Source organism: Phocoena sinus, chromosome 16 (assembly GCF_008692025.1).
Source record: "Phocoena sinus isolate mPhoSin1 chromosome 16, mPhoSin1.pri, whole genome shotgun sequence".
In the NCBI taxonomy this organism is placed as follows: domain Eukaryota; kingdom Metazoa; phylum Chordata; class Mammalia; order Artiodactyla; family Phocoenidae; genus Phocoena; species Phocoena sinus.
The window spans coordinates 54,185,573-55,246,489 of NC_045778.1; the positions used below are offsets into that span (position 1 = coordinate 54,185,573).

General features: G+C 47.1%; 24 protein-coding genes across 76 annotated transcripts; 13 read left to right on the forward strand and 11 right to left on the reverse strand.

The window, feature by feature from the left end:
* Positions 1 to 1,684: 1,684 nt before the first annotated feature.
* Positions 1,685 to 129,100, forward strand: LCOR (ligand dependent nuclear receptor corepressor). 15 transcript variants are annotated; one of them, XR_004346291.1, is made up of 9 exons: positions 2,387 to 2,560; positions 2,850 to 2,923; positions 54,320 to 54,385; positions 54,727 to 54,806; positions 79,526 to 79,658; positions 84,140 to 84,427; positions 87,729 to 87,822; positions 114,489 to 126,008; positions 126,461 to 129,100. XR_004346291.1 is itself a non-coding variant. In XM_032608943.1 (8 exons), exons 6-8 carry the CDS (start codon positions 84,190 to 84,192, stop codon positions 118,813 to 118,815), a joined length of 4,659 nt encoding a protein of 1,552 aa, XP_032464834.1. In that variant the 5' UTR covers positions 1,685 to 1,824; positions 2,850 to 2,923; positions 54,320 to 54,385; positions 54,727 to 54,806; positions 79,526 to 79,658; positions 84,140 to 84,189; the 3' UTR covers positions 118,816 to 129,100. The 15 variants fall into 15 exon arrangements, 13 of the variants coding, with proteins under 13 accessions (XP_032464834.1, XP_032464831.1, XP_032464839.1 ...); XR_004346290.1 differs by having other exon boundaries at positions 114,489 to 121,795; positions 125,805 to 129,100; XM_032608943.1 differs by lacking the exon at positions 2,387 to 2,560 and adding an exon at positions 1,685 to 1,824 and having other exon boundaries at positions 114,489 to 129,100.
* Positions 129,101 to 133,445: 4,345 nt separating this feature from the next.
* On the reverse strand, positions 133,446 to 303,882 carry SLIT1 (slit guidance ligand 1). Its single transcript, XM_032608954.1, has 37 exons — positions 303,407 to 303,882; positions 282,767 to 282,838; positions 280,457 to 280,528; positions 274,216 to 274,287; positions 190,369 to 190,440; positions 188,852 to 188,923; positions 188,161 to 188,232; positions 187,450 to 187,613; positions 184,950 to 185,097; positions 184,267 to 184,338; positions 183,680 to 183,751; positions 181,325 to 181,396; positions 180,456 to 180,599; positions 173,776 to 173,939; positions 173,072 to 173,095; positions 172,797 to 172,941; positions 172,103 to 172,177; positions 171,804 to 171,947; positions 169,182 to 169,325; positions 168,744 to 168,910; positions 166,255 to 166,387; positions 164,050 to 164,118; positions 160,973 to 161,044; positions 158,938 to 159,009; positions 158,055 to 158,126; positions 149,354 to 149,517; positions 147,510 to 147,634; positions 147,135 to 147,232; positions 143,825 to 143,964; positions 143,545 to 143,638; positions 140,849 to 140,986; positions 139,780 to 140,017; positions 138,098 to 138,228; positions 137,464 to 137,618; positions 136,070 to 136,358; positions 135,509 to 135,720; positions 133,446 to 134,822 (listed from the first exon to the last, which is right to left on the reverse strand). Exons 1-37 carry the CDS (start codon positions 303,601 to 303,603, stop codon positions 134,584 to 134,586), a joined length of 4,605 nt encoding a protein of 1,534 aa, XP_032464845.1. The 5' UTR covers positions 303,604 to 303,882; the 3' UTR covers positions 133,446 to 134,583.
* Positions 303,883 to 347,133: 43,251 nt separating this feature from the next.
* On the reverse strand, positions 347,134 to 402,204 carry ARHGAP19 (Rho GTPase activating protein 19). 4 transcript variants are annotated; one of them, XM_032608955.1, is made up of 13 exons: positions 402,122 to 402,204; positions 380,787 to 381,052; positions 379,387 to 379,467; positions 377,384 to 377,593; positions 374,723 to 374,949; positions 372,920 to 373,006; positions 361,792 to 361,857; positions 360,354 to 360,545; positions 356,922 to 357,020; positions 352,807 to 352,917; positions 352,190 to 352,268; positions 351,110 to 351,128; positions 347,134 to 347,980 (listed from the first exon to the last, which is right to left on the reverse strand). In XM_032608955.1, the coding sequence occupies exons 1-12, from the start codon at positions 402,175 to 402,177 to the stop codon at positions 351,115 to 351,117; spliced, it is 1,488 nt and encodes a 495-aa protein (XP_032464846.1). In that variant the 5' UTR covers positions 402,178 to 402,204; the 3' UTR covers positions 347,134 to 347,980; positions 351,110 to 351,114. The 4 variants fall into 4 exon arrangements, with proteins under 4 accessions (XP_032464846.1, XP_032464848.1, XP_032464849.1 ...); XM_032608957.1 differs by lacking the exon at positions 402,122 to 402,204 and adding an exon at positions 401,822 to 402,023; XM_032608958.1 differs by lacking the exon at positions 402,122 to 402,204 and adding an exon at positions 401,753 to 401,793.
* On the reverse strand, positions 355,359 to 355,783 carry LOC116741848 (60S ribosomal protein L35a-like). The gene has a single exon (XM_032608959.1). The coding sequence runs from the start codon at positions 355,733 to 355,735 to the stop codon at positions 355,394 to 355,396; it is 342 nt and encodes a 113-aa protein (XP_032464850.1). The 5' UTR covers positions 355,736 to 355,783; the 3' UTR covers positions 355,359 to 355,393.
* Positions 402,205 to 415,089: 12,885 nt separating the features above from the next.
* Positions 415,090 to 419,494, forward strand: FRAT1 (FRAT regulator of WNT signaling pathway 1). Its single transcript, XM_032608382.1, has one exon. The coding sequence runs from the start codon at positions 417,091 to 417,093 to the stop codon at positions 417,931 to 417,933; it is 843 nt and encodes a 280-aa protein (XP_032464273.1). The 5' UTR covers positions 415,090 to 417,090; the 3' UTR covers positions 417,934 to 419,494.
* A 7,911-nt stretch (positions 419,495 to 427,405) lies between these two features.
* FRAT2 (FRAT regulator of WNT signaling pathway 2) lies at positions 427,406 to 429,782 on the reverse strand. Its single transcript, XM_032608383.1, has one exon. It carries the CDS (start codon positions 429,500 to 429,502, stop codon positions 428,804 to 428,806), a length of 699 nt encoding a protein of 232 aa, XP_032464274.1. The 5' UTR covers positions 429,503 to 429,782; the 3' UTR covers positions 427,406 to 428,803.
* Positions 429,783 to 451,551: 21,769 nt separating this feature from the next.
* Positions 451,552 to 479,333, reverse strand: RRP12 (ribosomal RNA processing 12 homolog). Of its 3 annotated transcripts, none has more exons than XM_032608055.1 (34): positions 479,092 to 479,333; positions 478,312 to 478,544; positions 476,702 to 476,785; positions 475,537 to 475,613; positions 474,923 to 475,028; positions 474,603 to 474,719; positions 473,394 to 473,532; positions 473,178 to 473,305; positions 472,139 to 472,237; positions 471,406 to 471,497; positions 470,730 to 470,841; positions 470,423 to 470,520; positions 469,094 to 469,208; positions 467,941 to 468,083; positions 467,602 to 467,723; positions 466,588 to 466,652; positions 466,338 to 466,500; positions 465,754 to 465,908; positions 465,420 to 465,487; positions 464,767 to 464,860; positions 463,764 to 463,922; positions 463,548 to 463,628; positions 463,230 to 463,335; positions 462,898 to 463,005; positions 462,223 to 462,380; positions 461,116 to 461,207; positions 460,784 to 460,942; positions 460,493 to 460,665; positions 460,130 to 460,258; positions 456,884 to 456,933; positions 454,620 to 454,689; positions 453,073 to 453,140; positions 452,679 to 452,761; positions 451,552 to 452,061 (listed from the first exon to the last, which is right to left on the reverse strand). In XM_032608055.1, exons 1-34 carry the CDS (start codon positions 479,228 to 479,230, stop codon positions 451,959 to 451,961), a joined length of 3,888 nt encoding a protein of 1,295 aa, XP_032463946.1. In that variant the 5' UTR covers positions 479,231 to 479,333; the 3' UTR covers positions 451,552 to 451,958. The 3 variants fall into 3 exon arrangements, with proteins under 3 accessions (XP_032463946.1, XP_032463947.1, XP_032463945.1); XM_032608056.1 differs by having other exon boundaries at positions 451,559 to 452,061; positions 469,130 to 469,208; positions 479,092 to 479,328; XM_032608054.1 differs by lacking the exons at positions 451,552 to 452,061; positions 452,679 to 452,761; positions 453,073 to 453,140 and adding an exon at positions 453,154 to 454,102 and having other exon boundaries at positions 479,092 to 479,230.
* A 12,713-nt stretch (positions 479,334 to 492,046) lies between these two features.
* Positions 492,047 to 499,256, forward strand: PGAM1 (phosphoglycerate mutase 1). Its single transcript, XM_032608199.1, has 4 exons — positions 492,047 to 492,312; positions 496,220 to 496,494; positions 497,191 to 497,371; positions 498,162 to 499,256. Exons 1-4 carry the CDS (start codon positions 492,174 to 492,176, stop codon positions 498,329 to 498,331), a joined length of 765 nt encoding a protein of 254 aa, XP_032464090.1. The 5' UTR covers positions 492,047 to 492,173; the 3' UTR covers positions 498,332 to 499,256.
* A 2,294-nt stretch (positions 499,257 to 501,550) lies between these two features.
* EXOSC1 (exosome component 1) lies at positions 501,551 to 509,023 on the reverse strand. The gene is made up of 8 exons (XM_032608201.1): positions 508,969 to 509,023; positions 508,746 to 508,861; positions 506,859 to 506,933; positions 505,285 to 505,373; positions 504,466 to 504,499; positions 503,910 to 503,960; positions 503,696 to 503,780; positions 501,551 to 503,359 (listed from the first exon to the last, which is right to left on the reverse strand). Exons 1-8 carry the CDS (start codon positions 508,997 to 508,999, stop codon positions 503,253 to 503,255), a joined length of 588 nt encoding a protein of 195 aa, XP_032464092.1. The 5' UTR covers positions 509,000 to 509,023; the 3' UTR covers positions 501,551 to 503,252.
* Positions 509,024 to 509,169: 146 nt separating this feature from the next.
* ZDHHC16 (zinc finger DHHC-type palmitoyltransferase 16) lies at positions 509,170 to 519,593 on the forward strand. Of its 14 annotated transcripts, none has more exons than XR_004346135.1 (13): positions 509,209 to 509,397; positions 512,562 to 512,809; positions 512,991 to 513,185; positions 513,336 to 513,424; positions 513,826 to 513,854; positions 514,476 to 514,609; positions 514,746 to 514,793; positions 515,645 to 515,730; positions 516,390 to 516,513; positions 516,699 to 516,769; positions 517,508 to 517,890; positions 518,004 to 518,072; positions 519,576 to 519,593. XR_004346135.1 is itself a non-coding variant. In XM_032607854.1 (13 exons), the coding sequence occupies exons 4-13, from the start codon at positions 512,567 to 512,569 to the stop codon at positions 517,620 to 517,622; spliced, it is 1,134 nt and encodes a 377-aa protein (XP_032463745.1). In that variant the 5' UTR covers positions 509,209 to 509,645; positions 509,738 to 509,851; positions 510,511 to 510,624; positions 512,562 to 512,566; the 3' UTR covers positions 517,623 to 518,086. The 14 variants fall into 14 exon arrangements, 13 of the variants coding, with proteins under 13 accessions (XP_032463744.1, XP_032463751.1, XP_032463754.1 ...); XM_032607854.1 differs by lacking the exon at positions 519,576 to 519,593 and adding exons at positions 509,738 to 509,851; positions 510,511 to 510,624 and having other exon boundaries at positions 509,209 to 509,645; positions 517,508 to 518,086; XM_032607858.1 differs by lacking the exon at positions 519,576 to 519,593 and adding exons at positions 509,738 to 509,851; positions 510,511 to 510,624 and having other exon boundaries at positions 509,221 to 509,397; positions 517,508 to 518,086.
* Positions 518,330 to 550,783, reverse strand: MMS19 (MMS19 homolog, cytosolic iron-sulfur assembly component). Of its 4 annotated transcripts, none has more exons than XM_032607848.1 (31): positions 550,649 to 550,783; positions 539,652 to 539,700; positions 537,590 to 537,690; positions 536,761 to 536,846; positions 536,296 to 536,370; positions 535,817 to 535,886; positions 535,306 to 535,434; positions 535,159 to 535,220; positions 529,219 to 529,305; positions 528,718 to 528,792; positions 528,231 to 528,308; positions 527,574 to 527,712; positions 527,170 to 527,324; positions 526,826 to 526,904; positions 526,288 to 526,413; positions 526,011 to 526,092; positions 525,605 to 525,702; positions 525,351 to 525,500; positions 523,438 to 523,593; positions 522,526 to 522,625; positions 521,938 to 522,040; positions 521,719 to 521,787; positions 521,365 to 521,491; positions 520,572 to 520,672; positions 520,374 to 520,430; positions 520,040 to 520,226; positions 519,634 to 519,716; positions 519,344 to 519,508; positions 519,202 to 519,261; positions 518,808 to 518,908; positions 518,330 to 518,727 (listed from the first exon to the last, which is right to left on the reverse strand). In XM_032607848.1, exons 1-31 carry the CDS (start codon positions 550,758 to 550,760, stop codon positions 518,700 to 518,702), a joined length of 3,090 nt encoding a protein of 1,029 aa, XP_032463739.1. In that variant the 5' UTR covers positions 550,761 to 550,783; the 3' UTR covers positions 518,330 to 518,699. The 4 variants fall into 4 exon arrangements, with proteins under 4 accessions (XP_032463739.1, XP_032463742.1, XP_032463740.1 ...); XM_032607851.1 differs by having other exon boundaries at positions 527,574 to 527,734; positions 550,649 to 550,765; XM_032607849.1 differs by lacking the exons at positions 536,761 to 536,846; positions 539,652 to 539,700; positions 550,649 to 550,783 and having other exon boundaries at positions 537,590 to 537,689.
* Positions 550,784 to 551,258: 475 nt separating this feature from the next.
* UBTD1 (ubiquitin domain containing 1) lies at positions 551,259 to 603,716 on the forward strand. Of its 2 annotated transcripts, XM_032609042.1 has the most exons (4): positions 551,259 to 551,703; positions 556,720 to 556,758; positions 601,011 to 601,238; positions 602,611 to 603,716. In XM_032609042.1, exons 3-4 carry the CDS (start codon positions 601,064 to 601,066, stop codon positions 602,994 to 602,996), a joined length of 561 nt encoding a protein of 186 aa, XP_032464933.1. In that variant the 5' UTR covers positions 551,259 to 551,703; positions 556,720 to 556,758; positions 601,011 to 601,063; the 3' UTR covers positions 602,997 to 603,716. The 2 variants fall into 2 exon arrangements, with proteins under 2 accessions (XP_032464933.1, XP_032464931.1); XM_032609040.1 differs by lacking the exon at positions 556,720 to 556,758 and having other exon boundaries at positions 551,262 to 551,703.
* A 1,508-nt stretch (positions 603,717 to 605,224) lies between these two features.
* Positions 605,225 to 614,886, forward strand: ANKRD2 (ankyrin repeat domain 2). Its single transcript, XM_032609056.1, is given in 10 exon segments — positions 605,225 to 605,329; positions 605,331 to 605,420; positions 608,573 to 608,677; positions 610,195 to 610,353; positions 610,483 to 610,590; positions 612,071 to 612,169; positions 612,533 to 612,631; positions 613,267 to 613,365; positions 613,476 to 613,574; positions 614,581 to 614,886. Coding segments are annotated over 10 exon segments (1,086 nt in total). The 5' UTR covers positions 605,225 to 605,251; the 3' UTR covers positions 614,731 to 614,886.
* A 420-nt stretch (positions 614,887 to 615,306) lies between these two features.
* On the forward strand, positions 615,307 to 637,221 carry HOGA1 (4-hydroxy-2-oxoglutarate aldolase 1). Of its 3 annotated transcripts, none has more exons than XM_032609037.1 (7): positions 615,307 to 615,881; positions 626,600 to 626,728; positions 626,949 to 627,076; positions 627,561 to 627,695; positions 627,954 to 628,050; positions 629,767 to 629,900; positions 635,835 to 637,221. In XM_032609037.1, exons 1-7 carry the CDS (start codon positions 615,671 to 615,673, stop codon positions 635,982 to 635,984), a joined length of 984 nt encoding a protein of 327 aa, XP_032464928.1. In that variant the 5' UTR covers positions 615,307 to 615,670; the 3' UTR covers positions 635,985 to 637,221. The 3 variants fall into 3 exon arrangements, with proteins under 3 accessions (XP_032464928.1, XP_032464927.1, XP_032464929.1); XM_032609036.1 differs by having other exon boundaries at positions 615,343 to 615,881; positions 626,582 to 626,728; XM_032609038.1 differs by lacking the exon at positions 615,307 to 615,881 and adding an exon at positions 622,804 to 622,969.
* Positions 619,648 to 620,352, forward strand: C16H10orf62 (chromosome 16 C10orf62 homolog). The gene has a single exon (XM_032609039.1). The coding sequence runs from the start codon at positions 619,648 to 619,650 to the stop codon at positions 620,350 to 620,352; it is 705 nt and encodes a 234-aa protein (XP_032464930.1).
* Positions 637,222 to 638,308: 1,087 nt separating the features above from the next.
* Positions 638,309 to 650,814, reverse strand: MORN4 (MORN repeat containing 4). Of its 3 annotated transcripts, XM_032609054.1 has the most exons (6): positions 650,673 to 650,814; positions 649,009 to 649,189; positions 642,415 to 642,507; positions 640,375 to 640,489; positions 639,855 to 639,964; positions 638,309 to 639,605 (listed from the first exon to the last, which is right to left on the reverse strand). In XM_032609054.1, exons 3-6 carry the CDS (start codon positions 642,479 to 642,481, stop codon positions 639,457 to 639,459), a joined length of 441 nt encoding a protein of 146 aa, XP_032464945.1. In that variant the 5' UTR covers positions 642,482 to 642,507; positions 649,009 to 649,189; positions 650,673 to 650,814; the 3' UTR covers positions 638,309 to 639,456. The 3 variants fall into 3 exon arrangements, with proteins under 3 accessions (XP_032464945.1, XP_032464943.1, XP_032464944.1); XM_032609052.1 differs by lacking the exon at positions 649,009 to 649,189 and having other exon boundaries at positions 650,673 to 650,806; XM_032609053.1 differs by lacking the exons at positions 649,009 to 649,189; positions 650,673 to 650,814 and adding an exon at positions 650,326 to 650,631.
* Positions 650,815 to 655,439: 4,625 nt separating this feature from the next.
* On the forward strand, positions 655,440 to 682,218 carry PI4K2A (phosphatidylinositol 4-kinase type 2 alpha). The gene is made up of 9 exons (XM_032609035.1): positions 655,440 to 655,964; positions 662,844 to 663,044; positions 667,421 to 667,552; positions 667,919 to 668,072; positions 672,451 to 672,512; positions 674,251 to 674,350; positions 675,324 to 675,457; positions 675,959 to 676,018; positions 679,783 to 682,218. The coding sequence occupies exons 1-9, from the start codon at positions 655,530 to 655,532 to the stop codon at positions 679,942 to 679,944; spliced, it is 1,440 nt and encodes a 479-aa protein (XP_032464926.1). The 5' UTR covers positions 655,440 to 655,529; the 3' UTR covers positions 679,945 to 682,218.
* A 999-nt stretch (positions 682,219 to 683,217) lies between these two features.
* Positions 683,218 to 691,894, reverse strand: AVPI1 (arginine vasopressin induced 1). 9 transcript variants are annotated; one of them, XM_032609044.1, is made up of 4 exons: positions 691,632 to 691,894; positions 690,027 to 690,139; positions 685,009 to 685,296; positions 683,218 to 683,811 (listed from the first exon to the last, which is right to left on the reverse strand). In XM_032609044.1, exons 2-4 carry the CDS (start codon positions 690,047 to 690,049, stop codon positions 683,652 to 683,654), a joined length of 471 nt encoding a protein of 156 aa, XP_032464935.1. In that variant the 5' UTR covers positions 690,050 to 690,139; positions 691,632 to 691,894; the 3' UTR covers positions 683,218 to 683,651. The 9 variants fall into 9 exon arrangements, with proteins under 9 accessions (XP_032464935.1, XP_032464934.1, XP_032464941.1 ...); XM_032609043.1 differs by lacking the exon at positions 691,632 to 691,894 and adding an exon at positions 691,282 to 691,617; XM_032609050.1 differs by lacking the exon at positions 690,027 to 690,139.
* A 7,616-nt stretch (positions 691,895 to 699,510) lies between these two features.
* On the forward strand, positions 699,511 to 704,074 carry MARVELD1 (MARVEL domain containing 1). The gene is made up of 2 exons (XM_032609225.1): positions 699,511 to 701,730; positions 703,487 to 704,074. Exon 1 carries the CDS (start codon positions 699,670 to 699,672, stop codon positions 700,189 to 700,191), a length of 522 nt encoding a protein of 173 aa, XP_032465116.1. The 5' UTR covers positions 699,511 to 699,669; the 3' UTR covers positions 700,192 to 701,730; positions 703,487 to 704,074.
* An 8,932-nt stretch (positions 704,075 to 713,006) lies between these two features.
* On the forward strand, positions 713,007 to 789,155 carry ZFYVE27 (zinc finger FYVE-type containing 27). 3 transcript variants are annotated; one of them, XM_032607789.1, is made up of 12 exons: positions 713,007 to 713,177; positions 714,683 to 714,880; positions 718,353 to 718,423; positions 719,998 to 720,184; positions 722,643 to 722,738; positions 723,962 to 724,074; positions 724,810 to 724,955; positions 726,212 to 726,283; positions 728,507 to 728,651; positions 729,142 to 729,188; positions 729,525 to 729,606; positions 789,034 to 789,155. In XM_032607789.1, the coding sequence occupies exons 2-12, from the start codon at positions 714,684 to 714,686 to the stop codon at positions 789,081 to 789,083; spliced, it is 1,206 nt and encodes a 401-aa protein (XP_032463680.1). In that variant the 5' UTR covers positions 713,007 to 713,177; position 714,683; the 3' UTR covers positions 789,084 to 789,155. The 3 variants fall into 3 exon arrangements, with proteins under 3 accessions (XP_032463680.1, XP_032463677.1, XP_032463679.1); XM_032607786.1 differs by lacking the exon at positions 789,034 to 789,155 and adding an exon at positions 763,299 to 763,467; XM_032607788.1 differs by lacking the exon at positions 789,034 to 789,155 and adding an exon at positions 730,651 to 732,287.
* On the reverse strand, positions 738,431 to 747,435 carry SFRP5 (secreted frizzled related protein 5). The gene is made up of 3 exons (XM_032607790.1): positions 743,269 to 747,435; positions 741,036 to 741,113; positions 738,431 to 739,488 (listed from the first exon to the last, which is right to left on the reverse strand). The coding sequence occupies exons 1-3, from the start codon at positions 743,789 to 743,791 to the stop codon at positions 739,142 to 739,144; spliced, it is 948 nt and encodes a 315-aa protein (XP_032463681.1). The 5' UTR covers positions 743,792 to 747,435; the 3' UTR covers positions 738,431 to 739,141.
* On the forward strand, positions 784,264 to 785,238 carry LOC116741397 (voltage-dependent anion-selective channel protein 1-like). Its single transcript, XM_032607791.1, is given in 3 exon segments — positions 784,264 to 784,584; positions 784,586 to 784,739; positions 784,742 to 785,238. Coding segments are annotated over 3 exon segments (849 nt in total). The 3' UTR covers positions 785,116 to 785,238.
* On the forward strand, positions 789,080 to 825,258 carry GOLGA7B (golgin A7 family member B). The gene is made up of 6 exons (XM_032607792.1): positions 789,080 to 789,161; positions 811,129 to 811,433; positions 817,812 to 817,937; positions 821,838 to 821,990; positions 822,077 to 822,178; positions 823,272 to 825,258. Exons 2-6 carry the CDS (start codon positions 811,422 to 811,424, stop codon positions 823,371 to 823,373), a joined length of 495 nt encoding a protein of 164 aa, XP_032463683.1. The 5' UTR covers positions 789,080 to 789,161; positions 811,129 to 811,421; the 3' UTR covers positions 823,374 to 825,258.
* CRTAC1 (cartilage acidic protein 1) lies at positions 815,080 to 969,477 on the reverse strand. 3 transcript variants are annotated; one of them, XM_032607785.1, is made up of 15 exons: positions 969,094 to 969,477; positions 951,393 to 951,592; positions 888,053 to 888,249; positions 876,045 to 876,181; positions 870,744 to 870,900; positions 861,877 to 862,011; positions 858,590 to 858,735; positions 855,879 to 856,015; positions 852,302 to 852,384; positions 851,361 to 851,461; positions 850,755 to 850,923; positions 841,507 to 841,652; positions 840,114 to 840,156; positions 837,390 to 837,533; positions 815,080 to 815,284 (listed from the first exon to the last, which is right to left on the reverse strand). In XM_032607785.1, the coding sequence occupies exons 1-15, from the start codon at positions 969,115 to 969,117 to the stop codon at positions 815,262 to 815,264; spliced, it is 1,842 nt and encodes a 613-aa protein (XP_032463676.1). In that variant the 5' UTR covers positions 969,118 to 969,477; the 3' UTR covers positions 815,080 to 815,261. The 3 variants fall into 3 exon arrangements, with proteins under 3 accessions (XP_032463676.1, XP_032463674.1, XP_032463675.1); XM_032607783.1 differs by lacking the exon at positions 815,080 to 815,284 and adding an exon at positions 817,898 to 817,953; XM_032607784.1 differs by lacking the exon at positions 815,080 to 815,284 and adding an exon at positions 836,250 to 836,566.
* Between the last annotated feature and the right edge of the window lie 91,440 nt (positions 969,478 to 1,060,917).

Below are 1,060,917 nucleotides of genomic sequence, written 5' to 3' on the forward strand. Positions count from 1 at the left end.
ATGCTTCCAAAAACCATAGGAACTTGGTTAAAAGCTAGCAAAGACTCAAACGCACCACCTAGCGGTGAAGACAGGAAGTTTCAGATTGGTGATATAAGACGTCTTGCCATCACACGCACAGGACGGCTGCCCATAGTAATCTTTTATCTTGTATTTGTCCTGTCCCCTCATCACTCAGGATAGTTTCACGTACACAGAAACCCAATACTTCCTGACTTAATAGTTTGTTCATTTGACGTACTTTTAATCCAGCGAAATATTGTTGACTTCTGAGAATTGTGGGAAAATCATTGGTTTTAAGATTTGCGGGGCTGAAGGTGCCTTTCTATTCATACACCTCAAACCCTTCCTACCTAAGAGGCCCACCTAGTTTATCTCTTTGTGGATGGACACGCCACTCCACAAGCGCCTGGTTCAGAGAACCAGGACCACTGCCTTTGAAAAGACAAAAATCTATACTCCAATGGGATCCTTGATGTCAAGTATTTAACGACTTTTGTTTTACCTACTACAGAAATTAAAATTGTCTTCAAATTTAAATTTAAATATCTAAAAGCAGGAACGCACCATCCTTAATCTTAAACCCCAAAAGCAGGAAAGAGGTCAGAATCCTAGGGTACTGGGCCTATTGGTAAAGAGGGGTCTATGTTGTTTTTTCTTTTGGTTTTGCATTCCGCTCCCGTTCCTCCTGCCCCCGCACTTTCTCCTTTCCTTTTTCACTCCATCTTTTTTCTCTCTTTTCTCTTTCTCTCCCAAATAACAGTCAAGTAATTAAAATCAGCACCATGTTTAAATGGAACAGGTCACTACCTGTTAAATCACCTGCACAGGGTGATTTAATTATCCCAGGTTTTCACCTGAAAATCCCCTTCGCCATCGAAAATATTTCTCTTCGAGTTCTTTCCTGAAATATTAAGCTAATTTCCAACACTCTGCTTTAATTATTGTTAATTAAGCCTTCTTTCGAAATATCATTCTCACTTTAGCACAATTTTTTTAAACCCCTTTCCACACAACACAGGAGGGCTTCTGAATACACCAGTTTTAGAATTTTGCCTGTGATCAGCCTTGCTAATAGAAATCTCCTGGTTTTTAAATATTAACTTAAAACGTTTGATTTCAATTTTTTACTGGGTTTACGAATGCCGGCTGCCTTTCAATGACTTAAAATGTATCCTCACCTTTGAAAACTCTAGGGCTCAGTGCCTCCACGGGCATCCAGGCATTTATTCTTAATTCTGCTTCTTAAATAGGCTCCGGGGAGGAGCGGTTTCGATCTAGAAGTTCAGGGAAGCAGTTACCACAGAACTTGCAACAGTTGGTGTCAGGCGATAGGCAGGTTGGAAGTGATAAATGGGGCTGGTTTAAGAAACAAAAAGCCCCGGGAAGGGAAAGGAAGGGACAGCCGTGGCCTTGGGGGCTGTCAGCACGGGGCCGGCGGGGCCCAGCTCCGGCCGCTGGAAGGCGCCTTCTGGAAGGCCAGAAGCGTCAGCGGCCGCTGAGACCGCAAGGCGGGAGATCGCGCACCGCTGGGTGCGGGGCGGGCGCGCGCCCAAGCCGCCCCCCGGGCCACGCCGGGGCCACCGCGAGGTGAGGCCGGCCCTGCCCCCGCGCCGCCCCCGGCGGGAGGCGCGACGCCCAGGCCGCGGGTGCGTGCGCGGCCCCGGGCGACGCGGCTGGGCGTGCGCGGGGCCGCGGCGGAGGCAGGGCCGGGCGGGCGGCAGAAGATGGCGAGGGTGTGTAGGCGGCAGCAATGCTCCGTTGAGAGACGCGGCTTTCGGCAAGAACTGGACTCTTGGCGCCACAAGCTCATTCACTGTGTAGGTGAGACCCTCCCCCGGCTGCCTCCGGCTCTCGGGCCACCCCGCCGCCGGCCGCCTGGAACGAGGGAGGGAGCCGGGAGAGAGCAATTGCTGCTCCGGCCCGCCCGCCCTCTTAGGTTTGGGCGTCCCCCTCCCCCACCCCCCGGAGTGCGGGCGCGCGCGACCTCCGGGCGGGCTCCCCGTGCTCGGGCCTGAGCGCGCGCGCCGGCCCCTCCCCTCCGCGCGCCCTCGCCGGGGCGGGCTCTCGGGCGGGAGCGCGTGCCCCTCCTCTCCTCCTTCTTTCCCTCCCTTCTTCCCTCCCTCCCTCCAGGCCCGGCGCCGCAGCTGGCTTATTGTGGAGGCTCGCCGTGCGCCGCTGCCACTGGACCGGCGGCGGCGCCGCCGCCGGTGCCGCAGAGCCCAACGCGAGAGCTGGGGGACGTGCGTGGCCGCGGCTCGACCCCCTGGCTCCTCTCTGGCCGGCGCCTTCCGCGTCGCACGCCGCCCCTCCCCCACGTGCCGCGGCGGCGCGCGCTCCTGTCCCCGCGTGCACGGGCGGCGGGCGGGCGCCCTGCGCTCGGGCGTGTGCGAGGCGTGAGGTGGAGATGGGGGCGGAGGGAGCCGGAGCTGTCACAGGCCCCGGGTCCGCCTGACCGAGCCAAGTGGGGTGTCATGGCCACGGGGGTCAGCGGCTGCACTTCCTCTGCGGGCGGCGGCGGCGGCAGCGGCCGGGGAGTTAATCCTCGACGCTCGGGTCGGTGTGTGTGTATTTGTGTTCGGTGTGTGCGCGGCGGGAGGAAGGGGGGTGGGACCGGGTCCGACCGGGAAGCCGGAGCAGGGGTCGTTCTTGTCCTCTCCTGGGGGATTTTCCGGAGCCGCCGCCTCGCCGAGAGCCTCGTCCGCCGCCCGCCTCCCGGACCTCAGGCCGCCTCGGGTGGCTTTTTCCGTGCGGGCAGGAGGGAGCGTGGACGGGGTCGCCCCGGGAGGGGTTGGGCGGCCGAGCTGCGCCTCTCACACTGTGTGTTTTGTCTGCTTTTCTCTCCCAAGGTCCCGTTTCCCTCTGTGCGGCGGCCGGCGGGACCATAAGGGCTTAACTCATATATTTAACCCCCCTCCAAAAAGTAAGTGGCCCGTGTGGTGTCTCCGCCCCGCCCGCCGCCCCCTAGCCCCAGTCCGTCCTGTGTCTGACTCTCCTGTGCTCCAGCATTGTTATTTCCCCATCTTTGCTTCGGTGCTGCTAATGTGTGGGGAAATGTCTCTTGTCGTCCTCCGTCCCCCACGCCCAGTCCTCGGGGAGGCCCAGAATTCCAAACCGCCCCCCATCCCCCCTGTGGGGAATGATCTTGGTCTTCCCAACAGAATCTAGGAGATTCTTTCCGTTCGCTTGGGCCCCTCATCCCCTCCTTCCCGACAGGGTTTCGTTGGAAGGAATTATGCAAATCCTGCTTTCTGGTGTCCATTCAGTGGCAATTTCATGCGGTGAGAAGTTCTCTTTGTTGTGCGAGGGGGAGAACAGACACTGATTTAATAGACATATCTGTTGGGGGGAAGGGTAGAGGGGGTGTGGAGAAGCTCAGTTTGGAAGAATTACAGCACTTGGTTAGCTCAGTGTCTTTGTGTTTGAGCTTTCTGGCTTGACAGGAGGGTATGCCCTTTACAATGTCCCACAAGGGATATTATCTATAATAGATTAAAAAACAGAACTGAAACTTTAAACAAGTGAAAAATAAGGTAACCTTTAGTTAGAGGATATAAACCTTTCCATTTCTGCGGTGTTTCATTATGAAAATGTATGTGAATTTTGTTAAGGGTTTAGACTGTACTATCAAAATTAATATAGGCAACAATGCTTTTACAGTATCTGATATCACTTTGGTTGTCCACAGGTTAAAAGTATATTTTAAAACATATACTTGTGTAAATAATAAAAGTATGAATGCGTTTTTTGGTGTAATTTGTCTTGTGGATATATTTGAAAATTTCCCTCCTGCCAATCCCAGCCCAGCTCTGCCGTCCAGGAATCAGCCTTTTGGTTATTAGTTATCATGCCGTCCAGGAATCAGCCTTTTGGTTATTAGTTATCATTTACTCTGCTCTGTCTCTGCTTGTTTTATTCTTTGAAACCTATCTTAGGTTTGCTAAAATGTTACATCAGCTTTAGCACTTATTGAATTATGTGTTATTTGTAACTATCATATGAGACCTTATAAGGCATGTAGAGGTTTTGAGAATCATGAAATTAATGAGTTTTCAGAATTGTAAGTTAATACAAAATCCTGAAATTATTTCGAAGAATTTTTAGTTCTTGTGTTTGTTTCACTTTTTTAATGATTGGTCTTTTTTTTCAGTAGGGCTTTTTAGTTTTTAAAAGATTTTGAAATTGAAAACTATAACCTTATAGATTTCTTAGATTACTGTTGCTTTAGTTTAGATGGTTGTTTATCTTATTCTGATTCTTTTTGCTTTGAATCCTTGCCTTTTGCCTCAGGCCCCCTTTTTATCAGTCATTGCTTAGTGTTAGTGGTGAGTTACTGCTGCTTGACAAGACGTTTTTGTTTTTTGATTTGGGGTTTTTTTTTTTTTTAACTAATAAAATCCTTCTGTAAGTATCTGAATTGAATATCAAATTTTAGATTCTTTTTTTGAGGGAGAATTTTAATCTAGTAATCAGTTTTCTTTAAAAGCATTCTGTTAACTCCAAATATCCACTTTCGAGGTAGTAAAGTTCAGGAGATTATTTAGAGTCCACAGTGCAGATCAGTATTTTAGGCTGAGCAGTAATATATAGTTGATAGTCTCCCAACTAAAATCAGTTGCGTCTCATATTTTCTCTTCTATTGTATGTAATTTTGTTCTTTAGGAAAAGAGTTCTAAGTAAGTCAAATGTAGTGTTAACTTTCTATATATAGAGCGGTGGCAATGATTCTTATTTGTGTATAATCCAAAAGGCAACTCTGTTTGTCACTAGCAAATGTAATAATTCCTCTTTTAATGGATTGGTTCTGAACAGTTAACCTTCTATTTGATTGTCTTTACTGATTATCTTAATACTTTAGGGTCATTTGGTTCCGAAGTAATAATTTATAGCAGTCTTTGGATTGAAAGTGAATTCTCACTCATTTCCAAAATCTAATACTCCATTCTACTTTATTTTTTGGAGGGGGTTGAGGGTCAGGACTGTAGAGGTGGAAGTGAAGGTGTTTGTGTTTCCATTATTAGGTTTTAGTCGAATTGGAGTTAGCAGGTTCAGGCAGTGATTATGATCAAGATGGATATTTGGTAACCAGGTGATTATTGAGTCCTCTGGGACTAGAATGATATTCCATTCTGGGAAGATGGAGGTTCTCTCTGTTGCCTAATATGATGTAACCTATTGCTTGGCTGCTCCTCATCTTTGCTATATTCGTGAAAAGCCCTTCACAACATAGGGGAAGTTGTGATTATTTCAGCTTAGCTCTAACTTGGTGGAAAAAGGATAGCAGGATGAGTCTCTGACTTAACAGAGTTATTTCAAATTGCCCTAATTCCCTCAAATATGCTTATAGCTGGATCAGTTCTAGGGAGCATCTGAATAATGCCATTTTTTTTTTAGCCTTATGGGGTTACACAGGATGGCCTGGAATTCCTTCCAGAGTGAGAATTAGGTATTCAGTGTCTGTGGGGACTTGCCACTTCTGAGTTCTTGCCTAATCACTTAGCTACTTGTACTAGTGCTGTTTTTAGGATCGAAAGGCAGTTAGGTAAGTACATAATTACTTTATTTAAATATTTATTAAGCATCTGTCTTGTATTAGTCACTGTGGGCAAACAAAGATATTGGGGAAGCTGCCTTAACATTCAAGAACTTTTATTAGTCCTTAGAAAAAATATAGTGTATTCAGTACAAGGCAAAATGTGCCATACAATAGTGAAAGCAAGTGCTGGGGGGTGTTTGGAAGTGAAAGAAATCACTTGAGATGATAAAGAAAGGCTTCATGAAGAAGGTGGTGGATTTTTGCTTCATTCTGATGAAAATGGAGAAGGCATTCCTGTCACGTGAAACAAATAAGCAAAAGTACAAAAGGACAAGTGTGAGTTGTCTGTTTAAACTGCAGTCCAAGATTGGTGTAGGAAATGTATGGATGATAAGTTTGCAGAGATAGATTGTTGGATTTTCTAATGCAGGTTAAAAAGTGGAGTCTCTTTGTTAGGCACTTGGGGTTTGCAACACACCTCTCTCCTTAGCTCAGGAGAAGAATGTTTCCTCTATTTAAGGATTCCATTGTAAAATTCTACAATAATGATGTTGGTTGTTTTTTTAAATCACCTTGGTTATTGTTATCCACAGCAGTGTCTCTTCTAAGTAAGCTCATTTGGAGGTTGTACCTTATTCCATTGCACAAAACTCATTTTCGAAGTTGCCTGAAATCAGTGGCATATTCATTCATTGAGTCCCCTTAGTTTTGAGAAATTTTCATCCTTTAGAGGTTGGATTTGGTATTTGGAAACAGAAAAGAATATTTTCTGCCACAAATAAAGGTATATATAAAATAATGAGATTGGTTTTTTTTCCTGCCTTGCAAACTGGCTCTGAAAGCTCAGCAGAGGGGCTTGATTTGTTTTGATGTGCCTCTGAACTTCTCTCTTGATTTGTATTTCCTTTATGTCCACCTGTCTGCTGAATGGAATCTGGATATTGGGTAGATGTGAGTAAACAAAGCTGTTATTTTTTGTAGTTTCAAGTTAAAGACTTGCCATTACTACCCTGCAAATTATCTTTACTCTATTTGCAAATATTTTAAAAAATCTTTTTACTGTTAGTTATACTTGCACATTGTTTTTGGGATAATCCCAGTGTGAAATATTTGCTAATTTTATTGACTGTCTCTTGTATGTAGAAAGTATCCCAAGTCCAGTGGTCCATACCCTGAATTTTTTCTTTTTTTAATTGAGTTATCATGTATATACCATAAAATTCACCCTTTTAATTCATACAAGTCAGTTGTTTTTAGTTTATTCACAAGGTTGTGCAAATATCACTAATTCTCGAACACTTTCATATCCAAAAAAGAAACCCTATACTCATTAGAAGTCATTTTGCATTTCTCCTATGACCCAGTCCTTGGTAACCCCTAATCTACCTCTGTTTCTGTGGATTTGCCTGTTCTGGACAGTTCATATAAATGTAATATTATAATATGTGGCCTTTTGTGTCTGGCTTCTTAGCATGTTTTCAGAATTCATCCATGTACTGGCATATATCAGCTCTTTATTGCTTTTTTTGGCTAATATTGCATTGTATGGACATACTATATTTTGTACATCCATTCATCAGGTGTCAGACGTTTGAGTTGTTTCCACTTTTTGCCTATTATGGAGAAACTGCTGTGAACTTAAGCAGCATTTTTCCTGCGGACGTTTATCTTTTCTTTTGGGTACGTACTTCAGAGTGAACTTGCTGGGTCATATAGTAACTTTTAATGTTGAGGAACTGCCAAACTGTTTTCTAAAGCGGCTGTAGTATTTTACATTCCCACCGGCGGTGTAGGAGGATTTCAGTTTCTCCACACCCTTGCCAACACTTGTTACTGTCTGTCTTTTTGGTTATAACCATTCTAGTGGGTAGGTATGAACTGGTATCTCATTGTTTTTTTGATTTGCATTTCCCTAATGACCATTGATGTTGAGCATCTTTTCATTTGCTTGTTGGCCATTTGTATATTTTCTTTGGAGAAACGTCTCTTCAGATCCCTAGCCTATATTTTAAGTTGAGTTGTCTTTTTATTGTTGAGTTGTAGTGTATATTCTGGATACTAGACCCACATCAGTATATGATTTGCAAAAGTTTTTTTCTTATCGTACCCTCAATTTGAGAGTAGTTAGATCAGAAGATAATCTGCAGCATTATTCCTGTGAAGGGAATAATGGATGTTGTAATGGAGTGATTAGAACCAGAATTACTCAGGAAAGGCTTCCTTAAACATCCTTTTCCATGAATTATTAAAATTGTTATTTGATGGAGTTTTGTAATAACGCAGATATACTTTACTATCCAAATCTTCTAAGTTTTTGCCTTTTTTTGTGAGGGTTCATATTTCAAGTTCAAATAATGTGGCAAACCATGTTATTTGAATCTGTTCTACACCCGAGTTTTGGATAGTATATAACCAAGGTTTGGGTGGAGAAGGATATCTTTTCTCTTTATAGACATTTTGTCTGAATCTATTCTGTGTCTAGTGTTCATGGTGTTACCATCTTATATCTGCACAGCACATTTTATATTTTTTTAGAAAACTTTCACATTATTTTATTGTCTTTATTTAGAAATGTAGAAAATTAAAGATGGGTATTAAAAAACTATTGGTCATTTGGGAAACATTGAGTAATAACTCTTGTTAAAGTAATAAGGGGATTTCCTTTAGCATAAATGCTTCCCTCTTATCCACAGAAATAATTTTATGATATTTTAATGTTTGAAATAGTTAACCTAACTTCTCAGGTAAAAGTAGAATACAGAGCTGAGCTTCTCCAGAAAGACTTTTTAATTTAATTTGCTTCAATTGCTGTATGAAATTACATAGTAGTTTTCTACCTCTATTAATGATGGTACACATCAAGACTAACTTTTTGGATTAGAAGCTGTGAATACCAGTATTATTTCCCATGAGAATTATTATTATTGGAAAAACTGTTGTAGGATGAACATTTTCATTTTCGTTGTTAATAATAGATAGTCTGACTGTTATTTGGTCTCATGATTAGCTTATTTTTCATAAGCTCTGAGTCATTTTATTATCATCATTATTAATACATGATTATTGTATATTTTTTTCTTATTAGTTGACTTTTTAGAGATTTCCAGAGGGTAAAGGCATGTTCTCCCTCTCCTAAGCTGCCAATATAAAGGGGAAGAAAAACTAATTTAAAAGGATCTACAGGGCTTCCCTGGTGGCGTAGTGGTTGAGAGTCCGCCTGCCGATGCAGGGGACACGGGTTCGCGCCCCAGTCCGGGAAGATCCCACATGCCGCGGAGCGGCTGGGCCCGTGAGCCATGGCCGCTGAGCCTGCGTGTCCGGACCCTGTGCTCCACAACGGGAGAGGCCACAACAGTGAGAGGCCCATGTGTTGCCAAAAAAAAAAAAAGGATCTACAGGTTGTGTGTTGCTTGGTAAAAGAAAATCCCATATCTGAAAGTGTGAATGTACTACAAAAAATGTGTTTTGTGTTACAACAGAATTCATCTCTGATTTAATGTAAGAAACATGCTCCACTAGTACATGTAGAATTATTATTGGTTTATACAAATTTCAAAAGTAAGTGTACCATGTGTGTAGAGGAAGGAATTGTTGAATTTGTTAAATTGAGGCATGCTTATGTTCAGTTTGATCTCTCTTGTTTTTCACGTATTTTTTATTGTCCCCAATGCATGGGTATTTTTCTTTTTAATTAATTAATTTGTTTTTGGCTGCATTGGGTCTTCATTGTGGTGCACAGGCTTCTCATTGCAGTGGCTTGTTGCAGAGCATGGCCTCTAGACGCATGGGCTTCAGTAGTTGTGGCACACGGGCTCAGTAGTTGTGGCTTGTGGGCTTTAGAGCGCAGGCTTAGTAGCTGTGGTGCATGGGCTTACTTACTCTGCAGCATGTGAGATCTTCCCGGACCAGGGATCAAACCCATGTCCCTTGCATTGGCAGGTGGCTTCTTTTTTTTTTTTTTTTTTAACTTCTTTATTGGGGTATAATCGCTTTACAATGGTGTGTTAGTTTCTGCTTTATAACAGAGTGAATCAGTTATACATATGTTCGCATATCTCTTCCCTCTTGGGTCTCCCTCCCTCCCACCCTCCCTATCCCACCCCCCCCATCCCACCCCTCCAGATGGTCACAAAGCACTGAGCTGATCTCCCTGTGCTATGCGGCTGCTTCCCACTAGCTATCTGTTTTACGTTTGGTAGTGTATATATGTCCATGCCTCTCTCTCTCTTTGTCACAGCTCACCCTTCCCCCTCCCCATACCCTCAAGTCCGTTCTCTAGTAAGTCTGTGTCTTTATTCTTGTCTTACCCCTAGGTTCTTCATGACATTTTTTTTTCTTAAATTCTGTATATATGTGTTAGCATACGGTATTTGTCATTTTCTTTCTGACTTACTTCACTCTGTATGACAGACTCTAGGTCTATCCACCTCATTACAAATAGCTCAATTTCGTTTCTTTTTATGGCTGAGTAATATTCCATTGTATATATGTGCCACATCTTCTTTATCCATTCATCCAATGATGGACACTTCGGTTGTTTCCATCTCCAGGCTATTGTAAATAGAGCTGCAGTGAACATTGTGGTACATGACTCTTTTTGAATTTTGGTTTTCTCAGGGTGTATGCCCAGTAGTGGGATTGCTGGGTCATACGGTAGTTCTATTTGTAGTTTTTTAAGGAACCTCCATACTGTTCTCCATAGTGGCTGTACCAATTCACATTCCCACCAGCAGTGCAAGAGTGTTCCCTTTTCTCCACACCCTCTCCAGCATTTATTGTTTCTAGATTTTTTGATGATGGCCATTCTGACTGGTGTGAGATGATATCTCATTGTAGTTTTGATTTGCATTTCTCTAATGATTAATGATGTTGAGCCTTCTTTCATGTCATGTGTTTGTTGGCAGTCTGTATATCTTCTTTGGAGAAATGTCTATTTAGGTCTTCTGGCAGGCGGATTCTTAACCACTGCACCACCAGGGAAGTCCCAATGCATTGGTATTTATGGGCTTTTACCTGAATGCTCCCCTTCCTCTCAGTCAATGTAGGCATATTTTCTAAGTCATTTGTAGGTATTTTCCTCTATACCTATCCACAGGATATTCTCCTGTTCTGTTTTACCTATCTTTCCATCTTTTAGGTGCATGATTTATCAAAAGTAGAAGGGATGCTAGAACTTGTCTTCTTGTCCAACCATATTAAAGGGAAAAAGAATTTTTAAAAAATCTTTCATTTTTGAAAACTTCAGACATACACAAAAGTAGAAAGAATAGTATAGTGAACACCCAGCTACATCAACGAATGGCTGTTATTCATTCCCACAAGATTATTTTGAAGCAAATCCCAGACGTCATATTTAGTATTGAATCTTTTTGCAACCTGCTTGTATAATATCATCTCCTTCTTCCCACCTCCCATCCCCATCAAGTGGTTCCTAAATTTAAAGAAATGAGATATTATCTAAATATGGAGAAGACTGGTGGTTGTTTTGTCTTATCCTTAAGAGCTATCATATGTTGAGTATTTACTATGTGCCAGACAAGAGCCCTTTGATGTTAATATCTGTTTTACAGGTGGAAAAACGGAATTTGGAAAGATTAAGGATTTCATTTATGGTCACTCAGCTAAAGAGTGGTAGACCTGGGATGGGAATTCAGAAGCCTGTGCTATAAAAAATTAAAGCATATGCCCTTTTTTTAGACTTTCTTATTTGGTTCCACCAAGTTGCCTTTTCTTTCTTTGTTCCCTACTACTGATGGCTTACTCAATTTCTATTACAGTAAAGAATTCTACTCATAATATTATCATAAATGGTAGCATAATTCTTTCAATACCCCGGCCTAAAATGTTTTGCCCTCTTCTCTTCAGTGTTACGGTCTAGTTTGTCTATCCTTTTTCTTCTCAAATTTTTAGTTTTGTCAGAGCTAAGCAGGTTTGAGCTGACTGCTTCCACTGGCTTTAAGTTTTCCTTCATACATTGCTAGACTGGCCTTTCTTCACCATTGGCTGAGATCTGAGCTTAGGTTTTGAAGAGGAAGGATAACAAAGGATATCCAGGTGATCTGGGCCTTAAGCTTGGTGAGCCTTCCACGTGGACCAGCTTAGTTGACAGAGCACTTTGAAATGTGTAACAAAAGCATTGTAGTAACAGTGTGTAGTTACCTGGCCTTTCCTTCTATTCATATCCTTCCCAGAGACCTCAGGTGTGGACAGAGGGGCAAACAGGGTAAAGCAGATTGATGTCAAGATTCAGGGTTCCTGGATTTTAGTCAAATGCTTTTTGAGTTCTAACTTCCTATGACTTAGATTTGGCACTTGGTTATAAATGTTTCAAAACATGTGATGGAAAGCGAAGTTGCTGAGTAGTGTATAATTGCTGAGAAGGGGAGGGAGCAATTTGGCAGATTTTTTAAAAGATACGCTAGTTTGGTAATTCAAGCATCACCCGTCTCAGACTAATGCTACCTTAGTAGATACAGGAAGATGTGACAAAGGTAAGTGGGAGAAATTCCCATCAAAATAAAATGGGAAGCTCTTTGCCTTTACTAAGAATAAAAAGTGAGAGGAACATAAATATCTGTGAATATGTGCCTGTGTTGAAATGTGGCTTTTTCATTGCATGGTTAATGATATAAATACTAATCTTGTCATATGTGTTAGTTTATGTGAATTTTCATTCAGCTAGTAAGGAAACTGATGAAGTTTATCTTGTATAAATGGGCATTGATTTAATTTATTTGATCACAATAAAATGATACTTTTAATTATGGGTGGGCTAAGAAGTCCATAAATCTCGGAATAGTTATGGAAAAAAACCTTTAAGCTCGTCATTTTTCTGAGTGTTTAATGTAATTAATACATCTTTAAAAAATGATTTAGTTAATATACCCCTACGTAAAACGATCAGTGTGTTAATATTTTACTTACTGTTTATCTATTGGAAACCTAACAATTATGCTTAGCAGTATTTTTATAATACTTAATATGTTAGATACCCTATCTAGAGCTGGTTTTTGTTCTGGAAAGAGAGTACATCAGGATAAAAATAATGAAATAATATGGATTAATTTCTAACAATTTTTTGAGAGGTACTGAAGTTTTGCTGTATGACTTTTTCAAAAGAAAAGCAGGTATGATTAAAGTGATAAGGCTGTGTACCATGTGAGACTTGTACAACCAATATTTATTTGTATATACATATATTTTCTATGCATAGATTTTTACTGTGGAGTATTTACTAAAATAGATTTTGGCGTGTTAAAATAAACAGGCATGTACAGAGAGTCAAATCCATATAGTCTCTTGATAACCATTTCAAGACCCATGGCTTACGGCTGCAATCTTATCTAAAAGGTAACATTCCCTTTGTCCCCTTTCTCCTTAGGCAAAGAACTTCCATTTAATTTTCATGTAACATATCCAAATCAAAGATTGTTTTATTTTATTGGTGATAGGCAAGGGTAAATTCATAAATGGGGTAAAGATAAAGAAGAGAAACTAGAATTTTCCACATTAAGTGAGAAGACTTTAGGTAGGAATTATAAGAAGCTGTAAACCTATGTGGGAATTAATTTTTGTAAAAAATAAGTAGGCCACGTAAGTGATAGTCCAACCTGAATGAGTTGTTTTGGTCAAGACTGTTAAACTATTAAGAAGATTGAATTATCCACAGATTTTGATCTTTTAAAACCAAGGGAATGTAAATTAATGGAGAAGAGTATTCTGATATAATTACATTGATAAAAAATGAGGTGACATTGTGGTAAAGACAAGGAACCAGAGGTGTTGATAACCCAGACAATTTTTGCCTTTTTTTCCCCTTTTCCTGAGAACTTAAACTTTATTTTGGAAAAAGTGGAAGGTTTGTTATTGTTAAATGATTAATAAATATTTTTGTATTTATGTTACTACTTGATAGGAATTATTTGTTAAAACTATACGAAGATGTCTAGGTAAAATACCTTTAGATATTTCTCTACCTAAGTCAGCCAATCCACATTTTGTCAGATATTCTTTAGCAAGTAATCCAGAGGAGATCAACTGATTTGAGGAATATGAGTGTATATCCAGTTATAAGCAGAAAAGAAGGTAAAGAATAAAGGCTATATTAAGAAACAGGAAGGATCTGTTGTCAAGTCATGCTGCTGCTAATGTCTGGTTTCTGTGACTTAAGAACAGAAGTGTAAGTAATGATGGTAATGATGTTGTTACATATAACTGGATTGTGAAATAAGCAGCACACTTTATTTTTTTTTAAATTTTTTTTAAAAGAAATTTCTTTTTGGCTGTGCTGGGTCTTCATTGCTGCGAGCGGGCTTTCTCAAGTTGCAGCGAGCGGAGGCTACTCTTTGTTGCGGTGTGCAGGCTTCTCATTGCGGTGGCTTCTTGTTGCAGAGCACAGGCTCTAGGCGTGCGGGCTCAGCAGTTGTGGCACACGGGCCCTAGAGCGCGTGCGCTTTAGTAGTTGTGGCGTGCAGGCTCAGTAGTTGTGGCTCGTGGGCTCTAGAGCACAGGCTCAGTAGTTGTGGTGCATGGGCTTAGTTACTCCACAGCATGTGGGATCTTCCCGGACCAGAGCTCGAACCTGTGTCCCCTGCATTGGCAGGTGGATTTTCAACCACTGCGCCACCAGGGAAGCCCCGTACACTTGTTATTTCTTGTCTTTTTGCTAGTAGCCTCTCTAACGGATGTGAGTTGGTATCTTATTGTGATTTTGATTTGCATTTCCCTGATGCTTCATGGCATAGAGCATCTTTTCATGTCCTGTGGCCGTCTGTAATGTCTTGTTTGGAAAAATGTCCATTCAGATCAGCTCACTCTTTAATCAGATTGTGAGGTTTTTTGTTGTTGTTTTTTGCTTTTGAGTTGTATGAGTTCCTTATATATTTTGGATGTTAGTCCCTTATCATATATATGATTTGCAAATATTTTCTCGCATCCATTGATCTTTGTGTCTGTTTTTATGCCAGTACCGTGCTGTTTTAATTGCTGTAGCTTTGTAATAGAATTAGAAATCAGGAAATGTGATGCTTCCAGCTTTTCTTTCTCAAGATTGCTTTGGCCCTTTGGGGTCTTATATGGTTCCATACGAATTTTAGGATTGTTTGTTTTATGACTGTGAAAAATGGTTTTGGAACTTTTAAAGGGATTGTATTGAACCTGTATATTGCTAATTTGTTTTTCTTAGAGTTTATCATTAATGTATAGAAACACAACAGATTTTTGTGTATTCATTTTGTATCCTGCAACTTTACTGAATTTGTTTATTAAATCTAACAATCTTTTGATGGAGTCTTTAGGGTTTTCAATATCATGTCATCTGCAGGTGGTGACAGTTTTACTTCTTCCTTTCCAGTTTGGATATGTTTTATTTCTTTTTCTTGCCTAATTGGTCTAACTAGGATTTCCAATACTATGTTGGATAAAAGTGGTGAGAGTGGGTATCCTTGTCTTGTTCTTGATCTTAGAAGCTTTCACTTTTTCACTGTTAAGTGTCATGTTACCTGTGGGCTTGCCATATGGCCTCTGTTATGTTGAAGTACGTTCCCTTTATACTTGCTTTATTGGGTTTTTATTATAAACGGATGTTGAATTTTGTCAGATGCTTTTTCTGCATTTGTTGAGATGATCGTATGATTTTTATTTTTCATTTGGTTAATGTGGTGTATCATGAACCATCTTTGTATCTCTGGAATAAATCCCACTTGATTATGGTGTATGTATTTTTATAGGTTGTTGTCTTTTAATGTATTGTTGAATTCATACCGACATTTTGTTGTGGATTTTTGCATCTTTGTTCATCAGGGATATATTGGCCTGTGTTTTTTTCTTGTGGCATTCTTGTCTGGTTTTGGTATCAGAATAATGCTGGCCTTGTAAAATGAGTTTGGAAGAGTTCTCCTTCTGTTTTTGGGAAGCGTTCTCCTTCTGTTTTTGGGAAGAGTTTGAGAAGGATTGTTATTTATTCTTCTTTGAGTGTTTGGTAGAATTCACTAGTGAAGGTGTCTGGTCCTGAATTTATTTATGTTGGGAGGTGTTTTTTAAATTACTGATTCAGTTTCCTTATAGTAATCAGTCTGTGCACATTTTATTTTTCATCATGATTTCAGTCTTGGTAGGTTAATTGTTTCTTGGCATTTACCCAATTTTTGTAGGTTGTCCAATTTATTGGTGTATAATTGTTCATAGTAGTCTCTTATGGTCCTCTATATTTCTGTGGTATTGGTTGTAATATCTCCCCTTTCATTTCTGACTTTAAGTCGTCTTTTCTCTTGTTGGGTCTAGCTAGAGGTTTGTCAATTTTGTTTATCTTTTCAAAGATATAGCTGTTGGTTTCATTGATCTTTTCTACTGTCTTAGTCTGTATTTCATTTATTTCTGCTTACTTCGTTATTTCCTTTCTTCTGCTTACTTTGAGCTTTGTTCTTTTTCTAGTTCCTACCATGTCAAGTTGGGTGTTAGAGACTTTTTTTTGTTTTTCGAGGTAGGCATTAATTGCTATGAACTTCCCTCTTAGAACTGCTTTTGCAGCTAACTTGTAATCTTAGTGTTTACTTCTTTGGTTTTTTGACCTTCCTAATAGCTTTATAAGTGATTAATCCACTACCATTTATATACATATTTACCTTTTCAGTGAGATTTATTCTTCCATGTGTTTTCTTGTTACTAATTAGCACCCTTTTTTTTTCAGCTTAAAGAAGTCCCTTTGACATTTCTTGTAGGGCCAGTTTAGTGGTGATGAAAAATTTAGCTTTTGCTTGTCTGGAAAATTCTTCATCTCTCCTTCACTCTGAATGATAACTTTTCTGGGTAGGGTATGATTAGTCGGAAGTTTTTCTTTTAGTGCTTTGACTGTACTGTTCCACTTCCTTCTGGCTTGTAAAGTTTCTGCTGAAAAATCTGCTGATTGGCTTATGGGGCTTTCCTCATATGTAACAAGTTGTTTTTCTCTTGCTGTTTTTAATATTCTCTCTTTTGGCATTTTAATTATAATGTGTCTTGGTGGACTTCTCTTACTTGGCAACTCTCTGGCCTTTCTGGGTCTGGATGTCTGTTTCCTTCCCTGGGTTAGGGACGTTTTCAGCCAGTATTTCTTCAAATAAGATTTCTGGCCCTCTCTTCTTTTTCTGGGAGCCATATGATGTGAATATTAGTCCATTTGATGCTGTCCCATAAATTCTTTAAGCTATTTTCACTTTTTTTCATTCCTTTTCCTTTTTGCTGTTCTGATGGGGTGAGTTCCACTGCCTTGTCTTTGAGTTGACTGATCTTTTATTCTGCTTCATTCAGTCTGCTGTTGAACTCTTCTAGTCTTATTTTTCAGTTCAGTTACTGTGTTTTTTAAGTTTGTGACTTCTGTTTGGTACTTTCTTACTTTTTCCATCTTTTTTTTTTTTTTTGCGGTACGCGGGCCTCTCACTGTTGTGGCCTCTCCCGTTGCGGAGCACAGGCTCCGGATGCGCAGGCTCAGCGGCCATGGCTCATGGGCCCAGCCTCTCCGCAGGATGTGGGATCTTCTGGGACCGGGGCATGAATCCGCATCCCCTGCATTGGCAGGCGGACTCTTAACCACTGCACCACCAGGGAAGCCCTTCCATCTTTTTATTGAAGTTCTCAGTGTTCATCCATTCTTCTCCCCAGTTCAGCAAGCATCTTTATGACCATTACTTTTTAACATTTTATCAAGTTGATTATCTCTGTTTCATTAAAGTTTTTTTCTGAGGTTGGGACTTCCCTGGTGGCTCAGTGGTTAGGAATCTGCCTGCCAATGCGGGGATGTGGGTTCAAGCCCTAGTCCGGGAGGATCCCACATGCTGCGGAGCAGCTGAGCCCGTGCACCACGGCTGCTGAGCCTGTACTTTGGAGCCCTCACACCACAACTACTGAGGCCCGCGCCCCTAGAGCCTGTGCTCTGCAACGGGAGAAGCCACCACAATGAGAGGCCCATGCACTGCCACGAAGAGTAGCCACCGCTCGCAGTAACTAGAGAAAGCCCGTACACAGCAACGAAGACCCAACGTAGCCAAAAAGTAAATAAAAAAAAAAAAAAAGTTTTTTTCTGAGGTTTTAGCTTGTTTTTCATGTAGTCAACTCTGGATTGCCTAGGCACCTTGGCTGGATTTGCTTTGTGTCTGGGGATGAGCTGGCTGATGTAGGTTGACATAAGTTGGGATGATTGCAGCAACTAGATTGTTCCACCTTTCTCAACCTTTAGCAGGCTACCTTGGATCTGTTATGGCATGGCAGAAGTACACAAAGCAAGCAAAAATAATGAAGCACTTTTTCAAGCCTCTGGTTTGTAATGTCTGCTAGTAGCTCATTGGCTAAAACAAATCACATGACTGAGCCAAGCGTGATGGTGGGGAGGGTATTATAAAGTTACATAGCAAAGGGCCTGGATATATGAAGGAATGAAGAATTGGGGCCGTTTGCAATCTATCTTTGGAAACAACAGTTTCATTTTTTCATGTAAGTGTTCATGATAGTAGATATTTATCAAGTACACAGTATATGCTTAACATGTCTCATTTAATAAGTACAATCAACATGCAAAGAGTGTGATAGCTTTTTTATTTAACTATGAAGAACAGAATTAGAATGATTAAATGATAAATGTGATAGAACTGATGGCTTGAATCTGGGAGTGTCTGACTTCAGAGCTTATAGGCTTTTACATAATTGTAATCACGTAAGTTAGATTTTTAGTTTTCCTCCTAAGTTTTTTCTCCCTTATTTTGGGGAATAAGGATGTGTGTGTTTTATCATGTATTCTGTACTGCATATCTTGTTTTTCTTCCTCCCAGAATCTTTTCCCTTGTCTTTCAGTAGCAGTACCTTGGCTTTCCTTTAGGGAGCCACTTTTCCTAACATTCTTGAGTTCAGTGTGGTTTGGATGAGGCTGACTCACTTCTGTGACTTAGGCCTGGCCATTGGTCACAGTGAGTGAGTGGTTCAGGGATCAGTCAGCCTTGAGACTGGCTGGTGGCATTCTTGGGAAAGATCTTTTTTTTTCTGGGGTAGCTAAGCTACTAGCCTTTGAGCAGGAAGCAGCTACCATGTGGGGAGAGCCTGCCTGTGAGTGAAGTGGTGTGCCTCTGTGTAAGACAACACAACAATGGGGAGAGAAATATTGCTATGCACTTGGATCTAACTGTTCATGAAAGGAGCTCTAAAAAGCCTTTTTGAGTCAATACCTATCTTTTTTGCTCAGGCCTATTTAGTTTGGGTTTACTTGCAACCAGAAGTCCTTACTAACACTTTTTTTTAAGTGCCAGAAAGACTATATCTCTTTAAGGGGAGTAGAAAATCAATAGCTTATTATGGGTAAACAGTGTAAAAGCCAAATTCTCTGGCCTTATGGAGATGGGGAGGGATGATTTGACTGGGATGATACTGTACCAGAAAGGAACATAACAAGGTACAGCATGGGGATTTAGTAAGTTGAGAAAATAGACTCACTACTATAAGGCATTCACTTCTTTCATTCTTTCTTAGTGAATTCTTCAGTAACCTTCTTGAGTTCCAAGTACAGTATAAATATATAGAGAGTGCCCATTTGGGTGTTAGAGTTTATTTTATTTTTTTGCTTATTTCTATTTTACAACACATTTTTCACTAAGAAACAGCATTGGTTCATGATACCAGGTCAGCCCACAAACATGATTTAAGTAAATTGAAGGGTTTAAGTAATGTATTCTTGAAATAAAAAGAACAGACATCTATTCCCAATGCCATGTCCTGGTTCTTTTTATTATCTGGAGATGTTGAGATCTTGAATTCCAATATGCCATTATCCCTACATGTTTACATCTGTTATCACATGTAATTTAATCTTCATAATAACTTCACTAGCTGGGTATTATTTTAATTTTATACGTGGTAGAACAACTGTGTGGATTGGTGCTACTACAGATTTACGGTGTCCAGCCTCAGCTGGACTCTCAGCACTGGGAATTCTTTTTGCGTATTCTTGGTCAGTTTCTATAGCTTAACCACAGTGGCTCTCTTTTAGCTCCTGTGCACTCCTGCTTCTCACTCAGCTAATGATCTTGTCACCTACAGAGCAATGAAATTTGAGGGTATGAATGAATATTCCCCCAACATTCCCCTCACCCCTAGGACTACTTGGGAAACTTGAGACCAACACCTACCTAAAGCATTGTTTCAAAGCACTGACCACATGAGATATCTGTGAAATTTGAAAATTTGGGGTCCTACCTCAGATTTGCTGAATCCAGATCTTCTTAGATGGGGCATGGAAATCTGTTTTTAACAGGTATCTCAAGTGAGTCTTCTTGTACACACTAAAGTTTGAAAACCACAGGCATTTAGAATAAAGCTACTTTAAGGAGCATATAAGACCCTCATTAATTTTCCCAGCCTACTTACCCTCTTTTTGTATATGCTGCCCAGTCCCTACTCTCTAATTTCTCAAGTCCTCTGACCACAAAATACAGGTCACTCTTTTTCTAGTGTGTGAGCATTATTGTACTACTTTCTTTACCTTCTTGCCTTCCTTTCTCCAATTCTGCTTCTTCTAGTTTGCAAGACCCTTGAAGTCAGCAACCATGTCATGTTTTTCTTTGTATTTTAAGTACTTGGCAAAGTGACTGGCACACAGTGGACGCCCAGTAAGTATTTGTGGAAAGGTAGAAAACAGGACTTTGAAATATCACAAACTACGCACATTGAGCAGTAGTGTTCTGTTTACAGTGACTCAAGTTATTTAAGGAAAAACAAAATTAGTATGAGAAACAGGGAGTGCAGATATTCTGGACACAATTTGTGGTACCTTCAGTGGCTTTAACACAGTGATTTTTAAGGTGGTTAGGTGGGTGGAATTGTCCCTTTGAGAACCACTGTATTACTGGATACTAGGGACCAGTTTCTTTGCATGTGAATTGTGTGACAACACAAGTAAAACCCATCCTTTAACAGGCGAAACATTATTTCTTTATTTTGTCTTGTTTCACTTCAAAATGTAATCTTTTCCTTTTTGTTCAGAATATGTGTATTATTTTGAGTTTTCTGAAGTATCAGCAAAAGGGATAGGAAAGGGCTGGGCATTTTCCATAGACAAATAGGTAAAAGTTGGAGGTGGGCAGCAGGTAGAGAAAGAAGAATGTTCCGATTGTGTAAGAGTAAAAAATATTGACATTCTCTCCAAAAGTTCAGGAACATTTATTAACAATGTGTGTGTGACACAGTTTGCTTGAGATAGAAACAAATGAACCATGAGCAATGCTAGCTATATTAAAGGACAAGAGTATCATGAATGTTCTCAAAGTGGTGATATGGCAAGAAAGAGGTATTTCAGTATGACTTAGTCACCACTCTAGCCACCATGTAGTGTTGTTGATGCTTCAGGGATGGTGGAGATGTGGAATGTCATTGGAGAAGAAAAGATTTTATGAATGCTTTATTTTTAAATATTCATACTTAGGTTTTGATAACTCTTGAGAGTTCCTTAATATTGTTTATATTTTGCTATCAGAAGTTTACAGATCCATACTTTTAACAAGCATGAATGAATTTATTTGTAACTTTTAGATTCTAAAACCCTCATGGAGGATGGCATGATGGACAGAGAATGGACATGGATACAAGCTATTCTTTTTCTACTGGCTCTTCCGGTCTCTTTGACAAGTTTGAGAAAATAACTGAAGAAAAGTGAGGCCCTGTTTTCAATTGTATGGCAGTATTCTGCCAGTATCTATCAGGACTCTTTTCTATTGCAAGTTCAGAAACCCAATTCAAATTAATTTAAGTCAAGAAGGTCATTTTGTAGGTTTATGAACTGGGAGTTAGCAGAATAAAGGTAAAGCTAGGTTCTGATATGACTGGATCCAGAAATTTTACTTATGTCATCAGGAATATCTGCTTATCTCCATCTCTAAGCATTCATTTCTCCTTTTGGTTTCCTTTTTGAGCAGGTATGATGGTAAAGATGATCAATGGCAGCTCTAGACTTACATAATTTTTAAAGTCCACATGTGTCTCTTTCTGTATAGCACCAGCCAAATTGGGAGGATGGAAGGGTTCATGTCACTAAGGCCTGTGGGAGTGTGATTCTCTGACCCAACCAGTGACAGGTGCCTGGCTTTGGAAAGAGGCTTAAGTTCAGCCCTCCCTTATGGCTTGAAGGAGGAGCAGATTGACTCTTCAAAAGAAAATTGGGGGGCTTCCCTGGTGGCGCAGTGGTTGAGAGTCCACCTGCTGATGCAGGGGACACGGGTTCATGCCCCGGTCCGGGAAGATCCCACATGCCACGGAGCGGCTGGGCCCGTGAGCCATGGCCGCTGAGCCTGCGCGTCTGGAGCCTGTGCTCTGCAACAGGAGAGGCTACAACAGTGAGAGGCCCGCGTACCGCAAAAAAAACCCAAAAAACAAAAAACAAAATTTTAGTTTGTGCAATGAGAAGTCTTGCTCCCACCCATTCCACATTTACTCTAGTTTTACTTTCCTCCTATAAGCATTTTTATTATGTGTTCTTTCAGTGTTTCTTTGTAAAAATGAAAGCAGATGTTGGTATTTTTCGACTTTTCCCCCTTTCTTACATATAAAGATACATACAGAATACCTTCTTCTGTACCTTGCTTTTTTCACTTAATGTATTTAAGCTATCTTTCCATTTCGGTATTTAAAGAGCATTTTCATTTTTCACAGCTGCATTGTATTCCATTGTGTGGATGTGTACTGTGATATATTAAACTAGGTGGTTTTTGAACATCTGAGTTTTCACTTTTCACTTAACACTGTGCTATAGTGAATAATGTTGTATATGTTATTTTGTATGTACTGGTGTATGTAGGATACATTCCCAGAAATGGTATTACTGAGTTAAGGGTAAAATGTATTTGTAATTGTGATAGGTGTTGCCAAATTGCCCTCTACCTAGGTGGTATAATTTTGTATTCCCTCCATCAGTGTAAGAGAGCGCTGTTAGGAGAATGTTTGTATCCCCACAACCTTTCCAATATGGTATTGTGTCTGACTTGTGGATTTTTGCAAATCTGATAGGTAAAAAATATGCTCAGTGTAGTTTTCATTAGCGTTCTCTTTATCAGTGAGGTTGAGCCTCTTATTTTTAAAGACATTTCCATTTACATTTGATCTTGAATTGACTTCCTGCAGTGATTGTGATACATTGCCAATGGTGAAAGTAATAATAATGTTTTAATGGGGAAGAAAGGGAGGAGATGATTGTTACTAGAAAAAAATTTTTGGATCCTCTCCCTTCAACTAATGGATTTTCACATAATTCAGAATTGATTCTGAAAGTTCAGATGCTTTGTTATTGCTTTAGGAGACCTGCGGTGTGTGATTGGTGCAGCACAGCCATCCAGGTTTTTCTGAGCATGCCTTTTGTACCCTTTCAAGAAAGCATAGATTGGTGTTATGCCGTCTCTTTAAACTGCATCGAAGGATTGTAGAAAATTGTTCAAATTTTGCCCAAAGGTCTGGTCTTGTATTCACCGTAGGTGTTTGCTGAAGTAGACTCTTTATCTAGTTGGTGTAAGTTGATTTCTATAAATGTTTTTGCTTACATTTAGTGAGTTCTACAAAATGCTAGATGCCTTCTTTCATGGTGCTGTTTGTCTCCAAGTTGCCTATTTTATCTGTTCTTTTTGGCACTTCTTTCTGTGTCAGTCAGCATTTTGTTTACTGAATGTTGGGAGAACAATTTTGAGGTTTTTGGTAGTAATGTCACTTTGCATTCTGAACTGAAACCCTCTTCTCTAAGCAGTTATGTTTTTGCAGCTATTAATGCCATTAAATATTGTCTTGGCATAAGTTTATGAACATTATTGTTTAATTTCTCAAAATCTGACATCTAATGAATTATAGAAGCATATAATAGAGTATACAACAGAGATTAAAGATATTAAGAATAAATGTGCCCAGTTAAGAAGGGAACAATAGGCAGAATAAGGGTAGAAACTGATGACTCAGAGAACAGTCTTATATTCTGAGAACCAAGTTGGTAAGGAAGTAGATACTCAGTGACTCATAGATACTGACCCAAAATGTTCTCTGTCCAATAAAGGTATATTTACTTAATGGATTTCTCAAGCAAGGACAGCCTCTTTGCTTTAGGAACAGTCTTTGTTTAGATAGTTTGGTTGAATTGCATTTTTAAGTTATTCATTGAGTGAAATGTTCTGTGAACATTTATGCTAACTACTAACCACTATGCTAGATGCAGGGATACAGTGATGTATTTAGGAGACTGTACTTGCTTACATGGCACTTAGAGTCTAACAGGAGAAATAGGGCCATTAATTACATGAGAAACCTATAACTGACTGTGAAATGAGATAGGAGCTCTGCAAGGAGACATTGTTCTCTCTGTGTATGTAATTGTGTTTGTGGAGGGGGACAGATTGGAGTAATAGAAATTCGGAAGAATTTCTAAGAAATTTTTATTTGAGAAGTGAAAAATGAATAAGAGTTAACTAATTAGGGGAAGGAAGAGGAGAAGAGTGGTAGGTAGAGAGAATTCTTTCAGACAGGGTATCAGAGCATGTTTTCAGAAGACAGAAAAAGAAAATAGACCATGGTTTCCCTCTTAGGATTCTGATTTATATAAATATTTATATTTCATTTTCACAACTTGGTGGCACTTAAGCATGCTTTAGGCTCAATTTTGGCTGTAGAATATTCTTTGACTATTTTTTTTAATTAGGGAAACTGATACATGTGAAATTCTGGGGGGTGGGGAGCACTGGATGAGTTTATTATTAAAATGTTACAGGGAAGAAAGACAGAGTGTACTCAGGCATTGGATATTTCTGTAAATGGACAGCTGTACAGTCACTTCTGTTGGGGAAGCATGAAGACATTATTTGGTAGGCACTCCTGCCTTACCCTCTTCTCTTTTCTTTCCAAGTTCAAATAGGAGTGATTTTCTTTTACCACCTTTTTAAATTGAGATATTAAAATGCACGGATCTTAAGTTTTGACAGTTGTGCATACGCCTGTGACCTCCATCCAAAACAAGATAAAAAAACCTCATGGAAAGTTTACTCCTGTCCTTTTCCAGCCAGTTGCTCACCACCACAATAACTGATTTCTATCACCATAAATTAGTTTTGCCTACATCCTGGATTTCACATAAAAGAATCTTACAGTATGTACTCTTTTTGTGTCTGGCTTCTTTTGCTTAAACAAATATTTGTGTGTGTTGTTACATTAATAGTTCATTCCTTTTTTTAAGTGGATTTATTGAGATATAATTCATATAGCAAATAATTTACCCATTTAATGTATTAAAGGTAAATGATTTTTACTATATCCATGGAGTTGTACAACCATTACCACAATGAGATTTTAGAACATGTTTGTCACCCCAATGGGTATCATTATATTCGGTTTACAGATGAGAACCCATACCCATTTAGTAGTCACTCCTTATCCTGTCCCCTATCTTTCTAACCCCCCAGCCATAGACAATTACTTATTTACTTTGACTCTATAGATTTGCCTATTCTGGACATGATTAGTTCATTCTTTTTTTTTGCGATACACGGGCCTCTCACTGTGGTGGCCTCTCCCATTGTGGAGCACAGGCTCCGGATGCGCAGGCTCAACGGCCATGGCTCACGGGCCCAGCCGCTCTGTGGTATGTGGGATCTTCCCGGACCGGGGCACGAACCTGTGTCCCCTGCATCGGCAGGCGGACTCTCAACCACTGCGCCACCAGGGAAGCCCCAGTTCATTCTTTTTTACTTTATTTTTTTCATCTTTATTGGAGTATAATTGCTTTACAATGGTGTGTTAGTTTCTGCTTTATAACCAAGTGAATCAGTTATACATATGTTCCCATATCTCTTCCCTCTTGGGTCTCCCTCCCTCCCACCCTCCCTATCCCACCCCTCTAGGTGGTCACAAAGCACCGAGCTGATCTCCCTGTGCTATGCGGCTGCTTCCCACTAGCTATCTGTTTTACGTTTGGTAGTGTATATATGTCCATGTCACTCTCTCACTTTGTCACAGCTTACCCTTCCCCCATCCCATATCCTCAAGTCCATTCTCTAGTAGGTCTGTGTGTTTATTCCCATCTTACCCCTAGGTTCTTCATGACTTTTTTTTTTTTCTTAAATTCCATATATATGTGTTAGCATACGGTATTTGTTTTTCTCTTTCTGACTTACTTCACTCTGTATGACAGACTCTAGGTCCATCCACCTCACTACAAATAACTCAATTTCGTTTCTTTTTATGGCTGAGTAATACTCCATTGTATATATGTGCCACATCTTTATCCATTCGTCTGATGATGGACGCTTAGGTTGCTTCCATGTCCTGGCTATTGTAAATAGAGCTGCAGTGAGCATTTTGGTACATGACTCTTTTGAATTATGGTTTTCTCAGGATATATGCCCAGTAGTGGGATTGCTGAGTTCATTCTTTTTTATTGCTGAGTAGTATTCCATTGTATGAACATAGCACAGTTTGTCTGTTTCATTGCTGATGGACATTTGGGTTGTTTCCAGTTTGGGGTTTCTATAAATAAAGATACTCCATAAACATTTTTGTATAAGTCTTTTTGTTTCTCTTGGGTGAATACTTAGGAATGGAATTGCTGGGTCGTAGGGTAGAAATGTATATTTAACTTCATAAGAAACTGCCAAACAGCTCTCCGAAGAAGTTAAATCTCCACATTACATTCCCCCAACAATGTATGTAGAGATCAGTTAGTCCACGTCCTCACAAATATTTGGTGTTGGTCAGTCTTTCCTATTTTGACCTTTCTAGTGGTTGTGAAATGGTATCTAATTGTGGTAATGTTTTATTTTTGTTGATTTGTAAAAATACTTTGTATAATTAATATAATTATATATATATATATATATATATATAACTGACATTTGCTCTTAAAAAATGTAAAGGTAGAAATAGATATCTGTGGGGAGCTACTGTAACATGGAGTTTCTGAGTCTCCAAAATATTTTTTTAGAGAATCAGAATAGAAAAAGTTCACTTTATTTAGACCTTTTCTAAGGAGATTGCCACAGTATTTGGTTCATTGTTGAACCATGAAACAATTCCCTGTAGGCAGGGAAGAATAACTGCTTTTAGGAGGTATAACTTACAAAACAGCAATAACAGCAACCAAATTCAGTAACTTTCAAAAGTCACAATACCTGCCATTTCATAGAGTTCAAGATAGAATCATGGTTCTCAATTCATCTCCTCCTTAAGAAGTTTTGTCACTTTTGGTAGAGTCCCAAATAGTCTGTGCCACATAGAATCATTCTTTCTCACCAGTAAGACACCTGAAATGAGAACTGCCCCTAAACTAGCTCTATAGTTTGCTCTCCAGAAGTTGTCTCACAATCTGTAGCTAACTCACATTCTGTGTCCGATAGTCCACATAGGTAGAGTTAGGTGTGAACTCCATTGTTAAGGCACATGCTGCTTACATCGTAACTTCAGTGTCAGTAACAAGTATTGCTGAGCCTGCAGAAATTTCAGAGCACTTGGGACAGGGTACCATCAGCATCAGCAGCCATAATTTAGCTTTTACATCATGGAGTCTTTAGAAAACCAGCCTTTTGGTTGACTGGGAGACATTCATGAGCTTTCACCAGCCTTTCTTGCTTGTGGAAAAGACAACATGGGGCATTTGATGACCCTGAAGGAATTTTGTTGAAAATGATTTACTGGGTGTGAACCTTTACTAAAGTGGAAAGCTTTCCAGATAGTCTAGGAATATTTATTATTAAGTGTATATATCTCCCATGTGATAAAACTGTTAGACATCTGGTCCCTTTTCGTAGAGATCAGTATGCTGACATTTTAGATCTTAAAAGAGGCTTGCAAATTTTCCTCACTTTGTAAAAGTTTTTATCACTACTATATACTCCATCATTGAAGATTCTTTATGATTTTTGCCTATCTGTAGTCCAGCCAGTCTTTTATTCACACTGCCAATGTAATTTTTCTAAAATATGCCATTATCCCGTCAGAAATCCTTCACACACTCCCCATCATCTTCAGGATAAAATCCAGACTTTAACGTGGCTTTCCAGGAGCATCTTAGCCTACTGCTTACAGTTTTACCTAATTTATTTCCATGTCCCAATAATCAGCATGATAATAGCTAACATTTATATAGTACTTACTTTATATACCAAGCACTGGCCCAGGCAGTCATAATAAACTGCCTGTATTCCTCAGGTAGATCATGTACTCCCATGTCATACCTTTTGCTCACTCTGTACTCTGGAGTACTCTTTATCAGGCTCTTCGTCTGTATAATAATACCTGCTTGTTCTTTCACACTCCATTCAGACATCACTTCTTGGAAGCTGAATTCCCAAACTCATTTTCTGCACCCCACCCCCAATCCTCACCTCTTAAAATTGTTCCGAGATGTCAGGGCAATGCACATGTAATATCTAGCATTAAGCAGAGCAGAGAGTTTTTCCTCCCTGTGCTACATCTTCTCTTTAGCGAGCATGGTTCAGTAGGACTGCCTTGCCCAAGTTTAAGGGCATAGAGAATGGAGTTTATGACTATTCATCATCAACATCATCTCCTCAAACCCTGTGTTTGAAAACACTTGGGTCCAGAGGCAAAATTCTTAGTCTCGTAATAAGTAAGATAGTCATTGCCTTTGAAGATCCCAAATTCTAATGGAAATAGATTTATAAACAGCTAATTATAATTAGCTAAATCAGAGATTTAAATATTGAAAAAAGCCATAAAAGAATTAGAAGAAGCATAGGCAGTTTTTTTCTATCAGTGAATTTGGGAAGGCCTTCAGATCTAAACTGAGAATTATGAAGGAAATGATTGCTTTATTTAAAAATTAAGTGTATTTTACATGACAAAAAATGCTATAAAATCAAAAAGGAAAAAGATTGCAGCTTTTATTAATATATAATCTCTACCATATATTAAAATGAACTCATAAAATTCAGAAAGCAAAAAGGATTACTAGCCCACTAGAAAAATGGATGAGAAAATGAATAGGGATTTCACAAAGAATTCAAAGAGATCAATAAACATGAAAATTGTTCAAGATTAATTATAATTGAGGAATTGCAAATTTAAACTACAAGTTAAAATCTTCTGCCTATCATGTTAAGGTAAGTTGTGTCAGAAGTTCATGAAGCCATCTCAAAGGTGCTCGCGCTGGCCTAAGATGAAAAATGTGAATGTAAAAAAAGTAAGGACTGGGCTTCCCTGGTGGCGTAGTGGTTGAGAGTCCACCTGCCGATGCAGGGGACACAGGTTCGTGCCCCGGTTCGGGAAGATCCCACATGCTGCGGAGCGGCTGGGCCTGCGCGTCTGGAGCCTGTGCTCCGCAACGGGAGAGGCCACAACGGTGAGAGGCCCACGTACCGCAAAAAAAAAAAAAAAAGGACTGCAGTAGGTTGAACTATACCAGATAAGTAAAATTCCAGGAGTCCATAATGATATTTTAAAAATAAAAAACAAAAATAACTATTGATAACCTTTGGAGATTTCAAGGGTGTTAACTCATTCTTATGAAAATTTATGCATAGAAAGTAGCATGTATTTTGTTGCAGAATGTATTCAAACTAAACAAATAGTTGATAGCAGAAAGCTCTTCTTTACTGAAGAATTTCAGTTAATAAATGAGGAAGGAATGAAGGTATTAGAAAAGTCACCACTTTGTGCTCATAGTACAATAATAGATCTAGGCAGATTATTGATGTATACTAAAATTATTAGGTGAAAAGTGATAGGTAACTTTATAATGGTGGGTTCAAGTTAATACCCAGAATTCACTGTTCAGTGTTAGCATCACTGAAAGTAGAACAGGCAGATATATGTCTCTTGATTTGATAAAATAGGAAAGGCATAGCGCTACTTGTGAAGTATTCTACCCTACAAAAATTAACATGAATCTAATCATGAAAAGTGAAAGAGGGCAGTTAGATCACGTAAGGTGTATTAGGCTGTTGTTGTGAGGACTTTGGTTTTTTGGGTGCAGGTGTGGGATATGTCCCTAATGGCCTCTTTCTCCCATAATTTACTTTAATCCTTTGAAGTAAAGCTCAGCTGCATTTCAGACAGTCAAACCTGATTTTATTTCCTTTATTTTTTAGAGCAGTTTAAGGTTCACAGCAAAATTGAGGGGAAGATAGAACTTTTGGCTTTTACTATGAGTAAAATCAGGAGCATGCTAGGTTTTTGAGCAGGAGACTGACATGATGATCTGGCTTAGTTTTAACAAACTACCTGACTGCTGTGTCGAGAATCGGCTGGGAGAAGGGGGAGCAGGAGTATTAGCACAGATACCACGTTGGAAGATTTTGCATTTGTCCAGGTGAGAGTTGGGTTGCTTGCACTGGATACTAGTAGAGCAGGGGTCCCCAATCCCTGGGCCGTGGGCAGGTACCGGTCTGCAGCCTCTTAGGAACTGGGCCACACAGTGAGAGATGAGTGAAGCTTCATCTGCCACTCCCCATCACTTGCATTACTGCGTGAACCATCCCACCCACCCGTACCGTGGAAAAATTGTCTTCCACAGAACCGGTCCCTGGTGCCAAAAAGGTTGGGGACTGCTGTAGTACAGTAAGGGAGAAGTGATTAGGACTGTAAATATATTAAATTGGCAGAGATTGGTTAGGATTAGTAGGGGCAACATAATTTCTGATTAGATTAATGTGGGGCAAGAGAGAGAGGAGATAAGGAGGACTATAAAGGTTTTGGTTCTAGCAATTCAAAGTGCAGGGTTGCCTTTAACAAAGGTGGGAGAGACTGTGAGTGGAGCAGGTTTGGAAGAGAAGATAAAGAATTCAATTTTGAGTCTCTTCCACATAGTAGGTATGTATTATGATTATAGTACTGCTGAATATTAAGAACCAAGGATATGAGACAGCTGCCATGAGAAGGCCTTTCACTGTCAGTTTCACATTGTTCCTTATCTGTGTGAGTTCTCACTTCATGAGCCTGACATTGTTTCTGTATTTTTTTGTTTTGTTTTTCCATTTAAGATTTGTGCATATAATACCTACTTTGTGCCAGGTACTATTCTCTCTAATTTCTCAAATACTAATTTTTTAAATCCTCATAAAAACCTTGTGAGGTAAGTGTATTGCATGTTTTAGAGCTGAGGCACTGAGAAATTAAGGAACTTGCCGAAGGTCACACAGCACGAAAAGGTAGAGTTAGGACTCATACCCACACAGCTTGGTTCCAGAGTAAAAATGAGTTAAATAAAGTGAACCTGTTAGGCTGCAAGTGCTGATACAAAAGCTGTAGAAATTATATCTCAAGGTGCTCTTAACCTAGGCAGGTTTTTATGTGAGGTCTTCTTGAATGTAATGGTTATCTAAGTAGGAAAATATCTATCAATACTGAATCTTTATCCATACCTCAACATAATAAAGGCCATATATGATAAGCCCACAGCTAACATTGTACTCACCAGTGAAAAGCTGGAAGCATTTCTTTTAAGATCAGGAACAAGACAAGGATGTCCACTCTCACCACTTTTATTCAACATGTATTGGAAGTCCTAGCCACAGCAATCAGACAAGAAGAAAGAAAGAAAAGAATTCCAAATTGGAAAGGAAGAAGTAAAACCATCACTGTTTGCAGATGACATACTATACATAGAAAATTCTAAAGACACCACCAAAAAACCACTAGAGCTCATCGATGAATTTGGTAAAGTCGCAGGATACAAGATTAATACACAGAAACCTGTTGCATTTCTATACACTAACAGTGAACTATCAAAAAGAGAAATTAAGGAAACAATCTCATTTACCATTGCATCAAAAAAAATAAAATACCTAGGAATAAATCTCTACCTAAAGAGGTTAAAGACCTGTACTTGAAAAACTGTGACGCTAATGAAAGAAATTGAAGATGACACAACAGGTGGAAAGATACATCATGTTAATGGATTGGAAGAATTAATATTGCTAAAATGACCATACTACCCAAGGTAATCTACAGATTCAGTGCAATCCCTATCAAAATACTAAGGGCATTTTTCACAGAACTAGAACAAATAATTTTAAAATTTATATGGAAACACAAAAGACCCCAAATAGCCAAAACAATCTTGAGAAAGAAGAACAGAAGTGGAGGAATCATGCTCCCTGACTTCAGATTATAATACAAAGCTACAGTAATCAAAACAGTATGGTACTGGCACAAAAACAGACATACACATCTATGGAGCAGAATAGAGAGCTTGGAAATAGACCCACACACTTATGGTCAATTTATGACAAAGGAGGCAAGAATATACAGTGGAAAAAAGACAGTCTCTTCAGTAAGTGGTGCTGGGAAAACTGGACAGTTACATGTAAAAGAGTGAAGTTAGAACATTCTCTATGCCATGTGTAGACCCAAAATGGATTAAAGACCTAAATGTAAGACTGGAAACCATAAAACTCCTAGAAGAAAACATAGGCAGAACATTCACTGACATAAATCATAGTATTTTTTTTTTTTGGATCTCTCTCCCCATGCAAAGGAAACAAAAGCAAAAATAAACAAATGAGACCTAATTAAACTTAAAAGCTTTTGCACAGCAAAGGAAACCATGGACAAAACAAAAAGATAACCTATTGAATGGGAGGAAATATTTGCAAATGATATAACCCATAAGGTGTTAATATCCAAAATATATAAACAGCTCATACAACTCAACATCAAAAAATAATCCAATTTAAAAATGGGCAGAATACCTGAATAGACATTTTTCCAAAGAAGACATACAGATGGCCAAAAGACAATGAAAAGATGCTCAACATCGTTAATCATTAGAGAAACATAAATCAAAGCCACAGTGAGATATCACCTCACACCTGTCAGAATGGCTGTCATCAGAAAGACCACAAATAAAAAATGTTGGTAAGGATTTGAAAAAAAAGGAACCCTTGTACACTATTGGTGGGAATGTAAATTTGTGTAGCCAGTATGGAAAATATGGAGGTTTCTCAAAAAAACTAAAACTAGAACTACCATGTGACCCAGCAGTTCCACTCCTGAGTATTTTATCTGGGAAAAAGAAAAAAAGAAAACTCTAATTCAAAAAGACACACTCACCCCAGTGTTCATAGCAGCATTATTCACAGTTGCCAAGGTACGGAAGTAACCTAAGTTGTGTCCATCAGCAAATGAATGGATAAAAAAAATGGGGGTGTGTGTGTACACACACACAGTGGAATACTAATCAGCCGTAAGGAATGAGATTTTGCAATTTACAACAACATGGATGGACTTGGAAAGTATTATGCTAAGTGAAATAAGGCAGAGAAAGACATACTGTATGATGTTACTTATGTGTAGAATCTAATGAATTTAACAGAAAAGAAACACAGAAATAAAGAACTAACTAGTAGTTACTGTGGGGAGGGGCAAGATAGGGGTAGGGGATTAAGAGGAATAAACTACTATGTATAAAATAAATAGGCTGCAAGGTTGTATAGTACAACACTAGGAATATAGCCAATATTTTATAATAACTGTAAGTGGAATATAACCTTTAAAAATTGTGAATCACTATGTTGTACACCTGAAACTTACATAATGTTATACATCAACTATACCTCAGTTTAAAAAGAAAAACAGTGCATCTTTATCATTCTGTTTACATGTCTGGCATGTTGCAAGTATTGGTTTGGGATTTGTGGACTGATGTTATTCTGGGTGCTTAATATTTTCTCCTATTTAATGTTGTGTCAGTTGCTTGACTGATAATGTTGAAAATCCTTAAGGAGTTGGCTGGCCTCTTTGCATTCGGTTATTGATTTTACTCCTTTTTGTTTTTTGGCTCCACCGCTTTCTTAGTTCCCCAACCAGGGATTGAACCTGGGCCCCAGCAGTGAAAGCCCCAAGTCCTAACCACTGGACCTCCAGGGAATTCCTTGGTTTTACTTCTTTTACTCCTTTCATTGCCCCAAAAGGCAGTGTAGCTTTTTAGTTCAGATTCCTCTTTAGTAATCTTGATGAACTTTCTGTCAGTTTGAAATGATACAGTTTTGCAAAGTGTTTTATATTAATTTGTTTTTCCTTGAGGATATACTCAATCTCTACAAGGTGATGATGATGATGGCTAGCCTTTTTAGGTTAATATTCTTGAGGACCACATAATAAATGTAAAACAGTGTACGATTTAATTCAGCTTTTCTTTCTTGGCATTAGTGAGCCATCAGTACAGTTTCTGGGGAAAAAAATGCCAATACTTATTTATCCAGATTGGATATAACACTTAGTATTTGTTTCTTGTATTGAATGCAGGTGAACCACTGAGCACAGATGATTATTTGAGTGGCTGTCAATTCTCCCAAAGATTTCATATAATGGACACCATTCTAGATGTGTAGACAAGAAGTAAATTCATTATATAGAAGGATGCTTTAGCGTATTTGGGTTTATTTCTTTCAGGGAACCTGATTGAGAACGGCTGATCTGGGCTGTGGTCTGTTTTTGTAAGGCTCAAGAGCTAAGGATTTTAAGGGTTATGTAAAAAAAAAAAAAAGCAGGGACAGAGACTATATATGGCCCGCAACAGCTAAAATATTTACTATATAGCCTTTTACAGAAAAGGTTTGTCCAGCTCTCCTCTAAGAGGAGAATACTTAAATTTGAATCCCAGCTTCTCCTTTTTGTATCTGTTTGACCTTAGTATCTGCCTCTATAAATGGGGGATAGTAATAATACCTGTCTCATCTAGAGCCTGTGCTCCGTGGCGGGAGAGGCAACAACAGTGAGAGGCCCGCATATCGCAAAATAAATAAATAAAATATCCTGAGTAATAATACCTGTCTCAGAATTTTTGGGAAGATTACATAAAATAATGAATGTCAAGTTTAAAAATACAGCTTTAGTGAATGTTAGCTGGCATTATTATAATTCTGTAATATGTGATATAAAATGATAATGATGTTTGTATGTTGCTTTTATGAATATGGTGTATAGCAAATAATAAGTCTGCTCTTCTGTTGGGATGTGAAGCAATGGTAAATTGAGAACATTAGCCAGTATTTTTGGTACCATGATATTTGATATATTCTTATAGTGGGACTATCCTCTTAGAAACCATTAAGTCTGTTATCCACTAAACACCACATTTTGGTGACTGTAATTAAGTATTTCTCAAGGTATTTCTCTTTTCTTTGAATAGCACTAATTTAATTATTTTTATTTGATAATAGCTTCCTCTTATCGCTTGAGTTTTGATACCCTAGAGAAACAGTTGTCAAACCTTTTTGGTCTTAAGACCCCTTAAAAATTATTGAGTTCTTTGAAGAGCCATTGTATTTATTTATTTATTTATTTGAAAATAACAATAATCAACCTATTACATGTTAACATTTTAGTGAAAATCATTGTTTTCCAAAACAGAAAACTTAAGTGGGAAAAGGAGCATTGTTTGTACATTTTGCAAATTCCTTTAAAGTCTGTGTTAATAGAAGATAGCTGGATCCCTGTATCTACTTTTTCATTCAACTATTGCATATGTTATTTTTGTTGAAGAAAATCTAGTCTCATACAGAAATGTTGTTGGAAAAGGGAGAAATATTTTAATAGTCTTGCAAATAACTGTGGATGTTTTTCTTGGATACAACACCAAAACTTTGAGTGATTTTTTTTCTTTTTAATTAATAAAGTCTGTTTTTTAGAGCAGTTTTAGGTTCACAGCAAATTGAGCATAAAGTACTAAGAGTTTCCATATACACATAAACTCCCCACTATAGGCATATAGAACCACAGTGGTACATTTATCACAACTGATGAACCTACATTGACCCATCATTATCACCCAAAGTCCATAGTTTACATTAGCGTTCATTCTTGTACATTCTGTGGGTTTTGACACATGTATCCACCATTGTAGTATCGTATAGAATAGTTTCACTGCCTTAAAAATCCTCTGTGCTCTGCGTATTCATCCCCCCTTTCGCCCCAGTCCTGGCAACCATCGATCTTTTTACTGTCTCCATAGTCTCGCCTTTTTCGGAATGTTCAGAATATAGTATGTAATCTTTTCAGGTTGGCCTGTTTCACTTAGTAATATGCATTTAAGTTTCCTCCGTGTCTTTTCATGATTTGATAGCTCATTTCTTTTTAGCACTGAATAATAATTCTGTGTCTGGATATTCCACAGTTTATTTATCCACTCACCTGAAGGACATCTTGGTTTCTTCTAAGTTTTAGCAGTTATGAATACAGCTGCTAGAAACATCTGTGTACAGGTTTTTTTTGTGGACATAAATTTTCAGATCATTTGAGTAGATACCAAGGAGTGCAGTTGCTGGATCGTATGGTAGGAGTATGTTTCATTTGTAAGAAACTGCTAAATTGTCTCCCAGGGTGGCTATACCATTTTGCATTATTCTCAGCAATGAATGAGAATTCCTGTTCTTTCACATCCTCACCAACATTTGGTGTTCTCAGGTGTTTTTTTTTTTTAATTAATTTATGTATTTTTGGGTCTTCGTTGGGTCTTCGTTGCTGCAGGCAGGCTTTGTCTAGCTGTGGTGAGTGGGGGCTACTCTTCGTTATGGTGCGCGGGCTTCTCTTTGTTACGGTGGTGCGCGGGCTTCTCATTGCGGTGGCTTCTCATGTTGCAGACCACAGGCTCTAGGTGCGCGGGCTTCGGTAGCTGTGACTTGCAGGCTCTAGAGTGCAAGCTCAGTAGTTGTGGTGCACGGGCTTAGTTGCTCCATGGCGTGTGGGATCTTCCCGGACCAGGGCTTGAACCTGAGTCCCCTGCTTTGGCAGGCAGACTCCTAACGACTGCGCCACCAGGGAAGCCCCTCAGGTGTTTTTTTGAGAATTTGGGTTGGTTATGTTCTACTTAAAGTTGTAATATGGAGTATTTTAAAATTTATTCTACATTTTTGTCAATAAGAATGCCTTGTTCTAATATTTCTTGATATATGTTCCCCTTAATGGTTTTAAAGACTGTGTCATATATTATTCCAGTTCTTTATATTTGTTGTTATTAAACTACACACAATTTCAAGGATCAGTTCATCACTATATTGTAGGGATAATATTTAGTGTATAATATTCTTCCCAGAGATACCCAGCAGTTCTGGTGTTTTCTTTTCACTGTTATAACACACTTTTTAGTAATTGTAGATTCAAAGAACATGATACAGTAACATCTAGTACTTACTGATTACTTAGGGTCATTGTATAAATATAATTTGAGTTTTTTTCCTTAAATGTATTCATTTGTACTTACACGAACATACTAGTCTTTATTCTGCAGAGACTTCAGAGATTTTACTGGACTATTTATCTAGTCTTTTGTGCTATCTGTTACTACTCCACTCTGCATCTCTTTCTGAGCACTGGTAATAATTAGACTAAATGCTGAAGTATCCTATTGCTTTCACTTCTCTAGTCAAAAAGTCGCCACTTGTTTCCTATCTTTAAACCAGTATTTGCACATAACCGTATAATCTGTTCCTCAGCAAACTGAGAACTAAAGAAATGCCACAGTATTCTGAAGATATCTCTATTAATTGCAGTTTCATTGCAGTTTTTCACTGCCACACACTTGCAGTAAAAAATGCCAGTTTAACCTATGAATACCGTTGATGACACAGAAATACTGCTTTTACTAAAACTCAACCCTTGAGTACACATCTTGTTAATATTATATGTGATGAAATGGGAAGTATGCATAAAGCACTTACGTGATTGTTTGAGCTAAATTAGATGCTTTTTTTTTTTCATGAAACACCATTTTACTTGGAAGAATGTCTGACAAACTGATTATTCAGACTTTAGTATTTGACAGACATTTTCTCAAAAATGAATGAAATGAGCCTGTTATACAGGGTGGAGAGGGGAAGAAATAACAGTATTTGTTTGCCAGTGATAATATTCCAGCTTCAAGAAAAAATTAGAATTTTGGAAAACATACTATCCACTACTGTTGAGTATGACAACTCCCCTTAAAAAACTTTTCGGATGAGATTAGTGGTCATATTAACAAACGTGATTTTTTTATTTGGTGGGATATGGTACAATGAAATATGTCTACATTGGAAGAGTCACATAATTCAGTGAAATAGTACTTTCCAAATGGCCAGTACCTGACATAAATCAAGCATAGGTCATGGATCCTTTCCAGGTGCAAAATAGGCCAATGGAGTTTTTGGTAGGAAAGATTTTATTTTTGAATTAACATATAGAAAAATTGATCATTTTTGTGTACAGTTCTAGGAATTGTACTCTATGTATAAATTTGTATACCCACCACCACATTCAAGATACAGAATAATTCCATTATCCCAAACAACTCCTGTATGCTCTTCTTTTGTAATTAGAATTGGAATTTGTAATTCCAAACCTCTGGCAACCTCTGATCTGTTCTTCATTACTATAGTTTTGTCTTTTTGAGAATGTCATATAAATGGAATCATATATATAGAAAGTACCCATTTGAGACTGGCTTCATTCACTCAGCATAATGCCTTTGAGAGTCATCCATGTTGCAGCTATCAATATTCATTTCTATTTTAAAAAATTAAAGTTCACCATTGTAAAGTGTATCATTTAGTAGTTTTTACTACACTCACAGTGTTGTACAGCCATCACCACTATCAAATTTTATAGCATTTTCATTATTACCCCAAACAAATACCCCATACCCATTATAGTCACTCCCTCCTTCCCCTCCCCCATCCTCTGGCAATCACTAATATCCTTTCTGTCTCTATGGGTATGCCTATTCTAGACATTCTATATAAAGAGTCATATAACATATGACCTTTTGTGTCTGGCTTCTTTTAGCATATTATTTTTGAGGTTAATCCATAATACAATACATATCAGTATTACATTCCTGTATTAGTCAGCTCAGGCTGCGGTAATAAAATGTTGAATGTCTTAAACAGCAGATATTAATTTTCTCACATTCCAGATCAAGGTCTAGCATGATTGGTTTCTTGTGAGTACTCTCTTTCCTGGCTTGTAGATGCCCACCTTCTCACTACGCCCTCAGATGGCCCTTTCTCTGTAATCAAGTGGGAGTCAGGGGCTCTCTCTGGTATCTCCTTTTTTTATTTATATTTATTATTTTTTTATTGAAGTATAGTTGATTTACAGTGTTTCAGGTGTACAGCAAAGTGATTCAGTTATACATACATATATAAATATGTACTCTTTCAGATTCTTTTCCATTATAGGTTATTACAAGCTATATAGTTCCCTGTGCTATACAGTAGGTCCTTGTTTATCTATTTTATATATAGTAGTTTGTATCTGTTAATCGCAAATTCCAAATTTATCCCTACACCTACCTCCTCTTTCCCCTTTGGTAACCGTAAGTTTGTTTTCTGTCTGTGAGTCTATTTCTCCTTTGTAAATAAGTTCATTTGTATCCATTTTTAAGATTCCTCTTGTAAGCAATATTATGTGATATTTGTCTTTCTGTGATTTACTTCATTTAGTATAATGACATCTCTTCTTATAAGGACACTAATCCTATCAGATCAGCTCCGATTTCCCCTTAACCTTAATTAAAATAAAGTTACATTGGGGAGTTCCCTGGTGGTCCAGTGGTTAGGACTTGGCAGTTTCACTGTTGTGGCCCGGGTTCGATCCCTGGTTGTGGAACTAAGATACTGCAAGCCGCACAGCATGGCCAAAAAAAAAAAAAAAAGTTATATTGGCGGTTAGGACTTAAACATACATATGGGGAGGTAGAAGCATTCAGTCTATAACAATTCCTTTCTGTTTTTTTTTAAAATTTATTTATCTATTTTAGGCTGCGTTCTAGTTGCGGTGAGCAGCGGCTACTCTTCGTTGTGGTGCGTGGGCTTCTCATCGCGGTGGCTTCTCTTGTTGCGGAGCATGGGCTCTAGGCACGTGGGCTTCAGTAGTTGTGGCTGGTGGGCTCTAGAGTGCAGGCTCAGTAGTTGTGGCGCATGGGCTTAGTTTCTCCGCGGCATGTGGGATCTTCCCGGCCCAGGGCTCCAAGCTGTGTCCCCTGCATTGACAGGCGGATTCTTAACCACTGCGCCACCAGGGAAGTCCAAACAATTCCTTTTTATGGTTGAATATTATTACGTGGTATGCTTAAACCCTGTTTTGTTTATCCATTCATCAGTTGCTGGACATTTGGGTGTTTCTACTTTTTGGCTATTACAAGTATTGACGCTGTGAACATTCCTGTAACAAGTTTTGTTTGAACACCTGTTTTCATTTCTCTTAGGTATATGCTTGGGAGAGGAATTGCTGGGTCACATGGTAATTCTATATTTAGCTTTTTGAGGAACCATCAAACTTCCACAGCATCTGCATCATTTTGCATTACCATCAGCAACATGTGAGGTCCCAATTTCTTCTACATCCTAGCTAACACTTGGTATTTTTCCTTGTTTTGTTTTGTTTAAATAGCCATCCTAGTGGGTATAAAGTAGTATGTCATGGTTTTGATTTGCATTTCCCTAGTGACTAATGAGCTTGTTTTCATGTGCTTGTTGGCCATTTGTAAATCTTTGGGAAAATGTGAATTTAAGTCTTTTGCCCATTTTAAAATTGGGTTATCTGTTTTTTTGTTGTGTTGTAAGAGTTCTTTTTATATTCTGGATGCTGGACTCTTAATATATATGATTTGCGAAAATTTTCTCCTATTTTTTTGGTTTTTTTCACTTTCTTCATAATATTGTTGGATTCATAGAAGTTTTTAATTTTTGTGAAGTTTAGCGTTAAATATTTTGTTGTTTATACTTTTGGTGTTATATTTAAGAATCCATTGCTACATCCAAAGTCACAAAGATTTACCCCTTTTTTCCTTTTAAGAGTTTTATGGTTTTCTCCCTTATGTTTAGATCTTTGATAAACTTTGGGTTAATTTTTATATATGGTGTGAGGTCAAGAATCTAATAACTTCATTCTTTTGCATGTGGTTATCCAGCATCCCGGTGTCATTTGTTGAAAAGGCAATTCTTTCCCCACTGAATAGTCTTGGCATCCTTGCCAAAAATCAGTTGACCATTGATGTATGGATTTGCTTCGGATTGTCATTTCTGTTCTATTGGTCTATATGTCTATTCTTGTGCCAGTACCACGCTCTTCTGATTATTGTGGCTTGTAATAGTTTTTGAAACCAGGATGTGTAAGTCCTCCAACTTCGTTCTTCTTTTTGTTCAGCTTTCTTCAAAACATGATTGTTCTGGCTGTTTTGGCTCCCTTGCAGTTTCATATGAATTTTAGGGTCAGTCTGTCAGTTTCTGCCAAAAAGGCATTTTGGTAGGGATTGCATTGAATCTGTAGATCAATTTGGGGAGTATATTGCCGTCTTAACAATATTAAGCATTCTGATCTAGGAACATAGGATGTTTTTCCATTTATTTAGGACTTCTTTCTTTCAACGTTGTTTTGCAGTTTTTAGTGTACAAGTCTTCCACCTCCTTGGTTAAATTTATTCCTAAGTATTTTATTCATTTTGATAATATTAGAAATGGAATTGTTTCCTTCATTTCAGATTGTTCATTGCTAGTGTATAGGTATTCATTGCTAATGTACAGAAATACAAATGATTTTTGCATGTTCTTGTATCTGGCAACCTTGTTGAACTTGTTTATTAGATCTAATAGTTTTTCTTCAGGATTTCCTATGTATAAGATCATGACATCTGTGAAGAGAGGTACTTTTACTTTTTCCTTTTCAATTCGGATGCCTTTTGTTTCTTTTTCTCTTACCTAATTGCCCTGGCTAGAACTTCCAGACAGTGTTGAATACTTGGCAAGAGTGAATATCCTTATCTTTTTCTCATCTTAGTGGGAAACTTTAAATCTTTCACCACTGAGTATGTTAGCCGTGAGTTTTTCATAGATGCTCATCATCAGGTTGTAAAATCTTCTTTCCGTTCCTAGGTTGTTGAGTATTTTTATCATGAAAGGGTGTTGGAATTGGTCAAATGCCTTTTCTGTGTCAGTTGAGATGATCATGTTATTTTTTCCCCTTTCATTCTGTTAATAGGGTGTTTAGTTTTTTTTCAGTTGGTTGATTTTTATATGTTGAACCACCCTTGCACTTCTGGGATAAATCCATGGTCCATAGTTCTCTTAATATGCTGCTGAATTTTGTTTGCTATTATTTTGTTGAGGATTCTTGCATCTATATTCATGAGCGATATTGGTCTGTAGTTTTCTTGTGATGTTTTTGTCTTTGGTATCAGGGTAACACCAGCCTCCTGCAATGAGTTAGGAAGTATTCCTCTTCTATTTTTTGGCACAGTTTGAGAAGAATTGATGTTATTTCTTCTTTAAACGTTTAGCAGAATTCATCAGTGAAGCCATATGACCCTTCTATTTGTCAGAAGTTTTTTAAATTACTGTTTTAATCTCTTTGCTTTTACTAGATCTATTATATTTTTTATTGTTGAGTCAGTTTTGGTAGTTTATTTCTAGGAATTAGTCCATTTCATCTGTGTTATCTATTTGTTGGGATACTCTTGTTTGTTATATATTTTGTAATACTTTTTATTTCTGTAAAGTCAGTAGTGATGCTCCCACTTTCATTTCTGATTTTAGTAAATTGAGTCGTCTCTCTTTAATTTCTTGGTCAGTCTAACTAAAGGTTTGTCATTATTGTTATTCTTTTCAAAGTTTTAGTTTCACTGATTTTCTGTTTTTCTATTTTCTCACTTTAAAAAATCTCCACCCAAATCTTTATTATTTCCTTTCTTCTGCTTGCCTTGCATTTAGTTTCTTCTTTTTCTAGTTCCTTAAGTGTAGAAGGTTAGGTTACTGATTAGTGATATTCTTTTTTTTAATATAGGCATTTACAGATATAAATTCCCCTCTGAGCACTGCTTTAGCTGCATCCCGTATATTTTGGTATGTTGGGTTTTTTTTTTTTTTAATTCTTCTCAAAGTATTTTCTAATTTTCTTTCTTTTTCTTTCTTTTTTATTTTTATTTTTGGCCACACCATGAGGCTTGTGGGATCTTGGTTCCCTGACCAGGGATCAAACTTGTGCCCCCTACAGTGGAAGTGTGGAGTCCTAACCATTGGACCACCAGGGAATTCCCAAGTATTTTCTGTTTTTCATTGTGATTACTTCTTTGACTCACTGGTTAAAAATGTGTTGTTTAATTTCTACATATTTATGAATTTCTCAGTTTTCCTGTTATTGATCCCAGTTTCATTACATTATTGTTGGAGAAGATATTTTGTATGATTACTAACTTTTTAAATTTATTGAGACCTTTTTTTGTGGTTTAACATGGTCTACCCTGGAGAATGTTCCATGTGCACTTGAAAAAATGTATATTCTGCTTTTGGTGGGCTATGTATGTCTTTTAGGTCTACTTGATTTATAGTGTTGCTCAAGTTTTCTGTTTCCTTTTTATCTCTTAGTTTCATTTGTTATTGAAAGTGGGATGTTGAAGTCTACAACTATTATTGTTGAACTTTTCCTCCTTTCCACTCTGTCAGTTTTGCTTCATATATTTTGGGCTTGGTTGTTAGGTGTATTTATATTTTAAATTGTTAAATCTTTTTTTTTTTTAATTATGGTATAGTTGATGTACTTTATGAGTTTAAGGTGTACAACATAGTAATCAGAATTTTTAAAAGTTATATTTCATTTATAGTTGTTAAATCTTCTTGGTAAATTGATTTTTATCATATAATGTCCTTCTGTGTCTATTGTAACAAGTTTTATCTTAACATTTATTTTGTCTGATACTAGTATATCCACTTCATTTTTCTTTCAGTTGCTGTTTTCATGGACTTTTTCTTTTCTTTCATTTTCATCCTTTTTATGTCTGAATCTAACATGAGTTTCTTGTATACAGCATATAGTTGGATCATGTTCTTTTCTTAAATCCATTCTGCCCATCTCTGCCTTTTATAGGAGAGTTTAATCCATTTACATTTAATGTTTAATGCAGTTACTGATAAGGAAGGATCTTTGCCATTTTGCTGTTTGTTTTCTACATATCTCATGTCACTTTTGTTCTTTGGAAGTCTTCCATTACTGCGTTCTTTTGTGTTATATACATATTTTCTGGTGTACCATTTTGATTCCTTTCCCACTTCTTTTACTGTACAGTTTTTAGTTATTTTCTTAGTGTTTGCCCTGGCGATATATATTTATAATGTCTTAATTAATAACAACTTAGTTTCAGTAGTATTACAAAATACTTTGCTCCTATGTAGCTGTGTCCCTCGTCTTTAGGTTGTTATTGTATTGTCGCAGATTACATCTTTGTACATTGTATGCCCATCAACATAAACTTTTGATTATCTTTGTATGTAGCTGTCTTTTTAATCACATAAGGAGAAAAGAGGAGTTACCAAAATACAACCCCTCTCCCTTTCTTCCTTTCCCAAACATTTTATGATATAGTGCTTCTATTATGCTTTCAGATACTATTCTAAACAGTTTGCAGATATTTACTTAATTATCTTAATTTTTTGAGATCAAAACAATTTTATAGCCAAGGAAGGTGAGACATGAAGACAAATAACTTGCCCAAGGCCATAGAACTGTTATAACACGCAGTCAGAAATTTGAACCTAGGTAATCTGGCTCCAGAATCCATGTTCTTAACTACTACTAGTCTCTTACTTCCTGGAGTATGTAAAATTCAGTTGGATACATGAAACATAAGCACTTGTGTTGAAAATTCAAGACAGATAAAGCAAAGGATACTAGGAGTCAGCTGGGAGGAAAGATAACTTTTGAGCTATGTCCTTGAAGACCAAGCAGGATCAAGACTCTCGAGATTTGAGAGAAGACCGTTTTAGGCAGAAGAAACAGGGTGACGTGAGGGACTGAGATAAGCAAAAGCAAGGTGTATTTGAGAAACAGAGTACTTTGAGTTGAGTGTGCTTGAAGGACATTTGGAGAGGATGTTGAAAAGGTTCACTTTAGGAAGGATTTAAAAGCTAGACTTCATAGTTTGGAATTTACTCTGCAGGCATTAGGTAATCATTGAATACTGTTGAGCAGAGAGAAACTGTAAAGAATTTACTTTATATGTAAAGATTATATAAATCTGAAGGCTAGCTCAGACTTTAATTTTAAAATTTCTGAAACATGGTGAAGCTTATTCCATTGGGGGCCAGATTGAAGTTTGATATTTTGTACTGACATATATTAAGGTATGTTGGAGATGTGTTATAAAGTAATGATTTTTTAAATTTGCAAATTAGATATGTTTAAGGAAATGTGTTTGGTTTTATCAAAAGGGATATGCTTCCTTTCAAAATCATCTCTTGTATGAGAGGTAGGGTGGTGTAATATGCATTTAATTACATGCCATATACAGTAGTTCAGATCAGCAGTGTTTTTTGAGTCCTTATGAAACCAGTGTGTTTGCCAGATGATGGAAGTATAACCATAAGTAAGACGTGGTCATATTTTCAGTCTCTTTTCCTTCCTAATTGGTAAATGTTGGAATGCTCTAGTATTCAGTCTTCTTTGTCCTTTTTTTTTTCTTTTGTTCATATTCTTTTCCTTTATAGTTTATTACAAGATACTGAGTATAGTTCCCTATGCTATACAGTAGGACCTTGTTGTTTATCTATCTTATATATAGTAGTTTGTATCTGCTAATCCCAAACTCCTAATTTATCCTTTCCTCACCCCCTTTGCGGTTTGGTAACTATAAGTTTGTTTTCTATGTCTGTGAGTCTGTTTCTGTTTTGTAAATAAGTTCATTTGTATCTTTTTTTTTTTTTTTTTTAGATTTCACATATAAGTGATATCATATGATATTTGTCTTTCACTGGCTTACTTCACTTAATATGATAATTTCTAGTTCCATCCATGTTGCTGGAAATTTCATTTTTTTTTTTTTTTTTTAACAGCAAGTAGAACTCTTTTTATTTAGTTGTTTGTTTGTCACGCCTGACAGCATGCAGGATCTTAGTTCCCCAACCAGGGATTGAACCGATGCTCCCTGAAGTGGAAGTACAGAGTCCTAACCACTGGACCACCAGGGAATTCCCCACATTTCATTCTTTTTTATGGCTGAGTAGTATTCCACTGTATATATATGCCACATCTTTGTTCATTCATCTGTCAATAGACATTTAGGTTGCTCCCATGTCTTGGCTGTTGTAAATAGTGCTGCTGTGAACATTGTGTGTGGGGGGGTGCATGTATCTTTTCAAACTAGAGTTTTGCCCATATATATGCCCAGGAGTGGGATTGCTGGATCATATGGCAACTCTGCTTTTAGTTTTTTAAGGAATCTCCATACTATTTTCCATAGTGGCTGTACCAACTTACATTCCCACCAGCAGTGTAGGAGGGTTCCCTTTTCTCTACACCCTCTCCAGCATTTATTATTTGTGGACTTTTTGATGATGGCCATTCTGACCAGAGTAAGGTGATAACCTCATTGTAGTTTTGATTTGCATTTTTCTAATTAGCAGTCTTGAGCATCATTTCATGTGCTTATTGGCCATCTGTATGTCTTCTCTGGAGAAATGTCTATTTAGGTCTTCTGCACATTTTTTGATTGGGTTCTTTTTATCTGCCCTCATTGAGTGGATAAGATCTCATCTAGTTCTAAGGCTTTATATTCTGTCTGTACTTTGATGATTTCGAGTTTTATATCCCTGATACCAGGGATCAAACTCACCTATCCAGTTGTTTCCTGCATACATCCACTTTGATTTGCAAGAGACAAGTCAGACTTAATGTGTCCAAAACTGAACTAGATTTGTCTCTGTGCAGCCTGTTTCTCCTCCAGTCTTTTCTTAGAAAGTTACATTACCATTCACCCAGCTCTCGACCAAAAAAAGCCTAAGTGTCCTTTCCCTCATTCTACATCTACTGCATCATCAAAGCGAATTGGTTTAATCTTCAATAGATACTCTATATTCTGTCACTACTTTCTACCTCCATTACTGCCATTCCGGTTTAAGTCACCATTTTCTCTTGCCAAGGCTATTGTAATAATAGTCTCATTATAATGTTTTACTTATAATCAGTTATCTGTGCAGCCACCTGGTAAACTTAAACAGTATAAATCTGATCACATTACTTCCACCACTACCCAAATGTAAAGCTAGTGGATTTCTCTTAAGTTCAAACGTCAGATCTTCTCACCATAGCCTCTGTGATCTTGCCTCTAGAGCTCTGATCTCATGTTCTGCTTTCCATTTTATTCACTTTGCTCAGACCATACCAACTTTCTTGCTGTTTCTCACATATACCATACTTCATACCATTTACTGCTTCAGTACTCTTCCCTCTGCCTAGAACATTCCTTTGTCTTGGATATCTAAATGGCTTGCTCACTCCATTCAGTGCTCAAAAATTCAGCCTCCTAGAGTCTTTTCCAGTCTGCTGTATTCTTCTTTGACCAGTTCTTCTTTTACTTACCTTCACCACGTATTATTCATTATCATCGTCATCATTATTTATATCATTTGTCTCCTCTGCCAGAATTAAAGTTCCAAGATAAGGACTTTTGTCTGTGTTGTTCACAGCTGCATTCTAGTGACTGACTCATAGTAGACACTCAATAAATAGAAATAAATAAGTATCTATAGTCTATCAAGGACAGAAGGCTCAGAAACAACAACTTTTCTAAAAGGCAATAGAAATCGCTGATCTCTCATATAATATTTTTAGTATGTGAGAAAATACGTAATGACAAAGGGCTATTATGAATTCAGTAATGCTTTTTAAAGAAATAATGCATTTTGTTCATAGCAAAAAAATGCATTTAGAAAAGTAGTGACTCTATGTGCAAGCACATTTTTATTTAATTTACAAACAGTGCTCATGTATGTGGACGTACTGACCTTGTAATGACTGAGTTCCTCTAAGGAATTGTGGCCCACAGATTGTGAACTCCTGATATAATTGACCTATTCCTAATCAGCTTCAGATTTGCATTTAAATGGCTTCTTTTTAGCATAATTACTCTACCCAAGACAGTTTGATATAACAGAAAAAAATGAACCAAAACTGTCCTGGGAGTTCCAAAGAACTAAATTCATCTGACCTAGTTACTTACTACCTTTGCAGTCTTGGTTACTTAACATCTTGGAATCTCATTTATGGCATAATGTATGTAAATACAATTATATGAAATTATTTCAGTAATGTTCCAGCTACTCAGTATGTATCCCTTTTCCCTCCTTAGTGTATTAATACCACTGTTTTTCAGTACTTCATCTCTCAATTTATTGCTCTCTTTGCTGTGATTACAGCTTTGCACAAAAATGTGTCCTGTCATCTCTGTTCATGGGGCAGCAAAGCAAGCCATTAATTAATTCTGGTTTTAGTTCATAGATACAGGAACCTTTTTCCATTAGATGTCACTTGCCCTCCTGTTTCATTTATTTGCATTTCTTTGGGTCTTCAGCATGCGAGACACATGAAATAGAGTCATTATAAAATCTTAAATCACTTAGGTAAATAGAAGGATATAGGAATTAGGAAGGGTGTGTTTGTATTCATCCAACAAACACTGCAGTTAAGGAACAGGCAGGCTGATGTTAAGAAAAAGATAATAGCCTCCAGTTCTCTGCTCAAAATCTAGTAGATAAAATGCCAAAAAAAAGAAAAATTGAAATATAGTTTACTAGTAGTACAACTTCAGCACTGTTGAGGATGTTCTTAACTTTGCCTGGGGCTTATGGATTGAGATAAGGGTTGCCTTAGTATTAACTGGATTAAAGGTTGCAGAAGGGCTTCCCTGGTGGCGCAGTTGTTGAGAGTCCGCCTGCCGATGCAGGGGACACGGGTTCATGCCCCAGTCCAGGAAGATCCCACATGCCGCGGAGCAGATGGGCCCGTGAGCCATGGCCACTGAGCCTGCGCATCCGGAGCCTGTGCTCCGCAATGGGAGAGGCCACAACAGTGAGAGGCCCACATACTGCAAAAAAAAAAAAAAAAGGTTGCAGAAGAACATTCTGGGCAGAGGGCTTGCTGTACTTAAAAGGCATGGAAGGATTGACATGTATGTAACGACCAATAAATCAGTCTGGCCAGAGCATAGCATATGTAGAAAGAAAATGGCAGGGCAGACTGAAAAGGTAGTTTGGGACTAGACAGACCCTCAGTGATCTTGCATGCCAGCCAGGAATTTGAAGTTTTCGGTATTGTCAGTTGGAAAGCCATCAAAGATTTTTAAAACCAGGAAAAGACGGAAGAAGTTTCGTGGCAGTGTGAAAGATGGATTCTGGTGGATTTGATGGTATAGGGGATGTTTTAAATAGATGAATGAAAAGTTGAGATGTTACTAGCAGGTTGTGTGAAAAAGTGAAAAGCCTGGGCTTTAGAATCACCAGCCTGGTTTTAAACCTAGGCTCTGCGTCTTCGTAGTTGTATGAAAAAAATAGCCACTTCAGTCTTTTATTTTCTTACTTGTATTAGGTAGTAATAATACCTGTTTTACAGTGTTCCCCTGAAGATTTTATCGTAATGGGTATGAAGTACCTGATACAGTGCTTGCTTGATACCAGCTAAGGGCTCAATTATTATCTATTATTATCAACATGAGTGACATATATTATAATTATTAAGGTAAGAAATGGTGAAGGCCTGAATTTAGGAGTGGATAAAAGAGAATAGATTTGGATGAAGCTTTTGTAATTAACATGAATAGGACTGACTGATGTAGGGAAAGAATGGAATCATGACTGAGTGAGATTTGTAATCTGAATGTCTTGGGGGAAGGGGTTAGTGATGCCATTTTCCTCGTAAGGAATACAGGGATCATCACTGGTTGAGATGAGGGAAAAGGGGTAGAATGATTTTGATTTGGATTTTTGGAGGTATTTGGGATATCTTGGTGATGATATGAAGCAGGCAATTAGAAATAACGTCTGGAGCAAGAGATAAGAGATTGGAGAGTTGTCAGTATATGTGTGGTAGCAGAAATGTGTGTAAATCTTAAACGGCAGAGCATATATTTTAAACATTTCCCCTATATCCCCACACTGCTGAGCTCTGTACAAAACACTTGATTAGTTCTTGTTATTAAGTGTGAGATTTAGGGTGACTTTGTATATAGAAAAGATAATGCATAGTTACTTCGATTACTAATTTAATGTTCAGTTTATTTAAATTTATAAATTTAAAACCTCATTCTCCTAAAATATAGATCCTACTCCAAACTTACACTTTTGATAAATATTTTAGTTAACTCTTAAAACATTTTAATGTAAAACTATAGATATTTTTCCTTAAATATTGATTTAACAGAACCTTCTTAGATACTTTGAAAAAATCTTGTAAATATAATTTAAACTTATAAATGTGGTTATTCTTAAGTTGTGTAAGAATTCTAATACAGTATACAAACTTAGTAAGATTTCAGCCTACAACCAGGTCTAAATCAGCTATTCAGTTCTACATTTCAGATTAAAATTCCAAGGCTGGCTCTCTAGCAGGCCAAGTTTTCTTAAAACATTATAAATATTTACCAAATATGCATACTTATTTTGTTAACAGCTTTATTGACATATAATTTATACACCTTACAATTCACTCATTTTAAGTATACAATTCACTGATTTTTATTATATTTACCAAGTTGTGCAGCCATCACCAAAATCTGTTAGAATAAATCCATCACCTTGAAAAGAAACGTGGTGTCCATTTGCTGTCATTCCCATTTTCACTCCCAGCCCTAGGAAAACACTACTTTCTATTGCTATAGATTTGTCTTTTGTGGACATTTCATATAAACAGAATCATATAGTATATGACCTTTTATTTCTGGCCTTTTTCACTTAGCATAATGTTTTGAAGTTCATTCATCCTTATTGTAATAATATTCTCATTATATGGATATACTACATTTTATTTATCCTAGATTACTTTTTTTTTTTTTTTGCAGTACGCGGGCCTCTCACTCCTGTGGCCTCTCCTGTTGCAGAGCACAGGCTCTGGACGCGCAGGCTCAGCGGCCATGGCTCACAGGCCCAGCCGCTCCGCGGCATGTGGGATCTTCCCAGACCCGTGTTGCCTGCATCAGCAGGCGGACTCTCGACCACTGCGCCACCGGGGAAGCCCTAGATTACTTTTTAATATGAAATAATTAAGGTTTAATTCTCTTAAATCACTCCTATACTTTGTTTAAAAAAAAAAGAAAACTTCAAAATAAGTGAACTAAGCTTCTGTCATAAGTTAGAAAAAGAACAGCAGAATAAACCCAAAGAAAATAGATAATGAAACTTAGTGAATTCTGAGAGTGAGAAAACTGGAAACTCAGGCTCCATGAGGGCAGACACCATGTCTGTTCATCATTGCCTGCCTACTCGGTGCCTGCCACTGTCCCTGATAGGTGGTAGGCTTTCAGTTAATATATGTTGGATAAGCGAATATCTATTTGTTGAACAAACTGAAGAGTGCCTTGAAGGAAATAATTTATTTGGGCAGAGGTGAAATGAAAAGGCTTGAGAAAATATTAGGAGGTAGAAATAATAGATGACTGAATACATTAGAATACCAGCCTGGATGGAGCTGTGAGAATGAGCAGGAAAGTTCTGAGAAATAAGGCTGTCAGTGGTAGGTTAGGGTCAAATTATAAATAGTTTTGATTGCTGGACTTAGGAATTTGGGATTTGTTTTTCAAACAAAGTGGGGGTTTTCTGAACAGATGGTCACATTGTTAAAGTAGTGTTCAGGAATACTGTCTGAAGACACAGTGATTGTCTTCAGGTTGCAGTGAGAAAGAGATTGGAGATCAGCTTTGATCCCAGTTGCAATATTGGATAGGAATTCTTTGGCCAGTAGTCATGCTCAATAAAATTAATATTTCTTTACATGTAATAATATATTACATACCGGTGCTTTTTAAGCCCTGGTGATTGAACATAAGGACATAGCTGTCTTTTTCATTATTTATTTAATTTTCCATGGCATTTTGTTTATTGATCTTCATGGCTTTTTTGTGAGATCATGGTATAAATTTTGAATACATTTGTTCTTTTCTTGTTTGCCTTTTGTTAATGTCAAGCATAGCACGTGAGACATTCCTTGTTGCTATGCAACTGCTAAATTCAGTATTTAGTATTAATAAAACTGAATGGCATTAAATTCAGTTAACGGGGAAGCAAAATATGACTTAACAATGTCTGATCAGTATTTGTACGGTTTAATGTATTGTTGCAGACGTGAGCAAAAGAGAAGTGACTTGTTTACAGTTACTGTTTTGATCAAAATTAGTTGTAGTTAAATCTTTGCATTTATGACCAGATTTTTTTTCTTGTTTGATTCTTTTTGGTCTGTCCCTTTCACTGCTCTTTGATGATGTGATTCAGTTTTTGTTAGTGTTTGTGTGTTATTGATGAAGTTCTTATTCTGTTATTCTTTCCAATTCTGTTATCTTCTGTAATTTTTAAAATTTTATCTCCCAAGGCTTTTATTTGCTTTTTTTTCCCTTAGTATTATTTTTTGCTCTATTTACATTTTTCCCTTTCAAGAATTTATGGCTAAGCATCCACATTTGGAATTTGTTATAATTTCATATAAACCCAGGTGAAAGCCTATTAGATATGCTCTTCAGAGTAAGGGCCACCTGTAATCCCCTTTAGTTATTTGCAGTGTGTACTTGGTACTTGCCAGATATTGAAGTGCTTTCATTAATATTTGTGAAGTCAGAAATCCGTTTTGAGGATAAGAGGGCTTTAGAGGCAGCTGCAGGATTTTTTTTTTTAAGTTTGTGTTGAAAATATCTAGTTTGCAGGCCCAGGATAGGCAGTATCTAGCAATTCTTTCTCATTCCCTCATCACCACCTCCCCACTCTCAAAACCCTTAGCCCAACACTTTCTCTTCTCCCTAGTGTAGGGAAGAGAGGACATAGTAATTTAGTGGACAGTGTTTTAATTATAGTAGGCAAACAATAAACAGGATAGATACCTCCCATTTGCTTGAATGGGTAGTTTGGTTTTGCTGATGTCCTTGGAATTATTTTGATGGGAAGAACTAAGGAGAGTTGAAAAACGATTAATCCTTAATAATAAATGAAAAATCTAGAATCTAGAAATCATGAAAATAATTTAGAAAAACCAACTCTCTAACTACAGTGCAGATGATACAAACTCTAGGGATTACCCTATTGAAAATGATGGCTTAATATTAAGGGCAAAGAAATCCCTTACATTACAATGTTACTCTTACAACCAGGTAAAATACTATTTCTAGGGACCATCTTTTCTACTCTCTTACTTTCCAAACCCTTTATGGTGATTGTATTTGTGGTTAGGAAGTGTCCCTGTTTGTGGACCTCATGTATCCACCTGGCTATAGTATTTTTACATTAGTAGTTCCCTCACTTTTGAACGTAAGAGTGCTTTTTTAACAATTAAAAATAAATTATAAACCCTTAGGTGATAATACATTATGTGACAAAATACATAGTGCCCCAAACTACTAGGAATTCAGTAACACTTCATATATTTTCTTAATTGCAGTAATATTTGTGTGCATTTGAAAAGTTGTATGTACACTGAATGCACAAGACCTTTCTAAAGGTCATGCTTAAAAGGACATGGACTCATGGACCTCTTGTAATTATTTGAGCTCCTAATGAGGTCCATGATACATAATTTGGGAACTGCTGCACTAATGAATTACGTATTATGTTGTATAAAGGTACAATTTGATTCTCTTTTGCATTTTCCTCCTTACTCTTAATAACCTATAGAAAACAGCAAGATGGCAAAGATATTTTTACATTGTTTTTCATTGAGTTAATCAGCAACATTTGAGATAAAAAATTAGAAAAGGTTTTGTTTTCATTTTCTACTTTTTTCTTTTAGAACTTTCTAAAGGAATTTTTAAAAATATATTTAAAAAATTTATTTGGCTGTGTTGGGTGTTAGTTGTGGTTCGCAGGATCTTCTATTGCAGTGCGCGGGCTTCTTCCTAGTTGTGGCATGCTGGCTCAGTAGTTGCAGCACGCAGGCTCTCTAGTTGTGGCACGTGGGTCAGTAGTTGTGGCGCGTGGGCTCTCTAGTTGTGGCACACAGGCTCTACAGCACGCAGGCTGAGTAGTTACAGCACGTGGGCTTAGTTGCCCTGTGGCATGTGGGATCTTATTTCCGTGACCAGGGATTGAACCTGCGTCCTCTGCGTTGGAAGGTGGATTCTTAACCACTGGACCACCAGGGAAGTCCCCTCATTTTCTACTTTGTACTGATTGAGAGTGGTAATAGTTTAAACATCTATGTATAGGTATATTTGAATTCTCTTTCTCTCTCTCTCTTTCTTTTTGTATGTGTAACTAGTGGGTTCTAGCTTCATAAAGGAACCAGTGAGTAGTTACTGTGGTAGTGTGAACTAATTACAGAAGTCTTTTTCTTTTATAATATTTAAAATGGGCTTTTTTGTGTGTGCATGTGATATAGATATTGTTTTCAGTTAGGATTTTCCTTCTTAAAAAATACTGTTAGATTGAAGAGTCTATTATCTCAGTTCATATTCAGAAACATGCCATTTAGATTAACCCAGAACATTGGAAATTTTGAAGCAGTTTGACTCTTTCGTTGGGGAAGGTGCTTTTTAAAATGAGGTTTGAAAGTTTATGTAAAGAGGTATTTGGAATTTTGTAAGATAGTAAGAGATCTCATCATTCCATTCCTTCATTGGTTATTTCTACTGTTGTTTTGTATTGTCTTGGAATGGGCTCTGAATTTGTATTGAGTGTTATTCACTGACAAAAATGCAAATGCTCCCTTTAGATTGGTCATATACTCTCCTCAGCATCCCATCAGTAATAATCTGGAGGTCCTTGAGAATTGGAAGAAAACACCATTGTTTTTTCATGCAACAAGGTTAAATTTACTGTAGGGAATATTATTGTAATAATGGATTTTTTTTCATCCTTTTAGGGTTTGAAAGTATTCTTGAAGGGCTGTTTGGACCTGCATTATTAAAAGATCTCAGTTTATTTAAAGGTATTCAGAATTTTTTTGCCATTTCAAATTCTTCCTGGTGACATAAATGATACCTTGGTGATTTAAGCCCCAGTCTCCTTCTCCTTTTTATTCACAGTTTTATGTGGGTTGAAGCTATATCCATTTAAGCATCTTTTTGTGTGTGGTTGATAATGCAGATATATGTGTGAATAAGGTGTATTAACTAGTGAGCAATTATTGCAAATAAGGAATTTGTCTACTACTTAGTGAGGGATGTTTTTGTTGTTAAAATAAATACTATTTTTGAAATTAGTTCTCATTTGTTTCCTGAAAAATCCTCTTTTGTAACTGTTAATTTGTTATTCCTACTATTTTTGCAGACTGTGAACCTGAAAGCATTTCCGATTGGACTTTTGATGAAAATTGTCTGTTCTGTTGCTTGAGAAGAGATAAAGTAAAGGTAACCAAGAAACTTGTGAAACTTGTCTAGTGTGGTATTTTATAGTTTTTATTTTTCCAAAATTTGGTTACTTTGTTGGAGGATTTGTAGGAGTGCTGATTCCATATTTATTCATAAAGGATTTGATAGTAACTCAGTTTTGCAATTTAGACTGTTTCTAGTCTGTTGATTAGCCTATTGAGAAATCTGTATCCCATCATGCATTGTTCTATTTATTTAGTTCACTAGGCAGAATAATGAACTAGGTCTCAAACTGTTGTGTTTATTTTAAATATGAAATGTATGGTAATTCACGTAATGGGAGTCATTCGTACAGTAACATGGATCTGGATCAAGTAGTTATTAATTCATGTAGATTTATGATGGACTGTGGTTTATGCTTTAGTATGTTTCTTCATAATATATGAGCATGGATGCTGTTTGTGTTCAGTTGTAAAAATTGGCTGTACCTTTGCATTTCTGTTGTTTTATTTCTTTGTGTTAAACATAAAAAGAATTTTGGTTTAGAAACATTTCAGTTGTTGGAAACATTTATTAATAATGGTTTACTCTCTTGTGTTTCTTTTTATGGTATTTCTGTTCCCTGCTTTAAAGCTTTGGAAACATTTTTAATTCCTTCCTCTCCCCTGTATACTTCTAACTTCAAATCATTGACCAGGTTTTATCAGTTCTTCCATTCTTTTTCTTTCTACAGTCATCACCATAGTTCAGACCGTTAGCATTATTTCTGGACTGCTGAAATAACATGATTGGTCTCTTAGTTTTCTTCAGTGTGTGAAACACTGCTACATGGTTAAACCCCTCTCCTCCCTACCTCCTCCTGACCCTCACACCTCCAATGGTGTGGAAATGTTACCCTGCACTCAGTCTCCAGTGACTTTACAATTATCTTTGGGATTCATTAGCCTCATGCTCAGTGCCTCAGTACCCTCCACAGGTCAGTCCACTTCTCGTTCTAATGCTACCCCACTAGTCTTCCATGCAAAACTGGTCTGATCGTTTGTATTAAACAACATGCTTTTACCATTTGAACTACAGCATTGCATACCCGTTGTTCTTTATAGCTTGAAATTCCCCTTGCTCTTACTCTTACCTTGACTCCCCTTTCTTATTAATGGTACACCTCTGCTCTTATTGCTGTTTCCACCCTTCACACTGTTGTAGTAAATATTATACCAGTTATTTGTCAAGTAATATTCTGCCTTTTGTTGTTTATCCTTTTCTGTGTTTGAATCTTGTGTTCCTGACTACACTGTCAACCTCTGAAGATCATGAAACATGACATGCTTCTTTGTACCCCTGCATATGACCACTCTACCATTATTTGCCATTGTTGGAAAGTTGCTTTAAAATCAAAGCCAATTTAAGAGCTTCTTAACGTTCTTCTTTTGTGGCATCTTTTTCTTGCTCAAGTACATGAAAAAGTTTTTGCTGTGACTATCCAGGATGCTCTGTTTTTATTGAATTAATGAGTAAAGTGTTTTGAAATTTACTATGGTTTGAAACAGACCAGAAGATTAAGCAGCTACCAATGAAGTTAAAGTTCATCATTTTAAACTGTGTGTGTCTGTGTGTGTGTGCGTGCACACACATATGTGTTGTGACTGTCTATTGAACAAGTTATTTAATAGGCATTTTGGTAGCATAGAAGGAGCCAATGATTAATTACCTTTCTTTCAGAATTGGTTTGGGAGGAAAGCCTTTCTATGTTCAATAATTGAGTACAGTATAGTCTTGTAATATGATTGAGCTTTCCATTGCTATATGAGGATAAAATATTGCATGAATATTTTTAGAAGAAAACAGAAATAGCAACGCATGGAACCATGTAGCATTTAACCATGTAGCAGCTGTTCTTACTGTTCGTAGTTCTATAATTTTTAGTTAGTATTCTAATTAGGAAGAATATTTCTGTTTGAAAACCCACCTAGATCTGGGAAAACTGGTTTTCTCCATTAGGCATTTCACTACCTGTCTTGGGCATTTATTTTTTTCAGAGACAGCCATGTCTATGGAAAATAGGAAGAGAGAGCCTAGAATATATAACTTGTCAGGTGTATAGCTTTAGTTGTGTTAGATTTAAAGTGATTTTGTTGAAACTCTTTGCAGGCACTTGGAGCATCTTATCTGAGAAGCACTAGAATCTGGAAATTAAATGTATCCATTGGGTTGAGGCTTGGCTGACTTAAGATTCCAAAAATAGAAGAAATATGTGGAGAGAATGGTAACAGCCAAGAGGTGGCAGCATAGAGCACAATATTGGAATCTTAAGTTGGGGTTGGCATGCCGAGATGTCTAGATAATGTTTGGAAAAGCTGTTAGAAATACTGGTCTGATATTTGGGGATGAGATGGAGGTTATGCATATTTTTTAGTTAATTGGATTTTCATTGGATGCTGTTACAATGGATAAAGTAAATACATTATTTATATTTACTTTTTAAAATATCTAGGTGAAAAATGAAGTTGCATCTTTGGAAAATATAACAAGTATTCAGCTAGAAATTAGTAAAACAATTGTTCATCTACACTTCAGCAGTTAGAAAATATATTTTGTAAGGGAAAGACAACTAACATTTTTTTTGAGCATATACTGTGTCATTTACTTTTGTTTCCATTTAGTCTACACAACAATGCTATAAAGTTGGTTAAAGGCATCCCAGTTTTACAAATAAAGATATGGGAAGGGTCACAGAGACTAAGTTATGGGCAGAGTCACATAGCTGGGATTTGATCCATGTTTTTAGAATACATGCATTTTGATAACAAAACTAGAAACACGAACATGGAAAGTGATCAATTAAGAATTAAGAAGCATTTGGGATTACTCAGTTGGAAAGGGGGAGAGAGTAAGAGTGTAAATGGGCATGGGTATATTTGAAATAGCCAGTCTCAGATGTGCTAGGAGTCACTGCCTGCCTGCCTGCCTTGCTTGGCTTTTACTTCCTTTCCTTCCTTTCCTGTTTGTTAGGCATGTAGTAGACATGCTAAAATATTTACTAAATGAGGAACTAAGAAGTCAGCATGCTTAATAAAGTTGGAGAATTATAATAGTAATAGCTAACTGTTGTGAGTGCTTACATGTGCCAAGAATATATACAACGTTCTCTGTGTATTATTCACTCATGAGGCTTTTTACTTTTTCTTAGCTTCTTTTTAAAATTATTTTAGACATACAAAACGGTTGCAAAAATAATAAAAAGAATTCCTCTGTACCCTTTACCCAGGTTTCCCAAATGTTAACATCTTATGTAACCATAGTACAGTTATAAAAAATCAAGAAATTAACATTGATACAGTACTATAATCTGCAAGCCTTTCAGAATTCACCAGTTACCCCAGTAATGTCATTTTTCTGGTCCAGGAGCCAATCTAGGATCACACTTTGTATTTAGTTGTCATGTCTCCGTAGTCTCCTTTAGTCTGGAATAGTTCTCAGTTTTTCTTTGCCTTTCATAACATTGACAGTTTTGAAGAATGCTGGCAATTTGATTTGTAGAATGCCCCTCAATTTAAGTTTTTCTGATGATTCCTCATGATTGAATTCAGGTTATGCATTTTTGGCAAGAACTCTACAGAATTGATGTTGTGTCATCCTTAGTGCACCATATTGGGAAGCACATGGTGATGTTTACTTTGATCACTTGGTTAAGATGGTGTCTGCCAGTTTTCTCTACTGTAAGGTTTCTGTTTTTTTCCCTTTTGTGGAAATCGTGGAGACGTACTTTGAGATTTTATAAGTATCTTTTTCTCATCATACTAGTTTCTCATCATACATTAATTTTAGCATCAATTGATGAATCTTGCCTGAAAAAATTACTAGTATGGTGTTTACCAGATGATGACTTTCTATTTGTATTATTTCTTCAATCTCTATTAGCTGGAAACCTACTGTAAGGAAGAGGTTTCCCTTCTCTATTTATGTTTTTGTTTGTTTACCCATCAATATGGACTTACATATTCTTATTTTGTTCTTTTGGTTATAATTTATTACAATCATTGTTTATTTTGTAGTTTGAATTGTTCTGGATTTGGCCATTGAGAGCCCATTCAGTTCGGCTCTTCATCTTTTTTTTTTTTTAAACATGTTTCTATCATTTCTTTACTTTTTGGCACCAAAAAATATTCCACAACTTATCTTTGCTTTCCCTGTCCCAACCCTGGATTTCCACAAGGAATCCTAGTTTCTTTTATTTAGAAAATTGTATAAGAAAGCAAGGTACTAGGTATACTCATTGGTACTAGAACATCACTGCTTCTAGGCCTCGTCAGTTGTCTGAGCTAGGAAGTATGTATGTTTACTTAAATATATGTATACATACATCTGTATTTCTTTCTATATCTGTTAGAAACCGTCTTGTGAGGCTTTTATTAATTGTAGGATCGTGTTGATAGTATGAAGAGCTGATCCAATAGTAGTGAGAGAGTATTGGAGAGACGGGAAGAATTAAAAATTACTTTCATTATTTCATATCCCTAAAAATGGACTAATTCTAAGCAATGAATCAGTCTGTAGTAATGGCTGTTCTTGTACATGGATAGAGTAGAGATAGCAATTATAGAGTAAAGAGCATGGATGTTTTAGTAACTAAGGATAATGTAAGATGGGATGTTGTACAAAAATATAAAATGTTTATGCTCTTAAGTTTATTATAAGACTGTTAGTAAGTTCAGTATTTGACTAGCATATTAGGAGGATGTTTTAAGAAGGTGGGACTTGAGCTGCATTTTTGAAGAATACATAGGTCTGGATAGGCAGACACAGGAGGGGCACATCTTGGGTGGAGCAGAGCATTTATTTTTGTAAGTAACCAGCGATAAGACTAGAGTCACATTATAGATCTCTTTCAGTGCCCATCTACCCTCAGGAATCATGTAACTAGATAGATTTCATTAGTCTGTCATGTGTTTACTGTGAACATTTCATAGTTTCCTCTGTTTTGTGAGTATACACTAATTAGAAGTTTAGATATATCCTTCTAACATTTTAATTTTTATTTCTATTTTAGCACATTGAAATTTATAGTAAGAGCAGATACTAAATCTAGTTATTATTTTCTCATTGTATTCTACAGCATGTATTTGTGTTGAATTATTAGTTTGGGCATATTCAGTGCTGCTAGATAATGACTTGTCTGTCATCTTGTCCCAGAGTACCACAACTCAGTAAGTATTCATAGTACCTATTACATAAAAGGAACTGTGGAAGAAAAATGTATCAATATAGTGCCTATCTATTAAGACTGAGAAAGAAGAAACAAATATGAGAAGTTTAAGGGTTATTTACTTGTGAGACTTAAATAGATACAGGGTAGAGTTAAATGGATACCACAAATTAGTACACGATTAACTACTTGCTCAGTTAATTGTACAAATCTAAATTGCAAGACCGAACCTTGTTGTGTTTCCAGAGGCCTTTTATAGATTATTTTAAAAGATTCAGGAAAACCACTTGACACAGTGAATCAGTGCTCATCCAAGATTAAATATCAAAGAGGTTTTTTTGGGGGCGGGGGCAGTTAGTGTGTGTGTGTGTTTTGTGTTTTTTTAATATATACTCCCAATCTGTGGACTTTTCCCCCCTAAAACAAACATACAGACTTGGAGAAACCATTAATCGGAGATTAACTGTATACAGTTTTATGCGGTTAGAGTTAACCAATATACTTATCATACTGATCATTTGGCAGATTTATTGAGTGTCTGGTTCTGTGATAAACCAGAGAGTATACCAAAGAAGTAAAAAGTGGATCCCTCCTTGCTTATAGAATGTTGGTGAGACCATGGGTGGCTAATGGAATTAAAGGAGATCTAAATTAGGGAGACTTAAATCCTCCATCCTGCTTGCCCAGAGTCAGAGCTCTGATATTGAGAGTAAAATTCCCTCCTTCGTTCTCATATGTAATATTTGAAAAGGTAGTAGATAACACAAGAAAATATAAGTACGTAGCAGTTGAGAGGTGCAGCAGATGCCACTGGAATTTGCTTAATCAAGGAGATCAAATTCAACATGAACCTTAAAAGGATCTGTGTTTTAGAACAGTTAATTTGATAGTTATTTTTAGGATGTAATGGAGAGAAAATTAGAAGAGGTTCTTGTAATCATCCAGAAAATAAGCCTGAACTAGGGTCTTGGCTGTGCCAGATGCATAAGGAAGGGATGTATGTAGAAAATCTAGAATAAAAAATCGCTGAAACTTAATGATTACATAAATGTATAGATAAGGGAGAGTGAAGTGATACTGATGTTAGGCTTTCTAAGCCAGGTTGACTTAGCATGGTGAATTAACAGAGGTTGAGAAGTAAGACGGGGAAAGGTGTAGTGGCCAATTTTTATGGTGAGGGTAATGAGGTTATTTGCTGGAAGCAGTTTGCGATGAAAGTAAGCATTTAGTTGGAAGTGTCCAGGAGACAGTTGTGGAAATTGAGTTGAAAGAAGAGGTCGGAGCTGAATACATATTTGGAGTGTTCCTGAATACATACAGTGATTGGTTTATTTGAGCAGGTGAGATCTTTGGTGAGAGGTAAAGCGCAAAATAGTGAAAACTGAAGAAAACCTTCGTTTTAGAAAGTAAGAAGAATCAGATTGAAAGGAAGGTAGAATCATAGAATAAATGGGTTGCCCATCTTGAATCAGACATCTTCCTGGCCCCATCCTGGGTGATAAGTAGGGAGATGGATTGTCACGTTTGTTGCTCTGATACGGACTTCTATGCCATTTCCTAAAATGGACCCTAAATGGGTTGAGGAAGTACCCCCAAACATACTCCATTGGGCTTTGAGAGAATAGCTTCTCAAGAACACTGGTTGTGGGAGCCAGACTGTAAGTCTGACAGGGTTAATGAATAAGTGAGTGGTGTGGGAGTTAAGAAACGGATATAGACTACTAGTTTGAAAAGTTGTCAGTGTCAGGGATGATGAAGGAAACAGGACCACAGAAGGAATGGGCAGTTGGTTTAAGTAAAGATATTTTGGGGAGGAGGGGGAAACACATGATATTTATACTCTTGAAAGAAAAGAAACCGGAGGAGAGGAAGAAATTAGTTATTAAAAGGAGGGAACAGTTGAAGAAGGCAAGAACCAACAAGAAATTAGTTACTGAACGGTGATGAGAGATTCTTATTGAAGTTAGAATATAGTCAGTGTAACTGTAGGTGTTAACAGTTGGCAGGAATTCAGCGAGGCAAGAATGCCTACGTATAAGAATCCTGGCTAATTGACTTGCTCACACTGAGGGCAAAGAACAGTGAGGAACTCTCAACTATGAAGGCAGTGTTTTAAAAAAATAACAAGGAGGAATAGGCTATAGTAACTTTATTCCTCTCACTTGAATTGCTACTTGGAGTTTTCTGCTTGTACCAGCAACAAAAAAAAGATAGTTTCAAGAAAATAAGATTGCGTTGCCCAGCATTGCATTTTTGAAACCATTTTTTGGTTATTATTTTTTTTTTCTAATTGAGGTATAATTGAAATATAATTTACTGGTTTCAGGTGTATAACATAATGGTCAGTATTTGTGTATGTTGCAAAATGATCATCACAGTAAGTCTAGTTAACATCCATCACCACACATAGTTATAGTTTTTTTTTCTTGTGATAAGAACTTTAAGATTTACTCTCTTAGCAACTTTCAAATATATAATACAGTATTTTGTTTTTTACAAATTTATTTTATTTATTTATTTTTGGCTGCGCTGGGGCTTCGTTGCTGCACGTGGGCTTTCTCTAGTTGCCGTGAGCAGGGGCTACTCTCTTCGTTGCGGTGCGTGGGCTTCTTATGGCGGTGGCTTCTCTTGTTGCGGAGCACGGGCTCTAGGCACGCGGGCTCAGTAGTGTGGCACATGGGCTTAGTTGCTCCGCAGCATGTGGGATCTTCTCAGACCAAGGCTCGAACCCGTGTCCCCTGCATTGGCAGGAGGATTCTTAACCACTCTGCTACCAGGGAAGTCCCTTTAATACAGCATTATTAATTACAATCACCATGCTGCACATTACATCCCTAAAACTTACTGATTTTGCAACTGGAAGTTTGTGCTTTTTGACTACCCTCACCCATTTTGCACCCTTCCACCACCACCAGTCTGTTCTCTATGAGTTCAGGTGTTTTGTTTTGTTTTTAGACTCCACATAAAAGTGAGATCATACAATATTTGTCTTTGTCTGACTTATTTAGTATAATGCCCTAAAGGTGTATCCATGTTGTCACAAATGGCAAGATTTCCATAAAAAGCTTAGTATTATTCCAGTGTGTGTTTGTGTGTGTGTGTGTGTGTATAAATAGTTGGACTGACCACATTTTCTTTATCCATTCATATATCTACGGACACTTAGGTTACTTCCATATCTTGGCTATTGTAATTCATGCTGCAGTGAACATCTTTTTGAGTTGGTGTTTTTGTTTCCTTTGGATAAATACCCAGAAGTAGAATTGCTGGATCATATGGTAGTTCTCTTTTTTGGGGGACCACCAAACTTTTTCCACATCAGTTGCACCATTTATTTTACATTCCCACCAACAGTGCGTAAGGATTTCAGTTTATCCACATCCTTGCCAACATTTGTTACTTTTTGTTTATTTTTTATTTTTACATAGCCATCTTAATGGATGGAAGATGGTATCTCATTATGGTTTTAATTTGCATTCCCTAATAATTTGTGATGTTGAGCATCTTTTCATGTGTTTGTTGGTTGGTTGTTTATCATCTTTGGAGAAATGTCTGTCAAGTACCTTCCCCATTTTTTTTTTTTTTTTGCGGTATGCGGGCCTCTCACTGTTGTGGCCTCTCCCATTGCGGAGCACAGGCTCCGGACGCGCAGGCTCAGCGGCCATGGCTCACAGGCCCAGCCACTCCGCGGCATGTGGGATCTTCCCGGACCGGGGCATGAACCCGTGTCCCCTGCATTAGCAGGCGGACTCTCAACCACTGCGCCACCAGGGAAGCCCACCTTCCCCATTTTTAAATCAAGTTTTGTTGTTGTTGAGTTGTAGGAGTTCTTTGTGAATATTCAGCCCCTATCAAATATATGATTTGCAAATATTTTCTCCCAGTTTGTAGGTTGCCTTTTCACTCTGTTGATTATGTCATTTGATAAACAGAAGCTTTTAAAATTTTGATGTAAACCAGTTCATCTGTTTTTACTTTTGCTGCCTGTTTTTTTGGTGTTATATCCAAAAACTCATTGCCAAATCCAATGTTATGAAGCTTTTCCCACTATGTTTTCTTCAGAGGGTTTTATAGTTTTAGGTCTTTACCCATTTTGAGTTTATTTTTGTATGTTATACGGTAAGGATCCAACTTTATGCTTTTTACATGTGGTTATCCAGTTTTCCCAACGCCATTGGTCTTTTCCCCCGTTGAATGGTCTTGGCACCCTTGTCAAAAATCGTTTGGCCATATATGTGAGGGTCTATTTCTGGACTCTCTATTCTATTCCATTATTCTATGTGTCTGTCTTTATGTCAGTACCATATTGGTTTTTTTAAATTTATCTTTAATTGACATAACTGGTTTATAACATTATATGTTTTATGTGTGCACATTATATTTCTACTTTATATATACACTACAGCATGCTCACCACCAAAAATCACCATACAGTTGATACCCTTTATCTCCCCCGCACCGTTCTTAGTATCCATGTGTTTGGTTTGGTTTGTTCATTATTTTGGTCTTTTGGTTTTGTTTGTTATATTCCACACATGATATTTTTCTTTCTCCATCTGACTTATTTTACTTAGCTTAGTACCCTCAGGTTTTATCCATGTTGTCACAAATGGCAAGATTTCATCTCTTTATGGCTGAATAATATTCCATTATATATATACATACATATATATATATATACACATATACATATATATATATATATATCACATCTTCTTTATCCATTCATTGATGTGGAGAAAAGGGAACCCTTATACACAGTTGGTGGGAATGTAAATTGGTACAGCCACTATGGAAAACAGTGTGGAGATTCCTCAAAAAAATTAAGAACAGAACTACCATATGATCCAGCTGTCCCACTTTGGGTATTTATCCACAGATTACAAAAACTAATTGGAAAAGATATATGCACTCCATGTTCATTGCAACATTATTTACAATTGCCAAGATATGTAAACAACCGAGTACCATATTGTTTTGATTACTGTAGCTTTGTAATAAGTTTTAAAATTAGAAAGTGTGGTACCTCCAACTTTTTTCTCTTTTTCAAAGTTGTTTTGGCTTTTGGAGTCCCTTGAGATTCCATATGAATATTAGAATGGATTTTTGTATTTCTGCAAAAAACACCATTGGAATTTTGATGGAGGGTACATTAAATGTGTAAATGATTTGGGGCAGTATTGACATTTTAACAATATTAAATCTTTGCCCTTTTCTTTCTTAGATTTATTTTTTCTTTTAAAAGATTTCCTCAATTCCTTATTTCTGAATTTAAAATGAACAACTGTATACTTCACACTTATTTTGTCAAAAGGCACCAGCCACTGTGGTTGAAATAAAGGTACTATGAATAATTAAAAGTTTTAGCCACAGATGCTATTTTCAAGAAATCTGTAGTCTAGTGGAGGAGGTAAGAAATATTTATATATAAATAAATACAATACAGGTTATATAAAACTAGTTTTGTGAGAGCAGCATATATAAAGTGCTATAGGAGTTTAGAAAAAGGCAGGATTACCCTCAGCTAGGCTTTGTAATACTGTTACCTCCAATGTGAAGTTGGATATCCTTGTGTTTATAGTGGTCTTGGGCACCTAAGGAAACCCACAGTCATTACTGAGAGCAGATTAGAAATTCAGGAAGTCTTCTGATTGAAATTGGGTTGTGGATGATAATTGGAATAGTATAAACTTTTAATTTCCAACTAGTGGAAGGATATAAGAAACACTTGTTATTGACTGGGGCGGCTTGCATTTGCCTTTTAATGTTTTAAAAACCATACATGTGGGCTTCCCTGGTGGCGCAGTGGTTGCGAGTCCGCCTGCCAATGCAGGGGACACGGGTTTGTGCCCCGGTCCGGGAAGATCCCACATGCCGCGGAGCGGCCGGGCTCGTGAGCCATGGCTGCTGAGCCTGCGCGTCTGGAGCCTGTGCTCCGCAACGGGAGGAGCCACAGCGGTGAGAGGCCCGCGTACCGCAAAAAAAAAAAAAAAAAAAAAAAAAAAAAAAACCATACATGTGTAATGGAAGGAAAACTATAACAGTAAGTGCTGATTATAGATACTGGTACATTAAGTATAATGGTAATAATAATCATTTGGTACTTGCACTTTAGGCTTAATTTCCAAGTACAGTAGTAACAATTATATGTACTGGTAAGAGTCATTCGTGGTAAGTTTGTTGTACATTTTTAATACCTATTTAACTCTTGATATGTATTCAGGCTTCAAACTTTGTTGTTTTCCTATTCTTTAACCTGTTGGTCTACTTAACAAAATTGAAGGTAACATTGACATACAGTAAACATTGTATTAAGCACAACAATTCATACTTGGTTAATGTAAAAAGTAATAATTTACACGAAGTAAGAAGGTTTCTTTTTAGGTAACTGACCTTAAAGAGTATAAGCATTTAACATGGTGGAGCCATTTTCCCTAAGACTTGCTGGCATTTAAAATAATAAGACATAGGAGAGTGGTATTTAAATCAATGAGTTACATCTTGCCAGCTCTTTCTAGCTCATTGCTTGAAATGTCAGTAAGCCATGGGTAGCGGACATGACTATAGCTATAGGCCCATGTTCTACCCACATAGGCCTTTCTAACATAATTATTACAAAACCTGCACGCATACATATGCTTCTAATTCCCAGATTTTCTATACTATATGGTGTGAATTTTTAAAAAATACCATTTAAATTTGGAGAATCCCAGTACAGCGTGGGAATGGTCTTGAATTCAGACAGGAACAGCTCTAAGATGTCACCCCTTCAGTTTTGTATCATACTTCTTAAATGTAGGCCATCTTACCTTTACCAGGTGAAACTTATTTTTTCTTTTATTTCCTTTCCTGAGGTGTTATCTCTTAAAAAGAAAATCTGCAGCTATGTAAGTGACCTTCCCCATTCTTATCCCCCCCAACCCAAACTCAAAGGTGATAAACTTTAGAGTTACAAAAGAAACTTTAAGAAATGTTAATCTTTATTTTTTGTTTAAAGTTTAACTTTATTAACTGTTTATTGCCCTGAGAACTAACTACCATGCTGATATAATTTTGTTGCTTCATTTATTCAGTAATGTCCTTGCTATTTTCAGGGATCAGTAGAGCTACTTTTGTATAGTTCTTAGAGAAATTTAATAATTCTATCAGGGGTCAGAAAGCTGTGACCTATTTCCAAATCCAGCCCACAGTCTGTTTTGTAATGCCTGCAAGCTTAAAGAGGTGGTTTTGGAGGAGGAAAAAAGATATGTTACTGTATGTGGCCTGCAAAGCCTAAAATATTTACTAATCTGGCCCTTGACAGAAAATGTTTTATTCTGTTTTGAATATCTTCATCAGGTTGTTGAGATTAAGAGAATGCTGAAAGTTATTAACTTCCATATCCTACTTACTATTCTCTTTGTTATTCTTCCTCTGTGTATCAGAGCAACAACACAAGCAAATATAATTTAATGGCAGAACAGCTAGGATTATAGAGAAGAGGGTGGGAGAGGAACAAGGGAGATTTGGCTTGTAGAAGAAAAGTAAGATTCAGCATTTGTCCAACCTACTTCTTTAAACTTTTAACTTTCAAATAATTTCACATTTATAAAAAAGTTAAAAGAATAGCACAGAAATTTTCATGTGCCAATCACCATTTAACATTTTGCCACATTTGCCTTAATTCATTCTCATTCTTTCTCTGTCATAGCTACTACATGTAACACACACACACACATTTTCCTGAACCACATGAGAATAAGTTATGGGCATCATACCCTTCATACCTCTTTACTCCTAAATATTTTCATGTTTATTTCTCTGTTTCCTAAGAATAAGGATGTCCACTTACTTAACTACACAGTACAGTTACCAAAAATCAGAAAGTTACTTTGATATATATCTAATCTATGAATCTCGTTAAAAGTTTACCAATTGTCCCAATTACTTTAATAGTTTTTTACCCACTCGTTTAGTCCAAAAATCCAATTTAAGATCACTCATTGAATTTGATTTTCACTACTGTTCAGGCTCCTTTGAACTAGATGGTTCCTCAGCCTTTTATTTCTTAGTGACATTTACATTTTTGAAGAGTGCACGTCATTCATTTTGTAGAATGTCTCTCAATTTAGGTTTTCAGATTGTTACTTCATGATTAAATTCAGGTCATGATCTTTTAGCAAGAATATTAAGTAAGTGATGTATTCTTGTCAGTTTAGTAGGTGATGTTAACCTTGGCAAGGTTGATGTCCACTGGGTTTGTCCACTGATATGTTACTATTTTTGCCCTTGTGATTAATAAGTAATTTGTACACAGATAAGTTGAGACAATGTATTTTTTTCCTCGTCAAACTTTCATCATTTCAGTTTTAGTATTGATGGTAGTTTCTTGCTGGAATAAGTTATTTTTCCAATTATTTGAAAATAGTGATCTTTCTAACTCCGTTATTTCTTTCACATTGTTTAGTTGGCTTTACACTGTGAGGAAAAGCTTTCTCTTTCCCTCTATTTGTTTGGAGTCAAGATTCTTATTCTATTCAATAGGTTATCATCTAGTGTCCAAGATCTGGTTAGTGGGAACCCCTTCAAGTTAACCTATGTCATTTTTGACATGTCCCCATCATTTTTTGAACCCTTTCTTACTTTCTGGTACAGGATATTTTGGGTTCATTTTGGGTCTTTTCTGTGTTCCAGTACTGGATTCCATTTTCGTAGGGAGAATCTGGTTCCTTTGGTGAGGAACTGTTAACGTATACACCTATTTTTTGTCCAATCTACATACAGCTTCATTAACAAAGACCAGATGTTGGGCAATAATCAGCCTCCTTATCTTCATTTATATCTAAGGATAAAGCAAAAAAAATCAAAATGCCAGCAATTCATGGCCACTGACATACCTATTCAGAATACTGTGCAAAAAAGTGGATGGCAAGTAAAAGATACTGTTTTTTAACCTAAAAGTATGCTTGCTTGAGGAGAAAGATATTCACATGAGTTTTTGAAAATGTGTCACATTTCTTTGTGACTCTGAAAATGTAAGTAAAAATCATTTCTTTGATTTCAGATGGTTAGTTCAGGAGTCACAATTCAGTGATATATTCAGTATCTAGCATCTTTAATACCCTAAACCTTTTTTTTTTTTTTTTTTTTTTTTTTTGCGGTACGCGGGCCTCGCACTGCTGTGGCCTCTCCCGTTGCAGAGCACAGGCTCCGGACGCGCAGGCTCAGCGGCCATGGCTCACAGGCCCAGCCGCTCCGCGGCACGTGGGATCTTCCCGGACCGGGGCACGAACCCACGTCCCCTGCATCGGCAGGCGGCCTCTCAACCTCTGCGCCACCAGGGAAGCCCCTTAAACCTATTTTTAATTATTTTTATTGAGGTAATATTTATACACAATAAAATAAATCCATTTTAGAGTACAGATTAATGGATTTTGGTAATTGTATACAGTTGATAACTGCCAGCACAGTCAAGGTACAGGACAGTTTCCTCACCTTAAAACGTTTTCTCATGCCCCTTTGTAATCAATCCCTTTATTGGACCTACAGACCCAGGCAATCACTGTAGTTTTCTTTCTAGAATTTTCTATAATAGGAATTATAGATATGTAGTCTTTCGGTTTTGACTTCTTTCACTTAGCACAATTTTAAAATATTCATTCCTGATTTTGTATATGATGTTTTGTTCCTTTTTGTTGCTGAGTAGGTCTCTGTAGCGTGGATATGCCACTATTTGTTTATCCATTCATTTTTTTAATAGACTTTGAATTGTTTCCAGATGTTGACTGTTAGGCTTATTCACATAGTCTTTGGGCATATATTTTCATTTCTCTGGGATAAATACCTAGAATTGGAATTACTAGGTAGTATTGTAATTGTATATTTAACCCTATGAAATACTATCATACGTTTTACCAAAGTGACTGAAACGTTTTGCATTTCTATCAGCAATGTACTGGGAGTTCCAACGTTCCACATTTTGACAACATTTTTAAACTTTAGCCATTCTGGTTGGTCTGTAGTAGTATCTCATTGTGATTTTAATTTTCATTTCCCTGATGACTAGTGATGTTGAGCATCTTTCTCTATACATACCCATGTGAAACACTGTAAAACCTTTAGCTGTTTTAAAAAAAATTATATTCTGTCTAAAACCCCTTGTCAGTCTTTTCTCTTAAAATTCATGGTTTTTTGTCCTGTTGAAGAAATCTTTGCCTAATCCAATATCAAACACAGGAAAATTGCATATTTTCTTCTGGAAGTTTAGTAATGTTAACTCTTATATTTTGATTTATGATCCATTTCTAGTTAATTTTTGTATATGGTTTGTGAGTTAAGTGTTGAGGCTTATTATATTCTGTAAGATAATCCAGTGCTAGCACCACTTGTTGAAAAGAGCTCCTCTCCCCCTCCAAATTGAATTACTTTGGCATCTTTAAGTCAGTTGATCATATACATGTAGGTGTGTTTCTGAACTCTGTCCTGTGCCATTAAACTGTATGTCTATCCTTACATAAATACCACAGTGTCTTGATTGCTATATCTTTATATCTTGAAATCAAGTAGTATGAATCCCCTAACTTTGCCTTCTTTTTCAGACTTGCTTTGCTAATCTAGATCCTTGACCTTTTATATAAATTTTTAAATTAGCTTATTCTTTAAAAAAAAAAAAAAGCCCTTTAGAATTTTGATTAGGATTGCACTGAATCTATAGATCGGTTTGGAGAGAACTGTCACATTAACAACATTGAGCCTTCCAGTTTATGATCATGGTTTATCTCCTCTTTATTCACATCATCTCTAATTTCTCTTAACTTTGTAGTGTCATTTCCCTTCAGCCTGAAGAATTTTCTTCAGCATTTCTAGTAGTACAGAGAGATAGTACTTTAAGTTGTTGAGAAAAGTTGTAAACTTATTTGGAAGCATCTTTTGGATGTTTGTTTCTTTGCCATTCCCCAAAAAGTAGTAAAAGATAAAAGAATATATTACATGGATTATGTAGTTTGAGATAACCAAAAGCTTAAGAAAGAATTGGAGGTCTTTTCTGTTTGAAGATCTCAGCCCATTCAGTATATCTTTTTTCTGCTTTGGGTGATGAGTCATTAGACCACAAAGTGTTGACGGCTCGCTGCAGCTCCCTTTTCCTCTACCTCTCCCTACTAGTCTCACAGCTCCCTTAAAAGGATGTTGGAAAATTGACATAAACTGGTGAGGCTACCAGAGAACATAGCAACTGGAGACAGACGGCCTACACTTTCCCCTGAAAGCCGTATACAGAATTAAGTTTTAAGTTTTACATGCACATATGCATACATTCTTCATTTTGCCAGCGCTAGCAGTTAGAAAATAAACATTCTTTTCATGACAGTAAAAATGTAAAATAATAAATATGTGGGAACTATATGAATAAACAACAGAATTTTGAGATTCATTAATTTTTAAAATAAATGTAAAGCAGTTCCTAAAAGAGAAGACTGAATATTTTTAAGGATGTTACTTCTTCCTGAATTACTTTCTAAATATAATCCTATTCAGATCAAAACATGTCTTCTTTGGAGAGCTGGTGGTGGTGGGAACAGAATTGACTGAGTGATTTTAAATGCAGTCTGAAAGAATAAAGCTAGAATAACCAGGACATTTTGGAAAATATAAATAACAAGTGGGGTTTGCCTTCCCAAATACAAAGACTTTATAAATGTAATAATTTTTAAAGTATGATACCGATGATGCTTTTTTTCAGTTCCTTATTAAGGAGAGAGCATTTAAAAAACATAACGACTACTCCCTACCCCAGAGGTACAGAATCAAAAGCTCTGGGAGTATGTTCTAGGCATGTATGCTTTTAACAAGCCCACAGTAGATTCTGATATGACAGAATCACCTCTGGCTATGAACCAACCAGTCTAGGTAGACCAATTCCTGAATCGTGAAGGAAGCAACTCGTAGGTGATATAAATTCCAGTTCTGATCTCAAGCTTTATTCCTATTTAGTTCTGGGCCAAGAACTTGTTTAATAAATAGGGATAATAAATGCAAAGAACAGTGGCCTTTTATTTACAGAAGAGTATGTCACATCATTTTGTTGTTTTTTGCCACACCATACATAATGATTCTTTTTAGAATTCATGTATGAGGGAGGGGAAATGACATGAATTGTTTTAACTTCCTATCTCCTGACTATTGTATTAGCTTTTTTAGCTCTGTGTCATAGGAACTTTTTTGTTCTTGTTGACTAATTTTGGTGTACTTAAGTACAGTGAGGGAGGATGAGCTACATTTTGTTTATGCACCATTGCTATAAATTTTTAACTTGGTGGCCAGATGCACTTGAAAAGAGTATATGGTTTTGTGGTATATTTTTCATCTTTGGTCATTATTTGGTTAGGATTATTTTAATCAAAACAACTATTTAACTTGTGAAATTATTTTAAAATAATTATTTAAACTCAGGGAATAATTATCTTAAGGGCATACAGTAAATGGAGAATCATTTGTTCAAAAAAAAAAATCTAGTAAATCTCAGTAAGAACAAGAGTCAGTGACATTTGAGTCATGACCCACTTCCCTGAGCTCAGTTTGAGGGACGCTGTACTCTGAACCGGAGGGGTAGACTGTGGGCCTCTTTTATACACTCTAGATTCTTGTTGCAGAAGCCTTCATGCAGGCAGGCGAGGTCAAAAGACCTGTAGGGACCCCCTTCCCTCACTCAGCCTTTACTGTGAGTGGAAGTCTACTCTAGGCACAGCAGGCTGAGAATAGTAGGCCCCAGTTGCTGGGCCAGGCCTCATTCATAACGCAGAAGTTCCATCCAGGAGGGGCAAGTCATCCGGCACCCCCACTCATAGAGCACAGATGTCACTCTGAGAGAATTGGGTCACTGTCGCAGCCCCCAGTTCCTGTGCAGAGTGGCACAAAGGTTCTTCCTAAGGGAGAGGGAGGCCTTAAAAACAGATAACTCTGTAGCTCTCCCAAGGAGACTGACTTTATTTGGAGCAGAGCTTGCGAAAAGATGTTGAAAATAATGAAGATCTTTGTGGTGAACAGTTAAAAGGAGGCTGGTAGCTCCATGATACTAATAGCAACAAGTGAAATAGCAGATAAGTTAGACGTTTAAAAGAGAGAACCAGGAAAAAGAGGAAGTGCCCTCCTGGGGTTGGAGCAAGCCTCAAATGCTGGCAACACCCTGCCCCTGCAATGAGGCTCCACTTTTGTTGGATCAGACTGAATGCAATTTATGCCCCAGGGTGTGGTAAAAACAGTAGAACAGTTAGTAGAGACTAACAGCTGGGTTTGTGACACCGCTATAGGCAGATCAACCAGAAGCTTATAAAGGAGAGACCCAAGAAAAAAAACTGCCAAAGAGCTAAATTCATAGTTATTCCTGGTGGACAGAGAGACTGTGCATGCTCAAGATAGCATCCTCTGAGAAGTGCAGTCAGAGGCTGCACACTGCTGGGGAACTAGAGATAAAGAAGGACATTTTCTAATGAGAAAAGGGTCAGTCTATAACTATAAATGTATTGTCTTCTAACAACAGAGCCCCAAAATGCATGAAGCAAAATGCTACAGAATTGAAGGGGGGAATAGACAATTCAACAATAATAGTTGGACACATCAGTAGCCCACTTTCAGTAATGAATAGAGCATCTAGGCAGAAGATCAACAAAGATGGAAGACTTGAACAACACTATGAATCAACTAAACTTAGCAGGCATCTATAGAACACTCCGCCCAATAAGAGCAAAATATTCATTCTTCTCAAGTGCACATGAAACACTTTCCAGGAGAGACCATGTGCTGGGACATAAAAAATAAATAAATTTTAAAGAATTGCAATTATACAAAGTATGTTTTCCAATCACAGTGGAATGAAATTAGAAATCAGTTACAGAGGAAATGTGAGGAATTCACAAATACGTGGAAATCAAACAGAGCATTTCTAAATAACCAATAGATCAAAGAAGAAATCACAAAGGAAATTAGAAAATAGTTTGAGATGGATAAAAACAAAACCAAAACATACCAAAACTTAGGAGATATAGCTAGCAGTGCTTAAAAGGTAATTTATAGCTACAAATGCCTACATTAAATGAAAAAGATCTCAAATCAATACCCTAACTGTCCGCCTTGGGTCTAGAAAAAGAAGAGCAAACTAAATCATAAATAAGCAGAAATAAAGACATGAGTAGAGCAGAAATAAATGAAATAGTAAAATAAAGAATATCATCAAACCAAAAGTTGGTTCTATGAAAAGATCAATAAAATTGATAAATCTTTAGTGCTGAGCAAGATAAAAAGAAGATTCAAATTAGTAAATTACAAGCAATATAGGAGAGACCACTACTAACCTTACAACAATAAACAACAATAAACAATAAAAGATTATAAGGGGAATACTGTTGATAATATGTATGCAAAATATTAGATAATTTAGATGAAATCAGTGTAAATGCCTAGAAAGACACAAACTACCGAAACTGACTTGAGGAGAAACAGAAAATCTGATCAGACGTATGTTGCAGGTTGAATTGTGTCCCCCCAAAAAGATAATGTTGAAGTTCTAACCCCTGGTATCTGTGAACATGACCTTACTTGGAAATGGGGTCTTTGCAGATGTAATAAAGTCAAGATGGAGTCATACCGGATTCAAGTGGGCCCTAAATCCAATAACTGGTATCCTTATAAGGAGAGAGAGTTGGAAACACAGACACACACAACAGAGAAGAAGGGCATGTAAAGATGGAGGAAAAAATTGGTGTTATGCTGTCACAAGCCAGGAAACACCAAGGACTGCTGGAAACCAGCAGAAGCTAGGAAGAGGCAAGGAAGGACTCTTCCCAGAACCTTCAGAAGGAGCCTAGACTTCGAGACTCCAGAGCTTCGAGAGAGTACAGTTTGTGATAATATAGTAGCCCTAGGAAATTAATACGACCTAGAACAAGTAGAGATTGAATTAGCCATTTTAAAACTTTCAAAAAAGAAAAGCCTATGGCTAGATGTCTTCACTGGTGATTTCTACCAGATATTTTTAAAAGAATTAATACCATTTCTTCACAAACTTGTCTAAGATAAAGAAGGAAGATTTCCCCATTCTTTGAAACCAGTATTATTTGAAAATCAAAACCAGGCAAAGACACAAAAAAACAGAACTACAGACCAATATCACTAGTCCATAAAACTACACACCAGTATCACCACCAAAAATCCTTAACACAGTATTAGCATACCAAATCCAGCAACATATAAAAGCTATTATACACCATTATTAAGTGAGATTTATCTCAGGAATGCAAGGTTGGTTCAACACCCCAAAATCAATTAATGTAATGCAATGTATTAATAGAATAAGTGGCAGGAATCACATGATCATCTCTATAGATGCCTCCCCAAAAAGCACTTGGCCAAATCCAGCACCTTTTCATCATGAAAACGCCCAACAAACTAGAATAGCAGGGAACTTCCTCTACTTGACCTACGAAACTACACAGCTAACATGGTACTTAATAATAAAAGACCGACAGTTTCCCCCTAAAATCAGGAACAGGACAAGGACGTCTACTCTCATCATTTCTCTATTTGGCGTTTTACAAGAGGTTCTATCTTTGGAAGTTAAGCAATAAAAAGAAACCAAAGTTATCCAGATTGTAAAAGAAATAGTAAAAGTATCTGTATTTGCAGATGACATGATACTCTGTATAGAAAATCCTAAGAAATCTACAAAACACTATTAGATTAATAAGCAAGTTCAGTAGAGTAGCAGAATACAGCATTTTAAAAAAAGTTTTATTTCTATACATTAGCAATGAACAATTAAAACAAGAAATTAAGAAAATTCCATTTACAATAGCTTTAAAAAATAAAATATTAGGAATAAATGTAACAAAAAGTGGAAGACCCATATACTGTAAATGACAAAACACTGTTGAAAGAAATTAAAGAAGATCTAAATTAATGGAAAGACATCCCGTGTTCATGGATTGGAAGTCTCAATGTTATGAAAACGGCATTTTCTCCCAGATGATCTGTGCATTCCCTGTCAAGACCCTAGCCAGTTTCTTTGCAGAAATTGACAAGTTGATCCTAAAATTCATATGAAAATTCAGGAGACCCTGAATAGCCAAAACAATCTTATAAAAGAATACATTGGCAGGACTCACACTTCCCAATTTCAAAACTTACTACAAAACTATAATGATCAACATAGTGTGTTACTGGCATAAGGACAGATGTATTGAGATCAATGGTATAGAACTGAGATCCAGAAGTAAAATTTATGGCCAGTGATTTTTCACAAAGGAAGTTGGACCCCGTCTTATACCATACAGAAAAATTTAGTTGAAATGGATTATAGATCCAAAAGTAAGTCCTAAAACGATAAAATTTTTAGAAAACATTGGAGTAAATCTTCACGACCATGGGTTAACCACTAGTTTTTTAGATACAATACCAAAAGCACAAATAACAAAGAAAAAATAGACAAATTGGAATTTATTAAAATTAAAACCTTTTTTGTACTTCTAAACAGTAGCATCAGTGAAGTGTTAAGAAAGCATATGGACGGGAGAAAACATTTGCAAATTATATATCTGATAATGGACTTGTATCCAGAATATATCAAGAATTCTTACAGCTCAACAATAAAAAGATAAATAGCCCAATTAAAAACTGGGCAAGGGCTTCCCTGGTGGCGCAGTGGTTGAGGGTCCGCCTGCCGATGCAGGGGACATGGATTTGTGCCCCGGTCCAGGAAGATCCCATGTGCCGCAGAGCGGCTAAGCCCGTGAGCCATGGCCGGCTGAGCCTGCGTGTCTGGAGCCTGTGCTTAGCAACGGGAGAGGCCACAACGGTGAGAGGCCTGCGTACCGCAAAAAAAAAAAAAAAAACTGGGTAAACTGTATGAGTATACATTTCTCTGAAGGAGATATTTGGCCAATAGCACACAAAAAGGTGCTTAACATCAGTAGTCATTAGGGAAATGCAAATCTAAATCATGAGATACCACTTCTCGTATATTAGGATGGTGTAATCAAAAAAATAACAAATGTTCATGAGTATGTAGAGAAATTGGAATCCTCATTGCTGTTGGGAATATAAAGTGGTGCAGCTACTTTGGAACATAGTTTGACACTTCCTCAAAATGGTAACATAGTTACCATATGATCCAGAAATTCCACTCCTAAGTATATATCCAAGAGAAATGAAAATATATATCCACAGAAGAACTTGTACACAGATATTAAAAGCAGTGTTATTCATATCACAGTAGACAAAAAGTAGGAACAACCCAAAAAAGTTCGTCAGCTGATGAATGGATAAAATGTTGTATATCCTTAGAACGGAATGTTATTTGGCAGTAAAAAGGAAGTAAATACTGATATATGTTACAATTTGGATGAACCTTGCAAATATTATTCTAGGAAAAAGAACTGAGTCACCAAAAAACCAAGTATTGTATAATTCCATTTATGTGAAATTTCCAGAATTAGTTAAGTCTTATAGAGACAGAAAATAATACAGTGGTTGACCAAGGTTGGGAGAATGAGGAGTGACTGTTACTGGGTGCAGGGTTCCCTTTTGGGATACAAAAATGTTCTAAAGTTAGATTATGGTGATGGTTCCACACTTATGTGAATATACTAAAAAAGCATTGACTTTACTTTAAATGGGTGAATTCTATGGTGTGTGTATTATATCTCAGTAAAACTGTTTAAAAACAAAATGAATAGATGTGACTGTAATTATTAGGAACCAACTAAAAGTAAGCTGTATATTTCAGAGTACAAGTTGATAAATTGGTGTTTGGTTCAATAAAGAATATGTAGCAACTGCCTTATTGAATGCTAGGTTAGTTGCCCTGTGTTGATTTAGGTTAGAAAGTAGCCTGAATGCTACATTAAACATAGTTTAAGTATAGATATTCTGTTCAAAGTCTGACCACACTGACTGAATGTAGGGCTAAGGACTTAAGTATAGTTGTGCCATGTAATGTCTGATTTTTGAAAATCAGTAAACAATGAAGTGGCATTAAAGTATAATGTAAATGAGGATTTTATCGAACTCTCTGTAATACCTGTTTCTGATACATTTTAAATGTTAAATCTGTATCAAACTTAGATTATTTTTTGTGATTCATTTTTAAAAGTTACTTTCTTAATAATTTCTTTAATCCATAGAAGAGAATGTTGGCAAATACAACTATAATAGAGGTTTGTGTAATGATTCATAACATTTAAAATATTTTGTTTAAAAAATTTTAAACTAATTATGTGGCAAACTTAATATGTCTTACATGGAAATGTTAAGGGATCACTGTTTTAATTTGAGTGTGCGAGAGTTCTTCATAGTGAACTATTTACAATATATAATTGATGCTGAATGTGTCTTTGCAAAATGCATATTTTGGTTGCACTGTTGACACAGTCCGGTGATGAGGAAATCATAGAAAACCAATTGCAGATATCATTGGGTGTATTTAAAATTTTTGAGGAAATCATTTGTGGATTGTAACATGCCTTCGGTATCTTGTTTACTTCCTTTTCATTGTGCCAAGGTATGTCCCATTTTCTTATTTAGAGCACTTTTAAGTTTTTCATGGTATAAGTAAATGCATGTGTTGATACATTGCGATGAAGAAAATTATATGCACTTGAACTCTTAAAAGATGTGCTTTTTCTTCATACTCTTATATTCTACCATCATAGTTTCCTGTTTGTTTATTAGCTACAAGGGTGGAAGTAAGTGTAAAGCTTTGTCAGCCTAGTCCAGTGCTCCTGCAGTCTGAGAGCGTATTCTGGGAGTCGTCTAGTGCAGCATTTTGAAACTTTGTGATTAGGACACACATTTTTATATTGCAAACATATATATATATATATATTTTTTGCAAACATATATATATATAATTTTTATATTACAAACATATATATATAAAATTTTTACCCTTAAGATACTGAACTATTTAACTCTTATAATGCAGTGCATTGTTTTTCAGTTTTTTTCTTCTAGTGCTAGTTTTGACCTATTAATTTCACAACCCACTAAAGATTCGAAAGTTATCATTTATAAAATAGTACTCTAGGGACAGAATTAGGAATTCAGGTGCATTATTTTTGAGTTTTCCCTTTTAATGGCCCTTTAAAAATGTTTGTTTTGTGTCTAGAGAAAATATACTAGGAGGGCAAACATGATTCTCAAATGAGATTTGGTGTTTAAGATATCTTTTTATCTGAGTTGGGTTGTCTATAAACTGTTGCTGTAGTGTAATAAGAACCGATGTATTTGAATGCTCAAAGAAATTTTCCCTTTAGTAATTATAGTTCAATTAGAATTAACCTATAAATTTAAATAAAACTCATAATCAAAAAACATGGATAAAAACACCCAAGGCATATTTTTCTATTCATTTTGCTTTTGTACTTTTGTGGAGATAAATATTATCCTGAAGTTTTAAAATATTTTAATTGTATTAAAATGATTTGTCTTATCTGTTACTAACATTTGTCTTTGATTTTGGATCTGTGCTTTTGATATTGAATGGGGAAAGATTTTTGTGCAAATATTTCACCAAATATTTTTGCAGGGACACTTAGTCGGTCTGGATGAACCAGCTTCGGGAGCTGGGCAAGAAGCTCTGCTTAAACGAGAGCAAGCAAAAATCATTCGATTCGAGAGACAAGCAGAAGAGTTCCTCAATGCAGTCTTTTGTAGAAAAGGTTGGTTCCAGTGAAGAATGACATTTAGCATCTGCTTGTCTTATCTTAGTCTCCTTAATTTCAATGTCATTTTAAAAAAGCATTACCTTTAAAAACATTTTTCTTTATTGATAGTATATTTTCTAATTCTCTATATTCCTTTGGTCAAGTTAAATTTGGAATAAGGTGAGGCAACCCCTCTCCCTCCTTTTTGCTCTACAGTGATGGTGCCATGTAAGATTTAGTTAAATAATTCTTAAAATTGTTATGAAACTGTGAAAATTGTATGGTCTCAGTAGTTCTTTATTTTGTTAGACAAATTTTCTTACGTAAATAGTCACTGTTGGGAGTTCCCTGGTGGCCTAGTGGTTAGGAATCCAGGCTTCCACTGCCGTGGCCCAGGTTCATTCCCTGATCAGGGAACTGAGATCTTGCAAGCCACACAGAGCAGCCCAAAAAAAAAAAAAAAAAAAAAAAAAAGTCACTGTTTTAGCCACTGATAATCATAAAGCAAACTGTAAAATTTTAGTAATTCCTCACTGAAATTTCATTTGGAGAAAAAAAAATACAAAACTTAATCTGAAAATTAGATTTGCAAACTTTTTTTCTCCTTGAATACAGCCTTGTTTTACTAAAAAAGTTTAAATTATTAAAATTAGAGAAATTCTTTCTAAATGAATTTGTATTCCTTAGTTATGCCATCCCTCTAGTTCCAAGATGGAGGTTACTATGATAGGCTCTAAAGAAGTTTTTTACAAACTTCTGATAATGCTGAATATCCTTATTTCATCTTCAGCAGACTCAGTGATTCCACTTTCTTTAATATTTCTTCACATGTTCTAGTTTACACCTCTCATTCCTTTGGAAATTCCCTTCTTTCCGAAGTTTGAGGGGTGATTTTTGCCTGTACACTAGTTAAAAGTCTGATAATGCAGATTCTAATCAGTTGGTTACACTTGAAGACCAGCTGAGCTTTTGGTTAATGTGATCAATATTTTCAAAAGGGAGTATGAGGTGAAGTGACATGAAATTAAGGAATACATAAGATTTTTGTTTCCAGAGGCACTTTTTTTTCTTCTTCCATCAGATCCCCAGGTAAAATTAAATCTTTTAATACTTCTCACTTCTCTTTTAATATCCTCCAGTACGCTCTCACCTAAAGCTCCCAGCCAAGGCTTCCATGCTCACAATACCATTTCCATAAAGTACCCTGATTCCAAAGTTATGTTCAAAATGTTAGTTTTATGAACTTTTGATTATTTTATTAAAGTAACTCACATTTAACGTATAAATGACTGATAGATCAGTTCTTTCAGTTTATTAACTAAATAAAATATTTTTCCAGCTTCTCTGCTACTCCTCTCCTTTAGGATGTTTACTGAGTCATGGGTCTAATGCTGCAGGAAAATGCATTATCTGAAAAGAGGAACTCCTCTTCCTAATTTACATGGAGGAAGCAGTTGTCATCCACTCTTTGCTTAGAGGGAGTTAATGAGGTTAATCACAAGCAGATAGATGAAGAGAATTCTAACCTGCTTCTCTACTAGTCCCATCCCTTTGTCATGTAGGTATAACTTAGGTTAAAATTCTTGTAAATTTTCTTATTTAGAAATTTAATTTGGGGCACATACCCTTTTGGAGAGGAATTCTTACCTTGGAATCAGTCTTGAGAGATGAGAATCCTCTGAAATTGTATGTAAAGTTAAGTTTGTATATTTGTCTGTCTACTGGCATATGATGCCCAGAAAAAGAACTATTGCTTTGCAGTTGGAAGTTTCCCCTTTATGTATTAATATTGTTATTTTTAGATATTTTATTAATTCTCTTGGAAATGTCTCAAAGATGGGCATTAGTAGTCTTCAAATTAATACCAAAAATGTTAAGTATTCAGAGATAACAGGCAGTTTAATCTGAGGAGAATATTTTGTTTTTAATAAATAATTCAGGTATTTGGATTTAGTCCTTTGTTTCCAAGTATTGCAAATTGTATGTTTTAAAGAATGGAGTATGAACAGGTAATATATAGCTAGGTAGAAACATTAGATGCAAATAAAAGTAGGCTTTTGTGGTATGGACTCTATAATAAATTCCAGTTTAAGAACAATAAACCTTCTACAGCTGTCATAATCATTTCTTTTCAGCTTGCTTTGTCAGTTGTCTCAGAAAATTTGACACTTTCCTAAAACTTAGGTTTACATTTTAAAAACATAACAGGTGGCTATGATGTAGCATTCACATGTTTTTCTGTAGTTTTAACTTTGACCTGATTTGTTGTTTTTATTTGACTCAATTGTGCACGTTCCCCTAAGCATGGCTAGGTTTATAGACATTGTGTTTTAAGTAAATGAAAGAATGAAATGTGTTCAAGAAACTTTCAAAAGACGTAGAAATTCAGATGGCAGAGATGTCATCAATTCATAAACATGAATTGTTTCTTGATTATATTAGTTATTCAATAAAGAGGCAAAATATGCTGCAGGCACTTAAAGCTCAAAGGTAGCAATTTATGGTCTTTATCCTAAAATCTTTGACTCTTTACAAGTCTCTGTAATATTTATTAATCTAGTTAAACACAGACATGTCATAAATTACTTCATTTTGCTTCCTACTTGGAAGCTTTCTTTATTATATATTACCCAACTTTTCAGAGGATACAAAGATACAATAACGTTAAAACATTAAATTATATACAGTCATTCAGAGGATTGTATGCTGTGCAAGAAAAAAATGGATCTTAAATAGAAAGAAATATTGATAAGAAAACCCGGTGGGTAGAGAGATTGAAAAAAGCACTGTATGGCTAAAAGTGTTTATTAAAACATTTAAGGAACCATTGTCAGTGATTGTAGTAACTTCTGAACCTTACCTAGTTGAATACCTTTATCCTTAAACCATCTAGCATGCTCATAGTCTCTATTTATAGAGAGGAAACTTAAGGTTAAAAATCCTTCTTAATAGAACAGAAATGTTATTATTGGTAGAGCAAACCTCGTTAAACTCCAGAGAATTAAATAAATTTTATGACTATCTTCTGATCCTGAATATTGTCCTTCAGAAAAAAAAATTGTTCTTGGGAGTCCTGTGTGATTTTAATGTGTTTGTTTTTTGTGGTGATTTTAGATATTAATAGCTATTAGTCAGTTTTGCTGACTAAATCAAAGTTCCTTACAGCTCCAAAATATTATAGGTAAAGTAATTGACTTTCTATGGTTAATCTTTAAAAGAGCAAGGAAACTCAGGTTTTCTGAGACCCATCTTCTAAAGCCTAGGAAGTGTGGGAAGGAAGTATAAAGGTCACGGGTGGAACATTTTAATCAAGGGTCTGCCACTAGCCATCTGTACAAATTTGAAGAGGCCACTTACTCTTTAGATCACATTTGTCTCATTTATTGTTTTTTTTAAAGAACTATTTGTTGATTGATTTGATTGATCCATTTATTACTCAACTAATATGAATGTATACTTTACACCAAGATTAGGTGCTGAGTATACAGGAGTAAACAAACATAATCTCTGCTTTTCTCAAAAAGCATTTAGTCTCCCTGATAGTGTGTTAATGAGAGAGATGTGATGGTAATGTATTTACACAAAACATTTTCCATCTTATTTTACTTTCAAGGACCCTTCCAGTGCTGAAAGTTTTATGAGTTAATGAATTCATATGGTCTTTATTTTTAAATTAACATTGATTAGAAATTGATAATTTAGATGTTTATTTTATTGCTTCCCTATCTATTGTGTTCAATGGTTGGTAGAGTGTAAAGAACTTATGAAAAATACATGGTCTTAGGCTTTTGAGATTTGGCATTTAAACTCAGTGCAGAGGATCTAAAAGTGTGGTCCCCTGACCAGCAGTATCTAGAAACTTGTTAGAAATGCCAGTTCCTGAGCTCACTCTAGAACTGCTGAATCAGTAACTCTGGAGATAGGACCCAGCAATCTGTTTTTACAGGCCCTCAAAGTGATTTTGATGAATATTAAAGTGTGACAACTATTGCCCTAGCCGATCATGAATCTTAATATTATCTCCTTTATAATCTTGATATGCCTTCAGTCTTTTAGCAGAAAGTAAATTAAGCCTCATGAACTGAGCATTCCATTCCTCAATTATATAGGAAGCTATGGTTGAGGAAAGATCTAGGGGACACCAGATGTAATCTATAGGTGGTAAACAGGGGAGTAATTATTTCATTTAAAAAGGGTTTTGGGATTTCTGTATCAGGTAAGTGATTCTTGCCCATAAGATATACTATTGGTTATCCCTTTATTTGACTTCATAATCGGGGGTGGGGGTGGTGTTTAGAAATAATTTTATTAAAATTTTATTTTTAAAAATCTGCAACTTTTATAAGCCTGGAGATTAAAAATATAACTCTAAGAGGGAATACTATTTTTAGGATATTGCATTTTAAGAAAAAAAAAAATGAAATTTTGTTTGCTTGAAAGCTGTCTCTTTTTAGTACATTGTCCCACTTTAAAAGTAAATAAATCTTTGTTTACAGACAGTCCCTGGGTCTCCGACCCCAATATTCCCCTAGTGGCCCGTGAGATCATGCAGCGAATGATCCAACAATTTGCTGCTGAATATACCTCAAAAAATAGCTCTACTCAGGACCCCAGCCAGCCCAATAGCACAAAGAACCAAAGCCTGCTGAAAGCATCTCCAGTCACCACCTCTCCCACGGCTGCAACTACTCAGAACCCTGTGCTCAGCAAACTTCTCATGGCTGACCAAGACTCACCTCTGGACCTTACTGTCAGAAAGTCTCAGTCAGAACCTAGCGAACAAGGTATGGTTTGATGTCAAGATCTCCTCTGTCCAATTAGAGTACTTTTAATTTGGGGAGAAAAAAAAGTATTGGCAAGTAGGGCACCAGAAGCAATAATAGGATAAACTAATGTGACTTTTAAATTATTCCTGACTCTGCAATGATAGAGAAGAAGTATAAATTGGCTACTTTACCCATCAGTAGTTTGTAGTCATGATTGATGTACCACCCAGAAAGTTAGGTGGTTACAGCTGTTACTAGATATTTGTAGAAGTAGTTCACACTTTCCCAAGCATTGTCATATCCATTGTTTTTAAAACCCCTTTGAAAAATTAACTTTTCCCCCTTTCCATCAATGTTTAGGATTAGCACCTATCTGAGAAATAAATGTATCTTGTCAGATAGAAGTTATATTCTGCAGATGAGATCATGAGGCAAAAATATGTGTTATTTGCATTTTAAAAAAAGAAACTCATGAGGTTAGAAATATTGAGAAGACAGTAGACACACTCCAGGTTGTTATCTGTATTCAGTATTTTATAAATACACACACATACATACATATACTGTATTATAAACTAATTGGAGTATTTTCAAAAGGTAATCTGTTGGTGAGGATCCTAATTAAGTGAAGAGGTTAAGAGGGTGTCAATTTTGCATAGCAGATATTTCTTGAGTCTTTGAAAAGTTACTCTCTTAAGTAAATTAAATATCCGTGTTGATTTGTGATCTCATTTTACCTTTAAGTTCACAAAGATGAAGTGAGCATTTCAACTCTGCCACTGTTTGAACCACTACAAATTGTAAATTGGTGATATCTAGTACTGAGATTTTATTGCCATAGAAATCTCATAAAAGTGTGGATTTATTGGTGAGAAACACATGTTTATTTTGCAAAGTAAATAAGTTTAATTCTTCGAAGAACCTCTTTGAAAGAACTTTATTTTGCTTATTTTAAGTTGTTTATGAAGGAATGACACTTAATGGACTGGCTTTAGTTGCTTATCAAAGGATATTTTTCTAAATAGCTTTCCTTTGCCTTCTTTCTCTTTGTGTGTAGTGAGCAGCAATCAAGATCTCTTAAGTTCTGAGAGATTTCCTAGCAGGAGACCTCCTAGACCTCCTAGTTGTACCTTTGGTTACCGTGTTTGTAAAGTTGTTCTTTTCTATTTTATTGAGGATTGTTTTCTTTACCACAGATTGGTAACTTTCATTAAAAATCTGTTTGCTCTAAATATTGCATTACAAGCTTCAGGTTTACAATAGAATGACAGCATAGAGGTTGTATCTAAAGTATTAATAATGGAGATTAACAGTACAAAAATACAAAGTGGTCTAAGTTCTTAAGGTTAGTGTTATGCTTGAGAGGTATGTTGTGTTGATGGCATGCTCTTACCAAGAGAAATTTGGACTAGATGATAGGATTATAGTATATAAACCTTAAATGAAACGAAAGTTTTAAAAGTATATCTCCTAATGAATTTTAATGTGTTTTCAACTTAAATCACAATATTTCCAGTGGTAGATTTAAAATATGTTGCCTATAATATGATTAGACAGACTGAAAATAGTACTGTCTTTGGGAATATTTTAAGCAGTGCATTTGCTTGTTAGGTATCTAATTGGGTTAGATGGCTAATGGGATACTTGGTTCTATAAGATTACGTTTTTAGAAATATTAGTGACTCTAAAGGACAACACTTACTGTGTATGAGTTGTGGGCTTTTCTTGGTTTATAAACTCAGTTGCATATTTATTTCTAACTGCCTGAAATAGGGAGTTACAGTGTCCTCAGATACAAGTCCCAAGTGGGTTCTATATTGGGGTGATTTTTAACATACCTAGATAGCAGGCATCTCTGCTGGCCAGCTGAAAATCAGAGGCATTGAGTATTATCTTTCTTCTCTGTTAATTTTGGACAGAATGGCAGCTTTAAAAGTTATTCACTAACACATATATATGGAATTTAAGGGGAAAAAAATGTCATGAAGAACCTAGGGGTAAGACAGGAATAAAGACGCAGACCTACTAGAGAACGGACTTGAGGATATGGGGAGGGGGAAGGGTGAGCTTTGACAGGGCGAGAGAGAGTCATGGACATATACACAATAACAAACGTAGTAAGGTAGATAGCTAGGGGGAAGCAGCCGCAAGGCACAGGGATATTAGCTCGGTGCTTTGTGACAGCCTGGAGGGGTGGGATAGGGAGAGTGGGAGGGAGGGAGACGCAAGAGGGAAGACATATGGGAACATATGTATATGTATAACTGATTCGCTTTGTTATAAAGCAGAAACTAACACACCATTGTAAAGCAATTATACCCCAATAAAGATGTTTAAAAAAAAACAAAAACAAAAAACAAAACAAAACAAAAAAAGTTATTCAGACTATGAGTTTTCTTTTCTAGACATGTCTATGAGGGGAAAAACGTCTTTGGGGGAGAATAAAGTCTTCTAATTGTATGTTCTAATAACATGAATTTGTGATTTGGTCTAGCATCAGTAAAAGAAAAAAATGGTTATCCCCCGAGGCTCCCGTCAGTATCAAGACTGTTTCATTCTTCTTTCTTTCCTTAAACTTTGCTCATCAATTTATAATAGCTTATTCATTGAAAAACCTTGCCTTTATTAAATATCAGCAAGTAAATTTTGAATCTCTGCTGATTTTTCCCAAAAGATTGACTCCAAATACACAAGTTTTGCAGATGTGTCCGAAGAGTGATTAGGATACATGCAAATTATAAACAGTTAACAACTGGTTCATCTTACATATTATTTTGTACCGTTATATATGTTTACTATAACCATATAAACCTGTTTTTAAAATGACTTTTGTATATAAATTTTTCCAAATCTAACTTTTATATACTCCTGGTGTTTCAGGTAGACTTAGCTCTTGAGAAATTTGGTTTTATAATTCATATGACATTGTGGCATTAAACTCATATACTTTGATCAAGGTAAATTTAGAAAATGACATCTCATAGTTCGATTGCAGAACCTCATACTGTGTAAACTGCTATTTCTAATATCTCACTATATCTTAACATATTTAGTGTTAATGCTTTACCTTTTCTTTTGCCCTATTAATGAAATATTTAACCCTTGGATATATGAGATACAACAAACTTAGCTAAATTTATGTCACTTCGGGAGGAAAAATATCCTGATTCTATTAATAAATTGGTTTTGTAACTCAAAATATATGGCTAGTTTTATCTGTTTAGTTGACTAAGCCTACTGCTTTGACATTTTTAGCCTATTCAGTTCATATTTGCTCCCAGTTTTTAATATCCTCAGGTGTTTCTTTGTATCTCTACAGACGGTGTACTTGATCTATCCACTAAGAAAAGTCCATGTGCAGGCAGCACTTCCCTGAGCCATTCTCCAGGTTGCTCCAGTACTCAAGGGAACGGGTAAGGGAAAATATTTGTGGCCTTCCACAGTTTTATAGGGGACAGTTTATCAAAGATTGATGCCAATCTCCCCTGTATGTTTTAAAACTTGATCCTTTAGAATAACACTGTTATAGGTGAGCCTTTAGTAAAATTACTTTTAGTCTATCAATCAAGTAAAAGCACAATCTGAAATCTAGAATTGGCAAATATAGATCAGTTTTGCCAGTTTAGTACAAACAGTAAATAATCAGGAATATGGCAAGAATGTCTTTGGACTTTTTGTTGTTGAGTGTTTGGGAGTGTGAAACCCAACCTAAATAATTCCAGAGTTCGCATGTGAAGGCAGTATTCTGTGTGCTGAGGTCGGTGAATGAAAATTGGGCTCCAATATTTAACTTGGTATCTCTAATGATTGGAGTATGGGGGCTGTTCGTTTTTTTCTGGTTTGGTTTGGTTTGGTTTGGTTTGGTTTGGTTTGTTGATTTGAACTGCAGTTTTAATTCTGTGTGGCAGTTCAGAAAATAATTGTGTGTATTTTTTGTTTTTAATTAGATAAGACCGGTTTTGGATGTTGATAGATAACCATCTTAGGCTGCCAAGACATTATTACATGCTCAGTTTTGATAGCGATTAGCAGACTAAAGTGAATTTTCTGACCACCTAGTTTTATGATGTAAGAATTGTCTAATTTTCCCTCTGTGTGTACATAGTAGCTATTTTAAATGGTCAGGTATTAATGAAGATGCTTAGATGCCATATTGGGAAGGCATTTCCATAAAACTGTGTTGTGACCAAAAATAAGCTTCATCTAAATATGAAACATAACTTTGGTAAGTTAGTTAATATTTAGGTTTATTTAACTTTTAGAATATCAACATGGGGAAGATGTTTAGATACCAAAGGAGTAAGCAGACTTGCTAAATGGACTAACCTTTTTCAACTTATTCTTAATTACCTTCAAATTGAAGGATTCCTTTACTGACTTCCGAAATGCTCCCTTTATTTTCTCTAAAATTTCATCATCTTCCTTTTTCTCTCCTTTATTCAGTCTAAAAATAACATTAATTTAATCCATTTTGCATAGTTTACTAACCATTTTTTCTTAAGCCCTTTTTTTCACTGTAGTTCATACTAAATATAGATCTAAGTCATCATGGTCCCAAATCATTTGGTTCCATTTATATGTCAAAAAACTTGAGTTATGTAATTAAGGACACATGTAAGAGAAGCCTAAGTGCTGTTTGCATAAATGCATCCCTTGCTTAAGATTCACTTTAAACTTGGCCACCAGGTCTATGTATTATATTGTTGAAATTGCTGTGTTTGTCCCTCTGAATGGAAAGTAAATGTTTTGATTGTGGTAGTGTTTTCTGGAAGACAAAAGCACCGGCAGTACTGCCCATCTTTTAGCTGAATTGTTATATGTTATTTACTGGTAACGTCAGAGTCCCTGTAGACTTTTGGAGAATATAGCTGGTTTACCATTATTTCTGCAAAGTTCCACTTTTGTGCCTAGTTAATGTAATTATTCCCCTTAGGCATATTTTACCAGTTGCCAGTTTTATCATTGATAATCTTTCTCTATTGTAAAAACAAAAGCCTTATGAATTAACTTTGTGTAAGTAGTTGATTTTTTTAAACATTATTTGAAAGCTGTCCACTTAAAATTTTAAAATTAATGTTTGTTATTTTAAGAAGAAGGGGTTTTTTTAACTAAAGAAAAATGCTAAAAAATTGTTTATATACCTCTGACAATAATTACTTTGAGTAGACTTTAAGGAACAAAGTTTTGGGGGAAATAAAGGGTAGTTTCTTTAAAGCTTGAATTATTTCAAATGGAAAATCAGTGGTACTCATGTATCTGCAACTAATGGTGTTTTAAAATGAAGAAGTGTGGTAAGTTATAATTCGATGGGTATTTTGTTTTGTTTTGATTTGGGGTTTCCCCCCATGGGGCTGGTAGCCATGGTTTTTTTTCCCAAGCAAAATAAGAAATGTCATTTGGAATTGTTTGATTTTTTGATAAGAACATCAACTTGTTTGTGGGATAAATGAGCAATTATCTGTGGGTTCCACCAATGTAAATTGTTCCAGTTTTATAGCTGGTTGTCATGAATGTTGAATTATGTTGCATTAAAATAAATTATTTGGCTTACTCTTTTATTACTGTACTTGTTTAGTGGTAACGTCACGTTGGTAACACAATTCTTTGTAGATCTACGGAGACTTGATGATTACTTTGTAATTAATAATTAAGGTGCTATTTTCAGACAGTTGCGCGAAACTTTTTCTCCGAATATTTGTGAACCCAACCAGAGACCAGCTGACAGGTTTAATTTTTCTTTGCCCAAAAGCTCTTGGTTTTTTTTCTTTTTGTTTTTTTGTTTTTTGTTTTTGTTTTTGTTTTTGTGAACAAGTTTAAAACTAACTGCCGAGACCATTTTTTTTAAATTTTAGAGAAAATAAATAAATAACACAAAGTGATGTTACCCAAGCAAGGCCTTCTAATAAAGGAGTGGTCCCCTCACCCATCCCTCCCTACCTGTGCAAGTCCTGCTCACATCAGTTTCCTTCCATCCAATTAGGCGACCTGGGAGACCCAGCCAGTACCGCCCAGACGGACTTCGGAGTGGTGATGGGGTACCTCCAAGAAGCTTACAGGATGGAACCAGGGAAGGTTTTGGACACTCCACATCACTCAAAGTTCCACTGGCTCGATCCCTGCAGATTAGTGAAGAACTACTGAGCAGAAACCAATTGTCCACAGCTGCCAGCCTTGGACCATCTGGATTACAGAATCATGGACAGCACTTAATATTATCCAGGGAAGCCTCTTGGGCAAAACCACATTATGAGTTCAACCTCAGCCGTATGAAGTTCAGGGGAAATGGCGCACTCAACAACATCAGTGACCTTCCTTTTCTTGCAGAAAACTCTGCCTTTCCAAAAATGGCACTTCAAGCAAAACAAGATGGGAAAAAGGATGTGAGCCATTCATCTCCTGTAGATTTAAAGATACCACAAGTTCGAGGAATGGATCTTTCTTGGGAAAATCGCACTGGTGATCAGTACAGCTATAGCTCTTTGGTAATGGGTTCACAAACGGAGAGCGCGCTTAGTAAAAAATTAAGGGCTATTCTTCCAAAACAAAATAGAAAAAGCATGTTAGATGCTGGACCCGATTCTTGGGGCTCAGATGCTGAGCAGTCTACCTCTGGACAGCCATATCCCACATCGGATCAAGAAGGAGATCCTGGCTCCAAGCAGCCTCGGAAGAAAAGAGGGCGTTACAGACAGTACAACAGTGAGATACTGGAGGAAGCAATCTCAGTGGTTATGAGTGGAAAAATGAGTGTTTCCAAAGCTCAGAGTATTTATGGGATTCCCCACAGTACACTGGAGTACAAAGTAAAGGAGAGGCTGGGCACTTTGAAAAACCCTCCAAAGAAAAAGATGAAGTTAATGAGGTCGGAGGGGCCAGATGTTTCTGTAAAGATTGAATTAGATCCCCAGGGAGAGGCAGCACAAAGTGCAAATGAATCAAAAAATGAGTAGGAATACTGTAGAGTGCCAATTACTGTACAAACTGGGTGAGCACTACTGCATTGTTCAGCTGTCATTGCTTGCACCTAACTTCATTTACTGTGACACTTGTTTCTTTGCAGATTTTGCATTGACTTGTGTGTACAGGGGTGAAAGGTGCATTCTGAATGTTGCATATTTTAAAATTTTCGTGTGCAGTATGGCTCGGGATATTGTTTGGCCTTTTGCATGTTTCTCTACAAAAGAGAATTGAGTTACCTCACAGAGAACAGATACATGGAAGTGGACTCCTTGCCTGTAGAGCCTGCATGCTTTTCTTTTTTTTTTCTTAAGTTATATTTGCCTTTATTTAAAAGAAAAGAAAAAAGCCCCCTTTTAGAGACCACCTCTGTCATATTGGGAGCTTTATCATTGCAAATTGGAAAGCCATCTTATAAAATTATTCACATTTTTTTTCTTCTGAGATTCAACTAATTTAAGGGTTAAACTAAAGAAACTAAGAACAATGAACTTTTGAATTTAAGAAATTTGGCTATTCAATGATAAATAATTATTTGGGTCAACTAATATTTTATGATTTCCTTCTCACTATTAAGTTTACTTAACAAATTAGCAATCTGTTTAGTGCTCACCCAGAGGGGGGAAGGAGGTGGAAAATGTGCACACACTACCTTCAAAAATGCTTCAATTACGTTGTAACACTACCTTTGATGTTATTTCATTTGGGATTTTCTAAGGGTAGAATTTGGTCTCACCAACAAGTGAGGATATAGCCTTATCTCATGAAGGACGAGCTCCGTTCTTACTCAGGAGCAGTCAGGGTACATTACATAAAACAATAGAGGATGCCTCATTTTAGCAAATTAAGTTTCTTTGTATTCTTAAATCCTTTTACAGATTTGATCATGTGCTAACTAACAACTAAATGTCAGTTGCAGCAACTATTTTAAAATATTTAAGATCTGTTTATTGGGGGATGGGAGGAATAGGGGGGAAATGTGTGTGAGTAATTATAATATTGCAAAAGTGGTATCTAGATTTTACAGCCTCAGTAATCTGCTCAAATATCCACATAAGTGAAGAATCCATGTTTGTGGTGAGAGAAAGAACACAACCCCAAGGTAACCTAAAATGATTTAGGTTGCATTTCAGTTCTAACAATAATTCAATCAGAAGTCGAGCTGCTTAGCAATTCCTTTTTAACTAATTCATAGATACTAGTACAAGGGGCAGGGGTTTTTTTTAGTTTTATTTGTTGCTTTGAACTCTTTTTTTCTTTTTTTTGGCATCCTACATACTATCCCCTTCTTAACTTTTCCTGATATTTAGCTGATTTTTATGGTTGTTTAGCACACAGTTCAGGACCTTTCAGATTGTGTTTTGTATAAGCACTCCTTAAAGAACACCTAAGGTTTTTTTTGAGATGGGCTTTTAAAATTACAGTGATACGGTTTGGAACATTTATTTTCTACAACTTTTTTGCAAGAATAACAGGTAAATAAAGCCCATGAAATTTAATTTTGCATTGTGACCAAATTAAAATTACTCTTTGTGCAAAACAAAATCCACCCCACGTACACCCTATATTCTAATCTGCTGAGAAAGGTGGTCAGCCCCTTCTAAATGCTTAACCAAAAACAAACAAAAAAATCACTGGAGTTTTTGTGTAAAGTAAAATCAAAACTTGGAGCGTTAAATTGAGGTTGATGATTTCTGATGGATACTAACAGTTTGAGAAGTAGGTCCAGATATTCCCAAGGCATAAATTCTTGCCTGGAAACTTTGGAGCAGTTAATTAGGTTAAGGATAGTTTTCCCTCAGCAACCTGTGTGTTCAAAGGTTAGGCACACCATTGCTGTTATTAAAATACACACATTCTTGACATAGCCTGGGCTTGGGTTCCTCTTTTGGTTTGGTTATTTTGTGTAGCAGTTTAATCAGTGGATGACTGAGCCTGTTTCCTCTTAGCTTTCTAGTCTTCTCAACAGAAAAAGCAGTTTGGGTTCAGAGCAGTGTATGACTCTGCAGTATTTTCTAGCCTAGCTGGAAGTTGCAATAAAAAATACTTAATGAAATGTATGGTTTTCATCTGCAGTTGAAGGAAGTTGTAGAAATTTTGCTGAAAGCAAAGGACTAAGCTTATGAAGGAACACCTCCTTTGTTCCACACTCGATTTGTCACACACAGTTAATTGCAGCCATGGTACCTTTTTGCATGATGTTTGGGGGTATTCGGTAGCCCAAGATTGCTGCAAAAAGGTCCTTTGAGCAATTAATTTGTGCTTGTTTTTATCCCCTCAGAAAGGCATCATTAAAGGCCCATTTAAAAATCTGGCCCTAAAAGTTCAACTTTTGTAGAGTTTTACTGTTCAGAGAGGTTTTAATCCTATGTGGTAGTCGCTAAAGTGATGTATGAGTTGAGTTATGTAAATTTTGTCATTGTAGTGTACATGGAGTGATCATTTTACTAACATAAATATTTTCTATGTGTGTTTCAGTGGATGACAATCGAGCAGCAGAAGAATGGTGTGCCTACCCTTTAATGCTGCAGTTTAAATAAGAGAACTTGTATTGTGTCATTTCAGATTGTAGGCTGAGAGTTGTAAATAGTGAAAATTTGAGTACTTCTATTATTTGTTTTGGTTAGAAAGTGAATTTAAAAAACAAACCAAACTCTAAACTTTCTCAGATTAAAAGTCCTGAGACCTGAAGATTGTAATATTCATGTCTGTGAAGCTTTTAAACATTACACTTGAGATCAGTCATGACTTGATATTCAGGTAAATTTTCTTTTCCAAGAAGCTTTTGAATATTTCCTCCAAAGGTCGGTCGGTCTCTTTCTTTTTGAGTGTAGATTATTTTAAAGCACTAATTGCATTACACTGGTAACTGCAATATAAAATAGCCATTATTGTTTTGTGAAGCATGGTTGAAATTAGATAGTGGTCCCTTTTAAATTTCATGAGCCTCTCCAAAAAAAAAAAAAAAAAATTAAAAAAATACAGAAAGCTGCTGAATATTTCAAAAGATATATATTTTACCTTATTGTAGGTTTTGTAAAGTTAGTTTGTAATATTCAGGTGCACTTTTAATGTTAAATTTTGTGTTCAGAGTTCCATTATACCATGTGTTTCTTGGATGTGGCTCATCATGTGGCTGGCTGTCATGTCAGCCTTGGTGCCGCAGTGATCCCGTAATATTTGGTTTCCCTCTTGATTTGCCACTATTCTGTATTGGCACTTTCAGTGTAGATATTCTAGTTTGGGAACATCCTCATAAATGTGTAATAGAGATTGGTCTATTCGCATGCTTAATTTCTGCTAATCAGAGTTTTGCATGGCCCAAATAACAGCTGACCATTTTTATGGTATGGGAAAGTATAGTTCACAGCTATCTTTGTCACAAAAGCCTTTTCTCCTTTCATTTTTCAGTAGGCGGATGATGACATTACTCCAACTATATGATATGACTCAAAATAATATTAGGAGATAATGTATTTAAAATCAACTCCTACATTTTTTTATGAGAGAACGTAGAATAGATAAGCTATGGCACTATAAAATCAAAAACACTAATTCCGTGGAAGGATATCTAGTTGGTATTTTTATCATTAGCTTTTGAAACAGTCATCAAGCTTGACAGTAATGTATTATATTACTTTGTTTAGTAGGCTTACAGGTGACTGAACTGTGTTTGTGATGAGCTATACACTTTATTCTGTTCCCCAAATACCACGAAGGACAAGGTCTCTCTTTCAGGAAAAATAATTTATATTTGTGTATAATACTTTTTAATGTTAAGTTTGTTGTTATTCTGAAGTTTAGATGTTGCTTGATAAACCTTTGCTGCAGCAGATCATGGATATGAGTAAGGCTTTGTGTGATAATAGGGGTCCTTAAGTGAAGTTAATTACTGTTCAGTTCTGGTGAGCAAGCTCAACAAGTGTGAAGTGTGTATTAGCTTTATTTGGTACACTTTTACTTTACAATATTGAAGTGCTTTTAGAACTCTGGTTATCTTATATAAACCATTACCTCAACCAATTGGCATTTCCATTCCCCAACATTTTACCTGAGCTATATATAATATGAGCTATATGGGATCAGATAGTAAAACAGTAAGGCACAATGAGAAGTTTAGTTCCCAATTTTCTGGAGAGAACTCTAAATTAAACTAAGAATGACTACCTGCAAAGGCCCATATCATAACTACCTTCTGTCATTAGGCAGTACGTAGCAGCCTTGGAGCTGCTAGTGAGCTATGTGTTCTCCCCCTGCCCCCAAGTAAGCACATGGTGCGAGGCTGGGTTCTAAGCCTTTGTGAGTCTCTTATATTTCATTGACCCACAATAGTGAAGCTTGGATTCAGTTATTTTTATAAAACAAATATTGAGGCAGCCCAATGTCAGAACCTGAAATTATTTTGAGTAGTTACAGCAGATATGACAGCTCAGTGTCATTTTCTTAACAGCTATTATCCCTGTAGATTTAATTTTGAAGCTACATATTTTTGCTTTTGAAATTATTCTTTCTTTAACTAAATGCCAGAGGTTGTTTTCATGTGAACCATCCTTTTCTGATATGTATATATTCAGGTTGCTGTCATTGGTGATGGAATATGGCAATAGACTGAATTGTTCCACTTAGTCTTTTATAGGAGACATTAAAAGTTACAGGTTAAATTTTGACCTTCATGAAGATATCAAAGATTGTTTTCCTTGTTACCTTTCCATTATAATTAGGTCTTCATTAATACTACGGTCAAGCCAGTGTTATTAAACTTAATGGCTTTAACTAGACAGCCCATTTGGAAACTTTATTAAGCTATATAGGGATTTTTTTTTTAATCTAATTGCTTTCAAGCTCTACTGAAAAGGAAAAAAGTATAATCGTGGTACAAGGAATGCAGACCTCCAAAGTCTTCTTAGGTTTTTTTTGGATACATTCTGTCCTTGAGACTTAAGTAGGATTTGTGAACATGGTGACTGAAGGGAAAATAGAGGAAATTCTTTGCATATTCTCTGTCTCTTATTCCCAAATAAACTCCCAGTTGCCTTTTAAAGAAGCAGACATTATCCCTGTAGCTGTGTGCCCTAAGTGTTATGAAGGAGATTGGAGGAGGGAGTTGGGAAGTAGGATGGGGAAAGTATGTAGATCAGGAAAAGCTAAAGATTCTGCCCTACAATACTAAAAATGAGTTGCAGGATAGATAACATGGTAAAGTTGGGCCACCTTCATTTGATAGTCAGAAAAATCTTTTAGAGTGTTTGAAAAGTGAGAATAAAGGCAAATTAATGTTGGCTTGACAATAAAATATGAGTTAATTCTGAAACTATTAGGAGGATAATTTTAAGGTTTCCAGTTCATTTATAGCTATATCAATAAAAGCCGAAAAGCAAGCACTTTTAGTTAATCATAAATTTATTGGATGTAGCAAATATTATGATCATAATATTTAATCCTTATTATTTGAATATGGAATTAAACTCTTTACTCCATCTTGAACTGTCATTGAACAGGCTCAAGATCTTTTCAACACTGGAAATGACCCTACACACATACCAAAAAAATCTATAGCAGTAAGACATATTTGAAGATCCATACCTCTTAGACTTTTTAGATTTGTCTTGGGAAAGAATTTATGAACCTGTAACCAGTATTAGTGCAGTCTTGGGTTCCTTGTTCTGCATAATTGCACCCTTTCTCAGGTATGTCCTGAAAACATAAATTTTAAAATAATCTCTTTAGAGATTAGATTCTCAGTGGATAGTGTGTAAGGGGACTGGGGGAGGGGGGTGGGAGGGTTGAACACAGGACACTGACACAGTAGGGCAGGGATTTTTAACATAAAATAGCCAAATAGAATTTCAATCTACAATATTTTTAGCCCCTCAGAATGAGTTGAACAACATCTGTTATTTGGTAAATACTCGGTGCTACACTCCTAAAAGTCTTTTGTTTCATCCAGGTGACTTTGTTTCCTGCTTGGTGGAAGGGTATATAGTAAACTTTACTGTCACTAGGAAAGCACTTGTCTGAAATGTTTAAAGTACTAGAAAAGGGATAATTCAGCACTTTTTCTGTTACAACACTAAAGTCTTAATTTATCTTCAGAGTCTTAGGTACTGTAAGTTTTAGGGTGATTATTTAAAAATATAAAACATACTACATAATATGGGGTCAGATCACATTTATATGAATAATTCTTGTCTTATTTTTTAAAAAGACAATAACATTTTGTACCTTTCAAGCAATTCCAAGTGATTGCCTCATTTTCCCCATTTCATTAAACATTTCAGGCTAAGAATTTGGAATTTGAGAGGAGGTGAGGGGGAGGTTCCCCAAAATGGAAAAATTGTGTCAGACGGTTTTAGAAAAATAAATCACTAGGAAAATGGGTAGGGATTCTCTCTCCCTTTAAGTCTTCAGGGAATGAGCAGTATTTAAAATCTTTGGCTGAAATTCAGGCCTTTTTACTGTGTAAATTTTTAATATTAATTCACTGACATGCTTTTTACATCAGAGGACTGAAAATGGATCTTAATGTTTTTAAGTTGTGGAAGGGTATATTTCTAAAATGAAGGGGGGGATAATTAACTAGGTTAGTATACCAGCATTAGTAAGTTTAAGGAATTTTAGTATGTAATAGCAAAGTGTTTGATTAAAAGTCTAATCCTATATTGCTAGTCAAAATTATAGTTACATTCTGATCTAGGAAAGATATAGTCATTGGATATTGATATGCTGTGCTGTCAGAAAACCAGACTAAGATAGAAACCTTTATCTGACTCCCACATGTTGCTTGTTCTGATGGGATGTATACTTTACAGCAGCTTGTTGCTGCTTTGAGAAGAAACGTATAAACTATACATTCGGAGTGTTTGCGTATAATTCTTTATAACCTCCACTTTAAACTGTCAAACATTGGTATTTTATCAGTCCACACTGTTAAATATAGCTAATGTTCTTAGGAATCCAACTTGTACACACTGTTTAAAAACCCTCAGGGACAGTTTACACACTATTCTCACTCAATTCAGGTACTTTGATGCTATTCTTAAACCTAACAGTGACTTGTATTTTTCTGTTTTGCTTTTATTTTGACGTGCTGGTAGCACATCCTTGATGAATGTCAACTTAAAAACTCAGTTCAGGTATCCAGGTATAACTCAGCCAAACAGATTTTAAAGCTGCATATAACTCTCCAGCACACGGTGCCTCACACTCTTATAGTGGCATTCTATATATTCAGTTATTACTACTGAGCAGATAATATGGGGGTTCCTGTTAACAGTGTATTTAAAAAGACAAAATGTGCATAAATGTATAGCCAGCACATGCAACACATACACATACACAGTTAAACTATATATATTTAAATGCCACTAATAGCCAGCACAATTAAATGACATTCCTTGCTGCTTCTGTAAACTATAACAGATGCAGTTCTTCCTCAATGTGGCTCTTGCTTCTTCACCATACTACTACTAAATTCAAGCACTGGTCCTTGGGTGTCTGACCTCTACGTTCTAGTTTATGCAATGTCTTTAGAGAATTCTGTGCACTGGCCACTGTGATGGAACCGTTGGGCCAGGAGTGCTCTGATTTTATTAGTAGTGATTCTGCCAAAGTTGGTGTTGTAACATGAGTATGTAAATGTCAAAAAAATTAGCAGAGGTCTAGGACTACATATCAGCAGACAATTTTGTCAGTATATTTTGTAGCCTAGAAGTCCTCAATGACAAGTTTCTTCTGATGTGAAGTTCTAATTCCAGTGTTTTAGCCCTTTGCATCTCTAATGTTAAGACTTGTCTGTTAGAGGTCTGTATTCTTTAAAACTCCTTTTGTTTTCTGCAGTACTGTCTGTGGTTAACAAAATAGATTATTCCTCTGCCTTAGTATTTGATATCTTACATCTAAAAGGAATTCTCCATATATAAAACCCATAGCCTTTGAAGATACGGAAAATGGCATCTTTCAGATTTCTAGAAGTTCAAGTGTCATGCAACGAAACAGGAACCCCCTTTACTCTTATGGACCTCATTTCAATATACTGTTTACAGTTTGACGGAATTGTATAATTTAATATTTCTCTTGTACTGTAGTTTATATTTATTTACAGATTTTTTTTGTACTGTGTGATTTGAACTTTTTGTTCCTTGCTATGATCAACATTTATGTAGTAGAGCACTTATGATCACAATTTAAGTTTTTTGGTTTGATTGCACTACATTAATTTTTTAATGCAGTTCTGATTTTTGACTGGACTAAAAATAAGCTGTGTCTTAATGTATGTGATGAGTACTTAAAATTTTAATTCATGTGGTCCCCTTTTTTTTGCATTCTATGTCAGACGCGCTAGTTCTTTCGTGCATGTGTAAGATTTAATGGCTCCATTGTATTATTTGACCATGACATTTTGGAGAAACATTCCCAGCTGTAATGTTGTGTATGGTAGTTCTCACTGGATGCTAGACTTTTCAAAACCACTATTCTTCTAATAAATTTTGTTTGTGAAAACTGTTTTAAAAGCTTGGTTTCTACTTCTTAAGATTATGATGCTTTTTTTACAAATCCACAAAAGGGGTAAGATTTCAACGTGCACTGTAAATGCACTTGGTAATCAGTTTGTAATTTTTTGTGATAAATTATTTCCAGATGAAATGCCTTAGATAACTAGAAGTTGCTGCTTCAAAACTGTGCTTCAGTATTTGGATTCGGTACTGCCTTGTAACCCTGTCTCTCTACTAATTTGATACTCCCCGTACCTCAGCTTTCTTCATTGGATTATTCACTTTAAATATTTTCAGCTAAACAAGATACATTGACATTTTCGTAATACCTGCTTGCTGAACTTAATTTTTCATAATTTCCTTAGAGTAAAACTTCATTCTGGGATTACTTGCCAAAAAGAATAATGATTTTACTCATTTTTGTTTGCTCTTGAGGCATAAGTGTGAAAGCGCTGTCAATCAATTAAGGTTATTATAGTAATTCAGATTCTTGGGAGAATGCTGGTATTTCCTTTTACCAGACAAATAACAGCATATATGTTGCTCAACATTTATATTGTGGGTTTTAGAAACGGGGTATGAAAGAAGTTTTGTATTACAAAGTGATTTCTGTTGTAAAGTCGTTAGGAACAGCTGATAAAGTTGTTAAAGTTGATAGACAACTGATAAAAACAACTTTACGGTGATAAAGATCAGAAATGATAAGCAAAATGTTTTAGAAGGCTCCTTTTTCAAGCTCGTGATACTCATGTAATATAGGCTGGTTGAAGTGATTTGCAGTCATTTCTAATGGAATTTTGTATTTTTTAATGATGTTATTGTTGGTAGTTGGTCTAGATTATCTTTTAGTTAATTTTTTTTGTCTCATTTCTTTGGCTGCCTGGCTAACACTTTGTGCCTTTTGGCCTGATGTTTATAAAATCGGAAATCTTGCTGGTACTACAGGCTTGTTTCCTTGGCTTCACTTGTTCCCCTTACTCAGTTATGCCATGTGTCTATAGAACATTTTTCTAGAAACCTAATTATTATTTCTTTGTATAAAGCTATAACTACGTGTTTCTTGTCATTATCCATTTTAAACTGGTGGCCAGGTCAGTTGTAGTAGGATTATAATCTAGCATCTCATCAGTGAATTTATTTTAGTGATCCTATCTTCATGTTGATACTTAGCTCTTCAGTTATGACCTGATTTTTAAAAAGGACTTACTTCTTCTAATCCAAAATTTTCTTCTCTGATTCTGCTGATACTTTGGAATTAATTCAGGAACTCTTAGGAATCAGGGAAACTGCATAAGGAAAATGGAGTGGAAAAAATGGAAAATGGTATCTGCTTTCTGAGTTGTGGAGTTGTTATTTTTTCCTCAAGGACTGTGAACTCCTCTCACCAGACACTTATATTCAAATGTAAAAACATACCCAAGTCATATGTTGTTAGATTTTGTAGCTGAAATGAGTGAAAACCTTTTTTTAACAAAGTACTTATTTATTAAGTAACATTAAGAGGTAACTGTTCTTGTATTCAGAGTATCCACTTTATCATTATTTGCTTCCAAATGGTAAGCATTTTAACACAGAATTTTAGTCATCATATTCACCTTATAAGTTGTTGGACTTTTTGCTGTTTAGGGGGAAGTGATTAGTGTATCAAACTGCATTTACAGGTGGAGTAGACAGGCTTGTTTTCAGAGGTTAGTGGAAAAGAAATGTTCTCAGAACATTTTAAAAGATTGATAGGTATATAATGAATAGTTTAAGTCATGATTTGGTTGGAGTTCAGCGTGGAAGTAAGCAAAAGTATATCAAAATTCATAAGTATGAAATCTTACTGAGCCTGGAGCTTTTTATAGGCATGTAAGAATACTGTTGTTTATTGACTGGTAGTTTTAAAATGTTCATTGTACTTTTCTTGCCCACTTTTATTTGATCAGCAGTTTGGAGTGATAAGGGATTATTTGGTAATGTAAATTTCTTGCAACTTGGTATACTAGAAAGATCACTTGTTTTTTTCGTCTGTAAAGTGAGCGTTGTCCTGAATGCCTTTTAGGCCCCATTTCAACTCTGCGTCTGTTAAAAATGCAACTGTCTATTTAAATGTGTGACAAATAACACCAATTATATCTGTTCAAACATTGAGAAATACAGTAGCAACCCATTATTAAATAATAAGTTCTTATAAACCTTAGGTCTTTGCAGCATTTTCTAAAGGAAAATGATGCCTTTTATTTAAAGCAAATCCATTTTGTTAAGTTTTTGTTATGAATTGTATGAATGTGACAGTACTTTTGCAAAAATTAGATTGAGCAGTTACTTTTTCTGATTAATTTTAAAGTATGTTATTCATAATTTCTGTTCTGATTGTGTGCAGGCTAGTTCTGCTTTGAATGTTAGAGCACAAAGAGTTCTGGATATACTCAATCAAAATCAATCTTTTAACAGTACAGATGCCTGGATCAGTTTATAAGAGTGAGGCTTGAACATGATATATATTTTCAAATTGTAACAGGTTTTTTTGTTTTGTTTGCATTTTTAAAGTTTGTTTATTCAACAGATCTTTCTAATTGTGTCAAAAGACATAAAATTTACAGACTTAAACGTTTTTAAGTGTATGGTTTAGTAGTGTTAAGTATATTCATATTGTTGTGACCATAGTGGGTTTATTAACCCACTGATTAAACACTGTTGGTCCCATCCTAATCTTTCATTTTTAAAATGAAAAATAAGGAACTTGAGGTCTTTAAGGGACTTGCCCGCCCTCCTCACATAATGAGTTGCCCTTAATACTCATGATTCCAAACCATTATACTTATCTTTATACTTATACCACTTTGGCACTCTTGACTCAGAGTGAGGGATTTAATCTAATATTTTTCTTTTAGATTCACTTTTAACTAGTTAAATCTTAGCTATTAATTAAATCAACTAATTTTATTCTTGAATAAACTTACATTGCTTTTTAGGAAGAGAATTAAATCTGTATTTAATTATGAAATTCCCAGTAAAGAAATTACATTTGAGGCATTTAAAACTTCATTGTTAAGTAGAAATCAGCATTATTGACTCAGTGCTGGAAGAGGTGAATAGGTAGGGCATAGAGAGAAGAGTGGAGAATATCCCAAGTTTAAGAGATAGAATTTGATGGGCCTGGCTTAAAATCCCAGCCCTTCTGCTTTCTTAGTACATGGTCTTGGACAAGTTATTGAACCTTTCTGAGCCTTAGTTTTCTTATGTGTGAAAGGGGTTTATGCGACCCACCTCATAGATTTGCTGTGAGGCTTAAATGAGATTCTGTATGTAAAATACTTAGCACTATGCCAGGCTCTTTGCAAGTGCTCAATAAATGAAAACTAGGAGTGAAAGCACCTGGCAGGAGTTAATTTAGTATGAGAGGTAAGGAGAGTGAGAAAATCCCATTGAAAGCTGTGGAGGAAGCTGTTTATATTGATTAGAACTTGGAAAGTGAGGCAGATGAGTTTATATTAGACTGGGATATTGGGCAGCCAATCTTGTTTTAACTGTAAAATGAGAGATGGAGAAATGTTGGAACTATAATTGAAACCTGGAATGCTGCTTTTTGATTTCTTGGTCCTGTTTGAGAGGAATATTATCAAAATTATCCATCATTCTTTATTTCTTTTCAAAGATTAAGTGGAATAAAAGTTGTTTGGAAAGTAGAAGAATTTATAGAATTTATTTTCCTTTCCACTGTATAGAGTTTTTTGTATTTTCAAGGTTGAAATTTTACATGCTTCGAATCTGTAGATTTTTCTTTTTATGTGGTGGTAGTTTGTATAACACAATGTAAGATCTAGGTGGGATTGTGGGGATGTGTGTGTGCTTATGTGTTTAATCATCAAACCTTTAGTTTTCCAGTGAAAGAATCTGGGGACTCTACTGCCTGTTTAATGAGATTCTAATTACACTCTTACCAAATGGGAGTTCTGTGCATTTCAAACAGATAAATCAGATCATAGCTAGCACAGTTTAGAGGTGTTCATTTCAGCATCTATTAAAATGACTTGAGACATTTTTCCCAGGAAAACCTAGTAGTATAATTTTAGCTAGATAGAGATGGACTAAGAAGAAAATAATGAGGGTAGCAGACTCTAGTGAGATGCTAGGAATTGGTGAGTCTGTGTAGACCAGCTCTGCAAACTTAATCAGCCAGTTATACCTTACTAGTAAGTTATAAGATCAGTTCAGGGGGTTCTAACCAACATTTTAAAAAGAAATTAAAAAGAAAAAAGAATCAGAGTACATAGCATATAATACGGATAAATATTTTGTTGAATCTTGTGTGTTGTCATACACATACAAACTCGGATGTGATGTGTGTACTGAGTTACTTTGTAAGAAGTATTTCTTGTTCTTGGTTGCAGTCAAATTCTAATGGCTTCTGAAAGCCATTATGTAAACCATACCTTTTCATACTTGTTTTTTCGGTGCCAGCAACCTCCTGTGTGCTTACAGTTCGGAGCCTACACTCTTACTGTCTGACCTTCAAAATTCCCTTCCTTTCCCTGCCTCCTTGATTTGAATTCATTTTCTTTGAAAGCTTTTTCTTTTCCCTTCTGATTGTGTGTCAAAATGTTACCTCTGCCCTTTTCAGTTCCCTTGAAAAGTGTCTTGGGAAAATTATTTTCACTACATAGTAATTTATTTGGTTAGTTTATTCATCACTTACTTATGCCTGAGATGTACTAAGCCCCAGTTTTTAGGCAGTGAAGCTACCGCTTTAAAAAGGCCAAAGTCCTGGACCTATAGAAAGGTTCACAATCCAATGGAGGGGGTAGCCACGTCAGCTGTTACCGTGCAGCATAAGCGCTATTTATAAAAGATAGACACAAACCATGAGAGTATAGTGAGAAAGAACACGGCCCACAGGGGGAAGGTGCTAAAAGAGGATGGACTGTGAGCAGTGGGAAATTGACTGAAATTTTATGCAGAAAAAGTGACGAGATCATATTTGGGCTTTAGGAAGATGGCAGTTCTGGGTGATGTGCAGCAAACTGTAAAATGAGGAGGAGAAATAGTGACAGGGAGCTTAGAATATAGTGTTCTCCAAGGGAAGTCGAATCAGTATAGGTGAACTGGATAGTATATTGGAAGCAAGAGAAGTGGTAAAACTAAGGATAAGGATTGAGGTAGAGTAAGTACCTAAGTTGAGTATTTGTGCCTGTGTGTGTACATATGCGTATACATTTGCTTATATTTTGTCTTCCAATATTCCTAAATAAACCTCAAATATACAGATGATTCTGCTTAGTTCCCCTCACTCCAGTACATCTCCAACAGTAGCCTTGAGTGTTTCCAGAGAGAGGTGGGATAAGGGATGGTTATAAAAGGACCATTAATTCCAAGAGCACCCCAGAGAGAATGGTAGACATAAAAATAGTTTTCTTACTGTACTTTAAATTCTAAAGTACATATACCTCCTCTAACATTCATGAGGTGAACACGTGAGAAATAACATTAAATCTTGTATAAATTACCTTAGGAATCATTTTAAATTTTAAGTCCTTTTACATTTTACAAAGTGGTCTAGGTCCTTTAAATAATTAGTTAATAACAGTACTTAGGAGTGCCGTCATTGTGTCAATTTGAAGTGACTTATTATATGACAACAAAAGTAGAATTTGCCACTCTTAAGGATTATGGCACAGATTTGTATGGTTTCAAGAGTGGAGATTAGAACCTCAAGAGAACATGAGAAAAGGTATAGAAGATCCCATAAAAATCACAGAAGACTCAGGACACTATTAGATAACTGCTTATTTGGATATTTATGTAATCTGCTAGTTTCCCCTCTTCCTTTCACCCAAAAAGAAACTAGGAATATATGTCAAAAGGCATACCACTTTATTTCTTGAGAGGGAAAAACATGTGTGTTGCAGAGATCTGTCATGTGAACTCTTAAATGTTCTTTTGGTTTCTGTTTGTGTCAGCTCCCCATGCCTCCTTTAGGTCTCCATCTGCATACACAGTGCCCTGCAAAGTGGTAGTGTGGGTTTTTTAGGTTATCGTTATTATCGTCATTATTATTACTACAAAAGAAATATATTCCTCTTGTAGTGGAAATCTTGTGTGGACTGACTCCTGTCAGTTGCACTCCAGGGAAACTGTGCACAGTCCTTGGCCACTGCTGGGCCTTGACAAATGTTTCTTTCCCTTTACCCCCTTGAAGAGAGCATCGTGGTGTGGTACATTTTCTCTCACTTGGGGAGATGAGCGCCTCTATATCCTGCCTAAACAGTGGTATTTTTTTAGTCTATCATTGTCCTGGTCATTTAAAGGGAATTGAAGAGCAGTTTCCCCCAAAGAATAACATAGATTTTAAACCCCTGCTTGACAGATACAAAAACAAAAAAGGAAATAGACTAGATTCACTGACTTGTCCTGAGCTCTCATGTATCCTGACCTAGAATGTCAGCTGTGCCTTTAAGATCAGATGGCTCTTTAATCTGGTTTCAGTAATTCAGTGAGTCTAGGTCTAGGGACAGACACTTCTGCAGTTTCAAATCAACCATGAGCAGAGGTCTGTCCTCTTTGTCTGAAATTACTGTAGTATTTTCTAAAGTCTATTGCAAAGTGTTTTCTAAGAATTCTTAGTTATAATACTCATGAGAAAAATAATTTAGATTTGTGTTCTCATCAAATCAGTATTTAGTTATATCATTTAGGGATATTTCTTCCCCCACTTCCAGGAACTGTCATCTTTAAACTTTACACTGTCCAGTCCAAAATCCCCTTTCACTGCCTCTGAACCCTCCCTCCTTTTGTTTACATTAATTAACACCAAATGTAATGTAATATGGTCGTGCATGCATAGTCCTACCTGGGATGATAGAAGCAAAAATCAGTTTGATAGAGGGAAAAAATTTTTTTCAGAAGTAAATAGTTTGACAGAAGTGTCTGTTTCGTGAGCCTATTACATTCCTAGAGAGGAGACGGAAACATTGGACTGTTGTGTTTAATGACCCCTTGCTCTGACTTCTGACTCACCAAGTAACTTTCTGATTATATTTCGGCTTCCCAGGTACCTTTGCTATAGGGTGAAAATGCGTTAAAGAGTGAACATAAGGATCTCCTTGATAATTATATTTTTTATTGTAATTTAATAAATTTGACAATCTAGCTAAACTTACGAGAAACAGAAGATACAATATACAAGCCTTAAACTGCTTCTATCATATTTAGATCTACTCTAAATAATAGCCTTTTATTAAACCATGAGGTACAGAAATGCTAGCAAATTATGGCTTCATGTCCAGTAAGCACCCTCTGAAGCACTTCTCCTTTCCCCCAGTTTACAGTATTAATTCATAATTTTTTGAACCTTTGTTCTGCCCTGTTTTTACTGAACTTAGTTAAGAACACAGTAAACTTAGAAAGCTATCACAAAGGGATTGCATGTCTTTTGTTTTTTTTTTTTGCGGTACACGGGCCTCTCACTGTTGTGGCCTCTCCCGTTGCGGAGCACAGGCTCTGGACACGCAGGCTCAGTGGCCATGGCTCACGGCCCCAGCCGCTCCGCGGCATGTGGGATCCTCCCGGACCGGGGCACGAACCTGTGTCCCCTGCATCGGCAGGTGGACTCTCAACCACTGCGCCACCAGGGAAGCCCATGTCTTTTGTTTTAAAGAAGTAGTTCTCAACTATTCTTCCACTCCACACCTAAGCAAGATGCCATGTTGCCATCAGCAAGAGTGGCTCACTGAGGACTCTTACAGGGTAAAGAGTTACAGGTACATCTTGGGTTTGGAACCCACCCCCATCTCACCATCACCCACAATTCTGATCTCTCCTTAACCCCAACTTTGAAATCTTTTTCTGTCTAAATCCATCTAAATTCTATCTAAATCCAAATTTAGATAATTAGCATTTCAACCACCTGGAAATCAGGTATTAAGCTGTCTGATTTTAAGAGGCCACTTTCTATTCTGTGATCTTAAGAACTTTATTTCTCACTTTTCTATGTCACATTTGCCTACCCTTTTACTGTTTCTCCTAGTTCAGTTCTAGGGAAAGAAAACTTGATTGTTCAGTACTTTACACATACAACTATACGTGGCCTTTTAGACAGTGAAGAAAAACCTCCATACCCCATGCTCGTCTTCTCCACTACACACACACTCACAGTTTTGTCATAGCCCTTAGAGTATTCCTGTATCCAGGTATGAAAGATACAGAGATGTGAAATAGCCAAGGGTAGATGCATTTCCCAGTGAAGAGTGAGGACTTGTCAGCAGACTTATCCAGGCCCTTGAACATACTTATATTTTCTGTGCTTAAAGGACCAGAAGTAAGGAATTAGGGAACATAATTTCAGATTATTATCTGGCAAAAATTACAAATCTTACTGCCTTTAAGCAGGGCGAACAATGCATTTTTATGTTTTCCTGTATTTAAAGAGAATCAAGCTAAATTAATTTATAACTCTTAACTATTTGGTCCACTCTGTCTAAAGTATTGTCTCAAGCTTTCTCTCCCCTTCTGTTTCCCTGGGATTATCTTTTCCTCCTTCTAAGATTAGCTCTCATCCAAACATCATTCACTCTCTCTGTTGATCTTTTTCAGTCAAAAAGAATCTATTTTGGTCATCAGTGATGTTGCATTGATGATTGGTAGTTACAGAGCAGATACTGAGAGACTACCTGAATCCATCCGTCCCACATTCTAGACTCTTAAAAAATTGTCATTTCAGCTCTCTACCACATCTCTTTTCTATTTGATCTTTTACCCTAAGAGAACATAGGCATTGACCATCCACCATTTATATTAACCACAGGAATGTTTTCCTTTGGAGATTTAAGTATTGCGGCGGTATTGACAAAGTAGGCGAGTTCAGCTATGTCTAACCTCTGATCTAGAAAAACATCATTGAGTAAATCATTAAAGATAGGGTTGTGAAACAACACATCATTCTTAAACTGTGCCTTTCAAAGTTTTTTATGAATATTATCTTATCCTTTTACCACACCCTTAAGAATTAGGCATTCAATTGGGGATAGAAAGACAAATCGGTCAAGGTCATATAGGCCACTTTTCACCAAGGAGAGAAACAGAACTAATCCAGGTAGTTTCCTCCTTCTGTAGCCCTTCTTCCCATTTACCAGTCCCTGAGCTTTTACTGCTCTTCAGTGGTGGTGGTGAAGTATTTCTGACTGATAAACAATTGACTTTAACTATTAGAGAGTGTCCTGTTACTGAGGGGAAGAAACGTGAACTCAAACAAGTGATTTCAAAATCTGTGATGAATTACCGTTCTTGTAAAAATCTAATATAGTCAGATGTGATGCCAGCTATAATCGCTGAACTAAAAATAAAACATAGTGCTTCTCAGGTCGAGTTGACCTAAGTGTGATCTGTAGGAGTGAGTAGTCTGTAGGACAGAAGCTCACCCCTCTTTGGTTTCCCTACTTACTGTCTGAGAGTAAATCAGGACAAATGTTGTATTTAGGCTCTATTAAAGGCCTAAGGCTGTGGGAAGAATTGAATAACTAGAAGCCAAAGTAAAGACCCGCTGTTTAAAACTCAGGCAAAGCTGGCTAGCACCCATTTTCTTAAAACATGAAAAAAGAGTAATAGAATGAAACTTTGAAAAGGTTGATGTTAATTTTTGAAATTAAGTAGTTGAATGATACGAAATTAAAATTCATCTAAACATAGGTCTTACTGAAAAAAACTTCCAGAGAAAATCAAATAAGGTAGGAAGCTGGGTAATTTCGAAGCACAGTCAAAAGTAATTTTATTACTATAGTTATAAAGTTAGCTATTATAACAGGGCCCATTTAATGACACTTGGACAAAGGTTAGTATTAATGTGGAGGTTCTCATATTCAAGTGAAGCTACTAGTGGGCTCATACCTGTGTGTCCAGTTGCCTACCAGATATCTCAGATTCAGCATCTTATAAAAATTTCAAGTCAGTGTGTACAGAACTCTTCAGATACATATACCCCAACAACCAGCTGCCAGCTTCGTTGCCTGTGTTCCTATCTCAGTAAATGGTGCCACCTAGGAAGAAAATCCAAGAAGCAAACTCAGGAAGCATCACTGATGCTCCCTTTCCCTCCCCCTCTTTTTCGCTAAGAGGAAACAGAAAAACATGAAATGTGTCCCCTACCTACACTCAAGTAGCTTACATCTACTTGGAAAGCTAAGACAAACACAAGACAAATTAAGTCAGTAAAAGATACAAATTATAGGGTAAATATACAAAACCCCTGATCATTGCCAAAGAATTTTACAAACCACTATAGCTTAGGATTTCAGGAAATGATATAGTCACTCCAGATTGATAGCTTTGAGGTGGCCAAGGATGTAACTGATAAAGAGCACCCTACTGCTTGCTCTGGTGACTTGTGGTTCACCAGTACATTGTCCCTGATCCTTTTTACCGGGAAAATACACACAAAACGACCCTTTGTTGATTTCTCTTTCTCTCAAGCAAAGTTGCCATTTTCAGTTTTAATCTTTTCATCTCCTGAGCTTCCCCAAACCACTGCTATAAATGCGTTTTAAGGTTGGTGTAGTCTGTGTCTGCCTCTGTGATGGTGTTTTTCAGCCTCCAAATGCTGTACTGCATTGTTCCAGGTTAGAGTTCAGTGGTACTAACAATGTTTCTTCAGTATGCCTTAGTTGGGAAGACACCACTTCCCCTTGCCATGATGCTGTGAAATAGATAATACCTACTGGTGGTTGGTTGACTGTTTTGTCCTTGGGGACTAGCCGTATTGTCACAATTACTGCTTCAGAGCTGATTGCATGGCCCTTTGGAAGACCTTACATTAGTTTGGGGGTGACTGAAATATTCAGTCACTGTTAAATTATTGAAACATGTGGGACAGCAGCAAATCCAAGTTTCATAACCATAAAGGAAGTTAGGTATCATCCAAGGATTAATCATTATTCAGTTTTTTACTCTCTGTGAGCATCACTTTAGAAGAAAGTGCTTCCTCGGTTTTTCTTCAGAGCTCTCTGTACTTTTATTGGACACACACCTTGATTTCATGAATCTCAAGACATGTTGTTAACTTCAGACACCAAAGCCTGCTTCCAGAGCACAGCCATGGCTTCACAGCCATGAAGCAGTGTCCAGACATTTTCACATGAGTGCACTTCTTGAATTGGGGAGAACCATTTATTTCTCTCTTTAGTCTTTTCTACAATAAGATGCCGTGACATTTCTTAATCCTTCTCATAGATCTTTGTCAACCTTTTTTCTCTTTTCTTGTATTGCTAAAATATACGTAGAGTGTATTTGATGCATTGAAAAGGCAGTGATATCTCACTTATTTGTAGCCACCTATCTCAGAAATATCAGGAACACATCCAAGAACCAAAAACAGAAATAAAGGGCTCTGAGCAGTTGAAGTTGTTGTTAGAAGATCCATGTGGTTTACTCACAAAACTCTTCCCCAAGCCTTCATTCAGAGCTTGTTTACTTTCACTTAAAGTACCAGTCTAGCACTTGAGATTTGGCTTCTCAGCTAGTGAGCAAAAGTACTCAGCTAAAGGTAAAAGTGGGACTCCTAAACACAGCTGCTATTTGGAGGCCAATAAGAAGAAAGATTTTTAATAAAATGCAGACAGATTTTTAATAAAATGTAGACTGCCACCATGACTTCTTTGTATTTAGGCAGTAGATTTACTTAATTGAGTAGCCCCCAAAACTATCACTATATTTCAGTTCAGTATAATAAAAATAATAGCCAAACTTCAATAATAGTGTACATGGTAATGACTCTGAGTCATTAAGAAAGAATAAATTGTGTTCAGAGGATGACATAATTTTTTAAAAACTTCCATCAAAAATACTTAAATTTTTAAATGTTTGGTACTTGAAGGGTAAACTTTCATTATCTAGAAAATCCTCTTTGGGGGGTTGTAAAAAGTATTAATATACATTCCTGGTCTCTGAGTTATTCTTATTGAAGCATGTTTAATGGGATTGGCTGACAGTAATGGTAACCAGTATTTGTGTAAACTTTGTAGGTTTTCTTTTGTAGCAATCCTAAGTGGTAGATGGGACAGGTGCTCGCTCCACTAAGACCCAAAATGGTTCAGTGTTTTGGCCAAGGTCACACAACTAGTAAAGGGTAGACTACTCTCTACTGTCTCCCAGTACTATATCCTGTGACACATATTATGTTGTTAGTAACACGTGATAGACATGGACACAAGGTACCTCCTGGAAGGGGTCCCTTCAGCAGGGACCTCCTGACTTCCCCGTGAGCTACAAAGTCTGCAGCTACAGGAGGAGTTTGTTAAGTTCCCACGTATATCTAATTGAGTCCGAGAGTTGGAAATGACTTTGCAGTCACTCACCCAAGAGTGTCACTGGTGTCGCCTCCGCTCTAAAGGAAGGGAGGAACTTCTTCCTGTTGACCTTCCAGATATTTCCTTTCTAAAACTTTTTACCGAAGGACAGTATACAGACAGAAAAATATACGTATCGTAAGTATCCTGTTCAGTGAGGTTTTTTTCCAGTTGCTCTTGGTCTTTCCGTCTCTTTGGTAGATTTTGGCCCCGTAGCCAGCATGTACATGTTCAGTGTACCCATGCATCTGTTATAATGCTTCTATAATAATCTTTTTTCTTGGTTTATTCACAATTCAGTGATCAGTTTCACACTGAGGTGTAGGCATTTTCTAAGACATTTCTAGTTTTTCTAATCTGTAGTCTAATGTAGACCTTTACAGATACCCATGGCATCACTAAAGAAAACTGCTCTCTTGCTAGTTGTGAAAATAAAAACACAGTGTAACCTTTTTTCTTGCAAAACAGTTTAAATAACAGATTGGATTAATAGTTTCTTGGTGTTATTTTGTTTTGTATTTAGACATGTTTCAGCATTATTCACCACTTGGTCTTAAAAATCTGCATGAGTCAGGAACAGAGAAAGTAAAATTGAGCACCTGCTCTTTTGTGCTTTATGTAATCTAATATCTCACAACAATCCTTTGAAATATTGATACTCAGTTCCAGCTTACAGATAAGGAAACCAAGGTTCAGAAAGGTTAAGTAATTTGCCTGAGATCCTATAGCTAGTAAATGTCAGAGCTACAAGAAGAATACAGGTTTTTCATATTCCACAATCTGCTCTTTCCTCTAAAACCACACGGCTTCAGAGGCCAAAAGAGGGTAGAGAGGTAGGAGGCCGATGTAGGCTGTCTAGGGTACACCTTCCTACAGAGGCACTTCATGACTGGGAGATAAAGTCACAGATTGAAGAAAAAATAATTAGCTGGAAGATATTATCAAACAACATCTGTTCAGCACACATTTATTAAGCTGTCCTTGGTGCTTTGCTGTGTTACATAAAGAGTCAGATAATAGTCTTCTAAGGAATTAGGCGGGAGAGAGAGAGAGAGAGAGAGATTGAGAAGTTGTATAAAGCTCCAGAAAACTGGGACACACCAACTGCATGGGCTTAGTAAAAATCCCGATGTCCAGAAATACAAAACAGCTCTTTAAAACACTTGGCTATCTAGGCAGAAATTGCCTTTAGCCTGTCCTCAATCTAGTATCATCCTTTTTCTGCCTTCCCCACTATCCTGGTTAAACTCTAAGAGTTGTCCTAGATAATTTACGGAAATGGTTGAAAAGTGTTCTTGAACGTAGAATTGGCTTCCTGTGCGTTACTGTAAAATGTTTATTGAAGGTCTAGGAGAAGGTACTAGGTGGGGCTTGAGAAGCGACAATACTACTATCTTGCATTGACAGGGCCTTATGGTTTACAATGTAACTTCACATCTGTGTCCTCATTTAGAGGCTAGGAGTTAGGAATTGCTTGTCATTCATCTTTCAGTGTATCCGAAGTGTGAAATTATTGATCTCTATTCCTCCATGCCCCAAAGGGTTAGGAGGATTCCTGCATCACTGTTTGCAGAATTATAGAGTCCAGCCAACTGGTCAAGCTGAGAAACCATTTAAAACTGTAATTTCTCTAAGTATTGCTAAACCAAGACTTGTAATACAGTGTGTCTGAATTTTTTTCAGTGTTGTGGATCTATGAGCCAGTGATTATTTAACAGGAATACTCGGGCCTAAAACGAAAGTGTATGTTGACCAACTGGAGTTAATAATGTGGCCAAAATTTTAATTTTTGAAGAAAAATTTCTTTTCAATGATATTTCTTCTCTACAAGATAAAAATTATTTGTGAATAATCACTTTAAAAGTATGAAAGTTGGGCTTCCCTGGTGGCGCAGTGGTTGAGAGTCCGCCTGCCGATGCAGGGGACACGGGTACGTGCCCCAGTCCGGGAAGATCCCACATGCCACGGAGTGGCTGGGCCCATGAGCCATGGCCACTGAGCCTGCGCGTCCGGAGCCTGTGCTCCGCAACGGGAGAGGCCGCCACAGTGAGCGGTCCACGTACCGCAAAAAAAAAAAAAAAAAAGTATGAAAGTTGTCACTAAAAATTGAGAATATAACAGGGCTGGCCTTATATTTTAATGAAGTAAATGCTCCTCATTTATTGAATAAGAAGCATATGGGCACTTAGAACCAGCTTTGGCCAGAGTGTCAATTCTCTGTACAACATGAGTAACATTGATGAATTTCATAATGTAAAAATGGTTCTTTGGAAAATAACCATACTAATTTCTTCTCTCTTTTTGTCTGTCTAGTGAGAACTCAGCAGAGGCAATAGCAGTAGATTCTAACAGTCAGTCGAAGTCCCCGCTGGAGAAGTTCATGGTCAAACTGTGCACTCATCATCAGAAGCAGTTCATTCGTGTTCTGAACGATCTGTACACTGAATCTCAGCCAGGCACCGAGGACCTGCGGCCTTCGGATTCTGGAACAATGGATGCCTCCACCTGCAGTGCTGGCTGTGCCCAGCTCGGCACCAAACATAAGGAAAAGGATGCTCTGTGTCTCAATATGAAGTCTTCTACTTCTGCAGAGTTGTTCGTAGACTCATCAGGCTCTCACAGCCCTCAACACTTGACAGGACAGGCCCTAAAGGAGCCTCCTCCCGAGACAAACTCTGTAGATGGAAGAGAGAATACTTCGACTGTTGTCCAAAAAGATTCCTCTGAACTTCCAACCACTAAACCGAATTCAATGGATAGTTCCACTCTGGGATACCTCACTACATCTAATTCTTCCTCAGTAAACTTCCACCACATCTGTAAGAGCTTGGAGGGGCAAACCACTGGACAGGAGCAAGACACAGATGTGAAAATATGCAAGGATGGTAAAGACCATGTGCAGAGTTCAGCTTTAGTAGAAAATCTAATTGCAGTAAAAGTGGCAACTGAGAATAGCGAGGAGAGCAACAGCTGTATTGTTTCTCAAAGAAATTCATTCAGAGCTTTATCAGAAGAGGCTTGGGACTCAGGGTTTATGGGGAATTCACCTAGAACTGCTGACAAAGAGAATGCTTTACAGTGTAGCTCAAAAACACCTTTACGCCAGGACTTAGAGGCAAGTGAACAAGATTCAAGGCCAAAGCAAGAGAACCATCTTCACTCATTAGGAAGAAATAAAATGGGTTACCATTTACAGCCCAGTGATAAGAGCCAGTTTGATCATTCCAAAGACGGTTGGTTAGCCCCCAGCCCCATGCCACCTGTACACAAAGCATCTAATGGACATTCACGAACCAGGATGCTTTCAACCTCCATTAAGACAGCTCGGAAAAGTAAAAGGGCATCAGGGTTGAGGATAAACGATTATGATAACCAATGTGATGTCGTTTATATCAGCCAGCCAATAACAGAATGCCACTTTGAGAATCAACGATCGGTGTTATCTTCTCGGAAAACAGCCAGGAAGAGTACTCGAGGATACTTTTTCAATGGTGATTGTTGTGAGCTGCCAACTGTTCGCACGCTGGCCAGGAATTTACACTCCCAAGAAAAAGCCAGCTGCTCGACACTGGCCTCAGAGGCAGTGGTGACTCCCAAGCAGACCCTTATCATTTCCTCACCTCAGCCTACAGTAGATGTGCAGCATCCCAGAGAAGACAACCCTGAAGAACCTAGTAAAGAAATAACCTCCCTCAAGGAAGGAGACAGAGATGCATCATCTGAAAAGGAGTCTCAAGAGCCTGAGGTTTGCCCTGTGACAAACAACGCAAACCCAAGCAGCTCCTCTAGATCAAAGGAGACAGCAGCCTCCAACCCAGTGTGGCCTCTCCCTGCTCACCTTCCTGAAGAGGATCTTCCAGAAGGCAGCTTCGCGGTCTCAGCTCCCACAGGAAGTGGGATATCTTCCCCTGAACGAGACCAACCGCCAGTTGAACTGCTAGATACAAAGGAGATGAGTGTACCCCAAGACTGTCCCCTGCTTCCCTCCACAGAGAGCCTTTCTGAGGGAGGCAGTGAAGATGTTGTTCCTAGGCCTTGTTCCCCTCCTGAAACAGTAAGTAGAGAGGAAAGTCCTCTGTGCTCAGAAAATCAAAGTCCCCCAGTGGGCTTGGAGCCTCCCACGAGTCTGGGAAAGGCTGAGGAAGACCAAAGCATCGGTACTGAGGCTGAGACCGAAGACACTCAGGAGTTAGATACTGACCCACTCTTGAAGGAAAGCAGCACTTTGACTAATGAAAACCCCAGTGAAATTGAGGAAAGCGAGGCACCAGGTGGTACAGGAAGATTCGAGGGAGAGGATGGTGATGCAAAACATCCTACAGAAAAAGATATGTGTGATCAAAACATTGACTCACCTGAAGAGAATCTGGACAAGAAGAAAAAAGGTAAAAAATTCCCCGAGGCCTCTGATAGGTGCCTAAGAAGTCAACTTTCAGATTCTTCCTCTGCCGATAGGTGCCTAAGAAATCAAAGTTCAGATTCTTCCTCTGCTTGTGCTGAGATCAAGGTTTCTAAAAATCCTGGTGCAAAACGTTCTAAAAAAGAAGGGTATCCTGGTGGGGCAGCACCTGAGAGCTTCCTGACTGAAGGTTTCCATACAAACGCTCCGGAGGACACTGAAAACCCAAATGTCAATGAAAACCCCTCTGGGAAAGATGCTGAGCAGGAGGGCGAAGGAGGTGGGATGATCACCAGGCAGGCTTTTAAAAACATGCTGGCAAAAGAAGTCAAGGGGGAAGAAGAAGGTGTTTTTCCCAGCAGTGACCCCTTAGCCACAGTTGGCCAGCCCCTGCCTGGAGAGAAACTGGAAATCTATGTTCACTCTAAATTAGGTGAGAACAGTACTCAAGACCCCTCTGAAAGCATTCCTTGTACGTTCCCAGAACAATCAAAAGAGAAGCCAGGACCTGTTCTTGCACAAGAGACAGAAGAGGTTGCAAATGATATAGATAGTGCGGACAGCCCGCGTAAAGATGACGACAGTGACGTGCTATCTAGCACAGTTGAATTGTCAAGTAGTAGAAGTGATGACGCTGCTGGGCCCCCCAAATGGGTCCCAAGGCTTACGAGACTGACCTCCTCAACCTACAACCTAAGACATGCGCATTCTCTGGACTCCTTGGATACTATAAAAGTGACTTCCGAAAAGGAAGCAGCACAAGGAAACACAATGCCAAAGGAAAATGAAACTTCAGAGAGTGGAGATCCCTTAGACGAGGATGATGTGGACCCAGTGGCAGACGACCAGCCAAAGTTTGTAGAATGGTGTGCCGAGGAGGAGAACCAAGAGCTCATCGCCAACTTCAATGCCCAGTACATGAAGGTTCAGAAGGGCTGGATCCAGCTGGAGAAAGAAGCCCAGCCAGCACCAAGAGCAAGGAACAAGTCAGATAAGCTGAAGGAAATTTGGAAAAGCAAGAAAAGGTCACGGAAATGTCGGGGTTCACTGGAGGTTCAAAAGTTTTCTCCTGTTCAGATGCTGTTTATGACAAACTTTAAATTATCTAATGTTTGCAAGTGGTTCTTAGAGACAACTGAAACCCGGTCTCTGGTAATTGTGAAGAAGCTCAATACTCGTCTTCCGGGAGACATCCCACCTGTCAAGCATCCTCTTCAGAAGTACTCTCCTTGCAGCCTGTACCCCAGTTCACTCCAGGCTGAACGCCTGAAGAAACACTTGAAGAAATTTCCCGGAGCTACTCCTGCTAGAAACAATTGGAAAACACAGAAGCTCTGGGCTAAATTCCGAGAGGATCCTGACCAAGTGGAGCCAGAGGATGACAGTGACGTTAGCCTCAGCCCCAATCCTGAAGACAGCATAGAGGAGGTCAAGGAAGGTAGAAATAGCCATCCTCCCACAAACTCACCTACCCCTGCCAGTACCCGGATCCTTAGAAAATACTCCAACATTCGAGGAAAGCTCAGAGCCCAGCAGCGTTTGATCAAGAATGAGAAAGTGGAAAGCCCATTTGGTCCGGCTGTGGAAAGTAAACAGAGTTGTAAGAGTGTGTGCATCAACCCTCTGATGTCCCCCAAGCTTGCCCTGCAAGTAGGTGCAGATGGGTTTCCTGTTAAGCCCAAGAGTACCGATGGAATGAAGGGAAGGAAAGGGAAGCAGACGTCTGAAATCTCACCGAAAGCAGAAGTTCAGAATAAACGCAAGAGGACAGAAGGCGGCAGCACTCAGGACAGGAAGGACAAGGGAGCTGCGATGAAGGCCAGCAGAGAAAAGCACGTTGATGGATCCACCAGAACCCCCGCTGCCAAGAAGCCAGCTGCAAGGGACAGAGTCAGCCAACTGCCCAAAAAGACGACTTTGAAAGAGAAGAAAGGGAAGATCCCTAAAAAGTCACCTGGGAAGAGCTGCCCTCCCTCCAGGAAAGAAAAAGAGAATACAAACAAAAGACCTACCCAGCCCTCCCCCTCAGAGATGGTGACAAAACCATTTGCAAAGCAAAAAGGGGCAGGTGAGTCCTCTTCAAGGCCACAGAAAGCCACAAATAGGAAGCAGAGCAGTGGAAAGACTCGGGCCAGACCCTCGACGAAAACCCCGGAGAACAGTGCATCCCAGAGAAAGCGAAAGCTGAAGGCAAAACTGGACTCTTCCCACAGCAAACGGAGGCGGATGGATACAAAGTGATTGGAAGGGCAGTATTCAAGAGTTAAAACTGTTCTATAGAAGTAACCCTTTATTTTGCATTAACTAAATCTGCTTTTATAAGCTTATCAAGCCTTTCAAATCTGCAGTTAATGGAGAACACCACAATTTAAGATGTCAGAAATTGCGTCTCAGATGGAGAAGGGAACTTGCAGAGTCTTTCTCTGAGGCTGAGTAAGGGAAGTTATATATTATATTCTGGTTGTTCCTTGGGTTTTAAACTTGGAACCAAGCAGTTTTAGTTTTTAAAAGTACAGTGCCTTATTTATCCTTTTTGTTTTTAAATTTACAAAAGCTAAAAAGCTGATCTATGTGATTAAAGGCTTGTATTTTATACTTGATGCACAAGCACTTGTACTGTAGCCGAGAAGACCACCATCATGCACATAAAAGTAGCTTTTCAGCAGCCACCCTGCGGTATCTGTACATGAACAGATGCTCCTCTTTGCAAACCCCAGCAGTGAACTTCCCTCTGTCTCGTTTGTTTAAATGATATTTGAAAGCTAAACCAAATCATTTTTATGGTATGTGGAGAGTGCAGAGGGAATTTATAATTATTATAAAAGATTAATATTTCTGTTACCCCATTTAAAAAATTCATATTCATTGTTGGTCACTCATCTCTGATCTTTTGTCATTTGAAGAAATGTATTCTAAATTATGTGCCCATGGGATAAGAGGTGAGTCACAAGGTGTTAATATTGACTTATGGGCTCTAAAAGTTATTCACATCCCCCAAATTATTTGCATTACTGATTCTTATCATCCTTTTCATTTTGGGGCTTGCAGGATTGCTAGCACACTAATGAGGTTTTCATCCTACTTTGGGGGGGGGGGAAAAAAAACTAGGACCTTTTTTCCATCTTGTAGCCATAATTTGACAATTAGGATAAGAGTGACCGTTCTGATTTTTTCCTTGCCCTGAGTACTTCCACAGTCAAAGAAAGCCAAAATGTTATTTTCAGTAATAGAAAAGTTTAAGATGTGTGTGTGTATGTTTGGGTGCATTTGCATGTGGTTATAAGCCACAAATGTCTCCCAAGCCCAGTTTTACAGTAAAATTCTTTCTTCTCCATGCAGTGTGATAGGGTGTTCATGAGCTGAGTAATTAGCATATGCCAGATGACTTAAATGTAGCCCAGGGTCTCTGTGAGTATCCCCCAAATCACTATGGCACCAGACTCAGAGAGGTGTAAACAACACAGAATTGTATAAAGGTCAGAGCAGCCTTGCTGTTGGAGAAAGGAGCACCAACATCTCACAGTGTGCCCATACACACCCCTGTACCAGGAGCTAATGTTCAGTTGGTATTCCAATGTGAAATGTACATGGTTAGAGTAGTAGGTGCCCTTTCTGATTGGTTAGCACCGTACTAGCAGTTAATACTTGTAGTATTACACTGGCCTCTGTCATGTCAGGCTCTGTTTCATGGCTCAAAAGTGTGAGCTGCAGTATTTGTAACTGATGTTGTTTGAGGCCTAAGATGGGTACATTGGCTTTACCTTGGTGCCTATGACATTGCTCCATTATAACATAGTGTGTACTCGACATCTCCATTGGGCCACTCTACCAGTAAGGCTTGGTTGCTAAAGCCTCAGCCAGCTTCTCTAACATGCTCTCTCCCCAGAATAGGCTTGTATGAATAGCTGCTACTCTCTCCTCTTTATTAAAAATGTTTCCGTTCATATTGCTTCAGATCTGTTTGGATTAACCCAGATGTACCTTTATTCATGCATTAGTTCATTCAAATCATGATAAAACAGGTTTTCTACCCATTCTGTTAAAGTTTTGCTGTATATAATGAAAACTTCTGATTGGATAGGACTGGAGAAAAGCATTTGATTCATGGGAAATTGAAAATTGTGTTGAATTTTATAGATAGTGAAGTTTACTATCTTCCATGAAGCCTTGATTTTTCTTTCGTGGTGTCTCCTCTATCCCATGAGTCTTTTTCTCCTTGTTAATATCTTTGACTGTGGCCATTCATGACGCTGCTGAGTGTGTGTGCCGGCAGCCTTTCTCAAGTCGCACAGAAGCATTAAGCTGTTTTACGTAGGTTCGTTTAATCTATAAAAGTGGTTTTAAAGTTTTAAAAAATCTTTTCATATAGTCGTCACTGGATATTGTTTTTGCGGTGACTTAAACGGTGGAGGTTTGCCCATGTCAGGTGTGCGGATCCCTGTAAATACGTTCAAGGTGCCCCCTTAGCTGCATATAGACTACCTTGTAAGGGTGCTTGGATTAGGTTAGGGATGTCAGGCTGTAAGTTGGTGGTACTTTTCCAGTTGCTGATTTATAATTCATTCCATTACTTTTCTAAGTTCTTTTTCATTTTTAAAAGCTTACTTCAAGATAACAGCCTTCTCTCCCATTCTAGGCAGCATTTGAGATAAGGTATCAATGTTTATGTATTTATTTCATACACCTAACAATGCAATGGATCATCTTTAAAATCAACTTACACTTTATAGTAGACCACATTTAAATAGACTGGGATTCTACATAATTAAGACACTTAAAAGTTTAGAATTATTTTCATATTTGTTGAATCTCATTTCTTCTTATTCAGTTAACTTTACTAATAGAAGAAAAGAAAAAAAGCAAACTTGAGGGCCGACTCTGGAAGCCCTTTCACACTTAGAACAGATGCTGGCAAACCTGTCTCCCAGACACCTCCAAGCCTTGGTTTCATCTCGAGTCTCCCCTTGTTTTCCCTCTCTTGCAAAGACCTCCTTCCTATAGCCATTGTCACAGTGTGGCTTGCCACTCGATGCAAAGGCAGTCTGTCCCACCTTCTGGATTCCAAATTTGAAAGGAATTCTCCTCCTGGGCCTGTGCTCAGTGAAGTGACGTTGGAGCTGATGTTGATGACCAGAGAACATTGGTATTTCCTCTAAGCTTCTGGAGGAGCTGGAAGACGCCTGGGAAGCGATCACTGAAGCTCTACCATAGCTCCCCAGAGGTGAGCCCTCTTCAGGAGACCCATTTCTATCTCCCATTTTCTATCCCCTGAGGCTCCCTGGGTTTGGGAGGACAGCATGGAGACTGTACCCTCAGTTGGGGTCCAGAGCCTCACCCCTAGCACTTCCTCAGACGTGTAGCAATCTTGCAGCGCACAGGAAGGCCATGAACCTTTGTTGTGCTCTTGAGGCTTCTTATATACAAATGTTATTAATGTCTGTTAACCTGCAGTTGCTAGTCCCTTGGCTCCCTTAGGTAGGCCAATTCTGTTGTGTCTGTACTTCATTAAAGACTTCCACACAAGCCTTATTTAAAAAATAATCTTAGGCTGTGGGTTTCGTGCCTCATTGTTCCTGCATAGTATAGATAGGTGTTAGTCATCCTTTCACAAAGGTGGTGCTTTTAATAGGATCCTCTACGCATCACATACTGTGCAGGTGAATTTCTCACTGTTCAGATAGGTCATCAGTAAAACATCACTTCAAGACGGTCATTTTGAATTGAAGTTTGAACTCTTTTCTCCCTTGTGATGAATTCTGTAGTGATGACTGAAGCTGTCACCATCATTTGTGGGCAGTTTGCCTGTTGATCAATGGACCTAAGAGCCAAGTAGGAAAGGTCAACATGCTGTGTGAGGCAAGCTGGAGATGCCCTAGTGTCACCCTCAGTGAGTCTGGGTCTTGTCACTGCCCCTGGGACTGGGCTGGAGTTTCCCAAGGTACTGGCCCAAGTTGCCACACCCACTCCTTTTGGTATTAGGTCAGCCCATGCAGGGTCTCATTTGGCCGACAGATGATCTTTCACAGGTCTGCAAACTGTGGGCTGGTCGTTCTTTTGTAAATAAAAGGTTTTTGGAACACAGCCACTCCCATTTGTTTATGTATTGTCTCTGGCTGCTTTCCAGCAGAGTTGGGCATCTGCGACAGAGACCACATGACCCACAAAAGCCTAAAATATTTACTACCTGGACCTTTAAGAAAAAGTTTGCTGACCCATGCCTGAGAAAAGAACCTTTTTTTCAGGATAAAAAAGCTTCCCTGGTGTATCTTCTCCTTCCTTCTGCCTCTTCGCCTGTCTTCTTCTTTTCTTCTCCTTCCTCCTTATGTTACCTCAATTTTGTTCTTTTTGCATGTCTTTATTTCTTCTTGCTACAGAAAAGACACATTATATTGCCACAGCACATCAGATACCATCTCCTGAAACTTGAGCTACCTTAGCCTCACATCCTGTTAGGATCACCCATCACAGTGGTCAAATCGAGGCCACCTTAACCTCTGGAGTCAGAATCCATGAGCAACTAGGAATGCAGAGTTCTAACATGATGTGGCCTGGGCCTCTCCTTTCATTCAGTTTTTATCATAGACCTGACTCTGGCTTCACTTCTTGTTTATTACTAAAGTAAGCCAAATTTTGTTTCTTTCAAAATTAGTTGAGACAACTTTAGGTGGATGTTCAGTTTTCTGAACCTTACATTTAGATATGGAAAAGCCTTTTCACAGAGAGGAAACAAAGTCCAATCATAAACCCAAGGCATTGTTTATTATGTAATATTTTTGGCCAGCTTCTAGGAAAATAAAAAATATATTGGCACTGATAACTTTTTTCAGTTACCTACTCTTCTTTCAAAATAATTTTATCAAAGGCACACCAGCAACTGAAAGATAGAGGCTTGAAGTGCTTTAGAAAGGCTAATAGAAAATTGGAGCCTATTATAACCTGAGCGTGACTGAGAAGTTATGGATGATTAGATTAAATCCTGTCAACTGCCAAGGTTTTGTCTTCCCCCTCCCCCAAAACTCAAGGATCTGTTTCTCAGTGGCTCTAAAACAGTGACTGTGCCTTTTGTTTTGAAACGTAATTATCATTTTGAATTCTTAACTATGAATCTTTATCTTCTTATGGCTTGGTATCCACTGAAATATTGGAAATTTTTCTGAGTATGAAATCATGTCTATGTAAGGCATCAGCGAGGCAACCCTCACATCCCAGCAGTAAATACTCTACCCCAGGCTTGCTCCCAAGTCCTTTTCAGGGAGAAGGAGAAAATAAAAAGATGATTGTATTTAATACAAGCAGAATTATGGGAAGCCTTTTGAGACAGCCTTCGATATAGTTCATGCCTTGAAATGTCAGAACAAACTGCTGTATTCTACAGTGGACGGATTGGAAGGCATGAAAGTCTGACCTCCTTCGCTTAAAGATACTTTCATGCTCCGGCGGAAACCCAGAGCTCTCTGATGCTGCTTGCCATGCTATCTATACTGGGGACCCAGGGAACCACCTGAGTCACCTTGCAGGCATCCTTGCTCATGCTTCTGCCCTTGAAATTGAGCCACAGCTGGCCGGTTCCTTGCATTACCTTCCCTTTGTCTGATCATTTCCCCAGAGCCCTGGTGGTTTATGTTAGTGCTCAGAGGGGCAGGTGTGCAGTTATGCTCGCCAGTGAGCAAAGTGACTCAGAGGCTCTCTCACCTGCCTGGGACCATTCCATTTAACATGAGGTGCCCAGTAGGCAGGCCACATGGAAGTAGATTGCGTATTAAAAAAAAAAGCCACTTGCCCATGGTTTTATAATATACCAGAGATTGGAGGAGTGCATTGTACCTTGTTTTTTAAAGGGTTATGTTAAAAAAAAAAAGTAAAGAGACCCCATGTGGCCCACACAGCCTAAAATATAAGCTATTTACTACCTGACCCTTTAAAGAAAAGGTTTACTGGCCCTTGCAATATGTCATTCAAGATCAAATTGTGTGGCCAGTTAGGCACAAACTTATTTTTTTATGTAGTGCAGCATTGCAACATCTCTTTCCTTTTAGATTTCACGGTTTCTGCCTGTTCGATCTTAGCACACAGCTGCTGTTCCACGTTATTCCTGACTAATGCTTGTGTATTAGAGAAAAAAATATATCTCCCTTTGTGGATTGAGTATTTGTTGAATCGTGGACATTCAATCTGATCTACTAGGATAACTAGTTAAAGTTAAAAGTACAAAGTCTTTTAAACTAAAAGTACTACAGTTGTCTTCATGTTTATGAGTCAGGGTGAACTTGACTCTCATGGAGAGGTACTCCCCTACAGCAGTGCTCAACACAAACGGATTTCCTCGTGAACTTAAAGCCTAGAATAGTGCCTCTCCCGGCAGGCAGAGAGCATGTTAGTTTCACCCCCAGAAGCTATACAGTATATTCATGTACAGTGTATTTGCAAGTTTATCACTCCCCAAGCTTTGGTCATTACTTGTGAATATAAATGGCTGGTCTTTTTACCTGTCTGAACCTCTAATCCAGATTACCCATCCTCAGCTCTCTTAAAAATACCAGCATGTCGATGGCACCTTGTCAGCCCACCAGCAGTTTTAGACTGAAGTTCAGAGCTCTCTGGCCTGGCCAGTGAAGCCCGCTCCTGGTCAGGCCTAACTCACCTCATTTTGAGGACCCACCTTTGGCACCTTGCCTCTTCCCTCTTCTGCTTATGCCCCAAGCCCCCTTCCAGGAGGCCTCTGGGAAGTCTCCTACCTTTCAAGTGCTTCACTGAACATATATATGTTGTATTAGAAGCATTTCTTTTCATAACTATTTTTCTTCTCGTAGTTAGCCATTGGGTCCAAATGTAGTCACCTTACCAACTTTCTCACTCAAATCGTTTTCTGTAATCTACACTTCATGTCGTCTTGTAGCTAAATCTGTAGAATTTGGGAGCTAGTTTGTGGAAGAGATGCTATACAAACAAGATTTTCATAATTTTGTATATTTGTACCACAGGTAGGGATTAGTTTTAGAGCCACTATAGCTTAAGGTTATAAGTTTCACCTGTGATTTCTGCATTCTTAATAGTTCTAGGAGACTATGTGACTATGATTTCAAATACATATATATAAAATACGTATTTATACACACCACTGTGAAATTTATTTCACTGTGTAAATAGTGGTATTTTCCTGTTCAAATGCTTCTATAGAAAGTATTTATTTTAACAAAAAAAATTCATGTCAAAAGGGCTTTCCAAAAAAGTTTTCTTTCTAGAGAACCCATCCTCCCCAGCTGCGATGCTCGGCCGCTGAACCCCCAGACAACATAGTGAAGGCAGAAGGGTGAGCCTTGAAGCCCTCACTGTATTGGGGCAGATGCAACTGGATTGGGAACCTGAGCACAATCCCCACTGTCACCCCATCCCAGAACAAAGTGGGTCTCCCACAGTCGGTGTGGCTGCACCAGGTATGGCATCGGGGCTTGCCTCCAGCAGCCCACATTTTGCATGCGCAGTTGGTACATTCAGCTGTAGATTTCAACATCCTGTGCAGGGAGGTGAGCCTTAGTTGTAACCCCAAGGAAATCCAAACCTATACCTGTGGGATATGGAGAAACCACTGGTTGCCTAAAGAAAGCATTAAGATGTATTTTAGTCTTTCTCACCTTCGTGAAAGACACCTGTTCCCACTCTCGTTAACTACGGGAGATAAGCACGTTTCCTCCTGCACCTTGACTGAGTACTGAGCGCCTCAGCTCGCTGCCTCCTCCCTCTCTCAGCAGATGTGGGCCAGCCCACCTATAACTGATGGTACACACTGAGGTCATCTGCTCTAAGATGTGTGCAGCTTTACTTCCCAGGAGTCCTGGTCTGCAATTCAGCACCCGTAAATGTAATGGAACTAATGCTTTCCCATCAGGTTCCTCTTCCCTGTGCCCCATTCCTGGGCACCCCTGTCTGAGTCACGATTCTCATTCTGCCCGGCTGGCTGGACTGAGAACTGCAGCTCCAGGACTGCGGTGAGCTTGGGACTGGACACACAGGGATTTGTGTCATCCATTTGAACCATAATTAGCATATTTACTTATGGCCTCCCTTTGTCTTTTCTAAACAAATGAGGAAGACACTTGAACAGTAATGCTGGAGAATGTTTTTTTCAGATGCTATTTGTAAGCAAATCTGATTTTAAGATGAAATGTGAAAGGGTAACTAGGTGCCAGGGAATTTAGCACTGAACTAGACAGTCAGAACTTTTTTAACCTTTGCAGGAAGAAACAAACTTTGCTCTCATCTAAATGTTCACGAGAAATAATGTTGTAAATAGTTTTTTAAAAATATTTATTACATGTGCTGTGTACAGATTCATGTTCTGAGTGATGTTGGTTTGCATTGTAGTATTGTAGAAAAATATATTTTGAGCAGTGGACTTCCTTTCATAACACAGTTCACACATGGAGAAAGAACAAAAACCAGCAGGTTGAGAGCTGTTTGGGGCATTTGATCTGTAATGTTACATCAAATCCAAGCTTTAATCGTTCCCTCTTCTCATCTGGTTATGTTATATATTGTATATTTTATATATATATATATATATATATATATATATATATATACACACACACACACACACACACACAGACACACACATATGTATGATAAACCGGTCAGTGGTCAGCCCCCAGACCTGCAGAGAAGATTTCCAGGTTTTCTTTCTGATGTGTTGCCTGTAAGCAATAAGATTCTAGGTAATAGCATTTATTCCGGGCTCTGCGTTAGCCCTTGTCTCAGAGGATAGGGTGGGGGTAGAACAGCTCTTGCTAAGACCTCTTGCCTTTGCTGGAGAGGTTGCTGTACTTGAATTTTTGCTTCTGTTTGTCTGCACGCTCCTTCACATCATACGACACTAGCGATGGATGAGAAATCTGCCAGCACCAGACACATCAAAAATTGGGCATAGAGACTGAAGAATTATCAATTTTCCGTGAATTTGTAGGGTTTACAGAATCTAGCTGAGGCAAAACGCATTTGGCTGTAGCATAAGTGTAAGAACCTTTCACATTAAAAATGTAAATGGCCAATAAAAAGTCCTTTGACTGTATCTGAGCTACCTTTAAGAGCTAGCCCATTTCCTGTACTCCTCCTCTGTGCCTGAGTTTGAAATATCTGAAGCCCTCTCCGTGTCTGGGGTTAAACCGTTTAGGTTCATGCAAAGAGGGCAGTTGCCTCTCCAAGCGTCCCAGCGTGTTCAGTCCAACAGATTTCTAAGCTGTTTAGCAGCCTCTCCTTGTGACCGTCCTGAACTTTATGAAAAATACCCCACACCCAGATAACCATTAATAGAATAATGTAGTTTTTTAGGCTTTTGGAATATGTCTTCTCTTTTGTATTTATGATGGTGTTTGGAATTTTTCACTAGTGTTTTTTTAGATTGAAGTGGGTGCATTAGGATAAAACTTTCCATTGCTGAGCCTGAAGCAAGCAAGAGGAAAGAAGCGGACCTATGTTGTGTCTTTGGGAAGGTGACTACTTCTTGTGGTGGGGGGAGGGCGGGGGTGCGTTATAGATTATGTGGGGTAAAATAGAATTCCGCCCTGAGGCTCCCCGAGCCTTATGGCCTTGTAATAAAGAATCCCTTTATTAGCCTCACTTAATCTCAATAGAAGCCTGCTGTTTACCCTCAGGGAACAAGTAGTTTTCAAAATTGAGCTCCTCCCAGGTCATTGGCCAGTGCCTGTGTGCAGGCATTGGTCATCTTTGTGAACTCATGGCATTATTTTCCCATATGTATTATGATATTAAGAAATTCAACCCCAACCTGTATGAAAAGCACAGCCCAGGGTCCTACTTTTAGGCTAGAGTTAATGCCTTTGAGAGGCCAGGGGGTCATAGGAGGCCCATGCAATTTAACTGAAGCTCAGGTGCCGTGTTGGGTTTTTATTGGTTTCAGGCCACAGCCTTCAGAGTGAGTTTAGGGCAGGGCTGCTGATCCGGCTGTGGATCCAGGGAGCTCTAAGATGAATCTCTACCGTTCCTTTAAAGGTCTTTCTGGTTCTTCCCAGTGTTGTCATTGCCGAGGTCAATCTCGTAGTTGTTCAGATGTGCTCCTTTTTGCTGTCTTATGAGTCTTAGCCAGCGATCCAGATGCCCAAGGACAGAGTCTTCAGAGGGCCTAGCTCCTTCCTGGTACCAAGCGTGTGATCCTGACCTGTGTGAAGGCGGTCTTGTCAAAAGTAGTGAAATGAGAATCTCTGCAAACGGTAATCCGGATGATCAGCATGTATCCCTTGGGCCTGGACTTCCACTATGTTAGTGAGTGTAGGAAAATAATGTGTCTTTTATGGAAGAAAATTCAATGTATGCTGTGAATTTGTTGGTTTGAAACATTGAAAATTTTTCATTAGACAATGTTTACATACCTCACCTGAAGAACCTTTGAGAGTGTATATATAAAATTTAAAATATATTAAGTTGCTTTAAAACAATATGTATAGCTATAAAAGTTGGAGTTATTTTAACTTTGAATATGTACCAAGTCTCTTAAATATTGAAATCTTGTGGACTTTTTGTGCTTCTGTGTTTTACTTTCCTATTAGACCATGTAGGAAACGGTGTTCTTGTTATTGGTAAAGGGACCCTCACTGAAATCCAAGCTTGGAAGGATTTCCTTTGTTGTTTCAGATTTTCTAGTTTGGTTTTGAGGGTTGGGTTATGGAGCTAGAGGATGTGTGGGCGGGATCTCTCGAACGTTGACATCTATTCCATGAGCTTTTCCTAGGCGCTTATTTTGTTGCAGCGTATTAAACTTCTTTGATATTAAAGTGTGTTTGTGTAGTTACTGGAGAGGGTACAGAACGCACTGAAGCCCAGCATTCAACTTGTCGCCTACGGCAAAGTTGGTAAGTTGCCAGAAGGAACCAAAAAGCAATAATTCTTACTACTTTTGCCTCGGCCGCTGATGTTGGGACTTAAAGGAACATCGTTTGGTAGATCTATGGCCGTTTTGTGAGTTATGCCTGACTTCAGGGAATAGAAAACACAATGGATGATCCTTGGGAATTCCCATGGCAGAATTGGGAAGGTGCCGGTGCTTCATCCTGAGGTGCAAGGAGCAACTGAATCCGCGCTTCTGACCTCAGGTATGCCACTGCTAGGTGAGGGGGGATGTGCACAGCACCCCGGCTTTCTGGAGCCCATGTTGGGGTATGGCAGGAAATCCTTCCATTTACTCGATCCAACTCTCCTGGAGATGAGTCTATTTAGGGATCCAGTGAGCCCGTGATTCCCGTGGAATCTGCCACAATTTCATTAACAAGTTCACCGGACAGTGGCCATTGACATGCAGAACTCCACCCGATGGAAATAACCCTGAGCCGCCCTCCTTAATTTGAATTTGGAGAACTGTCTTGTTCCAGAGGAGGACTTTTCGTTGTTGAAATAGACCTCTCTTTTCCTCCACTATTCATCCTGTGGTGGAATAACTGGAATCTGACATGAGAGATGCAGACTGGCTTGGGGTGAGGGAACATCTCTAAAATGAACTCTCAGGGCTCAGGACATAGGGGTGATAGAGGTGCATTATCACCAATACGGGGAAGTGTGGCAACTCTAGCTGGAAGCCTGGGCATCCCTTCGACTCCCTCCACCCCCCAGCCAAGCCCTGCTGTGCCCATTCCCTTGGCTAGATATTTCCTTGTAACTGAAATGTGCCACTTACTTTACTCTAACTCAGGTTGCAGACTGGTGGCTGACAGTTGTGTTTTATTTAGCCAGTGTTTAAAAAACAGTATTTTAAAACTGAGTGTTTACATAAAAATTGATTTCTAGCTTCTCTTTTAAAAAAAGATAATGAAGATCTGACAAAATTAGTGCGTGGTAAGAATCAGTTGAAGCTGGGTAGATTGGAAAGCTCACCCTTCAGGTCATCACAGTCTGCCTCATTTACCATTTGTCCCTTGCTCTTTACAGTAGGGAACCAGGTCTCTATCCCTGCTGCTTTATCAGAAGCGGCAGTACAAATGATGGGCTGAAGGGCGTGTGCCAACTTGATTCATTTAGGTAAGTAACCTACTGGCCTCTTCAGACTCTTGAGCTTACAACCCTATTTTAACCTGTTTTCTGTCCTGTAGCTGGTTCATTACATTTGCTCCCAAATCCCTCATTGCTTTGAAGGCACTGCAGTTACCATCACTGCCCACTTTCAAGGTGACCATGTGCTGTTAAGGTGTGGCATATGTGACCGTCACCACGAGCGGGAAATCAGTTTATGGTCCTGCATTAGAGGAGGGCCAGCGGGGACCCCTTGGTGTCAGGGGGCTTGCCCAGCCTCACTGCCAGGGCCTGGCCTCACCAAGACACTGAGGTCACTCACCCTACAAAGCTCAATTTGAGTGCAGTTCTGTGGTCTGAAGTCATAGTAGAACCACTGTAGAAGTAGGTTTGCCTCCTTTCTCCACTGATCCCTAAGAACTACTGTTCTGGTGCCTGACAGGTCAACCTTACAGGACAGTTGGAGAAGCCGCACCAATCTGTTGCCCTGACGCTCTAAAACCTTCAGAGCCATGTTAAATATGGGCATGGCTCTGTACACAAACTTACAAAACATAGGTGTGACACTTGGAGAGAAGTGAGGATGGACAGCCTCCCCAGATCCGTGTGTGCTGTACCGTGTCAGGCTCTGTTCTCACACTGACATCCCCAGGGAGCTATGACTAAGCCACCCCCCAGACCTCCCCTTCCTTCTTCAGGGGGAACAGGCCTCCTTTGCCACTTCAGGAAGGCTAGAGAGTTCCAAGGGCAGATACCCTACATGTGCTGTGTCTGGGCTCCATGCCTGGATTGTGGCTGGTTTATGGGCAGCCCAGAAACTCTCGCCCGTGCGAGGTTGTGTGTCAGCAGACCTGGGCTCATCCTTGATGCAGAAAAAGAGATCAACAAAGGCAGAACCTGAGTGAATCAATTTCATGTTCATAGGAAGACAACAGACAATATCCAACATGTTCTAAAATAACACGTCTCAGGACAGGGCAGGTGTGGCTCCCCCAGGGGCTTGTTCTAAACCAGTCTCTTTAAAAGAGTGATCCAAACAAGACTACAGAACCCCCCCACCCCAAACCAAACCAAATGTCACAACTACATAGCATCTGAAAAGCGAAGCAAGACACTGGATGTTGACTTTAACATATAAAAATACTATAACAAAAGGAAATACAAATATATATTAGAATCTGTTAAGTATTCTGTGTAAAGAGATACTTTCATGGTTAGGCTAACAGCAGGCAAAGAAGAGACAAAGTCCAGGCTTTTCCGTTTCCTGACACCTGCACAGGGAGCCAGGGCCATTGTCGCCTGCAGTGCTGCCAAAGCAGCAGCAACTTTGGGACTTGCCCTGCTTATGTCTCTTCAGTAGAACCAGCCGAGGACGACGTCCAAGTGAACTGGAGTCTCTACCAAAGGGGTGGCAAGGCTTGGAAATGATTTCTCAGATGATTTCGCGGCAGCCTTCTTCTGGGACTCGGCAGGCCCAAACGTGAACAGGCAAGGTGTGTGATGATCCAGTTCCTTAGTAACTTTCGGGTTGGTGGTTCAGTTGAGGAAAACTTGATCCTGGGGCGCATGGGTCTTTCGGCCCCTTGCTGCCCTCACCCTTCTGGTGTATCCCAGTCTTCTGGCTCGACCAAGGGTGAGTATGGAGCTGGGCTGGGGCGCGGGGTGCTGTGGAGGGGTGGACAGGGGTGGCAGCAAGCTCGCAGGGTGCTCCCTGCAAACAAACACTCCATCCTCTGCCCTCCCAAACCCACGGCACTGGGAGTGCAGGACTCCTGGCAGCCAGTACCTGTCTGCAGGTGCCCTTTCCACTTCTGCAGAGCGAAGAGGTCCTGCCAGACATCGCCCCTCAAGCCCGGGGAACGGTTTCTGCAGGTCAGTGAGGAATGGTGGTGGCCAGGGGAAGGTGTACGTCTCAGGGTTGGTGGGTTCCAGAACCCTCTCTTCCGTGGAAGGGGCAGGCTAGCTACACTTGAGCTTTCCTTCCTACCCAGCCTGGTGCTGGCTGCTGTCCAGGTGCCCGCAGGGGCCCAGAAAGTCTAGGTAAGAGATGGATGCTGTGCAGCCCTAAGAGAAGCCCCTCGAGGCCCAGGCTGCTGCCCATGGGTGTGAGGGGTGCTGTGGCCTTGCTCAGAGTTCCAAGAAAATAGAGCCTGGCCCCTGCTGAGGGGCAGATCCAGCCTTCAGGACGCCTCCCCAGGTGGACAGGGCAGGGTCCTCTTCCTATTACAGGGGACCCAGGACTCCAACTCACTGGCCTGAGTCCCAGGGTAGTGGAGCACACCAGGCGCGCTCAGTCCTAGGAGGCTCCAGGATACTCGGTACCAAGGGCTCCGCCTGCTGCCCGCAAGCACAAGGCCACCTCAGCCCCAACACGACACACTCCCCTGACCCTGCCTTCTGTTTGCAGATGGAAGGAGCCAGTAAAGGGACATGCTCACCCTCCTTGCCCCCCAGGATCCCCCAGGGGCACACACTCTTGGGGAGACACTGGGACAGGAGAGCGTGACCTATCTTGCTTCCAGCCAGCTCGCCATTTGGGCACAAAGATCTTTCTGCGTTTTCATTCTGCATGGAAGAGAAGCATTTGTAGTCACAGGGCCACATGTTCGATGACTCTTCAGACACTGAGTCCTTCCTTGCAAACACTTGGAGTGAGCAGCTCTGGCCTGGGCCGGTGTCTGTGGTTGGAGCCCTCACTCGCCTCAGATCCCTTCCCAGGCATCCTTCCCAGGCATCACAGGTCGCTCCTGTGGTGTTCTGTAGTCAGTCCCATCTGTCCGTGAGGGGAGAACGCCCGCAGTACCCAGCCCCGGTTAGGCACGTGAATACTTGTTGACGTGATTAATGAAAGTAGATCTTCTAACTCTTCCAGCTTCCCTCCTGGAGCCACAGCGGGAGGGTCTACATTGCTCACCCCCATCGCCCCACTTGATAGCTGAGGAGACTGAGGCCCATGAGGAAGAAGTTTGCCCAGAGTGACAGAGCCAGCGGAGGTTTCCTGATGTCCGGACCACAGCTCCCTACTGGTCTGCGGCATGAGGTGATCTGAACCCAGTCTACATGGGAGGAGACCCCTCCTTGGCTTAGCAGCCTAGCCCAAGCCCCCTACACCCCCAAGTCCCCCTGCTAGCTATAAGCTGATGGCTGGCTAATGGCTGGGGGAGCCCAGGACCAATGCCCCCTTGGTGGCTAGTGCCTGGAGGTGGTGATGTTTATTCAGTTGGAACCAAGAAGCCCTCTGTCCTTTTCGCTGGTGGTGTCCCCCTGCTAAGCAGTCCCAGCAGTTGTTTCCTCCGCATGAGCACCCTCCTTGAAATTACAATGCTCATCCCATAACTTTGGGATTCAGAGGTCTAGTCCTAAAACCACCTCCACCCCCTGGCCCGCTCCTAAGCAAGCAGTGGCTGCAGCACTGCCAGGCAGCCCAGGGGGCAGCGCTTGGTCCCTTCCTGGCCAGCAGGAGGGGGCCCTTCCCCTTCGCAGCCTGGCCTACTGCCAGCAGACGCTGCAGCAGCAGAAGCTGAGAGCCAGGCCGGCTGCCCCAGCGCAGGCTGAGAGACTTCAAGGTTATCTGCAGGGGGGCAAGGGGCTTCTGGGACCCGCACAGGCCACAGGTGAGAGGGCAAGGCTGGTTTGGGAAGGGGCAGTCCCATCTTGAGACCCAGGTATCAGGCAAGGAGGAGGTGTCACTATTCTGCACTTCGTGGCCTGACCTCACGCACACATTCATTCAACAAATATTTATTAAGCGCCTATTTGTGCAAGGCACTTCCGGAGAGGGCGGGCTGCGGCCCGGGCCACGCCCACCCGCCCCTCCCCAAGCTGCGGCGCCGTTTGCTTTAGAAAGGTGGTTCTGGCCGCCCCCCGACCGGAGGGCCGGCAGCCCAGGCGTCGCCGTGGTGATGGCCCGCACCCCAGCCCAGCTGCCGGCCATTCGGTCTCCGCTGCGGCCGCGCCCCCTCGCCCGCCCTCTCCCCTCCCCATCCACGCCGGGCGCTAAGCGCAGAAGGCACAGCCACACTTGGTGGGCTTCTCCACCTCCTCGGCAAAAGAGGTCCCGTCGCTGCACTCAAAGGTGAACTTCCTCCGCTTCAGCCGCAGGCCCTGGCAGCAGCCCTGGCCGGGGCATGAGCCCCGGCACTCCACCCACGACAGCGGGCGCGTGGTCTGGCAGATGGCATAGCCCCTCTGGACCTGGTGAAAGTCCCGGACAGGGTCCCCCCGGCACTCGGACTCTGGATGGGACAGACACCAAGAGAAAGCCTCAGGGCACACCCATGGGCCAGCGCTGCCCCTGGGGAGGCAGGAGGAGGAGAAAAAGGAGGAGGAGGAGAGTGGGGCAGCATCCTTGGACCCCACCTCCATCCCCACCTCCTCCCTGCCAGACATGCACACGCTTCCTCCTGGGCCCACAGTGAGGTCAGTGAAAAGGAAGAACTTTCTAGCTGCCAAGGCCCCCCAGGACAGATTGGGCTGTCAGGGTACAGTGGCCTCCAGAGGAGTGCAAGAGGTGGCTGGAAGCCTGGGAGGCGATGACATCAGAGAAGAAATTGAAGCCAGGAGGACCTGGGAAGGGTCCCCAACTCTCAGACTTCCTGCTGCTCTCCAGGTCCCTAAGTGATGTGGCCAAGATGCTGTTACTCTGGTGGTCTCTTCTGTAAGGAGAGACCCCAGCCAGAAGGGGCACTTAACCCAGATAAAGGGGCTACAGGGCAAGCTGGGCCAGGGAGAGATGGGCATCTATCTGGGGGTGGGGCTCAGAGCCCAGAGGATTGGGGGCGCTACAGCCCAATAGCAGCCCAAGGTGCAGGAGGGGAGAGGGGGCACGGAGGGGTTGCTGAGGTTGGGAAAAAGAAAAGTCACTAAAGCACGTTGTGGGGAGGGACCCTGGAGAGGGCATGTCAGGAGGGGGGCCCCTGACCTTGCTCGCACAGCTCGCCCGAAAAGCCGGGGTCACACACACAGTGTGCCCCCTTGGTGGCTGAGGCCTGGCAGTGGCCGTGCAGGCACCTCAGGCCCCCACAGGGGTCTGCAGGTGCCCCAGCCTGGTTGCACAGGGCCCCCGAGTACCCATCCTGGCACTGGCAGCTGTAGGAAAGAGCATCTAGAGGCATGCACTTCCCGTGGACACACCTGGAGGGAACAAAGAAAAGGCACTGTGAGGACAGGCCACAGCCAATCCAAGGCCACCCGAGGGTACCCCACACCCCCAGCCTTGGGCTTCACAGGGTCTTATTCTGTTCCCAGAATTGAAACAAAGGGAGCAAAATGTGATTCTCTGTTTGTCCCTAGGGTCCTTTTCCTGTTAATAAAAACTGAAAACCAGAAAAAATTAATAAAACCCTGTGTTAGGCCACATGTTCCAATTTTGGAGTTTAAAGACAGTCTTTCCTCACCATGGGGAAGTGGAACGTGCAGGGAAGGGAAGGGAACCTGCAGGTGGGCGGTGGGGGAGGGTTCCCTGAGCCCAGCCCAGGCTCACTTGTGGCCATGGCAGGGGCCGTCGGCTGGCTGGTCGCAGTGCAGGCCCTCCCAGCCGGCCTCACAGTGGCACACGGGCCCTGGTGTGGCATTGGGCTGGCAGATGCCACGCAGGCAGTAGAGCTTCCGGCAGGGCTCGCAGCCTGGCACCACCCCTGGCTTCATCCTTGTCTTGGTGAAGTCCTGCAACTCGTTGTTGATGTACAGGTTTCGGATGCAACCGTGGAAGCTCGTGCCGTTGAGGATCTGCCACAGGCGGAAGGCATCCGAATTCCCGTCCACTGGCATCCCTGGAGTGGAGGGGCGGGGGCGGGGCGGGGCTGAGTTAGGCTCAGACCCCGCCTGGCACCCACCTCGGAGGTCCACCGGGCCTCTTGCCCTCGGCATCTGTCCTTCAGTCTCTGCAACTCTGGGCCAATGTCTTTTGCCACCTTGGAGGGTCCAGACTCCTTTCCCAGAAGAAATGGAAAAGCTGCTTCCTCTGTGATCAGAGCCTGGGGGTGCCAGGCCTGGCAGCAGCCAGCTGACAAGTGATGCTCTGGGTGCCCGAGTCTGGCCGCCCTCGCCCAGGGCTCCTGCCCAGAACACCAGCTTTTACCTCCCAGAGACCCCAAAAGCAGCCAAGGACTTGGGCCCAGAACTCGTGTGTACGGCACTTTGTCCCCCACTTTTGTGGTCATCCCTTCACAGCAGCCCTCTGACGTCGGAGTTGCTGAAACCCCTTCGATTTCAGTGCTCAGGGACCTGCGCAAAGTTGCACAACTAGTAAACAGCAGAGCTGGGATTAGAATCCAGGGCTCCATCTCTCACACCCTCCTGGCCGAAGTCTTGGCAAGGCCCTCTGCGGCACTGAGGCGGCCCTGCTGCATCTAGAAACCTGTCTCATCTAGACCTAGAAATGTTCTCGGGTGCTGGATGGGGTCATCTAGCCACAAAGCCTGTAAGTCCAGCTGGGAGGTACCCAGTTGAAGCAGGGAGTCCATGCCTGGGCCTCTGAGGGACCCGAGAATGGACCCTGAACAACTGACAAGCCCCTTCTGGCCCTAAGCCAAGAGGAAAGGTGCCTACCATGCAAAAGACAGCTGGGAAAGTCCAGGCCCCCTCCCAGGCCAGGCCTCAAGCCCAACCCACACTCCCATCCTTCTTTGTCAGTCTGGGCTGGGCAGAGAGCAGTGCAGGCTCTAGGCAAGGTGGACAATCCGCCAGCAGCTTGGCCATTCACTAGGATCCTCCCCCACTGCCACCTTGGAATGTCCCCCACAGGGCAGTTCTCCTGAGCCTGGCAAGGCTCAGGCCAGAGAGCAACAGAGGCCCCACCTGGAATGTCTGTTGCTACCACCTGATGGAGTGGCCCGGGGAGGGCCAGCTGCAGCTCCACCCAGGCCAGGTCCTCACCTCCCACATAGAGGGGCGCCTCGCTGTTTAGTGTATAGTGTTTGCCGAAGTTGTCCATGGTCATGGGGCTGCCGCCATCGATGGAGAGATTCACCATCTGGTCAAAGGTGACCAGCTCAACGGTGTGGAACTGCCCATCATTGATCGTCTCGGCACTGGAAGAAGATGAGGTGCCCCCGCCCCAGGGAATGGCCTTCAGCTGGACCCATCCCCGCCTAGGCACTTCAGAAAGGCCACTGGTCCAGCAGCTGATTCCCAAGAAACCAAATATCTAAGAGGGGACTGTGGGGACTTGATGGCCTCTGACCTGGTCCCTCCTGCTCCCCTTTGGGCACTCTCTCAGGAAAGCTGAGAAGTTTGGGGCAGGGGTTTCCAACTAATCAGCCTCCCCTCCCCACTGAGGAGCTCCCTGTGTGGCGGTTGTGGGACAGGGAAGGATGGGGCCACTGCTCAGGCCCCAGGGAGCCTCGGACCCAGCATGGGGCTGGACTCGGTGGTCTGAATGCCCTTTCCGCTTGGGCAGCCCAGGTCTCTGGTAGTGCCGATAACCACCTGCTCTTGGCTCAGGAGACCCCTCCCTGGCAGCCCCCCAGCCCTTGAGGGCAGCTGGGGGGCCTGAAGAAGGCCTCCGTACCTGTAGATGGCAGAGCTGGGGTAGCTGCCCGGGTCACAGCTGACACGCACATGGCCCTGGTAGAGCTCCACTGCGATGTGGTCACTGTCCCCATTGTACAGCAGGATCCCATTGTCCTCTGCTGTGGAGACCTATGGCAACGGCACTTTCTCTCCCACCCCACCCCACGCAGCAGCAGCACAGGCTGGCGGGCGGGGCAGACGGAGGACCCACAATTAAAAGAGAAATGTGTGCAGAACAGTCCTCCCCTGCCTCCCCAAGGGAAACATCCTCCAGGGGGCGCTGTCCCAGGCTGGCAGCCCCACCCCACCCCCACCCCCACCCCCACCCCACTCAAATTCCACCCACAGCCGGTCTGGCCAGGGCCAGGCAGGGGAAGACAGATGGGCCAGCTGAGGCCTGGAAACTCTGTGCCAGGAGGTAAGACAGCTTGGGACCACCTGCCCAGAGAGGACGGTTAGACAGGATGAGGGATATCCTGTTCTGTGGGCCTCAGGGAGCTGCCTTGGGGCCAGGACGGAACCTACAGAGGACAGATTCAGGAAGACTCTCCAACAGCCAGAGCCACCCAAACCTGGAAGGTAGCACCTGTCACTGGAGCCATGCGAGCAAAGGCTGGAGCTGTGCCTTGGGAGGGAGATGCCTCTATGCTGCTGTAGGAGCCATGATCTTTGTTTCCTGCCTTGTTCCTCTCCTGGTAAAGACCCTGACCCCCTGGTCTGTACAGCTGGCACATGGCCCAGTCTGGACCACGGCACCCCATCTCCCTGGACTCAGTAGTTGGTCCAGGGATGGGCATGTGACCTGAGGCAGGCCAATCGGAGATCTTCTCCGATCCGAGGTTGTTGACTGTTGTCCAACTAGAGCTATCGGGGAAGAGCCTGCGGTGGGGATAGTGGGATAAACTGAGCCTCTCCAAGGATGTGGCTGGGCAGGGTTTTGGTGAGTTTTATTCTGTTGAGCAGTTAGGCTAGCTGTGGTCTTGCTGTGTGGACAGTGTAGTGGATAGAATTTATGAGAGGTGATCAAGGGAAGGAGAGCAGAGTGGGCATGTTTGAGAGGCTGAAAGGTTCTGAGAGAAAAGAAGGAGAAGAGGACAAAGGAGAGAAGAAAGATGTGGCAGCTGGGATAAGGAATGGAATTTGGGGAACAGGGATGACTAGAGGAGTTTAATTTCTTTTCATGTGAAGTGCAGTGCAATCCGCTGTCCCTCCCCAAGAAACATTCAGCAAACAATGCTGCTGAAGTAGAACTTGCTTCTTTTTCCCTCAACATAACGATGTTCTGAGATGGAATTCAAGACATAAATGGAAAATAAGGGCTCCCAGCGCTAGCTGTGGCCGTGTTCCAGCCACATAGAGAAAGCCAGTCTGCAGCATTGGAGGCTGAGGCTGAGGGGAGTCTTTGAGACAAGAGATGGTGGGAGAGGATCCTGGTAAGTTTGGTTTTCCGGATCCAGTCACCCATGAGACCACCTCCACCCCTGCCCTTCCCTGAGACTGGTTTTGTGACCCAATAACCTTTCCGACTGTGCTTAAACTAGCTCAAACTGAGATCCTGATACCCACATCCAAAGAGTTTTGACTAACACAGGGTACTCCCAGCTGTCCCGATACTCTGACCTGAGGCCAGGGTCCCCTGCTGCGGGACCACCCTCTGTGACGCACACCCTAGGCACGCACCTGCAGTGTGATGTTGGCCCGTGGCCAGTTCTGCAGGTCGGTGAACTGTAGGTAAGTGTCCCGATCCACGAAGTTGACACTGAGCAACTTCTCACACTCAGGGCCGCCAAAGCCCGGGAGGCACTGGCACACGGGCTGGCTGCCCTGGTCCACACAGTTGGCCCCGTTCTGGCACTCAGTCCCCTCACAGGGGCTCCTGGGGGCAGGCGGGCGGGGAGGGGTCTCGCAGAGCTGCCCACTGAGCGGGAAAAGACGCGGGTCAGAAAAGGCAGGGCCATGGAGCAAGGGGTCATCTTCCTCTCCCACTGTCCTGGAGAGAAACTCACTAAACATCTTGGGACCACTGTTGCTTTAAAGTAACAGAAGATGCTCCTAGTGAACACTCTCCCTAAGAGAATGAAGAGCCAGAAAGATGCTGAGGAACAAGGTGAGGAACAAGTGTGGTCCTGCACCAGCAGCACCAACATCACCTGAGCACTTGTCAGAAATGGCTTCACCGGCTTCCCCGGTGGCGCAGTGGTCGAGAGTCCGCCTGCCGATGCAGGGGACATGGGTTCATGCCCCGGTCCGGGAGGATCCCACATGCCGCGGAGCGGCTGGGCCCGTGAGCCGTGGCTGCTGAGCCTGCGTGTCCGGAGCCTGTGCTCCGCAACGGGAGAGGCCACAACAGTGAGAGGCCCGCGTACCGCCAAAAAAAAAAAAAAGAAGACACAAGCAGAGCATGGGAGGTGGGTGACCGGAAGGAGGGCAGGTGCCCTCCCCTCTCAGCCTCCCAGAGAGACCAAGATGCAAAAGTAAATGACCTTTAATGCAGGGCATGTCTTCAGGGGTTCACTGGGCAGGTAAGTGATGGGGCGCTGCCCAGTAATCTGTACTCACCTCCCGCTCCCTCCGCCAGTCAGGGTAGGGACCCTTTGCCTGTGCTCTGAGCTGCCGATGCACTTTCCCCAGACCACACATATGGTGACTGGCATAGCCACAGTGAAAGCTCCCAGGGTGGCCTCTGCCAGTCCCAGAGCAGACAGCTAAGAGGAGACAGTCACTCATGGTGCCTCCCGGGGCCGCTCACCTGTAACCCTCAGCACAGAGGCAGGAGTAGCCATTGACTCCATCCACGCACTGGGCCCCATTCTGGCAGCGGTGGTCCTCGCAGTCATCCCGGTTCTCCGTGCAGTTGTCACCCACATAACCAGGTGCACACTCACACCTGGGGTGGGCGGAGGGCGGGGTTGGGTCAACAGCCCCACACACAGCCCAGAGCTCGGCCAGGAGCCTGTGCGGCCCCAGGGCTGTGTGTGTGGCAGAGAGCCTCATGGCCCTGGGGGGTCTGGGAGGTCCCCCAGGAGGTCACACAGAGCGCTAGATGTCAAGATGCCCCCACCCGTCCTGAGACCATTTTCTCATCCAGGAAGAGAGTTTATGTGGGCTGCAGGCGGGGGAGGGGGCTGCTCTGGGCCGGGAGGGTGGACACCCAGGAGGTGGAGGAGACGGGCGTTTGTGGTGGAGGACCACCCTTAGCACCAACAGCACATCCAAGGTCAACCTTCAACCCCTTCTCAACCTGCCCCGCTGCCCCCACCCCCCTCCCCAACCCCAGCCAATGCATGGCTCTGAGTCACATGGGGCTCACCCATCCCTCTTCCCCAGCCTCCCAGGCCTCAGATGCTAGTGCCCGCCTCTCCACAACATCCTGACTCCAGGCCAGGCCCCAGCTTCCCGGCTCACACTGTGGTCCGCTGCTCGCCTGAGTCAGTCCATTTCTGCCAATTATTTGCCCATCAAATAAAGAGCACACTCCTCCACCCCCGTTCGGTTGCAGCCCTGCCAGATGCTCCCTATCCGGCTGCCCCCATAACAAGCCACCCCGTGGTCAGACCTGCTTCCACAGGCAGCAACCCGCACCTCGCTACACCTCTCTGCCTTCACACCTGTTGATTCTGGACTACCCTCTTCTCTCTCCCTGCCTCGATCCAGCCAGGCCAGTACCTCATCTCCTCCAGGAAGCCTCCGGTGAACACCCCTTGCAGGAAACCCTTCCAGACTACAAACTGCAAACTCCACGGCTCAACCACACAACCTGGCAGGTAGGTGCTCCTGCCAGATATTTTAACTCATTCCCAGTGTTTTTCAAGAGGTAAGAAATACCTTTGTACCCAGTAAACACACACACACACACACACACACACACACACACACACACACACACACACAGAGCCCGCTGCAATCAGTTTCATGCCCAAATACTTATCCTTACTATATAAGAGGGCATGATGCTCTCTGATATTTTCTGTTCAATTTTTTTAACGTTAACCTTGACCCACCCAACTGATCACAATCTATTACTGGGTCTTGAGCTGCAGTCTGAAAAGTGTTACAGTAGCTAAGCACCCACAGACTCATTCACTGTCATTCCCTTATGCATGCATCCAGTGAGTGTGTACTGAATACTTGCTGGGTTCCAGGTACAACACGAGGCACGGCTGAGTGTCTGTCAGTTCAGTCCTTCCTCCAAGACAGGAAGTTGAGTGAAGGTAAACTGTACACCCACCGAGCGCCCCTTCTCTGTGGTGCGAAGGACATTCTGAGCAGTATCCACCCGGACAATGTGCAGTCCTGCTTTATTCCACCCTCTGAGGCCCAGCCCCTCTAAGAAGCGTGCACGTCACTTGCTCTGCCACCGCTCCTTGGTCTGCTGTGCCCACCCCACCCGGCAGCTCAGCCAGCAGTACGGCGTCTGTCCACCACTTGGATGGAGGCTCCTGTGCGGCCCCTTGACCTAGGATCTGGGCCTCAGTGTCCCCCCGCTCTCACTTCCTGCCCAGGAGGCTCTGGCAGCTCCTGCTGGACTGAGTCCCTGGGGGACTCCATCCCCTACCTCTGCCCGAGCAGCTGGGTTCGGGTCCCTCAGCCACAGACCTGAAGAAGACCTGACCATTGTGCAGCAGTGGAACAGGGTCCCAGAAATGAGACTATGTTTGCAGAACTGCAGATGGGAGCAACATCTTAAAAACCCCGTGACCTTCACATCCCAGTCTTCCAGTGACAAAGCACCTCCACATATGCCAGTAACAACGATGGTGACAACAGTCAAGGACCCCTTATCCAACCCTCCTGAAGCCAGACAGGTTTTGAAATTCAGAACTTTTTGGATTTGGGAAAGGTGATACAACACCTATAACTGTACATTATGTAACATGCCAGTTGGAGCTGGGGCAGCCCCTTAACTAAACATGTTCACAATCTACACATATTCCCACTACATGGGGTGAATGGTGACTGTAAGTAGCTTCGTATCAGCGCAGGTCAGCTTTTAATACCAAATACATTGATCGGATCAGATTTTGCTAGCAGATGGCTTTTGGTTTTCAGAGTTTTGTGCATTTTGTAATTGGCGATGAGAAATTGTGGACCTGCAATAGTTCTTTATTGAGCACTTTTCAAATGTCAGACGTGGAAGTAAGTGCTTTTCACGCATTTGCTTATCTAATCCTTACAACCACCCCAGGAGGAAGCTACTGGTGCACCCAGTTTGCAGATGAGAAAACTGAGGCTCAGAGTGGTCAAGCCCCCCATTCTGGGTCATGATGTAAACCCAGGTCTGTCCGACTAAAACTACCACCACCCTGCCCCTGCCCCTGATGGGCAGGAACTGAACAGCCAAGACCAAACCCACCTGACAGGTGAGGAAACAGGCTGGGGAGGGCAGAGGAGACGTGACGTGGGGGCCAATGCCCTTCCCTGGCCTTAGAAATGGGCAACACTGACCTGGGCCCGTCTGGGGTGCCCACACACTGGGCCTCGTGCTGACACGGGTTCAAATCCGAGGAGCAGAAGTCCACCAGCTGCTCACAGGCCGTTCCTGGGGGAAGAATGGGGGAGAGGCAGGAGAGAAGCTGCCCCCTGTGCTCCGCCAGGCAGCCGGCCCAGCAGAAACTTCCTGCAGACACTGAGGCAGGGTCCCAGCCCTTCCGCCCATGGGACAAGGGCTCAGGGCATGTGCACCGGCCTCCACCTCCCCGCAGACACTCAAACCCGCCACGCTTACCCGAGTACTGCACGGGGCACTGGCAGGTGTAGCTGCCCATGCCATCCACACAGGTGCCCCCGTTGGCACATGAGTGTTCCACACAGTCATCCGTGTTTACCCCACACGTCGGTCCTTCAAAGCCGGAGGGGCAGGAGCACCTGTAGGGAGCAGGGGAGGAGGAAGAGGCATGTGGGCCCACGGCCAGGGCGGCAGCCGTCCTGAGGCACTGATGGAAGCCTGTGGCCAATGGTCAATAGCATCATCCTGGAGTTTTGGTCCCTACTCTGGGTCAAGCCCTGTTAGATGCTGGGGGTTAGAGGTGACCAAGACCAGCCCTGGGCTCCTGTGCTCATGAGATCACTCACAGTCTAGCGGGGGAGACGACGAGGAGACTGGCAACCAAAGGAGAGACAGTGAGTATCAGAACGGTGCACAACTGAGGCTGGGGAGGGTGGACAAAGGGGCAGAGGACACCTAGCTCCTCCTTGGAGGGAGTGGTCAGGGCAGGCTTCCTGGAGGAGGTGATGAGTTAGCCAAGGACTCTGACAGGGGAGTAGAGGAAGGGGAGGGAAGGCAATGGGAGTAAAAGCCTGGGGGAGAGAGAGCCTTACAGTCCATCCTTCAGGAGGGTACCTGCTCATCTAAATAGTTCAGGGCTTGGGGAGCACATACTTCAGGAATGGGGTGAGAACAGGACTGGGGGTAAGCAGGAGTCAGGTCTCGGAGAGCCCTGGAGATCAGCGATCTTCAAACCGGGGTACACTTCCCTCTGGGACAACTGTGGTTTTCCAAGGGGTTTGTGGGTCAGAGAGGTCTGAGAAATTAATTTCCACATCTTCATGTTGTGCATGGAATTCCCCCCTTAACTGACCTGCCCCAGAGCTCCAGAAAGGCTCATGCGCACCTCTTCCAGCACGAGGCCAAGGTGGGCTGTGCCTGGGGCCTAAGATCCTTGGGTGCCAAATGAAGGGACAATTAGGAATATTGATGTTTCCAAAGTGAATGAACAAACCCTTTTGCAAGTCACGAGATTTCCAGTTCTGTGCATTAAAAAATAATTGAAGGAAGACCTCATGGAACTGTCAGCTGATAGAGCATTGAAAATAATTTTTGATGACAGATCACTTGGGATTTTTAGCATATAAACTTGACAGGGTTTCAAGTAATTGAGTGACGTGGCTATAATAAAACTCCTAATCTCATTGGTTTATTTATGTGAACAAACTTTCTCAGCATTTATAGCTACACATACACACACACACACACACACACACACACATTTTTTTTAAGGGAATAGATTGGCTGCTAAGCCCTCTCACATTCTATAATATTCACCTCTGAACACATAAACCAATTAGGAGAAAAAAAGAAAACACACACACACACACACACACACACACACACACACGCACACACACAAAAGCTCCATCCATCTCATTAAGAGATACAGTCTAATAAAATTTACCTTTTATGTGTAATAATTATCAAATTTCGGAATAGTTATGTTGTTCTGATCAATTGTATATTATTGATCACTGTAATGATAACTCAATGCAAAAGAAACTTAATCAGAGGTTTATGGTGACAAGAAATAGTAAAAAACTTTAAATTTAAACTTATATACCCATTTTGGTGGTAGGAAAGTATGGCAGGGTGCTAAGGAAAGCCTCTAGTAGGAAAACAGATTACATTAGAAGGAAAATGGGGGGCAGGTGAGGGGAGTAAAACAAATCCTAGTTTGAGTAGAAACGAGAATGATGCAAGATGTAGCAGCTGTTCAAGAGGCGTTCCTTCACGTGATTTTAAAATGATTTTTCCCTGGAGGATAAAAGAGTGATTTAAGGAGTCACAGCTTTCATTTTAAATGTTAATAATATGTACCGCGTTCTGGAAATGACCTTCTTTGCAATGAAAAATTAAACTTACCATGAAGAGTTTTAGCTGTCACTTAAGAATGTGTCAGGCAGTTTGTAGTTTTAAAATTTCGTTTGCGGCGGGGTGGGTGTGTGAACAAGAAGGTGTGACGCCTACTGTTGCAGGCTGTCTCCTGGAATTTAATTCCCCCTGCAAGGTGGTGGCGGATCTCAGCTAAGTTCCTTCTGGCGGGGTTCGGGGAACAACTGCGGACTCCCTTGTAAGCCTTAGGTTTGAGGGGTTACTCAGGGAGGCACCCCTTTCGACCAACAGGGTCCTTCCCACAGCGCCCCCGCCAATCTGCAGGCATGCCAAGTGTGAGGGGCTACTCCCAGCTGCACCCCTCCCGGCCCAGCAGGGAGAGTTCCTAGGTGCGTCCTCTCAGCAGCCCCCTCTCTGTAGACACGCCCCCTAGCAGTCTAGCCAATGAGGAGGGGGCTTTGATGGAGCTGCGGCGGAAGCCCAGAGGAGCACAGAGCCTATTGTAAGGACGCCGTTTCCAAGGCGACACCTGCGGAGAGGCCGTTTAGCGTTTTCTTTACAGCTGGTAATCTGGGTTTGCAGAGACAGGTTTGGCCATCTCTGCCAGTAGATTCAACATCATTTTCTGAAGAGTCAGTTTGCTCAGCTGGCAATTTTTCTTCAGCAGCTAAATACTATGTGCTCCTCAGAAAAGCTCTGGGAAGCTGGCGGGCTCGCTGAGAGGCTCTGGGGGGAGCAGGGTGAGTGGGGGGCTTGAGCGGCAATGTCAGCACTGGGAGGACTTGCGGGATGTGGAGGACAGTGGGAAACCGATGCCCGGGGTGCGACCAGAGTGACCCATGAGCTGGTGGGGGAGGCCCCCCGGAGGGCGTGACCAGGACTTGCTCCACCTCCGGGCAGGACTCCCCTCCCCTGTCCTGGGGACTCGGGGTGGACGCCTGATCCGAAGCAGCTGGCTGCGGGCCCTGCCTTCAGGCAACACTGGCCCAACAAGCAGGTGGATGGCTTCAATTGGAGGCCTTGGGGGTTAATGGAGATTACAGGAGTTGAAAACACCCCCAAGCTGCCTCTTGGCACTGCCGCTGCATATGCCCTAGGCTACGGACTCCCAGTGCCACAGAAAGACTCTCCTGGCACCTGGCAAGAGCAGGCAGAAGCCTGCTGTGTGACCTGGGCAGCCCCTAGTCTCTGTGCTTTCACTGCCTGTGCGCAGCGGAGGCGTGGCCTGGGTGGACACGGAGAGGCCTCTGGGGGCCATTTGGAGTGAGTGGCTATTCCCCCTGGGCCTGTCCCTCATCTCCCAGAGCTCAAAGGGCCTGGGCCATCCCATTCGGAGGAGGAAGGCTCCGAGGCTTGGGTGCCGGATCCCATTAGCACTCACCCACCACGTCCCAGCACCCACTCCCCCACCGCCCCACCCCCAGCAACTCACGTGAAGCCGGCATGCTCGCCCTCCTGCGAGTGGCAGGTTCCGCCATTTCCACAGGGGCTGCTGGAACAGCTGTCCAGGGACACCTCGCAGTCTCGGCCCTAGGGAAGAAGTCAGCGTTGGGGACCCCAGGGAGACCCAGGGGCCAGTGAGCCAAGAGGGACAGCCGGCCCCTCAGCAGCTCGGCCTGCCGGTCCCGGGGGTTCCTTGTTCTCTCATCCACTTGTTAGGTCATGGATGAAATGCTCACTTGGGCCTCCCGCCCCCCCCCCCCCCCCCCCCCCGGCCCTGAGGGCTGAGTGGCCAATGAGACAGCCCCAGCCCTGCTCTACCGCGCCCTCGAGCAGCCCTCCGCCTCCAGCCACAGCCTGCACTCACCTTATAGCCGCTGGGGCAGGCACACCTGTATGCCCCAAGGGGGTCGTTATGGCAGGTGCCCCGGTTCAGGCATGGGCTGGACAAGCAGGGATCGCATTTGGCCTGGACAGCCAGGCTGGGCGGACCTGAGGCAAGGTGGGAGTGGTGTTAGTGCAGGGAGGGGGTGTGGGGACAGGACTGGGCATAGAGTCCCGCGGACCCCGGCCCGGCCCGGAATCCTGGCACTGCAGGGACGGGTTTGCGAAACCCTCTCCCCAAGGAGATGTTTGCCCGCCCCCCCGCCCCCGCCCCCCCCCCCCCCCCCCCGGCCTGCCCCGCCGGTATTCCCTCTGGATCGCGCTCATCCCGCCTTTCACAGTACACCTCTCCAGCCTCTGGACCCTCCTCTGTGAAATGGAGCTAAAAACAGCCCCTGCCTCATGGGGCTGGAAGGACTAAATGAGATAATCCGAAAAAGGGGCTTCAGGGGAGCCCCCATGTGGCGGTCAGGGCAGGACCATCGGTGTGACAGCATCATGGTCACCATTACTGAAACTGGCTGATGTTTTCCCCATCCCCTCACACCCTTCTGAGGCAACCACCCCCAGCCCTGTCACCTGCTGGCCTGGACAGCAAGGGCGGCCACCCCAGCAGGGAGGAGACTTGGCTCTGAGAGGAGGCCACGCTTAGGAGAAAAAAGGCCGATGGCCTTGAACTTGTTTCTCTCCAAGGCTGAGCAGGGAAGGACCCTTTCCGGTCACCTCTCTGGCTACAGGCATGACCTTCTCCAGCCCCTTCAGGACTCACTGGTGGCCCTTCCTTGAACTTGGAGGTGGGGGACGAGCTGGCAGCCAGGCTGCCTGGGGTGCCACCTAGGAGGAGCATTAGGGCCTCACAGGAATAAAGAGTAATGCCAGCCAGTTCAATGTGTGAAAATTCAGCGAGCCATTCATTTACGATCTGTACTTTCCTGTTATGCATGTTATATTCCAATAAAAATTTTAAAAAACACACAGACAAAAACCTTTCACCAGTACCAATCCCACCCCAGTAAATAAACACTGAGCAAACGTTTCAACCTACATTGGCCTGCTCCCAGCAGCCAGCAGCCAAGCCACAGATCGGGCCCCTCTGAAGGGTCACTCCTGTGACAGCATCCTGCACACAGGGCAGCCCGGGGCCGCCTCATTAACCCCTGGCTGTCAGCTTCATTTTCGCTGGTGGTCTGTGAGCTTGCAGAGGGCAGGAGTCGTGCCCCACGGCCTCCCGTGCCCTCCCACAGCTGCCCCCCTGCTGGGGGGGGACACGAAGCTAGGCCTGGGCCCACCACTCGGCCACCACCTCCTGCTCAGCAGGGGTCCCAGGGCTTGGGCTGTCAGTCAGTCAGTCAATCCCTGAACGACTATTTACAGATGCCCAGGGTGAGGCCTCCAATCACACTCAGGCCTTGTATTTCCACAAATGTCAGGAGAGCGGCAGCTGGGTCCAGTGGCTCAGGCGTTTAAGCTAATTGCTGAGCACAATTCCAACCAAAGTGAGGCCTGAGTGCTTGTACTGCTGAGAGGCTTGGAGCGTCCAGAAACACTGCTATTTTTATTTTCCTTACATAACCCCAGGGAGGGATTAGAGCCCTTATGGCCTGAGATTTTCCGCCTGGCTTTCTTTTGTTCGTCGTGTGGCAGGACAAGAGGGCGGCAATGCTAACAAGCAGCAGGGGCCTCATTCCTGCCACCTGTTCCCCACCCAGCCGGTCACCTCGGGGACACAGGAGTGTCTGGAAGGCTCTGCCAGGGTCGGAGGGGGAAGCAGGAGGTGGGGGGAAGCAACCCGGCACCCACCATGCCCTCTCGTGCTCCCGGGCTCACCTAGGCATTCAAACTTCTTGGCAGGCGTGGTGAGGAGCAGCTTGCCCTCCATATCCGGGGGCCCGGCACAGCGGGCAATGCCAGGTTCCTTGTAGCCTGTCTTCACCCAGCTGGACAACCAGCGCAGGTGGCAGTCACAGTACAGGGGGTTGGCACCAATGGCCCTGGGTCAGAGAGTGGAGAGAAGTAGGCATTATGGCTTCATGGGGTCCTTCGCCCACTGGGTGCCTAGGGTGCCAGGCATTATGCCAGGAGCTGGCACAACCCTAGCAGCCCCCATTAATGAGCACTTACTGTGTAGGCAGTAGAGTCTTAAGCACTCCTCATCTGTTATCTTGATTGGTCCTCATCACACCCTACTATCCCCATTTTACATGTTGAAACTGACTCATAAAGGTGGAGACACTTGCCCCAAATGCACAGAGAAAGTGGGGAAGTACGATCTGAACTCGTGCTGTTGAGGCCAGAGCCTCTGACTGCACTGCCTCCAGAGTGCACTGGGGAGAAAGCAACCGAGATTTACTGCTGTGATGAACCAGCTGCTTCTCCCGTCAGTGCATCTAATCCTCTCATCAGTCCCACAGTGTAAGTTTTCTCTTCTCCATCTCAAAGACGTGGGAACTGAGCCTCATGTGGAATAAGTAATTTCCTGGGGTCACACAACCAGTGAAGGGAAGCCCCCAGATCCAGAACCCAGCGCTGTCTGACGCTGAAGCCTATACTCTTTAATTTTTCTTTTCATTTTCAGTTAAACAAGAGACACATGAATGCATTCTCACTGTAAACCATTTTCAGACCTGGCACACAATAGTCTCCACCTTACACAACACTGTAAATGTACTCAATGCCACTGAAGTATACCCATTAAAACGGTTAATTTTATATTCCGTGAATTTCACCTCAATTTTTTTTTTTTTTTTTTTTTTTGCGGTACGCGGGCCTCTCACTGTTGCGGAGCACAGGCTCCGGACGCGCAGGCTCAGCCGCTCCGCGGTATGTGGGATCTTCCCAGACCGGGGCACGAACCCGTGTCCCCAGCATCGGCAGGCAGACTCTCAACCACTGTGCCACCAGGGAAGCCCCCTCAATTTTTTTTTTAAAGGCACATTCCTATGTTACTGATGGGAATGCAAGATGGTATAACTCCTACAGAGGGGGATTTTATGATATCTATCTAAGCAATGCAGTTGCCTTTTGACTCAGCAATTCTGTTTCTGGGAGTTTATCTCACAGATGTGCCTGCACAAGTGTGTAAAGGCATCTGTGCAATGGTATTGATCGCAGCATTGTTTGTAACAGAAAGACTGGAAACCTTCCGTGTTCATCAGTGGGGGGAGTGGTTAAGTAAACTACAGTACATCCACATGTCTACACCAGTGTCCCTGCGAACCACAGGACCCATGATCACACGGTCACCACACTCAGTGCATAGCCTTCCAATCCTTTCCCATATTTACACATACAGTTCTTCGTGGGGAAGAGATTACATCCCTCCAGTACATCCACATTACATCTACATTACACCAGTGTCCCTGCGAACCACAGGACCCATGATCACACGGTCACCACACTCAGTGCGTAGCCTTCCAGTCCTCCCCCGTATTTACACAGTCCTTCCCCGTATTTACACAGTCCTTCCCCGTATTTACACATAGAGCTCTCCGTGGGGAAGAGATCACATCCCTCCAGTACACATCGTTTCTGGGCAGCCTGCTTCTTGTCACTAAACAGCATGTCTTGGAGACTTTTCCAGGTCAGCAATATGGATCCACCTCCTTTTATCAAACTGCTTCATAGCATCCCAAAGAATGGACACTTCATAGCTTTTGCTGCCAGACATTCTGGATGTTTCCAAGGTCAGTGAACACTCTGTTCATGCCTCTTTGTGAGGAGCGAGCATTTCTCTAGAACAGATGCCTAGAAGGAGGATTCGAGTCGCAGAGGAAGCGCATGTAAAATGTTAACAGCTGCCCTCCAAAAAAGGCTGTATGGACTTAACACTCGCCTGCGGTGTAAGGCTGCGCCTTCTCCCTCACATCCCCGCCCCACACTGACACTCTGCACCGCCAACCACTTAGGCTTTGACCAGTCCCGTGGGAAAGCTCATAATCTTCTCACTAAACCACAGTGAGAGATTCAGAGACGAACTAGGCATGGATTTGGGAGAACGAAGGGGCCAGCGGTCTCTGAGCCAGCAAATAGAAAAACCAGAGCCTCGTGCCTGAAGTTCACTTCTATCAACATTATGGTGAAAACATAAGGCTGTATATTGCTTGCGAGAAAGGGCACATTTATTAAGTACCAAATGGATGCGCTGCCATTTTCCACCTGTGTCTGGGCAATACAGAGGAAGTGGTTCCCCTGGAGATGTGTTGGGTCTGATGACAGCAGCAGCAACTCTGAGCAGGAATTCCCCCAGATAGCACAGCTGATGACGGCCAATCTTATAAAGCAGGCTCAACAATCTTGGACTCCAGCCCCCAGCGCAGCTGCTCACTGCCCGGGTGACCTTGAGCAGCTCACTTAACATCTCTGGGGCTCACTTTATGATTCGATAAAGAGCCTGCAATCTGGAAGGGGAAGAAAGACAAGCACGTATAACCTGAAATGGGCGCCGAGGGAATAATGCAGCTTGGAAAAGAAAGCCGGTTCAAGCTCCGTGTGTATTTCATTTTTTCTGTCCTGATTTGCTGACAGCATCCATCCTGGTTAATGGGACAGGGAATACACCTTCCTCTTTTCCCTGAACATTACCAGGGCTTCTCAGAGGTAGAGGAAGCGCAGACGCTTTGATTTTTTGAAGCTTCGTTGTGTTAAAAAAAAAAAAACACTTTAAAAAAATAACAGGAATACAAAACAGTGGTATGTTTAAAATGTCTACATTCACCAGACTAATATTTTTAACATAAAAAGTATGAGGTAATGTAATTATTCAAAAGATAAATACAGAATTTATTTAAAAGAAGGTTTTTGTAGCACACTGCAGGAGTGTGCTCTAATGAGCCACAAGTTGAGAGTTTATTATGAAGGGTTTCTTCTCTCCATCTTGTAGCTCATTTAGAGAAAATGCCAAAAAGACTAAATCTGAAGCCACTATGAATGTGGAGGCCCTTGACCGTTTTAGGATGTCACAATTCCCAATTCCTGCATAAATTCCCCCCATAAATGGCAACAAAGTTGTACCTCAAATGTAAGTGTCCCTTTCTGACTCAATATAAAAAATAATAATAGAGAATAATAAAAACTACCAGTCACATACAAAGCTATTCAAAACTATGCCTTCTGGCTTGACCAACACACGCTTTACTTGTCGCTGTATAGAGCAGATGGCGAGCGACTCCTGAGTTCAACATTTCAAGCTTTAATTTCTCCAAAGGCAGGGTTTCTGTGGCTACTTCATTAGTTCAAGTAGTTCACTTTCACCTGGAGTCCATTTTTCCCAACAAAAACTGCTGTGAACTCAGTGGGGAGTGGAGAGCCACAGGCTCTGCTGAGACCAGTGGTGAGGACAGCAGACAGGCTGCTCATCAATCCAAAAGGACTGTGGACTCAGGTTCATCCCCCAGCAAAAGTATAAATAACCCTGTGTTGTTGCTCTTTGGTATAACTTGGAAATAGTTGAAACAGTAGCTATTCGGTCTGTTCTGCCAAGGACTGGCTGAGCTTCCTCTATTAACGTAACCAGGACAAAAATAGATCTCCTGCGGCTGTTTCAGAGGTGCCAACTAAACAGTTCAGCATACACTAAAACTTCAAAGTCTCTCCACCTGAGCTATTCCTCCTCTACCCATCCTCCTCCCAGGCAATTTATTTGTGTGCATCATTGTCTTCTACTGGAATGAAGCTTCTTGAGAGCAGGTATCATGAATCCCTCACTGTGCCTGACACCAGCAGGCGTCCTGTTTTCTGAATGAACGCCTGCCTAAAAGCACGAGAAATGCACAAATCTCAGTATGAAAGCAAAAGAACTTCAAAAAGAAAAGAATCATCTATCATCCCATAAATGTAACTGATTTAATTTTCATTTATTCCCTTCTAGTTCTTGTGCTCATATATATACATCACTGAAATCAGAGTACACTGTCTTCTTTATTCTATGGTTTTTTTAAAATTAATTAATTAATTTATTGGCTGCGTTGGGTCTTCGTTGCCGCACGCGGGCTTTTTCTAGTTGCGGCGAGCGGGGGCTACTCTTCATTGCAGTGCGCGGGCTTCTCCTTGCAGTGGCTTCTCTTGTTGCAAAGCATGGGCTCCAGGCACGTGGGCTTCAGTAGTTGTGGCTCGCGGGCTCTAGAGCACAGGGTCAGTAGTTGTGGCGCACGGACTTAGTTGCTCTGCGGGATGTGGGATCTTCCCGGACCAGGGCTTGAACTCGTGTCCCCTGCATTGGCAGGCGGATTCTTAACCACTGCACCACCAGGGAAGTCCCTATTCCACGTTTTCATCAAATAATAAAGTACAGTGGCATAACTATTATAATTAACTACTTGCTATTCTGTCATATGGGCATACCATGATTTACCTAATCATTCCATATTACTTTTCACACCGAATTCTTAATGAATTCAGAAATCTAGTTTTCCAACATGCAGCAGATTAGGGGCAACAAGATGTCAGATTATAGACATGAAGAATGATACTGGGGAGCCTTGGCACAGGACCTGGCACATAGTAAATATTTGCTGATGGATGGATGAATAGACAAATGGACGAAAGATGAGCTAACTGTAAAAGTAAATATTAAAGTAAACAGCAGGAGAGATGTGCAGGGTATTGAAGCCCTAGGCAGTGACAAGTGCTCACAATCATTATGGCATGTTAGAACTACAGCAGACCTTAGAAATAACCTGTGTACAGGTGAGGAAAGAACCTAAAGAGATGAATGAATTGTCTGAGATCCCACTGCAAGTTGGTGGCAGGACAAAGACTTAACGCCACATGTCTAAAGTTCCTAGTCTAAAGTTCAAGGGGTTTAAATACGGTGGATCTCACCCCCTCAGCACGCATGCTTGGCCCACCCCGCCCCCCCATCCTGTGTACTGCCGGTGAAGAGGAGAGGCCCAGGTCAGAGTCACAGTAGGAAGAGAGGACACCTCTGGGAGCCAGGAACACTGGATGCTAAGTCTTGGGCAAACCCTGACTTGTTATACAGCCATGGGCGCCTACTTCCCTTCAGACTGCACGTGGCCTTTGTGAAGCCCAGAGTGAATGTGGTGAGTCTATGCTATCCTTGTCCCATTCCTTGACTCCTTGTAAGTGCTCACGGAATCCTTATGGAATAATTGCCGCTCTTCATGCAGAGGAAATAATGGCTACACGCACACATATGCCATCAGTATTACATGTGCACACACCTAAATACAAGCACAGGTACATTTCCCAGGCGGCTGCCTAGTTCCACTCGAAACCCTGGGTATAAAGGAAAGAACGTATCCACGAGGTTGCTTCGTAATAATGGAAGATTTCTTCTACATAGATGCTATTTTATAGAGAAATAGGGCTTAGATGCAATTAACAAACACCTCTCATCAGTAATGCTGATGCTCTGTTTTGCACTTACCACTTAACTGATCTCTACTTATTGTTTTTTTCTTTTTTCTGACAAGTTGGATCTGGCTTCTGGCCTGATGTTACTGTTCTCCTAAAGAAAGTCTGAATTTATAGACAGACATGGGCTCAAAATCTGGTTTTGCAGCTTCAGGTTTTTGTTGACACAAAACATATGCTCACTTCCCATTTGAAAAGCAAAGCCTCTAGATGTTGAGCTAGAGACAAGATCAGAATGTCCTTGAGTCTTATTCAGTTTTCACAGGGAAGGAGAAAAGGTAAAGCCCAATGATAAGAGCTACAACACACCAAGGGGGGCCCCAAAGGAGGGAAAGGTGGACCAGATGCTTGAAAAGGCCTTTCCTGGCAGTGGGGGAGCTGGAGCTGACACTTGGCACAGCCCAGGGGTAAGCAAAGGAGCCGAGAACAGTGTGGGCCCAGAGCAGCAGCAGACCCTGGCCCAGCAAAGACACGCACAAAACTCTCTGGAGAGAATTATCTCCAACACAGGTCCTCAGAATTCCTAGCATCAGCAAAAAATGAGCTCACAACCGAAAATGACTAAACACAGATAGAAACAAGCCCCTGTGAATGGGAGTCATTGGAACAATGAACAATACCATCCTTGTCTGGCCTTTGTCCAGAGCCGCAGTCTCCAGCCAGGCTCCCTCTTGCCTCATCCCATCCCATCCATCCAGCCTCCACAGGTCACCACGGCTTTCCAGGAGTTTTCACAATTTAATTCTTCCACGATTCCCTTCTATCTACAGAACAAAGCCCAATCTCCATAGCATGGCACAAAGGCCCTTCACAATGGAATTCCAATATCCCTTTCCAGATTCCTCTCTTCTCACCCCACACTCCTCACCTAACCAAACCCCCTATATCCTATGCTGGACAACACAGCATCCCTGAATACGTCATTCACTTTCTTGCCTCCATGCTTTTGCACATGCTATTCCCTCTTCCTGGAACGTCCAAATGGCAAATTCCTAGTGCCTTTTCAATGGCAGCAAAGAGGCACCTCCTCTCTGAAGGTCGTCAGACTTCCCCAGAGTTAGTCACTGCTGCCTTTGAGCTTGTTTTATAATATCCCAGATGGTCACAGAAGGCAGAAACCTTGTGTTAGTAAATTCTTCAGCATTTAACTCACTGTGGTTACTCAGGACATATTTATTGAGGCAATAAAGAATAAATAAAGAGCTTTGGAATCAGACACACCTAAGTTCAAATCCTGTTTCTGTCATTTCCCAGCTTTATGACCTAGGGAATCTGCTTAACTGAACCTGGGACTGTAAAATGGATATAATAAATCCTGCCACCTAGGACAGAGCCCTCTTACCCATTGCACTCCCAAGCAGACATGACTAATCAATCACTGCACTCTGCCCGCTGAGTCCTGGAATCTTCAGTGTGGGCTCAAGACAGTCCCTGTCTTATTTGTGAAGCTGGCTCACAGCACAATAGCTACTTCCCATTTTGGTTATGGAGTAAACAAGACATCACAGATAGTAAAGTACTTGTCCCAGGCAAACTCTCAATGAGTGGCACTTACTACTATTTTAATTCCTCAAGTCTAAGATTGTTAGATGCCCACTAATTTCACGTGTTCTGGGAGGGGTGGAGAAATGTTACCTTATTAAGTACCTACAGATCATTTGTAAGATATCCTCTGATCTCAGAGATTAAAATGTGTTAAAGATGAGCCTCAGAGCTAAGAAAATCCAGTGAGATTGTTGAGTGAATGAACTTCAGGTAGAGATGCTGGCGACCCCAAAAGACTCCCTGATCTGGGTTTGCCTATCCACTCGGGCCCTGGGCACTTGGCTGTGCGGCAGAGAGCAGGAGGACACGGTAACACCCCGGGTTCCGGCTGCAGTCCCTCTGGCCTGAACATGACCTGGACCTACAGCCGAGATGCTAGGAGAGGTCGTGTTCACTCTGTGCCTGGCCCCGCCTCCAGAATTAGGATGACCCGGCCATGGCCCACTGCTTTTATATTCCTTCATTTTTTAAACTGTGGTAAAAAATACATATAATTTGCCATTTTGACCATTTTAAGTGCACAACTCAGTGGCATCGATTACACTCACAACGTTGTGCAACCATCACCACCACTGTCTGGTTCCAAAACTCTTTTTATCACTTAAACAGAAACGCTGTACCCATTAAACAAACGTTCCCCTTTCCTCCTCCTCCCAGCACCTGGCAACCACCATTCTCCTTTCTGTAGGTGTGAATCTGACTGTTCTGGGTACCTCATTTCAGTGGAATCGTACAATATTGTCCTTTTATGTCTGGGTTAGTCCACTTAGCATGCTTTAAAGATTCGTTCATGTGGTAGCACGTGTCAGAACTTCCTTCCTTTTTATGGCTGAACGATATCCCACTGTACCATATTTTGTTTATCCATTCATCTGTCAATGGACACTTGGGTTGTTTCTGCTGTATAGCTATTGTGTGAACCATGCTGCTATGAACGTGGGTGTACAAGTATCTGTTTGAGTCCCTGCTTTCAGTTCTTTGGGGTATATACTTAGGAGTGGAATTGCTGGGTCATATGGTAATTCTACATTCAGCCTTTTGAGGAATCGAGCATACTGCTTTTTAAGAATCCTCTTGGCGCTGCCAGGTAAACAGTTTTGGAAACAGGTCTACATCCAATTATGCCAATTATACTTCTTTTGGGTAGTAAATTTCCGGAGCTTATCCCCCACCATATGAAGTCAGAGGCAGAGTCCTGGCATCGTGCTTCAGGGCATGGGCTTTTGAGATGGAAGACTCTAGCCTCTACCGGCTACACAACTTTGGGTGAGCTTGTCACATTTTCTGGACCTGTTTCCTCATGTGGAAAATGGGAATAACAGTACCTATGTTGCAGGAGAGCTGTGAGGATTGAATTAGCCGATGCACGTGCAGTGCCTGGCAATCAATATACGGTCATTACTACTTTTATTACTGCTTGAGAAGAACTGTTCTCGAAGTCCACTGCTGTGACTGATGGTGCACTGAATGTGTAAGAGTCTGAAACGCGGAGCATTTGAAGTTCACAAGCTAAATTAAAAGTAATACTCTCAGGAGGAGGGGTCTTTCTTGGAATTCAAGTTCCATTTAAATCCAAAGAGGTGCCGAGAATTGGGCCAGAGTTACTTACAGGTGAGAGAGGGAGGTCACATCTGTGAAGATGCCCTCTTGGAGGGTGGAGACGTCATTACCATGCAGGGACCTGAAGAGAGAAGAGGCTGTCAGGACTCATCCCAAGACAGAAAACTCAGGAACTGATGGAGGGACGCCCTCTGCTGAGAGGGGTGTGTCATGAGGGAGAGGGTCCCTGCATCAGAGACCCTGCGCTGCTGGCCACAGGCAAGGAGAGGGAGCCCCTAATTATCACAGACCACGCTGCCCCTCAGCCCTTCCAGAAGACCCTGCTCGGGCCATCACAACTAACTCAACATACCATGTCTGCTCACAGGACAAATGGACGTGTGCAGGTATGCAGCGTGTGCCCTCCCTAGCTTGGCTAGGGAGCCTGAGGGGGCAGGCTTCTTCCTGGTAAGGAAGCTACTGGGTGAGCCCTAGGTTGGGGGTGAAGAATGTCTCCCTGCCCCAGGCGGGCTGCCAGAGGACTCAGTGCAAGGATATTCCAGAGGCCGTCATAACAGGCATGGCAGAGGGCTGTGAGCACAGCGCAAACCTCACAGTGGGAATTCTTAGAGAAGGTTCTACATTCACCATTTGACAGGAGACTCACATGCAAACAAGGGGCTACCTTATCTTGGATGCCCCCGGACCCTGCCTCAGCACACACATCGCAAACACAACTTGGGGCAGACAGCAACCCCCTTTTCTCGCATGGTTTCCCATTCATTCCTTGGCCTCCGTTAGGAGCTCCAATGAGAGTGGACTGGCCTCGCACTTCGGACACAGTTGGCCCTGCTGGGGCCCTGGACCTGGGGACATTCCTGCCCGCCAGGTGGGTGAGAAGGGCCCTCGGTGGGGCAGATTTGCCTGGAGGAATGAAGAGCAGGAAGACTCACAGCAGGCGCAGGGAGCGGAGCCCCTGGAAGGCCAAAGGAGGGATGCACTGCAGGGCATTGTAGCTGAGGATCCTGCAGGAAGAAGAGGGAGGGTCGGAGGAAATGCGGGAGGGATTATTAAGGGGTACCACTTCCAGTGGTAATGCAGGTGGCCACCACCTTGATTGTGGTGGTGGTTTCATGGGCGTGAACATATATCAAAATGTATCAAATTTTACACATTAAGGATGTGCAGTTTATTATATATTAGTGACGCCTCACTAAAGCTATTTCAATAATAACAAGAGAAATGAGACATTTTTTATCACAGGAAAAGGCTGTTTCCCCTTGCAGCTTCCGGGATCGCGTAGCCCAGGATTTCTCAGCCCCAGCACTATTGACAGTTCCTTGCTGGGGGGCTGTCCTGTCCCTTGTAGGATTCGGAGCAGCATCCCTGGCCTCTGCCCACAGAGATGCAGTAGCTCCCCCTGCCCTCCTCCAGCTGCGACAACCAAAAATGTTTCAAACATTGCCAAATGTTTCCTGGAGAGCAGAATTGCCCCTGGTTGAGAACCACTGCCCTAGACCATGGCAGCTTCACACACACGCTTGTAAAGAAAAAAATGTTGCCTGCCATTCCAGTTCTACAAGGATCAAGCCATTAGCCACTTCAGTTGCCCACAGTGTGCCCTGAGGGGAATCCAGGATGGAGAAAGACAGGGTGCATTCTGTGCTTTGAATATACTAGCCTGTAGATAGCTTAGATGCATATCTAAGGAAAAATTTCAAATGACCCCAGACTCTTACATCTTCCCATACGTAGAAAAGCACTGAAATCATTAACTTGAGATATCTGTTCTTTGTGATTAACAGTAACCTTTTGATGCTTGACCGCATGTTTTTCTCAGAAAAAAAAGTTCGTATGTATCCTGGCTCGTCCCTTCCCTCTTCAGAGCAGTTCCTCAGAGATATCTGAGAGACTGTCTCCGGGCTATAGTCCTCTGGAAGGTCCCCGAATAAAACTTAACTCACAACTTGTGCATTTTTCTTTCAGTCAACAGGCTCATGAAAACTTTGAAATGGAAACCAGTTGACTAATGCACCTGAGGCAGGTAAGTGCAGCACTTCGGGGCCTTGGATCACATTCTGCTCCTGGGGGCCTGACTGAGTCAGGACCCTGTCTTTTAGGGTACTGGCTCTATTATTTGACCACAGTAGAACCAAAGGGAAAGTTCTTGAGTCCTGGGCACATCACCTGTAAAGTGAGGTATTGGGAAGGTGAACGAAATACATTCTTAAGCTCCAGGCAAATATCAATGATGCTTGTGAATACTTTCCAATCAATTGCTGGGAATATAATTAAAGCAATCATTAAAATATCTTAGAATATGGGCACCAAAATGTTCAGAGGGTAACCGTTCACAATAGTCCAAACTAGAAACAGTGCAAATATCCATCAGTGGTAGAATGGATAAGGAGAGTATGGTATATTCCTACAAAGGAATACTATACAGCAGTGAAAATGAAGAGACCACAGCTTCACACAAACATAATGGTAAATAAAAGAAGCCAGACATAAAAGACTACATCCTGTATGATTCAATTTATATAAGATTCAAAAGTGGGCAACATTAAACTTCATTGTGTAGAAATGCATATGTAGATGGTACTATAAAGACCAAAGAAGTGATCATTATAAAACTCCAGGTAGGGACTGCCTCGGGTGTGGGGGGAGAGAGGAAGAATGATCAGGAAGAGATGAGGGGACTTTTGGGGTGCCAGCTGTGTTCTATTTTTTGCCTTAGGCATTTACACATGTTCTAGCTTTATGATTATTTGTTAAATTGTACATTTATGTTTTTTGCACTTTTCCATATACACGCTGTGTTTCATAATAAAAAAAAAAAAGTTTTTTAAAAGTCTTTTCAGAGGGCAGGCCCCGTCACCCTCCCTGGAGGGCAAGGGAGGCTACGTGGGGATACCTGCCAGTGACCGAGGCCTGGGGAGAGTCTCAGTAGCCACAAGCCCTCCCTCCGCCTCCCGCCACGGGACTCACAGAGTGGTCAGCTGGCTCATGTTGGTGAAGGAGGAGTTGCTTAAGGAACTGATCTTGTTGTTACTCAGATCCCTGGAAAAGACAAAAGAATCATCATTTAGAAAGAAAGAACTCCTCCCCTCTCCCACTCTGGCCATGGCCATCCCTCAGCCAAGTTGTTCTGACCAGCACTCTGCGGGGTGGGAGGTGGTGGAGGGGCGCTTGGTTCACAATTATTTACAGCCCTCCGTTCTGCTCCCTGAACTCGCTCTGTGTCTCCAGGGTTTCGGGTCTCCATTTCCTCATCCCCCACCCCATGCAAGTATAGCCTGGCTCCCACCCTCCACCCACCATGGACATGCTCCCACCAAGGGCATTAGCTGCCTCCCAACTGCCAGGTCTAGGGGGCTCTCTATCCTTTCTCTCTCGCTAGTACTTTACGTGGGTTTGTTCACTCACCCTCCCTATAATCCTATGAGGGAGATAGTAAACCCATTTTATAAAAGAAGGTGCAGGGTCTCAGAGTGATGAAGTGACCCGCCCAGGGTCACACAGCTGGGAGGAAGTACAGATAGAGTCAAACCCCAGTCTGTTGGCCCCCAAGCCCCAGGTCACGGCAATGTGCTGTCCAAGTGACCCTGTGGCACTGGCCCAACTGACCACCCTCTTCTCAAATCTCCTCAGACCACTGTCTTCCCACGTTCCCCCTACCTCTCTGGTGAATGCTTCTTTCTCACCCACCCCTTAGGAACGGGGATCACTAAGCCCTGTCCTCGCTCTTCCTCTTCCTTTAGTCCCTCAGTCCTCGGGGATGCTCCTGACTCCCGCACCATTGTGCACAAATGGTGCTCTCCTCTGTGGCCCCAGCCAGACCTCTCTCACGAAGTCCCCTGCAGAGACCTGATGTCCCACAGACACTCCAATTCTTGTGCTTCCTCCCACCCGCGTGCCCCGTGCTGTGCTCTCCATCCCAGTCAGCAGCTCCAACCACCCAGAAACACTGCCCTACCCCCACGTCCTCCCTCCCAGACCCTCACCTAACTGGCTTGTGCCTCTCTTCATCTGTTCCATCTGCCCCCTCCTCCCAAGTTTCTGCTACATCAAGACACCGTCATCTCTCTCCTGGTTTTTGCCTCATCTCTTACCCACAGCTTTGCCCCCTTTCGATACATCTTCCACATGGTGGGCACCACACAATCTTTCTAAGACATAAATCTGATGAGGTCACTTCTCTACCAACAAACCCGCAGTGGCTCCCATTTACTTAAAGTGCAACCTCCAGACCCTTTAGCTTCACCACCTGCCAGGTACTCCAGGGCATGGCCCCCCTCCCTCACGGGTCCCCACATGCCTTGCATGAATTTGTTACCCTTCTTGAAATTCTCTTGCCCCTGGATATCCTGTTCCCTCTGCACCTGGTGAACTCTGACCTCTCCCAGCCCTTACCCGGAGCCCACCACTCCTTCTTTTGAGCCACAGCCCTAACATGTGCATTTACCTCTGTTGGAACACTCATCACTCCACACGACGTATGTGCTCCTATTTCTCACCCTTGTATGCCCCCAGACCGTGACATTTAGGGGGAGGGCCCATGACTTAGATGGCTTCATATCTGCTCACTTCATGCAGTTCTTGACTCAGCAAATAAAACCATGTGCCCTGCCTTCATTTTCTTTTAGTAAATGTTCCTCTAATTAATCTCATTCAAAACCACTCCATTGTTCCTAGAGACACATTTAAATACACCACCAAACTTCAAGTACACTTTGTGGTGGTCCTTCCCCATGATAAGGAGGTGCTGGTATTTCAGCCCCCAACAGGCAGCTTCATAGTAAGAACTGCCTTCACATTAGTCCCCTCTCCCTCCCCTTCTCCTCAAGCATATCCGCACCACTAGTGGGGCTGCCTCAAATTAGACCAAAGAAAGGCTGTCTCTCTCTTTGTCACTCTATCACCAGCCACAAATCACTCTAACTACCACCCCTCACCTCCACCGTTGGAACAGTCAGTCAAAACACCATGGCTAGGTCATTAGCAAAGACAGATAAACTGGAGTTTCGAAATTCTGTAAGCCAGTGCTACTCAAAGTAGCTAGTCCTCAAACTGAATGTCCCCAAACAAGGGACTTGTGCCAAAATGCAATCACCTATGACACTAAACACACAACTTAGTTTAGCTAACACTTTTCCATAGCAATACTTTCCCAATGAAGGAAGAAGCAATGTGTTGGTTAAAATTCTGGTGCGAGTTCCTTATCTAGTTTCAGGAACATTACAAAGAGTTCTCAGGCTGCCATTGCCCCATAGACCACACTTTGGGCAGCACTGCTCCAAGGCACTTCAGATGAAATGTTCTCTGGACTTCTTTTTGGTGGGATCTGGCCAATAGGCAGATAAAGACAATTGAAGTGAGGTGTTAATTAAGCTGGAAGGCTAAGAGGAGCTGACCTTATTCTGAGGCTTACTTTGTATGTTTTCATGAAGCAGAAAGGTCAAAAGTGGAAACAACAGAAAAGTAGATGTTAGCCTAAAGAAAGAGTTAGTTACAGATGTGTATTTGAGGCTGCCATATCTCATATCTGGTTTAGGAGCCAAGGTTGGATCAAGAAGTTTTCCATAACACTCTTCTTCTGCTCTGGCTCCTACCTTTGCAAGGATAACCCTCTTTAATAATAATTACCAGCCTAGAGGCTTGGGGAGATGGTGTGGGCAAAAGCACACAGGTTCCAACCCGAGAGAGCCTGGAACAATGCAATTCCCAAAAATGGCCACTAGATGGCAAAACAGTTCTGTGCACAGATGTTCTCAAAGGGATGGGGTGAAATTAAAAAACGGATCAGTACCATACAGGGAATATAGCCAATATTGTATAATAACTATAAATGGAGTATAACCTTTAAAAGTTGTGAATCACTATATTGTACACTTGTAACTTATATAATATTGTACATCAATTATACTGCAATTAAAAAAACAAAACAAAACAAAACAAAATGGATCGGCCAGAGTGGCATCTGTAGGGAATTCCAGGAAAGCTGGAGCCACAATGGCTAGATTCCAATGGCCCTCCTGCCCTCTGAGACAGGCCTGGATACTCACACGAGCTGCAGGTACTTGAAGGTGGACAGCTGTCTCGGAACCAGCGTGAACTGATTCCCATCCAGGTAGCTACGGGAGAGAACACGGCAGTTAGTGCAGCCATCTCGGCCTTGGGCAGAGCCCGGTGCAGGGAGAACCTTCCCCTGCAGCCAGGGCCTTCTCACTCATTTCCTCTCCTACATGTACACTACACAGTTGGTCCTGAATCGCTAATCGGAGGAGAAAACACGGACATTTCTTAGGCCATTTGGGAAGATGCCACTGAAACACTTGGTAAAAGCCACTGAGACATGAAGCCTCCTGTGGCTTCCTTCCCGAGCCCCTGCCTGGCCCTCTCAGCACCCTCCCTGTCGGTGGGCACCACAGGCTCAATCCTGGGCCCCCTGGTCTTCCCTCTCTTCTCTCCAGCCTTCTTGGCCAAACAGGTAATTTGTAATAGGCTAATACCCACCTGCCAGGCCCTCAGCAGCACCCAGGGCCCCCCTGTACCTGCTGGCAAGGTGCCTGAGGCTGGCCCCAGACCCAAACATGCCCAAACCTAAGCTCTGTGTTTTCACACCCACACAGGCTTCCCCTGACTGCATCAGCACTACAGTCCATGCTCCCAGCCATCCGGGCTCAGGACCCCGAAGGTGACTCTCCAACTCTCTCTGCAGTCCGTTCTGTGACCGACCCGGCTTCTCCCACCCACTGGTCTCTCATCATTCGCAGAGCTTGGGATTCGAAATGCTGTGACCTGCCCTCCCTCCCCCATGGCCACCAGCCATCCTTCCTAAGCTGACGGGAGCACCGGGAGCTGCAGCCCCACCGAAGGCAGCCTTCAGGATGCCTTGTCCACCCCCCAGAGGTCCACAGAGCACAAATCAGGGCTTTACTCCCCCGACCCATCACCCTGCATCCTACAGAATGACTCCCGGCCCATCTCCTTCGATCCTCTCAGCCTCCCTTGTCAACAAACCCAGCAGCCCCATTTTACAGCTGAGGAAACTGAGGCTTAAAGTCTCTGAACTTCAGCATCCTCAGTCAAGGGAGCCAGGCTGTCCTGCCTGTCCCATTACTCCCGGTTTGCGAGGAGGCACCAAGGAGAGGACGGGACATAAGACGTTTACATTAAACTGGGTGGGGGATGCAGCAGGAGAGTCACAGGACAAAGACTGCAGTGGTTGGTGAAGAAATACCAGCCTTGCAGGTAATGAAAGAAATACAAATGAAAACCTCACGTGCTCCGCTCAGGGAAAAGAAAAGCTCGGGGCTTCCCTGGTGGCCCAGTGGTTGAGAGTCCGCCTGCCGATGCAGGGGGCGTGGGTTCGTGCCCCGGTCCAGGAGGATCCCACATGCCGCGGAGCAGCTGGGCCCGTGAGCCATGGCCGCTGAGCCTGCGCGTCTGGAGCCTGTGCTCCGCAACGGGAGAGGCCGGCCGCAACAGTGAGAGGCCCGCGTACCGCAAAAAAAAAAAAAAGAAGCTCGGCTACGGGGGCCTGAAGGGACCAATCCCAGGAGCAGGAAGAGTCAGGGCCTGACCCAGGCCTTCCCTTTGGAGGGGTCTGTCAAAGAAGCCTGCTGTCCATCCCGCTGTCTGCCATACACATTTATACCCACGTGCCCACATGGGCTCGGATACCAAATCCAGATCAACAAAGAGTCAGCACCACAACGCCAGTGTTGATGGGGCATGGGAGGGGGAGGGGGAGCAAGAAGGCTCTTTCCACACACGGCGGGCGGGAGTGCAGAGGAGACAGCTTTTCTGGAAGGTCATCAAGAGTCCCAACCGCTCTCCGACTAGCAGTTTCGCTGAAGGGATGCTCACCTCAGCGCTATTTATGAGAGTAAACAAATTGGAAGCTTAAATACCAACGAAGGGGGATTTGTTATATAGATCACAGTAGATTCACGTGATGGAATATTATGTGGACAATAAAAACAACTTTTGTGAGCGTTCTCATGAAGGGAATGCTCATGAGATGACGTGAAGTGGGAAAAGCAATGTAATTTCTTATTTTAAAGGCAGAGCTTAGTTTAACGGGATGAAGCACTTGCCACGGGGGACCCCTGCCGTCAGGTGGCTGCAGAGTGGGGGGCGGTCACAGAGAAGCTCAAACCTCCTTGGAACCAGTGTCTCCTGCAAAGCCCTGACTCCAAGCGCCTGCCAGCTAACATCTGCTTTCGGTCGCCCTCTCTTCCTGCCACCAGGCAGGGGTTACTCACAGCTCTGTGGCATTCTTGGGGATGCCCTTGGGCAAGGCCTGCAGGTGCTTGTTGCTGCATCGGACCACGGTGTCCAGGCAGGCGCACTCCTGAGGGCACTGCGGGCGGGGCAGGCAGCCCCCCTCCTCCTGGCCTGGGGAGGAAGGCGTGAAGCCACGTCAGCGGGGGGATAGGCCTCCTCAGGGCCTCCTGCAGCCAGGGCCCAGCTCCAGGGCACCTGCGGACAGTGGCCCCACGCTGACACCACCTTGTGCACCAGTAAGTCTCCTCTCAGCTGCACCCTTCCCCCACCAGGGGCAAAGCCCCTTGGACCTCTTTTGAGCTTAAAATAGGTCTTGGAGCCATCTCTTCCACCTCAGCTCTGAGGCGGACCCAGGCACTGCAGAGGAGGAGGATGGCAGCCACACCATTTCTTGAGCACCTACTATGTGCCGGACACTGTATCGAACGTAATCTCCTTAACGTATGTAAGGGGAGCAGCCATTACCCCTAGAGTGTGAGCATCACGGGGACAGAGACCTGCACCCCCTTCTCTGTTCACTGAAGGAGCCCAGCACGGAGAGCAGGGCCTGGCACACAGCAGCCTCCAAATTAGGTCAGTTGAATGAAGGAACTTCTATCTTACTGAGATCTGGAGCGTTTAAACAGCTTGCTCGGGTCAGAAGGCTGATCAGAGGCAATTCAGGGTCTGTACCCAGGTCTGGCCGGCACACAGTCTGAGCCCCTTCTGTCCCACCATCTTTCACAGATTCAATAAATAGTACTGAGCGCCCTCTGTGTGCCTTCCTTCCTCCTGATTGGGTGTAGGAGGGGCGATAAGGACACCACCGTCGGAGTTGCTAGGAAGCAGGTGACAGGGACTGTCAGTTTTGGAAGGCATCTGTGTGGAGGTGCCACGTGATAAGGATGAACTCACTGAATCCTCACAACATCTCTCCGTGGATGTGCTACTATCAGCCCATCTTAGAGAAAAGGAAACTACGGACAGAGTGATTAAGTAACTTGCCCAAGGTCCGCCAGCCTGGAAGAGGTCCCGCAGCCTGGAATCCAAGCCAGCTGCCTCCAGAGCCTGTTCTCTTGACCACTACGTCCTACTGCCTCTCGGCAGCAACACCTCAAAAATATTCCCATCCTTTCACGCCTAGGAAGTTATTCTAAGGGGAAAAACTGAGTATATGTACAGAGAGTTATCTATCAGGATGTTCCTGGCAGCACGAGGCATAACAACAGAAGTTTGGAAGCACGTAAATGCCACGCGATGCCTCCAGACAAGGGACTGTCATGTTGAGAAGGTACACGGGCAGTACTGCAAGACCCTACGTGTGTCATACGTGGGCACGAACACTCAGCAAAGATCCAGGGGGCCACACACGGGGTGCTGACAGGAGTCACCTGGGGTGGGGAAGTAGAAAGAGGGACTCATCAATGAGCTTTTTATTCTCCTTCTGGATTGTCCGTTATTTGGGGTTTTGTTTTTAAGGAAATAAAGATGCCTCACTTTGTAAGAAGAAAAATAAAAAGAAACTGTTTCTTGGAAAAAAATAATGCTTTCAAAAAAAATATTTGATGGCATCAGAAAATGTCCAAAATACATAGTTCAGGGTTTTTTTTAAAAAAAGAAACTATGATATAAAATATATATGTGAGAAGTATGGAGTTGTTTTGTTTATTTTAGAAGTTTGAAGCCAAACTGATCTTAGAGAATCCATTGATTTTGTTTAGAAAAATGCCCTGTCATTCTTGGCGTGAAAGCTGAAGTTCCCCACCCAGCACCCCCCTCACTGGCTTGGATGGGCCAGCCTGAGAGCTGAACTGCCCCCTGGAAGCAGACTGGAGAGAGGACAGGAGGGGCTGAAGAAGGGGGGCCCAGGACTGGGCAAGATGCAACCTTGTTCTGTCTCCTTCGGTAAAAATCTGCTTCCCACAGCTGCCTGTGTGAATGATGCTCTGGGGGCTGGGGTGGAGAATGGAGGGATGGGCTAGATTCTGCATGGGTAGGGAAAGAAAGAAGTGGCCACAGGAGAGAGATGGAGGATTCAGGGGAAAGAGGACATTGGCACAAGAAGTGACCCGCGTGTGGAGCAAGGGGTGCCCCCTTGACAGTGTCCTGCTGCACATTACAGACAGGCTGAATCCACTGTCAGGAGTGCTTAGGAATAACCAGGAGGTAGGTCTCTGGGTTAAACGTACTCACATAAAGAAATTACACTAAAATGTTAACCGTGATTTTCTCTGAGTGATGGGCTAATAGGTAACGTTTATTCCCGTCTTTTATCCATATTTTCCCATTTTTTTAAACAATAAGCACATTGTTGCTCTTATAATCACACGAAGAAGACCCCACCAGGCAGAGGCAGGCACAGGACTGAGTAGGTCTCCCTGCTCCTCGCCCCTCCCCCTCCACAGAGCCTCCCCTCCCCAGGGGACCCCTCCTCTCTGGGGCATGACCTCTCCCCATCCCCCTGCCACCCGGGGGGCCCATGAGTTACCTTCCTCACACCTGAAGTCGGGGACAGCCACGTCCTGCAGGGGAATCTGCCGCAGGAAATCCGGGCTCTGGCATCGCGGGTTCCCCGTCACAATCCGCCTCCTGCGCAGCCAGTCGCCCAGCCAAGCCAGCTGGCAGTTGCAGTTGAAAGGGTTGGCCAGAAGGTTTCTGGAAGAGGCGGGTGGCGTGACCACGAAGACACCCACCAGACTCAGCTGTCCCAGCAAAGCCGGCCCCTGCTCGCCACCCAACGCTCCCGGACAACCAACCCGCCAAGAGGCAACATTCTAACGTGCAAGGACCCAAACACCCTGAGTCTTTTAAAGTGACCACCGGAGAAGGCCGTGTCCTAAGGTGGTGGATGGGCAGGGCTCCGGGGTTCAGTTCGGATGGCTGGTGCCCAAGCCCCAGGCCCACCTGCCCTCCGAGGCACACTTACAGCGTGGAGAGGGCTTGGAGGGTGTCGAAGGCCCCAGGGGAGATGGTGGCTATCTGGTTGTCATAGAGCGAGAGGAGGCGGACGCTGCGCAGACCCGTGAAGCTGTCATTGTGGATGCAGCTGATGCGGTTGTTCCTCAGCATCCTGGGAGCCGGGAGAGGAGGGGAGAGTCCGTGCCGTGCCCCGCGGCCATCTGCCTGCCCTGTGCTTTGGCCGCCAGCGGCCAGTTCACAAGTTCTCCTCTGGGGGCACTGAGCCACGGAGAGGGGAGCCACAGTGCCAGGATTCTACACACCTGGGCTCCCCTCCAGGCTTTCCCTGCCTCTGAATTGACGGCCTCTCCATCCTGCCCACACGGCCCCCATGCCGAAGACCATCACCCTCACCCCCTGGGTGCCCAGAGCCTCCCCAACCTCGGGCCACACTCCATATCAACACCTGAGACTTTCCTAAAACTTAAACCCGGCCATGTCGCTCTCCAGCCTGAAGCCCGTAGCAGCCTCTAAACTGTCCACAGAATCATGTTTAAACTCTTTACTGTGACATGTGAGCGCCTGCCCAACCCAGCCCCGGAGCAGCACCTGCCCGACTCCCCAGGGATGAACACACCCTCCACTCCTCTGTCCTTCAGGCCTGCTGCCCAGGCCTGCATCCCCACACCTTCCCCCGGCTGGATCTCCTTCTAGAATGACCTTCTTCCTCATTTATAGCTGTCAAAGTCTCTGTTCATCCTCAAACATCTGGCTCAATTCCTTTCCCCAAGCAAAAACAAAAACGAAGCCTGACACAGAATATGCAATTCACAAAAGAAATCAAAATGAGTGAACTAGGTGAGGGAGATTAAAAGGTACAAACTTCCGTTACAGGATAAATGAGTCACAGCATGAGATGCACAGAAATAAATAAACAAATAGCTTATGAACATTCACTGAAAAATGTTCAAATCAAGGACATTTAAGTGATAGTGAATCTTTGCCTGCCAAATTACAAAATAATTAAAAATAAAATAATAATAGTAAAGTCCAGGGTTGGCAGGAGGGTGGGAGGACGGGCACTTTCATGCACAGCTGGCGGGAAAACAACTTGGGACCTGCCCAGAGTGCACCTCGTGAGATGTGGCAAAATCACTGAAAGGGCCCATGTTCTTTTACCCCACAGGTCTACCCTTAGGGATTTATCTTTAAGGTAATAACCCCAGATGAGCACAGAATTTCATAACAAAGATATTAATCACAGCATTGCATGTAATAAAATTAGAAACAGCCTAAATCTCTAATAATTATCTAATATATAATCTTTCAAAATGATGTTGTAAAAGAAATCGTAAGGATACGTAAAGACACTCACATTCTGGTTAAGGAAAAAACAGATTACTAAATAAAATGTATTCTAGGATTCCATTAAAATATATCTGTGTGTTTGCATGCATGTGTGTGGGTGTACGTGTGTGTGCGTGTGTGTGTGTTTGTGTAACTGGAAGGATAGTTGTCTATATCAACAATTAACTGTGGTCAGTGGAGGGGTTACAGGCATTCCTTTTCCTGTGCCCTCACCATCCTTCACATGCTCCTGCAGGCCCAGGGCACCCTCTTTCAAAGAATACTAGGCATGTATAAAAAAGAATGAGGCAGCCCTCTATGAAGAACCTGCCACACTATCTTTACAAGTGAAAAAAAAGCAAGCTGCAAAACACAGTGCATAATAAATCCCCTTGTGTAAAACAGACAAACAAAAACCCACAGGGAATGCCTCCATGCATTCATTTCCCTTACGTCATGACACGTGCTCAGAAAATAAATCTATAGCCTTACTGAGGGCTGGGATTTAAAACCAGGCTGGTGGCTTCTAGAGGTGATGTCCACAGTGTAGCCACTAGCCACACGTGGCTGTTTATACTTAATTAAAATGAAACAAAATTCCAAAGTCAGTGCCTCCGTAGCACTGGCCACATTTCAAGTGCTCCATAGCCGCATGTGGCTACCAGATTGGTCAGTGCGGATGTGGGATGTTTCTGTCCCTGTGGTGAGTCTGACGGGACAGCACTGTCTATTGGACGCTCTAAAGGTCTACATGATCATCTGAAGAGCTAGTGCTGCCTGGACAGAGACAGGGGCTCCCTTCAGCGTTCACAGAGGGGTGAATGACCCCAGGATCCCACTCAGTCCTGACGTCTGGAGAGCTCTGCCTGGGCTCTGAGTCATGGGGTCTCAGAATCCCAGGGATGGTGGGAATCCCTCCTCCCCCACCTACACCCACTTGAGTCACCTCTGCGAGGTCCCTGCCACTGTAGCACCGGCCACTCCTGAACTGAAAACACGTGCTGTGCTCTTGCAGCCTGACCGCGGGGCGATGAGAGGGGACCTCCGGAAGGGCCCACCTCCCCATCCCTTCACCCGCCATCGACCCCCCACCCTGGGGAACCAGAAGGCAGCCCTCGTCACAGTGACCGACATCTGATGACTTGGCGCACTGCAGCCAGGGTCCTCAGCCGCGGCCCCCTCAACTCCTGCAAGCTGGGGCCAGGGAAGGAGACGCCCACCCTTGCTCTTCCTTTCCCTTTAACGCAGACGCCCACGCTCTGGCTTGGCTTCTGCCCACCCTGCTCCCCTGCCACACACTCACAGCGTCCTCAGGCCGTCCAGGCCCCGGAACATGCCGCTCCGAATGGACTCCAGCTGGTTGGCGGTCAGGTGCAGCTCGCTCACTGAGGCTGCACCCTCGAAGGCCCCGTCTTCAATCTCCGACACCTTGTTGTTGCTCAGATTGCTGGGAGAGGATTATGGAGTTCGGGACCCTTTTCCTGCATCCAGCTCCCATGCACGGGAGCCCTGCCCCCGACAGGAACTACCCCACACCCAGAATTCCCCCTTCCCATCCTGACCGGTGTCCTGACTGCACCTTCCCGCCAACGGGTAACTCACATTTTCTTCAGATGGGTGAGTTTTTTAAACATCCCGGTGGCCTCCAGGATGGAAATCTCATTGTTGTTTAATCGTCTGTAAGAAGCAATGAAGGGAACTTATACATCCATAGGTGACAGACGTTAAAGTATCTTCCAAACTGAGACTATTTGGGACTCAAACAAAGGGGACTCCCAGAAGAATTTCTCTGGTGAGATGAATTGATCCTATTTCAGAAAAGGCTGGACCAAGAGCTGGGGGGTGAATGGGGATATTTTAACATGAAAAATGCCATGAACTTTACATACATAAATGACAGGCATGTGTAGGTATCTGTGCACGTGCATATATATACGTGCACAAATTTATATTTTTAGAGAAAGAAGAAAAATAGAAGAATGGCTTTTAGGCTACAACTTTAGCTGATGGAATCAGGTCCCCACAAAGAAAGCAAAAGCATGATTGAGAGAAGCCGCCCTGGTTCAGGCTGGCGACCTGCCCCGCGGGCCAGAGACTGCCTCAGCAGGGCGTGTGGGACCGGGAGTGAGAAGCAGAGGGACCACTTCCTGCTGGACCCAGCAGCTAGCATGCTCCCGGGGTGGGGTCTCCAGTGGTCCCCAAATAGAGCTGCGACAGAGGAAAACCCTGAGGAGGGCCGGGAGGGTCTGTGGGAGCTGGGGGCAGGTGAGGGCGTGGCGCGGCTGGGGGCTCTCACAGCTCGGCCGTGGCCTGGGGGATGCGCTCAGGGATCTTGGTGAGCTTGAGGCCGGAGCACTCCATCATGCTGGCCTCGCAGCGGCACTTGTGGGGACAGACCACGTCGCTGTTGCATTCGCTGTTCAGCTGGTAATCCTCTGTGCCTGTGGTGAGAGGGCGGGGGCCAGGGGCGGAGGAGTTCCAAGCAGCCCTGCCCAGCCCAGAGTCTCCCGGGCCTCCCTGGCCTCCCACTGCCACCGTCCCACCCAGGCCGGCCTTGGTCCCCCCTCTTACCTGGAATGAAGTACTGCTCTTTGGCTGGGGAGAGAAGCAGAAACACTACAATGCTGGGATTGTCCAGACCATGCAGGAACAGCCCAGGCCTCAGCCCTGCTGCCCAGCGGAAGCCGCCCCAGGAACCAGGCTCGGGTCACAAACCAAGGCCCCGGAGCCCACCCACCCAGCCCCTGTGTGAAGGTCTTGCTACGAACACAGATATTCCTGGCCCAGGCTGATGCAGGGGACAGCACCACACCCAAGTAAACCTCTTCCAGGGAGCACCAAAACCACGGGAACGTTCACATACAACGGCACAGGTGAGGATGGACCAGGATCTGGGCTCAGAAGCCGACCCACACTGTCCCCAGCCAGTTGCCGTTTCTGCTGCCCCAGAGCCTGGAGGAGGCAACCATCTCTCTGAGGAGGGTTCCAGGCCTCCTGAGTGTCTTAAAAAGCTTGAAAGAGAACTGTCCTGGGAGGAGAGGGACCTGGGTCCTTGCCTGTCCTCTCCGGGGTATCTTTGGCAAGCGCTACCACCTTCCCAGGCCTCAGTAAAACAAGGGGTGGGAAACTGTAGATCCAAGTCTACACTGTGGGCCCGCACCCTCCAGCGTGGGTCCAAAGTGGTCCAGGGCACGCTTGTTGGGACCATCCAGGAACATCACAGAGTCCCTGAGCAGACTGAAGGCGGGCGGGTGGGCGGGCAGGCGGGCAGCTACCTGAGCACCGGAACTTCTTGCTCTTGATCTGCCCGATGCGCTTGTTGGCAAGGCGCCGGGGGCTGGCGCAGCGGGCCCCGCTGGTCTCGATGGGGTTGGTGCGCAGGAAGTCCGCCAGCCACTTGAGGTTACAGTCACAGATGAAAGGGTTCTGGGCCAGATGCCTGTCCAAAGGGGGCGGATGGGAGATCAGAGACAAAGCTGCACCGTTGTGCTCACCGCCACCTGGACGGGGCCTCACTGCTTGCTCGTCGCCAGAGCCCACCAGGCCTGGGGAGAAATGCGCCACCTGGGGACAGCACCTGGGGGTGCCCACCACCTGTGGAGAAGTCTTACCAGAGCCTGGCAGTGGGGATGGAACTCCACAGCCTGGAGCTTCCAGCTGTCCCTTCAAGCCTCACTCTGTCCCGTCTCCTTCTACTCACCTGTCCCTCCCTCTGCCCTGTGACAAACAGGAGTGGAGGCAGAAGCAACCCAGAGACCAGCCAGCACCCCCGTCCTTCCAAGGGTGAGGTGATGGAACGGACATTAGAGCCCAAGACCTCAGCATCCAGCGGCCTTTGGACCCCGCCGGTGCCATGAGTCCTGGACTGTCCCCTCCCTGTGGCTTTGGGCGGCAGCAGCCTCTTTCCCACAGCCTCTGTCAAGAAGGGGCTGAGGCCAGGGTGGCAAGGCTGGGCCTGCAGCTGGGGTAGGAGGTCTCAAAATGCCTGCTGCGGCCCCTCAGCTTTCCATGGAATCTCCGTTCCTAGCCCAGGCCATAGGGGTTGCCCCCTCTTGACCATTCTACAGGCCGTCTCTTGACACAGGGAAACTCAGAAAGCATTACTGAGTAGCCGCTTATTGCGGAACCACTCATATCTTCTTGCCGGCTCCCTGTGTTACCCACAGGATAAGTGTGGGGCGGGGGCAGCTGACAGGTGATACTAGCTGAGGGAACCCGGGTCACTGTAAGTGACCACAGGGCTGTCTTTCCCATTGGCCCTGACTGCCCTGCAGGCTCAGACCAGCCACATCTGAACCACCTAGCAGCCGGCTTGCCCACCTGTGTCTGGGCCAGTGTGGCACTGAGTGCCCTGCTTTCTACACTGAGACAGCCAGGGAAAAGAATCCAGCACCTGTCCTGACTACTGTTCCCAAGAGCCAATGCTTCTGCATGGGGCCAGCTCAGAGGACTCGCCATGCCATGGCTACTCTTCCTCCATCTAATGTCATTAATTCAAGTCATCTACATATTGGCCTCAGCCCAGGCTCCTGCTAGGGCCACACAGCTCTCTCCAAACAGAGGCACAAGCCCTTGCCCAGAGTCTGTGCTCAGCTCAGCTCAGACCTTGACCACTCTCTCTCCATCCATCCCCTCCTGGGCTCCACCCTCTGGCCACTGGTCAGTATGCTTGGTGACAGTTTTCCCTGCCCAGCTGTCCTTGCCACTCCCCTTTGCAGCGCCCGCCCCACTTTCCTGCCTGAGTCCTGGCTCCTCTCAGCTTCACCAGGTGGGCCAGGCCCCTCCCACCCCTTCTGCATCCCGTTGGATGGTTTGTTACCCCGATTTAAACTGCCAATTTGCACAGCGACGATGTGCGTGCTGACTCTCCAGGGCAGAGTTCGTAGCCAATCTAAAGTACACCAGGATTCAGGGATTGCTCTGGGATCCTTCCACCCACCCCATCCACATCTATTTGTGCCTTAGGACACAGCCTCTGCCTGAACGAATTGCTTCCCTCTATCACAATCTTGGCAGAAAACTCTGTTTAAAATCAACTCAATTATGTTGTTCAGTCACGTATTAAAATGTCCAAGGGGTGCAGAGTAGACTACATCCTTTTTAAGAACAGGCTATTTTTGTCAAAAGCAACCTACAAAACTTGAATCACCCACTGAGGCAAGTGGCTTCTGTATAAACTTAAGTATCTGACATAAAGTAGAATTTTTAGAAGGTGTAAAGAGCAGGGAACTGGGGAGAGAAAATGCTCAGGAGGAAGAAAAAAATCTGCTTGGGAAAAGATAATTATGTTAAAGGCACACCCAGAAAGAGGCTGCACATGTGGCCAGACAATTATCTCCATGCACATTTCTGATAGTGGAAGGTAGAAGGGGAGACCGCTTCCCAGTCTCTTTCTTGGATTAAGCATTAAGAAGTCACAACTAAAAATCTTTTGGGCAGATACTCAACATCATTAGTCAAATTAAACCCATAATGAGCTACCACTTCAAACCCACTAGGATGGCTGTAATCATAAAGAAAACCGATACCAAGTGTGGGCAAAGATGTAGAGAAATTGGAACCTTCATAATATTGCTGGTGGGAATGTAAAATGTAGAGCCACTTTGGAAAACAGTGGCAGTTTCTTAAAAGGTTAAACATAAATTTCCCATGTGACCCAGAAATTCCAAGAGAAATGAAACCCTTTGTCCTCGCAAAGATGTGTAAGAAAATGTTCACAGCAGCATTATTCATAATGGTCCCAAAGTGGGAATGAGCTAAATGTCCAACAGTGAGGAGGGATAAACAAAATGTGCATGCAATGGAAAATTGTTTGGCAACAAAAAGGAACAAATACTGTTATTGGGTTGGCCAAGAAGTGCCTTCGGTTTTTAAGTAAAAATAAAAGACACATTTTTCATTTTCACCAAGAATTTATTAAACAATGTATTCACCCTTTTGTTCCACTACCTTCTGCCATTTTTCAGGCAACTTCATAATTCCATCTTCCAAAAACTTTTTATCTTTTTGAGCAAAAAACTGTTCCAGGTGCTTTTTACAATCTTCCAGGGAATTGAAATTTTTTCCATTAAGAGAATTTTGTAAAGACTGAAATAAATGAAAATCCAAAGGCAGATGAATCAGAACTTCCCCGCCAAGCTGTAACAGTTTTTGCCTGGTCATCAAAGAAACATGCGTTCTTGTGTTATCCTGATGGAACATTATGTGTTTTCTGTTGACTAATTCTGGACGCTTCTCGTTGAGTGCTGCTTTCAGTTGGTCTAATTGCGAGCAGTACTTGCTGGAATTAATCGTTTGGTTTTCCAGAAGTTGCTCATAATAGAGGACTCCCTTCCAATCCCACCATATACACAACATCACCTTCTTTGGATGAAGACCAGCCTTTGGTGTGGTAGGTGGTGGTTCATTTCGCTTGCCCCATGATATCTTTTGTTCCATATCGTTGTACAGTATCCACTTTTCATTGCCCGTCACAATTTGTTTTAAAAACGGAACACTTTCATTACGTTTCAGTAGAGAATCGCATGCGGAAATACGGTCAAGAAGTTTTTTTTTCTCTTAACTTATGTGGAACCCAAACATCAAAGCGATTAACATAACCAAGCTGGTGCAAATGATTTTCAACGCTTGATTTGGACATTTTGAGTATGTCGGCTATCTTCCTCGCAGTATAACGTTGATTGTTCTCAATTATTGTTTCAATTTGATCGCTATAAATTCAACCGGTCTACCCAACCGTGGAGCATTGTCCAGCAAGAAATCTCCAGCACAAAGCTCCGCAAACCACTTTTGACACGTTCGATCAGTCACAGCACCTTCTCCATACACTGCACAAATCTTTTTGTGCGTTTCAGTTGCTTTTTTACTTTCTTGAAATAATGAAGCACAGTATGCCAAAAATGTTGTTTTTGTTCTTCCATCTTCAATATTGAAATGGCTACGCAAAAATTCACCAATTTTGATAAGTTTTTTAAAAAATGCACGCTGATATGACAGCTGTCACATACAATCTAACAAAATTGTTTCGAATGAAGTTAAAGACAACTAAGCGCTACTAGAGCCGTCTTACGGAAGACACCGAACGCACCTTTCGGTCAACCCAATACATACTTGCAATATGAAGGAATCTCAAAACCATTATGCTAAGCAAAAGAAGTCAGTCACAAAAGATATATCACAGAAGTCCATTTTTATGAAATATCTAGAAAAGGCAAATCTATAGAGACAGAAATTAGATTAGTGCTTGCCTGGGGTTAGGCTGGAAATAGGAATTGATTGCAAATGGGCACAAGGGATTTTGGGGGGTAATGGAAAACGTTCTAAAATTGAATTGTAGTGATAGTTCAACTGTAAATTTACTAAAAATCACTGAATTGTACACGCAGAACAGGTGATTTTACGCCTCATTCAAGCTTTAAAAAAATTTTTTTTTAATCTCTTGGGGCAAGTAAAACTACAAAATCAATACCGTGACACATGGCACTCAGCCACAGATCTTGGAGCTATCAACAAATCAAGCAAGATATTGTAAGTTGAAATCCGCTCGGTTCTGACATAAGACTCGGCCAAGGGTTTAACTATCTGAGGCTGTAATAACAATATCTGATTGTACCCCGGATTTGCGTTTTTTAAAATTCTTGTTCTAAATTGTACTTCAGTTGTCAATATATAATAGTTGTTCACGAAGTTCAGTTTTGCTTTACAGCCTTAACAATGAGGTCAATTCTTAGGGTAAAAGCACAGTTTAGGGGCAAGTTAACTAATTTCTCAGTGCCAGTGAAGAGATTCCTGAGACCAAATCCCTGCTCTACTAGATGTTATGTGACCTAGGGTGAGTCTGCCTCTGCCTCAGTTTCCTTATAAGTAAGGCAAGGATGATAGAACCTTCATTCATAGGTCATTGTAAGTATTAAGTAAGATAATACACGCAAAGAACAGTGTCCTGGCCTTCAGTAATAAACAGCGGTGACTATCGCTATTATCAGTATTACTACTATTGCCATCTCTCCTATGGGAAACCTTCCTGTTCTAACACTCTGCTCCAGCTTTGTGCCCTACTATTGCCTTGGTGGAAGTGGCCAAGATCTCAGGGATGGTACGTAGGAGGGCAGAAGCACTCCTGAAATCCAGCCAGGTGAATGGACACAGACAGAGGCCGCCCCTGGTGAGCACGACCCATTTGATGTACTAGCTCCCCTTCCACCCTGAAAGTGAGACAGCTCCTCACATGAGACGCTCAGCCCCATTCCGCATCCCCAAGGCTTTCCTGCGTGTGTGTCCCCAGCCCTGAAATCTCCTTAGTGCATTTCTCTCAGATGTTCTGCCAGCTTTGTGAAATAATCCACCTTTCCAATGTCTCCCTGTGACAACTCATTTCACATACTTGGCAAGATTTCCCCGTGGTGCTCCCTCCCCCTCTCCCTGGCTATAAGTAAATTAATTAGCAGTAGTGGGCTGCCGGCGGGTATGTGGGCTCTAATGAGTTTGTCTTCATGGCTGACATCCCTGCTGACGTGCAGGGTCCCAAGGGAGCAGGAGCTGTGCCTTCTACTCGATCTGTTTCACACTCATCCCAGCACTCGTGCAGATCTTAGCTGACAGAGGGCACTGCACAGCGGATAAACAGTGGCAGGGCTGGCAACGACAACAATGGCCACGGTAATATTAATAATAAATGCCCATCAGGCACGCACCACAGGACCCATGGGTCAGCACGCTGAGTCAAACTGCAGGCTCAGAACTAAAGATGTGGAATGTAGTGCCTGAGTTTAACCAAAGAGTAGAAGAGAAGTTTCCCTATACAGAAGCCTTCCAGCTAAAAAATAAGGACTCCTTTAAAGCGTAACTGCAACAGCGTTATCAAATGAAGTAGGAATGTTAGAATTCACATATCACCATTTCAGGATCCCTAATGAACAAGTGGGTCTAGGCATGGAAATCAATGACTGTGTTTATTACAAAACAAACAAACAAACAAAAAAAAACCAGATATCGTGAGCTTCCTGTTGAAAGTACACAATACTACGAAGTCATCTTGCCAGAAAAAGAAAAAATACCTGAACCTGACCCAAGCTCCTAGATGAAATTTTCCATCTGCAGGACCTAGAGAGAACAGAGGAACATGCGAAACTACACCACAGGGGATGCAATAAGCAAATCCAGACTGTGGGGAGCTCTATGGGTCCAGTAAAGCAGTGTCTTCAACAAATAATGCGCAAGGAAAATGGAAATGGAGACCACACCCACAGATTAAAAACTTAAGTAACACATCAACCAGTATCCGCCAATTGTACTGCATAGGCATTTACTTATTTCTTTGTTTATCTATCTATTTATTTATTTATTTATGAGGGAGGGGATTTTAAAATGCTCTTTATTTTTAAAAAAATTTTAATGCACAGAAATCTCTTGCATTCCTATACACTAACGATGAAAAGTCTGAAAGAGAAATTAAGGAAACAATCCCATTTACCATTGCAACAGAAAGAATAAAATGCCTAGGAATAAACCTTCCTAGAATTGTTGCTCTTCTAATTTTTAATTTATAATCAGCATTGCTGTCACTGTATTTCACTTAAGACATTATCAACTGCAAGATGCACTATGATTTTATGTATTATCAAGAAAGAACAAAACGCTGCCCATTAAACATGCCATCAATTGTAAAATGCATCCCAATTCCACATTCCTATGAAGAAGGTGATATCCACATTTTATGAATGAGTAAACTGAGCCCCAGAGAAGCTAATTAACTTGCCCAGGGCCACACAGCCAATAAGGAGCATAGCTGGAATCTGAACCCAGGTTTGTCTAACCCAGAATCTGTCCTCTACCAGAGGCCATACCCGGTGAGCCAAAGGCACAGGCCAAGACCGCTGCCTGTACCTGGAGGCTGTTACCTCCCTTAGGTCCACCTGCTGGGGTGGGCGGAGGGGGAGGGCAAGAGGGCACTCACAGGGTCTGGATGGCCCGCAGGGAGGTGAAGGTGCCCTTGGCGAGACTCTGGATCTTGTTGTCATACAGGGAGAGCAGTGAGAGGTTCTGCAGATCCTGGAAGGTGTTGGGCCGGATGCAGTTGATCTTGTTGGCATTCAGGAGCCTGTGGGCAGAGCCAGGGCCAGATGGTGAGGGGAGAGGCACAGAGTTGGACTCATCATGTCCTGGGCACCTTCCTAGGTGCCAATCACGCGTTATGTCAGGGAGGAGTCCACGGAAGCAGGTGCAAGGGATCTGGCCCTCTGGGTGTCCACTCCACGCAGAGGAGCTCCGGCTGCCTTCTCTGTGCACAGGGACCATTTAGTCCCCCATGCTTCTCTCTTTAAAGGAACTGCTAGAGGTGCCCAATGGGATTCTGAGACAGCAGAGAGCACAGTGGCCAAGTCACCTCCCAAAGGCATTTGGGGGTACCCTTCTCCTCCCCTTCTGCTGGGTTTCCCAGGAGCTGAGAGGGTGCATTTGGCTTCTGTGCTTCTTGGGTCCTGGGAGAGAATCCTTGCCTGAACGCTCAGCGCTCAAGGAGGCTGACCTGGGCCTGGGTGTCCTCCTTCAGGAGACAGCTCTGTCCCCAACCACACCGAGCTCAGCAGGAACACAGTTCGCATCTCAGCGGCCTCTCAGCTTAGGTGTCCTGCAATCAGCTCTGCATCCACCTCTGCCTCCCTCTCTGGCCTCTGCAGAGGCCCCTAGACTCTCACAGCCTTGCCAGGCCTGCCATCCCCCAAGGTCTTTGCCTCCCACACCCCAAAGAGGACGAAAGAGAGGCCGGAGGAATACTGCCCCCCCTCCATGGGTCCCACCCAAGGTCACTCGCATTTGGGTCCTTACAGGAGCTGTAGGGTGAACAGGCCTCCAAACACTCCCCGGGGGAGGTCTGTGATCTTGTTCCCATAGAGGACCCTGGAGAGAAGGCAGCAGAAAGGAGAGTTAGAGGACAGCCCGGCAGGCCGGGGCACAGCTCTGCAAGTCCTGCCCACACAATGGTGCCACCCCTATGCCTTTCACACGCCAGGTCCCAGCAGTGTAGGCTTGTTATAACAGTGGCCAGCAGATGGCAGTAAAGTGCGACAGGAAGGGGTCGCCGGTCCCTACTGTGCACAAAGGTACCCTATGGGCTAGAGGCGGCACGATCCCCATCACTGCGGGAGCACCCCTCCCTCACTCTCTGCCCTCACACACGGATCCCACAGAAGCCTGCAAGGGCCCCTCCGGGGAACCTCATGGGAAATTAACCTGGTTGGGGATCCAAAAGGAGATTGTTCAAAGAGAAGAAAATCCCTAGGGCAGGAAAAATTAACATATTTTCAGGGAATTACAAGCAAAAACTGGAATGCCAGAAGGCACGTGCGGTATGAGCTCCTGCACATCAAGCGAGTCTTTCCAGCACAGACAAAACACCAGAAGGAAACAGAGCAAAGTGTTAGCTGTGCTGAGATCTGGCGGCAGGACTGCGAGTGGGTTGTTTTATGCTTTAGAATTTTCAAAGTTTTCTACATGGAGCATGAATTCCATATATAATCAGAAAAAATGCAAAGGTTCAAAAAAGACAGGCAGGCAGAAATGGGTTCAGACAGATGGTGAAAGCATCATGGGCCTGGGGAGGGGGATGTATTACGCTCCAATCTCACAAGTGGCCCCCCCAGCCACCCCCGGAAACATTCTGTCTGAGTAAAAACAGAGTGTGCCATCTCTGAGCTCATTCTTGGAGGACGGCGTAGCAGGAGCTAAGTAGGATCCGGGTTGGCCCACGTGGAGAGCTCCAGTGTGGCTTGAGTGGAGGAAACGAATGGGACGGTAGCTTGGATTTTACACAGCCAGCACCAGGAAGCCTCTGGGACATCATCAGACTCCCACTGGAAAGATCCCCCCATCTGCTATGTGGAGTAATGCAGGGGGCAGGAATTGAGGCAGGGGTACCAGGTCAGGGCCTGACCAGGCGGACACTGTCAATGTCCACTTTTTGCATGACCTCGGCATGAAAGTTCCTATATGGTGAGGGGGCGGCTGCGACCAGATACCCATGAGCAACAGGAACCCACTCAGATGGGCTACTGTCATGTTCCAATTTAGGAGGAGATTCACTCACTTTTCAGAGGAAGACCCTGCATTTTGGCAGCCACCTTCAGGATCTCTCAGCCAAGGACAGTGACCCATCACCAGGCTGTCGTGTACAGCTGTGTAGGTTGCACACTGCACAGTTTTAGGAGTGCCATTCCCAACGGCCCCACGCACTACCTTGCACTCTATTCCAAGAGAAGAGGGTGCACACAGAAGACACTGAGCTAGCGGCCTCCTGCACTGTCCCAGGGGGAATTCCATTCTGTTCCAATTCCTAAGCCCCGAATCAACGCCAAGCCCATGTCCAGTGCTGCCAAGGGACGGGTGAAAATATTCATTCCTAAGACAAATGAATGGCCTCCATCAACAAGGAGCTAGCCTGACTATAGGACACCCTGAGTTCACTCTGTATGGAGACAAAGTACCATGGGACCTCAGAGAGTGAGGGGCTTAGTGACCCTGGGAGAGCGAGCAAGGGTTCTTGGAAAAAGAAATGAAGTAACATTTCCGAGATTAATTTTCAATGCCGCACAATGTTTTGTAGATTGATGGATCCCCAGCAAACTGTTGAGGGAAAGGAAATACTGGACAGGGTGGGGGAGGCAGGGGAGGCAGGAAACACTCTTCACAATCACTCATTACAACTTGAGATCAGAGCACGTTTGGGACAAAAGATGTAAGTTGTTGCAGATTTCACAACTGGAGCTGGTGGTTGCCGCCATTATAGGACCCAGGCAAGGCTTAGGAGAACGGAGTGCTGGGCCTCTGTGGGGAGGCGGGGCCAACATGAAGGCTGGGCTGAGTCAGATGACGGCCACAAAGAAGGCTGGGAAAATCCCCACCGCAGAAGGGAGAGCATCACAGTTGTCAGGGGCAACAGCTCTGCCTAGCTTTTCCATGCAATCAGCCCTTGACTCCCTCCTCCCCCTCCCAGCTGCAGAGGGTCCACAAAGAGGAAGGGAAAGCTGGGTACAGCCACCCTGGTCACTGCAGCCAGCGGGAGACCCACTGAGGCTGTCTGTGCTCCTTCTCTAGAGCCCACCAGAGGGGCCCTGAGCCCTGGGCCCTGCCAGCCTCCTTGGGGGATGCCCTGGACCACTACAGAGCCTTGGCACTGCTACTCACAGCGAGTTCAGGGACCGGAGGCCCTGGAAGGCGTCGGGCGCAATCTCCGAGATCTGGTTGTTGCTCAAGTCTCTGCAAGGTGAGCAGAGGAGAGACGGTGGCTGAATCTCTCAGTGGCCACCAAGTCCTGACTGTCCCCCCTACCTCCCAGATACCACAGGAGGGCAGGGGTTTCTTTGAAATTAGGAAGGAGAAGGGCCAGTTCCCCATCCACCCGAAAAACCCACGACTGCCCACTATTTCCCTGTGCAATCCAAGGGTCATGCACGGGTGGGTACCCTAGCTTTCCCCTACACACACCCCTCACAGCCTCAACTGCTTCTATGGGTGCCCAAGCTGAAATGGTCAGCTCTGGTCATGTGCCAGGCTCGGACTCAGCATCCTATTTAGGCCGCAAGACAGCCCTTCAAGGAGGTCGCACCACCGCCATCCCCATGTCACAGATGAGCCTGGTAGGAAGGCCAGATGATGGCTTTGCCGGGGGCTCAGACACGGCAGGCAGAGTCAGGACCTGCCCCGGGGCTGTGGCCTGCCTGCTCCAGGCTCAGCCCCGTGCTGACCCCCAGGAAATAGCAGGAGGCACTCACATCCTCCGAAGCTTTCTGTAGGGAGAGAAGGCTCCGGGGGGGATGGACTTGATCCCATTGAGCTCCAGGCGGCTGCAGAGAGAGAACACCGAGGAAGGACAAGGGCAGGTCACCCCACCCCTGCCGTTGCCCAAACCAGGCCCTTTGCCCGCCAGCCCCTGCTCCCACCCTCCATCTGGAGGTAGGGGGGCTGCCACAGGCAGAGAAAAGGGACAGGTTTTCAAGCTCCATTATCCCAGGCTGCCATGGCTGAAAGGGGCTCACCAATGATGCTAATACTAAGAAACCAATTCTTTTTTTTTTTTTTTTTTTTTTTGGCCACACCACAGGGCTTGCAGGATCTTAGTTCCCCGACCAGGGATCGAACCCATGCCCCCTGCGGTGGAAGCGAGGAGTCTTAACCACTGGACCGCCAGGGAAGTCCCTAAGAAACCAATTCTAGCAGACTCACCCAGCTGGGCTGGACAGATGGACCACAGAGGGATACCCCTCTCCAACCCTCCAGAGTTGCCAGCCTTAGGCAGACAACTCGGCCCAGCTGAGGCAAAGCATGTCTTCTCCGTTTGCACTGAGGGGCCTCAGGGCAAGCCTTGGGGTAGCGCCTGCACTGGCTCTTCACTGGCCCACCACAGCCTGGCCTGGCCAGAGGGGTGCATCCCAGTGCCTGCCCTGCCTGTACTCACATCTCCGTCATGGTCTCGGGCAGGTTGGCGGGGATGGCGGTGAGGCCTTTGCCACGACAATCCACAATGCCATTGCTACAGGTGCACATGGCTGGGCAGGAGCCGGAGGAGAGGGTGCAGGAAGGCACGTGAGCCGCCTCCCCCTGGCCTGTGGAGACAGTGGGCTGTGACCTCAGGGGGCTCTGGGCCAGGACCTCCCTTCCCAGATACGGACTGATGGATGGGGACAAGGTACTTCTCTAAATGAGGATGAACCAGAGGAGATCACCAAGGACCATGATGTAACTCTGCAGGTGCCTGGTACATAGCAGGTACTTGTTTGCTGAACTTGAATCTGAACATAATTGTGCTACATGAGCATGTGATTTGCACGCTAGGAAATCCTACCCTCAGTTCTGAGGCTCCAGGCTCTAGTCCAAGTCACTCAACACTTCTGGCCTGAGTATGACAAGGACCATGTTTATTGAGCGCTTACTCTGTCCCACATGCCATAGTAAGTGTCGTACATGCAGTATCTCGTTGAATCCTACTGCAAAGAGCATGACATCATTGTGGCCACTTTACAGGTGAGAAAACTGAGTCCTCAACATTAATTAATTAGCACATGAAATTCACACATCCTCAACATTAATTAATAGCACGTGGAATCTCACCACATAGGTGGTGAGATCAGGGTGAAGCCCAGTGTGTGATGTTAAGGACCCACACTTTTTAAAACCGAGGTATCATCGGTTATACCAAGTGCACCATCGTACAGCTGGCTGCATTGCCACATGTGGGTACAGCCACAGAACCGCCCCCCCGACATGGAATATTTCTATCACCCAAGAAGGTTCCCTCATGCTCCTTCCCTGAGGTAGCCGCTATTCTGAGACCTATCACCAAAGATCTGCTCTGCTTGTCTGTGGACTGCACATAAAGGAAAGCAGACGGCAGGCTCTCTTGCATCTGGCTTCTTGCACTCAACGTAAAATCTCCGAGATTTGCCCATGTTGTTGTGTAGTTTGTTCTTTTCTATTGCTGACTCATAGTCTATTGTACGGATATGCCATCATTGGCTAATCTAGTCTCCTGTTGGTGGACATTTGGGCAATCTCCAAGTCTGGGATATTATGAAAAACGTTGCTTGGATGTTCTTGGACGTGTGTTCGGCAGAACATGTGCACATACCTAGCAGTGGAGCTGCAGAATCACGTCTCACACACGCTGCAGCCCTGAGCACAGCGGTGTTCGAGCACAGTCTCGGGGGCTGCCGGCGCTGAGGGGGAGGGGACAGCCCCCCCACCCCCGAGCCTCACCCTGAGGAGAGGAGGCCGAGCTCTGTGTGGCTGGCGGGCTCAGATCCACAGGCTTGGGAGGAACGGGCAGCCCCTAATCCTCTGTCACGGATCTGTGAGCTGGTCATTCACTCAGCAAACATCCCTTGAGCATCTATCTCTCAGTGTCAAGTGTGAGCACAGTACTAAGAAATGGCCAGAGAACACAGCACACGTACCCATGTTTTCATGGACGTTGCGATCAGTCTATGCGGGACTCCCTCTGGGGCCAGGGAAGGCTCCCTGGGCCCTGCAGGTTGAGGAGGGAGCAGCAAGGCGGGGAGGATGTAACCAGCAGGGACACAGCCTGCCAGGAGGCCAGGGTGGGAGGCACCTGCTCCTGGGAGGCGCAGAGGCAGGCACGACTGAGACGCAACAGTGCGGAAGCCACCAGGCAGAGGAGGCACAGATGCCCTCGTCCAGCCTCGCAGAGCTGGAGGGCAGTTTGGACGCTCCTAGGAGCACTGAAAGGCCAGGTAGGGACAAAGCAACAGTGACTAGCCCAAACCTGTGGCTCTCTTTAGGTCATTCTGGCTGCAGTATGGAGATTGGAGGGGCCAGAAAGGAAGTGGGGTGGCCAGGCAGGAGGCTCTCCCAGGACCCCAGGTGGAAGATGGAGGTACGGACTCTGGAGTCCATTTCACTTCGAACCAAGGCTAGAAGGCCCAACTTAATGACTTTTCCAGATAGCAGGGGTGAGACAATGGGCGATGGGAGAGGGGGTAATAGGAGGGGGCAAGGAGTGGGTGGAGTAAGGGGTGGGAGGCAAGGGCGGGAGCTCTGGGTAGAAGCAAAGAAGCAAAAGGGAGACATTGGGTAGAAGGGATGGGACAGAAGGGGACAATGGGTGGGGACAGGAAAGAAGTGATGGGTAGGAGACAGGAGGGGAAATGCAGTGGAGGCAAGAGGTGATGTGGAGACAAAGGTGATGGGTGAGACAACAGATGGGGAAGGAGAAGGAGAGCAGTGAGGACAGGACACAATGAGTAGGGACAGGAGAGAACATGAGCGAGGGTAGGAGACGGTGAGATGTCCTCACCCCATCCATGGATGAGGACCGGAGGTCACGGGTGGGCCAGATGTTAATGCGTGCTGACAGGAGGTTAGTGGGAGGGAACAGGAGGCGGGGCGGGGCGGGGGGCAGGCGAAGGGCAGCCGAGAGCCCCGGCAGGGCCTGCACCCACCTGGGCAGCTGAACTCACTCTTCTGGACCTCGGCCACGTTGAGGCCGCGCAGGCTGGCAGGGCCCGAGCACTGGGTGAAGAGCCCGATGGTTGGCCGCTGCCTCAGCCACTGGGAGAGCCAGGCCAGGTGGCAGTCGCAGAACAGGTGGTTGGAGTGCAGGCGGCTGTGGGGTGAGGGAGGAGACAGGGTGGCTCACGACCCACCTGGGCCCCCAGCCCCTGGCCGCACAGTGGGAGCCCCTTCGCCCATGGGGCAGGGGGCCGAGCCCCTGGCGCTCCACTGGGTCAGGGCGCGGCCTACACCCAGTCAGCTGCGCGGCTCAGCCCCGACTTGGGGATTATCTGCAGCAGCGGGAAACTTCCCAGCAGCTGCCCCTTCCCTCCCAGCGGGCTCGGCGGGTGCGAGGGGGCACCCCTTCGGCTGGAGTGTGCCCAGTGAAGACGCATCTCACTGAGCTCACGTAGACGCACTGCCCAAATCACCTAACTCATCTTCAAACACAAAAACAAATCATTTGTTGTCCAAGGAAAACATCAACTATAAATGACATTCGACGTCCTTCCGTTGTAGATCACCTCCCCCTCCCCCAACTCCACTCAGCCCCCGCCCTGAGGTGGCCTCCGGGGCTGCAGAGGAGGCCGAGCTCCTTCCGCTCTGCCCCCGGCACCTCCCCTGCTCACTGTGCTCCCGGCCGCCCCGGGCTGACTCACAAGGTCCGCAGCTTGGGCATGTGGTTGAAGCTGGACACGGGGATGGTGGTGATGCTGTTGTTGTTCAGAGTCCTGAAAGAGGGAAGCCAGAGTCACTGAGCGTCCGCCCAGCAGCAAGCCGCGTGGGAAGGACGGGCACAGCTTCTCCCTCACACTGTGGCTCACAGTCTGCCCTCGAGGTGACCAGCCCTGGGCTGGACCCGGGGGCTACGCCGGAGAGCCACCCTCAGGGAGACCCCTGAGCTGGGACAGTGATGAAGAGGCAGCTGCACCACAGACGCCCAGGCTGGTAGGACGGGGGTGGGGGGCACAGAAGGTGAGGATGGGTGCAGGCTTGGGCTGGTCTGGAAGAAAGCGTGGGGTTTGGACAGACGGAAGGAGAAAGGCGAGGCACTGCAGCCTTGTGTGTTAGAAACTCCAGAGAGACACAGCCACTCGCCCTGGGCTTCATCACGAGCAGTTTAAGCCTGGGTCACACTGCCACAGGCATGACCCCAGGAGTACACGCCCTTCCGTCCTTGGCGACAAGTCTAGGAGAGCAGAGAGCAGGCCTCTGCCCTGGGCTTGGCACCCACCTCCCAGGCCTCCCGCCTCCTGTGGGGCTTCCCAGCCCAAACACCAGCTGCTTGGGCCTCAGCGCCCGTGATAGCCAGCTCTCCTGCCTCTGTTTCCCTTCCTATGTTTCACTTACAGCACTTCCAGCCCCCGCAGAGCCCGGAAAGCTCCTTCCTCAATGCAGCTGATCTGGTTCTTGTCCAGCTGTCTGTGGAGCAAAGGAAGGTTATAGAGAGGATGGCTTGTTGCCTACAGCGGGGATGTCCAGACATTCTGATCAACCACTCCATTAGTTTAATAAAAAAAAAAGACCTGACCCCAATCATTTGTCCAGTACATACGTGTTGATCCAAATAGTAAATGTTAATAAAAGCTTAAATTCTTTCTCATTTTTAGTTAAAACAGTAAGTATAAATAAGTTATATTATACTCTTCTCCCCAACCTTGCATATTTCCTGGGGAGCAGGCACCGCCCCCTCTTTGAAGACCACCTAGAGGGTGCTTGCTGGTGGCTGTAAAATCAGAGTCTGTCACAGGAGCCATGGCAGCCACAGCCGGCAAACAGATTTCAGCCTGAGTGCCAAGTGAGACCGACTCACAGTGGCTACCTGGACTGCTGCTCCCAGAATAAACTGAAGCTGTGATTGGGCTCCTTGGGAAAGAATGCGGTGATCAATTACCAATGTCTACTACAGGCACGAGGGTCAGGGAGTGACAAGTGTGCCAGGCATTTGCCATCACCATGGCAGTCAGACCTGGGTTGGGGTGGAGTGTAAGCCTGGACCAGAATAAATTTGAGTAATAGAAATAAACCATTATATTTAAATAGCATTCGGCTTCCCTGGTGGCACAGTGGTTAAGAGTCTGCCTGCCAATGCAGGGTACATGGGTTCAAGCCCTGGTCTGGGAAGATCCCACATGCTTAGCTGCGGACAACTAAGCCCGTGCGCCACAACTACTGAGCCTGCGCTCTAGAGCCTGTAAGCCACAACTACTGAGCCCACGTGCCACAACTACTGAAGCCTGTACGCCTAGAGCCTGTGTTCCGCAACAACAGAAGCCACCGCAGCGAGAGGCCCGTGCACCACAACGAAGAGTAGCCCCTGCTCACCGCAACTAGAGAAAAGCCCGCGTGCAGTAACAAAGACCCGACGCAGCCAAAGATAAAATAAAATAAATAAATTTTTAAAAATAGCACTCAACAAAGTGTATTTATTTCCATATCTCATTTAAACCTCAGAGCAAGCTGTGAGAGAAATATGATGTCCCCATTTTGCAAAACAATATATAGAGGCTCAGTGAAGTTAACTGACTTGCAGCAGCTTATACAATATGGACCTGCAAGAAAACATTCAGACCCAGCTCTCCCCACCTACTGGAGGGTAAGGGCACAGAGACTGTCCATTGCAATGGAACAAGGACATCACCCAAGCACCCCACAGTTCATGACACTCCCTTCCACCTGGCCCCAAAAGGTTGCCTGTTTCCTCCAGCCCCAGACTGTTCCAGAAGACCATGCTGGCACGAGCCATCTCAGAGCCCAGGCCAGCTCCTCGGCTGCCTGGACCACAGGGCTTGGGGAGACCCAAAAGGATGCTGATAGGGGTGGCCCAACAGTCCCCAAGCCCCTCTCCCTCCCAGGCCCATACTCACAAATTTTTGAGGTCTGTGGCTCCACGAAAAGCCTTTCTGGGGATGGCCTGGATGCTGTTCTCACTCAGGTCCCTGCGAGGACAAAGCCAGAGGGAGAACACTGTCAGAAAAGATTTCTCCAGAGTGCCCTGATGAGTCAGGGAGGTCAAGCAGGCCAGACAGTGCCCAGACCAGACGCAGCTGTATCCCAGCACCTGGGACAGTGCTTGGCATGCAAAGATCACTGGGTAAACATTTGTCGAATGAATGAATGAGTGAATAAATGAGCTGGAACTCGGTCCCCAGCCACCTCCCCTTCTCTGGGCAGAGAGGTTGCAGCTGGGGGGTGCAGCCTGGGGCAGCAGGGATCAGCTCTGCCAGCCCCCAAGCCTGCCCACCAGACCCACCAGGGTCAGCTCAGCCCCCAAGGCATCGTCCAGGGCTGCAAAGGAGCAAGCAAAGAAAGAGCTTCTCGACGGGGCCCACAGCTGCCCTGAGACCTATGGCGAGTCTACCTACCGTTCCTGATCTGTTTTACTGACCAGGAATGGAGGCTTCAGAAGAAGGCACAGCTGGACCCCAGATAACCCAGCCAGTAGGTGGCCCACCAGGTTGTGAACTCCAGGCTGGGTCTGACTCCAGACCCCATGGTCTCGGGGACTGCAGGGGGCAGGGCTGCCATTGAGCCTGGATCCACACGGGGCACTGAGCGTGCTGGCCTAGGGACTGCCGTGCTGCATCCCTGCCCTGGGGCTTGGAGGGCAGGGACCTCTGAGGACTCCATCACCTCCCCATTATTAAAGTCCTGAAGTGAGGGAGGAGGCATTGCAGGGACTCAGCAACTCAGCTTCTGCTCCCCAGCAGGATTGGGCCTCAGGCACCTGTCTACCTGCCTCTCCTCCCTCTCTCAATCCTCATTGCGGAACGCCCCTTTGCTTCCCACCGTGCTGATAACAACCACCCCCCAACGCCTGCACCGCCCTGCGCCCTGCGTGTTGAGCGCGCCTGAGCCTCGCACTAACCGTGGGGCAAATACTACTGCCGTCCCCCTTTCGCAAAGGACAAGAGGGAGGCTCACGGAAGTTACACAGCTTTTTTGAGGGAACACTGGCGGGTTGGCGGGTGGCGGCTCCAGAATCTGAAACTGGCAGTCAGGTTCCAGAGCCTCCCCTTGCACAGCAGCCCTGGGAGGAACTGCAACCTCAGACGGCCAGGGCTGCCTGTCCCCACGTGGGACGGGCAGTTCTGCAGACCCCGGACCCTCCTCCTGGGCCAGGCCCATGGGGCTTTGACCATCTCCATCCCTTCAACCATTCACCCCACGGGCCTCAGGGTTCACCTCAAATCTGAGAACACAGCCCACAGGGTCACTCAGTGCACTGTCCCCTGAGCTGCGGGAACCGCTCCCCTCTGCCTGGGTTTTTCTGCTGAGACAACAAAACAGAAGCATCGCAGCAGAGCGCATGGGGCCCTGACCTCAGAAAGGCAGGTTCGAATCCCGGTTCCCCACCTTCTGGCTGTGCATCTGTGGCTCAGCCTTTCCCTCCTGAGCCCCAGTTTCCTTGTGTGCAAAGTGGGGGAATACAAGCCTTGCAAGGCCTGCCCCACAAACTGCCCCAAACCCTGCCCCCTGCACAGAGTGTGAGCTAACCTCTGTGAGCTCCCTCCCCTCCAAACCCCGACCCCTCCTGTCCCCGAGCTGCCTAACCGGCCCCAAGCACCTGTGGTCCAAAAGGGCTTTGTCACCATCACACCCCCTGTTCCCTGCTCGGTCTCTCCTTGAAGGAAGGCATCTCAAGCCTGTGACACAGCCTCTCCTCTCTCTCCTCCAAAACTACATTCCCGCTGTGTCTGGCTTCACTATAATAGGCCTGTGCCTGTCCCTTAATGTGACAGCAGCTTCTCTCCCCTCTCCTCCCGGCCTCCCAGATTTCAGAAAGATGGAGGGTGCCCAGGAGTGGGGACCTCTGGTAGCACCCTCATCTCAGCCCTAGCTAGCACTTCGCCCTTCAGCCAAGCTTGGGAGGAAACTCTGGGCTGACAGCTCGCAACCATTATTCCGTTTAATTCTCACTACAATCCTGCAAGAAGGTTTCTCCCTTGTATCGACTAGTTTATTGATTTAGGCCAACCTTGTTCCAGAAAGGCTTTAAGGTGACTTATAGGGATTTATAAAACAGCAAGAGAGCAGGAGTAAAAAGTAGGGCAAAGAAAAGACAAATCAATATCGGACACCAAGCACGCAGCACCACGTGATCCACACAGCTGCCTGGTCGGGACAGGGGGTAGGTTCTAAGCTTTCTGAGAGCTAATGTGAAAAGGGAAAACTGGTCAGTTAACTGTATCCCCGATATATGTATAAATTCAAAAGAACCAGTTTCTCGGGAGTAGAGCTGTTTTTGGCACTAAGATGAGACAAGAATTTCTCAGGGGTCTTTATAAAAAATGACTGTGTGTCCTAATCAATAACGTTAGATCCTTATAATAAATGGGTTTCAAGTGTCTGTTTCTTATAATAACATCACATCAAAGTATGATTCCGGCAGAGCAATTCTATAAGGATACACACCGGGAGCTAAGTGGGAAAGGGAGGGGCAGGAACTGTCTGTCAAAGGCAGGATGCATCGAGCCTGGCATGATCCAAGAGTAGCTGAGAGCAGGAGGTGCTGGGAAGAGAGTGTTGGCAGGAAAAAGCCTTGCAGACCAGAGAAGGCGACAGGTTAGACCAGAGAGGGGTGTGATCTGATGGCCTTTTAGACATGGCTCTGGGGCACCAAAGCTTATAGAGAAAAGACGCTGCCCCCAGTGGACACCAAGTGCCAATTACTGAGGCGAGGGTCCAGGGGTGGGTGTGGATCCACCAGGGCCAGGCCACAGTAGTGAGCCGGTGCTCACACTGTTAAAATGAGTAAAGAAAACTGAATTTGAGACCTTAAAGAGGCCAGCCTCTAGACCAGAGGGAAACAGGAGAGCCTTGAAAGGCGGAGGAAAATGCAGAGTGCTGACAGCAGAGAGGGTGGTAGAGAGAACCCGAACTCTGCAACGGAAGGATCTAAGTTCAGTTCCTGCTTCTGCCATTTACATTAGAAGTTACATGCCCGAGAGCTTCAATTTCCCTATTTGTAATATGGGGATTAAAATATCTACCACGCAGGGCTTTGAAGATGATTAAGAGAGCTCATGTAAATATTTATGCTTCTGTTCTAGTACCTCCATTTGGCAATACTTAAGAAATGTTGGGGGGGCTTCCCTGGTGGCGCAGTGGTTGAGAGTCCGCCTGCTGATGCAGGGGACACGGGTTCGTGCCCCGGTCCGGGAAGATCCCACATGCCGCGGAGCGGCTGGGCCCGTGAGCCATGGCCGCTAAGCCTGCGCGTCCGGAGACTGTGCTCCACAACGGGAGAGGCCACAACAGTGAGAGGCCCCCGTACCGCAAAAAAATAAAAATAAATAAAATTAAAGAAATGTTGGGGGCTTCTTTGGTGGTCCAATGGTTAAGACTTTGCCTTCAAATGCAGCGGGTGCAGGTTCGATCCCTGGTCGGGGGGAGCTAAGATCCCACATGACTCGGGGCCAAAAAACCAAAACATAAAACAGAAGCAGTATTGTAACAAATTCAATAAAGACTTTAAAAATGGTCCACATTTTAAAAAATCTTAAAATAAATAAATAAATAAAACTCTTAAGAAAAAAAAAATGTGGGCTTTTGTCCAGCCTTAATTAAGCACAGTCCGCCTATCCCTTTGCTAAGGTTCTGACTGTTGTCTCCTGTTATCTCACTAGGGGGCGCCAGAAGCCTTCCCCGGACTTGGATGCTTGCTCAGCCATTTGGCAAACCCAAACAAAGCTATTCATTTTTTTGCCTCGTTGATCCCCTACCTGGTCAACAACTGTTTTGTCTTTCCCAGACCTCTTTGAAATAAAGTTTCTTATATCCATTTTCACCAGGTTGGCATGCAAACTTCAAATGTACCACCTACAACTTTTCTCATCATATTTTCCCAGGCCCTGAGCCTCCTTTTTCTCCCTGAAACTTGATCGATGTTGCCCTATTCTTCTCCCTCGGTGACCTTGTCAGAGACCCTGAAGTGAGGTGCGTGGCCTGGGGTATGTTGGGGCAGAATGAGATACACTGAGAGAGGCCATCCTGGAAGAGGGTGGGCTGTGGAGCTGGAAGGACAAACCCAAACCCGGAGCAGCTGGTGGCCCGATCCTGGCCAGGGGGAAGCACAGGGCACAGAACCACAGGGCAGACAGCAGCTCAGAAGGACGCCTCAGGCAGGACAGCAAGAAGCAGATTCGAGAGCAAGGATGCAGCAACCAGACAAGGGACCGGCTGGGGACAGATTCTACGGGAAAGGATAAGGTCCTAGATTTCTGACAAGCTCCCAGGGGATACAGAGGCTGCTGGTCCAGGAAGCACACGCTGAGAGGCCAGGGCATAGAGGAGAATGCCCACAGCTGAGTGTCACCCTGGAGACTTGGGTTCAACGAGCCCTGTCTCACCCACTTACATCATGTGGTCTCGGGTGAGTCACTAACCTCTCTGGCCTCAGTTTTCTCATCTGCAAAATGTGGGTGAGAAGTGGTACCTACCTTGCAGGCTCTGATGTGACAGGCACTGGGTGCTCTCACCCCTGCCCATGACTCCACATGTGCTGCCGTTCCTTCATTGCCTCGAATCCCTCCTGCCACAGGACCTCTGCACATCCGTTCCCTCTGCCGAGACTATTCCTCCACTCTTGAGGAGGAATGGTAACTTCTATTCATCCTTCACATCTCAGTCTACAGACACCTCCTCTGACAGCTCCCTCTGCTGCAGGCTCCCAGGGCCCCGACGCTTTCTCTTCTCAGCACTAATCCAGGTTTATAATGAAATATTTGTGCACTGGATGTAATAAAATACTGATTTTTGGTTAACACCCCTCTCTGCCTCCAGACAGTCCCTGGACACCTGGTGCGTTGCAGAGGCTCAGTAATTTTTAGCTGAACTGAACTAAAGTGGATCCTTCCATGATTCTCTTGCTCCAATCCCTCTGCATTTTCCGGATTAAAGCAAAGAGTTAAGACAGGCCATGTGACTCAGAGGGAAAAGCAGGGGCTTGGGGTAGGATGGCTGGTTCTGTGTGAACTTCGTGAGACCAGACCTCTTCCCCGTGCACTGGGTATGGTTGTACTTGCTCTGCCTAACACTCACCCAATGAGCGAGGGCTCTGAAGGGGGCTGGGGGAAGAAGCGCTTGTTGCCAACGGTGTTATAATCAACCCTGCCCTTCCCTTCGCCCATCTTTATGGAACTTCAATAATAACCTCCATGGCTCTGAGGTGGTCCCAGCAGCATAAGCGGAGAGGTGGGGGAGCCTCTGAGGAAGGTAAGTGACTCTCCCAGGACCCACAGGAGGACAGGGAGCTGGAGCCCCTGGGGTCCACCCGGGGGACTCGAGGTAAGGGTGCTGCAGGCGAAGATCCCCCTGCCTGAATCCCACCACCCAAGATCAAGGGTCCTGAGACGCGAGCTGCTGCCAGTACCTCCACCCCCGGGGTCTGGGACACCCCCAATGACCCCAGCTGGGTCCCCCTTCCCTGAAGAGAAGGGGGTAGCAAGCCCACAGCCTGGCTTGGGCACCGCCCCTCCTCCTGCACACTGCCAATCCCTCCAGCCTCTGCCAGGGCTGGGAGAGGCAGGGGCTAGAAAGCCGAGGTCAGGACCCCATGTTCTCTCTGCTAATCCCCCTTCACGCTCTAACCAGATTGGGTCCTGCTGGCAGACCGGCCTGAGGGGATCAGCACAGGGGGCATTTCCAGCCAGAGATGCTGGGCACCAGCCAGAGCCACCTCCCTGCCGGCCCCACTGCAGAGCTGGGGGCCTGCTCTGTCTGCCTTTCAAGCCACACGGAGGCTCTGGGCAACCTGGCCTGTTCCCTCGCCCGCTGGTTACCGTGTGCTCGCCCAGTATGGGGATGGAGGAAACCAGGGCAGCCCGACTGTTCCAGGCCACCTCCCCCAGGGCTCCCTTAGCGGATTAAGGACTTGGGCCTTGGGCCTTGAAGTCGGCCACGTACCTCCCCACCGAGGGACCTCCTGGCAGTTTCCTAACGCCTTGAGCCTCAGTCTCCTCCTCAGTAAAGTGGGAATGACTGTGGGGTCATGGGGCCTAACTGAGGCTGTGTGCGGTGCTCTTGGCCGGGATTGGCAGAGTCAGCTGCCACCGCTAATCGTCTTCATGGGCCTCAGGGCTGGGGGGCCAGGGAGGGTCAGGGTGGAGAAATCCAGGTCTTGCTAGAGTCTGTCATACAGATTGAAGTAAGTCAGAAAGAGAAAGACAAATACTGTATGCTAACACATATATATGGAATTTAAGAAGAAAAAAATGTCATGAAGAACCTAGGCGTAAGACAAGAATAAAGATGCAGAGCTACTAGAGAATGGACTTGAGGATATGGGGAGGGGGAAGGGGAAGCTGGGACAAAGCAAGACAGTGGCATGGACATATATACACTACCAAACGTAAGGTAGATAGCTAGTGGGAAGCAGCCGCATAGCACAGGGAGATCAGCTCGGTGCTTTGTGACCACCTAGAGGGGTGGGATAGGGAGGGAGGGAAGGAGGGAGACGCAAGAGGGAAGAGGTATGGCAACATATGTATGTGTATAGCTGATTCACTTTGTTACAAATCAGAAACTAATATACTACTGTAAAGCAATTATACTCTAATAAAGATGTAAAAAAAAAGAAAAACTCCAGGTCTTGGAATCAGGGGGATGAGGCTGGAGGCTGGCTCTGCCACCAGCCCACTGTGTGATCTCGGGCAAGATCGGCGGTTAGTTCCTAGCCCCTGGGTCTCCCCTTCCAACAGCACTACCTCCCAGTGAGGTCGGGAGGATTAAATCACACACGGGTGAGCCCAGCTCCGGGCAGCCTCCCTCATGCTGCTGCGGCTGCTAAGTGCCACCCAAGGACCCTCAGCTGGTGACTCAGCACCCACGTCTCTGGCACCTGAACCAGCAGCATCGGAGCCACCTGGGAGTTTTAGAAACATGAACTTTCTAGCCCCGCCTACTGAATCAGAATCTGCATTTTAGTAAGATGCTCCCAGGTGATTCATATGCATGTTTAAGTTTGAAAAGTGCTGGGGCTTCCCTGGTGGCGCAGTGGTTAAGAAACCGCCTGCCAATGCAGGGGACACAGGTTCGAGCCCTGGTCCAGGAAGATCCCACATGCCGCGGAGCAACTAAGCCCATGTGCCACAACTGAGCCTGCACTTTAGAGCCCGCGAGCCACAACTACTGAGCCCGTGTGCCACAACTACTGAGCCCGTGTGCCACAACTACTGAAGCCTGCGCACCTAGAGCCCGTGCTCCACAACAAGAGAAGCCACCGCAATGAAAAGCCCACGCACCGCAACAAAGATTAGCCCCCGCTCGCCGCAACTAGAGAAAGCCCGCGCGCAGTAAAACAAATAAATAAAAAAATTTTTAAAAAGAACAGTGCTGCATCTGACAGAGGGAAGCTTAAAACTCTTCCTGTCCCCAGCTAGGGCTAAAGCAAAGGGGTCGTAGCCCCTGTACCCGCCAGCTTTCCAAAGCCAGGGGCAGAGGAGACAACTCCCACTCCTTAGGGGGCGGGATGGGAAGAGACTTGGACACAGACACCTCCACTGAGTGGAGAGAGGGAAGAGCAGCCTCTGACCTGTCACCTGTGGCATGCCACTGCCCACCTTCATGGGGAACAGAGGAGGTGCTCACCAGAGGCAGGGCAATGACAGCCACAACATTAGTACCACTGCCCTCCCTACATTCCTGCTGGGGTTGGGGCAGGGGGAAGCTGCCTGAGAGGCACTCAGCTCCTCCATGCCAACAGGAACCACTGCTCCAGCTCAGGGCCCCAGCCAGGGGCTGGAAGACAGAGCCCCAGGGGGCTGCTCTGTACCCCAGGTCCCTGCTGCAGGATGCACCCCAGGGCTGGGATGCCAGATGCACACCCGCATCTAAGGTGCTCCTGGGATCCGGCAGGACCATCCCTCCTTTGTCTCTGCCTATCCTTCGAGCCTCCCCTCAAATCCTACCCTTTCCACCCAGGAGGGAAATTAGTTCTGCAGTTACCCCTCCCCGCCCAGGCTCCCCAGCCCACGGACAATATTCAGGGGCCCCAGATCTACCCTCCGTGGGTACGTGGCATGTGTGTGCACCTGTCTCCAAGTGACCTTCAAGGCGGGTTCCTGAGAGACATTTGGTGATAAGGACCTGAACCCTTTCTGCCTGGGCTCCAACCTCAAGGTAATGACTGGGACTTTGTCATTCATAAATCTCAGGTGCTCCCAGGAGAGCAAACTGAAAGCTTATCAGGGGCTGATTCTCAGTGTGGATGAGTTTGTTTCATCAACTCCAGAAGTCAAGTTTGGGTCGGGGGAAGGGGGAGAGTGCAGAAGAGACCAGGGAGTAGTATCAAAGGACAGGCTGGTGGTGGGGTGAAGGGGGAACTGGTCCCACCATCCACAGCCTAGTTTCCTTTGATCTTGGGCCCCGCTCCCCTGCTGTTGTCAAAACAAAGGAAAGACACCCGCACCCCACCTCGGAGCTGCCTCTGTCTTCTCCTAAGGCTGCACTAAGTAGCCAGTTCCCCTTGCTAATCCTTGGGCTCCCCGATCCCCTCTCCTCTCCTCCCGAGGGCCAGAGTCAGGCCAGCTAGGATAAACGGCGGGGGCCATCAGATAAGCCTGTGTCCCCCAAAGGACCTCAGTGAGGGGAGGGTGAGGCGCTGGCCAGGCAGTAGCTGGTCTGGGAGGGGAGCCAGGCGACCCGGGTTCAAAAGCAAGCTCAGAATCAACTGGCTGCCTCTTTGCACCTCAGTTTCCTCATCTGTAACAAGCTTATGAGGGGCAAACAGACAAAGGTATGTGAATGTATCTCAAAGACTGTCTGGCACACAGTAGGTGGCAATCACGTTGCCGCCAAGGCTTCAAACCACCCCTACTAATTGCTGGGTGGTCCAGGTCTGACCCCTCTCCTTCTCCACCCCTATCCTCCTAAGGTGGTTACGATATTCATGGAATTAAAGCTCACGCATGCTCTGTGAGGCCTTGAGATTTTAAAAAGTGTTAAACACACAATATTTCCCCAAGGAACTCCTGAAGTCCAAACTCCCGTAGGTAATTTTGGAGGCTCACACCATAGATGGTGGGGTTGGAGCTTTGCAGGAAAAATGGGCTGCTCCAAGCTACCAGTGCACGCCAGGCACCGTCAGCAGGAAAGATGCCCTTCCTCTCCTGTCCACCACACTACCCCGAAGCCACACACCCTCCTGTGGCCAGCCCCCCCTCCCTCTAGACCCACGGAGTTAATGTTGCAGAAACCTCATTAGGAAGAGACATTAAGCAGCCCTGGATCACGGCGCCATAAAACCAGCCTTGGTAACATTTCTGTGAATTGGGCTGTTTGTCATGCAGCTACCGATCACTGCAATCAATCCCCACAATAGAGATATCAGAGGAGATGCACGCACCCCACAAAGCAACCACAGAGCCCTGCCAAGGAAAGCTGCTCAGAGGCTGGAGTCCCATTCAGGAGTGAGTGGCTCAAGGACAAACAGGAAACAGACGAGAAGGCACAGGTCCCAGCCACCATGGCAAGAACACGATAACGGCAATTGGGCAAATGAAGGAGGCGGGGGAATGCAAGCCCCTCTTAATGTGAGTGCCGGGTAAGGCCTTCCCTGTAATCAACCACCATGCACTGAGCCCCCAGGAAGCTCCAGGCATTCTGCTGAGTCCTGAGCAGGGATGCACTGGGGGAGACAAGGCTCTTGTCCCAGACACATTTGAGTCGTTAGGACCAATAACTTCAGAGATTCCCAGCCCAGGCACACAGTGGGGAAGGGGCAGGGGGGTTCAGCAGGAGAAAGAATCAAGATATAGAGGAAAGAACATGAGCTTTGGAGCCAAACAACCCTGGGTTTGATTCCAAGCTCCACCACTTACTGCCTGTGTGACCTTGGGAAGTTACTCAACCTCTCTGAATCTGGTTGCTCATGTGTAAAGGAGAGTTCACCACAGCTCCCTCTTGCTGGGTTATATAGTGAGGATTAGATACCAAATGTGCCATTTAAATAAAGCACAAAGATAGGCAAAACGCATCTATGCTGTTAGGAATCAGGACCGTGGTTACTGTTGTGAGGGGATTAATGACTGGAAGGAGGAACAAGAGGCTTCTGGGTGCTCGTGATGTTTTCATTCTTGATCTCTTGCTGGTTATATGGGTGTGTTCACTTTGTGAAAATTCAGCGAGTTATATATACGAAAATACATAACACATGTACAGAAATTTGCACTTTCCTGAATATATGTTATACTTCAATGAAAAGTTTTTAAAAACAACATTTAAGCACTGATTCCAGTGCGTGGTGCTTTGAAGGCATTCAACAAATGCTAATGTCCTGCCTCCCTGATCCTCCGCAGAGGAGACAAAGGTGGAAAAAATCTTTGAGGTGACCAACACCCAAAGAATTGGGGCTCACAACTCTAAGCGGTGGGGAAATCCCCAGGCTGAGAGGACACCGCACAGAGGGCGGCAGAAACAGTGCCCACCCCAAAGTGATGAAGGACTGGGAATCAACATCAAACAGACAAGGAGGCGGGAAAGCAGGCCCCGTGGGCACGTGAGCATTTTGACTGTGCCGGGTGAGATGCCGTATCCCAGGGTAGGACGGCACCTGTCTCCATTGCAGCAGTTCACGTCTGCTTACACATCTCCCTGAAGAGCAGGTACAGTGCCCTGCTCCAGGATGAGACCTCAGGGTCCAGTGGGATGGGCTGAGATGCTGATGTTGGAGGAGCGAGGACCTTGGGGCCCTGCAGGGCAGGCCTGGGGCCTGGGCCAACAGAAGAGCCTTCAGAGCTGGTCTGGATTCCTTCTTTGCCTTGTTTCAGGAAGGAATTAAGGCAGTTTTAGGGATACGTTATAAAATGGAGTAAGATAACAGGAACCAGAGGAAGAGTTAAAAAAAAAAAAAGACAAAAATGAGTAGACATATCAAACAAGAGGGAGAAGTACACCCTACAAAAGCCTCTGCATCTGCTACATATGGGCCTGGGCTTCTCCCAGCCTAGGAGGATGTGGAGACTGCTGTGCATACAATTCACCAAGTCCACAGATGAAAACAAGCTTGGGGGAGAGGCATGGCCTTTCCTGGTTCTAAAACCAAGCACGGGGGACTTCCCTGGTGGCGCAGTGGCTAAGAATCCACCTGCCAATGCAGGGGACACGGGTTCGAGCCCTGGTCCAGGAGGATCCCACATGCCGTGGAGCAGCTAAGCCCGTGCGCCACAACTACTGAGCCTGCGCACCTAGAGCCTGTGCTCCGCAACAAGAGAAGCCACCGCAATGAGAAGCCCACGCACCGTAACAAAGAGTAGCCCCTGCTCGCCGCAACTAGAGAAAGCCCGCGTGCAGCAACGAAGACCCAACGTAGCCAATAAATAAATAAATAAACTTTTAAAATAAATAAATAAATAAAACCAAGCATGGAGGCTTCGTACGGGTCCCATAAAGAGGCAGCAGCAGAACAGAAAAGCAGGACATTTACCAGCATCCCCAAAGGAGGCTCAAGGATATTAGGTTGCCTGTTCCTGAGTCACTTCCCCAGAAGCCAAGTCACAGATCAGCCAGTTCTCCAAAGGGCCCATTTGCTAAATTTCTTTTGTTTCCTTTACCAATTTGGTTTTAGTTGGGTTGTTTCCCATTTGTCTTCACAAAGGCCTTTCAGGGGCTGTTGGGTTTCCCTGCCCCAGCTCCTGGCGGTCACAGGGAGAGACTGGGGCTGGGCTCACCGTGGTTCAAACACCAGGAGCGGGGCCAGAGACAAATGGACCAGTCCTGAAAATACTATCATAAGGGCGAAACGCAAACCAGTCGACTCACACAAAGTAGTTAAAGAAAGTAAGTCGGGCTTCCCTGGTGGCGCAGTGGTTGAGATGCAGGGGACATGGGTTTGTGCCCCGGTCCAGGAAGATCCCACATGCCGCGGAGCGGCTAGGCCCGTGAGCCATGGCCGCTGAGCCTGCGCGTCCAGAGCCTGTGCTCCGCAAAAAAAAAAAAAGAAAGTAAGTAAATTTGATGAATTGGTCATTTGACAAACTGGCCATTCAGTGAATTGACTTTTGGCAAATTGGCTTTTAGCAAAATGACATTTGGTAAATTGGTCTGCTTCTGACACAGCACTGTGTTTCACAGGGCAATTACTTATACACTGCCAGTCCAGGCTAATGGCCTGGGATCAGAGCTCAGGAGAAGTCGTTCTGCAGACAAGTCAACCTCACCCCATGCGCTGCTCTCCACTGGCCTGCCTTGAGCCAGGGTGGATTTTAGAATATTTTGAGGGATGCATGCACGCAGATCATCCTTCATTCATATCATTTTTCTCAGTTAAGTTTATCCGGCTCTGAGGGCAGACTCTGGGTCGTCCCTCATAAGGACCTGGGAGTGGTATGGGCAGGATTCAATGTGGTTTGGGAAGAGAAAGACCCAGGCACAGGGGCAACCCGACTGGGCAAGTAGAAGCCAAGCTGTGCGCGGGGAGGGGGCTCCACTCAGGACAAGTGACCAAGTTGTTAGTTTGAGTTTCCCCAGGGAGAACTTGGGGGCCCTGGCCGATGCGGCACGGCACCTAATGCCAGAACAGACGTCTGACTGAAGTCCACGGCAGGAGTGGTCCACCAAGGAGGCCAACAGAGGATCACTGAGCCCCTGAGGCATTCCCAATCCTCTCCTCCCTGACCCGTAAGGGGAAAATGGGGTCCATTTCTTTTACCAAAGACCTCGCCCACTGTCCCCCCATCTCCTTCAGAGCAGTCCAGGCCCTGTCTGAGTCTTGGTCTTAGGAGTTTCTCAGAAGAAAAGGGGAGCTTGGGGGACTGGAATGGCACAAGGTCAGCCTCCCCAGAATATTTGCAGCCCCTCACCTCCCCTCCATATACACTCACAGGGATGCCCAAAGGGTATAAGACCCTTAGGTACCTCCCAGACAGGCAGAAAGACAGAGCCTTGTCATGTTACAAGGCAAGGAAAGTGTCTAGCTGGCTGAGTGTGTTCTGCAGGTGGCAACAGCAGCAAGAAAGCCCAGAAAAGCCAGGCGGAGGGGCTGGGCGCGGAGCTGTCCGTGGTGCTGAAGCCTCTCAGCAGCTCTTCTTCTGGTCAAGGCTAAAGACCAGAACCCAAAGACCTTGGGTTCCAGCCACCTTCCACCTTACCCAGGTGGCCCACACGCCAAACCTTGTAACACCAGCTTTTTTTTTTTTTTTATAAGCCCACAGAGTCTGGCTCACAGTATATACACAGAGGGTCAGGAGAGCCCCACATGAGCATCAAGGGACCCATTCGTAGACTTAGGAGAGGCATGTGCTGAGCACAACCCACGTCACTAAGCTACTTCTAGACAGAGGTGAAGCTCGATACTGCCCCATTTCTCCAGAACTAAGATCTCCCGCTGCCTGGACATAGAGCAAAGCACAGAGAAGTGCTCAGAAATCCCCTGGCCACATCAGATCCTTGCACAAAAGCCGCTCATTTCAATCCTTAGGACCTTAATGATCATCACTGGTGCTTGTATAACACACAGTTACTATTATTGATGATGATAGCTACATATATTAAGGATTTATTATGAGCCTGGCACTGTGCTAGGTATTTTATATGTTTTATATGCATTATCTCATTTAATCCTTAAAACAGCTTTCTGAGATAAATCACTCCCACCTCTCTGGTGTGGATGTTGACAGTGGGAGAGGTTAGGGCATGGGGCGGGGGTGGGTAGAGAGTATATTGGAACAGTCCATGCTTTCCACTCGATTTTGCCCTGAACCTAAAACTGCTCTAAAAAATAAAGTCTATTAAAAAAAAAAACCTCTCACCATACCTGTTTTCCGGGTAGCATAACTGAGGTGTCGTAACTTTCCCAGGCTGTCTGACTGCAGAGCCCACAAGCTAACCCACTATGCTACATTGGCTCAGCACATTAGAACCATCAAAGTGATGGACAGGTGGGTGGGGAGGCGTCTAGAAGCGTACACATGTCAGCAGTGACATTTGATAGATGAACGGGGAGGGAGGAGGTGAAAGCCTAGAAAGCAGAGTATGGTAACGCACATTCGTAATGTTGACAGCAAGTCATCAAGAAAAGGTTAAACTATGTGCAGGACCCTCTGTTTTAGAACTTAGATAATAGTATAATAAATTACAGATGCATCTCATCAAAAATGGTGGGAGGTTAGCATGTGTTCCCTGAGCAGCCAGGCCATGGGGAGAGCAGAATGCCAGCCCCTGCTGGGATGTGCATTGCCCATGGACTTCTCCTTGCACCTGGATTCCCACAAGTATCCCAGAAACTGTCACTTCTTTCAAACCCCCGTATGTTTGAAAAACAAAGAGGCAGGCTTTGGAATCCTGTGGCGAGGGGCTTCAATCACAAGTCAGTACAGACAGGCAGCATCCCCTGGGCCTCTGAGAATGCAGGGGTTCTCGTGCAGGGGAGCACCTGACACCTGAAGGGGAGGATCCAAGGCCACCAGCCACTGGCTTCTCACAGAGTCTCTGGCGCACCCTCTGGGCCACCACCCAAGAGCCCCCAGCAAAATAAATGATCACCAGGGCTCCTGTCCCCAATCTTCATCTAGGTGTAGAAATGAGGCTAACCCTGCACAACCTGGAACACAGAGGGCACCCAGACCTCCTGGTGTGGTGGCGGTGACCAGCTTCCGGGAGAGACAGACAGAGGGTTGGGGGGGGCGCTCTGACCACCAGTGTGAACACCAAAAACTGATGTTCGGGCTCAGGAAATTTCATCTCAGCATCCCAGTTCGCCCAATTCCCGATTCTCTAGGAGGGATGCAAACACCTCCAACTTCTAGGAGGCCAGCTCCAGCAGCCCTGCCCTCCCCCAGGGAATGGTTGGTGCAGTCAGGTACCCTGCTGTCCTGCCTCATCTCCTTCACAGCCAGACCAGGAGTCCCCACCTGTGGGGCTACAGAGTCTCAAGGACCATGCAGTTGTTGCCACATCTGGGCATCCTCACGCACCCCTAGCATCATCTGCAGACTGAATGACTTATGTAGGACCTTGGGCTCCACCTCTCTGAGCCTTATTTTCCGTGTCAAAATGGGGACACTGAGAGTCCTTATCTCAGAGAAGTGCCATGAGGATTTGGTAGGTGGGTTCGCAGCTTAAAACCAATAAATGGGAGCTATTGTTATTGCTCTTCTTATTCTTCTCACATGGGTTGTGATAAATAAGATATAGATTCAGTTAAAAGCACTACTGGATTCATACGGTCCTCTTCAAAGGCATGATGTGTTTTCTCAGTCATCATGGGAACCTCATATGGGTACCTCATAACTGTACCCATGCTTTTTTCTTCTTAGCTTACCATAGTTTTAATCAATTGATTATTCATGGTATGATTTAGTTAATGTTTATCTCCTCAATTAAATTATGCATTCCATGAGGCAAGGGCCATGTCTGTTTACTGCATGTTTGTCTAGCAAAGAGGTGGGATTCAGTAAATAATTTGATGATGATTTTGGCTATTCAAAAGGTCAAATTAGCATTTGAGAGGAGGTCTATGGTGTTTTGACATTAAAAACAGGTCCCCTCCAGGACTGACAGGATAAGGGCATGAGGCCCCCTGCTGTGATCCCACGCATGGCTGTTGTTCCTTTGAGGGGCCTGTTGTCCAGCAAAGGGCAAAGGCTCTGAACTGGATCCACACCGACTCTGTGATAGTTTCCGGCGGGAAGGGCCACAGCCCCCAGGGAGAAAAGCTAAACAGCCTCTCCAGTCCCGCCCTGCTTCTGGTCCACCTCTCTGCTCTGTCCTCCACCACCATCTACTCACTCCTCCGTGTCTCATAACACCCTCCGCTGTTTCCATCATTGCAACTGTCATATTGCATGTCTGCGAGTCTCTCACATCCTGATAATAATAATGACAGCACAGATGTCGAGAAGGATACATCTGCCCTTTGCCTGCCTGCTGGAGGAAAGCTCGCTCACTAACGCAAAGGGACAGGCTATCATCTGGGCCACATCTACAGCCACACCACGACAGAGCAGGTGCACAAAGGCACCCCCATCGCTCCCCGCACGCCTGCCTGAGTTCACTGCTTACTGCTTTCACCTCCTGCACCAAGGGTCCAGCCGGAAGGGGGTGACATTCCAGGTCTGATTCCAGCTTGGGGAGCCCAAGGCCTCGGGTCTAACCTTGTGCTCCAACTCAGGATTACCAGAGCTCTGCACTGGGGTGGCGGGGTGCGTGTTAGTCAACCTGGCCAATATTTCCCACTTTTCATCTTTCATTGTTTGAGAACAAAGCCGGTTTGGAGAAAGAACAGGGGAAACTAGAGCCTTGCTTTTCAAAGTGTGATCAGAAGAGGTGCAGGATGGGCATTGATAGAAATACGGACTCTCAGGCCCCAACCCCTACCTGTGGAAAAAGATCCTACATTTAATAAGGTGATTTGTTTGCACGTTCAAGTTGCAAAGCACTGGATAGAGTAGTGGTTCTCAAACTTGGCTGCACACCAGAACCACCTGGGGAGGTTTAAAAAATACTGATGCCTGGGCCCCACCCCAGAGATTCTGATTTCATTAGTTGGGGGGAGAGCCTGGGCATTGGGATTTTTCAAAGCTCCCTAGGAGATTCTTAGGTGCGGCCAAGATGGAGAATCCTTTCTACACATGTGGCCACCCCTCAGGCCCCACACCTTGTCCTTCCCAACCTAGGACCCCCCTTTACAGTGCTACGTCCTTCTCCAATCCTTTCTCTCTCAGTATTTCCAATCCCACTGGATGACTGGTGCTAATCAATGTTAAGGAAAGTGAGCCTGGAAGAGTAGTTCATACTAGGTGGTAAATGACAGCCCCAACTTCCACGAAGTATGTGCATTTTAAAAAGAGGATTCCTGGGCTTCCCTGGTGGTGCAGTGGTTAAGAATCCACCTGCCAATGCAGGGGACACGTGTTCAAGCCCTGGTCCTGGAAGATCCCACTATGCCGTGGAGCAACTAAGCCCGTGCGCCACAACTACTGAAGCCCACGCACCTAGAGCCTGTGCTCCGCAACAAGAGAAGCCATCACAATAAGGGGCCCACGCACCTCAATGAAGAGTAGCCCCCGCTCGCCGCAACTAGAGCCAACCCACGCACAGCAACAAAGATCCAATGCAGCCTAAAATAAATAAATTTAAAAAAAAAAAAAAAAACGGATTCCTGACTCAGCCTTCACCAGTGGTGAGATCCTATCGGTTTAAGGAACATAAAGGAAACACTGAGCAGAGAGGACCTTCCTGGTCGCCCTAAAATCAGCCTTTTCTATTCAGCCAAAGTTACTATTCAGAAAAAGAGCTATTTATAGCCTGGATGAAAGTTCGCTACTTAAGTCAGATGGCTGAGCAAAGATACTTGCATATTTATCTGTGTGTATGGGCCCAACTTTCTATCTCTTACTGATGCTGGGCTGTCCATCATCATTCTGGGGTTGGAAGAAGAAAGAAGAAAAGTGGGGAGAGGAAGAGGGCACCTTAGAAGCCAGGAGCAGGTGCTGGGGGTGGGAGCACCCGAAGGCGACCACCTCCACAAAAGGAAGGAAGCACCACATCTCACACCTTCGAGGTGGCTCTGGTTTAATGTCCCTGCACTCCCCTCATCCTCATGGGTGGCCCTGGGAAGGGTCCAGAGACCAAGGGAGGGAAAGGCTGGACCAAGTTTATTTATCAGATGAGCAGTAGAGGCCAGACTAGAAGCTGGAATCCCACAGGCTCCCAGCCTGCCAGCGTGTCTTGGGCTTACTCTGGAGGGAGAAAGTGCAGGAAAGCAATGGGCTGTGGTCCTGGGAAGGCAGCAGCCAACTCCCAGGCTCAGGTTACATGGCAAAGCCATCTGTGGAAAAGCAAGGGAACCAGAGCCAGAGGGATGGAGACGAGAGTTCAATAGAGAGAAATGGGCAAGAAGAGCATGAAGAAGAGAGAAGCTAGATGAGAGAAAAAGACAAAGAAAGAGGCCAAGACCCCCATGACTGGGGACGAGGCTCTGAGGCGGAGACGGACTGGGTGCTTGGCTTTTCACAGCAGCGAGAGGTGGCACTGAGTCCAGGCTATGCCTGACAACCAGCTAAGGTGCAAATGAAAAGAGCGTAGCGTGAGAGCCGCTGGGGCTCCTCTCGGGCGCTGGACTCTGCCACCCCGGCCTCTCTCAGGCAGACTGGCGGCCAGGAGATAATTGGCCCATGGCTGGAGGTATCAGGATTGGATGATGAGTGTGAAGCCTGCAGGTGACCTGCCCATGGGGACACATCCTATGTCACTAATCACCAGGCAGAGGTGAGAATGGAGCTCTGGCCACTGCAACCCCTTCCTGGTAGAATCAGATCTTGGGTGGGGTAAGGGCTGTCCTTACTCGTAGCTGGGAAGGGAAGGGCTTTGGAGTGAGAAGTACCTTCAGCTTGGATGGCTGCAGGCTAGGTGACAAGACATAGTAGGCACAGGCTGCCATCATGGAGGGACAGGGTCACAGGGAATGGGGGTGTGCAGGGTGCATGGTTCACGTTCTCTCATGCACACCGCAAATCCAACAAACTCTACATGTGAGTTAAGAGTAGAAACTCTGCAGCCAGACTGTCTGGGTTTAAATCCTGGCTCTGCCTCTTACTAGCTGGGTGACTCTGAGCTTGCTACCGAACCCCTCTGTGCCTCGCTTTCTTCTTCTGCGGAGTAGAATAATAAATAATGATTCTACCTAGCTCATAGGCTGTTGTGAGGATTCAACGAGTGAGTATGTGTAAAGTGTCTGATCAGTCCCTGCTGGCACGTGGTAAGTGCCAGGTGAGTTGGCATCATCCTTGCCACTGAGGTTCAGGCAGCCTCTGTGGATGCTGGGCACTGGGCAGGGGTCTCAGGCCACAGCGACCAAGACAAAAGAAGTCCACGTTTCCATGGGTTTCCATTCTGGTGGGGGAGAGAGAGACTATAAGTAGTACAACCCCAAACCCCCCAAGCTGATTTCAGAGACAGACGAGTGCTTTGAAGGAAATAGAACAAGGCATCACGCTGGAGAGTGACTGGGAAGGAAGGGGGAGTCTGTGGCCAGGGTGTTCGGTGGGGGCTGCCCTGTCTGTCCAAGGAGAAGCCAAATGGTGAGAAGGAGGGAGCCATGCAGAACGCTGGAGAAGAGCGTTCCAGGCAGAGGAAGCAGAAGGGGAAAGACTGTCAGGTGGGCAGGGGTGTGAAGTGTCAGGGAACGGAGCAAGGTCAGCACAGCCAGCGTGCCCAGCGGGAGGGAGGAGACGTGGCTGGGAACGAACGTAGGCAGGCACCAGCGAGGAGGGCTTCGTGGGCATGGCCGGGGAGTGGGCTGGATTCTGCATGAGGTAGAGGGTGTTAAACAGCTGCTAGGCAAGATTTGATTAGTATTTTTCTAAGAGAACTGGCTGCTGGGAGGTGACTGAATTACAGAGGAGCTGGTGGAGGCAGTGAAAGCAAGCACTGAGCCCTGCTGACAACCTGGGGGCTAGATTTTTTACGATGAGGAAACTGTGGCTGAAACAGCTGTTGCGGGATAAAAGGGGCACGAAGAGGGACGAGAGCAGCAGCTACTACTTATTGAGCACTTGCATCTCCCAGGCTCTGGGCCTTGGTACTTTCCCTGTTGCCATTTACACAAGAGGTTAAACTGGGAACCCGAGGCCACCCAGATGGTAACAGAGCAGAGTGAGGCCCTCAGGTCAGGCTGACACCAAAGCCCATGCCCTTGACCACTGAGGCCGCCCTCTTCTGGTGTTGGGGGATGGGAGAAGACCTCTGAGGGGGCCTCTGGTTCAGAACATATCTGCAGGGCTCTGTCCTGCTCCAATCCTAGGACACCTACCTACTTCACAGACGGCAACTCCCCACTGTGAGAGGAGGAGGGTCATTCAATCTCAGAGGTGGGGCTGGAGGCAGAAAACCTTTATAATGTGTTTGAGATCATTTACCTAAGTTGAGAAAATACCTATTTGTCCTACCAAATTTTGTTCCTACCAAAAGGTCACTCTGGTTTGATATAATTCTATCACCAAGCCGCAGAGCTCAGAATCTGTCTCTTGCAGAAGGCAAGCTCTATAGATTCAAAGCACAATTTATTTTGATTTTTTTTCTACTTAACATTAACTTTGCAGCTGCATCAGAAAACCCATCACTGTAGAGCTGTTCAGACACGCTCCCTGCATCATTTCTATCATCTTCTACCTGGAAGGGGGCCTCTCCTGATGTCTCTCCATGAAGTTGGCCAGGTTCCTTAGAAAATTTACCTTGGTTTGTGGCACTACTACTGATTAGGGCCTATACACTGTGAAGCTACCTGTGAACTTGTAAACTTGTGTGTTTTAGAGTAGCAAATTATTGCTGTCTGGTAGAAAAGATAACTTCAAGGGTTAGTTATTGCCTGTAGGGCATTAACTAGCTTTATATCCAACTTTTTAATTTTATTTCAACGTTCTCTGTCTTTCGTTGGTTATAAGCTCTCAGTGCCTCAAATTCTCCTTGGAACAACTTTATTATCCTGCTGGTTTTCTCATTAATGAGTTAAATGAACATAATTACCTTATATTTGTATGACAGTCAGGTTTCTAACTTTTTTACAATCACGCTTTGGCAATCGTTTTATCTCCGTCTTGCTGAGACCACTGGGGCTAAGAGAAGCCCGTGAACTAGCTGGATGCACAGGGCCAGCAGGTGTGGAGGCAGAATTTCGGTCTGATGACAAAGCCCCTGCAGGTCTCACAGGTCATCTGAGTTGACAGGGGCCTTAGAATGATCTGATCAAACCCCTATACTTTACAGGAGACCCTGAGACCGAGAGGAGAAAGAAGGCTTGCTCACAATCACTCACTACTAAGCACAAAGGGCACCTTCATCTGAAAGGATGTGTCTCCTTTTTTAACGACTGCCTCATCTTGCGTTTGCTCAATCCTTGCCACCCACAGGAAACAAGAAAGAGTGCCTGCCACACAGTGGACTCACCTGCCTGCAGGACCAGTGAGGCACCTCCAGAACAGAGTCACTCCTCAGAGTGCCAGGCAGGGGTCTGACCCGAGTCCATGGAGGCCCTGAGGCCCAAAGAGGGGCTGCCAAAGTCTGTGCATCCCTGGAATTTTGTACAAATTTTGCCTATGTGCACAGGGCATAAGATTCTCAAAGGGATAGGACTCCAAAAAGATTATGCATCCTGCTTTGAGACTGTCTGTAGAGGGCCCTGTTAGAAGCAAAGGAGCTGGGGCTTCCCGGTGGCACGGTGGTTAAGAATCCGCCTGTTAATGCAGGGGACATGGGTTCGAGACCTGGTCCGGGAAAACCCCACATGCTGTGGAGCAACTGGGCCCGTGCGCCACAACTACTGAAGTCCGCGTGCCTAGAGCCCATGCTCCGCAACAAGAGAAGCCACTGCAATGAGAAGCCCGCGCACAGCAACGAAGACCCAACGTAGCCACAAAATAAAATAAAACTTTTTAATAACTAAAATTTAAAAAAGAAGAAGTAAAGGAGCTGCCCGAGAAGGAAAACACGTTAATGTCTAAGCACATGCATAGTTAGCCTGCTGAGATGGGCCTGGTGGCCATGAGAACAATGCAATTCTAAAGTCATTTTCGAATTGGGGCATTTCATTGGTCAAGCATCTAAAAGGCTCAGAATCTCTAAGATTGTATGTGAGAGTCTCAGGCCTAGAGACACATGAATGCCACTTCTGGTGGCACAAGAGCAGCCAAGGGCCAGAGGGTCTCACGCAGCCCAATGAGACATCAGATCCCTGAGATAGGGATTCTGGTCTGTTTTGTTGGCCAATTATCCTGGCATGAAGAAGAGAGGACTTCCCTGGTGGCACAGTGGTTAAGAATCCACCTGCCAATGCAGGGGACATGGGTTCAAGCCCTGGTCCGGGAAGATCCCACATGCCGCAGAGCAACTGAGCCCGTGCACCACAACTACTGAGCCTGCGCTCTAGAGCCTGCGAGCCACAGATACTGAGCCTGCGTGCCACAACTACTGAAGCCCGCGCGCCTAGAGCCCGTGTTCCGCAACAAGAGAAGCCACCACAATGAGAAGCCCGTGCACCTCAACGAAGAGCAGCCCTTGCTTGCCACAACTAGAAAAAGCCCATGCTCAGCAACGAAGACCCAACGCAGCCAAAAATAAATTAATTAATTAAAAAAAAAAAAGAAGAGAGCCTTGTATATTGTAGATGCTCAATACATATTTGCTGACTGAATGAGAATTGTTCAGGAGGAAGGAGACATGGCACTGACTGATGATGCCTATAAAAGCCAGGCCAAGTGCAAGACCCCAAAATAATAAGATTAAGAGCAACTAACACTTACTGAGCCCTTTACTATGTGCCAGGCTTTACCCGCCCCCCTCATTCATTCCTCACAATGACTCCCCAAGGACATTGTCCTATCGGGAGCTCCATTTCACATATGAGGAAAGTGAGGTTCAAAGAGGTTCAGTGATTTGCCCAAGGTCACATAACTGGGGAGCCCAATCCACAACCTGGACCAGGCCTGTCTTAATCCAGATCTTAACCAACACACAAACACTGCCCTGCCTGGGTTCATGGGAGAAGTGGTAAAGGAAAGAGCCAGAGCAGAGAGAAAGAAAACTGTTAAGTGGAGTGAGGAGAGGGCAGTGCAGTGGTCAGAAGACATGACCTATGTTGCAAAGCTCTGCTGGGACAGTGTCTACAAGACCCTGGAAGGGTAGCAGTAGAAAGGGAAAGGGGAGAAGCAGTAAGATGTGGCAGAGGCTGCCGTTGTCCCCAGCCAAAATCCATTCTCCCCCCTTTTTCTTCTGTTAAAACTGTTTTTTGGGGGGGGTTTTTGGCATCAATGGGACAAGAAAAAAATATACATTTCCTGCTTCCCTTGCAGGCAGGGGTGGCCAAGAAGAGGTAAGCAGAAGTTGCTTATTGAAAAAGTTTCCATAAAAATCTCTGTAAAGAAGGCTGACTCTGTTGGTAGAGGTGCCTTTTTAGGGGACTTCCCTGGCAGTCCAGTGGTTAAGACTCTGCCTTTCAATGCAGGGGGTGCGGGTTCTATCCCTGGTCGGGGAGCTAAGATCCCACATGCCTCAGGGCCAAAAAACCAAAAAACATAAAACAGAAGCAATACTGTAACAAATTCAATAAAGACTTTTAAAATGGTGCACATCAAAAAAGAGGTACCTTTTTATCTTTCCTTCCCCTCTTTCCTCCTTTTCCCTGCCTAAAGCCCATATGAGATGAATGGAGCTCCAGCAGCCATCTTGAACCATGAGGTGGCCTTAAGGATGGAAGACGAAGCCCAAGAATGTTGGAGCAAAAGATAGAAGGATCCTAGGACCTTGATTCCTAACTGACTCTGTGCAGATATACTTTTTTTCTTTCTTTTTTTTTTTTTTTTTTTGCGGTACGCGGGCCTCTCACTGTTGTGGCCTCTCCCATTGCGGAGCACAGGCTCCGGACGCACAGGCTCAGCGGCCATGGCTCACGGGCGCAGCCACTCCGCGGCATGTAGGATCTTCCCAGGCCGGGGCGCGAACCCGTGTCCCCTGAGTCGGCAGGCAGACTCTCAACCACTGCACCACCAGGGAAGTCCTGTGCAGACATACTTTTATGTGAGAAACTCCTATATCTAATTTAATCCATTTTTTCTTTTCTTTCTCTTTTGTTTTCTTTTCTTTCTTTTTTTTAAAAAAAATTTTTCTGTTCTGATGAGCCAAACCCAATCCTTTCAACTGGCACAGAAATCCACTTTGAGGAGAAGACCAGCAGAGTTGTGCAATACCCAGCACTACATCTGCAGAAACATCAGATGGAGGATCTGCAGAGATGACCACAGTAGAGAAGCAGAGTCCTGAGATGAGCGGGAGATGCCTCCTTCCCACCCCAGACTCTCTCTTAGGCAGGAAACAAGGGAGGGTGGGAGGACACACAAAAAAGGTGATGTTAAAACGAGAGTGAATGCCAGACACTGCAAAGATGAAGATTTTCAGGTGACAAAAACCACCTGGGAGAAGACTGTTCCAGAGCTGAGACTGTCGGTCACTTGCTTCTGCACAAGTGGCAGCTGGGGTACAATGCCCCAGAGGGTCCTCTTCACCCCAGCTAAAAGAAAGACCAAGGCCCCAAAGCACATTGATCCGTGGGAATATTTCTAGGCAGCAAGTTCCAGGGCTAGTGCCGGAGCCAGGCCATAGGGGACCCTTATGGGAATTAGAAAAAGATGCCCCTTCTTCAAGACACTTCCATTTACTTGGAAATTGTCAAAATAAATATACAAATTTACATCTATGATGTGAATGTGTGCCTTAGAGATGGTGCCCTTGGACAATGCACAGCCTGCACGACTGTACACAACGACCGTACCTACGTATCTATCTGGTCCCACCACACCTGTATCAACCGGCTGAATGTTATGCTCCTAAGGATGTCCCAGCCTTACTGAGTGATGATTACATAAGGCCATGTTAAGAAGGCAGGAGAGACTTCCACCCTACAAAAAGACATAATGCCAAGTCTGGGCACCTGTGTTAAATGCCATTCATAAGAAAAATGCAGCTATGTGGAGCAGGTAACAGCTACGCTAAGATCAGACATTACCATATTTCTTGTCCGTGATTGTGATAAAGACCAAGCACAGTGCCTAGGCAGAAATCATAGTCTAATAAGAATTTGTGGGCTGCATCAATGTATGATAAAATTGAATAGGGGCGTGAATCTTAGAATTTTATTATAATTATTTAAAGCTACTTTGTGTCATTTTATTGGTTTATTTTTTCCCTTGGACGGAAGGAAGAACTTTTACAATTTATGGAAATATTTTACATAAATAAATGTAAATGAGTATATCTCAATAAATAAGTTATTTGAATCTTAATTCCCTGCCCCAACTGCCAAAAAAAAAAATCCTAGTTAAACTGCAACCGTGCTTTCCAGCCAGGATCCAGCTGCTGACGTCACCACACTTTACCGCTGTTCTCACACAACCACGATTTCCCACAGAATGTCCCTCTGCTCGAGCCCCCTCGTGCTTCCATATCCCCGTTGTCCCTGTGTCATCTCATATCTTTGGATGCCAACTCTGGGACCAGAGAGGAGAAGTTACTATGTCCCAGATGAAGGAGGGGTGGGACTGAATCAAGTGTCACTGAGATTCTTAATGAGCAGCAGAGTTCCCCTAACCAGTGGCAATCGGCTCCTAACACGGGCACCCAGGGCAGAGGCAAGCCACCGCCCTGTGGCAGGAAGAGAAGTCACAGCCGTACTTGTTGAACTTGCATTTGTTCCACGCACTATACTGGACATGAAGTGGACAGGGAAGAATGCCCTGGACCCTGATTTGGAGGCCTTTTTAATGCAGAGGCCCACATTAGCTGTGTGACCTTGGGTGAGTCCCTCTGCCACTCTGGACCTCAGTGTCCCCACCTGACTAACATCTCTAGGCAGTGCTTCTCCAGCTGTAATGTGCACACACAGAGACTCTGACCCGGTGGGTCTGGGGTGGGCCTGAGAGTCTGCATTTATGACACGCTCAGAGGTCTCTCCTGGACCTGGCCTGGTGCTTTGCCTCATTCCCAGGGGCCAAGCTAAGAATCCCTCACACTGAATGGGGCTGGCAGCTGAGCCCTCTCCTTCCTCTACCCTGGTGCCCAGCAGACAAAACAGCCTGCTGTGGACAGAGCCCAGGGACCCGGCCAGCTGTCTTCTGCTTTTCCCTTTCCAAACAAAATTTGATCTGTCAGTTTTTTTAAATCATAGAACAGCTGAGAAAGAGAAGCATCTCCTCCATACCCATCTCTGCTTCCCACCCCCACTCACCACTTGCCAGAAACTTGCCTTGATGTTTTCCTGTCATCTTCCCCCAGGCCCCGCACATGTCAACCGAGGCTGACAGGGTCCCCCTAACTCCCCCTGCCCTCCCCACCGCTCTCTGAGCTCACCTCTGGCGGAGCCAGCTTGCCAGGCTTATTTTTAACAGCTCTGATTGAAGCTGGGATCCCGCTGTCATTTACACTCCCTCATCATTATCAGCTCGAAGCTTCCAGCAGCCAAGCTAAAAAGGCTTCGCAGAGCGTGGAGCTGGGGTGGGGGGGGGGGGGGCGGCTCGGCACTGCTGCCTCTTGTGGAGCTGTCCCCCCACCTGCCCCCAGCATGGCCCACCCTCCCCAGCTTGACCGGGAGGTGGGAGAGGTGAACAGCCCCCGCCCCTCACCAGCCCGGCACTGAGCGACTAGGGGTCTCTTGTTCTGGTGATCACATTTTCTCTCCCAAGAATCAGGACACGTGGTGAGACTCAGAAATGCAGGGAGGTGAAAAGATGCATAGAGGCAGAAAAATTAAATCCCATTTAGTTGTGTATTTAATGAGAGCCATCAACAAGCTGGGTGGTTTTATCCTCATTCAGACAAATGCTGAACTTAGATCCTCTCTGTTACTCTCTTGAGTTCTGGAATACCCAGAGCTCTGTTTTCTCGTCTCTGAAAGGGGATAATCATCCCTGCTCACAGGGTTCCTGGGAGGATTAAATGAGAAGAGGCAGGTGCCCACGTGGTGCCCACAGCCAGGCTCCACACCAGCAGCCTGCCGTCCATAGCCGGTCCTCTCCCGCAGCAGCCTCCCTCACCCTACACATCAGACATCAAACACTACAACCACATCTCATCCTTCAAGCTACTAAACTACTGAGCCTCAGAAAGAAGAGACATGAGAGTGAGGAGCGCCTTGACACTCCCATCTCTGAAGAAATTCATGGTCGTGTTTTAGTCTGCTCAGCAAGGTCAGAGTTCACGGGAATGTGTCTGACTCACCACTAAATAATTTACTCAAGGGTCATAGAGGCAATAATTTTTACAGAGAAAGCATTTCCAAATCAATGCACTAAAATGTCAGTTCATTAAGATGGTGGGGGTGGGGTGGGGTTAGGAGGTGAGAACCAGGATCATGGCAATGCTTTTGTTGGGAGGAGAAGTTAGCTGTTAAAGCACCGAAAGGACACACATCAGTTAGATTTCTTTTTTGTTTGTCAATGATGTCTTGCCTCTATGGATACTAATAAAAAAGCAAACAACCTAAAGGTTTTGATACTGGCTATCTTAAAAAATTACAACAAAAAAAATCTCTGTCCATCTCCAGGAGCCCCCTCCAGGAAGTCTTCCCAGGTTTACCCGACTCTGGGCGTTCAAGATTACTTTGCAATCTTGCAGCACTTTGCTGTATGGTCTGGTCTGCAATCCACTGCACCTCAAGCAAAACATTACATTTCTCATTGTTTCTAGCATTCAGGGAGGGCCTTCCCCAGCCATACATTGTCCATGGGCAGCCACGGGCCTTGTCCCTCTCCGCCATTCCCTTGAAGAGAGCTGGCAGGCTGTATTTGGCTTGTTCAGAGCACTGCCTTCCATCCACTTCCACACATACAGCTGTGATCACCAGCCTAACGATTTAGTTAAATTGTCATTTTGATATTACCATTTCAAGTGAATCAGGAAGCCCAGTTTATAGTTCAATTTGCAAAAGTCTGATCACACTGCCAGCTATCAAGTCTCTGGCAAAGACAAGAGCCCTGAACCGTCATAGCTGGAACAACTATTCCTAGAGTGCCTTCCACATCAAAAACAGTAGCCTGATTGTGTAAGGGGGGCAAACACGCATGAGAGCACAGGCCTTGTCCTCACGAGCTCACACCCAGCACCAAGAAAACGGTGATGATCCCGATACCTAGGAATGCCGGAACACTCCCTGGGTGCTGTACACCATCACATGACATCCTCACAGAAGCCTTACATTTCAGTGCTAGGACTGTCCCCAGTTCAGAGCTGAGGAAAGAGAGGCTGAGGGAGGTGTTAACTTGAACAGAGCACACCGCCAGGAGGCAGAGTCACAGAGCAGAAACCCCTGGACTGGAATGGCTGGGACAGAGCCCGGAAGTAAGGTGAAGGCTCCCAGGGGACAGCAAGGAAGCGGAGACGGAGGATGAGCTGCAACCCCAGTGCTGAGCACGTGCTGGGGACACAGCTGAAAGCCTGGCCGCCCCAGTGGTGTATGAGGAGAAGCAAGCCTGGTGCCAAGGGGCCCTCAAATGCCAGCGTGAGGAAGATGGACTTGAGCCAACAGCAATGAGGCCCACTGAAGATTTCTGAATATAAGAGCGATCAGATGGGAGTGATGCCTTAGGAAGGTGATGCCTGGTGCCCGAAAGGAAGGCTGGGGGTGGGGGTGGGGGTGGGGGGGCTAGAACCACTCTGGAAGCCACAATAGTCCTTAAAGCATGAGTGATGGGAATCCCAGCGTGGAGGATCTGGCTTCTCCCGGATGTGAAAACTGTCTGGGAGACAGATCAACACGGCCATGAGCTCTGCAACTGGCCTCACAGAGTGGCCCTGGGCAGGACACCTGGCCGCTCGTGTCCGCAGTTTCATGAGCATTGAAACAGGGATAATGCTAGATCCCCACACGGGGCTGCCGAAGAACTGTATAAGCTTGTGTGTGTGCAGTGCTGAGCTCAGCTCCTGGCTCGCAGCACCACTGGCTCATCAGCTGTTAGAACACATGTTAACAGAAGCACAGAGGCTGGCAGGTGGTCCCGTGTGGCACAGTGACTGCCCCTCCACCAAGCAGTAGGGCGTGTGAGACCGAACTAAGTAGAAGAGTCAGGGTGAGCAGTCTTGATTTGGGGGTTCCCTGGGGAAGGGAAAGGCTGACGTCACGGGAGGCCGTGAGCTCTCCTGACGAGACCCCCAGAGGGAAGCACAGCGCGGGTACCACCGCATATGAGTTATGTATTTGGGGAGAGCGCTCCCAGCCTTGTCTTTCACTTTTTCCTTTTCAAGCAAATTTTAACAGTCCTTGGGCTGCTGCCCTGACTCAGCAGCGGGGAAGGCAGTCTCAGAAGGAGAGGGGAACTCTGGCAACCTCTTTTTTTTTTTAAATAAATTTATTTATTTATTAAGTTTGACTGCGTTGGGTCTTCGTTGCTGCGCGTGGGCTTTCTCTAGTTGCGGCGAGCGGGGGCTGCTCTTTGTTGCAGTGCGCGGGCTTCTCATTGCAGTGGCTTCTCTTGTTGCGGAGCACGGGCTCTAGGCAGGTGAGCTTCAGTAGCTGTGATGCCCGGGTTCAGTAGTTGTGGTGCATGGGCTTAGCTGCTCCGCGGCATGTGGGATCTTCCCGGACCAGGGCTTGAACCCGTGTCCCTTGCACTGGCAGGCGGATTCTTAACCACTGTGCACCAGGGAAGTCCCTCTGGCAACCTCTTGCCTGGAGGAAGCAGTAGACCCTGGGCAGTTGCCCTGCAGCATCCGGATGCCATGAAATGGAATGTATACATGAAAATCAGGAGAGGAGCGGCCCGGGGCACCCCAGTCATGGCTCCGACAGAACTGACAGCTAATTAGAAAGCTCCATTTGAGCCTCACGTTGAAAAGCCATTTAATAATTAAATGTCTTATCTGTATTTAAATTCCTCTGACAATGTACACTTAGAGTGTGGCCAGAGAACCAATTTTCTCACTTCCATCACCCTACAAGACACAATATTTGAATCCAGGCATCTCCCCCATTGACAGTAAGTGACATTATGTCACTCGATTTGTATTAGGAGTGTTCTAACATCAGGGGGACTCTTCCTCCAGGCTCTTGGATTTGATGCAGCACAGAGAAACCTGACTCAGAACCAAGTTGACATGAATGTGTCCCTTCACAAGTCACTGAGCTGGAATGGGGCGGGCAGGGAGTGGGAGACGAGGCCCTCAGCCGAGTGGGGTCTGGGGAGGGGCAGTGGGATCAGCTCACCTGAGTGTAGCTAAAAGGGATTCGTGGTCTGTAGAGCAAGAATAAAATTTTTTTAATAATAAAGTATTTATTTCAATAATAATAAAAGCAGGGCTTCCCTGGTGGCGCAGTGGTTGAGAATCTGCCTGCTAATGCAGGGGACACGGGTTCGAGCCCTGGTCTGGGAGGATCCCACATGCCGCAGAGCAACTAGGCCCGTGGGCCACAACTACTGAGCCTGCACGTCTGGAGCCTGTGCTCCACGACACGAGAGGCCGTGACAGTGAGAGGCCCGCGCACCACGATGAAGAGTGGCCCCCGCTTGCCACAACTAGAGAAAGCCCTCGCACAGAAACGAAGACCCAACACAGCAAAAATAAATTAATTAATTAATAAACTCCTACCCCCAACATCTAAAAAAAAATAATAATAATAAAAGCAAAAATGAAAGTTGGTCTGCTTTTCATTACCTCCATGCACAAGCAATTCTAAAGAATGTCAGTGATAACATACTGCTCCCCGCTAAGAAGGAGGCTCCCGCTGCAACCCCCTTGGCCTGCCGCTGCCTCGGCCTTAGTGACCGTGAGCACAAATGGCCTGGAAGCCACAGGGCTCCCGGGCCTGATCAGGGAGGGGAGAGGAGACCACGAGTCTCAAGGGAGAAAAGGAACTGTGCTGCTGCATGTTTAAACGGTGGACAGACACAGGCTGGGTTTGGCCCCGTGAGTGTGCTCTGCCCGCCCTGCAGGAGTAGGGAACTGTAAGGGAGGCGGCCTCTGCAGAGTCCAACAAAGCTGCACCCCATTCTGCTGGCAGCAGGGGCTGTAATGTCACCAGGGTCCCCAGGTGGCCTGGGGGGGCCATGCAGAGCTATGGGGGGAGGGTAAACCCCAAAGGAACACACAGAAGCCTCCGCAGGGAGACCAGATTCAGGTGGGAGGGAGTCATGGACAGCCCCTTTTGGGTCACAGATGGAGCATCTGGAGAAAATAACAGAGAGAGAGGCTTCCCAGGTCCTCCTGCTGTTTGCTTAGAGCTATCCTCCCACGACAACCCAAAATGCTCCTCCCTTGGCCCCAGGACAGCCTCTCAGAGAGCAAAAGACTGCACTTCTGTCTCCCCTTCTGGAAGTTTCTCTTTCCATCCAAACGAGCCAATGAAACTCGCAGACAGAGAGTGCACATCCAAAGGAATAAGACCTGGAAGGGAATTTAAACATGACCTAGCTCAACTCTCTCTTCTGACAGATGTAAAAAGCCCAGAGAGGTCAAGGAACTTGTCCAGAGTCACCCAGCTGGTTAGCTGGTGCTCTTCCCATCCCCAGACCCACCATGCTGCTGGGAAGCATTACGGTATTACAGCATTATGGTATTTGCAGTCAGCGAGTTGTGGGTCTAGATCCTGCTCTCCCCTTACAGCTGTGTGGCATACACCACACGTGCTTCTGGGCCCCAGACAGCAGCCTGGACTGGCGGCTGGACTAACTGAAACAGCACCCCAGCACCAGGCAACGCCAGTCCTGCTTTGGGGTGGATGTGACTTTGCATTTCTGGGATGCTTGAGTCATGACAACCCCTCGAGTCACAGCCAACGAGACAAGGTATCTCTCTGGGACACAGGCAGTCTGATGACCAGTGGAACTGGCCCAGACAATCATCAAATTCAAGAATATCAAGGGCCTTGGATAACATTAACTGCACCTGACACTGCTGTGATCCTGCCCTCAAGGTGTTCTCTGTTCTCTTGGGTTTACCTGTTGATTTACTGTGGTTCAACTGTTGCTTCTCAAAGTGTGGTCCTCGGACCAGTAGGGTCCTCATTATCTGGGAGTTTGTTGAAGAAGTGACTCTCAAGCCCGCCCCCCTGTAGCTGCTGGATCAGGATCTGAATTGATGCAACACCCCCAGGTGACTCGGGTGTGTGTTAAAGCTTGGGAGGCACTGGTCTAGGGAATGGTGGGGACACCCAAAGGTGATGACCTTGGAGAGTGCACACCATCAGAGGCCGTCACACTGTCCATCACAGGGCGTGTGTGACACGGTGCTGCCATTGCTGTGCTCTTGCCCAGGGGAAGATGAGAGGTTCTGAGTTTCAGAGGATGGCAAGCACAGCGTACTCCAGGATGAAAAGTCTTGATGCAGCCAGCCATCAGGTTAGGAAATGTGCTTTGCACAGTGTCCAGGGAGACACGGGTCTGCGTGCCTGCTTTTCACCAGCTCTGGGACCTGCCACAAGCCCATTAAGGTCTACGGGACCGGGTTCCACATCTCCCCTGTAAAGTAAGGATGCGAGGAGATTCCGGATATAAAAAACTGACGCTGGCCTGTCCCTGAGAGGGGCTCTTGAGTAGTAACAGCTATGGTTATGATCTGGGGGGAGCAGGGAGACTGGATGCTTCTCCAAACAGCGGAAGGGGACAGACCTGGGCTAGTGAGCAGTGGTTGTAAGTCCCAGGACAGCAGGTTGGGATTAGTCCCTGGAAGATCCGTGGGCAGTGAGCTCCCCAACAGCAAATGCTCAGCGAGGGCAAGGAGGCTGTGGGGAGTTCAGGAGGGGTGGGGCGGCAAGTGAGGCCCTCTCCTCTCCTCATTTCCGCTGCTCTGAGTAGGGCACCAGCCACCCCAGTATCCAAGTGGGATCTCCCCTTCCTGTCTCCTTGCAGCGGAACAGACAAGGACAAAGCAGCACTGGAGTGGACGCCACAGACCTGCCAACAGCCCCCAACACTCTCTTCCCAGCAGAAGCTTCAAGCAAGTCCCACCAGGTAACCAAAAAGGAAGGCACCACGGGTCTCCTCAGTAACCATGTTCAAGGCCCCTCAGTAATCATTTTAACAAGCTTCCAGCTCTCCCCCCAAACGGCTTAACGTCTCCAACAATCACACTCTTCCTTTCTCCTCTGAACGTTCATTTTAGCGCATCTGACCAGAACAGTGTGACCTCTAAACCAAGTCAGACAGCGATTTCTTCACAAAGTGCAACGCCCTCGATTAATGAACCCTCTGGGAACGAAGATCCTTTTAACAAAGACACCATTAAAAACAAAGCTGAAAAAACCACACACGGCCCCTAAGTGTTTGAATCCGTCATAACCTACGAGGGGGTGTGCACAGTGGGGGTGACGTGGACGGCTCAGAAGCGGGCAGGCTCCAGCCACTTCTGGCTGCTGAAGGAAAGAAAGGAGCAAGCCATGTATGAACCTGGAAGAAAAAGTATTCTAGGCAAAGGGAACAGCCAGTGCAAGGGTCCTGAGGCAGCAGCATGCGTGGTGGTGTTCAAGGAAAAGCGAGGAGGTGAGGGTGGCCGGAGTGGGAAACAGGAAGAGTGGTAGGAGGGTAGAGACTCTGGCTATCAGGCTAAAGGAAGCAGGAAGCCATCAGAGGGTTCTGGACCGAAGAGCAACTTAGATTTAGAAGGTGATGCACTTAAGGCCCTAGCAACAGTACCTTGTACAGAGCAAGTGTTCAATGAACATGAGCTCTTATTATACATCACTCCCTAAATTTCTACCTGGTCTCCCCACATCTGCAAACACACACCCCACTCAAAGCCCTTCAATATTGCCCCTCTGTCTACCGAGGTGTCCCAGATCCTTCTGTCTGGGACTCAAGCCCCTCAGTAAGGCTCAATGCACACACCAGCCACCACCCCAACACACCTGCCCAGCTACAGACTTGCTCCCCCTAGACCTGCACACCTTCCCTCTTCTTTGCTTTCACCTTCCTACGCAATTCCCTTCCTCTTGAAGGCCCTCTCCTCTCAGCATCTCCTAACATCCTCCCCAATGTCACTTCCATCGCAAAGGCCACCCCCTCCATGAAGGCTTCCTGCATGCATCCGCAGATGAATGTCGTCTCTCCAGCATTAGCCAAGCACACCGCGCCACTCACGGACCTTCTCATCTTTAGTGCTGGTCTCAACCCCGCACCGAACCCTACCTCCAGACCCTGCCACCACCCATGAGAAAGTTACCTACCAAGCTCTCCGAAGGGCTCAGCCAAGGCACTGAATGCACCATTACTAAAGTCAGCAGGGTAACGCAACAAATGCACAGCCCCTATTTGCCCTCATCCTCTTGACAGAGACGTGGCCAAGACTCAGGTAAGCTGTGAAGGGAGCACAGTTGGCCTCTCCCAGCCTGTCCAAGGGGGTGTGATTACAAATGGAAAACCGGGGTTGGGGGGCATTCCTCTTCCTTAACACACAAACGCTCAACAGACAAAACAAACTTGACAACTGCTCAGTTCTGTTCACCAGGCAAGCCTGAAGGCTTTGGCCCCTCTATGACCACAGACGCGGGTATTTCACAAGATAAAAACAGCCATGATAAGGAGGAGGAGGAGATCAAAAACCCTGCCCAACACCACACACGCACAAAAGAAGCTTAGCATGGCGGCGCGGCCACGTTCAAGCTCTTGCATCTGGAGAAAGGGCATCCGTCACATCCAGGAGGTCGCGGAGCAGGCCAGAACCTACAGCTGTCCTTGCAAGGTCAGCAGTGGGAGCACTTTGGTCACATCGCAGAGGCCTCCAGTGACCAAGGTGTACCAGGGTGGGGAACATAACTTGCCGCCCCAGTCTTTACAGAAGAGTTACTAAAGAGCCCTGAACCCCCACGGGGTTTGCTGAAGCAGGCAGGAGAGATGCCAGACAAAACAGGGGTCAGAATCTTCTAGATGACTGCTTAACCAGAGGCAGATGAATCACAGGACCACAAAGCAGCCTCCAGAGGGTCTGAATTAAGGAGCTCAAGGTGAAAATGGGGTCAAGATTCATGAACTCTTGTCACCCAGGCCTCTCTGGGAGGCTCCCACTCCTCTCTCTCAAGCCATTTCACCAGCTCAGTTCCTGCCCAGGACCAGGAACCCAACAGACAACCAGCCAGAGAGGCAAGCAGCACCCAGACTCTGACCGAAAGACCTTTGCCAAGGGCACACTCAGTTGGCTCCAGGTCCCGTAAATGGCACCTATAATGGACATCCAATGGTTTTTGTTCTGTTCCGGTTTTGTCTGCAGCATCGGTTCACCCTATTTCCCAGTGATAACCCCAATTTTTTTGTCTGGGGATCCATCCCTCCCCTATTCTGCTCTCTTGGTCAGATGGAGATGACTCCACTCCCAACTCCAGGGTGGCCCCATCATTTCTCTGACCAGGGTGGCTGGTTTGAGATGACTATGGAACCCATCAAAGCCAAGATGATAGATTATATGAGACTTTTGGGACAGAGGCTATCATTCTTTCCTGGTGGGTTGGAAATAAAGGCTGGAGCTTCTGTAGCCACCTTGGAACATGAATGGAGGAAGTGTTGAGATTGGGGCCAATGTGGAAGAGTTTAGGGGAGGGAGGAAGAAAGACAAAGAGCGAATGAAGGGATGAATGAAGGGATGAATGAACTTGGGTCCTGGTATCATTATTTGAGTCCCTAATCAGGCTTCATCTGATTCAAACTTAGGTCTCCCTGACTCCAAAGGAGGGGAGGAATTTAAAAGGTATTGAGTGTTCATTGCTGGGCAGAGTGCAAATTTTATTGCATTTAATCTCCACAATAACCCTGTGAGGTAGGCCTTATTTCCCCCTTATGTTTATTTGTAAACAGGTAAACTTGTAAAGAGGTTTTTAAACTGGCTGAGGTCAGCCAATTCACAAGAAGCAAAACCACAACCAGGGGGCACCTGACCCCCACCCAAGCTTTGTGCTCTGGGCACCGCCCCTGGGCAAACAGGCCAGAACTCAGAGAGGGCTACAGCCCCACGGGAGTTCACATTTTGAAAACGGAGCCAGAGGAGGGCTGCCAGTGAAACATCTGCTCTGCTCCCGGCGCTAACGGGCATAATGTTCTCTGGGAGAGAAATGCCACGTCTGCTGGGAAAGATCTCTCAGGGCTGCAGAAACCCGCAGAAGAGTAGCTGATAAATGTCAGCGCACACAGTCACCCTGGGTAAACCAGGCAGAGGGGGCAAGAACCTAAACTTTTCAAACAGTAGCTACTCTGAGCCATCAGTTATCATGCAAGGGGGAGCCCTGAGAGTCCTCCAGGGTGACTGCCAAGGACACAGGCCCAAAGCCAGAAAAGGCACAAATTGGCCATCGGGAAGGTGTCAGAAACAAAAGACACAGCATGTTATGTTGAGGAGAAAGTACCCCACAGCTCCGGGAGATGTGCGCACCTGCCCTGGAGGCTGGCACTGCCACTGTGAGGCGGAATGACGCGCTCCGGCAATGCTGTCCGGCAAGAATAACCTGTCATAAAATGGGAAGCGGCGGCAGCATGTTAACTCTATGCCTAGCTTGTGTGACTCCGTCTCCTCTGTTAAAATGAAACCCTGGGCTTTCCCCAGTGAGGGCAGGGCAGCTTGTCAAGGACGCCACCTCTACTCCCTGGCTCTCCCTTCTCTCGGGTGCCTCACATCCTGACTGCATCAAGAACGCCCCCAAGGTCTACTGATTCCCCCTGCCGTTCCAGCCCGTTGGGTCAGGCACCAGTTCCTGTCCTCCGAGACATCGCTCTTCACAGCCCAGAGAGGAATATTTGAAGACAGCAGGAAATACTAAAGAAGAAAACAAAGAAAATAGCCAGGGAACGCACAGGCAGCCTCCTCCAAGGTCTGGTTGGGAAAGCTCAGGCCCCCTACCCTGCTGAGGCCCCCCCCCCCACAGTGGGCTGGAAGACCCTGCCCCACCTCATGTGATGACCCCAGCTAAGAGTGGGTGGACTGGTGGAGGACACGGAGCCCACTGGGGCAGGGAGGTGCCAGCCCACTGCAGAGGGGGCCTTGTGACCCCCCCCCACCAACTGGCCTATTTCACCCAGGGAAGAGGAGGAGAGTTGCTAACATGAGGGTAGGGCCAGAGGCCACTATGTAAGGAGAGATCAAAGGGCGAGGCTGTGGCCTGGGCAAAAACAAGAGGCCTAACTGAGGCACCCAAGCATGTACCCCCGGACTTTCCTGCCTCAGGTACTGCGCTCCTCCCCCATCGGCCCAGGAGACTCCTCCTTTGGGAAGTCCTCCAGGACTCCTACCCTCCTCCTCTCTGCACCCACCCCACCCCTCCACAAACAGAGATGGGCATGCCCTCCTCTGGGGCTAATCAGCACCCTGTAGGTACCTGCATAAAGCACTTTCTGGAAGGTAAGAAGTGGAGGGAGTGGAGTTAAGAGGCTGGGTCTCAGTAGCTGCCTGGGTTTACATCCTGGCTCTGCCACTCTGTCACTTTAACCAAGTCACTTAACCTCCCTGTACCTCAGTTTCCTCATCTGTAAAATGGGGAGAAGAATAGTGCTGAGGGTTAAATAAACTAATTCTTGGGAAGTATCTGGCCTGGTCAGCACCTGGCTCGTGCAATAAACGTGAGTCTTCACGTTTCTAACTTGTCCTTTCCCTTTCCCTCCATGGAATCGAGAGCTCCTCAGAGGCCCAAACTCTGTGTCACCCTTGTCTATGTCCCCAGCACACACCCAAATTCACCGCCTCAGTGGCAGCATGGACAGCCACCCCCCGGTGTCATCACAGAAGGTTTGAAATGGAGTGAGGGATGCAGGTGAAGGCTGAGAGCTGTGCTCTGGACTTGGCAGTCCTAGGTTCAAGTATGGGTCCGGGGTCGGGGTGCAGTGACTAAGGACAGGCCCCTTTATTTCTCTGAGCCTCGGTTTCCTCGTCTGTAAACTCAAGATAAAAATGACTCCTTATTGTAAGGAGTAAATGAGAAGATATTTCTAAAGAGCTTAGGACAGCACCTGGCACACATTAAGCCTCAATAAATGTAATGGGTTCTGTCGTTTTTGTAATAATAATGCTGGCATTACTATCAATAGTGAACAGTGAGTACCCTGAGGCCATTTGCAGCCATGGCTACGAGAGAGAGAGAGAGAGAGAGAGAGAGAGAGAGAGAGAGAGAGAGAGAGAGAGAGAGAGAGAGAGAGAGAGAGAGAGAGAGAGAGAGAGAGAGAGGGAGGGAGGGAGAGAGGGAGGGAGGGAGGGAGGGAGGGAGGGAGGGAGGGAGGGAGGGAGGGAGGGAGGGAGGGAGGGAGGGAGGGAGAGAGAGAGAGAGAGAGAGAGAGAGAGAGAGAGGCTTAAAGGAAGGAAAGCAGAACAGAAGGCGGACTGCCTCCGAGATGCTGGGGGAGGAGAAGTGCCTTCCCACTCAGGGTCCTGATCAGAAGGTTCTGGAAACCTTCGGGCAGGGACCCTTCCCAGTGAGAAGCTGTGGGCCCCTGCTGCTCTCTGCATCTCTCCTCTCTCCAGCTCTGCTGGCTCCCTCCTCACACTGTTAGCCTTTTCACACAGAGAGGAAGGCATGAAAGGATGGAGTCTGGAAATTAGCATTTCAAAGTCAGTGTTGGACGAGCTTCCCGAGTGGTCTGTTCCGGCACAGAGGAGGGTAGGGAGCGGGTTGGGGACCTGTGATCCCCACAGCTTCTGCACCCTATCAGTCATCTTGAATTCTCCTTCTGTGGCACATTAAAGAGACACATCGCCAAGCAACCTGCCCCGGCCATGCTGAGCCAGCGTTCAAACAGACAGTCCTGCGTTCTCTGCTCAGGCAGAAAAGCCTTTGCCTCCTCTCCTCGGGCCAGAATCTGAGGGGAGGGAACACTGGATTCAGTCCAGTTTACTCAGACACCCATGTAAGCAGCGATTAGGTCAGACAGCTACTGACCTCCCAGACCGGCCCAGACAAAGCACAGAAAAGCACCAGTCACTTATCACTGATCCACCATCCATCCAACAACTGCTGAAATTAGATTTTACTTGTGAAGTGTTTTCTGGCTCATTCTCCGCCTGTCGGGGAATCAGGCCTGGCGGGAAGTCAGGGGTGGGGACACACAGAGACGGCCTCACGGCCCAGAAACACATGAAGGTACCAGCAGCCCCTTGCTCGGCGCACAGTAGAAACAGTCATGGTGACAGATTCTCCCGAGAGCCTTGAGAATGACGCCGGGGAAAACCGGTACAACCATTTTGTGAAACAGTTTGCTAAGAGCCAGTAAAGTTGATGGTGCACATGCCCATGACCTACAATCCCATCCCCAGGTATTCATTCACCTAAGAAACGCTCCCAAATGTGAAGCCTGCGTAAGGATGTTCTCAGTAGCACTGTTTGTAGCTGAAAAACCTAGAAAAAGTCCAAACACACAGGCAAGAGAATGGATACACTGTGGGAATTCCACACAATAGTGAAAACGCACGAGCCAACACCACCCACATCATCGTGGACGAGTTTCAGAAACTTAATGCTGAGTTAAAAAAAATTTTGCAGAAGAATGTTTGGTTCTTTTTATAAAAAGTTGAAGAATGAGCAAAACTTTAATGCTTACATACACATACACATGTAGTAATACTACAAGAAAACCAAGGAAATTACAAACACAAAAATCAGTGCAGTGGGTTCCCTCTGGGGCTGGGGGCTGGGGGCCTTCCAACAGCAAGGCTTTGGGCTTAAATGAAAAACAGTGACCCTTATTTACAATAGCCAGGACATGAAAGCAACCTGAATGTCCATTGACAGACAAGTGGATAAAGACGATGTGGCACATACATACAATGGAATATTACTCAGCCATAAAAAGGAACAAAATTGAGTTATTTGTAGTGAGGTGGATGGACCTAGAGTCTGTCATACAGAGTGAAGTAAGTCAGAAAGAGAAAAACAAATACCATATGCTAATGCATATATAGGGAAACTAAAAAAATGGTACTGATGAACCTAGTAGCAGGACCAGAATAAAGACGCAGACGTTGAGAACGGACCTGAGGACCTGGCGGGGAAGGGGAAGCTGGGACAAAGTAAGAGAGTAGCATGGACATACATACACTACCAAATGTAAAATAGCTAGTGGGAAGCAGCTGCATAGCACAGGGAGATCAGCTCGGTGCTTTGTGACCACCTAGAGGGGTGGGATAGGGAGGGTGGGAGGGAGATGCAAGAGGGAGCGCATATGGGGATATATGGATACATATAGCTGATTCACTTTGTTATACAGCAGAAACTAACACAACACTGTAAAGCAGTTATACCCAAATAAAGATGTAAAAAAGTATATATAGTGACTCCATGGATGTTCCTTTTATTATTATGCTTTGCCACTAACATATACATTATTTATAACATATTATAAATATTCTTCTGTATTATCAAAAATTCACTTAAAAATATTTTCAAAAAGAGGGCTGACAATAATATTGGTAGGACACCTGAGGCAAAAAGTGGCTGGAACTCTGAAGAATGCTAAAGCCGAACCAGACAACCACGAACGTCCTGCCATCTAAGAGTTTAGGTTATTAAAAACCACAGAGACCAGTGAAGAATAATAAAAGCTGCTTTCACTGAGTGCCCAACATGCCATCGGCACATGCGAGACTCTAGACACAGATTATCCTAATTCTCAACTGTGCAAGATGGGTGTCATTACAGCCACGGAAAGTACGGCTCTGAGTGGTGAAGGGACAAGGCCAGGGTCACCACGCTGGTCTTGCTGCCGAGAAAGAAACCAAACACAGCCCGTCTGTCTGCGCCTGCAAAGACTGTGTCTTTCCACGATGCCAAGCAGCCTCTCAAATATTTATAGACATAAATGGTGAATGAACCAAAGCGCAACTCAATCCAACACATATTTATAAATATTTATAACCAAATGTTTTGCTTTGATAAGGCCTATTCTCTGAAGTGCCTGGCGTCAGACAAACAGGGCTTTTTCTGTTGGAGCAGTCTGCGGCTCACCTGGGAATGTTTGCTCGTTTCCATGAACACACACTTACGTCTGTGCTCACATCCGCACCCAGATGGCCCACGGCCCCATTACTCATTGTCATCAATTTACCACACTGTGAAAATAAGACTCGGCACTCAGGGACCACAGGGTGCTATGTTTGTGAGGGAATTTGTGCCTCCCTGCTGCCCAAAATCTGCCAGAGGCTCCCCACCGCTTTCAGGATGAAATCCAAACCCCTCGGCAGAATGACACGTCCTGGCCAAAACCTCCCAAACTCACATCTGCCCTCTCACAGCTCACACCCACACCCTGGCCAGCAGGCTGGGCTCCAGGGCAGGTTCTCGAATGCACGGTGCTCCCCGTCGCTGCCTGCCCTGCACAGGCTCTCAGGCTGTCCCCTCCACCAGTCCCCTCTTCACCCCCGTCCTGGCCTGGCTGATGCCCACTAGACACTCAGAGCCCAGCGGTGGTGCCTCCTCCTCTAGAGAGCTTGGCCGAGCCTCCTTGCTGGGCTCCCATCACTCCCACACAAACCGCTCCCCACAGCCGTCTCTGGACCAACTCTCCGTTTACCTTTCTGGTCTGTCCTCCCCAGGACCCTAAGCTCCTCATTCTGCATCTCCAGCCTGTAGGCTGGGGAGACATGAATTCAGAGCTCACTCTACATAAATGCGTGCTGTCGTCTGCACCTCCTATCCCAGACCCACATAAAACAACAATGGGTGGGACAGACGGTCCACGTCAACGTGCACGTGTCAGCCTGTGCTAAGCCGTACCCGACTTAATCCTCATAACCACACCGTGAGGCACTCCTATCCCTATTGCACAGGTGAGGAAACTGAGCTTTAGAAAAGCCCAGTGACCAGAACAAAGTCATGCAGCCCGTCACCCGGGCCTGTCAGACCCCGAAGCCCACGATCTGTGATTAATTTTTTGAATAAACAATTGAATGCCCTCAGAATCTGGAAATCAGAGGATGGTAGACCTGAAAATCATCTTGGGAAGCAATAGCAACTTTCAGTGGTCATTTCTGTGTCCCTGAGAGATTTTTAGTCTTTAATCATCTGCAAAGATCCACTAATGACAACACCTTAGATTTTGTACCGCACGTTGCAATTTCAAAGGATTTTCCATCTGCATCAGCTTTTCTAAAATGTTTCCTTTGAGGACTTTCTAGGTGGGTTTCATGGGTGGTCCCAAGGGTATCCTGACCTGGTAATAAAGACCTGCGCACAGACATGTGATGAGTCTCACTAGCCCCCCAGGCAGGGCAGAGGAGTGGGAGCCGCCACTCCACCCAGCCTGGAGGCCCTCAGCACTGCCCGAGGCCACTGCCACCTCTCACTGGGGTCTTCCTAGCAAGGCGGGAGGTGAGGATGAGTGATGCAGCAAAGAAGCACCGCCTGCCCAGTTCCTGACCACTTCTCCACAGAGTGACTGTCCACGGCGGCAGCATTATAAGCCAGGGGACCAATGGGACAGGTGAGAACAACAATTTACCCCAACCCTCGGGGCCAACGTGGGGGCAGCCAAGAGGCCTCGAGTCCCCTTGGACTTGGGGCTTGGCACAGGGTGCATTATGGCCAAGGAAGTGATGGGGTGTCTGGGGCCTGCCCAAGGGGGGCCACCTGGCCTAAAGGAGGCCCAAGTGAGCCCAGAAACAGAGAAAGAATCATTACTGCACACTCCCAAATCTTTCCAACGAGGACTTCGAAGGCCCTGGGAGTGCTACAGCTGGAGTCACGCCGCAGCTCAGGCAGGGTCCCAAGGAGGCTCGTCTTCCCAGACTCCTCCCAGCCCTCATCAGCTACGGGTCTTACATAAACCCTTGGCTACTCTGGGCCTCAGTTTTCTCCTCTATAAAATGGAGACGATAATAATTCCAAACTCACAGCGCTGTTGAGAGGATTAAATAAGACAAGGCACACAAATCCCTTAGCACACAGGCGGCACCTGCTAAATGGCATCTCCTACTGTTCAATGGTTCTGCTGTTACACGCAAGATTCTTAGCCACCTGTTACATGGGAGCGGGGGACTGCGTCTATCTTGTCACCATCAGAGCCTACACAGAGCAGGCGCTCAGCAAACAGCTGCTCACTGAGCGAACCGCCCGGGCACCAGAGGCCATTCAGGCTGGGAGGAAAGGGATGAATCACAGAGTGTGAGGGCTGGCCCAGCTCAGGAGCCCCTTCCTGGCTTCCCCGCAAGTCTGGTTTAGGGGCTGCCCACCCAGGCTCTGCTTGAACATGCCTGGGGCCAGAGCACTCACCATTGCTGGCGGCCCAGCATCCACCCTCAGACCACTCTTCTTTAGAAATGACCTAAACCCACCTGCCCACGCTGATCCCACTTCTGGAGAACGTGGAATAAGCGCTCCCCCCGGAGCACCCACTCCTGCTCTCGGTGGCTCTGACGACACCTGTCCCCCAGCCTCCTCTTCGTTGGTCGAAACCTCTCCAATTCCTTCACTGACCCTCACAGGCCGATGCCGAGTGCTCACGGATTTGGCAAACTTTCTCTCAAGGCGAGGAGTGTGGAGCCTGGCACCATGTTCCCGGGAAGGTTTCCTCAGCAGCCCTCAGCTCCCCTGCTGGCCCCCGGAACCCCAGTCCCAGACCGGGAAGACCTTGGGAATCCTGACCCGAGTCTCTCTCATCCTTCTGTGAATGTGGAGGTCACTGCTGAGGGGAGGGCCACTAAACGAGCCCCATCACTGGGTGCCTGGGTGTGCTTTTCCCCCCAGAAATCCAACCCCGCCTCTCATGGTGCTGTGGAAACAGCATTTCACTGCCCTTCCTTCTAAGGAGCCAAGGCTCAGAGAGGCAGACTGTGTCAGATTCCAAGTCTTTTGAAAACTAAGGAAACATATACTCCTCCCACTCCTCTGACTTTGTGAGGCAGAATACAAGAGACATTGGCTATGTCAATTTGCCTGCTGTGTGACCTTGGGCAAGTTGCCTGACATCTCTGAGCTTTAATGTGAAAGAAGAATCAACAAAACATACCTCACAGGACTGCTGAAAGAATACAAGGAAATAATGTATAGAGAATCAATGGCTGGCCTGGGTCAGGGCAGGTACTAAGTAATAGTGTTCAATGATGATAATGTTGATGAACTAGAAGGGGGCGGGGGAGGGAGAAATAATAATTCATCACCACACCACACCACCTCCTCCCCCCAGCCCCCCACCACCAGAGGGGACCACCTTCCTGAACTACTGAAAACCCACTACAAGCTTCCAGGTTCCTTCTTCCTATGAGGGGTCCTAAGGCCTGGGGTCAACACCCTTTTCCCACCTTACAGAGCCTGGGAGAGAGGAGACCATGGACAATGGGGCACCCACAGCCCACAAGCCTGGCCTGGCCTCCTGGACCCTCTCCCCAGTACCGCTGACCAGAAGCCTGTCCTCGTTCCCTTACGCTTGGTGGCAATGACGTCTCTCTCCCTGGCCTAGCTCATTTCTGGAGACAATGGGGCCAGGGGCTGGGCGCCCCACTCAATTAACACTCTCAAGAATGCCAGCTGAGCAGCTGCGGTGGCAGCCGGACTCCCCAGGGAGAGGGGCCCAGGTGTTCCTGCCTCCTCTCTGGTGCAGGCTGGGTTGCGGGGAGAGCTGGGAGCTGCAAAAAGAGGGGGAGGCGGGTGTCTGCCTGCCAAGGGCCCGCCACCAGGCCCAAGCCCCGCCCCAGGGCATCTGGGCCTTCTCTGTAGCGGAAAGGTAAGGGGAGCATCTGACAGCCCACGGCCCCTCTGTGACCTAAGCCAAGAGGACGGTGGCCTCTGGAACCAGAGATCTGGGACTCACTGCTCGCCCCCAGCTTATTACCTGTCTGTAAAATGACAACACACTCTGCCCCGCATTGTCACAAGGTAACATGACAGCACATGGCTTGGAACTTGGGCCACAGTCAGAACCCAGTAACGTGCTGGTCTTCTCTCTCGCCCTCCCATCCCTATTTAGAGTGGGTAGCAAAAATATGCCAATACCTTGCTTTACAGACAAGATGAAGATGGAATCAGAAACACACACATAAAAGCAATTTTATCTCTGTGCTTCTGAGACAGACTTGAAAGAAAGACGCCTGATGTGAAGAAAAGCTAAAGAGGCTCTGGCATTGAGGAACCATACTCTGGAAGACCTGAGAATAAAGCACATGAGTGGGGTGTGCAAAAAAGTAAGCAGGTAAAATAAAAAAGAACCAAATACTGGGAGAAAAGAACCTAGGGACAATATCTACTTAAAAATCATAAGGAGGGCTTCCCTGGTGGCACAGTGGTTGAGAGTCTGCCTGCCGATGCAGGGGACACGGGTTCGTGCCCCGGTCCGGGAAGATCCCACATGCCGCGAAGCGGCTGGGCCCATGAGCCATGGCCGCTGAGCCTGTGCGTCCGGAGCCTGTGCTCTGCAACGGGAGAGGCCACAACAGTGAGAGGCCCACGTACCACAAAAAAAAAAACAACAAAACATAAGGAAAAACAATTTATTGCTTCTAATAATTTATTTGCTTATAAAATTTGCTCCGAACATACTTTTCACTTCAATTTTGATTGATGTTTGCTTGCATTTAGCTAGTTTAATAAAACTATTTATCTTTGTATTCAAAAAAAAAAGATTGTGACTAGTCAAGGTATAAATCCATGAGACTGTGGATTTCCAGTAACTTAACCCTCAAGGGTCCACAGCACCCTCCTGCCACCTCATTACAGGGTACCTAAATTGGAGGGATAGAACTTGAGAAGTATATAAATCTCCTACGTTGCTGAATCTGAAAAAGGCCATGCGTCTTTGGCCATATCACCCACATGCAGATCACCCCTCAGTTAACAGCAACTATTTAAAAAAATCAGAGTACGGGACTTCTCTGGTGGTCCAGTGGTTGAGACACCGCACTTCCAACGGAGGGGGCACGGGTTCGATCCCTGGTTGGGGGACTAAGATCCCCATGCCATGCGGCACGGCCAAAAAAAAAAAAAAGAACGGAGGTCCCTTCTCAGCCCTCCTTGAAGGCAACTCATTTCCAAGCTGCAACCTAACCTTCTCCTTCTCTATAAAATGAAGGTAGGGAGCCTAAAAGTTCTCTGAGGTCACTGCTGGCGCTGACATTTGAAAGTTCTATGAATATATTTCAGAACCCCCAGGCGTGTCTGTCGAAGTGCAGATTTCTGGTTCCAGCCTCAGATTCTAAACTAGAATGTCTGGGGAAGGGCTCTGAAATCCACATTTTTAACAAGCAGGTTTCCATCTCTAATTTGAAAATGGCTATCTCAAGCCCTTGCATGTAATATTTAAAGATGCTGCTTTATTACATCTAGAAGTTTTGAGGTATCTGGGCCCATGTGGTAATCTAACATTTCCTGAGGGCCTGCATATCACACAATACCCAATGCAGCTTCACAAGTCCCCATGGTGTAAGAAGGTTTAAGGCTCATTTTGCTGATGGGGAAATGGAGGCTCAAAGAGGCGACATAAACAGTCCAAGATCACAGGCTGAGTGAGATGGGTCTGAACCTTCATTTTTGGAATGTCCATCAGCTTCCCAAAGACCCCGGAGGCTTCCTGACTCCAAGCAAGCTCCCAGCTCTCAAGGGCTTTCTTCAGCCTGTGGGACACACTTCAAACTCCAGCCCAAGCTAACAGAAGATCAGCATTCATGTCATCCATCAACATGCTCCTCTGGCTCCAAAATGGTCATTGTGGGTTTTGACACTCAACCAAGAAAGGCAAGGATGTAACCACAACCTGTGCTCATCCTGTCTGCCCAGGATAACATACGTTGCTTAAGGAAGAAGAAAAGCTGGCTAGTCTTTCCTACAACTCTAACAGACAAGAAGCAACGTGCTTAATGATTCAAACCCCAGCTCTGTTGCACACCAGCTGTGTAACCTTGACAAGTTACTTAACCCCTCTGAGCCAGTTTCCTCATCGGAAAAATGGGGATGGAAAAAATTCTCACCTCATAGGGTTGCTGTGAGGATTAAATGAGATAATACAGGTAAGGTGTTACCATGGTGACTGGGATATAGTAAGTGCTCAATAAATGATGGCTTTTAAAAAAAAAAGTATTCACACACACTGACAGCATATGACTTAGAGAGAAATGAAAATAAGTCTCTGCTCTGACCTGCCTGTTTCACCCAGACAGGCACAGGACCACCCAGAGGCTGGAGGGGTCCACACACACAACAGCAGTACTCACTGAGGACCGTTCTGGGCAGGCACTGTGCTAGACTCACATTTGTTCTCCTAGAGGGCCAGTTTCCTAAGCTAGGAAAGGGTTTCTGGCTAAAGCTAAAATTAAAAAGCATTTCCCTTCCCTGCTGCCTCTCCCACCTTGTAAACCCTCAGGAAACTTCTCTGGGGAACCCCACCTTCAACGTGAAGGTCGGGGTTTCAGCTCATCACCATCTTTATTACTACACAAGACGGCAGGCAAATCCCCTTTCCATGATCCTTTGAGGCGGAGTTGGAGGAGGGTGTCTATTTATCTTCTAATGGAAATGGGAGTGGGGAAAGCGAGCATTTCTGGCCAACTTAACTACTGCCTCTGTGTTCTTCAATTACTGGTACAAAATGATTTGATGAGAGGAACCAAGCCGACATCTGGGTTTCAGTTAGCATCTGACATGGGGCCTCGCTAATTAATCTGGAAACATGAATTGACAAAGGCTCAAATCCGAGCGCAGTCAGGGAGAAAGCCGGCTGACGGGCCGTGAACAGAAGGTGGTGCGTGGTGGGCGGCACAGAGGTCACCAGCAGTGTCCAGGAGGACTTGGAGACGGCGCCTTGGGTTCACCCCTCCTTCCCGGCTTTGTCATCTGACCCCCAGAGGACAGGCAGGAGGTGGCCCAGCAGCAGCTGGGAGGGGTATGGCTGACACCGGCTCTGTGCTGGCAGCCAGCCAGAAAGACAAAGGGACCCAAACATTTCAGCCCCATCAGTCAGATCCGTCGTGTGTTCCCACCTGGCCCAGAGCTGTCACACCGTTACATCTTTTTGGCTTCAAACCTTCCTCATACAGTCTTAAAAGTAAAAAAACATTTCTTAATTACATATATACAGAAGTACATATACATTTAACAATCATTTATCAGTTGATCGCTTACTAGGCACCATGCATGAAGCTCGGAGCTTTACACATTATGACATTTAATACCTACACCAACCTGGTGAAGCTTTATCTCCACTTTACAACTGCGCAAAACGAGGCCCAGAGAGTTTAAGCTAGCTGCCAAGGATTGCACAGCTAGCAAATACAAAGCCAGACTCCAGCCTAGGGTTAGGCAAGTGAGGACAGTGTGCCAGGCCCCCTGCTAGCACATACAGCTCTCCATACCCTCCTCTCTCCCCTCCCCCTCCCTACAATCGTCAATGTGACCATTTGGGGGAGGGAGTGTTGGAGTCACAGAATCGCTGATGATTAGAGCTGAGGAAGCCCTAGATCGTCAGTGGCAGTCCAGGTGTATCCCACACGGCTTTGGAGGCGGGCCTGAGTCCAAGAAGCACTGAGCAAGTGGATGGGGCCCCCTACCCTCCCCACAAGAGCCTTTTTATATCACGGAGTTTCATGTGAGATTTATTTTTAATAAACAAGCTGTTGCCTGTAAAATTTGTGGCCTGCTGATTCAAATCCACCACCTACATTTTATAGTGAAAGAAAAATGAAAACCTGAGCAGGTGCAGGGACTGGAGCCAAAACCCAGGCTTCCTGACCCCAACGCTTTGTGCTTCACACTGGGTCCAGTGGGCAGCTCTGAATGGAGGTACAGTCCTTCCCTGGTACTGAGTTTTCTCAGGCTTTGCATCCTGCTAAGAGCATGGGGCAAGTGCCTCCTGCCTGGGGAGTTTGTGATTCCACAGTGGCAACAACTAGAGAGTGCTTGGCACACAGCAAGCGCTCCATAAATATGAACTAGTATCACTGTTTTGCTTCATTGTTCCATGATGCTAAGATAGAGGCTCCCGTCAGCCACTGGATGCTGGTCCTCCCTCCCCACCTCCCATCTCCACCCAGTGTGGGGAGCTGCCCATCTGAAACGAGAGCTGATCCGGACAAAATGCTTAACACCATCCCTGGCTTGTAGAAGGGCTCCATCAAAGTTGGCCAATATTATAGTAACTATTATTGTATTACCTGTAAGTCTTCTCCCTCCCCTCCTTCCCTCCATGACTACAAGACATCAAGATCTGTCTCACTGGCCTGGAAGTGCCAGCATCTCACACCTTTCTCCCGACTGACAGTTGGCCCTACTCTGCATTCTCTCCTTCTGTAGACCTGTTCATCGCTCCCCGGGTTCCTTTGGCTTTAGAAAATTAATTATCAGTGATTTGTTAAGTTCATTAGCTCTGCCTCTCAACGGCATGGAAGGCCTGCCACCTGGACCCATATTTTCATTTTTATGCGACCTGTTCCATAATTACACAGTAAGCGGTGTCACCCTGCACAGCCATGCAGAACGCACTCAGCATACCCCTCCTTTCTCCAGACTTACACAATCTCTCCCTAGGACAAGCAGATCTGTCCGCCCTGCTCTTGGGGCCGCCATCCCTTCAAATGTGAGCGGGGCCCCCGGCATTTTTCTCTTCCTAAACATTTACTGAGTCCACACTATGGGCCCAGATCTAGTGTAGGTGCTGTTTGAGGTTACCATCATTAACCCATTTGCAGATGAGGAAACTAAGGCTCAGACAGATGAAGCAACTTGCTCGAAATAATGCATACTTTTGAAGTAGTCCAGCCAAGATTTGAAGCCAAATCCTAAACCCACACCAGAAAAACCTCAGGCTGACTGTAGCATGATCCTGCAAGCCCCACCCTCTACCTTTTTGCTAAATCCAACTTCCCTCTTGCTTTCCACTACAGGACCTGTCAAATGTGTAGCCCTCCTAGACTTCCATTTCGTCCACCCATTCCTGCGTTATCAGCTACAGTCCAGCTCAGCTCCACGGCTTTACAGATGCCAGATTCTTGACAGGGCAGACGCATGTGAAACAATATGAAGAATGGATTCTATTCATTGAGCACTCACTACATGATAATGTTAAGTGCCTGGATTACCTCATTTAACCCACTCAAGAATCTTATAGGCAGGTAACTACAGGAGTTATCATGCCCATTAGACAGAAGATAGATGGAGGTATAGAGAGATAAAACCAGTGCCCTTGGCTGCCCAGTTAGTAACGTGTAGAACCAAGATTTGAACCGAGGCACTCCGACCTCAGAGTCCATCATGCTATCCTCCCGCACGAGGAGAGAGCCAACCACATGTTTGAGAGGCTGCACCCACGGAAGGACGCTCACCATAAGGAAGACAGTCTGGCATATCATAAGGCGAGTGCAGACAGACTCCCACGACTCCATTTCAGGCAAGTCAAACCTCATTTTCAAGTAAACAATAATCGGTAGGGAAGGTGATTCTTAGAACGTTCATTGAACAAACATTTACTGAACACCCGCAAGATAGCAAGGGCCATGTCAGGCGCTGAGGACACTGAGAACACAACAGATGTGCACCCCGTCCTCTAGGGATCCCAGACCCTGAACAGATAATTACAATGTCCAAGGGCCTGATGCATGTTACACAGAGGTGAAGTCAAGGGCATCAAGGGTGCACATGGCAGACGAACCCCATCCAGCCCACAAGGGTGATGAGAGAACCTTTGCTGAGGAAGCAGCGTCCCAGCTGAGACCCAGAGGATGACAGAAATCGTCCCGACGATGTGTACGTGACTGTGAATGTATGTATGTGTGCACACACATGTGCACCTCTCCAGGGAGGTGCGTGTTCCAGGTAAAGAGAACAGCATGTGTGCGCCCAGAGTTAAGCATGGGAATGGCACATCCGAGGAATGCAGAGAGGCTGCTACCACCTGGAAGCAGCAGGTGATTCATTCCTTCAACAAATGTTTACTGCCAGCCAGTGGTGCTCCCTGGGATTCCCTTGTCTGGCAGCTGCTTTGCTGGGCCAGCTTTGGAAGTCAGCCCTTCCAAAAGGAGCTGCCTCATTTTCTCGGTTTCTTGGCAGTCTCTTAGTCTGTGCCTCACCTGCTCATCAGCTCTCCCTAAAATCTCCCAAAAGTCAAGCAGCTTCTCCCTAAAAACCTAACATCTTTTACCAGCATGTCACATTTCAGCAAAACAGATTCCTTCAAAAGTTCCATGAAATATAAAAGTGTGAGTTGGGCTTCCCTGGTGGCGCAGTGGTTGAGAGTCCGCCTGCCGATGCAGGGGACACGGGTTCATGCCCCGGTCCGGGAAGATCCCACATACCGCGGAGCGGCTGGGCCCGTGAGCCATGGCCACTGAGCCTGCGTGTCCAGAGCCTGTGCTCTGCAACGGCAGAGGCCACAACAGTGAGAGGCCCGCGTACCACAAAAAAAAAAATGTGTGAGCCACCAGCAGAGGGAAAGGGGAATGACTGCCTTTCATTTTCAAAGGCAAATGACTACCCTTCATGTGGAGACCGGACAAGTGGATTTCTCTGAAACATCTGGACTGTCCCCGGACAATCCAGAAAAAGTACCCACTATGTGCCAGGCCCAGTTCCAGGCACGTGTGGAGATGGGAAATCCAGTGCAGGCCCTGTTCACGAGGTGCTAACAGCTAGCAACGGAAACGCAAGACATATTTAAGTACCAAAGCAAAGCCCTAAAGCTGGGCTCTCAGTCAGAGCTTTGCCAACCCTCAGGCAGCAAGCACAGGATGTATTATTCCAAGGAGACCTCAGAATCCTCCATCAGACATTGTTGCCTGAATAAACAGTACGCCTCTCACATGTATACACTCAGGGGGATGAGTAAAAAACAAACTCACTCAAAAGCATGACAGCAAGGGAAGCCTCAGGGGTGAGGCCTCACAGGATTTCACTTTCTATGTGATATGGTTCCAGGGTATTTGAATTTGTATAACAAATATGTATAACCTTTATAAAATTTAAAATAATCTTAAAAAATGGGACTTCCCTGGTGGTCCAGTGGTTAAGAATTCACCTTCCAATGCAGGTGCTGCGGGTTTAATCCCTGGTCGGGAGCTAACATCCCACATGCCTCACGGCCAAAAAACCAAAATATAAAAAACAGAAGCAATACTGCAACACATTCAGTGAAGACTTTAAAAGTGGTCCACATCAAAAGAAATCTTCAAAAACAATTTAATTAATTTAAAAATGGTATTACACTCATGGTAGCTGTGTCCCTGTATATTTTCTGAAATGATACCTGTTCAAAAGTCCAGTTATGACCTGGCAGGGCAGTGGAGGGAGGTCTATGATGTCTTTTGACATTCAGAAGGGACCGTTGGCCTTGGGAAGGTTGGGCCCCAGGGATGGGGGCCTTTCAGCCCTGCCCCCCCTCACACAGTACTGCCCTCCCTTATTCCAAGGCTGAGGCCATATCATGCCTTATCAATAATTCATGGGTACAAACAATAATCCTGGCTGGGTAGCCTCTGTGGGTGGAGGAGGGGCCTCTGAGGAGGCTGGTGGGATAAGGCTCTAACCCTCTAGAAGCAAACATTCACCCAATCAAGTTTCAGCCTGAGAGGGCTTAGCTTTGGAAACACTGTCAAAGGCCCCCCACATTCCTCTCACAGCCAATGGGATTCCCAGGAGTACCCAGCATGATGTCCATTTACCTTCCAGGAGCACTAGGCATGGCCAGTCCAGCCCTTGTTCAGGGAGGTAGCATGGGCACTAGAAGGACCACTAGACCAGGAATCAGAAGGGTGGATTCTAGTCCCAGTTCTGCCATGTGCCTGCTGTGTGACCTAAGATAAGTGGCTTAACCTCTCTGTGCTTCAGCATACTCCTATACAAAATGGAGATGGAACAGGAAAATGGGCAAAGGACTCTAACAGGCAGTTTAGCAAAAAAGGAACACAAACAACCTTAAAAACTTTAAAAAGGGGTGCTCAAGCACACTCATAATTAAAGAAATACAAGTTTGACCTATTATACTTCAAAAACAAATAAACAAACTCAAGGAAAAAGAGGTCAATTTGTGTACCAGAAGCGGGGGTGGAGGGGGTTGGTGGGGGAGGGGGGATTGGATGAAGGCAGACAAAATGTACAAACTTCCAGTTAAGATAAATAAATACTAAAGATATAATGATAATATATACACAATAAATATAATCAACACTGTTGTATGTTACGTAGGAAAGTTGTTAAGAAAGTAAATTCTAAGAATTCTCATCACAAGAAATTTTTTTTCTTTTTTTTAAAATTATCCAAAATTTATTTTCAATTACAACAAAACAAACACTTGATATAGGCACCTAGATTTTTCCTCCTCAGGATTTTTTTTTTTTATACAGCAGGTTCTTATTAGTCATCAATTTCATACACATCAGTGTATACATGTCAATTCCAATCGCCAATTTTTTTTCTTTCTTTCATTTTGTATCTATGAGATGACAGATGTTCACTAAACTTACTGTGATAATCACTTCATGATGTATATAAATCAAACCATTATGCTGTATACCTTAAACTTATACAGTGCTGTATTTTAATTATATCTCAATAAAACTGGAAGGGGGCTTCCCTGGTGGCGCAGTCGTTGAGAGTCTGCCTGCTAATGCAGGGGACACGGGTTCGAGCCCTGGTCTGGGAAGATCCCACATGCCGCGGAGCAACTAGGCCCATGAGCCACAACTACTGAGCCTGCGCGTCTGGAGCCTGTGCTATGCAACAAGAGAGGCCACGATAGTGAGAGGCCCGCACACCGCGATGAAGAGTGGCTCCCGCTTGCCACAACTAGAGAAAGCCCTCGCATAGAAATGAAGACCCAACACAGCCAAAAATAAATAAAAAAACAAAAACAAAAAAAAAAACTGAAGGGAAAAAGACAAAAGATGAATTTGAAAGAAGTTTTAAAAAAGAAATACAAGTTAAAACCAGATGCTTTTTTTAGCCCATCAAATTGGCAAAACTGAAAAACATTAACATTGCCCAATACTGAAAAAGGTGTGAAAAACAGATTTTCATATCTTGTAAGGAGGGTACAGCCTTTCTAGACAGCAATTTGGCAAAAGCCATCATAAAATAAAACGCATTTTGACTTAGCACATCCACTTCTAGAAGTTTGCCCTATAGACCTACTGATGTAAGTGCAAGAGTCAGATGTACAAGGATATTTCTTTGTAGCAGTGTTTTTAAGAGCAAAAAGACTAAAAACAATTTAATGACCTTCAGTGAAACATACAATGAGAGTCTGGGGCTAAGACAAGGAATGGGCAGCTCTAAATGTGCTGATATGGAGTGAAAAGAACAGGACATGCTCCCATTTGGGGGGGGGGGTGGAAACAGAGAGGATAGTCTGTGATTTACATGCAGAGGATATTTCTGGAAGTCTGGAACACATGAAGCTGTTTTAGTAACTGCATCTGGCAAAGGGACCAGGAGATCTGGAATGGACGGAGATTTCTTTTCATTTTATATGCTTTTGTTCTAATTAATTTTTCAAATCAGGTATTAAATTTTCAATAACTTTAAGACACTAGGATTTTGTTTTGCTTAGATGGGCAACATCCTGCCTGTGTGAAAATTAAGTGCAGTGGATGTGAGAGCATTTTGTAAACTGTAGGGGACCACACATGTACAAAGTGCTATTAGTTTGCACACACGTACAAATTCCCACAGGCAACGTGGGTGTTTGGGGTTTTTTTAATATATAAATTTATTTTTTTATTTTTATTTTTGGCTGCGTTGGGTCTTTGTTGCTGCATGCGGGCTTTCTCTAGTTGCAGTGAGCGGGGGCCACTCTTCGTTGCGGTGCACGGGCTTCTCATTCCTGTGGCTTCTCTTGTTGCTGAGCATGGGCTCTAGGCGTGCGGGCTTCAGTAGTTGCGGCACGCGGGCTCTAGAGTGCAAGGTCAGTAGTTGTGGTGCACGGGCTCAGTTGTCCCGTGGCATGTGGGATCTTCCCGGACCAGGGCTGAAACCCGTGTCCCCTGCACTGGCAGGCGGATTCCTAACCACTGTGCCACCAGGGAAGTCCCAACGTGGGTGTTTCTTAAAGAAAAAAAAAACACTTGTAGGTCTAGGGGGAGCAATGAATTGGGATGGAGTACTCACTGCTTCCTAGAGTTCACACCACATTCATCCTCAGAGGTGTTTCCAGAGCCACTGGCCTTTACCTAAGAGGTTCGGGGTGGGGTGGGGTGGGGACAAATACCTCTTTGTGGATCTATTGCATCTGATGAACCCACTTCAAGGCCAGAGGCTGGCACTTACAGAGCAGGGCTAAGGGATGCCTGAAGACTTTGTCTGCTGTCTGACAGATGCCAACACCAGGCTGTCTGTGAGCGCCACCTGACAGCTAGAGCAGACCTTGTTCCCCAGTCTCCCTAACAGCCAGCTCAGGGCCATGCACACGGGACCCACCCGGGAAACATTTGCAGAGTGGACGAATGCGTGGCCGTGAATGGGCCACCTGCTAGGAGCCCACAGACTGTCAGATCTGGAAGGACTTTCTGGAAACCTGCAAGCCCCCTGCACAGATGGGACTTGCCCAAGACCCACGGCAAGAAGGGACGGAGGCAAACCCAAGACCTGTGACCTTGCCTGGCACTTCCTGCCCTGCCCTGAGCATGTACGGAAGTCACACTGCTCTGGGACCAACAGGCTGCCAAACACTCCTTCCATCAGCACCATTCTCAGGCTTGAAAGATTTTTTAAGTTGGTCTTCAGTCTGACGTTTTTGTAAAGTATTCAGACCCACCAGAGCCATCAACCCAGCCTTGTAATTCGAAACAGGAAAGGAAAGGAAAGGCCCATCCATGCCACGTGCTGCACAGTCTATACTGTCCCTACAAGATGCCAGGAGGGTGCAGCTCACTGTTCGTTTAGAAGAGGGACTCAAGGTCTCTCCCCAGTAGGGTCAGATCATTCCAGATGTACAGAAGCAACCCTGCAAGGGCCTCCTCAGAAACCATGTTCTCTGGGTGCAAAGATGAGCCCAACAGGGTCTATGTGCTCGCTTGTCTCTATTCGAGCTCCACTTTACAAAGAACCATGCACTGACGGGGAACCGGGAGCCAGAGAGTGGCTCCCAGCTCTGTTCCCACCCAGCTGGGCGGGGAACTCCTGCCACCTCTCTGGGCCTCAGTTTCCTCCTCTATGAAGTCGGGACATGTTTTAGCGCCTCTCTCAGCTTCTTTCCAGTTCATATGAGACTAAAGTGATGATTCCTCGGGGATGAGAGGAGGAAAGACCCCAAGACAAAGATTTTCAAAGAACTGACAAGCAACAGCGCTGGACAGACCAGCTCCCCCGCCAGCCTCCTAGACAAGCCAAACCAAGACGCCCTGGGAACCCACCATGCGGTGTCAGGAAGAGCCATCCGCCCTGGACCCCCTGCACTTCCATCCCACCACCTCACGTGATTAAAGCCAGCCTCAGCCCTGGCCCTTCTTTCAATCCTCAGGCCACGCTGCCCTCTCTCAGCAGATCACTGCGGGTCTCAGGGCTCCGCCCTTCCCCTTCCATGCAAAGCCTGAGCCAGAGTCCCGGGGGCTCTTCACTGCATTTGACAAACAAGTCTTTTGAACAAACATGTATAATCGTAAAGATGAGCCCAGCAGGATAAGCAGGAATGTTCATCTCTCACCTGGCACAATGCCTGCCTCAGGCAGCCCAGGCCCACTGTGGCTACACACACACACACACACACCCTCCCCAATCCTGCTTCCCTTCAGCAGCTCACCTCGCCGAAAGCTCTTCCCCCTAACTCCCCAGGTTAACACGCCCCCTCCTCCCTGATGCCCACAACCTGCACCGTGTGTATAGGAGCCACACAAAGTATTGCAGCAAAGAAAGGCACGCCTGGAGCCCAGAGCCCAAAGCCCGGGGATGATGGCGGTTGCTAAGAGACTGAGGATACCCAGCTGGAACTGTGACTGAGGTTTCTTGTTTGTGCAAGAGCAAGATGAAGAGGGAAGGACAGGACGTGTTTGCTGTGATGAATTTCAGCCTCTACCAGATCCTGCCGGACGGAAAAAAGATCTCACGTAGGATGATACCCAATGATGTTCTGTCTCTCCAGGCTTCTGGCAGCAGAAAATGCTACAAGCCCCATTCCTTAAATATATACCCTGAAAAACTAAGCCTTTATATATGTGTTCAGATATACACACATACACATCCTAGGAGAGGATATAAAAGTGAGCCATTCTAGTTTGTAAGGTGCAGTGCTGTAAAGGAGTAGTTTAACTTCAGTCTGTGGACTCAGCCAGTCTCCATTCAATCCAAGTTTCCCTGCTGTGCGTCTTTGGGCAAATCGCTTAACCCATCTGTGCCTCAGTTTTCACATAAGTAAAACGGAGTTAATATAAGTTCCTCATAATGTCTGGTGAGGATTAAATCCAGTAACTCATGTAAAGTACTTAGCACAGCTCCTGGCTCTCAGTCTGGACCCAAAGATGTTCACAACTTACTAAATGTGGATTGTCAGAGCTAGATCATCCATGGCTCCTTATTCTAAGATGAAAAATATGAACTGCAGAACGGTCAAACCAGGAGTCCTGTGACCGCCTCAGATCAGAGAGGGAAGAGAGGGTCATTTCCATGCCACTCCACCATCCCTTCTCTCCTCTCCCCTGGGAGAGGCAGCAGCCCATCCCCCCCAGCCTCCCAAGAAGGTAACCCTGAGCCACTGTCACCTCAACCCACTCCCTCATCCGACACGCAGGTCCTGAGTGCCTCTACCCAACTGGCACCCTGTCAGGCCCTGGACACAGTGTGAGAGCAATGTGACACAGCCCTGCTCTCCATCAGATGCAGACTCAGCCCCTTCCATTCCCCCTTCCAGACCCCTGACTAGGACGGAGGCCCCTTCTCTCCTCAAAGCCCCGTTACCTCTTCTCCTCACCCAGGCCCCGTGGTGGATCCACACGCCTTGCCTGGCCCTGGCATGGCCCCTAGATCCCAAAGAGGGTGAAGACAACAGAAGAGGAAAAACAAATTCTCCAGTGGGGCAGGAGGCAGGTCCAGGGAAAGGGGACTCGGGGGAAAAACAGAGAGGCTTTGGACAGCACCCCCAGTGGGCAGATGAATAAAGCTTCTTGATCCTAGATCAGGCATGTGCTCTGATGCGTGGATTTATTTGTGTAAAAATATGGTGTTTCCTCAAAAACATTAAACACAGAATTACCATTTGATCCAACAACCCCACTTCTGGGTATACGTACAAAAGAACTGAAATCAGGGACTCAAGCCGATGTTTGTGCACTCATGTTCAGAGCAGCAACCTTCACAATGGCCAAGAGGTGGAATGGAATGGAGTATTACTCAGCCTTAAAAAGGAAGGAAATCCTGTCACACGTTACAACACAGATGAACCTTAAGGACACTAGGCTAAGTGAAGGAAGTCAGATACAAAAAGATGCATACTATATCATTCCCTTTATAGGAGGCAGTCAAATTCACAGAGACAGAAAAGAGAATTCTGATTGTCAGGAGCTAGGGGTCGGGGGAACCAGAGAGTTGTCATTGGATGGGTACAGAGTTTCTATTTGAAAGGTGAAAAAGTCCTGGAGATGGATGGTGGTGACAGCTGTGCAACAATGTGAATGTACTTAGTGCCACTAAACGGTACACTTAAATGACTAAAATGGTCAGTTTTATGTCATATGTAGTTACTGCCCCCCACAGACACATACACACACAAAGCCTGGCAGGGGTCTCCAACATCATCACAGTTAGCTGCACACTTAGCACAGACCCTCCCTGAAAAGACGACATTAACAGGACAGAAAATCTAAGAGGGTGAGTCGTCACCTGTGAAACGGAGACTTCCAGGAAACAGCATTTGAATGAAGCTCACAAAATGCCAATCCCAAGCCCCACATCCCCCAGAGTGGCTGGAGCCAGGGAACACGCGTCCTTGGCCATTGGTGGGTGAGACAAGGAAGCAGGGGGAGATTACAGATCATTCGCAGGGCACAGGTACCAGGAGGTCCAATGCAGACTCCGAATGTCCCGCAGAAGGAGCCAGTGCCGGGGCTCAGATCCCACCTAGCCGGTGACGTCACAGATCAGCTACCCTGTGGGCTTAGTGTTCTCATTAGAAAAACCTGGGATAATGATCCCAATTCTACAGAAGTGTTAAGAAGATTAAAGAGATAATGGGAGCAAACATAATGTAGTGGTGAAAAGCATGAACTCTGGAGCCAGACTGCCTGGGTTCAAATCCTGGCTCTTCTACTTTCTAGCTGTATTACCTTGGGCGAGTTACTTAACCTCTCTGTGCCTCAGTTTCCCCACCTGAGAAATAAGGATAACTGCACTCGCTTTGGAGGGTGACCGGGAGGATTAAGTGAGCTGATACAAGTCAAGCATTTGGAACAACTGTTGCATGTGGAAGCAGCACCTCAGCACTGCTGTTATGACTGGTGGTGATGGTGGTGTGGTGGCCATTCTGTCCAGACTCAGGATGTCTGTCTTCCTTTCTTCTTCCTTGGATTTGCTCAGGGAACACGCCCTGTGGTCTGGACCCCCAAGGAGCCCGAGTTCCCTGAGTGGGTGGGACCTGGGCCACGTGGACAAATCTTATTCTCAAATCGTGGGTGGCCGGGACGTTGAGTGGAGTCTGTGGAGCCCAGGCAGACCCTGGGGGGTAAGGAAGGCAGCATGCAGCAGGCTAAGCGAGGCCATGGTGGACGACCGTGGCCTTCCCCATCGGTCAGCACCAAAGCCCAGTACTTCCTTCTGCCCCGAAGGCCGCCCAGCCAGAAACAGCCTTTCACTCTCTGTGCAGCTGTCCGTCCAGGGCCCACGGGGCGCCTCCTCATGCCCTTTTCAAATCCTGCCAACCTCTCTCACCACACACGCTCTCGTCACAAACAGGCCCACTCAAGCAGCTAATTCAAACAAATTCCGCCTGGGCGCTGGCTGCACGAAAGACCTCTCTTCGGCCCGCGGCCACCAGCCCCAGGCTGGGCAGCAGGGGTGGGCAGCAGCTCTGGGCACACAGGCCCAGGCCAGCCTGCCGGGCACTGGCCAACGACGCAGTCACCACATTCAACAAGCATGGACGGTGACCCCACAAGGGGCCAGGCACTGGGGACCCCCACCAACAACAGAGGCGAGTCCTGCCCTCTGGAGTCTGTGACATTTCCCAAAGGGCTCCACCAAAGTGCCCTAAAAGTAGAGGACAGCGGCCCAAGCACTGGACTTCTTGGAGGTCTGTTCTTTTATCTGAAACATCCTGGTCCATTCCGCATTCTCCTTGAAGTCCCTGTTTTACCAACAGTCATGATAATAACAGCCACTAATATACGTTCAGAACTGCCTTGTTTCAGGCACTGTTCCAAGCCCTTTATATTTATCACTTCATTTGCTGTAACAAGCCTATGAAGTAGGTCCCATTAGTACCTAAACTGGGACAGGGAGAGGTCAAACAACATGCCCAAAGTTCCACATCCTATAAATGGCAGAGCTCGGATCAGGAACCCAGCCTGGGCTTCCAGTGCTCTCCATTAACCATTATCTAAATGTAATACACAAAATTGTTTTTAGACACTTAACTGCCCATGCCCCCAGACGTTTTAAGTAAATCTGAAACTCCAGGACTTCTGCCCCATTTAGCCCTGTGGCTGCAGGCCCAGACTGGCTCACTGACTTGGCTGGCACCCAGGGCACCCAAACTCCTCAAAGTTCAGGTTCTAGGTGCTGGAAACTGAGGCCCTCCTCTGACAACCAAATCCCCCTCCTCTGGCTTCCTAGACCCTAACCTCTGCAGGCTCAAGTAATCCCAGTTCCCAGACTGAGCTGACCTGAGGCACCCCTGCAGTGTCCATGCCTCCATTCCCCATCATGGTGAAAGGAGTCCCCAAGCTGACCCTTACATTCCCCAGGATGCCCCAGACCAGTCCAGACCCCTAGGAGTCCCCTTGGTTCCCTGAGTCTCAGGCCACCTCCAGAGCTGTCCCCATATAAGGTCTTGGCCACAGTTCCACAGCCAAGACCTTGGACCTGAATTCTGTCTATCTGAACTCCACCTTGGCTCCCACCCCAGGCTACAAACCCAGGCCATTCCCCCCTCCCCTGTCCAAGTTCTGAGTCCTATCTTTAAACTCCAAACTACAACAGGACAGAACTTAAAATGTCAAATGCCCCCTCACCGTGTTTCCAAGGGCCCCACACCCCAAGTTTTCACTGTGCACTCCCCTACCTAATGGGAGCCCAGCTGCCACTGGGCTCTCCAGAACCCGCCAGAACATGCTGGAGAGTTCTGTGCCTCTGAGATGCTGTGCCTTGTTGACCTGCCTGCATCCCCAGCATCGGCTGGGCCAGTACTTCTGGCTCCCAGCCCACCCCTTCCCTGCCTGAATTAAGACCTCTTCATGAGAGAGAATGGCCACGCTGTCAAGCAGCAGGAAACATCCAAAGATGAGCATCTGTGATGGGTGTGAAATGAATCACTAACAGTCTCACTTCTGGGAGGCCTTAAGTGTTTGGATAAGGAGCAAGAAAAACAGTCACCAGTTCATGTCTGCAGGTCATAAAGGAGATCAGAGGAGGCAGAGGCATGTTCATAGTAACATTATTCACAATAGCCAAAAGGTGGAAACAACCCATTGATGGATGAATGGATAAACAAAATGTTGTGTACTCACACAGCGAAATATTATTCCACCTTAAAGAGGAAGGAAATTCTGACACATGCTACTACAACATGGATGAACCCCGAGGACATTATGCTTAGTGAAAAGCCAGTCACAAAAGAACAAATACTGTATGATTCCACTTATATGAGGTACACAGAGTAGCCAGACTCATGAAGACAGACAGTAGAGTGGTAGTTGCCAGGGGCTGGGGGAGGAGAGAATGGGGAGTTGTTTAATGGGTACAGAGCTTCTGTTTTGTGAGATGAAAAAGTTCTGGACATGGGTTGCAAAATAATGTGGCTACACTTAATACCACTAAACTGTACGCTTAAAAATGGTTGAGATGGTAACTTTCATCTTATGTATATTGTAACACAATTGAAAATCTAAAAAATACAATAGGGACTTCCCTGGTGGTGCAGTGGTTAAGACTCTGCACTCCCAATGCAGGGGGCCCGGATTCAATCCCTGCTCAGGGAACTAGATCCCGCAGGCATGCTGCAACTAAGAGTTCGCATGCCACAGCTAAGGAGCCCACGTGACTCAACTAAGACCTGGTACAACCAAATAAATAAAAAACAAGAAGAAGAAGAAGAAAATAAAAGTGGGAGAGGCCTATTTTGCAAGTAGATTACACATAGTCTATCTCCTCTCAATTCACTCTAAATCATATTTATGAGAACTGTGCTTCAGGGTTCGGAGAGGGAAAGATCTGGATACGTCATGAACCTGCTATAGTGACACCCCTACTCTGCCCTCGAGTTTCCTGCCCTGCGCCCCCGCTGCTGGGTCCCCTGGGTCACTCTGACTTGCCACCATTTTTGGACAGCCTAGTGTCCTCGCTATGTTCTATGCGGACAGTCCCTTTGCTCTGACTGTGCCCTCGGGCTATCTGGCCTGGGAGCAGACATCCCTCCAAGCTGTTGAGCATTTCCTGGAGCATGATAACTCCATCAAGCCTGGCGGGCCCCCAGCTCCCAGCAGGCAGTCCTGAGCCTTGGTCAGGCCCTTCACGGGCCTTCTAAAGCCCCCCGAGAGGCTGGGGCGGCCTCACTTCCCCTCCCCAAAGGGGCGTTTTGGCTCTGCTCTGGTAGGGGGACCATTAGCCTGCCCCATCACATGCCCCTCGCCCCCTCCTGGCCACCCACCTCCTCCCCAAGCCCCCGTGTCTCCACTGTCATTGGGAACCACAGTTGCGTGACAAATGATGAGGAGGTCCTGGGGATGCCATTTCATTCTGCAGGCGTCATTGTGCCTGACCTAAACCCAAATACCCAGGCCCTAGTCTCCCGGGTGACACCTGAAGGCCTCAGTTTCCTGGCAACCAGGAACAATGGCCCCTGGGAAAAGCACACACAGTTTGGGAAAGGGCAGCCTTTTTTCTCTGCACCCCTGGGTACAACAGGGAGCTCTCCTCCACTGCAGGCAGAGTCTGGAGGGAAATTCAAGCCATGAGGACATCAGGGCCTCCCGTGCCCAGCTCCCCAACCTAACCCTAAGTTGCAGGAAGTCTCCCAGTGCCCGGAGCTCCCCTACCTGGGACTTTATGGGCCACCTCTTAATGGGACAAAAGCCCCTTTGAGCAGCCTCGCTGCCCCTCCTTCCCCTCGGAAGCCCTTCATTCCAAGTTCCCCGAGCTGACTCAGGTGTTCAGACTTCTGCTCTGGTGGCCCCCAGTGTTACCTTTGCAAGCAAAAGTGACATTCTCTTTTCCCTTTGAGCACCCTCAATGGACACTGGGAGAATTAGCAAGAGCTCATGTGTACGGCCGGTGCTCAGTACAGCAGCTGTTATCAAGGCCACTTTCTGGCTTGTGGGGCATCACCTATTTCCCAGCAGAAGCTGAGAAGCACAGTGACCAGAAAGAGACTGAGCAGGTCCCTGGGCTGACCTGTGCCCTTCACCATACGCCCCTGAAACAACAGACATCCAGGAGGGTTGAACTTCCTCGGTGCAGAATCACAGCCCCCAGGTTCCCCACAGACACAACGGGCTCCCAGGAGGATCTCAGAAACCTCCTCTCAAAACCAGGAACTGGGCTTCCCTGATGGCACAGTGGTTAAGAGTCCGCCCGCCGATGCAGGGGACACGGGTTCGTGCCCCGGTCCGGGAGGATCCCACATGCCGTGGAGCGGCTGGGCCCGTGAGCCATGGCCGCTGAGCCTGCACGTCCGGAGCCTGTGCTCCGCAACGGGAGAGGCCACAACAGTGAGAGGCCCGCGTACCGCAAAAAACAAACAAACCAGGAACTCTCTAGTGAATTCTCATGTGTTGCAAAGGTTGCTTCTGTGAGATAACTCTTGCCTACGTGCTAGGGAAAGGGGATGACCTTTTTTAAAATTCATTCAAGTCCTGCTCATTTAAAAAAATTCCTTCTGACTGAAACCACAAGGCAACTTCTGCAACATCAAGTAAGTGAATTTTGAAGAAATTGTTCTTCCTCTCCAGCCTTTTTGCTTTAGCTCTTGGGACTCTGTGCTGTCTCCCATCCCCAAGAGGACAGGAAGGGAGGAAGGGTGTGACTCCTATTTGAAAGATGGGGTATTGGGGTACAGGAGACTCAAGGCCACAGCATCACCAAGGGGTGATGTCACAGCTGGGGCCCGGAAGCAGCCACGCACACAGAGCTGGGCCATCTTGTTGGCCCATCCTGTGCCAGGAGCAGAGGCAGGAGCCCAGAGCACAGGTTAGAGCGGGCAGAGGGCGCCTGGTCCAGAGGAGCAAGCCTCTCTCCAAACCACGGACACAGGAAAAAGAGGGGAGCAACAAAACCGCGCTAGTCAGAAGATGCTATGGCCAAGAATATAGCGAAGCAGGAGGGCCGTGGGCTACCTGAGGTGCTGGTGAAGGTGGGGGACAGGACCTCAGGCATCACAGATCTGACCTCCTGAGGCTGGATGCGCACAGAGTCAAGCAGAGCAGCTCCAGTGAGCAGGAGCGCCGGGGGCTGGGCGCAAGCATCCCTGCATCAGTCCCGACCCTCCCTCCAGCCCTGCCCCACCTGGCGCCAGCGCCTCTGTGGGAGTTCCCGGAGCCCACGTCCTTCCCTTCCTAGCACTCACCGCTGTCTCATCACTGTTTAGAGTGCTGAGCTGATTGCCCTTCGTGACACAGTTAAGTCCTGCACCATCGGCCACCTGACATTTTGGACAAGACTCTAACTCATGTTGACTCCCATCCCCAGCAGGATCTACCAGCTCGGGAAAGTAGAGCCCATATCCTTTTTCTCTCACCGCTGCACCCCACAGAAACTGGAATGAGGCAGGCACAGAAATATCTGCTGAGTGTGTTACAAATGAACGATTCAAGATCTGAGCCAAGAAAAGCCAGAGGCTGACAGCCAGCCTGAGGCAGAGCCCTGTGCCCTCGGACTCGCAGGCATGAACTTCATGAACGGCACCCATTAAGCACAGCAAAGCATGTTGTCCAAGTAACTCACTCAGGATTCTGTTCCCCATCTCGTCCCTCGAGTGCATGCCTGTGTCTTCATCTGATGGGAACCCGTCAGCACTTAACATGTGGCTCCGAAACACCAAGGCCCAGTGGCCACGCACTGTATCACCCCATCAGCCTCTCCCTGGGGGAGGTGGAAGGGACCTCTCGAGTCCATCCTCCTCCCTCGAAGGGAAGCCCCTTAAAGAGCAGTGGACCCGAAGAGCCAGGACAACAGGACAGCCCCCACTAAATAGAGCTGACACCAGCAGAGACGCAGACACTGCCAAGTCTGCCTCTGCACTGCTGGCACTTCACCCCGCCACGGAGGTCCATAATCGTCCCCATTTACAGGTGAGGAGACAGGCTCAGGGGCTTACGCCGCAGGGCCACCCGTCCTGTGGCTGGAAGTGGCCACCGCAGAACCTGACAGTGAAACTGAGTGGGGCCCTGTGGGGCTCCCAGGCACAGAGGCCCTTTTGTCCCCCGTTTCTTGGAGGCAAAACTCCAGCCTCCATGAGCTTGCCTGAGTTCCAAAGGGCGGATGTGAACCGTTGCTAATCAAGGGAGGAACAGCCGAGAAAACACCTGAGGCCATATTAAAGGGAGCAGAGATGCTCCTCGATATCAGGAGACCACTGAGACTAAGGGGGGGCAAGCCCTGCTCATACCCTGATCTTGTCAGAGACCCCACCTTTGAACCCCTGTTTTATAAATCCTCAAAACTATGTTGGGACACAAAGTTTTTCAAGGGAGAAGCCCACTGTGCCCCCCTTTGCCTGGCAAAGTAACGAAGCTCTCCCTTTCTACCTCACCCAAAACTCTGTCTCCGAGATTTGGTTCGGCACCGGTGTACAGAGAGCCTGAGCTTTCGGTAACAACGCCAAAGCCCCCTCTCACAACCCCAGTGCCCTGGGCTTAAACGTAGGATTCCCTGAGGAGGTGGAGACTGAGAAGCGGAGAGCCCATGGCACACTGGAATCAGCAGCGGGGAGGGGTTGGGGGCCAGGTTGATGCCTCAGGAACTGGAGCAAGAGTGAGGATGCCCCGGTGGCAGTGGCTTCTTGCTGGGCAGCAGTGAGGCCTTGGGAGGCAAAGGCCCCAAACCTGAAACCTGAGCAGAGGTAAGTCCAGGTGGGATGCAATTAGTACCTTAGCTCAGGAGGGCCTCCAGCCTCTTGGCAGCTCTCGCTGGACGCTGTGCTCCAGGCCTCACACTGACAGGCTCTCTCCCCAGAGCAGCTGCTTGTGCAAGCAGAGGGAGGGCTGCAGAAGCGCAGTTAAACACCACTGATGTGTCCAGCCTCCTGTTTCTGAAAATGGCAATGAGGGGGACCAGGTTGGGGGCAGGTCTTCAGCTAAAACTGTTTCCCTTAGGCATCATTAGACACAATGCTGTTTTGCCTGCCCTTAAGAAAAACCACCGTGAGCTGACACATCATGCCCTGGGGAGAGGCAAGAAGCGATGGTGGCTGCTGGCAAGGCCCTCCAGACACCTGGGTGGGCTCCTGAATTTCTGGGGTTCTTTGGGTGATCACGGAATTTAATACCGGAAGGGGACTCTAGGGCTGGCTAGCCTCATGTGTCAGCATCTGCACTTGGCATTGGTGGTAAAGAATGTAGACACACCAATAAAACAATATTCTGAATAAAAAACCCTTCTCCCTAAATGGAAACGAGAACCATTTTCACCAGGCCTTTTTACAGAGCGCTGGCGGGCATGATTTGTTCACCCTGAAGGGCTGCTAAAACTTCGAAAACAACAGAAAGGAGTGATGCTTCCATGTTAACAAAGCCCCAATTTGAGAGCCTGAAAGATCTAGAGGCACATTCTTGCTGTGTAAGAGGCAACACAGCATCCTCGGGGCATGATGTGACACACCGGGGGGCAACGGCTACATCATAGGAGGTGTCTCACCCCTCCCCTTCTGGGTGTGAGCTGATACTCACAATAGGGAATCAGAACAGATTGAACAGGGCCAAGTCCTCCCTGTTAGAGTCAAAACAGATGACTATCAGTACCTACACCTTAACAAAGCCGGATGCTCTCAGAGTTAAATGAGCTGTGAATACCAGCATCGTTCTAGCCTGGGCCAAGTTGATGCCCAGCGAAGTCAAATAAGAGACAAAGGAACCTTTTCACTGATTAAGCTCCAGTCCCTTGGTCAGCACTAAAAACAGCTGCGTTTTTATTTCTTTAAAAGTAATGTTTTCCTTCTCCTGAATAATAAAGGGAATTCCTCACGGCACCTGTCCATCAAGAAACAGTAGGTGTTAACGGATGCACTTTGGAGAGAGGCACTGTCTTCATGACTCATTTCTTTCTTGTTGGAAAGAGAATTTCCAGAATCTCAGACATAATTTTCAGAATGTCAACGACATTTGGTTGCCCAATTATCTTTGTTTGAAACAAACAAAAAAATCAAACTACAAATCATCAAAAAACACCTTTGGAAAATTTTGCTCTAATATATTCTAAGTATAGAATGAGGATAAGATGCTGGTTGATGGGTAATGGAAATGTAACTGTTTTCTTTTGTTCCCTGCATTTCCTACTGTTACAAAGACTACGATTTATCTATCAAGAAAAATACAGGCTTAATATTTCTTGCTGGTTTACCATGTGCAAAATGTGGACCAAAATCCCAGCAGGCCCTGTCACTGGCATCATTTTATTTTATCCCTGCTCAACAGTCTTGGATAGGTCTTTATTATGTCCTCTTTCCAGATGAGAAAACCAAGTCTAAGCAAGATTAAGCAACTTGCCCAGGTCAACTAGGTAGTAAGCAGCAGAGCTGTTGGATTCCAGAGTCCAAACTCTTAACTTCCGTGTTATGCCTAATACCCAACTCCCGGTTATTTTGGCAGCAGCAGAGAATACGTAGAAGATCCGAACGTTAAGTGCCCCGTGGCTTCCCCAAGTCAGGGCCTCAGGGACACCTGCACCTTCAGAAATGCACAACCGGCACCTGCACGCACCTTCTAACACCAACAGATGGCGCTTATCAGCAAGGGACGCACTCCTGCAGGGAGCCCAGGGGACAGAGCCATTTGCAGTCTGGTCAATGTTCAAAGAACCAGTTGTCCATAGCCTCCCCTTAGGGACAACTGAGGTCTCATGCCATCTCCAGCTGGCTGTGAAAGATGTTATTAAAAATTATCGAGAAATGAGTGCCACCCTTTGCTCACACAGTTTACTGCAAGGACCTGCCAAAAATGATTTCTTGTTCTCTGTTTCCTACCAACGGAGCTGATAACTTGTAGGAAACTGGTTTGTTTTTTCTAGTTGCCTTTAGAAGAATAAGACATTCAGATGACCAGCTGAAGTGACCACATTTCAACATATCTGACACAGAAGCATGGGGAAGTTTATGTTTGAACACTGTAATTGCCATATGTGCGTTTGCCCCTGTGAAATGCAACTGTTCATGTCCATTAGTTGTGTTTTTTTTCACATTCCCTTTTTTTTTTTCATTTCACGAGCAGTGGGAGGGAAAAAGCCAGGCTACCCACCAGCCGTCAGATTCTCATAACTTACACCCACCTCCCACTTGAAAAATCAGTGAGCACACAAGCACCCATCAACACTCCAGACAAGCCCTAGACCATATCTAACTCATCCGATGCTTCCCATGCCTGACCAATCATGGCAGGCTTGTAATAAGCTGGGTGAATGAATCCATCCATCCATCCAGAGGGGAAGCCAGGCCCGCCATGCTGGGAAGGAGGGGTGCCTCTCAGCCAGGCAGCAAGGCGAGAGGCCGTCTCCAGAACTCCCACGTCCCTCAGGAGGGACACTCACCATGGGAAACTGCAACGACTCAGGAGTCTATGACTGGCTGCTGCTCTGCAAACATCGACCAGGAATCACCCTAAGGATTCTCGCCTGCAGCAGACGCCTAGTAGAGGCTCCCAGTGTGTCCCCACCTGACATGGCACCCTTTAATAATGCTCTAGACCCATCCCTGGGAACAGATATGCCTCCTTTCTCTTCTTTCCTAAATGATTCCTAAAGATTATGAAGAGGAGAGCTGGTCACACACATACAAAAAGATAAAAAGTCATTTTGGTGTTTTGTTCCGTTTTCCAAGAAAAGAGTATTGACGTGGTCAAAAATGGTTGGTCTGTGACAGAAAACTAAAATCACCACCCACAAGCCACTGTTCTGGACTCCGGGATGCCCTGGATTGCTTGGGGAACCACATGGAAACCATATAAGTCCAGATACAAACTGCTAAATGGCTTCCTCCAAAAGGCCCCAGGTAATAAACACTGTCTCCTTTGAGAACTGACATGTCCAAAGGATTCTCTGAGAAATGGTGGGCAGAGTTCCTGTTGGAATGGTGAGTTGGCCTCTGTGTGCTTATGGGGCATCGGGCCCTTCGCTCCCTCTGGTCGGCTGGGGACTCTCAAGAGTCAGCCTGGGTGCAAAACCTCTCACAAGTGAGGGCCCCAGGGTACCAACCACGGGTCTCAGCACTGGGCACACCATCCCTCCGCTACGCATGCAGCAGGTGGCAGTGATGGAAACCTTCTCTACGCTCACTCCTGGCACTCAGCCTGGGGCTCTGGCTTCTGCAGAGAACAGCTCTCCTCTTCCTCTCCATCCTTTCCAGGGCCCTGTGGGGCAACAGAACCCCAGTGTGGCTTTTTCCCCTTCCAGCCATCCCTTATCCCTGGGAGCGGGAACATCTCTGGCGGTGGCTTTGGAGAGGTGATGGAGTGGCCGCTGTCTCCCTGCCAAGGGGAATGTCACGCCACCAGAATTTATGTGCCAGCTTTCCTTGTACCAGCTTTTCCCAGGTTACCTCCCCACCCATTACTACCCCATTAGTTGCCATGTGTTTTCCCCTAACTGTCACCAGCCCACACTGCCTCTTTGTTACCCCTCAGCTCTGGGGCCAGCCCCTTCCCAAGCAAGGGGTTGAGCTTAAACCCCACATTGTGAAATATTTCCTCCCTCTCTCTTGTCCCTCTTCGCCAGCCTCCCCTGGGCCCCAGAGCCTTTAGTAAAACAAACCCACCAAAAGGCATTCTCTGCTCTGTTTGCACAGCACGAGTGGGCCCCCGAGTTGCCTGGCGCCCCTCATCTTCCACCAACACACTTCCCCTCCTTATTGGTATTCAGTCAATACCTTCCTTTCCTGACCCTTCCCTGCTTGGCCTCTGAAATCTGCCGACAGAAGGGCCTTTGTTGAAGGAGCAGAGGGGTGCAAACACCAGGGCTCTCAAGACACCGTGTGGACTCCAAAGGGGAAATGAGTCGTTGCTCAATGGGGGCCCAGAGAGAGCGGTTCCTCTGAGCACCTCCAGAACCAGACTCTTCCTGAGGACAAACCTTCCGTGTCTTTTTACAGATCCGACACCATTTCCAGAGCTATTCATTGATTTTTATTGTTCTAAAATTGATTCCAAAATGTGGGCCAGAATCTGGGGTCTGGTAAATACTTTGTTACACAATTCGCTGGAAGCACTTAGGTATGAAGCATGGCTTCCAACACTGGGGCTTAAGTGAGGGGCTTCCCAGGCTCCCACCGTCTGCCAGTTTCATGTGTCTGCGAGCAGATGAACAGTCCCAAACACCATTTGGACCGGGCCTGTCCCCTGCTTACAAGTCCTGTTTGTGTCCCTGGTTAGACCACTCTGCATCTAAAAGCACCCCAAGGCCGTCAAAACCAGGCTCCCCCAGCATCTCGGGCATGCAATCCTGGCAGATGTGGAGTCAGCCCCTCCTTGAACTCTTCCAGGGATGAAGCACCGGGCAGAGCAGCCCACCCCTCAGCAGCCCACTCTTCAGGAAGCCTGCCTGATACAGAACAAAATCCACTTCCTCGTACCTTCTGCCCACTTCTGGAAGTCATGCTTCTGGAACAAATCGGTCCCTCGTCCTCATGACAGCCCTTCACATAGATTTTTAAATTACTCTCAGGGTTCCTCTGTATTTGTTTTCATCACACCAAACAGCCCAGGCCCCTGGACTCCATCTCACATGAAACAGTTTCCAGACGGCTCCCGAGGTTAGCCACCCTCCTCCAGAACATGTTTCTTGTTCTCCCCGCAGCCTCCCACAATAAAACACAAATAAATAAATAAAATACATAATTTTACACAATAAAACACAAATCCTAGTACTGAACACTGTTCTCTGGATGTGCTCAAATCAGCAGAGACTAGAACAGGCCTATCCCCTCCCCTGGAGAGGACACTTTGCCTCTATTAGTTTAACCTAAGACTGCATTCACTCTTTTAGCCACCTTACTCCTGAGTCATCCTCAACTTGAAGTCACAGGCTTTTTTCATAACAAGTGCTGCTAAATCAGGTCCCCCCGCCCCTCGTCAACGCTTTCACAGTCATCTTCATATTTATCAGCATTTCATTTCACCTCATTGATTCCCACCTAGTTCATGGAGATCTTTTTCAGTCTTACTTCTATCATCGTGAGTATAATGGCCATCCCTTTGCAGCTTTGTGCCACTTGCAAATCTGTTGAGCATCCCTTCTGTATGCTCATCCAATTCATTAATAAGAATGATAGAGCAGAGTCCAGAGAAACTAATGACTTGTCTAAGGTGTCAAACCCAGATAGGGACAGAACCAGATCTAGAACACAAGCACCCTGGCTCCCAGTCCAGTATTCATTTCTACCACACTCTGGCAAAACGTCTCCAGGACCCCTCAGATGGCTCTCTCTCCAGCCATCTATCATACCTACCTCCTTATTGGTCCATCCCGAGAGGCCCTGACTATAGACAGGAAAGTATGGTCAGGGCTGGATTCCTGGGAGGAAGATGGGGAAACTGCCCCCTGGCCGAAGGATCCTACTTTGTTAAATCATACCAGCTTCTTGCAGCTATAGCTCTGTGCTTCTCCAGGGAAGCCTCTGGAGCAGCCCACCCAACAGACCAGGCCAAGCAGAGCTGGAAGCGGCAAGGAGATCTAGGGGTATTCCTTCACAAAGATGCCTGGGATAAATGGAATAGAACAAGGGGGACCACAGAGATTCTGGGGATAGATCTGAACCTTGGAAAGAATCTGTACAATGGGCAGTCACTTACAGATAGCTTCAGCCCTCTTATAAACAATTCTCACAGATCTGTCCTAGAAACATGAATGCTCCCTTGAAGAATCTGCCAAAGATAATGGCCAGTTAAAGGGCTGACCCTTGGCCCACATCCTTGCTCTAAGTATAACTCTAGAGAGCATACCAAGATCACTGGGCAAACGTGCCAGGAAAACAGGTTAAGATCACTACAAGGATTCCTAATGATCCGAACTGCTCACCAACAAGACTAGCTGTCTTGTGAAGTAGTGAACTCCCCCATCACCAATGTGCTTAAGTGAAGGCTGGAGTATATTACTTTCATCCCACTTGAATCCAAAGATCTAAGCTCCCATACCCTCTTTTCTGCCGTGACAGGTCCCTTGTGATTCCAAATAAAAAGCCATCACTGGGCCCAAATAGCCAAAACAATTTTGAAAAAGAAGAGCAAAGTTGGAGGACTCACACTTCCTGATTTCAAAACATATTTAAAAGAGACAGTAATCAAAACACCGTGGTACTAGCATAAAGACAGACAAAAAGACCAATGGAATAGAATAGAAGGCCAGGAATAAACCCTTTCTTATGTGGTCAAATGATCTTTGACAAGGGTGCCAAGACCATCCAATGGTGAAAGGACAGTCTCTTCAACAACTGGTGTTCAGAAAACTGGATATCCACATGCAAAAGAATGAAGGTGGGCCCTCATCTCACACCATATTTTAAAATTAGCTCAAAATAGATCAAAGACCTAAACGTAAGACCCGAAACTATAAGACTCCTAGAAGAAAACATATGGGAAAAGTTTCATGAGATTGGACTTGGCAATGATTTCTTGGGTATGACATAGGCAACAAAAGCACAGACAACAAAAGCAAAAATAGACAAATGGGACTACACCAAATTTTAAAACTTCTAAGCATCAAAGGACACAATCAGTAGAATGAAAAGGCAAACTGTGGAATGGAAGAAAATATTTGCAAATCATGTATCTGATAAAGAGTTAATGCCCAGAATGTTTAAAGAACTCCTACAACTCAATAACCAAAAAAAAAAAAAAAAAAATCAAGTAACCTGATTTAAAAATGGACAAAGAACCTGCCGAAAAACTTTAGGCATTTTTCCAAAGATGATATACAAATGGCCAACAAGCATTTGAAAAGATGCCCGACATCACTAATCATCAGAACACAATCAAAATCACAATGACACGTTACCTCACACCCATTAGGATGACTATCAAAAAACCAGAAAACAGCAAGTGTTGGTGAAATGGTGCAACCACTGTGGGAAAGAGTGTGATGATTCCTCACAAAATTACAACTAGAACTACTATATGATCCAGTAATCCCACTTCTGGTGATAGATCCGAGATTGTACACTTACAAATGGTTAAAATGATAAGTATTAGGTTATGTATATTTTACCACAATTAAAAAAAAAGTTATAGAGGAAAAAAACAAAAAGAAGGTATTAAAGAGGCAACAGTCAGTTTTGCCAGGGGTGGGAGGAACTGAGGAACTGTGACAGGGAGGTAACATTTCAAACAAGCTAAGGGAGAGATGTGGGCCCATCTGTCCACCCTGCTCAGGTGCAGACAGTGGGAGGAAGGGGAGGAGAACCCTCTGTGGCCCCCTGGCTATCACTCATTCCAGACTCCTCATTCTAGAAGACAGAGCCCGTCTACACCTCCTTCCAGGCCGAGATCCACACAACACTCTGTAATTGTGGGGTCCCTGCTCATGGGGCAACTGCACCCTCTCCATCTACCTGTGTCTCCCACACCCTTCAACACCTGACTTTAAACCTACTTTCCCAGAAGACTCCTGAGCAATCTCTTTCTTCTTCCTGTTTCTCTATTTTCTAAAGTTTTCTATAACGAAAGGCAGTACAGCATGCTGGGTAAGAGCATGCCGTGCATTCAAAGCCTAGTTCTGCCGACAACTAGCTATGTGATCCATTTACTTAACCCCTCCGTGCCTCAATTCTCCCAACTGTAAAATGGGGATAACAATGGCCTAGGACTGTAACAATTAAAATGAGAAAATGCGTGGAAATTGTTCGGCACGTAAGTGCTTAACAATTGTATTAAACTCTCTTTTTAAAAAATACTGGAATGATTGCTCAAGCATTTTTAAATGCCTTATTTAACTTAAAAAAAAACTTCTTATCTTTCTTTGCTTTTCTCTATTTTCCAAATGTTCAATATCATAGCAAAATTATTTATGTAATGTTTGAGATGGTTTTTAAAAATCCTCACTCCCCTAGAAGTTATTCACAGCAGCCCCCTCCTGCATCCCCGCTCTGTTCAGAATCTTCTCCATGCTTATGAATTGTTTATTCCGTAATGATTTTATCAGGCTGTAGGAGAGAACTGGCGGCTTTTCATTCCTTTGAGCCCTTGTAAAAGGTCCCCAGCAGGACACGATCCCCTGTGGATGACCCATCCACAGCTCTTGCCCCCAGCCCTCCCCCAGGCCCTGGTTTCCAGCTGGCTGTCCTTATTTGTGAAGGCTCACAAAAGTGTGGTTGTGAGGCAGTGGGGGGCAGAGCCACGGCCGGGGCTGTGCTCAGGACATCCATCCATGCTGGGCAAAGTCAGCCACTCTGGCACATGGTCCGTCAATCTCAGGCTGGCTGCCCTCTTCCGCAGAGGCTCCTGGGCCGACCCAGTAGGACGCGTGCATCTTCACTAGAGCTTTGACAGCAGGCACAGATTTAATGATTGGAAAGCACTTTGAGAGCCCAGAGTGCTCCATAATTGCCAACTCATAATCCCCAAATCGCTCTCTGCACGGCAGCAAGAGGTGAAGCGTCTGCCCTTGGGAGGGCTTTGTTCCTGTGGCTCTCACACCAGAACCAAGTTGGGCAGAGACAGACAGGGGCTCTGCCCGAAGAGGGGTCCCCACCTAAGACTCAGCAAGCATGCTGGGGAGCAAGGCTTCTCAAAGTGTGAACCAGATGGGCTTGACAATAATGCATATCCTTGGGCCCTTCCACACCTGTTAACTCAGGGTCTCTGAAGATAGTGCCTGGGGATCTGCATTTTAAAATCCTCTAAGTAACTCCCACACTAACTTGAGTACTGATGGTTTAGAGGTAGGTGCATGGGTCTGGGGTCAGGGGGACCTGAGTTCAAGTCTCAGCTCTGATCCTTATTGCCTGAGGCCTCAGCAAGTCTGACGCTAGACCCACAAGATCTAGGTATTCCCTAAAAATAAAATTTTCAAGACTTTCACAGTCATATCAATTTGGCAACACCCTACATGTCCCCTGGGGGCTTTATAGTGAGCACAAGTGGATTAAAGGGGCTGAAAGGGGCTGAAAGTAACTCCACAGAGAAACTTGTTTGACCTCAAACTTCCCCAAACCTTCTCACCAAGGAAGCTTCTTTCTATCATTAATGCCAGAAACACCTCACAGACTTAATATCTCACAGACAAAGCTCCTGAAGTTCCTTTCTGGGAAAAGGGGGTCCAGGGAGTGAGGGAGGGCATCTTAAGGTAGTTGTGGCAGGAAGAAGCCCCATTCCTCACGCCTGGGGTCCTCGGCGGGTGGCAAGGACGGTTCAGTTCCGCAGATCTGTTGCCGGGAGTGGACGTGTCACAAGAGCAAGGTCGCCTTCCTGCTTCGGGTAATTTCCCTCAGAGGCAAGACAGATCCATTTTTAACAGCTCTTCATTTCAGCAGAGAATGCCCCCTGCCTCTGATGGGGGCTGGGGACCAGGATGGGACGGGAGGCTTTGTTCTTCTGACCAGTGCTGACAGTTTAATTAAACCCAGCTCGAGACAAGGTCGGTGGGGTCAGGCATTCTTCAACAGGGCTCCAGCAGAATATCACACCCCCGCCTCTCCAGCCACCGAGGCCCGGTAATGAATTATCCTGGTCCTTACAGCAGGGATATAAATAAGGGGGAATCAATGCCCTCGGCTGCCCTTAATCACCCACCCCCACCCCTTCCAGGCCCAGCAGAGACACAAAAGGTCAATCTTGTCAGGGCACATATTGGTTTCAAGGCTAAAAAGAAACCCAGAGGAACTGGGTTTCCAGAAGCGGCTTCTGGACTAGGGAAGGGAATGCAACCAGCAAGAGGCGGGATTGCAAGGCAGCGGGAGAGACTCCTCCCCAAATCTGGGAGGACAGTGCACAGGCGGCTGATGGTCACGGTGCTCCCCACCCAAATGTGGGTGAAGCCTCGGTTTTGCTGCTATAAGAGAAGGAGGCAGGTTCGAATTTGTCCCTCTAACCCTAGCCACAACCCCTACGTGCATCTGCAAAACAACACCTCCACACCCTCTCATGGGCGCCTATCAGGTGATGAAGCTGATCTTCAGCCCAGGTCACCTGCCACCGGGATATAACCACCCCAGGCAGGAGATACGGGTCCAGCCAGGCAATCATTTCCCCCACACACACTCCAAACTGTTGGTAGGTTAGAGGATACAGACTGCTTTCAAAGAGCACTAGTGATAAACCCTCACCTCCTGCAGAGACAGCGCCGCACCTAGCCGTCTTACACAGCTGTCAAGTGTTCTCAGCACCGACCACAGTGCCTGGCTCATAGGAGGCCCTCTGTAAATGTTGGGTGAGTGGGTGTGTGGGTGGATGGGCAGGCAGATATGGGAGGTGAGAGGGGAGTTGGATGTGGTGAGGGGAGGAGGAGGGAGGGTGGGTGAGGCATGGGGGGATAGATGGGTGTATGGTAGGTTTATGGGTATGTTGGTAGATGCCTAAGTGGGGGGTGAATGGGTGGGCTTGGTGGGCAAATGAGTAAAAGACTGGAGGGGCAGGCAGATGGATAGGTGGGTAGGAGGGTGTTAGATGGGAGGACCAGTGGCAGGAGATGGAGGATGGAGGGATGGGCGGATTAATTGATGGGTTGGTAGATGGGTAAATGGGAGCACAGATGAGAGGGAGGCTGGCTGGGTGGTGGGTAGATGATAGGTAGATGGGTGTAGGAGGTGGGCAGAGGGCGGACGGCTGGGAGGGGGTGGATGATATGGAAGGATGAGCTTTAGCATCAGACAGACCAGGGTTCAAATTTGCCTCAACCCCTTGAGCAGGTCACAAATCCTCTGAGCTTGAATATCTTCATCTGTGAAAGGGAAAAATTCACTGATTTCCTGAGCATCTACTATGTGCTACCGAGCTTACACCTGACCTGAGAGGGAGTTACACCTCTCTTGAATCCCCACGAAAGGCTGTGAGGCAGACATTATTATCTTTATCTGATAGAAGAACAAACGGGCTCAACGGGGTTCAAGGAAATGGCCCAACATCATTTATCTAGTGTTCACTTTAACTCAGACAACAGAGGTTTTCCAGTGCATATAAAAACTGCGAGGTCTCCTACCATAAAAATATTATACTCTTTTTATCCAACACCTGGGAAATATAAAAAAGAAAAAGCCACCCAGAGATAACCCCTGTTGGCATTCTGTAGTCATTTTCCTGTGCATGCTTTAGAGTGATTTGTTTAGTGACCATATTGTCAAGACAATTTTGCATCCTGGCTTTGGTATCACAAACATTTATCTGTGTTACTTTGTCTTTCATAAAGGCCATTTTTGATGATGATATAAATATTCCATCAAGTGTATATACCAACATTTACTTAACCATTCCCCCAAGGCGGGACATTTCAGTTGTTTTATATAGTTTTCAATATTCCATATTTCAACATTCTGAGTTATGCTGCAATGAACATGTTTGTGGTCATATTTTATTGACTTTAGGGTCAATCCCCAAACGTGAGATTTCTAGGTCAAGGTTTAAGCCCATTTTCAGACTTCTTATGGTCCCTTGAAGGCCTGGTGTCTAACTCCAACCCTATTACCAAACTGCTCTGTGGTCCAGGACAAATCGCCTCTCTGGGCCGCACACCCCAAACGTGGAAAGAAATGGACTAACCCAACACGTGGAGAAACATTGGTGAGGAATAACCAGCAAGAGGATTTCAACTGCCGAAGCTACACACACAAAATCAGTTGAAACGTGGGCCACACCACCTGATGTGCTTTGTGACCACACCTTACCCTGCACATTTGGTCTCTCTCAAACTTGTTTTCATGCTGATTTAACATACGGCCTCTGGTGAAAAAAAAAAAAAAAAAAAAAAAAAAATCCATTATTTGCTCCAGGTGGAAAGTATTAGTAACGGATCCCTCAAAGCAGAAGAAAGGTCAACAGATGAGAGGCCACAAACGCCAAGCCCTGCATCGTCTCTTACCCTCCTCCTGAGGGTAGGCCCCAGAGTGTGACTACACCAGGAGGTCCCATAGTCGCCAGCACAGCTCCTTGGCCCAGAAGTGAACTCCTGACCAAGCATGGGCCAACCAGAATCCTTCCCCAGAAATCTGGGCTGGGACTGGAGACTCGAGGAGATCTGAGCTCCAAGGTCACAGGAGTAGGAGGGGAGTAAGCACGGTGGCCAACCAAAGTCATGGTGGAACTGAGATGTTGCTGGTAAACCCAAGACACTGGTTTGCAGGGAGGAGTGGGACAACAAGGTAGACAATCAGAAAGAACTAGAAACATCCCTCACACCCTTAGTCCCAGCTGTGCCTCACTTCCTGTCATGGGAGCCCGTGAGTCTGCTGCTTGCGCCTTTATACTACCCCGCCCACCCCAACTCACCAGCCTGCAGGGGTCCTGTTTCTGGAACCAGGAGTGCCCGAGTGCTCCTCGGCAAGACCACTGGGAGAGTTACGAGAGATGTTTTGAAATGCCAGATGCTCAGGTCGATGGATTGTGGGGGGAGGGAAGGTAAAGAATATTAGCGGGGCTTCCCTGGTGGCGCGGTGGTTGAGAGTCCGCCTGCCAATGCAGGGGACACGGGTTCGTGCCCCAGTCCGGGAAGATCCCACATGCCGCGGAGCAGCTAGGCCCGTGAGCCATGGCCACTGAGCCTGCGCGTCCGGAGCCTGTGCTCCGCAACGGGAGAGGCCACAACACGGAGAGGCCCGTGTACCAAAAAAAAAAAAAAAAAAAAAAAAAAGAATATTAGCAAATAAGTCTTTAAGCACTTGCTCCTGTACCCTTCCCTATAACCATCACCAAGGTGAAAAATTCAGGGCCCAGACAACAGGGACAAACAACCAGATCAGTAAAAAGGTTTATTTAATCATTTCCCCCCAGAATGTGCCCTTTTTGAGATGACCTGAACTGGAGAGGCATCAGGAAGTACTGCCCCTGGTCGTGAATTCAAGCTCTAGGCTGATATAAGCAGGGCGTGCTGCACAGGAGTCCTCCCCAAAGTCCCATCAGCTTGCACTCCTATGCTTAGAGGTGGGCTTAAGAAATAACAAGAGGAAACAAAAAGACAACCTATGGACTGGGAGAAAATATTTGCAAACGATGCTACTGAAAGAGATTAATTTCCAAAATATACAAACAGTTCATATAGCTTAATATCAAAAAAACAAAACACCCGATCAAAAAATGGGCAGAAGACCTAAATAGACATTTCTCCAAAGAAGACATACAGATGGCCAACAGGCACATGAAAAGATGCTCAATATTGCTAATATTAGAGAAATGCAAATCAAAACTACAACGAAGTATCACTTCACACCAGTTAGAACAGCCGTCATTAAAAAGTCTACAAATTTAAATGCTGGAGAGGGTGTGGAGAAAAAGGAACCTTCCTACACTGTTGGTGGGAATTTAAATTGGTGCAGTCACTATGGAGAACAGTATGGAGGTTCCTTAAAAAACTAAAAATAGAGCTACCATATGATCCAGCAATCCCACTCCTCGGCATATATCCAGAGAAAGCTCTAATTCCAAAAGATACACGCACCCCAATGTTCATAGCAGCACTATTTACAATAGCCAGGTCATGGAAGCAACCTAAATGCCCATCGACAGATGAATGGATAAAGATGTGGTATACACACACACACACACAATGGAATACTACTCAGCCATAAAAAGAATGAAATAATGCCATTTGCAACAACATGGATGGACCTGGAGTTTATCATATTAAGTGAAGTCAGACAAAGAAAGACAAATATCCTATCATATCACTTACATGTGGAATCTAAAAAAAATGATATAAATGAACTTATTTACAAAACAGAAATAGACTCACAGACAAATAGAGAACAAACTTATGGTTACCAAAGGGGAGAGCAAGGGGTAGGAGGAGAGATAAACAAGGATTTGGGGATTAACATATGCACACTATTATATATAAAATAGATAAACAACAGGACCTTCTATCTTCAATATCCTGTGTAAACCATAGTGGAAAAGAACATAAAAAAGAATGTGTGTGTATATACAGATAGACAGATAGATGATAGACATAGATAGATGGATATCTGAATCGCTTTGCTATACAGTAGAAATTAACACATTGTAAATCAACTATATTGATACTTCAATTTTCTTTAATCGTTAAATAAAAAAAAAAAAGAGGAGAGCTAAAGAAAATAGTCTCCCTATACCCAGACCCAGCTATGCTCCTGGATAAGGAAAGGCTTAGAGTTAGGGGCCAGATGCCTGGGAAGAAAAGGCAATAAGTGTTAGAGAAAGATTCTGGCTATAGAGCCTAGAAATACTCCTTTGCCCTTGGAGCCAAAGGGCAACCAAGCCTTCCATCAGGGGCGGGGGGGGTCCTTCCTCTAGAAGTCCCTCTGATGACTGCCGACTGGCCCTGTCCCCAAGGCAGCCAGCCCTGGGCCACCGGGGTGAAAACATCCAACGTTTCTGGAGGCTACTGCCTGCCCTGGATCCCAGTCCCGTAGGGTGCCAGGAGTAGGAGTCAGGCAGACTCCTGTCCCCTTCAATCGCTCTTCTACTCCTTGAATAGAGCTCCTTGTGCCAGCCTTTGGCTATAGAATCTGGGTATTTAAAATTCATTAAAGCGCAGAAGTCCTTTTCTCCAGGACTCCTCTTAACATATAAAGCCATGAAGAGCACTGGGCAGGGTGTCCAAAAGGGCTTCATTACTGGCCCTGTGGAGGTCGTTTCACCTCTCCAACCTTGACGTTTGTCAGTAGTAAAACCAGAGACACTGTCTGCCCTGCAGGGTCACAGGAGTCAGACAAGACAGCGTGCACAGGAGGACCAGCTCCACTGCAGGGCCCTTCACTCACCCACACGTCAGGGACACAAGGAACGTCTGCTGCAGGCTGTCCTGGATACTGTACATGCTCAATCTCAGTTCAGCCTCAGGAGAGCCTAACAGTGCACAGGTAAGAAAAACTCCACCTGAGTTACACCATGAAAAACCCAGGACTATATGACACTTGACTTCCTACTCCCCTGTGCTACCTCCCATTCCACTAGGGATCCTGGTTCCCCAGACACCGGCCAAGAAGGCAGCCACACTGGCCACACGGTATCACCACTCTCAGGAGAGGGCCCAGGGACATGCAGGGCGCTGATGCCCCTGATGAAAGGTAGACTCAAGTGCTGGAGGGAGAGAGAGAGACCCCTGCAGAGCTGTCCTCTCCCCTTCAGCCCCACGAGCTGGTGGAGGTTATGGTGAAAGATGCTGGCCCCTCAAACTGTGAATAGAGCTGGAGGTGACTGCAAGCAAAAGCCGGGAGGTTTGTGGATTTAGATTCACATGATAGGGTCTTGGATATTTTTAAATAAATGAGGGATAGATGGAAACAACCTATGTGTCCATCAGCAGAAGAATGGATAAAGAAGATGTGAAATATATATATAATATATTATATATATTATATATTTATGTATAATATATATTTATATATTGTATATATTATATAAAAATATATATTATATATATATAAAATATACAGTGGAATATAATTCAGCCATGAGAAAGAAGGAAATCCTGCCATTTGTGACAACATGGGTGGACCCTGAAGGATTATGTTAAGTGAAATAAGCCAAAGACAAATACTGCATGGTATCACTTATATGAGGAATCTAAAAAAAGTCAAACTCATAGAAACAGACAGTAGAAAAGTGGTTCTGGAGCTGCAGAGGCTGTGGGATGGGGAAATAGAGAGGTTGGTAACAGAGTATAATCTAACATATAACATGATGACTATTGTTGATAACACATTCTTAATACAATTGAAATTTGCTAAGAGAGTAGAACTTAAATGTGCTCAAAAAAAAGAAGATAAATATGCGAGGTGATGGATATGTTAATGAACGTGGCAGGGGATCCTTTCACAATGTGTATGTATATCAAATCATCAGTGTACACTTTAAGTATATTTCAATTTTATTTGTCAATTATACCTTAGTAAAGCTGAAATTTAAAAACAAATTAAAAAAATTTTTTAAATAAAATAAATGAAGGAGGATCAAAGCAGTGCCCAGAGCTTAACAGCAACTAGGCACATGTTCCAAACCCTGGATGGTGAAGGGCATCAATGTGCTGAAGGGAAGGGAACCCAAGCAGGCAACTAATGCTGGGAGAGTGGGGGCCAAAGCTTGAAAGGCTAAGGGGGCTTAAGAGAAGGAAAAAGAAAAGTACAGAAGGAGATCAAGAGAAAAAATGTTCAGGATGAATTTTTGCAGAGAGGTAGAGCTGTGATAACCGCCACAAGAGCCAGCTCCGAGAAAAGACAGGGTGGAGAAAAAAGGAGCTGCTGGGGCCAAGTCAGGACAAAGCCAGCTGCCAGCACGGGACCAGTAACAGCATGGACCTTGTGGCCCAGCCCTGGCCCACAGGTTAAAGGGATGTTAGGGTGGCTGCACCTGCTAGGAAGGGTCTTGTGCCTTCAGCAATCAAGGAAGAAAAGTAAGGCACTCACTGTGTGTGCCTGGCACCAAAGGGCCAACCTACCAGTTGTAGGAGGACTGACAGAGAAGCCCCAGTATGAGCCCAAGGGTAGCAAAGACCAGCAGAAGGGATCATCACTGAGGGATCATCTCCATTTCTAGGGAGAGGCCTCCAGGCCAGGAGGAGTGGGACAACAAGGTAGACAATCAGAAAGTGTCTCTCCAGGAAGAGACTGGAGAGACCATTTGGACAAACTGAAAATTAGAGCTCTGCCCTAAGGACAAAAACTGGAAGGCAGGATCAATGAGAAATTCTGGAGCTGCCTGCAGACCACTGGGCTTATCAAGAGGTGGCAGTCATGACAGAGGTGGAAGGAACTAGCCGTGTTTAATCAGAGCGGAGAAGATCAAGCTCCAGACTCCACAGGCACGCCTCTCAGCACTCAGGTAGCCCCATGGTGCTGACTCCCACGCAGCCCCCACCCTTCAGTCCTACCTGCACCACCCACTGCACCTCCGGACTCACCTGCACCTCCACCTAGAAGGTGTCCTGTACTCTTCTTTAGGGAAGAACCGGCAGCCTCAGCATCTCACACCGTGCTTTGCTGGGCATGCAGAAGGTCCCAACCAATGTTTTTTCAGTTTGTTAATGACGACTAAACCTCCCAACTCAAAATTCAAAAACCTGACAGCCCTTCAAAAATTGAACAAGAGTACTGTACATGGTTGTTCTAGGTACTTACAGAAAGCAAAGCTAGAGAAATCATAAATTATTAGAAAGCAGATTTAGGGCTCAAAGTTAAGAAAATGTTTCTTTTATGCAGATCTGTCCAACAATGGAATTGGTTGCCCAAGGAGGTGGTGAACTCCCCATCACGAGAAGTAGCCAAGCAAAGATTAAAAGACCATACATACGCTAAGGAGCTGCAGGAGAGAGTCCTCAGGTAATCTCTAAGGTCCTGTCCTGCCCAAGATCCCACAAAATGAAATGTACAGGAGAACAACTACAGACATATCTCGTAAATCATGGAGCAGCAGAATTGGCCACTACCTTTTAAACTTGAAAGAAGTACATTTACAGCAAATACAAGTATGACTTTATGCCATGGTTAATAAGCTCACAGACCTCATTACTCTGAGTTGAAAACAGAAACAGATCCCAGAAGGGCTTATGTGAATGAATATTCCACCCAAGACAGGTTACCAAAGGCAGCGAGAGATGCATGAGTACGGTCCTCCCCATAAGGTCTGCCATCATGGCTGACAAGCTTGCCCACCCCGAGGACATTCCCATACCACACTGTCAGGGGCAGCACACAGAATTGGATAGACTGCCAATTTTGTCAAGTGCTTGCCATGAAGAAAGGCCCCGCAAAGCACCTTCCTACAGTAAGCCGGCCTTTGATGCCCTGAACGATGCCTGCCAGGTGAGGAGCACAGGTGTCATGGTCATGGAGAGTCCAGGCCCCACTGACCACACACTGCCCCCTCAACCGGGTGAGAGATAAGACCACAGAGAGAGCTTTCTTCCATGAAGCGTCACTCACAGCCTCGACAGAGCCTGGTTATTCTGGAACAGCAGTTCTGGTAATGCGTACAGCTGGTTCCGGTTGAGTCGTCTAAAAAAGAGAAGAGAGGAGGAGTTGGAGCTGGCCGGGGAATCCAAGGGACTTTTCAGAAAGCACTGGATTCAGAGTCAGAGGGCCCAGGGCTCAAATCCTAACATGTCACTGTATAACCCCAGAGAATCCCCTTCTCGGAGCCTCCGTTTCTTCATCTATATAAAGTGGGAATTCCACCATCCAACCCTTGGGGAGGACAAGAATAGAACATCTCTGAAAGCCCCTCACCCAAGGACCTGACATGTAGTGGACAGTCAGTAAACAGAGCCTCTTTCCTTCCGTTACGCCCTCCCATACCCATCATCATCATCACTTTACATTTGCAAGGCCCCGTGTAATTAATCAGGCACTGATTCAAATATTATCTCAGTTTGTGAGCTGGACACCTGACTACCCTTGAAAAGTGAGATATACCCTAATGGGATAGGACTGGCCACAGGGTTCTGATTCTTTATTGCTTTCATCCACATTTGGCTCAGTGGTGACTCAACTTTTTTATTGTCTGCTTTAGGTCTTTTTTCAGAATGAAAATACCTTTATTGATTTGTTTATTTATGAAAATGCATGCTTAATATTTTTAAAAGCCTCAAATAATAGAAGAAAAAGCATTCGGCCACCTGCATTTTCCTCACACAACAATTTGTGGATGTCTTTCCATACCAAACAACAGAGGATGACACTTTTAATCATTTTATTTTTAGTATGTCCATCATTTTTTTAATTTTTAAAAATTTTTTATTGGAGTATAATTGCTTTACAATGTTGTGTTAGTTTCTGCGGTACAGTGAAGTGAATCAGCTATATGTATACCTATATCTCCTCCCTCTTGGACCTCACTGTCCCCCACATCCCACCCCTCTAGGTCATCACAGAGCACTGAGCTGAGTTCCCTGTGCTATACCACACGTTCCCACTAGCTATCTATTTTACACCAGATGGTGTATTTATGTCAAACCTAATCTCCCAATTCATGCCACCCTCCCAATTCCTCTATTGGTGGACAGACAACTATTCAGTATTATAGACACAGGCAGGAGTGAGACGTCTGGTTCTGGAATGTGGCCTGAAAAGACAACGCAGAAAGGACTCAGACTTGTCCCAGGAAGGCAGTGAAGTTTAACCAGACTCATCTTGCCACCTTAGGCAACCAATTCTCTGACACTGAAGTGTAGCACTCCAGCCCAACTGGGGTGGGGGGCAGTGACACCTATAAAGTATGGAACCTTGGTAATCACACTGTGTCTACGGACCACCTTCAGGGACATCACCAGGGAGGTGGTAAGAGCTGCACTATCCCAGGCTACCCCAGAGCTGTTGACTCAGGATCTGCATCTCAACCAGGTCCCCAAGTGATCTGGGTGCACGTCAAGGCTGGAGAAGCACTAGTGTAAAATGCAGCCCCTGCCCTCCAGTCTACCGTATACATTTTTAAAAAAATTTTTATTTATCTTATTTTTGGCTGTGTTGGGTCTTCATTGCTGTGCGCGGGCTTCTCATTGCGGTGGCTTCTCTTGTTGTGGAGCACGGGCTCTAAGCACGCAGGCTTCAGTAGTTGTGGCTTGTGGGCTCTAGAGCGTAGGCTCAGTAGTTGTGGTGCACGGGCTTAGATGCTCCGCGGCATATGGGATCTTCCTGGACCAGGGCTCGAAACCGTGTCCCCTGCATTGGCAGGCAGATTCTTAACCACTGTGCCACCAGGGAAGTCCCTCTGGTCCACTCTTGTGTCACAGAGCCCACCACAGTGCCTGGCACATAGTAGGCGTGCAACACATTTATTTGCCAAATGAATACATGACATTAGCTGAGCTCAGCTAGAGGCACAAGAGAGGTTTGGGTAAAGCTTTGGGGGGTCTAAGAAGATGTCCCCACATACAGGGGCTGTCAGAGGGCTATCTTTTTTTTTTTAAATAAGCTGATCTTTAGATATGTAACCAATTTTCTTTCTTTTTTAAAATATTTAATTAATTTATTTATTTGCTTACTTATTTTGGCTGTGCCGGCTCTTAATTGCAGCATGCGGGATCTTTAGTTGCAGCATTCGGACTCCTCAGCTGTGGCATGCAAACTCTTAGTTGTGGCATGCATGCGGGATCTAGTTCCCCGACCAGGGATTGAACCTAGGCCACCTGCATTGGGAGCGTGGAGTCTTACCCACTGGGCCACCAGGGAAGTCACCATCAGAGGGCTATCTTTGATGAGAAGGTGAGGTTTTGAAAGTAAAACTGGCAAAGTAGATTGGGAGCAGATCCTGTCTGGCCTTGAGGGCCAGGCTAAGGGGTCTGAATTTTTTTTTAAACTTTATTCTATAATTTTATTTATTTATTTATGGCTGTGTCGGGTCTTCACTGCTGTGCACAGGCTTTCTCTAGTTGTGGTGAATGGGGGCTACTCTTTGCTGTAGTGTGTGGGCTTCTCATCGCGGTGGCTTCTCTTGCTGTGGAGCACAGGCTCTAGGCACACAGGCTTCAGTAGTTGTGGCACACAGGCTCAGTAGTTGTGGCACACGGGCTTAGCTGCTCCGCGGCATGTGGGATCTTCCTGGACCAGCGATCGAACTCGTGTCCCCTGCACTGGCAGGCGGATTCTTAACCACTGCGCCACCAGGTAAGCCCTACCGTATACTTTGAATTTCTCACAACCATCTCCTTTAACAGTTCTAGAGGATGATAAACCAACTGGAAAAAAGCTTTCTTTTGCTGGGAGGGAGGAAGAAATATAATTCGATGTAGCCAGTAGTAACTGGTCTGTGGTTACCTCCTAGGAGGTCACTTTTCATCTGATATGTGAGAAAGGTACCATTTTCTAACACGGTACAATTAGGGTTGCAATTTTAGACAAGCTGTGAGAAGTTTACTCTAAAGGGCAGGCTCCTAGGGAAACACATCACTGCCTCGGAAAAAAAGGGACCACCAATGTAATCTTAAAGCAACAGGAGTAGACATCAGATCGCTCCAAGTTCCTTAACCTCGTCTAATAAATTAATCCTGTATTTACACTGCCTGGAAATCACTGGCTTTTGTTTTGTTTTGTTTTCCCCCAAGACCTTCTCATTTTTCTGGCTTTAATTTCTGAAAAACACTTAAGAGGAAACGGCTAGTTTAAATAGCTAGTTTAAAGTAGAAAATCAAAGGAGGGACCCAGGGTGGTGAGGGACCTACAGGAAGCTAAGAATAACAACAATAGTAGTGAGTCCCAACTAGCCTTACCTTACTCTGTGCCAGGCACCAGAATAAACGCGTTACAGGCGTTACCTCACCATCAGAGGGAAAGCAGAATGAAAAGGTGGGTTTCTCTCTCGAGTACAAAGCATCACGGTCATGCACATACCCTCCCGTCTCCTCCCAGAAACAACCCCAGGGGGACGGTTTGACCACCACCATCTCACCACGTGGCTGGGCTCTCAGTTCTCAGAATATGTTTGTAGACGTCGTTGAGCTGTCTCTTTGATAGCTGAGGGGACTGGGATGCCCAGAGATGAGTGGCTCACCCAAGTCACCACCGAGTGGGAGAGGTGGGTTCTGAAGCCTGCCTTTCCCCGTCTCCCATCTCAGCAGCCTCCACGTTACACGGTCACCCTCAGCCGGCCCAGGGTGACCGAGCGCCCCGCCCCCCAACATCAGACAACCGATGCCTGTGACCCACCAATCCTCACGGCCGGCAGCACCGCACACTTCTGCTTCTGCGCTCGAGTCTGTAACTGCGCACAAGAACCAATCATGTCTGTTCCCAAGCTGTTTATGCCAGAGGTACTTATAGTTATATAATTGAACTGACGACTACCTAAATGAACGAAATATCAATACTAGCGTGAAAAGAGAGAGTCATCTCTACAAAAACTGGTTGAATGCCTTGGTAAGAGTCAATAAAAGGAAAGTTGTTAATTAAAGAGTTGTGGAATTAAGTAAAAGACTGGGCGGCAGGGGGCGAGCAGGGGAGTCATAAAAGAAATTCAGAATTCTCCTGCCAGATTGCTTCCAAGCGCCTTCTAAGAATCTCATTCCACCTTAAAGAAACCAAAACCAAAAACCGTAAGCAGGGTATATGTGTGTGGTTTAGGCGAGGAGAATAATACAGAACTCCAATCAGCATCTCACACTAAAAAGTAAGACCTTGGCCAAAAATAAAAAATAAACAAAAACGGGGGCGGGGAGGGTCAGGAAATGCACATTATATATTTTAACATAAAATGAAATGTTTAGAGTATGTATGGGTTTTATGACTCCCCACTTTATCCAACTTTTATGATTAACTGATCCACCATTGGTCTCTGACAAGTCAGAGGAGAGGGCCATCCACGGCCAGCACTGGACGTCCCCAGGGACAGAGCAATCACACACCCCAGTAACTGCCCACCACGCAGTTGCTAGTGACCCACTCCGGAAGAAAGGAACTGGAAAAGGACAGAAGGGACAAAGTCTGCAGTGACACATTATGACTCAAAAAGAAGCACCATGCCCAGCCTTGGGTGGCAGCAGCAGATGTGACATGGGCCACCAATCATATCTAGACTCCTTCCCACCCTTTCTCCTTCCCCAGGGCATGGCAGTTCCGGAGCTGGAGCCGGAATGGGTTAGGACCAAATCAGCCCCTCATAACCAGGTCATGAACGTGTATTTTGTTCTGAGCCTTTTAAAGAAAACTAACACAGGATGAATTATCTGTTCTAGCTTTGGGCTCCTTATGGCTCCATTTTAGGCCTGGATGAGGAAAAGTTCAACTTGGTTTTTCTCCAGGCAGCAGGAAGGCAATGAGACAACCATATTCTTTCCATTTATTTAATACCTTACTTTCTCTGAAGTAAAAGAGAAAAGTAAGGTATTAGGTTACAGCCATTAAGAGCTCGGGCTCTGGAGGCAAAATGATCTGGGTTCTAACCCCCGTTTCTGCACTTAACCATTTAATAATCATCTCATAAGGCGAGTGTCTGAACTTCTGTGCACCTCCGCTTCTCTGTGGTATCTGTAAGATACCACTGACCACAGTGTTGTTTTAAGGATTAAATGAGATATTAGAGGACAAAGCACTTATCTTGGTGCCTGGCATAGAGTAAGGCAATCAGTAATAGCTATAATTATCATCATAAACTCATTGGGAAAAAAATCCACAAAAAAATAAAAGCATAAAGAATAAAGTTAACTGTTATCCCACCACTCCAGGTGATGAGAGTTAATAGTCTCAATTATTTTCTTCCTCCTGTATTCTGTACATATACAAGTTGATTTTATTTACACAAATGTAAATGTGTAAATAAAATCCTGCCTAGTATAAATGTACTTCCTGCCTTTTCCACTTAATGTGATATTGTAGACACATTCCTATGGCCTTAATAGTTCTTCAGAAATGTGATTTTATATCTTATATCTCTACCAGAATGGGTGTTTCCAATTTTTTTGTTGTATTTAAACAATGTGCAATGAAGATCCTGATATATAAATTTTTAGCCATGTCTCTGATTATTTCCTTAAAATCAAATGGACTTTCTGGTTCAAAAGGCAGGAACTTTAGAACTCTTGACACCTACAGCCAAACCAAAGCAGAAAAATGAGGCCAGTGACCACCATGAATGTGAGTGGCCATCACCCACCTCACCCATACTACCTTCTTTTTTTTTTTCATTATTGCCAATCTGAAATCTGGCAAAAACTGATCAAGACCTATTTTCAAACTCAAAAGCCCCCTAAGGAACAAATGATGCAAATCAGAAAACAACACCTTCAGTTCTGTGTTGTGGCCTCAAGCACCCAAGAAACTGCTCCTAAGGGCTTCCCTGCGGTTGGTCCCCCCGGCACACTAGTGCTTCCTTTAAAGCCACACAAATCAATAACAGTGGTTATGCGTGGAGTATAAGATTATAGGAATAAATTTCACTTCCTCTGTACTGTGTGGATTTTGTGCCATGATGCATTCTCAGGGAAAAACAACAAGGATAGCCTGTGTTTAGAATATGCAGTGAGGACACCTCCAGCTGTCTCTGCCATCATCTCACGATGACGCTGCGACCCCTTCCACAGCTACAGCTGCCCCTGGCCCCCATTAGCAGGCGGGAGGCAGGCTGGGCGTGCAGTCCTGTCCCTGAGCACCCCCTCCTGCCACCAGACTCAGCCTCTCGAGTCCACGCAGCGCCAGTCCCCACCGCCCTCCTGAGCCTGTGCCCACAGATACTCACAGCCGCTCCAGTTCCTTCATGTCATCGAAAGCCCCACGTTCCACCACTCCAATCTGGTTCTCCATCAGCTGCCTGGGGAAGGAAAGAGACAAGAACAGCTCCGGGACGGTGGACGAGGACTCCTAGAGACAGCTGGCACAATGCCCGCGACGCACACAATCCGAGCCCTGGCCTGAGCCAACAAAACTTACTCACAGCTTTGCAAGTTCCCGACACAGGCTCTTCAACACACCCAGCTCCAGCAGCCAGATGTGCTTCCGGCCCTACCCCATGCTGACCCTCTGAAGCTGCCTGCATGGCAGAAGGCCACGGGCCACCAGAGCACCAGGCCATCGCTCCAAAGGCATGCTCGGGGAAGCCCGCACCCAGGCAGTGGGGGCTGGCTCTGTGCTGCTGGCGCACGTGCCCTTCTCCGGCCCAGAGCGTGCATGTCCCGGGGGGCAGAGCAGGGGAGATCGGCCGGTAGCGGGGGGAGAGGAGCATGTACCAACTGGGCCCAGCCCACACGTGCGGCAAACACACTCTGCAGTTGGCAGACAACACCCCCACTGCCTGCTCCCCCGCTCCACCTGGCCACATCTGCTGCCAGCTGAACCACCTGGCTCTGGGGGACTCTGCCCCTCCTTACCACCAACGCGCCCTGAAACCCAGAACCTCCAGCTGGCAGGGCAGCACTCTTCACCGGCAGATCACTCGCTGCATGGTAATTTTTGAGCTCATCAAGTATGTCTTTCTCCCGTGTTTTCCCCTCCCTACTCTCAAGCAGGTGGCTTATGTGCTCCCGCAAGGGCCTCAAATGAAGTTTGGGGCTGGGCAGGGGGCAGAAGCTGCCACCAGGCACTTCTCTTCCTCTGCTTTGTTTCCAAAAACGCTGTGCTTTTGAGGAGCTTATGCTGGGTGGTGTGCGGGGAGGTGGGGGGAAGGGTAACACCAGGCAGGAGGGAGGGCTTCCCCAGACTCAGAAGAGATTCCTCAGCCTGGGAAGGGTTCCGAAGTCAGTGGTTCTGGAGACGCAGAGACCCCTTCCCCAGCGCCTGACAGTTACAATCCCAGAAAGGATCGACCACAGGGTCACCAGCTCCTCCAAAGACCTTCTGAGCTGCAAAGTCCATAGTTCTGAAAGAACTGAGGCCCCACGACCCCTGCATTACCCTGGGAGTAGGGAATGAGGGACCCTATGACTGTCTGCTAATGAATTTCCTGCCAGCCAGGTGGGATGTGGGCTCAAAGTCGAAACTGATGCAGAGAAAATTTTAAAATGCCCTTCTTCCCTGCACACCTGAGTTGGTGGGCTGAGACACCCTCACATCAGAATGCACACATGTAGGTGTGTCTCTGCACCCCAAGATCAACAGAGCAGGAGCGGGTGAAGGGATCCACCCCTTCCCCTTGCTCCTCAGCCCTGCACAGCCTCACAAGGCAGGTGCCATGGATGACCCCTTCGCTGGCTGGTGGCCACCCCGACAAAGTCATGCCTGCCACCTCCAATGTCCGCCACTATCAGGCACCTGAGGGGAGTCACCTCTGTCCTCAATGGCTCCCAGTCTCTTCCTCCTCAAGTCAGGGAGTCTGTGGCCTTGCTGGGAAGTCTTTCTGCGGCACAAGTTCAAAAGAGCTGCGGAGACTGTTATAGACTGAATTGGGTCATCCCCCCCGCCCCAAAATTCATACACTGAAGTTCTTACCCCCATTGTGACTGTGTTTGGAGATAAGGTACGTAATTAAGGCTAAATGAGGTCGTAAGGACGGGGCCCTAATCTGATAGGACTGGTGTCCCTGTAAGAAGAAGGGACACCAGAGATCTCTCTGTGTGCACACACAGAGGAAAGGCCACATGAGGACGCAGCGAGAAGATGGCCCGGAACAGAGGTCTCCCACAAACCAACCCTGATGGCACCTCGATCTTAGACTCCTAGCCTCCAGAACTGTGAGAAAATTAATTTCTGTTGTTTCAGCCACCCAGTCTCTGGTCTTTTGTTACGGCAGCCTGAGCAGGCCTGGTCTTCCTTCACCCCAGGAGCCAGCCAATGGACAAGGCAGCCCCATCTTCCCAGGTCCTGCCAGGAAGTGACTACTGGTGCCCACTCCACACCCAATTTTCTCGGCCATATGGGAGACAGTGGCCACTCTGGGTCAGGACTTGGCACACCTCCACCCACCCGCTCACGGCATCCCAAGACTGACTGTGCAGGGGAGGGGCCCAGCTGGCCTACAACCCTACGACCCACAACCAGGGCTCTGCCATGAGACCACCGCTGAGGGGAGGGGGCAGGAGAAAGGTTACAAGCGGTAGCAGCATGCCATACTCACAGCACCCGCAGCTGCTTGAGTCCCGCAAAGTCATCCTTATGGATCCGAGTGATTTTGTTGCCGTTGAGTTCCCTGGGGGAGGAAAGGAGAGAAGCAGATGGTGAGCTGCCCAGGGTGCCCCCAGGCCAGGGCTCCGCTCCGAGCTCCCTCTCCACGTGGCTTAAGTCAACCATCTCACCAACGGGGCTGGGTGCTTCCCAGCCAAGCCCCGGGACCCCCAAGTCTGTGTCGTCCTAACAAGCCAGGACCTCTTTGCAGCAGATGTTTGACCAACAGGAACACACAGGGCACGGACTCACTGCTGGGAGTGCTGTGGAACCCCAAAACGTAGCTTTTGCCCTGAAAGGGCTCAGTCTCGTTGGAGAGACAAGACATTCACACAGGAAAGAATTTAGAAACGAGCCAATTAGAGAGGCTCTTCAGATAGAATCCTTGCTGAGCCTCAGTTTCCTCATCTATAAAATAGGGATAATAACTGTCTACCTCATAGGAGTAACATGAGGCATAAACAAGCAAAGAGCATGGCCTGCACCTAGAAAGGGGCCCCTTGGGGATACCAATGCCATCATCTGGTGGCACTGGTTCCCACAAGCTGTCCAGATTCCAAGCAGGAGAGCGCAGGGAGGGCCATGCCGTTTAAGGGCACTGAGGAAGTGGGACTCAAGCTGAGGTCCAAAAGACAAGGCAGATCTGTAGCAAGAGGGGTGGAACGGACACTCCAGGGAAGGATAAACGCCGGAGTATCTGGAGGGCTGGGAGCCGTGGGAAGCAGTGTTGGGGGAAGGTGGGTCGAAGCCAGAGGGCCTGAGAAAGGAACCAGAGGAAAGACAGGGAGCCAGTGAGGCCTCCGGGCAGGAGCTGCCATGAGGCCAGTCCTCCAGCGGGGACAGGAAGGCAGGGCCCAGGAAGGGAGGCCAAGCCCCGCAGTGACTCACACCACCAGGGCCTCCAGTCCTTACTCCCTCCCAAGACCACGTGCTCCTCCCTCAGCCCTTCCAGTCATGCCCTGGGCACCTTGGACATGGACCCCACCTCCCGCCCCCTCCCACCCAGCCTCCCAGGAAAGGTCACTCAGCCTCTGCTGGCCACTCCTCTTCACAGGGAGCTGGCCCAGCCTTGGAAAGGCAGGCCACTCCAGGGGTCAGGCACTCCACTCCCCAGAAAGTTCTTCCACTGAGCCACACACAGCGGAATCTCACTCAGGCCCAGCTCCAAACCCAGCTGTCACCTCCACATCTCACCTGGCTTCCTGTGCAGCCCTGTGTCCACAGCCACCCTGCCCCCTCCTCTTCCTCACCATCATCACGACCCCCGTACGCTTAGCAATAACTTGACTGTGCTCGCGCACACACATCCACGCGCACAGACACTCACACGCTCTACCTGCGGCCCAGTCTCCTCATTTACCAACTCTGGTCAAAGGTTCCAGGTGTTTCCGCCATCCCAACCCAAGTCCAAGCTACTCTGAAAAACCGCAAGCTCCCTTTCCTAAGAGTGTTTCAGAAGTGTGATGTTCTAGAGCTGCTTCCACTAAGAACAAAATGTTATTGATTTCCACACACTCTGGGAACTAGGCTTTGCGTACATCCTTACAAGATGCTGGAAGGTAGTTATCGCGCCCATCTTACAGATGAGGAAAAAATGTCTCAAAGAGGTCTTCCCGAGGTCACCACCTGGTAAAGGACAGAGCAGGGATCTGGACCCGTAGCCGTCTGATCCTAGGGCCCAGGCTTCTTCCACCAGGACAGGCTCTCTCCCCAAGTTGACAAGCTGGTAATTTATTCAACTCATCACTCTCTCTGTCCTTCCCCTGGGCCTGGCTCCTGATCCTTTGGAGCAGCTGGAAAAACTCATTCCCTGTTCCTCAGCTCTTTTCTAACAGGATCTCTCTGAGGGGTTTGAGGCCTCTCCAAGGTAACGGGGCCATTGATGAGAGCACCAGACTGAGCCCCTTCCCGCCCTAAATGCTGGGAGGATGCCTTCTCCATGTGAGATGGGCTCTTTTCAGCGTAAAGGCCTTTTTTGTTGAATGAAATATTCTTCCCCGAAACGGCCACCTCTGAGCCTCTCTTTGCTGCTCCCCCTGCCACACGACCTCACTTCAAACAAGGAGAATGTCATCTCAAAGCTCTGAAGACTGGTTCCCTCCACAAGCAGGCAGTTCCCTCTGGGCTATCCTGCTCAAACTTTCATCCCTGAACCCCAAACCACAAGGAATTTGGGGTGTTTTTATGGGGGTTTTAAAAAAGATTTATTATTTATTTATTTGTTTATTTTATTCATTTTTGGCTGTGTCAGGTCTTAGTTGCGGCAGGCAGGATCTTTCGTTGCAGTGCACAGGCTTCTCTCGAGCTGTGGCGTGCTGGTTTTCTCTTCTCTAGTTGTGGCCCGCAGGTTGCAGAGCACATGGGCTCTGTAGTTTGCGGCACGTGGCTCTCTCGTTGAGGTGCGCGAGCTCAGTAGGGGTGGCACGCCAGCTCAGTTGCCCCGCGGCATGTGGGATCCTAGTTCTCCAACCGGGGATCGAATCCGCGTCCCCTGCACTGGAAGGCAGATTCTTAACCACTGGACCACCAGGGAAGTCCCGGTTTTATGTTTTTGATTATAATATATGTCATCATTAATTATAAAAGCAAAAATATTAAACTTAAGTGGACGTCGACAGAGCCATGGTTAGTTAAATTTCAGTACATCTGTGAAACTGAATGCCATGCAGCCATTTAAAACAGTACAGATCCCTTTGTATTGACAAGGGAAGATGTCCCTGATACAGCCCCTGGGAAAAGGGTTTCAAGACAGCTTGTATGCCCCGAGCCCACTTATGTAAAAACTCACAGGCATATCAGGAGGTATATGCATAGAACCAGTTCGCTGGGGGCTGTTCGCTGCATGTGAGTGCCTGTAACCCCTGAGTGCTGGGCCTTAAGGGGACTTCAGCTTCCTTTTCATACTTTTCTGCATTGTTTGAAATTTTTTAAGAGACATCTCTATTTTTAAAGTCAACAAAATAGGCAAGTTATTGTGCTGAAAAATACGAGTAATATATATACATTATTGAATTTTTTCAATTACCTTAAGAATAAAGAAAAATCACACATTAGCTCATCACCCAGAAAGAACGCCTTGTTAATATTCTGGAATATTTTCTCTCAAGCCTGTTACCTTTGGATATAAGTTTTATCGAGCGGAGATAATATGACAAATATTTACTGAAGACTTGCTATTTGCAAAGCATTTTGCAAGGTTCTGAAGATACAAGAGTGAATGAGACATAAATGGTGTGCACGCCTTCTGCAATGTCATTCCCTGCTCGTTCTCCATTTACGATTTTGATTGGCATAAAGGATCCCTTCCGTTGGATATATCAAGTTACTGGGCATGCCCTGATTCTCTGTCACTGGAACATCTGAGCTGTTTTGGTATTGTTCGATTATAAATAATACCGCATAAAGCTTGGTGGGCATTTGGGAGGAATACGTTCCTAGAAACGGAATTAGTCAAAGGTCATGAGAAATCTTGAATTTTACAATCATTCACTCACTCCTTCTCATGGCAACCATGGTTCATCAGGCAATTGACTACAATAATTATTCAATTCACAGACGGCAAAACTGAGGCAAAGACAGATGTCAAGACTTGTCTGAACAAGGCAGGGCCCAAATGGAACTCAGGAATCCCTGAGGATGGACTTCCCATAAGGTGGGCAGGGTGGGGTGGGGAGTTCTCAGGGACTTCTGATGACATGCTCATCTACCTGCCTCTCTTCTCACCTTTGGCACCAGGCTCCACTGGACAGACTCTGGGGCACATTCCTTAGCCATCAGTGGATTCCAACCCCTCCCCCTCACTTCCTGCACCCCACTCCACCTCCACTCAAGAAAAGACCTGGGACAAGCAGGCACAGGAGGACAATGGTACAGACAGCAGAGCAAACACAGCCCCTCTCTCGGGAGGCCCTGCTGGTGGCTTCCAGGCAAGAATGTCGATGGAAGCCCAAGCCGCCCCAGCCCCCAGCCTCCCCCATCAGCTTTGGTCTGTAACCTGGAGCTAAGATAAGCGCCTCCTCTCAGGGGACAGCCCTCGAGAAGGCAGCCTGTGAAGCAGAGGCAGCTCTCATCGGGTTCGCAGGTCTGGGGCTGCAGCTTAAGGAGTCATTAGCGCCACTTAGGCTGAGAGAATGGCCTCCACGGTCCCCTCCCTCTCCCCTCAGCCGGGCAGCCCAACAGGATCGAGTTTCCAACCTCGAGGTGGCCCGGCCACCTCCCCTGGAACCCTCAGCACAGGCTGCTGGAATGAGGCGAGGAGGTCATTTTTCTCCGGTGCCTGATTCCTCCAACAGGTGCTCCTTGAGTGTCGCCATGGAGACCCCTCCCCAGCAATCTGCCTGGGAAAACCAGAGAAGCTGCTGTGACCTTCAGACCTGTGCAGCCAGAGCAGGCAAGTGGGGTGGGCCCTCTGGGGCAATTCCCAGCCTCGCTTCTCAGGAAGAAGCCAGGATCCAGAGCTACCCTGGGGTCCCTGAGGTTCTTGCCACCAGGGCCCACATCCACCACTTCTCTTTATTGGGCGCCTCTGTGTGCAGGCTCTGAGCCCAACTCCAAGCATGTTTCATCTCATCTCACCTGCACAGTAGCCTACGAGATGAGTCAAGTTCTCTCCGTCTTGCTGATGAGGAAACTGAGGCAGAGATTGGTGAAGCAATTTGCCCAGTGCCACCCAGCTCATAAGTGGTGGGGCCAGGACCAAATCCCACCCAGGCCAACGTGAATCCAGGTTCTTTCCCCTTCATCATGATGCCTCGTGTTGCTGGATTCTGTAGAGGCCACCCCTCACCCTGAGCAATCATGCCTTGGACAGAGCTGAGGAACAACTTAGACAGACATCCTGGGGCCCTATAATAAGACCGTGTGCTCTGCCCAAACAACAACATCAGGGCAGCTTCCCAGCCAGCTGAGCTTGGGCTTTAGAGCCAGACTATCCGGCTTCAAATTCCTCCTCTACGATCACTAGCTGTGTGACCCTGGGCACAAGGTTTAACTTCTCTGCGCCTCAGTTTCCCCATTTGTAAAACGAAGATAATGATAACACCCACCTCTTAGAGATGTGGTGAGGTTTAAATTACTTAACTATTTCTAAGGCACCAAGAGCAGTGCCTGGCATACATAAACGCTCTCTGTATCAATATTCCCTGCTGCAATTATTTTTACTACTACTATTGTTGCTGTTGTTTTGTTTCCCTCAAGGACCACAGCACCACTAGAAGGGTGGTGCCCCAGGCTCAGCTCAGGCTGGTGCTGGGCTGGCTGTGCCATGCTGAGCAGGGAGGAGCTGGCTGCTCCTGCCCTGCAGGCCCCAGGATGCTGAGGCCCAGGGAAGATGCCCTGAGACGGTTCTCTCTCTTCCAAAAGTGATGGCTCTGCATCCATCCTTCTCCCCAGGAGGAAATACACTCCAGTGGCAAATGGCCCTGACTCCCATCCGTTCCTATGTGGTCCTAACCTGAAAGAAAAAACCTCGGTGGTGAAAGATTTGGGAGAAAATCCTCTGAAGCAAAATTACTGAGGAAAAAACAAAAACACACCAGGATTTCTCGAATCCTCTCGGGAAACAAGAATCTGATCCCCAGCATCTGGGTGTTTGTGATAAACCGAGAGAAACCACTGGATTTCCTAAAGCTGTAGGAACAAACACCCTGGGCCCCTCTTGAGGTGCTCTGGGGGCTGCACGCCCTTCACAAGCATTTCTCATGGTTGGGTGGGAAGGCAACCGCTCCTGGTGCTGGTTCCTCCCCAAGGGCCCAAACCTGCAATGGTGATGGGGAGGCTCAGCTGCCCTCTAAATTCCCTTCCTGCCAGGTCTCCAAAAAATAAACACGCACGCTCTGACTGTGAATGAGACTGGCCTCCGGGCTGGGGAACTGTATTCTTCAGCGCTGTCCTTTGAAATCTTACCCTGGCCAAATCCACAGCACTCCGTGTCTGCAAAGTCAGACAGCAGAACCAAGGGAATGAAGAATGTCCCTACCCAGCTGCCGCCCAACAGAGGTAGAGGGGCCCACACCCCAACCTGCAGGCGAACTGGCTGCATGGAGCACCCAGAGCCACCTAACCGCTCCCCACCTTCCGCTCCCCACCTTCCCTCTGGCTCCCCTCCAATCTGTTCTCCAGGCCACAGCCAGAGTGATCTTTTCAAGATGCACATCTGATCATGTCACTCCCCACTTAAGCCCTTCAATGAACCCCCACCACTCTTGGAATCAAGAGAAAACTCTCCTTAACACCGACCACAAACCCCATGTGGCCTGCCCCACTCTCCCTGTTCTGATTTGCTCCCTCTGGTGGCAGGGCCTTTGAACTTGCCATTCCCTCTGCCTGCACTGCTCCCTCCTTCCACTTTGCCTAACTCACTCCAACTTTTCCTTCCAATTAGTCCAACCTCCCTATCACAGGCCCACAGGGCACTCTAACCCTCTCCTCTGCAGCACAAATCAGGGGCAATTTTATATGGATTTGGGACCTTCCTTGACTGGTATCTCTACCCCTCCCCATGTATAAGCTCCTTGAGGACACGGACTGTGCCAGTTTTTTCTCATTATTTTATCTCCAGGGCCTAACGTAGTACATGGCACCTGTTACCTGATAGATGTTTTAGTAAGTATTTCTTGAATGCAAGAATAAATTTGCATTCAAACTGACATATTCTAAATAGCACTGGGTTGGGTGAGTTTTCCATGTTTCCCTGCTCCCTGACTCAAAAAAAAAAAAACCCACACTCATTAAGAAATGCTCTCCCCAAATGGACATCAGCCAAGGAAAGCTTCACACAGAGAGGACACTGCTGTTTTACCAACAACCATTCCATAGCCCACAGGTTAAAAGACTGATTTTTCCTCAGTTCCCTTGTTAGGAAAATACCAGCCCCCAGGGCTTCAGCCACCCTGCTCCTCCACTTTCAACAACCAGCTCTTCTGCCTCAGGGCCTTTGCCAGTGCTGGCTGGGCTCTGATCCAGAGCCCACAGAGTAACCCACAGCTGGCTTACTCCCAACATCCTTCAGGCCTCAGTTTAAATGTCCCCTCCTCTAAACCACCCTCCCCACAGGTGTTCACTCAGCTCGTCCTCCAGAGCTGGCATTTTGATTTGTGCATTTAATATGAGGTCCTTTGGGGACTTCCCTGGTGGCGCAGTGGTTAAGAATCCGCCTGCCAATGCAGGGCACACGGGTTTGAGCTCTGGTCCAGGAAGATCCCACATGTCCCAGAGCAACTAAGCCCGTGCTCCCCAAAATGGGAAATCCATGCACCACCACAAAGAGTAGCCCCCGCTCACCACAACTAGAGGAAGCCCATGGGCAGCAACGAAGACCCAACGCAGACAAAAATTAATAAATAAATTTTTATTTTTAATTACAAAATAAAAAAAAAAAAATTACAAAATAAAAATGTATATATGACTGGCCTTAAAGGCCAGTCTCCCCTGCCAGGCTGTGAGAGGCAGAGGCCACATCTGTAAGCCAGCACCTGTGGGGGTGCCTGGCACACAGCAGTTGCTCACTAAATGTAAGCTGAACTATCCTGCCCACGGAGCCTGGCTGCTGCCAGCACATCACAGCCGAGGCCGGCGCATCCTCCCATCAGCCCCAAGCCTTCCTCAAGCCTCAGTGGGTCATGATCCAGAGGCTCCTCCACCCCCTCAGCAGAGCCCACAGGCCTGGCACCAACCCCAGGGCCGGGGTCACCCTCCACCACGTGATGAATCAAGAAGTCCCAGGGATGAGTAGTCAGGGGCCTCACACCACAGCAGATTTCCTACGGATCCTGCTCTGCCCAGGCTCCTGGCTCCCATCTTGTTTCCTTGGCTTGAGTACTAGCAATATCTATACTATCACAGCCAAGCCAGCTCATTTAAGCCTCATAATACCACCTGGTTCAAAGGTTTGCTATCAGTCTTGATTTTCAGATGAGGAAACTGAGGCATAAAGAATTTAAGTAACCAGCTCAAGTTCAGCCAGCTGGTAAGTAGGTTGAAAAGGCGTAGAGCTCAGTAGTGTTAAGTACATTCACATTGTTGTATGACAGATCTCCAGAACTTTTTCATTCTGCAAAACTGAAACTCTGTACCTGTTAAACAGTAACTTCCCATTCCTCTCTCCCAAATCCCCTGGTAACCACCATTCTACTTTCTGTCTCTACGAATTTGACTACTCTGGGTACCTCAGATAAGGGGACTGGCTTATTTTGCAATGTCCTCAAGGTTCATCCATGGTGTAGCATGTGTCAGAATTTCCTTCCTTTTTAAGGCGGAATAATATTCCATTGCATGTCTACAAGTTTCGTTTATCCATTCATCCATCAGTGGACACTTGGGTTGCTTCCACCCTTTAGCTATCGTGAATAATCCAGCTATGAACATGAGTATACAAATACCTTTGAGACGCTGCTTTCAATTCTTTTGGGTATATACCCAGAAGTGAACTTGCTGGATCATATGCTAATTCTATGTTTAACTTTTTGAGGAACCTTCATACTGTTTTCCACAGCAGTCGCACCGTTTTACATTCCCAGAAACAACACACAATGGTTCCAATTTCTCCACATCCTCGCCACCATTTGTCATTTCCCAGTTTTTTTATAGTAGCCATCCTAATGGGTGGGAGGCGATCAGAGCCCAGCTCTTAACCCCAACTCCATGGTGCATTCTGTTCTGAGGCACAAACTGCACCTCCGTTCCTTCACTACTGAGGCCTGGCCTTGCTATTGCCAATACCATTCTCAGGTCTGGGGCCCACCCCAAAACCACATCCCTACAGACAGGCCCCACTCCCTGGTGGCCACCAGGCCTCCATGCCCATTGCCTGCCAGCCCCCTCTCCACTCACTGCCCACCCCAGGCCCCTGAGAGGCCACCCAGCAGCTAACTCCCTGGTCCTGACCTCAACCTGCAACACCACCTCCTCACATCCCCCAACTCTGCTCACCACCCCCCACCCCTAGGCTGGACACCCCTCCCTGTGCCAGCCTGCAACTTGGGTCCACACTGTAAACACATGCAGGAAGGAATCAATCTTGGCCAATTTCCCTTTATGTCCTAGTGCTAAGCCCCGACAGAGGTTTTGTAGGTGTTAAATGAATGTCTGATGAATGAATGAATGAAGCCAAGCCTTATTAAGATGTGTGGAGTGGTAGTCAAATTTAAAAATTAAACACAGGGCTTCCCTGGTGGCACAGTGCTTAAGAATCCACCTGCCAGTGCAGGGGACATGGGTTCGAGCTCTGGTCCGGGAAGAACCCACATGCCACGGAACAACTAAGCCCCTGTGCCACAACTACTGAGCCTGCGCTCTAGAGCCCGCAAGCCGCAACTACTGAAGCCCGCGTGCCTAGAGCCCGTGCTCCACAACAAGAGAAGCCACCACAATGAGAAGCCCGCGCACTGCAACGAAGAGTAGCCCCCGCTCGCCGCAGCTAGAGAAAGCCCGCGTGCAGCAACGAAGACCCAACACAGCCAAAAATAATAAATAAATAAAATAAATAAATTTATTTAAAAAAAAAATTTAAACAGAAACACATCTCAAAGCCTCGAGACTCAGAGCATCACTTACCAGCTGACTGTTTAAGCCAGGGCAGACGATTCCACCTCTCTTATCGTCTCCTCATCTACAAAGCAGGGGTAAGTGCAGTAGACTCTTATCCCCCTTATCTGGGGGTTCCACCGCCACAGATTCAACCAACCATAGATCGAAAATATTCCACACACAAAAAACAAATTCCAGAAAGTTCCAAAAAGCAAAACTTGAATTTGCCCTGCTCTGGCAACTATTTGCATATCATTTACACTGTATTTACAACTATTTATGTAGTATTTACCTCTTATTAGGTATTATAAGTAATCTAGAGATTATTTAAAGTATAGGAGAGGATGTGAGTAGGTTATACGCAAATAGTACGCCATTTTATATAAGGGACTTGAGCATCGGGAATTTTGGAACCTTATTTGGTGCTGGGTGGGTGGATCTCCAGGAACCAGTCCCTCAGGGACCTGTAATGCCTTCCTCCCAGGACCGTTATGAGGAGTGAAAGAGTGGACGTGGGTAAAGCACCTGGCTCGGAGCCTGGGCACAAAGTAAGGGCTCTGAATGGTGACCACCAACACCATCACAACTCCCTCCTCGATGCTCTCCATCTCTGCTCTTTGACCTGTCATAGGTCCTCCCCTCCCCAACCCACCCAGAGCTCTGGCTCCTCTTTTCCACAGTCGCCTCCCACCCCCTCTCCCCCGAGTGGGACTCCAGTCCACCTGGCCCTCTGCAAACAATCTCTGAGCGGCTCCCCTTGGAGCTCCCGTGCTTGTTCTCTCCTCCCGCAAACTTCCTCACCACCTACTCGCTCCCGACCATCTGCTTCCGCCTTCCACTTCTCCCAGGAAACCGTTCTGCCCAGCTTTGCCAGTGACCCCCCAGTCGCAGTTCCAGAAGCGTTCCTTGGCCCTCATCCTCAGACAGACTGGCTGCTCTCCACACTGTTAACCCTCCCCCCACCATCTCCAGACGCCTTCTTTGGCTTTAGCAGTAACTGCATCGCCCAGGTTGGAATCCACAAACGTCGGGCCAAGCCTCCCCTGTGAACAGGAGCTCCTCCTGCCCCTCCCCCAGCTGCTGCCTGGTGGCCCTCCCTTCCTGCTGCCCTCTGAATGTGGGTGGAAGCCAAAGGCAGTCCTCCTGCGTCTTCAAAGGACGTACTTTCTTCACCAGGAGACCCCAGCACCAAGCAGTGTTCCTCGGATTCTGTCCTGGGCACCTCCCACAACTGAATCACCTGAATGGCCTTTGCCAAAGACCTGCTGCCTCAGCTACTCTGGAATGGGCCTGGGGATCTGCATTTTATACCAGCTTCCCGGGAGATTTTTATTCCCCGTGACGTCTCTGTCTCACTGCCCTCGTGGGTCCCATTACTTCCCCAGGACACCCTCCCAACTGTCTCTCCAGCCTGAACACTCAACAGAGTGACCATCCCCTATTCCTGCCTCTAGGGTCATTTTTTCACATGGCTGTTTATTGGTAATTCAAACAAAAGAGGCAGAAGCTAACTTCATGGCTTCTCTCCAGGATCAGTCACCCTCCCAACTTTACTCTGCAAAATCATCCTCCCAGCCTCGGGCCGTAGGGTCCCCTGTGACGTTCCCATTTGCTCTGACGTTCCCATTTGCTATTTCTGCACCCTCTGCCTCCGTCCAGGCTTGCTTCCTCTCATGCCTTGGCCTCTGCTGTACCCTCCAAACTCTGTGAGGACTGTAACAGTTGCCTGCTGCTGTTATAACACATTACCACATACTTAGTGGCTTAAAACAACACAAATTATCTTACAGTTCTGGAGATCGGAAGTCTGAAATCAGTCTTGCTAGGTTAAAGTCAAGACATTCCCAGGGCTGCATTCCTTTCTGGAGGCTCTAGGGGAGGATCCATCTCCTTGCCTCTTTCATCCAGAGGCCGCCTGCATTCTGTGGCTCATGGCCCCTTCTTGGCATCACTCCAATCTCTTGCTTCTGTCGTCATATTTCTCCTACTACTGACTCTGACCCTCCTGCCTCTCTGTCTCTAGGGACCCTTGTGATTATGTTGAGCCCACCCATATAATCCAAAATCATATCCCATCTCAAGATCCTTAACTTAATCACATCTGCGAAGTCCCTTTGGCCCTGTAAGGTAACATATTCATAAGTTCCAGGGATTAGGATGTGGACATCTTTGAGGACCATTATTCAGCCTATCACAATGATCATATTTTCTAAAGCAAGGATCAGAATCATGAAATGTCTTACCACAGGTTTAAAAAAAAAAAAAACTCATTGAACACACATTTTTTTTGAGCACCTACTATGTACGAGGCGATGGAAACATAAAGATACATGAGACACAGTCCCTGCCCTCAGGAAACTCAAAACCCAATGTACCCATCCAACAAACCACCTTCTTAAAAAGAAATAAGATTTTTTTCCCTACAGAAGAATTCCAATTAATAAATGTAGAACCAATGAGGGAAATAGAAAAGAAAAATTGGATAATAATGGTTGCAGGCAAGATCCGTTAATGGATGCTAAAATTAGTAGGTGAGAATTTGAGGGCAAAAAGGATATTACATACTCTCAAAGTATCTCCCCCCGCAAATATTTATTAATTGCAAATGGAAAGATAACATTATAGTGGAGAAACCTGGCAGACACCATCTTTTTTTTTTTTTGCAGTATGCAGGCCTCTCACTGTTGTGGCCTCTCCCGTTGCGGAGCACAGGCTCCGGACACGCAGGCTCAACGGCCATGGCTCACGGGCCCAGCCACTCCACAGCATGTGGGATCTTCCCAGACCGGGGCGCGAACCCATGTCCCCTGCATCGGCAGGCGGACTCTCAACCACTGAGCCACCAGGGAAGCCCTGGCAGACACCATCTTAACCAAGAGATCAAGGTTAACATCATCAGCAATGACACATATCAATGTCATCTACCCTCTGATAGGATGCTCTGGGAAGGGCACATCACCTCCGTGGCATTCTTGCCAAAAATGCATAACCTCAATCCAATCATGAAAAAACACCAGAGAAACACAAACCGAAGAGCAGTCTACAAAATAACTAGCCAGCACTTTTTACAAATGTCAAGGTCACAAAGAACAAGGAAAGACTAAGGAACTGTCACAGGCTGAAGAAGACTAAGGAGAAATGACAATTAAATGCAATGTGGGATCCTGGATTGGGTCCTGTAATAGAAAAAGGACATTGGTGGAAGAAAACTAGTGAAATACAAATGAAGTCTATAGCTTAGCTAACAGTATTGTACCAATGTTTATTTCTAGGTTTTGATCATCGTGCTATGATTAAGAAAGATGTTAACATTAGGGGAAGCTGGGTGAAGGGTGTATGGGAATTCTCTCTGTACTATTTTGGCAACTTTTCTGTAAGTCTAAAATTGTTTTAAAATAAAAGTTTTTTTAAATTTTTTTTAAGAACAAAAATACAGCAGTGATAGAAAAACTGCTGTCAGAAATCACAGTCACCATAACCAACTGGTCTCCCCACCACCAACCAGTTGGTCTCTCCCTCCATTTATTGTCCATACCAAAGCCAGGAAACAGAATATATTAAAACACCATTTTGCACTTGTTACTCTCCACTCAAAACCCCTGGAGGCAAGTGCTTAAAGGGTCTTGTCAATGGGACACGGGAGCACCTTGAAGGGGTCCCACTGGTCAAATGTGGGACACTCTGAACATCAAAATAATGTAGTAACATTATTACAAATTATAACCCAATGAATAAAATAATAATCCACAAGTCCATGCTGTTACAAACAATCTTTCTTACAGTAGAATACCAACTAATAAATAGAGAAGACATGGTGGAGTTACAAATTTCTCATCAGTGGAACCAAAACTAGTGAATGAGAGTTTGATGAGCAGGATACTTACATGGCCTGGAAGTATCTCCGTGCAAGTCAATTATTAATAACAAAGGGGAAAATAGTAACTTTTCAGCAGAGAAGCCTGGCTGACACCAAATTACCAAGTAATCAGAGCTAAAATCACCAATATTGGGACAAACTGACATCTCGTGTCTTCTGACGTGACCCACTGAGAAGGGCACAACGTTGCTCATTTAGCAATCCTGCCAAAAATGCATAACCTGAACGCAATCATGAGAAAAAAGCAGATGAAGCCAAATTGAGGGACATTCTACAAAATAACTGGCCAGTATTCTTCAAAAATGTTAAGGTCAAGAAGAACAAAGAAAGGCTAAGGAACTGGTCCAAATTAACAGAGAATAAAGAGCCATGACAAGTAGATGCCACGTATGATCCTGGACAGAACTCTGAACCTGAACAAAACAATAGCTACAAAAGGCATTACTGGCACAATTCATGAAATTCTAAAATGAACCACGGAGTAGATAATAGTATTGTATCGACATTAAATTTTCTGATTTTCATAGCCTTATTGTCCTTAGAAAAATACACACCGAAGCTTTTAGAGGAAAAAAGTTATGCCTCCAATCTATTCTTAAATGGTTCAAGGAAAAAAGGTGTGTGTGCGTATAATATATGATAAAGCAAAGGGGGAAAAATATAAACAATTGAGTCTGGATAAGGGATATACTTTTGTTGCAACTTTTCTGTAAGTTTGAAATTATAACAAAATTTAAAATTACAGTGAACACAAGGAATCTTTTTGGGTGATGAAAATATTCTAAAATTGAACTGTGGTGATGTTTGCACAACTAGATTTGTTAAACATCACTGAATAGTAAAAAAAAAATTAATATAAAAGTTTACACACACACACACACACACACACACACACACACACACACACCCTCGGATGGCTCCCCATTCCCCAGCCACATGGCCTGAACCTACCCGTTACTTTAATCTCCTCTCTCAGAACTCACCAGCACAAACGTTCACCCCACCAGCTGGATCTCCTTCCCAAACATACGGCACTCACTTCTGGATGCCCCCAGATTCCCTTGCCCTGGCTTCACTGCTCACTCACCTAATTCCTGCCCAACCTTCAAGGCCCAGTTCAAATCCCACCTCCCCATCACTGTAGGGATACATCTCCTCCTCCATGTCTCACTCCCATCTCCTCATCTCTAACATTGATGGAGTACTTTCTACGTGCCAACGTTATTCTAACCACGCTACATGGACAATTTCATTTGAACTCACAGCCCTACAAGGTAAATGCTACGTTGCTCCCATTTTACAGATGAGAAAATTGAGTCACTCATGAGTCAGCCAAGATCTCTCAGGTGGTAGTTGATGAAGGCGGGATTCAAACAGGGCCATTCTCACAGCAAAGGCTGTGCTGGTTGCCACCCTGCTCTACGTCCCCACGGGCATCCTTACACATTTGTTCTTTCGCAGACAGACCTTTCTCCCCACCAGGCCGCAAGCTCCCAGAGGAGCGAGTCCATACCCTGGACCTCTGCAGACACTTCGCACACGGCAGGTGCCCCACAGCTGTTTGTCCACGGCAGGCTGGAATCCAGAGAGAAGGGGAAGGAGTCTCGAGCTCAAAAAACGGAGCCAATTCTCCACCCCGAGCACAGCCCAGCTCCCTGGCTACTGCCCAAGGCCCGGCCGTCATCTGCTCTGGGTAATAAGTATTTGTATGGCGATAATTACAGCATTTGGGAAGAAAATCCCATTAAGCAAGAGCCCTGCCGAGCTGCTAATGCCGGCACAGAACTGAGACAGCAGCTCCGCCAAGCTCCCGTCTGCTCCCAATAACGCGGGGGCTGCCTGTCCCCGCCGCCCTTCAGCCGGCCCCCAAAGAGCACAGCCGCCCCTGCTGGCAGCCGCGGGCAGCTTGGGCCACCGCAGCCAGCCCCCTGCCCCCGAGAGGGGGCACCGCGAAAGGGGCAGCTCGGTCTCCGTGTGCCCCAAGGATCCCTGGGGATCCAGAGCGCCCAGTGGCTGCCTGATGAAGGAAGAGAGAGCAGGGCCGTGCTGGGATCCGGTCTTGAGTGGCACCCAAGTTCCTTTCACAGCCCTGCAATTCTCTGTCACCTTAATAACAATAATAATACTACCATTTACTGGGCACTTGCTGTGTGCCAGGCCCAGTACAAAGTGCTTCTCCCAGCATCACCACATTTAATCCTTAGGACCGCCCTCTGAAGCAGGTCCTGTCATCATCCCCATTTTATGGGCAAGGAAATGGGGGCCTGAGAAGTCACACTTTCCTCCAGAGCACTTATCCCAGTTTGCAGTTACGTGATTCTCCTCCTATTGTGTCATTCATCTCCATCTCTCCTGCTGGACCAAAACTCGGAGAGAGAGGCGCGGTTTCCGTTTCTGTCCGGGACTATTCATTCGGCACCATGCAGACCTTCAAGAGACAGCTATCTGTTGAATGAGTGAATTAAACCCCATACCTTGCCCAAGGTCCCCCCAGCTGCTGAATGGCAGAGAGGGGCTAAAAAGCCAAGCAGTCTGGCTCCAGAGCCATCCACCCTGCAGAGACTCCCCGCATGACACTGACCCGCGCCTTGTCTCCAAACCCTAAGGGACGCGGGACAGTCCAGGGAAGGAGCATTCTGAGAGCCAGACCCCAGCTTGCAGTCCGGCCAACACTCAAATGCTTGCCCCCCACCGCCCTCTCTCCTGCCCCACCTGAACCCTCAAGCCTTTAGCCTGAGCTTCTCAAATAGTAAAACTAAGAGTCACAAAGCATTTTCACACACATAGAATGAGTGAATCCTGGCAAAAACCCTATGAGGTAGGGTATCACTCTCCCCGGAGGCAGAACACCCACCATGTGCCAAACACGCCTGCAGGCCCTCTACATGCACGCACTCACTTAGTCCTCACCATCAACCTGCAACTGTCATCCCCTTTTACAGATGGGGAAACTGGGTCTCAGGTCACATGGAGTGGCAGCACCGGGCCGTACCACCAGTCACTCAGAGCCCAGCAATAAGCCCAGTGCACCTGCTACTAGAGACACGAGCTTCACCAGGAGGCAACTCCCCCTGCACCACGTGCGTCTCTACTGCCGGAGCCCATCGAGTCCTGCTCAGAGAGCCCAGGCCGGCCAGGCCCCGGTGGCAGACGTGGCTTCTGTCTGGCCCTCTGACCCCTCTCACTACAGCCACCATCCAATCAATGTTTGGAATTCCAACCAGGCTCCCAGACAATCAGCCTGGGGGTGCCTTGGGCAGCCTTCCTTGGTCGAAACCACCCACCCGCATTGAACAGGGCCTCCAGACTCAGGGCTAAGCTGGGAGAAGGCATGGGCTTCCCAGGCCTCAGCAGCGGGCAGGGAGCTAGGGCAGTGGACAAACTGGCCAGGAGGCAAGTGGACATACCGAGGAAGGCAGGAGTGTAGGCCCCCATGGCCCAAAGAGCAGGAGAAAGTGCTGGACCTGGAGGCAAACAGAAGCCAGCAGGCCTCCCAGGGCCCTCTCTCCATCCTCAGGCCTCTCTCCTCTCTGCATCCTGCACCCACAAGGGGCATCCGCGGCAAGTCTGGAATACAAGTGTCCAGGGTGGAGGGGAGAAGTGGTGTCCACACACACTGCACTCTCTCATCACACTCTCCTAAATACTTTTTTAAATTAGAAAAAAAAAACCCAACTGAAAGGTCCTTGAGTGGAAGAAAAAACGATAGTGGCCATGGCTGGGCCCCTCTGAGTCTGGGCCCTGCAAAGAGACAAGCCCCCAGGCCTCCTCTACCACACTCCCAACCCTGCACTGGACTTCAGTTGTTCCACTGCAGTGAATTACTCAGCATCCCTTCCCCACCCGCCCAACAGCCCCACAGTCCCTCTGGCTGAACCAATTTCCTCAACAGCTCTGGAGCCTGCACAGCCTCTTCCCAGAAGGCCCTGCAGCAAACCAGTGACAATTTCTTCCCACTTGGGGAGACGGGCTGGACCCGGAGTTATGGAATATATGATCATAAAGTTGCTGGGCCTCACAGGCTGCCGGAGAAACTGCCCAGAAGACAAAAGGCGAACGAATGCACAGCTGCGGTCTATAAAAATTTCACAGCCTCGGAAGAAGCCACTGTTTCAGGCTCTGATACTGCACGACACCCATATTGATTAGACAGAGCATATGCCACAGTTATTTTGAGCCTGCTCAAGGCCTCTTTTCAGGATGTTCTTTTCCTCTTCAAACGGCTCTTTCACGGCCTGCCTGTTGAAAAGGCAGGCTCCCTCTGCTTTCTCCAGCCTTTCCCAATCCAAGAAGTTTCGCACACAGCAAAGGTCAGACCTGATGACTTACCCCTGGATCTGAACCCTGAAGTCTCTAAAGGAAAAATCCAGATAGAGAAAGGCCTTCCTGACCCTTCCCAACCTTCCCAGTCTCAAATCCCATCACATTCCACTCCACAGCATGTTTCAGACCCAGGGCAAAGCTGGTCCATTCTCCCAGCAGGCCGGCCACACTCCCATCTTCAAACTTTTTGCTCCTGCATGCCCTGTCTGGGCTGCCTGCCCTCTCTACTTGGCAAAATCCGACCCAACCACTGTTGAGTCCCAAAGTACCTTCATAAAATGGTCCATCCTCTGGAAGCTCCTTCACCCCAGAAAAGGGCTTCTAATCCCAAAGCTTCCTCCCCACAGCCCCATTACACTGCCAGAGCTTACAGTTAGGTGCACCTGCCCGGTCCTCTCAACTGTACATCCCTTCAGGGCAGGGACTTGCTCACTCCCAGCTGGAGCCTCAGCACCCAGGGCATTTACGGGCTCCACAAACACTTGCTGAATTAAGTAACAAGACTCTTCTCCTGATCCTATTATAACATTGGCTCTCAGCAAGCATCATAATGTACCAAGAACTTCCCATACATTACCTTCAGTCCTCACAAGAACCAGAGACCTTACGTATCAGCAGCCTCATTTTCCTGATAGAAAGCAACTAAGGCTCAGAGAAGTTAAGTCACTTGCCCAAGGTCACACAGCAAATAACTGACTTTATACCAGGAAATTTCACTTCCATCTCACTCTGATTGCAAAAGAGCTAGAGTTCATCAAAGTCAAAACAGATACTACCCTCAAAACTAAAGGTGGAGAGAGAGCAAGAAATGAAATGATTTCAAAATTCAGATCCAAAAGCAAAGGAGAGGGGCTAAAATTCTCAGACCTAGGCTGCTACCAGGGTAACAGCTGCAGGAGAAATGCCCCGAGGACAAGGCAAAGGAACAGAGATGAGGTCCAGAGGGAACATGGAGGGTGACCCTGCAGTCTCAGGGGTCCTTTAGACAGATTTCTGACCCTCCGTCCCTCTCCAGGGCCACACAGGATCCCCAAGGAATCTCTGTTTGTTCCAACTTCTCCCCATGCAGTGCCACAACACACACACACACACACACACACACACACACACACACACACACACACACACACTGATTCCCATCTAGATTGCAAATTTTCCGAAACCTCCCAGGGAATTTTTCAGTCTCAGCCAAGAAGAGTCTGGGGCAAACGTGCTAATTGCTGACCTTGGTACGGAGTTTGATCCAGGAGACAGTTCTTCCCAGGGCCAGATTTCTGCCTCTGACCAGTTGAGAGTCATGAAAATACGCTCAAAAGTTCTCAAAATCTGTACGCCTTTCCTGAGAGCCACTGCAGGGACCCAGGAGTGTGAGAAGAAGGAGAAGGCAGATTTCAAAGGGGCCAGCAGCCTCCTCCGAAGTCCAGCTCAAAAATCCCCCAAGGCAGCCACCTCCGCAAGCGGCACAAAGGCCCTTCATGAGGGACTTCCCAAGCGGCGCAGTGGTTAAGAATCCGCCTGCCAATGCAGGGGACACGGGTTCAAGCCCTGGTCCGGGAAGATCCCACGTGCCACAGAGCAACTGAGCCCATGAGCCACAACTACTGAGCCTGCGCTCTAGAGCCTGTGAGCCACAACTAGCGAAGCCCATGGGCCTAGAGCCCATGCTCCGCAACAAGAGAAGCCACCACCATGAGACGCCCTGCACCACAACAAGAGTAGCCCCCGCTCGCCGTAACTAGAGAAAGCCCACACGAAGCAACGAAGACCCAACGCAGCCAAAAAATAAATTAATAAATAATAAAAAATTTTGAATAAAAAAATAAAAGGCCCTGCATGAGACCAAAAATCTGCACACACAACCCATGTACACGGGCTCTCCCAGGCTCACACTGCTGAGGTGACACCACAGAGACCAGGAATTCATGCAGATACACATTCTGCAAGAGAATCTGGGAAAACAAATTATATATGTCTATAAACACACACACATGCTAATCCCACCCCCCCACACACACACACACACACACATTCTACAAAATTTGGTGAGTCTAGAAAGGGCCAAGTTTTCTCAAGAATTTAGAAGTGAGTGACAACAGCGTAAGAGAAATGATGGTTTTTATGACTTATCATGGTCAATATCTTTAACCTCGTATCTCCCACTCCAAGCTCCCGACCTCTCAGCATTATTTACGGGCTCCTTGTCCAGGTCATAATCTACCCCTCTCTGTGTGCTGAATGTAACATACCCCAAGGCTCAAACCCAAATCCCTCAGGTCCACTGTCTGCCTGGGTTGGGGATGGCTGGATGTGTAGTAGGGGACAAATGCCTCACATCTGGAAGGAAAAAATTCTAAGACTCTGAGGCAAACAATGGGGAGAAAGGGGGAGACTAGGACCTTCAACTCCATCCCATCCTGCTGCCCATCACCAGCCTACAAGCCCTCAGAGCTCAAATGCACACCTCCCACTCAGAACACAGCCCAAGCCCCATGTGCCCAAACGGAGACATGGTGCCTGCTGAGTGTGAGCTTCCCTCCTGGGTGCCAGGAAGGCTTTCTGGCACCAATTCCCAGACACCCTGGAGAAATAAAGTGCTGGCGCAGTGGGAAGGCCTGCCGTGCTGAGCGCAGGATGCAGGTGTGAGGATGGGAGCTGGCAGCCCCGCGAGGGCCCTCTGAATCCCAAGAAAGGGAAACATTGGCGCTCCTGGCTCCTGGCTCGGGAAGGACCCTGGCAAGCACTGACTCATTTATTGGCTGCAGAGCCCAGGCCCCTACGGTCCTGCCCCCACCTTTAGCCCTGAATTGCATCGGGGTGGGAGGGCAACCTCGAGGCTCCCCGCGGGCTGCGGATGAGGGCCATACTCACAGGCGCTCCGTGTTCCGTGGAATGTTCTTGGGGACGGCCTGCAGCCCCGTGCCGTGGCAGTCCACAGTGGTGCCAGTGCAGGTGCAGAGGGCGGGGCACGCCGTGGCGCCCAGGCGCCACGCGGCTGCCCACAGCAGCAGCCAGAGCTCGGGCCGGACAAGCCCCGCCGAGGGCCCCCTCCAGGTCGTCAGCGTCATGGTGCCCGCACCGCGTCCCGCTTGCTTGCCAGACGGCAGGAGCCGCTTACCATCCCCGTCCGGGGTGGCCTCCAGGTGCAGTCCCGGGGCAGAGCCACCGAAGAGACCGCGGGTTTGTACGCTGCGCCTTTGAGGGCTGGGTGGCACCTTGCTCCTCCAAGCGACGGCGCCTGTGCGCGGACGAAGGGAGGGCGCCTCGGGCGGAGGGCGCTCGGCTCCTCTCCGGTTTCTCGCGGGCTGCGTCTCCCTCCCTCTCTCCAGCTCCCAACTGACTACTGCGAGGAGGAAAATGGGCAGGCCCCGCGTGCGCGCACACACACACACACACACACTCACACTCACACCCGCACGCTCGCTCCCACCCAGCAGTCATCCATCAAACGAAACGCACACAACCAGAGCCAGACTCCTCCTCCCCTCCCCGCCCCCGCGTCCCGACGACCACTCGGCTGCCGCTGCTAGCAGCTTACACTTTCAAAGGTGGAACCTCCGAGAGCGGGCAGAGGCTGCGGGGGGAAGGGGAGCACACAGTTGGACCCGTCAGGTCGCGACCCTCTCCAGCTCTCTCTACACACACACACACACACACACACGCACACACACAGAGCGAGGATGCGCACACTTAGACGCACGCACCCCGGCTCCCGCAGTCCCAGCTGCTGGTCCAGAGAGGGGGGAGGGGATCTTATTTTGCTGCCTGGACCCCTTCCCCAGGCCACAGATACGCTCTCCCCGACGGCTGAAACGGTTCTAGGGCCCCACCAGACTTGCTTTTTCAATTCTTGGTGAAAGGAAGCCCCGAGCCCCAGGTGACCTCTCCAAGCCACCTACTTCACTTAGCCTGGGACCTTGAGGGTGGAACAAGAGCACTGGGCGGAGGGGGCTGGGGAGTGGGCGGTGCACCAAAGCCCTCGGCCCAGCAAGCCTCCTCCCTTCCCTCAACGCAGTCTCTGACAAGATGGCAGCAAGCCCACTTCTCCAAGGGGAGTGCGGAAGTTGACTCCCCCCAGAGTGATAGTGACCCTGATTTGAACAGTTGCACAGCCGGGAGATGTTATTTCTGCCCATCGGGCTACCCTGGCTTCCCAGAATATCAGTGGGGTTTGGAAATTCAGCAGATACCCTAGTGTGCTCACACCAGGGTTCCTCCATTTGTGACAGGTGAAAACAGATGAAAACGAATATTCAGTCCTGTCATGAAAGGACCACTGAGAAGACCAGGAAAGGGCTTGAAGAGAAGCACCACAGGCCACCCACATCAGACCCTGGGCTTTCACAGTCCTCTAGGCAGGCACTTTGCTCACTGTAAGACCGATATGGTCATGGGTGTGAACAGGAAATCCAGGTGGAGAGAGGATTGACCTCAACCCAAAAAAGATAAGGACCTCTGCCAAATCAAGGAGAGCTGTGGTTTGTTGGTACCATAGGACCCATACATTGTTTGTCCATCAGTTGGGGCCCCTGTCACGGTTGCTTAGAGCCCAGCAAGAAGAGTAGTTGAACAGGTCAAGAAGCACTTCGAAGTCAGAAAGAGAAAAACAAATACCGTATGCTAACGCATATATGGAAACTAAAAAAGCAGTACTGATGAGCCTAGTGGCAGGGCAGGAATAAAGACGCAGATGTAGAGAACAGACTTGAGGACACGGAGAGGGGGAAGGGTAAGCTGGGATGAAGTGAGAGAGTAGCATGGACATATACACACTACCAAATGTGAAATGGATGGCTAGTGGAAGCTGCTGCATAGCACAGGGAGATCAGCTCGATCTTTTCTTTGTGACGACCTAGAGGGGTGGGATAGGGAGGGTGGGAGGGAAGCTCAAGAGGGAGGGGATATGGGGATATATGTATACATACGGCTCTTCACTTTGTTGTACAGTAGAAACTGACACAACATTGTGAAGCAATTATACTCCAATAAAGATGTGAAAAATATAAAATAAAAACTTTTGGGAAGATGGAAAAAAAAAAAAAAGAAGCACTTCCCCTCACAGGTGGTGGCTACCTGGGTTTCTCCTTGGGAAAAAAACCAGAAGGAAAAGGTGGCTGGTCCAGGAGGTGCCAGGGGTAAGCACAGCACACTACAGTCTGTCAGAGCTGGTGATGTGGTACTGAAAGACCCCACAAGATTAAAGCTTCCTCACCCACCAGGTACCAAAAGCCTCAGGGGTTTTCTTCATTTTTCTTTTCCATCTTGATGAAAAATTTGCAGTGTCTCTACTGTCATAAACAGATAGAACCGGGGCCAGTACGTCATAACTAATGTGGCTGATTTTATGGGCTTCTGACAGTTCTTTTGAAAGTTTTCACAGTTTTATCTATGACCTCTAACTAGGGCCATGGGTCCTGGAGCACCAATTCAATGACAGTTCAGGGGGAGGGGGCTTTCTCAGGAGTCCCTGTGCGGTGTGATCTTAGGGAACCCTTCTACAAGTCAAGCCAGGGCTGCCTGCCGTCTACAAGGGCCTCCTCTCCCCTCTCCTTCACGAATTCCTTCTGCCCCGCCACTCCACAGGGCGCTCAGCCCCTTTCCTCTCCCTGGTCCTCCCCAGCTGCCTCAGGCGGAGTTAAGTCCCTGAGCCTGCTGCTCTGTTTATCCCCTCTTAGCTGGAGCTCTGTTTACACATGTGGCTCCTTCCCTGACCCTCCTCCTGGGGCAAAGCCTTCCCCCACTCCCCACCCCTCACGGCTTCCTCATCTCCTCACTTTGGCACTTAACCCAGCACCTGGCATTTAATAGGCCTGTCACAGCCAGCACTCAGACCGTTGAAGGCATCTGGTCTCCAACCTTCGGCTCCAGCGGTGCCTCCCTGGCCCCATGACCTCAGAGGGCTCCTCGGAAGCCAGGACCCATGTGGGGAGGATGAGAGTGTTGATTAATGGGCAACATGCCCTGGGGGCTTCAGACTGGCAGGGTGGAGGAGAAGCAAGAGGGGTGGGGGGGAGGGGGCCGGGCTGGAAGATTAGCTCTACCAGTGACTCCGGAGAGCCAGCCGCTGCCCTAGAAGCTTCCAGACTAGGATGGACAGTGAGTCCCAAGCAGGCCTTGAGCCAAATTGTCACCGCCTGGCAAGGCCTGGCCTTTCCTTTAAAGGGGAGAAGGAAGGAGGGCTCCTCAGAGCCAGGACAAAGACTCCCCCTGCCAGCCCATCATGGGAGGCCCTGCCCCAGCAGCCGGGCAGCTCCCCAACTTGGCTCCCGTCCCCAGTTCCTCCACCCCAGAACCTGGCCGGCTCCCCGACTGGGGAAGCAGATCACCATGAATGAACGCAGCTCATTAACGTTCCCAGCACATTTCCTCCTTAAACAGCCACCTGACCAGCAACACCCCTGCCATCCCACCCCCCTTGCTTTTTCAGCTTCCTCTCGCATGCCCCTCCCTCTGTTGGATCTCCCTACCCCCTGCCTACAGCCGGGCCACCTGCTCCCTCTGCACGGGTGGGGAAGAGGCAGGCCTGTCACACTGCTTCTGCCAGGAAGGCCCCTCCAAGCCCCGCTCTGCCCACTGGCCACCAGCAGGGCGACCCCCCAGGGGAAACTTGGGGCTCCAAGCCAGGGGTGTGAGCCCCCTCTGCATCCCCTCAGCGTCACATGCTCAGGACTTGAGGAGCCCCTCCTGCCTGTGACTCAGGGAGAAAATGCCCTCCTTCCAGCCTTCTGTACCACCAGCCCCTCTGGAGCGCAAGAAGGTGGAGAGCCTGCGTGAGGCTCACCTTGGTTTGGATTTCCAAACTACACAAGGCAAGAATGAGACAGAATGCCTGCTATTTGAGCATTCATTGAACACCATTTATTGACTATCTATGTACTATGTACATTGTACTGGGACTCAGCAATTCAACAGGGAATACGAATGGCCCCACAGTGAGCTGACGGTCCAGCAGGGGAACAGAAAGAAAACCCCACTCAGCATGATAAGTTTGGTAACGGGGAATGCGGAAGTGCAGAGAAGCCAGAGTGTAGGACACGGGGTAAGGCTGGAAGACTCCCTGGAAGAAGAGGCAGTTGAGCTTAGTTTTGAAGGATAAATTGGCATTGGCGGGCAACAAAGAGGAAGAAAGGCCTTCTGGCCAAAGAGAACTGCGAGAGGTAAGGCACACAAACAGCAGCAGCATCTCAGTGGCTGAGTTGCAGCAAGTTCTGTAAGGCTGGTGCACGGCAGGGGGTTCAGGTGGGGAGTGATGGCAAGAGGTCAGAGAGCTGATGCGGGCACATCCCAGAGGCCCTGGTGCAGCCATTCTCTGGTTTATTGGGCTTTCAGAATCTCCTGGCCTGTCCCTGTGCCCAAGCACAGGCCTATATATGTGTGTGCTTGGAATGCACTATCCCTCAAATGAGAGACAGTGGCTTCCAGGGAGGGGACTGGGTAGTGGTGGGGGGATAGTTTCAGTACATGTCATTGTTGTTGTTGTTTTCCTACTGTTTGGATTTGTTTACCTGTGTAGTATGACCTAACCCCCCATTACCACCTATACATTGTTTTAATCCCCGGGGATGCTTATTATAAACGCCTATTCCTAGGGGCCACCCAAGCCTTTAATCAGCATCTTCACTGTTAGCAAGCTGGAGGGTGAGGCAGTATGATGCTGACGCAGGTGGTTCCAGAAACCATGCTCTAAGAATCAAGGCCTAGTGTGCTGAGTTAATGAGTTTGCACTTGGACCTGAAAACTCTGGGGAGCCATTGAAGGAAGGGGCCTGGCAGGAACAAAAGGTCTGAGGCTTGCCTGCCTCCCTCCTCCTCTCCAGCTTCCACACGCTTTTAGTGAGGATGAGACACATCAAAGAGGAAGATAGCCACAGGGGAATGGACAGGGACGACTGGAGCCAGGTGACACTGGTTACACTAGCTTCAATCGCAAGATGCCAGAGCTGGAAAGAGATTAATAAATGATCAAATCCAAACACCACTGACCAGCTGGTGGCCCAGAGGCAACCAGCCTAACCTCACAAAGGAGTTGCAGGGGTGAGCCGTGAATGAGGCTGGATCTTGCTCTGCTAGGCCCACACCTGGGTAGAACCCAGCATCCACTCCATCCTGGGCTCTCCTCCTGACCCTGTCACTCTCACAGGGACTGAGGAAGCAGGAGTCCCTGGAAGGTCATAGCAGCAGAACTCAGGATATTTTAGCTTTCATCTCTAACCCCCTTGATGTACTCAAGTTTGAAGGAGGCTGGACCACTTCAGGCTGTCAATGACAAAGCCTGAAGCTGGGACACACTCCTAGACTTAAGATCAGTGGCCTTTATAGAAGCCACCATATGCATCCAGGACAGCTCTGGCAGATGAGAAGCACCGGGGGCAAGAGAGAAGCAAAGCGGGGAGGGGAAGAGGGAAGAGGAGAGAAAAGGGGGAGCAGGGTGAGAGTCCGTGCAGACAGCAGTTTGCTCACTCACTCATCAAACATTGATCGCTCGCCAACTGTGAGCCAGGCTTCGGGAATATAAGAGATTTTCGCTTGGGGTTCATCGGGCTTCTTGTATCTGGTTCATAGTTTTTATCAAATGTGAAAAGTTTTTAGCCATTGTTTCTTCAAAAGTTTTTATATTCCCCTCCTCTCTTTTCTCTCCTTTGGGGACCCCACTGACACACATATTAGGCCACTTGAGGTTGTCCAATAGCTCACTGATGCTATGGTCATTTTTTTTTCTTTTTTGTTTTTTGCGTTACGCGGGCCTCTCACTGCCGTGGCCTCTCCCGCTGCAGATCACAGGCTCCAAACGCGCAGGCTCAGCGGCCATGGCTCACGGGCCCAGCCGCTCCGCGGCATGTGGGATCTTCCCGGACCGGGGCACGAACCCGTGTCCCCTGCATCGGCAGGCGGACTCTCAACCACTGCGCCACCAGGGAAGCCCTCCGGTCATTTTTTTTTAGCCTCATTTTTCTCTGTGTTTCATCTTGGTGAGTTTCCTTTGCTGTGCTTTCACGTTCGTTATCTTTTTTTTGGCGCTGACTAACCTGCTGTTACTCCCATCTAGTACAATTTTTTCCATGACATTGTGGTCTTCATATCTAGACGATCTATTTGCGTCTTTCTTTTATCATCCATGTATCTTCTCATGTTTCCCTCTACCTTCTCGAGCATATGGAATACAGTCATAATAGCTCTATCTGTGAATTCTATTATCGGTATCATTTCTGGGTCAGTTTTGATTGATTCCTTTTTCTCTTCATTTTGGGCCATATTTTCCTACTACTGTGTATCCTGGGAATTGCAGACTGAATGCCAGACATTGTGGATTTTACCTTGTAGGGTGCTGGATAGTCTTGTATTTTTAAAAACTAGTGTTGGGCTTTTTTCCAGAACAGAGTCAAGTTACTTGGGAACAATCTGATCTTTTGAGGCTTGCTTTGAAGCTTCTGAAGGCAAGACCAGAGTAGTCTTTAGTCTAGGGCTGATTTCCCCACTACTGAGGCAACACTCTCTGAATACTCTACCCAATGCCCTGTGAATTTGGCGGCTTTCTGCTCTGGCTGGCATGAACACCAACTCTGTGGGAGCTCCAAGGATGGTTCTGCACTGGGGGTGGGATGGGGCACCACAGGGAGGAACCATCTGGAAATCCCTGGTCGCTCTCTCTCGCTCTCTCTCTCTGTGCAGCCATTTCCTCCCCCCTCTCCCCTGAGAACTCTAGCCCCCTCGGCCTCCCGAACTCTCCCCTTCGACTCTGCCAGGTTCCACCTGGGTGCCCCTCTTGCTCTGTGGCCTGGAAACCCTCTCCGGGCTGTAAGCTAGGGGACAATTATCACCACACTCGTTTTCCCTCTTAAAGGAATCATCATCCCATAAGACCAGTTGTCCAATATCCAAAAGCGGTTGTTTCATATATTTTTGTCTGGCTCTTTAGTTGTTTAAGGTGAGATGGTAAGTTTGGCCCATTGCTCCCTCTCGACCAGAAACAGAAGTTTGTGAGAGACTTTTAGCAATCCTCTGTACCCTCCAAACACTTCCAGTGTGATGTGGAGAGAGACACAAACAATCACATGATTCTGACGAGTGCCCTGAACTGGCCAGAGAGGAAGTGGCCTCAGCCTCGAGGGGCTTCTTTCAGTTGAAGAAGCACCTCCCACCCTCTGTGCGTGACAGTCCCTACGCTGGATGCCCTTCCTGTCATTCTCAGCCTGACTGGGTCCTCCTCATCCTAAGCAGCACCTCCTCAGGGAAGCCCTCCCTGAGCCGCTTAGGGGTTAGGTCAGCCCCTGCCCTGTCGTGTGATCTCCTGGCTCCCTGCACCTCCCCTCAGAGCACGAAACTGTCATTTGTAATTACTTGTTTATCTATCTCTCCTCCCGCCTGGGCTGAAGCGACAGGTTTGCATCTATCTTGTTCCCTAATGCCTGTTCAGGGCCTGGCACATGGAAAATGTGGGGAATAAGTATTTTTTACTAAAGTGTAGGGGCGTCATTCTGGAGAGGGGGGATCTTGAGAATAAAGGTGCAGAAAAGGCAGGCCTCCAAAGTCGGAGCAATGAAGAGGCACATTTGTTCCTTGGGGTGGCACAAGATGGAGTGGTGGGGAAAGAGTAGGATGCTGAGGGACGGGAGGCCAGGCTGAGACCCTGGGATGTTATCCTGGGGGCATACATGAGCCAGTGGGCAGCTGCAAATGGTCAGTACATGACACAGGTTGGGTTCCCTGGGAAGAGCCTCTGGGTTGGAGAGGAGCTTGCAGAGTATTTATTAGGGAATGCTCTCAGGGTCGCTGCCGTGGGAGGGAGGGGAAAGGGCATGGTCGGGCAGAGGGCAATGCTGAGCTGTGATGCTGTTTCAATGGCAGCTTTACAGGAAGTACTGAAGATGAGATGAACCTCTGGAGCTGTTCCAAATGTGGCAAGAGTGCTGGGCCTTTATCCAATGGCATTGACCAGACTGGACGAGGGCTGCCCCTGGAAGGAGGTGTAACCTTGGGTAAGGCAGTATTCTTCAGCTAAGGGCGAGGGCTGACAGCTGATGGCCATCCTTGGGCAACTCCTCCAGCAGCTGGGGGATAAGTCCTTCATTTCTGGAGGCAGATCCAGGCACTGCATTGCAGCATCCACCACTCCACCTGTACCAGTAGCATTTATGGGGCAGTAGGGGGCCGAGGGGAGCCCACAAGAGGGACAGCTAACTTAAGAGGCCAAGGAAGACTTCCAGTACTGAATAAAAGCAAAGATCTAAAGGATGACTAGGAATTAGCCAGGCCAGCAGAAGTAAGGGAAGAGCGTTCCAGACAGAGGGAAAAGAGTAGGAGACGGCCCAGAAGCAAGAACAGGCACAGGACGCTTTGGCACGATTGGAAGAAGATTTTTCAAGAGGGCGATGAGACTGGGGTGGTAGTCTAGCAGAGGCAGATCCAAAAGGGCTGAGTAAATCTGTTAAGGAATTGGGCTGAATCCTGAGGGGACTTGGAAGCCACCTGGGGGCGTTAAACAGAGGAGTGAGATATGATTGCTTTTCTCTCCTCTGCTAGTCCTCTGATTCAGCCACTTCTGCCTCCTGTGGCATATGGGAGAGAGAAGGCCTTGTTTGGAAGCACATCGTAAACCCTAAACACCCACATGAGAAGGAGGAGGCAGCCTTCTCTATTGGAGCCAGGCTGCAGTCCTCCAAAGTCCAAGAAAATGACAAAAATTGGCATCTGGGAGCTCATTAATCCCCTCGTGTCTTGGAGGCCTCATCTGTAAAGAATAATCCTAACAGCTAACACTTCCATTGTGCCTATAAATTCCAAGGGCTTATATTTCAAGAGCTTTGCATACTAAATCATTTAATCCTCCCAACAAACTTATGAGGTAGGTACTATTTTTACAAATGAGGATGTCAAAAGCACAGAGAGGTTTAGAGACTTACCCAAGGTCACACAGCACATGGGTGGCAGAGGTGTGATGTAAAATGGGGATAAGATCCACCTCCTAAAGAGGGTGTGGGAATTAATGGAAAGTACCTACAAAAGTGTCTTATGCTGTCCTGGCATGTGGAAAGTGTGTTCTTTTCAAAAACACCCAAAACTCGTAAGAGTTTTAGGTTAGGGAAAAGGTCTGTCTAGAGAAAATTCCTTCGACAAACACTATATAATTGATTTTGTAGGACTGCCTTCTCTCCTTTTTCCTCAGCTCCTTCTGCAAATGATGCTTTCTGGGTCTGCCTAGCAATGTAACCGACACAAAGTCCAGATATTCTTCGAGCTTTCCTTGTCTTCATAGACCATGGGTGGGGTCTTCTAATCTCAAATGTAGTAATCCTTCTCAAACTGAACAAAAACCTAAGTTCAGCAGCTCATAGCCTAAAAACATTAAATGCATTTCATTGTAAATCTAATTTCTTTTTTAAAAAACACCAAAATGGTAACATCATTAGAATTATAGGTGATTTTTAACCTCTTCCTTTATACTCTTCTCTATTTCCCACATTTTCTACAATAAACAGCCTATAAGCAAAAAATTTAAACATTATTTTATAAATAAAAATGTAATTACTGGGCTTCCCTGGTGGCGCAGTGGTTGAGAGTCCGCCTGCCGATGCAGGGGACACGGGTTCGTGCCCCGGTCCGGGAAGATCCCACGTGCCACGGAGCGGCTGGGCCCGTGAGCCATGGCCGCTAAGCCTGTGCGTCCGGAGCCTGTGCTCCACAGTGGGAGAGGCCGCAACAGTGAGAGGCCCGCGTATCGCAAAAAAAAAAAAAAAAAAAATGTAATTACTAAATCTGTAATTATTGCCTGAATAAAATTACCACTAAGCTTAATATACCAAGTCGAATGATTTTATGAGCAAATAAATGCTAAATAACACATTTTACGTTTCTGCACTGACAGAGCTGCTATAGATCTGCAGAGGGTGCTTAAAAAATAAGTGATGTCTTGTATGAAATATCTAGAACAGGCAAATTCATAGAAACAGACAGCAGACTAGAGGTTACCAGGGGCCAGAGGGAGCGGGGACGGGAAGTTACTGCTTACTGGGCAGTTTCCGTTTGGAGGGAAGAAAAGTTTTGGAAATAGTGGTGATAGTTGTGCAGCATTATGGGTATAATTAATACCACTGAATTGTACACTTTAAAAATGGTTAAAATGGCATTTTAAACAATTTTTATATATTTACCACAACAAAAAATAAGTTATGGCTCAGTTAAGGGAGAAGATGTGGCCCAGAATGCCCTGTCCTCCCGCTGGTCCTTGTCTCCTGCTGCCCAGGATGGGCCCAATAACTGATAAAAACAATAATGATCACTAACAGGGACTGCCACCCAGAGATTAAATAACTTGCTCACCATAGATCACCCACAGGGTAGGGGATTTGGACTTGAACGCAGGCAATCTGACTCCAGATGTCACACCTTTAACCACTTCTCTGCACCCCACCTGACAGCACTATCTGCTGTACATGACATGAATCATCGGCAGGTAACCCTGCAGGGGAGGTGCTGTTATCCCTACGTACAGACAGAATCCGAGGCTTAGAGCGAGCTGCTTCCTGGGTTATCCAGCTGGGTGCGGGAGCGGGGGCAAGGCTGCATTCTCAACCCCCGGCCGGTGGGTGGGCTCGTGTCTGCAACGGCCAGACGACGGTGTAAAGGACCCATTGCGAGTGGAAACAACCTGCGCGGTATTTAAACTGTGAGGGACTAGGGGAGGGGGAGTAGGAAAGGCTTGAAGGGGTTTTCAGGGAGGGCAGGACAATTTTTTAAACTGATTTAGGCTGCTTTGCGCTTCTGCCAAGCCAGTTTGTGTCCTTGGAGGGTCTCTCAGCGTCTTCAGTGAACATTTTTCAACTGGCCTGGGCTGGCCGGGGCAGTGGCCTGGCACCTAGGGTCCTGAGAGGGCTCAGAGACACTTGCCCCCTTTGGGCTCTGCCTGGCGGGAAGCGCATGGGGCGCTGCCGTGGGTTCCCAGGGCAGAGAGAAGGGCGAGGGAGGCGGGACGTGCAAGGGTGGGGTGGGGCCGTCTGGCCCGGCGCCTGAGGGTGGGGACGTCTGCTAAGCGGGTCTCGGAGCAAAGCGAAACCAACGGCTTTTGTTGGATCCAGCAGAACAGCGCCTCTGGACGAACGGGGGTGGGAGCGGGCGGCACAGAGCCCCTCTGGGAGATTTGAGGCACCATCTGCGTGAGACTGAGGGCACACTTGCACCCAGGCAAGCTCCGGGTTGGTCCAGCTCTATGAATAAGTCCAGCAGCCCAGCCATTCTGTCCTGTTTCCCTCGGTGGGGACAGATGCATAGCACTGCAGCATAGCACAGTATAACACTTCTCCAGAGATAAGCATTGCAATGCCCCCATTTTACAGGTAAGGAAGTAGAGGAGAAGTAAGGGACCCAGGTCACGAGCTGATGGGGACAGGGGAGAAATGCCCTCTCCTTACCTCACCACAATTTGTATATTGAGAGTGTGTCTGCCTTCCCGCCTATCTAATCAGCTTTCGTGCCATTCATGTTTACAGTCTAGCACCCACCCCGGTACCTGGAACTTAGTAAATGCTCAATAAATGTTTGTGAAATTAAGATGAACTGGGATAAGAAACTGAGGTCCTCAGTCTTTGAGGAAAGACAAAATTTATAAATCCAGGAATAATAACAGTTGTTCCCAGCCAGAGCAGCTCGAGTCTGGATAAATAGACCCGACCCAGCTGTCTGGAGAGGGTCACCCAGGCAGCTCCACTCCTTTTTGCAGTGAAAATAAGTTCTGCTGCCTCCAGCTGCCCACCCCCAGGGGCTTCGGGTGAGAAAATCACCTGAGGGCTTTGCCTTAAAACCTTAGAGTTGGAAGGAAACTTCCATAGCCTCTATTTCAGTCTATGTAATGTTTTCTTAAATTATTTTCATTAAGTTCATTCAATTCATATTTATGTGCATCCACCATGAACAAGGCCCTGTATTACTGAAACAAGAAGTGTGATCCTTGTTAAAATTAGAAGCAAGTTTATAAGTCAGGAGTTTTCTACAGCCGGAAGTATTTAGTCAGCAAACACAAGCCTTCAATACAAACTGTACATACAGCAGCAATTATTTCAAAAAAAACAAAGAGCTAAGGTTAAAGATGTCATTTTTTTTTAGAGAAATTATTTGCTTCTGAATGGGAAAAAACAGTTTCTAGGCACAGAGAAATGATCAGTGGAGTAGGGAGGTATCTCATGCCTTTTATAGACAAGGTCAGCTCTAGGACATCTAACCAGGAGCTGAAGATTTGACATGTGGCAAAACAAGCCTAGACAAATCCCTGAAAAATCAGGAAAGAATTAGAGGGAATTCAAGAATTATTCAAGCCTGCAGAAAACAAAGCTCAATTAAGTAATTGAAAATAGGAAATATTGCAAAAATATGAAAATAGTGAAAGTTTAGAGGATGAGCTGCCTGGTTGTATGGGTGTTGCTTTTCTTTAAGTCTTGCTCCTGATATCATACCTCAGAGTCAGAGTCTGAGTTCAACAGCTCCCTGAGGGAGACTGTTCATATTTGATGCAATTCAGTGCTTTGTGAGTAGAAATACAGCTAAACATTCATGTACCCTATGATCCAGTAAGTTCTCTCCTGGAGATATAGATATAGATTACTGTCTTAGCTTTGGCAGCTATAACAAAATACAGTAGACTGGATAGACTGGGTGGCTTGAACAAGGCATTTTTTTCTCACAGTTCTGGAGGCTGGGAAGTCCAAGTGCAAGTGGTAGAAGGGCAGGTCCCTCTTCCTGGCTGCCTTCCTGCAGTATCTTCACATGGCAAATAAGAAGGTCTGGTGTCTCTTCCACTTCTTGTGAGGACACTAATCCCATCTTGGGGGCTCCACCCTTATGACCTCATCTAAACCTAATTGCCTTCCAAAGTCTCCACCTCCTAATACCATCACATTAGGGGTTAGATCTTCAACACATGAATTTGGGGGGACACAAATGTTCAGTCCATAACAATACCTAACAAAAATGAAGGGTGTAGTCCACCAAACAATGTATACAAGAATATTTATAGCAGCCTCATTCATAATAGCCCAAGCTTGGAAATGACTCAAACATTCAGCAACAGAATGGATAAATACATTGTGGTGGATCCACACAATGGAATAATGAGCAAGAACAAACCACGTGGAAACATGAATGAATCACACGGGCATTATGCTGAGTGAATGAAGGTAGATACATGAATACATAATGTTTAACTCAATTTACATGAAGCAAAACACAAGCAAAACTAATCAATGGTGATAGAAATCAAAATAATGGTTGTGTTTGAGAGAACAGTGACGAAAAGGGGCATAACAGAGACTCTGGGCTTCTAGAAATATTCTGTATTTTGATCTAAGTGGTGGTAGTGTGCGTGTGCGTGTGCGTGTGTGTGTGTGTGTGTGTAAAAATACACCAAGTTGGGACTTCCCTGGTGGCGCAGTGGTTAAGAATCTGCCCACCAATGCAGGGGACACGGGTTCAAGCCCTGGTCCGGGAAGATTCCACATGCTGCAGAACAACTAAGCCCGTGTGCCACAACTACTGAAGCCCGCGCACCTAGAGCCCATGCTCCACAAGAGAAACCACTGCAATGAGAGGTCTGAACACCACAACGAAGGGTAGCCCCCACTCACCACAACTAGAGAAAGCCCATGCGCAGCAACGAAGATCCAGCGCAGCTATAAATAAATAAATAAATAAACTTTAAAAAAAAGAAACACCAAATTATACACTTAAAATTGTGCTCTTTCTGAAGGTTATACCCTAATAAAAAAAATCATTGCTATCAGGGATGACAAGTACATGGTGGGCTTGCCCATTAATTGTCCATTAATATTAATTAACCACCATACTCCTTTTCGTTGAGCTCAGCACCAGAACCATTCTCAAGTCAGCACTCCAGCCAGTCTGCTTTGAGACAAAAACAACTGATGCTCCTTCATGTATACACAAGTATCTTAATTAAGAGAGAAAGTTTGATGCTATCATCTTCAATTTGCTTCTCCACACTTTGGGGAAGTCTGGTGGCAGGCTCCCTAAATTCCAGGCTCAGTTCCCAGGAGAAAGTGGCTTTGGAAGAGCAGATTTGGAAGCTGGAGAATGAGGGTGTGAGGGGCACACAACTGGGAGGAAGCCCCCTGACTGAGGGCTGGGGGATTAACTCAGTACCACAGGTTAACAGTGGGGCCCAGCCAAGGCGAGAATTTGACTGAGGCCCACTTTCTACCACATAGAACAAACTGGTCTTTCTCTACTAGCAGAGAATGAAGGAAGAGGAGGGAGGGAAAGGCTGGACTGCAGAAAATAACACCCTCTTGATTTACCCAAGGTCCTCTGGCAGCTGGAAACGTAGCCGCCATGTCAGCAGCCACCCCAGCTCATCTATGTATTTTCAGGGATGCTAACTCTTCCTGTTCACTCTTCACAGCTTACAAAATCTTCTGCATCCTCTATCACACAACCACGTGATCCGGACAAAGTGGAAATACCTCCCCTCCCCCTGGCATTTGAGGTTTTAAAACTGAGGTTCAAAATGCTGGAGAGGGTGTGGAGAAAAGGGGACCCTCCTACACTGCTGGTGGGAATGTAAATTGGTGCAGCCACTATGGAAAACAGTGTGGAAGTCTCTTAAAAAACTAAAAATAGCACCTGTCACATGCAGCACGTTCGTGGGGAACCTGGTGCAAAACCATTTGTAGACGATCTGCTTCTGGGTCAGGGTTTCATACGTAGCAGAGCAGCTCCCTTGCTGTGAGCTATTGAAAGTCATCCCTCAATACAGGGTTTGTTAAAAAAAGGGAGGGGGGGTGAATTTTTTAAAAACTAAAAGTAGAGTTACCATATGATCCAGCAATCCCACTTCAGGGAATATATTCAGAGAAAACTATAATTCGAAAAGATACATGCAACCCAATGTTCATAGCAGCACTTGGAAACAACCTAAATGTCCATCAACAGATAAATGGATAAAGATGATATGGTAGATATATATAATGGAATATTACTCAGCCATAAAAAAGAATGAAATAATGCCACTTTCAGCAACATGGATGGACCTAGAGATTATCATACTAAGTGAAGTAAGTCAGAAAGAGAAAGATAAATGTCATATGATATCACTTATGTGTGGAATCTAAAATACAACACGAATTTATTTACGAAACAGAAACAGACTCACAGACATAGAAAACAAAGGGGAAAGGGGGTGGGGAGGGATAAATTAGGAGTTTGGGATTAGCAGATACAAACTACTATATATAAAATTAATAAACAACAAGGTCTTACTGTATAGCACAGGGAACTATAATAAACCATAATGGAAAAGAATATGAAAAAGAAAATGCATATATATGTATAAGTAAATCGCTCTGCTATACACCAGAAACTAACACAACATTGTAAATCAACTATACTTCAATTTTAAAAACTTAATTAATTAACTAAAAGAACAATGATAAAGACAAAAAAAAACAAACCCTGAGGTTCAGAGATATTGTGTAATTCATAGACACCCTGCTAACCAAGTTACAGATTCAAGATTGAAACCCAGGCCTGCCTTACCCCCAACCCAGGCTCCTTCAGTTTGAGTTTTTATTTTTCATCAAAGCTATACATGCACAAAAATGGTCATATTCAGGGACTTCCCTGGTGACGCAGTGGTTAAGAATCCACCTGCCAATACAGGGCACACGGGTTCGAGCCATGGTCCAGGAAGATCCCACATGCTGCAGAGCAACTAACTCCATGTGCCACAACTACTGAGCCTGCGCTCTAGAGCCCGCGAGCCACAACTACTGAGCCCGTGTGCCACAACTACTGAGCCCACGCGCCTAGAGCCCTTGCTCTGAAACAAGAGAAGCCACTGCAATGAGAAGCCCGCACACCACAACAGAGTAGCCCCCGCTCACCACAACTAAAGAAAAGCCCACGTGCAGCAACAAAGACCCAACCCAGCCCAAAAATAAATAAATAAATAATAAATAAATTTATTTTTTAAAAAAGGTGGAATGCTTCTAGAAGATTTGTTATGAAAATAGCAGGTCCCGCACCTCCCGCCCTGTTTGCCTTCCTTGGAGCCAACAACCTTGACCTCTTCAAGCTGATTGATTTGGAATTTATGTCCATAATGTATGGAAAATAGGTTCACACCATGTTGAATCACTGTGGGGTTTCAGCACACTGAGAGCACAGAGAAGATCCTACAAGCTTCCAGAAAGAGTAGACATAATGTCACCTACAAAGAGCTGGAAATTCGAATGGCCTTGATCCTGTCAACGGCAACACTGACGCACAGAAGGCAGTGAAAAATACCTTCAAAATTCTCAATGAAAATGATCCTCAACTTAGAATTCTATACACAGCCAAACTATCAATCAAATGTGAGGGTAAAATAAAGACATTTTCAGATATTAAAGGTCTCAAAATATTGACTTTTCCTGTACCTGTTCCCAAGAAGCTTGTACAGAATACCCAATCCCTTACAATTCACCTTGCATTTTACTGTTAGTCCTTTTCTGTTTTCCCTACTCTTATAGGTCTTAACACCTTTAAAAAATCCTTTTTCTGTCAGTTTAATAGGATTTTAAGAGAGAAAAATCAGGCGGACTCAATCAATTACCATTACCCAGAAGTTCTCTGCTCTTATTCATTTTCATAAGCAATAAACACTTTTTCAAACAAAATCTTATGCAAAAGACAAATATCTAAGACACATGAAAGCCATACATATTGCACTGGTTGTAGCATGGTTTCTCTCCATTGGCTAACTGTTAAGAAAGTTGCTGCAGCTAATTAATGGAAAAGGAATGATCGAATTAGAACAACACTATTTTGTACCCATAAATTAATTAATGGATCTAGGCATTGTGTATCAGCTGCTGTTAACATCACCCCTACAGCACACACACAAAATGATAATGAGACATTGTGTGTCTTTTGATGAGAGAACATGCCACCACCTGGAGTTGCCAAAAAGTCAAAACCTGAATCGATCAAGCCTCTGGATCCAGCTATCAATTTACTAGAAATACAGAGGACAGAAGGACACACTGAACTGCATCATCAGTGTGCACTCCGCAAAATCCAGACTGGGCAACATCGACTGTTCGAATGCCCTGGGTTCCTCAACATATAAATTAAAAGAGGGAAAAAAGGGATGGAGGAAGAATCTTTGGATTAAAAGAGATTTAAAAGATATATCAGGGCTTCCCTGGTGGCGCAGTGGTTGAGAGTCCACCTGCCGATGCAGGGCACACGGGTTCGTGCCCCGGTCCGGGAAGATCCCACATGCCGCGGAGCGGCTGGGCCCGTGAGCCACGGCCGCTGAGCCTGCGCGTCCGGAGCCTGTGCTCCGCAACGGGAGAGGGCACAAGTGAGAGGCCCGCATACCGCAAAAACAACAACAACAACAAAAAAAAAATAAAAATAAAAAAAAAAAAAAAATAAAAGATATATCAAATAAGAAAGTGGGCAAGTGCACACCCATGTTCATAGCAGCACTATTCACAATAGCCAAGAGGTGGCAACCACTCAAATGTCCATCAACGGACAAATGAATAAACAAAATGCTGCACAGACGTATAATGGAATGTTATTCAGCCTTAAAAAGGAAAGAAATTTTGACACACACTACAACATGGATGAACCTTGAGGACATTATACTAAATGAAATAAGCCAGTCACAAAAGGACAAACACTATGATTCCTCTTGTATGAGGTACCCAGAGTAGTCAAATTCAGAGAAAGAAGGTAGAATGGAAGTTACCGGGGGGCGGGGGGTGGGGAGAAACTTGTTGTTAAGCGGGTAAAGGGTTTCAGTTTTGCAAGATGAAAAATTCTAGAGATTTGTTGCACAACGATGTGAATACACTTAACACTGGTGAACTGTATACCTAAAGATGGTTAAGATGGTGAATTTTATGTTGTTTTTTACTACAATTAAATTTTTTAATTTAGTTTCCAAAAATTTTGAAATTTTTTGGGCTTCCCTGGTGGCGCAGTGGTTAAGAATCCGCCTGCCGGGCTTCCCTGGTGGCGCAGTTGTTGAGAGTCCGCCTGTCGATGCAGGGGACACAGGTTCGTGCCCCGGTCCGGGAAGATCCCACATGCTGCAGAGCGGCGGGGCCCGTGACCCATGGCCGCTGAGCCTGAGTGTCCGGAGCCTGTGCTCTGCAACAGGAGAGGCCGCAACAGTGAGAGGCCTGCGTACCGCAAAAAAAAAAAAAAAAGAATCCGCCTGCCAATGCAGGGGACATGGGTTCAAGCCCTGGTCTGGGAAGATCCCACATGCCACAGAGCAACTAAGCCCCTGTGCCACAACTACTGAGCCTGTGGTCTAGAGCCTGTGAGCCACAACTACTGAAGCCTGCGTGCCTAGAGCCCGTGCTCTGCAACAAGAGAAGCCACCACAATGAGAAGCCAGTGCACCGCAATGATGAGTAGCTCCCGCTCGCCACAACTAGAGAAAGCCCAGACGCAGCAGCAAAGACCCAACGCAGCCAAAAATAAATTTTTAAAAAAAGAATTAAAAAAAAATTTTTACTACAATTAAATTTTTAAACTTAATTTTCTTTAATCTGCCATTTAACTTTAATGGCAGATTAAAGAAGGTGCCTATGGTTGATTATATTATATAGAAATGCAAGGAAGTAATTACCATAAAAGTTGGGATGAGAGCTATTGAGGGGAGAGGAAAGGAGTTGCATACTGGGACGGGACATGAAGAGGCTTCTGGAGCCCTTGACCTAGGTGCTAATTGACCAGAGTGGTCACCTGATAATAATTCATTATGCTATATATACATTTGTCTCCTGCAGCTTTCTGTATCTGTTTTGAATACAATTAAAAAGCAAGACAAAAACACTGAAACGAAAGAAAGCTGCTGCCGTCCTGACTGTCAGCATATTCTGGTCAAGCAATCCTTTCATCTGAATTAACAGAGGAGAGTTCGGAAGTGAGGTGGCCGGAAGCTGGGCCTGCCTCACCTCTCCCTCTTGGCGTCCTTTTGCAAAGCCCCGTGCTGCCACGTGTCTCCTCCCTGCCTTTGAAGTCCAGGCTCTGCACACAGCCCACCCACAGGGACATGCTCACAGAGCTGCAACAGCTGAGCTCTGCCTGGGGTCACAGAGGGAAACAGGACTGGGCAACATGACAGCCAGGTTCCCACTCACATGAGTGCAGAAAATAAGCCTTTGTTGTCAGCTGTCAAATTTCATCTTCTGGTTCCCAAATTCTCTAATGTGAATTCTGCTAAACTCCTTGTGCCACCGTAATGTGCCACCACAGGGTCAGGATTGCAACAGCTTTCTGTCAGTCTACGCAATGCGTGTCCCAGCGCAGAGTCCCTGCCAAGCAACAGCGTGCCCGGGAGGCTGCTTGGGGGTTGTGGTTAAGAGTACAGCTCTGGTTCAGGCTGCCTGGCTTCAAATCTGGGCTCTGCCCCCTGACCTGGGGTAACAGCTGATGGTCTCGGGGTCTCTGTCTCCCCACATGTAAAGTGAGGCTTGTAACTATTTATTTCCTAGGGTTATTATGGGGCCTCAAGCTGAAATTTGTCAAGTCTTCAAAAAGAAAGCCTGGCTCAGGGTAAGGAATCGGTACTTATTATTATTATTGTTATCATTCCATTTAAAGGATGCAACCCCAGGCTCACAATACCAGAGAGGGAAAACAGAGAGGAGAGAAAGTTCTCCCCCAAACTTTCCTTACGTCCTGGGGGTGGGAGAGCTTGTGAAGTTTTGCTGCCTCCATACCTGTCCATCTGACTGCTTGCTTGACACCCCAAACTCAAGAGGACTAAACCCCAATTCACGTGCTTCCCCTCCCCCTCCCTCCAACCCTGATGCTCTTCTGGTGCTTTCTCTCTCTCTGGGATTTCCCTGGTGGTCCAGTTGTTAGGACTTGGTGCTTTCACTGGCAGCATGGCAAAAAAAAAAAGGAAGGAAGGGAGGAAGGGAGGAAGGAAGGGAAGAAAAAACAGGAAAAAGAAGGAAAAGAAAAGAAAAGGGAGACTGTTTCCCCCGTTTACATGCTGTGGCCCAAGGGAGCCTTCTAAAGCACTTGGGGTCCTCCATACAGGAGCCGCACGACTCTCCCCACCTGCTCCCCTCCCCTTCACCCTCCCTGCCTGCTCCTCAGGCCAGCGGGGGTGGACCTGGACCAGGATTGTTCCCTTGAACTGAGGCAGCCATGGAAACCTGGCCCTCTGGCCCCACTGAGCCAAAACCTCCGCTGCAGGTCTCCACGCCCATTCCTAAGGAGCCTCCGAGTCTTCCCCGGCGGCTGGAACAGTTCTTAAAGACATGTAGCCCATCATCTGAGGCATCTCCTCCACTCACCGGACTCCGAGGCTAGCGCAGAGGGTCACTGCACAGTCGCTTATCCAGTGAGTGCTTATTGAGCACCCGCTCTAGACCTGCCACTGAGCAAGACGGTTGGGCCACCTCAGTGAACAAACACAGTAGACACAGCCCAAGAGCCATTCTCCCCATCCTCCTTGCTAACAAAACCAGTTTTGTTCAAACCCCCCTGGAATGTTTCCTAATCACTCAAAACCCATCATGGTACTTTATTCCCCTTGTCAATGCTTGATTTAACAATGGGCATTTCTAGCCAATGGAACTTAAGAGGACAGCTACTGGGGAGCTGCTGGAAAGGTTTTCCTCACTCTACTCAATGGAAGATAAGGAAGAAATACCTATGTTGGCTGATACCTGGAGCTGGGGTAGCCATCCTATGGCCTGGAGGGAAATAGGTGACACTCTGAGAAGGGCAGAGCTGAAAGACAGAAAGAACCTAAAGAACCTAGATCCTTGATGACACTGTTGGGCTTCTGAATTCACCACCCTGGATCTGCCCTGCCCCTGGTTTTCTTGTGGATTGCAGTGATAAAGTCCCTCATTGTTATGATTTGTTTTTTGAGGTATAATTGGCATATAACATTATATTAGTTTCAGGAGAACAACGTAATGATTCAGTATTTGTATACACTGTGAAATGATCATAATAAGTCTCGTCAACATCTGTCACCTAAACATAGTTACAAAATATTTTTCTTCTAATAAGAACTTTTTTTAAAAAATTTATTTATTTTTGGCTGTGTTGGGTCTTCATTTCTGTGCGAGGGCCTTCACCAGTTGTGGTGAGCAGGGGCCACTCTTCATTGCGGTGCGCGGGCCTCTCACTATCGCGGCCTCTCTTGTGGCGGAGCACAGGCTCCAGACGCACAGGCTCAGTAGTTGTGGCTCACGGGCCCAGTTGCTCCGCGGCATGTGGGATCTTCCCAGACCAGGGCTCGAACCCGTGTCCCCTGCATTGGCAGGCAGATTCTCAACCACTGCGCCACCAGGGGAGCCCTGATGAGAACTTTTAAGATTTACTTTCTTACTTTCAAATATGCAATACAGTATCATTAACTATAGTCACAATGCCCTACATTAACATCCCTGTGATTTATTTATTTTATAACTGGAAGTTTGTACCCTTTGACCTCCTTCACCATTTCATCCTACCCCTACCAGTCCCCCTTCCCCATCTCTGGCAACCACCAATCTGTTCTCTGTATCTATGAGATTGAGGTCTTGGGGTTTTTTTAGATTCCACATATAAGAGATCATACAGTATTTGTATTTCTCTGTCTTATTTCACTTAACATAATGCCCTCAAAGTCCATGCATGTGGTCACAAATGGCAAGTTTTCATTCTGTTTTATAGCTGAATAATATTCCATTGTATATACATACCACATCTTCTTTGTCCATTCATCCTTTGATGCACACAGGTTGTTTCCATATCTTGGCTATTTTAAATAATGCTGCAAGGAACATGGGGGTGCATTTATCTTTTCGAGTTAGTGTTTTCGTTTTCTTCAGATAAATATCCAAAAATGGAATTGCAGAATCATGCAGTAGTTCTATTTTATTTTTTTTTGAGGAAACTCCATACTGTTTTCCATAGTGGGCGTACTATAAGCCCTCATTGTTTAAGATGATCCTGGATGAGTTTTCTGTTACATGTAGCCAAAAGCCACCTACAAGGGTGAGGCAGGCAGTTAACACTTCCGAGCAATTGCCGGATACCAGGCACCAAATCCCAAACCTTAAGTCTTTCTCAGGACCCCCACTTCCATCCTACGAGCTGGAAATGATTATGCCTATTTTACAGCTGAGGAAGCTGAGACCTAGAGATGGTGAGGAAATTCTCTGTCATACACTGAGTGACTGGTAGAGTTGGAACCAAAACCCATGTAGTCTTAAGCTCTCTTTCCACTACACCGACAGTGGGGATGGGTCTGAGCATCACGTTCATAAGAGCTCTCCATCACAAGGACAAGGGATGTGAGCCAGGCCAGCCTAAGCTTCAGAGCACATGTACTGGTTTTCATCTCTCTCTATCTCATCTTTGCTTCTCTCTGACACCATGCCCTCAGACCAGCTGCATCACTAGGCTAGAATCACAGCCACCAGCAGCCTTAGTCTCATATCCCAACAGTCAAGGGCCAAAAAGGACAAGGGTCACATTTTCCCCAGCCTGAGTTTTATTGGCCAAACTTGGGCCACATGCCCCCGCTTGGGCTACTCACTGTGTAAGTCTAAACGCTGGTGCCACCTCCTGGTTCTGTGGCTTGGATGACCCAACCTCTCTATGCCTCAGTTTGCCCATCCTGAAATGAGGAAAATAATAGTACTTGCTTCACTGGGCTGCTGTGAGGGTCATTCATCCATCCAAAAAATACTTAATGCATGCCAACTACATGCCAGGCAGTGTGTTAGGTGCCGGAGCCACAGGAGGGGACAGAGACCCCTCCCTGCCCTCATGAAGTGTATAGTCTAGCGGGAAAGACAGATATGAAACAAACAAACATGTGAATGAATATCTCTATTACGATGTGAAGTCTTGTATAAGAATAGACAAGAATAGAGCTCTGTGGGAGAGGAAGAAAGGGGACCTAGCTCCAATGAAACGAGGAACATTTACAGAGTCGGGCACTGGGCTTGGTGTGGAGTAGCCATTCAGTCCACACTGAATATAGGGACATATATATATACACATATATGTGTGTGTGTGTGTGTGTGTGTGTGTGTGTGTGTGTGTGTGTGTGTGTGTATATATATATATATATGGTTTTGTTTTTGGTTGCGTCAGGTCTTAGTTGCAACACGTGGCATCTTCGTTGAGGCATGAGGGATCTTTTTTGTTGTGGCACCCGGGCTTCTCTCTAGTTGTGGCACACAGGCTCCAGGGCGCGTGGGCTCTGTAGTTTGCGGCACGCAGCCTCTCTAGTTGAGGTGCGCGAGCTCAGCAGTTGCTCTGCGACATGTGGGATCTTAGTTCCCTGACCAGGGATCAAACCCACGTCCCCTGCATTGTAAGGCAGATTCTTTACCACTGGACCACCAGGGAAGTCCCCGGTGATGTTATATAGGTTTTTGCTCAGCATCTTCCCAACCATCTGGCATCCCCACAGCGACTTCCCACGAGGAGAAGAGCTGGTGACTTGCTGCCCTGCTCTCCATCTCTGTGACCAATTACAAGCCTCCTGTGGGATGGAGAGAAAGTACGACACATGTGCCGGGACAGCAGAAGTGCGGCAGGTCCCAGGGCAACCCGTTCCTGATGGGCAACACAAACCCAGCTCTCGCCATCTCTGCTCATCGAGAATGGCAGCCCCTTCCAGCTCCAGCGGAGGTCCCAACCAGGAGGCCTGCAGAGGCCCAAGTGGCTTCTCAGGCTCCAGGGTCTCCCAAGCTCCTTCCACTGGCCCCAAGTCAAGCCCTAAATGAAGGAGTGCTGCAGAGAGATTTCCTGCGTAACAAGCCAACTTTCCACTCACCAGGGCCAGGCTCTGCTATCTCCACAGCTCCTGGCCAGAGGGATGAGGGCCCTGCCCTGCCCCAAGCCACGGGGCTGTATCATCGTTTCCTGGTGACTGCCTCTGGAGGGACCATTTGCAAAACTCTTAGTGATCCAAGATGTGTCTGTGGAACATACTGTATCGCCACCAGGCCCCTCTGGGGCTCTCTTCCCATCCCTCCTGTACAGATGTGCTGTTTCTTTAGGGAAGAAGGGCTGAGAGCTGCTGGGTTGGATTAATTGCCGCAAACACTGACTCTGTTCCTGCACCCCCATTGCCACCACCCTGATCTCAGCTCAAGGCCTCATGATCCTATTCAGGACCCCAGTGTTAGCCCATCCAGTCTGCCGGCCCCCTGGCTCTCATTTCCCACCATGGATGGCCAAAGGGGCTGCCTGGAGCACACATCACTCCTCCATTTGCCACCTTTGACGGCGCCTGGATCTGAACAATCCAAACCAGTCCCCTTGATGTAGCTGGCAGGCCCCTGTGCTCTGGCCCCCACCTTACATTTCCAGCTGTGCCTTCTCAGCAAGCCAAATGTATCATGCAGGCTTTGCCCAGAATGTCATACACTCTTTTCATCCAAGATTTTCCCAATATGTGCCCTCCTTGTGCATTAATTTATTCATTAAATAATGAATGCCTACTATGTGCCGGCCCCTGTGCTTGGCTCTGGGATGTGATGGTGAGCCACAGAGCCACTCCCCAGGAGTTCGTGGTCCAGTGAGGGAGGCAGACATCACTGAAAAACCAAGAATCACCAGAGTTTATGATAATCACCCAGAGCAGTGAGAGCTGTGAAGGAACCATGTGGATGCTGAGGAATTAACAGAGAAGTGTGACTCTGCTGGGAGTCCAAGAAGGTGTCCCTGAGACGATGCTCACCCTGACATTGGATAAAGAGTAGGTGCCATGCGGACAAGGGCTTGGGGGAGGGGGAGAGCTTCCAGACAAAGGCCCTGAGGCCAGAGGGCACCTGCAGGCTCTGGGATCTGAGAGCCTAGGTGGCAGGTGGGCAGAGAGCGCCGAGATGGGCTGGAGAAAGAAGTGGTTACAGCCAGCCAGCCAAGAGATTGCCCTTGACCCAGAGGGCCTGGGGGAGCCCTGAGGGCTTCGAGGAACTCAAACAAGGCTCGAGCCCTCTGGACCAGGAAGGGTAAGAATGAAAACAGAAAAGCCCGGTGAGATACGATACAGGCTGGACTGACATCGCCACAGCAGAAATGCTGGGTCAAAGGGGACTTTATTTTTTAACTTTGTATTATGGAAAAATTTTCTAATATATAAATGTGGAGATAACAGTATAATGAACTGCCCTGAACCCCTCATCCAGCCGCTTCAGCAATAATCAACCCAAGCTTGCTTCAGCTACACCCACCCACGCCACTCACCCCCACTGGATTATACTGAAGCAAAACCCAGATGCCATATATTTCACCCATAAATATTTCAGTATGTATCTCTACAAAAAAAGGACTCTTTTCAATCATAACCACATCATCACACCTAAAAAAAAGTAATGATAATACAAAGGGAAAATTTTAAGGCTTGATACTTATTGCCAAACTACCATTCAGAAAAAAAGTCATCCCCCCCATCTCCTTGCACCTTTGCCAGCACTGGGTGTTAGAAGAAAGCGATTTCCTCACGTGGTTCATCCTAAAACCTGAGAGCTAAACCTCCAGATTCATTTCATGAAAGGAGGAAGCTACATTAACAAGTCTGTGGAAATCTAATGCACACAGCCAGCTGATAGCCACGTGTGGACAGCAAGCAGGGGTTCTCAGGACAGGAGATGGTGCATCCCCACAGCCCCTGCTGGCTTCCCAGGGCAGGCCTGGTGCACAGCCTTCCTCTCCCACATTTGCCAAAGTGGTCCTGAGCCAATGCAGCAGATTGAAAAAGGGCTTCCTTAGAAGTGAGAGAGGGACTTCCCTGGTGGTGCACTGGTTGAGAATCTGCCTGCCAATGCAGGGGACAAGGGTTCGAGCCCTGGTCCGGGAAGATCCCACATGCTGCGGAGCAACTAAGCCCGTGTGCCACAACTACTGAGCCTGCGCTCTAGAGCCCACGAGCCACAACTACTGAGCCCACATGCCACAACTACTGAGCCCATGCACCGCAACTACTGAAGCCTGCGTGCCTAGAGCCCGTGCTCCACAAGAGAAGCCACCGCAATAAGCCCGTGCACTGCAACGAAGAGTAGCCCCCGCTTGCCACAACTAGAGAAAGCCTGCACGCAGCAACGAAGACCCAACACAGCCAAAAAAAAAAAGTAAGAGATTCCAGAAATGGTCAGGTCTGCCCACCGACACCTCCACCCAAGGTTTTCCTATTTGAGCTGAAACCCAGGGACTCCCTGTCCTGCCCGTCCTCAGGTTTGTTCTCCCCCCTCACAGTGAATCATTGGCCTCACGTTCACTCAAATATACAAAATATACAACCTGCACAGATGGATTTCCAGGTTCAGGGAACGGTTCTATCTTCTGCAGTGCAATGGCAGCATGCACAATTCCAGAACTCTCTGCCTAGTTCCCTGAGCTGCCTGAGCCCTGGCGTTATCCAGTCAGGGTGGACCTCCTAGTACAGCCATCTATCCTCAGCCCCCGATAGAGGCAGCTTTCCTTCTTCCATGCTCTCCATCTATTTACTGAGCCCTGCTATGTTCCAGGCATTGCGCCAAGCCTGGGAGATGCAAAGGTGAATTAGACCCAGGCCCTTCGCGGACGGGGCTCACCATCTCCGAGAGAGACAGTCATATAAACACGGTGCAATTTGATCAGAGAGAGAGATGCATTCAAGGTGCTGTGGGAGTTCAGCCGTGGAGCAAAGAGCTCTGTCTGTGAGAGGAAGGCTTCTTGGGGAACGTATCTTTTAAGCTGGGTCTCGAATGACACTGGGGAAAGTCAAGGTAGGGGAACTTGCCCCATGGATCCAAAGCAAATAATGCTCTTTGGACACGAGCAGCAGAACTAAATTACGAACGCAGAACATTGTATTTCTTTGATCCTGCAATTCCACTTCTATAATTTACCTAATAGATTTACTCACTCACATGTGAAATGACATATGTTCAAGGCAACTTAATACAGCATTGTTTGCAAAGCAAAAGATTAGAAATAATCTAAATATCCATCAGTGTGAAGATTCATTTCCTGTAGCTGCTGTAACAAAATCTACAAACTTGGTGCTTAACTCAACAGAAATTTATTCTCCCATAGTTCTGGAGGCCAGAAGTCTGAAATTAGTATCGCTGGACTGAAATCAATGCAATGGCAGGATTGTGATCCCTCCAGAGACTCAAAGAGAGAATTCTTTCCTCTCCTCTTCCAACATCTGGTGGGGTTGCTGCTGGCGTCCCTTGGTTTGTGGCCACATCACTCTGCCTCTGTGATCACCTGCCTCCTCTTCTTGGTGTCAAATCTTTAATCTCCCTCTTTACAAGGACACATGTGATCGCATTTAGGGTCCACACAGATAAGCCAGGACACTCTCCCCATCCAAGAGCCTTAATTTAATCACATCGGCGAAGTTCTTTTTTGCCATAAAAGTAATATTCACAGGTTCCAGGGCTTAGGATGTGGCTATCTTCTTGGGGGCCATTATTCAGCCAACCACCAGATGCACCCACACAATGGAATATTGTGCAGACATTAAGAAGAACGAGGTATCTCTCTGTGTACTCATGTGAAATGGACTCCAAGGTATATTTTAAAAAATTAAAATTTATATAATTTAAATATATAAAGTTTAAATAATTTTTTAAAAATTAAGTGAGAAAAGCAATGAATTCAAGGATTGTGAGTAGCTCATAGAATCAAGAAAAGAAAAGCAAGTACAGGATAGTTTGTATGGTGCACTACCAACCTATATAAAAACTACGCTATGTGTGTGTGTGTGTGTGTGTGTGTGTGTGTCATCTCCAGCAGCACACACAATACATTGATAATAACGGATACTGCTGCGGGAGGGAATGGGGAAGTGGGGGAACAAATGCAGGGCGAAGATTTTTCTCTGAATATCTTTTTTTTTTTAAACCAGCCTTATTGAGATATAATTTACGTACCATACAATCCACCCATTTAAAGTGTACAATTCAGTGGCTTTTTAGTATATTTGCAGAATTGTACAACCATTACCACACTCAATTTTAGAACATTTTCATCACCCCAGAAAGAACCCCCTGACTCATCAGCACTCACTGCCCACTTCCCCCAGCGCCCTGCCTCCAGCCCTAGGAAACACGAATCTACTTTCTGTGGATTCTCTTGATGATAGGTTTACCTCTTCTAGACCTTTTATATAAGTTGAATCATATAGACAAAGTCCCAAGAGTCACTGTATCCATGTCTGGCCAACAGTCACAGTTTCCATCCCTGAAAGGGTTAGACTACTTCTCAAATTCAATGCCAGTCCCCCTTGAGTACATTTGTAAAGTGAACTTACAATAATACCCATATATAAAATAAGAAGAAAAGAGGAGAACAAAGAAATTAGTTAATACACTAACAAACACACAGAGCAAGTAAAGGAAAAAAGTGTGCATGGCTGCTACATAGAGTCCCCAGTGTGCAGCTGGTCGCAAGTCCATAGTTGATATTCATAAATTCCTTCTTCCTTTACTCATTCGTTTAGGTTCCCTTCGCTGCCTACCAATACCTCAGCTGGTCAGGGTCCTTTACTTAGCGGACCTTCACTGCTGAAAGATCTGAATCCTCAGTGGCCCCATCTTTTGTTGGTTGCTATAGTTTTCCATTAACTTCTACAATTTATGTGGAAGTACTAAGAGGTGCCCCAAAGTTGCAGATATAGTTGTTCTGCCCCGTTGCATAGCAGCACCCAATTTTTCCAATTTTTTGGTTTGAGGAGCCCAAAATGGCCAAGTGGCAGACTCAGTTCAATGGAATCACTGTGGTGTCCCCTGACGGAAGCATTCTGCCATCAGAACTAAGGCCTTCAAACCAGCAGAACTCAAAGTTACACAGACAGGGGGAAACAATTCTGCAGGTAAGTTATTAGATGTAACAGTGAGAGGAGACCCTCCCATTTCCACCCCTTGACTACTGCGGAGAAACAGTCACAGATTCAAAGCACATAGTGCATCCCGTAAGACAGAACCCCAACTTTTCAGGCCAACTGGTAACATAACCGAGTCTTCAGTAGGCCATCCCATAGTGCCATCAGGCCAACTGCTTCTGGGTTTCATGGCATGTGGTGGGACTAGTGAATTCTTATGTGTATGAATCTGTTGCTGCACTTACATTGCTCTGAAATGTGTTCCCGGTCAGAAGCAATACTATGTAGAAAGAATACCAGGACAGTGAATGAAGTTTGCTGTGAGCACACAGATGGTTGGGTTGGCAGACGCATTTCAGGAAGAGGTAGCAAATCCATATCCAGAATAAGTGTCTATTCCAATGAGGACCAAATTGATGCCCCGCCATGATGGAAGAGGTCCAGTATAATCAATCTGCCACCAGACGGCTGGCTGACTGATTCCCTCACCTCCAGGAATGGTAAGCTTCTAAAATGTCTGGAGGGCATTTCTTTCCTTTTTTTCCTCATTCACTCAACAATTTTCTGAGCCCCCCTGGGCCCAGCCTGTAAGTGGCACTGCAGGGGCTGGGCTCTTGGCCACTGTGTCAAGCTCAGGTTTTCTTTTTTCTCACGTACAAAGGTATATGAGAAACAGTATGGCTGCAACTGCCACGTCTCAAACAGAATGGCACAGCGAAAAGAGCACTGAACAGGGAGTCCAGAGCACCTGCCTTCTAGTTCTAGGTTGGCCATCAACACCCATGGGATGTGAATTGCAGCAAGTTGCCTCACTATGCTCAGTTTCCCCATCTTTGAAACAGAACAAAAGCCCCAGGATAGCAGGTACCACTGGTAGACCAAGGGTGTGATGGTTGGACCAGCTCCCCTTGGATGCAGGCCACAAGGGAGTCAGTTGTCCACAGAGGATTTTTTAAATTGTCAACTATGGGGAAGGGGGAAGGGTAAGCTGGGCCGAAGTGAGAGAGTGGCATGGACATATATACACTACCAAATGTAAAATAGATAGCTAGTGGGAAGCAGCTGCATCACACAGGGAGATCAGCTCTGTGCTTTGTGACTACCTAGAGGGGTGGGATAGGGAGGGTGGGAGGGAGACACAAGAGGGAGGGGATATGGGGATATATGTATACATATAGCTGATTCACTTTGTTATACAGCAGAAACTAACACAACAATGTAAAGCAATTATACTCCAATAAAGATGTTTTTAAAAATTATCAACTAATAGTTGATCTGCTTTTTAGTATCACCATATACCTGCAGTTCTAAAGAATGTCAATGAGAAAATACTCCTCACCAAAAATGCCTTTTGTTTGCCTAAGTTCTAAACAATTGCTACCATTACTATTGTTTTACTAACATATGTATAAGCTTTATATTAGCATGCTTTTACTACTTATCCTTTAATAAACATATTTTACATGGATATTAACTTGGAGAACTCCCAATTATTCAATTGCCCCAGACACACATGGACCCAGCTACATGTGTTTATTTCTAGAGTAAGTTTATAATGGAATCTTTTCAGCTTACTTCTGGCTAAAATTTAAACAAATAAAGACGGAGATTGAAGAGTGGTTCCCACCCACCTGATCGCTAACTCCTAAGGCATTAACTGGGGGAAGGTCACGTGCGCCATCTGGTGGCCGAAGTGGTGATTACAGGCACATGTACCGGGACGGTCTTATCCCCGAAGGCAGCTCAGGGGAGTAGTGTAGTGAGATGTGGTGGCTATTGAGCTCTTGAAATGTGGCTTATCAAAATTGAGATGTGCTGTAGGTGTACATAACATACTAGATCTTGAAGACTGAATGCAAAAAAACGTAAAATATTTCACAATTGTTTATAATGATTAAATATTGGTTTTATATTTATTGCATGTTGAAATGATAGTATTGGCGCAGGGAAAGCAGCAGGGAGGTTTAATTAGACAAGCCAGGCCCAGGGCTGATTGCATCCCAGGTCTGTCTAGACAACAATGAGCATGTCCCTTCACTTCCCAGGGCCTTATCACATTTAATCATCAAAATCATGGGATTTTGATGATTAAATGTGATAAGGCATATAAAATTCCTCAGGTGCAGTGGGTGCTCAATAGAAGTTGGTTTCCTTCCTCTCAGAGCTGATCAAAGTGCCAGGAAAACTAGAGGAGGTGGCCTCCCCTGAGCACCAACAGAGGCTCTTGATTTGCTTCTCTTTTCCCACATTATTGCTAAGTTGCAGGTGCCTTAGCTGAGTAATCAGGCTCCCTAACTGTGGAGGACCAGCTCCAGCTGTGGCCCTCCTGGGCAGCCCCCAACCCTTGGCACCAACGAGGCACTCTGCACCCTTCCAGGCAAGACCGACTCTGCCTTTCTGCCTAGGTGTCTCGCACTCCACACACCTACTCCTCCCCTTCCCACAGTGAGCTGCCCCTCCCCTCCAGCCCCTGCATTCCACACCCACAACTGGTCGGTCACAAAGTGCTCACTCACTGCCACCTCTACATCAGCAGTTCTCAGTGTTGTCCCTGGTCCGGCAGCATCAGCATCACCTGGGAACTTGTTAGAAATGTAAACAGACCAACTGAATCAGAAACTCCAGGGGAAAAGCCAGCAATGCTGCAACACATCCTCCGAGTGATTCTGATGGTCAAGTTCAGAGCCACTGCTCTACAAAACCCCGCTCAGCCACCAGGCCTGTTCTCAGCTCCTATGTCAGGTCTCACCTTCTCCCCTGCCACCCACTGCATCCTGTGACCCCCATTCTATTGTGGAGAAACTCTCCCGATACTTGAAACTATCCTATTCTCTTCCCCTTCACCACCTTGCCCACAGTAATACTGACCAAACCTCAGTCATAGCAAACCTCTGTATTTCTGTCACACAGGCAGGCCACTTTTCTATTTCTTACTCAACAGTTTTAAATTTGACACTAGTTCAAATATACACTTCAGGGACTTCTCTGGTGGTGCAGTGGATGGGACTCAGTGCTCCCAATGCAGGGGGCCCAGGTTCGATCCCTGGTCAGGGAACTAGATCCCACATGCATGCCATAACTAAGAGTTCACAGGCCACAACTAAGGAGCCCTGAAGCCGCAACTAAGGAGCATTCCTGTGGCAGCTAAGACCCAGCACAACCAAAAGTAAATAAATAAACAAATATACAGTTTAGCCTGGCCCTAAAGAATCTATAAATTCAGACAGAATACAAGTTATATTTTTCTATTGCACATTAAAATAAACACTATAAAATTTGGAGAGTTCATCCAAAGTACCACCTAAAAGTCGTTTTGGGGAAACAGTGCCTTAAGTGTGGCCTGGCTCTCCCAAAACACACTCTACCCACCCTGCCCATCCCCCAGAGCCTCAATTTCTCCTTTGCCTCTCATCTAACTCCACACTTCCATCAGTACTACCTTCCTGGACCACTTAGTCCCACCCTTTCATCCACCCACCCATGACTCTGACATCCCTGAGGACTCCCCATGAAGCATCACCAGCCCAATAAATACATACGGGATGACTGAACTCTGGGCCACCAAGATGTCCACGTCTGCTCCACAGCACCCCAGACCCCCATCCTTACATACTCTGCTCTATGCAGTACCTCCAGGAGGTGTCCCTGGGCCTCCCTGCCCCAGTCTTTTCACCTTCTCTCTAAGAGCTAAACCCTTAAATCATTAGTACACAGTTAAAAATCATTTCCTTCATGCCCCTCAAAATCTAGTCCAGGCTGATCTGGACTAGACACACGCACACACACAGATTTTCTATTAAGGTATAATATACATCGAGGAAAGCACATAAGTGTACAGTTCAATGAATTTTCACAAACTGAACACACCTCTGTAACCAGCACCTGAGAACTTCCTCTTTCCCACTTGCCATTAATTACTGCCCACCGTCCACTCCCACCCGAGAGTGAGCACTCTATCTTCTAGTAGCATAGATTCATTTTGCTCATTTTTGTATTTATATAAATGAAATCATATGGTATGCACTTTTATGTCTGGTCTTCAGCCATATTGTTATACATAATTATAGATCATTTGTTCTCATGGCTGTGTAGTATTCAAAATTCCACTGTATTACTTTCCTATTCCTGCTGTAGCAAATCACCACAAATTTAGTGGCTTAAAACAACACAGACTTATTATCTTACGGTTCTGGTGGTCAGAGGTCAGAAATGGGTCTCCTTGGGCTAAAATCAAGGTGTCGGCAGGGCTACATTCTTTCTGGAGGCTTGAGGGAAGAATCTATTTCCTTGCCTTTTCCAGCTTCTAGAGGCCACCCATATTCCTTGGCTCATGGCCCCTTCCATCTTCAAAGCCAGCAATGACTGGTTGACCCTTTCTCATATCACATCACCCCAACTCTGATCCTTCTGCCGCCCTTTTCCACATTTTAGAAATCTTATGACACTTGGCCCACCCTAGTAAGCCAGGATAATCTCTTTAAGGTCAGCTGATTAAGCCCTTAATCCATCTGCAACCTTAATTCCGCCTTGCTACGTAGGATAACATATTCACAGGATGTGAACATCTGGGCATTCACAGGATGTGAACATCTGGGCGGTGGCCTTATTCCACCTGTCACATCCACCACGCATCTGTCCATTGTACTGTTGATGAGCATTTGGGTCCTTCCAGTACGAGACTGTTGGTGAGCATATTTCTGTTGGGTTTAGACATATCAGTGGAATAACTTACTTACAGGCTAGGTGGCCAGCTTTAGCAGACACTGCCGATTTTTCCCAAAGTGGTTGAACAAATATAACACTCCCACCAGCTACATATGCATTCTACTTGTGCTCTGTGTTGCAACACTTGCTATTTTCCATGGCTCTCACAGACACCAGATGCTTCCTTGCCCCTCTGCCTTTCTTCGTGTCTGCAGGGCCCAAAATGTTTCACCCCCAACCATCCATGCATTTCCATTGCTGTTTCCAGGAAGCAAAACATTGTTGGAGAAAATCAGGCCATCTTCTGACCCAAATTACAAATTTGTGTGGCTACCTGTGGGGCACTTATGGCCATTCAACAAGCCTATTACTTATAGAATCTTACGATGACAGCAACTTCAGGGGCCACGTATACTCCATCCTCCCACTCAGAGCAGTTATATCACATGCACCATGATTGGTCTCTCATGTGCCCTCCAGAAAAGCTTCCGCAAATCTCTCAGCTGGACCCTGTGCCCCGCTCTCTGCTTCGACAGCACTCAGCTCTACCTTGCCACCTCCCACATCACATTAGAATCCACTGTCTCTCCCAGTGTGCTGTGTCACAGGGGCAGAACCCAGATGATTGGACACAGCTCCTGCCCTTGCATCTATCGCTCAAGGCAGGAAAGCTCAAGTTCTCCTGTGTTCCTTAGTGACAGGCACCACCACTCTCAGCACATTTTCATCCAGGAAGGAACCAAACAGCTTCTCCAACAGATGATCTTTCTATTATTGGACAGGTCTGATCCAGTTCAGTACATTTACTAAGAGCCTCCACTGTGCCAGGTGTTGTATGAGGCATTGTAGAAACAATATGAAGAACAGCTCCTGCCTTCAAGGAACTCAGGTCTCCAAAAGCCTCACTCTTCTCATTTCCTGCCATGGGCCCCCAAAACAAGGGTCCTCCCTCCTCCACCTCAAAACAGATACAGTCAGCCAGGGAGTGAAAGGAGGCAGAGCCAACACACTAACTACAATTTAGGAGATGGGATTAGTGACAAAAATAATCTCCAGTGATAGAAATGAGATGGTAGCCTGGGGCAGGCACAGGGGGACTGACTGTAAAGTGGAACAAGAGAACTATCTGGAGTGATGGGGATGTCATACCTCTTAATTGGGGCGTGAGCTACAGGGATGTATACATCTGTCAAAACTTATCAAACAGTACGCTTAGTAGAGTTGATTTTAAAAGAGAGATGGTTTCAAGTCTCCACACTGCCTCTCACTGCCACTCACTGGATGGATCATCTCAGCCCCAAGTCACCATCTTTCCAAATCTCTGTTTCTGTCTGTAAAACGTCGTTTGTGAGCTAGTTCAATGATTTTCAGGACTGATTTTTTAAAATCTTACTCTAAGCCAGAGACAAGGGAGCTCCCTTGAAGCGGGCATGGGGAACCTAGTGTCCTCAGACCCCCTTCCCTCCTCACAAGGACCCTGAGGGGGCACCATTACTGCTAAGTCCCAAACAGATCTGACTGGCTCTGATTCTATGTCTGTCTCTGCTTCAGACTAAATATATCCCCTTTTCCTCCAAACCAGATGGTTTCCAGATTCCTCTGGAAAGAGCAGACTTGGGAGAGGGAAGCAGAGACCAAGAAGAGGACTATCCTCTCCTCTCCACTCTCCTCCTCTTTCCTGGTTCATTCAACGCAATACACACAGCAAGTGTTCAAGAAGTGGCTGCAGTACAAGACCCCTCATTAATGGTCAATTTCAGCTACATTCAAGGACTTCATAAAGCCTGGATTACTGGGGCATGAGGTTTCCACTAAATCCCAGGGGCTTTTCATCAGGGAGAGGCAGAAGGCCCTGGCCCTGGGCCTCCCAAGCTGAACAGAATGACTAATGGGTCCTTATGCCCAGGACAGTGGGTCATGGAGGAGGGAGGTTACATTTTTAATGTTTTCTCTCCTTTTCTGATTAGCACAGTTTCCCTTTCTGCTTTCAGTAGTTCTCTGCATCTAGGAATAGAAAAAGCCTTTTTTTTTCTTTTCATTAGACCTTGTCAGTTTTATTCCAGTGGGTTTTTTAAAAAATGAAATAACAACTTTACTGAGATATAATTCATATACCATACAATTAACCCATTAAAAATGTACAATTAGGGCTTCCCTGGTGGCGCAGTGGTTGAGAGTCCGCCTGCCAATGCAGGGGACACAGGTTCGTGCCCCGGTCCGGGAAGATCCCACATGCCGCGGAGCGGCTGGGCCCGTGAGCCATGGCCGCTGAGCCTGCATGCCCGGAGCCTGTGCTCCGCAATGGGAGAGGTCACAACAGTGAGAGGCCCGCATACCGCAAAAAAAAAAAAAAAAAAAGTACAATTAAATTTTTTTAATATATCAGAGTTGTGCAACCATCACCACGATTGATTTTAGAACATTTCATCATGCGCAAACGAAACTCCATGCTCATTAGCAGTTATTCCTCATTTCCTCCCAACCACCCCAGCCCTTGGCAACCAATCACGAATCCACTTTCTGTCTCTACGGATATGCCTATTTTGGATATTTTGTAACAATGGAATCATACAATATGTGATCTTTTGTGTCTGGCTTCTTTCATTTAGCATGTCTTCAAGATTCATCCATGTCATACAGTATATTAGTACTTTATTCCTTTCTATTGCTGAATAATAGTCCATTGCATGGCTATACCACATTTTGTTTATTCATTTGTTGATGGACATTTGGGTTGGATCCACTTTTTGGCTATGATGCATAATGCTGCTTTGAAGGTTTGTGCACAAGTTTTTGTGTAGACATGTTTTCATTTCTCTGGGGTATATATCTAGGAGTGGGGTTGATGCATTATATGGTAGCCTTATATTTAACCTTTTTTTTAAAAAAACAAGCCTTCTTAATACCCACAAACTTCAGTTTCCACACTTCATAGCTACATTTTCATCCATATGAAAATACAGGACACACACACTACCTACAGTAAATTCATTAACTTAAAAAATATTTTGATGGATCACAACATGAACAAACACTAAACGGCAGCACCCCTCTGGGAGAGAGGCAATGCTTGGCATACACCCTGACAAAGTCCCCTTGCAGGAACCCCACTGCCCCCAGGGCGGCAGCCTACTGGTACACACCTGTGAGCTAGATCACACTGAGGATTCCCAAAGCCAGCCATGAATGGCAGGAGCCAATCCCAGAGAAGCCAAAGGATAAACCTGTCACTGCTCTTCCTCTGTCCTCCCCTCTCCTCTCCAGGGCAGTCTCAGGACTAAAAGAAAAGAGAAGATGTGGCCACAGAAGTTGATGGAGTTGAGGAATAGGTTCTGGGGGAGAAAGGACAGACTAGGATTAGAGCCCCAGGGGGTGTGGAAAATAGTAATAAAAGTCATATATGTAATATAATATTTTCTAGCAGCCACATTAAAAAGATAAAATTAATTTTAATGGTATAATTCTATTAACCCAATATATCCAAAATGTGAAGAAGTAATCAATATAAAAATTATTGAGACATTTTTATATTTTCCTTTTCTTAGGAAGTCTTTGAAATCTGAGTGCATTTCACACTGAGAGAACATCTCAGTTTAGAATGGCCACATTTCAAGTGCTCAATATCCACATGTGGCCAGAGGCTACCATATTGGGCAGTGCATATGGGAGAGCAAAGAAATGAGGAGACTCTCCCTGAGTAGTGCCCAGCAGTCAGGGGGGTGCAGGGAAGTGTGTTTCAGTGGACGCCCACCCTCCTGTGTCTGGACACCATTCCTGGAAGGCACACAGCTGCTGTCATCCCAGGGCCAGCACTGAGCAGCTCTGGAGAACGTGCTGTGCAGAACTGGGACCCAGCCAGAAGCAGCACAGCAGCATGCAGATGCCACGTGGGGCTCATGCGCCAGATCCCAACCATGGAGACCTTGTGCTTGGCTCCCATGTGTTTTTAAACCTCTTGAAGTGGTTGTCGTTTTCATGACTTTACATTTCCTTTCTGGCTCCTGTAGACATTGGGGTATGTAACCCCTGCATAAGACCACGGTTCCTGAAGTCGGGCAGCCCTGCATGTTAACCTTGACTCTACCACTTTTTAGTTGACAACAGATACATTAAACTCTTCATATGTGTCTTTTACTATAAAATTGGAGGTAAGAATACTTCAGAGATGTATGATTTTAATGAGACAAGGAATTAATTGGCTAGTACAAAGCTTGGTGCATAATAAGCACTCAATAAATTGTGGCATTCATTTCTCATTCACAGACGTGAATTCCTTAGAGTCCATACTATTTTCCTCTTCCAGTATTGGAAAACTGGGAAGTACATGCACAGGAGGAGTTCTTAAAAGCAGCCCCCACTTCTATACATTGACATTGAGGAATGGCTTCTGTGCTCACAATTTTAAGGCAGTCTGTTTCCCTTCTCTGTTGCCCACCAGTATGGCTCTACTGAATTAAGCATTCCTCAGTACCGAGGCATTGAAAAGACTGATTTCCAGGAATAAAAGGGGAAAGCTAACAATGACACCAAGGGCCCCTCCTGCTAACCTCCATGCTGGTTCCAAGGTCGAAGTCTCTGGGGATCTGGGCATTGGATGCTGCAGATAAAGGATAAGATATTAATGAACAACTTGGCCATTGTTCAACCCTAATTTTTGCTTTCTGTTTTTGCTTTTTATGGGGAAATTAAGAGGCTGGGACTTAAAAGAAGCACCTAAACAAGCTTGATGGTCTCATCATGACCCTCTAGCCTGGGGCTCAGGCTTCTTCACCATTCCTACCAGCCCCATGCAGTGTGCTTCTAATTCAGGAATGTAAGTGGGAGCAAAAGTGGGCAGCCCGCCACAGGGCACAAAAGCCCTGGAAGGGGGGAAACTAAGGAAGATTCTTTCTTCCCAGTTCTCTCTTTTCCCATCACCCCTTCCCACTGTTTTTTTGTTTGTTTTTGTTTTTTTGCCACACCGCGCTGCACGTGCAATCTTAGTTGCTCAACGAGGGATCAAACCCTCGCCCCCTGCGTTGGAATCGCAGAGTCTTAACCACTGGACTGCCAGGGAAGTGTCCCACTTCCCACTGTTTAATGCACGTCTGCTTCTTCATTCCTTTCTGTGATTCATTATTAATGATTATGTGCTCAGCACTGTACCAGACATTTTGATCCTCTTCCTGTTTTCCAGAATAACTCCTGTCCCTCCACCCCTTTTTCTCTTGCATTACTCTTGTTTCCCGTGTACTATCTCTAAGAGTCACTCCACATTTCACTCTAAAAGAACAGAACTGGCTCCTTCTTCTATAGTAAATAATACAAGTTGGTCCTTAGGGGATGAGGAGAAAAGGGACAGTTTGAGCAGCACCTAGGGAGCTAACACAGCTCAAGAAGAGCACATGGGTGGTAATGGAGCAAAGACAGCAGCAGAGTTTTTATTTCTATTCCGAATTTAAGTAATTCCTTTGTTATCAAAAATAACTATGTCAGCATCAATAAGCTGCTGATTATAAAATGTATCCTTGGCAGAGAGAGAAAGAATTAACATTGAATGGATACTTGCCATCTGCCAGGCACTGTGTAAGGCTAGTGGTTCTCAGTATTTAGTGGTCAAGGACTCCTCTGGGATTCTTGTGGAAGCTCTGAAATCTCTCCCTTAGAAAAATTCAAACATACACAAAATTTTACATAGAATTACAGGAGCAAACGATTCCTGAAGCACAATCACAGCCTCCAGATTAAAACCTTTTATGCTAAGTCCTTACCTCTGAGAGCATGGCATCATTGAGACGATATTGTTATCCCCACCTTACAGAGGAGGGAACATGCCCAAGCCCATATACATAAGTGGCAGAAACAACATTTCAACCAGAGTTGTCTAAACACTACAACTTGCTGGCCTAGATGAAAATGTCACTTGGTTTTTACTGTTACTATAAATATCACTCCTTATTTTTAAAGGAGGAAATAAAGATTATGTGTGAAACTAAAATCTGTGCAAAGCATTCTAGACTCAGCCAAGGGAAATCAGGAAGCTCAAAATTCCCAGAGGCTCCAACCCCATTTCCTATCAGCCAAAAGCCCTACTCCCCCTGAACCCACCCACCCAGCTGGGAAACAAACCAAAGACGCACTTTTCTTAGATTTCATATTCCTCAGAACAAGAGGCAACCTCTATAATAATAGCTCAGTTAAACTCAAAAAAAAAATTTTTAAGAGGCAACCTCTCTTTAAAATAATCCATCAGGGACTTCCCTGGTGGCTCAGTGGTTAAGAATCCGCCTGCCAAGGCAGGGACACTGGTTCGAGCCCCGGTCCCAGAAGATCCCACATGCCACGGAACAACTAAGCCTGTGTGCCACAACTACTGAGCCTGCGCTCTAGAGCCCATGAGCCACAACTACTGAAGCCTGCGCACCTAGAGCCCATGCTCCACAACAAGAGAAGCCACCGCAATGAGATGCCCACGCACTGCAACATAGAGTAGCCCCCGCTCACCACAGCTAGAAAAGCTCACACGCAGCAACAAAGACCCAACGCAGCCAAAACTAAATAAAATAACTTTATTAAAAAATAATAATAATCCATCAGTCAAATGTGAATTAAGAGACCAGTCAAAGCCTATAGATATGAAACAAAAGAAATTTAATTTCAGAATATTACATGAATATAAAAGAAAAACAACGCATATGTTTCTTTACAGTTACATATATATATAAATATATATATATGATATAGTTGAATAAGAATGAAAAATAAAAAATGGTTAGACAGTTAAGAAACCTTGTTTCTCTTGTTGAGCAAGCTTGGGGATAGCGAAAAGGCAATCCTTGCTATGAAGAAAGGACCCTGGGGCAGGAGTGTTTTTCCCAACCAGTTCTGCTGGTCCCCAAACATGTCTGGGGGAGTGCTCAATGGCTCTTTAGCACCTGCTGTGGCCACGCACACTCCAGTTTCCATGGTAACCCAAGCACTCAGGCTATTAAGTACTTACTCCACCTCCTTGCTAGCCCACGCATCCACTCCCCACCTGTGGAAGGAGTTCAGCATTACCTGTCTAGGAAAGCCAGCTCTCCTATAGTGAGTCTTAGATTGGATTAATTACCACTGGTCTGAAAAGCTTGTGCATCTTAGAAACCCAAATCTTCCCCAAATTCTAGAGCAATCCTGCCAATTGCTGGTATCCAGTTTGGATCAAGGTCCTGTCTTCAGTACCAAGGCTTCCAGATGCAGGAGGGCAGGGATGAGGCTCTCCCCTGGGGAAAGGAGTTCTACTTAGAAAAGACTTCAGAATGAGAGCCATCAGTTTCAAGCATCTGTGCGAGGCCCTGTATGAAGGAAGCAGACAAAGTCTAGAGAAGTCATTCCTAAGATGGCTTCCCCAGTTATGCATGGCCACACAGCTAGTCACTCTGGGACCACAGGTTCTCCTAGAAGGCAGTGTTTTAAACCGTATCCTAACACATGTTTCTGTGAGAAAAGCTGAACAGAAACACTGCTGTTCCAGAGGAGAGAATGGCCCTGCTCTGACACTCTGGAACCACTGGCTTTCTTACAAGCCAGCAAAACAGCCACCTCTGGAACACCCAGTGGTCAACAGTTAACCCTATACTACTCCATTTCCCAAGGGTACCCCCTCGTCATTCCTAACTCTGGAAAGACATTCAGGGTAACGAGCTTGTGGAGGATCAACTGCGGTTTCAGTTATGATCAGATACCACCTCCTTTAATATGTTTTGGCACTCAGGTACAATCAGTATCACCTAATCCTCTATTCACTGTTGCAATGGAGTCTTTCAAACCAGATTCATTGGTCCCAGTGCAAAAGTCAACCATTGTAAAAGGTTAGAAACTCCAGTGCCCATGGTTTTCACTGATTCAACCAGTATAGCTCGCCCAGTACAGATGTGAATCAAGGAAGTGGTCTGCATTTTTTATGCTTGAGCCCTCTGGCATAAATACATTGCCCCATATTGATATCACATCAAAACCCATTGCAACTGACCCCAGAAAGAAATGAAATTTTAAAAGCAACAAGAGGCATTTCCAAAGAGATTGTTCCAACACAAAAAATAAACATAGAAAACAGAGTTTTAAAATATTATAGATTTTAAAAATTGTTAAATACTGGCTCAAAAATATCTGCCCACCAAGTCAGAAGGGCAACAGTACCCTTCTGTTGCAAATGCTAAAGGGTTTTTGTTTTTGCAAAGATTCCGCAGGATTAGAATAGTTACATATTATAAGGCAGAAGGTTACGCTGTTTATTTCTCAAATTTGGATTCCAACTAGTTCATAGCTTCTGTTAAAAAAGAAAAAAGAAGGAAAAGACCTATCATACCCTTACAGCAAGGGAAATCGTATTTAATAAATACTTTAATGAAACACACATACCCAAATAAACTGCCCAAGGGGGCAAGCTATATAAAAGCATGTGACAGACATCTCTCACCACCCCAGCCCTGGAACACGAACCTGGATTACCAGTTGCATTCAACCAAAGAAAGTCTCCTAAATCTCAGCTACCTCCCTTAAACAGAACCACAGAACAAACTTGATGACAAGGAGGTATCAGGTCACTGCTCTGCTCTCTCCACCTATGCCAGACCATGTTTAACAGACCACACCACTACAGAATGAGACACTTAGACAAATAAAGAAAGCAAGTATCAAGTTAAGGGAGAACACACTTTAGCCTAGGGGCTTCCCTGGTGGCGCAGTGGTTGAGAGTCCGCCTGCTGATGCAGGGGACACAGGTTTGTGCCCCGGTGGGGGAAGATCCCACATGCCACGGAGCGGCTGGGCCCGTGAGCCATGGCCGCTGAGCCTGCGTGTCCGGAGCCTGTGCGCCGCAACAGGAGAGGCCACAACAGTGAGAGGCCCGCGTACCGAAAAAAATAAGAAGAAGAACCCTACACAAATGAACTTGCTAATAAGTATTTTTAAGAATTATATAAAACTGCTCTAGAGAAAGGGGCTTCTGGGCAGTTTTATACTCCTAACCATCTATTGTTCACAATCTATCAAGTTGGACAGCCAAATTTTACATTTTTCTCTACTACTGCTGTTACAGCAGCAGAAGAAACAGAAAATACGGAAGCCAGGACTGACATCCGGATGCAAAACCAAACTGTGCTCCCCAGACTCATCTTTTGTTGCAGCAACAATACAGCATTTCAATTGTTTAAAAATAGGTCAGCAAGTCATGGTTTGCTGGGCAACTGCCCCCCAACTGAGGCCTGACTCAGTTCCGGCACACAGGGTGAGAAAGGTTACACACCTAACAGAGCAGGCACAGACTAACATTCCCACCTGCCCTGCTGCTCTCTGGGCAGTGAGTTCTCACACTAGATCAGAGCCATGCCACTGCTCACCTCAAACACATGTGAACATCCCAACACGGTCAAAGCTCCAGTCCATCTCCGAACTACTCCCTATGCCCATCTGGACAAGGAGAGGGGTGGGCCAGCAGCCACCCTTGAACATGGGTGATAAACCACAACTGCTTCCAAATAAGAGCATTGTCTACTTTAAATCTCTCAGCCCCGTGAAGACCGATGCTCACTTCCTCCCTCTGACTCCAGCTGGCTCTCAGGAGACGGTCCAGCCTGCACACCTGATCCCTTAGAAGGATGCAATATAATCCCACCCATCAAGAGTTGTCCTGGCCATAAAGCCAGTCCCATCCTAGTCCCTCTCCAGAGCTTCCACTACATACAGGAGTTTCAGCAAGTCTCAAGTAAGCTGTTGATGATATTCCTTGAGTCCCAGTGATTTGTCACAGAAGTACTGGCACCAGAGATGTTTTAGACGAGAGGAAACTGAATGAAGGAAAGGAGTTCAGCAACCACACAACTGTTTTTTTTGCGGTACGCGGGCCTCTCACTGTCGTGGTCTCTCCCGTTGTGGAGCACAGGGTCCGGACACGCAGGCTCAGCGGCCATGTCTCACGGGCCCAGCCGCTCCGCGGCATGTGGGATCCTCCTGGACCGGGGCACGAACCCGCGTCCCCTGCATCGGCAGGCGGACTCTCAACCACTGCGCCACCAGGGAAGCCCCACACAACTATTTTGACATCACTGAGGAAAGGGGAAGAGAGGAAAGGAGAGAGAATGGAGGGAGGGAAGAAGGGCCACAGTTTAATATTATTTGTTTAAATATTGTATCATTCTGAATTTTCCTTTTTTGATACTGCAGGCCAAAAACCTACAATCTCAGGCCCAAGAAATAATAAAAAAATTTCCAGGAAAGCTATAAATTCTTTGGACAAAAATAGGTATTGAGGAGTAAAGCCTCATAAGTTAAAGAGCTTTCCCAAAGCTTAAGGTGAAAAAGAGAGGACAGACATCTGGCTTAGAGCCCATTTTGATTTTTTACCTTTTAAAATACACAAACAACAAATAAACAAGAAACAATAACCAAAACATCCCCCCAAACTATCGAAATAGAGAAAAGCCCAAGCTATCAGTTAAAAATAACATCAATCCACCAGGATTGACAGCACTTTTTTAAAAAATCACTGGCAGTTGAGCACAGATTTCAAATGTTTTAAAAATAGAATCTGCCTAAACAAATACATGGAATGAGCACAGGAGTCTGCCTGGTTCTACTCATTTACTGTGCTGTCTAAGCCGATTTGGCTGGTTAGTGGTTTCCCCATAACGTTTTTTTTAAAGAGAGAGAGAGAGTCGCTAGCACTGGTTCAGCAGGCAGAGTCTGTAGATGTCACCCACTGAGTGGGGCTAGAGGCGTCAGTCAAGTCACAGGATTAGTTGGCTTTCACAATTCAACATGCAGCAAGCAAGCTGCAAGTCCAAGCTTCTCTGTGAGCGGTAATGGCACCTGGCCCACAAAAGAGAAAATTCTGGGTGGACAACAGGAAACCTCTGGATCCTTCAGAGGAATCCTAGGCTGAAAGAGAAAAAGGAGCATTAAACACATTTATAAATATTTATTTCTGCAAACATTTTACCCAAAAGCTAGAGAAATCTATACTTATTATTTTCTAAACTGAGGGAGAATTGTTTACTCTCTACCAAGTACACATCACTTTGTCCTCTTGGTCTAATCTCAGTTCATTAAATCATCTTAATGGCAGTAACAGCTACCTGTACTAAGTGCATATTTTGTGCTAGGTGTTGCTCTGAGTTCTTTATGTATATTGCCTCATTTACCCTCACAACAACCTGTGCATGAGGTAATGCTCTTGCTAGTTTACAGGTGAAGAATGTGAAGCCTACACAAATAAACTTGCCCTAAGATATACAGCTATTAAGGCTGGGAACTGAGGTTAAGAATCTGCCTGCCAGTGCAGGGGACACGGGTTCGAGCCGTGGTCCGGTAAGATCCCACATACCGCGGAGCAACTAAGCCTGTGCACCACAACTACTAAGCCTGCGCTCTAGAGCCCGCAAGCCACAACTACTGAGCCCACGTGCCACAAGCACTGAAGCCCGCGTGCCTAGAGCCCGTGCTCTGCAACAAGAGAAGCCACTATGATAAGAAGCCCGTGCACCGCAATGAAGAATAGCCCCGGCTCACCACAACTAGAGAAAGCCCGCGCACAGCAACGAAGACCCAACACAGCCAAAAATAAAAACAAATAAATTAATTTTTTAAAAAAATTTTTAATTAAAAAAAAAGGCTAGGAACTGAACCCAAGCTTAACTGAATGCAAAGCTCATGTTCTTACCATCACTACACCTCACCAGTGAATGTTTACTAAATGCCTACTAGATGCAAGGCAGTCATTACTGGGGGGAAGAGAAGAAGACGGGGGCCACGAATATATTAAGTCTGGCCTTTGTCTTCCAGAAGAGAAACTAGCTACAGCGATAAGACAATACATGTGAAGCAAATATCTATGATAAATCACATTAAATGTCAACATTTTAGTAATGTCAATAAGAGTTCAAAGGAAAAGCTATATCTGTCTGGGTTAGCCAAAGAAGGTTTAGAAGAGGAGGTAGGGTTTAGGCTGGGCTTTGAACAATGGGTAAGATTCTGACTGCTGAAAATAATGCCCATTAATAAGTAGGTGCTGAATCAGCAGTTCTCATCAGGGAGTGATTTTGCCCCCTCCCATGAAGGGGACATTTGGAAATGTCTGGAGGCATTTTTGGTTGTCACAACTGGGGGAAGGGTGCTACTGGCATCTAGTGGGTAGAGACCAGGGATGCTAAATATCATACAATGCACAGGACAGCTCCCCACAACAAAGAATTATCTGACCTAAAATGTCGATAGTGCCACTTGAGAAACCCCATGCGAAATAAATGTCTTTGGGAGTACACTATTGATGATAATAAAATTGCATTATCTTCTTCAAAAAATACTTGTTCCTGGGCTTTCCTGGTGGCGCAGTGGTTGAGAATCCGCCTGCCAATGCAGGGGACACAGGTTCGATCCCTGGTCCAGGAAGATCCCACACGCCGTGGAGCAACTAAGCCTGTGCGCCACAACTACTGAGCCTGCGCTCTAGAGCCCGTGAGCCACAACTACTGAGCCCACGTACTGCAACTACTGAAGCCTACGTGCCTAGAGCCCATGCTTCTGCAACAAGAGAAGCCACCACAATGAGAAGCCCACGCACCACAACGAAGAGTAGCCCCCGCTCGCCGCAATTAGAGAAAGCCTGTGCACAGCAAGGAAGACCCAACACAGCCAAAAATAAATAAATAAAATAAATAATTTTTTTAAAAAAATACTTGCTCTTTTTATAAAATCACCATCAAAAAAATCTTGGATTGTATTCTTTATGTAAAACAAATAGATGGCAGGCACTTGGATCTGGGGGCTTGGAGACTGAACAGAGATATCAAACAGAGAACAGAACTGAGCTGCAGAAGGAGACCAAACTGCTAAGAGGGGGACAAGCAAGAGCAGGAACAAGCAGAGAATTTAAGACAGAGCACTGAAAAACATGAAGAGGTGGAGGGGGAGGCAGACAATAGTAAAGCACTGCAGAGATGAAAAAAATTAAAGAGGAAGGAGGAAAAGGAGAATAGTGTGAAGTCATGACAGCCACAGGTGTTCCTAGTTAGAGGAAGTGAGCAGGGAGAGGGTAATGTGAAAATGCCACTGCTTAATCCAGTGGGAGGTCATTCATTATCTGTGGGCCTCCACTTTTCTGAATCACTATCATGTTTAAGAATCTTATAAAAACTATATAGTCTCTCCTCCAGAAAAATGTACATATGCACCTACACATAAAATTCCATCAACAATACCAGGAACTTTATTAGAGCCCTTAGGAAGTCCACAGTTAACAGGAAGAATCCTGCCCTAAAACGTCTTGGTAAAATATTAAACTGACTTTTTTTTTTTTGGCTGCATTGGGTCTTTGTTGCTGCGCGCGGGCTTTCTCTAGTTGCAAGCAAGCAGCGGCTACTCTTCGTTGCAGTGCGCAGGCTTCTCATTGTGGTGGCTTGTTGCAGAGCATGGGCTCTAGGCACGCGTGCTCAGTAGTTGTGGCACACAGGCTCAGTAGTTGTGGCACACGGTCTTAGTTGCTCTGCGGTATGTGGGATCTTCCCAGACCAGGGCTCAAACCCATGGATTCTCAACCACTGCACCACCAGGGAAGTCCTGACTTATTTTTTTAATGCATTTCTTTCTTCCAAAAGTAGAGCTGTCGACATAGAAAGACATTTCTTGATTATCTTCAAAAATGAAAGCAAGAAAAGGTGTAATTGATACAATGTATCCTTCAAAAATAACTTATGCTGGGACTTCCCTGGTGGTTCAGTGGTTAAGAGTCTGCCTGCCAATGCAGGAGACACAGATTTGAGCCCTGGTCCGGGAAGATCCCACATGCCGCAGAGCAACTAAGCCTGTGCGCCACAACTACTGAGCCCGTGTGCCTAGAGCCCGTGCTCCGCAACAAGAGAAGCCACCGCAATGAGAAGCCCGCGCACTGCAACGAACACCCAACGCAGCCAAAAATAAAAATAATAAAAATAAAAATAACTTATGCTTGGTTTTGACTTATGAAGATACAGGTAGAAATATTTAGACACAGAATCCAAATGCCAAACTTACCTCAATCAGACAGCCCAGCCTAGAAGCCAGGGGCAACAAGGAAAGAAAAGAGAGTTCAGATAATTCATTCAAGGATAAGTAAGAAGACCATACTGAAATCTAACTTCTTAGAAAAGAATAAAGATTTATCTATAAGGATTGGGCTTGTGTTCTCTTTCTATTGCTGATGTCTCAAATAGTAATTATGCTCATATCTCTGGTAAAATGAGCATATCAGACCAGAGATCGCTTCATCTGCAACACAAGCCTTATAAAACAAGACCAAGCCTCACCCAGTTTTCTTCAGTAACAATTACTACTACTTGTTAATGCTTTAACAATCACAATGTGCTTCCAAAACATAATTTCAATTGAGCTTCATAAGAAATCTGGGAAGTAGATATAACTATTATCCCCATTTGCAGAGGAAGGAGTAGGCTGAGAATGAGTGGTTTTCCCAGGCCAGAGGAATGATGCCTCAAATTAGGTCTAACTACAAATCCCCTGGCCTTTCCAGTTAGCCACATGGCTTCCTCAGAGGAAAGCACAGCAGCCACTGCACTTCACCAACTGAGCTTCTGACAATCAGCAGTCCCAGCACTAAATAATCCTTTTTACCCTAAATATCCTCAAAAACATGTTGTACGATATGATTTCCAGGGTCCTTCAGCATGAGCTGTTTATCTGGAAAGCTTTATTGAATAAACAAAGCTAAAGTCTGCGCAGAAAAGGAACATAACTATCCCATGTTTACTGAACATCTTCTCAGCACTCCTGTACTTGGTTTCACAAGTTAGTTTACACTTGCTTTTAATTTGCTTAACAAGTATTCTTAAGATATTTTTCATGTGTCCCATCTGTCCAAGAATGCAGGGACCGTGTGGGCCTGTGTTCACAGCTCTGCCCCTCAGCACCTGGGACAGTGCTGAGTAGTTGCTCAATAACCATCTGCTAAATGAACTCAAGGGCAGGACCCAGCCTTATAATTTTTACATCTCTTCTGACTACAACCATACCACACTGAGAATTCAAAATATGCTACTGACTAGAGACAGAAAGGAACTACATTCATAAGACACACAGAATAAGTACAATTAGTACCTTTTTTCCCCTCTTTCTTCCCCTCAGACCATTTCAGTCTTGTTGGTGTCATCATGACAGCTGGAGAGCCAGAAAATAACTGTAACAAGAAAATTTTATAGTGGCTTAAATGTCCTAATGTCATTTCTATAGACAGACTTTACTAACAAAGGAATTATTTACTTTTTCAATTTCAATATGAAGAGTTTTACCAACGTATTTAGATCTCATTAATCTTAACTGTTTTATTTCTGGCTTAATGAAGTAACCATTCCTGAGATAACTTGAAGGACCACTCCACACGTACTGCAGTGCCGAGCAGGCCTGGCTCAAATGTTACCCACCCTGTGGAGTCTCCCAGTAAGAACTGCTCCCTCGAGCACTTTGTGTTTGGAGCTATTTCACTGCATTTGTCATTTCTGCTTATGACTGGCTATATCTTCCTTGAACTCAAAATGTTTGTTGAATGAATCAATGAAAACCTACAGAAAGAAGTCAGCATAAATGAAAAGACTGGGGAAAAGGCATAGCTGAATATGGCCCAAAGAAACACAGTAAAACAGACGACAGTATATTAATTTTCTTCCTTTCTATAAATGAACACATACAAAGAGAAAGTACAAAGAATAGTATCTTACTAAATTTATATTTTCTTTGCTGGCTCTCTTCAATTCATCAATGGCTACAGATTCTGGAGTAGGGTACTTGTTTTTCTTTTCTGACATCATCTGATTTCCCAGGACCTTCCGCTGATTTAGGAAGAGAAAATATTTGATTTATAAACATCTACAATATCTATATTATAATTATACTGGTCTTCAAAACTATAGTTTCTTAGGTTAAAAAAAATCTCAGCTCTTTGATAAATTCCCCCAGGCATCTTATACAAGAGAGGTCAAAGCATGTTACTAAAAAACCTGATATCACTGCCTTTCTTTAGGTGATCACTATTCCTCTTTAAACCAATTAAAGGGCTGAAATGTTAAAAGCAACTTTATAGTTGATTTAAACCAACTAATACAGGCCAATTACAGTGCTCCTGAGGCCATAAAAGAAACACCAGTTACCTACCAGTATAATTTTTTCCCTAAAGACATACTGTCTCTGGCACCTTTTAAGAGTCCCCTCCTCCCCCTCCCCACTAAAAGACACTTACACTGGGTCCACTCAAAGATTCTGCTTCCCTGTCATGTCCTCCTCACACAGGATTGGAAAATTTGGAGAAATTCTCTAAGAGTTTCTAGTACAGCCATAAAAGGGTACGGGCCTTCTTAAAAGGGTTACATGACTATACTGATATTCAGAGCAAGACTAAAAGCCCTTTCATCTCTGAACAGCTTAAAAGCTAATGTAACCTACTGTATCAGTTGACAGTGACAATTCTACCATCTTTGAAGAAATCTTTCTTTTTTCCCCTTAGAGAATAAATTTGAATTCCAAAAAAAGGAACATATCAAAACTAGAACATTAAACTTTAAAATATAAATATTAGTAGGAATATTCTGTAATAAATCATTTACATGAGACGAATTTTAGAGGAAAAAAAGTCTAGCCAAAAACAAAGTATCAAAGCAGGATAGAAATCAAACAGCTAAAACACAGAAGTGCTAGAAAAATAAGGCCAGTACATCTTCCTTTCAGAAGTCAGATATCACCTCAGAGTAAGCTGAAGTGGGGATACCAGGAGCCACAGGACTAGCTATAAAAGCTAAAATTCAGCTTCCAGTGAATTTTTTAACAGAAATTTCATTACTCCTTTGCTATCGAGCAGAAACCTGCATCTATTATTAGCTTGAAAGTCTCTTCATTTATAATGAAAACAGTTTACCCTTCTGTCCTATAAAACTTGCTAACATTGTGTTTAAAATTATTTTTCTAAAATGTTTTCTCCTGATACAATTATAAACTCTTTTATAACTCTAAAGTTCTAAATGCTCTGAAGAGGGCAGCTGCCAAGAGGATACTATATTTTTACATTTCAAGCAATAATTAGCAACACTTCTAGAACCAACTGCAGGAGAAGAGCTCACTATGAAGAGAAAACTATACCCATCTAACTTCAGTTAAAGAAACACGTTTGACTAACACACAGAGAAACACTTATTGGACTGTAACTTTTCTTGTTACCAATCATCTCTATGACAGGAAGTCAGAGGGAATGACAGACTTCCAAGTAAAATGAACCAAGGATGCTCATTTTACTTGCCACGTCTAAGCAGGTGAATACACTTTTGGGGTTCTAGCAAAGGGAATTTTTTTAAATCATGGTAAAATATACATAACATAAAGTTTATCATTTTAACCATTCTCAGGTGTACAGTTCAGTAGTGTAAAGTACAGTCATATTGCTGTGCAACCATCACCACATCCCAGAAATTTTTCATCTTCCCAAACAGAAACTCTGTACCCATTGAACAATAATCCCAATTCCCCCCAGACCCTTAGTCCCTGACAACCACCATTCTACTTTCTGTTTTTATGGATTTGACTACTGTAGGTACCTCATATAAGTGGAATAATACAATATTTGTTCTTTTGTGACTGGCTTATTTCACTTAGCATGATGTTCTCAAGCTTAATCTATGTTGCAGCATGTGTCGGAACTTTCTTCTTTTTTAAGGCTGAGTACTGTTCCATTGTTCATATATACCACATTTTGTTTATCCATTCATCCATCAACGAACACTTGAGTGGCTTTTGCCTTTTGATTGTAAATAATGCCACTACAAACATGTATACAAATATCTGTTCATATCCTTACTTGGAATTGCTTGATTATATGGTCGTTCTATTTTTAGTTTTTGAGGAACTGCCATACCGTTTTCCATAGTGGTTGCACCATTTAACGTTCCCACCAACAGTACACAAGGGTTCCAATTTCTCCACATCCTTACCTTGCTATTTTCTGTTTTGTTGATAATAGCCATCCTAGTGAGTATGAATTGTTATCTCATTGTGGTTTTCATTTGCAGTTCCTTAATGATAAGGGATATTGAGCGTTTTTTTTATCTTCTTCAGAAAAATGCCTATTTAAATCCTTTGCCTTTTTTTTTTTTTCTTTTGGGCCATGCTGTGCAGCATGTGGGATCTCAGTTCCCTGACCAGAGATCAAACCCATGTCCCCTGCAGTGGAAGCGTGGAGTCTTAACCACTGGACCACCAGGGCAGTCCCTGCACATTTTTTTTTTTTAATCCACACTTTTATTTATTTACTTTTCAGTAAGTTTAAATCCTTGAAGGGTACAGCATCACATGGATTCTGTGTCCAATGGCCTTAGCAGGAAGGTTGCTTTGGAATTTGGCACAAACCATGCCACTGTTTCCATGAGCACAAGTTATCTTTCCCCAGATTACTCTGGTTTTGTTAGGTTTTCCACCAGGAGTTACTGTGTTGTTCTTTGCTTTGTACACGTAAGCACATCTCTTGACTAGATAGAATTCAGTTTCATCTCGAGCATATACACCTTCAATTTTCAGAAGAGCTGTGTGCTCCCTCTGGTTCCATAGATCCCGCTTATAGCCAGCAAAAATGGCCTTGGACCACAGCCTTCCAGACATATTTGTCATTTTAGAAGTCCTGTTCCCAGCAGGCCTCCACAGGGTCCAAGATGGCTGAAAAAAGCCCTGCGCATTTTTTAACATGGACTGATTTTCTTTGCTGTTGTTGTAAGAGTTCTTTTTATATTCTGGATATTAACCGCTCATAAGATATATATTCTGCAAATATTTCCTCTCATTCTGTGAGTTGCCTTTTCACTCTGTTTGATGTCAAGCAAACCTAATGTCCCAAGGCTACTGGCCCCAGTGGATAGGATTGAGTGAATTCTAAACTGCTATTAATGATAATAACTACAACCAAAATTAGAGTAAGATGAAGTTGCAACTGCTAACAACTACAGTTTAAAAAATACACACACACACATATATATATATTACAAGGTATTTTTTTTTTAAGAGCACAACTTTTAAGCAAAGATCTCCTTAATGTCGCTGGATTTATAAATTTTAATAATGTTAAACAATTTTAAAAAGAAAACCTGTAGAACACAGAACAGTGCTAATCTCTCTCCAAGTTAACTAGTTAGAACCTTGCCTTTGTTTATGCCTGGAAATTTGAACCCCATAATCAGCTATCTACTGCCACCTGCTGGCAATATTCCTTAACTACAAGTTCAGATCATCAATGAAGACTCAAATAAATTGAACCTACAGACAGCGATGGTAGCAACACCACAGAAGTACATATTGCATTTGTTTTAAAAACAAGATTTTTAAAGAATTTGAGACAAAGGAAGAGAACAAAACAACTGATCAAAATATTAAGCTCACAAAAATCTGAGTTACCTAAAACTCATTAGCCTATTAGAAAATCCATTTCCAGTCTCTGTCAACTTTCTCACTTTTCCATAACTTTAGCAAATTGCACAATGAAGTATGTAGCACAAAGCAGGTCATGAACCAAAAGAGATTCTCTACTCAGGGATGAGGACTCTGTCCTCAGCCCCAGAAGAGACAAAAGGACCTTTATTTCCTTTATCCCTTACTTCTCCAATCATAGAGCCCCTTCTCTGATTTGAAACACAGAAAAATGCTTTGAAAAATAAAAGCTTTTCCAAATTCTATTCTTTTCCCCTTACAAGTGAAGCCTTCATAGAATCCCAAAGAACAGAATAAAACTGTTTATGCATAAGAAGAGTCAGACTGTTAAATTTTCTCACGATCAATGCTGAAAATGACAGCACAGTGTACCTACCTTAATAAGGCCACTGAAGGACCGTGAACGGGCCCTCTTCTGCACCCGGAGGGTAGAAGGTTCTCGTCCTGGTGTTTGGGTCTCAGAATGCTTATTAAACTAGAAAACATAAAGAACATTTTGTTAGTAGTCTGTCTCCCATCAAGAGATAGCATTCTGTGACAATCAATAGCTAAGTGGAAATACCCAGAAAAGCCCAGGAATAAGTGAATCTGTACATACATGGATTACTAGGTTGGCAAGCAAATCACAAAGGCAAAAATTATGCCACCAAGAAGAAGTCAAAATGTATTAAACTAGCCTGAAGGTAAATTAAATTAAATAAAATAATACACACCCCAAAACAATCAAATTGGAATCACATCAAGCTTCTAGAATTAGATCTAACTACCAGTTTATAGCAAATACAGAGGACTAAGAAACATCTTAAGTAATACCACAGGGATGCAATCAGCAAAATCCAGACTGTGGGAGACAAAGAATCTGGTTTCTTTCACAAACCAAGTGCAAAGAGAGAGAGAGGATGGTTTATGTGTGTTTAAATGCAATGTGCTATCTGTATTGGATCCTAGAACAGAAAAAGGATATTAGTGTTAAAACTGGTAAAATCTAAATAAAGCCTGTAATGTTACTAGTAATGTACTAATGTTAATTTATTAGTTTTGACAACGTTAGCATTAGGAGGAACTAGGTGAAGGATGTGTGGGAATTCTGTACTTTCTTTGCAATTTTTCTCCCAACCTAAATTATTTCAAATTGAAAAGTTTATTCAAACAAACTTCAGCAATTTTTAGGGAGGAAAAAAACAGGAGGGGAAAGAAGGATGGACCTATATATTAAAAGAAACCTAGTAGCTGTAACAGCTCCAGAAAACGCATACCCTTTGGTCATGCCACTTCTAGGAAATAATCTGCAATGAGAATACTTATGAACAAATATGTATAAACTAAAAAATGACCTAATTTCTTTTTTTTTTAATTTATTTATTTTTGGCTGTGTTGGGTCTTCGTTGCAGCGCACGGGCTTCTCATTGCAGTGGCTTCTCTTGTTGCAGAGCACGGGCTCTAGGTGTGCGGGCTTCAGTAGTTGTGGTGCACGGGCTTAGTTGCTCCACGGCATGTGGAATCTTCCCAGACCAGGGATTGAACCCGTGTCCCCTGCATTGGTAGGCGGATTCTTAACCACTGTGCGACCAAGGAAGTCCCCAAAATGACCTAATTTCCCCTAATATGTCCAGTAGAGGACAAACTGTATATATATATATCCGGTTATATACAATAAAATATATGCAACCATTAAAAATGTTTACAGTCTTTTAATGACATGGAAAATGCTCTGATATAATGTTATATGAAAAGGGCAGGATAGGGCTTCCCTGGTGGCGCAGTGGTTGAGAGTCCGCCTGCCGATGCAGGAGACACGGGTTTGTGTCCCGGTCCGGAAAGATCCCACATGCCGCGGAGCGGCTGTGCCCGTGAGCCATGGCCGCTGAGCCTGCGCGTCCGGATCCTGGGCTCTGCAACGGGAGAGGCCACAGCAGTGAGATGCCCGCGTACGGCAAAAAAAAAAAAAGGGTAGGATATTTTTAAAACTGCATATGTATTATGATCTCAATAAACAAAAAAAATATGAAATACATATTCATGGAAAGAAATACAAGAAGGAAGTACTCCAAGATGTTATCAGTGGTTATCCTGGATGATAACAGGTGACTTTTAATTTCTTCTTGACACTCTTCTGGAGGTTTCAATGTTTCTGTAGTGAGTACTCATTATTTTTATAATCATGGAGAATATGTATAATCATCAAGAACAGTAAAAGTATAGTTTCTTCAAAAATAAATGGCAATATTTTAAATGTATGTGAGGAGTTTGTAAGCATGCATGAGAAAATGCTTAGGCTGTAATGTTTAATGAAAAAGGGAGAAATAAAAGAAAGTATATAGTATGATCATAATTACGTCAAAATATTGCCTTGGCCAAAAAGTTCGTTCAGGTTTTTCCGTATGGAAAAACAAACTTTTTCCATATTCCAAAATATTGCGTTGGCCAACTAACTTTTTTGTCCAACCCAATATATCCACAGGAAAAAGACTGAAAGAAATACCCAATATGTAAACACTGGTAGGATGAGTGATTTATTTTCTTTTAATCCTTCTCTATAATTTCCTATTTTTCTAAAAAGAGCAAAACTAATGTTTTTTCCTTTGTATAATCTTTAACCCTCAGTGTTCTTGATGAGGGAAGTCATTTACACCTGTCCTACCTGAATTACTGGCTTAGTTTCTACCAAGAATTAAATCACTACACTGCTTTAAATCTGTTAATACTACTTGGCCAACACCCTCTAAAATTCCAGTCATAGCACAGTTTGCTAGATCTCAAAGTAACTTCAAAGAGAGTGACAAAGGAAATTCCCTGGTGGTCCAGTGGGTAAGACTTCGTGCTCCCAATGCAGGGGGCCCAGGTTCAATCCCTGGTCGGGGAACTAGATCCCACATGCATGCCGCAACTAAGAAGCCCACATGCTGCAACTAAGACCCAGTGCAGCCTAAATAAATAAATATTTAAAAAAACAAAACAAAGAGAGTGACAGAAAATTTCTCTTAAAGGACTTTGTCAATTGTTAAGAACAGCTCAGTTCAACATTTCTAAGCACTTGTTTCTGTCTGGCCCCATGCTTGAGGTTAGATATAAAAAAATAAATAAAAACACAGACATCCCTCAAGAAGGTTCCAGTCGAATAAGAAGTAAGAGGCTGACCTTGCCTGTTTAGCTAAAATTTAAGAGGGGCTGAGACAAAATAAATTTCCTGAGAAAGAAACTAACCAAGTCATCAATATTTACTCAAGCTATACTTTGAGTCTCAAGATAGCAAATGAGAGACCTAATTTTGCTCCCATAGCTCCAAAAAAAACAAACTCAGCCACTAGAATTCCTATTTCTAGTATCACACTAGGCCCCTGATTTAGTGTTTTCTAACTGCAAACAATGTCACTAGTAAGAACTACCACTTTTTCTCTGCTATGGCAGCCACTTTACATAGATTCTTTCTAATCTTTACAACCATGAAACATGGGCATTCCAATTACCATTTTACAAACAAGAAAACTGAAATTCAGCAAGATTAAGTTATTTGCCAAGAAAATATGAAGGGTTTAAATGTCATACATGACCAAATTAGAGAAACTAACCACATTGGATCCTTCTGCTTACTCTAGAAATCCAAGAGCCTCCACCCCTTTCTCTAGTGGGGCAATAGTACAGAGATCACCACTGAGGTTCCATAGACAAGTTTGCTTTCTTGGCTAAACCAAAGCTTGGACCAGTAAGAGACAAAAATTAAATGAAATTCTTAATAATATTCCCTAGTGATTCTACAAGCAAAAATCACATTCCTAAAGCCCTGTCACTGTCTCCCTGCCTTTGGCACCTGTCTGATAAGCTGTTTCTTCTTTGCCGACTCTGGCATATTGTGAACATGTTGGAACAATTCTCTTAGTGCCTCTCCTGTACGCTGCTGGGTCTCCTCCTGATGAAGGCAGGAATCTCGCCGGTTCCATTTCTGAGATCTTGTCACTTGGAAGGAGCTGGTATGACACGAAGCTATCAGATCAAGATCATCCTATGGAAAATTTAAAAGAAAAGTGAATTAATATATCCTGCCAGCTGTGTTTCCAGATTCCCACCACACTGGAACAAAAAAAGGGGAGATGTGGGAAACATGGTATACTCTTACATGTAGGAACGAGAAAAATCTAAATACTATCATCAGATAAAGAGAAACCTACAATTATAGACTATATCAACAGCCCATTCCCATGACCTGCCCAGAAAACCTAAATTCATTTAGAATATTGTCACCAAAAATTATATTTATATAATAGTCCAGTTTTCAGAGCATCCTTTAATCTCACGTAATTTTCATTGGTATCCTATGAGTTAAGCAGTGAAAGTATATTACTCCCATTTCATTGAAGAAGAAATTGAAGTTAAGCTGTAAGTTTAAAATCATCTAAAAAATCATCTAGATACTAACGTGACAGACCCATCTTAGAGACCAAGTACACTGGTTCTTGGCTGGTTGCTCACATGACAATATGTGATAACTACACAGCAGTGGTAGAGGAACAAAAACAACTCTCTAAGAAAAACCATACTCCAGTTAAACTAGCTGAAATAAAATACTGTTTTCCTGGTCACACCAAATATTTGCTGAATGAGAGGTAGAAACCAACAGGAGCAGAAAAAAAAGCATAAGATGACAGCTTAAGTTTCTAATCAAGACAGACTAAAAAAAAAATCATCAAAAAGTGCTTGTGATGTTTTTTTAAACTTCTCACTTTTAAAACTCAATAATCATGTAATCTTGTTAATTAATAAGCATCACACATTTGCTTTCTAAAGCTCATAAGGTCTCAAGTCTTCTAGACATTTCAGAGTGTTACCTTACCACCAAACGTGAAAGAATGTATTACATAAAACTACTTTCATAACTAAAAATATTTAATACATTTGCTATTTACAGACTGTTTTTTTCAACTATAACACATTTTATTTTCTTATGTCTTTACTTTGATTTCATACTTTGTTTTAAAACTCCACTATTTGGGCTTCCCTGGTGGCGCAGTGGTTGACAGTCCACCTGCCGATGCAGGGGACATGGGTTAGTGCCCCAATTCGGGAAGATCCCACATGCCGCGGAGCGGCTAGGCCCGTAAGCCACGGCCGCTGAGCCTGCATGTCCGGAGCCTGTGCTCCACAACGGGAGAGGCCATAACAGTGAGAGGCCCGCGTACCAAAAAAAAAAACTCCACTAATCTTAACTAGCTCTCTCCTTGTTTGAGCTAAGAGCAAATTCCTATTCTTACCTTTGATGCTTGCGTTCTAGAACCCAAATAGTTCAATCTGGCACATTCCCGAATATAAGCAGGAGCCTGGGCAGGATATAAAAGAAAAACAAGAACAAATGGTTAGCAGAATCTAAAATTCTTTCAGGTCATAAGGACAGGGGTTCTTAAAATGATCTGACTGGCAGATTACTCTGGAAAAACAAAAGATCCTCAAAATACCCTATTTCATAGTTTCCTTTTTCTTGCCACCAAAAAGATAGCTCAACAAATCCAACAGGAAAACTGTGACAAGACACTACTGTAGTTTTAAAAATCATATATGGCATATGTGTGTGTATATATATAATTTTTTCAAATGAGCCACAACAGACATTTGTAGTAATGTTTATATTTGACAGAAACTACCCCCAAATCCTTACAAATTTCAAGTGGTCCCTAAATCACATTTTAGAATCACTGTATAGAAAATACCATTTAGAATTACTATGGAGTAACAACAGACAAGGAGGAATTTAGCTTATTGATATATTACCCGGAATCCTGTGATAAGTATCCTGATACAGTCCTAGTAGAAGTGTAAATAATGCAACCACTATGAAAGAGAATTTGGCAGCATCTAAAAAAATTACATTTTCATTTACCCTTTAAACCAGAAATTTCACTTCTGAAAATCTATCCTGAAGATATTACTCCAGAAATACAAAACATACTTGCATAAGATTAATCAAAATATTAGACACAACCGAAATGTCTATTAATAGGAGGACGGTTAAATAAACTTTTATACATCCATACAACACAGTACTATGCAGTTATTAAAAATGAGAGAAGGGAGGGAGGGAAGAAACACTTTACAAACTGATATGAGTGATTTCCAGGATCTGCTGTTGAGTGAGAAAAGTTACAGAGCAGTGTATAAAGCACTTGTGTAAGGAAGAAGAGGAAATAAAAATATACACACATATACACAATAATTTGTTTTTACAAAAAGAAACGCAAAGAAAACACTAAGAGCAGAAAACAATGAAAATGGTTAGGGAAAGGACTGAAATTTCTCTAAATATACCTTTTTGTGTAGTTTTGACTTTTTAACCATATACCAGAGGTTCAAAAAATAAAATTAAACCCAAAAGGAAAAGAGGCAAACACTAAACCTGTACAACAACAACAAAAAAATATATCTGCATATCAAATTGAAAAAAAAAAAAATGGACTTCCCTGGTGGTCCAGTGGCTAAGACGCCATGCTCCCAATGCAGGGGGCCAGGTTCAATCCCTGGTCAGCAAACTAGATCCCACATGCCAAAACTAAGAGTTCGCATGCCGCAATTAAAGATCTCACATGTTGCAACTAAAGATCCCGCATGCTGCAATGACGTTCCCGCATGTCATAACTAAGATCTGGCACAGCCAAATAAGTAAATAAATGTTTTTTTAAATGATAACATAAGCACAGAGAAAGGAATTATTCCACCTCACTTTTGAAAACTGTATTCTGACTATACAACCTTAGTGAGATATATTCAAGGGAAAAGGAACTGTAAGGAAATCCTAAACTTCCATCAACAGATTTACAGAAGTTTATTGTTAGTAGTAATAGTTGTATTATTTTGAAATTAATTTATTATATTGTAGGATAAAGCAACTAACATATATAAATGCTATTAAAATCTGGAATTTACAATATAAAAATTTACATTTATACAAATATAAAGTAAAAGAAGTCAAGAAAAAGCTCTGTAGTGTTAAATTATACTCCAATAAACATGTAAAAAAAAAATCCTCTGAACAACTATTTTAATCCTCTATTTTACTTTGAGGAAGATATGAAATTATTTTTTAGGATGTTTCAAATAGAGGGAAAAAAAGAAACCCTGATAAAGATTGAAGATGTATCTAAAACTACTGTCTCCATCAACAAAATCCATGTAAATACCTAAAATTCAGTGGAATAGCCAGTACATACCTAATTCACAGCCTGGAACTTCTGAATAGATCTGACCAATATATTTTTTTAAAAAACCTTCAAAACTATGTCAACAAATCCTGTTAATGTCTTGAAAATCAGAGTCCTGCTGTCAAGTCTCTTAAGCTATCCCTTATCTCTTTCCACTCAGCCTAGTGTCAAATATAGATGAGAGAAACATAGTCATTGCTACTAGCCTAAGCATATGTACTTTCTCTTCACAAATGGTATGTAATTATTTTGAGCTTAAAATAAATGAATAACAATATTATTAAAAAAATTTTTTTTAAATCTGAATTGGAAATACTAATATGAACTAATGAATTCTTTTTAAAAAAATTTTAATTCTATTCCTTGCCCTCAAAGAGCCTAGAAGCAATGACACCCAAGAAACAATCAGTACGTATACCCAGTGTCAGTGGAAGAAACTAGGGCTCCCTGAAGAAAATAGTTGATCCCAGGCCCAGGGCAGAGCAAGTATAAAGTAAGCTGGGGACATTTATGCCAGGATGGAAACACTCAAAGACTAATGGAGTCCTGTCAAAGACACAGCAGGAAGCAGCTTACAAGGGCTATCACAGGCCAAATTTGGTACAATTTGAATATCAAAATTAACAACTGAAATTGACTAACACTTTGAATAACTAAAAATCCATGAGTCTACAGAGACTCATAATGAAAGAGACTAAGAGAGAGAAGGAAAGCTCTTCTCCGAAGAAGAAAGTCGGCTAATAAAGATTAATAATATAATTAGAAAATCACTGTTTTGTGATACACAATATAGTTATACTGTCCAGCAGGATTATCAGTGGATGCTAAACCATTATATTAGTTAATTGCCCTGCAGGTTACTTACTACTTGCAAAGGGGAAAATGTACCTTTATAATTGAGAGATGTGGCAAGTAGCAAAATTAGCATTACTGAGAGTAAGACAATCTACATTCTGTGCCTCCTAATGTGATGCAATATGATGTATACAAACATCACCTATGAATCTTTGCCAAAAATGCTTAACCTGAATCTAATCAAGCCTCTAAACCTAACTTGTGGTTTATAGGAACTACATAGAAAGGGATAAAGGAACAGGTTAAATAACCTTGAAAAAACAGTAAGACAAATTTAAAATGTGGAATATTCTACAATAGGCCTGAATGCTTCAACAAATCAGTGACATGAAGATAAAGGGTAGTAATTATTCCAGATTAAAAGTGATATAATAATCGAAAGCAACACATAAGCCTTGATCAGTTTATGTTTTGTTTTGGTTTTTTACATCTTTATTGGAACATAACTGCTTTACAATGGTGTGTTAGTTTCTGCTGTACAACAAAGTAAATCAGCTATATGTACCCATATAACCCCATATCTCCTCCCTCTTGCATCTCCCTCCCACCCTCCCTATCCCACCCCTCTAGGTAGTCACAAGGCACCAAGCTGATCTCCCTGGGCTATGCGGCTGCTTCCCACTAGCTATCTATTTTACATTTGGTAGTGTATATATGTCAAGTTTATGTTTTTTATATATTTTTAAATAAATTTATTTATTTATTTATTTATTTTGGCTGCATTGGGTCTTTGTTGCTGTGCACAGGCTTTCTCTAGTTGTGGCGTGTGGGCTTTCTCTAGTTGCGGCGAGTGGCGGCTACTTTTTGTTGCAGTGAGCGGGCTTCTCAATGCTATGGCTTCTCTTGTTGTAGAGCACGGGCTCTAGGCACGCGGGCTTCAGTAATTGTGGCACGCAGGCTCAGTAGTTATGGCTCGCAGGCTCTAGAGTGCAGACTCAGTAGTTGTGGCACACGGGCTTAGTTACTCTGCAGCGTGTGGGATCCTACTGGACCAGGGCTCAAACCCGTGTCCCCTGCATTGGCGGGTGGATTCTTAACCACTGTGCCACCAGGGAAGTCCAAGTTTACATTTTTTAAAAAAGCAGCTATGAAATACATTCTTAGGACAACTGGGGAATTTAAATATGAACTGAATATTAGCTGATATGAAATTCTTGTAAATCTTCTTAGATGTGATAACAATACTGTGACTGTTAGGAGAATATTCGTATTCTTAGGAGATGCATGCTTAAGTATTAAAGGACAAAATATCATGATATCAGTGGTTCAGGCAAAAAAAAAAAAATTATGAATATATAGAGGACTTCCCTGGTGGTGCAGTGGTTAAGAATCCGCCTGCTGACACAGGGGCACGTGTTTGAGCCCTGGCCCAGGAGGATCCCACGTGCCACGGAGCAACTAAGCCTGTGCGCCACAACTACTGAGCCTACACTCTAGAGCCTGTGAGCAGCAACTACTGAACCCGCGTGCCTGGAGCCCATGTTCCGCAACAAGAGAAGCCACTGCAATGAGGAGCCCACGTACGGCAATGAAAAGCAGTCCCCGCTCGCCGCAGCTAGAGAAAGCCTGCACGTAGCAACGAAGACCCAACGCAGCCAAAAATCAATCAATCAATAAATTAATTTTTTTAAAAAATATATATATATAGAGAGAGAGAGATAAAGCAAATATGGCAAGTGGTGACATTTGTTGAATCTGAGAGTTATCTGTTTCACTCTTTCAACTTTTCTCTATATTTGAAAAACTTCACAAAGAAGTTTTCAAAAAAGAGTCTCATGACAAAGACATTATGCTATCTATAGTTTAATTTTTACCTTGGTAAATTATAAAGCAGAGCCAAAGGAAATTTCCTCCAAACAAGAATATGACAGCCCACATCACCTATTCTATAACTTCATTTAAAAACAAAACAAAACAAAAACCTCTGCCCCAAAAAGATACTATGAGCTGAAGGGATACTCAGAAAGGGAGCCAGAAGCAGACAGGTTTAAATGAAAATCTGAGGGTCCGAGGTATTTTACAGTTCATAGGACTTCCCAGATAAAATGGGAATTGGCCTCAACTATATATACGTCACAATTCCCTAGGAAAAGATGTGGTGACTCCTATTGAAAAGAGAGAAAACCAGACTAGGTCAGATGGACTGATAATAGTAGAGGACAGAACTATAAATAGTTAGGAATAATTTTAGAGAAAAAAAATTCAAAGAACACAGAATGAGGCAACATAGAATCTGAGGATTAGGAGGTAAACTGTCCACCCAAGGAAACCTGAGAACAAGAAAAAGACAACAAAGGGACTTCCCTGGTGGTCCAGTGGGTAAGACTCCACGCTCCCAATGCAGGGGACCCAGGTTGGATCCCTGGTCAGGGAACTAGATCCTGCATGCATGCTGCAACTAAGAGTCCACATGCTACAACTAAGAAGCCCACACACCACAACTAAGAAGCCCGCATACCGCAACTAAAAGATCCCACACGCGGCAACGAAGATCCTGAGTGCCGCAACTAAGACCCGGCGCAGCCTAAGTAAATAAATGAATAATTTTTTTAAATTTATTAAAATAAAAAGGAAGACAACAAAGCACAAGAAGAACAAATCTGGGGTAAAGTAGGACCTCAGAATAAGTACAGAGCACACAGAACAATCAACAATTTTTCATCCAGGAACAGCTCAGGGAAGAACCTACTCAGCCAAAGTGGTGAAGCAGATGCCCACAAGGACAATGGTTCTGACTCAAATCCAAAGAGAAAAGTCCTGAGACTAAAATAAATCTCAAAAAAAAAAAAAAAAAAGACATTCTTTGTCTCCTTTAGAGATAAACAGAGGCTCAAAGAGTGCTCACACTAGCCTGGAAACAAAGGTAAATAGCAAATAAGAATCAAAACCCCAAGGATGAGGAGCTAAAAGGGGTATCTATTGAAGAGAAAGGAAGGGTAAAAATAGAGAATGTCTGAAAGAATCTAATAATTAGAACTTGTACCAAGCCAAATTACATCTAGGAGACTGTACTAATGTTTTATCTCTAAGGTTTGTACAATCTGTATTCTCAAGATCCTCCACAGTGATATGTTATCTGACATAGTAAAAGGGACTTTGCTGGTGTGATTAAGTTAAAGACCTTGCAATGGGGAGAGTATCCTAGGCTATCCAGGCAGGCCCACTATAATCACATGGGTCCTTAGAAGCAGAGAACCTTTCCCAGCTGTGGTTAGAAGGAAACATCACTATGGAAGAAGGATCAGAAAGACACAACATTGCTAGCCTTGAAGATGGAGGTAGGGGACTATGATCCAAGGAATGTGGGCAACCTCTAGAAGGTGGAAAAGGCAAGTAAACGGATTTTCCCCTAGAACATCCAGAAAGGATTGCATCCCTGCCGACACCTTAATTTTAGCCCAGTGAGACTCATGTCAGACTTCTGACCTACAGAACTGTAAGATAACAAATCTGTGTTGTTTTAAGTCACTTTAAAAAAATCCTTCACAGTGAAGTACAACTTCATTGCATATTTGAATTGTACTGGACAATAAGCAAGAGAGAATGGGCTCTACAGGTAAACAGATCAGAAGGTGGAAAAGCTAGAAACCATGAGATTCAATAAGATCTCTGAGAACCCACCTCTCTTTCAACTTGTGAGTGGTGGGCTATGAAAAGTTAATCTCATATCAGTGGTAACAAGAGAACTCAACAGAAGGAGAGTTCTATTAGGAACTGCACCTAGAAATTCCCCATCTTGATTCACAACTACTGTCAGTTAATTGCACTCTCCATACACACAACTCCTCTCAACTTATTCCTATAAATCCATGCTTTGGAACTAGCTCTTCCCATAAATGAGAAGTATATAAAGAACTGGTTTGAAAGATCTTTGTTCATCATTAAAAAACATTCTTTCTCCTGTTGTCCTATGTCTACTGCTCTAATTCACTTACCTAGATCTCGACTTCTAATTGACCATGATCTTTGACTTCGGCACCTAAGCCCCAGATACATCCCTGACCCTTTGTTTTACAGCCTACTAAATCAAAGATTCTGATCTGTCATTTCTAAACTCTGGACTTTGGATCACTTGCCATCCTGTAGTGGGTAAATCCTACGGTGGCCTCCATGTTCACATTCTGCATAATTCCCTCTTCCTGAGTGTGAATGGACTTGTGACTTGTTTCTAACCAACAGAATATTGGTGATTGAATGTTGCTCCTGTGATGATCAGGTTATATAATATGCTAAAGTGATGGGATGGTAACTGTGATTAAATTATGATATATACATTTATAATACATTATATATATAAAATATGTATTATATATAAGATATATATAAAATATATCTTCATCTGAATCTTGTTAGCACATACTAGAGAGACTCTCCTGTTGGCCTTGCAGAATCAAGCTACTATCAAGTAAGAAGAGAGACAAATTGAAGGAAAAACTATCTTAAACAAAAAGGAACCAAAACTAGCCAGAGCAACTAGGCAAGAAAAAGAAATAAAAGAGAGCCAAATTGGAAAGGAGTAACATTATCTCTGTTCATAGATGATATGACCTTATATGTAGAAAACTCTAAAGATTTCAAAGAAAAATTGTTAGAAAACTCTAAAGATTTCAAAGAAAAATTGTTAGAACTGATAAACAAATTCAGCAAAGTAGCAGGATACAAAGTCAACACACAAAAATCAGTTGTATTTCTATACACTAACAATGAACAATCCAAAAAGGAAATTAAGAAAACAATTACATTTACAATAGCATCAAAAAGAATAAAATACTTAGGAATTAACTTAACCAAGGAGATGAAAGATTTGTACAATGAAAACTATAAAACACTGCTGAAAAAAATTAAAGTCAACATAAATAAATGGAAAGACATCCCCTGTTCATGGATTGGAAGACTTAATACTGTTAAAATGTCAATACTACCCAAAATAATCTACTGCAATCCCTATCAAAATCCCAATGACAGTTTTTGTAGAAATAGAAAAATCGGGACATCCCTGGTGGCGCAATAGTTAAGAATCCGCCTGCCAATGCAGGGGACACAGGTTTGAGCCCTGGTCCCAGAAGATCCCACATGCTGTGGAGCAACTAAGACCATGCACCAAAACTACTGAGCCTGCACTCTAGAGCCTGCAAGCCACAACTATGGAGCCCACATGTCACAACTACTGAAGCCTGAGCACCTAGAGCCTGTGCTCCGCAACAAGAGAAGCCACCGCAATGAGAAGCCCACACACCGCAACCAAGAGTAGTCCCCACTTGCTGCAACTAGAGAAAGCCCATGCACAGCAACAAAGACCCAATGCAGCCAAAAATAAATAAATATATAAATAAATTTATATATTAAAAAAAGGAAATAGAAAAATCCATCCTAAAATTCATATGGAACCTCAAGGGACCCCCAATAGCTAAAACAATCTTGAAAAAGAACAATGCTAGAGGACTCACATTTCCTCATTTCAAAACTTACTACAAAGCTACAGTAATCAAAACAGTATGGTACTGGCATAAAGATAAACATATAGACCAACTGAATAGAATAGAGTCCAGAGATAAACCCTCAAGTATACGGATTTTCAACAAGAGTGGCAAGACTATTCAATGGGGAAAGGACAGTTTTTTCAACAAATGATGTTGGTAAAACTGGACATCCACATGCAAAAGGATGAAGTTGGACCACTACCTAATACCATATACAAAAATTACCCAGAATAGATAAATGTAAGATGTAAAACAATAAAACTCTTAAAAGAAAGTAAAGGGCAAAGGCTTCACAGCATTGGATTTGGCAATGATTTCTTGCATATGACACCAAAGGCACAGGCAACAAAAGAAAAAAATAGACAAATGGGACTTCATAAAAATTTTAAAATTTTGTGCAGCAAGACACTATCAACAGAGTAAAAGGCAATCCACAGAATGGGAGGAAATTCTTGCACATCATAAATCTGATAAGGGATTAATATCTAGAATATATAAAGAACACCTGCAACTCAATAACAAAAAAGCAAATAACCCAATTCAAACATGGGTGGGAATTCCCTGCCGGTCCAGTGGTTAGGACTTGGTGCTTTCACTGCTGTGGCCTGGGTTCAATCCCTGGTCAGGGAACTAAGATCCCACAAGCCGCATGGTGCAGCCAAAAAAAAAAAAAACGGGCGAAGGACTTGAATAGACATGTCTCCAAAGAAGATACGCAAATAAGCAACAAGCACATGAAAAGATGTTCAACATCACATCACTAATCATTAGGAAAATGCAAATTGAAACTACAATGAGTTACCACCTCACAACCATTAACACAGCTATAATCAAAAAAATCCCCAAAACAAAGTAACAAGTGTTGGTGAGGATGCAAAGTAATGGGAACCCTTGTGCCTTGTTGGTGAGAAGGTAAAATGTAAGCATTATAGCAACTATGGAAAACAGTATGGCAGTTCTGTTAGAATTACCATATGATCCAGCAATTCCACTTCTGGGTATAGAGTCATACCTCAGGATCCAAGGTTACTGGTTCCAGGATTTCCCCATGGATACCAAAATCCACAGATACTCAAGTCCCTTATATAAAATGGCACAGTATCTGCATATAACCTATACACATCTTCCTGTATACTTTAAATCATCTGTAGATTACTTATAATACCTAATACAATGTAAATGCTATGTAAATAGTTGTAAATACAATGTAAGTGATATATAAATAGTTGCTGGTGTGCAGCAAATTCAAGTTTTGCTTTTTGGAACTTTCTAGAATTTTTTTCCAAATATTTTTAATCTGCCATTGGTTGAATCTGTGGATGGGGAACCCACAGATACAGAGAGCCAACTATATACCCAAAAGAATTAAAAACAGAGTCTAGAAGACATATTGTATGTCCATGTTCAAAGAAGCATTATTCACAAGCACTAAATGTGGAGGCAACCCAAGTGTCCTTAACAGATGAATGGATAAGCAAAATGTGGTATATACAGTGAATGAAATGTCAGCCTTAAAAAGGAAGGAAATCCTGACAAATGCTACAACATAGATGAACCTTGAAGACATTATGCTAAAGGAAATAAGCCAATCACTAAAATTGATTGATTCCACTTTTATGACATACTTAAAGTGGTCAAAATCGTACAGACAGAAAGTAGAATGGTGGTTGCCAGGGCCAAGGGGAAGGGATGAATGGGGAGTTATGTTTAATGGGTATAGCGTTTCAGTTTTGCAAGATGAAAAGAGTTCTGGCGATGGATGGTGGTGATGGTTTACATAATAATATGAATGTAATTAATGCCACTGGCCTGTACACATATAGTAAATGTTGTCATATGTATTTTACCACATTTTTCTTTTTTTTAATTGAAGAAAGACAAAAAAAGAACCAGACTGAGTGATCTTAAAAATTCTCAGCCTTGGGCTTCCCTGGTGGCGCAGTGGTTGAGAGTCTGCCTGCTGATGCAGGGGACATGGGTTCGTGCCCCAGTACGGGAAGATCCCACATGCCGCGGAGCGGCTAGGCCCGTGAGCCATGGCCGCTGAGCCTGTGCGTCCGGAGCCTGTGCTCTGCAACGGGAGAGGCCACAACAGTGAGAGGCCCACATACCGCAAAAAAAAAAAAAAAAAATTCTCAGCCTTTCCAGATGGCAAAAGATGCTAAAATTAAGAAATTCACCATCAGGAAAGTATACTCTAAAGAAAAGGCCAAGGATGTGACTATGCAACTTTTTGCTAAAAATCTTAGAAACATTAAAAGGTCAGAATATTCAGTTACACAAAGGGCCCTTTCAAAGAGTAAAAGGTATGCCTACCAGATACTCTCAATCCAACCAGAGGGCCTCCAGGAAGCTTAAAGGTATTGTCCCTCAGCCTTCTCAGCAAGAGTCCAAGAAAGAGATGGGTTTATCTTTAAATTTATCTTCTGAGTGAATCCCACTAAAATCCACAGAGACCCACTAAGTTACTGAGAAAATCATGTTGACAGACACACTGCTAGTTTGTACTAAAAAGGACAATAAATACAAGATGAAAGGAGGCTGTCAAAATTCTACTGGCTGGAAGCAGACAGGATAAAAGTACTCTGCTTCCAACATCTGCTGTCTTTCATGAAAAAGGAAGGATGACTCGGGCATGGAGCCAATTGCCCAGGGGACAGAGCCCTACTCAGGTTCTAGGTACCTCCATATTCTTCCCCACCTTAGTTGTTCCCTCTGAGTTTTACCACTGTCCGATCTGGTTTCCAGTTCCAGTCAGGGCCTTTCTTATCTAGTCATCTTTATAGCCCTCTCAGGATCCCACCGTGTTCCATCCTCCTTGTCCTGTCACTACCCAAATCCCATTCGTTACCTACCTTAAAAAGTTTCTGAGAGTGTTTAATCATAAAAGTCATCCCATTGTTTAACTTTGTGATATTCTCTTGAAGGTCATTTGCAGTGACCTATTCAGAGCAAAAGAAACCAAAAAAGGGAGATGAAAAGCTGGGAGGTAAAAGGCAGATATTCCCATTTACTTATCAGTAACCTAATTCTTTCAAACATATGATAGTTTCTATCTCCAAGAAAGCTGACTCTAATACAACATTTAATTCTGGAAAGGTTTTTTGGTTCAGTAGGTTTCCACTAGAGATGATATAATCTAGGAAGAACCACGTGTCCCTGAAGTGATCAGGAAATCCTTGAGAACCAATCTTCATTTCCTAATTCTGCCTGATAATCAGACATACATGCAGAGTTACTAAAGAAGATCTACCCTGGGAAAAGGGGAAAGAAGAATAGAATCTGTAACAATCACCAAGGACACTGCTCTCTAGAGAAACTACAGTTTCTCCAAAGACGAAAGAGAACTGTCACTACTAATTGATACCAGAGGTGACATCCGTTTCTTAAAAACACAGTCACATGGTCACTGATTACCTTCTCTTGTTTCCCTTGCCTTTTTTTTAAGCACTTCAGCATATCTACTATCCCAAAGCCCGCATCCTCAACATGTATCTTTGTTACTTAATGTTTGCTTATACTAAGACCTCTCTCACAGGCTTCTCTTTACAGTCAATGCTTCTCTTTACAGTCATAGATCACTCACTCCTTTTCAGTCTCAGTGAGCTCGTTCTAAAATTCTTTCACTATGAGGCTTTATCTCCTTAACATGGACAAATGTCGGTGTGTCTTTTTCTTCTCACACACCTCCCCCTCATCAACCTTTCTCTGGGCAGAAGCTCTTCCTGGCCCAGAGCTTTATATTATTTTTTCACTAGTTGCTTGTTAGGCAAAACATCTCACACAACCTCTCTCCTTTATCTTCCTTTTCTCATTTCCTATAATCCCCAAAATCTTTTATAAGTCACTATATCCCATCTATTTCTATTATCTTCCCAACAATCCTGTCAAGTAAGTGGAAAAGGTGCTATTATGCCCAGCTTACAGAGGAGGAGCCTATGTATAGAAAGAGGAAAGGACACAGTTAACAGGGGTTTGCAGCTTCCAACCCAGTTATCCTGACTCTAATTCCATCATACAGTAAAACCTATTTTATGAATGGACAGGAATATGAAGCTATGTGCTTCCAGGCCAAGAATTAATTCAAAAGCCTTTAGATAATGTACTTCTCGTGTAAGTCACTAAGAAGGGCATGGTCTCAGTAATAAGAAGCATATTCAGCTTTATTTAAGGAGAGTATATCTATAGGATATAGAAAAGCTACAACAAGGCAGGATTGCTCTCTGTGTCATCTTATCTAAAAGCTCAGTGACACTATCCTGTAAGATCGTACAGCTCTATTCTAAATTTATACCATTCAATATTCAGAAATCAATTTGATTTCCCAAGAAGGCTTTCATGTTAAGAAGGAATTTACATTGATCAGCCAAAATCAGTGTTCTAGTTTATTTAGTAGCTATATTTTCCACTAAGAATTTCCACTAATAAATTGCTAATCAGGTTTGTCAAGAGATTGACTTATAATTTATAAGCAAGATTAACAGGAATTGGCCCCCTCAGGTTTAATAACTCTTAAATGAACTAATAAAGGAAGTTCCTAGCCTTGTAAAGCTGAAGACTAGACCTTGGGCCCTTGATAACCTCACCAAGGTACAGCCATAGGACGAGGGCCAGCCCAAGAAAACCAAGCAGTCTTTCCTTTTTCCCTCAACACTTACATTTTTTGGCCACAAGACATGGGGCGCAAACATAAGGGCAAGGTTATAGGCAGACATCTTATTCTTGTCTTGTTTCTTTGCTGTCTGGTACAGAAGATCAAGCAATAACTTCAGCAAGTTACGATTGGGTGGAGGGAGAATGAGGAATAGCAACTGAAGAGCCTCAATTTGCCGCTCTTTATCTGGTACATTGGTCTTGTTTCCTTTATCATCAAACTGCATCAAATCTTGAGGACAAAAGAGGTGATTGCAAAGGAGAGAGAAAATACAAGCAAGAAAAAGAATCAATGCTCCTACTATTTATTATAATCAAAGAAAGAAAAAAAAAGAATCAAGCATAAATAGAGATTATAGCAAAATATAATAACAAAATAATGTCAATACAACTCAATAATTAAAAGAGAAAAACCCCAACAAAAATGGGCAAAAGACTTAAATAAACATTCCTCCAAAGAAGATATACAAGTGGCCAGTAAGCATTTGTATACTCAGTATCATTAGCTATCAGAGAAATGTAAATCAAAACCAAAATGAGATACTACTTCATAACCAGAGGTGTGGCTATAGTCAAAAAGACTGACAATAACAAGTGTTGCCAAGAATGCTGAGAAAATTAAACTCTCCTACACTGCTGGTGGGAATGTAAAATGGTGTGATCACTTTGGAAAACTGTTTGGCAGTTCCTCAAAAAGTTAAACATAGAGTTACCATATGACTTAGCAATCCCATTCCTAGGTATATACTCAAGAGAAATGAAAACATGTCCACACATATCTTTAATAACGCCACCCCCTTCACATTTCCTCACCAAGATATTTTACTGCTAAAAAAATATGAGAGTGAATTATGCCCTGATAACAGGATGATCCAGGCAGCTCCTTATGGAGTCAGAATCATTGTTTCTCCCCTAACAAGCTACACAGGTTATCAATAAAAACAGTCCCCTAGATAATCAGAATTTGAAAAGACACTGAAAACCATTTGGGTATAATTCATATAGACCTGAAAATGATAACAACGTGTTGTTGAAACTGTTTAACTTCAAAAATAATTCCAGGGGCTTCCCTGGTGGCACAGTGGTTGAGGGTCCGCCTGCCGATGCAGGGGACACGGGTTCGTGCCCCGGTCTGGGAGGATCCCACATGCCGCGGAGCAGCTGGGCCCGTGAGCCATGGCCGCTGAGCCTGCGCGTCCGGAGCCTGTGCTCCGCAACGGGAGAGGCCACAACAGTGAGAGGCCCGTGTACCACCAAAAAAAAAAAAAAAAAAAATAATTCCAGGTTTAGGAAAGGCAGATAATATTTCTAGAAACTGTTCCCTGTTAATATGAAATTGAAAACAAAAATCCCTCCCAGTTATCAGCAAGGGGTACCAAACGATACACCTGTGCCATACCTCAGTATGATATCAAAGAACAGTGAATCATGGGGTGGTGGAGGGGCGGTTTCAGATACTGCACTAAATAAACTCAACAGGAAAGCAAACAGAACAAGCATTCTTCATGTTAACCCTTATAAAAAGAACTTATCAATATTTCCCATATCTTTTTCAAATATCCAACAACTTTATTTCTCCCCCAAAATAACTGTAAAGTTATGTAACACTCTAGTAATATTTTCTCATTTGTACCATCTAAACTGTTCCTGAAAGTGCTAAAAAAAATCTAATCTTATTAGATTTTAGAAATTCAAAACTCGGTTTTTATTTTAAGTAGTAAAAATTATTCAAAAGAAAAAAATTTTCTATTTATTTTCCTTAAAATTAGAAGCAAGAGTAAAAGACTCAAGGGTAGAAAACTAAGTAAATATAGTATGGATGTGGATGCTGTGTGCACTTAGAGCCTATTGCAGCATAACAGCTGTGCAATTTAAGAATGAATAACACAAGCACAAAGGAGAAAGAGGAAACTATTTATGAGCTGAAAATGGAACATTCTCCAAAACACAGTAAATGAAAAAAGCAAACCACAGAACCATGTGTATAACGCCCTACCATTACATAAAAAGAAAGAAAAAGAATACATGTAGGTGTTTGTAAGTGTCTAAAATATCTCTGTAAGGATACATTAGAAATCAATAGCATTGGTTCCCTCTGGGAAGAAAAACTGAGTGCTGGGAACAGGAGTGGGAAAGAGGCTTTTCACTGTATACTCTTTGAACCTTTTGAATTTTAATTCATGTGAATGTATTGCCTATTTAGAAAACAAGTAAAATTATTTATAAGAAGCAAATTTCCAAGAGTAGAGATGATCTCAACTGAGGCATATTAATACTTAGCAAAAGCCTCAAACTAAGGCAAATATACAAAACTGTGACTACTGATTTGGGTAATTGATTTGGGTGTGTCAATCAACCCAGTGAAAAGCATACATTAATTAAGCAACTAAAATGTTCACAGCACAATGCTAGGATCCATCAGGAATACAAAAATAGGTAAAACCCAGACTTTATCTTCAAAGAAGTTTATTCCACAAAAAAAAATTTTGACCAAATCAACCATAACTAGCCAATGCTTATGAGTATTCAGAGAGCCCAGAAATATCATGAAGTCAAACAATATTAACAGAAGCATTGCCGTGGGTTACAAACAACAGAATATTCCAGATGACTTTACTAAATTGAAAGAAATGTATTCACATCTCTTTCTCACCTCCTATACTCACCAGCAATTTTGAGGTGTGCATGGAAATGTTTATGTGTCAGCAGGGGCTCAGGTAACTCTCCTAGAAACATCTTCAGCAAGGTAGCAACATCATTTGAGTGAAACTCCCCTGATTCCAAGTCGATATCAGTTCCATTATTGAGAGCATCCCTTAAAATCTGCTGTCGGACACTATTCCCTGGTACTCTAAACAAACCCTCTACTCTCAAGTCTGTTCAGCATGGAAGAGAAACAGAGGACATGAAAAAGGAAATAAAAAGAGGAATTATGATTAAAATAAGTCATCTAAAAGACTACTTTATACTTGAAAGACCCTTTACAAAGAACTTGAAGGACGTTTCTGTCTTTCTTCCCAGATTAGTTTAGAACCTACTGGCCCCTGAGGAAACATATCTGAACATTCCTGAGTACCCAGAGATCTCCCAGACTGAGACGTGGTCCACCCAGGAGTCACTGAACCTCCTGAGGCACACCTGGAAACTGAATTTAACCTTTTTTTTTTTAATTTTCTGTTGAAATATAGTTGATTTACAGTGTTGTGTTAGTTTTAGGTGTACAGCAAAGTAAGATATATATATATATATATATATATATATATAATTTTTTAGATTCTTTCCATTATAGGTTATTACAAGATATTGGGTATAGTTCCCTGTGCTATACAGTAGGTCCTTGTTGGTTATCTATTTTATATATAGTAGTGTGTATACTGTTAATCCCAAACTCCTAATTTATCCCTCCTCACTCCCTGAATTTAACCTTAATAGTCGGAATGGGCTTGAAAAATAAGTTGGAAGAAAGCCAAATCTCCCTAAAGGCCCCTTCCCGTGGGTCATCTCAGACTTTGCTGGAGGGGCCAAGTTCATCTGTGGGGGTTCATTGCTCCTGTAAAACAGTTTCCCAGCCTAAAATGAATCTAGAGTCTCTGTGCTGCCCCAGGAATTAAAACTCTAACCTATCAGATCACCTTTCAGTCTAAGAGATTCCCAGAAGCTCAGGGTCATCCCAACTAAACGATTCTTCCCTCCCACCTATATTTTAAGCTAATCTAAGGGGATAAAAAAGATGAGACATATTGTTTTGGTTTGACCTGGAAGAAGCATGAGAGTTATGTTTTCAGCTTAGGTCCATATTTCTTTGTATAACCCCCTAATTCAGGGGTCCAAGTTCAAATGCCTACAAGGCCAGGCTGGTAACAGTAAATGAATGAACAGGAACCCTAACAAACCGAGGAGCACCTATCTGTGCTCCAGCTGACTGTGTCCAAGTGGCAACAGGGCCCAAGGATGCTAGATCTTCCTATTATTTCCTATTATCCAAAGAAGTTGAAAACCTGGACTGTTTCCATTTTAAAAGACTGATAACTTATTTTATTTTTAATTTAATCCTTTGCCAAGCAAACAAAATATGAATATAGATGACTTAAACTCTTAGGCTGTCAGTTTGCAACCTCTGCTCTAGCTCCTAGCACAATGTCCCATATAGAATAAGACATAAATAAGTGTTAGTGTCAAATTTATCAAGACATCACATAAAGCCACACATTTCATATACACTCAGCTCTGCCAAACACTTAGAGCAATGAAATAACCAGTATGACTACTAAAAAAATGAAAAAGGAATTAAGTGAAGAGTATATTTTAATCAGAGAATTCTAGAGATGAAAAGCATCTTTGGCAATAAATTATGCTCCCTGGAGTAAATGTTATAAAGGAGCAACGTATTTTTACAGAAGAAATGTCTCTTTCAGTCAAGGGGAAATTGTGATTTCATAGACACTATCTAATGTATATATATCTTTAAGAGTATAAAACAAATCAATACATGAGATGAAATTTGAAAGGAAATATATTTAGAAACATACCACCTGAAATTATCATTGATTAGTGTCTTTGTTGATGGTTAATTGTCACCTAACAATTGCTAACTCAAGGATGTTAGCTCCCAGTAGAAAACTGACAATTCTTCATTAACAAAGAATGACAAAATTTCAAGTAGTCTTACTTTTGTGTAGATATTCAATCAGTTGGTATATACGGGCAATGCCTTCCTCTGTCAGTGGGGATCCAAATATTACTCCTTTTTCTGAAAAAAACCATACAATAGAACAAAGCTATATTTTCCACAAATAGTACAAAATCAGCATACTTAAAAGCAACATACCCCTCAAGTATATTATGTTACAGTTTAGCAAGTATTTTCACAGGGTCAGTAAACAAAAACCTTAAAGTTGGAAGTGTCCCAGAAAATGTAATCAGAAAACTCTCAATCAACTCTCTGCGAGTTTAATCTTAGATGGTAGGTTCCTTGAAGGCAAAGACCATCTTCTTATTTAAGTAACAATACCTAGAATATTGATATGTAATTTTAAAACAAACAAAAAATAGAACTTAGACCCATGATTGTCAGAGCATGATAGATTATCCACTAGAGTTGGTATAGGGTCTGATCTGTTATAATGTTTAAACTTTTTTTGCTGCCTTCAGGATTGCCTAATATTTTAAAAAACAGGGGCTTCCTTGGTGGCTCAGTGGTTAAGAATCTGCCTGCCAATGCAAGGGACATGGGTTCGAGCCCTGGCCCAGGAAGATCCCACATGCCGTGGAGCAACTAAGCCCGTGTGCCACAACTACTAAGCCTGAGCTCTAGAGCCCGCAAGCCACAACAACTGAGCCCACGTGCCACAACTACTGAAGTCTGCGTGCCTAGAGCCCGTGCTCCACAACAAGAAAAGCCACCGCAATGAGAAGCCTGCGCACCGCAACAAAGAGTAGCCCCCGGTCACCGCAACTAGAGAAAGCCAGTGCACAGCAACGAAGACCCAACACAGGCAAAAATAAAAAATAAATAAATAAATTTATTTTAAAAAATAAATTAATTTTAAAAAATTAAAAAACAAAATAGTACCTCTTTAACATCTTATCAAAAGCAGTGTTAATAGTCATAATTTATTATATATATCACTAATAACTTATTTCTGAGAAGGCTTTTTTTGGGTGATTCATAGGTATTTGCCTTATCAAAGCATTCCATGGAATGAAAACATTTGAGAACTACTGCAATAAAAAAATGTTCAAACTTTCTTTACTGTACTCACCAGCTGTGAAACTTTGTATCTTTAATATTATTTTAGTATAGTATTAATAGGGCATGAAAATCAAGGTGCCCCTGATAACTACCTAAACTAATCATGTTATGTCTTGGGGACTGATATATATGCTTTAATTTACCTAGACCGTTTTTATAATTTTTATTAATATTACTTAAGGTTTTACTACTCATGTAAATGAAAAATGACAAAAAGTGCTTTATAATAATAGAAACTCCTCCATGAACATGCAGATGTTCAGAATGAAGCCCAGGGAGCAGCTGAGACCTGCCCCCTTCACAGATACATCTCCTACCCTTTCGCTTGAGAGACATTAGAGACCGGAAGAATCCTGATGCCGGGCCGGCCCCACCAGGCAACTTAAGGTCCACTTCTCCCATCAGCTGAGCCAACTCAGTTCCAGGCAAGTCGATGAGCCTTGTGATATTGCTGACCACCAACTCGGTGAACACCTCAGGTTTCTCATGTCGGAGTTTCTCCACAAAAAAGTCAGGATTGAAGATAATGGGCTGACTTCGAAGGGAAGAGTCATTGCAGATAACAAAATTGCAGATGGCATCTCTGAAAACATGAAACAGAAGAATCTTTGGGGGGATAATTTTTAATATGGGTTTCACATTCCCTCTCAACCATACAATTATTCATTCTTTCTGTGGGCTAATCTACAGACTGGTCTTCTGAAAACCTAATCCCCAATCTGCTGACTGCATAAAAGAAGACAATTTGGGCTTGTTGCTGTTTAGGTTATATCCACCCAGATACTTAGAATTTTAGTTTAAAGAAAAGACACCAAATAGCCTCTATGATATGACCTGAATTTGCCTCTTAATTTTAGGCATTCACTGCAAGAAGATAGAGATCCTTACAGCCTCCTGAGTCTAAGAGTATATTAGAACTGGCAGTCACATAGACCACTTTCCTTATTAAAACAGTCAAACCCTAAACTATTACCATTAAATTCTTGTAAAACATCAGACCTGCAGCTGTTCCCCCTAACACAGCAATGGGTAATCATTAAATTAAGGCCTTCCTGGGAGTATAGCCAGCACTGTATGGTATTTTCCATCCAGTGATTAATTGCTGACAGTAACACAGGCTAGTCGCAAATGCCACAGAAACCACGTGACAGTGAGCATGAGACTACTGAAGAGCTAAAACTATATCTAAACAGTACAGTAGACATTTTGAAAACATTTACTCTACCCTTAGGCTTCTTTGGTTCCTGGGTCCCTACACAGGCAGGTGTTTCCTTATAATCAGTCCCCTTCAACTGAGCCAGGCGCTTTGGATTCTGTTCCTCATAACCAAAAACCCTTCACTAGAATGGAAGGCACTTACAGGTACATAAAATAGATATTAATTCAGCCTTGCCAAGGTTCAGAAATGGGTTTTATTTTAAAATCCTTCATTCTGGATAGCTTTGGCCCATCGCCTAAGTCCAAACTTTGCTCAGACAGGTTCTTCCTCTCTAAGGCACTTAAAAAAATTCTGTATTTTGCTTCTAATTTTACTCTTCTATCACTGAGTAATACTCAACAGATATGTTCTGTTGGCCCCTGATCTTAGCTGGTTTTCCACTCCTAAATTATTTGGGCTATACTTCTAGCAAAGCTCCTCTGACTCTCAGAAATATTTTCTTCCCTATTGTTTTCTAATTTTAACATGTTACATATAAGAACTGTATTATTCCATCTCTTGTAGCAGACACATCACCACTTGTTTGTATCCATTATCAATCATCTCTAATGGCTTATTCTAATTTTCATTATATAAACAGCCATCTATTATACAACCAATGAGTAAATGTAACACAAGCCAGAAAGGACAAGTCATCACATCTGTCAGACAAAGCTGAAATCCACCTGACTCAATCAAACATTCCCACAATAAAAACAATCACAACTTAAAAGTTTCCACAACACCCCAGGTACCAAAGCACTGTTCCAGGAAAAATGATATCTCTAAACATTAAATATAACTAATCTTTAACACACTTTGCCAATACTACATGGAACTTTTTTTTTTCTCGCCACACCACATGGCATGTGGGATCTTAGCTCCCCTGCAGTGGAAGCGCGGAGTCTTAACCACTGCACCGCCAGGGAAGTCCTACATGGATCACTTTTAACATGGTATAATGAAAACAAGGTATGGGTAAATTTCAAAGTTCATCTGTACTTCCCTGAAAAGTTATTATATAACTTTATTCAACAGCCCAAATCTTCAGTTGGTGGCTACTAAATTTCTTTTCTCTAAAATGATAAGAATTTACATAAAAATTATGTGTATTTTCAAGCCAAAAAGTCATTAAAGAAAGAGAACTTAAAATGCTGTTTCCTCAACCTTTTTATACACTAAGGTTATTTTTCCTGTATAAATTCCTGTATAATTTTCCCTGTATAATCATTGGCAAATGATTATAATACAAGCCAAATAAAATCAAAAGCAATTTCATCCTAAGCATTGACAAAGCCTTTTTTTTTAATGTCAGCTTATTTCAGTCAAGAAATGAGTCAATAGACAACTATCACTTATAATCACTGCCAATGAGAAATTACTACTCTACTGAGAGAGCCAGAAAATCATGAAATGGGTTAGCACCGAAAAGAGTCTTATTATTTATCAGATCTAAGCTTTTATGGATGTCACATCCCTTTTAATTCTGAAAAACAGAATTCAGATCAAATTAATTCTAACATATAAATGTACATGAATAGCATCCATTATATTCTTAAAGTAGAAACACATACATACATATAACCTCCAGATCTTTAGTTTACTAATATCCAGAGTAAGACTCAGTTGAGATTCCAAAACTTATATCACAGTTGACCTTCAGGCACTAAACTGGATCAAATAGACAAGTAGAAAGGAGCCGGAGGCACAAAACCCTACTACATCGTTTCTCAACAGAATCCTTTCTACCTTGCGGTCTGCTCCCTCCGAAATAGGTAGAATAGGTAGGAGAATAAATAAGTTCAAGGCTGCCCCTACCTATTCACAAGGAACACAAGAAAGAGACACCTTAGGAGTCCTAATACACAAGTAACAAACAAGCAATCTCAGTTTCTTTTCCCCTTCTGCTTTTTCTCCCCTTCCTTCCCATAATCATTCACTTTTGTTTTGTCTCACTTTAATTTCTTTAACCTAGTTCTTTTTTTTTCCTCTCCTTCACTTTTTCTGAGTGGAGCATGTGGTAAGACAAAAAGTAAGGGAGAGAAGTGGTTAAGAAAAGGAAGTAAAATGGAAGATAAGAGATGGAAAAGACAGATATAGTAGGTTATGTTTTTAAATTATCCCCATATCACAAAGTCCGCTAATCTCTTTCCACGGAATACATAGTACCACAATATGAAGCTGAGAATATCACAGAACATGGTCAAGAACTTAAGAGAAGGGCTAAAGAAAAAGAAAAATATTATTTTTAAGCAAAAACAACTTCCTCCTCTACAGTATCTAATTTTAAAACAAACTCTAAGTTTGCTCAAGTTTAAGAAAAAATTAATTTCTTACATAAATGCTGAAAGCTTCTGATGAGGCATTGGTAAATCGAAGAGACAGGAAAAAAGCTTTCTCCTTGTTCGTTGTAACCCTCCTTTCCCTGCCCCATCACAGCCTACACAAATTCCAGACATGTTAGAGGACACAAGGGCACATTATGGGGCCTGAAAGGCAGTACTTATTAGGACTCTAAGCACTCATCTGCAAGTAGGAACAAAACAGAAATTAAAAACTGGACCAAGTGAATTTTATTTGCCAACACATAGATGAAACGCAAGAGTAGTCTCCCATCACACTGAAAGTTGTATTAGACAAAACAATCACACAATATAAACAGTATAAGGACAAGCAGTTTTATAATATAAAAGGAAGGCTGATCCCTACCTCACGTCATACACAAAAAATAAATTCCAGACAGAATAAAGATCCAAATATGAAAAGCCAATTTTTTTAATTTTTATTGGAATATAGTTGCTTTACAATGTTGTGTTAGTTTCTGCTGTACAGCAAAGTGAACCAGTTATACATATATACATTCTTGTTTAGATTCCCTTCCAAAAAAGTCAAACTTTAAAAAGAATAAATTAATGAGGCAGAAAAAAGACTTCTTAAACATGACATAAAATGCACAATCCACAAAGAAAAGATTGAAACATTTAACTACATTAAAATTTTAAATGTCTGTTCAACAAATAACATTATAAACAAAGTTCTCAAAAAATGAAGTCACAGTGCCTCTGGAGAGAGGAACTGGATGAAAGAACAGGAGTGGGAGAGAAACTTTTCACTGTGTGCTTTTTTGTATTTTCTCGATTTTTGACTCGTGAACATACTACCCATTCACAATAAATAAATAAATAACAAATAAATGTAAAACTTTAAAAGTAATAATAAAAGCCAAGCCATAAACTGAAAAAAAAATTTGTCAAAAGATATAACAAAGTAATTCATAGAAGAGGGGTCTAAATGACTAATAAACATGAACAGAATCTTAACTTTAGAAGTTATCAGGGTAAAGAAAATTTAAAAATGGTTATCTTTCCCAACCCATCATTTTGGCATAAACTATCAAATTCAGGCGATATCTTCTTATTCTTAGTTTGCTAAGGGTTATTTATTTATTATCATGAGTCTGTGCTTAATTTCATCAAAATTTTTTGACAATCATATAATTTTTCTCCTTTATTTTGTTTATGTAGTGAATGAATGATTAATGTTAAACCAGCTGGGCATTTCTAGAATAAACCCAATATTATAATAATGTATTATCATTTTTATATATTACCGAATTTGGTTTGCTAATAGTTTGTTTAGGTTTCTCCATTTATGTTCATAAGTGAGATTATCGTGGAATTGTTCTTTCTTATATTGTCTTCATTAGGTTTTGTATCAAGGTTGTGCTGGCCTTACAAAATGAGTTGGGGAGTGTGTCCTATTTTTCTGTTTTCTGAAAAAGTTTGTGTCATTTCTTCTTTAAATGTTTGATGGAATTGGCTGACGAAGCCATCTGGACTCAAGAGTTTTCTCTGTAAGGTTTTTAATTATATATACTCAATTTATTTTGTGTTACAGAACTATTCAAATTTTCTATTTCTTCTTGTATTAATTTTGGTAAGCCAGATATGTCTAGGGTTTTGTCTATTTCACATAAATATTCAAACTTTACTGGCATAAACTTGTTCATAATATCCTCTTAGGAACTTTTTAATGTGTCCAGGTTCTGTAGTGATGTCCTCCTCCTTGTTCCCAATATTGGTAATTTATGTTTTCTCTCTTTTTTAATTTATGAATCTTATTAGAGATTTAGCAATTTTTATTAGCTTTGTCAAGGTTCCAGCTTTTGGTTTTACTGAACTCCTCTATTACATGTTTGTTGTTTATTGCACTAATTTCTGCTCTTATCTTTATTACTTCCTTTCTTCTTTACTGGATTCAGGATAAGGTGGCACTGCAAATCAATGGGGAATGAATGACTTTTTCACGAAATGGTGCGGGGACACATGGACATCTATAGGGGGAAAAAAATGAAAATTGACACTTATGTCACTATACACAAGGTCAATTCCAGGTGAATTACAGATCTAGAGGTGAACAACAAAACAATAAGCCTACTAGAAGGTAATATAGAAGAATATATTATTGAACTCAGGGTGGGGAAATAATTTTTAAATAACACATAAAAAATTAACCAAAAAGAAAAAGATCAATACAATTGACTTCATTAAAATGAGAACTTGTGTTTATCAAAAGACACCATCAAGAAAGTGAAAATGACAGGCACAGAGTGGGAAAATATATCTACAATACATACAGCAAAAAAATGGCTCATATCTTGAATATATGTAGACTTCGTATTAATCAGTAAGAAAAAATAAATAGCCTAATAGAAAAACAAGCATGAGATTTCCATAAAATCTCATTTAAAAAGCTACTCAATATCATTAGACACCAAGGAACTGCAAATTAAAAAACAAGGACAGGGCTTCCCTGGTGGCGCAGTGGCTAAGAATCCGCCTGCCAATGCAGGGGACACGGGTTCGAGCCCTGGTCTGGGAAGATCCTACATGCAGTGGAGTAACTAAGCTCGTGGGCCACAACTACTGAAGCCTGCACGCCTAGAGCCCATGCTCCGCAACAAGAGAAACCACCGCAATGAGAAGCACCGCAACGAAGAGTAGCTCCCACTCGCCACAACTAGAGAAAAGCCCGCACACAGCAACGAAGACCCAACACAGCCAAAAATAAATAAATAAATTATTTTTTAAAAAGACAAAAAATAGGGCTTCCCTGGTGCGCAGTGGTTGAGAGTCCGCCTGCCGATGCAGAGGACACGGGTTTGTGCCCCGGTCCGGGAAGATCCCACATGCCGCGGAGCGGCTAGGCCCGTGAGCCATGGCCGCTGACCCTGCGTGTCCGGAGCCTGTGCTCCGCAACGGGAGAGGCCACGACCGTGAGAGGCCCGCGTACCGCAAAAAAAAAAAAAAAAAAAGACGAAAAATACAGTGTTTAGAGATACAGTCTCCAACTTACAATGGTTCAACTTACGATTTTTCAACTTTATGATGGTGTGAAAGCAATATGCATTCAGTAGAAACTGTACTTCAATTTTGAATTTTGATCTTTTCCCAGGCTAGCAATATGTAGTACAACACTCGTGATGCTGGACAGCAACCATCCTGTACCCATACAACCATTGTTTTTTCACTTTCAGTAGAGTAGTCAATAAACTACATGAGATATTCAACACTTTATTACAAAATAGGCTTTGTGTTAAATGATTCTGACCAATTATAGGCTAATGTAAGTGGTCTGAGCATGTTTAAGGTAGGCTAGGCTAAGGTAGGCTAGCTATCATGTTCAGTAGGTTAGGTGTACTAAATGCATTTTCGACTCCATCATAAATCAAGGAAGATCTGTACTTGCTTAAGTAGCAAAATTGTAAAGAGAAGCAAAGATGTATTTACCATTCAGGATAATGGTTACCTTTGGGGGTTAGTGATTATGAGGAGGCCAGAGGGCATAAGGGGAGTTTCTAGGGTGTTAGCACTGCTTTTGTGGTAAAGTATTCAGCTGGGGGAAAGGGGAGTGGTTCATTTGAGGTAAATCTGGAAAATGTTAACATTTGTTGAAGCTGGGTGTTAGAAAGAGTACTGATTATATTATTACTTGTATATATAACCAACACCCTTGATGACAAATTTTTTTAAGAAACCAAGTAGTTTTGACCTAAGTCTTGCTACAACTTGATGTAAATATCACAGAAAATCTAAGTACAGTATATACTAAAGGTTAATTTCCTCATCATAAAGGTTTTTGCATAAATGTCTAGAACCAGGAGAATCAGTAGTTAAGTATACAGGCATACAGAAATAGCAAGGACTCCAGTATTTAAATGCATATACTAGGCAACTATCCCAAAGAGTAATAGAGGCAAGACCTACCCCTCAAACAGGATATTTTTTATTACCTATAGTCTGCAATGATTACTTTTACCACTAGATGGAACTCTACATGTAAGGTGATATGCTTAGTGAAAGGACTGGAAACAAAATTCACAGCTGAAAAATCAATTACATAAAAATGAAATGCAGGTGCTTTTGAGGCATGTTGAACCCATGAATCTGCAAAATTCAAGGCAGTGGGAGAAAAAAACAAAACCTGTATCCTGCAGATGTATCTTTTGGCTGACTACTACCAAAACTCCATACCCACAAAACTAAATGTTTCCTCCCTAGTGAATTGCTTTACTTGATTTGTTCTCCAAGAACCACAATCTTGGCAACATCTATCAAAATATGAGCTATATTTAAAGTTGTCTAAACCTGACTTACCACCTTGAGAGAAGTATGCACTCTCTTACTACTTTTTCAATCTCTGGCTCTGAAACATGGCTTTAAATGTGTCACTTTATTGGAAAGCTGTTAGATATGAATACAAGTATTAAAGAAGAGGCTATTATTCTTCCCTTTTTCTACATGCCAAAGTTAAACTGGTATTATGAAAGTTGTACATAAAAAGAAAGGATAAAAGTAGGTCCCGTGTGTCCAAGCTGGCAGGGTTTTTATAACAGAAACAGTTTAAAGTTGATAAGTAGTACCACAGTTTTTCAGGAAATAATATACAATTTCTTAAACAAAAATTTTGAAACACTTACATCCCAAGATCTGCCCTTAAGAGTAGCTGTCCAAGGTTTTGTAATATGGACCTCTTATCACTAATTTAGACTCCAATCATCTACAAAAATATATTTGGGGCTTCCCTGGCAGCACAGTGGTTAAGAATCTGCCTGCCAATGCAGGGGACACGGGTTCGAGCCCTGGCTCAGGAAGATCCCACATGCCGAGGAGCAACTAAGCCCGTGCACCACAACTACTGAGCCTGCACTCTAGAGCCCACAAGCCACAACTACTGAGCCTGCGTGCCTAGAGCCCGTGCTCCGCAATGAGAAGCCATGACAATGAGGAGCCCCAGGCACTGCAACAAAGAGTAGCCCCCACTCCCCGCAACTAGAGAAAGCCCGCGCACAGCAACGAAGACCCAACACAGACAAAAATAAAAACAAATAAATAAATTTAAAATATATATATATATATTTGGCCCCTATATTTATTTGATCCCAACTTGAACTAATTTCAGACTACTAGAGCAACTTGATCTGAATTAAAGTGGCAGATGGAGGAATTCCTGATTGCTTACCCTCTTAACCTAAACATTCTGGAAATGTGATCAAGATTTTGCCCTATGAAATGACGATGAAAACTTCTCAGTCAAGAAGGCTAATTATTCTTCCTACGAGCACCAATAACACAAGTTTATTAACATATATTTAACTTGTCAATTTTTATCCCTTTGGGTGTCACAAGAATTAGTATTAATTCTGTTGCTGCCACCTCCCTTACTTTTTCTCTCCCTGGCTGGTGTACAATTGGAAGAAAGTTTACTTGTATTAGAAAAGTAACAGCAAAATTCCCTATTCATTTGGAGAAAGTTCTATAGGATGCTTCACTGACAGCACAGTGTCTCTCGTATCATTATCTTAAAGCTGTTTACCCCTCAAAAAAGTATAGTCAAAGCTTCAGGAGACTATCTTTTCCTACAGACTTTAAATGCCATGAGCCTCAAGCAATTAAAACCGAAGTATTTCTACCTAGGGTCAGATTAGGTTCCAAAAGACTACTTCTAAATCCACTTGTTCCAAAGTCCAGAGTGATATTAATACTATCCAAGAGACAGCTAATGCTTTTGCTCTGGCATATGACTTGTTCATATCTATATAACTTCACATATTGAAAATTCTTAGGAGCTTTAATCTCTTAGTCAGTATTCTACGAAACTAATCGTAAGTCTCTTCATCAACCATCATAAGAAGGTGAATTGCTTTTCTGAGGCACATGTTAGCCAAACAAGAAATCACAGCCACTCACATGTCATTTAAATTCAAACTAACCGTGATCTACTGAGTGCTTTATAATTTTAAGAAATTGTAAGGTACAGGAACAAGAAACTAAACTAAGTCTCTGGCATCCAGAAGCTTAAAATTTACTAAACACTACAAGATACTATTTTTTTCCCACTATGTCTGTTTTCAAAAATACAAGTGGTCAATTACAGGTGCAATTAGCACATGGGCACCCAGAAGACCCCATGAGATGACTTTAAAAATTGGGTTGTGGGGCTTCCCTGGTGGCGCAGTGGTTGAGAGTCCGCCTGCCAATGCAGGGGACACGGGTTCGTGCCCTGGTCTGGGAAGATCCCACATGCTGCGGAGCAGCTAGGCCCATGAGCCATGGCTGCTGAGCCTGCGTGTCCGGAGCCTGTGCTCTGCAACAGGAAGAGGCCACAACAGTGAGAGGCCCGCGTACCGCAAAAAAAAAAAAAACAAAAACAGTGGGTTGCGAACAATTTTTCTCTTATTGCATTTGCACATAAATGTTAGTCTTTTAAGTGTCATTATTTTAAAGAGATCTTGGGCATTTTGCTAAAACTCCTTTGAAACTGGAAGCAATTATGAGACTTTTTTCACTGTAGTAAATCTTAAGCAACCACCACTTTGGGGAAACACAATACAATACGCTTTCCCACTCAGCACTGTGAGTGACACCAACTGTTGAGATGATGAGATATTGAAAAGACAGATTCTAATATATGAGATTTTACAGTGCATGAAGTATATTAATACTTTTGAAATGAAATTTTTACAATTTAAATATTCAAATTTCTTTTCAACACTTTTATTTCTTAACACCTAAAAAGAATCTATTGTGTCAGTTAAAATATTTATGCTTTAATAAATTCAGGCTTTATCCTCTGTACAATCTTTTTTTTTTTTTTTTTTTTGCTGAGTGCAGGCTTTCACTACTTGTGGTGCACGGGCCTCTCATTGCGGTGGCTTCCCTTGTTGCAGAGCACAGGCTTCAGTAGTTGTGACTTGCGGGTTCCAAAGCGCAGGCTCAGTAGTTGTGGTGCACGGGCTTAGTTGCTCCACAGCATTGGGATCTTCCTGGACCAGGGATCGAACCCATGTCCCCTGCATTAGCAGGCAGATTCCTAACCACTGCGCCACCAGGGAAGCCCCTCTGTACAATCTTTTTTTTTTTAATTTATTTATTTTTGTCTGTGTTGGGTCTTTGTTGCTGTGTGCGGTCTTTCTCTAGTTGCAGCGAGTGGGGGCTACTCTTCGTTGCAGTGTGCGGGCTTCTCTTCGTTGCAGTGTGCGGGCTTCTCATTCCGGTGGCTTCTCTTGTTGCAGAGCACAGGCTCTAGGCACGTGGACTTCAGTAGTTGTGGCACACGGGCTCAGTAGTTGTGGCTCACAGGTTCCAGAACACAGGCTCAGTGGTTGTGGCACACGGGCTTAGTTGCTCTGCAGCATGTGGGATCTTCCCGGACCAGGGCTCAAACTCATGTGCCCTGCATTGGCAGGTGGATTCTTAACCACTGCACCACCAGGGAAGCCCCCCTCTGTACAATCTTAATATACATACCCTGGGTTCAAATTTTCAATGAAAGTTTAACACAATGACATAACTGTATGTTTCACATTGGTGTACTTATTTTTAATATTTAAAAGCCATGTTTATTCGATGAAAAACACGGATTGAAAGATGATTGATCTCTTGCTTAGGGTCATCCTAACAAATGAAGCAGACTGAACGGCAGATCTAATTAAGGAGAGCTTGGTCACAAGGACAGCAGCCACAAAATGACCTGACCAAAAGAAAAAAATAATGTAGACCTTGTTACTTGAGTGAAGAAACTATTAGTGCAAGCAATGCAGGGATTGTAGGGATTCCAAAATTCAGAAAACTTTAAAATGCTAAATAGACTTAAAAATACAAAAGCTAGCCACATTTCAAAGGGCTTATTATAGTGCATGTAGTGTTCTCTGATTAAAGTTTGACTTTCTTAGATAGCAGAAAGTATTTGATGATAACATCAAGAATGTTACTAGGGCTTCCCTGGTGGCGCAGTGGTTGAGAGTCCGCCTGCCGATGCAGGGGACGTGGTTCGTGCCCCGGTCCGGGAAGATCCCACATGCTGCGGAGCGGCTAGGCCCGTGAGCCATGGCCGCTGAGCCTGCACATCCAGAGCCTGTGCTCCGCAACGGGAGAGGCCACAGCAGTGAGAGGCCCGCGTACCGCAAAAAAAAAAAAAAAGAATGTTACTAAATGATATTCCTGTACACTTTCCTAGTTTCTCATCTTCCCCTAATTGTTAGTTTCCTGTTATTTGGTAAGTTTTTCTTTGGTGTCATTGTTTTTACTTACTTGGTTTTATCCTTGTAATTGTGTTCAGCATAAAAATAAAACAAGTGGGACTTCCCTGGTGGCACAGTGGTTGGGAATCCGCCTACTAATTCAGGGGACATGGGTTCGGGCCTTGGGCCGGGAAGATCCCACATGCCACGGAGCAGCTACGCCCGTGCGCCACAGCTACTAAGTCTGCGCTCTGGAGCCCATGAGACACAACTGCTGAAGCCCACGTGCCGCAACCACTGAAGCCCAGGTGCCTAGAGCCCGTGCTCCACAGCAAGGGAAGCCATTGCAATGAGAAGCCTGCGCACCGCAACGAAGAATGGCCCCCGCTCGCCGCAACTAGAGAAAGCCTGCGCGCAGCAACGAAGACCCAAAGCAGCCAAAAACAAATAAATAAATTTTAAAAAATAAAAAATAATAGACAAGTGAAGACCTTCATTATGTAATCCCAATGTCATTCTTTAGTTACAATTCCTAAATTAATGAGGTTCCCCCCTCCCCAAAGGTACAATTAAAACACATGTAGCAATTGTAGCTGTCATAGGGCATGCAATTACAAATTTAATATTAAGAACCACGTGATTTCTATATTTCATTCATGAATTTTTTTTCTCTTTTCATTGATACTGATAGAACCCAACTGAGACATCTTTATCTCTAAACGGATAACATTATTTTAAAGCATGTCAAATAATGTTTTACTTCTTTATTGTAACACATTTCAGAAACTTGGACAAAGATCAACCAAATCATTTTAATTTTCTATGGTGAAAAATGAATGGAGCAAAAAAAGAAAATTAGGATCATATAATCAGGAACATTTTTGAAATAGATGTAGCTTTACATGGTATGTTGGACAATATTTTCTGTTGAAGTGGGGAAAGTTTATCTGTTATAGCTTGGCTCAGATCATTATCGTACTTTGTAATCTTACTGAGTCCCAAGAAATTTGTTTTATGCTATGTAATATACCCTGGTCAGTAAGCAAAAGAAATAAGGCGCAAACTTAATTAAACTTATATGCCTAATCTATATACCTTTAAAGGAAGCATCTCATTTTCATGCTTTTGAGTATACTCAATATTTTAATTACATATTAATTTTTCTAAAACTTAAGGGTTAATAAATACTACAGCATAATAAAACTCAGCTGGCAGGAGACTGAATTTTTCTGTGATTCTAACTGTTTCATTCTTGCAATAACAAAAAACTGGTGTCTAGCTTTCAGGTAATAGTTCAGCTTGACAAATCATCTGTATTTAATTTCATAACTGATATTGTTATTTATGTTTTCATCTGATTATCTTAAAAGCTATGGCTTTATACAGCGTTACAGTTTGATACTAACACATTTCCCATTATAAATGTACTGTCATTAACACACTCCATATTTAAATAATTATTTATAAGGTAAATCACAAAACTTGTAAGCTTCTGACAAACTCACTCTTTTTTTACCCATCACTATAGTTTTATACTTAACTACAGAAAAGAACAATGGTTTTCCTACAAGATTTTAAGTAGTGGCTAAAGACTGTAACACAAAAGATGATACAAGATCATTAACTGCCAAATGCATGGTACAGTCAATGAAAGCTCTAAGAGTTCAGAGTTAGGAGAGAATCTTTCACCCTTATACAAGAGTTGAAATTTGAGGTACGTCTTAAAGATGAGAAGGGTTTGACAGTGGAGGAAAAAAAAAAAAAAAAGATAGGTAGTACTTAATTAAAGGGCTTTTTTGTTTGTTGTTTTATTTGGTAGGTTTTTAGGAAACATAAAATGCTTTCTCCACACATTAGTGGCAAGCCCTTTTCAAAACGTAACTTGAAGCAAAGGAGGGTGCACAGGGGAGTCATGAAGACGGGTGTAGTGGACAACTGCCGTTCCAGCTTCTCACATCTGTTTTCCCGTTTCCCCTTGAGCAACAACCTCTTCCGATCCTTTAATTTATGTAGTTTGGTGGGCTGACCCTACTCCCTGGCCACCAGTGTGAGCATATGACCCAAGCTCACCTCATCGAAACATTTTATCCTCCTCACTGATTCAGACAAAGGCCTGCAAGTCAAACCAGGACAAAAAGACTCAATTCCAAGACTCTTGCTGGATGCTAAGATTGCTAACCAGATGGAAGATCGAAGCTGTTGGTGGTCCATTTCTGCCACCTTTTTGTGAAGAACCTGCCCTTTTATAAAGCAAATACAGAGATCAGATCTAAGAGAGTAAAAAGCAGATGCCTGGGACATTGAGATTTGAGATCTTCAATACAGATTGAGCTGTGCTTGATCTACGCCCTGGACTTTTGTTTCCTGAGCTAAGCAGTGTCTCTTTGTGCTTAAGCTAGTCTGTTTCTGTCACGTATGCCTGAAAGAGCCCTAACACACAGAGATGTGTAAGAGTGTCTGCCCACAGTACGAGCCCTCCTTTCTGTGCCTCCACCTCCAGAGGACAGAGCGGGCTTCTTGAGTACTCTGCCTCCCTCCTCCTCCTCTGGAGCCTCGGTTCTCCAAGATCAGTCTTGCAGGCTTCATCACCGCTGCCTCCAAAGCCTGCCCCTGCGGCCGTGGCTGGCAGCCTCTACTATTAAGTCACCCTCTCTTCTTCATATTTTCCTTTTTTAATTTTTGTCTTTTCCCTTGCTCTTCTCCCTTCCACACCATTTTTCCAATGCTTCCTAGTTTTTCACAAGCCAGTCCTGTTTTTTCATACAAATTGGAACTTCTTTTCAGCCAAATCACAGCACATAGCATGCAGCCTTTGGTTCTTCAACTGAACTCATTTCAGCTATTTTCACTGTTCCACGTTACTCAGATTCTTTAAAAAAAAAAAAACCAAAAAAAACATAAAACTTCCAAACTTAATGCTGTTATGCCAAATTTAGAGCTAAATTCTGGAAAAGAGGGTATTACTCCAACTGATAATTACAACTGGAAGCTACTCTGGTGCAAAAGATCCATGTGCAATACCCAATCCTAGAACTAGACCAAAAAAACATTACTGTACGTTAGACCTTGGCAGAAATGTAGTAACTCTTTTAAAATTATATATATTTCCCATCATTACAAACACAAATTTCTAAAACCTCATATAACTACATGCCAGTAACCCCAAGTAAAAAGATATGAAAAGTTAAAGTAGCTTGCTCAAAGGCACGTACTGCTTTAACTGAGGGAAAAGTATCAATAAACAACGTACCTGCTGGAATCTTTGCATGTTTGAAATTACAAAGACCAATAAGGTAATACTATATATCTTAGACATCAGCCTGACTCAAAAAAATAAAATCAGATAAATTATATTTAACCTAATAACTATTGTTTAACAGTCTTGCTTCAGGCTCTTTATTCCAGAAAACTGTCATTCCATTTGGAATGCATATAGACCTTTACAAGCTTACACACATAAGTTTGTCCGAGCAAATTTAAGCACCAATCACCTTCTTGTCCTCTGACTTGTTTCTGTCCCTCCTCATTCATTCAGATCCTACACACCACCTCATACTTTTCTATAGAATAGACTTACGTAGTGTTGAAGCAAAGGGAAGCTAGGAACTTGGAGATAAGATGATTCTCCATGTGCCAGTTATCAATTTATTGCCTCTCACCCATCATTGCCTACTCTGCAAAAATGGAGCCAGAGACTTTTAAGTTTTCCTTTTCCAGCTGGCACAACGTTAAGCATTATGAATAAAGAACACAGCAGAGACAGTGTAGGAGGCAGGGCCTTTCCCTTTCCGGTTCCAGGCTGCTCCTCTAGGCAAGTTCCTGCAGCATGCACAGCTTCTCCACTGATACACTCCAGTTTACAGCAGCCAGCAGCACCCACAAGCCAGTTACTTCCCCGCATGACACCTCCCTATTAAGAGCTTTCCCCAGTGTCCTAAAGTGTTCTGGCAGGTTCCATAAGGTGAATTTCCAACAACTTCCACCACAGCAACTTCTCTGCCATTCTGTGAGCCACAGCCATGCCTTCTCCAATAAGGTGGGATCTCTGCCCTAGGGTGCCTCTTCTTAGTACATTCTATCTCAGCCCTGTGGATAACAGTGGATTCTTTTCTTTTTTTCAGCTTTATCAAGCTATAATTGGCAGACAAAGTTATAAGATATTTAAAGTGTACAACATGACGACTTGGTATACACAGCTGATTCTGATTTCTCCCATTTGTATATTGTTTAGAGATCTCTTTACTTCTTATTAGCCAATCCCTTGTTACTCCAATCCCGTTATAATCAATAATTCTTTATACTAAACTTTCTTTATTCAAATTACTGTATAGTTTCTGTGTCCTAGCTGAACCCTGACTGATATAGCAGGTAAAAACTAGCAAAACATCAGCACAAAATAGATGGGCTCTGGCATTTCTAGAAACAGCCCATTCTAAAAGATGTTTAATAAAACGTAATTAAAAGGGTTCACTCCAGGGTTCGTGCCCCGGTACGGGAGGATCCCACGTGCCGCGGAGCGGCTGGGCCCGTGAGCCATGGCCGCTGAGCCTACGCGTCCGGAGCCTGTGCTCCGCAGCGTGAGAGGCCGCGGCAGTGAGAGGCCCGCATACCGCAAAAAGGGTTCACTCCAGGTAGCCAGATGGTATCTTCAGGAAGAAAGTACTGATAAGTGCTGATTTGAAAAAAAAAAAAAAGGGAGGGACTTCCCTGATGGCTCAGTGGTTAAGAATCCACCTGCCAATGCAGGGGACACGGGTAAGAGTACTAGTCTGGGAAAATCCCACATGCCACGAAGCAACGAAGCCCATGCACCACAACTACTGAGCCTGCACTCTAGAGCCCGTGCGCCACAACTACTGAAGCTCGTGCACCACAACTACTGAGCCCACGTGCCACAACTACTGTGCACCTAGACCCCGTGCTCCACAACAAGAGAAGCCACTACAATGAGAAGCCTGTGCACCACAATGAAGCGTAGCCCCCGCTCGCTGCAACTAGAGAAAGCCCATGCACAGCAACGAAGACCAATACAGCCGAAAAGAAAATTTAAAAAAAAAGGAGAAAGCAATAATCTAATCAATCAGCTGTAATGTGTCTCTTTCAAGGATGAAATGGAAAAACCTGACATACATATCAGGTATATTCTTTTTTTTTTATTGAAGTATACTTGATTTACAATGTTTCAGGTGTACAGCAAAGTGATTTAGCCATATATATACATATATATATGTATATATACTCTTTTTCAGATTCTTTTCCATTATAGGTTATTAGAAGATATTGAAGATAGTTCCCTGTGCTATACAGTAGGTCCTTGTTGGTTATCTATTTTATATATAGTAGTGTGTATCTGTTAATCCCAAACTCCTAATTTATCCCTCTCCCCCATCCTTGCCTTTCCCCTTTGGTAACCATAAGTTTGTTTTCTATGTCTATAAGTCTATTTCTGTTTTGTAAATAAGTTCATTTATATTCTTCATGCAAATTACCTAAATTGCCTTTATCGAATGGCTTGTAAGCCTGAATAGAGTCAGTCCCCAAACCCATCTAACGGATAAAATAGTTTCTGGACTTGCAATAACAAAAAAGACTGCCACTCTCTGAGGACTTCCACACAACCACCCAGCAACCTCCCTCTTTTGCACTGTTTAATCTCACAAACTCTACAGCTAAAGGTTAGAGGCAAAGAAAGGTAGGCCACTGACCAGTTTATACAGATTAACTTTAAAATTCTATTTTCTTCTTCCCCCCTCCTTCTACCAAGACTGGCCTTGTCTATAAATATAATGGTCAAACTCTCTAAGCCAGATAACTGATAAAAATGTAAAATAAAAAGATTCAGATTCAAGAAAGACCCCTGGGGGCTTCCCTGGTGGCGCAGTGGTTGAGAGTCCGCCTGCCGATGCAGGGGACACAGGTTCATGCCCTGGTCCGGGAAGATCCCACATGCTGCGGAGTGGCTAGGCCCATGAGCCATGGCCGCTGAGCCTGCGCGTCCGGAGCCTGTGCTCCGCAACGGGAGAGGCCACAACAGTGAGAGGCCCACGCACCGCAAAAAAAAAAAAAAAAAAAAAGAAAGACCCCTGAAGAATCTATTCCTCATTACCGTTCATAGAATTTGACAGTACAAATAAAACACTGGATTCAGGGAGTTCCCTGGTGGTCCAGTGGTTAGTTAGGACTTGCACTCTCACGGCCATGGTGCCAGGTTCAATCCCTGGTCAAGGAACTAAGATCCTGCAAGCCTCCAGGGTCGGCCAAAAAAAACCACAACAAATTGGATTCAGACATTTAAACCATGTTTTCCGCTTGTACAAGTGAGAACAGACAATTTTTCCTAAGATCAATAGATTCCATCTACCACTTTTCTCAAAGGACCACACTGCTGTCTTATAAGAGAAAGAACAATATAACAAAAAAGACTTCAGGAAATATACGGGGTAGGTAAATCAGCAGGATACAGGACACTTTCCCCATCTTCAGGCACCTTCCTTATCCTCCAAAAACATTTCCAAAATGGGATGTAAGTATCCCAAAGTCTGTTCCAAAGCTCCCTAAGTTCCATGGGCAGGCTTGGGCTCCAAAACTTAGACGCTGCCGGCATATTAACTGTCTCCAGCTTTTCACAAGTGCTATCCCTTCCGCGGCTTGCTCTGCCTCCCTCCACCCCTATATGTTCCCGTTTGCTTTTTCTGGTTCACAGTGGGTTTCTTTTTTTCCAGTGAATATTGAGGTTAGAAAGCCTGTGACTCTTTGTTATCAATTTCCCCTCTTCATCTAATAATAGTTAGTACTTTCTTTTTATGTCGTTTTTCAACTCAAAAAGTACTGAGCTGTATTTCCCTACTGCCGATTGCGTGGGGAGGTGGCTATATTTCTTTTCCTGCTTTAGCTTTTTCTTTTTCTCTCTTTGGCCCTTAAGAGTCTCTATTATTTTTATACCACTACTGGTAGAGTAGACACCTTCTATTTGTGGATTCTCCTTATTATTAGGTGCAGGCTTAAAATAATAATGAAGAAATAGAAATAGAAAGCAAGACAGTTCTGAACAGATGATCATATATTCTCCAACATGCAAATATGTGTTGATCTGTGCAAATCAGACTCTTTCCTCTTTATGGAATAAAAGGGGCCACACCACCAACAGAACATTAGAAAGGTTAATATCTGCAGAACATAAAATAATTTGCATGGCATTTATCACCACAAGGTAATATTTTATATCTTAAAAATGACAAAAACTATTATTCATTCATTATTGACCACCTAGACAAAGCTAACTGTTGGGAATTCGTAATAAAAATATACGTGTCTCACCCTAAAAGGTTTTAGAAAACTCAACTTCTCTTTTACAATATGAACAGTTTCAGGTTCAGATAAGATTCTGGGAATATCTACTGATCATGTAACTAATACTATAGCCCAAAATTTAAATTCAAACAGCAACTTCCTTTAAAGAAATTCAAACAGTTCCCACTACAGAAAGGTATTTTGTCTTCAGATTTTCATCACAATTCAAGATTTTAGAGCAGGCTGAAGGATGATCTAATCAAATTTATCAACCCCCTCTATGGTTTCTGGGCAAAAAAAAACGATCAGCCATTTATAGGCAGCTCCAAGAGGGAAAACCTCTTCCCTATAAAATAGTAAATAACATATTCAACCACTCCCATCTCTGCTAAGGAGGGATTCCAGTGCCCACTCACAAACCCAGCTTTCCAAGATTTGGAATCTCCTATTCAGTATAAACAGCATCAACAGACACAAAGCCAAAGCACCAGGGCAATGTAAATAAGCTCACTCTACTGAATTCTAATATACATGTACTCAATTAAGACAACTGAGGTCTCAAAGCTGGGGTAAGACCACCTGGAAATTCTTTCTAGGAAAAGCTAAATTTCAGTGTGCCTGCTTAGGAGAAAACACTCTAAAAATAAAGTAATGATTTCCTAAACTGCAGATCCCTCTGATCTGGTCTTTAGTTGTTCTACTAGGAGAAAGAAAACGTATTACGTATGGAGTGGTTATTATCTACTAGGCTCAACGCTAAGAGCTTTAAAAGGATTGTCTGATTTAATTCTGACATTCTCTGGAATAGACATCATTATGTCCATTTACAGATGAAGAAACTGAAGCTGAAAGAAGTTTAAAAATTGGCCCAGGGCTTCCCTGGTGGTGCAGTAGTTGAGAGTCCACCTGCCGATGCAGGGGACACGGATTCGTGCCCTGGTCCAGGAAGATCCCACATGCCGCAGAGCGGCTGGGCCCGTGAGCCATGGCCGCTGAGCCTGCGCGTCTGGAGCCTGTGCTCCGCAACGGGAGAGGCCACAACAGTGAGAGGCCCGCACACCGGGGGAAAAAAAAAAAAAAAAAAAAATTGGCCCAAGTATTTTATTCTTTTTGGTGCTACTGTAAATATGATTCTTTTCCTAATATCCTTTACAGATAGTTCATTCTATCTGTATAGAAACACAACTGATTTTTGTAGGTTGATTTTGTGTCCTGCAACTTAAACTTGTTTATTTCTAACAGTTTTTTTGTTAGTGTCTTACGGGTTTTCTCTATATAAAATCATGTTGGGACTTCCCTGGTGGTCCAGTGGTTAAGAATCCGCCTTCCAATGCAGGGGACGCAGGTTCAATCCCTGGTTGGGGAACTAAGATCCCACATGCTACGGGGCAACTAAGCCCACGTGCGGCAACTACTGAGCCCGCGCGCCACACCTAGAGCACCCGCATGCCGCAATAAAAACAAGAACAAAAGACAAGTGTTGGTGAGGATGGGGAGAAATTGGAACTTTTGTACACTGTTGGTAGGAAAGCAAAATAGGGCAGTGGTATAGCAAATAGTATGGAGGTTCCTCAAAAAAATTAAAACTAGAATTACCATATGATCCAGCAATCTCACTTCTGTGTATTTATCTAAAATCGCTGAAATCAAGATCTCAAAGAATTATTAGCACTCTCACGTTCACTGAGGCATGATTAACAACAGCCAAGATGTGGAAACAACCTAAATGTCCATGAACATACAAACAGACAAGCAAAATGTAGTATACACATAGAATGGAATATTACTCACCTTTAAAAAAGAAAATTCTGCAATATGTGACAACATGGATGAACCCTGAGGACATTATGCTAACTGAAATACGACAGTTGCAGAAAAACAAGTGATTCCACTTATATGAGGTATTCACTTACATGAGCTATCTAAAATAATCAAATTCACAGAACTAAAGAGTGGAATGGGGGTTGCCAGCAGCTGCAAGAGGAGGAATGGGGAGTTACTAATTAACAGGCATAAAGTTCCAGTTAAGCAAAATGAACAAGCTCTTGAAATCTGGTGTACCACACTGTACATATAGTCAACAGTACTTACTGTACTCTTAAAATTGTACCAACAGGGTAGATCTCATGTTAAAAGTGTTTTTACTACAATAAAATTCTTTAAATGTTTAACTGGCCCAAGGACTCAAACCCATTTCCAACTGACACTCAAATCTGTGCTCCGACTTAAACAACACAAACTGCCTCGGAAGAGATTAAAAAGTACTGACTGACAGCGTTCTCTCTCTGCGCTGTTAGACGTTAGGAAATTCGCTTAACAGCTCTGGGCTTGAGTTTCCTCACCATCAACGAGTCTCAGGGCAAAGGCAGGCAGCGCTGCCACCACCAACTGGTCGGTTTGCAGCCAACGCCGCTGGTAGTCCCCCAACGGGCATCAGCAGGACCAAGCGGGGGCCCAGCTGGAGCCCAGCGTCGCGGCCGCACCACCGCGCCTCAGCTCCCGCAGGAGCGAAGATGAGAAACGCCGCGGGAGAAAGGAACAAAGCCCGGCCCCGCTGGGTCACCGTGACCCGAGGGAAGGGCATCAGTACGACCAGCCCACGGCCTCGTTTCCAAGGCAGCTGGACCAAGAGCTTGTCTCACCTCCGGCCAGATTCGCCGGCTGGCACCTCCCCTTCACTCCGCGCCTCAGTCGCCATCTTAGTCAGTAAACTTCTTTCACCACCCCCATCCCCGACCCCGCCCCCCTGCCTTTGGATTGGCTAAGGTGTTTCCCCATCTTTTACACGATTGGATGACTTGACCGGCCCTCCTCAACTTAAACAGCTTCATGATATTATAGGTCTATTCAAATAACTAACCGTCCTTGGTCGCCCCCAGTCTTGGCGGAAAAGAAAGGAGGGGGGAACCCAGCCCCGAGGCCTGCCGGGAGTTGTAGTTTCTCATTTTGATTAACCCTTCGGATTCCACCGACTTTTAGGTTCAAGTCAGAAATACCAAGCCAATGCTCAAACTTTGTCCTGAGGTATAAAACTCAGAATTACAGATCTGTTGAACTTGAAAGTGACTTTAAGAGTCACTCTCTAAAATGCAAGATTCGTTTTCTGTCCTGATACAGATTGATATACCCAGAATTGTAGGTACAGAGTGGGAGCCAAGAAGTACCTATTATATTTAGTTCACAGCCTGCTTTCTTTAGACAGCATACAGGGGGGATCACTCCTTCATTCCACCTACTCCCTTCCAGCTTCCCAAAGAACCCACAGAGTTTGCCTCTCTGATCTGAATCATGGAGATAAAACCTGCATAATTTTGTCCCTGGCTGAGCTTTAATCCTCAGTGGGAGAAATAACCATAATTATGCTTGCCCTCCCTGCCTCACGGGCTTCTGGTGAGGATTAACTGAGGCAACAGATGCGAGAACATTGTAAACTTAAAGCATTAATTTTTTCTCTGCTGGATTTTTCTAGGAATATTTTTCCTGTTGTTCCTTCTGCATCCTTTCACCTGAAGATCTCCCAGCACTCTCCTTCTCTTTTACTAAGCTCTATCCACATATATTTTAGTTTCTCAAAAGCCTTTGCTCTGTTGTTTTTCTGGCTGGCCTGCTTTATTACATTTCACAACTCAGTTTAAAAGTCACTGGTTCAGGGAATTCCCTGGTGGTCCTGTGGTTAGGACTCCGCACATCCACTGCCAGGGCCTGAGTTTGATCCTTGGTAGGGGATCTAAGATCCCGAGAGCCGTGTGGTGCAGCAAAAAATAATAATAGTAAATCAAAAAATAAATAAAAGTCACTGGTTCAGATGCCTTCCATGCCCCCCCCGAATAAATCAGTTCCCCTACTAAACTTTCACATAGCACTTGTACTCTTCCTCATAGTTCTTATCACAACTTATATAGTTTGTGTGACCATTTGTTTCACAGGAGTGTTCCCAACTAGACTTCCTGCCACATGTGGGTGGAGGCTACATCTATTTTGCTCCCTGTGGCATGTGGCACATAGTGGCCTTCAAAAAATATTTTTTCAGCAAATGAATAAGTAAATCCTCAGGCTCTATTATCCAAATCAAAAATTGAATCAAGTATTCTAATAGATTATTTCAATTGATGAATTTATAAGTTTGGTAAAAGTGTCTAAATAAAATTGCATTTAGTTTTATGTTTAATAAATTGTCCTTATTGTACAAATGCATGGAAAGAAATGCAAAATTCAACAAATACATATCAGTGAAATTTTTCACTGAACCCCAGACAGCCTTGGAAAATCCAGGTTGCATAACTGCTGTATATACAAAGCAGGGAACCCAAGGCTCAAATTCTGCCCTTTCCCTGAAGTGTGAACAGGTTTCCCTCCCCCCCGGCTGGCCCCATGACACCCAGGACATCAATTAATCGACTGACTGAATTAAACTGATGCTTTCACACAGAAGAAATATTCAAAACTTTAAACTATTACCACTACAGCTAGGAAGAACACCATATTTCTGGTTCATCTGTTTTGCTGACATTTTTTACACAAAGTCCTTCATGTTTGGGGAACTACACACCGTAGTTAAAGAGCATGGGCTCTGGAGTTAGTGAGCCTAGGCTCGAATCTGGCTCCATCACTTCTAGCTGTGTGACCCCAGACAAGTTACTTAACTTTCTGATTCTATTTCCTTTTCTGTAAAGTGAGGACAATGGTAATTCTCAGAGGCATATTGTGAAGATTAAATGAGATAACCTCTGAGGAGCTGCTTCACAGCAGAGTGTCTGGCACACACTAAGTCTAGATAAATGTTCAAGGTGAGATGATGAATATTAAGAATGCTAAACTCCACAGGAATTCCCTGGTGGTCCAGGGGTTAGAACTCCGAGCTTACACTTCAGGGGACACGGGTTCGATCCCTGGTCAGGGAACTAAGATCCTGCATGCTCCACGGGTGAGGCCCAAAAAAAATGCCAAACTCCCTTCTCAGATAACACTTCTATCTCCATTCCTGTGTGATAAGGACCATACATTACACTTGAGGTTACAGTTTAATCGGTTAGCCTCGAGAGGGGAGTGTCCCTCCTCAAAACCAGCTGTCCTGTTGTGACTTCTGATTACAAGAAAGTATCACTGCTGAGTGCTCTAAAAGTACCCCCCAGCTGACAAGCCTGCACACCCTGTTTCTGCGAGGATGTCACGGCTCCCCTGAGATCATCTTCCTTACCCGGTCTAGTTATTGATTGTTAGAGCAACGATAAGCACAGCTGTACAGCAGGCATTCTTGAAAGTTCAGAAAGTCCTCTTGTTTCCAACAGCCTGGCTGAACAAAAGGTCACAGAAAAGTGGCCCCAGCCCTCAAGGAGTTTACAGTGAACTCAGGGAGACAAAATGGACACACGTAAGTCACATACAACAAAAGACAGTTTAGAATTATGAAAGACTAAATACCAAAGTAGAGAACAGACTCACAAGAATTCAGAAGTGTGGAGAAGGGAAGAAGGCCAGGGCTCTAAAGGATGGTTGAAGAGCAGAGGCATGGACGTGAGTCTGCCACAAATGTGACTGCAAATCCATCTACCTACCCCAACAGACCTGGAGCTTTGGGCAGATGTGGTATTTGAATCTTCTTTGTGTTTCCAGGCCCTGGCCTCAACGGGGGCGGTGGGGGGCGGGGGGAGGAAATATAGGAGGAAAGCAAAAGAAGGGACAAAATGGAAGAGAAAGAAAAGAAGGATCTGCCCAAGACCCCAGCCCCAGCATCATCCTCTCCCCTCCCCACCTCTAACCCCACCCTCCAACAATGCAAGTGACTTGGAGTCCCCCAGATGCATCTGTTTGCCACTTTTGTTCTTGCTGTTCCCTCGGCTTGAATTAAAGCAGGACATTTTGATGCCCACACCAAAATATAAAAATATCATGTGTACAATAAGCATTTCTGAGCCTTACATCAGTAATGAGCCTAGATAGGGATAGGGTGAGGGTGCTTATTGAACATGAAAAAAAGAAAAAAGTCTAAAAAATGCAATGATTTGTTCTCTTGTCAAAAAGGCCAAGAGTCCCACCAAAATATCATGTACTCACATGTAATATCCCTTTCTTTCTTTCCCCCTTTCCTTTGCCAGAAAACTTGTATTTGTTATGATAAAGTCTTTGGAATCATTATTTTAATGTCTTTTTCATCATCTGTTAATATTTAGCTCTTTTCTTTTTATATTGTTTAATTACACAAGAAATGCATGAAGACATTTTCCTTGTTAAAAAAAATTCAAATAATACAGGTAAAATCTCCTTTGTTGACCTCCCCCCACATTCTAGTCCCTCCTCTAAGAAACCACTATTTTCTGTTTGTGTCTGTTCAGATCTTTTTCTATACAATACATTTATTCAACAAATATCTATTGAATGCCTACTACGTGCCAGGCACTGTTCTAGGCCTGGAGATACACACATAACAAAACGTCTCTCTCTCATGGTGTCTCATTCTAATGGTCATACGTACATACATAGAGAAATGCATAATTTTAATTTTTAGATAAATGGTGAAATGCTGTACATATTATCCTTATACATGCATCTTAGAGATTTTTCCGTGTTGTATACCTAAATCTGCCATTACTCTTCCTTTTTTTGTTTTTTTGGCCATGCCGCCCGGCTTGTGGGATCCTAGTTCCCTGACCAGGGAGAGTCCTAACCACTGGACCGCCAGGGAATTCCCTGCCCTTCCACTTTGAACTGCTGTGTAGTATTCCACATTATAGATGCTCCCTGGTTTATTTTAACCATTCCCTCCAGGTGTACATTTAGATTTATGTCAATCTGGGTGGCAAGCACTGGAAACTGACTTTGGCTACCATAACAGAAACTGGATTTGTTGGAAGGATACTAGGTTGAAGAGCTGGCAGGAAAGAAGGGGACTAGGGAGCTGGAAACCCAGCCAAGGTCAGTCCATTCAGTGCCACTTGACTCTAAGCATAGTCACCCCTCTGCTGATTTCCCACCTGTTCGTGGGTCCCCACGTCACCCCCTGGAGAGGCAGAGTCATTAGGGAGAACATCTGATTGACTTGGCCTAGGTCGCTTGCCTCTACCCTTCTGCCTGGGGGAAGCTCTGTCTCCCAACAAAGCTCTCCCAGTGGGGAATTACCTACAAAAATGGGAAAAAATTAAAGGACAAATGTGTGCTACAAATCATTCCCAATTTTTTACTTCCTGGGGCACCTGATTATTCTGGGCTGGGGCACAGCTTAACCCTTCAGTCTCCTTCAGACACAATAAAGACTAACATCTACATTATTCCACATGTTGAAAAAAGAAAACTGTCCAGCTCTGCTACAGAATCCTCTTCAAGATTGGCCACAGGGCCAGAGAGCGGGGGAGGGAACTCAATGAGTTGAAGGAAAGAGGAACCAGTTCTGTGCAGCTAAAAGTGACCGAGTTTGGGGCTGGAACCTCAGAGTAAACGTTCTGGGGTTCATTTTCCCCAGCCAGGATAATAAGCTGGGAAACAGCCAGGTCAGTGGCCAGAGGCTGGCCGAGGAGGACTGGAAGCGTGCGCAGCCCCGGGGCATTTCTCATTGGAAGTCACCATCTGTCAGGCACTGGGCTCAGCGCTGGGGCTACAGAGTTGAATGAGCCATGAATCCTACCTTCCAAAAGCTCAGACTGTAGTTGGAGGGCAAGGGGGCCAGGCTCTCTGGGCCACAGCAGAGGCAAGGACCAAATTCTCTGAAAGCCTGAAGCTGCCTGGCCTGACGTGGGGCGGGGTCTGAGGGAGGCAGCAGTGGTCCTGAGTCTTACAGGGTGAGTTGGAAGACCCGCAAACCAACCAAATCGTTTTGAATTGGAATCTCTCTGGTGCTGTAATCAAAAACCCCAAACCTCAGGTGAGGAGGCCCCATGTGCTGATGGTAAGTTTCAAAGCAGTAACATACATGTGATGTTCAGGAATGGGCCAGTACATTATGAACTCTCCATGCTGGGTGTTATCTCCACTGTCATGTGAGCTGAAGCCTGGAGGGATCCTTTTTTCCTGCCACTATAACCCATTCTTGTGGAGGCTGTTTCGGTATAGAGAGAAATTTTGCACATAAAGTTTCTATAGCAACTAAGAAGGGTAACGAGTACATTATGAACTCTCCATGCTGAGTGTTATCTCCACTGTCATGTGAGCTGAAGCCTGGAGGGATCCTTTTTTCCTGCCACTATAACACATTCTTGTGGCGGCTGTTTTGGTATAGAGAGAAATTTTGCACATAAAGTTTCTATAGCAACTAAGAAGGGTGAAGGTCAGCAAAGGCCCAATGGCTTCCCCACCTCTCTGTCCTGTAGACAGGAGCCTTCAGAGGCAGCTTCAAAGTGTCCCCCAATCAAAATCAGAAAGGAAAGGAAATTGTCCTTTAGCCCCCTTAGGCCTCTGCAGTCATCCTCAACCATAGGATTCATCTTCTTTCAAGGCTGTAGGAAGAGAGGGCTGCCTTGCTCATTCATTCACACTTCAGTGTGAATTAAACCCAAAGGCACCTCTTCTGGAACATGCAAATTTAAAGGACCACTTTAATTGTGAAATAAAAAGCTTGTCACCCAGTTAAAATAATTTACACAATCATGTGGATTAGGAAACCTGAAAACCTTCTCGGGAGGATTCAATAACCGTGTCTCAGATTACCGTTTTATATTTGCTGCATTTCTAGATTTGTTTATATGACTGATTCGTTTTGGCTTCTCCCACGAGACTGTATGTTCTGTGGGTTAAGGAGTGTATTTGACTTTGCTCACTCAACTATTTATTCAATGAATAGAGGATCAAGTGAATCAAATAAATCAAAGAAGTAATAAGTGAAATAGTGAGGTCACTTGGGTCTTGAAACTACATCCCACCACTACTGGACATAAGTTTTTGTTTCAATGCACCCAGCATCACTTTAGGGGTCCTCTGCTCTTCTATCCTCTGTGCGTTTTGTGTGGCATTGATGCCACCTCTGGCTAAAGGAGTGGGCAAAATAACTCTGGCCAATCAGAGGACTCTGGATTTTACAGTCTAGGCCAGCCCAAGTAAATACGGAAAGGAAGTATGCAGTAAGAGCCCCACTGGGGGAACTGAATGGGGTGGGAGGGCAGAGGGCAGGAGGAACCACTGCCTGTTGGAGGAGGTTTGTAGCTGGACTGAGTAAGATTTAGATGGGTAGAAATTTGGGGGGATGACATTCTCTGCAAAAAGAACAGGACTAAACATGGGGAGACAGGAACATATTAGATGCATTTGGAAGCTGGCAAGGGCCCAGTGTGACAAGAGCAAAGGGCTTCTGTAGGGTCAAGATAAGGTTGGATGAGTGGACCAGGGCCAGGCCTCTGAGTTCTGAATACCATGTTAAGAAGCTGAGGGTTTTACTCAGGAGGTAATGTGGACCTATTCAGAGTACGGGTGGTGAGTAACCTGAGCAGGGCTGGGCATTAGGAAGTTGACCTGCCAGAAGAGTGGATTAAAGGGAAAGAAGCTAGGGCCCAGACACAAGTTGCATGAGCCCAGTCAAGGAAACATGAAGAGCATGGGCAACGGGACCAGAAATAAGGCATGAAAACTGGCAGAGGCACTGGAGGAAAGAAACAGACCTTGGCAAACAAGAACCAGGCAGAGTTAAAAGACCAGATTGCAGAACCTGGGTAACAGCACCTGGGTAGTGGTTTGAGAAGGTCAGGCTTTGGCATCAACCAAAACTGAGTTTGAATCCTGGTTCTGGCTCTGGTAGTTTGTGTGACCTTGCACAATTTTTCTTAACTCTGGGCCTAGGTTTTCTTATCCATGAAAAAGGATAATACTAAACTCAGAGGTTATTGGAAGATTAAAGAAAATAATATCTGTAAAGTGCTTTTCTGTATAGCTAATGGATACAAAGTTTCTTTGGGGGGGTGATGCAAATGTTCTAAAATTAGATTATGGTGATGGTTGCATAACTCTGTTAAATATACTAAAAAACACTGAATTGTACATTTTAAATGTGTGAAATTTATGGTAAATTATATCTCAATAAAACTGTTAAAAAATTAATCAATATATGGTAGTTACTATTATTATCTGCTTCATTTCCTGATCTGAGTACTTCCCACAGGCCTTGCCTGACTGGCGTTGCCCTCCAAATCACCTTTGAAGATTTTCTGATTATATTAGCATTGTCTTTTAAAAGTTCCTGGTTGACTTAAACAAAACAGAATGTTGGGCTTCCCTGGTGGCGCAGTGGCTGGGAATCCGCTTGCCAATGCAGGAGACACGGGTTTGAGCCCTGGTCCGGGAAGATCCCACATGCCGTAGAGCAACTAAGCACCTGCGCCACAACTACTCCGCCTGCACTCTAGAGCCCGTGAGCTACAGCTGCTGAGCTCGCGTGCCACAACTACTGAGGCCCATGTGCCTAGAGCCCGTGCTCCGCAACAAGAGAGGCCACCGCAGTGAGAAGCCCACGCACCTCAACGAAGAGTAGCCCCCACTCGCCGCAACTGGAGAAAGCTCGTGCGCAGCAACGAAGACCCAACGCAGCCAAAAATAAGTAAATTAAGTAAATAAAATTTTTTAAAAGGATAGAATGTTATTTCTTTCTCACATAGAAGAGATCTGGAGGCAGGAAGTCTAGGACTGTATTTGTGTCTTCAGACCTCGTTTGAGATTCCTTCAAATTCACTGCTCTTTCATAGTTCAATATGGCTGCTAGAGCTCTAACCATCACATCCACATTCCAGGAGACAAGATGAAAGAAAAAGAGAGGCACTTGGCCCCCTTCCTAATAGCGAGATTTTCCAAAAATACCATACACTTCCCACTTACACCTCACTGGCCAGAACTTAATCACATGGCCCCATCTAGCTGTAGGAGAAGCCGGAAAATGTGGTCTATGGCTCTGGTGCTGCTACAACTTGGTGTTGAAGGGAAGGATAGTAACTGGGAGGCAACCTGCAGCTTCTGTTAATAACTACTATTTAACGAAGGCAGAATATAGAAAATATATATGTAAATGCATAAAATATATTTGAAAAGAATATACAACAAATGTTAATATAGTTTGCCTCCAGGAAGGGAAACTGGGTGGCTGGGGACAGGAATGGGGGGAGGGCTTTCTTTCACTGTACTCTTTTTGACCTTTAGAATTTTGAACCACGTGGCTGTATTATCTATTCAAATAAATAAAACTAAAGTCTTTTTTAAAAATTCTGAATTATACTACCTGACCATGTCTCTCCTGATTTCCGATTCTGTTGACACTCAGGCATCCAGACAGACACAAAGCCTCTGCAGATCCGAGACTGTCTTCCTTTGACACCTATAGCCAATCACTCTGTAAGTTCGAGTATCTACTTTTCCATTCCCACTGCCATGGTTTGGCAAGGGCAGTACAGTCTTTTCTACAGTCCCAGAAATAAAAGCGTTAACTGCATCAGCCTATGTAGGATCATCCTAATAGTCCCTGTAGAGATGTGTTCCTGACATGGCCATTTTTTTACCCATGATCAACATACAATGAGTGTGGTGGGGGGGGACTTCCCTGGTGGCGCAGTGGATGAGACTCCACACTCCCAATGCATGGGGCCCAGGTTCGATCCCTGGTCAGGGAACTAGATCTCACATGCATGTCGCAACTAAGAGTTCACATGCCATAATTAAGGAGCCCGCCTGCCACAACTAAGGAGCCCTGGAGCAGCTAAGGATCCTGTGAGCTGCAACTAAAAAGGGCCTGCCTGCCACAACTAAGACTCAGCACAACCAGATTAAAAAACAAAAACAAAAACGTACAACAATGAGGGGTACTTCCCTGGTGGCGCAGTGGATAAGATTCCACACTCCAAATGCATGGGGCCCAGGTTCTATCCCTGGGCAGGGAACTAGATCCCACATGCATGCTGCAACTAAGAGTTCGCATGCCACAACTAAGGAGCCCTGGAGCCGCAACTAAGGAGCCCGTCTGCCACAACTAAGACCCGGCGCAACCAAATAAATAAATAAATATTTTTTAAAATACAATGAGGGTGTAGTGGTCCCTTGTCTTTTCATCTCTTCATTCTTTTTTCCTGTTCTAATGGTAGATCAGGCTGGGCCTAGTATTACTCAAAATCCATCAGAGAGGCTCTCAGGCCTTCAGTTATTCCATTGAATCTCCATAGCTTACACATTTTAAACAATTCCTTGAAACTGCTTGCACTAGGTTTCCCAGGGCTGCTGTAACAAATTACCACAAACCTGGTGACTTAAAACAACAGAAATTTATTTTCTCACAGCTTTGGAGGCCAGAAGTCTGATATAAATAAGGTGTCGGTTGGCAGGGCCAGTTCCTTCTTGGGGACTCGGCAGGAGAAGCTGCTCCATGCTCTCTCTTAGCTTCTGGTGATTGCTGGCAATCCTTGGTGTTTCTTGGCTTGTGGCAAACATCACTCCAATCTCTGCCTCTGTCCATACATGGCATCCTCCCTGTGTGTCTCTGTGTCCAAATTTCCCTCTTTTAAAAGGATACCAGCCACTGGATGAGGGCCCACCCTAATCCAGTTCGACCTCACATTACACTGATTACATCTTCAAAGGCCCTATTTCCAAATAAAGTCACATTTACAGATTCCTGGTGGACATGAATTTGGAAGGGACCCTATTCTACTCAGTACATTCCTCCAGTCTCCACCTCTGGGGCTGCATCCCTCTAAACCTTCTTTCCAATCTTGAGTCCTTTCTACTTTTATAAATGGCAAAATACTCCACACTGTTGCACCAGTGTTAGCCCAATCCTTTAATCCATTTTAACTACTGAGTTACAGACCTGACTATTCCTAGCACCCCGTTTAACCAGTGGACAATTATCTCCCCTGCCCCATAAGCAGTCTCTAAGACATTTTCAACTTCTGCCTTCCCAGTGTTTCCAGCTTTCTGTAGCTGCTACTCTACAGAGAGGTGTTTAATAACTCATTAGCACCTCTTTGCATCTCAGTGTGAATCCCCTAATCTCTTAAATTCTCTCAGTACAAATCCCTCCTCCCCAACCAGCCCAGCTCCTAGAGCCTCCCTGTCTGGGAGCTGGAAGGCAATGAAGGGAGGGGAAAAGGAGCAAGCCTGTGTCTGCTTTGCTGCTTCCAAGGCCCATCACTCGGGGATGCTGCTGGTCTCTGAAACAGTGGCAAGCCCCAATCCTGCCATACAGTTGGAAATCCTCCACATTGGGCAAGAATTTAGTCGACGCGCAGCAGATTGTCTACATCTTTTCAACCCTGGAGTGTGAATCCACAGGATTGCCCTGTCAGGCATTAGGTAACATGCCAGCAGGGTGTACAGTTTCTCCCTTCCTTCCCAGTAGTCAGCCTGGAGCCAGCCCTCTGTGCCCTGGGCAGTTCTAAAAGCAGTCACAGAAGTAATCACCCCCTTTCTGTGGCTTATTTTTTTCTAACATTTAATTTATTTTTTTCTAAAATTTTTCAGTCAACAAAATTGAAGGAATTTAACGATGAACAATCCTATTACCCAGCACCTAATTCTACCCAGATTCTACCATTAACATTTAAAAAATTAAGCTATACCTCACATAACATAAAATTCACTTTAAAGTGAATTTTAAAGTGTACACTTTTGAAGTGTGTGCTTCAGTGGTTTTAAGTGTATTCACTAGATTGTGCAAACATCACCACTAATTGCAGAACATTTTCATCACCCCAAAAGAAATCCCACGCCCATTATCAATCAGTCTTAACTCCCCTCTCTTCCCAACCCTGGCAACCACTAATCTACTTTCTATCTGTAGATAGAAAGATTTGTCTATTCCAAACATTTCATATAAATGGAATCATACAATAGGTGGCCTTTTGTGTCTAGTTTCTTTTGCTTAGCGTAACGTCTCCAAGGTTCACTCGTGCTGTAGCACATAACACTATTTAGCTCCTTTCTATGATGAATTATATTCCATTGTATGAATAGATAACATTTTATCATCCATTCATTTGCTAATGAACATTTAGGTTCTTCTAGTTTGGAGCTATTATGAATAATGCTGCTGTGAACACTCGGGTACAAATATCTGTGAGAACATGTTTTCAAATCTCTCATGTATATACCTAGGAGTGGAATTGCTGGGTTATACAGTGACATTAACATTCTACTATACATGCTTTATCATATACCTACCTGTCCTAACCATCCTTCTATCTATATATCAATCCATCTCACATTTTTGTGCACTTGAGAATAAATCGCAAACATCAGTATACTTCACCCAGCATGTCTATTAACTAGAAATCAATATTTGTGTAGTTTTTACTTTTCACGTAAAATTTACATACAGTGAATTCTAAGTGTACGATTCAATGAGTTTTTAACACATGCATACACCTGGGAAACTTGGAATCAAGATATCAAGATATAGGACTTGCCTGGTGGCGCAGTGGTTAAGAATCCACCTGCCAATGCAGGGGACACGGGTTTGAGCGCTGGTCTGGGAAGAGCCCGTGCACCACAACTACTGAAGCCTGCGCGCCTAGAACACTGCTCTGCAAGGAAGACCGATGCAGCCAAAAATAAATTAAATAAATTTTTTAAAATTAAAAAAAAACAGTATGACATCATTCTATATCAATAAACACATATCACTGTAAGAGGAAGCATCCACTCAACAAAATAAAATCAATTCCTTTTTTTTATAGTTGTGGAGAGCAGGGGCTACTCTTTGTTGCGGTGCACGGACTTCTCATTGAGGTGGTTTCTCTTGTTGCAGTGCACGGGCTCTAGGCACACGGGCTTCAGTAGCTGTGGTGCGTGGGCTCAGTAGTTGTGGCTCGTGGGCTCTAGAGCGCAGGATCAGTAGTCATTGGCAGGCGGATTCTTAATCACTGCGCCACCAGGGAAGCCCTGAAATCAATTCTTAAAAAAAAAAACAACTGTCAGAACTTTTCCCAATGTGGTTGTACCATTTTCACACACACAACGATGCATGCATTAGGCTTACAAATTTTGAATCAAAAAATAAAAACAAAAATTTTAGACTGCTGCTAATTATTTTCATCTAAAAATTTTAGCTAATTAGGTTCAGAATATTCTAGCTAATAAGTGCTGCTTTGACCACACTCTCAAATGAATGACTGTAAATGAGGGGATGCCTTAAATTTACACAAGGCTATATGTCAAATATATTTCAAATAAAGAAATAGAGAGGATGACCCATTCTAATAAAAAATGCTCAACAAACCAGAAAAAGAAGGGAACATCCCCAACCTGAGTAAGGCCATCTATGAAAACCCAGAGCCAAGGATTTCCTTGGGGGCGCCGTGGTTAAGAATCTGCCTGCCAATGCAGGGGACACAGGTTCAAGTCCTGGTCCATGAAGATCCCACATGCCGCAGAGCAACTAAGCCCATGTGCCACAACTACTGAGCCTGCACTCTAGAGCCCATGAGCCACAACTACTGAGGCTGCGTGCCACAACTACTGAAGCCTGCGCACCTAGAGACTGTGCTCTGCAACAGGAGAAGCCACCACAGTGAGAAGCCCCTGCACCACCCCGAAGAGTAGCACCCTGCTCGTGGCAACTAGAAAAAAAAAGCCAGCAAGGAAGACCCAACGCAGCCAAAATTTAATTAATTAATTAATTAAAAAAAAAAAAAAAACAGAGCCAACATCAAACTTAATGGTGAAAGACTGAATGCTTTCCCCTAAGATCAGGAATAAGACAAGAATGTCTGCCCTCACCACTTCTCTTCATCGTTGTTCTAGGGGTTTCAGCCAGGGCAATTAGGCAGGAAAAATAAAAGGCATCTAGATTAGAAAGGGAGAAGTAAAACTTCATCTCTGTCTGCAGATGATGCAATCTCATATATAGAAAATCTTAAGGAATCCACTAAAAGGAGGTGATGATTTTTATGACACCCTGTGGAAGTCTCGATCCCCAAGATTTAAAAATTCATTTGCTGGGTACTTCCCTGGTGGCCCAGTGGTTAAGACTCCACACTCCCAATGCAGGGGGCCCGGGGTGCGATCCTTGGTCAGGGAACTAGATCCCGCCTGCCGCAGCTAAAGACACAGTGCAGCCAAAAATAAATTAATTAAAAAAAATTCATTTGCTTTCTTCAAACTGCCCCTTCCTCTTTTATTCTCACATTCTTCCCTCCACACCTGACAAAAATAAGCCCAACTCTTTTTTTTAACAACTTCCCACCTCTTTCCTCCATCTCATTCTTCCCAAAAAGTTTGCTCCTGTAATTATCATCTTGGAACTGCCCACCAAAACCCTTGTTTCTACTTATCTGGATCCCCAGGCTCCAGTCTCTCTCTTTCTAAATCATGCTACTCCCCTGCTCCATATTTTAAAGTAGCTCTCTACTGCCTGGTTTCTGTGTGCATGCTTTGCAGCTAATTGTTAAAACAGCTTTATTGACATATAATTTGCATGTCATAAAATTCACTTATTTTAATGATTTTTAAAACTTAATGGTCCAACCATTACCATAATCCAGTTTTAGAATATTTCCATCACCCTGATACTATCCCTTCCCTGTAAAGGTTGGTCCACCAAAAATCTACCTACAAGTGTAATGTTTGGAAGTTAGGCCTGAGGGTTTGGGATCTTGAATAAAGATTTTAAACCTCCAGGCAACGTGACGATAAAGGATCGTTTTCTACCTCTTTCTGTTAAAAAATGAAGTCTTGGTTAATCATTAAGCTAACCATGATATCATGAAGGGTTACGGTGGCCGTATCTCCATTTCCATCCAAATAGCTGACCATTTTCTTCTCTTGCTACCCCCTCAGAAAGGATACTCCCCTACTGGGCTGAGGCATTCTTCTTAAAAGAACTTTCTAGCTCGCCGCCCCTCCCAAGACGAGCAACCTCCTCTCCAGTAATGACAGCCCTAGTCCAGGTCCCCACATACCCACACTCCTGATCAAAAAAACATTAATCAGTGGCCTTTCTTTGCCAATTCCCAATCCTCCACCCCCATCGCACCACAAGGTCTCCGTCTTCCTTTTCATCTCTTTCAGCTTCGTTTGCCTAATCTCCAGACAGATCCCTAGCCTGACGCCTTCTCCTCTCCGTCACTCGCTTCACTCGCTCTGCCATCACTTCCCAAATTGCCAGCATCCCGGACCTCAAAGGTGCAAATGCCAAAAAGAGATGAGTTGACGCGCCTAAGGGAGAGAAGTGTGTGGGTGTGTGGGTGTAAGTGTCCTTGCTTGTGTGTGGAAGAAACCAACAGAGGCCACGCCGGTGTCCATCTTCTGGAAATACCGATCACGCCCGGCCGAGAGAGCGAGGATCGGCTCCCCAAGTGCCCCCCGCAGACAGCATTCAGTGCTGTAGAGCTCAGAGGTATCAAGGCTTCACCCGGGACCCCTGCCCAGAGGGCGCCCCGCCCCTCAACAGTACGGCGCAACCCCTCCCCGGCGCGGTGGTAGGGGCCGGCTGCAACGTCACCCATTGTTTACAAATCAACCCGAGCCGGTAGGATTCCGGCTCCCGCGGCTGCTGGCGCGCGGCGGGAGTGCCTGGCGGGCTCCGGCTTCCGCGTCCGCCCCGGCTCCGGCTTCGGCCTCAGCACCGCGCCGGGCTCCGCCGCGGCCCACCGAGCCCCGGGGGCAGCCGAGCCGCCGGCGACTCCCGCAGAGCTCCGGGTGCCCGCGCGGGGGGGCCATGCCGTGCCGGAGGGAGGAGGAAGAGGAAGCCGGTGAGGAAGAGGAGGAGGAGGAGGAGGAGGAGGAGGACAGCTTCCTCCTACTGGAACAGTCGGTGACTCTGGGCGGCTCGGGCGAGGTGGACCGGCTGGTGGCCCAGATCGGCGAGACGCTGCAGCTGGACGCGGCGCAGGACCGCCCTGCCTCCCCGTGCGCGCCCCCGGGGCCGCCACTGCAGCCCCCGCGACCCCCGGCGGTGGTGCGGGCGGACAAGGCCCGAGCCCCGGCTCTGCCGTTGCGTCTGCCGCCCGCCTCGGCCGAGACTGGGGGTCCGGCGCCCCCGGGGGCCCTGCGCTGCGCCCTTGGGGACCGTGGCCGGGTGCGGGGCCGGGCTGCGCCCTACTTTGTGGCCGAGCTCGCCGCAGGCCCCAGCGCGCTGTCCCCATTGCCCCCTCAGCCCAGCCTTGATGGGCCTTCGGGAGCTGACAAACGAGGCGCCCCGCAGCCGCTGTCGGGTCCTTGCCGGCGAGGATGGCTGCGGGACGCCGCCGCCTCCCGCCGCCTGCAGCAGCGACGCGGGCTACAGCCTCAAGCCCGCACCGGCGACGACGACCCGCACCGGCTTCTGCAGCAGCTCGTGATCTCGGGGAACCTCATCAAGGAGGCCGTGCGGAGGCTTCATTCGCGACGGCTGCAGTTGCACGCAAAACTTCCCCGACGCCAGCTCGTGGGCCCTCTGTCGGCCCCAGTGCATGAGCCCCCTTTGCCCCGCAGCCCTCGTGCGGCCTGCAGCGACCCTGGCTCGTCTGGGAGGAGGGCGCAGCTCAGAACTGGCGACGGCGTTCTAGTCCCCGGCAGCTAACACCCCGAGAGTGGCCACAGCGCCAGCCTCTGCCTGGAGGGCAAGGGGTTCCCCCTGAGGGCTGCGTCTCCACTCAGACTGGTGAACTCGCGCTTTTGGAAGCGTGAAAATAACTAATGAAGACGAGGAATCGAAAAATCGCGAATGTTTTCGTGGGAACTGAGGTCGAGGGCCCCGATGTGGTTGAAAAACAAGACTTCGTTGGTCCTATTTAAGGCAGATTACAGAGCGCACCCCAAGCTCACAGTCAGCAGGACTCCTCATTGGCGTGACCAGTCCTGGTGGCGCAGCGTGCAGTTCCACGCAGCCTCTCCGGGCCCTCCAGCCTGACGACCATGTGGTCACAGCCCACGCTTCTCAGGATCGCCGAACGCCCAAAGGACGAGGATGATCCCAGTTACTTGCTTTACCTTTCCAGGGCTGGTTCCTGATCCACTTTGGGGGAGAGGAACCTGTGTAGATCCTTTCAGGGAGTACCTCAAACTGCCAGACTTGAAATTTTACGACACTTAAAAAAACCCATCTCGTGTATTTTGGGGTGCTGGTTCTTGATACAAAACACGCGGCACCGGGAAAGGACATTTTGGGGAATTGAATAGACGTAACCTTTTCTCTGCCCCCGCTTTGCAACTGCCTGAAGTTCTCTGAGTGGCGGGGGAAGGCGGTGCGCCTGTGATGCTGATGGGAGGTGGGGCCGACAGGTGCTGGGGAAAGGGGAGGGCAAGGCGCGGAGTTGAACCCTCGGTCCCCTCGAAAGTGTATTTTCACAGCCTGTCCGCCCCTTCTCGGGTTCAAGATCACTGTTTCCTGGGGGCACACGAGATTGCGGGGCTCCAGCAGGGGAGAGTCGCCAGGTTCCGCCTGTACTCGGAGTAGAGCGCGGGGTTTTGCAAGTGCTGGAGTCTCCTGAGGACACGCGCACCGCTGCCACCGCGGGTGTGAGGAGGCGGCGACGTGCTGGGCGCCGGTGCCTCCCGCGGGCGGCCGCGCCCCGGGCTTTCACGGAAACTGCCCTGAGAAGTGGCCTCGGGTCCCTTCTCTTCCCCTCGGCTCTGCTGTCCTACTCTAGCGGGTGGCGCTGGCGCTCTTGGGGGCCCCGAGCTGGGGGCTGAGGAGACACCACGTGATGGGGCACTCCAGGGACACACAGCCTAGCACAGCAGCTTATAATGGGCTCTCCGGGGCCTTCTGCAATAACAGCTGCAATTCCCTGGATAGATGGAGTTGATTTCCTCCCTTTGCCCCTCCCCCAGCCATGCCAGCTCGCCTTTGTAAGTGAAGGAAACCGAGTAGAAAATGTGACCCTCCAAATGGAGAAGCTGCAGGCTTTGCCATTGTGAACCTGGTGAAGTGCTTGTAACAACATTCACTCAGTCTGAAGGATCTAAGCCGGTATTGTTGGTGTTTTAGTTTTATAAGATTCAATGGCATGTTCATCATCCAGATGTGGCTATTGACATACCTACACTTCGCAGCGGAGTGTCTGGAATTGTGGCTATCCTGATTATAGGATGTTAACTTAACTGAAATATCTGTTTTTAATAAATGCGTTGGGTTTTTTGTTTGGTTTTATTTTATACTTGTCGTCGGTGGGAAAGATGCACAGAACACGTTTCTCGGATCTCCATGAACGTGAAAACACTTGAAATCCTTGTCAGCCTGGCTTGTGGATGGTAATTAGAGCGCTTTGTGTCTGAGCAGCTCACTAGTTAGACAGGGCCTGCATGGCTGGGTGTGTGTTGGTGCTGGCATGAAATTAAATGAAAGCGAGGTCAGGTTTTGGACCAATCCCATTCACTAAAGCCTTAGAGCCTTCTGGATTACTAGTCAGTGCTGGAGAAGCTCCTTCTGACTGTATTAACAAAGGACATCAGATCAGTCAGTCACTTCAGACTGGGAGGCTTATCACTTTTTTCTTTCTATGGCCATTAAGTGGACTTGTTCCACAAGGTGGCCCTTTAGGCTGGGGCAGCCCTTGGTTAGGGACTGCTCAGGATGCAAACCTGCAGTGGGAAAGCCAACTGGGAGGGTATGAAAGGACTCCTCTCCTCTCTTTGCCCTTGGCACGTTCACTCCCATTCTCTCCCTAAGCAGTGACGGAACAGCCCATCTCTGTCCCTCCTGTTCTCAGTTACTTTGGTCTGTTTCCTCCAGGAAGGAGCCATGCTGGCAACAGGATATCCAGGGTTCAAGTCCCCTTATTAAGTGGGGACCTTGGGCAAGTTGCTCAACCTCTGTGAGCTTCGGTTTCCTCATCTGTACAACAGATGAGACATGAGATGATGAGAAAAAGGCTCCTTGTGACTGGCACATCCTAGAGGTGAATAGTCCAGTCCCTACCCCTTCCTTCCCAGGACTGTCCCTTGGTAGCAAATGGACTGGGTCCTCGGTTTCTCATAAAACAAGGGCATGCTGTGATCCCACAAGTGCTTTCTGGATTGAGTGCTGTATGATTTAGAGACCTGATTTTCTAACTCCCTTTTGGACTCAATGCCTGTTGTTTATACCTCCCCATTCTCTCTCTTCAAATACACACACAGACCCTGATGGCCTCTGAGAAGTACCTCCAGAACACACCAAGCCAGCCATTTCCCACAACCTGCCCAGGAAGGGTTGTGGAAGACTCAGTCCAGTGCCACCCAGCAAAGGAATGGTGACTATGGAGGCTCTAACACAAACTGAGGAAGGGGGTCCTCTAACAATGCAGTGGGCTACCACCTCTGAGCTCTGAGCGAAAGGAAAGTGGTCAGGTGCCGACTTCCCCTGGCATTGGAGGAGCCCTGAAGTCCTCACTTAGATGAGGTGGGATTTCCTGGAGGGCAAAGAGTTAGGAGCAATCCAGGGCCAAGATGGCCATGATTCAATGCCACTGCCCCAAACGTGCTGGCTTCTTGTAATGATTGGTTAAGGCTAGACTCAACCATAGGGTTCACGTAATACAACCCCCTCCTTCAAAAAGGAAGACTGGAGAAAACTAATGCCTACTATGAGGTGCTTTAACTGCACTATAACCCTGTAACCGTCACAGGGTGTAAACCGTGCATCTTTAAAAATCCTGCAAGATCTTACTAGTCACCCCCAAGACATCTTTTGGAATAAGTCAGCGTTTACATTAATGATTTTAAAAAGTTATTAGACCATTTTTCCTTGGTGGTCCAGTGGCTTAGACTCTGCGCCCCCAGAAACTAGATCCCACATGCCGCAACTAAGAGTCCGCATGCCACAACTAAAGATCCTGCGTGCTGCAACTAAGACCCAGTGCAGCCAAATAAATAAATATTAAAAAAAAAAGTTATTAGACCATTTTATAGGCGGAAAAATATTCCAGGAAGGGGGCAGTGCAGAGTGACCTACAAAGTCATTTACGAAGTCAAAGGCCTAACAGAACCTAGAACCCAGGTCTCCGGTCATCCAGCTCAGGCCTCTTTCCAATAGCCTGATACCATCATACATAGTCCAATATTGTTCACTGCAGAAGTCCACACATATACTACAATGTAAACAATACCCCTGCAGTTGTCCAACGTGATGATCCTGCCATTGGAACCCTGGAAAACCATGCCCCAGAACCCTAGGCTGAGCTAGGGAAAGCCAGGTATGCGGTAACCATTTTCTTACGTTCAGCATCCTATGAAGACAGCTGACCACAGAAAATGGCCTGGGTAAGATAAAAGACCACAGCTATAAACTCAATGAAAAAAACACTAAATAAACTAAGACGGAAATTGACAAATAAGTGATTTGGAGAAAAGAATGCCACACCTCACAAAGAACTCCAGAGTCTGCCACCCCAAGATTTCATTCTAAATTAGGCATAAATGCTACAATATTTGAATTGTTTTACCCTTTTTTGCTCTTTCCTTTTCCAGCTCAGAAGCAGAAATATGGAGTGCACATCAGACACCACTTTCCTATCCAGCAAAGTCTGTGTCAAACCCTGTGATCCCTACCTTCCAATCAGGAAAGAGTTACCCTGGCAACCAAATTACTAACTCACTCAATTAGCTCCCCCCTCTTCCACTGATGCTCAGTAATCACAGAATGTCAGCCCCGGGAGAGCTCAGCCTTCAGTGGTCTAGTGCTACCCCCTCATTTAGAGATGGAAGCACAGGGAGGTTTCCACTCTGAGGTGCACTCCATTTGAACACCAGGAAGGCTGGTGCAGACAAAGCAGCAAAACTCTCCCATGCAGTGCTTCCTCCTGGTTTTCCATCCATAACCGAAGGGAAAACAAATGACCTGCCCATAACAATGTGTCCCAGGAGGTGTAATACATAAGAGCGTGGGCTCTGCAGGCAGCCCTGCATTGTTAGCTGTGTGATTTGGGACAGGATCCTTAACCTCAATAATCTCAATTAACTCACCTGCTAAATGGGGATAAATATAGCACCTACCTTGAAGAAAACGGTGAAGGTGAAATTAGATCATGTATGAGAAGCAAAATAGCCAATAAACACTCTTATAAAACAAAACATCATTCCTGGAAGCTACCGCACTAAGGCCACTACTTTAAGTCTTTTGTGGAAAATCCTGCCTTTTATTGACTTCTTCAATATGTTTCTTAAAAGGCATAAACCTGTTTGCTCTGAAGATAAGACGTTTCTTAAACATGCACCCCTGTTGTATAAAGTGCGAAGGGAAGTGTAGAGGAAGGGAATAGTCAGTCTAGAAGAGGTTTAATCAGAAAAGGGTGGAGGTCCCCTTCAAGCCAAATCTTGAAAACAGCTCAAGACTGGGACTCGTAGAGTAGGGGCAGCAGGAATATCACAAAGGGGAGGGTTGGGCTTCCCTGGTGGCGCAGTGGTTGAGAGTCCGCCTGCCGATGCAGGGGACACAGGTTCGTGCCCCAGTCCGGGAAGATCCCACATGCCGCGGAGCGGCTGGGCCCGTGAGCCATGGCCGCTAAGCCTGTGCGTCCGGAGCCTGTGTTCCACAACGGGAGAGGCCACAACAGTGAGAGGCCAGCGTACAGAAAAAAAAAGGGGAGGGTTTGTGGGGAGGGCATTCTGAAGCCACAGCTCTTAACTCCCCCATTTCTAACAGAAATCCTTCTAAATCAAATTCAGTGCTCAGCTGTAGGTCTTCATGCCTGCCCTGTCCACTCCCATCTATAATTTGTACTGAGAAAATTGTGCAATTTCTTCGCAGGAGGTGATCTTCAAGTTCATTTTGTTCTCACTCTTCATTTTATTTACTGTCATTATAGGGTTATCTCAGGGGCTCATAGGTGAATGTCTTCTTTACTCAGAGTTTAGGCACCAGGTGATAAGGGTCTCGGCGCAAAAAGACAGAAAAAGACAAGAAGGGAGACATTTCGAAAAGAAAACCCATAGTCCTCAGTACAGTACCAGGTAGCTGTTAAAATACAGGCTCTGGAGCCAGACTGCCTAGGTCGCAATCTCAGCTCTTTCCTTTAAAGCTCCTTCCTGTGACCTTGGGCAGGTTACTAACCCTCTCTCACCTCCCATTCCTTGTCTGCCAAGTCTGATAATAATAAAGTTCCTGCCTCATCAGGTTGTGATGATTCATTGAGCTAATGCTAGTAAAAATGCTTAGGCCACTGTCTGAAACATGGGTGCATTTAGTAACAACACCTGGGTATTGGCATTTAGTAAATATTTGCAGAGCAAACAAACGGGCAACTTCAACAGACTTGTGGAGGCTAAGAGAGTGCTTGGGGCACAGATGATGAATTGTGGTGCCTAGAGGAGAGGATGGGAAAGGAGGGACAGCAACTAAAAAGGGAAAACAGAACCAAAGGAAGGTTTGCTCAAGCAGGAGAGACCCGCGCTCGTCCCACTGTGGTTGGAGGACAGTGGCAAAGGGTGGAATTGAAGGGAAGATGCCATAAAGGATAAGGCTCCTAGAGGGGGCACGAAGGGATGGGGCGCTCAGTCTGGGTAGGTTTGAAGGGCAGGACTCAGGGAGACCTTAGAGGTGGTTGTCCCCTGTGACAGCACTCTTAAGTCACAAACTGTCCTACCACAGGGAGGCCAGGGACCAGTTGGCTGTTGAAACAACCTTGTATAACCCTTCACGCCTGAGATGGCTGGGTATGTTTTCGTGTGAAGGAAGCCTTCTTCTCTGTACCTTATGCTACAATAGAATGAAATCTAAATCTGATACCAAGGGGTTTATTAACTGCTCCGTTTTATCAATTAACTGACTCACAGGAGGTAAAATTCACCACCCACAATTGATAGGCTGTTCGGGGAGTTTGTTTGACTTATTGATTTGGGTGGGTTAAAAAAGAATCACAAGCTGGTTATCATCTTGTTACCTTTGCCCTGCCTTTTGCCCGTTTCTTTTTTTACTGTCTAAATTAGATTCAGTTTCCTAGGTTTTCCTGAAAATCCTCCCCAGACACCGGAGTCATAATCACCTTTCTCCAAATGCACCATAAATAGTTCTTCTCTTCAGCTGGGTTAAGCAGAGCAAGAACTCACAGTGCAGATGTTCGAAACACACGGCTTAACGGTGCTGATGAAGAGAAGCTGAATAACTTCAGGATTAAAGAAAGGCAGTGAAGGTCAGTGAGCAAGCTCTGATTCCATATACCCTGGACCTGACCACGGAGGGTATACACAGATCACATAGCTATAGCTCTGCGTTTGTGTGTGTGCACCTGTGCGTGTAGACACACATACCCAACCATCCCTTGCAGTTCACCCTTCCGCCTCCCTTGGCTTCTCTGGGTTCTACTATTGGTCTTTGTAAAGTGCTTAGCACAGAGCCTGGCACATGGTAAGTGCTACGTACATTGGCTAGTGTTTTTCCTTCCCAACTGACAGCATCTCCCAGGCTCCGTCCACCCCTCTTAATCCTAACTGCCAAGTCTTTATCTTCAGCCCTGATCTCTCTTCCAACTCCTAATCACTTAGGAGGCACCAGGCTGCGGTCCCTGTAACTTCCCACATGAAACTCCTAATCGAGCCCCTCCCCGACCACACACACTCACACAACCAGCTCCTTGCAACTTCCCTATTACTCTTGTCCTTCTGGACTCAAGACTTGCAGAATGTTACCAGGGAAATGTAGACCTTGGATCCTTCAGAAGATGGAGTTGTCTCAACTCTGCCCATGCCCATGTCCTCAGTTCTGTGCCCATCCACTCCAAGGGACTAGGGATATCCCAGCCACAATCATCCCTGGGCCAAGTACTAGGAACGGGCTATCCCAAGCCGCAACACCTTGGAAACGGCCAATGCCTCCTTTGCACAGACACTTCCCCAGGCCCAGGACTCTGCTCTCTACAGCCTTTGCAAACGGCTGATCGTTAGCTGGGGCTGAGGTTCATGAGGAAATGTGTGGGTAGGCTCAGACAGGAGGTAAGAGGTTCAGCTTAAGAGTCATGAGTTCAGATCCTGTTCGACCACCCACAATTCCTACCCCTCCCCATTGTAAAGAGTGAAGGGCCATCTTGTAAAAGGTGCCTACCAGGGCTTCCCTGGTGGCGCAGTGGTTGAGAGTCCACCTGCCGATGCAGGGGACACGGGTTCGTGCCCCGGTCCGGGAAGATCCCACATGCCGCGGAGCGGCTGGGCCCGTGAGCCACGGACGCTGAGCCTGCGCGTCCGGAGGCTGTGCTCCGCAACGGGAGAGGCCACAACAGTGAGGGGCCTGCGTACCGCAAAACAAAAACAAAAACAAAAAGGTGCCTACCAGGGTTCCTGCCCAAACAGGGCTCAGTCCCCTTTCTCCCTCTCTCCACCTCGCTTCTCAGCTCCTGAAGATCTTCAGGTCCTGTCAGTCTACAGTCACCACTCTAATTTCATTCCTGAGTGCTGTCCTGGCCATGTTGCAGACCCAGAAGACAGCTGCATTGGGTGAGACCTCACCATCTTGGCCCTATGCCCTCATCTTACAGACTTGAGGTTCTAAAAAAAGCAGCCATCTACCATTTGTTATCTGTGCCTCTCTTATGCAATTCCTATTACCTTATGTGAAGGTCTCGGCCCCAAACCTGCTTATGGGTTCTTCCAGGATGTCTGAAACCCTGCCTCATCCCAGATCCCCAGCGCCTTGCACATATGTGGCTGGCCTGCAAGAAAAGTTTGAAAATGGTGATGCTATTGTGTTGAGGCATTTATTGGGTCAAGGTTTTTGTGGGATGCTCTTAAGAACTTTAATAAATCCAACATGGGAGAAAATGGTGTCAAGAAAGTCTCATGGAGGTGGTTCAGCATGACTGGAAGCTCTGGTTGAGGAAAGCAGGAGAAACGAGAGCCACACTGCCTGGGTTCAAATCCCAGCTCCTTAACTTAAAAGGTGGTGACTTCAGGCAAATCACTTCATCTCCTGGGCCTCGGTGTTCTCATTTATAAAACGGAGAAAATAGTGCCTACCTCATGACGAATAAAGCCATGACATAATGAGATAATGACTTAAAACACCCAGAACAGTACCTGGCACGTGTGTCAAGTGCCAACCCCCGGAATGATGACAGCAGAGACAGACCATCTGGAAGGTGTGTGGAGGTGGCCTTCTGGAAGTTCAGGAAAAGGGACTTATATGATACAGAAGCAAAAGAGGTGGCAGTGACTTGTGCTCACAGTGGAAAGGAAAGGGTGGCTGAAGTGTTAGGGCACGTGGGGCACGCTGAAGAGACAGATGGGGGCCACTGAAGGAAGAAGGGCCAGTGGTGGCAGCAAGAATCAGCAGCTGTCATTTTTTAAGCCCTTAAGTGTCCCAGACACCTCAGGTCCTCGTTTTACCCTCCCAACCAACCTATGAAGTATTACTGTTTTATACACGAGAGGAGGAAAACGCACAGAGCTGTGACTTGCCTACTATGACACAGCTGCTGAAGAGCGGGGCTGAGTCAAACTGAGTCACTGAGCAGCCTTCCCCTGCAGCCCGTGTGAGAAGGTGCTGGGCAGGACAGGTGCCCCTGGGGCTGGTTAGCAGAGCTGGGCTGTACCCAGAAAGGTTTCCTTGTGGGAAAGGGCTCCAAGCCTGGGGAAGATAAGACTGAGGGCAGAACCAGGAGGGCCACTTAATTAACTGAACCCCCATCTGCTCAAAACACCCCATTTTACAACTACCAAATACACTGCTATGAAACCCTATTGTCTTTCCCTAGGCCACAGCTCAAGACTGGGTCAGTCTCAAAGGAGAAAATAGGCAGGCTCTGTCACCATTCTTCAGACACAAAAAAATCAGAAAATTCACCTCCCTCCACCCTCCTCCAGATACAGCAAATCGCTTGGCCTCTGCCCTCCAGCCTAGAAAGTTTCTGGACTATGTTCTTATTCCACAAAGGGCGTGAAAGCCCACCTAGCACGTTTTTAAAAACCTGGACTGAATTTTCTGATCTTGTGGAACATCGACCCAGAAGCACTCATCGACTGCAGCTCCACCGGTCTCCATCTCACACCTCGACCCCAAAGTCCCCTCTCCATCACGACTTCATTATGAAAGGTGTCCCCTCTGTGCTTTTCCCCCCACCTTCCACCAAAAAGCCAAAGCATGCTCCAAAACAAAAACCAAATTTATTCAGCAGACACTTTAATTAAGAAATCCTATAAATCAGGACCACCACAATTTCAGACACTCCGGTACGAAGTGTACGTCAATAGCTACATCTGGAGGATGAACAAGCCATTGAATCTTTTTAAAAAATTAGTTTAGCTCCTTTACAGTTTGGGGGTGGCACCTTACTTAAAGCACCGTCAAGTTTCATACGGGTAAAGCCTGCGGTTTCTCCTCTTGGAGAGTCCCATTTAAAAAACGGTTTCGGTCACTCACAAAGAGCTGGTGGCAGAAGGAAACTGAGGGGTGAAGACCCACAAAAGCTCAGGCCTATGGCTCCACAGAGGGCCAGAACAGAGCAGAAAAACAGCCGGGGTCTCATCCATGCAGTGAAGACATCAGAAAGGGTGGAATAAGAAAGGCCAGCCGGGAGGACAGGAAAGAGACCTAAGACATTGTTTATGCCTGTTTCTGAGAAAGCTCATGGCACGGCCAAGAGTGGCCTCACGGGAGGAGGAGGAGCCCTGGACAGAAGGAGAGAACAGAGAAAAAAAAATAACTCTCCTCGCACAGCCCTCTCCACCTGTGTGTCCTCTGGAGACTCTAGGAGGTGGCGAAGCACAGACAGGGCTCTTCTTGGAGCAAGAGAAAAAAGACACAGCGGTCAGTTAGCTCTCCCAGGAAGCCCACAACCTTCGGTCCAAGCACACCGTGACCTTGAAACACAGGTGGCAAGGTCAAGTCATTTAAAAGTCCACATCCACCTCGACCCACCTTCAAAATTCTCCACCTCCCTACCCCCGACAACTGGAGCTCACATCTCCCACCTCGACCAGTCACCGATGTGATGGGAGAAAGGGGGCGCGAGATGCCAACACACCCACCACCACGCTTTTACATTCTTCTTCCCTCCGGAATTTCTTTGCACAGCAACTGTAGCACCATTTTCACTAAGTTCCTCCACCGGAAAATAAAATGTATTCGTGTCATCAGTTTTCAAGTATTCTTACAAAGCCCTCGCGATTCTCGCCCCTTGGAGACGTATCTTTAAACAATCCAAGCACACGACACCCCCAAGGGTTAAGTCAGGTACAAGTTGATGCAAATAGCTGCCATAGTTCTCCCAGTTTTATCCCAGGTTCCTGTCCCCGAGGTGGCCGGGGAAATTCTCACGCGACACGTACGCGCCCTGGCCCGTGCATTTCTCCACGCTCAAGTTTTCGCCTACAGCCTCGCCGGGGCGGGTAACTTCTCGGCTTGAGGTCTCTCCCCACTAGCCTCCTTGCAGCCTAGGCGGTCGCTCCCAGGACGGCAACGGCGGCTTCAGCTCAAGGTTGGGGAAGGCACAGGACGCCGTTGGGTCCCCGCAGCGGCTTCTTCCTCCTCCAGGGGCCCTGGGTCAGTGCAAGGCGCCGGAGGGCTGAAGGGCGACAGGGTCCGGTCGGCTGTGGCTGCCCCCGGGTCCGGGGGGTGCCGCGGGGCCCGTGGCTGCCACCGCGGCGACGGCTCGCTGGAGCCTCCGCACGGCCTCCTTGATGAGGTTCCCCGAGAGCACCAGCTGCTGCAGGAGCCTGTGCGGGTCGTCGTCGTTGGCGCGCGCCCCGGCTGGGGGCCATCGTCGCTGTTGCAGGCGGCGGGAGGCGACAGCGCCCCGCAGCCATCCTCGCCGGCACGGCCCGGGCAGCGCGCTGGGGCTTGCGGCGAGCTCGGCCACAAAGTAGGGCGCAGCCCGGCCCCGCACCCGGCCGCGGTCCCCGAGGGCGCAGCGCAGGGCCCCCGGGGGCGCCGGACCCCCAGTCTCGGCCGAGGCGGGCGGCAGACGCAACGGCAGAGCCGGGGCTCGGGCCTTGTCCGCCCGCACCACCGCCGGGGGTCGCGGGGGCTGCAGTGGCGGCCCCGGGGGCGCGCACGGGGAGGCAGGGCGGTCCTGCGCCGCGTCCAGCTGCAGCGTTTCGCCGATCTGGGCCACCAGCCGGTCCACCTCGCCCGAGCCGCCCAGAGTCACCGACTGTTCCAGTAGGAGGAAGCTGTCCTCCTCCTCCTCCTCCTCCTCCTCTTCCTCACCGGCTTCCTCTTCCTCCTCCCTCCGGCACGGCATGGCCCCCCCGCGCGGGCACCCGGAGCTCTGCGGGAGTCGCCGGCGGCTCGGCTGCCCCCGGGGCTCGGTGGGCCGCGGCGGAGCCGGGCGCGGTGCTGAGGCCGAAGCCGGAGCCGGGGCGGACGCTGAAGCCGGAGCCCGCCAGGCACTCTCGCCGCGCGCCAGCAGTCGCGGGAGCCGGAATCCTACCGGCTCGGGTTGATTTGTAAACAATGGGTGACGTTGCCTCCGGGCCCTACCACCGCGCCGGGGCGGGGGGGACAAGCGAGGAGGTGGCGCAGCGCGGGCCGTCACGGGCAGCGCAGGGCCGCGGCCGGAGCCTTCTTGTGTCTGCGCTGGGTGTTTGCTTAGGAGGGGATCTGGGGCATGGGGAGAGCTTCGTACTTCCCCGGCCGGATTAGCAGCGCAGGACTATGGAGACTCTGAGGTGGCCACGATTGGATTCTCCCACTAACGGACACACCCACCCACACACCCAACCACTCATCCTCCGACGCTTCCTCCCTCCCCACGTGTCAGCAAGACTTGGGCGGCCCTGCTCCCCCTCCCGCGCACCCGCAGTCAGCGGGGCCCGGGAGTGGTGGGGGAGGGGCGGGCCCTGCGACCAGCTGGCTTGGGAGGGGTGGGGCTGGGGAAATTGGGAGCGGGGAGGGGACTTCGCAATGGAGGGCGGAATCGCCCTGAGGTGGAGTCTCGGTGCCTGCTCCCTCCGCCTAGTCCTCAAGCGCTACGACCCAGCGCGAGAGAAAGACGCGCCACCGCCTGGCTAAAGAAGAGCTGACTTTGTTCATTAAGAAAAAAAAAAAAAAAAAAAAGCCGCGCGGCCAGTAAAAGATTTAAATAGAAATATAGGGCGATGAAAAATACCTCTCTAATCATAGGATTCAAACATGGTTCACATATTAAAAGTTTTTCTTTTCCAGCCTTTTTCTATAAAAGTGTTATACAAACAGCCACTCGTATACAACGTTATACACTTTTCCACTAGCATTATCCCGTAAACGGTGTTCGTGTTATTGCATGCGCCTTGAGAACATGTAATGATTACGCAAGTTTCCATTAAGTGGCTGTACCATAACTTACTAAATAATTCCTTTAACGTTTGCGGTTTACCTCATTTCACCGTTGTAAATAAGTGCGTGACTAACATTTTTGTGTGTAAAACTTTTTCCGTGTTGATTCTTTCCTAAGAACATATTCCCAGGAATGGGAATTCAGGTCAAAGGATATGGATATTTTAAAGTTTCTGATAAATGTACCAAATTGCTTTCCAACAGTTGGGTAAATTTACTCTCTCATCATTCATGTGTAAGCATACATTATTCGTTGCGCCTTCACTGGTATTAATACTTGAGTATTATAGTTATTTTTCTGATTTTGTAGGTGAAATGGATCTCATTTCAGTATTTATTTCTTTGCCTTTAGTTAGGTAGAGTAGTTTTCTAAATGTTTGTTAACCAACTGTACTTCCTTTTTTTGTGAATAGTTCTCTAATAAGTTTTTCCTATTGATTTTTTTCTTTTGTATTTGCATGACTCCTCTACATGCCAGTTCACTCTTTTCTTTCATATTTTGCTGTGAATATTTCTTCGGGTTTTGTTGGCCCCGTGTTTTTTTTTTTTCACTAAAACTTAAAATTTAATATAGTCAAATCTACATAAAGTACCTTCCTTTGAAACTTCTAACACAATGCTAAATTTAGTCTTCTTTCCTCCAGAAAGTTATTAAATATTACGTTCTATTTTCCTGAGATTTTTCTAGTGCCTTGATTTTTTTCAAATCCATCTGGATTCATTTTGGTCACTGGTGCAGGGAGATGATATGATTTTTTTCCCACCACAGAGCTTGTCAGGCAGGGCTGTAGTTCTTCAGGACAGAGGTGTTTGGGAACTGTAAACACAAGCTCTGCCCTGAGCAGCTCCCAGCTGCTGGTTAAGCCGAAGGTTCTTAAGGACTGGGTGGGGCTGGGAATATTATGATCAGTCTGTGTGCGAAGTCGAGAAAAACCTTGAACAGGTTGTACCAAGACCTAAAGAGATTCACGTCTCATTCCTGCCGCGTTTGGGTGTGTGGCTCCTGGCAAATCAGTTTACAAGCGAAAACACATGTAAAATGGAAAAAATAATCCCAGCCCTGCCTCCCTCTGAGGATTGCTTTCAGGATCAAATAAGATAATGGGAGCAGGCTTTGTCAGGCATTACACAAATGTAACGTGGGATTAGGTCCAATGGTTTACTCACAGAGGCCTGGCTTAATTCCAGCGATTCCCTGAGGGAATCAGCTAATATATTCATGATAAAGTTTCCCCCTTACAGCCCACTAAGTAAAACGTACCCCCAAGGCATTACTTCCTTGAACCTGCCTTGTCCCTGAATTCTGCCCCGGGACCACCCTGACCTGGGATTGATTAAGGCCTTCTTGAAGTCAGCCCAAAGGCTCCCAAATCCCAAGGTATGACCCCCTACAACTAGTTCTGCAGGTTTTGCTGACAGATCCTTTCCCAACAAGCAGCCTTCCTCCTGCATCTCTGTGGAGGGCTCTTCACACGCTTTACTGATGAGGACTGAAAGCCATTTCCTCCAGAGAGGGTGATTTTCATTTTCATTCTGATGGTACTTACTGGAGAATTTCAAGGGGAATGAAAATTAGGGGAGGGCTTATGGATTTCAGCAGAGTTAAATAAATGGGATTTTTTTTTTCTCCTCTCTGTAAGATGATGCCTGCCAGTAAGCAGAGAAAAGCAGTTTTATGCTCCATTGACTTTAAACATTAATGGAGCTGGTGTAGCTATTGTCTCTAACCCAGCATCCCTGGAAGTCGTTTTTCTTTTCTTGTCAGGGTAATTCCCATAGTGTTCTTAGTACTAAAGGAAATGGAGCTGAGATGGCATTCTTTTAAAAATCTTCCCTTTGTAATGTTGCTTTTGTGTGGAGATTGCTATGTAAATATGCCGGGACTTGGATATTATACTATTCATTATAAAGATGAATTCATTACAAAAGACCAGTTCCTTTTTCTGGGGGCACTTCTCTGGAGAGCTCTGAGAGGAAAGTTCTGTGTGCTGGACCAGTGGGAGGCAGAGAAATGCCCTGAATTAGGAATCAAAATACAAGATGCTAGAGAGGCTCAGATGCAATTAAAAGTAATGAGAGGGTATCAGAAAGGGAAGCGATGAGAGCTATGTGCCTGGCACGCTGGGCACCTGCCTGGAAAGAGACATGGAGGGTATTCAGCATCACCCGTGGAAGGACACAGAATTCAAGGATTTTCTGAACTTGTTTGGACTGCATTGAAATTCTTCGCAAGGAGTTTGCTTTCCACCTGGACTTTGTTTTCAGTAACCTGTACTCAGACACACCAGCGGGGATGAAGAGATAGACTCTAGGCTTGGAACTCCACCTGCATCCAGCCATGTCATCCTTCTGTGCCTCAGATCCTGAATCTGTAAAATGGAGGGTGATCCTTTCTTTACAAAATTGTTATATTACATAAGAATATGTATGGGGGGCTTCCCTGGTGGCGCAGTGGTTGAGAGTCCGCCTGCCGATGCAGGGGACGCAGGCTTGTACCCCAATCTGGGAAGATCCCACATGCCGCGAAGCGGCTGGGCCCGTGAGCCATGGCCGCTGAGCCTGCGCGTCCGGAGCCTGTGCTCAGCAATGGGAGAGGCCACAACAGTGAGAGGCCCGCGTACCGCAAAAAAAAAAAAAAAAAAAAAAAAAATGTATGGGAAGACTTATCACATGACCTTGGCAGGGGTGATGTTGGAGTGAAGCTCTGAGAAGCAGAAATAGTGATGTGTAAGCCTAAAAAAAGGGGAATTCTATGCTGTGGTCCATGAACAGATGAATAAACAAGCTGGGGTATAGCCATGCAATGGAATATTACTCAGCCATAAAAAGAAATGAAGTGCCGATGTGCTACAACACGATGCTCAAAAACATGCTAGGTGAGAGAAGCCAGAAACACAAGGTCATGCATGTGAAAATATCCAGAATAAGTAAACCCATAGAGGCAGAAAGTAGATCGGTGGTTGCTTAGCTCTGGGGAGCGAGAATGGTGGTGGCGGGGGAATGACTGCTAAAGGGTACGAGGTTTCCTTTTGGAGTGCTGAAAATGTTTTGGAGCTTGATAGCGGTGGTGGTTGCACAGTGCTGTGGGTGTACTAAATGTCACTGAATTGTACACTTTAAAATGGCTAATTTTATGCATGTGAATTTCACCTCAGTAAGAAAAATTCTATGCTGTATCTGGTATTTGATCTAGTTCTTTCTTTTTCTATAATTGTAACAGCAATCTATTTGGGGACGTGAAGTCATCACAACTTCACCATGCTTCCAATGCAGGTCACCGCTCTTTTTCGACTTTGAAGTCACATTGAAGATATCAGGTCAGCTGATTCCCTCACTCCTGTTGCATGATTTTCTGGCCAAGGTGAACTGGGTCTTTGTCTTCCCTCGGTAAGGACGCAAAGGCTAGTCCAGAGGCAGCCAGGGGACCACGGTGGGCCTGATAAAGATCTTCAGTCATCCTTCCCATCCCAAAGTTTTCTCCTGGTTACCTGCTTCTCTCCTTTGTGCTAAGGGTGTTGGTTGGGAAAGTGGATACAGTACAGTGCCTAAAGGGAAAGGGGTTATTTTTAATAAAATTACGACCTAGGTAATCATGATTAGAATTTGCCTTGGAAAAAACTGTAGGTTCAGATCACAGATCATTGGTCGCCAAAGGTTCAGTTGGTGGAGCGGAGGCTGTGACTACAAAGACGAGCACGGGAGTTTTGGGGGGCAATGGGGGGGCGATGGAATTGCTCAGTGTCCTGACTGTGGTAATGGTTACACACATCTACACCGGTGTTAAAACTCAGAACTGTACAACAAAACAAACTGTAAACACACACACCATATATTAATTATGGTGGCAGATGCATGGGTGTATATATTTGTCAAAACTCAATGGACCCTTCGGACTTCCCTGGTGGTCCAGTGGTAAAGAATCTGTCTTGCAATGCAGGGGACGCGGGTTTGATCCCTGGTCAGGGAACTAAGATCCCACATGCCGTGGGGCAACTAAGCCTGCGTGCCACAACTACTGAGTCCGCGCACCTCAACTAGAGAGCCCACATGCCGCAAACTACAGAGCCCACATGCCCTGGAGCCCTCGTGCCGCAACTAGAGTGAAGCCTGTGCCACGATGAAATATCCCACATGCCGCAACTAAGACCCGACGCAGCCAAAAAAATAAATTAAATAAATAAATGTTTTTAAAAACCTTAAAAAAAACTCAATGGAGGGGCTTCCCTGGTGGCGCAGTGGTTGGGAGTCCGCTTGCCGATGCAGGGGACACGGGTTCGTGCCCCAGTCCGGGAAGATCCCACATGCCGCGGAGCGGCTGGGCCCGTGAGCCATGGCCGCTGAGCCTGCGCGTCTGGAGCCTGTGCTCCGCAACGGGAGAGGCCACAACAGTGAGAGGCCCACGTACTGGAAAAAAAAAAAGAAAAAACCTCAATGGACACTTAAAATGGGTAAATTAATTATATGTGAAATATAACCGCAATAAAGTTGATTATCAAAAATTTGCCTTCGGGGCGACTTCCCTGGTGGCGCAGTGGTTAGGAATCCGCCTGCCAATTCAGGGGACATGGGTTTGATCCCTGGTCTGGGAAGATCCCACATGTCGCAGAGTAACTAAGCCCATGGGCCACAAGTGCTGACCCCATGTGCGACAACTACTGAAGCCCGCGTGCCTAGAGCCCGTGCTCCGCAAAAAGAGAAGCCACCATAATGAGAAGCCCGTGCACCACAACGAAGAGTAGCCCCCGCTCACCGCAACTAGAGAAAACGCACGCACAGCAATGAAGACCCAACACAGCCAAAAATAAATTAATAAATATTTTAAAAATTGCCTTGGAACATGAAAGACATATGCTCTTTAAGTTCTCTATAAGTCACATCATAAGGGAAAGTAGGAAAGATGACAAATGGGCTGCTGGTTGTGTGACAGACCAGGCCTCATAGGGCGCGGGCAGTCCTGGCAGGGTCACCACAGCCTGGAGCTCAGCTTGGGAGGCTGTAACCTCCCCCCATTCGCTTCAAGTAGGCCATTCTGGATTTTCCTCCTGGAGTAACTTTGCTTCTGGTTTCTTGGGGGAGGGAAGGCACAGGTGAGTCCAGCATCTACAGACCCTGACACACAAGTGCACTGAGAACTTCTCTTTCCTGCTTCAGACTCGTGCAGGAAAACACCAGACCTCCTTGGAGACAGTGCTGGTCTCCTCCTCAGAAAAAGCACATGACTTCATTTGGGAAAACATAAGCCCATTTGGAAATACAGACTTGAGAACATTGTCTAAATTCATTCTTACCCGTCACAGGCCTGTGCCCCTCGGTCTAGTGAGCTGTCCAGGGCCCACAGCCTGCTGGTCCTGACCAACTTTAGAGGGGGCACCACGTGGGGAGTTGGGTGACTTGGGTAGTAGTCTTGGTTCCTCCAGTACCTGGATGCTGGGGACAGCAGTCCCAGCTCTGGGCCTCATGGTCCCATTTGCAAAGCAAGCGGTTTGGACTCAACTCCTGGAGGCTGCCCTGGCTCTAGGATGCTGCGTGAGCAGCTCGGCTGTGATATCCAGGCCCATAATCTCTAACGCTTCCTCGTACTACTCCTGCAAAATTAGGATGGCCAGCAGCTAGTGCCGAAAAAACTGACAAGGGCATTGGGAGACTTTGTGCTTTTTACTCTGTTTCCAATTCTGTAAAATGGACATAATAAAACCATCTAATTTAGGAGCTGTTCTAAGCAGAGAAGGAGGAGCCAGCTGCACCTGGTGCTCAGCTTGACAGCCCCAAGTAAACCACGGCCCCTCCCTCTTAATCCAGGCCCTGTGAATGTACACTTTTAGAAACCTATTAGCCTTGATTTGGGGTTCATTCTTTTCTCTCTACTACTATGCGGTTTTAATATTTTCTTTTCTAGCAGTCTTGCCATATATTTGGCTTTTATTATATAAATCTGTGGATACAGATGGACTATACATTTAAGTAAAATAAAATTGCTGTCTCCCCCAAAGAACAAACAAACCTTCAAGGTTAAATTAGATAAGAATTTAGGTAATAATTCCTAACATTTATCTGTAGTTATTATTGTGCCATGTACTGAGCTTAATGTCTTACACATACATTTTATTTTATCCTCAAAACAAATGTGTGAGTTAGATATGATCATCTCTATAGTATAATATAGAGGTCTATAATATAGAGAGGATATTCTCTCTAGGGAAACTGAGGCACAGAGAAGTAAAGTAACCAGCCCAAGGTTACACAGCTAGCAAGTGGGGGACTGGCCTTTGGGTGACCGACCATCCCAATTTGCCTGGGACCCTCCTGGTTTTAGCCCTGAAAGCCTGCTGTCCTGGGAAATTGCCCTAATCCCAGGCCAACCAGGATAGCTGGTCGCCGTAACTCAGTGGTCCTCAACACTGAGGGCAACGTGGCTCCTCAAGGGACGTTCTGCAATGGTAGTTGTTATAGTAATGGTAGTTATTACTATTTGTATTACTATTACTATCACATATAATTTTTTAACTTCTCATCCTCCCTCTTCTTACCACCATGATATCCCTACAAAAGTATTATCAGCTCTACCAAACCACTTCCCATGCTTGTAGGAGGAGGAAGGGTGTTGATTGGGAGTACCCAAAGTGAAAGGCACCTACTTTTACTTTTTTATTTTTTTTATTATTTTTTTTTTTTTTGCGGTACCCGGGCCTCTCACTGTTGTGGCCTCTCCCGTTGCAGAGCACAGGCTCCGGACGCGCAGGCTCAACGGCCACGACTCACGGGCCCAGCCGCCCCGCGGCACGCGGGATCCTCCCGGACCGGGGCACGAACCCGTGTCCCCCGCATCGGCAGGCGGACTCTCAACCACAGCGCCACCAGGGAAGCCCTTTTACTTTTTTAAAACTCTTTTTTCCCTTGCTTTTGGAGCAATTCTTTATTTATTTATATTTTTTGGCCACACCGCGCAGCATGTGGGATCTTAGTTCCCCGACCAGGGATCAAACCCACACCCCTGCATGGGAAGTGCAGAGTCTTAACCACTGGACTGCCAGGGAAATCTCTACTTTTAAAAAAAATTTTAACCAGAACCCACTTTTTTTTTTTTTTTTTTTTTTTTTTTTTGTGGTACGCGGGTCTCTCACTGTTGCGGCCTCTCCGGCTGCGGAGCGCAGGCTCAGCGGCCCAGACGCTCCGCGGCATGTAGGATCTTCCCAGACCAGGGCACGAACCCGTGTGCCCTGCATCGGCAGGCGGACTCTCAACCACTGCGCCACCAGGGAAGCCCTCAGCCAGTGTTTAATGAGAGCTCCGAGCCTGCCCCATCCCGTGCAGCCTTCAGCCAGGAGAAGAAGGCTGGCTGCGGAGCAAGAGCAAAGGCAGCTGAATACATCAATGAGTAACCCCCCTGAGCTGCTGCTGCTGTGTTTTGTGCTTTCTTCCAAACCTGGATCCTCAAAGGGGACTTTGCTATTCTCTTTTCTGAAAAATGAGAGTACATTGTAAATAAAATCATTTCAAAGCATGGTTGCTTAGTGGTTCCTACACAAAGGGAAAATCCTCTAAAAGGTAAACAGCCCAACCAAATGTAAGGTAGGAACTTTGGGGCCAAGGATCCTTAATTAGTGGCCCCTGTCCTATAGAAGTGGCTCTAAGCCTCAAAAAGTTAAACAGAAATACTATATGATCCAGCAATTCCACTTCTGGGTATATAACCCAAATTGAAAGAACTGAAAGCACCACATTCATAGCAGCATTATTCTCAATAGCCAAAGATAGAAACAACCCAAATGTCCATCCAGATTTATGAATGGATAAACAAGTGTGATATAGTCATACAATGGATTATCATTCCTCCATAAAAAGGAAGGGAAGGGCTTCCCTGGTGGCGCAGCTGGTTAAGAATCCGCCTGCCAATGCAAGGGACACGGGTTCGAGCCCTGGTCCGGGAAGATCCCACATGCCGCGGAGCAACTAAGCCCGTGCGCCACAACTACTGAGCCTGTGCTCTAAAGCTCGAGAGCCACAACTGCTAAGCCCGCGTGCCTAGAGCCTGTGCTCCGCAACGAGAAGCCACCGTAATGAGAAGCCCGCGCACCGCAATGAAGAGTAGCCCCCTCTTGCGGCAACTAGAGAAAAAAACCCGTGCATGGCAAGGAAGACCCAATGCAGCCAAAAGTAAAAAATAAAGTTAAAAAAAAAAAAAAAGAAGGAAGGGAAATCTGACTCATATGACAACATGGATGAACCTTGAGGACAGTATGCTAAGTGAAATAAACCAGTCACAAAAGAATAAATATTGCATGATTCCACTTATATGAAGTACCTAAAGTAGTCAAATTCATGGGGACAAAAAGTAAGACAAAAAGGGGCTGGGGGAGCAGGGAATGGGAGTTGTTTAATGGGTATGGAATTTCAGTTGGGGATGATGAAAACGTTCTGGAGATGGATTGTGGTGATGGTTGCACAACAATGTGAATGTACTTAATGCTACTGAACTGTACACTTAAAATGGCCAAAATGGTAAATTTTGTGCTATGTATAATTTATCACAATGAAAGAAGAAGTGCCAGTTGCCTGGAAAAAGGAAAAAAAAAAAGACAGACAATAACAAGTGTTGGCAAAGATGTGGAGAAACTGGAGCCCTTATACATTGCTGATGGGAATGTGAAATACTGCAACAGTCTGGCAGTTTCTCAAAAAGTTAAACATGGCCTTAGCATATGACCCAGCAATTCCACTCCTGGGCATATAACCGAGAGAACTGAAAGCACATATCCATACAAACACTTGCACAAAAATATTCATAGCAACATTATTCATAGCAGCCAAAAAACAGAAACAACACAAATGTCCATCAACTGATGAATGAATAAACAAAATATGGTATATCCATACATGGAATGTTATTTAGCCTTAAAAAGGAATGAAGTACTGATACATGCTGCAACATGGATAAAACCTGAGAGCATTATGCTCAGTGGAAGAAGCCAGACACAAAAAGCCACGTGTTATATAATGCCATTTATATAAAATGTCCAGAATAGGCAAATCCATAGAGACAGGAAGTAGATTTCCAGGGGATGGGGGAAGGGAAACAGGGGATGGGGGAAGGGAAGCAGGGCATGAGGAATGACTGCTTAATGGGTATAGGTTTTCTTTTTGGGGTGGTGGAAATGTTCTGGAATTAGTGGTGACAGTTGTAAAACATTGAATTGTGTGCTTTAAAAAGGTGACTTTGGGGCTTCCCTGGTGGCGCAGTGGTTGAGAGTCCGCCTGCCGATGCAGGGGACACGGGTTCGTGCCCCGGTCCGGCAAGGTCCCACATGCCGCGGAGCGGCTGGGCCGCTGAGCCTGCGCGTCCGGAGCCTGTGCTCCACAACGGGAGAGGCCGCAACAGTGAGAGGTCCTCGTACCGCAAAAAAAAAAAAAAAAAAAAGGTGACTTTGGGGAATTCCCTGGCAGTCCAGTGGTTAGGACACCGTGCTTTCAGTGCTGAGGGCCCAGGTTCAATCCCTGGTCTGGGAACTAAGATCTAACAAGCTGCAGGGTGAAGAAAGAAAGAAAAGAAAGGAAGAAAGGAAGAGAGAAAGAAAGAAGGAAAGAAAGAAGGAAGGAAAGAAAGAAGGAAGGAAAGAAAGAAGGAAGGAAAGAAAGAAAGGAAACAGTCTGGCAGTTTCTAAAGAGGTTAAACATAAACTTAGCATATGACTCCGGAATTCCAATCCTAAGACTCTATCAAGAGACATGGAAACAAGTCCATAAAAAGGCTTGGGCGTGAATGTTCCTAGAAGTGTTAGTCATAATAACCCAAAGGTGGAAACAATCCAAATGGCTCTCAACTGGTGAATGGATAAACACAATGTGTGTATACACTGTGTACATACACTGGAATACTATTCAGCAATAAAAAGAAATGAACTACTGAATCATGCTAAAACATGGAGGAACCTCAAAAACACTATGTTAAGTCAAAGAAGAACTATGTTAAGCCAGATGCAAAACACTACATATTACTTGATTCCATTTATGTGAAATATCCAGAAGAGGCAAACTTACAGAGACAGAAAGCAGACCAGCCCGGGGCTGTGGATGGGAGCAGAGAGTAACAACAAAGGGGCACAAGGGAAGTGTTGGGGGTGATGGCAATGTTCTAAAACTGGAGGTTGTTGATAAATTATATTAAAAATCATAGAACTGGGGCTTCCCTGGTGGCGCAGTGGTTGAGAGTCCGCCTGCCGATGCAGGGGACACGGGTTCGTGCCCCGGTCCGGGAAGATCCCACATGCCGCGGAGCAGCTAGGCCCATGAGCCATGGCCGCTGAGCCTGCGTGTCCGGAGCCTGTGCTCCTCAACGGGAGAGGCCACAACAGTGAGAGGCCCGCGTACTGGAAAAAAAAAAAAATCATAGAACTGTACATTTACAGTGGGTGAATTTTATGGTATATAAATTATATATCAACAAAGCAGTTAAACGTTGCTTTAAGGAAATTTATTGTCAATAAAGGAAAACTCTAGAGCTGTGGTCCCCAGCCACACAGGGCTACTCAGCACTTGAAATGTAGCTAGTCTGAATTGAGATGTGCTGTTTAGTGTAAAATACACTCTGGATGGGCTTCGCTGGTGGCACAGTGGTTAAGAATCCGCCTGCCAATTCAGGGGACACAGGTTCGAGCCCTGGTCCAGGAAGATCCCACATGCTGCAGAGCAACTAAGCCTGTGTGCCACAACTACTGAGCCCACGTGCCACAAATACTGAAGCCTGTGCACCTAGAGCCCATGCTCCGCAACAAGAGAAGCCACCACAATGAGAAGCCTGTGCACTGCAGTGAAGAGCAGCCCCTGCTCGCCACGATTAGAGAAAGCCTGCACGCAGCAACGAAGACCCAACGCAGCCAAAAAAACCCCCCAAAAACACACTGGATTTCATAGACTTAGCATCAATAACAGAATGAAAGCTATTCATTAATAACTGTTTACATTATTACATGTTAAATGATAATATTTGGATATACTAGGTTAAATAAAATATATTACTAAAATTAATTTCACCTTTTTTCTTTTTAAACGTGGCTACTAGAAAATTTTCATAGGTGACTTGCATTATACTTCTGTTGGTCAGTGCTGCTCTAGAAGCAGGTCTAGCTTCAGATGAACCTTGATCTAGCAGCTTAAAAATGTCACTAAAGGCCTGATTTCTTTCCAGTTTGCTCTTCCATGGCGTTGGTTTCATCCTGTAGCTAGCTACTCTCAGTGTTGCAGCCAGCAACTCTTAGAGGGACATGCTTCTTCATCCAAGAGTAGAGAGTCTGGGTTTCAGAATCTTTCCCAGAAGGTCTGGGATTCACGCATTGGACTGGCTTAGTTCACATGCTCACCCCGGGTCAATCTTGTGGACAGGAGGAGAGACTCCGTCGATAGTTCACATGCCCTACTCCTACAGCTGGTGATAGAGTTGACTTCTCCAGTATCACATTTTTACCAGAACTGAAATCAAGAATGTACGGAAGGGAAAAGAATGGAATGAATGCTGGGGAAGCAACCAAGAAATCTCCACATTGAGAAAGAGACCACAACACCACAGTGTGATGAGTGGTCATAGAGGTATAAACAGATTGCCTGTGGTCTGTTCTTGCTATTGTTTCTGCTTTTTCTTACTCATACCTTGTCTCCTAATATGCAAGGTTATCATTGATTGAATACTGGACATTGTATTTGAAAAATTATTTATACAAATAATTTGGGAGCTAGGATGATGTCATCCTCCACATAGGATTTTTGTTTGTTTCTATCAAATTCCTGGGGACCCTAGGAGTCTGGAAACACCTTACTCCAAATCCTAGCCTCAAGATTCCCTGGGCCACCCAGACAACTTGATGGTAGTTTGCAAGTGTATGTGACATACCTTAGATTTATCCTTAGTCCCAGTTTGTAGTCTGTTAGGGTCCCAGCTTAAGGTGTGTGTATAATTTATTTGGGTCTCCACTCTTGGTGATTCCTAAACTCAAACTTTTGTCTCCTTAACCTCATGAGGCCCCTACAAGTGCATTTCAGCCTCACAACAGACTCTTTGTAATTTGCACCACCACCCATCCACCCAAACAAAAGTTTCCCTTTTGCTGGGCTGAGTCCTATCTACTCCTGAGGCTTGGTCAGGTAATTCCTCACTATACTGTTAGCTTTTTGTTGCTTTTAAAAAGTTATGTCTTTTTACACCAAAGTGGGAAAGTGATGGTGTGATGAATTGGGAGATTGGGATTGACATATATACACTAATATGTATAAATGGATAACTAATAAGAACCTGCTGTATAAAAAAATAAAATAAAATTCAAAAAAAAGTTTTGTCTTTTTAAATGTTTCATCCTACTTCCTTTATTTTTAGCAATAAAGTACTTTTAAAAATAAATTTACTTATTTAGGTCTTCGTTGCTGCGCATGGGCTTTCTTTAGTTGCAGCAAGGGGGGGTGCTACCCTTCGCTGCGGTGTGCGGGCTTCTCATTGCGGTGGCTTCTCTTGTGGAGCACCGGCTTTAGGAGCGCAGGTTCAGTAGTTGTGGCTCACAGGCACTAGAGCACAGGCTCAGCAGCTGTGGCACACGGGCTTAGCTGCTCCTCGGCATGTGGGGTCTTCCCGGACCAGGGCTCGAACCCATGCCCCCTGCATTGGCAAGCGGATTCTTAACCACTGCGCCCCCAGGGAGGCCCCAATAAAGTACTTCTAAATTAAGGTATATACGTTGTTTTTTTCAGACATAATGATATTGCACACTTAGACTGCAACATAGCATAAACATAACTTTTATGCACTGGGAAACCAAAAATTTCATGTTACTTCCCCCCACTCCCCTTTTTCTCTGACCCCACCGCATGGCTTGTGGGATCTCAGCTCCCCGACCAGGGATTGAACCCTGGCCCTTGGCAGTGAAAGCATGGAGTCCTAACCGCTGGACAGCCAGGGAATTCCCCTGTGTTACTCCCTTTATTGTAGTAGTATTTGCTTTATTGTGGTGGTCTGGAACCAAACCTGAAATATCTCCAAGGTATGCCTATAATGTTCTTAACAGAGTTTGAAATCAGGGTCATGCTAGTCGCATAAAATGGGTTGGGGGCTTCCCTGGTGGCACAGTGGTTGAGAGTCCGCCTGCCGATGCAGAAGACTCGGGTTTGTGCCCGGTCTGGGAGGATCCCACATGCCGCGGAGTGGCTGGGCCCATGAGCCATGGCCGCTGAGCCTGCGCGTCCGGAGCCTGTGCTCCACAACGGGAGAGGCCACAATGGTGAGAGGCCAGCGTACCGCAAAAAAAAAAAAAAAAAAAAAAAAAAGGGTTGGAATGTTCCCTTTTATCTACCGTATGAAGGAATTTGTGCAAGATTGATGTAGTTTTATTTTTAAACAGTTGCTGGTGAAGCCATCTGGACCAGGAGTTTTCTTTGTGGAGTTCCAACTTTTTAAATAGTTATAAAGCTATTCAGAATTTTTTTTGCAATTCAAAATTTTTATAGATTATACTCCATTTAAAGTTATTATAAAACTGACCATATTCCCTGTGCTGTACAGTATGTCCTTGTAGCTCATTTATCTTATACACAGCATCCTACTTTTTTTAGTTGAACGTCAGAGAATTTTGGACTGAATTGCTACAGAACTCCTCACCAACGACCTTCGTATTACTAAATCCAATAATCCTCACCTTACTTGAACTTTCAGCAGATCTGATGCAGCTAATAACCTCTTTTTCCTTGAAATGTTATCTTCACTTAGGATACCATGTTCTCCTGTTTTGTGTTTTATTGTTTTGTCTTGTTTTTTTCTACCTCACTGGCTGTTCTTATCTGCCCTTAATGTTGGAGTGTTCCAAGCTTAGCCTTAGATGTGTTTTCTCTATCTATACTCACCCACTTGTTGATATCCCAGTTTATTTGCTTGAAACAGACACACACATGTTCCCAAATGAATACACCTACCCTGGGAGCTCTCCTCTGAGTTCCAGATTCATATATCTAGCTGCTCTAGCAGCTCCATCTCCATTTGGACGTCTAATAGCCATCTCAAACTCAATTATGTCTAAAACTGAACTCCTGACTCTCCAGCTCCCAAATGCTTCATCTGTAGTCTTTCCCATCTCAGTTGATGGCCACTCCAGATCATGTGATCCCTATGTTCACCGTCTTCCAATGGCGCCCCTTTCCACTGCAAGGAAAATGTTAAAGTCCTTACAGTGGCATATAAGACACTACGCCAGCTCATCTCCCTCTTAACTCCAACCACTTTTCTTTGAATAACCCGAGCACATGCCTACCTCAGGGTCTTTGCTCTTGCTGTTTCCTCCATCTAGAGGAGTTATCTAAAGCCTCAATTATTCAAGTCGTTAATCAATTTAAAGTTAATTGCCCAATTTAAAGTTGAAATCACCCCTCCTTCCCTTCCAATACTCCCTGTCCCCTTTTCTGCTTTATAATTCTCTGTAACACTTATCGCCAGCTAACATATTTCAATTCCATATTTCTTTTTTGGGTTACCCCACTGAGGCTAGGAGTTCTCTTTGTTTTGTTCTTTGATGTATCCCTAGTGCCTAGGACAGTGCCAGACATATAGGGAGCAATGATAAAAAAGGACTGAATGATGGAATGGATGAAATATGTCCAGGCCTCGTGGTCCAGAAAACAAGGGGCCCAGCTTCCCTCTACTGTGGCTGAAGATCCCTCCACAAACAGCACTGAACTTCATGTGGCAGTTTTCATACCACTTAGAGCCATTTCTCACCATCTCCACCACTGACGCCACCACTCCCCACCCCAGCGTAATGCACCGTCCCCTCTTGTCTGGATTGTTAACAGCAACTTCCCAGCAGGTCTGCTCATTTCCTCTTTTTTTAAAAAAAATTATTTTTGGCTGCGTTGGGTCTTTGTCGCTGTGCGCGGGCTTTCTCTAGTTGCAGCGAGCAGGGCCTACGTTTTGTTGCGGTGCGTGGGCTGCTCATTGCGGTGGCTTCTCTTGTTGCGGAGCACAGGCTCTAGGTGCGCGGGCTTCAGCAGTTGCGGCACGTGGGCTCAGTAGTTGTGGCTCTCAGGCTCTAGAGCGCAGGCTCAGTAGTTGTGGCGCACGGGCTTAGCTGCTCCCTGGCACGTGGGATCTTCCCGGACCAGGGCTCAAACCCGTGTCCCCTGCATTGGCAGGTGGATTCTTAACCACTGCACCACCAGGGAAGTCCCCGTGTGCTTTATATTTATTTTGTCTGTCCCCTCCTCATAAACTTTGTGAAGGCAAAGTTCCTGTCCGCTTTGCGTACTACTGTATCTCCCACGCTTCCCAAAATGTTTTTGTAGAAGGAAGGAAGGAAGTCCTTTGTTCAGAGTAAATGCACAGTGCAGGTGTATGAAGAAAATGATGGAAAGGAAGAAAGAAAAGACTTGCAGGCTGACTCCACCCCTCCTTGAAAGGGTACAAGGAAGAGGAATGAATACCCAGCAAGCAGCGCTGCCCCACCCCACCCCACCCCACCCCTCCCAGCCCTCCCGGCCCTCCCAGCCCTCAAGAACGTCAGTCCTGGTACAGCTCCACCCTCCCCTCACCAAGTACAAAGAAACCTCCTCTGCAATTAGTTTTAGTCTGAGTTGCAGGGCTTTGGGGGTGAATAGCCTGCAAGACGACTTATGGGAAGAACAGACTCTGGTGTCCCAATCGCACGCGGCGTTTTGAAATTCACAGCCAAGCCTCTTTGCAACACCGTGCTCACCCGGGGCTAAGGTACTTCTGTTTCCGGCAGTGTGGGCTTGAACTCTGGAGGCCTGGGTGCTCCCTAACGCCACCTGCTTAATGTTGCCTTTGGGGTCTCAGCTGTAAAGTGGGAATCATGACGGTAATCACCTTAACGTGACGAGGCTCTGCACAGCTCGAGTTGTAACTGCCTCTGTACCTGCACAGGAGATTTGAATCTGGCAACTGTGTATCAGGTGTGACTATGTCCCTGTGTGAAGTCCCAAGGGAGGGGATCCATGTGATTCCCTCTAATGACCCTCCAGTGGAGAGGGAGGGGCTTTCTTCAGAATAAATACTAGATGTCAGCTTGCTAGCTGATTATTATTTGTTTTGGAGGTGTACGCACCTACTCGGAAGGAGTTGAACTAGCTGCTGGAATGATTAAGGAAGGCATTTTTAGATAAGTATTATCACACAAGGATCCAATCAATACAGGCATGCAGGCGACCGTGTAAAATCTGCTCGGGTAACACTGTGCCTCGTCATTTTTATGAGCATACTTTCAACGGAGGGCTGGTCCCGGGGTTATTGGCTGTGGATGTACTTCAGGCTCAGTTGCCTCAAGTCCAAGATCTACGGCATAGCAACAATTCTGGTGCAAAGCAAGACTTTTCAAGATCTTGTAAGACCTACAGAGGAGCCATAAAGACTGTATGGACTACTCCTGGCATGGTTCACAAATTTATCTGCCTGTAAGCGGCGCCTCAGGTCCTCTCTGAAATTCTGGCCTAAACTTGTATCAGCTCTGTAATGGGTACCTATGGACCTACAGGGTGACATCCCTGGAATCTGGAAATCAAGCTGCCCTCTAGAAGTCAAACCCTTCAGGTCCACACACGATGGACAGGATAAGTTATCTGCACAAGGCCCCAGAGGGAACAGGATGCCTCCCTGCTTGGGCTTGGAAATGCGATCCAGGCATGCCTGCACGTGGAGGAGCCAAATGAAATCTCAGAAAAGCTTCTGGACAGCAGGTAAGTGGCTCCAAAGAACCCAGAAGGTACCACAGACCTTAGGCCTGTTCTGCAACAGTAACCAGAACAGAGAGGGACCCAGTTGACAAGGTATATCCCATACACCAAGGTCAGCCATCCTACCACAATGACATTACTAACATATCACTCACGTGATTCCCTTTGCCCAGTTTCATGCTCACTAAAGCCTCTGATTTTGACTCCCTTTGCAGGGGACCGCATGAATGGAGCAGTCACCATGACACCAAGTCTCTGGCCCTGTAGCACTTATATTTCTCATTACAAATTAATAAATGGCAAATTTGACTAGGCCTCTTGTGAGTCTATTTTTTCTTCTCTGAACACGATCAACTCTGATTTTAGGTTTGCAAAGCTGATATCCAGACCTCACCCGGGGATGTGCATGCAGCCTGCACATGCAGTGGCAGGCCACCACACCTTCACCTACTTTCTTAATCAATACTTACAGACTACTGACCACAGCCCCAGATGGGAGAAAACCTTCCTGCACTGCAACCCTGGGCCTGGATGACTCAGCCAGCCTCTAACAACCTGGTAAATATATTGTTTCTTTCTTTTTAAAACATATTTATTTATTTTGGTTGTGCCGGGTCTCAGTTGCAGCATGGAGGATCTAGTTCCCCAACCAGGGATCGAAACTAGGCCCCCTTCATCGGGAGCCTAGTAAATATTTCTAATGGCAGCAGTGACATTAAGCGCAATTTCAGGAAATGGCGAGCCAGCTTACACTGCCCCAAATCAGGGTGCTTTTCTGGAGTACAGTCATCTACCCAATCATAATAATGCATACCAAAAAATAGAACAAAGAGCTGTCATCATGTCATTTTCTAAATGTTGCTTTGCACATGATCCAGCATCTAGTGATGGCATTAAACTCCTGCATACATCAAGGAGCAACATACTTATGGACTCAAAGATCCTTTCTAAGTAAACTGAGCTACATCTACTGGGCAGATGTTTAAGCCAGGACATTGAAAACATGTTTATGAAGTGTTTATACATCAGTAGGTTAAAAATTCTGTGATAGCCAAGTGCAAATTTAGAATATAATCTTGTAATTTAAAACTCTATTTTTTATCCAAAAAAGCCCTGTGTATAGAAAAAGGAAACAGGGATGAAATATATAGGATTAACAGTGAGAATTTGGTGGAAGGATTCTAGCCCATTTTTCACTTTTCTGTTTTTTTTTTCAAACGTTCTGTGAAACTTTATTTTTATTTATTTATGTTTTTGGCCATGCTGCGCGTCTTGTGGGATCTCAGTTCCACGACCATGGATTGAACCCAGGCCCTCAGCAGTGAAAGCGTGGAATCCTAACCACTGGACCGCCAGGGAATTCCCAAATCTTCATTAATTTTAAGTAAAATACAGAATACATTCTAATTTTCTAAGTTACCTTTTGAAGAAACGTATGCAACCAAGATGAATGAAAACACAGACTACTTAAACGTCTTAAGTAATTTTCCCACTTGTTGCAAACAACAAAGAAAACACAGGATCAAACATGTGGACTGAGGCAGGCTTGCAAACAAGCCAAAGACCTAATAAGACAGCCAATGCCAGGAATGAACTGTGGGGACAGCCACCATCAGGCCTGCTGACGCCATCTTGAGAAGCAACATTTCCCAAGAAGGGGGAGGGTTGGCTTAACCTGACCCACCTGTGTCCAGAAGTGTCATGATGATGGGGGACACGAGCAGATTGCCTTTGCAAATCCCCAGCATGATGCCAAATCCTCGGCCAGCACAAGGTTGCTGTTTTGGTGCAGCCAGGGCGGGTATGCTTTGTCTTCCATTTCTGAGGATGGACCCCAGAAAAGAAAGCCTGAAGTCTCAGATTCTGACACTGTCAAAAGCATAACGAAATTAAAGTAGTAAATCTGGATCTTGTTGGAGGCTCTCCACCATTCTAGTTGCCCTGAAATCAAATGAGTCTTGCGCTGATGAATACGCCCAATTCCCCTCCATCCCACTGTAGAAACAAAAGCGGCACTGACTTTCCTAACATGTTTCAAGCACCTGTAAGTTTCTGGAGCAGATTAATTCTTGCCTTTGCATCAAGATAATTTGCATTTGAAACCTACTTCCCAAAGGATATGGAGTTCAACACATCACTAACACAAACCTTTCTAGGTCACCCGCCCCTCCCACCTTTGAAAGAAACAAAGCTCCTCGGAAAATACGCCATAATAAGCAAGTTGCTTCAAAGTTTTAAGACATCGATCCTGGGCAGTTGGCTCCCACCCATACTTATTTTACATGAAGCTTCCTACTGCATGTGCTCACATTTCCTGAGAAAAGGAACAGGAAAGGGCTGGGCTAGCTTAATTTGACCTACCTTGTGTCCAGAAGTGTAACGACAGGGGGTCGTGGTTGCACCACCTTTGCAAGTCTAATAGCCACCTCTTTTGACTTTTTTTTTGACTTTTCTTGCTTGCTCTCAAATTTCAGACTTTCTGTGAACAAGGCATGTCAACAGCGCCACCTCTGGGCGGAGCGTGGTTCCTCTCAGCTTCCTAGCCCAAAATCAGCAGGAGAAAATGCCCTAATTTGGGGGCAACTGATCAAGTTGACTTGTGTCCCCTTAGAGGATGAGTGGAATGGTGCACAGGGCCTCCTGGGAGCCATTTCAAATGGGGAGATTTTGAGATGATAAAAATTATCAATCCAGTGCCAGGGGACAAGCATACCTGGGGGTGTGGTTCTTTGCTTCTTGATTCCTGCTGGGAAAGCACACACAAGGGGTTCCCTGGGCTGATGGGACAAATGACCTTAGGAGCAATGGGAGCTCTGCACCAATCCCTTCTCTGTTCCAGACCAACAAAAGCTGAACAGTAGGAATCACATTGCTCTTTGTACCACAACTTGTCTGGGATAAAAGAGAATGTGAAGATCAGGAAGTTGGGTGATCAGGCTGCACTTGACACACAGAGGGGCTCAGTAAACAGTCCGTTGAATCAGTGAACAAAGCTGCTGGGAGGAACTTGTGCCCTGGGGCAGCCAGTGCTGCAGCTCTTAGCCGGCTGTCTCCCCTTTTTATTTTTATTTTAAAAAAATTTTATTTTTGGCTGCGTTGGGTTTTCACTGCTGCACGCAGGCTTTCTCTAGTTGTGGTGAGCAGGGGCTACTCTTTGTTGCGGTGCACGGGCTTCTCACTGCGGTGGCTTCTCTTGCTGCGGAGCACGGGCTCTAGGCACGCGGGCTTCAGTAGTTGTGGTGCGTGGGCTCAGTAATTGTGCTTGGGGGCTCTAGAGCCCAGGCTCAGTAGTTGTGGTGCACAGGCATGTGGGAGCTTCCCAGACCAGGGCTCGAACCCGTGTCCCCTGCACTGGCAGGCGGATTCTTAACCACTGCGCCACCAGGGATGTCCTGCCTCCCCTTTTTAGTCTGAGTTCCTGGTGCTCAACCACAGCTCCACAGACCAGCCCCAGAGCATTCACTGCCCCTTCTGGTGCTACAAACATCACCTTCTAACTGGGACTGTGAAGTCAGGGAGACTTCCTGACACAGGTGGGTCAAGATCCAAAGGGCATAAAGAAGCTGTGGCATATATATACAATGGAATATTACTCAGCCATAAAAAGAAACAAAATTGAGTTATCTGTAGTGAGGTGGATGAACCCAGAGTCTGTCATACAAAGTGAAGTAAGTCAGAAAGAGAAAAACAAATACCGTATGCTAACGCATATATATGGAATCTAAAAACAAAACAAAAAAATGGTTCTGAAGAACCTAGAGGCAGGACAGGAATAAAGACACAGATGTAGAGAATGGAATTGAGGACACCAGGAGGGGGAATCGTAAGCTGGGATGAAGTGGGAGAGTGGCATGGACATATATACACTACCAAATGTAAAACCGATAGCTAGTGGGAAGCAGCCGCATAGCACAGGGAGATCAGCTCAGTGCTTTGTGACCAGCTAGAGAGGAGGGATAGGGAGGCGGGGAGGGAGACGCAAGAGGGAGGGGATATGGGGATATATGTATAGGTGTAGCTGATTCACTTTGTTATACAGCAGAAACTAACACACCACTGTAAAGCAATTATACTCCAATAAAGATGTTAAAAGATACAAAGGGCAAGATCCAAAGCCTGACCCAGGGCTATCATGCTATGCGCCCCCGACAGCACGCTGGGACAGGAGAGCAAGTGGTCAAGCCACTGTTGCCAATGACCAGACACTGTTCTTGTACTTGCGGCGGGGTGGGGTGGGGGCAGGTGATAAAACACAGTGTTTCTAGGTACAACACATGGTGTTGCATCTTTATTCTACGTCTGATCATAGCAAATCTCACAAAGCCAGACTGCAGCCAGGCAGAGTGCCACGTGGCGACAGGCAGCCAGAGGAAAGGAAGACCATCTCTTCTGTTGCAAACACTCTGGACGGAAAGCACAGCCTTCTCGCTAGCCTACCCAGAGGCACTGAGGCCACATTCCCATCTCCAGGCCCCAGGGACACCTCTAAAGGGTGACTCCCATTTGGAGCTTCCAAAATCCAGGGCACCTCCGGGAACCAGTCCTGGTTCCAGCAAGTCATTCTGAGTCCAGGCTCTCCCACTGACTGCTGCATCTGGACCTGGCGTCATGGCAGCTTGAGGGCTAAAAAGGGGCCTCAGGCTGGACCAGAGCAGCCCAGGGGGTCCCGGGGCTCAGGACCGTTGATCCTTTCTGCGGAGCTTGTGTCCCACCTGGGAGCCCCGCTGGGCAGCTCTCACCAGGCCTTTGAACTGTCCCTGCAGCTTCACCTTCTTCCTGCAGGGACAAGGATCAGAAGGGTCACGTCTCACCGAGAAAAGGCAGCCCCCCTTCCCACAACATCAAAGGGTGGTGTCCCCACCCCAGCACCAGCAGGAACAGGGGAGAAGGGGCGCTGCCAGGTGGTGGGTGGCACGTGATCCGCGCAGACCACACCCATCATGCTTAAAAGGGCAGTTCAAGTCAAGGATACTTGAAGGTGCATGCGAAAAAGTAAGAATAAAAAACCGGGACCCCTGGTGGCGCAGTGGTTAGAATCCGCCTGCCGATGCAGGGGACACGGGTTCGAGCCCTGGACCGGGAAGATACCACATGCTGCAGAGCAACTAAGCCCGTGCGCCACAACTACTGAGCCTACGCTCTAGAGCCCGTGAGCCATAACTACTGAAGCCCGTGCGCCTAGAGTCCGTGCTCCGCAACAAGAGAAGCCCGCGCACCGCAATGAAAAGTAGCCCCCGCTCACCACAACTAGAGAAAGCCCATGCACAGCAACAAAAGACCCAACGCAGCCAAAAATAAATTAATTAATTAATAAAAAACCGGAAGAGACTTGAGCAATCGAGTGGAGAGTGTAACGAGCACAGCCCTCACCCCCGACCCTGCACACGCCGTACCTGCGGTTGAGCTTGGTTTTACTGAGGGGGATGTAGGCGTAGGGGTCGAGCCGACCTTTCTTCTTCATGTCACCCTTTGCTTTCTGCTCACCCAGAGAAACAGAGTCAGCCAGGAGGGTGGGCTTCTCTTTCCACCCTTGCCCCTGACCTGACAGGCTGAATCCTCCCTTCCCTTCATTCTTTGCCTCAGGTGGTGCCAAAGAGCTTCTGCAGCCCTGGACAGCCATCCAACAAGGCCTGGACTTCAGGTGCTAACAAAACCTTTGTGTACCCCTCAGTGTGGCCTCAGGCTGGCTCCACAAAGGTGCCTCTCCAGGGCAGTGATGGGCACAGCTGCCCCGCACTTCCCCAGAGACTCTGCCAGGAGAGTCCTTGCCCCACCAGCAGCTCTTACCTTGGCCTTGTATTCGGCCCCGGGGGTAGCCTTCTTGGCCACAGGGCGATGGATGCCAGAGCCTCCCGCTAGAGGGGGAACACAGAGGCCATGAGTCAGGTAAGGCCAGGGCAATTGGGCAGCCTTCTCCCCGGAGAGCTGCGGGGGAGATGAGTCACAGCCAGGACCGGATGGTTGTCCCCTACCAACAAAGGACAAAGACCTTCCTCGAGAAGGGACTGTCCAGTGACTTGACAATTAGACCACTGAGCTCCTCAGACTGACCTGAATCCAGAAACCTACCAGTGACCTCTGGAAACACATATATCCTCGACTAACATAAAATACCTCACCCTCTCCAAACTAAATCTGCTCCATTTGTTCTGGGGAAAAGAACATAGGCTTTGAAGCCAGACAGACTGGGGTTCAACTCCCAGCTCTAACCGTAAGCATGGCTCTTAACTTTCTGGAGCCTCTTAAGCTCATCTGTAAAATGAGGCACTAAGGCTTGATCTCATTCAGGCTTCACACCAAAACTGTGAGTTAGAAAGGCAGCTCTTATCCCATCGTACAGATGTGAAAACTGCGGCTTTGAGAGATCGAAGTGCTTCCAAGGCCAGTGTTATTTCCAGCCCGGACTTCCACACAGTCATGGATGGAATCACATAGTGGCGACTAGGGAGGGCTCTCTTAGATGACCCAGATGAATCTCCTTTAAAGGTGAGAAACTAGAAGGTCAGAGAGGCAGCGTGACCAGGCCAAGGTCACACAGCTAAGAGCAGCTGGCCAAGCAGTCTTGAACCCAGGCCTCCTGTTGCATCGTGTGGTACTACTGCTTCTGCACCACACCATCTCAGAGCAGAGGAGGTGAGCTGGGCCCTGGCCTGGGGGGCCACAGAAAGAGAAGGAGCCTTGAGGCGCTCCAGCTGGGTGAGGATGCCGTGGGGCTCTGAGAGCATACCTGTTACTGGCATCAGGGACCTCCCAGAGGAGCCCCTGGACCTCCAGATGCAAAACAAGAGCTCTGCTTCGAGGGCCCTGCGGGGGCTGCCTTGGGGGAAAGGAGGCAAAGGTGAGGCAACAGAGGCCTCTCCTGGCTTTGGGCAGCCACCTTGGTGCCTCTAGCAGCTATTCTGGGGAAAGGAACAGCCTGGGAGCCCAGAAACAACTGTACAGGGGAACTCCCTGGGCAGCCCTCCCAACTGCCACCCTCAACATAGGTCAAATCTGGCCTGACTCAAAGCCAGAAAAGAGAGGCAGACATCTCCCAGGAGAAGGGTGGGCTGCAAAAGTCTCAGGAAAGCCTGGGTTGGTGGGGAAGAGATGGGGCTCAGGGGCTCCCCAGAAGGGCTGGGGGTTCTGTGTACAGATCTCCTAACCCCCAGGCTCTCCCTCACCCACAGACCCCCTTGGTCCCCAGCCCAGTCTTATGGGACATATCAGCCAATCTTTGCTGGTGCCAACTGAGTACAACCAGGCCATGCAACCTCTTGGCCCTGCCTGCAACACACCCTGCCTAGTGCAGGTGACAGGGAACCTGCTGCAAGAGAGGAGAGAGGAAGCCTCACCTTGGTACTGAGGGGGCATCTCCAGCTCCTCACTGTCAGCCTTTTTCTGCTTGAGCTTCTGGTGCTTTTTCTATAAAGAGGTAACAAGCAAAGTTCATAAACAAGAGGACATGATGAAACTCACTAATGGTAGCCGCAAAATGAATCGTATCCTGCGTTAGTAGAAAAGGTTCTCTGTCAAGCACTCAATCCCCCATACAGACGAGGACACGAAAGCTCAGAAAGGGCAAGTAACCAAGCAAGGCCACACTGCTCGGCAGCAGAGGCGCAGCTTCCAGCCCAGGTCCTCACTGCGGAGCTCGTGTCGGCTGCTCCACTGCTAGGCCTCTCCACACTGAACTCCCCCAACAGGGCTACAGCTGCCCGTCTGGGCACCTTGACCTCAGTTTAGCCCAGCCTTCCTAACGGGGATGAGGTCCTCAGCCTCTCTGGGGAGAACAGCTTTATCGGTACTTCGTCTCACATGACCTCCACTGCACCCTCCCCATTAGTCAGACTCACTGATCTCTGACTAAGTGCAGGCCCTGGGGATATAGGGGACAAGACCCATTTCCTGTGCTCCTGGGGCCCTCAGGCAGGTGGGAGACCCCTGCTCAAGTCAGTCATCACAGTCGCTCAACAATGCTACCGTCCCCGGAGTTGTAAGCACGAGGCAAATGCTACCCGCCAGGCACCGTGCTGGGAGCTCCAAGAGGGAGAGGTGGGCCTGACAGCAGCCCAGCCCACCAGGAGATCTGAGCCCGGAAACTGACAACCAGGCAAGGCGGAGGGCCGTTGTGTGGGGAGACCTGAGCTCGCAGGGCTGGCTGCCCCACAGTGTCGCTCCCACACTGCTTGGGAAGCCTGTCCAAACTACAGATTCCTGAGGCTGAAGTTTCCCAGGGACCCAGGGCACCTGAGGGGCATTCACTGGCTTAGGGGCCAGATAGAAGAGAAGGTGTGCCAGGTAAAGGGAATGAGGCTGCAGCACACACAAGTGTGTCTGGGGAACCAGGACATCCAGTTTTGTTAGTTGAGACCCAGCAGAAGGGGCTCCTCGTGGAGAAACAGAAACGGGCTGGAAATGTGGTTGTGGCCGCATCATGGAGGTGATGGCTCAGTTTGTTCTTGGTTCAGCTGGCACCTGGCAACAGTTCTGCCCACTGGCAACTGCAGCTGGCATTTTATGCTCCCACGACTGAGGGCAGAGGAGTGAGACTAAGCAACTGTTACGCAAAAAAGCCCCCAGGGAGGGCTTCCCTGGTGGCGCAGTGGTTGAGAGCCCGCCCGCCGATGCAGGGGACACGGGTTCGTGCCCCGGTCCGGGAAGATCCCACATGCCGCGAAGCGGCTGGGCCCGTGAGCCATGGCCGCTGAGCCTGCGCGTCTGGAGCCTGTGCTCCACAACGGGAGAGGCCACAACAGTGAGAGGCCCGCATACCGCAAAAAAAAAAAAAGCCCCCAGGGGTCCCAATGGCAGGTGATGGATGCCATGAGCCAACCGGGAGCGTGGCCACCCTGGGACCCTCTCGGTGCCGTGAGACAAGGTGCCCCAGCCCTGCTCTGCTGACCTGGGGGCCATCCTTCCACAGCCGCAGTCAGTTCCCCTGGCCAGGAACAAGGGTAGGCTGCAGAGGGACTGCAAAGCCCCCTGTGAAGATGTGCTCAAGGAATCAGGCAGGCTTCAGCCAGAAAAAGATTTCCAGGAAAAATGTAATAATGATGATGATGGTGACGACGATGAACAGCCACCACTTCCTTAGTGTGACTAAGTGCCACACATTTTACATACAAGCTGGGATTTGAGTTCAGTCTGGGGCCAGAGACAGGCACTTTTAACAACGCCTGTGGCCGCAGGCAGGCTGCGGATGATAGACTCCATCTCCTGGGAGGATCAGTGAGGTGACACATGGGGCCCTCAGCACTCCTCAGTGGTGGGTGCCCCTCCCCCAAGTGGAGGCGGCCCCTGGCAACATGCAGGCCGGCTGTTGCCCCTGCTGCCTGCACAGCACATGCCCTCGGCGGAGAGACAAGGGACCGTCTCTTTCTTCCTTCAGCTGGACAATACAGCCAACACCGAAGGAGGCACTGGGTGCTTCAGAGGGAGCCAAGCCCTCTCCACGCCCCACAGAGGGGTCAACCGTGACACTGCATGCCCCGAGGCTCCACTGAGCAGTGAGGAAGCAGGGCAAGTGAGTATGTGGGAGCGGGGAGACGGCGAGAAGCTATGAGGCCCAAGGTTTAGGTCTAAGGGCCCCGGCCCTCCAGCAGCAGGAATTACTCACACTCCTGACGCCCACGTCTTCCATCAGGTCAGCCATCTCTTCATCCTCCCCTGGAGCCAAAAAGAAGAGAGACCTGTGAACACTCAGGGAGCACCCCTGTCCTTCCAGAGCCCACAGAAATTCCAACCTGCCTCCTCCCAGCTCATCAGGGTGCAAGGGCTGCCAACTCCAGCCCCAGAAGACCTATCCCGTGGAAGATAAGACCCCTGGACCCTGCCCCTTCCTCCTTCCCATCCTGGGCCCCATGGACGACAGCCCCTCAAGGAAGCGGTGACCTGACTTCTAAAGTGAATACAGCTTTTGTTGAGACTCTAAGAAAGCCCCAGGTTTCCTGGGGAGCCAGGCATTCCCGCAGCCCCACATACACTCCACTTTGCTGGGAAGACTGCCCTATTCCCCTGCTTAAAAACCTTTCCCTGCATTTGTGCTAGGCATTGTGTGGCGATATAAAGAAGTATGAACCAACAAAAAGCATAGGCAACAAAAGATAGATGAACAAAAGATAGATTAGACTCGATTAAAAATGTTAAATTTGTGTATGCCAAAGGACACACCAACAGGATGAAAAGGCAGCCTACAGGACAGGAGAAGGTATTTGCAAAATACTTTCAAAAGATAGACAAACAAAAGATAGATAAATTAGACTCCATTAAAAATGTTAAACTTGTGTATGTCAAAGGACACATCAACAGGATGAAAACGCAGCCTACGGGATAGAAGAAAGTATTCGCAAATCATAGATCTGATAAAAAGTTAATATCCAAAATAAAGAAAGAACTCCTATAACTCAACAACAAAAAGAAACAACCTGAGATGCAAGAGGGAGGGGATATGGCGACATATGTATACGTACTGCTGATTCACTTTGTTATACAGCAGATACTACAACAATGTAAAGCAATTATACTCCAATAAAGATGTTAAAAAAGAAAAATTCAAAAATGGGCAAAGGACTTGAGTAGACATTTCTCCAAAAAGATAGACAACAAACATGAAAAGACGCTAAACATCACTAATCATTAGGGAAATGCAAACAAAACTACCATGAAATACCACTTTACACACATTAGGATGGCTACTATCAATGAAACAGAAAACAGCAAGGGTTGGAGAGGGTGTGGAGCAATTGAAACCCTTCTGTCCTGCTGGTGGGAATGTAAAATAGTGTAGCCACCATGGAAAACAGTAGGGCAGTTCCTCAAAAAATTAAAGACAGAACTACCATATGATCCAGCAATTCCATTTCTGGGCATATACCCAAACGACTGAAAGCAGGATCTTGAAGAGGTATTTGTATATTTATGTTCATAGCAGCACTATTCACAATAGTCAAAAAGTGGAAGAATGGGCTTCCCTGGTGGTGCAGTGGTTGAGAGTCTGCCTGCCGATGCAGGGGACACGGGTTTGTGCCCCGGTCCGGGAAGATCCCACATGCCGCGGAGTGGCTGGGCCCGTGAGCCATGGCCGCTGAGCCTGTGCATCTGGAGCCTGTGCTCCGCAAAGGGAGAGGCCACAACAGTGAGAGGCCCGGGTACAGCAAAAAAAAAAAAAAAAAAAAAGTGGAAGAAAAAAAAACAAAAAAAAGTGGAAGCAACCCAAATGTCCACTGATGGATGATGGACAAACAAAATGTGGTCTAGATATACAACAGAATAAGGCAAGCTTTAAAAAGGAAGGAAATTCTGACACAAGCTACAACACGGATAAACCTTGAGAACATTATGCTAAGTGAAATAAACCAGACACAAAAGCACAAATGCTGAATGATTCCACTTATATGAGGAACCTCGACTCACATTCAAATTCATATTCATACAGACAGAAAGCAGAATGGTGGCTGTCAGGGGCTGGAGGAGGGGGAAATGGGGAGTTGCTGTTTAATGCGCACAGAGTTTCAGTTTTGCCAGATGAAGAGTTCTGGTGATAGGTGGTACAACAATGTGAATGTACTTCACACTGGTGAACCGTACACGTAAAAATGGTTAAGACAGTAAATTACATGTTACGCATATTTTACCATTTCTTTAAAAAAGCTACCAGTATATTTAAAAAAATAAAGAACTTTGAAACTGATCAGCTGGAGGGAAGACAAACTGAAGTGAAGTCAATCAACAACCAAACGTCATAAGAAGCGTGTGACTAAGTACGGAAGCCTGGCAGTCCCTGGGCTTGTCGGGAGTTCTGAGGGAACACGGCTGAAGCCAAGGGCCCGTGCAAAGGCCACAAAGAAGGACTTGCACTGGATCTGAAAGAGTGGAGAGGGGCTAGGAAGGTGGGGGGCAGGGGGCGGGTGGGCATTTTTAGCGTCAGGGTTCCATGCGCAAGAAGGGAGCAAGGAGACGGGATACACTGAGGGTGAGAAGGGGACAATGACGAGGCCAGATCTGGAAACGGTGTCACCACATTTACCCCCAGCACCTCTATATGCTGTTCAGGTCACCATTTAATCTTCACTACAACCCTCTGAAGTAGGTATTGGTATTACACCCGCTTTGGAGTGAGGAAACTGAGGCACAGAGAGGTTAAATGACTGTCCACAGTCACACAACTAGTAAGTCAGGTTGCAGGGGCAGCAGTGACAGCACTGGTTGAGTGGCTGCGGTGAGCAGGCGGTGAGAACCAAAATAAAGAGGAAAACATAAAATTTAGAAGACCCAGGCTTTTGTGATCTTACGTGATATGTACAGACATACGTGAATACAGAGATAAAGGCAGAGGGAACAGGAAAGACGAAATGGGACTTGGAGATGTTACACCTGAGCAGCCCCTGGACAACAGGAGACAATGACTCGGGAGAGTCTGGCTCTTTTCACCAATAAATGAGCTTCCAGGCCTCAGCCAAGTTTACGCTTGGAATAAAAAAACACAAAAATTTTCAAAAAGGAGGAGGACAAGCAAATAACCAGACCAGAACAGAATACAATAGAAGAGAGATTAACAGAGTGTATCACAGATGGTAAGAGGAAGTACTACTGCCTTTTGAAAGTTTTGTTTGAATTATGGAAGTACTGTATAAGTGGCTGGGTTACACCATAAAAAGATTTCTCAATGTGGTCAAAAGAGTTTGAGAAACAAAAAATTTGAGAAAGTTGCCCGAGATACAAGCTCCTTATATCTGCTTTTACCTATGTTTCCCCCCAGAATGGTCGCTGAGTGAATGAGTGAACAAATGAGTGAATGAATGAGCAAACGAGTGCGGCCCTGGCCCAGGCCAGCTGCAGCTCCTGGATGGGCAGGTGGCCCCACCTTTAGCGCCTTCCTCTTCCTCCATCTTGGCGTCGCCATCCTCCTCCTCACGGATGATCAGCCGGCCGTCGGCGCTCACCTTGAAGCCGTGGTCCTTCTTCTTGCCCCGACCTGGCCCAGGCTGGGTGGCTGGCGGGGCAGAGTCGGGAGGTGAGGAGGTGGAAGGCCCGTCCTAGCCCACTCACACCCTCATCAGAACCGACGAGCCTGGGTCTGTGACTCGGATGAGTGCCCGCGGCACTATGATGTGCATGTGTGGGAGGCCAGGGTGCCCGCGGGCCTCCCCAGAGGCCACTCCGCTCCTAAAGCTGGCCCAGGGCAAGCCTGTCCCCTGTGCCCATGGGCCAGCCGCTTCTTACTCACCCAGGACTCGCTGGGCCACCTTGGGGTCCAAGAAGTTGAGGGGCTCGTCCCCGCCACCCTCCTTCAGCCACGCGCGGCCCCTCTGGCGGGCCAGCCTCTGCTGCTCCTTGCCCCGACTCCTCTCCTCCTCCTCGTCCTCCTCGTCCTCCGAGTCAGCCAAAATCTCCTCGATGCTAAGGACAGACAAGCCCCAGTCAGGGCGCTCCAGGAGAGGGAGGGCAGCTGGGCACGGCCTGGTCAGGCTTCGGGCCAGGGGAGACCCGGCCCCCAGCGTCCCGCCACGCGTCTCACCTGTCACCTTTGCCCCGGAAGGGCTCCTCCTCCTCCACCTCCTCTTCCGCTGCGGCCTGGCTCAGGGCCCGCTGTTTCCTGGCCCGGGCCTCTGCTTTCCGGATGTTCACCAGGACTTTCTGGTACTCCTCTGGCAGGAGCTTCCTCACCAGCTCGAACCTGAGGCCATAGAGACGGGCCGGTGAGGTGCCCGAGCCAGAGAGCGCTATCCAGAGCGAGGTGTCCAGCCAGAGCCCTTCCAGCCCCCCAGCCTGGCCCCTTCTCAGCAGCGGTCCTGGTGGACTGGAAACCCCTCGACCCCTCCCCTACTCCCTCCTAGTCAGGGCACAGACCCGAACTTGCGGATGAACTTGGTGAACAGGTTCCGAAGCTTCATGCGGAAGTGCCGCCGCATGTCGTCCGAGAGCTTCCCGATGGCTCCCATCTGCGGGGCAGAGCAGCAGGGCTTCAGGGGGAAGATGTGCCCCCTCACCCTGTCTGCCCCCCACACCACGGGTTTCTCCTGGTTCCACGAGTCCCTCCTACTGCCCTGCATGAATCTCTGGCTGGACCGCACTCCAGCCTTCGTGAGAAACACGTGGCCAGCAGGTATCATCTGCAGTGTCCCTCAGCGAGGCTGGTGGTGCAGGGCCCCCTCGATCCTTTGAAGGCTTGTATAAACCTAGTCACTCCAGGACAGGTCACCGCTCAGGCCATCCTCCCCATCGCTGGCCCCAGTTAGGCGGCAGGGTTTGGCAGGCAGGGGCAGGCATCCTGACTCTCATCTGCCCCTTCTCGCTTTGACCCAACCCAAGGCCAGATGCAAAGATGACACGCAAGAGGGACCTAGAGCCCTGATGCGATTCAACCCAACTGGAAGTGGGAAACTGAGGCGGCGGGTGCAGTGGATGGAGGGCTCACAGGACAGTCCCAGCTTGCTGCACGCCTTATGCCCAGCAAGAGGGGGCCAGGGACCCAATACCAGAGGGCTCTTCAGGCCCTTCTGCACCCCAGCAGGGGCATCTAGAGAAGCCTTCTCAAACCCAGAAGGTCACAGTGCAAGAGGGAAAATAAAAAGGGAGGTTTGGGTCCCTTCCGAGGGACATCCCAGAGTCGCAGTTCTGTTCCCAGGACTGTTCTCACTAGCACTGTGACCTGGGAAAATCTCTGGCCTCAGTTTGCTATCCATAAAACAGGGGGTGGCCCTACCCACCGCCCCCTGCCCTGCAGAGCCCCTGCTGCTGTGGAGGGGCTGCGGGGGGTGACAAGTGGCAGCCTGGGTGCTGTGCCCCTTTACCTCCACCACTGGTCTCTTCCAGGGCTCCTGCATGACCTTCTGCTGCACAAGACAGCGTGTAGCCAGAAAAGTGTTTGAAGCTGGCTGGCCTCAAGGCTCACTGGGTCTCTGCCGGCAGCTCGCGGGCCACTATGCCACTGGCCGAGGGGAAGGGGACACTCACCACCAGTTGCATGTGCTTGGCCAGGTGTGCCATGTCCATGACGACCATTGACACCTTGATGAAGCCCAGTGCTGATCTGACCACGTCGCGGGTACGGGAGGCCAGGAGCAGGCACACATTCTCCAGCAGCTGCTCCATCGTGCTGGCCCCCATCAAACCTGTGGTGGCCAGAGGGCCACTGTCAGAGACACCTGGAACCCCACCCAGACCTAAGACCCCTGCCGCGTCACAAGAGTGGGAGCTGACACCTGGGGGACACTTCCAAGTGCCTGGCACGTGTCTAGTCACTTTCTGCCAGCATCTCCTCTAGTCCTTCAGACACCCTGTGAACAAGTGCTGGTTTTCTCCTCCATTTTAGAGATGAGAGAGTAAGGTTCCAGGATGTTCCTAAGTTTGTTCAAGGTGTCACATAGCTGGTAAGAGGCAGAACCAGGACGAAAATCTAGGCGTGGGACCTAACCTCCTCCGACCCACTCTGAAAGCAGGATACGGGCAGCTGTGGGATGAGGAAAGCCGAGCTGGGCAGGAGAGGAGGCGGGAGGCGGTCAGGCCTGGTTCCAGCTCTTCGTCCTCCGTCCCAGGACCTTTCCCTGTTTCGGTAGCCACCCTGTCCTGACCTCCTGGGCATTCTCCTACCCCGAGGGCTTCCCAGGTCTTCAAGGAAATAGCGTTTACCTTTAAACTCGAAAAGGAGGTGGGTCAGGGCCAGGATACTGCAGCTGACCATGGTCACAGCGCCCACGAGACCGGGGTAGATCAGGACGAGGTAGCGCTGCAGGGCCTCTGGGAGGGCAGAGAGCAGGAGCTGCCCAGGGCAGAGCCCACCGTGTGCGCTGCATCGTGGGCCCAACCGGAAGGGGGGCTCCCACCAGAGAGGAGCAGCCCGCCCAGGGCCAGCGCCCAGCAGCTCCCTCTATCTTTTCTCTCTGATGGGCGAGTGCGGGGTGCCTCCTCACCCAGGCCGGGAGAACAGCGCCCACCCCAGCCCCATGCCACCCGGGTCTCACCTGCCGGGTCTGGGCCAAACCGAAGGAAGGCGTGGCCCATCTCCACCAGCAGCGCAAAAGCATTCTTCCGAGCTCCCACCGACACCTCCTTGGTGCAGAGGATCACCTGCCCAGACAGCCCCGTTAGCACGGGCTCCCCAAGCTGGCCACCCCAGGGTTGGCAGCCTGAGGCAGAGCAGACGGGTAAGGGCATTCACGCTCCCAGACAGTGAATCCAGCCCACTCCCACTACTGCCCTCCCCTGATCCTGGTAGGCCTTCAGGAGCCCCATTCCAAGGAACCCCAAATCACAACACACTCCCCTCCCGCACCCCGCACCTCCGGGACGAGGGCACTGATGAACTCCTCATGCTCGGCGGAGAGCTTCCTCACGATATGTATGAGGCACTTCAAACGGGGCTGCGGGACAGAGGGACAACAGTCAGGACCCTCAGTGCCACCTCCGCCCCTGAAGTCCCTAAGCGTCTCCACGCTGGTCCTCTCCTGGTGTTGCTCGTCCCCCCTCGGGCAGAGCGGGGCCCCTGGACTCCGCACCCTCTTGGCGGGCGAGGAGGTGCTCCGTAGCGAGTCCAGAAGGGTCTTCTTCAGGTCGTCCAGGTGGCTCTGCACGAAGCGGGCGCCAGGGCCCTGGGGGCTGGCGCACACCTCCTCCAGAACGCGGTAGGCCTTCTTCTGTACCCCATGGGCCTTGCTCTGGGAGGGCGTATGGTAGACAGGGGTGGGTGAGAGAGGGGGCTGCGGGGCAGCCCATCCTCACCCAGTCCAATAACATCCACAGAGCAGCCACGTGAGCTGTGACTGGCCCTGGTGGGGACTCAGAGAAGCTGGCCCTGCCCTCTGGAGCTCGTGACATCCAATGGGAGGGCAGGGAGAACACAGGTTAATGAGAGGCTGATTCTGGGCCAGGCAGGGGACGCTGAGGGGAGTGAAGCCTACCCAGCCCTCCATCCCTTCCGCTCCCCGCTGGGACACCTCTCCCGAGGTTAGGTGACTCTGCCCTGGACTTGTGTGTCTGCCTGCACCTTCCACCAGAGCACTTCTCACGCTGTTGGGTAACTGCTTATTATACTGTTCCAATGGTGACAGTTTTCAGAAGATCACGCAGGCCTGACTTTTGCCTGGTGGTCAGCCACAGCGTGCAGGGGCGAGCATGTCAGGCAGGGGACCCAGCACGTGCAAAGGCACAAAGGGGCTGTTATATCTGGAACCCTTAAAAGCAGCCTAATGAGGTCGGAGTGGCAGCAGGGGGATGAGGCTGGGTAGGATGAAGATCAGGCCAGGCGGTGATGGGCCTAGTGAGTGAGTCAGGCCTCGGCTCTACAAGAGGCATCTTAGCAGGTGAGGCCCAAGCATGGCCGTGCATTTCTGTCACTCTGGCACCTACATGATAGAGTACAGGGCTAGACAGATACAAAGGGCAGCCATGCCATGAGAAAGCAGATTAAAACCCGATCCTGGGCAGCAGCAAGGCATGGAGACAGGGCCCACGCCCCCCCACAAGTGTGGGCGTGTGGGGCTCCTGGCCGCCACGGCTCACCTCTAGGTAGGGCCGGATGGTGGAGTACAGCTTGCTGATGGCAGCTTCATCAGCGCGGGGAGCCAAGGCCACGACCAGGTCCAGGACGGACAATCTGCTCAGCGACAGGAGACCAAGGAGGGGCTTAGTGGAGGCTGGGGAAGGCTATGCACCATCAGTGTCCTCGTGTCTTCTGGGTACGGGGGAGGTGGGAAAGGTCAGGGTGAGGAGGACAAGGGGCCTCGAAGGAGCCCAGGAACAATAATCACTGCCTGTAGCCTAACTCAGCACTCGTAAGGTACCAGCACTGTTCCCAGCGCTTTACATGTCTTAACTCCTTCAATCCTCACAGCAACTCTATTGCAGGCATTATCATCATGCCCATTTTACAGATGAAGGCACAGAGTAGAGTAGATAAATAACTCAACCAAGGTCACAGCTTATAAGGGGCAGAGCTGGGATTTGAATCCGGACAGCGTGTCTCCAGGGTCCTCACACTTCCCTAACAGACTACAATGGTGCTCCACGATGGAGGAACTGGTCAGGCCTCAGGGTAGAGCTGGGACATTCAATATCTCAAGACTTTCCTAAATAATTCCAGACAGATACACAGAGCTTCTGCTAGACATACTCTCTAGCTCCCTGGGCTGCCCCAGCTCAAGTGGGGCACTTACCTGGTGAAGTCAGAGCTAGCAGGGTCCAGCACCTTCTCACTGGCTTTTTCCAGGAAACCATTCACCAACTGGCAGCCCAAAGGGATAAGGAGGGAGTTGTTCAAGAGAAAATACACAGCAGCAGCAGGTCACAGATTTGCACCCTTGTCTCTTCCCCCTCCTCTCCTCCCTTTTGAGAAGGCTCGAGCCCAGCCTACTGCTGGCATATGGTCCCCTGTTCTTCTGGAGGCATAGGGCCAAGTAAGCCATGGTGGGTAGGGTCTTGACCTTTCCAACACCCCAACCCAACACTCACCCACTGGAGACTGTTCCTCCCCCTCCTCTACCAGGTCACCTGAGGCTCAGTAATGGTGAGGTAAGTTTTGATGGTTTCCAGCACGGCCCGGCGAGGGGCTGGGGTGTCTCCAGCTGCAATGGGCTGCCCGTACAAGTTGAACAGGATCGGCAGAAAGTTCTTCGCAAAGCGGCTCACTTCAGCACGGTCGGCCTCTGGCAGGAGGACCAAAGTTTGCACAGAAGGGCCAGGAGATGACCCTGCCTCAAAGGCCACTGTGGTTGCAGCCCAGAGGCATTCTTGTGGGGGACCTGTGACAGGGTCATGGGTTTGGGGCTTTTCTGGGACAGGAGAGGCTGAAGCCAGAGCACAGAGGACGAGGGGCCACCACAGTCTATGGGGCCAGCCAAGTGCTAGCCCCACGTAAAGGCTGGACAACTCCCAGCAGCTCTCAGTACACTGAGAGTAAAGAAAGACAAGGGGCCGTCTTCAGCATCCTACTGACTCCTCGGGTCCCCAGTGGACACTCAGGTCCTTGAAAAGCATTAGCGGTGGCTCAAGCAATGAGCTGGACAGGCAGGGTCAGGGGACTCACACCATCACAGCCACCTTCCACCAGCCCCGACCCCAGAGCTCACACATACCCGCCTCACAGCCCTTGGTGATGAGGGTGCGCAGGGCCTGGCACACAGTGACCCTCAGGTCTGGGCGCTCACTGATGGCCGTGCCCAGCGTCCGCGCCAGCCCTTTGAAGGCGGTGGCCACATCCGTGGGCCTCGTGCAGAACCCAGGCAGGAGGGTCCAGATCTGGGGAGGGAGGGGATGATAGAGGAGAGTGACGACCAGCAACCTGTGCCCACCTGTCCTCCTCACACCCCCCAGCTGACCCCTTACCTGCCACTGGAGCGTGTCGTAGATCTTGGACTCCACTGTGCTGCCTGCCTGGGCCAGGTCCATTGCTAGAGTGACACAGGACACAGTGTGACCCTGGGCACACTCCTGACTGACAGGCCTCATGTTTACCCAAACCAAAAGCCCAATGATGAGGACAGGAATATGGGCAATTCCCCTGCTCCACAGACGAAACATAACACTTATTATTAAACAAACACTCGTTTGTTCTAAAAAAATGAAAAGACCTATGTAAAACAGAAAGCGACATCTCCCCACAATCTCCCCCGCAAATCTTCTTCCCCATTTCTGACCTTCTTATATTTCTCCAAGCACGTGCACACTTTTAAAGATGTAAAAAGGATTGTCTTATAAATATATTCTTCTGAAACCTGGTTTTACTTGAGAATAAAGCTGGTAACATTTATCAAGCAGTTTCGACGTGGCAGCCTGTGTAATGTGCACTTACGTGATCATTGCATTTAATCCTCACACCATCGCAATTATCGCCCTCATTTTACAGATGATGAGCAGACCCAGGGGAGTTGAATAAACTTGCCCGAAGTCACCAAACGGTGGAGCAGCTGAGCTGAGCTTTCAATCTAATCTACTCAGCTCACCATGGACTAAACACGTCCATTCCCCTGTCGGTCTCTTTCCTTCTGTACAGTGAGCACTCTGTGTCCCATGGTGGGGCTTTATTACGACTGACTTCATTGGAGCCCCACTGAGGGATGTGTGGGCTGTGTCGGGATTTTTACTTGGAACATCTTTGTATATATAAATCGGTGTGTACTTGTCTAATTATTCCTCTGGTGGGAGAAAAGGCCCCTGTCTGCCTGCCTCGGGGCAGGGGTGCCAGGCCACGCCTCGGACCCTGCTGATGACGGCTCTCAAGCACTGGCTGACCACCTGCTCGGCCCAAGGAGGCTGCCGAACGTCCTAAGGCTGGGGCACTGGACCAGGAGCCCTTCCAGACCCTTCCAGTGAGGCTCCAGGACTGTGGTGGGCCCGTACCTTTCCTCTTCAGGGTGGTGGCCAGAGGCAGGAAGTAAGCGGTAAAGAAACCAAGTCGAGTTTCCCGGACATGGTCTCGGATGACAGGCAGCAGCCAGCTCCGAGGGAAATCCAGAGTCTCTCTGGGAGGAGGGAGGGGAGGCGCAGTGAGGAAGGGGTGACGGCCTGAAGCTGTCTCCCCACGGAGCCGAGGAACAGGACAGGTCCTGCTCTGGCCGCCCCCACTGACCCGCACGGCATGTGGAGACGTCAGCCGAGGGTGTGGACACCCTCCCAGCGGAGAACAAGCCACGTGGCTCTCCTAGGGCTGGAATGGAAGCCAAGCAGGGCTGCACTTACTCAGAGCCATCAATTTCCAAAGGCACAGCCTCTAAAACCACCTCGGGGCCCATGCTGGCCACGGCAGCGCCCACTGCGCGGTCCAGAGCTGCCATGTGGGGGGAGTAGGGGGAGAGGCGCAGGTCACACAGGGACTGGAGGCACTGGAGCAAAGAGACGCGGGTCAGACATTAAGACGGGCCTGCAGCACAGGCACCTGTGGCTGAGGCTGGGCCAAAGTCTCCAAGAGGACGAGGTCAGGGGCGTGGGGTCAGGTTACGCTCTCGCCAGAGGTCACAGACCATTAACCAAATTCAACTCTTGGATGTGTTTGAGCCTTCCTCGATGCCCCAGGATTTAAAAAGAAATTCTGTATTTGTTAGTAAAGTGTAAAAATCAGGAGATTTCATATACAAATGCAGATTTCCGGTTTATCTTGAAAACCGGGAAGGTATGGGAAACACAGACCCATGGTACAATTAGTATAAATTAGCAGGCACTGCGGAGCAGCTGCCCCTCGAGACCAGAGCTGCTTCCTCTGGTTCACTACAGCCCCTCAGAGCCTCTCTGCGAGCCTCATTCCTTGAGGACCTCTCACAGGAGCCAGGTGTTGCCAACCTAATCTAGCGGGGCCTGGGCCAGGCCTCTCAAGGAAGGCCCTACCCTCGGGGAAGGCCCCACGAGGCCGTGAGCTGCTCCGCCTGCTGGTGAGGGGTCTGTGCCCTGTCCTCAGGCTCCCACCTGCTCCTGGAGCTGGGGAGGATCTCCGGGTGATCCCTGAGCCTTAAATGGTTTACTCTGGGCTTTGGTAACCTCCCTGGGACCTAAGGCTGCTTAAAATACTATGCTCACCTGTTACAGAAAATTTAGAGAATTAAAAATTAAAAGATAATAGATAGGGGTGAGGGAGAATCACACTGGTTCCCTGTGAGTTTCAAAACCATCAACTCCAGCTAAGACTAGTGAGACGGCATTAGGCGGTGGGGGGGAGGGGTGGTTTTAGCCCTCTTCTCGTTCCTCCCACGTTGGCCCAGTCGCCTTCCTGGGGACACAGTACTGGGCACCTGCAGTGGACCCTGGCAGTGGGGGAGTAAAGCGCAGAGGTAACGGAGACACGTGCCCCTCTAGCAGCCCCAGCCACCTCCTGCCCTGGCCCAGCCGCTACCCCAGTCACCTTCCTCATCACGGGATGGGCCTGTCTCCCACATGCCTCAAAGAAGACACACAGCAGCTGCAGCACGGAGCTCCATGATGCGTGGAATCTGTATGTCAGGCCCTCCTCCACTGCCCTGCCAAGGGAGTGGGCAGTCAGGGCCATGTAAGTCCATGGCCAGCACCAGGAACTACAGACCACGGCAAGGGTGAGGCCCCAGGAAAGGCCAAGGGGGAGAGCCAGTGTTTACCAAGTACCCCCCGTGCTAAGAGTTTCATTTATATAATCCTCACACTTCAAAAAACAGCTGTGAGCTAGGTTATTTGTTCCATCCTCAGATGGGGAAACTGAGGCTCAGAGGGACTAAGTAGCCCAGCAGTGTCACTCTTCTAGTGGCCAAACTGGGCCGCCAAAGCCCATGTTGTCACTGTCCCATGCTTTCTCGGTCTGACCAGAGGTGGGAAGATGGGGTAGGTACAGGTGGACTGGGCAGAGGGAGGAAAGCCACAGCAGTGGGGAAGCCCGGCCGGCTGCTAGCCCCTTCTGGCCCGGGCACGCTGTGGTCAGCTCATCTCTTGAAGTCGAGCCCCAGAGGCTCTAGGCAAGAATGGCCAACAGGGGTTAGTGTGGGGAAAGGGGTGAGCTGGGGGTGGAGCAGCTCTATTCCTCAGTTTTCCAGAAACTTCATCCAGGTGTATCCAGAAGAAACAGGCCTATGTCCTCGTTAGGAACAGAACCCACAGCATCACACCTTGGAGCTGAGCAGACAGACCCAGAGGAAACACCAGAGATCCTAGGCTCTTGGTGCTCTGACACTCCTCACTGGCGGCTGGAAGGGCCTGGGTGGCTGGAGGCCGGTCTGTGAATGGCTTCTCTTGTAGGCATGGAGGGCAGCACAGCACATGAGTAGAGTGGATTCTGCGGTCAGGCTGCCACTTACTAGTTGAGTGACCTTAGCTTTCCCAGTCTGTAAAATGGGGTCAGCACCTATCTCCTAGAACTGTAAGGACTACCAGTAATTTCTGGTATTTATTGGAACTTAACTACGCACCAGGTACTGTTCTGAGAACTTTACATATATGACCTCATTCAGTCCACACCTCCATTAGACTGATGTGGACCCTGAGGTGTTGAGAGGTGGAGGAACTAGCCCCAGATGACGGGCCCCCAAGTCCACACTCATGAGCATGACACTATGGCACCTGGAGTGTGGCCAGCGCTCAAACCGACAGCAGCTGCTCTGGTAGTGTGCGCAAGGCCCACCACAGTGACAAGAGGAGTACCTGTCATCACGAGGAACTTTCTACAGGCACACATTATTCCCTCCTCATACAGAGGCTGTGTTCTCACCTGAACATCTTGGCGACATACTGGGCAGGGCCTGAGGCCGAGGAGGTCACGGAGCCGATGTCAGCCATGTGGGGAGCGACACACTCCTTCAAGATCTCCTGCAAAAAGAGGCCACAGCTGTTTGGGCCCAAAAGAGCCCCCCAGTGCCACTCAGCCTTCCCAGTTGACTGCTTCCTGAAGCTTCTAGGAAGCTCACCCCCACTCTGAGAACTTCCTCCCCAGGACACAGCTAGAGGCCTGGGGTGAGCTCTGGGAGCTCTAAGGCTCTCTGCTTCCCTCGCTAAAGCTGGGCTGGGGGCTGAGGTACCTGAAGGCACTGGGTGGCAGCTGTCACCACCTGCGAGTGGGGGGAGAGGAGGCAGGTTGTCGCAGTTCCAAACAAGCGAGGGAGGTGGCCCAGTCCCAGGTCCCGATGCAACCTGTCAACGCAAAAGGCTTCTGTGGGGTCTGGCCACTGAGCCTGCGTGTCTGGAGCCTGTGCTCCATAACAGGAGAGGCCACAACAGTGAGAGGCCCGCGTAAAAAGAGTGACTGTTATGACGGAGACACAAAACAGAAACTGGGTTCGCAGGACTGAGGATCCCAGAGGAGGGGACCATTAACCCAGGTGGGGAGTAGGGTGGAGTCGCAGAAAGGGGATGATATCCTCTGAGAAGTAAACCAGCCGCACAGCCGGCAGCGGTGACGGGAATCAGGATGGCACCCGGGCCCCACCTCTCGGTGGGGAAGGTGCTCTCGGCCGCCTTGCTGCTCAGCTCCTCGGAGCTCTGGCAGGAAAGGCAGCAGCCCTGGCTAACACAGGCTGTGCTACCTGGCCCCGCCTTCACGAACACAGAGCTGGTCTGCACACACTCAGTGCAGAACCACCCCCCCCCCCAGAAAGCCGAACCCCCTCCAGCTTCCGGCTCATGTCCCTCCCATCTGTACCGCAGTGCAGGGGGCCTGGCTGGAGGCCAAGGGACCGCCCTCCATCGCATCCCTACCTAACCAGGTTGATGTGGGCTTTCTCCATGACCTTCAGCCAGGCCAGCAGGGGTTGTAAGTCATTCTCGCTGGGAACGTAGTCGTACAAGGCCTAGGCGCGGGACAGGGAATAAGCAGGTGACTGAGCAAGTGTGTTCAGCAGCAGCCCAATGACACGACCCCCTCCCATCCCTAGGCAACAGCACATCCCCGTGACTGTCCTGTCCCAGGGCCTGCACACAGGGCCCCCTGCACTCACAGCCCCGTTGGCCTTCCTTTCCCTGCTCAATGAAGCCCTTCCGCTTCTGCTTCTATGGGAAAAAAGTCTCTAGGAGCAGTCAAAAATAACTTGGGTCACACAACCCTTTGTGAACCTGACAAAAGTCAGAACCCTTCTCCGGAAAAATGTACGTGAGCATATACACACATTTTGCAATTTGGGGGGGGGGTTTGTGCCGCCTTCCTCAAATCCACCCAGAGATCCCTAACACTGAGAACCTTTGTTCAAGGTACCTGTTAATACCATGAGACCATGCTGAATGGTTTTTTAGGTTAACTACCACAAAGTCAAGAGTCAGGGCCCCCAGCTCCCGTTGACACTGATGTGGCTTTGGTGGCCAGTCTCCTGGCTGCCCGTCTACCTGACTCCTACACAGGGGCGGCCCAACCCGGCCCATCCAACCTCGCTCTGCAGACAAGTAACAGGGCCGCCCCCCAGCACAGCCATGTCCCCGTCCCCCCATCAGGCCTCACCGTGATGATCTGGGCGTTGAGCTCTGCTGGCAGGGTACCCGGGCTTGGCTTGGCATGGAAGAGGCTGTGAAAGGCCTGCATGGCACAGGCTGTCACCAGCTGGAGAGGACACGGAGGCTTAGTGGGGAACCCACCGCAAAGCCCACGGTGGCCCTGTGCTCCTCAATATCCCACTCCAGCCAGTGGGCTTGCGGGGACTTGGGCCCCCTGAACCTCAAACATGCCTCCTACACCTGGACACTCAGAGGACTGCTGCTTTATTAAGTCTTGGCAGCCACCAGGAAAAAAAATGATTTAAACAAGGACAATGGAGAAATGTGAACAAAATGTTTTTTTAACATAATGGGCTTGGCTACAAATGGTTGGCATACTATAATTATAGCTGTATTTTCACGTTTTTATGTGTTTGCTTACCTAAAAAGAAAATGTCTGAAAGGATACATGGCAAGTTGTCTGTGTACTATTTATCTTAGGAAATGAGACTTGGAGGGAAAAAGAGACTTCTATTTTTTTACTTTATATACTTCAGAATGTTTTTTTTCCCTTTTAAACAATGATCATGTTATTTACATAATGAATGCTTTAAAATACGTATGTGAACAAACAGTATAAGAGAATATATAGAGATTAACAGAATTGTGCTAGCAAATCAAATGCAAGGGATCGTTTTTATGTATCTTTAAAGTTGTCATACTGACGTTATTAAGAAAAAAAAAAAAAAAAGACAGAGAGAAATAACCATGTCTGTGGCTGGGGTAGAGCTCAAGGTAGGGGGAGGACTGATGCTTTACCAGCCCCGCCATGGTTCCACCCTCTCCCTCACCTCATCTCCCAACAGAAGATGCCCAGTCTATCCGACACCAGGGATGAGATGTTGTCCCTGGGTGTAGCTAAGAGCAGCGCGGGGGCCGGGAGACCCCGGCCCCTGCTTTTGGCCTGAACAGTGAGTTTCCCAAGTGCCAGCACCACAGGCCTGGGGTCTGAAGCTCTGCCCTCCCTCCTCCTCGGCGCGTCCCCACGCGCCGGGGCCCGAGCTTACCACGTGGCTCAAAGTCATGACCCGGAGGAGAGTCTCACTGCAGCTCTTCACCAGGCCGTCCGGGAAGCAGGGCAGCAGGTCCTTCAGCAGGGTCAGCACGTGCAGCGTGGTGGTGGCCTCCTTGGAGCCTGGTGGACAGAGGGCAGCTGAGACTCCAGCCCACTCTCTGCAGCAGGCCCTGCCCCCCGCCGCCCACTCTCAACTGCGCTTCTCCACCTCCAGACTTCTCGATCTCCTGGATGCAGAACTTGGCAGTGGACATGGCAGCAGGGTGATGGGCAGGGGCCTTTTCACCAAACATGAATTCACTGCCCTTGAGGACGGAGCACACTCCATGCTGGGCAGCCTTCCGGATCTGAGGGGCAAGGAAGGGGGACAGGGCCGGGTCAGTGTTCAACCAGCAGTGTGTGTGGTTCTCATGACCACCAGTAGTGAGCACTGATCGCACACCTCCTACAGGGCCAAGGACACGCCTGGGGCTGCGTGTGTGTGGACCCCTGGGCTGCCGAGTAAGACAGACCTCACTTTCCATTCCTGCTCTTCTGCTAACTCACCAACTGGCCTTGAGCAAACCAGACCACTTAGTCTCTGAGCTTCAGTGTCTCCCCTTTATAACACGGATTCCTTCATTCATGCAATTGTCCAGCAATATGCAGTGTCCAGCAGTTAACCAACAACTCATTGGGAGGTACGAAATAAAGAAACGTACACCAGAAGGTAAAAGTACTTTGCAGACAATAAAACAGGGGCTGTTACTTTTTATACGGTGATCAGGAAAGTGTCACTTCAGTGACATGACGTTTCAGCAGAGACCTGAAGCAAGTGAGGGAACCACTGGAGGGATACACAGGGAAGGAGGCATGAGCCTGCCTGGGATCAGAGCACTTAGCACAGGGAGTGACTCTTACGACTGTTACACGTTCCCCGCCCTAAATTTCAGGGGGAAGCAGAGTGGCCAAGCACAACTTACTGGGCACCTACTACAAGCCAGGACCTGCAGCAGGCCTGTGTGGAGCACCAGAGTGTCACCGTGACCTTGCAGCCAAGTTGTTATTATCATCCCTATTTTACAGCTTGGAAACCAAGACTCAGAGAGGTTAAGTAACTTGCCCAAGGTCACAGCACAACCAGTGAGTCCAGTATTCAACTCAGGTCTGTGTGACTCAAAGCCCCCCTCCAGCCCACTCTCCTGCCACTGTAACTAAACACGTCACTGACCAATGAGGCAGCAGAGACTCAAATGGGCCTGACTGTGACCCTCCCTCCTGTAGGAGGAGCTAGCAGATAGGGCTTCAGGCAGGTGGAGAACCTCCGGACAAGAGCCCAGCACTCAGGGCGACCTCCCCAGTCCACTCAGCAGGCCAGGCCCAGCCCGGTTACTAGAGCGGCTGCCCCCTCCCACGTCCTGGTGCCCCACGGCCTCACCTTGGGCTTGGGGTGCACAGTGAAACTCAGCAGCCCATGGTACACCTGCAGGGTCACGGGGTAGCTCCAGGCCTCCAGGTCCTGCTTCCGCAGAAGGGTGGCCAGGCAGGAGAGGACCTTCAGAGGAGAGGCAGTCTCTCAGTTCCACCTGCTTCACCCAGGTGGGAAAGAGCCCGGCTTCTCACCAACTCCAGAAAATGCCAAAGGGCTTTCTGAGGGTCCACAGAGTGCCTATACCCCTCCCAGGGAGTGTCCAGGCTGTAGCCAAATCAGATGGGCTCTGGAAGACGGCAGGGGGACACCTAGACCCAAACACTGACCCATCGGAGGGCAGAAGTGGAGCCACTGCTGGCCTGGGCTGACATGATATCCATGAAGGCTTTGGAGGTATCAGAGAACTTCTTAATGAGCACAGGGCTGGGCACGCTACAGGGAGAGAAGAAAGAAGGTCAGAAGACTAGAGGGGCCTCTGAGAGCAGCTGGTCTGGAGGAGAAGCTGGACAGAGCGGGGCAGCACTGGCCCAGTCACTCTGCGAACCCACCCTTTCTGACACCCAGTTCAGTGCGTTTCCATGGCACCTGAGCTCCCTGCCTGCCCCACCTTCTCCACAACCCGCTCTCCACTACCCACCAGATGGGCCCTTATAAACTCCCCCAAGTCCTCTCCCCACCTGCCCCCTGGCTGCAGATGCCCAGACGTCGTGGCTCAACGCTCCACCCTGTCCCTCCTGCCCGACTCGCTGCACAGGGCTGCCCCTGCCCGGGCCCCAGCACTCACACTCTGTCCTGTAACATCCCAGGCCACCCTGGAGCCTGAGCCAGTAGAATGCCACCTGATACTTCGCATCTTTTTGTTCCTTTTAATAATTCCCTGGTCCTCTTCCTCCCTTCCACCCTCACTCCCTTCTTCCCCCTATAAGGAGCCAGGACTTACCGCTTCAGGACGAGGTTCAGCAGGTAAGCAACAGCGGCCAGAGACTCCGTGGACTCCACCGCTTCCATTGTTGTCATCTGAGGCCAGACCATGGGGTGTGAATGGGAAATGTGTCACGCTGGGCAAATGGGGTATGGGGGCACCGTGTGCCCAGCAGGACGGTTATGACCAAGAACGCTGGTGTCAGAGGTTCAAATCCCAGCTCCACCACTGTGACTTTGGACTAGCAACTTAACTTTTCTGTGACTCGGTTTCCTCATTTGTGAAATAGGGATCATAAGTTGTTGTGAGGTTTAATTGAATTAATATACATCAGACATTTAGAACACTGCCTGACACATTATGAAAACCATATAGTGCTATCTGCTTCGTTAGTCTAGAGCAGAGGTTTAGAAAGCTTTTTCTGTGAAGAGCCGGATAATAAATACTTCAGACTTCACAGGCCACATATGGTCTCTGCCGCGTATTCTTCTTTGTGTATTTTAACTATCTTGTAAAAATGTAAAAACCATTCCCAGGCCTAGGGCTATACAAAAACAGGCCACGAGTCAGATTATGCTGGCCCCTGTTCCACAGCAGTGGTTCTCACACTTTTACACCCTTAAAAAGTACTGAGGATTTCCCCAAAGAAATTTGGTTTACAAAAGTTATATCCATTAATATTTATCATATTAAAAATTAAAACTGAGAATTTTTTAAAACACACAAATATGCAAGCACAATTCCATGAGCTGTCAAAATGTCATCAGATATCACGTAACTTCTGGAAAACTCTAGGGTACGGTCATGAGAGAATGGGAGTGAAAAAGGTAAATGATGGTTTAGCATTATTATGGAAATAATTTTGACTTAACCAACCCCCAAAAGGGTCTTGGGAACCCCCAGACTACACTTTGAAAACAATTTTACTAGAGAATCCCCTGGGTGTAACTCAGTTTCATGGATTAGGAGAAAAAAATAAACGAGAGTAGTGGATTTTGTTTTACAAGAATAATGTAGCAAATCCCACCAGGCTTACCAAGCCACCTGAGAATAACTGAAGCGCTTTCACCTGTTTAAGGTTGTCCTTCTCTACCCCCGCATGCAGGGCCCCCTGCCTTCTCCTTATAGCCTGAATAACATGCTACTCCGAAAGCCCGCCCACCTGCAAGTCACACCCACTCACCAGGGCAGCAAAGTACTCAGTCTCTGTCTCCTTCCCACCCTGGGAGCGTATCACCTCGGTGACAGCAGCCAAGACAGCACAGATCTGCACATGAGGGAGAAGGTACCTATGACATCTATTTCCGATCAAACCCCACCGCAGGGTAGCCTCTTCTCCTTCCTCCTTCACAAATTATTCTCCTGATAAAGCCCAGAGCAGACAAGATGAGCAGCAGCCAGAGCAGAGCCAGGGGAACACACACGGGGCCCAGCAACAGGAAAACTCACACATCTGCCCAAAACCCACCTCTAAGGCTCTACCCCTTATATATGGAAATACCTGCACAAATGTGTAAACATTCAAGCACAAGTGTTCACTGCCGCAACCAATTGGAACAATAAAGCAGCCGTCAACAAGGGATTAATAATGTACTCATTGTATAATAATGACAAATTCAAACACTATGTAACTATTGAAAATAATGGTGAACAACTACGTAGATTAACTCAGAAACACTGATCAGTGGCGAAAAAAGTTGTAGAATAGTATATATAAAATATAATGGCATTTCAGTAAACCTAAACAAAATGTGGGTAAAAAAGTCTACAACGGTAATTTGACAAGAGGCCACTGAGCACCTGAGATGTGGCTAGTGTGACTGAGGAACTGCATCTTAAAAGTTTTTAATTATTTATATTTAAAAACAAATACTTTATCCAGTTATTGGGAAACAGATTTAGAACTACTTGGGTATATGAATCTACTTTTGCAACTGTAAGTTTTATGAACTTTAAATACAAATCAAGTATTGCCAATGAAGATTTAGCCTCCAAATGGAGGTGTCAGACTAGATTTTGAAGACTTAGTACGATAAAAATAATGCAAAAACACCTCACTTTTAAAAATATTGATTATAAGTTGAAACAACAATATTTTGGGTATACCGGGTTAAATGAGATATATAAAATTAAGGTAAATTTCACTTGCATCTTTTTTACTTTTATTTAACATAGCTACTAGAAAATTTTAAATTATGTATGTGCCTCACATTACATTTCTTTTCGACAGCTTTGGTCTAGAAAAGTACTGTTACTGTTAACAGCAACTACCACAAAGGAGTTAAGCTGGGAGAACAACTTTCATATTTTATTCTACTCACCTCACTTTGTTATCATTTATAGTTTTGACATTTTTTCATTTAAATAATGAAAATATATGTATATATAATTTATAAACTAAAAAAGGTAAATAACATTTAGGTCTTGTTAGATAAAACATTTTTTAACCACTGTTATTCAGTATTAATTTACTCAACAAATGTTTCCTGAAAACATTCTATCAATATATAAAAAGGCCTGTCTTAAGTATAGTTGAAGAGATAAATGTTTGCAAAAAATGTTTTGGACATTTGAAAACTGTCAGGAAAATACCGTGAGGGACTTTACACTTGAGCCAGGACGATGTTCTTAGAAAAATCAGAAAGTGGAACCTGCCCTAGGAGGGGTAATAAGCAGCAGACACAAAGGGTAGGAGGGGAGACACATCATCCAGAGATTCCACCTGTTGTCACCGGAGAGCAGTCAGCTGGCCTCCCCTCACTAGCCTCCGGCTGTCCTGAGAGTCCCCCCTACCTCTTTGTGGGCAGCCGAGCTGGACTCCCAGAAGCGCTGCACTTTGCTGAAGGTGACGTTTGTGCAGTCGGAGAGGCCGCTCAGGAAGGTGCCCGAAGACTTCTCGGTGAGAGCTGGCGCCACCTCTTCCTCTTCCATGGCAGTCTCAGGGGCTTCGCTTTTACCCAGACGCAGGGATCCTGACTGCAGCTCATTATGCAACTTTACCGCATCAACTGTCAAGTCGCTCTTTCCTGAGAACCGGAGGCAAAGGGTAAGGCCCCCAACTCTTACCCGAACCTCCTTTTGGCTAAGAGAACAAGAACTACACCTAGGAAACAAACAGGCGGAGTCCAGGCCCCCAACCAGAGAGGCTAAATTCTGAACGCGGTCTGCCTCAGCAGTCCACTGTACACCTAGAACTTATCAGATTCAGAAAGGGAACCCTACAGGTAAAAGTTTCGCCGGTGGGAGTCGGGTGGGGGCTGCAGTGAGGGGCCTGGGAAAGAGATGAGGGTGAAAGCGCTTTGTAAAGCGCCACCACGGTTAACTACAGGCGTGAGTACTGACTGATACTCGTGGTACCCTAGCCTAGCCAAGTCATCTCCCTCCTGTGGAGTCAGTTTCTGCATCTCTTAAATGGGGAGGGTGGACCTTTACAACAGGCTCCAGATCGGACATTTTAGGAGACGAAAGGTCCGATGCTTGGGCCCCACAGCCTGCAGAGAGGCTGAAATCCATTGAGACCCAGGCCCGCCCAGAACACCGCCGCAGGCGGCGCTTGGGTCGCGACCCTGCTACCTGAGGGCCGGCTGAAGAAGCGGCTGCGGGCGGCGTGGCGGTGGCGGGAGATGGCCGGGTTGCTGTCGCTGCTGTGGCCTTTCTTCCAGCGTTTCAACTTGGCCGAGACCCCGGAGGGCAACTTCCCCGAACGACCCATGTCTACTAAGCCGGGGGTGAGTTTAAAGGACCGGGTTCCAAAGACCTAGAAGCACACTCAGGACTCACGTGGGTTCCCAGCCCGCTCCACTTCCTCTTCCTCTGGCGTAACTTCCGTATTCACGTCCGTTACCATGGCAAGAGAGTCAACATCCGGTTCACGTATTCTCCAGGCTCCGATCTGGGAGGGGCTCCGAGGAGATCAGTTCCTAGGGAAGAAGTGCCGGTGTTAGGGAGTAGCTGAGGCTCTTATTCCAGGGCTAGGGTTCTTGGCCACAGGAGTGTCTTTTTTTTAACATCTTTATTGGAGTATAATTACTTTACAATGGTGTGTTAGTTTCTGCTTTATAATAAAGTGAATCAGCTATACATATACGTATATCCCCCATATCTCCTCCCTCTTGCGTCTCCCTCCCACCCTTCTTATCCCACCCAGGAATGAGTCTTATAAAACTGGAATTCCTTTGCAGGTTAAAAAACAAACGTACATTTATATTATTTTTTAAAAATCTAATTTCGAAACTTAAGCGTAGAAACAAATTTATTTGAAAGAGTTAATCCTACTGTATAGCACAGGGAACTATATCCAATCTCCTGGGAAAAACCATAATGGAAAAGAATATTTTTTTTAAAATGGGGACTTCCTTGGTGGCACAGTGGTTAAGAATCCACCTGCCAATTAAGGGGACACGGGTTCGAGCCCTGGTGCGGGAAGATCCCACATGCCGCGGAGCAACTAAGCCCATGCGCCACAACTAGTGAGCCTGTGCTCTAGAGCCTATGAGCCACAACTACTGAGCCCCTGTGCCACAGCTACTGAAGCCTGCGTGCCTAGAGCCCGTGCTCCGCAACAAGAGAAGCCACCACAATGAGAAGCCCGTGCACCGCAACAAAGAGTAGCCCCCACTCGCTGCCAACTAGAGAAAGCCCACGTGCAGCAACAAAGACCCAGCACAGCCTAATTAATTAATTTTTTAAAAAAGTATGTATGTGTATAACTGAATCACTTTGAAAGATTGGCACAACATTGTAAATCAACTATACTTCAATTAAAAAAAAAAAAAGAGTTAAGACCTGGCCAGACTTGAGGAGTGAAAACTAGTTTGGGTTGGAAAGAGAAAAAAGCAGGCAGTGATGGTCTAAACACGCTTAGCTATTTTCATTTATTACTGTGGATACCCACTTGCTAAACCACCCTTGCCTCATGATAGCACTCAATCCCACCTACTTAATATCCTCTTCTCCTAATTCCACTTCAGAACCAGAAAGCAATCCAGATTCCCACTCCCCTGAGACACTCCCCAGAATCCTTTAGCCAGAGCCCAAACTTTACAAAAGAGCTTCCTCCCCTCTCTTGCAGAGCAGCACTCCAAGATTCCTCCAGAATTCCCTCCCTCAATTCAAGTCAGTAAATATGATTTTGTCAGACTAAGGCTTGATCCTGGGGCTTTTGGCTGATTAGGCTTTAAACATTCATTTTACAAACATTTTTTTTTAGCTCTCACTGAGTAAGACACTTCAATGAGTCCATCTTGTAAATGAACCAGAAGCTGACAAAGATTTTGCATTCTGCTTCCTTCACTTGATACAGTGTGAATTTTCCCCCTTGTTACAAAATGATGAAATGACGGTTTGCATCACCCCCAAATTCAAATGTTAAAATCTTAACCCCCATAGATGATGGTATTAGGAGATGGAGTTTTGAGAGGTGTTTAAGTCATGAGGGTGGACCCTCATGAAAGGAATTAGTGCCTTATGAAAGAGATGCCTAGCCCTTTCCACCATGTGAAGACAAAGCAAGAAGGCACTAGCTATGAACCAGGGGCCTCACCAGCCACACTGGCTCCCCTGAAGCTCGAAACCAGCCGTAACTAATCTACAGTATTAGAAATCAGGATAGCACTTTTCATGGTGGTAACAGCTGAGAGTGGGCACAGTGGTAATATTCTAATTTTTTATCAGAAGGGAGTTTACATGGATGTATTCACTGCGTGATAGCTCATTGAGCTTATAATTTGTGCACTTTTCTGTGTATATATTAGTCTTCACTGGTTTACTACAAATAAAAAGTCGTCCTTGCACACAGAGCAGAGGAAGCATCCAGACTGTTAATGTGAGAAAGCGTCACTGCAGCAAAGGCAGCGAAGGCATTTGAGCATTGACTCAGCTGCACGGGTCACCACCAGCTCCTCCCATCGGGCCCCATTCCGGGACACAGGCTGAGAGCTGGATTTTAAGTCTGAGAAAAAGGAACTGGTGGCCTGAGGAGGAAGAGGAAGACAAATCTGGAAACTATTGAAGCAAGCCGGTGCTCGCAACCAGAGGCCTAGTTGTGGAGACAGTTACTTGAGAGAAGACAGACGTTAAGTGTTGGGTTCGAGTCTGGACTTACGTTCCACATGACACGGAGCAAGGATTTAACCTCTCTGAGTCTGCATTTCATATTCCGTAAAGTGGTAATAATACTACTGAACCCACTGGGCTACTCTCTCTGTGGTTTCAATGCGAAAGGTATGTTTCTCAAAATGCGTACAGCTCCGTAAATGTTGTTAGTGGTACCTTGTAAAGGGTGCCATGGTGCACTTTTGCCACCAGAGGGAGCTCTGCAAACAAGCAGTTAAAGCCAAAACCCTACCAGAGACAGCTGCAAACAGCAATAATGGCTGAGCCGCTGGGGTTTTGCAAATCAGATGCGGAGATGAAAAGGTCCAGGGTAGTGGCAGCCTTCCTATCCTTTTCCTAGACAGCAGACACTGCGGGCCTGCAAACCGAGTCTGCGTCATGACTGGATACAGCCCCTGGATGAACCATCAATCTAGAATGAGCACTGGAGGTCCACAGCCTCCCTGCCGGCCCTCCACCCTGAGGCATCTGCTCAGGGCCTCCTCAAGAAGACATGTGGTGCCAGGAGAGGGGACAAGAGGCATCCAGATGTCCTGAGCACACTCTTTCCCACCCTTCACCCCAGGGTTCACCTTTTTGGTGAAGGACTAACTACCTCAACCCTGAATTCCAGCAATGTGTTCCACCCAGAGGCATTAGCCATCTCCATGACTAGCCACATATATATGGCTAATAAGGACCACGCACGTTTGTAGGATGGGTCCTGTAGTCAGACCCTCAGCGTTAGAATTCAAGTACTACCACTTGCTGTCTGACCTTGAGCAAGTCACCTTACTCTCTGAGCCTCAGTTTTCCTCATCTGTAAAATGGAGATAAGAATGCCTACCCTGCCCATAGGGTTTATGAGAACTAAATAAGGTAACACATGCAAAAGTGCTTAACACTGCCTTGCACATAATGAGAAGGCAATAAATGTGAGCTCATTATTATAATGCAAAACACTCTTCTTGAGTAACAAAACAGCTTCTCAGCTACTATCTAAGTGAGGAGGACAGAGCACGTGTCCTCACTTCACAGATGGGGAGACATGGTTCCAAAGAGTTGAGTGACACCCCTAAGGTCACACAGGCGATCAATGGGCAAAAGCTGGGAGATCCAACTCTTAGCCAAGGAGCACCCCCTGTAGCCACTGCTCTTAAAAGCCTCTTTGAGGCTCATGTGGAAGGAACAGGGCTTCTGCGTCCAAAGCACTGAGCCCAGGGCCAGCAGGAAGGCCTTTTTTAGGTCATTGGGGCTGTAATCTGTTATGACACTAGGCAGGAGGAAACAGAAGTTGATGCTCAGCCTCTTGCCCTAAACAAAGAGGAAGCGATGGTTTGGATGTTTGACTTAGGGCTCAAGCTCTGGTGGGGGGAGAAGGGCTTTGTCACCCTGGGCAGCCCATCATGACCCAGGCAGTGGAGTTGCAACTGCTCCAGAGCATTTTCCTAACTGCTGGAACTGTGTCAACAATCAGGCTTTGGGCTTAGGCAAGCTTGCATTTGGAACCACATCCTAGGTGTGCCTGGGGGCAGGCAGCTGACCTTTCTAAGCCACAGTTTCCTCATCTGAAAATGGGGCTGCTGTTTGGAGGCTGAAATGAGATCACACGTGCCAAATGCTTAGCACCATGCCTGGCACAGGGGCACGAGTGAATGGCTGGGTGTACTAAAGAGAAAGCGTGTTTCCCTTCCGGTGTAGAGAGGACCGGTGTCTGCGCATGGCAGATGCGCTCTTGCTCAAAGGGAGAACTGTCTCCAAGGTGGAGTCCACCCTTTCTTCCCACCTGACAGCAGGTGTCCATGGCTGGCAGAAGGGAGTCTGGGTAAGGAGAGGCAGTGTGATCACCACTACCTGGCATCCTGATTCCCATAAAGTCAATCTTGGACTTCCCTGGTGGTGCAGTGGTTAAGAACCCTCCTGCCAATGCAGGGGACATGGGTTCAATCCCTGGTCTGGGAAGATCCCACACGCCGTGAAGCAACTAAGCCCGTGCACCACAACTACTGAGCCTGAGTTCTAGAACCTGCGAGCCACAACTACTGAGCCCACATGCCACAACTACTGAAGCCCACACGCCTAGAGCCTGTGCTCCGCAACGAGAAGCCACTGCAATGAGAAGCCCGCGCACCGCAATGAAGAGTAGCCCCCGCTCGCCACAACTAGAGAAAGCCCGTTCGCAGCAACGAAGAACCAACACAGCCAAAAATAAAAAAAATAAAAAAGATTTTCATTTTGCTTCTCTGCCTCCCGCTGACTGTGAACCCCCTGAGGACAGGGACCATTCTGGTCCACTCTTTTTTTTTTTTTTTTTTTTTTTTTGTGCGGGCTTCTCATTGCAGTGGCTTCTCTTGTTGCAGAGCATGGGCTCTAGGTGCACGGGCTTCAGTAGTTGTGGCTCACGAGCTCTAGAGCACAGGCTCAGTAGTTGTGGCGCATGGGCTTAGTTGCTCTGTGGCATGTGGGATCTTCCTGGACCAGGGCTCGAACTGGTGTCCCCTGCACTGTCAGGCAGATTCTTAACCACTGCACCATCAGGGAAGTCCCTCTGGTCCACTCTTGTGTCACAGAGCCCACCACAGTGTCTGGCACATAGTAGGCGTGCAATACATTTATTTGCCAAATGAATACATGACATTAGCTGAGCTCAGCTAGAGGCACAAGAGAGGTTTGGGTAAATCTTTGGGGGGGTCTAAGAAGATGTCCCCTCATAAGGGGGCTGTCAGAGGGCTATCTTTCTTTTTTTTTAATAAGCTGAACTTTAGATATGTAACTAATTTTCTTTCTTTTTTAAAAATATTTTATTTATTTATTTATTTGCTTACTTATTTTAGCTGCGCCGGGTCTTAGTTGCAGCATGCAAGATCTTTAGTGGCAGCATTCGGACTCCTTAGTTGCGGCATGCATGTGGGATCTAGTTCCCCGACCAGGGATTGAACCTAGGCCACCTGCATTGGGAGCGTGGAGTATTACCCTCTAGGCCACCAGGTAAGTCACCATCAGAGGGCTATCTTTGATGAGAAGGTGAGGTTTTTTTTTTTGTTTTTTTTTTTTTTGCGGTACGCAGGCCTCTCACTGTTGTGGCCTCTTCCGTCGCGGAGCACAGGCTCCGGACGCGCAGGCTCAGCGGCCATGGCTCACGGGCCCAGTCGCTCCGCAGCATGTGGGATCCTCCCAGACCAGGGCACGAACACGTGTCCCCTGCATCGGCAGGCGGACTCTCAACCACTGCGCCACCAGGGAAGCCCCAGAAGGTGAGTTTTTGAAAGTAAAACTGGCAAGGTAGATTGGGAACAGATTCTGTCTGGCCTTGAGGGCCAGGCTAAGGGGTCTGAATTATTTTTTTTTAATTTTTTTTAAACTTTATTCTATAAATTTATTTATTTATGGCTGCGTTGGGTCTTCGTTGCTGTGCACAGGCTTTCTCTAGTTGTGAATGGGGGCTACTCTTTGCTGCAGTGCGTGGGCTTCTCATTGCGATAGCTTCTCTTGCCGTGGAGCACAGGCTCTAGGCACATGGGCTTCAGTAGTTGTGGCACACAGGCTCAGTAGTTGTGGCACATGGTCTTAGCTGCTCCACGGCATGTGGGATCTTCCCGGACCAGGGCTCGAACCCATGTCCCCTGCATTGGCAGGCAGATTCTTAACCACCACGCCACCAGGGAAGTCCCAGGGGTCTGAATTTTAATAGGAAGTTTCGGAAGCATCTTACACTCATGATCCTGCTGAGTCCTCACAACCAGGCTGTGCAGGAGGTGTTATTATTGTCAACCAAACAACAATAACAACAATAAACACACACACACAGACATACAAGGCTGCAAATAAGGGGAGAGTTTATTTTGTTCTTAAGAATTGCAATTCTAGAGACACAAATTTGGGTGAAACCTAAAGAGTGTTCCAGGGAAGGGAGTCAGGGGCTTTTAAAGGCAAAAGCCACAGGCTGCACTCTGGCACAAGAAAGGAGATGTTTGTCCTTAAGGGATAGGCTGTCACAAGTGCTTTATGGTAAGGGTCTGATAAATACCTTGAGTTTCTGGAACATTGGGCAGATGTCCTGGATGCCTGCATTAAGGTAATACGTGCTCAGAAGTCAGATTTCTATCCAGGCCTAGACATGCATAAGTCACACTTCCTCAGAGGCCTCCCAGCTCCATTTCAGAGTGCTGTCTTAGCAACACTGACTCCATTTTGATTTTCCTTTCACATCATTATCCACATTTTACAGATGGAGAAACCAAAGCTGTGGAAAGTCAAGTAACTTGCTTAAGTTCCCAACAGCATTAAATGGTAGAGTTGGAATTGTAACTTACTTTTCTCTCAAGTCCTTTGCCTCATGACCAGCTGGTTACAAAGAGATGAAAGTAGCCTAGTTCTCACATCCAGCACTCACAGGCTGGTTGGGGTGGCAGCAAAAACACCTGGTGGTGATGATCAGTGCCATCATCCAGGTGCACCCAGGAGGACGGGAGCCCCAAGGCCGGCTGGTTGGGGTGGCAGCAAAAACACCTGGTGGTGATGATCAGTGCCATCATCCAGGTGCACCCAGGAGGACGGGAGCCTCAAGGCCGGCTGGGTGTGGGCAGGCCTCAGAGGAGAGTCAGGGACAGCTTTCAGGTAAAAGTGACAGTCTTGGTCTATTCGGGCTGCTATAACAGAATATCATAAACTTGGTGGCTTATAAACAGCAGAAATTTGTTTTTCACAGTTCTGGAGGCTGGGAAGCCCAAGATCAAGGTACAGGCAGATTCAGTGTCAGGTGAGGGCCACTTCCTGATCCATAGACTGCTGTCTTCTTGCTGTGTCCTCACATGGCAAAAAGGGCAAGGGAACACTGTGGGCTTTCTTTTATAAGGTTCTAATCCCATGAGCCCTCATGACCTAATCACCTCCTATAGCTTCCACCTCCTACTGCCATCATATTGAGGGTTAGGATTTCAAGAGATGAATTTAGGGAGGACGTAAACATTCAGTCCATTGCAGTGACATTGGAGCTGCACAGTGACTTGAAGTTGACCTGAAAGGAAAGTTAGAGGTATGGGTCAGGCCAAGGGAACAGCAGCTGCAAAGGCACAGAGGCTAGGGGTACCATAACATGTTTGCTCTAGAGGTGGGTGCCAGTTAGAGACTACTGCACCAGTACAGGCAAGAAAGAATGAGGTCTGACACCAAAGCAGTGGCAGTGGGAGCAAAGAGGAGAGGATAGATTGAAAAGTATATTTAGGAGGTGGAATGGGCAGCACTCACTGACTGACCAGTTATGAGGGATGAGCAGGGTTGCAGTGTGCAGTTGTGCAGACTGTGGACTGCTCAGTTTCCCAGCTGAGGGATCTGAAATCCCATCTTCATTGGAGCCTTGTCTAGAAGAAGGGTTGGTCTTTTTCTAATTAACCAAGACATCATAGAGACTAGCAATAGCCCTTGAAAGGAGGAAAAATTACTCCCAGAGAGGTGACATTCCAGAATATTAGTGGAGGGTGTCTATGGAAGACACCACCTCTCAATAGCTGAAACAAGAAGCTGAATCTCTGACTTACTTCAGGAAGACAGAGCACTGTCTGTGGGGCAATCTCCTTGAGTGGAGCAGGGGAGTGACCCGCTATGCGGTGCTGGGAGGTGTGAAGGTCAGTGATGGGCATGCTTAGGGAAGGGAGACTTTAGGGATTGGTTGGTGAACTGAAGTGTGGCTGTTGCTGATTGGCTGGCTTACAGAAGAGTGGTCACTGAGGCAAACTGTCGTTGTTCAATTAAAGGGAGATGAGTTATCATTGCTTAAATGGTTTAACACCCTTTGGGGTGGTTACTTGTTGCCATGGCAACAGGACAGTCTTTGGGGTATGAGAACTTTTTTTTCCTCAAGTGACAGCTGGCTTAAACCATTCACCCCTCCCCCACAGGGGCGTTTTACTTTAACGATGGACCATGTTTCTCAAGGGGTTAAATCTCCAGAGGAATTTAGGGGCTGTTTGGGGCGAGACACCTGCCTGGTCCAGGCAGTGGCAATAAGGTCCAGTTTCTGTCATCTCCCTCCAAATCCTGGGCCTGGGGTGATCCCAATAAGGGACAAGGGAAATTAGTTGTATAGCAGGGGAAGGTCCCGGCCTGGGGGAACGTCACGTGTCAAGTCAAAAATAAGACCTAGGAGTGAATGAAATTTTATCTGGGCACCTTACTGAGGACTATAGCCAGGGAGACAGCCTCTCAGATAGCTCTGAGGAACTGCTCTGGGAAGGTAAGGGTGGAGCCAGGATACATAATCGTGTTTGCTGAAAAGACAAAACAAAAAAACAACCCCCCCCCAAAAAAAAACCCATGTAGTCAAACATCAAAAGTTTACTGCTAATCACAAAAAACAGACATCTCAAATTAATGAGATGTCTGTTTTACACTTAGAATTTAATCCAAAGAAACAGAGGAGTCTATGTTTGGGAAACTGGGAAAACAGTTTGATGTGAAGGAGAATAGACGGGTTGGCTTATTGCCCTGTTTTGAGCATTTTTATCATCATAGTTCTTACACACAGGGCCTAGAGGCAGAGGACCTCGTGCACCCCTGGTGGTTTCTTTTCAGAGACTGAGAGTTCCATAATCCCTGGAGAAGGGTTTTTACTATGGCTGGGCTGGACACTCAAGTCTGAAGCTGGGTTTTGAGGTTGGAGAAGAAAGGGTTTTGTCAGGGGAGCTGTAGGAAGCCAGTTCCAGCCAGTTCCAGCTCTATCTTCAGATGGCAACTGTAGAAGGCTGTGAAGCATGTGTTTTACCCTTCCTTGAAGCCCTAGTTCCTCTCTTAGAAGCTCAGAGTCTTGAGACATAAGCCACAATCATCTGGGCTCACTTTCCAAGGCAGGAGTCCTCTCCTCCTGAGGTACCAGCTGAGCTGGGGAGATCTGAGCATCACGCGATGAGTTTGCAAGATGTTGAACAAATAAAGACGTCCTGATGGGGAGTCCTGTGGGCTGAACGGCAGCCGCCCGCCCCACCTTCCACCCAGTAGAAAACGCGGTTCGCCCCACGGGGATTCTAAATCGGGTCCTTCACTGAATGTTTGGTACTTGATAAGGGCGTTACCCTTCTGCAGAAAAAAATAAATGGGAAGGGAAGCTTGAGAGAGGCCTTTATTATTTTAAGGGACAAGCGGGGGCAATAGGGCTGTGATCACTGATTATCTGAGTTTTCGTAGCAGCTGAACCAACAAGCTTGGTGGTTGGAAGCTGTTCGAGTCCTGGGAATTTCCCTGAGGCCTGAGGAATTAGAGCACTGAGCTAGAAGGGAGGCTGTCTGCCCTAAGAGTTCAGGGATTAGAGGTTGGCTGGGGGCCCCAGGAAGAGATGAGAGCTGTCACTGATGAATGTCCTTGACCAGGAGATGAGAGTAAAGAAGGCTCTGGAGCACAGGCCCCCACCCCCATGCGCCATGCAGGAAGGAGGGCTTATTTGGCCATCGTTGCTCCCTGCCGGGCAGGGAGGGAAGGAGGTGACCTGTTTGGGAGCTGTGCAGTGGGTCCCTCAGGCTGTTCCCCAAGCTGCCCCCAAGCTGTGATCAGAGCCTTCACACTGCTCCGTTCTCAGGTTATGTGAATGCGCTCCTGTATCCACCCACTTCTTTAGAAGGGCCCAGGGATCAGCCCTGACAAATGTCTGTGTGTCTTGTGTTCAGGAGAGATAACAATTAAGATTTAAAAAAAAAAAAGTAGTAGAGGGCAACATACACTGGTTTATCCTTACCCTTTACTGTCATTTGAGAAATCTTGGTTTGATAGGCTCTAAGCTTCTTCCCAGATTTGTGATGCTGTGGTAGATGCTGAATGAATCCCAATCTCTGCCCAGGAATTCTGGCTTCCAGCTGCAAAGCCTTCACAGTCCTCACGTGGCTCCCCCCAGCCCCCTTCTTTTCCAGACTTCTCCAGGCTCCTGCCTTTCCCTGACACAGCAAGCTCCAACTCTGGGGCCCTTCTCCGTGGATTGCCTCTGACTTCTCACTTATGAACCCAGTCCCCTGCTCATCTCCTGTGCTTTTGAAAGGCTCACCTCACTTTCCTCATCTGTTACATGTGGACTGGAGGTGGCTGGAGGTGGGGACTTGCAGTGGAGAATTATCAAGGTCTCTCCTAGCTCTGACACTCAAGGACACTCAGGGAGTTGGCCATGGGCAAAGGCATCATGCTTAGTGCTTGTGTATGGGTGTATAAAATAGAGATGCAGTACCCACCCTCAAGGAGTTTCTAGTTGAGTGGATCTGACACATACATAAAAAAATCTCTGATGCTCCAAGGTAGATATGCTGTGAGTTAATCAGAGCTCCTCAGAACTCCAAGGAGATGAGAGATCCCTTCTGGAGGCAGAAGGGGTTGGTGAAAGCAATAAAGTAGGACTTCCCGGGCTCTTTCCCAAGGCTGGTGGCACAGAAGCCCTTGGCCTCCTGCCCAAAGTATCCTAGTTATCTGCTCAGTTCCAATCCCAGTGGGGAAGGGATCCCTTACCAGGCAACCTCCTGGAGAGAAAATCTGTCCATAGACCCTCAGATTCATATGCTCTAAATCGGTACCTCATTAAATCTTTTTTGTCTTCTTGATCACATTGCTAATAGTATTTATTATTAATAATACATTATTATTATTTATGGCTATTTGCTGGTGTGAAAAACCCTGGGAGGGCCTGGGCATCAGTACTGGGATGACCAAGCAGAAGGAATGACCAGAGGGAGAACTTCCAAAGAGGGATTCTTCCAAGGTCCCCCATGTGGGCCATGCCAGGAGCTTGAACAAGGAAGCCTTCCAGGACAGTTCTTGCTTTGCAGCCCTGGGAGACTGTAAGCTCCAAGTGCAGCTTTTAGTGCTGGACCGCATCCCAGTCACCTTCCTGAATTCCATCTTCTCCCAGCTGCAGAGGAGGAAGGTGTGGCTAGAGTGCACGCTAGGCCACTGCCCTGCCTGGGTTTGAATCTTGGTTTCTTCTTCACTTCTGCTCCGAGCTGTGACTTTGGACAAATTATTTCCCCGGGCCTCAGTTTCTTCATCTGTGGAATGGAGCTATAATAGTACCTATATTATATGAATTGCTGGAAGGTTGAGATAATACATTAAAACACTTGACACGCTAAACTTTCACAAACAGTAGATGACATATCTAAAAGCCAGTCTTATGTATTTTGGTTCATGTCATTCCCAAAGTGCCTTTTCTCTGCCTCTCAAACCTTCCCACTCTTCAGTCAACAAATGCCTAAAATGCAACAAATACGTGGAGGCCGCAGAGAGTAGTAGGTCAGATAAGCGTGGACTTGGGAGCCAGCCATACTAGGCGTGAATCTTGGTTCCTATAACCTTAGACAAATTACTTCATCCCTCAGTTTCTTCATCAGTAAATAGGGACACAATAGTACTAGCCTCATAAGGTCATCATGAGGATATGAGGATTAAATGAGCTAATGTTTGTAAAGCACTCATAACACTGCCTGGCATGTAGTAGGTGCTTTACGAGTGCATGCTGAAAATTTTTCTATAATCTGTCAAAGTATAGCACACGGCACAATTTCATTGTTAGCTGTTTCCATGTGGGTCTTATTTGCACTCCACCTGCTATGAAGGGTAGAAAACACATTCAACCCATCTTTGACCCTAGCCCACTGCCTGATTCATGTTTGGTGCTCAATAAAGTGGCTAGATTGAAATAAACCAGGAAAAGGGGCATGGGCACCAGAGAGCTGTCCAGATAAAGCAGATACTGAAACTGTGATTGGGTGTAGGGCAGGCACAGGCAGTAACTCTTCTCTTCCTGGAGTGTTTGATCGGCCTAGAATTTGCTTCACTGTGGTTGGTCCAGGAAGCACTGGCCAGAGGCTGTGAGAAACTAGAAGAAGGTGGGACAAAAGGCCGTGTGTTAGATAAAGAGCGTGGCTTTCGAACCAGCGGTCAGAACCCGTGTCGTTATGGAGATCAGTGTCCATGGAAATGAGATAGAAACAACCACCATTTACTGAGCACCTTCCAGGTAGATAGGCACCAGCTAAGTATTTACTACGTCCATTTACAGATGGGGCTGAGCGAGGTTAAGCGAGATACAAAGCGAATAAAATGGAAGAGTGAAGATTGTAACACAGGTGTGTGAATCACACCCTGCGTATGGATGGGAAAGTGTGACCTGGCCGAGCCAAGCGCGATTCAAATGATAAAAGACCATTTGATTACAACGAAGGGCTTATGAATAACGGCAATACGACCACACTCCGGCCAGCGGGCACAACCGGGAACGGTCCGAAGGTCCCACCTCCCTTCGGCGCTTACGTGCGCTCCGTGACTACCGCGGCGGACACGGGGCCGACGACGGAGGCCGCATGCGCCCTGGCGTTCTGGAGGGCGCCCCCTCCCCCTGGCGGCTGCAGCGTCCGCACGGGGCGCATGCGTACATCCGGCGGGCGGAGGACGGCCCCGAGCCAGTGGAAAGATTTGGCTGAGCAAGTGAGCGGGAGCGGGCCGGTGGAGCGCGAGCGCGCAGGCGCGGCCGGGGTAAGGCCGCGACTCCGGAATCTCGGTGAGCCCCAGTCTGCGCCGCACCCCGAGCCGCAGCCATGGCCGCCTACAAGCTGGTGCTGATCCGGCACGGCGAGAGCGCGTGGAACCTGGAGAATCGCTTCAGCGGCTGGTACGACGCCGACCTGAGCCCGGCCGGGCACGAGGAGGCGAAGCGCGGTGGGCAGGCGCTGCGAGGTGCGGAGAGGGCCGGGGCAGTGGGTGGGGGCTGCGAAGGCTCGGGCAGGCGCCGCTGGGTGAGGGCCACTTGGCCGCCCCCGCGCCCCCTCGGTGAGCCCCTTCTCTCCAAAAGTTTATTTTACAGTTGAAAAAATGGGCCCAGGGTGGGGGACCGACTTGCTCAAGGTCACCCAGCGGAGTGTGAGGGGCAGTGCCAGGAAGAGGACCCGGGCGGTAGCTCCGCAGCTGCGCTCTCCACGACACAGCCTTGAGAAAGTCCCCTTTTTCCTAGTCCGAGCACTTAGTAACTCGGGGACGGGTTGCTAAATGGGATGCCCGGTGTCTTCCAGCAGCTATAACCAAGTCTACTCAAGAGGATGCTGGGGATCTTGGTGAAGCGGCAGGCCACATGCTTCTCCCCGCTGCGGGGGAGTGACGCGGCCCCCGGGGCCGGGGAGGGGCGGGGGACGACCAGCAGGCTCTAGGTACAAAGACATCCACGTGCTTGTGTAGAATGCTGTTTACCAGCATTCCGCAAATCCTGTGTCCAAAATGCGTCCACAAATGTAATTGAGTAAATGAATGATTTGAGTAGATCCTCTTCACAGCCCTATAAATTATACAGGTTTTATTCCCCTCCTTCCCATCCCTCCCTGGCCCTCTTTTCTAGTTGGGAAAGTGAGGATTGGAAAGATGACTTGTCCAAGGTCACATCTTATTCCTAGTCTGCCACCCTGGCCTCTGTTCTGGGGTTGAGTACCGGGTAAGTGCGAGGAACTGGTAGGCTGTTTGGGCAAAGGTGGAAGTGGCAATGAGATAAGCTGGCTTACCCAGGCTTGCCCCCGCTGGCAGACAGCTCTTTGTGATTTTGAAGCGCTAATAAGGAAGCATTCCCTGCTGCCAGCAATTCAAAGCGTCTCTGGACCGAGGAGGTGCTTCCACCAATCCTTCCCTGCTCCCTTTTAACCTCTGGACAAAGCAGCAGCCATTAAAAAGGGTCACTGATTCCTGGCTGATGTGAATCAGGTATTTGGCCCCAGTTTGCTCTCTCTAGCTTCTTGCCTTCACTGTAGATCCTTTAGAAATGAAGCAAAGGTTCGGAAAGTATGGGAAATGTAATCCTGCTGGGGATGTGTGTGAATACTTTGGGATGGCCTGGTGTGACCTCATACCGGTTAGGAGAGGCCAGGATAGGGAAAGTGCTGGTAAAGGAGGCCATTTTCTCTCCTGCTGTCTGGCAGGAAGAACTGTATGGGTCTGTGGTGGTTTGCTGATGACTAGCCTAGGACAAAGCAAATTGCAGCTGTCCTCTAAAGACTGATCAAATGCCTTAACTTGTAATATCTTAAAATAACAGACCCTATTTCAGTTTTTAAGTAAATGTTAGTAGCATTAGTTTCAAAAGAGATCCCATTTAAAATTTTAATAACTGTTTAGGGGCATCACAGATGATTCAATAAAAAGTGAAAGACCAAAAGCAAAAACTGAATGATGAAGACCATATGAATAATCTAATACTGTAAAAGACCTAAAATAACATTAAATTCACCAGGGCTTTAAGTATTATAGGGTTTATAAAATCTTGAATGATTTCAGGAGGAAGCTACCAAGAACTGAGTTTTCCCATGCCGTCTTGCTCCTGGGGGGCGGATGGAGTCCACACTGCACAACACCAGCTAACCCCATCCCTGGGAGTGGCCTAGACTATGCTTTTGTTTGATGGCCAAGTTGAAGGAAGAGGATTTAGAGTTCTCTGTTAAGAGTTGTAAGGGGAACTGCTCTTTTCCTCAGGGACTGACCTGTGTATCCGATGTGCAGCACTCCATTGCAAGTGGAAAATGCAGTGAAACAACCAATAGCTTTTCAGCATGGGAGCTGAGGCTTGCACTGTGGATACTCAATTCCCAGTGACTCCCTTTTATTGGGGAGCCATTCCTCCCCATAAGATTAGGGAGGGGATGGTAAGTGAGTCTACTCGCACTTGTCAGTGAGCCTTAGTGATGAAATCTGTGTCTTTTCCCTTGTGGGTTGTGGTGAGTTTCTTGGTGATTAATTCTCCCTTCCCCCATCAGTGTAGTTCCTACTGGCCTTATTCTCAGTTGAACGGCTGGCAGGAAAATTCACTTCACATTTCATTAGTTACTGTTGGCCATCTCAACATGAGGCAATGTGCAGGAAAGTTTGTGCTGAATTTCAAAGAGGGCCTTGTAGCCTCATGGAAGAAAACAGGAATGTTTTCCTGGTCCACTACTTAAGGAAAGGGCCATCTCCCCATTAAAGTGGGAGGGAGAATAATCGTTTGTGAAACATGAAGACAAATAGTTGTAACTTACTGGTTGGGCCAATATAACTTGATACCACCCCTCAGTAACCGCTGTGTATGGAGGAGAGGTCCATTTACAAATGCATCAGACAGTGCACAGCATTTGCTCTTTCTCCAATGAGTGGCTTCTCTTAAACTTGGTTTAACAATTGACGTAGGTAGATTATATTCCCTGGATAGTGAGGTAATTTGACAATAGCAGAAAGGAACTGTGGATGAAGAGGTTGTGATGTGATTTCCATACTCTAGGGAAGGTATAATTTCATGCAACAAACTAGTTTTATCAGCATCCTCTAAGAGCTCTTGCTGTGTCCTGATTGTTGAGAGTTCAAAATCCCATTTCTCCTAGACCAGAGGTTAGAGAGGACTGAAGTATGTTAATAATTATCAATCAGAAATGACAGTTCTAACTAAAATACAAACATCAGGATCCTTAGAAATTAGCAAACTATGGAGATAGCTAGAGGTGGTGGTTATGAGTTAGATTTTTTTAAAATAAATTTATTGATGTATTTATTTATTTTTGGCTGCGTTGAGTCTTTGTTGCTGGGCTCGGGCTTTATTTAGTTGTGGCGAGCGGGGGCTAACTTTTTGCTGCGGTGCACAGGCTTCTCTTGTTGCAGAGCACGGGCTCTAGGCGCACGGGCTTCAGTAGTTGCAGCACGTGGGCTTTGCAGTTGCGGCTCGCGGGCTTTAGAGTGCAGGTTTGGTAGTTGTAGCTCGTGGGCTTAGCTGCTCCGCTGCATGTGGGATGTTCCCAGACGAGGGCTCGAACCCGTTTCCCCTGCCTTGGCAGGTGGATTCTTTTTTTTTGGCAGGTGGATTCTTAACCACCGCGCCACCAGGGAAGTCCCCTGTGAGTTAGATTTTAGAGTCATACAACCTGGGTTTTAACCTCTTTTGTGTAATAGCTGTGAGCTCGGATAGTTTGCTTAACTCCTCTAGTTTCTATTTTCACCTGGTGAGATGGGTTGTAATGATGTAACCTTACAGGATTGTTATGAAGACTAAATAAAACACATACAAAGTACTCAGTCCAGTGCCTGACAGATGGTAAGCTCTCTATAAGTACTAGCTATTATATTTATTAAGAGATTCCAAGTTTTTTGAATCTTTACCTTGAAAGAATTAAAGCAAATAAATTCTTAAAGTGTGCTTAAGCACAGCACTCTGGGGATTAGGAAAAGTAGCCCAGATCTCAGGTTAGCTGGTTGACAGTACATTTGGGCCTTGGGTTAGATGAATTATTGGGGAACCACTGGGAAGTATATTGTCAACTGCAACATAAATCAACAAATTTTATCTTCCCCGAAGGCAGAATATTGTTTTTCCTGCTAGGGTGTACAAAATAAAATATTTAGCCAAATAATTTTCATTTGGGTTGTCTGTACGTGATGAAATTTATATGTAAGAAAATTCTGGCTCTAGGGAATTCCCTGGTGGTCCACTGGTTACAGCTCTCACTGCCGAGGGTCCGGGTTGAATCCCTGGTTGGGGAACTAAGATCCCACAAGCCACATGGTGCGGCCAAAAAGAAAGAAAGAGAATTCTTGCTCTAGAGTGGACCTGATTAGCTTATCACTTTGAACTTATAATTTCCAGATGCCGGCTATGAGTTTGACATCTGCTTCACCTCAGTGCAGAAGAGAGCAATTCGGACCCTCTGGACAGTGCTGGATGCCATTGACCAGATGTGGCTGCCAGTGGTGAGGACTTGGCGCCTTAATGAGCGACACTATGGGGGTCTGACTGGCCTCAATAAGGCAGAAACTGCTGCCAAGCACGGTGAGGCCCAGGTAAAGATCTGGAGGCGCTCCTATGATGTCCCACCACCTCCGATGGAGCCCGACCATCCCTTCTATAGCAACATCAGTAAGGTATGGACAAATGGAGGTTTGGCTCGCTCCACCCAGGACCAGGGTGTTAGAATCTGGGCTTCACTGTTTTAGCTTTTATTAGGGTCTGCCTAGACCCACTGAGTTTCTAATTTATGATAAAATAGTTACTTTTTTCTTTTCTTTCTTTTTTTTTTTTTTTTTTTTTGGCTGTGGGGTTTGTGGGATCTTAGTTCCCCAGCCAGGGATCAAACCTGGGCCCTCGGCAGTGAAAGCACAGAGTCCCAACCACTGGACCACCAGGGAATTCCCTAAAATAGTTAATTGTAATCCCCTTTCTCCAAGGAATGACCTCCACTTGTTAAAAGATTTAGTTAAGAGTTTATGTTGTTTATCTAAAAAGAATATACCTTTTTCACATCTACTGCCATGTTTTAAAAAAACCCATCCATAGCTGATAGGGCCTTCCTAAGCCAATTGCAAGATAAAGTGAATTGGTTAGAGCCTTGTAGCCTTTTTTTTTCTCCTTTCCTAAGTTATGTTTCTTTTGAACTGTCAGTCTTCCCTATGGAGGGTAATGGGGGAGGGAGGGGCAGGATAATAATTATCCCCTTTCCCAAGCTCTCAGTGCCCTGGTGAGAGACTTTCACCCATCACTTTGATCCTTCAGGGGATGAGGAATAGGCAGAATGGATGCAACTGGTAATAACTGATACGCTTGGATTTTTTGTTGTTTAGGATCGTAGGTATGCAGACCTCACTGAAGATCAGCTGCCCTCCTGTGAGAGTCTGAAGGACACTATTGCAAGAGCTCTGCCCTTTTGGAATGAAGAAATAGTTCCCCAGATCAAGGAGGGGAAACGAGTACTGATTGCAGCCCATGGCAACAGCCTTCGGGGCATCGTCAAGCATCTGGAGGGTATGTACGTTTTTCAGAGGGGCCCTCAAAGAGGGCTAAAGCAGAACTGTCACTAATCTGGACTTATTTAGTACGAAGGAGACCTTCAGGAAAGGGCTGGACATGTTGCTAGCCTTAGAGACAGTCCAGATTGTCTCCTAGTAGAGACACACTCTCTATCCTTGTCTCTCAAAGCATCCTCTGCAGAAGCAGAGGCGGCCGGACCCCACTGGGTGCTTATTACACATGCAGAACCTCAGGCCCCACTTCAGACCTGATGGAGAAGATGCATCTATCACCCAGGTAATTCAGATACACATGGAAGTTTGAGATGCCTACCTCTAGACTAGGATTACCGGTCGAAACTGCTGATAAAAATCCTTCTTAATCACAACCTGGTTCAACTCCACAGATGAATCTCAATTTGCATCTTAAATTGTTTCACCCAAGGGCCTAGAGGCCCAGATGTGCTGAGTTTTGGCAGCCTGGATGGACTACATAGGACATTTGAGATATGTATAGTCCTGCTTTACTATGGGCTTCCAGATCTCACTTTGGGAGACATACCTTTCATCCTTTTTTCTTGCTTTTCAGTGACTGAGAAATAACTTACGGGGGCATTCCTTGGGTGAGCGATCTACTATAACACAGATCATTACTGCTATGACAAATACCAGAAAGGTTGTCTTGTTTTAATTCCTACGAAAGTCCTTGGAGGACCTGTTTCCCAACCTGGAGAATGAATAGCAACGCTGGAGAGGTCTGTGGATTCATATCTTGCTTGACTGATCATAGCGGGGTGTATTTTCAGGTCTCTCCGAGGAGGCTATCATGGAGCTGAACCTGCCGACTGGCATTCCCATTGTCTACGAATTGGACAAGAACTTGAAGCCCATCAAGCCAGTGCAGTTCCTGGGTGATGAAGAGACCGTGCGTAAAGCCATGGAGGCTGTGGCTGCCCAGGGCAAGGCCAAGAAGTGAGGTCGAGCAGCAGATTACCTTCCCAAGGATTACCCTTCCTCCCAAGCCCATCCATTCCTCTGCACCTCTCCCCTGCACACGTCACACTGACGACATCTGTTAGGCATCTTAAGCTGTAGCTGCGGATGGGGAGCAGTGGCTCCCAATTTCATTTTAGCCATTTTCTCTCTTGCACCCACTCCCTTCATACAGTCTAGTCAGAATGGCACCTCTGGGACATGGTCCTCAGTCCAAGCCAAGGGAAGACTTATCCAAGAGCGTTGAGAGGTAGTAACTGGGGCGGGGCGTTGCTAATGGTTTGTTTATTACTAAGGACCTGCTTGAGTAGGGGATAGGGAGGAACCATGCCAAGGTGTGACCAATGAGGAGAAGCAAGAGTGCCTATTTGTGTTCCCAGAGGCTAGCTGGGCACTGTTCTTTTCAGGTGACTGGGGGCTCTAGTCATTCCAGTGGAAGATGAATGTAACCTGCATGGTGATTCAATCAAACACTTCCTCCCTGACTCCAAAAGATTGGGATCAATCCTGAATGTTTATGTGTTGCATTTACTTTTACAAAAGAAAAATTTATATGTATATATAAATAAATTAAAAAAAAACCCTTCTGGGGTTTCTAGTGGCGGTTGAAATATTCCCACATGTGGTCATCAGAAAATGAGCCATTCCTTACACCGTCATGGGATAAGCTTCTTGACTCCTAAGGTGTAGGAGCTCATCCTGCTGTGTGTTTTAGAATCCCTCCCCCGCCTTATTGTTTTATGGCAGCGGAATGCCTCTTGATCACATCCAAGTGTGTCTTTCACTGTGCCTGATTTCTGAATCATGTTCCAGTTGCTTGGCCCACCACTTAGGCCCAGTACTCCTTTGAGCATAACTGTAGTAGATCTTTTTTCCAGGTCAGTATGATAAAGGAGTGATGTGCAATATTTTCTGTGTCATGTGTGGTATGTCTTATCTGAGGAAATCAACTCAAACATTCAACTTGAAATGTCTCTCATTACCCAAGTCCTTGTATGACAGATTAAGAGCTTTTAGGACAACCAGTCACAACTTTACATAGCCTGGTCCAAGTATCATGTATCTCATTGGGTTTTCAGTGTTGGAGAGCTGAACTCTGTATTCCTGTTGCCTCTCTACAGCTCTTGCTCAGTGGTGCTGGTTACCGAACACTGGAAAATCAAATTCTGAAACTATTATGCCCTCTTTAGAGTAAGGTAAATGCTTGTTTACTAGACTTAAAAAAGCCAACCCTTTTTTTGTTAGTAACTTTTAAACTTGATTCACACCTTTCTTTTTGGCCCCTAAAATTTTAACCCTATCAGTCAACTAATTAACATCCTCAAAAGTTACACATGCAGGAGAAAAGGGATACACAGTCATCCCTTGGTCTCTGCAGTGGGGGACTGGTTCCAGGACTCCTGTGGATACCAGAACTAACAGAAGCTAAAGTGCCTTATGTAAAACTAAGTAGTACAGTTGGCCCTCCGTATTCACAGGTTTCACATCCATGAATAGGGAGGGCCGACTAATTATATACGTAATAGGGAAGGGGCACTACTCACGTTTACCTTTTCTCTAAGGCCTTTGAAAAGATCACTGGAACATGAGAAAGCCCATAATGCCTTTCTCTTCTAGTAGGAGCAAGCAACACCATCTATAAAGCTCTTATGGAGTGCCTCTATGCTAGCCATTGGGTGAGTACGTTACCTACATAATCTCCAATCTTGACAACCTCTGAAAGGGCTGGCATCCCTAGTTTACAGAAGGGGAAACATGCTGAAAACGATAACAGAAACTTGCCAGAAGGTACACTACTAAGTACTGGAACCCAGATGAATGTTACTGCAGCTAAATCAAAGATTCTTATTCTAAAATTTAAGTACTTTTAAGCATCTTGCTTTTCAAGTTTAGTTTTTTATTTGATCTACACATTAATCCTAGGAAGACCTTTAGTAATTTAAGTCTCCAGTAGCCTGGTGGGATGTTAGTTTACTTAGCTTGTACTAAATCTTAGACCAGAAGTTGGTAATTTTGTTTGATCAAGTGCTCTTCACCCAAATCAGGCTGGATCAGCTTTGATTACTACTACTCTATGTCCTGACATCACTTGAGTTTACAGCAGTCTCCATTCCTTGCAACTTAGACTCCTGGCTAGAACTCCTGCCTTATGGGCAGGAAAATAACAGAAAGCCATCCTCATTTACCATTATGGCTAGGAGGCCAACAACTACTATCCCTCCAAGACAGTGTTTCTTAGCCAGAGTAGCACATCAGAATCACCTGTGGAGCTGAACAAACCCTTAACACCCACAGGTTCAACCATGAGATTTGTGAGCAGAGCTAGGGCACCTGCAGTCTTTTTTTCCCCCTGCACTCCCCCTGCTACCCCTTTACCACTTACAGGCAATTTTGAAGTTCACCTAACCCAGGCTGAGAACCACTTTTCCAAGGCACAGAAAGTATATCCTCCCTGTCTCTAGATTAACAAATATCACCATGACTACATATCAATCACTGTTTGGGCATAGCTATTCAGTCAGCTATGAGTACACTCAAAAAAATTTTATTGAGCATTTGCTACGTGTTAATCACAGTACCAGGTACTGGAGATTTGAAGATAGAGAAGACAGCATGCTGCCCTTAAAGCTAAGGTAAGTAGGGGAGACACGCACACAACTAACAAACATGTAATACAATATTGCGTGGTTAAGGGTGAGAAAAATCTAACCGGGTTCGCAGCAAATCAGAAGGCCATTACCCAGTTGTTTCAAATGTTCTTCTTTATGACACTTTTTAAAATTACTGTTTGAAATTATAACATTTCCGTATTTGTTTACTTTTCATTTGTCTCCCCTCCCACCAATGGTCCCCCCCCCACTAGAAATGTAAGCTCCACAAGGAAAGGATTCTATCATGTTCACTGCTTTACTCCCTAGTTCCTGGAGCAGTGGTGGGCAGAGGAGTTGCTCGAATATATTTATATAATGAATGAATGATGTCCAACAAGCACATATAATTAACCAGTGTCAATTTGGAGAGCCTCTAATTGCATGCCTGAGGTTTCTGTTCAATACTTGGAAGAATGAGGCACCATGGTACAGAAGGAAGGGCCCAAGCTTTACAGTAAAACAGATCTGAGTTTGAACACTGTTCTGCCTCTTGATGTCTGTGAGATTTATTAATTTTTCTAAGCCTTAGTTTACTTATCTGTAACATGTGGAAATAATTGCTACTTTTCCGGGTCACTGTGAAGTTCAGAGATAACGTAAGTAAAATGGCTAACACTGTTGAGAAAATCAATCGGTAGCATCTTTCTGCAAGGCAATAAGGGAGAATCTCACCAAAAATTTACATGTGCATATTCTTTTACTCAGCATTATACTGCTAGGAATCTGTTTTGCAAAAGAATCATAGGCATGCACAAAGATATATGGTATAGGGATTTTCCCTGCAGCACTGTCTGTAAAAGAAAAAAAGTTTAAAAATATCTATCAATAGGAGACTGACTATATCAATACAAACTACACTGAAGTATCTAGCATTAAGTCCTGGCATTTAGTAGATACCTGATAGAAGGCCATCAGTTATATAATAACAACAGTAATATATCACAGTAATATTGGCGTGTACTAACCACTTTTATACATTTCCTCGTAATAATCCTATGAGGTCATACTATTCCAGATGAGGAAACAGACTTAAAGAAATAAATAATTTGCTTAAGTATCAGTTCAACATCCTGATTGCTATAGTACAGCATATTATTATTTTGCAAAATGTCACCACTGGCGGAAACTGGAAAAAGTGCATAAGGGATCTCTGTATTATTTCTTAAAACTGCAATTACTTACAATTATGTCAATAAAAATTTCAATTAAAAAAAACAAAACAACGTATAACCCGGCTTAAGGCAATGAGAGGACACAAACCCAGGTGGGATGACTCTAAACCTTACCCCAACCATTCTCACTTCACAGAGAAGACATGGGCTCCCTAATAACATCTCAAGAAGTGACATAATTCATCTCTCCTTTCACTCTCTCTGCAACCTCCCCATGCTTAACCCTCATCCTTTGCTTGTCCTCAAGCTTGTGTGTACATTCCTGATTCTGCACTTTGCTTGGGCTTCTCTCTCTGCTCTGAATATCTTCACCTCACTTATCTTAGTTCTTTAATTCCTTTCACTTCATGTTACAAATCCTTTCCTGGCCACTTCACATGATAGTGTTCTGTACCTCTTTTCGATTCAGATTTAACATTTCCTGGAGTATCTACTGTATCAGTAATACTTTCTTTACCAAATTACTTTCAGAATTACTAACATGCTACCTGAATCACCACATGTGTCCCATCATTTTCACTATACCATAATCTCTCTAAATGAGGGAATGTATATAAAGTACTTAACCTAGTGCCTGACACATAACAAGTACTCAATAAGCAAAAGTATGTACATCAGAATATACAAAAAAGATTGGCAATTAGGCATTGTCTAGAGCAAGAAAGCATATAACACATGTCTGTTAATCGGTGCCACCAGGCAAGACCCTGCTCTAAATGTCATGACACTGTTTAGATTCTTTTCCCTACTCAATAGAAACCATAAAATTCTTTTCGTAAAAATGTTTTCTTTTTCACAGCAAAAAATACATATTTATAAGACTGTCAGAAAGAACAGGCTATTTCCACCATCATACAGTTGGTTTGCTGGTGCCTCCAAAAGAGAAATTTATCACTCAAGAGGATAAAATCCACCGAACGATTCACAGGAAAAATGTTTTGCCTATAGAGTAAGATTTTTCTAGAGGTGGCTGCTGGCCAGCCCCAGGTGCCTGAATGAAGACAACGGCACCCTGATGTCACTTTCACACATGTACTCTTGGAAAGAGCTTACTCCTATGCATGGGGTAAAGTGTGGCTTCTTAGGTCTGTAAGAATTCAGGCTGTACTCGGGCCACTTTCCGGAATTCTTTAGTGTGGGTCTTAGGGCACTGCATCTCGCACCAGCTGATGGGAACCATCTGGACACCTGGAAGGGAAAAGGTGGAGTTGGAGATGGGACCCCAAATATTTGCTTGAGACTCTTCTCTTTTCAGCTGGGTATGAACTGAAGTGTCACCAAGCTGCCTAGTGAACCTCACCTCATACAGGAAAAAAACCTTGTTTATGCCACTGATTTATGGAGTGAGCGCCTCTTTTCCTTAGATTATATAAGGAGAATCATTCTAATCTCAGTAGTAAGTATCTACACTAGTATTGCTTTTTAGATAATTAAAAAACAAGGGAAATGAGGGAAAACAATGGACTAATCCCAAACCCTAGCTCCCAGGTAAAGGTAAGCATGTGGAAGCATGGACAAACTCACCCGATTCACTGTGGGCCACCACCACTCCCAGCTCATTTTCAGCAGTGGTTAGGAGGTAGTTGGACTGTGCATCACCGAGGGAGATCTAGTCACATCACACTGGTAAAGGAAAACAGAGTTATAAGCCATCCCTCCCATAGCCACTTGAGTGGTTTCTCTACTTCCATTTCTTCTTTTGACAAAGGACCACAAGTCTGAGGGGAATAAAGGATACCACTTTGGCCAAGACAATGTCCCCTGGGCGGAAACTCTTATAAATTTCAACCTGTAAAGAAAGAACAGAAGTGTTAAGTGAAAGCTCTGAATCAGGTCTACATGAAACTATTAACACCCCTGGCAGAACGAGTCAACTTCTAATCTCAGAGGGTAGAAGTCATCACTACTCAAGTCAATCAACAACTTTTATTGTTTCTGTGGCATCATCACATAAATGAAAGATTTTGAACTCAGTAACCTAATCAGGAATCTGACTTGGACAAAAGTACTATAGTTGCTCTGAAAGGCTCCAGAGTAAGTCTGAGGAAACAGCAATGAATAAATACGTGGCTTCAAAGGCAAAGAGTAAACTAGCCCCTCTCTGGTCAACAAAGTGAACAAAAATGATATGAAGAGGAAAGGGACAGTGAAGTGAATTCCACACCTTCCAGAAGGGAACACCTTAAAATTCCTTGGACTCCACATTTCCATAGACTTTTCAAATTCACTGGAATAATTTAAAAGGATTGAGATTCCTAAAGCCATGAAAAAAAAAAAAGAACCAACCAACAAACCTTGTCTTTTTCAGTAGCTCGGACGTCTTCCTTGCTATAAAGAAAAAAGAATTAACAGAAAGGTTAATTATCTGTGAGAAAGAATTATCCTGCAGACTCCTGGCAGACAAAGAGCTACAACAGCAGAGAGAACAAGTCCTAATGGGGACCCAGCGGCCACCCAGAGGAGCAGGGTGAAGATGTATCCCTAGTCCTCTCCTGGAGGAGAAAACCACATTTCCCATTCTTGGATCACACAGAGCAGCAATATCAATACCTCCCACTACAGAAAAGTGGATCAGATTTAGCAGCGAAGGATAAGGAACTTCACTGCCTTAGGAGAGCTTGAACAGAAGCACCACAGAACAACACAGAATCCTGAGGGTGGAAAGAGCCTCAGATGTTAAATTATCTAGCTCACGAGAATTGTTTGTCCCTTCCCAAGAACCCATAGGAAAAAAATTTACCATTTCACCCACTACCCTTTTTATTGTTTTACAGTCCTTGGGTTTAACTGATTTTAAATTCAAGAAAGAAAGGTACTTCCTAAAATGCTTTCTACTTTGTTTGCTATGAATGATCCCTACAATGCTAATCTCCAGCTTAGCTCAACCCTTTTTGTTTTATTTAAAGCCCTATTTCATTAATATTTTCCTTTTGTCCTAACTCACATGTTTTAACGTTTTCTTTGGCTACTACCTGGGGAGAATCAAAGCACAAAGGAAGAGAGAAATGGGCAGGAATAGAGAATGTAATTGTTCCTAAAAATTCCAGGCTCCCATTCTATCCTAATCTCATTCCAGGTGCTGAGGCAAATATGAAGACAAAAATACTTCTTACCGGATAGTTCCTCGAAAAGAGTTCTTAAGTGGTGTGGACCCCACATATAAGATGTGTACTTTGGCAAAGCGTGAATTGATGCTAGAGACCTGTGCAATAGAGAAAAGAGCAGCACTAGAGTGAGTATTAGTCGTTGGCAGCTGAAGGAGGCGGGAATAAACTAGGATTTTGGTCCAAGCAACCCTACTAAGTATAGAATTTAAGACAAGTTAACTCCTACTTATCCCTGTATAAGTCATATTTGTAAAGTGGAATAAGAGCCACTCTGGCCACTTAATAGAGTTACTGTGGAAATCAAATAAGATGGAATAGGTTTTGAAAAATATACAAGTCTAACATAAATACACAAGGGTATTTATAGTATATAGCAAATCTAGCTAGACCTTTAACAGATCTTACTATGAGCCCTGTAGTGTGAACAGAATTTAAGTCTCCATTTCAGCTGCTGCATAATATTTAGATCACTGCCTCTCCAGTTATTTTCAAAATAACACATACATTCTCTCTCCCTTTCTGTTTTTTTTTTTAAATTTGGCCACGCTTCGCAGCTTGCGGGATCTTAGCTACCTGACCAGGGATTGAACCCACGCCCTCAGCAGTGAAAGCTCGGAGTCCTAACCACTGGATCGCCAGGGAATCCCCACATAGATTTTCTGCTGGAGAAATTTATAGAGAAAAACTAAGAGCTGCAAGTTAATTTAACTGGCAGAGAGTGGGGATGGGCAGGGAGTACTGATATGTTATAGTTACTGACCAGTATCGCATTAATGTGTACTTTCCCTCAAAGACTTTATCAAATCTTTTGTTTCTCTGCAGAGAGTTTTGCTTCAGTTGTTCAAAAATGGGCCTTCTGGGACTTCCCTGGTGGTGTAGTGGTTGAGACTCCGTGCTCCCAGTGCAGGGGGCCTGGGTTCAATCCCTGGTTGGGGAACTAGATGCCACATGCATGCTGCAACAAAGAGTTTGCATGCCACAACTAAGAAGCCCGCATGCTGCAACTAAGGAGCCCGTGAGCCACAACTAAGGAGCCTGCCTGCCACAACTAAGGAGCTAAGCCACAACTAAAGGGAGTCCTCGAGCTGCAACTAAGGAGCCCACCTGCTGCAACTAAGACCCGGCACAACCAAATAAATAAAAACAAAAAAAAAAAAAAAAAAAAAAAAAAAAAGGGCTTCCTTATCACCCTTTGGTGCCCCTGTCTCCCAGACAAAAGTAAAAAATTACAAACTCAGGGAATCAGCTCTGTGAAAGAACTATGCAAGCTTGAACTTGACCTCATTGATCATTATCCTAGAAATCTCTAGACCAGCATAGTCCAGTAAAACTTTCTGTGATGATAGAAATATTCTGTGTTGACCAATATGGCAGCCACCAACCACCTGTGGCTACTGAGCACTTGAAATGTACCTAGTGGAAGTGAGAAAATAAATTTTAAATTTTGTTTAATTTTAATTTATTTAAATTTAAATGGCCATATGTGGCTACTGGTTACCATATTGAACAGTGCAGCTCTACAATGATCATTATTTCAGCATTGGACAGTATCCTAAGCAGGGAGGTTAGGACCAACTTACCTTACAGGTTACAATAGCTCCCACATCTGGCAGTAATTGAGACTCTGTTTCTCTCATCACAGATATGACAGGAAGCTACAGAGAGAACAATAAAACATAAATATCCTTGCTAAGTCTTGGGTAAAAGTGTCTGTGGATTGAGAATAATATAGGAATGCCATGGGCCACAGTTGGGGTCACAAGGGCAGGTGGACTACAGATCCATTTGCAGTCCACAGCAGAAAGCCTTAGACATTTTAGGCTATAGGATGGCCAAGGGGCCACAGGAAGAAAGCTGCTAGAAGACATAATCTAACCATTTCAGACGAGTTCTAAGTTTTCTGGTGATTTTCTTAGAGCTTTTTGGCATACAACTATATTGCCTGTAATCATGGATAATGTGACTCTTTCCTCCAAAGTTATCTTTCTTTCTGTTTGTCATTTTATTGGACAGGCTAGAATTTCCAAATAAATGTTATATAATAGCATACATAATGGCACCTTGTTCACTATGCCTCAGCTCTCCTGGCCTTTTTTCAGTTTCATGAATTCACTAAATTTCTTCCCATCTCAGGATCTCTATTCAACCTGTTCTTTATGCTCACCCACTCAACTCTTATTTATCCTTTATTCAGGATAAATATAAATATTCAGGTTAAAGATTCAGGTTAAATGTCACTTCTGACTAGGGTGGGTTTGCCTATTACATGTTCTCATGGTACCCCGTAATATTCTTTCAGAGCAGGAATCACATTTGTAAGCATACATTCATTCGAGCATATATTTGCTTACAGTTTGTGTTTGTGCCCCCTGATAAGAGACCATGTGTATTTGGCTCATTACAACATCCCTAGAGGTCAGCACTGTGCCTGGCACATGAAAATGCTCCATAGATAGCTATATGTATAGCTATGAAATGAACAAACTTTCAAATCCTAAGGAAATTCCCAAATTGATCGAATAAAAAGTCTCTCATTTTATAGATGAGGAAGAATCTAAAACCAGAGGGTTTAAGTTTCTTATCTAAAGCAGAATCAAGGTTTAGTCAATACTGAAGTGTTCTAACTCTGAATCCTCTTTCTACTATGCTCTGTGTCTTTAAGCTGCTCCTTCAAGAACTGCTTATCTGATCCTGAGCTAATCGTGGATCAGCCTCTGGAACCAGGGAGAATAATATTAATCATGCATTCAACAAACATCTACTGAGCATTTATCTTGTGCTAGGCGCGGAAGTTATGGGAGTGAGGCCTGCTTTCATGAAGTCTACGGGAGAAGGGTCTAATGGGGAACTTATTGATATAACTGAGTGTTTAATTACATGCTGAGCTAAGTGCTTAGAAAGGGAAGAATACAGCTCTTTGTGAGTGTTCAACAAAACAGACAAAAACAAAACTTTTTTCGACTAGTGGCTAGGACAGCTTCTCTGAGAAAGTGATACTAGTGAGGCTATCTGAAGGGTAGGTAGGAATTGAATAGGCAAGGAAGAGAGGAGCGTGTTCCAGTCGGCGTGTGTACAAAGGCTCTGTGGCGCACTGGCGACACTGAAAGAAGCCAGTAGTACTAGATAGCAGAGGGTGAGGCGCGGGTAGCGGAGCGAGATAAAGTCGGAGAGGTAGGCGACATTCGGACAGGATTCAGCTCACTGCAGGGCTGAGCTCGCCTCCACTCTTCCCCCAACTTGCTTCCCCGAGTGTCAGCAACACAACCAAGCCGGACCAACAAAACTGTTCTGTGATGGCTAAGTGCCCGGCAGCGGGGACCACAGCTGTTAAAACTTAAGAGACCAACTTCTTTTACTGAACGAGGCACTGAAGACGCGCCCGCAGATCCCCTGCCTAAGAACTGCGAAATCAAAGGCAGCCTAAGAAAAAGGCAGAGACGGAGAAGAGGGGAAGCCGCCCGCTTTACCGCGCCGTTCTCGCTGCTCTTTATCAGGCAGCCAGCAAGCGACGAAAAGATGTAGCCATGCCGGGTGTAGGTGCCGCTGCCGGGGCTGCCCTCCTCCAAGTTACACAGACGTTCGCCTGCGGAAAAAACGCTGCATCAGCCACGGGTCCGCAGAAGCTGTTGGTCGTCGGGCCCTCCTGCCTCCGTCCCTGCCCAGGATTCGCTCTGGGCACCGCTGACTTACCGGGGATGCAGTACCTCACGGGTGGCGCCATGACTGCCCCTGTCCCAAGTCCGGAGGAAAATGAAGCCGACCTCTCATTGGCCAACATCCAGGTGCAGTTCCGCAGTAAGAAGCGTGCCAATTGGTGAGCTTTATCACGTGACCACAGGGAGCACCTCCTTGAGATGTAAACTCCATTTCCCAGGTTACCCCGGGACGAGACCGGGGGCGGAGCTCCGGCCCGCATGCGCTTGCGCTTACGCTTGCGCTTGCGGATAAGGATGGGCGGGCGGCGGGTACGGGTCTGGAGGCTGAAGCTGTGGGCTGTGGGCCATGGTTGGTTGGATTGAGCCAGGCCGGGCCGGGGCGCCGAGCTGGAGGGGGTGGCAGTGAGCGGCGGCGGAGGCTGCAGGGTTCGATTTGGCTGACTGGGGAGTCGGCCGGTGGCAGGTAAGAGCGAAGCCGCGGCCTTTGCTGCCCGGTCCTTTCCCTTTTTCTAGGGTCGGGCCCTGTTCTGGGGCCTTGTGAGTTCCTGCTCTGCACGGCCTTGCCCTCGAACCGGGCGGAGCTCACCCTCCGGGCAGCCTTAAGGCGCGGAATTGGAAGGTCAGCCCACCCAGCTCGCCCATTTCACAGATTTGGAAACTCAGCCCCAGAGATAGGATTTGACTTGTACAGTGTCTCTAGAGACCAAACCGGTACCCAAGTTATTTTACTTCCTGCCCATCATACTTTGGCCACGCCAGGCTCTTTGAGAAATAAAACCTTTCCCCGGTTTCTGTAACTGCAGCTTTCCGATCTTGCTGTCGGATCCTGTCAAGCGGAGCATGTTAGTCTGGAAGGGAAGTCTGCACATGAATAAAATGCTGCTCTGACTGATGATTGACATCTGCTGCTTGAGGCTGTAAGCATCCTGAGAACAGGCTTTGTCCAAATGAGATTTGTCGACCTTCTTCTCAGTTTCCTCTGCCTTCTGGTGGCTTTGGAATCTGTGTGTGTACTCCCACTCCCAGCCCTATGTCCCTCATATACGGTTTCCCCTTGGGAAAGAGATGGTGACTTAGACCCTTGGGAAGAGGGGGATGCTGTGGCCTGCAGTCCCCTCTGATCTGGTGGCAGATGTCACTAAGTGGCTACTACTGAGGGATCAGAGTGCTCAGAGCTTGTGCTGGGGGTGATAGCGAAACTGTGCGTGCTCTATTTCCTGCCCTGTTCACTTCCATCACCACCCCTCGCCCCTACCACACAGTTTTTTGAGCTCTGCTTTACCTCAATTTCCTGAGATGAAATGTTCAGTTGTGGCCCCATGGACTACATATCTCTTCCCTGGCATTCCCATACCCCCAAACCCCACTAAATAAGGGGTGTGGCGGGTTTGGCTTCAGATTTCTTTTACACAAATCTGATCTTTAGCTCTGCACCTACAAGCTTTTGGCTTACATGTTTGGGTTGATTTCTGGTTGGACTCGTTTTTAAAAATGACTTCTAGCTCTTAAGTGCTATGATTCTAACAATGGTTTTCATTTCTCAGTAGACACTTACTTAGTGTTATCATGTTGGCAGGAGGGTCCTTGCTGTTATTTGTAGGACAGACAGACATCTGACCAGCCTTTCCACTTCAGCATCCCTCCAGTTCATTCATTCAACAAGTATTTATTGAGCACTTCCATGATCCAGGTATTGCGCTAAGCACTTCATAAACATTTCGTTTAAACATCTTACCAAGTGTATATATAGAATCATAAAGGGGTAGAGCAGGAAGGGACCTTAGTATTTAATCCTACCCTCTCACTGAATGGGAACACAAGAAAATTGAGTGCCAACAGGGTTTGGTGATTTGCCCAAGGTCACAGAACTACTTAAGGGCAGAATTGAACCCTAAGTAGTCGAGTTATGGGGCAGGTGAGAGTTGGTAAGTCTCATCCTTGAGGCAGGCATTTCCTGTAGAGCTCAGTAATTCTGGAAGTGGTTGAGAACAAGCTGAAAAGTGGAGAGTCAGAGAAGGGAGATTTTTTTTTGTAGACAGGAGAGATGGCATATAATTCATGTTTATTACAGATGAGGAATGCATCTTATTTGAAAGCTATTGTTATAAAAAGTATTTTAGTAAATAGGAAACTCTCCATTAGCCACAGAAAGGGAATGAACAATATGCGGATGGCCTAAGTCACCTGGATTTGCTATGGGGTAAAATGTTTTGTCCCACTCTTATGTTAAACTTCAGCTGTATACTATTCGAAAATTCATGCTCAAGCCAAATCATGATTCCACACAGTAGGAGTCCAACTCAAAGGAGGTGGGAAGAAGTTTGAACTTTTCCTTTTTCTTTTTTCTACACTGCCCCTTAATTCTCTTATACCCTCGGAGGTGATGGGAATGACGACTTACTCTATCCTGGTACAGAGAGTAGGTCCCTACTGAATTGTCTGTCTTCTCTTTGCTGGCCTTGTCTGCTGGATTTCTTTTTGCCTTAGGTCTTTAGAGGGCTTGTGGAAGGAGATAATTAAGTTTTCTTTGAAAGGCCTCTTGTGGGGATGAGCCAGGGTGCAAGGAGAGTACCTTGCTCCAGTTACTGAAATGAAACCACCCCTACAGTGGAGCAGCCTCCTCCAGTTTCTGCTGGGTTTTGAGCTGCCTGTTAAATAAGTCAGTGGAGTTGCTGAGGACAAAGTAGCCGTAGGAGAAAATCAGATAATTTCCTTTCTGGTAAAGCCTTTAATCTGCAGAATTGATGAGACTGTCATCGAAGGAATCTGTGTCTTCTGTTCTGGGCATCGCCTGGGCAGCTGACCTCCTGTGGCTGTTAGATGAGGTAAAAACCACATGGAGGAGGTGAAGGCACTTGCAGAGGAGCCACGCACAGGGCTAAAGAGCTGGGAAGGTTGGTTGGGAATCTTGGGGCCAATGACAGCAGCCGCAGAGAAAGCTCTCGAGTGTCCAACTAGAACAGGGCAGGGGAGACTCATCACTCAGAGGGCAGGCCCTGTGGTCTTCAGGAGCCACCAGCCCTCCTCCCACTGCCAGTGTCTCCTGCCTGTGGTGGTGTTCTGCTCTGAACACCAGAAATTGTCTTGGCTTCAGTAAGCTTGCGGTGGGGCTGGGACTAGACTTGGAGACAAAGCATCTTACGTCATGCAAGGGGTAGCTGAGCTGTCCTGACAGGAGACAGGGACTCTCATGCCACCAGGCCTGTAACGTCAGCAGGAAGGATGAGTATCTTTTGCCAAGACTCAGGTGGCACCAGGGAAGATCTAGGTGCAGGATCCACGTGCTGTGAACTCACTCCCCCACTGGCTTCCTGGTGAAGACAATTGTTAGGAGGTAGGCCAATGGGCCAGGGCAGGCAGGAGATGCCGGGACACCTCTGCTACGGTGGCCAGGCCCTCAGAGGCACGTGGATGGCTTTGTGCACGTTGGTCGGGCTCCACCCAGTGGTCTGTCTACACAGACAACTCCAGAGATCCTGCTTTGGCTTGGAGTCACCTCCCTACTTCCCACACCTACTGACTGGCCCAGCGGGCCTTGGTCTTAGGTCTTTGCCTCTAAGCGCCCCACTGGTGGGGCAGGGAGAGACAGGACCCAGGCTGGCCCCTCACAGTTGTGTGCCCTCCTAGGAGCCATGCGGGGCCAGCGGAGCCTGCTGCTGGGCCCTGCCCGCCTCTGCCTGCGCCTGCTTCTGCTCCTGGGCTACAGGCGCCGCTGCCCACCTCTGCTCCGCGGCCTGGTTCAGCGCTGGCGCTATGGCAAGGTCTGCCTGCGCTCCCTGCTCTACAACTCCTTTGCAGGCAGTGACACCGCTGTGGATGCTGCCTTTGAGCCTATCTACTGGCTGGTGGACAACGTGATCCGCTGGTGTGGGGTGGTGAGTAATGCCTGGGGACAGGAACCAGGGATGTTTGGGGGTAGCAGAGGGACATGTGTCTGATGGACCTACACTGGGTTTGGACCCACACTGGCCTCCTACCCTGGGGTAACTCCCGAGTCTACCCTGGGTGTTGGCGAGCTCTCTCACTGCGTCTTCTTGACCTCCCTGGTGTCGGCAGGTGTTCGTGGTGCTGGTGATCGTGCTGACCAGCTCCATCGTGGCCATCGCCTACCTGTGTATCCTGCCCCTCATCCTTCAAACCTACTCAGTGCCACGACTCTGCTGGCATTTCTTCTATAGTCACTGGAATCTGATCCTCATCGTCTTCCATTACTACCAGGCTATCACCACTCCACCTGGATACCCACCCCCGGTGGGTCCCCCCTCAGGGGCATGGGGGAGGGAGAGAACTGCAGGCTATTGGAGCCAGTTCCAGGAGTGCGGAGGGAGAGTGCCTTGGTATTTTGGAGGTACGAAACCGGTGCTGCCACAGTTGTCATGGTGCTTTTCTCCCTCTGCACAGGGCAGGAATGATATCACAACAGTCTCCATCTGTAAGAAGTGCATTAACCCCAAGCCAGCCCGAACACACCACTGCAGCATCTGCAATAGGTGGGTCTCTGGGAATCCCAGCTGTGGCCCTTTTGCTGTAGCTCTAGGGCAGAACCTAGACCTGGAATTTGACAGGACATGTATGAGGCACCCCTCATGTGCCAGGCAGTGTGCCCTCTATATCGGGACACCTGGTCCTCAGGATCGTCCTGCAAGTTCCGCATTTTCACCGCTTGTGGAAAGTGAGATTCAGAGAGATGGGCCAGGGTAGGCAAGAGACCCGGAGTTAGCTTGTCCAGTGTCAGGTAGCCGGTGAAGCAGGGTTTGAAGCAAGGCCTGGCTCTCCTCAAAGTCTGTGCCCTTTCCGCCTCAGCAGGGTGCTGGTCCTTATAGGAAAGGACTGGCACTGACATCTCGAGATCCTTGGCCACCGTAACAGAGCCTGTGTCCCTCCCTCACAGGTGTGTGCTGAAGATGGATCATCACTGCCGTATCCTTTTATTATCTCTTCTGCCTGAGGCCTCCTTCTTTAGCTCCAGAGCACTGCAGAGGTTTAAGGGCCACAAACCCAAGGCTTCTAGCATCCCCCTGCAGAGAACACTGGGCTCATGAGAAGTTTGTAGAAGAGCAGTTTTTGGGGCTGACATCTCCTGGGAAAAGCAGGAGGCTTACATGCATTCTGGGATGGATCTTCTTGGAGCAAGGCACCCATCCCTAACAGCTCTTTCTTTTGTAGACTGTCGTGCTAACATCTATTGGATGGAAAGAGACGTTTGGTTCAGTGGGTTGTTCAGTAGGTGTCCAGATAGAACCATTGGTCCCTTGCTGCTGTCCCACACAGATGTCTGGTTAACCCGTTAGGTTGAAGTATTGGCAGACTCATTTTACTGAAGGATTTCAGTTTTCATGATCTCCTGATGGGACTTGTGAGGGCTTTGAAAAGCTTTAACACTTTCACCTCAACTTCAAGGAAGTCCCATATTTTCCTGCCTTTGGTGACAGGAAGCCTTGGGCTTGGATGATGTTGTCAGGAACCAAGGATGAACCAGAGAAACCTGGACACCCCCTGAAGTTGTGTGTTTGGTCTTGTCCTTAATCCTACCCCCACCAGCCTGGCTAAACAACTGTGTAGGCCACTATAACCATCGGTACTTCTTCTCTTTCTGCTTTTTCATGACTCTGGGCTGTGTCTACTGTAGCTACGGAAGTTGGGACCTTTTCCGGGAGGCTTATGCTGCCATCGAGGTGAGCCTGTAGTTAGGAGCAGGGCAGCTCTATAGCACTTTGGGGTGTGGAATCCGTCCCTAAGGAGTGGGGCTGGTAGCACCCCCCCATCCTAGAGGTCTGGGAGTATAACCAGCACTGTTTTCCATCCCCTTAGAAAATGAAACAGCTCGACAAGAACAAACTACAGGCGGTTGCCAACCAGGTGGGCTGTCCCCACCCCACTGCCTCCTGCTGCTCAGGCCAGGGGTATAGAGTTGCTGAGGCAACTGGGGCCCACCTGTTAGTCGAGTTGTAGAGGCTGGGGTAAGGGGCCAGTCGAGACTGGATCGGGGTGTTTCTGGGCACTGTCGGCCGTGGGCAGACTAAGTGGCCTAGGGGCAAGCTGGGAGTCCCTAGTACGTGACAGTTTTTGGCTCTATTCCATTATCACCTTCTTTGGGCTGAGCAAGGGCTCTGCCTTGGTGATGGCCTGAGCAGCAAGGAGTCTATGTTAGTCTGTGTAATGGGGTTCCAGGGGACAGAGGTCGGGCTGGGCCAGTCTGACCATCCTTTGTTCCTGGTCTGTCTGCGTCCACAGCAGGATCGTCCCTTCTCCCCTGGCCTTTTAGGACTCCTTATTCTGAGCAGATCTTGGGCTTGTGATTGTGTCTCTGCTGCCCTTTCGGTCCTTAGTGGGGCTCACAGTTCTCCCCCTCCAGTTATTCCATTCTGGGTATGGGTCTCGTCCCCTCTTGGGGATTACAGCCACACAGTTCTAGCTGGGGAGTGGAGTGGCTTCCCCTGGAGCCCCATTTGTGTTGTCAGAGCTAAAGGCCCAGGGTTGGTCCCTCCTGTGCTTTACCATCCTGTCCAGACCTGCTCTGCCCCGTGTTTGTCCATGATGATGCCGCCAGCTTGGTCCACCCATCTGGTTGCTGCCCTGACTCCTCTGTGGCTTAACCCCCTATTTTCTCATCATGGGCTTGGATCACTTCCCTGCCTGCAGGTGTTGGGCTCTGGTAGAGACAGACCAATGGAGCAAATGATCCAGACTTTGCTGTTTTCTTTTTCTAGACTTATCACCAGACCCCACCACCCACCTTCTCCTTCCGAGAAAGAGTGACTCACAAGAGTCTTGTCTACCTCTGGTTCCTGTGCAGGTATCTCAACTCTCATTTTTGACAGTTTGAGGGGCAGCTTCAGAAAAACCTTTTTCGGTGCCCACAGCCAGGCAGGAACCCATCCCCGTGTAAACTGCTGCTGTTCTTATTCTCACTTAGGTTGGCAAAGAGTAGGGCTTAATTTTCTTCAGCATTTGGGGGCAGGGAACATTAAAGATTTGGCATTGAGTGTTTGGTATGTGCCAAGGGAAGTTAAACTCCTACTTAAAGGGTAGGTGCATTTCATAGATGAGGAAAATTGCAGATCTGAGGGGTGAGGTGATTTGTTCCATGATGCACAGCTAGGAATGGTAGAGCTGGAACCTGAACGTTGTGCCATTTTATTCTAATTGTTAGTGCTTTTACTACCTCTTCTGTCTCCCAAGCATGGGTATTTTAGGAAATATATAACATTTTCATTAATAGAAATAGACTTATTTCCCCATCTTGCTTTCCACATCATTTATTCTTAGTCCACATTGATGCTTTTTCATGGATGCAGTGAAGTAAAAGTTCGTCTAGGACACGTACGCTGGGAGTTAAGGCAGACTTAGACATAAGCCCCTAGGCAGTCACTGTTGCTCAGCTCAATTTCAGACCTACGCATGGCCTCTAACTCCCTCCACACTACCCCATGATCTTTGCCCCTCTTTTCTCAGTTCCGTGGCACTTGCCCTGGGTGCCCTAACTGTATGGCATGCTGTTCTCATCAGTCGAGGTGAGACTAGTATCGAAAGGCACATCAACAAGAAGGAGCGACGCCGACTGCAGGCCAAGGGCAGAGTGAGTAGGGCCGGGATTGGGGTGGAGGGATGGGTAGGTAACTGAACCTGCCATCCTATAAACAGAGGCCATGGTCAGGGCCAACTAAGGCAGGCATCATGAAATCCAGAACTTGCCTGGCCAATTTAGGCTCAAAATTGGTTTAAGGAAAGGGATTCATAGAAACATGTTTTTCTTTGCTCTAGGTTTTTAGGAATCATTACAACTATGGCTGCTTGGACAACTGGAAGGTATTCCTGGGTGTGGACACAGGAAGGTAAAGTAAAATATTTAGACCAGCACTGTTCATTGAACTTTCTGGAATGAGAAAAATATTCTGTACCTCTGCTATCTAAAACATTAGCCATTAGTCACATACCGCTTTTGAGTGCTTGCAGTGTGGCTAGTATATCAGTGAATTGAATTTTAAATTTAATTTCATCTTCACCAATTTAATTAGGCATGTGTGGCTAGTGGCCCCCATATTGGTACGGTAGCAGGTGACTACGACAGAATCCTTAGAAAGCTGTTCTCGAGAAGGGACCTCTAGTTAGGGTATGCTGGCCACCAGTCACCTCTCATTTGTATGGCAGTGTCTGGATTTCAAGCACCTAATTTGTGGGATTGAAGTCATCTATTTGTGACAGAGGTCCTAAGACAATAAATGAAGCTAGTTCCCTCAGCCCAAGAGACAAAGGTAAATCATTCTTCAAATTGCAACTACTGAGGCAGTAATAAGTAGGTGACTGCAAGTACCTGCCCTCTTCCTTTTCCCATCCTATTACTCCTGTCACTGTGCTTACAGTGGCCCCTTAGAAGTTTAGCTCAAAACCTCTAAAGGCCTTCAAGGCACCAGAGGGCACATTTATTGGACAAAACTGTAACTTTTATTACTTTTGCGATGAATGCCAGGGTAGCTTCAGACTACCTTGATATATCTTTGCTGAGGAATGAGGCTCAGGAAGGAAGACTAGGAAATCTTAGATCTCACAAGTATTTCTGTCTTCTCTTATAGGCATTGGCTGACTCGGGTGTTGTTACCTTCCAGTCACCTGCCCCATGGGAACGGAATGAGCTGGGATCCCCCTCCCTGGGTGACCGCTCACTCAGCCTCTGTGATGGCAGTGTGAGCTGGAGTGTGTCAGCCACAACTTGAGCACCACCCTGCTTCCGACATTGCCTCAAGGGCCTCCAAGGATAGCTTCTTGGAATCCTCGAGCAAAAAGAGCCAGTGGGCCTGCCTTACGGTACCATGCAGGGACAGCTCAAGGACCAGTCTCCTGGCCATGGCGGAAGCAAGGCATGATGTGGAAAAACCCTAGGACTGATGTCCCTTTACTCAGGCAAACAGAAGTTCCAGCCCCAGACTGGAGATCAGGCAGCTAGCAACCTTGCCAGGTACTGACCCCGACCTCCTCCAGCTTACAGCACTGGGGTTGGCTACCACCTCTTCCACTTGCCGTCTGAGAAAACACCTGAATGGTAGAGCTGAGATCCTGGCTTCTCAACAGGGCAAAGATACCAGGCCTACTGCTGAGGTCACTGCCACTTCTCATGTGCTGAAGGGAGCAAAAATAAAGGTATTTGATTTTTTAAAGATATGTAGCTTTTCACTCTTTGCCTTTCTCTTGTGGGGCGGGGAAGGGGGAAGTCAGGGTCAAGGCCTAGTGAGTGGGTGTTACGGTCCTGCCACCTCTGCCCCACTTGGAGGGGTTGGATGTCCTGAAGAATTCCTGGCCAGTTCCTATCACTACTGTTCCTCTAGCTTATGCAGTGTTGCTTCTGGTTATGTACTGCTGAGGCATAAGTGGAGAGAGGGAAATAACTGACGGCCCCATTACCAAAAGAATCTTTATTCTCCAGCAGGTACACACACGCCACCATCCCTGGTCCTCGGGGCCACGCTCATCTGTATTCACCCTCAGCAGCATGTCTCACTTTTTCTGACATATAAATGGAAGAGCCCCAAGACCAAGATCATTCTTCAAACACAAGTAGTCTCACACTCAGTTACTTCACAAATCCATCAGAAGTCAGGATTCCTATGTTTCTTGTACAGCCATGCGACAGAGGCCCAGCATTTGTGCGGTGTCTGTGGGAAAGGCAATCAGAAGCCAGTCATCTCCCTGCTTTGGGCAAGATGGCTTGATAGTTAGTAATTTCAGGTTAGATTGTCTGTCAGAACAGTGTAGGCCAGGATGGAGGGCTCAGCTGCCAGGGCTCCCCAGCAGAAACCTGTAGGCAAAAAGAATGTTGACAGCATTAGTGGTGAGGCTCATTTCAGTCCCATCTCTCCCCATGACCTAAAAACTCACCATTCTCCCCTGGCTGACACTGCTTCCTTACGCACCAGTCTCTTCTTGTCATCCAGGGGTTTGGCTAAGGCCCGGATCACCTGCAGTTTGTACGGCAGCAGCTGTGGAGTTAGAGGAGCTAATCTTAGCCTTGTTCAACCAAGACAACCAAAAAAGCTGCTCTGACTCTACAACTAATACTCTTCCTATTCTTCTTTAGTGATTCCAGAGAATGCTATGTGGCAGGCTGGCCATTATATTTTACGGTAGTCAGGAGATCCTTGCCTATCTGTACCCTACAGTGCATATCTCAGTCACACAGCAGGGTGGCCAGTCCCTCTTGACTAAGGCAGAAAGGTGCCTCTGGCTCTTCTAAGAAGCTTCCAAGCCAGAGAGGGACATCTGCGGTACTCACCACGGGGGTGGGCAGGTGAGTAACAGCGTGCATACACTGCAGTGCAGCGATCCGGACAGCCTGGAACACAACCATAAGGAGGTGAGGGGAGACCCACGAATGGGAGATGGACAGGCCAAAGAGTTGTTCAGGCTCAACGCACCATGGAAGGGCTGGAGCTGAGGTTTAGGAACTTGGTGACGAGGGTGTCAACGTGAAGACTCATTACTTGGGGTGCTTCCAGTAGAAGAGGCTGAAGGCAGCTGAGGGTGGAGAGCTGTACCACAGAGTCTGGGCAGGACAGGGCCTCCAGCAGCAAGGAGAGCAGCTAAGGGGCCACAGGAAGGGTGGGATGACCACATCTTTGATGAGCCTGCTTTTCCTCCCCTTTCTAGCCCCAGCTGGGGGACAATGGCTTGGTCCCTGCTTAGAGGCTGTGACTGCGAGGCTTACCGTGGGCAGCTCCGGCAAGAGCACAGGCTTTGGCAGCCTGTTAAGTACATGAGACAGACCCTTCAGGTAATTTGGCTTCACATCTGTAAAAAATGGAAAAGCTTAGGGGAAAAACTGGGCTCAGACATAGAGCTTAAGAATTCAATTCTAATCTCTGGTGAAGCTGGGACATTAGCCTACAAAAAGTCTTTTCTTCTTTTTTTTAAAAAGCCCCTCAAGCTCAGAATAGCCAAGATATGCCAATCAAAGGAAAAGAGTGGGTCAAGAATCTAGATGTTCAGCGCTTCAGGTACAGGTCACACTACAGCTCTAAAGAAGCACTCAGGTCCTAAATTATTTTAGAGACTGTGGCCTGACCAATGGAGAGGTCTATATATTTGAGGACTTTCCTTTAGACTCTCCTCACCTCGAGGAGCAGCATGGAAGCCCCGGACCAAAGCAGGCACGTTATCCGTGAAGAACCGCTGGCGAAACATGATCCGCACTTCAGCATGGCCAGCACGAGTCAGCACATCAGTGCAGTCAGACATGAGCAGACAGAAGCCATCAGCTGCTGCTGGGCCTAGTTCTGGATCACTCAGGAGGCCCATGAGCTGGAGAAAAGAGAGCCTTTGAGGTACATCAGCGGGGAAGAATCTTAAATACCCAAGAGGAGGACAGTAGTCATTTTTGGGAAGAAGAGGATCGACAGGGAAGTTCCTGTTAGGTCCTAGGTTCTGCTGTCTTCAGCAAGGACTTACCCGGTCTGTAAGGCAGGAGCTGAGAGGATGATATCTGAGCACTAGGGCCTTTGTGACCTGTTATCAGAGAGTAAGAGAACAGTCAGGGCATGACACTCAAACCCTGAGAAGCATGCATGCGCTTCAGGGTTAAATGGAGAAATTCTTTTTAACCAGACCAACTGCTCTGTCTAACTGGAATCCATTCCGACTCCTTACCCAGAGAAGCAGTGTGAAGGCCTGACTACGATAGGGCCCAGAGCTCAGCCCAGCCTCCACCTTGTCCACAGCCAGCTGTAGGAATTCATCCAGCTGTTGCCCTAAAAAGGAGGGAGGAAATGCTGATGCAGACGCTACCCATGTCCGTTTTACCAACAAAGGTGTGAATCATTTAAATGTAGAAGCCATTAGAAAAAACCATTATTGTTTTGGTTGTGGATTTGGCCCACTTAGCTCTAGGACACCAGCACAAGAGCCTGGTATTCCCATAATGTAGGGGTGCTGGCATTCGAAAAAGAGTTGTCTACTTCTAATAAAGAATTACCCCTAAGGGCTTCCCTGGTGGCGCAGTGGTTGAGAGTCCGCCTGCCAATGCAGGGGACACGCGTTCGTGCCCCGGTCTGGGAAGATCCCACATGCCGCGGAGCAGCTGGGCCCGTGAGCCATGGCCGCTGAGCCTGTGCGTCCGGAGCCTGTGCTCCGCAACGGGAGAGCCCACAATAGTGAGAGGCCCCCGTACTGCAAAAAAAAAAAAAGACTTACCCCTAATAGCTCTTTGTAGGGAATAGGATGACAGAACTAGATAGAGCACTCTGCTTGAAGCCCTTATCTTATGTCCTATAAAGCTTTGCCCAACTCTGGTCTTGACTCTTGTCCCACGGGCTGTCCCTTGGAAAGCCCTATTATTGATATATTAGCTAACTTCCTTTAAAAAGAGAATGAGAACTAAACGTCAAGATTTCATCAGAAGTTGATTCAGGGAGGCTCCCAACCCACAGCCTCACTCCAGTACCTGCAGGATGCTTGTTCAGAAGTCCTGCAAAGCACTTGGCAGCAGCAGTGGAGGAGAAGGGGCAGTTGTGGCAGCAGCTCAGCTCTAAAAGTTCCTGCATGAGTTGGTTCAGCTGAGGGATTTCCACCTGTAGAAAACCTGGCCATGTCATGGACCCAGAGAACACTTGAACTCTAAGAGACACCCAGGAGAGAGTGGCAGCAGGGGCCAGGGTGGATGGGAAATAAACTCTCCAGTGGGCAAAGCAGAAAATCAGCTTAGCTTGTGACAAATTTCAGCCCAGAAGTCACCCAGGATTCACCTCCCCGGGTCAGGGTTAAACTGGGGTACTCCCCAAATGTTGTGGTCTCTTACATTTCGAGGCAGGGAGCAGACAAAGGCCATAAGCAGTGCAACCAGCCGCCTCTGCCCTGAGGAGCCATCCTACAGCGGAAGAGGAAGAAGAGCCTTAACAAGCCTGTCCTGCTAGCAAGAGGCTTGTCTGCCCTGAGGATACCCATCCCAGGTTAGCCCTAAAAATCTGAAGGACAGAAGTCCTAAGATTCTCCCCAATCTGATCCATCAGACCCTTACCTGGAATGGTTGGAATCTGCCAGGGAAGCTGTTTTCAGGCAGGAAGGTGATGTTGCCATCCAAGAAAAGGGGCACAATGTGGGCGACACTCTGGGCAGCCAAGCTGGGGGAAGAGCACTAGGTGTCACCGAGGAGCCAGGGCTCTACAGCAGCCCTGGGGTTCCTGGTGGTCACTGAGTCCGTGGGCCAGAGCATGATCATTCACACCTTCAACAAATACTAATTCAGCACATATTATATGCCAGGAACCATTCCTGTTCTAGGCCTTGGTGCTACCGCAGTGAACAAGACAGATCAAATCCCTGTTCTCCTGGACCTTACGATCTAGCGAGAGAACTCAATGTGTATTTCAGAAGTGCTCCACAGGTGACTCTCATGCACATCTGCAGCTAAGAGCCATTAGTCTCTGGCCCCCAGTCCATGATGCTAAAAGGCCCCTTCTTACTTTGCCAGCAAGACTTAACAAAACAAAAGCTGCCTCCATGTTTCAATCTGGGTAAAAGGACAGCTCAAAAGGAAGTTATTTGCTGCTTCTTCCCAAGAATTCTGTCCTCCCTGGGATCAAGTCACATCCATGATTATACTCACTCAGGGCTCAAGTGGGTGGTGGCAGTGCCAATGACAGACACCATGGCGGCCAAGACCTCATCCTGCAACAGCACTTTCTTCAGAACTGAGTGCTCCTTCTCTGCAAAATCAAAACACACACAATCACAGGCCATGACTGTGGCTCAGACGATTAGGTCCTGTCATCATCATGACTCTGGGCCTTGACTCTAGTTACGAGAGGAGCAGTTTTTAAACTGTCCTCTAGTAGTGCTGTAGCCCTGAGAAGCAGCAAGGCACCAGAAGTAGGAGTGTGTAATGCAGGCCATAGGGAGCTCCTGAGAACTTTGTGCAGTCCTTTTGACTGGGCAACAGTGGAAAATAAGGCTAGCTAATGTGAACATTCTTAACATCAGAAATGTTAGTCTTTTCAAAAACTTAAAGGTAACGTGGATTTATCTTCATGGGTCCTTTTATACAGCAGCTACCACACATACATTACTGTTGCCAAGCACTGCACATTAACTTATTTAATCCTTACCAACTACCCTGTGATATAGATATTACTCTCTATCAACCCCATAAAGTGAGGAAACAGAAGCTTAGAAAGGCTATCTTCATCTAAGTTGGCAAGTGGTAGAGTTGACCACGAAACCCAACCAGGTCTGCTTGACTCCAGAGCCTAATTCTAACTAATCTAATTACACAGCAACTAAGGGGGAAAAAGTGTGCATCCTTTTGAGTGTTGCTAACACTAGTAGATTTTGGTTCCTGCCGAAGGTCAGCTTGGCACCCTCTGCTTGAAGTGAAATCTCATTATGTGGACACAGGATTCAAAAGAAGCCTCTGCTGGTACAAAATGCAATACCAGTGATACCCCGAGGGTGGCAGTGCTGTTCAACACTAGTGGAAGGCTGATTCGGGAGGAGGGAGGGGTGAGGTGGAGGAAGTTACCTGGCATGGAAGCCTGCACAGCCAAGGCAAGCAGGCAAGGTATAGCTGTCTGATGGAAATACCAGCAGCTCTCGGGGTCTTGCTGGCATTTTTCTGCCACCTGCTGGAGACTCTGACAGACAGCAATAACTTCACTTGTTCCTGCAACCGTATTCCCTGTGTGGTGAGAAAGTTCTCTGTAAGGTTTTCTTAAAAGCACTTCCAGGTGTGTCACATACAGAATATGGGAAGAATAATCGAAGACGAGTAACTAAAGAGACCAAGAGTGTCTTATAAAGAGCCAAGTCATTTTATCCAGGAGCTGAGACCTGCCCAGCCAGCTCTGCAACAGAAGCATTCATACACAGCTGATCGTTGAACAAGGCGGGGGTAAGGGGAGCCGACCCTCCTGTACAGTCGAAAATCCACGTGCAAGTTATAATGGTCCCTCTTTACACAGTTCCTCCATATCTGCAGTTCTGCATCTGTGGACTCAACCAAGCATATTGTACTATAGTTTTTACTACTGAAAAAAATCTGTATACGTGGACCTGTGCTGTTCAGACTTGTTTTGTTCAAGGGTCAGCTGTACATTCTCATTTAGTTTTCATAACAACTCTCTTAGAAATATCATTTTCTCCATTTTATAGAGGAGGATGTGGAGGCTCAATAAATTACCAGTGGTTTTTCCAGGGTAACAGTGAAAAAGTCAGGAATCAAACCCAGGCCACGCTCTGAGTCCAGTGTTCTTTCTACTTTACATCAGGTGCTGGATCATCCACGAAGGGCCGGGCAGTGCAGAGTGGGGCGCTTAGGGAATTCGTGAGGTTCTATGGTGTGCATGCACAGGTCCACAACAGCAATAGCTGCTGTCACTTATGAGGAGCAGTGCTTCTCAAACTCCAGGGTATGTACAGGTTACTTGGAGATCCAGTTAAAATGCAGATTCTGATCAGTGGCACCTGAGATTCTGCATTTCTAATAAACTCCCAGATAATACCCGTGCTGCTGGTTGATGAACCCTATTTTGAGTAGCTTGGCCTTACAGTGGTGCTTTTCTTAAAAATTTTATTTATTTTATGTTTTTATTTTTGGCTGCGTTGGGTCTTCGTTGCTGCACGCAGGCTTTCTCTAGTTGTGGCGAGTGGGGGCTACTCTTTGTTGCGGTGCATGGGCTTCTCATTGCGGTGGCTTCTCTTGTTGCAGAGCACAGGCTCTAGGTACGTGGGCTTCAGTAGTTGTGGCACGCAGGCTCAGCAGTTGTGGCTCACAGGCTCTAGAGTGCAGGCTCAGTAGTTGTGGTGCATGGGCTTAGCTGCTCCGCGGCATGTGGGATTTTCCCGGACCGGGGCACAAACCCGTGTCCCCTGCATCGGCAGGCGGACTCTCAACCACTGCGCCACCAGGGAAGCCCGGCAGGCGATTCTTAACCACTGCTCCACCAGGGAAGTCCCCAGTGGTGCTTTTCAATGGCCTCCGTGGGCATTCTTGTTTTTTTTTTTTTTTTTTTTTTTTTTTTTTTGCGGTACGTGGGCCTCTCACTGTTGTGGCCTCTCCCGCTGCAGAGCACAGGCTCCGGACATGCAGGCTCAGCGGCCATGGCTCACGGGCCCAGCCGCTCCGCGGCATGTGGGATCTTCCCGGACCGGGGCACGAACCCGTGTCCCCTGCATCGGCAGGCGGACTCTCAACCACTGCGCCACCAGGGAAGCCCTCCATGGGCATTCTTAATAACTGTTGCCCAAGTCTCATCCCTCCTCAGAGGCTGAATCAGTTGGACTGACTAAGACCCACGCATTCAGCACTTTTTAAAGGTTCCCATGTGACTCTTACTATAGCCACCACTGGAACCACTGCTTTAGAGGCATCAACTCCAAACCCGACTATGGTTCCCCCTTCAGCCCAGTTCCCTGAGGACTGTTCCTGGTAGTTACCTTTGTTCATCTGGCGGAGATGCTGCAGCAGAAGAGGCAGGGTCTCCTTGACAATACTGGCATGTGTGGATATAGCTGACAAGGCCTGCAGACAGCGCCGATGCCGGGAGCATTTGGTGGGCCCATACCCTCTAGCCAAATCTGACTCCTCTGAAAGCAACCCAGGAGACAAGGTTTCACTGTGTGATGGCAAGCATGAAGGCCCCCAAGCCTCCCTGGGAAGGGGTAAGCCACGGAAGATCAGAGACACATACCTATACACAGCTCCCCAGCAAGCTTGGGCACTAGGTGGCTGCTGAAGGCCACAGGGTAGAGAGTGGCCAGGGTTCCTGATGCTTCCAGTGCTGCCACCCTGCCGGGGCACAAGGCAGATGAGCATCAGCTGAGCCTTGATCCATGGCTCTCTTGCCTAGGCCTGCCATTAGGCAGATTCAGGAGTGTGGGCTTCTGAGGCCACCTTGCTGAAGAGTAGGATTCCAGTACTTACACCACTAAGTTGGACCGGGCTTCTTAATGCCCAAGAAAAGAGAGCATTCCCACACCTCCAACCGGGGAGCAGCCAGAGCCAAGCACAGGGCCCACCTCCCCTATGGAAAGCCAAGGGTCGGAAGCACAGAGCCCTGGAACAGCTTGCTCCATCTCGCTGCCTTATATTCTCACCAACTCTGGGAATCCTCCTCCAGGAAGCTCAGTCTGTATAGGTGACCCACTGCCAGCTCCAAGTCCCCAGAAGACAGGAGATCTGTGCAGGAAGGAAACACGAACCTCATCTTTCTTCCCCTACAGCCATCAAAACCCTTCCTAAAGTCCTATAAGAAGTCCCAAATCATCCAGAGTTGTAGTGAGAACCAGGGAATTAAGATTGCTCTTCACTTAAGACAGAAAATCACAAGAAAGGGACCAATACTCCTATCTTTTCTCTTTCCCTTTAGCGTACCTGGCTGGGCACCCAAGACTGTGAGTGTACGGATGCCAACAAGCTGAAGCTGGGTGCTGGGGTCCGTCAGGGCCATGAATACCAGTGAGCACAGCTGGTCCTTGAAGCCACTCAGAGGCCTTTCATCTAGGAAGAGACAGAGTCCAGGTTAGAGGGAAATCCTATTCAGAAGTGATGCAAAGATAACCTGGGACAGATTTTTTTTTTTTTTGCCGTGCTGCGTGGCATGTGGGATCTTAATTCCCTGACCAGGGATCGAACCCGTGCCTCCTGCGGTGGAAGCACAGAGTCTTAAGCACTGGACCGCCACGGAATTCCCGGGGCAGATTTAAAGAATTTAATCCATTGGGTATCTGGGAAGTACACTAGGAAAGAAATCAACAGCTCTCAACTGTTAAGTGTTCTCTTGGGCTACATCCTCAGAACAACAGGTCCACTGTTCTAGACTACTTCTCCGTAGCGCTCTTTGCCTGCCATCCTTTACAGGGCTATAGTGCTCAGCAGCCCCCAGGATACCACATCTAGAAGATGGCCTCACCCTTGTCTTCATAGCTCCATTTCTGTTGCAGCTTCAAGAAACCCAGGATCATTTCAAGGATTGTCCGCCGCTGGTTGCTCTGTAATGTTTTAAGGGGTATTCAAGTCTAAAAATACTTTATTTTTAAAGGAGTTCAGTCCTGCTACTTGCAGAATTGGGGAGAATTATCCTTTTACTTAAGAGTGTCAGGAAAAGAGTGAACAAGGGAACCAGCAGCAGCAAATGGGAGCAAAACCCGAGATCTACTATATCTAGGCCTAAGCTCAATGCTTAGCGCTCTCTCTGTGAGACAGCGATCCTGGCAAGGGGTCCCATCATTTCCCCAACAGATTCTGCTTCCTTACCTGACTGTGCTTATGGAACTGTTCCAGCAGTAGGGGCAGCACGTTGCTGGTGATGTGGTCACAGGCCCGGGCAGACGCACCAGCAGCCGCCTGCAACAGTTTGGCACTAGGCCACACCAGTTTCATGTCTGGTTCACACAGATGGTGCCTGCAGTCTAGAAAGGCAGCACATCACAGACCTAGGGAGTAGGCTGAATGTTGCCTGGTTCCCCTGCAGGCCATGGAAGTTGGAGGCTGAGCCCTGGGACAGTTGGCTAGCAGTTACCACTTAAATTGCTTTCAATTCAAAGCAGGGCTCCAGCACCCAAATCACTGAACATGGGGGCCACTCATGAAAGGTCACTGGCCTTAAGGAATTTCTCTGTTGTGCTCACTCCCCTTTCTAGCTGCCATGGTCCCATTACCCTGTAGAATGTTGCTAAGGAAGGAGTCAAGGAGGTCCTCAGCATCAGCCCTCAGCACAGAGCGAGACAAACACGCAGTCAGGGAGTTAAGGGCTGCCAGGCCCTCGGCCTCTACCCGCTCACTTGCCGTCTGGAACACCTGTCAGGGAGGGATCCCATGGCTACTGAGGTGAGCCTGCACCAGGTGAGACCTCGCCCACCTACTGCCTATTTCCTTTGCGGGGAGGGGGTGGTGAGAACCTTTGGGGCACAGCAATGGAAATTAATCCCCCAAATGAGTTTCTTCTCAATTGGTGTATTCTCACTAAGTCCTCAGTCCCACTAGGATTGATACACATACTTTTTGAGAAACTGAATACGACTTTGAGCAGTGGTTGTTGGGAACCCCTTTCCTAAGTCTCTTCCTCTCCCGCTGTACTCAGCATGACCTATGCTCCTTACCATGGAAGGACAGGAATTGGGCACTGTGCGAGACTGATCATGTGCCACCACCAAACAGCTGACCCTACCCCTGTCATTCAACTAGAAGTATGCCCCCTTGCCCTCTTGCTGAATAACCAAGCACAGCAACAGAGGGAAAAGGATACGGTGTGTTATTTCCCCTCGTGCCCGACAACCAGGAGTTAATGGTAGTGAGTTTATCTCAGTAACACTCACCTCTCTGCGGATAGAAGCCCAAAGGCTGGGGAGGAAGTCCTTTAGTTCTTTCTGTCCGTACACAGCACAGCAAGCATTCTGCCAAGGAAAGCACAGGTAAAGGCTATCTACACACTCAGACTTCCTAGGATATGCAGGCCCCTCAGCATAATGGCACCTGAAAGACCCCGGCTCTCAGCAGTAAACAAGCAGGATTTCATAACCATCCTACCCAGGTCACTGAAAAATAGGAGCTTGTCCTGACTGATGGAAAACAAGCATGAAGAGGGAGCCCTGGTCAGCCTTTCCTCAGCTGCCACTCAGTTACTACAGAACAAGACAAAATGCAACTGGGGGCTTTAGGTCAACATATAGGCCCGGATTCTGGGTATCCCTCTCTTGAGGCCAATGAACTATTCCCTGGCTCTCCAAGAATCAATTCATAATCCTTTAGTACCCCTAAATTGTCTAAAGACAGCTGGATCCTCAAAAGAGAACAATCACTCACCAGAGTCTGCAGAGAATCCAGCTTGGCACTCAGAATCTCGGAATCCACTTTCTCAATCAGCAGGGGGAGCAGGAACTGTGGGAGAGAAGGAAGAACTAAAGAGTGAGATATGGGTAGTGCTGCAGCCACACTAAGGCCAACCATGTCCTCACTGTCACCAGTTCCCAGGGGTAGGTGTTACATCAAGGAGCTATACTCGAGTCGAGAGTTGTGACTGTAAACCAACCTCCCTCTCAATCCATGGCCAGACTCCCAGTGACCTGAGAAGTGGGCTAGCTGGCAAAGCTAAAGAATTTCAAAAGATAGCACCAAATAGGGATTGGTTTACTATTTTAAATGAAGAGATGGTGAAGTTTTTTACTTCGAAGGTCTGAAGACACTTGCAAGATGCCATAACCTAAAATGTATACTGGAACTTTCTTTTCCCCCATGCTTTTACTGTTCTTTCTTCAGACCCTTCTGTGGGTTGAGGCTACATATCCTAACTTTGGCTAGACCCACCTCAGCAAATCGCGGTGTAGAAGCCAGCACAGCTCGAAGACTCAGGATGAGATCTTCTCTCTGGATACCATGGGGATCATTAGGTGGCTGGAAAAGGGAGAAGGGGGCGTGAGCTTGTATAACTCTTCAGACCACCCCTGGACACAGGAGTGAACCTGGCAACCCTGCAGAATAGGGTGAGATTTACACCCAATCTGGCAGAAGTTTATGGTATGAGGCCCCAGCAGGAAGACTGCTTGCTCTTACATGTTCCTTGGGAATTTTTGTCTGTCGGGCATTTATTTTCTATCTGATCACACAGTTTCCATCTGATCTATCATCTCACCACTCAGAGATAAGCACCCTTAACTTTCTGGTGCAAGTTTCTTCTCTGTATATATACTATTATGACTATGTGATTGGTATATTGGTATTCCCTTTAAAATATATACACTTTTAAAAAATGTGATCTTTTGAATATATTTTCTGCAATCTATTTTTTCACTTAATACTAGGTACATTTTTCATGTTATTATTTTTTCATAGTATTAGTTTTAGTGGCTGATACTATTTCATTGTGTGGTTGAGTCACAGTTTATTTGGATAATCACCCTTTGATGGACATTTCTATTGTTTTACCATTATAAAAAGCTGTAATTCTGGCATTATAAAAACTTTCATGATTTCTGCGTCAAGAAGGCAGATTTTTTTAAATTGAAGTATATAGTTGACTTACAATACTGTGTTAGTTTCAGGTGTACAGTAAAGTGATTCACTTATATACATATATATTTTTTTCAGATTCTTTTCCACTATAGGTTATTATAAGATACTGAACATAGTTCCCTGTGTTATACAGTAAATTCTTGTTGTTTATCTATTTTATATATAGTGGTATGTATCTGTTAATCCCATACTCCTAATTTATTCCTCCTCACCTTTCCCCTTTGATAACCATAAAGTTTGTTTTCTATTATCTTTGAGTCTGTTTCTGTTTTGTAAATAAATTCATTTATATTACTTTTAGAGTCCACATATAAGTGATAGCATATAATATTTGTCTTTCTCTGTCTTACTTTACTCAGTATGATAATCTCTAGGTCCATCGATGTTGCTGCAAATGGCATTATTTCATTCTTTTTTATGGCTGAGTAGTATTCCATTGTGTGTGTGTGTGTGTGTGTGTGTGTGTGTACACACACACACACACACACACACACACACACACACACACACATACACGCACCCCCCCCCCCCCCCCCGCAACATCTTTATCCATTCATCTGTTGATGAACGTTTAGGTTGCTTCCATGTCTTGGCTCTTATAAATAGTGCTGCTATGAACACTAGGGTGCATGTATCTTTTCAAATTAGAGTTTTCATCTTTTCTGGATATGTGCCCAGGAGTGGGATTGCTGGATCATATGGTGGCTCTATTTTCAGTTTTTTAAGGAACCTCCATACTGTTTTCCGTAGTGGCTGCACCAATTTACATTCCCACCAACAGTGGAGAGTTCCCTTTTCTCTACACCTTCTCCAGCATTTATTATTTGTAGACTTTTTGATGATGGCCATTCTAACAGGTGTGAGGTGATACTTCATTGTAGTTTTGATTTGCATCTTTTCATGTGCCTGTTGGCCACGTGTATGTCAAGAAGGCACACTGAAAACATACATCAGATTTTCCTTTTCTCTTTAGAAACCCCACCAAAAATACAGTAAAGGGATTTTCCTTTCTTTTCTTTTTTTTTTTAAAGCTATAAAGCTAAAGGTTGACGAGAACAGGATAAGGGATGTTAGCAACAAAACTGTAGAAGGTGAAAAGCAGATGGATAAGAAGAAAATGACTTAGCAGAGCCAAGAGAACAGAATCCTCAGTAGGCTTGGGGAATGCTGAGTAACTCCCCATATACACCAGTCTCCTCAAAAGGCTTCACAACCAGAAGTACCAGGTACCTTTGGAATTGCGAGTGGGGTTCGAGAAGCAATCTGACCTCCGAGATTGCTTCTCAAGTCCTCCCTAGCTGCAGTAGAATCTGGAGGTTTAATTCTTTAGAGAGGGTAGACAGAGGTCTAATCTTAGAGACATAGGTGCAGCTGAGGGCCTGGGTGCTGAATCAAAAGAGGTCTAAGTGGGAATTCCCTGGTGGTCCAGTAGTTAGGACTCAGTGCTTTCACTACCAGGGCCCGGGTTCAACCCCTGATTGGGGAATGGCATGGCAGGAGAAAAAAAAAAAAGGTCTAAGTAATACAGTTTTTAGAATTGAGACTTTCCAACCCTTCAAGCCCTATTTGCTTGTAGCCAGACTTCTCCCTCTAGGCCGATCTAAGGTCTTTTTCTAGGAGAACCTGACTAGCCCAAGAGGAAGAATACAATGGGGGTTCCCAAGCTGTCCATGTAAGCCACTATACAGGGAAGTTCATCCTCAGCCAGCCCATTCCCTGTGCTCAGAGCTCCCACTCAGCTTTATAATTCTCATTTTGAAACATGTGCAAACTCCCAAGGATTACCAGATATCTGAAGAAAGCCTCTAACCTGGAAATAGAGACCAAAAACAAAAAAAAAAAACTTGGAGGAAACAAAGACCACATATGTGGGGAGAGTTTTCAAAAACAGTAAGAAAGTAATTCATTCATGGATTAAATAAGAACAGAATGCTAAAGAAAAAAAGACCACCAGTCTTAAGTTGGTGGTCCAGCAGTTAAGACTCCGAGCTACCAATGCAGGGGGCCTGGGTTCGATCCCTGGTCAGGGAACGAGATCCTGCATGCCGCAACTAAGAGCCTGCATGCCACAACTAAAAGATCCTGCATGGTGCAACTAAAGATCCTGCATGTGGCAACAAAGATCCTGCGTGCTGTGACTAAGATCCAGCACAGCCAAATAAATAAATATTTAAAAAAACAAAACAAAAGACGTTTAAGAGATCATCAAAAATGACAATAAAAGGCCCTGGGAAAATGGATAAAGAAGACGTGGTACATATATACAAAGGAATATTACTCAGCCATAAAAAGGAATGAAATTGGGTCATTTGTAGAGACATGGATGGACCTAGAGAGTGTCATACAGAGTGAAGTCAGAAAGAGAAAAGCAAATATCGTATAATAACGCATATATGTGGAATTTAGAAAAATGGTATAGATGATCTTATTTGCAAAGCAGATATAGAGACACAGATGTTGAGAACAAATGTATGGATACAAAGGGGGAAAGGGGTGGGGTGGGAGGAATTGGGAGACTGGATTGACACATATATATTATTGATACTATGTATAAAATAGACAACTGATGGGAACATACTGTATAGCACAGGGAACTCTACCTAATGCATTGTGGTGACCTAAATGGGAGGAAAGTCCAAAAGGGAGGGGATATCTGTATGTGTACGGCTGATTCATTTTGTTGTGCGGTGGAGGCTAACACAACATTGTAAAACAACCATACTCCAATAAAAATTAATTTAAAAAAAAAAGGTCCTGGGAAATTCAAAGCATGAGAGCAGAAATGAGAAACAAAATCAATAGAAGGGGTTAATAGGAGATGTGCTAGTCCTGGGCCTTTCTGCCCTCAGAGCCATTCCTTGGGCTGACCACTGCAGGCTACATTTCCCAGGCTCCCATAATGGCCTGGGTTCAGCCAACGGGAAGCACTTGTAGAAGAATGCAGGTCAGAAGGAAAGGAAAACCCAGGGCATTTCTTCCCACTTCTCCAATTTAGTGGGCGCTTTCAGCATTGGCAGCATCTCCTCCATGGCTCCAGCTTCTACTGATAGGCCTATGTTTTTGTCATACTCTCAGCCTCTGAGGTCCAGTAACATCAACTCTTCCCTTTGTCCCTCCAGCCTAGGGGTGATAATGGCTTCCTGCTATTGATAGGTTGCCTCACTATCCCGTTTGGCTTCTCAGCTTTCCCATAACTTGTAAAAACAATTTCCTGCATTAAATTATTTCTGTTTTAAATACCAAAGTGGTTTCTGTTTTCATGCCTGGACTTTGACTGACAGAAAAGATAAAATTGTAGAATTTTCTTATAAACTAACAAAAAGGTAGAGGTAAGAAATATGAAAGAAAAGTAGGAGATTCAGAGGTCTAACAGAAGACTGATAGGAGTTCTAAAAGGAAGGAACAGAGAAAACAGAGGGAAAGAAATCATCAAAGAAAGAATGCAAGAAAATTTCCCAGGACTGAAGGACATGAGTTTCCAGATGGATGGGACCTACCAAGTACCCAATACAATGCATGAAAGCAGACCCGTACTAAGGCACATAATTGTGAATTTTCAATATATTGGGGGAAAATAATCAAAACTTAAAAGCTTCCAGAAAAGAGGAAAAAAAGTGACCATAAAGTTTTGCAAATCAAAAAGAATTTAGACTTCTTCACAGCAACTGAAAATTAGAGGTAAATGTAGCAATGCCTTCAATTTCATACCCATATTGTCAATAAGTGGGAGGAAAGAATGAAGACATTCTAGATTTACAAAAATCTAAATGTTTCACTCTTTTTACACACTGGGGAAGCTAATAAGGGATGTGCACCACCAAAATGAGGGAGTAAACTATAAAATAGGAAGTACATAAACCCAGGAGATAAGAGATCCGATCCAAGAGAAAAGACAAAGGAATCCCTAGGTGATGGTAAAGGAAGATTATCTACTCTGCATTAAGAGTAGGAAGCAACCAGTTAAGACTGTATGGCCAAGTTAAGAATGGTTTTTACATTTTTAAGTCGTTGAAAAAAAATCAAAAGAATAGTATCTTGTGACACATGAAAATTATATGAAATTTAAATTTCTGTGTCCATAAATAAAGTTTTATTGCAATATAGCCACTGTACCACATTCCAGTGTCTATGGCCATTTCTGTGCTAGAACAGCAGAGGTGAGGAGCTTCAACAGAGACCATATGGCCTGCAAAGTCTAAAATGGTAACTATCTGGCCCTAATAGAAAGTTTGCTGACCCCTACACACAGGATAGGAACCATCACTTATACTGATGTGATCCACTATGAGGATGGCAAATGGCCAAAACAGATTGGTAAGACCATAAAGAATATTTCTAACATAAATTGTTACACTAAAAGCCAGGTGTCCCTATTTAAAAGGCTTAAGTTCTTCTGAGAAGAAACAGTGATACTGATTACAAAAGAGATGAAAAGAATATCAGAGAGGTGGTCCCAAGCAACTGATGTCAACTAGAATAAGCTGGTTAAGAAATTCCCTATGGCAAAAATGGCTGTGTATCTTTAAAGGCACTGAGAGTCAGTGCTCCAATGTAGTTTGGTATGCTGTGGTATAGCTCCTTTCATTTTTCCCAAATCACTAATGCTTGCAGTACACATACCCATGCGTACCCATATAGTGATGAGACCTTGAATATTTGGAAAAAGAAGGAAAATCAAGATGCAGAGTGGGAGGAAAGTCCGAGGGCATCAGAGCAAACACCTCCTGTACACACTATGCTCAACTGTGTCGTCTTTGTTTAGTCAATTTGTTTCTACTGCCTGAGATGTACCCTCAGAATCCAGGATCATATCCTACACATCCTGCAGAAACCAAGAGAAATCCTATCTTATCTGTGAAGTCAGTTCCTGCCTACTCTAGCTCAAACTAAACTCTGTCTTCTTTGAACAATTAAAACACCACTTGTTTTGGTCCACAATCTCTTACTGTTACTTAAATGTTTCAGCTTTCAAGGACATGAATCATGTTATACAATCCTGTAGTTCGAAGCACTACATACTTTGTCAAGGAGTCTCCCAAATACCTGCCGAATTGAACCGTTCCTCCCATGGCAAATGTTTTTCCACTTCCCAGTTTACTAAAACATTAAGTTCTTGAGGGCAGGGATTGTTTCTTTTGTTCACCGCTGCACCCTCAGGGCCTAGAACTGGGCCTGGCACATAACAGACACTGGACAAATATTTGAATGAGTGAATGAATGAAAGGTACTACTTACAGGAGTAAAATCAATAGGGAAGTAACAGGATGTCACTTCAAACAACTCCTCCACAAAGGGTCCTAAGGCAACAGAGAAAGAATGAGGACTTATAAGCCTCTCATCTGACAAGCCCCAACCAGCTAATTGAAGGCTACAAGGGTGTACCCAGGCTATAGTCTCTGGAGATGAGGTCATGGACGATGCGGAAGGCCACCAGAAGATTACGGGGATCCTTTTCCCCATCCATCACCTGGATGAAGCCAAAGGTGAAATCAGCTCCTAGGCCCTTCAGCTCTGCGGAGGAGAGAACAAGATCATTACTGTCCCGTGGGATAGAAAGCTGAGCTTTCTTTTGGCCTGTGTTCTCCCTCTGCTATCACTGACTTTCCTGCCTACCAGAGCAGGCCCTTTCTGTTTTCCTATTCCAAGAGAGTTCTCAGTGAAGAGAAGATGTGCAACAATACATAATTGTTACAGAGGTAAGAATTTAAAACATCAGCTCAAACTCCACCGTTTCTTTACTTTCCTGGGGAGTGAGTGGCTCCCAGTTTCCCTTTATCATCCTCTCAAAGTACTGGCTCTTCTATATCACCCCCGGGCTAAAATGAGTCCTGGTAATGGGGGAAAAAAAAGATGTGCTCACTTTTCAGGTTTTCCAGAGAGCCCTGCCTCTTACCTTCTTCCCGGGTTCGCATGAAGTTGGTGATGATACTGTAGACTGTGTGTCGGTCCACCTGTGGCAGGGACTTAGTAGGAGAGACAGGAAGTAAGTAAAGAAAGTGCCCAAAGAATACCTCAGCTGACGAAACTACTTCCTGCTTCACAATCTCTAAGTGGACAGTGCTCTTTACACCAGTATAAGATGAACCTCAGAGGAAATGTAGAGAAAGGATACGGCTATTGCCCAGCAGTCCAGCAGTGGAACCGATAACCAAAACCTGTCTGCTGTATGCCTTACTTTAGTGTAAGAGGACACAGGTCAGACATAATGGCATGCCTCGCTCTCCTTATACAGTAGCAAGGGATAGCATGTGAACATGGTCAAAGACCTGAAAGAGTTCAGAACTTAGAAGGCAATTTTTTTTGCCATCTAATTCTAGTTATGTCAATGGCTGGGAGACAGAGGAGAACACCAAGGTGACTGTTATCACTCACCTGTACGTGGACCTCCTGGAAGATGGCTTTAAGCACGGAGACAGCCAGCCCTGGGGGCAGGGCCACACACAGGCTCTGGGGGAGAAGAGAAGTGTGAGCACAGAGGGAATTCTGGGAATTCTAGCACAGCCTTCAAGACACAAGCCTAAAACAGGGCTATTTAGCTACAGTGGGAATCACAACATCCAGGTTTGGGAAGAAGTGCTAACAGTGAGATACATGGTCCCTTTTCTCAAGTTGATTAGGTCTCTGCAGCTCCTTCCAGTTTGGCTTTGAATTCCAGTCCCCAAAGGATACTTTTACTCTACAAACTAAAAACAGAAGTGGAGCTGGCTGAGACTAGTTTAGTCCCACATCTGGGCATCTGCTTTGAAGCACTTGAAGTCTCACCCTCTAAGGGGAGGGAGAGAATTCACTGGAAATAGGTTCCTGCAAACATGGTATGTAATACAAAAAAGAACTCACAAGTGCCCTCAAACCCTGCAGGACAGATGGGATCACAAGATGATGGTCCTTCAGCCGGTTCTCATAGAATAGGATCAAGTGTACCACTGCACAGACCAGAAATTCAGCCGTTAGTTTACACAGGCTGGAGGAGGGCCCACCGGCTTTGCTCCTTCCCAAGGTTTATAAGGGCTGTTCCTCCTTGGGCTTCACTACAAATTTTCTCCTTCACTGAGAGATATGTTCCAAGCCCTCCCATTTGAGGGTGACTTCCTTGATCTGTCAGGAAAATAGGTGAACATCTTTTATTATCCATTCTCACTAGGTCACAATCAAACCCATTCTCAAGCCGAGAACTGCCTTTCTACAGAACTTGGGTCGGCAAATTTTCTCAAAGGGCCAGACAGTAAATATTTTAGGCTTGTGGACATAGTATGTCAAAACTACTCAACTGGGCCACTGTAACATAAAAGCAGCATACACAATAGGTAAATAAATGGGCATGGCTAGATGCTAATAAAGCTTTATAGAAGATAAATAAGTTGTTGGCTTTTTTCCTCAGGACTTCAAAACACTTTGATATTTCATTACTTTTCCACTCCATCTATGAAATACTACTTTGTCCATTTTACAAAGAGGGGAAGATATACTGAAAAATACTGTCTAAGGCTACATTTGAAATCCATGTGTCTTGTGTCTCAATTCTTATCTTCTCTGCCACATATACCAGTGAGGAATGAAGACCCTGAATTAAGAGTTCACAGATACCTTATGTCCTCCCTCCCTCCCTGTAAAGCTGGCTTGAATAGACAAGGCCTTGGCTCAGCACTCCTACTAGCGATGCCAGTACCTTCCTTCTCCAGGAGCAAGGAGTGACACTGCAGTAGCACCTGTGACAAGAGCTGGATTCCTCGTGCCCGAGTTCGGGGTTCTGGATTCTCTAGAGAGGACCTGGGGTAAAGTAAGATAGAGACAGCCTGACATTACCCAGTTCAAACTTTTGAAGTAAGTATTTTGCAATTAGTTACACTCACCCCCTGGGCATGGAAGCCAGCCCAGGAAGGTATTCTGGAGGTGCTTAGCATTACAGACAACACTAAGGCCAATCCCCAGATTGACCTGACATCATTAGAGGCATACGTGACACCACAGCCAACAGAAGTGTCCATCTCCAGGCACTGACTGGGTATGGGGCTTACTCCTTCTCATACAACTGTGACATTCCTCTGAAACAGAGCTTAGCAGCTAACCACAGGGCTCAAGAGATGACTGGCAGCTGCAGCTTCTACCAAAACAGGAGGAGAATAAATATATCACTGTTAAAGCAACCACTATAGTCTTAGGGACCATATCGTCTTTATAACTGGAAGACCATTATGGTCTTTATAATTGGAAGTTTACAAAGTAAGATGGTCAGAGTATAGGTTTTAACTATTTAGGATTATTGATATGGGAGGACCTAGGCTGAAGCAACAAGGAGGTGATGTATCTTCAAAACAACTCACATTTAGACATACCAGAAGGAATCTAAGTAAATGCAGGAGGTAGAAGACTTCTGAAGGAGAACTGGCCAGGATACATGAATTAAACCTCAAGGTTAAGAGTATATATAGCTAGGGGTAATGGGGTAAAAAGAAGCTCACTTTTGACAGGATCCTTAGGACAGGAACTTATAGAAAGGTAGAAGTAGAAAACTGTGCATTTAAAAATGGACCAAGGCACACAAATGCTCATAGCAGCATTATTCAGAATAGCCAAAATGTGGAAACAACTCAGATATCCCTCAACTGATGAATGGTTAAACAAAATGTGGTATACCCATATAACAGAATATTGTTCAGCAAGAAATGAAGTACTGATACATGTACAACAGGGATGAACTTTGAAAACATTATGCTAAGTGAAAGAAGCCAATCACAAAGGTTACATATTACTGTATAATTCCATTTATGTGAAATTTTCAGCATAGGCAAATCCACAGAGACAGAGTAGATTAGTGGTTGCCAGGGGCTAGGAAGAGAAAGGAATGGGGAGTGATTGCTAATGGGCGTGGGGTTTCTCTCTGGGGTGATGAAAATGTCTTAAAACTGACTGTGATTAAGGGTCATACAAATCTGTGAATACACACTTTAAAATGGTGAACTTCATGATACATAAATTATATCTCGATAAAGCTGTTATTTAAAAAAAAAATGGACCAAGGCCACAACATGAGAAGAAAGGCCAAAAGGTCTCTTATGTGGGAAAAATGCATAATAGTGACCTTACTCCTCCACCCTCTCCCCAATTTTCTCGTTTTTTCTGTTTTAGAAGACATGCTAGCCATGACAGTTAACAACCTTCGCTAATTTAAATGTCAATTTAAATGGTCTACCAAGTATGAAATATGAGGAAAGCAGACATTAGACTACAAGCATATAGTTCCTCTGGAGCTTGGAATATCTGGTGGTAACACTGGTCTTCCAGCTGTTTTTCCAAGCCTTTTCTTATAGTGGGGAACCTGGTGCAAGGTCAGCCTCTTGACCACTCCCCAGGCTGGGCTCACAGCAGGTCTGAGTCAGATGTAGGCTGACTAGAATCCTATTGGGGAGGGTGGGTCTAAAGAAGCAGAAGAGGAATCCCAGCTCTAATTAACTAACAGTTGATGGCTTTCAACCACCCATCTCAGCCTAAACCTGTGGGCTGACCCAGGAGCTAATGTGACCCATAGGCGGTGTTCCCAACACTTCCTTAGGGGCCTCAGTCAGGTGGCAAGAATCATTTTTCAGGAGAAACACTGGCTTAACCTGAGGTACTGATATGGGAGGGGGAGGAGGGTGTTGGGCTACAGTAGGAGAAATTCAGGACAAAGTAACTTTTTCAGAGTGCAGCGCCAGGGCTGAAGACTGGTATTCTAGAGCAGAGGCTCTTACCCAAGGGCTTCCACCACTTGTAACACCGTATAGCTTCCAGATTTCACATCTAAAGGAAAGAAGAAAAAGAAATCTGAAAAAACAAAAATAAAATTCCATCCCAGGGTTCAATGGCTCTAATTACCAATGTTTTTGCCTACCCTAGGTCTTACACCATGGGGCCCACCGTGCTTGCCAAGAGCCTCTCCTACATGAAAACCATTTCTGTAACACTTCAAGTATGCAGCTCCAAGTATAAAAACTGAAAAGAAAGTCAATATATCATTTGCAGGTAACTGTTTATCTAGAAAATCCAAGAGAAATAAATGAAAAAAATACTACAAACAAAGTAATTCATTAGGGTGGCTAGGTACAAAATTAATATGAAAAAATAAAAAAATAAATAAAATAAAAATAAAAAAATTAATATGAAATTAAGAACTTTCACATACACACATACAATAGCCTGAAAAATTATATAAAGGAAAAAAGAGCCTATTTACAATAGCAACAAATAAAAATTAAAAAAGAGAGAAAGAGAGAGAAAAATACCTAGATATAAACCTAACAAAAAATGTAAATATCTGGGGACTTCTCTGGTGGCTCAGTGGTTAAGAATCTGCCTGCCAATGCAGGGGACACAGGTTCAATCCCTGCTCCGGGAAGATCCCACATGCCGTGGAGCAACTGAACCCGTGTGCCACAACTACTGAGCCTGCACTCTAGAGCCTGAGAGCCACAACTACTGAGCCCATGCGCCAAAACTACTGAAGCCCGTGCGCTCTATGGCCTGCGTGCCACAACTACTGAGCCCACGTGCTGCAACTACTGTAGCCCACGCGCCTAGAGCCTGTGCTCCACAACAGAAGAAGCCACCGCAATGATAAGCCCACGCACTGCAACGAAGAGTACCCCTGCTCACTGCAACTACAGAAAACCTGCAAGCAGCAACAAAGACCCAACGCAGGCAAAAAAAATATATATATATATATATAAATGTGAATATCTGAATGGTGAAAACTTTAAAGAACCACTGAGAATGTTACTGTGTTAAAAATAATACATAATTAGACAGGCAAATTCTGAAAAAGAGCAATGAGGGAGGGAGGGAAGGCAGTTCTTCCAAATAGTAAAAGATTGTTATAAAGTCACAGTAATTAAAATACTGTATAGTTTTTTGTTTTTTTTTTTTTTTTTTTTTGGCGGTACGCGGGCCTCTCATTGTTGTGGCCTCTCCCGTTGCAGAGCACAGGCTCGGGACATGCAGGCTCAGCAGCCATGGCTCATGGGCCCAGCTGCTCCGCGGCATGTGGGATCTTCCCGGACCCAGGCATGAACCCGTGTCCCCTGCATCAGCAGGCGGACTCTTAACCACTGTGCCACCAGGGAAGCCCATAAAATACTGTATAGTTTTGAATATACTTTATGTTTTCCATAATAAAAGTAACCAGTGTAGTATGAGTTCATATTCAAAGAAATCAATGGTATAGAAATAGAATAGCAAATCCAGAAAGAGACACAAATACATGAGAATATGATTTTAAAAATCATATTTCAATTAATGAAAAACAGACTATTCAATAAATGGTGTTGGCATGATTGGGTAAATATTTGAAACAAGCTAACAAACAAACCAATGGCTCTGAATCTTTCACCAAAGTAAATATCAAATGGATTAAAGAAAAAAACACACGAGAACATTTCTAAGTATAACATAGTTATATTTAGCCATAAAAGAAAAGATTGGTTAAAATCAGCTACATTAAAAAATAAAATTGGATTTTCTGCAAGGCAAAAACAAACATCATAAGACAAACTGGGAAAAAATATTTGCAATTCTTATAACAAAGGGCTATTTTACCAATATAAAAAGCACTTCTACAAGTCATTGAGACAAAAGACCAACAACCAATTTTAAAAGATGCTCAACCATATTAACAACAGGAATGCAAATTCAACTCCCCAAAACGTTGGTCTTTAACATACTAGACTGGCAAAGATCACACATTTTGTATCACGCTTATGTTTGGTGATGGTGCGTGGAATTAAGGCACTCTTTTTTTTTTTTTTATTTTTTAAAGGCACTCTTAAACACTGTAGGTGGAGTAAAAATTGGTACTGCCCTTTTATGGAGCACCCCCCCCCCCCCCCGCTTTTTTTGGCCGCGCCTGTGGGGCATGGAGGATTTTAACTGCTTGACTAGGGATCGAACCTGCGCCCCGTGCAGTGGAAGCGCGGAGTCTTAACCACTGGACCACCAGAGAAGTCCCTATGGAAGGCAATTTGAAAATACTTTTTAAATTACAAATGTATGTAGGGAATCTTCTCAGAATTTATCCTACATACTTGTAAAAGTGCAAAATAATGCATGTACAAGTTTTTTCATTTCAGAATGATTTATAGTAGCGAATGACTGCAAACAACAAATGGCTGGGACATGGAAGCAACCTAAGTGTCCATCGACAGATGAATGGATAAAGATGTGGCACATATATACAATGGAATATTACTCAGCCATAGAAAAGAACGAAATTGGGTCATCTGTAGAGAGGAGGATGGACCTAGAGACTACAGAGTGAAGTAAGTCAGAAAGAGAAAAACAAATGTCATATATTGACGCATATATGTGGAATCTAGAAAAATGGTACAGATGAACCAGTTTGCAAGGTAGAAATAGAGACACAGATGTAGAGAACAAACCTATGGACACCAAGGGGGGGAAAGTGGCGGGGAGGGTGGTGGTGGTGGTGGTGGGATGAATTGGGAGATTGGGATTGACATGTATACACTAATATGTATAAAATAGATAACTAATAAGAACCTGCTGTATAAACAATACATAAATAAAATTTAAAAAAAAAAGAAACAAGTTAAATAAGTTATAGTACATCCATAATGGAATTCTCTGTAACTACTTAGGAAAAAAATTGAAAAAAGACTGAGGAACCTGTATATTTATACTGATAGTGGGAAAAGATTTAAAAGCAGAACATAAGAGTGTACATAAATAGTATATAGTATGTGCATAGCATTGTTTTTAAAGGGAGAGGGAATTATTTCTATTTGTATTTATTTATATCTCTAGAAGATGAAAGGAATTAGTAACACTGGTTGTCTCTAGGGAGGGAGACGGGTAGCTGGGGGTTGAGAGGTAGACTTAAAAAAATGTTTTACACTTTGGAATAATTTTAGATTTAAAAAAAGGTTGTAAAGACAGTATAGAGTTCCTGTATACCCCTCGCCCAGTTTCCCTGAATGTTACCATCTTACATAGTACATCTGTCAAAACTAACAGAGATTAGCATTTGTATATTACTTTTAATTAAACTCTAGACTTTATTCAGATTTTACCAGTTTTTCCACTAATGTAATTTTCCTGTTTCAGGATCCAATTAAGGACACCACATTGCAACTAGCCATCATGAATCCTTAGTCTCCTCTAGTCTGTGAAAGTTTCTCAGTCTTCCTTGCTTTTCATGACCTTGGTATTTTAAAAGAATTACTTTATAGAATGTCCCTTGATATGGGTTTCTTTGATGTTTTCCTCATGTTTAGCCTGGGGTTATGGATTTGGAGAAAGAATAGCATAGAGGTGAAGCACCTTTCTCATCACATCGTATCATAGGTACAGTATATCAACATATCACTGGTGATTTTAACTTTGATCACTTGGTTAAGGTAGTGTCAGCAGGTCTCTGCACCATACATACTGTTACTATTTTTTCTTTTCCCACACTCTTTCCTTTGGAAGGGAGTCACTAAGTCCAGTCCACAGTTAAGGGGAAACGGGAGATTAAGCTTCATTTCCTAGAAGGAGAGTATTTATCTATCTATGTTATTTGGAGTTATTCTAAGGAAGATTCATCTCTTCTCTTTTCTTCATTTATTCAGTTGTTTACATCAGCATAAGCTCATGTATATTTATTTTATTCCTTGGGTTATAATCCAATACTAGGTGTTTTTTTGTTTTTTTTTTTGCGGTGCGCGGGCCTCTCACTGTTGTGGCCTCTCCCATTGCGGAGCACAGGCTCCGGACGTGCAGGCTCAGCGGCCACGGCTCACGGGGCCTACCCGCTCCGCGGCATGTGGGATCTTCCCAGACCAGGGCGCGAACCCCTGTCCCCTGCATCGGCAGGCGGACTCTCAACCACTGCGCCACCAGGGAAGCCCCAATACTAGGTTATTTTGTTGCTCAAATTTTCTATCTTTGGCCATGGGGAGCTTTTTTAGGTTGGCACCAGTGTCCCTTTGACATGCCCCATCCTTTTATTTTTTTAAGTGCTTTCTTACTTTCTGGCACTACAAAATACTACAGGGTCATCTTGTAACTTCCCTGCCCCAACCCTTGAGTCAGGCTTTTCTCCAAGAAGCCCTGGTTCCTTTTATTGGAGAATGGTATTAAAAACCAAGATCTGGGTGTAACTGTGCTCATTGCTATTGGGGTGTCACTGCTTCTAGGCCCTCCTCAGCAGAGAGAGCTGGGAAATATATGTACGTATTCTAACCCACGTATACACACATATTATCATTATGTCTGTATCTACCCATATATATTAAACTAAACATAAGATCATATTAGTCTCCTCTCTAATCTAGTGCCACAGGGTTCATTCTAGCCTTCCCCCTTGCTTATTTGTAATTTATTTCTCTGACAGTGAGAAACCTGGTTCCCATTATCTATTATACCATTTATTATTCTTTTCAACACTAGTGTAGCTAATAAACTACTTTCAGAATTGTCAGCCTCTGTGAGAAACAAATTTATAAGCAGAGTACAGTATTTATGTACAGTTTTGTCTTTAGCCCTATAGTCTCCAGACAAAATACCGTTTTCCAAAGTCACTTAGATCTGCTTTTCCCCCCACCCCCTTTAGCAAGGATATATCATACACTAGTAATATAGTAAATTCATTTGTCACAGTCTGCATGCCATCTTGGGATGGAAGGGGGACTTCTCACTGTGTATCCTTTTGCACCTTTTGAATGTTGCACCATGTGAGTGTATTACTTACTTTTGAAAATGCAATTTTAACAGCACAATGGTAATTCACATAGATCTAACAGAATCATCTTGGGATAAATTTTCAAAGGAGAAACAAAGAGCAAAGGTTAGCCATCTTCCTAAGCGTTTGATTAACGTAGAGGAGTTTTAGCTCAATAAGGTGTGGCAATCAGGGAATTACTTTCGCAGCCTGTTCTGGGTCCCCAACCCACCTACTTCTAAATGCAAGACCTAATTAGTCAGCTCCCGACAACACCAGACTTTGGCTAGGTGAAAAACAGGCTTGAGAAAACTCCTAAACTTCCAGTCCCCCTTAAGTCTGTGGTCTCTGAACAATAGCTGTGAACTGAGCTGAGGCGCAATCTGGTACTAGAGTAAGAAGTCCGATCTGACTGAGGAAGGGAGTGCTCTAGTTGGGAATCATAGCTCGTGACTGGCACCAATTTAGACATCAGGCACTCTTAGCCTTACTCGTGCCAGGATGTGGAAGGCCCAGTGCTGCCCCTGCTCCTGAGAAAGAGCCAAAGGGAAAAATGTGCAAGCTGTGGGGTGGGGGAAGGGGCAGCAGCTAGACTAAAAGGACAAACCAAGGCACTGACAGTTGTTCTACACCCAATTCCTTAACATCAGTACTTAAGAGAGATACCCATTTCTGGGTTACAAAGTTGCACCATTTGGGAGGGTGGAAAAGGGTACTTTTCTGGAACCTCCTGGACAGAACCCAGGAAACTCTGCTGAAAAACCCATGTAAAAAATAATTTCAGTAGCGGCCACAAGGGTGTTAGCACATAGGAAGCCATAGGGGACTGATAACTGTTACTGAACTGAATCATCCTTCTTCAGCAACACCATCAAAGTCCTCTGTGTATGCTGGGCTAGGGACTCTCTTTGGAAGTACCTCAAGTGCTGTTAAGACAAAGTACCTGACTATTAGGCCTCACTCAGTCACCTCTAATTTTTTCATTAAAAAAAAAAATTGAGGTATAATTTACATACAGTGGAATGCACAGTGAACATATAATTTGATTAGTTTTAACAAAAGTATACCCAGAGTAACCAACACCCCAATCAAGATATAGAATATTTCTACCACCAGAGAAAGTTTCCCTCACACTCTCTACTAGTCAATCTCACTGATACAGGTTGCCTCAAATCTTATAAATGAAAAAGAGTTCTTCAGCATTCAGTATACATCATTATGAAACTGGCTGTTTTACAATTACAAAGAAACATCCATTTGCATGTGATTTCTTGAATCCCAGTATATGGGTGAATTGTCCTGGCAAAGCCCTTTAGTCTTCATACTTTCACAAAGAATCCATCTTGAATTAATGCAGCACAAACATAAAAGTGAAGTACAAAAGTCATACAAAATTAGGAAAAAATGAAGAAATAATAAAGCTATTGCAACAGTAAATAAGAGTAAGGAAAATGGCAAATAAGGTGGCAAAGAACTAGAATCAGCATTTTGAAGATGTTTTCACAAAGGTAACTAAATCTAACATCTTATTCTAGTTCTGTTGAGCCTATCTTAGAACGTCTTTCAAATTTTCATCTTTTCCTTTTCATCCCTTATAACCAGACTATACAGGGACAGCTGTCAAAATAGCCTTCAACTTTTTAGTGTAATGAAAAGGTTCTGTAATTTTTAGATAGTGGTGGTAGTTGTAGAATATTGTGAATATACTAAAAGCCACTTATTTGTACACTTAAAATGGTTACAGTGGTGAATTTTATCTCAATTAAAAAAAAAAGCCTTCTGATCCATCCCTAATCTATCTAAAATGCACAATTACTTCCCTGCTCACCAATCTCCCTTTGCCCCTCATTGCCTAAGACCTGACTCCTTGGCTTGATGTCATTCACGATTTAGCCCTCAATCCCCTCCAGCCTCACCTTTGATCATAACTCCTATCATTCAGTCACATGAAATCTCAACATGTCAAGCTCTTCCATATCCTTAAGCCTGGAAACACATTCCCTTGGTTTGGAATGCCTCTTTCCTGCCCTTGTCAGTCTGAGGAACTTCAACTCCTCAAGACCCAGCTCAAATGGCAACTCTTCTGTGAAGCCTTCCTTGATTCCCAAAACAGAATTACTCCCTCTTACACGTTCCTTGAATCATTCTTTAAAAAAATTGTCATGTACGTTTGGTTTCATTTATCCATTCAACATTTATTGAATACCTATTATAAATCAATTACTGTGTTAGGACTGGAGAGAGAAATATAGACAGGGAGCTTTTAAGGAGCCCAGTCTGTTGGGGCAGAAAAACACTTAAAACAATCAAAGAACAACAAGTTCAGTGTTACCACAGTGATATAAACAGAGCCTGGGGTAACATAGGAAAGAAGTAAAATTCTTGGGTGTATGGGACCGTCCATCACTAACTTTAAGTGATTAGTTCTCTTAACAATAAAAGTTCTTCCAAATGAAAAATACCTGGAAGTACTGTTAATTATGCACTTGGACTCTAGGGATGAAAGAAGCTAATAAAAAGTTAATTTTCCTAGGGGTAGTCTCACTGGCATAAGAAAAATAAATGTAAGTTCCTTTCCCTATATAGGTTGGCTAAGTTTTTCCAATGTGTCCAAGATTTGTTCTCTAAAAATGGACCTACTAGCACCTGCTAAATACCCACTCTTTCCTCAGCAGGGCACCAGTCCGTGTGGGGCACTGAGGAGTCGTCAAAGGAGTATTTATATGAGCACTGACATAGAATGCACAATCAGACCTCTGTCTGATGGAGTTGCAGCCTCTTGAGAATCTGGAGTAGCAGCCAAGGGGGAAGGGGAGAGGGGGGAGGATGTGAAGGAACAGGAGAGAGAAAATTCCCAATCAGGACTCAGTTCCAATCAAGCTCTCAAAATGCCCTTTCTGTTGAGAATGCCACAGACATTTCTCAGAACTATATTTTACTTTTCTTTAACAGTTTTCTGGTTTCAAGAATAGTGGTCTCCTCATGGAATTACAAATGTAGGAAAATACAATAAAGACTGAAATGAAGGCAAATCCAAATAACCAAGAGGAAGAAAATTTATATCCATCACCTATAAATCCAACATGTTCAAAATCAGCTCCCTTCCCAATTTTTGGACATAGTACTTTTCTTTTGCTCATCTTCAGGCTCAAAAGCTTGAGGTCATCTTAGAGTCCTCCCTCTCCTCCAAGCCCTATAACTAATTAGCCCTCAAATTCCAGATTCTTCCTTCAGCATCTTTTATTCCATTCATTTATACCACCTACTTATGCTAGTCTCCAGGAGACTATGGTGGTAGAAACAGGCAGGTAGGATGCAGAGATGTGTACAGAAGTAGCTACTAAACAGTCTGCAAATAAGTATGAGTGGTTGAGAAATAAGTACCACAAAGAATCTGAACTGTGAGATGATGTCTGGCTGGAGTAATCAGGAGACACTTGGGGGCAGGCAGTGAGCACTCAAACTGGGCCTTTAATCCCAGGCCTAACTTTAATTAGATGGAGCCAGTGGAGGGATCTGGGAAGCAAAGCAATCAGGGGAACAGCAAATCAACTGGCTGCCTCGAACTAAAGATCCAGGAGAGGAGTGGTAGCCATTGAATGCCTGGCTGAGCAGCCTTTAACTCTTAGGCTGCCAGGTCATTTCTCTTCCATCATTTGCACCTTTACATCTGACACCTACTCTCATCAGGAACCCAGGTGCAAAACAAAGTTGGTGGTGGCTGCCTTTGTGATCACAGGACGTTCCTTCTGCAGTTACAATTTGTAGGAGAGGCTGCGGCTATGAGTGGCCGAATAGAAAGCTGGTCCCTTCAGCACTAACGAAGCTTGATTTAGGCTGGAGGATTAGAAAACACATCTTATTCTGGGGATGCTTTAAAACTCTGTCAGCCTTCAACAACCCTAACTAAGGCTGTGATCTAAGATTGAGAATACCGATTTAATCCTTCTCAAATTCATCTTCACTATATGACTCCCTTGCTCAAGGATCTACATTGATCCCAATTACCTACAATAGGTCATTTAAATCCCTCTGTTTAGAATCCAAGGTTAGGCATCATCCAACCCCACCAAACCTTTTCAACCTTATCTGTTATTACCCCTCTGTTAGTTATCTGTTATTACCAACCTCCTTTCCTAATCAGGAGAGCTAAATTACAACAGGGCTAGTGTTACAGTCTTAGCTGAGCTAAATTTAAACTAGACAACAGTTTAGGCCACTTTTTTTTCAAAAAATATAAATTCTACAAAAATATTTATAAGAACTTGGCGGTCTTTATTCATGCTGACTTCTCAAGTGTGTTCTGAATTTGAAGAACCCTAAATTACTGTGTTCATAATGTATAAACATGAAAAAAGTTACAAGTAACACTTTTTATAGTAATGTTCTTTATCTTGATAGTGGGTAGGTATAAGCATTTTTCAAAATCAGTGAATGTATGCTTAAGATTTGTACACTTCATTGAATACAAATTTTACACCAAAATTTGTATTAAACTATAAACAAACCCTAGTCAATGATATACATACCAAAGCAGTTAGAGGGAAGTGTACTGCTATCTGCAATTTAAATGACAGATAGATACATGATAAAGCAAATTATATTAAAATGTTAACGGCAGAATGTAGGTGGTGGGTGTATGTGTGTTTTTCTTATGAAAAAATTACTTAGACTTTGCTGTATGTTTGAAAATTTTCATAATAAAACATGGGAAAAAATGACATTGATAATACACTGTAGTTGTTAATCATAAGCACTGACGACACACTATACTGCACAAAGCTGTAAGAAGTTAACTTAGTGGAAAGGCTACATCAGGCATTTATTTGCTCCTTGATGCTTCCATGTCACCCTGCACATACCTCTTACAGCCCTTTTCATGGTGTACTATCCGTTTGCATGGCAGTCTCTCCCACTATATTATAAGTCCCTGGCAGGCACAGATCTAGCGTAATTTGTATTTATATCCCTATTACTTTGCATCGTGTTTCAAGAATAATGTGTTCAATAATGGTGGAAGGATTAAATTAAATTGAAATATTGCTAAGGATCAAAGTATTATACTTCTGGCAGATTCATATTATTCATTTCTCACATATTCTAATAGTGAATATGTTCAATTTTCAAGAGAAATGTATCCTTTACTTCTCCCCAAACACACAAAATTTCCAAAAATAGAGACAAAAAGCATCTGTGCTGACAAGATTATTTTGTATTCTATTACTTAAACACAAGGTCTGAAGGCCTCCTAATATTCAATAACTTTTTAGATTTTTTTTTCTAAAAGAGTGAAAAGTCTCAGAATTCCAATGAAATCTGTAATTTGTTTTATTCAAATCTTAGATAAGCTGTCAGAACTAAGAGATCCCTAAACTGATCAAAAGCAGGAAAGTGGAGTTCTGGGGAAAAGATAAAAACAAACTCCACGTTAAAAAGTCACAAAGCAAATTAATCAAGAACTTTACCAAGAAACGGAGGGAAAGCTTTAAGGAAGATACGCAGAACTTCTCAAACTCCCCCTAGACTGGTTTCTCTCCTCCTCTCTCCAACTACAGCCAGTCAGATATCCGGCCGCCCGGCCACTCCCAGCATGCCACGCGACTGGAGCGGATGCCGCTGAAGATGCTTCTTGTCACGTCAACTTCCTAGAAACAACGTGCTTTTGCGGCGTGAGCCCGTGATTCTGAACTGCAGGAACTGGGTCTGAGTCCCAGCTCCCCCACCGGCCTGATCTGAGAGTCTCTTGCCCTCGCTGGGCCTGTTTCCTCATCTGTGAAATGGTAATTAATCTCCTAACCCCGGCCGGCGCACAGGATGGCTATAAACCGAGACAAGGCGCGTAAGGGCGCTTTAAGGAAGACTGCAAGCGACTCGCAATTTGTTATGGCTCTTAAGCACGCGGTGCTCACAACCAGCCCCGGACTAATCTCTCAAAGTCACCGCTGTCCCTCACTCCCTTCCCTCCCGGCGCCTGTGCTGAGGCCGCTCCCTACTGGAGGCCCCCAAGCGGAAGCCGTGCGGCGCCGTCGGCCGTACCTGCAGCCACTTGGTCAGCGGGGCCCTCCTGCTGACCCATGACGAAGTCTTGCACGAGGCCCCACAGGGCGCCCGTAGGCGCCACCGCCTCCAGAGCGGCGGCGGCGGCCATGACGCGAACTGGAAACCGTGGGAGGGGAAGTGGGAGGTGGCACGGGACGGGCCTCTCCGCGCACGCGCCTCCTGAGCCAATTGCGTGGCGAAAGATGAGGGGGCGGGGCGCTCTCTGGATTACGTGCCTGCCGGCTCCAGGCCCGGCAGTTCCAGGGAGGGATGGGACGGTCCCTCCCCAAGGGGCGGGGCCTGGAGTCGGGGCGGTGGCTCAAGGAGGGAGGGCGGCTGATGGGCACGCAGCCGGGGGCCTTTGAGGGCGAATAATTCCCAGCCCAGCTCCCTGGGAGACGGGCGGTGGGGCGGGCACCTGGCTGGGTGGGGCCGAGGGGCGGTACGCACCCTGGGGGAAGCCAATGAGAAAACAAGGCCGGCCCAAGGGGGCGGTGTCGTCGGTCACATGCGCACCTGGGGGGGCGGTGCCGCCGGCGCGGGCACCGAGAGCGGATGGCAGGGAGCGGGGCCGGGCTGGGGCGGGGTTAGGCAGGTGAGTGACAGGCTCCGGGGGGCCGGCCCCAGCTGGGAGCCCCGAGCGAACCGGGAGTAGCTGCGGCGGTGCCCGCCCCCTCTCTCCGCCCCTCCAGCGGAGCTGGTCTCCGGCCGGGCACCGTCGCGGGCCCCCCTGTCGCGGGCCCCCCTGGCCCGGCCACCTGGGACTGTGCTGGGTAGTCGGCCACCTCCCTCTCTCCCCTCGCCCGCAAAGTTTGTGGCGAAGCCGGTGCAGGGGTAGAGCACGCCCCCGGGGGAGATTGGGGAGCGCCGGATGCCGGGCGGCAGGAGCCGTTGACCCGGGACGCCGCCGTCCGGGGCAGGAGCGCGGAGCAGCCGACCACCCCTCCGCCTCCGGTGCATGGGGCCCGGCTGAGGAGCCAGCATGGGCAACTGCGTGGGGAGACAGCGCCGGGAGAGGCCGACCGCCCCAGGACACCCCCGCAAGCGAGCAGGTAACGACAGGGAAGGGAGCAGGGTCGTCGGCGCCCCGCCAGTTGTCCTCCTTCTTGCCCGAGAGTTGGGCTTCCCGAGCGACCTCCCACGGCTCCTGGCGCCTGGGTTTCCCCGATGGCTGCTCCGGAGCCAGACGGGGTCCCCCTGCCCAGCCCCGCGGGCCGGGGGAGCCGAGTTGGGGCAACCGCGAGCGCTGACCCGGCTGCGAGCCCAACTCGCTCCAACTGGGAAGCTCCGGGTGGGGGTGGGGGCGGGGGCAGGAAATGTTTGCAGACCGCAGCTGGGCCGGCGGCGGGGAGGAGAGCCCCGGGCGGGGGCGCCGCTGGCCCGTCAGCGGTGCCGGGGTCGGACGCCCGCCCGTCGGGGCACGGCGCGGGCGGCCAGGCGTCCCCAGAACTCGGAGCGAGCGAAACGAGAACAGTTGCTCCTTCCAAAGACTGTGTCATTATCGGGCTGCAGATCGTGTCTGCCGGAATCCGACTTGCAAAAGCAGCGCAGGACTCTGGGAAAGAAATCTTTATTTTTCCCGCAGGGCTTTTTAGAGCCTCCCGGTCGTCTGAGAGTCTAGGAAAGGTGGGGTGCGGGGTGGGAATCGCACTCGGGTTGTTGGGATCCTTCCCAGCCTTGGGAATGGGATCTGCTCCCTGGTGATCCGCGAGGGCCGGCAGCTCCTTCTCATTTTCTGGGTACACTCCTCCTATCCTGGCGCTTCGCCTGGGTAAGAGGTCTGGCGCTCGTTTCCCCGGGTCTTGTACTCACTTCACTTCCTTCTCTGAGGGTGTTGCGAGGGCCTTCTGAGAATGATAAAATCGCAGACTTTAGAGCTGAAAGAGACCTTCGAAACTTGTCTAGAGTCCAGATAGACCTACCTCCTCTTGTCTATGAAAAGCCCAGCTCCAGAGAGGTTGAGCAGCTTGTCCCCAGCCACACAGCTAGTCAGTAGTACAGATGGGGCTAGAATGCAGTCTCCTGTTCCACTCAGTTGCCACATATCCCTTTATGTAAGAGGAGCCACAGGCAGAGTTGTTAATGAAGTAGAAACTCTAGTTGGAGTTTCCTGTCTCCTTTGACACCGAAGGTTTGTGTTGCTTGAGTTCCGGAAACTGGGACGGAAGATGAGGGGGAACATGGGGGAAGCAGGGAAGGATGTCTGTGTGGTGGACAGGATGACTTGTGCAAGAAGCAACACGTGTTTATAGGGAGGACGATGTAGAATTTAGCGTTGAAGTCCTCTTGTCTGAGGGCAACCCTGGCCATTCTTCTGACTGAGGAAAGTTGATTCTCAAATCCAAAGGCTTTCTTCCTTTCATTCATTCACTTATTCAACAAATACTTATTATTTATGTGCTCAGCCCACATAGTTGATTTGTAGCATTTTTTATTGTTGACAACCCTCTCCCATTTGAAACTCCAACACCTCCCCCAACTTTTCCCTCCTTGGCATTGTTTTTTTCTCTGATCACTCCCGCCCGCCATTACCTCCTAGTGTGGGATGCCCATGGTTCAGTCTGACATTCCGTTTGTTTCTCTCATCATGCTCCCTCCCAGAGGAATCTTACTCAGCCCCCCAACTCGTCCGTTGGGAAGGCCCCTATGCTGTATCTTCAACTATTGTCTCTCCAACCCCAGACTCATATATCTAAATGCCCACTAGACACAGATGTAGTTAACCTTAGGTTCAACAGTTCTAAAACCAGCTCTGTATCTCTCCTCCTCAACTAGCTTCCCTTTACTCTTGCATTCTTCCAGCTGCCTAAATTTATACTTTGAAGAATTCTCTCTGCTGTCTTTGTCTCCATGTTCTGGAGGAGTCATTCTCTGGGCCCTGCTGGTTCTTCCTTCAGCAGGTCTTACAAACCTGCCCCTTGTCACCTCAAGGCCAACTCATCTCCCACATTGAAGTTAGTTCCCCACCAAAGGCAAATACATCTTCAGTTATTCATCCAGTGCCTGCACATGGTAGTGTCCCAGAAGGCATTTGTTAAATTAACCTGTTCTGAACCCTGTAAGTTCTATGTTCAGAAATCTTTCTGCCCCTCCCACTCCTACAAGAACTTTAACTTTCAAGGCTGTTCAAGTCTGGTCCAGTCCTACCTTTTAAGGCGTGATTTCTTTCTCTTCTTTGACATTAATGTCACCTGTGTTTGCTCATGCCCTTTCCCCCTTCTTATCAAGAGCCTTTCTTCTCTTCAAGGTCCACCTCAAATCCCTTATCTTTCTGGAAGCACCTTGCCTGACAAGTCCCCCCACCCCCCAGCAAACATGATTGCTCTTTCTGAGAACTCCTGCAGTCCCATTATACCACTTAACAATTAATTATCTACTCCATATTATTAGTCATTTCTTTGATGTTACAGTCATATCAGCAACTGCGCTGCAAGCCTTGAAGACCTTTGTGTGTGTGTGTGTGTCTGTCTCTCTGTCTCATTCATATAGTCATACACACACACACACAGACACACACACACACACACACATACACACACACACACTAGGCGCTTATCACAATGATTTGTACAGAGGAAGGACTCAATATTTGTTGATTTTAGAAGGCTTACATGGGAATTCCCTGGCAGTGCAGTGATTAGGACTTGGCTCTTTCCCTGCCATGGCCTGGGTTCAGTCCCTGTTGGGGAACTAAGATTCCACAAGCCGGGCTTCCCTGGTGGCGCAGTGGTTGAGAGTCCGCCTGCCGATGCAGGGGACACGGGTTCGTGCCCTGGTCCGGGAAGATCCCACATGCCGCAGAGTGGCTGGGCCTGTGAGCCATGGCCGCTGAGCCTGCGCGTCCGGAGCCTGTGCTCTGCAACGGGAGGGGCCACAGCAGTGAGAGGCCCGCGTACCGCAAAAAAAAAAAAAAAAAAAGATTCCACAAGCCATGTGGCACAGCCAAAAAAAAAAAAAAAAAAATTAAAAATAAGTTAAATAAATAAATAAAATTTTCACCTAAATGTTTTACTGAGGTATATATCTACATTAAAAAAAAAATCTGTTAGTGTATCTTTATTTCATTTCTGTGGGTCCTACTATGAATAGCTTTATTCATACAGTCCAAAGCCAAGGGGAAATCTGGAGGATGACAAGTTTGGTATAAGGGACGGACTCTCTCTTTTTTTTCCTTTTAAGTAATTTATTTATATATTTATTTTTGGCTGTGTTGGGTCTTCGTGGCTGCACGCGGGCTTTCTCTGGTTGCAGTGAGTGGGGGCTGCTCTTCGTTGCAGTGCACAGGCTTCTCATTGCGGTGGCTTCTCTTGTTGCGGAGCAGAGGCTCTAGGCACACGGGCTTCAGTAGTTGCAGCACTCAGGCTCAGTAGTTGTGTCTCACGGGCTCTAGAGCGCAGGCTTAGTATTTGTGGCGCTCGGGCTTAGTTGCTCCACGACATGTGGGATCTTCCTGGACCAGGGCTCGAACCCATGTCCCCTGCATTGGCAGACGGATTCTTAACCACTGCGCCACCAGGGAAGCCCGGGGCGGACTCTTTCTTAACTTCACAGCGTGCACCTGGCATTCCTGTGACATCTGCAGTTTACCCTTTGACAAGGACATAGTTTCATGTTGTAAGACTAATGCCTAAAACTCCCCCTGCCTCCCACCATAACTCTTATCTTTCCTTCGCCACTGCCGTAGTGGGAAGAAACCCTCAACAGAGAGCTAAAACCTGACTTCTAGGTCTAGGCCTGCAGCTGGGTAACCCTGGGCAAGTCATTAACCCTCTCTGGGTCACCCTTGCAATATCTCAGAAGGGGAGGGGGCTATACCAGATCATTAGAGCTGTTTTTACCATCTTCACAAAGGCAGCTGTTCTACACTGGAAAGTTAATGAGCTGAAATCTTACGCATTCTTATGTCACTCTTTGGCCTTTGTTCTGTCTTCCTAGTCACTTGATGGGTGAAGCAGAGACACAAGGCCTACCGGTCAGGGAGTCTTCCAAGAGCTAGAAGGATTAGGCGGTACTCTCATCTCATCAAGATTTGTGGTTGTCACTCTTTTTTTTTAACCTATTACTCTTAATACATTCTCAGTAAGTCTGAGTTCTCCCCTTCAGGTGCTGGGTGGTCTTTGCATGCTCCAGAGAATACGTGGGGAATTACTCCTTTGGGGGGCTCCCACCAACCCATGCATATACCCTGGATAGATCTGATATCTCTGCCCATGAAGTGGGTGAGGCAGCCCCTCCCAGGCCCATCCCGGGGAGAAATAGAGGTGGTAGAACAGGCAGGTGTCTTGCCCAGTTCCACCCTTTGAGAGTGTGGCAGGGCTGAAACCCAGCTATCTGTGATGTGCCAAGCATATCCACTTACGTTCTGGAATCTCAAGCTCGGGGTGGACAGACCCAGGGCCCTGTTTTGGGCTGGCTGGGCTTGGCTCTGTGGTTGCAAGAGAGCCTGCTTCTCATTGTGTGGGCTGCTGTGGCTATTCTTGAGGGAGTAATTGGGCAACTTCTCCATTTGCTCAGTAAATATTTACTGAGTGCCAGGCACGTTGCTGGCTGTGAACAGACGGAGGGTCCTTAGCCACATGGAGCTTATAGTTTTGGGGGGCGCAGACAGTAAACATACAAAGTGTGTGTGATCATACATAGAAATCCTGTATGATAATACATACAATTTTGTATTATTATATATGCTGGTGAGTCCCACATGTATAATTTCAGCCCAGTTTCTCCAACTCCAGCCTTGTATATTTTGCTGCCTGCTCAACACACCTAATGTCTAAAAGGCTTCTCAGTTTAACATTTCCAGAACAGAAAGAAGGCCCACCCCACCCCCTGTCCTCCCAAAGTCAGCCAATGGTGATTTCATCCTTCCAGTTGCTCAGGCCCCCAAAACTCTAATCTCATCCCTGACTCCTCCCTTTTAATCCCACCTCCACTTAATCAATAGATCCTGTTGTCTTTGCCTTAAATGTATCCAGAGCCTGACTCTCACCATCTTCACCACTTTCACCCTGGTTTAAGCTACCACTGGCCTTTTAACTGACCTTCCTGCTTCCTCCCTTGTCTCCCGACAGACTATTTTCATCACAGCAGCCAGAGAGATGCTGTAAACTGTAAGTCAGACTTTGTTACTCCTTTGCTCCCCGTCTCATTCAGAGTCCTTGTGTTAGCCTACAAGACACGATAGGATTTTCAACACCTTGCCTTTCCTCAGCTATCTCTTGTTCTTCATCCCCTGTTCCACCCCCTAAAATCTGAATGGGTCCCTCTCTCTCCTCTTCCAAGATTCCTCCCTTCTTGTCAGTCAAGGCCTCCCAGGCCATCCTTTTTTTTTTTTTTTTTTTTTTTTGCGGTACACAGGCCTCTCACTGTTGTGGCCTCTCCCGTTGTGGAGCACAGGCTCCAGACGCGCAGGCTCAGTGGCCATGGCTCACGGGCCCAGCCGCTCTGCGGCACGTGGGATCTTCCCGGACCGGGGCACGAACCCGTGTCCCTTGCATCGGCAGGCGGACTCTCAACCACTGCGCCACCAGGCCATCCTTTTTAAAACTGATCCCCTTCCTTCCATTACCTGCTCTCAGCATTATCTACCACCTTTTCCCTACTTTATTTTTCTCCCTGGCACTCACCATCACCTGACATTGGCTATCTCCCCTACTACGTGTGACCTGAGATTTTTATTTGTTCGTTCCATGGCACCTAGAGCAGCACCTGGCATGTAGTAGGTGCATAATAAATATTTGTGGATGAAGCTAGTGTGTAGAACAGAGCGGGTACAGTCTGTAGAAGAGCAGGAATGAGCAGCCCTGATTGCTGTCTCATCTTAGGTGGGTGGATGTATCCTAATGGACAGATTTAACTGCAACCTCAAAGTGGTGTTCTGTTCCTAGGACTGGCTTCTCTCTCACCCCAGGCCTGGGTAAGGTCTCAAATACCTGGGATGTAATTTCCCATGGTTTGGGAGCCTCTTGCTAGGAGTTGCTGGGGCTGAAGCAGGAGGACAGAGTGAAGCCCCTTACTAGGGTCCCAACCAAGCAGTTAGCACTTTCTTGTTATTTTACGTGTGCAGCTATGTAAGAGTGGACCCTTCTCCCAGGCACACATGGTATTTGTGGTCATTAACTCAAGAGGTGGGTGTGGGGTGGTCTGATAGAGTGTGAGGCAGGAAGGCGGGTGACGTGGACTCCAGGCCTCTCTAGCCATTGAATTGACTTGCTGGGGAATTTTTAGAATCATAGAATTTTAGAGCTGAAAAGGAACTTAAAGATTTCTTTAACCTCTTTTTCTTTTCCAGCTATTAAAAAGAGAATAAAGGTATGTCTACTCCCTACCAAGTTCACAGAAATATGGTGCAAACTATATAAAAACTGCATAAGCTCCTTTAAGTTTTGAGTATGCTAAGGTCAAGAAATTGTGGTCAAAGTTGAGCGTATTCAAAAGGGAGGGGGTGTGGTCTCTTTGCCACTTTCTTGAATGGTGATCTTGGGCAAGTCATTTGTTTGCTCAGTTAATCATCTCTTAAAAAAAAAAAAAGATGATATTTCCAGTTTACTTCAGAGAGATGTTGTGGGGATAAAATAAACTAACATTGTTTTTAAAATCACTTTCATGGCTTAATGGTCTGCTCAGATATGAGGTCCCAATCCAGAATGTGATCTGCCATTGATGGGAAATAAGGCCTTGGTTCTCTGCTCCTTCCTAGTTGTGTGTGCAACTTTGGACAGGCCTCTTGATCTCTTTGAGCCTCAGTTTCCCCATTTGTACAATGGGATGACTGCTGCCCTGCTCACCTCCCAGAGAGATTGTAAGAATCAAGTGCAATCCTGGATAAAAGGAGACTTTGTGAACTTAAGAAGTTCCCATTATTCAAAGGTAGAGGATTTTTACACACAAAAACCATAGCCAGTGATTTTCCCCAGATCATTGAAGCTTACTCTTTTTTAAAGAGCAAAACTATAAAAGAAATGTTTAAAAACTATTTTTGGATGGGAATCTTTCTGAAACGGATGATATGCTTCCCAGCAAAGTATACTGAGCATGAATAACCTCCTTTTTGCAACTTGGGGGTGTTGAGTTTGGACCTGTATGTACAAAGCCCTGCTTGGTGGAGATGGGGACCACAAAAGCCTCTTTCTCTCAAAAGCCTTTATCTCTGAAAGAAGGTGAGGGTGAACTTGTGGCAGGTGGAAGGTAAATTGCTGAGGAAGAGCCCATCACACAGTGGCCTGCCTCGAGGTCCCAAGCAGTATTGGTGTGGGTATGCTCTTGTACCCTGTTCTGGGCTCTGAATGAAAATAGCAGTCCTGCCTGATCAGTCACTGTACTCACGACAGTGTGAGGCCCCCAGGCTTTTCAGAATGTAGGGCATTGGGTCCCAAACTAAATGGTTCCCAGCTGCTGTGCTTTTGGGGTTCACGTTTCCACCTATAATTGTTGCTCTGTCTTCTCCCTGGTAGTCAGTGTCACTTTTTTTTTCTCATTAAAAAACTTGTGGTTAAATATACACAAGATAAAATATACCACCTTAACAACTTTTTTCTTTCTTTTTTTTTTTTTTTTTTGGCGGTACGCGGGCCTCTCACTGTTGCGGCCTCTCCTGTTGTGGAGCACAGGCTCCGGACGCGCAGGCTCAGCGGCCATGGCTCACGGGCGCAGCTGCTCCATGGCATGTGGGATCCTCCCGGACCGGGGCACGAACCTGTGTCCCCTGCATTGGCAGGCAGACTCTCAACCACTGCGCCACCAGGGAAGCCCCTTAACTTCTAAGTGTACAGTTCTGTAGCATTAAGTATATTCACATTGCTGTGCATCCATCACCACCATCCATCTTCACAACTTTTTCATCTTCCCAGCTAAAAATCTGTACCTATTAGACACAGACTCCCCATTCTCCCCTTCCCCAGCCCCTGGCAACCACCGTTCTACTTTCTGTCTCTATGAATTTGACTACTCTGGGTACCACATAGAAGTGGAATCAGGCAATATTAGTCCTTTTGTGTCAGGTTTATTTCACTTAGCATAATATCTTCAAGGTTCATCCACGTTGTACATGTGTCACTTGCCTTGCTTTTTAGGGGTGAATTCTATTGTATGTCTATACCACATTTTGCTTATCCATTCGTCTGTTGATGGACACTTGGGTTGCTTCCACCTTTTGGTTATTGTGAATAATGCTCCTATGAACATGGGTGTACAAATATCTGTTCGAGTCCCTGCTTTCAGTTCTTTTATGTATATGTCTAGAAGTGGGATTGCTGGATGATATGTTAATTCTGTGTTTAATTTTTTGAGGAGCTGCCATACTGTTTTCCTCAGCGGCTGCACCATTTTACATTCCCACCAGCAATGCACAAGGGTTTCGATTTCTCCACATCCTAACCAATGCTTGTTATTTTCTGCCTTTTTGATAATAGCCATCCCAATGGGTGTGTAGAGGCATCTCATCATAGTGGTCACTTCTTGAGATCCTGACTACCAGGCTCAAATAGCAGCCCCTCCAGTTTCCTGGGGGAACATATGGCTGAGATTGTTAGACTCGTACCTAGAGAGAGAGTAGATGGGCTCAAAGTGAAGCCCGAGGGGCCCTCCAGAGAGGGAAGTACAGGAGTTTGGGCAGGTAGATTCTGTGACATCTTTTCTGGTCAGTCAGAATCTGGCTTGCTTCTGGGTTTCTAATAATGTGGTCGATGGCTGGGATGGATGGACAGTGGCTTCCAGTTAAGCAAAGCAGTTCTTTGTTGTTACAATTCATGTGGCTCCCAAAGAACGTTAATGCTGTCTTACTCATATTGAGTGCTCCCTTTTGCACAAGAGATGCAGGACTATGGCTCAGGTGGGAGCACTTGGGATGGGTAAAAGGCAGGGAGTATTATAATGACATGGCCTCCTGGCGAGCTTGTCCGCTGCTCCAGGCCATGTGCTTCTCTCTAAGCTGTTGGGGACAAGATCTCCCTGCTTTCTGAGCCCACAGGGAAGGGGGACCAAGCTTAGTGTGCCCTCACACCTCTGACCAGCCCCAGGCCCTCAACTTGTGTCCCTTATTGCCCTCGGAAAGGGGAACCTGTCAGGAAAAGGGCTGGCGCAGGGTGTGGGGTGGGGGGAGTAGGGGGATGGGAATGGCTCCTCATTTGTACCTGTCTCCTCTGGGAGGCTGCCACCAGAGCCCAAACCTAGGCAGCCAGCCAGTTACCAGGCAGCCTGGATCTTAGAGGCGAGCCTGTGGACTTGGAATTTTGTTCTTTTTAAGGGCTTGTAGAGATGAAATTAGCAACAGCTCACCTTTGCTGGGTGTGTACCATGTGCCAGGAGCCTCCTGTGCAGTATCTCGATTAATCTTCACATCCATCCTATGGGTGGATACTATTATCACCTTTTCACAGAGGAAGAAATTGAACCTTAGAAAGGTAATGTCTCCTCTCTGAGACCATGCAGCTTGTAAACAGCAGGGCCTGATCTCAGAGCCTGAGGTTTTGGCCCCTGTATAGTTTACCTTCCCAGGAATGGGAGGAAGAGAGCACAGGGTTTTTTTGTTTTGAAACAAGAGTTTGTTATTGAGTACCTTCAGGCACCCTGCTCACCTTGTTCAATCATCTCTTTTGATTCTCCTCATTTTGCCTTATGAGAACATTCCTACCCAATTTACATAGGGGAAAGTAAACTGATTTCTGGTGGTCACAGGCTGAGCAGAGGCAGAGCTGGGACTCACTTTAATACTTTGACTCAAATTTCAGTGCTCTGAGCTCATTCCATTGTGCTGCCTCCTCCCATCCCCATGAGAAGAATCGGGAGGTGGCTGTGAAGTCTGCAAAGCTGCGAGGACTGGAGTCACTCCACTCCCTTCCCATTGCTGTCAGAGCCTCAGGTTTCTGCATCTGTGAAATAGGGACAAGAGTAGACCACTTCAGGTATTCAGGGATTAAATGTGATGATTTGTGTGAAGTGATCAGTGCAATGCTCACACAGGGAGATGCTTAGCAAATGATGGCAGTAGGCCATTCATGACAATAACCTAGGCTAAGTTCATTGTTTCTTTGGGGACTTGTATTCTACTGACTCTTGTTCAGCTCAGAGTATGGGGAAGAGCAGAGTGTAGCCTCCCTTACCTTGACCTGGGAAGTCCGACTCTGGCCACCCTCTGGCCCTTCCCCTGCACTCAGAGTGTATAGCAAGGGCTGACCCTGAATTTCTTTTGATTTGCAAAATCTGAGGTCTTTCAAAGAGGACGTTTATAAGGTAGAGTTTTTCGTTTGGTAACAGGTAATTATGACAATTATGACAAATATTTTATTCACTTAGTATCCATTTGCATTTTTTTATCCTAGCTCCTCCAGCTCATTAGCTGTGTAATCTGGGCAAGTTGTTTTGGATTTGGGGGCCTCACCTTCCTCACCTGTAAAATGGAGATAACAGTATCTACTCATAGGGTTGTCTTGAGGATGAAATGAGTTAAAGCACATAAATGCTTAGACTGGTGCCTGGGGCATATTAAAATATTCAGTAAATAGTAGTTATATTTTTTCATTATTATCAGCATGCTTGGCACTGTATTTAAGCCAGCTGTCCCCAGCCTTCTTCTTCCCCCCAAGCTGAGATATATGGCCAGTGAAGTTCATATACAAGACCTAGCTTCTGCTCTGTACCCTGGCTATTTACCATTCTTGTAACTCCACTCATTCAGGAAAACAAACAGGAGGCAAGTTGCACAAGAGTGATATTATTGCAGAGATAGCCTTGAATCTAGCTTCATTTTTTTTTTTTTTTTTTTTGCGGTACCCGGGCTCTCACTGTTGTGGCCTCTCCCGTTGCGGAGCACAGGCTCCGGACGCGCAGCCTCAGTGGCCATGGCTCACGGGCCCAGCCGCTCCGCAGCATGTGGGATCCTCCCGGACTGGGGCACGAGCCCGTATCCCCTGCATCGGCAGGCGGACTCTCAACCACTGCACCACCAGGGAAGCCCCTAGCTTCATTTTTTAAAAAATGTGAATCATTCACAAAAACTTGAGAACTTCAACTCTTGTTAGTTACAGGTCTCTTGCAATGTCCCGCATATTCTTGCCGATTCCAGCAACAACTAGTAGCTACTTTTCTGGGCTCTCTTGGAACAGATGCAAACACTTCTTGCCTGGTAGGTTCAGGGCTCGGGAGTGCCCTCAGTGTGCTCATCCTCAGCTTGGCAGAACATGTCTGGGTCTGCTGGGGCTTCCTTCCTGGAGCCTGGCACCTCCTCCATGAACTTCCAAGAAAGCAGTGATAAACATCACAGCAGGGCCACTTGTCCACACTTGATACACAACTCCCTGCAACTGGATTCAAAAACAATTGTTTTATAGTTATTATATACTGCTGTTTATTGAGTACTAACTGTGTGGCAGGCCCTGCAGTAGGTACTTCATACACATCTCCTCTAATCCTCCTGTTAATTCACTGCAAGTGATGTTGTCCTCATATTAGGGGAGAGGCTCCGTGATACTATTGCGCCCAGGGTCACATGGTGAGAAATGGAAGATTTCGGATCCCAGATTACTGTTTTCCATTTTCAGCCCTGCATTCCTTCCATGAAACACCTGCCTCACTGTCAGTTTCAACTGAGGGCTCACCGGGCCCTAAACAGGTATAGCTGGTTTACTGACGTCATTGCCACCCATGACTATCAAATAGTCTGCTTCTGCCAGTTCTTGCACTGTGTATCCTGAGTATGTTAGGAAGTGCACTTTGCGACAGCCTTCATGGGTTTGTCCCCCCTTCCACCTCTCCCCACCTACCCCTACTGCAGTGTCTGCTAAACAGACCACACTGTCCTCTGTAACATGGGATATCACACATGGCATTGATTTTTTTCACTTATGCAATGCGCTCTGTTCCCCCAAAATAGACTGTCACGTGGCCGGAGCATTTCCTTTCACGAACCCTCACAGCAGCTCCAGGAATCATCACCCCTGAAGCAGTCCCGTTTACGTGGTGATTACCACGTGCATTAGGCACCCTACTACATGTTTGACATCACTGCCTTCAGTGTTCACGTCAGCCCCAGGAGGTAGGCATAATTACCTCCACTTTACAGATGAGGAAGCTGAGGCTCAGGGAGGTTAAGACCCTAGTCCACGAAAGTGGGGGAACTGCTGTTTGAATCCTAGTAGTTGTACCCCAGGGGCCTGTATCTTAACCGCTATGGGAAACTGCCCCTAAATATTCACCGTAACTGCCTTGTCCCAGCCATGGTGTTAGCACAGGGCGCAGCGTGAAGAGTCAGTTCCTTTCCTCAAGGAGCTCACGGTGTGGTGGGCTGAATAATACTGAGCTTCTGTGATCTGTTTTTATTTATTCCATTTCCATGTGGGCACACCCAGGTGTGCAGATTCATGACACACAGCTCCAAGGTTGCAGGGTGAGCTGAGGGGACAGTCCCCGGCGAGCTGGCAGTACTCTGTACGGCTGTGTTTATGCCCCAGGTTTACTTCTCCATTTGCTATTTGCCCTTCTTCCCTCTGGGCTCTCACATCAGGTTCATAGAACCCAGAGCTCATCCGGGTCTGGCCCAGTGTGATATTCCTGTTTGTGGCCCAGTGCAGGGCTGGCTGGTGAGGACAAGGGAAGCCTTATTTGACTGGAAACTTGCTGCTATTATGGCTTTTTATAAGGCCCCAAATTATTTTTTGAAACATGCTGTATGCGCTGTTATTTGGTCCCACTCCCTGAGGAGCAGAGTGGGCTAGTCTTTGGAGTCCATAGGCAGAAGGAAAGCTACATTGGACCCTTTAATCTGTAGCTGACCTCGCCTATCTGAAGCTGAGCTTAGCGTTGCCCTGCTTTGACGTATGTCCCATGGAAGATTCAGGGCCTGGATGTCTGGTCCATTTTTGACCATTAAGCACGTTTTCCCGCAGCCCCGGACAGAGATTCTCAGTCTGCTACTGTTGACAGCACCATTCCTTGGGCATTCATCTATGCCAGGGGCCTAGGCCCAGGGGAAATATCCAAGGAGAGACTTCAGCCTGTGGGCCCTGTTCTGCATGTGTCTGGCTCACCACCCGATGCTGGTTTGGATATGGATTGATGGGGACCCCTTTTGTAGGCTGGGCCTGGGGCCTCAGTTTTTAGAGGTGAAATGATCCAAAAGCTGTGGGGCTGCTCAGAATCTACCCTTACCTTTTAGAAGAGAATTGGCGTTAATAAGGAATTCGGCTGGAGGAACTGGTTCCGAAATGTCAAGCCCCTGGTCTGTGGTCTGTCCTGTGCAGTCAGAAGTGGAGCTGGTACCTGACCCAGGGAATCTGACTCCATTTCCTGTGTCTTTTCTGTACATCCTGCCTCATTCCTGTGTATGCATATTATACATGTATGTCTCATCATCCGTGATGGCTTACAGTCTATCTGGGGGAAGGAGCAAAGACAAATGGAGGTGTGATACAATTTCAAGCAAGATAATGTGTAGACAAGTGCTGAATCATGCGGTGTAGACAGGTAGAGACAAAGGCAACGTGTAGACACTTGAGAAAGAGTCGAGGTTGGATAGGGCAGATATTAAGGGTAAGTGAGGAGAGTTTACAGAAGGGTTAGTGATTTGAGTAAGGGGTGCAGGTTGGAGAGAAGCAAGTAATACGATTTTCTTTATTGTAAAAGCAGTCTGTGTTTATGTAAAAAATGTGAGCAATACCAGAAAGCCCAAAGAAGAAAATCTCCTTCATATTCCCACCACCCAGAGAGAGTCTCCATTCCCGTTTGGTGTTTGTTCTTCTAGCCTTTCTTTCTTTTTTATTTTTTAGGCAGTAGAATCAAATTGGCGGTGTACACCAAGGTTAAGGGAAGGCCTCGAATAGCAAATGGGGAGCGTAGGTCAGAGCAAGCCTCTGCTGGTTCCTTACACATGGAGTGCAATGAATGAAGTGCTTCAGGAAGAGGCACCCAACATCCATGAGCAGATGGGATCGGACCCTGTGAGGAAGCAGGGGCTCCTCCACCCAGAGCTGGGACTCAGATTTCGTCGCCCACTGCAGAAGAGTCTCAGGTTTACTCCTCACTGCTGCTTCCCAGGGGGTCAAAGGAAAGAATTTGTCCTGAGTCATCTCAAAAGCTCGCTCCCCCCCCGACACACCCCCATCCCACAGACTCCTCTCTTTCTTACTTACCATCCAGTTTCTCGAGCAGAGTTCTCCTCCCCTGGAGTTGGGGCCACACAGCTGATTTTGCCACACCACAAAGCTGTGCTGCTACCTGAGGTCATTTCAGGGGAGAAACTATATATAGCGGAGGACTAGCATCACGACATCTCCATATTGTTCTGACCGTTTAGCATTGCCCTTCAGCTGATGCAGACAGGGTCACCTGGGACTCAGCGCCCGTCAGATGGGCTCTGCGTTGTATCTTCAGCGCTCTCTCTGTGTTCCCCAGCCAGTGCTCACCCACACAGGACCGGGGTTCTGACCCCTCCCAGTTCCAAGAGAGCCTTTAAAGGAGCTGCCTAGGGAAAGGGGCAGTAGGGAGAGTTCAGAGCCCAGAGTTCTCTTCCAGCTCAGCCACTTGGCACCTGTGTGGCCTTATGCCTATGAATCTCTGGCTCCTCATCTGAATGATAAAGGAATTGGTCTGGAACAGGTATTTTTGTTCGTTTGTTTTTTTGCGGTACGCGGGCCTCTCACTGTTGTGGCCTCTCCCGTTGCGGAGCACAGGCTCCGGACGCGCAGGCTCAGCGTCCATGGCTCACGGGCCCAGCCGCTTCGCGGCATGTGGGATCTTCCCGGACCGGGGCAGGATCCCGTGTGCCCTGCATCGGCAGGCGGACTGTCAACCACTGCACCACCAGGGAAGCCCAGGAGTTTTGTACTGTTGGTTTAAGCCACTGGAACCCTTTCAGATGCAAGCTTACAAGGTAGCCTGATATATACAACCAAATGGGCGTGCCCCTGGTTGAGGCTGGGGACACTGGAGCCCGGAGAGGTTCCACTGAAGTCTCAGGGTCCCGCAGAGTGCACAATTTGAAAACCACTAGGTGAGAAAACCCTCTGAGGTTTCTTCTTCTAGACTTAGGATTCATGGTCTGGCCTTGCAATGGCCTCTGGCATAAATGACCCATCAATAGGGGTGGAAACTTTGTGACCTCTTGGAAACTTTGATGGTCATCTTGGGGGAGGGGAGAATGGTACAGGGACAGAAATCTCGGGGCAGAGGTTTCTGTAGTGGGGGCAGCCCAGGGGAGCACAGTTTGCAGATCCAGTTGGACGTGCTGGCCCGCACCACCATGGGCTATTTTCTCCAGCCTGCTCCCGCTTGCCTTTCCTTTGAGTGCTGGTTTGTCCCAAAGATGAGATGAAAATGAGGATATAATGCACTTCAGGCAAGGAACGTGCATTTAACTTAAGTTGCCTGGGGCTGAGTTACATACTTGATACGTGGAGTATTTGCAGAGCATGGTGGTACCTTTGGCAGGAATCAGAAAGCCAGGATCTGGGGCCAGTTTTTTTCATTCAGTAAGTTTGTTTGTCAGGCACCTGCTTTGTATTCCTGGAGAAGCATAAGGGAGATCCCAGCTTTGTTAGGACCCCTTGATTTCGAGTTAACAGAAACCAGCTGAATCTAGCTTAAGCACAAAAGGTGATTAATTACAGGGTTTCAGGGGGTGCGCAGGACCCCACGGCAAGATTGCTGCCTGGCCTTAAGCAGGGATTGGAAAAACCTTGTCAGATTCTCCCTCTTCCCCTCAACTCGGCTTCTCCTTGGGCTTCCTCCTGTCTCTGCAGCCGGGCTTCCTCCTCCTTCAGGCCACATGGCCCCAGTGTTCCTGCTGCAGCTCCAGCCACACTCAGGGGGGCTTAGCTCTCCCAGCCCAAAGTCCAGATTACCAGAGCAGTGGGTCCAATTGGCCCAGCTTGGTCCACTCAGCTCCAGCCAGGGGGTGGGGTCACATGCAGTAAAACCTGTCTCGTGGGGACCACTTCTGACCCCGTGCGGATGCGGGGCAGCTATAGAAGAGGGGCACTTGTGAGCCGCACAGACAGCTGCAAAGCTGTGTGCTCCTCCAGCCCTCAGTGAGGAGCTCCAGTCCCAGGGCAGGAGCAGGTGTAAGAGGAGCACTTACTAGGCTCACAGGGAGACAGGAAGAGAAGTGACCCTTGGCAGAGCCTGCTTGTTGCCGAGTACACGGCTCTTCCAGTTGGGGCTGTCAGATGGAGGCGACAGGGCTCCCTGGGCTGGTGTTGGCAGTGTTCCCCACAGAGCAGGGGCCCCTCCGCGTTAGCTCAGGGGGAAAGGGTTTGTTGGCAGGATTACAGCGAGGCAGCCGGCCTCATGGGAGCTGGGCCTGAAGAGCAGTCAGGAATGGAGGCGGCTCTGTCTTTTGGGGGCTGTTGGCCTCTCCGCTTGTGTCTGAGCATCTGCTCCTGGCTTCCCCCTCCGTAGACCCAGCCTTCTCTTCTTACTCATCGGCTTGTTCCGTGACAGCACACCAGTGCCAAGTTCTGGCAGCGAGTAGATTGGCTACTCTGTGGCCAGGGACCACCCAGGTACAGGCAGCAGGTGGGCGCCTGATCCTGCAGGATGCGGGGCTGCCCCTTTCAGGACTCTGGGCAGGGCAGGTGTTAAGAAATGGTCTCCTCATACCTCCTGCAGTCAGGGGGAATGCTTGCGGACAGAGGAGAGGGGAGCCTGGAAGATGGAAGAGAGGAGGGGGCTCAGGAAGGGGGACCAGTCTGAACTGAAGCAAGGGTGCAGGGAGGGGCTGGGGGGCCAGTGCGTGCTTCGGGGAGGGGACAGTAAGAGGCAAGGCCTGAAAGGCACCTTGAGAGCTGAGCTGTGGGCCAGGGGTGTGGAGGGGATGGGAAGCCACTGGGAACGTGTGGCCAGGGCACGCTGCCGGGGACTTGAAAGGGTACCCTGGACTCTGAGGCTGAGAAGGATGGCTGGGGAAGGGATGGAGCAGGGCTGAAGACAGCCATGCCAACTAGGGGGAGGAGGGGAAAGGTCTGCCCTGACATGTTGGGAGTGGAAGTCCCTTTGAAGAAAGAATCCACAGTATTGGGTGACAGGTTGTGGGAAGCAGGAGGGCCAGAGGCGTGGGGGGAGGGGTGGGAACATTGGGGAGGGCCTAGCGACACTGGGAACTTGGGGAAGGGAGGCTCCTCTAAGGAGAGAGATCGTTAGCCTTACAGAGCAGCAGGGCTGCTGGAGTGCTTGTTGTTTTATGTTGGGAGAGCTGAGCAGAGTTAACAGGGAAAGGGAAGTCCCAGGCTAAAGGAAGGAGACTTCTGGAGAATGGGTCCTGGGCCCACCAGCTCTGCTTCTTAGGAACTGTGATCCGGCCCAAGGCGCTCAGCTTCCTCATCTTCAAAATGGGAACAATATCTGCCCAGTCTTCCTCCTAGCGATGTGAGGAAGGTCAGAGGTCACACACATGGCGATGCTTTGTGCACAGGAAAAGCTTGTACAGATGCGGGCAGCCTTGTTACTGTGGCTGTTGGTGTGCCGGCCTGCATGGTGACCCCCTCTGCAGGGTCAGGGAGCCTTCCTTCCCGTAGCCACCCCTGACTCCCGGATGATGTCGCTGCCAACTCCATGTTACCTGGGGTCATGTTGAGATCAGCACCCTTCTGGAATTTGAGCCTGGGGGTACCTGGATGGCCGATTAGGTCTAAGATTAGTCACCCCTCACCAATTTCAAGCATTCTCCTGATGGGTGCTGTGTGTGTGTGGAGTCCAGTGGGCCGACTGAGGCTGAGCTCTCCCTCCAGGAGAAGGAGAAGAGGCAGTTGGGGAAGGGCGGGATGTGGGCAGGCTGAACCATGTACATTTCAGAGTGGAGCTGGAAGGTGATTTCTCCCCCACGTGGGCCTCCTTGGCCTGTTCCCCAAAGAGAAAACCACGGAGCACTTGTTTCAAAGTTCCCAGGAAAAGGGGAAATGATGAAACCTGCATCCTGTTTTGATGAAACCTGCATCCTGCACCAGCCTAGGGAGGAGGACCCAGGTGGGGACAATAGATGGTGGCAGTGACAGGAGTACTGGTGAAATCCTGGGGCCTGCCGAGTTGGGGCAACAGAGGCTTGAGGAGGAGACCCAAGGTCAATGAGGGGAGAGCGTGTGGCCCTCCTTCCCCTTCTGTCCCCACCTTGCTCCATTTAGTAGCATCCGGCAGCCTGATAGCCTGCTTCGTTTTCCCCAGCCACCCCTCCCTCAGGATGTGGCCCGGCTTTCCCCAGCTGCCCACGTCCTGTGCTTCCTGGCTTCCTCCTGGCTCACCTGCAGCTTCCTGTCTCTGGGAAGGCCGGCTTCCTGTGCCCTCCTGTCTTTGGTTTGGGTCTTTCCCTGGTGATTTCTCTTTTTCCCCCTCCAGCCCCTTTGGCTGTTTCTGTCTGTTTCGCTCCTACAGAGCCTCTGCTCCTCCCAGCCCAAGTGAGACTTTGTATTCTCCTGCCAGCTCCTTTCCAAACTCGGGCCCCTTGGAGTATTACTTTTTCTAAATCGCAGCAGCTGTGCATTTTGCTGGCCTACCCAGCTGTTCTTGTCCTTGACCACAGAGGTCATGTCATTTATGACAATAAATAGAAAATGAGAATGAGAGGGTTGCCCGGTGCCTCTGGGCTCCCCTTCCAGCTGCCTGCAATCCTACTGGGAAACAGTAATAGTAATAAAAATAATAAAGCTAATGCTTATACTCTGCATTTTCACTTATCATTTTCCAGATGCTGTGCTAAGTATTTTACATGCCTTATTACATTTAATCTTCATAATAACCTAGAGACATAAGTTGTATAGTCATCCTCTCACAGCTGAGGGAAACTGAGGCTCCAGAGGTTATGTAAGTTGTCTGACATTACCTGCGAGTAAGCAGCAGAATGAGAGTAGAACTCGTGTGGGTCTGACTCCCATGCCCATCTCCTAACTTTGGCGACCTATCTGCCTTCTACTGGAGGAGGAGAGTTGCCACAGGGCCAGGCATCCCCTCAGCCCACCTAAATTTCCAAGTTCACCTTTCCCCCAGTTGCCTGTTGAAACTAGTAACTAGCCCAGATAAGGAACCCTTACAGTGTCCTTCTCAGAGCTGTGCTTTGTTTCTCGTTTCTCCGTACCCCAAACAATGGAAAGACCTTCAGGTGGCAGGGCTCATAGTATTTCTCTTTGCTGTGGACTCCCCCATACCAGTGTCCCATTTTACAGATGGGAAAATGCCTCCTAGTCTTTTTTTTTTTAATTCTTATTGGAGTATAATTGATTTACAGTGTTGTGTTAGTTTCAGGTGTACAGCAAAGTGAATCAGTTATACATATACATATATCCACTCTTTTTTAGATTCTTTTCCCATATAGGCCATTAGAGAGTATTGAGTAGAGTTCCCTGTGCTGTACAGTAGGTTCTTATTAGTTATCTATTTTAGATATAGTAGTGTGTATATCTCAATCCCAATCTTCTAATTTATCCCTCTCTCCCCCACCCTTAACCCCGGTAGCCATCAGTTTGTTTTCTACATCCTCCTAGTCTTAAGAACTTAATTTGACATTATCCTGACAAAGGAACTTCAGAACTAGAAATAATAGTCTAATCTCTTGACTTCCATTCGATACTCTTCCCACTGAGATCATGTTGCCATTCTGTTCTGAGTGTGCTAGAACTATGCCCCAGAGGTTGCCTCTTCCACACATTCTGTTTAGAACACTTCTGCTCTTTGCAGTTGGCCCTCTGTGTTCTATTCTTGTCTGTGAGCGGTGATCATCAATGGGAGAGAGATTGAATCAAAATCTCTGGGGATTGGGGCATATAGGAGTTTGAAAGAGCATATCCAGTATCGTAATCACATCTTAGGTTTGGAAAATAAACCATTTTTAAAATGTAAACTATCAAAGGTAGAGTTTGGCAAAAATCTTGCCTGATGTTACAGTAGTTCCCAAGTCGGGCATGGCACAGTTTTGGGTGTGTGTGTGTGTGTGTGTGTGTGTGTGTGTGTGTGTGTGTGTGAAGTCTGTATTTATCAAAAGGGTGTGTGCTTAAAAAGGCTGGGAAACGTGGTTTTCCAACAGGAGACTGTATTGTCTTGTCGTTCTGTGTCCTGCGGCCCTACAAGTGTTTACTGGAGGTGCCTCAGGATGGCTCGCACTATATGGGGGCATCCTGCCTGCCTTGTCTCGGTTGGACCGAACCCTCTTGGGGCTCTGGGTGGCCTACCCGATGGCTTTGTTGTATGCCAAATGAAGGTGATATCTAGTGTGGAGGCCCGGTCCTGGAGAGTTCAAAGCTTATCTGAAGTATATACCTTCATAAAGCTCAGGCGTGCATTGAGTTTGTATATGCCTGGCCCCACGCTTGGTCCTGGGTATGCAACTGAACAAAACAGGTATAGTCCTGCCCTCATAGAACCCACAGAGTAGTGGGGAAACAGATTATGCCCAAATAATCAAAATGCATATGACAAAGGGGAGAAGAGGGTGTTGGGAGAGAACTGTGGGGTAGGGGGAATGAACTATTTTGGGGTGGACCATCAAAAACACTTCCCTGACAAGGATACCTAAGCTGACACCTGAAGGCTGAGACTGAGGGAGCCACGTTTGTCTCATGTGACCACACTCCACTTTGGCCAGGACTACTTGCTGGCCCATGAGACACCTCTAGATAAATTAGAAGAAGATGCTTTTGGGCAGAGGCAGTCCTGCTAGGGCCCATTGCTGATGATTGAACATGAGCTGGCCCCTGGTCCTGGTGCTTATGTGCTGGGTACAATCCAAGGCGGGGAGGTGTGGGGGGAGGATTACCCAAGCCAGATAGAAGGAACTGCATGAGTGAAGGCCCTTGGACAGCAAACAGCTTGATGCCTTCCAAGAAGTGAAAGAAGCCATTGGAAGAAGCCATTTGCCACCTCAGCTTTTCTCCCCTGGTAAGGAGGTATTTTCCCTTTCAAGGAGAAAGGAGAGAGAGGCCGCGTCTGGGGCACTGTCCAGAGCTGCGAGGCTGTCCAACAAGCACTTGGATCCTGGCTTCCATGGGGCCATAGTTAGTTGGTGAACGTCTGCTCCGACCTTCTTCCCACAGGAGATGTCCCTTCCACAGTGTCCTAGGAAGAGAGAAAGACCCTTAGGAGGGAGTTCTGGGGAAGCCAGGACAGAGACCAAAGCCCAGGGCCTTCCAGCTTCCATTCAGCCACCCCAAGACAAGTACCTACTCTGTGCCAAGTTCTGTGCTAATCTTGCCAATTTGGAATATCACGAACCTTTAACCTTTTTCTTTGTCTTACCTGGGACACACAGCCTTTCATTCCACAGGTAGGGATGACGGACTCCAATGCAAATGATGGCTGCTGGGTGCAGAGCTCTGCTCGCCTTGGGGAAGGAAGTGGCATTTGAGTTCAGTCCTAGGTGCATGGATGCACATGGACCATTAATTTATGGAGTGGACTAAACTCTAAGCTCTTGTCGGGAGGGCTCCTGTTGTTGATGGTGAATCTGCAGTGCTTAGCCTGATGCCTGGCTCATCACAGGTGCTCAGTATGATAGAGAGATTTATTTGGAGATTCAGCATCTCTCCAGGAAGGCTGTCCAAATTCGAACCCAGGTTTCTGTCCCTTTGCCCGAGGCCTGCCACTGGGCCACAGCTACCTAGTGACAGAAAAACTAAGGGATGTTTGAGGAACTTGAAATCATGTCTTGGGGAACTGGGACTGCTTGGCAAGAAAACACAAAGGCACAGGGGGATCAGGAACGTGGTCTTTAAATCCTCCAAGAACTGTTGTCGTGATATTGTTACCAGTTACTGAGCCCTTCCTTTGTGCCAGGCACTGTGCTAGGGGCTTCACATACGCAATCTCGTTTAATCCTCACAATAATCCAAAAAGGAGAATATTATTATCTATATTTGATAAGGGAGGGAACTGGGGCTTAGATTAAATGCCCCCCCCCAAGATTGTCTACCTGAGATTTAGAATGGGTCTCTCTGACTCCCAGACCCATAATTGCTGAGAGATTTTAACCAACACAACAGCACTGCCTAGAGATTTTGTCATGTGCTTTCAGAAACTAGAGCTGGCACTCGTGGGTAGGAGCTCCAGGAAGGTAGTTTCCTGTTCCCCATAGGGTGATTTCTCTTCCTAAAGGAGAACGGTCTGAAATTAGAATGGGCTGCCCAGCTAACACTGCAGGACCTCCCAGGATCTTCAACTTCAATGGGATCTGGTTCTACAAAAGCTGAAGCTCTCCTGTCTTAGCCTGCTAGGGGTTTTTTCTGAACTGAGCTGACATGAGCAGCAGTACTCAGACTTCCTGGGTCAACCCAGCCTGGACTCTGTGTTCTGCTCCCTGTTCTCCCTGAAGCCCAAGCTATAGGGCTGGGTTCAGGTTTCTTCCAAAAGGAGCTGGGCAGGAATGTGCACCTGACCCCCTTTGGAATGGGCCACGCAACCACATGGCCAGGCCTCTGGACCCTGGCGTGGAAGCTGGCACTTGTTTGGCCTTCAGGGCAGGGCAGATTGGAGTGGACGCACCTATTCTGGGTTCTTTAGGGCTACAGATGTTTACATGCATACATTGATTGTCCTGTGCCTTTCACTTTGCCTCACTGACTTCCGGTGGCCATGTGGCTGGCTCCAGGGTGCAGAAGGGTATGGGTTGGCTCTTGAGCCCCTGCCACACATCGAGTGAGTTGATATCAGTGGTTTACACAGGAGGCTGCAGGAGCAGGGGACATTGCAAGAATTGCAAGACATGGATGAGATCGCCTTTTCCACTCCAGAGCATTTTGACCAGAAATTAGAGTTGGAAAGGCCCTAAAGGTGATATTGTCCAGCTACACACCCAGCGTGGAGTTGCTCCACTCAGCACCCCTGCCAGGCAGTCGGCCAGGCTTTCCTTCAACAAGGCTAATTTTGGATGGCTCTAATGAGGAGGAACTCCTTCCTGGCCCTCTGCAGAGTGTGTTCCTATGCACTGCCTTATTGCCTCTCACCGTGGCCTTGTGAGGGGGTCTGTATTCAATGAGCCTGCGTGATCCTGGGCAGGCTTTCTTTGTGTCTCCCACCCACTGGTTCTGCATGAGCACGTCTGCTTCCCTTTGGTGAAGTTTTCCTGTTACCACTCCTGGAACACGAATCCAGGGTAAGCATTGGTGACCTGTCTTACAGCGTGGTGAGGATCAAAGATAAGGCATAGGCCTTGCCCAAGTCGTCCCACATGTGTGGCCAGGCAAGGACCACAGCCCCCGAGACGCTCGGTCTTGTCCTTTGCTGCACAGGCACAGTCTGCCTCCTTCCTGATCTCTGGCATGTTTTATGGGCAAGATTCAGACTTCCAAACAGCAAGGTTAAAGCTTTTGGCTTCCTTCTTTAGAATGTACCTGGCTGGTGGGGTGAGTGTGGGGATGGACACGTAGGAGCCACATGGCACCAGGAACAGGACATAGCAGCAAGGAGGAGGGATCTGGAGGGGGGCCAGGGTGTGATGGCTGAGTGCCTCGGAGAAGGGCCACCGCCACGGGAGGCTGGGGCCACCCTGGTAACTCCCTCCTTTTCTCCTTCAGAGGTCTTTCATCTCCCTGCCTCCTTTTTCTTTTGGCTTTTCTCCTTTTTCTCTTCTTGTGAGGCAGCCCTGAGCTGTTCTGCCTTCCAGCTCTTTAGCATCTTCTCTTCTGTCTACCTGGAGATTCCCGATCTTAAGGTTTAGCATCCTTGACACATCATATTTCTTTATAACGTCTTCTCCTTCAGGGCTCTGCAGCCATACCTGCCACTTCAGAGCAACTCCTGTCTGTACCTGGGAGCTTTAACACTGAGCCTCAACCAGACAGTCTGGATGCTTGGCTGCCAGCCTGCCCAGAACATTTAATTACCTCTTGCAGGTGACATCTTATTTCACAGCGACATTTCATGACAGTGCCTTAATGCTGAAGGACAGGTCCGGTGGTAGGAATTTGATGTATCATGGCATGCCAACAAGAGGACGTTTGGGGGCAATAGAAGGAAATGAGTAATTTGTGGAGCACTTTCCACATGCCAGGAACAGGGCGAGCTTCTCCTTCCAGTGAGCCTGTGAGGTGGCACCATTATCTCTGTTTTACACATGCGAGAACTCAAGCTTGCTTAGGGTCCCAGGGCCAGTTAATGGGTGGGGTCAGAGTGTGAATCCTCTTCTGCTTGACTCCAGAGCCCAAGCTCCTTCCCCTGGTCTGTGCTGCCTCTCTACAGGGCCTCTGTCTTCAGTGTTTCCTACTAGCGCCGAGCCCAGCACCTGTCGTGAACATGAACATGTGATGGTGGTCGTAGAAGGTGCGATGGGGCTGTCAGGTAGGGGCCTGGTGAGCTGGGTAGACCTGGGATGGTTGGGCAGATGCCTGAGGCACCTGTGGGCTGGGGGAAGGCAGTGGCTGTCCTCGGTCCTTGTACCTTCTGTTTGGGCGTGACTCAGTGGGCACCCAAGCTTGAGAGCATCCCGAAGTGCAATGAGGAGCGGTGGTGCTGGGTGTAGCAGACCCAGAGTTATGTCAGGGCCATTGATCTCGGCGGGCTCCCAAGGCTGACGAAGACCAGCTTCCTGGTACCTCTGTGAGAGGTGGTATTGGTGAGATTATGTCCACCATCTCCTGGGCCAACTTCTTCCCCATTTCTCTGGTTCTCCGCACCTTCTGCCCCATGACAGCCAGCAGGTTGAGTGTGAGGGGACCCATCTAGGGACTAGAATAAATGTTGGTGTGCATTTGGTTTTGCATCCCTTAACCCTTTCTTAACACTGGGAGTCAGGCTTTCAAACCTTTGGGGACCAGGTTTGTTTTTCTGGTCCTGTCCATTGGCTCTGATGCTGCCTTTTTCCTGCTCTCACCACAGTGCTCTTCACCCCTGTTCGTGCCTCCTTATGGGTTCCTCACAGAGTGTTTGCTCTCACTTGTACACCTTTCACCTTGCCTCCTCTCCTGACACTCCTAGATCTTAGAGGCTTGTGTGAGGGTTAGGACTCACCCTTGCCCAGTAGGCACTGAGAAAGGTATTTGACGATGATGAAGATTTATGTCCCATTGGTGCCTGGCTCACCCTGTGAAGGCAAGTGCGTTTATTCACGTTAAAGCTATTCTGCTGTACGAAAGGGGCCTAATGATACAATTGCTTGAAGAGTGAGAAATTTATTTTTCTGTCTCATGTAGTGGCCCTGATTCTCCCTGATGTGAGCAGACTGGGTGAGAGGGCACCTCTGCTGCTTGTGGTCATTCTGGGATCCCTTCCCTTTGGAAGCGCTGCTGCATCACAGGACATCATTGTCCACATGGCTGAAGCTTGGTTTCCAACCAGGGGAAGGGAAAAGAGGAGGTGGAGGACGCAAGCCTGTTGTCCTTAGGCCCAGGTCCTCTGTGACTCACGTCCCTACAGCTCACATTCCATTGGCAAGAACAAGAATGTATTTACAGGGACTTCCCTGACTGCAAGGGAGGCTGGGAAATGTGGTCCAGCTGGGCTGCTGCTTGCCAAGAAGGAGGGCAGAACGGACTTGGGTAGACAACTGCCAGTCTTAGCACAAAAGATGGAGAGTATTTTCCTTCGCATGTGCTGATATGAAGAATGTTTCCCTGCCTGTAATGTGGCCACTCTCTTTGATAACTTGTACACATGCCTCCCTCCTTGGCAAACATCTGTGCATCAGACCCAATGCTGCACAAACTGGGTGAACCAGAAGCTGAGTAAGGCAATTCCTGCCTTTTAGCAACTCAGTGTGGTCTGGAGAGGGCAAGTGTGGAGGCCAGAGAGTCTGTAAGTGCCAACACAGAGATCCTCTTGTTCTTGTGTGCGAGGCACTGCAGATACAGAACTAAAGGACCACACATGGCCTCCATATGCGGGCGGTCGTGTGGTCTAGGAGATGGAAGTGAAGTGCTGAGAGCAGGGCTGGCTTGGGGAATAAGGAGGACTTCATAGAAGAGGTGACACTGGAGCCAGGCACAGAAGCATTCAGTTTCAACAGGTAGAGGCGGGAATCTTCAGGAGAGAAGACCAACAGCGAAGGCGTGCAGACTTGCAAACCCGTGCAGGGTTGCTGGCCCGGGTGTGGTCTGAGCACAGTGGGAGCGAGTCCAGATGTCTGTGTGGCTCATTCCTTGCTCCGTTCTGGCCTCTGCACCTGCTCCTTCACCTGCCTTCCCTGGCCACCCTTTCTACAATTGTGCCCCCTCTCATGACTTTATTTTTCTGCTTTATTTTGAGCATAACACATATAAATACCTGGCACATCTATATTGACCTGTGCATCATCTGTCTCTCCCATTAAAGTTCCATGAGAGCAAGGATTTTGTTTTGTACAGTACCTGGCAAATAGCAGGTACTCAGATGTTTGTTGAAAGAATAAATGAATGAATAGAAATGTGTGTTGAAGATCATATTCTTGGAAAACCTTGATTTCTTTTTTTTTTTTTTTTTTTGGCGATACGTGGGCCTCTCACTGTTGTGGCCTCTCCCGTTGCGGAGCACAGGCTCCGGACGCGCAGACTCAGCGGCCATGGCTCACGGGCCCAGCCCGTGGGATCTTCCCGGACCGGGGCACAAACCCGTGTCCCCTGCATCGGCAGGCAGACTCTCAACCACTGCACCACCAGGGAAGCCCAAAAACCTTGATTTCTAAATTTTTTTTTTTTTTTTTTTTGGTACGCGGGCCTCTCACTGTTGTACCCTCTCCCGTTGCGGAGCACAGGCTCCGGATGTGCAGGCTCAGCGGCCATGGCTCACGCTCCGCGGCGTGTGGGATCTTCCCGGACCGGGGCACGAACCCGCGTCCCCTGCATCGGCAGGCGGACTCTCAACCACTGCGCCACCAGGGAAGCCCAAAAACCTTGATTTCTATGCCAAAGAGTTGGGCTTTTATTTTGTAGGCAGTGGGAAGCCACGGAAACTTTTTGAGCAGGGGAGTGGCACAATCACTCTAGGGAAGGTTATTGGCAGCAGGAAGATGGGTTGGAGCAGGGAGAAAGTGCCCCTTCCCTGGTTCTACCCCAGCTCTGCAGCAATATACCCTTCAGCCTAATGCCCCGTTTGTGCAGCCTGGAAACCTTTTCGTGGGCACGGTCATTTTGTTCGGGGCCGAGCAGAGATTCAGTCTCTGGCAAGTCTTCATTCCTAGCAGTGGGGTGGATGTAAGCTGACCTATACTTTTCTTTTTGGAGGCCAAAGAAGGTCTAACAGCCACTCTTGTGCACTTCACTGGTGAAAGTGAAAATTGATACAGTCTTTCTGGAAAGCAGTTTGGCAAAGGGTAACCAAGTATCTTAAAGATATTGTTAAAGATACCTTTAACCTAGAAATTCAACGAGGACTCTGTCATAGGAAAGTAAGCCAAAGTATGTGCAAAGCGTTATGTATGAAGACTTTCGTCCCAGTGTGAAAAATTAGAAATTATCTAAATGTGTGACTCAAGTACCTCTCATCTCCATCCCGCTAAAACTCTGCCTGCCACATAATAGGCACTCAGTACAGTTGGAGTCCGGGTCCTTGTTTTCTCTCCTGAGCTAATGCAGCAGCCTCCTAACTGGTCTTCCTGCTGCCAGTCTAGTCCCCTCAAACCCACCCTATGCATGGATTCCAGAATGAATGATCAAAAATGCGTGTCCTGGGCTTCCCTGGTGGCGCAGTGGTTGAGAATGTGCCTGCCAATACAGGGGACACGGGTTCGAGCCCTGGTCTGGGAAGATCCCACATGCCGCGGAGCAACTAGGCCTGTGAGCCACAACTACTGAGCCTGTGCATCTGGAGCTTTTGCTCTGCAACAAGAGAGGCCGCAACAGTGAGAGGCCCGCGCACTGCGATGAAGAGTGGCCCCCGCTCGCCGCAACTAGAAGAAAGCCCACGCACAGAAACGAAGACCCAACACAGCCAAAAAAAAAAAAAAAGCGTGTCCCTTGGGTTTGAGCCCTGGTCCAGGAAGATCCCACATGCCGTGGAGCAACTAAGCCCATGTGCCACAGCTACTGAGCCCGTGCTCTAGAGCCCACGAGCCACAACTACTGAGCCTGTGTGCCAGAACTACCGAAGCCCACACGCCTAGAGCCCGTGCTCCGCAACAAGAGAAGCCACCACAACGAGAAGCCCGTGCACTGCAATGAAGAGTAGCGCCCGCTCGCTGCAACTAGAGAAAGCCCATGCGCAGCAACGAAGACCCAACACAGCCAAAAATAAATAAATAATAAATAAATAAATTTATTTTAAAAAAATGCATGTCCTTCTTCTGCAGCATCTTTTCTGGGTTCTTCCAGCTCTTGGGGGTAGTGTCCACACTGGCCTCACACCTTCCATAGCCTGCTCTCACCTCTGCTTTGGCTTAGTTTCCAGCCGCCTCCTGCCTTGCACGTCACACTCTGGCAGCACTGCTTGTGCTTCCCCTGCTCACCTCCAGGCCCTTGCTCCCCTTCTTTCCACTGCCTGGCTAACCCCTGCTCATCCCTAGACTCGGAGCCAACTTCAGGACCTCTCATAGACTGAGTGAGACCCTGTCTCCTGTGTTCCCGTGGTCCTGTGTGATCGCAGTCCTTGCGTTTGTATGTTGTTTTCTACTATCTCCTTATGTGTCTGTCTCCCTTACCAGCTCTGACCTTGAGAGCCTGTCTTACTGGCTTTGTGTCTCTGTTCCCCAGCATGGGGTCTGGTACATAGGAGAAGCTCAATACATTTTCTTGAATGAGTGAATCAATGACTGGAGAATGATGTAAGCTTTTTGTTATGAAAAAGTACATCCTGTACAGTGCTAAACATGTAGTAAGTACCCAGTAAATATTTATTGAATGATTCTATGTGAGACAGAAAACAACAGGATTTTTTGGAAGTGTCTTATTTATTCTGGATTTCCTTTATTTCCTGAGTTGACCTTTCAGGGTACAACCTGGGCATCTGCATTTTTACAGAGCTTCCACAGGCGAATCTGATGAGCAGCAAGGGCTGCAAATCACTGGCTTAGCAGATTAAAATAAAAGCAGGACTGAGGACATACTAATGGTGGGAGTTTGGATTGTACACACCGTGTGATCCCGGCAACACATGCGTGCATTGAGAGGAACAGAAAGACAATTGCTCAGCATGTTATTTGTGCTTATTGCTGGGTGTCAGGATTTGGGTGACTTTAATTTGTTTTCTTTGTGTTTTATTGTGTACTCTTTCTCTATTTAGTATATGTCACCTTTTAAACAACACAAAAAAATGAAAAGAAGAGCAGTCAGACAGGAGTCCTGATCGTGCTTGGCATGGCGGGTCCTGGGGTCAGCCCTGGGCCACAGCCTTTCACTGGGTCCTGCGACTGATTCCGGCACTGGGTCTAGAACCCGACCCTTTACGCTTTCTGAGCTCCAGCATCCTGGTGCTCTGAGAAACTGCCCAGTGACCGGGGACCTTGGAAACTGCCGTAGATGATTCCTAGGTCCGAAGCAGGCTGCTTTGTCATTCCAGGTCTCCAGGTGAGGAATGTGGTGGGAATTTGGTAAGAATTTGCCACCCCAGGGTAGTCTCCAAACGGGTCCAGAACAGAAAAGCTGAGCTGGGATGGGATGGGGGTGGGGCCCGGATCTGAGGGCCAAGACCAGTAGGTTCACTGTGATACTGGGGGCTGGGTAGAGAGCCACCTGATAGGTATGAGGAAGGGCAGGGGCAGCCAAGTGGGACACTGAGGGTTACAAAAGTGGGACAGTTGGGGAGCAGGTAGCAGGGGACTGACTGGCTTGAGGAAAGCAACCCACTGGAGGGAGCACCCCTGAACCAAGGGGCTCTTGCTTTGTAGTCTCTTGGCTCTGGAGCTAACCAAGCAGCTGGGATTGTCCACAGGGTAGGGGTGGGGCGTGTTTGCTTGTTATCTAATGCCGTCTTCCTCCCAGCAGCCTTTTTGAGTCTTTCCCTTTATGTCCCCCATCAAGGTGAGCTCTTTCTTTCCTTTAAAGCCCCAATGGTCCTTGTTCATGCTTCTTATGGCCTTTGTCACTTTCTGATTTTGTGTTCTTGTTTCTGGGCGTGTCTTGGGCCCTCCTGAGGGCAGGATGAAGTCTCATGAATCTTTGCGGTCCACACAGGCCGTGGTCGGGTCCAGCGAAGGTGGAGGAGTGCTTCGAACCTGCTTTCCTAGCTGGAAAGGTCAAGGCCAGGGCTACAGCAGGGAGGGCTCTGCTCCTGGCCTTGTGGCTGGCTCCTGCCTGGTGCGTCTCAGGGTCGCCACGGCGACAGGGTGCTCACACGCAAGTAAATAGCATCCCCCGTGCAGGGCTGCCGGCCTCAGCAGTTCTTGACCCCAACTGAGTTGAAACTGAGAGGATGCCTTTTCCAGCAGCTGAGAGCCCAGCCCACAGGGCTCCCTCCCTGTCCCTTTAGTGGTTGTGCTGAAAACAGATACCTCCTGCTGCCCGGGGTTTGCCGCCTCCTTCTCCCCACTGCCAGAGCCTGTCTGCACAGTCCACGGCGGGGAGGAGGCTTGGGGCAAAACAGGTGGTCTCCTAGCACACAGCTACCAGCTGCATCCTGTCTGCCAGGGGGCCTTCTTAGGGCCTTGCTTTCTTCTGGGTTTCAGCACCCTGGGAGCCTGCCTTTCTCCTCTGCCCCAGAGGTGGATTGAGGGGAGGATGAAGAGGCTGCTCCTGCCTGGCCTCGGGCTGGTGGAGCACACCTGAGAGGATGAGGCCTGACCTGTCCCCTCAAGTCTGACTCAGCTCTTGCTTGACACAGATCTTCAGTCCTCGTCAGACTGTCTCAGGGAGGGCAGGTGATGTGGGCCACGGCCGAGCTGCCCGAGACGGGCTGGGCCCTGCAGCCTTCTACTCTGGGAAACTCCGCAGGCAGGGCCAGCTGCATCTTTCCTAGCCACACAGCCGGCTGCCTTTCCCGGAGACGAAGGCCTGAGGGCGGCTCCACCAGGAGGTCAGGTGTTTTCCCCTCCATTGTCCCCTTTCCCACTCTCACCCTCATCTCTGCCCGGGAGACCTGGGCTCTCACCACCCCACCGTGTGATCCTCTCCCTTGATCCTTCTCTCAGCCTTTGTTGAGCACCGATTGTGTGCCAGGCACTGGCCTGAGCCCTGGAGCTCCAGAGATGGTTAAGGCCCAGCCCTGCCCTTACAGTTTGTTTGCGGCGCAACTCCTACAGAGTGGCTTAAATGGGAGTTTTATCAGATCCAGGACAGCGAGGAAGAATCTTTCCTTAGAGGTGCCTTGTGGGCAGAAGACACCCAAAGTCCTGACTGAGTTGTTTCTACCTTGTCATGACAAGGATCTTTTATTGCCTTTCCCTGTAAGGCTTATAAAGTTTTCTACCAAACCACACTTAAACAAAAGCTTAACACACACACACACACACACACACACACACACACGAGACCTTATTTTTTTTAAGAAGTCAATCCATATACAAATATATATTCTAGAAAGTTAAAGGCCAATCACTACACCCCTCCAGTGGAAAGACTGGTGTGTATCCCCCAGATTTTTTTGCTCGCTGATGCTAACACTGTCTTTATAAACTCGGGCTCATTTGGAGCTGCCTGTTTTCTTGGGAAGCACACAGCCTCCAAGGGCCACCACCTACCTGTGGCAGTTACTCCAGCCCTAGACCTCTACCCAGAAAAATGGCGTCAAGCTCACAGTCCTCCTTGCTCCCTCCCCCCACCCTCCCCGCTTTGCACCAAGTCAGGATCTAAAGCTCTGTGGTGAAAGCCTTTGATTGGCTAGAATTTCATTTGCCAACCTCCCCTTCCCCGCTTGCACCCCAGACTCCTCTTCCCTTGAAGAGGAGCGTGTGGGCAGTGGGGAGATCCCACCTGGATCTAGAAGTGGGACCTCTGGGGTTTTCTGCCCATTCCTCCTCCTTCTGACCATGTCTCTCACCTCCTTTGTTCTTCCCCCATCTCCTGACCTCAAGAACTTGAGTCACAGAAGCATCACAACCTTCCAGAATTGACCAAAGCATCTTTTCTGGGCTGGAATTCTATGAGCTCCGTGAGCCACTAGTTTCCATATGCTGATCAGAAGCTTTAGTTGACAGATGTCTTAGCATTTCCATTAGAAAAATTATAATCTAAATGTAGTTGGAGAGAAATTCTTTCGAGACTTGTGGGGGGAGGGTAATAAAAGGTCTTTGTCACGACCAGGTTGGGAGTTGCCCCGCCGTCCCCCAGTGGTGGCATAGCTGTGTAGAACCGGAGCCAGTCAGCCAGGGATGGACACTAGAAAAGAAGAAAGCGGGGCACAGCCTGGATGCCACAGCGAGAGTTTGATTTAGAAATGACCCCTGCTCACCACACTGCAGACTTTTGTTCAGATATTTCTATAGTCCTGACCTTGTCAACGAAGAGTGAAGAGCAATGCTGAGTAGGAGGCCAGTGGGCCGGAGAAAGGGCACCCATCAGGGCCCGGGCGGACTCATCAAACTTCAGCCCATCTTGCTGCCTGGCACTCACTGTCCCAGCCTGACTCCAGGCCTTTGCTGCTTCTGTACCTTCCACCTGGAACGCCTCCTCTGTCACCCACTTCAAGGCCAAGTTCACAATGTTATACCTCCTCCATGGAGCCTCACAGATGTGCTCACTCCCTCATTTGTTTCCCCACAGCCTTCTGAGTCTTTTTTATGTCACTTCTGGCTTGTCTGGTGGTGTAGTCATTCATTCATTTGTCCATTCATTCATTCATTCATTCAGCTAATACTAAGGACCTACTATGTGTAGGGTGCCAGGTGCCACTGTGAAGGAGAGACCAGGGCCCTGCCTATGAGCCGCTGGCATTCTGATGGGGAGACAGACAGAAAAATGAGTAAACTAACCACAGCAGAATTGGGATCGACACTACTTAGAAGGAGAGGGGCTGGGATGGGGAACAGGGGAGCCCACCTTAGTTAGGTCAGCAGGGAAAGCCTCTCTGAGCAGGTGCTGTTTAAACCTTAAGGTAATTAAAATGACATCCTCACAGTCTCAGGCCCCTTGAGTGCCTGGTAAGATCTTGAACACAGTGGGTGTTCAGAATTGTGTTGAAATGAATGTAGGCCATGACCCTTTCGTCTGGGCGTCAGCACCCTGGGAGCCAGTAACCATAGCCCTCTCCCGCCTTAGGGCTCCCTAGCCCCACCTCCAGCTGTCATTTGACCGAGAAGAATTGGGTTACTTTGGGGGTGGGGTGGCAGGGTCCTGTGAACTTGGGTGTGGGCCAGCAAGGCAGCTCCCAGGCCAAGCCCGGCAGCATCAGGGGGCAGGAGAGAGAGAGAGAAGGGGCTGACGACCTCCAGACAGCCTGGAGGCTCTACATGTGACTGGGCCTCTTGCATCTGGATCCTCCATCAGGGACGCTTCCCCGCCCCTGCCACCCCCATAACCCCAGAGGGAAACTGAGGCCCAGAGTTCGGAAGCTGCCTCTTCCTCTAGCAGCAGCAGAGGCCAGAGTGGGTCACTGTGCTGGGGAAGGAGAAATGGGAAGTCTGAAATGTGAGCACAAGGGGGAGGCTTCCTCTAGCCTGCCCTCCTAGCCCACTGGAGCCTGCCTACTTGCAGAGTCCTTGTCACACAGGGTCGTAGGTGGAAGCTGCCGGCTGCGGAGATGCTCTAACCCAGCTCCTGCCCACCCCTTTGACAGATGCGTAAACGAGGCCTGGTTGTCAGGGTGTGGCTCCCGATATGCTTTCCAGGTACCTCTGCTCTAGCACGCGGCAGTTTGCCTGCGTGTGTGGGGGGCACATCATTTACTTATTATGCATTTGTTTATTTTTAAAAATGTGCTGCAGAGTAAGATACTACAAGGGTTTCCTAAATGATGCATTCAAGTATTTTCAGAATAGGGAGCATGAACATAATGTATCACAAAACCAGAAGGCATCACCGTGCATCACTTGCGCGATTCAGCCCCAGCCCAGGTGACGTTAGAAGCTCATCTGGTTGGGACGTGTCATGTTCTCCTGGGTTGCACAGTGCCTGGTGCTGGTGGATGGTTGTGTGAGATCCGAGCCATTTCCACTTCAGCAGGGATCCCATGGGTGTCTGAGAGTCTCTCTCTCTTGTCAGTCTTGCAGCATTTTTGTGCACAGAATGTCGTAGCTCTTTGAGTGCATGCAGGATCACACGTATGGTTTGCCTTGTGGTTTTGGGCGGGACCCCTGAGTTTTTTTTTTTTTTTTGCGTTACGCGGGCCTCTCAATGCTGTGGCCTCTCCCGCCGCGGAGCACAGGCTCCGGACGCGCAGGCCCAGCGGCCATGGCTCACGGGCCCAGCCGCTCCGCGGCATGTGGGATCTTCCCGGACCGGGGCACGAACCCGCGTCCCCTGCATTGGCAGGCGGACTCTCAACCACTGCGCCACCAGGGAAGCCCGACCCCTGAGTTTTTGAAGGAAGAGATCTTGCTTTAGTTGTCTTTGTGCCCCTCACTGGCCCCGCACAGGTCTCTCCACAAGGAGATTTGAGTTGAGTCTTAGAGCCAGGAGGGGCCCTGGATCTGTTAGTCCGACTGCCTCATTTACCAGATGGGGGCCAGAAGAGGGCCTGCAGGGAGATGACGTGCCCCAGGTCACAGGGGCTGAATGAACCAGGTGGTCCTGGGGCTGAAGTGTGCAGCCTTCAGAGCTGAGTCGGGAGCTGCCCTGGAGGTGAAGAAGGGGTGTGTCCCCGAGAGGCCCGGTGGGCAGGGCAGTGTGGGTGGGAGCTGAAGCTCACTTGTGCCTCAGGAGCCTGGGGTTTCTGGGGGCCACTGGGGAGGTGTCGGGAGGGGTGGGCAGTGTGTTGTGTCCGTGTTCTCCCCGCCTTCCCTGATCGGGTCCACTTTACCTGCCTCCCATGATAAGTGGGCTTCTCTGAAAACCGTTCCCTCTTTTCTCTGAAACGAGGGTTTTGCTGCTTAGAGAAGAGCTGCCCTGGGGCTGGCTGGGGAGACCTCTCCTTGTTTAGCTTGAGGGCCTGCCCTTGCGGCCTGGCTGGTAGCAGGACGGGGCCCTGCACTCCATACAGACGCCAGGCCCACTCCTGGAGGCCGCTCAGCCCCTGTGAGCTCCCTGCCCTCCCAGCCCACCGCCTCCTCAGGCGTTGCCAAAACAAACAGCGTGAGGCGCCCAGAGACCCTTCCTCAGAGGCTCCCTGGAGGGCCACGACAGCCAGCACCTTTGGGCATCTCTGTCCCCTCTCCTCCTGAGGGCTGGCGCCTTCCATCTGGAATGTTCTCTGAGGAAGGGGGAGGGGCCTGGGGAACTTCCCGGGTTGGGATCCCTGCCTCTCGCTCCAGCAATCTGGATCCCATTACCCTCCTGAGAGGGGTGATGAGGCCTTGCTTTTTAAAAAACTTGTTTTTCTGTTTTTGCTTTATATTTCACAGGAACTTCAAATAACCCAGTTCGCCTGTACACAAAATAGGACTCAGTGGTAAATGCTTGCTGGTGGAAAGGAAATTAGACCCAAGGAGGTCCATTCATTGATTCGGCTCAGAAATGCTTTCCGAGCATTTGCTAAACTAGCTCCTGTGTGATGAGCATTCATGACCTACCAAGCACTTGACGCTCAGCAGAGGCCGTATCTTTTTTTTTTTTTTTTAGCATTTATTTATTTGGCTGCACCAGGTCTTAGTTGCGGCATGCCGGAACATAGTTCCCTGACCAGGGATCCAACCCAGGCCCCCTGCACTGGGAGCAAAGAGTCTTAACCACCGGACCACTAGGGAAGTCCAAGAGGCCGTATCTCATGGGGGTTTCAGAGCCAGCCCGCCACCTAGCTGTGTGACCTTTGGATTAGGTGGCTTAATACATGTAAAGGGCTTAGAACAGTGTCTGACATATGATAAGAACTTAATACATGTTAGCCATGATTATTAATGTCCTGGTATTTACCGTAGTGCTCATCGTAACCCTGTAAGGTAGTGACGGTTATTGTTCCTATTTTCCAGATGAGGAAACTGAGATTCTCAATGGTTAAATAACATGCCCAAGTCATACAAGTAAGTGGCAGAGCCAGGGTTCCATCTCAGGCCTGGAGTCTGAGGCTTTTGGCAGCCGGACTGAGCTGCTTACTTAGCTGGCCCCAGGCTAGGGGCTAGGCATTCAGGTGCCTACACTAACGAGACTAGGTGCTGCCTTGAAGAGCTCATCACCTGGCGTGGAGGCCAACACACACATAGGCATCACTGAGTGAATTTCCAGAGGCACCACATGGGTTAGAGTCAAACCAGGCTGAGTGAGAGGCAGGGCAGGACTGACAGCAATGCTGCACTACACACAGGACTGGTCAGTGGTGCCTCCAGCTAGGCCTCCCCTTTTGGGCTAGAGGCAGAACTGCTTCTGTGCCTGTCAACTGTGTGTGTCATAAAGCAGAAACTAACACACCATTGTAAAGCAATTATACTCCAATAAAGATGTTAAAAAAAAATTATGTGTGTCGGAGGGGAGAGGGGGTCACCTCCTCTCCCACCCCCCTCCCAGCTCCAGCCAGGGCGTTCTTCTCACTGCCCTGGGGAGATGGCATGCCGGACAGGGTCTGGGACAAGCACTGAGAGGGCTGAGAGTGAGAGGATCTGAAACCACTCACTGGATTCCTGCCACTGTTCCAGGGTTCCTGAACCTCAGCGTCCTCATCTGTAAGATGGGAGTAACATTATTTGCCATACAGGGTTGTTGTAAGAATTAAGTGAAATGATGTAAAAAAAATCTCTCTGGAATCCTAAGTCTAGTACTTACATGACTATAATAATCACTACCGTTTTTGAGCCCCTACTTGGTGCCTCACACAATACTAGACTACACACAGTACCTTGTTTTTGTTTTTTTTTTAATTTATTTATTTAATTTTATTTATTTTTTTGGCTGCATTGGGTCTTCGTTGCTACGCATGGGCTTTCTCTAGTTGCGGCGAGTGGGGGCTACTCTTCGTTGCGGTGTGTGGGCTTCTCATTGCAGTGGCTTCTCGTTGCGGAGCATGGGCTCTAGGCGTGCAGGCTTCAGTAGTTGTGGCTCGCAGGCTCTGGAGCACAGGCTCAGTAGTTGTGACGCACGGGCTTAGCTGTTCCGTAGCATGTGGGATCTCCCTGGACCAGGGCTCAAATCCGTGTCCCCTGCATTGGCAGGCAGATTCTTAACCACTGCGCCACCAGGGAAGCGCCAGTACCTTGTTTAATCCTTACACTCGTTCTTTAAGGTGGATATCATTGCTCTCATTTTATGGATGTGGAAACTGAAGTCCAGAGGCTCAGCTGCCTGGGCTCACACCTGTGAGGGGGTGGACATGAGAGTCAGACCCAGGTCCTCTCTGATCCCTAAGCCACCTCTCTACGTTCCAGACCTTCTGAGTTCTCTCCCCTTCCCAGCCCCGCACCACCCCTTGCTGGTAAGTTACTGAACCAGCCACGGGAGGGTGTGGCTGTCAGGGAGCCAAGCTGAGCAAGACACTCCTGCCAGGCCGCCACTCAGGCCTGGCAGCTGGTGGTGGGCAGGGATGGAGGGATGGGCTTTACCTGCCCACGGCCCCCGGTTGTGGTGGGAGCAGTAGGCTCTCCTCCCTGCCGGTCTGGCAAGTAAGTTTTGTTGGCCTGTGAGTCACACAGCACTGGTGAGTCAGGTTTTTCCCTTCTCCTTGCCCAGAGCAGCTGGGGAGAGGGTGGGGGTTTTGTTAGGAAACAGGACCTCCCTCCCTCTGCTCTCCATTGTCCCCCAATGCCTTGGAGCTACATATTTTCTCTCCAGAAGTCTGTGGCTCAGCCTGTGTCCCTACAGAAAAGGGTATCTGGGTGCTGGCCACACAGGCTCGAGGGAGCAGGCCCCGGGCTGAGTAGAGTGGCGAGAGAAGGGGCCCTCCTTGTTAGTAAGGAGTGTGAGGTAGCTAGTCCAGGGCTGTCTGACTCCAAAGCCCTGCTCTTGGCCTCTCGTTTTGGCTTACCCACTCCTATCTGCAAAGAGGGCCCTAGCCCTGTATCCTCTGGACATTGCAGCCGGGTTTCCCAAGGCACAGGGTCCCCTGAGCTATCCACTCCTTGCCTTATGACCAGCCTGGCTGCGAGCCTTGAGAGGACTGTCCAGATGGACTGTCAGGGTTCTCCCTGAGTACCCCCATGCCAGACCCTCTCAGAGGCCTCATTAAACAGTCAAAGCAGCCAGCCTAGTTCCACATCAGTGCTTGTCAGTCCTGGCCACATATTAGAATCATCTGGAGAGCTTTTAAACCCCTCTGATGCTCAGGCCATACCCCAGAGCAATTAAATCAGAATCCCTGGGGCTGGGTCCCAGGCAGCTGTGGTTTTGATGCCTGTATTGCCTCTCGAGAGCCTGCCCTCCAGGAGCTGACGGTCAAGTTGAAGGGACAGCACAATGTGCAGGGGACACGCACACATGTCAGCATGTGACTCAAGGCGGTGTGGGACAGTCACACCCCATGGGGCCAGGGCTGAGGTACATGTGGGTCCCGGAGGGAAGACGCTTCTGGCCTGCATTCTGATGGATGGAAGTCAGGACCAGGCAAAGCATGGGAAGGAAACAAGGAGGATGCTGGCCTGACAGGGCCAGTGATTCAGGGGCTGTAGAGGAAGAAGGGGAAAGAATGAGTCAGGCACAGCTAGCTGCCTGCAAGGCCTGAGCCTGGCTTTGGAGGAGAATGAACGTGCTCAGACGAGGAGTTCTCTGTTGATCCACAAACAGAATGTTGCAGGCTCTGAGCTGTGGCATGTGAAGAAGTGGGTGAGCCTAAAAAAGGTGGGGTTCCAGATCTCAGGGATGTCAGGCCTCTGTGTACACCTCACACTTGACCAAGGCACTTCTCACAGAAGCTCCCTGGAGTATTTCAGCATCTCTGAGGTCCACAGAATTGGGCAGATGTGTTTGGAGAGTGAAGGGCCATGCCCCAGGTCACCTGGCACAGGCCGCGATGGAAACAGACTCAGGCCTTCTCACTCCAAGTTCACCCACTTAAGACAGGCCGGAAAGAAAGACAGGGTGTGGATTGTAAACTGACACCAGGCCAGAGAGAGTATAGAGGCACAGCCAGGGGAACGGTTGTGGGGTCTTTTCTAGCCCCAGCAGTGCTGGGCAGACTCGCTGTCGTGTTTGCTGTGGACGCAGAGGGGCTGGCACTCAGGCAGAGGAAGCGAGAGCCCAGGGAGGTTTGCTGCTGGGCAGATCTCACGTGGGCTGTTAGGTGAGTTGGTTAGTTGAGAGGAGGGTGGACGGGATGGTAAAGAAGCTGGAGTAACAGTAGAGGGAACAGGGATCTTCAGTCTGGAGAAGAGCAAAATGTCACCATGACAGTTGTGGTGACTTGTTCTGTGTCATTCCAGAGAGCAGAGCCAGTGGATTCCAGGTCAAAATAATAATCTTAATAATGGCAAAAACAATTTCAGTGACAATAATAGTGCCTCCTCTGTAGTAAGTACGGTGCTGGGGTGTGTGTGTCTGTCTGTCTGTCTTCAGGTTGAGGAAACAACCTGAAGTGCTAGGGACACTGCACCTAGGGTGTGGGGTGTTAGGTGAGTTGATTTATTATGTATCATCGTCTTGATCCTATTAGCTAATGTAATATATATGTGTAGATTTTCAATCCTCCCAGCCTCCCTAAGAAGTGGGCCGTTACTAACTCCTGCTTCTCAGAAGAGGAGACTAGAAAGCTTAAGACATTTACCCAAAGTCACTTAGCTAATTTATGATGGGGCTGATGTTAAAACCCTGGTCTGTCTGACTCCAAAATCTGGACCTTCGGTCTCTGTGTTTCTCGGTCCTACTGCCTGCTGCATAGTTAGTGCTCAGTGAAGGGTGACTATAACACTTAACTTTCTAACCATTTGATCCATCCAGCAATGGGAAAGGTTTCCTCCTGGCATAGTGAGTGTCTCCAGAAGTGCCCACAGAGGCTGAATTGCCCCCCGCGGGAGTGTCATACGGGTGGGAGGTTGGTCTCCATCCCTGAGCCCCAAACCAGCCATGGGGAAGTAGAGTCTTGGGCTAGTGCCTGAGTCTGTGTTTCTGTCTAGCCCACAGGAGACCTGGATGCACAGTCAGGCCCTGGAGTCCTGGGAAGGCCCCGCTCTTAGATTTCGTTCTTTCCTAGTGGGAACAGACTGACTTGTAACTCTTCCACTCTTGCTCTTGAAGCGTGTTCTGCTTACTGCTTTTCCTGTTGGAGTTTTCATCATCTTTGGGTCAAAGGCCTATCGTTTTAATGTTCTAGTTACAATTGAGCTTTCACTGGCAGTGGAGTGGTTTGATAGAAACAATTTACCATCCCCCCACCCCGACACACACACGGGCAAAAGCTGTGGGTTTTGGGACAGGTCACATCACTTCTCAGAGCCTCGGTTTCCTCATCTGTTAAAATGAAGGGGCTAGGGTAGATGACTTTAAGGTCACTCCTGGCTTCAGGATTCTGCCATGCTCTGGGGGACCTGCCCTGATGGAGTGGCACATGTCTGAGTAAAGCACAGATGGCGCTTGACACCCAGGAGGACAGAGTCTTGGGTGTCAGAAGTCAGGCCTCTAGGCACCTGGCTGCCAAGCTGGTGCTGGTCTGGATCCTCCCTGCGGGGACCCTCCTTGACAGCAGGGCTGTAGAAAGCAGTGGTAGAGATGACCTGTCTCTCCTCCCTAGAGTCCTGAGGTAGCAAGGGGAGCTGGCCAGATACCAGAGACCTTTCTAGCAACCTCTGGGAAGTTCCTGTTTTACTTATTAGCCGCCATCCTCACTCTTCTGCCCCGGGAAAAGTGCTGACCCTATGCTGTGCAGCCGAACAGGGAAGCGGGCAACCATCAAGCCCGCTCTTTTGTCCCTGTCAAACTTAACCTCATTTAACCCCTGCATCCTACCGCACTGGGGGAGGTAGAGACCAAGAGTTCACTACAGCAGGGGTTTTCACAGTTTTCAAAATCACAGCAACTTTATGGAAAAGGAAAAAAAGATGGTGACCTTTCATTCTGTTAATTGTGTAATGATAACGAGCACGATTGACTCGGCTTGCTCACTAATTACAATAGCTACCGTCTTTTAAGTACTGGGCAGGGTGGTCTCTGTAATCCTCACAGCAGTCCCGTGAGGTGGGAGTCATGTCCTCTTTACAGATGGGAGCACTGAGGCTTGGAATGGTAGGTTGGGCCCCTGCACTCACACAGGTGGTCAGTAGCCAGAGCAGCCCCCACCCCCACCCCATCCATCTCTGAAGCCCATGCATAAGTAAGTAGCCAGATTGGAGAGAGAGCCTATGCTAATGTGTCTCAAGTCATGGTTATCTGTAATCTAGGTTCTTTCTAGAGCTGGTAGCCCTGGAACCGTTCACATTCAGGCCGGGACTTTGTTACACCTGGGAACAAAAAATCAGCACATGAAGAAGATGGGAATATATTCACTACAGGAAAGGAACAGGCTGGGTTTTTGTTTTTGTTTTCAATTCACGTGAACTTAAAACAAGAAGAATCACTGTCGTTTCCCAAACACCTGACGTTTTATAACTCCGCTTATGAAATACATCATTCTTTCCCAGCCAGCCCCAGAAAAGGAGCTGTTGATTGTATAGCAGGCTGGATCCCAGAGTAGGCCCTGGGGATTTGGGGGTTCTGTTTGTAGAGATCAGAAAGGCCAGCTTTCCAGTTTTCCCTCAGGAAATGGGACAGGGGAACGGCTGGGGGAAGTCAGCTTGGGTGAGTGGGAGAGTCGGTCAGAGCCCAGCCTGGGATGCCACCTTTAGCCCTGCCTGGCCTCTCAGCCGGGGGCCCTGGGCTGGGGGCACAGAGCAGAGAGCAGATAAAAGGCCTTCTCCACTGAGTCCACCCCAGTAAATGTGTGCGTTGTGTGCAACCACAGTGAAAGCGCACACTGTCTCCACGGTTCTGTGTGCCCCCTTGTCCACACTCACAGCCGCCCAAGCAGGGGGGCTCTGGGTAGGGTTATTTTTCTTGGCTGCACTTCCGTCTCTCCCGTTGCCACGAAGCTTCCAGGCCCTCACTGGGCGAGGTTTCTGACACCCAGGCCCTCATTCTCCGGCGGGTTCCCTCACTGTACACCTCCGGAACTGGTTTTGTCCCTCCTGGACTGCCACTCCCGCCACCCCCTGTCTTTTGCCTCTCTCCGTTGCTGGGATTTCTTCCAGCAGATTTCTTCTGCTCCCCGTCTCTGATCTGGCCTCTGCCCTCTCCAGCTCCTCCCACTTTTCCCAGATGGCTCGTTCACTTTATTCACTCATTCATTGGGCAAACAGTGGTTGAGACCCGCTGTGTGCCAGACCGGGGCCTGTCCCCAGGATGCGAGTGATGAACTGGAGGTGGTCCCAGCCTCAGGGGGACAAACTGGACCATTTCAGGGAACTGCAGTTGCCCCAGGCTGGGCGCCATCACAGAGCTGAGTTCAGGGCTCCCAGAGGAGCCTCGAGTCCTTCAACCTTGCCCCGGACCCCTGGGACCCAACGTGCCCTAGGAAGGGATGCAGTTTAGGAAACCTAGGCTGTCACTTAGCAACTGGCTCCACCCCTTTCCCTCCCTGAATCCTAGAGCTGGGCCCGAGGGAATGAATGGGGAAGATGGGCCCAGGCTGTAAAGAGGCCAGGTGGGGAGGCCCCAGCTGAGCAGAGCTGGGCTAGCACTTTCCTTTTGAAGGTTACCCAGGCTCTGAGGGTCATCCTGGGCTAAGTCTAACTATAAATACTGTGCTTCCTGAAGGGATTACCTGCGCTCTGCTTCCCCTGCCTGCACCCTCCTTGGCTGGGCTGATCCTTTTCTGGGCCTGCTGTTCTCTTGAATCTCTTATCCCCTCTGCCAGGTGCCATACTTCAGCCACATCTCTCCAGCCCCCTGCTGCCCAGCTGTGACTGCCAGGGCGGAAGGGGAGGGGAGGAGAGATTGGAGTCTGCATCCTGGTCAAAGGGCCATTGCAGCCCAGGCTGTTGGGATGGGGAGGCCCTTGTCCCTTCTTCTGCCTGAAGCCTCATCTCTCCCACCAGCCAGAGCAAGCCCAGGCTTGTCACATAATCAGTACTTCTGGGGAGAACATGGCTGGCCCCATCCCTGGAGCAGGGACCTGGGTATGCAGCTTGGTAACCGAGTGTGGAAATAGAGCTTGGGGATTGCCACAGGTATAAATAGGGCCGTCTCCTGGCTTGGGTGGACTGACTCTCCTGGGAAATCTCTGGTTCCCTTGGCTGGTCTCAGACTTGGTGTCACGTCCCAGTGACTCAGGTATGCCAGTCCCGGAGGCCACAATAAGGATCTCTTGGGGTCTGAGATCAAAAAGCAAAGGGACTGCCTGACTTTTCCCTCACGACAGCCCCTTCTCCCACTTCCCTTGCCTGCCCACTGCTGCTCTCAGCTGTGATTCCTCCACCATGCTCCCACACCGTTCACTGTGCATTTGTCAGTTCCATTTTCAACTCAGCAGACACTTGCTGAGAACCTGCACTGGGCCAGGGATATTCAGAGGGAAGCAGCCAGGCCCGCTGTCCTTCCGTGGGTTCTTGAGAATCCCCTCTTGTGTAGTTATTCTGAGTTAAGCAGTGTGAATACACACATATGCACACACGTGCATAGATGCACTCCAGCTCTATGCAAATTGGAAAGGATCTTTAGTGTTCTCTCTCTCACTCTCCTTTCACCACCGTCCCTTGGGGGTGGTATTGCCAGACACCATTCATTATCCAGGCCAAACCACAGCGTCCACCATCATTATCCTCCCCCAACCCAGACATTGTGCCCTCTCGCTCTCTTCCCCCTTTACCCTCTGAATCTGCTCTCAGCAGCAACTTTGGAGGCAATCCATTGAGCTAGCTGATGTTAACATATGGATGAGCGGGCCATTTCCACTTTGTTTTGCTGTGCTCACAAGTGGCGTTCTTCAATCAGAACTGAGTACCTACTCCAGCCTAGCCCTGCAACTCTGGCTCAGTGGGTCTGAGGTGGGCCCTGGGAAGCTGCCTGTTTTTGTTTTTTGGGTTTTTTTGTGTGTGTGCATTGGGTCTTTGTTGCTGCACGCAGGCTTTCTCTAGTTGCAGCAAGCGGGGGCTACTCTTCATTGTGGTACACGGGCTTCTCACTGCGGTGCATCTCTTGTTGCGGAGCACGGGCTCTAGGCGCATGGGCTTCAGTAGTTGTGGCACGTGGGCTCAGTAGTTGCGGCACACGGGCCCTAGAGCGTGCGGGCTTCAGTAGTTGCAGCGCGTGGGCTCAGTAGTTGTGGCTCGTGGGCTCTAGAGCACAGGCTCAGTAGTTGTGGTGCACGGGCTTAGTTGCTCCGCGGAACGTGAGATCTTCCTGGACCAGGGATCAAACCCATTTCCCCTGCATTGGCAGGCGGATCCTTAACCACTGCGCCACCAGGGAAGTCCGAAGCTGCCTTTTTAACCAGCACCTCAGCAGGTCCTAACACAAGTGGTATTTCAGGCAACCCTCAACACCCCAGCTTTTGCGTCTACTCAGAAACATACATTCTCTGCTCAGTTCCCTTCCCACCACAATCATAGAGACTCATGATTGTCATGGGTGTTTTGTCCCTCCCCATACAGGTGTGTACTTTGATCTTTTATTTTGTTTTTAAATCTCTCTTTTGTCAACTTCACTGGGGATAAGGACCATTTCTGTTACTCTGTTTTTGACCTGGAGCTTATCTAGGACAGGTGGAGACATAAGTAGAGGCCACTAGATGCTGCTGCTGCTGTTGCTGCTGAAACCAACAGAGCCTGCCTGGCCCTGAACAGAGTCACCCAGAGCTGCCAGCAACTGAAATACTAGAGGCTGTGGGCCTTGGGCTCTCAGTTCACTACCACCCTCAAACCCCACCCCTCAGCTCCCCAAACTCTTCCTCCTTTTCTGTGGCTCTCCTCAGAACTTTATGTACCCTTTTTACTTGTCAACAACTTTCATTATATTATTCTTATTACTAAAGTAATTAATGCTTATTGTTGGAAACTTGGAAAATAAAAGCAAAGTAAAATCATTGGTAACTGTCAATCAGATACAACCACTGTTAACATTTTGGTGTAAATCCTTCCAGTCTTTTTAATATATATAATATTACATACGTGTTTTTTTTGTGTGTGTGGTATGCGGGCCTCTCACTGTTGTGGCCTCTCCTGCTGCGGAGTACAGGCTCCGGACGCGTAGGCTCAGCGGCCATGGCTCACGGGCCCAGCCGCTCCGCGGCATGTGGGATCTTCCCGGACCGGGGCACGAACCCGCGTCCCCTGCATCGGCAGGCGGACTGTCAACCACTGCGCCACCAGGGAAGCCCACTTTTAAGTTTTTTTTTTTTTTTTGTGTTACACGGGCCTCTCACTGTTGCGGCCTCTCCCGTTGCGGAGCACAGGCTCCGGACGCGCAGGCTCAGCGGCCATGGCTCACGGGCCCAGCCGCTCCGCGGCTTGTGGGATCTTCCCGGACCGGGGCACGAACCCATGTCCCCTGCATCGGCAGGCGGACTCTCAACCACTGTGCCACCAGGGAAGCCCTTTAAGTTTTTTGGTATCATAGCAAATACCCTCCAGAAAGTTTGTAGCAATTTGTACAGCATATAAAAGTGTTCACACCCCTTCCACTGCCCAATATTTTTTGACTCAACTAACTATAAAACATTTTTTTTTAAGTAAATGAAATTTAAAATACTCGTCATCAATTTGCTTTTTTTAATGTTTGGAGTAAAAACTTCCTTTTCTGTCTTGTCTATATTTGTGCCTAAAATTGTCAGCATTAGTGTGTAGGGATCTGGACATTTTGGCATGTCTCTTATGCATGCTTGCCTTGGGCCTGGGGGACTTTGCTGCATATATATTTTTTTTTTTTCAGGGCTACTGATTTTTATTTTTTTTTATTTTTGGCTGTGTTGGGTGTTCATCGCCGCGCGAGGGCTTTTCTCTAGTTGCGGCGAGCGGGGGCTACTCTTCGTTGCGGTGTGCAGGCTTCTTGTTGTGGAGCACAGGCTCTAGCCGCGTGAGCTTCAGTAGTATGGCACGCGGGCTCAGTAGTTGTGGCGCACGGGCTTAGTTGCTCTGCAGCATGTGGGATCTTCCCGGACCAGGGCTCGAACCTGTGTCCCCCGCATTGGCAGGCAGATTCTTAACCACCGCGCAACGAGGGAAGCCCTGCTGCATACTTTTGTGCTGTGTTTGACTCACTGTGAAGGGAGCCAGCCCCTGGCCCGAGGTGCTGCGCCTGCCCCCTGCTGGCAAAGAAGTGCAGTGACAGCTGAGACAGCTGGGCTCCTGCTGCCCTTTTCTTACATCAACCCTCCCCCTTCCCAACCCCACCCCCACCCCATTCTAATATTTTCTCATATTTTCAGCCTGAAAGGACCAGCGTGCAGGGCGAAGAAATTTTAAGCCCTTGTGTCTTGGGTGATGGAGATGCAGTTAATACTTGGGGAGGCTCACCGGCATCGTGTCCATCCTGGGGTGAGAAGTGTGTCTCTGACAGCGCAGACAGGAAAGCATGCTGTTCTCCGTGTGGAGGGGAGGGGACTCTGAAGGCCAGGTATTCGAGCAAAGCATCCCTCAGGTACTGGGGGCCTCCTGAGGTGACAGCTTTGAAAGGTGACACCATGGGGCTGTGTTCATATTAAAGAAAGAGTGAGATGCATTCATACACAGTTACATGTCAGGTGGCCTGAGGTCACCAGTCCAGCAACCTTGATTGTCAGGGACAGAACCAAAACCTGACCATTTAAGTAAGGGGGTGGTGGGGCATCTGAGCAGGAACAACACATGTCCCGAAGCCTAGTCTCTTTCTTCTTTAGGAAGCCTCTTTCCTAGAGCCATATGCTCTCAATTTTGACAGTGCTGACAAAGCTTTCTCAACTCTCAGCAGATTAGGAGTGGCCCATTAGCTGGGCCTGACCTCTACCCAATAGGAGCTGCAGTTGGATGGAGACCAGTAAGAAGTGACATCTGGCAAAGAGGAAGGAGAAAGGAAAACTTTAGAAAACAGCTCAAGAAGTTAAAAAGGCCTGACGTCTGGGTCCTTGAGTGGAGAGGCAGAAATGCTGCACCCCAGAGGTCCTGAGGGTGTCACTGCATAATGCCTGTGAGTCCTGATGGATCAAAGCTCTTGTCAGTGAGTCATCAATGCTAAAGGACCAAAGAGAAAGGGGGTCAGAAATCACGATGCAGAGCTACTTGATTGATCCAGGCAGAAACACCTCCAGGCCAAACCTTTTCAAAAAAGCACATGGACAATACTGTCATTTTCTGTGCTGCCTTCTGCCTCCTTTCTGTCGTTCACACTTAAACCTTTGAGCCATCTGGCTTTTTGTTCTTTTTCTTTCTTTTAATTTATTTTTGGCTGTGTTGGGTCTTCATTGCCGCGTGCGGGCTTTCTCTGGTTGCGGTGAACTGGGGCTGCGGGCTTCTCATTGCAGTGGCTTCTCTTGTTGCGGAGCACGGGCTCTAGGCACGCGGGCTTCAGGAGTTGCAGCACGCGGGCTCAATAGTTGTGGCTCGTGGACTCTAGAGCACAGGCTCAGTAGTTGTGGCGCACGGGCTTAGTAGCTCCGCAGCATGTGGGATCTTCCCGGACCAGGGCTCAAACCCATGTGCCCTGCGTTGGCAGGCGGATTCTTAACCACTGCACCACCACGGAAGTCCCGAGTCACCTGGCTTTGATTTTTGTGGCTGGCAATGAGGTAGGACTCCTGTTGCATGTTTTTCTATATGGAGAACCTGTAGTCCCAACATCATTTATCAGTAGCCCATTATAAAGAAAAATCTCTAGTGTTTCTTCTCTACTGCTCACACAGAATACTTCTGAAGACAGTTATGTGGGTGTTTTTCCCATACCCTCTTCATATTGTTAAGGCTCTCCTTTCTGAAGCTCGGTTCTTTTGTAATCCGTGTCTGAGGAATCCCACATCTGAAGTCTTTGTGAGTCTGACTCTATTGCCTGGTGTTTTTGCTGGCTCAGACTCATATTGCCTTGTTTCTTTGTATGCTGTGATTCAAAAACAAAAACAAAAACAAAAAAACGATGACCTTATTATTTGTTTTTCTTGGAACTTCATCTCAGGAAGTCTTTGAGGCCTGGTTTGAAGTTATTTTCCTACAAAGAGGATTTGCATTTCCTTCGGCTAACTTAGGAACACTTCAGATTAAATGTCTGGCTTGAGAGTTTTCTGTCTGCACTGGTAGCAGCAAACCCACAGGAGGGCCGTTTGTGGATTCAGTCTGATCTGAGGTGGAACTCTCACTCTGTCACTTACTGTGTGACCTCGGGCGAGTCATTTAATCTCTCTGCCTGTCCCATCATCTGTGAAGTAGTAATAATAACACCTACCACCTAAAGCCGTTGGAAGGGTGAAATGGGATGATATATATAAGTAAAGTGCTTACACAGTTTTCTTTCACACAGTTGGTAGACAGTGAATGTCCTTCTCTTCCCCTGAGGAGCCGCCACTCCTGCCCCAGCCCGTGGGGGCAGTCCTCAGCCTTAGCTCCGCATCTCGCCCAGGATCTGAGTTATAGCGGGAGCCAAGTACTCTAGACCTCACTCCTGTGGCTCATTCTGCCTTCAGCTTTGAGGTGACTGAGCTTCCGAAAGCCTTTGAGAGATGCTTCTTCCCTCAATCTTGACTGAGGTCTGGAGTTGTCTTGGAGCTGGGTAACAAGAATGATGACATTTAACAGAATTGTTTTCTTCTTCAGAGGCTGCAGGGATTTTTTGGTTGGTTGGTTATGGTTCTAAAAACATTCTTTGTAACTTTATAGTGGAACATTAATAACAAGACATGAAAAACATTTATAATTTTTAGCCATGGGAATATACATGGACAGTAATATAAGTGTGAAATAAACAGAAAGTTGTATATTGGCATGAAAACATTTAAAGTCCTCTTTATAACAAGGAATATTTTAAAAATAAATTGTATGATATGAGCCCAACTCTACTGAGAAAAATGGGGGAAAGAAAGCTGGAAGGAAATACGTCTAAGTGTCAGCAGTAGTCACTTCTGAATGGTGGAATTCTTAAGTAAGTTTTCCCCAATGGCAGCACGGTACAGACAGTGGTCAGAGGGTGGCCTTCTGAGTCAGGAAGCCTGGTATTAAATTGGTACCTGTGTGGCTTTAGACCAATGACGAGCTCTTTGGGTCTTAGTTTCCCCGTCTGCCGGGGCATTTTGAGGCTACAATGCCAGCCTGTGATCTGGCACAAGCTGGCTCCGTAAACCGTGGCAGTTATTTTTTTCAGATTAAAATTTTTTTACATTCTTTACAGATTTTAAAAATACTGAACACGTCCTACTTTATTATCAAAGAAAGAGAGTAAAATTAAGACTTCAACAGCAGCAGCAACAACAACAAAGGCAGTACATGCTGTGTCTGCTAACAGAAGTGGTTTACACCCCCAGGTTGGGTGTGTGCAGTTTCCAGACTCTTCACTGACTCCAGGAAAGGGCCCGGAGACCCGAACGTTCAGGAGCCACTGCAGTGAGGGCCAGGGAGGCGGGGCTGGGAGAGGGTGGACCACAGCCCTGGCTTTCTAGATGCTGAGCTTCTCCCTTCTGTCCTGCCCAGGACGCAACGAGCCCCTGAAGAAGGAGCGGCTGAAGTGGAAGAGCGACTACCCAATGACCGATGGGCAGCTGCGGAGCAAGAGGGATGAGTTCTGGGACACAGCGCCCGCCTTCGAGGGCCGCAAGGAGATCTGGGATGCCCTCAAGGCTGCCGCCTATGCAGCCGAGGCCAACGACCACGAGCTGGCTCAGGCCATCCTGGACGGAGCCAGCATCACTTTGCCTCATGGTGAGCAGGCAGGGCGGGGGCTTTCCCCACCGGAGTGAGGGGGCCATCAGGGTGGAGGAGAGCCAGTGGCCAGCCCCATGTCAGGAGCTCCCATCCAGGCTGGTGGGTGGCAGGTGTGGCTAGTCGCTTGTTCATTCAAGCAGCCCTCATGAACATGGTCCAGGAGTGGGACACCAAGAAAAATGAGACACAGTTCCCACTTGCCTAACGAGGGCGTGGAAAGACACCAGCAAACCTCAAGGCGGTGTGATGAGAGCAAGCTAAAGATTGCTCAGGGCCCTTTGAGATCCCAGCACATCTCAGGTAACAACCTCCTGTTGAGTATTATTATGTGCTGGGCACCGAGCTAGAAGCTTCTGCTGCATTATCTCATTTAATTTCATAATGGCCCCTGGGACTATGTAAAGCAGAGGGCAACAATGGAAACTCTATAGAGTCAGAGACTGGGTTTTAACCAAGTGTCTCTTTCCTAGCTATGTGACCGTGAGCTTCTTGAATTTAAAGCCTCAGTGACTAAACAATTATAAAGTGGTGATACCAACCTCATAGGATGGCTGTTAGGATTCAACAAGATACACATAACATCATTTAGTCCAGTCCCAGCACTGAGCTGGTGTTCAAGATACAGTAAATATCAATATATTACTATATGTAACACATCGTACAAGTAAGAAGATTGAGGCCCACTGGGTATAAGTCATGAAAAGCAGGGCCTATGCTATTTCATTCATCCTTGTAACCCCAGCACCCAGCACATATGCTCAGGAAGGAGTTGTTGAATGAACAAATGAAAAGTTAAGTACTTTTCTAGGGTTGAATGAGCCAGTACCTGGTGGAGCCAGAATGTCAGCCCAGGTCTTCCTGCCTCTACCTTGAGCTCCCACCAGCTGTCCCAGGAAGACCTGCCTGTAGGGTGGGTTTGAGGACTGTGGGATGACCATGACAGGTGTATCAGTCTGCTCAGGCTGCTATAGCAAAATACTGCAGACTGGGTAGCTTATTAAACAACAGAAATTTAGTTCTGGAGTCCGAGAAGCCCAAGATCAAGGTGGCAGCTGATTTGGTTTTTGGTGAGAGCTCTCTTCCTGGCTTGTAGATGGCCACCTGCTCTCTATGTCCTCATTGTGGGAGAAGAGAGAGAGCTTGAACTTTCTGGTCTTCTTGTAAGGGCACTAACCCTTACCGGATCAGGGCCCCACCTATATGACCTCATTTAACCTTAATTACTCCCATATAGGCCCCTATCTCCAAATACAGTGACACTGTGGGGGTGGGGTTAGGGCTTCAATACATGAAATTGGTGGAGGGGACACAAGTTAATCCATATCAGTTGGTCCCCAAGACGACTCTGACCACCCTGCCTTTCCCACAGGCACCCTCTGTGAATGCTACGATGAGCTGGGCAATCGCTACCAGCTGCCCATCTACTGCCTGTCGCCACCCGTGAACCTGCTTCTGGAGCACACTGAGGAGGAGAACCTGGAGCCCCCCGAGCCCACCCCCAGCGTGCGCCGAGAGTTCCCGCTGAAGGTACGCCTCTCCACGGGCAAGGACGTGAGGCTCAGCGCCAGCCTGCCTGACACGGTGGGGCAGCTCAAGAGGCAGCTGCACACCCAGGAGGGCATCGAGCCGTCCTGGCAGCGATGGTTCTTCTCTGGAAAGCTGCTCACAGATCGCACGCGGCTCCAGGAAACCAAGATCCAGAAAGATTTTGTCATCCAGGTCATCATTAACCAGCCCCCGCCGCCCCAGGACTGAGGAGCCCACGGACCCCTGGGCAGAGAGACCAGGGAAGGCCTCCGCAGGGCTGAGAGGCCTCCCGGCTGGAGCACTAGGCACCCCCGCCCTGCCGCTGCCTTTGAGAGCCGTTCTTTTCTCCAGGGGAGCCTCCCGTGTATGGCTGCCGGGCGAGCCCTGAGGGGACCCTGCTTCCCAGGGACTCCGTGGGCCACCAGTGCCCAGCACCCAGGAAACAGTGTGCTGCCACACACAGGCCTTGCCAACCTTGTCAGAGAAAAGGCAAACCGGGGCCCTCCACCCTGCTTCTCCCCCGCGGCAGGTTCAAGCCACGAGGGCCAGCCCGGAGGCCCCTGGAGCCCAGATCTGTCATCTGGTGCTGCCGGCTGTGCTCACTCCGGTTTTCTGCTCAGGGTCTGAAGCAGCTGCTGTCTCCCTCCCTCGCCCCTACCCCCTGACTCTGCCCTGGGCCCAGTGCCAGCCCCCCAGAGGGGAGGGGACCACTCGTGAGCCCCGGGGGTGGGGAGCCTGAGGCCGGCCTCTGCCTCTCCCAGCCCCCAGCACAGCTGGCAGAGATGAGGTGGTGGCCGATGGCTGGGCTGTCATGGCAGAGGCCTGCACAGGGCCATCTCCTGGCTGTAACCCCGGCAGTGGGGGGTCTGCAGCCCGCTCACGGCCCCGCAGCAGGTCCCTGTGTGCAGACATGTCTGCATATTTATCAATAAAGCCTTTTGCTCCTTCCTTCTCTCTTGCCTGGCTTTGGCTTTGGGTTCTCCTGTAGCTCTCTGGAGCCCTGGAGCCAGTTCTGGGGTGGGAGCAGGCGGGTGCACGGCCTCCCCAGCTGTTCCGGGCAGAGCAGCTACTGCTCCGTGCTCTCCACCGCAGAGTACGGTGGAGCGAGCCGTGAACTGCCAGTATGCGGGCCTGTGTTCTCGTGGGTCCTCCGGAAAAGCCACTTAACCTCCGAACCCGCGTGGCTTGTCTTCAAAGTGGAGGTGATGCCGCCTGCCCTGCCTCCCCTCTCAGCTGCTGGCAGGACTCCATGGGATAACAGGTGTGAACTCGCTTTGAAAGCGAAGGCAGCCCCTCAGGAAGGCGGCTCCTGCAGCACGAGGGCGCTGGCTTCGGGCTCCAGCCCCCCGAGCCGGGCCTTCAGGGCTGAGATGTGTGCGCATGTCCTGCAGATGCTGCACGCACCCTTGGCGACGTGACAGCAAGATCTCTGATAAATTTCGATGATGAGCCTGTGTCAGCTCATCCCTTGCCAGCAAGGGAACCAGAGGGAAGAAGGAGCTGGGTCTTGTGCTTCCTTAGGGGAAAATGTGCACGTAAGCAGAGAGGGGGACCTTAGATAAGGTGGTTTAGCTGAGGGCAGGCCACGTGAGCGTCACGGAACCACAGGGCTGTGGTGTCTGTGGTTCACTGGCAGGTTCAACCTGGGTCGTGGTGACCCAGGCCTCGCTCCCACAGTTCCAGGTGCGGAACTGAGCAGTACAGGTCTGCTTCTTCTCCAGTTGATAGTATTTTTCTTTCTCAGTGAGCACCGGTCAGGTTGGCCTGACTGGGAAACCGGGGAGGGCAGGATGATCAGTCAGAGCTGGTGTCTTCGTCAGCGGGGCTTGGCGCTGCGTTCCAGCCCTTCCAGTGGCTCCTTGAAGCAAGACCCTGTAAGTCCCACAGAGGCCCCCTGCGACAGACTGATGGCTGAGGTCTGTCAGGGACAAGTGGACTTGCAGCCTAATGCTGCAGTGCTTCACTAGGGGGCGCTGTGGGACCCCAGAGAGGCAAAGGCCCGCGCGAGCTGCGGGCAAAGAAGCAGGCGGCTGCCCTTACCTCCACCCACTGCCTGGCACTCCAGCCCAGATGAGGCAGAGTCTTGCCCCTTCCCAGAGCAGGCAGGGCCTTTTCATGGGACGGCCTGGGGATGCGGGCTTACCTTGGGTCCCCACATTTGGCCTTTAGGCTCCCTCACTGGCACTGGCTGGGCAGGGTTTCCAGGCGTCCAGCAGGTGGCACCGCCATCAGGGCTAAGGGCAGCCAGCGATCCTTTGTGCAGCGCGGCTGCCCGGCCCATCTGGGCCTCAGCACTCAGGACAGAGGCTGGGCAGGCGCCTTCCTGCAGTCCTCGCTCTCACTCCCGGGGCACTGGGCCCTCCGGCTCCAATAGGCCAGGGGTTGGGGGGTGGCAACTGTCCCTGCCGCCTCCTGCTCCTCGGGGCTGCCTGGGGTGAAGGTGACAGGTCGGGAGGCGGCTGGAGAATTGGGCCGGTGAGCTCATGGCAGAGGCGCCTAGCAGGGCGGGGGTGGGAGCCCTGGCATATAAAGCCCCTGGGGCCCCGGGGCCTGCAGGGGCGGGTTGCTCACGGTGCCATGGCGGGCTCCGAGGAGGTGCAGAGGGCCACGGCACTCATCGAGGAGCGGCTGTCACAGGAGGAGGAGAATGAGGTAGGGCGGGGTGTGGGGCCCAAGGGGGTGCTGAGGAGACCCAGCTCTGCTGTCAAGGGAAGGAAGAGCCTGGCTGCCGTACCTGGAAGGAAGGAGGACAGGTGTCCCCAGGGGCCCAGCTGGCTCTACTGCAGGGTGCTCCTGAGAGGGGGCTGCTGGCAGTGGGAGACGGGGGCTTCAGCCCCCAAATCTGAGAGACAGTGGAGTGGGCGAGCCAAGCTGGGTTCCTCGAGACCCTGTCCACCCACCTGGGCCTCGAGGAGACAGGCTGAGCTGCACAGAGCAGGACAGCTGGGATGCTGCCTGCAGCTTGGGGCCCTGAGATCCCCCCAGCTGCCAGCTGGGAGGCTGGGACAGGAAAAACTCCAGTGTTTGATAAAGACGGGGAGCAGAGTGAGAAAGGGATGCTGGCAAAGGAAGCATGGGTTTTCTAGGACCACCAGCCACACCCGGGGAGGCGACTGGGCATTGGGGCTCCGGGCAGTTGTATTTTCTCTGGAATAAAGAAGTCGGGCAGGGGGGTGCGGGCTGGTCCTACTCTTCATGTTATGGAGATGAATACTTCACCTAGAGTCTACTCTTCCAAGAGCCCAGTGCTGGGAGGAATGAGAGGCTCAGGAAGGTCAGCCCCTGCCTCCTCTTTACCAGCTCTGTGTTCATTTTAGCCGACATCTGCCAGGTGCACGGTCAACTAAGAAACAAGGCAGAGTGGAAAAGGGTGAGATAGAGGTGTAACTCAGAAGCGAAGGAGCACAAAGGGTGGGTGAGGCATGCCGACCGTGGGCCCTCGAGGACTTCTCTGTGGACAGGAGGGCATTTGAGCCAGGCCTTCAAGGATGGCCCTTGAAGGATGGAGGTCAGGAGGGTGGAGAGTGTTCCAGGCTAAGGAAACAACAGGCGCCTGTCGTTGGGGTGAGTGGAAGCACGATTGTCGGGAGAAAGTCTGGCAGGAGGGGCTGAGGCTGGGAAGGGAGACAGGGCACAAACCAGACAGTGAGGACCACGTGAAAGATACTTATTCTGGGGGCCGTGGGGAGCCACTGCATGTTGTTGAGTGAGGTACGGTGGTGCCACCTGACCTGTTTGGGGAAGGCAGCTCTGACAGCCCTGAGAAGGACTTGGAGGGGGAAAGACTGGCCCTAACAGGAATGGGAGGGAGGAGATAAATCAGTGTAAATGTAGACTCCATTCAAAAAAGGAAGAGTGACTGAATGGAGGTGAGGAAGAGGGAAGGGTCAGGACGCTGGTGGAAGAAGAGATGAGGGCTAGGGAAGGGGGAGGGGAGGTTTGGCTGGGAAGGACCTGGACTGAGCCTGCTGAGTCCCCACCGGCGCATCCCTGGATCTCCAGGAATGCCATTTCTCACTCCCCCAAGGGCATGTGCACCAGGGCCAGGCAGGGGAGTCATGTTGCTGGGCCATTTCTGGAATGCTGCCACTGGACACAGAGACCTTCAGCAAGGGGACACGGAACAGTCCTCATCCATTCATTCATCCAACAAATATAGCGGCAGGGCTGTCAGGGCCCCGGGTGCCCACAGAGCCACCCTCACCACTGCTGCCTCCTACATGCCAGGCACCGTGCTACGCATTGGATAGGCATTCTCTCATTTCCTCTGTGCAACCATCTATGAAGTAAGGTGGAAGTTTTGTTGGGTTGTGTTTTACCGACAAACACCCAATTCAATAAACATTTCTTGAGCACCTACTGTATGCCAACCTACAGAGACAAATCTGAAGCGAGGAGCTATGGAGTCTGGGTAAGGCGTGGGCAGGCGTTAGAGTCCCCAGTTGTTCCCACCAGGCCCCAGCCCAGCAGCATTCTTAGAGGAGAACCGCTGTTCAGCCTGCACCCGCTTCATGGGGTGGGTAGGGAAGGAGGGTCTTGGAGACCAGCCCAGGGGCTGAGGCTCTCTTGCAGGGGCCTTACTGGGCTAGGTCATCACTGAGGACTTGGAGGTGTGCAGAGCTGCTGAGCCCGCCTGCCACCATCCGTGAACTCATTCATTCATTTATTCTCCAAACATTTGCTGAGCACCTACTGTGTGCTAACTCTTGTCATCGGTGCTGGGGATGCCAAGATGATTAGGACCAAGCCCACTCTAGATGCTCCAGGAGCCCAGCCAGGGCTCCACATGCAGTAGTAGCTGAAGCCCTAGGTGATCTTGTCCCCGGGTGAGGGTGCAGCGTTTCAGGCGAGGCTGGCACTGGGGAGACCTCAAACCATGTAAGCCTGACATGGAAGGGAGATGCCAGTGGGCAACAGAACATTCGAAATAAAGACCTGGAAAATCAGCCCTCAACTGACACTTGAAGAGTATAACACCGGAGCTCGGTGTCGAACGACAAAGGCAGCTGAGAGCTCTGTAAGGGAGATCATTCCTCCCCAGCTGCCACCTGTACTCAGCACTCTCCAGCCTGGATGAATGTTTCCGGTACATGGGGACTTCAGAGATAGGGGCGCCAGCACTTAACAAAGAGTGTTTTCCTTTAGAAGAGAGGAAGCGGCCATGAGGAAGTAGTCCAGGCAGGTTGGAGCTACAAGTGGGGAGGAGACTTGGACAGAGTTTCCCCCATATTATTAAAACGAGAATAAGGTTAATACTTAGAGTTCACATCAAGCTGAGAGCTGGGGAGCTGCGGGTTCCACCCCTCAGGTTCCCTGAGAGCAACAGTTTCCATGCTCTAGGATTTCACGGATCAGTAAAATCTGAGGGAAAGAAGTTGGTAACTGACAGAGCTGCCAAATTTTTGTATTGTCAAGTAAGCCCACTAAAAAAAAAAAAAAAACTATCATCTCAAGTATTTCATCAAAGTGAATTTTAAACGCCAAAAAGAAAAAAAAACCAAAACCTCAGTGCTTGAAAAAAGTGAGTATGTTTAATTTCATGAAAACTCATTCCAGTAGCCCTTAATCCTGTTTTGCTGGGGACACACGGCAGTCAGTACACAGGTGTTTGAACTGGGGTTGGGGCCAGGGAGGCTGGCTCTGACCTGGGGCCTCCTGGACCAGACAGGAGTGGGGCAGATGACGGGCTGGGAGGTCACACAGGAGGAGGTCCTTGGGGTCCTTGAATTTGTTGTGGGCGAGGCTATCTGGCCCCCGAGGCACTGCAGGCAGGCCCGGAACCCGTCCTGTCCTTGGCTCACCAGAAACTCAGAGGAACCACCACCCATCAGAAGCTGCCCATGGAGATGCTGGTGTTGGAGGATGAGAAGCACCACAGGCCTCAGAGTCCATCCTTACAAAAGGTTAAGGTAAGTGCTAGGAGAACCTAGTATCTGCACGCTCCGGAGACAGACAAGGCAGTTATGGCCTTGCCCCTCCTGGTGCTCCTCCAGCAGCTCAGCACCCCTGCGAGATGTTAGCGATGCAGCATCTCGGCCCCATCTCATACTTGTAAAGGAGAGCAGAATATGCCACCCCCAAATATGCCACTTTGGCATACTGATTTTTTTTTTTTTTTTCTTTTTGCGGTACACGGGCCTCTCATTGTTGTGGCCTCTCCCGTTGCGGAGCACAGGCTCCGGACGCGTAGGCTCAACAGCCATGGCTCACGGGCCCAGCCGCTCCGTGGCGTGTGGGATCTTCCCGGACCGGGGCACGAACCTGTGTCCTCTGCATCGGCAGGCAGACTCTCAACCACTGTGCCACCAGGGAAGCCCCATACTGATTATTTTTAATTAAAGTTATCTGAGAAACAGCCAGTGCATGAAGGACACTCTGACCCTCCTTTGTTCCCCTGAAAGTAGTAAATAAATCTGCCATGGGAAGTTACCCTCCTTATATCAGGAAAGTAGAAAGCTTCCTTATCACTAGATCTCAGGAATTCAGGGCTGAGAAGGCTATATAAACAAAACTTGTTTCTTCACTAATTAGTTCCTCCAAAAACAAACTCCTTTGTCTTTTCAATGTGGCACAAATTGTTTCTTTGTCTAAAATGTGTAAAAGCTGCCTGCTTTGGTCACTTCTTTGAGTCTCATATTTTTATGGACTACCATACATATGAAATTAAATTTGTTTTTCTCCTATTAATCCGTCTTACATCAATTTAATTATCAGACCAGCCAAAGAACTTAGAAGTGAAGAGGGGGGAAGTTTTCCTCCCCACATCTGCTAAGTCAGAATCTGCATGTGTACGAGATCCCAGGGGACTCATTTTGGAAGCTGCAGTGATGGGGCAGCCATACAACAGGGCATGATGCAGGTGTTAGTGGGCTGGGGGAGGCTGTGTGTGCTGACAGGAGACATCTGCACGCTGATAAGAGAAAAGCAGAGTTTCCAGACCACTGTGTGGAGTTTGATCCCGTAGGAAAGGGCATCAACCAAGCTATGATAGAAGTTCCTCTGGGAGAGAAGGGCTTTCTCTTCAGAGCTTTTATGTTTCTGTATTACTTTTATGGCCAGAGAGAGAGAGAGAGAGAGAGAGGCAGGGAGGGACGGAGGGAGGGAGAGGGAGAGAATTGCATGGAGAGATGAGAATTCGTACCCTGTTCTGGAGGCCTGGGCTAAGAACTGCCCTTGAGATTTCTTCATCAACTCCCCACTCTATGTGGAGCCTTGGAGCTGGGCAGCTCCCAAGCAGCCCCCTCAAGCCCCCTGTGCATCTGTGTCTGTCTCATTGGCTTCACCTAGTCCTAGGCGGCAGAGCTAGACCTGGATTCTTTCTCCCTTGAGAGGCTCTCCCTGTCCTCCACCTCCAGCCTAGCTCAGAGGTCCCCAAGCCCCACATTCTGTGCCCCAGTGCGGGGCTTGATTGGCTATCCCCACGCAGGGTCAAGAGCGCGTGCGTAAAACATCCCTAGACCTGCGGAGGGAGATCATCGACGTGGGTGGGATCCAGAACCTCATCCAGCTGCGGAAAAAACGCAAGCAGAAGAAGCGGGAAGCCCTGGCAGCCTCCCAGGAGCCACCTCCAGAGCCGGAGGAGATCGTAAGGGTCCTGGGGAGGACACCTGTGTGGGCAGGGGAGGACACCTGTGTGGGCAGGGGAGGCCGGGGAAGGGGGAATGGCTCAGATCACAGCGGAGCGGCCCCCAGGGACTGCATTCGCTCTCTCCAGGCTGGCCCCGTGGACGCGGAGACATTCCTGAAAGCGGCGGTGGAGGGGCAAATGAAGGTCATCGAGAAGTTCCTGGCGGACGGGGGTTCCCCCGACACCTGCGATCAGGTGATGTTCCCATCGGGCCCTGCACCTGTGCCGGCCTCCCTTTCAGAGCTGATGCCTGCACCCCGCCCGCTTGTGCATTCTTTGAGAAGAGGCGTGGGTGTCCTTTGGGAGGGGGCCCCTCAGAAGATGTGGGATGCCCCCTTCCCCACACAGGAGTTTTTCTAAATCCTTAGACCCTTTCCAACTTGAACCACCTCCAGAGTAATAAACACCTGGATTTTTAGGGGAAAAAATGGAATGGAATCAAATACAGAGTCCAAGACCAGGAGATTTGGACTCAAATCCCACCTGTACCACTCCCTAGTTCTGTGACCTGTGGCTGGGCCCGTCACCTCTCTGTGCCTGTTTCCTTCTTCGTAAAACTGGCTCCTCCCCTCAGAGCACGTTATGGGGATCAAATAGAATATTAGTGCTTCAATACATATTTATCGAATGAAAACACTATTAAAGCACGTGCTTGGATATGATATTTTGTGTTGCATTGTATATCATCACACTTTTAACAATTATTTTTATCTTATGGTTAAAATATATAAAACATGAGACATGCCAAATAAATTTTAAGTGACAACTCAGCGGCATTAATTACACTTATAATGTTGTGCACCCATCCCCACGATTTTCAAAATGTTTCCATCACCCGTCATACTTCTTTTTGTTTTCCCTGAAACTGCCTCTTTCATACTTTGTAGGATGCTCTCTCGAGATCGTATCCTGGGATTGAGCAAATTAATGGTCACCCCCTTCAGCCTGCATTATTGCAGGCTTAGACTACATGTCCTTTCCACTTTTTAGATTCCAGAGTTTTAGTCCTCTTGGTCTATCTAAGCATCTCCTGCCTCTGTGTTGTGCTAGGAGCACAAAACCAAAAAGACCAGGGTTGACAGTAGCTGGGAGACTGCTGCACAACCGGATCATTAGAATATGGAAAGATATGCCCTCTGGCCTGAGTGTGTCAAGAGACCAAAGCAGAAAGCCGACTGCATTGGACAGGAAGTTCATTCCCTGCTTGAATCAGTAATCAGGGTGCACCTGCCCATCCTGGCCCTGGGCAAGGCACTCAGGGGAAATAGTCAAGTAAGACTCAGCTTGCCTTTGACTGTCTATCACAGTGGAGGGTTGTCTGGACCCCTGGGACAGCTATGGCCTAGAGGTTTCAAGAAGTCGATGACACTTGAGCTGCATCTTCATGGAGTTACAAGAATTCATCAAGCACTCACAGGGAGTACGGGCGAAATGGGCATTTGGGCACAGGCAACGTGTGTTTAGGGGGCAGTGAGAAGGTCAGAGTCCACAGAGCACAGGAGGCCTCCAAGGCTGGTCCAGATAGAGCATGAAGGAACCGGCGGAACATGGAAGATATGGGGACCCGGCACAGGGGTCAGAATAGGGCTGGGATAAGGCCTGGGCTCAACTTGGGTGGGCGATGGGCTCAGGCCTGGGGCCAGAGTTTAGGCCCTGACAGTTTCTCTGGGGACAGTTCCACCGGACAGCACTGCACCGAGCTTCCCTGGAGGGCCACATGGAGATCCTGGAGAAGCTTCTAGAGAGTGGGGTCACTGTGGACTTCCAGGATCGGGTGAGCAAGAGGCCAGGTATTGGGTGAGGGGCAGGAGGTGGGTCCAGCACTCATAGACTCCCTATCCCTGCAAACCTCCAACCTGGGACATAAACAAGCTGCCTCAGGGGCCAGGCTCCACCTCTAGTATGTTGTATGACCTTGGTGGGGGGGGGGCCCATCTCCTCCCTGAGCCTCCTCTGTAAATCTGGCTTGGACGAGATGGAGCCCGAGGGTTCTTCGGCTCCACTGCATCCGTTGCTCAGTCATTGGAGTGGCCCTATCCTTCCCTGGATATCTGCCTGCCCTCTTGGCTGGGGTCCTTTCCCCCAGGGCACTTTCTTCCCTGAAGCTCTGCAATTAGGCTCCACCCTTCCTTTCTAGCTGGACTGCACAGCCATGCATTGGGCCTGCCGTGGGGGCCACTTGGAGGTGGTGAAGCTTCTGCAAAGCCGGGGAGCAGACACCAATGTGAGGGATAAGGTGAGGCCATAATGCTCACAGATGTTGGGGTAGCAGGGCGGAGGGGTGGGGGGGAGAGAAGCAGAGAGCAGGAGGGTAGTGAGCTAGTCTGGTTTCTGGAGTGGCTGCAGAGCCCAGGGATGGGTCCTTGCCATCAGCTGCAGCCCCTTGGAGACCACCATCTGGGAATGGGAGGAAGAGCAGAGGAGAGGGGAGGAGAAGAGATCCACTAGCTTGGCGGCTTTGGAACCACCCAAAGATGCAGGATTTGTTCACCCATGCCGTCGTTCATCATCCTTCTATCTGTCTATCTATCCATCCATCCATTCATTTATTGATCTGTTCACTTACTTATTCATCCACCATTTTTAATTCACTCAATCCTTTGTATATAACCTTGAACAAGTGACAGCCTCTGAGCCTCTGTTGCTCATCTATAAAATGTCTTATAGGGTGAGAGGGGAATCATAGAAGTCTTCCCCGAGGAGGTGGCATGTCACGCCTTAGAGCTGATCATCAGATAGGGTGATGGGAAATTACAGCGTTCCCTGCCCCTCCTTGGGAGAAGGATTAGGCTAGAGTTAAGACAGCCGCCTCCCAGAGGCATCACAGTCCAGGTCCCTTCAGCCAGCATCTCCTGATTCCTCCCCACCCAGCTGCTGAGCACCCCCCTGCATGTGGCAGTCCGGACGGGGCACGTGGAGATCGTGGAACACTTTCTATCCCTGGGCCTGGACATCAATGCCAAAGACAGAGTGAGTGTCTGGGTTCCTTCACGCCCAGCCCCACCATAGGGGGCTCCATATGCCCCCTGAGGGCTCCCACATGCCCCCGTGGGCCATGCTGAATGTCTCACTGGTTCTAGGAAGGGGACAGTGCCCTGCATGACGCCGTGAGGCTCAATCGCTACAAAATCATCAAACTGCTGCTCCTGCACGGGGCTGACATGATGAGCAAGAACCTGGTAAATTCACTCCTTTCCTGATTCAGTAAACAGTGTGCGCTGCCCTCCCAGGCCCTGTGCTGGGCACTCGGAAAAAAGACAGAACTGAGCAGGACTCGGCCGGCCTGCCCTTGGGGCAGTGTCACAGTGGAGGGTTTCTCTGGGCCCCAGGAAATTGGGGGCCCACCCGGCTTCCCAACTCTCTCTATGCTTCTCTACATCCAGAAAATCTAAGTGGAGAAAACAGCCAGGAAGGGACAGGAGGAGGATTTCCCAAAGGCCCCCAAGTAGACCACAGGCGGTCCTAATGTCCAGGCTCAGGGAGGCCAAAATCGTGGAGGGACAGAGCCGGAAGGAAGCTAAGCACTCAGTCAGCACGATTGTTCCTAGCACCCTGTGTTGGCTCCTGTGGTCCTCCAGTTCCTTTAGGAACCTATGTCCCCCCCATCCAAGCTCTTCTTTGGGGCCCAGAGCAATCACAGAAGAGAGGAGAATTGGGTAAGGGGGGACCTTGACTCAGGAAAGGCTGGGGGGTGCAACATAGGGGTAGGGGATTAAGAGGTACAAACTGTTCTGTATGATAGCAGCTACAAGGATATATTGTACAACACGGAATACAGCCAATATTTTATAATAACTCTAAGTTGTAACTTACATAATATTGCACATCAACTATACTTCAATGTTTTAAAAAAAGCTAGCTATATGAAAGAAAAAAGAGAGGCTGAGGAGATAATGGGGAAGTTAGGAAGACAAGGGGAAGGTGTAAATGAGGGCTTCTCAACTTCACGCGTTTTGGGCGGGATAATTCTTTGTCGTGGGGGGGCTGTCCGTGCATTACCGGATGTTTGAGCAGCATCCCTGGCCTCTACTCAAGATGCCAGTAGCATCCCCTCCTCCAGTGTCATAACCAAGAATGTCTCCAGACATTGCCAGTTGCTCCCAGTTGGGAACCACTGGCGTAGATGAGGGCACCTCTTCGTACAGACTTCTGAACGGTGACTAGATATCCTCTTGTTTCCCCCAGGAAGGAAAGACCCCCACGGACCTGGTGCAGCTCTGGCAGGCTGACACCCGGCACGCTCTGGAGCACCCGGAGCCGGGGTCAGAGCAGAACGGGCTGGAGGGGTCTGCCGAGAGTGGGCGGGAGACCCCCCAGCCTGTGCCAGCCCAGTAAACGACTGTCCCAGCCCAGCCAGGCACCTGGCCTGTCCCCTGCGTACAGCCGGAGGGTCATAAGAATGGCCCCCAGAGCTGAGGACCGCACCATTCCTCTGTGTTTGCCCCGGGAGCACCCACAAGCTACCGCAATTTTTTAAAAAAAGTCATTTTTGCTGTGTGTGATGTTCATTTCTATTTGTGCCTGAAACATTTAGGAATGAAGGAAGACTGGGGACAAGGGTGGGCCCAGGCAAGAGGGGAACTTGGAGCCCTTTGGCCCCCCTGAGCCAGCCCTGCGGCTTTTCCTAACAAGGCCTCTTTTTGCTTCTTTCCTGCCACCCCACTTCCCAAGTTCCAGCGTGGATCAGCTTCCCAGGGCACTTGTCCTGGGGTCCCTTCCTGGTGACAGCTGTCCTGTGGGGCTGTGTGTGACCAGCACGGGCCTGTCACGTGGCAGGCTTGGTGGGAGGAGCTTGGCAGGGGAGTGGGGCAGTTGCCGGCGGCAGATCACAGGTCTCATCCAGCCAGCCTCGCCTCCCTCAGGGAAGGGCCGGCTCAGCCAATCGGCTCCGCCAAGCTCTCAACTGCCACGCGGAAGCGGGGAAGCCAGCCTGGCTCCTGGCTTTGGGGCTGGGAATTGTGGGAGGAGGGCCGGGCCCCACTGGAGGCACCCTTTTGTGTAAGGACCCCAGGAACCAGTCCTCCGTCTGGCCACAGGGACACTGGGTTGTGGCATTTCTCTAGCTGCTCCCCAGGGGGAGGGAAGACCTCCCTGGAGCCAACAGGCCTAGCCTCTGACCCTGGAAACACCCAGCCCGGGCGTGCCTGAGAGCCAACAAGTCAGGGGGCAGCAAATTTTTAACCAGACACATAGATCATTAACTGGGGTAGGAAGGAGTCCAAATTCAGCATCCCTCGGGGGCAGAGACCAGCTGGGCTTTGAGCCTCCTGTGGAGATGCTGGGCCCCCGAGTCTGGTCCTCTGTGAGGCAGGGGCTGAGCAGGGCTTTGTCCAGCACCGTGGGGGGCTGGGCCTCAGGGGAGGGGAGGAAGGTGGACATCTCAGGCATCTACCCCCCTGTGACCACCCCCTTCACTGCCACGGCCGAGGTGGACTATGGGAAACTGGAGGAGAATCTGCACAAACTGGGCACCTTTCCCTTCCGAGGTAAGTGGGGTCTGTCCGCTGTGGGAGTTGGGGAGATGTGAATGACCCTGGTCTCCTCAGCCAGCAACCAGAGGAGGGTACACAGGCTCTTTCGAGCTGCTCTTGGTCAGTCGGGTACCCTGGGAGTCATTTTATTATGGGAGAGGAACAGGGGGCATTGGTCTGGAGTCAGGAGACAGGCAGGAAGCTAACTGCTGGCCTGTGATCTTGGGTTGAATCTCCTCTGCCTCAGTTTCCCCAGCTGTAAACTGTTGACGTTCTTAGCCCAGCGTTATTGTGAGGATCAAGCTAGATAATGGGTGTGAAAGCCTTTGTCAACCAGGCACTCTGCGCACATGTAAGGGTAGCGGGGTGTCACGTGGCAGCCCCGCCAGCGGGCTCATCTCCCTCAAAGCCTTGTTTGCACACTCTCTTCTGGGCAAAGCCTCCCTCGGCCAAATTAATTCCTGTCCTGGATCCTCTGACTCATTTCCCCTGTTACACATGGGCCTCCCCTCCCTGAGATCAGGGACCAGATCATATTTGTGACACTCAACATACAACACAGCCACAGGCACGATAAATGAAGATAAAAGAAGCGGCAAATTCTGCCCATCCTGCCCTGCCCACCCTCATCCATCACCCGTGACAGTGCCCTGAGGCAGTGCTCTCAATAGCCCTATTTCACAGACTGGGAAGCTGGGGCTCAGAGTGACGAGATCACTTGCCCAAGGTCACTCAGCTAATAAATGGCTGAGCTGGGGTTTGAACTCAGGTCTGACTGCACAGCCATGCTCGGTTTCACTCCGCTGCACTGAATGATGAGTCGCTAGGTCAGATTCTAATAAACAGACCCTGATGGGCACCAACTTGGGAATGGAGTGGTTCCGACTGGGGTAATGCAGTGGAGCAGTTGGGAACGTGCACTCCTGATTCAAACCACAGCTCGGCCACTGACTTAGCTGTGAGATCTCTCTAAAGCTCAGTTTCCCCATCTGACACGTGGGAGTAATAATGGCCACATCATAGGAGGGTGGGGAGAAGAATCTGAGAGAATGCAAGTGAAAGCATGCTGTAAGTTGTGAAGGGTATGTACATTAGAAGGTGTGGATTCCAGTGATAATGATGATTGGAATGACAGTATGATCGCCACTGCGGGCAGAGCCGCGTTGTGACGGTGCCTGCTGGCGTGACTGAGACCCCATTCGTATCTCAGTGCTGAGGCGATGTGAACCTTCCCTAGCGGCCAGTGAATGCCCTGTGGACGTCCACACTGAGCAGTGACACAAACTCTAAGTACATTTCTGCTGGGGCTCAGCTCATTGGAGCCTGAAGGTTTGGGCTGAGGCCCAGATCTCTCGAAGCAAAGTGAGAAGCTCCTTGAATCTCTAAACGAAGACTCTGCTTCACCTCCCGGCTTCAAGGACACCCTAGTGCAGGGGGTGGGGAGGGTAGACTTTGCATCCAGTGTCTGCCTGCGCCCCAGGCTCTTCTCTGGACCCTTCCTTCCCCCTCCCCCCAACTCACTGCTGCAGTGGGGACAGGGGTGCCTAGGAGCACAGGCTGCAGAGGGTTTGGCAGGCTGGCCGTTGGTAAACTACGCAGGCACCAGCTCCCACCTCAGCTCTCTCTTACCCCCGCACATGGGGGGTGCGGCGGGGCACTGTGTAGAAGAGCCCAACACCCGGAGTTAGAAGACCTGCAGGAGTTCTAGTTCTGCTAGTTACGGCGACCTTGGAAAAATCACTGAACCTCTGATCCGGCTTCCTCATTTTAGAATGGCAACTGGGCCATAGCATTCAACATAGTCCTCCCAAGGAACCCAAACCCGAGGTCCTGGCACATAGGGCCAGGGGGCCCAGTCACAGCTCCCAGGATGCAGCCAGGTTGCCTGGGAAGGGAACAATGAGCCACTCTAGCGCGAAAATCTATGTCTCTCTTGCTGGATCCTCACCCCCTTTTGCAGCCCACACTCAGGGGCAGGGGAGGGAACCATCACGTATCACATTGCCAGGGCCTCCTGCAATGAGTTAAAGGTCCTCCAAAGAGGAGATGGGAACCTGCCCTTGATGAATTAGTGAAGAGTTAAGAGATTCTTCTGAAAGGCATTGCCTGAAACTGTGCAGCTCTGTTTATTACTTACTTATTTTTTTTCAGCATAGTTAATTTGTACTAATTATTTGAATAAAGAGTATTCTTTTTAAATAAAACTTATAACCGGAGACCAGAGGGAAGGGTTTTTGCAGAAGGGCCATTGGTCCCTGAACTCACACCCACAAACAACCTCAGAGATGAACTTTGAATTGTTATTTCCAAATGAGGTTAGTGGATGACCCCAGAGTTACTCCAGCAGGATCAGGGAGGTGATGTTTCCCAGAAAACCTTAAGCTTCTGTCTTATTCCCTTATTATGAAGGGAAGACTATGGTTTCTCGTCATAAGGTATAATATTTTGTGTATATTAAAGCCATTAGTTCGTTAAATAAAATATTTTGTTTAAAATATCACATTTTTTTTTTTTTTTTGTGGTATGCGGGCCTCTTGCTGTTGTGGCCTCTCCCGTTGCGGAGCACAGGCTCCGGACGTGTAGGCTCAGCGTCCATGGCTCACGGGCCCAGCCGCTCCGCGGCATGTGGGATCTTCCCAGACTGGGGCATGAACCCGTGTCCCCTGCATCGGCAGGCAGACTCTCAACCACTGCGCCACCAGGGGAGCCCTAAATATCACAATTTTTATAACCCTATTTGGCATTGAAAAATGTGTCATATGCCTCTGGGAGTGGCCCAGGCCTGTTTCTGCCCTGAGAGGCCCTGGGTATAATTTGGGATTGACGGTCAGACTCTCAGTTGTCTGTACCCACAGAGAGCCTGGCCAGCTGGCCCACCCACTCATAACCTGAACTCTGCCCACTTACAGGGGAGTTGGGGGCAAATTCTGGGTTTGCAGGTGCATTAAGGCAAGAGGTAGCAGCCCCCATCCTGAAATGGCCCCAAGGATCTGGGACGGGCTGAAGTCTCCTGTCCTGCGTATTCTGCCTTCTCAGCCTACTGCCTGTCTTCCCCCCAATTGTGACCTCATGTTATTCCAGAATGAGCTCCTTTCTGGACCCCTTTGGCTTCCGGACCCTCTCTGTTATGGGGCTGGGGGCTGTAAGTGGGGATGGAATGCACTGAGCTGGCAGTGGGGCTCGGCCCTTCATGGAGGGAGACACTAGCCTTAGGCAGCCAGGAATGGATGCCAGCCCAGCCAAGGGGGTCTTTCAACCATGGCCAGCTTGACCCAGCAGCTTCTGCCCCTTGGGTGCCATCAGATGGGGAGGAAGAGAAACCAAAGACTGGAGGATAAGAAGGCCTGAGTTGCAGAATAGGTCACAAGCAGGAGGCAGAAGGGACTCAGAATTGGGGAAGCTACCCTTCCACTGACCTTGGGGACAGCTGTCAGGGTAGGAGAAAGGTCCCAGGCCTCAGCCCATGCCTGTCAGACTAGACATAAAGGATCCTGTGACCTCTCCCCGCCCCGCCCCTCAACCACCTTCATCACAATGGGGTTCATTGCTGAGGTGGGAGGGGCAGCCTAGGGAGGGCACAGCGGAGGGCCTGCCTGCCAGACAACCTCGGGGAGCGTGTCCTTTCAAGCATGAGCCATACCATCTGGGCTCCCCGACTCCCAGTGTGCTCTTAGCTCTGCCTGCCTGGCGTGGGGTCCTGGAGACCTTCTTGGAGCTCATCCAGCAACCATCACGCAGGGTGGTGCTGGGGACCGCCCTCTTACTCGGAGGTGGAGTCCTCATGTTGTGGATGCAGAGGAAGAGGAGAAGGAAGAAGGATTCTGAGACTGCACAAGACAAGCAGGAGCCACCAGAAAGCGACAAAGCAAGGAAGGAGAGCTGGATCAAATCGCACTTTAGCTGTCTTTCCGAAGAGAAGCTGGCTGCCGGCAGCAGCCCCACCTGCAGCCATAGCGCCGGGGCCTGCAGCAGCGGTGCTGCTGCCCAGCCTGAGAGCGGCAGCGGGGAGGCCAGCACCACGATTCGTGTGGACACCTTCACCACGAGGCAAGGAGAAGAGGGCACTGCTCTTCACCGGGAGCCCTTGACCAGCAAGCAGAGGATGTCTGGGACCTCAGTGACCAAAGAGACCCACGAGGAGTCTGGGAAATCCTCGTCCACGGATGAGGCCACGTGGGCCGTCGTGGCTGCCTGTACCAAGGAGATTGACACCAAGGGGCAGCAGCTGGCTATCTCCATGTTGCAGCGTGCCACAGCTTGCCAGAACTCAGGCCACCTGGAGTCCAAGGACATCAGCCAGGAGGAGCTGAAGGCCCTCGAGGAGGTGGAGATGAAGCTGAAAGGGAATTTCCTCACCCAGCAGGAAACCACCACAGCTGGTGCCAACCACACGCACACCTTCCATAGCCATTGCCACCATGGCCACCAGGGTTATCCAACCCACCCGAGCCACCCGTGCCACAGCCTGCCGAACAGCAGCCACTAGGCCTACCAGCCCTTTAAAGCCACCTAACCACAGATGGAGATGCCCCTTCCCCCCACAGGGCTGGCACACAATCACAGGCATCCTATGTGGTCCGTCTCTCCGATGGGGCAAACTATGTGGCCCAGATGGTGCTTAAATCCCTTCTTCGTCAGGCCCTCACAAGGGTCCTGGGCCCCTTGGATTCTGTGAGCAGGGTCTGCCACTGATGGCCCCTGACGGAGGGAGAGCTGGGGAGAATTGAAGCAGCTGAGACAGACTCGCAGACCACGGAAGACCCACCAAGAAAAGATGCGCGAGGCAGATCCCAGGAGCAGCTGAGAGCACCACGCTGATGCCAGCTGCCTGGAACTGAGCCAATAAAGCCTTGTATACCCTCACTCTGGGTCTGAGGGCTTTGTGGCCAGCCCCAGGTGTGGGCGGGCCTCTGGGGAGAGGATTTCTCCTCCCACAGTCCTCTTCATGTGGGCTGACTCGAGACTCCATAATTCGGCCTCCCGGGTCTCAGTTTCTGGGCGTGGAGAATCTCCAGGGGGCTCAACTGCCACCGACCTGCTGCTACCAAGGAAGGAGGGAGCAGCTGGGAGTTGGGAGGGGTAGGGAGAGACAGGCTTTGAGAAGCCAGGAAGTAAGCAGGGGTGGGATGTAGGTCACCCTGTGTACTACCGCCCTCTCCCTGCGCGCACTGGGATCCGTGTTGGTGCCTCCCCACCACCTACCTTCAGAGCTACTGTACCATATGCTCTCTTCTTGTTCATGCTACTCTCTCTGGGTCTGCCTCTGTTGCAGTACTGCTAAACCGTAGCAGGATTAGTACTACCAGTAGCTCTGCCCACCTTTTTCTGAGTGTTTAGTATATGCCATGTTCTGTGTTGTGTTACGGCACAGCCCCATGAAGAAGGTATTATGTTATCTCCATTTTGTAGGTGAGGCTCAGAGGTGTAATTTTCCTGAGACAGCCTAGACAGTAAGTGATGTTGCTGGGGTCAGAGCCCAGCTTGGCCTAACTCCAAAGCCCGTACCCCGAACCCCTGCCCTGTGCTGCCCCCAAGTCCGATGCCCACCATCCCCCAGTGGGCCTATCTCTCTTATACTTATCCCTGTCCTCTTTCCACATGTCCTGACACTCGCTGTGCCCTCCGGCAAGCCTGGGACTCTCCTTGCCTCCTCTTCCTGGGTTTCACAAAGTCATTTCTGGAGCAAGCAGTGACCCCCAGTTAGGCAGTTAACGGGAGGCAGCTGTCATGAAACTTGAGAGGACTCAGCTACATGGCACTGTCTAACCTCCAGTGTCTCCTTTACATAGAACTTTCTTAGCATTTGCATCTATTATGGATTTACCAGTGGTTCCCAACCTGTGGGCCTCCAACTCCAGGAAGAAGGTGCCCAGAATCATTGCAAAGGATGGGTAAATCTATAAATATAAACACCCTAAATGTTGTCAACTGATTTTATGGAGCATAGTTGCGAGTATTTGAATATTTTTGACATTACTGATAAGTGACTTTATATAAATGTTGTGTGTGTGTGTGTGTGTGTGTGTGTGTGTGTGTGTGTGTGTGTGTGTGTTTGTGTATTTAAAGTACTTCATAATAGGGACTTCCCTGGCGGTCCAGTGGTTGAGACTCCACGCTTCCACCGCAGGGGGCGCAGGTAAGATCCCTGGTTGGGGAACTAGGATACCCCATGCCGCACAGCGCAGCCAAAAAAAAAAAAGTACTTCATAATAAAAATCTTAGTTGGAAAAAAATGGGGTCAATCATACTGGAAAATGTTGGAAGCTGCTAATTAGACGGAAGGCGAGAGCGGTGAGGTTTGGCTTCTGAAGTGATTGTTCAAATGCATAAAATGCATGCATTTACCTGGAAGACCTTAAATCCCTTATTAAAAACGTATTACATAAAATTTCAGATTAACTAATTATGACTTTGGAATCTTAACTTTTAAAAAGTTTCAAACTGGCAAAATTCAAATAAAGTGTGTAGTTAGCATTGTACCAATGTGAAGTCTTTGGTTCTGATCATTGTGCTCTAGTTAGGTAAGATGTTGTCATTAGCGGGGGGCTGGGGGAGGGATGTATGGAAATGCCCTGTACCATTTTTGCAACTTTCATGTAAATTGGAAAGTAGTTCAAATTAAAAGTCAAAAAAGTTTTCAGGCAATTTAGTTGAGATGATATCAAAGTTTTATTACAGTCGTGCTGCAAGGAAAATAGCTTCTAAGCAGCCGACTCAAGTATATACTCTTGGAAAGGATATTTTTTATAAGAAAAGAGAATGGTTAAATCATTGTTAGACTAGATAGAAAGAAGAGAGGTTAACAGTCACTAGACTCTTGTCTGAGAGTCCGCTGGGAGAGTGGCTGGTTTCCCAGACCAAGGCTTAATTCCATTAAAGCTCATTAGGAAATTGCTTAAGCATTTCATCAGGAACTTTCATGTCTTCCTAGTGGGAGGTTATGAATTACATCATGCAAAAAAGTTCTGCCCTAGACCAGGTTTGGGACAATTTTTCTTTTATACAACAAATTATCAACGCACATGTCAACAGGCAGTGTGCTGGGTGTCACGAAGGAGGCCAAAATGAAGACACCATCTTTGATCTCGATGCTTCTAGACAAGGTAGGGCAAGTGCTGGGCAAGGACAAAATGCTATGGAGCACAAGGGAGAGGGGGATTAAGGAAAGGCTTCGTGGTTCTTGCAGCATTTGAGGGGCTGCAACTAGGGAGGTGTTCTGGGCAGAGAGAAAGGTACAGGAGCAAAGGTGTAGAGGCAGGATGATGGCAGTGTGTCTGGGGACTCTGATAGTAAGTTTGGCTGGAGGGGAACATTCAGAGATAGGCAAAAGGGAGGAGGAAAAGCCCAAAAAGTGACTCCAAAGCCTCAAGGCAAAGAGAACTTAAGAGACTGTCCCATCCAGTTTCCTCATTTCACAGCAGAGGCCAGTTTGAGAAATTTTGTCAAGTCCCAACAGGTGGGGGGTCGGGCAGATTGAAGGGTTCTGAGGATCTCTGTGCACTTTTGAGTAGGCAGCAGGGAAGGACAAGGAATAGGTAATGGAAGTTCAGAGGAGAGATGTCCAGTGAAGGCTTGATCCCAGGAAGACTTCTCGGAGGAGGTGGCAATGATGATGGGCCAAGGGGTGTAACACTGACTGGGGATACTACTTACATAAAAGAGACTGTGATTCCTTTTGGCCACAGTAAATCACCCTGTTGCTTGTGTGTCCTCAGCCCCGACCTACTCCCCTCACCAAGCCTTTCTGGCTCCCCAGAGCAGCCAGAATAACCATGGGGGCAAGGGAGAGAAGCTTCTGAAATGAGTCTCTTTCCTCTTAGAGCTGGAGGGGGCCTGAGAGGTTCCTGAGTGCAGCCTCCCGTCCCACACCAGCCATCCTCCCCCTCCTCAGACTGAAAGTTGCCACCCTCCACCCTCCTGATTTAAGGCTTGGGCACTCCTCTGACTAATATAATGATTACAGCTAACATTATTGAATGCCAGGTTCTAGCTATTCCAAGCACTTTACAAATAGTATCTCATTGAAACTTCACAAGTCTTGAAAAAGGGCACCAATATTACCCCCATTTTTCAGTTGGGGAAGCTGAGGTTTGGTTAAACCATTTGCCCAAGGGCTCAGAGCTGGTGAGGGGCCACACTGGGACTTAAACCCGGGCTCTGACGACCCTACTGTGCTGCTCCCTGCTTCCCCACCGCTCACTTTCCTCACTCCCCACCCATCTGGAACCCTGGCCTTTTCCTCTCCTTTAGCCCCACCTCTACACCATGGTGGCACATTAGACCTGAAACTGGACATCTGGTCAAGGAGAAGGAGGGGGGTCTTGGCAGTATCAGTTCACAGATTTCAAAGTGCTTGCTTTCTCCTACATTTTCTCATTTGAGCCTTTAAGACAGCCCTATAAGGTAGGATTGAAGTGACTTTATTGTCATCCCAAAGAAAAGGAAATGGGGTCTCAGAGAGCGATGTGACTTGCCCAGTAGCCAGAGGGACTGGAGTCCAGCGCTTGCCTGACTCTATCACACTTCCTCTCCCCCAGCCTGGCATCTCTTCCTTCTTGGGAGTCAGGCCCAGGTCGGATGCTCCCTTAAATGAAATGAGGAGAAGCCACTAGGAGTCTTGAGCACAGGGGGAGCTCAAGACCCAGCTGTCCTGCTGTTTAGGTCAAGTCCAACTGTGGGGACTGGAGGCTTCTGGAACTGACCACCAGAATGAAAGGGGACTTGGGAGTGAGTGACTGTGTCTGGAGACATGTCCGAAGCAAGAAGCCCCCTTCAAGGGGGCTGGCAGGAAATGTTGCGGAGGCAGTGGCAAGAGCTTGTTCTCTAAATTCTTAGCCAGAGGGTGCTGGTCCAATCGTGGCTGGATTGGAGCCCTCTCTGGGGTTGGCAACTCTGCAAGTGGGGTGATGCACTGGGAAATCACTGTGGCCTTATGGAGCAAGACAGAAGGAGGCTCCCACCGTAGGCCCCTAGCCTGACACGGAGGAATTGATCCTGAGGAGGCAATGCAACAGAAGCCAAAATCTATTTGCCTCAGATGTTCGCTGCGATGTTACCAAGGCAAAAACTGGGGGAAATATGCTCAGTATCCGGTGAGCTCTTCTGGCAGCCCACTCAGTGGACTTTAACGGTAGAGCGAACAGCACAGAGAGAGATTTGTGGTGTAAAGTTGTCTCCCCATCACACCGTGTCCCCTTAAGGATGACTCATAGGAACAATCTCTCTTTGTCCCAGTGCCAGGAAACTCTGTGTTTCTCCAGGACAGCTGCTTTGCTTTATCTTGATTTCTACATATCTGTCAGCTGACCACGTTTCCCTTTTAGCTTTGACTGTCGGGAAGCTCCAAGTCAAATTTCTGGCCCATCAGAACTGTATGGCGGGGATTTTGTATACCAACATCGCCCCTGGCTTTCTTTTCTTTCCTTCCTCCCAAACGGTCTTCTATTTATTAATAATCTTCGTTTATTGTACGCTGTATTTAAGAAAAAAATTTTTGAAATGGAATGGAGAGGAGAAAGAATAGGAAAGAGAAAGTAAAACGAAAAAAGCTGAGAGGAAAATGGTTTAACATTCCGTTTAGATTCAGCTGAAGAGCATCAATTCTACTGGTCTCTCATGGATATAAAAGGGTTGACACCTTTATCTGGTAAAGTTAGAAATCTCACAGATGATGGTTAAAAAAGGAAAATGCAAAATAAAATAATGAGATGTGGGCTTCCCTGGTGGCGCAGTGGTTGGAAGTCCGCCGGCCGATGCAGGGGATGCAGGTTCGTGCCCCGGTCCAGGAGGATCCCACGTGCCGCAGAGCGGCTGGGCCCGTGAGCCATGGCCGCTGAGCCTGTGCTCGGCGGCGGGAGAGGCCACAGCAGTGAGAGGCCCGCGTAACGCAAAAAATAAAAATAAAAAAATAGTGAGACATCATTTTCCACCCAGAAAATTGGCAAAAATTAGTTCAGACAATACTCAGTATTGGTGTGGATGAGCACTAACATTTTTTTCTACGTGCTGCTGGGGTATGAACTGGCTAATTAGAATTTTGGCACGTGAAGATGCATTTCCATGCGACTCAGCCTTTACACGCCTAAGTGTCTAAACTGAGAGAAACTTTTAAACGTGTTTGTTTCAGCATTGTCTGTAATAGCAAAATTAGGATGTATTCTAAATGTCATCGAAGGGAGAATGAAAAGTAAATTGTGGTCTAACTTCACAAGAGACTATTATACAGCAATGAAAGTGAACGAATCAGAGCTCCCTGTACTGCTGTAGCCAAGGTGCACGGCACAATGGTGAGCAAAAACGGCAAACTGCAGTATGTTGTGTCAGTGTGATTCCATTTCTATAATGCTTTAAATGGCAAAACCCATCTTATAGATTGTTTATGGGTCCAGATGTATGTTTTAAGGGTATAAAGACATGAATGGGAACAATAACCACTTGAGACACGCCAGAGATGAGGAAGAGGACGGTGACGGGGTGGGGGGCAGGTGTCGTGGGTGCTGGGTACACCGATGTGGATTCTATTATTAACTATTCTTTTTGGCATGCCTAAAATATCTCATTAAAACAAAGAGAAATAGCGTGAACACTGTCACGGCAACTGGGTAGCACGCTCTGCCTGCATCAGGACTGGGAAGGAAATGTGTGATGGTGTCGGGGAGGTAGGAGCCTGGGTGAGCATAAGTCCAACATCCGCTTTTTCACAAGCACGTGGGAAGGTGTTGCCTCTCTTGCAGGCTTCGTGGTCCAGGGCTCCAACGGCGAGTTCCCCTTCCTGACCAGCAGTGAGCGCCTGGAGGTGGTGAGCCGCGTGCGCCAGGCCCTGCCCAGGGACAAGATCCTGCTAGCCGGCTCGGGCTGCGAGTGTGAGGCCTTAATGCCCCGGCCCTGGCGGTAGCTGCTGGGGGCGGGGGCGGGGGCGGGGGCGGGGGCGGGCTCCCTGACCCGGGGCTGGGTCCGGTCTAGCGCTTGCTCTGTCTCTTCTGCTCTGCGCCCCTTGCTTGCCCCAGGGTCCTAGCCCAGTCCTCTGCCTCCTACCCTCGCCCACCGCGGCCTGTAGGGAAGACTTCCTCCTTCCTCCTGCAGCCACTCAGGCCACGGTGGAGATGACGGTGAGCATGGCCCAGGTCGGGGCTGACGCCGCCATGGTGGTGACTCCTTGCTACTATCACGGCCGCATGAACAGCGCCGCCCTCATTCACCACTACACCAAGGTGGGTGTGAGGGGTGGGTGTGGGCTTGAGGTCTGGGGCCAAGAGGAAGCTGGGTGAGGCAGAGATACTGCTTGGGGAGGGGAGGGGAGATGAGAGAAGCTGGGAGCAGAGTGGTGAGCCTACTTCCCATGAATGGCAGCTTTGGGAAAGGGGAGGGATACCACCAGGTACCAGCTGTGTGACAGTGGGTGACTGACCTAACCAAGCTGTATTGCTGTTTCCGCCCCTCCCAAACGGGAGGAATAATGGAATCTTCCTCCAGGGTGGTTGTGAGGACTAAATTCAATCAAAACATAAAGGACTTAGAACTGTGCCTGGCACACTCCTAAGTGTTAGCCAGGACTAGTGCTTGCAATCAGGGTGCATAGCACTGTGACTCCTAGCCCAGCAGGTGGGCCAGTCCAGGTAGCCCTGCAGAGACCCAAGCCTGGACCGCCTCAGGCCTGGGGCAGCTGCCCTCTCCTCTCTTCTCTGTGCCCCTCAGGTTGCTGACCTGTCTCCAATTCCTGTGGTGCTCTACAGTGTCCCAGCCAACACGGGGCTGGACCTGCCTGTGGATGCGGTGGTCACGCTTTCCCAGCACCCGAATATCGTGGGCATCAAGGACAGCGGTGGTGATGTGAGTGGCAGCAGCTCTCGGCTGGGGTGCCCTCCTCCTCTTCTCTTGTGCTACCAACTTCCGGGCAGCTCTGGGACCCGCTTCAGTCCTGGGCTCCTGTGTGGGTTCCCTCTGTCCTGTGGGCTCTCTGGGGCTCACCTGAACTTTGAGGCATCTCTCTGGGACCTGGGCTCTCATTCTCCCACACTTGCCCAGCCCCCATCCAGGCTGGTGGCAGAGCTTGTGGGCCCAGCTCTCACACCAGGTTTGCCATTACAGGTGACCAGGATCGGGCTGATTGTTCACAAGACCAGGAGGCAGGATTTCCAGGTGTTGGCTGGATCGGCTGGCTTCCTGCTGGCCAGCTATGCCGTGGGTAGGCCTCTCACTGCTCTCACACTGTGATGCGTGACCAAGATATACACAGGCAGCTGGGTTCTGCTGGGAGAGATGGTGAGGGCCAGGACTGGGTGTAGAGGGGGCCTTTGCCAGCCTGCCTGCTCAGAAACCTCAGAGGTCTGGCACACCGCTTACTTATCTGAATAGTGGGTGCTTGTGGGTGACCTTGTTGGGCAGAGGAGTGTGGCCGAGTACAATCCCTGGCCTGTAGGGGGGATGCCTACAGTTTGCTCGAAGTCCCAAGCTCCCTGCTTAGGTGACAAACTCAGCTCCTTTAATCTCACCTTGTAAATCATTCTCTGAGGGAAGAGGCCTTGGGGCCCTTCCCACTAGTCTGGGAGTGCATTTTCCTCTCTCCGTGGGTCCAGGCCAGAATGAATTGTCAGGCCTGCGGGGTTGGGCTGGGGATCTTCAGCTGTCTGATCAGCCTCTGTTCCAGTCCAGGATCCTAGGAATGTCACCATTAGACCAACTGCTCTTATCTGCTTGGGGTCAAGGTCCTTGGGTTCAGACTGGATTTGAGCCATGGAGCGGAGGGAAGCATCTGCTCCCTTCAGCTAAAGCCCCAGTGAGTGTAGATTTGAGTTACTTTTCCAACGATGCAGGGGAAAATGCTGGTTCCTATTCTCTCTTGTCTCTGCAGACTTTGACTTGTAGTATAGGTCCTGTGTAGCTCCCCTCTGCCTTGTCACAGTCTCTAAAGGGGAGAGTAGAAGGGACCCGTTTATGCTTCATTCCTGAGAGTGTGGTAGATGGAAATATCACAGGCTCTGAAAGTTGGGGATCTGAGCTGGAATCCGAGCTCTGCCATTTATTCACTGAGAACCAACAGGGCAAGGTACATGACCTTTCTGGGCCTGAGTTTCTACTCTGCAAAGCAGGGAGGTGTTATGAGGATTAGAGAGCATTGGCCCTATGTCTGCCATAGTGCTCGGCACATAGTAGGTTTTCAATAAATGGCATCTATATTAGCTCATTCGAGCTATATTAGCATTAGCTTGAAATGTCTACTCTCTCTCCAGTCTTGAGGCCACTCTGCTTTGAGTCACCCCTAACTAGCTTTGGAATCACACTCACAGGCTGGCAGAAGTGGCAGGAACCTCTGAGATCACAGCCAGCCCGTTTTTATTGCCCACATGAGAACAAAGAGAACCGGAGAGGGTTGATAACTTGTCCAAGTTCATGCAGCCAGTGGGAGGAAATGCCGGGTCTCCTGCCTCTGTCTAGTGCTCTTTCCCCTCCCCTAACCTCTCCCTCACTGCTGTCCCAGGCTGAATTCACTGCGGGGAATAAAATTTCAGTAGAGCAAAGGCTTCCCATCCACTCCATCCCCTTCCAGGACTGATGAGTCAGGGGGCTATTGGAGGATCGTGGAGGTGTCAACTGGCAGGTGGGACTCTACTTTGCAGGGGGTGGGGGGTGGAGGGAGGGGTGTGCAGGGAAGGAACTGTCCTTGAGTAAGCCGTCAGGTTCTGCTCCCTGCCCCTCAGCCTGTGGGAGTCTATTTTGAATATGCTGGAAATGTTCTCTCTGGAAATCTGTGAACTCACAGAGCATGTCTCAGATATGGCTAACCAGTGGCCTAGAAATGCACAGCCTGTCTGCCCAGAGCAAAGAGGTGCTGGGGACCAGGATTTGGAATTCTCTACAGGCAGAGGCTCTGGCTGGTATTCTGCATCTTACTCTGTGGCAGGAGCTGTAGGGGGCGTGTGTGCCCTGGCCAATGTCCTGGGGGCTCAGGTGTGCCAGCTGGAGCGACTCTGCCTCACAGGGCAATGGGAAGATGCCCAGAAGCTGCAGCACCGCCTCATCGAGCCAAACACTGCGGTGAGTTCCCAGCCAATGGACCCAGAGTGGGGGTGGTCTGTGTCCTCATTGGAACAGGAGCCAGTGCTGGCACAGGGGTCCCCACTTGGTCTCTTCCCTTTCAGAAAGTCCTTTTAGAGAACATCCCAGTGTGGGAACTCTTTGTGCCTCCCCAGAAAATCTTGACTTCAGGAACAAAGTCGAACCACATTGGTTCTCAGACTTACGTATGCATTAGAATTCATTTAGGGAGCTGTTAAAATTCTACTCCTTTAGGCTCAGGAACAATCATTGAGACAAGCATCCTGGGTGATTGTGACATCAGGAATCCTGGAACCTTACTTAGAGATGCCCTGCCTAAAGAGAGGGAAACATGGGCCTTTATGTCAGCTTTATAAGGGGCCAGATCCTGAAAAATAGAATGATTGAGATTAATAAAGGAGTGGAAAGGCTGGAGGTATTCAGAGCGCAGCTTTCCCAGGAAAGTCCTGTCTTCACATAATCCATTCTGTAGTCAGACTGTGTACCCCAACTCTGCTGGGCAAGTCAAGGAGAAGAGGCAAGATGGAATGCTTGTCAATTGCAGGCAGTGCTGTGCTGAGCCGTATTGGAGTCTGAGGCATAAAGAAAAACGTGTGTCCCTGGAGACATGCTTTTATTCATATTTTAAATTAAACTTTTAATTTTAGGATTATTGTAGATTCACGTGAAATTATAAGAAACAATACAGGGAGATCCCAAGTACCCGTTACCCTGTTTCCCCCAATGGTAACATCTTAAAAAGCTATAGCATGAAATTACAGCCAGGATTTTGACATGTATACAGTCAAGATACAGAATATTTCCAGCACTATTAGGATCCCTCGTGTTATCCTTTTAGAGCCACACCTACTCGCCTCCTGCCCCCACCCCCTCCTTAACCCCTGGCATCACAAATATGTTCATTTTTATAATTTTATCAGTTCAAGACTGTTATATAAATGGGATCAGATAGCCTATAACCTTTTTATTTCCTCTGTGAACAAATCTTTTTTTTTTCTTTTTTTTTTTAGTCTGTAACCTTTTGAGATTTGCTTTTTTCACTCAGCATAATTTTCTGGAGATTCATTCAGGCACATGTAAGCAATAGTTCCTTTTTATTGCTGCATAGTAGCTCATGGTGTGGCCATAAACAGCTTGTTTAACCATTCTCTTGGTGAAGGAAAGCTGGTTGGAAAGCTGCTATGTACATTTACGAACAGGTTTTTGTGTGACCATAAATTTTCATTTTTCTGGGATAAATACACAATTGGTGGGTCGTATGTTGTTTGCAAGTTTAGTGTTTTAAGAAACTGTTTTCCATAGTGAGTGTACCATATTGTATTTACATCAGTGTAAATGTATGCATGACCCAGTTTCTCTGCATCCTCACCAGCATTTGGTGTTGTGACTTTTTTTTTTTTTTTTGCCATTCTGATAGGCATGTTGTGACATCTCGTGGTTTTAATTTACATTTTTCTGATGGCTAATGCTATTGAACATCTTGTCATGTATTTATTTGCCATCTATATATCCTCTTAGATGAAATGTCTGTTTATGTCTCTTGCCCATTTTCCAACTGGATTTTTTTTTTTTTTAACTGTTGAGTTTTGGAAGTTCTTTATACCTTCTAGATACTAGTGCTTTGTCAAAAATGTGGTTTGCAAAGATTTTCTCCCAGTCTGTAGCTAGTCTCATCATTCTCTTAACAGATCTTTTACAGAGCAAAAGTTTTTAATCTTGAGGAAGTCTAATTTATCAATATTTTCTTTTATGTTTATGCTTTTGATGCAAGTCTAAGAACTCTTTGCCTAGCACTAGATTGTAAAGTTTTTCTATTTTTTTCCTAAACGTTTTATATTTTACAAGCCTGTGACCCATTTTGAGTTAATTTTTGTAAAACGTATGAGACTTAGATCAAGGTTCATTTTTTTTCTGTTCTTTTTTGGCCTGTAGATATCCACTTGCTCCAGCACCATCTGCTGAAAAGATGGATCTTTCCTTTACTGAATTACTTTTGCACTTTTGTCAAAAATCAGTTGGGTGTATTTGTGTAGGTCTATTTCTGGATTCTCTATTCTCTCCATTGATCTATCCCTCTGCAGTACCATACAGACTTGATTATTGTAGGTGTGTAATAAATCTTAAAATCAGATTTTAAGATTTTAAGCTAGATGGATTCCTCCCACTTTGTTCTTTTTTTCCCCAAAAAATTGTTTTAACTAATCTAAATCCTTTGTCTTTCCATATAAATTTTAGAAAAATATTGTGTATGTCTACGAATACTTGCTGGAATTTTGATAGGAATTGTGTTAAACCTGTACACCAACTTGGGAACAATTGACATTTTTACTGTGTTGTCTTCAAATCCTTGAATATGGTTTTGTCTCCATTTATGTAGACCTTCGTTGATTTATTTCATCAGCACTTTGCAGTTTTTGGCAAACCAGTCCTATACAAGTTTTGAGAGATTTATACCCAAGTGGCTCATATTTTTTGAGTGATTATAAATGATATTGTATTTTTAATTTCACTATTCATATGTTCATTGCTAGTATGTATAGAAACACAGTTGATTTTTGCTTCTTTATGTTGTATCGTATGACTTTGATTAACTCACTTATGGGTTCCATGAGATTTTTTTCTATATTCCTTGGGATTTTCTACATAGACAATCATATCATCTACAAATAGGGGATGTTTTCTTTCTTTCTTTCTTTCTTTCTTTCTTTTTTTTTTTTTTTTATTTCTTTCTTTCTGATCTGCATACCTTTTATTTCCTTTCTTGCCTTATTGCACTGGCTAGAACTTCCTGCACTGTGTTGAATAAGAGTAGGGAGAGTGGACATCCTTGCCTTGTTTCTGATCTTAAAGAAAAGCATTCAGCCTTTCACCATTAAGTGCAATGTTAGCTATAGGTTTCTGTAGATGCTGTTTTTCAAGTTGAGGAAGTTCTCCCTCATTCTAGTTTTCAGAGAGTATTTAAAAATCATGAATGGGTGTTTAATTTTTGTCAAATTTTTTCTGCATTGATTGATTTGATCATGTGATTTTTTTTCCTCTTTAGCCTGTTAATATGGTAAGTTACATTAATAATTTTCAAATATTGAACCAGACTTATATCCCTGGGATAAACCCCACTTGCACATGGTGTATAACTTTTTATATATTGCCAAATTCCATTTGTTAATATTTTATTAAGGGTTTTTCCTGCCTATATTCATGAGCGATATTGGTATGTAGTCCTTTTTCTTTCTTCCTTCCTTCCTCCCCGCCACCCCTTCCTTTCTTTCTTTCTTTCTTTCCTATCTTTGTCTGATTTTGGTATCAGGGTAAAAATAGCTTCATTAATTGATTGGGAAGTGTTCCCTCCTCTTCTGTTTTCTGGAAGAGGCTGTGAGAATTGGTGTTAAGTCTTCTTTAAACATTAAAAAACAATTCTCCATTGAAACCATATGGGCCTGGAGATTTCTTTTTTGGGAGTTTAGAAATAATAATGGCTCCACACTAGGCCTCTACGGATACCTCCCTAGCTGGAAGGGGTAGAAGTGCCTTCTTACTGCTACTTGTGTGGCCTCCACTGACATTTTTTTTTTTTTTTTTTTTTGCGGTACGTGGGCCTCTCACCGTTGTGGCCTCTCCCGTTGCAGAGCACAGGCTCCGGACGCACAGGCTCAGCAGCCATGGCTCATGGGCCTAGCCGCTCCGCGGCATGTGGGATCTTCCCAGACCAGGGCACGAACCCGTGTCCCCTGCATCAGCAGGCGGACTCTCAACCACTGTGCCACCAGGGAAGCCCTTGCATTTTTTTTTTTTTAATATTGCATTAAATATTTGTCTTGTGACTGAGTTTTGCCTCTGAGGCAATAGTCCCAGACGGAGCTTGGCAATGTTTTCTTTGGGAAAGTGGTGGGCGGGCTCTAGATTTCCCTCACAGCTTATATCTTTACCTCAAAAGGACAGATAAACTCAGATTTAGAGAAAGGACAGCTGAGGAGGCAAGCACGAGTTTCCCTGGATGTGAAGGTTCTCCTGGGATAGGACGGGCTACAGATAGGGTGTAAGAATTGCAGAAATGAGGGCCTTTCAGCTGAGCCCCATCAGGGCCCAGGCTGTACTATACATTCTGACATTCCACTGGGGCGGGACCTCTGCTCTCCCACTCCCATCTGCTTGTGAGAGAGAAGGTCCCAGAACCTGCAGACCACCCGGATAGGAAGAGGAGTTTCCAGGCCGCTTGAGGTCTGGCCTAAATAGTGGCATTTTTCTCATCCAATTCTGTGACATGGCGTAGATGTTGTTACCTCCTAATTTGATAGACGAAGCAGCTTGGGCTGTCCTTTGGGAAGAGAGGATACTTGCTGCCTTCCTAGCCCTTGGCATGCCATCCTGCCTTACCCTTCACTCTGCGCCCCGTCCTGTGCCAACTCTGGGCACACACTCAGGAATGTCTGGAACACCTTTCTGCTGCCCGGGCTCTAGGCTCAGCCACCCCAAGAGCAGCTTGATGTCACCTTATTGCCCTGCGCTGCTCGAACACAATGTGCGTCCACTGCCCTCCCACCCAGCCGGCCTCCTGCCCAGGCTATATTTAGGATTTTCCCTGTTTTTTACCTCCAAAGTGTTCAACCCTTTCTCAGCATCTGAAGAGGGGCAAATCAGAGATCTTCAGACCCTTATGTGGAAGAAAGCTTTCCTCTAGGTACTTCTTGTTTCCATCGTCTTTCCCACCCTAGTCAGGTTTTGGGTGAAATGCTCAGGTTATTAGAACATGATGGGGCTTCCCTGGTGGCGCAGTGGTTGGGAGTCCGCCTGCCGATGCAGGGGACGCGGGTTCGTGCCCCGGTCTAGGAAGATCCCACATGCCGCGGAGCGGCTGGGCCCGTGAGCCATGGCCGCTGAGCCTGCGCATCCGGAGCCTGTCCTCCGCAACGGGAGAGGCCACAACAGTGAGAGGCCCGCGTAACGCATAAAAAAAAAAAAAAATAGAACATGATGGGGGCCAGGTCTGGGAGGAGGCTTGCTAAAGTCTACTGGCCTCTAGTGGTGAATAGTTATTAGCCAGTCATTCATCAGTGGTTCCCAGCCTCTTTACCCCAAACAACCTCTTTTATTAGTTTTACCCTTCATGAAGCCCATATTTCTAAGATTTTATTTCCGTCAAAATAAAACTTTATTAAGTAATAATTACTTTCTTGGTTTTTAGGTAGTCAAAGATTAATCTAACACCTCCCATCAGCATGAAACAACCCGTTGCTATGCTAAACACAAAGAAACTTGATTCTTCATTTTCTGTAAAACTCCATGCATGATTTTAAATTAGATCTCCCACTACAATGGAAAAGACTTTAGAGATTGTGTTATCCGGCCCCCTCGTGTTTTAGGCAAGTGAACTTGCTCAGGGATAAGTTAATGATACAAGGTTACAGAGTGAAACTTCTTCGGACAAGGATGCATTGTTTTCCCTGTGAGAGCATTTGGAGTTGGGGTCAGGGAGGAGCTATGGGTGCATGGGGAGGGACCCTGCTGCGGGGGCAGTAGAGGTCTGGGCTGTTCCGACTCTCCACTCCTGGTGTGCCCTGAGTCAGGTTCCAGGGAACTGGGCTACAGACCAGTGAGTCTCTACCGCCCAGACCCACAGCGCTGCTGCCTTCTCCCATCCCAGTTTGAGGACCGAATGCCACTCTCCTCCCCGATGGGGCGGATTTCTCTCCTAAAACCAAAGCAGGTGCCTTCCTTCATTCTAGGTTTTGGCATTGTGTACTCTACTGCCGACCTGCCTTCTGGTGACCTACCCTGGGTGTCATAGATTTGGTAGTTAGTTTACCGGGAGGGAAGGGTGGGAACCCTAACTTTCTGCAAGTGACACATGTCTGGGTCCCAGATGTGTGTGTGCAGGGGACTCCCCAGTCTCTTCTAACAGGCCCTGCTCCTCAGGTGACCCGGCGCTTCGGGATCCCGGGGCTGAAGAAAACCATGGACTGGTTTGGCTACTACGGAGGCCCCTGCCGCGCCCCCTTGCGGGAGCTGAGCGCCGCCCAGGAGGAGGCACTGCGCCTGGATTTCACCAGCAACGGCTGGCTCTGAGCGTGAGGACAGGACAGCCGGATCGCGCCCATCCCAGCCTCTTGCCTTGCGGTAGCAGCCTGAAGAGGAACGCGGGGGGACGAGGGTTCAAGGCCCCTCTTCTTACTTCAGTCATCCAGGTAGCCTCTCTCCAGGCGCTGCCATGCATCCTCGTTTCCTGTTCTCCCGGCCCCATGATCTCTCGCATTTGTATCCTGAACTCTGGGTCTCTAGAGACCTTCAGTCTGGGAAGGAGCAATGACTTACTTGTCTCTCTACTGTGCTTTTCTATCCCCTGAGACACGTGAACCAGGAGCCAGAGGGGAAAGTCACGGGGCAGTTGGGCACAGAAAGGCCATGTTTTACTGAAAGGAAGACTGCTTAGACTTGGGGGTACAAACCTGAGTCCAGCACAGTGCAGCAGGAAGCCAGGGTGACTCCTGAGAAGCCAAGTTCTGACTCCTTCCAGGGGAAGCAGTAGGTTGGGAAACGTGATCAGAAATGTGTCACTGGTCTCTCAAAGACACCCCCCGCCCCCCGCAAGCTGCATTCTAATCCTTTCCTAAATCTATTTTGATTGATCTCATATTGTCTCTAGCCTTGATCCCAACCATCACGTGCACCAGTGAGACAGCCCAGTGGCTTGCCAGAACTGGTAAATAATGACACCTGGTGGATAGATGTTCCATTCTAGAAGGCTATTCTAGCCAACCCAGGTCTGAAACATTAGGAAAGGGGACTTGGCCTGAGATAGGACCATCCTCTTGCCTATACACACTCTGCTTTTATTGTTAGGAACAATTACTTTGTTACTGCAATAAAGTTGAATAAGTTAAATTAGTGTGGCTATGTACAGATTAACACTCCACTGCTATGCAGAGCTTAGGTTTCCAGCCCAGATATCAAGAACCTTCCCAGAGGCAATTTAGTTCCCAGGGTCTGTGTTTTGCCAGCTCTGAGAGAGGCCCTAAGAATACTGAGCAAACATAACCATTAGATTATTGGAGGCCTAGGGAAAAGGTTATTGACGTTTTAAATGGTAGAGGTAAGAGGCAAATAGGTTCAAGTGAGATATTTAGAAACACTTAGCACATTCATTTAAAAGGCTGCTTTCTCTAAAATGTTCAACCTTGGGAATTCCCTGGCGGTCCAGTGGTAGCAATCCGTGCTCTCACTTCCGAGGGCCTGCGTTCAATCCCTAGTCAGGGAATTAAGATCCCACAAGCAACGCGGCAAAAAAAAAAAAAAAAAAAAAAAAGTTTAACCTTATTCAGTGATATCTGACTAGTGGCAGAAAACCTGAGATGAATTTTTAAAAAACTACTCTCGTAATAAATAAATAAATAAATAAATAAAAACTACTCTCGTTTAAAAGAAAGGTAAACAGATCCTTGTTTAGGGCAAGGGCTAAAGGAGAGAATATAAAAGGTATCAGTCTTCAGCAGAAACTGGGCATCTGGTTGGCACTGAAGCTTGGGGCTTAGCACCTGGGCTCTTCTCACAGGCAACTTCTGGAAGATCTGGGCTCAGAGGAGAATCAGGTTTAGGGATGGGGCAAAAAGTTAGGGCTACGGAGGCAGCCTAGTATACTGGTGAAGAGCTCAGTCTCTGGGATTTCCATTCTTGGATTTGCACCTTAGTGTCTGCAAGACCTTAGAAAACTATTTAACTGCCCTGAACCTCATCTGTAATACAGGGATAATAATGGTACCTTCCTCTCAGGGCTTATAAGATCATGCAAGTGAATGGGTTAGCATGGAAGGTGAATGTTCAGAGAAAGACTTGCCTGAGGTAACCCAACAGGTGTGACAATAAATGGTCTCAGGACTTGGGCACCCTGACGTTCAAGGAGATGAGGAATTCAGTGGAAAGTGCTTTGGAGTCAAAAAGTCCCAGATACAAATCCCACCCAGCTCTGCCACTTACTAGTTTGGGCAACCTGAGCCTGCCTGGCTTTTTTTTTTTTTTTTTTTGCGGCACACGGGCCTCTCTCTCACTGCTGTGGCCTCTCCCGTTGCGGAGCACAGGCTCCGGACACGCAGGCTCAGCGGCCATGGCTCACGGGCCCAGCCGCTCCGCGGCATGTGGGATCTTCCCGGACCGGGGCACGAACCCGTGTCCCCTGCATCGGCAGGCGGACTCTCAACCACTGCGCCACCAGGGAAGCCCTGCCTGGCTTTTTTGTGTGTGTTTTTTTATAATGTTCCTACCTTGCAGAATTAGATGATATTATGTAGTAAAGTGTGCAGTGTCAGTTTCAAGCTCCCATCTCTAATTAACTTTTAGAAATAGCAAATGGGTCAATATTCATAAGGGTGTACAGCAAGAGAGTCAAGAAAACTAAGTATAGGCAGTTCTGGTGATTTGTTTATTCCTCATAAACACTTGTTTCTACAGTACAATTCAGAGAATAAATAGAGGCACACGGCTCTAATTTCCACCACAATCTGCTGTTGAGGAGACATTCAGTGTGAGGATAAGGGGCTGAGGGGGGGCATGTTTGGGTCACAGGGTAACTGGAGGCCTCTGTGATGAACTGTGCAGGGATCCAGTCGATCAAGATCTGATCCCTAGGCCTGATGGCCAAGGCTCATGGTGGAAGAGTTACAGTGAACCAAATGCTCTTTTAGTTCACTGCCATCCCAAGATGGGTCCAATTCTACCTGAACCCCAAGGGGTTGAGGTGGGTCTGACCTACTGGTCCACTGGGAAGAAGCTGTGTCAGCCCAAGCCATCCTTAAGGATTTAGTTCACTCCATGACAGGGGCCTGATGGGACCCACAGATATCTGCCCTTGCCCTGGAGTTAGTTATAAATACAAGTTATAAGATGACTGTTTATATCGGTTTCTTTCTGACTAAAGGGATCCTTTCCCATGTCTAAGGAAGGAGAGAGGAGCACAAATTATCTGTTTGTAAAGTCAAGGGAGAGGGAAATAGCATTCACTGAACCCTTCACAGGGGCAATAAGCAGACACGAGGACCAGTCTGGTCAGACAAAGTGGAAGGCTTGGGGCCATGATGCCAACCAGAAGCGAATGCAGGGGTAACATACAGAACAGCTCTGGCCTTGACTTTCTCAGGACCGCTGTACTGTCTGAGCCACTCCTATCGTTTTCCTTATTTCTCCAGGGCAGCACAGAGCACTGGCCCTAATCTGGGGCTGGGATCATCTGCCCCAAATAGAGGCAGAAGGAAGAGACTTGGTATCACTTGGCAGAAAATGAAGTAGCAGGTCTGCACTGGCTGACCCACGGTGTTAGGGACAGAGAGTACCAACGAGCAAGAGAAGGGCAGGGCACACCGGGTACCACTGCTGCAAGGCCAGCGGCCCTAGCCTCAGACCTTCTGTAACCGAAGCCCTGCCTGGCAGGTGACGGGGCCCCTCCCGGGACTTCTGCTCCATGGTCATTCTCATCTCCTCTCACATCGGATTCTTTTGTTCACCCCCAGCGGGTGGCGGGGCGTTGCTGTCAGCTGGGCGCAGCGCCACGTCAGGCGGTGAGGCTCCGGGCTGATTTGGAGGCGCTCTGGGCCCGCTGAACCACCGCCGAGCACTTCTCGCGCCGCAAAAGCTTGTTGTTCTCGAACAGACCTTCGTTGCGGGGTATTCCGTGAGAACCATCAGGGAAAGTCAGCAGGCCTTTGAGGGGGACAGAGAAAATATGGGTGTGACAGTGGCATTAGTGGCTGGGAGGTCTGCTTGCTACGTAGAGGCGGAGGGAGAGAAAAGTTTGCAGCCCTTGGGTAGTCTATTGGTGAGTCCGATGACCCGGCATCGGCGCCCAGTCACTGTGCATTGCTGGGCATCCACAGGAGGATTAAAGCTGCAAAGGTGTCCTTCCACCCATTTATGCTTGTCAGTCACCTGTCCTGCTGGCCCGCAACTTACCCAAACCATCCACTCTGCCGTTTTTAAATTCCCCCTCAAAGGTCATGTTGTCATGTCGAATGAAGACTCCGACGCCGTTGAACTTGCCCTGGGCAAACTCCCCCTCATACCTGCAGAAACACGAGATGTCAGCCTTCAGGATAACTGAGTCAGGCAGCTGCCAACACCAAATATGTGGTTTATCAACGCCAAGGAGCAAAGCTGATTCCACTCTTCCAGGGCTCCCACCCACCCACCCAGCAGAGAAGGGTCAGAGAGTGTGTATGATACGAGGCTCTAATCTCAAGGAGATAACCTAAGAGGACAGTGGTGGGGTGGGAGGTCACTGACCTCCTTGCCATTTCAAATTTTAGATGTATTTATAAAGTAACCAATAAAAGAACGAACGCTACTCCTTGCCTGTTTTCAGAGGGCCCGGGACAAGCTCAGGTTTGACCAGATGTTTCTCACTATCCCTTTTCGAACAGAACTTCCCTTCCCTAGTTTAAGGCTGAGAAAGGAGTGATGACCCAGTACCCACCTCGAGCCATCTGAGAAGGTTAGTACCCCGAAGCCATTAAAGAGCCCATTCTCAAAATGGCCCAGGTAGGTGCCACCATCTGCAAACATCAGTTGACCAAAACCATGTCTGCGGCCTGAGCAAAGAGAAGACAGGTGTCAGGTTGGGATGGGGCAGCTTCAGGGTCCCCTCTCACGGTCCAACATCCCTTGCCTTGCATCACCCCACCCACAAAGGAAAGAAGAGAAGCAGTGACATTAGCAGGGCAGAGAACTATTACCCAGAGTAATAAGCTGGCCTCTAAGATCTTCCCTTCTTAAGTCACACCATCAGATTTGGAGCAGGTCTCCCCAAGTATGAAGATAAGAGAGCACTGAAAAATCACAATAGCCTAAAAAATTTTTAAATAAAAATCACAATAGCTAACTTCACAGGGCCTTCACTATGTGCCATACACTCTTCTAAGCACTTTGTATTTATCATCTTATTTAATCCTCACAACAACCTTAGGAGGTAGGCCCAATCCATTAACAGATGCAGAAACCAAGGCAAGGAGAAGATTAAAAACTTACTCAAGACCACAGAGCAACTACAAGTGGTAGAGCAAGACAGCAAATGCAGCTGGCAGACTGACTCTGGAGCCCTCGACACTTAACTGCCTTGACACTCTGAGAAAAAAATTAAAGTACCCTCCAACACCATGAAGCTGCTGGGCAAACCTAACAACCTGACTGGCAATACTAGTTTGAGCTTTGTTCCATCAATAGGGCTGTGCTTACCCACTGAACTGACCAGAGAACAGAGCAAGATACTGGAGAAGCAGCAATGCCATTCCGGGTACAAGGGCGCTCTTTTGGTGGATAGAGACTGCCCAGCAGAGCCTCGAGAAGACTCTCCTCTTAAAAGGTCACGTTAAAGGGGACAGTAGGTGTTTCGGAGGCAGGAGAAAAGGCTGTGGATGTACGGAGGCAAGGTCACATCCCATGTGCACAATTTCTCCTCTCAAGGCTCAAAAATTCATCAGCTGCAGGGATCTACCATGAAAAGAAATGAGGCATCTGGAAAGGGTGTGAACTGCTCTTGTTGGCACAACTATAGAGAGTCAAGTCTCCTTGGGGCAGTTCCGGGTTTGCTAGGACTGGACCCATGAGACTTTTAAGTGGCCAGACTGTTTCCAAACTGAACACCATTAAAGTGCTTCCTGTATAGCCTCAGGCTGGAGGAATTCTACCCTTCCTATGAATAGATACTTCCAAATGTAATGAGCTGTCACAGGAAATTTAAGGCAATGAATGTCATCTGCTCTTGAGTGTCTGCCCTAATTTCTTCCTTAAGATTCACTAGAATCAAGTCATTACGATGAATCTGTACTTTGCAATTTATGGGCCCTAAAAATAATTCATTTTGCTCTGCTGAGTACCTTAGCATTTATAAAAACAATTCCCAAGTAATACCACTAAAGGGTAAAAGACTGTTGGGGGGGCTTCCCTGGTGGCGCAGTGGTTGAGAGCCCGCCTGCCGATGCAGGGGACACGGGTTCGTGCCCCGGTGCGGGAAGATCCCACATTGCCGCGGAGCGGGTAGGCCCGTGAGCCATGGCCGCTGAGCCTGCGCGTCCGGAGCCTGTGCTCTGCAACGGGAGAGGCCACAACAGTGAGAGGCCCGCGTACCGCAAAAAAAAAAAAAAAAGTGTTGGGGGTTCTCCTGGCAGGCCAGTGGTTAGGACTCGGCACTTTCACTGACATAGGCCCAGGTTTAATCCCTGGTTGGGGAACTAAGATCCTGCAAGCCACGAGGTGTGGCAAAAAAAAAAAAAAAAAAAAAAAGAGTGTTAAAACACTTTAAATTTAGAAGTGGGAAGATTTAACTTATTTCTGGAGATTGGAGTAACAATAGTATTTCCTTTATTTATAATCCTAAAATCAAATAAAGGAAAGGCACTCTTTGGCTTTAGAAGTTAGAAATGAAGACTCATAAAGTTGTCTTATATATATCCTGATGTATTCGTCCTTCAGCCAAATGAAGTGTACATCACTGGATGTTACCCACGGGTCCTCTCACCCTCCTTCCACTCGCCACGATATTCCTCCCCACTGGAGTAGGTGAAGGAACCTTTTGTCAGGGTCATGGTGACAACTTACAGAAGGATGAAAACTGCAAGAAATAAGCAGAGGAGAACCAGTGTCATAGGATGGCTGGAGGAAAGGCCTGTAAAGCAATTTTATAGATACCTTCTAAAGGCTACCAGCCTGGTAAGTATAAACTACCTTGAGTACATTTAACAAAAATCCCCCCTCTCCAACCACCACCACCATCATCGCCACCTCTGCCCAAGCAGTCTTATCCTCCTACTTGTCTTAAAAGTCTTCAGCCGGTTCCAATTTTCTAAGACCTGGGATGGAAATTTAGGATTAATCTGTAAATATTTGCTTGATACCTACTATGTGCTTAGTCAATGTATAAAATATAGTCTCATTCCTCGTTGAGTTTATAATCTAGCTGATAAGACTAACAACTGAAACACTGAATAGGAGAGATAATATAATTAAGTGCCAAACTGGATGGCAGAGATTACAAAGACAAGGAATGGGCAGAATTGAAAACAAGCAGTGAAGAACGCAAAGGGCAATGCCAGACTGAGAAAACGTGGGGAATGAAAGCACAAAGAGCAATATAAACACGACATGTGCGGTGGGAATTAAGAAGCCGGGTCTTATTCGAGTTGAAGGTTTATTTAGGGAGTAACAGGAAACAAATTCATCTACGTACACCCAGCCTAAATCTTAAATCTGAAAAGAACCTCTCAGATTTAATCCAAACTCCCTCATTTTGCAGGGAGAAACATTTGGAGGAAACAGAAGCCCCAAGAGGTTAAAAACTAGTTAGTGAACAATGATGATGATGGAACTCATGCCCATGCCTCCCCTGACTGCTGCTAGTTCTTTTTCCCCTGTACCATGTGCTCTGCTTTTAGGGTCAGGCCAGCTTAAGGAGACCTTTGAAAGCTAGGCAGAAGGGCTGATAGCTGATAAGGTATGAAAAAGAAGAAACCTCTGGGGGTTATAATACGAAATATGAAAGCAGAGTCTAAGGAAAATGAATGTGGCAGAAGGAAGCAGGATGGACTGGAACAGCAAACGCCTACAGCCAGAAAAGCTGCAAGGCAGGAGATGTGATCATTTAGTCAATTGTAAAAATGGGCACAAAGTGTTCTCCCTCCATCCATGCCCTTGCAGACATGGCAGATCCTCCATTAAGAGGCAGCTTATTTATTCCTCTGCCTGTTGGATCTGGGTGGGTTATCTGACTTGCTTTCGCTAATGGAACATTAGCAAAGGTGACGTAGCAGAGGTTTGAAAAGCATTTGTTTGTTGGGCTTGCTCTCTTATTGCACTTGGAACTGTTCTGCCTTCATGTGAATGAGCCCAGGCTAGTCTGCCAGATGGTGAGAGGCCACGTGGAGCAGCTGTCCCAGCTGACCACAGATGCGTGGGTGAGCTCAGGCAAGACTAGAAGAGCTGCCCTCCTGAGCCCAGCCCCAAATTACTGACCCACAGAATCACGGACTAAAGAAACGGTTGTTGTAGGCACTATGTTTTGGGGATGGTGTGTAATAACACACCTAGCAAAAGCTAACTGATATACCCAGGTATGAGATCATAAAGCCTGAACTAGGGAGATAACAGGGTAATGGGAGCAGGAATGATTATCACAGATATATCACAGGATAAACAAAAAAACCTGGTAACATTTGGAGACTGGCTAGGTATAGCTTCATATGAGTGGTAAAAGAATATTTATACTCAAGGATATTCTATAAGAAGGGAGTTAAGATACCCAAAACATCAATAAATATAAAGAGACAAATAGAATCATTTGACATATTTTTTTAAATGCAATCCCTATTTCTCGTTCTTTCCTTTTTTTTTTTTTTTGGTAACTGGAAGTTTGTACCTCCTAATCTCCCTCACTTATTCCTCTGATTTCTCCATCCCCTCCCCTCTGGCAAACACCTGTTTGTTCTCTGTATCTATGACTCTGTTTTGTTATGTTTATTCATTTTTCTTTGTTTTTTAGATTCCACGTATAAGTGAAATCATATGGCATTTGTCTTTCTCTGATTTATTTCATTTAGCGTAATACCCTCTATGTCCACCCATATTGTCACAAATGGCAAGATTTCATTCTTTTTCATGGCTGAGTAGTATTCATATATATATATATCCATTGTGTGTGTGTGCGTGTATATATATATATATATATATGGAATATATACACACATACCATATCTTCTTTACCCATTCATTTATTGATGGACACTTAGATTGCTTCCATATTTTGGCTACTGTAAACAATGCTGCAATGAATATAGGGGTGCATGTATCTTTTCTAAGAACTGTTTTCATTTTCTTCAGATAAATACCCAGGAGTGGAAGTGCTCCACTTCCACTCATATGGTAGTTCTGTTTTTAATTTTTTGAGGAACCACCATACTGTTTTCCACAGTGGCTCCACCAATTTACATCCCCACCAACAGTGCACGAGGGTTCCCTTTTCTCCACATCCTCCCCAACACCTGTAATTTGTTGTCTTTTTTTTTTTTTTTTTGCGGTACGCGGGCCTCTCACTGTTGTGGCCTCTCCCGTTGCAGAGCACAGGCTCCGGACGCGCAGCCACGGCTCATGGGCCTAGCCGCTCCGTGACATGTGGGATCTTCCCGGACCGGGGCACGAACCCGTGTCCCCTGCATCGGCAGGAGGACTCTCAACCACTGCGCCACCAGGGAAGCCCCTGTTGTCTTTTTGATAACAGCCATTCTGACAGGTGTGAGGTGATATCTCATTGAGGTTTTGATTTGCATTTCCCTGATGCTTAGTGATGTTGAACATCTTTTCATGTGCCTCTTGGCCATCTGTATGTCTTCTTTGGAAAAATGTCTATTCAGGACCTCTGCCCATTTTTAAATCAGGCTGTGTGATTTTTTGATGTTGAGTTTTATGAGTACTTTGTATATTTTGGATATTAACCCCTTATCAAATACATTGTTTGCAAATATCTTCTTCCATTTACGAGGTGGCCTTTTCATTTTGTTGATAGTTTCCTCCACTGTGCAAAAGCTTTTTAGTTTGACTAAGTCCCATTTGTTTATTTTTGCTTTTGTTTCCCTTACCTGAGGAGACGTATCCATAAAAATATTGCTAACACTGATGTCAAAGAGCATACTGCCTACGTTTTCTTCTAGGAGTTTTATGGTGTCATGACTTACATTTAAATCTTTACTCCATTTTGAGGGTTTGTTTGTTTGTTTGTATATGGTGTGAGAAAGTAGTCCAATTTGATTCTTCTGCATGTAGCTGTCCAGTTTTCCCAACACCATTTATTGAAGAGTGTGTTTTCCTTATGGTATATTCTTGCCTCCTCTGTGGTAGACTAATTGCCCATATAAGTGTGGGTTCATTTCTGGGCTGTCTATTCTATTTCATCGATCTATGTGCCTGTTTCTGTGCCAGTACCATCCTATTTTGATTTCTGTAACTTCGTAGTATAGTTTGAAATCGGGGAGTGTGATACTTCCAGCTTTGTTGTTCTTTCTCAAGGTTGCTTTGGCTATTCAGGATCTTTTGTGTTTCCTTACAAATTCAAATGACATTTTGAAAAAATATCAGCAATTTTGACTAATGAGGTAAGTACTAAGTAGGGGAAAAGTAAATTATAGCCACTCATCTGTTCTTTATAAGCACCCTATGGGACATTCTAATTTTGGCCTATGTCATAATGATTTTGATGCAGATGCTGAAAGCTCAGAAATGGTCTGATGTGAAGACAGTCTGGCCTGAACAGAGCAGAAGCCCTGTGCTCTCACCCAAACATGGAGAGACATTCATTTCTACCCCCATAATGAAGGCCAGCTTTGTGGAAGCTCTTTTGGTGATGTTTGGAGTCACTCCCATTGGTACAACAGGGATTTTCTCACTTTTCTAGTTACTCAGGAGCTCCATGTTCAGGGTCCATGTTCATTGTAGAAGATATCCCAAGATCAGTATCATTTTCTTGTCTTAATGCCCCGCAGTACCTCTGGGGGGCTATTTTCTCAGTGGCTGGCACCTGGTGTGCCATCTCTGTCCCATCAATGTTCCACAAGGTCAGCATCTAATTTCAGGCTCACGAGCCTCTTATCATCAGCCCAGCATCAGAGTATGCCTGGGGTAGAGGTCAACATGACTCTATTGCAAATACAACATTAATGAGAGGAAGAGAAGCAGTTTTCCATCGAAAGTACAGAGGAAAACGCTTTCCAGTCCAGAAAGGCATGTTGACAGCTAGAGGTCACCATCAGCTCTTCTGAGAACTAATTACATCAGAGAACTAAAAGTCAGCTTATGGCACAAATCTGAGCTATTTCATTCCTTCAAAACAAGTCAGAGGGCTTCCCTGGTGGCGCAGTGGTTGAGAGTCCGCCTGCCGATGCAGGGGACTCGGGTTCGTGCCCCGGTCTGGGAGGATCCCACGTGCCGCGGAGCGGCTGGGCCCGTGAGCCATGGCCGCTGAGCCTGCGCGTCCGGAGCCTGTGCTCCACAACGGGAGAGGCCACAACAGTGAGAGGCCTGTGTACCGCAAAAAAAAAAAAAAAAAAAAAAAAACAAGTCAGAATATGAATGGTTACATCTTCTACTAAATCTTAGAACAAAACAACCGTTCTGACACATAAATGCAAAATCATTATTTCTACAGGAAGATGATAAGATAAGGACATTTCCTTTCAATGTTCAGCAGCAGCTGACTAATTTGTCTTCACTCGAAGTTTTTTTTTTTTTTTTTTTTTTTTGCGGTACGCGGGCCTCTCACTGCCGTGGCCTCTCCCGTTGCGGAGCACAGGCTCTGGACGTGCAGGCTCAGCGGCCATGGCTCACGGGCCCAGCCGCTCCACGGCATGTGGGATCCTCCTGGACTGGGAACGAACCCGCGTCCCCTGCATCGGCAGGCAGACTCTCAACCACTGCGTCACCAGGGAAGCCCCACTCGAAGTTTTGGAAGGAGTTATTTCAGTGCAATTTGAGGAGCCAGACTGACAACACAGGGGCTCAGCCCCTTGTGCGTTTACTTTTTCTCAAGGCTATGTGACACTTCCAAACAGTGGCATCCCACCAGTAGAAGGAACTTGAAAGAAAGGGAACGGTTCTTCTCCAGTTTGAGGATTATCTAGGGACCGAGCACTACCCAGCCCCTCCAACTGTAAACCTATCCACTCTTTTGGTATGCTGTTAGCTCTTGGGCAATATATCCTGAATATTTCAAAGAAGCCAATGAAACTTGAAGGATTAGCTTCTCATTACCAAACAGAATGGACTGAATTTTCCAAAGATATTCTCTATCATATCTCCTGTCTTATACATTCTTCTACAATTTGACCTTGCCACTGCCCCATCAAAAAGTAGTGGCTAACTCCTCATTTATGAATCTGGCGAGGTTTGTGATTGCTTCAACCAATAGAACGTGATGGAAGCGATGGTGTGTTCTGAGGTCAGATCATACAAGGTAATGCAATTTCCATCTTGCTAACTGGTAAACTTGAGCTTGGAGACCTAAGCCACCACATAAGTAGTCTGATTATCCTGAGGCTACCATGCTCAGTGGAGGCCGAGCCACATAAAAAGTCACACGTGCTGGTGCTTCCATTTGGCAGTCCTCATCTCTGAATCATCCTAGCCCAGGCACCAGGAGTGAGTGAAGGAGCCTTCAGGGATTCCAGTCCCCAGCCACTGAGCCCACATCCCAGCTGATGTATCATGGAGGAGAGAGAGAGATTATCTCCCAAATCCTGACTCACAGAATCTGTGAGCATCCTATGGTTGTTTTAAGCAGCTAAGTTTGGGGTAATTGGTTACACAGCAATTGTAATGGGAACATCATCCCTCAACCTATCCCTGCCACCATCCTCTCCCATTTGTTTTCAAAAGCACATACTACAAATTCCCATTCCTTTTTGTTCTAGGGAGATATAGCAAACTTCAATAGCTGCTTGTCAAAACGATGTCCATTCCCAAGAACACAATTAGAAGTGCTAATTAAAGGAAACACATGTACACTCCATGTGTCTCAGGCCATGGTTTAACACACTTGACTTGAAACTTCTACGTGTGTCCATATAATTGATATTGTCACTGCCTGAGGCAGAATCAGGGTTTTCATTTATGACTTCTGTAGTTAGCCATGCTAATTAATAGCTGTATAGCCACTGACCCCAAAAAGAACTCTATCAGTAACCATGGTCCTTGAGACAAATCTAGTTTAATAAAGTATAGCCAGTGCTGATGCAGACTAAAAAAACCAATACTTTAAAGGAATGCAGGGACTTCCCTGGTGGCACAGTGGTTAAGAATCTGCCTGCCAATACAGGAGACACAGGTTCGAGCTCTGGTCCAGGAAGATCCCATATGCCGCAGAGCAACTAAGCCCATGCTCTGCAACAAGGGAAGTCACTGCAATGAGAAGCCTGCCCGCAACTAGAGAAAAGAAAGGCCATGCACAGCAAGAACGACCCAACGCAGCCAAAAATAAATAAATGTATATTAAAAAAATAAGGAATGCAAATCGGTATTTGTATCAGCTATTCAAAAAATCTTTTTTCTTTTTTGCGGTACGCGGGCCTCTCACCGTTGTGGCCTCTCCCGCTGGGAAGCACAGGCTCCAGATGCGCAGGCTCAGTGGCCATGGCTCACGAGCCCAGCTGCTCTGCGGCATGTGGGATCCTCCCGGACCGGGGCACGAACCCGCGTCCCCTGCATCGGCAGGTGGACTCTCAACCACTGCACCACCAGGGAAGCCCTCAAAAAATCTTTTTAAAGAGAACAGATGGCCTAGGAGTTTAGGCTTCAGATTTACATGTGGAATCTAGTTACAAAGCCAAGATGATTCGTGCTTCTTAACAGATGCCCACCCTTTCTCTCTCTTGATAGATGGGTTGCAAAGGATCAATCCAAACATTTATCTAAAAGAAAATGACTATTTTGTGCCTATAAACCAACACACTATTAGTCTGCACAATAGACTATATCCTTGCTATCTTTATTTTCTCCCACCCCAGACATTTCCAAACAGAACTCGAAGACAGGAATGAGAACTTTTGTTTCCATTCCATTTGTTTTTTTTTTTTAATTTCAGAAATCAAACTGGTTAAAAAATATTTATGCATCCTCAGTAACTTGTGTCCAAATCCAGAGGATTAATAAAAAAAAACTAACATAAAAGAGAATAGATTTTCAGCTTAAGAATATTTTTTGGAGGCATCCACCTTAACTATCTACATATAGCTTCACATTGTCCCCCTAAAGCCACCCTCCCCAGGGTATGACAGTCTTGAAATTCTTTCAGTTATAAAGAAAGCAGCTCTTAGGCATTTAGAATCCTAAAGAGAAGAAAATGAAGGCTTTGATGAACAAAAATCAGGCTTGTAATGGACCTAGAACAAAAAGTCAAATGTTCTTTTCAAAGTATTTTAAGTGAGCTTAAAATAACTGTCTTTGTTTTAAGTCTGTAAGTCTCTTTCACTGTAATTCTTCCTTCCACTGGAAAAGTAAACAAATGTACCGCTACTAGATAAAGGTCTTATTTAGGAAGACTGTGGGACAGCTCGACTGAAGAAAGTGGGAAGAAAATCCTGACACCAGAAAGAAGCTCAAAACAAAACAAAACAAACAGAAAAACCCCAGACGCCTTGGGGTGATGCGGACTGCCAGGATACTATTCTATTTCATGAGAAAGTAAAATTCCTGGGCTGGGTTCTAATACAACCGAGTGACTCCCGGTGGTACCTAAGCAGTTTGGAGATGCTAGACAGTAGGGATGCCACCATCAACTAATTTAAGCATCCTACTTCCCAAGGATGTGTGTGAGGGACGTCTCTCCACCAGAGTGTGACAGAGGCGGACCCAGAGCAAACAAAGCCCTAGACCGCAACAAGGCAACACTTACTCGTCGACCTCCCCATTCCTTCTCCAACCCGGTTCTGGCTTTCCAGCACCGCTACTTCCCTCACCCCGGGTCCGCTCTCCAGGGCGGGAGGGGTCTTTAGCTCACACTGGTCTGCGATCTCCTCTGCACACAGCGCCCACGTACCCCGATCTCTATCCCGGAGGCCATGGGCTCGGGCCTCGGACCCCGCGGTAGAGACGGGAGGCCCGGGTTTGGGACCTCCGGGGCAGCAACCCTCGGGATGGAGCCGCGCTCCCGCAGCCCCTGTCATTTCGGGCTGGGCTCCTCAGTCCCTTCCTCCCAGACCACACTCTCCCGGCCCCCTCCCACCCGCGCTGCCAGCCAACCTGGGCTCGGCCTTCCGGGATGACCGTCTCGCCCTGACGCGGGGCGGACCTCCGCTCCGCCGGGCTCGCCCCTGCCACCTGCCTCTCCGCCACCACCTCCAGTGCCTGCCGCGCTTGACGCCGCCATCCCGGGCAGCCGCACTGGGCACAATTCCCGCAGCCCATTGGCTGTTACCTAGGCAACCGGGAGCAACGCCACTCCCCATTGGCCCAGCCTGGGCTCTACGCCATCTTTGTGCGGGGCTGAGTGTTGCGAGAACCCTGGGCCAAATACCAGAAAGAGGGGTGGGGCTGACCCACGGTGACACCTCAGCCACCCAGAGAACTCAGATCTCGCCTACCAAGAGGTAGCCTAGCTGAAATGTCAACTCCAAACCAAACAAAAACCAAACCTGTGTCAGAAGCAACAGTCACCACCTACACAAGCGGCTCCGATCCTGCTCCGATCTCCACAGTTGTCAATGGCACCGACGCGGAGCTAAAGGACAGAACCCAAAACTGACCTTTGAGGTGCGGCTTTGTAAATTGTGAAGCGCAGGATGGGGCAGCTGCAGTTTCATGAGTATCAGCCCTGTGCCAGCATTGTGATGATACCAGGGCACTTTTGCATTCATTATACGGATTTGTGTTGCCGTTGTCTTGACTCATATCCTTTGTATTTAAAATATAGTGCCAAGATTGGAACAAATCCTCCCAAATACCATGCACACCAACCGGTTTATCCATATGTTTATTTACCGAACAATGTGAATACAGCATGATGCTAGGTTCTGCCAGGCTAGAATAGACATGAACACTGCTCTCATAGGATTTACGGCCTCGATGTGGAGAAGAAAAAGTTCATGTACATGGAAAAATCCAAGTCTATATTTAATTATTATATACTTAATTATTAAGAGAAGGCAGGCGAATGAAGAGAGTAAGCAAATTGCTTCTCTGAATTTGGATTTCCTAATCTGTAGAAGGGATGATAATAGTAATAATGATAAAGTCTCCCCAAGACTTGTATGAAAATACAATGTAAAATGCTCAGTACTGTGTCTGACATTGTAAGTGCTCAATAAACTGTAGTTCTAAAAGATTTGGATTCTGTTTTCAAATCCCATCTCTGCCACCAACTGTGTGTGACTTCAAGCAAGTTGGTAAGCTCTCTAGCCTGTGAAATGAGATTGCACTAGCAAATCTATAAGATTCAATCCAGCTCTAACTCACTGGTTCAACATGCTGAACTGTGTGGTGTTAACCATGGTTATAATTACAATAGTTGAGGAGCGGAGTGTCAAGAAAACAGATATTAGATTGGAGAATGTGTATTTAGAAAATATGAAGAAATAAGGTTAAATAGATTGTGGTCAAATTATGGATAGACCTGAAAAAGTAGAAGATACGGTTTGCAAAATGTGGTTTCTTGAATCTGCAAATTTGTACACACAGAAAGTAGACTAGAGGTTACCAAGAGCCAGGGGAAGAGGATGTTACTGTTTAACAGGTACAGAGTTTTTGTTGGGATGATGAAAAAGCTTTGGGTATAGATAGTGGTGATGGTTACACAACAATGTGAATCTATTTAATGTCACTGAATTGGACACTTATGAATGGTTAAAATGATAAATATTACATATATTTTGCCATAATAAAAAAATGTAGTTTCTTGATCAGAGCAGTGACACAATAAAACCAGTGTTTTAAGAAAATTAATCTGGCAGCGATACCCAGAGATGATCAGAGAGAGATTGGAAGCAGAGAAACTCAGAAGCTGTTGCAATAATGTAGCTAAGACATCCTGAGAGTCTCAAAACTAATGCAGTATCAGTGAGGATGGAAAGAAAGGGGTAAACATGAGACACATTTCACAGAATTAATTAATAAGAAGCAATATAGTGTTAAAAGCATGGAGCTAGTCTGCCTGGATTTTGATGCAGTTCTGCCACTTACCAGCTGCATGACCACAAGCAAGTTACTTTACTCAGTTTCCAACATCATAGGGGCTGTAATGCCGGTTACGTGGCTTAATCTGTGTAGTGGACAAAAAACAATATTTGCCACATGCCTAGCATTTGGTAGGTGCTAGCTCTTAAAAGGCAATAGAGAATGTATTGACACTTTTCAGTAAAAGGAGAATCAAGTTCTAAGAAGTAAATACAGAAATAATTTCTGAGGGTTTTCCATAGAGAAAACTCAGAATTCAAGGGAGAACTCTGAATCTTGGAGCTTTCCTTGACCATAATTTGAAGCTTAAGGGCTAAATGAGATGAATCATACTAAGAGGTCATCTCTGTGGCTATGGCCTCTGGGACATAAGAGGCAAGTATTAGTTAATTATTTGATGTCTTGTTAGGAAAAGGAAATAACATGTCTTGTAACTGAAAGGGGAAATTGAACCATCTGTATGGACCTTTGCCTAGAATGGTTTGTTTGACAAAAAAAAGTTTAAGATATTCTTATTGTTAAAAACAAGACAACAGGCCCCAAAGGGAGTCACCTATGCTAAGCCCTATGTCACTAAACCCAAACTTAATACTTTAATTAATTACAGTTTCAGCCTCTCCCAGACATGGAATCTTAAACGAGGCAATCTGGACTCACCTGGTCAGCACTAGTGAGGTAATCTTTCTGATAGACCCCTGCATCCCGGCCCGAAAGGAAGGTGAATGTTGCCACAACCAATCTGCTTTCAGCTATAACTTCCTTGGCCCACTGCCTATGAAGGTCTTTCACGTTGTACAGCTCCTCAGAGCTCCTTTCTATCTGCTACGTGGGATGCTGCCCAATTCATGAATCATTGAATAAAGCCCGTAAGATCTTTAAAATTTATCCAGTTGAATTTTGTTTTTTAACACCGTACGTACAATTAAACAATTCTTTCAGTTCAGTACTTCTACTTAGTTGTGGCAATAATTAGATTCAAGAAAGAATGATTTTAAAATATTGGTTACTAGGGGTCTGGTCATCTTTTGAGAAAACCCATGCCTCTAGTCTGTTGGTTACTTTAAACGTAAAAACAAAAACAACATCAACAATAACCTCAGGTCCAGTGGTTAAGAATCAGCCTTCCAATGCAGGGGACTCGGGTTCAATCCCTGGTCGGGAACTAAGATCCCACATGCTGAGGGGCAACCAAGCCTGAGTGCTGCAACTACAGAGCCCATGCGCTCTGGAGCCGGCGTACCACAACTAGAGAGAAGGCCACACGCCCCAGTGAAGGATCCTGCATGCCGCAACTAAGACCCAACGCAGCCATAAATAAATAAATAAATATTTCAAAAAACCCAATAACCTGAGCAGTGATAAAAAGCTACCATTCGTTGAGTGCTTTTTATGTACTAAACACTATGCTAAGTTTTTTTTTTCTATACGCAGGTCTCTCACTGTTGTGGCCTCTCCCGTTGCGGAGCACAGGCTCTGGACACGCAGGCTCAGCGGCCGTGGCCCACGGGCCCAGCCACTCGGCGGCATGTGGGATCTTCGCGGACCGGGGCACGAACCCATGTCCCCTTCATCAGCAGGCGAACTCCCAACCACTGCGCCACCAGGGAAGCCTTATGCTAAGTTGTTATGTACGTTATCTTGATTCTTATTTAACCAGTTGAGGAAGGGATGATTATTCTCATTTTATAGAGGAAGACACTGAGGCTTAGAAAGTTAAGTAACATACAAAATAATAAGTGTGACGCTGGGGTTCAAACTCAAACGTCTTTGATTCACTCTTTTCCCAATGATGAAATAAACATTCACATTTTAAGGCAAGACAAGAAAAACTTAAAAATTTTCTCTGCCAGTTTGGGCTTTCTTCCTCTCTAGTGTGCGTTATGCATCTGCATTATGCATTAACCAGACCTCCCCAATAGCAGAAATACAAGATCAATTTTTCTTCTGGCGCCAACCATATGACTCCTTAGAAAATAACATTCCTTTCTCAATCCTTGTGTGTACAGACATATTTGGTGAACTTTATGTACAATTCCAATGTATCATTTCCCTTAAAGATAGCGATTAGTGAGGAACAGACTGATTAGACGAACTGGGGAGATACTAGCCTGCACATAAGAGAAGTTCTTAGCATAAATACTTACGACTTTATTAATGTTACTAGCTATATTACTTGTATTCTGCCTGTTTTACAGGATTGTTTCTCACATTACCAAATGTGTGACTGAGCCCCTGATAAAATTAATGATGATTAGCTGACTTGAAATGATTGACCAAATATATAGTCCTGTAAGATCAATGATGTAGGACCTCTCTGGCGGTCCAGAGTTTGACTCCGTGCTTTCGTAAGCCAGAAAGAGAAAAACAAATATCATATATTAACGCGTATACGTGGAATCTAGAAAAATGGTACAGATAAACTTATTTGCAGGGCAGGAACAGAGACGCAGACGTAGAGAATGGACATGAGGACACAGTGGGAGAAGGAGAGGGTGGGACGAATTGGGAGATTAGGAATGACATATATACATCACTAGAATGTGTGACTGAGGAGCTTGGCTGCTTTATTGTAAACTTCCAAACAAGGGCCAGCAATCGGAATCTAAGGGCGGGGCGGGGCTGGGCTGGTAAGAGCAGAAGGAGTGTCTGACCCGGGGCTGGCTCCTGGAGCATGCGCAGTCTTCACAGAAAGTGATCAGCGAAAAGTGCTGAGGACGCTATTGCGTAGGCGTTGTTTCTGATTGGCTACCGTTCGCCCGCGAGGGGTCGTGTCTACTCGTCGCCAAGTAAACAGGGAAGGTAGGGGCGGGGCCAAAGAGGCGTCGGGACCTGGTTGGCCCGGGGAGGGTTGGGGGTTTCGCGGATTGGTCCCAGCCGGGATCTCAGCTGTGTGAAGCGCACCGGGTCCTGGAGCCCGCGGCCTGAGGGATGGACGAGACTAGTCCACTCGTGTCCCCTGAGCGGGCCCAACCTCCGGACTACACCTTTCCGTCCGCCTCGGCCGCTCACTTTCCGCAGGTGCCGGGGGGCGCGGTCCGCGTGGCGGCGGTGGCCGGCCCGGCCCCCTCTCCGCAGGGCTCGCCAGGCCACGACCGGGAGCGGCAGCCACTGCTGGATCGGGCCCGGGGCGCGGCGGCCCAGTGTCAAACCCAAACCGTGGCGGCGCAGGCCCAAGCCCTGGCCGCCCAGGCCGCGGCGGCCGCGCACGCCGCGCAGGCCCACCGCGAGCGGAACGAGTTCCCAGAGGACCCCGAGTTCGAGGCGGTGGTGCGGCAGGCCGAGGTGGCCATCGAGCGTTGCATCTTTCCCGAGCGCATCTACCAGGGCTCCAGCGGAAGCTACTTCGTCAAGGACCCTCAGGGGGTGAGAGCGGGCTGGGGACCGCGACCGCCGGCATCGGGGAGGGTGGGCCTGTCCGGGGAAGTTTGAGGGTTCGCACAGCCAGAGGGAGAACGGGGGTTTGAAAGGCTAAGAAAGGGAGAAACTTAACAGTGCAGAGCCCCTTGGCAGGATTTTGGAATTCTACTGAGGACTGGAGACGGATAAGCTGTCCGGAATGAAGAAATAAATCAGAACTTATTTGGTAGGGGAAGAGTGAGCGGAGAATGAAAAGAGGAAATTGACCAGATACAGGCGAGGGGCCCAGCGGTGTGATGGGGCAGTCGGCCTCTGGACAGAGACGCGCGGGGAGATGCTGCTTTCTAGTAGGTTCCTTATTCGGCCACTGACGTACTGTTTTGAGCTTTGAGCCCGTCCTCTCTTTTTGGACTGAACCAGTGTTGTCGCTGTTCATTGAGGAGGACGGGTGACCCATCAGGGGCTCTGAGGGTTCATTCCCAGCCTTCTCTGTTGTGAGGACGTCTCCTGCCACCAACCCAGGCCCCTTATTGGCAGACGTTTGTTGTAAGAGTGGGTGGACTCATCAGTTTCATTTGTCCTGGTTATTGCTCACTTCTGGGAAATTGTTCAAATCCTTCTTGTGGCTCCTCAGTTTAGAATGTGAAGTTTGAGAAACATGGGACTGTCAGCTACTTTTTACTTTCATTTCTCACCCAGGACTGTCAGCAGTTTGCTTTTTTAACAAAGACGGAATGTTTGTTTGACCTTTATTTTGCCCCTTGTATGTGTTTAAAGGGGGATGGGATGGGGCATGGAGTGACCAGGGCGGCTGAAAAGTGACCTTTATTCTTTTGATAACCATAGGAGAATTTAAGGCATTTAGATCAAACTAGAGTTATCTTTGGAATATCAATGAGTCAAAAAAAAAAATCAAATCTTCCCTGTTAAAGTTCTCAGATGGACCAGAATGGTTTATTGGGAAAATGTATTATTGTTATGCTTATTAAAATGATGGGTATCAGAGCTCCCTCACATTTTCTCTGCATCTCTCTTGTGTGAACTCTTGAGATGGGTGGTGTGTTCTTTTGGCAGGAGTGCTGAGTGGCCAGGATGGACTGTGACTTGTAGCTCTTGGTCAGGTTCATTGAAGGATTCAGTTAATTCTCCCAGATGTTGTTGTCCCTGAATTATCACCAAGAACCAGAGAGCAATTCTGCCATCAAATCAGTTAACATAAACTGAGACGGGGGAAAGCTTTGAGAGGAGTAAGTCTTTCAAATAAGGCAGCAGTGAGTTAAATCGAAAGCTCAAACAGGAACCATCACTTGTAGAAGAAAAGAAAGGTGGGTGTCCTGAAGTTTAAATGTTAGCAAGATGTTTTCATCTTTTTTATTTAGGAACCAGAGTGAGATCTAAGATATGAATGGATTTTATTTTATTTTGTAGTTGTTTGCTTGTTGGCTGATATAAGAATGGGCTAAGATTATCTTTGTTAGGTATAGAAGCAGGAGGAAGGTTTTTGTTTTTCTTTCATGACACTGTTACAGCTCCACTGTAACACTGGAAGTGTGTCAGGTCAGCAGAGAAGTGTTCTGGTGCTCTGACAGGTGGGAGTAATATGATCTCTCAATTCTACCTGGCAGGTAAAGTACTACCACCTCAGTACATAGGCCACAGAGAATGACACACTATGGGTATGCTTCTTGCTGATTTGCAGGATCTTAGTCACTCAAATTTCCTGGCCACTGTCCTTTCTTAGAGGGGAAGTCAAGACACATATGACTGGATAAAACTTATTAGTGTAACCATCCTGTTCACACTGAGGAAAATGTGGTTCAGAGCAGAGGATCACTTCTTAACTGCTATGGTGGGTTATACTGGAGCATAGACTCACTGTAGTTAGTTTTGTCATCTTTGGCCTTGCTGCAAATGTGTTTAACTATTTTATTTAAAAATACGTAGATAGCATTTACTGTATGCCAGGTACTATTTAAAATGCTTTACAAATAATAATTCACTTAATACTCATAACACCTTCAGAGGTAGGTACTATTATTGCCCCCACAGATGATGACACTGAGGCACACAGTATACCTAATTTGCCCAGGGTGTCACAGCTATTAAGTAGGAGGCAGGATTCAGACCCAGGCAGACTGGCTCCAGCGTTCATGCTCCTAACTACTATGTCCTGCTGCCTCAGAGTTAGTCATCTGAATCTCTGGTTTCTCTCTTCAGCTACCATATTGGTTAAGACTAAATTTGGCTGTGTGTGACAGAAAATTTAAAATAATAATAACTTGACTAAAAGTATATTTGACTCTCCTAAAAGAAGTCTACAGACTGCTCAGAGCTGGGATGGCATTTTCCTTTGTCATGGACGCGGTATGAACAATATGCATCCGACCGTCCGGCTGGTCAGCCATCCCTAGCATGTGGCTTCCACTTTGTGATCCAAGATGGCTGCTCAAACTGCAGACATCTTGCCTGCTTTTCAGCCAGTTGGAAGAAGGAGAGGGAGAGGAAGAGGGAGAGGATGCCCTTTCCCTGTAGGACGTTTCCTAGAAGTTGCACCAGACTCTTCTCCTTACATCCCATCGTCCAGAACTTAGCTGCAGTAGTGGCTGGGAACTGTAGTCTTTATTTTGCCCAGCTAAAAATCAGGGACCTGTGTCCAAGGAAGAAGAGGGAACAGAGATTGGGGGAACCAGCAGTTTCTGCCACAGGTACTTTGGAGCTGGATAGTCTGAAAGGTTCTTAAAGATAACAGCCCTGATTCCATTTCCCATTGTAGGGTGGTTCCTTCCTCAGGATGAGCAAGTAAGGGACCTGGAACAGTAAGATGGAAAATGCTGGATCAGGAGTCATGGTAGAGTGCTCATATTACCCTCCTCATCTACATACATCCTTGTGCTTCAGGTCTCATGCTCAATCATCTACGAAAGTATTTTTTGAGAATTTTCTGTTTTGAGAGGCTAGTAATTCTAGGTGTTCATGTTGCTAAAACATAGAACAGCATGTGATTGACTAGTTTATTGGGAGGAGTAAATGAGGTACCACACATGAAAGCCCCTGGCCTAATTCCTGGTGCTTAGCAGGAGTTCAGAGTGTTTTGTTTCGTTTTTAAGTTACATGCCCACTGACCTCTGGATTAGGCTTTCTTGGATACGTGGCACTGAATAAAGCAAAAGTAGTATAATTCTGAGATGATCCTTTCATATTGAGAATAGTAATTCATTAGATAATGCTCATAGGTGTTTGCGACACAATTCTACAGGTACTGCTCACATGTTCTAGGAGCTTGGCCTTGTATCAGTAATTTTCAACCTTTTAAAAATACTTTATTCACCAAGAGTTTGTCATGAAAACAGTACAGTATTATTTTCCATTTTTCAAATATAAAATTATGTTGTAATATTGAATGTGTTTCTTCTAACCACCTGTGCCCTCCAGGAAATTTTGATGTCCTAACATTCAGTTGAGAATGACACTAATAGCCAAATAAAGAATAAAGATCTCAAACAGAGTAACTTATTGATTACTAAAATGTTAAGACACAGTCATGTTTGTATACCATATATAGGTGTAGTTCTGGAGATTTTTAAGCATCAACTGCCATCTGTTATAGGGAGCTGTCCCAGGCTGCAAGTTGTAATGGATGAGGCAGGTTGGGTCGATGGCAGTGGATAGGAAAATAAATACAGGCTGAATCTCTTTTGTTACATTCTACTTAGATCCCATCTTCTTTCAGAGTCTCATATATTTGGAGTAGTCCATCCCTCTCTTTTGTAAAAGTTAACATGTAAATAAGCCTTCTCTACCTAAATAGCTAAGTCAAAGAATGCTGTTTGCATCCAACCTCTACAGAATACAGACTTGCCTTTTTCACTCTCATTTCCTTATGAGTGTACAGCAGAGATTTCCAGAGGTCACATGATGTATGATATTGAAACAGATTGAATTTTAAAGAAGATGTGAGAATATAGTTGTCTTTTATTGAGCCAAACATTAGAGATTTGCAAAATGTAAAACAATGCCAGTCTTCTCACTAAATGTTTTTTAAAATATAGTTATTTTTCATAAAAACATGTCACTTATGTTAACATGTAATAGGCTTATTTTTATGATTAGGTAAATTAATAAATAGTTTTAACATTTTAGTTTTAATTTCTAGTACAGCAAATATAGATTTTACCCGTGTATATAAAAGCTTTTGGGGTCTTTAATAGTTTTTAAGAGTTTGAAGGGACCTTGAAACCAAAAAGTTTGAGAACCGTCCACTTTGTGTTTACCAAACTTAAAAAAACCCCTGTTTATTATGCGTTATTTTTGCATATTTCACTGCATAGTATGAGTGATGTGCTTGAACTGTGTTAGATTTTAGCACAGCATAGTACACTCCTCCGTGGGGCTGCTGCATAGATATAGGAAACCCTTTTGGGTTCCAGGTTTCAGGAACTGGTTGTGGGTCTGGCACCAGCCAGTGAGTGGCCCCTTGCTTCCTTGTGCCGTGCTGTTTTTATCCCCAAGTTCATGGATTGCTGCGACTTGAGCTACCTGCACCTTAACCCCTTTATTAAAAGGGGTTTTAGTAAGTGGGTGTTAAGGGAGGGTGTTTTTAAAATATTGGCATCAAACTGAAGCTTTCTCCTAAATGTGATAAAGGAATTGAAAGTATATTAAAGAAGAGAAAGGTTGGTGAAACGTTAGGCAGTAGTTATTTTCTTTCTCAACCAAATATTGGTGGGTGGCTTTAGAGTTTGTTTTCTATGAATTAGGAGAATATTCTTGAGTGTTCTGTAACACAGTTGATTATTTGACGTTAGCATTAGCTTTGGAAATTAGGCCAGGGGCTGCTTTATGTGTCTATCTAGGAAACCCACAGAGTGCTGATGCACTGTCTTATAAGAACTAGGTACTGAGGAAATGTTGGCAGAATTGAATGGAACTGAGGCAATGCTTAGTCCTGAAAGGCACTTGTCTCCCCTTTTGTCTGAATGTCCTTCTGTTCCTCCATCCTTCCCAGCCTGCCATTCCCCTATTTGTCCATTCCAGGCATTATTATTTAATGAAACCCTTGTAATACTGAGAGAACCACGATTACTAATGCTTTTAGAGTCAACAAAGTGCTTTCTGATTCTCCTTATGGTGGAAGGAAATTGAGAAATTTGAGAGGTCAGTCTATAAAAGATGCTTGGCTGCAATGGTGGCCTTCAAGTTCTGCTTTCTTTTCTTTTCTTTCTTTTTTTTTTTTTTCCCCCGGCTGCAGGCTGCACCGTGTGGCTTTCGGGACCTTAGTTTCCCGACCAGGGATCAGACCTGTGCCCCCTGCAGTGGAAGTGCAGAGCCCTAACCCCTGGATTGCCAGGGAATTCCCAAGTTCTGCTTTCTTTAAGTGGAAGTATTTAAGCCTCAGCCCTGTTATTTTTCAGCCTCACTAATAGTAGGAATGTCTTGGTTTCCCTCTCATTGGGGACCAGCTTGCAGAACTCCACATTGTGCCTCAGTTGAACTGACTGGTGGGTTCTGGGGTGGGCCTCAAGTTGTACTGTGGTTTCACTGCCCAGGTTCCAGAGAGTTACATTGGAGTCATCAGTCATTCTCTGTATGGTAAGCCACTTACTACTGCTCCTGTGTGATTCAGAGCCCAGGGTTCCAGGGGTACAGAGACAGAGAGGAAGATTGCTAAAATAGGCCTCTTCCTAGCCACTTTAGATAAGAATGTAATTCTGAAGACTAATAATATGAATATATGCATTTGACTTTTTCTGGTGAATAAGTAAGTTTGTTTATCATTAAGAATAAATTGATTCTTTTGGAGGAGGAAAGTTCTGTATTTCTCTTGCCCTCTCAAATCCTTGCAAGGCTTCTTGAAGGGACTGTCCTCAAGATTGACGAGTTATTGTTTCAGACATGTGCCTAGCCAATTCCTAATATGAGTGCTTAATGCAGGCAGGTGGATTTATGTTTTTTGCTGTGACCAGCGATTCAGGAAGTGACACCCACAGGAAAATGACTTATGACCTAGACTAGCTTGAGTTGGCTGTGGGGTGAGGGGAGAGGGAGAGTCATATGATATAAAGATGAATCACTTGAATAGCATATTTACTTTACTTTTCTTCCTTTGAAAGTACCAGCTTGGGGACTGGAAGGAATGACATAAATATAAAACAACCTCAGAGGGCTGACTGGCTTGGGGAAGAAACCTTCAGGAGGGAAGGCCTTAGTTTCTAGATTGCAGCAGCATCCCATAGGTCCAAGGATCTTTGAGGATTAAGTTACTGTCTGCTAGAGAAGATGGATCTTAATCTTTGTGGCCTCTCATGTCCTGATCTCTTGCCTATCAGAATTACTTAAAAGAACCCCATTCTAACCAGGTAGCAGATCCTTTTTCCTGCTGTGATTTTTCTCTTCCATTACTTTCTTAGTTTGTCATTCCTAAACTTTTTTAAGGTTTGTTAACACGCAGAGGGGGTGGGTGTGGAATAGTAAGGCCGATGGAGGAAACTACCATTGATGAAAGAACTTTCTTAACCTCATTCTATAAGACCTTACTAATTTTCTTTCAGCTGATACTTTTTTGAGTCTTTCCATAATTGATGCAGAACAACAGCATGTATGAGTGTACCTTAGAAGTTGGGGTTTGATGGTGTTAAAATCTGTTGTACCGTATATACCAGACTTGGCATCTTCTCTGGCCACAGCCCTTTCTGGCAGGGGGTCTCTCAGCTGCTCATGTGAGCTGGTGTCTTCCCCTTACAAGCTGGGGGAGAAGCCAGTGTCTAACTGTACGTAGGGATTGTCTGCCTATGCCCTCTCATTTCTTTCTAGATTCCTGCTGACCTGGTCTGTGAGCTACTTTAATCAACTTGCCTCTAACATCCTCTTTTTCTTTTGTCTCTGTAGAAAATCATTGCTGTTTTCAAACCCAAGAATGAAGAGCCATATGGGCATCTTAATCCTAAGTGGACCAAGTGGCTACAAAAGCTGTGCTGTCCCTGCTGCTTTGGCCGTGACTGCCTTGTCCTCAACCAGGGCTATCTCTCAGAGGCAGGGGCCAGCCTGGTGGACCAAAAACTGGAACTCAACATTGTACCCCGTACAAAGGTTAGTCTCCAGGAAGCCTTACTGCCTGGCCAGAGTTTTCCTGGACCTAAGCCCTGCTACGTGTTAATGGGACTGCTAGATCCAGTGACGGCTATTTGTGCCCTGAGTCTAGGGTTCTCAGCCCTTTTTTTTGGTAGGGGTGATGGGTTTCAGCTCATGGTTTGATCATGTGATGAAAGCTATCCTGAGAAGGATACACATAAATTTTCTGCACACAGTTTCAGGAAGTTCACTGACCTGATGCCCATGTATGGGCTCCCTGGGTCTTTGGATCCCAGGTAACCCCAAGCTGGTTAGAAACCTAGCTACTTTTGTAGCTTACTCTGTTAGATTTCTGAGCTATTCCAGGATTTAGATACAGTCTAGAATGGACTAGCTGATGTCAGCTAAGCACTAATGCAAGGTATGCCAAGGAGGACTCTAGGATTGGCTGAGGGTTAGAGTAAAGGTCTGGCCTGAACACCTACAGGGAACTGACATGGAATTCTCCTCACCCATCTTTATGCTATGGAATTCTGGTACTTGTCTGAACATAACAAAATCGGGTTCCCAGATCCAGGCAATTCCACATTCCACACTTAGAATGGATTTGTACATACCTTGTATGTGTTATAGACTTAGGTGAGGTTCTATTGAAGGGTCTGGACCATACCCGCCCCCCACCCCCTCGCCCCCTCGCCCCTTTCAAAAACATGCTTTAATATAGAATTTATTGCATACAATTTCAGGAGGTTTACTGACACTAGGTTAAGAACCTCTGTACTACAGGGTGTCTCATGAAACCTTCCAAGGGTTCTGAGGGGAAGAAGTCTGCTGGTCAGCATATGAACATCTAAGGACACGTCGTCACTCATTTAGTATGTGGCTCCCTGAGATTTAGTAACAATTTAAGGTGGAACTCTGATCTGATGCTTTAAGGCTGCAGGGGCATCTTTGTATCTCTGGGTCTTAATCCTCTTTGAAAATCTGATAAAAGCTATAAATCTTGTTTCCACAAAAAATACATATATTTGCAATTATTGCATATAATTTCAGGAGGATGGTTCATAGACAAGTTGAAGTCCACCCTTTGACCCATAGGATCTAGATTAAAAACCCCTGCTTAAGGTTTTCTTTGCCGGTTTAGATAGCAGGCTGTGGGCAAAGGGCCTGATCAGCAGACAGGAGCTTCCCTTCAAATCTGCTTTTTCTGTTTTCCCAGGGTATGTTAGAAGAAAATGTGATTAAAAAAATAATAATAATAAAAAAAAAAGAAAATGTGATTGTTGTGGATGTTTAAATGTGTCTGCTCCTTTGCCACCAAACTTCAAATAAGCCAACTAATTTGTTAAGGTTGTAGAAATCAGGGACCACTTCTTGAAATTTCCTTCTCTCATTCTTAGCACCTAGCAAAGTACTATACTTATAGTAAGCATTCCTTAAGTACCAGCGGAATCAGTGGATAGATACCAAACCATGAAAAAACAGTAACAGAGATCCCCCAACCTCAGGCCAATGGAGAGAATGTTTGATTGTAGTTCCGGGCTTGTAGCTCCCATCTGACACCTAAGTCACTGCCTGGCCTTGTGCAGCTCATTCCTTCCCTTTATACTTAGTTCTCTCTGTGTGCGTATGGTTAAACGGCACATTGAACATCTTGTATGATAATTAAAGCTCCTAAGATCTCCTGCCTAACCTGAAATCCTCCTACTAGGCCCCTCTTAGAGTCTAGAAATGCTTCTATCTCATCACTGTAATTTCCTTTCTTTGCTGGGTAAATAGCAGACCACCCATGCCCTGTGCCTGTCTGCTTTGCCTGTGCTCCTCGAGTGCCGTGCCTAAGAATCAGAAGGCTTGAGTCCAAATTCTGGTGCTGCAGCGCTTTACTGGGTGACCCTTGGGCAAGTCACCCCCACATCCCCTGCCCATTTAGTCTCCTCACTATAAAAATAGGGACGTAAAGAGGTCCTACTTTAGAGAGTGGCTGTGAAGATTGCCCAAGTTAATCCATGTTGAACATGTAGCCCAGCAGCTGGCACAGTATAAACACTCCGTACATCTTCGCCTGTGGTATTTTTATGACTATTCTAATCATTAATGTCACACAATCCCTTTCTTCCTTATCTCTGGGCTTCCTCTTTCCCTGTTAGAGAACCTTAATGAGGCCTGAGGATCCTTTACATCAAAAAATCAACAACAAAAACACTTGTCTTCCATGAGACTGAGATGAGACAGAACTTTGCAAGCTTAACATACATTTGTGAGACTCCCCTGGTGGCGCAGTGGTTAAGAATCTGCCTGCCAATGCAGGGGACACAGGTTCGAGCCCTGGTCCGGGAAGATCCCACCTGCCGCGGAGCAGCTAAGCCCGTGCGCCACAACTACTGAGCCTGCGCTCTAGAGCCTGCAAGCTACAACTATTGAGCATGTGCACCACAACTACTGAAGCCTGCTCTCCTAGAGCCCGTGCTCCGCAGCAAGAGAAACCACAACAAGAGAAGCCACTGCACTGAGAATCCCATGCACCACAATGAAGAGTAGCCCACGCTCAACGCAACTAGAGAAAGTCCATGCACAGCAAGGAAGACCCAATGCAGCCAAAAATAAATAAATAAATAAATAAATAAGTAAATAATGCTAAAACAAAACAAACAAGCCAAAAATACCCACATATATTTGCAAGCTTTACATTACAGCTGTTGAACAATAGTAAGAGGAAATCTCTCCCCTCCCTCCGTCCCCACCCTTGTGACAGGATTCTATCCAGTTGATCAGAGCATCTGTCACTATGGAAACGGGGCTCATGTTGAGATGGAGCTTCAAACAGTAAGGCTGTAATTCTCACTCGATCGCTATCTCTGCTCTCTGTTGCTGCAAGGTTTCAGGTTGTGATAGTTTCATTAGTCATAGGGAAAGAGTGGTTTGTTACAAAAATTGATCGAAAATAAATCTCATGGGGGGAAAGGGTGGTTTATGGCTTGAGAGCCAGTGTTTTCACCATGGAAACTGGCAAGGTAGTCTTAGGAAAGCCTTTTTTCCCCTTTATTCCTGTGCCTGTGTTTCCAGATTTGTAAGGCAGAGAGTGCTAACCTACAGTACTTTGCACATCCGTTTTAGGTACTCTGTTAAAACTGGATGGATGGATGGATGGATGGATGGATGGGAGGAAGGGAATTATTTTATGCTGTCTCTGAGATTTCGGGGGCAAAATAATTAGTTATTTGTAATGAATTTTGCAAGGCTTAGGAAAAGAAAGAATTTTCTTATAAATTTGATTTTAGGTATTTATATGGTAAAACTCACTTATAGCTATCTCTGAAAGAAGCTCGTAACTCATTCATTCATTCACTTAATAAATGAGCATGTGCCAGGCACTGTGTTAGGTACTAGGGATGCTAATGTAAATAAGATGTTCTCATCCACCCCACATTTCTTTAGTCTTAAGAAACAAGTTAGATATACAAATGGATAATCACGAGACAGTGTGATAAGTGTGATAATGGACACACATATGGATTATGGATTGCAGTGATATCACTGCAGTTTGACAATCAATTGTAATATTGGTGGCCTAAAATTTTTTTTGAATAGGTAATGCATGCATCTAGTGCAAAAATTACAGTAGAGTAAACAAAGAAGAGTAATTCAGCCTCTCTCCCACCCCTGTCTTCCAGCCACTTGGTTTCCTTCCTCAGAGGCAGCTGTTATTACTAGTTTCTTGTGTAATATTCTAGATACAGTCTATGTAAATATATAGCAACTCACTAAAAATTAAAACCAATTTTAATATTTGTTTAATTTTTGAATGTAAATAATTGTACATGGTACAGAATTCAACAGGAAATAAAAGGGTATAGAGTAAATTGCAATTTGTTTTTATTTGGAGAGAAACTAGGCACTGGGCCATCTTCTCCTAACCCAGGAGGTAGCTGTAGTGGTCAGGGTAATTCATGCTAGCTGCTGTAACAACCCCTGAATTGCAGTGGTTTAACACAGTAGGAGTTTATTTCTTGCTCACATCAAGACCCATGCCAGTTAGGCAGCTCTCCTAGATCCCATGTCACTCCAGATGGCGGCAAGAGATCTGGGATCTTTCCATGATGTGGTTTTGCCATCTCAGAGCCCTTCATTTCCAGCGGCACAGATTGGGGAACATGAGCTAAAGATCATGGGAGATTTTGGGGGCCAGGCCTGGAAGTAGTGGGCATACATCACTTTGTCAACATTCTCTTGGCCTGAACTAGTCATATACTCAGCAGCTAGAAAGGCTGAGAAATGCATTCCTTCTATGTGCGGAAGAGGAACAGTATTGGTGAACATCTAGCTATTCTCTGCCATAGTGGTATAGTTCCTTAAATTTGACTCTAACCTAGGTGTCTCTTCTATTTCCACTCTAGGTAGTATACCTGGCCAGTGAGACCTTCAACTACAGTGCCATTGACCGAGTGAAGTCCAGGGGCAAGCGGCTTGCGCTGGAAAAAGTGCCAAAAGTTGGGCAGCGGTTTAACCGCATCGGGCTACCGCCAAAGGTATAGACTGCGCCTAGGTGGCTTACCAAAGGTGATGATTTATAGTGGCATAATCATCCAAGTGATGAAGCAAGGTGTCAACAGACTTACCTACGGACTCTTGAGTAGTCTGCCGGGAGGCTTCTGTCTTGCTCATTTCTGTTAAGGGCCTAAGGTTTGAGGAATAATTCTCCAAAGAGACCCTAACTTTCTCACTTTACTCCTCTGGACCATTTAGCTGGGCTTCTTGAATTTGGATGAGCAATTACTGTCACAACCCTTTCCTGATATAAACTCCACAGGGCCTTAGTGGGTACCTGGCTTACTCCTGGGATCTTTGCACTTGGGCTGTAGGGAAATACCTTTATTCTTCCTTTTTGGTTGCAGGTTGGTTCATTCCAGCTCTTTGTTGAAGGGTACAAAGATGCAGACTACTGGCTACGTCGTTTTGAAGCAGAACCTCTCCCTGAGAACACTAACCGGCAACTACTGCTACAGTTTGAGCGGTTGGTGGTGCTGGATTACATCATCCGCAACACTGGTGAGCAGCTGTGGGTGGTCCTGTGCCCTGTGCCAGACTGTGATGAGGCACGGGGGAGGCCTGGAGGCTTGCAGAGCTTAGTATCAGAGTACCCTATCAGGATGAGTTTAGTCTAAGACATAAGGGTTATGCACATTTGGAGAGGGTCTTGAAAATACTTTTCCTAGACAAGCCTTGTTCAGGCACATCATGTGTAGTTATCAGGAGTGGTGAGTATTTACGTTTTATCTTTGCCTCTTTCCCGGTCCCAGACAGAAGACACTTTGGCTCTCCCAAAGCAACACGAAGAGTCCTCTTATCCTTGATCTCTAGTCATTCATGGTAGCCTGGCCTATCACTTGACAGTTTTGTCTTTAAATACCTCATCTAGGTGGACTTATACAGCATTTTCATTCTCTGGCTGGCTTATTCACTTAGCATAATGTCCTCAAAGTTCATCCATATTGTAGGCTATGTCAGAATTTCTTTCCTTTTTAAGGCTGAATACTAGTCCATTGTGTGTATATACCACATTTCACTCATCCATTAATCTGTCTACAGAAACTTGCTTCGTGGTTGCTTCCACGTTTTAGCTATTGTGAATAATTCTGCTATGAACGTGGGTGTACAAATATCTTTGAAACCCTGCTTTCTGTTCTTTTGAGTGTATACCCAGAAGTGGAATTGCTGTATCATATGGTAATTCTATGTTGAGAATTTTTTTAGGAACCGCCGTACTGTTTTCCATAGCAGGTGCACCATTTTACATTCCCATCAGCAGTGCACAAGAGTTCCAATTTGTCCACATCTTCACCATCACCTGTTATTTTCTGTTTTTTTGATAGTAGCCATCCTAATAGGTATGAGGTGGTATCTCATTGTAGTTTTGATTTGCATTTCCCTAATGATTAGTGATCTTGAACATCTTTTCATGTGCTTTTTGGCCATTTGCATTTCTTCTTTGGAGAAATGTCTGTTCAAGTCCTTTGCGCATCTTTGAATCGGGTTGTTTTATTTTCGTTGAGTTGTAGGAGTTCTTTATATATTCTGGATATTAATCCCTTATCAGATACATGACTTGCAACTATTTCTTCCCATTCTGTGGGTTGCCTTTTTATTCTGTTGATAGTGTCTTTTGATGCAATTAATTGAAAATTTTTCATGAAGTATTTTTTTTCCTTTTTTTAATCTATGCCTTTTGTGTCATATCTAAGAAATCACTGCCAAATCGAAGGTCATGAAGCTTTGCCCTCTGTTTTCTTCTATGAATTTTATAGTTTTAGGTCTTAGATTTAGGTCATGGATCCATTTCGAGTTAATTTTTGTATATGGTGTTAGGTAAGGATCCAACTTCGTTCTTGTGTATATAGATATCCAGTTTTCCCAGCACCATTTGTTGAAAATACGGTCTTTTCCCTATTGAATGGTCTTCCTATCCTTGTCAAAAATTGTTTGATCATAAATGCAAAGGTTTATTTCTAGAGTCTCTGTTCTAGTCCATTGGTCTGTCTTTATGCCAGTACCACACTGTTTTGATTGCTATAGCTTCGTAGTAAGTTTTGTAGTAAGTTTGAAAGTTTTGGAGGAAATGTGAGTCCTCCAACTTTGATCCTTTTCTGGATTGTTTTGGCTATTTGGGGTCCCTTGAGATTCAATATGAATTTTAGGGTGAGCTTTTCTATTTCTGCAAAAAAGATCATTGGGATTTTTATAGAATTGCATTAAATTTCTAGGTTGCTTCACTTCAAGTAGTATTGATGTCTTAACAATATTAAGTCTTCCATTCTATTAACGTGGGGTGTCTTTCCATTTATTTATGTCTTTAATTTCTTTCAGCAATGTTTTGTAGTGTTCATTATGCAAGTCTTTCACCTCCTTGGTAAACTAATGTCTAAGTATTTTATTCTTTTTGATGCTATTGTAAATGGATTTCTTCCTTTCTTTCGTTTTTAAAATAATTATTTATTTATTTGGCTGCTCTGGGTCTTAGTTGTGGCACATGAGATCTTTGCTGCTCTTAGTTGTGGCACATGGGATCTTTGTTGCGGCATGCGGGATCTTTTAGCTGCAGCGTGCAGGATCTAGTTCCCTGACCAGAGATCGAACCTGGGCCCCCTGCACTGGGAGCACAGAGTCTTTTTTCTCTGTTTTTATTTTTGGCTGCATTGGGTCTTCATTGCTGCACACAGGCTTTCTCTAGTTGTGGCAAGTGGGGGCTATTCTTCATTGCGGTATGTGGCCTTTTCATTGCAGCGGCTCCTCTAGTTGCAGAGCACAGGCTCTAGGCGTGCAGGCTTCAGTAGTTGCGGTGCGTGGGCTTGCTAGTTGTGGCTCGCGGGCTCTAGAGCACAGGCTCAGTAGTTGTGGTGCACAGGCTTAGTTGCTCTGCAGCATGTGGGATCTTCCCGGACCAGGGCTTGAACCTGTGTCCCCTGCATTGGCAGGCAGATTCTTAACCACTGCGCTACCAGGGAAGTCCCTGGATTTGTTTCTTAATTTCCTTTTTTGGATTGTTCATTGTTACTGAATAGAAATGCAACTGATTTTTGCGGTCGACTTGGTATCCTGATACTTTTGCTGAGTTTATTTATTGGTTCTAACAGTTTTTTGTGGAATCTTTAGGATTTTCTACATATAAGATCATATCATCTACAAACAGAGATAATTTTACCTTTTTATTTGGAGTTTGGATGCCTTTTATTTCTTTTTCTTGCATAATGCTCTGGTCTGTCAGTACTATGTTGAATAGAAATGGTAAAAGTGGGCATTTTTGCTTTGTTCAGGATCTTAGAAGAAGAGCTTTTGGTCTCTTCACCACTGAGTATGATGTTTGCTGTGGGTTTTTCATGTATGACTTTTATTATTTATTAGTCTGCTGGTGATTAATTTCCTATTTTTTGATGTCTGAAAATATCTTTATTTCAGCTTCATTTTTGAGGAATATTTTTGCTGGGTATAGAATTTGGGATTGGCAATTATTTTCTTTTAGCAGTATTTAAAAAAAATTCCATTATCTTCTTGCTCCCACGGTTTCTGTGGAGAAGTAAGTTGTCCATATTACTGTTGCCTTTTCGAATGTAATCTGTCTTTTTCTCTAGATCTTTTTGAGATTTACTCTGTGTTTGGTTTTCAACATTTTTACTGTGATATACCTAGGTATATTTTCCTTTGTATATACAGGCTTCCTTGAATCTATAGTTTGATATGTTTTGTCACTTTTGGAAAATTCTCAGCTATTGTCTCTTTAAATATTACTTCTGCCTATTTTTCTCTCTATTCCTTCTGGGACTCCAAATTATATGTTGTTAGGTATACATTCATGTATATATCTTTTTTTCCTGGGTGCTTTATTCTGATTTATTTCTTGTGGTCTGTCTTTTAAATCACTACTTTCTTTTGCACAATCTGCTATTAAACTTATCTACTGAGTTCTTAATTTTGTTAACTGTATTTTTCATTTTTTGAATTTTTATTTGATTCTTTTCATAGATTCCTGTTTTCTGCTGATGTTCTTAGTTTTACCTTTTATCTTCTTAAACATATTAAGGATTTTACCTTGAACATTTCAGAGTCTCTATGTTCATTATTTGGGGCCCCTGTAGATTTGGTTTTAATTTTCTTTTGTTTTTCTTGTTTTTATTTGTGTCATGTTGTCTCTTTGTATACCTCATTATTTTTAATTGTCAGATATCGTATATCAGAAATTATAGAAACATTTGGAGGCCTAAGATGTTGGTATAAATCCTGTCTGGAAGGAGATGTTTGCTTTTGGCAAGCAGCTAGGGTCATCAGCAACCCAGGATCACTTTAACTTCAGGTATTGCTGGGAAATTCTGCTTACTTCCAGGGTTGTAGCCTTTCAGGTTTCAACCAAAAGCATGGATGATTTATCAGGGTTCCCCCACCTTATCCATCATCAGGCTACAACTTTGTCTTCCTAGGTCCCCAGTGCTATTAGAACACTGTTCTACCTCACAGCCACCTCTTCCCAAATCAGCAGGTGCTGTAAGAGAAAAGAAGTCACGAATGCTGGACTCCCCTCTCTGGATTACCTTTTTCTCCCAGATCATGACACTTTAACTCTTAAGGGTCTTATAAAATCTCCAGTGCCTTCAAGAGATTTAAAAATATTTTATCCAGGGACTTACCTGGCGGTCCAGTGGTTAAGACTCCACGCTTCCACTGCAGGGGGAGTGGGTTCAATCCCTGTTCAGGGAACTGAGATCCCATGTGGCATGGCCAATAAATAAATAAATAAGAATAAAAATATTTTATCTGTTTTTTGTAGTTGTTCTTAGTAGGATGATTGGTCCCCAAGTGTCCAGAGTATCTAGTTCATCATTGCTGAAAGTGAAAATCACCCCAGTTTTTTCTACTAACTTCATATTTCTGTTCACAGATCGAGGCAATGACAACTGGCTGATTAAATATGACTGTCCAATGGATAGTGCTAGCTCTCGGGTAAGTGGTTGATCTATATCTTGAAGGAGAGGATGAGGTGTAGTATATGCATAATATGAAAGCATGTAGTGGGGTGATATTTAGGTCACATAAGTTCAGAGGAATCAGGATAGCACATGTCTTTAAAATTGATAGGTTAATATTTGGAAGAGCTTTTCTCAATTTGTTTTTTAAGAATAAATTCTTAAAAGAATAAATTGAGAGCTTTTCTCAATTTGTTTTTTAAGGAATAATGATAGGGATAGAATGAAGAAAAGTACAAATAAGTTTGGAACATATTACATACTTTGTGCCTTTTTTGGAGATTCACATTGCATAGTAGCACAGTACAGGTCTGAGAAATAGTGCGTTAGTGCCTCTGTGTGATTTTGTTTGGCTCAGTGATTTCTAAACCTTTTGACCATGGAATACTTTTCTTACAAGAATACAATACCACAGAACATCAGTTTAGAAAAAGCTGCTTCCTGCAACTTTCTTTACCCTCTCATTGCTTTTATACTCCACCACACTTCCCCATCCCTGTTCAATCTGCACTTTTAAAAAAATTAGCAGGAGGGCTACCTGGAGAAGGAGAGTGAGGTTGGCTTTTATTCTTTATAGTGTTTTTTTTTTCTTCCAGCTTTACTGAGATATGATTGACATATAATATTGTGCAAGTTTAAGATGTACAGTGTGATGATTTGATGTATATATTGCAAAATGTTTACCACGATAAGATTAGTTAACACATCCTCATAGTGTTTTTACTTCCTTTTGTAATAGTGGTTCTCAAATTCTGTACATCAGAATCACCTGAAGAGCTTACTAAAAATAGTACAGATTCAGGGGACTTCCCTGGCGGTCCAGTGGTTAGGACTCTGTGCTTCCAGTACAAGTGGTGCGGGTTCACTCCCTGGTTGGGCAACTAAGATACTACACACTGTGCAGAGTGGCCAAAAAAAAAAGTACAGATTTTATTGGGTTGGCCAAAAAGTTCACTCGGGTTTTTCCGTAAGATAAGTATAAGCCTTTCCTCCATTAGGTCTGGGGTAAAACTGAGGATTTCACACCTTAAATAAGGTATCCCAGAGGATTCTGATGCAGGTATCCTGGACCCACATGCCCTATTCCTGTGGTGGCACTAGTTAACCTGAACATAGAGCCAAGTAGACAGTCATGGGAATGTCTGACATGGGCTGCTGTCACAGGCAGTCTGCTCCGCTCTCTCTGCATTCAGCTCTTGTCCTTTTCCTTTTAATGTATCACTGAAGCAGGGGAACAGACTCCCTTATGCAAGAGCAGCCAGCTGTTATCTTCCATGGTTCTGTTATCTTACTAGAAAATGTGGTCACCACCACTGAAGTGGCATCTGAGTCAAGGTCCACACCAAAGGACCTTGGCTGACTGATAATTGACTTTTCTTTCTTTTTTTTTATACTCGCAGGATTCTCACTGCCTTTCCCTAGGAGGAATGGCTTATAGTTATCTTTTGTTATTGTCATTTCCCATGTTACCAAGGACTGTGGCAACTCTTGGGGAAGGGCAGCTTTTCTAAGATAAGAAAGGGACTCCGGGAAGCTTGAATTAGCCAAATCAAAGTGCCATGAATGTATTAAGTCAGGTAACAATATGGAAACCAGTTCAGAGGTTGAGTAAGAACTGATGCCTGAGGAGGTTGAGATGGGATGCTTTGCTACTACTTTAAAGGGCCTGGGGCAGGTGGGACTCAATAAATATTTAATCTTCCTTTGCTCTTCAGGACACAGACTGGGTGGTGGTGAAGGAGCCTGTTATCAAGGTGGCTGCCATAGACAATGGGCTGGCTTTCCCCCTGAAACATCCTGACTCCTGGAGGGCGTGTAAGTCTCAAGACCACTGTGGTCTGGCTCTTTTCTTGCTCAGTCTCAGTTTTCTTATGTGTGCAATGAAGATAATAATTCCTCTATCACAGGATTGTTCTAAGAATTAATGAAATAATGCAGCTCATGCACTTGAGCACAATGGCTGGCACATGGCAACTACTCCATAATGTAAGCTATTATAATTTTTACCTTACATTATTCCCATTTGAAGCACAGAGTTGAGTTTTCGCATCTCTGCTTTGCATTTTTCTTATTCTTTCTGAGGACTGTCTTATCATAATTTATTCTATTTGTGTTTCTAAATACAAGCTGCTGTCAGTGTTCTGTCTTCCATGTTGACATTCTAGAAGCCAGCCCCTGCTCCATTATAACTGAGAAACCTTTAGAAAGGGAAAGATACAAGTAGAGGGTCACTAGTCCCTTTGCAGTACTTGTCTGTCTTTTCAGAAGGAGCATCTCAGTGTTTCGGTGGCAAGTAATTGCTTCTAGATAGGCTTACATCTTGGAAAGTCATATAATGTCTGGGAAAGTGCACAGGCTCAGGGATTAGGCAGACCTGGGTTTGAAGCCCAGTTTCTCCACTTACTGTGTAACCTTTAGGGTTAACAGCCCCTATAACTTTTTTTTTTTTTTTTTTTTTTGCGGTACGCGGGCCTCTCACCGTCGTGGCCTCTCCCGTTGCGGAGCACAGGCTCCGGGCACACAGGCTCAGTGGCCATGGCTCACGGGCCTAGCCGCTCCGTGGCATGTGGGATCTTCCCGGACTGGGGCACGAACTCGTGTCCCCTGCATCGGCAGACGGGCTCTCAACCACTGCGCCACCAGGGAAGCCCCCCTATAACTTCCATTTTCTGTTGTGTTTCAAATAAGAGCAGTATCCTACTTTTGCCAGTGCTCTGATAGGTGGAGGACATAGATGGGCAGGGATTTTTTCAACACCAGCTTTGCTTTTGACTTTTCCTCTTTTCAGATCCTTTTTACTGGGCCTGGTTGCCCCAGGCAAAAGTCCCATTCTCTCAGGAGATCAAAGATCTGATTCTTCCAAAGATATCAGACCCTAACTTCGTCAAGGACTTGGAGGAGGACCTATATGAACTCTTCAAGGTTAGCCCTGGGAACCTCAGCCTTATAACCATATAGAAGAAAGAATTCCAGTGGTTTTTCTAATTGGTCCTGATACAAGCCCAAAGAGAATGGAAACACCCTTCTGGCTTGTGTTAGCCAATGAAGAGCAAGATTCCCCCCTGTGGACAGCAAGACCTGGTTTGAGTTGGTTTGAAAAAAATTGGCAGCTGTGATGAATCACACTGGTTTGTGTCCTTTGTGTCATGTGGCTGCAGTGTATCTGCAGAGCTCTCATTTTCAAATGGAGCACTAGCACCTGGAGTTCTCTAGCATTAATAAAGAGACTGAGGACAAAATAGTTACTTGTTCTCTATTTCCCCATCTGTGAAACAGGGAGTTCTTGGGGTGGTGGTTAATTTCACTAAGTCTCTGAAGCTTCATGTAGGTTCTCTTTATTAGAAAGTTTCTAACTGGGGGAGGAAAACGGGTTCTTCTGAGGGATTCATGCAGGTTCCATCTCCTTCTGCCCTTCTTTTGCAGAAAGATCCTGGATTCGATAGGGGCCAGTTCCATAAGCAGATTGCTGTCATGCGGGGACAGGTAAGCCTGGGACATCCTCCTGGTGTCATCCCTGGGATCTCTCTGAGAGGGTTTTATGCTCATGTTGAGTAAATGTGTAAAGCTTGTATTTTAAACCCATTTTAGTCTATGCCATACATATTTGTAACTCTCTGTTAACACCTGAGGGGGAAAGGTAGCCATCCCAAATCTCCCACCTCTTCCGTGGTATCTGGTGCTTGGTGAAGCACTTACTATGTGCTTAGCTCTGTGCCCCTTGCTGGATAGTTCATTGGTAAATTTACCTGATGGTCTGTGTCCTCAAGTTGTGCAAGGCAGCCATGTGCCTTGGTGGTTAAGAGCTAGGCTCCGGAGTCAGACTGCTGCTTCACCATTCCCAGCATTATGGCCTTGGGCAGGAAGTCTCTGCTTTCTTCTTTATAAAATGGGACAGTAATCATACTTTGCATAGTTGGCCAGAGGATTACATAAGATAATGTGTATCAAGTGTTTAGTAAAAACAATGCCTGGCACATGGTAAGCACTCAGATGCTGGTCATGGTTATAATTTTTGTTGTTATAGTTACAAGCCATATTATTTCTTTTTTCTCCACTTCACCTTCATAGAGAATCAAGGAAACCCCCAGGGTGTTGTTGACCTTCCAAAGCATAGTAAAGAATAGCTTGAAAATTGTCTAAAAACTCTGTAGGACACTGACATTCTGCTTATCACTTTGAAGTCTTAAAGATAGCTGGGATGGCTTAGTGGTTAGGGCACAAACTGGTCAGAGTGCCTGGTTTGAATCCTGGCTCTGCCATTTACTAGCTATGAGGTCTTGGTTGAGTTACTTAATCTCTCCTTCTTTTAGTTTCTCCATCTGTAACATGGGATTAATAACAGCACCTACCTCGTTGGGTTATTATGAGATAAATCATTGAAAACAGTTGGAGTAGTGCTGGTGTACTGAAGTACTCAATATGGGTTAGCTATTTTGATTATGACTTTGTATACAGCTTCTCACATCTTTGAAGGACAAGAGGGTGTTCTCGGTCATAATTATACATTTACCTCTTTCTTCCATTTAGCAAAAGGCTTCTGGTGAGAGCAACTCTTGAGCTTACCAAGCCCATCTTCTCTAGATATGGGACAGACGGGTTTTAAGAGCTGCAGTTATTATAGCTGCCTGAATACCATAACATGGTCTTCCTACATTTCCCAAATAATGTAAGGGCCCAGTTAGGCTGGCAGAATTTGTAGAAACCTTAAAAGCCACGTGATGTAGTCTGGTATTATGGAACTCAGCATAAAGGAACAAACTTCTCAAGTTTATGTAGGCTGTACCTCTGTCCCTATTGTAGTTTCTTCTCTACTCCCTTCCCAACTCCAGTCTCCTGCCAACATCATAGCAATCTTCCTCTCATGATATTTAATTCGGACCATTATCTAGAGTAGCAAAAGGCAGGGTGGGGGCGTGGATTGAGAGAGTGCAATCTTAGCTTTCTTTCCAACTTGTGCTCTTAATGTCCTTTGAGGGCCTGTGGCATCTTACAACCTAGAGTGCCTCCCTCTGAAACCATGAGGTTCCGTGAGCGTCCAGCTCCTCCTCCTAGCATGCAGGTGAAAGGAAGGCACCACCTTCTACCTACCTGAGCTGTAATCACAGAGTGGGCTGTACAATGGCCCAGAGTCAAAGGTGAAGAATGAGGAACCCCCAGAGAGATGGAGTTGGGGGATAAAAGTTGTTCCTCACCATAAAGACTTCTAACCAGGAGTTAGATAAAGAATGCAGAGTCTGAGGGAAAGCTTCTTTAGATAACATTTTCAAAGACAGTATTTCTTTTTTTGGCATTATGTGCCTGCTATAAATTTTTCTTCAACTTTTTAATTTGAAACACTTCAAACCTCAGTAAAATTGAAAGAATGAGTGGGGTCTTCTAGACTTCACCAATTGTTACATTTAGTTAGCCACGTTTGCTTTATCTTATTTCTCTAAATATTATCTATCTGAATAGTATCTATCTCTATATATCTATATAATTTCTCTCTTTAATGTATCTATATAATTTGTCTCTCTCCGTAGATAGATAGATTTTGTTTGTTTTTGGCCAAATCTTTTGAAAGTAAGTTGTAGACAGTTTGACATTTTACCCCATTTTAAACATGCTGGAAAGGTGGCTTTTAACCCGAAGAACCAAAGAAAGCACAGGGAGACCCAGCCAGGGCAGGTGTGAACTCCTGTCTCTTAAGTTGGGCAGGTCTCCTGCACAATTCACTGATTCCATTTGAAGCTCCTTTTAGTTCTCTGGCCTGATCTTGTACTCAAGGCTCTTCTAAGCAGTGTAGGGTGCTGGCAATACCTAAACAATGAAGTAAAAATGAAATTAATTACTGGTAGGATCAACTTCTCACTTCTGACCTCTGTTCCAGGTGAATCTCTGCCTCTTTTGGGGCAGCACTTGTAGGCCAAGGATATTTATGGCTTGAGGCCTGTGTGATATGGGGGTGCCGCCTAGCTTCCCCTCCCATGTGTCTGGCCTGGCTGTGAAAATCTTCAACATCCAGTGGTTTAAAGAAGGCTGTCATAGGACAACTTCAGCTTTTGTACTGTCCTACCAGAGACGATAAATGGTGGTGACTGTGATTTTGACAAGGGGAAGAAAATGTGTTCCTTTGGACACATATCTGAAATACATGTAAAATACAGACAAAAACTGGAAAGGAGCTGAATGCACTGTGGCATCTTGGAACAGAAAAAGAACAGTACTGGAAAAGCTAATGAAATCCGAATTAAGCCTGGAGTGTGGTTAATACTAATGTTCCAATGTTGATTTCCTAGTTTTGGTAAATGTACCACTGTTATATAAGATGATAAAATTAGGAGAAATTGGGTAAATGGTACATAGAAACTGTCTGTACTATCTTTGTAACTTTTCGGTAAGTATAAAATTATTCCAAAGTAAAAGTTTTATTTAAAAAAAAGATGAAAAGACAGCATGAAAGGGACAATTCAACTGAAATGGCTTTTTTTTGTTTAATACATGGTCTTTGTAGGAAAATCAGAAAATAAGGATAAACAAAAATCACCCTATCTCTAGGTCACCTTCCTTGACCCAGAGATAATCACTGCCAACTTCCAGACTTTTTTTCTCTGTAGATAAGTAGATAAGAAAATAAAGGTGGAGTCACACTATAATACTGGTTCCTTATCTCCTTTCTTTTCCATCTAAGACTTTGTGATCCGTTTTCCATGCCAAGAGAATATATTTTTTAACTGCTTGTTTCTAATCCCTTAAGTTATTAGCTGATCCCATACTCAGGTATTTATATCATTTTCACTGTTACAAACAATACTGCACTGTGTTGATTGAAACTAAGTGTTTTGTGCATGTCAGCGATTGTTCCCTTAGTCCTTAACAATGGAGTTGCTGAGTCAGAGGGCCTGTTCACTTTTAAGCCTTTATGTTCCACTTGCCTTTCTGAAAAACTGTCCCACGATCCAGTCCCACAGCCACGTCTCTGAACTCTCCCCAGCTGAGTCGTCGTCGTCTTCTGTATCTTTACTAACTAGAAGGGCAAAAAAATAGGAGGTATTTGTTTTTTTTCAGCGAGTAGAGAGGTTTCCATTTTCTGTATATTGCCCACTTATATTCTTACTTTAGTAAATAGCCTGTTGGTACAATTTTCCATTAGTGGATTGTTTATTTTTGTTTTGATTCATAGGAGCACTCTATCTGCAGGTCTCCCTTCAGAGGCAGACCAGAATGCCTAGGCTTTGCCCTCACTGATCTCATTTTTCCCACTGCAGATCCTAAATCTGACCCAGGCCCTGAAAGACAACAAGAGTCCCCTGCACCTCGTCCAGATGCCACCTGTGATTGTCGAGACGGCCCGTTCCCACCAGCGATCTGCTAGCGAGTCCTACACACAGAGCTTTCAGAGTCGGAAGCCCTTCTTTTCATGGTGGTAGCCCCAGAGGCAGACAAAGGCACATTGTCTGAGACTTGACCTGGGAGAAAGCCTGGGGAGCAGGTTACAGGAAGAGCCAGAGAAGCCGGCAGAGATCAGTGCCCTTAAGAGCCCTCCCTGTCTGCTCACCACCCCCTCGGAGCTTTCCCAAGCACAGGGAGAAGCACAATCAGAAGGACAGTGTGTGCTGTTGGGCCCTTCTGAGAGCTGGCGTAGGGGGGCTGGCGCTCCGTGCAAGTAGTCCAGGTGCCCGGGAAGGAGCATCTCCCTTCCAGCATCTCCTGGGGGAAGGCTGGGAAACTCCCTTCCCTTCCTGACACCCTGCTCTGTAGCTATTCCTCATTATATTCTGCATCAGAAAAAAACAAATACAAATTTAAATATAAAACCCAGGCAGAATCCCAGAACCTCTTATAGCAGAAAACCTCTGATCCAGACCTAAATTTGCATGGGCCCAGACATCCAGGTGTCTCACAGTTCCTTACCCCCACGGACCAAGGCAGCTAGGTGACTCGCAGTGCTGGGACAGACAGAAGCCACACTTCCTTTTGGTTTTCTGCCAAGTCTTCTTCCCCTTCTCCTCCCACTGGTGCAACAGGCTGACTCCAGACACGATTCTCACAGTGGGGAGACTTTTGCTCTAGAACTCCCAGCAGTTTTACAGTGATGGTATAGATCACCTCTGCTCCCTTCCCTGCTGGGGACCCAACCCCTCTAGTCTAGGCCTGTAGGTTGCTTGTCACTCAGGCAAAGGCAGGAGGGAGGAAGTTGACTCCCCAGCATGCAAATGTGATCCATACCACCTGGGTATATGCTGGGAACTATAATGGTCTATGGGTGAACTTATCCGAGCCTTGCTTCCTTAGTCCTTGGCCGTAGCCAAAGGTAAACTCTCCCAGTCTGCTAATTTGTTCCTGTTGTTTTAGATGTTTTGTTCTCAACTCTTGAGTTAGTGCTTCAGTTCTGGGTTCTGGAGTGGCTCTCGATGAGGGTTCTGGGGTGGGTCTCAGCACATAAGAGGACAGGATATTAGGTCCTTGGACTTCTTTTTCCGCTACCACTGTTGCTTGCTGGAGGTAACAGGACTGGTGTTCCGCCTCCTGGTTGGCAGCTTCACTTTGCTCCCCCACTTCTTGTTCCAGGCCAGTTTTTCCACGGCTTCTTGGGAAAGGCAGGGCCCTAAGGAGAGAGGCCTTCACACTGCCCCCTGGTGGCTGCCCAATCCAGTGTGCATCTTCTTGCTTCCATGTCTCTCTTCCCTCAGCTGTCCCCCTTACCAGCTGTCCGAGCCCTTTCTACACCAAAGCAAAGAATGGCCTCAGGGGGGAGTAAAGAGGGTGCCACCCGTGGCTGTGGGGCAGCCCTGTGCTACTGGACGTTTCAAGTTTCCGGCGTCCTGCGATTGGTCAATCAGCTTTGGAAAGAAACTATCTCAAAGGTTTGAAGAACAACCAAAGAAAGGGAGCAAGGACTATGGCTGTGTTCCCTCTGCTTGCCTAGCTCCCACCATGCAGGAGATGTGCAGCTCTCTCGTCAGCTGCGCCAGGCTGGGCCCCTTCCAGTCCAGCCCCCAGGAGCCAGCTTATCCTAGGCTTCCACCCTGCTGACAGGAAGTCTCTGGAGCTGGGTACGCATGCCCTGTGGACAAGGCACAGCTCCCCGCCGGCCCCAGCCCTGACAATCCCATTGAGCCGACCCCGACTTTGGCCTTCGGGATCATTTTTGCGAGAACATGGGAGCAGCAGGGCTCCCAGAGGCCGGAGGGGACCCAGGTGTGTTTAACTCTCCAGACATCTGTGTGCAAACGTGTTTGTGAAGCCCCCACCTGGGTGTTGAGAGAGCCTGAGCAGTCTAAAGAGCCCGGTGCTTCCCTCACCGAGCAGATCTGCACATTGTCCTCAGGCAGACCAGCTCTGGGATGAGAAGGAAATTGGGTCCAATGTAAGAGGGAGCTGGTCCCAGTCCTGGCAGGCCAAAGAGTATGGGGCATCCTTTCCTGGCCCACATCCGTTCTCCTTGAAGCCTGTACTCAGGTTGCCTTGAATGTGGACTTTGGGAGAGCTAGGGCCCAGAGTGCCGGGGCAGGCTTCTGGGTGGCACTCGAGGAACCGCCCGGCCCTCTGCCAGCCACAGGCCCTGTCTCCCAGTGTCAGGGAGTAGAGGCTGGGCTGTAGAGTGCTGCTGCCTCTGTACTGTTCTAATGCACTGTAGAAATTGTATGTAATGTATTTAAATCAATGCAGATGTATGAATAACAAGTCCAATTCTGACCTTTTTTGTCTAGTTTTCTTTGGTGGAAGGAAGACAAGGTAGGATGCAATTTTAAGGACAAAGAACCCTGTGTTGCCATGGAGTTACTGAGATATGGCTCCTGAGTCTCTTTTCCTCTAGCAGAGGAAGGTACAGGTCCTCATTTCCCAAAATATTTTCATAACTCATTTGACACCAACACCTGACTTGCACCTACACAGATGCAAAGCTATTTGTAATCATCATGTATCCCTTTTACTGTGAATATTTGTTGCAGAAATATTAGTGTTCTGTTATGATATGCTCCCCCAATAGGGATTATACAGTTTTTGCAATAACTCCTTTCTAAAAGCCAAAAATTTCTAAATTACAAAATCATCTCTCCCAAAGGTTTGGGGTAAGGAATGTGGACTGGCTTCTCTTTTTGGCCATAAGAGGGCAGCTCTGCTCTGTGTGTGCATCACTGCCCACTTGGAGCAATTTGAACCCTGGCTCCTATAAGTGACGGATAATCAAGCAGATAGGATGGGTGTGAGGGGAGCTGAATGCTAATGAACATACAGTAGGCTTCTTTTGAGCCAAAGGTAGAATAGGAGTCAAAAATCCTCACCTCAAGGTTTTCAGGCTACAGGAAACCTCAGTAATGCAAAAGGCATGATTGGTGCAGCTGTCGAGCTGCCTCAGGATGGCTGCTCCACAGGGATGCAGAAGCCAGCTGAGGAGCTGGTGCCCACTACACTGACAGCAGACTCATCCGGCCTAGGGTCACGGCCCACTACGCAGGGCTGACTGTAATAGTCTCCCCTTCCAGAGCTGGCTAGGGGCCAAGAACCCTCTCTCCTCATCTTGGACCAGGACTGCCTATGGAGAGGCTTCCATCTCGCCTCCCAGTCTGACTGCCTCTGGTAAAGGAGGCCAGCCCTATTTTCTCCTTCCTTCCCCCCCTGCAGCGAGCCCAGTGCCTCACCCCCAGCTCCGGAGTGTCCATTCTGGATCTTCCCCTTCTGTGACAGACTCACAAAGCTCTTGATGCAAATGGTTTTATTTTGCCACTTAAACTATGGTTTCCTTGTGCTGGCCTGAAGGGGCAGGGGTGTGGGACAAGCTGCTGGACCACGGGTTACGGTAGTAGTAGGAGGGTCGGTAGCAGGAGTGGTGAGATGCTGAGTCTGAGTGCCTGTCCTTGACTCCCAGGGGAATATCATGCAGCCCAGGTATAGTGTTAAACTGAGAAGGGCTGAGGCAGGAACGGTCACTGTTTCTCCTCAATCTGGTGAGGAATGGGTCCCATATAACAGCTCAGTGGAAGCCTCCGGGCCTGTTCTGACTCGAGCAGGCTGGTGCCAGCAGTGGGGCTGTCTGCCTCAGCTCTCTTCCTTCTTCGCTTCCCCAGACCTTTTGGCAAAAGTCCCTATGAATCCTGGGGAAGATAGAGCTGTTCCCAGCCCTTTCCCCGGATCAGTGTCTGATCTGATGAAGGTAGCTTGGGGGACCTGGCTTCCTCCAGTTCCGGCGGATCCTGGCATTGGTCCTCCTGGAGTTCAGATACTGCCCGCTGGAAGCCATCTCCATGGCAGTGCTCTGTGGGTCGGCCGGTGGAGTGCGGGGCTCTGTGATTCTGCAGGGAACAAGTGTGTTTTAAGCCAACATCAATAGGAAGGACAGTACAGGGACTGAAGAGATTTTGGTCATGGTGAACTATTAAAACACATTGTTCAGGGGGACTTCCCTGGTGGTCCAGTAGCTAAGACTCCACACTCCCAATGCAGGGGGTCTGGGTTCGATCCCTGGTCGGGGAACTAGATCCCACATGCCGCAACTAAAGGTCCCACATGCCGCAACTAAAAGATCCCACATGCTGCAACTAAGACCTGACGTAGCCAAATAAATATTAAAAAACAAAACAAACATTGTTCAGGGCCAAATGAGACCAGGGCCCTGGTCTTATCTCTGGCCAAAGAGCTGCATGACAAGGCAAAGCTTTCAGACTGCTCTTCTGTAAAGAGAGTGGGGCTAGATCAGGGGGTGAGACACTCAGCATTTCTCCGTCTTCCTCATCCTGTACTCATGGCAGACATCATTAATCTGTCCCGATACAAGACCAGAGGGCAAGTATCCATCTCAAGATGATTTCAGTAGGGATTACTAATCAATTGGAACTAATATGAGCAATGAAGCTGATTTGCTGCCCCTGGACCTGATGATCTCAGAAGGCCTGCTCGGATCCGATATTCTGAGTGTGGGCCCAGCGTGTAACCCACAGTGATTGGTTAGGCCATGTGGTTCAACTCCATCTCTTGGGGCTTGCTGTTCCTGAGCTGGCAGTGACCTAATAAGCAAAGAGGTGGAGGACTAGGGAAAGTTTAAGGTAAAGTTTCTCAACCGTTTTTAACCCTTGATGTCTCTACAGTACTCTCTTATGCTATTTTCTTAGTAATCCCACAGCCAAGGTTTTCACCAGGCTTACTTTTAAATGTTACCTGTTCAGCAATAGGTAAACAGGATTGTTTTTTCTTCCAGACCATAGTCCCTCGCACCTGGTGGAGAATCACTGCGAAATGAGGTGGCACTGAGAGGACCCAGGCACCCGTTCCCATGGGAGTAGGGTTAGGGTCAGAGATGATTCCAGTAGTAAGAGCAACCTCTAAGTGTCAACCACGTGGTAAGTAAGCGCTGTGTAGACCTCACAACAACCCCAGTGGTAGGTACGTAGAGGTGAGGCCAGGTTAGCAGCTCCAGGCCCCAGAGCCAGGAAAGGGTACAGTGGGCGTGTTAGTGCTCTCCTCCCCGCGGCCCTCCAGCCCCAGGGGCCTACCTGAGCCGGCTGCAGTGGTGTAGCGAGGGGCCCAGGGGCTTCTGCCGAGGGGGCCTCTTCCTGCACAGCCTCTTCAAGGCCTCCGCCACACGGTGGTCCCCTGCACACTCCCAGACGACCTGTGCTCGTTCCTCGGCCAGCTGGTCCCCGCTGCGGTGAAACAGGCCCTGGATCTGCAGCAGCTCAGCGTCCTGGAAGATGTTGGCTGAGGCCTGCTTGCGGCCCCGGGCTTCCGTCGGGGCCTGCCCAGGGGGCGGCTCGCTCACCACAGAGGCGGGGGTACCCATCCTGGGTGCCGAGGAAGGAACAGGGAGGGACGTCAGCAGCTCAGCGGGCCCTTCCCAAGCCCTGGGGTCCTGACTAACGCAAGGGCTTCTGGTGTTTCTATCCTCCAGGAGCCGAAGTGGAGGAAGTCTTGACTTAAAATCACTCTAATTTCCCACAGCACCTTGGGGAAATAATAATGATGATGACAGTCAAACTTTAAAGTGCTTATGTGCCTGACGTATGTATTAACTTAAGGGTCACAGAAGGTGAGGATTGTTTATCTCCACTTTACAGATGAAGAAACGCACCCCAGATGTTAAGTGACTTTCTTGCAGGCACAAAGCCATGTGTAAGTGCAGAGCCAGAAGTAGAACCCAAGTCTGTCTGGCTGTGGAGTCCACGCAGACCCCGGGTCCTAGTGATAATGCCTGTAGCAGCGGCAGCTGAAACGTGTTAAGTAAGCACTTACGTATCACGCTTCACTGTAAGAGCTGTATTCACATGACATCGTTGAAATGTGAACACAACAGCCCTATGAGGAAGGTACTCTTTAACCTCCTCATGTCACAGATGAGGAAACTGAAGAACAATCCAGAATACTCTGATGCTGAGACCTAAGCTTTGTGGCACAGAAGTAAGAGAGGGGCTGTGGACTTGGGCACCCCAGGTGGGAATCCGGCTTCTGGCCGCCTGCACCACTTACTGGCTGGGTGACCCTCCACACCTCATCTGCTTCCTGTGTAACTTAGCCATACTAGTACCTACTTCGCAGAGCTCCTGTGAGGACTGAGTGAAGACACATAAAGCATTAAGACCACTCATTTGCTTTTCCATCTACAACATTGAGAAGGGTCATCTCATTTTCTATTTTCAAGACCCTGGGGATGAACCTAGTCCATATAATTTAGTAAACACAGTATGAAATAGACCAATCATATCTAACCACAGTCCAGAGCACCACAGAGGCAAAGGTAGGGGCAGAAGAAGGGGTTACAGGGTTAGAATATCCTATCAGGGCAGAGGCAGAAATCAATACTAAGTTCAATAAAAGTTAGGCTCTGGTCAATGCCCCTGCCTCCTCACATGCAAGAAATGAAAATCGAATTACTTCAGTTCTAGATAGTTGTTTTTCAATGATAAAGGGATAAGAGGCTCACCCACCTTATCCTTATCTTCACTACAGCCTGAAAAAGCTATGGCATTGGAAAATAGACTGGAGACCAGGAGACCAAGGACTTTGGCATTACACAGAATTGAGTTTGAATCCCAGCTCTGCCACCTTCCTGGCTGTGACCTTAGGCAAGTTACTCAACCTTTCTGAGCCTGTTTGCTTAACTGTAAAATGGGGCTAATAATCAATTCTCAGGATTACTGTGAGGATTAAATGGGTCTAGTGTGGTATCAGGTCCCCAATGGGAGCTAAATAAATGCAAATGCCCCCCTTCTTGGCCTCCTTGACTTTTTTACTTGGGTCAGGGGTGTAATGTAGACCCTCCTTTTCCTCTGAGCAGCCTGGCCTGAGCCAGCTGAAGGCCTGCCTGTGCTCCCTTCACCCTTCACAGTCCTGGGCCTAACAAGGAAGGCCTGGTTGCTAAGTCAGACCTCATTCCACAGCCAGCTATAGAGATACCTATCAAACAGCAACTGGCTTACAAAGGGGGAAATCAAATTTAAAATATATTTAAATTAAAAATGTACATGCTCACTGTAAAAAGTGCAAAAGAACAGGATCAGGGACTTCCCTGGTGGCGCAGTGGCTAAGCTTGCCAATGCAAAGGACACGTGTTCAAGCCCTGGTCCGGGAAGATCCCACATGCCGCGGAGCAACTAAGCCTGTGAGCCACAACTACTGAAGCCCACGTGCCTAGAGCCTGTGTTGCACAACAAGAGAAGCCACCGCAATGAGAAGCCCGCGCACCGCAACGAAGAGCAGCCCCGGCTCTCTGCAACTAGAGAAAGCCCACGTGCAGCAACAAAGACCCAGCACAGCCAAAAAATAAATAAATAAAATAAATTTATTTAAAAAAAAAAAACAGAATCATATAAATAAGAGCATCAGCAGTTTCCTATCCATCCTCAGCCCACCTGCCGAAGTAACCCTTACTCTCACCTGCTTTTTTTTTTTTTTTTTTTTTGCGGTACGTGGGCCTCTCACTGCTGCGGCCTCTCCCGTTGCGGAGCACAGGCTCAGCGGCCATGGCTCACGGGCCCAGCCGCTCCGCGGCATGTGGGATCCTCCCAGACCAGGCCACGAACCCGTGTCCCCTGCATCAGCAGGCGGACTCTCAACCACTGCGCCACCAGGGAAGCCCTCACCTGCTTTTTATGCTCTTGAGAATTTGAGCCATCTCTCCTTCTCATTCAGACTCCTCAGATATGACTGTCCCCCTCCTTGCCCTGGCCATCCCTCCTCATCCCAGTAGCCATCCTCCTTCCAGTAATTTCCACACTCACCCTGTTCCAGTTTCTAGGCCTTCTATCATAAGAATCCCACTCTCTTGAAAAGATTTAATAACTAAAATAAACCTTCAGAAGACTGTCAGATAAATTAACTTCATAAAAACTGTGCTTTTTGGGGGACTTCCCTGGTGGTCCAGCAGTTAAGACTCTGTGCGTCCACTGCAGGGGCCGCGGGTTCGATCCCTGGTCAGGGAACTAAGATCTCGTATGCTGCGTGGCGTGGCCAAAAAAAAAAAAGTTTAAAAAACAATGTACTTGTTATCTGGAAAATGGGAATTTTAAAATCTGCCTCGGCCACAGCAGTGAGAGGCCCGCGTACCGCAAAAAAAAAAAAAAAAAAATCTGCCTCTCCATAGGCACAATTATGAGAATCCAGTTAAGACCTAATATGCGTGGTAATTAAACCCCCAGTGCTGGATGATATAAATATACTGTGACCAGACAACAACAGTCACCAAGTAACACTTTCAGGCTGATAAAGAGAAATTAGAGCTAACTATGGGGTGTTTATTCTGAATCAGCGACATGCGTGATATCATTTCATCCTCAAAACAGTTCTTAGGAATCAGGCACTGTTATCCTCATTGCCATTCAAAGGGGACTAAAGAGTAGCTGAAATACATATCTTTGGCTCAGCAGAGGCCAGAACCTCATTTTAATGACTGCAGCCCGAGCTTTTAAACCACCAAGTTGCCCTCACAGCCAGGCAGCTCAAAGCACAGTTCCTCCCATCATTTCTGTGAGGACTGTTTCACTATTCTTATCTAATTCACAAAGAGGGTAAACTTGCCAGTGGAAAGGGAAGAACAGTGAATGTCCCACATACCAGGCAGGAGTGGGGTTGTGGAATTTATTTTAATCTTCACTAGCACCAGAGCTCTTTACCAGGTGACAGGCTGCCCCAGCCTTGAAGCCATGAACCTGTGGCACTCTGAAGAGGAAGATCCCCAGCCTCCACAAAAGAAATCTGGAACTGCAACCCGGCCCAGTGCACAGAGCACTGGCTTATGAGTCAGAGGACTAGGTTCGAGCCCTAGTTCTGCCACTCACGGGCTGAAAGGCCTCAGGCACTTCACATGGCCTCTGTGGGCCTGTTTCCCTCTTACATCTCAAAGGACAGGTTGATGCTTGTGGTCTCCAAGGATGTGTGCTGGTGTTGAGTCAATGATTCCATGACAAGGCTAGGTCCGTAGGGAAGCAGAGATGGGTTTGCTTGTCTGCCAGGGCCCAGGAGCAACATGTGTGGACAGGTCTGGCTCATTAAGTGCCAGGGAACTTCCCCACCAGTAGCTTCCCTTTTCTGCCCTCCTCAGTCTTTCTTGGAGGCCAGACCCTGCTGTGCTGCTGTGGGCTGTGGGGTTAGGGTCTGGTAGAAGACAGGGAACTCACTGCTCTAAAGCATTCTAGTGACCTAGGCTGGCTATGGCCAAGCCTGGAGCAGACGAGCAGACTGATCTTGGTGGTGGGAGAAGGGGTGACAGTTCTCCTCTTAAGACTCAGGCAATCTCACCCTCCCTTCAGAGAGAATGGCAATGGGATCAAGTAGCAGCGTCTGCCTCAGGGAGGATGTGGCTCGGAGCCTGACATCCCAGATGGTCCAGCCACCTCTGCCAGGGCTGCAAGGCCCTGCAAGGCCCTGCCTCCTGCCTCTAGCCTCCAGCGGCCAGTTATAGAGTTACAGTGAGTTACAAACACACCAACAAGGAACCATCTGGGAGAGTCTGAGCCTTCAGCCTCAACCACAGCCTCCATGAATCTCGAGAGGCCTTGGCACCTCCAGATTTTGAGGCCCCTCACTCCTGGCTCTGCCTCCCACTCTGGGATTCAGACAGCAGAGTGAGGCTGGGAATAAACATCAGTGGATTTCACATAGGACTATCTGTTAAACTTTGAGAAAACTGAATCAGAACACTTGTATTATCAGAAAAAAATGTCCTGTCTTATTCAATGTGTTACTTTCCCACGAATTTCCTGGACAAGACCTGAATCCAGGGAAGTCAGTGTGTACTTGAACAAATGGCAGTTTTTTAAACTGGAAAGTGAAACCACGGATCTATTAAAAGATTATAAATGGATCTTTCATTTCAGAGCTGACATAAAAAATAGGTATGGGTCTGTGAGCAAATGCGTAAAGACTAATTGTGAAATACTTCAATTTGATCCAAACTAGCTTAGAAACGAACTCCCAAAGTAAATATCAAATGTTGAAAATGAAGTTCAACTTGTTTTGAAACAGGCAATAAATGAACTGCAGGGCTCTTACAAAGAAATATATTTAAAAGGTGACTCACCATGCACTGAATTTGCAGTACATAAATATGGTGCCCAGCTGAACGTTCTTTGTAACGTATGAAGTTCAGTTCAGACAGCCATTCTCTCTGTAGTCTCAGGGAGGTACAGGCAACTATGACAGGCACAACACACTTGTATGACCTGGGAGGCAACTGGGCCCTCACTCACCCACTTCAGATAATGCTGGTGATGGTAATAATCTGTAATCAGAGGCCAAGGGCCTCTTTAGAAAAAGAACTGGAGGCTCTGGCCCAAGGCCCAAATCAACACCTGTGGTCTTGGCCTGCTTCCCTGCACCGACATGCCACTGGACAGCAGCCAAAATCAGTGGCTCCTTCAAGCAGGAGGCTCAGTCCAAATGGCCTTGTGGGCCTAGCTCAGCCAGGAGAGAACTGGACACAGGCTGGTCTCCAATTCTGTGTCCCAGGAGGTAAAGAAAGGAAATGGACCCTTCCCCCAGATCAAGTCTCAGATATGATCTGGAAGTAAACTCCTGCTAGATCTAGGAATAACTCTTTTCAAGAGTTCAAGAACCCTGAATTCTGGCTCTGCCTCTGATAACTGGGTACCTTGGCAGGCCTCGGTTTTCCCCTGCCTCAATTTGCATATCATCAAAATGGTGAGAATAAATAACCCTCAGGGGATAGGGAGATAAAATATGCCAAAGCATCTATGCCAGTACATTACATCGTGAATGAATGATGCAGGGGAGAGGCTGTTTAACCACCAGGGACTATAGAATCGTTGCCATTTTCATCCTCACTACTGTCATGAAACTCCCTCAAAAGGGACCTTCACTCTTGGGAGAAGAGAGTAAAGGGAGATGGATTCATCTGTGGACTTTTAAATCATCGCTGCTGTTGAGGCATCTTGCTCCCTGTCAAGTGCAGAACAGCACTTTCTGAGGAGTAATATCTTTAAGCCTCACAACACCCCTATGAAGACACTATTATTGTTACACCCATTTTATAGATGAGAAAGCTGTGCCCACAAAGGTTAAGTAACTTCCCAAAGTCACACAGGTGGTGGGTGACGAGGCTGGGATCGTGGGCACACTCTCAACCACTGCTATTTTTGTTCCTGCCGGATGGCTGACGAGGTCTTCTGGGGGAGGAAGGACCCAGGAGGCTCTGAAACGGCCTATCTGCTTCTGCGGGTTTTGGAAGGCGCAGGGATCGAAAGTCAGGTCTCCCAAGCCCGCCTCTGTGCCCTCGACACTCCACCGCCCCGCGGGGAGTTAGAACGATTACTCACCACGCTGAAGGGCAGAGCCGACAGACCTCAAATCGGGATGGGGTCAGCTAAGATGCACCCACCCCAACCCCTTGCACGGCTTTCGAAAGGGCGGGCTTCCTGCCTCGACGGTGCTTACAGGGACCAGACGGCGTTCATCAACAGGACAAGACCTTGGGAGGGGGTATCCTGGTCGAGGTCACACGGCGATATCCCCAGCACGGGTCCGCCCCCGGGCTCAGACGTGGCCGCTTCGCACAACGACGGGCTCTAAGTGGGCCTGGGAATTCGGGTCCCGGCGACAACCCTGCTCTGACGGCCCGCCCACTCGCTTCCACCGCAGCTCAAGCCAGGCTGCCGAACCTACGTACCTGGCCGCCTGAGGCGGGCCACCTCGGTCACAGCCGCGGTTGCCCAGAGAAAGCGCTCCCTGGCTCGGGAACAGCCAATCCTCTGCCGAGCTTTGGTGTGAGCGCCCCGCGAGCCTTCCAAAATCGAACGCGGAGACCCCGTGAGCCAATCGGCGGCGGCAGAGGGGTGAGGGGCGTTTCCCGCCTAGACCCCTTCTTTCCCAAGGCCTCGAAATCCGAGTGCGAAGAAGCCCCAGGTCCAATCAGCGGCGGAGCAGCAGAGAGGGGCGTGTCCTCCCGGGCCCTTTCCCTCCGCCCCAGGCGGCCCTCGCTCAGCGCGCGGAGGTGCCCCCTTCATTGACGTCAGTCCTCAGGAAGAGCGCGGTTTTGCTGGCTCGGGAGCGAGGGCGGTGCCGCATTCCTGCCCTGGGGTGCGGCGACGGCTGGCCCTGCTGGTTACACGTGACGGATGCCCCCCTCCCCTGGGCCCGAGGCCTTTGCGCGCGGCGCCGAGCTCCTTGCAGCATGTGGCCCTCTGCAAATAAATAGACTTGCAGCTCCTTAAACTCAACTCCCAGACCACTTGTCTTCTGGCTGCAGCTTTGCGGTAGAGGAAGGGACAGTCAGTGCGGTGGTCAGACCTTTGGTTTCAAAGCCAGAATGTCGTGGGTTCGAATCTTGAATCAGCTGTGCAATCTCGGGCCAACCTCCTAATGAGACACTATTAAAAAGGTTTCATTCATTCCTTCGACAGTGGTCCATTAGGGACTCACCCTGTCCGAGTTCCTTGACCAGCAGCGAACTGGAGACACCTTTAATAAGCCTTGCCCTGGGGGAATTTACAGCTTAGTAAGGGAGGCAGACATTTAAAAACTGAAAACGTTTAGTTGTGATTACAATTGTGATAAACATGAAGGAACCTAAGCTCCCTTGGGGAGGTCCTAGAAGGCAGAAGTAACATTTCAGTTGAGTTGTGAAGGAGGAGTTGAAATTAATCAAATGAAGAGGAATGGGTCTGGGCAGAGAGAAAGCCACATGCTAAGGCCAGGAGGCAGCTTGACTCAGGAGGACTTGAAATGAGGCCTGGAGTAAGGTTAGCAAGGGAGAGAGAGGTGGGGAAGCAGAAGGCAGAGGCAGGTAGTGAAGAAGTTTCCATTTGGTCCTCTGAGGGGAATAGCATTGTATGTGTTTATTTAATAGATTCGTTATAGCAGTTACTATGTGCCAGTGATGCCAGTCAGCACTTTACAAATAGTAGCTCATTTCATCCTCAGGACAAATTTGTGTTTTTAGAAATTCACTTTGGCTGCAGCTTGAAACTTAGGGGGACAGGAGTGGATGCAGGGTGTCCAGTAGGCCCTTGATAAGTGCTTGTTTGCTTCGTTGGAAGATGAGTTGTTTGTGCACTGGTTCAAAAATGGTCACAAAGGGCACCTGGGAATAGGCAGCTGAGTCTCCCTGACTTCTTTTTCACTTCAAAGCTGACCTTTGTAGTCATTTGAGTTCTCTTCTGTAAAAGTTCCCAGGGGGGAAGAGTAAGAGCCAGCACACTGGGATTGTGGGTCCCTTTTGGCAAGGTGGAGGGTATGTTTGGGAGCTGTTCTTCCTCATCCCACAGTCTCTAATTCCTCTCTGTGTCCTGCACAAAAACAGTTATCAGCAAGTGCTTTATTGTAGCTTAAAGGGTTTTAACAGTGGCTTCTCTTTGCTTTCCTGAAGCCCTGTAGAAATATTGAAAAGAATGAAGAAATCAGCAATGTTCATCTCCAATAGAAAGTATTGCTGCAAAGCCTTTCATCCAACTGCTTGGCTAAGGAGAGTACTGTGCAGACAGTTAAACCAGGAATCTGGGCTTCTGAACCAGGAACTCCTTCTACTCCATTCCCCACAATAGGAAAGCCAAACTCTTGGCATATCAGTGCTTGGAGAGGCTAAGAATTCTGATGCCATGAGCTCTGCTGAGCATATCAGGGTAGGAATCGGGGACTTGTGGCTTCTGGGTCAGATGTGAGTAGGGCTGGGTAGAGAATATCTGGTGCCTCCAGACATCTTTGCAGGCATGTGACCATTGTGTGCTTACCACACAATGGAACCATTTCTATTGCTACAGCTTTGTGATTCAATATTTCTGATGAGAAGATGAGGCACTTCCGTAAGGCCATGCAAGAGTAGGGGATCTGGGATCCACTCCCCAACAGGGCCCTGTTTAGTGAAGGCCTACCCTGGGGAATGGAGCCCTGGGGTAATTCAGGCCAAGACCTGGCTTTACCAGGGATCAGATTAAGGTGAGGCAAGTGGAACACTCCTTGGGTGCAATATTTGAGGGGGCAACAAAAAACTCCATAATTAGGATAAATATTTTAATGTAATATCTTTAAAAATCAAAATAATGCAAAATATCCATGATGAACAAAGTATTGACATTTAACATAAAGACAGGCTGTTGTTTGTTTTATGACACTATCATTTTGCAATGGGAACAGTCACCTCCAATCAGCCCGCGGTTCCCAGGAAGGCCGCCATTGTGTCTCCTGCCAATTGGCTTTGTGAGTGTTGACAATATTGTGCGAACAGATTGGGCAACACAGGGCTTTATATATGGTTGTGTTTTTTGATCGTAGAGATTTTATCCACTTTTTCCATTTGGTTCAAAATATGGAAGGATGTTTTGATAAGTGCACATAGGGGCACACATTTTTCCTTTCGCCCTAGGTTCCAATATGGCTCAGCAAGGTGCTAGTTTTTAGGGGAGTAGAGTCTAGGAAAGGGGTTCTAGCTGTTTAACCTTAGGCAAATAACTTAACCTCTCTGCTTCTCTATTTTCTCATCTATAAAATGGGAATAATCATACCCACCTCTGAGCATTGCTGTGAGGATGAAGTAAGGTGCTATAGGCACAGTGCATAATATAAACCTTGCTACAGACACTAAAGCAGCATTCGACTCCTTCCCTATCTATGCTTCAGGAATTGTTCAAGCAGCTGGACAGTCACAAATGATCCCCCAGTGGGGCTGAGACTTGTTTCCATGGGTTTGTTATTGCTGAATGTTCTGTTCTGGGGAGAACAGAGAGAACTTCCACACTCACTTGACAAGCAACAGTGGGACTCTTGAGTCAACTCCGTTTTTCTTGATAAATGACCTGATCATTCTAAACTTTTTAAAAAGCATCCTTCTGCTTAGGACGTTACAAAAAGCAACTTACAACAACCCTCTTCTGTGAACTTACAAACTGAACAGGCTGAAAACAACAAAGTCCTACAGGCAAATGGTGCATTATAGAAACATGAAAAAAAATACACCATTCAGGGGCTTCCCTGGTGGCGCAGTGGTTAAGAATCCGCCTGCCAATGCAGAGGACACGGGTTCGAGCCCTGGTCTGGGAAGATCCCACATGCCGCAGAGCAACTAGCCCCGTGAGTCACAATTACTGAGCCTGCGCGTCTGGAGCCTGTGCTCTGCAATGGGAGAGGCCACGATAGTGAGAGGTCCGCGCACTGTGATGAGGAGTGGCCCCCACTTGCCGCAATTAGGGAAAGCCCTCGCAGAGAAACGAAGAGCCAACACAGCCAAAAATAAATAAATAAATAAATAATTTTTTTAAAAAGGCAAAATTCCTTTAAAAAAAAAGAAAAAGAATCCACCTGCCAATGCAGAGGACACGGGTTCGAGCCCTGGTCCGGGAAGATCACACATTGCCGCCGAACAACTAAGTGCGCCACAACTACTGAGCCTGCGCGCCACAATTACTGATTTGGGTCAAGTGCCAGCTCAGGGCTTGGGACATAAAAGGTGTTAAACCACTGTGAGTTGGGTCTATATATGCAGTATGTTTACAGTAGCCCAGAGACTGAGAACAGAATAGAATCTGACTGTGAACAGTAAGAGCTGATCGTGGGATCTCAGGGTGGGCTACACCTTCCTCCTTATTACAGGTTGCCTCCCCCTCTGGGCATATCGAATGTCATTGCACACAGTATCTATCTAGTGTCACTACTTGTTCCCTAGACAAGCTAGCCCCGTTTTTGCTCACACTGTTCCCTCTGCCTAGAACACCTGTCAGGGGCTGGGATTTACCGCATTTATAAGCTAAAAAGCTAGCCTGCTGTCGTTTCATAAATGCTGGCAGAAGACACAGGATTCCTCAGTCAGAGACAAAGGATTGGCCGCTGTTGGCACAGCGAGCAGCATTAGCACCATCGTTACACATCTTTCCCTTGTTCTCAAGTTTCTCGAGGGCACTACAGAGGGACCCGGGTGGATGTTACTACACACGCAGTGGGTTCGCGCCACAGCTGCGGGGCTCTGAGCTCGCAAAATCCACCACAGTCCCCTCCTACCTCACCACGTTTATCGTAAGCAATAAGTGAGTCTGCTCTGTGTCTGGGAGAAGATGTTCCCTCATCCCTCAAAGCTGCTGGCTGCAAAAACAACACTGAGAAATGGTTGCGGAAAGAGCTGTCATGGCCTTGCATTCTTGGCATACTCAGTGATAACATTCAGGGATGCTCAGGACCTGCCTGATGGGAGACTGCCTCCTCCAAGACACCTATCCCCCACTTCTGCTTGTCAAAACTCTATCCATCCTCAAATGACACTTCGTTTTTGAATCTTTCCTCAGCCCTCCCATCACGATACTCTTTCCCTTTTGTATTTTCCTTATAATTCTCATCCATGCCTCTTTTTTGTGTCCATTTGTGTCCACATCTGTCCCTCCCCTACCAGCAGAGTGCAAACACTTTGAGGGCAAGCATGGGTCCTCTTCATTCCTGCATTCCACACCCAGATTGTTTGCATCCAGCAGGTGCTTAGACCATACTTGTTGAGTTGGAGGTATCAAGATCTTTGTGCACGGTCATGCTTTTGCGGAGTCTGTGGACCTTCTTTTGGAATGTCTTCAGGATTCCAGAGGCTAAAAATATCTCCTCAAAGCCGCCAAGGGCGCTTCCTTATAAGGAGTAGGATTTGCCTTGTGAAGCCAAAAGTTTGTGTCCACCAGGTGGCGCCCCACCCCAACTCTCCTGATGCCTTTTTAATTATTTATTTATTTATTCTTTTTTTATTTATTTTTGGCTGCATTGGGCTTTCGTTGCTGCACGGGCTTTCTCTACTTGCGGCAAGCGGGCGCTACCCTTTGTTGAGGTGTGTGGGCTTCTCATTGCGGTGGTTTCTTTTGCTGCAGAGCACGGGCTCTAGGCGTGCGGGCTTCAGTAGTTGTGGTGCATGGGCTCAGTAGTTGTGACTCGTGGGCTCTAGAGCGCAGGCTCAGTAGTTGTGGCGCACAGGCTTAGTTGCTCGTGGCATGTGGGATCTTCCCGGATCAGGGCTCGAACCCGTATCCCCTGTGTTGGCAGGCAGAGTCTTAACCACTGTGCCACCAGGGAAGCCCCAGATGCCTTTTTAGAAGAGGCAAGGATTCTCTTGTCTGCCTCTAAATGTTTGTTGGCTTAGGTCCCCCACTTACAGAGGCAGTTTGTGTGGTTGTCATAATTCCCTGTCATCAGTGCAGCACCCAGATTCAGTGCCCAGCTGCGCATCCTAGCCCCAACCACACTCAAGACTGGCACCCTGAAGACATTGAAGATGTTGCTCAGGGCTGCTGAAGGAACAGCCCTGAAATTGGGATCGGAAGACCTAGGTCTGAGTCCCCACACTGACACTTAGTAGCTGTGTTTCTTTGGGCAAGTCATGTAACCTTTCTGGGTCCCTGTGGCAGTAGCTGAGAATTAAATATGCAAAAGTATATAAAAGCATATTGAATGTGGACCTGTAGTCAGCCACACCCAGGCTCCTATTTAAACTGTCACTCATCAGCTCTGTGAACATGGTCCACTTCCTTACCTCTCTAAGCCTTGGTTTCCCCATCAGTGAATCAGAGTTAATACCAGTTATTTTAAAGAGCTGGTATAAGGATTAGGCAGAACAATAAAGTGCTCACTTTATATAAAGTGTATAGTAAGCATTCAATTCATAATAATCACATATATATTATGTATCCCTAGCCCCTCAAATGGTGCCTAGCACTTACTAGGTGCTTAATATCTATTTGCTGAATGAAAAGATTTCACAGATGAGGAAACTGAGGTACAGACCCCCCCAGGTCCCAGCACCAGGGAGTGGTGAAGCAGTGAGAAGTAGCCAGGCAGTCTGTCTCCAGGGTTTACACCCTGAGCCTTTATGCCATGCTGTCTTACCAAAAAATGCGGGTGGTATACGCCACCATTTGTTCACTTAAAATATGCATTCAGGTACCCACCCGTAGGTGGGGCTGAGTTGGCAGTGGGAGGCATTAGCTCCCTGAGAAGCCACGTAGTTTTTCTCCCTCAAGGGGAGCCAGAGGCCAGCTGCCTCATCCCATTACCAAGAGACGAGAAACGAGCTCTGTAGGGTAGGATAAGCTGGGGGTCTGATGCATGTACAGTCCCCAGGACAAGAGGGGTCCTCTCACTTCCACTGCTGTTCCTGCAGCCACCCAGTCTTCCACTCCACAGACATTTACTGAGTCTCTTACGTGCCAGGCACAGGAAAAGATGAATAAGACTTGATAACCAATGGTTATGATGTAGCTGACTCAACTACTACAGAGGGAACATCCAAGGGGGGCCTAGAAGAGCCAGCAATCAACAGCCTGGGAGGCTAAACCAAGGGGAGGAACATTTAAACTGGGCATTGAAGGATACGTAGGAATTTGCCAGACAAATGGGGTCTGGGAATGAAGGACATTCTGAGACTATTTGGGAACCTTAAGAGGTTTGGTGGGGTTGGCATGCTGGGTGCAAGCATGGGTAAGAAAAGGAAGTGGAAAACCAGGAAATTGTAAGTCGGTTGGGGCCAGATTGTGAAACATCCCCATAGAAGAGATAGAACCCTATTCTGTGGTCAGTAGGGGAAGCAGTGTATATACAACCAGGTCTGTGTTTTAGAAAGATGCCACAGTGCACAAAGGTTGGATCAGAAGGGGAGGGAAGAGAGACCAGCAGCAGTTACCAGTTTCGTGGTCTTAACCTCTGTAGGTTCCGTTTTTCTCCTCCACAAGATGAGGAAAATAATTGTATGTATCTCGGGGGTTCTTTGAGGCTTAAATGAGAATTCCTGCAAATCACAGTAATAGCAATAATGTAAAGCATTGTTGGGCTTTGCTGTCTCTTAGAGCTGGGTTTGTGTCCTGGTCATGCTGGGAAGCCTATTTTTAATATGCTCGATGGCAAAGAAGGTTGGAAAAAAGAGATTGGACTAATAGGACTTTGCTTTGTGGCACGGGAGGGGCAGTGCGGCCTGGAGCAGGTGATGGTCCCTTTCACTGACATGAGAACTCGGATGGCTGAGACAAAGTCTGAGCCCAGCTTTGGACAGAATAAGTTTGGGGTGGGCACTGGCAGGATATGATATTCGGATGTCCAGGTGAGAAGAGATGGCAGCTTAAGCCTGGCACTGCTCTCCTCCAGCGCCAAGGAAGGGCCGGGAGGCCTCAGTGAACTATTAGGACAGGAGGGAGAAGAAAGAAAAAGGCCCAGCCTAACACTGAGGGGACGCTCCACCTCCAGAAGACGACTCTCAGCTTCGAGGCTGGACCGGAGCCAGGGAGCCAGGGCAGGCAGGGTGAGCAGTTGTGGCAAACTCGGCCCAGTCGGACGGAGCGGAAGACCCACGGCCAGCTGGGGTGCCCTCCGCCCTGCTCCAAGGAGGAAGGAATCCGAGCTGGGAGTTTGGCGCCGACGGGAAGGGGGGCACCAGGGTGGTGGGCGAGGCCCAAAGAGAGAAGGCAGGAAGCCCGGAGCAGCGAGTGGGGGTGGAGAAGGAGGAGAGGAAGGGAGAGGGCGGGCAGGAGGGGTGGAGAGAGAGAGAAACGGAGAAAGAGAGGAGGGCTGCGGGGAGGAGAGAGGGGAGGAGAGAGGGGAGGTAGAGTGGGGAGAAGGGGAGAGGAAGAGAAGAGGACTCGGAGGGGAGCGAGGAGGCCGCGGCGGGCTCAGGGGCACGTCGCCCGGGCCACCTCCGCGAGCCACACGTCGCCATTCCGCTGCTCGGGGCGCCGCCGCCGCCGCCACCGCGCCCGGGGGCCATGCTCCCGCCGCCCCCGCGCCAGCCGCCGCCCCAGGCGCGGGCGGCCCGCGGCGCGGTGAGCCTGCAGCGGGCCTTTCTGCGCGGCCCGCTGGGCGTGCTGCGGCTGCTGCAGCTGCTGGCCGGCGCCGCCTTCTGGATCACCATCGCCACAAGCAGGTACCAGGGCCCAGTGCACTTCGCGCTCTTCGTGTCCGTGCTCTTCTGGCTGCTGACCCTGGGCCTCTACTTCCTCACGCTGCTGGGCAAGCACGAGCTGGTGCCCGTGCTGGGCTCGCGCTGGCTGGTGGTCAACGTGGCACACGACCTGCTGGCGGCCGCGCTCTACGGCGCCGCGATGGGCATCATGATCAGCCAGACGCAGAGCCACAGCTACTGCAACCTCAAGGATTACCAGATGTCCTGCGCCTACCACGCCTTCCTGGCGGCCGCCGTCTGCGGCGGCCTCTGCCTCGGCCTCTACCTGCTCTCAGCGCTCTACGGCTGCTGCCGCCACTACCAGGGCGAGCAGGAGGTGGCGTGAGGTCGCTGCGCCGCGGGGCGGGGGACCCGTCCTTCCTGCCGCCACCGCCCCGCGCCCGTGCGCCCCGGCTCCCTCCCCGCGCCTCGCCCTGCGTTCCTGCCGCCGCCCGCGCCCCGGCGCCCGGATCGCAGTTCCCGTCCGACGGCTTCGCCGCAGTCCAGAGTCCGGACAGCTGCGCCGTCTCCTGGGACCAGGGCAGAGCCGCATCCGAGGGGCGGACGCACTCTTTCAGTCGGGCCGCCCCGAGGCGAAGCCTCGCGGTTCCTCATCCCCTTCCCGGCCGAGAGCGAGACGTGGACAGGCGCCGCGTAGATCCGGGGGAGGCTCCCAAATTGGAACCAGTCTACTGGCGGCGCCACTGCCCCCTCCCTCTCGCTCAGCGTTCGGAAGAGCACCCCCTTGCCCTGGCCCCTCTTCCAGCCCCGAGTGCTGAAAAAGGCAGGCATGACGCCGCGGGCGGAGCTGGGGACGGGCCTCCACTGGTCCTGGGATGAGCGACGGGTGTGGTTTTAGTTTGGGATTGTGCGGGCATCCTGCGCATTCCTTCCGGGCCATCCCTCGGTGCTTTGATGTCTTGCGCTGGGGCCCATCTGCAAAGGTGAGGATGGATAAGGGGGCTGTACCCTTGTACCTTTGGAGTCTTCTTTCTCCTCCTGTTCCGTCTTTGTCCTCGCGGTTCACGGAGGCCAGTTCCTAACGCCCACTAGCTTCCCTGGCCTCACCTTCCCAGCCTTCCTCTCACAGGTTTCTGTTCCGTCCCCACCTCCCAATATCTTTTTTGCATTAGGGATACCACACCAACGTCAAGGAATGTTAGGCGAGCCCCACCCCCTTCCTTTTGCAGATGGAGACTCAGAGCTTGCTCTTGCGAACAACCAGATAAAGATTAGAACCCGGTCTTCGGACTCTCAGTCTAGCGTTGTTTACTTTAAAGCATTGGTTGTTCCCAGGAATCGGGACTCTGGAGCTACCCTCTAATAGAGGGTTTCAAGGCCCAAAGGGTTTGTCTAAGGTGCTTTCTCCCCGTCTTGAAGATTCACAGTGCTCATTAGCATATGAAAGGCTTTGAGAAGTCCTGCTCTAAAAGAAGCCCAAGTAACTTAGTTTACAGTGTTAACTGCCTCTGGACCTGGACCAGCTTTTTCCACCTAAGGTTCCAAGCAGCCGTGCGTTGTCCTGGCTCTCATTTATCACCAAGGGTCCCGACCCATTGGCTGTGGTCTGTTTGAAGACAAGGGGCACTCCTTCTCTTTCCCAGGGAATTTCTATAGCAGAGGGAGGCCCCGCACCCCCTCCATTAAAGAGAAGATAGACGGCCCTGCCAGGCCAGCGAGAGCCTGGGGAAACTGTGGATTGAACATTCCTTTACATTGTTTGGGAAATGAAGCCAAGGTTGTCCAGATGGTTTCCTGGTTTCCCAGTCAAAAGGAACATCACCTGTAAGAGATGCTGGCATTAAGCAACTGGCAGGGTTGGGTCACACCAAACAGAGAAGAAAACTCGGGATCTGGGATGAACAGCTGGCCCAGCCTCAGTAAGGTAAGATGCCTCTTGGCTTTCTGGCGAGCTCATAGGCCTTTGAATAAAAAAACCCAGAGCCCGCTCCTTTTCTAAAAGATAAAGGGTTTGGGCTTCTCTGGTGGCGCAGTGGTTGGGAGTCCGCCTGCTGATGCAGGGGACACGGGTTCGGGACACGGGTTCGTGCCCCGGTCCGGGAGGATCCCACATGCCGCGGAGCGGCTGGGCCCGTGAGCCATGGCCGCTGAGCCTGCGCGTCCGGAGCCTGTGCTCCGCAACGGGAGAGGCCACAACAGTGAGAGGCCCACGTACCGCAAAAAAAAAAAAAAAAAGTTAAAGTGTTTTTATTCAGGAGCAAGTTGAAGCGGTGACAGTAATAACCACAATGTCCAAAGGGTTATGACAACAATTCAACCTTTTTGCTAAATCCTTCAAAGGTCTGCTCTTTGAAAAAGTTCAACCCTCTCTGGATTAGAAACTAGAACGGGGAAGCCAGAATGCTTTTTTGTGAGCGTGTTTGTAGAGTTTAGGAAGAAAAGTCTTAGGTTTCTCTGTTGTAGTGGTGAAGATCTGGGTGGGGATGTGGAGTGCTTTTGTGAGTTTTACATAGTCACCATCTTTACATCTTTGTGCCCGGCACTGCTCAAAGCACTTATGTATTCATTTCATTCTCTCAACAACCCTACTGAGCTGGGTTCTAGTATTATTTCCATATTCTGTATGAGGAAAATGAGTCACAGAGAGGTTAAGTGACTTACCTAGAGTCTCCCAGCTGGTGAGTTCGGATTTGAACTCTGGCAGTCTGTCCTCTTCAGAACCAGGCTGTGCTGTATACAGTAGGGGGTCAATACATGTTAGATGCTGTTAACATGGTTATCTTTATTTATTTATTTTAATATTTTTGGCCACACCACGTGGCTTGTGGGATCTTAGTTCCCAGACCAGGGATCGAACCTGCACCCTCGGCAGTGAAAGCGCGGAGTCCTAACCGCTGGACCGCCGGGGAATCCCCATGGTTATCTTTGGGAAAAAAAAATTTTTTTAATTGTGGTAAAATATTCATAACATACACTTGACCATCGAAACTGTCTTTAAAGCGTACAGTTCAGTGACATTAAACACATTCTCAGTGCCGTGCAGCCATCAGCACCATCCATCTCCAGAACTTTTTCATCTTGCAAAACTGAAACTCTGTAACCATTAAAATTGTGGTTATTTGTGTTATTGTTGTTGCTGTTGTTTTCTGTCCTCCGGGAAATCCCAGAACACTGAGCCCTTCAGCATCTCAGTTAGGCTGGGGTCCTGCTGCCATGCTCCAGGCAGGGTACCTGTTTCCTTAGTGCCCACTGCTGGTGCCAGCCAGAACCTGGGGGTGACCTTTGCTGGGATACTGGAGGTGTCTTGGAAGCCCGGCAACTTTGGTTCTTCTGTTGCAGATTTCCATGTTGCTGAGGCCATGGAGACTCCCAGAGCCAGTCATTCTGACCTCTCCCAGGGTCCCCCCTTCCCTGGGCCAGCAGAGGGTTTCAGTGTTTTCACTGGCCATATAAGGAGGTGGGGAGAGGGAATAATCTTTGCCCAGCAGCTCCCTTTCCACATCATTCGGTGGAAGAGTCAAGATGGTGAAGGTTCATTTTGCCTTGACGTAGAGAAATTCCTATTCTGCTTGTGTTATGACTTGGGCACAAGCTTCCAGATACCTGGAACTGAGCCGTGCACCCCTGAACCCTAAACAATGGCTTTTGAGCTCCAGCATGTGTTCTTTTCTCTTTTTTAGATCATCACATAAGCTGCCCCCTCAGCTCAGATCCAGCCCTCTGAGGACCTCTTCGTAGCCCGCAGCCCATAGTGCTTTGTCTCTGGTTAGCTGACCTTACTCAGGAGCAGACGTCTCCTTGGCCTTCATGGTACCTTATACAGCCACGTGTGCCTGAAACATTCTGGAGCTCACTGGCTCGTCTAGATGTGCCTTCCCACTTGGCCTCCCGCGGCTTCTCCAGATGTGAGAAGGACATGAAGACAGCTCCCACACCCATCCTCTCCTTCCCCTCGGGGCCCTGTGCCATGGGAATGACTACCTGAGCCGGCCCGGAACTTTTGGATACTGGAGGCAGTCTCCTTGGCCTCCCTCTTTGGACTCCAGGACTCGATCCAACCTGACACTGCTGTGGGCTGCCCCCAGCCCAAAAGTCTGGGACCACTTGTGGGCCCAGGATAGGCTTTCTCCAGTATTCTACAAAGGCCAAAGAGAGGGTGTGCGTGGGAGGGTGAGGGAGGGTAGGGAGAAGAGGGGACCGATGTGCTTCATTCAGTAGTTTAGTGGTGCTTACTAATGTGCTTTTCTGAATAAAGTTTGTTTGTCTGATCTGGGTGTATGTGTCTTCTCTCCTGCCCCCTGCAGTAACCCTCTGTGTCAGGTCCCCTAGCCTCCCTCCATCTTCTCATTTTGCCACATTTGTCTGCCTCCCTGGCTTCGCCTTCTTTCTGGGAGGGAAAGAAAAATGAGGTCATAGATTTCCAGTACAGTTAAGGCAGGGCACAGGAATCAGGAAGAAAACTCCCTGTGTCTATCCCTGACTGAGGCTGAAGGGAATTCCAGAAGCTCCCGCCCCTGCTCTCAATGGGCCCTCTGTTTGGGAAGTTCCACTGCCTGATAGGCAGGCACAGAATGACTATGGTCACGGAACCAGAGGGTCCTGTTCTGGTCCAAGCCCATCATATTACAGAAGGGGAGATGAACCCCAGGGTGGAGTGGCAACTTGCTTAATGTCACAGAGCTGACTGGGGCCAGAGTGGGGTCTCCTGGAGCCCAGGTTCTGGTTCTTTCCTGCAGATTATCGTTCTGGTGTTGCCTTCTAGACACACCCAATCTGGTCCCCTCTCTCTGCCTTCCAGCCTCAGCCTGCTGACTGAGGTTCCCTGGAAAGGGCTGGAGGGCAGTTAACAGGCTTCTTGTCGGCTCCTCCCTCCTGTGACCTGGGCCTGATGTCCACAGCCGGGACATAGAGTTCTGCTGGCAGATCTCAAAGCACACCTAGAACAGCTCCAGGCAGGGATCTGATGCTGTGTGTGCTCCACACCCACTCTCTTCAAAGCACCCTCCTCAAAATACAGCACAGGGCTTCCCTGGTGGCTCAGTGGTTAAGAGTCCTCCTGCCGATGCAGGGGACACGGGTTCGTGCCCCAGTCCGGGAAGATCCCACGTGCCGCAGAGCGGCTGGGCCCGTGAGCCATGGCCGCTGAGCCTGCACGTCCGGAGCCTGTGCTCCGCAACGGGAGAGACCACAACAGTGAGAGGCCCGCGTACCGCAAAAAAACCCAAAAACAAACAAACAAACAAAATACAGCACAAACTCTCTCTCTCTCTCTCTCATCCTCCTCTTCATGGTTTGCACTTCCAGGTTGGAGGAGAATGCCACCAGCTGCCCAAGATCCTCCCTTTCTCTCCTCTTCCCTCTGTGTCAATTAGTGAATATCACACGAACTAAAAAGTGGCCTTTATGCAAAGGCTGGTAAGCCACCTGCTCTACTTTAGCTCGGTGGAATATTTGCAATTGAAAATGTTGCATTACCTTATTTGATCTTGTCACCCGTCTTAGAGGTTGGCATTGTCACCCCCATTCAATAGAAGAAATAGAGCCCCAGAGAGGAGAAGGCCTTATCTATGGTCACATAGCTGGCAAGTGGCAGGACTGGGCCTGGAAAGAAGATGTTCTCTTACTATCCTCAGCAGCCAGTTGCTAAGCCCTGTGGGCCTCTGGGCAGGCTCTGAGGTAGAGGTGGAGTTTGGTTTTCCCTCCTAGAGACCAGGTGTTCAGGAATGGTCTAATCTGACATTTCCTGTTTAATGCTGGGGGCACTTTGAAATAAGACACTGCTCCTTGGGGACATAACTGAGCCCATTTGGGTCTGGGGAATCCGAGGGGTTTGTTCATTTCTATCTATTACTTTTCCTGCTTTTCTAGGGATGGGAGTGGGATGGTCAATGGTGAGGAAGGAGAATTAAGAATTCCATTTCAGGCATAGAAAGGAAAGGGCAGGGATATGGGAGAAAGGTCTCGTTAGCACTATTTATATTTTTATTGTTTGTTACAATTGTTATTTGTAGAATAAAATAGTAATATATACCCATTAAATTTTTTTACCTGTACAGAAGTGTACAAAGTAAAAAGAGAAGTCATTCGATCATCCTAACCTCACACCTGAGCAATAAGCCATTGTTCACTATTAAGCCTTCTTCCTTAATTTTTATAACTAACGAAATATCTGGATGCTCACCCAAATACACACATATACATTCAGGCTCTTCTACAACTTGCTTTTAAAATTTAGCAATAATATAGTTCTAAACACTTTCTAATGTTCTATAATATAGCAATATAGCTCTAGTCCTTTTAATTTAATTTTATTATTTTTTTGGAGAAAGAGTTCCACTACCACAGTGGGAATTTTTATTTTATTTTATTCTTTTTTTAAAATTTATGTAATTTATTTATTTTTGGCTGCGTTGGGTCTTTGCTGCTGCTCGTGGGCTTTCTCTAGTTGCAGAGAGCAGGGACTACTCTTCTCTTCGTTGCGGTGCACGAGCTTCTCACTGCGGTGGCTTCTCTTGTTCTCTTGTTTGAGCACAGGCTTTAGGCATGTGGGCTTCAGTAGTTGTTAGTTGTGGCGCATGGGCTTAGTTTCTCCACGGCATGTGGGATCTTCCCGGACCAGGGATCGAACCCTTGTCCCCTGCATTGGCAGGTGGATTCTTTTTTTTTTTTTTTTTTTGCGGTAAGCGGGGCCTCTCACTGTTGTGACCCCTCCCGTTGCAGAGCACAGGCTCAGCGGCCATGGCTCACGGGCCCAGCCGCTCCACGGCATGTGGGATCTTCCCGGACCGGGGCATGAACCCGTGTCCCCTGCATCGGCAGGCGGACTCTCAAGCACTGTGCCACCAGGGAAGCCCTCTTTTGCTATTTTTATTACCTATGCTCCAGATGAAGCTTGTTTATTTGTGTGTGTGCTCTTGCCTGACATTTGTATCATGGATGGTAATTCCGGACGCAGAATAAATTGGGAAGTTTTCCATCTTGTTCTGTTCTCTGGAATAATTTAACCATATCATTTTACTGATGGGTTTAATAAAATTGTCTACAAAATAACCTGGTCCTAATGCCTTTTAGGAAGCTTTTTTTGTTTTATTTATTTGTTTTTAGCCAAGCTGTGTGGCTTGTGGGATCTCAGTTCCCCGATGAGGGATTGAACTGGGGCCATGGAAGTGAAAGCCTGGAGTCCTAACCACTAGGCCACAAGGGAACTCCCTTTTAGGAAGTTTTTTGGTTAATTCTCTCAGTTTCGTTGATGGTAATTGGTCTATGCAGGGTTTTTTGTGGCTCACCTACTGCCTTTCCATTCGTGGCATTTTTATTCAAGTTGTCTCTCCCATTAATTCTCTCATCTAATTCTCCAATTTAGAATGAGAACTTTTTGAGGGAAGAATTCCAGGCTATTCTTCTCTATATTCCCATGAAAGGCACATAATAAGTAGTTATTTGGTGGAATGAATGAATATTGGTGTTTAGCTGCTGTAACAAACACACCTCAACATTTCAGTGGCTTAATGTAACAAAAGTCTATTTGTTGTTCACATACAAATCTATTTCTGCCTCACATAGTTGTCCATTGTGGATATTCCAGGTCAGTGGGAGGTTTCCAGGATGTGATGATTCAGGGACTTAGGCTCCTCCCACTTTGTGGCTCCGCCATCCCCTCTGCTTTGAGCTGGCATTTGGGAGAAAAGCGGGAGGAGTAGATTTCCGACATTTAAATGCCTTGGACTAGAAGTGACTCTCATCACTCACTTCTTTTGGGGAGTCACATGACCGAATAACCTATATGCAAGGAGGCTGGAAGGTGTAGTCCATGGTGGGGCAACAGCTGCCCGGCTATACAACTCTATACCCTGGAAGAGGGAAAAGGACTTTTGGGTGGACAGTTAACTGCTTCTTTGCTGGGAGGCCACAGGTTTTATTGCTGAGGTTTTCATTGCCTTGCTCTTCGAGACTTTTTTTGCCCCTGTGTTTGATGAATGGTTGTTTTCATGGCTGCCAAGAGCTGTTGAGTAAGAGTATAACAGCAGACATTCATTTCCGTGCTGTGTTTGTCCAACAACTCACTGTGTCACAGCTGGAAAACTCATTACTCATGAGGGCTTCTTTCCCAGGTACAAGAACATAAAGATGTTATTTATTGAACACTTTTCAGAGCAATGGCAGTGAGTTATTAATCCAAAAATATACCCAGATATTAAGTTTAAATACTAGAGTAAACCCAAATATTAAAGAGAATCTAAAAATACATATCAGTCAAATGTTTCTTTCATTTATTCATTCATTTAAAAAAATTGAAACAGTTCCTGTAAGATAAAATTTCACGCAGAAATTCTCCATTTTAAAGTGTACAATTCACTCTAATTAGTGAATTAGTATATTCACAAAGTTGTGCAACTATCGCCACTATCCAATTCCAGAACATTTCCATCGCCCGAAAAAGAAACGCTGTACCTATTAGTCACTCCCAATTCCTTCTTCCCGCCAGTCCTTGGCAGCCACTAATCAATCTACTTTCTGTCTGTATGGACTCGCCTGCTCTGGACATTTAGTGTAAGTGGAATCATACAATATGTGGTCTTTTGTGTCTACATAGCATAATGTTTTCAAGGTTCATCTATGTTGTAGCATGTATCAATACTTCATTCCTTTTAATGATAAATATTAATATTCCACTGAATGAATATATCACACTTTCTTTATCCATCATTCCTCCGTTTAAAATTTTTAAAAATTGTGGCAAAATACACATAACATAAAATTTACCATCTTAACCATTAAAAAAAAATAAGTTTATTTATTTAGGCTGCGTTGGGTCTTTGTTGCTGCACACAGGCTTTCTCTAGTTGCGGCGAGCAGAGGCTACTCTCCGTTGCGGTGCACTGGCTTCTCATTGCAGTGGCTTCTCTTGTGGAGCACGGGCTCTAGGTGCATGGGCTTCGGTAGTTGTGGCTCGTGGGCTCAGTAGCTGTGGCTTGCAGGCTCTAGAGCGCAGGCTCAGTAGTTGTGGCGCGTGGGCTTCATTGTTCCACGGCATGTGGAATCTTCCTGGACCAGGGATCAAACCTGTGTCCCCTGCATTGGCAGGCAGATTCTTAACCACTGCACCACCAGGGAAGTCCCCATCTTAACCTCTTTTTTTTTTTTTAAACCCCACATTTGTTTTTATTTATTTATTTTTGGCTGTGTTGGGTCTTCGTTTCTGTGCGTGGGCTTTCTCTAGTTGTGGCAAGCGGGGGCCACTCTTCATCGCGGTGCGCGGGCCTCTCACTATCGCGGTCTCTCTTGTTGTGGAGCACAGGCTCCAGACGCGCAGGCTCAGTAGTTGTGGCTCATGGGCCTAGTTGCTCCGTGGCATGTGGGATCTTCCCAGACCAGGGCTCGAACCCGTGTCCCCTGCATTAGCAGGCAGATTCTCAACCACTGCGCCACCAGAGAAGCCCCCTTAACCATTTTTTAAATGGACAGTTCATTGGTATTAAATATGTTCACGCTGTTGGGCAACCATCTTCAGAACTCTTCTCATCTTGCAAAACTGAAAGTCTGTACTCATTAAATAATAAATCTCCATTCCCCCTCCCTCTAGCCCCTGACAACCACTATTCAATACTTTCTGTCTCTATGAATTTCACTGCTCTAGATACCTCATATAAGTGTAATCATACAGTATTTGTCTTTTTGTGACTGGCTGAGCTCTTCACTCAGCATCAATGTCCTCAAGGTTCATTCATGTTGTAGCATGTGTCAGAATTTCCTTATTTTTTAAGTAAAAATAGCCCATTGTGTATGTATACACCACATTTTGTTTATCCATTCATCCATTAATGGACACTTGGGTTGCTTCCACCTTTTGTGATTAAAACTGCTGTGAACATGGGTATACAAATATCTCTTCGAGACTCTGCTTTCAGTTCTTTTGGGTATATGCCCAGAAGTGGCATTGCTGGATCATATGGTGATTCTGTTTAACTTTTTTAGGAACTGCCATATTGTTTTCCATAGAGTCTGCACCATTTACGTTCCCACCAACAGCACACAAGGTTCTTGTTTCTCCACATCCTCACCAACACTTGTTATTTTTTGTTTTACTCATTTATTTTAAAACAAGCATTCATTGAGCACCTACTATCCCAGGGCTGTGCTATATACTTGGCAGAAACTGGGACTGGCAAGATGTTAAGTCACAGTCCCCCTGCTCTCAGGAATTCAGGACACAATGAGGGAAATAGTCACGTTCAAGAGAAAGATTGAAATGCAAGGTGAGGGACTTCCCTGGCGGTCCAGTGGTTAAGACTCCGAGTGTCCACTGCAGGGGGGCGTAGGTTTGACGCCTGGTCGGGGAACTAAGATCCTGCATGCTGCACGGCCAAAAAAAAGAAAGAAAGAAAGAAAAAAGAAATGCAAGGTGATAGGTGCTTAATAGAGATGAAAGAGTTCTGTGTAAACACAGAGGAGGAAGTGAGGAATTATTTGGGGAAGTCTTTACAAAGAACCTGATATTCAAGCTGGATGTTAAAAGGTGAGCAGGGGGAGATGAGGTGGAAGGAAAGGTAATCTAAGCCGACAGAGCAGCACATAGCAGCCAGCCTCCAAGATGGCCTCCAGGATGGCCCCGATAATTCTCACCTCCTGGTAGTTATGCTGTTGTATAATCTTCCCACTATGCATTGGAATGTTGACTAGTTCGCACCCGTAAAACCAACAGGATACTGTGAAAGTGACAGTGTGTGACTTTTGAGGATATGGCATAGAAGACCTTGTAGCTTCCTGCTTTGCTCCCTCTTGGATCTCCTGCTCTGGGGGAAGTCAGCCTCCATGTCACGAGGACACTCGTGATGCCTTCTGAAGAGTCCCAGGTGGAGAGGAACTGAAACCCCTTGCCAGCCTGTCAGCACAAGAGCCAGCACCAACCGGTCTGCTATGTGAGGAAGCCAATCCTCCAGCCCCATCAAGCCTTCAGATGACAGCAGCCCTGGCCAGCATCTGAGTACAACCTCACAAAAGCCCCTGGGCCAAAACCACCCACCAAGCTGCTTGCAGTTTCCTGCAAAACCCACCCAAAAGCCAAATAATACATATTTATTATTGTTTTAAGCCACTAAGTTTTTTGTTTTTTTGCGGTTTTGATAAGCCAGTAAGTTTTGAAATAATTGTTACACAGCAAGAGGTAACTAATGCAGCTAGAAGCATGAGAAGATCTGGTGTATGCAAGAAACGGTGGCATGAGAGACCATCGCCAGAAACCCCAAGTTTAGAGAGGCTTCTGAACAAGTCTGTGTAAGAGTGGGTGAGAGCGCCATCTGGTGGAGAAAGTTGTGCTTAGACATTCCCTTCTCTTCCTGCTCATATTTTTCCAGCTTGTTCTACCTAACATTTCTTGCTAATATTTCTCCAAGAGCCCCAGTGAAATTCAATTATATGGACCATATACACCCTTGCTTATAGATTCAAAGACTAACCTCTGAAAAATGTCATGTTAAGGTATTAATTATCCTCTTTTTCTATTTTATTTTCTCCTTTAGTCTCTCCCACCTATCAGCTATCCAGGGGAAAACATCAGTGGCACCAGGATTTGAGGCAAGAAGTGAAGACTCAGAATGCTGGAGAAGGGAAAGAAGGAACCAGGAGAACTTGATTATGAAAAATCAGAGTCAGTTCCCAGAAAGCAGACTCCAGTTGACCAGTCTCTAGTTACCAGGGGAAGTCTTTGTTCATTGATGGGCCATGACTGTTGTCCTTTTCTGGTCTTTAGAGCCTTTTTGTATTCTCCAGTGTTTTCCTCAAATAATGTCTAGGAGTTCTGGAATAATATCTCTCAATTCTATAGCTGCCAGGAGAGAGAACCAATAAAACTACTAGCTACAGTCAGCCTGAGGCCAATGGTCCAGGCAGACCTAAGAAGGAGGGATTTCAAAGAAAGTGAAATCTACCTTTGGAGTAAATTACTGAAGGTGGAATTACAGGTAATTATAATGAAGAAAAAACATTCTTCTTTCTCTGCTTCTCCTAGCCTCATCTTAAAGGAGAGGCAGAGTCCATCAGACAAGCCTGGCCCAGCCAAAAAGCCAGGCCCATTCCTCTAAAAAGCAAGGGGATTTCTGAATATAGTTTAGTGGTGAGTGGCTGATTTGTATCTGTCTACCATCTGGCTGTTTGGAGGGGGAAGTGATTACTTCTGGCTGGGGCAATCAGGGAAGGAGTGTAGACATTTGACTCCTGCCCAGATGAATGGGTTGGATTTGGACCCAAGCACAAGTGGGAGAAGGGCATTCCTCCCGGAGCTCACAGCACAAGCAATGTGTAAGGAGACCAGAATGCAAGGGGCACTTGAAGGTAACAATGGAGGAGTTCAGTTGGCTGAAGTTAGGAGGCTCCTGTAGGGAAGTAGCAGGGGATGAGGCCAGTAAATGCAGACTAAGGTGGTGATGGTATGGTTGGGGGAACCAGGGTCAGATGACACAGAGGTTAAAATCCCAGCTCACAGTTGCATACTAGCTGAGAGACACCGAAGTTCCTTGACAAATCTCAGATTCCTCATCTGTTGAAATGGCGATAACCCTAATAGCGTTGTTGGAGGAGGACTAGCTAAGATAATGCCTACAGAGAGCTTAGTCCAGTGCCTGGCGCCTGGTAAGCCCTCCGTAAATAAATGTTAGTGTTATTATTATTAATGCAAAGGCATCCGATGCCTGCTTTAAGGGCGATTAACCGGGCAACACAGTGAGAAGTGGGTTGAATTGGGAAGAGCTTGCCCAGGACCCTGTACACAGTAGCTACTCAGGAAACGCTGAACGGAATTGCATTCTCTGCTAGGCATCGGGCAAGCAGGGATATGGTTTCTGCCTTTTGTAAGCTCACGGTCCCCAGGGGGTGAGGTAAGTGCCAAATTTGGTGGGGGGAGGATGCAGACGTAAATTCTTCAGATTAGCTTCTCTCCAACTGTTCCCTGCCGGAATCCAAAACGACGCGGGGACAGCGAGGGGTGGGGTTCCCTAAACTCCCAGGGTTTAGCGAACCGCCGTCGGGTAGGACTACAGCTGAGCCCAGGATCCTGGCTGAGGAAGAAAAGGCGCGCAGGCGTAGTGCGGACGAGGGCGCTCACCTGTCCTAGAGCGGGCGGAGCTAAACCCGGGAGTCGGGCGGGAGGCGGGGCGGGAGCGATGACGTCAAGGGCACGCCGCCGCCGAGCAATCGCGTCCCGGAAGCGGCGGCGGGGGAGGCGGCGGAGGTTCTCAGTACTGCGACTTCAGAGAGGCCTTGGGAAGAGGCGCGTCGTGGTGGGGCGGGCCTGAGGAAACACGCTAGGGTCCAGTGGCCCTATCAGTGCCTCCTGGCCGTCCCCGCATCTTCCCCACCGTCGCAGCGACCGCTTAGGTGAGGTGCCACCCCCACCCCACTCTGGTGTGTCCGCCGACTGTGCGGAGTTGGGCGCCAGAACGCCGCGGGGGCCGCCACCTGCTGGCCCAGCGACCTTGGGTGTGGTCTTATGTGCTTTGGGTCTCAGGGCCCCGTCCGGCTCCCTGGGCTGCAGGGGTGATGGACCGGCCTCTGCCGGCGCAGACCTGCTTCACCCTTTCCTGGGCTCTTACCTCGCGCCCGCCTTGGGTCCTTTCGTCCTAGCTCCTCCTGAGGGGGTCTCGGGTTCCTGGTGGCCCCTTTGTTACCCTCCCCTTCAAACACCCTCCTCCCCCCGTCGTCCCAGATCGCAGCCCCTTGCCTGGAACTGGCTTTTGTTGCTGTGGGCCAAGGGTCTACCTCCTTGTTTACTGCTTAGCGTTTGGGTCGGACTTTGAAATTAGGAGAGACGGTGAGAGTTCTGTGGCTATCCCCATCAGAGAAGAGAAAAGGGAATGGGGTTTTATGGAAGGTGATGACTGCCCCGTAGGGTTCAAGGGGAAAAAGGGGCGGGTAATGGGCAGAGATGGTTCAGGAGATTGTTGGGAACGGAAGGGAGAGGGAAAGCTTAGAGCATGCAGCAGGGCGGAAGAAAGCTCTGGGGTCCTGGAGGGTGGGCAATTAATTCACTCACTCAGCGAGCATTTATTACATTGCCATTGTGTGCGGAAACAGTGGTGAAAGGAAGACGTAGTCTTTGACCTGCTGGAACTCAAAGTTAAGAGGGGCAGACTGGCAAGAAAGAAGGGAGTTTTGCTTTGGTGTGATAAATGCTGTTAGGGTACTGAGTACATGATCCTTTGGGAGCATTGGGGAGGATCTCCCAGTCCAGACTGGAGTTGTTGGCAAAGACTTCTCAGAGCAAGGGAGTGGTGTTTAAGCCGATACCTGAGTGATGAGTAGAAATTAACTAAGTAAAGAGTGGGAGAAAAATATTTCAGGACATCGTTTCACTTGAGACCCCAGGCTGCCTCTCACCAGCAACCATGTGTGCTTGGTCTTTATGGTTTATACTCTTGATGGGTCTGTGGGGAAAAGAACATTAGATGGAGAGTCAGAAGAGCAGGATTTTATACAGTTGACCCTTGAACAACGCAGGGGTTAGGAGCGCTGACCCTCTGTGAAGTCAAACATTGGAGTATGACTTACAGTATGCCCTCCCTCCACGCGGTTCCTCCGTATCCGCCGTTGGGCATCCGAGGATTCAACCGACTGCAGATGGTGTAGAACTGTAGTATTTACTGTTGGAAAAAATCTGCATATAAGTGGAACCGTGAAGTTCAAACCCATGTTGTTCAAGGGCCAGCTCTGTCTGGGTCATTCACTTCACCTTGCTGAATGTGTCTTCCTCTGTGAAATAGGCTTTCCACCTGTAGCCCTGCCTACCTCATAGGTTTATTATGGCACCACATGAAATAATGCAAGTAAAAGTGTGTTGGGCATTGGAAGTGCAATGCAAATGTCAGGAATTCTTATGGTTACAGGATGCAGACCTCAGAGCGAGAGGGGTGTGGGCCAGAGGTGAGCCCCAGCATGGTCCCCGAGGCTCCCCTGGAGTCTCCAACTGCTCCTGCCAAGTCCCCGGCGTTTGATCTTTTCAACTTGGTTCTGTCCTACAAGAGGCTGGAGATCTACCTGGAACCTCTGAAGGATGCAGGTGATGGTGTCCGGTATTTGCTCAGGTACAGATTTTATTTAGGGTTGCTCTAACCTGCTGGGCCTTCTGCCTTCCTGCTTTGTAGTTGCGCTGGCCACTCAGGCAGTGGCTGGGTTATCCTTTCTGCGCTGGTGAGGAGCAGTTCTGGGAGGTCCTTTGGGCCTCTGGGCTTATTCTAGACCCTGTGTCTCAGGCCCAACCCAGGAGAGGCAGGCACTGGGAACCATCTGGCCTTTCACCAGGGTTTCTTCTTTGTGGCTGAATAAGCTCATACCTCAGGACTGCTAGCTAGCCTTGACCATTGGGCCTTTTATATCCAGAGCAGGCTTTTTTCCCCTTCTCTCCCAACATTAGCATAATTCATATTAAAACTAGGATGCAAATAACTATGAATAAACAGACACTATTTTCACTAATCCTTTAGGATTATGGCTCTCAAAAGTTTTTGTTCCTGTTCTGCTTTGATTTTCATCCTTGGTAATTTTCTTTTTTCTCCTTTCAGCTCACTTTATTTCTTATGCTAAAGTATTTAAAATTATAGATACATACCACTCTGCTCCCTAAACACATTATTTAGTTTGTCTCTAAATAATAATGACTCTTGTTAAAAAAATAAGGTAACATCATACCTAACACAATTAACAATGATTCCTTGATGTCACCCTATACCCAGTTCATATTCAGATTTTCTCAGTTGTGCCAAGAATGTCATTTACCATTGTTTTGGTCAAATCAGGCTCCGATCCAGCACCACGCATTCTGTGTGGTTATGTCTCTTAGGTCTTTCTGAATTAAATGGTCTCTTTCACTAAATGGTCTCTTTCACGACACTGACTTGCTGGAGAATTTCCTACCTAGTTTTGTCTGGTTGCCGCTTCTTCCTGGTGCAGACTGGAAGTTAAATTTAAAGGTTGGATTAGATTTGAGTAAAAAAAAAATTTTTTTGTTTATTTTTTGTGCAAAGGTTATGTGTTCCTAATACTGCATTGTAATGGAAGTCACATAAAACCAGCTTGTCCTAAAGAGCAGATGTTCTTCATCTACAGCCTGTGGGTGGGGCTCTCGGGGTCAGTGAATCTCCTGAACCTGCATGTAAAGTTGTGTGGGCACACATGTGTGTATTTCTAGGGAGAAGCTTCTAGTTTTTGTCAGATTCTTTTAAAGGCCTTCAACTGTCTCAGATGCCTGAGAGACGCAGGTAGGAGACAAGGGCGGGTCGGGTTGGGTTAACCTCTCAGGGTGCTCTGGAGTATTTTTTCTTACCTCATTCTGGAAATAGTGGGAGGTTTATTTTTAACTCTGACCAATGCCCTGAGTTTTTCTTGTTCACCCCAGAACCCCTTTAATTTATGGCATTATCCCTAGAGATGAGCTGGTCAGTGTTCCAGAGCAATGTTCTCTACTTTTAGATGACTATACTGTTGGTGTAAGGAGTAGGGAGATGGTGTAAGGAGGGGCTCGCTTTGTAATCCCACCATGACCAACTAGCTGAAATGAATTGTGGTCTTCCTTAGGGGAGTGTGTGGGCTCTGGAAAGCACGGGGCTGTGCTCTCTGGCGTTTTCTACTGTGTGTGTGTGTACACGCGCGCGCATGCACCTGTGCATGCAAACGTGTGTATGTATATACGTGTGTATGTATGTATGTGTGTTTTGCCTTTTCGTGGCAAAGCACAAAAGTTAAATATATCCTGCCCTTCTCCTTTTCCAGCACTGGTCTCTTAGTGCTTCTTGGCGCTAATGTATTAGGATTTTTTCATTTAATGAAATTAGAAATCTGAGGATGTGGTGGGATTGACTAAGCTGGATGGAGGAGGAGCCTCGGGACTCAGAAGCCCCCAGGAGCTTATGGTCTCCGAGCCGCTGGGAGATGGAGCGCTGGTCTGTGAAAGTGGCTGTCAGATTAGTTTGTGTGTTTGGTTGTTCTTTTCTTAGTAAAGAGGATTTGACTTTGCAGAGGGATCTAATCTTGAGCTTCTATGAGGTCTGAAGCCTGGAGCTACAGTAGATTTTTAAAAGACTTCTCTCTTCTGGGATCAGCTACTCCGGTAGGTGGGTCTCCATGACCAAAGTGTCGGTAAAGACAGATAGAATGGGAGAGGCTGGGAATTCCCTCGCGGTCCAGTAGTTAGGACTCTGCACTTCTACTGTAGGAGGCACAGGTTCGATCCCTGGTTGGGGAACTAAGATCCCACATGCCACGTGGCATGGCCAAAAAATAAACAAACAGATCTTTAAAAAAAAAGAGAGAGAGAGAGGCGCTTTAAAATGAAAGCGATCTCAGTGGCTGTGTGCTATTTTTATTTCTGAGATGGGATTGGCCTTACACCTGACTTAATTTGCTTACCCTGGTAGCAGCCACTAGATGGGTCTGAGGCCTAATTAGGGTGGTGTAGTTGGAGTGTATGGAATTTTAAGACAAAGGCAGAGAGAGGTCATTTCACTCCCTTACTCATAACTCTTGTTTAAAAAAAAAGCACCCCATAAATTAGTTAACCTCATTTAGTAACTGTGAAACATCCCAGTTAGAGCAAAAGAAAATGCATTGAAGTTCTGAATACATTGCAACTTACCTGTTGATTTTTCTATTTGACTCTCTCCTCTGAGGGCCCACCTTATATCCACTGACACTGCTCTTTAGAATATAGGTGTCAGTGGCTTCGTGATTACGTCTGTGCTCCCTTTACCCTGTTAAATGTCCTTTATCAAGGACTAAGCCAGCACCGTTGCTCGTCCTCAGCAGCCTGTCTCTGATTTTCTTTCCTCCGTCTTTGGGGGCTTCTGCTTGGCATTTGGTGGTGGTGGGAGCTGGGTCTGTGTTTGCTTCTAAAAGTTCCAGTTCACTTTGGGTGTGTTTGCTGAGGGAATGCCAACCCTGGTTTTGTCTTCATTTTTTATATGTTGAAATGAAACCTTTATTATTTTCTTTCCTTTGGAATTAATGTATGTTTAAAACAAACTCTCAAAATCACAGAAATAAGAGAACGTCGCAAATAAGGTCAAAGAAATCCTTTACATTTTGTTCTCTCAGTTTCCACATTAGATGAGTCTTGTGCAGGAAGCATGTGTTCTTACAAAACTGTAAAAAAAAGAATACGTTACATATCAGCTCTCAGTAAATACAAAGAATAAAGGAAAACTCTTAAAGAAGAATGTCATCGGCACCTCTTAAAGAGAATAGAGCCTTACAAAACACAGGTTAAACAGGGTTATAACATTAACAGATAATTTCATAAATGCTTCCTCCTCCTGGGAAAAGGTTCTACAGGTCTTCTGGTTCTGAGAGGATGCCCTTTCTCACCCCGGGGCCTAAGGTGTGGCCTCAGCTCCTCTCCCGGTCGCCTGTCCAAGTGAGAGACCCACTTTTCATTTCTCCCTGATCCTCCGAGCTCCAGGGCCTCCTCTTCCTCCTGGTTTTGAAGACCCGCCTGTGTGCCCGTCTCCCCTTCCTGGCTGGAGGGGCAGCTGTCTTCAGTGACCAGGACTCTCTGTGTTGTAGGTGGCAGACACCATTGTGTTCCTTGCTGACCTGCCTGGGCCTCAACATCTTGTTCCTCACCTTGAATGAGGGTAAGAACCAGGGGCCAGGGGTTTTTTGTGAATGAATGTGGGGAGGAATTCTGAGAAGCGGCCCATGTGAGGGAGCCGCCTGTGTCGCCATGGAGTTGGCCTCCCTCTGTGTCTGCTCAGTATCAGAACACAGGCTCCTGAGAGACCCACCCTGGGCTAGAATCCTGGCCGGGCCACTGGTGTGACCTTGGAAGTTCTTTAACCTGTCCATTAAGGCCTAATTTTCCTCATCTCTGAAGGGAGGATAGTAACAGTGCTTTCCTCAGAGGGTCGTTGTGAGGAATGAGGTAATCTATGTATAACACTTAACACAGTTCCTGACACAGAATAAGCAGTCAGTACATTATAGCTGTTATTATTATTTCCTTCTGGACTGAATGCTGATGTATTAACCTTTTCCCATTTTGGTTTCTGGGGTCATTTGGGGACATGACATGGGGTGAAGGTACTAGGAAGGTGAGCTGATCAGGGATTTTTGCCACATCTGTTGATTTTCTCTGGCTCAGCAAGTGAGCCTGGCCGGGGCTGCTGGGCAGTCACCAGTGGTGAGGGGTCTGTGGCATGAAGCCTTTGAGGTTGATGTGTGGACGGGTGGGTAGCTGGTGGGGTCCTGGATAGTGCTGTCTCCTGGGGACCTTTTATGACAAGGTATGCTGGGACCCAGCCCTTTTATTCGGAACTGGCAGATGGCTGCAGAAAAAGCCAAACCCCTCAAGGGAAATGAGTGAAGGGCCTGGGGCAGAACGTTCTGAGGAGCTGAGTCCTTTCTTCATGCGTTTGTTCTATTGAATTCACATTTCTCTAGTGTCTCCTTTGCCTCCTGTGGTTTCAATGGGTTGAAAATAAACCCGTTTCACATAAAACCTCATCTTCTATGTCTTAGTAGGACTCTTCTTTGTCTGATTGAAACTCAGATATCCTTCCCAGGCTGTTAGATTTTTCTAAATATATTTCCAAAGTAAATCAGTTCAGATGACAGATGTTTAAGAAGCATTTACTCAGTGCCCAGTGCTCTGTTAGCTTGCTTTGGAGGGTACCATGTTAACATGGAAGAAGTTCCTTCTTTGGATTTTCTTTTAGCCTCACCATTGCTCGATCCACAGTGGTCTGTGGTATCCTAAACTCCAAAGGAAGGCTTCCAATCTGCCCTAGTGGCCCAAAGATCAGACTGTCAGTCATCGGGAGCTCCCAGCGGCCAGACTCCAGGCACGAGCCACCTGCTGTGTGCTGTGTGCTAGTGTAGTGATTTTTAATATTTTAAAAAAAGGGTCTGGGGCTACAGCAGTGACCAGATGGGGGAAAGTCCCAGCTCTTAGGAGCCTACATTCACAGAGGAGCCAACGACTGTATGTGTAATCTGCCATGCGGTGATAAGTTCTATGAGGAAAACTAAAGCTGGGTTAAGGGGCTGGAGGCCGTGGGGGGGGCGGGGGTTCTGTTTCATACTGGGTGGTTGGGGGAGGTCTTTTGGGCAGAGACCTGGAGCAGGTGAGGGAGCGAGCACTTGGACATGTGGGTGGGCGGAGGCTCCTGGTCCTGCTCTCTGCTTATCTGCAGTGTTTTTGCTCCCATAGGTGCATGGTACTCAGTGGGTGCCCTGATGATTTCAGTGCCCGCCCTGCTGGGCTACCTTCAGGAAGTCTGCCGGGCACGGCTGCCCGAGTCTGAGCTGATGCGGAGGAAGTATCATAGCGTGAGGCAGGAGGACCTTCAGAGAGTTCGCCTGTCTCGCCCTGAGGCCGTAGCTGAGGTGAAGAGCTTGTGAGTATGGAAGGGGCCAGGGAGGTGAGGGGCCGTGACAGTACCAGCTGCCACCACACTGAGTGCTTGCTGGGCACCAGACATTGTAGTGGGCAAACCGTGGATGTTATTTCATCTTTTTTTTTTTTTTTTTGCGGCACATGGGCCTCTCACTGTTGTGGCCTCTCCCGTTGTGGAGCACAGGCTCCAGACACACAGGCTCAGCCGCCATGGCTCACAGGCCTAGCAGCTCCGTGGCATGTGGGATCCTCCTGGACTGGGGCATGCACCTGTGTCCCCTGCATTGGCAGGCGGACTCTCAACCACTGCGCCACCAGGGAAGCCCCTCCTTTCATCTTTTTAACAGTTCTGGGAGGTAGCTACTATGATTGTCCTCCATTTATGGATGAGGAAAAAGGCAATTGACCAAGCTGGGATGGGAATCCAGATCTAGCTGATTTCACAGTTTAGGGTCTTGACTGAACGCGCGCGCGCACACACACACACACGCACACACACACACACGAGCCACTGCCTGGGTTCAAGTCTCAGTTCTGCCATTTAATCGCTGTGACATTGGGCAAGTTACTCAGGTTCCTCATCTGTTAAATGGGATAATTATAGGCTTACCTCATAGGCGGTTGTGACAATTGAATGAGTGTCTGGTGCCCAGGAAGTCATCATCACTGTGCTGTGGAGGAACTTCTCTAAATGTGACAGAGCTGGTACTTCTGAGGAAGCACCTTAAGACTGTTGGATAACATTAACCGTAACAACTTCAGTGGCTCTCTTCAAATACAGCGGGGGTTCTCATCCCTCCCTGGGCAGCAAGGGCCTCTGTGGAGCTCCAAAGGAAACTTATAAACCAGTGGAGGGCTGGGCCCCACCCCAGAAATCCTGAGTCAGTTATCTGGAGTGGGGCCTGGGTATCTGCAGTTTTTCAGAAAACCTTTTCACTTTGAAATGATTTTAAACTTACAGAAGATTTCCAAGAATAGTACAAAGAACTCCCACATGCCCTTTACCCGGATAGAACAATTATTAACATTTTGCCACGTTGGCTTCATCTGTCTCTCTACACTAAGACATTATTTTTTTTCTTTCTGAACGATTTGAAAGTAAGTTACAAACATCTTGCCTATTTACCCCAAATACTTCAGCATGCATTTTCTAAGAACAAGGATATTCTCTTCTATTTCCAAAGTCCTGTAATCAAAATTAGGAAACTTAACATTGATAACAGTAGCATTAGTACTATTATCTAATAATTGTTCATGATCAAATTTTGCCATTTGTATTAATAAGGTCTTTTATATAAATTTCTCCTGATCTAGGCTCCAATCCAGACTCGTGCATGACATTTAGTTTTTATGTCTCTTTAGTCTCCTATGAACTGGAATAGTTCCTTGGTCTTTGTTTCTCATGACTTGACATTTTAAAATAGAACATGTTTATTATTTTGTAGAATTTCTCTGCATTTGTGGTAGTTTGGTTCCTCATGATTAGATTCAGGTTCTGCATTTTTGGCAGGAATGTGACAAGCGACATTGTCATTGTATCATATCAAGAGGTACATGATGTCGCTGTCTGTTATGGGAGATACTAACTTTGGTCACCTTGGTGCAGGTTTCTCCACTGTAAAGTGACCATTCATTTTACCCTCTGGAGTTAGTAATCTGAGGGGGGATACTTTGAGACTTTGTAAATATCTTGTTCCTCATCAAATATACACCCACTACATCGAAATCCATTGATAGGTCTTACTTTCATCAATTTATTACTATAATGGTTGCAAAGGTGATTTTCTAATTGTCATTATTACCTGACATTCTATAAGAAAGAGCTTTTCCTTATTATCAATATGAACGTAGGAATTTTAAATTTTATTCAATGGGTTATAATTTATTATTGTCATTGTTAATTTTGATCTCAGTCCTAGATTTGTCAATGGAACTCTTTTGAACTGGCCCCTGTGTTCTTTCAATGTGTCCCCATCATTTTTGAGTGCTTCCTTATTCTGTGGTACAACAGAATGTTCACATTCATCTTGCACATTCCCTGCCCTGTTCTAGAATCAGCCATTTCTCCGAAGAGCGCTTCAGAAACCAAGATCTGGGTTCTCATTTCACAAGCATGTGCTCTTTGCTTTTGGGGGGCATCCATTTAAAAAAACTCTTCATGTCAGTCTACCTTACCTCCCAGGTGGAGACACATTGCTCTACATCCTGCCATTTATCCTCACAGCTCCAGTGCATCTGGGAGGTGGGTACCCTGCTCCTCCTATTATAGAGGAAAACTGCATCCTTGGAAAAGTTAAGTAGCCAGCCCAACATCAACATCTAGGAAGAGACCAAAGCAGGAACCTTGGCAAGGGTTCAAAAAAGGGGGCTGAAGTGTACGAAGTTTCCCCGAACTCTCTGATCCCTCTGGGTGAGGCAGGGCGTATAGCTTGCACAAGCCCCCTATGTTGTGTCTGCAGCTTGATCCAGCTGGAGGCCTTCCTGAGCCGCCTGTGCTGCACTTGTGAAGCCGTCTACCGCGTGCTGCACTGGGAGAACCCCACCGTGTCCTCACAGTGAGTGCCCGTCCCGCTCCCACCACCGCTGCCCTGGGGACCCCAGGCAAAGCCAGCTGCCTCGAGAGGGCTCCTGTTGCCCTAGCTCAGGGGAAAAGAGCCCACTAGGCTCTTGTGTGCAGACCTGTACGTAGGCTTGTGGGCTTGAATGCGCTGCTTTTGTTCAGACACCTTCTTTTAGGTGTGGTCATAATATTTTAATAATAGAAAAATAACTCACCATGGAATCTCCCACCCTGATATAGCAGCCAGTCTCATGTTTGGATTGCCTTGTAGAGTTTGTCACATGCAAATGCTCTCTATAGCTCATAGTGTATGTGAGAACCCTTTTTTTTTCACTTATTGTTATCATATAACTGGTTTTCCATGTTGCTACATAGCTTTTGGAATTACTTGTAATACAACATTAATATAGATGGTGATTATACTGTAATTTATGGAACCATTCTGTGATATGTTTAGTCAGTTTCTACTTTTTATTACTAACCCTGTAGTGCACGTTTTTATGGGTATAGCTTTAATCTTTCGAAATTTTTTTTTTTCTTGGAATACTAGGATGGAACTATTGAATCAAATGAAATGAATGTTTTTAAGGCTCTTTGTATATGAATAATAATGACAACTAATACTTGTTTAGCCTTCCCCTGGTGCCAGGCACTGTGCTCAGGGCTTTCCATGGTACTGTCTCACTCTTGGTAGTAGCCCTATGAGGAAGGTGCTATTTCAGTCCTCATTTTTTTGGGCCGCACCACTGTACGTGGGGGATCTTAGTTTCCCAACCAGAAATCGAACCCACGCCTCCTGCGTTTGAAGCACGTATTCTCAACCACTGGACCGCCAGGGAAGACTTAGTCCTCATTTTACATGTGAAGGAAGTAACACTCAGAGAGCCAAGGGACTTGCATAAGGTCACACAGCAAGAAGTGGCAGAGCGGGATTCAGATCCACGTCTGTCTTATTCTAGACTTCAGAGTCTAGATCCTGAGGAGAGAGGTGTGTTGGACCAGTTTAGGCGGCCCCGCCTGTGTCAGTTGTGACCTGTTGGTGGTTGTAAATCCTTCCTCCTCCCTTTACTTTCCAGTTGTTTGCTTAGCAGATCTTGTCAGCTTATTAACTGTTCCCATAGCTGTTTGTTGCCCAGACCCCCATGTGGGTGTGCCCTAAACCAGTTTCCTTCTGATCTTACGAATTTCTGATCCTGTGGTTCCTCTCTGTCGATCCAGGTTCTATGGGGCTCTTCTGGGCACGGTTTGCATACTGTATCTGCTGCCGCTGTGCTGGGTCCTTGCCCTTTTAAACAGCACACTCTTTCTGGGAAATGTGGAGTTCTTCCGAGGTAAGCCCTGGAGAGCCTGACAGAGATGGGACCCGGCTCTGAGGGCTGGTTAGATTCCCCTTTATCTCTACGGCTGATCATCTGTTTGCTGTGCCTTCCACAAGGGGGCAGCACCACACTAGGGTCCTCCCTTGGAGAGTGGTGGGCTCTGCCTCTCAGATGTTCAGTGGGATACAGGGGAGGCTGCTACTAGGGGTCCCTTTCCCTTCCCCAGACAGATGAATCACTGCTCACATGATATGGTGGCTTCTGGGAGATGAGGGAGGGATGTTTTCCCAGTGTTGCCATCCACCTCCCAGGATGCAGCCCCCCCAGGAATTGCTGCCTCATCTCTGTGATCCCAGAGTACCTGTCTGCCGTCTGGCTTCTAAAGCACCGAAACAGTCTGGAGAGGCCTTGAGCCGTAGAAGCCTGGGCCTGTACATGTATTGGGGTGATTGCTATACTTGTTTTCCTCCCTGTGGTTGGAAATTAATTATAGAAGCCATGATTTATCAGGCACTTACTACATTTAATCTCTCTTTAACAACCTCATGGGGTAGGTATTGGTACATCTGTCTTGTTTGTGAGGCTTGGGTTAGGTGACTTGTTCAGAGTTAGGAGGGCGACTGTTTCCTGCTGCCGAGAGGGGGTGCTGGAGGAGGCGGCCAGCTGGCTGCAGTAGTGGGTACCCCCAGAGCACTGCTCATTCCATCCTGATTCTGCCTCCCACCCTGTTCTCCTTGCTCTGGGTAGTGGTGTCTGAGTATAGGGCATCTCTGCAGCGGCGGATGAACCCCAAGCAGGAAGAGAGTGCCTTTGAGAGCCCGCCACCGTCGGATGCCGGGGGGAAGGGCGCTCTGCCGGACTGCACACCTGCACCTGCGCCCACGCCCACAGAGGTGAGTGCCCCTAACCACCCGGGCAGAGCCTGCTGCGGGCGGGCTGCCCAGCCTCTCTATTACCAGCTTGTTCATACCAAATAACTCCTGGGCTGGCCTCTGTAGTTCCTGCTCCCTCCCAGGCCCATCTCCTCTGAAGTGCTTAATGGTAATGACTATAGTTAACTAGTAACAAGAGCTACGCTGTGCTTTATCGAGTGTTTACTCTGCTGTTCCAAGTACTTTATAGACGTTAACCCCAGGAGGTGTAGGTTATTTCTGAGAATGAGATTATTCTCCTTTGTAGAAGAGAAGGCTGAGGCACAGAGTGGTTGTCCAGGGGCAGTGGGCCCACGTCTCAGATCCATGCCCTGTGGTTCTAGAGCCTGTGCTCTCAACCACAGTGCTCTCCAGCCACTGTGCGTCCTTTTGTGGCCTTGGTCCCATCTCCCTGTCCTGCTAGGTTACAGACTGCTCTCTTTCCCCTGACTTCTTCCTTTCTGGCAGTTGTGCCATTTCCTCTGAGGCGTGAACCGTTGTTTTTCTTTTCTTTTTTTTAAAAATTAATTAATTTTTTGGTTGTGTTGGGTCTTCGTTGCTGTGCGCAGGCTTTCTCTAGTTGTGGCGAGCAACTCTCTGTTGTGGTGCGCGGGCTTCTCATTGCGGTGGCTTCTCTTTCTTGCAAAGCACAGGCTCCAGGCATGCGGGCTGCAGGAGTTGTGGCACGCAGGCTCAGTAGTTATGGTGCATGGGCTCTAGAGTGCAGGCTCAGCAGTTGTGGCACATGGGCTCAGTTGCTCTGCGGCATGTGGGATCTTCCCGGACCAGGGCTTGAACCCGTGTTCCCTGAATTGGCAGGCGGATTCCTAACCACTGTCCCACCAGGGAAGTCCTTCTTTTTTTTTTTTTAAATAATTTTTTTTATTTTTAAATTTTTGGCTGTGTTGGGTCTTCGTTGCTGTGCGCAGGCTTTCTCTACTTGCGGTGAGCGGGGGCTACTCTTCGTTGCGGTGCGCAGGCTTCTCATTGCGGTAGCTTCTCGTTGCAGAGCATGGGCTCTAGGCGCGCAGGCTCAGTAGTTGTGGCTCGCGGGCTCTAGAGCGCAGGCTCAGTAGTTGCAGCCCTGCATTGGCAGGTGGATTCTTAGCCAGTATGCCATCAGGGGAGTCCCTTGAACCATTGTTTTGAGAAATCTGGATGCTGGCTCCGGGGAGGTGGCCTCTACCTTTGGGGCAGGGCTGCCATCTCTCTGACTGTAATAGAGTCTCTCTCCCCAGGACCTCACGCCAGGCAGTGTGGAGGAGGCTGAGGAGGCCGAGCCTGACGAGGAGTTTAAAGATGCAATTGAGGTGGGTGGCCTTCCCCGGCACCCTCAGCTGACCAGGTCAGAAGTTGGGTGGTCCTGGAGCCATGTAGCTTCTCACATTCCAAGTCTGGGTCTTTAAAGTTTTCTTATGTCCAAGTGAGAAGCTGAAACTTGCTCTGAGCTAAAACTCACTGGTTCAAAGGGTGCCACTGAACCTCCACCCATCCTTTTGCTGACCTAGGCATCTGTCCTGGGTGCCCAGGGCAGGGATGGCTCTGGAAGACTCTGGAAAATGCACTGCTGGGGGAGGTGGGTCATTTACTGCCTTGGCTGGAGACTGTGGGCTTGGTGCCTTAGATGTGGGGAAGGCAGATGTGGAGGAGGGCACTGCTGGGGTCTCTGCCTGCTCTTCTGAAGGATGAGGTCTGTAAGATGTCCCTTTGACGGGTGAGGATGGGACATTGGAGAAAGCAGTTGCATGGCCAAGTGCTAAGTCAGAGAGTTAGACAGTCTTCCTGGTTTTAGGACAGTGGTTCACACTCATAGTTTGCAGAAGTGTTTTATTTGGCATGAGAAGCTTTAAAATAATTTTTTGAGCCAATATTTAAAAATGGAGAGATGGCGGTGGAAACTCTAGGTTTTCAGTTTTTCTAAAATTTCAGAAGCTCTGGGAGCCCTGAGTCTGTAGCAGTCAATGTAGCCGAGGAGTGACTGTCTCCTTTAGAGAAGTCACATAGTCCTCACCACTTCCTGTTGTCCCCGGTCACCGAGTCCTAGTGGCAGTTGCCATTTATTGTCACGTTTGCACTATGGCGTTTCTTTTTTTTTTAAATATATATTTTTAAATTTTATTTTATTTATTCTTTTTTTTTTTTTTTTTTGGTTGTATTGGGTCCTCGCCGCTGTGCGTGGGCCCTCTCCAGCCGAGGCAAGTGGGGACCGTTCCTCACCGCGGTGCATGGACCTCTCACTGTGGTGGCCTCTCCCGTTGCGGAGCATGGCCTCTAGGTGCACGGCCCCCAGCAGTTGCGGCACGTGGGCTCAGTAGTTGTGTCTCATGGGTTCCAGAGCGCAGGCTCAGTAGTTGTGGTGCACGGGCTCAGTTGCTCCGCGGCACGTGGGATCCTCCCAGACCAGGGCTCGAACCCGTGTCCCCTGCGTTGGCAGGTGGACTCCCAACCACTGTGACACCAGGGAAGCCCTGTGGCTTTTCTTTTTTTTTTTTATTTTTTTTATTTTTTATTTTTTTGCGGTACACGGGCCTCTCACTGTTGTGGCCCCTCCCGCTGCGGAGCACAGGCTCCGGACGCGCAGGCTCAGCGGCCATGGCTCACGGGCCCAGCCGCTCCGCGGCACGTGGGATCCTCCCGGACCGGGGCACGAACCCGTGTCCCCTGCATCGGCAGGCGGACTCTCAACCACTGCGCCACCAGGGAAGCCCCGGCTTTTCTTATAGTAGGAAATCACTTCTCTTTATGTCTCTTTGTAAAGTGGGGGATACAAGAAATGGAGGTTTTGTGAGTTTTCACCAGGCCTATGATTTACACCCAGCCCGCTTAACTATTATATTAGCCTCGTCCATGTGGGCATTTACATTTTCAACTGCTAAGATTTCTCTAAGACTTGAAGCGGCTGTGGACTCTGAGTCTTGGTGGTGGTGGTAGGGAATATATATAGCAGGGGCTTTCAAGCAGGTTTGTTCATGACCTAGAGTAAGGAACACATTTTACATCTTGACCCAGTTCACACTTATGTCTGTGAAATATGAAAAACTTAAATAAAACGAGTTTCCTGAAAAATACATTGTAAGGGATATTTTCTTTCCTGTTCAATTCTGTTCTATTAAGATAACGACCAAATTAATTTCACCCAGTTTGAAAAACAGTAATACACAGCTTCCCCCAAGCTTATTTGATGTTGGGGTCCTTTTACAGGGGCCTCTGTTAACGTCACCCTTTGGGACGTGCTCAGACAGACTCAGCATAGCACTTACGTGCTTCCTTTCCTTTGGGGGCCCCCCTCCCAGCAGCTTCCTTCTTGCTATCTTCTCTCTGTTTTCTCTCCTTCTCCCCTGCACCTTGGGAGGCAGGAGACCCACTTGGTGGTGCTGGTAAGTAGCAGCCTTGGTGAGGTGGGCAGGGGCTGGCGGGATGCGGGGGAAGGGTGGCCGAGCCGGTGGTTGCCACGCCTCTCGGGGTCCGCCATGCACACAGATCCCGGAGCCCTGCCACAAGGTGGGCAGAACTGGAAGCAGCTTTTCCCACAGGAGGATGACGAGGGGGCCCCGTGCCCGGCAGAGGATGAGCTGGCCCTGCAGGACAACGGGTTCCTGAGCAAGAACGAGGTGCTGCGCAACAAGGTGTCGAGGCTCACGGAGAGGCTCCGCAAGCGGTACCCGACCAACAACTTCGGTACGGCCCAGGGGAGGGCTGGCTGGGGGGCGCCCCGGCCGTGGGGCCAGAGGTGCTGGGTTACGAGGAGAGCAAGGAGTAAAGCTGTGTCCATAGGACCCTGGGGAGGTAGCACATGCACAGAGGGACTGAGAGGGAGGGAACGTGGGTTCCTTCTTGTGTCTCTGTCCTTATTAAATCTTGAGGGAAGATGAGGAATTCAGTTCCAGAAGCGCCACTCTGGGACTGCAGAGAGGTGTGGTCCTTGAGGCAGGCAGAGCTGTGGTGGGCAGTGGAGCATAATGGCAGGGAACTGAGTGTGGAGTCGGTTTTTCCTTCTTAGTTTGAATCCCTCCTTCTGGCTCTGGATCTGGACTTTGCACTCTGCTCCCAGCCAAGGAGTCTGGGCTGGGCTGGTGCCCTGAGTGTCCCCATTTAGAAGAGTCAGGAGAAGACGAGAGTTGCAAGGCCTGGGCTGGGTCAAAGCTGAGCTGCTGCCTCTGTTTCTCAGGGAGCTGTACGGGCTGCTCGGCCACCTTCTCAGTGCTGAAGAAGAGGGTAAGTCTTCTCGAGGGTGTGTTTGCTGGGGACTTGGGACGAGATGTAGGGGAGTAGCTCGAGGTCACAGATGAAGTCTGACTGCTTGGGCCACATTGGGCCTGAGGTCTGGTCTGAGGTTTGCTCAAATGAGTGGGTCTCCGGAGCCCTGCCCTGTGCCCATGCCTTCACCAGCCTTCTCTTGGGATGTCCCATCTGGTCTCAGTCCTGCCCTGCTCGGGCACCTCCCCACTCCCATAGTTGTCCCAGGTTCTCTGGCTGGGGCCAGCTGGTGGAAAGGAGCTCCAGGTGCCCGGGGGCAGGCGATCCAAGACTGACCCTGGCTCTTGTCTGCAGCGGAACTGCAGTAACTGTGGAAACAGCTTCTGCTCTCGGTGCTGCTCCTTCAAGGTTCCCAGGTCCTCCATGGGGGCCACAGGTGAGTGGTGCAGGCTGGGGGTCCGGGCAGCGGGAGGGCGCGCCTACCTCCCGCCTCCTCTGGGGGCTGCTGTGTGTGGGCAGGGAGCCAGGGGTCAGTGAGAGGTCCAGGGAACTCGGGATCTCCTCCATCTCCCTTTAACGAAGGAAAAACGAAAACATTTGATGCGCGGACAGGAGTATATATATATATAAAACGCACCTGAATCGTGAAGCGCAGTAAGGACTACCTCCCACCGCTCAGTAAAGTTAGAAAGTAGAGCACAAGCAGCACCACCAAGGCTCCCAGCGCCAGGCCCGCCTCCTCCAGGCAGACCACCTCCTGAATTTCATTCTTTCTCATGGCCTTGGTAATGCTTTTAACTAAAAAAAAAAATTTCTTTTCCTTCTATAAAAGCTATACCTACTCATTGTAAACAAAACAAAAAGCCAAAGAAAGGAAAACATTCCTAATCTCTCCCAGAGAGAACTGTTAGGCGTGGACCCTTCCCGGTCATTAATGCCGTCACACACGGGATAAATACATATGCATGTTCTAAAAAAAAATGGGAGCATGTATTACATACTGCTTTGCACTATGTTACAATGTTAAATGGAGTGTCCTTTTTTCATTCTTCTGGTCATGCTAGTAACATACGCTTATTCTAGAAGATTTGGGAATTACAGAAGAAGAAGGAAGAGAAAAATAATCTTGTAATCTTACCACCCAGAGATAATAACCACTGTTAAAACATTCTGGAAAATTTTCTTCTGGTATTTTATTTAAAAAACATTTTTAAAGGTATTCTTTTGGTGCTAAAATAATTTCTAATGCATAGAACATCTGGGTGAGGCCTGCTGTTGGTATGGTCACCCCCAAAGTCCCCAGTTCCTGTGGAAAGAGAATTCTCTGAGGGCAGGCTGGTGAGCTGGGACAGCGAGCTTGTAGGCTGGACGATGGGTGGTCTGTGTGGGGCTTCGGGGAGTGGGGAGGAGGTTCTGGTGTTTGGGGTCATGAGCCAGAGGGCACGAGGAAGCATCTCACCAAGTTCTTCCTCCTTTTCAGCCCCTGAAGCCCAGAGAGAGACTGTGTTTGTGTGTGCCTCGTGTAACCAGACTTTGAGCAAGTGAGAAGAGGGCCCAGGGTCCAAGCGGGCGCCTATCCCTGGGGCCAGCAGTAGACCCCGCTCTCCCCACCCTTAGCCCCATGTGGCATGTGCTGGGCAAATGTGGCCTGAGTGCTAGGTAGGCTTCCCCTTCCTGCCCTCGCTGACTCCAGCCGGGTTCTGGAGCTGTTCTCCACTCCTACGGATGGCCAGTAGTGGTTGCTCTCAAACAAGGACTGGAGTGTTTGCCCTGCTCTGCTCTGGGCTGTTAGTGGACTCAGGGTTGGGCAGGGAATGTAAGTTAGAGGGCAGCAGTGAGCCAGGCCTGGTCTCACCTGGGATCAGGGTGTCCCTGCAGGCCTGGGAATTCTAGAAGACTGGAGGTCAGAGATTGGGAAAAGAGATTCTTCCCCTGCTGGGTATTGGGCCAAGCCCCTGCCCTTTGAGAGCCTGCAGAAGGGCTTGCACGTGTCCCAGTTCTGTTCAAATGTCCCTTCAGGCATCAGGACCTCATCATTTCCCCACCAGAGGGTGTGGTGAGGGCTATCAAGACCAAAAGTACTTCTAGAAACAGGGTTGAAGTTCCCAAATTCCCCCAGAGGAGGACGTGTCTAGGAGGGCCTGGCAGAATCCTTCAGTGTTAAGCAGAGCAAAACGGGCACCCTGGCAGCTCAGAGGGCCTCAGCCCCACCTTGCAGGGACCTTGACTTACAGAATCTCAGCCCACATGTTATTCTGGTCTTTTCAGCTCTGCCCGGTAGATGCTGGGCACTCAGATCACTCCTGCTTCCTGTGTTCAGAGCCTTGGGCACCCCTTCTCTGGCCTAGAGCTACAATTCCCCTCCCTGGCCCCTTGTCCCATGGAGTGTGAGACCAGGAAGCAGAGCAGAGGTCCTGAAGCCCTCAACCTTTGGGGGCCTGAGAAGTGTAGGATCTCGCTGGGCTGGGTCTCAGATTCCAGGGCTGTTCTCCAGCAGGACAGCAGTTATGGGGTAAGGCCACTTGGGGTCCCTGTCCCCTCTCCAACAATTTCACGTTCACTCTGGGCTTCTAGGGGCACAGTGTCTCTCCCTAAGCCATGAGCAGGCTCAGGCACCCCTTCCTTCCCCAGGAGCTTCCCTGCCTTTTTGAAGTATTTATTTATTTATTGCATGGTTCCGGGGAACATGTGGCACAAGGAATGGGATAAAGAGGACGGGGGCTTCTCCTACCCTAGGATGCTTCCCTGAACTCATGGGCTGCCTGGGACTCAGAACCCTGGGAGGCAGAGACGTTTCTATACCCTAAGCAGGGACACAAGGTGGCAGGTTGGGGAGACAAGGATCATCCTAGGCCAGCTTTCCCTCCAGGCCAGCCAGTCTAGGAGCCAGGGGACTTCTCCAGGCCAAGTGGGGCAAGTCCCTGGGGAGCCAGGTGGGCTTTGGTAGACCGCCTTCCTTGGGCTCCTGTGGAGATATGAGAGTTAAGGGTCCCCCTTTCCTTGGGCTCCTGTGGAGATATGAGAGTTAAGTGCTTGTGCTTTTTTTACACTGGAGAGGAACTAAAAGGATGTCTGTGTATATGGAGAATTGTCAATAAAAAGGCCTCAAGCTTCCTATGTTTTCGTCCTGGTCCTTGAATGCCCCCTCTCCCTGAGGCTGGAGAGCCAGGTCCCCCCCAGCACTGGCCGAGTTTGCAGGCCTGGGCTGTGTCTGCAAGACGGGGCGGAGGGGCTGTGGAGGCTGAAGTTGGGGTGTGAGCTGGGGTTGGGGGAGGAAAGCTGTGCCTTGCGCAGGAGGGCCTCGGCGAGATGCCTGTTGGATTGACTTGTGACCACATTGTGAGGGCTGGGGGTTGGGCTGGGGACCAGAACTTGGTAACTACTAAGCAATGCAGGCTTTAGAATGGAAAGATTGTAGCTAATCCCTCTGAGAAAGCAGAAAAGGATCAGCCCTGGGGGAGGCTGAGAACCAGCCGGAAAGAGGATTGGCTGTGAGGTGGGAAGTAGAAGCAGTTCCCTGGGAGCTAGGGTTTGGGGGTGTTTACTGGGTGCCAGGCGCTGTGATACGTGCTTTACACACATTATTTCATTTAATCCTCAAGACGGCCCTAAGAGGTAGGCACTTTTTCTTCCCATTTTACAGGGGAGGAAATTGAGGCCCAGGGAGGTTAAGCAGTGGCTGCAAGAGGCTTGGCATGGCACTTTGCAGACCACAGCTGGATATAAGCAGTGTCTTCAAGACCTTCGGCCTGAGGCAGTAAAGGGGGGTGGAGAGACTCTGCCTTGGAGTCGAGGTCAGGTTGCAGTCACATCCTCATGACCCCATGCACGTACAACTCAGACTGCGGTGCCTGAGGGGTCCTCGCAGCACACTGAGGCCTCGGTCTGGGAACTTCCCCTAGTACGGGGGAGCCCCAGCAGGGGGCCCCAAGAGACAGGGAAGCAGCCAGAACCTTGTCCTAGCAGTTTTTACAGAAGAGCATGTTCACTTTAAAAAGTACCAAAGTGGCAAAAAAAAGTACCAAAGCGACCTCAGTAGCCTGGTAGTCCAGAGGAACAGTAAAGATGCTGGAGGAGTGGAAAGTAGGGCTTTTGAGCAAAAGGGGACAGCAGTGGTAGCACAGGCCCAGGAAGGCAGTTTTTCTCATGGAGGGCGTGTGTCACAGTAGGTCAGTTGGAGGGATGCTCAGAGATAATCCAGTCCAGCCCCTCACTGTGGAAGCCACACCATACCCATTTGAAGATGCGGGTTCCCCGCAGCATTGGAGGATGGAACCAGAAGGGACTTCCCTTAGAGCAGGAACAGCCTGCACTAGCTAGAGAGCATCCCGGTGACAGTAGAGGCGGGTGCTGCGATGGACCGGCTCCACACTTGGCCCTGTTCTACCATTGGCTGCAGCCACACTGGAGTTGCTGCAGGGGCCTTGCCCCCAAGCCTTTTTGTGCTGCTTTCCTCATCTGTAAAGTGGGTAGATAGTGATCTCTATCTTGTGTGGCTGCTGTGAGGATTAAATGAGATAGTCCACTCCAGGTGGGAAGCGAGGTGCCTGGCACATAGTAAATGCTCAATAAACACTAACTCATTTCTCTCATTCTGGCCATCTTTAGGAATATCAAAACAACTCTACCCTGCATGGCTTAGAACAGCAATTTTTTTTTAAACTAGAGAATAATCATAGATTATTTTCAGGAAAGAATGAGGCCAGAGTATAGTTTGAAAAAGCAGAGTCAATATTTTGTGTTGGGAAAATGAAAACAATGTCTAATGGTGAAATACAGACTATAGCACAAGTAGCTTTCAGGACATGGGATTCAGAGTGTGAGAAACATGGTTTTCATCATTTGGGGTCAGTGGCCTCATAGAAGGAAAGCCACCTCCTTGTCCCCTTGAGGTGTGTGTGAGGGCCTCAGAGCAGGCCAGTGATGGACATCTTCAAAGTGCAGGTGCCACTGGGAAAATGGAGCCATGGAGGGTTTTACTAGCAGTGGATTGTGCCTTCCCGCTGCCTGGGGTCCACAGCATGGAGAGGACCAAAGGTGGGATGGCCTGGAAAGCAGATTGTCCGTTGTAGAATTGGATGCCTGGTTTAAAAGATGCTTCCCAGTTTGTTCTCAGGGACCAAGTGAGGGGACAGTAGCCAGGTCTGCGACAGCCCTGGAACCTGCTGGGCAGACTTGGATGGATGGCCAGCTCCCACGGCCTGGCATAGGTTGAGGGTTTTGGCCATCTTTTCATGGGTTGCTAGTGGTGGGGAGCAGCCTCCAGTGAGCCTTGGCAGACCTTGAACTGGCCGTGGTTTGTGGGGTCTTTGGGATTTGAGGTCGCTGGTCACCTGGCTCTCAGAGCTGAAGCCAAACGAAGTGCCATTTTCATCCCTTTGTCTCCATGGAACCTTCGAGGCCCTGGCTCCAGCATCTATCCTGCAGCTGGTGGCTCTAAGATCATAATACCTACGTTTATTGAGCACTTGTACTGGGTAGTATGCTGAGTGTGTCATCTCATTTAAACCTCGTGACTGTCCCCAAAGCTAAGTTCTACCATTAACTCCATTTCCCCGATGAGTAAGTGGAGGCCTAGGGAGGTTAAGTAACCTGCCCCAGGTCACACAGCTAGTAAGCCATGGAGCCGCAATGTGAACTGTGCCACAGGTGCTTGTGGATGCCTCAGAGAAACTGGTCACCATAGCAGTCCTGGCTGTCACCTCCCTTCTGTTCTGCCTTGTTCCCACTAGCTCCAGGAGGTTCTGAGCCATTGAGTTAACAGGAGGGCCTGCCCACCACCAGCCCTAGTGAAGTGGGCTCAGCCTCCAGGGGAACAGAGGCAGCCTTGTGGCAGGAGCTCCCCCAGCTCCCAGCACTGCCCCATCTCCTTGGCTGGGTCTGTTGCACCACCCTAGAGTAGCACATTCCATTCTCTGGAACAGCTGGGGGCTGGAGGTTCTGGATTCCCCTGGCCCCAGCAGAGCCTGCTGTCTGGGCTGGGACACTGGGTCCCAGCCACACACATTCCAGCAGCAACCACCCCCCACGTTGGATTTCCCAAGGAGTGAACTTTAGCCAGGATTACAGTCGACTAAACAGTTGTGGGATGTGAGCTTCCTTTGTGGGACCCGAGAGGCTGGATGCTGATGGGGCTGAGAGAGGAGGAGGGGCGAAGGGGTGGGCTGCCCTGGGATTCAGGAGAAAAGCCATGGTTCAAGGATGGCTCTTCTGCTGCTCTCAGGGTGCTTGGAGTGAGATCTGAGCAGGGTCCCCAGAAATCTTCCTGTGAGGCAGGGTAACAGACGCATGGCTGCTTGTACTCTGATCCTGCCCACCTGTCCTCAGCTTTGCCCCCTGCAGGCAGTAGTACAGGGGTTAAGAGCATGGGGTCAAATCCTAACCACACCACTAAGTACAGCTGTGTGTCCTTCAATGACTTCATTAACCTTTCTGAACCTCAGTCTCCTCACCATTAAAATGGGGATAATAATAGTACCTACCTCAGGAGGCTTAAATTAAAATGCCCAAGTGCTTGAATATTTATATATTAATGGGCTTGATATATACTGAATGCTACTATAGTATTATACGTCTTCTTTTCTCTATTGCCCTACATACTACCTGGGGATGTATTTTCTGATGCAAAACCACAAATGTGAATTCTCTCCCCCTTCTGGAAGTAACAGTTCTGGCCTTTAGATAAGATGTTCCTGTCTTTTCCTTGCCTTCCTGCCAGTAGCATTTCTTAGTTGATTAACAAATCAATTAGGAATTAATAAGCACTTATTTTGTGCAGGCACTGTGCTAGGTCAAGGCCTTTGGTTAATAAAAATACTAATTACCATTTAATGAGCATCTTCTAAATGCTGGGCATTGTTGCCAGGTATTTTTCATACATTTCCCTGCTTAACACTCAGCCGCCCTGTGAAGTAGACAGGATCACTTCGTTTTCCAGCTGGGAAATGTCCCCAATGTCACATGGTCATTAAGTCACAGCACTGGAAACCAGAACTGGCCTCTTCTCGCCTGATCCTGAGTGTCATGGGCCTACCCCAAAACCCTTCTGTTCTCTATCAGAACTCTCATTTTGCACCCAGCTGAAACACTTCCTCTGCTCCCTTGCAACTTGGACTGGCCATGTGACTTAGTTTTGGCTGGTGAGCTTAGTTTTGGCTGGTGAGCGAGAAGTGGAAATCTACCAGGTGGGACTTGTTGGGAAATTACTGTTTTCCTGATCAAAAGGGCCAGAGGCAGCTGACGCGCCGCTTCTGCTCTTAGCCCTTTCCCGCCTTGCTCCCTGGAATGTGGCTGAGAAGTTGGGAGGAGGAGGCACCACCCACTGGCAGAGCAGGAAGGCAGAATGAGCCTGGGACACGGACCTCCCACCTCCGGATCTCTTGAGTGGGGAAGCCCCGCTGTTTCTGGAGGGTTCTGCTCCACGCGGTCAGATGCCATCATTCACTGGTGCGCCGCGCAGATGCTCGCTGGGCACCACCAGCTGCCTGTCTCAGGCTGGCCAGGAGGGAGTGTTCTGTGGCTGAACTGAATGCAGGGAGCGCTCAGGCCTTGCAGGGCCTCCTTGGTCTTTGGTCCCAGGGAAGAGACTGCCGGGGGCTCTGACGGCAGGTGCCGGGGACAGAGCCAAGGTGCAGAGCAGGGCCTGACCCCTTTGTGGCGGTGGGTGAGGAGCGCCTTGCTGGGGCCTCGCAGGATGGGCTAAGGGAGCCCCTCCCCACCCGCTCCCTCTCATGGGCTGCCAGCACCTGACAGAGGTCAGTATTGTGCTCCGGCCAGAAGCAGCCTGAGTCCTGTGTGCTCAGTGAAAAAAGAATCCCTGGTCCTGGTTGACCCTAGAAGGGCCCGTAAATATTTGGTCGGGGTAGGAGGCTGGAAGACAAGGGGCGGTTTCAGGGAGCCAGGTGGGCTGGGCAGGCTTTGGGCGAGGGTGGGAGGCAGCGGCTTCCTCAGAGGTGAGGAGAAACACGCAGGCCGCGGCCGCCCCTGACCTGTGTGGGGCACCTGACTGCCAGGGAGGTGATTTATGGGCAGGCTGTCAGACCACCTGTTAGCCCGCACTGGCCCCTTGTTCCTCTGTGGCAGCGCGCTCCTCTGAGAGCTGCGGAAGCAAGCCAGGGTTTTCCTCACCTCAAGAGAACGTGGCTCCATTGTTTTGGAGGATCAGCAGGCCTTGGCTGGACTTGGCATCCCAGCTGTACCCCAGCTGGTGAGGAAAGCCTTCTGGGGGTGTCCCCAGCCCCCTGCTCTGGGTACATCTGCCCTGTCCCTCAGCATCTGCTGGCGGTCACCTCAGGACTCTTTCCGGGCACCACCCCTCCCAAGTACTGGATGCGTTACTGACAGCAGCCTGTCACCTCCGTTTCAAGCCTTCTCCCCTCGCTGTCCCATCCAGCTCAAGGTAGCAGCCTCCATCTGCACTGAGCTCGCTGAAGAAGCCCCCTGAGGCATTATAGCTGGTCCGCTCCCCGCGTGCAGGACCAGGACCCTTCCAGCCTGAGGTAGCCTCAGCCCCTCGCCCTCCTGCCTTAGCTGTCGGCTTATCCGGATGGAGGTTCTCAGCCCTGGCTGCACACCGCCCCAATGGGCATCTAGAAATGCTGATTTTGGACCACCCTCCAGAGGTTCAGATTTAATTGATTTAGAGTAGAGCCCAGTAATTTGTAAAAGCTCCCTAGATGATACGAAGGTTTATGTATTAAAATGCAGGTGTGGGGTGGGGCCTGAGCTTCTGTGGTTCTCACCAGCTCTGAGGTGATACTGATGCTGTGGTCCAGGGACCAGCTTGGAGTAGCACCTGTCCACACCATCATCTCCTACACGTCCAGTGCCCAGGGGTGTTTGAGCTCTAGGGGTAGGAGTGACACGTTTAGGCCTCTGGGTCTTCAGAGTAGTTCCCTGTGGCCCAGCCTTTTGGGGGCTTCTCAGAGCAGGCACTGCCCGTGTCAGGGAGATGCTGCAGGACTGTGGGAGCCTTCTGATGGTGGGAGAAGGCTGGGGAACTTGGCATCTCTGTCCTTCCTCTGAGACAAAAGGACAGTCATCTCCATCACTCAGTTAGTCTCGTTGTGAGGATGAGAAGGGTGACCCTCTCTATGTGTTCTCGGGGGATCCTGCGAAAACATGGGAATTGCTCTTTTTAGGCATTCCAAGTATGTCTGTGTGGACAGGCCGTGGGTTACAAAAAGGCCTCTTTCGCGAAGTCGTTTCTGAACACCCCACCGAGGAACCAGCTGATAAAGAAATCACCTGGTTAAAACCAGTTTGTTTTCTTTGATTTAATTAAAAACTTAAAAAAAAATAGAAAACCAAGCCCTACCTGCACCAGTCTAGTATCTATGGCCTCACAGCAGTAGCAGTAATTTACTGGTCATCAGGATAAAAGGGACATGCGGAGGCTGAGGAGTGCGCATCTGGGAGCGGGCCCGGGCTGGGCTTCTCTCCGGTCCAGCGGGAAGGGAAACGGGCAGAGACGGGGAAGGAGGGGAGGTGTGGCTGGAGGGCACTGTGACCCTTTCCTTTTGGGGGGGCTACAACGAGGACACGTGAAGGGGCCCTGGGGGCCAAGAACTGTCTCTCAAGTAGCTCAGCCTAATACCAGGACTTCCCTCTCCCAGGCGAGGCCCCACCACCAACAGAGGGGAGCTGACACCACCGGCTATCCTGGAAACCACCTCCTCAGGCTGCTTAGAGCTCTCTTTTCTCTCTGCCTACTTTCTCCCAACTGAGAAACCTCTGCTCCTATGGGAGGAAACCTTCAAGGACCCCAGAACCCCTCGGTCAAGGACAGCCTGGCTCCATGTCCATCCCTTAGTGCCTGTGCTGGTAGCAGCTCTGCACGAACCACCCTCCGGCAGGGGCTGGGTCAGCCTGGGAGTAGGGGGAGGCCAGGTGGGCAGGAGGAGAGAGTGCGCCCCAGGGGTGGAGACAGAGACAAGGCACAGCTGGCTGGGTGGGGCAGGGAGGAGTGCCCTTCAGTGGGGCTCTGCGGCCCCATAGAAGAAGGGATAGTAGAGGGAGCAGGGGTAGGAGAACATGAACTTGACCGCGAACTTCATCTCCTTGTTCTTCTTGTCCCAGCGGTAGACAGCCGTAAGCAGCAGCTGTCCGTCCACTTTGCGGCCCATGACCAGGAAGCTGCCGGCCAGGCTCTCCAGCTGCGGGCAGGGGCAGCCAGCGCCGTTCTTCATGTGCAGCACCAGCCTCTTGGTGTCCTTGCGCTTCAGGGGGCCTGGCTTGAGCAGTTTCTTCTTTTTCTGGGCTCCAATCAGCTTCCGGTCCGCGTTCTCTATCTTGATCTCTCTGATGCGCATTTTGACCACTGTGTGTCAGGGTGGACAGAGGGATGGCCTGAGAACCATCATGTTTGCTCAGGACGCGGGTGGCCCCATGCTTGGTGCTCTGCCTGAAGCTCCAGGCCTGGGGCTTGGGGAGATGGAGCTTCTGCGTGTACACGCTGACATTTATGAAGCTCGCACCATGTGCTGGACTCGCACGGGCATTATCATGTTTCATCCTTGAGGCGTGGTGGGGAAATGAGGTTTGGAGAGGTGGTGATGTGCCTGAATTCTAGAGCCTGGGTTGAACTGAGGTCTGGCCTGTGCCTCTCCATGACACCAGGTGCAGGGTGGAGAGCTCTCCGTGGGGAGTGGAGCTGGGTGTGGGCTCCCTGGGGAAGGGAAATATTGGGGGTGGAGCTGACCAGTTGGAGGGAGGGTTTGGTGGAAGGGGCGTCCTTGTGATGGAGGAAGGCTGGATTTCATGATCTCTGGGGATGCTTCCAAATGGATTTCTGGCTGCGTGTGTGTGTGTGTGTGTTGTAGGGGGTGGTGTTTGGAGCAGTGGTGGCTCTAAATGCTAGACAGCCAGCTCTGGCGGGGGGTGAGGGGGCCCTTCTCTGTCGCATGTGCTGATTTCCATGGGTAAGTGCTCCCACCGTGACCCACTGAGTCACGGAGCGCAGGGTTGGGAAGCACCGCATACAACCAGCTCTTGCTGGGCGAACCCACTGCTGTAATTTGTGTGCGACTGTGTAGTGTGGGTGGGAGTGTGGAGTGTGGTGCTGTGTGTTTTTGTGTGTGAGAGAATGTCTGCGGTGTGTGTAGGAGTGTGAGTGTGTGGGGTAGTGGAGGAGGTGGTTGAAGGCCAGAGAGCCTAATGGAGGTAGCGGCGATCACTTAGGCCAGGGTCCTCCTTCTGCGGGCCTCTGGGTCCCCATCTCTGGGAGCAGCCAGAGAGAAGCCCGAGAATAACTTTGGCCACCCAGGAAAGGACAGTGTTATAAAATGTCTTTCCTTCTCCCCCACACCCTCTTTCTCTCTCGGCCACGCACACACCTTGCAGTAGTAGTGTCCTCTTTCCAAACAGACTAGCGACATCAAAGACCTGTTGCAGGAAGGGTTTCATTGCTTTCTCTTTTTCATAGAGGAGGCTAAGACACAAAAGGGGAGCTGACCTGGCCAAGACCACATGCTGGGCTGCGTGGTCCGCACAGGAGCCAAGTCCTGACTGCCCCAGGAATGGGGAGGCTCCAGGATGAAGCTGTGGGACGGGTGACCACAGCTCCCTTGGCCAGAGGTGCATCAGGTACTAGGCAGAGGTGCCCAGGGACGAGGGGGCTGCACTTCCATCCTGGAGCCCATCTCTCCCCTCTGCTACCTCCATCCATCTCTGGGCCAAGCCTCCTTCCCCTAAAGAGAATCCAGCCCTGGAGGCCCCTCTGTAGAGAGTGTCAAGGGAGGGCTGCCGGAGCCCTGGCCAGGGATGGACCATGGCCTCGAGGGGCTTTTGAAGTCCCTGGGATGACATGCAAAAAAGAGGTACATTTCTCTGGGGAGAGGGCAGTGGCCACGTGGGCTCTACACTCACCGAAGTCACTGGAACACATCTGCTCCATGAGGCCATCAGCGCTGTGCTCCATCTCACACTGGGCGCAGATCTTGGTCACTGAAGAGAGAAGCAGGGGTGGGGAGAGGGGATCAAAGTCCATAGAGCCACTTAGGGTTCAGGCTCCCCCACTGACCAGCCACCTCCCCCTGCCAAGCCTCCACTTCCTCATCAGGAAACAGGATGATGATAATGATAATGCTCACTGAGTGGTTGTGAAGTTCAAGAGGTCGTGAAGGGACAAAACTGACCAGGTGGGCATGATTGCCCCATGACCCTGGCAGCTGGGACCATGATGTGCTCTGTCTTTTTCTAAATTTTGTCTCATTTAGTCCTCAGCCTATGAAGTAGGTATCGTTATTCCTCTTTTTTCTTTTTTTTTTTGCGGTACGTGGGCCTCTCACCGTTGTGGCCTCTCTCACTGCGGAGCACAGGCTCCGGACGCGCAGGCTCAGCGGCCATGGCTCACAGGCCTAGCTGCTCCGTGGCATGTGGGATCTTCCCAGAGCGGGGTACGAACCCATGTCCCCTGCATCGGCAGGCAGACTCTCAACCACTGTGCCACCAGGGAAGCCCCATTATTCCTCTTTTAAAGAAAAGGAAACCGAGGTCCAGAGTGGCTACCAAAGTCTGCAAAGCTAGTGAGAATTGAGCTTAGAACTCAGGATTTGTGACTCCTAGACTGGTGCTAGGGTGGGGATGTTTGCGGGGTCTTTCTAGGAACCCAGGCTCCAGACAGGTGGGTAAATGAGTGACGCCGGCAGGGCAGGGACTGTGGTAAACTGAGGAGCACCCACTTTAGCATTACCAGAACTTCCGATTTTTCAAGGGAAGCCAAAACTCTTTTTGTATGAAATATTCTCAGTTTTGTCTGTTGGCCACACAGACACCTTGGGCTGCCTCTGGTCCTACCACACAGCATCTGCCCTCGCTCTGTGTCTCTGCCTTCTGGTGGGTGCCCCAACATGGGGGAGAGAGGGGCTCAAAGCGGGTGAGAGTGGGAGGGCAAAGCCAGGCGGGAATCCAAGCCTGGGATTTCCCTGCTTTCCAGGATGTTAATGTTTGGGCTCCAAGAAAACCAGAATAAAGGAGCCATGCCTAGGATCCCTGCTGGGGACTATGCTGTCTCTGCTTGAACTGCGTCTTTCTCCCCTGCTTCCTGGTCCCATTACTAACCTGAGAATAGGGGGTTTCTCTTCTCCCAACACTCTTTGGTCACAGGACCCCCACCCAGCTGCAACTCTCAGATCCTGTGTGGGTGTGTAGGACTGGGGACTGCATGGGTGAGGTTAGCTTTGAGGGGTGGGTGGGGTGTGGTGGAGTCCAGTTGTTTCTGGGGGGCCGGGTCAAATGGAAAATGGGGGAGTGGTGCTGCCCCTTGGGAGAGTCCCAGAGCCAGGAGCTCCCTAGATTCTGGGTATTAGCCACCCTGGCAAAGATGCCCTACTTGGTGCCACTGTTTATCCTCCTGTCTGGTGCCCAGCCTGGGCTTACTCTGCCTGGAAGGAGTCTGGCAGAGGGGGTGCACAGTGAAGGGGGGGCTGAGACCAGAGAGGAATTAGGGGTAATGGGATTGGGGGGTGGGTGGGTGGGAGGTGGCACTTAGGATCTCATAAATTTTGGGAACCTGGGATTGCTTCCTTGAGGAAACTAAGGCTCAAAGTTGAGCAACTTGCCCAAGGGCTCCTTGTCAGGGGCCAAGCCTGGCAATCTGCTCACTCTTCTGCACTGAGCCTTACCCAAAGGTCTCCCAACCTGGGGGACTGGGGAAAGAGTGGGAAAATATAGGGTTCCCACGTGCAGAAAATGGGGACAGGGTGGAATTCATAGCCCAGAGTGTGCTTAGCAATCCTGGGCATTTGTGGGCTGAGAGAGGTGATAAGGCATTTATTGGAGGCCTCAGGATGGAGTGACAGCATTGGGCTCCCCCAGGGACTCCAGAAGCTTGGGAAGGTGGGAGCTGTGAGGGAAGTGGGGGAGGTTTCAGGAACGGAGTTGGAATGGGGGAGAACCAGTGGGAATGTCCACAGCCGCAGGTGGGAAGGCTGGTAGGCTTCGGGCGACATGCAGGGCTGAGCAAAGACGTGTGTGTGTGTGGCACCTCTGGGGGCTTGAAGAGCTGTGCTAAGGGGTTGGGGGAGCGGCATCTATCGCGTCGGAGAGCGCGGGGCGCTGGGGGCTGGGGGTAGGGAGGTGGCGGCGGCGGCAGCGCTACCTGGAGGCGCGGTGGCGGGCAAGTGCCCGAACTGCACAGCGATGCAGAGGTCGTTGTCCAGGGGGAACTTGTGGCAGTGCAGCATCTCGGGCCAGGGAAAGCCATAGGCCTCCATGAGCGGCGCGCAGCCGGCGCGCACGGCCTCGCACAGCGAGCGGCAAGGGTAGATGGGCCGGTCGAGGCAGACGGGCGCGAAGAGCGAGCAGAGGAAGACCTGCGTGTCCGAGTGGCAGCGCTTGGCCAGCAGCGGCAGCCAGCTGCTCGCCTGCTGCTTCACCTCGGCCAGGCTCTCGTGCTCCAGCAGGTTGGGCAGCCGCATGCGCTTGTAGCCCACGGTGTGGCAGAGTGGCAGGTCGGCGGGGATGTCGAGGCACTGGGGCGGTTTGGAGTACGAGCGCCCGTGCAGCGGCTCGGTCTGCCAGCCGTAGTAGTCGTACTCTTCGCCGCGCCCCGGCGCCCCGTGCAGCGCCCCCAGCAGCAGCGCCAGCGCGGCCGCCCGCGCGCCCCCCGCCGCCGCCCGCATGGCTGCACAGGCCCCCGATACTCTCCTGCCGCTGAGGTCGCCCAAGTGGGTGGCAGCCTCGTTCCACGCTCGCGCGCACAGAGTGATCCTGGCGCCTCCCACCTTGAAGCTCCAGCCCCGGCCTCACCGCGCGCCCCAGCCAATCTCCGGCCGCCGGGCCCCCGCCCCGAGGCGGGGAGGCAGGGTGGCGCCCCCCTGCGCCTCCTGACCCCGGGGCCTGCGCGTCCCGCTCAGCGCCGGCTCCTTCGCCCTTCTCCCGCTCGCCCACTCCCCTGCCACTGACCCAGCCTCGCCTTGCGCCACTCCCCGGGGATCCCTCACTTCCCTAGGCTTTTTCCTCGCCCCTCGCCTTCTCCATCCTTCCTCCTTATCTCTCTCCGCCACAGCCTCTCCTGTTCCTTTTCTCACTCACTTCACTTGGTTATCTCTCCGTCTCGGCCCTTACCACTCTGCTCTGTTTTCTCTTCCCTGACACCTCGGTTTTCCCTTCTCTCGGCAGGAGGCTCCTGGCTGCCCACACCCTCCTGGTCCAGGCAGGCAAGTTCTTCACTCCCAGTCCTCACGCATTTATTGAGCTCCTGCTTGGTGCCAGGCAGCGTGCTGACTGTGTGCAAGGCTCGAGGTGCTGGGGAATCAGAGAGGGATATGATCCAGAACCCACGTCCGGGACATCACAGCTTAGTGGGGGCAAAGATAATCATGCCTACTACTTAGTGAGCGCTTATTAAGTGCTTCAGACACTGCACAGCACTTCACAACCTTATCAACCATTTCCAATGATAGCTAACACTTATTGGGTGCTTCCTATGTGTCAAGTCTGTTCTGAGCATATTGCATAAACTACCTCATTTAGTTCTTATAATAATGCTATTAGGTGGGCAGATACTATTACTATCCTCACTTTACAGATAAAGGCACTGAGACAAAAAGGTTAAGTAAAGATTGGTGCCAGGACTTGAACCCAGGAAGTCTGATTCCAGAGTCAGAGCCCAGATATGACCAGGAGGTCTGGATTCTGAGTCTGTAGGCTTAATGACTGCAGTGGGAGGTGCTCAGAGAGGTGAAGTAACTGGCCCTTGGTCACATTGCTAATAGATGAAGGAGCCATCATTTGAGTCCAGGTGTTGGGTTCCAAAGGCCAGGGTTTAACTACTCTGCCCTAAGATAAATTCCAGCCTAGGGTAGGAAACGCTGAGGGAGGAGACTGTACCTCCTCTGGGAGCCTAGAGAAGGAAGGAAATGAAGAGGAGATACCTCCAGGGAGGTATCAGAGAGGAGGCAGCTTTCAGGAACCCCATGTCTGGGGTCTTTTCCTTGTCTGGACCCTGCCTTCCATTGGCTTTCCTGTGGGAGGAGCTTTGGACAAGATGCTTGGAGGGGGTGGTGGGGGGCTCCTTCCTGAGAACCTAGCTGGGGAACTGACTCCCTAGCCTTTGGTGGGGAGGTACTCTGGGGAGATGTCTTGTAGGAGGGTTTGGGGTGCTATGGGGGGGCAGGAGTTCTGGGGCACTTGCCGCCTCCACTCTTGCCCTAACATCCTCCCCATACCCATCCTCCTGAATGTTTCCAGGCTCCCATCTTCCCATGGATCTATCCTTGCAATGGTAGTGGAGAGGGGTGAAGGATCACTTCTCTTAATATTCAGCAGACACATGCTGTGTGCAAGGCTCGAGGTGTGTATTCTACAGATGGGGCTACAGAAATACAAAAGGCATAGGCCCTGCTTCATCTGATCCAGTTGTGAGAAAAAGACCCAAGGAAGGGCAGAGGAGGCAGAAGAAAATTAAGCAGACAGAGCCCTAGGGTGGGACAGGATGTTCTTTTGATGTCCAGGATGACCTAGTTGGGTCTGGGGAGAACAAGCTTTCCTGCCCCTTCTCCCTCTCCCAACCCCAGCGTGAAGAGGTTCTGGGGATGACCACTTAGAAGGTGAAGGACCACTGTCTGCAGGGCCAGACAGTGTAGTAATGGTGCAAGAGCCTGGACTCTGCAGACGGAAAGAGCCAGGTTCAAATCCAAGTGTATGCTCTCTGAGTGACCTTGGGCAAATACTTAGCCATTCTAACCCTTCACTTCTTTGTTTGTAAAATAGAACCACCTCAGCAGTTATTGTGAGGGGCATACAAGATGGTGCATGGAAAGAAAGCCTCCTGCACAATGCCAGCACATAGTAGATACCTAGGAATGTTAGATTGCCAAGGGATGTGTGACTTTAGGGTAGAAATGTGTGTGTTCTGAAAGCTCCCTCGGACACCTTGGCCCTGGCTCTGGTTTGGGACTCTCAGTGGCAGTTCTGTTCCTTGTACTCCAGCTTACCCCTCACCACCCGCTCTGGGCTTGGCAGGGCTTCTGCACTCCAGGGGAGCTGTGGTTTCAGTCCCTGGCAGGGGGTGTTGGAGTTCCCAGATGGTTGTACAAGGTGCTGGCTCCCTGTGTAGCTGGTCTCCTGTGCTGTTCTTGGCATCCCAGTGCCTGGTCTGGACAGAGTGAGGCATTGTTCCTGCTGCTGCTTATGTAAGAACTACACATGGTCTGAGAGCCAGGGGAGTCTGTACCTGGCAGTTCCAGGGGCTCCGAAGAGCAGAGGGGCCAGGCTAGAAACTTCCTGGAAGAGGAGGATGGGTAGGCTTTACCCGGCAACTTTGCCTTGTGGACCCCTGAGGCGCCCTGACATGGGGCCCATGATGAGATTGAGGAGGGAAGCCCTTCACAGGAAAAGAACCCAGGTGGGGGGCTACACCCTGGGGTAGCTGTTCAAGGACGCTCTCCCCCTGTGGCCAGAGAAAGGAAGAGGCTGCGCTCTGATGTCGTATCCCTTTCTGATGAGGCTGTCCCAGGGCCTAGGCAGCTGGGTGGGACACCTGGCATGCTGGGCATCTGTCCATCTTGGAGCGTGTGCTGTCTGTCCAGGCACACGTTTCCCCCAGCTGATGGAGGGAACCACTTGTTCAAAATGTGTATTCATGGTTTGTTGTGAGCAAAGTTCTACATAGAGAACTCTTAGATTAAACTTGCTACTTATGGGGAATTCCCTGGCAGTCCAGTGGTTAGGACTGCGTGCTAAGATCCCGCAAGCCATGCAGTGCGGCCAAAGAAAAAATTGCTAATTATGTTATCAAATCCTACATTCTTCTACTTTTTTAGTGCCTACTTCAGTGGTTCTCCTTGTGGTCAGGGTTCCCTTGAGGGCCCCCAAGTGCCTTTCAGGGAGTCCGCAAGGTCAAAATTGTACGTAATTTGAAGATCCACTCAAGGTGCAAGATAGACCAATGGATTTTAAGGATTTTACTCTGTTGAGTAAGAAAAGTTTATTGATGTGGATTCAGATTCTACATTACAACCAACATTTAAGGAATTGTCACCTGTCAATTTTTTTGTAGTATCAATTTGATAGGCATAATATCTAAAAAGGCTATTAAAATACTCTTTTCCAATTACATTTCTCTGTAAAGCCAACTTTTCTCCATATATGTCAACCAAAACAACATGTAACAACAGATTGAATGCAGGAGATATAAGAATCTGACTGTCTTCTATTAAACTAGACATGAAAGAGATTGCAAAAGTGTAAGACAGGGCTTCCCTGGTGGCACAGTGGTTAAGAATCCACCTGCCAGTGCAGGGGACACGGGTTCGAGCCCTGCTCCGGGAAGATCCCACATGCTGCGGAGCAACTAAGCCCATGCGCCACAACTACTGAGCCTGCACTCTAGAGCCTGTGAGCCACAACTACTGAGCCCGTGTGCCACAACTACTGAAGCCCACGCGCCTAGAGCCTGTGCTCCACAACAAGAGAAGCCACCGCAGTGAGAAGCCCGCGCACCGCAACTAGAGAAGGCCTGCCCAGCAACGAAGATCCAACGCAGCCAAAAAAAAAAAGTGAAACAGTGCTACTCTTCTCACTAAATTTTTTTGTTTTGTAAAATGTAATTACTTTTCACAAAAATTTATTTATGTTGACATATAATGGGATTATTACGGTTATTTGAAATGAATTAATATATAAATTTTTTCTGTTTTCATTTTAACCATTGTAGATGTTGATATAAATGGTAGATATCTGTATAAACAAAAGTTCTTTGATTTAATCTAAAACCTCAATAATTTTTAAGAGTGTAAAGAGGTCCTGAGACCAAAAAGTTTAAGAACCACTGGCTTACTTCCTCTGTTCATTTCTGATAGAGGTGTATAAAATCTATACACCTTTGTGGGGTTTGCTAATTTTTCCTTTTCTTTTTTTTTTCTTTTGATTCAATTTTGCTTTATATACTTTGAAGCTGTGTTGTTAGGAGCATAAAGTTTCTTTTTTTAAAAAAAAAATATTTATTTATTTTTGGCTGCGTTGGGTCTTCGCTGCTGCTTGCGGGCTTTCTCTAGTTGCCGTGAGCGGGGGCTACTTGGCTACGCTTTGTTGCAGTGCGCAGGCTTCTCACTGCAGTGGCTTCTCTTGTTGCAGAGCACAGGCTCTAGGTGTGTGGGCTTCAGTAGTTGTGGCGCACGGACTTAGTTGCTCCGCAGCATGTGGGATCTTCTTGGACCAGAGATCAAACCCGTGTCCCCTGCATTGGCAGGCGGATTCTTAACCACTGCGCCACCAGGGAAGTCCCTGGAGCATAAAGTTTTGTGATTATTGTATGTTCTGTTTGGATTGTAATTTTTATCTGTATGAAATAGCCTTCTTTGTTCCTTTTAATCTTTAGTCTTGGGAAAAATAATTCCATGAACTAACATTTAGCTAATGCCTGCTATGGGCCAGGCATACACGAGTAAGAGTCTCAGTCCCAGCCCATGTGGAGGACGCAGACACACAAAGGCAGTGAAGTGTAGTGGGAGGAGCCAGGGCTTTGAGTCAGCCTGACTGGTGGTGAATTCTGACCACATCCTAGTTGTGTGTCTTTGGACACATGTCTATTGAACTTTAGACCTGCGTTTATTCATTTGTAAAATGTGGTTAGTAACGTTTATTTACTAGGTGGTAGTGAAGATTTACTAGATAAAGGATGAGAGAAGCACCTGGCAGAGTGCCTGGCTTACAGTAGCTCTGTGATCAGAGCTATAACAGAGCCAGGAGCCAAGAGATCTGCCCCATTCATGCCTCTACAAAGCCTCTGGGAGAGGCAGTGTGTAGTAGTGGGGAGTGCACCATGCTTGGATTCTGAAGATCTGAGTTGTATGTTTTCAACTTAATAGCAAGTCCTTCCCACACCCTGAGTCTCAGTTTACTCATCTGCGGACATGAGGAGGAATGCAGTCTCTGCCCTGCGTTCTCCATGGGGCTGTCTTGAGGATAGTGAAGAGGAAGGGGGCTGGGATGATGATGGAGGTGAGGCTGTGAGGAGCCTTGGCTTGAGGTGGGACCTCTTCCATCCCTGGCTGTGAGGAGGTCCTGCCAGCACAGGCTTGCCTGCCTCCTGGAGGGCTGGGATGCCCGAAGAGGTGAGAAAGAATCTTGTCCTTGTTCCAGAGCCTCCTGGAAGTATCTGCCTTTTACAGTCTCAGTGTTCCTCTGCTGGGACACCTGTTTTCATAGCAGCTGCTGCTGAGCGCTCAGCAAAGAGCGCAGGGTGAGTGGTCTGTGAAGTTAAGAGAACTATTAGTGCTAGCAGGGAACCACTTCTATTGTCCCCCAGCATCCTCCCATCCCCCACCACTTTCTGTAAGAGGAAACTAGAACTTGACCTTCCTGACTTCCAGTCCAGTGCTCTTCCTACCACACCTACAGCACTGCTTTACTTTCCAGCATTTTGGTTTTGTCGATTGCAAAGTCACCATCTGTCCCATAGGCCCCCAGCTGTGCCGAGCCTTCCTGCTGCACAACCTGTGCTGTGGGCAGCAGTTCAAGAAGGCCTGTTCAGGATCTCTGGGTGCCCTGGTGGCAGTGGGGTCCTGGTCCTGGAGGGGCTGGGCTCACTGTCACTGAATCGAGTGGCTAGGGAGGTGACGTAGTCCTTCCTTCTATGAGCCCGGGCACCAGCAGGCTCTCCATTTGTCCTGGATCTCATGTAGCTCTGCAAAAACAGCAGAGGCCAGTCTTGTCTTGGGCCTGCGCCTTGGTCTAGTCTAAGAATGACTGTCTGAAGTACAAAAGGAAGTGGGGTGGAGGGTGGGCACGGCTGGTAGTCTCTGGACAGGGCTGGGATGGAGAGAAGGCTGAGAAATGCTCTCCTCTTCTCTCTGGGTCCCCAGCACACCTGGGAGCCCTGAGCTGTGGCTGGTGGGCAGCCCAGCTAGAAGCACATCAGAGAGTTAGCCAAATGTTTGGGTTAAGACCACAAACCCTGGGGACTTCCCTGGCAGTCCAGTGGTTAAGACGCCGTGCTTCCACTGCAGGGGACACAGGTTCGATCCCTGGTTGGGGAACTAAGATCCCGGATGCTGTTGGCATGTTCAAATATTTAAAAAAAGGAGGAAGAAGAAGAAAAAAAAAAGACCACGAACTCTGGAGCAAGACTGGATTCTAATTTCCTCAATGCTACTTGACCTTGGGCGAGTTATTTAACCTGTCTGTGCTTCAGTTTCCTCATCTGTAAAGTGAGGATAATAACAATAGTGCCTTACAGGATTATTGGGAGGATTAGAGTTCATTTAAAAAGTGCTTGGAATGGTGCACAGAGGAGAGCTTTCTGTATAATTGTTAGTTAAAACTATTGAACATCGGTATGACAATGGTCTTTAGAGACTGTCACCAGATTCTGTGGCTCCTTGCTCCTACATTTCTCGTAAATAAACCTGTGCTGTCCCTTTCTCACTGTTGTTCCTCCTCAATGCTGTCCTTCCTCACTGCTTGGGGCTGCCTTCTGGTCTTGTTTTCCACTCTGCAGGAGTGAATCATTTCAAACTGCAAACACGGTAGCCTCACCTTTCAGCTCGAGACCCTCAGTTGCTCTGATTGCTTTTAGCATAAATTTCCTCCCAAGGCTCCAGGTAGGCCAGGCTTTCTGGCTGGGTGCACTCGTAGAACCCCAGACCTCCCTGTGCAGCCCTCATCTCCTGTTCATCATCTCACTAGGTTGATTTTTTTCAATTTCTGGCTTCCCAGTAGGCTGAGGGTTCCACAGAGGCAAGGCCTGTCTTGTCCATCTCCGTTCCTCTGGCTCCTAGAATACTGCCAGTCACGTAGTAGATGCTCAATACATGTTGCGTGAGTGAATGACTGACTGGACAGATGAATGCTTGGTGGAAGGAGGCGGCAGGAGAAAGGAGTCTTTGGAGCCAGATGGGCTCAGGTGGGAGCCAGCTTCCTTTAACCTTTCTTGGTCTCTGTTGGAATTCTTGGGAGGCCCAGGGAAGATCCGGAGGGCTATAGGGTGACTGTGGGGAGAGCTGGTGAGGACTGAGCGGAGTAAGTGGGGTAGCATGAGATGCTTGCTGAGGGACTTGGGGTGATGGACAAGCCCCCTAAGCTCATGTAGAACTTCCCTTGCTCCCTCCTTCCCCCTAGTCTCTTGAACACTTGTTTAGGGCATCCTAGGTGCCTGGCATAATGCTCTGTGCTTTCCCATATATTACCTCATTTAATTATTCCAATAGCACTATGAGGGAGGCATTATCATCCTCATTTAATATGAGAAAATTGAGACTCAGAGAAGTTTAGTAACTTGCCCAGAGTCACACAGCCAAAAAGCAGAGCCAGGACTTGAACCCAGGATTTCCCCCTGTGGCTTGTGGATTCCTGTCCACATGTGAGAATGTCTGGAGGGAGTTCTACACTGTCTAGCACTGACCCAAACTGCCTTGCAGGGGAAGGGGAGCCCTGGGGCCAGAGCAGAAACTTCAGTGGGACTCAGGTAATGAGGCTGCAGCAGGTTTGGCCCTGGTTGCCTGGGCCACTGCCCTCAGGGAGTATGAGGTCTAGAGGGGCAGCCAGCCGATGAACAAACACACAAGTATCTTCTAATCACAACTAGAGTGCGTTCCTAGTTGGGGGGGGGGGGTGGAGAGGTGCCCCAAAGCCTCTTGGTGGAGAAGATAATGAGCCCTGAATGTAGTCAAAGGAACCTATGATTAGGCTTTTGCCTTTACTGCTTATGTGGGAACTTGGGTAAGACACAGCTCCTGGTGCCTCAGTTTCCCCATCTGCAAAATGGGGACTTTCCTTTTGTAGATTTGTTGGTAAGATTAAATAAGTACCTGAAGATGCGTAAAACTGCTCTAGTGTGAGTGCTGAAAGAGTTTTGTGCAATCACAGGAGGCAGGTGGTGCACGGCTCCCACTCTCAGCCCTGGCTGTGGCTGCATGGGGCCCTTGGGACCCCAGATTTATAAAATGTTTCAGCTGAAAGCTATTCTCTATTCTGCTGGTTCCTGACCACCCAGGGTCTGGGAAGGAGCTACTAAAGCTTCATAAGCTATTCACCATCTTTCCCCAAATCAACATAGAATGGTGCATTTGCCCGTAAATAAAAGAGCAGATTTCTTTGCTTTTGACTGGAATTACATGCTCTCAGGATGGAACTCCTCTCATGCTGAACAGAAGTCAATTGGCAGTCCACGCCTCTTTGATTAATTTAAAAACCAGAGGCTGGGAGAGGGAAGTGAGTGGCCCTGTAAGGGGAACTATAGGTCAGAGAGGCCCCAGGGACCTTTGTGCTCCAAGTGCAAGGGAGAAAGTCAGGAAGCCCCCAGGAGGTCCTGGAGGGCAGGCTGTGGAGGGGAAACCCAGGGCAGGAGTGGCTGGGGTGAGGGCCGGCTGTTGGGGGAACCCTGGGCAAACAATGGCCTCATTAAGGAGAGGGTACGGGTGGGGAGAAGCCGGGCAGGGCCCCGGCCAGTGAATCTCCTCTCCCCCACTCTAGCCAATGGAGCAATTGTCCTCTGCTGTGAGGGAGCTGGGGCCTTGGCCTGGGAACTGCCGGGCGCTTGCCCCGAGGGCCGCCGACGTGGTCACAGCTTCTTTGCCTGGCCCCAGAATGGGTCTTCTGTGCTCGGACGCTGAGGGTTCCAGCTCTAGTGGGGCTACCTGGTCCTTGTTCTTCCAGCTGGTGGCAGTTCAGGGCATGAGTGCCCACACGAGGCTCTCTGGAAGGGGCCCCTACTTCTGTCCTGCCCACTTCTGGGTAACTGAGGCCCCAGTTAGGTTTGTCTGAGACCTGGGCTCAGCCCGCCTCTTTTGGTTCTCCAGTTCCCCACTCATCCGCTGTGCTGTGGCCTTGGATGGTCACTCGATGTCTTGGCTCTCAGTTGTTTCAGCTGTAAAGCAGGGGGAGTTGGGCTAGAAGTGCTTCTCAGCTGGATGGATAGGCTGCCCCTGCCTGGGTTTGATCATCAGGACCGTTGGGGCTGCTGCTGGCATTTACTGGGCAGGGACCAAGGATGCTAACTTCCTGTATCGTCCAGCCCAGCCCTGCACGACCAAGGGTTGTCCTGCCCCAAAGGCCGGCAGAGCCCCTGTGAAGCACTCATGGATCAACACTTTTCACCAATGGTGTTTTTAAAGTAAGGAGATCCTGTTTTCAAATAATGTGGCTTGTGGGAACTCAACAGATAAGACAGATGAGAGGGGTCGAGTGTGGTAAGGGCTAGGGTGGGCCAGAGCCCTACCCACCAAGCATTCCCGTCCCCAACAGTGGCCCCTGTCCAGTATGAACTCTCTCCAGGGGTGCATGCAGCCGACTGGGCCCTATTTGGCTGTTCTGATTGGTCAGACCTCTGTTCTGATTGGTTGGTGGCTACCCTCATTGGTCATCTTCTGAAATCAGTCAGTGTTTGCATTGTGCCACCTGTTACTCCTCACCCCTGCATATGCCCCATGGTGTTTTGTTTTTGTCTAATGGTTGGAAGTATGATGGGCAGATGAGGTTTGGGGTTGACTTCCTGTGCCTGTGAATTGTCCCTGGCCTCCTGGACCTACCTCGACTAAGCCGGCTGACGTGGGCTGTCACAGGACACACCCCAGAGCCAGGAGGGGAGAGACGTTCCCAAATTTGCAGTGTGAGGCCATCAGCTTGGAAGCTGGTTAAAATACCCATTCAGAATGCTGGGCCACCTGCAGATTCCAGTTCAGCATATGTCACTCTCAGGTGGTTCTGATGCAGTGGGCTGGGGACCAAGATGAGAAATGCTGGCCTCGGAGGGGGCCGTGCCCGCTCCCCACTTCCACCCCTCGTCCTGTTCATGGTTGCAGCCACTCTCCAAGGCTCATGGACCTCCTTGAGGCTAAAATGAGGACTCTTTCCCTTCTGGAAGCTCCACACGACCTGCCTCCTCTGCCTGGGGATGTGATTAGTTGGCTTCCTGTCCTTCTTACCTTCCCCAGCACCCGGCTCAGGGCTCTGATTAATGAACAGTGCTAGCAGACATTTGTATGTCCAGGCATGGTGCTAAGTTCTTATCATCTCATTTAAATCTCTCAGCAATGCTGAGAGGTAGATGTTATTATCATCCCTGTTTACAGATGAGAAGTCAGAGGTGATTGAGGAACTTGTCCAAGGTCACACAGCTGGGAATCTTCCAGATGGACCTGACTCTACTGCACATATTTTGAGTACAGGCAGGGCAGCCATCTGCGATTTCATAATCACCCTTCAGTGAGTCTGACCCATGCCAGCACCATTGCCATTATTAGTAATATTATTGATAAGGATTTTAATCTTAAGACTTCCCCAGGTTCATGTTTAAGGTGAGATCTTCCTAAGGACAGTGGTTGAGAGCTGCCTGGGTCCTGGTGAAGATAAGTCATCTTTATAGGGTGTTCGGGAGTCACATCTGTTATCTTGCTTCATCCTTACAGCAACTGAGGGAGACACACAGTCAGTCCTCATTTTACAGGTGAAGAAATTGAGGCTCAGAGAGGTTAAGTATCTCACTCAAGGTCATCCAGGCAGTAAGCGATGGAGCTGGAATTGAACAAAGCTCTGACTCTCCCAACCTTCCATGCTTTTCCACTGCCCCACGAGTCTGAATTATGCCAAGGCCAGGAAAACTTTCAGGCCTTTTTAGCCCCCCTTGAAGGGCTCTGAAGACAGCTCAGGGTCCACTAGAGACAAAGGTCTGTGCCCTGTTGACCTAGTTATGTGGCCAGGCAACTTGGGGTCAGGGAAAGGTGCATTCTTTCCCCTCCACTCACATTACCCAGCCTTTGGCTTCCTGGAGTTTTTGTTAAAATTCCAAATCACTTGGCACTAAGTTCTCTTCCCCACAGTTTTTGCAAACAGGAACCAAGCACCCTTCAACTTCCAGACTGCACACTTTCACACCCTCGCCTGCTTTAAACTGGTGCCAAGTCCCCTTCAGGAGAAAGCAGATATGTGAGCAGGACAGCCAGACGGCCAGAGAGTTTGGCTGTTACTTCCTGGGCCCGTCTCTGAGGGGGGCAGAAAGGACCCCAGAGGCCCACAGACCCCAGTGTGGGTCTTTGGCCTGCCACTCCCTGTGCAGCCTTGGGCTTGTACCTCCCTTCTCTGGGTCCCAATCTCCCCATGTCTTAAAAAAAAATGCCATCCTGGTGAGAGGGTCAGATGAGATAATGTATGTAAAGAGGTTTTATCACTATTATATTTGATTACCTGAAGGTCAACCTTGTTAAAAAAACTCTCTGCAGTGATGGACGTGTTCTGTACCTGTGCCCTCTAATCCTGGAGCCACTAGCCACATGTGGCTACTGAGCTTTTAAAATGTGGCTAGTGCTACTAAGGAACCAAATTTTAAATTAAATTATTATTATTATTTGTAGTGAGATGAAATTCACATAACAGGAAATTAACTGTTTTAAAGTGAATATTTCTGTGGCATGATGTTAGGCAACCACCACCTCTATCTAGTTCTAAAAATTTTCATCACCCCAAAAGGAAACTCTGTCCATATTAAGCAGTTTCTCCCCGTTCCCCTTGCCCGCAGCCCCTGGAAGCCACGAAGCTTCTTTCTGTCTCTGTGGATTTGCCTCTTCTGGACATTTCATAGGAATGCGGTCGTACAGTATATGACTTTCCGTGCCTGGCCTCTTAACAGAATGTTTTTGAAGTTCATCCATGTTGTACCATGAATCAGTACTGCAGTCCTTTTCATGGCTAAATAATATTAATTTTAGTTAATTGAAATTTAAATAGGCCCATGTGGCTGGTGGCTACTGGACTGGACAACCAGGAACCTCTGGAGCCCTTCTGGGTAACTGAGGAAACAGAACCTCCAAGTGTCTGCTGGTAGCTGAGGGGATCCTAGGGGAAAGTGGAAGGAACCTGGAAGATGAAAAGGCTGAGAAGGGTGCCCCAGGTTCCCCAAAGGAGCCCAAAACTGTGGCTGATGTCTGGCGTGCTTGGTGTGTTATGTAAGTTAACTCATTCCATCCTAGCAGCATCTTTTGACATGGGTCTGACTTACCATCATCCCTGTTTTATAGAGGGGAAGACTGAGGCTCAGAGGGATTAAGTCACTTGCCCAAGGTCACACAGCTGGTAAGTGAGAAGAGATGGGTCTATGAACCTGGGTCTGGTCCCTTCCCAGGGCCCATGATCTTCACCACTAGGCTACACAGTCTTTTGACCCTGATCTTGGGAGCTGCCCAGGTGAAGGCAGATCCAGGACTCCAGCTGCACCTGCACAGACCTGCACACCTTGAGGCAGGGCTTTCTAGGCAGGGCCATCCCATGTCAGCCTTCCTGAGCTAAGAACTGCTTGGGACCTGGGTCCCTGCCTCCTTGGGAGTCAGGAAGGGGTGGCTGACGGGACAGAAGAGGATAAGGTGTAGCCTCCCTCAATTCCCCATTGCTTATCAATGAGTAACCTGGCCTGTCAGGGCTCTCCGTGTCCTCTTTGGGCCCTCTTGGGCCCTCCTTGATCTGGGAAGGAGACTCTGTTAATTACAGACCCAGAGTAAACAGGGCTGGGATAAATAGCAGATAGCTTTCCTGGCTGTGCTGCCCTTTGCCCTTTGGGAAGGGGCAGTGGGAAGAGGCAGAGAGTGAAGGGGAAGGAGTGGTCCTAGGAATGTCTTTGGAGTGGGGGAGGGAAGACTGGCTTCCTGGGGCCCCAAAGAGTCAATCTGTATGTCCTTCTGGAAAGAAAGCCCTCTGCTGGCCTCCCTGTTTGCTGTGCTCTGTCAGAGAGCTGGCCAGTGAGACTCTGACGTTCATCTCTTGTCATCCATCCCCTTGTCGACCCCCCAGCCATCCGTCTTTTCATCCTCGCTTTCAATATCCTTCCATCCTTCCTTTCTTCCCTTCATCCATTGTCCCCGTATCCGTTTTTCTTTCCTCTTTCTCATTTAATTCATCCATTCTTCCCTTATTCTGTCTGTTCATCTGAAAGTCCCTTCTTCCTGCCCTCCGTCTCTCACTAATCTTCATATCTTTTCTTACCCTTTTATAGTGACCATGTGTTTCTTGAGAAAACTAGGGAGGAGTTTGCGGGGAGTCCTTTGAGTCATGGGCTTCTGAGTCGGGACCCCTGTGTGGCTCTGGTGGAGTTAGCTGCCTGACTTCACACACGCTGGCCATGTGCTCAAGGTTAGATGGAGTCTCTCTTTCTCCGAGGGAGGATGGAACCTTGTTCCTTCAGCCTAGGGACCACATAACTGATTCTCCAAGGGGGGACACTTGGAGAGTGAAAGGGGGTGGTACTAACAGTCGCACCCGGGCAATGGAGTGACCTGGCACTGTCCTGGGCACAGCAGAACATCTGGTCCCCCTTCCTCAGTCCTAGCAGGAGGGCCTGTGCTCAGACAGCCTTTCTCTCCCAAAGCTGAGCCTGGATTTGGGCTTGGTTCTGTCAGTAGCAACTTGTATCAGCATGAACCCCTTGGTCAGAGTTTGGTGTCTGACCCCATCTGGGAACCCACACTCAGTATGACACGGAACAGTCCTGGCAGGGCTTTCCAGAAGTTGTTTCATGCTGACAATGCAGATATTATCATACCCCTTTACAGATGAGGAAATTGAGGCTGAGGATGAATCGATTATCTAAAGCCTCACAGCTGGATCCATAAATCCCTCAACCCACTCCCAGTTCACTCAATAAAATAATGTCGGACCTACAACCCTGTTTCCAACCCCCAAACCTGTGCCCATTTTATAGATGGGGCACCTGAGGCTGGAGTGGGGAAGGTGACTTCCTAGTTAGTCTGTGGGCTGTGCGGTGGTGGAGACTGGCAGTTTAACCGAAGGGCAGGCATGGGCCCAAGGACTCCAGGAACTAACAACAGCAGAATGTAACAGTGGCTACCATTTATTGAGCCCCCATTGAGTGCCAGGCCCAGTCTTGGGTGCTTTGTGGTGACTCAGCCAGTTCAGGTGGGTGAGCAAGATGGCAGCTGGAGAACAGACCCCCTTAGTCCCCTTTCTCCCTGCTCCCCGCCCTCCTGCAGAGCTCTTGGGTTGATCTGGGGGCAGGATGTGTCCTCCCAGGGTCCAGGCCACCACACATTAATCCCTAACTTGCTGCAGCTGGGAGATAAGATAGCACCAGCCCATTAATCAAGGCTGCCTGGCAGGGACAGTGGGGGTGGGGTGAGGACAGCACCACCTCACAGGTGGAGATAAGCCCCCTTCTACCCTCAGGGGCCGGGAGTAGTGGAGGATGCTGAGAAGTTTGGCCTCAAGTTCCAATCCCTGGTATCTGGGCATGTGGGTGGAGACTACACTGGGTATGGGGGCAGGTAACGCTGGGAAAGGCAGCCCCAGGGTGCAGGCTGGGTTGAGAGGAGCCAGGAGACCTGGGTTCCAGCCTCAGTGCCCACCCCTCCCCCACCCCCCCTAACCCTGCCTCTGTCTTTAGACAAGCCACCGCACCTCTCTGGGCCTGTCTCTGCATCTGAATGAATGGGAGGGGGCTGGGTTAGACGACCTGGAGGGAACTTTCACCATGAATGTGCTCAGTGACCTGTGCTGGGACAGGTGAGGGGTGGGCTCACCTGACAGCAGGAAGAGGGCAGAGGCACTGCCTTGGCTAAGGGACAACAGGCTGGGTGGGATTTGCCCCAGACCCCATGTTAGTCACCCTCACAGGAGAGCAAGTGGGCAGTGGTGGTGATGCTGGGGGCTAGGGATGGGACAGGAGAGGGGAAATGGGCCTTAGAGCCACAGTGCCCTTCAGGGGGCCACTCACTACTTCTGGGGGCTGGAATTGTGGAGTTTGATTACTGCCTTGTGTAATCTTGGATGGGTACTCAACCTTTTGACACCTCAGTTTTCCCATCTGTAAAAAGAGGATGGTGGTATTTCCCGCCTGGGATTTTTGTTAGGAAGATAAATGTAAAGTGCTTATTAGCTCAATGCCTGACAGATGGCAGATGCTCAGTAAATATTAGTGATTATTCTTTCTTTTGTGGCCAGCTCCACAGGGCCTGGACCCTCTTCAATGTGGATTCTCTGTGATCACAGCTATGGGGAGGAGATTGGGGCAGCTCAACCCTAAAGCAATTGCTGGTCCAAGGATGCTGATTATAAAGTGTATTAGTTATATTTTTATAACTAATAAATGACAAACTTAAAGCAGCAAACATGATCTCCACAGTTTCTGTGGGTTGGAAATTCAGCTGCTTAGCTGGGTAGTTCTGCCTCAGAATGTCTCATGAGGTTGCAGTTAGCATGTTGTCCAGGGCTGCCGTTATCTGAAGGCTTGACTTGGGCTGGAGGACTTGCTTCCAAGGTCACTTCTATGGGCTGCTGGCTGGAAGCCACATGGCCAGCTTGAGTGTCTCCATGCTGTGGCATCTGGCTTCTATGGATCGAGTGATCGAGAAGCAAGCATGGAGGAAACGTAGTGCTTTTCATCACCTGCTCTCTGAAGTTGCACCATCACCCCTCCTTTATCCCATTTGTTAGAGGCAAGTCACTAAGGCCAGCCCATGCTCAAGGGAAGGGAGGAATATCAGAGACAGACACGTGCAATACCAGCTTTTCTATGCCTGGGTGCTCTGTGCTGGGAACTTGACACACATGATCTCTAATCCCCACAGCCACAGGAATTATGTTTCTTTTATGGATGAGAATACAGTGGTTCAGAGAGGCTAAGTGATTTGCCCAAGATCACCCAGCCAGGAGGTACCCGTGGCACTGTCTCGTCTTGGGAGGCCATTTCCCATCCCAGACACCTCCCAGCTTCAGCCACACCCAAGCCAGCCTTGGCTTTGAAGCCACATGTGACCATCTTGGGTAACAAGGCTTCCTTAGATGTAGGATTAGAAATAATATATGAGGCACACCTACACAGGGCATGTAAAAAGCAGGGGCTTTTAGAGCCACACTGACCTGGGTTTGGATTTTGACTCCACCACCTTCTCTGTTCCTCTGGTCTATATAGTGAAGTAGTAGTACCCACCCTGCAAGGATAGGTGAGGTATGCGTGTAGTAGGTGTACTGTGCTAGCTGTTATTATCATGGGGTGGGACCGGGTAGCTCTCAGGGCTGGGCTGCTAGAGGACTGTCTTCCCTCTGAGTAATGTGCTCTCCTGGTGGAAGCAATGTCCCCCCTCCTGGTCTGAGGTCCCCCATCCAGGCCTTGCTTGGCAAATACAGAGCATCTGAGGCATTTGCTGCTTTGCCAGCCCTGTGGGTAGGGCTGAGGCCAGCGAGTACTCCAGGGTTGCAGGCCTCAGGGCAGGAGTCCCCTCACTGTGGCAGGACTCAGGCCAGGATACTCCTACCTTCCCAGTGTTTCCAGCATCTCCAGTGTGGAGGGACCTCCATGCACTTGCCCACTTCTGCCAGCAGAGGGAACAGTCGCTGTGTCTGGGAACCTGGGAGGCTCCAGGCCCCCTCGTAGGGGGTCTCCGGTCCTGGAAGCTCCTCAGTGGGGTGGAGTGGGGTGACTTGGAGTGGAACTGGCAAGGGTGAAGACTTCATCGCCCATGAAGGGAGCCGCCTCTGGAGCCCTAGAGCCCAGGTTGGGGCCATGGGAAAGGAAGAGAAAGGGATCAGAGGAGGAACAGAAGTAATCATTTCTCACTCCATAATCCGTTCAGTGAATGTCGTTCAGTGCCTACTGTGTGCCCCGGACCGTGGTGGCCCTGGGATCCCATGTCAGATGTGGACCCTCACAGGGCCGACGTTCAAGTGGGGAGGCTGGGACAGGCAGATGTGCAAATGGAGTAATTGCAAACATGATATAAAGGACATAAACAGAGGGCTGGGAGAGGCAATGTCTTGGGGCCTGGCTCCACTGCTCAGCTAGGTGACCAGGTGGGGTTGAGGTGAAGCCAGTCTGGGAATCTTGGAGTGGGAACCACTTCTTCTACATGGTCTTTCTAGCTTTGGGGTCCCGTTGTCACCAGAAATCACCACACGTCACCATAGGGTCTGACTACCAGCCACCTGCAGGATCATCCATGGAGCACATGCCTTGGAGGCCCTGCAGTTGGACAGGCCTGGCTTAGCCTGACTTCTTCACTTGCCAACTGTGTGATCTTGGCTGAGACACCTAACTTCTCTGCTTTGGCATCTCCAAGCATTAACAGGGATTCCTTCACAGCGTGCAGACTGGAATGTATTCATCCAGCTCTGCCTCTGGCCAGCCCGGGGGCCTTAGGCTCGTGCGTTAGTTTTCTATTGCTGCGGTAACAAATGGCCACAAAGTTAGCAGCTTAAAACAACCTACACACATTTATTATCTCAGTCTCTGTGGGTCAGGAGTCCAGGTATGGTATCACAAAGCTGCAGTCAAGGTGTCAGCTGGGAGTGGTGTCATCTGAGGCTTGGGGTCCTTTTCCAAACACACATGGCTTTTGGCAGAACTAATTTCCTTGTAGCTGTGGAATTCATCGAGGCTGCATCTTCAAGGCCAGCAGGAAAGACCTTTCTGCTGTGTCACCGGCTTTAAAAGGACTCACCTGATTAGGTCAGGCCCACCCAGGATAATATCCCCTTTGATTAGCTCAAAGTCAACTGACTGTAATATTCCATTATATTCACTGCTTCCACCCACACTCAAGGGGAGGGGATTGTTTGGGCCATGTACACCGGGTGGTGGGAATCTTGGAGACCATCTTAGAATTATTAACATGATGAAATTATTTTGACTAGTAATCATGTAATGATCAGTAATGATTATTTTCTTAAATTGTTCTCTAGTTTCAAAACAAGCAAACACAGAAGAAATTTCAATTTTAAAGATATTGTTTAAATTCAGTAAAATATTTCACATATAAACAAAAATAGTGCTTACCAAACAAAAGCATTCTACTTCTCACTTCACACTCTGTATCACAGCTTTTGATTTTAAACACAAAACAAGCCTCCAGTGGTCCCATAGAATGACAGAATTGAAGAAACTCAAGTTCTGGGGGTTTTGTTTGTTTGTTTTTTGTTTTTAAACCCAGTGGGCTATCATTTTCTATTTTGAATTTACTGTTTAAATGCAGGAATGTGTCATATCATAGGTTTTATGGACACAAATTGCACCTGAATGAGCTTGAATGAATCAGAACAGTTAGGAACTTATCCCAGAAACACACAGGCAGGAAGTAAGCAAGATGTCCTTCATCAAGTGAATGGATAAACTGTGGTACATCCATACAATGGAATATTATTCAACGAGAAGAAGAAATGAGCTATCAAGCCATGAAAAGACATGGAGGAACTTTAAATGCATGTTGCTAAGGGAAAGGAGCCAATTGGAGAAGCCTACCTACTGTATGATTCCAACTTTATGACGTTCTGGAAAAGGAAAAACTATGGTGACAGAAAAAAGATCAGTATTTTCCAGGGCCTTGGGGAGGGATGCATAGGCAGAGCACAGGGGATTTTTAGGACAGCTAATGTATTTTATATAGTGTGGAATGGTGGATACATTGTATATTTGTCCGAATCCATAGAAAGTACAATGCAAAGAGTGAACCCTAATGTAAATTGTGGATTTTAGTTAATAACAGCCTATCAACACTGGTTCATCAGTTGTGACAAATGTACCACACTAATGCAAGATACTAATAATGGGGGAAACTGTGCACTCAAATTTTCTGTAAGCCTCAAACCGCTCTAAATAATAAAGTCTATTAATTAAAAAAAATACCACATGTGCAGATAAGTCTGCATGTATCAAATGCTGCCCAGATAATTGGAACTTTCCGAATTAACTGTCACCTGGAATATGATGTTTATTAAAGGATAAGTAATGAAAATGTGCTAATTGGAAGTTAACGTGTATTAAAGCCCAGCGGTAACCATGGGGCTTTAACACACTTTTTAAAAAAAATTAATTAATTTATTTGGTTGCGCCGGGTCTTAGTTGTGGCAGGCAGGCTCCTTAGTTGCAGCACATGGGCACCTTAGTTGTGGCAGGCAGGCTTCTTAGTTGTGGCATGTGAACTCTTAGTTGTGGCATGCTTGCAGGATCTAGTTCCCTGACCAGGGATCGAACCCAGGCCCCCTGCATTGGGAGTACGGAGTCTTATCCACTGCACCACCAGGGAAGTCCCAATACACTTTTTTTTTGGTCTAATTTTTTATTGTCTAATTTTAGAAATTAGACTGACAAGAGATTTTTGAGGGAAGGATATTTTATCACTGATATAGTTTAAAACTGCTGCTTGATGATAACAAAATGGAGACTGACTTTTGGATTGTTTTACTGGTTTTAAGATTCTCTGCCGTTGCACCCCTGTTTCGCCTGCACTGGGGTGGACCACGCCTGCCCCATCCTTGGTCCACCACTGCCAACAAGCTGGTGTTCTCCGTCTCTGCACAGCGTGTCATTGGATGCTGCATCACATCTCGTGAGGTCTTGTTAACGGGCAGGAAAGGAACTGTTTTTTTTCTCATGTCTTTTTAAAACATTTAATTTTCAATAAACTTTATTTTTTAGAGCAGTTTTAGGTTCACAGCAAATTTGAGCAGAAAGTAGAGAGCTCCCATCTACCCCTGCCCCCCACATGCACTATCTCCCTCACTGTGGACATCCCACAGCACAGTGGGTACATTTTGTTTGTTACAATCGATGAACCTACATTGACACATCATTGTTATTCAAAAGTCTGTAGTTTACATTAGAGTTCACTCTTGGAGTTGTAGCTCTATGAGTTTGGGCAAATGTATAACAACATTTGTATGTATGACAGCAAATGTATAACAACAAATATATCCACCATTCAGGAGAATAGTTTGACCTAAAATCCTCTGCCTGTTTATTCTTCCCTCTTCCATAACCCCTGGTAACCACGGATCTTTTTATTGTCTTCATAGTTTTGCTTTTCCTGAATGTCATAGAGTTGGAATCATACGGTCTTTTCAGATTGGCTTCTTTCACTTAGTGATAGCGCATTTAAGTTTCCGCCGTGTCTTTTTGTGCTTTGATAGCTCATTTCTTTTTCTCACTGAATAATATTCCTTTGCATTAATGCGCCACAATTTATTTATACTCTCGTGTCATGTGTTCCTTTCTAAGGCAGTCGCTGGCAAGGGGAAAAGAATTATCACATGTGACTGCCAGGTATCACTTGGAGCAGAGTCCAGCCTCCTCTGAAGCTCAGGCCACCTAATATAAAAACATTCTTGAGGGCTTCCCTGGTGGCGCAGTGGTTGAGAGTCCGCCTGCCGATGCAGGGGACGCGGGTTCGTGCCCCGGTCCAGGAGGATCCCACATGCCGCGGAGCTGCTGGGCCCGTGAGCCATGGCCACTGAGCCTGCGCGTCTGGAGCCTGTGCTCCGCAACGGGAGAGGCCACAACAGTGAGAGGCCCGCGTACCGCAAAAAAAAAAAAAAAATTCTTGAATGGTTATTTAGTGGGGATGGAGTGGGGAAGTGGTGGTTGGGTGGGTAACCAGCAATGTTTGCTCCAGGGACCACACCTTTTTTTTTTTTTTGAATAAATGAAAATTGTCTTCTGTCTGTGAAACAATTCATTTTAGAAAATCTGAAATATGCATAAAGGTAAAATAAAACATAAATTACAGCTCCAGCTTCTGATAATTATATTGTTAGTATTATATGGTATCTCCTTCCAGAACTTTCCATTTAGTTATAGGGACACATATAATGACACATTAAATCAGGACTCTTCCTTTTCCAGGTTTGGCTGAGGCATGAAGACCAAGATGCCCCGCAGAAGGAGTTGTAGGACAGACACTGTGGTTGAGAACCAGGGAGATGGCTGAGGGCAAAAGAGGATTAGGAACTGGAGATCTGGGGGATTTTGAGAGAGTTTTTTTGTAGAAAGCTGTGCTATGAGTCCCAACCCCTTGGACAGTTAGGGTTCCAACCCCAAAAGGGAGGGGGTCCCCCTCACCTCAAACCTGTTAAGGTGAGCTTCAAGGAGACCCCTTGGTGTATACTTGATGTATGTCTCCTGGAGTTTGGGGGGGCCCAGGAGGTCATATCTGACATAAATCTAAGGCGTCTAGGGAATTCCCAGGTGGTCCAGTGGTTAGGACTTGGTGCTTTCACTGCCGGGACCCCTGGGTTCGATCCCTGGTCAGGGAACAAAGATCCCACAAACCACATGGTGTGGCCAAAAAAAAAAAAAAAGGAATCTAAAGGTAAGTCTGTGGCTTTCAACTTGAGAAGGCAGAGCAAAGGGTGAGCAAAAAAAACCCATCTGCTTTGGGAGCCAACTCCACTTCCACAGATGGCAAGGCGAATGATGTGAGCATGTTTCCTGTGGACTGTCTGGGGCCGTGCGTGAGGGAGAGGTGGCCTGGAGCTGCTTTAGATTTGGCTTGAGAGGACCACCCCTGGTGATGGGACCATGGTCGAGGATGAGTATGATTGGGCCACTGGAAACCAGACACTTAGAGGAGAAAGGTAGTTAAATGCAGCTTAAACCTTCAAAGGGGTTCCTGGGAACCTCTCTCAGGTCTTACCTCTGTTTCCCCAGGTTTCCCCAGGCTCCTCCCCCAGGTCTCTCTACACCCTCCCTGTCTTGGTGTCCCCCCCTAGTTCTTATGGATACTCTTCCCCACCTCTCAAGATAAAAGAGTCCCAACCCCACACCTCTTCCTGTGTCTTGCAAAACTCTGCCATCTCAGTCTTCAGCCCGATGTCAACAGGATCTCCCTCTGCTCAGGATTTTGCTGGTTGAAAGTTAGGAGAGGGCTTTGACAAAGGAGGAAAAGTTTGGATCATTTTCTCCCAGGGCTGTGACCAGTGTTCTACTTACTGAAGGGTAAAATCCCTTCATTACCATAAAAAACTCCCACAGGATAGATTCACATGAGGAATGTCTTGCCACATGCTTTTTACTCCCTTCTTCTGGGACTTCTATTAGAAGTATGATAGGCCTTCTTGCTCTGTCTTCTCTGTCTCTTCCTTTCACTTCTGTATTTTCCCTCTTTAATCTCTCTGGGCTATTTTTTTCAGAGCCAGAATTTCTATTTGGTTCTTTTCAAATCTGCAATATCACTTTTTATAGTTTCCAGTTCACTGTCAGATTTTTAAAGTTTGGCCTTTAATTTCTTTAAACACAGTAAGCATAGTTTTTAGCTTGCATCTGATAATACCAATACTTCATGTACTTTTGGGTCTGTTTCTACTGTCTGTTTTTTCCTTGGTTTTTCTCATGGATGTTGGAATACTATCTTGAAGACTTGGATTCAAAATCCAGAAAGTATTTTTATTTGCTTTGCATAAATGCTTGGGTGTGCTACTATTCTGGAATCACAACAATTCAATTTCAAGGCTGGATATTTCTTGGTAAGAAACCAGGGTGCGGGCTTCCCTGGTGGCGCAGTGGTTGAGAGTCCGCCTGCCGATGCAGGGGACACGGGTTCGTGCCCCGGTCAGGGAGGATCCCACATGCCACGGAGCGGCTGGGCCCGTGAGCCATGGCTGCTGAGCCTGCACGTCCGGAGCCTGTGCTCCGCAACGGGAGAGGCCACAACAGTGAGAGGCCCGCGTACCACAAAAAAAAAAAAGAAACCAGGGTGCAAGTCTGTGCGAGGGCTGGTTTATGTCTTCTCCATACCCCACCTGGGGTGTGTAGTTCCACTACTGTGCAGGCTGTGGGTTTCAGAGCTCCCACCTGTGACAGGCTCTGGGTTTTCACTTCTCTCCCTCCAGCCCTGAGGGGACACTCAGAGCCAGCTCCTGCTACAGTACCTATTTCTCCCAGGCAAGCAAATGTCCTCTGGACAAGAGCAGCTTTGTGGGCTGGGTTTCTCTTTCTGGATTCTTGTCTTCTCCCAGATCTTAGCCCAGCACTTCCTCAGTGGTTTGTCGTCTTTGTCGTTTTCAAGATGTTTTTCCAATTTTCTGGCCCACCTCCCTTTCACTGTCCTCAGTAGAGAACTGGCCTGAATTACCTTGTCCACTGTGACCAGGAGTTCACATGAAGAATGAGTGACTGTGACCTTCCTACTTGAGAAACAGCAACCCCTGCCTTAGTCACTACAGGAGGCTCTGCTGCCTTCCTGGGCTGATTTTCATCACGAAGAGCCCCACATTGGCCAAGGACATGTCTGTCCTAGTCTTGCAGGATGAGTGATGCCGTCCTCACGTAGTTACTCTCTTTGCCCCAGTTTTCCTCTTGCCACAAGTAGAGGTAGCAGTAGTCAAGGCGTTAGCAGGTTGTGGCTTCAGGCCTGGCTTTGCCACTTGCTCGTTCTTTGCCATGGGTAAGGAAGTTCCTTCCTCTTTTAGGTCTTTGCTTTTTTTAAAAAAGAAAAATGTTTATCTGCAACATGGGATTAAGAATCAGATCTCCTCTGAAGATAATGCCTGTGAAGATGCCCAGCTTGCTGCTTGACACATTTAGATGCTCCAAAAATGTTTGATGAATGTTAATCTGAACCAGTTACATGACTATTATCGATTTAGGGGCAACTACTAGAAAAATCTCCCAAAGAACAATAGCTTTAAAAAGAATTTGTTTCTCTTTCATGTATCAGCTCTCTGAAGGCAGGTTGCTCAGGGCTGGGGTGGACTCCACATTCGTTCGGACCTTGGACACCTCCCATCCTACTGCTCCTCCATCCTTAGTGCATTGCCTTGTGGCACAGGGATGCTGCTCAGCTGCATCTCAGGCGGCAGGAGGAGGCAGGGCAGGAAAGGGCACACATTCAAGGGGACTTCTCAGCAGTCCCGTACAACACACCCGCTTAATTCCCTGGACTGGACCTTGCATACAGCTTGCACAGAGCTGCTGGGGAAGTGGGGACACGGAATCTCTGAGCTGGGTGGCACTCAGCTGTTTGTAAGGTTCTTTTTCTAAGGAATACGAGGAAAAGGGAAATTGGTAGGTAATTGGCAGTTTCTGCCACAGTGACCTTGAATGAATCACTTTTCCTTGTTGAACTTCAGTGTCCTCTTCTGTAAAAATTGGTGGTGATGGTTGGGGCACTGTTGGCATTTTGGGTGGTGTGATTCTTCACTGTGCAGAACTGTTCTAACGCAGTACAGGGCATTTAACATCTCTGGGCCATGCCTAAGTGCCAGTAGTACCCCCAGGCATTGTGACCACCAAAACAACCCTGCTCTTTTCTAACTGCCCCTTGGGAATAATACTAGTCCCTGTTGAAAACCCTTGGACAAGACGATTCTAAAGTCCTAAGAGTGGCATTCTGTGAGAGCCTGTGATTCGATGTCACTTCTATGAAGTGATATAGTAACTTCATGTGTCACGTGGGCAAGTGGAGGGGAGAGGATGAAGATGCAAATGTCTGCTTCTTTAGTTCTCCCCAGCGTTGGGAGGAGAAAGGAATCATTATGCAGCTAGAGCCAAGGTCACTGGCCTCCAGGTGGTCAGAGGAGGAGAAAGGACAGAGGAAGGAAGGAGCCAGGACAGAACTTTCCAAGGAATGGCAGGAACCCAGAACACCTGGTCCCACCAGGGGCCCATTGCCCCTCCCAAGGCCCATTGCCGTGCCCCCTGGAGGGAGAGCCATCGCCGGGGAAGCTGGCATGCTGGCCTCCGTCTGTCATGATGGCCTCATTAGTGGCTCCCATGTCCATTGGCGGGACCTCATAAGGGGGGACCCGTCTGACCTTTGGGGCAGCAGATGCTACATCTGGCAGGGCTGATCCAAGCCCAAGGGCGCTGCCTCCTCTACCACAGGCTCTCAGCCCTTTCCTGCCCGAGATCCCTGTGAGGGGTGGCAATTAGGTGGACCATGGGGTGCTCAAACCAGTGAGATCTGATGGAGCCAGGGGAGGATGTGTGAGGCTCCAGAGTCATGCTGCCTAGATTCAAACCTGGTTCCCACACTTATTTAACTGTGTGACTTTGGGGGACTTCACTGGCGTTGCAGTGGTTAGGGCTCTGTGCTTCCACTGCAGGGGGCACAGGTTCGATCCCTGGTCGGGGAACTAAGATCCTGCATGCTGGGTGGTGCGACCAAAAAATAAGTAAATAAAAAATAAATTTAAAAAATTGTGTGACTTTGGATGAAAGCTTTTTTTCTTGTTTGTTCCCTCATCTGCAAAATGGAAATAATAATAGTTCATACCTCACAAGGTTGCCATCAAGCTTAAATAAGACAATATGGGTAGAACATGGAGAAGAGTGCCTGGCATATGGTAGGTACTCAGTAAGTGGTAGTCCTTGCTCTTCTGGGTGGAGCCCCACCTCTCTCTTAATTCCTGGCCAGGAGATTCTGATGCACACAATATGGCTTCCAGGTTTTAAGCAACTTGCCCGAGGTTCCAGAGTCAGCCAAACTTCATGTGCTCCATCACCCCGTGGTGAAGAGACATGCTCCCCAGAGGGAGTGGGGAGTGGACCAGCTGAGGCCACACAGCAAGCAGAGCCAAGCTGGGCTCCACTGAGCCCCCAGCTGCGCTCGGCTGTGCCCAGCACAGGTCTGGAGCTCAGAGAGCCACCTGCTTCCGTGCAGACAGAGATGCAGATGCAGGCTTGCATGCAGCCTTAGAGCACTGCCTTCAGCCTCATCTCAGAACCTGTGCTGGGAGTTGGAACTGCCCAGGCCACAGGCAGGGAGGTGTAGAGGGGCCCACGAAGGGCTCCCTTGAGTTAGCCAGCAGCTCTGGGCCCGAGTTGCTTGTTGCTAGGGAAGGTGCGGGTATGAATGGAGTGGGTCTTGGAGGGGGGCAGGCAGGGCTGGGTCCTGAAAGCACACGGGAGGCCAACAGAGCCACCACTCGGAGCACCTCTCCCCTGCTCTACAGCTCCCAATCCTGCCTGCCCTCTGTTCAGCGGCCCTGAGGTGTGGAGAGGGGCGTGAGGACTGTGCTGGGGGCCACAGGGCTTGAGGCAGATGTGTGGGTGTGAGGTCAGGACCCACGCGAGCGCGGTCCTGGGTGTGGCATTCAGTATCCCTGAGCTAACATAATAACTACGGCACTATTGTTATAGAGGTCCATGAATAATGAATATGTACTAGCAAGGAGAATAACTATTTTTAGTGCTTTAGTGTTTTTAGTGCTTCCTATGTGCCAGGCATCGTGCCATGTGCTATCTCTGACTGTCTCCTTTAATCCTCTAGTCTTATGAAGAAAGTACTGTCAGTTTTGTTTTCAAAGAGGAAACTGCACTGTGAAGGCCTAAGTGACTAGTTCAAGGTCATGTAGGAGGTAAAGCAGAGGCTTGGACTGCTTTCCGTTGTGTCAACTTGATGGGTTACACACTGGACGAAGATGCCACTTATTAGCTGGGAAACACTTTGTCTCTCTGGATTTGCTTTTGCTCATCAGCAAAATGGTTTTAGATACTTTTATACTGATTATGTCACAGGGTAGTGGTTAGAACTAATTGAATGAGGGATGTGACAAATATTCGTAAGTTCACTCATTATTCAATCAGCGATGATTTATTGAGCCCCAATCTGGTGCTGGGCACCCTTCTAGGGACCAGAGATACAACAGTAAGCAGAACAGGCGAGGTCCTGCCTTGGTTCCCCTTGTGGGATCTAAACTCTAAAATGGGGGTGGGGTAGGGAGACATAACAAACCAGTCAATGAATGAACAAGTATGCTGATTTCTCGTAGTACTCGGTGCCATGAATTTTAAGACAGGTGATGGGATTCACTCTACTTCAGATGTGTTGGTAGAGAGGGGCCATCTGAACAGGTGACACTTGGAGTTGGAGCCCGCTGATGTAAATAACCAACTATGTAAAGAATGTTATTAAACAATACATTACTAAATAACCAGAGATCACTGAAGAAATCAAAGAGGAAACCAAAAAATACCTAGAGACAAATGACAATGAAAACATGATGATCCAAAACCTATGGGATGCAGCAAAAGCAGTTCTAAGAGGGAAGTTTATAGCTATACAAGCCTACCTCAAAAAACAATAAAAATCTCAAATAAACAATCTACCCTTACACCTAAAGGAACTAGAGAAAGAAGAACAAACAAAACCCAAAGTTAGAAGGAAAAAAATCATAAAGAACAGAGCAGAAATAAATGAAATAGAAACAAAGAAAACAATAGCAAAGATCAATAAAACTAAAAGTTGGTTCTTGGAGAAGATAAACAAAATTGATAAACCTTTAGCCAGACTCATCAAGAGAAAGAGGGAGAGGACTCAAATCAATAAAATTAGAAATGAAAAAGGAGAAGTTACAATGGACACCGCAGAAATATATCATAAGAGACTACTACAGCAACTCTATGCCAATAAAATGGACAACCTGGAAGAAAGGGACAAATTTTTAGAAAGGTATAACCATCCAAGACTGAACCAGGAAGAAATAGAAAATATGAACAGACCAACCACAAGTAATGAAATTGAAACTGTGATTAAAAATCTTCCAACAAACAAAAGTCCAGGACCAGATGGCTTCACAGATGAGTTCTATCAAACATTTAGAAAAGAGCTAACACCTGTCCCTCTCAAACCCTTCCAAAAAATTGCAGAGAAAGGAACACTCCCAAACTCATTCTACGAGTCCACATCACCCTGATACCAAAACCAGACAAAGACACTACAAAAAAAGAAAATTACAGACCAACATCACTGGTGAATATAGATGCAAAAATCCTCAACAAAATATTAGCAAACGGAATCTAAGAACACATTAAATGTATCATACACCATGATCAAGTGGGATTTATCCCAGGGATGCAAGGATTCTTCAATATATACAATAGATGCTGAAAAAGTTTTTGACAAAATTCAACACCCATTTATGATAAAAATTCTCCAGAAAATGGGCATAGAGGAAAGCTACCTCAACATAATAAAGGCCATATATGACAAACCCACAGCAAACATCATTCTCAATGGTGAAAAACTAAAAGCATTTCCTCTAAGATCAGGAACAAGACAAGGATGTCCACTCCCACCACTATTATTCAACATAGTTTTGGAAGTCCTAGCCACGGCAATCAGAGAAGAAAAAGAAATAAAAGGAATACAAATTAGAAAAGAAGTAAAACTGTCACTGTTTGCAGATGACATGATATTATACATAGAGAATCCTAAAGATCCCACCAGAAAACTGCTAGAGCTAATCAATGAATTTAGTAAAGTTGCAGGGTACAAAATTAATGCACAGAAATCTCTTGCATTTCTATAACTAACAACGAAAGATCAGACAGAGAAATTAAGGGAACAATCCTGTTCACCACTGCAACAAAAATAATAAAATACCTAGGAATAAACCTACCTAAGGAGGTAAAAGACCTGTACTCAGAAAACTATAAGACACTGATGAAAGAAATTAAAGATGATGCCAACAGATGGAGAGATATACCATGTTCTTGGATTGGAAGAATCAATATTGTGAAAATGACTATACTACCCAAAGCAATCTACAGATTCAATGCAATCCCTATCAATTTATCAATGACATTTTTTACAGAACTAGAACAAAAAATCTTAAAATTTGCATGGAGACACAAAAGACCGTGAATAGCCAAAGCAGTCTTGAGGGAAAAAAAAGGAGCTGGAGGAATCAGATTCCCTGACTTCAAACTATACTACAAAGCTACAGTAATCAAGACAATATGGTACTGGCACAAAAACAGAAACATAGATCAATGGAACAAGATAGAAAACCCAGAGGCAAACCCATGCACCTATGGTCAACTAATCTATGACAAAGGAGGCAAGGATATACAATGGAGAAAAGACAGTCTCTTCAATAAGTGGTGCTGGGAAAACTGGACAGCTACATGTAAAAGAATGAAATTAGAACACTCCCTCACACCATACATAAAAATAAACTCAAAATGGATTAGAGACCTAAATGTAAGACTGGACACTATAAAACTCTTAGAGGAAAACAGGAAGAACACTCTTTGACATAAATCACAGCAAGATGTTTTTTGATCCACCTCCTAGAGTAATGGAAATAAAAACAAAAATAAACAAATGGGACCTACTGAAACTTAAAAGCTTTTGCACAGCAAAGGAGACTACAAACAAGACGAAAAGACAAACCTCAGAATGGGAGAAAATATTTGCAAACAAATAAACGGACTCAGGATTAATCTCCAAAATATATAAACAGCTCATGCAGCTCAATATTAAAAAAACAAACAACCCAATCGAAAAAGTGGGCAGAAGACCTTAATAGACACTTCTCCAAAGAAGACATACAGATGGCCAAGAAGCACAGGAAAAGATGCTCAACATCAGTAATTATTAGAGAAGTGCAAATCAAAACTACAATGAGGTATTACCTCACACCAGTTAGAATGGGCATCATCAGAAAATCTACAAACAGCAAAAGCTGAGGGTGTGGAGAAAAGGGAACCATCTTGCACTGTTGGTGGGAATGTAAATTGATACAGCCACTATGGAGAACAGTATGGAGTTTCCTTAAAAAACTAAAAATAGAATTACCATGTGACACAGCAATCCCACTACTGGGCATATACCCTGAGAAAACCATAATTCAAAAAGACACATGCAGCCCAATGTTCATTGCAGCACTATTTACAATAGCTAGGTCATGGAAGCAACCTAAATGCCCATTGACAGACGAATGGATAAATAAGATGTGGTACATATATACAGTGGAATATTACTCAGCCATAAAAAGGAACGAAATTGGGTCATTTGCAGAGATGTGGGTGGACCTAGAGACTGTCATACAGAGTGAAGTAAGTCAGAAAGAGAAAAACAAATATCGTATATTAACACGTATATGTGGAATCTAGAAAAATGGTACAGATGAAGCAGTTTGCAAGGAAGAAATAGAGACACAGATGTAGAGAACAAACGTATGGACACCAAGGGGGGAAAGTGATGGTGGTGGTGGGATGAATTGGGAGCTTGAGATTGACATGTATACACTAATATGTATAAAATGGATAATTAATACAAAAATTTAAAAAGTACCATTTCCATGCCTGCTTTTTGGAAAAGAGAAAAAATAAAATAAAAAACAACCCTACTAGAGTACAAATGTAAGCCAATCATGGAATGAAAAGAGAAGATGCTGTAAAATGATGTTCCTGGGCAGTGAATTTGTTTTCACATTTTAGAAATTAACTTTTATCAAAATGATTTATGCACGTGGTTTAGTTCAACCCTTCTGTGGCAACAGCACTGGTTGAACCCCATTTTCCGACCTCCCTACATGGGGTGCAAAAAAACACAAATGTCACCCATGAGGGGTAGCGAGGAAGTTCTGGCTGGTGGCTGGAGCGCCGTAAGTGGAGGGGGGAGCAGTGTGAGGGGAGCTGGGGGTCAGGCAGAGGCTGGCTGTGGGAGCCCTGTGGGCACTGGCAGGGAGCTTGGATTTTACTCTCACGGTAATGGGAACCCGGCTGGCTGTTGATACAGTTCAATGGCTTGATGATGTTGGGCTGACGTTCTGCCACTCTTCAACCTGTCCCCACTGGTTGTAAGCGGCTGCGGCCACTCCAGGCATCACATCTACGTACAAGGCAGATTCTGCTTACTACTTCTTTTTTTTTTAATGTGGGCCTTTTTTTTTTTTTTTAATATTCTTTATTGAATTTGTTACAATATTGCTTCTGGTTTTTTTTTTTTATGTTTTGGCTTTTTGGCTACCGGGCATGTGGGATCTTAGCTCCCTGATGAGGGATCGAAACCCGCACCCCTTACACTGGAAGGCTAAGTCCTAACCACAGGACCACCAGGGAAGTCCCATGGTTTTGCTTACTTCTGACTAATCAGAATGGTTCTTAGCTGCAAGGGAGACTAGAAAAGGAATCAGGTATAGGAATGAGTTTCTCCGACCCAAGACTGGAGGCAGGAAGGAGAGCTGGGGCTTGAGGTGGGGGCGTGGTCTGCTGCACAGGTGCTTCTCTGTCACACACGGGCATAGGATGGTCTGGGCTGGGCCTGAGGTTCTGCATCTCAAACGAGCTCTCCAGAGATGCTGATGTGGCTGGTCTGTCGCCCACACTTCCAGGAGCATGGGTAGACACCACTGGAGATCTTTAAAACTTTTTATTTATTTATTTATTTTTGGCTGTGTTGGGTCTTCATTGCTGCGCGCAGGCTTTCTCTAGTTGTGGCGAGTGGGGAGCTACTCTTTGTTGCGGTGCACGGGCTTCTCATTGCGGTGGCTTCTCTTGTTGCGGAGCACGGGCTCTAGGGCGCGTGGGCTTCAGTAGCTGTGACATGTGGGCTCAGTAGTTGTGGCGCACGGGCTTAGTTGCTCCGCGGCATGTGGGATCTTCCCGGACCGGGGCTCGAATGCGTGTCTCCTGCATTAGCAGGTGGATTCTTAACCACAGCACCACCAGGGAAGCCCCACTGCAGAGTTTTAAGTAAGAGAGTGGTTACCCGATTTCTGTGGTTCTGTGGAGAATGCCGTGTAGGGGACAAGAGGGGACACTGGGAGGCTAGTTAAAAAGCCAAAAATCATGGTCACTTGGGTTAAGGTGGTGGCAGGGGATATGACTCTGGTGGGTGTTTACATTATTTTTTAATTTAGAAAATTGTGGTAAAATACACTTAAATTTTATTATTTTAACCATTTTTAAGTGTACAACTCAGTGGTATTATATACATTCCCAATGTTGTGCAACCATCACCACCATCCACTTCCAGAACATTCTCATCATTTCAAACAGAGACTCTGTACCCATTAGATAATAACTCCCCATTCCTCCCCCTGTCCCAGTCTCTGGTAACCTCTATTTTACTTTCTGTTTCTATGTATTTGACTATTCTCGGATAATTCATATAAGTAGAATCATATATTAGTTGTCGTTTTGCATCTGGCTTATTTCAGTTAGCATAATGTCTTCAAGGCTCATCCACATTGTAGCTTGTATTATAACTTCATTCCTTTTTACAGTTAAATAATATTCCATCCTATGGATATTATGCATTTTGTTCATTCATTCATCTGTTGGTGGGTATCTGGGTTATTTCCACCTTTTGTCTATTGTGAAGAATGCTGCAACACACACGGGTGTGCAAGTATCTGTTGGAGTCCAGTGGTTGGTTTTGAGATATGTTTTGGAGCCGGACCATCAGAACTTGCTGATAGTAGGAAGGAAAGGCAGGGATAGAATTAAGAATGACTCCTGGTGATGGTGTCATTTACAAAGATGGGGAAGAAGTTGTAGAGTGCTCTGCAAACATCGGGTAGTATCATTATTTTATTTAGAATTGTTTTGAGGGGTTATCAGCTATGAAATTGCCAGTAAAGGAACCAAAACATCACTTTTGTAAGACAGACATCTAGGGCCTGGGAACTTAAATCAGGACTTGGCAAACGATGGCCCACAGACCAAATCCAGCCCACCACCTGGTCTTATATAAGAGCTAAGAATAGGTTTCACAGTTTTAAATATAAATGTGAAAAAAGACCATGTAGCCCTTTAGCTGACAGTTGTTCAGTTTTGCCTCTTGGCTTGCATAGCCTAAAATATTTACTGTCTGGCCCTTTACAGAAGAAGTTTGCCGACCCCTGGCCTAAATTAACTGGTTTGGCTCAGACTGAAGAGATGTGCTCAGTGGAAATAAAAAAGCAAAGCAAAACCAAATTCCCCCTCACGCCTGCTGACCTACTTCTGCAGTTTGTTTTTCTCCTTTCCCAAGAGTATGTATGTGCTGATTGTACATACAGTAAATCATCCCACCACTCCGAGTTCCGCCCTCTGCAGGTCACTGCAGTTACCAGCTGCAGTCAGTTGTGACCCTGAAGCTGATTAATGCCCGCGCAGTGCTGTTTATCAAGAACAAGTGATTTATTTTAGCATCCAAATTTTAAATGGTGTCTATGCTTCCCAGGAAGCTGTCTGGTTTAGAAGATTGCCTATAATAAATGCATGCAATAAATCCATTGTTTTGAACCTAAAGAAAGATATTCAAGTTTTATAAGAGAGAATCAGTTTCTCCTCATCTTCACCAAATACGTGTTGTGTACGTAAATAATTTAAAACAATGGTTTGAATGGGTGCTAAATTACCAGCTTTCCAAAATGCAATCACGGCTCTTATTTTTCCAATTAATCATGGAAAAAAATCCATTTGCTGGTGTGTCCCTAGTGAGGCCTCCTAAAATATCCAAGATTCCATGGCGCTTACTCAGTCCAATGCGTTCGGTCGAGCCTTGAAGTGCTACATGGGAAGCCGTCTGGAGAGGGTGACCTGTCCACTCATGGGCCCCAGCTTTCAGGGTTTTAACTGTTGGCCCCAGTCCCGGACGGTCCTGCACTTCCTCACCTGATCGCTCAGGGATGCTGTGGCCTGGCTCTCGGGGAGTTTGGGGCTGCTCATTCTCGAGCTCCCGAAGTTTTAATTCTTTCAGTTCATGTTCACTCAGTGCCCGAGGGGCTGGGTCCTAAGAAGGAGTCAGCTTCAGCCCCAAGCTGTGCCCCTTTTTTGACGTCAGAGCCCAGCATTAGGAGTAGACGCAGGCCATGCACAGGCCCCCACCCTTTGGAGACCGTGGTGTGTTTTCTAGCAAGTTGCTCTCAGCCAACATCAAACCTCTTCACCAGAGAGCTTCCCACAGCATCCCTCTTTGGGGGTGCAGGGCTTGTGCCGGAGACTTTTGTGGCCCTTTGCAAATTTAGCCCCCTGTTCCTCAGTACTCACTTCTGCATACCAAGGGAGATTGGGAGCAGTGGTCTTTGGCCGGTTGTGGGAAGTTCTGGGCAATGAATGTCTACTTGCCTCAGCGTTGCATAAGCAAGAGGGTCTCCTGGGACTCTGCCCTCCACTGAGAATATTGGTCCAGGGGCGATTCGCTGGTTCACTTGGTGGAAGTGGCTGGCAGCTTCTGTCTTGCAAAGTTCATTCATTCATTCAACAAATGTTTACACTGCATCTCTTACATGCTGGCTACTGTCCTAGGCGCTGGGGACACACCAGTGAGCAAAACAGACAAAGCTCCCTGCCCTCATGAGGCTATATGGGCATGTATTCAGTTCTGCTCTAGAGTGCAGCATGGTGATGGGGGGCCCAGAGGTGGGAGGAAAGATTGCTGTGTGCCTGTGTGTCCAGGTCGCTGGGAAAGGCTTCACATGAGAAGAGTTATTGGCTGGGGTCTTGAATGCTGAGTGGGATTCCCCGGAGCACACAGTGGAACAGAACTGGGGAACAGAATTCCCCGTTTTTTGCAAATAAATCAGCTCCAGGAGGAGCCACTCAGAGGAAAAGGTACCTGTAGGCTAGACTGGGGCTACTGAGGGACTTTGAGTGCTGTGCCAGAGGGTGTAGACTCTGCATTTGTAGCCTCATTTTCAGGGTCCCCAGCAGCGAGCAACTCTAGGGGAGCCTTTCACAGGGACTCCAAGATGAGTGGCGCCCCCTACAGTTGGGTCCTGCCACTCTTCCCTTCCACTCTTCCGTGGTCATGGTCTCCCCCAAGTCTCCAGCCAAGGGCTGGCTGGGTGGGTGCCTTTTGGAGTGCACCCTGATATGCTATCTTATCCCCGACATTTCTAGCGATCACGTCGAATAACTTCTCTCCTCCCTAGGCGCCTGTGTGCCACACCTCCTGATTTAGGACCAGAATGCATTAGCACCTGTTTTGTTTTCTCTCTGAGTACTGTCAAGGCGCCAGGTTCTCTGTGCCTATCTTTCTCAGCATAAAGTTCTCCTTTGGATACAGTGATTTTAACTGTGGGCTTAGCCCCACCTTGGGGCTCTGAGACAGCAGCAGGTGGAAGTTTGGGCCAGGTGTCCTCAAGTTTGGTCCTTGGAGCCTGCATCACCCTGCTGGAATGCAGAATCTCCTCAGATCTACTGAACTGGAATCTCCAGGGTGGGGTCTCGGTCAGCTTTTTGGACATGCCCCCCCAGGTTGTTCTTATGCATGTAAGAGAAATGCTCCTTAACACTTTGGGGAGCTGGGGCTAGGTTTCCTTGATTGGATTTCATGCATTTAGCACCCAGAGACAGTGGGACCTTGGCTCAGCTGGCCTCTGCCTGGTACTGCCGGGTCTCCTGAGTTACTACCCTCGAGACTGCTGTTCCTGGTGGAGAGGGTGAATCTTTCTTCCTTAAAGCTGCATCTCCCTCTCTGGGATTTCCACCCTCTGGATCACACCAAGCAAGCTGAATGCTTCTCCCAGATGCCTCTCTTCAGACATCTGAAGGCTGCTGTCATGTCAAGATCCTTGGTGTTTTGGACCAGTCTTTCTTATTGATTTATTTATTTATTTGGTTGTGTAGGGTCTTAGTTGCTGCAGGCGGTCTCCTTAGTTGCGGCTCGCCAGCTCCTTAGTTGCGGCATTCCAACTCTTAGTTGCGGCATGTGGGATCTAGTTCCCTGACCAGGGATCAAACCTGGGCCCCCTGCATTGGGAGCGCAGAGTCTTATCCACTGCGCCACCAGGGAAGTCCCTTGGACCAGTCTTTATTGTGATCTCTAGACACGCTGCTCTCCTGCGTGCTCTCTTGAATGATGACTCTGTGCTCTGAACTTTCTCTGTATTCTCATTTTCTCTTCCCAACATCCTGATAAGTTTGCCTTTATTATCCTCATTTCACAGGTGAGGAAATATAGGCCCAAAGAGGCCAAGAAACTTTCCTAAGGTTACATGACTAGTTTGTGCCAGAACTAGGATTTGAACCCAAGGGCAACTAGAACACCAAAAACCAGAGCTCTATTATGATCCCCATTTTACAGATGGGGAAATGGAGGGATCTGCCTAAATCACACAGCAGCAAGTGGTAGAGCTGCGCTATGACCCGAGAGCCTGCATTCTTCATCATTATGCCCAAGCCTGCCTTCCCACACAATCATCATGCCTGTATCAGAACCTCCACTGCTTAACACAGGGGATGATGGGCACTTAGGAAGCCGCCCAGAGAAACGCTGGTTAATATAATTATTGAAATTATTCTTAGAGCTTGACACTGCTCACACGTTATACAACATTATGTATTATATATATTTTATATACATTTATATATTTATGGACAAATATATATTATGTCAAAGGAAATACATTTCCAAACTTGAAATAACTATAAGATAACTGAAATTGCTACTGTTGGGTGGAGGAGGGTATTTCAAACCATCTCTGGGAGTGACCGATACTGTTCAATACACCCAGTGCTTACTGAGCACCTATCACGTGCCTAGAAGGAGAGGCCCCTGTGTCAGACCTACGGCTGTTTACTCACAGTCAAACCCCTTCCTTGCAGCCTGACTCAGATTTGGTTCAGGTACTGGGCGGCCATGTGCTTCATGACCCCTTCCCCAGCCCCAAAGGCCAAATGTTAATAAGCCCAAACCAGCCATTCTTACCCCTGACAGAATGTTAGCATCACCCAGAGAGGTTTTAAAAGTGAGGAGAGCTCCAGACCACAGTTATGTCAGACACTGTCAAGGTGTGTGTGTGGGCCCCCCAGGTGCACTCAGGGCCAGGTCTAAAGCAGTCATGATCATTCCAGTCTTCTTGCTAGCGGTTGTCTTAGGTCTGGGTGTGGGATACAATGCTGGCCAATGAGACATCAGGAGAAGCGTGTGTGGGGGGATGTAAAGGGAGAAACTCTCTGCTCTTAATACTTCACTTCTGATGCTTCTGGTCACCCAATATGTGAGGGCTTTTCCTACACCAAGCAATTCTGTGACACCAGCTGGGTGTTGTCCAATTCAGTTCAGTTCTGATACTATATACCTGGAGTTAACGTCAGATTCCACAGGTTAAGGGCTCAGTCCCATGAGAGTGTCCCTCTCTTCCCAACCCCAACTTCGGACACCAACTGCAAGTCCAGGTTGTTACCTGTGCTTCTAACTCACTCTCTATAAGTTGCAGGTTCCCATGACTCTCTCCTTGAGTTCAATTAATTGCCTAGAATGGCTCACAGAACTCAGGAAAAGTTTACTTATGAGATCACCAGTTTAATATAAAAGGATACAACTCAAGAACAGCCAGGTGGAAGAGAAGCATAGGGCGAGGTGTCGGGGAAGGGACGCCCTCTGGGTGTGCCACCCTCCCAGCACCTCTACATGTTCACCACCTAGAAGTTCTCTGAGCCCCTTCAGTTAGGACATTTTTAAATGGAGGCCTCATCACATAGACGTGATTGATTAAACCATCAGCCACTGGCGATGGAACTCAATCCCCAGCTCCTCTCCCCTCCCAGGAGGCTGAGTTCGGGGACTGAAAGTTCCACATCTCTAATCACATGATTGCTTCCCCTTGGCAACCAGCCCCCATCCTGTGGTTGCTGATCTAGGGGTTTTCCAAAAATCACCTTTTTAACATAAATTCAGGTGTGGTTGAAAGGACCTTGTTATGAATAACAAAAGATTCTCTTTTCACCTTATGGCTCTTATCACTTAGGAAATTCCGAGGGTATAATGAGCTCTGTGCCAGGAACAGGGATGAAGACCAAATATATATTTTTTGCTGTAAATCACAATATCACAGGGGAGCACCAGGGAACATTTTAATGGCTCTCCAGACAAGGGACACAAGGGTCGCTTCCTGTCTTTGGATGATATGGTGTGAGCATGGACTGCTTGTCACTGTTGCAGGCCTCTTATGACCATGTGGATAAAGTCAAGAGAATACCAGGGGGACTTCCCTGGGGGTGCAGTGGTTAAGAGTCTGCCTGCCAATTCAGGGGACACGGGTTCGATCCCTGGTCCGGGAAGATCCCACATGCTGTGGAGCAACTAAGCCGCGAGCCACAACTACTGAGCCCGACTGCTGCAACTACTGAAGCCTGCGCGTCTAGAGCCCATGCTCCACAACAAGACAAGCCACCGCAATGAGAAGCCTGTGCACGGCAACAAAGAGTAGCCCTCACTCGCCGCAACTAGAGAAAGCCCGCACACAGCAGTGAAGACCCAACGCAGCTAAAAAAAAGAGAGGGGCTTCCCTGGTGGCACAGTGGTTAAGAATCTGCCTGCCAATGCAGGGGACACAGGTTCGAGCCCTGTTCTGGGAAGATCCCACATGCCGCGGAGCAACTAAGCCCGTGCGCCACAACTACGGAGCCTGCACTCTAGAGCCCGCGAGCCACAACTACTGAGCCCACGTGCCACAACTACTGAAGCCTGCACACCTAGAGCCCACGCTCTGCAACAAGAGAAGCCACCACAATGAGAAGCCTGCACACAGCAATGAAGAGCGGCCCCTGCTCGCAACTACAGAAAGCGCATGCACAGCAATGAAGACCCAACACAGCCAAAAACAAAATAAATAAATAAATAAATCTTAAAAAAAAAAAAAAAAAAAAAAAAAGAGAATACCAGGGAAGCTGACCCAAAGCCCTGTTTTTGTCCAGCCACTAAATTAACATGATCTGGAAGACGCTTGCCTCCAGGCTAACTCTTGTATGAGATAATAAATGACCTTATTATGGGAGCTACTTTAGTTGGGCATTCTGTTACTTGCAGCTAGCAGCATTCCTAGTTGTTATGGTCCCTAAAGAGCTTACAGGGCTACTGGGGGGACAGGGCAGGGAGCACACTCAGGGAACATTTGGTCACCGTATGGCAGCAATAAGTAACTCAGCACCAAGCAGGCTGTTACAGGCACTGCAATGTGGGAAAGAAGGACAGGATTGGTGGGAACTGCCAGGTTTGGGAAGAGCTCATGGAGAAGGAGGCGGGAAGGTGGCGAGTGGGTAGACTTGAGATTACAGAGGTGAGTCCGAACTTGGGCTTTGAAACCTGCCTCTACCGCTCACCAGCAGGGAGACTTTAGAGACCAAGAGTGACTTTACCTCTCTCGGCCTCAGTTTCTCAGCTCTTAAGTGGGGATGATAATAGGGCCTAAATCATGGGGTTTTGTGAGGATTTGAAAAGACACTTAGCACTGTGTGTGGCCCAGGGCAGGCCCCCAAGTGAAAACCATTGTGATGACTATTCCTGAGGCATGAGTCACTGTCAGAACCCTGGTTGCAGCCACACTCCTGCCACCAGTTCTTAACCAGCCAAAGCGCTTTCCTCCCCTCTGCAGGTCTGGGCTCCCCCGCCACATGTGGGCGTGAAGAAGAAACTTGCCGGCAAAGCAGCTCTTTCTTCAGGGATGCTTCTATTTCTTTTTGCTTGTGCTATGCCTTTGTTCTCCATGGTCTGGATTTCAGGGCTCGGCTCTTCCCCTGAGCCCAGATTTCCCCCTTCACACAGATCCTGAATTGGTCTCCAGGCCTGTGGCTTTTTTCTGGCCATGAATTTGGACTCCTTTGTCTTGCAGATCTATCAATTTTTTTTCTTAATTTAATTTTAATTAATTAATTTATTTGGGCTGTACCAGTTCTTGGTTGTGGCATGCATGTGGGATCTAGTTCCCTGACCAGGGACTGAACCCGGGCCCCCTGCATCGGGAGCATGGACTCTTACCCACTGGACCACCAGGGAAGTCCCTGTCTTGCAGATCTGGAGGTATCCCTTCTGACCTGCCCCAGTTGGCTGCCCTGAGGATAAAGCCTCCCTGCTGATGAACTGGCTCACAGGTTGCTGTGAGCCTCCAACTTCTCCCCCAGAGTACCCCTGACAACAGAGGAGCGCGAACACTGTTTGAGTCCGCCACAGTGAGAAATGTATCTGAAGCCTCATGTCTGATCTTCAATTCATGTGGATTTTGCAGCTTACTTCCTGACTTTAACAGGTCATTATAGTAGAAAAAGTTTACAATAACTAACCATTAGGAAAGAATACAAAGAGCTTCCATAGCTGCCCTATTAATTAATGCATGGACCACAGTTGCAATGAGTCTAGCTATTTTTTAATATTGAACTGAATTAAAAAAAGAGAAGGTCAGCTTCTTTCCTCTGTCCAAGGTTACAATATGTCAAAACCCCAGACCCCTGTAACTCTGTGGTTGTGAAAGGCAACAGTTCTTTGTGCACTAGCTTTGGGTAATCACCAATGAGAGACACCTGGAGTACCATCAAAGCCATGGGCCGGTGTAGCAGGTTCAGGCTTCTGTTGATGGTAGGCCACGTAGCCCAGGAAATGCCAAGAAATTGTTCCTTGGCCTGGTGATGCCATTGAGCTTTGCTTCTTGCTGCCTTCCAGGTCCTTGTCTGGCCTGCCCCTGCTTCTTATCAGGTCTCATCCATGTGACTTGAATTCTGCAACTGGTGTCTGTCTGCTTCTGCCCTTTGTGTCAGATAGGTTACGTGTAACAAAAGACCTAAACAGACTGTGGCTAAATCATTATGACACTGAATTATCTCAATATGAAGTCTGGATTTCTTCCTGGAGGATTCACAACTCATGGAGCATGATTCCTAGATGTCCAGCCCTTAGGACAGAAAACAGCATTTGCCAAGGTGTGCAACCTGCAAAGAGGGGTGCAGAAGATGGTTGTGCCTCTCACGTATGCTGATCTTGGCAAATCTGCCAGGGATGTCTTCACCAAGGGCTATGGGTTTGGCTTAATAACACTTGATTTGAAAACAAAATCTGAGAATGGACTGGAATTTACAAGCTCAGGTTCAGCCGACACCGAGACCACCAGAGTGACGGATGGTCTGGAAACCAAGTACAGATGGACCGAATATGGTCTGACGTTTACGGAGAGATGGAACACTGACAACACACTAGGCACGGAGATTACTGTGGAAGATCAGCTTGCACGTGGCCTGAAGCTGACCTTCAATTCATCCTTCTCTCCAAACACTGGGGGAAAAAAATGCTAAAATCAAGACAGGGTACAAGCGGGAACATATCAACCTGGGCTGTGATGTGGATTTCGACATTGCCGGCCCTTCCATCCGGGGTGCTCTGGTGCTGGGTTATGAGGGCTGGCTGGCTGGCTACCAGATGAATTTTGAGACCCAAAGTCTCGAGTGACCCAGAGCAATTTTGCAGTTGGCTACAAGACCGATGAGTTCCAGCTTCACACTAATATAAATGATGGGACAGAGTTTGGTGGCTCCATTTATCAGAAGGTGAACAAGAAGTTGGAGACTGCTGTTAATCTAGCCTGGACAGCGGGAAACAGTAACACTCGCTTCAGAATAGCAGCCAATTACCAGATCGACCCTGACGCCTGCTTCTTGGCTAAAGTGAACAACTCCAGCCTCATAGGGTTAGGATATACTCAGACCCTAAAGCCAGGTATCAAACTGACACTGTCAGCTCTGCTGGATGGCAAGAATGTCAACGCTGGTGGCCACAAGCTTGGTCTAGGACTGGAGTTTCAAGCATAAATGAATACTGTACAATCGTTTAATTTTAAACTATTTTTCAGCATAGCTACCTTCAGAATTTAGTGTACCTTTTAATGTTGTATGTCTGGGATGCAAGTATCGCTAAATATCATGTTAGACTTCCAGGTTAAAGGTGATTCCGCTTTAGGGTGTTACCTTTTCAGAGGTACAGAAGAAACCCAATTTCAAAAAACGTCCTTTCAGCTGTAGACTTGAGGGGGAGCTTGCTGCCCCTCTAGAGATGTCAGGTTCCTTTTTTACCTAGAAACGGCTGCAAGTGGAAGCTGATAATTTGCAGGCACTTTGTAAATTCGTATTGAGTAAATGAATGAAATTGTGACTTCCTGAGAATTGAACCTTGGTTTCCTATCCTGATTGAGGAGAGGCTGTTGGATGGTGTATACAAACTCATCTGAAAGGGACTTTTTTAGGCAGGGACTTTTTCCACCCCAATCCATCACCTCTTTTACACCAAAAGTAGTCTGCAGGGAGTGGTAGCTGTTTCTTCTGTGCCATTTTGGGGTGGAGAAGGTGGATGTGATGAAGCCAATAATTCAGGACTTAACTGTGTTTTTTCTCATGTGTTTATTTTGCCCTTGCACCAGAGTATGAAGTAGCTTCTAAGAGCTCCAGGTGCAAGCTGGGAAGAGTCTCTGTGACTGTAATCACATGGTGACAACACTCAGAATCTAAATTGAACTTCTCTTGTATTCTCGCCACTCAGTTTATTTTTTAGCAGTTTAATGGGTACATTTTAGCGTCTTCCATTTTGTGTGGAATTAGTTCCTCCCCTTCAAATGCTGTAATTAACATCACTTAAAATAAAACTTGAATAAAATGTTGAAACCTTAAAAAAAAATGAAGTCTGATCCAGAGTTGATGAGCAGCTCAAAAATGTCAGCAAGGACCAGGCGCTATTGATCTCTCTGTTCAGCCATATTCACTGGGCTTGCTTTTCTTAAGCTTATTACCTTTTGATGGCAAGATGGCTGCCACAGCTCCAGCCATCATGTCCTCACACAAGCACATTCCTGGCAGGAAGGAGGAGGAAGGGGTAGTTTCTTCCATTAAGGGGTAGTTCCTAACTCTTTAATCAGGAAGCAAGAAGCCTTTCAGCAGATTTGTCTTTATGTCTCATTGGCTAGAATGGTATCCTGACTACAGAGGAAACCGGGAAAGTGAGAATCTAGGAAAAGCAAATGAAATTACTGTGTTGGCTTTAGCCTAATCATGATTCATCTCCTGGGGCTAGAACAAAACCAGGGTCTGTGGTGAGGAGAAGGGGCAGATGGCTTTAGAGTAACACTAACAGTATCCTCCACAGTCTTTCTAATTTCCCGTGTCACCATCAACCTACTGACTCAAACTGTCTGGTCCACCCCCTGCCTGTCTGAGGAGAAAGAATGGAACACCTCCATTGGGGTTTGTTATTAAATCTGTCAAAGGGAAGAGATGTCCTCTTTCAACAAATCTCATAGAATTGCACTCTTTGCCAGGCCTGAGCAAGACAGAGATAGCTCTCACCTCGACACGTCTCAAGACTGCTGACTCTTGAGAACAGAGATTTTTCTTAAGAAAAGGCTGATCATTAATTAGCTCTCTCACACAATTATTCCCCAAATTAAGTTTGGGTACAATGACTATCTCTAATTGGCTATTGTTATAGACAGAGAATCCATACGTCTGCATTGCTTTCAAATGCAGCATGGTCTAGGAGGGGCGTGTGCAGAAGCAAGGGCACAGACCTGGTAACTCCTGCCAAGATTTGAGTCTTGGCATGGCCAATGTGACCTTGGGCAAGTCCTTGAACTTCCCTGGGCCTCTGTTTGTTCCACTCTAAGTCTGAGACCTAACAGCCACTCCCAGGGTTGTGGTGAGGATGAACTGGGACAACTGAAGCCAAAGGACTTGAAAGGGAGAAGGCTGTGGTACTCTAAAGCTGTAGTCACTTCTTGCCTTCACCATGAGCACATTTTCAATTATGTATTTGCACTTGAAATTGGCCACCTGCTGGCTGACTAACTTTGTTAGAAATCAGTTCCATGGCTCATTTGGGAGCAAGGTTCTTACACCTCGTTGGCCTTCTTGCCTCTTTTTAAGCTTGTCCCAAAGAGCTGGTGCCAGTCTCCAGCTTCTTGATTTGTGGGTATCTGTGAGAGGCTTTTCCCCTCTTTTATTCCATTGCTTTTTTCTTTTATTGTTGAGGTAAAATTTCTATGCAGTAAAGTCCACAAACCTTTATATATACATATATATATATATATATATATATATATATATATATATTTTTTTTTTTTTTTTTGCCATAGGCGGGCCTCCAGCTGCTGTGGCCTCTCCCAACGCAGAGCACAGACTCCAGACGCGCAGGCCCAGCGGCCACAGCCCACGCCGCGGCATGTGGGATCCTCCTGGACAGGGGCACGAACCCGCATCCCCTGTTTGGGCAGGCTGACTCTCAACCACTGCGCCACCAGGGAAGCCCTATATATTTTTTAAATGTTTTTAGCTGTGTTGGGTCTTCGTTGCGGTGCACAAGCTTTTCATTTTGCGGTGGCATCTCTTGTTGCGGAGCACGGGCTCCAGGCGCGCAGGCTTCAGTAGTTGCAGCGCATGGGCTCTAGAGCTCAGGCTCAGTAGTTGTGGTGCACGGGCTTAGTTGCTTCGCGGCATGTGGGATCTTCCCAGACCAGGGCTCGAACCCGTGTCCCCTGCATTGGTAGGCGGATTCTTAACCATTAATTCTTAACTGCGCCACCAGGGAAGTCCAAAGTCCACAAATCTTTAAACGTACTATGTAGGTTATGTGTTTTTCTGTATGTATACACGTGTGTAAGTACCATCCAGAGCAAGATACAGAACATTTCCATCACTTCAGAAGGCTTCCTTGTCCCCTCGCCATCAGTACCCCACCCTGCCTTACTCCCCACCTGCTGCTTCATCAACGCAGCTTGTCCTCACATCACTTAGTAACTCTTCTTGAACTTCCTATGAAGTGGCATCGTATACCCTGTATCTCACATAGTTCTTGCAATACCTTCTCTTCTATTTTCCTTTTTCTGATCAGTTTTAAGCAGCCTGTCAGCCCCTCTTCCTGATGGGCAGAGCTCCTCCCTTCTGGCACGTCACTCCTGACATTCTGATTTCATCTGCTGAGATGGGCAGAGCCCTCAGACATGCCTCCCCTGTCAGGGGGTGTCCAGGACATGTGGATACTTCCAGGGACCCGCAGGCTGGGCTTTTTCTCCCTCTTGCTTCTCCCAGGGGCAGCTGTGAGGCTTTGTCCGCTCTTGCCATTGCTCTCAGAGGAGCTGGGCCTGGGCTGGGGGATGGACCCCCTGGGCAAAGATTTCTGAGGAGTGGCCTGAAGTGAAGACAAGCTGGGTCCAGGTCCTTGCAGGAGGCATGGGAGGCTGGGGGGCTTTAGCGGGGGAGTGGATAAAACTGGAGACCCAAGAGAGGTCTGCACCACAGGGGATGCTCACGGAACATCCAGGGATGCTGGATGTGAGTGAATTACCAGGTGTGAGTGAGTTAGACATCAGCCCGGGCTTCCTCTGCCAGGGAGCCGGGAAGGGGCTCTCAGACAGGCCCCACCCCTGCTGGCCAGCACGGCTGACCTTAGGTGTGATGGGGCAGGAAGTCCCTTTTGACCTGCCTGTCCCATCTTGCCTTCACTTATTTGCTCCTGTAACAGCATTTGCTGGGAACCCCCTAGGTATGCTGGGCAGTGAGCTAGCACCGAGGGCACAGGGGTGAACACAAGGTCTCTCAACCCAAGGGCTCACTGTCTAGACCAGGCTGCAAACGGCTGGCCCACTTCCATCCAGATTTGACCCTCAGACGTGCTTGCTTCGGCCCCCATAGTTTAAAAATTGGAAAACCGTCCATAAAAATCTGATTTCTGGCTTCTTTCAACAGATCAGAAGATCAGGCAACCATGGTTTGCATACCTACAGCTGGTGGGCTGAGAAGTGGCTGCTCCCCTCTGCGCCCTCCCAGATGGGTATGCTCGCGCCAGTGTGCTGAAGGCCCCATCACTCCCTACGGTACTGTGCCTTTTTGTCCTCTTCTCTCACCACTTCCCTGCCTGGCTCCTGTAGACATCTAATTTCGACAGGAGGAGTTAGTGCAGGCTTCACAGAGGAGGGCAATGCGTCTTGATCTCCTGGGAGCACGTGTCCCCCTCCAAGTCTTCTCTGTATCCTACTCCTCAGGGTGAGTGATTTCATCAGATCCTTTCCTGGGAGAGGACTTACAGTGTGTGCTGGGGGGCAGGGAGACGAGTGGGAGATCAGATGCTGAGCTGACGGCACCAAGACCCATGGAGGTGGTGCTTAAAGTTTGGACACCTGGATCAGAATCACCTAAGGGTGCAGGTTCAAAACGTGGACCTACTGCAGCAGAAGCTGGAGGGAAGTTTCCAGGTAATTGTTGAGGTCGCTCAAATTTGAGAACCAAAAGGAAGAGGAGGCTGGGGCTTATAGGGCAGTGGGACCAGACAAATCATGTTTTCCAGGGCACAGCTGGGGACCCCACTCCACCTTCCAGCCACCTGATGGAGTTTTAGTCTGAACAACTCTACCCCTTCTCGGCACAGCTGAGGCCCTCACCAGGCTAAGGGCATGAGAAATATCTTCCCCAGCCTTCCTGCCCCTGCCCCTGCACCTGGAAGAAAGGTCATGCTTGCTTTTGCCAAGCCTCGTCATTTCCCTGAATCTTTGAACTGTCAGCTGGGCAGGGGCCCTACTCTAGGGAGAGGGACAGTGGCTGGCTGGCAGGTAAGGGCCACCTTGTCTCCCCTTCACCTTCTCGGCCAGGTGGCCTGACAGTTGCTGGGCTCTGGCCAGGGGGCTGGAACCATGGCCCTGGGCAGGGAAGGAGGGGGATTTGGCGATTTGTTCAAAGAGATACGCTTTCCTGAGTTGGGGAGGCAGGACGGGGCCCTTGGATTACTTTTCCTTTGGAGCCTTCAACTGGGGGGTGGGGAGGTGTAGGCTGGGGTGGCCAGGGTGGGGCTAGGCTGCAGGAAGTGAGTAAGGAGGCCTCGTTCTCTGGATCTTGCAAGTGGAGGGTGGTGCCTCCCTAAGGGTGTGGTGCCTAGGGGACGAAATGCGAGAGGTGGTCACCCCACTCTTGCAGGGACCTAAGAGTGAGAGCCTCCTTAAATGTTGTCTCACTCACCTTCCCCTAGTCCCTGTCCTGCACTTCTGGTCACTGCACCTCAGGGAGCCCCTGAGATTTGCTCGGATCGCAGGCAAAGGATGGGAGAGCAGGACATCGAGAACATTCTTGTCTCTCGGACAAGACCATGCATTCTCAACCTTGGCTGTATGTTGGAAACCCCTGCGAGCTTTACAACATCCTGATGTCTGGTCCCCATCCTCAGAGATTCTGATTTAATTGATTTGGGGTGCAGCCTGCTCTTGGGGTTTTTAAAAGCTCCCCAGGGGATTCTAGTGTGCACTGAAGCGTGAGAACCTCTGATCTAGACCGTGCAGGGTGGGTGCTGTTTACTGGTTTTCCATTCATGGGTTTTCATTGTGAGCAACAGACCACCAGTCTCAACACAGACTTCTAAGGGTAGTACAAGAACACTTAGAACAAAGCAGATGGGATATGAGGAGAGTGGAAAGAAAGCCTAGTTCCCAGTCTGTGCCAGACACATCGTGTTTTTTTTTTTTTTTTTTTTGCGGTACGCGGGCCTCTCACTGTTGTGGCCTCTCCCGTTGCGGAGCACAGGCTCCGGACGCGCAGCCTCAGCAGCCAAGGCTCACGGGCCCAGCCGCTCCGTGGCATGTGGGATCTTCCCGGACTGGGGCACGAACCCGTGTCCCCTGCATCGGCAGGCGGACTCCCGACCACTGCGCCACCAGGGAAGCCCACATCGTGTTTTTATTTAACAACCAGCCCTGGGAGGTGGATATTCTCAGGCTCAGTTTACAGGTGAGGAACCTGAGTCTTGGCCATGTTAACCACTCGTCCGGGTCCCACCGCTGTGGGATGGCAGTGCCTCAAATGAAATGGATATGTGACAGGTAGCCGGTGGGAATGGAAGTCCGTGCTGCTGCTTTCAGACTCATTTCTTTTTTTTTTTTTTTTTGTGATACGCGGGCCTCTCACTGCTGTGGCCTCTCCCGTTGCGGAGCACAGGCTCTGGACGCGCAGGATCAGCGGCCATGGCTCACGGGCCCAGCCACTCTGCAGCATGTGAGATCTTCCCGGACCGGGGCACGAGCCTGTGTCCCCTGCATCGGCAGGCGGACTCTCAACCACTGTGCCACCAGGGAAGCCCCCAGACTCATTTCTTAAACAAAGCATTTCTGGGGTTGGCTGGGGGCATGGGGAGGAGGCTTGGCAAAGAACTGAGCCCCCAGCTCCTCTCTGCCGCAGGACAGAGGGTGGGGAGGAGTGAAGGCTCTTCTGGCTTCTTCTCTCCCATCAGAGTCTGGGCAGAGTCTTGTCTAAGCTAGGTGCCCCAAGTGATTTTAAGGAAAGTTTCTTCTCTCTCAGTCCCTCACCTTTAAGCTAAATAGGTCCCTGGACCTAAAGCAAGTCAAGTAGTGTGATAAAAAGAGGGAACACCCCGCTTCTTGCCTCAAAGTCAACACATACACACACACACACACACACACACACACACACACACATGCATGGATTCACACATGCACGCAGGCACATACCAGAGTTGCTGTAATTCTACCAGTTAGGTTATTGGATTCAACCAGAAAATACTTACGGAAGGGTAGTGGGGGAGACAGCTCAATCAGACACATCATATTGTGGGGAACTTCTCCCAGCATCCTTGGCAGACAGACAGTAAACACACAAAAACTGTGCCACAGAGGCTTCTGAAGATGCAGAGCGAGCATTTAAGGTGAGGCTTGAAAGATGCTGAAAGTTGCTATTTAATGGGTAACTTTCTGCAAAATAATCATCACACTGGCTTCTAAAGCTGATGACAATGCTGTGAGCAGCTTTTTTGCAGTGGTGGCAAAGTCTGCTGTCTTCTGCCGCAAACTCTTTCTGCTTTCTCAGGGTGGTTCCTGCAGAAGCAATGAAGCAGGGAGGAGAACACCAGGCCTGGTGTCTAGAGATCTGGCTGGAGTCCCACCTGACCACTTAGTGGCTACCTCGCCTTGGACAAGGGGCTTAGCCCTGAGTCCTGGTGTCCTCATAGATATACTGAGGAGTTTGCTTCCATCTAAGATGGAGTAACAGGGATTGGATTTTCCCTTCCACCTGAAACAAAAAAGCAAACAGACCAAATACATGAAACAATGGTTTTCAAGACGCTCGACATCAGGCCACAAAGTTCAGTGACCCCAGAGAGCTCAGTGATTCTCTGTTTACTTCCTTGTGAGAGTTGCTATGTCATGGCACAGGGGAGGGGAAGGAGGCCAGGAAGGCAGAGATGGAAATATACTGTTGTAAGTTTCTTATACGCCATGTGCAGTGGTATGATATCACTTGAAGTTAGACTGTGATAAGGTCAAGATGTATCTTATAAACGATAAGGCAACCACTCAGATAGTAGAAGGTTAGGGTTAGTCAGCTAGTGAAGGAGAGAAAACAGAATCATCAAAAATATCCAATCCAAAAGAAGGTGGGAAAAGGGACTAAAAAATAGAAAACAAAGCAAGATGAGAGACTCAAGCCTAACCATATCCGTAATCACATTAAATGTAGAGATTATCATATATTTTGGATATTCAGATATATGGTTTACAAATATTTTCTCCTACCCCATGGGTTGCATTTTCACTTTGCTGATTGTTTCCAAGAAACACACTTTAAATATAAAGACATAAATATGTGCAATAGAAAAGGATGGGGAAAGATATACCATGCTGACACTAGTGAAAAGAAAGCTGGAATGGCTATGTTAATATCAGACAAAGTAGACTTCAGAGCAAAGAATATTACCTGGGTGATCTGTATTTGTATATCTATACCTAATCTACGTCTATAATATAGGAAACGGTGATCCTTGCCTCATTGGATTTTGGTAAGAACCAAGTGGGGTAATAGCTGGGAAAATGCCTTGTACGCTGTAAAACATGATACGGGTGTCACTGGACCTTAATTATTAGAAATTGGACTACCTGAATCCTTATAAAGAGCCCAGCAGCTGTGTTGGAACTATTTGGTTCTCAAGGGAAAAAAGGAAATACCACACAGCAGCTCCGAGGTGGGCAGTGCAGGGCAGGCAGGAGTAGCTGGGGCCCAGAAACATCAGTGCAGTGGTGCCTGGAGGGCTTCCCTGGTGGCGCAGTGGTTAAGAATCCACCTGCCAATGCAGGGGACACGGGTTCGAGCTCTGGTCCGGGAAGATCTCACATGCTACGGAGCAACTAAGCCCGTGCGCCACAACTACTGAGCCTGCGCTCTAGAGCCCGCGAGCCACAACTACTGACCCCGCATGCCTAGAGCCCGTGCTCCGCAACAAGAGAAGCCACTGCGATGAGAAACCCGTGCACCGGAACAAATAGTAGCCCCCGCTCGCCGCAACTAGAGAAAGCCCGTGCTCAGCAATGAAGACCCAACGCAGCCAAAAATAAATAAATAAATAAATAAATAAATAAATAAATTTTTTTTAAAAAAGGTGCCTGGACCAGCACTTCTTAGACCTGAATCTACGGTAGCTACTGGAATCTATGGTAACAAGGGGCTTTCCTCAGCTGCAGGAGAGACAGACCCGGACTGAGTCTTAGTTCCACGGACCCCAGAAGCTTTGGTAACCCCAGCAGATGCTTGGCTAAAAAGAAAAGTAAGGGGCTTCCCTGGTGGCGCAGGGGTTGAGAGTCCGCCTGCCGATGCAGGGGACACGGGATCGTGCTCCGGTCCGGGAAGATCCCACGTGCCGCGGAGCGGCTGGGCCCGTGAGCCATGGCTGCTGAGCCTGCGCGTCCGGAGCCTGTGCTCTGCAACGGCAGGCGGACTCTCAGCCACTGCGCCACCAGGGAAGCCGGTCTTTTTTTTTTTTTTATCGAGGAGAAATTCATAACACGACGAACCGATTCAAAGCACACGGTTCAGGGCACTTAGCGCGCTTAGTGTTTGCAGCCGCCACTTTTCTGTTTCACAACGTTTTCATCACCCTGGAAGCACCCCTGTACCTTCAGTTATCACTTCCCTTCCCCTTCCTCTCCACATCCCCTGGCAACCACAAATCTGCTCTCCCCCTCTGTGGATTTGCCTGTCCTAGTTATCTCATACAAAAAGAATCATACAATACGTGACCTTTTTATGTCTGGCTCCTTTCACTTAACATAATGTTTTAACATTACAACATAAAGTCGTCTAGTGAATCAGTACTTAATCCCTTTGATGGCTGAGTAATATTCCATTGTACTGGTAGGCCAGTTTGTCCGTTAATGACGTTTGGGTTGTTTCCACATTCTGGCTGTTGGGGATTGTACTGTTATGCACATTCGTGAACGAATATCTGCTTGAATACCTGTTCTAAATTATTTTGAGCACATGCCTAGGAGTGGAGTTGCTGGGTCACATGGAAACTCTATGTTTAACTTTTGAGAAACTGCCAGACTGTTTTCCACAGCAGTTGTACCTCCCTTTGGTGTTAAGATCATGTTATTCTAAGTGCAGAGATGATACAACACTATAGAACATTTGGAAATTATTTATTGAGCAATTTTTAAAAAGTTTTCAAGGAGTTAAAATTATAAAAAAATTTTTAATCAAAATATGTGATTATTATAACAATTCAAATAAAGAAATTTCTAGAAGAAAAAAGTTTTTTAATCTGTTCCCCACCCCCTGTCCTACTCCTGTCCCTGTGGCTGACCAGTGTTAACCCTTTGGTTTGTATCCTTCCAAAAGTTTTCAAGACATTTATGTAGTTTTTGAATTTTCATTTTTACATAAACATGTACTACTCTCTGTATTATCTTGCTTTGAAATCTTTCTGTTCATTTCTTGTAAATTTTGATTGTTCCAGTGACTGTCTTGGAGCCAGGCTGAGGGTCCCTGGGACCCTCAGATCTGAGGTCTGACCTTGCCCTGTTTAAAAAAAGTCTGGCCCTCAGGTGTGCACAAGGCTGTGTCCTTGGGTGGCAGGATAATGAATGTATTATAAATTTCCTTTTGTTATCTGCATTTACAATTTTTTTTTTTAAAAAAGGAATGTGAATTGCTTTATAATAGAAAAATAAAGTAGGGAAGAAGGATTGAGGGCCTGAAGGCCCTGGGCACAGCTTGTATCTTAATTTAGCACTTATTTCATTCCTCTCTCTTGCATAATAAGTTGTTTAAGTGTTTGCCTCCCTCGAGGGTGGACAGCGCTTATTCATCTGTTGCCATCCCTACTCGCTCGGAGTGTGCCAGACACACAAGTGGCCCCTCCAGGGCTGTGGCTGAGGCTGCAGAGAAGAGGGTGGGTTCCAAAGACCCCCTGTGCCCTCAGCTCAGGCTCATAAAAGGACGTGCATCTGCTCGGGGGTCAGGCCCTGGCTGGTCACGCTCCCTGCGTGGGCACCTGGGTCGGCCTCGTGGGGAGCTGGGTGTAAGGCAGGGGCAATTATTTATGGTGCCCCGGCCAGGGTGCCCATGGCAGGCAGCACCCCGCTGAGGAAGTAATTAGAGTGCCGCCAGGAGCAGGAAGCAAGGAGGGTGTTGGAGGCTCCGGCTCCCTTTCCAGAGTTAAAAATAGCTGGTCTGTTGGCGGAGGTGGAGAGCCTTACACACAGGAATGGAGGTGGGAGAGCCAGTGCCTGGGGGGCACGGGGGTGGGAGCAGTCTTCTTGGGCTTGTCTGTCTGTCAGTCTGGTTTGGGAAGGTGCAGGGGGGCTCACTGGCTGGAAAGGGGCATGTGATCTGTGCAGGGAGGGTGTCTGGTCAAGGCCCTTCTTCCCCTGCCTGCGGTTCCTCCATCTGTTCCCACAAGACTAGCCTGCCAGGGCTCATGTTCCTGCTCGAGGCTCAGACCACTAATGGGGGCATCACGACAGCCCCACAGACCCCTGCTGGTCCCAGCTTCCTGCCTCAACGTTCCTGTGAGGCGCTATTAAGGGTCGGCGTGGGATTCCAGAGCCCAGGTTCGTTTATAGCATTTCTGAGGGAACGGTCTCTGCCGGTGCTGGGCAGCTGTGTGCCTGACTCATCCCAGAACACTTTATAAATAACCTGGTGGGGAGGAGGGATGTGGGCTGTCCGCCCCTGTGCCCCCAACGCTCTGTGAGCAGGTGGCAGGCACTGAGGGCCCCAGGGCTTCCTAGATGTCAGGGTAGAGCAGCCCCACTCTGGTCGGGAGCCAGGGCCAAGGATGCTGGGGGAGGGGATTGTCAACGTCTGGAGATCGGCCCTGCAGCGATTCTGAGGCCCCAAGGAGTCTTCTGCTCAGCTATGATGTGGTTAGCACCCCTGCCTTCTGTGAGGTGCACTGGGGAATTTCTGGATGGACAAATTGAGCCAGTATGGGCTAAACTCGCTGGGTGACCCAGGACAGGTCACTCCCCCTCTCTGAGTCTGGTAAAATGAGAGGGTTGAGCTAGGTGAGTGCTAAGGTCCTGTCCAGCAGTTCCGTTTTTGATTCTGTGTCTGGCACATTGTAGGTGTGGATGAGTGGCTAGACATTCGTGCATCACAAGATGAGTGTGAGGGGGACTGGGGGGCAAGAGGAGGGGCAGTGACCCACACCTGGAGCCCCGTGTGCTGGACAAGGAGAATCTCTCGCTAGTCAGGGCAGGTGGACACTGGGAGCCTTCAACCCAAGGACAGCCACCTGGGTTGGGGGGAAGCAGGGTCTGAAGGGTGTGCTCAGATAGAGCCTGATTATTGTCCCTGAGGGAGAAGAGACATTTGACTTGTGTCACCACAGAAGGCCAGCTAGGACCTGGAAGGCTAATGTCAGCTCGGCGTATCCTGTGCTCTTACTGCAAGAACCTTTCTAACTTGTGAGGTAGTGAGCTCCCTGTCCCTGAATGAATGCTCTAATGTAAGGGTGTGGAGGGACGGATTCCCCACGGAGTGAAGGGCTGTAGTTCAGTAGTTCCCAGTGTGGCAGGGAATCTGGATCCCTGAAGGAGTTTGTTAATAATACAGATCCCCAGTCCCCCCTCCCACCGTCGCCCCTACTGAGTGGGACTCCCAGGGGTGGCGGCTAGGAGTCTCTGAGCTCTGTCGTCCCCATGTGGGCCCTACAGTTCTGTGATGCTATGGTGCTGACCTCAGAAGGTTGGGGCTAAATATATCCCAGCCCCCTTACCCTAAATGTATCGTGCCGTGTAGGTTTTGAGCGCTTTGCAACTACTGACACAGTGACAGTAGAGGAAGGTCAAGCAGCAACCTCAGGAGACAGTGAATGTGGTCTTAATCGATGGACTCGGCCCCCTTGGAGGCCATTGAAGAAACAAATGTCAGGCATCATGCTTGACAGGATCTATTGAGGGAAACAGAACAGAGGGCCTTCAACAAGACGCTTTGCTCTGTCAGCTAGGCTAGTCCAGTGCAAACCCAGCCCCTGACAAGGGGAAGCCTGGTGCATTAGGAAGAATGTGGCTACAGGCAAGTCCACAGCCCTGATCAGACTCCTTACACCCCGTCACTTGCTGTGTGACTTTGAGCTTGTCACTTATCCTCTCTGGGTCTCTCATTTGTAAAGTGAGGGGGGTGGACTTTCAAGTCCTCCCTGATCTGATGTGTTGTAATACCTCAAAAGACCAGGAGCTGGGTATTTGTCTAGTTTCTGGCATCAAACGTTGTTCTGACCTGTTTTGTTGCTGTGGAGTCTCTCCTCCTTCTTACTTCCCAACGGATTCCTGCCCCCGCTTTTTAATTTCCCAGGGTCTGCTGGAAGTGTGACTGGCTCAGCCGATCAGGCAGGAAGGCCTTGCAGGAACAGAGTCAGGACAGTTGGTGGGGAGGGAAGGGGTAAATATGTAGGTGTGCTCAGGCAGTGGGGGCAGACTTGGGGGCCATGCCTGGTAGGGGCTCTGAGATGAGGGACCAGGGCTGGGGAAGCCATAGGCTGCACCTCAGAGCTCGACCTACGTCCAGAAGAGGGATTCCCAGTTAATTACTGTGAAAGTCCCAAAGAGTATGAGGCCTCCCAAGAGCACAGTGGCCAAGTATTAATGTGCAGGACGCTTCTGAAGACAGACCTGGATTAGGGATGGGGTGGCAAGGAGGCATTCATTCATCTCCAGAGGGCACGCCTAGGGCCAGGCATTGCATTGCGCTGTTTCCAGCTCTCACACAACCCATACAAGAAGATACTCTTTGCCACAGTTTGCAGATGACGATAGCAAGGCCCAGATTAAATGATGTGCTCACGGATACACAGCTGGTGAGAGGCAGAGAAGGATTTGAACTCGGGTCCCGCTGATTCTAAAGCACACATCGTGCGCCTCCTCTTCTGAGGGAGCGTCATTCTCCTAAAGCGTGATGCACCCATCAGCCCAAGATTCTGCCAGTATCTACCCAAGGTCAGGGTACGAGCATGTAAGTTAACATGCATGAAGGAAATGTGATTTAGAATAAAACTTCCCTAGATAAATTCGAAATATCCTAGGATAACCCAATACAATGTCTGCAGGGTTTGAAACTGAGGTCTGCTTCGTTGCAGGACTGATTGCTGGGGAAATGGAGGCGAAGGCGCGCTGGTCCCTGGCCTTGAGCTCACACGGTGCCTGGGAGGCCAGCTGCAGGATTTTTGCAACACCTGGTATTTCTGGGGAGGAGGGCATGACCTCTGTGCTGGAGGCAATCAGGGAGGTGGGGCTGCAGCTGTCTCTCAGAGCATGATGTGGAATTTGCGTGGCTGTTAGGAGTGGGAAAAGAGAGTTCTGGTGGCGCAGTGGTTAAGAATCTGCCTGCCAATGCAGGGGATATGGGTTCGAGCCCTGGTCCGGGAAGATCCCATATACATGCTGTGGAGCAACTAAGCCTGTGCGCCACAACTACTGAGCCTGCACTCTAGAGCCTGAGAGCCACAACTACTGAGCCCGCATGCCACAACTACTGAAGCCCATGCTCCTAGAGCCCATGCTCTGCAGCAAGAGAAGCCCGCGCACCACAACAAAGAATAGCCCCTGCTCGCCGCAACTAGAGAAAGCCTGTGCTCAGCAACGAAGACCCAACACAGCCAAAAATAAATACATTTATAAAAAAAAAAAAGAGAGAGTTCCAGGCAGCTGGAAGAGCATAGGCAAGAGGCTCAGAGGCCTGGAAGGGTGTGTGGAGTTGGGGAAACTGGGAGCAGCTCTATGGGGCTGGAGACGGGGGTAGGTAAGAAGTGGGGCTTTGAGAGACAGGGCTGGACAGGTGAGCGGGGCCAGACTGGGGAGGGCATGTGTCTGTGTGACTTTCTGACTTTGGCTGAGCCTGTCTCCTCAGATGTAAAATGGGAAAATTAAGGCCTTCTCTTGGTACAGGGTTGTTGTGAGATTTTAACTAGATAATGAAAATAAAATGGGTGGTACTGGGCCTGACACAGGTTCAGTAACTGGTGTTACTCTTGTGGTGGTTGTTGTTGATGACGATGATGGTAATAATAATAACTGGGCTTCCTAGTTCGCCTTTGGTTTATTCTTAACACAGCAGCAAGAGTAATGCTGTTAAAACTTGGCAGATCATGTCCCTCCTCTACTCACAAGACTCAGGGACTCCCCCAAAGCCACAGCCCTTGTACTAGTCTTCCAGCCCCTATATGACCTGACCTTCCCCTAACCTGTCTCCACACATGTCCGTCACTCTGCTTGAGCCAAACTGGCCTCTTTGCTATGCCTTGAATGTATCAAGTTACTCCTGCCCCAGGGCCTTTGCACTTGCTGCTTCTTTTTACTGGAATGCTTCTCCTCAGGTTTCCACAGGGCTCACTCCCTAGCCTCCTTTATGTCTTTACTCAAGTGTCACCTCCTCAGTGAGGTCTTTGGCTAAGCTGTCTGAAATCACAGACTGTCTGTCTCCCCTCACCCACGCCAGCACTCCTCATCTCCCTTCCCTCCTTTATATCCCTTCTCTGTATTTATCACCTTCTAACATACTATGTATTTTTATTGTTTATTGTTTGTCACCCATTAGAATATACGCCTCATGAGGGCAGGGCTTTTTGTCTGTTTTGTGCCCTGCGGTATCCCAGCATCTAGCTCACAACTGGTGCCCGTTAATACATGTCATTTTTATATTATCATCTCTGGAGCATGGAGGGTGGGTTGGGGTAACCTTCCCCTGCTGGGTATGGCCAGCCCATGACTGGGGCCTCCGAGCTTGCCTTGCTTCTTTGGAAAGACATTTCCTCCCGTCCTTTCTGTCTCTTCAGCAGGAGCCCAGAAGCTGTAGGCTTCTAGCTGACAGCCTCATCCCTCTCTGCAGGCTTCCCCACTTATTTCAAAACACAGCCCCCTCCATTTGCTCTGGGGCTTCCTCTCTTCCAGGAAACTCAGTGAGCATGGGGGCGGGTGGATGGCTCATTTCAGAGGAATTTCCCTGGTTCCGCAAGCAGCCCAGTGCCTGGGAGCCCAGGAGCCTGCATGGCCTGATTTAGATCCTGGGAGCAGGGCTCCAGCTGCAGTCCTCACATCCAGCTGGAACCCCATTCTGAGGAGTTTGCAAAACCTCCTGCCCTTTGTGCATCCCCACTCCTTCTATATTACTGGGCTGAGTCCAAGCCTGGGAGGAAGGTACCATGGTCACTTGGTCACTCCACTGGGCCAGGCTTCTGTCTGGCTGTGGATCTCAGTGCAGAACTGGGGTCACAGGGCCAGAGGGGGCCACCTCCCCTGGTCCTTCCAGCTTTCTCTTTCTGCCCGACCACAGGGCCCCTGATGAGGTACCCCCGAGGGAATCCCTGCTCATTGTGTTGGGGGTATTCTTCTGACAGTGACTTCAGTTTCACAGAAACCTCTTCCAGATTCCAATTTCCCTTGGCTTTGTGTGTAAAATGACTCTGATGAGGGAGAGAAATCTAGACATATATGAGTAGCTGTAAGACAGGAGAATTTACATATCTCAGGTGTCAGGCCTAGGAGAGCCCTTAGGGTCATGAGGCCCTCCCTCCTTTTTTAAATGACGAAGAGCCCGAGGTCCCTAGAAGGACTGTGAGCTGTCAAATGTCACACAGCTGGAGGACACTGAGCTGGGACTCAAAGCTGGGCTTCCTGACTCCTCATCCAGTGCTCTTTCCACCAGCCAGGACACTGGGACTGGAATCTAGTCTCTGACCACAGAGCCTGTGCAAGCAGCCATCACTCCACACTGCCATCAGATGGCCTCTTCCCCTCTAACACCTGACCCCAGCCTTCTATAATGAGGCCATCATGCTTGTAGAGGCTCCTGGGCTTGGCTTAAGATGGGCTTATGCTGTTAGGGTGGCACCCCACTCCTTTCATTAGAAAAATGCTGCCAACTGCAGAGCTTTCACTGGGAGGAAGGGGTTCCTGCCACTGAGCCTAAAATCCCCAGGGATTCCTTTGATTCCGTTTCACATAATCACACTCTCTCATGTCACCGGCAGTGCCTCCCTTGTAGGCCTTCACCCCCTTAAGGTCTTGCATGTAATGAACCTATTCCACTTAGCTTGGCAAAGTCCAGAATGTGGGTCTTTTCATCTGTTATAATTAATCCATTTCCCCTGTTCCTGCATTGTTTCAGATATTTCATCTCTGAATATCCTCCAGTTTCAGAGTATCTTTCTGGAACAGTGGATGCCAAGAACCCAATGCCAAGAACCTAATTCCACAATCGGGAAAGATCTCATTAGAAACAGACAGAGGCAGGGGCGTCCCCACTGGGCAAGAGTTGGACCCAGGCTGCCAGTAACAGGACCATCTGGAAGGTCTTCCCTCTTCCCTTCCTGGACACCCAGGGCTGCCCAGATACCAGTCTGAAGGCAGAGGGGGCTTCCCAAATGCCCTCCTGGGCACAGAGGATGGATGGAGCCCTCTCTGAGCAGGGACATAGGTTTGAGTCCGTCTCCATGTCTCCTCTCTCAGCCTCCTCTCACCACCCTGGTCCAGCTTTTTAGTCATTCATCAGACATTTATTAAGCACCTGCTACATGCCAGGCCTAGGGCTAGGCACTGGGGATACTATGGTAAACAAGAGGCACGTCATCCCTACCCTCAAGAAGCTTATGTTCTAGTGCATTGGAGTGACAATAAATAAGCAAAGCGACAGATAGATGTGAACAGGTGAAGTGCAAGGAGGCCAAGTGCAGAGTCCAGGGAAGGAGAGTAAGAGGGGCCACCTGGAGTGGATGGTCCAGGAGGGCCTCTGAGCGGGAGCACTGAAGCTGAGACCTGAAGGTGGGAAGGACCCTGCAAAGGAAAGATGTGGGAAGGTGGGTTTCTGGAAGAAAGGACAGGATGTGCAAAGTTCCACGCAGGAAAGACCCAGCGAAGGGGAGAGATGGATGGATGGCCAGCGTGGCATGAGCTGAGGTTGGAGGGGTGAGGCAACCGAGACCTGGAGGGCTTTACGCATTATTGCAAGTACCTGCCTTTCCCACAGACTCACTGTGTGACCTGAGCATGTAGCTTAACGTAGTTAAGCCTATGCCTTCTCTTTGGTGGGATGGAACTAGTAACTCTCCCTGTACAAACTTCTAGGAGGCTTTGATGAAATCCATGGAAAACAGCAGTGCCTGGTACTGGCACTGGTTCTCCATATGGGGAGCAATTCTTATTCTTATTTTCACCCCTAGTTCCTCAAGGAAAAACATCTCAACCCCTTGGCTCTTTTCCCATCCTACCTCTGTCCTCAATCCCTTCTCCTCTCAACTGTGGGACTCTCCCCATTCCAGCAGACACTCAGACAGAACTGATCAGACTTCAGCCTTAACAAGCCCACTTGTCTGAGCTCTGCATGTTCTAAATGCTGATGGGAGGGGAGGGGCTTCTGCCCTCATTGTGGGCTGGCTCACATCCCTTCATCTCCCCTTGATTCTCTGTTCTTTCCGATCTTTAAATTGTTTTAATTAATTAGTCAGCAGGCACAACAAGAATATTTCTGGAATATGTGTAAAGTATAAAGAATAAGAGTACAGCGAACACCTGTGTACTCACCACTCAATTTAAGGATAAGAACGCTGCCTTCCCATATGCAGTCTCCCTTCCCTGCCCTGGAGCTAAACCACCTTCTGGAATTTTGTGTATATCTTTTTTTTTTCTTTTCTTAATGGTTTTCTGCTTATGTTTATAGACCTAAGTAATGTTGTTTTAGTTTTTGCATGTTTTGGAACTTTATATACATGGAACGACACTGTAGATATATATATATTTTTTTTTTTTTTTTTTTTTTTTTTTTTTTTATGCGTTACGCGGGCCTCTCACTGTTGTGGCCTCTCCCGTTGCGGAGGACAGGCTCCGGACGCGCAGGCTCAGCGGCCATGGCTCACGGGCCCAGCCGCTCCGCGGCATGTGGGATCCTCCCAGACCGGGGCACGAACCCGTGTCCCCTGCATCGGCAGGCGGACTCTCAACCACTGCGCCACCAGGGAAGCCCCTATATTTTTAAATTGGGGTAGAGTTGCTTTACAATGTTGTGTTAGTTTCCACTGTACAGTGGAGTTCCCTGTGCTATACAGCAGGTTCTTATTAGTTATCTATTTTATACATATTAGTGTATACATGTCAATCCCAATCTCCCAATTCATCACACCACCACCACCGCCACCACTTTCCCCCCTTGGTGTCCATATGTTTGTTCTCTACATCAGTGTCTCTATTTCTGCCCTGCAAACTGGTCCATCTGTACCATTTTTCTAGTTTCCACATATATGCATTAATATACAATATTTGTTTTTCTCTTTCTGACTTACTTCACTCTGTATGACAGTCTCTAGATGCATCCACATCTCTACAAATGACCCAATTTCATTCCTTTCTATGGCTGAGTAATATTCCATTGTATATATGTACCACATCTTATTTATCCATTTGTCTGTCGATGAGCATTTAGGCTGCTTCCATGACCTGGCTATTATAAATAGTGCTGCAATGAACTTTGGGGTGCATGTGTCTTCTTGAATTATGGTTTTCTCAGGGTATATGTCCAGTAGTGGGATTGCTGGGTCATATGGTAATTCAATTTTTAGTTTTTTAAGGAACCTCCATACTGTTCTCCATAGTGGCTGTATCAATTTACATTCCCACCAACAGAGCAAGAGGGTTCCCTTTCCTCCACACGCTCTCCAGCATTTGTTGTTTGTAGATTTTCTGATGATGCCCATTCTAACTGGTGTGAGGTGATACCTCATTGTAGTTTTGATTTGCACTTCTCTAATAATTAGTGATGTTGAGCATTCTTTCATGTGTTTGTTGGCAGTCTTTATGTCTCCTTTGGAGAAATGTCTATTTAGGTCTTCTGCCCACTTTTGGATTGGGTTGTTTATTTTTTTAATATTGAGCTGCATGAGCTGTTTATATATTTTGGAGATTAATCCTTTGTCCGTTATTTCGTTTGTAAATATTTTCTCCCATTCTGAGGGTTGTCTTTTCGTCTTGTTTGTAGTCTCCTTTGCTGTGCAAAAGCTTTTAAGTTTCAGTAGGTCCCATTTGTTTAATTTTGTTTTTATTTGCATTACTCTAGGAGGTGGATCAAAAAAGATCTTGCTGTGATTTATGTCAAAGAGTGTTCTTCCTATGTTTTCCTTTAAGATTTTATAGTGTCCGGTCTTACATTTAGGTCTTTAATCCATTTTGAGTTTATTTTTGTGTATGGTGTGAGGGAGTGTTCTAATTTCATTCTTTTACATGTAGCTGTCCAGTTTTCCCAGCACCACTTATTGAAGAGACTCTCTTTTCTCCATTGTATATCCTTGCCTCCTTTGTCATAGATTAGTTGACCATAGGTGCGTGGGTTTGTCTCTGGGCTTTCTATCTTGTTCCATTGATCTGTGTTTCTGTTTTTGTGCCAGTACCATATTTTCTTGATTACTGTAGCTTTGTAGTATGGTCTGAAGACAGGGAGTCTGATTCCTCCAGCTCTGTTTTTCCCCTCACGACTGCTTTGGCTATTCAGGGTCTTTTGTGTCTCCATATAAATTTTAAGATTTTTTGTTCCAGTTCTGTAAAAAATGCCATTGGTAATTTGATAGGGATAGCATTGAATCTGTAGATTGCTTTTTGTAGTATAGTCATTTCACAATATTGATTCTTCCAATCCAAGAACATGGTATATCTCTCCATCTGTTGGTATCATCTTTAATTCTTTCATCAGTGTCTTATAGTTTTCTGAGTACAGGTCTTTTACCTCCTTAGGTAGGTTTATTCCTAGGTATTTTATTCTTTTTGTTGCAATGGTAAATGGGAATGTTTCCTTAATTCCTCTTTCAGACTTTTCATCATTAGTGTATAAGAATGCAAGAGATTTCTGTGCATTAATTTTGTATCCTGCAACTTTACCAAATTCATTAATTAGCTCTAGTAGTTTTCTGGTGGCATCTTTAGAATTCTCTATGTATAGTATCATGTCATCTGCAAACAGTGACAGTTTTACTTCTTCTTTTCCAATTTGTATTCCTTTTCTTTCTTTTTCTTCTCTGATTGCCGTGGCTTGGACTTCCAAAACTATGTTGAATAATAGTGGTGAGAGTGGACATCCTTGTCTTGTTCCTGATCTTAGAGGAAATGCTTTCAGTTTTTCACCATTGAGAATGATGTTTGCTGTGGGTTTGTCGTATATGGCCTTTATTATGTTGAGGTAGGTTCCCTCTATGCCCATTTTCCGGAGAGTTTTTTTTATCGTAAATGGGTGTTGAATTTTGTCAAAAGCTTTTTCTGCATCTGTTGACATGATCATATGGTTTTTATTCTTCAGTTTGTTAATATGGTTTATCACATTGATTGATTTATGTATATTGAAGAATCCTTGCATCCCTGGGATAAATCCTACTTGATCATGGTGTTTGATCCTTTTAATGTGTTGTTGGATTCTGTTTGCTAGTATTTTGTGGAGGTGTTTTGCATCTATATTCATCAGTGATATTGGTCTGTAATTTTCTTTTTGTGTAGTATCTTTGTCTGGTTTTGGTGTCAGGGTGATGGTGGCCTCATAGAATGAGTTTGAGAGTGTTCCTTCCTCTGCAATTTTTGGAAGAGTTTGAGAAGGATGGGGGTTAGCTCTTCTCTAAATGTTTGATAGAATTCACCTGTGAAGCCATCTGGTCCTGGGCTTTTGTTTGTTGGAAGATTTTTAATCACAGTTTTAATTTCATTACTTGTGATTGGTCTGTTCATATTTTCTGTTTCTTCCTGGTTCATTCTTGGAAGGTTATACCTTTCTAAAAATTTGTCCCTAGAGGGACATGTCCCTCTAGGTGGTCACAAAGCACTGAGCTGATCTCCCTGTGCTATGCAGCTGCTTCCCACTAGCTATTTATTTTACATTTGTTAGTGTATATATGTCAATGCTACTCTCTCACTTCGTCCCAGCTTACCCTTCCCCCTCTCCGTGTCCTCAGGTCCATTCTCTACGTCTGCATCTTTATTCCTGTCCTGCCCCTAGTTCATGAGAACCATTTTTTTTTAAGATTCCATATATATGCGTTAGCATACAGTATTTGTTTTTCTCTTTCTGACTTACTTCACTCTGTATGACAGACTCTAGGTCCATCCACCTCATTACAAATAACTCAGTTTCGTTCCTTTTTATGGCTGAGTAATATTGCATTGTATATATGTGCCACATCTTCTTTATCCATTCATCTGTTGATGGACATTTAAGTTGCTTCCATGTCCTGGCTATTGTAAATAGAGCTGCAATGAACATTGTGGTACATGTCTCTTTTTGAATTATGGTTTTCTCAGGGTATATATATATGCCCAGTAGTGGGATTGCTGGGTCATATGGTAATACTATTTTTAGTTTTTTAAGGAACTTCCATACTGTTCTCCATAGTGGCTGTATCAATTTACATCAGGATCAGTTCTTAAACATTTTTTTCTAGCTATAGTCACTTCCTAGATAATTTCATCTAGACCCATGGTTTTAAATACCATTCACATACTGATGACTCCTGAAGTTATATTTCCAGCCCTCTACCTCTCCCCTGAACCCCAACTTCCTACTCTACTAAGGTGTATAACGTGCATATCAAACTTCCAACTTAAATCAACTAAGCACATGCAAACTCTGTATTCCCCATTCCTACTCAGCCCTTAGTCTTCCTCCCTCAGTAAATAGCAACTCCTTTCTTCCAGTGGCTGAGACTTCAAAACTCGGAATCATCTTTAACTCTCTTTCATGCTGCAACCTCAATCTATCTACAGGTCCTTTCAGCGTTACCTCCAAGTTGTATCTAGAGTCTGGCCACTTCTCACCCCACTGCTCCTACCCTAATCTAAGCCACCACCGTATCTTGCCTGGACAACTCTAACAGCCTCCTAACTGGCTTCACTGCTTCTATCCTTGCCCCCCTGCCAACCCTCGCATCCAGAGTAATCGTCTAAAAACTGCAATTAGATAATACCACACTTCTACTCTAAATCTTGTAAGGCTTGCCATCTCACTTTCTTAGTGGAATCCAAAATCCTTATGAGGGCCTACACGTCATATAAAACCTGGCTCCTGCTACCTTTCTGATTTCAGCTCCCATCTCTCTTCCCCTGGCCCACTCCAGTCTAGCTAAACTGGTCTCCCTGCTATTCTTTGAACACACCAAGCCCGCTCCTTTCTCGGAGCCCTTGTAGTCTGTCCTCTAAGCTTCGTCACTCTTCCCTCAGATACCTGCATGTTAAATTCTCCCACTTCCTTCAGGCCTCTGCCCAAATTTCACCTTAACAAAAAAACTTGCCCTATTTTTTTCTGAAATACCCCCTCCCCCCGTCTCTCTCTCTCATTACCACGCTTTACTTTACTTCTTAGTGATGATTACAACTTGACATATTTTATACTATTTGCTAATCTGTTATTGATTGTTACCCCACTAATATACGTTCAATAAGAACAAAGTCTTTGTGCATTTAGTCGTTGCTGTATCCCAAGCTCCTAGAAAAGTGCCTGATACATAGTAGGTGTTTAACAAATATACATAGAATGAACGGATTGGTTGAATGCACTCATCCAGATGTCTTGGCTTCAAGTGAAGAGTGGTTTCCAGATGGTTGTCTAATTAATATGATCAAAACCACGTGTGAGGAACTGGGAGCGGTGTACATGGAGATCATCAGATGTGCATTTATTTATTACCAGAGACCACCATGGGATCCACAGATATTTTCAGGTTGCTCCTTGGTGCCAAATCATTTGCCGAACTATAAGGTGAAAAGAAAATCTGCCTTTAACTTCTTTGGCATGTCATTATCCTTGGGGACTCAGTGTGTTTATCTGTGAAATGGGCAGCTGGAGATGTGGGTCTATTCTGCCAATTTATAGTCTACAGTGTGCTGGAGGGAGGCGGTTCAGCTGGGAGGATGAACCACACACGCTCTGGAGCTTGACTGCCGGTGCCTGAGTCCTGCCTCTGTTCCTCACAGGCCGCACGACCTTAGTTAACTCACTCAGTTTCCTCATTGGTAAAGTGGGAATAATAAAAGGATAATAATAGCCTTTAGTTCAAAGAGTAATTGTGAGTCTTATATAAGATAATACATGTAGAGCATGTAGGATATGGTCTGGCACACAGGTGCTCAATAAATGTTAGCTATTAAAAATGAGATGTTCTGGGGGAAGTTCTGAGGGGTCATTGCTATTAATGTGTTTTAAGGGCAATAAGCTATCCTAGAATATCAGATGATATGGAATCTTTAAAAGTGTGATAATAGGTTTTGCTAAGATGTATGTGGGTCATTGGCTTGGAGGAAAAGGGAACATACATTCCTGGCTCTCTACTCTGCATTGTGTGTAGCTCTGGCTATGAAACCCTAAAAGATGGACCAAACTATCTTTGGGTTGTGATCAAGCATGAGAAATTTCCACCCTGAGGAAAAATATTTGAAGGTTGCAAAGTGAATGCTGGACTTGGTAGCCCAATGATGACGATAGTGAAAAAGACACTAAGGGAAGCTGTGAAAAATCTGGTATGACCAAATATATCTATAGCAAGAAAATGAAGAGCATTGAGCAAAAGTCACGTGGAAGGAAAACCTGAGGAATACCACTATACATGAATGTAAATACTGCTTATAAGAAATCTGAAGAATCTTATAAAAGCCAGCTCTGTGGAGATTCCCCCAAGAGCAGGTTGGAGAAATAATGAGCATATCAAGCCTATCAGAGACCAGGGTGGCTGTATTTTGTGCTGGAAAACAATATTTCCATAAGGCCAGCAAGTTGATGTCTCTGAGTGAGAAAACTTGGAAGACTGTAGGTAAGCCAGGACCAGGATATTAAGCATGAGAGTGGGAGCTTTCCTGTCAACAGTTTTGATCATGTGAAACAAAATGGTGGCATCAAAATAGAAACTTCTCTCCCTTTAAAGCTATAGATAAAATTTGAAAATACATATCTATAGGTTTATAGATAAAATATGGACTTTTCTGCTTCTGTGGACCATACATATGAGAAGATGTGCAACACTAAAGAAAAGTCTTTCAACATGCTGTGGCTAGTGTGAGTATCATCTTTGTGGCTATCTTCGGTAACACTGATAATTTCCAGTAAATCTTGTGTTTGCAATAATGAAAAAAATGTGATAATAGTATTGTGATTAGGTAGAAGAATGCCCTTATTCTTAGGAGATACGTGGTGAAGTATTTAAGAATAAACCCTCACAATGTCTGTCACTTACTTTCTAATAATCTAGCCAAATATATCTCTATGTTTCTGTATCTATCTATCAAGCAAATGTGACAAAATGTTAACAACTGTTGAAGCTAGGTGGATAGTATGGTTTATTGTACTGTTCTTTCAATGTTTCTGTATGTTTGAAATTTTCACAATAAAAGGTCGAGGAAAAGAAAGAACCCTAGAAATAGTCTAGTGAAGTCCAACACTCATTTTACAGAAAGAAGGTCAGGTGTGAAGTACTTACCTAAGGTCACGCTGCCTGAGGCAGGACCCAGGTCTGCTGGCTGCCCATGGCTCCCTGTGTGTGGGTTGCCGCTGTTGACCCTTAGGCAGCTGTGAGCTGCAGAGGAACATACCCAGCTTCCCCTCAGAGACCAAGGGGTGTACGGGTGTGTGAAAGGGCATCTGTGTTGGTATTTCCTTTTTGTTTATTAAGCATACAGACAGGTCATCTGGTAGAAAGGTGTGATGTCGAAAATGTGAAAGAGGCACCAGAGCCAGACCTGCCATCCTTAGAGAGTGGGCATCCCCATTTGACACCATCTGCTTGTGGTTTTTAATTGGTGATGGTGGTGTGTATGTCAACTCTGGGATTTCAGAGGAGAGAGGGAAGAGTAAGGGTTGGGGGCAGGGCCAGGAAAAGCAGCAAGGAGAGGCTGGCTTCAGTTCTGGAGCTCCCTGAAAGAAGGGACCCCAGGGTATCTCTGGGGATGAAACAAGGGTACATATTTAAAGAAAGGAGATGATTCTCTGCGGTCTGCAGCAGCCTCCTCTAGCTAATAGGGTTCAAGGCAGTGAAAAGGAGAGAGGGGAGAGGAGGGAGCGTCCATGCAAGCCTCGAGAGGGGGCCACAAAGAAACAGAAGAGAAAGAAGAGGAAAAAAACGCAGACGAGGCAGCCTGGGCCACGATGGGGGAGGGGTTGGGAAGAAGGGCGTTGGAAAGGTAAAGAGCCCGCACCTGGGGGCCTGCGAACGAGTCGAGGACCCTCAGCCATGGCAGGCTAGAGTGTCTTGCCCCAGAACGGTCCTGCCTCTCTCTCCTCCGAGTCTGCAAGTCCCTGGAGGCCTCGGTAGCGAGCGCCGAGGTCCTGGCTCTCTTACTAGGGGGAGGCGCAGGCAGGAGAGGCGGGGCCTCCGGGCCGGGCAGGAGCGGAGCTTCTGGCTGCGGGCGGGGCTCCTCTCCGGCGGGCGGGCGCCGGAGTCCGGGGCCGCCGCTTCTCCCACCCGATCTGCCGAGGCGCCTGGCCCCTCCTCCCCGCCACCCCCCACCCCCCGCCGCCCCCACGCCCGCCGCCCCTGTTAAAGATAAACCGGGACGCTGCCTGCAGGAGCAGCGGCAACCAGCGATCGGGCCCGGAAGAGCCTCGGCTGAGGCTTCGCTTCTCCGGCACGGCGCCCTTATCAGCACCGCGGAGAGCACAGTGACCGTCTCCAGGACCTAGGCGCCCGCCCGCCCAGCAGCCCACGGGCGCACGGGTCTGCGGCGTCCGCATCAGCACCGTGGACAGCGCCCCGGGCCCCATCTCTTTGCCGCCAGCCCACCTGCTCCCGGAGTCAGCACGGCGGACAACCCCCCTCGACGGGCCCCGCAGCTGTTCGGAGCTGTCAGCGCCCCCGGAACATGGCCACTGAGGTAGGGAGCGAGCACCGGCCCGCAGGCAGTGCCCGGCTGCTGTGGGAAGAGATCCCAGCTAGGGGCGGGGAAGGAAGACGGAGGGTGGGGTAGGATGGGATGGGGTGGTTTCCCGGATCGGGTCCGCAGGGAAGGCGTGGGGGAGGGGCGAAGTGGCCGGGGGGAAGAGAGGGGCTCCTCACTGGAGCTCATTTCACCCCTGGCGTGTCAATCTTCCCCATCGGAGTCCCGAAGCTGTCCGCACCACTTGTTGGCACTAGTGCCAGGGTTGCTCCCGGGACCTCAGCTGGGGTTTCCCCTTCCCATGGACTGAAAGTCCTGAAACCACTTCCCTAGAGGCTTGGAGACGAGCCTGAACCAGTTTTAGGGGAGAGAAGGCGGCTGGCTGCTGTTGCTACGTGGTGCAGCCATCCAGCTTCTGAGCCCAAAAGCCTGGCTAAGAGATGACAGACCTGCCTTCACATCTGCATTTCCTCCCCGGCGGCAGGGGGACAGGAGGGGACAAAGAATCCTCAGGTCAAAACCCCAAATGGTTGGTTTTAGTGAGCTGCCTGCACCAGTTCAATTTTGCATATTACCCTTTCTTGCTTCTTCACCCCTTTTGAGTTTCCTGTACCAGAAGACTGCATTTCCCTTGTGTCTGATGGGAGGAGCTGCCTTCTTCAGGGTGTGCCTATACCTGTGTCACCTTCAAGGGACTCGAAAGTTGAACCAGGGACCTATTGACTGAGGGCAGGATCTATGTGCATTGCTTAAGAGATCAGGAATTACCTCCTCTACCCCCTCATTTCACAAGGGAAATGGAGCTCTTAATATTCCCACTTCATAAGTGGTAAAGCTAATACATGAAGGGGAGGACCTATTTAACACTCACACAGCGTGTCAGCAGCAGAGCTGAAAGTTTCTTCTTTGAATTTTGGAGTGGAACCCAGGACACCAGATTTCCCCAGTTCTAATGTTGACTTTTTTGGTGGTGTTTCCCCATTGCCAACCCAGCTGGAACACAAGCCAGGGGGACAGCAAAGGCTTTTGAATGATCCTGTGCAGTGCCTCTGGGCATCGTGCGGAGCAGCGTGACATCAGTACCAAGCGTTACTGTTGTTATTCTGCTGTCGTCGCCACCCCAGAACGAGGTGCAGTTGCTTGGCATCACTCGGCTTTCTGACAAGGCACAGGGTTAGCTAGGAGAGCTCGTCCCTCAGGACCCTGTGAGGGGACAAGCCCTGTGCAGACCCATGGAGCTTGGTTTCTAGGGTGGAGGAAGGCAGAGTGCTCAGAAAGTGCCAGAGATACTGAGAAGAGGAGGAAGAACAAAGGAGAAATGGCCAAGGAGCTGGTCATGTTCCAGACAGGGCTGGCAGACTGCAGCGGAGAGGCTGCTGGTGTTGGACAGGAAGGGGAGACTTCAGCCACGTGGGGACAGTTGGGCCAGCAGTGTGGGCAGGAAAGGTGGCCACATCTGTGATGAGGCCCATTTGTCCCGGCAAATCTCCCTCTCAGGTCTGCTAGGGTTCACAGATTCTAACCAGCAGGCTTACATCTCTAGGTCGAGGCAGTGTTTCCGGGAGGCTGCTGTTAGCCTGCTGTTAGCTCTGCTCATAATGTTCTGTGAATATAGCATTTTCCTGTATACAAAGCACTATCACATGAGTGATCTCCTTTGAGCCTTAGAGCAACCCTGTGAAGTAGGCGAGGATAGTGTCATTATCCCCAATTAACAGATGAGACAACCGAGGCTCAGAAGCTTGCCTAATCCCTGCGAAGGAGCCAAGGAAGGCATCATTATCCCATTTTACAGATGATGCAACCGGAGTGCTGAGACTTATCCAAGAAAATATGGCTAAAAAGTGGCAGGGCCAGGACTAGAACTTGAGTCTTCTGCCTCCCTGGCCAGTGCTTTGTTTGCTGCATCCAGGTGTATCCAATTAGCCAACTGTGTTGCCCAGTAGAGAGTAGAGGACTAGGAGTCCTGATATAAGACTTTGATGGGGGAAGGATGCAAAGGAGTTCTGGAAGGGCTGGAGTATGGGGACGCAGCTACCCTGACTGGCCTGGCTGGTTCAGCTTGAGGGCAGAGGGATGGAGGAGTGCCCACAGGGTTGAGGGGCTGAGGACAAATATTGCCCATTTCCCAATTTGGCCTTGGGTGGACTCTGATGGCAGCACAGAGGGAGGAAGCCTTAGCTCTGCCAAGGCACAGGACGTTCACGTTATCTGGGCTGCAGAGCGAGTCATTTTCCCCAAGCTGTTTTTACTGTTAGGACTGTGTTAAGATTACCAGGAAAAACCTGTTGGGAGAAGGAAAACCTCATGCCAAGCTCCTGTGGCCATTCTCTTAGGATTTTGAATGGGAGGTCCTCAGCTCCAGCAGAAAGTGTTTTGAGAGGAGGAGAGGGGAGAGAGGGAGGGAAGAAGAGACAGAGGGAGAGAATTGAGAAAGATTGGATATCCCTGGATGGAAGGCATGGAAACTGGATATTTTCTACTCCTTAATTTCTGTTTAGGAGTTAGCATTAGGGGAGGGGTGTGTGTGAGGACCTCAGAGGAGGGATGAAGCCTCCTGAGCCATACACTGACCTCATTTGGAAAACTGTAATGAGCCCATTTCCTGTGTGACAAACCTCTGCGAATGTGTGTCATGGGAGCAGGGTCTGCCCTGGAAACCAGTCCAGATGGCCAAGGACAACTGGGAAATGCTTGGCTGGGAGGGGCTTGTCCAAGTGGTGGAGTTTGGCCCCTCAGAGATTTTTAAATGCACCCAAGTAGCGTTAGCCAAGAAAGGCATTGGAGGTTTGATCTCTGAGGCATGAAATTAACAAGCAGCTGACAATGCGCTGGGCTGGGGCTCTGGTGCAGCCTGAGGAGGAGGCCCTGCGCCTGGGTTTCCATCCTGAGCCCGGCTCGGCTGCCTGTGACTCAGGATCCTCACTCCCCAGCCAGGGAGGATGGTGTCGGCTCATCAGCGGAACCTTCTGATTCTTGAGTTGAGTCTCAAAAACGTCCTCTGGAATTCGTTGGTTTTTAACGAGCATGGAGATGTGGGCCAGATGGGGCCTCCTGTTTGTCTTAGTCCGACCTGCCTGGGGGTGCTCATCTGCCCTCCAGTGCTCGCTGCTTCCCGCCTCTGCCAAGTTGACTCTGTCAAGTGTACAGACCCTAAATGTGAGACCTGGGATGCCCACTCTCCTGGCAGCCTCCTTTTCCCTGCCATGCAGTTCAAAAATTGGTGTCAGCAGATCTCACCACTGATTTTCTCTTTCTTCCTCATGCAGGGCCTCTTGGTCCTGTCCTGACTCAGCTGCCAGCAGCTGGCGGATGGTGATGGGAGAGAGGGGAGGGTTGAGGAAGGTGAGAAGTAAGAGGCAGGAGACCCTGCCTTGCCTTAGATCCTACTAACTACAGATGCGTTAGAGTCTTAGAGTCTGTGTGCTCTAAGTAGATCTGGGAAACTAGGGCTCTGGTATACAAAATGTGTCTGATACCATCCTCTAGCACCTCCTCGAGACCCCACAGACACTCTCCAGGGAGGGAAGAAGATCCCTAGTCATCTAGAGCCAGGACAGTGTTCTAAGGCTCAGGATATTGTTGGGTTTGGAAAGCATGTTGACCCCTCCCACTCTGGCTACTTGAGAACACATTGATAAAAGCCAAAAGGAAATGGGACTGTACTCTGTAAGGTAGCCCCCTAAAATCTTAATGGTGTAATAAAATAGAGGTTTATTTCCTGCTCAGTAAAGTCCCAGCCCGGCGTTCCTTATCAGTAGGTGGCTCTCCTCTAGGCAGTGATCCAGGGACCCAGGCTCTCTTCAGCTTGTGGTTCCACTGTCTTCAACACATGGCTCTCTTGGTTTCTGTGGGAGGGGAGAAAAATCACAGAGGAGTGGTGGTCTTTATGAGCCAAGCCTATACGTGACATTCATCACTTCCATTTGCATTCCGTTCAGTCATATGGCCACACCTAATTGAAAGGGAGGCTGGGAATTAATCTAGCTGTGTGACCAAGAGGAAGAAGTGGCTGTAGTCAACAGCTAGGCAGTCACTAGAGACGTATACCTTCATGGTAGCACACAGTATGTGTGCATCAGTCACAGACAAAGGAGGATATTGGAGGGGAAGAAGCTGAGCCCATTTCAGAATGGCTGAAGCACTGTTCTTTCCTTTTCTTTCCATTCTCACCATTATTTTTCTTAAGTTAGACCCACTTTAATGTTCCCCTGGACTACTACAAAGATAGTCATCCCTCCACCTGGCCCCCTACCCCAGTCATGCCCACTTCCCATGCACCACTCACGAAGCTACCAGAATGATCCTTCTGGGGCTAGGGCAGTCCATCCTCAAGATTGACAGGCTCATGTAGGTTGGTTTAGAATGTCGGAGGAAGGTCACAGCCCCTTCCTTTTCCTTTGAAAATACAACTGTATGAAACCTTAACCAGACAGAGCAGACACACTGATGAATAACATTTTTATATTACCAAAGCATTTTTTATTTTTCAAAGCTATCATAGGATCCTACTAAATGTCAAGGGGACTCCTTCAATTAAAACCTTGATTGGGGGAATCAAGGACTATAGGAGCCCTTATCCAGTATTTCATCCTATTACAATATAGGATCACACTCTTACATAGAGCAAAATTCACTGGGATTTAAGAAAGTCTTGTTAGCACCATCCCAGGACCTTGATCTACCTGTCATCTGATCCTACTACCACACTGAAAACCTTTCTCTCTTTACTTATTCTTCCCCCAGCTCTTAAGCAATTTAAGTATCTTCCATCTTAAACCCTCCGCTCCAGTAGGAACTTGTCAAGCTCTTTGTGATCTAACCCTTGCCTTCTCTACACTCTCATCGTCTACTGCTCTTATCTGCTCTGCAAACCAACCTCAGTCTTGCTGAAATCTGCCTCCAGTCATTGGAGTAGACCTTGTTCTCTGCTGTCTCCGTTAACTTTGCACAAGCTCCTCCCTCTGGGTTGCCTTTTCTTCCCTCCCTCACCCCCCCCCCCCCACCACCGCTGGTAGCTCCTTTATGACTCCACACAGACTTCAGGGAGCCTTTTCTGAGTAAGCGTTTCTGGGGGAGATGCTACTTCTCCGCAGCATTTATCAGTCTGATTCATTGTATATTTACTTGTCTTCCTCCCTGGAGCTCACAGACTGTCTTTTGCTCAGCATCCCCAGAGCCTGGCAATAGTAGGGACTCAATAAATGAAAGCTGAGTGACTGAATGGATTCACCTTAATTACACAGGATGAACTGGCTGTGTTCACTCTGCCTTTGGGGCTTGGGCTCCACGTGGTTCCAATGTCTGGAATATTTCACCCAGTGGGAAGCTTGTCTCAAATGTGGGTGATGGAGGCTGGAAGTGGAAGAAAGAGGCCCAGTTCTTCCGTGGAATTGAGCCCACTTCTCTGAAATGCTAGAGTCTGTGTCAATGTCAAGTTTGCAGGTGTGGACAAGGAACAGAAGTCACCCCACTCCTTCCTACAAGGGCAGGAGATTTCTTCATTTTCTGGCCTCAGCCCACTTTATCCACAATTTTCTCTGGGAAATTTGGATGTCTATGGGCCCCTTCTTTCCTGTGATGAGATGTGCTGGACGTGGAAACAATCTGTGGTGTCTCTGACTTAAGCCATAACCTGGCCTGAACCCGTCTCCCTCTGAGTTCATGGGTGCATCGCATCTTCCTCTGCCCCACAAGCAACCCTGTCAGCTCTACTAGGTGGGATGGGTCCGAGGCATCAGTCTTGTCCAGTGCTGGGGTCCCCAAGCCATAGCCTGACAAGCTGTGAACATTTGATACTTGCTGAATGAATGAAAGAGTGAAAGACCCCACCATGCATGTGTGTGTGTGTGTGTGTGTGTGTGTGTGTGTGTGTGTGTGTGAGAGAGAGAGAGAGAGAGAGAGAGAGAGAGAGCGAGAGAGCGAGAGAGAGAGAGAGAGAGAGAGAGAGAGAGAGAGAGAGCGAGAGAGAGAGAGAGAGAGAGAGAGAGAGAGAGAGAGAGAGAGAGAGAGAGAGAGAGAGAGAAAGAGAGAGAGGATCTGGGCTAGCCACCAGGAAGTGTTTTCCTCTCGTTAAAATTTGTTCCTGGCTCTGTTGGTGGTTCCAGAAACTCTCACTTTGGCTCAGCTTTGGCTCTGCTTTAGGATTTTTCTAGATCTTTCTGGGATAGCTAGAGGCATCTTCTGGAGTAAACTCAACAAGCCTGCTTCCCGCAACCTTCCTTGAACATTTGTGGGGTGGACAAGTTGTCCTGGTTTGCTGGGAACTTTCCTGACTTTAGCAATGAAAAGCCCACACGCCAATAAACCCTTCAGTCTTGGACAAACGTAGAAGGATGATCACCTTGAGTGCGTGTCTCCTGAACGTCTCCCCAGGTCCACAATCTGCAGGAGCTCCGGCGAAGTGCCTCGCTGGCCACCAAGGTCTTTATCCAGAGAGACTACAGCGATGGGACCATCTGTCAGTTCCAGACCAAATTCCCCCCAGAGCTGGACAGCCGGGTAAGGATGTCTTTTCCTAAAGTTGGATCATAGACTATGATGGAACTGAGGGGCTTATTAGAATACGTATATTTTTCCGAGAAAAAAATAGTATAGGAAACAACTTGCTCAGCCGCTTCAGGTGGAAGAACTAAATAATGTCCTTAACACTGTCTTGCTGTCACCTTCTAGGAAGTTAGAGCTGAAACACCTCAGAGATTTTCTAGTTCAGTGGCTCTCAAATTTCAGAGAATCACCTAGAGAGCTTGTCAAACAAATGCAAATTCCTGGGTCTTACTGGAATTTGCTTATTGGATGATACTAGGTGTCATCAGAGATGCTGACTCAGTTGCAGGACTGGGTTCAGGAATCTCTTTTTAGAAACACTTCTCAACCCCAGCTGCACATTAGAATTTCCTGGGGAGCTTAAAAAAATCCCAATGCCCAGCCCACACCCAAGATCAATTAAATCAGAGTGTCTGGGACTGGGGCCCAGGCATCAGCATTGCTTTAAATTTCCCTGGGTGGTTCCACTGTGCGTCCGGGGCTGAGGATCTTAATTTTTAATGAGGAATCCCCAGGTGATGTGGAACTGGGTGGTTCACAGATCCCACTTTGAGAATCTCTGGTCTCCTGGTACAATGATCCTCATGCTGGGCTGCCCGTTAGAATCACCTGGGAGCTTTTGAGGAAACCTTGCAGGGCGTCAGCTTGGGTAGAATAGGACAGTGGTAGTCTTTGCTGCTTGGGACCACCCTCTCGCTTCTCAGACCATTTGAATCAGAATCTCCTGGAGGTGAGACCTGAGTATGCCTATGTTTCAAAAGCTGCTCAGGTGATTTTAGTGTGTACCACAACTGAGAACAACTAAGCCCTTGAACCAAAACAGGCAACGTCAACGTCCCCTGGAAACACAGAATCTCAGGCTCCACCCTGGATCTACTGACTCAGAATTTGCATTTTAACCAGATCCTGAAGTTATTCATATGTGCATAAATGTTTGGGAAGCATTGCGTTAGTTCATCCTCTCATTTAAGAGAGGAAACTCAGGGCCAGGAAGAGGAAGTGACGTGCCAAACTGACTGAGGGCCGAAAGGGCCTTGGTGTCCGACTCTCTGCTTTTTCACAGGACTCCTGTTTCCTTGGTGGGTACAGATATAGATAAAACTGGGTGCCTGGGTGATCAGAGTCTTCGCAGGGAGAGCTTAGAGCCCTGGAGGAAGGGCTGGAGGGTGCTTTTCCCTCCTTCTCCCCACCTCGGACGGAGGCGAGAGCCTGATGCTCCATCACAGGGTCTGCCGGTGGCATCAGAGGCCGTCAACCGAGGGCTCTGCCCACAGCCTCCCGCTCCAACTCAGCTACTTGGTTGTTTCATGGACCACTGGCCCCTTGCAAGGCATCAGCTTCTTCTGCTGAGTTTTGCTCCTGGTCCTGGGTGTATGTAGCCCTCACCCCAGACCCCCTTAGAACTGGCCTGGGGTTGGGGGAGGGCAGAAGAAGGACCATGACCTTTCATTCAGCAGCCCAGGCAGATTTGAATGAGTTTGGGAGGGTGGGGCAGGGGTGGCCTTTGCTGATCTGACCCCTAAACAGCTTTTGGGGAGCCATGTAGATCTCCTCATCTTAGCATGCCTGTCCTTTGGCGCGGGGGTGATCCCTGAGATACAGCAGCAGGGCTTGGGTCCCAGACAGGATGGACATAATTTTCTCTATATGTTCACTCCAGATCTTTATAGAAGTAGTGGCTGGGAACCCCAAAGCTTCTGACTATTTGGGGGGAGAGCTTTTGTTCTAGACAGGAATGGGAGGTCCCTAATTTTATGTGATGGGCAGTTCTGGTCCTGTAGGGGTGAGAGGGGGAGGGGGGTGCTTAAAGAATGTAAAAAATGGGATGAGAGACACTCTGATACCTACTGAGTTTGGAGCATGACCTTCCACTCCAGGCTCCAGTGGAGGGCTGCATGGTGAAGGGCACAGACTTGGGTCAGAGCTGTGTAAACTTGGCCAAGTTCATGCAGCTTTTTTTTTTTTTTTTTTTTTGCGGTACGCGGGCCTCTCACTGTTGTGGCCTCTCCCGCTGCGGAGCACAGGCTCCGGACGCGCAGGCTCAGCAGCCATGGCTCACGGGCCCAGCCGCTCCGCGGCATGTGGGATCTTCCCGGACCGGGGCACGAACCCGTGTCCCCTACATCGGCAGGCGGACTCTCAACCACTGCGCCACCAGGGAAGCCCCATGCAGCTTTCAGCAAGTATTTATTAGGCGCCTGCAATGTATTGGGCACTGGAGATGTAGGAGTGAACACATGGACCTTATTTTCTATTAGAGGATACAAAAAAATTTAAAAAGCAACAAGAAAATATGTAGGTGGTAGCAAATACTGGAAATATAAGAGAGGAGGTCAAGTACAAATGGGGAGCTGGGCAGAGGACGCGGGGTGCTGTCAGATAAGGCGAGACCTAAGCGGAAGTAAAGGAAGAGCCAGGGCAGGGGGTGTCTGGGGAAAAGTACTGCAGCTGAGGACACAGGCCCAAAGGACCTGTGGCATTTTCAGGAAGCAGTGGGCAGTCGGTGTGGCTGGAGTCAAGAGAACAAGAGATGGGATCAGAGGAGTTGCAGGGCCGGGCCCTGGAGGGCCTCACAGGCATGTAAGGACTCCTTGCATTTTACTTGGAGAGAGATGGGGAGACTTGGGAAGCTCTTGATCAGAGTTATGACATGAACTGACTTTAACAGTCTCCCTTGACAGGGCTGGGGGCAGGGAGACCACTTAAAGAGGTCAGAGATGATGGTGGTCTGGACCACAGAGCAGAGCTTCCATCAGGCTTCCCCTGTAAAACGGGGGTGGGAGTCGTACTTCTCTGATAGGACTGTTATGAGGGTTAAATGAAAGAATACATAAAAAGTGCCCGGCACAGAGAGCGTGCCTAGTGAATATTAGCTATTATGGTTTTGGATGCAGGCAGGATAGCTTCTCAGTTGTCCAGATGCATGGGGCTGTCCTGTTCTGGGTGACCTGTTGTTTTCTTTTTTAAGTAATTAATTAATTAATTTTTGGCTGCGTTGGGTCTTTGTTGATGCGTGTGGGCTTTCTCTAGTTGCAGCGAGCGGGGGCTACTCTTCGTTGTGGTGCCCGGTCTTCTCGTTGCGGTGGCTTCTCTTGTTGCGGAGCACGGGCTCTAGGCGCGAGGGCTTCAGTAGTTCTGGCACGTGGGCCCAGTAGTTGTGGCTCGCGGGTTCTAGAGCGCAGGCTCAGTAGTTGTGGCGCATGGGCTCAGTTGCTCCGTGGCATGTGGGATCTTCCCGGACCGGGGCTCGAACCCGTGTCCCCTGCATTGGCAGGCGGATTCTCAACCACTGCGCCAAGAGGGAAGTCCCCTGGGTGACCTCTTAACTGGGAGGAAGTGCCTCCTCCTGGAAAGACACTCCTGAGGTCTTACCCAATCAGTCTCATGTTCTCCAAATGTGGAGAGCCCCTACTAATCAGGTCCTGAGCCCTCTCACAGCCACCACAATAGTGTGTGTGTGTGTGTGTGTGTGTGTGTGTGTGTGTGTGTGTGTGTGTGTGTGGCAAAGTCACTGGAATTCCTGCCTGATCCACTGCAGAAAATGTTCACATCTTGGATTTCATGGGAATTTTCTGTTTCCAAGGGAGGTCAAGTAGTCATTCTTACTCCCATTTTACAGATGTGGAAACTGAGGTGAGAGTGGTTAAGTCATCAGTCCAAGGTCACACAGCTAGCTGATGGCCAAGTCTGGACTGGACCCCAGGTCTCCTGACTCCCTGTGTGGCGCTCCATGTGCTCCTGCAGCCTCGCCGGTCTTCCCTGTGTGCCGCCAACCCCAACGCTGGTGCGGGCCCACCACTGCCACCTCCAGGGAGGCTGACCTGGGCCTGGCTCCCTGTCCCTCTCTCCCTCCAGATCGAGCGGCAGCTCTTTGAGGAGACTGTGAAGACCCTCAACAGCTTCTACGCAGAGGCGGAGAAGATTGGGGGCAGCTCTTACCTCGAGGGCTGCCTGGCCTGTGCCACGGCCTACTTCATCTTCCTCTGCATGGAGACCCACTATGAGAAGGTGGTTCCTTCCCCCACAGCCCCGCATCCCTTCCCCCAGGGCTCCTGTGCTCCACCCTCATCCTCAACCGGTCCCTGTCCTTGCAGGTCCTCAAGAAGATCTCCCGATACATCCAGGAGCAAAACGAGAAGGTCTTTGCCCCCCGAGGTCTCCTGCTCACAGACCCCGTGGAGCGTGGGATGAGGGTTGTATCCTTTCCGGCTGTTCCGTGTGAGGGCGCAGAGCTGCCGGCCAGTGGGCCCCTGGTGAGGCTGCTGGGAGATGGGACCACCTTCGGGGCCTCTGTTCAGGGAGTTCCCAGGGTTCCCCACACCCCTGGTCATTGGCCCCTGCCTCCACCCCAAGTTAGTGCTGTTTGTGCATTTTAGGCTTCGCTTTTATTGAGCTGCATTTAATCAGTGCTTAATATATGCCAGATATCATAGTAAGTGCTGTGAAAATATGAGTCCATGTACTTCTCATAAGACCCCTATAAAGTGGCTAACTCTTCTTATTGCCTTTGTAGCTGACCCTGGCTCAGGGCCGCCCAGCTGGTGGCCGCCAGAGCCAGGATCTGAGCTCAGGCCCACTCGTCAATGCTCTCGCATGTAACCCTCACTGAAGCCCGTTCAATGAGCAGGTCCTGTTGTTGCCCTTTCACAGATGAGAAAAGTGAGGTCTCGGTGGGAGGCTGGCGTTCCAGAGGGTTATAGGTCTGCTCACTCCACCTGGTCAAGGTGTACATACATCCTGCCCCCCAGTCAGCAGCAGAGGGTAGAATTGTTTAAAAATAACTTTTACTGGAAAACTGACAGGAAAAGAGTAAAGAAAATGCAAATCCCAGAATCTCATGCTTACAAAGCCCAGGGACAGCCTCTTCTCGTCTTTGCGACTTTACTATGTGCCAGGCATTGTGCATTACATGTTTTATTTCATTTAATCCTTGCAGTAACCCCAAGATTCTATTATTATCCCCATTTTACAGATGAGATGGGTGAGCTGAGATCTGAACTCAGGACACCCAAGTCCTCACACTTCCTGTGCAGTACCACCCCCTCTTGGGCACATCCCCAGCCTGGGACACGGCGATTAGACGCACTAGAATGCAAGCTCCTGGTCTTGGCTGTGGGCAGGAGCATCCGAGCTGAGTGAGCGCAGGTGCGAGGAGGGGCTCGGGTCTGGCTCCCCGGGCCTCTGAGTCCTTCCTGTCTGGGAACCAGCACCAGCTCTGCCTCCCGCTTCCCTGCTGGCCTCTATCAGCCAGTTCCTGTCCGCTTGCATCCCTCCTTAACGCCGCCCCAGATCGAGATCTCCATCTACGAGGACCGGTGCAGCAGTGGCAGCTCCAGCAGTGGCAGTAGCAGTGGCAGCGGCAGCAGCAGCGGCGGGGCGGGTGGCCGGTGACTGGCCGAGAGTCCCTGCAGGGAGGTGTACGACTGGACTGAGGGCCCTGCAGACCTGCGGCGGCTACGCTACCAGAGCACCCGCTTCTGAGTCGTTCTCTGGGCCCACCCTGCTGCCCAGGGCAGGAGGGAGGGTGACCCGCCCAGTGTTGCCTGCGGGCCATCAACGGCGCCCCCTGCCCCTCGCCCCCTGGCAGGACGGTCCACTTCCTGACCTGGCTCTTACCCTACGGGGCTGGTCTGGGTCACACAGAGGCAGGTTTTCCAGGGGGAGGCTGGGGTGAGGACAACACAATTTGGACAGCCCCTCTCTTCTGCAGCTCCCCTCCCAACACCCCAGAAGAGGATCCAGGTCTGTCGCGTAGAGAATTCCCATCCTGCACGATTCCTCACCCCAAATCCCGCATCCACCAGGACTCCCTCCATCAGGGCCCTGCTCCCCATGGCCGTCTCCCAGTGTCCGCTCTTTCTGATGCCACCACGGGGCCTCTGCCTGTCTGTGACCCTGCCTCCACCGGATTCAAGGTCTGGGGAGACAGGAGTGGTCAGCCTATGGGCGCTGCAGTGGGGAGCTCTTCAGCCCCCTCCTGACCTCTTCTAGACTCATGGTGTCCCTGTCCTCCACCCAGAGCCTGGAGGTCATCTTAGCCTTGCCAAGAAGCGTCCAAGTCCTGCGACTTCGCAGGCCACCAGGTGCAGGTGGTGGGGCACATGGCCTGGGGCTCTGGGAGGTTATATGGGGGTCTAGAGAAATGCCTCATGGAGAGATGTAGCCTTGGGGGGTTTAACCGCCAGAACTGGAGCCAACTTCCTGAGATTAGAACCTGCACGTGTGTGAGAATGAGTGTGTGTGCACGCAGGCACATGTGTAAGTGCACATATGTGAGTGCACTATGCATGATGCACCTGTGTGCACTGTGTGTGAGGGCAGGTGTGTGCATGAGTGCATGGTGAGTGCACTTGTGTGAGTGTGTGTACACATGCGTGTGTGCATGTATGTGAGTGCACTTGTACGTTCCCCTTGGCTGCTGGGCCAATGACCCCCTCTGCATCCTGTCTTATCTTCGTGCACCACGGTCTGGCTGCTTCTCTGTGTGGGTCCAGCCTGTCCCCCTGTAAATAAATGTCCCTTGCCCCTTGCCTGGGCTGCCAGGTGGCTCTTCTTCCTGGCCTCTCCCCTACCTGCAAGGTTCTCCCCACCTTCTGACTGTACTGTGTACATTCTGACAAAAAAGAAGTTGGGGTTCTAGAAGAACAGAGCCAACCTTCCAGGGCCTTCCGTGCCCCCCTCTCAGTCCCTCATGACAAGGCAACGGGGCCATGGACACTGCATATTCAGCCCGCCCAGGCTCTGGGGCTCCCTAAGGCTGTGTAAGTGAGGCTTCTTTGGAAGGTCAAAGGAGCTGCTAACCCGCAGGGGAAGAGGCAGATTCCTTTCTTGAAAGGAAAGAGGGGTGTCCAGCCAATGAGGCCCTGGCTGCCGACACCCAGCAGCCCCATCCTGGTGCCTGAAGATGGACAGAAGGAGACTGCCTGCCTCAGCTGGCAGGAGGTGCTAGAGTGGATATGAAAGACCAGCTAGCCAGGTAGCTCTCTGGAACCAAAGAGGGGTCTGGTTTTCTTTTGGATGCAGGAGCAGCGTGTAGGAAAGTTCCAGAGAGCTGGAGAGGGCAGCCCAGCCCCTGAACCTAAGTGGGTGCCGGTCCAAGGATGCCCCGGGTGAGCTTGCAGCCCACTGGGCTCCAGCACAGCCCCTACCCCTATACCCACCCTGGCCCACCGTATGGCTGGGGCTGACCTGTGCGTCTCCTGTGGGAGGGCTGGGCGTAGGCGATGTGGTGGCCTTTTGCTTTATTATTTCTTTTTCCAATAAAAGGCCTTGCCTAGCTTGAGGCTCTGTGCTGCTTCTCTCCCCCACGGTGGTGGGAGGCCAGATCTGTGCCCCAGGACCACGGCGAGGAGGCAGGGCTGAGTGTGCTCCTGAAGAGGCGGTGCCCTGACACGGGCAGGACGGTCCCTGTCTTCTTGGAGCTTGCAGTCTAGTGGGAGGCAGACACTCTGCATCCCTAATCTGGAGGCTTTATGAGGCCCTGGGATCCTTACGTGGGGGGAACAGGTTAGACTGAAAGCCAGGTCAAAATCAAGTCACGGGGCTTCCCTGGTGGTGCAGTGGTTGAGAGTCCGCCTGCCCATGCAGGGGACACGGGTTCGTGCCCCGGTCAGGGAGGATCCCACATGCCGCGGAGCGGCTGGGCCCGTGAGCCATGGCCGCTGAGCCTGCGCGTCCGGAGCCTGTGCTCCGCAATGGGAGAGGCCACGACGGTGAGAGGCCCGTGTACCGCCAAAAAAAAAAAAAAAATCAAGTCATGGATTAATTAGATAAATACCCATTTCTTGAGCTCATATCTGTTCGGGGTTGGATCACACAGGTCACTCGGTTCTAAAGAAAAGTATGTGGGTGTTGGAACCTAGTAGAGTTGTGTCTTAGCCCAGGCTCCGGACGTGCAGGCTCAGCGGCCACGGCTCACGGGCCCAGCCGCTCCGCGGCACGTGGGATCCTCCCGGACCGGGGCACGAACCTGTGTCCCTGCATCGGCAGGCGGACTCTCAACCACTGCGCCACCAGGGAAGCCCTGTGTCTTGGCTTTTATAAAAATAAATAACATTTAATGAGCACCTACTGTGTGCCAGATACTTTGCTAAAACCATGTGGCACAGATGTGGGAGGACATTTAAAGATCATCTAGGTGAGGCAGAATGGAGGCCCAGAGAGGGTGAGTTACTTGACCTAGGTCACACAGCTGGTTGATGATAGTGCCAGGTTTAGAACCAAGGTTGTCTCCTGACCCAGTGCTCACTCTGACACTTTGGGGATGACACCCTAATGGAGGTTGCCCGAGGCTGTAGGATGGCCGGGGTCACACATTCAGGTCTGTGGGACAAGAGAGGATCCCACCAGACCATGGGAACAATGGCTCCACCTCTGGGTGGGGGTCTGGGGGGTGGCCCCTCTCTGAACAGGACCCTGCGTTTCTTCCCTGTTTGTACTTTCTGCTTCTAAGGGGCAGCTGGACTTGCTGACTCTGCTGAAATCTGGGGTGTGGGTGGGTTGTCACAATGGAGGCTGTTCTTTAACATGCAGGTAGGTTCATTTTGTCTGTCCTGTTTGCAACATTATTATTAGTAGTAATAATAAACAAACAATAGTAGCTAACATTTATTTAGCACTGACTATGTGCCAGGCACTAGGCTAAGACTCTACATAATTCATCATTCAATCCTCACAACGACCCTCTGTGGTGTGGACTATTATTCCCACTTTACAGATGAAAAGACTGAGGCTCACAGAAGTTAAGTAACTTGCCCAAAACTATACAACTAGAAAGTGGCAGAGCTTGGCTTTGAATCCAGACAGTCTGACTCCAAACTGTGGGGAAGACTATACCAGCTTCAGAGACCCTCTCAGCCATCCTAGGGTGAGGATTTGGCAGATAACCCACGGAAGGACTTGGAGGTGTGCCTCGGCTCCAAGGGAGGTCTGGTACCTTCAAGCCCAGGGCATCACGGGAGTGTGGGTGGTTGGGCTCCTCATGGGCGTGCGGGGCCCACAGGGGCAGCTTGGTGAAAGGCAGTGAGGGGAGAAGCCGGCTGAGGCGCGGCTTCTCTGCCTGGCTTTCCTCTGCTGGCTCAGCTATGGGGGAAGTGGCAGCCATATCCCTGCAACCTCCTTGCCAGCCAGAGACAGGCCCCATCAGGCCCCAGGAGCAGAGGAACCCTCAGGCAGCTCTGGGCTGCTGCTCCCCCATCACTGTCCCCTGACTCCGCTTTCTGGCTTCCTTTGGCCAAAGGCAGGGGTGTGTGTGAAAACCAAAGGGTTTACAGAAGCTCATGGTGCCACCGAGTGGTGGCATCTTGCACTGCACCCCCAAATCAAAGCAGATCGGGCCAGAGCATCTCAGCGGCTGGGAAACTTCTCCGCGACCCCCAAACAAGCAGCTGCTCCCACCTGCAAGGACTTTTCTGGGACTTCCAGAGTGGCGTGGGGCAAAGATGGAGTCCAGTCTGTGGTGACTCTTTCTCCCTATGGCCAGCCACCGGGGTGCTGCCTTTCTCCTGGGGGTCTTGCAGCCTGGGAAACATGACCTCCCTTCTCCATAGCTCTGGAAGGACTTACAGTGACGAGGTGTCTGGCAGGAGGCACCCACACCTGGTTTTGGCTTTACCATGGGTGAAGGCAATGCAAAGAGCGCCCCAAGTCAGACCTAAATTGGAGCTCCGGCTTCATGACAGTTGCATATGGTGGAAAGACCTGGAGCTTTAGTTTCCCCAGCTGTAAAATTGGGATACTAGTACTTTACAGAATTGCCTAGACAAGTGCCTCTCATCCTTGGTCGTAATCAAAGTTACCTGGGGAGCAAGAAAAACCACTGATGCCTGGTCCTGTCCCCAGGGATTCTGATTTCATTGTTCTGGGGTGCAGCCTGGGCATCAGGAGTTTTAAAATTTCCCCTAGAGATTCTAGAGCGAAGGCAAGGTTGAGAACCCCTGGTTTCGACGGTACCTAGAGCCTATGAGCTTTTCACAGGCCTCTGAAGATATCTGAGACCTGAATGGAAAAGTCGATCGGTTCCATGAATTCAGCCAGACACAAAATGAGTATGAACTCTATGATTGCACGTATAACACGTTCTAATACAGGCAAAACTAATCTATGGTGTTAGCAGTCAGGATAGCGGCTGCCCTGGGGTGGGGGGCAGCGAGTGGAAGGGGGCCTGGGGGCTTCTGGGGACTCCTGATGAGCTGTTTCTCCAGCAGTTACATAGGTGTGCTCACGTTCAGAGCATTCATGGAGCTGTACACTTAAGATTTGCATATTTTCTACAAGTATGATACATTTCAATGAAATTTACCAAGAAAGTTCATTGGCTTCAAAATAGGAAAAGCACAAAACTGAAATTAATGTTTTATTACATATCTACAAAATGTAACATTGTCAAACAGTCAACTGCAATTTAACTCGAGGTGTGTGTGTGTGTGTGTGTGTGTGTGTGTGTGTGTGTGTGTGTGTGATTTAGTGCGAGTTGTGGATGTGTATGGAAATGTTTGATATGATGAGGGGTGGGGCACTTAAAAAAGAAGGTCCCTGGTACCTAAGGGAATCTTAGAACAGCCCAGGTTTATGCCAGGAGCTCTTAATCTTGACCCCTTGCCCTTGTATGCAGAACGATGTACCTTCAACTGGGGAAGAGAATCCACAGCTTTCAGCAGATTCTCAAAGGGGTATGTGACCCCCCCAAAAGGTTAAGAACAACTGGTTTTGAGGAGCCGGTGAGAAGCTGGCCACGAATGTGCCTGGCATGAAATAGGTGTTCTTTCCCTCCTTTCAAAGTCCAGCCTTCCGAGGTTTCCACAGAACCCTGCTCAGGCGACTTTGGGAGGATTTATTCTCCCGGCGGCACTGAGAGCAGATTGTGCTGTACGCACAGTTCTTCCTCTAAGAGGCTATTTAAAGGGCCTGTCACTTCAGCATCTGCTGGACCGCAGAACTTCGCGTCCCAGAGCTGCACAGGGACTCGTGGTTTTGACAGGGATGATGGAGGAGGTGGAAGGGTATGGAGGGGGTCAGAAAGCTGCACCGGTCCGCAGACCCCTGGTCAACCGCTTAACCACACTGAGTCTAGCTTGTCATTTGCAGAATGGGAGCGTTGTGAGAAGGCATCTTTGTAAATGATAATCTGTTTCTCCAATGTAAGGTATTGTTATTGCTGGAGTTACACTAGGATCTCATTATACTGTGGTCTCACGATGTAGATTTATAGCCAGGCTCCAGATTCTTGCATAGAACAAGCAAAATCCAAGGGTTCACTGATCCCCTAATATATGCGAGGAGCTCCTGTACAGTATTATCCCATTTTGCTCTTTAACGCTCTTGTGGGTGGTTATATTTGAATTCTCACTTTATAGATGAGGAAATTAGACGGTTAAGTGGCTTCACGAGCGCCCACAGCTAGTTAGTGTCGGAGCGAAAGCTTGAACCTAAGTCTCCGATCCCAAATCCATCTCTTATTCTGTTCCTGTGTGTCACAGTTAGACAAAAGGTTCCGTTCTGCCTGGATTGACTCATGAAGACAGATTTCAGGCTCAGAGAGAAGCATGTGGGCAAATGCAGACACAGAAAAATTAGATTTGCAGGGGCACGAAGGGGCTGGTTATTTTGGAGTAATTCAAGTTATCGATTTCTGTAATGGAAAAGTGATTGCGGACCAGCTACCACCTGAGAGCTGTGCTGAGCAAGGCCCTGGAAGGGGAAATGTTATACACAGCTTACAAGGCCTTGTGGTGGGGATGGCCTTCCTCCTGTCCCAGTTCCCCTTGAACTCTTGGCGGGGGGCGGCGGGGATCTTGTCTTACTTATTTCTACCATCTCCCTCCCCCACCCCAAGTGCCTGGTGCAGTGCCTCACCCTTGGCAGGTGAACGAGAAGTGCAGCCCATCACAGGCTGGCAGGAAGAGACAAGAACATACAGACATGAGGTCCTCAGGCCCCTGGGGCAACGTGCCACTGAGAAGCAGCTTAGGCAGACGCAGACACAGACAGGTAAGTGGTCACCGAGTAACTGAATTAAATGGTGACCCCAGGCCATCCCCTGCACTAGGCAGCTTTGATAATGTTGCCCCGGCCGTGATCTTGTGGCCCTGCTCATGATCTCCACCTGGGAGGGGAGGGAAGGGGAGGAAGTGTACATCCTGACCCTACTCAGCCCCTGCCTGGGCACCATTACTTTGAGGTGGTAAATCCTTGTGGGGCTGACACATCCTTGCTTGGCCCAGAAAGTCTGGCCCTGGGGTCCTAGAGGGTGAAGTACCATGGGTGGATGGATAGGTGGATGGACGGACGGATAAGTGGATGGATACAGAGAAGATGTGTATAGGGAGATGACTGATGGATCAGAGGTGAGGGAGAGGGCTGCCTGGCTTGAGACGGATGTTCGCAGACCGTGGAGAAGCAGGTGAATGGAGGGATACTGGTTGGCCCTGTGCTCCCCAGTGCAGGTCTAAATACAGGACTGGAGCTCTTCAAAGGGAAGATGCTGTGTAGGCCGGTCCCCAAATGAACTCCACATTTATAACTGTGAGTGATGGCTGTGTCTAGTTGGGAAAGATTCTTATAGGTCTAACATCGCCCCAGTTAATGACTTATGGATTGTTGTAAAATCAGGCACTGCTAGAAGCGAAAGCAGGAGGTTAAAGGGCCTGGAACAGATTTCATAATAATATCTGCATTTTAACGATCTGGGCAGTGTACTGAGCACCTTATACGCTCTATCTCGACGAAGCCTCACAAAAGCTCTATGAGGTTATGCCTCCATTTGCAGTGGATGAAGAAACGAGTCTCGGAGAGGTGAAGCCGCTTGTTTAAGGCCACTGCGGAGTGCGTTGGTGGGGTGCCTGGGATTCAAGCCTGAGTCCATCTGATCCCATAGTCTCAGGGTGAAGAGAGAATTTTAAGGAGAGATGGAAGGAAAGAAGGAGGGAGGGAGGGCTGCAGGGTTTGGGGATCAGCTCTGTAAGAAAGAATGTGGTCTTTGACACACGAGACACCTTCTGCCCTGGGTGAAGCTTTGCGAGCTCCCGGCTTCCTTCTCCCTCTGTCCTCTCTGTGTCTGCCTTCAAGGCCTATACATCTTGAGCTTGGGGACTGGAAAGTGCAGAGAAGGTATATGTGGGATTTGCTTTCCTCCCTTCGGCCTAAGCGTGTCCCTCTGCTTGTCCCCACCAGCAGTCTGGGAACGTGACTGTGCTTTTGTCCCTCCCCCGGAGCTCCACACGCAGGGCTGGGCTGGGCGAGGAGAGTCAGCCCTTAGATCTTTTTGCAGGGGGTGTTAAATGATTCTGGGGGATAAATCCTTCGTGACTTCTCTGGGTCTGGCCTTGAAGAAGGACAATGAGTTACCTTTACGGGAATTATTCTGGGCCCCTTCTGGAAGGCAGGTGGGCAGGCATGCTGAGGTCATGAGATTCCGGGCAGGACTTCCTGGGAAGGGGTGACACAGATTCTCCTTCTGTCCCCAGCCTCATCCCCTGTGCTCCTGACCCCGTCTGCAGCCTCCCCTCTCTCAGCTGATCGGGACCCTCTCGGCACCTGGTACCTCCCCCTGGCTCTCTCGTCCTGGCTGTGTTCCACGGTCCAAGCACGGTGCCTGGATTCACTTGGTGGGCACTTCCCCTGACTTTGATTCTGTGTCAGCAGGATAGAAAGGACAAGCACCGGCCCTCATATTTCTAAAATGCTTGATGCAGCTGTGCTTCTGAAATACTTTGAGTTTTCTGGAGAAGGAGGCAGAGTGAGGCAAGGAGTCCCAGGCAGGAGTCAGATTCCCAATTAGGCTGTGGCCCTCAGGAAAGTCGCTGCTCATTTCTGGGCCTCCGTTTCTACATCTGAGATGGATGGGGCAGAACTAGATGACGTCTCAGGTGCCTCTGTGTTTAATGATCTGGGATTCTGTGCTGGTCGGGGTCGAATCCCTGGGCCGGTTCACTAGCTCCTGGTGACTCCGGCTCCGTGCAGCTCAGTCAGTGCCATGCCCTCCCTGCTGGGTTTACCGCGTTTTATGAGTATTTTCTTGGGAAATGGCACCGTGTGAGAACGAAGTTGAACGCTTCAGCACAGCCCAGGCCCCGGGAAGGTTTGGTCTGCTCCCTCATGGCCATTTTCGGTCCCGAGATTGCTTCAGCTCCCTGTGGGCGGCCAACGTCCTCCAAACCTCCCACACTGTGGGCCCCCGCTGACCTGGGCCATGGCAGGCTGTGCTGGGAGCCACATGAGATTTGGTACTGAATAGATCTAGGCTCCATCCTGAACTTTGCTACTTAGTAATATTGATAACATTTCTGATTTATTGAGGGCTTACTAGGTGCCAGGCCGGCCCTATGTCAAGTATTTTATATCATCTTGTTTAATGTAAAAACTTTATGTGGTAGGTATTATCCCCATTTTACAGATAAGAAAACTGAGGCTCAAAACAGCTCACCTACCTCAAATACCTCTTTCTCAGCAAGGCCTACCCTGAGCCACCCTATTTAGGATGGCATTCTGCCTATCTCAGCGCTCCTGATTTGCCTTAAGGCTGCTTCCTCCTTCCCACCTAACTTGTAACATACTATATACTTTACTTATTATGTTGTTTAATGCCTGCTGTATGTCACCAGGGCTTTCAGGAATCTTTGCCGGTGATGTTCACAGATGTACATTCCAAGCCACTAGAACCATGCCTGGCACATAGTTGGTGTCCAGCGTATGCCGAGTGATACCTGGTTAAGTAATCTGCCCAGGTGTCAGTTACTTAACTAGCCGTGTGACCTTGGGTAACTTATTGTTTCTAAGCCTCAGTTTCTCTGGTCATAAAGTAGAATAATAGCATTTATCCCATAGGATGGGTTTGGGGATTAATGGAGATGTACGGTTTTGGCACACAGCAGGCATTCTGTAAATGTTAGCTCCCTTCCCCCAGGAGGGTTTTTTCTTCTTGCTTCTCACTGTTCTCTGATGGCCTACCCTTCGGCCACTTCAGACAACAAGCGCTGAAGGAGAGGGTTGGCATTATCTGTGGAGTTAACCAGCCTGTGTTCTCTCGCCCTCCTTCCTCCTCCTCCTAGGATGTGCCTGTTGTTAAGGAGATGCAACATCAGCCCCTGACAGGATGTGGCTGGGGTCTGGTCCACACCAGAGGAGAGAGATGATGGCTGACCCCGGGGAGGGAGAGAAGGGGAGGGACTAGGCTTGCCTCCTGGGCTGAGAGTCTGACGAGGGGTATCATTCTGGAATCTGCTGGAAAAACCCAGCTGGCTCCCTGAGAAAAAGAAGCGTTCGTCCTCCTGTCTCCATGTGACTGTGGAATGATGACCAAGGGTCCTGTTCAGAGGCGGGAGTGGAACCCCTGCTTGAGCTGCAGTCCAGTGGCAGGCGCCGGTCAGGGTGCGATGCCCAGACCCTGGGAGGGGGCCATAGCAGCCAGAGTGACACAAAATCAAACTCCTGGCCCTCAGAATGGCACCTCCCCAGAACAGGGCTGGCAGCTGAGTAGATGCCTGAAGAGGTCACGTGGGTGATTCGCAATTCTGTACTGCCATTTCTTCTCGCAGCTTGAATGTCACTGTGGGGAGACTGTCTCAGATCCTGGGCCTCCAGGGACTCCATTTCTTCTACCCAACCCACCCCTTGACCCTGGGCAGCGTGAGAGACGGTGCTTTTGTGTAACCAGCCAGCCAGCCCGAATGGAGAAGGGAGAGCACAGGCTGGGGACAGACTGCCCTGACAGAGTCCTTCCTCCGTCCCCTTCCAGCAGCATGCGTCTCGGTAAAACTGGGATGATTACAGCACTTTCCTCCGGGGATTGTTGTGAGGATTCAACAAGTTGATTCCTATCTAGCTTAGAGCTGACCCAGACATGCTGAGCTCACTGAATGGAAGCTATTATCGTCATTTTAAGGGGTACATTCCTGGGAAGAGGAGCATTCTTGGGCAGAGTAAAAATGGTATTATTATTACGTGGCTTTTCTTGAAAAGTGGGAAGTTCTGGCCATGGTGGCCCATCTTCCTGCTCTGCTGGAGTAAAGGCTCCCCCTTCAGCGGCTCCAGCTCTCCATTTGCATAATCCCTTCTAGCCCATTCTATTACTTGTCAGCCCCTGAAGGCATTTGCTATTTCTGTTACAAACTCAGGTCCAGCAGAAGCCAACAAAGATTTCAGGAGCCTGAGTGGGGCTAGCAGACAAAGAAAAGACTGAATTGTCTGTGCTCAGAAGGGAAAGGCAAGGCTTTGGGCGCCCAGGGGCCTCGGGGCAAGACGAATTAGAAGAAAAAGTGACGTTGAGCCTGGCTAGCTTGGGTGCGGCTCTGTGCCCACCCATCCGTGGCTGGTTCAGCACAGACCAGTAAACACACTGGACTGAGGCATTGGGCTTGGAAAGCCTGGGCTCCTGGCCCACTGGGGAGGTCTGTTATTTGGGGGCAGGTGATGCTGAGTTGGTTCAGTACCTGCCTGTCCTCTGTATCTTCAGCCTCGTATTTCTTCCAACACAAGCATCTTTGGGTCAGGGAACTTGATGCCCTCATTGTCACAGTCCTCATGGGAGGGACCCAGTGCTTGTCACACGGGAGGGCGGTTCTCAATAAATGCTTGTTGAATAAATATATGAACGAATGCAGAGAGCTAGCTTTCTGGTACAGCAATCCAAGAATTTAGCTAGACTTTTTAGAAAGCCTCTCTGAGTCCCATTCCCATCCCGTGCCCTGGGCTCTTCCATCTGGCTGGAGGACGGCAATATGGGGACAGCAACCATGTCACCTTCACTTACCATTGCATGCCCAGAGCCTAGCTCAGTACCTGGCACATAATAGGTGCTCAACCAATATTTGTTGAAAGACTGAATGAATGAAAGAATGAATCTAACGGAAAGCCTTCTTACCCTGGAGTCAGGATACTGCAGTTGTGCTCTTAGCAGCTGGAGGGATTCTGAACTCCTCTTTTAACTCATCTGGCCCCACCCGCCAAGAAGGGTAAAACCACACAAATATACCCAGTTATAAGAAACTCAGTGTGCCGGAATTCATGGTTATCGCTTATAAGGCATCTTCTGAAGTTTGCTGTCACCTCGGATCTCCTGATGTCCTTGTGAGGCTGTCACACTAGCTGTCTTAGCCCTTAATTCTCGTGTTGTGTGTGCAGCCAATCAGTGGACACTGTTATCTTGTTATTTACCATTGCATTTGGAACCATCACCTCTGTGGGCTTTGGGTTTTACTTATCTCACTATCTTAGATCCACTTGTTCTTTTCTAAAAAGGCAGCATCTTCCAGAATGACGAGGGAATAGTGTGAATGGGGACAGCGCTGTCTGTTACCCCCCTGACAAGATGCGGTGGTGGCAGAGGGCTCCAGCTTCGGCTCGGGGACCAGCTGGCTCGTGACCTTGGGCAGATGACTTCATCTCTCTGGAGCCTCATCTCTGGGGCCCTTTCAGATCTTTAATTCCATGTCAACACACAGGAGTGGGCTTCCCAGAAGTGGAGCGACTTTTAAGTGGAAAAAAGAAAAGTTTTCTGTGAAACTGTAGCTGTTGTTATTTTAAAACTTTTCATTTAAGCTCCTATTCCGAGTGTAAAAACAACACTAGCTATGAGGAATTAATAGTTTGTGATTTACGGGCATATTATTATTATATCAGAAAACGGTAGTTTTTTTGTTAAATATATTTTTTAAAGGCTTGGTGCATTCTTAAGTGTGATTTTATTATATCTTGGGGTGCCTTTTCTCCCCATAAAGAGTAGATCTGTGATTTATAACACACCTTCACTACTGAAGCTTGTCATGAAAGTATTCTAAGGTGTTACATCATTCCCACAGGTGAAGCTTCCAGGAGCTTCCACGTTTCCAAGAATATTTCAGGGGAGACCAAATTGCAAGGTTCTTTCTAGAAAGCAGGGTAACCTGACACTAGCCACGCCTATGTCCAGCCACATATTAAGGGGGTCTTAGAAAGGAAAGGGCCCTTAGGCTCAACTCTCTTGTCATTTAGATGAGGGAAACTGAGGCCCAGAGTGGAGAAGTGACTTCCTCAGAGCACTCCATGTCTGTCCCTTGCTCATCCCACATCCCTTACCTGGTCCAAACCCCAGTCCCTGACACGTGAACACTGATGCACAAACCCAACCACTGCTTATGCCTGGGGCAGACGCTCTCTCTATCTCATGAGTTGCTTTCCAAGGGCCGTGTGATGGAAGGGCTGCTGCTAATTCAGCATTCCAACCAGCTCTACTTGCCTCAGACACATTTTTTTTTTCACTAGCTAGACACTAACACCTAGCAGAGAGTTTATTGGCATGATTTCTCCAGAAAGAGGCTGGAAGACTTCGCAAGTTCAAATTTTAACATTTTTATCAAGAGTCCCAAAGGGCCACCCTTTCCCTCTCCCATTATGACCACCAACCCCAATATGGGTTTCTCTACCACGGGCAGTCAGGGCCCACAGAGCAGAAGCAGCATAGGCCAAACCAGCAGACATGCGGCACATAATCAACTGAGCAAGGAACCGTCTGGGAGCCATCTTTGTTAAGGGCAAAATAAGCCGCTCATGACACTGGAGGATACAGAAAAGACAGGACTATCTTGATTCTTCTGAAGGAGTGAGGGAGGCTGGATGGGGTAAAAAACATGTTCTCAGAAAGCATGCAAAGAAAGCTTCACAAACAACTAAGGTGACACAAATATCTCCCAAACTTCCCTTTTCAAAGATGGCCACCCCCGCGGTCCATTCAGAGGGAGCGCGCAGCAGAATCTACTGGGCATGGAGAGAGAGACAGGCAGTGGGAGAGATTTAGTTTGCCACAAAGGTTGTTAGTTTTGTTTTTGTTTTTTCCTTTATTGATGGAATTTAAAGTGCATATAACTGAAGGCAAAGTCCAAGGCCTAGAGAAAGAGATGAGGCCCGAGAGAGAGGCTCAGAGATTCTAAAGGCGGCAGAAGGATACCCACCTAAAAAGGCCACTTGAGCTGCAAAAAGCATGGGGCAGAGAGATAGAAAATGGGAAAAGGAGAAAGGGGGTGGGGGTGGGGTGTGGGTGCGGGGAAGCGTTTGGGAGGAAGAAGACAAACAGCAGTTCAGAAATTCAGACAAAGGTGAGTAGTAGGGGTTAGTCTATATCCCAGGTAGGAAAAGGTGGGCTGAGCTTAAGGTAGGAGCATTAGTTTTAGGAAATGTGAGAAGGGGAGAAACAAGAAGAGCAATAGCCTCTGGCCAGGACACAGCGCCCCAGGGGCCCTTCAGATGATGGCAGTAGTGGTAGGGCTTCTCCAAGCCTCTGTTATGGTCTTCCTTGGAGACCCCACGAGGGTCTAGGGAGACTCCCTCCAGCCAGGGGAAGGCAGGGGCTGGGGACCTGGATCTGGGGCCTCCCAGAGCTCCCCAGTGGAAGGCAAGTTCCCTTTGCTACTGGACTATGGCAGGGGCTCCACTCACCCACACAGGCTGTGCCGTCCTCGTTGGGCTCGTAGCCCCGACTGCATCTCTTGTTGGTCCGGCACCTGTAGCTTCCGTACGTGTTAACACACACGGGCTTGTCTCGAGGGCACACGAATGGGAACTGGATGCATTCGTTGGTGTCTGAAAGGCAAGGGGAGCCACTCACTGGGGGCTGTGGGCAGTGGATCCTTGCTTAGGCTCTGCTACCCACCCCTCCCCCACCGTGACCATGGGCATGTCCTTTCTTCTTTCTGGGCCTCAAGTTCCTCGCTTCAGTCCCCTAGGCTGGCTCCTCCTGTACTTACCTCTACACGTGGGGGGCATTCAGGCTTGGTCCGGGGTCTTCTCTTCTATCTACCACACTTTCTCTAGGTGGTCCCTTCATATATGGATGATTCCAGAACTTCCAACTCCAGCCACGACCTCTCCCTGGGGCTCCAGACTTGTAAATCTGTCTACCATGCATCTCAAACTTACTGGGTCCAAATGGAACTCTAGATCCCCCCTGGGCCTCAAGCATCTTCTGCCCCCTGTTCCCATCTTCCCCAACTCAATCAACGCCACTGTCAGTCACTTGGCTGCTCAAGCAGACATCAGCGTGATCCCCGATTCCTCTGGTTGCCTGACCTCTGCCGGCGATTTAACAACAGATCCTGTCAGTTCTGCCCCCACAGTACCTCTCCCATTTGGCCACCTCCTTCTCACTCCTCTGCCACCAGCCTGTCCCCAACCACCAGCAGCTCTTGCCTGGATTTCTGCAGCTGCCTCCCTCCCGGCCTCCTGGCTTCCCCCCTCCCTCCAATTCTGTCTGCAATTCAGCAACCAGGTGATCATTTGAAAATGTGAACCACATGCTTTTTACCCCATCCAGCCTCCCTCACTCCTTCGGAAGAATCAAGATAGTCCTGTCTTTTCTGTATCCTCCAGTGTCATGAGCGGCTTATGTTGGAGCGGCTTATGTTGCCCTTAACAAAGATGGCTCCCAGACGGTTCCTTGCTCAGTTGATTATGTGTCCCATGTCTGCTGGTTTGGCCTATACTCTCCTGCTTAACTGCAAAGGGCCCTGAGAGCAAAGTCCAGACACCTTTCTAGGGCCTCAAGACCCTCCTTAACTTGGCATTTGGCTCGTCCATCCTCTCCTGGCACACTGGCCTTCTTCCTGTCCCTTTGACACACCAAGCCTTTTACCTGTATCCTGGTCTTTGCTCCCACCCTTCCCTCTGCCAGGAAAGCTCCTCCCTCCAGTCTTTCTGTGCCTGGACCCTTCTCATCCTTCAGGTCTCAGCTCAAAGGTCCTCTCCCTGTCCACGCCATCTAGAAGAGTCTTCAGAGAGCACCTTGCTTGAAGGTTTCTTAACTCATCTCTTCCGGCGTTCAGGTAACATGTTTGTGGCCTGTCTCCCAGACTAGAGCGGACGCCCCTCCAGGGCAGGTGCTTGGCCTGCACCCCCAGCTCCCCGAGCGGGGTGCTATGTAGGACGCACACAGATGTCTGCTGGATGGTGAAAGGAAGCGGCGGCTGCACTGGGGGTGTCATGGGGTCTGCCCAGCACATGGGGAAGGAGCTGGAATTTCTGTGTACATGCACTGTCTGTGGGGACATGAAGAGCGGAGGGGACTAATTTCCTCCTCAAGCCCCCCTTCGAGCCATCCTCCTCCACTTCTCACTTGTGGTCCTTTGCCCATGCAGCGCCCTCCGCTGGAACACTTTCTCCCCTCTGCTGGGTGAACCCCTCATCACCCTTCAGGTCTCAACTCACACCTTACTTTCTCTGGGACACCTTCTTGGACCCTCCCTAGACTGGTTTAAGATCCCACCTTTGTGCTCCCACAGTCCCCTCCCCTCCCCCCCCACCCCAGCCCCGCTCAGGCTGTGTGGTCATCGCTGTTTACTTGTGTGCCCCTCCCACTGGCTCTAAGCTCCAAGAGGGCAGGGACTGCGTCCTTCTTGTTTACTCTTGCATCTCAGTAGCAAACGCATTCACCTGGGGCTGATGAGTATCTGCAGAGGGGACTTGGGAAGAAAGCTGCCTGGGCATCTAAAGGGCAGGTGGAATCCTTGGCCTGACCCCTCGTTGCTGGTCCCTGGGATGGAAGACATTGGGTTGAAGACCTGGGTGCTGAGCCTCTAGGCTGCCCCTTGCCCGTTCCAGACCCTCGGGGGACTTTTAGAAGGTCCCTGGACCCTCACAGAGCTGCCTCACGGAGCCTGGCCATGCTGTAGTTACGTGCCCGCCAGCACTGCACAAGGCTGTAATTTCCTTTCTGTACTGTGAGCACATGCTGCACTCTGGTTTGCTCCAGTGCCCCCCAGCCATGCCCACCCTTGCTCACCGGCCCCCTTGCTTGCTGTTCTGCTGGAAGGGGGACGCACGCCCGCCCTAGCCCCCATGGCCCCCTGGGAGCCAGGCCTCCCTGTGAGCTCTGTCCGGATGGCTGTGCGTCTGTCCCCCGCTCATGCTCTCTGTATGCATGGCAGGGAAGCACTGCCAATTCCCAGAGCTGCAGTGATTCAGCCTGCTGGTCACTACCACCGCTCCCACCTTGCCGAGTCACCTGGCGGTTGTCTTGGCATCTGAAGCCTCAGGGACAAACAACACATTCGCCTCCTCACCCTTCCGCCCCTTGTCTGCAACCTGAGCCTTGCCAGGGCCCAGGCTAACATTCCCCAGTGAGAGTCTGGCCTCTGCCTTGTCCCCTGGTACCGGCAGGCAACTCACCCATGCAATGGCCATTTTCCTGCTGGGAGAATCCTTGGCCGCACTGCAAGGTAGGCAGAAGCAGAGACACGAGTGAGTTGAGAAGATCCCATCTCAGGTCCCCTCCTAGTTACAGCCGCAGAGCAGCTGTCACCCTGACCCCACCATGAGGGCTGCTCTTAGCTCTGCGCCTGGGAGATCCCCTTCCTGCCAGGCCCCTTCCCTTGCACTGAGAATAGGAGACTGGGCGGGGAGGCCACGAACAGACCCGTGCAAACTCCTGCTCACTCCCCTTGCATGGGGTCCACACGCCTGCGCTGGGACACCTAACAGAGTCTGTGCCTCCTGTGGCATCACCCTGAGACAGGCTGGGTCTCAGGAAGGCAAAGTGTAGAGAGGGGTGGAGAAGCTTTTAGAGGTGTCTGCTCACTCCCCGCACTGCCTTCTCTGAGAACCTTGCCCACTCACAAGGGGTGGGTGCCTGCAAGCCAGGCCATCCCCCACCTCTGGGTAGTGCTGGCTGGACAAGAGGTGGACATCCCAGCAGGAGGAGGGACTCAAAGGCTTCGCGGCTAAAAGCTGAACTAAGTGAGGCTGAGACAGATTTTGGCGCCTGGTCACGCCGGGCTGTGGAGGCTTTGCTGTGTCTATGTGGAGGTCTCAGAGACAGCAGGCTGGTGGCTGGAGGTGGGGTGGCTGGGGACTCGAAACAGAATACTTTACACAAGACAGAAATGTTGACTGTTGGAAAAGACAAATGATGGGGTGCTGGTGCGGCTTCCTGGGGAAGGATAATTCTCCCCCCAGAGCCAGTGCACTAATGGCAAAGGTCTTTGAGCTCCTGGGGCCACTGAGCTGCCATGGCTCTCACCCTGAGCATCCCTTGCATTTTGTGAGCTCCTCTAGAACCCTCCCTGTAAGCCCCCTCTTCTGTGTGAGTTTAAGTGGGCCCCTGTTATCTACAATGGCGTGATCCTCTCCAGAGAGTGGTCCAGAGCTCTTCCCTGAGGAGCCCCCAGAGGCTCTGCCCCACCCTCAGAAGCAACAGCTTTGTCAGAAGCTTTGGAAAGAACCAGAAGTGAAGCAGGAGACCTGGGGCCAACTGTTAACTCTGCTCACAAATGGCTGTGCGGTTTTGGTGGGTTCTCTTTCTTGGTCTTGGTTTTCCTTCTCTATAAAATGGGTGAAAAATGCTTGCCCTTCCAATACGCCAGGATTTCTGCGAGGAGCAGAAGAGATGTGGGTGTGACACTGGTGTGCAAACTACGCATGGAGGGGTCACTATGAAGCCTGCCCTTTGCTAAGATGATTTCCATCATTCTAGAAACAAAGTCTGCAGATTCCTGGGAATCCAGCTTCAGCCCATGGGTGGGGCTTGCTTTTCTGGCTCTGAGGCCCAGATGCCTTTGCTCACCTCCAGGGGGGCCTGGTCCCGAAGTCTGTCCTCATCCCGCGGGTAGGGAATCTCCAGCACCGAGTTCATCTCCGTGCTGGCCACATTCCGGCTGGCCATCTTGCCATCGGGCCATGTCACCTCCACGCTGCTGGCCTCATCCTTCCCTATGGGATGAAAGGATCAGCTGCAGAGCAGGGGGCGGGGAGGGATTCTCCACAAAAGTATCATCATTCATTTATTCACTCACCTAATAAAAAATATGAATTGAACACTGTTCTAAGTGCTGGGGAAATAGTGAACACGGCAGATGAGGTCCTGCTCTTTTAGAGCAATGCTGTCCAGGACAACTTCAGCAGTGATGGCGATGTCCTCTATCTGCTCTGTCAGCTACGGTAGCTGCTAGCCATGGCTGCGAAGCACTTGAAGTGGCGTGATAAGGAACTGAATTTTAAATTCAATTTAATTTTAACTGACTGACTTGAAATGGCCACACATGGCTAGTGGCTACCATATTGGACAGCACATTTCTAGAACTTATATTCTAGTGGATTTTGGAGGGAAGAGAGTAAAGCCTGGTGGTAAACATGTTGACTTTGGATTCCTGGGTTCAGATCTTGGCTGTACCACTTACCGAGCATGCTGGGAAGGACATGGTGGGGGGGGGGTGGGCATCTGGGAGACCTGGGGACAAATCTCAGCTTTACATTTGACTTGCTGTGTAATCTCAGGCGTGTCGCATTTATTCGTATTTGTATTTATATTGGATGTTTATAGTCTGCTAGGGGCCGTCACTGGGAATAACCCTCCTTTTAGGGAGCTTCCACTCTAGTGGGGATAGACAGGCACACAGATGAACAAATAATGCCGGATATTGACAAGCTCTGTGAGGAAAACAAAAATAGGGTGATGGGATAAAAAGGAAGTAAGAGTAGGCTGGGGGCTTTTCTAGTCAGGGTGGTGAGGGATAGGCTCTTGGGGAGAAAGCATTTGAGCCGAGCTCTAAATAAAAGCTGAGGTGACAAAGAACCAAAAGGCCGAGAAAGACCGTCCTACAAAGCTGAGCTGTTTACAAAAACGAACGGTGGTGGAGCTCAGAGAACATTCATGGTGAATCCATCTGCACACATCCTTAAAGCGATGTGTTACATCACTGGCAGGAAGCAGGTTGGAAAGATTTGTCAGGTGTTTAGGCATTGTCAAAGCCGGCCCCAGCTCCCTGCTTAAGGCAACAGGCCCGTCACCGAGGCAAGGTCAGGCTAATGGTGATGGACTGGGGTGGAGAGGAGTGGGGGGTGGGCCTCACCTGCTGGGAGGGGCCTTTCTCCAATCAGTCACCTGGGGAAGAGGGCAGTGCTCTGCACATGTAGGAGGGAGGCTGCAGCCCCCTCGTCGGTAGTCACCCACCAGGGCTGACCAGACGTGGGCTTGGTGCTCGGGGATCCACCAATCCATACACTCCCCCAAGCATCATTCGTAGGCTGAAAAAATGATGTCACCCACATGTGTGTGCTACTTTCCCCTTAATGCATACAGACACTGTTAGAAAACAAGTGAAACTGAAGAGTGCTGTCAAATTTATAGCAGCTTTTGGTCACTGCTGTCAACCAGTGGATTTTACAATGATCGCTGCTATGGGGGTCGAGGGTGGTCTGTGAAACATTTTCACGTATGAAAGGGGCTCCCATATTTTAGAAAAGGGTTGAAGCTACGTCTAGACTTTGTGGGGAATCTATGTACAGACACCTCTGTGCAGAGGTCTGCTCTGGGGTGGGAGCTAAGACAGGACGGCGTGGAAGGACTCAGCTGCATCTTTCTCCCCAAGTCCCGGTGCGTCAGTCCGGGGCTTCCAGAAGAAAGTGCACCTTGACAGTCACATCATCCACTTCCTGAGCCTCCCTGTGTTTGGTTCTCTTTTACTGCCTCCAACCCAAGACCTCCAGAGAAGTCTCTTTGTAGCGTTCCATTCTCGGGCTGCCGTGAATTATCGAGGGCAGGGACCAGCTGCTACCGTCCGGAAGTGTCAAAGGTGAGTAGCCCCTGCCCCTGTGCCCGCGATGGGGCAGCAGCACCAGAGAGAGGCCACTGGAGCAGAGACTCGCACACAGTGCAGAGACCTGAAGACGCGGTGCAGCTTCTCTTCCTGCGGAGACTCTCCCCTTCCAGGCCTGGTCTTGCTGGTTCTGGGGTTGGCTTTATTAAGCCAGAAAACATTTCTCATAAACTCCTACTGCCCCGCTCCCTCCTTCCACAATAATTCATTTTGGGGGAAGGGGGTGAAAATAGGATTGGGGAGGTATCAACTGCCCCCTCTTCTACTGTTTTTTTGTTTTTGTTTTTGCGGTACATGGGCCTCTCACTATTGTGGCCTCTCCCGTTGCAGAGCACAGGCTCCGGACGCGCAGGCTCAGTGGCCATGGCTCATGGACCCAGCCGCTCTGCAGCATGTGGGAACTTCCCGGACCGGGGCACGAACCCGTGTCCCCTGTATCAGCAGGTGGACTCCCAACCACTGCGCCACCAGGGAAGTCCCTCTTTTACTGTTTTGAAGCAGTCTCTTGAGGTTCAAGAGATGTGGCATTTTTAGGGTGTTCAGCACCCAAATTAAATGGCAGATGTAAAAGGTAAACACTTGGGCTTCCCTGGTGGCGCAGTGGTTGAGAGTCTGCCTGCCGATGCAGGGGACACGGGTTCATGTCCCGGTCCGGGAAGATCCCTCATGCCCTGGAGTGGCTGGGCCCGTGAGCCATGGCCACTGAGCCTGTGCGTCTGCTCCGCAACGGGAGAGGCCACAACAGTGAGAGGCCCGTGTACTGCAAAAAATAAATAAATAAACACTTTTCTACTAAAAAAAAAAGGAGACAAAGAAGAGCAAATGTTTCTCACCTATGCCAACAGAACAGCTACATGAATACATTTTCCAGCCTGACAGAAGTGCCACAAATAACTCAAAAGAGTTGCCGAATATTCATAGGCAATCACGAATTTACATCCTGCCTCTGAATCTTGCTTCCTCCCTTCCTCCAGACCCAGGGAGGGGCAGGACTAGGAGATAAGTCAGCCGCGGGGAGAGCACATCTCAGTAGGACTCCCTCCTTCGTCACTGATTACTTTGCCGACTTGGGTCCTCCGTTTCCTCCTCTGTAAGAAGGGACCTCTACCCCATCCAGGAAGGACAGCTCTTGCTTGGATGTCAGCCCTGCCCCGGCCAATTTGGACCCTCAGCAACCTCGTCCTCATCATCTCTTAGACATGGGGGCACGCCCTGCAGTTCCCAAAGGGCTTTTGCTTGTTGGCAATACTGCTAGAGAGTATGCACCCCAAACTGTACCAGGCGATTCTCAGTGTTAGGGCACTGGATCCTCACGGCAGTCCCATGAGAAGGTACTAGTTTTATCATTTCTATTTTAGAGTCAAGGGGGATGAAACTTGGAGAGGAGAAGGGAATTGCTCACAGTTACCCAGAGAGGGAGTATCTGATCCCAAAGCCCGTACCTGCTAAACCCTTGTTCTACTGCCCACCCCACCCCAATGACCAGCCCACCATGGGCCAAGCATCACGCAGGGATCTGGGATTTAGCAGGAAGGACACAGACCCAGGCCCCATCCTGGAGGAGCCGAGCCCCATGAGGGCAATGAACACAGTGATTATGTTATAAGAAACTGGGAAAGTGCACCCATAGTATTGGTACCACTTGGTGAGAGAGGTGGGTGTTAAAAGTCATTTCGTTGGAGGATTCAGGAGGAACAAGAGCTTGTGAGGCAGAGAAGGGAAGGAAGGGGCATTCCAGGTAGAGGGCACAGCACAGGTAAAGGTATAGAGGTATGAAAAGGGCATGTGTGTTGAAGATCAGGGAGAAGCTCAAAGTGGAAGAAGCAGGGTGTGAGCATGTGTGTTAGGTGGGGTGGATGGGAGAGGAGACGGTGGGGGGGGGGTGATGTGGGGAGGGACTTTGGAGCTCTCACAGGTGTGGCTGGCTTGAATCCTCCCAATTACTCCGAGAGGGAGCGTTTATCCCCACTTTCCGGATGTAGACACTGAGGCTTGGCAAGATGCAGTGACCTGCAGGTGTCTGAGCTAGGACTGAAACCCAGGCTCCTGCCCCCAGGTCCCGCTGTTCCCGCTGCCCCAGAAATCTCAAGTCTTCACGCAGCTGCACAGGCAAGGGGGCCTTTAAGCTGGCCAGACTGCAGGGCCAGTGTGTCAGGCAGGGAGCTGGTGAGCAGAGGAGGGCCCATTAAGAGCAGCAGGGAGTCGCCTCTGGCAGCTTTTAAAGGACAAAGGCCAAGGAGGCACAGAGAATCGCGCTTTTCAGAAGCTTTACAAGCAAAACAGATGGTGGGAATACAGCTGGGGGAAGATTTTTGCACTTTAATAAAGCGATTTTTGTGTGGGCCACTGAATTTTCCTTCCTTAAATGAGCACCAACCGGCTTGGAGGCAGCTCTGAGTCACTTGCAAACCATCAGCTGAAAGGAAGGAGGGGTGTATGTGCAGGGGCTGGGGGTGCCATCAAAGCCTGGGGTGGGCTGGCTTAGGGGGTGAGCCCCCGACGGGGGGCTGGTGGGGCAAGGAGATTACTGGCGCTTGTTTTCACTTACTGGGTTTGGTAGAGCTGCCTCAGCTCCGTGCTCGCTCGGAGCCAGTGAGCCTGGGTGTGGGATACAGGCGGTGGGTGTGCAGGGCTGGGATGTCGGTTCAGAGCAACCGGGGTCCAGTGGGGCACTCAACAAGGGCTGTGAGCAGAAACGCTGATTTATGAGCCTGGCGGGCCATCTGCACCGTGGGGAGCTGGGGGAGGCCAGGGCAGGGTGGAGGGCGCAGCGAACGAGGCCAGGGGCTCCCCCGAGCGGGGGCGCGTGGAATGGTTCTATAGGATGAAGCTGAGAGCCCTCTGCACAACGGAGTGGGCCTGCTGGAAACCCCCTGGGAAGAATGCAACACAGCAAGGTCCCTGAGTTTTCACTGTGTGATGCGATGCAGTCTGGATCCTCGGGGTGCACAGTGAGGGTCTGAGAAGCTGAGTCCTCTAACCACAGTTCAGTGCTGACCAAGCAAAGGCCTGCAGAGCTGGGAGGCGTTCCTTCTCCAGCCACCGAGAGATGAGCTGGCCAGGCACGTGGGGAAGAGAAGGGCCCAGGAGGCGGCTGCTGAGAGGCACACGTGTGCACCCACACACAAGTCCACGGACAAGCCGCTCACCGCACCTTGCTGCAAAGTCAGGAGGCAGGGGGTGGTTTTGGAGGGAGGAAGGAGCAGGGTCAGAGGGGGTGAGCACAGGGGTCACGGGTGCTGGAAGGGGGGGCTTCCCGCAGCCCTCGGCCCTTCCCTCACAGCCTCAGGCCCGCATCTCCTTCTTAGTCACGCAGACGTCAAGGCAGCCCTTTCTGCATTCCGGTTCTGGACCTGCCCCTTCTCAGCCCAAATACCACAAAACAAACTGTTCAGGATTGGAAACCAGCCAACTGTCCATCAGTAGGGGACTTGCTAAACAAATTGTGAACGTGGCCACACAAGAAAATGCCGTGCAGCACTGAAGGAAAACCAAGGAGATACGCACGGACTTGGGGTGACGTCCAGGATACACAGTTAAGAGAGAGAGGCAAAAAAGCAAGTCTGGGAATAATAGGGAGAGTATAATAATTTCTGTTAAAAAAGATTCCAAGGCACGTTTATCTATAAATGTGCTCCTGTGTATTTTGCATGCAATAAAATCATATCAAAAGTGTGGAACTGGGAAAAGGTCACCCTGGAACACTATATTTGAATCTGCTCCCTGCCCCTTCCCCTCTGCATTCCTAATCCCCTCACCCTGTTCTGCATTTTCTTTCTTCATAGCACTTAACATCTAACGTTTTATATATTTACCTAGTTGTTACATTTATTAGGTGTCATATGCTACTCCTCCTTCCACTAGAATGTAGGGTTAGCCATGGTAAGGCTCTTCGTCTAGTTAGTTTTTGGCACAGAGTAGGTGCTCAGTAAGTGAGTAGAGACTAAATGAATCAAATGACACTGGCGGAGGGTGAAGAGGGAATGTTTCCTTTTTTGCTTAATATTCCAAACACAGTGGCGAGATTATGGGTTATTTTTACTTTCCGTTTTTAATGATGTTATATTTTCTAATTTTCCTATAACCGATATGCATTATTCCTGCAGTCAGAAAAAAATTAAAGCCTTCTAATTTGACTTTATTACATGCAAAATACACTGGAGCACATTTATAGATAACTACGCCCTGCGAGCGGCTCCTGGGCTCCTTCGCGGCCCTGCCCTCCCACAGCAAAGCCTGGCTTTGGCTTTCCTGGCTCCGCAGCTCCCTCTGTTTCGCCCGCCCTCTCCACCTGGCTCTGCATGCTCCTGACAGTTTGGCCCTGACCTCCCTTTCCAGACTCCGCTCCTACCAGACCTTTCCTACTCTGTGGACACAGTGAACACTCCCACCTCTGGCCTTTTTTCAAACCAGCCCAGCCCCTGGATGCTCTCCTCAGCTCCCATCCACACCTTCCAAATTCCCACCATCCTTCTAGACCTAGTTCAAGGCCCACTTCCTTGGGAAAACTGCCCAGAGCAGAGAGAATTTCTCCCATCTCAGTCCTCACAGCCACTGGGTCAGTATGACGGGGCATCCAAATCTGCTTGCAACGAGAGCTCCTGTGTCCCTCTGCCTCTTTCACAACCGTGAGCCTGGAGGGCAGGGAGCATTTCTTTGTTTCATCTGTCTCTTTGCCGTGTCTCTCTGCGTCTCTTGGTCTCCCCTGCTCCCCGTCTCTGTCTGTCTCCCTGCTGTTCTCTCTCTTTCCTCAATCCTTCCTTCCATCCGGCCTTCCCATCAGCTCCCTCTCTTCCTGCCCCACTGCTGGCCCTCCATCAATCAGGAAGGCCTGTGCTGTGCTAGATCCATGAAGTTCCTTCCGGACGTGGGGGCCTTGGAGCTGCAGGGATGGAGCCACCTGCCCCTCGCTGTGTCCCCGGCTGCTGGCCCTGCTGCCTGCTGAGTGGCCTCAGGGAATCTCACTGCCAGGCCCAAGGCTGACCCACTGGGGCCGGTCTCCAAGAGCAGCCTTCCTTCTGCGCCTCTCTGGGAGTGGATCCGGCAACAGGGGAGGCTGCATGGGACCCGTGGGGCAGTTTGAACCAGAGCTCAGACCCAGAACAAATCCCACAGCCTTGCAAAACAGCAAGGATTGGCAGTCAGGGCAGTCAGGGACTCCCAAGCGGGAGCAGGATCCGTATCCCTAAGCAGGGGAGGCAGACTGTTGTGAAGAGGCACGGAGGCTCTTGGGCCCCTGTGATCCCACCAGATGACCCGGCTGAGGCTGCCCAGCTGAAGAAGCAGATCTGTTCTCTTGGCGGGGACAGATACTGGCCAGAGAAGAGACCCAATAAGACCTATAATACACGTCTCAAAATAGCAGAGGCAGCTCATGGGATGTGTGGAAGGAGAAACCAGCCCCAGTCCTGGCCTCACCATTGACTTTCTTTGTGAGCCTCAATTTCCTTATCTGTACAGTGGGGTGTGGGTTGATATCCAAGCCAGATAACTGGACAAACATCCTACCTATGAGACCATGGCAGTCACCTTGGCGTGGATGGCCTCACTTGGGTCATCTAGTAACTGAGGGGTCATGGATGTCCAGTAAGAAAGGGGCACAGCAGAAGGACATTGGCTGGCTGTGCACAGAGCAGCTATGGGAGGTCTGGCAGTCAAGTCACAGTGGTTAAGACCTCAGACTGTGGCGTCCAAGGAGGTGGGGTCCAAATCCAGATCTCCCTACTTTCTGGAGGTGTGATTTAGAGCAGGTTACTTAACCTCAGCCTCAGTTTCCTGACCTGTAAAATGGGGGTTATGGTTCTTAATTCATCTTGTTGTGGTGAGAATGGAATAAGGTATCTTATGCAGAGCACCTGTAGATTCGTGCAACTGCCACCACAATCAAAACACAGAACTGCTCCGTCACCACAAAGACCTCCTTGGGGCTATCCCTTTAAAGTCGCACCCACCCCTCTCCTTTTCACCATTTCTAGCCCCCAGCAACTACTGATCTACTTTCCATCTCTATACTTTTGTCATTTTGAGAATATTATATAAATGGAATCAACAGCATGTACCTTTCTGAGGTTGGCCTCTTTTTTTTCACTCATCATAATGCCCATGAGAGCCATCCAAGTTGCTGTGTGTATCGACAGTTTATTCCTTTTGATTGCTGAGTAATATTCCATGGTGTGGCTGGACCACAGCTTGTTGAGCCGTTAACCTACTGAAGGACATCAGGGTCGTTTCCAGTTTGGGCCGTTACAGATAACGCTACTATGAACAATCACGTGTAGCTTTTTGTGTGGACATGAGTTTCCATTCATCTGGGATAAATGCCCAGGAGTGTGATTGCTGGGCCCTATAACGGTTGTGTAGTTTAGTTTTTGTCTTAAAAGGAACTGCCAAACCACCTTCTGGAGCAGCTGTTCCAGGAACGAAACGAGAGACCCGGCTTTTCCACGTCCTTGCCAGCACTTGGTTTCGTCACTCTTTTTTACTTTAGCTGTTCTAATAGGTGTATAGCGATATTTTATTAACACCACAGGTATACTGTATATCTGGTTATGTTATATATATGTATGCACGCACATATATGTAACATACATACATATATATGTGCATATAGATATATATACATACGTATGTGTGTATATATATATCAAATGCTAGTCTTTTACGTATACACACACACACACACACATAAAAGACTAGCATTTTTTTTAATACCACCCCCAGCCAAGAACCAATTTTCACCCTCTCGGGGGTGACATCACTCCCACTGATCATGCATGCTTTCCCCAAGCCTTCTAGCCAAGAGAAGGCGTCAGGGGTTTGGTGAGACATTTTAATCACTGAACCGACACCCACGCGGCCAGGGAAGCAGCTGGTTTGGGTAGGTTTGCTGCAGGCCATTGTTTGAAGGACAAGGCCATGGCCTCAGACAAATGGAGGATTAAATACTCTGACCCCAAGGTGAACTAATTCGACAGAGGCACCAGGATGGACCCCAGCAAGGAGTGGGGCATGAAAACCTCCCTCCTGAGCTCAGGTTCACTTCAAAGCAGGGTTGCCTCCAGTAGCTGGTGTCACAGTAACGTGGTATCTAGAAGATGCTCAGGCTGTGAGCCCTGCATCTCGCCGGGATTCGGGATGCAGTTTCAGCACCCACTGCCCTGCCAATAGCTCACTTGCGCACTCCCACCACCGCCCCCCGCCCCGAGCTCTGACTCACCCAAGCCAAAGTGTGCCACGGGCTCCATCTCGCACAGGTAGCCTGAGCCCCCGTCGATGATCCTCAGGTGGGCCCCACTCTTCTTGGTGTAGAGCACAACCTTAGCGCCCCTGGCGAAGGCCCCAAACTGGGTTCGTGGCACCACCCGCAGCCAGCTGTTGCTGAAGCCCTGCAGGGAGGGAGGAAGGTAGGCCCGGGCATCAGCGGGCTGGGCAGAAGGAACAGGGAGGGAGGGTAAGAGAGGGACAGAAGGAGAAAGAAGGGGACAAGAAAAGGGGCAGAGGAAAGAGAGGAGGAGGGAGCCGGGCAGGGAGACAGACTGGCTGAAGTTTGCAAAGAGCAGCCCTGGAAGAGAGGAGGGAAAGCCAATAGACTCGGGGAAAACAGTGTTTGGAGGAGTGCCAGCAGAAGGCTGAGGGGCAAAGGGCTTCTGGGAGGCAGCTGTTCTTGGGGTTCACTGTGCTGCTGGGAATTTGCTTTCTCCAGGGCCCGGGTGTCCATTTCCTGCCACTCTGGTCAAGCAAGCGTCCCGGGCTCCTTGGCCCTCATCCAGCCCAGGCTCAGCACGTTGGGCTGGGCTCTGTGGGTCCCCAGGTCCAGGCACACCTGATTCCCCCGGAAGACGGACAGCGGCTGAGCCATGGACTCTCCGTGGGACAAGATGAGGTCCAGCATCCCGTCTCCATCGAAGTCTGTCACTACACCGCCTGCAACAGCACAGATTTCACTCTGTCGGCCAGGAGACCCACAGGGGAGGGGGGCTCCTGACCAGGGCCAGGTCCACGCCCTGAGTGTGGGAGGAAAGAGCACAGCCCTGGGCATTGAAGACTGGAGCTTGAAGCTCCTCTCCTTTCTGGTGGCCGCTCATTCATGGAAGAGGGGGTCCATTTCCTCCCCCTGGACTTTTGAAGGAAAGCATGGGTGCAAATAATTCAGACTATGAGGGCTGCTTTCTGGTCTTTTATACACGCCCTTTATATTTGCACTGCTTTTGCCAGTCTGTCGGGGGTTTGCGTATACCTGGTCTCATTTTGGTCCTCACTACAACCCAGAGACGTGAGGAGGGCGGATGCAATTATCCCCATCTTATGGGTGTGGCGAACAAGATCCAGAAGATGAAGCGCCTTTTCCAAGGCCACAGGTGAGGCAATGGCAGGGCCGAGTCTTGGGACTCCTGATCCAGTGCACGCTCGCTGACACCAGGCTGAGTGCCAGGAGGGGTGAGACGACAGGACGCCCAGCCTCACCTTTGCCTCTCCTCCTGGCAGAGCATTGCCAGAGATGCTACTGCCCGTGGAATCCCACGCCTCTGACCCCGCGGCCCTGGGACTGGGAGAACGGACCGTCCCCTCCTCTGCTTCCCGCCTGACACTCCCAGGGCCTCCTCCCCCACTCTCACCCCTGCCCCAGGATCTCAGCCCTCAGAGTGGCAGGGATAGGATGAGCCCTGCTGTGGGACTGGCTGCACCACCCCTCCCGCCCTCCCCGCAGGCGAAGGGCAGCACTGAGACAGGGGAGAGCAGGCTAGAGCCCTCGGGGGCCCTCACCTGTGCCCCGGCCCTCGGGCTCCAAGGCGTCGCCAGGATTGAGCTCCTCGATGAGGGGGTCGCCGTGTTCCCTGTGGATGATGCTGCGGGACAGGAGACAGGCTGTTCATGGACGACACTGTGCTGGCAAAGCCCCAGTGGGCTCCCTGGACCTCGAGGCCCACGAGCCCCATTCTCCAGCCCCTGAGCACCCTGAGACGCTGCTGCACGTGGGCTGCCTCCTGCATGCCGACAGAGCCACTCTGCTCACAGACCCTGCCTGCGCCTTTCTTGGGTTTTAATTCACGTTGGTAAATATTGATTTTTCCTTCTCTAATGGATGAATTATAGACAGCCTGGGGAAGGGCAGCTGATGGATGGAGAAGGGGCAGGGATGCAACTACCTTCAACTGACCTTCACTTTCCTTCTAGCGGTCCTGGGTTTCTGAGTTCTGAATGCTACGCAGGGTTCCACCCCTACTCCGGTGCCACCTCCTCTAAGCCCTCCCTGATCGTCCTACTAGAAGCAATGCCTTCCTGCTCTGCCTCTGTCACTTTCCTGGCCTTTATTGCTTTCTGCCTTGTGTTGAAGCTCTATATGAATGCATCTTATCTCCTCAGTTAGACTGTGAACTCTTTGCAGCCTGGGACCATGTATTATTACTCTTCTTTGCATCTCCCGCAGCATCTAACACAGTGCCTGGCTCTCAGGAAGCTCCAGACATGTCCGTGGGGTGCGTGGAGGAATCCAGAGACAAAAGGGAAGAAAGGGTCCCTTTGGGTTGCTAGGGTTTTGTCTGTTTTGAACTCTGAATCATGATAATATTTGCTGTAGAAAAGTCCACTGTGAAAGTCCTGTTCTTTCTGCACATTGAGCTGAACGCTGATGATGGCTTTGAGCTTTCCTCTCTAATTTTTCTCACTGGGTAGATTCTCGCAGCGTTGGGCGCTCTGTCCTGGCTGTGTGGAGCAATCTTGGGGCTGGGGTGGGGAGAAAGGACCAGGAAGGATCTGTATCGCTCTCCCCTTATGTTGCAGGTGGGGCTGTCACTTAAATCACAGTCACCAGAGGGCTGTGCTGTGGCCAATGCTTTCTTTCAGGAGGGAGCCAGGGTCCCCTGAGCTGGAGCTTCTGGTGGCTGGATGGCAGAGGGTGCTGGCAGAACTGCAAGGTGTCTGCAGGGTTGAGCACATGTCCTGGGAAGTGTCCTCTGTCCGCGCGGGGCGTCTGTGCTGAGCACATCCACGTGTGCAGTCTGGGCAGTGAGCAGCATGTCCGGCAGTGCTTTTGTGTGTGTGCACACCTGCCGGAGGTGTGTGTCTGCCTCAGCCTGCTAGCATCCACAGTCCCTTCAACCATTCGTGTCCTGCAACCTCTGTCACAGCTGGGCAGAGCCACCCCTGGGTTCAGGTGACAATGGAGTTAGGGGTTTCTAAGGCTAAAGCCCAGAAGTTCCAGGGCAGAGCTGGGCAAACTCACCCAGATTTGGGCAACCAGGGCAGGCTTCTCGGAGGAAGGGTCAACAAAGCTGAAACCAGAATGATGGGTGAGTCTGTGTCACTCGGAAGCGAGAGAGAGGCAGATGGTGTGGGCAGCCTGACGGGTCCAGGCCTGGTGCAGCCCAGAACTGAAAGCTTGGGGTGTCTGGTGCTTAGGTGTAAACTGGGGAGTGGAGAGTGACAAGGCTGGGGACAAAGCCAGCCTGTGGGATGTATCAAAGAGAAGGTAGTGGGGAGCTTCTAAGGGGTTTAAGTGGAAGAGGGGTGTGGTCAGATTCGCATTTTCAACAGCTTGCTCTGCAGGACTGGACACAGGGCGGCAGCTAGAGAAGAGGGAGTGCGCAGGGTGGAGCCATGGGACCAGATCAACACGCATCCTGCCTGGCCTGGGACAGTCCCTACTCACGCCTGTCATCCCGCCATTGTTAACAGGGCCTCTGCACTCTTCTTAAGCACCTGGAGTGGGTGATGAGTTCCCTGGTTTCCCGGGCATCACTGAAGGGCCGGCAGACTCACACACACCGAGGCTTTGCATCCCTGGTGACTCCTACAAGGAGCCCGCCATGTTTCCTTCGGTGACACGTGACAAGCCCACTTGGTATGGGGCACGTAGGGGCCCAACTTCTAGAGTTGCCAGCTGAGTGGTGGCCCCAGTCTCTGCTGCGAGCTCCAGACCCAGCATCTGCCACAGGGACTCGGGGCACAGCCACGGAACCGGGAAGTGGCTTCCACTGAGCTGTGCGGAAACAAACACACTAACCCATAGGGTGACCATGTGGTGACCCTGTCCGCAGACAGCCCGGGGCCAGCCTGCCCTTGGGGTGGCGGGAGGGAAGCTGGGAGGTTTGACAGAGGCCAGACAGGCAGAGGAAGTGCCGGGGTGCTCGGGCCACAGAGACGCCTTGGTGCTCCGGGCCCTGGCGAGTGACACTTTATCAGCCAGAGAAGGAAAGCAGTGTCTCTGTTAAGGAGCAATGGATCTTCCGCAATTAATCTGGAAGTTGTGAAAAAGCTTTTTGCAAGGCACCTAATTAGCAAATCTGGTGCCTTCAGGGGGTGATTACAGCTGGTCGGGATTGATGCTTTGTTAATAATTATATTTTAAAACACGCTTAGTCACGGCTCTCGCCTTTTATTAATAGTTGAGGGCCCTTCTGGGGGAGGGGATGGGGGCCTTCGGGAACTGAGCAGGTGATCTGGCCCATTTCCTGCATCCAAGGTCCCTGGCCCACCCTCCTCTTGCCCCCTGGTGCTGAGGCCCATTAGCATGTTTTAGGCCAGGAACCAGGGCCGCATGTGTCCTGAGGTTTGTTCCCCAACAGCAGTTCTCAAACGTTGGTGTGATAAGAATCACCTGATGCCTAGTGCACGTGTTAAAAAGACAGATTCCTGGGCCTCAGCCCCTGAGATTCTGATTCAGGAGATCCAGGGCGGGCCCAGGGATTCTGTACTTTAAATAAACACTCTGGGTGGTTCTGACGCCAGTGGTCTCTGGACCCCAATTAGAGAAAAATCGAACCTTTCCTCCCTGCATGCAGTGCTCAGTTGCCTCCATTCTTGTCTACCATTCCCTCATCTACCATTAATTGTCTCATTCAGCATTTCCCAAAGGATGTTTAGCAGAGCACCAATCCCAGGAGAAAAATCTCTGAAAGAAGTATCTTGTACTGAAATATATTTGGAATACTCCATTCACCTCTTGGAAAGTAAAAATACTCATGGTCATGCTAAAGGCTCTGAGAAGTCCTGTAGTCAATACACCTGCCTGTCTTTGCTTCATCCAGATGCACCCAAACAGATTTGGCTCTGGAACCCCTTTGGGTGGTAGAGTGGAGCCTGGCTTCTAGGCACACTTTGTGCACGTCCCCCTGACCACTTCCTCCGCAACAGCAGGAGGCCCAGGATTCCCCGCCTCACCTTTCCACCCCCCATTCTCTCAGCCTCTTGCTCAATCCCTGTCCTTCCAGCTTCTAATGCTCCTTCATCAGGGGACCTTCCTCCTTCCTCCCCTTGGAGCTCCTCTTTTGAGTCCTAAGCCTTCCTCCCTGACCCCCACCCACGAAGGCTGAGTAGCCACGAGCCAGGCTGAAGCATCTACCGGAAGAGGCGGTTGGCTGAGGAGCTGCGGTGGGCAAAGTTGTTGAAGAAGATCTCCAGCTCCTGGTCATTGTCAAAGTCGGCAGCGATGACTGTGCGGACAGGCGAGGGCATGGAGAACTTGGGTGAGGCGATGTCCTGGGAGGAGAGAGGGCTGCAGGTCAGCGGACAGATGCGTGGGGCAATGGGGGTGGCCTAGAGGCCAACTCTCCCCACCCCCGTGTGTGCGCGTGCGTGCAAAGATAAAAGCCTGACCTAGCATGTCCTCTATCACCTTCCCTGTAAGGGCCCTAGGTATGCTGTGTTTAGGATCACATAAACTTCAGGCTGCTTGTAGGAGAACAAGGAGGTGAGAGGAACAGTCCTAATTCACACCGGTGAAGCACCTTGCTGTTCCCTGGTCCGGACCACACGGGGCCCTCCCATCAGTCACTCGAGGCAGGGCTGATGTGAGCACTCCCATTTTACAGGTGAGGTAACTGAGTCCTGGAGAGGAAGGGGAATTGCCCACTGTCATAGCTAATGAGTGGGGGCCGTCACCAGGGCTCTGATTCCAGACGCTATGCCCTTCCTAGTACGTGCCCTTCGTCCTCCGCAGTGAGAGGCGGAGGCTGGGAGGGCACTGGGCAGTGCTGTGCATTTAAATCCAGGCTTCTCTGCAGACTAGCTGTGTGGCCTCAGGCAGGTTACTTAACCGCTCCGATCTCGCCTTCCTCATTGGTAACACGGGGCTGAGTAATAGCTGTCCAGGTTGTGAGCACCGCATGTAAAGCGCTTGGCACAGGGTGGGCACCAGGTGATCCCTGGCAGTCTGTCCTGGCCCTGCCCATATCAGCCTCATGAAAGGTGGCAGAGGCGGCCTTTAGCTGTGTTTTTCCTGCCTTTATTACCTTACTTTGTCTCTTGGGAGTCTTTTGATTTTTTTTTTTGAGATATTTGCCTTGGGGGGTTGCAGTATCAGATACCTCTGCGCAGGGCTCACGAGGAGACCCCAGACCCAGGACAGCCCAGCAGGGACTTCAAAGTGCTGAGAGGGCCTCGGTGGACCCGGCAAAGTGTCCCACCTATGGAACTTGCCTTTGAAATAGAAGAGCTGTGGAGGGCGACCTTTTGTTTCTCAGCAGAATATCCATTCCGGGTGGGTTTGTCCCTTAAAGACGCAGGAGCCTGTCTAAGTCCCAGGGTCCACGTGGGGAGAACTGGGAAGGGCACAGTTGGGGTTTCTGGGAGTGGTCCTCTGCCCTGGCCCTGCCCCTGGGCCTCCTACTTCAGGCCCTCTCCCCTGGCCACAGGAATGAGCTGCCCACTCTGGGTTGCCCAGGGGAATAGGCTGTCCCCAACAACGCAGTGATGAAGCTGATTGGGAGCCTGGCCCGCTGTCCAGGGTGGGCTGAAGAGGGCCTTGAGAGCTGGTAACAAAGAGACCTCAGGATCTCGAAGTTGTTATTATTCTAACGGAAACCTACATAGGCCCCTTGGGGTTGCCCCACTGGATGCCTGGGCTTCCAAGATAATGTATGTAAGATGCTTGGCACAGTTCCTGGCACACAGAAGGCACTTGATAAATGGGGTCTCCATTATTATTCTCATTATTGCTGCTGTGCGCTCTGGGGCTGGGCCATCAGAAGAGTTAGTTGACATTTGGGGCTGGATTATTCCAGCCGGTGCATTGTAGGACCTTTAGCAGCACGTCTGTCCTCTGCACGCTAGATGCCAGTAGCACCTTCTACCCCATTTGTGACAACCAAGAATGTCCCCAGAAAAAGTCAAATGTCCTGGGGTAGGGACAAAATCACCCCTGGTCGAGAACCTGGGTTAGAAGAAAAAGCTGAATAAAGATGGAAATCATCCAGGATCCCAGGAGCAGCTGCTCTGTGGTCAGGACGTACCTCTTTTTCACCCAGAGAGCCTGGGTCTCAAGCCTCTGCAGGGAATGAGTGGCTGGCCCTGAGCACCCCAAGGTGGCTGCCTACAGGGGAGGGGCCTGTGGCAGTGCCCCAGACATAAGGGCCCTGGTGGCTCCCCTGGGACCATCAAGCTTCTGGCAAATGCCGCCACTTTCTTGCTTCCTCGGGGGCTTCTGGCAAGACCAGGTACCTCCAGAAGCATCCTGACTCCCACCACCCCATGCTCTCCATCACCCTCCTGAGAAAGGCCCAGACTCAAGCTCACCAGGCTGGCGGTACATCCCTTACTGTCACCAAACAGTCTTTCTGAAGAATTCTTGGTGTCACTGACTGTCGATAGCTCAGGGAGGGGGCACAGAGAGGGGTTCAAGGTTACCTTGCCCCCCCACCTGCCATTTGTCCAGAAGGGGCAACTGTTGGGAGCTCTGTGGCCTCAACCTCCCCTGTCCCGCCAGCCCCGCTGTGCCCTTGGCCTGAGCCTCAATTTGAAAAGCTCAGGCCCAGGCTATGGGAAAAATGCTCCCGATCCAGAGAGTGAAGCCCACCTCACTGGGCCTTTGCCCTGCCGCCGCGCACCTCGCGAGGCTGCTCTCTCTCCTCTGCCAATGACCGTGCGCTGGGCACTACAGACATCACAGCAGCCCAGGCAGGAGCCCATCGTCCCCCAGATGTTACCTTCCTTGTGGCCATCCCGCCCCCAGGCTCTGCAGAGCCACAAGCCCCTACTCAGCCTGGTGGGAGGCACAGGCGGGGCTGCAACCCCAAGATGACAAAGCAGGGGAGCGAGGCAGAGGCTCCTTCTTACCCGAAAGTGCACCTTCCCACGGGCGCTCATCTGCAGATAGAGGCGGTGGGGGCCATTCCAGTTGCCATAGACGATGTCCACTTTGCCATCACGGTTGAAGTCGGCCAGGGCGACACCTCGCCCGTGCTGGTGGGGGTCATCCACACCTGGGGAGGAAAGGCAGGCGCCCTCAGGGCAGCGCCCCCTGCAGGCTCCACAAACACTCACCTTGCCAGGGCCCCGTGAAGAGCAGCAAGGGAGGGTAAGCCTCATCCTGTCCCGATCTCTCCACAGGGGCAGAAGGTGGGCAGCCACCTGGTTGCAGAGAGAACCAGAGACTTGCCTTCAAGCTGCACTTGCCCAGAAAGTACTATTTTTACTCGTTTTTGGGGCAGCATGGGCTGGGGGAAGGAGACTTGTGGAGATTCTGGAGGACTAAAGCCCTCCCCAGCCACCGCTGACACTGGGATACATTAAGTTGATCATCACTCTTTTGCTCAAATTTCAGTGCTTCCCCAGTACTCTTGGGTACTCAAATTCCTGCCCGGGGAGCACAAGGCCCCTGCCTACCTTATCTGGTCTTTAACTGGTACCACTCTTCCCCCTTCCGCATATGCACCGGCCACCCGGGGCTCCTTTCATTTCTCAAATGACCCAAGCTCTTTCCAGCTTCTGGGCTTTTGCTCAAGCTGGTCTCTCCTTCTGGAACGCTCTTGCCAAGGCTCTTGGTTACGTGGTTCCTTGTTTTTCTTCTGCTCCCAGCTGTAATGTCACCTCCTCAAGGAAGCCTTCCCTGACCACTCCCATGAAAATAAGCCCCTCCTACCCACGCTGCTATTCATCCTGACAGCCTCCCATTCTCCTCCATTGAGCTGATCACACGTGCAGTTATGTTCCTTTGTGGGGTCCAGTTTTCCTACTAGACCTTACACTCCATGAGGCGAGGGTCTGTCTTCTTGTTCCCCTGTGTCCCCACAGAGTCTATCTCAGTGCTTGTGGTGACCGGGTATTTTTCTGTAGATACTTGCTGAATGAATGAAGAGACATAAATAATTTGACAGAAGGCGACCAGGGACTTCGGTGACAGCAGAGAAAATACAGCACCATGACAGGAACGCACAGTGTGCCTTGTGAGATCTGGGAAGAAAGCTTGTGGCTCCAGTGTCACCTGTTTGTGCTGTCCCTGCATCTACCAGTGGTCAGTGGGACTGAGCTGATCCTGGGGGAGGATGGAGGGTGGCTTTGCCCAGAGGGATGGCCTGACCTCCTGGTTGCCCAAGGCAGACATGATCCTTCAGGTCGAGTGCAGAGCTGACAGGCAGTGGAGGCCGGCTCTAAATACCCATGCTGAGTCTTCTGGAGGACAAACTGCCGTTGGTCATCAGGCCCTCAGAGATGGCAGGTGATAGGACAATATGATGGGGGACGGGGATCACAGACACAGGACACAGCGAGCTCTTGCCAGCTGCAGATACGGAGATCCTGAGGATAGGGGCCAGCAGAAAGCAAGGTGGGGCCCCCCGAGAACCTTGGGGGCTGGGCATCCCCTTGGGGGAGGCGAGGATGGGTGGGGGTGGGGGAGAAGAGGCAGGGAGACCCAGGCTGGAGAAAGAGGGTTTGCAAAGGCGTGGGGGCAGCCTCCAACCTCTAGGATGAAATACCCCATTAATTCTCTGCAAAACTCCCCAGCCCGAATGTCGGTGGCCTTCTGTGTTGGCCCATTTCTCTCCTATCTATGAGGCACCTTGACAAGGAGCTGGTTCCCTTTCACGAGAATAATCGGTGCGAGGCTGCACTTCACAGCAGCATCTGTTTGGGTGATGAATGCCCTCTTGACATGTCTTGTTAAACCCCCGCGATCACTCTGACTTTCAATTACGGGCATAGCACCTTTCCTCTCTCCTCCCGCCTGATACCTTCTCCTACTCCAACTTGCTCGCTCCCCTCTGCTTCCGTCTCTTTAACACCTTATCAAATCCTCTAGGTTTTCTCCACCACCACCTCCTCTTCATTTTACGATTTTTCAGCAATGAGAAAATTTGCTGCTGGAGCGTTTAACAGGTGAGCTGCATGGGAGGACGGGCCGGGGAGCTGCCTCCATCTTTAGCTTTGCCCGGGGAGCTGACTGGCTGCAAGGGTGCATTTGTGGGGTGTTCAAAATGGGAAGTCCCGGGCAGAGTGCTGGAAGGGCAGGTACTTGTAAGTCACAGAGAATGGATGAGTACCCGCTCAGGAGCTGGATGCTAGCTGTCAGCACCAGCTGGCGCTTGTGGGACCTTGGATCTATGTGTCTACATCCCCGCTCACCTCTTCTTCCGGAGGCCGGAGCTCGTCCCTACGCCACCAAGAAGGAGAAATCAAACCTCCCATTCCTTGGCAAGGTGGGGAGGAAGTGGGTGGGGAGAAGTGGTTGAAGGGCAGGCTGATTACATCCACATACTTTTATTATGTGTCCCAGTCTTTGCAGACACAGACAGATTATTATAGCGATGTAGGAGCCTGAGTGAGTAGCACACGCAAAGGCAGTGGGAATACAGAGGAGGCAGTGCCAATCTCTGCCAGGCGGCACAGAAAGAGGCAGGAAAGGCTTCACAGATAACACCTAAACTGAGTGTTGAAGGATAAATAGAAGTTTTGCAGATAGAGAAGGGGGAGAGGGTACTTCAGGCGGAGAGGATTGGCAGGTGCAAAGGTCCTGAGGCAGATGATGGATGAACACAAAGGGAGGAAGGGGAGCAGAGCTGGGAGCCTGGAGTACTATTTTTGTGTAGATTTTATCCTGCTTCATATTATAGCTATTCGTTCATTTGTCTGTTTCCTCCTCTAAAATGTCAGTGCCTTGTATGGGCGGGTGGGGGGAGTGGGGTAGGGTGATCTTAGCCTTATTCAGGTCAGCGTCCCCAGCTCTGAGCACCAGCCTGGCACTTAGCACGGGTTCAATAAATGGCTATTGGACTGAGTTGCATGTTTAAGATGGATGCGGGGAGAAGAAATGGAGAGAGGCAGCTTAGGGTGGAAACCAGTGCTGAGAGACACAGGCAGGACTCAGAGGGACACGGGCCAATCCCAGTGGCTGGAGAATGGATAACAGTCAGGCGTTCCAGACGCTGTCTCCCCGGCCACAAACATCCCCTGCGTCCTGAACCACAGGGATGTGGAATTAAAGGTGACAAGCAACATTTCCCTGTGCGGTGCAGACAACGACTTGTCCCGCTCTCCCTGGGGCCTGTGGGACCTGGAGGGAGCAGGGCAGACCAGAGTCCCCTGTAGGGTGGTGGGGGTCACAGGACAGAGGCTGTTTTACTCACCAGCAGTGGCCGCAGCATCCACGAAAGTGCCGTCCCCCCGGTTGTGGAAGAGGAAGTTGGGCCCGTTCTCGTTGTCGCAGAAGATATCTGAGGCACTGCTGCTGAGGATGGGGCCCACGCTTACGCCCCGGCCGCCTGGGAGAGCACAGCGACTCTCACCGAGCGGCAGAAGCAAAGCCCCAGGCCCGCGTGGAGGATGGGGGCAGCCTCGGAGGCCCGTGATGCGCTGCTATGGTGATGCCTCGGAAGAGGCAGGGGTGGGGGGTGGGGAGGGGCGGATTCTGACATTCCAGATGCTTCCTGGAGCCCAGATCTGGGCTCACGGTTCCATAAACCAACGTGGAGGGTGACTGCACTGATGATGAGGCCAGTGAGGAGCAAGATGGGGTTACTTTGTGCCGAAGGAACGATTCCATGAGCTGAGGAACACAGAGGCCACCACCCAGAGCCTTCTCTTCCCTTTGGTAGCTGAATTGCACTAATCCTAAACCCATCTCTACCTGCAACATTTTGATCAAGTCACAGATTCCCTGACAGCCCCCAGCCTTACCCTGATCACAAATATGCTGGTCAAGATACTGGGTGTGTTCCTGTTCTAAGGACGTATAGAAACAGGCTCCAGCCACAGGTACAGGGATGCTTACTTTGTTTTGCTTGATGTAGGAAACAAATGCGAGCACCTGCCTGTCCATCAACAGCGATGCAGAATGGATTATGGTGCATCCACATGACGGGCTGTTCTGCAGCTACTAAAGAGACTGTGTAGATCCACGTGTATTGACTTGGAGGAACGCCCATGACATATTGTTAAATGAAAAAGCAATTCGCCAGGTAATGGTATTGTGTGATCTTATTTTTATTTTTCAGAAAAAGGAAAACAAATGATACTTCTGAATATACGTGTTTGTGCAAACTTGTTTTTGAGTTTGGGGAAGAGTGGGGAAGAGTGGGGAAGGCCACACTCCGAGCTGTTCGCATTGGCTGCCCTGATGGGGTAGGATTTAGGGAGGGAAGGAGAGACAGTATGTTGGCCTTTTTTGGGAACGTCTGTATCGTTTGGCTTATTGTAACAAGAAGTGCTTCTGTAGTTTGAAAGGAAAAAAATCCAATAAGGTGTATATTTTTTTTTAAGAAAGAAAGCAAGCAAGCCAGCTCTACGTTAGGGTTTGAAATGCCCAAGATCAATGTGGACATGTCACCAAGTCTAATCTTAAGGTGTCTTGAACAAACCACCCCCAACCAGTGAGTTTCAAATAGAGCCCTGAAAGCCTCCCCTCAGCCTCACTCCTACCCCAGGTATGGTGCAGAAAACAGCCTGACCAGAAGCAGGACATGCATTCTCGTCCCACCTTGGCTTTTTTACAAGTTGCGTGATCTTGGGCAATTTACGTTACCCGTTTAGCCTCGGTTTTTCTCATCTGAAAAATGCAGATACTGTGACCTGCCTTTCCTATTTCAGGGTTTTTGAGAGGATCAAATGAGGTGAGAAAAATAAGAGGATCAAATGATGGTAAAGGTCTTTGTGACTCCTACAACCTTGCTACTAAGGTGTATCATCTGTGCGCTTGTTAGAAATGCAGAATCTCAGGTCCCCACCCACCCAAACAGGACCCCTGGGGGGTTTATGTGCGCAGTAAAGTTTGGAAAGTGCTGCTCTGAAGGGCTGTTCAGTACAACGAGAGCAGTTATTAGAGCACCAGAATGTGATTTTTTTTAAAAAAGTTAATGAGCACTCAGGCAGACCTGAGTGATGCTAAGCCAGGTGCCCTCACCAGCCCGCTTCTGGACAGGGCAGAGGTTTCCACTGTGCTAGTTTGGGATGGAGGTTCTTTTGGTCCCCAGGCTCCTCCCATCCTCTGAGATTTGTCCCTGGAGGAAATCATGGGGCCTTTCTCACCTGTGCAGGTGGAGCTTGCCCACCAGGGGCCGGCTTTGGGGCCAGAGTGGGGCAAATGGCATTGCCGCAGGCATTGTTCTCCTGGTGGGGCTCCTCGTTAACACATCCTGGGCCCTGTGCCCCCGGATTTCTCCCAGGTAGTCTAATTAGCTCTCAAGGAGAGCTCAAGCCTTGTGAAAATGGAGCCACTGAATCCACAATACTCCCGGGAGAGCCTTCATTAGGAGAGCCCAGGCGTGGGGCAGGCTGGGAGGCTTTCAGACGCCTTTCTTTTCCTAAGCCAGCAGGGAGGGTGCTGGGCTACAACCTGGGCACCTCTTCTGCCCATTCAAAGAGTGCTGCTGAGTGGCTGCTGGCAGCTGTCCCTGCCCTGGTTCTGCCAAACTCCAGCCCAGGATCAGGCTTTGGTGAGAAACCCTCGGTCTTGTCTGGGTCCCCAGCAATTCCAGGTGGGGCTCCGGGACTTGCTGCCATGCAACTCCATCCTTCTTCCACCGCTCCAGCATCCTCCAATTTCCTCTCTGCCTCTGGCTCCCAAGCTGTGACACATTCCCTTCATTTTCTACAAGGCAGGTTATTTCCCTCTTGGACAAATTTCTAAATCTTTCTAATTAACTAATTGGCTTGGGTTGAAGCCTTGCACCATTTGTAACCTGTAATTACTAGAAAATTGCCATGGTAACCACACTACTAATTAGTGACAATTTATTGCCATGGCAACTGGACCATAACAGAGATGTTACCCACACCTCTTTCTTGGCAAGTTTGCTGCACAGTTGGGGAGCAGGTGAGTCGGCAGCCGGGGAGCCGGCCTCTTGGGCACGAGCCCCAGCAGCCTGTCAGGATGGAGAGCCAAATGGGGGTCTGAGGCAGGGACAGCCAGGTGCCTGCACCCCTCGCTGAGGCCGCAGGGGAAACTCTACTTCCAGGTCCATCATGTTAGCTCTCTTCAAACTAATAAAATCCATCCATCTTAAGGGTAGCCTGACTCTCCCACTCCCTGCCCGGTCAATGACAGAGGCCCCTTATTCCGCAAGTATCTTCTACCTGGACCTTCCCCTCCTCCCCTAGCTCTTCCCCCTAAGTCTCCCTGTCTTCTCTGTTACATCCACCCTGTCTCCTGGCCTCCTAAGGTTTAGCACACACCTTATGGGGCTGCCGGGGCAGTTAGGAACATCTTTATTTAGCCCTGGAAGATGATGTCCCAAATAGGGAGTTGAACTCCACTTTACATCAATTAATTCTTTTATACTTGAGGCAAGAACATCCTCTTGGGGGCAAGCAGTTCCCCAGTTGGGGCTGGAGAGGCACACCGGTTGGTAGGAAAGACTGGGGATCAGGAAATTCGAGCTGTGTGACCTTGGGCATGTCACTGAACCTTTCCGGCCATCTGGTTTCTCACCTATAACGCGAGACTGATAATAATAATAGCCCCTTCCCAGGTTGTCATAAATATTAAGTGAGCTGGTTTTTGGAAGGTACCTTGGAAAACATCAGGTGCCACAGAGTCATTAGTGGGACTATTTCCCACCTGCTGGGTGAATAATGTCCCTTTATTTTTCCAGCACTTTCAAGCTTCAAAGGCCTCCTTGTTCTGCTGTTGGGTGTGAATGCTGCTCCCTGCCCATCCCTTCCTGAAGGCTTCTCACTCTGTCCACCAGGCGGGGTGGAAGAGGTTGTGACAAGGGAAAATGCTTCCCTACGGCCCCCTCTTCCTCCTGCCACATTCTGACACCCCCTCTGATCCGCTCAGTGGGCCTGAGCCCACGGGGCAGCCCCGCTTACCCTTAAGAACTGCACCCCTACACTTGGGAGATGTAGACCCAAGCCCAATCTGGGTGCAGCCAATCCCTCTCTTAGACTGCATCAGGGCAGCCCTCGGGCTTGGAGGTGGGGAAGGGAAAGAGAGGCTGCAGGGAGCGGGGCGCTTCCATGCTGCGGCAACTGTACAGCAGAGGGCCCGGGATGAAAAGGCAGGGGATCCGCGGTGCTAAGGAAAAGCCTCCAGGGGCTGCCCGGCCTCTGCACCTTCTCTGGAGGCAGGAACTTGGGAAGTGTGCCCTCCAGGCCTTGGTCTCCCTCCGTGAAGTGGAGGCGGGAATGAGAAGGTCTGCAAGGCTCCTTCCAGCTCTACTTTTCAGTGCATCCTCCTGGGCCCCTCTACAGTCTGCACCATGGGGGCTCCGCGGCGAGGCTGTCAGACAAGGAACCTGGACCTGTGGGACTATTCTGCTGATTAATGATTCTAGTGGATGCTAAGGCCTGCAGGTTGCCGAGAACATCCAAGATATTGTAAAAGAATAGCAAAGCACTGGAACATACAGGGGTGGAGGAATGGACAGTGTGTGTGTGTGTGTGTGTGTGTGTGTGTGTGTGTGTGTGTGTGTGTGTGTGTTGGAGAAGGAGGTGTGAGAAGGGCAGGATGATAACAGCCTAAACTTCCTGAAATTCTAACACAGAATCATACTGTGTTAGGGCTGGTGTTGCTACCCCCGGGGTCCTCTGAGAGTGGTCCAGATGCTGGGCAGGGTTCCGAGTGTACTGATGTGGAGGGTATTAGACAAGGACATTCCCACTCATCCCTAATCCCTCTGGTCTGTCGCTGCAGGACATTGAGGGAGATGGGGTGGCAGGAGGACAGGCTCCATCATTTGTCCACTGGTGGGGATTTTCAAACCTTGGGCACCTGGTGGGTACAGGAGGGAAGTCGTTCCTCTCTGTATGCCCACCCCCCGAGGCAGGGAGGGGGCTGGAAGTAGCTGTTTCACGAGGGAGGGCAGGAAAAGGAGGGGCAGGAATAGCTCCAGTTCAGTCCTGTGTACTAGGTATCATGCACGATTCACCTCACCTCATCATTTTCTAGGTGAGGAAACCGAGGCTCAGGGAGGCATAACTGCAGCCAGCAGGCAATGGATCACAGTTGAAACCCATGTCTGAGTGACCCCAGAGCCACTCTGTCCCCACAGCATGCTCTCAAACATTTCTACTCAAGTTCCCTCTCAGCAGAAGAGGGATCTGTACTCCTGGTAAGGCCCAGAATGGCCAGCCATAGGCTTGACATTAAAAAAAAAAAAGCCTCTTGTTTTAGCTGAAGAAAATATGTACCAAGATTGCATTTGTATTCTATAACTTCTGTGTTTGCTTTGAATAAAAAATGATGTCCCTTCCTGTCAATCATCTTATGCTTCTGACACTCCGTGTTTCCTGGGGCTTTGGCGGGCCTGTGGCTGTACTCCCTGGGGGTCCCGGGCCCTGGCTGAGGAGCCTGTCACTCTAGCCCTGCCTGTCCCCAGCTGACAGGTCTGGCTGCACGCCCACTGAAAGGCCAGCACTGCCTGGGAACCCGGGAGACTCTGAGGCCCCCACTCTGCCGCCCCGGGTCACCTCTCTGGAGCGGCTGGTAGGGGTCCTCCAGAAGGCCTCAGCTGGGCTGTAGGCATCTCTGTCTCCTCCATTTACTTCCTGTAAATCAGATCTGCCCTCTGTTTTGTTCTACGCTGCTCCCAGCCAACAGCAAAACTCCCCACCCAATATCATAAATCCACCTTCATTTTCTTTCCAAATTTCTTCTAAGTCTTCTTTAATCACCACCTTGCAGCCTGGACAGATGCTCCCTAAAAGGGTGAGGCCAAATTGCAGAGCTCCTGGGGAGGGAGTAGAGGCCAGGGCGAGACAGGGTCCAGAGTAAGGAAGGGAAGAGAGATGGATTCCAGTGGGAACAGGGCTGAAGATGCCCACGCCTGTGCCCAGGACTGGAGGACATGCCAGGAGACACATGCAGAATACCTCCAGGGCAGGGGTTAGCCCTGCTTGCTTTGTGCTTTCCCCTGGGCTCCCTACACCCAGGAGATGCCCAGCAGAGGGTCCTGGCATCCTTCCTTCAGAACCTCAGAGGAGGGTGTCGATGTCTGCTACACTCGGTTGGTACTGCCTGTGTGCTAGGCCCTGTGCCAGGCATGCTCTATGTTTATCTCCTTTAATACCCCCCATTTTTCAGGTGAGAAAACTGAGGCCCAGAGAGGCTAATAAGTTGCCCACTGCTGCCTGGGAAGGAGGACATGGTGGAGGCAGGATCGGCACCCAGTACTCTGGCTCCAGATCCTGTCCACTTAGCAGCTCTGCTCCACGGCTAGTTCAAGGTCCTCAGAGAGGCTATGGGACGTTCCTGAGATCATTCGGGGCCAGAGAGGCAGCGCAAACTTTTTGGTCCCCACCTTCCCCCACCTTGAGTTCCTGCCTGGCTCTCTCATGGGGAGAACTAGTTCTCAGGATTCCCATGCAGGGCAGTTCAGGCTCCAAGAGGCTGCAGGCAGCGGGGGTCTTGGAGAACCAGGAACCATGGGGGAGTGGCCTTCCCTCTGCTCAACTCTGCACCAGCAGCTCTGGCAGCACCGCCCTCCAGGGGCCCTCGAGTCCCCCGAGAGCGGGCGCGCTGGCCGCTAGATGGCACTGTAGACCCAGTAGAGCGGCGGCCGCAGGCAGAATCCCGAGTCCGGACGACATGCCTCCCCTCCTCCTCCCGCGGAGCCGGACAGCCCGGTGCGGGCTTCGCCATTGCCCGGCCTGCAAACCGGTATGCCCTGGCCAACCCACTGCTACCCTGAGCAGCCCAGGCCAGGCAGCTGTTTCAGACAAAAAAACAAAAACAACAAAAAACCGGGAGCCGCAATTAAAGTCCAGAGGGCCAGTCCCGGGGGCTGAGTTTTCAGCGGTCGGGCCCCTTCCTCTTTCACCAACCCCTTCTGTCTTGCAGGCTGGAGCAGGATTCTCAAGCTGGAGGTCATCAGAAAGGTCAGCTGGTTGTGGCAGCTTAGGCATCAGGGGCCGGGGCTCTAAGTGCTAGTTTCTCTGCAAACCTCCTGTGTGACCTTGGGCAAGTCTCTTCTCCTCTGTGGACCTGGATTTGTTCTTTTGCAAACAGGAGGTTCTCCAGGGTCTGTCTGGCAGATGGGTGTTGTGTGCCTTGGCTCCGGGGACCTGACTGCACATCTGGCCATGGCTTGCTTCCCTCACTGCCTGCGTCTCTCCCCACTCCCCAGGCCCCAGGGCACCAGCCTGGAGCTGAGCACTGGCCACGTGGCAGAGCCTCGGCAATCAGGCCCTTACATTGGGGTCCGTTCCTGGGGCTCAGGAGGTTGCTCTGGGCTCGTTTTCCAGCCAGATGTCCATGTGTTGTGAACAGAGTGACGACGGGGGCTGCACAGTAGCGTTGTGGGGCTTGGAGGGCAGGGAAAGGGTGGGCTGGGAAGGCGGGCAGACAGAATAGTAACTTGGTGGGCCAAATAGGTTCTTGTCAGCCAAATGGCTTTTGGAAGTCTGCAGAGCTGCTCTAACATGTCCTCTGGGCATGCCAGCTGCCCTGGCCTGCCTGCATGCTCCACGGAAGCTGCTGTCCCTTCCTTGAGCTGCCCCGTCCTTCCAGCACAGCCTGGCACAGTTGGCCGGTACCCCTATCCCCACCCTGTGCTCCTCGGCGCTCTCCTCTTGGTCCCCTCCTTCCCCGTCCCTGGTTCCTGCCAGCCCTTCTGCCAGCCCCACCAGCGTGAACAGTGTCCCCTGTATGCTCACACCCAGCCTTCTTTGATTCTGTGCATAACCCTCGCTCCCAGACCTTGCCTCCCTTCCAGCTCATCATTTTCAAGTGCTTCATCTCCCCAGTCTACCCTCCTTCTCCTGCAGATCAAGGCACTTAATTGCCAAACCAGCCCAGTGCATGAACTGGGAACTGTTCCGAAAAATTGTCTGCACAAGTCGAGGCTGAAGCTCCTGCATGTTTATTCCTTTTCCCAGGAAAACACGGTTGATTACTGACATTCAGCCTCTCTGCTGCACGTTCCCAGGCAGAGCTCTCGCGCATTCTGATGGAGCTGAGCTGTGCAAACTGTTTTATTGTCTAGCCGTTTGTTCCCACAAACTTTGTCAGTCAACATCAATCTTTCCCTCTCACTGAGGTGGAGAGCTGGCTGGAGAAAGGCATGGTAAACTCGGGAGCGGCTGTGACAACCCTTTCTGGGCAGGACTTTGAGATGCTGCCACCACCCAGGTGTCTGGAGGCAGGGGGAATGGCCCAAATGACCCTTCACGGATCCTTCCAGCCCCCAAATTTGGATCCAGGCCAGCTGCCACTTGGAATTCTGCAGTGCAAATTGGGATGGATCTATCGGGAAGGTCAACCACTGAGGGAATTTCTACACCCAGAGTGCAGGTTGGGTGTGAGCGAGGCCAGAGTTCACGTGAGAAGCTGTGTACACCTCTGGCTTCCTGATTTTTGGCACCCCAAACAGGAACTGGATTGCCCTGCCATCAGCAGTCTATTGGCAGATTATCAGAGTTTAGTCAGCAGCCGTGCTGGAATTAGAAAAACAGCCTTCCCTAGAACAATCTCCCTGTCAGAGACTCTGACAATAGGTCCCCCATCCAGAAAGATGTGCGGGGAGCGTGACTTCAAAGAAAGTGCTGGAGAGGTTTTGGAACAAGAACACAATTCTTTGAGCTCAGTTATCTGAGACGGGACCCAGCTGAAGGTTAGGGATTTAGCACTCAATTCCTGGCCGCTTATGTGTAGGTAAGTAATTTCATCTGCTGTTTGGCAATAGAGAATGCTTTAAATCTTGGCCTCTGTGATTTGTCGGTTTTCTCCTACAGAACCTGTTCACCCGTCATTTGGGTTACAGCAGGGAATGGGGCAAGAGGGTCCAAGGAGAGGATGATGTGGTGACGTTCTTGGCTCTCTGACGTCACCCACTGGGCCCCCCCCAAAAGCCCAGCCCTGCCAGATGTCTCATCATCTGGAGAGGTCGCGTGGGAAGAAGCCATCTATGGGTGGTGGGATGGAATAAAGCCTTCATCCTCCCTCCCCAGAGACACAAACCCACCCTCTCCGGTGGTCTCTGATGTACTAGACTCAGCCTTGCAGGGTTCCAGCCCCCAGCCCCTCCAGCTCACAACCTCCCCATGTCACTCCGCCTACCTGTGTATTTGCTGACCCCAGCCTCAGCAGCGACGTCTCTGAGCGCCAGAATGCCCCGGGAGAGGTCACTGGCCTCTGGATCCATCTCAATGAGGGCGTCAGGGCCCACATTACCGTAGGCGTAATTGGCGATGTAGATGGAGTAGCGTCCGGAGCCCTGAGGAGGAAGGGAAGGAGGGTAGTTGAGCAGGACCACGGTGCGGGGTTGAGGGGGGGCGGGGGGCCCAGAGAGCAGCTCCCCCGCTCCTCTCGCAGGACCATAGCTCTTTCACAGGTTCGGCCTCTGCTCCCGGGGTCTGGCGTGCGTGACCTTGCACGACACAACTCCAGAGGTGCTTTTCATAGAGGCTACGAAGCGCACGACACCCCCAGAGTCCTACAGCAAAGCGGCCCCGCTTTTCCTTCCATCCTGTTCCAGAAGAACATCCCTCCCTCTCCTCCACAACCACCTTTTTATAGACAGTTTTCTAATGTGCCTTCTCCTCCAGCTGAGCTCTCTCCAGCTGCCAGCCGGGGTAGCTGCTCAATAAATATTTGCTGATTGATTGATCTACCAATTCCCATTATTCTCAGTCTCGCTCTCCCATTCTAGCTCGCTCCAGCCAAGATGACAAGCAAATTCGTGAGCCATCTCCCTGCCCCACCTCCACCCTGTACTTCTTCACTCCTCCACTTGGGTAGCTCGATAGGCTCAGCTACGCCAGGCTCCTCCTTCCCACTTCCACCCCCTTGTTTTTCCCACGTTACCAGAAAGAAATAGTATATTGCTCCTGCCTTTATAACATTGTCTCAAATATGGATGTATATTTTCCCCTTTGCATCCAGGAGAAGCCCTGGGCACCAGCTCCTCCTTGCTGTAGGCATTCTCTTCTCTAGTCCAAGACACAGCTGATGAAGATTCTTTCCTGCCTGTTATTATAATGGTGTTATTTCTTCAATGGATACCTTCTTTCCCCCAAGAGATCCACACAATTTCTCAACCCGTTTTCTAGCTTTCCTCTTATCCCTTGCAGCATTTCCCTTCAATTAATCAGACAGTACATATTTCTTGAGCTCTAATGATGTGCAAGGTGCTGGGGTATAAATGTACTTAAGACCATGTCTTTGTCCTTAGGTTGCTTATAGTCTAGTTTAAAGGAAGCTGACAAGGACCTGCTGTATAGCACAGGGAACTATACTCAGTATTTTGTAATAACCTATAAGAGAAAAGAATCTAAAAAACATAGATATATATGTATGTATAATGGAATCACTTTGCTGTACACCTGAAGCTAGCACGACATTGTAAACCGACTCTACTTAAATAAAAAATAAAAAAAAAAACAACGAAAGAAGCTATAAACACAAAACAACCCAGGAAAAACAGCTGAATTTAAGAGAGCAAAGTGTGCTCTGTCACCACCTCTTTTCAGCCCTCTTTGCTTTCTTCTATTTCCCGTCCAATGGTCCCATGAGAGCCCCTCTCACCTAACTGGTCACTTTATCCCTTCTTTGGGACCATTTTCTTTGGGGAAACTGATTAGGAGCCACTTGGGTCTAACAGGTGGGTGAAGCCAAGGAAGGAGTTCAGGGTCTCCTGGCGGAAGCAGATGCATCAACAATTATATGTCTGATTGAGTGTGTACAGGGTTTCCTGGGTGCACAGAAGAGGGGCTCTTAACCCAGAGGAAGGGCACCTAGCCATGGGGAGTTCAGGAAAGGCTTTCTAAGAGAAGTCTTGGCCGGGTGAAGTGAAGGGGAAAGAACCTTCCAGGCAGAGATGAGACAGAGAGCGATGAATGTCGGGAAGCCACAAACAGTTCGTTCAGTGCTGTCAGAATGTACAAAGCAGGGGGGGGGGGCCTGTCGGGGGAGGACGCTGGAGAAGGTGGCCAACCTGTTCTGTAAAGACTTCTCGGCCCCTTCATTTTTGGTTCCCTGAGTCTCTAGCCTGCTACCTGGGAATCGATGCTTTACAAGTCTTATTACTCAAAGTGGTCCCTGGACCAGCAGCATCCGTGTCACCTGGGAGCGTGTTAGAAATACAGACTCTCAGGCCCCAGCCCAGACCTGCTGAATCAGAACCTGCATTGCCACAAGATCCCCAGTGATCCCTACACAAAAATGAACTTTGAGTTGCACTGCGTTACAACATGGTTTTGTGATTAGGGGAGAACTTTGAAAGGTTCTTGCCCATCACAGGAGCTTGGTATATGTGTGTGGAATGGCTGGATGAAGAGAGAATGAATGGGGCCAAAGGGGAAAGTGCACCACCACTGTGACGCTTCCTGACCCTACCAGCTGTTAGCAATCTCATCGACAAATGGGCAATTAAGCCCAGATGAACTGAAATGCACTCTGCTAGAAATTAGGATATTTATAAAATTCATTTATACCTAGTTCCTTACTTCAGTGTATTGGGTTGACAGAAAAACATAGATGTGTTACAGTTATAGAAGACTGAAGAAATTCACATGTGAACTTGACCACAGTAATTCTGGGAGGGGGAGCTAGTTCCAGGGGAAGGAAGGTGTTTCTGCAGCTTTGGGTCAAGGGCAGTGGGTCTCACCCTGTAGCCAACCTCAGAATCACCTGGGGGGCTTATGAAAACATGGATGCTGGGTCCTATCCCCAGAGTTTCTGATTCAGGAAGCCCCAAGAATCTGCATTTCTAACAAGTTCCCAGGTGAAGCTGGTGCTGCTGTTTCAGGAACCACACTTTGAGAACCACTGGTCTGGGGCTGTCAGTCTGGATCCTAGTCACAGCTCTGCCTCTAACTGGCTCTGTGCCCTTGGGCAGGTCCCTCACCCACTTTGGCTGTATCTCCTCACGTGTTAAGTGGGAATCATAACCCCCCTGCTTCCTGGCAGGGCTGCTTGAGAAGATGAAATGAGACAACGCATGTGAAAGGTCTTTGAAAAGATAAAAATGCTATATAAACATGAGGCATAATCATTATCGATCAGGGAACGCTTCTTGTAAGAGATCGGCTTTGAGCTGGATCCAGAAAGGTGGATGAGTGATGAGGCACCTGAAGATGAAGGGCAGAGGTGTTCCAGGTTTGGGACAGAGAACGGATGAGGGCTGCGAGGGGAGCGGGAGAGAACGGCACACCGTAGGGGTTGAGGCTATTACCTGGTGCGATGCTGTCAAGCTCTAGCATAATTCAGAGTCACCTTTGGGCCCAGTTGAAACCAAGGCTGCGGGGTCCCACCCCCAGGGGCTCTGATTGGTAGGTCTGGAGGGCGGAGTGGGGTAGGACCTGAGAATTCGCATTTCTAACAATGCTGCTGATGCTAGTCTGAAGCAGGTATGCTAACAGGGGGGTAGGGGTTGTGGGGCTGAGGAAGGAGTAGGTCAAACGTTGTAATAGAACCTGGGGTTAGAAATGTGTATCTGATACGGGTTTACCCGGAGGCAGGGCGGCAGGGAGGTGAAAGGCATCTGATTATTTTCAGCCAGGCAGGGCTCAATTCCTGCCTTTGCCTGCCGCATACTGTTGTGACCAAGGTCAAGTAGCTTACTGCTAGAAGCCTTAGTTTCCCCACCTGTAAAATGGGGATAATGATAACATGTACCTCATAGGCTTACCCTGAGGATTCAATGAGATGGTACGTGGAAACCACTTAGCACAGAGCTTGGCACGTGGCCAGTTTAACAAGCGTTAGCTATTATAATATTATTATTGTTTTTGTTATGTTAATATTATCTTCTTAATGTTATGATTGCTCTTGTATTTTCCCATGCCACACTGCATCCCCGTCTCTCAACTTCCACACTGGCATTGACCTCTCCACAGTTCTCAGGCCTCAGGGGTGGCCAAGGTGGTGGCTGGATGCAGAAAGTAGCCCCTCTCCTGGCGGCAGACCAGCCGTGTGGGCGTTTTCTAGTTCCCTGAGGCTGGGCCTGAGTAGGGAGTGAGCAAGCCACAGGTGCCCGCCTCCTGTGCTTCGTGCCGAAGTGCCTCTTTTTTCCTTTCTCTTTTTGCACTTCACATGGCGCCTCCCTCCTGTGGTTAAGCGCGCTGGTGTTCAGATGACCTTGTTAGGACAGAGCGAGTCTCTTTGTGATTAACCTTCAGGCCCTCCCACCAGTGCTGAGAAGATTCCTGCCTTAGCTGAGTGTGGCAGTCCTGGTCCTGAAGGGGTGAGACAGGAAGCCAGGAGGAGACACGGGAAGAGGCCTGGCAGCAGCGCGGCCAGGCCTGGCGCCCCCCAGAACCCCCAGTCCCCGGGGCCGCTCGCTGAGCCGCCTCCCGGTTTCCTCCCACCAGGCGGGTCAGGTCAGGGCCAAGTGTGGCTTCACAGCCCGGCCTGGTGCTCTTCCCGGCACCAGCTTGATAAGAAATAAGTATTTATACCTGGCACCTGCCTTCTCCCAAGGCCTCGAGGCCCCAGCTGTGAAGATCACGCTGAATGCCCAGTCCCCTCGGTGCCATATCAGTCCCCATCTCAGTCCCGAAATGAGCTGGCCCCCTTGTGCCTGTCCCCAGAATGGGGGCCAGAGATGCTCCCATGGAAGCTGGGCAGCAGCTGGGTCCCTGATTTAGTGAGGACTGTTTCGTAAAGCCAGGGAGGGGGCGGCAGGGAAGCAGGTGACAGGAGGGATAAATCACCTCCACTCCACGCTCTGGCTCTGGCTGGGTTGGCCGGGACGCACGCCCGGGGGTGGGGGGTGGGCGCCCCACAGGGCAGATGGCTGCAGCTGCTCCTGCCCTCGCCACTTGGCCTTTCTCCCCCACACTCCGAGTTGAGCACCTGTGTGCCGGGTGGACTAGCCGGGCGGGAAAGGATTGATGGAGCTATGGGTTAACTAAAGTACTTGTAATTCAGGCAACCCTCCACTCACCCACCCACGAGCCACGTTGCTTGTGCCTTCATTTGTTCCATAAATACTTATGGGGGAGGAGGCCTGATGGTGCAATGCCTGGCACATAGTAGGCACTTCATAAATAAGAGTTGAATAAATGAATGAATGAACACAAGATTCAGAGCTGGGAGATTCTGATTCATGTCTGAGCCACACCACCAATCTGTTTTGGGTCCTCAGACAGGTCCCTGCTCCAAGCTAGGGCTCAGTGCCCTCCTCTGTCCAGTGGACACAACGATGACAGCCCCTGGTTGCTGGAAAGGCCTCAGGGGGAGAAAGGGTGTGAAAGTATGTTAGCACCTACTATGTGTAAGGCCCTGTGGGAGCGGTCTTGGGCTCTGCCCTCGGGAGCCATGCTCTGTCCGGGGACGTCTGCCTGGGGCTCCCCTCCTGGCCGACACATCGCTGTGTGCCCCCCTTCTCCCCAGGCCCCCATGTACCCCTGGACTCACCCTCCTGTCCACGCAGGCCACAGAGCGCCCGGCAAAGAGGCTGGCCACGCCGCGGGCCACGTTGACCTCGTCACTCAGGATGTCTTCCCAGCGGTTATTGCGGAACTTGAACAACTTGTCCGTGTACGTGGCCACCCCTGGAGAGAGGAGGGAAGGGAGGGCTGGTGGCCGGTGTGGCACCTACCGCAGGGGTTGGGGCCACAGGTGAACGGGTCGCCTGCGGCACGGTGAGCGCTTAGGCAGCTGCGACCCCTCTCCTGGGGACACGGAGGGATTCTCAGTTGAGAGAAGAGACTCTGAGGCTTATGAAAATGGCCGGCCCAGCCCTCAGGAACTTGGGAGGCCGTGTGCCCACTCCTGGGTGCTGAGCTGACCCTCAACACGGGGTCTTGGGGCCTGGAGCTGACCCGGGATCTCGCGGTCTGCACTGCGCTCTTGTCGCACCACGAGCACAACCCTGGGATTGCCAGTATTTCACGCCCAAACTCAACCAAGGACGTCTCTTTCTCCAGGAGCTGCCGCCTACATTCTCTGCTGAACCACAGGACCTGATCTGGGTCTCAGAAGAAATGGTCCGGGCTGGCGGGTGGGTCTCTAAGTCCAAATCGAGGAAGGGGCTGGAAGTTGAGCTCTGACAGGTGTGTCACCAACACTCCAGGAAAACTGGACGGCAGTGGGGTCGGCACTCCGATGGGGTGAGGGTTTGTGGAGAGGCCATGGGCGCAGCCTGAGGGGAGCAGGTGACGCGGTGGTCAGGAACTCGGGGTTTAGAGTAAACGGGACTGAGTCTCAGGCTCGGTTCTACGGAGATTCTACTTCTAGGCTCTAGTTGTTGACTCTGGGCAAGTCTGAGCCTCAGCGTCCTTATCTGGAAATGGGGACGACAATAACAACTGCATTCCAGCTTAATTCAAGGGGTAAATGAGATGACGCACCTGAAAGATTTAGCACGGCGCCGCCCATCCCCCAAAGGGGCTGGAGGTCGATTATTCCCGTTCATAGACAGGGGGACCCTCTGAGGTGCTTCCGGGACCTCAGCTCTGCACTGCTGGGGTGCGGTGAGGGTGAGTGTGGGGAGAGTGAGTGTAAGAGTGAGTGTGAGGATAAGTGTGCGAAAGTCAGTGTGTAGGAATGCACAGGAGTGAGTGGGTGGGTGAGAGGGAGAATGTGAGTAAAAATGAGTGTAAGTGTGAGATCGAGTGTAAGAATGAGTGTGAGAGTGAGTGGATGAGTGTGAGTGTGTGTGGGTGAGGGCTGTGCACAGGAGGCTCCTCAGGTGGCTCTACCTGGGAGAGGACAAAGGGTGTGCTCTCTGAGTGGCCTCACACAGGCACCTCCTAAGACCCCGGGGACCCACAGGGGCTGGCGCATCGTCTGTGGGGCCTGGAGCTGGCCTTCGGGACGCTTGCCAGACTCCAGGGAGCTGGCACGGAGGCAGAGCTGTGCCACTCGGCCTGACCCTCCCAGTGGCGCAGGGGAGGAGGGGAAGGCCCTTTCCCAGCAGAGCAGAAGGCAGATCCAGGGGTCCTGCCGGCGTCTATGGGGTGGGGCTTGGGCTGAGGAGCCGCAGCCGGGGTCTGCACAGAGCTGCTTGGCTTGGGAGGGCGGCCCACGGGGGCCACTGAGGAGGCTGATCTGGACAGAAGCGCAGGTGCCGACTCAAGAGGGCCTGAGCCTGTGTCCAGCTCTGACTCCTGTTTGCTCGGGGCTTTGGCCGGTTCCTTATCCTCTCTGCAGCCTCGGTTTCCTCACCTGAGAGCTGGGGGTAACGGCTGTGCCTCCTCCCTCCCAGCATCGCTGTGGGAACCGCAGGGGAAAACTCTGGGGCCCCGGGTCGGCACGCGGGGACTGTCCTTTGGCCGCTCTGCGCCACCCCAGGCTCCTGGGCCCTTGTCGCAATCCCCGGGGACCAGATGTGTCTACAGATTGAGATTTTTTTTTCCTTTCACGTGTCAGAAAGGTAACACAGTGCATACACCGTTTATTACATAACACCCCCATCAGGGACCGGGGCAGCACCCTGTAAATATACGAATAGTCACACCAGGTGGGATAAATATAGCCCATAAATAGCTCACGTCAGCTCAGGGCAGGTTTTGCTATCAATTCACTTTCCCACGAACTTAAAAAAAGCACTTGAGGCTTTCAGAGCATTCTGGATTTCAGGACTGCGGAAAAGGGACTGTGGACTGAGACTGCCATCCCCATGGCTGTTCCCGAGGCAGTGGCAGCCTTGTCATCGCCTTCTGATGCCTGGGGGCCTCCAAGGACGGCACTGCAGGCTTCCGGGTGCCCAGCCTTCACAACAGCAAGCGACCCTTGCCCTTCTCTGTCAAACCAGGGCCTTTTTAGACTGTACCTCCAGCTCGTGTAGTCCCACCTGAAATCCCGAGGTTAAACTCTACCAAAGCTTAGCCTAGGTGAGAAAGCAGCTGCCGGCAGCTGGGGCTCTGCAGAGCTCTGATGGGCACCTCTGCATTCGGCGGGAGAAATTTCTCAAGCCGCCGAGTTCCTGCCTCAGCTAGACAAGAGGAAAAAACGAGCCCAGGGTGACTCTATCCCCCTCTCTTGCCTCATCACCCCCAATTCCCCCTGCTCACATTTCCCAACATTTCCTAAAGTGTGCTTTGTGGAACCCTGGTCTCTGCCAGCTGCCTGGAGAAAAGATTTCGTGATCGTCTGTGTTCAGGAAAGACTACACCTTCCATCCACCCTTGGAGATTCTCAGTGGACATCAGTCTATCGAAACTTTGAAAAGTCCTGCAATAAATCACGGGCTTAATTTGACTTCAGCCAGCCTTTCCCAAACATACTCGGCCATGGAACCCCTTTTTGCAGCTCACCTGTCAGCATCTGGCAGAACTAGCCTTGTTCTTAGCAAACTGCTGTGCGGCGGTGTTGACTTCGGGACACGTTCTGGGCTTTGTGGCCAGAGGGGTTAGGGCGCCACGTACTGTTAGCCTCTTCCCCCCTTCCAGCCTCCTGACTTCTGAGCTGACCAGGGACGCCCAGAAGAATAAACTAAGGTAGAATGTGCAACAGTGATGCACAGCTTTGTAGATCATAAACGGGAACAGCAAAATCAATGGCAGCCCTTCTGCAGGCAGAGGCCTGGAGGCCTGGGCGACAGGAGGGATGGGAGCCTGTGATTTAGGAAGAGCAAACGCTTTGGCAGCTGCAACCTGGGTAATTAGGTGTGTCAGGAAGACAGATAAACAGTGAGCTGTGTGGGTCGATGGCACTGGCAATAAACACCCAGCACTGGCCCCTGGCCCATGTCAGCGTGTAATCCCACCTTCTGGCTCCTTGTAACTGCACTCTGCCCTGGGGCCCCTCACTGAGTCGGGGGCAGCAGCTCGGGAAGAAGAGAGGCTGTTAGTTGTAGGAGAGAGGGGCTCTCCCGAGTCCCTGGGGGTGACTCCTACAGACCGGAGGCCTGGGAGAAACAGGGCATTGAAGGGCAGGGTAGGGGGCTCTGGAGGTCATGGCCCCTCTGAGAGGCACATCTGAGGACTTCCATTCCCACCCAGACTTTGGCATGTTGGCATTGAGGGAGCATTGAAGGTCTCAGAGCTCAGTGGAACCAGCAGTTGTTGCCAGATGGCCAGTTGAGAAGGCCAAGCGGAGGAGGCTCGAGGGCCCACCACTCCCTGCTGGGTGCTGGGGGAGGCCTCATGGAGGTAGGAGTCTCAGTCCCTCACTCAGGGCACTAACAGTTCATTTGATGACAGGAGGGATAGGCAGAGGAGATGCCATGGGACTGCGGTAAAACTAATACTACTTAACATTCCTACAGAGCTTTCTATGTGCCAGGCGCTTCACATACATTCACTCACTAACCCTCGCCACAAGCCCACAAGGTAGGTACTATTTTCAGGACCAATTTACAGATGAAGGACCTGAGGCACAAGAGGCAAGGGGACTTGCCTATGATCCCCCAACTAGCAGAGCCCCGCAGAGACAACAGGACAGTACATCACGGAGATGCTGTGAAATCAGGCCACAGTGATCAGGGAGGGCTTCATGACAGAGGAGGCACCTGAACCAAAGCATCAGAGTAACAATAGCACGGCTCCAGCGTGCAGAGCACTTAGTATAACCAGGCTCTGCATGAAGCACTTCTTCTTGTTTTTTTACAATCATCATCTTGCCTAAACCCCTCAGGCACCTTGAAAGGTGGTGTAGCCCCATTTTACAGATGGAGAAATTGAGGGGCAGAGAGGTTAAGTCAGTTGCCCAAGAGCCAGTGGGTGGTGGAGACAGAGTCAAACCCAGGTCTTTCTGACTCCAAAGCCTGTGCTTCTGAGCACTCACTCCACTGCCCGTTAGGCAGAGAGGAGGGGCGGTGCTAAGGCCAGGCGGGGAAGCATCGGCAAAGGCACAGAGGGGACACTGAGTTTGCCTAGAGGGGAGGGTTTGTGCAGGTGCAGGAGGACATCACGGCAGGCCAGGAGATAGCCACTAATCCAGCACTGAGGGTGAAGGGGCCATGGGTGGTTTCTGATCTGGGGAAGACGGTGTTTCTGGAAGATTCACCTGGCAGTGGAGTGAGGTGTGGGCTAACAGTGGGGAAAATGAAGTGGGGAGGCCGCTTCTGGAGTAGCTCAGGCGCGATCCCGGGTGACGCTACCGGGAAGGTGGGGAAGAAGCTCTGGGTGCAGGAGGCTGGAGAACAAGGGGCGGGAGAGTGTGGCTCGGTGTGGCGGATCAGAGCCAGTCCACAGTGCGGGGTTAGTGATGGAAGCAGGGACATCGGGCCAGCCAAGGGTGGAAGCAGGAGCTTGGCCTTTGAGGGGATCATAAGGTGGCCGAGAAGGCATGCCCAAGGGCTCGCTGGCCATGAGGGATGGCAGGTTGCAGAGCAGTGAGGCTGGAGCTGGGGCGGAAGGGAAAGACCAGTCTTTCTTCCTTCTCACTCTTTCTTCTTCCCTCCCAGGGAGAAGAGAGAAATCCGATGAACCTCTGCCGAGTGCATCGCCCACATTAGCTCAGTTGGTCCTCTCCATAGTCGCATCAGGAAGATAGATTCTTTGTTTTACAGACAGAAATCGGGCTCAGAGGATTAAACCGTTTACCTAACGCACAGCTGTTGTTAAGTGGCAATGCCGAGCCTCAAACTAGGGTCTGACTGCAAAGCCCCCCACCACATATTAAAGAGCTGGGCAGATTATGGAGAACAGTATGGAGATTCCTTAAAAAACTAAAAATAGAATTGTCATATGATACAGCAGTCCCACCCCTGGGCATATATCCAGACAAAACCATAATTCGAAAGGATGCATGCACTCTGTTCACTGCAGCTCTATTTACAAAAGCCAGGACGTGGAAGCAACCTAAATGTCCATAGACAGAGGAATGGATAAAGAAGATGTAGTACATATACACAATGGAATATTACCCAGCCATAAAAAGGAATGAAATAATGCCATTTGCAGAGACATGGATGGACCTAGAGATTGTCATACAGAGTGAAGTAAGTCAGAAAGAGACAAATATCATATAATATCGCTTATATGTGGAATCTGGAAAAATGGCACAGATGAACTTATTTGCAAAGCAGAAATAGAGACACAGATGTAGAAAACAAACTTATGGTTACCAAAGGGGGAAGGGGGTGTGTGGGATGAATTGGGAGATTGGGATTGACATATATACACTACTATATATAAAATAGATAACTAATGAGAACACACTATATAGCAGAGGGAACTCTACTCAATGCTCTGTGGTGACCTAAATGGGAAGGCAGTCTAAAAAAAAGGGGATAAATGTATATGTATAACTGATTCACTTTGCTGCACAGCAGACACTAAAAATAAGTAAATAAATCGCTGGGCGGGGGCTGGTGGAGGGCAGTCCTGGCTCCTGAGGAACCGCATTTTTTGTTAGGACCGAGGAAATGGATTTCAGGGCTCCACGCTCTTTATGATGCTGCTTTGACAGCCTCATCCCATCCTTGCTTCTTCTGGGGCCACGTGGGAATGGGGCACAGTGGGGATGGGGGCGGGGAGCCTGAGCAGTTCATGTGCTCATCTCCCCAAATGGGATCGTGCTGGGGGAGCCGAAAATCTGGGCCTTGTGTCCAAGGGAAACATGGCTGGAGATCAGGAGACCCTAGGATCCATTTTAGGGCTTAGAGGATCCTAGGAAAAGAGGGTGGAGCCTCAGGGTTAGTGTATGTCAGGCTTTACCAGGCACAGGAAGTCCTGGCCATCCTGGTAAAATGCAGATTCTGGTCTAGTCAGTCTGGGGTGGGGCCTGAGATTCTGCAAATTTATGAGCTTCCAGCTGTTGCCAGTGCTGGGCTGCAAAAGCTGCTTTGAGAAGCGAGGTGTAGAGCATCTGGGTGCAGCAGGACTGGGCCTGAGTGAAGAGCTGTGGACAGTGGGTGCCCTCTCAAGGCAGACTCATTTGCTGTGGGGGGCAGAACAGCCTGGAAGTGCAAGGCGCCCCCGATTTCCATTCTTCTCTCTGGCGCAGTGACTGAAGCCTCCTCTCTGAGAGGTTACCAAAGCCCTGCTGAAGGCCTAAGTATGATATGGAGCCATCCGAGAAAAGAGTCATAAATCCAAGTTCATAAAAGGAAAAATGTTCTGCCCTGCAAAACCCACCATGAGCAAAGACAAAAGAAAAATGACAAACAAGAGGAAACTATATGCAACTTGTATGACAGACAGAGGGCTGGTTTCCCTAATTTATAAAGAGGTGTTACAAATCAGTACGAAGGAGGCTGATAATCAATAGAAGAAAGAGACTCAAATATAAAAAATTATGTTCAGCCTCGCTCATTTTAAGAAAAATTAAAACTACACTTAGATCCCCATTTTTTTCCTATCAGATTAGCAAATATTTTAAACAATGATGACATGTATTGGTGAGACTATTGGGGTGGGAAAGGCTCACTGGTATCAGGGCTGATAGGGGTGTAATTAGGACTGTCCCTTTGAAGGACATGCCATGCCTATCAAAACTACCCCTGTATATTCCTTTGATGCAGCAATTCCATTTCTATGAACTTACCTTACAGATACACCTGGAATTGTGGAGGATGGCGTGTTGTACAAGCTTATTCATTCGGTGGCACCGTTTGCAAGCAATCTAACTATTCGTCAACAGAGGGCCAATCCAGCAAATGGCAAGTCTGTACAGCGGAGTACTATACAGCCATGAAAAAGAATGAGAACGCTCTCTGTGTGCTGCTGTGAAATACCGTCCAAAGCTGATTGTCAAATAAAAAAGCAAGGGGCAGTACTGTGAACAGAGCGTGCTACTATTTGTGTAGAAAGGGAGGGGGGTATATGTAGATTGAAGATGGCGGAGGGTCAGTGACCATTCTGCTGAACTGAATGAGTTAATAAATAAGGTAGGGTGTGGGGCTCACAGCCCACAGTGACCCATTCAGCACCACACTCCTGCTACCCCAGGCCAGGTCACGCGGGCAGGAGAGCTCAGGGCCAAGCCGAGCAGCAGCTGGAGTAGCCGGCACAGGAACTCTGAGGGATGGGCTCTGGGCAGGAGCTGCAGGAGGTCCTGGGTTCCTGGATGTGGAGCGGGTGTTGGAGTGGGCCTCTCGTCCGCCTTTGTCCTGCACACACTCCTACCTGGTCTTTTACAGAGTAGTGTTGCCTGAAACACACTGGCTAGCACTCTTCCAGGTCAGTTAAGCTGTACGCTGCTTTCCTGGCCCAGGCCTCTTGGGACTGTGGTCAGTCTTCCTCTGTTCCCTCCCTCTTACTACTTTCCAGTTCTTAACCCTTGAGCTGTGCCTACCTGATACCCTCATCTGTGTGGTGTCTTATTTACATGATGGTCCTTTTCTCTTTCTGCTCCAAGAGTCTCTCTCTTCAAGCGGCCAGGAGGGAGGCCTGTGGCCCCTCCATCCAGGACGTTTCTAAAGTCTCTGCCTTTCTTCAAGCCACAGAATTATGACAGCCGTTGCTTAGAGAGCATGGATTAGGTCCTAGACACCATAATAAGTACTTTTCATTCATTATCTCAGCTGTTCATTCAAATATATATATTAAATATTTATGGGCTTCCCTGGTGGTGCAGTGGTTAAGACTCCGCCTGCCAATGCAGGGGACACAGGTTCGAGCCCTGGTCGGGGAAGATCCCACATGTCGCGTAGCAACTAAGCCTGTGAGCCACAACTACTGAGCCCGTGTGCCACAACTACTGAAGCCCGCGCGCCTAGAGCCTCTGCTCCGCAATAAGAGAAGCCACCGCAACGAGAAGCCCGTGCACCGCAACGAAGCCTCCGCTCGCTGCAACTAGAGAAAGCCTGCGCGCAGCAACGAAGACCCAACACAGCCAAAATAAATAAATAAATAAAAATTTTAAAAAATGTTTACTAAGTGACATAAGTATTTCTTTGGTCCTAGAGATACAACAGAAAACAAGACAAAGTTTCTGTCCCCATGGTGTTTAGCAGAAGAGTAGAAGAGATGAACAACAAACAAATATATAACATATTTTCAGACAGCAGTAAGTGCTCTGAAGAGAAATAAAGCAAGTTAAGGGCATAGGGAGTGATAGGGTACAGTCTTAAGGCTTTCAGGGAAGACCTCATCTGAGAAAGGGCCTGAATGAAGGGAAGGAGTGAGCCTTGAGAACAACAGTGGGAAAAGCATTTTAGGCAGAGGGAACAGCAAGTACAAAGGCCTCGGGTAGGAAAGCGGCGAGCAAGAGGAAGAGTGGAGGAAACGGAGCCAGAAGGGCGATTGGCTCACAGCTGGAGGGGTGTGGCGGGTGATGGTAAAGACTTTGGATACAGTCTGTGGGGCTACTGGAGGGAGTTGAACTTATGCAGTTGATATGATTTTCCTGTACTACAGGTGAAGGGGTTGAGACCGAGAGAGGTCAAGCATCTTGCCCAAGGTCACCCAGTATGTGAGGGGCACGTCCCAGGTTTGTACAGACTGACTCCCACGGGACACTGCCAGGATGCAGGACCCCAGTGCTGACATCCTAAAAGCTGGCTGAGGGACAGGGTGAGTCCGTCCTTCCAGAGGTCTCTCCAATGCTTGGGCACAGGCCAAAGGAGCCCCTAGTCATAAGCCACGGGCAGGTGTGGGCTGGCTGGGGCTCCTGGAGAGGATCGCCAGTTCCTCATTGTGGGCAGGGTGGCAATGGCTGAGCGTCATGCCAGCTGGACCCAGGGAAGTGCTGACCTGACACAAATGGCTCCACACCCCACCCTCTGTCGATGAATCAATCGAATCACTCAACTGAAAAATTAACTCAAACCCACAGACGGTCACTGGGAGGTGCACGCCTGGGGCTGAGGCCGGGGGGCAGTGTCACCCTTACCCCAGCTCTGGGGGCCGAGCGCCAGCCTCTCCCAGAGGAACCTTCCTGGGGGCTCCATTTGCCTGCCTCTTCTTGTCTTCCCTCTGTTGTTAAACCTTCTCTCAGGCCAAATGCCTGTGCCTTGTCTGTTCTTCCTGGACTTATTTATCAAGTTTTAATTGTATTCTTAGGATGTTCAAGTTCTGGCTGGGCCAGAGGGAGGCACAAAATAACCAATACATGGACTTTGCCCTTGAGGAACTTAGTGGCTAGGAGAGTGGAGTCAGATTCCTAGAGAAATATAAGACTGCACTGGAGAGACAGGGCAGGCGTTTTGTCTGTTACATTCACTGGGGCATCATCAGTGCCTAGAATAGTGCCTGGCATACGGTAGGTGTTCAGTAGATACTTACTCAATGAGTGAATACATCAGTGAGTAAATGGGGTGATGGTGAGGCTGAGCACGGAACCAACATGACTCTGGGGTATCGCTGTCAACCTCGACTGCACGAGGGAATCACCTGGAAAGCTTTCCAATCTGATAACTGGGTCCCACCCCCAGAGGTCCAGATTGGACTGGACTGGGATGCTCCTTGGGAACTGGGCGCGTTAAAGCTCCTCAGGAGATCCTAGTGTGCAGCCTGAGCTGAGCACCGCTGCTCGAGGATTCACGATGAAACGCTCTAAGAGCGTGGGAGGGCTGCTGCTTCGAGACACCTGACGGTCGGATCCTAGCCCCAGCGCTCCGTGTTCAGTGAGTAGAAGAGTCTGTCCCCTTCCTCTGGCATGGTGCCCACTGAGCCCACGTTAAACACCTCCTTCCACAGTTCTCCCCATTTCTGCGTCCCTCCAGCATCTTCCTGGGCACTCACTCCTTCCACAGCCGTCCCTTGCTGCTGTTCCCCTCCTGACCTTGCCCCACATTAAAGGTTGATCAGCCCATCAATTAATTGTGTCCTAATCCAATCTTGGCTTGGCTGGAGAGAGGGCAGTAAATCCAGCTGGGTAATCATGTCCTGATATTTGTGTAGGGATAATTACTATCTCTCAGGCCTCACTTGGTGGCAAGATGAGATGAAAACCCATAAAACACCACTTGGGGCTGTGGCTCATTGTTTCTCGGCTGCACAAAGCTGGCTGTCAGCCAGTCAGCTCCGCCTGCCCCTGCCCCTGGCACCAGCCCCAACCCCTTCCCTTGCCATTCACGCACATGGCAGGGCTCAACAGCAGGGGCAGTCTGGGGCTGGATCCTGGCTTGGGCTCAGCAACCAGCAGGGGCAGCATTATGGGCCCAGGGTAAAGCCAGTGTGTGTGTGTGTGTGTGTGTGTGTGTGTGTGTGTGTGTGTGTGTGTGTGCGCGCCTATGGGAGCAGGGAAGGTGGTCCCCATAGCCAGGCGATCACCTGCCTCCAGGAGGTTGGAAGGGTCCTGAATAGTGAATTCACAGGTCTGAACCACAGGGTGTTGTTCAGACCAACCCGAGAGGCTGCTGCCATCTGGAAGAGTGCAGTGCATGTCCAACCTGGCCCCAAAGGGGCCCTGGGCCCTGCACCCTTCAGGAGGAAGCCATGGCCTGGGACTTCCCTGCAGATGTTATGGCCCCAAGGGAGCAGACTTCCACCTGCAGCCCCAAGAACACAGTCCCCCAACTCATGAAACACTGAACACCAACCATGAGCCTGGCTCTCCACTAGGCCCCGAGGGCATCGGATTGAGTAAGGCCACAGAGTGTGTTGATTAAAAGGGTGGATCTGGAGTCAAACACTTGGGTTTGAATCCTGGGACTTACAAGCTGTGTGGCCTTGGGCAAGTCATATGACCTCACTGTGCCTCAGTTTCCTCAACTATAAAGTGGGCCATACCAGTACCCACCTAATTGAGCTATTGTGAGACTTAAATGAGATGATGAATACAAAGTGCTTAGATCCTGGCCCAGCACATAGTAGGTGCTAATTAAGTATTAGTTGTTATCACTACTCTTGCTATTATGTAGCCTTCTGGGCATCAGTTTCTCTCAGCCATTCCTTGGTGTGTAGGACCTCACTACTCAAAGTGTGGTCCCTAGACAAGCAGCAGCATCATAGCCTGAGAGCGTGTTAGCAATGCAGGGTTTCAGGGCCTAGCCAGGCCTGCTGAGTCAGGATCTGCATTTACACAAGAGCCGAAGTGACTGGGATGGCACTCTGGGCTAGGACAGGCCCCAGATCTGTCTTCCACCAAGTTGTATCCCCAGCACCTACCGCCTCTGGTCTGGCATGCTGTAGGTGCTCTGCAGGAATGTGAGGTGAAAAAATGAGCTCAGCTGAAAGCTATGGGGGCCTTTGAAGGATTTCAAAGCATTTTAGAAAGTTCCCTAGACGCAGCACGGAGGGCTATGCCGGGGAGTCGTCTGCGAGCTATGGGAGTGAGAAGTGCTGAGTGGTTGAGCCACCAAGAGTCGGGGAGAAGGGAGGAGGGGTCAGTTAGGAGGACCGGGCTGCCGCTCGGACTGGGAGGTGGGAGGACGTAAAGTCCGAGGGAGGGGACGGGTCTTCTGCTCAAGGTCTCCCTCTCCAGGGGCTGGGAGGTGAGAAACAGCCTCATGCGTAAGAGAAGAACGGAGCCTCCTGGGGCTGTCTCTGTTGGGATGGAGTGAGGTCCTGGGGAAGCCGGTGACAGTAACCTAGTGCCGGGAGGAAGAAGGTGGGGGCCAGGGGAGGCCCAAGGCCCCCCGCCCTTACCGGAGAAGGCATTATTGGTGTTGAGGAAGTAGATCTCCTCACGGCCATCCCCGTCGATGTCGCAGGCTGTGACCCCGATGGCGTTGCCCTGCCGGTCCCGCAGCGCGTAGTAGGGGGAGCTGCGCTCGTCCACCGCAATGTTCACCAGCCGCTTCTGGGCCCGGTCGTACTTCAGAACCAGGTTGGGGCCATTGTACCTGGAGGAGGAAGGGGGAGGGGACGTTGGGGGGAGCAGCTGGGCCCACCTGGCTCTATCCGACCAGAGCAGTGGGCTCAGAGTCTTCCCGGACAGGTCTATGTGGGGACAAATCAGCCCCGGAACGTTCCTGGGGAACTGCTGTATTCCTGGGGAACCCTTGGCAGCCTTGCCTTGGGGTCCCCGGGTATTTGACGAGTGTCCCTGAATCAGATGTGGACCGAAGCAAAGTGAGAGTCAGCAGGTCCCACGTGGGATGCAAACAAGGAGCAGGGTGGTGGAGGGGAGTGGGCAGTCAGTGATAAGCCCCTTACCATAGGCTTTGCTGAAATAAACTCCCTGACATTTATCTTGCTCATTTCAATGTAAAAGGCACTTTCATAATTATGATCTCACTAATTTAAATTTAACAACAATCAAGTGAGGTAGGCATGGGAGTCTGCATTATTAACCCATTTTGCAGGTGAGGCAACTGATGAACTTCATCAGGGAAAGTGAGGCTCAGAGAGGTTGAGTGCCCTTCTCAAGGTAACGCAGCTAGTAAGCGTCAGGTGCTGGAATTCAAACCCAGGCCCCCTCTGCTAACCCAAGGGACCTGGAGTGAATTCTGGAAGCACAGAAGGCTTTGTCATTGAGGTCTGGAATGACTCTCTCTCGACAGAAAGTCCCAGCCTTTAAACAGTAGGATGAAACTGGCATCCCAGACAGGAGATTACAAATGCATCTAAAGTCATCAGGTGGACCTGCTGGATTGCTTTGTCCGAGGCACTGGAAGGAAAAGATTACAGAGCTCCTCAGTCCTCATCTCTCTCTCGTCTGACTCTCGTGCAACCACGCGACCTCCCTGATGCTTGCTCTCGCCTCAGGGATTCGCACTTGCTGTTCCCTCTGCCCAGGATACTTTTCCTCCAGGTACCCACATGGCTGTCTCCCTCCTTCACGTCCTTCAGGCCCTCACGCAATCTTCCCTTCTCTGAGAGGCCTTCCTGCCCACATTCCTGAAACCTGCAACCACCGTCACCCCGTGCCCTTGCCCCTCACCCCTGCTCTCTTTCCCACGGCTTTTTACCACCGGTTGACAGGTCTCTAGCTTCCTATTTAGCTCTTCCTTCTCTGTCTGGTCCTGCTAGAATGTCAGCTCCACAAGGGCAGAACTTTTTGTCTGTTTTGTCCCCCAGGACCTAGCACAATGCCTGGCACACAATAGGTGCTCAGTAAATGCTTGCTGACTGATTGAATGAGTGGATCCTCAGAGCCCATGTCTGAGTCATAAGGGCTTAGGTGTCCCGTGGTCGATTTCTTCCCATTGCCTTTCCATGTGGAGAAAGTGGTGTGTCCAAGGTCACCCCAGGCAGCACGGCCAGGAATGTCTGGACTCCTCCCTCCTCCTGGAACACCTGTCAGGCTCTCCAAAGGAACCTCGCCACCCCCCATCCATTAGTCCCCGGGCTACTGCCATTGTTTGAACCTGAGCGTGTACACCCCGAGTGAAGTTCAGCTGCCAGACTCTGGACGGTCCCCAGCCGAAAACACTGTGGGGAGGGAGGAAAGAACTCTCCAAGGTCTTTGAGAGAAATCACTTCTTGCTTTCCTGAAACAGAACCAATTTAGCCCTTTGTCACCAAGATGCAGAGCCAGTGAAGTCTGGGGGATGCTGAGTGACTGGCCACGCGCCTTCTGGCAGCCACAGTGTGCGAAAGGGGAGACGGAGCTTACTGGGGGCTGAGTCAGCACTCGGTAATGGGAGGTTGCGCCTCAGACACCTTGACAAAGAGTGTCTGAGGGCTGTGCATCGAGGGCGCGGCATGACCTATGGGACGTGTCTAGGCAGCAGAGATGGAACACTTGGGTTCCAGCACCGTCAGCAGCTGGCTCCAGCCCCCAGGGACAGGAAGTGCCTTGTGGGTGCTAAATACTAAGCCTCAAAGCCTCCAGGTCTTCTGTTTACTACCATTACTGCTCCTCACAAGACAGTACAGTTCTGTGGCACTAGGCCTTGCTAAAGCACTTTCCCATGCATTGCCTCACCTGAGCCCTAGTAATCCCAGAAAGAAGGTAGAGAAGGCATTTTTCTAGAAAAGGAAACAGAGGGTCAGAGAGGCAAAGTGAGGTTACACAGCTCGTACATGGCCGCACTAGGCTTCTAACTGTCTTCAGGTCCAACCCTGTGCTCTTTCCACACTGCCTATGATGCCAACACTCTTTGTCCTCTGCATTTTTTTTTTTTCTGGTGGCCTCTCCCAAAGCAGCGACATGGGAAATGCCCAAGAACTTCACGTGAAGTGGAGATAATAACCCTACATTTCTATCGCACTTTACAGTTTATAAAACACTTTCTCAGCCTTGATTTCATTTGCTTCTCTGCAGGTCTTGACTCTTCCAGAGGTTAGTTTTGTGACCTTAGGCTGGTCAGTTCCCCAATCTAGGTTCTGAGTTTCTCTTCTGCAAAACGAGAGTTGGACTAAATCAGAGGGTCACAAAATGTGTGGACAAATGCGGTCTTGGGGACGGGCTTCTGGGCCCTCTCCTCTCAGTTTTATCCAGAGCATTTCTATGTTGATGCATTTTATTTTATGCATCACATTCCATAAAATGTTGTTTAAACGAGGGATTCCAGAGCCAGTGTTTGAAAGGCACTGGACTAGAAGCCGTGTGAGAGCACTTCTTAGTCTAATGCTCTTGAAATAATGGTGCCTTGAGTCTAACCCACCTCAGGAGATGCATAGAGCGGGTGTGGCCCCCCTCCAGGCTATGGCTGAGGAGCCTCCACATGAAGTCCAGCACTGACACCCCTCCTCGCACCCCCTGTCCCTTGGGTCTCCCCCAAGGAGAATGTCTTTACCAGCCCCAGTGGGGGGAGAGGCCACGGCCTCTGCACCTATTGGAGGCCAGTCCTTTCACCCTGAATGGGGGGTGATGGGCGTGCACACAAGGTCCCTGCTCCCATGGTGGTGGCCTTGGGGGATTGGATGGCCCTGGACCATCTCTTGTTTGAAGGACTTGGGGGTGCTAGTTCCAGGGTACTCCCTAAGGTGTAGAGGGGTAGGGGTACTAGGCCGGCTCAAATCTTCCATCTGTTACAGGATGAGCACGTGCTGCAGAGTCCTCCCAAGCCTACGTGGCAGCCTGGGATGAATCCTGACACTGTCCCCTCGTGTCCCACCACCCCCCCCCCCCCCCCCCCCCCCAGGGACTACAGACACAAAGCCAGACCAAGGGCTCCTAGGTAGGGGGTCCCAGCAACACGGGGTGCAAGGCTGGGAGGTGGGGCACGGAGTTGCCACCCCTTCCCCCCACCCAGGCTGCCTTCGGCTGGGTCTGCTGCACTGATATCCAAGCCTCTCACAATCTCCCCCCAGGACAGCCAGCCTTATCCCCTCCCCCTCTTCTGCATGGGGCTGACGCTCCAGTTGGTTCCATACCATCCCGTCCTACACTCCTCACACGAAGCCTGCCCCAGCTGCCTGGGCTACATGTGATCTTCTCTTCCCTGGACACCCACAGCGTTTTGCACCTTGCTTATTACCACGAGGCAGAGTTGTTTGTGTTCCAACATCACTTCCCCTCATTAAAACATATGCTTCTTGAGCCGAGGAAGCATGTGGATACATCTCTGTGTTTGCTGTGCCTAGAGCCGTAGTTGGCAGAGAGAAGATGCCCAGCAAGTGTCTGTCATAAAAGTGAGTGAGAAATAAAGGAAAACGGTCATGGGTGGCGTTCACAGAGCGGCCACCACGTGCCAAGCACCCTTCTAAGTACTTTACACCCACTACTTCATTTCAGCCTCATGACAACCCTAGGATTTTACAGACGTGGTGACTGATGTCCAGAGGTTAGCCACAGTCCCACCACGGTCCTTCTGGGGTTGCAGTTCCCACCACTCGGGGGAGATGGATGTGAGGGACGTGGGATTTCATGTTTCCTCTCTCTGACACCGCCCGAGATTGTTGGGCACTTCTAGAAATTCAGGAGGCTTTGAAGCTCAATTAAACAGGCTTAGGGGGCTTCCCTGGTGGCGCAGTGGTTGAGAGTCTGCCTGCCGATGCAGGGGACGTGGGTTCGTGCCCCGGTACGGGAGGATCCCACGCGCCGCGGAGCGGCTGGGCCCGTGAGCCATGGCCGCTGAGCCTGCGCGTCCGGAGCCTGTGCTCCGCCACGGGAGAGGCCACAACAGTGAGAGGCCCGTGTACCGCAAAAAAAAAACAAAACACAACAGGCTTAGGAAGTGGGACAGGGTCCTGTGTTCTTGAAAAGCAGCTGCGACTTCATAATATCAAAGGCTGGGCCGGCAGGCACAAGTGATTGGCTCAGTGGAAATTTAAAAATCTGCTTGCGAGACACCAGCGGGGCACAACCCATCCTCGTGTGAGTGCCGCCCAGTTTTCACGCTGGTCCACTGTCGACAGGGAGGGGCCTTGGGGTCAGGCCAAGAAGATCAGCCAGGGCGTGGGGTCCTGGGCCTGCCACTTCCTGGCTCTGACCTTGAGCCTGTCACTCAATTCCTCTAAGCTTCAGCTTCCTCAACTATAACTCTGCGAGGATAAGAGATGGTGTGTGTTATGATAACACTTGGTAAACTGTGAAGAGGCACACAATTATAAGTTCTCATCATTACTTAAAAAAAAAGCCGAGGAACAATCTCTCACTCTCTATAGTAATCACTTCGAGTTTCCAAACACACACTAACATTTCTCATCCCCAAACATCCCACCTGTGACCTCTCATCTTCTGCTGGAATATTTCTTCATTCCCCTTTGTCACTAAACTCAAAGAGATGTCTTCACAAGTGCTCTCCATTTTCTTACCGACAATTTACCCCACCCGCTATCCACATTCCACCCCCAACTCCAGCAAAGCTGCCCTTGTTATGGCCATTGGTGGCTTTCATGAGGCCACAAATAGGGATGCCCTTTCTGTCCCATCTCCTGGGGACCCTCAGCTGTATCTGGCACAGTGGCCTGGGCTCTCGGCCACTTGCCTCTTATAACACTCTGCTCTCTTGGCTCTGAGGATGCCATCCTCCTCTGGTTTTCCTTCTTTCTCTCTGGTTCCCCCTCCTTTTCCTCTTTGTAGGCACTTCCTCCTCTCTCTGCCTCTTAATGTTGGAATCCCCAAGCCCGGTCCAGGAGCCCCTTCTCCTCCCTCCATCCCCTTTCACTAGGGGATAATATCCAACCCCATGATTGACAGCTCCCAAATTTATACCTCCAACCCAAATCCCCAGTCCAACCTCAGACTCATAAATCCGACTGCCTACCTGACATCTCCCCCTGCATGCGCCACAGTCATCTCCGATGGAATGTGACCAAAATGGAACTATTGATCGCTCCTCCCTGCAATGGGCATCCAAATACCAAAGCCAGAAAGCTGGTGTCAGCCTTGGTTCTCCCACTTCCTTGACTTCACATCTAATTCATCAGTCAATCCCATCATTTCTACCTCTTAAAATATTTCAAATCCTTTTTCTTCTTTCCCCCTCCACTGCCACCATCTCTGGAGAGCCTCCTTTCTCTGCTTCCCCACTTCCCCCACCAGTTGAAATCCCCCACACCATAGCCAGAGTCATCTTTTAACACATAAATCAGATCAGCCGTTCTCCTGCCTAAAACCCTGTGGTGGTTTCCCATTATGTTGGAATGAAACCCAGACCTTTTATCACGCCTGGCCTGGGAGCATATTCAGTTTGCTGCCTGCCTTGCTGACCACGTAACGCCACACCACCTCCCTTTCAGCTCCTAAAGGTCCAGCAGGCAGGTCCCAGCCCTCTGACCAGAGCACCCTCCCTCCACCTCTCTCCTGGGCTGGCTTCATCTCATCCTTTAGGTCTCACCTTGAAAGGCATCTCGGAGAGACCTTCTCCTCCTCCGTATTCCAGTCACGGCATCCTCTGTCCTACTCTGGTTTGGTTACCTATGTATTGCCCATTTCTCCCAGGAAACTATAAGCTTCAGGAGGGCAGGGACTGTGTCTGCTGTGTTCACTTCTGTCTCCCCATCACCTAGGGCGTAACAAGCACTCAATAAATACTTGTAGAGCGAACGAAATAGAAGGAGCCTCTGGGAGGTACCAGATCATCACTGGGTGGCCGAGCAAAGTCAACTGAGCCACCAGTCTCTTGCTTGGTCTTTGATCCTCTGCTTACATTAGTCCCCAAGTTATGTACAAACATGGTAATGACACCAGGAGGAGGCCAGGAGCTGGTGTCCTGAGTAAGGGTGAGAGAGAGTAACAAGGCATTATAGATAAAGACAGAGGACCAACCTTTCTCTCTGTTGAGAATTGTTGACCTACATGAAAAAAAATCATTTAGGCAGTTACATAAAGGGGAAGCCAGATGAAGGGATGTAATGATTATTGGGTACCTACTATATATTAGATTCTGTGCTACTGTGTAGTTTATACATGATATCTCACTGTACATAAATAGAAACTTTTCTGAAATTTGAAAAATATACTACTTTGAAAACTAAGAATAGGGAACTTTTTTCATTAAAAAGGAAAATAATGAAAAATATATAGCTATTCAACATTATAATCAGGGGAGAGATGCAGGGAGACGAGACAGATGCACGTATAAATCCGAATGCAAGAGAGACACACAAGAATACAGAAAAATGGAAACTGAGGGGCAATGAAGCCCTGAGCATAGAGAGAAAAACACTGTAAACACAGATAAAGAGATTGGCCTGTAAAGACACTGGGACACACAGAAGGGAGGATACACAGACCCAGAGAGAAAAATAGAGAGATCCCTGGAAAGATACAAAGTCGTGGAAATATCAACAGAGCTCTGAGATATTATCATAGAGAAACAACTCATCTTATGGCCTTTCTGGGCATTTCCTTCAAAGGTTTTTAAAGATGTGTGGCAGTTTCAGGACTACAGGCGTAAGGGGCTATTTTATTCTCGGTTATTTCAATACCCTTATTTTATAGATGAAGAAGTGAATTTCAGAGAAGAGTGACTTTCAGAGTCACTGAAGAAGTGAATTTCAGAGAAGAGTGAAAGTCAAACAGCTAATCATTAGACAAAATATATATTGAAAGACAAACTGATCCCTTAGTCTAAAGCAGGGATCAGCAAAATCAAGATCTTGGGGCCAAGTCTGGCCTGCTGCTTATATTTGTAAATAAAGTTTTATTGGAACACAGACCTGCTCATTCATTTACATGTTTTCTGTGGCTGTTTTTCCTGTACAACAGAGCTAAGTAATTGCAACACAGACTGTATGGCCCAAAAGCTGAGAATATTTACCATTTGGTTCTTCACAGAAAACGATTTTAAAGGCTTGTCAGCCTTATATTATGGGTATATTACAGGTTCTAAGTCATCGTTATCATAACAGAGCACAAAATTAAAATAAGCTTTAGTAAAAAGTAATTTGAGCTCAGTACTTGGGAACACACAGTTTTCTGAAACAAGTATCTAGAGAGAGTATAAGTTGAATGCAAGAAAGGTGTTAGGTCTTAGAATAGAGATTGTGAGGTAAACTAATCTGCAGGGAAAAAAAGAGACTGAGAAGAGTTAAGTAAGATGAAAACAGTGCTCTATACATGGGGTTTATCTAAGGTTAAGAGACGAGCACGTGCTCTCTGAGCGAAGTGGCTATAGGGATACGGTGGCCGATACCCAGAGATGGCTGCCATCCCTTTCTTTCCTCTTTGTATGGACGTGTTACTCCACCCAGGAAGAGGTGGAATCCATTTTGCCTCCCTTGACTCAGGGCTGGCTTTGTGACTTGCCTCGGTTGGCAGAACGTGGGCCGGTTCTGGGCCTAGCCTTAAAGAGGCCTACCAGCTCCCACATTGTCTCTGGGGGAAGCCAGTCACCATGTAAGAAGTTCGGCCACCTTGAGACCACCATGCTCTGAGGAAGCCCAATCTAGCCCCAGCGAGAGGCCATGTGGAAGAGCACCGAGGCATCAGATCAATGAGCAAAGACTTCGTGGGCCTTCCAGCCCAGCCAAGCTGACGACAGAGTGCAGCTGAGTGAGTGACACCAGCTGATGTCACATGGAGCAGAGCACCTCTCCACCCCTGCCAGAGGACCCTGCCCAAATTCCTGACTCACAGAACTGTGAGAAAGGATAACTTGTTTTTAACTAGCTACATTTTTGGACAAGAAAGTAGACAACGATGACCTATCATTTCAGACCTAAGGGGAAGAAGAATTTATCTCTGGAAAATAGGAAAAAACATTACTCAGTAATCAGTAGAATTCTCTAAGATAGCCTTTTTTTTTCTTTTTTTTTTTTTTTTTTTTGCGCGGTACGCAGGCCTCTCACTGTTGTGGCCTCTCCCGCCGCGGAGCACAGGCTCCAGACGCACAGGCTCAGCGGCCATGGCTCACGGGTCCAGCCACTCCGCGGCATGTGGGATCTTCCCGGACTGGGGCACGAACCTGCGTCCCCTGCATCGGCAGGCGGACTCTCAACCACTGCGCCACCAGGGAAGCCCTAAGATAGCCTTTTGATTCACAGTAGGCAGGTCTACACAAAGGAGGCCTGGATCTGTTGGGTTGACACATGGATCTCAGGATATCTTGAGGGTCTGTGCAGAGCATAAGGGTGGAAGGGTAATGAGAAATACAAGGATTCCAGAAACCCCTATTTTTCTACTCCTCCTTTGAATTCTTCTTTCCTTTCTAGCCACATCTGTTTCCCATTTTGAAAGCATAACCTTGAACATGGATCATTTCTTTGGAGCTGTGTGTAATGCTCTTTTTTCCTTTTTACGCATTTAATTCTTTGAAAGCCATTGAAGTTAAATAGGACAAGAAAACATATGGGAAGGCATTCCAACAGGAGACTCACAGATTGTATCCTAGAAGGGGACATATCCAGAGGCCAGGCGTTAGTTTAAAGGAAAGGAGACTGTTAATGGGAGGTTTCTAGCCATGATGAGAAACCTGGGGCTGGGGATTTTACAGGGGAGTGAATTGGATAAGTCTGGAAAGGGCATCCCGGAAAACAAACAAACAAACAAAAACATTTGATCCTGAACTAGGAGCTAACCAGGGTGGAAAAGGCCCCACAAATGCAGTGCAAAGAATAAGAAGGTAACTTTAAGACGAAGGATAAAAACCTTTTGTCCTAAGGGATGGATGGTTTTTCAAGAGAGGGATGTTTGGCACCGAAAGGTCAGAATGATCTGCAGTGATGAGTGTCTCTGTTCTGTGAAAATTCCACGCAGACTGATTGATTTATGCCCTGTTCTAAAAAAGATCTGTGCTCAGCACGTGCTCTGTGCTCTTGGAATTTCTTATATTTTGATGAACATGGAGGCAACCAGAAGGCAGAGACTAGTGTTTGCAGCTCTAGCCCCTCCATACCTAGGACGATGCCAGGAAAAGACGGGTCCTCAGTCATGGTGTTCATGTTGATGGTTGATGATGATGGCGAAGACCATGACTCCATCCCTCAAGGCATGTTTACCTCAAGAAAAGAGGAAGACAGGGAGGCAGGAATTGCATAAACTATCAAAGGAGGGATTCAGGTGACAGATGGAGGCTGGGTTAATCAGGACTCTTTGGTTGCAAGTGGCAAACACTCCACCTGAAACTAATTGAAGAAAGTACTGGTTCAGGTGTCCAACCTGCCAGAAGAGCAAGGGAACAGAGAGGCCTTGGGGTGCCTGGAGCCAGGGTTCTGACCAGGAGGTCGTCAGGACTTCCTCTCCCCCGGCTTCTCTCCTCTTCTCTGTTGGCCTCATCGTCTCACACCACCCTTCTTCACAAGGCCTGACCTGTGTACACTCTCAGCCTCACACCTCAGCCTCAGCACGGAGTGGAGAGGCTTGCTTTCCTCAGTTCCGATGTGAAAAACCCCAGGAAAGGGCCCTGATTAGCCCAGTTTTGGTCACATGTCCATCCTGAGAGCCAGGAGCTGGAGCCTACGGTTGACAGCCTTTGACTAGGACCAATGCTCACGAGAGCAGCATCTCAGCAGTGGAGCAATCACAGCAGGGAGGCCGGGACAGGGTGCCAGGAGCTGGCCTGGGGAGAGGCACAGGCAGAGGTGGAGTACAGGTTGGGCTGGCTCAGGGTGGGGGCAGGTGAGGGCAGGCATTTGGAGTTTTGAATCCGGAATGGGGACTGCCTGCCTCCAGCCCTTTGGAATGGCTGGGAAAAGGCAGTGGGAGCATCTTCTCTTGGGAGTGAGGTGGCTTCTGTGTGGGCAACACGGGACAGCAGAAAGCACACTGGACCTGAAGTTAGAACAGAAAGGCTGAGAGGCAGTATAGCTCCGTAGTGAGAAGCTTGGACCACAAGCCAGACTGCCCGACGGCACGTCCCTGCTTGCAACTCTCCAGCTGTGTGGGCATCCTTGAACCAGTCATCCAGCTGGTCCAGGCCTCAGCTTCCTGATACCAGCTCCTCTGCCATGGGTTGTGCCAAGGATGAAGATAAAGCCTGTAAAGTAGTCAACACAGTGCTGAGTGTGGAGCAAATGTCTGTCTTCTCCCATCTACACTTAGTGCCTGACACATAATGGGAACTCGATAAATATTTTTGAAAGAATGAATTATTATGATTATTACCTCTGTAGCTTTGAGCATAGAAGACTGTGAGCTCCAAGGAGTTCTAGACTGTATTTTATGCTTCTAGTCTCCATCACAGTGTTTGATAAAGGAACCTGCGTACATACATTCCCGAGGATTCAGTTTCCTCATCTATAAAGTGGGGCTAATAATATTTGCTCTACCTCAAGGTCAGATGAAAGAAAATGTGTAAACTATGACACAGCTGCAGGTTTTGCATGTGTGCATACACACGCATGCACATACACGCACACACACGCTCACAAATGTACGCACACACGCACACACGCGCACACAATATATGGCTGTTGTCTGCAGCACAGATAGCCTCACTGAGCCCCCCAGGAGCCCTCGTTCTTCTACCCTGTTTGACAGGAGCTGAATGATAGACCCATCGAGCTGCAGGAACACCCCGTGAAATGGAGGTGACAGGAATTTGCTGAGGGTCTGGTCAGAGACAGCTGTGGTTTTCTCCAGCAGGCAGGAAGTCCGGAGCTGGGCGCTGGACTGGATGCGAGGTGTACAGGAGGCTGCCCTCAGTCAGCCTGGCCTGATGCCCGGGTGGGACAAGCAAGCAGACATAGGTCACCAGACACAGGTCACAGGCCCTGGTGAAGGCAGAGGACAGACAGGTCTTGGCTGGTGAAAGGCAGGGCTGTCATGTGAAGACAAGGACCAGGGGGCTCCTGTGGCTCACAGTTCATGGGCGGATGGAGACGGCCAGCTTCAACTTAGAAAAGGCCTGTCCTTCCAGCCCAGGGCTCTGTCCGCCCAGAGTCCTGGTCCAGACTCTAGCCGGGTGCAGGCCCTTTTCGTGATGACGAGCTTCCCCCGTGACAACTGTCTGCTTGGAATTGCTAATACAAGTCACCGCTGGAGCCCTGCACCCATGCCCCACAGGGTACAGGGGCCACACATGTTGTCCCCACTTTGCCTGCTGGGATCTCCGCTTGCTCTCTCCGGACCCTGCGGATGGTGTCGTCCTGCTTGCTGGCCTCCATTCCCTACGCACCTGGCTGTCCCCTCCCTGCGGTAAAATCAAGTTCCTTCCAGTTTTCCCTCATGCTGCAGCTAATGGAGGCATGCCTGGCTGTGTCTTGAGAAATAATGGTTGGAGGAAGCAGCAAAAGCCTTCCAGTTGCTATGGAGTGTTAACTGATGAATTAAACTCTTCATTCTGATTTGGAGGAAATAGTCCTAGAAGAGACTCTCGCTTTAAAAACATATAAAGCTGTCAATTATGAAAGGCGTTCATTCAGAGGGGTCTTTGTTGCCACGACGGCTTGAATTCCCCTAGCCATGCATTAACGCTAATCAGAATCTGGCTGTTGGAGAGAGTGTGCATTAAAGCTCTAGGGACAGAAAATGCTGTGTGTTAAGTATTAGTGAGAAAGTATCCAATGTACCCAGATATTTATTCTTTAAAGTGCTTGTAGTATAGAAATCACCTACCTGACTGGCAACTCAAGATAAACAGTTATTTTAATTACAAATGAAAGGTACATGACTATAATCTAAGGTCTTAGGTAACGCAGACATTTTACGTTTGAACCGTCCATCTAGATTAAAGACCTTGCAGGAACTGGTATCTCGGGATTGCAGAGGACCAGCAGGTAGAGAGACCCTTGCTACTCTAAGTGGGGGTGGGGATAGATGGCACCAGCAACGTTTGGGAGCGTGTTAAAAACGCAAAAGCTTAGGCCTCAGATCTCTGCGTCAGAATCTGCATTTTTATAAGATGCCACAGTGATTCACGTGAACATTAAAGCCTGAGAAGGGTGAGTCTGGATCAGTATTTCTCAGAGAGTAGCCTGTAGACCATTTACCTCGGAGATACCTGGTGAACTTGTTAAAAATGCAAATTCCTGAGCCCAGGGATCAGCATTTCAAACAAACTCCTGGGTAGTTTTTATGTTCACCAAACTGTGAGACCCAGCCCTAGTCCTTTCAATCTCCTCAAGATCCAGGAAGGACCAGTTGACACGCGGTGTTGTGAGTCTAGTACGAAAGGATCCGGATGGACGTGATCGCTGCCATCCAGGGGTTTATAACAACATTGCTCCAGGTGAACAGGCAGAGAACAAGCTATGGTGTGAATACCTAGAAGCATTTATATTATTGACTAATTCACAATCCATTTGAGTCTCCCAACCACACTGGTGGATGTACATCCTCCCTGAGGGTGAAGAACGACAGACAGGTTGTCGTCACCCTTCCTAGCTCTTCTGCTGGAACTGAGTCGACTCCCACTCCAAGGGACTATTCATTCTTTTGAGCTACCAAGCAGAGCCCAGCCCAGGGCTCAGCTACTTGAGCGTCCCACTCAGAGCAGATAGGAAACTGGTGATTCATTTCATTAGCCTTTTCCTATAAACGCCCCCCCTCTCCCCCTCATGCCCACCACCCCTTCCCAGGACCAGCAGGGTGCAGACCTCAGCAGCTCTGCCCACATTGTTCCCCACACACAGGTCAGGAAAGGGTCAGATCAAGCCTAGGAACCTGCCAGCACTCAGCCCTTGGGGATGGCGTGAGCTTTCTTCTTCTCCTTTTGATGTCTGCATTTGGTTCCTTCAGAAAGAAAGAGACACGACCATAACACTCTGTTTTAGAGATAAGAGAAAACCAGCCAGCATCTTTTGAAATTCAATGTACAAGTGGAGATGGGGCAACGTGTGATGGGAGCCTGGCTGGGGATCTCTCTTGACTCAGAGCTTCAATAAATGGCAAGGAGCCTGGCCCTCAACGGCAGTCCTTTAGTGGAACAGTACCTGGCTTGGGCTAACCTGGCCCAGATCCCAGGACTCAAAACACAGAACCTCATGGTCTCGTGGGATGCGTACGCGGCTGCCTAGTGCTTTCTGGTTTACCTACACATATGGCTTAATCCTCTCAGCGATCCCGTGGGGGTTATTATTTATCCCCTCTCCCCTTTAAATGCAAAACTAAGGTCAGGGGTTAGTCATGTGCCCATCACACCGCTGGAAAGTGTCAGGGCTGGGTCTTGAATTTGCTTCCTTTGATTCCAAATTCTAGTTTCTTTTTACCCCACCATAAGGCCTTATTTTTCTTCTATTCATGAACTAACATATTATTTTGACTAGACCAGGGATTCCTTTCGGCTAAGCTCTCTCCAAATTATACCAGTGAGTGCAGAACTAGCATGTGATATAGTCCCTCAGCAGGTGTGGTGGCCAAAGAAGAGTTACTGCTTCTTTCCTTTGTGGCTCTGGTGAATTCTCAAAGGTGGAGGTGAAAAATCAGTGCCAGATGGTTCTCACGGAGAAGTCTCCACGGCCTGGCTGCCGAGGAACCACCAGGGGAAGAATGTCTCTGCAGCTGAGGAACACGGCACGACCCGGCCGGACCCCAGACCACACAAGCCCCGCACAGCAGCACAGACCTGACCTGGCTCAGCTCCACATGCAATGTTCAAGACTGACAGTCGAGTGAAATGAGGGCAGAGGTGCTGTAGTGAGAGCTGCATCGAGGAGGCATGACTGCTCGTCTTGAGAGCCCCCTCCGGGCCCGGATGTGGACAGTGAGGAAGCTCAAGGGTGGCAGCACAAATAAGGCTCCCGTCCGCACGGTCACTGGCCTCAACAGAGAGACGCAGACGTGTTGTCAGAAATGACAATCTGGGCATTACGAATACCCGACCGAATGTTGTGATTGTCGGGGATGAGGTACAGGGGGAGAGTGGATATCTGAGCAGGAATGTACAGTGACCGGGAGACTCCACCCTTGGAAAGGTCTTGCTGGAGATGAGAGGACTCCCGCCTGCTTGCCCGCGTCCAGGAGTGAGGTGCGTGTGCGCCTTTGACGTCTTATTCCAAGGATTCCAGCACGTGCCCTCCACGCCTGCCTCTGTGTGAGACAATCCCCGTGTATGGAGTGTGCACTGGGGCCGAGAGGGGGCAATGAGCCCCTGTATTAGTTTCCTATGGCTGCTGTAACAAACGTTACCACAGCCTGGGTGGCTTAAAACAGAAATGGATTGTCTCACAGTTCTGGAGTCCAGGTACCCCAAATCAAGGTATGGGCAGGACTGCATCTCTTCAAGTTCCAGGAGAGAATCTCTTCCTTGCCTCTTACAGCTTCTTGCAGCAGTAGGTATTGCTTGGCTTCGGGCCGCCTCCCTCTAACCGCTGCCTCAGTGGTCACATTACCGCCTCCTCTTTTAAGCCCCACCTGTGCCTCTTTCTTTTAAGGAGATGTGTGATTGCATTTAGGGCCCATCTGGATGGTCCAGGACACGCTCTTCTCAAAATCTTTAACTTAATCCCATATTTTCCCATATAAGGTAATGTTCACAAGACCCAGGCATTAGGCCATGGGTGCATTTTTGGGGGGCTCACCAATCAACCCACTACAGTCCCCTCTGAATTAACTCTTATTTTCCCATAAGATGTACCAGTTAGGATAATACTAATAGTAGCCGGAGGGCGGGGGCCTACTAGATGCTTCATACGCACTAGCCACAGACTCTTCCCCACAGCTCTGGAAGGTCAATACTTGTATTCTCCAACGCAGAGAAGAACCAGAAGCTCTGAAGCCCACACTCCTTCAGCTTCACCAGAGCCTTTTGGTTTGTGTCCTGTGGGACCTGAAGGTCCTCAAGGATCCGGGGGAAAAGAAGAGAGGATGATGAGAAGGGCTCTGGGTCCCGAACCCTCTTCCACCACAGCAGCCGCACTTTGGTCTGATTTAGACGTTCGGAGACTGCAGAAGATTTCTCTTTGCTCCAAAGGGTTAGGCTGAGAAAATAAAGTTTGCAAGCCACAGCTCTGCAGTTCACTGCCTGGCACTGTTTGGGCATCGGCCCAGGTTGAGGAGCCCCACCTTTGGAGGCAGACACACCTGGGTTCTGTGTCTTTGGGCAAGTTACCTAACATCTCTGAACATGATGTTTCTCATCTGTGCAGAGGAAACAGTAACGCTGTCTACCTCAAAGAGCTGGCGTGAGAGCAAGCTCATAGTGCACATATAATGCTTAAAAATGCTCAAGAAAGAAGAGCTATTATCTTCACTGTTATCTTCATTGGCTTGTGCATTTCTCTACTGATCAGTTCCCTTGATATTCAATCTGGGACCTCTTGAAAGTGAAAATGTTTCTCCAGAATAGGTGGGTTTCCCCTCACTAGAGCTTCTAGAGGAGAGGGGTGGTGTCAGCCCAGGACAATGACATGCGATGTCACTCTTCCTGGCTCACGTATTAGGAGCTGTCATCCATACTTATGTCTAAAGGGTCTGAGTTCCAGTCGTGGTGAATTCAAGGTGCAGCCATTGCCTCAGACAGGAGTCCCTGAAGAGGCTCTAATGATGAAACTTGCAAAAGCTGGGCCCCGGAGGGAGGGGTGGGACTTTTTTTGACATCTTTGGTAATCACGAAAGTTTATTTGCCGATATCTGTGGGGTTCTAGGTGACCTTGTAGTAAGCCGCTGCTGCCTCAATGACCAAGTACAACCCCTTGTAAGGTGTGATGTAAGTGGCAAAGGGAAGCTTACCTGACTCTGCTAAGGGCTTACGATTACATTTGCTTCCATTTGAACGAGACACGTGAGTTTCAGGAAGCAGGATGACACCAACCTCTTCAATATATTCCAAAACAGCTGCTTTTTTAAAAAAAATTAATTTATTTTTGGCTGTGTTGGGTCTTCGTTGCTGTGCGCAGGCTTTCTCTAGTTGCAGCGAGCCAGGGCTGCTCCTCGTTGCGGTGCGCAGGCTTCTCATTGCGGTGGCTTCTCTTGTTGTGGAGCACGGGCTCTAGGCACGTGGGCTTCAGCAGTTGTGGCTCACGGGCTCTAGAGCACAGGCTCAGTAGTTGTGGCGCACGGGCTTAGTTGCTCCGTGGCATGTGGGATCTTCCCGGACCAGGGCCCGTGTCCCCTGCATTGGCAGGCGGATTCTTAACCACTGCACCATCAGGGAAGTCCCCCAAACAGCTGCTTTAAGCACAGGTTCCGATGGAATTTTAGAAAGTGTTATAATGAGAACTTAGCATTTATTGACTGCTTACAGCCCGCCAGGCACTGGGCTAAGGACGTTATCTGAACGTTCTCATGTTCCCTCCCAGCGAACCGATTATCCCTTTTTACAGATGAGGACAAGGAGGTCATGTGACTCCCCAAAGGTCATTTAGTTGTGAAGTGGTGGTGCTCGGTGCGGACTTGGTCTGCATGAGCCTCTGGAGGCTGTGCTCTCAATCCCGCCCGTGACCGCCCTCTAGGGCCAGCACTCTAGAGAAAGGATTCACACTGCCTGTTCTTTTACATCTTCATTTTGGACAGAATCTTCCCCTAATCATTAAATGTTATATTCAGTAATAGCGGTAGTTAAGCAAAACAAAAAAAAAACCACTGCCTCCATCAACAAAACTCAAACTAAGAAAAATTTTGCTTTGGGTCAGATTTTCCTTTAAATCACAGAAATCTACAGCTATTGGTTCACAAAAGGAATGAGCACTAACACAGATCTTGACTGTTCCTCTTAAGGCACAGTGGTGTGTCAGGGTGACAGACATGCCCCCAGATGGAGGTGACAGGGCAGGGAGAACTTTCTGGAAAGTGCACTGTGAGAAGCAGAACACTCATTTTACGAGAAGAGGCGGGGCTTCCTTGGTGGCGCAGTGATTGAGAGTCCGCCTGCTGATGCAGGGGACACGGGTTCGTGCCCCGGTCCGGGAAGATCCCACATGCCGCGGAGCGGCTGGGCCCGTGAGCCACTGAGCCCGCGCGTCCGGAGCCTGTGCTCCGCGGCGGTAGAGGCCACAACAGTGAGAGGCCTGCGTACCGCAAAAAAAAAAAAAGAGAGAGAAGAGGCACGGCTCTGGGGCAGAGTAGGAAATGCTCCAAAAAGACGTGGGGGCAAGGGTGTGTCTGGCATTGGTGGGCTCTCTACAGGGGCCAATGGTAGATTTTTTTAAAACGCGGCGAGAGGTAACAGAATTGAGGGGTAGGGAGAGAGGGAGTGAGTGATGACCAAAAGAGTATGTTTTCCCTGGGCCCTGGGAAGGCGGGCTCGCTCCTAACAGCATCAGCAACATCAGTCAACAGCAGAAGCAGCCGCAGATACTCATGGAATGCTTACAGTCAGTAATGTGCACTTTTGCCAAATGATCTCATTTAATCCTCACAACAACCCTGTAAGGTAGGAGCTATTATTACCCCTATTTTACGGATGAGGGAACTAAGGCTCAGCAAGGTTAAACAACTTGCCCGAAATTGCACAGCTGGAAAGTGGCAGAAGCCGATTCAAACCCAGGCCTGTGGGATCCTAGAGCTCACGTTCTTACATAGCCTTCTGCTTGCCTTTCAGCTGGCTGGTCCCCTGCACTCAGAAGGTGGTACCTTTTTGAAGCAGTGGGGCTGTCTCCCTGCATTGGTTGTACTATTGCATTAGAGTGCGATGAACTGTTCACACGCTTGAACAGTTGGGTTTACCGTGTGTGAAGAGTTAAAGACACATTAGTGGGGTGATGGGGAGGATGGGGGAGGGGCTTAGAAACCAGAAGTGGCAATGACATTTGTTCACAGGTACTATAACCTCTCATCACTGCCCGTGTCAAGCAGCAGAAGTGGGTTTGAATTTGGGTGCACTGGGGCAGGTCCTATGAGCCCTCCTCCTTCCCATCCCTGTACCACCTCCAGGGCTGCATGCGGGAAGTCCCTTCCTTCTTTGCCTCCTCTAACTCCTGAGAGGGTCCTGTTGCAGCCACAGCAGACAAGGGGTGGGGGCCACTGGAAACAGAATACTCATGCAAAAGGTAATTCCACGCTAAACCTCTGGCTCTCTCAGCCCAGGGCACCTTAGGTGAAGGATGCAGTTTAAAGTCAGAGAACTGGGCATTCCATGCCTTCTCAGGCTGGAGGAAAGGACGGACATATCATATCCCAGTTGGCAAAAGAAAAGGGATAATTTCTTCTCTTTCAAAGACATTTCAGTGCATTTAATAAAGATAGTAGCAGGGGACGTTAGAAGTTACTTACCCTCTTAAGAAAGTGGTGATCTCTTGCTGCCCTAATCCATACCCCAAACCACACTTGGAGAGCTAGAGCATGTCCTTTTTTGTTTTTTTTTTAATGAATAAACTTTATTTTTTAGAGCAGTTGTAGACTCACAGCAAAACTGAGCGGAAGGCATAGAGAGTTCCCATGTGCCCCCGATCCCACACACATATAACCTCCTCCACAATCAACATCCCTCACTGTGGTGGCGCATTTGTTACAAGCAAGGAACCCACACTGACACATCGCTGTCACCCAAAGTTTATGTCTTGGTTGTACATTCTGTGGGTTCGGAGCATGTCCCTTTTCTTATCTGATAGGAACAGGGAGGGATGACAGGCTCGTGGCCATGTGGTGGGGTGAGGCTGCAGCCAACGTCAGCCCCTAACCCTTGGTCACTCTCACACCGACACCTTCTTCACCAGAAAATACAATCAACTGGTCTTCCTGGGGCAGATAACAAGAAAGAGGCGTGGAGAGAGTCCACAGGGATGAAACTAACAGGAATAATGCCATGGGCCTGAAAAAGTAGGAATCACCCCTCACCCCTGTTGCTTCAAGGTGAGCTGTTCAGTGATTCATTCTCACCCCCAGAAGACACTGAGATGAGCCTGGGAGACTGTCTGGAAATCCAGGGACAGCAGGACTCTCCGTGAAAGTCTCAGGGCCTGTGTCCGAGGGAGTGTAAAAGGGCATCACGCTACTCTGTGATTCCAAAGACAAGCGAATCTTTGGAGTTAGACCTGGTTCAAGCTCTGGATCTGTGAGTTACCAGCTATAAATATAGAATTGCTATAAAAATTCTATGATGTAATGAGAATCAAGCCTGTGGATCAGGGTTCCCCAAGTCTACCCCATGTTCAATGATTCTGCAGGAGGATCTCAGAACTCAGCATATAGTATTCATGGCTACAATTTATTAGAGAGAAGGGGTAAAAAGCAAAACAAGCAGAGGGAAAAGATACACGGGTGAAGTCTGGAAGAACAAGCTTCCAAGAGTCCCCTCCCAGTAGATTCACACAGAATGTGCTTAATGTCCCCAGAAACAGGTTGTGACAACCCGTGTGAAGTGTTGTCTGCTAGGGAAGCTCCTTAGAGACTCAGCACCCAGGGTTTGTACTGAGAGCTGGTCAAATAGGCACCCTTTGCTCAGACATACCAAAAATCCATACTCCCAGAAGGAAAGCAGGTATTCGGCATAAACCACAGTCTAGGCGTGGTAATTCCTGGGGGTAGTGGTAACTCTCCCCAGGTCCAAGTTCCCATATGCCAGCCAAAGGCCAACCTTGCAAATGGGGTTTTCTAAGGATAACAGGCTTAGGCCCACTATGTTAACTCTTTTCTGCACAGCCTGCTTTGTCGTTTGGCACATAGTGGACGTTCCATACATTGCAGCTATCATTACCAGCAGTGTCATGTTTTTTCTACCTTTCTCTACGGGAAGGAGAGCTCATCATACCATCACTAGTGTCCTCCAAGTCAAACCAGGTACCCACGTGGAAAATGAAAAACACTTGTGCACACAAGCGCACACACACACACACATCTATACGTGCAAGTGTGTTTCTAAGATAAAGTAACTGCTTGCATAATAAATCTTTTCCTCTTCAAACGTCGAATCATAATTCTTTCATCTCTGGGCTTAGTTGCCATTTACAGTTCTGATTAGTACGATTTCCATTTCTTCAGCTGAGTCATTGATACGAAAGAGGTTCATCAAGGCAGGACCCGGGACAGAGCCCCAGGCAGTCTACCTAAAGCCTCCCTTTCGGAATCAACTTTCAGGACCGTGATCCTGCTAAGAGGATGATCATCTGACTCACGGGTCAACATATTAGTTACAGTAACACGTGGGGAGACCGTTAACTGATTCCCTAAAATGAAACTAAGCTGTGTCCATAGATAGCATCCTGCCAATCCACCAGCCAAATGCCTCCTTGCGAGGAAGCAAGGTTAGTTGTGTATGGATTATTCGTAGGCAGCCAGTGCTAGGTCCTGGTGATCACACGGTGTCCTAAAAGTATATAAGCTATTTGTTCCAACTTACTGTTGGTTAGTTGACAGGCACTCTTTTTTCCCCGTTTGAAACAATTTGCCTCTTCTCTTCTCCAATTGCGCCATTCTTCCAGCATCACCATGTATCCTTAAGAGCACAGCTGCCGGTTCCCAGTCCCTGGGACGTGACTTGTCTTGTGATCTAATTTCAGTTGTGCACCTCACCTGCCTAGGCTGTATTCCCTTAGTAGATTATTGGTTCTACCAGTCCAAGTTTGAAGACCCCTCAGGGAATGGAAGTCAACAGAAGTGGTAAATTCTGCTTTCTATCACTTGTAACACTGTATTCCACCCCACCCCCTACCTACTCCAACAACCTGTTCTTTTTCTCATCTTTTGTTACTGCAAACAAGAGATACCCATACTTCACTCCAGGACATCAATGATTGGGAAAACACCCACCCCAATTACGGGGGATTCATTATACTACTCTGTCTACTTTTGTATATGTTTTAAATTCTTCAATATAATTATTTTCTAAAACCAATGAAAATAATTTCAATGATATTAGAAAACATATCAGTCTGGATCTTGGGTCAGAGGGAAAGGAGAGGGGGGGAATGTGTTCATGGAGTAGACCAAGGCGATGTAGGATCTTGGGGAAATTATTAACTTCTCTAAGGCCTCCCAATCCTAAACCAAAAGCCAATATACACTCTCTTCTCGTTCTTCCTCCCCTTAGGGTGGTGGTAGCTAAGGAAGAGAATTCTGACTCCACTTAAACATAAACACCCCAATGCTCACAGGCGTTGATCTCATGCCTTTGTCTACAATAAGCACCTACCCCAGGCTTGCATCTAATTTGAATGGTAACTGGTTAATTTCCATATGGACTTACTGCTGGTGTCTACCCTTTTTGGTGGTGTCTGTTTTAGAACACAAGATCCCAGAAGACAGTTTCCGTGTCTTTAACTCTCTTCAGAAAGCCCTGGAACCTCACTGTGCTCAGGAACCAAACAGATCCCTATTCTTGGGCGTGCAGCCTCCATACCTGTGGCTGTGCCCTTCACTCGGTGCCCGTCTGTAACTGGGTCTCAGGTCACAGGGCTGGGTCTCCCTGGCCAGTTTCTTGGGCAACACTCTAGGTAAAAGAAAGGAGAGGCTGAGAGGATCCGAAGCAGCCTTCCCAAACAAGACCAGGAGGGGGAGGCCACAGCCAGCGACCCAGGAGAAGTTTTCTGATCCACAGAAAACACGACACCCTGCATCAGTAAGAAATACTCAGAACCATTTTTCAAAACTAGCAGCTGGAAAGGAATTAATGCAGATCACCGTTTAGTGCACACACAGACTCATTCCAGCCTCAAAGAGCTTCACAGTCATTATTAAAGAACACATTTCAGAACATAATATTATTAGGCTATTGATGTTTGTTTCGCTGTTTGATTCAGTAACGGCTCCAGTTGCGGAGAGCTTTAAATGAAACGGATGTTCTGAAGACCTGCACAAATGTTCCAATTTTCCACTGGCTTTCACAGGAGCTTTGGCAATGCCGTGGGGACCAGGGGTTCCTGGTGCCATGAGGATCTTACAGGCAGGGAACTCGGGGCCGGCTGCTGAGCAAGCCTCTGCGGTCTTTCCGTACAGAAAATAGAAAAGGTGGAGAATTCCACATGAATCCCAACAACAGCTGCTCTCTCTGTCGCCACGCATTAAATGATCCAGGACCGAAATTCAATACACACCTCGGGCACTCTTGCGGAACGGTACCCGCGCATCTTGGCGGCATCAACATCCGGGAGGAATAGAAAGACATTAAAAAAAAAAAAAAAAAAAGGCTCTCCTCTGAACATACACAGAGATAGAGAGACCACACTGGGAAACCCTGCTGGGACAACAGGACTAAAGATTCCAAAGGTACGGCCAGCCCACAATGGCCAGCACCTCCTCCTTACCCCTGAAGCTGGTGGGCTGGCAGGACCCCAAGGTGCACAGAAAATCCAAGGACAAGCAAACCTGGAAGCCGGACGCAGAGGCTGCCCAGCCACAGTGTCCCTGGGGCCGTGTCATCACCATTTCCTGTCCGTTTTAGAACCAGCTCCGCACCATCCCTAGTTAGTGCCTACATCTTCTTTATGTTTTCACGTTCTCCTCTTTTGCCTGGACCAGCGGTTCTCAAAGAGTGGTCTCCTGACCAGCAGTATCAGCATCCCTGGAGCTAGTTAAAAATGCAAATTTCTCAGACCCCAAACCCAGACTCCTCACATCAGAAACTCTGAGGATGAAACCCAGAAAAATGTGTTTTTAAGTAGGCCTCCAGGTGATTCTGATGCCCATTCAAGTTTGAGGACCACTGGCCCTGGACCGTCGCAACGGTCTGTAATGATCTCTTGCTTCCAATCCATCCCTCAATCCGGCCACCAGAGCCGTCTTCTTAAACACAGACTAATCAGCTCCGGTGCTCGTCGCAGCCTGGCACATAGTAGGTGCACAATAAATCTTTATTGGCTGACTAAATGAAATACAAACTCTGCTTTTAAAACCTTGATGGCAACTCATGGCCTGTACAAGATAACCTAGAAAACCCTCAGTAAGGTAGACTCGTATTTGACTGTTACTTCTTGTTAGTACTATTTTTATTAGTAGGTATCACTTGTGGAGCAATCTACTGACAACTTGGTAAATACCCTGCACTATGGTATTTATTCTTTATTCCCTTTTTAAACCTGTCTAGAGGCAGGTAGGTGCCCTTTATGGATGAAGAAATTGAGGCTCAGAGAGCTGATATAACTTGCCTAAGAACATACAGACACCAGGTGATGAGCTGGAGTTCATTCCAGTTTGTCTGTCTCCAGGGCTCATGCCTTAACCGTATTTCCGTTCAAAATCAGATCTCAGTGACCATTTTACTATCTTTCCACCTACGTGAGCTCTCAGGCTTCAGCTTGTGCTGTAAGCCTCTGTGAAGTCTCACTTGATCCTGTTTCAAGACAGAATGAAATGCTTGCTAATGACACCGATGATCCGAGGCATTATGGTGGGTGGCTTATGGGCGACTGACAACCCTTCAATGAGTATTTCCTAAAGTGTGGTCATCAGAGTCACCTGGGGAGCATGTGAGAAATGCAGAGCCCCAGGCCATGACCCCGCCCCCTCCCCGCCCTGCAATTCTAACCCAGTGGGCTTGGAGTAGGGTCTGGAGATGCCTCTTTCCTAAGCACCCCCTCCCCCAGAGTTATTCTGCTCATTGATGTTCAAGGCTCACTGCCCTGGACCATGAGCTCATCTTGTCCACTTGGGTCCCCCTGCAGCAAATGCACAGGGCTGCCTCTTGACCCTTGACAGGCCGTCAGAGAATGAACGAATGAGCTCTTTTCTCTTAAAAGGATTGGGGTGGGGTGTCCCATAAAACACTCATAGGAGAAAAGAAGTCTCAGCAGAGACAGGCTTTCCAGATGTGGCACCAGCTGCTGGCACATAAGAAACAAGCCCGAGTGTGAATAGAAGCCACATGTTTCAAGTCACAAAAACTTGACACATTGACTCTGGCAAGGCTTGGCAATCACACGGTGCTGATAATGTTATTAATGCTGAATGTATTTGCCTGACCTTATCAGGTCTTATAAAGAGCACAGGAGTCTAATTAAGTTCAGATGCCAGCACCTCTAATTTCTTTCTCAGTAGCTACTGAGCCCATCATTTATTTACCCTGATGTTCCTGAAATGACTGGTCTTTAAAACCAAAGGAAGCTGGTCATTAGCATGTGTAAGGCGCTTGTCATAATTTGTGCGGAGACCAATCTGGTGCCGAGAGATGAAGGGTATTTCATTTTCCCAGCGTCACCCCAGCCCAGCTGGTGGGAGACCCAGCCTTATCACCCCATCACACTTACCACTGGGCTCTTCCCTCCATCCCCTTCCATTCAACATGCACACAGATGAACCGGAACGGGACACTGATGGGCCTCCTGATCAAATGGGCAAATGACATAAAGCTGGGAGGGAGCCAGGATCCAAAAGGGACCTGGGTCAGGAGTGATTTATAGGGGCTGCTGGCAGGTCTTATACTTGGACCATCTCCATCTTTGAAACAAATATTAAATAGTAACTTAAAATAATAGCAAATGCTTATAGAGTACTGTGTGCTAAAAACTGTTCTAAGTGTCTTTATACATATTAATGTAGTTAATCCTCAACACCATGCAAGGTAGGTTCTATTGTTATTCTTGTTTTAAAGATGAGGAAAGTGAGGCAGGAGCAGTTAGGTAACTTGTCCAGGGGATTTTAAATGTTATTGGATTGAACTTCCTTCTTCAGTTCCAACTGCCAAATCTCCCCTTTCTTTGTACTGCCAAGTGTACTTGAATACTCCCATTGACGGAACACTCACTACCTCCAGAGGCAATTCCTCATTTTTTGGGTAAGCTTCAACTTTGCAGAGAGTTATTCCTTATGTTGATTGTAGTGAGTCTGTTTGAAAAAAATGGGGTGTTGAGTTGAGATATTAATATGAGGTGGCAGCCCCCCAAAGTACAAGTCATTGAAGTCACTGTGGCTTATACTAATAGAGATATAGTGTACCAACTGAAGGAGGTGACAGAGCCCTGCTCTTCCCTGGGCTGAGCAGCCACACTCAGAGTGCTGTGTTCAGTTCTGGGCAAGTCAATGAACTTGGGGGGCAGTTGTCAAACTGAGCTGCCTGGAGAATGGTGATCTGGTCAGTGAGAGAAACTGAAACCAGGACTCAGAGGATCTGATAAAGGAGATGGAGATAACTGACTTGGAGATGAGAAGGGGGAGAGGTGGGTCTGATGGCTGTGCTGGAGAGTGGACTCAGGCCAAGGACAGAGCCAAGGTGAGTGGTAGGCAGGAAAGGCTGACTTTCTAAAAAAGAAACGTTTAAGTTTGGGATAGTTTTAGATTTACAGAGAAACAGCATATATAGCACAGAGTTCCCGTATATCCCATACTCAATTTCTTCTATCATTAACATCCTACATTAGTACGTTACATTTGTCTCGAGTCATCAACTAAAGTCCATACTTTCTTCGGATTTCCTTAGTTTTGACTTAAGGTCCCTTTTCTATCCCAGATCCCATCCACGACACCACATTACATTTAGTTGTCATGTCTCCTTAGGCTCTTCTTGGCTGTGACACCTTTTCACTTTCCTTAGTTTTGATGACCTGGACAGTTTCAGGGGTACTGATCAGGTATTTTGTTGAATGTCACTTAGTTGGGATTTTCCTGATGTTTTTCTCATGGTTAGACCCGGGTTATGGGTTTTGGGAAGAAAAACCACAGAGGTAAAGACCCATTTTCATCACCTCATATCAAGGGTACATACTATCAACAGGACTTATTCCTATTGATGTTGACCTTGATCACCTGGCTGCGGGAGTGTTTGTCAGATTTGCCCGCTACAGAGTTAGTCTTCCCCTTCCTTGACATACTGCACCCTTTGGAGGGAGGTCCCACACTTAAGGAGTAGGGAGCTATGCTTCACCTCCTTGAGGATGGAGTATCTATATAAGTTATTTGGAATTCTTCTACATGGGAGATTTGTCTATTCTCCCTCACTTATATATTTGCTCATTTATTTGTTTTATACTTTGGGTTATAATTCAATACTTCTTTCTGTTGTTGTTCAAACTGCTCCAGCTTTGGCCACTGGGAGCTCTTCCCATTGGCTCCTGGCCTATTTAACATACCCATCATTGTGGATTTTTGATCACGTCCTTACATTCTAGCACTACCAGATGCTCCAGGTTCGTCTTGTATATTTCCTGCCCTAGTCCTAGAATCAGCCATTTCTCCAGGAAGCCCTGGTTCCTTTTATTGAAGAATGTTTTTAGAAACAAAGATATAGGGACTCGGTGTGCTCATTGCTACTGAATTGTCCACTGCTTCTAGGCCCTCAGATGACACAGCAAGGAAGTATACTAACCCATGTATATATACGTATCTATAAATATTTTTATATGTAACCGTCTGTATCTATATTAAGCTAGACATGAGGTCACAATGATGTCTCCAACTCTAATCCATTGCCACATGAATCATTCTATCTTAGGGGAGGCTGATTTTTAAGCAGCAACAACAAAAAACATTTTGTGAGGTGATGGCTGTGTTAACTAACCCTATTGTGGTAATCATTTCAATATATATGTGTGTATCACATCATCTAGCTGTATACAAAAATTATACAATGCTGTATGTCAATTATATCTCAATGAAGCTGGTGGGGACACCATTAAAAAGACATTCTGCAAAGTTGGAGCTGGTGCTTATGGAAGTAGCGAGTGCTCTGTCACTGAGTATACTCCAGCAGACGGGGCAACTACAAGGAAGGGGGAGATCTGGCGGGTGTAATTGGAAAAGTTAGTTCAACTTGCCCATGTTCAAGATCCCTCCCAGCCCTATGATTGTTGAAATAGTTGTGCCATATAAGAAAAGGGTCTATATGGCTTCCCCTAAAGATTCATCGCCTTTTGGGACTTCCCTGGTGGCATAGTGGTTAAGACTCCGCGCTCCCAATGCAGGGGGCCCAGGTCTGATCCCTGGTCAGGGAACTATATCCCACATGCATGCCGCAACTAAGAGTCCACATGCCGCAACTAAGAAGCCCGCCTGCAGCAACTGAGATTGGGCACAACCAAATAAATAAATATTTTTTTAAAAAGTAGCTATTAGTGCTTCATTAAAAAAAAAAAAAAAAGGATTCATCGTCTTCTACCTTACAGGAGTCTAAGAGCTGGACAAGGAGAAAGAGCTGATATCTAGGACAAATAAAGGAAGCGCTATTCAACAGGTAGAAAATTTATGGCATTTGTAATCCAAAGAAAAGAAAACAAGCTTAAAATATAAATGAAACTCAAAAGGTTTTAAATTCACAGATGACAGAGTCAGAATGGGTTATGAAAGGGGAGTGGCTGGCTTGTGGGCAGGACACATGCCAGGGGATTGACATCTAAGGAGTTAATCCTGCTGTCCTTTTAAGAGTCCTGAGTGCGCATAGTCAGAGGGATAATTCTTTGTCTTACCATCACAGCCCAAGGTCTAGTCAGGGAAAATGTAGCAGCACAGTGTCCAAGAGAAGGAGGCAAGGAATTGACCGTCCTGAGCACATGGTGAGGGCTGCGTTTCCCAGGAAGGCGATGCTACCACAGTTTTAGGATGAGTTAGAAACAGAACGGCAACCCACTGCAGGAAAAAGGAGCCCTCCTCAACCAGCAGTTCTTCCTTCTTGCTAAAGTCCTGTCCAAAAAGACTGTAAAACACCTCCGGAGGAAAGAAAAGAGAGATGAAGGGATAAAGAGAGACTTCCTCCCCCAAGGGTGAGTCCCATCCCCAAATACTTTGAGCCAGTACATCCGGAGATGGGCTCAGAGATTTGTCTTATTTTTTATTTTTATTTTTTTGCGGTACGCGGGCCTCTCACTGTTGCGGCCTCTCCCGTCGCGGAGCACAGGCTCCGGACGCGCAGGCTCAACGGCCATGGCTCACGGGCCCAACCGCTCCGCGGCATGTGGGATCTTCCCGGACCGGGGCACGAACCCGTGTCCCCTGCGTCGGCAGGCGGACTCTCAACCACTGCGCCACCAGGGAAGCCCTCAGAGATTTATCTTTAAAGTAATCTCTTTTAGGTGATACTGATACTGGAATTTCTCAAGCATATTTGGAGCTACGCTGGTGGTCTTAACCCCAGGACAATCCCAGTTTGTCTCTTGTTCTGGGAAATTATTAGGTATTTGGGTATTATGTCAAAAGTGCCCTGGTTTGAGTGACAAATGATATAGTCATGCTTCTTAACACTGACATGTTCCTGAGCCACATAGGAGAGACTCATGAATCTGCAAGGCATCCTTTTGGCCAAGCTATTCCATCCCAGCTACAATCTGAGAGTATATTTGCCCTTGAAAGTGAGGGCTCTCTATCGGGGATGGGGAGAGGTTCATGTTGGGGCAGGGAAGGGTTCTAGAATCTCCTGGGGTCAGGAGTATGGGGGCCAGGAAAAAGTAGGCTGATAAAGCTCCGTAGGTGTTTTGATGCTCCTCCCTTTCCCCAGCCCCTTAAGAATCACTGCTTTAAAGAAGGAGTGGGTGGGAAGACAGTGCTGCCCTAAGCCCTTTGGACCCCTTGCTCTTCCTCACTTTCTCCTCCTTCCTTTCTCCAAAGCCTGCATTTCCCCATGGCAATATCAAAGGGCTGCCAGTGTGCTTCGCCCTGTTGATGATGGCTCTCGAGATTAAAGAGTTAGCTGATCTTTGGTCAAAAGTAAATGGAAATCTGAGACATTCACCATTGCCTGCTGGGGACCTCTAATGGGAAGCTCTCATATTCCCTCCATGCTCAGGGGAGATGGGATAAACCACGGGTGACCCCGCAGAGCCACTGATCTGAAACACAGATCCGATCACGTCTTTGCCCCCATCCCTGCCCGCTCCCAGCCTGCTAACCCCCAGGGTGCCAACACCATGCTGCAGGGTGCAAATCTCTCCTAATGTTGGAGGCAGCAGCCTCAGCTCTGGGGCTTCTCCCTCTCTCCCATCCACTTCCTCCTCCTTGGTGACCTCATACAGTATCAGGGCTTTAAATACCGTCTACATGCTGACAACTTCCAAATTTGTATCTCCACCCTGGACCTCTTCCCTGAACTCCAGACTCATATATCCGGCTGCCTACTCCACATTGCTCTTGAATGTTTAATAGACGTTTCAAATGTAACTTGTCAAAAACGGAGCTCCTCATCGGCCCCCTAGAGCCACTCCTGCTCTCTTTCCTTTCTCAACTGCTGATTTCCACGTGCTCGGGTTCACAGCTCCAAGTCTTATGTGACTCCTCTCACTCCCTACACCCAATTCATTAGCAAATCCTGTTGCCTCCGCCTTACATATAACCAGTGTCTGGTTGATTTCTCACACTTCTGCTGACCTCTGGTCTAAGCCCCACTACCTTTCAGCTGAATTGCTCTAAGATCTCCCCAACACTTGTCTCGGCTTCCCTCCTTTCCTTCCTTCAGTCTATTCTCAGTGTGGAAATAGAGCTATCCTTTAAAGTGGAATTCACAGCACATCACCCCTCTGCTCAAAATCCATCTCCCAATGGCCTCCTCACTCAGAGGAAGAAGCTAAAGGCTGAGCAAGCAGCCCTCAGGACCGACATGGTCTGCTGCTCTGGCCACACCCAGACGTGATTTCTCACCGCCCTCCCCTTCCTAACTTCACAGGCACCAGTGTTCCTGCCTCAGGGCCTTTGCATGGGCTGGACCCTTTGACTGATGACCGTGGGGCTCCCTCCCTTACCTCCCACAGGGCTGGTCTCAGACTCCATGAGGCTCCCCTGACACCCAGCCCCAACACTTTACCTCTCTTTCCCAACTGATCCTTTCTCCTTAGCACTTACACCATCTAACATATTACATGGTGTGCTTATTATCTTGTTTAATGTCTCCCTCACTAGGACGTAAATTCCATGAGGGTAGGGATTTTGTCTGATGGATCACAGCAGTATCTCCAATGCCTAGACAGCGCCTGACACAGATGGGAGGGGCTCTGAGAACACTGGTGACTGTTTGAAGGAATCGTTAATCTGTAGGCAGCACATATAAAGTAATAAGTAAAACACTACATCTTTAATAGAAAAATGATTAGAGGACACAAAAATAATTTACAAAGAAGGAATACATCCAGCTAATGAAGATAAAAGAAAAAGTTCACCTTCATTAAGAATGCTCAAAGAAATGCATGTTAAAAAAATGACGTTATTTTTCTAGTATCAAAGTAATAAAAAAAAACCAAAAAATAATATCTAATGCTGACATGCATACTTTTTTTTTTTTTTTTTTTTGCTGCACTGGGTCTTCGCTCCTGCGAGCAGGCTTTCTCTAGTTGTGGCGAGCAGGGGCTACTCTTCGTTGCAGTGCTTGGTCTTCTCATTGCAGTAACTTCTCTTGTTGCAGAGCACGGGCTCTGGGCGTGCGGGCTTCAGTAGTTGCAGCACGCGGGCTCCAGAGTGTGGGCTCAGTAGTGCTGGCACACGGGCTTAGTTGCCCCGCGGCATGTGGGGATTTCCCGGACCAGGGATCGAACCCATGTCCCTTGCATTGGCAGGCGGATTCTTAACCACTGGACCACCAGGGGAAGTCCTGACATGCATACTTATACACTGATAGAGTACAGATTTGTGTAAAGTTTTTGGAAAGCAATTTTGTATACATGTCAAGAGTTAAAAAAATTTTTTAATATCTCTTGATCGATGACTAAGAATCTATTCTAGAGAGTCCAAAATTCAGATACACGCTTATGCACACAGATGGATGAATGGATAAACAAAGTGTGGTACAGACACACACCTTAAAAAGGCGTATTTAAAGGAATATTATTCTGTCTTAAAAAGGAAGGAGATTCTGGCACATGCTACAACAGGATGAACCTTGAAGACATTAAGCTGAGTGAAATAAGCCAGTCATAAAAGGACAAATATTGCATGATTCCCCTTATATGAAGTACCCGGAGCAGTCAAATTCAAAAACACAGAAAGTGGAATGGTGCTTTCTAGGAGGTGGGGGGAGGGGAGTGAGGAGTTATTGTCTAATAGGTCCAGAGTTTTAGTTTGACAAGATGAAAAAAGTTCTGTGGTTGGTTGGGGGTGACAGTAGTACAACAGTGTGAATGTCCTAATGTCAATGAACGGTACACTTAAAAATGATTAAGATGGTAAGCTTTATGTTATGTGCATTTTACCACAGTTAGGAAACAAAAGCTACTGAAGTTTTCTAATTACTGAATTAGAAAAAAGGGACTGAACAGAGAGCTGCAGCTAAGTTCACTAACAGTTTATTTATATCCCTTGGAGAGATAGAAAGTGTAACATATGTTTGTCAAAGATAAGTCTTATTATACAATATCAATGTTTAGCTTGTGGTGTATACATTTATCTTTGAGAAAAAAAATATATTTTTTGGCTGCACTGCACGGCATATGGGATCTTAGTTCCCCAACCAGGGATTGAACCTGCGCCCCTTGCATTGGGAGCACGGAGTCTTAACCACTGGACCTCCAGGGAAGTCCCTGAGAAAAATATTAAAAACAGAAAACAAAATAAAAAAACTATGTACAGTAGTAGAAATCAACATAATACCTATTGATAGGAAGACAGTTGTATAAATTGTGGAATATCCATGCCATGGAATATTACACAGTTGTTAAAAATCATTTTTACAAATACTTTTATAACCTGAAAGAATTCTTGTGCTATAATTCTGAGTCAAGAAGCAGGATGCCAAATTTGAAACACAAGAAGAACTTAAGTTTGAAAAAAAAAAAAGCGCCTTATTTCATCGATTCCAAGGCACAGATCTCCAACCCCCACCCCCAACGTTTTAACCCATCTGAAAAGGGGTGCCTCTCTCTCTGAAAAGAAGCATTGTGTAAGTGTAACTTCACATAAAGTAATGATGTGCTCCCCAGTGATGGTGTCTTAGATTAAATGAAACACAGTGTACGAGAAGAAGACTAAAAGTAATATGCCAAAATGTTAACAGTAATTATGTGTATGTTTCTTTATAATTTTTCCACATTTTAAAGAAATTTTATAATGAGCTTGTATGGCTTTTAGAATCAGAAGGGGGAAAAAAAAAAGTATGTTTAAAAATCTCTCTTCCACGACTGCTCGTTGCCTGACAGGATGAAGCACAAACTCCTCAGCCCCTGTGCCCTCTGGCTTCTGCCTGCCTTTCAGTGACACCTCCCTCCCACTCTTCTCCTCACAGACTCCAAGCGCCAACACATTATTCCTGGATCTCCAAATACAGCGTGTGGTCTTTCATGCCTCCGTCTCCATGAAAATGCTCTTCTCCCCGCCTGAAATGCCCTCCGTGGCCTCCCTCTTCTGCCTGGTGAATTCCTACTTATTTTTCAATGATCCATCTCAAAACTCCTGTCCTCTGAAGTCCTCCTGTTGACTCCCCACCCAGAAAAAAACAGCTCCCTCTTCTGCGTTTCCCAAGCACTTGCTGCCTCTCCCTGCTCTGGTCCAAGATTTTGAGGACGGAGTCTACACTAACCATCCCCCCATCCTGCCCCTGGGCCACACCTGGAAAATCTGACTCCTTCCCCTTTTCCCACTGGAACTCTTCTCCCAGGTAACCAACAACAACCTGCCGAGTTCTAATTCGAATGAAAACATCTCAGTCCTGTTCTCCGAGCTCCCTGAGACACTTCGTGGGCACCACTTCCTCCAGCCTGAACCCATTACAGCCTGGGGCGTCAGTGACATCTCCTGCACTGAACTTCTCTTCCCTGACCATTGTCACTGCACCTTCTTTTTGGACGGTCACTGAAATGCCTGTGTCCCCAGCCTCCCTTCCCTGGACCCCATGGCTCCTACTTGGAGGTTCAGCAAGTCTAAGGACAGGCCCAGAGGTTCACGCATTGTCCACAAGGGTATGCAGAATTCTGTGATTGTGACAGCATGCATACCTCACCTGGGGACACAGCCACAGCATTCTTTGTCTCATAAAAGAACAAAAGGTTACAAATGATTGCCCTACACGTTCTCCACTGACCTTATCTACTTTTGATTTGAAGATAAAATATCACTTATATTTTTATCTCCCCTCCAAGAACTTCTGAACGATGGGTGCTGCGTGCTGTGTGCGGCAGATATTTTTGCATGGGGAAGAGGCGTTTCTCTGAACTCACAGCTCAGCCTGCTCTGCCCACACACACGAGGAGGAGGGGATGGAGTCTCAGAGACTCCCAGGAAGGCCTTGTGTCTGTGTGTAGTAGGGAGGAGGACTGGATAGAGTGAGGAGCTGCCATGAAGCCATGACCCCAGACGAGGGAGGCGGCCAGGCATTCACCCTGGCTGTAACATGCAGGCTAACTTTGTTGTACATTTCATCTAATCATAACACTGAAGTCTGGCGCTTCACCCACCCGTTACTGCTCAAGCAGCAAGGTCATCAGCTTCCAACTTAGAAAAATATCAGACAACATTGCTTAGGGCATTCAAATAGAAAACTTTCTCCAGGACTGGCAAGTCAGCCTCCTTCAACACTGCACAACTGCCTTAAAAATAAAGGAAAAAAAATTAATCTAGATGGGGAGAAATAGCTTTGGTGGAAACTGTCTCCAGGGCTGTTTAACTCTTGAAGATATAAAATGGATTGCATCCCTAATGCCGGGTGTCTCCCTGGCATCCCCTGCACCCCACCCCACTTCACCTCTGCCCCTCCTCTTGGGGTCACCCCCCTGCTTGTGCCTGGGAGGGGTGAACTCCGGTAACCAGGCTGGCTCTGGACTACCTGCCGTTCAGGATCAGGGAGGACCAGCTTGGATCCTAAGGCCAGCATTTATTCTCCCTGCTCAGAGATAGGAAAAAAAGACCCTTTTCTTCTGCTTGATATATTTAGTAACGACCTTAAAGAGTCTGTGAGGCTGAATGAATTGGTGCATCTCACTGCACTGGAAGCAGCTGCCACGGCAGGCAGCGCAGACAGGAGGAGGGAGAGACTGGAGGAAAGAGGGGAAGGCGGGAAGGAGGGAGCGGTTCAGGGAAAGGGAGCGGGACGCTGGGGAGAGGACGGAGGGAGAGCTGAGAGCGGCAGGGAGGAAAGCCAAGAGGATGCACGGGCAGCGCCGAGATGGGCTGGAGTGTGCACAAGCCCCTGGCTGTCTCCGGTGGGACTGGCCTGGAATCGATTCCTGGGTGACTCTGGAGGGGTCAGCGCAAGGAGGGGTGGCGGTGGGGAGTGGCGGTGGCCTGAGCCTCCTTTAAATCTGGCTAAATGGCAGCACTTAAGAGCCCTATGAAGGAATCCAATCTGCTCACAAGGAACGTCTACAAATTTATATGTCGGCTTTTAACACAAAATGCTACCAGACCAATCCCAGGGCGGAGAGGGACCTGGGGCCTGGCTCGCTGATGTGGCTGGCTCTCACTCTCCTCTCAGAGACTGTGGGGTGTGAGAGGCAGGCAGCTCCTGTCCCTGACCTCCCTCCTGGCTGGAAGGTTCAGAAGACTTCAGACCTCCCAGCTCCTGAGTACGGAGATGTGGGCTTTGCTGGGGGAGGGGGCAGGATGGAGGGATGCGGGTGGGGGGCTTGCCAACCTCTCTTTTCTTCCTTTTCTTCAGAGGAGAAGTAGCTGAAAGATTCAGCATCACTTGGCATCAAAGAGGAGAAAGAGGATTAACCCTGTCAGTACTTTGGCCCAGGTCAAGACGGAGCCTTCTTAAGGACACGGCGTTGTTGTCAGGTGGCATCATTCTGTTCAACCTGTCAGCCGCATCTTCGCACAGTGCTAATGGACCCTTTGCTTGGATGGCAGAAAGGTGCCCCTTCCTCCAGGCTGGTACAGCCCTCCACTGGGGGCAGGGCTGGGGGGGATTTCTGAGCCCTCAGCTCGCGGGCAGAGGCCCTGCCAGAGCTTGCTCCTGGGCTTGTCCAGTGAGGAACCAGCTACTGTCTCTTGGGGGCCATGAACAGCCCCAAGCCATGAAGCCATGGAAGGCAGAGGAATCTTCTCCTCCCTCAGGGTGTTCTCCTTATCCCCCAACCACATCTTACATCTTAGTACCCTAAAGGGACCATGTACACTGAGCTCAAAGCCCCGGTGGACATGAGACGGGCTGAGCCGGCCTCTGAGGACTGGAAAGGGTCTCCAGGGTAGGGGATCGGCCAGCCTGGAGAGCGCATTCTTGGCTTTCTAGAGCTCAGAAAGGCAGGCTGCAGCAGCCCGCTGTCCTCAGGGGCCTCGCTGATTAGGAAGCTCAAAAGCCCGCAGTGAAGGAGTAAACAAACATCTTCAGTAGGTCCTCAGTGCTTACTCTGCTTCTAACAAAGCTCAACAGAGTTGATTAGTGTTTTTTTTAAATGAAAGTAATAAAAAAGGAAACCAAATGTCTTGTACGTGGAGGCGATAGAGTTTCAGAGTTACCAGCTTAGCCACTGGCTCCAGCCTGCCTGCGTTCAAATCCCAGTTCCCCTTGACCAGTAGTTAGCCCGGGAAGTTACCTGACCTGGCTGGGCGTCACCTGTCTCACCTGTAATATGGGGATGATAATATAGGCACCCACCTCACAGGGTTAATGAGATGATCAAATGAGCTAAAATGTAAAGCACTTCGAACAGCATCTGGTACATGGTAAGAGCTTAATACACGGTAAATATTGTTCGTTTCACTAAAAATGCTCATCCCTGGGTTGAAATTCTATCTATCCCACGGGCAAACCAGATCCATTGCCACCCTTTCCACGACATCTTTACAGACTTCCCCAGTTAGAATTAATCCCTCTCCTACCAGCTCCCAGTCACACTCTGTTCCTGCCTTGAAACCCAGATTTGTCACATCCTATTTTGCGTGCCAGATATTTGTGGATGTATCCACGGGCCCAACGCTAACAGATTACAATCTTCTTGACAATAAAGACTGCACCTTTTACATCTTTGTTCCTTCTCAAGTCATTGAAGGTGGCTTGAGAGTCACCTCTCAAGTGAAGGTTGAGTCAGTGAAGGTTCCTTCACACAGCTCGAGAAGCATTTGTTGAATTGAATAAAATGTAGACAAATACAGGTCAGCTCAGTCATTTTTGCTAATTTAGGTCTATGGATCATTTGGGTGAAAGGTGAGAAGTAGATAATTCCCTCAGCGGGTCGAGAACCTTTGCTGGACCTTCAGGATGTCACATCAAGGTGGGAGTCCTTGCCAAACATTTCTATGCAGTTGGTATTCCTGGGCAGTTTACTGACAAATTAGTATTGGGTTTGCCTAGAATCTACGGGTAAGTTCTGAACAGCTGGGCCAGGTGGGCCTCTGACAGCTAGGCAGGCCCAGGTAATGGATAAAGGGGCTTCCACACGGGCATCTTTTGTGGCAGGTTCTAGGAGTCCTTTGGCAAGCTGCCAAGTGAACTGTGATGTCTGGAATACTATGGTCAAGGAGGAAAGCAGAGTTCCGGGAACACTGTCTGGCACATGAGCGAGATGGGAGCAAGGCTCGGGAGCTATAATTTCACCTCCGCGGTTTCTGGGAGCAGGGCGCTGTGAAAGGTCCCCCAGATCACGTCTTGTCAGTTTTTTCCCTCTCTGTAACACTGGCTGCTGCAATGACGTTCCTGCTGTGAAAAGGAAAGCCAGCTATTTACAGTCTATGCTCGTTTTTTTCCTGGGGTAGCCTTAATGGCATCTCTCCAGGGTCCCAATCCAAATTTGAGACTGGAGAGGCTTGGGGATGGACACCAGCTCTGAGGCTCCAAGAGAAGCAAGACCTGGTTAGCAAGGCAACCAGAGAGCTAGAAGACAGCTATGCCATCCTTGGAAACATAACCGAGAAGAGAAATGTTGGCTTTGTAGAGTTGGTTTTTGCTATCAAAACTGAAAACCTAAAATAAGTCAAGAGGTTGCCTATAGGAATTGACGAGCACTTCACGAGTGTAAATCAGAGTGGCAGGGAGCCAATACACTGATCAACATGGACCGCCTGACCCAGAGGCTGCGCCTCAGACAAGGGAAGGATTTCACACCAGCCGAACTCTGCCGGCCTTTTTGGTGCCTCCGAGGGGGCGGAGTGGGCCCCAAGGCCTCTTCCTGGGTGTAACGTCAGTGTCTGGAGGGACTGCAACATCTGATACCGGACCCCTGGCTAGGTCGGGAGGAGGTCAATTCCAAGGACGTGGCCTGCCTGATCCAAGAGCCAAAATACGAAATAATGACGTCAGGCTGACATCACCTGGGGACTTGTCCGAAATGCAGAATCTCAGGCCCCACCCCAGACCTACCGAGTGAGAACCTGCAGTTTAACAAGGTCCCCAGTGACCTGTGTGCCCATGAAAGTTGAGAAGCTCTGCCTTCAGCTCCATTTCTTATTACCTTGTCACCCTGGGAGAGACCCTTTACCTCCCTCCAGTGTTTTCATACAAAAAATTGGGGCCATATACTCTCTTTCCTCTTACATCACAGGGCTGTTATGAGGCTCCCATAAGAATGCATGTGAAGAACCTTACAGTGCTAGGAAACTCCAGTGGCAGGTGCTCACCTGTCAACCTTGGCTTGCTTTCTTGCTTTCTGTTCCTCACCTGCACCAACGCCCCCCCGCCCCGCCTCAGGAAGTTTTGCACAAGCTGTTCCCTCTGCCTGTGACCCTTGGAGGTGGTGGCTTCCTCTGTGCCCTCATTATTCTTAAGAAGCCAGTTGTGATATTCTTGATAGAGGGACCCTTCAATCAGGTCCTTGAAAGACTAGCTCTTCTTGTCACTCAAGGCTCAGCTCAAACGTCCTCCCTTTGGATTTGCTTGCTTCCTATCACTTGCCACTCGGCTGAAATTATCTTGGGTTTTTTTTGTTTTTGATATGTTTGCTGGTTCCCTACGAGAGCTCCATGAAGGTAAGACTCTGGTCTGACTAGTCTACCTTTTTTCCAGCTCTTAGAACACTGCCTGGCATTCAGGAGGCATCGCATACATTTTGTTGAATGGTCTGATGAATGAACGTTTGTGTCTGGAGGTATGTGTGCGATAACCTGTGACTGGGGGCAGGGGTGGGGTGCGGAGGGAATGGGACTGGTCCTTGACTTATCTGTTTAGATGCCTCAGTGGTGATTCCTGCAAAAGTCATGGTCAAAGGGTCTAAGACCCAACTGAAGGCTCCCTCAGAGAAATTCTCCCTCCAAAGCACCGTTTTTCACTGGCCAGGAAACGGGGCTGGGCCACCCTTGCGCTAATGTGGCACGTGAGTTCAGTGACAGCCAAGGTGCTAGAGCAGTGGTCCGAAAAGGGTGGTCTCCCGACCGCGTCAGCCCCACCTCCAACCAACCGCCTCAGAAACTAGGGACCCAGGGTCCTGCCACCTGTTTTAACAAGTTCCCTGCCACCTGTGATTCTGATGCCTGCCGAAGTTTGAAGACCACTGCAGTAAAAGAGCAAGAGGATCCCCCTCTTCGTCCAAGCTCTGGCCTATGAAGTGCCTCCAGGGTTTCAGACCTTGGTGTTCAATCAGGAGCTGGGGAGCAAATGGACAAAAGGGAGCGATGTCACACCCTGCTGGGTATTTTGCTTTTCTTCCTTCAGCCTTTATGTGACTGCCTCTGCTTGCGGGGCTGGAAGTGAGAGACAGTCGGTCGGCACTGAGCAATTCTTCTTTTACCAGTGTTTTTCTAGAGTGAGTCAGGCTGATTTCATTTAATCAGCTGAGACAGCAGAGCCGTGGTTCTCAGCCCTGACTGCACTTGAGAATCACCTGGAGTGCTTTAAGATATTGATGCCTGGGTCCCACCCGAGTCCGATTAAATCAAAATGTCTTGGAGTGGAGCCGGGCACCAAGATTTTTAAAAAAGGCTCCCCGGATGATTCTAACTCGCAGCCAGGACTGAAAACCATCACAGTATTGTCAACGTGGGTTCTCCCAAGCCTTCCTGATGGTAAGAATCACCAGGGGAACTTGTTAAAACTACCACTTCCTGGGTCCCTCTCTAGACCACCCTGTCAGAGAGGCTCCAAGGGCCTGGAAGCTGTCTCTTTAACAGACACTCTGGGTGATTCTTCTGAGCAAGCTTGGGACACACTGGTCACATGGCCTGTGTGAGCTCTGGGGCTGAATTCTAGCTTTGCAACTTAAATCAACCTCAGGAAAGTTTCTTAAACCTCTGTTGTTTCCTCATCTTTAAAATGGGGCTGGGGTGGGGATAATAGTATCTATCGTAGAGGACTGCTGAGGAGTACATGAGAAGATTCATGTAAAGTGCTCAGCACAACGCCGGGCACACAGTAGGTGCTCAATGAATGTGACTTGTTCCCCCTCCCCCAATAAGGTGGGTTTTGGGAAGCTGTATCTAGCAATGCACTTCATTTCAATGCAATCCATTTAAGTTATGGGAAAATGTTTGGGTCCTGCCTCCCCTTTAAATCAGAGACCATGTCTGTCATCTGCTTCTAAGCCTCTTGAACTGCCAATACTATATTCTACACTCCAAGAGTTCCATTCTTGTCAACTGAAGGGTGGGTTTTAATCCACCATCAGTAGTGTCTGTGGAAGTCCTGGGAGTCACTCCCACAAAACATCACAATTGGGTTCTTAAGAAAAGTGAGGGGGGACTTCCCTGGCAGTCCAGTGGTTAAGACTTTGCCCTTCCAATGTAGGGGGCGTGCGTTCGATCCCTGGCCAGGGAACTTAGGGCCCACATGACGTGCGGTGAGGCAAAAAAAATAAAATAAAAAAGAAAAGAAAAGTGAGGGGATAGAGGGAGTGACCGACTTTAAACCACACCTTAGATCATGTAGTCCAACTCCTCAAACCATGGCTGGGAGGTAGAGGCTTTTAATTTCCAGGTACTGACGCCCACTCAGAGGGAGAGAAACAGGCATCTATAAAACAGGGCAGACGCTCAAAGAAATTTGGCACAAACAAGAGATGGAAAAATGACCCCATGAAACCATCTAGCATTCCTCCAACATTTTATAACATGTGTAGATTTAAGTGCCACAGACACACACACGCACACACACACACACACACACACACACACACACACACACAAACATAGAGTAGCCCCCAGCCCTCTTGTTATTCCTGGATGGAGAGTTGTTAAATAAGAATGAAGCTGTCCCTGAGCTCTGGAAAGAGCATTTCAGAGGCTTTACCGGTTAAGACAATTATTGAGGAACACGTTTTTAGCTCTATCCTGCGATATCAGACAAAAGAATCTGCAGAATCCCTCTGATTCTTGACAAGGTGCAGAAAATCATCAAGTGGCTGAAAAAACAAGGCATCTGGAGCCCAAGGAATTTCTGCTTAAACTTTCCAAATTAGTGAAGAGAAACACGTAATTGCTCTCCCCGTTCTTGTCCTGAGGATCTGAAATGCTGAAAAAAAATTCTTGGGTGACCCTATGGATGCTGTGATTATGATCATTAAAAGTTTTTCCTGATTATAAAAAAATACTTCGTGCTGATTTTTCAAAAATTGGAAAAATACATAAAGTCATAAAGAAGGAAACTTAAATCACCTTTACATCAGCCACCTAGAATAACTTTTAATATAATTGTGTATTTCCTTCTAGTCTTTTTCTGTGCATATTTAAATGTTTTACAAGGTGAGGACCGTACCGTTTCAAGTTTTACATTCTGCTTCTTTCCCTTAGTTACGACATCATGAATATTTCCCTCACGCCTTTAAATATTCTTTGAAGAGAATTTTTGATGATCGCATAAAATTTCACCATGTTGGTGTTCCATAATTTACTTAACCATTTTGTTACTAATGGATAATAAAGTTGCTTCTGTTTTTTGCTATTATAAAAACGGTGCAATAAATAGCTTTGCACATAAATTTTTGACCGTATATTTCTGTTCATTTCCCTAGGACAGAGTTATAGAGGCAGAATTAGTCAATGGGTCTGTATATTTTTAAGACTCTTAGTATCTTTCAACAAATTTCTTTCCAGATTTTTGAGCTCCTACCAGTAGTTCATGAAAATACCCACCTCGCTGCATCTTTGCCAACACAGAGTAGTATAATCTGTCTGTGTTTCTGCCAGTTTTGTTACTGAAAACTATTGTCGGATTTTACACTGCATCTTGAAAACTCTTAGTGAAGTTGTATATTATTTTCCTGTCTATTATCCATATGCATCTCTTCTTTTGTAAATTATTGGTTATGATTATTTTAAGAATTCGTATACAGAGTGAAATTTCACATATTACCTTATAGGAAATTCCTGCATTTGATGGCTCGTGAGCTTTCTCCTAGCATCTCACTGTGGCTTTAAGTCATATAGACTCAGACTCATAAATGGTTACTTTCACTTCTCGCCAGTGGCAAGAAAAATCCAGAAACCATAATCCTATTTTTTTTTTTTTTTTACCATATCTGATTTCATGAAAGCCTCTGACTCACTCAAATGATAGCTACTGTTTGAAGATGCTCATCAATACAAATGTCCACCAAAACGTGTCAACATTTATTTTCTCTATGATGCTCTACGGGTAGAAATCTTTGATAATGTGTACATTTCCAGCCCCTTCAAGGTCATCACAGAATTCAAACAAGGTTAGGTGTTCATTTCAATGCTCCTTGACACTTCTTTTTCTGATGGTAAGTTATGTCACTAACCATCTTCCATCACAGAGTTAAATCAGTCGGTGGACAGTAAATCTCTGCTGACTCTGAGGGAGAAGTAAAACCCACTCTGATCTAATCAAATCTAACCATCAAGCTCAAAAACGCTGCTGCTGCTGCTTTAATTTCAGTTAACAGATCTTCACACAACTGTCAACATCGTTACCAAAACACATCAGAAAACTGGATGAGAGCGCAACACGTAGACAATCATAATCCCCCGTCATCAATCTCTGGCGGGTCCCCAGTTGACAATTCAGATTAGGAGCGAGCCTCTAGGGGACACACTTTGTAAATCAACTTCACAAAAGAGCAATATTAACCCCAGAAGCACCTCAACTGGGCAAATCCAGGAATTAGTCAACTGAGAAATAGGAATGCAAAGAGTGACTCAACATTTGAACGAAGTTTATGGTCTCGCCTGTTACGGGTGACATGACATAAACAACTAATAAAAGTTGAAGGAAACAGGGGAGGTCTTGTCTACAAAAAGTTTTTAAAAAACACAGAGTAAATGAGCAAACAACTTTTGACAAGCAAAAGTCAGGTGCATTGAGCAATGGCGGTCAATGTCAATTCTGGGTAAACCATGTGGACCCTGAATTCTAGACTCCCAGGATGAACCTTATATGCCTAGCGTGGTACTGAACATGCCGAGGAGGATGGCATAACCATGCTTTTGAGAATAAATGCCCCCAAGTGAATATGAAACAGGCCCAGGGGCAACAGAGATGTCCACCACAGGGAGGGAACCCACTGTTATATTCCCTTCAATTACCAGGAAAGCCACAGGGCATTACAGCTGAAAGGACCTGAGAAATCATCTCATTCACTCACACATACTTACTGAGCATCTGTGTCGTGTCAGATGCTGTGCTAACACTCAAGAAAACAGGTTCGGAGAGGTTAAAGAATTTGTCCAAGGTCAGACAGATAGTTAAAGACAAGACATCCACTGAGAAACTAGCATTTCAACTTTTTATGACAAGAGATAGAAAAAGAATGTTTGACAGAAATGAGTTACGAACAAATAAAGAATCCAAGGCTGTCTTGGAGCCTGCCAAAAGTAGAGATCCTTCTTTCCCTCCCCTTGTTGGGCTGTGATCTTTTGATCACAAAGAGATGGAAATTGTAAGACACCAGAAGACAGAAGTCAATTCTGAAGCTTCACTCTTCCTTTATTTTTCTTTCCCTATCAAAAGAAATATCAAGAACGACCACATTTCTCTTGCCTGCTGCCTGAAAGTGGGATTCTTCAGTTGTCAGGGTGGTCCAGGACCCTGAGCCTGGCAATGACAAGGGAGTGGATGAGGGCAGATTTATTGTTCTTCTTGTTTGACTGGATGTGTACACAGCCAGGCGATCACATCAAGATGGGGGGGAGGGTGGGGAGGGTGTGTTCTGTCCACTCTACTGTTTGGATTTGGTGCCCACAGTGTCATCTAAACGTATGTACACACAACACATACACACACACACACACACACACACACACTCACACTCACATTCTTATTTGGGGAGACTTAAGGGCAAGACTTTTCCCAATCTAAGAGAAACGTAAAAAACAAGGAAGCATGATGCCTACATAAGAGGCTCTAAAAGCAGGATCTGCTAATGGATGTCATGTATTCCCTTGTTTTTAGGTTTGCAGCCCATCCCTGAGCAGAGGACACACATCCTGCTTAAGAACAACAGATTATAGCCACTGCTTCCAGTGTGAAGGGGAAAATCCTTACCTGGCCAGGTCTGGAGAGTGGGTTTGGTGGTGGGGTGGGGCAGTTTTCTCAGGCTGTACGTAGGGGATTTTCCAAAGGGTTTTTAAAATAGAGTCTAATTTTTAGGCTTAGAAACATGTCTCCACCATGGAGTATGACTTTGAGATAATGAGATGAGCTATTTAATAAATATATCGGAATATATCCGTCCAAACTGGTATCCCTCCCCCTGCTGAGCAGTCACCTAGAGATGCCAGTTATTTATCCCAAGGCTGCTGCCATTGTTCCAGATACTTTGGGGACTCCCTGGAGAATTGTCTTCAAGATCGATGCCATGTTATTTGGAATAAGCACAACAGTGGCAGATCCTCACCCTGTGAGGCTGGATTTTATTTTTGGAAACAGTCAAAAGGCTTTTTTGGCATTTGTAGCCAAGTCTGGCGAATAACCAGCCGATTGAGCTGGTAATGTTGTTTGGGGTCCAAACTGAGGCATAGTTTTAAGGTCACTTGTTCTTGTGTGACATGGAAACAGCCCCCTAAAGCCATTTCAGAGGAGGAGGCCCAGCACCGACTGAGCAAGGGCCGCACCGCTGAGCCAGGTGTATGACCTTCCAGTGGGCCACCGAGAAGGGGATGGCACTGGTTTGGGCAGGGGAGGCTGGGTGGGGTTCTTTGGTTATAGATAACAGAAACTGACTCTGTCTAACTTCTGTGAAAAGGAACTGATTGTCAGGCTACTGGGGAGCTTGTGGGTTCAAAGGGAAGGCCGAAGGACCAGGCTCAGGACAGACAGACAGCTCCAGAAGGAGCCAGAACCCTCTGACAGCCCAGCTCAGATGCTACAGCAAACATGGCTAAATTCCAAATGTTTCTTCCATCCTTACATTGCTCTGCCGCAAAATGACAGTGTCGGGGAGAATCCAATTAGACGTGCTTAGGGCTCGTGCCCCCCTCTTGGCTCCACCCCTGGCATCTGACGGAAGAATCTTCAAAAGGGGAGAAGCAATTTCCCACAAGGAAGGAAGGGAGGGTGTTTTTAGGAAGAGGGACTAAAGACTAAGCACCCAAACGTGAACCCCAGCTCAGTCCTGCTATGATCTTTACTACTCCTGCATAATGTCATGTGTGATATTCAGCTCTGCTCTAGTCGTCAACATATTTCTCACTTTGTAAATTACATCGGCCCCGTTGGCCATCTCCAGTTCCAAAAGCTGATGGAAGTTTTTCCCTTTATCTATTATCGCCTAAAAAATACATAGGTCTACAGTCTGGTCCATCCTCTCCAGGCAGAGCCAGACCCTGTCTCTTTCCCCCAGAGACTCAAGAGTCCAGGGAACAAGCTCAGTTTTCTCCTCTCCCAATGAAGAAAGCAGGCCCTCTTCCTGTCTGCATGAATGGCTGCCACCATCGCAGCTGGCAGTCACGTGAGGCCACACCTTGAGGCTGGGACTGTGGATCAGCTGGGGCACGAGCGAGACCCAACCCAAAGGTGCATTTGCCGCTGCAAAATGCCGAGGTCCCCCGGTGTAGACCACATGTGCCTGCTCCCAAGACTGCCAGCCCCAGCCTGCACAGGGGAAACCACACTCCACACCCTGCTCACAGAGGGAAGGCTGTGTGCACGCACCCGGACCACTGTGAACGTGCAAGGCGGGCCCGAGGCCCTCCGGGCAGCCGCTGCCCCCCACCGCCCCGACCTGGCCTGCACTGCAAGAAGAGACCTCCTTGCGAACTGCCAAGGGCTCCGGGGAACTCATTCGACCTCAGTGGCCCTGGCCGACGAGCGACAGACACCCTGAGCTCACCACCTCACTGCTGAGTTTCTCCAGGAAGTTATTTCAACCAGAGAACCAGAAGAGGGTCGCCAAAGCTGGCCTCAGCACTCTTAACATGCTGTTTATGGAGGCTGTGCAACCTATCAAAGCGCCAGCGTGCGGGAAGGGGTGGGCTCTGTGAGAGGCAGTGTGAAGTGAAGAAGAGGCTGTAACCTCAGCCGGGAACACTAGTGTCTCCCTGGAAGTGGGAAGGGACTGCTTGGGGGCGAAACACACAGCGGGCGGGGAGACAAGCAGCCTGCATCCTTCCCTGGGAGAGTGAACGTGTGGGGCTGGAGCCCGAGAGCTTCGGCAAGGACCCTCACCTCTCTAAGCCTCAGTTTCCTAATCTGTACAACCAGGGCAAGGCCTCCCTTTAGTGTTTTGATCTGAGACAATGGATGAAAACTACCCAGCCCGGTGCCCGCACGTGGCAGGCCCTCAATGAAGGGCAGCTCTGCTTTTCTGAGATGCCAGCATTATATAGAGCAGTCCTTTCCACACTTGGAGATATCATGGCACAGTAAAATTTCAGAACACAGACTTTGCAGCACTCACACGGGATTGCCAATGTTTTATTTTGCCAGCTAAGGGCAATGACAAAAACAACAACTACCATCTATGATGTGATAACCATAAAAATAGTTTTAATACCAGAAAAATCAGAAAGGACAGGATCTTAGAATTAAAAAATCAGTCCTTTAGATGAAATATTTTTGGCTTTATGAAAAAATTACATCATCCTTATTTAGTTAATTTTGCTACAAAGTGAAAACAACTTCCTCCCAGACCCTCCCAGCTCAGGAACCTGTGGCAGGAAGGCAAGAGTCTGGGCCCTGGAGCCAAATGGGACACAGTCTTCTCCCAGCTCCACTCCTTAACAACTGCATGACCTTTAGCAGGACCCTCTGGGTCTCACTTTCCTCCTTTACAAATAGGAAACAATAGCACCTCCTTAAATGAGAATGCATGTGAGGGGCAAAGCAGAGAGTTTGGTACACAGTAGGTGCTCATTAAACGCTAATACCAGACCCTCCCAAAATTTAAGAGGACTGGGTCATTTCCAGTTTTTGAGACTCTTAATATATTTTAAAAATGAAGGAACGCTAAGACAGGGTTGCCAAAATCATTCACATAATTTTAAAAATATTCAAATTAGAAAAAAATATTTGGAACACATCCACACGAATATACATCCAACGCATCCAATAAAAATACATGCATCTAACATGCGTGAGAATGAGGTTGGAATGCTGCAGCCCCTTGGCCCCCTGTGACAGGCCCTGCTTAATTCCTTCCTAAGCCATGGTTCTCACGGATGACACACTCTGAGAAGACACCGATTTTATTCTCTTCTCTTTTGTTTTTTTTCCTGACTGGAGTTCATGTGGAACATTTCTCCAGACATCCCTACCTTTAGTTCATAATTCTGAACATGCAAATTTTCTTGGAAATTTAGCTGGTGTCTTTTTTGCATCATTGGATCTCAATAGGTTTCAAAAGGACTAAAATTGAGGGTTAGAAGGGAAGATAAATGGGTGCTGATGTGGATGGTTTAACTGAGGGATTCTAGGGCAGCCTGGAAAGGGGAATGGGTCTGTGCCCAAGGCCTCTGGGGGTGATCATGAAGGTGTGTCAGCACTTGGCTGTGTGGGATTTTCCCAAGAGGCGTGTGTGTGCGTGTGTGCGTGTGTGCACATTTGTGCATCTTCTCTCTCTACAGAAATTCAGATTTCCTGTTTCTTGTTATCTCTGCCATTAGCATGTTAGCTCCATGAGAGCAGGGCCATGGATGTCTTGGCCACCTCTGTGTCTGTAGTGTTGAATACAGGTGTGGGCACATAGTAGGTGTTTAATGAACGTTTGCTCAGTAAGTGGCTGTATCACGGTTGTCTGCCTGCTCAGCACTCTGCCCTCTTAGATCTGGGAACAGAACCCCTTATATTTGGAGGGTCAACCCTTTCCCCTTTCCTAACCAGATAGTTTCCCTGAGCCACAGGGATGGGCACACGGCTACTCAGAACCCCTTTCTTGTAATTGGAACTTTTTCTCTGGTGCCCAGGCTGGGAAGACATATAGCCAGGAGCTGCTGGCTGTTTTGGTTCCAGACTGAGGGAGAAAGGTGCTCTGAAGTAATCAGGCTGACAGGCCAGGAGGCAGAGGCAGGAATGAGAGTCAGAAAGTCAGGGAGAGTGATCCCAGCCATCTCTGGATTCTGGCTCCTGTCAATCCTGACGTCCCCCCGCTTCCCCTGTGCCCGCTTTCTTGAGGCTCAGTTGGTCAGATTTTCTTTGAGTTACCCCCATATGCCTCCACTATATCCTCTTTTGTTTTGGTGAGGGGGAGGATAAGTTAGCAAGGGTTACTTTTTATTGCAATCAAAAGAGTTCTGACTAATCCAGTTCATTAAAGGTAAAAATTGACCAGAAGGTACAGTCAGGTGTTTGCTGACAGGTAAGACTCTGAAAGATCTCATGGACAGATGAAAGGTGGGACAGTAAGAAATGCTGATGCTGGTGGTGGTGGTAGCTAACCTTTGAGTACTTTCCACGCGTCAGACACAAGACCAAGCATTTTGTGTCCACTATTTTGTTTAACTGTAACCACAAGTGCTATGAAGTAGGCTATCAGTTATTCCTGTCTCTACTTTATAGATGAGGAAACCAAATCTCTGAGAGGCTAGGTAACTTCTTCCAAGGTCCCACAGCTTGAAAGAGAAAGAGCTGGATGTTGTGTTAATTTCTGCTGTACAGCAAAGCGATCCACTTATACATACATATATATATATATATATATATATATATACACATTCTTTTTTAAAACATTCTTTTCCATTATGGTTTATCACAGGACATTGAATATAGTTCCCTATGCTCTACAGTAGGACCTTGTTTATCCATTCTATATATAATAGTTTGCATTTGCTAACCCCAAGCTCCCACTCCATCCCTCCCCCACCTCTCCCCCGACCTTGGCAACCACAAGATTTTTTTTTTTTTTGGCGGTACGCGGGCCTCTCACTGTTGTGGCCTCTCCCGCTGCGGAGCACAGGCTCCGGATGCGCAGGCTCAGTGGCCATGGCTCACGGGCCCAGCCGCTCCATGGCATGTGGGATCCTCCCGGACCGGGGCACGAACCCGTGTCCCCTGCATCGGCAGGCGGACTCTCAACCACTGCGCCACCAGGGAAACCCCATAAGAGCTGGACTTTTAATGCAGGTTTGCAGGACTCCATATTTCCCTTCCATATCTCGTGCACATTTCCTCTTTTGCTTCTTTTTCTCCTCCTACTGCTCCAGTCTCTCATCCTCTCTCCATCTCTTGTCTGATGTCTTCACTCTTTCTTCTCCTTTCAGTGACCCTTCTCTGGCTCCTTTTAGCCCCATTCCTTTGACAGTACATGAGCACATATTTTAAGACCATGGCTTTCAACTCTTTTCAAGTATGAAGATACCTTTTTAATGTTAAAAAAAATCTCTGTATAAGAGTCGCTGTGCTTTAGTGTCTATTGATAAAATGCCCACGCACAGGTAGATTCTCAGATGCCTTGTGATTATTCTGCAACCCCTACGTTGGCACCCGCTACTTTAAAATATATGGGAGAATCCATATAACCATCCCTCTTACTGCTACCTGCTTGGTTTATTACAATATAGAAAAGACTTATACATGCTACTATAGAGCTCCTTTTTGCTAACCCTCTGCCTTCAGGCTACTAATTTCTTCTGAAATGTGGTCTTTTGGTCCCTTCTTTAATAGGTTTAATTATTTAAGAAGGCATGAACTATGATACTTACATTTTATATATCACCTCTTGATTATTCAGGAGCTGATTAATTCACGGACTGCCCAAGTCATGCCTTCTCTTTCCTAACACTATTTGTTTTATCATTCTATTTCTTATTAGCATATTTTAGCAAAAATGGACAGTGGACGCGAGAAGCCTCTCTGGTTACAAATTATGAATTCTGATACAGGATTTGGTTAAGGGAAGTTGAAATTCTTTCCCAAAGTACAAATTTCCGTAATTCATCAGGCACATGGATTCTCTTTGAGCTTTGTGAAGGCGGGAGTTGCTCTAGTTCACTGCTAATCCCCAGGGCTCAGCAAGATGCCTGCCACATGGCAACTTAATAAAAAAAAATCACAGAATGAATGAATAAAAGCTGAGTCATATAATAGGGGTAAACAAACTTTTTTCTAGGTGGGACATTGATTTATAGGAAACTAAGTAAAATACAAGACAACTTATTTTAGGACAGCATGTCTTCAGACGGCACAGTATAAAAATGTGTAAATGACTGTTAAAAATTAACAACAGAAGATATATAGTTCTAATTTAAAAACAGAAAATGTTCCACAGTGCTATCTTTTTCCATTGATGGAAAAAGGGATAGAGAGAAACACTTAGGTTTCTAAGATGAGGGTTGGTTCTGTTATATTAGGCATTAAATAAACATAATCACCCTCAACACACTAAAAATTGAGCATTTAGAATGTGCCAGATGCTGTTATAAGCACTTCATATGTCTTATCTCATTTGTCTTCACCACAGCCTCGGAAGTATTATTGTCTGAAAGTCATCATAAAGTTATCAGTGTCCCTTGAAATTTTCTTTAGCTCTCTAGCTTTTTGAACCAAGAATGAAGTTGTCCTCTTTTTAATTCCTAGTTTTAAATTAAAGATTTATTTCCCCATGAAATGTTAGATATGTTCCAAAGATTGACTTGGATTTTAGATACTTTGAGATATGTTATTTCACTAGCTCTTGCCTTTTGACATTCATGAATTGTATGGAAAGGAAACTTTTATAATGAGACTTGCCATATGTTCCAAAGTTTTCCTAATTTGTGGAGGCAAAATGGTTTGTGTGTGGGTGGGGATGCATTGGGGAAGGACGGCGTTCAGCCTCTGGGTCTGTTCCAAGGCTCTGGTGCTGTCCAGGAATCAGGGGCTGAAATGGCTTAACCAAGGCCTTCCCAGGCCAGCCAGATGGAACAATGAGTGATGGGGTGCTGGAGGAATGCAGCCTTGGCTATAGCCTGGTGCATCCACAGCTTCCCAGAATAGGGAAACAACTTGAAAAGATACTAAAGGAACTAGAATTATGGCCCATCTTATTTGGAGGGAATTGGGGGAAATGGCTAGCTTACTTCTCCCTCCTTCTTCTTCCATAATTTGCTTTGGCTTGGAGGGGAGAATATGGACAACAGATGACTGATGGAAAAGTTTATGTTAAGAAAAACACAAAGAAACAAAACAAGGCTGCTGGCACTTGGAGCTAGTGGTGCATTTTGCTGCCTCTCGGAGGTGTTAGACAGGAACCGGGAAAAACCAGGACTGGAGGCTCAATAATGTTGTCAGTTCCTTGGGACTACTCAGTCAACAAACAATTATTGTGGTTTAATGAAAGGGAAATGAACGCAGGGACCTTGGCTGTAATAAGAGAAGATCTAACGTGTGACATCATAGAGAGGTTCCAGACGGGGAAAAAGCCTTATGACCGCAAACTCAGATCAAATTCAGTGTTTTAAGAAACTAGAAAACTGAAATATTCCCTGGGGAGACGAGCCTGATAAGTGTGCTGGACGTGGACTGAGTTTCTCCTCTACAGCTCACATGACACACTGCCCTGTTATTTCCACATGTGCCTTATCTCCATTACGACTAAGATGGCTTGAAGGAAGGGTCTGTGTTCTTGTATCTGCCAAAGCACAGAGCACACAGCTATGCACGTGGCAGGTAGGCGTATGTAGGATTTGTTTATTGATTTGACTGAGGTTGCTCTCAAGACTAAAGTCCTTGGATCAATTGCTTCTGAGTATAGCTAATGCTTATTATTTTCATTAACCCCCTTACCTAAGACCCTCTGTCCATCCTTGAGACCCCTGCCTATCTCACTTCATTCATTTATTGAACTCTGTGTGCTAGGCACTGTAGGTGCACAGATGAAAAAGAGAAAGTTCCTGCCTTTAGGAGTCCGCAATCTAAAGTGAGAGGGCAAATTTTAAGAAGAATTCTTGATCAAAGTATATATACAGAATGTTTACTGTTTAATTGAATACCATTATGGTATTTCTTTGGTTTGAGTTTCCTTTTCAATCTGATCCAGCTAGCAAAAACTCCTTCAGAAACACAGGTTAACACTAATCACAGATCGTCAACCGCTCTTATATATCCTTAAGAATCTTTCCTCTGACTAGGTAGCCACAGGATCTCCTTTGGGGCTAGGACGGTTATGCTCTCGTCTGCAACACAGCACCAGATAGGGTGCTTGCTCTAGCATGTAAAGGGGCTGCCTTGTCCAAATTTACATATCATTCGTTTTGGCATTAGATGAGAAAACTAGGTCTAGAAAACAACGGGGAGAGGAGGATTTATTGAAGGTATGCAAGGTGCTCCCAGAACTGAAGGAGAGGTGCAGGAGACCCATAGGTTTAGGGACCTCAAAGGTACAGGAACCATGGCCTTGATGCCCCTAGAATTCTCTCTTCTCCTTTCTGGGTGTAACCTTTGTTCTCTCAGGTTCCTCCACGGGATGGGGGATGGGGACATGTCTGCGGTAGTACTGTAATACAGTCTTACAACTCATGATCCAAGAGCAAAGGTAGAGCTTTCCTTAGATTCAGGATGAAAAATCTCAGATCAAGAAGCTGATTGGACAGTCTTAGGTCACAGAGAACCCCAGACTAATCCCTAGTGGCCAAAAGGATACTTTGGCAGCCCCAAAGGATCCTGTGATTAGAACAGTTTGCCAAAGGAGAAGGAATGTTCTTCCCAAAAGAAGGAATGAAGACAGTGTGGAGGTTCAAAGAGAAGATTCTGCTACCCTATTCTGATGATTCCACCAATGCAATGCTGCCGTCCAGAGTAGCTCCCAACCAGGTAGACTCACTAGCCTGCTCATCCTACCACTGCCCACTCGTGGCCAGCAAAGGGTGACCAGAACACTAGGGCATGTCAAAGGATACTGGGTAGTTGCCCATGACTTCATATGGCTGTAATCCTATGAACAACATGGAAAGATGGCTGCTGAGGGGGAAGGGGTCCTTTTTGATGTGCACAGTCACACATTTCCTTGGTTGACATAACCAAACACCAGTGACCTTATATGGTATCATCTACACTGGAAACGGACTTCAATCTTGACTTTCCCATGTTCCTCCATTGAGGCACAGTCCAAGGGTCTGGCCTGGCTCCTTGCATGCATGTGGCTTATTGCACAAGCTTCTCTCCCCATAAACACACATCCCTATACTTCTCCATTTCACACCCAAGTGTCCCATGCTATAGAAGTGTTTCTATTTTGCAAAAAGTAAATTAAAGCATCTCTGAAGAGATAAGGAAGAGAATCTCTTAAATACTACTTCTTTCAACTTCACATACCCTCCCAAGTCTTCTTGGTAATAGAAAAATAAGTTTTGGAGATCCTAAACCTCCTGACAACCCCAGACTTATGTTTCCATCCATATGATAGATTGCTGAAGGACCTTATCACTACAAAACAAGTAGGTCCCAGATAAAACATATCTTTAATATATTACTGGGTACAAACTTAAGGGAAATCTCCACAAATTACCCCATCCCACAGAAAAGTGAGCCAAAACTAGATCTGGCAGCAATGAGTGGTAAACAAACAGGTTGAACTGGCAGCATGGTGGAGATGCTGAACCCTAGAATCCTACATTAAATCCTAAATTAACCCTTGGAGAGACCTATAGTGTTCCCAGGTTAGCAGGACCCCCAGGCCCTCGGCAGAGATAACTATAAATCCTCTCTGGTAAAAAGCATTTCCAGGGCTTCCCTGGTGGCGCAGTGGTTGAGAGTCCGCCTGCCGATGCAGGGGACACGGGTTCGTGCCCCGGTCTGGGAAGATCCCACATGCCACGGAGCGGCTGGGCCCGTGAGCCATGGCCGCTGGGCCTGCGCGTCCCGAGCCTGTGCTCCGCAACGGTAGAGGCCACAACAGTGAGAGGCCCGCGTACCGCAAAAAAAAAAAAAAAAAAAACAAAAAAAAAAGCATTTCCATTTTAGGGCCACAGATCTCCCACATTTTAAGATCAAGCAAATATACTAAGAAGGGAAGCCACTCCAAATAAGCATAAGAAAAAAACAAAAAGCTAAGAACACATTAAACCCCCAAGGACTGTAGATATCAGAACTGTCAAATACAGAATATATCTATATAAGAAATGTTTAACGGAACAAGGAATGAAATAAATGAGTAAGCAACAAGACACTATCAGAAATGACTGGGGAGATTTGCAAAAGGATATGAAACTCCTAGAAATGAGAAACAGTTTTTGAAATTAAAACTCAACAGTTTGGATGCAACTGAAGGAAGAATTAGTGAACTGGAAGATATACCCAGAAAGTTACCCAGAATGCAGCATCACAGAGAGACAGGAGATGAATAAAATGAAAAAGGTTAAGAGATTTGGAGGCTAGCATGAGAAAACTTGACATGTCTGAGTGAAGACCTAAAAGGAGTGAGTAGAGAGAAGGGACAGAGTTTTAAAATGATGATGGCTGAGAACCATTAAGAGCTGATGAGAGACATGAATCCTCGGACTCAGGAAGCACATGCTGGGTTAAAAAAAAGACCCATATCAATACATATAGTAGTGAAACTGCAAAATCCAAAAGACAAAAAAGAGAGGCAAGACACAGACCACCTACAAAGGAATGACATTACTAATGACTGGCATCTTAGCAACAAGTGACAGAGGAATAAAAACTGTCAGCCTAAAATTTTTGAATGCAGAAGAATTATCTTTCAAGAATGGAGATACAATAAATATATTTTTAGATTAAACAACAACTGAGAGATTTTACCAGCAACTGGCATTCAGTAAGAACAGCTAAAAGAGGTATGCTGGGAAGAAGAAAAATGATAGGAAGGCCTTTCTGAGATGTAAGAAGAAAAATGAGCAAATAAGATGGTAAAAATGGATAGTAATAAAAACACTGCTTTTAGATAAAAACAATAACAATAATTATAAGTTATAGGGTTTGCAAAGGGCAAGACTGAAGTACTATATGTATACCAGGAAACGGTGTTCAGAGTTAAAGTGTACTAAAATCCCTGTATTGTTATAGAAAGGGGTTGATAATTTTAGAGTTTGTTAGGTTAAAAATGTACCATAAAATTTCAAAGGGAACCACTAAAGGTACAGAAGTAGAGGGTATAAATCTCAAATCAGTAGAGGCAAAAATGAAATTTCAAAAACAAGAATCTTTACCTCACAACGAAAAAAAAAAAAAAAAAGAGAAGCCCCTAAATCAATCAATTTTTAAAAAGCAAGAAAGAAAAACAAAAGAAGCATTGAAAGCTTGGAAATTAAAAAAAATAAGATAATAGAAACAAGTTTAAACATATCAATGTTCCCATTAAATGGAATGGACTAACCTCATTAGTAACAGGACAGCAGGATGGACATGGTTAAACAGTTGAAAAAAACATAAGCCACACTTATGCTGCATACAAGAAACATACATAAAACATAGGGGCTTTGGAGAGTTCAAAGCAAAAGTATGGAAAAAAGATATTCCTGTCAAATATTAACAAAAGGAAAGATGGAGTGGCTATAATAACATCAGACCAAAAGCATAATTAGCGATGGCTGGGGTCACTTCATAATGATAATGGCTTTCATTCACCAGGAAAATATAAGAATTCTTAAGACACTGCAATATATACAAATAACAAATCATTATGTTGTATACCTGAAACTAATATAATGTTATTTGTCAATTATATCTCCATTTAAAAAAAAGAATTCTAAAATTGCATCTAATAAAGCAGTCTCAACATACACACAACAACACAGAACCACAGAAAGAAATGGACTACCATTACGATTTGAACAACACAATTAACAAACCTAATTTAATGGGCACATATAGAATAACAATTCCGCCTCTCACCATCTCTATGACTCTCAGCAGATCTCTGGGCCTTGATTTCCTCATCTGCAAAATAGGGATAACCCTATCTACAGTGCTTTCATCAAATCTAAAATATCATAGGGATCAGACACCATTTTTTAATGTATCTTTAGAGAAAAAAACCCTGCCAATTAAATGCAAGCTGCCAATTGTAGGTCACATCCCAATTTTAGAGATGTTAAAATCACTAGGGGTAGGGGATTAAGAGGTACAAACTACTATATATAAAATAAGCTACAAGGATATGTTGTACAGCACAGGAAATGTAGCCAATATATAATAACTATAAATGGAGTATAATCTATAAAAATTTTAAATCACTGTGTTGTACACCCAAAACTAATATAACATTGTAAATCAACTATACGTCAATAAAAAAGTGTGAAAAAATGTGTGACTTAGACTCAATTAAATACTACACATCATATGGACTGCTGTGATGGTTTAAAGTGAGATGATATAAGTAAAATACAAGACATTGCTTCTGCCCTCCACCCCTTCACAAATTTAGTCTGCAAACAGGTGAAGGTAAATGAGGGGAGAGCATGTAAAAATCTGAAGTGGGAAATGTTTGCTTTTAGCTTCTTCATATCCTTGAATGCTTTCTTAGATACCTGCGCCTCAAAAGTAACTGATTCCTCAGAGGGAAAATTAAGTCAAAACCATAGCATTCTTGAAAGAAAGTGACTCACCAGGTCAGTAGCACTGGGGAGAAGGGGTGTATGAGGAAAAACACAAGAGAGGGAGGCAGGGGTCAGATTTGACCCCCCCCCCCCCCCCCCCCCCCCCCGCCCAGCAGAAGTGATTCCAGGAGTGGAAATGGCACCTGTTCCAGAGGGAAGTGTGAGGTGAGCTTGGGAGAAGGAAGGGGAGGGGGAGGGAGGGGGGAGAGGAAGAAGGCCTGAGGCCTGTGAGGGTGGGGTGGAGGGCTGTTCTGGGCTCCTGCCTGCTGTGGGCCTGAACCCTGGGGAGCCTGGTGTGGGACGCAGTGGACAAGGAAGACCTTCCATCCAGCCCACCGCTTAAAAAAATGGGAGAAGAGAGTTTAAAGCAAAGTGACTGGAGACAGGGCATACATCTACTTTCTGCATGGATGAAAAATTCAGACTAAAAGTAGCTTTGCCGTTTTCAGCAAAGGCAATTTTAGTGTCTTAATTATATTACTATTTTGGAGCAGCTTTTTTTAAATACTCTTCAATACTCTGTGAAAATCAGTCTTTTGTTAAAATGCTTTAAAAAAAATTAATTTAAAAACAAACAAACAACAAAATCCAAATAAGCCTAAAGTTCTCTTCAATATGGAGAGGCCTTTGCCCCCTTGTTAAATAGACCTAACCTATCCTTCTTGTGACCACCCAAATGCCCCTCCAAGGCCTTTGTGATTCTCATCCAGAAGTGCTCTCCACCTGTTCTAACCTCACGGAATGTTTGCATCTCCCCCGGGGGCACAAGTCACTTATGACCTCAACCAAGTGTGTTTGCCTCAGCAAGGACAGTGAGATCTTTAAAAGTTCTGAACCCCTCTCCCCACCTCCAACCACCCATGGTACCAGGTGTCACACAGCGAGCTGCAGGGTGAATTAATGTGGATGGCCACCTAGGAATGAAGTGTGATTTAAGGGCTTCTTTCCAAAACCGAACCTGTTCTTAGGGGAATGTCACTGAATAAAAATAATACTTCTGTTGGTGATGTATTTCTTTTAAATATATTCTTTTATTCTTCTAAATAATGTTTGTGGGTGGTGTATTTCTTTTATTGCTGTGAAATTAGTAAAATAATACTATTAAAATCTTCGGAGGTAACGGCCATCACCTCTCTGAGAAATGTCACCAAGAACCTGACCTTTACCTAATGTATTAGTTTCATATTGCTGCTGTAACAAATCACCTCAAACCTAGTGGCATAAAACAATACAAACGGATTATCTGACACTTCTGTATGCCACAAGTCCAACGTTGGTCTGTGCTGAAATCAAGGTGTTGGCAGAGCTGCATTCCCTTCAAGAAGCTCTAGGGGGCTTCCCTGGTGGCACAGTGGTTGAGAGTCCGCCTGCCGATGCAGGGAACACGGGTTCGTGCCCCGGTCTGGGACGATCCCACATGCCGCGGAGCGGCTGGGCCCGTGAGCCATGGACACTGAGCCTGCAGGTCCGGAGCCTGTGCTCCACAACGGGAGAGGCCACAACAGTGAGAGGCCCACGTACCGCAAAAAAAAAAAAAAAAAAAAATCAGGGGCAGTCCATGCTTAACCATAGCAGAAGAGCTGGCACCCTGCAATCATTCTTCCATGATACCGAGGACAATGAATCTTAGGGTTAAGGGTGACCCATTTAAGAAATATATTTTTGCAGAGGAAGCTTTAGAGGAAGTCTTTTTAGCAGTTTGAATCAGAGTATTGAAGTTCCTCAATTCAGTTTTTAACAGCAGCAGCTTCTTTTACAGATGTAGAATAGGACACCGCCCCCCCCCCCCCACTTCTTTATTACATCTAAATTGATAAAGTTCAGACCCTGGAGCCTATGTGGCAGTACACACAGTAGGTGTTTGAATAGCTGTTGATATCAATAATCCCCCAAATTACTCTTTATTTCTAGGCTATGAATACATAGAAAAAGATTGAGATTGGTAACATTGGCAATATCTATTAAGGTATAAAATGTACACATCATTCCCAGCATTTCCACTGCTTGGTATCATCCCAGATAAACATCTGCATATGTGTGTAAGGATGTGCAGTATGCATTGTCTGCAATGGTCACAGATTAGCGACAGCTTAAATGTCACTTGAGGAGTGGCAAAACAAATGTGGCCCATCCGCACTAAGTAACTTAAAAAAATTAGGTTAGATCCATGTGTTCGAACAATGAATATGTTACACTGAGAAAAGCAAGCTCTGGAACAATGTGTATCAGTTTGATTCCTCTTGAAATTACATATTTTTAAAAAATATATATGTAACATAGAAATTTTCAGAAGTATAAGCACTAAACTGGAAACAATTGTTATTCTGGAAGGGGACTGGGATGAGCTTAGAGTAGGGATGGGAAGTTGGTAAAGATGGATTTTTACTTTCATCTATATTGTGTGGATTTTTTTTTTTTTTTTTTGCGGTACGCGGGCCTCTCACTGTTGTGGCCTCTCCCGTTGCGTAGCACAGGCTCCAGACGCGCAGGCTCAGCGGCCATGGCTCACGGGCCCAGCCGCTCCGCGGCATGTGGGATCGTCCCGGACCGGGGCGCGAACCCATGTCCCCTGCATCGGCAGGCGGACTCTCAACCACTGCGCCACCAGGGAAGCCCCGTGTGTGGATTTTTTTGCAATAAAACATTTGTGTTATCAAAATGTAAAAGGTATTTTAAAGTAAAAAAAGAGAAACTGAAATAATCTAACTTTTTAAGTTGTCAAAACTGATGGATCAAATCTATTAGAACGTCATATTGATATTTTACAAAACAGCTAAGACTGAAAGTTCAAAAGTACTTTTCCTATTTTGTTGAAAGTATGTGTGTGTATGTATATGTACTGTATATATTTATATTTACTACATACACCTAAATATTTGTACATGGATACTACATCTATCTACTATATCTATCTATACACACTATATACATCTATATATACTGCATATATCTATATATGTTGGTAATAAAATGCATAAATGCTGCTTTGGTTTAATCACAGATAAATATCTCATTCTTCATCATTGTTCTTATTACTTATAATGGCAAAAATATCTCCTATATGATTATGATTAATCTGGTAACTGAATACAGTTTGCCTTTAAAATAATTCAATTAATTTTAGTAAATTAAGAAAGTTTTCTGACATAGTTGCAAAATTAAGAAAAAATGAAACCCTGAGTTGCAAAATTAAGAAAAAATGAAACTCTGGTTTACAATACGTAGCATCCCTTTAAATGAAACCCTTCCAAGTGTGAAGAATGCGTTAAGGTTTTATCAAGTGAATGCTCCTTGTGTAGAAAAACTGATCTAAATCATGATTTAAACTTTAGAACCACTACAATCTTTCCATTTGGGCAAAACTTCTTGGAAACTGACAGGGTAGAGGGGTTATTTCAGACCTCTGGGGATATCCCAGGAAACAAAATCTCCTCTAAAGGAATTGTGCAAGATTGACACCAACAGGGATTCCTTTCCAGACTGCGTGAGACTGTAGATTGGGTGTTTAGTGTCACTGAGAAAAGGAGAAGCCACCAGGCTTTTTATTTACCCAGGGAACCCGTCTCGAAGATATTCAATGGTCTGTGCCTGCGCCGACGTCTCCTGGGGGTGATCAAATCCTCCCCCTCACCCCGCAAACAGGAGACTGTACCCAGATCCTCGATCATGCACCTGCCGGTTAACAGATCAGCCCTCCACATGCAGAGGCACTCGCCCAGCTGTGTCAGAGGATCAGAGCCGGCCCTCTCCCTCCCCCACCCCTGCGGAGCAAAGGGCGGTCATTTTCTGCTCCTCCCAGAGTCAGAAGTGTGCACACACCTTCCATCACAATTAACTTAAGACTCTGAAACAACACAAACTCACCCACAACATGCTCAAAATCAATGCCATCAATACCCAGAAGGAGGATACCAAAAAGGTAAAACAAAACAAATCTATTCAAAGAGTAAATACTGAAAGCAACAGGGCTGGAGTCAGACACACTACAAGGTCAACAAATCCAAGACAAGTTCAAGTGCGGGCATTTTATAAACTGAAGAGCTGCCCAATATCCCAGGGGTCAGAAACGCAAATGCCTTCAGGTGCCAGCTAATGGAAAGGTCTATAAGATAATAGAGGGTGGGCCTGTCAGGAGCTGGACTGCAGGTGCCCCAGGTAAAGGCATTCACATTCAATTTTTAAGAATTTCAATTCCTGCTGTGTGATTCCTAAAGAGAGTCTACCATCAAACAGAGTTAAATATGGGTGTAGGGTGGATAAAACTGAATGAAAGTCAAAGTCAGATATGTTGCCAAGGAGTCCACAGGGCATGAAAGGCAGGGCAGTGATCCTAGCTGTCATTATTTGAAAGGGTAGTGACCACTTGGTTTAAATCTTCAAAGGTAATAGCAAAACAAAAGTTAAAAGAAATGGCTTACTAAGCTCGAATATGAGGGATTCAGATTAGTCACGTAGATTCTTGACATAAGTAACTGAGCTGGATTATGAAAAGATTGCACACATTCCCTTGGAAGGCTCTAAATAAAGGGAGCCTCCAAAAACAATAGGTGTGACCTTATTGGAAGGCAAGGGGTGGACCGAATGACCTGCCAAGGTCCTGATTTAAATATGTCTGTATAGTCAGCCCCTGGTTATCCAGCCCAAAGAAGAAGACAGTGACAAATCATCCTAAGCTGAAGAAAATAAAGAGTTATATTTGCCTTTGGAATGTATTTTGGTACTTAAATTAGAACGTGTCTTTCTGATGCTCTGAGAATTCACAATGCGTCCATAACAGCCACAAAGGAGGCCTGACCTGGAGCTGGGAGGCTGCCCAATTTCGCCATCCTGTCCTCTATGTAAATCTTCCTCTTTGCTGGTGGTGAGCAATGTCATCTTTTAGAAGAACACCTGGCAGTCCAAGTTTTCTCAGACAGGGGCTGCCTGGCTCAGCCCTTCGCTGGGAGAAGAGACGAGGGCCTTTCCCCGGTCTCTGGCTGATTCAGAATAAAGACCCAGGATGGTCTGGTTCTTGCTTCTAGAGGATAACTCCAAAGTGCTGCAGGCCCCACAGGAAGCAGGAAGCCAGACAAGGTTTAGACATCTACTCTAAGCTGCCTACGAATTATGGTCTAGCTTCTCTGCCGTAGAAGACGCAAAAGCAAATTTCTTGAGTTCCTTGGAAGAGAAAGAGAAAAAGGCTTCACTGAAAAGGAAGGTGAAATGAACGCCCAGCACTGGGAAACCAAGAAGCTGGATGCTCAGAAGATGCAGTAACAATCCCCTGCCCCTCAAAGGATGGGTGGGATGGAAATCTGAGCTTGCCACCCATCGTCCAAGATGAAAGGAGAACCTGGTCATCATTGTGGGGGCCCAGGAGGAGGGAAAGATAGGAAGGAGGGAAGTTGCCTCACTCTTCTCTGTCCCCTGTCAGCTCCCAGTGCCTACCGGAGGGAGGCTGGTGTCATCTGGTAGGAGGCAGGGCCAACTAGAACATCTCAGAAGTGCATCACCGCCCCTTACCCAGAGACCCTGGCAGAGTGGCGCAGGCTCCGGGAAGCAGGATTTGGCCAGGAAGGCTTCTCTTGGACTCAGAGAGTGACTGGACAGTCACAGAACTGAACACAGACAAGCTGCTTGGCTCCGGCCCTGCACAGGTCACCCCCGGCAATAAGGGTCATTACAACCATTCCTATTTCCCCCTTTTCTATCACACTCTGCTCTTCAGTTTTCCTTCCGAAGTCCCAGAACAGTGCTGTCTAATTTAAATGTGGCTGTATAATATTAAAATGAAATAAAATGAAAAATTCAGTTCCTTGGTCACAGTAACCACATCTCAAGTGCTCAACAGCCACACGTGGCTAGTGGACGCCATATTGGACAGAACCAAGATAGAACTTCTACATCATCGTAGAAAGTTCTATTTGTCAGCACACGAATCTAGACTTCCATGAGATCTAGAATCTAGGAACTTCTACTCTTCATGGTCTACAAGAAAAGAATAAATGAAAAAAGAAATGCACTTACAAAGTATCTTTTCTATACATCATCAGCACTAATCCTCACCACTGTCCTGTATGGTAGGCAGGGGTAGATTTCAACATGCCCATTTTACAGATGAGGAAAGTGGGGGCTGTGTAGTTAAGTAACTTGCACAAGGCTCACAACTATTGGATGACACAGGATTAAAACCAGGTTTTCCAGTGCCAAAGTCAGTGGTTTCTACTGTTACATGCAACTGCTACAAGTAATGTTACCTCCATTTACTTTGTTCAGTGCTGCCATAAAAGCTCCAGCCTTCTAGAATGAGGTTGACAGGCCCCTGTAGTGTATTTATTGATTGGCTGGTTTTTGAAGTGATAACTAAACTTTGTACAATGTAGTTTAGCAGCTCCATAGTTAGGGAGCCGTGGGGTTCAAATCCTGACTCATCCACTTACTATTTACTTGATAGAGGGCAAGTCACTCACCATCTCTGAATCCTAATTCCCTTTTCTTGTATATTTACTGCACAGTGCTGTCAGGAGGATTAAATAAGACAGTGCGTGGAAGGGCTTAGCACAGTGCCTGGTACATATTAGTGCCATAAACAAGGACTATCAACGGTGATCGGCAGACTTTACAATGCCCTCACGTGCAACAGCGACTGAAGCTTCACAATAGGGGGGCATCTTGCTATCTCCATTTTTGAAGATGATACATCTGAATCTCAGTGCATAAGGGGCTGACTCAAGGTCATGCAACTGGAAAGCTGTAGCTCTAAGGCATGAACTCAAGCTACTTGGACTCCAAATCTTTTCTTGATACACACTGTTGCGTCTCAGGAGAGAAGGGACCAGGGGTGCCAAGGCATGGTTTAGAGGAAGTTTAACTATCCTTCTTCATCGCCAACTTCCCCCCTTCTCTGAAACAGGCAATTAATGTTTTCTTAGTCTTGTGTAAAATGCTGTGCAAACGCAGCTTTGAGCATCCCCTTCTACCATAATTGTCACCCTTAAATCCCTCGTATATAGAGATTCTAGTGTCTCACTGGTAAGGAAGTAACACCTGCATAACTAAGGAGGCCAAAATATGAACAGAGTACCTTGAAGCAGGGCATTCAAATCTTCTCCCTGGAAAGCCTGTGGATCAAGCACTTTCCTTCCAATCTACCCTCCATCCCAACTCACCGCTACAGCAAAAAGGCAAGGACACAGCCTACCAGAACCCAGCTGAGTCCGGCCAAGACCCAAGTGCATGAGAATGTGTGTTGTTGCAAGCCCCTGGGCTTTTGGAGCTATTTGTTATCTGGCCCTATTACAGCAAAAGCTGACTAATGTATCTGTCAAACCCAGGGCGGGAGGTACTTACCCTGCCACGACAATCTCAAAGTCCCCGTCGTGGTCCACATCAGTCACCGCCACTCCATAGTTGAGCTGGGTGGGGTTGCTGTCATAGTCAGGGGGCAGGACTGAGTTGGTGACTGCCGTGAACATGGGTTCAGCGCGCAGGGACCCCTCAGTCAGGGGCAGAAACCACAGCAGCAGCAGGAACAGAAACATCTGGAACATCTGAAACCAAAAGTTACAAATGTTAGGTGCAGCAGTACCTTTCTTCCCTGTTCCTGGAGGGCTTGGCAACTCCTAGGCTGCCACTTTTCCACAAGACCTGTCCCGACTATGCTCTTTAAAACTGCAACCTGTCCCCATCACGTCAGGTCACCCTTATCCGGCTCTGCCTTTTCTTTTCCTACAGCACCTATCACTTTATAATATGCTGGATGACTTCCTCATTCATCATGTTTTGTTATTTAGTGTCTGTCTCCCTCAGCCAGAACATAAGCTCCACAAGGGCAAGGCTCTCTGTTTTGTTCATGTATGCATTCAAAGCCAAGGACAGTGTCTGGCACAAAAGAGGCACTCAGTACATATTTAGGAAGGAAGGAAGGAAGGAAGGAAAGGAAGGAAGGAAGGGAGGGAGGGAGGAAGGAAGGAAGGAAGGAAGGAAGGAAAGGGAGGGAGGGAGGAGGGAAGGAAGGAAGCAAGGAGGGAAGGAAGGAAGGAAGGAAGGAAAGGGAGGGAGGGAGGGAGGGAGGGAGGGAAGGAAGAAATGGTAGAGTATAAACACATGGGCGTCTCCCATCCTCTGGGAGAAAGGCTGGGAGAATGAAGAAAACAACAGATCTCAGACAGTCCAGGGGTGGGTGAGAGCCCCATGAGGGTCCATGTCTAGAACAATAGTAGAGGCAGTAAAGGATTATCCTTCTGTGGGACCTACCCCAGAGGCAGCCTGGAGGGAATCTGTGACTTGGAAGGTTCCCCTGCCAAGGTCCCTCCCTAGGGCAGCTGGCCGTCACCTCCAGACCAGGAAGCAGTCAGTTATGGAATGTATTCCAGCAGGATCTGGCGAGCGGCACATCATTCACTTGGAGAAATTAAATCACTGTGTGTGTGTTTTATTATAAATTAATTATGTATAATCCATTGTATAATTCATTATTATATCTCTAACATAACTCAGGGTGTTGCCAAACAGCCTGGAGCTGCGAGAGCTGGTGGCAGGCACGCAGGAGACAGATGAGAGTGGCCAAGGAGGTGGAAGAACTCCATCCTTTCCTGACGTGAGCCAGGGAGACACTGAGAATGCTACGGATGGCACCACCCCGAGTTGCTGCCTGCAGGCTTAGAATCAGAACTCTGAGAGTGTTCCAAAGGCTCCCCTGGGACGAGTCCCACAAGGCCTGCACAGGCAGTCCCGCAGGCAAGGCGGTGCCTTCCTGCCTACAGAGAGCGGCACACCTCTTCCTGATGGAACTTTTCCTGCTGGCTTGTCAGTGTGGCTGGCAGCCAAGAGCCAAGGCTGAGTGAAGCTGATGTCTTAATGAAGAGAAGACCTGAAGACTGACTCCCCAGATGGAGACAGACATTCCTGCCAGCAAAGGAGCTTGCTCCAGTTCAGGACCCAGAGACCACAATGAAGGGCCCAGGCACTGTCTACGGAGCCAAACATAATTCAGAAGCCTTCCTAATGCCTCGCTGGGGAGGCTGCAGAGAGACACGGGGCAGGGCTCTAACTGCAGGGCAGAAACTAACCTCAGCGAGCCTTCCTGGGAAGAAAGTTCTTGTAGCGTGTTAGAGGGCACAGGCTGGGTGTTGCACTATCAGAATGAGGCCAGTCCTAATTACAGCAACATCTACTGGGCTGTCTAGTCACTAAAGGCAAACACATCACTCCGAGAGTTCTGCAACTTGGCAAGAAGTTTGGTTGGATAAAGGAAACTCATAATTGGATTAATGAGCAGCTGGGGTGGGGTGGGGGAATGAGAAGCTAAAGAGTATTTAACAACCAGGTTAGCCGTGCCGAAATGTAGCGTGATCTGAAGGTCACAGGACTTTTCAAGGTATGAATTCTGTTGTAGGGATGGCAGATGAGTTTCAACGTGACAGAAAAAACTGACTGGCAGTGGCTTGAAAGAGTACTGTGATCAGCTTACGACATTTGCAATCAATGGGCATGAAGGAAAAACTGGTATCGGGCATGCATTCTAGAAGCTATGAAGTTCCTCCCAGGCACTACTACACTTGCAGTTTGGGTCACTGCCACCAGGGAGGCAGATCCTATTAGGGTAATAGAAGCATCTGGTAGAAATTTTCTAACGAAGGCCACCAGGGGCAAGAACCGTGATCCAGCCTCTTGATTTTTACCTTTGTTTGAAAAGTAGAACTTTTAATTAAAGGAGACATCTGAAAGAAATAGCTACTCTGTGTTATCCATTTCCAGATAAGTAACCTAAAGCAAGATTAAACAGAAATAATACACCTGTGGGATGACCTCTGTTTTGCTTGGTGACCTTGAACAAGTCACAGCCTTGCTGGGTCCCAGCTTTATTCTCCAAAATGAGGGTCTGGGAGTAGATCTCTAAAGGTCCTTTCCGGCTCTAAAATTCTATGATGAATTAAAGGATTCCTTTTAGAAGCAGACCTTCGGCAGTTTTTCTTCCCAGCTTCTTCTATCAACTTCAGACCAACCTGTGTGGTTTTCCTTTCTGAGCATATTAAACATATTTTGAGCAAAACAGCTATTCAGCAGAGCTCTGTAGCAGTTCCCTTGCAGGGGCCAAGGCCAGACAGGAACGTGCCATCATTAGTGTGGAACCGAATGCACCAGGCACGAGCAGACCAGTGGACGGCCTCCCCCAGGGGGGTGTGCTGAGAGTAGAGCAGGGAGAACAATTCCTTTATATTTCATTCTTCTGACATGCCAAAGGCTCCCGGGGCTGCTCAGCACCAGCTGAAAGTTAGAGGGTCAGCCGAGGGCCTGCTGGGAAACAGTTGTGGTGGGAAACTTAGGAAAAGGCCTGGTAAATATCCACCCTCTAGCTCAGGGCTCAGATGAAGGAAATCACTGAAATGCCCCTCTACACTCTGGCTACTCAGTGGTCCCCAGACCAACGGCATCAGCATTAGCGAGGAGTTTGTTAGAAATGCAGAATCTTGGGCCCTACCCCAGACCTAATAAATCAGAATGTGCATTTTAACACGATTTCAGGTGATCTGAATGCACGTTAAAATTTGAGAAACATTGCTCGACCTTAGCTGTACTTTGGAATCACTTGGGGAACTTTAAAAAATACCGTTGTCTGAAAATGATTTCTTGGATATGACACCAAAAGAAAAGGCGACAGAAGAAAAAATAGATTACATGGACTGCATCAAAATTTAAAACTTTTGGGGATCACAGGACACTATCAATAGAGTGAAAAGGCAACCCATGTAATGGGAGAAAATATTTGCAAATCATATATCTGATAAGGGATTAATATCCAGAATATATAAAGAAGTCCTACAACTCAAAAACAACAACAATCCAATTCAAAATGGGTAAAGGACTTGAATAAACATTTCTCCAAAGAAGATATACAATTGGTCAATAAGTATATGAAAAGAGGCTCAACATCACTAATCGTTAGGGAAATGCAAATCAAACCCACAGTGAGATAATACTTCACACCCATTAGAATGGCTATAATCAAAAAAACAGGAAATAACTATTGTTAGTGAGGACGTGGAGAAATTGGGACCCTTACGCGTTGCTGATGGGACTATAAAATGGTGCAGCTGCTGTGGAAAACTGCTGTGCAGCAGTTCCTCAAAAAATCCAAAAAACAATTACCATGTGATGCAGCAATTCCATTTCTGGGTATATACCCAAAAGAATTGAAAGAGGGGACTGGAACAGATAGCTGTATACCCAAGTTCGTAATTGCATTATTCACAGTGGGCACAAGCAACCCAAGTGTCCATCAATCCATATGTCCAAAGTGTGGCATGTACATACAATGGAATATGATATGCCTTAAAAAGGAAGGAAATTCTGACACATGCTACAACATGGATGAACCTAGAAGACATTATGCTAAGTGAAATAAGCCAGTCATAAGAGGACAAACACTGTATGATCCCACTTATACGAGGTACCTGGAAGAGTCAAATTCATAGAGGCAGAAAGAAGAGTGGTGGTTACCAGGGGCTGGGGGGACAGGGGAATGGGGAGTTAGTGTTTCATGGTTATGGAGTTTCAGTTCGGGAAGATGAAAAGTTCTGGAGATGGATGGCGGTGATGTTTGCACGACAATGTGAGTGCATTTAATATCACTGAACTATACACTTATAAATGGTCAAAATGGAAGTTTTATGTTATGTATATTTTACCATAATAAAAAAATACTCAGGCCTGGTCTCATCCCAAGATATTCTCACTCACTTGGCATAGGACGCAGCAGGGGCATCAGAATTTTAAAAGCTCCCTACATGATTCTAATATGTTGCAAAATCTGACAATTTATGCCAGTGCTCCAGTGCTTCTCAAACTTTAATACGTACATGAATCACCGGGTGGTCTTGTTAAAAATGCAGATTTTGATTCAGCTGATCTGCAGGAGAGCCCAAGATTATATATTTTGAACAAGCTCCCATGTGATTCTGACCATCCTGGTCCATAAACTACATGTTGAATAGCCAGGGTTAAGAAACCATACTATATGCTACAGTGATTCGTTCAAGAAACTTCTCCTCTGCCTCTAGATCTAAGGGTCTGAAACCAATCCTAGGGCCATACAATCCTCAGGGCTGCAGGCTAGGTTGATCATTAGATACTCAAAGTACTAGCTATCTTCAGCTCAGTCAAATTACCACAATTGATAGGGACTGACAAAGAGGGATTCTGACTCTAATTTTTGCAAAGAATTGAGAAGAAGGAAAGGGCTGGAACTGGAGTGGGGGTCAGGTCTAGTAGACAAAAGATAGCTACCATTAATGCCCAGAGCCTAGAGAAGATAGGGTATGGGCAGGAATTTGCAAGCCAAGATAGAGATGCATGCCAGTGTGTTCCCCCAAACCATCGTGTGCCCAGTACTAGGAGGCACTCAATTAACATTTGTTAAATGCATGAAGGAATAAGTCCAAATGATAATGTGAATCAGCAGAAATTGCTTGCAACTTGTCATACAGTTATCTTAAAACTGTTCTTTCGGGTTTCCCTGGTGGCGCAGTGGTTGAGAGTCTGCCTGCCGATGCAGGGGACACGGGTTCGTGCCCCGGTCCGGGAAGATCCCACATGCCGCGGAGCAGCTAGGCCCGTGAGCCGTGACCGCTGAACCTGCCTGTGCTCTGCAGCGGGAGAGGCCACAACAGTGACAGGCCTGCGTACTGCAAAACAAAAACAAAACCAAAAAACTGTTCTTTCCCAAAAGAAGTGCTTCTTAAACTGTAACGTGCTTACCAATCACCTGAGGGTCTTGGTAAAATGCAGATTCTGATTTGGTAGGTCTGGGGTAGGGCCTGAGATTCTGCATTCTAACAAGCTTTCAGGGGATGCCGAGGCTGCTGGTCCGCAGACTTCACTTGTAGTAGCAAGGCTCTAGACCAGTGATTCTAAACCCTAGCTGTCCAATCGAATCACCTGGGGAGTTTTTAGAGCTATGCTGCTGCCCAGATCCTTCACCCCAGTTTCTGATTTAACTGGTCTGGGGTGGGGGGGTCGGGTGTATTTTTAGAAGCTCCTCTGATGATGTTAATGGGCAGCCTGGGCTGAGAACCACTGTCCCAGACTCACAGTCCCCAGTAAGCTACAATCTGATTTGAAGTGAAAAATGTTTCTGCTACCAGAATTCATCACCAGCCTGTTGAGGTCTACCAAGAAAATCTGTTTAGCCAGAGAGTATCATAGGAAGAGGCAGGATACGGAGTTTGGGGGAGAAAGCAGAGCAGGATGGTACTGCCTGAAGCAGAAGGACAGCAGGCGCTGGAGTGACCTCACGTTTTACACCGTTCGCTCGGAAACCTGTCACACCACTGTGAACATATCAATCTTTGGGGAGAATGTGGAGAAAAGCTAAAAATCGAATTTTAAAAAGTATGTTGAACTGAACTTTTTTGTTTTCTTGAATGCTGTGTAACAAACACCTACTAGCTATCTACAGGTAGCAGTGGCGTTAAGTAGTAAGTAAGTAAGTAGTGTTAAGTGCAATGGGAAGACATCTGGGGCAGTGCAGCCCGGGGGAGGTAAGGATAAATATCAGTGGCAGAGCTTGGCCAGAGGGTGCAGGACTGGAACAGCTGGGCTGCTCCTGCAGGGGAAGGGAGAGGAGGGGGCAAAGAGGGCTCTTAACAAGGGCGAGAGGTGGTCGGGCTTGTGTTTCAGGCGGTGGGAAGAATTGCTTTGTAATAATTTCTTAAAAGTATTCTACAAGCTAACAATCCTCAGTGGGATCGAGAGAAAGATAAATAAATAAACAAACCAAAGCCCAGAGTCGGGGACCTGGATTTGGACCTCAACTCCACCAGAAACTAGCAGGTTCTTAATCTTTCGGATCTCCAGTGTCCTCATCGGTAACCTGGGAATCCTATGACATGCCGAGGTTTCCAGGGTTAAGTGAGCTAGTGAACGGCTCTCGCCGGCCAGGCTCGGTGCTTATTTCCGTTCCTTTCACACAGATAGCTGTAAGGCTAGACAGTCTTTAGACACTGGCTGTGGGTCACATGCAGCCAAACTCAGTTTTCTGCGGCCTCGGGACTTTCCTGAATTGGGTCTGAAAACTGGTAACCAAGCAACCTAGATCTCTGATGTAGGGTCAGGCAGCTGTGGCTTCCAGGGCAATTTTTAGGGCAAGCAGTTCTTTAGCAACTATCGCAAGAGCCAAGGACACCGCCCTGAGCTCTCACAAAAACAAGAGCCCTGAATGCTTCAGATGTTGGGAACCAGCAGGGAGCACAGATCCTTTCCAGAAGCTGTAGGAGGGCAGAGGCTTGAGGAAGAGAGGCAGCCACAGAAGCTTTCCGCCCTGCATAGGCTGGGCCACCGGATCTACACAGAGGAGCACCTGGGACTAAGGCATCGTTGGAGGAGAGCTAGGGGAGCTTACTGACCCACAGTGACACTTCCTGTGGACCTCCAATGAGCCTGGGGCTGTGCTCGGTGCTGGGGTTACAGGGAGAAAGCTAGTCAACATTTGCAGTACAAGGTGAGGGGCGCTGTGGAGGAGGGGCACAAAGGTATCTAAACTAGCCAGGTGGAGGGGGAAAAGGAAAAGAAGAATGTTTTGTGGAGGTAGGATGGTGTAGCTGAGCAGTAAAGGATGCTAAGAAGTTAGCTGGATAAGGAGAGTGAGGAGGAGAGGAGAAGGAAGACAGCAGACTCCTCAGAGGTCTGGCGAACCAGATGCCATCCCAACCTGCCCTCCTAGCACTGCCTATTTAAAGGTCCCACAATGGGTCATGAGTTAGAGGGAGCACTTATTTTTCCCTCCCCAGGTTTCCATCTGGAGGACCTTCCATTGGATGAGAGTGCTGGTTCTCAACCAGGGGTGATTTGCATCCCTTGCCCTTGACAGCTGGCAATGTCTGGGGGCATTTTGGGTTGTCCCACCAGGGAAGGGGGTGCTACTGGCATCTAGTGGGTAGAGGCCAGGGATGCTGCCAAGACATTCTACAATGCAGGGGACAGCCCTCTACAACAAAGAATTATCCAGCCCAAAATGTCAGTAGTGCTGAGACTGAGAACCCCTGGACTAGTGTATCATTCCTGACTCCCCTCCTTTTCCTACTCCCTCCTCCCAAGGGCCGGAGCAGGGACTTACCAGATGGGTCAGTTTGGAAAAACTGGGCACGGAGAGCCTTTTCTGGACCTGCCTCCCTGCAGAGGCCGCTCTCTGCCATGCGCTGAGCTTGGCCAGGCAGGCTCAGGCCTGCCCCCCCCCACAGGGAGGGCTGCAGCGGGGATGCAGGTACATCAGCAAGCTCCGTGAGTCCCACTTTGAAGCCTGGCCTTCCAAACAGCTGTATCGGTAATGATGGTAGCGTTTTAATCTCCGTCTGTCTGAGCCCTGCCTCTCTCTTCCCCTCCCCTGTCCCTCCCCACCTTTCTTTCCCTTCATTGGTCCTGAATCTGAACAGGGAAGTGGGACGCTGTTCATGGGACCCTTTCAAACCCCAACACTCAGACTGGAGATCTGGAGTCATATTTGGTCCTTGCTTCTTCCTTATTCCTCACAACTGCTGGATCACCGAGTCGATCCACTTCATGAATCTCTCTCGAAGCTGCCCACTCTTTCTATCCCCACTGCTGGGGATTTGCCCCCTCTATCCTTCAACTGAACAGCAGTAATATTTGTTCACTGCTCCCCCTTTCTTCTCATCTCTCCCTACTTCCACATCAGAGCTCCCTTTCTAAATCTCGGGGCTGATCACATGACTCTTCAACCTAATTCATGGGACCCTGTACACAAGGCAAACGGAGATTTGTTTTTAATTGCAATTTCATATAACAAGTACTATATGAGGAATGGGTATTAATAACAACACTTACCTATCACCGACTATGTGCCAGGCACTACTCTAACCCTTTACATGGATGATCTCATTTAATCCTCATAGTAACCTTGTGAGGTAGGTACCACTTTTGTCCCCATTTTACAGATGAGGAAATGAAGGCACAGAGAGGTTAAGTAACTTGCTCAAGGTCACACAACTAGTACGTGGTAGAGCCAGGGTTCGTGTCTAAGCCATTTGGCTCCAGAAATGGTGCCCTTGGACACTACACTAAACAGTGTCTTTCACTACACCAGACTTGTCTTAAAGGAAGTAAGATGGGAGCACAAGGGAAGGAGCAAGCATCTCTGCCTGGGGGTGCTGGGGAAGGCCTAAGAGGCAGTGATGAACTGGCCAGAGGGACAAGGTGGAGAAAGCATTCCAGGCTGAGGAGCCAGCACTTGCGTGGTGGCTGAGCAGGGTCATGCAGCCCCAGGAGGCTCGGAGTGGCTGGGACAGGACGGATGGTGGGACGGGGAGTGGCTAGGAGGTTAGAAGAGGCTGCGGAGGCCTGGTGCACAACACAAGCCAGGAGGGTGAGGGATGACTTGGCTGGAGGGACGTGTTGGAGAGAACACTGCAGCAGCGGGGTGTGGAGGAGGCCGTGGGAGCGCGGGCCTGGAAACAGAGAGGCCAGCTAGGAAGCAAATACTGTGGCCCAAATAGAGAGAAAGCTACCATTCAGTCATTCACTCGGTCATTCATTCGCTAGTCTTATGCACCTCTGTCAGGCACTGTCTGGGCATCGGGAAAACAGCTGAGAACAAAATGAAGTCTTTGCTCCCGTGGAGCGTATATTCTAATGCCTCAGTCATCGGGGTTTCTTCACCCCGTCCCCCGTCCCCGTCTTCTGCATTGCCAGCCTGGAAGACAAACACCAGACCTTCTGTACCTCCCCAGACCCCCGGGGCCACCATGTCCTATGCATCTTCCCCAGCACCGTGAAAGTATAAGCCTCCCTCTTCCTTCCCGCTACCTGGAGAGAACTCCAGATGCTGCCTGCGGCTGCACTTATAGAAAAGAGGCTTGGTCCTGCTCCAGAACAAGGCAAACGAAAACGCAGGGGACCCAGGCTGGGAGATGCCACAGAGACCCGCAGGCTAGTGAAATGGTGTTTCTGAAAGTGAGAGGACAAATGGAGTCTCCCAGCCTCACGCACAAGGCAGCGCAGGTCCTTAATGAGTATTATCAACTGCTCGGACTTCCGGGTCTGTAAAATGGGAAATGAAATGAGATAACGCATGCCCAGTGCCTGGCAAAGTCCATACGTGGTAGGTAATGGCGACGACAGTGATGCTATTACTACCGCATAAATGTTTTTCCGAATGAACGAATGCATCTCAGGAGATGGAGTCCAGGCCCACCAGGTGCTCCCTGTCGGGGAGTAGCTGCCAAATGTCGAATGGAACTCGCCGGACTGTCAGACACTGAGGCATAGGCTGGCTCTGTGACTAATTCGTCTAGGGACCCTGGTGGAGTTCTTTGACATTTTAAACACTGCTTTCCAAATGCAAAACCCCTCAGTTTATAGTCATATACACATCCATTTTCAAGCATTTTGCAGATGCTAAGGGCCAGGTTAGAAATGATGTCTAAGGCATGGCTTCTGACCTCAAGGAGCTGACAGTCCTCTGGGGGGCGGGGGGGGGGGGGAGACATGATACAGGGTAGGCATTCAGAGTAGCAACAGGTACAAAGTGCAGACGTAGCCCGTAGGAGGGAGGGATTAAGTATCGAGGTGTGTAGGGGGTGGGAAGGGCAGGCAGGAAAGGCCGCCTGGAGACAGGGAATCTGGATTCCAATGGGAGCTACATTCCAGGTGGATTTGACTCAGCTCGGTGCAAGTGGCAATGCCTTTGGAATGCAGTGTCTGGGGTGCGGAGTGGAGGGTGCAGGAGAAGGCGGAGACAGTCTTGCATGGAGGCAGCAGCTGGGGCCTGTAGAGCCCGCCTGGCGCATCTGGGAAGGAGCCTGGAGTCACCCGGTGAGGGAGGTTTGAAGTCGGGTAGAGATCCGATTAGATTTGGGGCAACAGTGTGCAGAACGGCTAGACTGGCTGGTTTCCAAAAAGTGAGTGAGAGTATCACCAAGGGGACTTGGACGTCCTGGAGCTGGGGGTAGTTGACGGTGTGGTACTGGATGACCTCCAAAGTTCTCTTCCGAGCCTAAGTGTCTATGGGTCAGGTTTTTTTCCTAAATCATTTAAAATGCATTAGCGGACCTTGCTATTTAAAAGCGTTCTCCTGGGAATCTTTCCGTGAAGCAATGATTCACTCTCCAGTCTGTCTTTGGTGGAAATCCAAATGATCATCTCTTCTATCAGCTTACAGCTACCAAGATAGACCTGCACGGAGCTTCCTTGTAGCAGCCTGGTGGAGGATGGAGGCAGTGGGCACCCACAAGAAGTGAAGGGGAGGAGAAACTCAGCCCTGCGCCAGGCTTAGAGCTGGTACCATCTCACAAGTGGGCCCTGTGTGGGCTCCTCAGACCCTGCTTGATCTGTGGGACCTTTGGAGGTTTACAGAGCCCTGGGGCCAAGCGCCAGTTCTGGGAAGAAGGAACCCGAAGGAAAGCTGGCCTTATGGACCCAGGCCTGTCTGGAGATCCACTTTAATACCAAGGGCCACATCTGCCCCAGACTGGCCGCCTACATTCACACATTCATTTGTTCACCCACCGAGCACCTGTGGAGCCCCTCCATATGCCAAGCACTGTGCAAGGCACTGGGTTTACAGCTGAGAACAAAAGACACATGTCTCCACCCCCGCTGCTTGCAAGGCAGCATTTCTCCTTGGGAACTCTTCTTTCCCCACCTGCAAAAGGCTCTTTGGATATACATAGCTTCTCGGATGACTGGTGCATGATTGCGATTCCAAGAAAGAGTCTGTTCTTAGACTAGGGCGAAAGGGAACGTGACATCACTAAGGCAAGGCGACAGAAAGGGCCCGTGTGCTCACCAACTCTGACTACAGGGACTGACCTCCAGAGGCTGGGCTGCCCTGGACACGCAAGATGCTCACCACCTTCATGACAGGAACTGGGTGAGATTTATGAGTGAGCTTGCCCTCCCAATTTGGGCGGGGAGGGGTGGAGCCTTGGTCCTCTAAGGACAGCCTCTAGGAACTTCCCACCTCCAATCCTGAGGGCAAGGGCAGGGCGGGGCCTCCTGTGAGAAACTCCAGCCGAGACGCTGCTCCCATGACCCCCGCAAGGCTCCTCTCCCTGTCCAGGTGGGGGACAGGGGTTCCCCAGCAACCTGCAGGTCCCGAAGGAGGGCAGGGACAAAGGAAATCCGGAGGAGGGGGTGGCTCTCAAGGTAGGTGGAGCGGCTGTTAGGGAGGGAAGAAGTCCCCACGGTCCCTTCCTCAGTCAACAGGACCCCTTAGCTCCACAGTGATTCCCATGACCTTGTCACTGTACTTGTTGGGTGCAAACAAAGATAAGAGTAACTGGAAACCACAGGAAGGGTCATTTTACACTCTCGGCAACACGATTCCTTTGTGGCTAATTCAAGTAATATGTCAAAATGTCCCTTGGAAGAGATCTTTAAGAATATGTCTTTGAAGTAAACAAGGTTTTCCTAATTAATGACACGCCTGCCCACCCCTCCTTCAAGTTCCTTGCAGAACTTCCCTGGGCCGAGAGGGCTGAGCAGGAAAGGGTGGTGAAGTCGTGGAGGGAGCGGGGACAAATCCAGCCGCTTGTCAGTTGGGGAGCTATCGGTTTCTCCGCCGGATGTTGATCAGATTTCCTGGGCTGGAACCAACTCACGGGGCCCGGGTACTGGAATTTTTCCAAGAAGCAAACGCTTTGCTTCTTACGAAGTCAACATGATTTCTTTCAAGGAAAATTTTTATCCTTTCTTTTTTGTAAGTGTCTAGGGTTTTTGAAGGGCAAATCTTTGGACTTTTCTCTAAAGACAATGATTATGATATAATTGTCATTCGCTAAGACCACCCCTGACCCCACACGCACTCACAGAGAGGCCTGGGGGTAGGGGAATGACGTGCCCAAACTTGTACCATGAGTCAGTGGCATAGCCAGAAATAGAACTTTCCAAACTCCCAAATTCCTAATCATAGCAATATTAATAATAGTCTCTTTATAATTTTCTGAGTGTTTTCACAGCTCACATTGAATCTTTACAACAACTTTGTGGAGAGTCTGGGTAAGTCATTCTCAGGAGACAGCAGATCTGAGGTCCAGACCAGCTTTGCCACTTGTTTGCTGTGTGACCCTGGCTGGTCTCTTCACCTCTCTGGATCTCAGGGTTCTCAGCTATGAAGTGGGAGCATTGGGTGAAAATACTTCTAAAATCCCTCCCACCTCTAACATGCTGCGATTCCAAGATGTGATGCTCTGGTCCAGGGTTTCTCCACCTTGGCACTAGTGACTTCTTGGGCCAGACAGTTCTTTGTTGGGGGGCTGTCCTGTGCATTGTAGGATGGTTAATGTCATCCCTGGCCTCTACCAACTAGATGCCAAAAGCACTCCCTGTCCCAGTTGTCACAATCAAAAATGTCTACACACATTGTCAAGTGGGCAAAGTAATCCCTCCGTTCACTGCCCAAGGACTTCAATAAGGTCAAGACCATGTGGTTCAGTGGAGAAAGGTCTTCCTGCCCCCGCCTCTTCCCCAACCCCTGTGCACTTTTCCACACACTTTTCAAACACAACCTCCCAGTTCTTTGCTACTTCTAATTTCTTAAATGCCCTCCGTGGTCCAGCATGTGTTTGGTGTGATGATGAACCAATTGATTTCATACTTTCTCTTAAAGAGAGTTCACAGGTTTATGTCCCCTAAGCAACCAGCCAGGCTCCCCAGAAATCCCTCGCAGAACCCTGGATGGCCTGGAAGCCTGTATCTGCAGCCCGCAGGAGGCTCGGTGAGCATGGATTTGTCAGCACTCTTAAATCACTGGGCTCTGAGGAAGCCTTCTCCCAGCACAAAGATCCTTCCTTAGGAATCAATAGCTCAAGGCCTTCTATCACACTCGGAATTGTCCTGGGACCTGTAAAATTTCTTTTCCCCAAGCATGGCAGAACCCCGAAATGAAAACCCCAACACGGGGGAGGGAGAGGGCAAGGAGGGAGTCCTGCCAGGGAGGCCTTGTCCGCGGCCCAGATGTTGCTGTGAGCAGAGGCTGATGTGCGAACCTGGACACTCGGTCTCATTCGCCGGGAAAAGTGTGGTTCCCAGGGGGCCTGCAATAATATCCTCTCCCAGCTGAATACCTCTTTACATCTCACCAAGGGGAGAGGCATGTTAAAGACTATCTTCCTTGATTTTCACTATCCTACACTCATCACAGGTTGCCAGCCTCATCATTTTGCAGAGGAGGAAACTGAGGCATGCAGAGGTTAAGCGGTTTGTCCAAGGCACCTGAGCAGGAAGTGAGGAGCCAGATTCTAAGCCTGAATCATTTGCACTACTGAGCTGCCTTCCCAGCGAGAGTAAGATTAAGGGTCAACCATCTGGTGGGGTTCATGAAAGAGGCGACTTCTTGTTTCCTCAGTGTCTAATGCCACTCCCCCATTCAAACAAAAATACAGAGGTACTGTGCTCTAGCTGTATTTTATGTAAGTATATTCCTCTGGGCTTATCCAGAACCAAACCATGCCTTGGGAATGCTGGCACAACTCTTCGGCTAGAGCTGGAATCAGGCGCAGATCCCAAGCACAGCCTCTCAGAAACCCTGCTTTCAAGGAGGGGGCTGTGGCTCTCCGGTGTTCCACATTACCCTACCACCTCCCTCCTCTACCTGAAGAAAAAGACCCAACTTGTCTGTGAGCCTGAAGGAGATGAGGAAACTCAAGCACCTTCCCTGGCAACAAGCATCCCTCAGGTGAGCCTCAGGGACAGAAGAGGATCCGCCTCTTGGAATTTTGGCTCTGCAGCACTGGTCCCTCCTGAGGGTTGCTGGCAAGTCTGCAGAGGCTCGGTTGGCGGGGGGGGGGGGGGGGGATGCTCTATGCAGAGTGCAAAGGAGCAGGGTGGGGAGAGGACACAGAGGGGGCAGCCCACAGGCCACTCAGCAAACCTCCTTCCCAGGGCCTGGCTCAGATGTCAACAGCCAGCCTCACAGAAAAGAAAACGGGCAATGGAAATGGTAGTATCTTCCAGGTCACCCAAGAAGCCTTAATATGAGGATTTTGCAAAAATAGAACATCCTAGAACTCTGACCTTGAGCTGGGAGCAGGAAGGATGGGGAAATGGGCAAATACTGATTGGAAACTCTCCTCTTCACCCAGGATCTGAGTACTGGAGGCCCCGTAGGCAGTGGTGTGACTACAGGTCAGAGAGACCTCACTCTAGCATGCCTGAACAGAAGGAAGGAAGAGCTCCAGGCTTGGGTTCCAAGACCACCACAAGGGGCTGGGCATTTCTGATTCCTACGTGCGTGGACAGAAACCAGGAGTCGCATTGCTTTTGCCTACAAGACCTCTTGAAATAACAAGACAAGATAATGGAGGAAGGGGAAAGAATAATTAGGAATTTCTGTTACCTGTATATGTACATTATGAGAACTTTATCTGCTCCTTACCTCCTCAGTCTGAATAACAGATTCAAAGGAAATTTCCCCCAGTTTACTAGATTTATTAATTTACAGATGTCTGATCAGTCAGCAATTATGAACACTTACTGTGCAGAGAACACACGTCCATCTCCATAGTAGAGAGGAAGCAGGTCATGGGAGCAGAAAGAGCTCTAAGTAGAGGACTGGAAATCCTAGGACCCAGTCCTATGCTTCCACCAAATAGCCATGTGACCTTGGGCAAGATACTTGCCTTAACTGGGTTTCAGTTTTCTCATCTGTAAATTAAGTGTGCATGTGGGACGGCGTTGGAGTAGGTGCTCTTCAAGGTTCCTTTCTTCTAGCTCTAATATTCTTGGGCTCTATGAGTCATAAACAAGTTCAAAGAACACACCAGCACCAAACACAAAGGATGATCTCAGAGAGCAGGTGGGGCTAGGTACCAGCTCTATTTCCTTGGAATGCTGTACTTGTATCTGTCTCATTGCACCTGAGACCACAGACCACCTGAATTCCAGGAAGTACGTGGTAGAAGGGTTCCAATCATGAAGGTGATGGTTAAAGGCTATAGCCTGAACCTGCTTAAAGCATGAAGTTACTATGACCAATGAAGGGCAAGAAGTGAAAAGTCAGTGGTCCTGAGCTGGGTGCCTTTGGCGCCCCCTACTGGGCACCAAAGAGCCTGCTGGGCAGCTTCCATTGCCTCAGCAGGCAGCAAGCAAGACTGAGAACAGGACTGTCACAGCTGTTTAATAGGACTACCTTCCCGGTCTGTAGTCCGCTCTCTATAAGAGTATGTTTCACTCTCCAGAATTACACAGACCATTGGTCCACACATTCAGAGGGCACTACGGTGCTGCTATAGGATGTCTTAACCAAACATCAAGGTGCAGAGTAATAAACCTCGGGGTTCAGAACACCAGGTGCAGCCCAGATGGAGAGGAGAGAAGAAAGCAACAAGCAGGTATTTCGCTGTACAAATCCCCAGTGGAGAGAAGGTCTTGGGAAATGCAGCAGAAAAATGTTGACTGCAGGTAGAGGATGGAGCTGGGTTTGGGGGTATGAATTGAGAGCCCCACTAAAAGATCTACAGGCTGATGCAGCTGCCCTAGGAGTTCAAAACACTCATTCATGTTCAGGGATGAGGTACAGGATACAGCCCCAACTAAGCAGCCCATTTTGACCTTCTCCAGAGACCATTAGTACCAACTGTAAACCAGGATATTCTAACTGTGGTCCACTGAGCCAGCATCAAGACCTTAAACTCCCTTCATTGCCCCTTAAATGGACTTTAGGACCTGCTGCCAGAAACATGTTCTTAATCAAGTCAGACTGAGAGAAAAAGCTTCCTCAAGGGCCATATTGGAAGAACCACCATATTCCCACTTTCCATTCTCCATCTCCCCTTCCTCATGGCTGAGAATGAGGTACAGGGTGACTCTGAATTCGCTCTAATTCAGTCTTGGGTAGCTGCAGCCCCAAGTCATCAGGGTCAAAAAATCTCCCACCAACAGCGTTTCTCTTCCCACAAGAGTTCTCCCCTGATTCAAGCAGCACTACAGAGTTGAACCCTATCCCTGGAACCTTCTTGCCTTCTTTTCCACCTGGCTTCACTTGGGAAGTCCTGCACCCATCCCAGAAGACACCTCAAGTGTGACTCAAGAATATGTCTTGCCTGGAGAGCTGAAGCACCTCCTGGGACACACAGAAGCCACACTAGGTGCACACCTTACCACCACCAGCGGTAATATTCATTAGTCATTCCCCGAGGAAGGAAAGTGACCCCCCTCCCCAACCCCAGAAACACTTCCCGGCCACTCTGGGAGGCTCCTATCCAGGCTGGGATGATTCTGGTTTCTTGAGTTGGTTTCTGCAGAAACAGGACTAACCAGGACTCCCAACTACTGTAGTGCGAAGAAGCGCGCTGCATTGCTGGGTATGCCCCCGAGCTCGGCCTGCTGCCCCATCAAAGCCGCCATGTGTCCCCACTGGGCTGAGGAGGATCCCTGGTCCCCCTGGAATGCCTGAAGCTGGCTTGCCTGAGATAGGCTGAAAGCAAGCGGACCACACCTCGGTCCAGCAAAGGCAGCCGGCAGCTACGCCGCGCGCTGGGCTGGCTCCCCGAGCTCTCTGCCACCCAGCGCTGTGCCCGGGAGCTCGGCTTTCCCGGGGAAGAAGAGCTAGCTTCCCCTAGGGCTCCTCCCCATCTTGGAAGCCTAGGCACCCGGCCGAGGCCAGTAGCTTCCCAGGCCCGGAGCTGAGCCTGGTTCGCTGGGTGACTCCCCACTACCCCAGGCACATCCCTCCTCACCTGCTCCGCCCCCTCCCAGCCCCGGTGCCCTCTCCCCAAACAGCTGACCTCCAGGACGCCCCCGACACCTTCTCTGCAGCTATGAGGGCTATCGCCCCCGCACCTCCGCTCCCACCTCTCCTCCACCTCCGGCCCCGCACCCGCCTCTACCCCAGTCCGCGGGAGGCTCTGCGCGCCAGTCGAGTCCTGCGCCTCTTGGCAAGTTGGAAGCCAAGCCGCCGCCGCCTTAGCGGTCTCCGTCTTCCCCGATTCCCGGGCGGCACCCCCGCCAGCCCGGCGGGCGGATCAGGGTGGGGCGTAAAGGGCGGGAGAAACTTTCTCTGCCTGAGTGGGTGAGGGGCACCGGAGCGGGTACTCACGCCGGCGTGTGCGCTCCGAGCCATCCTCGGGCTCTCTCAGCCCCACCGCCTGGGGGCGTCGGAGAGCGGGAGCTCGCTGCCGCCTCTGCCGCCGCCGCCGCTGCCTTCCAGCTCCCAGCCCCGGTCCCGGGCTGGCCTGGAGCCTCCCGCCCCGACGCCGCTCGCTCGCTCGCTTTATACAACTCCACTCGAGCGCGCCCGGGCTTATGTAAAGGCTGGCGGAGACCCGCAGCCAATGGCGCCGCAGCTGGAGCTGAGGGCCCGGGGATGGGGGGCGCCCGCGTGGCCAATCGCGGCCCGGGGAGCCCGGGGAGCCGGGTGGGGGGAGGGGCGCCTCCCCTCGCTGATTTAGAGCCGGGATTGCGGTGGCCGCCGCCGGCAGCCCGGCCGGCCGGGCGCAACGCGTCGGGCGCTGGGGTGGGCGGCGGCGAGGGCGGGTGCCCCCCTGCGCCCCACCGCTGCGTCGCGTAACCTTCAGGAGGCAGCGGGACCTGGCGAGGGGGGCGAGGGCGTCTGGCTGGGCGCTGGGGGCCGGGGGCTGGCGGGAAGCAGGGGTCCCCCGGGAGGAAGCGCCGGGAAGGAAGGCGGGGTGCGGGGGAGGAGGGGCGGCGAGCCCCAGGGCCCCGCGGTCACCCCTGCGCGCAGGGCCGAGAGTGGCGGCTGGGACAGCGGCGTGCCTTCCCGTTTCCCCAGATAGCGATCTGGCGTCGCCGGGCTGGGCCGGGCCGGAGCGGCCGCGCGAGCCGCGGTGATGGCGAGATTTCGCGCTGCGGAGCGAGCGCTGAGCCGATCTTTATCCGGTCAGGGGACGTGTCCGAGTGCCTTCCGGGGACTGCTCAGTATGGAGAGCGGAGCTTCGCTACGGCCCCAGAGGGCGGGGAGCGGGCGAGCACAGCTCGGAGATGAGGCGCGGCGACGGAGGCGGTCGCGGGCAGCGTCTCTCCCTCCCGCCCGGTCCCCCGCCCGCCCGCCGGCCTTGCGGGCGGTGCCCCCACCCGACCCTACCCCTCCTAGCCCCTGCCCAGACAGGGCCGAGGCTGAGCCCAGCCCACCCACTCTGGTCCGGTGCGTCCATCCAGCCTCCCTCACCGCTTTGCTCACAGGTACTGCTTACCCACCTCCTCGAACCCCAGCCCCCTGCCGTGGGCGGGACGGTCTCAGCCTCTCAGGGCAGGGTGCAGCGGGGGGGCTAAGCTTGGGAAGAAAGCCCTTGGTCAGCAGTGCCCAAAGTGTCCGTGTGCGGGGCAGGAAACTGGCCTAGGTCGATAACACTCTCAAGTCAGGTCCCTTATTTTGCGCCTAGAATAGGGCCTGGCACGTAGTAGGCGCTCAGTAAGGATTTACTGAATGAACCTTGAACTGAATAAGGACTTGGGCTTTCTGAGAGCTGGGGTACTGGGCTTGGGAAGAGAAAGACCTGGGAATAAGCCATCAGAGAGAGAGGGAGCTGGGACTGTTTTCTCATCTATTGATGCCTTTATGACCACCACCTTGCCATCTGGGCACTTGACTCCAAATGTGCTCTTTCGTGGAAGACGCCGACAGCCAGCCCCTGACCCCAGACCCGGTTATCCCCAGATTTTGAGCAGAACTACCAGAGCCTACTCAGGGCCCTGATTTCAGGTGGCTGTGATCGTCCTCTGGAAAGACATAGCTAAGGACAGGCAATCTTTCTCGCTTTGGGGGTCCTGGATCTAGCTCAGGTTCTTAACCTTTTGAGGGTGATGAAACCTTTTGACTGTTTTCAATCTGATGAAAACCATTGAATCCTTTCTCTAGAAAAATATACACATACACATTTACAGGCATACACACACACCTTGAGTATAATTTCAGGATCATTAGGGACCCTGAGTCTCTCTTGGGGCTCTGCCCAATGTCAAGCTCCTGTTTCTCTAGGGGTCTAGGACAGTGGTTTATAATCATCCTCCTTTTGGGGAATCACAGAACTCTTTTGAGCCTTTCAAGAATCTGATTAATGGTATGAGTCTGTGTCTCAGGAAACTGCTCAATCACATACACACGTGTTGACATGCAATTTTAGGGAGTTCGTGGATCCTCAAAACCAGATTCAGAAGCTTCAGCAAAGAGCAAATAGACTTTGCCCCCTGGGTACACCTGATCCCCAGCTCTCTCCACAAGGAGTCCGGTGAGCTCTGCACCACGCTGCCTCATACCACTACCATATTCTGAGGGCATCTGAGTCATGTGGTGATGGCCCCGGCACCTGAGAGACCATCTCCACACTTGTCTCTGCATCTCGGTCCCCGCCACCCTCTTAGTGTAGAAATAAGTTGCAGGTTGTCATGTTCTGTCTGATCTATGAGCATTCCTTAGCCAGAAACTCCAACTCTGGGAGACAGCAAGTGACTGGTAATTAACCAGGTTCACTCAATCCCAAGCTTCTGAGCACACCTTTCTTGGTTTTTGTTCTCACCTCTCTCTTTGCCGGTGAAGCTGTGAGCAGGAGCCCCAGCTGTGGAGCCTCACCTCACCTAAGCCCGACAGATTTAGTAACCAGCGCGGTAATTATCAGCATTAGCCATCCAGATGTGAATAGGCCTTCTGTACAAAACAGCTCTATAATGATCTTACACTTTCCAGCAGCTAGCCAAGTAAGGGTGCATCAGACCAGAGGTGCTGGGGAAGGACAGAGAAATGCAGGAAATGACGGAGACAGTCTCTCCAGGAAGTTCTTTAGGGAATGCAATTTGGTTTCTGCACTTGAACTTGTAAGGGTTCAGTCGGTGGGCCAGGCCTTTCTGGTCCTGTAATTTCTAATTCCTCTAATGTCCTCCATGTCCATTCACTCAGTTCATGTCTGTGCCCTGCCTGTATCATTGTAGACATCTTGCCCTCACAAATTTCCCAGACATATCTTGCTTTCTCGGGGCACATGCACATTTATGGACTGAATTGTGTCCCCTCCAAATGCATATGTTGAAGACTTAACTTCCAATGTGACTATGTTTGGAGATAGGGCCTCTAAAGAGATAGTTACGGTTAAATGAGGTCAAAAGTGTGGGACCCTAATCCTTAGAATTGGTGACATTATAAGAAAAGAAAGGGACACTGGAGATCTTCCTCTCTCTCTGGGCACACACAGAAGAAAGGTCATTTTAGGACACAGACAAAGGTGGCCGTTTGCAAGCTAAGGAGAGAAGCCTCCAAAGAAACAAAAACCTGCCGGCACCTCGATCTGGGACTTCCAGCCTCCTACTGTGAGAAAATAAAATTCATTTGTTTAAGCCACCTGATCTATGGTATTTTTTTATGGCAGCCCGAGCAGACTAACACACGTATGTTTTCAACACGCTCCTTACCCCCATCCAGCTTGTTCAGTCTCCTCCCAACACGCTGACTCTCTCCGTACTGTCCCCCCACAAACCTTGTCCATTCTTACCTGGGACACTTGCCTAAAATGTTTTCTCATCTTTTGGCACCCAACTAAGTCTCACTTCTCACAGCATCTTCCAAAACTGCTCTGGCCTGCATTGGAGCTTTGCCTTTTCAGCCCTCCTGCAGGTCTGCAACATCTTAGCACTCTATTATACATATTGTCCTGCGTTCTCTTTAATTGTTTCTTATGCAGAAAAACTTGGCCTTCGTCTCAGAATAGAAGCCCCTTTAAATCCAGAGTTTGTACCTTGTACTTGACTACCTCATAGAACCCAGCGTGAAACTGGGCACAGAATGAACACAGGGTTTGCTGATTAATTTATTCCAATTAAATGTATTTATGTTTCAAAAAAAAATACTAGAAAAGTTTCATAGCACTTCATTTTCTAAAAGCTCAAGACCTTTGGGTGTGTCATTTCAGTCATCTCGAAAGCCCATTGGAGCAGAGGCTGTTGGGAACCAACTCTCTCCTCTGGTTCAGGATCAGAGGGTTACACAAGCTACTCAGAGTCACACAAACTCAACCCTTCTTTCTCCAAATCAGAAGATTTGCTATCCTTGGTTTCCTTGTGACCCTCACTGATCCACCTGGCTGTCTTCGCACTCTCCAGATAGAGAGGAAAGGCTAGGGAATCTCGGCTCTTAGAGATGCTTCTGTTTCAACAAATCTTACCTGAGGCCCTTGAAGCCAGAGGTGCTTTAGAATTCAGAAAGGTACCAAACGCACTGAACATGCCCTGTGAGATCATGGGCAGCATCTCTTAATCAGCCACATTATTTCTGCAGTAAAACATAAAACATTTAGTGTGAATGTTCACACTAAATGGGTGTGAGGATAAAATGGCTTCACTTCAGTTTGTCTGGTTTTGTCACCAGATGAGTTCTGGCATCAAACTTGTAAAAAACCAAAAAACCCCCAAAATCCATGCCTTGATTTTCAGAGATTTGGAAATTTGGAATTGCAGGTAGGGGATTATGGAATGATATTTTAGGCTCGGTTGTCCCCAAAGAAATGAATGTTTTGTGAGGGTGTGGAAAAGCAGCACTCGTCACAAAAGAGGAACTGGGAAAGAAGTGAGGGGTTTAAGAGAGTGTGAGGAAATAACCCCTTCTCAAACCAAGCTGTACTGGGTTGTAGTTCCTTTTTTCTAAGGAGTACATATTTATCAGCGGCTGGTGAATTTTCAGATGGACTTGTGTTAACAGTGGCATATAAGTGGCAGAAGTACAGAATGCACTTTTGAGGGGAGGCAAGTAGGGGTGAAGATGACGGAAGCTCTTGAAGAGAAGCCACAAACCATGGTGGACTTCCAGGTGGCCAGAGAGTTAGTTCCGAACAGCTTAAAACGGGAGCACAGGGTACAGGCAAGCTTCTCCAGGTGCAGAGGGCAGACCTGGGAAAGGGAGACTAGATAAAGGGGGACATTATGAAATCCTAGAGAAGTCTGGTGAGAAAAGTCAGAGCCCCTTAGGGCTGGGGGGGGGCCTGGGGGTGATGATGAAGGTAGATGACTCATCATCGTGTTAATATGTACCCAGGCGGCCTGGGTGCTTTGAGGTTTTGCTCCACTGTAGTGCAGTGGCTTTGCAGTCTGAGTGGTTGGCTGAGAGCATAATGCAGAGAGGAGGACAGTAAAAGGGAAGGCCATGGTGGACCCGGGACTGCACAGCTCTCTATGCCTGCTTGAGATGCTCAGCCAGTCATACCCTTCAAGGTCAGGGGCTTGCCGGAGCCCAAGGTCAACAGCAGGGAAGCTTCATCTTGAATCTTAAGGCTAGCCACGTTGCTGACCTTCGTCCTGCTTTGCCTTTGTCCCCAGGTCCTAGTATCTGCTCTTTTTTCTTCTGACAGAACTCTGTCTGGTACCCCCAGATAGAATAATGGGTGTCTCCTTCATTCTCCCAACCTGGTACCCTATCCTATGACCCAGATGCTCAGGGACTAGGATTCCAGGGTCCAGATACTCTACTTCCCTCCCTGTGGTTGAGTTTTTACCACCTGCTGCCTCACATTCCTGATATCAACTGCCTTCTCAAGGCTCTGCCAACTGCCTCGTGCCAGCTTCCGTTGACATGCCCCCAGCCTGGCCTCACGTCTTCCCCCCACCAGCTGCCAGGACCTCCCTAGGTCCTGGCCCTGCCTTGGTGGGTAGGTCTTGATTCACCTTCCAGCCCATCCTGGTCTGTCATATCCAGCTGCCAACCCAGCAGGATCTCTGATAGACATGAGCTCATGGTCATCGCTTAAAGAAGAGAAAAGCCTTTAGCAGTTGGGAAGTGATGGCAGCAAACGCCAGGGAGCTCCCGGGCTAGTGGTGCCCTGGCCAGTTTCATTCTAAGAGGAGAGAGGGCTGGTTGGAAAGTGAACATGAGAGAAAGGTGAGCAGGAAGGAGGAAATAAAAGGAGGGAAAGAAACAAGAGGAGAGAGAAAGGGAAGGGAGGTTAGGAGAGGAAGCGAAGGGTGGCGGGGGGGATGTTTCTAGTCAGTATTGAATGTCTAAACTGAGCATGAAGATCTTGTCATCAACAGTCAGCATTGACATAAAAGATGATGGAAAGGGTAGTTGAGCCAGGGCGTGTGTGTGTGTGTGTGTGTGTGTGTGTGTGTGTGTGTGTGTATGTGTGTATGGGGAAGAGAGAGAGAAGGTGAGAGAGAGAGAGTGTGTGTGTTAGAGCTGAGGTGATGGGCTATCCCAGGAAGTAGGTAGGACAGAAGTGGAAGACCGATAAGAACAGGTGGACAAGAGTTGATGGCATCTGGGAAAAAGAATCCATGTTTGGAATTTGCAAGGGACATTATTTCTGATTACTTCACCCTGATTTCATTAACCAGGGTTTGCTGAGAGCTCCCCTCCCCACCACCTATCTCAGCACCTCTTGGTTCTTCCGCAGTTTGTCCTAAAACTCCACCCTCATCTTGACACCAAATTTCATTAGAGATAGAATGGATTTCTCACAGGTTCAGCTGCAGAGTCCAGAACTACTGTTACGACCTGCCAGATGCAAGGGTAAAATAAGGATAATAAAACTCATTATAGGGCTTTTCTAAGGAACACATGAGATAATGTATGCAAAGCACTTAGCAGAGTGCCTGGTATGTAATGAGTGTTCCATAAACAATGACTACTGTCATTCTTCTCTTCTCTCCTCCAATCTCTGTGCCCAACCTGTCACTTCCACCTGCCTGTCCTTCCTTTGAAATGCCACTCACTTTCATTTCTCTCTCTTCACTCCCAGGCCTTTAGCACCTCGCAACTGTATTCCTACAAAGTAGATCTGTAGGTCTCCCCGCCTTTGTATTCTCCTCACCCAAGCTATAGTAAACCTTTCATTTGTGTAGCACTTTACAGAATTAAAACATCCTCACTAACACTTACCTCTGACGTAAGCACATAAGCAAAGGCTCAGAGAGGTGAAGTGGTTGCCCAACATGGCACAGCTAATGAAAGGCAGAGCTGGGATGTGAATTTAAGTCTCTTGGGCACGGCCCACTGTCCACAGAGTTGAGTAAGTCATTGCTTCTTTAATGGTGCTATTCTTGAGAATAAAGACCCAGCTTTATATTTCTCACAAACATCTCTATGTTCTGGCCTACAAGAGGTTCTCAACCAGAGTCAGCTGATTCCCCTCGTCCAGGCCCCCAAAGCAGCACACGGCCATCCTTGACCCAGCCCTGCCTTGGTGGTAGGAGGGCACACTCTGCTCCCGTGCTGCTCTGCTCACACCTTGGAGCTGGGAGCCCAGGTCTGACCCAGGGCTGTGCACGCGGAGGATGAGGGATGACCAGAGCAAAGCCGACGTTCCACACTCTGGCTAGCAAGGAGAAAATCAGGACGAATTAGGGTTAAGTGTAGCTCAGACCAGTAGAGAATAAAAGCAACTCCAGGCTCATTGCAAGACGAAGGAATTGCGATTTCATGAAAAGAAGGCTTCTTCTCCGTGAGAGTTGTGTGTTAGAACGAGATTCCTGCAGAACTGTTCCTCTGGAGGTCTTTAAGAGCTGGAACACAATTTTCTTTCCAGGACATCTCTCAGGAGGCAGGCAAGAGCTCAAAGGCAGGCCCAGGGGCTGGGCCAGGGAGGGGAGCGCAGGCCCTGCAGAGGTGGGGTCAGAAGGTCAGGCAGCAGGAACCGCGGTGACGGTGACGGTGACGTGAAGACTGGGGTAGAGTTCTGAGCGAGAGCCCGCAGGCTGTTTGTTTTCTGATCTGTCCAATTACTGCCTGCTGCCTGGGGCCGAGAGTGGGACAGCCTGCAGGGAAGGGGCTCCTTGTGGACCCTGAGGGGGCCATTGGACCCAAACAAACAAAGACCATGTGTTCTATCTATCAGTAAGTAAAGCAGGGTGCACAGGATGGCCCACCAAAATATTAAATACAAATAATTAAACCTGTGCTCTTTTACTGTGCTTCTGAAACAGGGGTGTTTGGGGAGTGTTCCAGAACCACAAATTACTCCAGATAAAAGTGCCTCATCTTCCTGGACTATCCTTTTTGCTAGAAGATGTGCTGGGGTGGGGGAGAGAGGAAGAGAGGTAGGTAATTTCGCTGGTAAGACTTTTAAAATACACGTTTCATTTCGATCCATTTGGATATATCACGGACTCCAATGCAAAACGGCATGCATATTTTAGACAAAAGACCTTTCAGGCTTCCTGCTGGGTGAGACCCCCAGAGCCCTGGGGTGGGGTGTGTGATAATCCTTTCTTCTGCTTTTAGAATTCTTTGGTAGAAAAGTTTGAGCAGGGCTGCTTTAGTATTTACAGTGTCTGAGGCACTGTCTCATCAAGATATTCCACAAGCATTTAAGCCCTTTCCGTGGGCCCGGCACTATGCCCTTTATGACAAAGAAGTGGGTATTTATATTTTCTTTGTAGTGGACTTGAGGAAACAGACCAGAAAGATGGAATGATCGCTCCTTCTCATCCAACAACAATTCTCCTGTGGCAAAGCAGAGCTGGCAATGTGGGTGCTCCTTTGGGGCAGCCGTGCCTGTCCCACGTGCCCGCGCCTTCCCCGTGATTCTCTGATTCCTCCTCACACCTATGCCCTGCCATTAAGCAATTGCACGGCACTCACTGCCATGTGCCCCCTCCTAAGAGCCTTTCAGGCAGGAGGGGCAGGTGCAGGGCACGTGGGGAGCCCAGGAAATCCAGCTGGTGCCTGTGCCTTTTCTCTTTCTGCTGGGGATTCTGACATGTTCCGCATACATTTACAGATGAGGACATTAGCACAGAGTCATCAACGTCCCCATCTCATAGGCAGAGCACCCAATTTCCAGGGCGGGCTGGAGGAGTTCAGGCTCAGTGCATAGCCCAGGGCTGTCTGGGATGTGATTGGTTCCCCACATGGCCCAGGATGGATGGGTCACCAGCAAGCATTTATCCAGAGCTTGTTAGGTGTGGGCTCTGGGTTAGGCCAGGGGAGGAACAACGATGAATAAGACCTTCTCTGCCTTCAAGGAGCTTACAATACACAGGGAACTGCTGCCCAGCTGGTGCCAAAAGAGACAGGGAACAGGAATGGTCCGGGGAGACATGCCCCTCCTGCATCCTGCAAGGTCTGCTTGGGAACTATGGGGCAGGAGATGGTTCCCTGATTGGGTGACTGGGCACCTTCCCTCCCCAGCTCCATGTGGAGTTCTCCCGTCTCTCTGCTTCTTCGTGGTCCTCTGAGAGCTCATCCTCTGTCAAATGTTCTTCTCTCTCTGCAGTCCCCAGCAGTCAGCGCAACCAAAGCCACCACAGCCCGTGTTCACAAGCTGATCTGCCTAAACGGTGCTTTACAAAGGATGCCAGCTCACACCGAGGCTGCGCTGACACATGCTGGGTGCTGTTTGTGTGCTATGACTGCTTTAATCGTCCCAACAAACCTACGATTCTATTATTATGCCCATTTTGTAGATGAAAAACCTGGGGTTAAGTAAACAGCCAGTAAGTGACCACCTGGGACTGCCATTCAAGCACACTTTGTACAGCCTCTAGCCATTCACACCCAGTACCTCCTTTGGGCCTCACGGTGATACTGTGGTATAAGTAGATGGGGAAACTGAGGCCCAGAAGGATCAATGCATTGCTAAGCTTGATTGGCCTGTAGGTAAAGTAGAGACTAGAATCCAGATCTGACTCAGCCTGGCTCTTAGCCTGGTGTTCTTTTCATTACATTTTGTTGCTGAAATCAGAAAATATTCTCTATACATTTCCGATAACCGTGTACCCAATCAGTCTTTGGAGGATTGGGTCTTTGCACTTTCCTATTGGGTGAAAACAAGGACAAAAGTCATGACCGGAAACTGGTGAAACTAGAAAAGCTTGAAAGACCGCCACCTAGTGGCTTTCTCAGTGGTGGCGGCTGAAACTGGGCCTAGGGCCTGTGGGCCATGACCTTGGAAGTCTGTGATAAGAAGTCCGTGAAAGAAGAAGTTGGAACTTATTGACCACTAACTGGATACCAGGTGCCCTGCTAAGCCCTTTCAATGGTGCCTCTCATTTATTCCTCACATTAACCACCTGAGGTGGGTCCTATTATCATCATCGCCATTTCAAAGACGAGGAAGCTGGGGCTCAGAGCTTAAGCAATCTGCTCGAGGTCACGCTGCTGGTAAATCTTAATGCTGGGATTCGAAGCCAGGTTTGTCTGACCCCACGGGCCACATCTACTTCCTCCCCACGCCTTATGCCATCGGGCCACTGCCACCTGTCCTATCTCAACCCACAGCCCTGGCTCCCCGGGCTGCAGCTACTCTGACCTTCTCTGTTTTTCGAGCTCATCCTCACTCAGGGCCTTTGCGTTTGCTTTGCCTTCTGCCTGAAATGCTCTCTCAGCTTTACTCATCACGGGCTACTCATCATACAAGTCTAGGCTTATAGAGGTTACATCCTCAAAGATGCTATTCCAACCATCCACCTGAGGGGCCCCTACTCAAGCCCAGTTCCTCGCTGTCTCATTAACTTACCGCGTTGCCTTCTCACGGCTTCGCGCTCTCTGAGATTATCTTATTTCTCTGTTTAAGGGCTTGTTTGTCCTCTATATTTGCCACCAAGAATGTCAGCTCTGCAGTGGCAGGAACCACTGCATCCCCAGTGCCTAGTACGGTGCTTGGGAAGTAATTGCTCCATAAATATTTACTGGATGAATGATTAGAAGGAGGCAGGGGGGAAAAGGCCCTTTGACTCCTATTTTATGCATTTCAGTCAGAGGTTCTCTTATCCCTCCTGTGGTTTCCTGTCCTCCTTGCCCCCTTCTTTTTTAAACGCCTCCCTTATACGTCCAGGACCAGAAGTGAACTGAGGCCAGTACTAGGACTTGGTTTAATTTGACAGATAGTAAAATATTAGATGCAGTAAAAATAAGCTGGCTTGCATTTCTGGTCCTCAGCATTTGATATAGTTGAAAGGTCTGTGTTTCTTGGTAGTGGTTGTTGTTAATTCTTGTAATTAGCTTGTACCTTATAGACATTGCTCTTGGTCATTTGAAAAGCGGCTTTACTGGTCATTCAGGCCTGGAACCTCTTCTGTTCTCCAACTTTATTACCGCTTCCACCACGTTCACAACCTGGAAATGTGGATGAGCATCTCAGGGTTAAAAACTGCCGGTTCTCACTCACCCACACTGGATGTGCTCCAGAAAACAGACTCCGGTTTGTGAATTTGAATTTAGAGTCCTGCACTTGTAAGGGGAGCCCCAGACCCAGGCACAATTCTTAAGGTCTGCAGAAAACATGAGGGGAGTACAAATGCTTGTACAGATGAGCTTATAGCCAAAGGCATGAGCGACCTCAGAAAGGAAAAACCATGGTGGCTAATGGTCATTAGAGCTTCCTTGATGTAATTTCAGAGAACGAGGAGAGCCACAATCCCAATTAAATGAAAGCAGGAGGATTTAGCTCTGAGTTGACAGTTCTGCTGCGGTGAGTTGGTGACAGGGTGATACCGAAGGTGGGCACGAACTGGGAGAGGGCAACCTGACCCTCCTCTGGCCTTGCCTCTGTCTTGCTGTATATCTTTTCATAATCTGGAAAAATAAGACTGAGCTGGCTGGGCTTTCAGATCCCATGCAGCTCTGATGTTCTAGGACTTTACCGGGGTTCAGGGTGGGTGTGGGGGGCAGAAGAAGGGACTGGAGGAAAGGAGGCTAATGTTGATTGAATTCCCACTCTGCATCCGGCACTGATCTTGGCACGGTGACACCAGGTCCTCATAGCAGCCTCAAGAGCAAGGTAATTATTTTGCAGGTGAGAAGAAAGAAAAAGGAGGTTAAGTGACTTACCCCAAGTCACATAGCTGGAATGTGACAGGGCTTTGCCACAAGGCATCTGGCACTTACAAACCGTCTCCACCCAATGCTCCAGAATATCTAATTCCTAGAAGTAGCGCTCACCTGCTAAGGAGTTCTGCTCTGGTCTGCACAGCGACTGCGTTGCGGGGTGGGGGGGAAGGCGGAGCACAGCTGGTGTCAGATTTCTTGGTTTATTTCAACACCATTCTCGGGCTCCTAATTAGGCAGCTCAGGGGTGAAAAGCTAACGTGGATGTAAGTAATGAGCAGGAGACCTTGTGTCACAGGCTGACCCTGGATACAGGACACAGAATGATTCCGTAATTATACCAGCCAGTGTTGACTGAGGGTCTCTTATGTGTCAGGTCCGACGACAACAGCAACAAAAACGATAAAAACAGCAGCAATGGCAATAACAATAGCTACAGCGGCAGCAGCAGCTGAGGGCTCACGGTGCACCAGGCAGGGCAATGTACTCAGCAGGACGTTTGCTAGGAGCGGAGTAAGACGACTCCTCTTTTTTACTGGTCGAGGAGATGGGCTCTCAATGCCTGACCAATGAAACAAGTACCCCAAGCTCGGGCTATCAGGATTGCTATGTTTTGGCTTCTAGATAGTGGGGAAGGTGTTAACGCACCAGGAAAGCTGAGAAGCTGTATTTTCTGAGTGACAAATCAGGGCACATGGTCCTATGTAATGACTGGTGACGGAGCAGGCTCTTTGAAAAATCCGGGGGCAGTTGCTATCAACACAGTCATCTACCTCTCAGTGTCCCCTCTGTTCCATGTCCCCCACACCACCCTCCGGCTGCCCAACGCCTTCCCTCACCGGCTCCTCACCCTGGCCTCCCTGTCCCATAGTATCTTGTGCTCCAAAATTATGACGTCTTCTGACATACAACCAACATTCTCAGGCTGAATATTTCCCCATTTTTGCAGGAGGGGAACTGGAATAAGAAGACTGGTGTAATTTATACTTAGTTATGAGTGACTACCGAGCTGCCCATTACTGGCAGGTGACCTCCTCTTAAAGAGAAGCTAGACAGCTTCTCCAGGACAGGGTCCTAGCTGCGTGACACTCCAGGCTCTGTGGCGGCAGGCTTGTGAAGAGAGAGATCACCTTCCCCAGGTGGCTATTTCCTGAAGGGAGACAGATGCTTTATCTCCTCTCTCTGATCTCCAGCAGCGTGCAGTGGTACAGTGGGAGCTCTTAGAAAACCCTAAAGGCACCGTACCTATCTTATCGGCATTGTCTCACCTTTTGAGACCCTTTCTTCAGTGAGAAACCATTTTAATATGGCTGTAATTTCGTTACAGAATTTTATAATTAAATATCCTTAAAAGAAATGAGGTGGCAGGTACCTATCTCTAATTTATCATAGACTTAATGCCCCAGGTTACACAGTGTTTAATCAAGAATGTATCCCCATTATAACTCCATGTAGGCCTTAGAGATTGGACGTGCTCTGAATTTATCACGAAGGTTGCTCTCTGTTCTTGAGATGTTATTCTGTTTACCAAGTTGCAAAATAAATGGTGTCTTCTTAGTCAGAAATAACAGGCTCTCCCTCATCACTGCCTTCATCCAAGGCAGTGGGCCTCTCTCATCCTCAGAGGTAAATCCACCCATCGGCTCTCCACAGAGAAAAGGTTCAGAATTGGCCACTTCTTTTAAGGAGCAAACGTGCTCCCCCTGCTGGCTGAGGGTAGCCAGTACACGGGTGTGCTGCAAAGTCACAACATTCTTCAGACTTCCTTCAAACTACAGTATGTGCACCTACTGTGTGCTAGATGCAGCGCTAAGGGGTATGAAGATGAGAAGGACCAGGCCCCTGTTCTCAAAGAGCTTAGAGTCCGGTCAGAGAGACAAAGGGTGCATATATATTATACCTAATACATAAAACAATGTGTTAACATCTGTTAATTGCAGGGTCATGGAGAAGGGAGATATTACTATGTCCACAGAGATAAAGGAGGCTTCATGGTGGTGATAGCATTTTGCTTGCATTCTGAAAAAGCAGTGGGATTTCAGAAAGTGACAGAGAGAGAAGGTCAGTGTATGGAGTCCTAGAAGTTAGGCATGAAAGACACCCAAAGGATCATGTACTTTCATCTCCTCCTTCTATAAGCAAGGAAAAAGGAGCTTGGAGAGGCCACATGCCCCAGATGTAAGAGGCAGAACAGAGACTGGAACCCACATCTTCTCACTCCCACTCCAGGCTCACCAAGAATTCCAGGCTGAGGGAGAAATGAAAGGCGGGGTGGGAAGTGCCGACCATGTCAGGGAAAGGGAGAACTGAGTCTGGGTTCCAGCCACAAGAAATTCAATCCCATTTACTGAGGAAGTGAAATGGTCTGGTTAATTTCCTAATCAGATGGAAGTTCAGTAGAAAGGCTCCATTGTTAGAAATGTTGATCTTTAAAAATTTCCTAAAATTTTTGTTTCACTTTTCTGCCTTTGAAAGTAAAGTAAAGGTAGCAGATCATTCACTGATAATTCTGGAACTTGCAGGACTTGACAATACTTTAGAAGTAGAGAGTATACAAGCTTATAGGTATGGATGCTTGGAGGTTTTTAAAAGATGTTTAGTAGCAATATACTTTCCTGTCGTTTGTCTCTTTATCATCAATCATAGTATTTAGACATATTTATCAGAATGGGGTAGTTGAACACAGAAAAAATCCAATTAGGTGAGTGTCCTGGCTCACTTTGCTCTGGTTAGTTGAGGTTTTGCTAGGTTATTTAGGGTGGTCCCTGCTGATCCCCCTACACAGCTCTGCTCTCACCCTTGCAGGGCTATGCTGGGCAGCAGGGTTTCAGCGAGGAGCCCTGCAGAATTCCTGAGCTTGCTTTGGAAAGGAGCAGGCAGGACATTCCATTGATGATACTGGCTGGCTCATGCCCGAACTCTCCCGCCTGGGCACTCCTAGAAAATATGAGTGGTGGCCTTGTCTAAATGGGGCCTTGTGGAATTTGGCTCTGGCCTGGGTGTGTTAGCCAGCCTCCCAGATGGCCCTCAATGATCCCCACCTCCCGATATTCCAACCTGTGTACCTCCCTCCTATATCACGCCAGGATTGATCTGCATAACCACTAGAATACAACATAATTCATAGCATGTCACTTCCTGGTTAGGTTACAAAAAGGCATTGCAGCTTTCATCTTGGTGACCCTCTTTCTCTCTCAAATTGCTTGCTCTGGGGGAAGCCAACTGCCATGGCATGAGCATCACTAGGTAGAAGTCCATAGGGCAAGGAACTGAGGCCTCCAGCCAACAGCCATGTGAGTGAGGCTGGGAGCAGAACCTCCACCTGCAGTCAAGCCTTCAGAGGACTGCCATTCTGGCCCACAGCTTGACTGCAACCTTATGCGAGAGCCTGAACCAACTGCCCAGATTCCTGACCCTTAGAAACTGTGTGAGATAATAAATATTTGTTGCTAAAGTTTAGGCTAATTTGTTACTCAACAATAGATAGAGACTTCCCTGGGATGGGAGCTCTAAGGCACTGCTCTTTCCCAGAACCCTTCTGGATAGCCAGAGGTAGTTTTGACATCCTGGAATCTTAAATCCAGAAGGGACCTCAAAGCTTAGCTGTCTAGTTCCCTCCTTTTACAGATGCAAAAAGGGAGGCCAGAGGGGAAGAGGCTTTGTGTGGAGCCAAGCTGGGGCTAAAACTCAGGTCTCCTGATTTGAGGTTCCTCCTTTTCATTCCATATTCCCATTCCTGGCACCTAGTCATCTTTCCTGGTCACTGTTTCATTCACCAAATATTTGCTATGTGCTTGGTCTGTGTTAATGTTAAAGTTAATGCCCTGGAACATTATAGAGACTCTGGGCATATGTCAAAAGGTATCATTTGAGTAACACATAATTATTGTAATAGATACATGTTGAATGAATGAATGAGTGAGAAAGACTGGATTCAATCAGGAGACCCATGTGGTAGTCCTCACTTTGCCACGAATGTCTTGGGTCTTCTTTATCATTCTCTGTAAATTAAGTTTCCGGGCTGGAGTGGAATACAACGTCTTAGATTAACACACAGAATCTTAGAATTTTAGAACTAGAAAGGATTTTGGCAGCTGAGTGATGCTGAAATTTTCAAGTGATAGCAGATCCCTTTGAAAATCAGAAGACTTTATGGGTTTCTTTAACCACATGCACAAAACACTCTGCATATAAATTTTGGGGAATTCCTAGAACATTTGAAGCCCATCCATGGACTTCCTAGGGATCCGTAGGCCAAGAACCTCTGATCTGATCTAATCTCCTGCTATTTTAGGTATGAAAACTGAGACCCAGAGAAGGAAAGTAACTTGTCCTACGTCACACGGCAATTCAGTAGCAAAGTTCATGCTTGAACCAGGTCTCCTGAAACCTTGTCCCGCTGTCTCTCGCCACAGAGCCCTGACTTACAGGAAGCACACAGGTAACAAGGAAATTCCAGCCTCTGAAACACAGAACCTCAGGAAATCACACACATGCATATATTTATTTTCTGTTAGTATCTGTTGGGGACAGACAGAGTGGCTTAAATGGCCAACTCTGTCTCCAGCAATAGGCTAAAATGCATCAGTGGATGCTTCCTAAAATTTGGCAAATAGAAAGCCCTAGAGATGAGACTGACAGCCCTGGGGAGTGTCGAGGATGGAGGAGAGTGGAGGAAAATCTGGTGTTGTAGGTAGGCAGCAGTGGAAGCCCCTGGGACAGTCAGCTTTGCTCTGCCTGCCCGCTGGTCCCAGCTGCTCGGGGAAGGGCGGGGGGCTCTTTGGGGCAGACAGTCCATGTTTAGAAGGGACCTGGTTTCTCACTATCACGTAAAGAAGCAGCTAAGCATAGTGTCGAAGAGCAGGGCTCCGGTGCCAGCCTGCCTGGTGCAGAGTCATGTGTGGCTGCTTTTAGCTGTGCCGTCTTGTCCACCAGTAACTTCTCTTCCTGATCTGTAAAATGGGGACCATGATTGCTCTTACACCGCAGGATTGTTGTGACAATCAGACGAATTAGTTTTTGTAAAGTGCTTAGAACAGAGCCTCACATGTAAGAAGGGCCATATAAATGTGTGATAATTAATGGCATAAAATCCATACTTCTTCAGGCATCAGTTTTCCTCTGCTGGGTCCTTCAGAGGCCACTAAACTTAAAAAAAAGGTTACATTTTAAAAATCAACCTTGTTGAAGTACAAACTGTCTACAATAATATATACCTGTTGTAAGTGTACATTTAGATGGATTTCTATGTTGTGCATCTACCACCATGATCAGGATATAGAACGTTTCAATCACCCCCAAAGCTTCCTTAACTCTCATCCTAGTCAACTCCCTTTTCTCCTAGCCCCAGATCACTATGATCTTTGCCACCAAAGTTATGATGGCACATTTCTAACAGTAAGCTGGTGCTGAGCTGCCAAAATGTATTTATGTCTCCCAATATATGGGTGCATTTACTTACATATTATATATGTCCTGCTGTCAATCTGTATCATCCACACTAGAAAAGCTTATTTTCTGTTTTACTTTTAGATTTTAAAAATGAGAGAAATTATTACGGAAACGGACAAAATATGAATAATTGGTGAATCTGAGTAAAGGGGATATGACAGTTTGTTTATACAGTTCTTGAGATTGTTCTGTAAATTCAACATTATATCAAATTTAAAAGTGACAACAAATAAATTAAACATACGTAGCAGTAGACAGAGCTACTGTTGGGTCCTTAGAGCGCTGCCCTTTCTCAGAACCCCCTGGAGGGTTCACTAAGCCTGCAAAGTCCCAGGCCTCACATGGGTGGAAGGGGTCAGAAGCTCCAAGGGGAGACCTTGGGCATCTGCCTGGCACCTAGTGAGGGAGCCAGGGCTCCTCAGAGCCATGGGGCCTTTGGCAGGAGAGAGCCCCTCCAGCTGGCTGAGGTCACATTGGTCTTTGGGATAAAATGGGCCAAGTTTGAATCTGGGGGGGCAAAGAGTTGGCTCAAGTTGGCAGAGCTGATGTGTTTGTGAAAATGCTTGTATCTATAAGGCACTGTATATGTATGAGGGCTCAAAGCATCTCCATCCTTTAGGAATGAGGCAGCTGAAAAGTGAATAAACATAAATATGATATATATATAATATAAAGCATCAGCTAATTATTAGACTACCTGTGATGCTACTACTATTACTACTACTACAAATATTACCATTACTACTACTATCACTGCCGCTACTGCTACTAGCTAGGATGACCAACCATCCTGGTTTGCCTGAGACTGTCCCAGTGTTAGCACTGAAAGCCGTGTATCCCAGGAAACCCCTCAGTTTTGGGCAAACTGAGATGGCTGGTCACCTGAGAGCCTATTACTAGTTTTCTGATTGCCACAATCCCTTTAACCATCGCTGTATTAGTCTGCTCAAGCCACACTAAGGAAATTCCATAGACTGGGTGGCTTAAACAACAGACATTTATTTTCTATAGTTCTGGAGGCTGGGAAGTCCAAGATCAAGGCTCTGACTGACTCGGTTTCTGGTGAGAGCTCTCTTCCTGGCTTGCAGATGGCCACCTTGTAGCTGTGTCCTCACCTGGCCTTCCTTCTGTGTGTGCATGGGGTGGAGGGGACTCTCAGGTGTGTCCTCTTATAAGGACGCCAATCCTATCAGGCTGGGGGGTCCCACTCTTATGACCTCATTTAACCTTAATTTCTTCTGTAAAGGCCCTAAAAGCAGTCACAATGGGGTTAGGGCTTCAACACAGGTGTTTTGGGGGAGACCATCCACCATCCAGTCTGACCATTACCGTCACAGCCATAACCATGTGACCAGTCCCTTCCACTCTTGGCTTTGGCTGTACCTGCCCCCTCTTGCGACAGCTCCCCACTCCAGGCATTCCCCTGTCTTTACCCACTTCCTTTGCTGCTCCCGAGGAATGTTCTGTCTTTGAACATGATTTTCCTCCACTGCTTGCCTTGGCCAAAGGAAACCTGGCTTTCATAGGAGCTGGATCTGTAAGTCCAGAAAAGGAATTCCCTAGAACCCTCTCCTACTGGCAGCCTATTCCCCTTAAATCACTCCCCAGGCTCCCCCTTCTCGAGATTGTCATGACAATGACCATCTGAGCAGCAGGCAGCCCACCGGCTGCATGAAGGGCTGCATGGGGCCCTCATGAAAGTTAATGAGGCTCAGGCTGCCGGTCCTCTCCTGGAGGTCACCATCGCCCCAAGTCTTGCCCCAGAGCCCTGTGCTGGCCTCTTCCTGTCGCCGGGACATCATTAGAAATGTTAATTATTAATTATCGCTAAAAGCTCTTTTTGCTGCATTGCTGTTCTCCAACACTCTCACTAGCTCTCTTTCCTCCCCTTTCTCTCTGTAACCCAGGTTCCTGTTGTTTTTTTAAATCCTTTTCCTCTGAGAGCCTCTCACCTGCAGGCTGTGGAATTAGAGTGTCTGGGGCAGGGGGCACCCCGGGAGAGCCCCCTGGATACATCCTTTTGCTGTATTATTCTGGCCAGAGCACCCACTTCCTTCTTTCAAAGCATTGAGGATTCAAGGACATAGAAACTAGACAGAACCCAGGGAAGAATTGGGTTCTGATGTTGTGACGTATGTTTAGTGAAGCTAAGAAACTTTCATTCCCTCCACACCCTCTATACCTTCGGCTCAGGCGCTAAGGCCCAGTTTTCTTGGCACACTGGGAGAGCCACCTGAAGAGATATAATTTGAAGGAATCCCTGGAAGGATCACTCCACCAGAAATGTCCCCTGCACCCTGTTATGGGGCCACACGTCTACCCTTGGGCAGGCAGCTGGGTGGAGGGGAGAGCCCTGGGGGACTCAGGTGGCGGCTCAAGGCCCAGAGTCGTCACCACCTGCTCTGAAAGCTTGGGTCACCTCTTTTCATCTCAAGCCACAAAATTCAGTGAAAAGAATAGAGTTTTGGAGTCAGCAGACTTGGGTTAGAATCCCTGCTCTGCCGTGTACTTGCTGTGTGGCCTTGGACAAGTTAGATGACCTCTCTGACCTCATCATTAAAACATGGCAATGGTCTCTCCCTCACTGGGTTATTGGGGAACTTAATGAGATCATGACCTCTAGCTCTGAGCCTGACAGACTGAGGGGCTTAATAAATGTTCATGTCTTATGTATAAAAAAGAGATGAAAACTCCTGCCCTTCCTATGTGACAGAGCTGGGAGGACTGAATTTATGAGCACTTGCTCTGTGCCAGCCACTATTCTGTATGCTTTATACATATTAACTCATTTATTCCTCACAACAGCTCCGTGATGGAGACACTATTATTATTCTCCTTAGTTATGAAGGAGGTAATTCAGATAAAGAAAAGCTAAATAACTTACCTGAGATCATGTGCTAGTAATTAGAAAAGCTAAGAAGTTTTTAGGATCATTTAGGGTCTAGAATTCTGTTGTCCAATAATGTTGCCATTTGCCAGATACGGTTATTGAGCTCTTGCTATATGGCCAGTCTGAAATGAGATGTACTTTAATTGTAAATTATAACCCCAATTTCAAAGACAGTAAGAAAAGAGAGAGACAATGTAAAAGAGTTCATTACTAATTTTTTATATTGATTATATGTTAAAATGGTAGAATTTTGGATATATATTGAGTTAAATAAAATGTGTTATTAAAATGAATTTTGCACAATTCTTTTTCCTATTTTATTTATTTATTTTTTTGCGGTACGCGGGCCTCTCACCGTTGTGGCCACTCCCGTTGCGGAGCACAGGCTCCGGACGCGCAGGCTCAGTGGTCACGGCTCACGGGCCCAGCCGCTCCGCGGCATGTGAGATCTTCCCGGACTGGGGCACGAACTTGTGTCCCCTGCATCGGCAGGCGGACTCTCAACCACTGCGCCACCAGGGAAGCCCTCCTATTTTTAATGTGGCTACTAGAAAATTATTTTTTTAACGTCTTTATTGGAGTATAATTGCTTTACAATGGTGTGTTAGTTTCTGCTTTATAACAAAGTGAATCAGCTATACATATATATATATCCCCATATCTCCTCCCTCTTGCATCTCCCTCTCACCCTCCCTATTCCACCCCTCTAGGTGGTCACAAAGCACCAAGTGGATCTTGCTGTGCTATACGGCTTCTTCCCACTAACAATCTATTTTACATTTGGTAGTATATATAAGTCATGCCACTCTATTATTTCGTCCCAGCTTACCCTTCCCCCTCCGCATGTCCTCAAATCCATTCTCTGCGTCTGCGTCTTTATTCCTGTCCTGCCCCTAGGTTCTCCAGAACCATATATATATATATATATATATATATATATATATATATATATATATATATATATATATTTTTTTTTTTTTTTTTTTTTTTTTTTTTTTTAGATACCAAATATATGTGTTAGCATGCAGTATTTGTTTTTCTCTTTCTGACTTACTTCATTCTGTTTGACAGATTCTAGGTCCATCCACCTCACTAAAAATAACTCAATTTCGTTTCTTTTTATGGCTGAGTAATATTCCATTGAATATTTGTGACATATCTTCTTTATCCATTCATCTGTTGATGGACACTTAGGTTGCTTCCATGTCCTGGCTATTGTAAATAGAGCTGCAAAGAACATTGTGGTACGTGACTCTTTTTGAATTATGGTTTTCTCTGGGTATATGACCAGTAGTGGGATTGCTGGGTCATATGGTAGCTCTATTTTCAGTTTTTTTAAGGAACCACCATACTGTTCTCCATAGTGGCTGTATCAATTTACATTCCCACCAACAGTGCAAGAGGGTTCCCTTTTCTCCACACCCTCTCCAGCATTTATTGTTTGTAGATTTTTTGATGATGGCCATTCTAACTGGTGTGAGGTGATACCTCATTGTAGTTTTGATTTGTATTTCTCTAATGATTAGTGAGGTTGAGCATCCTTTCATGTGTTGTTGGCAATCTGTATATCTTTGGAGAAATGTCATTTAGGTCTTCTACCCATTTTTAGATTGGGTTTTTTTTTTTTGATATTGAGCTGCATGAACTTCTTGTAAATTTTGGAGATTATTCCTTTGTCAGTTGCTTCATTTGCAAATATTTTCTCCCATTCTGAAGGTTGTCTTTTTGTCTTGTTTATGGTTTCCTTTGCTGTGCGAAAGCTTTTAGGTTTAATTAAGTCTCATTTATTTATTTTTGTTTTATTTCTATTTCTCTAGGAGGTGGGTCAAAAAGGATCTTGCTGTGATTTATGTCAAAGAGTGTTCTGCCTATGTTTTCCTCTAAGAGTTTTATAGTGTCTGGCCTTACATTTAGGTCTTTAATCCATTTTGAGTTTATTTAGTGTAAGGTGTTAGCGGGTGTTCTAATTTCATTTTTTTACACGTAGCTGTCCAGTTTTCCCAGCACCACTTATTGAAGAGGCTGTCTTTTCTCCATTGTATATTCTTGCCTCCTTTATCAAAAATAAGGTGACCATATGTGCGTGGGTTTACCTCTGGGCTTTCTATCCTGTTCCATTGATCTATTGTTCTGTTTTTGTGCCAATACCATACTGTCTAGATTACTGTAGCTTTGTAGTGTAGTCTGAAGTCTGGGAGCCTGATTCCTCCAGCTCTGTTTTTCCTTCTCAAGATTGCTTTGGATATTTGGGGTCTTTTTTGTTTCCATACAAATTGTGAATTTTTAAATTCTAGTTCTGTGAAAAATGCCATTGGTGGTTTGATAGGGATTGCATTGAATCTGTAGATTGCTTAGGGTAGTATAGTCATTTTCACAATGTTGATTCTTCCAATCCAAGAACATGGTATATCTCTCCATCTGTTTGTATCATCTTTAATTTCTTTCATCAGTGTCTTATAGTTTTCTGCATACAGGTCTTTTATCTCCTTAGGTAGGTTTATTCCTAGGTATTTTATTCTTTTTGTTGCAATGGTAAATGGAAGTGTTTCCTTAATTTCTCTTTCAGATTTTTCATCATTAGTATATAGGAATGCAAGAGATTTCTGTGCATTAATTTTGTATCCTGCTACTTTACCAAATTCATTGATTAGCTCTAGTAGTTTTCCAGTAGCATCTTTAGGATTTTCTGTATAGTATCATGTCATGTGCAAACAGTGACAGCTTTACTTCTTTTCTGATTTGGATTCCTTTTATTTCTTTTTCTTCTCTGATTGCTGTGGCTAAATTTCCAAAACTATATTGATTAATAGTGGTGAGAGTGGACTTCCTTGTCTTGTTCCTGATCTTAGAGGAAATGGTTTCAGTTTTTCACCACTGAGAATGATCTTGGCCGTGGGTTTGTCATATATGGCCTTTATTAAGTTGAGGTAAGTTCCTTCGATGCCTACTTTCTGGAGGATTTTTATCATAAATGGGTGTTGAATTTTGTCAAAAGCTTTTTCTGCATCTATTGAGATGATCATATGTTTTTTCTGCTTCAATTTGTTAATATGGTTTATCACATTGATTGATTTGTGATATTGAAGAATCCTTGCATTCCTGGGATAAACCCCACTTGATCACTGTGTATGATCCTTTTAATGTATTGTTGGATTCTGTTTGCTAGTATTTTGTTGAGGATTTTTGCATCTATGTTCATCAGTGATATTGGCCTGTAGTTTTCTTTCTATGTGACATCTTTGTTGGGTTTTGGTTTCAGGGTGATTGTGGCCTCATAGAATGAGTTTGGGAGTGTTCCTCCCTCTGCTACATTTTGGAAGTGTTTGAGAAGGATAGGTGTTAGCTCTTCTCTAAATGTTTGATAGAATTCACCTGTGAAGCCATCTGGTCCTGGGCTTTTGTTTTTTGGAAGGTTTGTAATCAGAGTCTCAATTTCAGTGCTAGTGAATGGTCTGTTTATATTTTCTACTTCCTGCTTCAGTCTCAGAAGGTTGTGCTTTTCTAAGAATTTGTCCATTTCTTCCAGGTTGTTCATTTTATTGGCATATAGTTGCTTGTAGTAATCTCTCATGATCCTTTGTATTTCTGCAGTGTCAGTTGTTACTTCTCCTTTTTCATGTCTAATTCTCTTGATTTGAGTTTTCTCCCTTTTTTTCTTGATGAGTCAGGCTAATGGTTTATCAATTTTATTTATCTTCTCAGAGAACCAGCTTTTAGTTTTATTGATCTTTGCTATTGTTTCTGTCATTTCTTTCTGATCTGATCTTTATGATTTTTTTCCTTCTGGTAACATCGGGGATTTTTGTTCTTCTTTCTCTAATTGCTTTAGGTGTAAGGTTAGGTTGTTTATTTGAGACGTTTCTTGTTTCTAGAGGTAGGATTGTTTTGCTATAAACTTCCCTCTTAGAACTGCTTTTGCTGCATCACATAGGTTTTGGTGTGTCGTGTTTTCATTGTCATTTGTTTCTAGGTATTTTTTGATTTCCTCTTTGATTTCTTCAGTGATCTTTTGGTTATTAAGTAGTGTATTGTTTAGCTTCCATGTGTTTGTATTTTTTACAGATTTTTTACTGCAGCTGATATCTAGTCTCATAGTGTTGTGGTTGGAAAAGATCCTTGATACAATTTCAATTTTCTTAAATTTACCAAGGCTTGATTTGTGACCCAAGATATGATCTATCCTGGAGAATGTTCCATGAGCACTTGAGAAAAATGTGTAGTCTGTTGTTTTTAGATGGAATTTCCCATATGTGTCTTGGCGTTTTTCTCCTTGGATTTATCCTGTATGAGACTCTCTGTGCTTCCTGGACTTGATTGACTATTTTCTTCCCCATATTAGGGAAGTTTTCAATTATAATCTCTTCAAATATTTTCTCAGTCCCTTTCTTTTTCTGTTCTTCTTCTGGGACCCCTATATTTTGAATGTTGGTGCATTTAATGTTGTCCCAGAGGTCTCTGAGACCGTCCTCATTTCTTTTCATTCTTTTTTCTTTATTCTGCTCTGCAGTAGTTATTTCCACTATTTTATCTTCCAGGTCACTTATCTGTTCTTCTGCCTTAGTTATTCTGCTATTGATTCCTTCTAGACAATTTTTAATTTCATTTATTGTTCTGCTCATCATTGTTTGCTCTTTAGTTCTTCTAGGTCCTTGTTAAATGTTTCTTGTATTTTCTCTTCTATTTCCAAGATTTTTGATCATCTTTACTCTCATTACTCTGAATTCTTTTTCAGGTAGACTGCCTATTTCCTCTTCATTTGTTTGGTCTGGTGGGTTTTTACCTTGCTCCTTCATCTGCTGTGTGTTTCTCTGTCTTCTCATTTTGCTTAACTTATTGTGTTTGGGGTCTCCTCTTCGCAGGCTGCAGGTTCGTAGTTCCAGCTGTTTTTGGTGTCTGCCCCCAGTGGCTAAGTTTGGTTCAGTGGGTTGTGTAGGCTTCCTGGTGGAGGGGAGTGGTGCCTGTGTTCTGGTGGATGAGGCTGGATCTTGTCTTTGTGGTGGGCAGGACCGTGTCTGGTGGTGTGTTTTGTGGTGTCTGTGACCTTATTATGATTTTAGGCAGCTTCTCTGCTAATGGGTGGGGTTGTGTTCCTGTCTTGCCAGTTGTTTGGCATAGGGTGTCTAGCACTGTAGCTTACTGGTCGTTGGGTGGAGCTGGGTCTTAACATTGAGATGGAGATCTCTGGAAGAGCTTTTGCCATTTGATATTACATGGAGCTGGAAGGTCTCTGATGGACCAATATCCTGAACTTGGCTCTCCCACCTCAGAGGCACAGGCCTGACACCGGCTGGAGCACCAAGACCCTGTCAGCCACACTGCTCAGGAGAAAAGGGAGAAAAAAGGAAAGAAAGAAAAAAAATGATAAAATAAAATAAAAAAGTAATTAAAGTAAAAAATAATTATTAAAAATAAAAGAATTAAAAAAAGAAAGACAGAAGAGAGCAACCAAACCAAAAAACGAATCCACCGATGATAACAAGCTCTAAAAGCTATACTAAAAACAAACAAAAAACGGACAGACAGAACCCTAGGACAAATGGTAAAAGCAAAGCTATACAGACAAAATCACACAAAGAAACATACACATAGACACTCACAAAAAGAGAAGGAAAAAAATGTTTATCTATCTATCTATATATATAAAAGGAGGAAGAGAGCAACCAAATCAATAGACAAATCTACCAATGATAATAAACTCTAAATACTAAACTAAGATAAACATAAAACCAGAAACAAATTAGATGCAGAAAGCAAACCCTAAGTCTACATTTGCTCCCAAAGTCCACCGCCTCAATTTTGGGATGATTCGTTGTCTATTCAGGTATTCCAGAGATTCAGGGTACATCAAGTTGATTGTGGAGGTTTAATCTGCTGCTCCTGAGGCTGCTGGGAGAGATTTCCCTTTCTCTTCTTTGTTTGCACAGTTCCTGGGGTTCAGCTTTGGCTTTGGCCCCGCCTCTGCATATAGGTCACCTGAGGGCATCTCTTCCCACCCAGACAGGTTGGGGTTAAAGGAGCAGCTGATTAGGGGACTCTGGCTCACTCAGGCCGGTGGGAGGGTGGGGTACAGAATGCGGGGCAAACCTGCAACGATAGAGGCCAGCGTGACGTTGCAACAGCCTGAGGCGCCGTGTGTTCTCCCGGGGAAGTTGTCCCTGGATCACGGGACCCTGGCAGTGGCGGGCTGCACAGGCTCCCCGGAAGGGAGGTGTGGATAGTGACCTGTGCTTGCACACAGGCTTCTTGGTGGCTCCAGCAGCAGCCTTAGCGTTTCATGCCTGTCTCGGGTCTGTGCTGATAGACGCGGCTCGCGCCCATCTCTGGAACTCATTTAGGCGGTGCTCTGAATCCACTCTCCTCACGCACCCTGAAACAATGGTCTCTTGCCTCTTTGGCGGCTCCAGACTTTTCCCTAGACTCCCTCCTGGATAGCTGTGGCGCACTAGCCCCCTTCACGCTGTGTTCACGCAGCCAACCCCAGTCCTCTCCCTGGGGTCTGATCTCCGAAGCCCGAGCCTCAGCTCCCAGGCCCCACCAGTCCCGGCGGCTGAGCAGACAAGCCTCTCGGGCTGGTTAGTGTTGGTCGGCACCGATCCTCCGTGCAGGAATCTCTCCACTTGCCCTCTGCACCCCTGTTGCTGCGCTCTCCTCCGTGGCTCTGAAGCTTCCCTCCCCCCTTCTCCCCACCCAGCCCCTGACCAGTGAAGGGGCTTCCTAGTGTGTGGAAACCTTTCCTCCTTCACAGCTCCCTCCCAGAAGTGCAGGTCCCGTCCCTATTCTTTTGTCTCTCTTTTTCTTTTTCTTTTTCCCTACCCAGGTACCTGGGGAGTTTCTTGCCTTTTGGGAAGTCTGAGGTCTTCTGCCAGCATTCAGTAGGTGTTCTGTAGGAGCTGTTCCACATGTAGATGTATTTCTGATGTATTTGTGGGGAGGAAGGTGATCTCCACGTCTTACTCTTCCACCATCTTGAATATCTCTTCTAGAAAATTTTAAATGCCACAGCGGCTCACATTATTTTTCTCCTGAACTGTGTGGCCTAGGAACCCTGCTCATAACCACCCACTATGTGTCTCCAGTGAGTATGTGAAATACTGAAATGCTAGGTTCTGACATGATAGAAAAGTCACTACTCACTCCTCAGTGAAGGTTCATAGGGTTTTGCCAATATCAGGAGTCCCCTTAGTAAGGTGTGGTCACCTCGGAGAGAAGGGATGCTCCAAGCCTTCCCCAGGGCCGTCCAGGGGTGGCCGAGCAGAGACCGAGTCTTTGACCTTGAGTTTTTACCCACCTCCCTGCCACCCAAACCGGAGGGAGCAGTGAAAGGAAAGAGAGCTTGTCCAAGACCAGGTTTTCTTCTCAGTTCTCCCAGGGTGTGGTGGGGACTCACATCTAGTTCCATGACATCCCAACCAGCTGCTTAGAGACCCCAGCGTGGGGAGAGGGAGGGACGCAGGCTCGGTCAGTGCTGCTCTGCCTGGGGTCACTGCTGACCTGCTCTGCCTGTGGGTGCTCTGGTGGGTCCTTGTGTGCATACCTCCGATGACAGGGAGCCCAGGGCCCCTGTCTGCCCACCAGTGGAAACTCTTGTTTTATAGAAAATTCTTTTTATTGATCCTCCCTTTACATGATGCTTAAATTCCATAAATAAATCCTGGTTCTGTTTTCTGGAACTGCGCTTCTCAATATTCCAGAAAACGTGGCATGGAGCTCAGTGTCCCCCAAGATACACAGAATCAAAATCTCCAAGGGGTAGGACTTAGGAATTTGCATCTCTCTCTGTTTCTTTCCCCATTCCCCTTTTTCTCTCTCTCCCTCTCTTTCTACCCCATCTTCTGTTCCCTCTCTCTTCTCCCTCTATGTCTCTCTCCCTCTCCCTCTTATACACACACACACACACACACACACACACACACACACACACAGTGCTGTAAGAACCAGGCCCACAAGCAGGGTCTCAGCTTGGTGTCACAGTGTCCAACAGTGTGATCTGTTGTGACATATGCTGCTAGTAATTTTTCCTAAAAATAAAGTGGCAAAATTTGCAAATTATTGACTTCTTAAATTGAATTGTGCAGATTCAAGATTACTCCTATAATAGTGTCGCCTTTACTTGCTTTCTGGATGTTTTCTTGATTAGAGGAGGATGTGGTGTTAATGGCCGCTCACACGAATCCTAGGAGAGTGAGGAACCATTATTAGCTTCATTTTACAAGTGAGGAAACTGAGAGGAGAGGTTAGGTCATGTGCTTGAGGTCACCTAGCTGACAAACAAACAAACCAGAACAAGATCTTGAACAGGTAGGTAGGTCTGTCTATCTCGGTAATCTCTAACTGTCCCATGATTATTGGAGGCAGCTGGGAAGACCTGTAGAATCCTTGTCCAGGAGCCCAAATAGGGGGATCCTGCCACTTCCAGAATCGTAGAAGACAGGGAAAAAGGCAAAGCGAAGGAACAGGTTATTCCTGTTGGGACTCTGTCCCGGATCCCCATTGCAGGTGCCAGTGAACCATGCTGGAGCTTGGAGAGAACTCGTTTCCCTCAATGAGGACACTCTAGAACCAAAGCCAGCCGAAAGGCCCACTCTGCTGACTTGCATGCCAAAATGCTACCCAATTCTTGGCTTTTAACATTTCAGCTCAAAGAAAGGCTATACTTGCTGGCTAGAAGTAGACAAGAGCCTGAGAGACCACGAGCATCTTTGCGCACCGTGAATTTATTTATTCCCCACCCTGCTCAGGCTCTACCCCTAGCAGGATGCCCCAGTCAGCACACCCTCAGACCTGATGGTCTGCTGAACACACTCTTTCCTGGGAATTGAGGAAGCAGGAATAGAAGCTGAGACATTTTCTTGACCACTAGACTCCTGCTGGAGGCCGACAAGTCACCACAACTAACGGATTTCGATTGTTGTGACAATGACAAGTTATTGTAAGTTCTTTACTTTCCTGCAAGAATTGGGGGAGGGTGCGGTGTCTAAAAATGAGGATCTGCCATGGGAATGTGTTGGGTATGTGAACCTTATCTGTCCCGTGGGTCCCAGCAGATAGACACTGTTGGGAATGGCTGGTCTAGAGGTGCCCACTGAGGAAGTCCGTAGCTCCCACGTGACAACCTGTCCATGTTGGAAGCAGCACTCACACGCCCCTTGGCTTGCCCCTTCTCCTGGACCAGCGTTTCCCAGTTCCCTCAAGCCTTCTTGGTGGACATGACTTTCAGCTCCTGCAGCATCTGGCTGCCATTCTCAGGAAGTGCCCCAATTTCTCAGTGTCCTTCTTACCCTATAATGCCCAGGGCTGAGCGTTCTCAGCACATTAAGGTCATGTTATGACTTAGACCAGAGACACTCTGCTTCCCTTGATGTACCCAAGATTGTGTTCACTTTGTGGATCATGTATCAACCGCATAACACAGTTGGACCAGGCTGAGCTAGTGGCCAATTTACAGAATAACAAACAATTAGGGCATTTTCTCATGGATTGCTGCCAAACCAGGTCTACCCCATCCGGTACTCGTGCAATTAATTTTTAACCTAAATGCAGGACTTTGCATTTCTCTCTTCTCATTCCATCATGTTGGTTTCAGCCCTGTGTTCCTTCCTGTTGAGGTCATTTCTTACTTCCACTCTGACATCTGTAGTGGTAACTAGTTGAGGTCATTTCTTATTTCCATTCTGTCATCTGTAGTGGTAACTATGCTTCCCAGCTTTGCGTCTGCTGCAAACTTGATTAGAACACCTTGTACACTGTCTTTTGAGTCACTGGTAACAGTGCCAATGAGGTCAGCGCCAAGGACAGAGCTCTGTGGCATGCCACTAGAGACCTCTGTGGGGATGACACAGAAAAACTAATCAACATTCTTGACTGAGGTTGCTCATCCAGCTATGACTCCACTTCCTGTCCTCTGACCCAATTCTCATTTCCCCATCACATCCTCAAGGGCACCAGGTAAAGCATTTGTCAAATGCCACGCTGAAATCAAGATGCATTGGGTTCATATCACTTCCTTGATCTGCTCTGAGAACAAGTCGAATTACTGCTGACATGTGATGGACGAGATATTTACCTGTCTGGGGGGTGGAAAAGAAAAACAAGTGTATAAATGACTGAGAATATGAGGATTCATTGTGGAGAATGTGGATTAGTACATTAACCTCTCCCACTAGCAAGTATCACCTTGCTCCTGCAAGTGTTCATATTGTTTTGTTATAATGGTCTATCCTATATGGTCATTATCGCATGGATTTTTATCTCCCCCATGAACCTCTGAATTTTTTCTGCTTTTTTTCTTTTGCTCAAGTCATTTTTATATTTCTTGTTAGCAAATGTGTTAAAAAGTACATATCTTGGGGGCTTCCCTGGTGGCACAGTGGTTAAGAATCTGCCTGCCAATGTAGGGGACACGGGTTCGAGCCCTGGTCCAGGAAGATCCCACATGCCTTGGAGCAACTAAGCCTGTGTGCCACTACTACTGAGACTGCCCTCTGGAGCCTGCGAGCCACAACTACTGAGCCCATATGCCACAACTAGAGCCCGTGCTCCACAACAAGGGAAGCTACCGCAGTGAGAAGCCCATGCACTGCAAAGAAGAGTAGCCGCAACTAGAGAAAGTCCGTGCGCAGCAACGAAGACCCAATGCAGCCAAAAAAATAAATAAATAAATAAATAAATAAATAAAATAGTTTAAAAAAAAAAGTACATACCTTAGAACTTCCCTGGGGGCTCAGTGGTTAAGTCCCCATGCTCCCAATGCAGGGGGACCAGGTTCGATCCCTGGTCAGGCAACTAGATCCCACATGCACGCTGCAACTGAGTTCCCATGTCACAGCTAAGGAGGCGGTGAGCTGCAACTAAGGAGCCCGTGAACTGCAACTCAGGATCCCACGAGCCGCAACTAAGGATCCCGCCTGCTGCAACTAAGACTCAGTGCAACCAAATACATAAATTAAACAAATAAATATTTTTTAAAAAGTACATACTTTAAGTCAGGTTCTGTGCCTTAATCATTGAATAAGAATGTATGAAAAGCACCCAGTCCAGAGCTCCGCCCAATGTAGGTGCCCAAAACATATGAGTTCCCTTTGTGTGCCCACAGCACATAGCTCAGGGCCTTACGCTCAGTAAGTGCTCAATAGATGTGTGAATGGATGCATACCTGCCTGAATGGCTGTCTCATATCTCCCTGGCATTCAGACTGACATAGTGACAGACTAACCAGTGCATGTCTGATTCATATCCACCAAACCAACTTGACAAGAGACTGATTGTTAAACAGAATGCAGCATATATATTTACTCTGAGAACTACTGTCTGACCCCACCTGGAGAGAAGAGGTACATGCATGGCTGGAGAATGTTGACCAAATAGGGGGTGGGACAGGGGACCCCAGAGAGGGCAGGGGCAAGGACAGAGGATGAGCTCAAACAGCATCTGTGAGAGAGGCCAGGGCTCCATGAGAAGTAAAGCTCAGTTGGTCATCAGGTTTAAGGGGCAGGCATAGGGCTTGGCATGTGAGATAAGCCAAGAGGGCAGGTACCAAGTAAGAGCTAGAAAAATCAAGGAGCAAAAGTGGGCATGCTCTGAGAGGGTCCAGGGCTTTTGGCAAATGGGCCTGGTAAGCCCAGAGCTTGCTGTGACTGGGGCCAGCTGGGGTGGTTTGGCCTGGCTGAAAGACCCAGATCTGGGTAGGCTATTATGACAGTTAAGTGTATCGACATACACATTTTTTCCTGTTCCATATTGGAGAAACACGAGTATATATACACTATCCAAATGCTCCTTTTAAGCTTCCTTTGTTAACCAAAAAACCTGTTATTACAAAAATGCTTGCTTCATATTCTAAGGATCCCTTATATGGCCAGAATGGGCTTTGCAATCAGGCAGTCCTGGGTTCACATCTCAGCTCTGCCACCTGTGATCTGGAGTAAGCCATTCAGCTTTTCTAAGCCTCAGTTTCCACATCTGCAAACTGGGAATAATAATAATGTCTACCTTATGGCACTGTTGGGAAATTAGATTTAACATATCTAAAATGCCTAGCAGGTACTTGTAGTAAACTCTAGCTATCAGTACTAACTGTGTGACATTGGGCAAAAGTCACTTAACTCCTCTGAGCCTCATTTTCATCATGAACATAATAGTTGTAAGAAGTGTGAGGGTGTGGAATGGAAAATATTTTAAAAAGTGGGACGTACTCGATAAATGCAAAAATTCTTATTTCTTACAGGTTGCTTAGATAGCTTAGGAAAATCTCTTCTTTAAACCCACCAAACCCAAGGATGCGCCATGAGTCAGGGATACAGGGACAGTCTTCAGAGGGGACTGTGATGCCTTCAAAACTGTTTGCAAAATGTGAGCAAATCAGACAACATATTCTTCTGGAGAGAGAGCCCATAGCTTTAGTTATATTTCCAAAGAGGTCCATAGTCCCCCGAAGGTTAAGAAATGCTGCCCTGGGGTCATGAAACTCTAGGAAAACTATAGTTTCCCAATATTGCTGTTAACTCTGGAGGTGTGGAGTTCCTTACAGTGTGGAGAGAGAATAGAGTCAACGCTGTGGACATCTGGGACAATTCTAGATATGGGTCCATTTCCCTTGTATCTTTCTCCAGCACCCAGGAATCCAAGGTCCTACCCTGCCAGACCCTGCTTGTTTTGATAAGCACTGTACATGAGTCTGAGCTAGCTATTCATTCCATCTAAATAGTCCTGCCCATTTGCAAAGGCCTCTCATGCCGTTCCCAGAGTAATTCCAGACAAGCCTGTGAGCTCATTTAGAAGCATGACCCCCATCTTTTCACTGGTGAAAACGGTTCATAGATGCTCAGGACAGTGGCCAGCAGAGTTGATGTGGAGTGAAATTAGCACTGTGGGCAGTCAGGACAAGAGTCAGAGGATTTGAGTTATACCCCAGGTTCTGCCTCTATGTAGCTGATGGAACAGGCCAATTCAAGGGCCCTGTTTGGCCGCTACAGAGGCTTGGTGAAGAAACACAGGGCCGTGGAGGTTAAACCCCTTGTCAGATGATATAGCTGGTCCTGGCCCACCCCTGAGGATGCTGAAGTTGGGTTATGGTCCAATATCAACAAGTCTTGTGAGAAGGTGCCATTATCTCTTCTCCTTTTCATTTCTCCTGGAGGCCATCACACTTGGGGTTGCTCCCCAGACCTGAGGAGCCCTGGGGAGGACGCTTAGGCCAGCTTCATTCTGGGCATTGGGACAAGCCCCCCTCTCACCCATCGTTTGGCTTGTATCCAATAGGGGCTTCATGTTCTCAGTCCTGAGTTTGAATGTTGAAGGGAATAAATGGTCTCCTTTGGTACAAGGAAAGAGTGTCCCTGCACAGTCCAACCTACTGTGATATGAGTTCAAAGCCCCACCGAATCATGGCAATAACAGCTAACACGTATGTAGTGTGGTGCCAATTTTTTTTTTTTTTTTTTTTTTTTTTTTTTTTTTTTTTTTGTGGTACGCAGGCCTCTCACTGCTGTGGCCTCTCCCGTCGCGGAGCACAGGCTCCGGATGCGCAGGCCCAGTGGCCATGGCTCACGGGCCCAGCCGCTCCGTGGCATGTGGGATCTTCCCGGACTGGGGCACGAACCCGCGTCCCCTGCATCGGCAGACGGACTCTCAACCACTGCGCCACCAGGGAAGCCCGGTGCCAATTATTAAATGCAATTAATTCTCCCAGCAACCTAGCAAATAAACCCTATTATAATCCCTTTCTCAGAGACAAGGAAATTGAGACATGAGGAGGGAAAGCAAATGATCTGCCTGAGGTCACACAGCTAGTAAGTCTTGGTGCCAGGATTCAAATCTAGTAAGTCTGGCTCCATAATCCATGCACTTAACTACGTGAGCATATTCTTCAAGAGGAGAGCACCATTCCCCTGGCCCTGTCTCACTTGTGCATCTATCCATGCTGGGGTCATTGCTGGGAGCAGGCGTGCCTGGGCCAAGGCGGAATTTATGAATCCCTGGTTCGAGTGTCGTATCTGGCCTCCGTTTCCTCACTTGTAAAGTGGGGACTGTCCATGCCCTACTCTTTTACAGAATTATAGTGTGCGTCAAATGATCCCGGGTCCAGAGGCTTTACAAACACCGAGCATTGCCCAATTAAAGGCATCGCCATTAGCATTATTGGTTGAGTGGCTCTAAGCATCCCGGCTGCCTGGGGTGATGTGCAGCCTATGATTCTGTTGGAGCTGGTGACTAGAGACTTCTCCACCTGCTCCTCTAAGGCCCCGCCTCCTCCCCCCACAACCCCGTTTTCCCTCAGAGGAAATCAGAGAAGGCATTTTGTCTTCTAGCTCAGAACTCGACCCAAATCCCAGGAGAAGATTGCCAAGACACTGACTTGTTTTGCCAGTGCTTTTGCCCAGGTGCCCTGGCCAGCTCCCAACGCTGGCAATGAACCATCGCCAACCTCTACCAGCCCACTTGCTGCAGCTTTACCCTCTTTGTTCTCATTTGCCCTCTACCCCATCCTGCCACATAACATTGTGGGTCATAAATAGGTGTTGTGTTCCACTTCTGAGAAGACCAAACTCCAGGTCCCAGGACATGGGGTACAGGGAAAAGGTGTGGAGAAGAAAGAAGAATGGGTGGTCTATGTCATGTCATGTTTCTATTGTCCCTTCTTGCCCATTTCCCACTATTTACAGCAATCGATTCAGTTGAGCATCTGCCTGCTTGGCCAACAATTCTAATGGCAAATGAAGGAAGAAGGCCCACCCTATCCCCTTTCTTTCACTCTGAGCTGGTAGGCTTCTAGAGGGAGAAGCGGTTCTTGGTTGGTTGAGGTTTAAAGGATGGAGAGAGGAAGTAGTTTTAGCAAAGGAGCTGGTGTGGAAGAGGGGGGAAGCTGATGGCCGGCAGTAGCTCTAGGAGTCAGGCTGGCTCAGAGGAGGGAAGGTGAGTGGTGGGATTGCCTGGCCCACTGTTTGCTGGATGGGGTCCAAGCTGCAGAGAGACGTGGGGTGTCCAGGCGGTACAAAGGAAGACTGGTGGGGGTGGGAAATGGGACTGTATTGGGTGGGTGTCCCATGAGCTCCTTGTTTTACAGTTGGGGAAAGTGAGGCCCAAATAGATGAAATGGCCTGACAGGGTTGCCTGAGTAGTGGCAGAGCTAAAACTACAGCTGGGTTTCAAGTCAGACCTGGAAGTAACTCCCAGTTCTGATGCTTATTAATTGTGTGACCTTGGGCACCTCACTTTACCCTCTGAGCCTCAGTTTTCCCATCAGTAAAGTGGGGATGGTAATGTTGACCTTGCAGGGTTGTTCTGAGGCCTAAATGAGATAATCCAGTTGGCACACCACCCTTGTCCCTTCCGCTGCACACACTGATCTTCCGGGCTGGGCAGCCTTTCCATTTGAGGGATCCAGAGGCTTGAAATATTAATAATCTGAGTCATTTTGAGGTTGAATTTTGGTGAGTATTTGGGTAGCAGATGCAACAAAGAACGCAGACGGGTCAGAGGAGTAACAGGGAAACGTGGGCCTTCCCATTCGCTGGTGGCACTTTCCTCTTCCCCTTTTGCTGCTTCTCTCTGGCTACCACCTTGATGACGTTCCTTCCTGCGTCTCCTCCTATGACCACTCTTACTTAGCCATTAAAAGAAATATACTCATCATTATTTTGTTTTTAATGAATAATACATTATTCTTTTTTTTTTTTTTTTTTTTTTTTTTTTTTTTTTTTTTTTTTTGCTGTACACGGGCCTCACTATTGTGGCCTCTGCCGTTGCGGAGCACAGGCTCTGGACGCGCAGGCTCAGCGGCCATGGCTCACGGGCACAGCTGCTCCGTGGCATGTGGGATCTTCCCGGACCGGGGCACGAACCCGTGTCCCCTACATCGGCAGGCAAACTCTCAACCACTGCGCCACCAGGGAAGCCCCTATTCTTGATTTTAAAATCACAGCTCTCTCTTTGTCAGTTTATTCAATACTCATTCATTCAATAAGCATTTATTGAGCATCTATTATGTGCCAGTCACTGTGCCAGGAGTTGGGGGTACAACAGTGAAAAAAGTAGTTTAAATTTCCTGCTCATATAGAACTTATTTATAGAGGGGTTGATTGCCCACCTCCACCCACCGGGCTCACTTAATATATTTAGTTTCTATTTTTACCACTTTTCTTCCTTGGCTGATATGTTTTTGTGAATCAGTGGTCTGCCATATAGAACAGTCCCCTCCGTGACTGAAATCTCTTACCTGGTATAGTCAGACTTGGTTATAAATCAACATATAAAGGAAAACAGAATAAGTGGCAAAGCAAATAGCACCTCCTCCCCAGGTCCCAAGGCCCACCATGTGGACTTCCAGGACTTGAAGACCATTTCGGTTCAGCTAAATGAGCTGTCCACACAGCCCTGTCTTCTGTTGTGGGAGCAGGCTTGGTGTGCTCCAGGGTAACACAGTGCTGGGCATACAGTAGGGGCTCAGAAAGATTTGCTGAAGAAATGTGGATAGATGGGTAAATGGGTGAGGGTGGGACGAGGTACTCTAGGTATCTGCTTTTGTGCGGGGTGTCTGGCAGTGGCAGGGCTGGACCAGACCTAATCCTTCACGTGGGGGGATGGAGCATGAGCCCTCTTCTTCTTGCTGAATCTCTTCCTCCTAGAAACCTAGTTGTTAGCCTTCCCTGAAACTGTTGAGCTTTACAAAGTCCTGGGGAGTGTCTGTGAGTGAGGGAAGGTCCTGCCTACCTAGAGATGCTCTTCGCAAGAGCAAAGACAGAACAAGGGAAAGGAAGGCTGTCTGTTGCTTGCACAGTAAGTGCCTATAATCTGCTCAGCGAGGAGAACTGGGCCTTATCCCTCTGAGCAGGAGATTAAAGGCCTGAACTTGTGATTGCTGCTTGGCGGGGAACCTCTGCCATTCACCAACAGGGAGCCTTGAGAGCACAGAGAGCACAGCTGCCGCTGGAGAAAGTCAGCGTGGGGGACCGCCAGTGGCAGGCTGTTGAAAACAAATGGGGCAAAGCAACAATTCTGATGCTATCGATTGGAGCTGATGTTTGCAGAACAGCCGGAAATGACTTACTTGCCTTCAAAAACAATTGGGAAACTGAAGTCAGTGAGTCTAGGACAGACTTTGCTGAACCCTGCCCTTCTCCCCTCCCTCCCAGAAATACCCACACATCAACCCAAGCACCTGAACAACACGGAAGCCCGGGGCCTGGGAGATGGGTTCAGTACCCGCTGTTGCCCCTGCTCGGTCCTCCCCACTCGTATCCTCAGAGGGCCTCCAGTGTTAATGTCTTCCTCAGCCTCCCACCGGGCTGGCTGCTGCCACCACATCTGGCCTCTGATCCCCTCTTGCCACTGTCATCAAGGCTTCTGCTGCATGTGTGTCGGGATGTGGACGAGTGCCTTCTCGCCTTAGGTTAGCTGAGATAGCACGGGAGCTTTTATTGTTGTCCTTGTCGTTTACTTAAAAGGAACTCCACTAGTAAATTACTAAAACAAATCAGGGAAGGAAAGTACAAAGGCCTAGAAATGGATGAGTTTGCAGAGCAGGGACTCTTCAACTCAAGATCACTCAAGACCAGCTCAGTGAGCACAGCCTACTTAAAATGTGGGCCTCTTTTTCTTCTTTCCTTTTCTTTTCCTTTTTTCCCTTTCCTTTCTTTCCATTTGTCTCCTCTCTTCTCCTGTCCTCTCCTCTCCTCTTTTCCCTTCCCTTCCCATTTCTTCTTTTTCTTCCCTCCCTCCCTCCTTCCTTCCTTCCTTTCTTTTTTGTCTCCACCCTGCGTTAGTCTGGGTCTTCCAAGAAGCAGATGTCAAGATGGGATTAAAGGGGCATCAGTTCTACTGGGAGAAGCACCTGTGGGAGAGAAAATAGGGAGGGAGCTGAAAAAAGGCTGGAAGAAGCAATGCAAGTCTGACCTCGAGTGCAGGGGGAGAAGGTTGGGCAGAAGTGTGTTCGACTGCCCTGCAACCTAGGGAAGGTTCAGCAAGGCTGTCGGGGCATCCTCAAGCCTGGGCTGGCCGTTGGAGGAGTCTGATGTCTCCAGAATGGGCCTGCCATGGCATCCCTGCTGTGCTCTGTCATTGGTTGGGAGCAGCTTGTGGGAAGCAGGGCCTCGGTGTGAACTGGGCAGTGGGTTTCAGAGCCAGATACCGGGAGACTTGGTCAGTCCTGCAGCTAGAGGTCTGTCGGGCACATTTTCATGGGCACCGTGACCCTGTCTAGTTTGGCATGCCTGAAGCCAAGTCACAGCCTGATTCTACACTTCAATGGACACTCTTTCTCTAGGCTTCCTCTGGATATCCACATGGCTTACTTCATCTACAGGCTTTCTCTACAAGGCCTTCCCTGGCTATTCCAGCTAGAACTGCAACTTTCTGTCCAGCACCCCCTTGCCTCTTTCCCTGCTTCATTTTTCTCCCTAGCTCTTATCACTATTGAACCTACCATACATTTTTCTCATTGGTTGTGTTTATTGTCTCTCACCTCTATGAGGTTAGGTTTCATGAGGGCAGGGATTTTTGCCTATCTTCTTCTGTGTTGTATCCCTAAAGCCAAAACAATGCCTGGCACTTAATAAATATTTGTTGAATGAATACAAGAATGACTATTGTTCAGAGTAAACTTTGGGCTCAGTATCTCTAGTAGCTGTGTGGACCATGGGAAAAGGGTTGCCTTCTTTGGAGCCTGAGGTCTTCACATCCCTTTCCAGGCTGGAAAGATAGGCGATACGGTTAAGGGATTACTAGCATGGGGGTTAGCATTGGACAGATTCAGGTACTGGTCCCAGCTCCATCACCACTAGCTGTGTGACCTTGAGCAAGGCACTTAACCTCTCTGAGCCATAGCTCCCTCACGGGTGAAATGAGGACAGTGACCTACCACTGTTAGGATGGTTTTAAGGTTGCGAATGTTCTGATAACATCGAAGTAAGGCTTGAAAATGATTTTTCTACTTAAAAGTCAGCACTCACTAATAGTTTGTTAACAAACTGTTTCTTTAGTTAAGGGAGGACTTCAGCTCAGCCCACTTCTCCAAGTCCTTTGGGGCTGTTTCCCATGCTCTCTCCCTCTGTCACACCCCCCCACCCCCAAAATAGAGGTGAAGTTTTGGAATCCCTGGGTCTCCATTATACTAATAACTACCATTTCCTATGGGGCAATTACTTTGCATACACTGTTCCATGACTTAAATAATTAGAGCTCTTTGATGACAGGGACCACATATCTGTTCCCTGCTATACCCCCCAGGGTCTGGCACTGAGTAGGTCCTCAGTAAATATTTGTTAAATGATAGCCAACTGGAAGGTTGGTATTATCATCCCTATTTTACAAATATGGAGACTGAGGCTTGCCTACAGCCGTGGAACAAGTAGATGGTAGAGCCAAGACTTAAATCCAGATCTGTCTGATCTCCAAACCTGAGAGTTTTCAACTCTATGGTGTTGCCTGAAGAAGATGGTTCTTTTATATAATCCCCAGAGGAAGAGCCCAGGATGCAGGCACAGACTCATGGTGGTCTCCAGACTCATCCAGCCCCCCGGTTATAGGAAGTCTCAGGGAATTCCAGTTCAGTGTTGGGGGACAGTATGGCCTCGCAAACATCGTGCCTTTAGCCCACTGACTTTTATTGCCAGCACGTTTTTTTCCAGGTTGAATGAATCATCCTTGGCTGGCAGATAGTAGACCTCTCTTCAGTGTTTTTAGCTCCTTCTGAATTCTTGACAATGTTGAGTCATTCCTTGGCAGGACATTGCCAGTGTTGTGGCAGCTGGGACTGCTGATGGGGGCCAAATAGCTTAGTTAGCTAACCTATAGGTTTTCTTTCAACACGGTGCAGCGTTTAACCCTGTTCTAGACAGTCTAGAAAAGGTGGCGGCAGCTCTTTAATCCTGCAGAATGCTTTCAAAGTCTCAAGGGTGGGTGGAGGTAGTTGGAAGACAGAGGGGGGTATGTTTACATATTTGCAAATGATGAAGTCTTTTAACGATTCAAGCTGGGCTGTGTGTGCTTGAAATGAGACTCAGGCACGCACACAAATACACAAATACCCTGTGATGAAAAACTTTATTGTACAAACAGCTGTGTTTGCCGGTAAATGATGCAATTAAAATGGTGTTACATATAAGTAGCGTGTGGCATAAGCTAGGGTCAGCTCTTTGAGAATCGGGGAGGAGCTGCTGATGGGGTATGGTGTCTGAGAGGCACCTCAAAGGCCATTCTTTCTCAGAGTTCCTGTACCCTCTCCTACTTTGGGTTGGTGATTTCTCACCATTGGTCACTGTAGAGGGTGTGGCATTGGGCCTTCCATTAAAGACCAAGTGTATAAATATGTGATGAGAAAGTGGTGACATTAGTGCACTGGTGTGCAATAACACTTCAGTCGTTTTAGGTGTCAAGCCAGCCAGGTGATGACCTGGAAAAGCTGGGAGAATACAGGTGAGAAGAAGGTATGATTTGGGTGTGCCTGCCCAATGCCTTTTTTTCTGGACATGGGATCCCGATTTTTATTTGGGGAACCATCTCACCTTTCATCTTCATCCATGGAATTTCACTGGGCACGTGACCTAGGCTTAGCCAATCAGAGCACTGCATTCTCTTGGCCACTGTAATTGTTTCAAGAATAAGCATGTGACTTGAATCAAGCCAATAGGAGGCGTGTCCTAGACTTGCTATTGAGACAGAGCTATATTCTTGGGGGTTGCTAAACTACCCCCAAGGGTGTAGGGCTGGAGCATCTGGGTGGGGGATGGAGGACATAATAGAGAGAGAGGCTGTCTGAGAATAAAGGCGGAGGAAAGCAGAATGGAGAGAAAGAGAGTGACACATTCCTCAGGACATCATTTGAGGTCCTGGTTGACACCGTGCCTGGATCCAGTTTACCCTCCAACTTTTAAGTTATATGATCCAACAAACTATTAAATTCATCTCTCCTTACCCGCCCCCCCCGCCCTCGCTTTTTTGCCTAAGCTGGTCACCCCCAAACTGAACCTTGACTGATTCATTTTGCTTGTTAGCTGCTCTTTCTGTCTCACCAGACTCTGAGCTTCCCCAAGGCAGGGACTGTTGTCTTATTCATCTTTGCATCCTCAGTATCTAGCAGAGTAGAACTTCAGTGCTGAACTGTAAAGCAGCAGCCAAAAGGAGAAGGTGCTGAGCTGGTCCTGAACAAGAAGATGGTCTATTCTGCAAGGCAGGCTGAACACACGTGTCTCTTTTCTGCAAAGACACGTGTCATCGTGCAAGGGGCTTGGCGGAAAACATAAGAATTACATATGAAGAAGAGAATGGAAGTTGATCCAAGAAAGATCTGCGATGATCATCAGCAAGGAGTGGGTGGGTGCCGATGCTACCACGCAGAGAGGAGCGAGGAACCGAATGGGGGTTGGAAAGTCAGAAGAAGCAAGAATTCATATAGAGAAGTCAAAACTGGTGAATGACGGGGGAGTGACTAGATGGATTTTGGAGACAGGAGTCAATACCCACAGTTTGGCACTTGGTATAGGGGTCAGCTCCATTCAAAGGGGGCAAGGGGGGATGGGTAGGGACGAAAATGTTACCAAACTCATGTCTGTGTGCCCAACGGACAGTGAGGCCAAACAATACCAAAACATGGGAGTTTGGAGCAGAGAAAGGTTTATTGCAGGGCCATGCAAGGAGACGGGTGGCTCATGCCTTAAAAAAACCCTGAACTCCCCGAAAGCTTTCAGCGAAGTCCTTTTGTAGGAAAGGTGAGGGAGGGGCATGGTTAGTTGTTGCAAACTTCTTGATGTCAGATTCTTCGTTCTTGAGGTCAGGTCACGGTAAGGTCACGATGTTCCTGTAAATCTCTACCAAAATAAATGTAATTCTCTGTTCTGACAAGGGCAAGGTCCCGAGATTCAACTTTCACCCTCTGAGTCCAGGCCCTGAAGGAGGGGGTCCCTGCACGGGCTGGTTACCTTGCCTGGGAGCGTTTGTCCAGCGCCCAGTCTGGGTCCCCCCACCAGTGCCTAGGTTACTCTGAGGAGGTAGATATCAGCTGGCGGTGCCCTCAGGGCCGGGTCCCCAGACTCTGCCCAGCTGTCATCACTGAGGGAACCAGGCGTCCAGGACCCAGCCAGCCCTCAGGCTCCTCAGGCCGCCCAAATGGGGGCCAGGTCCCGGGAACTGCGACCCATGGAGACTGCCACCGCCATCAGGTCGCGTAGGTGGGGATGGGGGAGAGGTTCGCTGCTGTTTCAAGGCCTGGGTCTGGCCAGTGGGCAGCCGTGGCGAGGGCTCTGGAGCTCTGCGGGACACAGCCCTCAGCCTGTCCCCCCGCCCCCCCCCCCCCCACCGGCTCACCCGCTGGCCTGAGGCCACAGGGCCTGGAGGGCTCTGGGGAGAAGGCCATGATCCACCTCTCACCACTCTCTCTGCCCCGAAGACCACTGCCAGGCTGACTGTTGGCAGAGCGGGACTCTTAACCTCGGGCGCTAATGGTTGTGTGCCTGCCTCACCCCTATTACGAGAACACTGGGTGCCTTCCTGGGAGGCTGGACCCAGAAGAGGTAACAGAGACAACAATTCCTATTTCCACCTTTCTTCTGAAATATTTGGTGGCAGAGTTGTTGGTGCCTCTCTTCCAACTCTGCCTTTTATGGAGGTGAATTAGTTAGGGTGGGAGAGGCAATTTACGGGCTTTAGAAGCACTTCAGCATATCCTTGATTATTCCATAATTACACAAGGCCCCAGAGAGCAGCCCTTGCTCAGGTGCCCCCTCTTCCAAAGTAAGTCCAACTGGCTGTCTTTCTCATCCACCAACCAGGAGAGATCATGTTACCTTCCAAACGAGCTCAGGACACCTGATACCGAAACACTGCTGAGCCAGGAGCCAACTTTCTCTTTCATCATCAGACTCCTTTTTTTTTTTTTTAATTTTTTTTTAGTTTTTTGCCATACGCGGGCCTCTCACTGTTGCGGCCTCTCCCCTTGCGGAGCACAGCTCCGGACGCGCAGGCTCAGCGGCCATGGCTCACGGGCCCAGCCGCTCCGTGGCATGTGGGATCTTCCCGGACCGGGGCACAAACCCGCGTCCCCTGCATCGGCAGGCGGACTCTCAACCACTGCGCCACCAGGGAAGCCCCATCAGACTCCTTGAATCTGTTCTCAGGTCTCCATCTTTGGATGCAGTGCTCCTGCACAGAGACTGGGAAAATGTCTCCATGGCTGAGGTAAGCTGAACACTGAGTAAGCCTGAGCCTTCAGTGTTGCTGGTGGTGACGGAACAGAGACCAGCACTCCATGGTTGTCCTGTTTAGAATTCCTAACTGCATTCCACAGGAAAGGTTTTTCAGTCTCCTTTCTTCTCTGTCCTGTGATTCTCCCAAATCTGTACTCTGGCACCAATCAGAAGCTGTGTGGCACAAGGTACGTCAACATAGTCTTCTTTTCCTACCTTCAGCTCTTGGGGTTCCTGGCTTCTTTGTCCCCCTCTCCATGATGCCACCATGGGAATGGGCTATGTGGCAGATTCAGAGGGAGTCATTGGTGAACCAGGAGACCAGAAGTCTAATTACAGAATTTTCAGACCTTCGGTCCTTGGCCTTGGGAAAGAGTCTTCTTTCTCTGAGCTTCAGTGGCTTGTTGATTCTGTAATTCTGGAAACTGATAAAATGAATCTCTGTCTCTCTGTGTGTCTCTCTCTTTCTGCTGAGGAAGTTGAGTACTTGGTCTCTGGGTCTGGGTCTTGCCTTGTGAGCTGCTTACATCTCTTTGGCCCGACCCCTGCCCCGTATACGTGCCGTCTCAGCCACACCTTCCTGCAGATTCTTGGAGTTTTTAGTTGGGAAATCCAAAGTTGGCAATAACTTTAGAGGAGACCTAAATATTGGGCCACTAGAGACCAACAGGAGTTTCAATAAATGAAACTTCAGCATTTAAAAGATTCAAGTCTAATTCCCTCAGAAAAGTTCCTGAAAATAAAGATTATCCAGTTAAACACCCAATGATAGCATTTACGAAAAAGGCACTTTGCTGGGAAATCAATCTTAATGTTGCCTTTCACAATTCCAAGTCCCTCACACTCTATTAAGAAGTGGCCCTTTCACCTTTCCTTGGGTCTCTCTTCACCAGCACGGGCCTCTCACTACTGCAGCACGGGCCTCTCACTACTGCGGCCTCTCCCGTCGTGGAGCAGAGGCTCCCCAAGTGGACCCAATCCACTTCTGCTTGGGGTTTGTCTTCTTTTCTGTAATGACAATTATGGGAAAACTGGAGGATTAGCGATGGTACAACAACCCTGCAGGAAGCATTGACATCAGGAAGGATCCTGGTCATTCAGTTCCCATCTGTGAGCAGTTACAGATGGGAGGAAAGGTAGTGAGAGGAATGTAGAACCTCCAGCTCAAATCCAAACTTTGGGATTTTCTCTCAAAATTCTTATACAGAGAGTGGGCTTTTAGAATCCTTTGCTTACCACTCATGCACATGCTTCTGAGTTTCTTTTTTCCCAAGGAAAAGAAGCGAAACCTTCTTACTGTCTTTGGATTAATGTTGGGGGGAGGGTAGCTTAGAATTTGGCAAAATACCAAGTGATAAAGTGAACAATGATATTCCCTTCTTATCTTAGATCAGTTTATTTCCCCACTACAGCAGCATTTAAAAAATAGTAAGACATATGTGAGAAGCATAGTATTTATTCATTCTATGGCTTTTACTTAGTTGTCATGCAGGACTTGGGGTTCCCTTATAATAATTCTGGGGCCCTACTAAGGTCTATTGCCTGCAGATTGGACATGGCTATTCTAGAACAACAACAAAAAATGTGTTGATATCGTATACTGAGCATCTCCTACATGTCTGTCACTATGCTAACTGCTGAGTGCTTTATGTACATTCCATTTCATTCTCATGACAACCTTATAAAATAGATACTTATAGTCTCCGTTTTATAGATGAGGAAACATAAGCTTAGAGGGGTAAAATAATTCACTCAGGCCCACAGATAGCGAGTGACAGAGTTAGGACTTAGACCCACGTATTTCTAATTTCAAATGCATGTGCTCAATCACAGAACTAGAATGTGGCATACGCTGTGTATATCCTTTATAACTGGCTGCTTTGAATTTCGCTCGTTGTTTTTTCTGTAAATCCTGGCACATAGAAAAAGCTCAATAAATGCTTTTTATTTTATTTATTTATTTTTTTAATAGATCTTTATTGGAGTATAATTGCTTCACAATACTGTGTTAGTTTCTGTTGCACAAGAAGCGAATCAGCCATATGCGTACACATGTCCCCATATCCCCTCCCTCTTGAGCCTCGCTCCCACCCTCCCTATCCCACCCCTCTAGATCATCGCAAAGCACCGAGCTGATCTCCCTGTGCTATGCTGCTGCTTCCCACCAGCCAACTATTTTACATTCGGTAGTGTATATATGTCGATGCTACTCTCACTTTGCCCCAGCTTTGCCCTCCCACCCCATGTCCTCAAGTCCATTCTCTATGTTTACCTTTCTATTCCTGCCCTGCAACTAGGTTAATCAATGCCATTTTTTTTTTTTAGATTCCATGTATATGCGTTAGCATACGGTATTTGTTTTTCTCTTTCTGACTTACTTCACTCTGTATGACAGACTCTATGTCCATCCACCTCACTACAAATAATTCAATTTTGTTTATTTTTATGGATGAGTAATATTCCGTTGTATATATGTGTCACATCTTCTTTATCCATTCATCTGTTGATGGACACTTAGGTTGGTTTCATGTCCTGGCTATTGTAAATAGTGCTGCAGTGAACATTGTGGTATACATCTCTTTTTGAATTACGGTTTTCTCAGGGTAAATGCTCAGTAGTGGGATTGCTGGGTCATATGGTAGTTCTATTTTTACTTTTTTAAGGAACCTCCATACTGTTTTCCATAGTGGTTGTATCAATTTACATTCCTACCAACAGTGCAGGAGGGTTCCCTTTTCACCACACCCTTTCCAGCATTTATTTTTTCTAGATTTTTTTTATAATGGCCATTCTGACTGGCATGAGGTAATACCTCATTGTAGTTTTGATTTGCATTTATCTAATAATTAGTGATATTGAGCATCCTTTCATGTGCCTCTTGGCCATCTATATGTCTTCCTTGGTGAAATGTCTATTTAGGTCTTCCACCTATTTTTTAACTGGATTGTTTGGTTTGTTTGTTTTTTTTTGTGGTATGCGGGCCTCTCACTACTGCGGCCTCTCCCGTCGCGGAGCACAGGCTCCGGATGCGCAGGCTCAGCGGCCATGGCTCACGGGCCCAGCCGCTCTGCAGCATGTGGGATCTTCCCAGACTGGGGCACGAACCCGTGTCCCCTGCATCGGCAGGCGGACTCTCAACCACTGCGCCACCAGGAAAGCCCGATTGTTTGTTTTTTTGATATTGAGTTCCATGAGCTGTTTGTATAATTTGGAGATAAATTCTTTGTTGTTTCATTTGCAAATATTTTCTGCCATTCTGAGGGTTGTCTATTTGTCTTGTTTATGGTTTCCTTTGCTGTGCACAAGCTTTTAAGTTTAATTAAGTGCCATTTGTTTATTTTTGTTTTTATTTCTGTTACTCTAGGAGGTAGGTCAGAAAAAGATCTTGCTGTGGTTTATGTCAAAGTGTGTTTTTCCTATGTTTTCCTCTAAGAGTTTTATAGTGTCTGGTCTTACATTTAAGTCTTTGATCCATTTGGAGTTTATTTTTGCGTATGGTGTTAGGGAGTGTTCTAATTTCATTCTTTTACATGTAGCTGTCCAGTTTCCCCAGCACCACTTGTTGAAGAGGCTGTCTTTTCTCAATTGTAGGTTCTTGCCTCCTTTGTCATAAATTAGGTGCCCATATGTGTGTGGGTTTATCTCTGGGCATTCTATCCTGTACCATTGATCTATATTTCTGTTTTTGTGCCAGTACCATACTGTCTTGATTACTGTAGCTTTGTAGTATAGTTTGAAGTTGGGGAGCCTGACTCTTCCAACTCCACTTTTCTTTCTCAAGATTGCTTTGGCTATTTGGGGTCTTTTGTGTTTCCATACAAATTGTGAAATTTTTTGTTCTAGTTCTGTGAAAAATGCCATTGGTAGTTTGATATGGATTGCACTGAATCTGTAGATTGCTTTGGGTAGCATAGTTATTTTCACAATATTGATTCTTCCAGTCCAGGAACATGGTATATCTCTCCATCTGTTTGTGTCATCTTTGATTTCTTTCATCAGTGTTTTATAGTTTTCTGAGTACAAGTTTTTCACCTCCTTAGGCAGGTTTATTCCTAGGTATTTTATTCTTTTTGTTGTAATGGTAAATGGCAGTGTTTCCTTAATTTCTCTTTCTGATTTTTCATTGTTGATGTATAGGAATGCCAGAGATTTCTGTGCATCAATTTTGTATCCTGCAACCTTACCAAATTCATTGATTAGTTCTAGCAGTTTTCCGGTGGCATCTTTAGGATTTTCTATATATAGTATTATGTCATTGGCAAACAGTGACAGTTTTACTTCTTCTTTTCCAGTTTGATTCCTTTTATTTCTTTTTCTTCTCTGATTGCCATGGCTAGGACTTCCAAAACTATGTTGAATAAGAGTGCTGAGAGTGGACATCCTTGTCTTGTTCCTGATCTTAGTGGAAATGCTTTCAGTTTTTCACCATTGAGTATGATGCTTGCTCTGAGTTTGTCATATATGGCCTAGATTATGTTGAGGTAAGTTCTCCCTATGCCCATTTTCTGGAGAGTTTTTAATCATAAATCGGTACTGAATTTTGTCAAAAGCTTTTTCTGCATCTATTGAGATGATCATATGGTTTTTATTCCTTAATTTGTTAATGTGGTGTATCACATTGATTGATTTGCATATATTGAAGAATCCTTGCATCCCTGGGATAAATCCCACTTGATCGTGATATATGATCCTTTTAATGTGCTGTTGGATTCTGTTTGCTCGTATTTTGTTCAGGATTTTTGCTTCTATGTTCATCAGTGATATTGGTCTATAATTTTCTTTTTTTTGTGATATCTTTTTTTGGTTTTGGTATCAGGGTGATGGTGGCTTTGTAGAATGAATTTGGGAGTGTTTCTCCCTCTGCAATTTTTTGGAAGAGTTTGAGAAGGTTCGGTGTTAGCTCTTCTCTAAATGTTTGATATAATTCGCCTGTGAAGCCATCTAGTCCTGGAGTTTTGTTGTTGGAAGATTTTTAATCACAGTTTCATTACTTGTGATAGGTCTGTTTATATTTTCTAATTCTTCCTGGTTCAGTCTTGGAAAATTGTACCTTTTGAAGAATTTGTCCATTTCTTCGTGGTTGTCCATTATATTGGCATATAGTTGTTTGTAGTAGTCTCTTATAATCCTTTGTATTTCTGCAGTGACAGTTGTGATTTCTCCTTTTTCATTTCTAATTTTATTGATTTGTGTCCACTCCTTTTTTTTCTTGATGAGTCTGGCTAAGGGTTTATCAATTTTGTTTATCTTCTCAAAGAACCAGCTTTTAGTTTTATTGATCTTTGCTATTGTTTTCTTTGTTTCTATTTCATTTATTTCTGCTCTGATCATTATGATTTCTTTCCTTCTACTGACTTTGGGTTTTGTTTGTTCTTCTTTCTCTAGTTGTTTTAAGTGTAGGGTTAGATTGTTTATTTGAGATTTTTCTTGTTTCTTGAGGTGAGATTGAATTGCTGTAAACTTCCCTCTTAGAACTGCTTTTGCTGCATCCCATAGGTTTTGGGTCATTGTGTTTTCCTTGTCATTTGTTTCTATGTATTTTTAAAATTTCTTCTTTGATTTCTTCAGTGATCCTCTTTTTATTTAGTAGCATGCTGTTTAGCCTCCACGTATTTGTGTTTTTTACAGTTTTTTTTTTTCCTGTAATTGATTTCCAATCTCATAGCGTTGTGGTCAGAAAAGATGCTTTATACGATTTCAATTTTCTTAAATTTTCTGAGGCTTGATTTGTGACCCAAGATGTGGTCTATCCTGGAGAATATTCCTTGTGCATTTGAGAAGAAAGTGTATTCTGCCACATTTAGGTGGGATGTTCTATAAATATCATTTAGATCTATCTGTTCTATTATGTCATTTACAGCTTGTGTTTCCTTATCTATTTTCTGTTTGGATGATCTGTCCATTGGTGAAAGTGGGGTGTTAAAGTCCCCTACTATGAATGTGTTACTGTTGTTTTCTCCTTTTATGGTTGTTAGCATTTGCCTTATGTATTGAGGTGCTCCTATGTTGGGTGCATATATATTTATAATTGTGATATCTTCTTCTTGGATTGATCCTTTGATCATTATGGAGTGTCCCTCCTGTATCTCTTTATTTTAAAGTCTATTTTATTTGATATGAGTATTGCTACTCCAACTTTCTTTTGATTTTCATTTGCATGGAATATCTTTTTCCATCCCTTCACTTTCAGTTTGTATGTGTCCCTAGGTCTGAAGTGGGTCTCTTGTAGACAGCATATGTATGGGTCTTGTTTTTGTATCCATTCAGCCAGTCTGTGTCTTTTGGTTGGGGCATTTAATCCATTTACTTTCAAGGTTATTATCGATATGTATGTTCCTATTACCATTTTCTTAATTGTTTTGGGTGTGTTTTTGTGTGTCTTTTTCTTCTCTTGTGTTTCCCGCTTAGAGAAGTTTCTTTAGCATTTGTTGTAAAGCTGGTTTGTTTGGTGCTGAATTCTCTTAGCTTTTGTTTGTCTGAAAAGCTTTTGACTTCTCCATCAAATCTGAATGTGATCTTTGCTGGGTAGAGTAATTTTGGTTGTAGGTTTTTCTCTTCCATCACTTTAAATGTCTTGCCACTCTCTTCCGGCCTGCAGAGTCTCTGCTGAAAAATCAGCTGATAACTTTATGGGGATTCCTTTGTATGTTATTTTTTGTTTTTCCCTTGCTGCTTTTAATATTTTTTCTTTGAAGTTAAATTTTGTTAATTTGATTAATATGTGTCTTGGTGTGTTTTTCCTAGGGTTTATCCTGTATGGGACTCTCTGTGCTTCCTGGATTTGGGTGACTATTTCCTTTCCCATGTTAGGGAAGTTTTCAACTGTAATCTCTTCAAATATTTTCTCAGACCCTTTGTGTTTCTCTTCTTCTTCTGGGACCCCTAAAATTCGAATGTTGGTGCGTTTAGTGTTGTCCCAGAGGTCTCTGAGATTGCCTTCAATTCATTTCATTCTTTTTTCTTTATTCTGCTCCTCGGTTGTTATTTCCACCATTTTGTCTTCCAGCTCACTTATTCATCCTTCTGCCTCAGTTATTCTGTTATTGTTTCCTTCTAGTGTATTTTTCATTTCAGTTATTGTGTTGTTCATCTCTGTTTGTTCTTTAGTTCTTCTAGATCTTTGTTAAACATTTCTTGTATTTTCTCAATCTGTGCTTCCATTCTATTTCTGAGATTCTGGAGCATCTTTACTATCATTACTCTGAATTCTTTTTCAGGTAAATTGCCCATTTCCTCTTCATTTATTTGGTCTTGTAGGTTTTTACCTTGCTCCTTCATCTGTGACATATTTTTTTGCCATCTCATTTTTTTTTTTTTTTTTTTTAGTAGGATTGTGTTCCTGTCTTACTGGTTGTTTGGCCTGAGGCTTTCAACACTAGAGTTTGTAAGCTATTGGGTAGAGCTGGGTCTTGTTGCTGAGATGAGGAACTCCATGAGACCTGACTCCAGTGAATATTCCCTGGGGCCTGAGGTTCTTTGTTAGTCCAGTGGTTCGGACTCGGAGCTCCCACTGCAGGAGCTTCAGCCCGACCCAGGCTTGAGAACAAAGATCCCACAAGTGGTTCACTTTGGGGTTCCTCCTGTCTCCTTGTGCATCAGAGTCCCCCACCAGCGGCTAGCAGGCGCCCTAGTTGTGGGAAGTCACTAACTCCACATCTTCCTACACCGCCATCTTGACTCTGCCTCAATAAGTGCTTTTCCTTTTTTTTGTTTGTTTGTTTGTTTTTTTGCGGTACGCGGGCCTCTCACCACTGCGGCCTCTCCCATTGCAGAGCACAGGCTCTGGACGCGCAGGCTCAGCATCCATGGCTCACAGGCCCAGCCGCTCCAGGGCATGCGGGATCCTCCTGGACCGGGACACGAACCCGTGTCCCCTGCATCGGCAGGCGGACTCTCAACCACTGTGCCCCCAGGGAAGCCCAATAAGTGCTTTTTAATTAATTGATTAGGGGTGAGGATTTTAAAAAGTCTTTTTGATTCCTATGATTTAACTACTTATTTCCAAATAGTTGCATTTTAACTTCTTTGAGTATAAGCCATTGAAGATCTTGCATGGCCTTGATTGACAAGTATCATTGTAAGTTTTGGATTCCAAATCAGGAATTAATAGACAGATGTCAGAAAATGAACTGAATTGGAGTCCTGACTCTTGATGTAATTAGAGAGCTTGATGAAGATTATTTTGTTTGCAAACCATGAGTATCAGTCCTATTTCCCTGGGCATTCAGCTAAGTTTCATCATCATCATCGCTACCATTAATATCACCATAAACATTATCATTGGTATGTACTTACAGAGCTCATTTTTCTTGCAAGAAACTTTTCTAGATCCTGGGGATAGATATATAGAGGTATGATATAGGTGCTGTCCTTGAGGAGCTTCCAATCCAAAGGGGCAATCAGGGAAAGCGTCTATGTGGAGATGCATATAGCCTGGGAGTTTGGAGAAAAGAAGGAGCAGAGTTTGGACTTGTAATATTCTATACAAAGGGAACAGTGTAAGCAAAGGCAGAGAGATGTAGAAGTGCATTTTTAAAAAATCTATGTTTAAAGAAATGTAAGCAGTAGAATTAAGGGTGTTTAAAAGTTGTAACCTACCTGGAATATATTTATGTGGTGTGAGGTAGGGATCTGACTTTATTTTTCTCTATATGGATGGTTAATTGCCCTAACACAATTTAATTAATCTCCAATTCTTTCCCCAATAATTAAAAATAACATCTTATTTTTATAACAAATTCCCTTAAATTATTGGGTCTCATTCTGGATTCTGTTCCATTTCATTGTCCTCTTTCTCTGTACTTGAGCCAGTAGCACATTATTTAAATTCATATACCTTTGTAATATGTCTTGACATCTGGTAGGACAAACTCTCTTTTTTCTTTTTCAAAACAGTTATGGCTATTCTTGCACAATGACTTCTCTGTATGAATTCTAGAACTTGCTAATCAAATTCCCTGAGAAATCATAGGGGGCATGAATGGAATGCCATGAGACATAGAGGGAGTGTAATGGACCATGAGGTTGGTAAAATAGCTTGAAGGCCAAATAATGGAGGCTTAGATTGTCAAGCCAAGACATGCAGAGCCCACAGCACTTCTGGGCATTTCTAAAGAAGCTGAGCTAACTTCTGGTGTCCTGCCACCCCCCACCCCCACCTTAACAGACTTGTCTGCCAAGCCTTGCACAGAGACTGCCACAGACTGGCCAGAACACCCATGTCCCCAGAGCCTGCATGGTGGGCTGGAGAGAGAGCTCAGTCTGTGTTAGAAGGCCAAAGAAAGGCTTGTCCATCTTGCTTATTCAGAACTCAGAAGTGACCTGAATCTGAAACCCTGAGGCAGCTCCTTTCTCTCAGTCCTGGTCTTTTCACTGCCTCTTCCCCTTTTCACACGCAGCCCTCCCTGGCTGCCATCTGTCACAGTTACAGATGATTGGACAAGGATAAGGAGAGAGAGTCAGCTGCCCGTTGTGTCTTCCCCTGAAGACTAATGTCAGTCCTGGGTCAGAAATCATGGGAAGCAACCCTGGCCCTTGGGTGAGGGGAGGGAGTACAAGGGCCCTTCAGACAAGCCTCTGAGGGCGGGCTGCCCTCTCATCCATCCCATTCCATTAGCTATAAGACGGAGACATGTGCACAGGGAAGTGCCTCTCCTCTGCTTGACTCTTCAGTTTCTCTTCTTTGTTTTTTTTTTTTAATTTCTTCATCTAACAGGTATTTATTGAATACTGCCAGGTATTCAGGTTCACATTGTTTACCAGCTGCCAGGTCCTAGGTAAACAATGTGAACAAAATGGACTTGGTTTCTGTTCTCATGGAGCTTATAGTTTGGTGGGGGCGATAGCCAGCAACTAACAACCATACGCATACTTCTTTTCTCCTCTGCCCTCCTCTCCTCCATGCACAGCTCTCCCCCAGGAAACCTCTTTCCAGAAAGGGGTGGGGGTAATATATCTGCATAAAAGGACTCTAAGCATACCAGCCTCATGGTGGTAGAGTCTAAGGGGGCAGTCTGAAAGGGTCTTAAAAATCTTACCTGGGTTCCCATATTTCTGACCCTACCGGGTGCTTCCTATCTCCATTTTTGAGGGATCAGATAAATGTCTCATGTCTGAATAACATCCCTCTCTGAATGACATGAACTATAGGAAGATGGAAGAGTTTTTCTGCTCTATACAAGGGAGGGGAGAATGGTGAATACATTCTATACCCAAAGGTGATGGGAAGGAGGACAAAATACTCTGACAGAGGCATCCTGGCTTACCAGAGGCAATCTGCAAAACACATCCTCCCCAGAGGTGTTCCTGGTGTTGGTGACCATGATGTGATGTAGATGATTGAAATTCTGGGCCAGCTCTGCAGCCAGATTAATCTGAGAGCAAGGGATAGAGCAGTGAGGCGGCTTTGAACACAAAGCACAGGCAATCTCATGGGGAAGAAGGAGGGGGAAAGAGCAATGTAGACCTATGATGAGGAGTGCCAGAAGGCTGTCGTTCAGAGGGAAAATTATGAAGAACTTTGGGCTGCCCTCCAGAAGCCCAAAGACGGAAATCTTTTAATACTTGAATAGAGGCCCATGGAATTTGTTGAAAAACAAACAGCAAACCAGAAGTGTGGCCTTGGGAAAGTCATGGGGCATCAGTCTACATTTATAAATAAATAAGTTGTGGTGGGGAAGGTGGGTTGTGGTGCTGAGAGTGGAATATAATGATTTCTAATGGTTTTTCCACTTTTAATATCATGAGATTCTGTTTTCATCCCCATGGAGCCTATGCCATGTGCCTAGAAATGTGTAGAGGAAAGGTCTTTTTTAGGTTTACTTTGGGGAGTCTATAGGCTCTTTGAGAAATATAGGTATCTTTCTAGGAATTTGCATAAAGTTTTATTGGATGAATGAAGGAATGAATGAATGAGGTGAAAAATAAAACATATGAAAAGTTCCCTCTTGCCAAGGAACCTACTTCCAGGTTGGAGAGACCAGGTAATACACCTGAAATAGTTAAAGAAATCTGCTAGACAACTCACATTCAACTTCTAAATTCTGACTCTACTCCCCACTTCCAGAGTACTGCGGACAGCTCCATGGTGCTGAAGGTAGAGCTATAATGAAGTGAATGCACTTTCTAATTCAGTGTTCACTGACTCATTTACCCCATAAACATTCATTAAAGGTCTATTACGTGCAGGCAGAATCTAGGTACAGTAGGGAAGAAGAAGACTTTGAGTATTTTAAAGTTGGAGATAACCTTAGGGGAAACCACCAAAAACTGTTACAACATAGGTTTCCAAGAAAAACAGGAGAGAAAACACAAAAGAAAGACAATTTCAGTTTAGAAAGTTGCATTCAGAATGATTAGGAAACTTCCCATAACAGATACCATTTATTGAGTGCCTACTATAAACCAGGGTCTGTATGTTCATTCTTTCTAAATAGTTCTGTAAGATGGGAGCCCAGAGAGGGTATGGGTCTCAAATCACATGGCTTAAAAGTAGGAGCAGGATCAAGACCCATACCTGTTTCCCTCTAAAGCCTGGGGTCTTTCTAAATTCTCATGACTCCCCCTATGAGGCCACTACAGAGGAAGGAACATTCCAGTCTGCACACAGCTTACTCAAGCTTATGATGGAAAGACCAGCTCCTCTGCTCCCTTTCCTCCTCTATGTGTCTCCTTGCCATCTTGGCCCTGGAACATTACCAACTGGTGGTGAGAGGGAGCAGAGGGTCCCCAGAATTATTTGAGATGCGTAAGGTGTATTAGATCTTTCAGTAGCATAATAGTTTCTCAACTCAAATAAGCCTAATCAGGAAGGTAGGTAATTAGCTCACAGGACTAGGAAGTTTAGTTATAAGTATAGATCCAGGTTCAGAGATGCTGACTCAATGGAGGGGGGGAGGGAAGGAGGAGAGGATGTTTATCGCATGATGTCATCATGACTCTGTCCCTTCCTCTAGTCCTCATTCTCCGCTTTGCTTTATTCTGAAGACAGGCTCTCATTTGATGACAAGATGGCTCTCAGGAGTCCCAGAATCACACCATCTCTGATTTGCAACACCAGCAGAAAAATACTTTCTCTTTCCCAATATCCATGTATCAATCGCAGGTAAGATTCTGGTTGGCCCTGCTTAGGTCATCTTATTGATCAGCCTGAGTCTCATGGCTTCACCTGTGGGGAGTAGAAGGGCAAACAGGGCATGAGAATAACGGCTCAGATGGTGAAGCGAGGGAGGACCTTCCTAAAGAACCAGAAGAAAGATGATGGGCAATCAGACTGGACAGTAAAAATGTTAAATAGAAACACACAGCCCCAGGCAGTTAGGTCAGGGAGTCTCCAGGGGTCTTATCTTCGGAGAGGGAAGTGGGGAGGCTGTGAGAAACAGGGTTCAGGAAAGCCGAGCAGCCCTGTTCAGTGGGCTCTTTGGGATAAAATGTAGTTCTGGCTTCTGCTTTTATTCTGCAGAGCTCACCTTTATGAGGCAGAAGATAAAGCCTATCCGCAAAAACAATGACCCCTATCTTTATCCAATTCTCTGCAGTTTCCAAAAGTCTCTCTTCCCATCTCCTCAGAGCCTCATAACAACTCTGGCAGGTGTCACTTCCCTGTTTTACAGGTGAGGAAACTGAGGCTCTGAGATGCTAAATGATCTGTCCAAGGTCTCTCAAGTTAGTTAAGTTGCAGAGTGGTGACTGTCAACCAGCTTTCCAGCATACAGGATTAATTACAGTCCTTTGGGAAAAAACCAGAAACAAAACAACCCCAAAAACCTCCAGCATGAACAAGATTGGTAAGTGATGAGGAGAAATCTCATCAGCCAGACAAAAAGCTGCAGAGGGAACAGATCTGCCAGTTGGAAAGGCAAAAACAGGAAGCTTGGCCCGATCCCCCAAGAAAAGAACAAAGAAATAGCCAGAATTTATAGGTGTGAGAAGAGGAAAATCAAAGAAAGGAATGAGATGCAACCTAAAAACACATAAAAGGAAATAGAAAAACATTCTTTAAAACATACCAGGAACAAGAGGAAGATAAGGGGGAATGTTTCTTCCTAATAGATGATGAGGGAAAGCTGATAATAGATGACACCAGAAATGCATAGGTTTTTAATGCTTTATTCCTCGGGTAGCTGGAACAAACTGCATACAGACCAGAAAGCAAGAAAACACAATTGGAGAGTAAAAGGTGAAGGGATAGAGGCTGCATGGAACTAAAGGTCTGGGATCAGGATGACAAGGAACCTAGACTATCAAAGCTGGAGGGGCCCTAGATGTCATCCCGCCCCACCTCTCACTTTACAAACAATAAAACTGAGGATCAGTGACGGGGAGTGAGCTGCCCAAGGTTACCCAGTTGGTATTAGAAGAGTCAGACTCTGTCTCTTGGTTCAGTGGGATTTTCTCGTACCCTTGGGAGATGGAGAGAAGGGGAAGGAGAGTGATGGATAAAACAAGACGTATAAAACCTAGTATGAGAATTAGGCAAATGCACGTGTAACCTTGATTGAAGGAAGGTGAAAAGCAGGACTGGGAGAGGGTCAGGGATACAAGGTAAGGAGGAAGCTGCCTTGACATCAGGGTTCACGTCTGGCTGTTGCTCTGGTCTCTGGTCCTCTGGAGGGTCTCTGGATCACTGACTGTTGTCTGTTACTTGGATGCTCGCCGTCTTGCTTCGTCTCTTGCATCAGTTTTATGTGGCCACAGTAATGCTAACAAACTACTCCAATATTCAGTGTGTTAAAAACAATAAGCACTTGTTTAGCTTGTTATGGTCAGTGACTGGGCTTAGCCGGAAGGTTTTCTTTTTTTTTTTTTTTGTGGTACGCGGGCCTCTCACTGTTGTGGCCTCTCCCGTTGTGGAGCACAGGCTCCAGATGCACAGGCTCAGCGGCCATGGCTCACGGGCCCAGCCGCTCCGCGGCATGTGGGATCTTCCCGGACCGGGACATGAACCAGTGTCCCCTGCATCGGCAGGCGGACTCTAAACCACTGCGCTACCAGGGAAGCCCCTGGAAGGTTTTCTTATTCTGGATTCTTCCGCATTTGTGGGGTGGTTGGCTTGCTGTTGGCTGATCTAGGATGGCTATGACTGGATTGCTTGGATGACTGCAATGAACGAAGTGACTCAGCTCTCTGTCAAGTGTCCGCACAGAATATGTCAAGCCCAGACATAGTATCATGGCATGGTAGAGGTACATGTCCGCAAGCCTGATCACACAAGGAATGGAAACACACAGCCAATTTTCAAGTTTCTGCTTGCAAATATTTGCTAGCATTTTGTTGGCTAAAGCAAATTACATGGCCAAGTCCAGAGTCAGAGTGGGCAGGACTACAAAATTACAGGTTAGGGGGTGTAATTCAGCAAGGCCATTAACTAGAGCTATTAGCTCCATTCTCAGGGTCTTTGTTCTGTTGCCTTATTCTACTTCTCACCATTTTGGTCCTGCTGAGTGAGCTTGGGACAGCTTGGGACAACAAACTGAGTCTTATACGTTTGTTCTGTGCAGGTAGAATTTTGGATGGCCCAATCTAGGCTGAGTTTGTCTCTTCTAGGACAGTTAAGAAGACAATGCATGCCAAAACCTGTCTGCTGCTGCCAGTCTCTAAAAGCTGTAAAAGCTCTTTAACTGGAAACCCCTAAACCCGTGGGCATTCATCAGTTGCTATTACTTCCAAGCCTTCCCTGCCCATGGACATGCATCAAGAAGAAGCCAAGTAGGTCCTCTGCAGCCTTTATCCTATGTCCATTCCACCCTGGACTCTGTCCCCTGAGAGGATGTTATGGGCTGAATTTTGGTCCCCTCAAATTCATGTGTTGAAGTCCCCTGGCACCTCACAATCTGACTGTATTTGGAGAGAGAACGCTTAAAGAAGTAGATAAATTAAAAGGAGGTCATTAGTGGGGGCCTTAATCCAATATGACTTGGGTCCTTGTAAGAAGAGATTAGGACACAGACACTTACTAGCATAGAGGAAAGGCCATGTGAGGACATCGGGAGAAGATAGTCATCTATAAGCCAAGGAGAGAAGCCTCAGAAAAAAACCAACCCTGCTGACACCTTGATCTCAAACTTCTGGCTTCAGGACTGTGAGAAAATAGATTTCCATTGTTTAAGCCACCCAGTCTGTGGTACTTTGTTTGGGCAGCTCTGGGAAACTAATAAAGAGGGAGAAACCCAGTCTTGGATGTTTGACTAAAGATATCAGGATGCTTGGAGAGAGTCCTCCCTTCAATATGGTAGCTCCAGACCCCAAGACAGGGAAGCACTCAGTGGAGATACCATTCTGTGTGAGACCACCTCCTAGTTTCCTTTCTGAAGACTGCGCATGTCCTGACCATGCTACTTGATGAGCCCCTGGTCAGAGCTGACCTCTGATTCCCTCGGACAAGGCTAAGTTTCCCTCAGTTCCGGCCCCTCTGGCTTCTCCTGCCTGGCCCTGCACCCACTTCTGTCCCCCCCCTCCCCTTCCCCATCAGGCCAGTTCAAGAGGTTCTTCATTTCCTGGCCTGGGATCCTATTGCTGCGAAATCAGGTCTGGACTTTCATTAATTTAGAATGTTAAAGCCCATTCTCTCCTTTCTATCACCCTCAACAATATATACTTCCATCTTTTTTTTTTTTTTTGGAAAGAAAAATATTAGTGCCCCTATAGTTTGAGAAAGGAGGGAAAGTGTGTTTCATTACAAGGCAATGAATAAGGACCTGTGTTCAGTCCTGAGGCAGGAAAATAGCCTGTCAAAGGAAGCTATGATTGGATGTTGAGGCACAGTTTAGATGGCAAGGGATGAGCTGGCAGCTGGGAGAGAGTCAGGTGGCCACTGCACTGGCGGGGTGAACAGAGCCCTGGGCTAAGAGTCAGAAGACCCAGTTCTGAATCTGCTTCCATCAGTCAAGCCTTGTTCGTATCGAGTATGAGGCTGTGTGCCACTTTGCCAGGCGCTGAGAATACAGAGGTGAATATGGCAGACCTGGCCCTGCCCTCATGGGGCAACCACTCTTTTTCAACATGACACTGGACCGTTGGTTCACGCCAGAGCCTCAGTTTCCCCATCTCTAAAACGAGAGGTCTGGACCATGATTTTTAATGTCCTTTCCTGCTTGAACATTCCGTAAGGGCTGTCTCTCAGGTATGAGGCGTTGAGGACTAAAACCTCTAAAAATGGGAAGGGAGGGATGAACCCAGAAACATTCCTAAGAATGAATTAGCTCCTTAGCTATGGGGAAGGAGTAAATCTGAAGAGGCAAAGATGTCTGAGGTTTTTAACCTGAAGGTGTTATCCACAAGGAAAATGGAAATTAGGAAAGGGACGAAGATAATTGCTCGCCCAAATTAGACTATTTTCTGTATTTTTATTTATACAGGCAAACGGATCAAAACTATGTTTTTCTCCAAGGAGAGAGGAATAAACTATATGAATGAAAAGGAGTGTGGGGGAGGTGAGGGAAGTACCCAGTGTCTATCTATTCGTAGGGATGAAAAAGACCCAGACATCCTAGTAGAGAATAAGCTGACTCCGAACCAGAAATCAGAACTGCTATAGAAAACAATCGCAATGTGGTGGTGCGATGACAGATGGGAATCGGATATCAAGGGATCTTTCCCTATGGGCACTGGTGGCCACAGGCCTGGAGAGCAAAACTGCCAGGTCATTGCTCCATCCTTGGGGGATTGTGAGCCTGAAGCGACATCCTTCTAAACAGCACACTTTTTCATCGTCTGAGGGAGCTGAGTGCTCCGTAAACCAGCCAAACCGTAGTGTCTACCATTTCGTCAACTCAATAAACGTTATTGTAGTACCTTCCATGTTCCAGGCAACAAGCTAGGTGCGGAGGAGGCAGAAATGAATGAGTGAAGCTTCCTGTTTAAGAACTTAGAGGCCGGGCTTCCCTGGTGGCACAGTGGTTGAGAGTCCGCCTGCCGATGCAGGGGACACGGGTTCGTGCCCCGGTCCGGGAGGATCCCACGTGCCGTGGAGCAGCTGGGCCCGTGAGCCGTGGCCGCTGAGCCTGCACGTCCGGAGCCTGTGCTCCATGACGGGAGAGGCCACGGCAGTGAGAGGCCCGCGTACCGCAAAAAAAAAAAAAAAAAAAAAAAGAACTTAGAGGCCGAGTGGGGAGGCAGCCACATGACTGAACCTAATGCAGGCAGCCTGTGATTTGTGCTTAAAACACTGTTGTTAGCAAAGTGCTGGTGATGAATTCTGATGGCTCAGCTCTGGGAAGGCCTCATGGAGGAGGTGGCATTTGAGCTGGGCCTTATGCGCCATCCACGTCGGAAGAGGCAAGCTAAATGTAGGGACTTATGGAGGCATCATCTGCAGATTTTGGCAGGAGGAGAAGGGTGGAGGGTGGATTGGGGAGTGGAGAATGTTCTGGACTAAGGATGTGATTGAATTTGGAGGTGGCTTGGGAGGGCGGGGATCTCCTAACATGACCTTGGATGTCTAAGCGCCCATACAGGCCATAACCAGATATACTGATTTAATTCAGAACTAAGTGGGGCCACCATGCAGAGGATGGGAGAAGCTACTTTGGTGAGAGGTGTGGGAAGAGTCAGTGAGCGGGGAGGTGAGGGAAGAGGCAGTTGCAGCCTGCGGGAGGATGTGGGAGGTTTCAGACAATGCTGCCCTTTCGGAAGGGAGCAGCAGGCCAATGCCGCAAAGGCGTGGAAGGCTCCAGAGCCAGAAGGACAGGGCGCTGATGAGCTGCTTTGTCAGTGAAGCAAGGAAAGGAGCTGGGATGGCGGCTGAAAAGATCCGTGGGGTCAGAGGAGGAGGGCGGCAGTAAGCAGCCTGGGAGATCTTAGTTCCTACCTACGCTGCCTCGCCTGAGCCTGGGGCTGGAGGTGAGGGGGACGCAGGCTTACCAGGACCTACACAGAGGGTCTGTGGGCCAGCTCCAGGCCTCTGAGCAGCGTGCGGAGTGATCAGACTATACCGCACAGAGCTGAGCTTCTGAGGCAGTGCTGCTGACCAGATGCAAGCTGCTTACCTGGCAGACATGGCGGACAGGGAACAGGTGTGAGCCCAACCCCCATACAGCTCCCCTGGCTTCCTCCCTTAGAGCCTGCCTTCTCTTTCCTCCTCTCCTCCCTTCTTCCTCCTTCTCATCCTCCCTATCACCTCCCTTCCTTTCAACAAAAATTTATTAAGCATTTATTACATTTGCACTAGGCTTTTTTTTTTTTTCCTGCATAGAGCCTGAGAGATCCTTTTAAAGAGGAAACACCCAGGCTCAGTTATAGTTACACTAGCCTGGCTCCCAGTCCAGAGTTTTTGCAAGACCCTGCCTGCACCCTGTATCCGGGCAGGGTAAACCTTGTCGGCTGCTTTATTCTTATGCCCACTCCCCCAACTGATGGCATGCCAAAGGGGATTTGAGGTAGGGGTCTCAAGTTCTTGGGCAAAGTCTTCTCCCTACACAAGTTTATTTTCTTCTCAGCCATAATTATCTTCCTAATGTCAATCTTACCTTCTTTCTCCCAGGTGCTTTACTTCCTGGCCTTCTCACATAGTTCTGAGAGAAAGCTGGAGGGGTTCAGCTGGGGAGGTTATTAATAATAATAACGGCTATCACTTATTGAACGGTTACAATAACGGCAAGCATTACGTTAAGTAAGTGTATTTAATCCTTACAAGTTGGTAAGGTAGATATTATTCCCCCCATTTCCAGATGAGCACACTGAGGCTCAGAGAGGTTAAGTTAACTTGTCCAAGGTCACACAGCTACCACGTGGCAGAGCTCATATTCCATTCCAGGTTTACCTGATTCTGAACCTGTGCTGATAAATCCCACTTTAGACTGATCTCTCTAGTCTTTAAACAAAGCCTCAGAGGCTTTGTGTCTCACCTGTGATGAGAGAGCAGATGGCGCCTTTCCTTCAGACCCATGTCCGCTCCCCCGTGAGTCGAGACACCTTTAGTTCCAGCACCATCCACACCCTAATGCATCCAGTTTAGCTTTATTACCTACATGGGGAGGTCATTTCACCGCCGGCTTTTCAGAGCGAGGGGAGCAAAGGTAATTTGGCAGCAAAAAGGACAGAGCTCAGACACATAGAACACCCGAGCACAAGGGCAAGGGAGGGAGTTGGTTCCATTTTTCAATCCTGGTGACTTTATTGGCAGGACAAGGTAACCAAGCGTTGCCAAAGCTAGTTCATCAACCTCCTGCACTTTCCTCTCCGGCGAGAGCTGAAGCTTCCATCCTGATATAAGCTGGTTGGCGTCCCAGGGGCAGCTGCTGGGTCCTGTCATGAGTCTGCTACCTCTTCTCCCTCCAAAGCCCTCGGTTTCCTTCTTTGATAATCCAGAGATGATGATAACTAGGATATGTACAGCAATCTAACACTTACGGTGCATTTTCATAGGCGTCATCTCATTTCCACCTTAGTAATAAGGCCCTATTTCTGGAGTGCTTTGTGGCCCTGAAAGGCCTAGACTATCTGAAATGCTTCTCCCCAGCTCTTTTCCTGGGTTCAAGTCTTCATCTGTCTCCTTAGACAGGTTTGAACCCCAAACCCTAGCTCCTGCCCCCAAAAAGACCCTGTTACCTGGGAGGGAAATGGTACTACCTGTACTTAAGATATGGAGAGACTGACGCCCAAAGAGATTGTGTCTTGAGTGAGGGTACACAGCTATTAAGTAGAGAAGCCAGGATTCAAGCCCAGGGCACTCTCTACTACACTGTGCTCTCTCCATGCCTGTAGGCTGTCCCCCTGCCCCGGGGGTGGTGGCCGTGGTGGGGGGACAATGTTTGAACTGGGCCATGGTGCACAAGCAGGATTTTGATGGTGAGGTTGTGTGTGTGAAAGCCATGAATGTGGGACAGTGCATGGCAAACACAGCTGGAGGACAGACAGGGCTAGGGATGTGGTAGGGACACGGGGGCCCACTTCGAGGGTCTTTCCTACCATGTTAATGATTTTGACCCTCATTACAGATAGGGCCAATGGGGAGCCACTGGATTTTGGAGGTAGGACGTAGGATCATCTAATCTGGGCTTTAAGGTAGGTGGAATCTCTGAGGGAATTATCTGACACTCCAAGGAAAACGCTGGCACTAGTCCTTGGAGAATCAGATGAAAGAATTAAAGTTGGATCTAGTGGTTTTATCCAGTGAGAATATCATTGGAGCTGGGGTCAGTCTGAGGCTTCTTGGTCAACAGGGATGTGGTCCTTCCCTGGGCCAGGGCAGGGGTCTGAGGGGCTGTCTCATGGGGCACTGGGAGAGGATGGGTTCACTGGGTTCCCGTCAGCTGAAAGACCAGGTGTCAGGACTTCAAGAAAGAGCCATAGGGGTGAGAAAAATTACTTTCAGGCATCAGGTTCCATGGGGGCAGGTGCCCATGGATCTGGGGAAAGGGTCCGGGACTCTGGGGGCAGTACTGAGTGGACTCTGTGAAACTTCCCCTGGCAACCCGGGGCCTGGTCTCCCATGATCTTCCAAGGAACAGGGGGAAGGGCTGTCTTTCGACATGGGATCCCTTGAAGGAGGAGACCCAACAGATCCCAGGTTCTAGGCCCTTGGGAGAGGATGTGGCTGAGTTTCCCAGGTCAGGACTATGTGCCTGGGATTCGGCTCCTGGGCTTCAGTCAGACCATCCCCCAAATGCAGGCAGGTTCTTGGCTGGGGAGCTGGAGACAGTTTGGGATTCTTTCTCAAAGTTTCCCATGCTGGCCTCCCCACCCCACCTCTGGTCACTGCCTGCTGGGTCCTATGCTCCAGCCACACTGGCTGCTTTCCTTCCTCTAACTCCCTGTGCCCCTCCCTCCAGGGGATTCACGCAGTCTCCCCAACCTATCCCTTTCCCCTCACTACTCCTACTTGTCCTTTGATCCTTTGGGTCTTGGCCTAGACCCACTTCTTCATGGGGGACTTGCCTGACTCCCCAGACTGGGGCTAGGCCCCCTGCCTGGATCTCATAGCTCCCTGTATGTCCTTATCATAGCACCTTTTTGCAGCGTGCGATTTACAGGTTTACGTGTGTGTGTGTGTGGTTTTGTCTCATGTCTGTCTCCTCCGCTAGACTGCACGCTTCCTGGGGGCAGCCGCTGTGCCTGGTGTGCTCACTACTATCCCTGGTGCCTGGCACACGTGGGCACTCAGAAGGGTTAACTCTCTGTGGTCAGCGATTCCTGACGTTGCACCAAGTCAGCCATGAGACTGTGCTGTGCCATCATATTAGCCTTGGACCTGGGGGCCTGGTGGGTCCAGGGGCTCAGGCATCAGTGGGCCAGCAGGACCAGCACAGCCCCTCGTGAAGTGTGCCGATCCCTCAGGGGGCTTTGGGGCCATTTCAGAGCGTTCTAGGTGCAGTCACTCAGTCACTCAAGAGACTATTCTTCCTAAGCACGTTTCTTTCACGGTTGCCCTCCAGCCGACCAAAATCTCTTTTTTGCCAATTTTCTCCTATAACATCATCCAATAAGAATGCTCCAAGGTGCTGCTGTGATTATTATCAAGATTGTTGAGAAGTTCAGAGTTTTCCAAGCAACTCTAGAGCCTTCCTTTCATTTGATACAAAGACCTGTGAGGTCAGAAGGGCAAGTGTTTCATCCCCACTCGACAGCAGGGAAAAACGAGACTCAGAGAGTGATGTGACTTGTCCTGGTCATAGGTTCGTAAGAGAGAGCAAGTCTGGAACCTTGGTTTTCTTACTCCTGGGGCTAGACCCCTCTTCCCTATGTCCACGATGCCTTCACTGGAGGTGGTCGTCATCGGGACACACCTTTCCCTGTCCTCCGGCTCCCAGTTCAACTCATCTTTGAATCCAGGGCAGTTGTTGTTTGACAGAAGAGAGACTGTCCACCCAAATGAAACTTTTTTTGTCCACCCAAATGAGACTAACATCTTGGCACTCCCGGTGTGCCAGGCACAGTGCTGGGGCTGCCGTGCTTGTACTCCTTCCTGCCTTCCGTCTTTGTTACTCCTTCAACAATCCCGTGAAGTAGGGCCAATGCTGCAAAATCATTTTGCAGAGAAGAAAATTGAGGACCAGAGAGGGTAAGTGACTTGCACAGTGGGGATTCAACTCCCTGTGCATTGGACTCCAAAGCCCATGGGCTTTCCACATCCTCACTTTGCTTCTCATTACCATGTTCTCTGGGAAGAACCCTTGAGAAGACGGAATGCAGATGTTGGGTACCAGTTGTCTTTAACTGGAGGCAGGAGTCAGCTACTCCAAGAGATGTGATTCGGTCCTTCATCCTCTCTACAGGTTTACAGATAAACTGAACGAGGAGGATTTTCCCCCAGCTGTTACCTATCTCTTCCTGTACAGGTCAGGCTGTACCCAGAGACCAGAAAGTTTATTTAGAAGCTTCAAGAGCGTCTGCCCCCAAAAGAGATATGAGCAAGCAATGGGGCATTTGTCAAAGGTAAAAAACAGGAGAGAAGGGTTTCCCTGGTGGCGCGGTGGTTGAGAGTCTGCTTGCCGATGCAGGGGGCACGGGTTCGTGCCCCGGTCCAGGGAGATCCCACATGCTGCAGAGCGGCTGGGCCCGTGAGCCATGGCCGCTGAGCCTGTGCATCTGGAGCCTGTGCTCCACAACGGGAGAGGCCACAACAGTGAGAGGCCCACGTACCGCAAAAAAACAAAACAAAACAAAAAAAAACCCCAAAATAAGCCAGGAGAGAACAAAAAGTCAGTGAGAAGCAGGGAGAGGAAACAGGAGTCAAGGGGATGGTGGACAACAGAGAAAGACAGGATGACTCAGGAAGAGGGATGGGTGCCCTGGGGGAGGGGTTGGGAACAGGACTGGAGCTGCAATTTGTGAAGTTTACAGATAAATCTTGGTTCTTTCAGCAAAGCTTATCTGTAATGGGCTCAGCTCGCTGAGGCCCCGTCTCCTGTAGGCATAAATCATTTTCTAATTTATAACATGAATAATTGATTTTGCCTCTGTAGCCTCAACAATAAATCTCCCGATCACACATGCATAAGAAAATAATAATAATGAAAACGATCAGGATGTGCTGCCATCGATTAGCTGTGAGAGGGGCCACTTGACACACGATTCATGTTTTACGTATTCCAGGTGGCACCGGGCTCACAAGCCACTTCTGCCCCTTGCCCCTGGGTTGTGCCTGCCACTAGTGGGGAATGGATAAGGCGGGGGCGGGGGCGGGGAGCAAGGGCTGAGAGGGGAGGGAAGGCCAGGTCTAGCCATAGTGGGCCATGGACAGGATTAAGTCAAGTGTTTCCTCAATGGTTATTACTCATTTACCAGCTATTTACTGAATATCTCTTACCTGGAATGTCCCAGGCAGGTGTTGTCCGGGGCAGAGCAAGACCTGGTATTTGGCTTCAAGGAGCTTATGATCCAGTTAAAGGGCAAAGCATGGAACATGCGATTTGGTGTTCAGGAGGGACTGAATTCAGGGGAAAGAGTTCTGCTGTGGTCATCTCCAAGCCAGGAACACCGTAATCCTCCCCAGCTTCTCTGGCTCCCTCTCCCTCCCCGCTGAGTCCTGCAGATTCTGTCTCCACGGCCCTGGCATCCACCCGCTCCCCTCCATTCCCCACTACAGCCTCTGTCAGGGCTCTGTCATCTTTCTGCTGGCATCACAATGACGTCCTAAATGGCTGCCCTGCACCCCTCCTGCCCCCTGCCCCCACCCATTCCCCTGTAGCGAGAGTGGTCTTTAACCTGACAGGTGGGCTCCCCACAGGCCCCTGGCTTCAATACCTCCCCCTCCGCCCCCAGCCTCTCAGCCTCATCTACCAGGACTCCTCTCCTCTCTCAGCTCAAGCCATATTCAACTTGTAAAAAATGTCCAAGGGTGTCGTGTTCCTCTTTGCAGCCTCAGACCTTTTCCGTGGTTCCCCTCTACCTGGAGCTCTTTTCCCCCCACCCCTGCACCTCCTCACCCATCCTTTAGGTTCAGCTGAAATAGCTTCCCTGCCTCAGCCTGGTAAGAAGTCCCTGATAAGCACCACTACCTACCACACCTGGCACTTCTCTTTCATGTCACACATGTCATTGGAAACTTGCTGTTCAATACGTTTCCTTTCTGCTGGTGATAAAGTTCATGAGGCCAGGATCCATTTCTTTTTTGTTGCCACTGTTTCCTCAAGGTGCAGTCTAGTGCATGGCGCATAGTAGGTGCTTGGTAAATGCTTGTTGAATGAATAAATGATCTTCCTGCCTCCAACCTATTTCCTTTCTGGATCATCCTATATAGAATAATTTTTTGGGTGTGAACATCATGGCCAGACTTTTCTGTTCAGGAATTATCACCCATCGCCAGTGCTTGTGTGTGACATCCAAATATCCCAGCCTGGCCCTGACGGCAGCAACCTGTCCTACTCGGTCATTCCAACTTCCTGTCTCATGAGTCCTCTCAGTGGGCTCTCTGCTCACTTCCTGAAATACACTCATCCTTCATGACTTGGCTCAGATGCCAACTCTGATTTGGCACTGTTTCTTTGCTTAAAAACTTCTGATGCTTCCCCTTTGCTACTGGATGGAAGGGGAGGAATTGAAGTGTTTTAAGTGGAAAAGTGATGTGGGCAGATTTGGGTTTGGGGTTGATTGTTCTGAAAGTGTCATGAGGGATGGGTCTGAGGGGGAGGGGACTGAAGGGAGGCAGGCCTTTCACTCTGGTCATGACCCTAGCCCGCCCTTCAGATCCGGGGAGCCAGGGGCCTGCTTCGGGCCTCACGGTGATTCACCACCAGACTTATCTTTATACCCAGTCAATGCCAAGGCTGCTGCCTTTCTATCCACAGAGTTATGTTGCTGATCCAGCCCCTGGGACTGTGGTTTCCCAGCTCCCTGGATCCTTGGCCTGAAACCCAGGGTCTCCCTTACAATGGAACCTAAACATAGAAGCCTCTCCTATAGCGTAAGGGAAGAGGCGAAGGACCCAGGCAGGGTTTGAATAGACAGACGTGACACTGGGAGGGCTCTCTGGAGAGCAAGGGAACCAGCCCAGGAGGCCAGGCCTTCTGGCAGGAGACACAGTGTCCCTGACGGCAGAGACTGGCTTCCCTTTCCTCACCTGCTCATGACCCCTCTTCCTACGCCTCTCGTGGCTCTGAGCCCAGGCCTTGCCCAGTGCCCCGTCCTCAGCCATCACACCAACACAGGAACATCAGGGACAACTAAGCAGCCACCAAACCAAGGCCAAACAGGGGGGACGAGGCTGGGGTGCAGTGGCAGGCTCTGGGAATCTGAAGTGACTGACCACCATCCTGAGCAACACACAGCTCTTTCTGGATGACAATCCGTGGACATCACTGCTCCCACCCAAGGGTCACTGAAAATGCCCTAGATGGGCCCATGGGTCAGGAGGACTGCATCACAAAGACCTTGGAAGGTTCCCATTCCGATATATGATTCTAGACAAGTTACCTTCCCGAACCATAGTTTCCTCATATTTACAATGATAATTTTTTAAATAGTAGGGTTTTAATTTTTTTAAAAAAACCTGAGGTTTAACTCACATGTGATAAATCATACAAGTCTTAAGTGTACAGCTGATGAGTTTTTACACATGAGTACATCCATGTAACCATCACCCAGATCAAGACACAGAACATTGCCTGTGCTCCCTGGGGCTCCCTCTGGCTCCTTCCTAGTCAGCACCACCCATCCACCCCTGCTCCACCAAGGGGAACCACTATTTCTGATCTCTATCATTATAGGTTAGGTAGATGTATTTTTGAAATTTATACAAAATCATATGACATGTGCTCTTTGGTGTCTGGATGTTTTCCCTTGGGGAAAGGGTCTCGTAAGAATAAAATGAAACAGTCCATATCAAAGGACCTAGTACGGTACCTGGCATCTTGTAGGCACTCCATGAATATCCAAGGAGATGGGGTGGTTTGAATCAGAAAGACCTGGCTTTGAAACCAGCTCCATGTCTTGCCAGCTTTGTGATATTCTGAGCTTCAATTTTTCCATCTGTCAAAGAGGATAATAATTGCTACCTCACAGGGTTGTCATAGCCATTAACTGAGATAGAGAAGGTGTAGTACCTGAACAGTAAGTGCCCGATAAATGCCCGTTTTGTGCTCCTCCCAACTGTGGTTCTGAAGCCAAAGCCCCAAACTGTTCAAGACAGCCAGGTACTTTGCTATATTCCAGTGGTTTTCAAATTGCATTTCTTGGAGCCTCAGAGCTCTGCGGTCATGAATCAGAGGCTGAGGGAAAGGGGGAGGAGAACAGGGGAGGAAGGGAACTTGGCAGATGGGGTTGGGGTTTTCTACCCCAGGTCAACCAGAGCAGCTCTGCCCTCAACTGTTTGATAAGTTGGGGGATGGCATTTGCAAACAGTGTTCTGTTTCTAAAAAGGGTTTGAAAACCACTATTGTATTCTATAACCACAGAGTATTGCCCACCATGCCCACCAGATGTTGTATAAAGGGAAGAACAAATGAGAACATATCCATGCTAATTGGTTAGACCTTCCCGAAAACCTCTCCAGACAAATGTCCTACACTTCAGTGCAAGGACACTGCTTAAGATGCCACCAGAAATGAATGAAGCAGTTTCATTTTTAGTTTGCTCAAGTATAAAGTGCTTTCAAGGGATATCTACATACCTATCTATTTTATGAGCTGTAATATAAGAATCAAGTTAAATTTTAAAAGAAAAGCCTTCATGATCCTACTCTTTTAATATGGCAACTATGAAACACATTAAAACAAAAAACAGTGGGTATCTGTTGTTTTTGTCTGACAAGCAAGAATTTGCCCCTCTTCTTCTGGTACCAGCATCTAATTTTTTCCTCTGTGGAACCATTTCTTTCCCACTCTTGGTCCTTGCGGGATAATCTGGTTTTAAGAATACACATATGACCCAGAACTGGTCATTCATGAATTCCAATCCCTTGACCATGGTGATCATTTAGGGAAGGGTATCACACAAGACAGCCAATGACAGTCCATCTTGGGGCTTTTGTTAAAACTGATGGGAAAGTAAAGTTCTCTTTTCCATTGGATATGAAGATTGAGTGGCTGGGGACCACCACGTTTGGAAGACCGGCTTGAGAGTGAAGAGAAAGCAAAGGAAAAAACCTGAGAGATCAAGAAAGGCCAGGTCCCGAATATATTATTTCAGCCTGTGGATCCAGGTATGCCTGAAACAAGACCTAACTGTGTGTGTGTCAATCACTGAGACAATTAATTATTTCTTCTGCCTTAAGGATTTCTTTCACCTGCCACCAAAAAGTCCTGTTTAATATACAAGTAGATCAAAGCTGAATCATGTAAGTGCCTTTCCTTTCAAAGCTGTCACCTTGGGAAGCAACACTTACTCCAAAGTAGTTTTTAGAACTTTTCATTGAGACAGCCCTTGTATCAATACAATGAGAATGGCATCTCCTTACTTTATTTCATTGTGAGAGAGCTTTCTGTTTGTTCACCAGACAATTTTTTTTGGTAACATCTTTATTGGAGTATAATTACTTTACAATGTTGTGTTAGTTTCTGCTGTATAACAAAGTGAATCAGCTATACATATACGTATATCCCCATACCCCCTCCCTCTTGCGCCTCCCTCCCACCCTCCCTAACCCACCCCTCTAGGTGGTCACGAAGCACTGAGCTGGTCTCCCTATGCTATGCAGCTGCTTCCCACTAGCTATCTGTTTTACATTTGGTAGTGTATATATGTACATGCCACTCTCTCACTTCATCCCAGCTTACCCTTCCCCCTCCCTGTGTCCTCAAGTCCCTTCTCTACGTCTGTGTCTTTATTCCTTTCCTGCCCCTAGGTTCATCAGAGCCATTTTTTTTAAGATTCCATACATATATGTTAGCATATGGCATTTGTTTTTCTCTTTCTGACTTACTTCACTCTATATGACAGTCTCTAGGTCCATCCACCTCACTGCAAATAACTCAGTTTTGTTTTGTTTTATGGCTGAGTAATATTCCATTGTATATATGTACCACATCTTCTTTATCCATTCATCTGTTGATGGACATTTAGGTTGCTTCCATGTCCTGGCTATTGTAAATAGTGCTGAAATGAACACTGTGGTACATGTCTCTTTTTGAATTATGGTTTTCTCTGGGTATATGCCCAGGAGTGGGATTGCTGGGTCATATGGTAGTTCTATTTTTAGCTTTTTAAGGAACCTCCACACTGTTCTCCATAGTGGCTGTATCAATTTACATTCCCACCAACAGTGCAGGAGGGTTCCCTTTTCTCTACACCCTCTCCAGCATTTATTGTTTGTAGAGTTTTTGATGATGGCTATTCTGACTGGTGTGAGGTGATACCTCATTGTGGTTTTGATTTGCATTTCTCTAACGATTAGTGATGTTGAGCATCTTTTCATGTGTTTGTTTGCAATCTGTATGTCTTCTTTGGAAAAATGTCTATTCAGGTCTTCTGCCCATTTTTGGGTTGGGCTGTTTGTTTTTTTGATATTGAGTTGCATGAGCTGCCTGTATATTTTGGAGATTAATCCTTTGTCAGTTGCTTCATTTGCAAATATTTTCTCCCATTCTGAAGCTTGTCTTTTCATCTTGTTTATGGTTTCCTTTGCTGTGCAAAAGCTTTTGAGTTTCATTAGGTCCCATTTGTTTATTTTTGTTTTTATTTCCCTTTCTCTAGGAGGTGGGTCAAAAAGGATCTTGCTGTGATTTATGTCATAGAGTGTTCGGCCTATGTGTTCCTCTAAGAGTTTGATAGCGTCTGGCCTTACATACCAGACTTAATTTTGAGTGACCATATCCAAAACTCAAATCTACCCTCAGAAGATGGAGACTTGCTCACTAGGATGCCAGCTGAAAATGGGTTGCAGGTACATCTCTGAAGTGGTGTTTTGCTTTGTGAGGTGAATCTTTTTTGCGTAGATGGATTGTCATCTGAAATATCAACCTCATTATCTCTGGTCATACCTCAAAATAAGAGCAGTGCTTGTTCCTCTGACCTCTCATCAGAGAACCGTATGGACTCCATCTCCCCCAGTCCTGATGAGAGGACTTAGAGTCCCATTCACAAATAAGAAAATGAAGGCAAACTTAAGTTCAGAATGAGGTGAAACCATGTATGTGTTAGTATCCAGAACACTAAACGGAATCACCGAGAGGCAGGGCCAGAAGATGAATCTTAGTATCTGGGCAGGGAGAGGCGGGGCCAGCAGGAAGCAAGATGAGGAACATAGGAGGGGAGGCTCAGGCAAAGGCAGTGACTCACCAGGAGCAGGCTGAGGCCAGGTAAGAGCAGAGGAGACACCTAGCAGAGGAGTGAGGACCTGGCTCTGCGGGCATCTCTTCCTCCAGCTGGCAGTGGGTTGTGTGCTGGGCCCAGGAGCATGGCCTGTGCTCCCTGTAGGGTCCCTGTCAGTGTGTGCGTGACCTCAGGGGAGAGCCAGGAGGGACTCCAAGGCTCCTGGCTTCCAAAATCTGCCCAGGAAGAGGTGTCTTACCCTGAGGAGAGGTTTACTGCATCCAGGCAATTTAATCCTCCCAAGCAGTTGGGCAGGCCCTGGGGACAATAAGAAAGAAGGTAACAGAGTGGATCTGCAAAGCCTTTAATACACAGCATTAAAGGGTAATGGGAAAATCGATGGGACTCTACAACAGGGTCACCCCAACTGCCAGGAGTGCTGTTGTTAATGGGACAGTTGGCGCTGTAGCCACTGCAAGGCTGCTGGACAGAACCGGGGCCCCATCCTGACCTCTTCAGAGCTCAGATGGCTTTATGGACTCTGGGACTTCCCACCTGGGTCAGAACACTGGGGGATGACCTTCTTGTCTCCTGTGGGCACACCCTACCCTCCTCACCCTGGCCAAGTGACTTCATAATAGTTACCATTTATTGATGACTTTCTGTGGGCCAGGCTGTAGGCTAAGAGCTTTCTGAATTGTTGCGTTTAATCCTTACAACCACTCTATAAATTGGCTACTGTTACTGTAGTTTCCGTTTCATATGTAAGTAAACTAAGGTCCAAAGAGACACATGTGCCCTTGATCATCAGCTGGGTGAGAAGTGGGTGGATACGCACAGATCCTAGGATGTGAGCGCTGAAAAGGGTCCCACGGGACATCTGGATGGACCCCTCAGGACAGAGAAGTAAAGTGACTTGCCGTGATTCACACAGCTGCTCAGAAGAAAAGGTGCAGTTATAAAGCAGGTGTCCCACCTTTCAGTCCTGTGTTCTTTGCCCCCATTTTATCACCTGATCATTTCCATCCACAAAGCACACACTCCACTGGCTTTGGACGTTGGAATCATTCATTGTAATTAAAGGGATGGTCATTTAAGAATTGTTTCCACTCAGTGCAAAGTTACTAAGGCCCCTCACTGTGCTCTGGGTGAGGAGCTGCTGCAGAGCAAGGGATCTGGTCATTGCTCTTCAACAGCAATAGCAACTGGCTGGGGAGAGAAAAACATGCAGACCCGAAACAACCTTAGACTAATTCTAAGACAGCAAATAACTGTGAGAGTATGCGATGCCAACCGTGCACACGGAGCATCAGGGAATTAAAGGTGAAAGAGAAGGCTTTGTGGAGGCGAGGAGTTTGGAACTGGGCTGTTAAAGGAAGGAAGGGTTGGGATTAGGGAAAACGAGAGGGAGGGCTTGACTGGTGGCAGAAACCTCAGAAGCAAAGGCCTGGTCGCTGGAAAGAACGTGGTATAATATGTTGGATCTGTAGGAAAGAAGATTCATGCTGCTGAAGCAGGGAGATGTGGGCTGGGGTGGGAGGGGATTTTAGACTCAGCGTGGTAAGCAATGCGGAGCCAGGGTAGACGGTTAAGCAAGGTAATGCAAGATGACAGCAGTGGGTTTAGGAAGACGTAAATGACGCCAGCCATCCAGGAATGTTGGAAGTTTGGAGGACTGAATTCTAGAGAGGAGAGAAATGAAGGAAGTCTCCCGGGCATGGAGTGGTGGTGGTAGCGGGAGCTGGTGTGAAGTCCAGAAAATAATCAAAGGGGTGAAGCCCAGAGAGGCTGCAGTGAAGGGGTCGCCAGGGTTTGGTGTAAGGGCTAAAAGACGGAGGGTGTCAAATGGGATATCTGCGTACAGGCCTGGAGCATGGTGGCAAACTGGGTAGTTTGGGAATTGAGTTCAGGGGTGTGGGGTGGAGAAAGGAGAGAGTTATTTGGGATGAGGGCTATCAGGCCAAACACGGGAAGGTCTAGGGGAAGAGAAACAATTGGGAAAAAAGGTCTTTTCTCCTGAAGACAATTTTCCTTTGAACTTCTTGTGGGAAAAGAAGTTTCCCAAGTGGAGAGTGTGGAGCAGAGTTTGGGGCATGGGATGGGGAGATTGTCAGCTCAGGCCTGGGCCCTGCTCTGCCTTTACTGGCCTGGAGCCCTGGGCCAGTCACACAACGGCAGTGAAGGGAATAAGACCCACCTCGGAGCATAGGCAGGGGATTTGATGAGAGGCTTACAAAGTGCTTACCCGGATTCCTTCCACACTTGCTCAATACACGTGAGCTACTGTGATGACAAAACCAACTTGGACGTATCATACAGTTCAAGTCCCCAAACCACCAAAATGGCTCAGGACTTAAACACATGGATTATGAAAAACAGTGGAGTTGGATAAAAAGCTATTGGATGGGGTTAGCAGGAGTCTGAGATGGCAACCTGTCCGAGCTCACCCCTGAGCTTCTTGAGCAGCGGCTGACGGCCTCCTGCCTAGGTCTCCCAAGGGGCTTATGGAAACAGCAATTCCCTGGCCCTTTGCAGGCCTGGAAAGCTGAAGCTCAGGCGCAGGGCAGGAACTGTGTTTTTAATAACATACCTGAATTCTGAAATTCTAAACCAAACGAAAGTCTGACAACCACATTTTACGTGCTAACATGAATCTCCTTGGCAAGATCTCCAGCCTGTATGATCACCACCAAGATGACAGGGAGCTCGATCCCTCACAGGTCAGCCCATCCATCTCATTGGAGCGAGTGTCCTGTTCATAAGGTCCCTCCCAGCCTCATGTCCCTCTGCGGAAAATGATAGGCAAGGGAGAAAAAACGAGAGTGGGATTGGCAGACGGGAAGAGGGGGAGACAGAGGAAAATACCTGGGCTCAGGGGGAGAAGGCAGGTGGCACTAGGGCGAGAAGTGGCCAGCTCTGGCTCCCTCCCCAGTGCAGTTGCCCTGGGTTATTAAAGGGAAGAAGAATGAGCCTCTGTATCTCAGCGGAGCAGGGCAATAGTCATCGGCAGCTGTTATTAAAATCTTTTCCTCACCAGTGAAAGGCACTTATCAATCTTCATCACCAACGCACTCTCTTTTTCAAAAGGAAAATCAACTTAACAGGTGGGGACTGACCTTTCACTCCTCCCGTGAAAGAGTCCAAGGCTGCCCCCAGGCAGCTTCAAAACTGGTGTGGGGCTCACAGAGCACCCCAGAATGGCAGGAGAGCAACTTTGGAGCTCAGTGTCTTGGTGCTGTGTTCACACTGCAGGGAACACAGTGTGGGTGGCAGTGGCGGCAGCACCTGGATGCTCCGGGTGCCAGGGATGACACACTGCTGCAGAGGGGCCCTGGATCCCTAAACAAGAAACTGTTTGGGAGGAGCCTTGCTGCATGGCCGCGGGGGCAGGGCGGATCCCAGCCGCAGCCTCCGCATGGGCGTCCTTGCCCCTTCTCTCACCTCCCTCCTCCAGTCCTCCAACCCGCAGAGACATCTCTCCTGAGCACGTCACTCCCTTGCTGACAAATGCTCAGAAACAGCCCACTGCGGTGGGAATCCATCTACACGTCTTAGCCCAGGTCCTTGGCTCAAGGCTCTTCCCAGACTGACCCCAAATGACCCTCCAGCCCTCTACCCATCTCCCCTGCTGGGCCGCAGGCTAGCTGCACTAGTCACTGTTCCCCAATCCCATGCTGCTTTTGCTCAAGGCGGCTGCTCTGCCTGTAGTGCCTTTCTCCTTCTTCTCTGCTAGGTGATCTGCTTAACAACCCAGCTCAAATGTCCCCTCCTCTGGGAAGTCCTCCCAGACCTGTCCAGGCAGAACTAATGATTTCCTCCTCCAGGCTCCCATAGCAGGCATGCTACTCTTTTAACAATGACCCCACTATATTCTAGTTGGTTGTAATCCTTTGTTTATATCTGTCTCTCCTCATTACAGGGAGTTCTAGGAGGAAGGAGAGGAGGGCTGTATCTTTCTCCTTTTTGTACCTCCCACGGAACTAGGCGTAGTTCTTTTTTTTTTTTTTTTTTTTTTGCGGTACGCAGGCCTCTCACTGTTGTGGCCTCTCCCACTGCGGAGCACAGGCTCCGGACGCACAGGCTCAGCGGCCATAGGCTCACGGGCCCAGCCGCTCCGCGGCATGTGGGATCCTTCCAGACCGGGGCGTGAACCCGCGTCCCCTGCATCGGCAGGCGGACTCCCAACCACTGCGCCACCAGGGAAGCCCTAGGCGTAGTTCTTAATAAAAACATGCACTAGCTAGCACGTACTGAGGGCTTACTCAGCACTCTGAAGGTCCTTCGTGTACATTATTTCATGTGATCCTCCAGGTTACTAAACCTGTTTCACAGATGAAGAAACTGAGGCTCGGAGATGTGAAGTGACCTGTCCAAGGACACACGGCTAAATTGTGGCAGAGCAGGAAGTAGAAACCAGCACGGCTTGAACTCAATAAATTTTGCTGACGGGCTGAATGACCCCCTCCCCCTGGCTTTGGTGCCAGCAACCCCTTAGGTAGACTGGCAGGGGGACCTGTGGTGGTGTCTAGCTCCTGAGCCAGATCCCATCCATCCATGCCCTTCTGCATCTCTGTGAGCTCAGGCTTTCTCTGCCTCCAGGGCATAATACTACTTGCTCTGAAGTCTTTTATCCATTTTCCCCTGGACAAGGTAAGGCTCTGGAGAAAGTTCTCTGCCACCTCCCCAGAATGAGCCCCCATCACCCCACCCCTCTCTCTCTCCCCAGTCAGCAGCCCCTCTGGCCATCACTTTCTGTGCCCTCCCCAACCTCAGCTCCTTGAGCAGTATTTCAGCTTCTCTCTCCTGCATCCCAGGCCCCAGTGCTCCCCCCGGCTTCAGGCTAAGCCCTGGAAAACCTGCACAGGCTGGTGTTCTGGTTTCTGCCCCAGGTTTCAGGTAATTCTGGAGGGGATAGAGCCCAGCTGTCTCACAGCTTCTTCCTTCACTGGGGGATTCAGGAGGAATGCCTCTCTTCTTTAGCCCCAGTTTTCAAGACCAACTCTGATTTTAAAACTTGTAAACTTTCTGAGAACAGCAGCTGAGTTTCTTTCATCTCTGCAGGCACCACCATCCCTCGTCCAGAGCTGTGCACCCAGGTGACGCCCGGTAAATGGTGAATGAATGACTCCACGGAAAACCCCAAGAACACTCCATGAATATACTCTTCATCATGCAATAGCCTATCCTTGCATCAATCTTTTTATCACTCCCTCTGGTTCTAGAAATGATGGTGTCTCCTCTCCTCTCCAGCTGACGCCTTCCTCATTATTGTCCCACTTCGTGGGGCAGCAACTCTCCAGCTGCTCCAGGGCAGGCCAGCAGCCCTGAGGACCTGCCCTCCCTGTGCTTCCGGGGCTCAAGCACACTGAATGGACCTCACTCTAAAAGACCAACAGGATTCATCTCACTTCTGTGTTCATGTAACAAAAGGTAACTGAATACCAATCATAAACTAGGACCTGCAATCAAGAGGAAATGTGGGTCAGGGCTACCCCGAGGGGTGCAATCGCCAGTAGGGCAAATCTCATTGTTTTGTTCACTGCTGGCTCCCTACTGCCTAAAACAGTGCCTAGTACATAATTAGAGCTCAAGAAGTATTTGTTGGGTGGATAAATGAATGAATGGCCATTGTGTTTCTTGTACTTTTCTGTTCATTGTAGACAAGTTTCTCTAATATCACCATCCTTCTACCTTGCTTACTCCAGGGACCTCTCTCCACCCCCACCTCCCAACCACACTCAGTTTTCACTTTCTCATCACCCCATGACCCCAAGTTCTGTGACACCCCTCTGAGGACCCCCAAAGCTCCCACTCATCCATTTCCATCAGCACAACTTTTCAGCCCCTGGGATCTTCAGTTTCTCCCCTCCTCCCAATTTCCTGAATAACCCCATGTGTCCTGTCTTTGCTCGCGTCGCTACACAGCCTGCCCCACAATGAACCATTTCAGCAAAGAACTTAGTCATCTCTTGGTGACCTCTGCCGTCCTCACCCACCACTTTATCAGTCTTTGGCTCTGAAAGCCCCCCACTTTCATTTTCCCTGCGAAAGGAGATTGCCTGAGAGCCCTGCAGATCAGCTTCACTGCAAAGCCATGCTGACTAGCTTCAGCTGCTCGGCACCTCTTTAAAAAATGTGTATTTAAACAATTTTCTAAAGGAGAAAAAAATCTCTTCGCCTCCTCACACCAACTGTTTGTGTAATTCAGTGACCTTTTATGAACCATCATTGTATAAGCATCATTTTCCAGGGTAGAAATCAACTTATCCATCCCATTTCGTACTCTACCTTGTTCACCTAACATTTGTCTGTATACACTTTCTCATGTATTGAGAACTCACATTTATCATTTGAAATGGTTATATAATATTCTACCATATTAATGTCCCATAGTTTGCTTAACCATTCCCCAGTTGTGGAGCATTTGGGCAGTTTCCAGGGTTTTCCAATAATGAACAGGGCAACAATAAACATCTTCTTGCAAATAGTGTCTATTTGCTTTTCAGTTATTTTCATGGTGTATATTCCTAGAAGGAGGATTATTGGGTCAAAGGCTAGGAACACTTTCACGACTTTAGTTGCAAGGTGCCAGGCTGCTCTCCAGAAAGACTGTACTAATTTGCAATTCTCCAGTCTTTTTATTCTTGCTTTGTAACCTCCTAGTGTATTCCTCCAGGGGTTGTTCCAAATCTTCTGGGCCTGCCTGGGGTGTTCAGCTACCCTCACCCTCCAGAGGTGGTTTTACTGAGAAAGTTATAGGCATGTGTCCTCGAGTTTCCTCAGCTTCCTTCCAAGGCAACCTTTCTATTTTCACCCTAGCTCCCCTCCTGGGCTGATCTGCAAGGGAGAGGTGTCCAATTTCCTCTCCAAACAAACTTCCTTCTAGCATATTTGACCTCATTTCCTCCTGTCTCTTCAAAACCATGCTGCATTAGTTATTCTCCTCTTCTCACATCATCTTTTTCTCCCTCTTCTCCTGCTCTTTCCCCATAGCCTGCAAATATCCTTTTCCTAAAAGCAATAAGATTTCCCTTCTCCCCTTGAAGTACTCTTCTCTTCCATCACCATCCATCTTGCTGAAAGAATACTCTACATGTCATCTTCTCATCTTCCAGTTCCTTCTCAGCCTTTTGCTCTCTTTAGCTGATGCCCAACACGCAACCAAAGCGGCCGACTCAAGGCCACCAGTCATTTTCTTAATCACCCAAACAAATGACCTTTTATCAGTCATCATCCCCACCACCTTGTTGGCTGTTGTGTCCTCGTTGAGACTTTCTCTGGTCTGGGGTTCCATGGCAGAGCAATTTCCTTAGAGCTCCTTGCATCCTACCAGTGTTGTACCTGCAGAAGAATCTGTTCTGGGACCTTTTAGTGAACTCTAAATTATCCCTACCGCCCATTGTACAGCTGTCAGGAGAACTGGATGGAATTGATTTCATTTCCAGCTCTCATGGTGAGCTTATGACTGATCTAAGCCCTTTAGTATAAACCCATTCCTCTTCCCGCAGTGATGGTTCAGGGAAAAGAAGACCAAAGCAATCAACATGTGACATTTACATGTGACCTATGGTGACTCAACTAGAACAAAGCTCAAGACTTTAGTTTTATAGTTGAGGAAAGCCAGTTCTTTCTCTCCTCTTGGTATGAATGATAAAGCATTAAATCTAATTGCTGCTGGCCACCAGCTTACAACCTGGAGAGAGTCTAGTGTAAAGGTGAAGCCAAAACACGGAATAGAGAAGGGTTTAGAAAACTGAAGCATAATGGATCCAGATTCCCGATTGAACCATGCCTGAAGCCCACTTTACTGGATTTTACAGTTACAGAAGTCAATAGATTCCTTGTTTTATTTATTTATTTATAATTTATTATTATTTTGAGCAGAGAAAGGTTTATCACAGGGCCAAACAAGGAGAACAAGTGCCTTATGCTCAAAAAAACCCGAACTCCCTGATGGTTTGGGGGGAGAAGTTTTTAATAGGCAAAATTTAGGGTGAGGGCTACAGAGTGGGTTACTTTCTTCTGATTGGTTGGTGGTGAGGTAACAGGGCAGTGCTCCAGGGATCTTGTGCTCAGCCTGAAATTCCTTGTATTATTTAAATCATAATGTGTAGAACTTTCTGTTATTTGCAGTGGAAACATATAACCATTATAGCCCTCTTCACTATTCTCCCTTTATAATTTATATCTCATTGTTCTCACCCGTTCCAGTAGCTTCCATGATCACATCTATGTGGATGATTCCTCTACACTCCTACCTGACACCTGTCTCCTCACCTCCAACTCCAGCATTACTAGCTTTTTGCCAGGTAGCTGTATGTTGTCTATGAAGCTTTAATCTTAACATGTTAACACCAAGATTTTCACCACCACCGCCCAAGCCGGATCAACCTCGCTTCCCTATTCCCCTATATCTGATTATTCCTTTGACCAAGTTTGAAACTTTAGAGTCATCCATATCATTCTCTCTTTTATACCCCACAGCCAGCCGGCTGCCATGAGCTTGCACTTTTGCCTCTAGCTGCTTCTTGACCTTTAGTACCTCTCTCTCAAACTGACTCTCTTCCCAGTTGGTCTTCTTGCCTCCTGCATACCCCAGCTTCTGATCACCCTACACACCTTTATCAAAAACATCTTCCTAAAACTTCAAAGCAGTCAAATATTTTCAATGATTTCTCAATATGTTTCAGATTTAGTCCAGATTTTTCAAGCAAAATCTAATTCTTCCACAACAGGGTCTTTCCATTATCTTCCCCGTCTTATAATCTCTTTACTCTCTCGTTGGTGCCCAAGATACAGCCAAAGTGGGCTGTTTTCTATTTCTTCCACATCTTGCTGCCAATGAGATGAATCCCATCTGGACCACCTTCCCTTCATATTTCATCTATTAACATCCTACTCAGCCTTTAAGATTCCTTTCAAAAGAAATCTAGATAAAGTGTACTCTGATTTCCCTGAATAGATACTTCTTTTTTTGAACACACCTCCAACCCGTCTCTCTTGTGTCACACGTAAGAATAGAAAAACTGACTTTTACTTTTGTTTTCCCAAAGCACATGGCCTTGAAAGTAGTAGGTGCTCAATTAATACTCATTAAATTAGCTTGAATCAAGGACAACCTTATGGGAACGAGATGCCACGTGAGGGTGCTTGAGAAGATTCACTAAACCTCTTTTTTCTTTTTCTTTTTTATATTCCAGCTAAGGATTTATCAAGTCAACAAATATATATTTAGTGCTTACTATGTTCAAGTTAACACTGGGATCTGGGAGAAGCTAGCTTTGAAATCTTGTACCCTGAGATGACTCAGAGCTGTGGTTCTCAGAGTATGGTCCATATGGATGTTCCTGGCAACTGAGGTCTGATCTGCCCTCCTACAGTATCAATATTTAGGGCAAATTCTGAGCTGGAGAGCAATTAAGGCTAATGGGAAAAAAGCAATGGACTAAGAGTCCATAGACCTGATCTGGGCCTGGATCTTTCACTAATTAGATGTGCGACCTCGCACAAGTCTTTAAACCTCTCTGGGGCTCTATTACTTCTTTACCTGTGAAACAATAGGGTTAAACTCCAATGTTTCTCAAAATGTGGTCCTCAGAACACTTGCATCAGATTCATCGGAGTGGCTTTTAAAAATGCAAATTCCCTGGACTCAAACCAGTGCTGTGGAAAACAAATCTCTGGGGACAGTGTCTAGGGGTCTGCATTAGAGCAAGCTCCCCAAGTGCTTCTTGTTCCATTCAAGTTAAATACCTTTAGAATTTTGGAATTACAAGGTTCCTCCTGTTTTAAAATGTAAGGGTTACAGGATTAAGTAAAAATTTGAGTTATTTTGCAGAGATCAGTAGAATGGTCGAGTGAGTAACCGAGAAGACATCTTGCCCTAACCGTGTCTGTGAAAGAAAGCTTAGGAGAACCCCTGTTCCGTGTCCTGCTACCCAGGCCACAGCCCCAGGACTAAGTGCCTGTCTGCCCACTTGCCTCCTTTCTTATCCCTCCTTCCCTCTGTCCCTTTCTTTTTTCCTTTTTCATTCTTTTCTTTCTTCCCTGTCCTTCTCTCCTGGCTCTTCTATCTTCCCTCCCTCCATTCCTTCCTTCTCTCCTTCTTTTCTTTTCCAGTCCTTCCAAAATCCCATCAGCACTTGAGTATACACATCCTAAGCAATACATTTATTTGCACTTACCTAATGTACTTTTTTTTGGTGAAGTCTTTCCGGCTCCCTCAGTCAGGTCTGAGCATTTCCTGCTCAGAACACTCACAGCACTTTGAACCAACCTTATGCCATTAATCATACCTTGCCATGCAATATTTCTAGGTCTACTCTATTGTACGCCCCTGAGGAACATGCTGTTTACTCACAAACACACACACCCCTTCTATAGTGCCCAGCCTAGTGCCTTGCACATGTTGATGGTATTTTACACTTATGTGCTGTACACTAGTTTAATAAGTATTGTCACAGACATTAGTGAATAGCAAACACTGAACGAGTATTTGCTGAATGGACCAATGAACAGATGCCTCTACTTTCCTTATCCTTTCCTTGAGATCGTCTTATCTCCTGTCCGAGTGGCAGGTTTGCACTGTGGCAAGGCCACTGACCTTGGAGTCGGAAGCTTGAGTTTGAAAACGTGTTCTACCTCTTTAATAGCTGGGTAGTCTTGGGCAAATTGTTTACCCTCTCTGAACCATATTTTATCTGTAGGGTAGAATAATACCTTATTTTTAGGGTTGGTGATGATGAACCGCAATTATCTGTGAAATAAGTATGTACCACATTTATGGCACACAGCAGATACTTTTAAAAAGCTAGTTAAATGACATTCTTCCCTTCCCCCAACCCTCCATGTCCATTAGAATGTCCCTTAGGACAAACACTGGCTTTTCTAATTCTTTCTCTCTGGGTTTGTATGCTGTGTCTTGGTGCACTGCATACAAAGATGTGCAGAATACATTCTGTGGACTCTTAAAAATAGTCGATGTCATAAGGTGAAACACATATGGAAAACACTCAAACTGAAATGAAAGGATTATATTTGTCAAGATTCTTTGTTGCAAGGTCCATAAACCCAATTCAAACAATCTTAAGGAAAAAAAAATTTTAATTGGCTCCCATAATTGGGAAGTTCTGGAGAGCATCTGGCTTTAAGCACAGCTGCACCCAGGGGTTAAAATACTGAAGTCAGGATTCTGTCTCTTTTTCTCCAGCTTTGGGCCCTGCTTCAATGGCTTCATCCTCAGGCAGGATCTCTCCAGTTTGTGGGAAGGATGGCTACTGACTTGCAAGCTGAAAGGAAGAGAGGCCCTTTTTGTCTTTGTGTTGCATGCAAATCTCATGCAAGGATTTTCACTGACTCTGGTTGGGTTCTGTGCCCACATCAGGACCAGTCAGTGGGTCTAAAGGACGAAGTACGATAGTTGGCTCAGCCTGGGTCACGTGCCCACCCCTGTGGCCCATGGGGAAGGACACAGTGGTTGACAGTCCTTCAGGCCACAGGAATGAGGGAGAGGTAGTTCCTCCAAAAGATGGGGTGTCAGCAGACAAGACCAACTTGTTCAGCACACAAGTAGAAAGTACACCATTTCCCATAAGATGCCTGCCTACTTTGTGTCACTTAAAGGCCCAGCTTCATTTACTTATTAATTTATTCATTCACTGTTACTGGGGAAAATAAAATCATTTTGAGAGTGTCCTAAGCCCCAGGCCCAGTGCCAAGGGTTGGGGTAAAGCGGTGATGAAGACAAACATGGGTTTCCTCTGGTGGAGCTCAAAACCTCTCCCTGCATGAGCCGCCGCAGTTTCTAAGGTCTCTCCGCTAACCGTGACCCTTGGCTTCCAGTAAAGATTTCCGGAAGAATCAATGGCACAGTATTTTAACTGGGAGGAGCATCACTTTATCCTGTTATCACCCACTTAGCACAATCAGTTTGCTGGCTGAACTGGCAGAGATCAGAGAATCAGAGGCTGCGGGATGAAAGGACTTGTAAGGCCAGCTCCCTCAGAGCATGTGCTCGGTTCTGGAGAAGATCAGGCTTGTTTGTTTGTTTGTCTTGTTTCTGTTTGTTTTTGTAATGAAAAAATTTTTTAATTGTGGTAAAAGGCATAAACATAAAATTTATCCTTTTAGCTATTTTTAAGTATATAGTTCAGTTGTGTTAAGTACATTCACATTCTTGTGAAACCAATCTCTTGCAAAACTGAAAGTCTGTACCTATTAAACAACAACTCTCGATTCTCTCTTCCCCCAGCCCCTGGCAGCCACCATTCTACTTTGTCTTTATGAATTTAACTACTCTAGGTACCTCGTATAAATGGAATCATACAGCTTTTGTCCTCCTGGCTTATTTCACTTAGCACTATGTCCTCAAGGTTCACCCACGTTGTAGTGTGTGTCAGATTTTCCTTCCTTTTTAAAGCTGAATAATATTCCATCGTGTGTCTATACCATGTTCGGTTTATCCTTTCATCCGTAGATGGACACTTGGATTGCTTCCACCTTTTGGCTGTTGTGAATAACACCGCTACAAACCTGGTGGGGGAGATCAGTTCTGACGGCAGGAACCCAAGTGTTGCGGAGCTTGGCAGGATTCACATGAGGTAGGACCCAAGTAGAACCCTAAATGGGCAAGTCCTGCGTGTGAAGGGGCAGCATGAGCGTTCAGAGTGCCCTCTTCGGGGGTGGGCTGAGGTCAGTGGAAGGGATGGTCTCCTGGGCCTGAGGCAGTGTGTCCATGTCTGAAGGAGAGGGTCCAGAGGAAGGGAAATGCCAGACTTTATCTTCCTCACAATTTGTCCAGCCCTGGCCCTGATCTCACACTTTGCCGATCAATCTTTAGAGCCCTTGCCAGGTCACTGGAGGTGACTTCCAAACTACAGCAGTGTACTAATTGCTTTAGGAGGGATCTTTACTCATTCTTCAGGGCTCACCGCCCTCCTCTGCCGAGCCTTCTCTCAAGGCACACCCAGCAGCAGACAGCAAGCCCCCGCCACGCCCCAGCAGAGCTCAGCTCCCCTCCTGTGCTTTCACCTAGCCCCAGCTTCACTTTCCTTTGCCGGTATTGCCTGTATCAGACTTGGTAATCTGTCTGTTTTTCAGTTGTCTACACCGGACTGAGATTTGGAGCCAGCCTTGTGCCACGTGCCCAGCGTTGTTCCTGGCACCTAAGAGGTAGGCGTTCAACGTGGCTTTGTTTGAAGGTGAAAAAGGAGGGTCATACTGATTAAGCGGGGGCTGCTCAGTGATGCCCAGCATCAGTAGGTTGTTAGCTGGAGGCCAAGCCAAATAGAAGTGGAGTGTCTAGGGGACTTTGAAATGGCCACTGAAGACAAGGAACTAGGCGACCCAAGAGCAGGTTTCACAGCCCAATAGATCAATACCGTTCCTTCTAAGGAAGCAAACAGTATCGATGCTGGCTGCCCCAGGTCACTGAGCAGATCTGAAAGCCACGGGGCCCATGGGTGGAGGCTCCATGTGGACCTTGCAGAATACAACAACGTGTACCCATTTGGCAGACTGAATGACACTTTACTGAAGTTCATACCTGCTATGTTACCCGAGCCACCAAAAGCCCACTATACAAGGCTACAGCAACAGAGGAACACACAATTGAAGCGTTGAAAGCGTCTTTCAATGTCGGGGCTGGCCTTCTTGCTGCTGTTCCCTACTCCTCTACCCACAGCAGACATTGCCTATTGGCATCCACACACTTGTTTGCCAAGCAGAGATGCAGCCTCAAAATGTTCTCACCGGTGTTTCGGGCAGCCAGTGCCAAACAGCGTTCACGGCTGAGACTTAACGTGAATGCTTTTTGCCTTTTCTGGTCTAATCCAGTCTAACATCATTTCAGCAGGACTACTTTCCATGGCTTTCTAGAGGGCTGCTCTAGAAGCTTTGTGAGCCTATTTAGTTGTTGAACTCCAATCCAATTAAAACACGTTTGTGTTCCTACCACAGGAAAGGCCCGGGGCTGGGTGTTGAGAGGGTTTTAAGCGGGACAGAAATCTGCCTCCTTTTAATTACATCCCTTTGGTCCTATACCTGCCTTCTGGACGACACACAGTAAGGCTCTCCCTGTGTCCTATGACATTCCTTTCACTACTTGAAGAGGGCTGTCATGCCTTCCATCCCACCGCCCCCATTCCACCTCAGTCTTTCTTTTTTCTAGAGGAAATCGTCTAAGTGCTTCTAGCCATTTCTTATAGTATTTGGTTTTTCAGACCCCTCAGTCTCTGGTTAGCCTCACATGGTCATGCCCCAATTTGTCTACATCCCCCTTAAACTGTGGTGCCCAGAACACACACAGTACTTCATCTGTCATCTTACTAAATCAGAGCATAAGCCAACACAAAAGGACATTTGGTTGAGTCTTGATGGGTGAAAAGGAGTTGGCCAAGTTGACCAGGCTCATCAAGGTGTCTCTAGGCAGGGAGAATGAGAACATCCATGAAAGTGTGACCATGACTTGTTTGGGGTGGATCACGCAGACTCTCGTATGGACCAGATCATTTTATTTTTCATGACTTAACCAGTATTGTTAGAATTACAAAACCTCAGAGTTCCAAAGATCTTTAAAAGGCGCGATCACCCACTGGAAGATGTAGTTGCCAGGCTACCACATTCCCTGCAAAAGATTGGAGGTCTTGAGTATCTTCTCTAATAGGGAACTTTGTTAGTTTTGAAGGCAGAGCGTTCAATTTTTTGACTTCTGTGTTCAAAATTTCCTCCTTTTCAGTTGAAACCTGCCTGATTGTAATGTTAGTCATTTTGGGGGTTTATCGAGCATTTTATTTGCTCAGCACTGTCCTAGGCATTGTGTGTACATGGCCACATGTGTGCCGGGGAACATGAACGCTCCACAGGGGTAACTGAGGTGGAAGGAAGGACAAGGACAAATAAACTCATATTTTTGTCTCCTAGGAAATCACAGGCCAGCGGGGAGACACACAAAAGAGTAAAACAAACGCTATCATCAAGACATGGGCTAAATGGTGTACAAATACAGAGGAAAAGTTAGTTACTTCCAATGAAGAGAGTAGAGATGGTTTGTTCTTGTGTCTACACAGCAGCCAGAGTTCTCTCTTTAAAAAAAAAATCAGATCACATTACTTTCCTGCTCAAAACCCTCCAAAGTTCCCATCACACACAGAAATAGACCCGAGGTCCTTACAGTGGCCTGTAGGATCGTGTGTGGCCCGACACTGGCCACCTCTCTTTGCCTGCGTGAATGTACACTTTTCCACTCTGATCACACAGACCTTCTTTTTTTTTTAATTAACTAATTTATTATTTATTTTTGGCTGTGTTGGGTCTTTGTTGCCGCACGTGGACTTTCTCTAGTTGCGGCAAGCAGGGGCTACTCTTTGTTGCGGTGCGCGGGCTTCTCATTGCGGTGGCTTCTCTTGTTGGGGAGCATGGGCTCTAGGTGCTCAGGCTTCAGTAGTTGTGGCACACGGGCTCAGTAGTTGTGGCTCGCGGGTTCTAGAGCGCAGGCTCAGCAGTTGTGGCGCATGGGCTTAGTTGCTCCGTGACGTGCGGGATCTTCCCAGACCAGGGCTCGAACCCGTGTCCCCTGCATTGGCAGGCGGATTCTTAACCACTGCGCCACCAGGGAAGTCCCCACACAGACCTTCTTGCCTCGAACCTGCTAGTTGCTATCTTAGGACTTCTACACTGGGTGTTCCATCTCAGGAACCCCGTCCCTTGGTCCTCCCCATGGCTTGATCCCTCACTTCACCCAGTCTCTGCCCCATTGCCACTTGTGCAGAGAGACGTTGTCATCCTCTTATCCTGCCTTATTTACTTAATGACATTTATAACTACCTGAAATTATCTTTATATTTATTAACTGACATTCTCCTAGTAGAATGTAAGCTTACAAAGGCATGGATTTTATCTGTTTTGTTCCTGTTATATCCCCAGTGCCAAGAATAGGGCCTGACACATAACAGGTACCAAATAAATATTTGTGGAGTGAACAAATGAGTTAGTCTCCTCGAAAACCTATTCTAGTAGCCATTCCTAGTAGCATCCAGTGTTCTTGCCTATAGTTTCTCAAAACAAGTCCAATCTTTTTGAAAAGGAGCCCAGTTTCTCATTTGAAATCCTGTGGCATTTCCTAATTTTTATGATTTCTCAGAGATTTTGATGGTGACTCTGAGATTGCAAATTCTTTCAGTTGTCTGCGAGAATTTTCCTCCTAGGCTTAGGGACCTAGACAAATTGCAGGCACAAAGGATGCACATCTAGCATGAAGGTTACATTCTCAAGTCAGCATAGAAAGCTAAAAAGTGACATATTGGAATTTTCCTTGAATATCCTTAGCACTGCAACAAATCACTGATTCCGTAGTTCTGCACCCAACGAATTGGTTTGTTTGCATTAGGAACCCCCTAGTATGAAAAATATGGATCTCTGACTACCCGACTCACTCTCAGCCCCTCAGATGCTTTTCTTATAGGAAGTGTTTGGGAACCAAGTCTAGTGAGTGCTGGAGCCAGACTGTCTAATTTTGAATTCTGGTTCTACCACTTGCTATGTGACTATAGGCAAGTTACTCAACCTCTCTATGCATCCATTTCTTCGTCTGTAAAGTGGGATAATAACAATACATACCGGTCTCATAGGGTTATACTGAGGACCAAATTCATTAACGCGTATGAGGTCCTCAGACTAGCACCTGGCACGTAGTATTTCAATTAATGTTAGCGATTATTTTACTGTCTCCCATTTCATGTTCATACTGGGGCATATGCTCAGTGGGTGGAAAGGCAAGCAGAATGTGCTAGACTATTTAAACTGTACTTGCTTGCCCATTCTCTCTTGCTCTCTTTGTCTCTATTTCTCTCTTTCCCCAAATGCCAATAGTTGAATTTGTATGATGTGCCCTCACCGTAAATTGTTTAGGTGCTTTCCTTCTGCTGGAATTCTATGCATTCTTATATTGATTTTCGTACCATTTCTAGTTCGAACACCTTTGTAAAGACTGGAGAAGGTGAGAAAAAACAAACATGGACTAGTTTGACCTCCTTGTCTCTGTCACCCGCAGATTCCCACACTTTCTGCCAACAGTGGCTTAGCCTTTTCTTAATGTTCTCCTGCAAACATGGGTATTGAGTCCCTTTGACTGCTTTTAGTTTTTCCCGGAGCACTGACTCCTTCTCTGGCTTTAGCTTTTTCGACACTATTCTTACATATTCATGTTTCTCCCTTTCTTTTAGCACTGAGAAAGTAAAAAAATCAGGAAGAAAGGCAGCACTGCAGAAAATTCATAAAAAATAGCCAACCAGTTTTGTTGTTGTTGTTGTTGTTTTTTAATGTGAAGAGCAGAAAAGAGAGAGGAGGCCTGAGGAGCTGGCATGAGGAGAAAGGAGCATTTGCTGTTATATAGGCAGAAGCCGCTGTCCTACAGCATGTGCTGAACTCCCTGGGGCCAGAGTGACAGGAAGCATGCAGGGCTCTTGGGGGCGCTCCCACCAGGTGTGCAAGCAAGTTTTGACCACATCTGGAAGGTTCAGTTATTACAGGTATTTGCTTTCCTTCCAAGCCCTGGGACAGGATTCCTTACTGGACGCGTTCATTCATTCAGCAAATACTTACTGAGCACTTATGTACCAGGCATGAGGCAAAACGTTGAGGGTAAAAAAGATGAAATAGACAGTCTCTTCCCTTAGGTTGCTTATGTCTGGTGAGAAAGTAAAACACAAACAGATAATGTTCCTACAGCAGGGTAAGTACCATGTGTTAAGCCGGGTGCCCCAGAAGCTGTCCCAGGTGGCAATCCGAGAAGGACCAGTAGAGGAGCTGAAGCTGAAATGGGGAAGTAAAGAAAACCAATACCGGGTGTGTTAATGAACATGTTACTGCTGAGGGCAAAGGGGGCTCAGTCCCACTGGGGATGTCTCACAGCTAGTGTGGAAGCTATCCCAGTGCTGCCCCATCTGAGGCTGAGAATCTGGGGTATTTGCCCGTTGACTCCCACCCTCTAGTCTGCCCTGACCTCTGGCTATGCACATGCATGGCCCTAGGCAATAGAAAGCTATGGGTGTGTAGAAATGATGGCTTCGATAGGATGTGAGCAGAGCACTGACAGTATCTCCTGCACGCACTTACAGGAACAATTACGAAGCACTACAGAAGCCGTAAAGAGGAGCTTTCAACTCAACCTAGTTAGATCTAAGAAGTCTTCCTGGAAGAGGTGACAGTTGAGCAGGGTCCTAAAGGATGCCTTACTCCAGAGCTGTTCAGCAAGGTCTGGGGCAGAGTCTTTGCTGTCTTGTCACACTAAAGATTTTGCACTGAGAGTTCTGGCTAAGATTAACAAAAAATCTGTTTATCTCTATGCGTGGGGTTTGGGAGGCTGAGAACATGGCGAGAATTCAGAGGGTTGACGTCCTCACAGTGCTGTCCCCTCCAGAATTGAGTCATGAAAGAGAGAACAGCAAGCAACCCGGGTCTCCTGCATTGGCAGGCGGACTTGTGTTTGCTCTTTGTAAAGAGAGCCTGAGGACATTTCTGGGTTTGCCCAAAACCTACCCTGGGTTTCTGTCGATTTGTGGATTAGGTGCTTCCTCAGAACATCCTTCCTTCCAGAGCGGTCACTGTGCAGTGGAGCCCAACCCCCAGATGCTCTCTGCACTCACTCCATCAGTACCACCTCCCAGTTAGGCCGAGGATGTGGCAATCGGGCTGCCCAGAATTGCTCTCCCCACCTTCAGCTGCCCTGAGCAGAGTTCAGATTGCACATTTCCCGACACTCAGAGATACCCATTAATATTTAGCATGTTACATTTTCCAAAGCACTTTGCTAACACAAATTGATCTTTTCGGCACCCCCTTGTGAGGCAGTTCAGTACTGTTAGCCCTACTGGGGACATCAGGCTTTGGGAAGATGAGCCACTTAGGCAAGGGCCATGGCTGGGGAGTGATGGATCCAGATTAGAATCAAAGGTCGATGAGACCAGTTGTCTGAGCCTCCAGGTGGAACTCCAGAGTGGCCCCAGTGCCCCCTTTCTGCCCAGGATGTCTTGGAACAAATCCAGCCTTCTGAAGTTTTCAATAGAATGGGCTTGTCATGTCTAAGATTGGACTGTTACAAACCAGCTATTGTTTAGGGAGTGCTTATTATGTGCCAAGAGCTGGGTGCTTTACATAGAATGTACCATTTGGTTCTCACAACACTTGCCCACCTCTGTGATGTCACTACTATTATTATTTTATGCATCAGAGAACTGAGGCACAGAAAGATTAAGTAACTTGCTTAAAGTTGTCCAGTAATTGGTAGAGCCAGGATTTAAACCAAGCTATTCTTCAGAGAACTTTAACCAATATGAACCAGGCTAAGGGTGGGTAGAGGGACCGAGTAAAGCAGAATTACTCTTGCTGAAGTTCTGCCTACTCCCAGGCAATTCATCATATGCCTTGCAAGATTATTTCTGGAGGTAAAGGAATTAGGTGGGGGTGAGGGGGCTGTCTGCGAAAGTGTTCTTGAGGAAGGAGAGTGTAAAGGAAAGTTGCCGGTTA

What these genes read in the sequence shown, in the direction of transcription:
- FRAT2 (XM_032608383.1), bottom strand. Translation starts at nt 429,502, where the DNA reads ATGCCGTGCCGGAGGGAGGAGGAAGAGGAAGCCGGTGAGGAAGAGGAG.
- MARVELD1 (XM_032609225.1), top strand. Translation starts at nt 699,670, where the DNA reads ATGCTCCCGCCGCCCCCGCGCCAGCCGCCGCCCCAGGCGCGGGCGGCC.
- UBTD1 (XM_032609040.1), top strand. Translation starts at nt 551,634, where the DNA reads ATGGGCAACTGCGTGGGGAGACAGCGCCGGGAGAGGCCGACCGCCCCA. An exon ending in ACACCCCCGCAAGCGAGCAG is followed by an intron (nt 551,704 to 601,010) that starts GTAACGACAGGG and finishes TGTCCTGCCCAG; the next exon opens with GACGCAACGAGCCCCTGAAG. An exon ending in CAGCATCACTTTGCCTCATG is followed by an intron (nt 601,239 to 602,610) that starts GTGAGCAGGCAG and finishes CCTTTCCCACAG; the next exon opens with GCACCCTCTGTGAATGCTAC.
- MORN4 (XM_032609054.1), bottom strand. Translation starts at nt 642,481, where the DNA reads ATGACCCTGACAAAAGGTTCCTTCACCTACTCCAGTGGGGAGGAATAT. An exon ending in ACCTTCTCAGATGGCTCGAG is followed by an intron (nt 639,965 to 640,374) that starts GTGGGTACTGGG and finishes GTGTTTCTGCAG; the next exon opens with GTATGAGGGGGAGTTTGCCC. An exon ending in CGGCAGAGTGGATGGTTTGG is followed by an intron (nt 639,606 to 639,854) that starts GTAAGTTGCGGG and finishes TCCCCCTCAAAG; the next exon opens with GCCTGCTGACTTTCCCTGAT.
- ZDHHC16 (XM_032607853.1), top strand. Translation starts at nt 512,567, where the DNA reads ATGCGGGGCCAGCGGAGCCTGCTGCTGGGCCCTGCCCGCCTCTGCCTG. An exon ending in TACAGGCGGTTGCCAACCAG is followed by an intron (nt 514,794 to 515,644) that starts GTGGGCTGTCCC and finishes TTCTTTTTCTAG; the next exon opens with ACTTATCACCAGACCCCACC. An exon ending in GACTGCAGGCCAAGGGCAGA is followed by an intron (nt 516,514 to 516,698) that starts GTGAGTAGGGCC and finishes TCTTTGCTCTAG; the next exon opens with GTTTTTAGGAATCATTACAA.
- FRAT1 (XM_032608382.1), top strand. Translation starts at nt 417,091, where the DNA reads ATGCCGTGCCGGAGGGAGGAGGAAGAGGAAGCCGGTGAGGAAGAGGAG.
- SFRP5 (XM_032607790.1), bottom strand. Translation starts at nt 743,791, where the DNA reads ATGCGGGCGGCGGCGGGGGGCGCGCGGGCGGCCGCGCTGGCGCTGCTG. An exon ending in GCCCGCCACCGCGCCTCCAG is followed by an intron (nt 741,114 to 743,268) that starts GTAGCGCTGCCG and finishes TTCTCTCTTCAG; the next exon opens with TGACCAAGATCTGCGCCCAG. An exon ending in GATGTGTTCCAGTGACTTCG is followed by an intron (nt 739,489 to 741,035) that starts GTGAGTGTAGAG and finishes CCTGACACACAG; the next exon opens with TGGTCAAAATGCGCATCAGA.
- LOC116741848 (XM_032608959.1), bottom strand. Translation starts at nt 355,735, where the DNA reads ATGACAAATATGTCTGGAAGGCTGTGGTCCAAGGCCATTTTTGCTGGC.
- AVPI1 (XM_032609044.1), bottom strand. Translation starts at nt 690,049, where the DNA reads ATGTACTGCAAATTCAGTGCATG. An exon ending in TACTGCAAATTCAGTGCATG is followed by an intron (nt 685,297 to 690,026) that starts GTGAGTCACCTT and finishes CTCGGCACCCAG; the next exon opens with GATGGGTACCCCCGCCTCTG. An exon ending in CACCACTGCAGCCGGCTCAG is followed by an intron (nt 683,812 to 685,008) that starts GTAGGCCCCTGG and finishes TGTTCCCTGCAG; the next exon opens with AATCACAGAGCCCCGCACTC.
- ZFYVE27 (XM_032607786.1), top strand. Translation starts at nt 714,684, where the DNA reads ATGCAGACCTCAGAGCGAGAGGGGTGTGGGCCAGAGGTGAGCCCCAGC. An exon ending in GTAGCTGAGGTGAAGAGCTT is followed by an intron (nt 720,185 to 722,642) that starts GTGAGTATGGAA and finishes TTGTGTCTGCAG; the next exon opens with CTTGATCCAGCTGGAGGCCT. An exon ending in TCTCAGTGCTGAAGAAGAGG is followed by an intron (nt 729,189 to 729,524) that starts GTAAGTCTTCTC and finishes TCTTGTCTGCAG; the next exon opens with CGGAACTGCAGTAACTGTGG.
- GOLGA7B (XM_032607792.1), top strand. An exon ending in CCCCAGAGCTGGACAGCCGG is followed by an intron (nt 817,938 to 821,837) that starts GTAAGGATGTCT and finishes CTCTCCCTCCAG; the next exon opens with ATCGAGCGGCAGCTCTTTGA. An exon ending in TGGAGACCCACTATGAGAAG is followed by an intron (nt 821,991 to 822,076) that starts GTGGTTCCTTCC and finishes CTGTCCTTGCAG; the next exon opens with GTCCTCAAGAAGATCTCCCG.
- ARHGAP19 (XM_032608955.1), bottom strand. Translation starts at nt 402,177, where the DNA reads ATGGCGACTGAGGCGCGGAGTGAAGGGGAGGTGCCAGCCGGCGAATCT. An exon ending in GATTGAATATCTACACAAAA is followed by an intron (nt 377,594 to 379,386) that starts GTAAGACTACTT and finishes CATGCTGAACAG; the next exon opens with ACTTGAGAGTAGAGGGTTTG. An exon ending in ACTCTCAGAAACTTTTTAAG is followed by an intron (nt 361,858 to 372,919) that starts GTAGGTAACGAA and finishes TATCCTGCCCAG; the next exon opens with GCTCCTGCTTATATTCGGGA.
- SLIT1 (XM_032608954.1), bottom strand. Translation starts at nt 303,603, where the DNA reads ATGACGCTGACGACCTGGAGGGGGCCCTCGGCGGGGCTTGTCCGGCCC. An exon ending in GGCGAGCATGCCGGCTTCAC is followed by an intron (nt 143,965 to 147,134) that starts GTGAGTTGCTGG and finishes TGCTCCCTACAG; the next exon opens with GTGCTCCTGCCCCTCCGGCT. An exon ending in CTCTGTGCTGAGGGTTACAG is followed by an intron (nt 140,018 to 140,848) that starts GTGAGCGGCCCC and finishes TTTCCCGCTCAG; the next exon opens with TGGGCAGCTCTGCGAGACCC.
- PI4K2A (XM_032609035.1), top strand. Translation starts at nt 655,530, where the DNA reads ATGGACGAGACTAGTCCACTCGTGTCCCCTGAGCGGGCCCAACCTCCG. An exon ending in TCCTGACTCCTGGAGGGCGT is followed by an intron (nt 674,351 to 675,323) that starts GTAAGTCTCAAG and finishes TCCTCTTTTCAG; the next exon opens with ATCCTTTTTACTGGGCCTGG. An exon ending in ACCTATATGAACTCTTCAAG is followed by an intron (nt 675,458 to 675,958) that starts GTTAGCCCTGGG and finishes CTTCTTTTGCAG; the next exon opens with AAAGATCCTGGATTCGATAG.
- PGAM1 (XM_032608199.1), top strand. Translation starts at nt 492,174, where the DNA reads ATGGCCGCCTACAAGCTGGTGCTGATCCGGCACGGCGAGAGCGCGTGG. An exon ending in TCTATAGCAACATCAGTAAG is followed by an intron (nt 496,495 to 497,190) that starts GTATGGACAAAT and finishes TTTGTTGTTTAG; the next exon opens with GATCGTAGGTATGCAGACCT. An exon ending in CATCGTCAAGCATCTGGAGG is followed by an intron (nt 497,372 to 498,161) that starts GTATGTACGTTT and finishes GTGTATTTTCAG; the next exon opens with GTCTCTCCGAGGAGGCTATC.
- CRTAC1 (XM_032607783.1), bottom strand. Translation starts at nt 969,117, where the DNA reads ATGGCTCGGAGCGCACACGCCGGC. An exon ending in CTCGGAGCGCACACGCCGGC is followed by an intron (nt 951,593 to 969,093) that starts GTGAGTACCCGC and finishes TTTTGGTTTCAG; the next exon opens with ATGTTCCAGATGTTTCTGTT. An exon ending in GGAAAATGGCCATTGCATGG is followed by an intron (nt 837,534 to 840,113) that starts GTGAGTTGCCTG and finishes CTTGCCTTTCAG; the next exon opens with ACACCAACGAATGCATCCAG.
- RRP12 (XM_032608054.1), bottom strand. Translation starts at nt 479,230, where the DNA reads ATGGGTCGTTCGGGGAAGTTGCCCTCCGGGGTCTCGGCCAAGTTGAAA. An exon ending in ACGACACGCTCCAGTGGCAG is followed by an intron (nt 466,501 to 466,587) that starts GTAAGGGGTCAG and finishes CTCCCTCCCCAG; the next exon opens with ATCTGGACCCTCCTGCCTGG. An exon ending in TCACCATTACTGAGCCTCAG is followed by an intron (nt 465,488 to 465,753) that starts GTGACCTGGTAG and finishes TTGGGCTGCCAG; the next exon opens with TTGGTGAATGGTTTCCTGGA.
- HOGA1 (XM_032609036.1), top strand. Translation starts at nt 615,671, where the DNA reads ATGCTGGGCCCCCGAGTCTGGTCCTCTGTGAGGCAGGGGCTGAGCAGG. An exon ending in GGGCACCTTTCCCTTCCGAG is followed by an intron (nt 615,882 to 626,581) that starts GTAAGTGGGGTC and finishes GCACGTGGGAAG; the next exon opens with GTGTTGCCTCTCTTGCAGGC. An exon ending in AGCCGGCTCGGGCTGCGAGT is followed by an intron (nt 626,729 to 626,948) that starts GTGAGGCCTTAA and finishes TTCCTCCTGCAG; the next exon opens with CCACTCAGGCCACGGTGGAG.
- LCOR (XM_032608942.1), top strand. Translation starts at nt 2,475, where the DNA reads ATGGCCACGGGGGTCAGCGGCTGCACTTCCTCTGCGGGCGGCGGCGGC. An exon ending in ATTTAACCCCCCTCCAAAAA is followed by an intron (nt 2,924 to 54,319) that starts GTAAGTGGCCCG and finishes TCATCCTTTTAG; the next exon opens with GGTTTGAAAGTATTCTTGAA. An exon ending in AGATCTCAGTTTATTTAAAG is followed by an intron (nt 54,386 to 54,726) that starts GTATTCAGAATT and finishes CTATTTTTGCAG; the next exon opens with ACTGTGAACCTGAAAGCATT.
- MMS19 (XM_032607848.1), bottom strand. Translation starts at nt 550,760, where the DNA reads ATGGCCGCCGCCGCCGCTCTGGAGGCGGTGGCGCCTACGGGCGCCCTG. An exon ending in CGCTGACCAAGTGGCTGCAG is followed by an intron (nt 539,701 to 550,648) that starts GTACGGCCGACG and finishes TCTTTCCTTTAG; the next exon opens with ATGTGAAATCTGGAAGCTAT. An exon ending in ATGGAGCTATGAAGACAAGG is followed by an intron (nt 526,414 to 526,825) that starts GTGAGGCCATCT and finishes GTCTCTTCCTAG; the next exon opens with ATGAAAGGCCTCTGAGTGGC.
- C16H10orf62 (XM_032609039.1), top strand. Translation starts at nt 619,648, where the DNA reads ATGTTGTGGATGCAGAGGAAGAGGAGAAGGAAGAAGGATTCTGAGACT.
- EXOSC1 (XM_032608201.1), bottom strand. Translation starts at nt 508,999, where the DNA reads ATGGCGCCACCCGTGAGGTACTGCATCCCCG. An exon ending in TCTTTTCGAGGAACTATCCG is followed by an intron (nt 504,500 to 505,284) that starts GTAAGAAGTATT and finishes TTTTCTTTATAG; the next exon opens with CAAGGAAGACGTCCGAGCTA. An exon ending in GGTGGCCCACAGTGAATCGG is followed by an intron (nt 503,360 to 503,695) that starts GTGAGTTTGTCC and finishes TTTCCCTTCCAG; the next exon opens with GTGTCCAGATGGTTCCCATC.